This window comes from Mauremys mutica, chromosome 4 (assembly GCF_020497125.1).
Source record: "Mauremys mutica isolate MM-2020 ecotype Southern chromosome 4, ASM2049712v1, whole genome shotgun sequence".
NCBI lineage: Eukaryota > Metazoa > Chordata > Testudines > Geoemydidae > Mauremys > Mauremys mutica.
The window spans coordinates 97707195-98754705 of record NC_059075.1 but is presented as its reverse complement, the minus strand read 5'-3'; the positions used below and the strand labels follow the sequence as shown (position 1 = coordinate 98754705).

The window sequence follows — 1047511 nt, the reverse complement described above, 5'->3', positions numbered from 1 at the left end:
GGCAGACTGGCTCAGCAGGCACAGGATCAACAATTCCAAGCTGCCCGATTCAGAATGTTTTCAAGCTTATTGTAGATGTCTGGCCTCCCGTCAACTGACCTGTTCATGAATTATATGAATGAAGAGGCCCAAAAAATTCACAAAGAAAGCAGACACCAGATCCATAGGAACTGATGCTTAATAGCACAGTTAGCCACAGAGCCTACTTTATGCATTTCCACTCTTTCTGCTACTGGGGAAAGTAGTTCAGAAAAGAAAACAAGAAAAGGCGATGATAATGCTGATAAATCCTCCTTGGCTGGGGCTCAGACGGGATAGAGCTGACAGTAGATCCCCCACTCCAGCATCTGAGGAGACCAGATAGCCTCTTGCCAAGGCCCTTTTCTTCATCCACACAAAAATGGATTCAACTAATACCCTGGCTATTGAGGGGGAATGGACTCCGTCTGTCCTCCATAATCATTAAGACATTGCTTTCATCTAAGAGAGTATTGACACTAAAAGCATACTCTATCTGGTCCAGAGTCAGCAACTGGTGCCAAGACCGCAGTGCAAATCCCAGAAATCCAAGAATTCCACCCATTCTGGACTTTCTCCAAGAAGGTATGGATAGAGGTCTTCAGCCCAGTAGCACTGTGTGTCAGGTGTCTGCTTTTAATGGCATGCTATTCACAGGATCCTTGGGGTCCTTGGTAGACAATCCACAGGTAGCCAGATTCCTACAAGCAGTCTGATCAGCCAAAATGGGATCTTCCATTACCTTCTGAGCACCCTGATGAGCCATCCCTTCAAGTTTCTGTTTTAAGAGTCAGCCTTTTATTTATCCATTAAGACTTGTTTTAGTAGCCCTCATGCGTGCCAGGCTGGTAGCCTTATCTATGCAGAAGCCTTAATGTGCGTTCAGGACACCAGAATCTTTTATTCTAAAGGTAAATTCCTCTTTCCACATTTCCAAAGAGGTTGTGCTTCCTTCATTCTGTCCAAAACCATAATATCCAATTGAAAAGATGGGGCACACTTTAGATGTCAGAAGAGCATTGAAAATGTATCTCAGGTATACAGAATCTACACCTACTTGTATCCTACCTAAAATGCCAGAGACTTAGAGCTTTCAAGTTCTTCATTGCTAGCTAGATTTTAGACTATGCAGTGTGGAAGCCTACACATTGTCAGAGGCTCCTGCCCCAAAAGGGATCAAGGCACACTCTGCAAGATCCTTAGCAACCTCATGGATAGAATAAGTGTGTCCACTTAAGAAATTTGCAAAGCCACCACTTGGTCTATCTCTGATATCTTCATTAAGCACTATAAGATGGATCTTTTGTCTTCTGCAGAGATATCCTTTGGCAAGAAGATGCTGCAGGCAGTAGCCCAGAAATAATAGACTTCTGAGTGAGCTCACAAAAAGGGGGTTACACTTCTTTCCCACTGAATGCTTGTTTCATAATGTCTACGTCGTGAGTATGTGTTTCTCCGACGAGAAAAGTCCTGCCTTGGTCTAGGTGGGAAGGCGTGCTGCTGGGTGGTCTGGGGTTTAAATGGCTTCCGTTGGTTAGCCGGGGTATGAATACCTAAGGATTTGTTAGTGTTTCTCGTGTCCTTTAAGGTATGCAAGCGAGAATCGGTTTGCTCCGCAAACAGGCCCTGACAATCAAAGGGGAGATCTTGGATGGTGCTTTGGACCTCAGGCGGGAGACCCGAGGATTGTAGCCAGGCATTCCGCCGCATGGCAATGCCAGAAGCCAGAGTGCGCACAGCCGCGTCCGCAGCATTGAGGGAACCCTGGAGGGAGGTCCGGGCCATCAATTTACTTTCCTCAGCAATGGCCCCGAGTTCCGTACGAGCCTCCGCTGGGAGAAGAGCTTGGAATTTAAGGAATTTAACCAAGAGTTAAAGTTATATCTACTGAGGATTGCCAACTGGTTAGTGATTCTAAGTGAGAGACCCCGAGTAGAAAAAACCTTTCCAGGTCCAGCCGTTTAGCGTCCTTTGATCTGGGCGCAGGCCCTTGCTGCCTCTCTCTCTCTCTGGCATTTACCGCATTCACCACAAGCGAGCATGGGGCAGGGTGAGTGAAAAGATACTCATAGCCCCTGGTGGAAACAAAGTATTTTCTTTCTACCCTCCTGGCTGTGGGAGGGATAGAGGCCGGGGTTTGCCAGAGAGACTTGGCATTACTTTGCATAGTCTTATTCATGGGGAGGGCCACCATGGAAGGTCCTTCAGGGCCTAAAATGTCCACCATAGGGTCCTCAACTTGGAGGTTCACATTAAGTGCCATACGCTGAAGCAGTTCTTGGAGGGACCCTAAAGTCCATTGGTGGTGGACAGACATGGATGTGCCAGCCACGGCCTCATTAGGGGAGGACAAAGACGACTCCACCGGGAGAGCCGGGGCGGTGATAGCCTCTTGGTCAGCCGCAGGTATCTCCTCTTGGGCCCCTGGGATAGTCCCTACCACAGGCGCTGACTCTGCGGGTTGGTCCTGGTCTGGAGGAGGGCGGCCGAGGGTCACCTCGGGAGGACGGGTGTCTGAGCGCGACAACGGCCGGGCCCCCGGGGGGGGGGCGCCTTGGGCCTGATGATATGCCCAGGGGGTCCAGAATTGCCACTGAGGCTATCAATTGGGCACTGGAGGGTCTTGTTTGAGGATTCCCGGGCCTGACCGGGGAATGTCCGAAGCCCCTGAAGCTCTCCTCGACCTGCCAGAGGGGGATTGGGACCGCGATGGCCAAGGAGGGGCGGTGCGTGAGTGGAGTAAAGGGGGCACCGAGCCCCTTGGTAGCCGAGGGTCATGTGGTGATCAGCGCCATGAGGCTGATCGCAATCGAGAGCAGTGCAGCGATGAAGAGCGGTGCTGAGTTGTATAGTGGTGCCGTGTTGGGGAATGGTGCTACTCGGTTGACCGGTGCCACAATGGGGAGTGGTAGTGGGCTGTGGACCGGTGCCATGACGACAGTCGACTCTGGGATCGGTGTTCCGTGCGGCGGCGGTCCGAATGATGCTGCGAGGTCGCTGAGCGAGACCCGGACCTCGAGCGGGACCATGTTCCAGCAGTCGACCGCAATCTCAAGCAGGAACAGCTCCGAGGGTCAGGGCTGCAAGACCAGCGCCGCAAGTCTAACTGGTGCTGTGAGTCAGACCGGTACCTGGGGCGGTGCCGGGACTCGGAACAATGCTGGCACTACAAGCGGCATGGAGATGCTGGTCTAGGGGCTGACAGTCCGAACATCGCCGGCTTGCCCTTGGATGGTACCAGAACTCAGGCGGGTGGCCAGTCTGGGGCCGGGGGTACCAGGGCTGTTATTTCAATAAGACCTCTAGCGGCCTTGAAGGTATCCAGAGCGGAAGGCAATGTAATCTCCTCCACTTGAACGGTACCCTGTGCTGGGCTGGCGTGTTGCTCGGTCGGGGCCAGAACAACTGCTTCAACCAGGGAATGGGAACAGCTGCTTCTTTCCAGCAACCAGGGAATGGGAACAGTGCCAAGCATTTTGGGGGCCCAGGAGATCATTGGTGCTGGCGTGGGTGCAGGATCTTCTGTAGTGCCGGAATCGGCACCACTGGGGGAGCACTGCACACCGAGGGCCGCAATGCAGACTCCATGAGGAGTTGCTTGAGTCGAATTTCCCTCTCTTTCCTTGTCCTTGGCTTGAAAGCCTTACAGATTTTACACTTGTCAGCCTGATGGCCCTCCCCAAGACACCTAAGGCAGGAGTCGTGGGGATCGCCCGTAGGCATGGGTTTCTTGCAAGGCTTGAAGCCCCAGGGCCCCGCAGGGCAGTTGATGAGTGCTAAACTGCCCTCAACTACTAAACTACGCTTAACACTACAGAGAAAAACACTTAACACTAACTATTAACTAACAACGATTAAGATAAGCTAGGGATTAGTGGAGCACTTGAGAAACCAAGAGACCACTGTTCCAACAACCGTCACGGGCGGTAAGAAGGAACTGAAGCGGGGTCGGGCCAGCAGTGTCTTATATAGATTGCCATATCTGCACCACTCCAGGGGGCTCCCGAGCCGACCCAACAAGTAGCTGCTAGGGAAAAGTTTCCAACTTCCGTGCACTGGCTAGTTACGCTATAAGGCCTTGTCTACACTACAAGACTATTTCGAATCAACTTAGTTCGAATTTATGGATTCGACCTTATGAAGTCGAATTTGTGTATCCATACTAAATACACTAATTCGAATTTCTGAGTCCACATTCACGGGGCCAGCGTCGACTTTGGAAGCGGTGCACTGTGGGAAGCTATCCCGCAGTCCCCGCTGCCCATTGGAATGCTGGGTAGAGCCCCCAATGCCTGCTGGGGGGAGAAATGTGTCGAGGGTGGTTTTGGGTAAGTGTCATCATTGAACCGTCAATCACAACCTCCCTCCCTCCCTCCTTGAAAGCGCCTGCGGGCAATCTGTTCGTGCACTTTTCTGGTCAGTGACAGCGCGGACGCCACAGCACTGCAAGCATGGAGCCCGCTGCGATCATCGCCGTTTTCTCCTCGCACTTTATCGTCCACCTCTTCCACAGTCAGCTGATGAGAAATTGGGCTACTTTTCAATGGTGCTGCAAGCACTGGGGGACCATAGGGGACGTTTTGCAAACATCAACGTCGGGTGGCCGGGCAAGGTTCATGATGCGTGTGTTTTCAGGAACTGTGGGCTGCTCAGACGCCTGCAGGAAGGTAGTTTCTTCCCGGACCACGAAATAACTGTTGTGGATGTGCAGATGCCTATAGTCATCCTCGGGGACCCAGCCTGCCCGCTAATGCACTTGCTCATGAAGCCCTATACAGGCGCCTGGGACAGCGACAAGGAACTCTTCAAATACCAGCGAGCAGCGTGACCTGTGACTGTTCAGTTTCTTTACAGAGAAGCTGAACCTGCCCCTGTTTCTTTACCCAGTTACTGTTGACTCTCCTCTTCGGTTACATACCCCGTTCACCCCGTTTCCCCCACTTCCAACACACGTGTAAAAATAAAATACATGTCCCATTGTTACTTAAGAAAGGTTTCTTTATTCATGACTTTGCGTTAAAGGGTTGAAACTGGGAGGCAGACTGTGCTGGGTAGGGTGTGCGGTGATGTAAAGACCGCCTCTAAACTCAAGGAATGACAGGCTCCTGCTCCTAGAGCGGTCCGCAGTGTCGGAATGCTTCTTTCAACGGAGCCTGCCATCCCTCTTTATGGAATTCTGTGTGCGGGCGGATATGTGACCTTGTGGTGGAGGAGGACGGATACAGATTCCTCAGCTGCGTGACTCAGCGGTCCAGGACAAGGACCGCTGTATAAGATCTGTAACCGCCCTCCCCCGCTGCAAAGTCACATCTCCCCCGCCCACACAGATCCTGGAAACCACCTCCCATACCGACCAGGGTGCCTACTGACTGCACCGTGTGTGTGACCCGCTGCTGATCCTGCCCCCGTGTCTGTACCCTGGGAAAGGTGACTGTCCTATGCAATTAACCACCCCCTTCCCCACGCCCCCCATTCAAACAGTCTTCTTTGAAAAAACATAACGGAAACAGTAATTAACAGCAAAGCATTTTTATTAATTAAGTAGACAGTTAGGGGATGGGACTGGGATTGGGACTACTGTGAGTCTGAAAGTGAAGGACTTCGGCAAATGTAGGGTATGAGAGCTTTTGGGTACTTGAGCACTGTGCTGTGGTGCAGTGACAGTATTCACGTCCCCGGCCGCCCCTCCTCCTGATTATTTTCGGTGAGGGGGGTATGGGACTTTGTGGCAGGGGAGTGCGGTTGCAGATACACTGCAGGGTGTCTCTGTCCTCCTGCGGTCCTGCAGAACATCCACAAGGCGCCTGAGCGTGTCCGTTTGCTCCCTCACTAGTCCAAGCATTGTTTCAGTCGCCTGCTTGTGTTCCTCACGCCACCTCTCCTCCCGTTCGCTGTGTGAGCGCTGGCACAGAGAGACGGTCTCCCTTCACTGGCTCTGCTGGTCCGCCTCTGCTAGGTAGCAGCCCATACGTTCCTCGAACATCTTGTCCCTTGTCTTTTTCTTTCACCGCCTAATCTTTGCAAGCCTCTGCGAGGGGGATGCTGTGTCAGGTCTGCAGACAGTGGAAGCTGTGAGATGGGAAACAGGGAGTGAATTCCTTGCAAATATTCTTTTTTGCGAACAATTAACTGAGTCTAGGCTGTCTGTGTGAATTCTGGGTTGAGACCCCTGTGCCTGCTAGGGTACAAATCATTTTCGCGGTGGATTCTGGGTAAATGTCGCCAGTCATTCCTTCCTCCGGGAAAGCAACGGCAGACAATCATTTTGAGCACGTTTTCCATGAATTGCCCTGGCATACGCCATAGCGTGGCAACCATGGAGCCTGTTTTGGATTTTGTGTATGTCACCGTATGTGTACTAGATGCCGCTGACAGAGGCGGGCCAGCAGCGCTGCACAGCAGCATGCTTTTGCTTTTGCATGACAGCAGCGATGGTTACCAGGCATACTGCACCATCTACCATACCATGAATTGGTAAGAAGACGGTAATAAGATGGTCATGGTTACCTGTCCTTTTGCACTGCACCATTTGGTGCTGTCATAAGTGCCCCTGGCCGATCAGCCAGGGGCGCAAAAGCCAAAATTGGGAATGACTTCCTGAGTCAATCCCTCCTTTTTGGTATCTAAAAATAGAATCAGTCCTGCCTAGAATATGGGCAAGTGTACTAGAGAACCACTGTATCATAGAACCAGAGAGCACAGCTGCTCTGTGTCCGATCCTGCATAAATTATGAGCTGTATGCTATTCACAGGGGGTGCTCCTGCAACAACACCACCTGTTCATTCCGTTCTTACCCCAGCCTTCCTGGGCTACCATACCATTGTCCCCCCACTTGTGTGATGAAGTAATAAAGAATGCAGGAATAAGACACAGTGACTTGTTTGTGAGAAATGAGTGGAAGGAAGCCTCCAGCTGCAATGATAGTCCAGGCAGGACATTAAGGAGTGTGGATGAAGGAGCCCATCATCCTTCTGCTAGTCCAGGGGCAATTGAATCTTTTATTTACAATGAAGGGTGGGGGCTGATGGAGCTCAGCCCCCTGTTGCAATGATGAGGACGGTTACCAGCCATATTGCACCATCTGCCATTAAAAATTAGGGACAGGCGCCCTTGATTGACCTTACTGATGCTAGTCGGCATGGTTACCAGCCCTTTTGCACTGCCCCATGTGCCAATAGGCTGACGATGACGACGGGTATCAATCGTATTGTACCGTCAGCCACCCATGGTGGGGGGGGAGCAAGGATATTGGTGTTGAGTGCTGCAGCATCGCATCTATCTGCAGCATTCAGTAAAGATACGGTGACATGTAAACGAGTCAACAGAGGATTGATTTCCCTTTAACTTCTCGGGTTCGGGGGGGCGGGTGCGTAAATTGCAGAGCTGTGCCCTGAACCAACGCGGACACGGTGTTTTACCATAGAAGCATTTGGAGCTCATCCAAGAATGCAAATGATTTTCGGAGACAGCAGGAACTGTGGGATACCTTGCGTCCTCATTCCCCCCTCCCTCCATGAGTGTCCATTTGATTCTTTGGCTTTCCGTTACGCTCGTCACGCAGCTGCGTGCTGAGTCTGTGCTATGCCGTCTGTCCGTGGATTTATTAAAAATACTTTGGACCAGGCGCACCATAACAGTAATTCCACTACTTAGATGCATGAGTCTACTAGCGAGATCACTGTGAGGACGGGCACTGAAGGAGATAGATTTCACGCAGCATGCGCTCTCTATCACGAACCACGGACCTATGCAGCCGTGCTCGGGGAGGCAATGCTCCCTGAATACCGCATGAAAGCCTCGCGCGGAAAAGGGTGCTATCACGGAGCACCCAATAAGGCAGCTCTCCCCAGGAACCTCCTGCTGATGCTTATCGATTAACGGAAGGAGAGCTTCATGGAGATCTCCCAGGAGGATTTCTGTTCTATCACCATATATAGAGAGACCTCCTTCTCACACACTTCAGATTCCTGTTATATTAAGAATAAAAGTTAACATGGTTAAAGCACTTACCGACTGCTCCTTCCCCTGATTCAGGATCCGGGTTCATGGCCGGGGAGGGTTGGTAGGGGATCTCCGTGACGGTGATGAATAGATCCTGGCTGTCGGGGAAACCAGCGTTGTAAGCGCTCTCGCCTGCCTCGTCCTCCACAAACACTTCCTCATCTTCCCCGTCCGTGAACATCGTCGAGGAACTGTCCGTCGACACTGTCCCATCATCAGAGTCCATGGTCACTGGTGGGGCAGTGGTGGCAGGCTCCGTAGCGTCCGTTTGCCGCTTTGATTTTTTGGTAGCCTTGTCTGGGGTCCTTGGTTTTCACGCGGCGATGCGTTGCATGACGGCTGTATCCTCTGTCTGGATCATGGCTTTGGAGACCTTCTCGTAGGTCTTTGCATTCCGTTTGTTGGAGCGCAGCTCCGAAAGCACAGACTCCTCGCCCCACACACCGATCAGATCCACGAGTTCCCGGTCAGTCTGTGCCGGGTCCCTCTTTCTATTCAGAGATTACATGAACTCCTCTGCTGGAGAGCTCTGCATTGCTGCCGGTGCTGCTGAGCTCGCCCCGATTTCCAACCACGAAATGAGATTCTAACTGTCCAGAAAGGAAAAGGAATTCAAATTTTCCCAGGTCGTTTCCTGTGTGGCTGCTCAGAGCATCGAAGCTCGGACTGCTGTCCAGAGCGTCAACAGAGTGGTGCACTGTGGGATAGCTCCCAGAGCTACTAAGTTCGATTTGCATCCACACCTAGTCTAATTCAAGCTAGCCATGTCGAATTTAGCATTACTCCACCTGTCGGGGTGGAGTACCAAATTCGAACTAAAGAGCCCTCTAGTTCGAATTAAATGGCTTCCTGGTGTGGACGGTTGAGCGGTTAGTTCGAATTAACGCTGCTAAATTCGATTTAAAGTCCTAGTGTAGACCAGGCCTAAGACAACAGCCAGTCATTCATTATAACAGATTGTCTTTGTCTTAACTATGTAGATAATACTATTAGTTTTCTGCAGTATCTCACATCTTTGATCTTAAGGTTAACTGGACACTGTCATATATAATGTAAAGCAATTAAGACATGAAAGGGAATTAACATCTACAAGCTAATTTGGTTACATTGTTAAACTTCTAACAGGATATAGGTAAACAGACAAAACCATTTAGCATCTGCCCTTGATTCGTATTACTACACATGAATTAGTTGTTAATTAAGCTAGCAAACCCCATTTCTTTGATTCATAAATAAGTGAATTGTCTTGATTACAATTGTAATGCCTCTTGTCAAGTTCTTATGGGTCATACACAGGTTGGCTGGTCTGCCAGCGTAACAGCAAGTTTTACAAAACTTGGGGGGAAATGTGCCTGGTAGCCAGCAGAAACAGAAGTGATACGGCCAAACCATGCGGCTCCAAAATACTGAGAAGAGCAGCCCAGTTGTCCTGAATAATGGGAAACACTATCAGAAAGGAAATTAGCAGTAACAAATTTTCTGATCATCACTAGTCAAGGCCTTTTCAGGGGCTAACGCAGTGGTTCTCAGACTTTTGTACTGGTGACCCCTTTCAGACAGCAAGCCTCTGAGTGCAACCCGCCCTTATACATAAAAAGGTGTTTTTAATATATTTAACACCATTATAAATGCTGGAGGTGAAGTGGGGTTTGGGGTGGAGGCTAACAGCTTGTGACCCCCTCATGTAATAACCTCAAGACCCCCTGAGGGTCCCGACCCCCAGTTTGAGAACCCCTGGGCTAAAGGCTAGATGCACAAAGTGACACAGGGGCAGGGCCGGCTTTATGAAAGGTAGGGCCCAATCTGAATACCCAGCAGCGATCCAGGGCTTAGGCGGCACTGCGGCGGCGGGGGGTCCGCTCTGAGTCTTCCACGTCACCAAATGACCCCCCCCCCACTGCAGAAATGCTGCCCAAGACCCCTGGAGTGGACCCCCCACCGCTGAAATGCCGCTGGACCCCCTGCTGCCGAAATACTGCCAAAGCCCTGGACCGCCGCTGGGTAAGTTTAAAAAAAAAAAAAAATGAAAAAGGCGCCTAAGGCTCGGGGCCCAATTCCGGGGAATTGGGAGAATTGGCCTAAAGCTGGCCCTGCATAGGGGCCTGTCACTCTAGATGCCAATATTTAGGTGCCACTTAAATCCTTGAAACCTCCAGTTAGCTGACACCTAACCTGTACATGCTGAAGTTTCTGCTAGTGGGCATACATAAAACCACTTGAATCCCAATGCTGATGAACTGCCTGGTGCCTTAGCTCACATCTAATCCCTGGCAGGAGTCTCATACTAGGTGCTCCCTGACCTGTCTTGCTTGTGGTGTCTCATCTGGTAGCTATGCTCAGGGTATACCTAACCTGCCCAAAACCTATCTGGGGGCAGCCAGATCAGGAATCTGGATGGATGGCTGTGTCCCAGAATACCCCGAAGCTTAGGCTACCCACCCTCTCCTTGGTATTTCCTACTGGCTAGTTTAAGTGGGTTTCCTCTCAGTTTGGTGGTTTCTGTGAATCTGATTCTTAGATGCCTACTCCCCCCTATGCATGTATAGCGGGACCTAGAATGCTGAGGATTTCGTTAGGCAGCAGGACTTCTAAAAGCTAAGTATTACAATGCTCAACATTGTCACCCTAAGTGCAAAACTCCCCAATACTCCTCTAAAGGGAAAACTGCAGCACCCCACATGCCAGATTCTTGGTTAGGTAAATGATGACAGGAAAATTTGCATCTTTTCTGATGCTTCTTCCCCATAAAATGCTTTGGACTCTCAATGTTCCCTTATACTTCTTCTCTAATTGTATGTTAGATGATAAAAGCTGGGGCTCAAGACCCCCCAAAGGGAACAACTGATAAGATCCAATTTCTAAATCAAGATAAGACAGTTGTAAATTGATTTGAGTACCACATGCAGGATTTACACCAACTAAAACCAATTTTAGACTGGTGCAACTATTGTGTGTAGTTGAAGCCTTCCTATCAAACGCCACCATGCATGTCTTCCATTACAAATTATATCTTGACATTCACAAATTATTCATGTTTTTATTTAATTTATCACCACACTGTCTTGATGGAATTACTTATGGACAGCTATTTAGGGAGGATGTGATCATTTTCTATTGCTTTATCAAAATGCAAATAACATGCTATTTGTGTGGTATTAAATTTCATACTCTTGTTCTTCCCATCTCATAGAATCTCAGATATGTAGGACAAAAAGGAACCTCAATAGCTTGTCTTGTCCAGTCCCCTGCATTCAAGCAGGACTAAGTTGCTGATAGGTGTGTCTAACCTGTTCTTAAAAATTTCCATGATAGAGATTCCACAACCTAGGTAATTTTGTTCTTCTTCGAGTGCTTGCTCATATCCATTCCAGTTAGGTGTGCACGCACCGCGTGCACGCTCGTCGGAAGATTTTTACCCTAGCAACACTCGGTGGGTCGGCTGGGCGCCCCCTGGAGTGGTGCCGCTATAGTGCCGGATATATACCCCTGCCGACCCATCTGCCCCTCAGTTCCTTCTTACCGCCCGTGTTCATCTCACTGCATGGCTCCTACGTGGTTGAACCAATCTGAGTTGTGCTGCTCTGCTTCGGTACAACAAGTCCTCTTGGGAAGTAGGAAGCCTTCCACTAGGACGACTTATCTCGCCAAGTAGAAGCGTTTCTCGCACTGGTGCGATCAGAGTAACTTAGTCTCTGGACAGGTATCTATCCCTACTGTCCTGGATTACCTCTGGTCCCTCAAAGAGCAGGGCTTGGTGGTCTCCTCTATAAAGGTTCATCTGGCAGCTATTTCCGCCTTCCACCCAGGCGAAAGTGGCCATTCAATTTTTTCTCACCTCATGGTTTCCAGGTTCCTTAAGGGACTGGAACGGTTGTATCCCCAAGTCCGTCGCCCAGCCCCCACCTGGGATCTAAACCTGGTGTTGACCAAGCTTATGGGGGCACCCTTCGAGCCTATGGCCACCTGTTCCCTGCTGTACCTTTCCTGGAAGACGGCCTTCCTCGTCGCTATCACCTCGGCAAGGCGAGTCTCGGAGCTTCGTGCCTTGGCAGCTAATCCCCCTTATATGGTCTTCCATAAGAACAAGGTACACCTGTGGCCACACCCCTCTTTCCTCCCAAAGGTGGTGTCTGCTTTTCACATAAATCAAGACATCTTCCTCACAGTTTTTTTCCCGAAGCTGCACTCATCGCGCCAGGAACAACTACTACATACTTTGGATGTCCGTAGGGCTCTCGCTTTTTATACAGAGAGAACAAAACCCTTCCAGAGTTCACCTCAGCTCTTTGTAGCGGTGGCAGACTACATGAAGGGCATGCCGGTCTCTTCCCAGCGGATCTCATCTTGGGTGACATCCTGCATCCGAACGTGCTACGAACTGGCTCACGTTCTCACTAGCCATCTCACTGCCCATTCTACGTGAGCGCAGGCCTCTTCTGCCGCCTTCCTGGCTCATGTCCCCATCCAGGAAATATGTAGGGCGGCTATCTGGTCATCAATTCACACCTTTGCCTCACACTACGCATTGGTCCAACAATCCAGAGACAATGCAGCCTTTGGCTCAGCAGTTTTGCATTCTGCGACGTCTCACTCCGACCCCACCGCCTAGGTAAGGCTTGGGAATCACCTAACTGGAATGGATATGAGCAAGCACTCAAAGAAGAAAAGACGGTTACTCACCGTTGTAACTGTTGTTCTTCGAGATGTGTTGCTCATATCCATTCCAAACCCGCCCTCCTTCCCCACTGTCGGAGTAGCCGGCAAGAAGGAACTGAGGGGCGGATGGGTCGGCAGGGGTATATATCCGGCGCTATAGCGGCGCCACTCCAGGGGGTGCCCAGCCGACCCACCGAGTGTTGCTAGGGTAAAAATCTTCCGACGAGCGTGCACACCTAACTGGAATGGATATGAACAACACATCTCGAAGAACAACAGTTACAACGGTGAGTAACCGTCTTTTCCAGTGTTTAACTACTCTTAGGGTACTATTCCCTAGCTATCCCATAGTTCCTGCAGCTTCCCCCGCCCCTTGCAATTTCCGGGTTGAGATCCCAGTGCCTGATGGGGCAAAAATCATTGTCGCGGGTGGTTCTGGGTAAATGTCGTCAGTCACTCCTTCCTCCGGGAAAGCAACGGCAGACAAGCATTTCGCGGCTTTTTTCCCTGGATTGCCCTGGCAGATGCCATAGCATGGCAATCATGGAGCCTGTTTTGCCTTTTGTGACTGTCATCGTATGTGTGCTAGATGCCACTGACAGAGGCGATTCAGCAGCGCTACACAGCAGCATGCTTTTGCTTTTGCATGACAGCAGAGATGGTTACCAACCATACTGTACCATCTACCAATCCATAAATTGGTAAAAAGATGATCATGGTTACCAGTCCTTTTGCACTGCGCCATCTGTTGCTGTCATAAGTGCCCCAGGCTGCTCTTAGCCAGGGGCGCAAAAGCCAAAATTGAGAATGACTCCCTGAGTCAATCCCTCCTTTATGGTATCAAAAAACAGAATCAGTCCTGCCTAGAATATGGGCAAGTGTACTAGAGAACCACTGTATCATAGAACCAGAGAGCACAGCTGCTCTGTGTCAGATCCTGCAGGAATGATGAGCTGTATGCTATTCACAGGGGGTGCTCCTGCAACAACCCCACCTGTTGATTCCGTTCTTCCCACAGCCTTCCTGGGCTACCATAGCAGTGTCTCCCCACTTGTGTGATGAAGTAATAAAGAATGCAGGAATAAGACACAGTGACTTGTTAGTGATAAATGAGTGGAAGGCAGCCTCCAGCTGCTATGATAGTCCAGACAGGACATTAAGGAGTGTGGAGGAGAGGAGCCCAGCATCCTGCTGCTAGTCCAGGGGCAATTGAATCTTTTCTTTACACATGAAGGGTGGGGGCTGATGAAGCTCAGCCCCCTGTTGCTATGATGAAGACGGTTATCAACCATACCGCACCATCTACCATGAAAAATTAGGTGCACATGACATTGGGGGACCTGACAGATGCTAGTCGGCATGGTTACCAGTCCTTTTGCACTGCACCACGTGCCAAAAAGCTCATGATGATGAGGACGGATACCAGTCATATTGCACCATCAGCCACCCATAGCGGGGGAGGTGGGAGCAAGGATGTTGGTGTTGACTGCTGCAGCATTGCGTCTATCTGCAGCATTCAGTAAAGATAGGGTGACATGTTAAATAGTCACGAGAGGATTTTTTCCCTTTTACTTCTGGGGTGGGTGGAGGGGTGTACATGGCCGAGCTATGCCCTGAACCACCATGGACACTGTTTGTTTGACCCTAGAGGCACTTGGAGCTCAGCCAAGAATGCAAATGCTTTTCGGAGACTGCAGGAACTGTGGGATAGCTTGAGTCCTCCAGTCCATGAGCGTCCATTTGATTCTTTGGCTTTCCGTTACGCTTGTCACGCTGCAGTGCGCTGAGTCCCTGCTATGGCATCTGTCTGGAGAATTTTTAAAAATGATTCTGAATTTCGTCTTCTATAACAGAGCGCTGATAGAACGGATTTGCCTGCCCTTACTGCGATCACATCCGCATGGTCCATGCTGGAGCTCTTTTTTTATTTTGATTTCGGACTGCATCGCCACCCGTGCTGATCGGAGCTCCACGCTGGGCAAACAGGAAATATTCAAAAGTTCGCGGGGCTTTTCCTGTCTACCTGACCACTGCATCCGAGTTCAGATTGCGGTCCAGAGCGGTCAGTGGTGCACTGTGGGATAGCTCCCGGAGGCCAATACCGTCGATTTGCGGCCACACTAACCCTAATCCGATATGGCAATTCCGATACTAGCGCTACTTCTCTCGTTAGGGAGGAGTACAGAAACCGGTTTAAAGAGCCCTTTATATCGATATAAAGGGCCTCTTGGTGTGGACGGGTGCAGCGTTAAATCGGTTTTATGCTCCTAAAACCGGTTTAAATGCGTAGTGTAGACCAGGCCTTAGAGTTAGGAAGGTTTTACTAATATATAACTGTCAAAGTTAGACTCAGGACTCTCAGTTTGTTAGACCACTCTGTTTTATTAGCACAGCGCTCTGCTAATAACACCCAGATAATGTGAGCACCATGCAAAACACAAACTATCTTATTTATACAGATAAAAGGGTGAGAACTTAACAAGATAACAAAGGAAGCAGAATCAGATATGTTTACCTGGGCTAGGCATGCATATCTTATTTCCTTACTAACTATTACCAATCTTCTGTTAATGTTTCGCCATTAGCACCATTGTTTATGCCTAATGTTTCTTTTCCTGGCACCTGTATTTCAACATTTATTTCTGCTTAAAGGTACATACAACATTTCTTTAATCCAGTCTTATTTTTACAATATAATTCATTCTACTTTCACATAACCTAAATCTCCCTTGCTGCAATTTAAGCCCATTAATATTATATGGAGATATACCTATTTTATAGAACTGGAAGGGACCCTGAAAGGTCATTGAGTCCAGCCCCCTGCCTTCACTAACAGGACCAAATACTGATTTGCCCCAGATCCCTAAGTAGCCCCCTTGAGGATTGAACTCTCAATCCTGGGTTTAGCAGGCCAATACTCAAACCACTGAGCTCTCCCTCCCCCCCTTTCTTGTCCTGTCCTGTCCTCAGTGGGTAAGAACAATTTATCACCCTCTTTGTAACAACTTTTTACATACCTGAAGACTGCTACCATGTCCTCTCATCCCTCTCTTCTCCATACTGAGGCCTTGGCTACACTTGCAAATTTGCAGCGCTGCAGTAGGGTGTGAAAACACACCCTCTCCAGCGCTGCAAATTGCGGCGCTGCAAAGCGCCAGTGTGGTCAAAGCCCCTCCCAGCGCTGTCCGTTATTCCCCACAGGGAGGTGGAGTACGGACAGCGCTGGGAGAGCTCTCTCCCAGCGCTGGCGCTTTGACTACACTTAGCGCTTCAAAGCGCTTCTGCGGCAGCGCTTTGAAGTGCAAGTGTAGCCAAAGCCTCAGTGAATCCAATTTATCAATCTTTCCTCATAGGTGATGTTGTCTAGACCTTTAATAATTTTTGTTGCTCTCCTCTGGACTTTCTGCAATTTGTCCACATCTTTCCCAAAGTGTGGTGCTCAGATCTGGACACAGTACCCCAGTTGAGGCCTTACCAGTGCTGAATCATAGAGAATTACTTCTTGTGTCTTGCTTAAAATGCTCCTGCTAATATGTCCCAGAATTATGTTAATTTTTTTTGCAACAGTATTACATGGTTGACTCATTTAGTCCCCAAGTTCTTTTCTGCAGTACTCCTTCCTATGCAATCATGTCCCATTTTGTATTTCTGCAACTGATCATTTTCCTTCCTAAGTGCAGTACTTTGTATTTGTCCTTAATGAATTTCATCCAATTTACTTCAGACCATTTCTCCAGTTTGTCAAGATAATTTTGAATTCTCATCCTGTCCTTCAAAGTGCTTGCAGTCTCTCAGAACTTGGTATCATCCACAAAGTTTATATGTGTATTCTCTATGCCTTTATCTAAATCATTTATTAAAATAGAGAAGAGGACCCAGGATAGATCTCTGCACGATCCCACTCAATATGCTCTTCCCACTTGACTGTGAACTACTGATAACTATTCTGTGAGTACAGCTTTCCAATCAGTTGTGCACTCACTTTATAGTAGATTTAATCTAGACTGTATTTCTCTAGTTTGCTTATGAGGGGGTCACAAAAGACAGTTTAAAAAACCATGTTACTAAAGTCAACATATATCACATCTACTACTTCTCCCTTTATCCACCAGGCATGTTACCCGGTCAAGGGTAGAAGGTTGGTTTGAAATTTGCTCTTAACAAATCTATGTTGACTATGTTATCACCTTATTATCTACTAGGTGCTTACAAATTGTTTATTTGCTCCATTATCTTTCCGGATACTAAAGGTAAGGTGACTTATCTACAATTCCCTGGGTTGTCTTTATTGGCCTTTTTATATATATAGGTCCTGTATTTGCCCTTTTCCAGTCCTCTGGGATCTCTCCTGTCTCTACGAGTTCTCAAAAATAATTGCTAATGGCTCAGAGGTCTCTTCAGCCAGTTCCTTAAGTATTCTAGGATGTATTTCATCAGGCCCTACTGACCAAAGACATCTAACTTGTCTAAGTAATTCTCAACTCAGTTAATTATGTATGTTTGACACAGTCTGGAAGTACTTTAAAAAAAGGATTTGATACTGCAACAACTTGGATAAAATTTGTTTTGGATGAGGTCTTAATCAGGGTCTGCCAGTTCTGGGTGGATGTTAAGGGTCCCAAAGTACAGAGATGAGGCTTTTGGTTGGTTGGCCTAAGGCAAAATTTCCCCCCTTCCTCCTGTTGTGATATGTGTCAGCTAGCATCTGTCAGGTCCCCCAATGTCATGTGAATTTTCACTCCAAAGTCTTCTCTATTTCTGTGCACATATATCAATTGTTGGTACTTTGGGATTTTTCAAGATGAATGCTTTATGTAACTTAACATTACATAAAAACATTAAACCAAACTATAAAAAGGGTGGTGTAGAATGGGAAAATTAAAAAAACAAAACACAACAACCCACCACCAAAAAACCTTGGTCTGGATTTTGACTAGCAGAGTGCAGCAACTAGCAGGTATATCTTATTTTAGGTTGAAAATGAAGGTGTGTTTTTGGTCTTTTTTTTTTTTTAACACAACTACATGTGATGGGGAAGGAGAAGAAAATTAATGTTTGCAGTGTTGTTTTACCTGTGTTGGTCCCAGGATCTGAGACCAAGTAGGTGAGGCAATATCAAGACCTGATGAAGAGCTGTGTACCCCAAAAGCTTATCTCTTTCACCAACAGAAGTTGGTCCCATAAAAGGCATTACCTCACCCACCTTGGCTCTAGAAAAATTTAATGAAAGAAGAGTGAGGAGAGACAAGAACAGCTATCCAGAACAAATACAAAGACGACCAGGCCATAGGATTTGATAGAGCTCTAGGTGAACAACCCCTATCTGAATTATTTTTTGGCCACATGAATTTGTGAGAGACACGAAGTTGCCCAGGAATAAGACTCTACATTTACTACTAATTAGATGTCTGTGTATAACAAAACATAAGTTTATTAATAAAGGTAATAAAAAAGGTAATAATTGGAGATATACCAATCTCCTAGAACTAGAAGGGACCTTGAAAGGCCATCGAGTCCAGCCCCCTGCCTTCATTAGCAGGACCAATTTTTGTCCCAGATCCCTAAGTGGCCCCCTCAAGGATTGAACTCACAACCCTGGGTTTAGCAGGCCAATGCTCAAACCAAAGTTTATTAATCTAGAAACAAGTGTTGTTTTTCCAATGAAGAAATGAAAAAGGACAAATCTCTTCCTAATGGAAGAGTAAACATGTAGATCCATTTATTCAATTGTCATATACACACTCAGGACTTTTCTGAGGGTGTAGTTATTCAGGAACAACTAAGTGTTATTCTGGCAATGTGTAGAAAACCCCTGAGGATTTTTAAAAAGCTTATTTTAGCTATAGCTTTTTGGCATGGTGTTATGGAAAGCAGTCCAAATGTTTAATATCCATGACATATTATAGATTTTATAATCTCTTTGAAAGCAAAGGTTTATTAGTAGGGGAAAATTTTCTATCTCCCAATCTTAGTGGTGTGTTAACATGGATATTTTCCCTAATCAAGTAACTTATTAAATGGCTTTGAAACTACAACTAGTTAAAAATTAGTTCCTTTTCTCATTTGTTTGAAGGATCCAAAAATGAGATTTTTCAATCTTTTAAAATTTGAATAGCTTGTTTAAAATAACTGTACATACATAACTGGAGACACCACAGTGTGTGCCTAAAAGAGTTGGTAAAAACCTAATAAACTAATAATTGCTAGCATATTTATTACCACCTCAATTTAAAGTTTGTAAGAGTTATATGTTGACAGTGAAAATGGGATCCTATTCTCTGAATTTCTAAAACCTGTGACAAGAAAAAAAATATAGGTAAAGAAAATAAACAGAGTAGGTGGGAAGGACCTTCCTTCTCTTCTTCCCCTTTCATTGTTAGTCAGTTTTCACCTGACAACCTGTTCTAGTCCAACACTACAAGTGCCAGCAGCCAGAATGGGGACAGAACAGACAAGGTCCCTTTGCAGGGCAGCTCTCCTATACAGCTCATCTCCCCTATCACTGTTGTTAATGTCAAGGAAAGATAAAGTCTGGGCCTGGCTCCTATCAGCGGGTACAGGAGGACCAGCCAAGCTGGAGTCCCTGAGCAGTTAGGGACTACATCCCGATAACGGGGGGGGTGGGGGGGGTCAGGACCCTCTACTGGGCTGGTACGAAAAGGCCGTGGCCCAAAGAATTGCAGCTGAGAGAAGTCAGGCTGGGGTTCCCCCCATGTGGAAGTGAGGGGGCTGAGCCCAGTGGGTGGGGACTCTCCCCCGTGGGTGTGAGGCTGCAGCGCCCATGCGTAGGAGGGGCTAAGCTAAGGTTCTCCAAAATCTCCAGGCTGCATGGGGGAGGGGAAGCCAAAGTGGGGCTCTCCCCGGAGGTGCGCGGCATGGGGGTCAGGGTGCTGAGCCTGTGAGTGGAGAGGTCTAGGCTGAGGCTGTTCCCTGCGTGTGTGTGTGTGCGCGCGCGCGGGGGGCGCCTAGAGCTCTCCCCGGTGTGGGTGGAGCAGCAGGCTGATGCTCCACAGTGCATACGGCAGGGATCGGCTCCTGGCCTGGGAGCAGCCCGGGACGCAGCAGCCTTGTGCCCCCCCTTGTAGCACCGGGTGACCCATGGGGCTGGCAGGAAAACGACTAGCCTCTCTGCAAGCGCGTCCGCCCCGGCTGGATGAATAAGAGAAGCCGCAGGCCTCCGCCCGCCATAGCGCCCCGGAGCGAGCCCAGCGCTGGGAGTCCCTGAAGCGGTGCTAACTACCGTCTTTCTCCCCGGACTGTGCGGGGAAATGGCGCCCAGCTCGCTCGCTCGCTCCCTCTCTGACGCACAGGCGCCCCGCCGGCCGTGATACAAAATGGCGTCGCTGGCGGCCCCGAACCCAGCATAGCTGAGAGTCCGTGGCGCGGGGACCAGGGCCCGCGGCGCGTAGCCAATCAGGGTTGGCGCTGGGCCTCCGGCGACCAATGGAGTGTGTGGGCGGTGGTTTGTGGTGCCGGCTATCCAATGGCGGCTTGGCGAATGCTGGTTGCGGGGCCCGCACGGCTCTGGGCGGCGCTGGAGCGGGCGGGCGCTGAGGCGGCCGTTTCCTGTCCTGGTGCATGGTGGTCGGACGGAGGAATTGTTGGAAAATTTCTCGGCGAGGTTAGTATATAAATGTGTTTTTACCCAGTGTGCCTTATTCTACCCACCGCCATCTCCGGCTGGGGCCGCCTCGCCGACCCGCCGGGCCCGGCCCCTCCGCGCCGCGCGCGGGGAAGCGGAGCGGGGCAGCCAGCGAGCGGCGGCAGCGGGGCAGCGCCGAGTGACATTAATAAAGCCGCGGTTCTGCCGCCCGCCCGCCTTGTACGTTTTCCTCCCCTCCCCCATCCTGCTTTCCACAGCCGCCGCCTCAGCTGCGCCGGCGTCCTCCCCGCTGGCGCCGCCGCCTCGGGGCGCCGCTACCGAGCTCCATGACAAACATGCGGCGGGGGCTCGGGGAGGTGGCTAGGCCGGAGCGGTTGCCCCCGGTCCGCCCGCGCTCCGCGGGACAGGGGCTGAGCGTCGCCGCTCCCCGGGGGGTTGCCCTGGCCCCCGCCTCGCAGGGAAGGCGCCTCTGGCGCGCTGCGTCCTTCAGGGAGCGGGGTCGCTCCCCTGTCCGGCGCTGGGCCCGGGCGGGTGTCGGCTCCCCCGCGCGCGCTGCAGCAGCTGCCTCCCCTTGCGCGCCCCTCTGCCTCGCGGGCAGGCGTCCCGCCAGCGCCGCCTCTAGCCGCAGATGTGGGGGCAGAGGAGGCGCCCATCGCACACGCCTCGGAGTTTGTTTGTATTGCGATGCAGGCCCGGTCGTGGTGTTCACGCAAAAGGGGCTTATTGCAAACACCTTGTTCGCTTGTTTCTGTTTTAGTGTTGCCGTGTCTAAGGGATGGAGTCTCCCTAGTCCCCTGGACTCTTAATTGCCTTTTCCAAAAGTTACCCCCAGTAAATAAAATTTTGCAGGTTTTGGGGCTGGGGGTGTGTTAATTGCTACCATAGGTAACGGAGATTTATCCAGCTTGCTTCAGTTGCCCTTTCTTAAAAATGACTTGCATCTGGAGCCGATTTGGAAGCTTTAAGTCACTTTTAGGAGGTTTGCTGCAGTGACAGTGAAGGAGAGAGTTATTAAATCTGTCAATAACACAAACACTACTCCATGCTTAAGAGGGAAAGATTTACAAAAGAGCATTAAACGGAATCTCCCCCGTGAAGGGGTCTCCCGCATTGAAGAGAGTTGGGAAGCAGCTCCTTGGTGGGGAAAATGCTTTTCTGGCAGTAGTATTTATAGTGTCATAAGCATACATTCTGCTTCACTAACACAAGATGAGGTCCCTGCATTGTGTCAGATAAACCAAAATAGACTTTCTCTGCTCATAAAAATAACATACAGCTATGTTTTTAAAATAGCATTACTTCTCTTTTCTTAGCACTTTCTTCTGTCTAGAATTTGTAGCATCATATACAGTTAGAAGATCTAACTATAGAAAAAACATTACTTATACAATATATTACAATATATTTTCACAATTAAGCTACTTTATGATTTTGTTAAAATGGGTCATCTTGTAAAAATTAAGGCTTTTTTAGAAAACCTAGCAGTTACCAGTGTTCTATATATTCAAAATCTATTGTGGCTTAAATTTTAAGATAATGCAAATTTTAAATCTTTAGTAACTTGTGAAGTGTGACATACTTCTCAAATGATTCTTTTTATAGGAATTTGGTTTCTTTTTAAATTGTAAATAAAATACTTTTTCTAGGATATTTCTCAAAATTTTGGTTCCAGTGTTATAAATCTCCCATTGAATTAGAGGAGTTTTTTCTGTACTAGAAATAACATGTCATGTTGTTTCAGGTATATAATAAAAAGTTAAATTTATTTATCTTAAATAGTTTGTCTTCCTGGAGTTCAGGAATATGCATTTGGTGTATCTGCATAAAATGAGCCTTTGGTTATCAAGATATATTTTTAGAATTTCTAAGGTACAATAAAACAAGCATGCTTTAAAGGCTTAGCTTTTTAGATTTCATTTTAATCATTTAATTCTGTGAGGGCTTAATCCTCCAAGACTCACATTTTCTAGAGCAATAAGAATGAGTATTATTTTCAAAGCAGAGTGTTTCAACTTAATCAGTAAAGAAAATAAAACTATTTACTTAAGATGATACAGTGAAATACTATAAATTCATGTTAATTAAAGGATACCATATAGATAATGTTAATGTTTTACTTAGTTTATTTTACTGATGAGCACTATCCCCAGAGTTTAGTGCAGTCCATATAAATTGCCTTTCTGATAGTTGTGGAATAACATTTTACTTTTAACAGACTAGCTAAAGAATTATTATTCTGGTTTAGTTTATAAACTAATACACATGCTTAAGTGTTCACTGAACTGAGGCTTTATCACATGAATAATCTTGTATGTTTCATTGGGTCTACTCACGTTTGATTTAGTGTGCATGTGTGTATCTGTAGAATCTGAATACTTCATAAACATTAATTTATTTTCATAATACCCTGGTGAGGTAAAGTGGTAATATATCTGTTTTATAGATGAACTGAGGCTCAAAGAGATTAAGGTCAAAAGCATTCACTAATTTTGGGTGTCCAAACTGAGATGTCTCGGACCTGATTTTTCAGAGTACTCAGCATTACATAGCTCTTTCTTTGGACAAAGTACAGCTCTCTGGGTAAGTGTACGCTCCAGCCCAAGTCCAAACATCTACATTGCACTTAAGCAGACCCTTAGTGTGGGCCCTGTAAGTCTGAGTCAGCTGGTATGCGCCAACCACACATGTTTAATTGCACTCTAGACATTCCCTTATTGACTTATAGTTGTGGGTGCTCATCACTTTTGCGTTTCAGACTGGACACCCAACCAAAGAGGAACACATAATTAGTGACCACTTGTGAAAAGTTTGGTTTTGGGTGGCTTGCCCAATGTTATCATTGGCTCCCAGTTTCTCTTGTCCAGCCAGTCCCAGCCTCTCTCTTCAGCTGCTCCTAGTCCCTTCCCCTCCCTGCTGGCACGTAGTCTCAGTCTACCCCTTGCTCCCAGTCTCTCCCCTTCCAGTCTAATCTCTCTGCCTAGCTACTTTCAGTCTTTTCTCCCTAGCTGCCAGTTCCAGTCTTTCTACCAAGCCAGTACCAGTCTTATTCAGTTTGTCTCATTTCCTCCTTCAGCTCAGCTTCTCCGTATTCAGGCCAGACCTAGGGAAAACAGTTTCATCCTGGCATGCTTCAGCATGAGCAGGTAGGGGCTGACAAAGAACCCTCAAATTCACAACTTTCATGCTCAGCAAATAATGCCATAGCCAATTACTACCGGAGCTGCAACCCGTTCACCCTTATTTTTGGTCTTCATAAAAGATTTACAACATCTTTTCTCCCAATATTTTCTCTACTGACTTATTGATTGAGGATGTTTAAAAAAAATTTGTGAATTTATTGGCAAGCTGACAGCTCCTGAAACAATCCTCTTCCCAGGACAGGTGCACCATGCCATGGCAGTGTAAGTTTCCCACCCCGTCCCACTAATCTCTCTCTGCTTTTTAACTCTAGAGGTGGTCTCTCTGAGTTAAGGAATGATTCACTGTGCTTGTTGGCCTTGTCTATGCTGGAGAAATTCGTCGTGCTATTCACCCCTAATATGCCTGTAACATATCTTGTATTTGCTCATGCATTCCCTGTAGTGCACAGATGCTTGCTCCACCTTTTGAATTAGACCAGCTTTGAGGTGGGCTGACCCAAGAAGTGGTTGTCTCTCATGCCAAATCCACCAGTGTAATGCAGTTTGTATAGGATCTCTGGCATAATTATCTTAACCGTGAAAATGATCTTCCTATTAATTATCCCACAGTCCACTACTTAAGTGCCTACTATACCTTCTTAACTCTACAGCACAGGGGTCAAGGATGCTTGAAGCCACACCCTCCAGGGACCTCAACATGTTTCCCCAGGAGTTCTTTGAAATCTGACTTTAGAAAGCCTTTCAAAATCTTCCAGAAGCCACTGCTTCAGGAAGCTATTTTGGGATCTGTGGAATAGTTATCCAGAAACAGTGCATCTGTAATGGTGGAGTACCAGCACAAATATGGTCGTTGTGCTAACTGACTAAACAGCACTGCTCTTGTGAACGTGCTGCATTTTTGGTTCTTCAGTGCTGTCCTACTCATTCAGTTACCAACAGTACAATTTTCTGCTAACAAGGTTGCCAGTTGAGATGGTTTTTTTCCGTGATGTACAGCGTATTCATTTTGAACTGTGTCAAGACCACCAAAATAATTTCACTTAGGTCTTTAACCATCCTTTGCTAAGTTAAGTGCACATATTCAGGAATAGTGCTGAGTAGGCCAACTTAACGTGGATCATCCTGAATCTTATGCACTTTCTCAGCATTATTTTCTAACCTTCCCACAGTCTATTTTAAATGTCACACACTCTAAAGGGCACTCTGGGCACCATCACAGTGCAAAATTTCACCAGAATGTATTATTATTTGTACTACTGTAGCACCCAGGAGCCCTAGTCATGGATCAGAACCACACAGTGCTAGATGTACAAACCCAGGACAGAAAGATGGTTCATGCTTATACAGTTTACAATCTATAACAATAATATCAGGGAAAATAAAACTTTTTAAAAATGTCAATTGTTGTGTAACCAAACTGGTTAATAAGATTCTTTTGTATAGCATGCAAGGATTGGCAGTGCTCATATGTTCATTATTAAAGATGATTTAAACATTAAACTGAACATTGTACAATGGCCATATTTTTCTCCACTTGTGTTTGGGAGAAAAAGTATGACTGCTAGCATGGTAAAAAAGCACAAAGGGTTATGAGTCATTATCACTGCTCTCATAAGCAGGTGTAACCAGTGATGAGCTGCTAAAATCTTAACAACCGGTTCTGATTTAAGGGATGTGCCACAGCATGTATTTTTTGTACCAATAGGTTTACCATATGTCCGTATTTTCCTGGGAGGTATTTTTAAGAACTGAAAAGCGATTTAAGAACTGAAAAGCCTGATATGTCCAGGAAAATACAGATGTATGTTAACCCTACCTAAAGTTCTTTTTTAAAAAGATGGGGCTGAACTAGAAATGAGCTCCTTTTCACATGTGTGGGTCCCCGCCACTCCTTTGGGGTGTGCTAGGGTGACCAGATGTCCCAATTTTATAGAGACAGTCTCAATTTTTGGGTCTTTTTCTTATATAGGCTCCTATTACCCCTCACCCCATCCCGATTTTTCACACTTGCTGTCTGGTCACCCTAGGGTGTGCATGTGTGGGTCCCAGCTGCTCCCTACCCCCCCTCATTGAAACAGGTGTGTAGGGTTACTGCCCTGAGAACTGCAAGGCACCAGTGGATGTGGGGCTGACTGCAGACAGGGGCGTGGGGCAGGGCTAGGTGGAGGCAGGGAGTGTGACATGGGCTGGCTGCAACAGGGGCTGGCTGTGGGCAGGTGATGCTGGCAGGGGCTGGCTGCGGGCAGGGGCTGGCTGCGGGCAGGGAAGGCGTGGGGGGGGGGCGGTACTCACACTGGGAGAGCGGCTGGGATCAGCCCAAGCAGCAGAACGCAGCCGGGGACTCACCAGGCAGCAGCAGGACCCCTATGGCCAGAGGTCCAAGGAGCAGCAGCAACAGGGCCAGGAGGCAGCCAACATGGTTCCCGCAGCACAGCGCAGCGCCCTCCTGGCGGGAGGAGGAATTACAGGCTTCCCGGCCAGAGCCCATCAAAGCTTCCCTTGCAGGGAAGCCAGTTAACAAGGGGTTCTAAAACCGCTTCTAAATTTAACAACCAGTTCATGCGAACCGGTGCGAACCGGCTCCAGCTCACCCCTGGGTGTAACTACACTGAAGTTAAAGGTGCAGCCGCCTATGGCAATGATAACCTTGGTCTTGTACTTGTATCTTATTTGCAAGGGAATCTCAAAACTAGCAGCATTGTATTACCCCAGAGAAGAACTAACAAGCCTCAGCTTCTTGTGCAAAAAAGCTGAAGTGCCATACAAAGGCCAAAATGTGATCTAGAATTTGGCCAGAGTCTCTGACATGGGAGAGCCAACTCTCATCCACTTAGCTACACTGACTTTCAGAATGAATGTACCATACCTATATGCATGGCAGTATTGTCTGAAACCATAGTGACCTCCAGAGCCAGAAATAGAAACCCATGATTCTTGATTCCCAACATTCCTTTGCTGTCTAGCAAATAGTTGTGTAAGATACTTTTAAAAATGCATGTCTCCCCTCCTTCTAACTGCTGGTCTACATAGAGGTTAACAGCCAAGTACTGCTACCAGTTTCTCCTTTAGCTCAACTGGTGGAGGTTTGTGCTGTTGATTTGAAAATTATGCATTACAATCCTATTAATGATCCATGCAAAGGATCAGTCTGATTCCATGTGATAACTTCTGTTTCTTCTCGGTTTGCTTTATAAAACCCTAGGAAATTACGTATACAAATTATGTTGAAAGAAAGTTAAGGTTGCAAAGTCAAGGACTCAGAAATGAGGAACTACCAGTATTAAGGATGTGTGCGCAAACTTATTTTATCTTCACTGTGCATATGCGCTATATAGTCTTTACATAATCATATTCTGTCTGTTTCACAGGACCCATGCCACATTTAGTGCACAGGTTAGACATCTAATGAGGCAAAGAGTTGCAAGAAGAGAAGGAATATTTTCTTGTGTTCAGAGCACTAGATTGGGATCTTTGAGAGCTGGATTCTGTTTCTTGTTCCGCCACAGACTTTCTATGCAGTGTTAGCCAAAGCTATCATAATATATACATAGACCAGGGAACTGAAATAAAATTGCACAGACAACCTTAATTCTAGCATTTCTTAATTTTTCAATGGCTAACTATAATACTGTTTTGACATATTATGTATAATTTATAACTTGTGTTCAGGCAGCCTCTATTCTAGACTCTTAGGTGTCATTGAGTTCTCCAAGCAATTGTCAGTCCTGACCTTCTGCATTAAGGTCTGGAGTTTTATGATCTGTATAGTACGATTTCAGGATTAACACTTTTGTGTGTCACTCTGAAGCCTATTTTATGTCTGTAGTGTCAGTGTGAAGCAATGGAAACTGCTACAAGCCTGTTTGAGGGCTCCTTTTATTCAGAATATCACCAAATTAAAACATAACTGGGTTTTGCTGTCTGTGACACATTACTAAGGGTACAATCTAGACTGTTGAACAGCTATATCTCCTCAATTCTCCAGCCTGGGGTGCCTTTTACATTGGTTCATTGTGAGAGCAACTGCTCCTGGTTTGCTCATGCACAGCTTCCACCATGTAAATTACTTCCAGTTATACTGTATGAGTGCTATGGCCAGCCACTCTTGAATTACACTGCAGAGCAACACCAGCAAATTCCCAGTCCCAAACTTTCCCCCAGAAATGTGAATCTTGTACTGCCTAACCCACTCCCGGATAACACAAGCTCATATAAAGTCTGTTATTTTATTAATAGAAAAAGTGTACAAATCCTGTTGTCTCAAATAGAGTTTTCCAAACACTTCAGTCCAATATCACTGTTTAGATAAAATGATAAAACAAGTTTATTAACTACAGAAAGATAGATTTTTAAGTGATTACAAATAATGAGGCCTAAAAGTCAGAATTTGGTTACAAAGAAATAAAAGGTAAAACACAACTAATACCCAATTTAACAAGCTTAAGTAAATTCAGAGCAAAAGGTCTCTCTCACTACATGCTTCAGCAGCTTCACTGGCTGAATTCCTTTCAGACAGGATCCCTCCCTCAGTCCAAAGCTGTTTCTTTGTTCCTCAGGTGTTGTGACTGCCATGGGTAGAGAGAAAGGGTGGAATAACTTGAGGTCTCGGTTCTCCATTCTTATACTTTCCTCCTCTTTGAGAATCATCTCCAGCTGGGGTTCAGGAGACAGAAAGTCTGGGGGGATGGGAACCTCCTGCTGTTTCTTTGCCAAGATGTAAATTTCTCATTCACCCCTTTCCCTGCCAAAGAATGGCCACCTAACAAGGTGATGGTTGGATTTTGTTGACACCTGGCTGAGGATTTTTTGTCTTTGAGGAACTAGTTTGTGGTTGCTTCCACAGATTTAAAATATGTCTTAGGGCACATCTTCACGAGCCCTGGTGGCAGCACTTTAACGTGGCTGTGAGGTAATGTCACTGAAAAAACCACCTGTGTGAGCGGAGTAGCTACCAGTGCTGGGAGTGTGGCTACCAGAGCTATAGTACTGCCTACACCGCTACGTACGGTGACTAGACAGCAAATGTGAAAAATTGGGACGGGGATGGGGGTAATAGGAGCCTATATAAGAAAAAGACCCCAGAATCAGGACTGTCCCTATAATATCGGGGCATCTGGTCACCCTACTGCCACGGTACAGCGCTGAAACTTGCAGCGCTCAGGTGGGTGTTTTTTCACATCCCTGAGTGAGAAAGTTACAGCACTGTAAAGTGCTAGTGTAGACAAACCCTTAGTAACATCATACAGTAGAATCTTTTAACTTTACATACTATGTTGCCACACATTTTACCAGGACAATAATGATTAGCAAATTCAGAGTTTGCAAGTGATACCTTGCAAGGCAGAGTTTGTACAAAATTTATCATAGTCTTGAAAAAGGGGTGAACATAGGGTTAAAGACTGACAGTCTGTCACCATCCAATTTTTAAATTCTTAGTCATTTTAATTTTACGTGTTACACCTGTGTGGTTTTCAGCTACCTATGTCATGCCAAGAGTTCTAGACCATTGTAATAGCAGAAGTAATTCAGCCAATCACTATCCTTACTCTGCAGCTAATTTGCATGCACCAGGTTGCATCAGGGAGACTGCGCCTGTGGTGGATTCCTTGGTCAAACTGCCACTCCACGTACTGCCAGCACAAACCTTAAAGCACAACACAAACAGCATACACAATAATCCCCAAAACACCCAGCCTCTCACTGCAGCACGTATCACTCATTCTCCACCCACACAAATCAACACAGAATCCCCCAGCACTACTACCCAGACACAAATCAGTGCAACCACCACACACAGCCCCTCGCTGCAGCATACACATATTACTTGCTACCTGCACAAATCAACAACATGCAAACTCGCCACCCTCGCTCATACTTATCATAAAACCATAAATGAGTGGCAAAAGGCCATCACTAATGCATGTTAATTGCCAATTAACTTGTAACCAACATGTTAATCATAGTAACTGTAAATGCTAATATAGACACTTCACAAAATGAGTTGTGCCCTGGAATAAACATTTGTTAAGTGTCTGCTTTAGTGTTTGCAATTGGGTGAGAAGCTGTACAGAAGTGTTACAACATGACTGAACATGCTAGTCTAGACAAAGCCTAAATATTTTTGACAGGGACAACTCCTCAAAAGTATTTAGGCAAGATAGGAAACTGAATACTTTAGAGGATCTGTGTCTCAGTGTTCTAAAATACATGCAGTGACCCCTTACAGTGATCTGCAATTTTGTCAATCATAGGCTCTCAGTTTCACAAGCCTCATCGATGAAAGCCGGTATCGTTTCTTTATTTCTGTTCTGTGTTATAGGGCTACGTGTCTTTTATCATTCTGGTTGTAGTTTTATAGTCCTGTTTTCATAAGATTTTTTAAAATATATTAAATTATTGTACGGCACCACAGGTGTTATAAATAAAATTAATATTTATTATTCCAGACCCTTCACAATACCATTTACAAGGACAGAGAATAACTAGCAGCTAACCTACCTTTCCAGGTTGATTTTCTCAGGCTTTTTACCCCCTCTACCCTCAGTTTTTCTTTGGTCTTTTAGTTTCCTCTTGCTCTCTCATCAGCTCACTTTTCCTTCCCCGACATTGCTGTTATTACAAATTTTACTTGTTAGCTTCTCCTCAGTGACTGCCTTGTTTCCCCTCTCTATGTGGGGATCCTGCTATTGTCATTACCCTTTTTTCAATTATCTTTGTCTAACCTCCCTATGGCAACAGTAGATGCCAAATTCCAGCTTCCCATTTCTCAACTGACCTTCCCATTCCCAACTGTCTCTTTGCCAGCTGTCATTCCCATTTGTCCAGTTCTCAACTGCCTACCTCCCTCCAGCCACATTCCTAGCTGCTGATTTCCTAGGTGCTCATAACCCAATTGCCACTCCCATTCCCTAATGTCCATTTTCTAACTAACACGGTTGCTCCCAACCAGTGGCGGCTCCAGGCACCAGCACTCCAAACGCGTGCCTGGGGCGGCAAGCCACGAGGGGCGCCCTGCCGGTCCCTGCGAGGGCGGCAGTCAGGCAGCCTTTGGTGGCTTGCCTGCAGGAGGTCTGCTGGTCCCGTGGATTTGGCGGCAATTTGGCGGTGGGTACGCCAAAGCCGTGGGACCAGCGGACCTCCCGCAGGCAAGCCGCCGAAGGCAGCCTGCCTGCCGTGTTGGGGCGGCAAAAAAGCTAGAGCTGCCCCTGCTCTCAACTGCCTAAATTCCAGCTGCTACTCTTGATCTCTGCTGCCCAGTGCTCAGCTGACACTCCTAATGCCAGCTGCTGCTTCCAGCTCCCATAGAACCATCTGATTTAAACATTTCATCCCTTCTCCAACTAAAGGAAAAGAACCCAAAATATTCTGCTGCTTGTTTGAGTACATAAGCATGTTACATAGGCATCTTATTTGACTGCTGCTGCACTCTCCATTATTCATGATAAATCCAATAATTCTTTCCTCCAACTTAATGCAAGTTCAAAGCTTCTTTTTTTTTAATAAAATGTTCATTGCTCTACATTTATGGAAGGTAAATTTTGTCTATCAGTTGCCAGTGTTTAAAGTCCATTTGGATTTTACATTTCTCTGTAGGTTTTCTACACTGAACCCCCCACAGTGCCAGCAGCAGACTTTACTCATTCATTGGCCAGGTCCGCCTCCAAATCATTATAGGCTAGTTTTACTGCCTCTTGTTAAGGTTTCCAGACACATTGTATTATAAGATCGTGTTTTCAGTTGCTTAGCCAAACTTTAACCAGCATTTTCCATGTAAGGTGTCTCAGGCTGAATTTTTTGGGAAAATTTCAGACAAAATGGGTCAACTGTTTCCAAGAATGAAAGAAGGGAAAAATACATTGTTTTGCCCCTATTAAAAATTTTGTGAGGACTTTTCTTTAAAATGATCAAGTAGCGTGCAGCATAACAGGGGCTTGAAATTTGGAAGGGGTTGCCTTTGTGTGAGGAACATGTCTTTTGCTGTAAAAATAAGCTCAAATTTGGCGAAGTTATAAGCCTTTGGAAAATTCAGCTCAAACACTCAGTAGAGACTCGCTAGAGTTTAACAACAAAAATCTCTGAAGATTTTGTTCTCATTGTGCATGTTCAAGCCTCTTAGCTTCTAGAACTGACCAGACTGCCTATGTGTCACCCTCACAGAGCATCTGAGCATGGTCCATTCCCTCACGGCTACGTGTGACTGGACTGCACATTCATAGCAATGACAGTGACTAAGTGTGCTTTAGCCCAAAGCTAAAGTCGGAGAAAGGCTTTCTCTGTAATGGCTTCTCTCACAGGCTCTGGGCTGGAGTTGAGCAGGGCACTGGATCAGGGAAGACTAGGACTGGGTGCCAGTGAGAGTAAATGGATGGGGGGAAATGGATATCTGATGGCATGATGGGGACAACACTGAGATTGGATGAGGCGCTGGGGTAAGGAGAGGAGACTGGGACTGGTTGGAGGAGGAACCAGTGAGGGGGAGCAGAGGTAGGGGGAGAAGAGAGACAGATCTGACAAGGACCTGGGGTGCGTGTGGTGGGGAGAACTGGCATTGGCCAGGCAAAGAAACTGATACAAGGAGGGGATGAGGTGAATGAGGTTGGATGAGGAACCGAGTGAAGGAGACTAGTTAGGAGCTATTGGGGTGGGGAAGAGACAGTTCAGGCAAAGAGCTGGTAGCTGGCGATTGGGACTGAGAGTTGTGAGGGAAGATGAGGACTCAGACAGAGAACCCAGAGGGGGAGACTAGGATGAGAAGCCTGAAGAGTGGGAGTGTCTAGACAGGGAGTCTGTGACCGTGACAGGGAGCCAAGAGAAAAAACAGGACTGGGATGGGCTGGAGGGGACTGGGCAGAAAGTCTGAAGATTGCGGGAAATGAGCCCGTGTCCACTAGAACACACTTTCCTCCAGAGTGTGGAATGGTACCTAAGATTCCTCAGTCTCCCCATTTCTCGACTGTCAGCAAATATCTGTGAAACCCACTGGGAAACTGTACATTTCATCTGTCTCTAGTGTTGGTCCACACAGAGAATGATAATCTACTACTGTTATCAGCTGGCTCGAGTAGCAGAGGTCTGTGTGGAGAATCTGAAGATTCCAGCCCTGCTCATGAATTGTGGGGGTCAGTATGATGCCACATGATGAAATTTCTGGGGTTTTTGGGTTTTTTTCTAACTTGCTTTTTAGAAACCTAGCAAATTACACACACAGAGCTATGTTAAAAGAACATTATTAAAGTTACGAAGTCCAGCAAACAAACTTTACAAAATGCCAGAATTAAGGTTGCCTTTGCTACCTTAATTTGGCCTACTTGTGCATATGCATTATGATAGTCTTTAATTACATGATCCCATACAGTAGAACACAAGAGTTTATGAACTGACTGGTCAACCACATGCCTCATTTGAACCAGAAGTATGCAATCAGACAGCAGCAGAGACAAAAAAAGGCTAATACAGTACTGTGTTAAACATAAACTAGTAAAAAAAAGATTTGACAAGGTAAGGAAACTTTCTGTGCTTGTTTCATTTAAATTAAGATGGTTAAAAGCCACATTTTTCTTCTGCATAGTAAAGTTTCAAAGCTGTTTAAGTCAATGTTCAGTTGTAAACAACCATAACGTTTTGTTCAGACTTACAGACATGTCAGGAATGGAGATTGTTCGTAAGTCTGAAGTGTTCATAACGCTGAGGTTCTAGTGTACTATTTTTTGACTCATTCAGTGCCGAGGACAGATCGTATTCTAGGGATGTCAGAGTTATACAGTGAAGAAGACTGTTGACTTTAGGCCTCCTGTCTTATTTGTTTCAGAAATTGGAAGGAATGTAATGAATGAGGCAGGGAGTTGCAGGAAGAGAAAAGATGGTCTCATGGTTAAGGCCCTGGCAAGTCAATGCTGCCCTGAATAATTGGATTTTATCCCTGCCTCTGCCTCAGAGTTCTTGGTGCAATGCTAGTCAGATGACTTAAACCAAACTTTTCAAACGTGGTCACTAATTGTGTCATCCTCATTTTCTGGGTTCCCAGCTTGAGACCTGGGGTCTAATTTGCAGAAATGCTGAGCACTCACAGCTGTAGTTGAAAGCACAGCTCCCACTGATTTGGCCAAATAAGGTACTATCTAATGCTAAGTACTCTGAAAAATCAGATGCTAGAAATCTGTTTGGATGCCCACAATTACTGGATGCTTTTGGCCTGAGACAGTTCCCCATCTGTAGTACACTCCTGATGGGGGTGTTATGAATACATCTACACAGCAAAATAAAAAAACCAAATAAATCCACAGTAGTGAGTCTCAGAGCCGGGTTCCACTGACTCACTTGGAGCTAAAAAAAGCAGTGTAGTTTTTTGGGCCAAGGCTGGAGACTGGGCTCTGAAACCCAGTGGGGAAGGAGCATCTTGGAGCTTAGACTCCAAATTGAGCCCAAATATCTATATTGCTATTTTTAGCCCCACCGCATGAGCCTAGGGAGCTTGAGTCAGCTGACCTGGGCTCTGAGACTCACTGCTGTCGCTGTGTTTTATTAAAACAACAAGGACTTAAAGACTAACAGATTTATTTGGGCATAAGCTTTCATGGGTAAAAAAACCTCACTTCTTCAGATGCATGGAATCAGGGTTTTATTGTTTTCTGTGTAGAGGTACCCTGTTACTAAGTGAAGAATGCCATAAAAAAGCCCATGAGGAAGTTAATTCTGTCTTCTGAGCGTAGTATGTAGTAAATAAGGCTTAAAGGCCACACATTAAAAAATGTGGATAAACCAAAATATTGAATAGCTACTCTTCAATTGAATACTGCCCATCCCGGGCAATGCATGAGGCAGGGGTCCTATGGAAACAATAATACATGATTATGTAATTAGAACATTATAATAATACATAGGCACAAGGAACCTGAATTAAGGATGCAGAGATGACCCTAACTCTGGCATTTTCTAACTTTTGAGTGCTTGACTTCGCAAGCCTAATAGCGTTCTTTTCACTTAGGGTTCTTGTGTCTAACTGAGTATATTAAACAGTGGTGGCTTCTGTAACAACCATTAGGTTACCCTTGCTGTCAACCTCAGTCTGCACTGAGTTGTCAGAAGTTCACTGACTCTTTGTTTTTAATTTTTTTTAATCCACTGTAGTTTTTCCCTTTGTCCTCTTGTGGAGAGACTTTATAAAATATTTTGAATATTTTGAAAATTCAAGTAAATAATTGTGACTAGATCACTGAAATTTATTTTTTTTCTGCAGATAAAAGCAGATGTTTTATCATACAACAGGCATGATGATTTGACCCTGTCAGGCTATACTTCTTATTTAAGTGTTCCATTCTGTAATCCTGCTGTATTCTCATGATCTCCCTTGCCTTTTTTTTAAAAAGACAAATACCATATTAGCAACTTTCCAGTTTTCAGCTACAGCAGGCCTTTTGAAGGATGTATTGTATGAATATAAGAGAGGCAACACAATCCAGTGAACTGAGCACTGGGCTGATGGCCAGGACCTCCTTCATTCTAATCCTTGCCAGATTCAGAATGTAGTCATGGGCAAGATAAGTAACTTCCTTGCTTCTGTCCTCCCATCTGTAGAATGGTGATAGTTACTTAGCAACCTATTTGAGAGAGGTGCCTTGAAAATTAATTAGTTACTCAGAGTGTTCTCCAGTCATTATGTAAAGCACTGTGCAAGTGCTAAGAATTTAGACCATCATCATTAATAATAATTAATTTAATTAACTTTTAGATGGCACTTTTCATCTTTAAATCTCAAAGCTCTTTACAAAGGAAGTCAGTATCACTATCTCTATTTTACAAATGGGGAAATTGAAGTGAGGGGGGGAAAGTGACTTGTCCATGGTCACTCAGCAGGCCAGTCGATTGTGTGTGTCCCTACTAAGCGCATTAAGTTGGCGGTGTGCGTCCACAGTACTGAGGCTAGCATCGACTTCCGAAGTGTTGCATGGTGGGTAGCTATCCCACAGTTCCCGCAGTCTCCGCTGCCCATTGGAATTCTGGGTTGAGCTCGCAATGCCTGATGGGGCAAAAACATTGTTGTGGTGGTTTTGGGTGCATGTCGTCAGCCGCTCCCCCCCCCCCCCCCCGCAATTAAAGCAATGGCAGACAATCATTTTGCACCTTTTTTCCGTGCGGGTGCCGTATTGCTTTCAGCTGATGGTGCAGTAGGACTGCTAACCATCGAACAACTGCTTCTGCTGCCACTCTGCTCTCCTGCTCTGGCTGCAGACAGTGCAATAGGTCAGAAAAACTGGCATTCCAGCTGCCGCTGCCACTCAGCTCTCCAGCTCTGGCTACAAATGGTGCAATAGGTCGGAAAAACTGGCATTCCAACCACCGCTGCCACTCTGCTGTCCTGCTCTGGCCGCAGACGGTGCAATAGGTCGAAAAAACTGGCATTCCAACCACTGCTTCCGCTGCTATTCTGCTCTCCTGTCTCGATCGATAGCGAATTTCTCCATGTTGGCTGTCATGGGCTCCCGCTTCCGCTGCAACTCTGCTCTCCTGCTCTCATGAATCCACCTCGCAGGTCCGCTCGTTGTTCTCTATAAATACCTATTCTTGTAGCATCTCTCTATAAATATCTATTCCGTCATCCACCGCTTCCGCTGCTACTCTGTTCTCCTGTCTCGATCGATAGCGAATTTCTCCATGTTGGCTGTCATAGACTCCTGTTTCCACTGCAACTGTGCTCTCATGAATCCACCTCGCAGGTCCTCTCGTGGTTCTTTATAAATATGTATTCTTGTGGCATCTCTCTATAAATATCTATTCCGTCATCCGCCGCTTCCGCTGGATCTCTGCTCTCCTCCATACCACCGCAAGCATGGAGCCCGCTCAGATCACCGCAGCAGTTATCACCGTTGTAAACATCTTGCACATTATCCTGCAGTATATGCAGAACCAGAACCTGCAAAAGCAGGTGAGGAGGTGACGGCAACGCAGTGATGAGAGTGATGAGGACATGGACACAGACTTCTCTCAAAGCACGGGCCCTGGCAATGTGGACATCATGGTGCTAATGGGGCAGATTCATGCCGTGGAACGCCAGTTCTGGGCCCAGGAAACAAGCACAGACTGGTGGGACCACACTCAGTGGCTGCAAAACTTTTGCATGCGTAAGGGCACTTTCATGGAACTTTGTGACTTGCTTTCCCCTGCCCTGAAGCGCAAGAATACCAAGATGAGAGCAGCCCTCACAGTTGAGAAGCGAGTGGCGATAGCCCTGTGGAAGCTTGCAACGCCAGACAGCTACCGGTCAGTCGGGAATCAATTTAGAGTGGGCAAATCTACTGTGGGGGCTGCTGTGATCCAAGTAGCCAACGCAATCACTGAGCTGCTGCTATCAAGGGTAGTGACTCTGGGAAATGTGCAGGTTATAGTGGATGGCTTTGCTGCAATGGGATTCCCTAACTGTGGAGGGGCGATAGACAGAACACATATCCCTATCTTGGGACCAGAGCACCAAGGCAGCCAGTACATAAACCGCAAGGGGTACTTTTCAATGGTGCTGCAAGCACTGGTGGATCACAAGGGACAACATCAATGTGGGATGGCCAAGAAAGGTACATGACGCTCACTTCTTCAGGAACTCTGGTCTGTCTGAATGGCTGCAGGAAGGGACTTACTTTCCAGACCAGAAAATAACCGTTGGGGATGTTGAAATGCTATAGTTATCCTTGGGGACCCAGCCTACTCCTTAATGCCATGGCTCATGAAGCCATACACAAGCACCCTCGACAGTAGTCAGGAGCTGTTCAACTATAGGCTGAGTAAGTGCAGAATGGTGGTAGAATGTGCAATTGGACATTTAAAAGTGCACTGGCGCAGTTTACTGACTCGGTTAGACCTCAGCGAAACCAATATTCCCATTGTTATTACTGCTTGCTGTGTGCTCCACAATTTCTGTGAGAGTAAGGGGGAGACGTTTATAGCGGGGTGGGAGGTTGAGGCAAATCGCCTGGCCGCTAATTACACGCAGCCAGACACCAGGGTGATTAGAAGAGCACAGCAGGGCGTGCTGCGCATCAGAGAAGCTTTGAAAACCAGTTTCATGACTGGCCAGGCTACGGTGTGACAGTTCTGTTTGTTTCTCCTTGATGAAAACCCACCCCCATGGTTCACTCTACTTCCCTGTAAAACAACCGCCCTCCCCTCCCCCCTTCGATCACTGCTTGCAGAGGCAATAAAGTCATTGTTGTTTCAAATTCATGCATTCTTTATTAATTAGATACACAAATAGGGAGATAACTCCCAAGGTAGCCCAGATGGGGTGGGGGAGGAGGGAAGGCCTCACTGCACTTCACAACTTATTGAATGCCAGCCTTCTGTTGCTTGGGCAATCTTCTGGGGTGGAGTGGTTGGGTGCCCGGAGCCCCTCTTCCCCGCATTCTTGGGCGTCTGGGTGAGGAGGCTATGGAACTTGGGGAGGAGGGTGGTCGGTTACACAGGGGCTGAAGCGGTGGTCTGTGCTCCTGCTGCCTTTCCTGCAGCTCAGCCATATGCCGGAATATATCAGTTTGATTCTCCAGTAGCCTCAGCATTGCCTCCTGCCTCCTCTCATCATGCTGCTGCCACCTTTCCTCTTGCTCCAGCCATCTGTCCTCTCGTGCGTCCCTCCTGTCCTCACATTCATTTTGTGCTTTCCTGGACTCTGACATTGTCTGCCTCCACACATTTTGCTGGGCTCTTTCAGTGCGGGAGGACTGCATGAGCTTGAGAACATTTCATCACGAGTGTGTTTTTTTTCACCACCTTATCTGTGTTAGCCTTTGGGACAGAGATGATAGGGGGAGTGTTGAAACATTTGCAGCTGTGGTAGGGGGAAATAAAAGGGAGAGTAGTATTTAAAAAGACACATTTTAGAGTACAAGGTCACATTTTGCCTCTTATATTGAGGGCCTGCCGGTTTGGTGTGTGAGATCACACACACAGGGCTGGGCAACAGAATTCGGCTTGCAGGCAGCCATCGTAAGCCACAGTCTTTTGGTTTCTTTAATTCTTCAGGGCAAATTTATTATTAAACACGCTTGCTTTTAAATCATGTATTATATTTACAAAGGTACACTCACAGAAGTCTCTTCTCCACATTCAAGGTCCAGGAGCCCGCCTTGGGAGGGTTGGGAGTATATTGGCTCCAGGGTGATAAACGGTTCCTGCTGTCAGGGAGAACGGTTTCTCCGCTTGCTTGCTGTGTGCTATCTTCAACCTTCTCCTCCTCATATCATCCTCGTCCCCAAAATCCTCATCCCAGAGACTCCCCCCTTGCAGGAGTCCAGGAACAGGGGTGGGGTAGTGGTGGGGGCACCCCCTAGAATTGCATGGAGGTCATCATAGAAGCGGCATGCTGGGGTTCTGACCCGGAGCAGCTGTTTGCCTCTTTAGTTTTTTGGTAGGCTTGCCTCAGCTCCTTAAGTTTCATGCGGCACTGCTGCAGGTCCCTGTTATAGCCTCTATCCTTCATGTCCTAGGAGATTTTTTCAAATATTTTGGCATGTTGTCTTTTGGAATGGAGTTCGGATAGCACAGATTCGTCTCCCCATACAGCGATCAGATCCAGTACCTCCCATTCGGTCCAGGCTGGAGCTCTTTCGCGATTCTGGGACTCCATGGTCACCTCTGCTGATGAGATCTGCATGGTCACCTGTGCTGATCAGTTTGCCACGCTGACCAAACAGGAAATGAAATTCAAAAGTTCCTGGGGCTTTTCCTGTGTACCTGGCCAGTGCATCTGAATTGAAAGTGGTGTCCAGAGCGGTCACAATGGAGCACTCTGGGATAGCTCCCGAAGGCCAATACCGTCAAATTGTGTCCACGCTATCCAAAATTTGACCCAGCAATGCCGATTTCAGCGCTAATTTCCTCGTCGGGGAGGAGTACAAAAATAGATTTTAAGCACCCTTTAAGTGGACAAAAATGGCTTCATCATGTGGACGGGTGCAGGGTTAAGGCTGCTAAATTCGACCTAAACTCGTAGTGTAGACCAGGGCTTAGTCTTACTGTTGAGCAGTTACTTGCAGTTACTTGCATGGGTAGTCCAATTGACTTTTTAATAGGACTCACAAGGGGTTCTCCATATGGCCATGTGTGATTTGTTAAAGTTGTTGTTTTTAAGTCTGAAAAGAAATTATAGTACAGTGTAAACTGGCCCAAATACTTTTTATAGCTTAGTAAGCCTTAATTTGTGATATAATTCCTAAAGTTTAATTGAAGTATAAATAGAGTCAGACCCACCTAAAATCTAGCAATTACTCTGTGATAAAGTTCATGAAAATAATAGTTGGCCATTTCATATAGCACTTTTTTCATCTTTTAAGCACTTTCCTGAAACTAATAAATATTTGTACCATCTCTGTGAGGTAGGTAAGACAAAATATCCGTACACACTAAGTAAAATTCTGGTTAAAGTAGGATTGTTTTTAACCTCTAGGATTTGTGCGTCATCCAGAAAATGGAATAAAATTTCACATAAAATTTCTTGATGTCACTCCTTATGGTTCTGAGTCTTTATGTTTTGTAAACTTGCTATTTGTTTCCAGATAAGCCATGTTATTAGCCCAGATAAATCGAGACTCTCAGGGAATGACTGAGTTTTCTGGAGGAGGGATGGAGGCTCAGCATGTAACTCTCTGTTTGACAGAAGCAGTAGCTGTGCAAGGTGAGCATTCAGGTTAAAGTATCTCCACATCATCATGCAGTTTTACATTCAGAAAAAGCAGATTATGTACCCTGTTGAACTTTTAAACTTTGGAGTGATGTTATGTATTGCAAATGGAGAAAATTTTAAAAAAAAAACCAAATTGGTTTTCGATAGTGTATTTGATTAATCTGAAATTTAATTTAATTCTGAAATGAAATTATTGCTTAATTAAAATAATAATTGCATTTGCGGTATAAAATTTGATTCCAATCAAATTAAAATATAGCATTACGATTTTAGATTATTTTGTACATCATTTACATATAATATGGAATTACCATTCTTTCTGTAAAACTGAGTCTGTGTGTTTTAAGATTGATATTAACATGTTGATGCTTTTTGGGCCATGCTTAATATTTATAAAAGTATAAAACTTTTTGCCTAATTACTATATTTTATTCAAAATGGTGCACAGAACAATGATTAACATTACGTACATGTAATACTGCCGTTTCTCATGATTTTACTGTGTCTTCGATGTTAGATGTTCTTCTTAAAGCCCGAGTTTTCAAGCCATTTTATTACATGAGAATTTCAGCTTTTATTTAAAATAAAACATTTTGGTTCTCATGCTTATGGATAAAAACTTAATGTGACCTCAGTGTATCCCAAAGGTTCAAAATCAAAAGGCTAATAAAAAGCTTTTAAGTCAATCTTATGATTTTTTGGGGCTTGGCTCACAATTTTAGAGCGTATGAAGTTGGCAATACTGTAAATAAACTTCTTTCCCCAATAGATGGTGACAATTTAGAAAACATGGAAGGTGTAAGTTTGCAGGCAGTTACGCTTGCTGATGGCTCCACTGCTTACATACAGCACAATTCTAAAGGTATGTGCCTGACTAAAAATCAATAATTCTTCACTGTACATAAGAACAGCCATACTGGGTCAGACCAAAGGTCCATCTAGCCCAGTATCCTGTCTTCCGACAGTGGCTAATGCCAGGTGCTTCAGAGTATTCATTAGCACCCAGTACGATGGGGATTTGATCCCAACTGGGGTCTTTGAGCCCTACTATAAATTAAATATTTACTACTTATACTAGTACCAGTACAAAAACCAATACTAACTACAGAACAGGGAAGTCAACTGAAAAAGAAATGGGCTTTCTTTAAAGTTTCATACTAAACAGTGACATCCTACATATTGAAAAGCCTGAAAAGTTTAGTTTTCTAAACTTGGTATGTTTGTAATAACAACACTTTGCCCTTTATTTAGTGTTTTTATCCCAGGATCTCAAAGCACTTTACATGTCCTAATACTGTGGTTAATACTTGTTAAACTGTATTTTTGTTCTATGAAATACTTTATTCCAGAGTGTTTCAGTGGTATGGTTTAAAATGTGACGTGTCATATAGGATACTTTACATAAATATAATGTGTTCCAGATGGTAAATTAATGGATGGCCAGGTGATTCAACTAGAAGATGGCTCTGCTGCCTATGTTCAACATGTATCCATGCCAAAAAGTAGTAAGTGTATTACATCCATGAATATGTTTTAAAATATTGACTGCACTGATATAACCTGGTATTGTTAGAATCAATAAAACATTGTTACAATAATTTCAGATGTCTAATATTTCTTTGAAGGTTAATATTTTTAGTGCATACTGTTACTAATCTGTTAAAACATTAAATCAAATACATTTATGATTGGTGATGCCTAAAGTTATGCTTCTCTTCCTTCTCCCTCCCCCCAACAGGGGACAGTCTGCGACTGGAAGATGGACAGGCAGTTCAGCTGGAAGATGGAACTACTGCATTTATTCATCACGCCTCAAAAGGTAAACTGCATTTTGAAGTGTGATTCATTATATTATGAAACATTTTAATTGTAATTTATCTTCTAGAGTATCACTTCTGACAATATGTTTAGATTATGACCATATTTACAAGTATTCTTATTGTAAATGACTTGGTGCATTTAAATAGGAACATCTAGATATAGCTGAGTTGAGAGTGGTTCGATTTCCCCATTCAGAATGTAGTAGTAAATGACTGGATCAGAAGATTGCTGGACATTTCTGTGTCCTATCCTGGAATCTTAACAAAGAAACAGGCATGCTACTTCTAGAGAATTTAAACCTTTGTATTAATTTCAGGAAAAACTGGATCTGGAAATGAAAAAAGGAAACCAGAAAAAAGCAGGCATCTCTTGAATTAAATTCTTGAGCTCTAGGGATATTTTAAATACCCTGTGATTGAGATTTGATACTTTTTGGAAGACCTATCAATGTAACACACAAAGAACTCCATAGTTGACAGTCAAGTATGCACATTTATTTTATTTTAAATTCAACTTTAGATTGGCCTTTGAAAGAAGGGAAAAATAATGTCGTACCAGTACTGGTGTACTTCACCAAAGGACTTGGACAATATAAAATTTTTCCTCTCCTTCATTATCACATTAGAAGTCGTTCCTTCCTGTATCAGAATACTTTCCAAATCTGACACAGGAGAGTTTCTATTTCTAGATTTTATGGTTGTGAAGAAAAAAATATGGACTGACTATAAACTGATGTTTTGCTGGCTTCTTGAGTGTGCACATAAAAAGATAGCTGTGCCTCTGCTATTGCTTATGGCTTTCCCAAGATACACCAGAGTGAAAATTTACCAGAGTCTTGCTAGTTTCACTTTGCTACTAAAAACCCTGAATCTGTGAAAGTTAGTTATCTGTGTGATTTACATATAATACATAGTATACCGTTCTTTTATACCTTTAAATTGCAGTGTGGGTGTGACATTTTACCCAGACCAATGAGAGGTTGTGACACAACCTGCCTTGCAACTCTGAGTGCTTTCAGTGCTATGCTCCTATGGCTCACAGCCCTGACACCAATAGCCAGCCTTACAAGCATCCAGGTCACCACCTAGTTATTTTTGCAGTGACCCAAACACCCTCCCAGTCCTAAATTTACCCAAAACCGTCTCCCTGTATGATAATCTGCTGAGGCTCCCAGACTTGTGAGTCACTGAGTTACCCTTCTAAGGGTATGGCTACACTGGCGATTTGCAGCGCTGGAAAGCCTCCACCAGCGCTGCAATTAGTAAGTGGCCACACCTGCAGGGCACTTCCAGCGCTGCAACTCCCTGGCTGCAGCGCTGGCCGTACACCTCACTCAGCATGGGGAATAAGAATTCCAGCGCTGGTGCTGCAGCGCTGGTCATCAAGTGTGGCCACACACCAGCGCTGTGATTGGCCTCCAGGGTATAAGGATATATCCCAGAATGCTTTTATAAATTACTCTCTTTGTTTTGTTATGAACAAGCTCCGCGGAGCTCCGTTGCCGTTGCTGCTTATCTAAAAAACAAACAGAGCTCCTGTTTGCTGTGATCATCTGTACCTGGCTGTAAACAATCAAATGAGAGGCAGGCAGGGAGCGAATGAAACAGCGGGGAGTCGTGTTGGCTGCAGGCTGTTTGCAATTAAGAGTTAAGACTAAGGGGTCGGAAAAATGTTCTGATTTTTCAAGGCAGGAAGCTAAACACACAGTGTTGGCTCCAAAAATCCACTCTCTCTCTCCCCCCGCTCCCTGTCACACTAGACCCCACTCCACCCCCCTCTTTTGAAAAGCACGTTGCGGCCACTTGAATGCTGGGATAGCTGCCCATAATGCATCACTCCCAACAGCGCTGCTAATGCTGCAAATGTGGCCACACACCAGCGCTGGTAGCTGTGAGTGTGGCCACACACCAGCGCTGCTCCTACACAGCTGGATGACCAGCGCTGCAAACCGTAAGTGTAGCCATACCCTCAGCCTCAGCAAGTGAGAGTTTTGCTACTGCTAAGCTGTGTGACAATTCCCCTGCCACACCAGCTTGTCTGCTTTGCCAGCAAACTCCTCAGGACTCTACCAGTCCAAACTTTGCCTTACAAGTAACAGTGAACCCCAACTCCTGAATTTCCCTGAGACATCTCCCTGCAGTGTCCAGCTCTCTTCTGGAACACTCACAGAAGTTAAGTTTGTTGCTGCTGCAAAGAGAGAATAAACAGCAGTTCATTAATTTCACTGCAGTTTAACAAACTCTCTTATTTCAGTCACAGCATAGAATGGATTTAAAGTAAAAGTCAAAGAAGCTTATTAAACAAAAAGTCATAGGTTTAAGTGATATCAAGTATAAGGAATAAAGACAGAAATGGTTACAAACAAACAAAAGTAAAAATACACGTCAGAGACCGGTACTTGCTAAAGTTAACTTTTAATCCTTGCCTAAGCAGGTTTGTCACCAATATTCAGTTCCCAGAGACTTCAGCCCTCTTGGTTGAAGGACTCAGGATTCTGTGATATCAAGAGCTCAGGCACCTTGAATCCGCTAAGTGATGGACCGCTATGGGGTTCTTTTCCCCCTTTCTTTTTATAGTCCAGTAAACCTTTGAAATGTATTCTTTGGAAAGTAAGTCCTGCTGGGATTTAGACACCATGCTATCTTCCCAAATTTCATTGGCCCTGCTTCACAAAGCAGGAAGGCTTTCCAGGGGTGCAGTCTCCCTCCCCGTGCTGATTTATATGGAAATTGGGCTTCCATTGTTTTTATTCCACACTGCTTAATTTACATTGGAGACAAATAGGTAGTTGCCTTCCCTCCTGGCTGGGAGAAAACCTCTTTCTCCCTGTGTGTGGTCACAGACTTTTAAAGCATAAGAACAGTGAGTATCTTGTGACAGATTGGGTCACAGAAACCCCCTTGGGACTGCCACCTGATGTACTGTGACTACCTCTGAGCCCGTTTTCCCTGGCAGCTTGGGACTTCAGTACCTTACCTTGTTTGAGACGGACATGTTTGCTTGCTGCAAACACAGATTCAGATTTGAACCATGTCCCCTACAAGCTGCAGGCTTAACTGAAAACAGCTTAAGAAGTGTTCCTGTCTCCAACACTCAAGTACCCAGCTCCCAATGGGGTCCAAACCCCAAATAAATCCCAGGATAAGCTCATAAATTGTTCGCCCTCTATAATACTGATAGAGAGAGATGCACAGCTGTTCTCCTCCTTCCCCGCCCCCCCCCCGTATTAATACTTACTCTGGGTTAATTAATAACTAAAAAGTGATTTTATTAAAAACAAAAAGTAGGATTTAAGTGGTTCTAAGTAATAACAGACAGAACAAAGTGAATTACCAAGCAAAATAAAATAAAACACACAAGTCTAAGCCTAATAGAGTAAAAAACTAAATGCAGGTAAATCTCACCCTCAGAGATGTTCCAATAAGCCTCTTTTACAGACTAGCCTCCTTCTAGTCTGGGTCCAGCAAACACTCACACCCCTGTAGTTACTGTCCTTCGTTCCAGTTTCTTTCAGGTATCCTTTGGGGTGGAGAGGCTATCTCTTGAGCCAGCTGAAGACAAAATGGAGGGGTTTTCAGGCGCTTAAATAGACTTTCTCTTGTGGGTGGAAACCCCTTCTCCTCTCCTCTGCAGAATCCAGCTGCAAGATGGAGTTTTGGAGTCACATGGACAAGTCACATGTCCGTGCATTACTCAGAATTTTACAGGCCAATGTCACATTCCCAGGAAAGCTCAGATGTGGATTGATGTCTCTCAAAGTTCATTGTTAGCTTAAGTGTTTCTTGATTGGGCACTTACTGAGAATAGTCTTTTCTCAAGAAGCTGACCAACTGCTTCACTGAGGCTACTTAAAATCAAACATGAATATTGGCTATGTATTTAACTTTGAATACAAAAATGATACATGCATGTAAATAGGATGAATATATCCAGTAGATCATAACCTTTGCAGAGACATGTTACATAGCCTATCTAGCATAAAACATATTCCAGTTATGTCATATTTACACTCATATGCATATTTCTATAAAGCATTATGGGGTGCAACGTCACATATCTATAATTCATTATATAGTGTTAATGCATACATTTTACATTGATATTAAACACCAGTTTGTCACAGGCTTTCATAAAACCTCTTACTCAATACATTTTTTAATACAGTAATATTGTAGACAATCAGCTGATTCAACTGCTTATATTTGAGGTTCAGACCCTGCTGTCTTTATAGTTTCTCCCACTCTCGTTAATTTAATGGCTTTTTTAAATCTTTTATATAAATGTGCCTTCATTGTCTCTGCCTGGTGACCAGGCTGGTCAGACAAGCAAATACACATTCCTTTGTCTAAGGTAGACAGTAGTTATTCATTGGTTGCCAAATGCCTTTTAAGAACATAATTCTAGCACATATTTATAACTCTTTACATCACACAAGAATATTAATAATCCAGTGAGTTTATTAGTTTTCCAATGATGTATTACATGATGATGTTTGGGTATATATCATCACAGCAATGTTAGGTGTAGTGAGTATGTCAGGCATAACAAGAGTTGCTGACTAAACAGTGTAGTGAATCCCCAATGGGACTGTGTGTTACAATGGCTTAGAGGGAAGTGACAGCACAGGTGTTTGCACCTGATTGGAAGACTTCTCCGGCTAGTAGATGTTGGGTAAATATTTGAAGCCCTACATCTTTATATGAGCTTAATATTGAAATTATTGTTGTGGTTGCTTATTAGTTTCCCACAGAGTACTCGTTTCTGTAAACAATGCCATATGCAAAGTGTTTAAACCTTTATGTAATTTTAAAGTAATGGCAAAACATTGCTTTAGCAGTTGAAAGGATGCTTGCGTTCTTAGTGTACAGGAAGCTGATAAACAAATCCTAAAACAGACAGTGTCAACAATTAATTGATCACTAGAGAGTAGAAATTTCAAAATATATGGTGTAATACTTTGTAAGTAAGAGCTAGGCTAATTGTAATGCTGTAATTTTTGTAATGCAGAAATAGAAGTGTTTTGGGGTAAGTAATCATTTACAACAAATTCAACCTGTGGTATTGATAGCAATTTTCTAAACTATTGTATTCATCAGTAGCATTTTAGTATGTATTGATAATTTCACATACGTGATGCCTTTATATTGGAGAAATGCAGACTCTGATATTTATTCCCTGTCTTAACAGTGTTTTTAATATTATTTCTTAGACAGTTATGACCAGAGTGCATTACAGGCAGTCCAGCTGGAAGATGGAACCACTGCTTACATTCACCATACTGTTCAAATGCCACAGTCAGATACCATCTTAGCTATTCAAGCTGATGGCACAGTAGCAGGCCTGCATACGGGAGATGCTACAATTGATCCAGATACCATCAGTGCTTTGGAGCAGTATGCAGCCAAGGTACATTATAGTACATTTTATCTGTACATAATTTCTTTAATACATAGCATCACAATACATTTTTACACAAGATCTTGTAAACTAAGATATATGATGAGAATTAATTAGAGAAATTATTCAGAAGCTTGGAAGATGAAAAAGGATGAATTCCTAATAGACAAGGCCTCACAAATAAAAGATGTAAATTCAAACTGTGTCGAGTTGCAGGTGTAGGGATCAGGAAGTTAAATACTGAAGGTGCAGAGTGAGATAGCAAATGTGTAAGTGGATAGAAAATCAGAGGGGTATAGTAGAAGCAAATATATGGAAAATCATAAGGGTGATTTTGAATAATTTAAAAGGTGGTTTGGAAACCAGTGAAGGTAATGGAGAGTAGGAACTCCCTGAAGTTTGCAAAGCATTGGATGTAGGAGGACTATAGAAAAACGAATTGCAGTGGTTGAGACGAGATAAAGTCATGAGCTTGCTGTTGGAAGGGTTAGGGTAAGGATGAAGTCTGCTAAAGTTCCAGAGATGATGTTGAGGCATCTTTACAGACAAGTGATTTATGGAATGGAAGAGACAGCATGAGATGAAGGACGATTCAGTTTTTCTGTCATTGAGGGTAAGTTAAGCAGAGTGATAACAGAGATATGGAAGAGAGCAAAGAAGTATATTTGGTACAAGAAATCAAGATGTAATCTGTATTGGTCAGAATCTAGGCAGGCGGTTTGATGGGAAATAGGACAATTGGAGAGTGAGCTGAAGGAGATGCAGAGCTGGCTGTTGTCATCATGAGAGTTTTGTCCAGAGTTGAAGGTTCCAGTGAAATGTCCCTGACTATGTCATTATATGGGGAAATGGACCATCAATTTAACTATCTGTTAAGGATGAGGGCAAGGCGAACAGCCTCCACCAGAAATGAAGGAAGAGTAGATAGAAAGTAGGATTCAAAGCAAAAAGGGGAGTATTGAGACACCACCTTTTTACTCAAAGCACTCAAGAAGGATAGAGTATTGATGGTATTAAAAATGGTACTGATCTCAAACAGGATAAGAAGAATGAGGGATCCATTGTCAGTATCAGAAGTAGACATTGACCCCTGAAGTAGGGCACATTGTAGAATGAACTGGTTGAAAGCCAGGCTGACTTGAGAGGTGATCGAAAAGGTAAGAGAAGATTACTCTCCCTTCCCCCGCACCCCCCCCTCAAAAAAAATTGACAGGACAATCATTTGAAAGTGGGGAGGAGTAAAATGACTCTCTTCAGAAAAAGTGATGATGAGGAAAAAGTAGTGTTGGTGATCCTTTTTTGAGGCAAAATGGAAAGATCCAGTGTATAGATTGATGATGGTGGCATGATATGAGGCACTAAAGAAAGAGAGGTAACTAGACAGCTACTGAGTTTGGCAGGAGGTCCTTTGAAGAGATGCTTTTTAATCAGAAAAATGAAAAGCTGACATTTATGCACAGATGCTGCAATGGAGCATAGCAGTTCAGAGATTCTGCTTAGATAAAACATCACATTATGCAGAAGACTAAAACATGAGGGACAAACTAATTGTAGGAGCAGCAGTTTTCTTATGTTTTCAGTCTTCCAGTGTCCCAGCTCCTGGATGATAACCATTGGTACTTGTACTGCACTGGCAAAGAGACAGTAGAGCAAGCAACCTTAATACTGGCATTTCCTAACTTTGAGTACAACCTTAATGTTCTTTTAACATATTTTTGTGTGTGGGTGTGTAATATTAAATTATACTGGTAGTTTAACTGTTCTTAAAGTTTCTTTCTTAGAATGAAATCTATCCCAGACTGAGTTGTGTTTAGCACAGCTAAGCAAGGGCAAAGATCTGCACTGGTCCCCAAAGGTTGTAGCATTCCGGTCATGTACTGGTATGGCTTTTGTGTCAGGAGCTTTGGGAATAGTGTAGAAATGGTTATGGTGGATTCTCCCACATTGGAGGAATCCTTTGCTGTCTGGTTTGTGCCGTTGGAAGAGATCAAAGGGGCCATTTAAGGGCATGATCTGGTCTGTAGTTTTAAATTTGCCATCATGTCCCCTTTACTAATAGTTTCAGGAACTCCATGCACATAACAATGATGGAAATTGTTTGCTTATAAGAAAGATTTAGAACCAAATTCATCCCTGATTTAACTTCATTGAAGTCATTGGTGACAGAACTAGCTCTTGAAGTCACTATAGTTAAATCAGGGACAAATTTGGTCCTTGCTCTCCCTCCTTATTTTAATACAACCTTAAGAAGTTCAGCACTTTGGTAGTTATACAAGGCTTTTGTTATAACATGGGTGACTTTAGTGGGATTTTACATTTTTTAAGAGCTAATATACCGTATGGTAGTCATGTTTCAAGATGCTGGAGTAACAGAGCTATGAATGAGTGTGCACCCTCAGAAGCTGAGTCCTTTCCGTTTTGCATTATTCACTGAAGAAAAGCAACAGGTAAATAATTTTAATTTTCTTCTTTCATATTATTTTCAGGTGTCTATTGATGGAAATGAAAGTGTTAGTAGCTCAGGAATGATAGGTGAAAATGAACAAGAGAAAAAAATGCAGGTATGTAACACTGTACAATATAATTGGATCTGCTGGATTTTTATTTTCTCTGTCTCTTCTATGCCCAACAGTCTTTACAGTGCAAGTGTTCACCTGCCCCATAACAGCTGGAAGCATGCCAAATCATAGGGGCTGGAACTAGGGGTGCAGGGGGTACTGCAGCATGCCCTGGCTTGAAGTGGTTTCCACTATATACAGGGTCTACAGTTTTGTTCAATGGCTCTCAGCACCTCCACTATACAAATTGTTTCAGCACTCATGCGCCAAATATTTAGCTCTGAGCCAGGTCCTTGGGCTGCCTATCAGGAGTTATCTGACGCCAAACCTGTGCAGATGGCAGGCTCCATTTCTCCTTTTATAGAAGAATAATTCACAGGATTTAAAAAATATTTACATTCAGTCACCATCACCAGCTGCCACTCCGCCAATGTATACAGTTTGGGGACACAATGCCCCCCCAACACTGCCCATGGCAGGCCATCTAGGACTGTGTCACAGCCCAGCTTTGGGCTGTGGCCCACAGTTTGGGAACTCCTGATCTATACCGAACTCCTGCCCATTGCAGGCCATAGAACCTCTCCCATCCACTCCTGTAACAGACCCATAACCTCTGGCTGAGTTACTGAAGTCCTCAAATCATGATTTAAAGACTTTGTTACAGAGAATTCACCATTTACACTAGTTTAAACCTGCAAGTGACCTGTGCCCCATGCTGTAGAGGAAGGCAGGCCCCCCCCAACCCCACCTGATCTCTCGCCTGGGGGAAAATTCCTTCCTGACCCCAAATATGATGATCAGTTAGACTCTGAGCATGTGGGCAAGACCCACCAGCCAGACACCTAGGAAAGAATTCTCTATAGCTGGAGATATTTGCTACTAGCAGTTGCAGATCAGCTACATGCTATTGTAGGCAGTCTCATCATACTATAACCTCCATACATTTATCAAGCTCAGTCTTGAAGCCAGTTAGGTTTTTTAACCCTTCTACTCACCTTGGAAGGCTTTCACTTCACTCCTCTGATTGTTAAAAACCTTCATCTAAATTCAAGCCTAAACTTACTGATGGCCAGTTTATAGCCCTGGTTTTTTGCGTCAGCATTGCCACTGAACTAAAATAACTCAGACTGAAGCAGAGGGATAAATATCGATCTACTCACCAGAAAAAATCAATATCCGTCCCAATTAACAGTTCCATCCAGGGTTCTAGCCTCTCTTGTCCGGTGGACAAAGCCGGAGGAAGTTCAAGTGGGGACTCCTTTCCTCACACCTACACCTGAGGTGAGTATCATTACAGATACTTGCCTCTTAAATGAGGGAGGTCATATGAACAATCATACTGCACAAGGCAACTGGACCCCTCGGGAGTCCAGGTTGCATATCAGTTTATTGGAATTAACAGTAGTCTGTTGGGTCTGCAACACTTTCCTCCCACTCATTCAGTCATGACATATCCAGATAATGTCAGACAGTATGTTAACTGTCTTCTACATAAACAAGCAGGGAGGAACAATATCCCTTCCTCTGTGTGTAGAGACAGTAAACCTCTGGAACCAATATATCAGACATCAAGTAACCTTTTCTGTGGCATAGTTACCAGTTGTGCAGAATTCCCTAGCACTGCGATCCTTGCTATTCTAGAATATCTACTTATCCTGTTAGCTCCTTATGGGGTCATTTAGCAGCAATCAGTGCTTTTCATTTTCCTGTCAGCGACTGTATCATCTTCACTCATCCCACGACAAATAGATTCCTTAAGGGACTTCTTAGATCCTTCCCATGATTGGTGAAGCCAAGACCTCAATGGGACCTCAACCTCATTCTTTCATCTCTCACCAAATCTCCTCCTGAACCTTTAGCCACATGGACCATGACCCATCTCTCAATAAAAGTTGCCTTTGTAGTCGCCATCACATCAGCCAGAAGAGCACTGAGCTGGAAGGACTCATGGCAGACCCACCATATACTATCTTTCATAAAGAAAAGGCCTTTTTTTTTTCCCCACCCCCACCTGAAATTCATCACTAAAGTAATTTCAGAATTTCACATGAGTCAAACCATCTCCTTACCAATTTTTTTTTTCTAAAACTGCATGTGTTTGATGAGGAGAGATGGCTTCATTCTCTAGCTGTCCAACGAGCACTGGCCTTTTATCTACAGAAGCACAGAAAGACACCTAGACTTTTTGTTACCATAGCAGAGAGGTCAAGATATACATTCTCAGAGTCTTTCTAAATGGATCTTTGGCTGCATTATTCTTTGCTACGAAACTAGCTCACATACCTCCCCCAGAGAGGGTGAGGGTCATTCCACCAGAGTGCAAGCAATCTCTTCTTTATCTGTAAGAGATGTACCTCTACTAGAGATATGTAGGGCAATTATCTGAAGCTCCTTCCACACCTTCACAAGACATTATGCTTTGGCGAGTCTTCAACTACAGATTTAGCTGTGAAGACTGCAATATTACACTCAGCCATCACTTCTGTGGCCTCGCACACACTTCCAGTTTGACTACTGCTTACTCATCTCTCATGTGGAATACATACAGGGACCATCACCCAAAGAAGAAAAGGAGGTTTCTTGAGGGTTTTTAAGATGTATAGTCCCTATTTGCATACCATTACCTGCCTTTCTTTCCCTCTGCTGCGGATATTCCTGGATTTGTAGTAGGAGAGGGAACTGGAGAGGTGCCAGCCTTATGCCCTCAGTTCAGAGCACAAAGAGAACAGCGCGTGTGGGGACCAATGGACACTGCTTACTAAAAATCTCCAGAGTCAGGAGCATGGTGCCCCACCTTCCAGGGCTAAAGCTGAAGCCTGAGGACTTCAGCCCTGGGCTGTGGGGCTCAGGTTACAAGCCCCCTGCCTGGGGCTGTAGCCCTTGGGCTTCAGCTTTGGTCCCCCCACCTGGGGTGGTGGGGCTTGGACTTTGTCCCCCCTACCTGAGGCAGGCTCAGGCTTCGGTCCCCACTCCTAAGGTTGTGTAATAAATTTTGTTGTCAGAAGGGGGTTGCGGTGCAATGAAGTTTGAGAACCTTTGGGTTAAGCAAATCTACATCTAGTTTTTCAGCTTCCAGTTATCTCATAAAAGGTGATGAAGTGTGGCTGTTCTTTTCCTTAGGGAGACATACTGGGTATATGCCTCCAGACACTCTCTTCCGTCTTCTTGGTAACATTTCATTCTTCTACCAAGTGCCCCCCACTTGTCTCACAGATTTGGGCAAGGGAGCAGCAAAGGAGGCCTTGATCCAAATCAACCCTGTAAGGAGCAACATAACATTTCTATTCCTTTTGAAAATAAGACTGTTTCATTGAGTTCTTAGTGCCACTTAAAGTTTAAAAATCTTTCCAAAAGGGAAGTCTTCCCTCAGAGGTTCTAAAGGTAGTGGGAAAACTTGGGTGCAATTTCTGAAGCTAGGCCCAATGAAAGATTCAGACTTCTGACCCCTTAAACATAAGTGGGGATGATGGTCTTTCTCTTCACAGGGTCTTTTTGTAAAGAAACAGAATAAGACAAGGAAAGAACAGAGTTGCTTCTTTACTTTAAAAGGTCACAAACAAAAAAAGTAATTAAAAAAAAACAATTAAGTATTTCCTCCTACATCAAAGAAGATCCCTGTAATTCCTGCTCACCTGTCTAATAAGGACATGATTTAGATGGGGTGGAGAATTTCCTAACAAAGTGAAATTTGTGACTCCACCCATGAAACACAGGAAAATTAATATTTGATGATGACCTCCAAATATTCTGGTTATAAACTCCTTTGAAAGCCAAGTCAGAGAAGATAAAGATTTAGAACTGGACGTTGTCTGCATACCAAAGGCACTGGAAGCTGACATCTCCTATGCCAAAGTGATGTTGGAGAACTGGAACCAAAACTTGAATAATTTTATCCCCAAGGTATGAAAATTCCTTCACAGAAAGAAATTTGATTCTGTAACTTAGTGGAGACAGCCTAGATTAAGTCATGTTATCCATCACTCTAAACTCTACTGTTCAGGACTTCATGGGTGCTGGTATGGGGCCTCTGTTTCAGCAATCAAGGACAAATTAGTATGCTACAGTTCTATTTGATCATTAGTAGCAGTGTACAGTCAGCTGAATGATAGTCTCCCATTTCATCACCAGAATTTCTTCAGAGAGGAGGCCATAGCAGTGTTTGCAGAGTAACCGGTTTCCAATAGCAAACTTGCTTGAGAGGCAAAATGCTGAAAACAATTTATTTTTCACTTTCTAAAGTCCCCTTATTAATTTTAGTTATACTTAGTAGTAGTAAACTTTTGTGAGTGCTAAGCCTGGTAGTTTCTTGGCACCAATATTTTCAGATAGTCTATGGGTATGGTGTCTAACCTGTGGCCCCCAATGGCAACTATGTTAAGAAGAAAATTGATTCTCTGCCCCAGCCTCAACACAGAGCAACTTGGGGTCTACTGTAACTTTGCACAGGTTGGCTTTGGTTCCCAAAGAAACATGTAGTAGCTGAAGAGAGCCAGAGCACAGCATACTCCAACCCAGAATGAGACCTGATTTTCAGAAAGTGCTGAGTACCCATTCTAAAAATCAGGCCTCTTTGAGGTGTCTCTAGTTAAGGCACCCAGAAAATTTCTAGTCACTTGACCGTGATTTCATCTAAATTCAGGTTGGTGTCTGCATGTTTATTAGAGAAATGATACATTGAAATCCTCAGCTAAACAATAAAAACATGACACATGAGAGAGAATCATGGGCATTAGTTGTCCAATGAGGCACCTTTTTGAGCCATTAGATTGGTTATCATATAGCTATTTTTCTGATGGTAGCAAGTTTAGTATGTAAAATTAGTGAGTTATTGGCTCAAAAGATTGGATTAATTTTGATGTCAGGTGTGTTCTGTTACTTATAACTGTGTTGCATATACAGAATCTTATTTCATGTGGGTGAAGATAAAATAGCTCATTATCAGCAGCATTTTAAAAACAGAAACTTAAACCCAGCTGTGTATTTCAGAGATACTTTTCCCAAGGACACACTGATTTTAGACTTTAAAGGGACACTGTCAGGATAAAAATAATATTTAACAAAAATATTCCCTCGCATTTGTTAATATTAATACCATACATGATTAAAATGAAATAATTTTAACAATATAATTTACTTTTTCCAATTAACCTGATTTGCTTACTTTTTGCATTTTCAGATTGGACAAGGAAAACAGATTAGTTAGTTTTGCTTTTGTTTATAATGGATTTCAAATCTATTTTATGTTCTAGTTCTTATTCACCAGTGCAGTGCGTTGTTCTTTTGGGTTGCAAATACTGCCGGGCAATATTTAGATCCAGTGTTTTCACTGAAATACTAATAATTTAAAATCTGAACCCTAGCAGTTAATATTTGGTCACATAAACCTTTTTTTTTTAAACTGATATTTTAATATATTATTTAAAAAATGTAAATTGGGAATTGCTTCTGTTACTGATTAATATTTAAAATAAAAGTTATGAGTGTCTGCAATTGCATATACATTGTATTGTAATTTAGAGATAGCAGGCACTTTCAAGTAGAAAGTACGAAGCACAGCATCTGAATGTGTTCAGAGAAGCACTTCCTTTAGCAGCCTTCCCATGAGTTTGGACAAGTGTTATAGCCTAACCCATTCACTTCCACTAGATTATTAACATGAAAAGCGAGTCCAGAAAGAATGTGAACTTTCTTTTCACTGTTTTTTTTTTTATTATTCACTTATGCCATTATCATTTATTAGTTGAAAAGAAATTAATTTCACAGGCTTCTGTGTTATGTTTCCTCCTTTCACCACAAAATTCTGTTGGCCAAAATTTTGCAGACTGAAGTGCAATGTTACTCTTAACTTTTGAATAATTGTTTATTTATTGAGCCCTGGTTGTATTCTCAGCCCATATAAACCTAGAAAAAGACAGTTCCTGCCCTTAGGAATTGATAATCTAACCAAAACATAGATTGCACAGTCCAAATATGCAGGTATAGAGGCTCAAGGTCTAAACTTCAAGCCAGAAATGTTTTTTAAAAAATTGTTTATTTTTAATTATTTGAGGGGTTATTATTTAAAAGCTTCACAGAAGAAGTGTGTTTTAAGGAATGATTTAAATAAAGAGAAATAAAGTTGCTTGGTAGACCAGGAAATTCCAATTTCAGGAGCTGCATTGAAGAAGGCATGAAGACAAGAATGGGAGAAGGAAATGAATCTTACGGGACATTAGGGAGAGTAGATTGGAAGGAAGGCAAGCTTCAGGAGAAGAATCACCAAACACAATAAATGGCAGGGTGGACTGTGTCAAAAGACATCAACTAGAATTAACTCTTGTTATTTCTTATTTTGAAAATCTGATTTTTGTCTAATTGGTTATAAACGTCTTAAATGACTTCCATGTTGTTGTCATATTTGTTTTATCCTAGATTGTCTTACAAGGACATGGAACAAGAGTGACAGCTAAATCTCAGCCAAGTGGAGAGAAGGCTTTTCGCTGTGAATATGATGGCTGTGGAAAATTGTACACAACAGCTCACCATCTTAAGGTAATTGCAGAATAAGAGTCAGTGGATTGCAGGCATTCTTTGGTTATACAATTACATGGACAAAAATAATGGAAACGTACAAGAAGTCAGAGACAAGAGCATTCTTTTATCCTACGTTGAGTATACTGAAATCTCCATCAGTAGGATGTTCTAGATGCCCCAGTTCCTCCAACTGTCATGCTTAGTGTTCTGAGATGAGACCCTTTTTAGAAAGTTGAACAGGTAATGGACTTCAGAGTGATAGCTGTGTTAGTCTGTATCAGAAAAACAATGAGGAGTCCTTGTGGCACCTTAGAGACTAACACATCTATTTGGGCATAAGCTTTTGTGGGCTAGAACCCACTTCATCAGATGCATAGAGTGGAAAATACAGGAACAGGTATAAATACATGAAAAGATGGGAGTTGCCTTACCAAGTGTGAGGTCAGTCTAATAAGACAATTCAATTAACAGTAGGATACCAAGTGCACGAAAGCTTATGCCCAAATAAATTTGTTAGTCTCTAAGGTGCCACAGGTAATGGACTGTTATCAGTGGGCCAGCAAAATACATCCCACACTTTGGGAAATGCTGCCAGAAAACATGAATTAAACAAATGCATCACAGCTGAGAACTGGGAAGACCAGCAGGAAAAAAGGTTGAATGTAAAGGTTGTCAATCTTCTGATTGTCAAAGCAGGATGAATGCAGATGTGTAAGGTTCCTATATTGCAAGTATCAAAAAGTATGTCACGTTTTTCATCAAGATAGCAACCATCAGCAGTAGCCTAGAGATGCTACAATTAGAATTTAATTTCCATGTTTATATATGATGGGAAGCTCTGCTCTATGACTTGAATTCCCATATTGCTGTATTGTGATGTTTAATTCTTTAGAGTGATCAAATATTCAAAGTTGAAAAGTTGGAACAGCTCTTGTTTCTCTACTCACTCCCTGGTTCCCTTTCTCAATCCCGTGCTTAGCTCTGGTACACGGAACATGTAGAGAAGTACAGATGACAGCTAGGTTAGTCACTTGCAGATGGGGGAGGGTGCAACCTTGCCAATGATAGTGCAGTCTAGAATCAGTCTCTCACTCCATGTGAATCTAATCCTGTGATGGTGTCCTGGCTAGATGTCTCGTGCAGCAAGGGGAGGATCACTGGGAGGCCTCATAGGAATTGAGGGAAGATTGGAGTGTAGGGTTGCCAACTTTCTAATCGCACAATACCAAACACCCTTACCCCACCCCCTGCTCTGAAGCTCTGCCCCTACCTCTTCGCCTAAGCCCTGCCCCCTGCTCACTTCATCCTCCCTTCCTCCGTCACTCGCTCTCCTGCATCCTCACTCACTTTCACTGGGCTGGGGCCTAAGACTGGGGTACGGGAGGGGGTGAGGGCTCCAGCTGGGGTGCGGGCTCTGGGGTGGGGCCAGATATGAGGGTTTCAGGGTGCAGGAGGGGGCTCAGGGCTGGGGTAGGGTATTGGGGTACAGGAGAGGGTGCGGACTCTGCCTGGGGCTGTGGGCTCTGGGGTGGGGCTGGGGATGAGGGGTTTGGGGTACAGGAGGGGGCTCAGGGCTGGGGTAGGGAGTTGTGGTGCAGGAGGGGGTGTGGGGTGGGGGCTCTGGCAGGGGAGGAGGTTCTGACCTGGGGCAGAGGGTTGGGGTGCAGGCAGTTGTGAGGCTCTAGCCAGGTGGCATGGCCAATGGGAGCTGCAGAGCTGGCATTCGGGGCAAGGGCAGCGCACAGAGCCCCTGTGGCTCACCCTGCGCCTAGGAGCCAGACATGCCAGCTGCTTTCAGGAGACACGCAGAGTCCAGGCATGCAGGGAGCCTGCCGTAGTCCCACTGTGCCGCTGAACGGACTTCTAATGGCCTGGTCAGCGGTGCTGACCGGAGCCACCAGGGTCCCTTTTCAACCAGGCATTCCAGTCGAAAAGCAGACGCCTAGCAACCCTATTGGGGTGGAGTGTAGCCCTTGAGACAGACGTGCACACAGCCAGACTATTGTCAATATTGCCAGTTCAGCTGTTCAGTGACCCTTTCAGTTGGCTATTCTGCACGTTTACAAAAATAAGACAAATCACCTGTTTCAGTAAAACTGATCAGGGCATCAAGTCAGATCATGAAAACAGAGACATTACTACTTTTCCAGAACACATCATTATCCTATTTTAAAAAAATCTTTATTATTGTTTAATAAAAGAACACTTATTAAGCAGTGACTCTAAGAAGAGAGACTAAACATGTAATTTTTGACAATGGAATAGTTTTTATATTCAAGAAAGCAAAATACTGTATTATATCAATGTGGTGGATGTCTTTTAACAGGTGCATGAAAGGTCACACACAGGAGATCGACCATATCAGTGTGAACATCCTGGTTGTGGCAAAGCATTTGCAACAGGTAATGTTTTGTGGGAGTGTTTTCCCCTGTTTTTTAGTGCCTGTCTGTCTCCTTATAAGACGTGTTTTTGTTAATGCAATTTTTAAACTGCTATGCGACAAGGCTAGATTTCAGTCCATTTATGAGAAGTGGGCATGTTTTCAGTTAACGTAGCTTAGTAAAATGGAATGAGGCTTATGGAAAAGAGTATTTTGAATGTTATTGAAGCAAAAATGTAATGAAACAAAGAGAAAAAAGAAAAAAATGTGTAATCTAGCATCCTATTATCAGTTTCTACACTATAGACAGAAAAATCTATTAATGTGGAATAAGTTTCATGAGTTAAATGAGATGAAAATAAAAAGGCTCAACTTGCTGGCTGCAGACAAGGATATCTGAACCTCTGATCCCCAGTTGAAAAGAATTTTGATAGGAGATACTCTGTTTCACGTGGTGTGATTGATCTGGTTCTTTTTCACAGTCATATCAAGCAGTGACATTTCTCATAAAATAAGTGAACTTTACAGCTCATACAGACTAGTCCATTTATGCATGACATTTCATTTAATCCTGTAAAATGAAGTGATAAGATGAGTAAGTAAAATATGGAGGATAGTAAAACAAGCAGTGGCTGTTTCAAAACAATCTTTTCTTGGTTCTTAAACATGATTGTAATACATAGAAACAAAGAGATGGGGTTAAAAAAAGCCTGAAACTTGAAAGATTAAGAAGATTGCACGAAGAACTCCTTCCATTGTAATATAGAAAGCCCGGTTTCTTTGTAGGCATACTAATATAAGCAATACTGGGCTGAAAGGCCAACACAGAAACAAGCGCACTTCAGTGACTTCACATAAATTTAGTTGCACCGTGTTTGTAAAACAATTTTAAGATTATAGTACAAGGGTGGCCAAATTTACTGACCCTCTGAGCCACAAATGACTGTCTTTAGAAGTTTGAGAGCTGGGGCGCACCTGCCAGAACTCGGGGCTTCAGCCCCGTGAGAAGCACCTGTTGGCTCAGGGCTTTAGCCTTGCGGGGAAGGGGGTTTCAGGCCTTCAGCTCCATGGGAGATACCTCCCATTGCTTGGGGCTGAAATCCTGCTCCTGCTGAAGCCCTGGCAGGTGTGCCCCGTGGGGCCGAAGCCCTGAAATCCCCCTCCCCGCTGGGCAGAAGCCAGAGGTGATGTGTGGGGAGGGCACATGGGGTCACGTTCCCTCCCCATTTCCCTGCCCAATTTTTGCTAGGGTTTTCTGACCTCACTCAGTCTCATAGTGTTGCCGGGCCTCCTCCCTGCATGGCAGCTGCTGGAGCTGGCAAAACTGGGAGCTGTGACCATGGGGAGAGGCAGCAGTAAACAGATAGGAACTGCAGAGAGTGCCACTGCTTTTGCTGCTGCCTGTCCCTGCAGCTCCCAGCTGTTTGCAGCTGCCTCTCCATGCGGAGCTAACACCTGGGAGCTGCAGGGAGGGGCCACTAGGGTAAGAGCGGGGGATGTACCTGGGGGTTGTGACTCAAACTGTTGGTGAGGCTGAACCTTTACATTTTGTCCCCCCACTTTCAGCAGCCACCTATCATCTGGCAGAAGCCCCTCACCCCACTGCAGGGCAGAAGCCCTGAACTCTCTCTGCCAGTCTGGTAGGTGGAGAATATGGGGGGCTCTGCGAGCCACACTTTAACTATGCAAGAGCCGCATGTGGCTTGCGAGCAGCAGTTTGGCCACCCCTGCTGTACACCATTGCAACAGACAGAAGGACAAATATATTACCTTTTTTTCTATTAATGTCTAAGCGTATTTTTTGTCAGTTATTGTAACAGTTGAGCCTGGCAAACCCTGCAGATGTTTAAATGCATCTTCATGGATTAAATGACCTTGATTAAATAGTAGTAGCTTTTCTGAGTTGGATTCTGAGGCTGTGTTTGTGTTGTAGAAGTAAGAAAGAACACAAGTTAGGGGACTGGCTAACTTGGTAGACTCACTTCATGTTTTCAAATAGTGTTTTTTAATAACTTCAATTGTTATGGAGATATAGCAGCAGCACACTGTAAAGTTAAATCAGGAAGCACATTCTGAGAATCCATGGCCTCTGCTTAGTAGAAATGTGTATATCACTATGGGGCCAGGGAAGATGCATGTTAGTCTGTCTTCAGCAACTCTTTCTGGGTTCTTTGGTTCCACATTTTTCTAGGGGACTAGAGAGAGGATGCTCTCAATGGAGTGTCCTCTGCTCAGAAACTAGCCCCTACCTTGTCACTTCACCAAACCCCCCATTTTGTTGTCCCTTCAAGGCACAGCGCAAGGCAGTCTATTTAGGGCCTAATCCAAAGCCCATTGAAGTGAATGGGAGTCTTCCCATTGAGTTCAGTGGTCTCTGGATCAGGCCCTTAAATTTCTCAGTATTATTATTTATCACAGGATTATTGCTCTTGATATTTGCCTTAGAAGGGGAGATTGTCTGTGGTTACTGCATAATGTGTTTCTAAAAATGAAATAGCACCCGGAGGCTTGACTGATGGGTGCAATTTTATAACTCAGAATAGTTGTTTGTAAAATAAGAAGCCAATAAATAAATGTGTGTGTCTGAATTCAGTGGGAGCAGTATTGGGCTCTGTCTGAAACTATTATGATGGGAGTAGCTGCTAAGAGAGAGAAAGCACAGATTGTTCTGGACTTTTTTTGTTTTTTTAAATAGGTTTGAGCAAAGGGTTGACCACTTCGGTATAATCACCAGAATTTGTCCCATTGTAAGGAAAAGGAGAAAATTTTGAAAAAAGTACACTTTTTTTTTTTTTTCTTAAATAAAGTGAAAGAGGATTTCTAAAATGCAAGCAGTGCTCTGTTGCTCTGGTTATGTGACCAATGTTTGGAGAGTGAGATGAATAGAAGAACTGATTTTTGTTATTGATTTATCAGAGGACTTCATAACTGGACTGGTTAGCACAGTTTTTGTGACCAGATGCATTCTGAGTATTAGATATATTTCTACTGCAGTATTGTAACATCTAAGATTTTGTTTGCCGCCCTCCCCCCTTTTCGACTTTTAAAATTGTCTTCAAGGTTATGGATTAAAAAGCCACGTCCGAACCCATACTGGAGAGAAGCCCTATCGGTGTACAGAGGAGAACTGCACCAAGTCATTCAAGACTTCTGGGGACCTGCAGAAACATATCAGAACCCACACAGGTACAAGGAGTCTTTACAATGGTCACGCGCTCTCTCTTGCGCTCTCTCTCTGCTTTCCTGGTTCTTTGTTTTAAATTAAAATCTATTTAGATAGGCCCACTATAGAAAGAATTTAACCCTTCGCTTATTGAGTGACGTGTACTTGTGAACTCAGAATAAGTATACTGTGCCTTAGCGCACAACTGCTCTCAAAAAGTCCCCTTTGAAACCTACTTGACAAAACAGTGTTTTAGCATTGCAAACACCGTTGCAAGTTTTTAGCACAATAATAATGCTCCTCATCTCAACATACAATTGTTTTTGGAACGGTGCTTAGGCCTTCGCACTGCTATTGCAGTTGCACTATCTTTGAACCAGGTGCATCACCATTGCATCTTACACTGACTGAGTCAGTCTGCACCTTTACAGTGCCACTGTGGATAAAAAGTACTAGAATTGCAGCTGCAGCAGAGCAATTACTCCTCCCAGTGCCAACTCTCAGTGCTGCTACTCATCCTCCAGCGACAGTTTTGTCATTTTGGAGCTAGCTGTCAAATATCTTGCCTACCAGCTGTGTGCAGGACCAAGAACTGTGGTACTCAGCTTGTCTTGGCTCTTCCTGTTTTTCCAACACCGTCAGAGCAGCAGGGAAGGACACAGAAAGATAATGCAAAAAAACAGCAAAAATATTTTTTATTAAAACTTTTCAGTTGTGTAAAAAATAAAATCTTTTGGTGTGTCCCATGCAGATGTGGATCACTTGAAAAATAAAAAGAACAAAAATCCCTTATTAGCAGCAGCTATATGCATGGAAGCACTATATGCACACAGCATCCACTTACTATAATAGTTGTTGTATTGATAGTTGTACATCTATGGAATGTCACCTTCACTCCTGAGATCTGAAAAAGGGACATAAATTTAAAAATACACAGCCAGGATTACAACCTAACCCCTACTCAATCTCTAATGCCACTAAATACCTCAGGATAGTGCTCCAGCACCTCCTTGTCCTTCCTCCCCCAACCAAATACCCTTGAAGAGAGATAGAAGAGTTAGCCCCCAGTTTATTAGATGGGGTGGAATAGTGGGGAGCTTGTTGGACCACATGGAGGACGTCCTTCCTCCAGACCCTGGCCTTGACCTCTCACATCTCTGGATTTTAGAGGTTAAAAAAAGGGAGCAGGAAGGAAACCCTTAGTTGTATTTCAGATCCAGAAAAGAGAATCAAAACCACAGGCAAACAACAATTATAAAAGCAACAAAGAATCCTGTGGCACCTTATAGACTAACAGACGTTTTGCAGCATGAGCTTTCGTGGGTGAATACCCACTTCTTCAGATGCAAGACTTGCATCTGAAGAAGTGGGTATTCACCCACGAAAGCTCATGCTGCAAAACGTCTGTTAGTCTATAAGGTGCCACAGGATTCTTTGTTGCTTTTACAGATCCAGACTAACACGGCTACCCCTCTGATACTTAACAATTATAAAAACTACTGAAAGAATAAAATCATTCCGTCTTCCTGGGCTGCCAGATCCAAAGTCAATCTGCCAGTGGGCCAAGGGACACTTGTGATTCTTCACAGTGGTATTTGTATGAGGGCATACCAATGTTCATCACCACCTCCTCCCAGCTCATATGCAGATCTTTGTTGAGAACTGAACCATATTAATGTAGTCATTACACAGTGCAGACAAATACACATTTAGATACCATAGGTTAGAGCTCTCTAAATTTTTAATAGGATGGACCCCATCTTAATAGAAAAATTGTCCGGTGGACTGCCCCCCTCTCATTTTTGCAATCACATATATTTGACAATTACAGCATTTGCATACATAGAAAAGTCATATTAGTAAAGAATGTTATGTATTTTAATGCAATTTAGCATCTGGAGTTGAGCCAGCCCCATGTAACCAGCCAGCTCTTCACAGACCACCAGCAAGTCTTTCACAGTCTATCGATGGTCCATGGACCATAGTTTGAGAACCTCTGCCACAGACATTGGATGCTGCGCCAGGAATTATGAATAGCTGCAACGGTCCACAGGCTCAGCAGTAGTTGCAGTGAGTTCTGTTTGTGGATAAACAGAGTGATGCACACAAAACAGAATGACTAATGTGGATGCACTGAACTAGTGCAAGTTGCACAGTGTAGTTCTCTTCTGTAGACAATGCCAGAGTCCCTCAACCCTGATTGGCATTGTGAACTAAAGCTGATATTGATCAGTGCAAGATCTGCTGCTAACAACAAAAAACACATGCCCTCATCAGTGATGAGGCACCTGACATAGTCTGCATGACCAAAACTGGGAAGGAAGACCCACAAGCCCTGGGTTGGTGCACTTTATTCCCCAGGTTTCTCCATGTATCTCAGACCTAGATAGCACAAGAAGGCAGGTAGTACTGCATTCATCTTTTCTGCAAACCTGAAATGCAAGAGATGTGCCTCAGGTAAGACCACTTCATTTGAAATCATTCATCTCACAGTAGAAACCAGAGCCAAAGCTAACATAGATTTTATGCTCACTTACAGACCATCGCAGACTAAAGGGTTCACAAGAGAGTTCACTGATACTTTGCCGGAGATGATAGAGAGATACTCCAGACTTGTCATCCTGGGAGATTTCAACAAGGCCACTGATAGAAAAGCCCAGAAACTCATCTCCTCACTTCCCTCCCGAAGATGTTCACAGGTCATTTCTGGTTCCATCGACAAATCCAGTCACATCCTGGACCTGACCTTCAGGCTCTGTCAGGTTAGAGAACATCACAACCTAGCCACTATTTTGGACTGATCGTTGTATCATTAGGGCAGTGGTCTCAGACTTTCCATTGCCCATCCAACAAGAAAGACTAGTGACCCTGATTCAACCATGAAGACTCATGGACTCCAACAAATTCCATAGCTTTCTAAAGGACAACAGTACCCCATCTGCAGAATGAGGAGTTGAGGACCTGGTGAGTCATTGCCATTCCACAGTGGTCTCAGCCACTGCTGTGCTGGCCCCCAGTTGATTCCCTTCTCCCCATCACCCATGCAGATCTTGGTTTTCTGACACTCTGTTCTGGATGAAGGGAGAAGGGGTGGAAACTTGAGTGCTGATAGTGGAAAACAAAGGCTGATTCAGATAGCATGAAAAAAAAATTCCTCAAAGCCTATGCTGTGGCTGTTACAGGCCAAGACCTCTGTTGAAGCTGCTAAATCTCACCCCAAAGAGCTATCCATTGTGGTAAACCTCTTCATCAGTCCTGAATGCCAACCTGCAACAGAGCCAAGCACCAAACACTGCAAAGATTGCCACTTTGCTGAAAAGATTATGGATGTTTTGAGAAGCCGTCTCAAACAGCATGGATCTGCTCCGCCTCCACTCACCAACAAACATCCCACCTGCATTTCCAGAGTTCAGTACATTCACTGAAGACGTTTTATATACCCTAAAGGAGACTCGTCGCAAGACTTGTGACTCTCACACATGCCCTTTTTGCTTGTGAAAGAGAGTTGTGAACAATGGGTGCCACTCCTGACTGAAATAGCCAATGCCTCATTTAGAGAAGGAATCTTGCTCCTTCAAACACCCAATAGTTTGACTAACACCTGAAGAAACCCACCCTGGATACTTAAGTCTTAGTCAGTTACCATCCTGCATCAAACCTCCCATTCTTAAGCAAGTTCAGAGAAGAGCTAGCAAAAGGCTGACCATGCTCATTTAACTGTCTCTAACATTCTGACCCAGCACAGTCTGTATTCAGGGCAGGACACAGAACCAAAACTGCTTTATTGGCACTGATGGATGATCTCCTCCTTTCAGTGGATGGGCATCCATTCTCATCCTGCTGGACCTCTCTGCAGTATTTGATGCTGTTGACCATGAGATTCTGCTGTCTCACCTGAGAGGGGTGACATGGGTCCAGGATAAGGCAATAAAATGGCTTGAGTCCTCCCTGGAAGGATGTTCCCAGTGAGAAGTGATGGGAAACTGCAGCTCTGTCACTAGACCCTCACTAGAGTTCCTTCCACAAGGATCAATTTACTCTCTGGTACTTTTCAACATCTACATGCAATTAGTAGGTGAACTGGTTAGATGACATAGATTCAAGTGCCAACAATATGCAGATAATACACATTTCTACCTATCCTTTACCACATACAATCACACTACTTCTACCAAGATGGCCCAGTGGTTGGATGAGATCAGTTCTTGGATGAAGAACAGTTGGCTGAAGCTGAACCTGTGAAGACAGAGGTGATGCCAGTGGGCAGAGGGGAGTATTTTGAAGAGAGAATAACCATGGTGTAGTCTCCATGGGTTGAAGATGCACATCCACAATTGGTCAGTTTAGTCTGTAGTGTAGGAGTACTCTTCGATCCCTCACTGATGCTGAATTCTGACATAGCAGCATCCAAGAGTAATGCTTTCTACCGTCTCTGTCTGACTAGGAAACTTCATCCCATTCTGGCCGACTAAGACCTAGCCTCAGTTGTTCATGCTCTCGTCTGGAGTACAGCAATGCAATATATCTAGGCAGGAACCCTTCAGCACTTAGAAAACTCCAGTTAGTACCGAATGCTATAGCGCATCTCCTCAAAATCACAGGCTACCTGGAACATCTCAGACCTGTCCTTGACTCTCTATATTGGCTTCACATAGAATCTTGAATCAAGTTCAAGGTCTTCAAAGCATTCCATGGCCTGGGTCCAGGTTACCCAAAAGATCTCCTAAAGCTCTGGGATGAAGACCATGAGGACAACTCTGCTCCTTTGTCCCAGTGGAACTCTCAACAGTAAGAGTAAAGCTCGTCTATGTGTGAGACAGAATTTTCTCGCGGGGTGATCCAAGACTGTGGAATGAACTCCCCCAGAAACTAAGGACGATCACAAATCTCACCAATCCACTCCAAGTCCAAGGCACATTTCTTTGACTTTTACTTCTCTAATATAAACACATAGCACCAGGTATATTTTTATTAAAAATAAATAAAGACACATTATCTAAACAGGACATTTCACTGCAGGTGCTTCTCCCTCTGGGGGGAGGAGGAGAGAACAAACAACATGAGACAGATTTGTAGCTATGTGGCTTAATGCACTACTGAAAGGTGTTCTGATACTACGGTGATGAGCGCTGTATAAAAACCTATATAGAAAGGAACCCTCCCTATAAATATTTAGCCTTTTCTTTTCCTTCTCCCTGATGAGACTCGTAGACTTTACTGTCAAGAGGGACCATTGTGATAATCTATTCTGACCTCTGCACATCACAGACCACAGAACCTTACCCACCAACTGCTGTAATATACCCATAATCTCTGTCTGAGTTACTGAAGTCTTACTGCAACTCACTCCCCAAACTACCTCAACCTGATTCTCCCTCTTCCTCATTGCCAGTTCTCCCCTAGGCCCACTGATTGCTGCCAGACTGGTTTCTCCACTTACACAGGGGTCTTCCCTGACCTCCCTGGTCTGGTTGAAAACTAGTAGTTGTGAGATGGTCAGCTGGAAGGGCATAAGAACATAAGAAAGGCCGTACCGGGTCAGACCAAAGGTCCATCTAGCCCAGTATCTGTCTACCGACAGTGGCCAATGCCAGGTGCCCCTGAGGGAGTGAACCTAACAGGCAATGATCAAGTGATCTCTCTCCTGCCATCCATCTCCATCCTCTGACGAACAGAGGCTAGGGACACCATTCTTACCCATCCTGGCTAATAGCCATATCTCCAGGAATTAATAATGGTTTCTGATAGTGGGGAGAAGAGCAGGTCTTGCTCTAGAAAACAGTTCTGACCTGCTTTCTGTTACTGTAGCCCTCTTTAAACTAGACTAACGTAGACTAGCTAACCCAGCAGACCCTGTGATCTGCCTTTGAAATAGCCATTTCCAGCCACCTGGAAACAGGTCTAACAGTTAAATTAGAAACACAAAGGGCTGGGTTCACAAACAGGTTGTCTGACATTCCTGTAGGCATTCTTTACACTTACACTGAAAAAACTGACTTTAAGAAAACACTGTTGCTGGGCTGGGCTGGCTCCAACTCCGCTCTTTTCTACCTGTAATTTGATGTGCAGTGTTCAAGGAAGAATTGTAGAAACCATAGCAACACTACATTGCGACATGCACATTTAAAACACACACATACATCCTTTTGGCAGGAAACTGACAAACTTTTCTAGAACTGCTGCTTTAAAGAATTACTTACAGTTTCCTCTGCCAAAAAGCTAACTGCTCTGAAGGTTCCTGGGAGTTAACATCTGTGTCAGGGCTCTTTTTTTATTTCTGTCTTACAATAATGATCCCTTCCCCTCCCTCCCCCATCCCACCCTTCCTCAGCATGTGGGGAGGCTACCAATATAAATAATTTATTACATGATTAAAAAAAAATCAATGTGGCCAATTCAATCAAGGTGGAAGTGGCCTATTCTGAACAGTTGACAAGAAGAAGTGAATTAGCACTGACCTCCCCACTTGGTAAGGCAACTCCCATCTTTTCATGTGCTGTAATATATATATACTGCCTACTGTATTTTTCACTCCATGCATCTGATGAAGTGGGTTTTAGCCCACGAAAGCTTATGCCCAAATATATTTGTTAGTCTCTAAGGTGCCACAAGGATGCCTCATTGTTTTTGCTGATACAGACTAACACGGCTACCCCTCTGAAACCTATTCTAAGGTGCCATGTTTAAAGTTCTATTACACAAAACAGATTTGTTTTAAAAAAAAATAAAGGCAGCCATGTCTGTAATTAATTTGCTTTGGTATTTTGAAGAAATAAACTAAAATGTCAGGGGTATTTATCTTTAGAAAGTTGTTTCTGCCCATGCAGAGTAATCATTTTTATTAAAGAGTTTTGACTATGAAAAGCTTTAAATTAAAAAAAAATCCAATTATATGCTAAATCACTAAAACATTTTTGACACTTTGTCAATTTCAGCTTATAAATGTACAAATTGTATAATATGCTTACATTTGATAATGTTTTTTTAAATAGTCTAAATGCATATTTACATATTAAAGAGCATTGAATGGGTAGGAGTCCTTAAAAGCTATTGAATAAATGATACACACTTGTAACACCTTATAAATATTTACACAGTTTGAGAATTTTGCTGAAAGGCTCTATGATTTCCCCAGTTTCAGCTAAGTATTTAGTAACAATGATTCAGCTAGTCTCAGCAGAAGATTTGTTGATTCAATATGTTCCTGATATTTGTGTTCAAGCCACAGAATGTATTTGCATAAAATACTTTTTCCCAATATGATCATGAGCTGTGGAAGACTTGTAAGGGCCAAAGATTCTAAATATTGTTGTATTCTAAATCTATCACTTTGATGCTGGTTGCAAAATGGAGAAGGATTATAGGCAGAGCAATTTTAAGAAAATACTAACAATTTTTTAAAAATACCAGTAAGCAGTTGGCAGTATGTGTCTAATAAAAATATATATATATTCCAAATGAAAGACTGAACCCCATTCTCTGTTGTGCAGGTACATGCTAGAGTAATTGAATTCTGCATATCTAAACTGCTCCTGTTGTTCAGTAGAATATTATTGACTTCCTGTTTTAAACTGATGTATAGTGGTGCTATGTGCTGTTATATAGCTACCATATTTACCCATAGAGGTGGCTACACATTAGTGATGAACTATCCATGCTTATAGTTTGTATACTTATTTTAAGGACCCAGGTCTGCAATCCTTATCCGAGAATTCCCTTTTTACACAAGTAATCCCAATGGTTGGCAGGATTTGGTGCTAAATTTATAAAGCATTTTTGGTTGTTTCAAGATGAAGATTTCCATAAAAATGTAGAATCATTTTCTTGGAACACCCACAATACTTAGATAGTAGGATCAAGCCCTAAAATGTTAAAACATTTTCTTAGGGATTTACGTGGTTCAATTGGGCACACTAGTTGAGCTCCATAATAACAAAAATAAATTAAAATAGTTAATTTCATGGTACCATATTGGTTAAAAAATAATATAAAGCAGTTCCAAATAAATCTTGTAAAATGGACACAAAACATATCAATATTTAACTATTGAGGGCATAGCTGCAGTTCTCTGCAAATCCTTCATACAGCAGGATATTGTGTTGTCCATATACTGCTTATCAAAAGAATGTTTTGAAATATGTGTACAACCAAACCCTAACCCCTTCGCATGATGTTTATTTATTAGCAAAGGCCCTAATCCTGCAATTTTCATCCACGTGGGTAAAATCCCTGGGCCCATGTGACTCCTAGTGGTCATTTGGATCCACCCAGGCAGATGTGATTACAAGATCAGGACCGAAGATGGTAAAAATCAAAATAAAACTCTGTTCAAACCTTCTCCCAGACATGGCTTCTTCTAGGGGTCAGCCCACATTCTAAATGCTCTCTTTTTTTTTTTTTAATATAGGTGAGGTTACAAATCACCTCCCTCAGTAATTCAGCAGAACCAGATTAACTATTTTCCCAGCAAGACCAACACCTGCTGACAGAGTGGAGTGTTTCAGGCAAAGACTGCCAGCCTCTTACATACTTCAGTATAAATTTATTTCTTTCCTTCCTGTAGTATTTAGGACACCAGTTCTGGTTCTTAAATAGCAAATCATTATAAAAAAGAACACCATTTTTAAATGCTTTAATTATGATTGACTAAGAGTGCTACAACTCTTCAAAATCAACTTATGCTGCATGTAAAAGTTCACATATTAGAAGTTTAAATTAATTTTGTGAAATAAAGTGAGCACTGTTGATTAATTTATTTCTATAAAATGCTGGTCTTCTCTGTGTCTTCCACAATATTTGCACGTCATTGTGTCGTCATGCATTTATACAGTCCTTAATAGTAGAAAAATTATATTCTTCAAGTATGTATCAGTGTGAATCCCACTGTATGTATTCATGCACCAGATGTGTGAGAAACCAGAATTTCTTTGAAAAATAGTGTCTTTCGGGGGCCACTCATGCCCTCTGTGCTTTCTCATGCCCCCATATGAGGGCATAAAGGGCAGTGTGGCTGCAATCGTCCCTCAGTTCCTTCTTACCACCCATAGCAAAAAGATGGAACCTGGCAGTGTCTGACCTGCTAATTTTAGCTTTGGCTAAACCTTCTGAAGATCCTCTAAATATAATATCTAATATTTTCAGAAGTCTTCTGATTACCTTGATTTTACCGGGGCCCACCAGCTAGTCTTTGAAACATGGGCTTTGAATTGTGAGGGAACTGATAGAGGCTGATGGCTCTCCTGCCCTTTATGCCCTTGTATGGGAACATGAGGTGGCTCAGGGTATATGCATTGTCCCAAGGACACTGTTGTTCAAAGAAATTCCAGCTCTGCATGCATAAGGCACATGTGAAACCAACAGTGGGATCCACACTGATTATAGTATCTTGAAAAACCACAGTTACTGGAGGGGAAGTAATCATTCTTTCCTTGCACCCTGTCTTGAAATGTTTTCTATGTGAGGTTTTCTTTCACAGTAAGACTGGGCTAAAATATGATCTATAAGAAATACATGAGAAATCATTAATCGGGCACTTTAGAATCCTAAATTTAATCTAAATCCAGTTACTTATTTTTGTAGTGGTTTATAACTTTACGTATATACATTTCTATATTTGTTCCAGGTGAAAGACCATTCAAATGTCCCTTTGAAGGCTGTGGAAGGTCATTCACAACATCCAATATTAGAAAAGTTCACATCAGGACACACACTGGTGAAAGACCCTATTACTGTACAGAACCAGGATGTGGGAGAGCATTTGCCAGTGCAACCAATTACAAGAACCATGTGAGAATACATACAGGTATGTGAGTGACATTTTGTTTGAAGAGCAATTTGCTTTTTAGCTGCTGTGATTTTCTTCTTGGTGGACCGATTATTGCTGCACATCAGAACTGGGATAGAAAGTTTCTTATCGTGATGTGTCATGGTTTTTGTTATTTTATTTAACCTTTTTCTCCCCTTTGACCAGCCACAAATGGTCACTGTAGGGTCTATCATGGAGCCATTATTCCATCAATGGGGGACCCCTGTGTTTGACTGGTTTGCCCCAGAAGACAACACCAAATGACCAAACTTCTGCTTAAGTGGAGGTGTGATTTTTCTCATCCTGCTCTTAACACAGTTGTACCTAGGGCCTAATCCAAAGCCATTTGAAGACAGTGGAAAGATTTCCATTGATTTCCATAGAATCCTAGAATATCAAGGTTGGAAGGGACCTCAGGAGGTCATCTAGTCCAACCCCCTGCTCAAAGCAGGACCAATCCCCAACTAAATCATCCCAGTCAGGGCTTCCAAAGGACTTTGGCTCAAACCCTTAGTCCCTTAGGTTTGCCTTTATTGTTAAGTAATGTAAAGCACAAACCTCAGCCTGTTGTTGGCTGTTCCTGGAGTTTTTCTCTCTTGGACCACTCTCTCCCTGCCCTTATTTCCCCCTCCCTTGTGGAAAGAATCAACATCTTCTGTTGCTCTTTGAGAGATGCCTCTGGGGGTGCTCCACTCCAGGTGTTGGTGCACCCCTGCGCCTTCTCTCGGAGGTTTTTACAGCAGTACTCGCACACGACGTGCTTGCCTCACGCACCAACTGTGCTTCAATAGCGTGCACGCGGCCTGGGCTCCTCAGTTCCTTCTCTACCATCCGCAGCCTGAGACGGAGCTCAGCAATCTCACTCAATTATTTTTCACTTAAGATAGTTAGTTGTTTATGCAGTTTACCTAGTTTTTTTAGTCAGACAAGTTTCATTTCTCCCTTCATCTCCAAAAAAAAATAATTCCTTCCCAGTTTTTGCTGTCAGGTAGTTAGATAGTTTATACCAGGGTGGGCAAACTATGGCCTGCGGGCTGGATCCGGCCCCTCAAGGCTTTGGATCCGACCCGCAGGATTCCCCCCTGTGGCGCCTTGGGCCCTGCACCGCTCTCAGAAGCAGCTGCCACCACTTCCCTGCAGCCCCCGGGTGGGGGGGCAAAGGGCTCCGTGTGTACCCCTTGCCTCCAGGGACCGCGGCCCTTCAAGCAGCTCCCATTGGCCGGGAATGGGGAACAGCGGCCAATGGGAGCTTTGGGGAAGGTTCCTGGAGGCGCGGCAAGGGCAGTGCACGCGGAGCCCTCTGTCCCCTCTCCCCCAGGGGCCGTGCGCTTCCTGGAGCAGCGCGGGGCTGGGGACGGCAGGCATGCAGGGAGCCTGCCCTGGCCCTGGTGCACGCCACTGCCACCCCGGCGCCGCTTTAGGTAGCAGCACCGGGCCTGAGCCAGAACCCTTCCTGAATCCTACCCCCAACTCCCTGCCCTAAGCCCCCTGCCTGCACCTCGCGCCCCTCCTGCACCCCAACCCCCTACCCTGGGCCCCCTCCTGCAGTCCGCACCCCTCCTGCACCCCTGCCCTGAGCCCCCTCCTGCACTCCGCACCCCTCCTGCACCCCAACCCCCTTCTCTGAGCCCCTTCATACACCCCATGCCCCTCCTCTGCCCCGAGCCCTTGCCCTGAGCCTCTTCCTGCACACCGCACTCCCTCCCACACCCCACGCTCTTCCCGCACCCCAACACCCTGTTCTGGCCCTGCATACAGTTTCCCTACCCAGATATGGCCTTCGGCCCAAAAAATTTGCCCACCCCTGGTTTGTACTATACCTGGCTCACCATATTTTAAGAGATGCACTATGTGCAGAGAGGCCATCCCTATCTCTGATGGCCATTCTCAGTGTGTTCTCTGTTTGGGGGAGACCCACATCCCCCACCAAATGTGCCCACTTAAGTAAACTGAAGACTAGGGCATGAAAGGATAGAGCCCCGAGGCTCAAGTTAATTCTAATGAAGTCCCTCAGACCTGCCTCTGACCCAGATCAGGAGTCCTACTCGAGATACAGCCCTCCTAAGTCCACTAAGGAGAAGAAAACAGCAAAAAACTGGCCAGCTTCATCACCTCACAGAGACCAGCGGGCATCCAAACAGTCTCTGACCAGGTCTGTCTCGTCAGCGCTGACTGCTCCACGGCTCAGCACATATGATGCTCTGGAGACCTCCAGCACCGTCCATACCCCAGCTGCTGCCGGTATGCACCACTCCGGTACTGAGACTATGGGCTTAAAGTTGCGTGCGTCTTCTAATATGGCACCACACAGCACCGCAGAGGACTCAGTGCCGACTCAGCCGAGCCTGCTCATGCTACACTTAAGTACGGTTGCTGTCCCAGCACCGACACTTCAACCACCTATTACTCCGCATACGGCGCAGCACCAATCAGCACTGGCCGACCCTGAGGCACAGCCAGAGCACCCAATGTAATATATTCCAGCTCCTTCTACCTCTGCACCACAATTTATTGATTCCAGCAATTTGCTAATTTCACCAACTCCAGATTCCCCACTACTTGGTACCGATCTCTCACTGGCACAGTCGGCACGGCACCGATAGCTGTCCCCTGTTCCCCCTCACTTTTCTAGTGATAAGGATGATGAAGTGGAGGGAGTTTTTTCACCACACCATTTCTCTCCCCTTCACACTCCTGCTAGCATGGGACTAAGGAGACCGAAGTCCTCATATTCCAAGGACTTACCACCATGGTATGGACACCTGTGGATGGGACCACCCATGCCCTTCCCCGGACAATGGCATTACTGGAACCCATGGGGGTCCTACAGCAGGCAGCACAGTAGCCAGCCCAGCTCACGCAAAGGCAACACTAGATCTCCTCCTGTACCTGTGCACACTTCTGTGACAGATGGATAGGAGCAACCGGCAATGGTGCACGCAGATGAGGCACCTGAATCCTCTCCAAATAATACTAATTCATCCACCTCACTGGACAAGGCTATTATGTCCGTCGTCCTCCCGCACCACCACCCCCACCTCCCCAACAACAGCAGATGATTTTACTCATTTTCAGAATCTCATCAAAAGAGTGGCTAATGAGCTCAAGATCATTCTAGAGGAGGTTTTGGAGACTCAGCATGAGCTGATCGACCTCCTCTAAGATCGCCCTACCCATTAATGGAGCCATTATGGACCCTGTCAAGAATATGTGGCAAACCCCAGCCACCATACCCCCTACCTCCAGGGACTCAGAATTCCTTTTCATGCACTCAGCACCAAATTCACTGGTAGTAGAAACAGCCAACCAATTGAACAAACAGCAGCATTTCCTGTCCACTCCCTCTGACAAGGTCAGCAAAAGAATGGACCTGCTCGGCCGCAAAGTTTATGCATCATACATGCTACAATTTAGAGTGGCAAACTATGCGGCCCTACTGGCCAAATATGATCACAGAAATTATGGGAAACGCATGGATTTTATTAATGACATCCCAGAGGACGAGAGACAACAATTCAAAGCAGTAGTCTCTGAAGGACAGATTATTTCCCATGCGGCATTGCAGGCTGCCCTCAATGCTGCAGACACAGCTGCCAGATCCACCGCAACAGCCATAGTGATGCATCGGGCTTCATGGTTTACCTCTTTTTCTTTCCCACGCAAGATACAAAACATCGTGGAGAATCTCCCCTTCGATGGCGAGAAGTTATTTGCAGCAAAAAACAACGAGGTACTGCACACCATGAAGGATTCCAGAGCGGTGCTCAGATCCTAGGCACCCATACACTGGCAACTAGAAGAAGATAATACAGGTATCAGCCTTACCCAACGCCCACAATACCTGGCCTGCACACAACAGCCGAGGCCATACGACCACCAGAAGGAACATTGCTAGAGACTCAGGCATCAACGATGACGCCTCATAACATTGGCACCGTCCCAACTCCCTCCTCTAATAAGCAGTTTTGAAGCCTTGGTCGAGGGTATAGAAGACCTCCCACCCACTCCAGCACTTATACTTCTCATCCAACCTTTTGGTCACCATTTGCTCCCATTCTACCACAACTGGCGAGCCATCACTACAGATAGATGGGCCCTAGAGGTCATCCAATTGGGCTATTCCATCCCCTTCGTGTCCATACCCCCCACCCACCGTCTACCCTGTCCCTCTTCAGGGACCCCTCTCACACGGTCCAAGATCATCTTCAAATGGAGCAGTGGAGACGGTGCCCAATTAGTACAGGGGAAAGGATTTTTATTCCCACTACTTTTTGACAGAAAAGAAAAGTGGGGGATGGCGACCCATTCTCAATCTCAGGCAACTCAACAAGTTTGTCAAAAAGAAAAAATTCAGAATGGTTACCCTCACAACCATAATTCCAGCGCTGGAGCAGGGAGATTGGTTTTCAGCCCTGGACCTGGAGGAGGCTTATTTTCATGTAACTATACACCCTGCCCACAGGCGTTTTCTCAGATTTGTCATGGGGTCAAATAACTATGTTCTGCCCTTTGGACTCTCAACAGCACCCCACGTCTTTTTTTTCCCCAAGATTCTCACGGTGGCAACAGCACACCTATGGAAAAAAGGAGTTCTAATTTTTTCTTACCTGAACGATTGCCTGCTCAAGGCGCCAACTCTTGGGGCAATCCAAGTCACGCAGATGCTTCCAGGGTCTTGGCCTACAAATAAACAAAAACAAATCCACATTAACTCCTACTCAATGACTAGAGTTCATAGGCACTTGCCTCGATTCCATAACCGGACTTGCATATCTCCCATCCGACAGATTCATAAAGAATCTTGTTGCCAAGTTGCAAAACAGTCCGCAGGTAATTGTTCAGGACTGTCAGCAACTTCTCGGCCATGTGGCCTGTTGCACTTTTGTGGTCAAGAATGCATCCCACTACATGCGATGCCTGCAGAATTAGATGACCACTGTCTACAGACCAAATGTGCATAGCCTAAACATACTTCTATCCATACCTACCAAAGTCAAGGACTCACTCACATGGTGGACTTGTCCACACAACCTCTGCTTCGGAGTCCCGTTCGTGCAGGAGTTCCCCTCCATTATAATTACCATAGATGCTTCCCTCACGGACTGGGGAGCACACATGGCACACCACACCACTCATGGACTCTGGTCCCTTACAGAAGCCTCACTACACATAAATCTTTTAGAGTTCCAAGTGGTCCACAACACCTGCCTCCATTTTCTCCCATACATCCAGAATCAACATATCAGACTCATGATCGACAACATCGCCTGCATGTTTTATATAAACAGACAAGGGGGAGCTCGATCCCACTCGGTCTGCATGGAGGCTATGAAACTTTGAAATTGGTGCCTCCGACACAGTATCCAAATTTCAGCCTACATACCTGGTTCACTAAATATGACTGCGGACGAGCTCAGCAGATCTTTTCCAGTAGATTATGAATGGGAGATAAATGATACAACATATTCAAAATATGGGGCTACCTGTGACTGGATCTTTTTGCAACCGTGACCAACAAGAAATGCCCGGATTTCTGTTCCAGAGCAGGCCTAGGAAAACACTCAGTGGGAGACGCATTCATCATCAAATGGAGCAACAGTTTCCTATACATGTTCCCCCTGCTACCAGTTCTTCACAGGGTATTGCAAAAAATGTGAGCGGAGAGGGCCAGGGTCATACTAATAGCCCCTACGTGGCTCAGACAGGCATGGTACCTATTTTTAATGAGGATGTCGGTTTGCCTGCTGATTCTACTTCCTCTCCTCCTTCCAAACTTATTATCACAATGCAGGGGTCAACTACACCACCCCAGTGTAACAGTGCTGTGCCTCAAAGCATAGCTCCTCAGTGGCTCTCTAATGAGGAACTAGACTGCTCTGAACAGGTACAAAGAGTACTATTACATAGGTGGTACATGTGGATTTTGTTCTGCTATCTACATAAATGGAATAGGTTCACACACTGGTGCTCCACCAAGCAAACCGCTCCTGCTTCCACCCCTCTTTCACTAATGCTAGACTATCTGAGCTCTCCTTTAGCTCCATAAAGGGGCATCTAGCGTCAATTATGGCAGTTCACAATAAGACCGGAGACACTACTCACTTTGCCCACCCCATCACAACGCAGTTCCTCAAGGGCCTCCAGACACTATACCTGGACATTAGACCACCCACTCAACCTTGGGACCTGCACTTGGTCCTCACATTATGTGATGCACCATGCATTTGAGCCACTTGCAACATGCTCCCTCCTACATCTATCCATGAAAACTGCATTTTTAGTTGCCATTACATCTGCCAGATGTATAGGAGAACTTCAAGCGCTTATGGCTGAACCACCGTACGCTATATTTTTTAAGGACAAAGTGACACTCTGAACGCATCCTAAATTTCTCCCCAAGGTGCATTCCTCCTTCTACCTCAAAGAATCTATCACTCTACCAACCTTCTTTCCTAAACCGCATGCGAACACTTGAATCAGCAGTGCATGCACTCGACATGCGCAGAGCATTGTCCTTTTATTTTGATAGGACTAAGCCCTTTAGGGCTTCCCCTAAACTTTTCATTTCAATCGCAGAACGATCTAGAGGCAAATCCATCTCTACCCAGAGAATATCCAATTAGATAGCAGACTGCATCCGCCTGTGCTACCAACTAAAGAAGATAATCCTCCATCTTCTGTTAGAGCACACTCCACCAGATCTGCGTCAATGTTTGTGGCATTCTTACGCAACAGCCCCTTCACAGATATTTGCAAAGCCGCCACCTGGGCTTCAGAGCATACCTTTGCTTAACATTATGTTCTTACTCAGGGTCCTCTGACGACATTCGAATAGGCCAAGCTGTGCTGTCTACAGCTTTCTTACCAGATCCGAAGTCCCTTCCTCCTTAAGAGATACTGCTTTTCAGTCACCTGGAGTGGAGCACCCACAGGGACATCTCTCGAAGAAGAGGAGGTTACTCACCTGTGCAGTAACTGATGTTGTTCAAGATGGGTGTCCCTGGGTGCTCCACTACCCACCCTCCTCCCCTCTACTTTGGAGTTTGGCGCGGTCTCCGTTGTAGAGAAGGAACTAAGGAGCCCAGGCCACACACGCTATTGAGAGACAGTCGGCGTATAAGGTAGGAACCGCACATGTGCGGCCCGTGCGAGTACTGCTGTAAAAATCTCTGGGCACAGGGGCGCACCAACACCTGGAGTGGAGCAGTCATCTTGAAGAACGTCAGTTACTGCACGGGTGAGTAACCTCCTCTTCTGGACCTAACAGGATCCACCTGGTCTAGCTGCTAGGATTAATCAGCAGAAGTAACACTGCATCCATGTGCAGGGTCCTACAGCTCTGTAGCCATGATTTTTTGTATCCTCCTGGTTTTCATTGTTAGTAGGGATGAATAAATCTCCTGGAGTTGAAGATTTTGTATACCTCTTGAACTGGTTTTGGGGTTTGAGTTTGTGTTATATTAATTTTAAGTGAAGAATGTCATTTCTATTTAGCCTTAATCATTTTTATATATATATATAAATCCCATAAAATTCCTGTAGAGCTAAAGAGACTGAGGTTTGGGACTCTAACTTACCCGACCAAATAACACATTTCATCTTTGAGGGAGGATAAGTGCAGAACTTCCTATGAAGTCAGAGGGGCAGCTAATGTAAAGAGTTAGGGCAGAATTGTGAGTACTGTGCCAAACTGAGGGCTATATTGGCATCTTGCCAGGAGCTTGGGGAGCCCACGTGTTATTTTCAGATAGCGGAGCAGATTGCAGCTACCCTCATCTTTAGTATGAATATCTGGCACATAAAAATTAGGAGATCCAGCATGCATGGTCCTTCTTGATTTGAGTGGCCTCCTCAGATAGCATGGTAGGGCCAGCCTGTTGTGGCAGCACATCGGTATTAAAGAGGACAGCCATGCATTGCATTGTGGCCATTGCTGCGTTAGGAAAGGAAGCTGGAGAACGCATGACTGACCTGGGTGGTAGTAAAACTGTGTCATTAAATGTCTGTGTAAGTGGCAGGATATTTATGGTCCGGGTTTTCCTGCATATACTGGTTATAATTTTCTTCATCCCTTTTGTCTTTCCCTGTAGGCGAGAAGCCCTATGTCTGCACAGTTCCTGGCTGTGACAAACGTTTCACAGAATATTCCAGTTTATACAAACACCATGTTGTACATACTCATTCCAAACCATACAACTGCAATCACTGTGGGAAAACATACAAGCAAATTTCCACACTTGCTATGCACAAGCGGACAGCGCACAACGACACAGAGCCAATTGAAGAAGAGCAGGAAGCTTTCTTTGAGCCGCCTCCAGGTTTGTGTTTGGTGTTCCCAGTCTCTGATCTTCCTCCCATAGTAGCAAAACAAGATTGCGTCCAGCACACGCCTATGACTATCAGTATTCCACAGAGCCAGGGAAATTAAAAGACAGGTGTGATATTTTCTTCAGTAATACTTTGCACTAACTAGCACCTTTTATCTGAGAGTACTAAAGTGCTTTACAAACACTAAGTAAACATCAAAATACCCGTGTGAGGCACAGTAGATAGATATTACTACATCCATCTTATAGATGAGCATTCAGGCGCTGAGAAAGTAATTGACTTGGTCATAAAACAAGTCAGTGGCACAGCTGTGAATAAAACAGAGAAACAGCCTTCCTGTGCTCTAACCACTAGATCACACCCGTCTATGAATATCATTTTGAAGCAGGCCCGAAAATGGATAAAATGTTTATATTACATCCTAAAGGATTATTCTAAGTATATAAAACACCATGTGTGAGAGTCTATGCTCTGATCTTAAAGATGCAACCCTGGAGAAGGGAGGGAAAAAAGTGGCTTCACACTATCTTTGCACCCTCCTGATTTTGAGCTACTCCTGAGACCAAAGTGGGCTGCCCTAAAGTTACAACAGCCTTTCTGTGCTGCCCTATGGGTAGTGGGGCTGTTGAGAACGCCCACAGTGCTATGCTCTATGGATCTGCCCCCAGCACAGCCCATACAAGATGTCCATTTACTGTTGTCAAGCAGTTTTTCTGTATGGAGGAGCACTACGTAGAAAACGGTCTTTACGGTACTTTAGAGACTAAATCCAGTCAGAGTAAAAAGTCAGACTGATTGGAGTATGAGAAAATGCATTTTCTTATTGCAAGAAAACAAACATAATTTTTTACATTCTTATTTTAGCTGGTGTTGGGGTTGGATATAGGGTAGATGTAAATAAGTGATCTATCCTGACTGGAAAAGCAGTTTTACTATTTGTATATGGGAGACTGCAGTGAAACCCTTCTTAAGTAAATTGCCGCATTCTGATTGCTACTTACAAAGGAAAGATTAGAATGGAAGATGTCTATTTGCCAAGGTTAAACATTTATTAAGATAATATACTGTTATATCAGTCCTCACACAATGATGCCACTCTACTCCTCTGCGGTTCAGTGTGTTCGTTAATGAATAATTCTTTTAATGAGCTGCCGATTGTGTGTACATCAAACCTTAGTATGTAAAGGTTAATGTTTAATTAAATGAATTGCAGTATTGTTTGCCACCCTTTTTAATATTATCTTTGCTTATAAACTAAGTAAATATGCCTTAAATACCAAAATGTCTATTTTCTTTTCAATGCACAGGATTTATATGCATTATTCTCCATTTAAAAAGTATGCCCCACACCTAGTAAAACAGTCACTTGGAGCATTTATATTTGATTTCAATAGCAGTTTCCATTTCCTTCTCTCTCTCTCGCTCTCTTCCCGTCCCCTCTTTACAACCCAGAATTTAAAAATTTTTATCCAGAAAGTTGCTTTTTTCTTTTTAGCTTTGCTCTTATTACTATTAGTATTTGCAGAATGTAACATATCCTCCTGCCTTCCTTTTATGAAATAGGTCAAGGTGAAGATGTTCTAAAAGGCTCCCAGATAACCTATGTGACAGGTGTAGATGGGGAGGATGTCGTTTCCGCACAAGTTGCTACAGTTACTCAGTCAGGGCTCAGTCAACAAGTTGCATTAATTTCCCAGGATGGGACCCAGCATGTAAGTATTCACCATGGTAAAGAATTTGCTAATAAGAGGATAGTAGGAATTAAAGCTGTTATTTATCTTCAGATATTCCATTATGCCTACTTACATTAGAGTTAAAATCCCTGAATAATGGATGTTTGTATGTATTAGGTTTCAGAGTAGCAGCCGTGTTAGTCTGTATCCGCAAAAAGAACAGGAGTACTTGTGGCACCTTAGAGACTAACAAATTTATTTCAGCATGAGCTTTCGTGAGCTACAGCTCACTTCTTCGGATGCATAGAATGGAACACACAGACAGGAGATATTTATACATACAGAGAACATGAAAAGGTTGAAGTACGCATACCAACAGGAAGAGTCTAATCAATTGAGATGAACTATCATCAGCAGGAGAAAAAAAACTTTTGAAGAGATAATTAAGATGGCCTATAGAAGGTGTGAGGAGAACTTAACATAGGGAAATAGATTCAGTTAGTGTAATGACCCAACCATTCCCAGTAACAGGGAGTTTCGCAAGGGAGTTCTCCAGGTGAAGGAGGAGCTAATACAGCATCTGTGGGGTAAGTGACTGTCTGTAGTGTGTGTTTGTTTGTGTTTGGGGGTTACTTGCTGTGTGCTGAGCTTGTGTTTGTCAGTCTGTTTGTTTGTTTGTTTGTTTGTTTGAGGGACCATGTGCTCTGGCTGGCAGTTGGAGGCAGGTTTGAAAGCTCGAAGCCTCTGGTAATTGGCTGAGCCTTAATCAATGGGCAGGGCATTCACTCAGGCCAGGGCTTTATAAAGCTGCGCACAAGCGACCAGGGGCTGCTAACAGGGAGTTTCGCAAGGGAGTTTAGAAGGGGAGTGGGAAGGGAGCGGGAGTCCCTCGCCAGCCCTAACCCCTTCCCTGTGGTCCCCCTAAAATCTATAAACCGAACCACATTTCAAAGCTCCCTTCTGTAAACCACCCTTCCATTAACTAGGAGACAATGCAGGCAGAAGCCCAGCAGCAGAGTGGGGGCTATCCAGTTTATTGCACTGAGTGTTGCATGTATGATTACCTGCCCTGTGGGCGGGTGGCGTATGTGTGCAGTCGGTGCAAGGAGCTCCTGGCCCTCAGAGACCATGTACGGGCTTTGGAGGCCAGGGTGGCGGAACTGGAGGAGCTAAGAGAGGCAGAGAGGTATGTTGATGAGGCTTTCCGGGACACTGTAGAATTGTCCCACCTCCGCTCAGACAGCTCCTGTGCTGTTGAGGAGTAAGAACAGCCCAGGGAAGTAGAGCAGTCAATGGGAGCAGAGGGAAACCTTTCCCGTAGTCAGGACCCTCCTTCCAGATGGTGCTGGGGTTGCCTCTCGCACTGAGGTTGCCTCTCCAGGGGAGGGAACTCCAGTTTCTAGGAAAAGGCAGGTGTTAGTAATGGGAGATTCGATCATTAGAAACATAGATAGCTGGGTTTGTGATGACCGGGAGAACCGTATGGTGACTTGCCTGCCTGGTGCGAAGGTTGCGGATCTCTCGAGGCATCTAGATAGACTTATGTGTAGTGCTGGGGAGGAGCCGGTGGTCATGGTACATGTAGGTACCAATGACATAGGGAAGGGTAGGAGAGATGTCCTGGAAGCCAAATTTAGGCTGCTAGGGAAGAGACTGAAATCCAGGACCTCTATGGTGGCATTCTCAGAAATGCTCCCAGTTCCACACGCAGGGCCGGGTAGGCAGGCAAAGCTTCAGAGTCTCAATGCGTGGATGAGACGATGGTGTAGAGAGGAGGGGTTCACGTTCATTAGGAACTGGGGAAACTTCTGGGATGGGAGGAGCCTATACAGGAGAGATGGGCTCCACCTAAACCAAAGTGGAACCAGACTGCTGGCACTAAACATTAAAAAGGTTGTAGAGCAGTTTTTAAACTAGGAGATGGGGGAAAGCCGACTGCTGCAGAGGAGCGTGTGGATCGGACACAGACTTTTCTTAGGGGAGAGTCTGATGATAGAGAATCTCCAGGTTATAGTCAGGAGCAGAGGACTGAAAAGTATAATGTAAGGGCCGGATCAGATGATAAACAGTCACATAAAAAAGAATCTGGCACATCAGAAAAAGGCAGGCTAATAAACAGGGACAAGTTTTTAAAGTGCTTGTACACAAATGCCAGAAGTCTAAATAATAAGATGGGTGAACTAGAGTGCCTTGTGATAAAGGAGGATATAGATATAATAGGCATCACAGAAACCTGGTGGACTGAGACCAATCAATGGGACACAATCATTCCGGGGTACAAAATATATTGGAAGGACAGAACAGGTCGTGCAGGGGGAGGAGTGGCACTATATGTGAAAGAAAGTGTAGATTCAAATGAAGTAAAAATCTTAAGCGAATCCACATGTTCCATAGAGTCTCTATGGATAGAAATTTCATGCTCTAGTAAAAATATAACTTAGGGATCTATTATCGACCACCTGACCAGGACAGTAATAGTGATGATGAAATGCTAAGGGAAATTAGAGAGGCTATCAAAATTAAGAACCCAATAATAGTGGGGGATTTCAATTATCCCCATATTGACTGGGAACATTTCACTTCAGGACGAAATGCAGAGATAAAATTTCTCGATACTTTAAATGACTGCTTCATGGAGCAGCTGTTACGGGAACCCACAAGGGGAGAGGCAACTCTAGATTTAATCCTGAGTGGAGCGCAGGAGCTGGTCCAAGAGGTAACTATAGCAGAACCGCTTGGAAATAGTGACCATAATACAATAGCATTCAACATCCCTGTGGTGGGAAGAACACCTCAACTGCCCAACACTGTGGCATTTAATTCCAAAAGGGGGAACTATACAAAAATGAGGGGGTTAGACAAAAGTTAAAAGGTACAGTGACTAAAGTGAAATCCCTGCAAGTTGCATGGGCCCTTTTTAAAGACACCATAATAGAGGCCCAACTTCAATGTATACCCCAAATTAAGAAAAACAGTAAAAGAACTAAAAAAGAGCCACCGTGGCTTAACAACCATGTAAAAGAAGCAGTGAGAGATAAAAAGACTTCCTTTAAAAAGTGGAAGTCAAATCCTAGTGAGGCAAATAGAAAGGAGCACAAACACAGCCAGCTTAAGTGCAAGAGTGTAATAAGAAAAGCCAAAGAGGAGTTTGAAGAACGGCTAGCCAAAAACTCCAAAGGTAATAACAAAATGTTTTTTAAGTACATCAGAAGCAGGAAGTCTGCTAAACAACCAGTGGGGCCCCTTGATGATCAAAATACAAAAGGAGCGCTTATAGACGATAAAGTCATTGCGGAGAAACTAAATGGATTCTTTGCTTCAGTCTTCACGGCTGAGGATGTTAGGGAGATTCCCAAACCTGAGCTGGCTTTTGTAGGTGACAAATCTGAGGAACTGTCACAGATTGAAGTGTCACTAGAGGAGGTTTTGGAATTAATTGATAAACTCAACATTAACAAGTCACCCGGACCAGATGGCATTCACCCAAGAGTTCTGAAAGAACTCAAATGTGAAGTTGCGGAACTATTAACTAAGGTTTGTAACCTGTCCTTTAAATCGGCTTTGGTACCCAATGACTGGAAGTTAGCTAATGTAACGCCAATATTTAAAAAGGGCTCTAGGGGTGATCCCGGCAATTACAGACCGGTAAGTCTAACGTCGGTACCAGGCAAATTAGTTGAAACAATAGTAAAGAATAAAATTGTCAGACACATAGAAAAACATAAACTCTTGAGCAATAGTCAACATGGTTTCTGTAAAGGGAAATCGTGTCTTACTAATCTATTAGAGTTCTTTGAAGGGGTCAACAAACATGTGGACAAGGGGGATCCAGTGGACATAGTGTACTTAGATTTCCAGAAAGCCTTTGACAAGGTCCCTCACCAAAGGCTCTTACGTAAACTAAGCTGTCATGGGATAAAAGGAAAGGTCCTTTCATGGATTGAGAACTGGTTAAAGGACAGGGAACAAAGGGTAGGAATTAATGGTAAATTCTCAGAATGGAGAGGGGTAACTAGTGGTGTTCCCCAAGGGTCAGTCCTCGGACCAATCCTATTCAATTTATTCATAAATGATCTGGAGAAAGGGGTAAACAGTGAGGTGGCTAAGTTTGCAGATGATACTAAACTACTCAAGATAGTTAAGATCAAAGCAGATTGTGAAGAACTTCAAAAAGATCTCACAAAACTAAGTGATTGGGCAACAAAATGGCAAATGAAACTTAATGTGGATAAATGTAAAGTAATGCACGTTGGAAAAAATAACCCCAACTATACATACAACATGATGAGGGCTAATTTAGCTACAACGAGTCAGGAAAAAGATCTTGGAGTCATCGTGGATAGTTCTCTGAAGATGTCCATGCAGTGTGCAGAGGCGGTCAAAAAAGCAAACAGGATGTTAGGAATCATTAAAAAGGGGATAGAAAATAAGACTGAGAAAATATTATTGCCCTTATATAAATCCATGGTACGCCCACATCTCGAATACTGTGTACAGATGTGGTCTCCTCACCTCAAAAAAGATATTCTAGCTCTAGAAAAGGTTCAGAAAAGGGCAACTAAAATGATTAGGGGTTTAGAGAGGGTCCCATACGAGGAAAGATTAAAGAGGCTAGGACTCTTCAGCTTGGAAAAGAGAAGACTAAGGGGGGATATGATAGAGGTATATAAAATCATGAGTGATGTTGAGAAAGTGGATAAGGAAAAGTTATTTACTTATTCCCATAATACAAGAACTAGGGGTCACCAAATGAAATTAATAGGCAGCAGGTTTAAAACAAATAAAAGGAAGTTCTTCTTCACGCAGCGCACAGTCAACTTGTGGAACTCCTTACCTGAGGAGGTTGTGAAGGCTAGGACTATAACAATGTTTAAAAGGGGACTGGATAAATTCATGGTGGCTAAGTCCATAAATGGCTATTAGCCAGGATGGGTAAGAATGGTGTCCCTAGCCTCTGTTCGTCAGAGGATGGAGATGGATGGCAGGAGAGAGATCACTTGATCGTTGCCTGTTAGGTTCACTCCCTCTGGGGCACCTGGCATTGGCCACTGTCGGTAGACAGATACTGGGCTAGATGGACCTTTGGTCTGACCCGGTACGGCCTTTCTTATGTTCTTATGTTCTCTGTTTAGGCCTCAGTTAAGTGTGTCTAATTTGCATATTAATTCAAGTTCAGCAGTCTCTCTTTGGAGTCTGTTTTGAAGTTTTTCTGTTGCAAAATTGCCACCTTCAAGTCTGTCACTGAGTGGTTAGAGAGGTTGAAGTGTTCTCCCACTGGTTTTTGAATGTTATGATTCCTGATGTCAGATTTGTGTCCATTTATTCTTTTGTGTAGAGACTGTCCGGTTTGGCCAATGTACATGGCAGAGGGGCATTGCTGGCACATGATGGCATATATCACGTTAGTAGATGTGCAGGTGAACGAGCCCCTGATGGCATGGCTGATGTGATTAGGTCCTATGATGGTGTCACTTGAATAGATATGTGGACAGAGCTGGCATCGGGCTTTGTTGCAAGGATAGGTTCCTGGGTTAGTGTTTATATTGTATGGTATGTGGTTGCTGGTGAGTATTTGCTTCAGGTTGGGAGGCTGTCTATAAGTGAGGACTGGCCTGTCTCCCAAGATCTGTGAGAGTGAGGGATCATCTTTAAGGATAGGTTGTAGATCTTTGATGATGCGCTGGAGAGGTTTTAGTTGGGGGCTGTAGGTGATGGCTAGTGAGGGATAGCTCAGTGGTTACAGGGGGGAGGGATAGCTCAGTGGTTTGAGCATTGGCCTGCTAAACCCAGGGTTGTGAGTTCAATCCTTGAGGGGGCCACTTAGGGATCTGGGGCAAAAATTGGTCCTGCTAATGAAGGCAGGGGGCTGGACTCGATGACCTTTCAAGGTCCCTTCCAGTTCTAGGAGATTGATATATCTCCAATTATTACCTTATTACCTAGTGGCGTTCTGTTATTTTCTTTGTTGGGCCTGTCCTGTAGTAGGTGGCTTCTGGGTACTCTTCTGGCTCTGTCAATCTGTTTTTTCACTTCAGCAGGTGGGTATTGTAGTATTAAGAATGTAAGAAAGTACTCCTGTTCTTTTTGTATGTATTAGGGCCAGGTTTCACAGCTGGGTCAGAATAAAAATAAGTTTAAGATTGGGCTTCCTCTGGAATACACAGTTTAAGCCTTGTTTGTTTGTTCTGAGCAGAATATGAATACAAAGCCTTTTTGGCCTTCACAACATCCCATAGCAACAAATTCCACAGGTTGAATGTGCATTGTGTGAAGAAGTGCTTCCTTACATCCGTTTTAAACCTGCTGTCTATTATTTGCACCAGGTGACCGCTAGTTTCTGTGTTATGTGAAGGGATAAAAAAATTATTTCCCTATTCACTTTCTCCATACCATCCAAGATTTTATAGACCTCTATCATATCCACTCTTAGTCATCTCTTTTCCTAAAATGAATAGTCCCAGTCTTTTTAATCTCTCCTCATATGGAAGCTGTTCCATACCCCAATCATTTTTGTTGTTCCTTTTCCAATTCTAATATATCCTTTTTGAGATGGGGTGACCAGAGCTGTACACAGTATTCAAGGTTTGGGTGTCTCATGGACTTATATAGTAGCCAGGGGTGAAAGTAAAATACAGCTCTTACTGGTACGGGACCCACTCTGGATTTAAGCCATGCAGCCAAATGCCTATTCTATTGTGCCCTGCCTTGGTCTCCTCTCCCCCCTTCCACCCCACAACAAATGTGAGTGAAATTAACAAGGATGCCAAAAATGGCCCATAATCCGTGGTCTGAACTGCGGAGTGAACAGCTAAATTTAAGCTGTTCTTATGCAGGCAGCAGGCGTCCTGGGCAGGCTTCTCCCTCAGCCAGTCCCCCTGCTCCCTGCTGCAAGCTAGAGGGGAGCTGCTGCAGCCCCTGCTGAGTGCGAGGGGTCGGGGGAACGCGTTGGCAGCCTGGCTGGAGGAGGAGGGAGGAGAAAAACCAGTGTGACAGTGAGTTTTCCCTTTCCAAGCTTTTATTAACTTTGTGTTTAAACTGTTTTTTATGCAGCCAGAAGAGGTGAAAGTAAGCCAGTACTGAATGCTCCACTTATTTGCCAGTACACTGCTGCACCTTTTTTTACCGGTACTCCGTATTGGCTTACTTTCACCTCTGATAGTAGCATTATGATATTTTCTCTCTTCTTATCTATCTCCTTCCTAATGGTTCCTAACACTCTGTTCGCTTTTTTGACTGCCACTGCATATTGAGCAGATGTCTTCGGAGAACTATCCACAGTGACCCCAAGATCTCTTTCTTGCGTGGTAACAGCTAATTTAGAACCCTCATTTTGTATGTATAGTTGGGATTACGTTTTCTAGTGTGCAGTACTTTGCATTTACCAACATTCTGTTTCATCTGCCATTTTGTTGCCCCGTCACCCTGTTTATTGAGATCCCTTTGCAATTCTTCTCAGTCAGCTTTGGACTTAACTACCTTAAGTAACTTTGTATCATCTGGAAATTTTGCCACCTCACTGTTCATCCCTTTTTCCAGATCATTTATGAAGCTGTTGAACAGCTCAGGTCCCAGTACAGATCTTTGGGGAATCCCACTATTTACCTCTTTCTCTCCCTTTGTTTCTTGTCTTTTAACCAGTTACTGGGGATCTTCCCTCTTATACCATGACTGCTTATTTTGTTTAAGAGCCTTTGGTGAGAGACCTTATCAAAGGCTTTCTGAAAGTCCAAGTATACTATATCGACTAGATCACTCTTATCCACATGCTTGTTGATTCCCTCAAACAATTCTAATAGATTTGTGAGGCACAGTTTCCCTTTACAAAAGCTGTATTGACTCTTCCACAACATGTTGTGTTTATCTGTATGTCTGATAATTCTGTTCTTTACTATAGTTTGAACCAATTTGCCTGGTACTGAAGTTAGGCTCACTGGCTTGTAATTGCCAGGACTGCCCCTGGAGCCTTTTTTAAAAATAAATGTTATGTTAGCTACTCTCCAGTCATCTGATACAGAGGCTGATTTAAGAGAGAGATTACATACCATGGTTAGCAGTTCTGCAATTTGATATTTGAGTTCTTTCTGAACTCTTGGGTTAATGCCATCTGGTCCTGGTGGCTTATTACTATTTGTTTGATCAGTTCCCTCTCTCAGGGTTGGAAGGCCTTAGAAGCTTTGCAGGCTTATTTTGCTCACACTCACTGCCACACCCCATAATAAGAACTTCTTTGCATAGGGCCTGGTTTCTGAGGCTTCTTGAAATTCCTTAATAAGCTGTTATGATCTCACAGGTCCAGACTTTACTCTTGTCCAGACTCCTGACCTTCTGAATGCAGGGGCTTTCCAGCTCTAGTGCTGCTGGACAGTTCCCATCACTACTAACTAGGGCAGGCTTCAGTCACTGCCAAGAGAGGAACAAAAAGAAGTGCACTGACACTGCCTCAGCACAAAGATCTCTACAGAAAGTTTGTTTTCATTTAAGTGGTAAATAAGGAACTTAGTTGAGATAGGACGTTGCCATAAGAGGTTCATCTGTTTTATTTCTTGTTTGGCTCCTGCAACACCAACAAGACGTATCTGGGAAAATTCTTGCTTTTTATATTTCAGCAGGGCAAGCAGTTGATATATGTATTTAGATCTGAAAAATACCTCCCAAATCTGAATCAAAGATGAAATATACAGTTCTGCCGTAACACTACAGTAACACTGTTGTAGTGTTTTAGACCATTACTGTAGTGAATTTTTTATGCCCAAAGGTGAAGGAGTGTGGCAGCCTTAACACAGAAATTCTTTGCACTTGTTCTTACACCTCAACTTGACTTTCATTTTTGGATTTCTTTTCTGTTTGGTAATGCATGTGAGACTGAAAACGTAAAATAAATACTTACGTCTTTGAATTCTTAAGAAAAATTACAATGATGTTTTACCAGCATCTCCTAAGCCAAATGAAAATACAGGTGTGTTTGACGCTTCTGTTAACAAATGTAAAATGGTATTATGTTGAGTTCACATCTCCAACACTTTTAGTGAAAATTTTAGTTTATACTGTTCCTTATGCAAGACACTTCCATGGACTGTCTATAATGTCTGAGGTTAATTTGGATGTGATCTAATTAAAACAGAACTACTAAGCAGTTCTCTGACTGAAAAAGGATACATGCTGCTGTTACCTATTGCAGTTTAGTTTTATTTCTGTAAACATGCATTATGAATTAGGAAACGTCTGAAAGATTGTGGGATAATAGATTCCAACTGGTAAAAGAGCTGGGATGGTGACACTTTTTGTCCAAGAAGGCTTGGGGAAGTAAAGTGGTTTGGAGGAAATGCAGGAACAAGCACAGCAGGAAGAGTGGTGATGGCTTTTAGAGTCTATAGCCAGTTTAGCTTAAATGTGATGGCTGGATAAAGTAAATTCTTCAATGCTACTGAGAACCGACTGCCTTCTCAAGGATAGTTCTGGCTTGTTGTTCATTAACAAAGAAATTGTGCTACCAAATGGCAGAAGCGTATTTTATAAACACTATTACATTTTAAGTTTGTGTTTTATTTAAACTCCTATTTGAAAATATTTACAAATCTTGGATTGTAGTCTGAAAACACATTGCCATATGACCCAAAGTTAAAACTCATTTAAGACTCAATCAGCAATTAAAATAAACTTGTTTTAATTCAAAAATTACATTGTGTTTCAGGTCAACATATCTCAGGCTGACATGCAGGCCATTGGAAATACTATCACTATGGTAACACAAGATGGTACCACCATCACAGTCCCTGCCCATGATGCAGTCATTTCTTCTGCAGGAACACATTCTGTTGCAATGGTAACTGCAGAGGGCACTGAAGGACAGCAGGTAAAATGTTTTTCTGTATACCTGTGTCTTTTTTTCTAAGATATTTTTAAATATATACATAAAGACACTTGAAGTATTATCTGCTTCACACAAACATATCTGATTAGAGCAAAGCTTTCCATATCATTCCTCTCATAATAACATGGTAATGCATTGTTCTTCTTCGAGTGATTGCTCCTATGCATTCCAGTCAGGTGTGTGCGCCGCGCGTGCACGGCTCTTCGGAACATTTTTACCCTAGCAACTCCGGCGGGCCGGCTGGCGCCCCCTGGAGTGGCGCCGCTATGGCGCCTGTTATATACCCCAGCCGGCCCGTCCGCTCCTCAGTTCCTTCTTACCGCCCGTGACGGCCAGTTGGAACTGTGGAGTGCTCTCTGTCCTCCACAACCCTAGCTCTCGCTACTTTTTCTGTACATAGTTGTTTCATTACTTAGTGTAGATAGTTCGTTCAGTTAGTTAGATAGTTTTAGGATAAGGATAAGGGGGGTCTTCCCCCCCTTTTCCTCTACCGGTGCGGGCTCATGCCCAAGGCACCGGGCTTTAAGCCCTGCGCATCTTGCCAGCGGCATATGCTGGTCGGGGATCCGCACGACTCCTGTCTCCGTTGCCTCGGGGAGAGTCACAGGACAGATAAGTGCCCTATCTGTTCGGCATTTAAGCCCCGGACGCGTAAGGAGCGGGACATTCGCCTGAAGCAGCTCCTGATGGAGGCGTCGCTCCAGCCCCCAGCACCGACCGCGCCGGCACTGAGGGCTTCATTGGCGCGTAGCGCACCGGCGGCCCCGAGCTGCTCCGGCACCGAAGCTCCTCGACCTCAGCCGGCGGCACTGGCGACCCGGCACCGCTCCCTCTCGCCATCCAGGAAGCGTAAGCCAGCGAAGGCAGCTGCAAAGACCCACGCTCAGGGTCAAGAAGCCCAGCCAATACCACCACCTACAGTACCGGCTGTGGCCGTGCACAGGACGTGCACCGTGCCGTTGCCTCCGGCGCCGCAAGGGCCGTCGAGTCCGGCACCGCCACGCTCCCCGGCGCTGACCGCGGTTGAGCTGCAGCTGCCATCCACGCCTGAGACTTTCTCAACGGCGCGGGAGCTCATAGAGCTCACAGAGGCACCGAGCCTCCGGCCCCCGGCACCGCCGGTGCGGGCTGTTGTATCGGTGGGAAAGCCGGCGATGATGATTCGGCCCCCTTCTGCGGATGGAACGGCACAGACGGCGCCCCCGGTCCCGTTCCCGGTCCCGACGAAGGTCACCGTCCCGCCGCTCAAGATCCCGGCACCGCTCACCATCGCGGTACCGGTCGCCGTCTCGACGCTGGTCGCAGTCCCGGTACCGTTCAACATCGTGGTACCGGTCGCACTCCCAGCGTCGCTCCAGGTCCCGATCGCCTTCGCATCGGCACCGACGGAGGTCCGCTTCCCGGTACCGTTCCCGGCACCGTGACTCTCGCAGCCGCTCCCGGCACCACCGGTCCAGATCCCGGTCGAGCTCCCGGCATCGGTCAAGCTCCCGGCACCACGGCGGACGTTGGTCTCGGTCACCATCCCGGTACCATGATGACCGGCGATCCTCGGCACCGTCCGGGGACAGGCTGCCACTTTCAACGGCGCAGTCCATCAGCGCCTCTGCACCTCCATGGCCATCTCGCCCCGCGTCGGTCGCTTCCGGGGCAGGCAGCAACAGGCACCTTCCGCCTGCTCCGCATGGTCAACCTCAGGGTGCACAGCAGTGGGGCTTCTGGGTCCCCTGGGCCCAATACGAGACTCAGGGGGTGCCTTTCCCTCCAAGGGCCCCTGCCTCCGGGAGCAGGGTACCAGAGACCACCGTAAGTAGACCGCCCCCTTCGCCACCAGGTTCGGTTTCGATACTGCCCTGACCCCCAGAGGCATCCTCAGCCCGAGCCAGCCGACCAACCGTTAGAAGATCCATCTACGGAGGCTGTAGTCCAGGGCTTATCCTCGTCGTCGTCACCAGACGAGGCGGTGGCCGGAGCATCTGCCACAGATCCTCCACCAATAGACTTGAGGGCCCACCAAGACCTGCTTCGCCGCGTGGCAAAGGCCATCGATCTCCCCGTGGTGGAGGTCCAGGAGGACGAGGACCCAGTGACGAACGTCATTGGAGCGGAGGCTCCAGTACAGGTGGCCTTACCGTTCATCCGTACGATCCAAAAGAACGCCATGACAATCTGGCAGTCACCGGCGTCCGTCCCTCCTACTGCCCGCGGGGTCGAGCGAAAGTACTCCGTCCCCCCCACGGGATATGAGTATTTGTATACTCACCTGGCCTCAGACTCGTTGGTCGTACAGTCGGTCAACGACAGGGAGAGGCATGGTCAGCCCGCCCCAGCGCCGAAGTCTAAGGAGGCGAGGCGGATGGATCTGTTGGGCCGCAAGGTCTACTCTGCTGGCGGTCTGCAACTTCGGATCGCCAATCAGATGGCTCTCCTCGCCAGGTACGCCTATGACATCATGGTGTCCCTGGCGAAGTTTACAGAACTGCTCCCAACAGCCTCCCGCCAGGAGTTCTCGGCGCTGTTGGAGAAAGGGAAAAAATCTTCCAGGTCCTCCATCCAGGCCGCTCTTGACTCCGCGGACTCGGGAGCAAGGACCCTGGCCTCAGGAGTGACTATGAGGCGCATCTCCTGGCTGCAGTCCTCCACCCTACCACCGGAGGTGCAGTACACACTGCAGGACCTGCCTTTTGATACTCAGGGTCTGTTCTCGGAAAAAACTGATTCCCGGATCCAGACCCTGAAGGACGGTCGCATAGCCATCCGCACTCTCGGGATGCATACACCGGCAACACAGCAGAGATCCTTCAGGCAGCAACCCTCCCGGCCTTTCACTCAGCCATGGTACCGTCCCTACAACAGCAAGCGGCCTGGCCTAAATCGCCGTCGACCATCCGGCAACAGACGCAACCAGGCCCAGGCCCCTTCCAAGGCCCCTCAAGGGTCCAAACAGGCCTTTTGATGGGACGCCCGAGGACGGCCCATCACTCTTCCTACCGGATCCTACCCTTTTGTTTTACAACCGCCTTTCCCATTTCTTTTCGGCGTGGTCCCAAATAACGGACAACTGGGTGCTTCAAACAGTCCAGTCGGGATACCGCCTTCAGTTTGTTTCGCCCCCCCCTTCCCGCCCACCCTCCCTGTCCCTCTTCAGGGACCCCTCTCACGAGCAACTCCTCTTACAAGAGGTCCAGACTCTGTTGAGCGTGGGTGCCATAGAGGCAGTGCCTCAAGAGAGGCGGGGCAGGGGATTCTATTCCCGCTATTTTCTCATCCCCAAAGCGAAAGGAGGGCTACGTCCTATCCTGGACCTTTGAGAGCTGAACAAGTATCTGCTCAAGCCCAAGTTTCGCATGGTCACCCTGGGGACCATCATTCCCTCTCTGGATCCGGGAGACTGGTTTGCCGCCCTCGACATGAAGGACGCGTACTTCCATGTCGCGATCTATCCTCCCCATCGACGCTACCTACGTTTCGTGGTCAACAACGCACACTACCAGTTTGCAGTGTTACCATTCGGCCTATCCACCGCACCGAGGGTGTTTACCAAGTGCATGGCAGTGGTTGCCGCAGCCCTCCGCCGTCGTCATATACACGTCTACCCGTATCTCGACGACTGGCTGGTTCGCGGAACGTCTCGGCGGCTGGTAATGGACCAGATGACAGAAATCCTGTCTCTATTTCAACGGCTCAGTCTTCTCATCAATGCCGAGAAGTCCTCCTTAATTCCGTCGCAGCGGGTGGAGTTCATTGGAGCGGTTCTTGACTCCAAGTTGGCCAGGGCCTGCCTACCGTGATCTCGGCACCAGACACTGGTCTCCGTCATTCGAGACCTCGTCACCTTTCCTACCACGACGGTGCGATCCTGCCTCCGCCTCCTGGGCCACATGGCATCCTGTACGTATGTCACCGCGTACGCGCGGCTCCACCTTCGCCCGTTCCAGTCCTGGCTAGCATCGGTGTACCGCCCGCATCGAGACCCTGTCGACATGGTGGTCACGGTCACCAAGCCAACCCTCGAGTCCCTCAGCTGGTGGCTAGACCCAGACGTCGTGTGTGCGGGAGTCCCGTTTCACCCTCCTCGCCCATCCGCCACTCTGACCACGGATGCATCAGCGCTCGGCTGGGGGGCTCACCTGGGCGACCTTCACACCCAAGGTCTTTGGTCAACATCCGCGAGCTGCGAGTGATCCGTTTGGCGTGTCACATCTTCCGCACCCGCCTGCAAGGCCGCTGCGTGACAGTGTTCACGGACAACACGACAGCGATGTTCTACGTGAACAAGCAGGGCGGAGCCCGCTCCTCCCTCCTCTGCAAGGAAGCGCTGCTCCTGTGGGACTTCTGCGTGACCCACTCGATTCGCCTGGAAGCGTCATTTCTTCCAGGAGTGCGGAACATGCTGGCTGACCATCTCAGCAGGTCGTTCCTCTCCCACGAGTGGTCCCTCCATCCAGATGTCGTGCACACAATCTTCCGGAGGTGGGGGTTTCCCCAAATAGACCTATTTGCCTCCAAGGAGAACAGGAAGTGCCACCTGTTTTGCTCGTTCCGGGGTCACTCGCCAGGCTCCCTGTCGGACGCCTTCCTTTACTCCTGGAAGGATCACCTCCTCTACGCCTTCCCTCCGTTCCCGCTCGTGCACCGAGTGCTACAGAAGCTTCGGAGGGACAGAGCCCACGTCATACTCGTAGCTCCGGCCTGGCCGAGGCAGCACTGGTACACCCTGCTGCTCGAGCTCTCCGTTCGGGATCCCATCCCCCTTCCGTTGTGGCCGGACCTCATCACGCAGGTCTTTGGCAGACTCCACCATCCGAACCTGCAGTCCCTCCATCTTACAGCTTGGTACCTGCATGGTTGACCCACGCGGAGAGGGACTGTTCGGCAGCGGTACAGCAAGTCCTGCTAGAGAGTAGAAAGCCTTCCACTCGCTCCACCTACCTTGCGAAATGGAAGCGATTCGCGCTCTGGTGTGACCAACGAGGCCTCAATCCCTTCGTAGTCCCTGTCCCTACCATCCTGGACTACCTCTGGTACCTTAAGGAGCAAGGTCTGGCGGTTGCCTCCTTGAAGGTACACCTGGCAGCAGTGTCCGCCTTTTGTCCATCTACGGGAGGTCGGTCCGTCTTCTCCAACCAGATGGTTTCCCGCTTCCTTAAAGGCCTGGACCACTTGTACCCGCCCGTGCGGCGTCCTGCCCCGACCTGGGATTTGAACCTCGTTCTGGCCAAGCTTATGGGACCGCCCTTCGAGCCTCTAGCCACATGCTCTCTGCTCTACCTCTCCTGGAAGACAGCCTTCCTCGTCGCAATTACATCAGCGAGACGAGTCTCTGAGCTCCGTGCTCTAACGGTTGGTCCACCATACACCGTCTTCCACGGAGACAAGGTGCAGCTTCGACCACACCCGGCCTTCCTCCCTAAGGTGGAGGAAGGTGTCGGCCTTCCACCTCAACCAGGAGATCTTCCTCCCGGTCTTCTTCCCGAAGCCGCATGCCTCACCTCGTGAGCAACAGCTTCACACCCTGGACGTCCGCAGGGCGCTTGCCTTTTACATCGAGCGGACGAAGCCCTTCCGACGTTCGACCCAGCTGTTTATAGCAGTCGCCGACCGCATGAAGGGCGAGCCAGTCTCCTTGCAGCGAATTTCCTCATGGGTTACGGCATGTATTCGGACGTGCTACGAGCTTGCTCGCGTGCCACCATGCCGCCTCACTGCTCACTCGACGAGAGCGCACGCCTCGTCGGCCGCCTTCCTGGCCCATGTCCCCATCCAGGACATCTGTAGAGCGGCTACCTGGTCTTCTGTCCACACCTTCGCCTCCCACTACGCGTTGGTGCAGCAATCAAGAGACGATGCAGCCTTCGGCTCCGCAGTATTACGCCACGTCTCACTCCGACCCCACCGCCTAGGTAAGGCTTGGGAATCACCTGACTGGAATGCATAGGAGGAATCACTCGAAGAAGAAGAGACGGTTACTCACCGTAGTAACTGTTGTTCTTCGAGATGTGTTGCTCCTATCCATTCCAGACCCGCCCTCCTTCCCCACTGCCAGAGTAGCCGGCAAGAAGGAACTGAGGAGCGGACGGGCCGGCTGGGGTATATAACAGGCGCCATAGCGGCGCCGCTCCAGGGGGCGCCAGCCGGCCCGCCGGAGTTGCTAGGGTAAAAATGTTCCGAAGAGCCGTGCACGCGCGGCGCACACACCTGACTGGAATGGATAAGAGCAACACATCTCAAAGAACAACAGTTACTACGGTGAGTAACCGTCTCTTCTGCACTGCCTTACATGGGAGGATCTCAGAGTTTTATATACATTAATTAGTTGAACCTCAAAACAACCTGTGAATAGTGATGAGAGAACCAATTTACAGATAGGTAAAATAAGGCACAGAAAGGTTGTGACATGCTCAAGTCATACTGCAAACCCGTGACAAAGCTGGGAATACAATCCAGAACTAGTCCTGGCTCTTAGTCTCCTGCAAATCCCATTAAGGGACAACATTTCCTTAAGCAGAGTAAAAATTACTTGTTTTTTGGCAAATTTTGCTGCACTTTTTTGCCTTTAATCTGCAAAACATTAGATTTTTTTTTCAAAAAGATGTATAGAAATTTAGTTATGAAATTCCCTAATCCCTGTTTTTCAGAATGTATTCAAATGTTGTAAAACAATCCCCTATTATATGTTTTTAAGGTGTGCTTGCAAAAGAGAATATTTATTAATTATTATAGAATTATGGATCTAATAATCACAAATTAAGCAAATATACTAAACCTATGTGCAAATAATGCAGTCTTCTCTATTTAAATTTTGAAAATATAAAAGCATTTGAGCTTTTCTGTGGTACCTTATTAGGCTGCCAAAGGAGAGATTTAAATTTAAATGTGAATTCAGTCTTCTATTTCTCAGGACTGAAAGAGGCAACATCTGATGACTAGCATAGCATCTCCCTTAATTCTGAGTTTTGCTCCTTGAGGATATTCATTTTTCAGAGATCACGACAGATAAGATTGAAGAAGAGCATGAACATGATGATGATGATGTTGGTTTATAAAAAAGGTTGATCATATTTGTCTGTCTCTTAGATTACTTTGTTGAATCAAGTCACAATAGTAAATTGTCCTAGGTAGGCCCTGAAGTTAACATTCAACTGAGATTATTGAAACAGATTTTAAATTTCAGCTAGTTTTGATGTTTTCTTTTGCCTTAAAGGTTGCTATAGTGGCTCAAGACTTAGCATTCCATAGTGCCTCATCAGAAATGGGACATCAGCAACATGGGCATCACTTAGTGACTACAGAAACCAGGCCTGTTACATTGTTGGCTACATCCAATGGAACGCAAATTGCAGTGCAGGTAAGATGCTCGTTTTTATTTAGTGTGTGCCCTGTGTCCAGTGGTCTCTGGGCACCTAATGAAATAACTAACAAACTTCTCTCCCCCTTCCCTCCCCCCCACCCCCAAATAAAGGGCAGTCTGGCCCAACACTTAAATAAATAAATAAAAAATACTAGCATGGATGCAGTAATAACAAACATCCTTATTTCCTTCTTTCAGACATAAAAGTAGCACCCATCAAATTGTAAAATTAATTAAAAATACTGAGGCATATTGAGCCATACCTGGAAAAGTGCCATATTTATACCTTTTCATGTATATTGATGGAAAGAATATTCCAGAGGCACAGGCCTTCAGTGAGAAGCCCTGCCATCCATCCTTCAAGATTATATTTTGGATGGTCAGAAATTCCAAACTCCTTAATTTACATTGCCAGGACTAGATAAAGGGATTGAAATGATTCCCCTGGCAGACTGATTCAATGTTGTTTATGGCTTGAAATACCAATAGTGACACCGCTAATTGAAATCGGTATCTAGATTTGTGCAGGATTGACATCCCCAGAAATCGCATCTTCTGTTTTATCCATGTAACAAGAAGTATAGTTTGGGTAGCAGCAGAGTCAGAAGGAAATAAGGATGTTTGTTATTTCAGCAATAGGTATCACAAATAGATGAGGTAAAAGGAAAAGAAAGTACCTGGAAATCTCTAGATTAAGATTAATATTGGTAAAAAATATTTTAGTAATTAGTAATGAATGGAAAGGAAATACTGAATAAGCCTGTCTTGATTGTTAAGTGGTCATCTTCCACCAGTTGCTTACCGGATGACTTCGTTTACCTTACATGTAAATGCCATTTTCATTGTCAGTTTCATGTTGATTGTGCAGAATATATTTTGTTATATTTACCTGAGTGTATCAGTGGGATGCTTTGGGGGATCACCCAGACCAGTAATGGGTTGTGTCACCACCTGCCTTTAACACTGGCTGCTTCTGTGCTGCTCAGCTTTGGCTCAGAGCCCTGACATCAGCAGCCTGCTCACAGCACAATGGCCTCACCCTGGCTTCCACCAGCCTGGTTACTCCAACAGCCTTTCCAGTCCCGAGTCTCTCCAAAACCATCCTCCTTGTAGTGTCCAGAGCTTCACTGGTCCCTCGCATAAGTTATTATGGTCATTGCCTCCAAAGAGACTGAACACACACACCAGTCTGGTAGTTTGGCTGAGGATTTTACCCTTCGTTTAATATACAGCACTGAGATGGTTTCATAATAAACAAGAACCAGTTTATTAACAAAAAACAGATATTTAAGTGATAGTAAGTAAGAATAGATGGCACAGAGATGGTTACAAGTAAAACAAAACAAAACACGCTTTGTAGAGACTAAAACTTTTTAATCTCTGTTTAAGCAAGTTCCTCATCTAGAGTCAGTTACCAGACACTTCATCCCCCTTGGTAGAAGGATTCAACTTTCTCAGATTACAAGAGCTCTGGCCCTTTGTCTCCGTCCTATGATGGATCACAAAATGGCTTTTTGCTTCTGCTTATATCTTCCCAAAGTTCATTGACCTTGTTTCAAGAGACAGGAAGGCATCCTGGTGGTGCAGCCCAATCCCCTGTCGTGATTAAGTGGTCATCTTCTGCCAGTTGCTCACCTGATTACTTTGTTTACCTTACACGTAAATGCCTTTTTCATTGTCTTTGATCTCACCTTGGTTAATTTACATTGGAGACATTGTCAAGCTGGGCGAAACAACGTTCCTTTGTCTAAGATGGTCTGGGCTCAGGCACTACCTACCAAACACATTTTAGAAACAAATTTCTAGCACACGTCTATAATTCTTTATACACTGCCAGTATGTACATCACACAGTAATATTGAGGACCAGCATGTGACCAGTTTGCATATGACATCATCTTACATGGTAACTTTTAGATACAGATTATGACAACAGTGAGTTGTGGGCAGTGAGTGTGTCAGGCCTGATAAGAGCTATGGTCTGGTGTGCCCTCTGCCAATTGGTATTTAAGAGGCTCCTTGGGTCACAATCGGTAACTCTTCAGAAGTGTTTTGACCATTCAAAACTATACATATTTGATAAAGCTAACAGAGAGATTAAAAGCTTCCAAACTCAGAAGGTGACACACCCATGAGAACTATATTCTGTGTTCTCAGATGCATATATCTTAGAGCTCTTATTACAGGTTATTTTCTTTTATTTCCGTTGGAGGTCTGAGTATGAGAGGATGTCATTGTCACTTTGGTTTATGAGGAAAGGAACACAGTTTGAATGGTAATGAATTACAGAGCCTTTCAGTTCTAAGACATGGGTTCTAATTTTGCCAAAATTGGGTTCTGTGTGAGGGCATTTCAGTGGTCTTTCTGAAATTAGTTATACAAATAACAAAAAGTAATAGTGTAATTAGCCCATCTTGGCACCCTCAGCAGAGCATCCAGTGATTGAATGGGCAAGGAAAACAAATGGCCCTTTCACTCACAGAAGTTATCACTCTGGGTCAGAATTGAAGTACACTGGCAAATCAGTCTAGGAAAGCCTGTTTGTTTAACACTAGACTGACATTTCCAGTAATACTAGTTAGACCGAACTAGTTTAAATTCAAGGTGTAACAACCCCCCAAAAAAGGAATATAAAATAGGACTTGCATGTTTAAATTCCCACATACTGGACTGAAAATGTATCCCCATAAAATATGTCTCATGCTGTAAATTAGTTTTGAAAAATTACTCTTAAATACTTAATGGAGAATAATAATACTATGATCTCCTAAATTTTGTTAATTTTCTTATTTCTAGAACTGGCAAAGCATATGGAAAGCAGGATTAACTGAACACTTTCATACTTGAAAACATATTACTTCTTTCTACATAGAAACTTGAAACAATGCCCAGGCTTACTGATTTCCTTAACTGTTTATCAAGAACATTAAAGTGCATAAGCAGCCTGCCAGTGTCTCTTAGCAACATAGTCTATCAGATATTCCAAACTGCCAGTATTTGGGATACAGTGAAAATCATTCTCAGTGCCATGTTTACTGGATGGAATAAATATTCTGAATCTGCAATATTCAAAAGTTAATTAGGATTCAGGAGTGTGTACATTTTTCAGCTCACACCAAGTAACAAACTGACCATGTGCTGACAGAGAAAAAGAAAATGTATCACATTGTGAGGCAAAAGTGTCAGGTTTGCAGGCTTCTAATAGTATTTATTTACTGGCCTTTTTATAGGCAAATCCATTTATTTCTTCTGTTGTATCATGTTATTTCTGAACGTCTTACTTTCACTAATTTCATAGCCTTTATCAGTACTACATAATTTCTGATAGTCTTTAGATGCGGAGGAAAATCTATATTAATAAAAGTTTCAAATATATATCAAAATACCAAAGATAGAAAATTCTATAGTTACCACTTAAGAACAATTCCTCCACCATCCCCCTATACTAATAAATGTGTTCCATTGATTTCTAAATATTAATGAGGCCAGTAGAATGATACATGTCCAGGGTGAAATCCTGGTCCTGTTGGAGTCAACGACAAAGCTCTCATTGATTGCAGTATAGCCAGAATTTCTCATCTGGTTATGATAAAAACCACATTTACTTGGACTAGGGACCTGTCCTCCGAGATCTAGTCATCTGTCATGTAGTCTGTTTTGTCTCTTCACTTTGTCTTCACCCTCTCTGCAACTTGGTAATGGCTAATGGGCAGGTTAGTACAAAATTACTTTTACTTTTTCAGCCCTGAGTTCACTGATATAGAATACTTTGAGAACCATTTCCAACAACAAAAAATCAGTTTGATGGAATAGCTTCTAACAGTGATACTGAAGGTCCTGTAGCTGCTGCCACAAGAGTCTTCTTTTTTAAACTGCTGCAGTGTTGAGCGCTGTCATCACTATTTTCCAACTTTTCGATTTCATCAACTTGAATTTTGCCACTTGTATAAAAAAAAAAGATGCCATTGTTCCCAAAGTCTTGTTTATATGCTGAAAACTTAAAGAAAACTAGTATTATGCATTTTGGGTTGTGAATATTAGTAGGTCATTATTTAGCACCTGCCTTGCTTGCTGAAAACCTTATCTTAGCAGTTTCTTTTAATATCTGCCAAGTTGAAAGATTATCTCTAAAGCATGTGGTGAAATTTGTTTGCAGTGCACCAAGACTCTGAAGGCCATTCGGCAAACTGAGCTTAATTCCTCGGGTGTATTTTCATTTTGATAACTGATTAGATAACTGCTAGTACATATTATTCAGAAAAATCTGACAATACTGGCTATCACAATTACTGCAGAAAGGAGGATTGACTGGTGTAGTTTTTGCTTTTCCCCCTTTCTCTCATAAGAAAACAGTGATCTATCTTATGCAACGATTTTGATCAATTTATGTTTTTCACATACCATTGTTTCAGCTTGGAGAGCAGCAGTCTTTGGAAGAAGCCATCAGAATAGCCTCCAGAATACAACAGGGTGAAACACCGGGGATTGATGATTAACTTCTAATACTGCTACAAGAACAATAGAGCAAATGATATTTTATTTTCAATCAACAAAGGTCCATGCCAGCTGCAATCCATAAAAACTTTGATGTTTTCCTGCTCATTCATACTCTGTACACATTTTATGCAAGAACGAAGAACATTTTAAAACGCGCATAACTTTTGTGTACATAACCCATGGAATAGACCAGCACAATCTTCTCAACCCATTATATATCAAGGAATATGAAATTAGGATTACATAGTAAATTTCCTCATTATCCTTTCGTCAGATTTCAACCAGTCTACAAAAAAGCAAAAGCTGATGTAGAAGTATTGGAATGAATTTTTAATATAATGTGCAGAATAATGAAGGCATTATTGAAGATTTCAAATGTTTAAAACATTATACCAAATCATTTCAGGAACACTTACAGGTAATAAAGAAAGTAAAGCATTTTTAATTGTCTCCCATAAATAGAAGAATCTTGGAGTTGAGCCTACTGTAAATCTTTGCATTTTGATTTGCATTTCATACAGATTTGAAGAGTCTTCTTATTTAGATTCCCTGCCCAGCTCATTCATTGTAAATACAGACTGTTAATGCTGGAAGTGCTAATTATATTATCTTAAAAATGGATTATGTACAAAAGAGAAACTTTGGTTGTTCAATATTAAAGGAAGTAAATCTAATTATTCTGTTTCTTTACATATTTTACTTAATCTTAATGTTATCTTCAATTATGATGCAATAAAGGATAACAAGTTTATAATATCTAGATAGTATGATACTGTGGTGTGAAGTATTGTCTTACTTTTTAATGAGACTGAAGTGCAAATTATTTATTTACTGCTTTGTATAAATTGTTCCAAAGTGAGTTTATCATGAATTTTATTCTGTGGTATACTAATTTTGACCAGCAGCTACCATAGTGTATTAAACATTTAGTATACATTTTTAATTTAAAAAAATTCTGAAACACTACAAGAGTGATTATGATGGCAGGTTAGCTAACACATTCTACCAAAAATGTAAACTCTGACCATAATAAAACATTTTTTTAATTTTAAAATGTTTGTTATAATATAGAGACAAGCATTTACAGTCTGATTGTTCAAAGGGGCTGAGCACCTGCAGCTCCTCATGATTTACATGGGATTTATGGATGCTCAGAACTTCAGAAAATCAGGCCAGAAGTCACTAGAAATAGGTTTAATTCCTGGTATTGTAAGTACACCGCTATTCATCATACATCATTCTATAAAGAGGATTCATTGTAGTTGCATATGGAAAGAGATAGTAAAAGGAACCTTTAAACTTTTTATATACCAAAAAGTGCCTTTAATTTAGTCTGGTTAGTAGACTTGCTAAAAAAGAACCTTTGTCTTAAAATAAGAATTTATGCTTGTTTTAGATTAATATTCTCTTCAAAGAGCTGGTCATATGAGGTTCTAAATGCCCTCAACTCTCATCTCATAGAAGGCAGTCAGCACTTGCAGGATAAAGCTGTAAAGGAATAGTCAGTCCCTAGTAAGTATTGTGACAAAAAATTTACATAAAAATCTTGTGCCTCATTATTCACTCTGGCATTTGACCTCAAAGAACCCAGGTGCAAATAGTCAAATCAGTGATTAATTAATGTTGTTCTGGGTTACTGATTCCAAACTGGTTGTATCTCCATTAATTAATTTTATTTATTTTTATTTTTTTCAGGTTGCTCATACATATGACCAAAACCACTTGTAATGAACAAATACTGTAATATGGAGTAGGTTTGGGAATACAAGAATATTCTCATTGATCTAGCATATCCTTGAGATTAGGGTGAAATTCTTGAAAGTGCCTATTGACTTTTAATGGGATTTAGGCACCTAAATCACTGAGCTTCTTTTGAAAACTTTATTCCCAGTCTTCCCTCTGTGTAGCTCCTATTATCACACAGAAGTAAATATTATCTGGTATGGAGGGATAAACTGCATGCCGGCTAGGCTAGTTTCTCACAAGCATTTAAAAATTGTCCCTTTATGCCAAATGCCATATCTTTAATTTTTGTATAAACTCCCAGAGTTGTTTTTTTTTTGTTTGTTTTTGTTTGTTTTGCAAAAAGAACAGTAGTACTTGTGGCACCATTTTTTTGAAGAAGTAAGAGGACTGGGACAGGAATAGCTTCATCTCTATTTTCTGTACATTACCTACAACCCAAATTTGATTACTATTTTCCTATTTGTACTATTCAGTCTGTTGCACAGCCTCTTGAACTATCACTATTCAGAAGACTGTTTAAAGTATTATCCTTTAAGAAATCCCTCTTATACGTCATAGGAAGTATCTTCATAGCTTTTATAAACCTTAAGTTCCTAGGTGTGCTTTAGTATTGTTTGTTACCAGTTATTAAAAAAAAAAATCTCAGTTCAGTGTACAGAATAAACTGGAGATGGAAAGAGGTAGGCTGCCTATACAAGTTAGAGAAGGAAGGAGAAATGGTGTTTACATACATTTTACATATGAGGCCTGCATGGGAATCAAGTCTGCATGTGTAATGGAATGATGATCAGTTCATAGTGAAGAGATTAATGTTCTTTTAATCTCTGCTTTTACTCTAAGGGTACGTCTACACTACCCACCGGGTAGCGATTGATCTATCGGGGATCGATTTATCACGTGTAGTGTAGACACGATAAATCGATCCCCGATCGCTCTCCTGTCAACTGCTGAACTCCAGCTCGGCAACAGGCAGAGGCAAAGTCGACGGGGGAGCCTCGGCCGTCGATCCCGCGCCGCGAGGACGCGAAGTAAGTAATTCTAAGTCGATCTAAGATGCATCGACTTCAGCTACACTATTCTCATAGCTGAAGTTGTGTATCTTAGATCGATTGCCCCCCTAGTGTAGACCAGGCCTAAGAGCCAGAAGAATGTTTTTGGTGAACTGTCTTTAATAGGAGAAGATATCAGATGTTGTTGGAATTGGAAGATTCTTTGGTATGAGACAGATCAGATATGGAATTGGGTTGCTGGAGGGAGGGATTGGCAAGAAGAAATTCAGTAAGAGTCTGAATTGCAGCTGGAGCAGTGAGAAGGAATGGGGAATGAGGGAATCAGATGGGAGGTAGGAGTGGCATTTTAAAATTGGGCAGTTAGGAGTAGGAATATCTTGCCTGTCCCTTATGTTTTATACCCTTCCCTTGGAGGTCCCTTCTTCCTCATAGTGAAGTGAACTCTTTAGTACAAGCCGAGGACAGGGAGACAGTTTATGAATGGCTCCCCCACAAACAAAATAACTTACTGTACAATTCACTCCCCAATAATCACCCCCATTATCTAAGTATTCCCTATACATTATTTCCTCTCACTTTCAGATTTGAATCCCCATCCCATACAATCAGTTCTGCCCCTACAAAACCAACTCCTGCCCTAAAATATATTACCTTCCCTGTTCTTCAAAATCAATCAATTTCCCCACCTCCCAATACACAATCACATTTTCTCCTCTGAGATCCCAAGATCCTTTTCATCACATGAGCTAAGCTTCCCTTCACAGCAGTCTAGCATCTCTCTCCCTTAAGAGCCCTGCTTCCTCAAGATGGGGAAGGTGGTTACTATTGGTCCTCCAGCCCTGCTGGCCCAATGGGGCTGGCACTGTACGCATAACAAAGAGTCCCCCTGCCTTGAAGAGGGAACTCAGAAGCATACATGCATAGGCTGGGGCTGGGCTACCTTCTCTTTGCTCTTAAGAGGCCAAGCTTCAGGCCTGGTTACACTCTTGTAAAAGGAGCAATAGTCCCTTCTTGCTGCATAGTTATTCTTGGCACCACTGATACTAGAGCTGTTCAGGCACAGTGTGAAGGAGAAGGGGCAGAGGCAAGGGGAAGAGCTGTTTGGGCATTTGGGAGCTGAGCAACCCTATGTGGCTCCTGTATCCTCTGAATCCCACTGGGGCCACAGTGGCTTCTGCAGCTGTCTGTTGCGTCTCTTGTAAGGGTGTGGGGAAAGAAAGGGCTGGGGATATAGTCTATATATTACAAAAGGTTAAAATGGAAATGGTTCACCCTGGAAAGTAGTTTTCCCCATGCCTCACTCCCCAACAGTATTGGAGGGAGCGTTTCTTTGGCTTAATGACCCTGTGTTCATTACTGGCTGACACTCTGATTTGGAGCCCTGTAAGGGATGTGAAACACCCTTTAAAGTTCTTTGGAGGCTGCTTGTCAGTCAACATGGAAGAATCCATATCTTCCCCTTTGAGTGCTTGTCCACAGGCACATTCCACTAATGGTGCCCATGTGCCAGAGACAGTGTGGAGTGAGTGTGGCCAGTGAGTGTGGAGGCACTGAGCATGCTCAGTGCTTCCCCAACCACATCCTCAAGGACACAGGTGGGTTGGATCACTATGTAGCCACTGGTAAGGAAAGGATGAGATTCTTTCCTTCGCATCTGGCAGCTTCAACAGCCATGGAGCTCACTCACGCTGGCCCTGGGATTTGGCCTGTGGGTTACATAGGCTATCATAGTTCAGCCACATAGTACTAGCTCTGATGCAAGAGAGTTCTCTGATAGAATTGTACTCCAGTTCTATTGTTAGACATTGCCCCAAATGAGTGACAGGACTGAAATATTTTATAAAACCCTACAGCTATTTAAAAAAACTGCAACTCTGAAATATTTCATTGGTAGTTGGGGGAGAGGAGACTTGTTATTTACCTGGTTAGGGGATGAGAATCGTTACCAGAGAGAAGGTGAGTGGTGGGTTGTACCTGACCAGTATGTCTGGTTCAGATACTACTTTTCAATTGTTAGCATTTAAAAAATGTACTCAGTTTGCCCCTTCACTGTCTTGGAAAAATGTATAAAATAATTGTATAAACAAAGTGCAGTTAGATAATTATTTGCATTGGGTCTGCAAATGCGTTAAACCTGAGGTCCAAGTTATCACAAACAATAATGAGGTATGGTAATTTTTTGTAACATGGTGATATAATCTCTAGAGGCAGATCCGCAGATGTAAATTGCATAGCTCCATTGACTTCAAAGGAGATATGACAGTTTACACCAGCTGAGGATCTGACTTTAGATTTTAAGGGGAAACTCCCAATAGTACATATGTTTGTTTAGCAGAAGCTGTTCCCAGGTGGATTTATATAGTCGTTTAAAATTTAAAATAGAGTTGTCCTCAGGTTTAAAATCTGGTTGCCAGAAAATGATTTACAAAATGTTGACAAATTTTACATTTCCTGCAGTTCCACATAATGTTTAAAGATGGTAGTAAATGTAACAGTAGTCAATGAGTAATAACCCCTGGTATGTGATAAGGATATAATCTTTTTGTAACTCTGGCCCATGGCATATATCAGTAGCCAGAAAATAAAGAGCAGTCTCTTACTAGAACTCTGATGTGTCACACCTTTATTACAGTAAATTATACTGTACTTAAGCAATACAAACAATCATTTCCTCTTGTCGTGTCTGGATTTAAGAATTTATCTTAGGTTTTGCCCCCAGTTGTGACATTGCTCCTTGTTCTTGATTTTGCCAGCAGAGTTCACTTTTTCAAGGGAAGGGAGCATCTGACATTAATGCAATTAGACCTTAAAAATGATAACTGCCTGACACTTAAACTTTCAGGAGTATGATATAAGACTTCTTCAACTGAAATGTATATTCAGATAATACTTTTATTAACCCAATAAGGGTACAAAGATATATCAGCAACATACATTTCCATAAGCATTTGGTCCTAAATTCTCTGTGCATGTTCCTCTCTAATTAAAATTTGACTCTCTTAAATCCCATTTCAGGTTCTGAAGTGAAAACAGTTTTGTGTATTGATTTGTTTCTGTTCTGTTGAGATTATTTAAGTATTTTGCTCAAAGGAATGATAAAATATTTACAACTCCACTGGCATAATTACCCTGAGCAAAGGAGTCTTTTTCATCTCTGTCAAAGCTATGAGGATTTCACTAATTCCTTTCTTTAAATTCCTCACTGACCTTCTGGCTGATAAGGAATGATTGAGATTTAAGAGTCCATCAAACTTCTCTTATTGGCTACCTAATCTTATTGGTCTGTCTAGGTAATTTTATGATCCTCACATCACCATAGTATTTCAGGCCTTGTCTACACTGGCAAGTTCCTGTGCAGTAAAGCAGCTTTCTGCTCTCTAACTCCCGAGGTGTACGCACTGCCAAGCCACTTAGCGTGCAGAAACTGTGCAGTTGCAGCGCTGTAAAAAAAACACCCCAAGAGGTATACAGCTTTCTGTACCAGGGGTACAGCGCCGCAGTGCCAGTGTAGACACCCTGGTCGATTACAGCACTGTGATTGGCCTCTGGGAGGTGTCCCACAATGCCTGTTCTCGACTCTCTGGTCATCAGTTTGAACTCTACTGCCCTGCCTTCAGGTGACCAACCATCATCCCCATCCTATAAATTCCTTTGGAATTTTGATTGTCCCCTTCCTGTTTGCTCGGTGATGCATGCTGTGGTCTCAGCGCCTCTTTCCATGTGACCATGCCTGCTCCACGCACCAGGCAGTCCCCCACTTGAAGCAATGCTGAGCTGCTGGACCTCATCAGTATTTGGGGAGAGGAGGCTGTCCAGTCCCAGCTGCGCTCCAGCCATAGGAATTATGATACCTGCAGACAGATTACACAATGCATGACAGAAAGGGGCCATGACCAGGACACACTGCAGTGCAGGGTCACAGTGAAGGAGCTGCGGAACACCTACCACAAGGCACGGGAGGCAAATTGCTACTCCAGTGCTGCGCCCACGAGCTGACGGCTCTACAAAGAGCTGGATGCAATACTTGGTGGCGACCCCATCGCCACTGTGAAGGCCACTGTGGATACTTTGGTGGCTCACATGCCAGTTGAGAGTGGACCGAGCCAAGAGGAGGAAATCTTGGACGAAGATGTGCTGGGGGAGGGGGGCCCAGAGGCAGAGGATGACTTGGATGTCAGAGATGCATGCAGCCAAGAGCTCTTCTCTACCCCGGAGGAGGCTAGCTAGTCACAGCTGTCAGAACTTGGTGAAGCGCAAAGAGGAGAGGAGGCCCCTGGTAAGTGGAATTGATTTTGGGAATCGCTGAAGCGAGTTGTTGGGGGCAGAAAGCAGGCTTGTGTCTGTATAATGTGCGTACCACCACATACCTAGTCTGAGCGGTGGAACAGGGTGTTGATTGTCTTCCTTACTTCACAGGAATCTGCCTCAGAGATCTCCAGAAACTCTCATGGAGATACTGGGCAATCCACTGCCGTAGGTTCTTTGGCAGAGCTGCTTTGTTTCTTGCCCCATTAAGGGTAACTTTCCCACACCACTCTGCCATCACTGGGGAGGTAGGGGGACCATTGCTGCATGCAGACGAACCTTCCTAGATTCCCTGCTCACCCTCAGCAGCGAGATATCTTCCATAATGAACACAACCTGTGGAAAATGTGGGGACAGGAATGATTATAATCCCCCTCCCCTACAGTGCTGGCTCTCCCCAAGAGCCACATGCACAGTGTACAGTATGGTCCTGGAACACTGATTTCCCCTACTTCTCTGGTTGCTCACCATTTTGGGGGTCTTGTGGCTCATGTGTGCTTGCCTGGGGTCAGCCTGTTAGTGACAAGTGTGTGAATAGTGGCTGTGTTTTAAATGAGTGGTTTGTGTATACTTAAATACTGCTTCTGTAAAATGTTGCATTTTGGCTTCACAGAGATGACCTTGGGATCCAAGCCTCCCTTTTTGTTATCACTGGCTGAACGGCTGCGCAGAATAAGAAAGCGGCCACGAAGAACTAAGGAGGACTTTCTGCGTGATGTCAAGATGCACTCCGTGTCCAAAAAACAAGAATTGAAGGAGTGACAGGACAGCGAGAAGAGGGACGGAAAGGAGAATGCAGCGCGCTGGAACAAAGCCATGGAGCGGCTCTTAAACATTATGGAGAGCCAAGCGGACACGCTCCAGGCGATACTAACACTGCAAACCAAGCAGCGCTGTGCCCGGCCGCCCTCCCATGCAGCCGCTGTTGCAAAACTCTTTCCCATGTTCCTCTCAGACACCGCCAACACAATCTTATCAATCTCCTGGCTCCAGTCTGTACCCGCTGCATTCCACTCCTGCCTCATCACAGTCCAGCCCTGTGGACTCCCACTACTCACTATACTCAACACCTGTCCGTCTGCAGTTTAGTGCTGCTGAAGTACAGTACCCGCTGCACTGTACTCCAGAGGAGAAGGTTGGACGTACACAAATCTTTAACCATCCCGGGACCCCACCTCCTTCTGGGACCCTCCCTTCCCCCATGTCCCTCACTGCTGTTGTGGTTTTTTTGTCTCTCTCTTTCTCTTCTCTGATTGATTGTTGTTTTTTAATAAAATAATTGTTTTGGTTTGAAAGCAATCTTTATTCCATTAATTGAAAGCAAACAGAGCCCTGCAAAGCAACAGGCGATTTTCTTACGCCTTCATAGTGCATCGTCTGCACCAATCACAATCACCTCCTAGCATTACAAGCACTGCACTCCCAAGCATAGCAACAAATGTTAGTGGCTTTCAGCCTCAAATTGCTGCCTCAAGGCATCCCTGATCCTTATGGCCCTGTACTGCACCCCTCTAATAGCTCTGTTTTCTGGCTGTTCAAATTCAGCCTCCAGGTGCTGAGCCTCAGCAGTCCAGTCCTGTGTGAAGCTTTCACCCTTCACTTCACAAATATTACGGAGCATACAGGACGCGGCTATAAGCGTAGGAATATTGTCATCGGCCAGGTCCAGCCTCCCATATAAGCAGCACCAGCAGGCCTTTAAATGCACACTCAACAGTCATTCTACACTTGCTCAGCCTGTTGTTGAACTGCTCCTTACTGCTGTGAAGATGCCCCAGGTATGGCTTCATAAGCCACTGCATTAAGGGGTAGGCGGGGTCTCCCAGGATCACAGTGGGCATTTTGACTTTCCCTACAGTGATCTTCTGGTCTGGGAAGAAAGTCCCTACTTGCAGCTTCCTGAACAGGCCAGTGTTCCCAAAAATGCGTGCATCATGCACCTTTCCAGACCAGCCTGTGTTAATGTCCGTGAAATGCCCACGGTGATCCACGAACGGCTGGAGAACCATTGAGAAATACCCCTTCTGATTAATGTACTCAGTGGCTAGTTGGTCTGGTGCCAGAATTGGAATATGCGTGCCATCTATCTCCCCTCCGCAATTAGGGGAGCCCATTTGTGCAAAGCCATCCACAATGTCACACACATTGCCCAGAGTCACAGTCTTTTGGAGCAGGATGCAATTAATAGTCCTGCAAACTTCCATCAACACCAGTCCAACAGTCAACTTTCCCACTCCGAACTGGTTAGTTGGGGGAGGAATAGCTCAGTGGTTTGAGCATTGGCCTGCTAAACCCAGGGTTGTGAGTTCAATTCTTGAGGGGGCCATTTAGGGAACTGGGGTAAAAATCTGTCTGGGGATTGGTCCTGCTTTAAGGAGGGGGGTGGACTAGATGATCTCCTAAGGTCCCTTCCAATCCTGATATTCTATGAATCAGTAGCAGTCTGGAGTAGCCAGCTTCCACAGTGCAATCGCCAACAACAGAGCAGCTGTCATTCTTGTGTCCTTGCGCCGCAGGGCTGGGGTGAGCTCATCATACAGTCCCAAGAATGTGGCTTTCCTCATCCAAAAGTTCTGCAGCCACTGCTCGTCATCCTAGAAGTACATGATGATCTGATCCCACCACTCAGTGTTTGTTTCCTGAGCCCAAAAGCGGCGTTCCTTTGTGGTCAGCACCTTTGTGAATGTCATAAGCAATCTCGTGTTGTAGCTACTATGTGTGGCGAGATCAATGTTGCATGCCTCTTGCCTTTGTAGTTTAAGGAATAACTCCACTGCCACTCGCGACGTGTTGGTGAGAGCAAGAAGCATATTGGTCAACAGTGTGGGATCCATTCCTGCAGCCTCAAGAGGCAGAGTATGCAGTACACAAACTGTTTAAAGATGGCACCAAATGCAGACGGAAGCACAGGGATTGCTGGAATGTGAAGCAATGCATGACGGGGCATTGGGACAGGACCCAGGATACCCTGCGACCCCCCTCCGCCTTCCCACAATTCTTAGCGGGAGAAGAGGAATAGATGTTCTGTAGGATAGCTGCCCAGAGTGCACCGTTGCAAGTGCTGCAAGTGTGAACACAACAGCGGTTTCCCTTCAGTGTTCTCTGAGCAGCACTGTAATTGCTGGCTCTGTAACTCTGCCAGTGTAGACATACCCTAAGTCCCAATGATCTGTGATACTTGGCTAAGTGGGCTCTCAATATATAGCTGAGTAATTCAAGGCAAGGTCATCTGTCCTAGCCCCTGATGACCAGAGGCCTATCTGTTCTCCTGTCATGGCAGAATGCTAATATTAAGCTGTTGGAAACTGCAACAGAAATAACGACGTTATAAAATTATTTCTGTTAGATTTTTCTCCCTTTGCTATAGAGGTAATTCAGACAGACAGTTAGCCCAGTGGTCAGTATCATATGATTTGAATATATGCCGTGATGTCTCTGAGAAATTGGCCAGTTAAATATGGATTGAGGGGCAGATGGGATTAACTGGCATTTACTTCATGTATAATTATTTTTAAAATGTCAAAATGTATATAAAATATATATATTTGATTGTATCCCTCTTCCACTCCATTCTTTGTATATTGCTTGCCTTCTTAGGCCCCAATCATGCAAACTCTTACACACTTGAGTAATATGCATCTTTATGCTTATGAATTGTCCCACTAAATTCATTGGGACTACTGACATGTGTAAAGGTACTCACGTGCATAAGTGTTTGCAGGATTAGAAGGGCTAGCTAAGGCCTAGTCTACACACAGTTTTTGTACTAGTATAACTGTTGGTTCAGTATGTATAAGTCCTTCTAAGGAGCATCCTCCTAAACAGAAATAAACTATGCCAGTATAAGCACTTTAATACTGGTGTAACTGCATCCACAACAGGGGAGTTGTACTGTGTTAACTATACTGGTATAGTTAAAGTAATACAACTTTTGTGTGTAGACACTAAACTTAAGATTTTGAGTTCTTTGGAGCAGGGACCATGATTCAGATTCTCAACTTGTATAAGTTGAAGTCAATGGAGCTATGGCAATTTATACCAGCTGAGGATCTGGGCCCCATGTTTTCCTATGTGTTTTTACTATGCCTAGTACAATGGAACCATGAGCTCTGTTGCAGCTTCTGGGTACTACTATGAGATAAATATAAAATATTCAATAATAAATTATATGATCTGACCTTCTGTTGTATGTATTTTGGATTTTATCCCACTACAATTTAGAATTTAAAAATATAATTTGTACTTTCTTTACTATACAGGACATTGATTTTTGTTCCTTGTTTTGAATACTAATGCCCAGAACAGCATGACCCAGAATTCAAGATCTAGAACAGATGGTAAACAGCGTGCTAACAAAATTCACAGATATTAAATGGAAAGAATTGCAAATGCCACTCAGGACGGGGACATAATACAAAGGTACTTATGTTAGAAGCATACCCAGAAAATAAAATGAGATTCAGATTAGTACATCTAAGGAAAAATAATCTGAAGCACAGATATTCAATGAGAAGGAGAAACTTGGAACAGTAATTTTAAAAAGAAAATCTAGAAGTGATGACTTGGAAATGGAATGAGTTTGCATATGATATGGCAGCCTAAAAGGCTAATGCAGTTCTGAGCTGCATATGCAGAAGTGTTCTGTCATGAAGGAGTGAGGAAATAGGCCCCTTTTTGGTGTGACTAGACCTGTCTGGACTATTGCATTCCTTTCTGGTCCCCTCCTTAACCAAAAGGTATTGACAAATGGGAGGGAGTTCGGAGAATTACAACAAAGTTACTGGGAAAGGGACTGGCTTGTGAGCAAAGATTAGACGATCTAAGGGCCAAATTTGTAAAGGTATTTAGGCATCTAAAGATGCAGATATGTGCTTGAGGGATTTTCAGCAGTACCTAGTTGTCTAACTCTTATTGATTTCAATGGGAGTTAGGTGCCTAGGCACTTTTGGAAATCCTACTAGACACCTATCTGTACCTATACCTTTAAAAATCTGGCCTTCAATCTGTATAGTATGTATAAGAGATGGCTAAAGGGACAATAATAATATTGAAAACCCCCAGAAGATAGAGGAATTATTTAGGGTTTTACATACACTAAGAAAAATTACTAACAGCTAGTGAAATAATTACTGTGATTGCTTAGATTTGTTTAGCTTGTGTTGGGAAATTGTTTAATAATTTTGAATTACTGATACAAAATGCTGATTTCCATTTTATGTTAAATCATTATAACCATAATCATTTAAAAAAGGAATAGAACATCTTAACTCTATATTATAGTCACAGTATCTGTTGATGTTAGAGCAATAATTCTTTTCAATTATTCTGACTCATTAACTTTTATATTGACTTCATCTTGACTCCTCATATGTGTAAGAGTTACAGGATCAGATCTTAAGATGCATAAAGGTAAAAAATAAAGGCTTTATAAAACTACTAGAAAATCTCAACCACTATATAATTATTTTGTACTACAGTGCTGAGTAATATTAAGGATTTCTGTGAAAGTTAGAAGCCTTCTCTATACTCAGCACATTCCAAATGGGTAGAATTCTGTCTGAAGCTGTTTTAAGTTTCAACACCAAGAACTTGTGAGTCAGAAGGCCAAATCCTCTGGTCCAAGTGAGCTGTGTTTGGTGCAAGACAGAGGGAGAGGTGAGGATTTCTTTAAGCTATCTTAATGGTTGTTTGATTGGGCTAGTACTTGGAATAAATTAGAGCAATCTATGATCAAGATCTGGAAAAATAAGAATTTTGCTGCCATTACAGAGTGTGTGCTTTTCTGCACAGCTTGTAGGGTTCAGATTTTATCTGAAACATCAATAATTCTAGCAGTAACAGTCTTAGTCAAGGCTGTGCGGTTATGACAGAATAGTCTATTGCTCAATGAAAACAGGGTAATTGCTTATAGCAATGTGTAAAATGTCAGGCAGCTGTTTAGATTATGCATCTTAACTTGCTTTTCAAGCATAACCACTATAAAGCATAGCATTGTGTTTTATTTTCTTTCATTACATTAGTCATCAGGGTTGAGAGTTGTCCTGCTTTACTCTACTTGCTTCTGATTCTCACTTGTGCAATTTGGCTCTCCAGCTGTTCTTTTTTGGAAGCTGTTTATTTTTCTCAACAGTTTAACCAGTTTTAAGTCCATGTTGGCTGCTGTGGACTGGACACCATCCAAACCTTGGTTGAGCTCCTCTAATTTAGCCATAAGTGGTTTTAGGGACAGTGGCTGATCTTGTAAGTACAGAAAACCTTGACAAGATGGCACCACATCCACTTCTGTGTCAGTTTCCCCTACAGCACAAACAATTTTTTCACCTATTTCCCGTCCCTTTTGGCATCATTAGGGTTCCTCTTTTACCCACAGAAGGAAGTAACAAAGTTTTCCCTTTGAGCTTCAAAACCCATAAATAAAAGCACGCATTTGTCAGCAAGTCTGTGGAGGCTCAGAGATGCATGTCTGGTTATTAAGGTTTCCATGCTCCATATTGTGTACATTTATGTTTTATTTTTTAAAATTGATTTAAACTTGTATGCAAAAACATAAGCCCTGATCCTGCAAATAGATGCATTGGTGCAAACTCTTAGACTACTGGAATCCTGTGAACTTCAGTGGGACACTGCATGAACATAACGGTCAACACTAGTAGTGTATCTGTTTGCAGGACGGGGGCCTGAGACTGCAAGATCCGCAAGGCCAAAGAGCTCAGTTTATCAGGGGATAATTTATTTAACTGGGTTCACTGAATTTGGGATCAGTTTGGTCCACAGAGCACAATACAGTGCAAGCTTCCCCAGCACTGCCTCTAGCTCACAATGACCTCTTCAGGCAATCTCTATGGTTTAGGCCAGTGGTTTTCAAACTGCGGGTTGTGACCCGGAATGTAAGGCGCTGGGTTGCAGCAGCTCTGGTCAGCACTGCCAACCGGACAATTAAAAGTCCTGTTGGCGGTGCTACCTGGCTAAGGCAGGCTAGTCCCTAACTGTTCTGACACCATGCTGAGCCCCAGAAGCGTCCACCCCGAGCACTGGCTCCGCTGGCCAATGGGAGCTGGGGTGGGGAGAGGGGAGGGCTGTGCCTGCAGGTGAGAGCCGCACGGAGCTGCTTGCGCACCTCCGCCTAGGAGCCAGATCTGCTGCTGGCCACTTCTGGGGCGCAGCACGGTCCGTGGTGCCAGGACAGGCAGGAAGCCTGCCTTAGCGCCCCCACTGCGCCACTGACCAGGAGTTGCCCGAGGTAAGCCCGTGCCCCAATCCCCTGACCTTCCCCCAACCAAAAGCCCCTTCTTGCACCCCAAACCCCTCATCCCCGGTACCACCCCAGAGCCTGCACCACCAGCCCAGAGCCCTGACCCCATCCTACACCCCAACCCTCTGCCCCAGACCTGAGCCCCTCCCGTACCACAAACCCCTCATCCCTAGCTCCATTGGGTCATGGACATCAACAATTTTCTTCAACTGGGTCGCCAGAAAAAAAGTTTGAAAACTGGTTTAGGCCATTCACTCAATGGTGCCTTTGCTGAGGCTGTCAACGGGTGCAAACTGTTGTAGTAGCTTTTTTGATATGGAATCTATCCACTAGGGCAAGAGTGTCAAAACATATTCTGTGGAGATGGCCAAATTCCATTTTTAATTATGATTAATGGAACAAGGTATATAAATTTAGGACTACATAGTCTCCTGAGTCTCACTGGTTAGTACATCATTGTCTCATTCAGCCTCACTCAGTGGAAAAATAAGCTTTCTTATAAGACCACTGCTATTTTCCCCCTTTATTTATCTTCCTTTCTCACATTCTTTCTTTTCCCTCTCACTCATCCATATCTTTTTGAGTCTCCCTTCTATTTTTCCTGCAGCAATTTCCAATTATTCACCACATTCCCTCTGCTATTCAGCAATTAAATAGTTAATGCTTACATTAAAGAAAAATACCTCAATGGGATTAATGGGGTATGAGACCATTTACACCTCTACAAGCTATTATTCCAGACTGCCTGCAGACTCAGGAAGGCAACACTGTATTGGTTACACTTGGGCCAAATTTGGAAGGGGAACTTTGGAACTGTGAGGGCTATAAACCTATTTCTTATTTTAATAAAAAACTTAAATTCTGCCAAATCTGAAAATGTCACGCAGGTAAGATCTGGCATATGAGCTAGGTGTTTGGCCTCTGCACGAAGATCTGCACTGAGCCTCCTATTTTTTATTTCTCCCTCAAAAAAGAGCCTACGTGACTTGCCCCTTCCTTTGGCCCTTGTGAGTCATGATGGTCAGACCTTTTCTGTAAAGTGAATTTGAATATTTTGTTCCAAGTTATTACAGTGTAATTTCAAACCATTTTAACACAATGCACTGGCTATTTGTGGCAAGAACAGTCTTTGTTGACTGAAGCGTGAATAAAGAATGGGAAAGAAAAATACAAGACTTTTAATTTAACAAAGGTATCATATGGAGAAACAATGCTCTTCTATTTAAGCATATTGTTGTTGTTTTTTTCACTCTGACATCCAAAAATCCAAAGAGCTTGTGTTTTACACCCATTTGACGAACTCTTCTTTGTTTGCAGTTACAGGTTTTTCTGCATTCTCTATGGGGGAAAATCTTAGAGCATAAAGTCATGCTTGTGGCCTGAACTGTTAAAGTGGATGAGCAAACTCATGATCTAGGAAGCATGCAGAGCAGAATTTACTAAGATGTTGTTGTTTTTATCAATCTTTGTTTTATCCAGTATTGTGATGATTTAAAAGCTGTTTAATCCAATACTGCTAATGGTTTCTTAGCAGTTAATATAGATTATCTTTTAAAACCTCCTTTTACTTTGAGAAGGTAATACTAACAGGATGAGAAACTGAAGCAAGGAGAAGTGTGTTGATTTTCAGTGTATTTTTTTAATTTGATCAAATGATTCTTAGTGAAACAGAACTTTGGAAAATGTTTACATTTCTCACAATTTACACACAAAAAAAACGTTGTCAGTGAAATGAGAAGATGAGATTCTTTGCTTGGCAAAGAAACGAATAAGTGATTGCTTTCTAAAGAAATTAATAAAAGCATTCACTGATCTACAGTCATAAGGGAATGTAAATATGTTGGGTTGGATCCTGGGATCTGGCTGAGGAACACGTGATACAAGTTAGGAGTTGGGGACAGTACACAGGTGGCTGTAAACCACCTTTGAACTCCCCCAATCTTGGGACCATTAGCATGCTCCAATTTGCACCAGTGCCAGTAGCCCCAAAAGGACACTCCAGCAGCCAGGGATCATCAGGTCCCTTATGCTGTCTACAGGAGGATGTGGCATAGGAGTTGTAGGCAGGAAGGTAGACTGTTTTAAACACAAATATGGGCACACAATACCCCTCACATATCAAGAACAGATTAAACTAATGGCCTAATGAATGGAGACAATGTTACTTCACTTCCTAGTACAAGATTTGCCCTTTTAATAGTACCTTAAATATATATATTTTATTTTGTTGTTGGGAATTTTTTTGTTGTTGTTGAAAGTTTACCTTCATATTAGCCCAAAGTTTCCATATTCTAAAGCTTGTCCTTTGGAGGTTCTCTGTGGTTTGACACCACTTGTACTTTGCCTTTTGGTAAATAAAAGGAGGACTTCAGCTCTAAGCACACTAAAGAACATGAGAAGTATGTAAAAGTTCTTCTTCGAGTGATTGCTCCAATGCATTCCAGTTAGGTGTGCGCGCCGTGCGTGCACGGCTTCTCCGGAACTTTTTTTACCCTAGCTACTCCGGCGGGCCGGCTGGCGCCCCCTGGAGTGGCGCCGCTATGGCGCCTGTTATATACCCCAGCCGGCCCGTCCGCTCCTCAGTTCCTTCTTCCCGCCCGTGACGGCAGTCGGAACTGTGAAGTGCTCAGTAGTCCTCCACATCCCTAGCTCTCGCTACTCATTGCTGTATATAGTTTCTTTAGTGTTAGTATAGTTAGTTTAGTAGTTAGTTAGTGTTTTAGATAAGGATAGGGGGGAGGGGGAGTTTTTCCTCCCTTCCCCTCCCCGGTGCGGGCTCATGCCCAAGGCACCGGGGCTTTAAGCCCTGTGCAGCGTGCCAGAGGCCTATTGCCAGTGGGTGACCCTCACGGCTCCTGCCTCCGTTTGCCTGGGCGAGGTGCACACCGCACCGACAAGTGTGCTATTTGTTCGGCTTTTAAGCCGCGGGAACCCGTAAGGACAGAGACAGTCGCCTCAAGCAGCTCCTTATGGAGGCGTCCCTCCAGCCCCTGGCACCGTCAGCGGCCGGCACCAAGGGCTTCTTCATACAGGTGCAGAGTGCACCCGCGGCACCGCGACCGGCTCCGGCACCGTGGCCACGGTACCTAAACCGCCGCCTAAGACGACCCGGCACCGCTCGCTCCCTCGCCTTCACGCAAGCAGAAACACTTGGCGAAGGGCTGTAGCGAAGGCACGCACAGAGTCCGCCACGAGAGTGCGGCAGTGCGTAAAGAGGGCCCTGAGCCCTCGACTCCGGCTCCGCAAGCCGCCGTCGAGTCTGGCACCGCCACGCTTCCCTGGCACCAACCGAGGTTGAGCCAAGGCTGCCTTCGACGCCGGAGACATTCTCCTCCGCGCGGGACCTGATCAGGCTTATAGAGGCTCCGAGCCTCCGGCACCGCCGGTGCGGGCTGTTGTCTCTCTGGGCAAGCCAGCCAGAATGACAAGACCGCCCTCTATCGACGAGCAGCATGGAAGACGGTCCCGGTCCCGGTCCCGGCGCAGGTCCCCGTCCCGGTCGATTCGGATCTTGTCGCCGCCGCTACCTCTTCACGGCACCGAGCGCCATCCCGACGCCGGTCTGAGTCCCGGTACCACTCTCGATCTAGGTACCTGGTCGCACTCCCGGCACCGATCTAGGTCACCGTACCGTCGGTTACCCCAAAGTCGCGGAGATCGTCTCGGCACCCCGCGACTCTCGGAGTCCCCACTCCCCGGGCACCGCGGATCCCGGTCCCGGTCCGAGCTCCCGGCGCCGGTCGAGCTCCCGGCACCGCCGCAGCCCGCGCTCAAGCGTTTCACCGTCCCGTCGGCGCTCTGCGTATCGACCCTTGGTGCCGTCGGATGCAGGGCCTCTCCCGCCTTCAGCGGTTCAGTCCTTCGGCACCACAGCACCGCCTTGGCCATCCCGCCCAGCGTCCGTGGCCGCATCCACGAGGTGCCGACGATACTGGGGAGCCCACCGATGGCCGACCCACTCAAGGACTCCCTCATGAGCAGTGGGGCTACTGGGTAGGTTCCCGTGGGGGCAGCATGAAACGCAGAGTATCCCATTTCCCAGGAGGGATGTTGACCACCAGCACCAGGGGCCCTGAAGCAACTGTTAGCCGGCCCGCCCCTCCCTCCTCTATCCGCACGAGCCCTCTGCTCATTCCGTTCCGCCAATCACCCACGCCTCACATTCGGAGGAGGCTCAAGGCCACCGACCGTAAGGAATGCCTGAGCCGGTTGTGCAGGGTGCATCTTCATCATCCTCGCCGGATGAGGCGTGGCAGGTGCTGCGGCCAGCGAACCCCCCGCCCATTGACCTCCGGGCCTTCCAGGGACCTGCTTCGCAGGGTGGCTGGCGTCCATGAATCTCCCCGTCGAGGAGGTCCATGAGGACGAGGATCCAATTACCAATGTGGTGGGTGCAGACGCTCCCGTCCGCGTGGCGTTATACCCTTTGGTCCGGACCATTCAAAAAAAAACAGCCACTACGCTCTGGCAGACCCACCGCTTCCATTCCACCCACAGCACGCGGGGTCGAGCGGAATGTACTCAGCCCCACCATCAGGCTATGAGTACCTTTTACTCCCACCCAACCCCAGACTCCCTCGTAGTCCAATCTGTTAACGACCGCGAGAGGCCTCGGCCAACCTGCCGCTGCGCCTAAGTCCAAGGACGCCAAGCGCATTGGACTTGCTCGGCCGTAAGATCTACTCCGCAGGGGGTTTGCAGCTGAGGATCGCAAACATCATGGTCCTCCTCGCCAGGTACTGTCTTTGACATTCTGACGTCCCTGGCGAAGTTCACGGAGCTCCTGCCTTCCACATCACGCCAGGAGTTCTCCGCCTTGCTGGACGAGGGGAGGAAGTTCCTCCCGGTCATCTATTACGGCTTGCCTCCTCGACGCCGCAGACTCCGGGGCTTGGACCTTGGCATCCGGCGTGACAATGAGGCGCATCTCCTTGCTGCAGTCCTCCACCCTGCCGCCGGAGGTGCAGTATACCCTTTCAGGACCTCCCCTTTCGACACCCGAGGTCTGTTTTCCGAAAAGACACAGATTCTCGGATCCAGACCCTGAAGGACGGGCGCATCGCCAATCCGCACGCTAGGCATGCATACGCCGGCGAACGCAGCGCAGGCCCTTCTCTGGCCGCAGCCCTCCTGCTACCAAACAGCGCTATCGCCCCTATGTCAGCCGCACGACCGACCCAAAATCGCCGTCGTCCGTCCGGCAAACCGCCGCAACCAGGGCCAGGCCGCTTCCAAGGCCCCCCTCAGGGGGCTAAGCAGGCCTTTTGATGGGGCGATCGAGGACGGCCCATCATCTCTCCCTACCGGATCCTTCCCCATTATTTCACAACCGCCTTTCCCATTACTTTTTCGGCGTGGTCCCGCTTAACATCAGACGAAATGGGTGCTTCAAAACAGTCCAGTCGGGATACCGCCTTCAATTTGTTTCGCCCCCACCTTCCCACCCACCCTCACCTGTCCCTCTTCAGGGACCCCTCTCACGAGCAAGTCCTCTTACAAGAGGTTCAGACTCTGTTGAGCGTGGGGGGGGGGTTTTGCCCTAGAGGCAGTACCCCCTCAAGACAAGCGGGGAAGGGGATTTTATTTCCCGTTATTTTCTCATCCCCAAGGCGATAAGGCGGGCTACGTCCTATCCTGGACCTTCGCTTGAGCTGAACAAATACCTGCTCAAGCCCAAGTTTCGTATGGTCACCCTGGGGACCATTATTCCCTCCCTGGATCCGGGAAGGACTGACGGTTTGCCGCCCTCGACATTGAAGGACGCCTACTTCCATGTCGCGATCTATCCTCCTCATCGGCGTTACCTTCACACCCCACCGACCCCCCCGTTTCTGTGGTCAACAACGCCCACTACCAGTTCGCCGTGTTGCCATTCGGACTCTCCACTGCACCGAGGGTATTTACAAAATGCATGGCAGTCGTAGCAGCAGCCCTCCGCCGACGTCAGATGCACGTCTACCCGTTATCTTCGACGGACTGGCTGGTCCGAGCTCAGTCCCGTCAAGCTCGTGATAGAACAGATGGCAGAAATTCTGTCTCTCTTTCAGCGGCTTGGGTCTTCTCATCAACACCGAGAAGTCCACTTTTGTTTCCCAACGCAAAGCGGCTGGAGTTCATTCGGAAGCGGTTCTCGACTCCACGGTTTGCCAGGGCCTCTCTTCCTCGCGCCCGGCACCAGGTCGATGGTCTCCCATCATCCGGGATCTCGTCGCCTTCGCCGACCACAACCAGTGCGCTCGACTGCCTACGCCTTCTGGGTCAACACAATGGCCCCTCCTGCACATATGTCACCGCATATCCTTGCGCGGCTCCATCTTCGCCCCTTCCAGTCCTGGCTCGCGACGGTGTATTCTGTACCGGCCTCATCGAGACCCCTCATCGACATGGTGGTCACGGTCAACAGGACGGCCCTCGACTCCTCCTCCGCTGGCTAGTAGCTCAACCCGGAGGTCGTGTGTGCGGGAGTATCCCGTTCCATCCTCCCTCGCCCTATCCGCCACGCTGACCACGGATGCCTCAGCACTCTCGGTTGGGGGGCCCACCTGGGCGACCTTCACCACCCAAGGCCTTTGGGTCGCCCCAGGAGCTCGCGCTACACATCAATGTCCGCGAGCTCCGTGCCATCCGCCTCGCCTGCCGAACCTTCTGCTCCCACCTGCAACGCCGTTGTGTAACAGTACTCACTGGACAACACCGCTGCGATGTACTATTTGAACAAGCAGGCGGAGCCCGCTCTTTCTCCCTCTGCGAGGAAGCGATCCTCCTGTGGGACTTCTGCGGACCCACTCCATTCACCCATAGAAGCGTCTTTTCTTCCGGGAGTACAGAATACGCTGGCCGACCATCTCAGCAGGTCATTTCTCTCCCACGAGTGGTCCCTTCGTCCCGACGTTGCACCATGACGATTTTCCAGAGGTGGGGGTTTCCCCGGGTTGACCTCTTCGCCTCCAAGGCGAACAGGAAAGTGTCTCCAGTTTTGCCTCGTTCCGGGGTCACTCGCCGGGGCTCTCATGTCGGACGCCTTCCTGTATCCCTGGCAGGACTCACCTCCTCTATGATGCCTTCCCTCCTTTCCCCGCTCGTGCACAGAGTGCTCCAGAAGCTGCGGAGGGATCGAGCCAACCGTCATTACTAGTGGCTCCGGCCTGGCCGAGACAGCATTGGTACACCCTGCTGCTCGAGCTCTCCGTTCGGGATCCCATCCCCCTCCCGTTATGGCCGGACCTCATCACGCAGGACTTCGGCAGACTCCACCATCTCGAAACCCATCCGAACCTGCAGTCCCTCCATCTTACAGCCTGCGGGTTCCTGCGTGGTTGACCCACGCAGAGAGGGACTGTTCGACGCGCCGTGCAGCAAGTCCTGCTTGAGAGCAGAAAGCCTTCCACTCGCGACCCTCCACCTACCTGGCGAAATGGAAAGAGGTTCGCGCTCTGGTGTGACCAACGAGGACTCAACCCTTTCGTCGTACCCGTCCCTACCATCCTGGACTACCTCTAGGTACCTTAAGGAGTAAGGTCTGGCGGTCTCCTCCTTGCGGGTACACCTGGCAGCGGTTCTTTTGTCCGCTTTTCGTCCTTCTCTGGAAGGTCGCTCCATCTTTTCCAATCCGATGGTCTCCCGCTTCCTGAAAGGCCTGGACCGATTGTACCCGCCGGTGCGGCGTTCCAGCCCCAACCTGGGATTTGAACCTTGTCCTGTCCAAAAAAATTTTTTTTTTTTCCCACTCATGGGTCCCGTCCGCCATTCGAAAAAAAAAAGAACCTATGGCCACGTGTTCTCTTCTTTACCTCTCCTGGAAGACGGCCCTTCCTCGTCGCCATAACATCGGCCAGACGAGCTCTCGGAGCTCCGGGCGCTGACGGTTAGGTCCGCCATAGACACCGTCTTCCACGCAGACAAGGTGCAGCTTCGTCCGCATCCGGCCTTCCTGCCAAAAGTGGTCTCGGCTTTCCACCTCAATCAGGACATCTTTCTCCCGGTCTTCTTCCCGAAGCCCCATGCCTCACCTCGGGAACAGCAGCTCCACACCCTCGACGTCCGTAGAAAGCGCTCGGCTTTTTTATCGATCGAGCGGCGACGAAGCCTTTTCGGCGTTCTACACAGCTCTTCATAGCAGTCACCGATCGCATGAAAGGCGAGCCGGTCTCTTCCCAGCGCATCTCCTGGGTAACTCAATGCATCAGAGCATGCTACGAGCTGGCTCGCGTGCCCCCGGGCCGCTTCACCGCTCATTCCACGAGGGCGCAAGCCTCGTCTGCCGCCTTCCTGAGCCATGTCCCCATCCAGGACATCTGTCGAGCGGCCACATGGTCTTCGATCCACACCTTCGCCTCCCACTACGCGTTGGTTGCAGCAGTTCTCGAGACGACGCAGCCTTCGGTGTCCTCAGCAGTTTTACTACTCTGCCACGTCTCACTATTCTATATCACTAACCGACCCCACCGCCTAGGTAAGGCTTGGGAATCACCTAACTGGAATGCATTGGAGCAATCACTCGAGAAGAAGAAAAGACGGTTACTCACCTGTAGTAACTGTTGTTCTTCGAGATGTGTTGCTCCAATCCATTCCAGACCCCGCCTCCTTCCTTCCCACTGTCGGGAGTAGCCGGCAAGAAGGAACTGAGGAGCGGACGGGCCGGCTGGGGTATATAACAGGCGCCATAGCGGCGCCACTCCAGGGGGCGCCAGCCGGCCCGCCGGAGTAGCTAGGGTAAAAAAAGTTCCGGAGAAGCCGTGCACGCGCGGCGCGCACACCTAACTGGAATGGATTGGAGCAACACATCTCGAAGAACAACAGTTACTACAGGTGAGTAACCGTCTTTTTGATATTTTATGGAAGTCTTCCTGTTTATGACTTACAAAAGGAATAATTACCCTCTCATATCCTAGTGGATTTATCTGCTCTGCTGGCAAAGGAGGCCTTGTCTACACACAATTTGTGCACCATTTAACTGAATCAGTTTCTAAAACTATTTAATTAAATTGAAGTGACTCCCTCCCTAATATGGACACACTTAAATTGGTTTAAATGTCTTAAATTGGTTTAGTTTATGTCAGTTACAAAATGGCATAAGATGAGCTGCTTTAAGATGCTCTAAAACTGATATAATGGTGCCCGGCACAAAGTTGCACCCATTTACCTAAACGGGTGGAAAAAAAATCACCTTTAGTTTGACATGTGCAGCTCTGCATGGGAAAGAAAGAGTCCCACTCCCTGAGATGGTTGATTGACAAACTGATGCTCCAATGGGAAGCCTCTGTTCTTGGAGTTGGCAGTTACTGGCAGTTGTTTTGGCCCAAAGGGGATAGAGGTTCAGAACATCTCTAGAGAGAAGAAACAGTAATTGAAGGAAAAGAAGAAACAGAAGAAAGGCATGAGCACTCCTAGAAAAGAGAAGGAAGAAAGAAGCCATGTACATTGACCAGCGCCGGTCCTAGGATACACTGGCCTCACCACCGACTTTTGTGGGATCTCAGGCCTCCAAAATCACAGGTGATACTGAATAGAAGAGGAATAGGGGCTCAGACCCTATGCTGATAGGCGCCCAATGAGAACCTGGATATGGATAGATACATAGCATAGAAGGATAGGTCCTGTTTAGAAAAAAAGAGTCCTTGAGCCTTTGAGATCTGCTGTTGTCCCATCATTTAAAGTCAGGGAACATACTATGTTCCTGGTTTTAAAAAGACACATTTTCTTTATGCTATATTTTGTCACATAGTAAAGGGAAACCTTGGGGATAGAACTGCAGGGTGCAGGCAAGAGGGAAATCTCAGGCTTTTAAATTTTTCACTGTGCATAGGTGCATCCTTGGGGCATTCAAAGGTTGTGCTTGTATATGGTGCCTCCCTACTGCTGAAGCGGCTTCCTGCAAAGCACCACTCCAGCCAGTAGTAGGTGCTATAGTAAATCTTCCCATCTCCCACTTGCTGGCTGCCTCTGCTGAGGGGGAAGCTGCGGGGAAGGCTGCAACACTTGCTGCACATAGTTTAGAGCTAATCCCCAAGCGTGGCTGCTTATCAAGCTCAGGTCAGGCCAAACCAGGAGGGGTTGCAGTGGGAGAGGGGCCTGAGACAGGAAATGGCAGGCAATGTGAGTATGTCAACCCAAAAGTGGGAAGCCAAGCAGGGCAGGGGCAGGAGTCTGATAGGGGGCCTACTGAGGTGAAACTGAAACAGGTGGGACTAGACTACATGAAAGAGAGAGTGCATGGGGAAGGAGGGAGGGAAGCTGGTAGGTCTGTGGTAGAGCTATCTTGCTGTCAGAGCAGTGCAGAAAGTAACTAAAGACGCTCATGTACAGTTGGAGGAACTCACACCCTAAGGGTATGTCTTCACTACCAACATTAAAGCGGTGCCGTGGCGGCGCTTTAATGTGGCTGTGTAGTTGTGGCACCAGTGCTGTAACCCACCTCCGCGAGGGGAGTAGCTCCCAGCACTGGTGCACTGACTACATGGCCACTTTACAGTGCTGAAACTTGCAATGCTCAGAGTGGGGAGGGGAGTTCAAACCCTGAAGCAAGAAAGTTGCAGCACTGTAAAGTGCCAGCGTAGACAAGGCCTAAGATCTTCCTCAAGCCACCTCACTCTATATCACCAGCTCCTAACCTAGTGAAAGGCAAAATGATTATAATTGGTAAAATAGAAAACTACTTACAAGTAATGTAGTTGAATTCCCCAATTGCTGAAAAGAGTGATGGTAAGAGATGTATTTAGGAGAATATTCCTGTGTGCGTGTGACGAGAGTGCCAACAGTGACAGTCCCAGGAGAGGTGACAGTGGCTGTCCCATTTTTTGTGAACGGACCCAGTAAAGATTATGGCAAGTGTTATCTGGCTTTCAAGAGCTTGTGAGGTAGTAGAGCCTGCAGACAATCCAGTTCTTGCAGTGGCCGTGGCTCTTGCCTAGGAGATTAAACAGGTGTTTACTTTCCTTTCACAGGGAAGCCAGGAGAAATGGTGGTGGCTTCCAGATGGGAAATTCAGGGCAAAGCCTTCCATTGCTCTCTCTGTTATGTCCCCACTTACATTGCAAAGCTAACAATGGCACCCCCAGTTGGTGTGGCAGAGTGAAGGGGAAACAGGATGAGGAGAGTTGTTATAGGAGCTGGCTCTAATGTACCATTGAAATGGCTCTTTGGGAGGAAGAAAGTAAGGACAGTATTCAGTTAGGCTTATAAAAAAGTGGTTTTAAGTTAAGGTTTCTGTTACTAGGATCCACCATTGCCTGGAATCAGATCAAACAGCAAACAACTGGAGCATCTGGATAAGTACACATTTTAATTTCCCTTTTCTCTGTAGGCTGGGTCTGGTGTATTTAATTCATTGTTTCCTAAACTTTTAGAAGCAACTCCTGCCCCTTTTTCTCTGGGTGCAGAGTTCCCTCATGCAGCAGAATAGGTTTGATTTTGCTCCTCCAGGGATAAAGAAAGCAAAATTTGGGGATGCCACTCAAGGCGTAAAAAAGCACAGACATTAGTTTTAATGGGGGCTGTCTACATGCTATCATGTGGAACTAAATAAGGGCCAGGAGATCTGCTGCTAGATAAATTCTGTATGCTTTTCACCTTACCAGAAGGATGCAGGGGCACTAGGACTGTGACAGCTACACTAGCCATTAGCATCAGCCACAGAATGACTCTTCAACCCAAAGGATGGGGGGAAGAGATGTGTATTGTCTTGAAAATAAGGAGAAGTTGATGATAGGTCATGGGACCTAGACGGAGCCAGCTCTGGATTATTCTAGCTTTCTCTGACTGGGAAAACAAAGTTGGTCAGTACAGCTTTGCTCAAAAGATTAGTTTTAGTTAATATAATTTGATTAAGTGATAAAGGACAGATACTTGATTGCATTATCAGTCCAGCAAGGGCTGATAGAGATGAAGTGGAGGGCCAAAGTCAAAGCGGTCATAGAGAGGTCAGTTTCTGTCAAATGAAATGCAGAGTATATAACACGTTCATTGTGAGGTGATTTTCTAGTTTGAGTAAGAAGTTCTTACTAAATGAGAGCTGCCAGTCAACCAATCAGAATATTGTGCTTGATGTTCTGAGAGGTTTGCAATATTTATAAATCAAAGTAATTGGCATTTCTTTAAATGGTTAAGCTTAAATACTTAAAAAAATTTGATTTTTTTTTTAAATTGGGCTAAGGGTCCATTATGCATCCTAAAAGAGCAAAACAGGGCACAGGCCTAGCACTTTCCCTCCCTGATAAGCATCCTTAATTCAAAGGTTTACTTATGCTACACGTGGAAATGGGTTGAGTGGCTCTTCTGTATTGCCAACCTCAAATGTTCAAAATTCATGAATCGGGTCTCAAATATCATGAGAATAGTTTACAAATCATTCATTTAAAAGGGTGCTTCTTTTTACTGCAAACTATTTTTTTTACATGAGATTGTTACATCTCACTTGCTCTCAGACCACACTCTAGTTTCACATCTTGTCTCATAGGACCATAAAAGTGTGAGTATTTGTTTAACAGATTATGTCTATTCCACTTGTACTTAAGCACTCTGTACCATTTTGCACAGCTGAACATCTAGCAATTATTTTTTTTAAATGTGGGGCATTTTGCTATAAAACAATAAACATACTTACTCTGTGCTGAAACTAAAAATAATAATAATTAAAAAATCAATCACTTTACTTCTGGACCTGAAAACTCCATCACAAAAGTTAGCAATGTATATATCAACCAAATATACATATCTTGGGCGTAGGGTGACCAAATGTCCTGATTTTATAGGGACAGTCCAGATTTTTAGGTCTTTTTCTTATATAGGCTCCTATTACACCCCACCCCCTCCTGATTTTTCAGATTTGCTGTCTGGTCACCCTACTTGGGCGGGGCACTAGTATAATGGATTTGTTGATTTCAAGTGTTAGTAGAAAAGATGATCTAGCGTCAATGTTGTTTCTTCTTCTGGTATTAACAGATTTCTCAAGCTAAGAGAAGCATTTTTTTAAAAAATCTGCTTAGATTTGAGTCTTCTCAACCCTGCCAGTCTTTACAAGCAGTCTTGTAGTGCTAGACTTTAAACAAAGAATTAAGGGGGCTCATACACTGCCTTTGTTCTTAAGGAGGCAGAGATGAAACTCCCCGCCGCTAACGGCTATCAGCAAAGTGGCATTTTACTTTGGTGTGGGTGTGGGGGGGGTGTCGTACTTCAACTTAGGATCGTGCAACGTGTGCACAGAGCTGAAAAGCTCACTTGGAGGCGATCTCTAGAAAAGGGGAGTGAACACTCGATTTTTTGTTTGCCCTCGTCTCGTGTGAGACATGCAGGTTTGGCTGGCTGGAGGCGACACCGCTAGGGTGTGCGCATCTCCCCTCCTCCTTGCAACTGCGACGGGCTTAACTCACTGCAGTGCAAACGGATTCCTTTAAGCAGGGCGCCCGGGAGGAGGGCATAGCACAGGCTCTGCTTACAGTGGCACCACCGCAATGAACTGTGTGTGCTGCGGGGTTAGTGGCGTGAAGGCGGCCGGCCCGGGCTGTGCCCCGCCTCCAGCGCGAGAGCAGAGCTGCTTTCCTCTCCCCGCGCGCTGCGTGTTGTTCAGTTAAAGGGACAGTTCCCGCTTGATGCGCGGGGTTGTGAGCTGGAGAACTAGCGCAGCACCCCAGCGGCGCTGGAGGAGCACGGCAGCCTGCGCGGCCACCCTGCGCTCCCGCCCCGGCAGCAAGCCCCTCTCCGCCTTTCCTACCGCCCGCCCCTCTCTCCTCCCGCAACGGCCGAGCGGGGAGGGTGACTCGGTCCCGGGTCAGACCGCTGTTCGCTCTACCCCACAGCCATCCCCGCCTCCAGCTCTGGCTACCGCCTGGAGCGCCTCCGTGCCCGCGCAGCCGCCCACCCCCCAACGGAAGGAGACTTCTCCAGCCCCGCCCTTTCCAGCTCCCCATTCGCGCCAAACGAACGTATGACGTATTTTCTGCGTGGCCCGGCCTCCGTCTTCCTTGTTTTCAAACTGAGTGGGCGTGTGTGATTGGCTGGCGTAGGGGCCACGAGACTAACGGTCGCGGGAAAGCCGCGGAGTCTGAACGGCAAGAGCTGGGCTACCCTGGGCAGCGCTAGCGAGCGGGTCCGCGCGGTGCCTGCGTTGGTGCGGGGCCAGGAGGAGCCTGGAGTGGCGCCTACTCAGTGCCGATAGTGGCAGCGCCGGGGAGCGGGCAGCGCGGGGCCTGCGGCGTGGGAGCGGCCGGCAGGGAGCCAGGGTGTCGGGTGGCGCGTCTCCCCGTGAGCGGGGCCCGTACGGAGCTGGGAGCGGCCCGGAGCCGCGGTCCCGCCATGAGCTCTGTGAACCGGCTGCAGGCCGCGCCGCGGCGCCTCTTGGTCCGGCCGGCGGACGCCCCGATCCGGCAGAAGCTGCTGTTCCCAGCCGGCAGCGACGAGGACGACGACGAGGAGGAAGGGGGTAGTAGCGGCAACAGCACCGGCGAGGACTCCGCCTTCCAGGAGGCGGACTCGCCGCTCTCGGCAGCCCGCACCCCGGCGCGGGGCGAGCCGCCGCCGCTGGAAGAGGAGGAGATGGAGCCGGCGGTGTCCGCGCTGCCCGGGGATGAGGAGGACTCCTGGGAGGAGGAGGGCTTCGGCTCGTCCCCGGTCAAGTCGCCCGGAGCCTACTTCATGGCCGGCTCGCCCTCGCCGCCCCTCAAGGGCCGCCGGTGTTGCGGGGAGTCGCCGACGCATTTCACTGTAGGCGGGTACCGGGTCCGCAGCGAGGAGCCCCGCTCCCCCCTGCCCGAGTGCCCCGGCACCCCGCCCCACAAGACCTTCCGCAAGCTGCGCCTCTTCGACACACCGCACACGCCCAAGGTGAGGAGCCGGGCTCGGGGTGGGGATGGTGCCCGGTGGAGGGGCTGGGGCTGCTCGTGGCACAGTTCCCCTTTGGTTCTTGGTCCCTTGAAGGGCGGCTGGTTGTAACTTGTAGCACGTGTGTGCCCCGTGCTCCAGCACAGGGCGTGGCGCGGCCTGTGCACAGGATTCCCGGAGGAGCTGCCTGTAGTGCTGGGTCTCTCCTGGTCCCCAATTGGTCAAAGCACTGTACATATAGGGTCCCCCATATCCTTTGTTGTTGGGAAGGTCTTCATTATCCACCCCCTTGGTTGTGGTGTCTGTACGATGTGGGGGAAGGGTAGTGAGGGGCCTGGCTTTGTGGCTCTTTATACAGCGGGGTAGTCAATAGGCCAAGGGTGGGCAAACTACGGCGTGGGGGCTGTATCTGGACCTTCAGACATTTTTAATCTGGCCCTTCAGGTCCTGCCGGGGAGTAGGGTTCAGGGCTTGCCCTGCTGCAGCCAGGGAGTGGGGTCAGGGGCTTGCCCCGCTCTGTGTGTGGGTCAGAGATACAGGCTCCAGGTGGCACTTACCTCAAGTAGCTCCCGGAAGCAACGGCATGTACCATCTCCATATCCTACGCAGAGGAACAGCCAGGGCCTCTGCATGCTGCCCCTGTCCCAAGTGCCACCCCTGCAGCTCCCATTGGCCTAGAACCATGGTGCGGGGCAAGCCTGGAACCATGGCCAATGGGAGCTGCAGGGGTGGTGCCTGCCGACCGGCCAGTGTGCAGAGCCACCTGGCTGCCCCTCTGCGTAGGATATGGAGGGAGGATATGCCGCTGCTTCTGGGAGCTGCTTGAGGTAAGCACCACCCGGAGCCTGACCCCCTCCCCTCCATAGCTGCCCTCTGAACCCCTCAGTCCCAGCCCAGAGCACTCTCCTGCACCCCAAACCGCTCATCCCCATGCCAGAGCCTGTACCCCCAGCGAGATCTCTTGCCCCCACCCATGCACCCCAATCCTCAGCCCGGAACCCCCTCCCACACCCTGAGCTGCTTGTTTTTGGCCCTACCCTGGAGCCCTCACTTTGCCCCCCCACACCGCAATCTCATGAGCATTTATGACCCACCATACAATTTCCATACCCAGATTTGGCCTTCGGGCCAGAAAGTTTGCCCACCCCTGCAGTAGGCAGACCGTGGACATGATTGCCAGATGCTTTGGATTGAATAGGTTCTGAAACCTCTTTATTCACTTATTATTTTAATTGTTGTTGTGGTGTGAAAAATGTTTCTCTAGAGTCTGGATCTTGACTATACCTTGACCAAGAAATTTGGGTCTTGTATTACAGTAAGGATTCCTGCCTAATGTGGGCTAGAACCAGCCCACCTGCGCAAGAGAAAATACTCTAGGGCAGTAGAACTTTATTTACTGGAAGAGCAATGTTATTGGCAGACACAAAATGTTGGATGTCAGGAGGGTGGTGGGTTAGAAGTATTAATAGATTTGTATTGCACTTCCACTTGTTTGGTAGATTTGCAATATGGACTAACAATACTCAGTACAGAGATAAGGTGGGCAAGGTAATACCCTTTATTGGACCAACTTCTGTTGGTGAGAGAGAAGCTTTCTAGCCACACAGAGCTCCTCTTCAGGTCTGGGAAAGGTACTCTGAGCTAAATGCAAAGTGGAAAGGATTGTTCTAAAGAACTATTCTACCTTGAATATGTGTTAACTACTTAAAGCTAAACAATCCTTTCCACCACCTTGCATTTAGCTGTGATGCTCAGAGTACCTTTCCCAGACCTGAAGAGGAGTTCTTTGTAGCTGGAAAGCTTGGTATCTCTCACCAATAAAAGTTAGTTCAATAAAAGACACCTCACCCACCTTTCTCTCTAATATCCTGGGATAGACCTGGCTACAACCACTCTGTATAATATAGTTTGTGTAAGGGAAATGATAGGTCTGTTTCCTTTTAAGTGTAAGGAGTGAACTGGAACAGAAAATGGTGCTTTACAAACTCTTCCAGCAGCATCTGGCTCCTTAAATATAGAATTGCACCAACAGAGGATAGCTGATGCAGGGAACCTAAACACAAACAAACAGAACATAATAGCCCATTTCATTCCTCTGTGCCTGGGATTAAAAACAAAGTTATCATCTGTGTTTCCAGCACCACTGCCCATTCTAGAGCAATCGTTACATAACATACTTGGTTAGCCTGTAACAAAAAAAAGTTGGCATCTTTTGCAGGTCCTGCCCACAAATTGTCCGTTAAGATTATGTAACAGATGAATCTGGTTTGTTTGGTACTTTTTTTAAATTCATATTTTGAAGTAGGTGATCAGCCTGTTGGTTTGCCACTATTTTATTAAACATCAGAAGAGTTTTCCAGTCTCACTTTTTGATCTTAAAATTGTAGCTCAGTAATTGAATTTTGTCAGCTTACTTTGATTACATTGTCATTGTAAATATGTATGAGCTGTTAAATGGACCCAGTTTAATCCAATGTGGAATTTTTAAAAAATTAGGTTTTGTAAAACAAGTTGTAGGAGTAATAGGCATATTTCCAGTACTTCTAAACGCTGCTGTTGACATGTATTTTGAAGACACACTCAACTTTTCAGTCATGGTTGTCTGAATTTTATCTGTTGATGTGTTTAAATGTTCTATCAGTTTGTCTGCATGTTTGTTTGACAGCATCATGTAGTTTATTTCCATTGTTTCTGTTTTGTGGGTATTTGACGCCTGAGCAAAACTTTGTTTGGGGGGTGAGGAGGGAAGACATAGAACTTACAAACTATAAATGGCTAGAGGGACTTGGGACTGCTGAAATATGACCAGTTTCAAAGGAATATGTAAGCTGTTTCATACTTAAAACAATTATTCCCATGCCAGACTGCCAAACAAGCTGTTGCTGCTTGAATACATGGAAATCGGAAAACTGTATTTATTTGGAAATGTACTATATAAGTATGGAATTGGCTAGTCTTTTAACTTTCTGTGCTGAAAACTAATGTATGTCAGTAATTAAAGGTAAATAGTCTTACTTGATTTATTAATTGTTGATAAAAGTACACTTGGAAAAATACTTTTACTCTGAAAATGGTAACAGGAGATCAATCGTAATTACTGTGATTACATAGCATGTAAGTGTGACTTAAATGTCAATGCTTGCTTGTATCAAATACAACAGGAAACTTGCTTTGTGGGTGGTATATGCCATTGAACTCTGATGCATTTGAAAACCCAGGGTATGGCTACACTTACAAATCTGCAGTGCTGGTCGTCCAGCTGTGCAGGGCCAGCGCTGGTGTGTGGCCACACTCACAGGTACCAGCGCTGGTGTGTGGCCACATTTGCAGCGCTGTTGGGAGTGATGCATTATGGGCAGCTATCCCAGCGTTCAAGTGGCAGCAACATGCTTTTCAAAAGAGGGGGGTGGGGTGGGGCGTAGTGTGACAGGGAGCGGGCGAGAGAGGGAGAGTGGATTTTTGGAGCCAACACTGTGTGTTACCTTCCTGCCTTGAAAAATCAGAACATGTTCCCGATCCCTTACCCTTAACTCTTAACTGCAAACAGCCTGCAGCCAACGGACTCCCTCTCTCCCCTCTGCCCTGTTTCTGTCAAGCAAACAGGAGCTGTGTTTGTAGATAAGCAGCTCTGGGATCAACAGATCTCCGAGTTCACAACAAAACAAAGAGAGGCTGCATAACAAAACAAAGAGAGTAATTTATAAAAGCATTCTGGGATATCTGCTAATACCCTGGAGGCCAATAACAGCGCTGGTGTGTAGCCACACTTGATGACCAACGCTGCAATCTTTATTCCCCATGCTGAGCCAGGTGTACGGCCAGCGCTGCAGCCAGGGAGTTGCAGCGCTGGATGTGCCCTGCAGGTGTGGACACTTACTAATTGCAGCGCTGGAAAGCCTCCACCAGCGCTGCAACTTGCAAGTGTAGCCATACCCTCAGAATGAGAGAGTGAGAAAGCATGTGCCTGCCCAGGTCAATACTAGGTATTGCAGGTCATGACAGGCACTGGATGAAGCCCTGGCAGCTTGGCTATAATCTATTGTCCAGTCTTTCATTTTCCCACTTCTCCCCTCCAAAGGAGGCTTGATGAACATATGTGATCGGGAGGTTGCCCTTGGCTTCCAGAAATAGTAGGTTTGGGGTTATGGAGAGAGTGGTTTTACTTCATTTTCAATAGGTGACCTTTCTTCACTGTAAAAACCTCTCTTGGATTGAAGTAAATTCTGTTACAGTATCTGTGTATAATATGAACTTTTCAATTCTGAATATTGAGAGGACACCCATATATTTTGTGCATTTCTAGTGCCCCATCAGTGTGGAACTGAGCACTAGTACCCCAATCTTCTATTTAAAGGGACTAACTTTTTTATAGAAGGTAGAAGAATGAGAATTTTATAGGCAAGTCATAACAAGGCTTTATTGTGCTGCTGTGTAGCTGAGTCAATAATGTGTGGTAATTTAGTGTTTAGTGGCTCAGAGTTCAGCGTGGTTATATATAGTCATGCTTCATGGTCTTTCTGTTGAAAGAGAATCGTGTTAATTGTTCCATCTTTATGTATGGTCTTTTCCTGACTAAAAAGTGACCACCTTTTCTTGCCAGACTTTTTAAAAAAAAATGATTAAAATGTTAGTGTTTATCTTTATTCTGGCAATTGCTATGTCATACTAAAGCATAAAAATTCATACCCAAGTGATTTACATTGGACAAATTCATTCCTATTAAGCAGATCTTATGCTAATTTTATGCTGATTAAACAGCAGTCATCATTAATAACAACTTTCTGGAAAACCTAGCCAAATGTGCCCAGTTATGAGTAGGGCCCTACCAAATTCACCGTCAATTTTGGTCAATTTCACAGTCATAGGATTTAAAATAAATAAATAAATCATCAGGGCTTCAGATACTTAAATCTGAAATTCCCCAGTGTTATAACTGGGGGAGCCACCCAAAAGTGGATCATGGGTGTGTGGGTGTGTGTGTGTGTCAGTTTTGCCACCCTTCTGTGCTTCTGGCGGCGGCACTGTGTTCAGAGCTGGGTGGCCAGTTAACAGTGGCTGCTGGCCAGGCACCCAGCTCTGAAGGCAGCACTACCACCAGCAGCAGCGCAGAAGAGAGTTGGCATGGTATGGGAGGGCCTTGGGGTGGAGGGAGGGCAAGGCCGGCTTTACGGGTGGGCAACCACCCAAGGTGCTGTGGTTATGGGGCAGGTCTCTGTGGTCACACACCCGTCTCCACACACAGCAGCCCAAGGCCCCTTTAACTCCTGAGCGCCAGAACAATGGGCACAGAGCCAGGGGATGGGCAGTGCTGGTGGTGCCCTGGCCGAGGGCTCCTACTGTATGCCAGGCTCCAGCTGCTGGTCCTGGCTGGGTTGGTGAGGGAATGGACTTCCTCTTCTCCTGCATGGGCTACTCCCGGGGCTGGGTCAGATCCATATCCAGGAACATCCCCTAGCTCCAGGAAGCTCTGTGGCTGCTGACTAGGACCCCAGCTCTGAAGGCAGTGCTGCCACCAGCAGTTCAGACATTATATGGTATTGGCACCTTTATTTCTGCACTGCTGCTGGCTGTGGTGATGCCTTCAGAGCTGGGTGGGAGGCCAGCATATGTCACTCTCCAGCTGCCCAGCTCTGAAGGCAGCGCAGAAGTAAAGGTGGCAATACTGTGACCCCTCTCCCCACAGCCTTGTGACCCCTAGTTTGAGAAATGCTAGTTTTCCCTGTGAAATCTGTATAGGATAAAAGACCAGATTTCACAGTCTGTGACATGTTTTTCATGGCTGTGAATTTGGTAGGGTCCTAGTTATGAGTGTCTGAGGGCTTGGCTACACTGGAGAGTTGCAGCGCTGGTAGTGGCTTTACAGCGCTGTAACTTACTCCCCGTCCACACTGGCAAGGCACATACAGCGCTGTATCTCCCTGGCTACAGCGCTGGCTGTACTCCACCTCAGCCTGGGGAATAACGACTGCAGCACCGTCGGAGCAGCTGCTTATCTGGTCTGAAGGCTATTTGCATTTAAGAGTGAATGAGGGGTGGGGGAAGTGGTTGGAATTTGCAAGGCAGGGAGCTGACACAGTGTCAGCTCCAAAAATCCCCTCTCTCTCTCTCTCTCTCTCTCGCTCTCTTCCCCCCCCCCCACGCTCCCTGTCACACTCCACCCCACCCCCCCTCTTTTAAAAAGCATATTGCAGCCACTTGAATGCTGGGATAGCTGCCCATAATGCACCACTCCCAACACCGCTGCAAATGTGGCCACACTGCAGCGCTGGTAGCTGTCACTGTGGCCACACTGCAGCGCTTTCCCTACACAGCTGTACGAAGACAGCTTTAACTCCCAGCGCTGTACAGCTGCAAGTGTACCCAAACCCTAAGGTACTGATGAGCCTTTTTGTTTTTTGTAGAGTTTGCTTTCCAAAGCTCAAGGAATGGGCTCCAGTTCAGTTAAACTCCGTGTAGGATCCCTCTTCATGAATGTTGGGAAGTCAGAAAAGCGGGATGCTGTTATGAGACGGACACCGCATGTGAACATTAATCCCTTTACTCCAGACTCGCTGTTCCTTCAGACTTCATCTGGACAGTGTCGTAGAAGAAAGAGAACGCATTGGAATGAGTAACTCATACTTCTTTATCAATCTTATTTTAACCATTTTTAGTTGTTTACAAAAATATTGTATTGCTAAATTTCCTCGGAAATCTCTAGTTAATTATTTCCCTAAAATCAACAGATCCAAAATGTACATTCTGGATTTAATAGCAATAGGTATCTTCAAAGTGAATGACAGCCAGAAATATATTTTCTGGGTTGCGCTAGGGTACAGTGTGATGTGCATGACCATAATCTGCAGTGGGATTTTTGTCAAATGGAAGGTAAAATCGGTTTAGTGAATCCTTGGATTAGGAGAAGAATTAACAGGTGAACCATATTGTCCAGACACGGATTTGAGTTGGGATGGGAAACTGGACAAAATCAAGTAGTAATGTTTGTCTTGATTCTGCTAGATAGAAACCAGAAAGGGGAGGCAATAGGGTGGACATTTAGCAGTGGGCATCAGCTGCAGCAGTTTTTAATCTCCTAGAAACAGGAAAATATATGCAAGAGAGCTAAATTTTGTAGGTGGGTATTACCTTGTGTGATTTCACATTCCAGACTTTTTGGTTTGGTTTCCATTAGCTTGGCCTTGGTAGAATGTAAGAATTGGAATTCTTATTGTCTGTCTTTAAGATCATCAAGACTTATTTATTCAATACATTAATATATTATGAATGTAACTTTCAGCTCTTGTGGGGAGGACATGGAAGCAAGTGACGGAGAGCTTGAAGATGAAACTATCAGACCTGCCAAGGTAACAAACTTACAGCTTTGTGTTTAATTAGTAGTGTGTATCTGCAGACCTAAGTCTTACTTTCCCCTTTTTAATCACTGCAGCGGATCACAATAACAGAAAGTAATATGAAGTCACGGTATGAAACAGAATTTCATGAATTGGAGAAGATTGGGTCTGGAGAATTTGGTTCCGTGTTTAAATGTGTAAAAAGGCTTGATGGCTGTATCTATGCTATAAAACGGTCCAAGAAGCCCTTAGCTGGCTCAGTTGATGAGTAAGTATGTGTTATTTTACTAAAAGCTAGATACTAAGTCTTGGTTGCCTTTTTACTTTTTTTTGCTTCTCCCATATGAAGTGTTCCGTTGTACGCCTTAAAATGAGACTTTCAAGATGAATCTAAGTTTCCAAGTGTTTATCTGCTTTACAGCTAATACCTTAAAATAGAAATCTAAAACTAACTTTTCATCAGCCTTTCTGAAGTTAAAGGGTAGTGTTGTGGTTTATGTGAAGTGGGAAGAGAGACTTGGGTTCTCTTCCCAGCTTTAGTCAAATCGCTCTAGTCATCTGTAAAGTAGGGATAATACTGCCTTCCATTAATGGTACATATGTTACACTGATGTCTGTAAAGCCCTTTGTGATCCCTGCTGGGAAGTCTTCACACAAATGCAAAATGTTAAGTATTGCTCCATGTCCAGTTTGAGTGAAGGATAAAGTCGTTAAGCAGGCCAATTTCTTTTTCTGGTTCTTTTGCACTTGCACAATGCTGTTTAGTTTACAACACTCCAAGGGAATGGTTAAATCCAAAATACTGAAGTCTTTGTGAACAAACACTAGCATAATTTATGTTTCAGTCTTAACTCTTTCATCTAATGCATAAATGTTTAGTTCCCTTTTAAACTTTTGACCAAAAGAAGGGTTCCACAATTGTATCATCAGGAGCCTTTTCTGAAACTGTTCAATGGCAGGCCTTTAGAAATGATGTCAATGGTGCTTTAAAAGCATAGTGAATTTGCAGCCCCTTCTCTAGCCTCTCCCGATGGTGAAGTCTCAGTTGTTCTTGAAGTGGAGCTATGCAACCTGATGTACAACAAAAGCTTGTATTTTATCAGTGGTTAATCTTTTTATAGTATAATATAAATTATTTAAAAACCTTAAATACTCGATCACTGACATCAATGCAAATATAACTTCAGATACTGCCCAATTAAATCTGTAAAAGACATCAGCCTTAAGTTTATAATAGCAAGGTGGATTGTTTCTTCTTTTCATTGGTGAATGCTGTTGGATAAGTTGCTTGATAACAAAGCAGTATTGACAGATGAATACCTGTTTTTCAGGCTCAGTGTTAACATGGCTACTGCCTTAAAGACATGTGACAACAGTATAAAGATTGCGTGTGTGTGTAGCAACTTCCAGCAGACCTAAATTTAGTCTAATAAACTTAGACTATCACTAAATATTTGTGTTTTTTTTTAATTTATAATAGGCAGAATGCTTTAAGAGAGGTCTATGCACATGCAGTTTTGGGGCAGCATTCTCATGTAGTCAGATACTACTCTGCCTGGGCAGAAGATGATCACATGCTTATACAGAATGAGTATTGTAATGGTAAGAAAAAACCTGTTATCAGTCACCTTGCTATGAACCATAGGTCTTCTAAAGTTGCCTGTAGGGTTTGAACTGGCAGGTCTCTCATGGCATTAGCCTGGGGTGGATGGCACTGGTTGGTTGTAAGAGATACTCTTTTCTAAATGTGAAAGAGATGGAGTTACATGTATGTGCAGTCCCTTTTGTAGGAGAGAGCATTTTATATATCTAAAAACCAAATCAATAAATTTGATCAAACAAAATACTCCAATAAAACAAAACTCTGTAAAAGAGGACACAGCAAAAGGTTCCTCCCCTGGCACATAACAATTGGTGAGCCATGGGGCTGTTTGACTACTCCCTGGTTGACAAAGTAAATATTGCAGTGCATAGAAACCATTTTTCTAAGCAAATTAATGCATTCCTTATGGGGGAAACTTTTTTTTAATATACTTTGGACATTATAGCAGTAGGCCCATACATGCTGAAGCACAATAAAACAATTATGTTGCTACTAAACTAAAAAGAAAATCCCTCTTCCCCTATCAGAATTCCTGTCACCCTTTATTTAAGGGGCAGGTGAGAAACAGGTGTTCTGTGGGCCACCCTCCCATTTTAATGGAATAGCTCAGCCTTCATCAGGATCAGCAGCTGGGTCTAAGTCACAAACTAGAAGTGACTTGGATTTTAAACTAACTTTCTATATTGCTTTTCATGTTAATATCAAAGTATGTTGACTCTGAAATATTGTGTATAAAGATTTGAGGAATATTCCTGTACAAAATTGTTTTGGGACCATGAGTAAATCACTTGATTTCTGTTTCCCATGTTATAGATGGAGGGGGGAGGGAGAGAGAGAGAAATACTCTTATCTGAGATAGTTCTTCGAAAAGTGCTGCTAGTGCAAAGTGTATTAATCTTCCACTTACAAACGCAGTAGGGATAGCTCTTTTTGGCTCAGTGCCATGAGCTGATGTAAATGTGAAAAAGCCAACTTAAAGAACTTTATCAGGAAAATTCTGTGGTGTCTTACCAAAGTCCCTTAGATGAGTTTAAAACAAAAAATTAGATTAAATGACTCCATGCAAAGAGAAAGTGGACTGCATCCAAGAAAGGTCATGCTTAAGGAGGGCATGCTCAGTTTTCCTTATTTGAATTTTATACTGTTCCTGTGTGGGTCGTCTCACCAGCATAGACTAAATCTACACCTTTGTGGTTTAGGGTTAGATATTCAGTGCCTTTTGGTTTTCCTCTTGCACAGAACTCTTGCCCTCTCTGTAGCCTACATTCTAGTCCCAAAACAGGAGGTTCCAAAAATTGAGGCTTTCACCACAATATTAACATGGCCATATCTTCCTAAGCTCTTATGCTGTAGAAAACATTCTAATACAGATTATATGGGTGACATGGCCCCCAATTCATGGATGTTTGGAACAGTTTCTTCACACTTGGGATCCCCTGGCAACTACAGCGATTGCTTACATTACTTTACATGTATTTCAATGTAGAAGCTGGGAATAAGGGGAAAGAGGTATACCACGTGACCATCCAGGTCTCTCTAGACCACCAGCAATGTTCAGTGCTCCATGAACCACGTTTTGGGAATCTCTGATATATGGGAAACCTCACTCATTTTACATAAAACACTTGTGGAGGAAGGTAGTTGACATATTTTGGCTTTCTTTTAGGTGGCAGTTTGGCTGATGCCATAAGTGAAAACTACAGAAATATGCGCTATTTTACTGAACCCGAGCTGAAAGATCTGTTACTACAAGTGGCTCGTGGCTTAAAGTATATTCATTCAATGTCACTGGTACACATGGATATAAAGCCTAGTAAGTATATAAACTACTGTACTATATTGAAGTTATATTTACAATTACTTTAGATGGTTTAGTCTGTTGCAGAAAAATAAGCAGTCAGCCATACCTCAATAACTGTAAATTCTTTGTGTTGCTACTCAGACCATCAGAGAGATCAATTTTAAAATTGGCTAGCATAATTAAAGTTCCTTTAAGTTTATTTTGCATCATTTTCTGTGGAACCAAGTTTGTTGACTTGCCAAAAAATTGGCTTCTGTCCCATGAGGTGGTTTCTGCTTTCTAGTTTCTTACTTTAGGGAATGGTGTATATAATGAAACCAGTTTCTTTATAAATGCAGTTGTCTGAGAAATCAAACGAGGTAAAACTTAGATCTGGAATTGTGTTCCTTACAGTTCTTCTTCTTTGCAGGTAATATCTTCATATCTAGGACATCAGTTCCAAGTATGATGTCAGAGGAAGGTGATGATGATGACTGGTCTTCTGACAAAGTTGTATTTAAAATAGGTAAGGAAAATACTGCACGCTTAACGATCAAATGATATAATTAATTTGGTTTCTGAAAAATAACTTTTTCCCCTTAACTATTCCCTGTAGGTGATCTTGGCCATGTAACTAGAGTATCTAGTCCACAAGTAGAGGAAGGAGATAGCCGTTTTCTTGCAAATGAAGTTTTACAAGAGGTAACAGCATTGTTTTGCTAATTGAAGCTAAAATAAGGTTTAAGTCTGCGTGATGTTTGCAGTTTTTTTTTATTTAACCACCCCCAAGTTGAAATAACTATTTCAAATTTGTAAAATATGAGTTGTTCTAAATGGCTCACCTTTTTGGAGTGCGAGAAGATAGATACTTCGGATGTCTCCATTTCCAAATCAGTCGTATGTCCGGTTTCTATTCTGGTGTGGGTATTCACAGAAAGTTTAATTTTTTTCTTTGCAGAACTATACTCACTTGCCAAAAGCTGATATTTTTGCTCTTGCTCTAACTGTTGTGTGTGCTGCTGGTGCTGAACCACTTCCAACTAATGGAGACCAATGGCATGAAATTCGACAAGGAAAACTGCCTAGAATACCACAAGTTCTTTCTCAAGAATTATTGGATTTATTAAAAGTAAGAATTGTTGTATGCAAATAGCTCCTTGCTTATTCTGATACTGTAAGTAGTTTAGTATTTTTAAACATGAATCTCTTTTCTTCGAGGTTATGATTAGTCCAGATCCAGAGAGAAGACCTACAGCAGTGGCTCTGGGCAAGCATTCAGTGCTGCTGTCTGCTGCCAAAAAGAGTGCAGAACAACTTCGTATAGAGCTGAATGCTGAGAAGTTCAAAAATTCACTGTTGCAAAAGTGAGTGCAAAGGTTCCTTGAATATCCAATATAAATATATTTCTAATTTGTGTTTTAGGGTGATGAAATGCATACTCTTATTTCAAATTTTAAGATTATTAAAGATAGGACGTAAGAGAACAGTAACTGTACTTGGACTAAACCTAAGTCTACTCTTAGAGCCTTTAAGGAAACTCTAAGGGGCCAAATATACCATAGAAACCTAAGAACAATAGCAATGTTTGCATAATATCTAAAAAAATGAATTGTTTTTTAAAGAAAAATTTCCTTTGCAATATTTTGATATCATCGTTGCAGTATTGAGAATCAACATAAGACACTTCATTTGTTTTGTTTTTTACTGATGTAAATGTAAATAGCATGAATAGTGACTAGCACATTAGGCAAGTTTTCAATTGTAATAATCAAAGGGTTTTAGTAAGATGTGTGTAAATGTGGCTTAGAAACTGAGATTCCCTTTAGGAAGAGTATTAACCTCCTTAATCCCTTTGAGCTGGCTGTTAGGTCATTCTCTAAATTATAGGCAGGAGATGGAAGAATTATGGTGACTGTCAGCATTTGAACCTCTTATTTCTTTAATTTTGTGTGTCTTTGTGCCTAATGGCTGGAAAGCTTAAGGTGTGGGGTATTGCTGTGTTTCTGTGCATCGTTTGTGATTAATATGCCCTTCGTCATTTTTTCCCATGCCTTCCATTTTTCATGCTTCCACCATTCCCTCTTGCATTTTTTCCTCTAGCCTTTGCCACAGTTGGTACAGCTAGAGGCAGACTTGCTCTTTTGGTTGGTTACACTCATACAGTCTCCTGATGAATGACTCTGACTGCAGAAAGGAGGAAGTAAATCTAGCAGTCTGCAGGCTTTGGTTGAAAGACAAATTCTAAGCACTGAGACTCCCCACTTGCCTGTATGCATGAAAGAGGAGGTGTTCTAAACTTCTCTAAGTATTATCAGTAATAAGAAATATTAGTAGTCTTTCACATCCTTCCCTCACCCCTCCTGGATGCAACTTTTCTTTTTCTCAGAAGTCCTATGGTGTCCTTGATATTCTTTAAAGGTTTCTCTCAATGTTAACATAGCCATGACAAAATAACTAATAGCTATTGCAAGTATTGACATGAAGTCTGTGTATGCTGTACATGGCTGCTCCCTCTGCTGCATGTAAGAACTCATCTATCTGCTAAATGCGATATTGTCCTTTAGGACGTCCTGGATCAAAGGTATATGTCTGAAACAGCAGTCAAAGGGATCTGGCTGCTGAATGTATTCAATGATCTGTTTACAATTCTTTGTGTCTTTAAGTGGATAAGAGTCAATTGACATAATTTACTTGGACTTTTTTGGGGGAAAAAAACCTTTCATGAGGTTATGTTTTTTTAAAAAATGTATTAATGGGGTCAGAGTTTAAAATACTGTTCTGGAGCAGAAACAAAACAAAGAGTAGGAGTAAATAGCTAACTTTTATCATAATGAAATGTGAAGAGTTGGGTACTCCAAAGGTCAATATTAGGACTCATGAGCAGCAACTAGTATATTAAATAGTTTGGAAAAGAGGGTAAGCACTGAGGTGTGAAAATTACATATTTAGGGTAGTTGATGAGAAGACACTGAGGAACTTAACAAAACGAAGTGGATGGATAACACAATGGCATTTGGAATGTAATTTTGACAAACAAGGTAATGTGTGTTGGGAGTCCTAGTCTGAACTATTTGTACACAATACCAGATTACATTAACTAGAACAATTGGGGGAGAAACAGTTCAGTCTTGATATACAATGTAATGAAAAAAGGAAACAATATCAAGATGTGTAAAGAATGGGTGTAGAATAATGGTGCAATTATGTCATTATATAATATCTGTGGTATGCCCTCTCCTGGAATGTGTTCAGTTATTTAGACTTCAAAGTCATAGAGGATCATTACAATCGTTCTTCGAGTGATTGTTCATATCCATTCCAAGCAGGGGTGTGCGTGCCGCGTGCATGCCATCCGAAATATTTTTTTCCCCTTAGCAGTGTCCGTAGATTTGGCCTTGGCGCTCTCTCCCCCCCCCCTCCCCCCCAGAGTGGCGCCTCCATGATGCCCTATATAGAGGCCCGCCGACCGTCCACCCCCTCAGTTCTTTCTTACCACCGGTGACGGCTAGCTGGAACCTTGCTCGCTCTTACGGCAAGATTAGCAGTGTCCCGTTGTCAGTGTATATAGTTTAGATTTAAATTAGAGTTAGTTGTACATAGTTGATAGTTGTTGGGGGGGCTTCCCCCCAAAGTATTCGTCGCCCCGCTGGGGCATGCCCTGGTCCTCAGGGTTTAAACTCTGCAGGGACTGCGGGAAGTTTATGCTGAAGAGTGACCCGGACTCTTCCTGCTTAAGGAGCCTCAGAGAGAGCCACCAAAGAGACCAGTGCGATATCTGCAGGGCCTTCCGTCCCAGGACTCTTAAGGACAGAGAGCAGAGACTCCAAAGTGCTCCTGATGGAGGCAGCCTTGCGGCCACCTTGCAACACTGAGCCGGCCAACCCGGCGCCCAGCACTTCCTCTTCGGTGCGCAGTGCCCCGGCACTGGTATCAAGACATGAGGCCCAGGCCAAAGCCTCCAAATCCCGGCACCGGAGGGAGTCGGGACACAGAAAATCGGCCTCAGTGAGGCACTGTTCATCTTCTCCGGGGCCCGCTAAAAAGAAGAGGCCGGTGAGGGAACGATCACCCCACCAGGACCTTAAAAGGCCGACACTGTCCACGAGTGCGAGTGGACAAGCAGGGCCACAGACTCATCCTCCTGTTGCTCCGTCGACTCCCGCACCAAAGAGGGGGCGGTCGAGTCTGGACCAGCCAAGATCCCCGGACCTCAGCGAGGATGTGCATCTCCCATCGACACCCGAGGCGTTCAAGGAGGCCTCTGACTTGTTGAGCCTCCCGGTGCCGGCCTCTCCACACAGGCGCAAGGAGCCGCTGGCCGTGGCCTGACCCCCGATGTCTCCTCGGTCCCTGCCCTGCACCACCCCGGCGGCACCAGTGCAGAGAGAGCGTTCTCTGGCACCGCTCCCCGGCGACAGTGGGTACTGCTCCCCCTAGGTCCTCCTATTCGGAGATCTCAGACTCGGAGGCAGAGTCCTACTGCTCCAGTAGATCGAGGAGCAGGAGGTCGGTTTAGCAGGCGAGCCATCAACCTTACCCGCCGCAGTGGCAGCAGCAGTGGCAACCTCCCTCCCAGTAGCCGTTCTGGACTCCCTGGGCCTACCATCAGTCCGTGAGACAGGCGTTCGGACCTCACTCCAGGTCCGCGTTGGTCTCCTTGATGTCGGTGGCTCTGGCGCAAATACTTCTACCACTGGCACCGCCATCCGGCAGGGGTGTGCCTCAACTAAGTCCAGCACCCCCTAATCATACACTGGCACCGATGGGGGCCATGGTTTCGACACGCCTCGTTGTTCGGTGTCGACCCCGGTACCGGCTGCAATGCCACATCTTGAATCCGCACTGGCCACGCAACTGCAGTACCGTGTGCCACAAGCCCCTGAAGAGATGGACGGTACAGAGGGAGGCCCGCTGCAGGTGATCGCGTCCTCTTCCTCTCCGCATGAGGCGGTCACGGGTACTGCAACGGCACCAGCCCTAGAGGACAACCGGGTGCTCCAGCAGCTACTTAAGCGGGCAGCTGATCCAAGCGGAGGAGATCGAGGTGGACGTGGACCTGGTAGTGGACATCCTAGTCCCCTCGGGCCCATCCAGGGTAGCCCTACCGTTGATCAAAACGATAGCTGACACGTCCTGCACTTTGTGGCAGACACTAGCTTCATTGGCCCCCACGGCCAAAAAGACAGAGAGGCGCTACTTCGTGCCCTCCAAGGGCCACGAGCACCTCTATACCCACCCTCCCCTGGACTCTCTCTAGTAGTGGATGCGGCCAACCAAAGGGAGCGTCGGGTTCCAAGGGTCTACACCTAAGAACAGAAGCCAAAAAGTTGGACCTGTTTGGCAGAAAGGTGTATTCAACAGGGGGGCTGCAATTACGTGTATCCAGCCAACAGGCTATAGTGAGCTGGTATGGACACAGTACATGCTTGGCATTGTCTAAGTTCGCTGAACTTCTTGCCCAGGAATCGCGAACAGAGTTTTCGGCCCTGGTTGAGGAGGGGAAGTTGATCTCCCGAGCATCCCTCCAGGCAGCCCTGGTCATGAGGTGGGGAGCCTGGCTTCAGGTCTCGGGCCTTCCTCATGAGGTTCAACAGACCATCCAGGACCTCCCCTTCGAGGGGCCCATGCTCTTCTCCGAAAAGACGGACAAGAGGTTACATAGCCTGAAGGGCTACCCTTCGCTCTCTGGGCTTGCACACCCCAGTAACCCAGCGCAGGCAGTTCAGACCGCAACTGGCCCCACGACCTTACCAGCCTCAGAACTGCATGGACTCCAGGCGTAGACAAGGCAGGAATGGCAGAAGGAGGCACCAACATCAAGCCCTCTGGCCAGTCATCCAGCCAGACAAGGCCATCATCAGGGCCTAGGCCCCCAATTTGATGGTACGGTTGGGGACGACCTACCGGTCAGGACTCTGAATCCTCCCAGCCTTACCTTTGGGTCACGTCTGTCCCCCTTCTGTCATGCCTGGTCCCGAATCACATCGGACAGTTGGGTGCTTCGCATGGTAGAGAGGGGATATTCTATCCAGTTCTCCTCCCTCCCGCCCCTCCAGCCCACCTTCCAGTCCCTCTTCAGGGACCCCTCTCACGAGCAACTTCTAACTCAGGAAGTGTAGTCCCTCCTCACAGCAGGGGCAGTGGAGGAAGTTCCTCAGGAACTCAGGGGCTTCTCCCGTTATTTCCTATTACCAAAGGCAAAAGGGGGCCTCAGACCTATTCTGGTCTTGCGGCCTCTAAACAAGTTTGTAAAGAAGCTCAAGTTCCGCATGATCTCCCTGTCCTCTATCATTCCCTCCATGGATCCAGGGGATTGGTATGTCGTCCTCAACTTGAAGGACGCGTATTTTCATATTGCCATAATCCCCCAACACAGGCGTTACTTCAGATTCGTCGTGGGCAACGCCCATCTTCAGTTCACAGTGCTGCCTTTCGGCCTGTCAGCAGCCCCGAGGGTTTTCACAAAGTGCATGGCAGTCATGGCAGCCTTCCTGGGCAAGCAAGTGATTCAGGTGTTCCCCTACCTGGACGATTGGCTCATCAAGGGCCATGCCAAGGCACCGGGGGAGGCTCAGGTGGTCTTCATCAGACGGACCTTCCTCGAGCTCGGCCTCCTGCTGAACGAGGCCAAGTCCACCCTGTCTCCTTCCCAGAGGATAGAATTTATAGGGGCAGTTCTGGACTCAACACACACCCGAGCGTACCTACCGGAGTCCAGGTTCCAGTCCATGTCCGAAATAATTCTTGGTCTCCAACACGTTCTGTCCACCACAGCAAGAAACTGCCTCAAGTTACTGAGTCACATGGTGGTGTGCACCTATGTGGTGAGCCACGCCAGGCTCAGGCTGTGCCCTCTCCAGTCCTGGTTGGTGACCGTGTACCGGTCAGCCAGGGACGCCTTAGACTCTGTGGTGACGCTCCCCGAACGGTGCTCGATTCCCTCCAGTGGTGGCTCGACCCGCAGGCGGTGTGCGTGGGGGTACCTTTCGCCAGCCCTCCTTATCCTTAGTAACAGATGCATCGGATCTGGGGTAGGGGGGCACATCTGGGGAATCTCAGGACCCAAGGCCTGTGGTCACCAGAGGACCTCTCCTTGCACATCAACGTCAGGGAGCTGCGAGCGGTGCCTCTAGCATGCCTAACCTTCAAATCTCACCTGGCAGGCAGGTGCATTTCAGTTCTCACGGACAATATATCAGCAATGTTTTATATCAACAAACGGGGGTGCACGCTCTTCTCCTCTGTGCCGGGAAGCCCATACGCAAAAGTCCCATAACGCGAGGAACGCAATTCACCTGACAGCATCCTACCTCCCGGGGGTGCAGAACGGGCTGGCAGACACCCTCAGCCGCTCATTCCATGGTCATGAGTGGTCCCTTCGCCGAGATGTAGTATGTTCAATTTTCCATTTCTGGGGCTATCACCAGATAGACCTGTTTGCCTCGAGAGAAAACGAGAAGTGTCAACATTTCTGCTCCCTCGTGGGCTGCAGTCCGGGGTCTCTGACGGATGCCTTCCTCCTCTCCTGGGAAGATGGTCTGCTTTACGCCTTTCCCATGGTTCACAGGGTACTCCTCAGGATCCGCAGGGATCGCACTTGTGTCATCCTGATAGTGCCAATACTGGTACACGTCGCTCCTGCATATGTCCACTCGGGCGCCCCTCACACTGCCCCTGCTCCCAGACTTGATCACACAGGATCGGGGCCACCTCTGCCACCTGAATCTGGAGTCGCTCCACCTCGCAGCCTGGATGCTACATGGCTAAACCCTGTGGAGATGCAATGCTCTCAACAGGTCAGGCAAGTTCATCTTGGTAGCAGAAAACCCTCTACCAGGGCCACTTACATGGCTAAGTGGAAACGCTTCTCCATCTGGGCCGAACAGCAGGGACAGGCTCCATTGCTCACCCCGATCCCTCTTATCCTGGGCTACTTGCTTCATCTGAAGACAGCTAGGACTTTCCCTCTCTTTCGTTTGGGTCCACTTGGCGGCCATCTTAGCTTTCCACCCAGGAGAGCACGGTGCTTCAGTTTTCGCGAACCCACTGGTTGGTCGCTTCCTCAAGGGCCTGGACAGACTGTTTCCACATATTTGACAACCAGCCCCGGCCTGGGACCTCAATCTGGTCCTTTTCCCCCCTCACAGGGCCCCTCTTCGAGCCTCTGGCTTCATGCTCTCTGCTATATCTCTCATATAAGGTCGTATTCTTTGTGGCTATCATCTCAGCCAGGAGGGACTCGGAACTCAGAGTGCTGACATCCGAGCCCCCATACATTGTCTTCCATAAAGACAAGGTCCAACTCGGGCCACATCCAGCATTCCTTCCAAAGGTAGTCTCCCAATTCCACATGGGTCAAGATATTTTGCTCCCTGTGTTTTATCCAAAGCCACACTTCTCCGGCACGGAGCATAGACTGCATTCCCTGGATGTCCGCAGGGCCCTAGCATTCTATATTGAAAGAACCAAACTGTTCAGGAAATCAACCCAGCTCTTTGTTGCCGTGGCCAACAGGATGAGGGGACTCCCAGTCTCGTCACAGCGGATCTCCTCATGGATCACGACCTGCATCTGAGAATGCTACCATCGGGCTTAGGTCCCTGCCCCACTGATCACGGCTCACTCCACAAGGACACAGGCCTCCTCTGCAGCGTTCCTGGCTCAGATCCCGACACAGGAAGTATGCAGAGCTGCCATGTGATCTTCAATCCACAAATTTACGTCGCACTATGCAATCACGCACCAGGCCAGAGACGATGCAGCCTTCGGCCCACACAGTGCTTCAATCTGCAGTGAACTCCGACCCCACTGCCTAGGTTCAGGCTTGTGAGTCACCTGCTTGGAACGGACATGAACAATCACTCGAAGAAAAAAGTTACCCACCTTTTCGTAACTGTTGTTCTTCAACATGTGGTGTTCATGTTCATTCCAATACACCCCCTCCTGCCCCTCTGTCGGAATGCTGGCAAGAAGGAACTGAGGTGGTGGAGGGTTGGCGGGTCCCTATATAGGGCGCCATGGAGGCGCCACTCCAGGGGGCGCCAAGGCTGACCCTACGGATGCTGCTAAGGGAAAAATCTTCCGGCTGGCGTGCACGCGGTGCAAACACACCTGCTTGGAATGGACATGAACAACATATCTCGAAGAACAACAGTTACAAAAAGGTGGGTAACCGTTTTTGTGTGTGTGGTCTCCTATGTAATTTGAGCAATAGAAATTGTGCATCAAGAATATATCTTGTTTGAGCTCCAGCAGTTCTCAAACTTCATTGTACCGCCACCCCCTTCTGACAACAAAAATTACTATATGTCCCCAGGAGGGGGTGACTGAAGCCTGAGCCTGCCCCAAGCCCTGCCACCCTTGGGGGGGCACAAAGTCTATGCCCCAGGGCTTCAGCCTGGGCAGGGAGCGTGTAAACTCAGCACTGCTGTCCAGGGCTGAAGCTGAAACCTGAGCCACACCACCCAGGGCTGAAGCCTTTGGGCTTTGGCCTGGGGCCACAGCAAAGCTAACACCTGCCCTGGCTACCCCATTAAAACAGGGTCGTGACTCACTTTGGAGTCCTGACCCACTGTTTGAGAATCGCTGAGCTAGAGCATTTGAGTTCTTTCCATCCTGTCTCAAAGAGGATATAGCAGAAATAGAGGAGAGTTGGCAGTGGTTGAAAGTAATGACTAGGGACATGAAAAATTTGTATGAAAGATAATGATTAAACAAAGGAAATAATAAAATATACAAAATAATAAATAGTATAGAAGAAGTAGATGGAGCACTGCTGCTATTTTTTTTTTCTTGCAATACAATAATATGGGGATATGCAGCAAAACTGATAAAAGTACTTTCACACAATGCACAGTTAGCCTGTGGAACTCATTTAGGCTGAGAACATAACAAGATTCAAAAGCGTTGGACATTTTATATGTATAGTGAAAAACACTCGTTACCTTTTTAGGAAGTTGGAAATCTTCATCCTTCATAGCATAGGCCTAACTAATGTAATATAGATTTTTTTTTTTTTCCCCCCTATGGTCAGGTTATTCTACAGCTACCTACTGTGGGGTGTATGTGTGTGTATTTTTTGTTTGTAACTTCTTCCAAAGCATTTGGTACTAGTCAGTGTCGGAGGTGAGATATGAGACAGACTACCAGTCCTATCCTGCATGGCAGTTTCTGTTCTCTCTTCAACTCAGTCTTGCAGCCAACTCAAGTTGGACATGTTAAGCAAATGAGAGATCCAGGATATAGTGCGTATATTGGCATATAGAAGGAAAAGAACTTTGGTAGCATTCTTGGGCTGTTAGTCACTGATACCTTTCTTCTTGGGGGCAGCCTATTGAAAAGAGAACACTTTGTGGTCTGAATTTTTCTGCAGAAGTTTCAAAGGTAGCTTTACAAGGGTAGCTAGTCTTGAGGATGAAGTCTCTACACTTAGCACTCTAAAAGTTGGCTAGTTGTGGACATTTTAAGGTCAGCTCATACTGGCAATTAACTGCTAGTCTGTATTATTTTAACTGGGGTATTAGATACATTCTTTATTCCACCAATCCAATTAACCATCAGTATTATGGGTTTCTTTTGGTTACGCTTTTCCATAGTAAAATGAAGTAATTTGTGCTTAGTTATCATTGGTGACAAACTAGCAGTTGAAATGACACACCTCATCAGGTTAATAAAAGGCCCTTATGTTAATTAACTCTATTATTTAGCTTTTGTGTATGTAGTGGCACTTTCTGTCATAGCTATATTTGGGAGTGTTGGCATTTATAAAAATGTGTTTTAAAGGTTTTAATAGCTACTGATTTACAGCTGCATATAAATTTAAAAAAATCTGTGGGTATTTTATTTGAGCATCAACAATATAGGTGGTTCTGGAGCTTCCTTCCTGTTTCTCTCTCCAAATAAGACAATTCAGATGTGATACGAAAACTGGATCCTGAACTTTCCCTGTTATCTCCTGAAATGAGTGGAGACATCAGCTAGGTGGTTCTGCAAATTGCTTTCATGCTGCCTATGCAAATCCAGATAGGCTGTGGCCTGAGACTGATTAAGAGTCTTATATTGGATGGACATTTCTTGATTCTTCTCTTTCAGAGAACTGAAGAAGGCACAAATGGCAAAAGCTGCAGCAGAAGAGAGGGCACTGTTCACTGATCGAATGGCAACTAGATCTACGACACAGAATAGAACATCTCGACTCATCGGAAAGAAAATGAACCGCTCAGTTAGTCTTACTATATACTGAAATATCCATTCCAAAAAAAACCTGAGGAGAGACTGAGATCTTCTTAGTGGATTGAATTTTTGAGGAGTTGAAGGAAGAATTCAATTTCTGGTTTCTTGCCCAGTCTTCAATCAGTGTCTCTAGTTTTACAGAAATAACTTCTAGGATTTTTAATTGCAATATACAGCAAATTAGCTGTATTAACAGTTGAGATATTGGACTCTAATATCTGGTCTATTGAAAATGTTGGATGTTAATCCATAAGCCTTTCAGTTACACTGTTAAATGTTACACCATCCCAGGGTTAACCACTATAGTGGTGTGCTGCTTATTAGTGTTACTAAATTGTAAACAAAAGATATTTCCCCATATAATCTTAAAAGGGCTTTATTGAAATTAGATTTCCCTTGGAACAGGGAAGGAATGCTGAGGAGACTGGTTTAAGGCCATTCAATATACCTGGTGTCAGGAAACTTTTTATTGTGAATTTTACTTGCCTGTTCAACTGGGAGCACTTTGTAGGCATTACTTAAACCATGGAAAAATAAGCCTGTGGAAGTATATGCCGTGTGAAACTGCTGCTATTTTAGTTTTTGTCCTTGCTGTAAACTGTAGCATTAAAACAATCATTGTGTTAATAGGCTTTCTGTTAAAACAATTATGTGAAAAATATCTAAGCTGCCTTTAGTGAAAGCAGCATTTTTCTTTAAAGCTAGTGCATTGTGAACTAAATGCACCAATTTTATATTTGAACTTTGTATTAGTGTAGTGCAATTGTTAAATGTCTCAGATATTAATGTTTTCGTAATTTTTTAATAAAGTTCTCTGAATGTTGGGGATTTTCCTCTTCCCTCCCTCCCTTCAGTTTCATGTTTGTATGGCTATTGCATATTTTTGTTGAGTACCTGTACATAATTGTGCAGTTTAGTGTAAGTATTTTGGCTGTTCAATGTTCATGTACATAACTGTTTGATCTTGTTCATAGTATACTATACTAAACTGTAGTCTGGGATGGCAGAAGACTGAATTGAATCTATTCCAGTATAAGTTCTGAACTGAATACAATTTGGCTGTCTAATCGCTTTTTCTGATACTAGTTAAAAGCTGACAGATATTGCTGAAAATGGAATTTGTTTATTACTGGCATGTCTCTACTCATTAACTTTGATTTAAACAATGTTCCCCATTTGTGTTTCACTTATTTGTATTAGTATTTAATTGGAATATTAAAAGTCAAAGGTTGAGCTTAATACAGTGTCTAATATCTGTTTGGCTTTAAAGTTGTGTAAATACAATATCTATACTGTAGTACGTCATGGCTAGTCCTGATGTGGCCTGCCTACTCCAATGGTTCTGCCTCACTTAAGGAGGGCGGGCCTATGGCTATGGATGCTTACCACAGGGAGGTGTAGAGCAATGCTGTCCACCTCTCTGCTACTCACTATAATTTGAGAAATAGCATCTGTAAGCTGTGCAGCCAGGATGGATGGAGAGCGGCTGAGTTGGCTTTTATAGCTGTGAAGCTGGTCCAAGCAACAAGTGTTGAGGTAATTACTTCAATTTTTAAAGAGCTGCTTCTTAGGTAGTAGATCTAGTGGGGTAAGGATGAGAATTGATGAATTAGGGGGGAAGAATGAATGTGAATCATTCAGGTTAATTGGGTGGGGAGGACAGGGGGAAGGGTAAGGGAATAGTTGAATGAAAGGTAGGATGGGATTCTTTGTGAGACAGGACTCTCAATCCCAAGGGGTGTGTGGCAAGGAGTGGGAGAGAAGAGGGTATTCTGTATGTGTATTCTTAAGGGTAAGGTAATAGGCTTACCGCCCCATGCTAAGTCTTTCTGGACAACTCTGAAACTGCCTTAATTTTAAGGAGTTATGGGCGACTATCTTTAACAATCTCGTCTATTAGGTGTTTCGGTTAAATAGGTTTTAACAAAGAAGAGTTCTTAAATCTGAGAGCTAATTAGCTTTATACAATCAGATTTCACAGTCCGAGCAGCAAATGCTTGTATTTATTTAATTGTCTGTACCTTTGTAGGAAAACCAGCATACAGAAATCTTGACTTTCTAATGCAAAGAACAATAAGATGACAAGCCTTTGACAACTTTTGTCTTTAAAAGGCACAAACATATATTCATTTTGTTTGAATTTAAGAGTAGGACCTGGAAAGTAGAAAAGTATCAGCATACATATCCTGGATTACATCATGTGTGTCTTTTTAACAAATGAAGCTGTCTTTATATAAAACTCAAATTTTATACAAACTTTGGTATTGGATTTTAAAACATATTTGGATTGGTACTGGATTTTAAAACACAATAGTTAGATTATACACCTTTGCTTTATGCACTTTATAACATTCTGATTATAAAAGTACTTGGAATGAAAATTTTTTAATTAGTGGCTTGCAGCAAGTGACTAACTTTAAAACAGAATTTTTACATTAGGACAAAAACGTGTAGTTATAAAAAACAGACATGCAGACACCAAGAAAACTGAGTGCTGGAGCCTGCAATATGTAATGTCTTGACATAATGTAATGTTTGTTTTGTTTGGAATATTTTGCTGGCAACAAACAGCGCCGCTCTTCAGAATGATTCATTCGGAGATATTTAAGGAAGGAACACAGGTCACTTTAATGTGCACAGTTGCCAAAGCACTGCACTACAACTAGCTACCAGCACTTGTCTAAATTATTAATATTAAATATTGTTTACATTTAGGTAGAAGTATCTAAATAATACAGCTATTGGAGGGGTGTGCCACTGGCTACTCTGTAAATCTTGCCTCAAACATCTTTTTGCTGGACAAAACTGTTTGGTGACTTCATGTCAAATATGTAAATAGTTTCAAGTTGATGGCACTGATTTCCCCCCCTCCCCCCCCTTATGCACTTGTCTGATATAGAAGTGTCCTCTGCTCCCGGATCTCCACTGCTTGGCACCGGCTGCTCACTGGTACTGACGGTACTGGACCAACTAGAATCTCCCACTGCTCCACCCTTTTTGGAGTGATGAGGATGACAAGAAGGCCATTTTCTCATCTGGACACTCCTCCCCAGCAGGTAAGGAATCTCATTATAGACCCAGGGAACAGAGCACCAGGCACAACCCCCCCATTGCTCACCTGCACATCCATGGGTTGGTGAGCACTCCCATGACATTTCATATTCCATGGCCACAATGGTACCCATGGGCAGCCTCTACAGGTCTCAATTCCACAAACCTACTACTTCTCACAGAAAACCTATATTCTTTGCAAGGACATCAGTACCCAAGCCTTCTGAAGTAATAGAGGAGGTGGAGGAAGACAGGGATGAGACCACAGAACACAAAACATTCCCTGTTGACACCACCTCTTCCCCCGACAAGGCAGTAATGCCCCCGTCTCCCACCACCACCGATTACTTCAAACACTTTGAGGAGTTATTCTGATGGCTGGCACAGAGCCAAAATATTCTTCTTGAGGTACCAGAGACACAACACCAACTCCTCACAAATCCTACACACTTTGTCCATGATAAAAATAGCTTTGCCCATAAATGACACTCTGGAACCTGCAGAAACTGTGTGGCAAACACCAACCAATAAATGTACAGACAGGAAATACCATGTGCCATATAAAGGCATGGACTTCTTTTTTTTCCCCCTCCCATAACCTAACTCCTTAGTGGTCAATGCAGTCAACTGACAGGGTAAACATTCTCAGTTCAAATCCACACCACAAGACCAGAATTGGAAGAGATTAGACGTCCTGAGGTGAAAAGTTTACTCTTCTGTGACCCTTCATTTCTGCACAGCCAATTACACAGCGTTACTCGCTAACTACAACCATGACAATTATGCAAAAATGAATGTTTTTTCCAGGAAATTCCAGAGGAAAAAAGGGACCAATCCCATGTCATCCTTAATGAGGGACAACTTATTGCTAGAACAGTGCTCCAGGCATCGCTCAGTGTGGCAGACAGCAAAATGCATGACAGCGACAGCCATCATCATGCATAGAGCATCCTGGTTACACTCATCTGGTATCCCAAGGGAACTCCTGACCAAAGTAGAGGACCTCCCCTTCGACAGGGACAAGGTCTTCTCCACTAAGATGTATGAATTCCTCCATTCCATGAAGAACTCTAGAGCCACACTGAGGACCCTAGGGATCTGTACATCGCCTAACAGGAGACGCAAATACCAACCCTCTAATAGTAACAGAGACAGCACCTCGCAACGCCAGCAGAGACCATACGACAATCAAAGACGAAGGCCCAGACCATAGAAACGTCGCCCTAACCAACCTCAGGTTGTGACGTCCCAAACACCACGAAGCAAATTGCAATTTTGAAACAGTGGTTGAGGTTCTGACTGACCTCCGCCAATCACCAGCGCCAGTGGAACGAACAATCCAAATATTTGGTCATCAGTTTCAACCATTTTACCATATATGGGCCTCTTATCACCACAGGCCACTGGGTTTTAGAGATCATTCGCATGGCTTATATCATCCCCTTTACCTCTATTCCTCCTACCCAGCCCTGTTCCCTGTCCCTCTTCAGTGACCTCCCTCTAATGAGCACCTATTGAGACAAGAAGTACATCACCTTCTACGGTTAGGGGTTGTGGAACAAGTTCCAACATAACACAGAGGGAAGGGATTTTATTCCTGTTATTTCCTGACTCAAAAGAAAAATGGAGGTTAGAGACCCATATTAGATCTCAGAAATCTCAACAAATTTGTCCATACCCACAGATTCAAAATGATCACACTGAACTCTTATCATCCCTGTGCTGGAAAAGGGGGACTGGTTCTCAGCACTCAACCTACTAAATGCGTATTTTCACATTACCATCTGTTCTGCTCACAGAGGATTCCTATGATTCACAGTGGAACAAGATCACTTCCAATATGGAGTACTGCCATTCGTGCTGTAGACGGCTCCACAAGTCTTTACTAAAACCCTAGCGATGGTAGCTACTCATTTGCGCAGACAGAGAATATTGATATTCCCATATTTAGATGATTGCCTGCTCAAAGGCCCTACCTTGCCAGAAACAGGACACATTACTCAATAAAGCACCTCTCTTTCACTCTCTAGGACTACAAATCACTGAAAAGAAATCTATCCTAACTCCAGTACAACAATTGGACTTCATAGGAGTGAACCTAGACTCAATGGAGGCCAAAGCATCACTGCCAATGCTCCGATTCACAGCAATGACCTCCCTCATATTGTTGGTCTCAGACAGCCCATTGGTGTCTGCAGCACCTGCCTACAACTCTTTTTGTTGTAAAACATGCCAGATTACACATGCGCTGCCTTCAAGGATGGCTAAGATCGGTATATATTCCACCAAAGAACAGCCTAAACAAAAGACTCGCACTGACCCCGGACATTCTACGTTCACTACGATGGTGGAGCAAACCCAATAAACATTTGCTCAAGCATCCCATTTCAACCGGATCCACCACCCATACAAATCACAACAAATGCCTCACTGATCGGATGGGGCACTCACCTAAACCAACATACAGTCCAAGGCAAGTGGATGCCCCTATGGAAACACATTTACACATCAACCTGCTCAAATTATGCATGTCTGCAACACTTTCCTCCCTATTATACAAGGCAAAACGATAAGGGTCCTGATAGACAACATTGCATGTATGTTCTATATAAACTGACAGGGAGGAACACGTTCCCTCTCCTTATTTATAGAGGCCTTAAATCTATGGAACTGGTGCATAAAACACTATCACCATTCCAGCAGCATAGCTGGTAGACTGAACATAATGGACACATTAAGCAGACAGTTTTCCCAAAATCATGAATGGGAAACGAACGACAAAATAATACAAACATTTCACATGTGGGGATCCCCTCACATAGACCGATTCGTGGCATTTAATAAATAAAAAATGTCAAGTTTTGCTCACGAGTGGGACTGAGAGCACAATCCCTAGGGAACGCTTTTCTCATCATCTTCCTCTTCTATATGCATTCCCACCGGTACCTCTAATCAGAGTAATGCACAAAATACGAACTGACAGAGCCAAAATGATATATAGTACTGACAGACTTGGTTCCCTTACTTGACAGGCATGGCAATCTGCACACCATTCACTCTCCCTCGCCTGCGTAATCTTCTCTTTTAGGATGACAGTCAAGTCCTCCATCTGGAGCTGGAGCGACTGCACCTGAAGGCGTGGCTCCTTCATGGCTCCACCATGACAAACTAACCTGCTCGGAACAAGTAAAAGAAGTCTTGTTAAACAGCAGGAAACAAAATACCCATACTATTTACCTCTAAAAATGGAAAAGATTATTTCTGCGGTGCCAGAACAAACAAATATCTGCAAGCCAGGCACTGTTTCCTATAATCCTAGAATATTTATGGAGAGCTCATCTCGCTGCCATCCTGGCCTTCCATCAACAGGTAGATAGGACCTCAATATTCGCTCACACGATTACTAAGTGATTTCTAACTGGCATACAGAATATGTACCTCAAGAACCCATACCAGCATGGGACTTAAATCTCATGCTCAAGAGTCTAACCAAAGCCCCATTTGAACCCTTAGCCACATGCACATCACTTATCTATGAAAGTGACATTTCTGGTTGCCATTACATCAGCACAAAGAGTCAGCAAGATAGGGGCTGTCATGGCTTCCCCCCCCCCCCATACACAATCTTCTTCAAAGATAAAGTGACGCTTAGAACACATCCTAAATTTACGCCCAAATTGTCTTCATTCCACCTCAACTAATCGATTCATTTACCTACATTTCATCCAAAACAACACACTAACACTCTAGAGGCAGTTCTACACACATTGGATGTGTACTGTGCCGTAGCATTTTATCTGGACAGAAGGAAGCCCTCCTGAAAATCACCTTAACTTTTTATATCAACAACAGAATGATTGATTTGAAGGGCTCTGCCACATCTACACAAAGATTATCTAAATGGACATCCAGCTGTATCCATATATGCTATTCACTACACAACACTGAAGCCCCTCTGGGCATCAGAACCCACTCAACAAGAGCTTTATCTACCTCCATAGCATTCCTACACAATATGCCCATCCTAGACATCTGCAGGGTGGTCACATGGGCCTCAACACACATTCACAAACCACTATGCTATTACTCTCAAATCAAGCTCAGGGCTTGACTACACTTGCAGATGTGCAGCGCTGGGAGTTACAGCTGTCTTCGTACAGCTGTGTAGGGAAAGCACTGGAGTGTGGCCACACTGACTGCTACCAGCGCTGCAGTGTGGCCACATTTGCAGCATTTGCAGCGCTGTTGGGAGTGGTGCATTATGGGCAGCTATCCCACAGAGTACCTTGTCCCATTTTGGCGTTGTGGGAAGGGGACAGAAGGGTGCGGGTCATTCCACTTCCTGTCCCAATGCCCCGTGATGCATCGCTTCACATCCCAGCAGTCACTGTTTTTCCGTCCACGTTTGGCGCCATTATGACTCTCCCAACGTTTTCTGTGCAGTGCGATTTCTATGGGAAATGGAGCCCGAGCAGCTGAGGAATATGCTGATGAGTCTCGCCAGCACATCACGTTTGGCAATTGAGCTATTCCTTCAGCTCCAAAGTGACAGTGAGGAGTCCGACGATGATATCAAGTTGCCTGACGCGTATGACACTAAATTGCTTGTGGCATTCACGGAAATGCTCAGCACCGTGGAAGGCCGCTTTTGGGCTCGGGAAACAAGCACTGAGTGGTGGGATCACACCGTCATGGAAGTCTGGGATGACGAGCAGTGGCTGCAGAACTTTCAGATGAGAAAAGCCACTTTCATGGGACTGTGTGCTGAGCTCGCCCCCACCCTGCCACGCAAGGACACGAGATTGAGAGCTGCCCTGCCACTGGAGAAGCAGGTGGCTATTGCAATCTGGAAGCTGGCAACTCCAGACAGCTACTGATTGGTCGGGAACCAGTTTGGAGTGGGAAAGTCGACCGTTGGAATCGTGTTGATGCAAGTTTGCAGGGCCATTAATCGCATCCTGCTAAGAAGAACCGTGACTCTGTGGATGGCTTTGCACAAATGGGTTTCCCTAACTGTGGAGGAGCGATAGATGGGACGCATATTCCTATTCTGGCACCACCCCACCTAGCATCCGAGTACATTAATCGGAAGGGGTATTTCTCTATGGTTCTCCAGGCGCTTGTGGATCACCATGGGCGTTTCATTGACATTAACACAGGCTGGCCTGGAAAGGTGCATGATGCACACATCTTTCGGAACAGTGGCCAGTTCAGGAAGATGCAGGCCGGGACTTTTTTCCCAGACCGGAAGATCACAGTAGGGGACGTTGAAATGCCCATTGTGATCCTTGGAGACCCCGCTTACCCGTTAATGCCTTGGCTCATGAAACCGTATACAGGGAAGTTTGACAGGAGCAAGGACCGGTTCAACTACAGGCTGAGCCGGTGTCGAATGACTGTGGAGTGTGCTTTTGGCCGTTTAAAAGGGCGCTGGTGATCTCTGTATGGGAAGCTAGACTTGGGGGAAAGCAGCGTCCCTGCGGTTATATCCGCGTGCTGTACCCTTCATAATATTTGTGAAGGGAAGGGTGAAACATTCAGTCAGGCATGGACCGCCGAGGTTCAACGCCTGGAGGCTGAATTTGCACAGTCAGAGAGCAGGGCTACTAGAGAGGCCCAGCACAGGGTTACAAGGATTAGGGATGCCTTGAGGGAGGAATTTGAGGCTGAAAGCCAACAGTAATGTTTGTTGCCTTGCACGGGAGTGAAGTGCAGTGGTTACAATGTTAGTAGGAATCTGTTTTTCCTAAAATGATTTGCAGTGCCTGTTTCTTTCCTGGGCTACAGTATCTTTCAATTTCTGCAATAATAAAGACTGTTTTCAAAGCCAAGAATTACTTTATTTTCAATAAATGAACTTTCTTGACAGACACACAACATTTTGGGAACCTAAAAGGGCGGTGGGGTGGGGTGGTGAACTGTACAGTCACAGGTTTGAATATGTCCTGTCTGGAGTGCAGTGCAATGAGTGCTGCACTTCAGGATGAAAATACTGCATGGTGATGGGGGTTGAGTGCAGAGGGTAAGGGTCGTAGTTCTCAGGGCTGGTTGGTGAACGTACAGGTGTTGGGTGCAGCTGGTGGTGGTAAGAACCTGGATGCTGGGGAAGGGGGTTTGGAGCTGACTTTGGGGCACAAGGGAAAGAGCTTTGGGAAGGGGGGGGCCGGCACGGTAGTGCTCTGCCTGCATGGCTACAAGTGACTGGATAGAGTCCGATTGGCGCGCCAGGATGCTTATCAGCTGCTTTGTGCTTTTCTTCTTAGCCTCTGCGTTTCTCTGGCGGATCCTGCTTTCCCTTTCCCTCCAGTCCTTCAGTTTTTTCCTCCAGTCCTGCAGTTTTTTATTCTCTCTGGCAGACTGATCCATAACTGCTTTCAGCATGTCGTCTTTGCTTTTTCGCGGCTTCTTCCTGGGGTTTTGTAGCCTCTGAGCAATCGATGATACGGTAGTCCAGTAGTCAAGGACACTTTTTGAAAGGCAAAAATGGCAACAGTTAACAGAGGCAGCATTGTTTATAATCTCATCCAGACAGTTATTCCCACACAGTGAAGGTGTTTACAGTCTTCACTTTAGCATACTTTTCCCATACCAAACAGAGCGCACATAACCCACAGGAGCCACGAAATGGTGAGTAAGGGGGATTGATTGCTTCAGGGCTGTGCAGCTGTTTCTGTGTGTTGGGGACAGCAAACAGCTACAGGGGGCATCTGCACTGAACACTCTCCCAACATTTTCCACAGGATTTAATCCTGGAAGATATCTCGCTGCTGTGGGTCACCTGGGAAGAGCGGGAGGGTCTTCTACAGCAATGTGGATTCCGCCCTGGCCCCTATGCAGCTTGCCTGTGTGCAGCAATGGTCCCCCCACCCCTCGCGGCACAGTGGCGCGGACGCGTTAGCCTGACTGGGACAAGGACCACAGTGGCTTTCCCTATAAACTTGCGCAAGCGCATTGCCCACGCTCTGGCTGAAACTTTTGAAGAGATTACCGAGGCCGATTACCGTGACGTGATAGACCACATCAATGGGCTATTCCACATCTAGGCATGCATGCATGCAGCCCTAATCCCCCCTCCTATCCCAAAACATTTCCATCCTGAAAATAAAAGCCGCTTACCGGTAACCGCTCCTCTGCTTCTCCTTCACCAAGTACCGGCTGCTGCGACTGGCTACCTTCCTCCTGGCTTGAGAAGAGCTCCTAGCTGCATGTCTCCTGGGACTCTGGGGTGTCTCCCCCCACCCCAGTACCCTCACTCTCAGTTTTCCCCCTTCTCCCCCCCGCTCTGAAGTGTCCATCGTGGTCGTCGGATTGGCAGTGGGGTCACCCCCAAGTATCGTGTCCAGCTCCTTGTAAAAACGGCAGGTCGTGGGGGCAGCGGCGGTTTCCCTCGCGGGCTTTGCAATAGGCATTCCGCAGCTCCTTCACTTTAACCCTGTACTGCACCGCGTCCCGGTCATGGCCCCTTTCCAGCATGGCCTTTGATACCTGGCCAAAGGTATCGTAATTCCTATGGCTGGAGCGCAGCTGGGACTGCACAGCTTCCTCCCCCCAAACACTGATGAGGTCCAGCAACTCGCCATTGCTCCATGCTGGGGCTCGTTTGGCGCGTGGAGGCATGGTCACCTGGAAAGATTCACTGATTGCATTCCACACCTGGCTGAGCAAACAGGAAGGGGATTTTTAAAATTCCTGAGGCATTTAAAGGGAGAGTCACCTGAGGCCAGGGCCGTAGAGTGCGAACTGATGAGCAGAGTGGCCGAACAGGCATTCTGGGATACCTCTAAATACCTCTGGAGGCCAATTACAGCGCTTTTGGTGGCCACACTGGCAGAGCAGCGCTGCATCACCAGCGCTGCAATAGTTATACCCGAGGCAGAGCAGGAGTACAGCCAGCGCTGCAGCCAGGGAGATGCAGCGCTGTATGTGCCTTGCAAGTGTGGACGGTGAGTAAGTTGCAGCGCTGTAAACCCACCACCAGCGCTGCAACTCTCCAGTGTAGCCAAGCCCTCAGACAATAGACTAGGCCTCACTGTACTAGACTCAGTAACAAACTCCACTCTGAAGTCCCTTCCATCTTTATGAAGGCACTGCTCTATATTCACCTGAAGTGGCGCAACCACAGGGACAGCTCTCGAAGAGAAGGTTACCTTGTGTAGTAACTGAGGTTCTTCAAGAGGTGTGTTCCTGTGGGTGCTCCACTACCCACTCTCCTCCTCTCTACTTGGGAGTACGAGCTGAACACTCCATGGTAGAGAAGGAACTGAAGGGGTCGGGGTTTACACGTGCTAGATGAGGCACCCCGAGCCTGCTATTGTGCACCCTGACCAGACACTGCTACAGAAAATATCTCAGCACCAGGACGCACTGACACATGAAGTGGAACACCCACAGGCACACACCTCTCAAAGAGCCTCAATTACTGCACAAGGTGAGTAACCTCTTTTGTAGTTAGGTGCTGAAGATTGTTTGTCGTTGTTGCATGCTGTCAAGGCTGCTAAGCTGTACAGCTGCTCAGTGCTTCAGTCCTTGGAGCTTCAGTGTTATCAGCACTAGCAGAGAGTACAATAGCACTCGGACAGGTGTATTGCCCTCAAGCCACAGTTCTAATGACTTGCACAAGTCCATTAACTCCACTGTCCCTTGGCAAGGAGCAGCTCAGTCAGCAGTGGGACTCTCTGCTGTTCCCTTGGTTGCACAAAGGATTAAGGTGAGGTACCCTGACATTTATAGGCTGAGATAAACAACTTATGTTCTGCCTTGTGTGTTTCATGACATCTATTTGTTACCTCCCCTTGTTCCTGATATCTCAGACAAAACATCCCTATTCACTGTTCTGTCATCGTCTTTTCTTGTATTAGATTGGGGAGTATCTGTACTAGCTTTCTGAAATGTATTTATGTAAATACATTTAGTGCCTAGAACTTCTTAGCAGCGTGTAGCAGCAACTTTGCCAAGTTTATGTTTCAGACTGTGAACTTGTAAGCATCTGCTTTAATACATGGCCTGACTTTGGTTCAGGCCTCAGGTCTTGCACCAGGTCCGGAGCTCCAGGCATGCATGCTCTCTCTCTCTCTCTCTCTCTCTCTCTCCCCCCCACATGTCTACACTGATTTCCAGAAATTCTCCTACTATTGGTCTAGCTCTAGAGCTGCACTAATGCTAGCGCAACAATGGAAAGATTACTGAAAATCCTTTGTATAGACAACAGTCACTATGCAGTTAGTTTAAGGCAGAAGAGGAAGTGTATAGTCTAGTCTGGCCTTTGTAACACCAATTTTGGAATGTCACTGATTCCTGTATCATGCCCATAATTTCTGGGTGAGCTAGAGGATTTTTTTAGAAATCTCTCAAATCTTAGACTGTAAGTGGCAGAGAATCCACCACATCCCTTGGTAAACTCTTCAAATTCTTAACTATCATCACTGTTAAAAATGTGTACAGTACCTCATTTCTAGTCTGAACTGGTCTAGCTTCAGTTTCCAGCCATTGCATCTTGTTTAGTCTAAGTTGACAGATCTCTGATCTAGCACGCAATTGGATATCTCCCCATATAGGTAACTTGTAGCCATTATTTAATCTTTTTCTTAGACAAACTAAATAGATTTTGTTTAGTCTTTCACTGTAAGGCAGGTTTTCTACACCTCAAATCTTTCTTGTTCTATTCCAGTTTATCTATTTCCTTTTTAAAACTCTGGACACCAGAGTTGGACACAATACACCTCTACCCCGATATAACGTGACCCGATATAACACGCATTCGGATATAACGTGGTAAAGCAGCGATCCTGCGGGGTGGGGCTGCGTACTCCAGCAGATCAAAGCAAGTTTGATATAATGCGGTTTCACCTATAACGCGGTAAGATTTTTTTGGCTCCCAAGAACAGCGTTATATCAGGGTAGAGGTGTATACAGTAATGGTTTCACTAGCCTTATTCATTGGTAATAAACCACCTCACTATTCAGTGTTTTCCTGCTTTTACATCCAAGGATAGTATTTGCTCTTTGCCTTCACTTTACACTAGCAGCTCATGTTCAGTTGGTTATCAACAATGATGCCTAAATCGTTGTAAGCATTACTGCTTCCAAAATAGAGTACCCCATCCTGTAAGTGTGACCTACATTTTTGGTTCCTAGATACATGACCCTGCATTTGACTATATTAAAATTCATGTTGTTCAAATGAGCCTAGCTTAACAAGTGATGCAGGTCACTCTATAGAAACTGTCCTTATCATTATTCACCCTTCTACAATTTTTTTGTCATCTGCAAACTTTACCAGCAATCATATCTATTTGCTTTTAGTTTGTTGATAAAGATATTTAATAGCCTTGAGCCAAGAACATATCCCTACAGGATGTCACTAGAAACACCCCATTTGGTGATTCCTCATTTACCAGTTAAGTTTTGAGATCTATCAGCAAATTTTTAAACCATTTAACATATGCTGCATTGATTTTTTGCATAGCATTAATTTTTAATATTGAGGTACTAAATTTAAATGTCTTACAGAAATCAAAGTCCCTTTATATTTAGTTACCTTTATCAGCCAAACATGTAATATCATTTTTAAAAATAGAAATTTGTTTGAGACCTATTTTCCATGACACTGTGCTCAATGGTATTAATTATTCTGCCATCCTCATTTTTCCAAGGATCAATATCGCTCTCTTCAGTCTTTAGTTATATGGGTCATCCCATTTACCTTTTAAAATATTGGTATATTTGTTTTTTTCGAGTCCTCTCGAAGTTCCCTGTTATCCTCTGATTTGTTAACTATTAACATCAGTGTTTCAGATTGTTCCTCAGCCAGTTTTTAAAAAAAAAACTTACGGTGACTATTCTGTTCCTGCATATTTTAAAATGTTTAAATGTAATAGTCACTGCTAAACATTGTGCCTACTTCCGGTTGGAATATAAAGCATTTCATTACCACTATAAAATGTGAATACATCATCCAGGTTCTTCCCAAATGCAGGATAGAAATATTTATTGAACACGTCCCCCTTTTCTGCATTATTACTGACAACTTTATCATCCCTATCTTTGAATGGATCTATGTCATTGTCTGGATTTATTTTGTTCCTGATATATTAAAAAAATTCCTTCTATATAATCCTTACTCTACTGACCATACGTTTTTTTGCTACCTTTAATTTCCCTTATGGATTCTCTGCAATTCAAAGTCATTGCTACCAACTTTCCCCTTTTTTTCTATTTGTTATGCATAAAAATAATTATTTCAGATTTCATATCCATTCTTAACCCACTTTCTTTTTTATACTGAAGAAACCTTCTTTTGTGATTGCAGAATTGCAGTTTTTGGGGGGACATCTAGTAAAGAGTTCTGGAACAATTCTCTATTACCATTCACACGGTCTTGTAAAACTGATTCTGAGAACATTCATTCTCAGAATATTTTCATTTTTGTGAAACTGGTCGCGTGTGTGTGTGTGTGTGTGTGTGTGTGTGTGTGTGTATATGTATGTATATGTGTGTATGTATATATATATCTGTATATATATCTGTATAGAAAGTTATACTTAGAAAATGAAAACCAGCAGGATCTTATTCAGGAGATAAGGCAATGCGCCGTGTTTATTGTAAACACAGAAAGAATTAATCAGTTATAGCTGTAACATTCTACACACACACACACACACACTCTAATATTAGAATTACCCTGAGTGAAGTGTAATACTTTTTGTGTTAGAAAATTATCTATTTTTTTTGGAAATTCACAGGATGTTTTATTAATTATAGTGTATAACTTCTAGAATATGTCCCCAAGATTGAAATCCCCCATGAGTTTACTGGTTATTTGTGTGGCTGTTTCACTAATTAGGGGTGTGTGTCTGTGTGTGTATAGGTCTCAACTCTATTTGCTGTCCATTTCCATGAGAGGATTAAGTGATACTATTGTCACCATAAAATCATACTTGTCTAACCTGTAGGGTTAGGATGGGATGATTCAGTCGTGTAAAAAAACCACTCCCCTCCCCCATACCCCCTGCCAAATCTGTTGTCAGTACTGGCACTCCCACTGCTACTAGATCAACGGTCTGGAATTTCTGAAAATTGTTACTGTGTCCAAGGCACAAATTGCTGTCAGATGCCCAAAGTAACAAACTGAAAACCTAACAGTCCAAATGGCAGGTATGTGTAGCAGCAGGTCCTGTGTAAGGGCACATACCCAATGCTATCTACCCATACAGACAGAAGCAGGGACCAATAAGCAGGAAGGCCACACACACACACATACATACCGGTATATATAATATTAGGTAGCCTGCAGCAACACCTGCTGGTCAAAGCAGTACATTTGGTTAACAAAAGACTGGAGAGGATTTGGGCTGAACTATACGTTTTTCTTTTTCTCTCTAAAGGAAACACTAAACAGAATTTATGGGCTTGAAACAGGAGACTTTCTATAGCATGTTGAAATGGTTTTGTCCTGTTTACAGTAGCAGTGAAACTTTTTTCAGAACTGGGTTTGGGGACTCAATGACAAGGGGGTCAATTTCTAAGGTGAATACGGGGTAATGGGTAATGTAAGATTACACCATTTATGTGGACTTGCATACAAACTAAATGTTTTATGGATTTTTTTTTCCACCCAGAAATATTCCTATAACTACCCTTGATCTTCAGCCACCGCTCAAAAGGAGAGTGAGGTCTGAGTGGCAGGACTAAATCGAAGTCAACTGGAAAGACTGGCATGAGAGAAGTCCAGGTTAGAATACAGAACCCTCATTCTTGGCTCCAGCTGCGGTCTGGGGAGAGGCAATCCTAAAATACCTTTCCACTTCCCTGATCTGGGGGCTAATTCAGTCTCAGGTGTAACTTAGGTCTGGTCTACACTTAAAATTTAGGTTGACATAGCTACGCATCCAGGGTTGTAAAAAATCCACCCCCTGAGTGACAGAACTATGACAATCTAACCCACTGTGTAGATGCCGCTAGGTCAACAGAAGAATGCTTTCATCAACCTAGCTACCATCACTCAAGGAGGTGGAGTTACTGCACCAATGGACAAACCCCTTTTGTTGCTGTAGTGTAGTCTGTCTTTCACCATAGAGGTTATGCTGGCACGCCATTATAGTCCCCATAGTGTCAACATAGGCTTAGAAACAGTCTAAGGGTCCAGAGGAGTGGTTTTCAATCTGTGGTCTGCTGACCCCTGGGGTTCTGCAGACTATGCCTAAGGGGTCTGTGAAAGGTTGTCATTACCATAGAACAGTGGTTCTTCTTCGAGTGCTTGTTCATGTCAATTCCAATCAGGTGTGCGCGCGCTGCGTGCATGACAGCGAGAAGATTTTTTCCCCTAGCAGTATCCGTAGGGTTGGTCTACGTGCCCCCTGGAGTTGTGCCTACATGGCGTCCAATATAGGGCCCAGCTGACCCAACCCTCCCTCAGTTCCTTCTTACTGCCAGTGATGGCTAGCTGGAACTTCCCTTGCTGTTGTTTCAGCAAGCTCCTTTAGCAGTGTCCCATCATGATTTGTATATAGTTAGTTAGTTTCTTAGTTAGTAGTAATGTTAGTAGTCCTTTCTAATAAGTTTCTGTGACGGGGGCACCCCCCCCTTTCTTCCTTGACATCAGGGCATGCCCCAGTCTCGGGTTCAAATTTTGTGAAGACTGCGGCAATCTTATGCCCAAGAGTGACCGACACACTTCTTGCTTGAAGTGCTGGCCAAAAAGACAAGTACCTCATTTGTAAAGGGTTTCGGCCGAGAACCCTTAGGGATCATGAGCAGAGACTCAGAATTATCCTCATGGAGGCAGCCCTCTGCCTGCATTCCAACTCCGGGCACCAAGAAAGGAGGCCAAGGGCTCCCAGCACTGACACATTGCCGAACATAAGACTTCTGGCAGGCACCCATCTTTATCCCTGGTACCACAGAAGGAAAAGAGGCAGGAGAGAGGGCACTCTTTCCCCCGCCTCCAAGCCTAAGGAGCCAGTGGCAGGGAGACCTCAGCCCACCCAACCTGCTTTGGGCCCAGCAGCTCCCAGGGGCTTGTCGACTCCTGCCCAGCAAGGGGTTCAATCGAGTCTGGCCCACTACCGTTCTCTGGACCATCATGGCTGGGACATTCAACTCCCCTCCACTCTGGAGACCTTTGAGGCGGCACAAGACCTTATTTGCCTGATGGCACCGCCTTCTCCAAGGAGGGACAAAGTACTGGTGATAACCCAACTACCTATGCTATTTGGGGCAAGTGCCAGCCGCCCACGAGGGGGAACCGCACCATTCCCCAGAGGCTTGGCACCGCTCATTGGCATCAAACAGTACTGCTCTTGTATGGTCATCTTTTTTGGAGTCGGAGATGGAGTCCAGCTGCATGATTTCTAGATCTAGGTGACACTGCCAGCCTCCTCTGGCGCCGTGGCCACCTCAATGGCAACCACCAGTTCAGTGGCCCTTTTGGACTCCCTGGCCTTACCATCAGGTCCAGGATCAGAGCCAGGCATGGAGATCCCAGTTTCGGCATCCTTCGCCCCTGCACAGCAGCTGGCTCCAGGACTATCTTCGGTGATGACACAGGGGCCTCCACCTACTGCTCTGATCTCGGCACTGGCGATCTTAGCAGTGGCTACCTTGGCACCATCGGCACGCCGGCCCCACAAACAACCTGACCCTCTCGGCACTGAGGGCAGTGACCAAGGCCATGTGCCAATGCTCTCATCCTTGTCCTTCCCAGATGAGGCCGTTGCGGGCACTTCAATGGCCCTGGCCTTGGAGGATAGCAGGGTCCTGCAACAGTTGTTGTGCAGGGTGGCCCAGAACCTAGGGATCCAGGCAGAGGAAATGGTAGAGGATGCTGATGCCATGGTGGACATCCTCGCCCCCTTTGGGCCCTCACATATTGCACTGCCACTCATTAAAACTATAAATGAGATGACCACAAACTTTGGCAGACTCCGGCCTCTTTGCCCCCTACAGTGAAGAGGTATAGGAGATGCTATTTCGTTCCCTCAGAGGGGTACGAGGATCTCTATAGTCATCCTCCACTTGATTCCTTGGTGATGGATGCAGCAAACCAAAGGGAGAGCCAGGGGCTTCAGGGACCCTCCCCTAAAAGCCAGGAGGCGAGAAAGGAAGACGTGTTCAGCCGAAAAGTTTACTCCACCAATGGTTTGCAGCTCTGCATTGCAAACCAACAGGCCATCACTCGTAGATACTCCTTTAACACCGGGGGAGAGATGGACAAGTTTGCCGAGCTGTGACTACCAGACTCCCGCACTGAATTTACTGCCTTGGTGGAGGCCCTAGCAAACTTGCAAGGGCCTCCTTGCAGGTGGCTCTTGATGGTGCAGCCGCCCAAATCATAGCTACAGGAGTGGCCATGAGAAGGAGCTCTTGGCTCCAGGACTCTCGACTGCCTCACGAAGTCCAACAGACCATTCAAGACCAACTCTTTGAAGATCTGGCCCTGTTCTATGAAAAGATGGACAGGAGACTGCACAGTTTAAAAGACTTGAGTCCCTCAAGTCCCTGGGCAAACACCCCCCCCCCCCAACACACAGCATAGGCATTTCAGGCTGCAACCTCCTCTGCAGTTTTACCAGCAAAACCGACAGGATGGTTCCCGGAGGAGGAATAGGAGTGGCAGGAAGAGGCCGCACCTGTCCTCAGGTCAGGGATCTGGTAAGAGCAAGCCTTCCTCAGGCCAGAAACAAGCCTTTTGAAGGTGCGCACGAGGATGGTTCACCAGCTCAGGAACTGGATCCACCCCGTCTTATCTTCTTGTCATGACTATCCCCTTTCTACCCCGCATTACTTCGAACTGTTGGGTGTATGCATGGTAGAAAGGGGATACTCCTTCCAATTCTCGGCCCTCCTGCCTTTTTACCTCCCTTTCCTGTCTCTCTTCAGGGACCCCTCTCCTGAGACACTCCTCATACAGGGAGGTGCACTTGCTCCTATTGCTGGGAGCAGGGGAAGAGGCTCCTCAGGCGCTGAAGGACAACGGCTTCTATTCCCGGTATTTTCTAATACCGAAAGCCAAAGGCAGGCTTAGGCCCATCCTAGACCTGAGAGAGCTCAACGAGTTAATGAACAAACTCAAGTTCTCCATGGTCTCTTTGGCCTCCATCATCCCTTCCTTGAATCCAGAGGACTGGTATGCTGCCCTCGATTTGAAGGATGCGTACTTTCATATAGCAATAACTCCATCCCACAGAAAACACCTCACTGCCCCCGGGTGGAAGGCTGAAATGGCAGCCAGGTGTATCTTGAGAGATGATATTGCCAACCCCTGCTGCTTGAGGTACAGTAGGTAGTCCAAAACAAGGAGAATTGACTCTTGCTGCGGAGGGCTGCCCATCTGCAGAGACCAGATGGAAAACCGCTTCCACTTTGCCTGGTACATGGCACGACTGGAGGGTTTCTTATTTCCCAGCAGAACTTCCCTAACTGAGTCCGAACACTGAAGCTCAAGCGGGTTCCACCATGGAGATTCCATGCCGTGAGATGGAGGGACTCCAGGTTAGGGTGTCGTAGATAGCTGTGGTCCTGTGTGATGAGGGTTGGGCACATGGGAAGGGCTACTGGTCTGTTCCCTGAGAGGTTCAACATCATGGTGAACCAGTGCTGGTGGGACCACACTGGCACTATGAGGATAAAGGAAGCCCTCTCCTGGTGAGCCTTGAGGAGGACTTTGTGTATGAGAGGGAAGGGCAGGAATGTGTATAGCAGGTGACTCATCCAGGAAAGGTGAAAAGCGTTCACAATGGAGCCTGGGCTGTGGCTCAGAAATGAGCAGAACCACTGGCACTTCCTGTTGCTCTGCGTCGTGAACAGGTCTATGTGGGGAAAGCTCCACCTCTGGAAAATCAAGAGTGCGATGTCCCCTGAGGGACCATTCGTTACCGTTCAACGAGCAGCTGAGGCGATTGGCTAGCTCATTTTGTGCTCCTGGAAGGTACGACGCCTCTAGATGTATTGAGTGGGCGATGCAAAAGTCCCACAGCCTGAGGGCTTCCTGGCACAGGGGAGAGGAATGAGCACCACCCTGTTTGTTTATATAGAACATTCCTGTGGTGTTGTCTGTCAGCACTGACACACATGCACCCTGAAGGCAGTCCTGGAACACTTGGCATGCCAGACGAATTTGGGCCCAGCCTGAGGAAGGTGGCCTGAGCCAGAGACACATGCTCTGCAGCCTGTGATTACAACTTAGCCTTGATGAGCCAGTCGTCCAGGTACAGGAAAACTTGCACCTGACGTTTGCTTGGGAGTCACCTATTGGAATGTACATGAGCAATCACTCGAAGAAGGAAAAAATGGTTACCTACCTCTCGTAACTGTTCTTCGAGATGTGTTGCCCATGTCCATTCCAAATCCCACTCGCCTCCCGTCTGTCAGAGTATTCTGGCAAGAAGGAACTGAGCAGGCAGCAGGTCGGCAGGGACCAATATACATTGCCATAAAGGCGCCACTCCAGAAGTCTCCACAGCCGACCCAATGGGTACTGCTAGGGAAAAACCTTCCAACGATTGTGCACGCAGCGCGTGTGCACACCTATTGGAATGGACATGATCAGCACATCTTGAAGAACAACAGTTACAAGAGGTAGGTAACCATTTTTTCTCTTGATTTTTTCCACCTATATTCTGTTTGCCTTTCAAAGTGAGATGAAAGATCAAAAGCAACATGTATATTTTTGATTATGATGATTGGAAGGGTTTTCTGGAATCTCAAATTAATAACAAACTATTGATGTAGTACCTTTGAAGATGGTTCGATATTGATCTACTGATTCTTTGAGATTTTGGAGGGAGCCAGCTATAACTTTGTCTGTTTAATGTCATTTTTTTTCCACCTAGAGTACAAGCCTGATCTTACAAGGATATACACACATGCTTAACTTTATACACTAGCAGCAAAGAGTCTTGTGACACCTTATAGACTAACAGACGTTTGGGAGCATGAGCTTTCGTGGGTGAATACTCACTTCGTTGGATGGATGTAGTGGAAATTTCCAGGGGCAGGTATATATAAGCAAGCTAGAAGCAGGCTAGAGATAACGAGGTTAATTCAATCAGGGAGGATGAGGCCCTCTTCTAGCAGCTGAGGTGTGAAAACCAAGAGAGAAGAAACTGGTTTTGTAGCTGGCAAGCCATTCACAGTCTTTGTTTAATCCTGAGCTGATGGTGTCAAATTTGCAGATGAACTGAAGCTCAGCAGTTTCTCTTTGAAGCCTGGTCCTGAAGTTTTTTTGCTGTAGGATGGCCACCTTAAGATCTGCTATTGTGTGGCCAGGGAGGTTGAAGTGTTCTCCTACAGGTTTTTGTATATTGCCGTTCCTAATATCTGATTTATGTCCATTTATCCTTTTCCGTAGAGACTGTCCAGTTTGGCTGATGTACATAGCAGAGGGGCATTGCTGGCATATGATGGCGTATATTACATTGGTGGACGTGCAGGTGAATGAGCCAGTGATGGTGTGGCTGATCTGGTTAGGTCCTGTGATGGTGTTGCTGATGTAGATATGTGGGCAGAGTTGGCATCGAGGTTTGTTGCATGGATTGGTTCCTGAGTTAGAGTTACTATGGTGCAGTGTGCAGTTACTGGTGAGAATATGCTTCAGGTTGGCAGGTTGTCTGTGGGCAAGGACTGGCCTGCCACCCAAGGCCTGTGAAAGTGTGGAATCATTGTCCAGGATGGGTTGTAGATCCCTGATGATGCGTTGGAGGGGTTTTAGCTGGGGACTGTATGTGATGGCCAGTGGAGTCCTGTTGGTTTCTTTCTTGGGTTTGTCTTGCAGTAGGAGGCTTCTGGGTACACGTCTGGCTCTGTTGATCTGTTTCCTTATTTCCTCGTGCGGGTATTGTAGTTTTGAGAATGCTTGATGGAGATTTTGTAAGTGTTGGTCTCTGTCTGAGGGGTTAGAGCAGATACGGTTGTACCTCAGTGCTTGGTTGTAGACAATGGATCGTGTGGTGTGCCCGGGATGGAAGCTGGAGGCATGAAGGTAGGCATGGCTTGCCAACTACAAAACCAGTTTCTCCTCTCTTGGTTTTCACACCTCAGCTGCTAGAAGAGGGCCTCATCCTCCCTGATTGAACTAACCTTGTTATCTCTAGCCTGCTTCTAGCTTGCTTATATATATCTGCCCCTAGAAATTTCCACGACATGCATCCGACAAAATGGGTATTCACCCACGAAAGCTCATGCTCCCAAACGTCTGTTAGTCTATAAGGTGCCACAAGACTCTTTGCTGCTTTTACAGATCCAGACTAACACGGCTACCCCTCTGATACTTTACACACTAGATTGACCTCATTGATGTCAGTGGGACTACTTGTCTATAGGGCCTAGGCTACACGCTGGTTTTGTACTGATTTGGCTTTTTTAGTTAAGGGACTAATTTTTTTACTGAAATAATTAAATCAGTACAGCGCCTCGTATGGATACAGTCATATCTGTATAAAGTAGGGCTGGCAAGTGATTGAAAAAATTAATTGCACTGTTAATAATATACTACTATTTATTTAAATATTTTTGGATGTTTTCTACATTTTCAAATATATTGATTTCAATTACAACATAGAACACAGTTTACAGTGCTCACTTTATATTTATTTTCGATTACAAATATTTGCACTGTAAAAACCAAAAGAAATAGTATTTTTCAGTTCACCTAATACAAGTACTGTAGTGTATGTATGTATGATGTAGTGCAATTTCTTTCTACGTTTGTAAGTTCAACTTTCATGATAATTATGTACAAAAAAAATTAACTGCATTCAAAAATAAAACAATGTAAAACTTTAGAGTTTACAAGTCCACTCAGTCCTACTTTAACCAGTCACTCAGACAAATAAGTTTTGTTACAATTTGCAGGAGATAATGCTGCCCGCTTCTTGTTTACAATGTCACCTGAAAGTGAGAACAGGTGTTTGCATGGCAGTGTTGTAGCCAGCATAGCAAGATATTTATGTGCAGGGCCGGCTCCAGACCGCAGCGCGCCAAGCGCGCGCTTGGGGTGGTGTCCCGCGGGAGGGCGGCAGGCAGCTCCGGTGGACCTCCCACAGGCGTGCCTGCGGAGGGTCCGCTGGTCCCATGGCTCTGGTGGAGCATCCGCAGGCATGCCTGCGGGAGGTCCACCGCAGCCGCAGGACTGGCGACAGCCAGAGCGCCCCCCGCGGCGTGCCGCTGTGCTTGGGGCAGCGGAAATCCTAGAGCCGCCCCTGTTTACGTGCCCGATGCGCTAAAGATTCATGTGTCTTTTCATGCTTCAACCACCATTCCAGAGGACATGCATCCATGCTGATAACAGGTTTTGCTCGATAACGATCCAAAACAGAGTGGACTGATGCATGTTCATTTTCATCATCTGAGTCAGATGCCACCAGCAGAAGGCTGATTTTCTTTTTTGGTGGTTTGGGTTCTGTAATTTCCGCCTCAGAGTGTTACTCTTTTTTAAGACTTCTGAAAGCATGCTACACACCTCATCCCTCTCAGATTTTGGACAGCACTTCAGATTCTTAAACTTTGTAGTACTGTAGCTATTTTTAGAAATCTCACATTGTTACAACCTTTGTGTTTTGTCAAATCTGCAATGAAAGTGTTCTTAAAACGAACATGTGCCGGGTCATCATCCGAGACTGCTATAACAGGAAATATATGGCAGAATGCGGGTAAAACAGAACAGGAGAGATACAATTCTCCCCCAAGGAGTTCAGGCACAAATTTAATTAACATATTATTTTTTTAACAAGCTTCATCTGCATGGAAGCGTCCTCTCTGGAATGGTGGCCGAAGCATGAAGGGGTATATGAATGTTTAGCATATTTGGCACCTTGCAATGCCTGCTACAAAAGTGCCATGCCAACGCCTGTTCCCATTTTCAGGTGACATTGTAAATAAGAAGGAGGGAGCATTCTCTCCCGTAAATGTAAACAAACTTGTTTGTGTTAGCGATTGGCTTAACAAGGAGGATTGAGTGGACTTGTGCTTTTACATTGTTTTGGTTTTAAGTGCAGTTATGTAACCAAACAAATCTGCATTTGTAAGTTACACTTTCATGATAGAGACTGCATGACAGTACTTGTATGAGGTGAATTGAAAAATACTCATAATTTTTACAGTGCAAATATTTGTAATAAAAAATAATATAAAGTGAGCACTGTACACTTTGTATTCTGTGTTGTAATAGAAATCAATATATTTGAAAATGTAGAAAAACATCCAAAAATACTTAATGAATTTCAATTGGTATTCTATTATTTAACAGTGCAATTAATCACAATTAATTTTTTTTAGTTAATCGTGTGAGTTAACTGTGATTAAATGACAGCCCTAGTATAAAGGTGTCTTGTATCCAGTGAAGCTTATTCCCCTAAATTTACTGGGGAAAATTTACCTCTTCTAATGAATGTAATGTCCTAATCCTCTGATACTGTACATATTAATTAAACACACAAATTGTTTCCTGATTCAAATGAAAGCTAGGACACCTAATCTTCAAGTCTTGTATGTTTCATTTTATTTCTGTTGTGGAGAGAGGAAGAAGCAGAGCTGAGGCAGTTAGGAGTTTGAGAAGGTTTCTAGCCATCTTAATTATCACTTCAAACAGTTTTTTTCCTCCTGCTGACGATAGCTCATCTCAATTGATTAGACTCTCCCTGTTGGTATGCATACTTCCACCATTTCATGTTCTCTGTATGTATAAATATCTCCTGTCTGTGTGTTCCATTCTATGCATCCGAAGAAGTGAGCTGTAGCTCACGAAAGCTCATGCTTCAATAAATTTGTTAGTCTTTAAGGTGCCACAAGTACTCCTGTTCTTTTTGAGAAGGTTGTGTATGGGTGATATCGGTCTGGGACTCTTGAGTTGTTGGAGTGTCTGAATTCTTTCCTTGATGGCAATCTAACCAGCCAGTGACAATCGTAAATGTATAGTGTGTCTTCCGGCTGGGAGCTGCCTCACAAATATTTATTATTTGGTTAAACAAAGAGTAATTAAGCTTCTAAAACAAAGTAATTGTGACCTCCTATGGCTGAGCTCAGCAGGGTCTAGTCAGAGCTTCCTCCTGAAAGTCTGAGTCACTGTAAGAGACAATGAGCCAGTTTTCCCTCCCTGTGCCCCTCTCCCCGTCCCATTGTTAACCACCACGAGCAATCTTGTGCAGAACAAACACAATTGTTTAAAAACTCCTCAGAATTCAGGAAAGTACCGTCTGTATAATGTTGCCACTGTCACAGAGCTTACTACATACATAACATTATAACAGCAGAGTCGTTTGTGGGCCAAAATTATTATTTTTAATTGTTTGCATGTGGCACTTTACAGACATTGTCAAATGGGCTTCAATCTTACCTCTAAAATTTTCACATCTAGATTTTTGGGTGCACCAACTCAGATTAGTGAGCTCAAATTGCATTTGCATGAGCCAAACCTAAGTAATCTATTTGCTCACAAATTGGGGTTTTAGTGTGATAAAGATTTAAATGCAAAAAGGGCCCTTGCAGTTTTAGAGGCCTCTTTTGAAAATGTCTAAATAAGACTTTCTCTACTACAAACTTACACTGTTTTAACTAAATTTATTTTATTAAACTAGTGCAAGTTTGGGTCAAGACATACTAATTTAATTTTAAGAGTGTCTTAGTTCAATCCTATAAAAAAGTGATCAAGTTAAATTGAAGCAAACCACTCAACCTGAAAGTAGTGCGTCCAGATGCAATCTTTTACCAGTTTTAATAAATAGATTTAAAAATACACCTTTAGTTAAACCAGGGGAAGTTTGAGCAGACAAAACCTTAAGTATGCTATGGCCCAATTCAGCAAAGCACTTAAACATGGGCTTAAATGTAATCATATGAGAAGTTCCATTCAATGGGGTTATTTATGTTCTCAATGCTAAAGATAATGCTCAAATACTTTGCTGGATCAGGGCCTCTTTAGGTTACAATTAAGGACAAAGAAGCCAATACAAAATTTTGGCACAGCCTGCAAAGATTTTCTCTAAACTGACTTTCTCTGGGGATTTTATTATTATTTCATTTTTTATTATATTGTTTGTTTTATATATACTATGCCAAAAATTACCTCACCTTTGTGCAAAACATGAAAAAGATAAAGTTCATGCCATGAGGAGATTCCAGTCTAATTTTAGACAAGGCAACCCACATTTCAAATGAAACATATAGCACAATACTATAAATTCAGATTAGATGAAGGGGAAAGTTGCAATGGGCATAAGATCCTGGTGAGGAAATTGGGAAACACAGGTGTGACAGTAATACTGAAGCAGAGTAATTCAGTAGATGTATTTGTTAGATTATTCATTGATCTGGCTTGGCTGCTCCTCATGGGTCATCTTTGACAAAACCTCACAAAACCCACACTGTGGGAGTCTAACCTATTTTACCTGATGGCACTGTAAACCTCATATTTACCTGTGTGCATTATCAGCAATCCAGTGAAGATTATTTCAGTAGACAATTTGCATATACAAAATTTGCAGCTTGATTCCTGTTTAAATAAGTAGAACAGCTATGCTGGAGAAATACATTAACTACAATCTAGTTACTAGAGGCTTCTGGTATCAGCAATTAACAGTGTTGGTATTTAAATTGTCATAATTAAATTAACCATTAGTGTTAACACCTATTGAGATTCATAAAGAAGTTCACACTAGTGATCCATGCATCCTGGGGGCAGAGCCTAATCACCAGAATTTGTGGATTCCAAGACCTTGGATAAAATAAGCAAAAAAAGGTATTGCAAACAAAAAATGTTTTGTATTGCTTTTTGAAGGTATTCTATGTTAACCCCTGGATCATTTACCATGTTACAAAGAGAGAGACCATTGCATCTCCTATTTAGTTTAAAAAAAAAACCAAAAAAACAAAAAAAACCCAGCAAAACATTAAACTGTACCTTGCTTTTAAACTGCAAAGCTAGTGAAGGACAAAATTCTCTTTTCAAATCCACATGGTGTATCTAGACCAGGGGAGGGCAAACTACGGCCCATGGGACGGATCCGGCCCGTCAGGGCTTTCAATCCGGCCCGCAGGATTGCCAGCCCCGTAGCTCAGCGGGGCTAAGGCAGGCTCCATGCCTGCCTTGGTCCTGTGCTGCTCCCGGAAGTGGCCAGGACCAAGTCCCTGCGGCCCCTGGGGGAGGGGAGCCAGAGGCCTCTGTGCACTGCCCTCACCTGCAGGCACCGCCCCCTGCAGCTCCCATGGGCCAGGAACGGTGAACCATGGCCAATGGGATTTTTGGGGATGGTACCTGCAAGCGAGGGCAGCTTGTGGCAGAGCCACCTGCCCCACCTCACCCTCAGGAGCCACTGCTGGACATTCTGGCCACTTCCAGGAGGGGCATGGGGCCAGGGCAGGCAGGGAGCCTGCTTTAGCTCTGCTGAGTGCTGCTGCCGCCCTGGAGCCGCTCGAGGTAAGTGGCGCTGGGCCAGACCCCGCACCCGAACCCCTCCTGCCCCCATACACTAATCCCCTGCCCTGAGACTCCTGCCCCCCCCACCTTTATCCCCCTGCCACACTCCCTCTTGCACCCCAACCCCCTGCCCTAAGCCCCCTCCTACACCACCTCCTATACCCTAACCCCTTCCCTGAGCCCCATCCTGCACACCGCACCCCCTCCCACACCCTGCACTCCCTCCTGCACCCCAACCCCCTGCCCCAGCCCTACATTCATGGCCCTGCATACAATTTGTCCACCCCTGATCTGGACTCTTGACAGTTTGCTCTCCATTGTGATTAGAGCTAGCACATGCAAGTCTTACCAAGCTGGGAATTACACCTCTCAGCTGCAGCATCACCTCCCATAAAAAATGTGCCACTGTTGAGAATATTCAAGGTTGTGCTTCCTTTAGTTTGAATGAGCATTTTTATGAGATCCTTCATCTGAAGACAAGTTCTGTATGGCTTAAAAGCTTGTCTCTCTCACCAACAGAAGTTGGTCCAATAAAATATATTCCCTCACCCACCTTGTCTCTCTAATCCTCAATTACTGGAATAGGTGCAGGAATTCAACACAATAGTGGTATGCGTACAAATAAACCAAGGTCACTTTTAAATTCAAGTGAGTATTTATGAGAATTTGTGCGCAATATTCATCCAGCTCTGATGTGACATTCCTCCTTTCATTTTGTTCCACTGTTGGTATCACGAGCCAACCAAAAATTATTTGTTGGCTTTGATAACAGACTAAACCGCACGGTAGGAAAATATACCCTACGGCTGATACTTCTTTTACCTTGCTGAATATAGCATTCATAGACTTTAAAGTCAGAAGGGACTTTATAACTCTTGCCTTCTAAAAAGTATACAGATTAATTATGCAGATCTTGGTATCATTAGTGACATTGCTTTCATCTGTACTAACGATGCACATAGCTTTTGTTCTTTCCCTGGAAAATTCTTTTTGCATAAACTGAATCTGGGAACATTACTTTGAGCTTTGTGAAATGATCAGTAAAACAAGTACGAATTTCATGTTTTGCCTAATGATGGCAACATAAAACCTCAGCGTCAGTACCTTTTTTATTTACATATTGTTTAATGCTTTTTTAAAATCAGTTTAGGAAAGAAAAAGCCTGCTCCTGCTCCATTAAAGTCAATGGGAGTTTTGCCATTAACTTCAATTACATTAGGATTGGTCCCTCAGATTACACTGGAAAAATAATGGTACTGCACATCGTGCAAGTTTTGTCATTTCCAATTGTTTTTTTATGTTGGTGATGACAGGATTATCGACATAAATATCTTCCTATCAGGTTGGACAGAAACCATGTTCTTCTACAGCTTTGTTCTTTTATTGCATGTACATTTCACAACAGTTCATCATACTTTTTGTCAAAAATCAAGTACATTTCCAATTTGATATAATACGTCTCATGTCTTTGGCACACTTGCACAGGAAGGGGTGGGCACACAGATGTCGTACATCTTTTCTATCTCCAACTTCTATATCTTCAAATTCAGTTATACTTTATTGGCATGAAAAAAGAGAGAGGCTTTCTCAAGTATCTGTCAGAAGTAAATTAGAACTGGTAGTGTTAGGGCTACTTGCTTGAGGTTTGATACCCTGTGTCAGTTTGTCAGCAGGGTCCATTCTGGATGTGTTGGCAGATTGCTACACACAGCAATGCCACCCCTGCCAGCACCCTGTGATCCACACACACCTTGTTTTATAAGACATGGAGTCAATTTCTTTGGCACAATGAGCTTTTTTTACAAGAACAAAACTGTCCCCATTGTAGATCTTTCCCCTGACTTTGTGGGAGAAGATTCAGTGTCTGTTTTGCCCCAGAAGTAGCTGCATTTTAGCTGTGGGAAAAGCAATAGCATGAGCCCTATTTACAGTTTGTATTTCAGTTTATTAGGTGGTTTTAGACCCTTTGGAGTGAAATACACTATATCTGTAAGTAATTTATTTATTTCTGTGAGAATGTTCTCGGCTGCGTACATTAATTTCCAGCAAAGAAAGTGGTTCATTGTGTAAATATTTGGCAGAGGCCAAGTGCCATTAGAGAGGATTCCTTAAATATACTCATGCATAGCCACAATGTACCAAATAGATAAACATAATAAATAAGTTCACAGAAATTATATAATACTTTCCCCTATCCCTTTGAAGAAAATAAATAGAACCTCTGCCTTCTTCTTTGACTCACACTTTCTCAGCTGTCTAGACCTTGGCATTATTCCAGACTCTCAGCATGCCTCATCCTTCTTTGTTTGCACTTCTGCCTATCATCCCCTCAAACAACACTGCATTATTGCCACAGAGCTTCATCTCCATCTATGCCTTCATTTCCTCTTGCCAGGATTATTGCAACCCCCTTCTCTTTAGCCTCTGCAAATCCAGTCTCTCCAGATGCCAGCAAGTGCAGAATGCTGCTACCTCTCCCTTCTCAGACATAAAAAAAATTGTAAACAACAAACAATGCTATTGGCTTCTTGTTCATTTCAGGATCCATGTAAAAAATGTCCTTATTTTAAAACCAACCAATGGATTTATTTCAGCCTACCTCACTGACTTTTCTTCCTACTGTTCCCTCCTTATACTCCATTTACCACTGGCTTCCTCAGACAATATCACTGTTGTCAGTCCAAAAGCTTGTTTTGCTAAAGCTCCCTGGAACTGCCACCATATTTCTCATTGATTTGCAATCTCATTTCAAATGCCTCTCAAGCCCATCTTCAAAGACCACTCATGAGACTAGCAAAAGTTGCATGCCCTATAGAGATAGTCCATATGTAAAGGTCAGACAAAGACGTGGAATCATCACGGCTGTTTTAAAATAGTAACTTAGGAGAGGGAGTTGCCTGTTGGAGATGCACTGAAATCTGTATAAGGCCAATTTGAGACAGAGCATTAGGTACTCATCAGTTTTGTTAGAGGGACCCTGGTACTAACATTACCATGATTTATTTTTAAATTCCACTGGAAACACTCATTTAAAAACACACAAAAATTCCTGGGAGTCAGGACCCAAAATTATTAGATTTCCCCTTATTAGCTTGAAGGCCTTACTCCTAAAAACACTTCCACATATGCTTAAATTTACTCTTTTAAAAAAATCCTACTCCCCTGCTACCAGTTACACATATTGGATCAGGTGCTTTGTTGGAGCAAGTGGACTAGGTGAGTAAGGGTAATGAGTCCCTTTACTCCCTTCTCTGGAGAAGGGACTCCTTACCTTAAGTGACCAAGTGAGGATGTCTGAGGCAACGGCCAGGGGCAGGGTTGCCTTGTACAATTTTAAATTCTTAACCTCAAAATGTGCTGTCTTCTGTAAGCTAGAAAGAACATTTTAAAATACCGCTCTATGCATGCACACAGTATCCGTGCTTGTGTGTGCTGCAGAGGGCATGAAGGGAGGACACTGGAACACCTACTACCAGTCCCAGGGCACAAGGCAGAGTAACTGCAATGCAGGTACTTGTGCCCTAGAGGGGGTCAGTGTTTGACCCTGTAAAGCATTTGGGGGCTACATGCTTCGTTTTAAAGACATTACAGAAAACAAGGCCCTAAGCCTGCAACCACTTCTGCCCCGGGACAGCGTCGCTCCCCGCACCGTGGCCCTGCGCTCAGCCCCGGCTGGGACCCTTGCCAGGACCGGGGCCTCACGTTTCACTGTGATAATTACCGTGGGGCTGAGCCTGCCGTGCGGCCCTGCGGGGAAGCTCGGGGTCGGCGGGATTTCGCCTTTCGGGGGCCGGTTGCAGCCCGCTGCCGGGGGAGGGGCGCTGGGAGCAGGGGCTGGCCCAACTCGGGGCTACTTTACGCGAGGGCTCAGTGGGGGGTGGAGCGGGGCGCGCAGGGGCCTCGGCCCGCGGCTGCCCAGGGCTCAGTCACTTCCTACTGCCCCGGAGGGCGCAGCCCTGCCCCGCGCCTGGTTGGCTGCCGGCGGCGGAGAGGGGTGGGGTGATGCGAGCTGCAGCCGGGGACCGGGCGGCTGGAGCGCAGCGGTGCTGGAGCTAGCGGAGCGTGCGGCGGGGGCAGGCTGGCCATGGTGGGGCTGAAAGAGGAGCTGCTCAAGACCATCTGGCACGCGTTCACCGCCCTGGACCTGGACCGGAGCGGCAAGGTCTCCAAGTCCCAGCTCAAGGCAAGTGCGGGAGGGAGCCTGGGGGCGTCAGCTGGGCTGGGGCCTGGGGGGCAAGTGTCCTCCGCCCCCCCCCCCGGGCGCAGGGCTGCTGCTGCTGGCGAGAGGCGCCGGGCCCGGGGCAGAAACGGGCTTTGCAGGCTCTTGCCCTGGGGCCTCCTGGCAGTGATCCCTTCCTTCTCTCCCCCCGCGCCGAGAGAGAGCAAGAGGAAGGAAGCACCTTGTGACCATCCCAGGGTTACTGCCGCTGGGGAAGCAAAATCAGCAGCCTCAGTCTTTTGTTCCTGCTCTTCACAGGGGTTGGGGTGGAGAGCAGGAGCCTGTGAGCCTCCCGCAAAGCCCTGGGACAGTTGTCTCTGGGAGGCTTGGTGCTTTGGCTCCATTGTGGCACGGCAGGACACTCCAGTTAGGACAGTGGACACTCTCTTGGGAGGGCCCCAAAATGGTGGGGCTGACTTTTGAACACAGGGAGGGTCTTGAAACCTTCTGTCGGGACACACACTTGGTCTGTCCTGGAGATAGTACTTTGGTATCCATCTTTGCCACCATATAACTCTGTAAAGTCACTGGGGACCCCTGGGAATAAAGCTATTGGTGCAGAATATTACCCCCCATGTCACCATCTTCTCTGTGAACCATCAGTTCCCATCATGTTCACTGGGCAAAACAAGGGTAGAGTAGAGCCCTTTCCAGATTGTTTGAAGTGCTGTGTAGTCCACAGTGCTGTTCCCTAGTCTGATGTGCAGTGCCCTGGGTCTTGAGCTGTTACATATATGTGCATGTGGGTCCTGAAGTTAAAGCAGTTCTCTTGTCATGGAGGAGGGTGCTGAAGCTTATTTGATTTCTGGCCTGTAGGTGCACTAACATAAACCCATCCCTCCAGTCATTTGCCTTGAGTACCCTTTTCTGCATGGCTCTCTTGTAGACTAGATGCAAGGTCCCAAACAAAGGAATTGACCCCATTCAAGTGGAATTTAGAATCTGCCAAAGGGAGAATGAGGTTTTACAGCACTCTCTTACTTGAGCGTAAACAGGAGAAATAGTCAAGAGGCTCCAACTGTGTGATTCCTTTCCAGCTTATGCGCTGAAGTGATGTGTGTTCTTAATAGAACTCACACAGCGTGTGGAATCTGATTCCATTCTGGCCATGTTTCATAGGACTATCTTGGGCTGGGAATAATGGGAAGAATCTGCCTAAATACACATTTCAAATAGGACTCTACACCTGTTGACATTTCAGACAGTAGATCATTGTATTGATCACCAGGTCAACTTTAACCTCTGTAGTCACTGGAGAAAACTTGAGGACTGTCTCTCTTCTGAAGGACAGACTGTCTGTCCTTAGTACAGTGGGAAACCCACAGTCAGCTTGAGTAGGTTGGGGATACAAACATTCTAATTTACCAAGGCTCTCATTTAAAAAAAAACAATCTTGTTTGTTTTCCTGCCACCCTACCACTCCCTGCTATGTTCTTTCTTGATTTGCAGGTCCTGTGCAGTCTCTGTTTCGTTAGGTTTTGCAGTAATCGTTCCCCATTACTGTAATTACCCTGCCTTGAGGGTATGAGGAAAGGTTGACGCTTGAGAGGTTTATGAAAGAAATGGTTGGTGGTCAGCTTTGACAGTTCCCCTTAGTGTCCGCGTGTTTGCTGTGGCTTAAGTTAACTTTAATTCTCTGCTGTGTTACCCCTCAACCACACAAAAGATTTTCCTAAACCTTTTTGGTATTTGTAATACTTCTGGAATAATTTTTTTTTAAATTATAATTTTAGTAGTTCTCTAGATCACTGTTTCCCAAACTTGGGACGCCGCTTGTGTAGGGAAAGCCCCTGGCGGGCCGGGCCGGTTTGTTTACCTGCCGCGTCCGCAGGTCTGGTCGATCGTGGCTCCCACTGGCTGCAGTTCGCTGTTCCAGGCCAATGGGAGCTGCTGGAAGCGGCACGGCCGAGGGACGTACTGGCCGCTGCTTCCAGCAGCTCCCATTGGCCTGGAGCAGCGAACCGCGGCCGGTGGGAGCTGCGGATCAGCCGGACCTGGGGATGGGGCAGGTAAACAAACCAGCCCGGCCCCCCAGGGGCTTTCCCAAGTTTGGGAAACAGTGATCTAGATGATAGGAGCATAGCACTGATCTGCTGTTTTGATTGCAAGTGGATTACAGCACCATTTCTGAAGAACTCAGGTTCTAATTTCTTTTCCCAGCTGGTCTGTTTGCTCCACAAAAGTGACATTTTATTATTTTTTTCAAGGCAGTACAAACATAAAAATAATCAAGCATAAGAATGAATGTGTTTTATGCAGCAGAGGCCCAATTCCGAAGGGATTTACTTTCTGCTCTGGTCTTAATTTAACGGAAATAGAAAGTGATAGAGACAGGTATGTTGGTCCTTTCTTTCCCCTGTGCATCATTTTGGAGAGGAGTCAAGCCTCTGGGAAAAACTGGGACCCATCAGGACAGAGACAGTTGTGTGAGATGTCCCTTATCCCTTTTCTCTTAATTACTTAATTCCTTTGTACGATATCTGTACAGCCAACAGGTAAGTGAGTGGGGATGATATGAGGAACAGCCACACTATATGGGTGCTACTGACTAATTTAAGCAAGATCAGCCCTCTTTTGTATTTTAAAGTATTGTGCATTGATTTATTTGACCAATATTTTCTAGTATTTCTGCAGTTATATCAATTATCTCATTCTTTTACACATCAGCAAAAATTGTAAACATTTATGATGCTTGTCTGTTCATAAATTAGGCGTTAAATATAAACATTGCTCTTGTTTTATTTATATATTGCAACACACCCTTTTAAATGCCACTATAGCAAAATTACAGTATAAGTTTTGTGGAAGCAATTACAGCTTTATTTTACTACTGTGGTTTTAGTAGGAGCTACGTGCAGGCATATGTTGCACTATTTTTAAATCTTCCTGTTGGTTTCACTTTTTTGTACTCTTCAGTTTCTAAATTTTTTTTTATTAAAATGATGTGTCTTGGTGGTATGAATAGTAAAGATACTTTCCAAAAGTTTAATGTAGCCTTTGGACAAATCTTGCAAATGCTTACTACTGGATTTTTAGAAGACTGCTTACAGCGGTAAGCATTACATGTGGTAGGATGTTTGAGAGATTGGAACCTTAGAGATTGTGCAAGCCAAACCCATTTTTACACAATATATGAAAACTTTTTTTGTATTTCTTCCTAATTTTCTCTGTTTAGTGGTAGACTTACTTAACTGTTGACTATTCACAGTTTTGCTGTTCTTTCTTGTTTGCTCCTTGTGTCCTACATTTTCAAAAGTGGTTTGAGCATCTCAATTCTTGGGTCCTCAACTTGACTCCTTAATAGGGCCTGATTTTCAGAAGGTGGGGTGACCGACACTCTTGGAAAAATCTTGCTTTTTTTCAGGTGTGTCAAAGTGTGTGACCAAAAAGTGAGGCCACCAAAGTCTCTAGTCACTTTTGAAAACTTTGGCCAGTGTGCTGATCTGCAGGGTGATACAGGGTTAGGATAACAGGGCAGAAATGAGAGAGGGAGATGTAAATTATAGAACTTTACTTTAATATCCAAGTGGAGAAGATAAATGTGGCTCATCTAGAAAAAGTGAGCAGTATGTAGTCGGTCATTATAATGAGAAATTGTTACTTTATTATATTAACTGGAATGAATTTATTTTGGTCTCACTTGAGGCTGGAAACATCACTGCAGCCATACCTCTACCAGTACAGAATACCCTTCTAAACTCAAGTCTCCCAACTGTCAGCATTATACTCTATATTGAAACACTTTTTTATAATATATTGTTTGCATTAACATAGTACCTAAGAGCCCTAAACCTGGACCAAGACACCATTGTGTGCGTTACAAAACCAGAACAAGGAAGATAGACCCTGCCTCAAAGAGTTTGTTAGATTGTAAGCTAAGAGACAACAGATGGAGACACAGACTGATGCCAAAATACAAGAAAACCATGAGACGCTTTTGGTCAGTATGATAGGCAGTGACCTTACTGTTGTCAGTTGTTTTGTACGCATCACAGCGTGCTTAGAAGGAAGATAATGAGTTAGTTTTGTCAATGTTTATGGAGTGCTCCTCCCAAGGATGAGATGCAGCCTGGGAGAAAGCACAAAAGTGCTTGAAAATGTAACAAGTGGGCAGTGGAGGCTGTCTCATCATGGCCGATTGAAGGTGAGAGTTGACATTTTGATAGTAAATGATAGATGATAGGTAAGGTGATCATAGGCTGTGAAAAGCTTTGAAAGTGAAGACAAATAGCTTATGTTTGATAGAGAAGGGGGAGCCAGCGTAGGGGTTAAGAGAGGGGGGAGTGGTCAAAGCAAGGGCAAAGAAAGTCATCGTTGCAGCAGCTTTCTGAATGGATATGAGCAGGGCAAGATTGCATTTGTCAAGGCCAAAGAAAAGTATGTTTCAGTAACTGAGACTTAAGATGAAGTCCAAACTCTCAACAGTTGTAGCTGTGTGGATAGGAAAGGCCGTATCTTAGAGATGTTATGCAGAAAGCATCTGAAGGGAGGACCTAGAGGGAGATCTGCATTGAAGATGATGCCCAGGTTATGGGCCTGAGTGATGTCCAGGATGCTGGTATTGTCAGTGATTAAGAAAGGAGACCGAGGGTGGGAGCATGTTGAGCTGGAGCTGATGGCAAGATGTCCATAGGAGATGTCAGAGAGGCAGTCCAAGAATATCTCGAAGTGACTCTGTACAAGGCTAGTAAATGGAATTGTACAGTTCTATAACTGTTTTAAACTCTTAAAGAAAAAACCCAATCCCACCCTCTCCTAAAAGATGAAACTAGTACTGAAGAAATTATCAATATCCTGTGCAGTGCAAGGTTGTTACTCTTAATGGTCCCATTACTATTTTGGCTGAAATACTCTTTTATACGGGGCAGTTAGTATCTGTTGAATAAGTTGTTGGAGTGTTCCTTCTCTTTCTGGGGGACCGATCACTCTTATGCTTGCAGTTCAGCACGTGTAAGGGTTTGTGGGATCAGGGGCTAAATAATTCTAGGAGTTGGAGCAGTAGCACAGACAGAGCTGTGTTAGAGACATAAATGCCAAGTAAAGCAACTTTAAAAATAAAAATATGATTCAGAAGCATCTAGCAAAGTCTCATGACGACCTTAGTGATCCAGCCTGTGGCTGGTGTCAGTTACTGCAGGAGTTTGCAACTTGCTCCACAGCATAGCAGAAAGATGAGTTTCTGGCATAGAGCAAGAGACTGGTTCTGGCATGCAGGTGGATTGTTAATTGTGGCAACAAGAGCATAATAAATGCTGAAAGAAAAAATTGCTTAGCAACCATATGGGCACTAGAAGAATGATCCTTACTGGTGGAAATTTTCTTCACGGTTTAACTGAGATTCTGCAGTACAAGGGGCTTTTTAGTACCTTAAGCTTGTGCTCAGCTATTTTTTTACTATTGAGCATCAAAGTGATGCTTTCGTGGATAGGCATTTTTTTTTTTAAAAGTGAGAACTCATTGCTGAGTTTTCCAAATTTACTCTAGATACCAAGAAAGGCAGTTGGCTCTCTGCCACTTCAAAGAATGGAAGACTTTGGAAGGCAGCAAGGAATTTCTTGAACTATGAAAAGAAGGAACTGAGCATAATAGAGTCTCAAATAAGACAGATTTTCAAAAATGATTGAAAGTAGAATTCTTTCCTGGTATCTGGTTCCAAGTTGTTGAAACCATCCAGGGTTTCCTTCAGCCTTTGGGCATCAGTAAGCCCTCAAGGAGGAGAGCAGGAGAGCTAGGCAGATGACAACAAAGTGCTGCTTTTATTGAATATTCTTTAGTTGTTCTTAATAGTAACCTTGTAAATGAGCAAATTTTTTTGGAATGTTCTGGTTAAGTGCCTTCTAGTTGAAAAATTCTGATCAATTTATTCCTTTCCCTTAACTGTCATAAATACATAGGTAACAGAAGGGAAGCCTTGATCAGGGGGATGAAGGAGCACTCCTCTCTTTCACTGCATTAGCGGATGGGGGCTTTAGGGTTTGGAATAATTTGTTTGGTAAAGGTAATTTTAAATTGGAGGAGAACAAGTGTGTCTCAGGTTTTGTTTTTGTTTTGTTTTTTACATCATCGTCCCAATTCATAGGGTGTGGTGAAAAGGGTAGAGTGAAGGGAAATGTTTTTGTTTTAAAACTTCTCATCACTGGAATGGGTGGGCATTTTAAGAAACTCCAGAGGGCCATAGCATCTTCCTCCAGCATACTGTACTTCAGTACAATATAGCCAGTCTGAGGCATTATGCTTAGAATAAAATTTTCAATAGGATCTCAACCTGGCATCTAAAACTATATCTCCAATATTTATTCATCTGAGTTCTTGTACATAGTCTGAGACCTGGCTTTGCATGTGTATTTGCAACTTTTGCATGAATAGCTGAAAAATGGTGCAAATCACAGTCTGAACACAAAACGTTGTATGTACAGTTTTATTATCTGCTTTGGAAAACTAGGCAGTTAATTAAAATGGCAGGCAATAGAGAGCAGTACTTATTTCTGTTCTCCTTAGATGTCTTTGTTACCTGACTAGGTCAGATTAAATTATTTTGTTTAATTTTAATGCACATGTGTGAATATTTTGTTTTCTTGGAAGAGTGTGTGTGTGTGCGCTTTTGTAAATTAAAAGGTGGTCTTGGTAGGATTTCATGATAATGCTGATACTTTGCTTTGTTTTTTATCATAAGAGCAATGGAGCGAATTTTAATGTCATCGGATAGGAAAGAAAACAGAATGACTGACTCTCCATTGAATCTGCAACTTAGATACAGTCTTCTCAGTTGACAACTCTGAAGATTTCAAACCTATTTCCACTTATTCTGGTTTTGCAGCTACTCCATTTTCAACTGCTGTGTGCTAACACAGATATATTTAGCTGTCTATAAATAGCTGTAAATAAATTTGCAGACTTTCTCCCTGTCTCGCTTTGTTCTGTTTTTTAGATGTTGTACTTGCCCAATGAACAAAGAGGACCATTATATACATACATACATCTCTCTCTCTCTCTCTCATATATATATATTGTGTGTGAGAGACACCAAATAATTTCAGTTGCTATCTTTTCTCACAACTGGATGGTTAGCTTTCTTTTATGTAGGCAGGATGCATTTTTTTTTAAAATGCAAGCTTTTTTTCCCCCCCTGTTTAATTCCTCTTCTTTCCTCTTGTCTTTATATTGTTTCTCCTACAGCACACTGGGAAAAGAAATTTACAGTTGCAATCCCTTCATAGATAAATAAGATTAAATGCTTAACCCAGTTTCTGTAGCTGTATGGGGTACATAATCCTTAAGGGCTTGACGCTGTACTATATAAATCAATGGGAGTTTTCCCCTTTCACTTTAATGGGTGCAGGATCAATCCCTAATAAGCCATGTTCAGGCATGTCTTCACTAGCAACTTTAAAGTGCTGACACGGCAGTGCTGACTTATCAGCACTTTAATATAGCCATGTAGTTGTGGCACCAGTGCTGGGAGAGAGCTCTCCCAGTGCTATTAAAAAACCCGCACCTCCATCAAGGGAATAGCTACCAGCGCTGGTGCACCGTCTACACTGGCACTTTACAGCGCTGAAACTTGCTGCACTCCGGGGGGTGGGGTTTTTTTTCAACACCCGCAAGCGAGAAAGTTGCAGTGCTGTAAAGTGCCAGTGTAGACAAGCCCTTAGATTGGCTGAGCAGCACGCTGTCTGGTCCTTGGGAAGGTATGTGAGAGAGAGGAGAAGGAAGAAACCACACTCTTTGTGGTTGGGAGATGCGTCACCTTTCACCAGGACTCTTAGGATATGTCTACAATATGAGCTAGAGATGTGATTTCCAGCTTGCCTACATACGCTAGTGCGAGTATAAATAGCATCATAGCTGTGGTAGCAGAGGCAGCGGTGGCTGAACTGTGCTGTGTACAACCCCCTGGACCCCCATATGTACTTGGCATGGCTAAGCCAATTGCCATTGCCCATGCTACCATGGCTACACTCATGCTAGCAGGTGTACACAAGCTGAGAATCACACCCCTAATTTGTAGTGTAGATGTAGCCTTAATGCTACTAGTTTCATGGCATACAAGTAAAAATGATCTAGGTTCTTTGCTCCATAGTTGGTAACCAGGCATCTGTTTTGCTTGTAAAATGCTGCATACAATGGAGAGTTTTAGATGTATTTATTGCCACTTGGTTTTCATGAACTCTGTACTTCCTTAAAACTAATGAAGCATGTAGCCTCTCACTGAAGGTCATTTCTCTAGATAGGTTATGCGGGGGCTGAAACCGATGAAGTAACACATGCAAATATGTTGTTTTAAAATAAAATAAAATAAAATGTTAAGAATTGCTTCTGAACTCTTCCCTTCCCTTCCCCCAGGGCCCTCCTGTAACATTACTTGCCTCTTACCAGTTGAAACCTATGGTAAATAAAGAAAAGTAACGGAAAAACAAGCAGATGGGAGAAATTAGAAATCCATACCTTTATTTGACAGTTAGCATTTCCTATAAACTCAAGATGTATATTGAAATACGTTTCATGAGTCATGTTAGTCACATTGTTGAATTTTTATAACAGGAGCTGGTTATTGCTTATCATTTCCTCCCATTAACTAATTTCCTTACAGAAACATGAGTTTCATGTTTCCACGGACCTTCCCTTACTTTCAAATACATGAGTTGAATTCTTTGTGTAGCTGTTTTTGTATTTGTTTGGTAACCACCACATTGTAACCATTTTGTCTCTGTAATAGTGTTACCATTTGAAGGGTTTGAATCCCTGTAACTCAACTACTAGAACTGTATTTTCCTCCAACAAAAATCCCCAGTTTACAACTCACCCTGACATGAATGTGTCACATTCTGTGCAGACTTGAGTGAATCACAGCGCTGTCACTAAGGAAACTGAACTCTGATCTCACTGATTTGTTTTCTGTTTTTAGGTCCTTTCTCACAATTTGTGTACAGTGCTAAATGTTCCACATGACCCAGTGGCCTTGGAAGAGCATTTTCGGGATGATGATGAAGGACCAGTTTCCAATCAGGGTTACATGCCTTATTTAAACAAATTCATCTTGGAAAAGGTAAGTTTTTAGTTCTTCTTGTGTTCTCCCTTCAAGTAAGCAGTTTTAGGATTAGGTAATAAACTTAAATGTTCTACTGCAATGATAAATTCCTACACTGAGGGAAAGGGGAGGAGGGAGAGAGAGAAAGGGACAGGGAGGAAGGGAAATGAAGAAATGCTGATCCTGATTCTGTACATTGGGACATAATAGAGAAATGCTCTGTGCAGAGTTGTATGCCTTAAAATTGCAAGATGCAGTATTATGTTTTGTTTGTTTTTTACCCCACTGCCTGGGCCACACTGGTGCAAAGATATGTTCATGTACATAGTGGATCGTGGTTAAAATTATTTTAAAACGTTTGGAACTGTATATTGACCTGTATTATACTATAGTATAATAGTGATATGTATACTCAGTTGCAGACAGGAAGGGTAGAAATCCCTTATATCGAAAGAGGGTATTTTAATTTGAAAATCCACAAAAATAGTATTATAGTGGGAGTCAGTAGGTGGTACTGTTAGTTTTAAAAGTTCTTTCTCTTAGTGCACAAGTATTGTGTAGTCTTTGAAGAAATGCATTGTTAGTTTTGGGATGTATTTTCTTTTTTTGAGGAACTGTGGCAAGCAGCAGGGTTTGCTCTCTACCTCAATCTACCTAACCAGTGGCAATTCTTGAGGCAGAGTTGCCTTCTGGGAACTGGGCATTAGTGTTTTGTCTGGAATTCGTAAAGAGGGAGTAGTCTGTGCCATTCGCGACCACCTCTGTTCAAGGCATAGTGTATGAAAGTGTAAAATAAACGGCAATAAGACTATTCCCAGTTTCCTCATCACTGATTTCTCCTCCAATGAGAAACTGACCTGCAAGGCCCCAAAATCTGCTGCTACTCTGCAGAGGGGTGACAATAGCTATGCAGATAGTGGCTCCTCTTTTATAGTATTAATGAGTTCCTTCTAATGGAGTCCTGTACCAAGGAATAGCTGAAAAGATTTGTGCAGCATCATGTGTCACACTTTGTGCAAATTATTTAATGAAACAATTTGTCTTTAATGATAAACTTAAAAATAGCATATGCATTTAGTACTGGTGAGTGTTACAGAGCTTTGAGGTGCATAACACCTGGCAGGTCTGGTTGAGGTATTATACCAGCAGTGAAGTTAAGCCTCATCAGGAATGCTGGAAGCTCCCTAGAAGTAGGGAGGCCACCGGTGCCCAAAGTGTGGCCCCGCCCTCTGTCCCTACCCAGGCCCTGTGCCCGCTCCACCTCTTTCCCCCCCCCCCCCCAGGCCACTCGCTCCTCGTTGCCTGCTCCCCCTTAAGGCAGGTAAAAAATGGGGAGGGCTCACTTTTAAAAGTGATGGGGCCATGGCCCTCTAGCCCCCTGTTCTGGCACCACTGAGCCTCATCCCTTCCTTTAGTTTTAACCAGCCAGCCCCCCTGGATCTCTCCGGACTTGGGTTCTCCCACAGATTTCACACTCTTCCCTCCTTTTGTGTGTGCGGGGGTGGGGGGGGTTTGGTGTGTTAGCCATTAAAGCACATCAGGGTACATCATGAGGCTGATGTACCCGTTACTCTCTTGGCCCTTCTGTGGTGAAGCATTCTGCTGTGTTAACTTGTAAATGTGAAAGCATTTTAGTTTAAATTAAAGAGACGGTTTATTCTGAAATACAAAAAATCCATCAATTTTTCCTACCAAATCTTCCAAAGAAAGAAAGGGCCTTGTTTCTCCCAAAATGAAGAGTTGTAGGCGGAGAGCCTGAACTGTAGTCCAAACTTTTAACAAATGCCTTTCAAAGGCAGTATGAAGTCATTAAGCCAGTTGTCATCTGCACAGAGAGAATAGAAAAAGGGAAATGGAAAGCCTCCTAAGTGCTTAAATGAAATATGCTTTCATTTTAAAAAGTGTGCATAAGAGGAGTGGGCAATTTTGGGGGGAGGAGGAGGAGGGAAGGAGTAGCTGCACTATTACCATTTAATAGCACTTTAATTTGCAAAACATTTTCATCTTAAAAGGAAAAAGTTGAGAAACCCGGGTTCAGTTGCCCAGAATCTCTTGCTTTGTAATGCTAATTAAATGTCAGATATTTGAAAATGCTTGTATCTTAGATACAAATTAAAAAGGGTTTTTTGTGCTGCTTGAGAAACTTCTTTTTAATCCTTTTTTAAGATCTAAATTGTGCATTGCTGCATATACAAAGCTGTCTTTGTGGATAGTAAAAATCTTCATTGTAGTCTGTTTTCTTTGGCAGTTTAAGAGGTATGAACAAGTGTCAGAAGAGAAGAGAGATGCACTGGGTGAAGGCACAGATGCACGCCATTTCTCCCTTGGAAAAATGAATTTTTGCTTTTCCCCATTTCAGTAATTTGTGCCTTAGTCTGGATGATTTTAGAACAAGTGAACAAATACCTCTCCAGGATTCCCCCCTCTCCCCCAATCTGTATTCTTAAACAAAAAGTCACATATTAAACACTGCATGATCAAGTCCTTAGCACTCTATTATTCCTTATGGTACTCCCACTTATTCCAAAGGACACTGTTGATTTCCAGACATGCAGTTTCCTATGAATTCTTCCGGTGCGGTGATGGTATAACTGTCCTCCTGTTGTCTTCAATGAGAGCAGAAGCAGCCTGTTTTGAGGGAGTTCTTAAACTCACAGGGTATTTTGCTTTTTGAAAATTACCCAAACTCTCTCCCTTTATTTAAAAAAATAAATCCTTGCATTTGGATTTTAATAAGATTCAACATTTCTTAGAAAGTAAACATTGGTGTTAGTATATGGCATAGACACTCTTTTATGTTTTAGATGGCCTTTAGACTAAAATTATCAGCTTATTTTTACTGGAAATTAGAAGCTTTTGCATTAGTTTTGTAGCGCAGTGTATTGTTTCTCAGTGTTCTCAAACGATCCAAATCATTTTATCATCCGCAAACATGCCAATCTGTATAGAGAAATCACTTTGAGGTGCCAAAGCAACAACTCATATTATCCTGCCTCACTTCTAAAGTAAATCTCATTGAGAAAACTGTTCAAGCTTTTAAAGTCTTTCTTCTTGTACTCCTGAATGTAAATGAATTATTCATCTAAAGTACTAGGGAATGAGTTGCCCTGCAACAAAGCCTCCATTGTTGAACCAGGGAAGCATGGAGAAATGCCCAAATTGGCAATTTGATGAAGGAAGCGAGTAGCAACAAACTTTCTTTATTGGTATATGGAATTAGTATTACTAATACCTCCGCTTATATTTTCATTATACTATCTTTATAGTTTCCTGGCAGCTGTCTTGATGCTTTTGCATTTCAGATGCCTTCAGTTCAACATTCTTCCTCTTTAATTACACTTATTTCTGTTGCCCGAAAAATAAATAGAGAAAAATGTGTATCTTGCCAGTCTGATTTTTTTTCATACTGTGTTTTTATCTGCTTTTTATGCAGTTATTATTGAGTTGTCAGTAATATCTCACATGGAAATCAGCCAAAATTATAATAGAAGAGTTACATAAAATTGTACCAAATCTCACTTCCTTTCACTTACGCTAGTGGTAGCATTTTACCCGCTTTTCGTATGTCTAAAGAACTATACAAGATGAAAACCAGTGAAGAATCAGTCCCATAAACTCCAAGTTCTTTCAGCTCCTTGGGGACTGTCTTTGTGTATTGTAAAGCTCCAGGCAGGCTGTTGAATTTCTGTACTTAGTTGCACGTAAGGCCGTTTTGTTTGGTTGAATGGTGCTAGTGGGATATTATAGTGGCAGTGTTTTTGTTTTGTATACCAAGAAAACAAACAAACAATCCTACTGGATTCAGAGACTTAAATCTTTTGTAGTTACAGTGTAAAATTTCTTTTGGAGGAGATGGAGGTGTTCTGTATTTTTTTTTAAATTATACTTCATTGTTTTAAGTAAGAGAGAGTGCTTTTTCAACTTCTCTTTTAGTTCATCTGATATCTTCCTTTGCACAAAAGCACAATTAATAATCTGATAGTTTCTTTATGGTTAATAGCATAGAATACTACAGAAGTTTCTAAGCAAAATGGTGACTTTGAAGTAGATTGCACACATTCCACAGAGAGTAGAGTAAAAAGCATATACTGGTGTATGGCATACATTTTGTTATTAAAACTAATGTTAATCTTTAAGTATCAGAGGGGTAGCTGTGTTAGTCTGGATCTGTAAAAGCAGCAAAGAGTCCTGTGGCACCTTATAGACTAACAGACGTATTGGAGCATGAGCTTTCGTGGGTGACATGCATCCGACGAAGTGGGTATTCACCCACGAAAGCTCATGCTCCAATACGTCTGTTAGTCTATAAGGTGCCACAGGACTCTTTGTTAATCTTTAAGAACATGTTTGTTAGGATTCTACATTATTCAGATAGGTCACAAGCTGGATGAGACTCCTATAAAATGTATGAATAAAATTCAAGATCAGACTGTCTGGGTTTAAAAATTCTTACAATATTTAGGAGTCCAATCTAGTCAGTTTCTCTATTAGTATTTTTAAAGCTAATTTTGCAACTTCTTTTAAATTAAAAATCCAAGATGGCCTCTGCTCCTATCTGATTTTATAAATGGTTATTTGTTTGTCACAACAAGAAGCTTGTGTGTGTGTTTATTACTGACTTTCTGTCCATTTGCCAGCAGTTATTCCTATCCAGAAAGGTAGTTTTTGAAAATTTTACAAATGCCTCTTAATCATTTTAAGCTCATCTTGTGTAAATATCTATAATTGTAACTTGAGATCCCATTCAACTGTCTTGAAATGTAAACATTATTCAGAGGGCTAAAATATGATAATGGTAATAGCTTGTTTATTACTTAACCACCTGGAGTGAAGCTTTAACTGTAAAAAGAACAGGAGTACTTGTGGCACCTTAGAGACTAACACATTTATTTCAGCATGAGCTTTTGTGAGCTACAGAAAGCTCATACTGAAATAAATTTGTTAGTCTCTAAGGTGCCACAAGTACTCCTGTTCTTTTTGCGGATACAGACTAACACGGCTGCTATTCTGAAATTTGTTAACTGTGCATCCCAAATTAAAGCAGCCAAGATTTCCATGGTGTGGATTTAGCTCTAGAAAAATTAGCTGATGATTGGGGACTTGGATTTTTTCCTTTGCAGTTTTATTTGAAGAATATACATATAAGAAAGGATTATGGCATCAGCTATACAAAACTTGCAAGAAGGCTATTGGGCATTTTACTTTTTGGTAAAAGTGAGCTATTTAGTTTCTCTTTCCCTTGGATTTCGACATCATTGTGTTTGGTGTAATATGTGGACATTACATACCCTCTTAAGCTCTTCATCCCTTTCTAACAATAGACGTAAGGGTTAAAAAAAATTCCTGAAGTAAATCAAGATGACTTGCCTTTGGAAAGGGTTTGGGGTGGGGGGAGGGGCTGTCCACTCACCTCAGAATTATATACTAGGAGCTACATAGTTAGCAAAAGAGGACCTATTTTAGGGCCAAGTCAGAGTCCTGCAATAAATTCTGCTGCATGGAGCTCATTACAGGATCAGGGCTTTAGTAACTATTTTTAATTGCAAATAAATAGAGCTTAGAATAATTAGCAATTTGATCAAACTGAGAAATTATTTTCTAAATTGTTTTGTACGTGGCAATTTCCCCAGTAAAAATGTTAAGTTTCCTACACGTATTTGATTTGGATTTTATAAAATAAAATAAACAAAACCCTGCTGTGTGAAAATAGGAAAAGGAAAATAACACCTGGATCTACAGCTGCTGTGAAAGTAAAGCTTTTTAAAAAGTGCAGTAGAATGTTGGTGAGCAAATGGGAAGTACTTTCCTGATCCAGCAACTTCAACATCCCAACTGTTTGAAGGATCTGGCTGAGAAAGGAAGCCTTGTCCAGGACAAAGTAATAGCAAACACCATCGAGCTATGCTAAATCAGCTGTTTGAGAATCATTAACTAGATACCTGTATTATAATGGCAGTGTTACCTGCACCCTATGGTGTCGCTTATACATTATATAGTTAAATAGTGTCCTAAAGGGTGCTTGGCACTTTACACAACAGATTTAGGCAAGTCCCTGCCACAAAGCGCTGTTTAGTCAAGGAAGACAAAAAACAGAGGAGGAATGGAGGACAGTAGCAAACGTACAAGCAAAGGGATTACAGTCATGTTTAGCATATGTCTTATTAGGGCCATGATTTGTGTAGACTTTGTTTTAGGTATTTATTTTCTAAATGTTCTTTAACCTGTCTTTCGACCCCCTCCACCCTCACATCTCCACTTGCACGATAGAGGTACTGTAACAGACTTGACAGGCTGTTTAATGATCCCCTCCTCCCCCAAACATTAGTCCAGTATTTACTTTTTAGTATGTAGTTGGGTTTTTTTGTTTTTGCTTAATCCCTGTGTGACCAGGGTCCTAGCGGGGAGCCAGTTGTGGTCACTCAAGTAGGGTGAACTGCAAAAAATGGGGCAGACAATCCCCAAAAAGCTCAGAAGTCCAAACAACACAGTTCCCTTAAAGTGATCCAGCCTCAGGCCTCTATCCAGGTACCCACATCAAATATGATGAAAATTTCTATAAAAGAAAAGGTTCTGCCAATCCTAAAGGATTGGACACATTACCTCCCAGGTTAAGGACTGTTTCCCAAATATACGCTACAGCCAATTCTTAACTAAACTTTATTAAAAAGCAAAAGACAAAGAGTATGGTTAAAAGATCAATATACATACAAACTTCCCCGATGAAGCCTAAGCAGATCTGAGATGACAGAATCAGGACCCAAGGATCTTTTATACAATTTCACGTCTTTTGAGAAGGTGGCATTCAAAAGGTAATTAGGATGACTTTGAAGGAGGTACTTAGCGATAAAAATTAACATAAGGCCATTTTCTTGTTCCTCCACCATTCACAGTACATTTCAAAGTGAGATGAATACTGAGATATCGCGTGTTTACAATTAATTTAAATGCGAGGATTTTCTTTTGACCTCTGAGTTATCAGAATACAGCATAGACAGGGACTGTTGATTACATTGTCAGACCCTACTCATGCATATGTAAATACACAGAAACACAAACATTATCTCCCCAGATGTCTTTTGAGGGTTATTTATTTTGCAGGATGTTTAACCCTTTCTAGCTATGTGTCACACCCTGATTCTCCAGCCTAGTCAACTCACTCACTTTCTTGTTTTAGCCCTTAGCTTGCCGCTGTTTATAGTCATTTACTCCTGAGGGAACTTTGTACAAAACAATAAATAAAAATTCTGTGCACAATATTTTAAAATTCTTCAAATTTTATTTGTCAATAAATGTGGAGGCTCCAGCATGGCAGTGGGGAGCACAGGCCACTGCCTGCCTGGAGGTGGGAGATCACCCTGCATTCCCCACCCCTCCCAGGACAGGGAGTGTGCAAAGGCCAAGCCTTCCCCAGAAACAGATTAGGGGGGGCGGGGTGAGAGGGTTCTGTGTGGGGTAATCTGGATGCGGGCAGCTCTGGAAATCTGGATGCACACAGGCTCTTTTGGGGAGTTCTGGGTGCAGGGTTAATGGGACTCTGCAGGCATATCCAGATGAAAGTGGTTGGGGCTCAGTGGGGTGTGTATGTCTGTATATGGGGGGGATGGGGCTTGATGAGGGGCTCCCCACATCCATGTTCTGTACATATTGCAAAAAAGCGAGTGAAATCCCATTACAGTGCAAAATGTGTCTTTAACTTCTGTGTAGGCAAAGAAACAGCATTACAAAGCTGTAGAGTTATGAGCGATGAAGTAGGTTTTAAATCTAACATGAGTGAGTGCATAAAATTATTATGGTATGGGAAGAATCTTTGACATCTGGAAATCATTCACAAATTATATACACAGATACTAAAGATGGTACAGGACGATGAAGGAAGAAACTGGAAATTTTCAAAGTTATTTCAAAATAAGGAAAATGTATGAGTTTAGGAGGAAATTACAGGGGTATGTGAGGGTTGTGTGTTCAAAAATAAGTGATTGCATGTAATTATGAATGATTGTGATTATGACTTTATTACAATAGCAGCACATGTAACATAAGAAAGTAGTAAAATATATTACAACAAACCTTTCACAGTTATCTTCTGTCTATCACTTTTAGGGTTTTCTTATATGATGATGTCTGGATTCACTCCATCTGAGTAACTCAGTGTAACATAAGGATAGTTGTCGTTAAGAAGGTGATAGTTATAGAAGTGTAGCAGTGTGTTTAAACTAGACCACTGGAATAAATGTGAAATATGGTGAATTCTCCTTCACTGAAGCTTTTAAATCAAGGTTTGGTGTCTTTCTAAAAAATATGCTTTAGTTCAATCAGAAACTGTGGGCTTGAAGCTGGTTTTACTGGATGAGATTCCATGACTAGTGTTATGCAGGAGATCAGACTAGATGATCATACTGGTTCCTTTGGGCCTTAAAGTTTCTGAATTTTATTAATTAGAATTTTCTTGGTGCTTTAGTGTCATTTGATCAATACATTCTCACTTATGGTTATCTATACAATAGCCTGTGCTGTTTCATGTAGATTAATTTTTTTCCATTTCTTTATTTTTAGGTTCAAGGGAACTTTGACAAAGTTGAGTTCAATAGGATGTGCTGGACTCTCTGCTTCAAAAAGAACCTCACTAAAAGTCCTTTGTTCATTAGCGATGAAGATGCCTTTAAAGTTTGGGTTATTTTCAATTTTTTATCTGAGGACAAATACCCATTGGTCATTGTACCTGAGGAGGTAAGAAACAGTGATTTTTAAAATGCTTAATAACACACATTCCTTCAGTGTCCAAATTGACTTCTGTTGCTGGTACAGTAGAACCTCAGAGATACAAACACCTCAGGAACGGAGGTTGTTCGTAACTCTGAATAAAACGTTTGGTTGTTCTTTCAACAGTTTACAACTGAACATTGACTTACTATAACTTTGAAACCTTATTATGCAGAAGAAAAATGCTGCTTTCCCATTATTATTATTTAAGTTTATGTTTAACACAGGACTGGACTGTATTTTTCTTTTTATTTATTTATTAATTTATTTTGGTCTTTGCTGCTGCCTGGTTGCATACTTCCAGTTCTAAATGAGGTGTGTGTGGTTGACTGGTCAGTTTTGTAACTCTGGTGTTCGTAACTCTGAGGTTCTGCTGTATTTGGTACTCTTTTGAAATGGTAAAAAGTCTCTAGGGCCTGTGGAAGAGAAAAATATCTTTTGATGTGAATACAGTTGTTTCCTTTTTTTAATGACTGAGGTTTTTTTCTGAAACAAACGGCAGAATCTGTCTTTAAAAGAGCATTTGTTGTGAGGAACTGTGGTGTGGCAGGAGTGCTGGCTGGTTCCTGGTAAACTGCTGAGGGACAGGCTATAAGAATGACTCCCTGACTCTAGACAGAGAGGAAAGGTTGCTTTTGGAAAGGGGGGCTCCACACCCAGGGCTCATGGTACTGGACTGAGCCCCTAGGTGTGAAGTTTATTTTTTCTGCTTCTGTTAACTTTTATTTTCTTCTTGCAAATACACACTCTAACCTTTAAAACATTTAAATCTTGAGGATCAGACCTTGTTTGTTTTGTGTGTGTGGTGTTTAACCACTGCACCTGTTCACATGTGGTTAAGTTGAATTCCTCAGAACCACCCACACAGTCTCACTCTAAAGAAACTTCTCCTCTTATTTCTATCCCAGTGTTGTAATGTTTTAGAAGATTCCAATCTTTTCTTTCCCACGCCAGAGAGCAGAAGTTTGAAGATTTTCACTAACCACCTTGTTTTAGTTTAAAAAAAAAAAAATCTGCTTGAAACAGTGGCTGGTCGCTGTAGAAGCGAAGAGTTGTGCTGTGAATGAAGCACCAGAGATGAACTGTCTGTAATTTAAGAACTTGACTAACTATAGGCAGGCGTCTCACTTAAACTAGAACAGAATTTTTAAAAGGTAAAAAGTAGGAGCTTATCCTATGGAGAAGAGGAAAGCCATAATGTGCAGCTCCTGTATGATACTATATAAAATCCAGTTGAATGGACTGCAGTTAGTATGGCTCTTCAGCACTTTTGGGGCTTTGCCAACAAATGTTTAGAGTCAAGGATCAAAACAGAGGGATTCAAATTCCACAATATCACGAATAAAAATGAATGTAAATTGTTTATTATGCTAAGTGGATTGCGTGTTTAAACAGTGCGATGAATGCTCCTTATTTACTGACACATTTACTTCACACATGTATCAATCAAAGACCATTTTATTCATAAAAATAATGGGCCTGATTGATTTTCCTCAGTTTTATCCTGAGCAGTGTGTTGGGTGTGTTGTTTTTTTTTTGTTTTTTGTTTTTTTTACACTGGTGCAAACTTCAGTGATTCCAGTGGGAGGGTATTCCTGATTCTCACTGGTGTGAGATTAGAAGCCCCCTTTTCTTTACACCACTCTGAATACAGCAATGTCACTTGGTGTAGTATGGGGGAGAGTCTTTGTGACTATTGTCCCTGGAGAAACATCTCCTCCATCAACATAAAATGAACCTCTGTGTTTTTCCAGGGCAGTTTATTTAGCCGTAGGGCACTTTCACCCTGAGACAATGTTTTAACAATGCTGGGACTTGGTGGTGTCCGGGCCAGAACTAACGGGGTTCTTTCTCCATTTTTTTCTCAACATTTGGAGTACCTGGCAGTGACTCTTCTGTAAGTCAAGAAGTGAGTCAGTGTTGGCTAGGGTCATTCAAGAGCAACGTATGATTCTCTCCCTCCCCAGAAGGTGCTCTGAGCCCCTAATGAACTGTAGAACTTGGGACAGAGATTCAGATCTCTTATCTAGTGCTTGATTGGGCTGGCTGCTAGACAGCCTGGCTGGCCTGAGAGTAAATATTTGGCATTTTGTTAGGTGTAGACTTTTTTCTCCTCTGAAATCTCATGCTGCTACAAACATCTATTGCTGGGTGCATAACCACAATATTCCTGAGACTGACAGACAGGCTGCATCATCAGCTCCAAAGCTAATGTGCACACTACATACTCCAGATTTTGGGTCTCTTTCATAGACAGTCTTTGTTCATTTCCTCTCCCCATTCATTCAGGAAAAAGTGTGGCATGTCGGTTAGTCTCTCTCATTTTCACTCTTGATTTGATTTATCATCCTTTAGAGCAGACACCATCTGCATCTTCTTTGTTATTGCAAAGTGTTTAAGTTTCATATGGTCTAAAGAGAGTCTGTAAAGTTATTTGTAATGTTGTTGTAGCTATATTGGTCCCAGGATATTAGAGACACAAGGTGGGTAAGATAAGCTTGAAAGTTTCTCCCTTTCACCAATAGAAGTTGGTCCAGTAAAATACATTACCTCACTCACCTTGTCTTTATTAAGTCATTTGGACTGCTCAGTTCTTATCATGCACAATGCATGTATTCTTTCTTTAACTCTTCACTTTGGGTCAATACAAGTCATGTAATTTACCACAACCAGAGCAATAGAAGATAGAAGTGATGTCTCCTATTTGACACTATTTTGTATTTGCTTTGGATCTATCAGTGTGGAGGTCTCTGTCTTCCTGAAAGACTTGTTTTAAAACCAAATGTATTCTGAACCAAGAAATAAAATTAAACAACTTTCAACTTATATTAGAGTTTTTGTTTTGTTTTAGCTTTATGGACTTTTGATATTTTTATCTTTTAATATACTTATTGTCTAACTTTTTAATATCACATCAAAAATCCTGATGAGTTCTCCTAAGCATTCTTTAATACAAACTTGTTGATATCTCTTTGGGAAGGGAGGCTTTTTTGGGGGGGCGGGGGAGTGAAAGGGGGGAGTTGGAAATCTGTAGCTGTTTTAAGTAGCTTCTTTTAGTTCCATAGTAATATTTAACATAACAGCTAATCAAGCTGTTTGTCTGTGTTTTGAAACCTATACCACCTCACTTTGCTTTATGTTCCATTTTATAATGGAGAAGAATGATTAATCCATCAAGTACGGTCTTTCCCCTATTTTTTGCTATTGAGTATAAGAGGAGGTTTGCTTATCAGGTGTAGTGTGATACATCATGTGCTTATTTGTAAGATACAGTGCAGTTTTGCAATCAAATGGATAGACTGTTGTGAACCTTCACAGCATTTCACTACAGCCTAGCAGTGATTTATTTGTAAGAAGGGTGATTTACCACTGTAATCATTCACTATAACTTCCCAGCCAGGGAATGTTGTTTTTCCCCACCTCTCTGTTTCTATGGCTTGCGTTATCATTTAAGTATAGTACAACACACTATCTACCACAGTCTCCAGCTCTGAGTCCTTTGTGTGACCTCCAGCTCTCTCTCCACACTCCAACTCCCACAGGAATTTCATAAATTGGTGGGGAAATTTAGCCCAGTGCCTATAGATAAGAATGCCCGTCACTTCAAAATTCCTGCTGTTCATCACACATTTTAGATCTTTCTATATTGTTGACGATCAGAAGATCCGACTGTTAGAAAGGAATGGAAAGGAGCTTCTTGGATCTCTAATGACTGCAGTGGACCAGTTTTTGTCCAAAACCTGGGTGAACATGTAGAAAATATTTGCAGAGTCCTAGGTTCCATGCGAGCTAGCTGAATTTTGATGTTCCCATTCTCTGGTGTGGATGGATGCCCTCTCATTTAATCTATTCTCTGCTGTTGCCCACTCTTCAGAAGTGGCACATTAGAGTAAAGAAGGACTGAAGTGATCCAGAAGTAGTCCAGGGGATGAGTGGCAGGTCTGTCTAATATGTTTCCCCTTCCTGGGTCAGGAGGAGGTATTGGTGGGATGGAGCTGTTCAGCGTGGCATACTCCCCTCCACAACCAGTAGATTTCTGTGTAGTAGTGCTGGAAAAAAAATCATTCTTAGGCTCTTCTGCAGCTTTTAAACCGCCTCAGAGAGAGTGGATGAGTTAGCATACATCCATAGGACAGCTAGAAAGCAGCAGCATGTCTGCTTGGAGGGGAGATGCATAAGGGGGTTGCTCTTGTGGATGGCCCAGAAATCACAGGGATGGAGCATATTTTGCCACTGAACTCTGAGCATAGTGCAGTTAAAGGGTTCTGCCCTCTGCCACCTCCACGCTTCCACAAACTCCTCCTCCTGGCGAGGAGAATGGGTTTGTGTTTTGTGCAGCTTGAAAGCCACTGGCACTCCAGGGTACATTTCCCCTCCTTTTTGTGATGGACTGTCCTAGGCCTAGGACTTGAGTTTGAAATTTTCTCACAAGGGTGATTGAGCCTGTTTATGCACTCAATAATTTTGCACCTATGTAATTCCATTGATTTAAATGGAGTTGCACCTTAGTTGCAACAATCTGAATGAAGAATCAGGACCACTAACTTCCTGGCTTGTTAATGTTTTGTACATTTGTACTTATGCTGCTGAGTTGATCTATGATAATGGAAAGCAAATATGGCTTTAATGGACTTCTACTGGAGGAAGGGAGAGGACATGGTCCCATGAAAGGATCTCTTACAAAGGGATTAGCAGAATAAATCTATTGAAGAACCACTTCCTTAATGTATTATCTTGGAGACTGGGGAGGTTGGAGGCAGATACTAATTCTGGGAAAATAGGCATTCTCTCACTTGACAGTAAGAATCTTTGTGGTACACAAAACAAAATGATCCTGTTACCGACATGCAAGCTTTTCCTGGAAGGGAAAGGATAAATCTGAGCAGAGTGGTTGTGCCAAACTTTGTCTTGCTGTTGTTGTCTCTGCCTGTTTTAAAGAGAGCTAGATTGGAAAGCGCAGCTCTCTGAATTAGTGAAATAATTAGTCAGAAATAGCCTTGTCTTCTCTTATGGCAGGAAAACTTTGACAAGTAGGTAGGTATTGCAGGGTGCTCTGAAAATGGTCTAGCTATGTTGTATGGCATATTATCTCCTCCACTACCTCATTCCTCTTAGGCACCCAACAGCATTCTCTCCAGCTGTCATCAGGGATGGTTCTGTTTTTTTGCCGCCCCAAGCACAGCAGTCAGACGGTCACGCAGATTCGGTGGCGTTTCTGCGGGTGATCTGCCAGTCCCGTGCCTTCTGTGTACCCGCTGCCGAAGCCGCGGGACTGGCAGACCTCCCACAGGCATGCCGCCCTCACGGCAACCAGCACGCCGCTCCCCACAGCAAGCCGCTCCAGGCACACTCTTGCTGCGCTGGTGCCTGGAGCTGCCACTGGCTCTCGCAGATGTCTTCCTCGCTTTTATTAGGTGCCTAGTCGGATGGGGGAGGGATAACTGAAATAGAAGGGTGGTGGAGAGAATTGTAATCATAAGCAAAACATTTCCAGCTGCATCTCCAATTTTTAATATTGCTTTCACTGTCCTTCTTATCTGTTAGACCTGGTGGTATGTCTCACCGTTCTTTAACTGAAACGTCTTATCTTTAAAAAAGATTTCCTAACGTTTCCCCCTTCCTCTGTTTCAGCACATGTGGCTGTTACCTTGGAAATGCTTTATCATCTAAATCTATGGTGTGTGGTTAGTAAACAACCATATTCTTGGGCTAGCCTTAATAATGAAATGTGCAGAGCTATGTAATGCGAATCACTATATAATGTATGGTGTTATGTTCAATAAACACTTGAAAATTTTAAAAATAAAGCAAATATACGTTGCCTTTTTATTTATTTAAATGTTCCCAGACCCTGTTTGAGGCCAAATTGTGTAAGTAATTACATTGTTTTAAGCTAATTTTTTTTTCTAAATATGCTTTGCTTCAGACCAAAAGTGTGGTGGTGATGCATGCAGTATGGCGAGTAGTACTATGAAGCACTATGCTCTGCTCTGTCTCATATCAATACAAGTTGCAATGAAAAAGTCTGTTCTATGGCAACCAGGGGCGGCTTTAGCTTTTTTGCTGCCCCAAGCACGGCAGTCAGTCAGCCTTCGGCGGCTTGCCTGCGGGAGGTCCCCGGTCTCGTGGATTCGGCGGCTTGCCTGCGGGAGATCCGCCGGTCCTGCGGCTTTGGGGTACCTGCCGCCGAATTGCCGCCAAATCCGCGGGACCGGTGGACCTCCCGCAGGCAAGCCACCGAAGGCTGCCTGACTGCCGCCCTCGCAGGGACTGGCAGGGTGTCCCCCCACAGCTTGCTGCCCCAGGCACGCGCTTGGAGTGCTGGTGCCTGGAGCTGTCGCTGACGGCAACTCTTCTTTGACAAGCTATTTCGGTAAACAGCAAAACAGAAATGGCTTCTTCTTTCTGTGCCCATGCCTCATTTTTCTTGTAAAAATGATATATTTTCATGACTGAACGAGGAGTGTGAATGGAGTTGCATGTTTGTGATTCTGAAAAATTGCTCGGAGAAAGCATTTTTGACTACCTGACTTACACTAGCTGTTAATGTAATGGCTGCTGTCTTGCCAGACATGCCAGGTGTTGAACCAGGGATCTCCAGAGCCAAAATCTTGAGATTTTACAGCTTGAGCTAGAGAGACAAGGCTCTTTAGTGGGGGCTGTAACAGACTCTCATGCCCTGTGTGTTGGGAACAGAGTGGATCTTGTATCACATGGTCACTAGTAGGTTACATTAATTCTTCCATTTAGAAACCACAGATTTCTTGCTCCTTGAAAAGAACAAGGATAAGGTTCAGAGTAGCAGATTTCTCATCTGGTTCTCCATATATGTATAGGTCCTAACTTGACGTGCATCTTCACAACTTATATCAAATTGTTAATTAATTTAGATTAATTTTAAAGAGAGTAGATAATGGTTTGCATTGTATGATAACCACAGTCTTTGTACTCTGTTTACCCAAATAGCTGTATGAGCTAAAGTAACATAAATTTTTGTGTGGGGATTATTTTGTGGGTAGGAAGGAAGAATATTTGACCATAAGGGGACTGGATTGCTTAGGAGATTTGTAGTGGAATATAGAGCTTTTCACCTGTCGGCTGACCGTTCAAACTCTGCCCAGGTATGTACCAGACGGCAGTTATAATTTCAGGGCTCTTTGGTGGCATTTGTGAAATGAGTCCAATGATCAGATTCCACAAAAACCACCACTACAAGTGAAACCCTTGTTATCCGTCTCAACAGAGATGCCAAGGGTCTAATGGAAATGAAGCGTGAGCTATCCACCTAAACCCTGGGGATCCCTCTGTGGCAGGGTTGAGTCACTTTGAGCACTGGGGAAATAATGAGGTGATAGCACCATTGTCATAGGTCATAGTTGCTCTTGGGTACCTTACCAGTTGGCCTAGACATCGCATCTACTTCATATAAAATGATGGCACTGCAAGTCCTCTACATATCTACTGGTGGCCCACTGGAACCACTGTTGTGATGGAGTGGACTTGGCAGAATAGCCTTGAATGTCTGAGATGTGAGAGGCGCCATCTGGTGGGCATTATGGCTACCTTAATGTTTTTGTTAATTTTTTTTTCATCCTTTACACACATGGGTTCATCCAGTTGTGATTGGCAAAAGGTCATGTAAAACTGATATCAGTACTTTCATATGGAATGTGATAATATCCAAAAGGTTGAAACCAATACAGGAAAAACTGCTGATGAAATAAAATAGCATCAGAAAGGGAATAGGGAACTATTCCACTGAAAGAAGATGCTAAAGGCACTTTGTGTCTAGTATTAAAACAAAAAACTCTCTAATACCCATAAGTTCTTAATAGTGACTCTTGGTGAAATCCTGGCCCCACTGAAGTCAATGGGAGTTATTCCACTGAGTTCAGTGGGTCACAATTTCACCTTCTTAGTAGAGCATTGATCATTGTTTAAAACAAGACAAACAATCCTTTAAAAGAAAATCTTACAACTTTATCACAGAGAATAATTGCACTCAAAGTAGAGCAAACATTGAGTCATACTTACTTCTTAACTCTTTCAACTTATTAACCACAGGTATAGACTATTTAAACCAGATTTAATTAGTCATTTATTTTGATGTGTTAACATGTGTGGAGGGCTGGGGGAGGGGGAGAGAAGGGAAGTACTCTGTTCTCAGAAGTATCAAAAGTTCCTCATTTGAGCATGCAAATGAATAGCATGTCTAGTGTTTACGTCCATATTTGACCAGATGGAACTAGTGCATTACATTGATCACTCATTGTTTTATGCTAATTTCCCCCATCTCCACAGCTGTAATGCAGCTATTGTAGAAAATATTTGTATATGCCTGCCAGAGTAAGAAGAGTAAAGCCTGTAAAATTCTAATGTTTAAAAGTTAAACTAATACATAAGCCACTTTTCTTTTGAAGAAAATATCTAAATATTGCTATTCATACACTTGAATGGGCTTTTAGAGAGTGATAAGTGTAACTCATGGAGATTAGTGTACTTGTGGGCTTGTCTCCTTGAGATTAAATATTCATATATTTTAATCACACACACAGAGTAATACTTGGTTTATATAGAACTAATGAAAGTAAATCCCCTCGTTTAGTGTCTCTTTTAGTAAAACATCATTAACAGTTTTGATGTATTCCCTTCTCAGCCCATTAGTTTGATTTAAATTCATGATTGCATGCTGTGGGCAACAGTTAAAATCTGTTCAAATACGATTTCTAGTCCCTCTCTGTGTGAGCCCAATCTTGTAAAATGATTAGCAAAAGGGATTTGAGGGTGCTTCACACCTTTCTTTAAATAAAGAAAAAGCCCAAAGTTAAATGCCAATAAGAATTCTTAATTCTTTTACTATCTTGTACTTTGGTAGGCTGAGATGGCACATGACAAACAAAATGAAATGGATTGTATGACTTACATTAAGTGCAGAATATTGCAAAAGGGTAGCATTCTGCCCTGGTTATTTTAACTTCCCATCTTGCTAAGGGAAATACAGTGAGCTCTGTTCAGAGGAATTGAATTGATGGGCATAGTGCATTTTAAACCTGAAATGAGAGACTTACTCTTATCTTTTATTAAAGAAAGGATAGCCTGTCTTTAAAAGCCAATGTTTATTTATTTCAGGTCATTAAGGTGAGGCCTTCTGGAAATTTGTTTCTAAATTGGGGTCTTCTAACACTGCAGTTCACGTACACTGAAGTAGCATTCTTTGTTGTTGGTGGTGAGACTTGCTTGCAAGTGGGAAGTAAGCTGCTTCCTGAATCTTACTGAATGCTGAGGATTTATGGTATCTGTTGTTGGAAAGCCCTGGCTGCACATGTTGTGTATAAGAGTTTCAAAAGTGGAAATGACAAACTTAGTTTTTGTGAATTATTTATATAAATTAAAATATTTTAATTATCTATTCAACATGAAATATAAGTGATTATAGCTTTAAGAAGTGCTAGGAGTTGACGCTTCTTACCATCAGATTGCTTTAACCTGAATGACCTTGAAGTGAGTAATTCAGAGCCATGCACTGAACTTCTAAAATGCAAAGTCTAGGGGTCCATTCCTGCAAAAGCCTACTATTGGCCATACTGCTTACTCCTGTGAGTAGTCCTATTGAAATCACTGCACTGAAATCAGCAGGGCTACTCACAGGAGTAAGCACTATGGCTGGTAGTAAATGCTGACAAAACTAGGCCTTCAACTTAGCATTCAGAAGTACAGTCATTGTACTGAGATCAGTAGGAGTACTCTCAGTAATAGTCATGATATCCAGTTTGAAACGGTATCTACTTAAACATTTTCTTCCCTAAAATTGGTTGGCTGTTAGTGCCATTTATGTATGAATACATTCCAACTAAATTCAGTGTCCAGTTACGTGTAGGGAAACAGAGGTAAAAAATACTTCACCTTTTTTTTTGCCCCCCTAAACCCATCTGCCCTGCAAGGCTAAATATATCTTTGCTTACAATAATCTTTAAGAGGACAATAAGTCCTTACAAAAAGCAAACATCACAGGAATGTAGAATTAGCTCAGAAGCATATGAATTGGGTACTTTTTCTTACGTGTGTTTTTCTTTTTGAGACGACAAAGGGATTATAGTTTACTTCCTCATTTTTCCTTTAGCATTAATTCCCATTTAGTATTACCGAAAAGGAGACTATTTAATAACTAATCTCAGTGTTCCAGAAATAGCAGTAAAAATCCCATTTCTCTAAGGTTCAGCAATTAACTGCTTTGTCAGACTTGTTATAGTCTGTCACAGATTTGCACGTATTTCGTATTTATTTGCCACAGTCTTGGATGCTTGCTCACATCAAGAAGAAGCCAGAGAAGCCATATTAGCCAGAGTATTAACATACATACTGTGGCTAATATCAGATACTTGAGGCCTGGTAGTCCTTGTAGGATGAATGTATGGAAGAACACTTCCTCATCCCCCTTCTCTCAAACCTCCCATGAGAGACGGGGATGGGCCACTCAAGAGCCTACCAATTCAGTCTCTTATATACACCAATCAAAAAGTGGCCCAGTACTCATGCTGAAAGGTTAGACTGGCCTGTGGTGAAGCCTCATTTGGCCCACACTGACTTTTCTGTAATCCATGGAAGAAATTACCTACTTCCTGGTTTCTCAGAAGCACTAGGGTAAGGGAGATTGCACAGCATCAGTGACATGGAGGGGGGAGATTTTCACAAGTGCTCAAATAAATGACTTTCATTTGAGGCACTGAGGACCCTGTCGCTTTTGAACATGAGATGTTCTAAGTCACTTAGGTGCTTTTTGAAAATTGTACCTACAATTGGTCTACTTTACACAATTGTTCCAACCCTCCATCAGGACTGTCTACCGGGGAGAGTAGGCCTAAAAAATAGCTAATCCTGCATGTACTGAAAGGGGGATCTGAAAGGTACCTTGTAAGACTCAGTCTGATGGTGTCCACCCCTAAGTCATTGTTGTAGCTTATGACCATCACGTGCCCTTTCAGCAACATCAGCTCTGCACACAAAGAAATTCAGTGATTAAGAGGAACTGCTTCTAAGAGCCCTTGGCTTGAGAGAGCTGATGCAACATCTGCCATAGGATGGAGGCCAGAGGCAGGATTCATATGCCTGCTTTTATAGTCACCAGAAAGATGGTGATTTTTATTGTATAGATGTGATTGTGGAAGTAGGAATTCACAAACTGGCATTGGTTAAAGATTTGTAGGGTTTTTTTTTTTTTAATTATTATTACTGGATGGATTCAGTTTGAAATAAATCTAGTATTAAATAAGTGCAATTAGTGGTGTAAGATAGATAGTCAAGACTTAAGTCTTGACTAACCTCAGTAGAAGCTATAGTTATAGTTGTCAGACACATGATCTGGAAAGTATTAGGAAAAGGAGAATTTGTTTTAGGAATGAATACGTTTTCATCTTCACTTTCATTTCTTTTATGCCCGTCCTGATATCATAATATCAAATTTGAGGGGGAGGTGTCAGGGCTCAGACATGTGACTAGCATGTGACTATTGCTAATGTCTTTCCTTATCAACGCTATTTCCTTTACTCTTTCTGCTATATTGTATTGCTTTACTTTTATAAAATTGTAATGCTTTTGAAGCTTTCCTCTTTCTCACATTTAATTCTGCATAATCTTGATGCTGTTAAAGAACAACTTCCATGTGTATTGTTCGTGGGCTGAGTGTCTGAAGTTAGAAATCTAAATCCATATTTAGGCTTCTAAATCTGAGTAGTCAGATTTTCTAGGGGTGATGAGCACACACAAACCTCGTTGTAGCAAATAAGAACAGTGAGAGCTTGGAATCTTTGAAAATGAAGCCATTTATCTTTAGGTGCCTAAATGTGAATTTAAGAGCCTAACTTTAGGCATGCAAATTTTGGCCTAGAGCTTTTAAGCATTTGAGTAAATTCTTTGTTAAAAATGATGTAATTTTTGCTTCTATTTCTGTACAGATTGAATACTTGCTTAAAAAACTCACTGAAGCAATGGGGGCAGGCTCGCATCAAGAACAGTTTGAACATAATAAGAACAGTCTCGGTGCCAATCAAGGTCTTTCTGCATGGGAATTGATTGAGCTTATTGGAAGTGGACAGTTTAGCAAAGGGATGGACCGACAGACTATATCAATGGCAGTTAATGAGGTCTTTAATGAGCTCATATTAGATGTACTGAAACAGGTAAGAATTGCATGAAATGAATGTTTGAAAATAGTAGGCTGTATGAGTTATTGGATAATGAGATCATTTGCCCTTGAATTCTGCTACCATGAATAACAGTTTCTTTAGCTGATGGCAGTGAACAAGCTCGAGGGGTCTCCTTAGCGCTCTGAGAGTTGGTTTCTGTTAAGAGTTTGTGAATGTGGTTTATTTTTAAAAGAATATATAGGGAAGCTGTGCTATGTAAAAAGATCTATTTAACCTTTCTAATACTGCAAAGGAGATACTTGTCCTTGGTGAGTTGTACTTAGGAACTGAAAAAAAAGTGGCCCTTGTGTTTCTGACTTAAAATAGGCCCTCTCTTTATACCAGTAATTCATTAGCTAATAGAATAGCTGCAAAATTTTATTTATTAATTCCTGAATTCGTGGTAAGTCGTTAATATATTAACATTTGCAGTTGGCTTACAGAAAAAAGCTCTGATAGGTATATATCAGTATAACTGTGCCCACACAAGGGCGATGCACCGATTTAACTGCATCTGTTTCTAAATTGATACAGTTAAAACAGCATAAAAATTGTGTAGAAAATGCTATTTAACTCTGCATAGCAGACTATGGAGCATTAGTGATTTACTAAAATGAAGTCAAAGCTAAAAAGTAATGGTTTTATCTTAAAATTCATAGAATATTTGTCAACCTTCTTCTCGTTTGGAGTTCCCGTAGAGGGAATGATTACCATTTGGTCAGGGGACTCCTCAGTTGTTCTAGATGTTTCAGAAAGTCCCAGCATGGCTTTAAAGGTCTGTATATTTTTAATAGGAAAAAATAAATCCTTAAAACCCCAGTGAAGTGTTTTTATTCAGGCAAACTGCACTTACCTAGGATTTTAATTCACACTCATATGTACTTTATGGGGAACTGTTAGTGGTCTTTAATTGTTTCTCCTTATGAAGAAAGCAAGCAAAGGCTTTTTTGGCTGCCCTTCCAAATCCATTCAGAAGTTATCAGAAAATCTTGGCACAGGAAGTTCTTTCAAAATAGCCAAAGAACAATGCAAAACATCTGTTTTTGTTAACTCCTTATTGCTCGTTGGCGGGATGAACAGTTGAGGACAAAATTTAAGCCATTCTGCTAATACCATTGAACATCATAATTGGTGTCAGCTCAGTCCATCCACTTGATGTTTGAAAGGAAATCTCTGATTTCTTTAGATGTTTCAAATGCTTTCTATCTGATGCTGTGTTGCCTCTCATAAAAGGATTGCTGCAGTGTCTTGACTGTCTCTTCTTTAGCGACTGTGACTTTGTTCGGGGATGTCTCCCTGCTTCTAAAAAGACGTTTTAAAAAGTTTTCAACCAGGCCTCCTCCCTCTTCTGGACAGTCACCAGTCTGTTGGAAAATGGAGTTTACACTTTAATTCAGATATAACTAGTATTGATGGAATTATTTATTTTTTTTGCAAATTTGACAATATTTATTTTTATTTTTAATTTTGTGTGTGCAAATAACTTTTTATTTTTACAGTTGTGGGAAAGTAAGGGTGGAGTAGGGCTGGGGTTAGGGTTGGGGCACCGAGGACAGCAGGACTGCAGGGTGCTCCAAGCAGCCCAAGAGACTTGGGTGGAAGGCGGTGATCCTGGCGCAGTAGAGCACAGACCCCCAGCCAGGGCTGCAAGGAGGAAGACAAATCCCCAACTGAGGGGAGGCCATCCTGCTGCTGAACAATTACTGCCCACACACTCCTGGCTGGTGAGTGCGTGAGAGCCCCCAGCCATGGAAGAAGCCACCCCACTGCTGAATGGCTCCTGCTTGGCAGGATGGCAACAGGACCAAAAAAAAACCCCCAAACCACCAAACAAACCCAAAGCACATAAGAGTTGGGGAAAATGAGATTACAGAAATTAGCAGGGGAAACAGTAACTTTTTAAACTAGATTTTGGGTTTTTTTTAAATTGACTAGCCAGTAAATTCAAATGTCTGATAGAATATTCAATCATTTCCATCTTTCAACATGCATCCTCTTTTCTGTGGAGCATCCTTTTGGATAAAACACAGTAGGTGGGTGCTTCTGTTAAAATTATTGTTTAATGCAGTAGTTAATATATCTAATTATGTTTTCATCATTAGATTTCAGTGTTAACAGCTAATTGAGATGAATGGGGGCACACGACTTTGCTTGGAGCCAAATTCTCCTCCCTTGTGCAGGAGTAAATAGGGTTTATATGGAGGACTAATAGAAAACAGAGGGATGGAATTCTCCCCATAACCTGGGAAGAATGCACCATGTAGCTGTGTAACTATCTCATGGCGGCTGCTGCTGCCTCATGTTTATGGTGTTCTTGGACAATAGGGAGCTTGAATTGGTCTTTCCCATTTGCTAACAGCAGTATTTATTAAAAATAATGTATTTGGTACCATAAGTGTACCTGGTGTGTTGTTTATGCATTATTGAAGTTTAGAGGAAGGCTACACTATGTTCTTCACTCACCCTACACTTGGGTACATTTGGAACTGATAAGAGAGGGACATGATGGCCCAGAATAAGGCTTGGGTAAAAGCCAACTATAGTTAGTCCTTTCTGTGTGGAGGTGAAATGTAGATGCTTAGGATCCTGGGGCCAGTCTACTGGACTCCACCACCAAAGATATGTAGCTAGAACAATTGTAGTTTTGCATCTTTGACATTTTAATATTTCCTCTGTGTGAAATATAAGTTCTGTTTTGGACTGGGTACTTGTAGACCTCCTTCCCCCACAGAAAAGAAAAGGGAAGTGATCCTGATCTCATTCGGCTTCAAAGCAAAGAGAAATGTGGTATTTCTTTTATTCTATCAATTTTATTTATTTTCCACATAAACTAAACACAGTTTAAGCAAAGAACTATCTCCACATCCGCTGGCGGCTCCTCCTCCTCACCAAGAAACAAAGGATAGAAATACATTTCCAAAGAAAGTTCACTAACTATCTAAAAGGGGAAAAATTTGTAAGAAATTCTGATTTATATCACAAATGAACTTCCTTACTGCTGGCTTACATAGTGTTAGGTCTGCAGTAAATATAAATGATTAGGTCTAAGATCCCACTAATAGTTCCACTTCCAGTTCAGCTGAGGACAAATTGATCAGACTAGTTATTCTTGTTCTGTGTGCGGATTGTAAAAAGCGTGGATTGGAAAAGGAAGGAGAAGGGAGTTTGAAATCTTTCTGATGATCATTAAGGTGGGGTATTAGGGCATGTCTGTATAGCTATTAGTGCACAGCAAACTGCTGTGCAAATCTAGCCTGCCCACTCATTGGCCATGCGGAACTGCTACCAGGAGCTAAAAGTGTCGTAATGGGCTTTGATCTATGTGGTGGCACACTACCGTAGATCAACCCACACTACAGCACTTTTTAGTGTGTGGTAGCAGCGTCCTTGCAGCGAGTTAGTGCCTGGCAGGCTAGAGCAGGATAGATTTACACCCAGCTTGCTGTGAGATAACTGTTTGTAGAAACAAGCCCTTGGAGACACAATGTTTTTCTTTTATTTAAAGCGGATTAAGTAAATGTAAGGAAAACTAAAATACTATGGGTGAAATCCTGGCCCCACTGAAATCAATGGAAAAACAGCTGTTGACTTCAGTGGGGTCAGGATTTTGCCCTAAGCTCCCCAAATAGAGTATACTAGCCAGAAGTATAGTTTTCATTCTCCCTTTCTCAGTTCCACTAACTGAAGTTTCTAGCACACTCTCATTGGGATCATTTCTTTAAAAAAGGCTTTGGACTTTTTTTGGGTGCAGCTAGAAGAGCAAGGCAGCAGAAGGTATTTTAGGAGACAGGAAGAACCACTTCCAAGAGGTGGAAGTTTTATCCCCAGGGTTACGTGTACAGTAGGGGATGGAATATCTAGCTAGAATATCTGTTTAGCTCCAGGCCCTGCATATACCACTGGGGTACTTTGTAGTATGAGGTATTTTGTTGCTGACATTTCACAATGTGATTAAATTAATAAAATCTCTGTCATTACACACCATGGATGACATGTCCAGCAGAGTAGAATGGTAGCACTAATAATTAATAATAAAAAAAGGAAGAGTGGTGGTAAAATATTGTCAAATAGGAACCAGAGAGATTGCAGTTTTATTTCTGTTATCATAAAGATGGTTTTATCATTTGCAAATCGGGAAAAAGGAATCACAAATTACTTTCATGAACTAAGCAACAGCTGATGGAATTGCAAGTTACGAGGAATGGAAATGTGTAAGAATCAGCATTTAGGGCCTGGTCTATTCATCGGTCTTGGATCATAACCTTAGGGTACACAAGTAAAAGGCAGAGCAGTACAATCGAGGGGACGCAATTCAATGGGTCATTCCTTTTTACAGGGTTACATGTTGAAAAAAGGTCACAGAAGGAAAAATTGGACAGAACGTTGGTTTGTGCTAAAACCAAATATTATTTCATATTACGCGAGTGAAGACTTAAAAGACAAAAAAGGAGACATCATCTTGGATGAAAACTGTTTTGTAGAGGTAAAAATAAATTCAACTCTCTAAATATAGAAATTTTAAAATCATCTTTTGCGGTGGACTCCCAGTGTCTAGTCAGTGATGGTGAGATATTTGTTCTATTTTTTTTTCCTTTTTGCATCAGTGGGTCACTCTGTTGGGCTGTGTCTCTAGGTTTTATTTTCACGAAGATCATTTAATGAAACTATTGGATTTTGTACAAATAAGTTCATGAGTGGAAAGCAGTAACAGTAAAAACTTAACTATTTTATAATGTTTCAATTTTCCGTTAACAGCAGTTTTGCACCTCTATGTAAAATGGCATTTATATCCCAAACTATAAAATATGCAAATGAAATATTATACGATTGTATGTCTTCATAGCCTGTACATGTGACTGATTAGTGCATAGGTGGGATGCGATATGATGTGCTATTCAGGTGTGGTATTTAGGTTCACTGGAAACTAATATTTTGTTTTCCATTCCAGTCCTTGCCTGACAAAGATGGAAAGAAATGCCTTTTTCTTATCAAATGCTTAGATAAAAGCTTTGAGATTAGTGCCTCTGATAAAAAGAAGAAGCAGGAGTGGATTCAAGGTAAGGTGTCTTAAATCTTAGTGATGATGTGCAAGTCAAGGCCCCGCTTTTGCAAAGCGCTTAAGCATGTGCTTAAGAACAAGATTTTCACAAGTGACTAGTGATTTTGGGGTGGTTCCCCTTCGAGTTCCAAAATTGAGACATCTCGAAAGGGCCTGATTTTCAGAAAGAGATAAGCACCAAAACGCTGAAAAATGGGCTTCTTAAAGGTGTCAAATTGAGGCACCCAAAATCACTAGTCACTTTTGAAAATCTGTGCTGATGAGCTTTCATAAATTTTATCCTGTAGGAAGAGCTCATATGGAACTCTGCCTACCAGCAGTTCACTTTCAGTAACTGATTTGCTGCATGTTGTGGGATGGTTAACACAAAATGAAAGATGATTTTTATTTTTTACTTTTTGTTATTTCTTTCTTTACAAACTTGATCTGTGATACAGCCACATTTTTTTAGGAAGAAAATAAATTGTTCAGTAGGTTTGATTTTTGTTTGTTTTTTTTGTTGGGGGTGGGGCGAACTTGTTCATCTTAACATCTTAAAACTGGTTTTTATTTTTGAGATAATATTGTCAAGTGGACACAGTATAGGGCTGGAGACCAGGACCTCTTGTTCTCTAAATCTGGCTCTTCCACTGCAATGCTGTGTAGTGCGGAAAAGCCAATTAACATCTGTACAGCGCTTTGAAAATGCAAAGTGCTAAGTATTGTTGTTCATACTTTCCTCCTAATTTACAGTATCTACTTAATTAGGCTGCACAAGGGGCATGTGGTTAGCAATTACACAATGCTAAAACTAGACATTTCACTCTTCTAAATAGTTTTTCCTCTTTTGATAATATTTCTAGCACTTCACTGCTTTCCTTTCTGAGTGCTTCAGTCACTCTAAATATAAACCAATTTCTTGCTGAAAGAATTTACCTTTCTTTTACTAGTAAGATGTGCAGCCCAGATAGAATGCTGGTCCTAGGAAATGAAATGTGAGGGTACTATTTTTGAAGTTCTATCCGTCAACATGTCCCTGAGAAACAGAGTGGATTAGAAACACAGAGAAAATTGTCTAGGGATGTGGAGAGAAATTTGCAATTGGTTGTCGTTTCCTTAGGCTTTATCTCTTTCAATAATTTATATTCACACCATCTTAATCTTGCCAATGCACCACTAGAAATTGACTCTGGGTATGGAATAATCGGTCAGGCTATTAGAAGTACCAGACATTCCTCTCTTTGGGATACAGATGGTATTGCAGTGTGTAGAAATCCAGCACACTTACTTTTTTCATCTTATTAGTTAACTTAATAAGAGAGAGTGGGGATGAAGAGAGACAGTTGTGTGCGATAACAGAATAGCTGTTTCTCACCCACCCAGGCTATCCAGAGAGTCTAGCATTTCTCCTAACTGAAGTTCTCTTTTATTGTTGCTTTTTCTTTCCATCACGTGGACTTCTTTACAGCCATTCAGACCACCGTAAGCCTGCTGAGGGTTGGCAGCCCTCCACCTCACAAAGAAGCGCGCCAGAAACGGAAAGAATTACGCCAGAAACTGCAAGCTGAGCAAGAGGAATTGGAGCGGCAGATGAAAGAACTCCAAATAGCCAATGAGAACAAGCAGGAGGAATTAGAGACAGTGAGAAAGGTGGGGGCAGGTTGTTAGTCTTCAAGCTTTTACATTGCACTGATCAGACCAGTATTTTGCCTAGAGAAGTTTCAGTTTGGTTGAGATTGAGTTTCTTGGTCCGTTTTACACGTGTGTGCTTTGTGTGCAGGGTCAGGACACACTGAGTCATGCTGAGCTACGCTTAGCGCAGGATCCTGGGTGAGCAGAAGGGATGGAAAAAGAGGCAGGCATGCAGCTGTTCCAACCAGGAGTTACTGGCAAATGAGCTAGCCCACAGTTAAGTTAGTGTTGTCTGCAGCAGCTCTCCAGAGGCCGTTCTGCTGGAGGAACAGAAAGTGCTCTGGATGTGCCCCCTATGCCAGAGGGAGAGAGAGGCATAGAGCAAGGGAAATCACCAGCTGTCCACATAGGGTAGCTTTACAGCACTTTATGCCATGGATGCATCTCAGAGGGACTGCACCATGGCCTGGGGATCTAGCCCCTTTAATTAATTAATTAATTAAAGGAGCAGGCTGATGTTTAACAGAGTTTCCATTAGGGTTTTCTTAGTTTTAATGGATTACTAAAGTTACATAGGTCACAGGGACTGAGAGAGAGGAAAAAATCCTGCCCTAGCACACTTCCAGCAATATGTGTAAAGTTCAGTTTCCAGAGACACATTGAAATATGCTGCAGAATCCTTGTGTGTGTTTGTAATCTGATGGGAGCAGTTTTGGGCAGATTCACAAAGGTATTGACCACATGTACTTTGCTCAAACACATTTTCTCATAAAATTTGCATCGACTTTGCAGAGCAACAGATTCAGACAGCTCGAGTGTGACTGTTGGGAGAAAGCTTTAGAAATCAATTTATCTCTAAAGCTCTAAAGGTGTTTAAAACTTGGATTAAGGAAGCTTGGCAGAAGGTTTTATGAACAGCACTGAGGAGCATTGTGTATTTGCTATTAACTTGCTGATCATTGCAGTGTTTAGAGTTGCCTACATCTGTGTGATTGCTCCCCTGTGAGGCTTGGTGAAAGTTAAAAGATCCATTCTACCTAATTTAAGATTTATGTATCAAAAGCTCTAGCTATTTTCATTGTAGAAAATGTATTGTAATTTAAATGTTCTTGGACAAAACTTACAAACCTAGTGAACTTTCCCTTAAATATCATGGGTTATTCTTGGATTTCAACCCCACCACTTGCCATACCATGTCTCAGCTGCTACCTAGAGTGCTTCCTGTCAGCAGCCGGCATCACTTCCTTACCTCCTGACCCCCATGCTGTAAAATGGAGACAACTGCCTTTTCCGTTTGAAAAAATAAAATAGGCCAGAGAAATATCTTCTTCATTTCCTCAGAAAAGAAGGAATTTCGTGTCCCAAAAATACATTGGCCATTTCAGGACTAGTGATTGATTCTCTCATGATCCATCAGTGCTGAAAGGGTCTTATGCCGATAGAAAGGGGAGCGTCCCATCTCCTTAATGGGACACCGTACTTTTCTGTAGTCCTGGTCAATTCAGAGACAACAGAAGACGTTAAATTCATGATGATACCATGTACGTAAACTTCACTTTAGGTCATTTTCAGAGGTTTCAAAAACATGTTAGCCATAACCTTCTCTCCCTCTGAGAGCTGGCTTTCACAGGCCAATATAAAAATAGTACCAATATAAAAAAATATGTCTAAAGTAGTTTTCTAGAAGATGTGTAGCACGTAGGGGAATGTGGGGTGTTGTATAATAGTTTTATTGGCACTCTTTTGGGAAGACCTGTATGTATCAAATGAACTCACTTGTGGATAGGCAACTCATGAGTAGTTAAGCCATTCAAAATTCATTTGGCTCTCCATCTTCTGTTCTGTCCTTTCCTCCCTCCCTCCCGCTACGTTGTTCCTCCGTTTTCCACTTCATGCTCCTATTAACTCCTCCCCTTTCCTTGCTCATACCATCTCCAACTATATATATTTATTTGTTAGTAATTTGTGTACTGTTAGTATGTTCCATGCCATACAACTTGTGGAAGGAGACTTGGTCCTTGCCCCACTGTGGTTGCAAGCTATTAAAATGACATTCTTTAGCCAAGTAACATGAAAAGCAGAACTGGTCTGCTTGTAACCTTGTCCTAAATTTCAGTTGGGTTTGTGTTTCCCGTTAGAGCACACTTGCCTCATTGCTCATGCACCTTCATAAATAGAAAATATCTGATTTGTTACCTATTAAGCTCTTAGAGCAAGATTAGATCCAATTATAAAGTAAACTAGAGTGACTAGACGTGGACTGCAGAGAGTCACCCAGACTTTGAATCTATTACATGTATGCAATCTGAGGCCCTGATCCTGCAAATACATAGTTAAGCATGTGAGTAGTCCCATTAAGTAATGTGTTTAAGTTAAGCTTGTCTGTGTTAGTAGAATATAATTGTCGTCAATGCTTGTGATTTTAAAAAACTCCAAATATGAGACTTATAATAAAGTCCCAGCTCCTGGAATCATGTGAATATTTTAGAATCGCAGCTTTCATTTAAAAAGTGAATTTGCATCTCTCATGGTTGTGGAGAGAAGCCTAAAAATGTGGTCTGAGTGCATGCTATAGGCATAGAGACTAGAAGGCAAATGTAAAGAACCCAAACGTATTACTTTTAAAATCTTGTAATTCTTGTGAGCCTGATTCTTGATTTTTTGAACACATCGGTTTGGTAATACTGGGATATGGGGTTTTAGTTTCCTTACCTTGCTCTGAATCTGATAATAGAACGTCTTGTTCTGATTTGATTCCTACCCCATAATTTTAAACATGGTAATGTGCCAAAACGCAATGCCTGCCTTAGCTCATATCTAGTACTACCTACTCATATCATTTGTGTAACTTACCAGGCAGCAAAAATCCTGGGCGTTGACTTCTGTTTGCTATAATTTGAGGAGCAGGTGTGCAAGAGGCAGAAACATGGGATTGTTCTCACAGAAGCTGTATGTTTACTGAATTGTAACAGATTTCTGTGACTCTTGTAGCAGAGATGGCAACTGGCAAGAGTGTTGAGGCAAGAAGCTCCTTTCAAGTAGGTCTGGATGATTCCTTAATCTTAGAGGGTGAAAAGAGAACAATTTAGGCTAAAACATGAACTCCTGCATTTCCACCACATGAAAGTGTTGTGTATTTGGGGTAGAAGAATTAGCAGCTTTTGATCAGTTAGGAAAATACGTTTAATGGAAAAAGCTACGTAAACATTCCAGGAAACTGAATTGTGCTGGAAAGCTTGGAGCTCAGTTTGCATCAGGCTGAGAGCCAGCGTGAGTTCAGGGAGAGCTCAAGTACACTCAGGGAATGGCCTGGGCGCCAGGAAATCTTTAGAAGTGTGGGTGAGTTGTTGACATTTGTCTAAAATAACATTTTCTTATGGAATGTTGAGATTCCCCTTAATCTAATTAAAGGATGAAATTTACCCCCATAGTGAAGCCAAGCACAAGGCCTAGAACCTGTTAAGTCTGTGTTTTGAGGTCATAAGTGGGACTTAAGTGATGCAGAAAGCCAGCATGTGGTCTGGGTCACATGGCATAAGTTTCACAGAGAGCACCCACCATACTTTGTTTGCCTCAGTAACTTTTCTGATATCTAACGCCCTTCTATAACTTCCCCAGACCTGGGTATTTATGCATATATTCTTGGACATGAGGGACAGAAAGCTGTAAAAGTATCTATCCTCAATCTATAGCAGCGGGAACAGGATCCAATAGTTCAAGTGACTCGGCGTGGGTGGATCTTGTCCATCCAGAGCCCCCAGATGTCTACAGCGATCCACATGGATGCAGGGCTTAGCTGATGTGGACACTTGAAAAATTATGACCTTAGATTCCAGTTTTTATCAATCTGATTTGTATTTGGCCCCTGCATTCATACTGGTGCTGCTTTATTTTCATTTAGCTTAAAAAATGGGGGGGAAGTGAACAGGTAAAGTGCCCTTAAATTAGCATATTGGATTTGGATGTTTTTAAGATGTTGCTCCCGTTCCCTCAGAACACTTTCCAAAGACACTGTTGTAAAACACCTACATTTGAGGACTAAACCTAACACCAGACTTCTCTCGTGCTATTTAATACTGAAGTTATTCTTTTTTCCCCCTTGTTGCTTCAGTGCTGGTCAGCCAGATCGTTTTTGTCAGTTACTTGTGTTTATTGCTGGCTTGTAAAGAAATGAAAGCGATTTAAAATGAGGAGGTGTTTAACAGAGCAGGTGTTCGGTTAGTGAAGCTGTGGGAGAGAGAGAGGAAATAGAGTAGCAGTTCAAATTTGGGATTTTCAAAAGGCAGTAGAAGAGGTAGGTGTCCCATCTCCCACTTAAAGGTGATGGGGGCCCTGTAACGGGGCGACGACTCACCACTGCGGCGCCTCCTGATGGTCGTTCAGGGAATTAGCTCTTTCCACTCAGGAGCACCCTCTGCAGGCCAGTGTCTCGCTTTGCCGCTGGCCCCAGTGTCCCTCCCAGACCCTGCTGCCCTTACCTCGGGGTTCCGCCCCTGCAGTACCCCGCAGTCTCGCTGGGTCTCCCTTCCCCAGGGAGCCCCCAACCCCCTATCCCCACCTCGCCTCAGTCTTTGGCTACTTCCAGTCACTGTCTAGCCCCCACTCACTGGGGTGGACTGCAGTATAATGGCCACTCATCATTGGCAAGGAGGGTTTGGACCTGCTGCCTCTGCCTACCCTTGGGCTGCCCCTCTGCAACCCCAGTACCTTCTTGGCTTTTAACAAGGCCTGCAGCCTGGAGGTTTTCCAGGCCGGAGCTCCCCAGCTCCTCTGGCCTTTCCCCAGCCCTGCTCCACTCTAGGTTCTCTGTTCATCTCCCCAGCAGCCAGACCCATCCCTCTCAACTCTCTAGCTTCTGGCCCACAGCCCTCTTATAAGGGCCAGTTGGGCCCTGATTAAGCCAGCCACACTTCCAGGGCCAGAGCGGGGTGATCACCCCACTACAGGCCCTAACTCCCTTCGGCACATTTGAATATCCCAGCCTAAAACGTCATTAAAATAGTCTTACTTTGACAAGATGCTAGTGTCTCAAGATACAGATGGGTTTCCAAACAGGGGTAACGTGTGAATTAGCTCATTTGAAGGAATTATTGTTGCTTTTAAAAGAAATGGTGCAAAATTCCTAACTCTTGCCTGTATAGCACTATCGGAGCATTTTACAAACACCAATGCACGCACAGACCTTGCGAAGCGACTATCCTCCACATTTGTGGAACAGAGGTGAAGAGACTTGCAAAGGCCATAGAGGGTGCTAGGGTCAGACTTGGCACTCGATTCTAATGTCTTTTGTCTCTCAGTCCTTTGCTCTGACCATGTCTCACTATTATCTTTTCCTTTATAATTTCAAGTGATGGTTATTGGCTCCATTCTTATAAACCCTGTATGATATAACCTGGTGGGCAATCATGTGGATGTTAATGGGACACAGTCAAATTGCATCAATCATTTTCATTTTTTTGCTGTTATACTCCATTATGTTTAATAATCTCGTAGAAAAAATCATTTCCTTCTTATCCTCTGAGACAACTTTGGCTTTGTCAGGTGCTGTGTGGAAATCCTCAGGCCCTTAGAGCTCCTCCCTCAAACCATCCACTGCTTCCTGCCCTGCACAAAGCCTGTGACCTCCTGTCCTCTTCCTCTATGCATTGGTATTAGCAGCAGCCAGGAGGAACTGTCCTCCCAGCCTCCTGACATCATCATTCACTCAACTCTGAAATCTAGATTTTGGATTTTTCCTTTTCATTTGCTCTGTTGTCACTGACTTTTGGTCCCTTTCATCCCTCCCACAGGTCAAACTGCAGGGCAAATTCATTTAGTTATATAGAATTTTAGATCAAGGTGGTATTTTGTGGAATGCATATGGGCCCAAAGATGAGACTCTGCTTCTCAGTCAGTTTTTAATTATTGGAAAACTGATTATAAAACAGACATCCCTGTTAATATCTGTAAAATCACAAGAATTGTGTTGTACTCCTGTTGTCCACTCACTCACTGCTAGCTGTTGTTCAGTCCCCACACATGCACTTGCTATTGCAGGAATCTGCATAGTTTTGCCCAGAGCTGGGGAGAAAATGGGTTTCCCACCCAGTGAGAATTTTCAAGAATTCATTTTAGGACAAAAAAAAATTATAAATTTTTGTGAATCAAAAATTGGCAACATTTTTTGATTGGGTTAATAGAAATAATTCATTTCAGTTTTTATCTCAATTTTTTTAAACTATAAATTAAATTTAAAAACAAAAAGCCATTTTGAAGTAAAAAACAACTTTTTTGTTTTGAAACAAGACATTTGGACAATTCTGAAAACTCACCTTTTCGTGCCAACAGTTTTGGTGCTGATGAATTGGCATTTTCAAAAATAATTAATTTGAAAATATTCCCGACCAACTGTAGTGCGACCCACACCTTTTTCAGTGAGATGTCCCATTTGTATGAATGGGAGCTGAGAACGTTGTTTCCATCTAGTACATGAGACTGGATGGGAGAAGGTTTCATGGATGGTAACAGGTACACAGACTGACTGAAGGTAGGGTGACCAGATGTCACAATTTTATAGGGACAATCCCGATATTTGGGGCTTTGTCTTATATAGGGACCTATTACCCCCCCACCCTCTGTCCCGATTTTTCACACTTGCTATCTGGTCACCCTAACTGAAGGTCATTAAACCACTTCTGGTCAGCCTTTGGTTAGCATGTAATCCATGCAGGTGTGAGATATATCGGGGTAGAGGTGTAATGCGACCCGATATAACACGAATTCGGATATAACGCGGTAAAGCAGCGCTCCGGGGGGGGCAGGGTTGCGCACTCCGGCAGATCAAAGCAAGTTCGATATTATGCGGTTTCACCTATAATTCGGTAAGATTTTTTGGCTCCTGAGGACAGCGTTATATCGGGGTAGAGGTGTAACTGTCTCTCACACTGTTTTACATGGTGTCTTTCTTTGCACAGCAACTGGAAGAAGCAGCTGCTCGAGCCGCAGTAGAAGAGAAGAAACGTCTTCAGACTCAAATGGAACTGCAAGACCGATTCAGTGTGGAGCTAGCGAGAGAGAAAATGGTGAGTGCTTGGATAGCCAAAAACATTTTGAATTTCCTCAGTGAGCTGTGTTTCCACCATGACAATCATAGGCTTTTGCTGAAAAGATTCCAAACAGGTTTTGAATGGTGGCATACCAGAGTAGATGTACTGTATCCTTATTTGTGGTGCATTCATTTTGAGTAATCATATACAGATTGATGTTTGTACAATTCTGCGACAACATGAATTGTAGTATTTGAGTACAAAATGTGTTTCTTTGTGCTTTAAATTGTCAATTCTATTCTTAATTCCTAATAATTTTATTAAAATTTGAATTTTAAGAGCTTTGTGTGTGCATAGATTATAAAGATAGTAGTGCTTACCACTTATGTTGTAGTTTTAGCTGTAGATCTCAAAATCTTAAAGATGAGGAACCCATGGCTGACCGAGGTTCCTTTGTAAAGATCACAAAAATGAGTCAGTGGCAAAGTTATTACAGAACCCTGCTTTCCTTAAAATACATCTGCTGTCCCTAAAGCCCTTATTATTATATAGCACATATCTACCTATTAAACTTTAGAAGCAACATGTCTTACATCGCAGCCTTGTAATGCTGACACGCAGTTTGTAAATCAGATCCCAGGATGAATTTTATCATAATTTTTCATCTGAGCTTTGTCTTGAATAAAATGGTATGTTACTAAAGTTATCTACTGAAAATAAAGGCCAAGTATTGATTGTCACTCAGATACTTCATTGCATAAAATCTTGGGACATAAAGTTACTCTGCTAATCCAGTTGGGATGGCTGTGCATGTGGGAGGGGGTGGGCTCCGTTTTGGAAAATGATCTTGTTTGCTGGAGCAACAGAGGCTTGAGATAGTTGTGGAAGCAGAATGCTTAATAGCTGCAGGAGAGGAAATGCCTGTATGGTACTCAAAAGCAAGCCCTCCTAGCTGGTTAAGGAATGATCATAATGAGCATTGAAGCATGTCCTACCTGGTCTTCAACAATGAGATTCAGGGTCATGACTTGGTGCCAAGAGTAAGACATAATAGCTTAGTTTCAAACAGTGACTGGAGGGAAACTTAGATGTTTGTCTCCTGCTTTACCTTCATTGCTCTCTTCCCTCAGCCTTTCACCTTGCCAAAGGTGTGAGACAGCCTTCTACAACTGGCACTTTCTTCTTCCCAGTCAGTCCAATGACCATTGCTTCCAGCTCTGCCTTGACACATGGTTAGAAAGGGGAGCCCAGCAGAGGAACAGCTGTACAGCAGTTCTGTCAATTCTGCTTGGTTCCCTGCTCTGGCCATGTGTTTAAAAGAGGGACTGAGAGATCTGAAGGAGAGGGGGTGTGGAGCATTCCCATTCATCTGGCAGGCTGGAGGAGTGGCAGGCAGTTGTCTTCTTTGTCTCTCTCCTTGATTTCCATAGTTCTTCTGCTTTCTTTGCTTTCTCTTTCCACAGCCAACACCCTTTGTTGTAGCTTTCTCTCTGCTCCTTTGATTTCTCTGCTTTTCCAGCCCCACATCTGCCCCCATATCCACAACTGCCACTCCACCACTATTTATTGCCTACCATACTGGACTTCACAGTGTGAAATTTACTAAGGGGTTGTCTATACACTGCTGTTGAACCAGTTTAAACTTGTATGTGGACTCTTTTGTCTGTATAATACTGGTTCCAGCCATTTAGCTTGTGCCTATAACTTGCCTGACCTGAGCCAGGTTTAAACCACTTTAAGAGCATCCCCACAAAGTTGTACCAATTTAATTAAGTCAATATAAAACCACACAGTTAGTTATAAAGCTACAATTCTGTGTGTAGACCAGGCCTAAGTTTAACTACGATGTCCTGCTGTGTGGACAGCACAGAGGGTGGAGAAGTTAAGCATCCTGGGAAGAGTACAAGCAGATGAGCAGGGGAAGTAAGCTGCATGTGAGAATCCTGCCTGAGGTGGGAAACTTCACAAGTATAGTGGAAAGGTTCTCTCTCTGAAAATTGGATATCCTTGAGGGCTCCATCCTAGGCTAAGAAAAGCCCACTACTGTCATGGGGATGCTGAGCTAAAGTGTGTCTTCACTTTATGTTGTCAGGTAAGACAGCAAATGGAAGAGCAGGTTGCTCAGAAATCGTCTGAACTTAAACAGTATTTGCAGAGAGTATGTGAACTCGAAGAAATGTATAAACAGCTACAGGAAGCCTTGGAGGATGAGAAACAGGCACGTCAAGATGAAGAGACCGTAAGGAAACTTCAAGCCAGGTGTGATTTTTAATCTTATGGTAGCAGTGGAAGTAAATTGATAAAACCATCCCTGACAGGCATGGTCTAGGTTTACTTTGTCCTGCCTCAGTGCAGGGGATTGGACTTGATGACCTCCTGAGGTCCCTTCCAGTCCTGCATTTCTCTGATTCTAGGATATTGGAGAGGAGATTTAGGGGTGAAGTGAGGGACTGAGGTCCTGCTATTCACTGGATTCTCTCAGATACTATAAGGTTGAGGAACTTATCACTACGATTATTAATCACTACTATGTATTTGTCTTTAATAAGCTATCAAAGCTGAATGTAGTAGACACATTGGGGGTTGAGAATAGATTTGGATGTTTGAGTATCTGACACTTGTCTCTAAGGCCTAAACATTCAAAAGTGACTAACTAATGCTTTTGGCTGTCTGTTTTTGGGTTCCCAGCATGACACCGTAAAGAGGCCTGATTTTCAGGTGTGGTGCTCTGCACTTTCAGAAAATCAGGCACCTTTTAGTGTGTGTCAAATTTGGCACCAACAATGTCAAGTCACTTCTGAAAATGGAGGCCTACATGTGTACTATTTTGCTATTACATGTTTTCACAAAGCAATAATTATTCATATCCGCTTGTATTTTATCCCAAATTAATTTCATACTGATAATGAGCTGCACTTTCATTTTCTACTATGGATTTCAATCCTCCCTGCTAGTGACAACTTTATGTGCCCATTTTTCATGTGGTTTCTCAGTGTTGGGCAGTTACACTACAGGCTGAAATAACTCCCTGACCTGCACTTTTTGTGATTGCGTTGTTTGTGCTCTTGAGTGACTGGTATGGGTTCCAGTGTTATTTAAAACTCCTCCCTTTCCCATACTTTCCAAGTTAATCATCAGAAAGTAATTTGCTTGATCTCCTTGCTTGTTAGCACATATGTGCTAGATAATGGATTAGACTTAGTTTTCAAATACAGCGCAGCAGTCATCACAATCTCCTCTCTAGGTTACTGGAGGAAGAGTCAGCAAAGAGAGCTGAACTGGAAAAATGGCACTTGCAGCAGCAGCAGACCATTCTGATGACAGAAGCAGAGAAGCAAGAGTTAGAGACCCAGAGGATCATAAAGGAACGTGCTCTTCAAGTTGCTATGGAACAGTTGGAACAGCTTGAACTAGAAAGGAAGCAGGCACTTGAACAGTATGAGGTAACTTACTTTATGCCAGCTATGTTCCTAATCTGCCTAATACCTATGCCAGGTGTTCAGTGAGAGCCAAATTAAAACAAATTTAGAGGTTGGTAATGAGGATATTGTGCCTTTTTAATTCATGTGTATGCATTTGAATCCAGCCCAAGACAAGAAGTTATCTCCAGCTTTTTCAGTGGCTTCTGTGGCACATGTTATGGCCCCTGTGACTTCACAACTTAGACTTCACAATCTTTGATGTATTTATCTTCTCAGCAGCCCTGTGAAGAAGGGAACTGCTTTTATTCCCATTGTATGGATGGGGAACGGAGGCCCAGTGTCATACAGAGCAAGGAACTGAACCCATGTCTTCTGAGTCCCAGGCTAACAAGGACCATCCTGCCTCTCATGTGAGAGCTTCAGTCCAGTTCCCCATGATAAGTGTCGATATCGCACAAACCACCAGCACAGCTAGCACTAATCGAAAGCCTGTCAGCAGTCCGAGGATGACAAGTAATGATTATGGGGACTGGATTGTCCTCTGACGCCTAGTACTGGCCTTTCTGTGCATAGTTGAGTGACACATAGTGGCTTGATTCTCAGGCCAACTTGCTTTCTTGATGGTGCTGCAGGGAACACATTAACATTGAATGTCCTGGCTTGCATGGTTTAAAGGCAAAGATGCAGTGGTTCTGATCCCCTTATTGTGATTGCACCTCAGTCATACCCTGTTGTGTCTGGGAATGTTACAGAACATCTAATTGTTCTGGGGGATTGCAGTTGAGTGAAACAATGGGTGCGCCCGCTCATGAGGGGAAAGTGAAATTAAGAAGTGCAATATCTTGAACAGATAATTCCCAAGGCTCTCTTAGACTTGTATAATTGGTGCTAAGTGTGGCATTGCATGGGAGTTGCTTGATTTTCTGATAACACTTGAGCCATCTTTGATTACACATGCACATGTATGTACATCCATAAACAAGACCACATTCCTACTCCAAATAGCAGCCTCCCCAAACCAGATTTAAATCTAACAAACAACTCTAAACTTTGATATACTTGTTATCCTTTTTAAAGTTAGTGCAAATATTTTAAATATTTAACAAGGTTTCTTTTAAATATTCAGATTTCTGATTATATAGTCTAACAAATGGGGCCTCTGGGAATTGTCTGGCATTGATTGAAAAGGCCAGCTGAGATTAGCGGAAGGAAGGTCTGGTTTTTAGGCTTCCATTTCACCCGTTCATTCTGGTGCTCTCAATTTGTTCATGTTCCCCTAATGCCCTGACAAATGGTCCAGGATGCTTGAGCTGCCTTGCATGTGCCCAAGACGAACACTCTCCTCACAGAGTGTTGCTTTATGAAGTTACTGATTAGTGCAGATGGACTCTCAGTGGCATGGCCATCCAGTAATGGTCTTAACCCACAAACAGAAACCTCTTGCTATGTGGAAATTGTTCACCCTGCAAGTGTCACTTCAGCCCTACCTTTCTAAACTCTGTTCCTGCAACTGACAGCATTATAGGCTAGACTAAAGCATTTTGTTATTATGTACTTCACTGTAATACCTATGAGCTTTAGTCATGGACCAGGACCTCACTGTGCTGTGCACACTGTACAAACAACAAAAAGATGGTCCATCCCCCTGAGAACCTTACCCTCTAAGGATAAGATGTAAGGATTACAAATGGAGACACAGACATATGGAGGAGTACATGGAAATAACGAGGTATACGGGGTCAGCATGCTAAGCAGTGGTCTTAGCACATTGTAAAGTTTCTTTGTAGGCATCATGCAAAGCTGGATAACAAGATGGCTTTGCAGGTGTTTATGTGGAGCTCCGCCCCCGCATGAGGAGTAGTGTGGGTGAAAGTACAAAGATGCTTGTTTGAAGATTCAGCATGTAGGCAGTGGAGGCTGGCTGGCATCATGGGCTGACCAGAGGCGGTGCTGACAGCTCAGTAGCTAATTGGGGATAGGGTGTGAAGGGCCTGGAAAGTGAACACAAGCAGCTTATGTTTGATGTGATGGATAACAGGGAGCCACTGGAGGCACACACAGGGAAGGGTGATGTGGGTAGGATAACAAGATAGGAAATTATCTTTGCTGCAACGTTCTGAATGGATATGAGTGGGGCAAGATTGCATTAGTCCAGGCTAGAAAGAAGGATGCTGTAGTAATCAGGACATGAGGTGATGGCTTGGATGGATAGGAAAGGACATAAGAGAGCAATATTAAGCAGAAAAAAAATCAGCAATATTTAGACATAGCCCAGATGTGAAGACCTAGACAGAGGTGTGAATTGAAGATAATGTGCAGGCTATTGGCATGCAGAGTGGTGCTGTTGTCTCCAAAGTGATAGAGAAAAGAGGTAGCAAGGAGCGCTTGGTTGGGGACAGGGAATATTAAGAGCTCTGATTTAACCATGTTCAGTCATCAGCTCAAGCTCGACATCCATGAAGAGATGTGGGGGAGAGAGGCTAAGACTTCAGTTTGGACAGAAGGAGATGGGTCTGGAGCAGAGAGGTAGATCTGTGAGTTGTCTGCAGGGAGATGGTAGTTGAATTTGTTTGCAGATGGATTACTCAGAGATAAGGTGTAAGGGGAGAAGAGAAGGAGACCAAGGACAGAGCCCTGTGGAGAGGATGAAGCAAAGGACAGATTGGAAGAGCAATTAGCGAGGTGGGAGGAGAAGCAAGACAGAGTCATGGAATCCAAAGAAGGACAAAAATTTCAAGATGAGCCTGGTTGACTGTGTCAAAGGCAGCTGGCAGGTCAAGGAGGATGAAGATGGAGTACTGTTTGAGCTTTAGCTAGGAAGAGAGACATCATTTGAGACCATGACTTGAGACTAATTGAGTTGATGATTGGTAAAGAATTGTTTTTAAAAAGTGAGTAGTCCTAGCTGAACTTACCACCAAGGATGCTTTAACTGGCTTTTGTAGGAGGTAATCAATCTTTGAAAGGTGATGTTAGAGAGAGTTTCATCTTCCTGTATATTTTGTGTGTTGTATCTGGAACAGGCCAGAGCCTTTTAATTTTTTTAAATGTGCTGCATCTTGTTTCAGGGGGTCAAAAAGAAGTTGGAACTGGCAGCTAACAAGACCAAGAGCTGGAAAGATAAAGTAGCTCATCATGAAGGATTAATTCGATTAATAGAACCAGGTGCGTAATCAGTACAGAAAATACAAATTAACAGAGCTGATTGTGCCTTTATGATGTGTCCAAGAAAGGACTTGGAGCTCCTGCCTGACTTATCCAGGGCAGCCTTTCCCTTTACCTCATCAGGAATCACTGCAAAAACCACATTTTAAAATAAGCAATTTTAGTAAAGAGTGACCCTGCAGAACCTAGGGGCTGTGTTTTTTCTAACTCAACGTATAGTGGATTGTGCAAAATCTTTAAATGATTTTGAGAACAAAGATTATATCACAGTTTCACGTTATCCTCCATTTCTTTGCTGCAGAGCCAAGTAAACAATGTCATTATAATGTACTATAGGGTACTGTCAGCATTGACAGCCTTAGAGCAATCGGCTCTCCCTGCCAGCTCCTTTCTTGTGAAACCAAAATTTGAGTTGATAAGCTTTGTGCTCTCTGAGGTCCTACCCCTTCTCTAGCAAAAGTATTATTTCTGTTACCCAACTGCCTAGGAGCCCTAGTCATGGTCCAGAAGTCATTGTACAGATACAGAACAGTAAGATTGTCCCTGCCCCCAAAAAGAGATTACACTAAGTGATTGGTCAGTTGTGCCGCAGGCATGGACAATTACAATGAGATGGCTGGTGTCCTAAAGGAAGGGAGAAAATCTTGGAAAAGCTGACAGAAATAAGTGCTTGTGGGTTTTGGACACGTATGCAGATACACTTCTTGTAGTAGTAGGCACGTAAATTGCCTTTAAGTTATGCCAGGTATTGTGAAAAAAGCAATTTGGTGAGTGGAATGGGATCATTTGTATTGTATCTCTACCTTCTTTATGCACTTCTTATAATCATGGATTTTGGATACCTTCCTCTAGCCAACATATGTTTGTTACCTCACTGCTAGTTGCACTGATTCTAGCTGTGCTCCATCTAGCCTGATGTAGCCAACAGTAATTTTACCTATGGAAAAATGTCTATTTTATGTCAAATATTCTAATGTCTTCCAGGGTCTAAGAATCCTCACTTAATTACTAACTGGGGACCCGCAGCCTTCACTGAAGCTGAACTTGAGCAAAGAGAAAAGAGCTGGAAGGGGAAAAAGGCCACTTCTGAGTAATGAAGGCAACTGAAATCTCACTCAACAGCAATAAAATGTTTGATCATGCCATCTTATAGTTCAAATATGGCTTACTGCTTGTAATGATTGAGTATGTTCAAAGCAACATATTCTGCAAATGCTGTCTACAAAAGGATCTTTTATCACAGCAGTATACAGGAGCTGTCATGTCTGCAATTTTCCCTCCAACGCTTAGCTTCCAGAAACTGCTTTATTTATATGGAAAACATTATCCAATCTTTCAGCTGCAGATTTTTATTTAAAGAATAACTTTGGTCATAGAATAACCTGTGAAAAAATTTGAAATAACCTATCAAATGCAGTCACATTGTTAAGTGCTGTTGTTTCATGTTTCTAAAGTGAGGGAACTGCTTGCCTATGTCTTTAGGTAGGCAGTGTCATTTAAAACAGGAGGTGGGACCCATATCAACCCTCACCTCTCCTCCCACTGCCAATCATAATCACCTTTGGCCCTTCATTTCATCTCCTCCACTGGACATGTCTACACTGCAGTAGGCTCAGACTCAAGCCTAACCCTCTACACACAAATCATGCTACCCCAGGGTCCCAACTTGAGTCAAGCTGGGACCTAGCCTTCAAACCCTATTGCTTTGCGGTGTAGATGCAGTCCCACTGGACTTGTGCTTGAGGAATCTGCCAAAAATATTCCTTGCGTCAGTCAGGTGTTCCTACACTGCACCATGAACAAAAGGCTAAAGCAACCACGTGTTAGGAAGTCTGGGGTATGGGTAGTTAGACTCTGGATTGGATCAGGAAGTATCCAGAATGGGACCCAGGCTTCAACAATTCCTATTATGCACTCAAGCCCTAGAGTAACAAACCCAAAGCTGAGGGACTAAATTTCTTCTAACCCTGAGCTTACATTGCAGTGGAGACACCCTTATTTTCTTCTTTGTGGCTCTGTGACTGTACAGTGGCCCATTTCCTTCTGCAGCACTGGCCCCTGCTGAAGGCTGGCTTCTCTTCGCACTGATGCCTCTGAGACAGCACTGTATTGACCTGACAGCTCTCTGTGCACCACCACTGTGTACTTCATAAATCACATTTTGAGAAGCACTGGTCTAACACAATGGGGAAAAGCAGCACTCCAGGATTATGGCTGTAGTGCAGTCTCTAGGTGGAAAAGCAGCTGCTGCCCCAGCTGTCCTAAAGCTTATGTCTTCAGTTCATGGATTATGGTTAAAGTCTTTAAATCGTAATTGGAGCTCTTTTAAAAAGCCATGCTATACTTCAAACAAACCATGGCCTTGATTCAGACATTACTGGATGAGGTTCTTTGGCCTGCATTATACTAGAAGTCATAGTAGTCCCTTTAAGCCTTAAAATCTGTATGGCATGTACAGGCCCCAGCTGAAGGAGACATACTCCCACCTGTGCACCTATTGGCACTGACATCCTGTGCTCAGGGCAGCTAGTCCCTCACACTGCTGCAGCCACATTCTGTTTTTAGTACACGAGGGAGTCTCGCTCTGAGCTGGGAACAACAGCCCCCACTTGAAGTGTAGCCATGTCCTATGAGAACTATTATGAAATAGGTGAGATGCTAAAAACTGTTTATGGACCAGGTTCCACCAATTAAGGAAGCAGAAAAACTTAATTTGATTTTTGTTCTTTTAATCCTATAATTGGGATGAAAACTTCATTAACCCAGCATTCAGATGCCACCCTCACCTAGTAGTATTCCCTTTAAATAACAACACAAACCTTTGTCACCGAACACTATGAATCCTTCCAATTATACTAAAAACATTCCAAAGAACTCTAGCACATGGTGGGTCTCGCAGCAAGGAAAGCCATTTGTTTCTAAAAGTAATATACTACATGGTTCTGCTTTGTAGACATTCTCCCACATAAGGGAAAGATGTCAGTCAATTCCTGAGAAATAGTTCCCCAAATGTGCACCATGCCCCATACTGAATAGCAGCTACTCATGCATAGGGCCTGCCGGTCAACTTTTGCCTTGCACTGCTATGAAATGTATAATTCTCAACTTCTAATATTTAGTGCAACTAAATGTTAAATTATTGCATAGTTAAATATGAAAGTGAATGTTTTATAACAAACCATATATTTGTGTACAGAACAGTATTACTAAGTGAGTCAGTAAAATAACAGAAGTAGAAACTGTACAATGCTGAACAAAAAATATCCTTCAGAACTGGAACGCCCCTGTTTTTATTTGCTGGAGAATCGAACACCAGGGGGACCTGAAATCAGACATTTTTATGGGTGGTTATATTTTTATACTAATTAATTGAACTCATAATGTTTCAATAAATGGAGATACACATTTGAGTGCTAGCAAATCCTAGACTTTCATATTTGTAATTACTGTACAATAAACTAATATTTCTTTTAGTTTACTACTAGGACTACAATTGTTTACATAAGAACCATGTGCTAATAGCAGAAATACTATCATTGCTACACATTGTTAAACTGGTAAAGGAAGAGCTGGAACAGTATAACTTACAACCATCTCTCCACTCCCACCCCCACTTTTTATTTTTTTTGGCATGAACAGTGGAAGGTGTATTGGGCCAACTAATTTTCTGCTGTCTTTTTTGTTTTTTAAACTTGTCCAAAATATTTTAAGGAAATACCAAATGATGCAGACTTTTTTTTACTGTTCTTTAGAACTGGCTTTTTAATAAAATGCAAAAAAGTTATTTACACTTCTAGAGGAACGTGTACACTTTTCTTTGGCTTCTTGGAATGGGAAGTGGGCTGTACCACAACAGCACATTTATTGTGCTGACCAAATGAAAAACCAATTTAGTCAGCATGCTGTTGACCACATTCAGAGGCAATCCACACTAAGAGATCAGGATACTTTGGGCTTTAGATCTTACTGTAAGCAATAAAACAATTTTAGGGACTTTGTATGAAATACATTTGTTGCAGCCCTTGTCTTTGCAGTGGTTTAACTTGTCAACACTACTCTGCACAAAGTGCTCTTTACAATAGTGGTTGTACCGCTGTATTCTCAGCTTCCAGGAACAACTCTCCCATTCTGCCTAGCAGTGTTGCTAGAAATAGGGCCTTTAGATTAGCTTCCAAACGCAAGGTGCAGCAATTTGGCAAGGAGTTCAGGCTAGGTGGATGACTGCAGCTATATTACTTGTAGCTTCCTGCCACCCTGAGGAAAAAATGCTGTCAAGTAGTTGAGCTCTGGTGGAGCTGAAGATTAGTGTTGCAAATATTCAGTGCAATCAGCACTTAAAGGATTTCTGCGAGGGCTGCAGGGGGCTGCAAGGTATTGTATAGGGACTGTAACCTCAAAGCAGTCTGCCCATCACTCCATTGCAATGCTTCTTTGTCTAAGCACAGGGAGGACCAACATACTCCCAAGGCCTTTTCTACATTACGATTGAAACTTGGTTAGTGAGAAAATGTTTTATAATAGGGTTGGTTCCCTGGCCGGGGCCTTTTTTCTTAAGAACTCCACTCCCCCTCTGGAGAGCATTTACTAGAGTTGAAAACAGTTTGGCTGCTAGTACAGCCCCATGGAGACTAATACCTGCTTCAGAAAATGGGGTGGTTGTTTTAAGTCATTTTCCTTGCAAGGAGTCTACTTCAGATGGATTTGGCACACTTTTTTTTTCTTTTTCTTTTTTTTTACTGTTGCTAACACCAGTACGGCACCACCATGGATAGCAGTAATGGGGGCTCTAGCATAGGTGAGGCTCCTCCTGCCACAAGCAATTTTTACCACCATGTTTTCTAAGCAGTTTTAAATGCCACCGACCACATACGCTGTTGGCAATAGGAGCTAAACCAGTGGTAGCAACAGTGGGAAATGTCCCTCCTCCTTTGGGGAGAAAAAACCCTAGTGTAGACATCTAGTAGGAAAGGCGTTACTGTACAGCACAGTTCTCAGCATCACGGTGGATGGTAGTTTTATTCAGAATGAGGAGTAGGTCTAAAAAAGAACTTGGGCCAGTTTCTTGGCTGCTGTAAATAAAACACAGCGCCAAGGGACTTCTGCTTTGCATTTAGGTCTCACACTTAATCTGTCTGGTGTGAATTTAGTAAGAAGAAAGTGGCCCTCTCCTCTTCTTTCTTCTCCTCCCATCTTTTATAGACTCCTCCCTTCCAAGTCAGCTTCCCCATCCTACAGATTGCATTGAATACACCATCTTTTTGTGCATCTCCCAGGAGCATCTCTAAACCCTTCCTGGGAGTTGGTTTGGCACAGCAGGAAGCCCTCAGAGTCCTTCAAAAGATGGGAAATTATGGCCGAATATCACACTGCAGTAATTTCATCTGTCCTGGAAGCTGTACCAAACATTTTCTGATTCTAGCAAATACCTGTATCAACCCTCTTCATGGGGTTTTAAAATAAAATTACAATGTAGCATCTTTCTAATAAAAAAAAAACACTCTCATCAAATCAGATTTCTGTTTTGCTGCCCCAGTTGATGAATAGTCACTACATTACTTCATTGGCTTTGTCTGCTTTCAAATGTTAAATCTCGTGAAAGATGCTGCATATTATAAGAAGATCCCCACTCTCCCATTTCAAACACATTGAATAGTTGCACTTTGAATCAAGTCCACTTAAGCTGCAACATAATAAATATACAGTCTCCACATTAAGGATATGTCTGAGTCAGTCAGTGTACTGGGTCATGAAACATTGCAGCCTGGAAAACCATACCAACCACCAACCCTGCTGTTTCCTGCAAGCCCCAGACTTACAGAAGATTATAAGAGAAAATGTTTATAAGGCAGTTCTTGGTGAAATGCTACATTGGGCAAGAGTCTGGTCTGGAGATCTCAGTTCAAACACTGCTAAGGAAACTACAGCCCTGCTCCCACTGAAGTCAATGGCAAAATGCCTGTGCCCTTCAGTAGAAGCTGGCCTGCTGCCCTTACATGCTGCACTCCAGAGCACCCTGAGGGCGAGCTGAATGGGTGCCTTTCGGAGTAGCAGTTAGATGCAGGAGTGAGCTTATTCACTAGTGTCTCCTTGATCCATCTAGGCCTTAACACAGCATTGCTCCTTTCCCCCCGACAGCACATGATTAGCCAGGAAGCTAAGCACATTAGAACCTCGCCCACCTCCTGCCAAGCTGTAATACACAAATGTCCGTATACAGCTTGTGGGTGTCTCCCACTAGTACCCTTCTCAGAGCTGGTTTGGCACTTAGTAAGCCCTCAAAAGATGGAGAGGCATGGAACAACACTCACACTGCAACAACTTTGTCTTCCTTGGTAGCAGTCCCAAGTCATTTGCCTATTACAGATTGGAAGACGTCAGCCCTAACTCTTATTTCTCTTCCTTAAGCCCATATCTACCTGCAGTAACACACACATACACACATTGTTTCTACCTGCCAATTGTGAATAGATTTTAACTTAGGATCCTTCCAATGTTACATACACAGGTGGGTCTCTGTTTTCCCAAGCAGACAGTTTCAGCCTTGAATCAAAAATCCACAGCAGCAAAACTAAATTTCTCCCGTCAGTTAGCTTTGTATCATGCAAAGTCTCCTTCCCCTAAGAGTTGTGGTGTGGCAGCAGGGTGAGAATGTTACAAACCGCAGCATTACAGACACCAGAGTTACAAATTGACCAGTCAACCAAACACTTCATTTGGAACTGTAAGTATACAATCAGGCAGCACTGACACAAAGCAAATACAGTACAATACTGGGTTAAACAAACTACTAAAAAAATAAAAGGAAAGCAGCATTTTTCTGATGCATAGCAAAGTTTCTAAGCTATATTAAGTCAATGTTCAGTTGTAAACTTTTGAAAGAACAGTAACAGTTTGTTCATCCTTATGAACAATCTCCTGTCCCCTCCCGAGGTGTTTGTGACTCTGAGGTTCTAGTGTAAATGTGGAGCGTGCATGCCATACTGTCATTGGTACAGAACACGTTTGATCTTACTGTGCCATCTAGTGGTGATTTAGAGTGGTGTCAGCAATGGGGAGAGCTTGCCACGGTTCAACCTCAGTTGTAGCCAATGCACCTCAGCGCAGGCTTTAAGCACAGTTTCCCAAAGGCACTCAGCCTGGTTTGTCTATGCTAGACAAATAAGGTACAAATCATGAACAGGTTTGAAGATAATAGCAATAAGCTATTGACTGCAGGTTAAGTAATTCTTGAAATTGTGCACAGCTAATTAAAATGGTCCATTTTAAGAAAGAGGGCCCAAAACTATGTGACCAAATCCAAACCTGCATCCAGAACCTCATTATAACAGTGACTCTTCTCTCCATAAACCACAGCCTCCAAACTGCTCTGGTTCCAACACTCAGCCCCTATTTACCACTGTTCCCTCTGTGTCAGGAAGGAAGAATTAGCCTTTTGGATTGGAGTAGTTTACAGCTGAGGCTTTTAGCTGCAGCTGGCTGCAAGCTTCAGCTATTTTGTGAGATGAGGCGAAGAAATTACTTGGATAACACAAGTGCTGCAGTTGTACGGACTATGTCCCTCCCCGCAGGGACTGTTGAGTAGTGTGAGGTAACAATTTTAAATTAGTCTGCTGTAAAATATTAGGGTGGGTGTTGCTACAAACATAGATGTAAGGTTGATGGAAGAAGGGGAAGGAAGATTGAGGTGGATCCCAGCAGATACTTCCCACCTCCAAAAGAAAATTAAACTTGGAGCACTATGGTCTGCTACAAAAATCAAAAGGCTGCTAACACCATTTTTCTAAAGACAGGAACGAGTGGGATTTAAAGGGATAACTCTTCACACCCATGTGCTTGTCCAGGAAGTCTCTTTAAACCAAGACACCCCTCACCCCTATTGTCTCTGAAAATGGATACAAGGACATGGCCTGATCCCCAGGGATAAGGAAAAAGGATTTATATTAATAGCAGCGGGTCAAAAGGAAGTCCCATGACAGCATGTTAATAAAAAGGCAGCAATGATTCTCACAAATACCAGCTACTTTAGGAAAAACATTAAATATAATCAAGATTTTTCACTGACACAACAGAGGCAAAACTACTCTCAGTTAAGCATGGGCAACAGTTTTTTTGACCAACACTTTTTTTCTGCTATAAAATGGAGACATAAAGATAAACTTTTTGTGAATTTGTGTCAATTTAATTGAATTCCAAAAACGCAAAACATTTTGTTTCAACATTTTTAAATGAACTATTTCAATTCAAAATGACTTTTTGTTTTGAGTTTTTTTGATTTGCTGAAAAAAGTTTCATTTTTTAGGTCAACCCACAATAGTACCCAGCACCCCACACATTGCCAACAAGCTGAACTATCACTTATACGCTCGACTCACTTACTCACCTTCTACTAGCCATTAAATCAAAGTTTTAGGTTGTGTGACAAAAATTGAGCCTGCTTCTTTGAATATGCCCACTATTTACTGAAAGTGCATATATTTTGCCTCTGCAAACCAGATAAGGCCGCCATCTTACAAAGACTTTCACAAGTACTTAACTTTATGCACTTTGTGTAGTTCTACTGATGTTAATGAGTCTACTCCCAAGTTAAGCACATGTGCTGATCTTTGCAGGATTGGGCTCTAACCAAGCGTGCAACTGCCAGTCTGCACATATAGTATTCACATTTGCCTCCCATGTGCATGCCAAGGAGATGTGCTCATAAAATAGATTCCATGAGGGTGGCTCTATACTTGACTATTTAGTAAATATTTGAACACACTACGATAAGATCTAATGTAGATAGGATACGTTTGTTGCTAGTTACGCTTAACCATGGCTTATATGACTAGCAACACCTGCTTCTGTAGACAGGACATTACACTTTATAAATCACGTTAGTGAATATATTACTTAGCATTGTTTAAACACTCAAAATTCAAGTGCAGAGAGCTACTTTTGCCCTAAGTGATATAACAGCCTAATCTCCTGTTTAAAAGTGGTTTAGGCACGAAGGGACAGATTTTAAAAGATATTCAGGCACCTAGATCTGCAGCTAGGCTCCTACTGGGATCTGCAAAAGCACCTACCCACCAGGAATTAGGAATTTAAGTACTTTTGAAAATCCCACTAGGGGGCCTAAATAGCTTTAAAAATCTGGCATTAGGGAGCCTAAATTGCATCGAAAGTAATTGGAATTTAGGCTCCTAAGGGTATGAATCTCTCCCCCCAAGAGCATAAGTCACGTTTGAAAATGGGATTTACTCTCATAAGTCTCTCTGGCATGGTTTGAAAATTCTAACCCTACCCTCAAAGGAGCCAAGTTGAAAATTCAGGTTAAGAAGTGTTTGGAGTAAAACCTGTCAAACTGAATCTTCCATTAATGAAATTGTCTGGCTAGTTTCAAGAATTTTTTTTTCCATATAGAAGTCAATGGAAGCAGGCACCTGAAATGGAGGACAGCCCATAACCCTTTTCTTGGGAGCATGTTACATGCTCAGGAATTTCCAGCCTTTGCCGTGCACATCCCCACTCCCAAGTGGAGTAGGCTAGGAAACGAGTTAGTGTGCCTGCGTATAGACTGATGATGAATGTGTTTCTTTTACCTTGAAATCTAAGCAGTCTCCCAAAGACATCTGCCGGGCAGTTGTGTTCTGTGTGGGTCTGGGCCTATAAAGCAAAGCTTGTTTGTTTCCCAGTGGGACTCCAACATAGACTAAAGGGAGGCACGCTTACCGAATCTGCCTTTATTGAAATGGGTCCGATGAGAGAGAGCCCGTAAATCTCCTTGACTGAGACAGAGCATCTCTCTGTTTGCTTTAAAAATGGCTCTAGCATGGCTGACTACTTTAGCTCTCTCTTTCACTTTATTGTTCATGCTTGGCTGTGTTTGCCTTTCTGTGATTCGTAGCTTCATGATGTAAAGAATGCCAATCTCCAGTCAAACACAAACAGCAGCAAAGTCTCCCAGATCAGTGATCCTCAGAGGCAGTTAATTATGGCGTACATTCAGGAGCTGGCAAGATTGACTCCCACTCTCTAGCTGCAGGGTGCAGAGCAGATCTGGGTAAAAGGGCAGCTGAGCTAAGACGTTTGGCATGTTCCTTAGGAGGAGTCTAATAACAAGATGTTTTCAAGTCATGTTCTTACTTCTCCCCCGAGCCATTAGGCTGACTCTGGTAGATACACTCACAGACTCACCAAAAAAGCAACCACAAAGCTTTCTCGGGTGCTTCTGTGAGCAGCCAAAAGAATAGTCAGGGGGACAACGTCATGTCTGAGCATGAAATACACACAGAATAAACACTGGACTCTGCCCAGGCCACTATCCTTTTACATTGCTTCTGAGGAGTACATAAGAACATAAGAAAGGCCGTACCGGGTCAGACCAAAGGTCCATCTAGCCCAGTATCTGTCTACCGACAGTGGCCAATGCCAGGTGCCCCTGAGGGAGTGAACCTAACAGGCAATGATCAAGTGATCTCTCTCCTGCCATCCATCTCCATCCTCTGACGAACAGAGGCTAGGGACACCATTCTTACCCATCCTGGCTAATAGCCATTTATGGACTTAGCCACCATGAATTTATCCAGTCCCCTTTTAAACATTGTTATAGTCCTAGCCTTCACAACCTCCTCAGGTAAGGAGTTCCATAAGTTGAACTTCCTTTTATTTGTTTTAAACCTGCTGCCTATTAATTTCATTTGGTGACCCCTAGTTCTTGTATTATGGGAATAAGTAAATAACTTTTCCTTATCCACTTTCTCAACATCACTCATGATTTTATATACCTCTATCATGTCCCCCCTTAGTCTTCTCTTTTCCAAACTGAAGAGTCCTAGCCTCTTTAATCTTTCCTCATATGGGACCCTCTCTAAACCCCTAATCATTTTAGTTGCTCTTTTCTGAACCTTTTCTAGTGCTAGAATATCTTTTTTGAGGTGAGGAGACCACATCTGTACACAGTATTCGAGATGTGGGCGTACCATGGATTTATATAAGGGCAATAATATATTCTCAGTCTTATTCTCTATCCCCTTTTTAATGATTCCTAACATCCTGTTTGCTTTTTTGACCGCCTCTGCACACTGCGTGGACATCTTCAGAGAACTATCCACGATAACTCCAAGATCTTTTTCCTGACTTGTTGTAGCTAAATTAGCCCCCATCATGTTGTATGTATAGTTGGGGTTATTTTTTCCAATGTGCATTACTTTACATTTATCCACATTAAATTTCATTTGCCATTTTGTTGCCCAATCACTTAGTTTTGTGAGATCTTTTTGAAGTTCTTCACAATCTGCTTTGGTCTTAACTATCTTGAGTAGTTTAGTATCATCTGCAAACTTTGCCACCTCACTGTTTACCCCTTTCTCCAGATCATTTATGAATAAATTGAATAGGATTGGTCCTAGGACTGACCCTTGGGGAACACCACTAGTTACCCCTCTCCATTCTGAGAATTTACCATTAATTCCTACCCTTTGTTCCCTGTCCTTTAACCAGTTCTCAATCCATGAAAGGACCTTTCCTTTTATCCCATGACAGCTTAATTTACGTAAGAGCCTTTGGTGAGGGACCTTGTCAAAGGCTTTCTGGAAATCTCAGTACACTATGTCCACCGGATCCCCCTTGTCCACATGTTTGTTGACCCCTTCAAAGAACTCTAATAGATTAGTAAGACACGATTTCCCTTTACAGAAACCATGTTGACTATTGCTCAAGAGTTTATGGGAAGAGTAAAAGGGAAGAAAGCGACCACTAGAGAGTTTGCCTAACTCAAGGATTCCCCTCCAGCACAGAGCCAAGAAAGTAGCTTTATGCAAAATTCCCTTTAGGCCTGGCATGGGATCATGTCAGGAGTGGGAGGGACCATCATCAGAGTACAGTGTGCGCCAGCTCTTCTACACCAGGGAGTCTCCCCAATGCAGCATAGAGCAGCCTGGGAGCAAGAGATTCTCCCTTGCCGTTCTGTGGAAGAACAGAAAATCTGGCACTTAAAGGCTGTCATACTGTCAAACAAGTCAGTAACACCACTTACCACATCTATAGCAACTTGGTGAGCTCAAAGCACTTTACAGATATGTTAATGAACTCAGCTTCTCAACATCCCTGAGAGGCAGATAAGTGGCGTAAGCCCCACTTTGCAGATGGGGAAACCGAAGGACACAAAGGATAAGTCACTTGCCCCTGGTCTCATGGCGAGTCCATGGCACAGCTAGGAATAAACCCTGCCTAGATCTTATATTGCCCCCATTACTGCAGAATCTCCTATCATTCCTGTACATTAGCCACAAACTCATCCTTCCACCCCTGTTTTACAGTCACCCACCCCTGGGCTCCTGCACTTCTGCCTTCATGTGTGATGGCACTATCCATCCAGGTGGCCACTGTGAGCATCAGAATGTCGGTCTGTGCGGCTCACAGTGGGAAATCTTCCTGTGTTGAGCAAAATGGAGCAAGTGTTCCCCAGAATAATATGTCAGCTGAAGGTGCTTCCAAGTGCAGGGCTCATGTCATGGGCATGGAACAAAGAGAGAAGCAGATATGCATACACCACCAATGAGGTGATTTGCCTGCCATGACTCCTCTTTAAAGAGTAATGGTGTGAAAGCAATCGAAAATGTAACCATGAATTAATCAAGCCATGTCTGTAACGAATACGAAGTTAAAAAACCCAGCCAGTGTATTTGGCACTGGTGTGCCCATTGCTGGAATACTGTGTCCTGTTCTGGCGCTCACAATTCAACGAAGATGTTGAGAAATTGAATAGGGTTCAGAAGAGAGCCATAAGAATGAGTAAAGCATGAGAATCATGCCGGCTCGTGTTAAACTAAACAGACTAAGCTCTGAGTCTAACAAAGAGAAGGTTAAGAGATGACTTGATTACAGTCTCTAAATACCTACACGGAGAACAAATATTTAAAAACGGGCTCCTCAGTCTAGTAGCGCACGATCTAACGGCTGGAAGTTGAAGTTAGACAAATTCAGACTGGAAATAAGGTGTACATTTTTAATGATGAGAGTAATTAACCGGTGGACAATTTACCAAAGGTCATGGTGGATTCTTCATCACTGGCAATTTTAAAAATTGCGATTGGATGTTTTTCTAAAAGATCTGCTCTAGTAATTATGTTGGGGAAGTTCTGTGGGCTGTATCATACAGGAGGTCAGACTAGAGGGTCACACTTGTCCCTTCTGGCCTTCAAATCTATAACGCTCACCTAGGAAGCTATTTTAATATTAGCTCTTGGGACAGCGGAATAGTTAAAAGTTGCCGCCCTTCGAATAAGAACTATTTGTGCTGTTCTATGCGTAGTGCTGTGACAGGGAATGTGATGATGTGCAGAGGCCAGTGTCTCATTTCTTGAGGACAGGCGGTTAGGAGATGTGCACCTGCCTCATGACGTGCCACGCTAGTAACTACGTGATACCCATTGACCTGACCCAGATGAGACTGGCACAAAAAAGTATTAAAAACACATCCAAATGGATGCTATGATGATTGAGACCATGTAAGTATTCAGAGAGACAGACAGAAATGATACTCTGCATGTGGGCAATGGTATGACGGTACCAACAAATCTGGCTTTAAAGCACTAACATCCCATTCATACAGACATCCTCTTCCAAGGGTATCATAAGGCACACACTCACCCCACCTAGAGGGGAGTACATACACTCTTTTTTGATGAGTCATGCCATTTAAGATGCTACATGACTACTACTCTCCTAGTTTTCTGCTTTCTTCCCGCCCATTATCTTCTCCCTCCCCATCAGTCCTGAACCCCTACCTGGTGCCAGAGAAGTGCCACAGTAAAACAGAGTGGTTTAAGTGAAACATTCCTTAGCAGGGATTTAAACAATGCTTTGTGATTAACATACACTAGATGGCAGACTCGCACCATGGGACAAGCCCCAGCCCAGAGGGTGTGCGGACTTCTCAGCAGAGCTGCAGTTCAGGAGAGCAATGAACACTTTGAAAAGGAGAGCAATGAACACTTTCCGTAATTTGTACTTTATTTTTTAAGGCTGCATTTGAGCAGCTTTTTGTTTGCGATATGTACAGCATGTTTTCACTTTACAAAAATCACTTATTAAGCAGCAAGGAAATACATTCTGTACTTTACATCAAGGTTTTCATTAGGGTACAGAATAAGTAATATAGCAAGGAACAGGTGAGAATGACCAATGTGTCAGGATATTAAGGCCATAGGTAAAATCCAAGGTCACACTGAAAATCTAGAGAAAATTCACTTTCCATTATGTTAAAGTTGGTACCTTAGTATGCCAGTAGCCTGGAGATCCCTCCCCAGCATCCCTTTGTTGGCACACCAAGATCCATGCTCATTTTAATCCAGCATCCAAAGAAATAGAGTTCTCAGACCTACAAAAATAAGTCAAAGCCACTATGATGTCTGCAGGGAATTTACTCCTCTGCAGAAATGTGAAGCTACTCATATAGTTTAAAAGAGACCCAACATCATGGGCTTTCACATTTGCCACTTTCTTCTCTTTCTTGTTTGGGTTTGATCTGCTGTCCATAGATCAGTGGGTTTGAACTGTTCCAGTCATGAAATCCTATCACCACTGAGCTACTTTTGATTTAGGAAACTGTCATCTATTTGTTGAACAGCTGTATAATTCCAGAGGGTTCTGGCCATATAGTAGCAGTACAGATACTGAATTGCAGGGCTGCCCGAGCGGAGGGGGGGGCAAGTGGGCCAATTTGCCTCAGGCCCTTGGCCCTGGAGGGGCCCCCACAAGAATATAGTATTCTATGGTATTGCAACTTTTTTTTAATGGAAGGGGCCCCCCAAAATTGCTTTGCCCCAGGCCCCCTGAATCCTCTGGGCAGCCCTGCTGAATTGTGCTGTCATCTTGGTAAGTCACTTAACTTCTCTATGTCTCGGTTTGTCCATCAGTGACAGGGGGATGATGAGTCTCACCAATCCCACAGGGGAATTGTGAGGCTTAGTTAGTTTTAAGTGTTTTGACAGCCGTGGAAGAAGAGTGCTGTAAGCAGCTACCATGGCCCGCTGGCATGCAGACCAGCCTGGTAATTGATGGAGCTGGCTGCTGGAAGGTTCTCCTACCACCATCGGGATTGCAGCCAGGGCTCTTTTACACCCAGCAGATCCCTGGCTGCCAGAAAGCCTCTGGGAGCTGCTTGGCAACCAGCTTAAATTACAGCAGTCTCCAGTTTGCTCTAATTAAACATGGTCTAATTAAACTAGGCCATCATGTAGCCAGTCCTAGGAGCAGGGGATTGCAAAAGGTAGCTTAACATCACCTATGCACACCTCGCCCTCTTAAGCTGGTGCTGAGCCTCCCTTGGCCATATCAGAGAATCAGGACCAGTAAGTGAGAGAGCACAGTGGGAGTGTGGAGAAAGTATTGCAGAATATAGAGCAGAGTTCTCTGGACTCAGTTTTCCAACTTGGCTGCTAAGTCAGGGCAACCAGTTCTGCAGCTGGGCATTCAAATCAGTAGTTAGATGCCCAAGATTTCATTTTAGGCATATCAGGGCAAATGTGAGCCTTCAGTTGTGCCCAGTTTTGAAAACTGGTTTAATGCCCTGCATTTGTTAGTTCTTTTGTTCCTTGCAGTGTTACTTTTCACTGCTCTTTCCTTTAGTAGCAAGGTCATTCAGGATTTACCAGCTGTTCAAACACTTTAGAAGCGCTAATATTTAAACGCTTCCTTGTGTTACAGAAGTTCCCCTAAATTGTCAAATATACTGTATTACAAAAGGGGAGAGTCATCCCTTCATAAGAAGTTTCTTGGTTTGCTGTGCTGGCAGAAAATGATCATTGGTAGCTTCAAATACATGGACAATACTTATTGACCAGATTCTGCAAACAGAGTCAAAGCTACTTTAGCAGCATGGTAAATAGGCCCCCTTATCTTAGCAATAGGCATTTACTGACAGCAATAGAGCTCACAGAACTGGAGCAATTTTATCTGTATATTAAATTCCAGCCCTCACTGTTAAGAAATTCCTTAAATTGATCTGATAAAGATGCTTGAATCACTCGGAACATGGAATTTTTCTGACCCCACCTTACTAACATGTTCTAACCCCGTAAATGATTGTTTCATAGAATCTCTCAAAAATACACTTCGTGGAATCTGTCTTGCTCCTAGTGACTCTGAGCTCTCCCTGGTGAGCTGCACTTTCCTGGCTGAAGGCTTCTTTTAAAACCCAGCTCAGATTTTTCCCTACATTGCACAGAAGAAGCCTATGAAAAGAACATTCTTCTGCCCAGAAAAGGGTTCATGCAATTTGAACAGGTCTATAGCTTGCAACATGAGATGTCTCTGTTGCTTTCAGAAATACATTGTGGCTAGGGACACAGAAAATGTATTTTGGTTTAATAATCTAATTTTTTTAAATCACATTTATAAATGTATTTTACCTTTTGGGGTAACATTTTTTTTAAATAAATAAGCTTATTTCATTATCAGGCAGTATTCACTGCTCTATTTTATCTAGTTTTCCAGATACCATAGGTATGCTTTCTTCTGCTATATAAGCACACAATGGTGGTGGGATGTGAATAGAACACCTTCCAATCAAGGTTCTCAAATGGTGAAAAGGTAAGTAAGTACCCCCACACCTCTGTCAGACAGCGAAAATTGTTGTTACACCCACCTTAAAGGTGCAGATTATTTCCTCATGGTCACACAGCAAGACAATGAGAGAGCTGTAATGAAACCCAGGTGTCCTGATTGCTGGTCCCTTATTTGGTCTACATTGACTTTCAGTGGCACTTGTGCTCATACATCACATTGGCATTACTGAAAATCCCACTGTTAATGAGAATTCCTTTAAAGCCAAATCCTGAAAAAACATGCTTAGCATTAACCATGTGGGTAATACCACAGTCTTTGTATGTTGGGGGGGGTCTCAATTGGTCTACATGTCACTAGTTGAGTTTCCATTCAAGGAAGTGAAGTATCAGGGAGGACAAGCTACTTGACCTATACTTGCTATTTTTATTTCCAGCATTTGTGGCTTTGCTGAGACCTGTTAAGAATTAGCTGTGATATTACACCCCAGACGAGTTGAAACAACAGATCTCAGTGCAGACTGTCTACATGTAGCGCGATGATTTAGTTACTGCTTTCCTCCACCCAACTTCTTTCTTATTCCCATTAGCGACACGCTGGCTGTAGAGAAAACTTATTCATGCTCTAGAAATGTAATATTTACTCAAAACAATTTTTATTTGGCTTGGCTTCTTTCCAGTGCCATAAAGCGATAGCCAACCCCAAGTGCTTACATAGACAACATGTGCATCTGAGTCATATTTATTATCCCAGTTATAAAAAAAGCACACAATTTTGTTGTGTGGTGCAATCGAATGGGACTCAAGGAAGCGGCACGTCTTGAGCATAGCTTTTCTCTGGAATCTGCAAAAATTTGCCATGCTCCAAATTTAGAACTTGTGGGTGGAAGCTAAGCAGGGAGCCAACTGTTTATACCATTACATCACAGGAATTGAAGGCTTTACTCTGAAGGATCCAAGAAAATTAATGAAGAGCAGAGGCTGTAAAATTCCCATCTGTTTAAATTTAAGTCATGGCAGAGAGGTAATTATTAATAAAAGTGGCTTTATTCGCAGCATGGTAATCTCATTGCTTAAATTAAACATATCCCTTTTTAGTGCATTTTACTAGTCTGTTGGAACTTCTAAGGGTAATGGTTAAGGATTAACATTTGTAAAGGACAGGCTGAGTGACATTCTGAGATCATTCTAGTTAAAATCACACTCCACTGAACAAGCTTTTAAAATATATATGTATATATATAAAAAAAGCCCAAGTAGCTCACTTATCAAAATGGCATCACTCTTCTCCTGGCTCAAGAGTGTGACTGGATGTGGCGCATACTTTTGCTGCAGAGAGACTAAGGATCTCAAATGGACACTGATCAACACTGCATGTAATTAATATGAAAAGTGTTTCAATTTGCTTGACCTTCCTGGTTTGGGGCAGCCAGTATAAACTTGAACGTCTGTATCAGTCTCTCCGGAGTAGACAGTGAAGCACTAGGGCAAGTTACCAACATGCAGGGGGTGTGCAGATTAAGTGTGCACAGATTGTCTGATTCCTTCCTCCTACTCACTGTGTATTCTCATAACTCCCACGGCAGACATGCTTTTACACATGCTACGGTCACAAGCTTCAAGAAAGATTGTAATTCAAACCAGTGCCTATGCTGGGGAGGGATTGGTAAAGAGACACTGAGCAATGCAGCCACTCCCAGTGGCATTGTGCCTGGAGCAGCCGTAATGCCTTCTGGGGCTTGGCGGTGGAGCATGGGTCTGGTGTCCTTGTCTCTCGATACTTCTCTCACAGAATACACTACACACTCCATCCTAGCTCCAACGGCAAATGGCAAGAGGGAGTCTGGGTTAAACTCACTTGAGAATGCAAAGACCGAGACTGTGGATGGAAAGGGAGACTTTGGGCCTAACCAATGCTGTTATGTATCCCAAGGATTAGGCACACTCATTTTGCCATAGGAAGTGCAGTTAGAAAGATATAGCAGTGTGCTTAAAACAAAAGAAAAAAAGATGGAAACTGCTCCCCATTCTTAAACTACATAACTGTTTGCATGCCTAAGGACATGGTCTTTAAAGCATTATACATTGCACCTTCCATCTGAGGGTCTCCAAGTACTTTACATACATTAATAATTTAGCTTCACAACCTCAAAGACAGTAGGTCTTATTATTATTCCTGTTTGACAGGAAAGGAAATAGAAGCTGAAAGACCATAAAGACCTGCAATTTTCAAATGTACCTGTGTAGTTCTGGTAGATCAAGTAACTTTACTTGATCACTTGCATGTTTGTCTGGCTATTTGCATGTACAATTACCCCATTTGCACATGCATTAACTACAACAGAACACACATTCAGGAAATCAAGTTTGTGTTCACAGGGTCAGAACTAGAATCTAGATCTGCCAACCTCCATTCCTCTGGGTAAGCACAAGCTCAACCTTCTTATCCTAGGGGCAGTTTCTTAATTTCCCTGGAGAGCAAATAGTGTTTTTCTGGAAATTGGGACCCTCTGATCACCTTCCCACTATGTGGAGCAGTTGTCACTGTTGTAAAAACTTGTGGGGTGGGCTAGAAACCAACTATCATCCTCCATCTTGGAAGGTGGGGTTCCCACCTGCAGGGACATCACAGCACTTCATACTGCTCTAGACACCAGGTTCTGGTTACTGTATTCTATCACCTTAAATAAAAATAATTGAATTGTTACATATAAGTTCCTTGTGCTTTACTGAGAAGAACACACCCACCAGAGAAGACTGGTGACCCTCTCAGTGTCCTTGGACAATAACTCAGACCTTCTACATTAGTACTAAGTTTTACCATACTTTGTCACTTATGTTTTTCATTGTGTTGCTTGTTCATTGCAATGTGCTTTGTCTTTGCACACTCCGCCTCTCCCCTCAGTGTAGGGTGACCAGATAGCACGTGTGAAAAATCGGGACGGGGATGGGGGGTAATAGGCACTTATATCAGAAAAAGCCCCGAATATCGGGACTGTCCCTATAAAATCAGGACATCTGGTCCCCCTACCTCAGTGAGTGGTTAACACACACAAAGCCTATCAGGCTTATTTAACTAACCATACTACCTATAAGCTGTATGCATGTTACTGGTCACCTCAGAAAAAGACAGTTTCTGGGGAGTTCCTATATATGGGTGATTGGAAACACAATACACTGAAAAGGACCATTGCACTATAGCATGACTGACAAAGGAGAACTAAAGCAGCACTGGGGAGCCCCAGGACCTTCTGGGATGAGAGAGACACACCTAGTTTTGATTCCTGGACCTGATTTGTTGCTCCTCAGACCAGCTAAGATTGAGAACATTGCAGAGGAATCACCTTATGTTTCTCTGCAGCTGAGCAAGTAATGGTACTCATTGGCTGCGGAGGGAGTCCAATCCCAGGGGTAGCAGGTTTGTATAATTTTTGGTGGTGCCCAGAATGGGTCCAAGTTGCGCCACCCCCCCCATTTCCCTAAGGGTCTGGGAGGAAGTTTGGGTGTAGGAGGGGGGGGAGGGTGTTTGGGTGTGGGCTCTAGGTTGGGGCAGGGGGTGGGCTCTGGGAAGCATTTGGGTGTGGAGGGTAGGCTCTGGGAGGGAGCTAGGGTGTGGGGTCTGGGCTGGGGCAGGCACTTGGGGTACAGGGGATGGGCTCTGGGTGGGAGCTGGGGTGTGGGGTCTGGGCTGGGGCAGGCACTTGGGGTACAGGGGATGGGCTCTGGGAGGGAGTTGGGCTGAGGGGTCTGGGCTGGGGCAGGGGTGCAGGAGGGGGCTCAAGGCTGAGGGTTGGTGTGCAGGGGGTGAGGGCTCTGGCTGGGGGCACAGGCTCTGGGGTGGGGCAGGGCTGGTGATGAGGAGCTTGGGGTGCAGACAGGCTGCTCCGGGCCTAGGGCCAGAGAGGCGGACTCCCCCCAACCCTCTCCACCACTGCTGTTGCCCCTCACCACAGCCTCATTGGGGGTGGGGGATGGGGCTGCCCCATGCTGAGTGTGGGGCAGAAGCAGTGACTGTGGGTGGCAGGGTGCAGGGTGTCACTACACTCACCCAAGCCCCAGCTGCTCAGGTCCAGGAAGCCTCCTCACCTCCCCGATGGGGGGTGGGTGCTGGAGGGAGCTGCCATCACACGTGGCTTCCTTCCCTGCTGCAGCCTGCTGCCCAGGGCCAGTGTAACCACTAGGTGAACTAGGCGGCCGCCTAAGGCGGCAAGATTTGGGGGCACCAAAAAGCGGTGTCCGGCGTCATGGGAGTCAGCTGAGCGGGGCAGGGCAGGGAGCGTAACAAACCCACCCCTGCAGTGAGGGGCGCCATGCAGGACGGTCAGTGGGAGCCTGTGGTGGAGCAAGGAGGAGATAGCCAGCCGGGCGCGGTGACCAGCATGGCCGAGGGACAGCGCCATTGGGGGAGGCAGGACGCAGTCCTGAGCTCAGGTGAGCTTCGTCCTCCAACGCGATGCGCCTGGGGGCCGGGTGCTGCCAACTCCTGGGGCGAGGGAAAGTGAAACTAAACCCTGCAGCGTGACGGAGGGGAAAGGGCTGGTGCAGGTGCAGCTTCCAAACACCGCTCCCCCCCCCGCAAACCCCCGGTGGCACCTGCTCCCTGGGAGAGCCTGGCTCTGTCCTCCTTGCCCTTGGGTCCCCCCTGGAGGGCGAAGTACTCAGACCCTGGGAACGTTTAGAGCCTGGGGGCATTCTCAGCCTCCTCCTTGCTCATAGGTTCCCCTGGGCCAGAAGGGACCATTGTGATCATCTCCTCTGACCCCCTTGTATTAATTCTAATGAACAATGCCACATTATGCAGTATTCATTTTTGAAAGTTTATAATAAGCGATGCTCTGGGGGGACGGAAGGGAAGGAAGGGCGCAAGGTGGAAGTTTTGCCTAGGGCGCAAAATATCCTTGCACCGGCCCTGCTGCTGCCCCATACCATAGCCTCATGGGGTGGGGAGGCAGAGGGGCTGCCCCTTGCTCCATGGCTGCGGGGGGTCAGACACTCAAGGAAACCCCAGCAGTTGCTCAGGTGAGTGAGGTCCAGAGGTCTCTTCCAGCGTCTCCTCCTGGTGGGTGCTGGGGGAGGAAAAGGCTGCCAATCATGTGTGCACCTCCTCCCCTCCTCCGGTGCAGCAGCAGCCAGCTGCCTCAGCCTGCTCTTGTGCTGTAGCCTAGCCTTAGGTGGCAGCACAGGCAAAGGAGAGCAGTGCGGAGCGGCAGGACAGCCACCCACTTTTAATCAGGCAGGGATGCTCCAGGGCCCAGGGGAGGCACGCGGTGGGGGGGGGGCGGCAGGTGGGGGCCAGGGGATGCTCCAGGCAGGGCCAAGGGAGAGATCTGGCTCCAAACATTGGTGGAGCTGGGCCCCCAGCTCTGAATATTGCTGGAGCCCGGGCACCATGGGCCCATGTTACCCAGCAACCCTGTCCAATCCAGACCTTCCTTGATTACTGCAGATCCCTAAAACACCGGGCTTAGCATGAGGAGGTTATTTAGTATATAGATACTTTTCAGAGTGACTGATTGCAACTGTTCAGAGCTGATATAGAGGAGTGCTTTGTATCCATGTAACTACCTCCAGATAGATGACACGTTGTCAATGGTGGAACTTGAAGTTACGGTGGCAGCAAAGTCATCCAACAGAAAACAGGTTTATTATTTTATTATTTAAAATTTGGTTTACTCTGAAAAGACAAGCAGACATCCCAGAAACTATCTTCCTACTGTCATCGCATTTGCATTCAATGTGCAAGCATCCACCCTCTGTACAGTCAGTGTGTGTATCTGTCAGAAGCATCAATGTGAGTCAAAAGGGGAAGAAGTTACAATAAAGTGATAGGCATGGAGTTATATAGTGACATTGGGGCCAACAAGCACAAAAACTCCTGCCTGTCAGACCCAAGACAATAAGCCTGAGGAGCTCCTGTGAACATCTGCAAAGCTACCTCATTAGCCTTCTTCCAAACCCTTCTTAAAACACCTTTCCCACTATGCATACAAAAAACATTGACAATGGTTATGCCACTGCGGTACTGAGACCACTACCTATCATGCTGACTCACTGCATGTCTGTACCTTCTGTTGTCTCTTTTCTTACACTTACATTGGAAACTCTTTGGAGCAGGGACCGTCTTTTTGTTCTGCGTTTGTACAGTGCCTAGCACAACGGGTTCTGGACCATGACTAGGGTTCCTAGGTGCTATAATAATACAAATATTGAAAGCTGCTACTCAGGCCATCACCTTCCAACAACAATGGGGGATTCCGTTTGTTTGCTTGGTTATTTGACCTACTATGGAATTCAGAACCATGAGCAGACTAGGTAAACTAAAAGGATCATTTTGAATTTAGAGAAAAAGGATCTGTTCTCCTTCTGACATCCTAGTCTTGTAAAACCAACTCAAACTAGTAGCACAGAGATTAACATTATTATATAAAATAACAGGAACAATTTAATGAGAAGATGGGACTTTTAACTTTAGCTCCTCCTTCACTCCCCTGCCCCTGACCTACTTAAACCCTGAAATTAAGGAATATTGATGACAACTTCCCCTGCAGTTTCTTTAAGGATGGAACATTTGACAAGCATGGAGAGCATTACAGTCATAGCTTGGAAGTGTATAATAGAAATTTGGAATAGATTTGAAAAGAATGGCATTCTGAAGGGACTGGTACTATTAAAAACAACATGCTCAAAAAGCACAAGTCTTAACAGCGGGCTTTGGAACTTTTTCTGTTAAAGGCGTTTACACAGCTAGATCCTAATGGGATCAGCAAACAAACACTTGTGTTTATTATAACAGAATGAACAGAATGTACTACACAGAATATGACTCACTTTTCCATAGGAGGCCTGTCTATTCTCTGGCTTTAAAATAATGAAATATTGTGTCTCTTCGCTGCAGTTTGTTGTACAAAGTTTTAATGAGTTCATCTCAAGGAGCTGCCTGCCACATAAAAGCTGATTCATTCGGTTGGTGAAAAATCTGCCTTTTGATAGGACACTTTGTACTAGGTCTCACTAAATAGGCTGGAGGGCGCTCGAGTTTTCACAGGTGTTTTTAGTCTTGAGTGCTTTCAGGAAGTGAAATTTTGCAGGCAGTTGCAGTGAAATGTAGGCTGCTTTTGCTGAGTGACATGCTACCTTACTGTCTCTGGAATATCCTCTTATCTTTATAGAGTTTAATCTTTAAAAGCTCTATTTTAAAGATTTTCTATCAGACGAGGCTTTATTTAAAAGCTGTTGGGGATATTTAACAAAATGTTTACAGTCATTTTTTAAGATATGCAAAAAATTCAGTCAGTGAGCTTAATGGGCTGGAAATTCTGATTAGGTTCTGGGAAGGGTGGATGTTCTTAGATGACCCTCAAAGTAGTTTCAAGTGAAAGAGGGATGGGGTTTGGAGAGGGAGGGTGAAGGTTTGAAGCAAAGAAGTAAAAAAAGAGCCAGGGAAATTATGAGCAAAGCAAGAATAGCCATAGAGGGTTAAAAGAGAAAATATTCCTGGGCTCCTGCTGGTATTTATAATAGTTGTGAATTTGCCAAAGCCTAGCATCTCAATGTGTTTGCAAACGCAAATTCTGCCTCCTTCCACACCATTTAAACAAAAGAGCTGCTCAGGTATATAACGGAGGGCAGAATCAGGTCTAATAATTAGTTAAGCCTCACATCATCTCTGTGAGATAGATGCATATTATTATATGCCAAAGGTAGTCTATTTCTTTGTCAAGATCCAGATTTCTTGATCAAGGTATAGTCAAGGTCCAGATTTCAGAGAAAATAATAAAAAACCCAACAATAACAATAATAAGTAAATAAAAAGATTTTGGGGTCTATTCAAAAACATCTGGCAGTCGGATTTGGCCTGCGATCTGCCTACTGCTGTTATATGCAGTGTTGTTGTAGCCTGAAGAAGAGCTCTGTATAAGCTCAAAAGCTTGTCTCTTGCACCAACAGAAGTTGGCCCAAGAAAAGATATTACCTCAGCCACCTTGTGTTTCACATATGATGTTCATTTTATAGAGAAGGAAACCGAAACAGAGGGAAGTAAAGTGACCTGCCCCAAAGTTACAGAGCTCAGGAATAAAAACTAAGAGTTCTGACTCAGTGCCTTTCAATCACTAGATGAGAGGGAGCTTGCAAGTAACAGGTTTGGGAGATGGAAATCCCCAAACCTGGATTAGTTGCCATTAACACCATGAAATGTACTATTAAAAGGATGTGGGGGTGGTGGAATCTTGTGGTTTTCTGTGCCCATTGCTGCTGAGTCATGGTATAATGTGCACATTTATATGGCTGTACAGTGCACTATATGTGCCGTCACCCTGACAGGGGCTTATTGTGCAAAGTTTCTCCAAATTATTGAACTCTGCTATTAACTCAGTGTGTAACAGCTCATCATACAGTGAGGAACTATAAAGTAATTTACTAACAAACATCTATTAGCACCAGATTATAAGCCCAAGGATTTCATATTTTAAATCACACACACATCTTTAAATACTCTTGCTGGAAATTATGACTTCATACGAATCTCAATATAGTCTTCACTCCAGGTTCTTAACTAGCTGTAGTCCACTCATCCTGAGGGAATAGTAGTGATTCTTAAAGGGACATTCCCTCCATTTCTTTAACCTTCTAATTCTTCACGTTCCTGTTTTTAAAAAATCATGCCTATGTCACAATGCCTTAACTGTATAAATTTTAACATTCCAATGTAAGCTAAGATTATCTTCCCTCTTGCCCATTGAGACCTGTGGGTTTGGCTTTATAAACTCCATAACCGGCCTGCTTGAACCTTGTCCAGTAAGTTTTCATCTAAATTGATTAGGATTTGGAACGTACATTCTTGGACAAATTGTATTCTAATGAACAGAACACTCCCTTCACAGCTGTCCTGCCAGAAAGCCAAGATTTTTCTGTCTAGAAATCATCCCAAAGTGACCCTTAGATAAAGTTCAGACTCCAGTTTCATTTTTTAATTAAGAAAAGGTTTATCTAATCTCATTCCGTGCGTTTCAGCACCAGGCAGTCGCAGCATGATTTACCCTAAACATTTTACATTGAAGGATTTGCTTGTGATGTTGAAGAGTTTCACACGCAATGTGTTTCTTTCTAAGTAATCTTTACCATAAGTGCAAGATACGAGGATGGCATTGAGGGGGGATGCCTCTCTCGCTCATTCAGATACCTGTAGATAGAAGGTACACAAGCCCCCAGCCTGACTCACTCCCATGCCAAAACAACTCCAAATATACCAAATGAAGACAGCCAGGTGAAGCAGACAACAATCCTACAGCCTGATCCAAAATCCACTGAAGTGAATGGAAATCTTGACTTGACTTCAAAGGGCTTTGGATCAAGCCCCTGTGAGCCCATGTCTCCTCCCTCCCTCCTAATAGCTCAAGAAACCAAGTTCCTAGTCCCTCCGTTCTATGAGTAAACTGCCTGAAAAATCATATTCGCTAATTAACGTTGACTGAATGTGGAAGGCATTTACTGCCAGTAAGAGCCTGTCTACTTCTTAGGATAAGAATTGTGCCAGCAGAATTGTGATGTGGCTTCCCAGCTTGGCTTGAGACGGATGTATTATCTTAATACTCTGCCAGAATTTTCTCCCTGATGCCTGAGCCCCACACATTGTGATTGTCCTCCTGACCTGTCTAGCAAGGATTTTAGGACTATGCCCAATCTAGTGCCACAGGAAGATGCTATCTGATGCAGTCTGAAATATGTAATTGATACCCAGCTTTATACCACAGAGGTGCAAATCCTCTTGCTTGTCTTAATCTTAAAAGAAGGTGACCTCTTAAGAATTGGGGATCCAATTAAAAAACATCATCCTGTTTGGCTCTGTCAATAAGGCTCTGCCCATAGTGTGCATGTGTTAGTAACATGCCTACAAGGATGGTGTGAATAGTAAACTCTCTTGAAACAGTGCAGCAGAAATGAATTATGGCATTAATTTAAAATGACGACAAACATCTTTGCTCTGCTATGGCACCTTTTCTTACGACATTTCCAAGTTCTTCATCCACCTTAGTTAATGAAGTCCCACAAGTTTCTTAGGAGGTAGGGAAGTATTATCATCACTGTTTAGCAGAGCAGGAGACTGAGGCAGAAACATTAAATGACTTGCCGAACACCACTCATTCAATGGTAGAGCAGGGAAGAACTTGATCCCCTCAATGACCAGACTCATGCTTTAGCCAGGAGAACAAGTTGTTTCTTTCTGATAATTACATGACTCCAAAACTACCGGTACTTCAATGAATACAATGGTAATGCTGGCACAAAACAGATTACAGGAAATAACGGGAGCTGAGCACCTAATTTCCTTGGGATCTTAGAGAATTTTCCCCAGGCAAAGAATTCAAACCACTGTCTTTGAGACGTCTTGACTCTAAAGATCATGGCATCTGGGGAAAGTCAGGGCAAGCTTCCCTGCTATTAATATACAATGTCCCCTGTACTCCATCCAAGTCAGATGACTGTCAGGCTTTTCTGAATGGTTAAAGGGACCTCACCTTGGAATACACACCTTTGTCAGACTGACACAGATGGAAGAGTATCACTTAAGAATAAAAAAGGTCTTTATGATGAGGGTGATGTGTTCACCCCTTTGTGAGGTACTGTGTTAATTGCTTTTCATGAGCTTCAGCTTCCAGAAAAAAAAAGACCCATTTATCACTTCAATGTAGTTAAATGGCTCATCTCAGCTCTTATGAAAAACAAAATCTAAATATTAAAAAAGACAGGAAACAGAAACAGACCATCCTCTCACATCTCTGTTGCACCGTGTTCCAAAATCATGCTATTGTCTGGAAAACATGGTTCTAATAAGAAGGCTGTAAGATACAAAAACACTCTCCAAGCAGGTTAAGAAAATGGATAGCATCATGCTTGGAATGATTATCTTTAAATCCATTTGTGGGTAGCATGGTTTTGAGCTCAGTGTAGAGAGAGGTAAATGGAATTATGGGCCCCAAGGCAAAACAATGATACACTGCCAGGAAATGTCCTCTATTTCTTGGTCTTTATTGTTGTTTTTTAAAGAGCTATCCCTAAAATACAATTAGTTGGTAATATCCAAATGAGAAAATGGAACATGTGATGACACGGATGAAATTTTAAACACAGAAGGATCCCTTTCATCTCCTCCATGGGATGCTTACATTGTAAAATAAAGAGGTAGACAGAGGAAAAAGTCATTTCAGGGTACATGTCTAGAATGAAAGAAGACTGTTGGAATTTTCTGGTAATCACTTATGAAAGCTCTTTATTTACACTGTGCATTTTACAGTACAGTCCATTTCTCTGTTTGAAGCTCTGTCAGTCAATGAGATAAATTGCATTCTGACCAAGCAGTGGTGTGATTTTAGAACGTGATGGCATTTTCAGTTAAATATCCTAAAGGTTCAACTCATGTGCTCACTAAAGACAATGACAACATTTTCACTGAGTTAAAGGATCACTCAGGTCCTAAGTCCTCGCAGGATTATTAGATGAAAGATGAAGGATAAGAGGGAAAAAAAAAAGACAGCAGCAAAAAGTCAGGCTGAATAAAACAACCTACATATTAGGTGGTCTCTGTATGTAATAGAGTTAATTCACAACCTTTCAGTATCCTGTGGTAATCAAACTTGTTATATTCAACCAGGTTCCTCTTTTTGTTTATCTGGTTTGTTATTGTGTGTATGTTCATTGTTATTGCAGAAAGTTACATCAAGCTTTTAACCAGGGAGCTAAAAGATGTTCAGTGAAAGAAAGGCAAAGCTGAGACTTGAGCCAAAGAGGAGATTTCAGGTCAGATCCCACATGACAGGCTAAGGCCCTCTCTGTGCAGTTCTAGCAGCAGAAAGGGGGCTTAACTAGAGCTGGGTGAGGTGTTCGCTGAAATCTGCAATTTTGGTCAACATGAACCTATATTTGAACCGAATACTTTTGGCTATTTTTTGTCCCTGAGACTTAGGCACCATGGAGATGGTGCTGCTCTCTGTCTTATAACATTTAGCCCAGTGGTTAAGGCACTCACATGGGAGGACAGGGTTCAATTCTTCCCCTGTGCCTGCCCTCATCACTGGGCTATTGGATATTAAGATGTCGGTCTCTCTCCATCTCTCCTGTGGCAGTGCTTCCACTTTGTATAAAATATATGAATAGTCATTTGGCCATAGAGAGAGAATGATTCTCTAGCCTGGTGATAGGGCTTTCTCTCCGGAGATGGGAGGCTCAAGTTCATGTTGCTGCTCTGAGTATTATTTATACACAGTGGAATCAATGCTTAATTTGTGCCATGGCTGAGCCCTGCCACCCCCGGGCGCGGCGGTTCAGAGCCCCGGCACCGCCGGGCGCGGCGGTTCAGAGCCCCGGTACCCACAGGCCTGGCGGTTCAGAGCCCCGGCACCCCTGGCTCGGCTGTTCAGAGCCCCGGCACTGCTGGGCTCGGCAGTTCAGAGCCCCAGCACTCCCGTGCTTGGCAGTTCAGAGCCCCGGCACCGCTGGGCTCGGCAGTTCAGAGCCCGGGCACTGCTGGGCTCGGCAGTTCAGAGCCCCAGCACTCCCGTGCTTGGCAGTTCAGAGCCCCGGCACCATTGGGCTTGGCAGTTCAGAGCCCCGGCACTCCCATGCACTTGCCATGCCAGTTATGAAAGAAAAAAAAATTGCTTGAGCTCCAGCACCTCTTTCATTACAAATTAATCACTGAGTGGAACAGTTTCAATGGAAGATATTGAGAAATAATCCCCTCTCCACGCCTACCCACAACAGCCCAGTAGTTAGAGCTCTCCCTGCTAAGTTCAAACTCCTTCTTTGCATCAAGCATCATTTGAACTACCACATACCAGGTGAGTGCCAGAACCACTAGACCAAAAGTTGGCACCACCATCGCCCCCATGTTTTTTGAATCTAGCCCTTCATTTCATTTATGTTCCACAGGCTTTTCGCAGACAAGACTCCCACTTGTAATTAATTGAAGTTTTGCCTGTAGGCTCAGTTAAGCAAAACATTAATCATCCTCAATGAGAGTGGAAGTCACTAAACGTCTTGCAAGATCCATCCTCGCGTGAGGGCTACAGGTTCATACCCTTAGTAGTTAAATCTAGGAGCAGAAGGGTTAGAGAAAGGAACGCCTGACCTCTGTAACCAGGCAGAGAGCTTTAGGAAAGGAGACAAAAGGTCAGTGCTCACAAGGAAGCATAACAGAAAACTGAAAAAACAAACAAACCAACCCAAGAGAGGAGAAAAATCCAGGATTACAGAGACAAAACTAATGAATGGCAGTACTGGGACTGGGAACAATCTGTGCCAGGGCATTATCTCCTATGGAGTACAAAGTCATAATTTTGGCTACTCTTGATACAAATCAACACAGGTTAGTAATCTTGTGCACACTGCTTTAATTCAGGCTCTGACAATTAACCTAATTTTTCTGGTATTTATTGTTTAGAAGATCAGCTATAAAAACGTGATCCATACTGAACACTAGCCTCCGGTACAAGGTCTCAGCCCTAGAAAGGTTGCCTTTTAGCATTACGAGGAATTAGGGAGTGCCCTACTTACAGCCTTGATATCTTTAGCTAGCTGCTAAGAAACTAATTTACAGCCTGATACTGCCTTCCTTCCCAATTCAATGCTCCCATTGAAGTTAGTGGGAACATTAGATGCCGAAGGAATGCAGGATTGGGCCATTAGGCAGCATTACACTGAAGAAATTCCTTCATAAAGAATTAGTGCCAAATTCTGACACCCTTACTCACATTGAAGCTGATTCTCTATTCCAGCAGAGCAGAGCTCAGTGCAGGAATGGAAGGGATGGGGAAGGGGACAAAAGTAGCTTTATGTCACTTTTGAACCTCCTGGATTCAGTGGCTGGTTAGGGACAGCCGTAGTCCCCAGTGTACATTAAAACGGCCTCAGTACTCCGCTACAGGCCCTTGCAGCAGTCCAGATTAACTGGAGAAGATGCTCTCACCACACTACTTTGCTTCCCTAACATACCCACCATTCCAGACAGTACCCCAGCACACCCAATGCTGCAGGATATTGCTCTGCAACATAGGCCAATTCCTCTAGCCCTACATCACCGGTGGGTGCCTTTTATGCTGGGGATATCCCTGGTGGTGCAGTCAAGAAGCTTTGCAGTTTCTGGATGCCAGCTATGCTATTTCAGTGGGCTGACTCCCAGAATAAGGTACTACTCACATTGAGTAAGGAGTTAAGTCTGACACCCTTAATGACTACAGTTAAATACCCAACTCTCCCAGAAAATTCTCTGTTCTGCTGTCATTATAGCTTCATTAGTAATCGGAAAAAAGAGATCATAGATTTAGAATGAAATTCATCTTGATTGAATTAGCCTTCAGGAATAGTAAGGGAATTGCCAGAAAGTAGAATAATTGTTCAAATATTGTCTTCAAGACAGGATACACAATCCAAATCCCCTCTCCACTGTCCTCCTCCCAGTAAAGATAATAGTCAAATTCATCCTGGATCAGTCAATCAAGAAAAAAAGAATTATCACAAGAGACACAAGGGGTGGGGTGAGATGATGTATCTTTCATTGCACCAAGTTCTGTTGACAAATGAGACAAGCTTTTGAACTTCACAGAGTTCTTCTTCGGGTCTAGGAAAGGTATTCCGAGTATTACAGCCAAGCTAATCATCAGAAGCAAGCTCCCCACACACAAGTGGAACCAGGCCCTGCCAGAACAACAGATGCAAAACCTGCAGCCATATCTCCACTGCTACGATGCTCAATAACCCCCACAACACGCCTTTCAAGATCTACATATGCCTTTCGCCACATGTGGTGTACTATCCAGGGCATCAAATGTCCCAACCTCTATGTGGGTGGATTTTAGACAATCACTGTACTCTCAAATGAACTCTCACAGAAAAATTATAAAAGACCTCAAAACATTCTCCCTTGGGGTGGAGTGGTAGGAGTAGTGCAGTGGCCCCGGATGCCATGTGGAATGTGCGTGTAGGGAGGTCCTGGAATGCAGTTCTTTTAGGGCTGCAAAGGGAGGTCTGTTGAACGTGAAGGTCAAGAAGAGTCTCCAGCATGTCTGTTCGCTGCTTGAGACGCACTAGCATCTCCTGCTGCACCTCTCTTTCCTTTTCCTGTGCTTTTCTCCTCTCCGCTCTACCCCTGTCCATTCTATCTGTGAGGGTGATCCTTCAAGCGCTGTGCTCAGTATCCAAAGCACCAGAGGCTTGCAAGACCTCATGGAACATATCACCCTGCATCCTCTTCCTTCTTCTCCTCATCGGGTTGAGTCGCTCCACTGGTGTGGATGGAGCAGGGCCGGCTCCAGACCCCAGCGCGCCAAGTGCGCGCTTGGGGCGGTGTCCCGCGGGAGGGCGGCAGGCGGCTCCGATGGACCTCCCACAGGCATGCCTGCGGAGGGTCCGCTGGTCCCGCGGCTCCGGTGGAGCATCCACAGGCATGCCTGCGGGAGGTCCACCGGAGCCGCGGGACCGGCGACCACCAGAGCGCCCCCCGCGGCGTGCCGCCCTGCTTGGGGCGGCGCAAATCCTAGAGCCGCCCCTGGGATGGAGAGATCCTCAAGATCACATTTCCAGCACCAAAAGATACAAGGCACAGAGATAGTATTGTGAGTATATTCACAAGACAAACGAAAACTTGGTATACTGAACTCACTCCCCTTGATCCACACAAGTTACAAGCACTACATTCTCACTGCTCCTTGGGATTCATAGAGCATAGCAGCAGTCCCAGCCATGGTGAATATGGTCAGGGGCCAGGAGAGAGCTCATGGGCATGAGTATATGTGGATAGGACAAACATGGCCCACACCACAGGTATGACCATGTCCAAATCTTTGTAGTAGGAAGAATATTTCCTAGGGTCTGAGGTCAAATACTAATATGTAATTCAGTCAATATGGGACAAATTCATCCATTGTGTTGCTACTCCATTGTGATCTTCTATATGTGAAACTTGAGCATGTGACAGTATTGACAGCATATCAATCCATAGTACTGGCCAAAGAAGCAGTAACTAACTTTAATTGTCAAAGTTTTGAGGAGTTTTGGCATAGAAAGAATATAGTATATTTGTGTGATTCTTCTAAATGTGTTTCATTTAACACTGTTTGTTTGAATTCAAGCCTTGGTACTCAGTGAAATGTTTGCCTGTTCTCTTTTTTATTCATAGAATGCAGGTATGGAAGAAATCGGATGGGACTTGTTCTGCACGCACAGTGGCTACTTTTAAACTTTAAAACCTGGGGTGTTAAAAAAACAACTTTGGAGCTGGCAAAGAGATTAGTCTCCTTTTGCTTCACAAACCTCTTGCAAAGTTGTGTGTTTAAAGAGTAATTTTCCTGCTGCTCTAAAACAGCCTAAAACTCCTCCTCAAACCCAAGAATTACATGGTCAAAACTGATATAAATCATATATGGTAAAAACAAATATCTTGCATTTAAATTTTAATGCCAAATTTCAGCCTTGACATAGATGTAAAACAGTCAAATCACTCCTCCAAAACTGGAAATGTTGACAGACCCTTAACTGTAGAAGTGCTAACAGTAAAATATAGACATGTGTGATTTGGCTTCATAAAATAGATGTAATGGGCTGCCACTATGGAATTATTTATGCTACACACAGCAAGCCTAATGGGAAGGTCATTAAAATCCCCTTAATGCTGTACACACCTGGCTGCTGTTATATACTGGAATGCAGAATTGGACTGGATGTCTCAGTAGTGACGCACTGTCCTGCCATGCAGAGGATCTCTCTTTGAACCTAATACCTAGTTCCCTGACCCCAGGAGCACTCTGGATGCTGTGCACACCATGCCTGACAGGAGGAAATGCTTCTCATTGCTCTTGAGCAACCACTTTTGAGCAGGTCAGGAGCAGAATCCAGATCAGCTTGGCTAGAAGGATGGGATGTTCCAACACGGGGCTTTTTAAAAGGGATGGGAAAAAGAAGAGAACTCAGAGGACTGTCCTGATTCCAAAGGAAACAATATGAAGCAATGGGATAAATTCCTTGTGGTAAGTAGGTTACCTGTTCTAACAAAGCAAGGCTCAGATGCCCCATGCCAGCATAGGTGCTGTTGGGCTCAGATCTTCCTCAGAGAGGCGCTGTCATCCCCGAGTACCTGGGTGACAGAACCTTGGCTCAGATACTCTCCGCCTGGGATCTGATGGGACTGGATCAGGGCCGGCTCTAGGTTTTTTGCCACCCCAAGCTCCGAGAGCGGAACTGCCCGGAATGCTGCCCCTGGCATTGTGCTGCCCGAAGCACATGCTTGCTTTGCTGGTGCCTAGAGCTGGTCCTGGATTGGATCATCCTGAACGAGGCTCATAGGTCATCGAATCGTAGAAGATAAGGGTTAGAAGAGACCTCAGGAGGTCATCTAGTCCAATCCCCTGCTCAAAGCAAGACCAACCTCAACTAAATCATCCCAGTCAGGGCTTTGTCAAGCTGGCCTTAAAAACCTCTAAGGGTGGAGATTCCACCACCTCCCTAGGTAACCCATTCCAGTGCTTCACCACCCTCCTAGTGAAATTGCATTTCCTAATATCCAACCTAGACCTCCCCCAGTGCAGCTTAAGACTATTGCTCCTTGTTCTGTCATGTGCCACCACTGAGAACAGCCGAGCTCCATCCTCTTTGGAATCCCCTTTCAGGTAGTTGAAGGCCACTATCAAATCCCCCCCTCACTCTTCTCTTCTGCAGACTAAATAACCCCGGTTCCCTCAGCCTCTGCTCGTAAGTCATGTGCCCCAGCCCCCTAATCATTTTCATTGCCCTCTGCTGGACTCTCTCCAATTTGTCCACATCCCTTCTGTAGTGGGGGGACCAAAACTGGACGCAATACTCCAGCTGTGGCCTCACCAGTGCCAAATAGAGGGGAATAATCACTTACCTCAATCTGCTGGCAGTGCTCCTACTAATATAGCTCAATATGCCGTTGGTCTTCTTCCTCCAATTTGTCTAGGTCACTCTGGACCCTATCCCCACTCTCCAGCATATCTATCTCTCCCCACAGCTTAATGTCCTCACTGCACTTTGCTGGTTTCAGTTCCTCCCCACTGCTGCTTGGATCCTCTGGGCTCAGCTTCACCTAGGCTTGGCTTAGATGCCTGTCTGGGCTCTGCTTGGTTTGATTCCTTCTCTGTAGATATCCCTGGGCTTCTCTTCATCCTTGCTGTGGTGCAGGTGTTCCCTGGGCTTTGGTGGGCTCACCAGGTTTGTTGGCTTCCCCGGTGCTAGGACAGTGGGTTGCATTGTGGCCTGTGCAGTTGCTCCCACTGGCTGCTGGGGAGGCAGTCACTACTCTGCCACCTCTCTCAGATGGGCAGTGGCAACACTGCACTCGCAGCTATCCAGCAGTATGGCTCTGAGGCAGCTAGTGGAACCCTACCTTCCTGCCCACTGAACTGGGGCTGCAGGCAGCTGCTGGGGAGGGGAAGACTCAGTGGTAACCAGGGGATTGGGGATACAGGGAGCAATGTAGGCAAGAGTCTGGAGCTGGAAGGGTTCTTGGTGGTGGCTGCTGTTTGTGGGAGGCAATGGGGGTAGCTGGGAGAAACAGCCAGTATCACTCTGGTCACCGCTGGGACCTTCAGGTAGGTGACAGCTGGGATAACCGTCAGGATTCTAAACACACTGACGTCACTTTGGTGATGCTGAACAGCCCTGAGTCCCTTTAAAAAGTTGTGAGCAAGTTTCCGTGGTTATTTCCACTCTCGCCCTCTTCCCCCTTGAATTGCAGTGTGCATGGAAAACCAACTGACTACACAAAGTGCTCTCAAATGCAGTCATTTAACATACTGAAACAATAGAGGAAAATTATCCCCCCATAGATGCCAACTGAGCACCCACCGGCAGCCCCTTATCAGCACCTCCCACTCCCTCCCAGCACCTCCGCCTTCTGGCAGCCCTACTGATCAGGCCTCCCTGTCAGCTGTTCCTCAGTGTGCAGGAAGTGCTAGGAGAGAGGGTGGAGTGTGTTTGGGGGAGGGGGCAGGAACAGGCAGGGGCAGGAAGAGGCCTTGGGCGGAGGCCCCCGCCAGCACATTAGAAAGTCAGCACCTATGGCCCTACCCGATTTCTTCCTGTTCTAATCATCTTATGTTTTGCTCTTTGACAGTAGAAGGTGCACAATCTACAGCTGCAGATTGATGTCTTCAGTTAGTGGCATCCCTTTAATTACATATTGTGCATAGAATATCTGAACGGTGTGTTGGGACGTGTAACAACGAGAGGCATGCCCTCTCCTATGCTGTGCATGTAAAATTGCCCTCATTGATAATTCCCCCTTCACCCTGAACACTTCTATCCACCCATTTCTCTTGCCACTCTCCTTCCTCTCACATCCCACCTGTACACAGATGGCATCACAGAGTGATTTACGAAAAGCATTTTCTCTTTTGCCTCTCTCATCCCCCCTTCATATTGTTTCTTACTTTTGCCCCATTCCCTCTCCCCCAAGTTTACTGCCATTGACAACAACTCCTTTGCCTCTGGTACTTTCCCAAACCATATAAGATATGCCACATTCTCACCTTCCTGGACAGTCTATATGATTTTTGCCCTAACTCAAACCTTCCCTTTCTCCAAAAGGATATGTGCATCTCTCCAAGCTACTCTCATATGCACTATTATCCTTCATCATAGGTGCTGACTCCGTGGGTGCTCTCGAGCTCAAGCACCCACCAAAAAAAAGGGGTGCTCAGAACCTACAGGGCCAGATTAATCTGTTGTGGGCCCCACGGCCCTGCCTGCTTTTTGCATGGGGGGGGAGAGTACAGAGAGGAGCACCCATCGGCAAAAACAAGTCAGTGCCTGTGTTCTTAATCATTTTCAGCCTTTATTTCATTCTGGCCAAAACATGGAAACTGTTCTCCTTCATGACCTCCTTTCTGCTAATGAAAGCTTCTTCTCCCTTTTTGTTCTACTAGACCTCTGGCCACCTTCAACTCTCTGGACTACTCAGTCCTCCTGAACCACTTTCATTGCTCGGCAGGTATTCCAAGTTCTGTCATGGTTCTACTTCTACCTATCATAGTGCTCTTCAGTTCCCAGATGATGGCTTCTTCTCATGGCATTTCAAGAGTTCCTGACCATTTAGCCTCTTCTCACTGTGTCACCACATCATTACTTTTAATATTCTTAGCTACGATAGGGATAAATATAGTGGGGATGGGATGGGGAGGCATTTCCGTCCCGACTTTCAGCCTGTGATAAAGGGGAAGCCAGCCTCAGAAATTCTTCTATGTGCAGCTTCAGCACTTCTCCTCCCTCCTCTGTGGAAGTGTAAGGGGGAGGTAAGAGCGCCACCAGCAAGGAAGACAGTGACTGAGGCAGCCAAAGGGACGAGTGCAGTTTCCTTTTTGCTAGTTGCACACACAGGAAGGGGAGAGAAGAGTCCCTTTCCCACCAGCTGGTGGCACACTAAAGGAGGCAGAAAGGACACCCACCAACTCCCTGTCCTGATGGGGCTAACATCAGCTAGGAACACGAGGCGACAGACACCACAGCTGGGGAGAGAAGACCCAAAGAAGAGAACAGAGCATTGGGTGTGGAAGCGTATAGTGCGGGGAGGGACGCAGGAAGAGAGCGCAATATACACCAGCACATACATGCATGCCACCTGTATGGCACAGATGTAGGACATGGTACTACTGGAGGCATTTTGAAGAAGGGGAATGGAGCTCACCTATGGAACCAGCTCATTGAACCCTTCCCCCCAACTTTTGATTCAAAACTATTCCCTTGTTAGCTACTTCTATGTGGCAGCAGAGGGAGCACAAACTCAAAGTTTTACCTTAAAAAAAAACCCCACAGAGTAGCCATCAGCTCCCATTGTTCTCACTGGGAATGAGGCCACAAGCTGCCCTCAGTTAAGATGATTGCCATTGAACTACAGCCTGTACAGATAGAAGTTTGGGCCATCCTTAGTAAAGGTGGCCACCACCTTGTATCGTTCCTAAGGGTAGTGAACCGAAGCTGCTCTCAGGGAAGATGGCAGATCTATGTGGCAGGCTGGGAAGGTCACTGTAGGGAGCAGGTGAATATGGGCAGACAGGAAGGGACACTGTGGCAAAGCAGGTTAATACAAGGAGCAAGGGAAAAACATAGTGAAGGCAGGAAATGTGGCAGGAGGGGAAGACAGGAACCTTGTGGCGGGCAGAAGTCTGCATAAATGGATACATACAAATATAGTGGGTTACAGGAGAGAGTCTGAGGGGATTAGTGGAAAAATGTGAGGGGTACAAGATTGGGAGGAAAAAATAGATTAAATATGGGGGAAGGTGGAAGACAGGAGACTGGGTAAATATGGAAGTAGTAGAGAAGATTGGGTAGGACATCCTGAACTGCCGTGCAACAATTTTTGTTCATTACTACACCTAATAAGTCATTTAATATTGAACTTATTTTAGTACTTCTGTCACCTAAGCATAAAGATGGCAAACAGTGCTGCTGCTCATGCTCCTCTCCGCCTGGTCACATTCCAGAGATCCAGATGCACCCACCCACCACTTGGGGTAAAATTTCATGCCCACCTCCTGGTTTCCCTTGCTCATCCCACCAGGATGGTATAGCTCCTGAAGCCCATGGTGGGCATAGCCTACTTTCAACTAGAATTGATTCCCACTTTTGACTAGACATTTCCATTGTTGTTCGCAATCCTGAAAAGTAAATTCCATGCACACAGGAAGGGGGTTCTCAGTAAGAGTTCATCCTATTTTCAAAGTCAGGTAAGTTCAGCTAAGCAGCAGTTGATAGTTTTGCTCTCTACTAGGGATGCGTGCACATGAGGTTAGAAACATTCTCCTATCTGGCAAAGAACAAATCTTTAATGGAGGAGTTGGTACTTGTCAGACTTCTGCAGAAAACTCCCCTCCCACCAACCCACACCTTTCTCATGGTTTATCTCCATCTTCCTACACGTGCCTGTGACTTGCATGCCCCCAGAATCAAAGAAATTTAGAAGGCAAAAGATTTCCTCCAGAGGTTGAACTTTGGGCTTTGTTTTGAAACCTTCCCCTTTCTCCTACCTAATGTGGATCATGCGGTACAGTAATACCTTTCCTCAGGCCAAAAGTATAGAAGATGCCTGTGATGTTCTGCCAAGACTTTAACACGGGCGTCCCGCTCCAGCACATCACTGGAAGATAACCCATACTAATGATCTTACTCTTACTTCTTGGAAGATGCTTGGAGAGCACACCAGTGCAAAGCTACAGAGTCTTGGAGGCAGAATGACAATATCCACGTAGCTTGAAAGCTTGCCTCTTTCACCAACAGAAATTGGTCCAGTATAAGATATTACCTCATCCACCTTGCCTCTCTAATATCCTGGGACCAACACGACAAACAATATCCATATAGCCCGCTAGCCTGAAAGAGAAATGGGCTTTTTACTTGGTTGTTCCCAAATCCTTAATGATCTGCAAACAAATATTTCTCTCTTCACATCAGTACTCCAAAGACTGTAAAGATGTTCATTTTAGCAAGAAAGAGGCTGGCCGTGTGTTGACATGAAATATTTTCATGCTCCATCTTGGTCTTCACAGATGAGAGCTGCCACTTGTTTAGTGCTATAAATAATCCAAGTAAAATTTCACTGATTTTTTCCAGATTTGTGGATATAGCACCTCATTTAAGAAGCACTTAAGCACATCCTTACATCGTAAGTGCATGCTGAAATGACCTTCTTGATTATGGATGATTTCCTGAATTAGGGCCATAGTGGAAGTTTACAACGAATACATCCAGCTCTGCAGACAATAGCTCAGTTGGCATTGTACAGCGGACACTCACCTGTTTCTTAGTGAACTAGTAGAACAGCTGTGAAAACCCATTTTACTTAGGACAGGCCAAAGACAGTGGACATGACTGGTTCACTGTTTCCATACTGTACGAAAGAGGCCACAATCTTTCAAAATCCTACTAAAATTCAAGCTGTGCTTTTTGTTGGCTTACTTAGATCTGGAACAATGTCAATTTTTTGGCTACAATTCTTGACTGGGCTCCAACAGACTGTATGTATTTTTCAGTTGTTTCCTAAAATTCAAATTGTAGCATTAATATTTCTCATATTCTTGCAAGCCTTGGGGAAAAGGGTTGCTGCTAGTACATTTTCTATCTTGTCTTTTTCTGAATTATTTCATAGGCCATTAAGAGAAAGTCTGGGCCAAATTTTACAGTGCTTCTCAGGCAATGCTCCTATTGACATCAATAAAGGTTTCGCTTGAGTAAGGACTTCTGGGTTTGGACTGGGGTTTGTAATGACTTGCACAGGAAGATCCACAATAGGCGATGGAGAGTGCAAGTATGAATTTAAGCCAACTTGAAACTAGTGTTATCTGTGGATGTTGCAACAAAATACTTTGTGCATGACACATTTGCAAACTGCTGAAATTAGAGGCCAGAACAAATGAAATAAAAAACCCCAGGCTGCGTCAAGCCACTTCTGCACCTTGGTAAGCCAAAAACAGGTGCGTGTTGTTACATGAGTGAAGTGCACTGCCAGGTCATTACCAAATCAGTTCTTTGTTAGGAAGGCATTGAAGAAATCCTCATGCAGAGAGAAGAACGCTGACATAGGAAGGTGAAGAAAATACAGTTAAGTCTAAGAGAAAGGGAACAGTAAGGACTCTGTTTAGCTCTGGAACTTAACGTTACAATAATTTATTGCCAACTGGAGACAGATCTGACATGACACAGCTTTTGTTCTTAGACTAGGTGTTACGTATTATGTGTGCAGACTGGAAAGATCTGGGATCCCCCCCAGCTGTTCCAATCAATCAGTCTCAGTCTGGTTAATCTCTGTCAGCACTGCACTTGCCAACCCTCCTTTTCTGTCCCCCTCTAACCACTGCAAGGACAAACATAAAGATCAGGATCTGAAAACAACAAACAAAACATTTCTTCCTTATGGTCAGAGAAGACAAGACTTCAGCATGTCTGACTATTCAGAGTGTGCATTCTCCAGTAAAAGGGCTGGATCATCAGTATCAGTTTGCATTTACATGGCAACTTTCAAAATGCTCAAAATGCTTTAGAAACAAGCCTCACATTAACCCTATGAGGCAGGGAAGCACCAGTATGGTCTCCGTTTTACAGAGTGGCAATCAGACACAGACATTGAGGGATTTGCCCAAGGTGTCATAGTCAGTAGTAGATCTAAGAGAAGAGAACTTCATGCTGCCTAGTAGATTGGATTTTCAGCTTAATACAAAGCTAGAACTCCAAGCTAACCTCAAGGTCTGTGTTGCCAGGAGAAGTAAACAAACCAGTATAATTTTACTAGCTCAGTACAAAAACTGCCTAGTCAAGGATGAGTATATTCCTAGTTCTGACACAGACAGTATGTGACCCTGGCAATTCACTTAGTGACTCTTTGCTCTATCACAGGGTCTTTCTGCCTGTTTAAAAAACCATGAGTGACCCGGGCAAGCCTTAAACATTTAAAAGAATTGCTTGGGTGCAGGAGAATTTGTACCCAGCAAATCCCAGCCCCGCCTTACTTATTTATACGGTAGGAGAGTGTCTCTGCCGTTGACTATTTGGGTGTCCTGAAACAGTAACAGTCTAGATCCAGGGGTAAAAGCAGAGGCAGGCACTGCTTATAGAGGGCTCATTATTAGCATATGGCTGTAGAATGAGAGACTTCCACCCCAAGCTCATACAAAGTTACTCAAAACCAAGTAGTTCTGGAATTACTGAGGTCAAGAACTGTTTGGAGTGAACAGCACATGAGAAGGGTGGAACATAAGTATTCCAACTTCTTGGTCTTATGATCCCACAGTCTCAAAGTCAGAGAAGTTCCTAAGGATTTGGCTGTCCAGCAACACAAATACCTATTTTGTGACAGAAGTCCCCTCTGCCTTGCACTGCTTTGAGAAGGTTGGGGACTATAATTAAATACAGAATGAGATCTTACGTCACCCCACAGCTTCTTTCCACAGTATCTCTCAGAGAAGCTATAGAAGGGAATAAACATGACCCTGAGTGCAGAAGCGAGAGCTGCTGCAGTTGATGCCAATGGTATTGGGAAATAAAAACAAAGCAATTAAATAAATATGGAACTAGAGACCTGGGCCTAACCTATCCACATGGGTATTAGAGGAAAGGGCAGGGCTGGTTTTGTTTTTATTTTCAGCAACAATAAGTGAGTGAAACATAGAAATAAGCTGTACCAAAGCTAACCACAAACTAAAATTAGCTCAAGTATGTATTTTGCCTAAGGCAAGAAATATCCTTTCAGACGATGCTATCTGAATCCTCCTTCCTGTTGTTAATTCCATCTATTGAATAAATAAGGTACGTCAGGAATATTACCACTATGGACACCTTCCATCGAAGCTGTGCTAACACTGGGGTGCCTCTTCGCTTCTTTACTTGCCCATTCTCCAGTAGTGGCAATACTCATGATAGCTGCTGACACAGAGGTGGAAAGAGACGTATGCAGGGCCTTGAGCTCGGTTATGAATGGCTTGGCATGCACATGCTGCAGTTGCACAGGAAGAAGAATGTGACACTCTGCTATCATTTTTGTGCTATTGATTCCACTTTTACCTTGAAAACATCTCATGTCACAGCAGGTATTAAAGCACTACAGATTACAGATACCTACGTATTCCTGACAGTTTGTTAAAATGACAAACGTTGTCCAGTTAGTTCAAGAGCCCAAATCAGAAAAAGTGTCATCACTTAATCATGGGGGTTTTGTTTGAATTTTTTTGTGGGTGTGGCATTTAATGTTTTGGGTTTTTTCCTCCCCAAAAAATGTGTTTACTGTATCAAAATGACTTCTATAATCATGGCACGACTGGCTTTTGTTTCCCTTACGTGAGTCGCCTCTCCTCAGCGACTGCTGCAGAGGTTTTGTTATTTGTATCTATAGCAGAGTAGATACAAACAACAACTAGAAATTGGTCTGGACTGCAAAATTCAGATTTAGACTGGAACTTTATCAAAGTCTGTGGGTGTTCAAATCTGTGGTTTTAAAATCATTCTGTTATAGAGATAAGGAGGACAGCTGCAAGGATAAAAATCAAATCAAATGTCTCAGTTTCAAGAAGATGATCTAGGGGGTTTAAAATGGATAGATCTAGATTTGGGTTTGGTCTCATTTCTACAAACAAATAGTTTATAAATAGATCTGGTAAAAAAACCACCCAGAATTTCTGTCCTGTGGGAAATTCCATTATTTTAAAGTTAGCTTTCATCCTAAATTGAGACAAAAGATTGAAATACTAATCTTTTTTTGCCAAGTGGAAAGTTTTAAATCAAAATAATTTGGAAATGTGTTGTTTCAACATTCTCAAACTGAGACATTGACAGAAAATTCTCAACCAGTTCTATTTATAAACATACGAAGAGAGACCATTCTTAAAAAGGCACGCTGGAAGCACAGTTAAGGGCTTTCAGCCTTACTTCTGTATCTCCTCACTGTTGTAAGCTTCTCAATTGTAATTGTACTTCAAGGGTATTTTTAAGCATGGAGCAGGCTTAATATTACTGAAACCCATGAAAGCCAAATTCATGACCCATAGCTACAGCTACAGAGTGAAATTCTCTCCATGGCATAGGCCTGCACAAGACCTTCACACCACTTACACTCCAGTTAAGGTCATAATATTGGCCTTAAATCATGGTTCTACTATGGAAAGATACTATTACAATCGCATTGTGTGGTTCCATGCTTATTCCATCTCAGCAATTTCCATTTCATTTTGTAAGTAGCATGTTTTTTTCCTTAAATGCCAGCTCTGCAAAATCAGCCTGAGATCTGAGAGTCAAGCTGGGTTCTTTCCTTTGGGGGCAGAAGGATAGCTCAGTGGTTTGAGTATTGGCCTGCTATACCCAAAGTTGAGAGTTCAATCTTTAAGGAGACCATTTAGGGAACTGGGGTAAAAATCTGTCTGAGGATTGGTCCTGCTTTGAGCAGGGGGGTTAGACTAGATGACCTCCTGAGGTCCCTTCCAACCCTGATAGTCTGTATAGGCAAAATTATGACCTCAGTGACATGTCTGTGCCTTCAAAAGGTTTGCACAGGCACCAGTGCCTGGAATTCAGTAATCAAGTCTGTTGATGATTCACAGGGAGGAGAAGAATGCAGCTTACTCTCAGCACTGCAGAGCTAACAGAAATAAAAAAGCAAACACTTACATTTGTCACTAAATACACACGTGGAACAGATCTACTTAGTTGGAAAGTCCCATTTTTACATAGTTCAGAGTAGAATTGCACCCATTTGGAATAATTAGATAAAGCTGCTCATGCGGAGAGCTTATCACATATGAATAGACTCACGCCTCTGTGTCTCTCCTAGTCTCATACTATTAGTGAAATTTAGCCCACACAGATGGCACCAAGTCCTCCCCCACCCATGGACAGAAAAGCAACACTGCCACCCTGTGGGATTTAGGGCAGGGCCTTTTGCATTCTTAACCCTCTTTTTGCAATCACCCTATGGAATAGATGGTGATTTTGGAGATCTCCTTTATATGAAAAATTGACATATCTATATTAAAGAAAACCAAATGAGCTAACAACAAACATTTTTACAGAGAGCCAACAGAGTGCCTAGCATTGGATATAAATTAGAGCTCTCACCAATTCCTGATGAATTTTAAAAACAATAGTTTCCTACTGATGCCCTAGTGGGTTTCTCCTTTCTACATTCTTTTGTATGTGGTCAACATGTATACAGGTTTCAGATAAAACTATCATACGATGTAGCAAACTCTGACCTTTGAGCTCAAAAGCTTCTCCCTCTCCACTCTGATGCAGAAAGTGTGAACATATGCAGGGACAAAAAACAGGTTTGGTTTTGCTTGTTGCAAAATATGTCAGAGAAGTTGGCCATTAACCCCCAAATGTATCAAAGGCAAAATTTGCCAACTTACATGTTTGTACAATTCTGTTTGCATACATGTTCTAAAACAGGTATTGAATAGTATGTGTATTGAGCAATAGAAGAAAAAATACCCCAATCAATTCCTTATGGCATTTTATTATTTTTAATACATTTTTAGAGTTTAAATATTTTTTTGTATAGCTGATTAAAATATAAAGTGTCTTGGTTTTTCCCAGCAGCATTTTAAATATACGCACAATGTACATATTTCTACCAGTTTTTAATTTCCATGCCAATTTTCAAGCAAAACTGCCCATGCTTGATTTGCCAAGTCTTACAGAATTTTGGTTTCTTTCAGTTGATGATTTTTATTTAATGGAGATCACATTTATTAACATTAGTGGAAAAAGTATTTTCTCAGATTGTCTTGCATTTCCAACAGAGGGAATATGATTAATTCATTTTGTAATTTATAATGTATCATTTGAAAACAGGTTTCAGTTCCTCATAGTTATTTGCAGGTTTGTTTCTCTCAGTATGATCATCCTTATGCTTATCATCAGACTGCCCACCCCACTAAAATATATCCGGGAATAACCCTATTGCTTAATACTCAGTCCTATTTACTTACCAGAATTAATTTAGTGCTGTTATTTCTTATAAAAGTGTTTCCCCACTTCCACATTTGATGTATCTCCCAATTTGGTTTAAAGTTTCAATTTGTATCAGTCAGCCCACCACAATTCAAATATTTGCATGACAGGAAATTCCAATAATGCAGTAGGGGTCAGTCAACTGTTAACAAAAATGCAGTTTGCAATGGTGCAGTTTATAAAAGCGCCTACTTAGTATGGCTCCAGTGACACAATTCACGTGACCATGGACTACATGTGTGAATTAGGGTTTACACTTTACAGGATCAAACCCTAAAGCTAAAGTTAGGTATATCTAGAACTCAGATGCGCAACAATTACTTATGACTAATCCTTGCTTACTTTGGGCCTGGATTCTGACCCACCTCCCCCCATACACATTGTGTAGTCTTTTACTATGTAAGTAGTCTCAGTGAAATCACCGTGAGGTAAGCCACAGTACTGCAAGCCCCACTTTAGAGCAGTGCAGCAAATCTACATTCAGCACAGCAAAACAGCATGGCCAAAGAAAAATGCCATTAGTGTCCTGGCCCTGAGAGGGGCCCTGTAAAAGGGGAAAGTTGGGTAACGTTCTCAAAAACACTGCAATTCACTTTATTAGAGTTTTGATCGTCTCTGATTATGAAATGCTTTGAAAGCTACAATGGACAGACACTATGTAAACAAAAACTTATTACAACAGCAGCAGAAAATATGCACCTTGGCATTCTGTGGCTAAACAACTTGAGACAAAAAACAATAACCATGCATCCATGATCAGTGTGATTTATAGCCTACAATAAACTCTTGGATGGATGAAGAGCACAAAAACTACAAAGAAAGAGAATGTTCCATACATGTCGCCAGTTTTGCAACCACTTTGAAGGAGGGAGGAGGAAAATTGGAGAGAGAAGGGAAAAGTCATGCTCGATTCCCCAAGGGTCTTGTCCAAAGCTCATTGAAGTTTATGGAAAGATGCCCCTTGTGGCTTCAATGGGCTTTCGATCAGGCCCCAAGAGATGATTACAAAGCTGCTGCACAAGGAAAACCAAAAATATTCAAGAAAAAAATGTGTTTATCTGGAAGGAAAATGTCCCCCACAGGGCCCAAGACAACATTAATAATTTGGTGCATGCAGCCACCAGCACTCCAGGGTGAATTAAAGGAACGCCATCTACTATATATAAATAAAAACATCACATTTCTATGAATGTTTTTCCACCTACTGTTACCTGTCACACCTCAGAGGACTAGAAAAGAGAATTATATATTTTTTTCTCAGGTTGTTTATTTTGCATGTTTGACAGCATGGTGTGTACAGTTAGTTCTACCATTTAGTCTGTTACCCCTATTTGGGTGGGTTTTTCACACAACAGCAGGAGAAAAAATATTTTAAAGAGAAATATGGAAAATGACAAAAGCTGGCACGGGGCCTCAGAAGCAGGTGTGATACCTGGAACCATTCTTATCTAGTCCATTACAGAAAATGAGTTTTCAAGTTGATGATGACCCTTTAAGCTTGAGTTTTGCTTGTAGGATTCTACACATATGAGCAAGTGTTTGCAGGACTGTACCCAGAACACAGCTCTGAATGACAGTTGGAAACATTAACCTTTTGTGTTACACAAACCATGAACAATTTTTTTCTTTGAAGGGCCAATCCAGTGAGGTATGCTGAACACCTTTAACTCGCATTGCAATCAAAATCTTGCACTTGGAAGTGTTGTTCTGTTTTCTAACGCAAGAAGTGGGGAAGAGTTTGACTGCTCCACCAAAATGAATTTATTGGGTCATTACTCATACACACTGTGAGGTTCTTCTACAAAGGCCCTTCTATATAACCCTTTTCATGAGAGCTCCTTATTGGTCTAGCTCTTTAATGCACTTCACTGCCCTTTTTTTAGAAAACAAAACAAAACAGAGTAAAAGCAAGCGGAGAAGAATAAGGGAGAGGACACCAAAAACTTGTCTCTTCCCTTTCCAGGGGCAGCAGGTTTATATAATTATTGGTGGTGCCCAGAACGGGTCCAAGTCCTGCCTCTCTACCTGCCTAAAGCTCTGAGAGGGAGTTTGGGTGTGGGAGGGGGTTTGGGGTGCAGGCTCTGGGAGGGAGTTTGGGTGTGGGAGGGGTGCAGGCTCTGGGAGTGAGTTTGAGTGCTGGGTGCGGGCTCTGTGCTGGGACAGAGGGTTGGGGTGCAGGAGGGGGCTTGGGGTGCTGGGTGTGAGAGGGGGTTTGGGTGCAGGCTCTGGGAGGGGGTTTAAGTGGTGGGTGTGGGCTCTCTGCTGGGACAGAAGGTTGGGGTGTGGGAGGGGGTTTGGGTGCTGGGTGCAGGCTCTGGGCTGGAACAGAGGGTTGGGGTGCAGGAGGGGATGCGGGGCTGGGTCTGGGATGAAGAGTTTGGAGTGCAGCAGTCAGGCTGCCCCAGGGTAGGGCAGGGGGCCAGAGAGGACCCCTCGCCAGCAGCAGCAGCAGCGAGCTCTGAGGGAGGGAGGAGCGGGGGGCCTCTCCGGTCTCCCCAGCATGACACTCACCCAAGCACCCCCAGGCTGCTGCTCAGGAGGTCCAGCCAGGATAAACCCCCTCCCCCCTGGAGTTGACTTGGAGTCACCTGCTGGGGGCGGGGAGGGGGCATGTGCGTCCCTCCCCTCTTCCCTCCACAGGTGCAGCAGCCACCTCAGCCGGCCCCTGGCGTTGCTCCCTTGTAGCCGACTGCAGCAATGACCATTGAGGGAGTGTAGCGTGGAGCTGCAGGGGGCAGCTCCCCACTGCCCAGGACAGACAGGGACGCTTCGGGGAGGCACACAGGGGTGGCAGGTGGGGCCGGGAGACATTCCAGGGGAGGCGTGCAGGGGTGGCAGGCAGGGCCAGGGGAGAGACCCAGCCCTGAACATTGGTGGAGCCAGGCCCTGATATCCTGAATTTGTTGGAACCCTGAGCACCACAGGCCCCTATAACTCACTGCCTTTGCCCCTTTCTTCATGGGATGTAACGTGATTAAACAAAGCAAATGGTATGCATAACGGGCGAGAGTCTCCCCTTTCTTACACAGTAAGTGTAAGTCCACCAACTTCAGTGGAGTTACTCCTGATTTACAATGGTGTTGGCAAGGGCTGAACCAGGTCCTTTGATCTCAATTACACTAATGGAAATCCAGAGTAATGTCACTGAGTTAAATGATGTTACTGCAGATTTACAAACATGAAACGGAGATCAGTACCTCTGCCATTAAGCTGCACACCCTCTGTCTATTCCATTTGCATCCTAGAGCTTCCTAAATCAAGCTTGATCTCATTGTTGTCTGAATTCCGAGTATACCTACAAATAAGCATACAACTTTTCCACTTCTGTTGCCCAAATGCTGAGCAATACAACATCCCCCCGAGAGCCAAACACAGCCAATGAATAGACTACAACATCCCCTGGGGAGCCAGACACAGTCAATTAAAATAACTTACATTTTTGTTTTGTTGCTTTGTTATTTTGAGGAAGAGAAACTTCTCCCAAATTGTTTTTATTCCTTTTGGGGCTGGGGCATCCTGTCCTTCCTCTGACCTCGCCCCCACCCCTTGTCCCGCTTTTCTTTCCCCCATATATAGGTGATTTATTCGGTCATTTTTGCAATATTTCTAGGACTGTTAAATTATCTTCTTCATCCTTTATGTTGTTATGAATGGCTTGAGTTGTAAAGGGCAGACCACACGTATACTCACAACCTGTTCTTAGAAACACTGACATTTATGGAGAGAAGGAACTGTCTGTTCATTTAGTCAATCCCCTGCCTCGCCGCTAGACAAATTATGCTTCAGCAAGGAAAACCAGAGACCTTATCACTAAATCTTTTATTCCCTTTTGAATCCTAAACCTAGTGCTAATGCCCACCGTTCAGGCTCATCCTCCCTGTTCCATTTGGCCCACCCCACAAAGAAACAGTTACTTACCTCACAGTAAGCATACCTCATGTGTTCGAGATTGGCCATCCGGGTCTGCTGGGACTGCACCTATGTCCATGCCCTAATGGGTCCAATACCCAATATCAAGGGCATAAACGGCAGAGCAGGCCAGCCTATCCTTCAGTTCCTTCACTAATGTAGGTTCCAGGTGTTATTAGAGTCCATAGTAGTGGGGAAGAAGGCGGATCATGGAATATACATTGACAATACATGTCACAGAACCACAGTTACTGTAAGGTAACCATGTTATAGCACATTCTTACCAGAGCACTCCCTTGTGGCATTGTGCAGTAGAAGAGCCACTCAGCCTCAGTTTCCCAGCTGGTCTTTCACTCCTCTGCCCAACCTCCAACACTTCCTAGATTGCACAGATGTAGCCCATTAAATTAGATAACTCTTAACAGAGTCCAATACAGCTAGATACCCATGTTGAACATCTCTGGGTTGAAATAGCTGGTCCTTTCAATCTGTCTGCATACACTATAAAGAGTCTCAGATGCTAAATGGTCTAGTTGTATGTAAATAGAATAATATTCCGAGGGCAACCAATATATGTAATTTAGCCTCTCCTCATTGGTATGTATGGGGTTTGGGAAAGACCGATACATTTCAAATGGAAATCAGTGACTATCTTCAGCAAAAGTTTGGGATGAGGCCTAAGAGTTACCTTAGTCTCATGGAAAAAATCATAGAGGGACTCAGACGAGAGCCTGTATTTACTCAGTTTTTCTGGTTGATATAATTGCTACTAAAATTCTGTTTCCTGTATAAATGTAGCAAAGAGCAAGTTGACATGCTCAAATGAGAATCTCTTTAAACCCACTAGGGCCACATTATGATCCTAGGGAGACAGCTCCCTACATGGGAAAGCCATATAAAAGACCATTTAGGAATCTAAGGGCTTGTCTATGTGAATTTGCACTCCATATGTTTTATGGAAATATGCTTATGAGTGTCAATATGATGTAACTGGAATATGCTTTATGCAAAAGGTCTCTCGTAAGGTATCAAAGATTATACCTACTGAATATATTCCTCCTATTTGTACGTATGTATCATTCTTGTATCTGAAGCTAAAAATATAAAGTATAACTCTGGGGTCCTATTGTAATTATGCAAAGTGTGGGCCATTGATGGTGGTTTAGAATCTTGATGGCTCCCATTGACTAGGACAATTGGTTGTAAATGGCTTTGTTTACTTGCAAACCTTCCTGTGTTCCTGTAAGCCATCCCAAGAAGAATGGAGGCTGGGGGGAGGGTCTCACAAGACATGTGACCATGTCACATGATGCTGAAATCCATCTTAAATCTGGTACTTTTCCATTTTGAAGGATAGGTGGGGACCCAGAGAGACAAAAGATTCCCACCTTGGGCCAAAGCTATAAAAGGGACTGGAACAGAACAAAGGTGGCTGCTAGTAATGAGAAATCCCTTAGCTACCACCTGAGCTGGAACTAACAAGGACTGTACCGGGGAAAGGATTGGGCCCAGAATAGTAAGAAGTTTAGTTTGTGAAAGAAGCTGATTGGAACATCTCTCAGGGTGAGATTTTACCTGTAAACAGTTTCTTAATGTATTAGGCTTACACTTACGTGTTTTTGCATTATTTTGCTTGGTGACCTACTTTGTTCTGTCATTACTTGAAACCACTTAAATCCTACTTTTTATTCTTAATAAAATCACTTTTATTTATTATTGAATCCAGAGTAAGTGATTAATACCTGGGGGAGCAAACAGCTGTGCTTATAGAGTGTTATAGAGGGCGGACAATTTATGAGTTTACCCTCTATAAGCTTTATACAAAGTAAAACGGATTTATTTGGAGTTTGGATCCCATTGGAAGCTGGGTGTCTGGGTGCTGAAGAAAGGTGATCTGCTGAACAGCTTTTGGTTAAAGTCTGCAGCTTTGGGGGCGTGGACCAGACCTGGGTCTGTGTTGCAGCAGACTAGCATGTCTGGCTCAACAAGGCAGGGTTCTGGAGTCCCAAGTTGGCAGGAAAGACGGGCTCAGAGGTAATTCCAGCACGTCAGGTGACAGTCCCAAGGTGGTCTCTGTGACTCAACCCGTCACAGTCTAAACTTCCACTTAAGTCGATGTAACTTATATTGCTCAGGGGTGTGAAAAAGCCACCACCCTGAGTGCACAAATTACATCGACTTAAAGCGGTAAGTGCTCTCCCACTGGCATAGCTGCCACCTCTTGGAGAGGAGGCATAATTATGCTGATGGGAAATCATGTTCCTGCCGGCATAGCGCAGTTTCACCAGATGTGCTACAGTGGCGCAGCTGCGCCAATGTAGCCTGTTAGTGTAGACTAGCCCTAATTAGTTGGGTGGGAGAAGATTGTGTATCCCTGGATTGGGGAAACAGTATGCCAATATAGTTGCTAAGCACACGTGAGCAGAACTAAGAGTTACTCCAGAATTCTTGAGTATTGGCAAGTAATCTCGGACAGCTGGGAATTTGGTAACCATAGGAGATAACTGACAATGCTTAGCCCATACTGAGAACCTCCTCCATTTGGCAGCAGAAGTTAGCCTAATGGAGTCTTTTCTACTTCGGATTCAAATGTTTTAAAATGTCCAGGAGTCAGTCATCCAGCCAACATTCAGACTGTGAGGCGTGGATGAAGGAAGTTGCCATCATTCTGGGAGATAAAGTCTGATGAAAGAGGTAAGCGTTCTGGAGGACAAGTGGACAATTTCGTGAGGTCTGTATACCAAAACTGACTTGGCCAAGCGCGTACTATATGGTGACTGTGGCAGAATCTTGTCTGACCTTCCTTAATGCTCTCAGGATTTGGGGGTGAGAGGGAAAGTGTAAGTCATCCCTAGAGACCATGGTATGAGGAGTGCCTCTCTTACGGATCCTGGGGATAGGCTTCACCTGGAGCAGAAGACGGGCCATTTCTTGTTCCTGTCTGTTGCAAAGAGGTCTGACTGTTGACCCCATTCTTGGAAGATGTCTCTTGTAATGAATTCCTTGGTAGTCAACTTGTGGACCATGGAGAAACATCTGCTTAGGCAGTCTGACAGGGCATTTTGAAGACCTGGGAGCTATACCGCTATAGCCAGACTCAAATGACAGATGCACCAGTTCCAGAACCAAACCGCCTCCTGAGACTGGGGTTGGAAGGGAACACCTCCTTATCTATTTACATAAAACAGTCATGTCTGTCATAAACAATTTGTGTTACCACTCCTTGGATCATTGGGAGGCAAGCAGCACAGGCTCGACTGATTGCTCTGAGCTCAGGCACATGAACGTGCATGGAAATGCAAGTCCATAGCCCCTGTACTGGATAATAGTCAAGATGGGCTCCTCACTCTAAGAGAGTTGCATGGGTCACCAGTATCTTATGGGGAGAATAGTACTCTCTTGCATACTTTATCTCCATCAACGTGCCTGACATTAGCCAAGAGTTAAGCGTGGCTACGGGTATCTGTTGATTCATCAAGCTGCCGTGCAATGTCTGCTGATGTTATCAGTGTGACTTATATTATCTGAAAGGGGAACTTTTGTGATTTCATTGACTGCATTTGCACCTAACATTACTCACACCATTTCTTTGCATGCTGATAAAATTAATATTTTTGCAACTGTATGCGTTTTTTTGGCCTTCGCTACAAGTTCAGCGGCGAAGTAGCTTACTTTCAATGGTTTATCAGAAACTGTTACATCATTTGCACTTGTTTTTCATTTTGATCCTTCAGATGCTCAAAAAAATATTTGCCCTTGTTGGCAAGGGATGGATGTTTGCTTGTAAGGTGTCATATTAACTTACTTGTCACCACTGCATGGTTTGAGAGATTCTCCCCACACAAAGACATTGTCGAAGAGAGCCAGATGATTCACCTGTAAACAAAAATCCAAATTGCAAATAACTCTCACAGTAGCATTAACTTACCAGTTCGACTTCATGGTCAGCTTCATCACTGAAAGTAGATATGGCGGTGCCAGAATCTCTTTTCTTAAAAAATGTGTCCATTTTTCGAGTCTTCAATTCAAAATTCACCACTGTAACTTAATGGATGATAAGAAAACACAGTTACCACGTGAACGGCAACATCATTGGAGTGTAGTTGTGTGACATCTGTCTTACACATGTACACCCGAAGAGCAACAGCACAAAAATGCAAATTAGTTAAGACACTAAAATAGAGAACAAACGGTTTTCTCATCAAAAGCAATTTTTCCCAAATTCCATAGCACACCTGTTCATGTCTGATGGCCTGTGCTCCGGCACACTGGTCTAAAGGATGCCTGTTTGGTAGGTATGGTGAGTAAGGTACAGGTTCAGCCAGCCCTGCGTGCATCAAAGGTGGTCTGGCATGCTGCATGATGAACATGCAGGAAACCATATGTCCTAAGAGACTCAGGCAAGTTCTCACCAAAATGTGTGGTTGATAAGGGTGGTTCAGGATTCTAACCTGCCCCGGGGCAGAAACTCTGGCTCTATTCTCTGTGTTGGAGTCAACAATTTTTCTTTGTTCATTTCTTAGGCCCAGTGCAAGAAAAAAGATGGAGAATTTGATTAATAGACTTCTTCATCTGCTGAGGTGACTTTCCACAGATCAGCCACTCGAGTACACTATTTCCTGTTTTTTAAGATAAGCTGCAACCACCACAAGTCATTTGATGAAAACTCTTGATGTTGTCAACAGTTTGAAAGACAGAACTCAGTATGTCCTCAGGTACTTCATGGGACAGAAACATAGACACAAGCATCTTGTAGATCAAGAGCTACAAACCAGTCCTGTAGATCTAATAATAGAAGTCTGGATACAAAAAAGGGTTTACCATTCTGAATTTGAAGCTGTGAATGAAAGCTATTAGTCTCCTCAAATCCAGGATGGAGCACAACCTTCGCCACCCATTTGGAATTAGGAAATGGTTTTTATTCCAACTATTTCCTCTGTATTGAAGCCAAACTTCCTCTATTACCCCTAGAGAGAAAAAGGTCTCCACTTCATAAAGCAACAGTGTCATGACAGAGATCCCCGAACGGGGAAGGTATGGAACTGAAAATAAGATTCCACACAGACTCTCTCTAGAAGCAAATGGTTTGATATTATGAGGTTTCATGCTTCCCAAAAGAAATAGAAGAGGTGCCCAAGCAGAGAGGAGAAGGGGTAAAGATCCTATAGACTCGAAATACTGTAACTTGACGGGTTGAGTGGCCAGGATAGAAGTTGAAAGTCTTCTTTTTCAAAATACGGTCTCTTCCATGAAGGCTTCATGGGCCTTTTGTAGTATAAGGCAGTGGGTGAGGTTCTTTGTATAGAATAGAATGTATTTTCCCTGTTTCTTTCTGGGAGTTGGGGTGGATAATCCTAGTGAACACAGAATAGCCCAGAAGTCCATCAACAAGAGATCCCACCGAGCCCACCTGTTCTGCCAGCATGGGCCCCATTTTACCTGTCTTGCTGAGCCAGGCTCTTAAGCCTCCTTTGGCACAAACACAGGCAGGGCCACACCCTGCTGCAGAAAGACACAGACACTGAGATCAGCTCTGGGAAGACTTAGCTTAAGGGACTTGCCCCAGTACTCAGGTGCCATCTCCCTTGGAGTGCAGACCCAAAGGTATACTGTCTTGTGCTGCACGGAAAAATCTGCACTGCGCAAGCTCATAAAAATTCACCCTCTTCCTCGATGTGAAGAGAGAGATGCACAGTTTCTTGCCCCTACCCAGATATAAATTGCACAAATTGGGTAATAATATAAACAAAACAAATTGATTAACTATAAAAGGCAGATCTTAAGTGATAAGAGATAGCAAACAGAACAAAGCAGATTACTACGCAAATAAAACAAAACACAAACTAAGTTTGATTCACTAAAGAAACAGGTTTCAAAATGTAATTTCTCACCCAAAATGTTGAATTAGGCAGGATGCAGATTTTCTGTAGCTCAGAATTCCAGTTATTTCTTCTTACAGACTGGACTCCTGTCTTAGTCTGGACTCATCCCTGCCTTTCCCTTCAGGTTAGTTTTTGTCCCTTCAGGTTCTTTCGGTAGTCCTTTTCTTGGGTAAGCAATGGAGGAGAGTCCCGTTTGCCTTCCTCCACACCCTTAAGTAAGATTTACATAAAGCAGGAATCCTTTGTTTCCCAAACTTGACCCCCGCTCTCTCCTTTTAGTGGAAAGTTACAAGAAGTCCAAGATAATGTTTAGTATCAGGTGACAAGACCACCTGACCTAGTAGTATCACAGTTACGTCCCAGGACGCCTCCCAGGAAGGAGAGAGATTAGTAGCTCCATAGTCTTCTTGTTTTTTCCTAATGGCCCATCAAATCTGATGGCCTGTCGTCTGGTGGGTGTCTGCCCAATACAGACCCAGTTGTAATTGTTACACAGTCCATAATCCTAACTTTAGATACAGAAATTATATATGCATACAAATTGGATAATCACATTCAGGAAATCATAACCTTTTCAATATCATCTTACATGACCCATTTACATAAAATATATCTTAGTTATGTCATATCCATATCATAAGCATATTTCCATAAAGAATATGGAGTGTAACATCACAGCAGCGGGGGGATCACTGGCTCATCAGGTGCTGATGGGGAGACAGCAGCTGGTATGGAGTGTTCCTCCCTGGGAGGATATTCTTCATCTGAAGATTAACCAGTCTGATGGGAAGTTGCTTGATCACCTGTCACTCCCCAAGAGGGAGGCAGGATGAATCCTGGACAGGGTGAAAAGCCTCTCTTGCATGATGAAATATCCCCACAGGTTCCAGTAGGGCCATGATAGCATATTGTATGCCTAGGGACCTGAAGGTCAACGTGGGGAAACACTACAAGGTGCAACTATCCCTAGAAATCTTACCATGAGGTCTATAGGAGGCTCTCGATTCTCATCTGATTCAAAGGGCTCATCAGCATGGGATCTGAAGTGATAGGCAGGGGATCCCTCCATGGCGTTAGAGTCACATGAAGAGAAAGAACACGTTATGGAGGTGCTGCCTTCACATCTGCCCCAGGATTCACTGTTGTATGAGCCTTTATTAGTGATGCAGATGATCTCAGTACTGATGAAGCTGAAGTTGGTGCCACTACTGAAGTTTTCAGCACCGTGGATAGTAACAGATTTTATTTCTGTTGTACTACAAAGGACTCCTGGTACCATGTATTACTGCAGCACCAAGAAATGCAATGTGGGGGTAGATTCTGCCAGAGTTGCCAGTGCCAAGTGAACTGTGCTGAGGAGCTTGGTTCCGGTACCATAGACTCAGTACTGGGGATTGTAGTACCACTGCCTGATACACCAGACTTTCAGCACTACCTTGTCCTGAGGGCTTCAGAAGTACTCAATTTAGGCTGTGGCTCTAAAGAGACTCAAGATTTATGAGGTGATTTTGGTCCTTTCTTGCACCATTCAGCAAAGGTTGATCTGTCCCTGTATTTCCCAGAATGCTGCTCTTTCTACCTCATTCCACTCAAACTTAGAGGAGTTTTACTCTGTCCTACAAGAATCAGACAGACGACCCTTAGCCATAGAGAGAGTTGGGAGATGGAGATGCTGCTGAGATGAAGCTCATGTCAGGGCACTTCTGGACTCAGAACCCCCAGACCAGCAAGGTCTTTCTTGCCTGAATCTGAGGCAGGCCACATAGCCGTATCCAAAAGAAACAACTTGAGGCAACCTTCTGTGGATTTGTCTTTTCTGAGAAGGACTTATGTAGGTTACATCTATTGGGGATGTGCCCCTCCCTTAGATAAAGGAATCTACTGTGTCCATTGCTGAACAGCATACCCATTTCATAGGGGGGGGGGCAGTTCTTGAACTCAGGAGACTTAGGTTTCATCATGATCTAGTTCCAGCACAAGGGGAAAATTTTTCACAAAAAAACCCAATAGTTTTATCCTGCCAATGGGCACAAAGAAAAACTAGTCTAACTATACTAAGCCTGTTGCTCTCCAAATGAATAAATAACTACAAAAATATTTGCTGTGTTGAAATGTAGACATTGCTGGTGTTCCATCTCATAGCCACAGGTGGTAAGGAGGAACTAAGGGTGGTTGGGACCACTCTGGCCGTGGTACAGACCACAAGGACACTTAGGGCACAAGCACGGCCCCAACAGAGATCTCTGGCCAAAAGATTCTGATCTTGAGCACACACATCCCAGGAGTGGAACACATATAGAAAATCACTTGATATAGTGGCCTTTCTTTCTAATTGCTGTCACAATGGATTAGATAACTTGCAGCCTTGGCTTGAAATCCCCTGTGCCTTATTTCTCACAGGGAGATTAATTATTTGAACATGCCCCATTTTTCTTCCCAAGGAAGTCTCACCCATCTACCTTAACCAAGAGAAATTTTGCTAGACAAGGCTAGACTGGATCTGGTGGCATTTTGAGGTGGTGTGCTGAGCACTTAAAGCTTACATTTCTTGGACCAAACCCTTTAAGCAACTCCAGGTCCCTGTTTTCACTGTTCAAGTGGGAGAAGGAATCCAGAGAGGTAATTTCCTGCTGGATTCATGCCTGCATACCACAATCCTACTCCCTCACAAACTTCCCCTCCAGAGAAACTCAGAGCTCTTTTTACCACTGAGAACAGTAACCATGTCCTGTGCAGAGCATAGAGAGGCATCTACGGATTAGCTCTGCTGGGCCAATGTCTGACCACAGCTTCTGGAGATGTTAACAACTGAATCTATTTATGTGGCCTTTGATGAGTTCTCAGAGGAGTTCTTACATGGCAGCCTCAAGGTTGCTGCCCTTAAGAGGAAGTCTACTCAACCCAATGGGCTCCAACGAATCTCCCCTCTTGCTCTCAGTCTGCTCACCCTCCCAAATCTGGTCACTTCACCTTATAGTCTCCCTAACTATTCTTTCCCACTATGGGTATAGTCCCTGTAATCACACCCATACAGCCACATCACAGAAAAACAAGACTTCTTGTACATTGTTAATTGTTTGTGATGCAACCCCACTAGTATGTGCAGGACACCCAGTAGAGGCACAGGGCTCAGGCAAAGGGACTAGACCAGGGGTCGGCAACCTTTCAGAAGTGGTCTGCTGAGTCTTCATTTGTTCACTCTAATTTAAGGTTTCGCGTGCCAGTAATACATTTTAACATTTTTAGAAGGTCTCTTTCTATAAGTCTATAATATATAACTAAACTATTGTTGTATGTAAAGTAAATAAGGTTTTTAAAATGTTTAAGAAACTTCATTTAAAATTAAATTAAAATGCAGAGCCCCCCGGACCGGTGGCCAGGACCCAGGCAGTGTGAGTGCCACTGAAAATCAGCTCGTGTGCCGCCTTTGGCACCCATGCCATAGGTTGCCTACCCCTGGACTAGACAGTCAGGGTAGCACTGACTAACAACAATTTTTTTTCCAGCTCTAGAAGTTCTGAGAGGGAGAAATCTGCCTGCACACAGAGGAACTGTGGAGGAACTGGGCCCAAAAGTCCTATCACTTCCCTGACTGAGGACTCACCCCAGTTTTCCACCAGTATGAACATCACTTCAATGCTTTTCCATGAAGTAAGTTATTATATCCACTCCCTTCCTCCTGCTTTTGGCTGTGAGCTGCTAATAATGGATGGACACCACCCCTCCAGGGGCTCTGGTAAGCCCATGTGTTGGGATTTTTGAAAAATGATTTAGGAACACAAGTCCCATTGAAAAGTCAGTGATAAATTTGTGAAAAGTCCCACCTGTAGACTATGATCCAGTCCTGTCCATGTTGTCTGAGGTGTTACTGGTTACTTGTTCTGCACCTGGTTCTCCATTCTTTGAAAGTTCTATACCTCAGGCAGTATTGATGTTGTTCAACACTAACGAATCCTACATTTTGTAAATTCACAAGGATGCTTGTCAGGTTCAGTGGAGAGATACTGTCCTATATTGCACTTACCAGTGTACTGATCTATGCAGAGGTTCTCAAACTATGGTGTATGGCAAAGCATCTATCATTCTTTAAAGTAGTGATGACAGTGTCTGCCACATGTCACCCAGTCCAGGCCACTTAGGAATTCCAGGGAGTTATTTTTTTTTTAAATAAACCAGTTAAACTAAACTGAAAAAACCCAACCCCAAACCAACCACATTCCTTTTGTGACTTGTGTGTCTGCTTCCTTGTCAGTTTTTTCTCTGCTGTAAACACAAGCATGTTAGCAGATGACACTAATACCAGAGAAGTAGCAAACATATGAAAGGACTGAACCAAATTGCAAAGTGACCTCTAGAGTTTAGCACAGTAGTTTAGGGCAGTAGGGAGTGCAGACAATGAATGGAAATTCCATACTACTAAAATGTGCAGTCCGGTGCAGAAAGGAAACAGATACAAAATGCACTAATGTAACCAAACAGCCTAACACACTGCATTAAAGCAAATTTATTTTCATCTACTTTCTTTAATAGTACCCTTACTTTTCCATGGGCACTTAGTGACTTCAAGGAAGGGAACCCTGAACCCTCAGAGTTGAGAGTAAAATGTCCGAGATGCTCTCTCTCAACAGGCATTCCACTATATGATGATGTTTGAAAGCCACTCAATTTACATCTTCCCAAGAGCACAGTTGACAGAGTGAGTGACAAAGGGTACTTTTGCCATAGATTGTGTGTTATGTATTAGTTGTGACATGCCCACCATTGCTGTTCCCTTACTAGGCTCCCACATGTAATAGCTGATCCATCTGATATTTTTGGATTTAGCCAGCATGCAATTTCCACCTCAGAAACATTATGCAGATGGAATCAGGCAACCAGTCTCCATGGCCTATTTGAACTTTTTGCTTGCCTAAATCCCACTCACTTGCTGATAGAATTGCAGGGATGTATGGAAGCTGTATTTTAAAATTGCCCTGGGAATAAATTTCAAGTCCTGCATGGAAGTGGTCAGTCCAGCCACCAAAATAATTTTTATCAGCCAGATCTGATGTGCATTTCCTGTTAAATACATCTTGCATAATTAAGATTTCAGGCTTTAGGAATCTCCAGATTTCCTTTTGGTGTCACATGTGGGTGCTTGAGGGACAAGCAAAATAAATGCTTAAAAGCAAATAACACACAGAGACACTGTGATTGTTCACTCACAAAACAGCATTTTTCACATGGTTAGAGTCCTAGGTCATAAGAAATGTCACTTGAGAAGAATGCAGAGAGGAAAGAATGTAAAATGCTAGCAGTATGTCTGATGGAACCTGGCTTTAGGAATGACTTCTCCGAAAGGAGAAAGGGCTTTAATAATAAGCAAGTGTATCAGATTTCTGAAAACACTGTCTTAAGGTCCATAGAGCAGCTGGCAGTGATATGAATTCTGTGACCTGCCTCTGAACCCTTCAAACTCATTTCCTGTCAAGCATCAGACCCAAGAGGACAAGCAAAAAGCTGTTAAATTATTTTCTAGAACAGTCTGAGATTAGAATTCCAGTAATGTCTTGAATTCCATTTCAGTTGTCCTAAACTGGCCACTTCCAGTTCCTAAGATTGTTGTGCGTATGGCAGTGCTCTCCTCCTTTGGGGGGAAGAAGCAGAGAGCGGGGGTGGAAGGAAGGAGGAAAATAGGTTGCAGCTTTTCAGAGAGTGAAGAGAAGAGTCAGATACAAGATTATTGAAATAAATTATACAGACTTTTAGTAGATTAAACTGTCAGTGAAAGATTCATTTTGTCCTTAAGAGTGGAGGTAAACTTGATTGTAGTTTATTGAGTGAATGCCTCTGATCTCTTCCTATGTCTGTGTGCTCCAAGATCAAGTGGAGGCTGGTGACATCTGAAAGTGGATAGGCAAAACCAACACACCAATAGAGTCATTTACGGCAACAGAGAAAGACCTTTTTCTGCCTCAAATCCGCCTAGGGTGGGCAAGTCTCCTCTCTCTACCCCCATGATCTGCCACTGCCAAGACCCTCATAAGAAGTGATGGAGAAAGTTCAGAAAAGTACTCAACATTTTACATGCTTATCCGAAGTTGATGTGAGTCATGTAAGAGTTAAATTGGGATGGAAATTCTGCAAGACCTGACTCTCATGAGATAGCAGGAAATTCCCCTTTAGGTTTTTCCAATTTCCAGCCAAAACTTGATCTGAGTAATTCAGAACCATCCCAAAAAGCTAATTTAAGTTTTATTATAGAAACTTGTTTTTCCTGCCCTGGTTCACCCACAGGGCCCAAGTTCACAAAAGTAGAGACAGAACCAAGCCTCTCATCTGAAACCCCTTTCCCTCTGAATGTTTGGACTTGGGGCCAGATTGTGCAGTGCTGGATCATCTTTACAGACAGGTGAACCACGAAGCCAGGAACTCCCTTTCTTCTCCAATTTAAGAAACCTTAAGGGAATCTTTCAAGGATTTCACTCTTTGCCTTTTTGTCAGCTCTCCTGTCAGCAACACAGACAGAGGGCTGCAAAATGGTTACTGTGAGGTCTAGCATAACAAAACGGGATGATGAAATGTGGTGTTGCTGCCTTTCAAAGCTAAAGAGCACTAGGGATACGAAGGCAAATTCAATAATGGTTAATGTATTTTTTCAGTAACTATCTTCTATTTCATCTATAATTGTTTCTAACTGGTTTTATTTTCATAAGCATATTACAACAGTTGAGCTAGATACATAGCAGATTGTTAATATTAAAACGTAAGTCTACTGATAAAGGAAAATGTTAAAGTAAACAAGAGGAGAAAACTTGCAGCAAATGAATCAAAACATTCTCTTTCAATGGGGATGAAAAGGTGCATAAATCATTACAGACACATGCTTGTGATTTTGCTTTTCTTTCTTTTTATTATTCTCTCTATTACCCAGCTGTTTAAATTAGCCTCAGTGACTGATTCAAATTCCAATAAAGCACTACTCCAGCAGGTGTATAAACTGAACAAATTCTATCATCAACAAAACCTTAAAGATGAAGATGCTGCCAAGCATGAAGTCTATTTCCTCTAATCACCTCATCTGACATTTCAGTTACACCCCCCACCCAACTTCTAGTCATTGGCTTGTGACCCAAAGTCACAGTCCACAATGGCCACCATCTGATCCTTTGTATCAGAAACTGACTGGAGAACGTTTCAGTGGGATTAGGCATATTTTCCAAGTCAAATTAATGGAAGTTCCTGGTAACACAAGAATGAATTAACAAACTAATGTTTTCTTGTGACTCTTTGAACTGGCCATTACAGCTGCTGGCTGAGCAGAGACTGACCCACAGCCAACCCAAAAATACCAGGCTAAACTACGAACAAATAGGAAAAATACCACCCCTTGAGTTTGACCTTTGGGCCCATCCAGACAAGCAATAACTTAATGAGAGAATCACCTTTCTAGTGAAAGAACAGAGCCAAACTGTACTTTGAAATCACTATGCCCTGGGGACTGTCACCCGGATCTTTTGTGGAAAGGCTGCTGGACCTGTTGGAGTAAAAAAGATGTTAAACAACATATATGAAACAGGAGTGGGGTTTCCAGTTTCCTTTTTTGAAAGTAAACAGAATGCCTTATTTAGGAGGAGAGATGTGACTTCTAATTGTACACACAACAAATAGAATAAAGAGAACAAGGTGAACACATTTGCTTTTCTTACATAGTCATTAATATTGAAGTCCAAACAGGAAACAATCCTGTATTCATGGTATTTATTATAGCTCCTATGAGATGGGCCTGACCTTTTCAAAAGTTTGGATCTGGATCCAAACTTTGCAGCTGCCTCCTTTTGACAATGGACCAAATTTGAAGCCCTACATCTGAATGCTCCTGAACTTTGAAATAATTTGGGTCTAAATCTGGATCCAAAGTTTGCAGCTTGGGTGTATTTTGAACATTCATTGTAAGTGGCTTAAAGAGAAAGCTACAAATGTGATTGCTATTCCTGCTGAAAAAGATCTTTATAAGCAGATGTCTCCCTTTACGATTTACTCCTCTCAGCATTATTGTAATTAATGCATACAGGATGGTTATAAATCCTTATCTCTCTGAGGTACTTTTAGCACACCAAGTATGTATTCTCTAGGTGCTAAACATAGCGAAGTAAGAGAGGCATACAATCTCTAACAAAAATGAGCTCTGCTTTCACTTATCTGAGGTTCAGCTGCTCATACTTGGGTTAGGGTGTCTAGGTGTCCAGTTTTTAACTGGAACGCCCGGTCGAAAATGGACCCTGGCAGCTCTGGTCAGCACCTCCGACCGGGCTGTTAAAAGTCCGGTCGGCAGTGCTGCAGGGCTAAGGCAAACTAGTCCCTACCTGTCCTGTCTCCATGCTGTGCCCTGGAAGTGGCCAGCAGACCTGCTCCTAGGCAGGGGGGCAAGGGGACTCAGCACCCTGCCCCCGCCCCGAGCACTGGCTCCGCACTCCTATTGGCTGCCTTAGCCCCGCTGTGCCGCTGACCAGGAGCTGCCTGAGGTAAGCCCATGCCCCTACCCTGAGCCCCCGAAACCCAGAGCCCCCTCCTGTACCCCAAGCCCCTCATTCCCAGCCCCAACCCAGAGCCTGCACCCCCAGCTGGGGCCCCCATCCCCCTGCCCTCCAACCCCCTACCCCAGCCCAGAGTCCCCCTCCCACACCCTGAACTCCTCATCCCCAGCCCCAACCCAGAGCCCGTGTTCCAACCCCCTGCCTCAACCCACAGCCCCCTCCCACACTCTGAATCCCTCAGCCCCATGTCCCAGCCTGGAGCCCCTCCTGCACCCCAAACCCCTCATCCCCAGCCCCACCCCAGAGCTCGCACCCCTAGCCGGAGCCTTCACCCATTCTCCCTGTCCCAGCCCGTAGACTCCTCCCCACACCCTGAACCCCTCATTTCTGGCCCCACCCCAGAGCCCACACCCACAATTAGAGCCCTCACCCCCTCCTGCACCCCACCCTCTGCCCCATCCCAGTGAAAGTGAGTGAGGGTGGGGGAGAGCAAGCCACTGAGGGAGGGGGAATGCAGTGAGCGGGGGAGGGAGGCTCGCGAATGGGTGGTGGGGGCTAGAACCACGGGGGGGGGGAACTGAGTCCTTCCCCCAGATACAACTTATTTTGAAATCAGAGTGTGTTAATATTGAATATTAACAGTTGCAGAAAGCCACTATCGTCTCCCTTTATTTTATTTAAAACAAAACCAAAAAGCAAAAAACACCCCCCCACAAAACTACACATTGATTGAAGTAGTCTTGAAACTATTGAAAATGGTTATTTGAGCTTTCCTTAGAATTATTATAGCAGTGGGAGACTGCACCCTTTAGCACTAACAATTTTTAGTGAAATACTTTGAAGAACTATTGTGCACACAGTAACTGGATTATCCTCACAACACACCCATGATGTAGGGTATGGTAAGTATCATTATTCCCACTTTGCAGATGCAGATTTTCAAATGATGGGCATCTCAAAGTTTTCGGATGTGCAGCTTGAGACTAAAGTTCTAATTTGCAGAGGGGCTGAGCATCTGCAGACACCAATGACTTCAAATTGAAGTTGTGGGGCTCCCCACCTCTAAAAAGTTAGGCCTTAGCTGTCTCCTGTTGGGTAACCTAATAGGGAGGGACCCAGATCTAGTGGGCACGCATTTTAAAATGTTGGCCTAAGTTATTTGTTCAAAGTCATACAGGGAGTGGTGGCAGTCAAGGATTAGAATTCAGGAGTTCCTGGCTCCCTGTTCTGTATGTACCATTGTACTCAGAGTGGGTGCACACAGGTTCTGATGCAAGAACCAAGCAGATTGGTTTGGGTGATTTGCCTTTAAACAAAAGATAAGGAAGAAATGGTTGCACCAAAGAGTTCCCTGAAAGTTGGAAGGGGCAATAAATTTGAGCAGTCAAGGAGATGACAAAGCTAATGAAGATGTAGTAGCAGCAACAGGGACCCCCAGAGAAGAGGAGCTTACTTAGAGCAGAGGTCCCAAAACTGTGGGGTGCACCCCCCAAGGGGTTGTGGAGGAACATTCAGTGGGGGCACAGCAGGGCCAGGGCCAGTCCTCATTGAGTGCTACCCATCCCTGCTCTGCTCCAGCCCCAGCCTCGGCCCCTGACAGCAGCTCTGCCAAGGCTTCCACCCCCAGCCTCGGCCCCATTCCTGGCACCAGCCCTGACATCCTCCTTATCCCATTCCCTCTCCCCACTCCGAGCCATGGCCCCACTCTGGCTCCTGGGGTGGGGCGTGACCATGAAAAATTTGGGGACCAGTGGCTTAGAGGGTTTTGCCTGTGCACCTTGGACGTCAGTACAGAGGCACTACGATGGGCCTTCTCAGGTTTGTGGCCCTTACATGTAGGAGCTGAGATGAGTCATGTAGCTGATGATATGTCTGTCTTTTGCCCAATGCCGAAGATGGCAACTTTGGCAGTCTGGGCTCATTGGAGCAGTGCTCTTTCTGCTCATCACACATTGATGCCAGTGTAGAGGCTGATGATTGGGGCCTCTTTGAGCTGCTGGGCCATATCCACTGAGTGGAATCATGGCTCACCAGGGCACTGACAGAGCAACTGCCAGTTGTCTGAGGCATTGGCATAGCTCCCTTCTCAGAGTCTGCCGAGGCTTGCATTGACTTCTCTAACAGAGAAAGCGTCAGCCTTGCCTTCCCCCTAACTCTCTGGGTACTCATTGGAGTAAGAATGACAGGATTGTCCTGGAGTCTCCAGGAATTAAAGATTAATCTTTAATTAAATATTATGTCATGATGATACCTCCAGGAATATGTCCAACCAAAATTGGCAACTGTAAACATCACTCAGATATGTCCTTCTCTCAGACAAAGCGGGCACCAGGACTAATTGTTGTCAATGGGCATCCAAGTGTCATATGTGGAACAGGTCTTAAACCAGGTCTTTGCCAATAGGTGTAAAAAAAAAAAAAAAAAACCAAAAAAACCCCCCAAGCAGCCCAAAAAGCCAAATACACTACACTATTATATACAAGTAAATGAGACAGCATGCAGAGCAAGCAGACATTGCAGGTGTTCTAGCTCACGACAAAGACTAAGAAGGAACTGAAGAATGGTTGGGTCTCACCTCACACTATATGCCCTCAGTGGAGGGGGGGAGGAGGGCATCCAGAGCCAAAACACAGCCCTAAACATTGCTAGCCAAACAAATCCAGTCTCTCACACGTGGCACGTGTGTGGCAAGAGTGCAATCTGTCTGGACAGTCATTCAAAGAAAAAGGAAACTCACCGATTGTAGCTCTCTAGAATGTTGACAAAGTTAACCGAACAAAGTGTACTGAAAGGAGGTGAAAAGGAAAAGCATGGGGTTAGAACCTTGTGAAAATGAGGAACTATCTTCACTCTTCAATGTGTGGAGAAATAATTCCAGTACAAATTGAAAACAAAAAATGGAATTACACACAGATTGTTTGCTCCCAAATAAACTATGTTGGGAAAACTTTCACAAGGCAGTTACATAAGAGAATATGGAGTTTGGACATTTATAGAACAGTCCATTGCATCTTTGGATGTTTTAATGAAATATGAAAAAAAACCCAAACCCAGAAATAAGGCCTTTTACATGTGTTTAAAGGGGGTTGGACCAGCATTACTTGGTCCAGATGAGAGCTAGATTAATTTTCCAAATCAGAAAAACAGGAATTGAGCCAAGTCAGCGACTCTATACATATAAGTAAGGCATTTGAAACAAATGAGATTTGTGTAGATTAGAGCATAAATCAAAGTTGAGAATAGAAACTAAAATGACACCAACATTTAGCCAGTGTTCTATTCATTGAAAAATCCAACATGAGAAGAAATAGTTATGATAAAAAAGAAAAGAAATTCTGGGAAATTCAGTTACTTAAATTGAGGAGGCCAAACAACATCTATTTCTCAAACATGGGTTTCTGGAAATTCTAAAGTGACAAATCTGGAAATCTTTCAGTACCTGTGTCCAATAAACAGTGTTCTGCATTTATTAATTTCACTCTCTAGTATAAGTAGTATTATTGTTGGATATGTTACAAAAAAAGTGCATAAATGACATGGTCAAATAGATTGTTCCCCAAATTTGACCTACTTTTAAATATTATAATGTTTGGCAAATATCTGCTAGTTTCCACAGTATTTAGAGAAACCCCAAATCCAACCACTCCTTAAAGTTAAAAACAAACACCCCCCCCCGAACATTTGAGAGACAATACCAACAAAGTTTGAGCAGCAGTAACAAGATTCTACAGAAGTCTAACAAAGTGAAAACATTTCACTTAAAAACACCCCAACACAATAGAAACAGTTTCTTTAAGATGATTAACAACCAAGCCAAACAAAGCAGAATTCTGAATTCATGAAAATTAGGAAGTGAAACCTGATCAAAGAGGCAAAGCTGGCCAGTCTATTTTCCCAAACAACCAAAACACCACTAGATTAAAAAAATCATTTCATTGTTAATTGCCTGAGCTTGGAGTTGTCAGTAACAAAGGCAAGGTAGCACATTAAAAAAAATAATCTAAGCTAAGTGTCTTCCTAAAGTTTAAGAAATTAACAGTTTAAAAAAATAAAATAATGGAAAAGTATTTGAGTGTACTAGATACTTTGGGATTATTTTGTTATTCTCCGTTTCAGTGGATACAATTACTACATGTTGACTCTCTTGTATTGAAAAATCTCAGCTGAAATAACCAGCTCCCACACAAACATGTTTTTAAATGGCCTATCTGGTATGTTTTCACATACACAAGGAGCTAAACATATTTTCAGCCTAGAAAAAAAAGTTCATATTAAGAAAAATACAAAGAAAGGACAAATATAAAGTCTTTTTGAGAGACAGAGCGAAGAGCAAGTCACTGTGTCTATGGCAGCTGCATTTTTAGCATTTAAAGTTGAAATATATAAGCAGGACACCATCTTCATTCAGATGCAGTTGTGCACAATGCTCTCTCATATTTTGGTTTTATTGTATGGGAGATTAGAAGGTCCACACCCAAGCCCTCCATGAAATATTTTGATGTAATGTCAAGTCTGAAAGTTATGGAATCAGCCATACATTGTGTGTATCAGAAAAATAAAAGGGCTACAGTATGTGTTTGCACATCAGTTAAATGGAGGACCTTACTGAGAAATGATGAGCAAATAGATTACGTGATTGTACCTCAAAATTGGAACACAAACACCGAAGGGACACACGAGCCCAAATAATGAGCTAGTGATGAAGGATTTTTCTCCCAGAGGGACCTTTCTACCTGCAAGAATTAGTCATGTCAATAGCACGGAGATCCACAGACACCTTCTTCCAATCAAGCCAGGGAACTGGCAGCTCCTGGGACAACAGGATTTCAGACTCCAAAGATCATCAGTCATAGAAACAGGGACCTTGCCCAAGCTGTGAGAACTATGCAATATAGTTTGTTATCTGAGGTCTCAGTTATCTTCATCTGTATTTAAGAAAAGGTATAGACATTGCATGTACATCTTAAGAAGGCATCTGTCATCATACAGGCATTCCTACTGAGAACTGTGTGTGACAATGGACAGCTACAGGCGCATATGTAAGGTGTGGCAAATCCTTCTTATTTACAAGCAAGTACTGTTGTGGTTTCAAATTCTTGGAATCTTAACTTGGGATACAGATGTTGTTGGTAACGGTAACTGTGTAAACATACTGAGAGAAAAATTGACATGATAAAAGGTGAAGGATATTTGACTATTTTGGATGCTCTGCTGTTTATGCCTCTTGATTTATAAGGTCTTTTCTTTAAATTGCATTATGGAGTATGCACTGTTTGCAAAACTCTAGTTAAGGGTGAGTCAGCAGTTCCAAATTTACTTCCTTTTCAGGGGTTAAATAAGCACATATTTTAAAATATTTTCCAAGCTGAATCTTGGCAGAGGCATCCTCAGGGTTAGAGCGAATTCTTTATAGAAGTCTGATGATGTGTTGTTTTCCTGTGTCCCTATAAGTCTGGGGGTTTTATGTTTCTGGTGTTTTTTTTTTAACTCTATAAAGTTGACTCATGGTGCTTTTGGGTTTAAGTCTTTGGAGTGAAGTGCAAAACAGCTGGTTTATTTCTTCTAGAAGATCTAATTATTATAATTGTGCACTGAATTTCCACCTCACCCCCCATCTTGTTTCCAGGACTCAGAAAAGTATATGGATTTATTCTCTCTTTGGGAAGCAGATGGAGCTCTCATAGATGCTAGATGAAAGGGACAAGAAACCCTGGCCTATGGGCAGATCTAGATAAGCTGTGAGTGATCATTGGTCTTTAGTGCATATCAATAGAATTTTTTTGTGAAAATCTGGAGGAAGCATTGTCTGCAGGCTCAAAGATTTAAAGGTTGCCAGAATACCAATTCACATGACAGACAATTTCCCATAGCCCTAGTTGTGCCACAGCTGCTTTGCACTGGCCCTCAAGCACAAAGCACCCTTTAAGACCAGTCTAACCAACCCCACAGGATCACTCATGCTACAGTAATACTTCAGTGGCATAGAAGTTTTATGCCATCCTCCCTCCCTGTTGCCAGCAGAAGAGGTATAGCCAGGATAATCGGTCATGTTTGAGACTCTCTACACTCTGCTGATCCTGACTATGTCAGGCTCCCCATCTGGGAATGCTGACAGCCTATATAACAGAAACATTTTAGGCAATCTAAAGGCTGCTGTATGTCTAAGAAGTTTGAAAGTTCTTCCAATGTTTATAAAACACGTGTTTCTTTTATGTAAGAGAATTTGTAATTTTATGCGAAAACGTGACTTCACATGCAAAAATCTTTCCGATGGGTAAAACCACAAATCCACTGGGGATGGTGTATGTCAACCTCAATAAAGCCTGGATTAAAAGCAGGAGGTGTAATCAGTCACTCAAGGAGGCGGTTTTATCATCTCCACTGAACAAACTATGGATGTTCAAAAGGAAAAACTGTAAGTTAAATACATACATCAGACACACAGAATACTGAAGCCAAGCACAGAGGAACATTTTTGCGTTGTCCTCATCACCACAACTTTATTTTGATGACACATTTATGAAGACAGACTAGATTTTAGTGGGACTGTAGGACTGACCAAAATAAATGCAAAACAGTTCCAGACCAGAGCTGGAAGCCAGACTACAAGAATCTCTCTGTCCTTTTGGGCTGAGTTTAAGTTAGATATTGGCAAATTTGACTTGGGAAGTGTTATTTGCTGTTTTATTCCCATACTAGACATGCCATTGGCAAACCACATTGTCAAAGTCTGAATCAGGACATATCATATTGTACAGACTATATCAAAACTTATGTAAGCACTAGCTAGCTTACTACAATATTTTGAATACTTATTTTCTGATGTAAAAGACGGTTACTCACCTTTGTAACTGTTGTTCTTCGAGATGTGTTGCTCATATCCATTCCAATTAGGTGTGCGCGCACCATGTGCACGTTCGTCGGAAGATTTTTACCCTAGCAACACTCGGTGGGTCGGCTGGGTCGCCCCTTGGAGTGGTGCCAGCTATATACCCCTGCCGACCCAACGGCCCCTCAGTTCCTTCTTGCCGGCTACTCCGACAGAGGGGAAGGAGGGCGGGTTTGGAATGGATATGAGCAACACATCTCGAAGAACAACAGTTACAAAGGTGAGTAACTGTCTTTTCTTCTTCAAGTGCTTGCTCATATCGATTCCAATTAGGTGACTCCCAAGCCTTACCTAGGCCGTGGGGTCGGAGTGAGATGTCGCAGAATGTAAAACTGCTGAGCCAAATGCTGCATCATCTCTGGACTGTTGTACCAATGTGTAATGTGACACAAAGGTGTGAATCGATGACCAAGCAGCTGCCCGACATATCTCCTGGATGGGAACATGGGCCAGGAAGGTGGCAGATGAAGCTTGAGCCCGAGTAGAATGGGCGGTGAGGTGGCTAGTCAGAGCGTGAGCCAAATCATAGCAGGCACGGATGCAAGACGTCACCCAAGATGAAATTCGCTGGGAGGAGACCGGCAGGCCCTTCATCCAGTCTGCCACCGCTACAAAGAGCTGAGGCGACTTTCGAAAGGGCTTTGTTCTTTCGATATAAAAGGCGAGAGCCCTGTGGACATCTAGGGAGTGCAGCTGTTGTTCCCGATGCGACGAGTGCGGCTTCGGGAAGAAGACCGGAAGGAAGATGTCTTGATTGACATGAAAGGCGGACACCACCTTAGGGAGGAAGGCGGGGTGTGGTCGCAGCTGTACCTTGTCGTTATGAAACACCGTATACGGGGGGTCCACTGTCAGGGCCCGAAGCTGGGACACTCGCCTTGCCGAAGTAATGGCGACGAGGAAGGCTGTCTTTCAGAAGAGGTACAGCAGCGAGCAGGTGGCTAGCGGTTCGAAAAGAGCACCCATAAGCTTGGCTAGAACCAGATTGAGGTCCCAGGTAGGGGTAGGGCGTCTAACCTGCGGGTACAAACGTTCCAAGCCCTTGAGGAACCTTGAAACCATGGGCTGAGAGAAGACTGATCGCCCGTTCTCCCCTGGGTGGAAGGTGGAGATGGCTGCCAGATGTACTTTTATGGAAGAGACTGCCAGGCCGTGTTCTTTCAGGGACCAGAGGTAGTCCAGGACAGTAGGAACTGGTACCTGCGTGGGGACAGCGTTACGTTGAGCACACCAGCAGGAGAAATGCTTCCACTTGGCCAGATGTGTCAACCTAGTGGAAGGCTTCCTACTGCCCAAGAGTACCTGTTGGACCAAGGCAGAGCAACGTAACTCGGACCGGCTTAACCACGCAGCAACCATGCTGTGAGGTGAAGAGACTGTAGGTCTGGATGGTGAAGTCTGCCGAAGTCCTGAGTTATGAGATCAGGCCAGAGTGGTAGGGGAATTAGGTCTGCCACTGAGAGGTCGAACAACATGGTGTACCAGTGCTGCCTCGGCCACGCTGGAGCGCTCATGATCAGGTGGGCCCTGTCCCTGCGGAGCTTGAGGAGGACCCTGTCGACCAGCGGGAACGGTGGAAAGGCGTACAGTAGACGGTTCCTCCACGATATCAGGAATGCGTCTGAGAGTGAGCCCAGGGAACGCCCCTGGAAGGAGCAGAACACTTGGCATTTTCTGTTATCGCGGGAGGCGAAGAGGTCTATGTGGGGAAAACCCCACTTCTGGAAAACAGAATGGATAACGTCCGGACGAAACGACCACTCGTGAGACAGGAAGGATCTGCTGAGGTGATCCACCAGAGTGTTCTGAACTCCTGGGAGAAAGCACGCTACCAGATTGATTGAGTGGGCTATGCAAAAGTCCCAGAGCTGGATGGATTCCTGACAAAGGAGGGAGGAGTGTGCTCCGCCCTGCTTGTTTATGTAAAACATGGCCGTTGTGTTGTCCGTGAACACTGAAACACAACGGCCTTGGATAAGCTCTCAAAACACCTGGCACGCTAGACGAATCGCCCTCAGCTCCCGCACATTGATGTGTAACGTTAGTTCTTGAGGTGACCAGAGGCTTTGAGTGCGGCGGCCCTCGAGGTGGGCACCCCGACCCAGAGATGACGCGTCCATGGTTAGGGCCATCGAAGGTTGCGGTGGGTGGAATGGCATCCCTGCACAGACTACAGTGGGGGTTAGCCACCAGGTTAGGGAGCCTAGAACATTCGAGGGAACAGTGAGTATCGAGTCCAGGCTCTCCCGGCCCGGCCGGTATACTGAGGCAAGCCAGGTTTGGAATGAACGGAGGCGTAGCCTGGCGTGTTTGGTCACGAAGGTGCAGGTGGCCATGTGACCTACTAGGCTGAGACAAGTGCGAGCCGACGTTGTCGGGAAGGTTTGGAGGCCTTGAATAATTGTAGCCATCACTTGAAAACGAGGCTGTGGCAGGCAGGCTCTGGCCAGATTGGAGTCCAGAATCGCCCCGATGAAGTCTATTCTCTGCGTGGGTATCAGAGTAGACTTCTCTATGTTGATCATCAGGCCCAGGCTCCTAAATAGGTCTTTGACGATGTACAGGTGATGTCTCACTTGTGACTCAGAGGTCCCTCGAATGAGCCAATCGTTGAGATATGGGTAGACGTGCACCCGATGACGCCTGAGGGAGGCGGCAACTACGGCCATGCATTTTGTGAATACTTGCGGAGCCGTAGAAAGGCCAAATGGAAGGACCGTGAACTGAAAATGTTGATGGTTGACCACAAAACGGAGGTACCGTCTGTGTGGTGGGTAAATTGCAATGTGGAAATACGCATCCTTCATATCAAGGGCGGCATTCTAGTCTCCGGGATCCAAAGACGGGATAATGGTCCCCAGGGATACCATGCGGAACTTCAACTTTATCATGAATTTGTTGAGTCCTTGCAGGTCTAGGATCGGTCATAGACATCCCTGTGCCTTGGGGATTAGGAAGTAGCGGGAATAAAACCCCTTGCCCATTAGGTCTTTTGGTACCTCCTCTATGGCTCCAATGGTTAGGAGCGACTGGACCTCTTGTAAGAGGAATTGCTCGTGAGAGGGGTCCCTGAAGAGGGACAAGAAGGGAGGGTGGGAAGGTGGGGTTGAAACAAACTGAAGGTGGTATCCCAACTCCACCGTGCGCAGGACCCAACGATCCGAAGTTAGCTGGGACCATGCAGGGAGGAAATGGGAGAGGCGGTTGTAAAAGGGAAGGGAAGGATCCGGGAAAACAACTGGTGGGCCGTCCTCGGGTGTCCCATCAAAAGTTCTGTTTGGGCCCCGCCGGTGGTTTAGGGGGGGCCTGATTTTGACCCCCCTGTAGGCCAGACTGCCTCCGTCGATTCCCTCAGCCACGCCTTCTGCTGAAGTCCTGTCGTGGCCTAGGCGGGGGGTAAGTACGGTGAGGCTGGGGTCAGAAGGTCCTGCATTGGGTCACTGGTGTGTGCATCCCCAGCGAGCTCATTATTACGCGATTGTCCTTCAGACTTTGTAATCTGGGATCAGTCTTGTCTGAGAAGAGCCCCTGGCCTTCAAAGGGCAAGTCCTGAATGGTTTGTTGTAATTCAGGAGGAAGGCCTGATACCTGAAACCAGGAGATACGCCTCATCGTCACTCCAGACGCCAGAGTCCTGGCAGCAGAGTCCGCTGTGTCCAGAGAGGCTTGGAGGGAGGTTCTCGCCACCTTCTTACCCTCCTCAAGCAGGGCCGCAAATTCTTGTAGGGACTTCTGGGGAAGAAGCTCCATAAACTTCCCCAAGGACGTCCACGTGTTATAGTTATACCTACTTAGGAGGGCTTTCTGGTTTGCCACCCTAAGTTGAAGGCCCCCAGCCGAATATATTTTGCGGCCTAAGAGGTCCATGCGCCTAGTCTCCTGTGGGATTGTTTTGCATGAGAGTGTGAGAAATTGACATGCAAGTTTTTAGGATGAGGCTAGTTCTTATCTGCTGGTAGGCAGTAAACAGGATAATAAATTAGAAGGTGGTACAGAATGGCAATTATCCAATGAAGTTACAGCTGTGCTTGTGTGTACCTTATTAACCAATTAGCAACTGCTTGATTGCTTGACCTTAATTGTATATAAGAGCATGCTGGAGAGAAATAAAAGACTTTGCTTCCAATCATATTGACTGCTGAGCTTTGTTCATGTACGCCTGCGATGCAACAGTCTCCTTCGACTTGGGAGCAGGAGCTTGCTGGCCATGACACTCCCTCTAGTTCACTGATTGAACTACTAGGGAGCAAGGAGGTGGGTGTATGTAGAGATACTCATACCCCTTGGAGGGAACCATGTATTTTCTCTCTATTCCCCTGGCTGTGGGGGGGATCGAGGCTGGGGATTGCCAAATAGTGTCCGCATTTGCCTGTATAGTGCGGATAAACGGCAGAGCCACTCTAGTAGGTGTGTCTGCAGATAGGATGTCCACTACTGGGTCCTCTATTTCAGGGACCTCCTCCACCTGCAGATTCATATTCTGCACCACTCGTCTCAAGAGGTCTTGATGGGCCCTTAGATCAATTGGGGGAGGGCCGGAGGAGGATGTTCCTGCCACAGCCTCGTCTGGTGAGGAGGAAGAGGAGAGGCCAGGGACAAGAGGGTCCTGTGGGGGCTCCTGTTCTTGAGGAGCGGCGTCAGACTCAGGTGGGACCTGGGTGTCTGCAGGTGGTACCGAAGCCTCATCCGTACCCATGGGGGGGGCGGCTTACAGTTGCCTCTGGTGCCCAGTGGGGCAGACCGTGGTGCAACTGAGGGAGCACCTTGGGCTTGGTGGTATGCCCACGGTGTCCAGAAAGACCACTGATGGGGTCCTTGCTCATGGCCCTGGCTCTCAGGGAATACATGGCTGGGGACATCGGAGTCACGATCCTGTGGATAGGAAACGCTACCAGCCTGTGATGACACCAAGGTGTGTCTTGATGGCCAAGGCGGTGCTGATAGACCCTGAAAGGGAGCCACGTCTCGGGTTGGTCTTTCCCAGGACGGCACCGGGGAGCGGTACCGGGAACTGTAACGGTACCGTGAGCGAGACCGGGACCTGCGACCGTAGCGGTGCCGGGAGGTCGACCGGGATCTCGAGTCCCTTTGCCTGAAGCGGCTGCTAGATGCGCGGTGCCGTGGACGGTGCCGGGAGTCGGATCGGTACCGGGAGTATCTGCCAGGCGAATGGGAGGCCGAGCAGTGCCGCGAGTGCAACCGGTACTGCGATGGAGAGCGGTGCCAGGACTGCGAGCGGCACCGGGAGCGGGATCGGTGTGATTGAGAGCGTCAGTGAGACCGAGATCTTGAACGACATCTCTCTGCGGGTCCGACGGAGGGCGGCCTCACCAAGGCAGGTTTCCCAATGGATTGGATGACCCGCACCGTTGGTGCCGGGGGTTGATGCCATGCAGTCTCCGTCATGGCTATCAGCTCTCTTGCTGTGGAGAAGGTCTCTGGTGTAGATGGGAGAGCAAGCTCAACCACAGCGTGAGCCGGGGAGCTTTCAGGCACTGGACTCAACGGCCCTTGCAGGACCGGAACCAACTGTGCCTCATTCTGCGGTGCCGCACTCGGCGGTGCCGCGGCAGATGATGGTGCCAGGCGATCCGTCTTCGACGGGCGCTCCTTTTGCGGTGCGGATGGTGCCGAAGCAGGGAGAGGTGCTGAGCAGACGTCGGTGCCGGTGAGGGCCGGTGCCGTGGCTCCTTCGCGGTACCGGAGCGGTCCGGAGCCGAAGGAGTGCGCCTCACCGATACAGGCTCTTGAGTGCTCGGTACCGACGTTGCAGGGCTAAGTGCCGCCTCCATGAGGAGCTGTTTCAGTCAAAAGTCCCGCTCCTTTTTTGTCCTCGGTTTAAATGACTTACAGATGCGGCACTTGTCAGGAAGGTGGGATTCCCCTAAGCACTTGAGGCAGGAGTCGTGGGGATCCCCTATTGGCATCGGCTTTTGGCACACCGAGCACAGTTTGAATCCCGGTGACCTGGGCATGAGCCCAGCACCGGGGTGGAGGAAAGGGGCTAATCCCTGATCCCCGCTCAACTATATACACTAACTATATATATACACAACAACTAACACTAACTATAACTGTAAAAACTCGAACTATAAACACAATTAACAGGAAAGAACGACGAGTAAGCTAGGGAAGTGGAGATCAGCAAAGCCGCGCTCCACAGTTCCAACGACCGTCACGGGCGGTAAGAAAGAACTGAGGGGCCATTGGTTCAGCAGGGGTATATATCCGGCGCCATAATGGCGCCACTCCAGGGGGTGACCCAGCCGACCCACCGAGTGTTGCCAGGGTAAAAATCTTCCGACGAACATGCACGCAGCGCGCGCACACCTAATTGGAATCGATATGAGCAAGCACTCGAAGAAGAAATTTGTGTTTTATGGCACAGAAGCTTTGACTAGAATTAGGATTGAACCAGAACCCCAGAGCTGAACTCCTCTGCATGGGATCCAAACTGCACAATTGGCCCTTATCTCTAGAACAGGTTGAACCAAAAGCACAGAGCTGAACCCTTTCCCCATACCAAACGTGAAGAATTCAGACCCGGACCCATATTCTGTGCCTTGGGCCAATCTCTTGTTTTAACTAGTACACAGATGTTCATCTTATTAGAAAACATACCACCGTTGTGATACCAATACTGGAATAGTGCACCCAGTTCTGGTATCCACACTTAAAAATGGTATTGAAAAATTGGCGAGGATGCAGAAGACAGCCACCAAATTGACATGAGGGCTGGAAAATTGCCTTTCAGTGAGAGAACTCAATCTGTTTAGCTTATAAAAAAAATTCAGAGGTGATTACAGTGTATAATTTATCTTAACTGGCAGAAAAATACCAGGTACCAAGGGACTCTAATCTAGTGGACAAAGGCATAACAAGAATTAATGGAAGGAAGCTGAAGCCAGTCAAATTCAAAATAGAAACAACACAGTTTTTTTTAAACTGAGAGAGATATTAACCATTGGAACAAACCACCAAGGTAAGTGATGGAGTTTCCATCTCTTGATTTTTTTCAAAGCAGGACTCCATGACTTTCTGAAAGACGTGCGTTAGTCAAACATACACTACCGGGCTTAATACAGAGCTAACTGGGTGACATTCTAAGGCCTGTAACATACAGAAGGTCAGACTATTCACCCACGAAAGCTTATGCTCCAATACGTCTGTTAGTCTATAAGGTGCCACAGGACTCTTTGCTGTAATGTCTCCCTTGCAATAAAACAGCCCTTAGCCTGACTGCCTGAGTCAGCTGGCACAGGCCAGCCATGGGTTTTTAATTGCAGTGTAGACATACCCTAGGAGTTTCTGAGTAAGGCTCAGTCCTGCAAAGCTTTACTCATGTGAATTATGTCTGCTTAATTGAGTAAAGGCTTCACAATGACATCTTTGATTTGTGAAGTTTCTAAAGAAAGTTCAGAATCCTTTTGGAGGCAAAGCATTATATGCATAACTATTATTACATTCAGAGGGGTAGCCGTGTTAGTCTGGATCTGTAAAAGCAGCAAAGAATCCTGTGGCACCTTATAGACTAACAGACGTTTTGCAGCATGAGCTTTTGCGGGTGAATACCCACTTCTTCGGATGCAAGACCCGCGAAAGCTCATGCTGCAAAACGTCTGTTAGTCTATAAGGTGCCACAGGATTCCTTGCTGCTATTATTACATTCGACTATCATAATATGTGGTAGGGGAGTACAACAGTTTTCTATTGTGTTGTGGCATTAGGAAAGCAAAATATTAAGTGGATAATCTTGCAAGTAATTCCTATATATTACATTCATAATTTGCTCATATTTGTATGAAGTCACAGTAAAAATTCATAGGGTATAACAGATGGGCAGCGGTAAGAAATTAATTTGGAGCTAGCTTTCCTCCTAGGTATCAGATTAATATCACTTGATTTCTAATTGATAGTTATGCATATGCAGGTAGCAAAAGCCTTAATGGGGGATGATTTCCAAAGGCACAAATGGGGATTAGGTGCCCAGATGCCTTTGAAAATCTAACTACCAATCACATTCCTGTAAAAGCTATGTATTCTGCTTATCACATACACTCACACAGTGGCGGCTCCAGGCACCAGCGCTCCAAGTGCATGCCTGGGGCGGCAAGCCACGGGGGGCGCACTGCCAGTCGCTGTGAGGGCGGCAGTCAGGCTGCCTTCAGCGGCTTGCCTGCGGGAGGTCCACCGGTCCCGCGGATTCAGCGACAATTCGGCGGCGGGTACGCCGAAGCTGCAGGACCGGTGGACCTCCCGCAGGCAAGCTGCCAAAGGCAGCCTGACTGCCGTGTTTGGGGCGGCAAAAAAGCTAGAGCCGCCCCTGCACCCACAGCAGAATATTTCTTATTGACCTACCAATCAAGTCCCTTTTCAGATGGCTTTCAGCTCAAACATGGATCATCAACAAGCAGAAAAAAAAAGTCAGCTAAAAACTATGTTCCCCTCTTCCTTCCCTCAAAAGACAGGGTAAGTTATAAGCTTCCAAAATTTTCTAGTTTTCTTTCTCTATGTTCCTCTTAAAACAGCTTATCTGTTGGGGCTGGTCTTCCAAAACTAAGTGTCCTACTGCCAAAGATAGTAAAACTAAAGAGGCTGGAGGAATAGTTCCAAGGTATATTGCTAAAAGGAACGCAACCACAATATGCCACTGGGCATTAGTTTTGAATGACCAGTTCTTATAACTAGACTTAACAAGTAATATTTCAGCAATCTTCAGAAAGAATTGGGGTGAAATCCCCACCCCACTAAAGTTTAGGGGAATTTTACCATGGACTTCAGCGATGTCAGGATTTTACCCAAGGTATGCAACAATTAAAGTTCATTAAGGAGAGTAATTAATAGAGGAAACCTTTGTTCCCGCGAGAATTACATATTTCCTTGTCCCATTGGTAATTTGGCAAGTTGTTACTCAGCTTCCTGCATCTCTTTCCTGGGTTTGCTACCAACAACAGAAAGCTTCAAGGAATGACATGCAAAAGAGGGCTGAGCAGCTCCTAACATTTTCAGCATCGACACCATCATGCGGAAATTAGTGATAAACCAACTCTAAAGCCTAATATATGAAGTATGTTGGTCATGTGCATGTAGTCACCAAGACACAGTCTAAATGGCTGCATAAGAGGGACCTATATTATTTGGGAGTTAAAGATCTGCTTCCTCACTTCATGGCAATACTTTTATATGCAGCTGTTATTTGGGGCTCAGCCACATTTGAAACTCTTTTGCTACATCTAATAAGATATATTTACAATAGTGCACACTCTCCCCCTCCACCCTGAGATTTCCACAGTGTTACATGCTCCTGCTGCATTAAGGAGTAGTGGACTGAGCTCTGTGTTCTACCTCTACGCAGGACACAGCCCCGTCTTCTTGTTCTGCTGCTGCCATATAAAGAAACAGCTACAAACTGTACTTGGGAGTTACAACACCAGAATTACGAACTGACCAGTCAACTGCACACCTCATTTGGAACCAGAAGTATGCAATCAGGCAGCAGTAGAGATAAAAAAGACAGTAAATACAGTACAGTTGTGATAAATGTAAACTACTAAAAAATAAAGGGAAAGCAGCATTTTTCTTCTGCATAGTTAAGTTTCAAAGCTGTATTAAGTCAATGTCCAGTTGTAAACTTTTGAAAGAGCCACCATAATGTTTTGTGCAGAGTTATGAACAGCCTCCATTCCTGAAGTGTTGTTAACTCTAAGGTTCTAGTGCAGCTAGCGAGCGAATGGTGGCATTGTGACTTGAGTGGCAAGTCAACCAGCCTTTCCAATTCAACTACATTAGAAATGAGTAAACCCCCAAAGTCTCCACATGTAAGTACTTTCCCCTGATGAATTCTGGGGAAGTTTGGATCTATAGCTCCACTTTGTGGTTGGACCCACCTCCTAATTTGCATACCACAGTCCTATTTAGTGACATGAAGTAGGACCTTTTTTCGAGGTCACAAAACACCAATTCACTTAATTATTAAAAAAACAAAAAACAAGACAGCAAGACCTTATTGTGCATCACCAGTTTTGCAATAAATCTCTGGCCATCAAAAGAAGTGCAGAACTGATAGTACCTTTCTTCTGCAACACATACAAGAGACAGACAGACTTTGGGAAATAATACAGATAAAAATGCACCAAATCATATTATGGTTTTATTGCATGAGTAATTTGAGTGGACAGTAAGGTACAAATATATAAATCCTTCAAATATGAAGACATCACCTTATGAATGTATTTAATATGTTACCCACTCTCAGATGATAGAAGTTAGAGATGAACAAAACCTACTAGAACATAGAGACCTTACCCTGTGTGAGAGCCATGGCCCTTTAATCACTCATGCAGACTGAGATTTTTCCAAGTAAACACTCTTAAATAAAAAATCTTTTCTGCAAAAAGACAAGAGGCAGTTGATTCTTTGGTTTACTAGCCATTTGAAAAGCTGAGTTCTTTTTTGGGGGGTTACTTATGAGGAAAGGCTGAGGGAACTGGGCTTATTTAGTCTGCAGAAGAGAAGAGTGAGGGGGGATTTGATAGCAGCCTTCAACTACCTGAAGGGAGGTACCAAAGAGGATGGAGCTAGGCTGTTCTCGATGGTGGCAGTGACAAAACAAGAAGCAATGGTCTCAAGTTGCAGCGGGGGAGGTCTAGGTTGGATATTAGAAAACACTATTTCACTAGGAGGGTGGTGAAGCACTGGAATGGGTTCCCAGGGAGATGGTGGAATCTCCATCCTTAGAGGTTTTTAAGCTCCAGCTTGACAAAGCCCTGACTGGGACGAATTAGTTGGGGTTGGTCCTGCTTTGAGTAGGGGTTGGATTAGATGACCTCCTGAGGTCTCTTCCAACCCTAATCTTCTATGATTCTACGATTTTAATGGAACAGAAAAGGAATGGGGGGGGCATAGAGAAAAAAATCTATAGTACCTGTGAGCAGCCCTTTCCCCTTAGTGTCTCACACAACAATTAGGATTCAGATGCTGGGACTTGGTCATCACTATGAAGATGAAATGCAAAAGAGCCCTTCACTTTTGTTTCAAAGCTGGATATTTAAGGGCCAGTTCCAGAGTACTCTCAACACCAACCTAACTCTCTAACAAACATTGTTTCCGTGTTACTTGAGATATGCAGCTGCACAGCTGATATCTGACCAGCCCCTTTAATAAGAAGCAGGGTCTACAGATATAGTCATGAGATCTTCCTGAAACAGTTGTTAGCTTGTCTATGGAAAAAAGGGAAACACAACATAGTATAGATAAAATGCTAGCTTAATTTCATGCATTCTTTACTGGACTGCATAAAGGAGACCAAAGACAACATAACTCCTGATCTCTCCAATTGCTTTCCCAAGAAGAGCCTGCTCCAAAACTTCTATTTTGAGTGAAGACTCTGACTTATTTTACACAATACATTGTCCATCTCTTTCCTTCACCTTGTTGAGCAGAATAAACAGCAAATTAAAAAGAGAAAGCCATCAAGTGAGCCCTTAGCTTCCAGCCAGTAGGGCTCAATCTTGCAAGCATTTTAGTGTCTCCTGATTGGTGCTCAGTACACTCAACTCCCATTGAACTCGATTGCTCATTTACCATAGTTACAGAAAAGAGAGGCAAGTTGAAAACAGACATAGCAAATCCTTCAGTGACTGTTTCCAAATACACAATCGGCTGGCAGAGCCAGAGTAGAAAGCAACTACACTTTACAAAAGAATGTTACAGCAATGCACCATTTTTTGTTCCACCGCTGTTGCAGGCTGTTAGTGTGTTGAACGATGGTCACAGAACGACATTTTCTAATAAGAGTCTCCAGGTGACTGTAATTCTGGGAATCGTGTCACAGCGTCAGACCTTCAAGTACTGCCCTCTGCTGGGGTTCCTTCCATATGATATTTGGTAATGGACATGCCCAAAAGTCAGTCAGAGAATGGACAAACATACACAAAAATTCACACACACGAAATGGCAGTCTCTACCCGCTTCTCAGGAAAGACACACCAACAAGTTCTCACATCACTAAAGTTTCATCACTTTTACAAAATGTATTTCATAGCACCAATGTAATCATAGACAATTCGTGTAGCAGCACCACTTACCCAGACTGCCTTCAGACCAGCTGCTGCCTCAGTTTCCCCTCACATTGGTTAGATATTCCAGCCTTCGTGCACAGTTTGGTTGCTGCAGGGACTTAGCCCTCTGGTTATCAGAAGAGAAAAGCCCACCTCTTCTAGGGTATCAAAGTTCAAATGGACTCCAAATCCACAAGAGTTTTCTGCCCCCACCTGAGAGGTGGAGCCCTTCCTTCCTGAGAGGCTGTCTTCTTTTTCAAAAGAGTCTTCCACCCCTCCCCTGGGCCGTGCTCAGTCTCTCCCACTCCTTTAGCGTGTGCTGACTCATAGGGTTGCTCTTTCTGGACTCAGTCTCCGTCCAGCTTCCCCCCCCCCCCTCCAAAGCTAACACAGGGAATGTCTGTCAGAGCCTTTCCATTTTCCCCTCCCTGGCCCTATTTGGAGTCAACATTCCATTTCACTGAGCTCTTGCTGGCCTTTATAACAGCCAGGGGCTCTTCATCCGGCCCTACCGCTCAAATGGAATGCTGCTAATCAGTCACAGGTGGGGCTAGGTGCTGTGACCCCATGTGCCAGGTCCCAATGCCACTCCCTGAAATGTGGCCTGGCTGCCCCTCTCTCATAACAGAGGGGTGGCTGGGCTAAATCTGAATGGTGCTGTGATCCCACGTGCCAGGTCGCAACACCTGGAGTGGGGAGTCTGGCCCAGTCTTGAACGACAGGAGCTGCAGTTTCCAGGGAAGTGCTGGGCAAACATGCCCTCCAGTCCCCCCATGTTCTCCTCTGCACCAGGCCGGGATTAGGGTTGTGGTGCCAGAATGGAGGGTGCTGCTGCAGGCGGTGAGCAGGGCAAGGAGATGGCAGTGTAATCTACAGCAGGGGTTCTCAACCTTTTTCTCTCTGAGGCCCCCACAATGTGCTATAAAAACTCCATGGCCCACTTGTGCCACAACTGATTTTCTGCATATAAAACTCAGGGCCAGCATTAGGGGATATCAAGCAGGGCAATTGCCCAGGGCCCCATACCACAGGGCCCTCAGTGAAGTTAAGTTGCTCAGGCTTCAGCCTCGAGTGGCAGGGCTCAGGGACCTGGGCTCCAGCCCCATGCGGTGGAGCTTCGACTTTCTGCCATGGGCCCCAGTGAGTAGGGTGACCAGACAGCAACTAGGACAGGGGGTGGGGAGTAATAGGTGCCTATATAAGAAAAAGTCCCCAAAACCAGGATTGTCCCTTTAAAAACAGGACATCTGGTTACCCTATCAGTGATTCTGATGCTGGCCCTGCTTGGCGGACCCCCGAAACCTGATAGCATCCCCCCAGGGGGCCCCAGATCCCTGGTTAGGAACCGCTACAGCACCTATTGACTAGGGAGGCACCACCAATGACTCATTGTTCCCCTGGTTGCAAAACCTTACTCCACCACTGGCTGGGCCTCATTTTAGCTTCTTCCTTCTAGATGCAGCAGTCCCTGCTTTGGTTGCTTCTGTTCATAGGGCTGGAGTCTCTAACAGGTTCCTCTGTGCAGTTTTCCTCCAAGGCCACAAGGTGAGGGGACAAAGGAAGGCAGCACCTGGGTCTTAGTGCCCCCAGAGTTTGTGGGTAAAGTCTCCCCTGTACAGCTCTGGATCCAGGAGGAGCTGGAGGGAGGGGTAGCCCCAGCTGAGCATTGTTATACACACACACACACCAGTCCCTGCTTTGGATGCATCTGTTTCTACTGGCTGGATTCCCTGGCTGACTCCTTTCTGCAATGCACAAATACTGTGCTTCATCAGATTCAGAACAAACACAGATAGGTTTGATGTACTAGGACCTTAGAAGGTAGGATCTTGGATTCTAAAATGGGAGTAGTGCTGTAAAGTAGATATGATTCATTAAATGACTGCAGTTCCCTCCCCCATAGTCTATGATTAACCTGTATATGTATAACAATATGCGAGCTAAATAACTGTAAATTGAAAGTAACATAATTAGTCCTTCAAAAAGAAAGATTACCCAGCAGTGTTTCATACTAAATTCTGACACTAGTTTATTTTCTAGAATTTATAACTTCAAACACCCAATACAGTGTCTCTGTCTGGCTGAATCATACTGCAAATGCTCATGTGGGAGTGCAACAAGTGCAAAATCCAAACAGAACTCATGTGGCTGCTGACTTTGTTTGAACAGAGAAGGGGAGAAAGAACAAATGGTTCAGCAAAGCTTGATATCTGTCAACGTCAAGCTAAACTCTGAATTTCCAAAAAGCCCTGTTATGTGAAACTCCGGAGCATTCCCGGCTCCGATCTAATTGCCACTGAAAGGTTCCCATTGACTACACAGAGCTGAGGGTGCTCATGGAAACTCTGAGAATCAGGTCAGAGGTATCTAAAAGTTGGGTCTCTCAAACCAGAGGCTAAATTCTATTCCTGACTCTGCTTCAAAAGTAAATCACCTGGGGGTAAAATCCTGACTCTACTGAAGTCAATAGGTGTTTTGCTATTGACTTCAGCAGAGGTAGGGTTTCATTCCTGATTCCTAAACCTGTGAGTTAGCCAAAAGATCATACTTCCTCTGACCCTTTAATTCAATACCTGTTGTCAAACTTCTTCACAGCTATGTTTTCCAACTATGAATTGCGTTTCTTTATTCCCTGAAGGCATATGTGAAGGATAATATAAGTACGCAAAACATAGGGCTTGATTCTCATTTCCACTCAAACCCCTTCACACTATTCTGGCTGTGTAAAGGGGAATTAAAGTGGGTGTAAATTACATTAACATCAGCAGTATAATGGCGACTTCATGTAAATGAGAATGTGGCCCATAGCTTTGCTAAATATCCCCATGATACATCAATGCACTATTGTTAAAAAAGCAAATAAAGATAAGAAAATGGGCCAAGTTTACCATTGGCATAAGCAGGCACAAGTTGGCTTCAACAGAATTACCCCCATTTATGCCAGTGGCTAAATATTTTTAAAGTAAAAGCAAAACAAATACACACCATAAATGCACCATAAAATTGGATAGCTGTTTTGAAATACAGTGTAGATACTTACTTAAACTTCCAGCATGGTCAGCAATATAACTCAAATAACTCAAATCCGAGCATTTAAAAAGAAAACCATATTAGTAGAGTAAAATATTAATATTCCTTCCCAGTATTATAAATCCAGCCAATTGAGCCCATAAGTGTTTTTGACCATGTTAATACTATCTGTAAAAATGCATAAAGTAGTTAATTTATGTATAGAACTCCTTCCAAGAGATAGAAAGGTGAAATCCTTGTGTAATATTACTCTCGTGGAGTGTTTTATTAAAGCAGAAGAGAGACAGAGAGATTTGGGCCCAATTGTTTTTTTTAAAGTTATGGGTGCTTCTCTTTTCATTTTTGTTGCTTCCCTGGGTGTGTACTAGAACAGATCTATTGGCTGCATGGTTCGTGGTTTGAAAAACATCCAAAATACACAATAGGAGGGGTTTGGTTCTAGGAAAACTTGAACGTGCATTTCAGACCCAACACTGGAATTTCCTTCGTAGCTACAGATAGGATTGGAAATAAATATTATGCACAAGACTGTAACATAGGCATTGCCATTCTAGATCAGATCAATGGCCTATTGTGACACAGAGGGCTCTTGGGCAAAGGGTCCCTTGTTCCGCACAAGCTCATTACTAATGTCTCAGACCTAACAAATTCACTACACCAAATAAGTCTTGCAGGGTATTTATCTATAGGAAGTAATATGTAAGGAATCCACAGAAAGCTCATAACTATCAAAACTCAATCACTAGGAGATGTACGTATGCGTAATATTTAAGGAAGAATATAACTATATTGAAAGTATATTTTTGATCTTGGAGTAAAAGTTAGTCACCGGGGGTTTTTGGGTATGTCTACACAGCAAAGAAAAAACCATGTCTGGGCCATGCCAGCTGACTCAGGTTCAGGCTGAGGGGCTATTTCTTGCTGTATAGACTTCTAGGCTCAGGCTGGAGCCTGAGCTCTGGGACTCTCCCATCCCGCATCGTCCTAGAGCAGCATTTCTCAAATGCTGCCACAAGGGTTTTTTCCTGCAGCTAGGACAGTCTCCTGGGCAGAGATGGAGGAGGGCCAAAGCAGAGGCCCCTCACTGAAGCGCCCAGAAACTCCAAGGGTGGGCTTCAGCCCCATCCTCACCTGTCTACAGCCACGGAGCTCCAGGGGTGGGCTTCAGACCTCCTCCCCTGGCTCAGCCAGAGGCTCTGGGGGTGGGTTTCAGCCCCCCACTTCAGCCTTGGGGCTCTGTAGGTTGGCTCCATGCTCCAGCCCTCCTCCCCTGGCTCCAGCTGTAGGTCTCTGGCTCTGGGCTTCATTAGAGCTGTCCTTACCGGGCGCCGTTGTCAAAAGGCAGGGAGTGGGGTGAGCCTGGGTGCGAGGCCGCAGAAGGGAGCTCAGGGCAATGGGGGGGGGGGGGGGAGAAGAGCAGTGGGGCCTAGGGGGCGGGGGAGGCAGCAGAGGCCGGGGCACCAAAATACAATCTTACACTATTTTTATTGAGTCTGCAAAAAACAAAACAAAAAAAAAAACCAAACAACCCCCCTCCCCAAAAGTACATACATAAATTACAATGATTTGGACATGGATTTGTGCATATTTATTTGTTTTTTCCTAAAGTTAATTAAGTATTTTAGGAAAATTTGTCAGAACAGCCACCAGCAAGAGTTAGTGGCTGCACTCTGAGACCATCAAACATTTTGTTGTGAGAACCCCTGTCCTAGAGCCTGGGCTTCAGCTCGAGCCTGGAAGTCTACACAGCAATGAAACAGCCCTGCAGCCCAAGCCCTGCAAGCCCAGTTCAGCTGTAGATGTCTAGTTGCTGTGTAGACATACCCAATATGTCTTGGCGATGGCCCATTCAAACAGAAAGGAGTCGTCACTCTCTTCCCTGGTTACCCAGTCATGTAATGCAAGGCTCAATTGTTCAGTGTTACTCCATCCTAAGACTATCAGTGGAAAACCAGAGGAGACAACTGCAAACAATCAAAGCCATTAGGAGGTTAAAAAAAACAAAAACAAAAAAACAAGGAACAAGGGATTGTCCTATTAATAGAAATAATAGACTGTTTCCATATAACACTGAGTGGGAAGAGGCATTCTGCATCTATTCACTGAGGAAACATCTTGTGGAGTGGAGGTGTTGTTCATGAAAGTTTGGATGCTGGTTCCTGTGAAGCCAGACAGCTCTGCAACAGACTGAACTTTGGGAAAAAAAACCTAATCTATTAGATAGGAAAGGTTTATTAATAAAATGCAGGCTCTAGTACACATTTTAGGATTTTGTTTTGTATTGTAACCATTTGTTCCCACCACTCTCTTTTTTCTTGTAGAATCTTTCTTAAATAAATCTTTTATTGTAAGTGCTCACAATTGCGGTGTGATTTTACAGGAGCAGAGATTTAAGGTAAAACTAGTAAACTGGTACACTGGTCCTTTGGGGGTAGGGGGCCTGAGATTTTTGTGAGCAGCCAGTATCAGGGGCTGGATATCACAAGGGAATGCTTTAAAGGGACTCAGGGGATGGGATAGGCCAGAGAAGAGTGTCTGAGTGGCTAACAGTCTGGCGGTGTTAGGGAGCTAACACTCAGTCACCATGAGCAAAGCTACTTCTTGCTAGAGAGGCAAGAGGTAATGAGGTGACTCGCAGTCCTAGGTACCGTGAGAATGGACACACCCATATAGCCCCGTATCCCTGTCCTTGACAGTGTCCCACACAAGCTAACATGGAAGAAATTGCAAGAAAGCCGATAGTGAAACTGCTATTGAGAAGGGCAATATTATTACTGTTAGACTTATTCTTAAGGCATCCACTATCCTGGAATATGGGTTCAATTACATATTACTAGCTGACCCACATTTTGAGAAAGTGGAAGGAAGATTCCTACAACAGACAAGCATGTAGCATCTTGGAAATAGCAGCTCCAAATTTGGAAATTAAAGAAGAAACTTGACACTGTACCCACCTCTGGAAGCTGAAAATAACTTGGCTGTGTCTGATAAAGGGAACTGTGATATTCAACTTGAAATACACTCAGAAATATTAGCAATTAAGTGGTCAGAGTTCAGCCTACCTTCTGTTGGTTTCATGTTAACCTCTTTCCTCTATACTGTTAATCTAGTTTCTAATAGAGATAATAATATGTCAAACCCTGAGAGTGTTTGAAATCCAGACTCAGATCCCAATTTTACAAAATAGCTCCTTATCCTTATAATAGACCAAACCAAAGCCCTTAATCCAAACATCCCTGATCTTTGTGTCACTTACGATTTGCAGCTTGAGCTGGCCACTCATTTCACAAAACTTTTTAAAAAAATTAATGACGACTATTACCTTTCAGCTTTTATTATGCCTGAACAGCTGGAAGTGTTTAGGCACCTTGCAGAAACAAGCCAAGGCAGTCCAAATAATTTAGAATCTAAATTCAGACATTACAAAACAAGGTCATAAAAAAAAAAGGTGCAGACAAGGAAAGGAAGGAAAAGGGTTACAGTAACAAGATAATAGGGTTACAGTAACAACATAATATAGTTACTCAGAGTGAAGCATGTACACATGAAATCATCATCACCTACAATCCGAATAGATTAAGGCTAAACAGGCCCTGGATTCCTCAAAACCTGGTTAGATTCTTCCTCCCAGTCCACTCCAAGATATGTGTCAGGGTGGATGGGAAAAAGCTATCTTTCTCTCTCTTCAGTCTTTGATCATCTTCACAAGAAATGAGCCAGCTCAAAATCACTGGTTTGCTGTTCTGACACCTGCTTCATGCCAGCACTGACTCATTGTTCTGTTTGGGTGCTGATTATCAGGATCGAGGCTTAATCTGTCAGTGACTACATGAATCTGTCTGCCTTTGATCTCCATTGTCCATTTTCACTCACCAGTATTGGTAAGAAGAAAAACAGATACAAAAAGTGAATTTAAACTCTGTTTCTAATATAGAATAACTGGGACCACCACATATGTGAGAACACAACAAATTAAAGCCTCCCCCCAAATCCCCCATGTTACTCTGACTGAAATTAGTAAAAATCAGGAGGGCTGTAGACATCTGATAAATAGAATGATCACTGTTTTCCCTGTAGCAAGTTTCAGAAGATGGAAGAGAAACTGTGTCTGAGACAGATTATATGTATTAAATATATATGTGTCACTATTTTTAAAAGTCATCAAGTGTTCCTGGCATTGTACAATCAGATAAGGAGACATTGTTCCTACCTCAAGGATCTTATAAGTCTAATTCAGACAGACAAAACAATTCAGGCATGCAGAACACTGGAAGACATTTCACCATGAAGTACACGTCCTGGGAAAGGGGGGGAGAGGGGGGAAAGTGCAACAGCTTAGCAGAAGAATTGTGTTTTCAGGAAGTGTTTGAACAGCACAGAGGGAGCATAGGATTGATGCCCTAGGACAGAGGAAGTGCACATTTTCGAACTAACTCTTTTGTTACAACAGTTAATAAAGTTTTGTTGTTTGTAGCCTATAGGCGAATTGCTAGGGTATAGTTTACCTTATTGACAGTGACAATGTTCATTATCTTTGGTAGCAAAAATGTAAGAATCCACGGACGTGACAAAAATCTGAGTACATGTATTCTGTGGATTAAAACACATTAAATATCATAGGAAATAGCTGAAGCTTTTTTTTTAAACTTACGCCAACAGAAATGTGTCTGATATACCAATATTTGATCAGCCATGTGGTAGCTAATAACAGTTGAAATAGCCATTGATGTTCTCTAATACCTTTTTAAAATTAATTTTTCCATGGCAATCACAGCCTGAGTACATAAACAAAAGTTTCAAATAAATATTTCCATCAGTAAGGGAGTGAGTGGAAGGAAAAGCTATTTCAGGGTTAAACCAAATGTTTGACTACTGTAGCAACTGCACGTTACATTTTGAGATTGTTACATGACCTTTAGGGCATGTTGACACTGTTAATGTACATTACACACACAGTGGTCAATGACATGACTTTTACATACCATAACTAACTCTTCAGTTTGTTCTTGGCGCTGGTGCATTATCGCTTGATGGGATATTTTCCAGGTTTTCAGGCATTGCTGCATACCCATACCACAAAAGGAGAGAGACTGGAGGCTTTAATTTGAGTCAGGAGTCTGAAGTGGTAGATTAAAGTCAAGTTAATTTTGACAAATTTTATCAAACATTTTAGATAAGGAAGGCTACTTTCGTGGTACTGAAACATGCCTCAACTTTCTCTCTCCCCCTTGCCCCTACTTGCTGGGAGACGATTAAAAAAAAATAATAATAAAAAAAAAAAAAGAAAAGCAACAAGCTACAACAAGCAAAAAACTACAAGCCAAAAACTAACCAACAAGCAACTCACAAGCCAATTAAGCCAAAAACAAGCCCAATTTCTGCATTTTTTCATGGATTTGGCATGTCTGGTGTGAATGTTTGCAGAATCAATGTGTATAAACTGCATATTCCTTATGGGTGTTGAAATCCAAAGCAGTTCAGCCTTCCTATAAAAGCGTGATGCTGCATCCAGGATCAACTCGGGGGAGGAGGGGGCGTTATTGTGGTGGAGAGGGGGTCTCTTAATACAGGTTCTGGAACAGTAAAAATGCTGGGGAATACTGTTGGAGTAGTCATTAAGGAAGGTAGTGGCTTAACAAAAGAGGGCTTTAAATAAAAGTTTTGCTGTGATAATATTGAGCTGAACACCAAGAAAGAGATCTGTTAAATAACAAAGCAGAATACAGTAGAACCTCAGAGTTATGACCTGATTGGTCAACTACACACTTAACTTGGAACTGGAAGTATGCAAGCAGGTAGCAACAGAGACTTCCCCCGCTCCCAAAGGCAAATACCGTACTGTGTTAAACGTAAACTACTAAAAAAATAAAGGAAAAAATTTAAAAAAGATTTGACAAGTTAGGAAAACTGTTTCTGTGCTTGTTTCATTTAAATGAGGATGGTTAAAAGCCGCATTTTTCTTCTGCATCATAAAGTTTCAAAGCTGTATTAAGTCAATATTCAGTTGTAAACTTTTGAAAGAACTATATACCATAAAATTTCATCTCTTGCCAAACTGATATACTGTAGCCTTTTGATCACCATCAGTTTTTATCATGTCACTTCTTATTAAACTGACAAAAGGAACTGAAATTGTCTCCTGGAGGACACACAAACAAGAAATATTGGCATCAAAGAGCAGGCACTGGAAAATAGCTGAAGGAACATATCACCTGTTCCCCTCAATGCAATAACATTTTCAATATGCTCCAGGTAAAAGAAGGCACTATAATAGAAGACTGGACAAAACATGACTTCAGATTAGAAACTGTCAGCAATTATTATTTTAGAACAAAGCTCAAGCTGCTGTGAGGGCACTGTTAAAACAAAAGAGCATGTGTGAGACTAATGCAGTGGCTAGAAATGTGGAATATTACTTCAGTTCTTAATAGTGTAAACATCAAGTTGGGGGGGGTCTGCTTGGAGATCTAACAGTAAATTAAATTACTTATTACATGGGTGAATTTGTATTTCAATCTCATCTTTAGTCCTTTGCTCCTATTCTATCAGGGTTTGGGAACTGTGTAGAGGCAACGTACTTAGACCATAGATGAGAGAGTCTCTCACTGCTTTGGAAAGACCCTTATGGGTTTCTCAGTAGTGGCAGTATTAGGGCTCAGCTGAGAGCCATGACCGTCAGCTGCAATGATAGTTTTCACATATTAATGGCTGCATATACATTGTGGTTGCCAGGTAAACCATAGATATGTGCAATCTAGGTCAGAACTTTGTTCCATTAGCTCCAAAGGGACAGGCCTTTAGCTTTCAGTAGTAAATAGGGCTTCTGTTTTTTGGCGGTCAGTCACTAAAGTGTAGTAGTACACATAGATACTAATCACACTATATTACAACCACATGATTCCTATGACAGAAAGGTTTTGGAGGTGGGGGAGTAAAAACAACAAAGGCTCTGGTGGCAGAAGCGGGAAAGTAAAATAGGGGGAAGGCAGAACCATGGTTTGCTGAAACACATGAACAAAATTAATGCTAAAGGGAAATGCTCCATTTTTAATTGCATTTTGTTCCTTTCACATTCATTTACTGGAAAACATTTCCATAACATCCTGTTCAATCTGCAAACATGGATGAAAGCACCAAATCCTTCTCTACTATGCACAGAGTAGCTTCCCCATAGCCCTTATGCCTTTCTTGGATCCCTGCAACCATCTTGCCAACATCTTCAGTGAATACGCCCAGGAAAAGTTATGGAGGAGCAGCTGCCATAGATCTGTCATCCCCCTCCTTTAAACCATGGAGCCAGAATCCAAAGCCCAGAGCAAGTCTGGATGTGCAGTGACACAGAGGTGGTGGCTTCTGCCAGAGAGCAACCTAAATAGAGTTGCTAACTGCCTATTGCTTCAGCGTGAGCGCTTTTTCTGTTGGGATGAGATCCCTTAGCCTTTCTTAAACCAAGAAGTATCCTCAAGGCAGTGGAGGATGCAGTTTAACATCATGCCCAGGACTATCATCCAAAGTAAAGGAGAAGGATTGGTTTGTGTACTGTTTGAAATCAAACATGAAGACATACTAATGTTTGAGCCACATGTATATCAATATTCTACCATCTTGGAAAGTCAAACAAAGAAAGGAATTAGAAAGAAGAAATTGTTACTTTGGAGTGTCTTCATTTGGCTGTTGAATTAAGGAAGAAATTCAGCACACAAACAAAACGATAATGTGCTGCATGAGAACATGGACACCAAGTTAGATACTGGCTCACACAGTGGCCAAATTCTGGAAATAACCAACACCACATCGGCAACAACCAGAAAGCAGGTGCAATAGTGATACTCAACATGAACTTTAGCATTAACTGGGGAACTGATGCATCCATGTGAGCAGTCTGATTCTTGAAAGCAACCTCAGGGTGATCATAAACAGCCAAATATTTGGATGACCATGGATGTGAAAAATGATAGATATGGCTCAGAGTCCTTACACAGAGTCCAGGGACATTGAGAGAGGAAAAGGCAAGACAACCATATTTGGACAGAATTACAAGATTTGTATGGTGTTGTTAAAATATCAGATACAAATAATTAGGAGTGCAGAATGTGATGCCAGATTTTGAACATCTGGCCCTGCATCTAATAGTTGTTTATATTTTTATTACATAAGTACTGACCCAGAAGTTTGGGATTCCAAATATTGATCATAATTCTGAAGTTCCATAACATGGGACTGCTTATTTTTATTATTAAGGGTTTCTATAACCCTATCCTCCAACCTCCATTGTGTTTGGATATGAAGGAGAGGTTAGTAATATGAGAGAGACAAGGTGTATGTAGTAATATCTTTTATTGAACCGCAATATGACATTCAAGTATCAATGTTCACATGTTCTAAACATCTTTTTTTCAAAAAGCAAGTCACCCTATCATTTGTTATGGGAGATGGTGTCAGTAGAGAAGAAGTGAGGGCAAGCTACCCCCTGCACTTTAAATATGACCCTTGATAATATGTCTCCCTTCTCCAACAGGCAGGGCTCTTATAGTTGGTAGCAGGGGAGAACTGACACTGCATGACAGAGGAGGTGGTCTTCCATAGGAAAGTGCTGTGAACTCTCCTCTTGCCGGGGTGGGTTTCTCTGTGCTGGAAATCCCCACAGAAGAGTCAGGGATTCTCTCAGCAAAGGGAAGTTCTGCCCACTGTGGGGAGAGACTTCTATAGCCTGTGTCACTGTGTCTCAACACTCCCTTTTGCCTACTCATCTCTGTTGCTAACCTCCACCAGCTCCATGGCTCCTAAATCTTATGCTACATCAACACCACCATAGCTATCCTGCCCCCACCCCCAGCTCCTCTCTTTCTTGACTCTTGCTGAGGCCAACAATCTCATGGCCTCTGTCCCATCAACCAACATCCGTTGACCCTGCCTCTTCTATACTCCCATGCCTACCACCCTTCATGCCCTCTCCTTTATCCACATCCAACATTAAACTTTGACATTTATACTTAAAACTTAGTGTGTTTTATTTAGAATTTTTTGATTTAAGTGCATTTTCCATCGATGCAGATGCTAAAAATGGAGATCAACACTTTAAGAAACCTTAATAGCCACACCAAACTCAATTTACAAACCTTACCACCCAAGCTTCACAATACCCAACTAGAGTCACTGACTGCTCACCTCTATAACACTCCTTTTCCATTCCAACTCCTGCACAAATACATATGCATACAGTAAATAAGGACCAAATTCAGATGCACATTTTCAACTCTGACCATTTAATTTCTTATAAACTAGTTAATTTAAATATAAAATTGTATAAATAAGTAAGATATATGGCTTTGACATATGGCAGAGTTGTGTTGAGAAACTGTGCAGTGAAGGTTCTGGTTTCTTTATACTTAATGCTAATATTTAATGACTAAGTGCAATAATTATGTATTTGGTCTCTGGGAAAGGAATGTAAATTGATACTGAATTATGGATGATACTGTTGCTTGAAATTCAAATTTCTTTGGTTTATAGCATTTTTGCTGATAGATGTTTAACTTTTAGCTAAGGTTTCTCAATGTGCATTTTTTGTATAGGAATATATACAAGTATACACAAATACCCACTCATTTTAATACCAGGTAATTTGAGATTTTGTGTTATGGTACAAGATATAATAAGATCTTTATTCTGTGAGTATTGCACTACACCGATATCATCTTTTCACAGTAAAGGAAGGATTTTTTTTTTAAAAAGTGTATTTATTACAAGATGGTTAGCATACATAAGTCATGTAACATACATAAAATAGTTAAAATAACCTAGTTACAAAATAAGATGTGTTGTGTACATTTTCAAATGACCTTAAAAACAGTGGGATCAGTATTTTACAAAGTACATATAAAAGTACTTCATATACACAGAAAAATACAAATGTGCAAACACCATTTTCACAGGTGGAGATTTATCAATTGAAAATGCTAAAAAAAAAAAGGTCCTTCATTCCTTTAAAAAAATTCCATATGTAATAAAACAGCTGCATTTCCTATTCTGTGTGCAGTGTGAAATTGAATATTATTTAGTCAAAAAAATGAAAAGTGGTTAAAAAAAGGGGACAAACTATTTAATAATTGAAATCCTATAAATGAAGTCAGTTAGGTTAGTCTGATATTAACAATTATAAGAAGAATGCCTGGAAAAAATCAGAAAATACCAAATCATATATACAAACTCTATGAAATATTAGTTGGATATTTAACATATTAACATTAAAAAAACCTCACAATGTTTTTTATCTAAAGACTCCACTCCATGTCATCACAAACTGTAGCAAATAAAACCTCTAGTAATTTTGGGCTATATATAAAAATAACTCAACAACATTCCTCAAAGATTTTAAGATGAACAAACACAATGTTACTAAATGTAAAAATCTAAAACAGTCTTCCAATTTATGTGCAAAAATGTTTTTAAAGTATCAAATCACATCAAACCAAATTATGTACATATTTAGTATCTGTAAAGGTTATCTAGCTAGCATTGTTCTGCTATAAATAACTTACCTCTGTCCCGCAAAATGTCTGCATTTCAACTATTTCAGTGCAAGTGTTTGCTTTATTGTTTAGTGCATTTATCATTGTGTTTGTTATTTTTAACTTTACAGTGAGCAGAACAGAACATAAATAAACATATACAACTTTTCATACTCAGAGATTTTTCTCCTATAGATGTCTTAATTTGGGACCAGTTTCTTCTTGTTATTATCAGCCAGTTTTCTTTCCATTATCCTATTATAATGGGCAAACAGAATACCCAAAAAGCATATTCTTTAGCTAAACAGTGGGAACTTGAAATGCCATACATTAACTGTAAAATTGCAGAAGCATGATTTAGAGCAAGAGGTTAGAGAGCAGCTAGTAGATTTGAGAAGAAACCTTTTTTTGAAAATTAAGGTTTTGTTTTTTGGTCTTTAAAAATATTAAGTGACATTTGCCAATCTGCTATGCATGTCACTGAATTCACAAACCTAAACTTTTCTTAGAAACTGTAGAAATGTTCTTCCACAACTAGCTTGAAAATTTGGACCACTTTGTTTAAATATTAAAACTCGATGAAAACAGAACACTATTTGAGGAAAAATGTCCACAATTCTAGCTAGACAGTTTTTCTGATGCAACTCTGATTAGAAAAACAGTATTAGAGGGTAGCATATTTCAGCGTGTACAGCAGGCTTATTTAGCTAGGAATCATATTGAAAAGAGTTATATTTCAGGCTAAACAGATTACTAATTTGAAAAGTTCTCCTATCAGGAGAAAAGGAGTAGTTATAGTGGTTATAATACTTCAACAGAGAAGATGCTTCAGCATATAATGAGTATTTATGACTGAAACGAAAGGAAGGTTGCTTGTTCTGTAATAGCATTTCAAAATGTATCTTCTTGCAACATGAACTGCTGAAAGCATTTCTTTTCTGCAGTTGGGAGTGGAATGGTAGTCTCTGTTATGCATCTGAAATACAGCTCTGGATCCTGTCCATCCATTGCTGTGCACTCTGTGCATCTTGGGCACAGAAATTATACACACGTTTACTTGTCTTCAGCTGCAAAATGAAAACAGAAGTGTATAAGATAGAAAACTAAATTTAGAAGATACAGCTCAGGAACTTTCAAACTTTCTTTTAAGTTTTGATATCTGAAGCGTTTCATTTTGCTTGAATATACTGATGTTCAGAATTTTCACTTTGGGTTGAGAATGTGGATCACTGGTTAGTTGTGCAACTGCCCTTGATAGTGAGTTAACTTGAAATCTCTCAAGTGACCATCCAGCAGGAATGGCTGTGATAGGAAGAACATAACAAAGGAAGAAAAATCTCTAATGAAGGCCAGCAAAGAATAAGTATACTTACATCAAAGAATGCTTTGTCACTAGCATGCTTTGGTGCGCCAATTGTTGGAGATGCAGGAGTCACTGTTTCGACTTCTGCAAGATCAATGTGTCCCTTGCAGCTTGTGTCCTCACCAGAATCATAATACCTCAGCTAGAACACAAAAGGGAAAACAAACCAACCAAATGCAATATATAAACCAATACACAGACAAATGCACTATTTGGGGCCAGATCCTTGTGCTCGTCCTTTCTGTACCTGGCATAGCTTCTGGGGTTTTGAGAGTGAACAAAAAGTTCTTTTAAGCCTCCTTGTGTGCCCTCATTGTGAGGCACTGGATGTTGGGCTGGTTTTGAGGAGCCACTTGCAAAAGCCTGAGATCTGCTATAAACTGAACAAACTGCTTACGACTACAAATGGACAGTGTAATAGCTGGCATCATCAGGCAGTAGGCATGTCCAAGCAACAGCTTGTATTGGGAATTGGCAGAGTGCCATCTTGTGATTGTCCAAACTGGGGGGAATCCTCATGTGGCCAGACTTGCTGCCTTTATGGCAGCTTTGCACTGTGGGACAAGTGTGAAACTGCCCCAGGGAACGACTCTGATGTGAGGATTCAGGCTATCCTGACATAACACTCCCCTGTGCATTGCTTGGAAACTAATGAACATGTTTTGCACCAAAGAGTTAACAAAAGTTTTTATTTCCTGTATTTTAAATTGAAAGCGATCAGCAAAAACTCAGGTATAATTTAGGTAATTACAGATTACATATAAAACTGACATTTTCCTATACTATACTTAGTGGTTTAATGCAGCTTTTCTACAAAGACACTGTGGTTTCAATAATAACCACTCCACTAAATTACTTTCAGTATTCAAACAATTCCACAGAAGAAAATCTGGTATTTACATATTAAAAACAACAACCCACCCTTTCACACTGGATGCAAGAAGTAAAGACAAACCCTTTCTTTAAGGAAAGTAAAAATGGAGTCCTTCCAAATCAGATTTACTTCCTTCTGTTGCCCGCCCCATATTGCTTATATGTCTACCTTTCATGAACAATGTTCCATAGGAGATTTGGCTATAGAAACAATTAAAATATTAAAGAGGAACACCTTGTACATACTGGGAGAAAGTGTGTCTTCTTCTGCATGGGGGGACACCAGTTTTAATCACAATTAGTTAACATTTTAAAAGATGATATCCTTGTCCACACTCAGGAGAAAATAATGTTTAACATTCTGTTAAGTAAAACCTGTTAACTAACATTTTCTATCACAATTTTCTTCTGTAGACAAGGCCCTACTGGCTATTTAAAAGCTAGTCCTTAGTTATGCACCCCTGAGGAAACTTATGTAAATAAAGTCTATTTGCACGAGTAAGGGCTTGTGTGATAATGACCAAAATTATTTAAAGTTCATTAGGCCATAAGTGCCATCACTGAATTGGGTGTGCATTGCAAGCAGGGTTCAATGTCTAAAGCAGTAAACAGATTTTCTGTGCTTACCTCCTGTGCACTAATTTGTTAGTATATACATGAATGGTCATGCAACTCAATGTACTGAAACCAGTAAAGACAGACTTCACTAAGACAGACCAAAGGTTTCCCATATACGTCTGTCTGAAATGGCTATTATATCAAGAAACTGGAATTTCAGGGGACTTTAGAAATAAACTTTGTGGGTGAAATCTTGGCTTCACTGAAATCAATGACAAAACTCCTATTAACTTCAGTGGGGCCAGGATTTCACTTTTGGGTCTCATGATCTGAAGATATTTAGGCAAAAAAATTCCAGTGAAGTTATATCATACATGGGTTGTTGCATTATAAACATTGATAACAGGTTAATGGACCTTTGTATTATGGCAATCCAGATTGATAAATCTACAATGTATGCTGGATTCCAATTTATCTGCATAGGATAGGCTTCATGAAAATAAATATGAAAAGGAAGTGCTCCAAGAACGAATGAAAAAATGCATGCTTGAAATGTATAACTACTACTACAGTTTGGACAGGGATGATTGAATTAACTCTATTCCCAACTAGGGTAACCAGGTGTCCAGTTTTTGACCGGAACACCCAGTCGAAAAGGGACCTTGCTGGCTCCGTTAAAAGTCCGATCGGCGGTGCTGTGGAGCTAAGGCAGGCTAGTCCCTACCTGTCCCAGGGCACCGCTGGTGCCCTGGAAGCTGCCAGCAGGCCTGGCTCCTAGGCCGGGACGTGGGCCATGGGGCTCCAAACTCAAACTGGCAGAGCTGAGGGGGCAGTGCCTGCGGGTGAGAGCAGCACGCGCTGCTGAGCCTCATGCTCTGCCCTGCCTAGGAGCCAGACTTGCTGACCGCTTCTGGGGCACAGCACGGAGCCAGGACAGGCAGGCAGCACTGCTGACTGGGAGCTGTCCAAGGTAAGCCCACACACCAACTCCGAGCCCCAGCTCCCTTCCCCAGCCCTGAGCCCTCCCAAACCTGGAGCCCCCTCCTGCACCCCAAACCCCTCATCCTCAGCCCCTCCCCAGAGCCAGCACCTCCAGCCCACAGTCCTCAGCTCTCCCACACCCCAAACCCCTGCCTCAACCCACAGCTCCCTCCCACATTCTGAATCCCTCAGCCACACCCCCCAGCCGGGAGCCCCCTCCTGCACCCCAAACCCCTCATCCACGGCCCCACCCCAGAGCCTGCACCCCGAGCTGGAGCCCTCACCCCCTCCTGCACCCCAACTCCCTGCCCCAGCCCAGAGCCCCCTCCCGTACCCTGAACCCCTCATTTCTGGCCCCACGCTGGAGCCCACACCCCAACCCCCGACCCAGCCTAGTGAAAGTGAGTGAGGGTGGGAGGGAGAGCGAGACACCGAGGGAGGGGGAATGTAGTGGGCGGTGCCTCAGGGAAGGGGTGGGGCAGGGGGTGGGGCTAGGGTGTTCGGTTTTGTGTGATTAGAAAGTTGGCAACCCTACTCCCAACTCCAAAATTATGCCTCAGATCTCTACTTGAATACTGGATAGTACCTTCTGGCTTTTTGGACTGTTCATATCAGAGATTGTTTGGTTTCTTAAACTGCTTTGACTGATGAAGAGTTCACATGGCTCACACAGAAAGACTAGGTTAATGCCCAACACTGACCAACAGGCTAATGCCCTTCTGAAGATAGCAAGTTTTAATAAAATTGCTTCTGGGTGGGCCAATATACTGCCATTTTCAACTGAAAATTCCTTGACGCAGGGACTGTCTTTCTCTATAAAGTATAAAGCAACAAACAGTGTTCGCACTCAAATACTAGATTACCACCAGTTCATGGAGTTTCTTTAAAATTATATATTAGATGATTATCTCTGTTTTAAAAAAACAAAATGATTACCTTCACATTGACTATAAGGTATACCAGCCACACAGATAAATATCTGTATTGAAATACTATGTACAGCTGCATTTGCAAATAATCATTACTAATCATTTCTAACTATAAGGTCAGTTAAGGACTGGAATTGGTTACCAAGAGAGGTTATGGAATCCTCGTCACTGAAGGGTTTTAAGAACAAGTTAGACAAATGCCTGCTGGGAGGGTCTAGGTATACTTGTCTTGCCTCAGAGTGGGGGGTTGGCCTTGATGACCTCTCAGGATCAAGACATTTCTATTATTTTATGATTTCTTGTACTATTTGTCAAACTATTTCTATATTCTTATTAAGTAAAACTCTAGTAAGTTATTCACATAAAAATCCAGTTTGCTAAAAATGTTTTACCTGGTGTTTTGTCACATCCAGTACAAACCAGCGAGGTTTCCAACCTTTTAACAAAGCTCCTCTTTTGTAAAGTGTACCTTCAAAAGACCTTGAACAGAAGGAGCATATGTATATCACCAAAAAGGTTTAGTACGTACATGTTGATTTAATAGCCTCAATACCATGGCACATAAGGCATAGACTGGTCTATAACTATTTAGGAACCGCTTTTACTACAAAATGAAAAATCAACTTTAAACACTTAGAAGATATATCACCTGGAGCTGTGGGACCATTGATCAGCACCATAATTTTCCACTGTGTCCAGGCACTGAAGCAGACTTAAAAATACTATGGCTGCCTCATTTCATATGCTTTTTGTTTTTATGTATTAACAGTAAGATTATTCTGACTGTGCACATTACAAGCTAAAGTTTCTTAATGGCCAAATGCTAAATAATTCAATAATTGTTTAGATAGTACAGTGGTCTAATGCACTACCATACCACCTCTGGAAAAAAGACGGTTACTCACCTGTAGTAACTGGTGTTCTTCGAGATGTGTTGCTCCTATCCATTCCATGTAGGTGTGCGCGCCGCGCGTGCACGGTTCTTCGGAACATTTTTAGCCTAGCAACTCCGGCGGGCCGGCTGGCGCCCCCTGGAGTGGCGCCGCCATGGCGGCGGATATATACCCCAGCCGGGCCGTCCGCTCCTCAGTTCCTTCTTGCCGGCTATTCCGACAGTGGGGAAGGAGGGCGGGATTGGAATGGATAGGAGCAACACATCTCGAAGAACACCAGTTACTACAGGTGAGTAACCGTCTTTTCTTCTTCGAGTGATTGCTCCTATCCATTCCATGTAGGTGATTCCCAAGCCTTACCTAGGCGGTGGGGTTGGAATGAGACGTGGCGGAGTGTAATACCGCAGAGCCGAAGGCTGCGTCGTCTCGAGACTGGTGCACCAACGCGTAGTGGGAAGCGAAGGTATGGACTGAAGACCAGGTGGCCGCTCGACAGATGTCCTGGATGGGGACATGGGCCAGGAAAGCGGCCGATGAGGCGTGTGCCCTCGTCGAGTGTGCGGTGAGTCGGCACGGGGGAACGCGAGCAAGCTGGTAACACGTTCTGATGCAGGACGTCACCCAGGAAGAAATCCGCTGCGAGGAAACTGGCTCGCCTTTCATGCGGTCAGCTATTGCCACAAACAGCTGGGACGAACGCCGAAAAGGCTTCGTGCGGTCGAGGTAGAACGCGAGTGCTCGGCGGACGTCGAGGGTATGCAGCTGCTGTTCCCGAGGCGAGGCATGCGGCTTCGGGAAGAAGACCGGGAGGAAGATCTCCTGGTTGAGATGGAAGGCCGACACCACCTTGGGGAGGAAGGCCGGGTGTGGTCGGAGCTGCACCTTGTCCCCGTGAAAGACGGTATATGGGGGACCCGCCGTCAGGGCGCGGAGCTCTGAGACCCGTCTGGCGGATGTGATCGCCACGAGGAAGGCCGTCTTACAGGTAAGATGGAGGAGAGAGCACGTAGCGAGGGGCTCGAAGGGTGGGCCCATGAGCTGGGCGAGGACCAGGTTAAGATCCCATGTTGGAGCAGGAGGACGCACCTGCGGGTAGAGACGGTCTAACCCTTTAAGGAATCGTGATACCATCGGGTTGGAGAAGATCGAGCGACCTCCTATAGCTGGTCGAAATGCTGACAGCGCTGCCAGGTGCACCCTGAGGGACGAGATTGCAAGACCTTGACCTTTGAGGTAGTCGAGGACAGTCTGGATGGGGGCCGAGAAAGGGTTGATACCTCTCTGGTCGCACCAGAGGGCAAAGCGCTTCCACTTGGCGAGGTAAGTAGTTCGCGTTGAAGGTTTCCTGCTTTCGAGCAGAACTTGCTGCACCGCTGCTGAGCAATCCCTCTCTGCGTCGGTTAACCACTCAGGAACCAAGCTGTAAGATGCAGCGATTGCAGGTTCGGGTGACGAAGCCTGCCGAGGTCCTGGGTTATGAGGTCCGGCCACAGCGGAAGGGGAATGGGTTCCCGAACCGACAGCTCGAGCAGCAGGGTATACCAGTGCTGCCTCGGCCAGGCCGGAGCGACGAGTATGATGCGGGCGCTGTCTCTCCGGATCTTGAGTAACACTCGGTGGACGAGCGGAAACGGAGGAAATGCGTAGAGAAGAGGCTCTGTCCATGACAGGAGAAACGCATCTGAGAGGGAGCCTGGAGCTTGACCTTGGAAGGAGCAGAACCTGTGGCATTTGCGGTTGGACCGGGAAGCAAAGAGGTCTATCTGGGGAAAGCCCCACCTCTGGAAGATGGAATAAGCCACATCTGGGCGAAGGGACCACTCGTGAGAGGCGAAGGACCTGCTGAGGCGGTCGGCCAACGTGTTCTGCGCTCCTGGCAGAAAAAACGCTTCGAGGCGAATCGAGTGGGTTACGCAGAAATCCCAGAGGAGCAATGCCTCGTTGCAAAGAGGGGAGGACCGCGCCCCGCCCTGCTTGTTGACATAAAACATGGCTGTGGTGTTGTCCGTGTAGACCGCTACACAGCGGTTCTGCAGGTGAGCCCGAAAGGCGAGACAAGCTAAGCGGATCGCTCTCAGCTCCCGGACGTTGATATGGAGGGAGAGCTCCTGGGGTGACCAGAGACCCTGGGTGCGTCGGTCTCCTACGTGAGCCCCCCAGCCCAGCACTGAGGTGTCCGTCGTCAAGGCGATTGACGGGCGAGGCGGGCGGAACGGAACTCCCTCGCAGACCGTTTCCGGGTCCAGCCACCAGGTGAGCGTCTGGAGAGCGGGCTTTGCCACCGTTACCACCATGTCTAGGGGATCGCGATGAGGGCGGTACACCGACGCCAGCCACATTTGGAATGGGCGAAGTTGCAGCCTGGCGTGTGCGGTCACAAATGTGGACGCTGCCATGTGACCCAGGAGGCGGAGGCAGGATCGCACCGTTGTCGTCGGAAAGGCCTGCAGCTCCCGAATGAGGGAGGCCAACGTCTCGTGCCGAGTGCGAGGGAGGCACGCTCTGGCCAGATTGGAGTCGAGGACCGCTCCTATGAACTCCACTCTTTGCGCTGGAACTAAGAGGGACTTCTCGGTGTTGACAAGCAGGCCGAGAGACCGGAACAGATGTAGAATCTCGGTCACCTGATTCGCCACCAGCTCTTGGGAGCGGCCCCGAATCAGCCAGTCGTCGAGATATGGGTAGACGTGGATGCGACGACGGCGGAGGGCTGCGGCGACGACCGCCATGCACTTGGTGAATACCCTCGGCACGGTGGAGAGGCCGAAGGGGAGCACTGCGAACTGGTAATGAGCTCCGTTGACCATGAAGCGCAGGAAGCGTCTGTGGGGGGGGGTAGATTGCCACATGAAAGTAGGCATCCCTCATGTCGAGGGCAGCAAACCAGTCTCCAGGATCCAAGGAAGGGATAATGGACCCCAAGGTTACCATTCGAAACTTGAGCTTGCACAGGTATCTGTTGAGCTCCCGGAGGTCTAAGATGGGACGAAGGCCTCCTTTCGCCTTGGGGATGAGGAAGTATCTGGAATAGAATCCCCTGCCTCGCCTGCTGGGAGGCACCTCCTCGATGGCACCCACGCTCAACAGAGATTGGACCTCCTGTAAGAGGACTTGCTCGTGAGAGGGGTCCCTGAAGAGGGACAGGGAGGGTGGGTGGGAGAGAGGGGGCGAAATGAACTGTAGGCGGTAGCCGTATTGGACAGTGCTGAGGACCCAGCTGTCTGATGTTATAGATGACCACGCCTGGAGGAAGCGGGAAAGGCGATCGGAAAACAGAAGGGGTGGATCCTGATTGGAGAGAGGTGAGCGGCCCTCGGGCGTCCCATCAAAAGGCCGTCTTTGGGTCTTGAGGGGCCTTGGACGATCCCTGGGCTTGATTATGCCGCCCGCCCGATGGTCTGCGGCGGAAGGGGGCTGAGCGCCTATTGTTAGGCGGCCGAGGTCAGTTGTGTTGAAAGGGGCGATAAGGTTGACGCCGGAAGGAACGCCTTTGGGTGGCCGGCGTGTGCATTCCTAATGTGCGGATCGCCACTCTGCCGTCCTTTAGGGTCTGAATGCGGGTATCAGTCTTTTCTGAGAATAGACCCTGCATCTCAAAAGGAAGGTCCTGGAGCGTGTATTGGACCTCCGGCGGCAGAGTAGAGGACTGAAGCCATGCAATGCGTCGCATGGTTACCCCTGACGCTATGGTCCTGGCCCCCGAGTCCGCTGCGTCTACCGCTGCCTTAATTAAGGTTCGGGAAGCCAGCTTTCCTTCCTCCAGCAGTGCCGAGAATTCCCGGCGGGAATCCTGCGGGGTGAGCTCTGCAAATTTCCCTAGGCAGCCCAAGATGTTGAATGTATATCTCGAGAGCAGGGCCATTTGGTTGGCGATGCGGAGTTGGAGGCCGCCCGCTGAGTAAATTTTTCGGCCTAACAAGTCCATGCGCTTGGACTCCTTCGCCTTTGGCGCAGCGGCGGGCTGTCCGTGTCGCTCCCGGTCATTGACAGATTGGACAACTAGAGAGTCCGGAGCCGGGTGAACGTAAAGGTATTCGTACCCCCTCGGAGGGACCGAGTACTTCCTCTCAACCCCGCGCGCTGTAGGCGGGACGGAAGAGGGCGACTGCCAGATAGCGGCATTGTTCTTTTGAATTGTCCGGATGAAGGGGAGCGCTACCCTCACGGGGGCCTCCGCCCCCACCACGTCCGTGATGGGGTCATCGACCTCCTGGACTTCTTCCACGGGTAGGTTGATGGCCTTAGCTACCCTTCTGAGAAGGTCCTGGTGAGCCTTGAGGTCGATCGGCGGAGGCTCCGACGGTGACGCCCCTGCCACCGCCTCATCGGGGGAGGAGGATGAGGAAGGACCCGGTAGCACTTCTTCCGGTGCCTGCTCCGTGTCTGCGGGAATAGGTGCCCGCGTTTCATGCTCTAAGTGCGTGCTGTGAGCGGCGGCCTGCGGAGTGGGGGACGGAGGTGGCCTGCTGACCGTGGCTACCGGTACCGAGCGCACCGAGCCTGGCTGTCGCGGCGGAAGGGGAGGCCCCTGTTCATGTTCGGCCCAAGGCACCCAAAATCCCCATTGTTGAGGTCCATGTTCTGGTGGGAGGGACCCCGCCCGGAAGTCAATTGCGCTGCCCCCAGGGGAAGCGACTGAGGGCTCCCGTGATGGCCAGGGGGGGGCCGAAGCGGTGGCCGGGCGGACGTCCGGTGCCGGAGTAAAGTGCCCCCGCGGTGCCGACGGACGGTGCCGGTCGTCACTTGGTCTAGCCGGCGAATGGGACCTGCGCGTGGCGCGGTGCTGGGAGCTCGACCGGCGGTGCCGGGAGCTCGACCTTCGGCCCCGGGAGCTCGACCGGCGGCCCCGGGAGCGCGACCTGCGGCGTCGGGAGCGCGACCTGCGGCGTCGGGATGCGGATCTGGACCGCGTGCGGCGGCGCCTGGAGCGACTGCGTGACTCTAGACGCCTCTCGCGGTGCCTGGAGCCGGACCTGGTGCGGTGCCGGCGACTCGGCGACCGGGACTTGGAACGTCGCCGGGAGTGCGACCGGTACCGCGACTGGGAGCGGTACCGGGACTGCGACCGGCGAGGAGACGGGGAGCGTCGTCTCGACGTGGATCGTCGTGCCCGGTGCGGTGGAGAGCGGTGCCGTGAGCGAGATCGGGACCGAGATCTGGCGGCGGTGCTGCGATCAGCTCGGAGGCCCGGGGACGGGGGGCGCATCATAAGTGGCTTCCCAATAGATTTGAGAGTCTGCACCGGTGGTACCGGCAGGTGGGCGCTTGCATCAGCGGTAAGGTCAATCAAATGTCTTGCCGTCGCGAATGCCTCGGGCGTGGACGGCAGCCTCAGCTCCTCCTCGGTAGGTACCGGGGAGCCGGGCGGTGCCGGACTCGACGGGCCTTGCGGCGCCGGAGTCGACAGCACGGTGCACGTTTTGTGCACAGCCTCAGCCTGCACCGTTACAGTCGGAGGCGGCTGGGCTAACGGTCTCTTGTGCTTGTCCGAGACCGTCTTCGGCACTTTACGCTTCTTTCCCGGGGAGATGGAGCGGTGCCGGGTCTTCGGTGCCGGGTGCCGAGATGCATCATCGGCACCGGGGCGGCTGGGTGCGGTCGGCGCGCTGCTAGCTGAGGCAGTCTTTGGCGCCGCCGGTGCCGGTGCCGGAGGTTGGAGGGCCGACTCCATGAGGAGTTGTTTCAGCCGTGAGTCCCGCTCCTTCCTCGTGCGAGGCCTGAAAGCGACGCAAATGGGGCACTTGTCCGACCGGTGCGACTCCCCAAGACAGCGGAGGCAGGAGTCGTGCGGGTCACTCACCGGCATAGACCGCTGGCAAGCCGCGCAGGGCTTGAAACCCGCCGGTCCGGGCATAAGCCCGCACCGGGGCGGAAGAAGAGGGCTAACCCCTCTAATTCCCTAATGACTATCGTAACACTAACTATAGAACTATTAACAAAACTTAACAACTATGATAACTATATACACTAACGATCGGAGAACGCTAAGGCTGTGGAGGAAAGCAGATCACTCCACTGTTCCTACTAGCCGTCATGGGCGGAAAGAAGGAACTGAGGAGCGGACGGGCCGGCTGGGGTATATATCCGCCGCCATGGCGGCGCCACTCCAGGGGGCGCCAGCCGGCCCGCCGGAGTTGCTAGGCTAAAAATGTTCCGAAGAACCGTGCACGCACGGCGCGCACACCTACATGGAATGGATAGGAGCAATCACTCGAAGAAGAACTGGTTTCAAATCTTGGATTAAGGCACAAATAAAAATGAATTTGATGATCTTATCCTAGCTCCCATTTACCCATGTGACTAAACTGTCACCCAATTTGATATGAGGAGAAATGTCTCCACTCAAGGAAGGCCCAGGTCAGGACTGAGATAGCAGATCTAACGAGGAAGTTTGTGTGATATCTTCTCCCTTCATCCCTGATTCTCAGAAGCGCTATTAACTCCTCACTTGTATGAACACCTAATTCACCCAAAATATTTTTTAAGATAGAAGAATGAAAAAAGCAACTAAGTAGAATTAAAAGCTTTGGAAGAAACAGTAAAAAGGCAGCAGAGCATTCCATGTCTAGGAAAATTCTACAGTACTTTTTACTTCTAAGGCAGATATATGCACCATTCTACTACATTCATCATTATTCTATCACCTGTTTGACTCCCTGGAGTATGACACACAACAGTGATGCACTCTTGTAAATTACTTCCCTCCTGAAAATGAGGTTTCAGTAATACCCAGCAATTAGTCAGTTTACCTATTCTCATCATTCTTTGACGTGAACTGATTGTATAGTGTGGTTGCTCGTCTGTTCACTCCATTAGAGGGAGAGATGCTGGCACTTTGCTCTTCACCCAGACCACTGTCAGGTAAGTGCAGGAAAGACCTCTTCTGATAGGAATGTGGATTAGGAGACATTATCCCTGATGAGCCAGAAGGATGTCTTCGTGGCTAAAAAGGAAGATAAATGACAAAGATTGAGTGAGAGGCTTAGCTAAGTTTAGTAATTTTCTAAAATGTGACTACCTGCTGAATTAAGTAGCAGAACTGCCAAAATTAAAACATTATAAATAGCATTACAGCAAAACAAACAAAAAGCCCCAACCACAAAACTTACAACTCCCTCCACAGAATCCATAATGTAAAGTTTTAATAGCAGAGAACTGTAGTTTATCTCATCAGAAAGACTTCTGCATTTGTACTAAATATAATAGAGAACATTTATTTATACATCCATATTGTGAAATATTAAAAAAAATAAACTATCTATAAAAAATAAATTAGCAAATTACATTTTGTAATGCCATCGCCTTTTAAAAAACTTGTGCTAATTAGGAAAAGTTGGTCATGAGCTTCCCAGTCATTAATCCAAATGAGTGAGAATCTATTGTTTATTCCTTCCATCATTCTCCACAGTGGTAACTTGAAAGTGGTCAGAACAGTTCAGAGGCTCATGTTTAAATTTTAATTGCATAGTATTAGTTAGACTGCAAGTTTTAACACAGTTAATTGTGTTGATTATTGCATCATTTTAGAAATATAACTTAGTTTTACATAAATCTACATTTAAAAGTCATTGTACCCTGATATAATAGATCCTTCAGTTTTATTTGGTGTGTTTTGACTAATTCTTAGATGGCAGCACTAGCAGCAGCTAGACAGCTGAGTACTTGAAAAATGAAGATTTGCTAAAACGTTTGTTTTTATTCCTGGGATTCCTGGTAAGGATAAAAATGACCACAAAAGGTATGGAGCTTTTTTGTTACTGAATTTTTTGACCTCATATAAACCACACATTAGAGATGACTCTGAATATAATTTAAAATAAAGAACTTGCTCTCAGAGATTTGGCTTTCTAAAAGAACTGTTTTTGCTGAATCTCCAAGTAAATATTTTAAGAGATAAGAAAATTACTTACACATAATTTTGCTTCTCTGATCTGACAGGATTCTCTTGTTTGTGTTTTAGCTTCTTTGTGCAAGACTGGCAGAATGCCAGAAACTCTTAAAGAACTGACTCCCCTGAGGGCAGTAATAGTAGCAGAGTAGAGCACTAGCTAGGCCCCCTACTGGATGTTTTGTTCTGTCCCCTGAAGGATATAAATATTCCAGTCTGGGTATCCTGTGTGATGTCAAATAGAGGGCCTGGCATGTGCTCTGTTCTGTTCCAGCTGCCCTCAGGAAAAAATACTTTGGGAGCAGTGGGAGAGCCACTAGTCTTGCACCACAGATCTAAGAATCAAAACTGAGAATCTGGTGGATGGTATATTTACAGAGAAAGATTTTATAGTGTTATGCTAACATGATGTGCTAAACATTATCTAAAGAAATAACCTGATTTTCAGATTTGGTTATGCTCCTGAACAGCAGATACGCAACATGAAATATAAGCAGTGATTGAAAGTAACAGTAGGTCTATAGTAAATGAAATTTTGTATGGTGGATAAAATGCTTCACTATCTACAATTTATATTTATAATCAATATTCCCACCCAAATATTCAACATTTCCACCTAAAATACATTTGCCACTGTTTGACCTGGCTTTTATTATTTGCTAAACCCTAAAAATATGTCCAAGAATGTATACACAGAGGATCAGTTCCTCATCTCATGTAAACAACCAGTTGTTGTAAAAGATTAGGCCTAGAGTACTGAAGGCCTGATTATAAAGTATGGATCCAAAATTGAATTTACACATCTGAATGATCCCATTGATGTCCAAGGAACTACTCCCATAAGCAAAGTTACTCACATGTGTAAATGTTTGCAGGATCAGGCCCCAAGAAGCTTTATAAATATCTAATTTTACACCATTATGTATTACTAAAATGCTTATCTTGCTCTATATTTATCAATCTACTTCAAGATACAAAAGAAGTAAATGTCATAGGATTACATATTTTTCCACATGCAGCAATGCAAAGCCAATAGCATGGGTTAGAAAAACTCATTCTGTTTTTTAGAAAGCAATACTTTATTCCAACAAATACAGTGATTTTGTCACTCTCCCAGATAGCCTATATAGCTGAGATTGAATTATTATTAGACTCCTAGACTTTAACAGACCATCATGCCAAAACAGACCATCATGAACATCTAGTCTGACTACACATTGCAGGCCACAGAACATTGCTCACCACTCCTGTAATAGATTAGACCCAGAACATCTTGTTGAGTTACTGAAGTCCTTAAATCATGATTAGGAGACTTCAAGTTACAGAGGATCCACCATTTACTCTAATTTAAACCTGCAAGTGACCCATGCCCCATTTTGCAGAGAAAGACGAAAAACCTCCAAGGTCTCTGCCAATCTGACCTGGGGGAAAATTCCTTCCCAATGTCAAATATGGTGGTCAATTGGATCCTGAGCATATCAGGTGGTCAATTGGACCCTTCCACAACTTACATTGTCTTGTCTTGTGTCATCTTTAAGATTCACAGTGACCCTTTCCCACAGGAGCTGCCACCTTTCTGGGCTCTGATTTAATTTATTCTCCAGTCTTTCGATTTCCTGAAATCAATAAAAAAGTGTTTTCCTGAGGATATACATTTCAGGCTGGTTGCATCTAAACACACAAATTCCATTTTCACTTGCCATAAAAGAAATACAATAATGATAAGGATTGGCTATATTTTATAAATCAATTTAAAAAGAGCAAATCCAGTGCTGTGACATTAGCATTAAACATTGTCAACATTTACATAACATGGTTTATAAGAAGTGATAAAAGGAGGAACTGAAACAAAGACTTATTTGATTTAGATTCCAAACTGTAATAACATGTTCTTGTTGTGAAATTTGGGAATATAACCTTTCTTGGTAGCTTCCAGTTAGGAGCCCCCTCCTGCACCCCGCACCCCTCATTCCTAGCCCCACCCCAGAGCTTGCACCCCTAGCCGAAGCCCTCACCCCCCTCCCACACCTCAACCTCCTGCTCCAGCCTGTTGAAAATGAGTGAGGGTGGGGGAGAGCGAGCGACAAAGGGAGGGGGGATGGAGCTATTGGGGGGCAGGGCCTTGGGACAGGGCAGAGGTGTTCGGTTTTGTGTGATTAGAAAGTTGGCAACGCTATTATTACTTCTGCTTGTTCTACCTTTTGTATTGTCTTCCTTATCAGTGCTGGGCTGGGGAAAGACAGAGAAGAGTTTGGGCCATTTGCACAAGGGGCTTGGCAATCTGTTGGTTATAATTTAAAACTTTTTGTTTAAAGTCCAATTCCGAGGGGTCTTCTATGTTGTTGGAGGCAACCTTCTGGGAGCCAAAAGGAAGGGATGAGGCCTACTACACAGAGTTACTAAACACTACTTTTTAGCTGCCTCCAGATTCTGTAAAGAGGAGACACACTCAGAAGCTGGGACTAATGGACATGATATGAGCTAGGCATAAAGATTTGGACACCTTATACTTCATTTGCTTTAAATGATATGGTGAACAGGGACAAGAACAGGGGGGTAAAGTACTGCTGCAATCCAGAAAGAATCCAGAGTTTGCCCCAAATGAGATAACATTCCTTGCAAAATATGAGGTTACAATTTTGAAAACTCTGGGAAAAGATAGTTAGAAAATCTATTATACAAGTTACTTTTTTATTTAAAAAGGAAAGTGAAAAAATGTATTAAGACCTTACTTTTAAGGAATAAAAAGTAAGATATACCTAAATTGCCTCACTATTGGCTGCAGTTCACAATGTAAAAAAGGTAAGTATTAAAACCTATTTACAGAATTGAATTAATCTAGAACAGCATAACCTTTTGTAAGATGTTTGACTGACTTTCTGACCCCATATCTCTTTGGAGATTAAACCAATTATTTTTACCTAATATTTACTTTTACAGCACATCTATAAGGCAATGACTTGAATGGCTATGAATTTGGTAAGTGTAATAAACTGTAGTGTTCTGTCTTTGTTAGCATCCATACTTACATTTAAGAGGCTCGTGATTGCATCAGGTTGCACTTTGCTAACATCATCATAGCATGGCCACACTATTTTCCTCTTACTCTGGGGAAATGAACCATCCATTTGGTCAACTTCCTCTGAAGTGTTGCATTTTGCAGTAACCATGGTCCAATCATAGGAAGGACCTGTGGCCAAGGTCTCTTCCATATAGTAATCCCACGTTTTCAGGCTGGACATATTTACACTTGGTTTTAATGCCTGTTTGAAACAAAGCTCAATAAACTAGTGTCACATGGAAATTTTCAGTTTCAGAGTTTTCCCCAACACAAATCCAATACTTTACATTTTACAGACTATCCTCCTTAATTTAATGTAGCACTGCAACTGGTGTGTGCTGATCTGGAATTACAATTTTCAGTACATGACTGTGGGATAAAATAAAAGATGTCAGATCAGGGGAAATAAATAGTTACTTACCTCACAGTAACTGTACTTCTTCAAAATATGCTGTGCATACGCCCCACACTCTTGAATTCTGATTCTTTTGGCCAGCAGTGTCCATTGTGGCCAGGCCTGCACTCCGAGTGTTTTAGTGCCTCCGATCTGAGGGATAAAGGGTGTGGCAACCCAAATGTCCCTCAGTTCCTTTGCCAAAACACAATTTAGATATTATAGGACAATGTAGTGGCAGAAAAGGAAGACTGGTTGTGGAGTATATGTGGACAACTCGTATCAAAGAAACACAGTTACTGTAAGATAAATAACCATTTCTTCTTCTTCAAGTGCTTGTCCACGTATATATTCTACTATTGGTGACAAGCAAGCAGTGACCTAGATCATAGGAGGTGGATGCTAGGAGTCTTACCTAAACAATGATTGTCAGACAACCCTACTGAAATGGACATCTAGAGTGTTGACAATCATTGTTTAGGTAGCTGAAATGGACATCAGATATTGATGCTTCTACTGTGGGTAATGCTGCACGACTTGAGCGCTGTCGTGGAAAAAGCCACCCTGGCAATAATTTGATCAGAGACTCAAGCCTGAGGCCCGTTTATTGTACACACACCAACACGTTGGGGGGTAGCAGGTTGGATACTGTGCCCCCGATATGAAGCATCACCCGAGTATATAAAGCTGAAAACCGCAAATACATCATACATTTAAGTAATAATCGCCCTTATTTGGAATTAACATCTGACAGGGATTAGGGTCTTTTTGGTATTTTCCAATGTGGTTGCTCGCATACCTTTTATGGAAGTAATGAGGGTTAGGGTCTTGGCTGGTACTTTCCAGTGTTTAGAAACCATTCCTTTTATGGGGTACCATTACACCAAGTAGGTCGCAGGGTACAGCAATATCACGGGGCAGTTACACAACAGGCATAAGGGAGGGCATGGGTTATCGTTATAAATGCTTCATACTTGTTACAATCTTATCTCACCCAAGCAGTTGTTATATTTCATAAGCATTAGGCACATATTACAAATAGTTCCTGATTCTGGGGCTCCTCATTCCCCCCCCTCCCCCCCCCCCGCAGCCAGGGGACACAGCTAGTTTGGTTCAGGCTTAGGGCCTGTTAGAAACAAGACAGGCTCATGTTAACAAATCAAGGCCTATGTAATTGGGGGGGGGGTGTCTTTCCTCCACAGTGCTAAGTTGGCTATTTCATAGCACAATATATTTAGAAATGTCTCTGCATTGAGACTGCCTGTCCTGTCATCATAAACTACAAATAATCTAGGGGATACCCTAAATGGCTTAGTCCTAGTCATGTAGAAGGACAATGCTCTGCATACATCTAGGGTGTGAAACTGAGCCTCCCCTTTCCATAAATGGGCAGATGTATTATTTGGTTGAAATAGAAATCAAAGACTACCCTCAGCAAGAATTTTGGTTTAGGTCTCAAAATGACTCCATTTTTATGAAAAACTGTATGAAGGTCTGGACATGCGAGCTGATAGCTCCCCTACTCTTCTAGCAAATATTATTGCAACTTACAAAGGGATATACCCGCATAAGGTCATTCAGGAATCTAGCTACTGTAGGGTGTGAAAATGTCAAATAATTCTATGTTGAAGGGTGGACTGCTGAGATGGCTGCTAAATGGATCCTCAGGGAGATCAGAGATAGTTCAGAGCTCTTTAAGGGCAGAAGGTAATCTAGTATGTCAGGTTTCTGGGTGTTCAGTGGAGACAACTGGTACTGTTGAGCCCAGACAGTGAATCTCTTTCCTTGACTGAGCAGGTAAGCCTCACAGAGTCCTTTCTACTGTGGATAAGATTGTTTTGTATCTCAGTTGAACAGGTTTTCTCTACTTATGTTAACCAGCCAGTATTCGTGCCAGGCGGTGCAAGAAAGAGGGATCTGGATGGAGAATCTGTCCTCAGCTTTGGCATATCACATCTGGGGGCAGAGGCAACTGACTTGGAAGTTGAATGAAGAGATTCATTAGGTCTGAGAACTGGGACTGCCTTTGCCATGCTCGTGTTATTATGATGATCATCCTGGCTAAGTCTTGCCTGAAGCTCCTGAGAACTCTTAGGATCAATGGAATTGGAGGATAAACATATATGAAGCCTGAGAACCAGTGGATCAGAAATAAGTTGGACAGATATCCCTGACTTTGCCCTCCTCTGGACAAGAGCTTTTTCTTTTTCTTTCATTGGTGGCAAACAGGCCTATGGTTGGATGACCCTACTTGATCGATATATCTTGGATAACAGTATCCTTTACTGACCACTCATGGTCACTGGCAACTGTCTGCTGAGGTGATCCATCAGCATATTTTGCAAGCCTGGTAGGTGTAAAGCTATTGGAGTAATCTTGTAATTCCATGGATTTGCTGTTTCTTGACATAGAGCAAGTCTACATTATCGCTTAAGTTGATCTAACTTACATTGCTCAGAGGTGTGAAAAAGATCCCCCTCCCCGCCCCCCGAAGTGATGCAAGTTTCGTGTAGTCCACGCCAGTGCTGTATCAGCAGGAGACTCTCCCACCAACATAACTTCCCCTTCTCGCTGAGGTGGAGTAATTATCTCGACAGAAGAGCTCTCTCCCGTCAGCATAGCGCATCATCACCAGACGCACTACAGCGGCGCAGCTGCATTGGTACAGCTGCACCAATGTAGCACTGTAGTATAGACTTGCCCATAGAGAGGTGGATCTTGTGCCCCTTGTTTGTTTATGTAATACACTGATATGGCTTCATCTGTCATGATCTGACTTGTTAGACACTTCAGAACAGAGAGGAAAACTGTGTGTGCTAAACAAATCTTAGTCCTCAAATGTTTATGTGAAGCTGGGTTTTTTGAGGAGTCGATAGGTTGAAAGTTGTCTAAATGGGCTTCCCTTCCCACCAGTGGAGGTATCTGCCATCAGAGTACTTGATGGCAATGATGGAGAGGGACCTAGTACAGGAGTCCTGGTGGGACCTGCATTCTCATATCCAAGTGATGTTTGTTGAGCTGATGTACCAACTTTACCCATCCTTGCCAGCAACATAGGTGTAGTCTGGCATGCTGAGTTACATATGTGCAGGAGGCCATGTGCCGTAGGAGTCAGACAAATTCTTACAGATATCTTGTGTTGAGCTAGCAGGTGGCTGCCCAGATCTCCTATGGCTTGGAATCCTTGGGGCAGATAGGTCATTGCTGTTGTGGAGTCCACAACTGCCCCTATTAATGCTATCATTTGAATAGGAACTAATATGGACATCTCTTTGCTTTCTTTTAGTCTTAAAGAGGCAGAAAGGTCCAGAGTTTGCTGTATGGAGTCAGTCATCTGTTCTTGAGACTTCCTGCAAATGAGCAAGTCCTCTAAGTATGGATGAACCCAGACTCTGTTTCCTGAGATAAGCTGTCACTACTACTAGGAATGTTGGCCCAGATTTCTAAAGGTATTTAGGCATTGCATATCTGTCTGACTTAGAAACCTAAGTTTCATTTTCAAAAAAAGTTTCACATAGGCATTAGGACCCTAAGTCTCATTGATGTTCAATGAAATTTAGGCTCCTAAGTCACTTCGGCATTGGAACACTGAGAGACCAATGCCTAAATACTTTTTAAAATCTGGGCTTTCGTGAATACTGCTTGCCACAGGTGCTGGCTTGTCCTTGCCCCGGGAGTGCTCAACCCCTGCTCCACTCCAGGTCCTGCCCCCACCTCGCCTCTTCCTGCCCAATTCCACCCCCTCCCCTGAGCACACCCTGTCCCCGCTCCTCCCCCCAAGCACCTTTTTCATGCTGTGGAACAGCTGAGCATGGTGGGTGGGAGGCGCTGGGAGGGAGGGGCAGGAGTTGATCGGTGGGGCTGCCAGCAGGTGGGAAGTGCTGAGGGGGAGGAGGTAGGAGCGGGCTACCGGTGGATGCAGGCCTGGAGCACCCACAGAATCAGCACCTATGCCGCTGCTGCTCTCCATAGAGTGAATGATAGGACCCTGTATTGGTAGTAGGAATTGCTTATCTGAAAACTTAGATATTTTCTGTAGGCAGGATGAATTAATATATGAAAATAAGCATCCTGGAAGTTGAGAGCTGAATACCAATCTGGTGGATCTAGGGTGGAAATTATCGAGGCCAGGGTTACCATCCTGAACTTGAGCTTGTGAATGAAGGTGTTCAATTGTCTCAAGTCCAGAATAAGTTGCCTTCCACTCTTCTTCTCAAGAATTAGAAAGTAACGGGAATAAACCCTGTTACCCTCTGTATTCTGGAAGTACTATTTCCACTGTTCTGAGATTTGGGGTGTGTTTACACTGGAGCTGAAGCCATAATGGCCAGTTAAGGAAGATATATCTATGGTAACTGTGCCAAGCTAGCACTCTAAAATAGCAACATAGCTGTGGCTGCATGAGCAGTGTGATGGGCTAGCTACCCCAAGTACAATTCTGTCTGAAACTCTAAGTAGGTACTTGGATCGGTTGGCTTGTCCTGCTGCCTGTGCATCCATGGCTACACTACTATTTTTAGAATGCTACCTTGATCAGAGCTAGCACAGGTATATATACCTGAGCTCGAATTATATCTCCAGCACCAGGGTTGACATATCCTCAGAAGTGACTGCACCTCCAGATGTAGCATGCTGTCATGAGATGGGTCCCTGAAAAGTGATGGGAAAAATTGGTGGGTGGGGAGTGTCTGGAATTGGATCGAGTAGTCCACCTCTATGATTTCCATGACCCAACAGTCTGTAATGATGTTCCAGACCTCACAAAAATAAAACAAATGGAGGGGAAATAAGTGGGAAATCCAAGAGAACTGTACATTGCCCTCGACCAAGGAGCCTGCTGCTTTGATGAATACCAGGGCTGGTGAGAAGATGTGGTAGTAGAGGCACATGATTTCCATTTCTTACATTTCCGTTACTTCCTGGGTGGTTCAGGCTGTCGATAATGAGTACAGTATTGGCTGCCTTTGATGTGGTTGAGACTTAAAGAACTTTCTTTTTGGTGCATGAGTATAGACTCTTAGGAACTGCAGCGTCACTTGAGAGTCCTTTCACAGAGCATACAAGCCTCATTAATTTTTATATTAAAAAGTTTGCATCCTTCAAATGGAAGATCCTCAATTGTAACTTGTACCTCTCATTTGTAGCCTTGATGATAAATAATATTTGCAGCCAAATAAACTGAATTTCTTGCATCTGTCTTGAGGTGTACATTTTTGCTGACTCTGTGTTTTTCATTAGCCATTGTGACAACCAGAGGTCCTGTTGTAGGACGTATGTAAAATTGCTCAAAGCCTTAGGAAGGCACTTGGTAGCAATGATCTACTGTTTTTGATGTTGGTGACAAAGAAGCAGGAATCTGTCAGAGTAACTGCCTGTTCTAAGAGCCTCTCATTCATGGGCGTTACAAGACATCCAGGCCACAGAGGTGTATGGGATGCCCTTGGAGTTTGTGTGATGTCTTCCGGACAACTACCACTGGAATCTCCAGTGTATCAGCCAGCCTACAGAGCAAGTCATGGAATGCTTTGAAGTTGTCTGGGAGTGAGGTAGATGTGGCTACCATAGTCTCATCCAGATACAACAATGAGATAGTCACTTGTATGGGGTGGGTCCTCTGCCAGCAAGTCCCCATCAGAGCTCTGACCAATCTGTCCAGTCAGCAGCACTGTAGTCATGGTTGGCTGTAGTGCCTCTTTGTGAGGTGGGGGAGAAGGTGATCTAGCCCTGGACTAGGTTGCATCCCTCTTAGAGTTCTATGTCTGGGACATTAATAATGAGTCCTAGACTCCCTCTCTGAAGTGTATGGATCTGAATAGCTAGATCCCAGGGACTGAACTGGTAATGCCCCCTGCTATTCTCAGAGCCTGGGAAAGAGAAGAAGTGCTTCTTTTGCAGGGTTGCAACAGTGCCAGATGGAATATTGGGAGCATCACCAGACTGCACTCTGATTCGTTCTGCTGATGTGCTCAGTACCAGAATGGGGGTGGCAGCTGGCTGTGGAGGAAGTACCTTCTGTACTGATAATAATGGTGAGTCCAGTAATGAGGAAACCATAAGGTCCCTTGGAACTGAGTATGCTGGAGCCATGGGTAAGTGTATGGACAGTGTTGGTACTGGGGCTATTGGCATTGGGGCCCTCAGGGACAAAGGGTTGGTAATGGGTAATTTTTGAAGTACTGAGGAACCTGGTCTTGACGCACAGTGATGGGTGCCAAGGAACCCTCTCTGGGCCTTGAGCTACCTTTTTCCAAGAAAATTTGAGGGGATTTCTGGTTTCTCACAGAAGGATCTGATAAAGGAGACCTGGATCATTTTCCTTTGTGGGCTTGGTGCTCTTATCCTCTTAGGTTTTACCAGCTAACAAATTGTGAAGTAGCTATCTGTTTACAATACAATGGGTAGATTGCACAGTGTGTGAGATGCTCCGATACTGCAAATTCCTACTTGTAGCCACAGGTGGTGAGAAGGAACAAGCACTCATAGAAGAAATGGTTACTTGCCTTACAATAACTATGGTTCTTTGAGATGTGTTGTCCATATGTATTCCATGATCTGCCCTTCTTACTACTGTGGAATCTTTTAACACCTGGATTTTTTACTGGTGAAGGATTTGAGGGACAGTTAGGGTCACCTTGCCCTTTATGTCCTCAGTGGGAGACACAAGGATACTCAGGGCTAAGGTGCAGCTCCAATGGATGCTGCTGGCCAAAAGAATCTGAAATTGCGTGCATGGGACACATGCACATCAACATTGGAATATACATGGAGAAGAATGAGCCATTCTTCTCTGTCCATCTTTTCAGTTAACAAGATAATAAAATGGAGGCACACTGTGTGTACGTACGTATGTACTTACATACATACAATTCCTTTATGTCTCAGTTGGAACCCTGATAACCTCTCCCATTTCCCCTATTTTAAAAGCAACCCACAGTCCAGGTTCTGCATCATGACTATGATTCATTTAGCTGAACAGGGGAAAATCTCCCTTTGTCAACACTAACTGATCAGAGGTGCTAATTTTATAATGATAGAACACATGTAGTGTCAATGAAACAGATATGGTTCCCCTAACTGAAATATTTATACATGTTTTGTTGATCAAAGATTAGACTAGTTTATAAATAGCATTAAATGTGGAAAGCAATGCATCAATATTATTAATCTGTGTGCTGCCATGCATACCTTTAATATTTTACTCAATGTTTTAAATTAAAATGGACAAGTATTATTCATGACACAGTACTTTATACTTAGAAAATAATCCTTACTAGAAGGGATATGGGTCATGGTACATGATAAATATTGACACTATAAAATTATTCAAGATACAGCTAAATGTGATCAATATATGATCCTTTCAGGAAATGATATGACATGTAATGCAATGTATCAGGATCTTATGAAACGTGTCTCACTACCAATGTAATTTATATTTACTTTTAACTTGCTTCCTCATAATTTTTATTTAGATTTACTTTTTATGGTAATGTGCAAATGTTAACACTGCTCCTGCAATCATTACTCACATAATTAATCTCATGTCATGCACCTAAGTAGTCTTCTTTATGTCAGTGGGACATACGTGGATGAGTAAATGTTCTAGGACTTGCCCCTTTACAATTAACCAATATGAGTCTTAAATAATTTGCATGACTAATGATATAAACTAGTGAGAAATTGCAATGATCTTTTAATATTTCTTAACATTTCTTCAGCAGGGTTACTTAGAATAATAAATGTCTGAAACTGGTCTAGACCAATTCAACAAGCAGCAAACTGCTTAGAGAATCATTCAGAATAACAAACAACATAAAAGTTTCTATATCATACCTCTGTTTCAACAGGTGCATATAGGTAATTGAAGAAAATGGGGCTCCTTTTGTGCATTTTTTCAATACATTCCCAAATACAGATTCCCTTTTTGGCATGTCTGTCTCCTTTATCTTCAAACAATGTCCCTATAGGAAAAAAAGGTAAAAGAAGGATTTATAGTGACATGTAACAAATGATAAAGCATAATCAGAATGATTTTGTTTTATGACATTTATCAAGGAATGAAAACATTGCAAAAATGACCAATACTTAAGAGGTCTGAATTGATGAAAATAACATTAAATAATTTTATGTGGTGCAGTGTAATTGCCATTCTTGCTGCCTGAACACCAACTTGATATGAAAACAAACATTCTATAATGCGACATTTGCATTCTTATTCTGAAGCCTACTGCAGTACTTGAGGTGTTGCTAATGAGGTTTGTTCTAAATTTACTTTTTGTTTTTGCACTTCAGCTGCCACTTAGTGTACTATATATACACATTAAAAATGTTGTAATTATTCAATAACTTGTGATACATTGTTGTGCTATTGTGCAATATTACCACCTGAAATGTGGACTGGGAAGTACAAGTCTGAGAGCAGAGACTTGGAGTGAAATCCAGGCTCCACTGAAGTCAACAGTAGTTTTGTCATTGATTTCACTGAAGCCACTATTTCCTTCTTGGTGTGGTGATATTTGAAAGCATCACCACCCTGTTGGGAGTCTCATAAGTCATAACTATGATAAAATGACAATAGCTTACAAAATATACAAATCAGTATTTTGTGCAGAAATAGAATGTTTGCTCAGTGCCTGGATTAGTTTCATGGTTGTTTGGGCTTTTACAGAACGCATTAAATTGACTGCTTGCCATGAAAAACCTGATTTCTCTGTGAAAATTGTTCATTTCAGAGTTTGCACTAGCGCTTTGCTTCTTGCATATGGTCAGAGACAAGCTTGAGAAAGGTGGATGTGACTGAGTGATCAGTCTGACTGAGGAAGGGCTGAGAATGCAGAAGGGAGGTGGGGCCTTAGATGAAGCAAGTTAGCCTGCAAGAGATAGAGGAAGAAAGTAAAAGAAAAACACAGGCATTCATGAGGAAGGGGAAAAAGGCTCTCTTTTATGGAAATGCCATACAATCTCATGAATCCCAGGACCTCTTTTCTGTAATTACAAAAAAAATATACAATAAAAAAGAAAAGTTCTTTAGAGAGCAGGCAGATGGAAGGGGAAATTATATTAAGTGAGTGGATTGGAAAGTGAAGCAAGGTTCTGGCAATTATAACTATTCTTTCCATTTCTCTTACCCTTTTATTCTTTCCCTTTTAGCATGGTTCAGGAACTATTCATTCACCAAATATAACTGCCAATGACTCTGTACGCAGAATTAATTCCAGTACACCCCAGGCACTTACATAGCACATGGTAAATTTTTCTATGTTTCTAGTTGGTTGCAATGTAATCATTAGCACCATCTCTCAATGGAAAGACTCCTGTGAACTAAATATTAATTAAAGGCAAAAGTGTAAAATAATAAAGAAATGAAAAAAAATGAAGGAGCATCAACCACATTCTTCTACACATACCATGTTCTAGTCTTTCATAGTCTGAATCCAGAAGAAATGTTTTAAATCTATTTGAAACGTAGTGGAAAGCTAAGAACTTCAGGAAATACTGATTGAATTCAAACTCTGTTGGATACTGGTTGTGAATCTACAAAATATATACAGAAGGGAAAAAAGACATTGACTACAGTAAAACAAAAATGTTTAAAGGACAGTAAGGTAAAATATAATGACAAAGTAATAACCCTGTGAATGCTGATAACAAATATGTACTTAAAGCCCATTGTCTTATCTACCCTCCTTATGGATCCATTTATGCAGGTTCTTTTCCTGGTATTTTTATTTAAGACATTTTGCAGCTGAGTTAAACCATAGAATGTCTGCTCCATCAAAATGCTAGAGTATAGATAGTGTGATCCTAATTTTCAGTTTAAAAGCACAGAAGTTTTTCTGCATAAACAGTATAGCTATTTTTGGCTGCTTTAACAGACATCATTTTCACAAAAGCTATTTAATATTAGGCTTAGTCTCCATTTTCCAAAGTATTTGCAAAGTTTGATATATTTCCCCCTAATATCAAATTTCGTTCATCTGGAATGAGCATCTAGTATCCCACATCCAGCTATACTCATGTTAGGCCAAAGTTAACTTGGATAAATGTGACATGGCTTTATATTGGAATGATAGCTAAGTAATGATAGTTCAGCAGACCTGAAGAAGAGCCTGTGTATCTTGAAAGCTTATCTCTTTCACCAACAGAAGTAAGTCCAATAGGAGATATTAACTTAAGAGACAAGTTGGATGAGGTAAATAAATAAGTCTTCAAAATATAGAAAGTCACAAGGACATTGTCACAGTATGTTTCATAATTTTGAAAATAATCCCCTTTTCATCCTATACTATTTATGATCACTGTGAATCTTGAGATGGAGATTTTCTTTAATTATATTTTCCTCTCTATCACATATGGTTTGTTATTTAGACTTGCCTATGAGTGCTAATATGCTAACAATTTATAAAGTATTACATGGGTTTTTCAAATAGACAAAATAGAAAAAAAATTGAAGCTCCAAATTTGGGGTCCATCAGTCTGGAAAAAGTCTTTAACTTGCATGTGCCAAAATCCTGAGTGTCTCCAGGTTTTCCTTTACTTTTATCTTCCCCATTTCCAAGCCAGTTATCCTTCTGGCTGATAACTGGATGATACTCCCTCTGAAATGTCACACTTTAAATAATCTAAAAGAGTCACTGTTCAGTGACATCAGATTCTCCCATTCAGAAGTTGAATGCATTTCCTGTAGAACCCTGATGCCCTGCAGATAGGAGTGAAAGATAGTATCAGGAATCAAAATCCAGCTTCTAGAATGATAGTGGAAAAGACTACCAGCTAGACTTGCTGCACCAGCGATATTTTCAAATGAAAAAAAAATCACATTTGACTCTTCATGTTTCCTTATAATTTGACAGTAAATAGCTCAAGCTACGCAATGGGAATTTCTGTGCTCAGCACCTCAAGTTCAGGCGCTCTTGTTGTTGGGGAACTACAGTCTAGAAAAGGAATTTTGACTATCAAAAGTTTCTACTAAAATATTAACTATTTTAAAACTTTGTATTCTGGAACCAGATCATTTCCTAATATTGTCCTGGAGACTTGGAGTTTAGAATGCATAACCATCTGAAAACAAGATTATTTATCTAGTACTAATCTACAGGGAATGTTCTGCTTTGTAGAGCCAACAGGACCCTCGAAAGTAGTGTAACTGGTTATAAATCTATTGGTAAACATATATATTAGGGCTGTCAATTAATTGCAGTTAACACGCGATTAACTCAAAAAAATTAATCGTGATTAATCGCAGTTTTAATCGCACTGTTAAACAATAGAATACCAATTGAAACGTATTATATATTTTTTGGATTTTTTCTACATTTTCAAACATATTGATTTCAATTACAACACAGAATACAAAGTGTACAGTGCTGACTTTATATTATTTTTATTACAAATATTTGCACTATAAAAATGATAAACAAAACAGTATTTTTCAGTTCAATTCATACAATACCGTTATGCAATCTCTTTATTGTGAAAGTGCAACCTACAAATGTAGATTTTTTTTGTTACATATCTGCATTTAAAAACAAAACAATGTAAAACTTTAGAACCTACAAATGTCCTAGTTCTTGTTCAGCCAATCACAAAGAGAAACAAGTTTGTTTACATTTACGGGAGATAATAATCCCGGCTTGTTATTTACAATGTTACCTGAAAGTGAGAACAGGCGTTTGCATGGCTCTTTTGTAGCTGGCATTGCAAGGTATTTTTGTGCCAGATATGCTAAACATTCATATGCCTCTTCATGCTTCAGCCACCATTCCAGAGGACATGCTTCCATGCTGATGATGCTCCTTAGAAAAATGTTGTGTTAATTAAATTTGTGACTGAACTCCTTGGGGGAGAATAGTATGTCTCCTGCTCTGTTTTACCTGATATCTGACATATATTTCATGTTATAGTAGTCTTGGATGATGACCTAGCACGTTGTTCATTTTAAGAACACCTTTCACTGCAGATTTGACAAAACACAAAGAAGGTACCAATGTGAGATTTCTAAAGATAGCTACAGCACTCGACCCAAGGTTTAAGAATCTGATGTGCCTTCCAAAATCTGAGAGGGATGAGGTACGGAGCAAGCTTTCAGAAGTGTTAAAAGAGCAACACTCTGATGTGGAAACTACAGAACCCGAACCACCAGAAAAGAAAATCAATCTTCTGCTGGTGGCATCTGACTCAGATGATGAAAGTGAACATGCGTCAGTCTGCACTGCTTTGGATTGTTATCGAGCACAATCCACCTGTTACACCTCAATATTCACCACTGTAATGTAATTAGGATATGTCTTATACAAAGTATGCCTTGTGAGGTGTCATACTAAAAGTCTTGATCTGCTAGACAGTAATATCTCGTGGGATTGTAGGTGCTATCGTCATATGTGAAGTTATGAAGTTTGGCTATATATGTGCTGCTGAAACATGTCGTGAGGCCAAACAATGTTAATGGCTTATTGAGGAAATGCACACAAGCACAAGGATTACTCCAGGAACTGTGTACAACAGGAACACCTCAGATATAGCACTACTGGAACTGTTTGATCCAGGTCACAGCAAAAGAGCTTTCCAGAAAGTAGGGAGAAGATATAAAAGGGGGGAAACGACATTATGAGGGGACCTAACTCTCCCTACAACAACACACCTGGAAATGCCTGAGGAGGAAACAAAGACTGAACTGTGGGAAGTGATGATCCCAGGCTAGAAGGATTTTTAGCCTGTGTAAGGGAAAGCCAAGGCAACTTGTGCCTTAAGAATTTGCCATCCTGTTTATCACTCAGGTTGAGAATTTGCTAATTTATATCTTACCTATCTAGTGTGTTAAGCTCAGTTTGCATTTTTTGTTTATTTATCGGCAATCTGCTTTGATCTGTTTGCTATCCCTTATAATCACTTAGAATTTACCTTTTGTAGTTAATAAACTTATTTCTTGTTTATAACATAACCCAACTTATGCAATTCATATCTGGCGGGGAGAGGAGGGGAGAAGCTATGCATCTCTCTCTCCACATTGAGGGAGAGGGAGAATTTTTACAAGTTTGCGCTGTGCAGATCTTTCTATACAGCACAAGACGGTATTATTTAGGGTTTATCCCCCAAAGGGGCTGTGCACGTGAGTCCTGGGTGAGTCCTCTCACCCAGACCTGACTTCAGTCTGTGTCTGCAGCTGGGTGTGGCTCTACCTGTGTGTGTGCGCTGCAAGAGGCCAGGGAGCCTAATTCAGCAAAACAGGGAGAGGGAATCCAGGCTGGTGGAGCAGCGGAGGGTCAGTGAAACCCCAGTACAACAGGTGGCATCCCAGACGGGGGAGGTCCAACCCATCACACAATCATCGGCATGGACACATGTCCTCTGGAATTATGGTTGAAGCATGAAGGGACATATGACTCTTTAGTGTATCTGGCACGTAAATATTTTGCAACACTGGCTACAACAGTGCCATGTGAACACCTGTTCTCATTTTCAGGTGATATTGTAAACAAGAAGTGGGCAGCATTATCTCCTGCAAATGTCAACAAACTTGTTTGTCTGAACGATTGACTGAACAAGAAGTAGGACTGAGAGGACTTGTTGGCTCTGAAGTTTTACAGTTTTATTTTTGAATGCAGTTTTTTGTACATAATTCTACATTTGTAAGTTCAACTTTCATGATAAAGAGATTGCACTACCATACTTGTATGAGGTGAATTGAAAACTACTATTTCTTTGTTTTTATAGCACAAATATTTGTAATAAAAAATAAATATAAAGTGAGCATTGTACACTTTGTGTTCTGTGTTGTAACTGAAATAAGTATATTTGAAGATGTAGAAAACATCCACAATATTTAAATAAATGGTATTCTATTATTGTTTAACATTGTGATTAATCACGCAATTAATCTTTTTAATCACAATTAATTTTTTTAATCGCTGACAGCCATAATATATATATATTTTATATTATATAAAAAAAATTGGACAAATCTGATTCATGATTATGCTGTTCTCTCTGGGCTAAACTCTCTCTATTAGTCATTTTTCACACTGGATGTGGGATATCTTTGTCACACACACTATCCGAGGATGCACCTTTTTTGGAAAGGAAGCATAAAAACAAAGTTTCTTTTCAAAGTTGGCTGCTTACTCAGACTCCACCAATTTTGAGTATTATCCTAGTAGAAATACACAGAGAGCGCAATGGCAGGTACTTTGCCGTAGGCCTTGTCTATACTACCATGGTAAGTCAACCTAAGTTATTCTACTTCAGTTACAAGAATAATGTAAGTACCAGAGTTGACAGGAGAGCGCTCTGCCATCGACTTAGCAGGTCTTCACCAGACCCGCTAAATTGACACCACTGCATCAATCACAGCAGTGCCAACCTACCGGTTTGTTTGTTTTTCTCACTTTGAGTCATCAATGTTACAATTACATTAAGAAAGAAACATGTTAGAAAGTTGTCTTGCCATGACATACATATAATTCTATATATTTACATGAATGAACATAATATAGACTCTCAATTAGGAACAGAAGATTTGCCATCATGGATCAGTCTAAAGGTCCATCTAGTTCAGTATCCTGTCTAACAGTGCCAGATGCTTAAGAGGAAAGTGCAAAAATTCCTCAGTAGACTGACGTGGGATAATCTGCCCCCGCCATAAAACGTTTCATTCTGATCATTAATATTTAGAGACTAACTTAAGCCCTTAAGCATGAGCTTTAATACCTCTTCCAAAATTTGTTAGCATTAATTATAACAACTCTGGATATACTTGTTATCCATTTCAATGTCTAACTCCTTTTAGCGCTTGCTAAGTTCTTGGCCTGAACAACGTCACGTGGCAATTTCCTTTTATCACCTTTTAATTTCATTTTCAAAATTAAGAAAACTGTATGTAAATCTTCAGATGAAATGAAGATAAATACACTATTTTAAGAACACAAGCAGAGCTACCAATTAAATGGATCACTTGAAATATAAATCTCATGGTGCTTTGTCTATCATAACACTAACACCTCTATACTCACTTATTCTTGCAATATTCCCAATATTCTTGCGTTTATTTCTCATTCCCTTCCTTTCTTTTTCATTTTACCTCTCAACTTTTCTTTCTGCTCTTTGTTCAGCTATCTCCCTTCTTTTACTCACCTCAGGGAAGAAACGTTTATCATTAATCACTACAGTTACAATATATCAAACTAACTGGAAACCCCTGAAGATCATGGGAGTATGCTCAATTGGCATTAAATACTCAAATCTGCTTTTATGTGGTTCAGGTTTAGATTTTCAGAAATGCTAAAAATCTTGAGTGACAAGGTGGATGAAACAGTATCATTTGCTGGACCAACTTCTGTGGGTGAAAGAGACATGCTATTGAGCTACAGAGAGCTCTTCTTCAGGTCTGGGAAAGGTATTGAGAATGTCACAGCTAAATACAAGGTGAAACAGATTGTTTAGCAAAAGTAATTAACATATGTTTTAAGGGACCATTCAAAGTGAAGTGGCCCGTTAACCCCTCTGCAGTCATTCATAGGTCAAAAAAAGGATGTTAGTGGGTTACAGATTGTTGCAATGTGCCATACATCCAGTGTCTTTATTAAGACCATTATTTTTAGTGTCTAGCAAAGTTATGAATTTAAGCTCCCAGGCTTGTCTTTTGAAGGTGTGCAGGTTTCATTTGAGGACAAGGACTGAGAGGTCAGATACACTGTTTGAAAAATGTTTGCCCACAAGTGACATGCTGTTTGTCTATGATTGTTTTTCTGCGAGAGTTGATTTGGGAGCATAGTATCAGATGTGTTAGTTTAACAAATTTCTGAATCTGAATCCATCAAAAAGAAATTAGGTACCAATGTATAGCAGTGATGGTTCGGAGTAATATAGGAAAAATCCCTATAGGAATAGATAGGCGCATATATAGTATTTCAGACAATGAATTCTCATTTGAATGTTAGCTACTGGGCAGATATCTAAAATATTAAGCCACCGTAGGAACTTCCAGCTCGGTGCATACTTGCTTATTCTGTCCCCTCTATTTCCATAATGCAGACTGCTAAACTCTCATAGCTTTTGTAATGATACAGATGTGTAAGACATAATTTTCAAAAATGTAATTTTCTCCATAATAAAATTGTGGAAAACCAAGTTTATGAAGGAAAAAGCTTTTCAGATTTCTTTATAAAAAGGAGAAGAAAAAGATTGACAGGATTATAGTGGGATTACAATGCTTTTACTGGAATGCACAGATTTATGTAGTTGCATACATTTCTTCCATGTTAAGAATTTTTAGTGAATTGTACAAAGGATGGATATTTTTATAGATCAACAGATTAGCTGTTCGTCATTAATTTTACAGCATCCTAATTTCTGCCTAAGTGCCAATAAGTAGTTTACCGAATTTAAAGGGTAATAAAAATAAACTGTTGTTCAAATCCTGGCTGGGATGTATGTGTAGAGAATGAAATAATTTCTCTTTTCTGAAACTTTTCTGAAACTTCTGGAGCTAAAGTAACTGTAGAAATTATTATAATGCAATTTACTTCTGCGGGAAAACAATTATTAATTTAAAATATTTGCAGTATGAGAGAACAAAGGTGAATGACATAGTTGCTATTATTTTGTGTTTTAACAGTTGATTTCTGCATACTTGGATATGGGACAGGTGCCAGAACTGGCTTAGGTGATCACTGCATTTATTTCTCCAACTACAGTACAATCTGCAAAGTTCAAATTAGTGGTGAGCTACTGGGGTCAAAAGTCCCTGATAAAATGTAGCTCAGATAATCAGAAATGAGAGAATTGTGTGCCCTGGAAATCTGCTGTAATAGAAGGTAATTGGGATTATTTAACTGATTACAAATAAACACAAAAAAGATGTCACTAGTCATTGCAGGTTACTTAACCCCATTAAAAGGTTAAGTATATTTAGTTATAATTTATCGGCTTTTGTCCCCCTTACAGTCAATGGATTTGAAAGGGATCAGACCGTAAACTTGTATAAAAGGCTGTAATATTGGTTAACGATGCAATTTTCACATAAGCAACCCAGAAATGTAAATCAGGGAGTGAGTGTTTAGCACCATTAGATTCCTTTGAAATTCCTATCCTAAATGATAATACATATGTAATGTATACCTAAATTGGCTAAGTAAACATACAGATGTTTCTGATACCGTAACTAAAATAAAGACTAGAATAAAGACTCCTGAACAGGGCCGGCTCCAGGCACCAGCATTCCAAGCAGGTGCTTGGGGCAGCAATCTGCAAAGGGTGGCAGGCCGTGTGTTTTTGCCCCCCAACCTGCGTGCTGAATTGCTGCTGAGGACAGTGGGGGCAGTTCGTGTGCTGTTAGGGCGGCACGCGTGTTTCTGGGGTGGCGGCAATTCGGCGGCAGCTTTTATGTTCAGCTGTCGGTGGCGGTGCAGCTTCTGTCTTCTGGCTGAAGACAGAAGCTGCCGCCGAATTGCCGCCACCGCGGAAATGCGCGTGCCGCCCTAATGGTGCACGGAGTGCCCCTGCCATCTGTGGCGGCAATTCGGCGCGCTGCTTAGGGCAGCGAAAACAGTAGAGCCGGCCCAGCTCCTGAAGTTCCAGAATTTACTCAGTTCTCTTCAGAATACTATTTGTAGATTTCCAGTTTTATAATATCTTTTAATTTTGTAATCCCAATGCAAATAAATATTAATTTGATTTAAATGAATAAAAAAAATCCTAAATATTCTATAGAGTAACTAGTAATTGCTAAGAAGCTGTTGTTGCAAATGCATGAACAGCTGAATAACTTCATGGGAGTAGTCATTCTGAGTTCATCGTAACTACTAATGTAAACAAAGTATTTCACATATGTAACTCTTTGCAGGATTGGACCCTAAACTTGATGGAGAATTTTATTTAAATTCTGGAGCATCATTTGTTCAGTATACAGCTGAGCTATATTTATCAAAATACCAAACAGATATAGCTGAAGTATAAAATAAGGGGAGCTTCCTGTAATGGCATCATTTTAACTCACTCTATCTTCTTAGAAGCAATGAGACTATCTGCCAGATGTTTCTATTGTGAAACATGATTTAGCATTAATAATTTAGCTGACACCTGGAGATACTGGCATAAACAATGACTTTTTAAAAGATGATGCAGTTCTAATTTAGGAATCACTGTTTCATATGTTTTCTTTGTAACTTTAGTTCAACGACTGACAAATTTATGCACATTGGCTCTAAAATTTTATTGCACTCAAGATGTTAAAACTGAAATGAATGGTTAAAAAAAGAGATTTGAAGAGAGACCAAATGTTTCTCAGTGTTTATTTATGGGATATTTGCATATCAGATTGTAATATATTAAATTTTAGGATCAAATTCCCATCTGATTATAATATATAATAATAATAGTATATCTAGCTGCACACAAACTAACATAGGGCACTACTCATAGAAACATCATAGTACAAATATTTAGGATCAGATTCTTCAAGACAAATTTCTATGTAAGCATATTAACTTGGATGACTTTCAAAAATCATACCCTTGAAATCTGTAGCAATATTGTTAGAATTTGTTAAGTCAACAACATATCATAATGGACTAAAAGACTATCTTCAGAAAGTTTTATGAACTACTTCTAGATAATTTATTCATAGTTATGATTCTATATCATATTCTTAGCCTACAACCATTGTGTAAAGTGTGTCTGTTCAAAATATTAATAATTTATATCACTTCCTAAACAAAAAATAGGTAAGAAAGAAATTCACAGTACCATATATGGGAAGCTGCTACTGTATTTTAAAAATACTCTCACATTAGTTATAAAGATAGTTTTTTCTAAATAAAAACAACGAGGAGTCCGGTGGCACCTAAAGACTATCTAAATGATACTCTTTAGCCAAAGCAAAAACAAATAGATAATTTACTCTTATTTTTTAAAGGACACTATACAAATATTAATTCTGGTAAATGAATGGCTTATCCTAGAAAAAAATAAATAGTTGATTTTACAGAGAGAAATGTAGTTTGGAGTGTAATAGAAACACTTAAATTGGCCAAAAAAGATGAGAGAAAAGGTGGGTGAGGTAATATCTTTTATTGGAACAACTTCTGTCGGTGAGAGAAATAAGCTTTAGAGATGAAGAGGAGCTCGGTGTAAGCTTGAAAGCTTGTCTCTCTCTCCAACAGAAGTTGAAGATATTACCTCACCCACCTTGTCTCTCTAATATTCTGGGTGAACACGGCTACATCAACATTGCATTAGAAAAAGATGGGCAGAATAGGAAACTTTATCAATGCTTACCTGAAAATCTCCTTTTTTTGAGTAATAAGGTCCACAGATGTGTTACAATGGGTATTTCATCCTGCTTGCAGCTTGGGGCAGAACCAGACCTCTCAGTCACTGGCAACAGGAGAACATGAAGTTCCCTCCTGTTGAGACAACTTCCCTGGCCAGGATGATTCAAATCTAATTTCTTAAATTACAGATGATGTTACATATACCTGGAGGAAAAACATCTATTTCTCCTACTTTAGAGCAGTCTATCTAATGATTACAAACTTAAATCCTTGGATATCAATTTCCATCTCTATTCTGGATGATCTGGTTTTCTGCAGGGTGAGACAGATCTGTGGACCTTATTACCAGAAGAAAGGAAATTTTCAGGTAAGCATGGATACATTTTCCTATTCTTTGTGCTACGGTTCACAGATACCTTACACTGGGATTTTCATAGCAGTCTCTCTCCAAGGTGGGAAACAGGACCATTAAATATGGAAATTCAAAACAAGGCACTTTATAATTACATAAATAAATATAAGAAGAACAGGAGTACTTGTGGCACCTTAGAGGCTCACAAATTTGTGGATACAGACTAACACGCCTGCTACTCTGAAATAAATAAATATACACACTCTCTTAATAATAGCCAGTGTTACTGGCCCTGCCTGTAATATACATCTTCCTCTGGGCATTAAGGTGTAGAGAATATATCTGCCAAAAGAAAGGAAATGGCATTGGCTTAGATTGGATGACCAATATGCAGAATTTGGTGAACAAATGACCACCTAGCAGATCTCAGTACTGGAGTCCTGACTGCTCTGACCTGAGATTATTAGTGCACCTAAATACTGCTTAACCAAAAGAGGAATATTTCTTAGATTTCCTTAGGGAATTAATGCTATCACAGTTGGGAGGAGTATGTGTCTGAATTAAAAGTACAACAACGGGTCATTTGAGAAGGCTCCCAACTTCAAATTTAAAAAGCTCATCTGATTGTAGATAGCAGCCACTGTGAATCAAGTGAGAAACCGAGCAGAGGGGAAGGAGGGTGGGTCATGCAATACCCACAGGGGCCACACACCTCAAGGAACTCCAGTTACTATAAGGTAAGTAACTTTCCTTCTTCAAGATCTGGTCCCTATAGGTATTCACTGTTGATGACTTCCCAGCAGTGCATGTTGAGGAGGAGGGGACTAGGAAGTGTTCTGCACACTGATTGTAGGATCACTGAACCAAAAGAAGCATCCTTGGCAGAAACTCGAAGCAGGGCATAATGCTTAGTAAAAGTGTGAATGGTGCCCTAGTTGCTGCTCTGCAGATCTCCAAGAGGAGAATAACTTGTAGGGATGCTACCGAGGCAGCTTGGGATCTAGTTGAATGAACCCTGACCCTCTGAGGAGGAGGCACCTCCATAAACACATAGCATAGGAGGATGTAGCTGGGAATCCATTTAGAGAATGTTTAAAAAGAGACTACTTACCCCTTTATCCTCTTGATTATGGAGATGAACAATCTTGGAGACTTCCGAAAGGGTTTTGTCCTGTGTAAGTAGAAGTCAAGAGCTCTTTGTATATCTAGGAAGTGGAACTTCCTGTCTTCCCTGTTATCATGAGACTTGGGATAGAAGACAGACAAATGAACAGTTCGGTTCAGGTGAAATTCAGAAGGTATCTTTGTGAGAAACTTGGGATGAAATCTCAGGATATTTTATCCTTGTGAAACACTGTGTAAGGAGGGTCTGCCATAAGGGCCCTGAGCTCTCCCCCTCTCCTCCAGCAAAGGTGATTGCCATTAGCAAGGCCCCTCTCATAGACTGGTGTAGGAAGGAGCAAGAGGTCAAGGGCTCAAATAGCAGGGTCACGAGTGCAGTTAGCACCAGGTTGGGGGTCACAAGATTGGACCTCTTGTGAGCAGGATCTCTCTAAATTCATTGTCCATCCAAAAATCAGGAGATGGAGGGATCTCCAGTTGGGATGGATGATCCTGCCACTATTCTGAGACAGTAGGTCCAGAAACATTTGTAGGTATTTGTATAGGCAAGAGCCATCCGTAGGTCAGTGGTGAACCACAACTGCCTTGGCCACCATGATACTATCATAATTACAGTTCCCTTGTCCTGCTTGATCTTCCTGAGGACACAAAGTAGTAGGGTGATGGGAGGTAAGGCATAAATCAATGGGTTCAACCACTGTACCAGGAAAACATCCCCTCTTGAATTGTGCCACTGGATAACTCAAGAGCAGTAGGCTGGGCACTTCTTGTTTTCTTAGGTTAAAAAGATATCCCAGGATGGGAATCCCCACTGTCGTAAAATATACTGCATCACCAAAGAGCGGAGCTCCCACTTGTGATCCTTGTGAAAATGCTTCCTGAGGCTGTCCACCAGGGAGCATATTACTTCTAAAAGGTGCACTGTTGAGAGGATAATTTGATACTGAATGCATCAGTTTGAGAATTTGATTGCTTCCCGCAGAACGGGCTGGACTTTGCTTCCCCTTATTTGTTTATGTAGATTCACAGTTCCAATGCCAAAAGGGAGATTGTGATAATCTAGTCCAGTAGGTCTCAACCCAGGATACATGTATTTCTGGGCGGAGGTACGCAGAGGTCTTCCAGGAGGTATAACAGCTCATCTAGATATTTGCCTAGTTTTGCAACAGGCTACATAAAAAGCATTAGTGAAGTCAGTACAAACTAAAATTTCATACAGACAATGACTTGTTTATACTGCTCTCTATACTATACACTGAAATGTAACTTCAATGTTTATATGACAATTAATTTTTATAATTATATGGGAAAAATCTGAAAGTAAGCAATTTTTCAGTAATAGTGTGTGGTGATGCTTTTTTTGGGTCATGTCTGATTTTGTAAGCAAGTGGTTTTTAAGCGAGGTGTAACTTGGGGGTATGCAAGACAAATCAGACTCCTGAAATGGGTACACTAGTCTGCAAAGGTTGAGAGCCACTGATCTAGTCTGACCTCCTGTATAACCCAGGCCTTAGAACTTCCCCAAAATAATTCCTAGATCAGATCTTTTAGAAAAACATCCAGTCTTGATTTAAAAATTGCCAGTGATGGAGAATCTACTTTGGTAAATTGTTCAAATGGTTAACTACCCTCACTGATAAAAATGTATGTATTATTTCCAGGCTGACTTGGCTAGCTTTAACTTGCAGCCATTGGATTGTTTCATACCTTTCTGTGCTAGACTGAAGATCCATTATCAAATATTTATTCTCCACATAGGTACTTGAAGACTGTAATCAAGTCATCCCTTAGCCTATTCTTTGTTAAGCTAAATAGATCGAGCTCCTTGAGTCTATCACTATAAGGCATGCTTTCTAATCCTTTAATCATTCTCATGGCTTTTCTCCGATTTATCAACAACCTTCTTCAATTGTGGACACCAGAACTGGACACAGTATTCCAGCAGCAGTGGCACCAGTGCCAAATATAAAGGTAAAATAACCTCTCTACTCCTACTCAAAATTCCCATTTATGCATCCAAGGATTGTACTAGCCCTTTTGGCTACAGCATTGCACTGGGAGCTCATATTCAGCTGATTATCTACAATAGAGTTGCCCATCCTATAAATATGGCCTAAATTCTTGTTCCTACATGTACACATTTACATATTAAAACATGTTGTTTGCTTGTGCCCAACTTACCAAGCAATCCAGACTGCTCTGTATCAGTGACCTATCCTCTTAATTTTTTTATCATTCCCCCAATTTTTGTGTCACGTGAATATTTTATCAGTGATTTTTCTGTTTTCTTACAGGTCATTGATAAAAATGTTACATAGCACAGGGACAAAACAACTGATCCCTACAGGCCCCCACTAGAAACACACCCAATTCAATGATCATTCCCCATTTACAAATACACTTCAAGATCTATCGGTTAGCCAATTTTTATTCCATTTAATGGGTGCCATGTTAATTTTATCTTTTTCTAGTTTTTTAATCAAAATGTCAAGCAGAACCAAGTCAAATGTCTTAATGAAGTCTAAGTACATTACATCAATACTATTTACCTTTATCAACCAACTTGTAATCTCATCAAAAGAGATGTGTCAGGATTCATTTTCTGATAAACCCATGTTGATTGGCATTAATTATATTACCCTTCTTTAATTCTTTATCAGTTGAATCCTCTATCAGTTGCTCCTGCTCCTGTTTGGGAGGTAATCTTTGTTGAAAGCAGTGCTGGGGTCCTCAGAGTCTGGGGCCCAAAAGTACAGATCACAGGAGTCCCAGTATGTCCAGTGGGCAGGATCATAACAATCAGGCAGCAAGGAGGGGGGTACCATTGGTCACTAGCCCAACAATGTGGGTCCTGAGAACTTGGAGGCATCTGGGAGGCCCTGGAAGTCCTCTCTGGGATCAAGTCCTGTTTCTGAACCACTGGAGTAGGGGTTGTTTGACTCTATTGGTGGAACTGATGGTACAATGTGTCTTAGGACCGTCTGGACAGAGGCAGGAATGGGCAAATAGGGTACCGACGGTGTTGGAGCACTTATAGCATGACTGGTGCTCAGGATTGGCAATTGATGTAGTGATGGTGCAAGGATAGAATTGGGTCAGAAAAACTGGTGATCAGGGATGTGTGTAAATTGCCAGATCCTTGAAAAGGGTATACTAATGAGAGGAGAGCTGGCAGGAGTCTTGGGTCTGGATGGATCCATCAGTGAGTGTTTGGATGCAGCAGTATTTGTACTGTGCAGTACTATCAGTGCAGACAGTGAAAGTTCCTTTGTGTGATGCAGGGGTCAGTCCTGCCCCTGTCAGAGATGGCTTCAGAATGGTGGTAGCTCCTAGTTTTGTTGATGCTGATCCATGCTGCCTGTTAGCTCTGGGTTGAACCCGCCTTGTGGCACAGAGTCTCACTTGGTGGTAAGAGAAGAGGAGAAGCAGGCTTTTTCTTAGAGGACACATGGAGTGGTTTGTCCCTCTTTTAATGAGGGTGTTTATCTTCACCCTCCTCATGCCTCCATTTAGTGGAGTCCTTGCGTCTGCTGGAGGATTCCTAGCTAGAGAGCGCTGGTGACGGCGGGCCACTACCAGGAGGCTCATGTCGGTAAGATGGGGATCAGGAGGGGGCAGGATCAGATTGGGGCTTCAAGGACATCTTCATTAAATATCTGCAGTCTTGAGACTGCTTAGTACAAGGGGAAATGAGCAACAGATATCACTTTTTGGAGCAATGTGCGATTCTCCAAGGCAAAACAGGCAGCTCTAGCAATGGTCAGTAGTCAGAAAGAACCAGGGACAGGACAGACAAGGCTTGAAGCTTGAAACCTTGGGCATACCAAAGAGTGGGAGAACAAAGGGAGGGAACCACCCAAATCCCAAACTATCTAACTAGACTTAACTAAGCTAACTATCTAAGAAAAACGATTTACAAAACTATTTTCAGAGCCAAAGTTTGAGCAGTAACATTGGAAAGGCTATGCACAGAGAAGGGTTCTGTCCCGGACTGGGACCGGTGGAAAAGAACTGGTAAAGCCATCGGTCCATGCCACCCCTTATGAGTCCCTCAAGGAAGAAACTGGCCTGGGGCCCAACTGTGGGCTCCCCAGAAATTCTACTCCAGCCTACTGCATGGGATTCACATGGGCCAGATAGTTCTGTTTCCCCACTGGATGTATTGGCTCGGTATATGAGTAGGCATCCTGAAAGGGAAGGTCTGTTACAGAGGGGCAGCACGACCAGAAGGCTGGGTCCAAAAGCCTCTTACAGAAGTAGTTCTCAACCAGGGGTCCGGGGACCCCTGGGGGCCACGAGCAGGTTTTAGGGGAAGTTCCAAGTGACTTTACAGAGTTATATGGTGGCAAAGATGGACACCAGGGTATTATGTCCAGGACAGACTAAGTGTGTGTCCGGACAGGTTTCAAGACCCTCCCTCTGTTCAAAGTCAGCCCCACCATTTTGGGGCCACCCCAAGAGAGTGTCAATGTGTCTGACGCTGTTCTGACTGGGGTATCCAGCAGTGCCACAATGGAGCCAAAGCACTAAGCCTCACAGAGACAACTGTCCCAAGGCTTTGCAGGAGGCTCACAGGCTCCAGCTCTCCACCCCAACCCCTGTGAAGAGCAGGAACAAAAGACTGAGGCTGCTGATTTTGCTTCCCCAGCAGCAGCAACCCTGGGGTAGTCACAAGGTGCTTCCTTCCTCTTGCTCTCTCTCGGTGTGGGGAGAGAGAAGGAAGGAATCACAGCCAGGAGGCCCCAGGGCAAGAGCCTGCAAAGCCCCTGCTATTGCCCCATGCCCGGGATCCCTTGTCAGCAGCAGCCCTGCCTGAAAAGAGGGGGGGAGCAGGTGGAGGATGCTTGCCTCCCAGCACAGCTGATGCCCTCAGGCTCCCTCTCGCACTTGCCTTGAGCTGAGATTTGGAGACCTTGCCGCTCCAGTCCAGGTCCAGGGTGGTGAAGGCGTGCCAGATGGTCTTGAGCAGCTCCTCTTTCAGCCCCCACAAGGGCAGTAGGAAGTGACTGAGCCCTGGGCAGCCACTGGCTGAGGATCGTGCGCGCCCTGTTCCACCTCCCACTGACCTCTCGCGTAAAGTAGCCCTGAGTTGGGCCAGCCCTGGCAGCAGGCTGGAACCAGCCCCTGAAAGGCAAAATCCTCCCTGGCCCTCCTCACCCTGCCCTCCGACCCCGAGCTTACCCGTGGGGCTGCACGGCAGGCTCAGGCCCCACACGTGGAGCCCAGGTGGGCAGCTTGGGCCCGTTAGTCATTATCACAGTGAAATGTTAGGCCCCGATCCTGGCAATGCTCCCAGCCAGGGCTGAGCGCAGGTGCACTGTGTGGGGAGTGACGCTGTCCCGAGGCAGAAGTGGTTGCAGGCTTAGGGCCTTGTTTTCTGTAATGTCTTTCAAATGAAACATGTAGCCCCAAAATGCTTTACAGCAGTGGTTCTCAACCAGGGGTCCGGGGCCCCTTTGGGGGCCATGAGCAGATTTTGGTGGTCCGTCAAGCAGAGCCAGCATCAGACTCACTGGGGCCCAGGGCAGAAAGCTGAAGCTCCACTGAATGGGGCTGAAGCCCAAGGCCCTGTGCCCCACAACCTGGGGCTGAAGCCGAAGCCTGAGCAGCTTAGCTTCCTGGGGCACCCTGTGGCAACTGCCCTGTTTGCTACCCCCTAATGCTGACCCTGGCTTTTATATCGAGAAAATCAGTTGTGGTGACACAGATGGGCCATGGAGGTTTTATAGCATGTTGCCGTCTCTCTTGCTTGGGGAAGAGGGCAGATGGGACTGAGAGAGAGAAAATGGATCCCGCCCAGAACTGGTTGTGCTCCCCTGTGAGACACTTGCTAAGGGGCAGCAGGAGACACAGACCCTTCCTTTTGTCTCTGGCTTTTCTCAGCCTAGCTTGCTCCCTGAAGCCTGTAGCAGCCCCAGCTGCTGCAAATGCCTCAGAATGGGAAGCAGAGCTAAGAAGACAATCTCCCTAAAATCACAAACAGCCCTGGGACACAGCTGGGAATGAGACAGGCACATTATTGAGCTGAAATTTAGACTAAAATTTTTAAATAAAAACTGGAATTTCCCTCAGAAAAGCTCTGCAGCAGGATGGGCTGGCAGAGCTGCTGGCCACCTGAGGCAGAAAAAAGGGAGGGAACTTTGGGTGCTGGGGCATTCCCCTGCTGTCAGTGACTGACAGGTCTGGTTCTGCCCCAAAGATGCAAGCTGGCCGAAGTACAATTGTAGCAGATCTGTGGACCTTAGCATGAAGCAGAAATGAAGCCACAGACTGAAGTTTTACTGAAGAGTTCTGAAACACCACCAACTCTCTAATTATTGTATAAGCTTCTTCTGCTTCCAAAAGCGATGGAGTGAAAAGTCTCCCCACAGTTACCTGCAAAGAGAAGAGCTGGCTGCCACATATAGGACAGCTGACATTCTCTTTGTAGAAAATGAATGTACTGTCTGCACCAGATCAGAAAAGCCTTCTTGTGATTTAAGCTCCTTTGTGTACTATGTGAAGCTTGCCTCTAACTCAGAGCTTCTATTTGAAATCCCTCTGTAAATCACCTTACACGATACACAATACCAGCTACTACTATTTAGCATGGACAGTGTATGTTCTACCAATAGCTTCACTATTTTCCTTCTTTTTCCTGCAAACAGGGAAATCTTATCTCATAAGAGTGAAAGGGAAGTCTCTATTTCTTTTTCAATGCATTATCTATTAATAGCTCTGCAATGATGGCCCTATGCATCCATTTTCCAAACACTGAATAGGCATAGATTTGTTATGCTTACCTGATGCACACAGTCCAGGAACTGTAAGAAAATGGGAGCAAATCCACTACCCTGACAATTGAGGGTCACATTACTACGCTGATTGAACTTATGACCAAAAGAGAGCCATTCTTTTTCCACTAACATTTGGAAGCCTTCAAGCGTCCTGTAGAATGGATCACTGAGTAATTGCACCAGAGACACCACCTAGATCACAAAACAGAGTGCGCTGGCATTAATATTAGATATATCATATTTAAATCTAGAGTTTTGTTCAACAAACTGAAATGTTCTAAACTTGTTTTTATGAAATACTGCAAGGCATCAAAAGCATTAAAATATATTAAGTTATTAATTGGAGAAGTTACTAGATAAGTGATTTACAATGGCAGAAATGATCCAAATTTGGATAAGAGCAAGTTTCATATAAAAGAGCTTCAACTAAAGTGAGGTTTTACTGAATTTGGGGGGAAACAAGCAAATTCGAGTGACTACAGAATTTGGAAGTCACTACAATATTTGCCAGATTTAAATTAAATTAAAATTAAAAACATTTTCTCAATAGACAAGAATGACAAACATTTAGAAAATGGGTGCTGGCCATCTCAGCTGGCAGAGGATTGCAGAAAAGGACCTGGAAGGTGGTGGACTATACCCTCTGGAGTGATGCCATGTTACCTGCAGTCCTTCCTTTATCAGCTAGCAGGTAGTGGCTAAAAGGCAATACTGGGTCTCTTCCTGCTCTGTCTATATCCCTCCACTCCTCCCTTATAATTTAAAAATGGAGGAGTGGACAGTGTTAAGTTTCATTTGTGCTTTTGTTTGTACAGAGCTATGAGTTGTGTGTCAGGTTCTTAAACAATCTGACAGAATTACTGATTTGCTGCATGTACCTTTTGGATTATGATGCATTTACACAGGCACAATCTACTCACTGAATGGCTCAGCTGTCGCTTTTCATTTAATGCATGATTTGTTTCACAAGATCTATACTTTGGTAATTTGTTCTGGCAGCAGATGCTACAGGGTCAGAACTGTGAGTGTGCATGGGAAAGAGTCTCTCGAACACATAATGGTAGAGATAAGGGTGTAATGCCCATCAACTCACCTTGTGTGCCAAAATGTGTTTCAGCCACAAAGTTAAGCAAGTTCTTGTGGGGAATTTTAGCCTTTCCTCATGCAGTAGTCTGCACAGGGCTGCAGACCTTGGTTAGGCCCTTGAATTGTGCAGGGCCATCAAGACCTTGGGTGAAAGCATACTGTTTTGACTGCTTGTTTGGGATTTGAAAATCAAAGTGGATGAAGAGTGGGGACAGATCCAGGTAGCCCTTGCCTTTTCCCTGCTGCCAGGACAGGTTGTGTTTAGGAATTTGTTGTTTAAAGTTGTGAGAAAATTACAGCTAAGTGGCCAAAATCTCATGCTTGGTGTTTACTAGCTCCCACCATTCACACATTTGTAATAGCAGCTTACCTGTGCAGTAATATCCCAACCATCTTCCAAACAAACCATAACTGAAGAACCATTCTCAAGGAGCTCTGATATCACCACACCCAATTGCATTATCCTGTGAAGCTACATAATATAAAAAAATAAGTAACATACTAAGAGTGCAGAATTAATCTGTTAATATTGCCGAATGCTTATAGATTCATATCATACCATTCATGATTTAAACTATAAATATTAAATATATTAAATACATTTTTATATCTATCTATCTATCTATCTAAATATTAAACCGTTTATTTTATTTAGGAAGTTTTAACAGGTTTACAAATCCTTGCCAGGTAAATATCAGAGACAAAGCAATAATCATTATATCAGTGAAACACAGTAAGATAATTACCGTATCATTCTGTTTAACAAGATGTTACCATATTATTAAGCATCTTTATACTATCCATATCATATTTCCAGTGATTTTATTAAATTGCGTGAAATCTCTGATCACACATATTTAACAAATCCGCTGTCTGTCAAATGTTAATATTAAAAGAAGTTAGACACGTGTGCTGTTTTCTCTGCAGGTGAGTGTACTTTGTGTATTGAATAAATGGTAACCAAATATTTAAGCATATATTTGTTGTCTGTCTATTTTACTGGGTACGTAACTGATGAGTTAATTTTTCTTTAACAAAATCTACAGAGAATGTCGATTGTTCAAACTCTTCAGAATTTTAAATTTATTCATTTAGAAAGCAAGTTTCTGTTTTATGGAAATAGATCAACTCTTTTTTCTCTTATATTTTGTTTTTGGCCAGGCTGGCTGGGATGTGGGCAAGTATATGCTCAAGTATTCATTATGGTACTAGTCCTACAAACACTTAAGCACAGTTGTAACTTTACCCTCATGAACAGTCCTATTGATTTCAGTGTGACTCCTTATGGGATTATATTTACATGTGTGCTGAAAAGTGTTTGTAGGATTGGAGTCTCTTTCTTGTTATCAAGCTCATATTTTGCGAACATTTTCCTGATTTATATAATGAATAACAATTTTATTCCTAAAAATGAGAAACTTTCTGTTTTTAGTTTCTACCATTTGTATGGTGTATGGTAATCCAAGATCAAATGTCACAGTAGAACACACTTGTGTAAGCAGCTTTAATGTAGGCCGAACATGGCTATTTCAGTTTTCAACAGTAGGAGGAAACCCATTGCGTGTTGTATTGGACACAATCCAAACAAGATTAAGATTAACAGTGAAAAGTCTCAAAGCTTGAAAGTGAGGAATGGAAAAGATGTTGACTATGTTACAGGAAAGAAAGCAATGTAGGTGCAAAGACACAATATAAGACAAATCTAGGTTCATGGATGTAAAAAAAAGAAAAAGAATCAGCTGCGAAAGGAGAGTACAAGAGAAAGGACTCAGGGAGAACAGAGGGAAGGTGGAGAAAGAAAGTGAAAGACAGAGTCTGCCTTAGAGACTCCCAAACAAGACATAACTTTAGAAAATTCATCTTTCATATTCTGAGCCTTTATTAAATAGCATTTATTCTGTTACCAAAAGATGTAAAAGGGAAAAATACTTATACTACAGAAGTATTTAAAATACTTATGATACATAAATACAAAACTGTTACTTAACTCCTTGTAATTGTTGTTTGAGATGCGTTGTATGTCTATTCCACTGTAAGTGTGTACGCATCTCATGCATGGGTGCTGGAGAGTTTTCCCTAGCAGTACCTGTAGGGGCAGCTACACACGCATCTTAGCTTCCCCCTGATCGGAGCCCAGGGATATAATGGGTGGAACAGCCCTACCCCTCCTTTCATTTTTTCATACCAGAATCTTAGAAGATAGAATCTGATGAGTTGGGGAAAAGGTTGGGTTGTGGAATGGACATATTCGAGAACAAGCTATGAGAAGATAAGTAACCATTTTTCTTCTTTGAGTGATTGTGTATTCCACTGCAGCTCCAAGCTGTTTCTCAATGGAGGTGGGCCTAGGAGTCTCTTCTGAAGAAGGGCTGTAGGACTGCTTTCCCCATATTCACATCATCTTGTGATGCTGCAGTAGTTGCATAATGGCTAGCAAAGGTATGTACAGAGGACCACATCACCACTCTACAAATGTTAACAATAGGAACATTTAAAGAAGGGGGGAAAGGAGGAGCCAAGGAACTATAGACCACCTGACTTTGCTCTAGTAGCTTCCCAGGTATCAATGTATAAAACATTCAAGTTATGAATACCTGAAGGATGAAGGGCTAATTACTAGCAGCCAGCATGGATTTACTAAGAACAATTCATGCCAAACCAACTTGATTTCCTTCTTTGACAGGGTAACTGGTTTGGTCAATAGGGAGAATATAGTAGACATACTAAACTCGGACTTCAGCAAGGCTTTTGACACAGTCCCGCATGACATGCTGATAAGTAAGCTGGAGAAATGCATGCAAGTCACGGGAGATGATAGAAACGCTTTACTGGGCAGGCCTCAGCTGGAATAGTATGTCCAATTTTGATCACCAATGTATATAAAGGATGTAGAGAATCTGGAAAGGATATAGAGGCAAGCAACAAAGATGATCAAAGGGATGGAATGCAAGCCATATGAGCAAATGCTGAAGGAACTGAGTAAGTTTTGTTTGGAAAAGAGGCGATTAAGAAGGGACATGATAGTGGTTCTCAAATACTTGAAAGGCTGCCATAAAAAAGATGGAGAAAAGTTGCTCTCTCTTGCCAGAGAAGGCAGGACAATAGGTTCAAATTACAGCATAGCAGATTTAGATTAAATCTCAGGAAAAACTTCCTACTGTTCTTACAATAGGACAATGGAACAGGCTGCCTAGGGAGGTTGTGGAAGCTCCTTCAATTGAGGTTTTCAAAAGGAGGCTGGAGAGCCATCTGTCTTGGATGGTTTAGACACAACAAATCCTGCATCTTGGCAGAGGGTTAGACTAGATGACCCTTACAGTCCCTCCTAACCCTATGATTCTCATGACAGCAGAAGCCAAATGTGCCCGAATTCAATGTGCTGACAATTTCACAGGGGGCATCAAACTTCAGCAGTATAGACCATAGCAATGCAATCCATTTAAAGAGTTGTTGTGCCAGTACAATAGGATCTCTCATTCTTTCCACATAGGAAACAAAGAGTTGGGAAGAAAGGGCTTAGTGCTATTTAGGTAAATTTGGCATACATCCAGAGTATAGAGCTTTTGTTCATCTTTATGAGCACGTGACTTACAGTAAAAAAAGACCAGTAAGTATATTGGCTGATTTAGGAGACAGTCAGATAGTACCTTGGATAGGAATTTAGGATGAGGCCTAAGCTGCACCCACTTCTTGTATCTTATTTATAACATTTCCTGTTTTGCTGAGCTGAAACCAGATCCACTGTAGGAATTCCCTGCACCCAAAGTACTGATCTTACTACTCTTGGGTTGAGACACCACTCGTGATCAAGGCTGAATGATCTGCTTAGCTGGTCTGCCAGGCAATTCTGAACTCCATGCAGGTGTGAGGCCTTGAGAGTTATAGAGTTCTATATACAAAAATTCCACAGCTTTACAGCCCCCTGACAAAAGTTGTGTGACCTGATAACCTCTTGCTTGTTTATGTAAAATATAGCTGTGGTGTTGTCAGTGAGCACCTGTGTAGTCTTGCCCTGACTGTATGGCAGGAACTGCTGATACTTTTGAAATATTGCATGCAATTCAAGAACATGTATGTGTAGTTTGACCTTATGAAGGGACCACATGCCCTGAGCTTGCAGATCCCACAAATGAGCTCTTCAGCCCAAAGTAGTAGTATCCATTACCAAAATCACAGATGAGATAGTTGGTAAGAATAGGACCTCCCCTTCACACATTGTTCTGGTCCATCCACCAATCCAGGGATGACGACATTCTGGCTGTGATGCATACCAATTTGTCCAGATGGTGTATGTGAGGGCAGTAGCCTGACTTTAGCCATGTCTGCATACCCCACAGATGGATCCCAGTATGTTGGGTCACATATGTACAGGAAGACATGCACCATACAAGCTTGAGGCAGCTCTGTATTGTGATTGTTCTTTGAATGCTGCACAGAGGTCCTGTGTAGCCAGAAACCTTGGTTGGGGAAGATAAGCCCAGACTGAAGTTGAGTCTAGGGCTGCAACAATAAACTCTTATTTGAAATGGAGATTAAACTGATTTTTCTGTTTATTATCAGGCCTAAGCAGCTGAACAAATGGAGGATTTGATATATGCTGCTTTCCCTCTGTTGACTGCAGCAGCCCTGTACCAACCAATTGTCCAAGTACGGATATACCTGGACAACTCAATGGCAGAGATAAACTGCTGCTCTCACCATGCACTTGGTAAAAACCGTCAGTGCTGACAATAGGCCAAAGGGAATTATGGTGAACTGGTTATCTCCTCCTCTTACCATGAACCTCAGAAACCTTCTGTGGCCAGGGTGGATTGCCAAACAGAAAAAGGCATCTGTAAGATGAGGGCAGCATACCAATCACCTGGATATAGAGAAGTATAATTGACACAATGGAAACCATGTGGAACTTCAACTTTCTGATGTATCTATTCAGGTTTTGAAGGTCTAGACTAGGCCCAAGAACCCTCTTGCTTTGGGTATTAGGGAAATACCGGGAATAAAACCCCATGCCTTGATGCAGACAAGGTACTCCCTCTGTAGCTCCAAAGGAATCATAGAATCATAGAATCATAGAATTCAAGATCAGAAGGGACCATTATGATCATCTAGTCTGACCTCCTGCAAGATGCAGGCCACATAAGCCGATCCACCCACTCCTTAAGCAAGCGACCCCTGCCCCATGCTTCGGAGGAAGGCAAAAAACTTCCAGGGCCACTGCCAATCTACCCTGGAGGAAAATTCCTTCCCGACCCCAAATATGGCGGTCAGCGGAACCCCGAGCATGCAGGCAAGACTCTCCAGCCATACCCTCTGGAAAAAGGCTAACAATATCCTATCATTGACCCATTGTACTAATTACCAGTGTGGCACTTAATTGACCTATTGACTAAGCCCGTTATCCTATCATACCATCTCCTCCATAAACTTATCTAGCTTAATCTTAAAGTCATGGAGGTCCTTCGCCCCCACTGTTTCCTTTGGTAGGCTGTTCCAGAATTGCACTCCTCTGATGGTTAGAAACCTTCATCTAATTTCAAGCCTAAATTTCCTGACTGACAATTTATATCCGTTTGTCCTCGTGTCCACATTAGCACTGAGCTGAAATAATTCCTCTCCTTCCCTGGTATTTATCCCTCTGATATATTTAAAGAGTGCAATCATATCTCCTCTTATCCTTCTTTTGGTTAAGGAAAACAAACCGAGCTCCTCAAGTCTCCTTTCATACGACAGGCTTTCCATTCCTCGGATCATTCTAGTGGCCCTTCTTTGTACCCGTTCCAGTTTGAATTCATCCTTCTTAAACATGGGAGACCAAAACTGCACACAATACTCCAAATGAGGTCTTACCAACGCCTTATATAACGGGACTAGCACCTCCTTATCCCTACTAGAAATACCTCGCCTAATGCATCCCAAGACCGCATTAGCTTTTTTAACGGCCACATCACATTGCCTACTTATAGTCATCCTACGATCAACCAGGACTCCTAGGTCCTTCTCCTCCTCCGTTACTTCCAACTGGTGCGTCCCCAGCTTATAACTAAAGTTCTTGTTAGTCATCCCTAAATGCATAACCTTACACTTCTCACTATTGAATTTCATCCTGTTACTAATACTCCAGTTTACAAGGTCATCCAAATCTCCCTGGAGGATAACCCGATCCTTTTCCGAATTTGCAATACCTCCCAACTTGGTGTCATCCGCAAACTTTATGAGCCCACTCCTACTCTTGGTTCCCAGGTCAGCGATAAATAGATTGAATAAAATTGGACCCAAAACCGAACCTTGAGGAACTCCACTGGTAACCCCCCTCCAACCCAACAGTTCCCCCTTCAATACGACCCTCTGCAGTCTCCCCTTTAACCAGCTCCTTATCCACCTCTGGATTTTCATTTCGATCCCCATCTTTTCCAATTTAACCAGTAATTCCTCATGCGGTATCGTATCAAACGCCTTACTGAAATCAAGATATATTAGATCCACTGCATTTCCCTTGTCTAAAAAATCTGTTACTTTCTCAAAGAAGGAGATCAGGTTGGTTTGGCACGATCTACCTTTCGTAAAACCATGCTGTAATTTGTCCCAGTTGCCATCGGCCTCAAGGTCCGTAACCACTCTCTCCTTTAAAAATTTTTCCATGACTTTGCATACTACAGATGTTAAACTAACAGGCCTGTAGTTACCCGGGTCACTTTTTTTCCCCTTCTTGAATATAGGAACTATATTAGCTAATCTCCAGTCAAACGGTACAACCCCCGAGTTTAGAGATTTATTAAAAATCATCGCTAACGGGCTTGCAATTTCACTCGCCAATTCCCTTAATATTCTAGGATGAAGATTATCCGGGCCCCCCGATTTACTTCCGTTTAGCTGTTCGAGTTTGGCTTCTACCTCAGATACCGTAATGTCTACCCCCATATCTTCATTCCCATCAGTCCCTCTATCACTATTCCTTAGCCCTTCATTAGCCTCATTAAAGACCGAGGCAAAATATTCGTTCAGATATTGTGCCATTCCAAGATAATCCCTAATCTCCACTCCATTTAAAGTTTTAAGCGGTCCCACTTCTTCCTTAAAAATGTAGAGTCTGAACTTGTTTTAGAACACACTTATGACATGGGTCCCTGAAAAGGGACAGATGGTGGGGGAAGAAATAGAAAGACACTGCAGGATATATATGCTGAGTCCATTGTGCTTAGTACCCAGTAGTCTGAAGTGATGGTTTGCTATGCCTATAGGGCATGGAATAACTTGCTCCCAAAGGAAGGGAAAGGAACAGGGAGATCCGAGATGGTAGATATGCTGTTCTTGACTGAGGACTAAAACATGTTGCTCCGAGGCCTGAGGTTGCCTAGAAAAAGCAACTGAGGAAGCAGAAGGCGGAGGGGCCTCCTCCTCTATGCTCTGTGGTTGCATCTAGACTGTAACCAGGATGAATGGTGCATAGTTACTGCCATCGTCATGACCCTCACACAGAGTCTGCTGTGTCCAAGGAAGCCTTCAGGGCCAATCGGGAGACCAGATGACCTTCCACTAAGATGGATTGGAATTCATCCCTAGAGTCTTCTGGTAACTTATTTATAAATTTAGACATTGCCTCCCAAGTCAACAAGGCATGGTGGCTGACAATTCTAAGTTGTAACCAGCAGCTGAATAAACCTTCCATCTAAAAAAGTTTAGCTTTTTTGCATCCTTTTCTTTTGGGGTAGCCTTAGCTTGACTTTGGTGATGCTTTTCATTTACTCCAGCTACCACTAGTGAACCTGGTACAGGATGCGACTAAAACTGTTCAAAACCTTGGGACGGAACCTGATATTTCACTGGGTATACTTAGCTACAGGGGACACAGAGAATGAAGTTTGCAGGAGTGACTTAATAAGCTGCATTATTGCCTAGTTTACAGAGAGAGCTCCCTTCCCTGCTTGTAGTTGGGTGTACAATATAAACAAGTTTGTCAAGATTTTCCTCCATCTGAATACCTAAAAGCAAGATCAGATTCTCAATGACACCCTGGACTCTTTACAGTGGGAAGTGTAAGAACCCACTTCTGATTCTGATTAGGAGTATGAGTACTCTGAAGGCCAGGGTGGAGCAACACTGGGAAGAGTCACTGGAGACTGGTACCAAGATCTGCACCAGGACAACAGAACTGGTGGCTGCATTGGTGTCTTCCTAGTTATTGGTACCAAATGTTGCTGAATACGTATTGGAGGCCTAGATACCATTGTTGACAATGCTGACAAGATGGTACCATCCCTGAAACTAAGGGTATTGAAGCAGACACTAATACCAGTGCCAAAGTCTGCCCAGTTTGCACTGATACTGATAGAGGACCTCCCCCCTAGAGTAAATGGGGAATCCAGTACTGAAAGACAGCTGCACAGCCTCTGGCATTGTTGATACTAAGGGCAGGTCTGCCCTAGAAGCACTACATCGATGCAACTGCACCACTGTAGTGTGTCTAGTATAGTTCTATGTTCTATGCCAATGGGAGAGCGCTCTCCTGTCAGCATAATTGCTCCACCTCCATGACAGATGGAAGTGCATCTTCCGCTGACATAGCACTGGTGTAGACAGCACTTACATGCTGTAACTTGCATCGCTCAGGGGGGTGGCTTTTTCACACCCATGAGAGACATAAGTTGCATCAACTCAAGCGGTGGCATAGACCTGCCCTAAGAGAGGAGGTTGTATGACACTCAGAAGAGATGTTGGATCCTTCACAGTCCCTGAAGACAGCAGCCTATCTCCATGGCCCCATAATAGGCACTGGAGCCAACAACTCCAGTCTATGACAGCCACTATGAGATGGTCCCAGGCTGAGGCTAGCCAGAGGGCACTTGTGCTTCCTTAGACACAGCTCTGGTGAAGATCTCTGTCAGATGGCAAGGCTGAGGGGAGCACTCATTGAAGGAGTGCTGGATGAGCTCCCCTGCAGAGACCAAATGGGATCTGATGCCAGGCAAGGAGTGGATTCCATGCAATAGTGTTGAAGGTGCACTTCTCTGCTTCTTCGTCCTTGATTTAAATCTGTGGCAGACTGGACACTGGTCCCTTATGTGGTCCTCATCCAAGCATCTCAAACAGTGAGAGGGAGGGTTATTAATGGGCGTCGCTTGCGACACCTGGACCAAGGTTTGATGCCATGAGATCTTGGCATAAGCTCTCCTACTACTGAGACAAAGTTTGTTTGGAAAACTAGTACAATTAGAATATTGAAACAAAATTAAATAAAATAAAGAAAAGTCCAAATGGATGAATGAGTACCACTAAACACTATGAACTATAACAAAGTATATGCAAGGCTTTTGTTTTCTTTAATGACAAAAGGGCGTACTAAATGCATAACAACAATGTCCAACCACCGACAGTAAGAAGGAACTGAGGGGGGTGGCTCCACCCTTTACACCTTGGCTCTGGGCACAAGGAAAGGCAGGATGCATGCATGACGGCCCCATAGGTACGCTAGGAAAAACTCTCCACACCAGTGCACATACCTACAGTGGAATATGTGTATGGAATCACTCGAAGAGGATTAAAAAGTATATTCATCCTCATTATAAATGCCCAACTTCTTTCAATGCTCACATAGTCATTAAGGATTTAGAAAATAATTGCAACTCAATTATAACTGTAATTGCAACTGAAATGTGTAATAGATACAATTGAACAGCCTATCAAACAATAAGCAGTAGGGTAGCTGTCTGGAAGCCTACGTTATCTTTCAAATAAAAGGAGCCACACGGAAAGCTGAATATATTTAAACGAAAGCACAACATTATTACTTTAAATTTCTTAATTTGAATCTAATGTGCATTATGCTAACTTAATAAAATACTGCAGAACACTTCATTTTTTCTTATTTATGTACTTCATTTTAAAGAATCATTCAGCCTTTTTAAACAGGATTAAAACACAAATTGTGTAATTTATTTCTCTCTTCTCCAGCCGAGGAAAATCCTGTATACTAAAAACAAATCTACAGGATGAAGATCTGCGTTTTCTCATAGGCATGGTCTAAAAAATGGCAAATTAAATATAAACTCACACTAGCTTTCCAGTTTGTATTTATAACCACACTGTGTATTATTTTAGTTTAGCACCAAGAAAATGTCTTAATACTGAATTAGGGCTAATGTGTGACATTATCATCTAGTCCAAAGCAAGAGAAGCACATCGTTGTTGTGCACCTGGAGCACTGCTGAAGGGACACTGTGACTCCCACAATCTCCCTATCTCCCTGCTTCTTCAAGGAGGGAACATGGTCTGACAAATCTATACCCAGTGCATATGCACCCCAACATGCTGGTGTAACTATGCTACTGAGCATGTTGGCAGGGTGGAGGAGTCAAGGATCCACCCCACTCCCACATTTTCACCCATTTGAGCAAGGGAGTGGACACAGCAGCTCTATGAAGCCAACTATCTCCCATACATTGGAAGTGCTGGCATAGTGCAAAAACACAAGGGAGTAAGGAGGTGTAAGGAATCCCCCCATGCTCTGCTACACAGGACAGGCAAAAATATGGGCCTTGGTGTTTAATTTCCAGAGCTACTGCATTATTCACTCTTTGTCTGTTTAGTGCAAGTGTTCTCCTTGAGAGGCTATCATAACAAAAAGGATCTATCCTGTTTTATTATATTTTTAAGAGCATTTGTTCAACAACAGCTTAACATAACATAACATCTAGTTGTCCAAAAATGTTCATACTTATTATGATTTACAAAGAGCTTAATTTACCACAACCCCACTCACTTGAATCCTGCAAAAGACATCCCTAATCATATTTTCATTTGGCTAATCTCTGTGTGAATGTGTGTGGGAAGAGGAAGGAAAGGGAGAGATTAGTAGACAATTTCTCAAAATATCAATTGCACTGAGGACTTTTATATGAGAGCTTCTCCATGTTTGACTATTAATAGCTCACAGATAGACTAGTTTATCTATTAAATGAAGGTATATACAGAAATGCAGAATGGGTGTATGAGTTAAAATAAAATAGCCAATTTATTATTCACCTTGCATATTTATTTTATTGTTCTACTTTTGTATTTTTATCTAACTTTAATGGGAAACAGAAGAATTAAAGTTTTATGCAATCAAGGCCATAAAAATTAATATAGACAGTAAAAAAGCTAATTTGTATTCTGGCATTTTTATAAGGGACAATGAATTACACTGTCTAGTTGTCAAATATATCTCACATCAGTAACTCTTAATGCAGTATTAAAATAATAGTTAATGTCTGTATAATGATATAACTGATTTAATGCAATGTAATTACAAGGAACAAAGAGAAAGGTTTGTTGGTAAGAACAACACATATTTCTCTGTCAGCAGAGATCAGAATTTATTCTGGGTAAACAGTACTACATATACATTTTAGAAGCATCTGCCATATGAATTACCTGTGGGAACCACTCTGATTCACCAAGTGCCTTAAGGAATGTTACTTCAGAATCTGTAGGAATAGTACTGGGAACACAAACCCTCATCATCTTTTTAAAACTAGTTTTCACCTGTCGGATGTCACTGAACTCAACAGCCACAAATTCACAATTCAAAGCAAAATCAAGTTTGAAGCCCTGTGGACGAATAAGACGACGACACATTATTCATCGGACAAGCATATTCTTCATGCAAAGTATCTATGTGAGAAAAGATGCTTTCAAAGATATTGCTTTAATGCTAAGAATTTCCAAACACAAATTACGTTTAATTTTTTCCATAAGAAATTGCCTAGTACAAAATGATTCTTACAACACCCTTGCAAAAGATACAAAATATACTCCCTCCATCCACCACCCACAATAAAAATGGATGTTAAATACTTCTATTCTATTCTATGTGAATAGTAAATAAAGTTGTCATTTAGTAGACCTTCCTAACTTTTGAAATGAGATTGGACTTCTGTGAACAGTTACAGTATCATTAAAAATTAAATTATTTGATAAATATGAACTCAAGAGCTTGATGCTTGATTACAGAGTAATTGTTTCAATCGGAATGGGCAATTAATATTTTTTATTTATTAAGTTCAATTGAAGGTTTTGACTTAAATCACTAAAGACAAGGGAATTTAATGGTAGATGATTGTCTGTTAGAATACCTAGCCATATCACTTCTAACTGATGGTATGCAAGATTATCTATTCTTTTTGGACTCTTCTGATAGAAAAGCCCAAGACCTGCAGTGTGCGGGTACAGAGCACATCTGCAATAATAGTAATTGGTATTTATAAAGCACTTTCTAGCTTCAAATTACTGATGGGGAATTTGAAGAAAAGACATTTTTTGTCAAAGGCTACAAAGAGACTAAGTATCCAAACCAGAATAAATATTCAGAAGTTCCTAGGTCCTAGTCCTGCCCTCACACCACAATTCTCTCTCAATATATAAACATTGAGTTTTCTGATCTGAAATGTGTGAGTAATAAAGCTTAGGATTCGGGAGTGGGACATATTGGTAAGAAGGCTGCCTCATTTTTTTAGCTCATCCCACACCAGTTCATTTGAAACCTTTTTTTTAAACAGACAAGAAAAGTTTCTGTCAAGCTAAAACTAACTTCCTGAATAAAGTAAGAAGGATTAGAGATGGATTCCTGTGGTTAAAAAAACAACAACAACAAAAGATACAGGGCAGCTGACTCACCTAAACAGTCATTGCAAGCTGAGGTATCTACATCTATACAAAGCTTAGCTCAACACATAGCAGAACTGAGAGAATATCTGAAACTCAGACTTGATACAATTTCGGAAGATATATGTGGCCTTTTTAGAGGGATGCCTAATGTTAAATTTCACATACCATACTTAGAAAATGAATTACCCAAAAGTGGTACTGAAACTAATGACTTTATGGGTGAAATTATCTCGCTGAAAAACAGATTGGAGAATTATGAAAAAAATCATGATGACCTGGAAAATACAACTAGAAGAAATAACTTTTACCAAATAGGCATTACTGAAGGCCTTGAAAAGAAAAGTCTGATTAATTTTCTTTAGAAGCTGCTCTGACATACCTAAAATAGGGCCTGGAACTCTCTACACTTGATAAATAGAGAGGTCTCACAGGGCGTCAGGCTGAAAAAGCTGGGAAAACGAGAAACCCAGACCCATTAGGCTAGCTTGTCAGATGGTGTAAATTGGTATAGCTCCACTGTAAAGTCAATGGAATTTGGCTAATTTACACCATCTGAGGGTCTGGCTTGTCTTTATGCTGCTAAAATGTAATGATAATATAATGATGCTGAGAGGAAAGCAGGGAAAATGAGATCTACTGGCCATTTTTTCTCATTTTTCTGCTAACCTAATCAAACTAATGCTGTATTTAATGGAATAAAGCAGATTCTCAGGGGAACTAATATTAGAAATGGCATCTAGTACTCAGTTAACTTTACTATGGCCCTGGCAGCTTCTACAATATTTTGCAAGTAACCAACAAAAGCTTGGCAAACACTTGAAAGCCTAAGGCTAAATGTCACCAGCAGTAAAAGTATGGTTTTTTTTTAATTTAAAAGCCAAAGTCAAACAGCTGTCTACTCACAGAGACAGATAAATGACAGTTGGCCCACCATAATCTATTAATCACTGTAGGACATTAAAACCAGGACAACTGTTTCTATGAGCTTCAATATCAAAAGAACATGTAGTGGATGTCCTAAAGATCCAAAATCTGAAGAAATATATGGCTCATGACATGTCTAAAAGATAATTCAACAAATAATCTTTTAAGTTAAGTGATTTTATATATCATGGGATGTACTTTAGTTCTCCTCAGATTTACTTTAATATCATGCTATATTGATTCTTATAATAATTATATCTGTTTATGTATCATGTGTCATGACTGCTTACTATGGTCAATGGCCAGTCTATAATTTTCATGATTTTGTCTTTTTAAAATGTACTTCTAAAAAAAAAACACATTTAAAATCTCAATATCAGAACAGCAAATTTTTTTTCCAAAGCTTAAAAAAAAGGCTTTTCTCACTGGCATTAATCTTTTAGCTTTATTATTGAATGCACTGGACTGCATGCTGGTACACAAGTTAGATGAATGGAAAGTAGGGACAGTGCTAAGGAAAGTGAATTGTCATCAAGGTGAAGGAGATGTAGAGTGGTATACCGGTATGTGTTTAAGTGAGGGAACCTGAGTTATATTCATGATGAAAAGTGTGGATGAAAAATATGCAGGTGGAGATTTGTAGCTACCAGAAAGGTGGCACTACCTAGATCTTCCAAACATTACTGTTTGCCTCAAATTTCTGGGGATAGTAGTGGAATTTTCTGCTTTTTCATGCAAAGCTTTCCATTCCTCCAACATTGTGCATACTCCCAAAGTAAGCTATTTTGAAATCTATCAGCTTTCCTCTATGTCAGCTTTACTTTGTATTTCAAAATCTCCCAATTTGTCTGAGTTTGAGTCTGACCCTTATGATTCTTAAATATAAATGAACACAAAGGGAAATGTGTTACTCTGTGATCCACTGAATCATTGACAATACACATTCGACTACCTTATCTTGTGCTGGGTTATATTGCATTAAATATTAATATATTCTACACAGCAACCTAGTGCATAACAAGACAATAAAAATGTGGATATGTGTCTGCATAGCCAATACTATTCAGAATCTCTATGAGAGTTTACACGTTAAGAAAAGTTAACCATCTGTTATATCTAGAACAGTGGTTCCCAAACTCGTTCCGCCGCTTGTGCAGAGAAAGCCCGTGGCGGGCCAGGCCGGTTTGTGTACCTGCCGCGTCTGCAGGTTCACCTGGTCGCGGCTCCCAGTGGCTGTGGTTCGCTGCTCAAGGCCAATGGGAGCTGCTGGAAGTGGCGAGGGCCGAGGGGCTTTCAGCAGCTCCCATTGGCCTGGAGCAGTGAACCGTGGCCACTAGGAGCTACGATCGGCCGAACCTGTAGACATGGCAGGTACACAAACCAGCCTGGCCCACCAGGGGCTTTCCCTGCACAAGCAGCGGAACAAATTTGGGAACCACTGATCTAAAACATTCTTTTGTTATTTATCTATAAAAAAAATTAAGCCCAACCAAACAAAAATTCTTTTAACGCATAAGGAAGATAGACATTACCCTTAACTGAGATTTTTCTCCGAATATGTAGAGGGCAGCTTGGCGTTTCAGAAGCTGGTTTTGCAAAAATGAACTGTTACTGTATGACGCTGGGTTATCTTTCCCTGCTAGTCTTGCACCGACATCAATGAATGGCGCCTGAGTGCTGATAAATCGATTGCTAGAACGAAGACTTGCCCATACACCTTCACAAAGATTAAAAATGTTACAAAACAATCTCTCTCTCATACAAATGAAGTTTTGTAGAATACACACACTGAAGCATGCATACATAAGTATACTTTTTAAAGTAAGGTGTTTGCAGATATCATTTGGATTATTTATAGAATGGAACAAATATCATGCATTGGAAAGAAATAATCCCAAATTGGAATAATTTCACATTTAAAATTCTCCAAATTAAACTACAGTACAGTAATACAATGTGAGATCCTGATCAAAACTAGTCAAACATTTAATACTCTACAGACTGATAAACATTGTATTGTATTAATAGTGTTTGCTATAAAATCTATACATGGTTCTGAAATAAATTATAATTTGCTAATAATTAATTTGCATTTAATGAAAGTGCTAAGTGATCTTTTCAGTACTATGGACAAATTTCTATAGCTTTCCTTGCTTCAGGCCTGTTATTTCGGGAGCTTATCTACTAGGAATATCCCGCTATCACATTAGGTTTTTCCTCAACAACTGAAAGTACCTCATATGAAATAACAGAGTGCCCCATTACTTCTTACTGTAATTAAAATTAATATCAACATAAGCAATCAACATATTAAACTTCATGATGTTATTCCATATTTGAGCTTGAATAATAGTAATTACAGTATTTAAAGCCACAATCATGGATTATTTTATGAAGTTTAGTATTTAAATATTCATGCCTACATTGATTTTAAGCATGTCCCTTGTTATGGGCATATGCCCCACAATTACATTTTGACAGATGTTTGAATGGTTTAGTGCAGAGGTTCTCAACATTTTTCTTCTGAGGCCCCCCCAACATGCTATAAAAACTCCCTGGCCCACCTGTGCCACAATAACTGTTTTTTTCTGAATCTAAAAGCCAAGGCTGGCGGTAGGGGTAGCAAGCAAGGCAATTGCCTGGGGCCCTGTGCCACAGGGGCCCCCATGAAGCTAAATTGTTCAGGCTTCAGCTTCAGCCCCAGGCAGGTGGGCTCAGGGATCCGGACTGCAGTCCCATGCGGTAGGGTTTTGGCTTTCTGCCCTAGGCCCCAGTGAGTCTAATGCTGGCCCTGCTTGGAGACTCCCCTGAAACCTGCTTGAGGCCCCCTAGGGGCCCCGAACCCCTGGTTGAGAACCACTGGTCTAGTGGTTAGGTGATGGTGGTGCCTAGAAGATCTTGGGATCATATTTCAATTCTCTCTCTAGTTCACTGTAGGGCCTTCAACGAGCCATATCACCTCCATATAAGAAAGCAGCAGTAAATATACAGTAGTGATCAACCTTGCATTGGCAGAGAGAGGGACTAGATAACCTAATAAATATTTTCTCTCACTAATTTATGTGATTCTGTGCCTCAATGAACCAAGCTAGAAATCTGGGACAAGATTTTTTAAAAATAACTAGTAATTCTGAATGCCTCAATTTTTGCATGCCCAACCTGAGGTAACTTAAAGGCATCTAATTTTCAGAAGATGGGTAACTCAGCACTTTCAAGTGTCTCAAGTTTGGTGTTCAAGTTACCAAGTGAATTCTATGGCCTATGCTATGCAGTTGGTCAGATTAGATGATCATAATGGTCCCTTCTTGCTTATAAATCTATGAAGCAGAACACCTAAAAGCTGAGGAACTGAAAATATCTAGTCATCTTTGAAAATCTCGACCCTGAGATACAAAGAATAAAAAAGAGGGAAAAAAGTCCTTCCTGTATAAATAAAATGTTAAAAACTGTATATAGTGGTGAGATCCCATGGAGATATCTGAAACAGGTCAGAGGTGTTTTTTTTTTTTTTTTAAATAGCACAGTATTTCTACTCAAACAATAATACTGTAGAGAAATCTCAGACAGGGACTTGCCTGTTTGTACAGCATAGCCTGTCTGCTTGTCTGGCTCACAGCTTTAGATGTGAACAAACAGGTAGGAACAAACGAGAAGGGTTTGTTAGGAACTTAAAGTTGATAACAGTCACCCTTTAAACAGCTCCTCCTTCATAAAAAGCTAGTTGTAAGAAGTATCTCACCTATACAAAGATTATCTTTAATGTTCGCTTTTGTTCCATATCTAATATATCACTGAAGAAATAATAATGAAGTTTTCATTACTCAAGAAAGAATCACAGCAGTCATTTATTAATAGAAATAAACTGTTGTTCATATTTTATGTAAAAGGTTGTAAATTCCCACAGAGAAGATGGACACAGAGACTATCTACTAGAAAAATCTCTTAGGATATCAGTCCTATTTTGCAAATGTCAAAGCAGGCCATGATTATAGCTTGTAGCACATCAAAAGCCACAGAGCCAATTACAAATACATGCAGACTAGTACATTTACCAGTGATGGGTAACAGTGATTAAAAGGATAAAGTTAATGACTTTCTGTTCTATTTGGTATCTAATTTTTGTACCTTATTATTTGTAGAAGATGTGTATCTTGGAAGATATGGCTTTCCTTATTTGGTATACATTATGTTTTTACGTATTTCTAATTCAGCTGAAGCCATTACCTCTCTGTTTACCAACATTATTGATGATGTTGGCAGGAAAGTTCACAGACTGGATAATAATATTTCTTAAGTTACCCTGCTACTGAGTAGTAAAAGTAGCAAATGCTATTTTGGGGAATGATTTTCTGTTATTTGATTTTTTGGCAAGGACTAATAGATTTTAAAAGAGATATTTAAAATCTGGAGGCCATTCTTACTAGACAGTAAAAATGTTAATGTAAAATTTGCTAAATTGTGTGGCTAACCACAATCACAAAACTTTGTTAACGTAGTTAAGGTTGACTAACACTGACACTTGAACATATATGAAAACATAGCACTAGCTATGGAGATGGTAGAATAGAATATACTGCCAGGATAGAGAATACAGTACCTTGATGGACTCTTCCCTTAGCTGCTGATTTGGAATTTGACTGAGTGAAACATTTATCTCTGTACCCAAGCACTGGTAGATAACAGTACAGACAGAAGGAGAAGGAATGGAATGCACATTGCAGCGAGACAGTCATAGCAAATTGAATAGGAGAGAAGAAAAAGGTTACTTGTCAGTTTCCACTGATGTAGGATTATATTCAAATAATTTTCAAAAGTACAAGATAACAGGTAATGCATTTCTTGCCATTACAAAACAGAAAACTAATACCAAATAGAAAAGCAGTACCTACTAATCAAAATAATAATTTTCAAGGCATTGCAATAATTCCAAACATGCAGCACAGCCAAGAAAATATGTCATTATATGATAATTATATCAAATGGAAATTGAGCCATTCAATCAGATTGCTGGATACCTTATTGAAGAACATTACTATTAACATTACCCTGTCAGAAGCAAGCTTCATCATAAAGCCACAGGATATTTGTGTAAAGCTGTGTATGTTCCTCTCTGACCGGCTTAAGCACATAATTATTCTGTTCTCCAGGTCTATCAGATGCAAGACGGCAGTCCTATCTACCTACCTATCTACACTTCCTAAAGCACAGTATAAGGTGTATGCCGTTTAGGAAAATTATCACTCTAAACCACCAACATTCACCATATCAAGCAAATTCTTCCTTCAAGTGCACACTCCTGACTTCCAGGGGGAGTCATACATATGCATCAAGGAGCAGGATTTGGCCCCAAGTGTTTTAATCTACACAAACCATTTGGTATAACAAAAATATTATAACAGAAATAATTACAGTAACAATGTCTCCTGCTTTTTCAATAAATGTCTTGGCTTTGACTCCACATTTATTTTCCATAAATACATCAGTATCTATCTAGTAGCAAGAGACCATTATCCTGTGACAACATTCTATTCCACTAACAATACCCCTTAGCTGTTTAAATGCTTGGGGATAAAAACAGATGACAAACACTGTTTCATATTACTAATTATGCACCACACCATATTTGAGCCAAAGTTGACAGTCTGAGACACAAAGGTCTGTACTTTGAGTAATAATATGTTTGTTCTGAAAGATATATAAAAAGCCAAGAAAGCCCTCGTACTGAAAAATTACAGCAAAATGTAACTGATTGGCCATCTACTTTACAACAGAACCACTCTGACTGGATTTTATGTAAACACTTTGTTCTGATATTTCTAGAGAACATGATATTGTACAGACAGTGGATGAGCACAGGTCTGACTTGCATACATTCGGGAGGGCCTAATATTCATATTCAGAACTGTTCTGATTTCAAAAAACGTGCAGAACATTATGCTAACCCAAGTATATTTATTCATTTTGATTTAAATAACAAAAAGATGCCTATACACGCTGACATGTAATTAATATTGTGTGCACATACACACAAAATACAGGAAATGTCATTTCCTGCTGGGTCACATCATAGTAAAACTCAGCTTTTGGGCCCCGTATGTATGATTCCAGGAAAAATAAGGAAATGGAAGAGAGGACCAAGCTCAGAAACTCAGCAATGCTGCTAATAACAGAAGTGTATTCATCTACAATTTGGACAGTGTACAGCATAATCCTATTATTAAATGGATGCTGCAGTGCTTGGGCTGTTGGCGGAGACAGACTGACTCATTGTTGACTAGTAGTATATGATATTTATTATTGGGTTACCCAGTGGAACATAAAAGAGAGGAAAAGAGACAGAAATATTTGCTAACATTTGCCCCAAAGACTCTGGAGAGTTGCGTGCATATTACAGTGAATCTTAGTTTTATGTATTTTTAATTAAATGTCTTAATTATTAGCATCTCAAAAATACCACCATTTTCTGGCTGCCTTCCTAAGGTAGCCTGCTCTTTTAGTCAGCCAGAAATCCATTGAATCTTACCAATCTCTGCCCCACACCCACATATTGCACTGGGACATTGCTTCACAATGGTGCAATCATAAGAAACCATGAAAGAGCATATAAAACTAGCAATAGCAAAATTACATATAAAATCACTAATGGGATAATTTGGATGTTTGTGTTATCTTGTGGGAGCACAGTAGCCTGCTATCTGGTATGACTGTTTTTTAGTTCCTTATTAGGAGATATTCCCTTTCTCACTCCAGAGCTTCCTGCCTTAACTGGGACAGCCATCATTTGACAAACTTGTCACACATTCCTGCATTTCAACTGGATTCCCATGTATCTTGCTGAGCTGTGAGCAGACTGCAGACACTGGCCTGCAGTTACACTTTCAGACCACAGGCAGCTGTTGTGCTTGTTGGGTAGTAGGGTGACCAGATGTCCCGATTTTATAGGGACAGTCCTGATTTTTGGGTCTTTTTCTTATAGAGGTTCCTATTACCCCCCATCCCCATCCCGATTTTAAACATTTGCTGTCTGGTCACCCTATTGGGTAGACAGTCAGATGGCCCCTCTGTCTCCTCTCTGGCTGTTCCCTCTGCTGGAACTCAGCAGAGGGAACAGCACAAGGTGTGTCCCAATACTGGCCCTACTGGCTCACATACCTTCTAGAGAGTAACCCCAGGCATACATCCCCACTTCCACATACATCAACCAGCAACCATCCTACCCTCCTGGTTATATCAGCAACTTTCTCACCTGTCCCCCTAACACTTTCCATGCATCCCAGTAACTGCAGACAACCAGCAAACTTCCCCTCAGCCATCCCAGACACCTCAGTTTCCACCCCTTAGGAGCCTCATGCAACCATCAAACAAGCACCCCCAGCTAACCCAGCATCCCACCCTCGAGAACCTTATCTACTTAGACACCCTAGTGCACACCCATTTACCCAGCATCCTCAAACAGAAACCATCCCACATCCATCCATTGCAGTACTTCTAGATACTCTCCTACCTACCCCAATCTCAGCTGCCAGGTTCTGTGCAGCTCCATGTCCTACCACTGCTTGGGGCAGGGTGTATTCACCAGAAGCAGAAGTTTATGGTTATATGAAAATCATTAGCAAATATGCAAATTAGCTTCATACATATTTTACTATAAATGATCATGTATGGAGCTGCACAAAATGTCCTCTCCCTAATTTTCGTCCCATTCCTGTGAGGTTTCTTTTTCTAGTCTCTCCCTCTGCTTTTCTTTGCTGTGTCCCTCACATCACTTCCTGGTATACAGCTCCATGTTTCTTTTCCCCATGTAGGTTTCCCTTTTCCATTTACCACAGCACTGAGAGTCTCCTTCTAATCTCTTCCTCTACCACTTTTGAGTATCTCTCTCTACTGAATTCTCTTTTCTTTCCCTACATAACGTCGTTATTTCCCTATCCTACACCTTTGAAGTTCTTTCCTCTACCACAATCTGGTGCTTCCTCTCTCCTCACTCCTGCAAGAATGAGTTGAAGGAACTACTGAGTGGCTGTTTCACAGGCGGGTGACTGGGTGGCTATGGAGACTGGTAGAAGACACAAGGAAGAATAATACAAGAAAAGCAGTCTCTGGTTGCCTAGCAGCAGTCTTTAGTGGCCACAGGTGGTAACTGAAACACAACATTTTCCCAATACCAGATACTTGGGATGGAATTGGGACCATTAGCAAATATCCTTGCATCCTTACCTCTATCCTAAAAACATAAAATGAATTTCAGTGCACTGATTTATGCAACGGCTGTTCAAAATAAAATCACAACAATTGGCCAAAGTAGAAAAGTCAAAAGGTCTGATTTCACTCCTGACAAATGAAAAAAGTCTGTCTCTGCCTCTTAGCGGCAGCCCAAGGCCAACTTCCAGATATGCAGACTCTGAAAGCACCAAATTAGTAAGGCTTTTTATTGTACTGTATTAGTATTTTATTTAAACAAAGCTCTCTGCATACATACATCTCTCTTTCATACACACATCCCACAAAGTAAAAATGGCAGCTGGAAGTAACTTCAGACTCAGTAAGCTCTCCTTCAACTCTAAGTGGCCCATTTGTACAACCCTATCCATTACTGGCTTTCCTGCTCTGTACTTAATTTCCCTGGAGCAGGGGCGGCTCCAGGCCCCAGCACGCCAAGCGCATGCTTGGGACGGCATGCCATGGCGGGGGGGAGGCGCTCTGCCGGTCGCCGGAAGGGCGGCAGGCGGCTCCGGTGAATCTCCCGCAGGTGTGCCTGCGGAGGGTCCGGTGGTCCCGCGGCTTCGGTGGAGCATCCGCAGGCACACCTGCGGGAGGTCCACCAGAGCTGCGGGACCAGCGGATCCTCCGCAGGCATGTCTGCGGGAGGTCCACCGGAGCCGCGGGACTGGCGACCGGCAGAGCGCCCCCCGCAGTGTGCCGCCGTGCTTGGGGTGGCGAAATGGCTAGAGCTGCCCCTGCCCTGGAGAAACATTCAGATGCATCTATTTGTATATTCATGAGGCATCAAATAATTTTCACCCAACTATTGTGTTGATCTGTAATGTTAGGATTCTAAAGAATTACTCATTCACGACTCTAATACAAGTCTGAACTTGCTTGGATGCTAACTATATTCTGTTAACAATTAATGACCATTTACTTAATTAAGCAATACAAGATACATGTTTTAACTCCATGTGTGGCTGATGACTTAAAGAATTCTAATATGTGTTTTATTATTTTATAATGCAATTAATTCATGTATGAACTAACTGTTTTTATTTCACTACTAACATTTTATTATACATTTTATTTCAGATTACATCAATGCTTAGTCTGTGAGCTAGTCTTACTAACCTCCTCGAGCAAAGCTATTGGATAGATTTACATCCAAATGTCCTGGCACTACCTGCTTAACCACAGTGGACATTCTTGAAGCCCTCCTTTCAGTGCCTAAAGGCAGTCAAAAAGAATAAAAGATTAAAAACTACAATGTCATTCAGACTAACATTACTCAAATGACAAAAATGTTCTTTTCATGCTGAATGTTTTTAATTGCTGCCAATTTTGTACTTTCAAAGTTCCTTAAACTTGTTTTTAGAGATAATCTGTACATTTGCAACGTTATGGAGGGTTAGGTATGGCTAATGCAAACAAAGTATTTAATGATAAATGAAGCAAAGCAGGCACAAATTTGGGATGGTGTTATTTTGCAAAAAAATAAAAATAAAAAAAAAATAAAAAAAAGACATTTGGATACACTAAGTCAGTTCCACCAATTGATTAAGCCAAGTAGACAAACTTTTCAAATTGCATGCTCCTGTTTCTAAGACATTATTTAAATTAACTTTACATGAAACCTATCAGGTTTTCTCACATGATAACTGAAATAGAATACTGACAAATTTCTTAGCGATTTTACTGAGATGTAGCTAAAGTAGAGTGTACTGCAAGAATTTTCAATTTCACTGAAATTATACCTGGAAAAGAAATGAAAATTCATTCTGACTGTGTAAAACATGGAAATAACCACTGCTTATGCACCTTCCACTACTTTTATAGATAAATACCGTATATGTTCATGTAACATCAACTTCCAACAATCTTTACAAATTTTCACATAATATAAAATAAAGCAGTGTTTCTCAACCTTTTCAGATTGGCAACCCCTTATTTGAAGCAAAAATATTTTGCAACTTCCTTACATTTAATATAAAAAGAGCAAAAAAATATATTAATGATAACTGATACGCCTGAATGATACAACTACTATTAATACATTGGACCTCACAAATTTTGAAGGTATTGGCTACCCTGAAATTAATTTGGAAAATTTATTTGCTTTGTTTTAGAACTGTAATAACATTTTGAATGCCTTGCAACTCTCTTGATTTCCTTCTGTGATCCCTCTGGTGCAACTTCTGGTTGAGAAACAGTGAAATAGTGTGTCAAAAAAAATTATGATGGTCCAAATTTAGCTACAAATTTGGCATGACTGAAATTGTTCTGGAGAATAATTTAGCTTTCAATATTCTTGACACTATGGAAAACTCATTTGCAAAAAATTGGAGTAAATTAGCTACCCAGAAGCTGTAATATTAAGAAGTCACACTGAAGGAGTAACAGAAATCAGACTGGGGAGTCTAAGACACAGACAATCACAGTGGTTTTACTTTTCATCTTAGTTACCGAAAAGAATAGTGCAGCGTATTTTTACCTGGAGACAAAGCAATTGTTGGTCTTACAGTAAGAGTATTACTGCCATTCATTTTACAGTGGATGGAAATTGCATTTAGTAAGGCTTGCAGATATTTCTCCTGTTCTATGCTGCTTGAAGATTCTAAATTAGGAGGAACTATATAAATACAGAAAAGTACAAAATAGATTAAATTATTGCTATATTTACATAGATGTGTAAAACCAAAACAACATAGATAACAATCAGACGTAAAAAAGGTGACAGAATGAGAGCAGAGAACACTTTGCATTCTGTCTTTAATGCATCAACTGATTTGCAACATTTCTTAGATTCATAGATCATCAAGCCAGAAGGGATCACTGTGATCAAGTCTAACCTCCTGTATAACACAGAACTTCCCTAAATTTATTCTTATTTACTAAGGCCTATCTTTTAGAAAAACACCCTATCTAGATTTAAAAACTGCCAGCGATAGAGAGTCCATCGCAACCCTTGGTAATTTGTTGCAATGGTTAATTACCCTAATTGTTAAATATTCATGCCTTAATTCCAGTCTGAATTTATTTAGCTTCAACTTCCAGACACTGGATCTTGTTATGCCTTTGTCTGCAAGACTGAAGAGTCCTCTATTATCAAATTTCTGTTCCCCAGCTAGGTACTTACAGACTGTGATCAAATCACCCGCTTCACCTTCTCTTTGTTAAACTGAACAGATTGAGATTCTTGAGGCTATCACTATAAGGCATGTTTTCCATTCCTTTACTCAATCTTGTGGCTTTTCTTTGAACCCTTTCCAATTTATCTACATCTTTCTTGAATTGTGGACATCAGAACTGGACACAGTATTCCACTAGTGGTGGCACAAGTGCCAAATACAGAGATAATATATTAATCATCCTACTACTCAAGATTCCTGTGTTTATACATTCAACGTTCGTATTAGCCCTTTGGGTCACAGCATTGCGCTGGGCGCTCATGTTCAGTTGATTTATCTTTTTTGGCATCACTGCTTCCTAGGACAGAGTTCCCGATCCTGTAAAAATGACCTATCTTCTTTGTTCCTAGATGTATAACAAACATTTGTTTGTATTAAAATGCATATTGTTTGCTTGTGCTCAGATTACCAAGCAATCCAGATAGTTCTGTATCAGTGATCTGCCCTCTTTATTATTTACCACTCTCCCAATCTTTGTGTCATCCGCAAATTTGATCACTAATGATTGTATATTTTCTTCAAAGTCACTGATAAAAATGTTATGTAGCACAGAACCAAGAACTGACCCCAAGGGGATCCTCTGGAAACACACCCGCTCAGTGCTGATTCCCCATTTACAATTACATTTTGAAACATGTCACTTAGCCAGTTTTTAAATCAATTTAATGCATGCCATGTTAATTTTGTATTGTCCCAGATTTTTTACACAAATTATTGTGCAGTACCGAGTCAAATACCTTACAGAAGTTTAGATGTGTTACATCAACACTATTACTTTTATCAAACAGTTAATCTCGTCAAAAGGATATCAAATTATTTTTACAAAGACCTATTTTCCATAAACCCATTTGATATGCCTGAATTGCACCGCAGAAAAAAAAATCAGTAGCTTAAAAAAGCAGCACAGTGTACATCAGTTATTATTTTAAAAATCCCCATCTGCCAGTGGTCCCCAGTGATAGCAGATTAACATCAGTTTTCCCCTACACTCAGAATGGGAAATAGCACAGTAACTTTGTAGAACCTGTTGGCAAATTTCAACTTTTTTTCTGATGACCTTTTTTAGTGACTGCTGAATGTACAGAATAATTTCTTTAACATATTCAATTTTTAAAAAATTCAAAAAGATTGATTACTTACTTTAAAGCAATTGGGGTTTTTTGAGATGTGTTATCCACACAGATTCCAATCTTGGTGCGAATGCACCCTATGCATGAGTTCTGACTGACCTCATGAGCTATACCCCTGCAGTGGCCTCAACCATCACTGAGGCCTAGTTTACACTAGGAAATTAGGTCTGTATAACTATGTCGTTCAGGAGTGCGAAAAATCCACACCCCAAGTGATGCAGTTAAACTGACCTAATCCCCAGTATAGACAATGCTAGGAGGATGGGAGAATTCTCTGTCGATCTAGCTACTGTGTCTCAGTGAGGTGAATTACCTATGCCAATGGGAAAACCCCTCCCACTGGCAAAGGTAGTGTGTTCACTGAAGTGCTACAGTGGTGCAGGCTGGACCACTCAGCGTTTTAAGTGTAGACAAACCCTTTCTGAAAGTCCAAGTACACTATATCAACTGGATCACCCGTGTTCACATGCTTGCTGACTCCCTCAAAGATTCTAATAGATTGGTGAGGCATGATTTCCCTTTACAAAAGACGTATTGACTCTTTCCCAATATGACATGTTCATCTACATGTCTAATAATTCTGTTCTTTACTATAGTTTCAACCAATTTAACTGAAATTAGGTTTACCCACCTGTAATTGCCAGGATTGCCTCTGGAGTCTTTTTAAAAAATCAGTATTACATTAGCTATCCTCCAATCATTTGGAACAGAGGCTGATTTAAGCAATAGGTTAAATGCAACACTTAGCAGTCCTACTGTTTCATAATTTAGTTTTTTCAGAACTCTTGGGTGAATACCATCTGGTGACTCATTACTGTTTAATTAATTTGTTTGTTCCAAAACCTCCTCTATTGACACCTCAATCTGGGATAGTTCCTCAGAACTCTCACCTAAAAAGAATGGCTCGGCTGTGGGAATCTCAACAACCTCGTTTTCTTTGAGTGCTCCTTTAGCACCTTTATTGTCCAGAGAGGCTTTCAGCGTGTCTTTATATCGCTTCTTTTGTCCCCCGTGCGATCGCTTTCCTTGAGACAGCTCACCATAAAAGAGCTGTTTGGGGATGCGGTGGTCTGGCATCCTTACAACATGGCCTGCCCAGCGTGTCTGGGCTTTCATAAGCAGAGTATAAATTGATGGCAGGCCTGCTCTGGAGAGGACTTCTGTATCTGGCACCTTATCCTGCCACCGGATCCTCAGAAGTCTGCGGAGGCAAGTCATGTGGAAGTGGTTCAGTTGCCTAGCGTGCCTCCTGTATACAGTCCAAGTCTCACTGGCATACATCAGGGTAGTTAGCACTACTGCTCGGTAGACTTTAAGCTTTGTAGCAAGGCTTATTCCACGGCGGTCCCACACGTTGGTCAACAGTCTGCCAAATGCAGAACTTGCCTTAGCGATTCTGCAGTTGACCTCGATGTCAATTGTCACTGTGCGAGAAAGGGTGCTGCCAAGGTATGTAAATTGGTCCACTGCTTGCAGCTTTTGTCCCTTCACTATGATGGTGGGCTCTTGGTGTTGGGCTTTCGGAGCTGGCTGGTGCATCACTTCGGTTTTCTTTATGTTGATGAGGAGGCCGAAGTTATCGCATGCTGCTGCGAATTTATCCATGCTAGCTTGCATTTCCTGCTCTGATCCAGCATTCAGGGCACAGTCGTCAACAAAAAGAAGATCTCTTAGCACAGTCTCCTTTACTTTGGTGACAGCCTGGAGTCTTCGCAGGTTGAACAGTTTCCCATCAGTCCTGTATCTCAGGCTGATTCCCAAGGAACTGTTCTGAAAGGTGTCTGACAGCATAGCTGAAAACATTATGCTGAACAGGGTCGGTGCCAACACACACCCTTGCTTGACGCCGCTTGTGACGGGAAAGGCCTCTGAAGCTTCTCCGTCGTCCAGAACACGAGCCGTCATGCCGTCGTGGAACTGACGTACCATCAGGATGAATCTGTCAGGGCACCCAAACTTCGACATGATGCGCCACAGACCTTCGCGACTGACAGTGTCAAAAGCCTTGGTAAGATCCACGAAGATGGTATACAGTTCACGATTCTGCTCTTGACACTTCTCTTGGAGCTGACGAACTGCGAAGATCATGTCCACAGTGCCACGCTCTTTGCGGAAGCCGCACTGTGTCTCGGGTAGTAAACCCTGTTCCAGGTGGTCAATCAGGCGATTCAGCAACACTCGTGCAAGGATCTTGCCTGCGCTAGAAAGCAGTGATATTCCTCTATGATTATCACAGACTCTCTTAAGTCCCTGGATATTGATATCACCTCCTGGGAAACTCTGGCACAAGACCGATCGACATGGCGTACGCTGATCCATCAAGGCTGCCAGACATCTGAAGCCAGAAGGATAACTATTGCTCAAGAGAAGCGAGCACTCCGTAAAGCCAGAGCTGTAAATGTAGTAACAGTGGTGCCCACACATGTCTGCCCGACATGTGGTAGAACATTTCGTGCCCGTATTGGCCTTATCAGCCACCTGCGGACGCACTGTGGACAGCTCACAACCTGCTAGATGTCAAGGTCTTCTTCGAAAACGATGGACGAACATCATTATTGTCCAGAAGCCCCACTGATTGTTTGGCAGGCTTTCTGCTTCTGGTGTACTTAAAAAAAATTGCTGTTAGTTTTTGTGTCTTTTGCTAGTTGTTCTTCACATTCTTTTTTGACCTTCCTAATTATATTTTACATTTGACTTGCTAGAGTTTATGCGCCTTTCTATTTTCCTCAGTAGGATCTGACTTCTAATTTTTAGGATGCTTTTTTTACTATAACCGCCTCTTTTGCTCTGCTGTTTAGCCATGATGGTATTTTTTCGTCCTCTTGCTATTTGTTTTTAGCTGGAGTATACATTTAGTTTGAGCCTCTGTTATGGTGTTTTAAACAGTCTCCATGCAGCTTATAGGCACTTCACTCTCGTGACTGGTTTCACTGGTAGCTGTGTTAGTCTGTATCAGCAAAAACAAAACGAGGAGTCCTTGTGACACCTTAGAGACTAACAAATTTATTTGGGCATAAGATTTCGTGGGCTAGAACCCACTTCATCAGATGTATGAAGTAAAAAATACAGGAGCAGGTATAAATAAATGAAAGGATGGGGGTTGCTTTACCAAGTGTTAGGTCAGTCTAACGAGATAAATCAATTAACAGCAGGATACCAAGAGAGGAAAAATAACTTTTGAAGGAGAGTGGCCCATTACAGACAGTTGACAAGAGGGTGTGAGTAACAGTAGGGAGAAAGTGGTATTGGGGAAATTAAGTTTAGGTTTTGTAATGACCCAACCACTCCCAGTCTTTATTCAGGCCTAGTCTGATGGTATCTAGTTTGCAAATTAATTCCAGTTCTGCGGCTTCACGTTGGAGTCTGTTTTTGAAGTTTTTCTGTTGAAGAATTGCCACTTTGAGGTCTGTTATTGAGTGACCAGAGAGACTGAAGTGTTCTCAGAACCGGCTCCAGGCACCAGCAAAGCAAGCAGGTGCTTGGGGCAGCACATTTTCAGGGGCGGCATTCCAGCCAGCCTTTTTTTTTTTTTGTGCTTGTGGCGGCAAAAGCCTAGAGCCGGCCTTGGCAGCAGCGTGTCCTGCAGGGGGGGCGCCCTGGGGCTGCTGCAGTTCATGTCGGGGAGCAGCGCCCGCACCTTATGGCTGGGCGGGCTCCGAGTGCGGGACACTCGGGGTGGGGGCCGCCCCGCGGGGCGCATGGAGACGCCTGCAGGTGCCACAGGGTAGTCGCCCCCCAGTGCCGCAGCTGGGGCTGGGCAAAGCGGCTGGAGGGATCCTGGGCTGAGGCGCGGCCCGGGAGCCCCGCTGCTTACCCTGACTCTGCCAGCGCTGTACCGGCTGGAGGTGAGGGGGGAAGCAGGCAGAGTCAGTACTGGTGGGGGGAGAATCTAGTGCTGGGGCAGCAGGGAGTGCAGGTGGGGTGGGGTGGGAGAGCCCAGAGTTTGGGTAGCAGGGAGTGTGGGTGGGGGGGAGAGCCCAGCGCTGGGGTGGGAGGGGGTGCAGGTGGGATGGGTGGGAGAGCCCAGGGTTGGGGCAGCAGGGGGTGGGGTGGGGGAGAGCCCAGAGCTGGGGTGGGGGGCAGCCAAAAATGTTTTTGCTTGAGGTGGCAAAAAACCTAGAGCCGGCCCTGGCTGTTCTCCTACTGGTTTTTGAATGTTATGATTCCTGATGTCAGATTTGTGTCCATTTATTCTTTTGCATAGAGACTGTCCGGTTTGGCCAATGTACATGGCAGAGGGGCATTGCTGGCACATGATGGCATATATCACATTGGTAGATGTGCAAGTGAATGAGTTGTGACTGTTCCTTTTAATTTCCATTTAACTAGTTTCCTCACTTTTGTGTCATTCCCCTCTTTGAAGTTAAATGCTACTGTGTTGGGTTTCTTTGGTATTCCCCCACACCCTCGGGATGTTTAATTACATCATGGTTGCTATTAACAAGCTGTAAAACTATCTTCACCTCTTCAAACAGATCCTGTGCTCCACTTAGGACTAAATCAAGAACTGCCTCTCCTGTTGTGGGTTCCAGGACAGCTGCTCCAAGAAGCAGTCATTTAATGTGCCCAGAAATTTTATCTCTGCATCCCTTCATGAGGTGACATGTACCCAGTTAATATGGGGATAGCTGAAATATCCCATTATTGTTGGGTTTTCTGATTTTGTAGCCTCTAATCTCCATGAGCATTTCACAATCACTGTCACCAGCCTGGTCAGGTGGTCGGTGGCAAATTCCTATGGTTATACTCCTATTATTCAAGCATGGACTTCATCCCTATGGGGTGTGAAAACGTGGTGTGGTCCTGCATAGGAGGTTGATTTCCAGAGATCATTGCCAGTTGCACTCTTACTGAGCTGAGAGAGAGTCCTGATTGCTTCAGAGAAAGTAAATAGTCCAATATTGCTGAAACTAGAACTGTCAACACTGAGAACTGACGCTGAACTGCTCAGATAGAAAGCTTCTTCCATCTGGCCTCGTATGATTGAAGGTTCAACCTGGTTGAAGGTTTTCTGCGTTGAAGAAAGATGTTTTGGGCTGCTGCAGAGCAGCATTATTCTGTAGATGTCATAAAGCCAGCATCCAGGCTGCAAGGTGTAATGGGATCATCGTTCTGAGAAACCAGGTTGGTTTCTGTATTGTTAGATTAATTAGATCTGAATACCTGCCTGGTTCCTTCTGGGACTATCATGATCATACAATCATCTTGCCTGAGCTTCCTCCAAACTTTGCATATCACAGGTGTTGGTTGAAAGGCACACATTAAATTTGGAGCCCACAGGGTGAGATAGGCATCCATGAGGATGCCTCTTTTGGAGCAGAACATATGGCACTTGCTACAAACAGTTCCAATTTTAGAAACCCCCATACGCAAAAAATGACATGAACGACTGAGCTCTTGAGGGATCACGTTTCTTTCAAATAAGTCTCTGCTGAATTGATCTGACAAAGTAGTCTGGAGGCCAGGTGTGGTATGATTACAGATACACCAATCCCAGAAATGCATGGCTTCCTGGCAGTGAAGAGGATCTGGCTCCTCCCTCCATTGCTTGTTGATCTGTTGTATTGCTGTGGTGTTGTCTATGAACATGTGGATAGTTAAGCCTTAAATAAGAGGTAGAAAAGCCAGTTGAATAGCCCTGACTTCTAGAATGTTTATATATAGGATCATCTCCTGAGGAGACTATCTCCCCATAATTTGTAATTGGTGGAGCTGAATGAATGTAGTGTAAGTGCATACTGCCATGTGCCCTGCGAGTTTGCGGTGGGTCCTCAGTGGTGTTTTTGGGTATTCCTGGAACTGTCTGATGAAGTCTGTCACTGTCTGAAATCTCTGAAGGAGGTATGCTCTTGCTGGCCTAGAATTTAACATGGCTCTGATAAATTCTGTGCTCTGATTTGGGATCTGTGTGGATTCTTTTTTTTGACTTGGAGTCCCAATGATGCAAAGAGATTTAGAATAATTTAAATGAGTTGGTCACTTGTTGTGGAGATTTCCCTTATCTAAATGGTTTTCTAGATAGCGTTATACCTGGAGTCCTTGTTTTCTCATATGGGCTTGGCATCATTGCCAGAACTTTGGTGAAAGGCCAAAGCACAGGACTCCATACTGATAGTATGATGTTCCTTCCTCCTGTGTGAGCTGGATGTATCAAAATGTGAAAATAGGCATCCTCAGTGATTTCCCTACACCCCCCCCAGGGGGGGGTGTACACCCCCCCTGAATTTTCCCAACACCCCCCCAAGTTTTGTGAGCTAGTTACATACCAATTTAGTATCTGTTTGGAAATCTGAATTTAAACTGAAACATTAATACACACTTTAAAAGCTTATACAGTGTATGATAAAATATGTCAAGTATCAGAGGGGTAGCCGTGTTAATCTGGATCTGTAAAAGCAGCAAAGAATCCTGTGGCACCTTATAGACTAACAGACGTTTTGCAGCATGAGCTTTCGTGGGTGAATACCCACTTCTTCAGATGAAAGTAGTGGAAATTTCCAGGGGCAGGTATATATATGCAAGCAAGAAGCAAGCTAGAGATAACGAGGTTAGTTCAATCAGGGAGGATGAGGCCCTGTTCTACCAGTAGAGGTGTGAAAACCAAGGGAGGAGAAACTGGTTCTGTAGTTGGCAAGCCATTCACAGCCTCATCCTCCCTGATTGAACTAACCTTGTTATCTCTAGCTTGCTTCTTGCTTGCATATATGTACCTGCCCCTGGAAATTTCCACTACTTGCATCCGAAGAAGTGGGTATTCACCCACGAAAACTCATGCTGCAAAACGTCTGTTAGTCTGTAAGGTGCCACAGGATTCTTTGCTGATAAAATATGTGTATCTGAAAAAGTATAATATATTTGAAAAGTATGAACATAGACTAGCTTCCTTGCTTCCTTATACAGCTGTTTTTTATGATGTCAGTGCATTCATTTAGTTGATGTTGGCCAACCTAATAATTTCAAATGATGATTTGTAAGCAAAGTCTAAATGAGTTCTCCCTGACAGCTAGTGATGAGCTGGGGGCTAAGGCTTCAGGGCCAGATTATATTTACATTCACACCTAATCTACCTAGGTATCCAGCAAACAGAGCTGTGTTGTCCAAGTGATAGATTTTGGCTGGGGTTGGGTTACAAACCACTTGAATGTCGGGGAAGGGGGGATGAAATGTTGTTCTTATTGTATGAGTAAAGGGCAGTAGAACTGTACTTAGCCTGTGATGATTTGAAGGCATCAAGAGAGAGGGTGGGGACCTGTCCCTCTCCACTGTTTAAAGACAGAGCTGATTAGGCTCTATAGATAGTCTTTTGTTCTGTTAAGTGACCACTGCAGCTGAAATCACTGACAATCTGCTTAGTCCTGTTGTGGGGACAGTGTTCCTGTGGGTACAGTGTTTTTGTGTAAGAGACAGCCCAGACTGCACTAGCAGCAAGGTTCCCGCACTGAGAGCTCAGCTGAAATCACTGAGGGTATGGCTACACTTACGGTTTGCAGCGCTGGTAGTTTGCAGCGCTGGTCATCCAGCTGTGCAGGGCCAGCGCTGGTGTGTGGCCACACTCACAGCTACCAGCGTTGGTGTGTGGCCACATTTGCAGTATTTGCAGCGCTGTTGGGAGTGATGCATTATGGGCAGCTATCCCAGCATTCAAGTGGCCGCAACGTGCTTTTCAAAAGAGGGGGGTGGAGTGGGGTCTAGTGTGACAGGGAGCGGGGGGAAAGAGAGAGGGGATTTTTGGAGCCAACACTGTGTGTTTAGCTTCCTGCATTGAAAAATCAGAACATGTTTCCAACCCCTTAGTCTTAACTCTTAATTGCAAACAGCCTGCAGCCAACACGACTCCCCGCTGTTTCACTCCCTCCCTGCCTCTCATTTGATTGTTTACAGCCAGGTACAGATGATCACAGCAAACAGGAGCTCTGTTTGTTTTTTAGATAAGCAACGGAGCTCCGATCGGAGCTCGTTCATAACAAAACAAAGAGAGGCTGCATAACAAAACAAAGAGAGTAATTTATAAAAGCATTCTGGGATACATCCTTATACACTGGAGGCCAATCACAGCGCTGGTGTGTGGCCACACTTGATGACCAGCACTGCAGCACCAGCGCTGGAATCCTTATTCCCCATGCCGAGAGGGGTGTACAGCCAGCGCTGCAGCCAGGGAGTTGCAGCGCTGGAAGTGCCCTGCAGGTGTGGCCACTTACTAATTGCAGCGCTGGTGGAGGCTTTCCAGCGCTGCAAATCGCCAGTGTAGCCATACCCTGAGAGCTGGTGGAACCTCAAGAGACCAACTCGCAGAGGTCACAGTGGTAGGTGACAGCAGAAGGTGACTGTGCAGGGCCATTGGCAACAGAGTGGTAAAGTGAACCATGGCACAACGAACCGGCCAGAGCAAACTGTGCCTTTTTGTCCCCCACCTGGAAGGTGTACTCACGTGAAAGCACCTCTGAACTCTGAGTCTCCACTGACCAAGGACAACACCGGTGAGTGGAGTGCGGTGGAGGGAAAAGTGAGGGGCACGTTAAATAAACATTTGTTTGTTGGACTATATTTTAGTCACTTTGCTCCAGAATGCTAGATTTGTGACTGGGAATGGAAACTTATATAAATATGTTTCCCAGTAGGCCAAGATTTTTAAAATGCAGTATTTGCCAAGGTTGTTATCTCACATTGTTGCTATCTTGAGAGGTCATTATGTTGGGGAGTTTCTGTACTAAACATTTTTATTATAATTAATTTTTACATAAGAATGGTCGTACTGGGTCAGACCCATGGTCCATATAGCCCAGTACCCTGTCTTACAACAGTGGTCAAGGCCAGGTGCTTCAGAGGGAATTAATAGAACAGGGAATCATCAAGTGATCCATCCCCTGTTGCCCATTCCCAGCTTCTGGAAAACAGGCTAGGGACACTCAGAGCATGGCGTTGCATCCCTCTCATCCTGGCTAATAGCCACAGATGGACCTGTTCTCCAGGAATTTATCTAGTTCTTTTTAAAATCCTGTTATAGTTTTGGTCTTCACAGCATCCCCTGGCAAAGAGTTCCCTGGGTTGACTTTATATTGTCTGAAGAAATACTTCCTTTTGTTTTTTTAAAATCTGCTGCCTATTAATTTCATTGGGTGACTGCTAGTTCTTGTGTAATGTGAAGGATTAAATAAAATTTCCTTATTCACTTTCTTCACACCAGTCAAGATTTTGTCGACCTCTATCATATCCCCATTAGTCATTTCTTTTCTAAGCTGAAAATTCCCAGTCACTTTAATCTCTCCTCCTGTTTCATACCCCTCATCATTTTAGTTGCCCATCTCTGTACCTTTTCCAATTCCAATATATATATTTTAGGATATGTGACCAGATCTACACACACTATTCAAGGTGTGCACGTACCATGGATTTATATAGAGGCAATATGATATTTTCTGTCTTATTATCTATCCCTTTCTTAATGATTCCCAACATTGTTTGCTTTTGTGACTGTTGCTGCACATGGAGTGGATGTTTTCAGAGATCTATCCACAATGACTCCAAGATCTCTTCCTTGAGAGTTAACAGCTAATTCAGATGCCATCATTTTGTATGTATAGTTGAGATTGCTTTCCAATGTGCATTACTTTGCATTTATCAGCATTGACTTTAATTTGCCATTTTGTTGCCCAGTCACCCAGTTTTGTGAGACCCCTTTGTAGATCTTCGCAGTCTGCCTGGGACTTAACTATCTTGAATAATTTTGTATCTGCAAATTTTGCCACCTCACTGTTTACCCATTTTTCCAGATGAATATGTTGAATAGGACTGGTCCCAGTACTGACCCCTCAAGGATACCACTATTTATCTCTCTCCATTCTGAAAACTGATAATTTATTCCTACCCTTTGTTTCCCATCTTTTAACCAGTTACTGATCCATGAGAGGATCTTCCCTCTTACCCCATGATGGCTTACTTTTCAAAAGTCAATTTAAATTAAATACATTTTTTTTTAAATTTTTTTTTTAGAAATCCAGATCTGTTATGTGTTTTGGTGTAACTTGCATTTTCCTTATGTTAAATTTGGATTATCCTAACAAAACATTTACTTTATTCACTTTCTTCACATCAGTCAAGATTTTATAGACCTTTAGCATATCCCCCCTTAGTTGTCTCTTTTCTAAGCTGAAAATTCCCAGTCATTTTAATTTCTTCTCCTGTTTCATACCCCTAATCATTTTAGTTGCCCATCTCTGTACTTTTTGCATTTCTAGTATGTCTTTTTTGGGATAGGGTAACCAGATCTGCACACAGTATTCAAGGTGTACATGTGCCATGGATTTATATAGAGGCAATATGATATTTTCTGTCTTATTATCTATCCCTTTCTTAAAAAAGCAAAGGTTTCAGAGGAGCAGCCGTGTTAGTCTGTATTGCAAAAAGAACATAAGCTTTTGTGGGCTACATCCGTTGAAGTGGACTGTAGCCCACGAAAGCTTATGCTTAAATAAATTTGTTAGTCTCTAAGGTGCCACAAGTGCTCCTGTTCTTTTTAAAGAAGCAAACAGAATGTTGGGAATCACTGACTGCTGCTGCACACTGAGTGGATGTTTTCAGAGAACTATCCACAATGACTGCAAGATCTTTCTTGAGTGTTAACAGCTAATTCAGACTCCTTCATTTTGTATGTATAGTTGAGATTGTTTTCCAATGTACATTACTTTGCATTTATCAACATTAAATTTCATCTGCCATTTTTGTTGCCCAGTCACTCAGTTTTATGAGATCCCTTTGTAATTCTTCGCAGTCTGCCTGGGACTTACCTATCTTGCATAGTTTTGTATCATCTGCAAATTTTGCCACCTCACTGTTTACCCATTTTTCCAGATCATTTATGAATATGTTGAACAGCACTGGTCCCAGTACCGACCCCTCAGGGATACCACTATTTATCTCTCTCCATTCTGAAAACTGATAATTTATTCCTACCCTTTGTTTCCCATCTTTTAACCAGTTACTGATCCATGAGAGGATCTTCCCTCTTACCCTATGATGGCTTACTTTTCAAAAGTCAATTTAAATTAAATACTTTTTTTTTAAATGTATATATTTTTTAGAAATCTAGACGTGTTATGTGTTTTGGTGTAACTTGCATTATTCTTATGTTAAATTTGCATAATCCTAACAAAACATTTACTTTATTCATATATCTTTTCATATCTCATTGGTCCTGACACCCCCCCTGTAAATTCGAACACCCCCCCTAATTTCAATTCCTGGGGAAACCACTGGGCATCCTGTAAATTGAGCGTTATGAACCAGCCCATAGGATCCAAATCGGGGATTATAGAAAGGTAACGATACAGAATTTGAAACAATGGATAAAGGCATTGAGATGTCAAAGATCAAGGATCGGTTTCCAGCTTCCTTCTTCTATAGTATTAAGCAGTAAAAGCCCTTGCCATTGAACTCTAGGGGCATTCCCTCCGCTGCTCCTGGTTGTAGGAGGGAATTTATCTCTTGCTTCAAAGTCTCTTGTGAGAAGGGTCCTCGAAGAGGGTCAAGAAGGGGGTTGGAACAGCTTGAAACCAGATGGGATACTTTTTGCTTATTATCTCAAGGACTGACTAATAAAAAAAATAAAAAAATATATGGAGATATACCTATCTCATAGAACTAGAAGGGACCTTGAAAGGTCATTGAGAGTCCAGACCCCTGCCTTCACTAGCAAGAACAAGTACTGTCCCTGACAGTTTTGTGTGTGTGCGCGCATGGCGTGCGCCCCAGTTCCCTAAATGGCTCCCTCAAGGATTGAGTTCACAACCCTGGGTTTAGCAGGCCAATGCTCAAACCATTGAGCTATCCCTACTATCTACTTTTAACACGATATGCCTAAGAGATGCACCAGTCCTGTTTTCTTCATACAGTCACAAGTATCCCCAGTACTTAGACTTTCCTTATTGGCTTGCATCTTTGAGGTATTAACTTTATTCAGTGTCATTATCTTATCCTCAGAACAAATCGTCATATACAACTCACTCAGGCCCTCTCAAAAACATAAAACCAAGACAGTAACTATGAGAAAGAATAAGAATTAAAGACACACCATGCAGCTCATGTGAGAGGTGAAAGTTGAGAGTAACGTGTCCTTCACAATTCATTTCCTTCTAAACATGCAATTCACTTTCCTCCAATATTCTCTTCAAAGATACGCCATTAGGACAGATCTTGCACTGTTCCAGTGGTGATCATGGGAAATCTCTGGAAATCTCTCAGGCCTTGGTTTTATAAAAAGCTCTCTCAAAGTAAAACTAAAATTATGCTCAAAGCCATCACAGAGTCAAATGGGTAGAATTTGCTCTAACTATTGCTATATCCCATAAATCGTGTGTGATGCAAGAAAATAAGATGCAACAACAAAACCAAATTAGAAGAATATTGTTTAAAGAAAGCAGGTGGGGTTGCTGTAAATTAAATAATTTATTCATGAGAACACCATATATCTCTAAAGGAAAAGAACCTCTTTCACTGAAACAACATATGCAGAAAGTCCAGCAACATGAGCTCACCTGCAGTATGTGTGTTTTGAGATTTGAAGAGGCCAACAACTCCCTTTCCATGGAAGCTCCCAGCTCTTAGCAGCAGAGTACTGATTTTTGAGTTTTTCCAGCAGACAACTGGCAGGCGATTGTGACGATAACAACGAGCTACCCTCTGCAAACTGCTGTCCTGCACAGACTGAGGTACTACCAAAAGTCCAGGATAGCTATATTAATCAATAGAGAGAAAATTAAAAAGATAATCAGAATTATTTTAAAAAAGATTCTTCCTTTTCCTTTTAAAAACAGGACATGTATATTTCTTAATCTGCAGTTTTCACTGATATATGCACTTTTATTTATTATAGAATCATAGAATATATGGGTTGGAAGAGACCTCAGGAGGTCATCTAGTCCAATCCCCTGCTCAAAGCAGGACCAACACCAAGTAAATCCCATCACCAAGCATCATCCCAGCCAGGGCTTTTAAAGAATAGCTAATTTTTGTAATACAGTATATTATTTTGATAGGATGAAGAGTATTAGAATTTTTTAAAAGCAAATTTCATTGGAGAAAATGTAAATGACTACTTCCTTTTTTTCTTTCATTTACAGTCTTATTTGTTGATAAATCTCCTCGCTCCCCATTTATTCCTAAAATTCTCTCCTCAATCTGTTATTTGAACAGAGTCAGGTTTATGAGAATGCCATAGAAAACAGATCACTGGGGCTCTTCAAAGGAAACAAACATTATTTTTATATTTGACACCAGTGATTGTGTACAGGCGCTGACATTTTAAAGGCAAGAATGTTTAGACGCTTTGAATTAAAACACAGTACTTTGGCATTGACCATAACTGGCTCATGTCAAAATGCATTTAAATATTTTAGTAAGAAACAGTTTTGGAACAGCAGATTACAAATTGCTGGTTATATAATGTTAAAAAAAACAAAACAAAGACAGTTTGGGAACTTCCATGATATAATAGTTTTGAAAATGGAAAATCAAGCAAGAGTGTTGTCTCTGGTTATGTAAGTGGAAGAAGGATTCAAGGCGTTTGAAAGATTTTTTGTACCTCCTACAAAGAGGATTCAATTAAAGTGTCAGTTTTATTTTGAGAGAAAACTAATTAAAGAGAGCACTCGAGAGATTTTACATTTTACTAAAGAACCCCTCTTCTTCTATAATGCACAGCATAGGATTGTTTGTGACACAATGTAAGTGAACTTATTTGACATTTACTGAACTTTATCTTTAGGGAATGAATGCCTAATCCATTTGATGGTCTATTTCCTAAAATACAGTACCTGAATCAAAATCACATGACATTAAATAACCACTCCTATCCCCAAATTTGTAAACCAATTGGATATTGACTACTTTTCTCAAAATAGTGACAAAAATTCAAACAGGTATTTTTTGGGTAAGGATAAGGTATGAAAATTATTTTTAAAATATAGTGATTACAAGCAATTTAAAAGCATAGTTAATATAATGCAGTGATTTCTTTGGTTCAATTTAACTAATATTGCCGAGTGATTGAATAAAAGTATTGCTGTCACATTGGTGCTTTGGATAAGAGACAAACAGCCTGGATTTAATATTCTTTTGTGCTCTTTCCATGAAAGTGATCGCAATTTCATTTTTCCATAACGAAAACAACTTTTAGCCTGCAGTGTCTTTGTAGGATGTGAGTGCTTCAGTGATGAAACTTCTGCAGATTTGCTGTTGTGTTAAACAGCATTTTTGTAGGCACTGATAAAAAATATCAGTGAACTTTCACAGTAGAAAGGGCTTAGGCATTAACTTCTGACTGACATCCAGGAGTTCACATATAGTATATGACAAACATTTTAAAGGAAGTGCTCCAACAACTGCTTCATGAGTTCTTATTTGCAGTTTCTGGTTTGAACTGTATTAATAAACATGCACCTCTGGGGCTTGTTTTCCTAGTCACAAACAGAAGTTTTAGGTGTGTAACATCCAGCAACTTTAAAATGAATTGATTGTATGTAGCTCCCATGCATTGACAGGAGAATAGACCTTTAGGAGCTTTCAAATTAGGATTTTATAATGTACAAAAAGGACATCATAGATCCAACTAAAATACAAGTCTTAGTAGCTGAATATATAGAGCTGCTAACAAATATGTTACAACAAAAAGAGAGAGAAAATCAGCACTGTTATGTTTGCTGTAAGTTCAGTGTTATTGGTTTTGGGTTTATGACAAGTACCATTTTCTCAGAATACTTTGCTCTCTAAATAGATGTGTTATATGTTGTGGATGATGTATAATATGGCAGATACACATTTCTAAACATAAGAGTGTACTGATTAACTCACCTTCTACAAAGTGAATACATCCTGTTCAATGCAGTTATTCGGAAGTATTCTGTTTTGGAGCGAGAAGAGCTACTACTGATGGTCCCCAGTCCCAAACGCTGATAGTCTCTAAAACAGGCTCTCTCTACTAACTGCTCCATTGTTGACTTTTCTGAGGCTTTCAAAGTACCACTTGTGTGCAATTCACTGTCATCTGAAACTGAAGTTAAAATACTTTTCTAGCTTAGTATTTAGAAATGCACTAGTTATATAAAGTAGACTGAGATGCTTCATTCTGAGCAAAACATTACATTTACCAAATCCAGCAATTGCTGATGGCAGGGACTAATGACAACTGATACCAATTTACACAAATTATAGCCAACAGGCTACACATTTTATTAAAGTAATTTCAGATAAAGGCTACAATATCCTGGAACTGATGGAAGGGAGCATATGTGAAGCAGAAACACCCTAAAGCTGTCACCAGCATCCCAGTGGCACGCAAATATTATCGATGACCTAAACAGTTCTATTTAAACCTAAGGCAAAGGTGAGCCCATATAATTCCAAAGCTAGTAGTTCAGCATAATCTACTCTGGCAAAGTTGATGTGGGATCTTCAGTTACTCCCATGGATCTAACCCACAGGGTCCAAAGAAGTTGGAATTATGAACATTCCAAATGCCACCCACCACAGAAACACAGATATTACCTCACTAGATCAGTATGTAGTTTAGTATCCTGTCTCCAAAAGCAGCCAGCACCAGATGCTGCAGAGGAAAGTACAAGAACCCCACAGTAGGGAGATACCGGATAATCTGCGCCCCACATTAAATAATTAACTGATCTCTAACAGTTAACATGAGACATGAAGTTTAATATCTCTTCCACAAAATTTATCATTAATTATGATCATTCTAGATATCTTGTTATCCATATAAATGTCCAATCCATTTTTGACTCTTTATACGTTCTTGGCCTCAACTTCCTTTGGCAGTAAGCTCCACAGTCCATCATGAGGTCAGGAGACCAACCCAACCCTTCTCTACCCACATCACCAAAACAATTTAAGCCTTGCCCAGAAGAATAATGTACCCTGTTGCACAGAACACAAATATTGCAATTGCATGAAATATATTGGAGACCACACTGTGTTAAGTCTATGCATGGTTTTATGTATCACTGTGGCCAGGGACTGTATGCAACTCCTAGGGGCAGGGCTACAACAGTTACTCCAGGAACCAAAAACAGTGGAGGGTGATTAAGGTGAATCACTCAGGCTGTGAACACCTCCAGAGAGGTACCACCTGTGGGGGAGGGGGGACTATGCATATACTGGTTCAAAATGGGTTTTCCGGAGACCAACAGACAACAAAAGAGATTTTGGTATAAAAAGTCTGGGTATAAACTTCTTTTGACTCAGCAAACGGACAGCATCTTCTGTCCAATGGGGGCCCCAACCCTTGAGGAAGAGTTGAAAGGACTTACTAGATCCCATTAGACTGATGGGTATCTCTAGTCCGCTATTAGCATGTGCATAGAAATTTTATTTTAAAAAAAATATATTTTCTCTGTAATGCTTTAACCCTAAGAATAAATGTATTTTGCTTTGTGCAGGCTGGGTGGTAACTGGTATACACTGGTATAGTCTCTGGAGAAAGGTTAACCTCCGATGCTGAACACGTCAGATCTGTTGGGGAAACCACGGTGAGGTGTAGAGGAACTGCAAGCCTAAACCCTCAATGTACAGGGAGAGAGAAATGGGTCAATGACCCAGAGGGATGATGTCTGAGAGCCTGAAATCTTACGAGGGTGCTCTCAAGGAAGATGGGGGGGTGGAAGAGAGGGCAAAGATGCAGTTAATTCTGATATTGTGACACACATTTCCAAAAGTTGCAATCTTGTGAAAGGACAAGAAACAAAAATTTAACCTGGATATAATCCTATTCTTGTTTTCATAGTTTGTGGCTCAAAAGTGAGCTGGAATGATTGGCATCCCTTTTTACTGGCTTTAAAGTTATCCCATATATTCAACTGAATTGATTGGTGGTAATCTTTTTTTACCAGCATATCTATTAGCGAAAAACTGTTATCATAGAATCATAGAATCTCAGGGTTGGAAGGGACCTCAGGAGGTCATCTAGTCCAACCCCCTGCTCAAAGCAGGACCAAACCCAACTAAATCATCCCAGCCAGGGCTTTGTCAAGCCTGACCTTAAAAACCTCTAAGGAAGAAGATTCCACTACCTCCCTAGGTAACCCATTCCAGTTCTTCACCACCCTACTAGTGAAAAAGTTTTTCCTAATATCCAACCTAAACCTCCCCCTCTGCAACTTGAGACCATTACTCCTTGTTCTGTCATCTTCTACCACTGAGAACAGTCTAGATCCATCCTCTTTGGAACCCCCTTTCAGGTAGTTGAAAGCAGCTATCAAATCCCCCCTCATTCTTCTCTTCTGCAGACTAAACAATCCCAGTTCCCTCAGCCTCTCCTCATAAGTCATGTGCTCCAGCCCCCTAATCATTTTTGTTGCCCTCCGCTGGACTCTCTCCAATTTATCCACATCCTTCTTGTAGTGTGGGGCCCAAAACTGGACACAGTACTCCAAATGAGGCCTCACCAGTGCTGAGTAGAGGGGGATGATCACATCCCTTGATCTGCTGGAAATGCCCCTACTTATACAACCCAAAATGCCATTAGCCTTCTTGGCAACAAGGGCACACTGTTGACTCATATTCAGCTTTTCGTCCACCGTAACCCCTAGGTCCTTTTCTGCAGAACTGCTACCCAGCCATTCGGTCCCTAGTCTGTAGCAGTGCATGGGATTCTTCCGTCCTAAGTGCAGGACTCTGCACTTGTCCTTGTTGAACCTCATCATATTTCTTTTGGCCCAATCCTCTAATTTGTCTAGGTCCCTCTGTATTCTATCCCTACCCTCCAGCGTATCAACCACTCCTCCCAGTTTAGTGTCATCTGCAAACTTGCTAAGGGTGCAGTCCACACCATCCTCCAGATCGTTAATGAAGATATTGAACAAAACCGGCCCCAGCACCGACCCTTGGGGCACTCCACTTGATACCGGCTGCCATCTAGACATGGAACCATTGATCACTACCCGTTGAGCCCGACCATCTAGCCAGTTTTCTATCCACCTTACCGTCCATTCATCCAGCCCAGACTTCTTTAACTTGCTGGCAAAAGCTTTGCTAAAATCCAGAAATAGTACATCCACTGCTTTCCCCTCATCCACAGAGCCGGTTATCTCGTCATAGAAGGCAATTAGGTTAGTCAGGCATGACTTGCCCTTGGTGAATCCATGCTGACTGTTCCTGATCACTTTCCCCTCCTTTAAGTGGTTCAGGATTGATTCCTTGAGGACCTGTTCCATGATTTTTCCAGGGACTGAGGTGAGACTGACTGGCCTGTAGTTCCCTGGATCTTCCTTCTTCCCTTTTTTAAAGATGGGCACTACATTAGCTTTTTTCCAGTCATCCGGGACCTCCCCCGATCGCCATGATTTTTCAAAGATAATGGCCAATGGCTCTGCAATCTCATCGGCCAACTCCTTTAGCACCCTCGGATTCAGCGCATCCGGCCCCATGGACTTGTGCTCGTCTAGCTTTCCTAAATAGCCCCGAACTACTTCTTTCTCCACAGAGAGCTGGTCACCTCCTCCCCATACCGTGCTGCAGAGTGCAGCTGTCTGGGAGCTGACCTTGTCTGTGAAGACAGAGGCAAAAAAAGCATTGAGTACACTAGCTTTCTCCACATCCTCTGTCACTAGGTTCCCTCCCTCATTCAGCAAGGGGCCCACACTTTCCTTGACTTTCTTCCTGTTGCTAACATACCTAAAGAAACCCTTCTTGTTACTCCTAACATCTCCGGCTAGCTGCAACTCCAAGTGTGATTTGGCCTTCCTGATTTCACTCCTGCATGCCTGAACAATACTTTTATACTCCTCCCTGGTTATTTGTCCAGTCTTCCACTTCTTGTAAGCTGTTTTTTTGTGTTTAAGATGAGCAAGGATTTCACTGTTAAGCCAAGCTGGTCGCCTGCCATATTTACTTCTCTTCCTACACATCGGGATGGTTTGTTCCTGTTATGTTTAGAACTACTGTACAAAAGGGGTACATAGTCTATTGATAATGGCAGATACATTTAAAAATTCCTCATATAGCCACAAGGAAATGGACCACATGCTCTGTAACTACCTTAATAGGCTTTGTTCATCTGTCTAAAATTTTAGTGCATAGAATTGTCTCATGTCACAGGTTAGCAACAGATAATGTTCTGAGTTTAATTTGTGCTTCAATATCAATATCAAACAGCCTTCTTCAGCAGAGTATTACGGTCAGTTGCACTTTCCCAAAGTAGAAAAATATTTCAGTCATGAGAGATAAAAACCATGTCTCAAGTTCAAGCTACAGTGAAATTAAAGTAAGGCATGGCCTTTGTACAAAACCACCCACCCACCTGCTATCACCACTTTACTTTAGTTCTTCCCAAATATTTCTGAAGGCAAATTTACTGTTCATGGTTTGTCAGTTCCCTGCTCCCCCATTATTTGGCCTTTAAAAAATGTGTGCATATGAAGAGAATGAAGTTATTTCTGCATGAATTTTTGGCTAAAGGCACTGGGACAAGGGCACATTTTGAAATTAAAAATCGTTTAGTACAGGTCAATTTTTTGTCTACCTTACAAAGCTTATACTCAATTTGACATCATTTCTCTCTTAATGTGTAATGCATTCCATCTGTAATACAATAACTTTTAATCAATTCAAAATTTCAGGACATGCTCAAGGTATCAATGCGCAGAACCCTATTAATGTTGAAGAAAACTGGAAAACTAAAAAGAGAAAAATTGGGGACATATGGAGCCTTTGCCATCTAATTTGCACAGCCACAGTTTCAAGCACCTCTGCAATTATCTACAGATCAAACAACTGGTTAATGGCACCCATTATGCTTTCCAGCATAACAATACTCTGTCTCCATAGGCGGCAGGTTATATACATTTGCGGTGCTCGGGCTCCAGGAATATTCAGGGCCGGGTGCCCTGCTCCAGCAATATTTGGAGCTGGTCGGCCCTGCCTGGATCGGGCCCCGGCTACCGCCCCCCGCCGCATCCCTGCCTGACAGAAAGCAGCACGGCACCTCTCCCCTGCCTGCTTCTGCTGCCGGAGTAGAACGGCTCCCGGCAGAACTGCTGTCTGCTGCCCCAGGGTCCTAGTGCCTGCCTCCCACTAATGGCAAGGCAGGCTGCCCTTACCCCGTCCTTCCACCCTAGCCCTGAGCCTCTCCAACACCCCAAATCCTCATCCCCAGCCAGAGCCCTCATCCCCCCGCACCCTAATCCTCAGCCCCAGCCAGAGCCCTCATCGCTCTGCACCCTAATCCTCTGCCACAGCTCTGAGCCCCCCCCGCAGCATGAACCCCTCATCCTCAGCCCCACAGCCCTCACCCCTGCACTCCCTCCTATTCTCAGTCTCCCTCCCAGAGCCTGCACCCCCTCTCAGAGCGTGCACCACCTCCCCTTTCCCACACACCCCTTCCCACCCCCAAACTCCCTCCCAGAGCCTGCACCCCTCACCCCTTCCTACACTCCCACCCCCAGCCCAGAGCCTGCACCCAAACTCTGTCCCAAAGCCTGCACCCCGCACCCCCTCCTGCACACCCACCCCCTGCTCCATCCCAAAGCCTGCACCCTGCACCCCTCCTGCACCTTAATCCCCAGCCCAGGACCTGCATCCCAGACCTCCCCCCCCAACCCCTCCCAGAGCCTTAGGCAGGTGGGGGCGGAGTTTGGGGGGGCAGGTTCTGGGCACCACCAAAATTTGTACAAACTTGCCACCCGTGTCTGTCTCATCTCTGCCCATCCTCCCCATGACACCCTGAATGTCTCACCCCCAGACAGAAAGATTGGGGGGGGGAGGATGGGGAAAGGGAGTAAGAGAGACATGCACATAGCCCCTGGCATAGGGGGAAGAGGATAAAGGGCACACAGAATGCCTGGCCGGGAGTGGGGGGGAGAGGGTAGAGACTGGGGACCCTGATCTGGGGGAGGAGGGAAGGAGCACACACAGCCTCTGGCTAGCGGGGGAGGAGGTGGGAATTGGGGGCAGACAGATCCCCTGGCATGAAGGTGCACAGTGGGGGACTCTGGTTTGGGGGTAGGATATATGGGGAGAAAACTTGAGAACCTGGAATGGGTGGAGGGTGGAATGGGGGCCATACACATTCCCTGAAGGGAGGGAGGCATAGTGAGAGAGTGGGGAATGGGATGCGCACAGAGTCCTTGCCACTGGGGGAATCGGGGTGCACACAGAGCCACTGACATGGAGGGGGGAATAGGGAACCCTGGTATGGGAAGAGGGGCAAATGAGGGGAGGGACACAGAGTCCCTGGAATGGTGGAGGGGATGGGGGAGCTACAGGAAGTCCCTGAAATAGAGAGGGGTGGGAGGATGGCACACAGGGAGCTTGTGGACTGGAATGGAGGAATGCAAGGAGCTCCTTGTCAGTGCAATATGCTCAATCTACACAAGCTATGAAGTATGCGACCCTCTTGTATGGAGAGAAGTAACTTATGGGACTAGACTCTAGATATCCTTTCCTTCAGGCACTTGTTCTAATATGGTTTGAAAAGGATTGTCTTATCAGGATCCCTACTGAACCTCAGACTAAAATAAATCAATGTTATTCTTGGACAAACTCTAGACAGGTTACATTATGAACCTCTCACTTCTCTTTGTATGTTTATATGCTTCTCAGAGTGAGACAACTGACAAAGCAGGCTATGAGAGTTTTTTCTAGGTGATAAGAAAGGTATATTAAAAGCTACAAGCTATATAGGCTTTAGAAATAATTTACACAATTTTTTGACTATATCAATTCTATATTTAACATTTCTGAATGGAAATAAATGGTTACTTACCTAAAGTAACTGAGGTTCTTCGAGATATATTGTACATATGTGTTCCACTTCAGGTGCACATGCACCTCATGTGTTCAAGTTTGGATACTTTTGGCCAGCAGTGTCCACCGCGGCCACGCCTGTGTCTGAAGTGTTCTAGTGCCTGCCTCCCAAGGGCGTAAAGGGTGAAGCAGGCCAAATTGTCCCTCACTTCCCTCATCAATATAGAATCTAGCTGTTATAGGACTCCACACTAGTGAGGAAGGATGTTGGACATGGAATACCTGTGGGCAACACATCCTGAAGTAACCATTTCTTCTTCTTCAAGTACTTGTTAGTATGTATTCCAATTTTGGTGACTCACAGGAGAGGTCTGCTCTCCTTTTCCTGCCAGTGGGGCCAATGCCACAGGAGCTGCATGCATACAGCTCAGCAAGGTAGCAGCAGCCAGCAGGGCATCCACCTGTGCTGATCCCGTGGGGCAAGAAGAGGTGAGCCAATCTGACCTGAGCAGGTTGGTTATTTTCACACCCAAACCAACTCGGACCCAACACTTGTAGTTGGGTCCCATCAGGTTTGGGTCAGATTGCAGAACACTAATTCACAGGCAGTAACCTGGCATATAAGAGAAGGGTGCTTGGAGTCTATTTGAATAATAACTTGAAGAAGTGCTCTGCTAAAGTGGCTTTCAGTTCTTGATACCTCTAACAAGGGAGTAATGTTGTGGAAATGTATGAACCCAATCCCACATAGCTGCCCTACAGATCTCAGAGATTGGTACACTTTTTAAAGAAGCCACAGAATCTGCCTGGGTCCTGGTGGAGTGGGCACTGATCTAAACTAGCTAGCTCAGTATACTCTGATGCAACTGGAAATCCATTTAGATATTAATCTATCCAGATATACCTATGAAAACTATGAATAATCTTGGGGAATTCCTGAAAGTGAATGATAGTGCCCTAAGCACATGCAGGGTATGCAGTATGGCTTCCCCATGGCTGGAGAGGGCCATAAGAAAACAGACAGTGCTATGCTGGTACTAGACAATCAGGTATTACTTAGTTAGACAGAAGTTTGAGACTACTTTCAGCAAGATTTTAGAGTGAGGCCTATAGGCCACCTTATCCTTATGTAATATATGTATATTGTGTAATATACTATATTGTTCATCAGTCACAGTAATAGTAATACGTGCCTATATTTCTCCTTCCCTTTGGGTAGATGTTACTGCCACAAGAAAGGCTATCTTCATGGATAAATGATAAAGTGAGCACATAGCTAGAGACTCAAAAGGGTGGGCAATCAATCCCACTAGGACTATCTTAGAGATCTCAAGCAGGGGAAGGCTCCTTAACTGGATGAAACAGGTGCATATATGGCCCTTAAGGAAACTGTCAGTTGGGAGAATGCTGTCAGTTGGGAGAATGCTGTGTGACCCAGAATAAGAGGGATGGTTGGCTACCCAGCGTACTCTTAAAGAGCTTATAAACAGTCATGCATTTTCCAGCAATAAAAGGTAATTCAAAATAGCAGGTATCTCAGTGTCTAAGGGAGCTAACTGATGTTGCTAGGTCCAAATAGCAAATCTTTTCCACTTTGCCAAATATGTAAGTGTAGTAGAGTCTTTTCTACTGTGGATTAACATACACTGGATCACTGCAGAGCAACTCCTCTCAATGATGATTTGCTAGTCTTCATCTAGGCTGTCAAGTGTAATGAATCAGGGTCTGGATGGAGGATCTACCCATTGTCCTTGGAGATTATGTCTGGAAGAGGGAAGGGTACTGGATAGATTAATCAGGTCTGAGAACCAGAACTGTCTTGGCCAAGCCAGTACCAGCATGATCGTAACAGCTGCAGGCTTCCTTGGGACCTGTGCTCAAGAGTCCAAAGGTCTAGGGCCTGGAGATAGTCCAGGTGAAGTTCCAACTCGAGTGTGGAATCATTTGTCATTAGTGTCTCAGATGGCAACAGTGGGGAAAAGGATAGTCCTTCTACCAGTTTAAATGACAATAGGACTTCTGGGGGACTTGCATCTTTATGACTATATCATCTTTTGGGAAGATACAAAGATTTCAACCATGTGACTTAGGTGAAGACTGGCATACTGTATTATGTAAGTGCAGGAGGCCATGTGATCTAGAAGTCTGAGGTATGCTTGTCCTGAAGTTTGAGGATGAGCCTGTAAATGGTTGTTGAGATCCATGATGGTGTTGAATCTGTCCTGAGGCAGATAAACCTTTGCTGCGGTAGACTATGAATTGCATCCTCTGGGTTGGTACTAATACTGACTTTTATATGTTGACTTTGAGACCTCAGGCAATGAAAAGCTGAAGTATTTGATAATTGGAGCTGGTCACATGCGGTGTGATTTCTCAGGAATAAACCAATCGTTGAGGTATGGTACACTTGGATCCCTTGCTTTCTCAGGTGAGCCACCACCAGTGCCAAGCATTTTATGAATGCTGTGTTGCTGCTGGTAGTCCGAATGGAAGAACTCTATATCGATAATAGGAATTTCCCACTTGGAATCTCAGGTAATTCTAATGAGCTTGATCGATTGTTATGTGAAAATAGTGAACTTGGAAGCTGAGAGCTGCAAACCACTCCTGGGGATCTAAGCAGGAGATTATAGAGGCTAGTGTTACCATCCTGAACTTGGGACGGCTAAATGCCTTGCTCCAAATCCAGAATTGGGCACCAGCCTCCCTTTTTCTTTGGAATTAGAAAATAATGGGAGTAAACCCCATTCCCTCTGCATTCTACAAGCACTTCTTCCTCTGCTTCAAGACTTAGAATTGATTCCATCTGTAGCTGTAACAGTCTCTCGTAGGAGGGAACCATGAAAAGAGATGAGATGGGGGGTAGGAAGGGTCTGAAATTGTATGGAATATGATGATCTCTAAGACCCAATGGTCTGTGGTGCTGAGAAAATAAAGTAAATGGTTTCTAAAAGGAGAAGAGGAGTGAAAAAAGATCCTAGGTGTTATAAATGGCTCCTGACCAAGGCATCAAATCAGCTGCCTTGAAGCTGTTGCAGTGAGTGGCTGACAAAGAAGAGACAAAGGGCATCTCTTTTTTGGCACCTCTGCTGAATATAGGAGCTCTGCTTGGAGTAGGTCTGGTGCAGATGTGATTACTTCGCAAAGATCTTAAAGGTACTTGTGAGTTGGCTGAAACTCAGAATTTCTGGTTCATGGGAAATTTTGACATTTGGTTTCAATCTGACTCTATGGTTGTTTGTACCTCTCTAGGTATGCCAGAAACATTAACCACGACGACTTCCTCACAGCAATAGATGTGGCCATGGACTTAACTGTTGTGTCTGAGATACAGCCTCAGCTCTCCAGTCTAGTACAGCATGGTGAGAAGGGTGTGCTGACTTCAGAGACTAATGACTTGCCTTAAACTGCAGCGAAGAGTGTAAGCCTTGCTGCCCTTTTGCTTTCTTGAACAACCTGAAAATCCCCATCATTAAGTGGCATCACTACATCACAAGAAGGCAGTTCTTAAAACCAGGAGACTCCAGTTCAGCCATAAGAGTTGGAACCCAGTACTGAGGAAGCCTCACAAACTAAGGAATATTTTTACAATTTTTTTTAAAGGGGTGGGTGGGGGGAAGACAACAATTAACCCATTAACACTAAACTTACTAACACTTCCTGCCTTTTATGCATTCCAGGCAGCAGGACATACAGGGTGAAAGCGCAACCCCAATGGACACTGCTAGCCAAAGAATCCAAGCTTGAGAGCAGGGAGTGGACACGGACCACAAATCTACATAGACAAGGACCGAAGAAGAATCTGGATTTTCACACAATAAGAGTTATTTCTGACTAATGTGAGGATATTTTTCCTCTGATTTCTTTCCCTTCTTCCTCAGATGAGGGACGAGCATTAGGTATTTTTAACCTTTTCCTCAAAGGCTTTGTTCATTCTTTTTGAGAGCACACAATGAGCCAAGCTTAAGAGTTCAATAGGAATGAGCTTTATATACATCCACGTATTTTGTCGCACTCACACTTACCAACCAGTCCAATAATTTTATTAATGAAAAAAAGTATTTAAAAAATAAAACAAAAGAAAGGGGGGAAAAATAGTCTCCTTTTCCTACTTGTAATCTTTCATATATATATCCAACACCAGTGCTGTGATAAATAGGAAACATTTGGCTTGTGTAATGTTTTGAAGAAATAATTAATTTTTGATACACTTCATTATCTGAAATAGTAAATAAAAAAAGTGAAGAATGGTGTGACAAAACAATACCTATTTAGGTATAGGAGAATCTGGTTCCCTCTAGTGGTATGTTTTATAGTAGCATTGATCCAGATTAGGAAAAAATGGATGTAGTGACAGCAGTTGTATGCAGTGTTGTTGTAGCCATGTTGGTCCCAGGATACTAGAAATATAAGGTGGGTCAGATAATATCTTTTATAGGACCAATTTCCATTGGTGAAAGAGACACGTTTTTGAACTTGTTTCTTTCACCAACAGAAGTTGGTCCAACAAAAGACATTACCTCACCCATCCTCTCTCTGTAATGAGAGCAGCACATTTTAGAAACTGAGGTATTTAGAAAAAAACAAAACAAAATGAACACTTTCTGCCTTCAGCACCAATACTTCCATTGATGTCTGGAAGTGTGATATTTTCACATGTAATACTTTTTGTTAATTGAAGAAATCCCTCATTTTATATGTTCACATCTGTTGATAGAACCTATGCTATTTGCTTCTTCTTTACACTTGCCTTTCTAGAATGAGACTCAACCATTCTAGATTAATGGCTCATGACAAACTGTTTAACATTACTGTACATGAATGCTGCTGAGTTTGCCTTAATGCTGTTAGCCAACGTTATTCTTGTCTACTCCAGAGTGCAATACAGGGTGGTAAGCAAAGTTCTACTGAGCACAATTTGGTGATTAAAAAAAGGATCTGAAATTTGAAAATTTCCTCTGCAAATAAACTAAGTTAAAAGTTTGTGCTCCCCCTTATTTCCTACAAACCTGGGAAAGTAATAGAAGGTCAAAGTCTTCCCCAAGTGATGACATTTGAAACCTTTCAGTCTAATGTCTGAAATAGACCCTTTCCCCAATTAACTACTGTTTGAGAATCTCTTGACAGGTCACTGTATTTGAATGGATGCATAAGATCATCTGATAATATGAATATATTTTACCAGAGATGTCATCATCTTCATTCCAGCCTGGACGATTCCCTCTTTCTTCCACTATTGTGCCTGTCTTCTTCTTTAATAAATATTGACGACCAATTGTCATCTTCCCTGCACGTTTGGCTCCTTTCACAATTGTTTTTGAGAAGGTGCTAGAATTCAGAAATAAATAACAATGCCTGATCTCAAAATGTAGGTAAAATACAACAGTTACCGTATATTTAACTCTCACTAATATTCAGTATCTGTGTCGGTATACCAAATACACTTTTAGGATGTATCTTCTCATTCACACAAAGCATGCTTAACAATTTTTCATTTAATTTCAAGAAAGAAAAGTGAGGTCAGGACCTCAGAAAATGGAGTCCTAAAATTTTAAATTCCTAGTCCTAGGATTTAGGAGAATGTGCTGGGGCTACACTATGCCAACTGTGTCCAATAGTAAAGAATAAACAACCATCTTCTGTTTGCAGGTTTTAATTTTGTTGGAAATATAACAAATAAATCTTCCTGGTTAACAGACAGAAGACATGAAAAAAGAAGCCCCCCCTAAAAATCTCTGTATTCCAGAATTATGTTGGGATTCTAGTCCATTGAGCCAACAAGACACTAATCAACAGAAGAACACATGAATTGCCACTCTGTAACAGACTAATAATCCACCTAGTCTAGTAAGGTGCCTAATAATGGAGTATAACATATTCATAGATTCCAAGTCCAGAAGGGACCATTGTGATAATCTAATCTGACCGCCTGTTTAACACAGGCCAGAGAATCTCCTCAAAATAATTCCTAAATCATATCTTTTAGAAAAAAAAAACAATCTAAATTAAAAATTGTCAGTGATGAAGAATCCACCAGGATCCTTAGTAAATTGTTCCAGTGATTAATTACCCACATTGTTAAAACCTTACACCTTATTTCCAGTCTGATTTGTTGAGCTTCAGCTTCCTGCCATTGGACCATATTTTATCTTTCTCTGCTATATTGAAGAGCCCATTACTGAATATCTGTTCCCCATGTAGCCACTTATAAACTCTGATCAAGTTAGCCTTTTATCTTCTCATTGTTAAGCTAAATAAATTCAGCTCCTTAAATCTATCACTATAAAGCATGTTTTCTAATTCTTTAATCATTCACGTGGCTTTTCTTTGAACCCTCTTCAATTTATCAACACCCTTCCTGAACTGTGGACACCAAAACCGGATGCAGTATTCCAGCAGTTCTGAATTTTTTTCCCCCCCAGAGTCATTGCTTCCCAGGATAGAGTCCACCATCCTGTAAATACGGCCTACATTCTTTGTTCTTACATGTGTATGTTATATATAGCTGTAGTAAATATATATTATTTGCTTGCACCCAGCTTGCCAAATGATCCAGATTGCTCTATTTTTGTGTTGCCTGTAATTTTCACCAGTGATAATTTTAGTTTTTTTCCACGTCATTGATTAAAAATTTCAATAGAGTAGGGCCAAAAACTGATCTATGTGGGATGCCACTTGAAACACATACTCAATCACAATTTCCCATTTGCAGTTATACTCTGAGACCTATCAGTTAGTCAGTTTTTAATCCATTTAGTGTGTGCCATGTCAATTTTATATCATTCTAATTTTTCAACCAAAATGTTGTGTGGTACCAAGTCAAATGCCTTACAGAAGTCTAAGTATTAACACTATTACCTTTATCGGCCAAACTTGTAATCTCAAATTAGTTTGACAAGATCTATTTTCCATAAAACCAAGGCATTAATTATATTACCCTTCTTCAATTCTTTATTAATTGAGCCCTGTATCAGCTGCTCCATTATCTTGCCTGGGCCTACAATTACCCAGGTCATCCTTTCTAACTTTTAAAAATATTGGAACAACATTAGCTTTCTTCCAGTCTTCTGGAAATACATCAGTATGCCAAGACTTACTGAAAATCAAAATTAATTATTCAGTTTGCTCCTCAGCCAGCTCTCTCAGAACTTTTGAATGCTTCGAATGGACCTGCTTCGAAGGAAGACTAAAAAACCCAAACTCTACATTACAGATCACTAGAACAACTGCACAATACCATCCCATGAGTGTAAATTTCTTTTTACCTATATTGGTAACCAATCCATACTCGGAAGTATGAGGAGCCTCTTTATATATTGCCATAGAATTAATATAACTGCAGATGTTATTCATATAAATGCCCGACTGTATGCTTTGAATCTTATTACAGTAATTACTTCCATAATTTCCTAAGGCAAGTATTTCAACAGGTTAATTATACACTTTTACTACCAAATTCATACATATTTTTACACTAGGTAGCTTTTGTTTGGCATACCTATGTAACATGCTTGACAGAAACTAGATAATTCAGCTTTATTGAGGACTACTTAAATGAACTTGCAATTTTGGAAAGCCATAAAAAATGACACAGAATTCAAGGCACTGGACTAACAGTAAACAAGAATATCAATAATAAATTCATATTAAAGAAAACAGATTATACCTTACCGAAAGGAAGTGTTCTTTTCTTTTTGCTTTGGCAAGATTATCTGCGGTGCAGTTTGCCCAGCTGCAAAAGCAAAGATGCTAAAGATGGACTGGGGATAACGGAACTTCATTAGCTGTTTCCTAAATATTTCTACCACTTCAGGACTCACTTCCTCATCAAATGCTACTTTAATTAACTGCAAATAAAAAGGCATAACACATTAGAGACTGGAAATAACTTAATACGGCAACTTTTGAGATCAAAGAAAATGAAAACGATCCCACAAAGAAAGTAAAATAATATATTAATAAATAAACAGAAATATGTATATGTTACTGATTAGGGCAATTCATTTTATCCATTTTTACTTTTTTTTTAAATTTTATATTCTAATGCCAAAATACTTCCACTCTGTGGTGTCTGGAATTCCCATAAAATTAAGACAAAACATCTGAGCAAATCTAAGTAGCAGCTTTTGCACTAACATTTCTACACTAGTTAAAACACTACCCATATTTTCTTGCTACATGGGATGGCAAGGGCTGGAAGAGCTCTGGTGGGCCAGGTCCTTGAGGCTAGACAGGATGACACTGGTAAAAGATTGATACTCTAATTTAAAGAGTCTTTCACTATACTATAAAATTCTAGCGTTCAAAAATTACCACAACTATCCTTCCATATTCCATTCATTTCAATTCATTCCTTACCTTGCAAAGCCTAGAAAACTGTGCTAGTAGCAAAGCATGATAACCAAATCTGACCCTTGGAAAAGGAAGTGCTTTGCACTATCCACACTGATCTCTCTTTCCAGTCAAAATACGGCTTTTATACAGTTTAAAGGGAGCCCTGTCCCACAATTCTTAGGCAGAGGGATGATGGGCAACTCTTATATCTTGAGGATGAGTAATAAAGGAGAGGGAAAATGAGGGTCTGTAAAAGGGACAAAAGGGACAAAAGGAACTTCAATTGTGGGGGTAAACAAAATAAACATTTCTGAGGTATTTGTTATTTTAAAAGTCACAAGATTAAGTTACTTTTTATATGTCTTTTGTTTGCCGTACACAAGGCATATTTGATCCATCGTTTTCATTTCACTTATTTAATATTTTCTCTCCAAATGGCTAATAATTCTGTTGTTCTAGGACCTCCTTGAAATGAGGTCTTGAATATTCAGAGGTCACCCTGATATGACATTTTAAATACATTAAAATAATATAGCTGTTGCCATTCTCCCTCGATAGTCATAATTAATACACAAAGCAGAGAGGGGGTCTATTTCATATCATATTGAACTCTGGCTGTTAGAAAAGGAACAGAAAGTAAACTGTTTGCTGGTTGGTTTTGTTTTTATAACCTAAAACGAAACTATATTAAACAAACACAGAGATTATATTTGACCAGAGTCCAGAACCAGAAACTTTGAGTTGTGTCTGCATTTAGCATACTATTGAAGGGTGTTAGAAATTTTATTGTTACTGTTAGTCTCCAAAAAGAGCTTTGGAAAACAAAAGGCCTCACAGTTACTGTTTTACTTGAAAGGCATATAAGAGTGACTCCTTAAATTGTTAATTAAATCCATTCATTTGTATAGGTTAATGTATATGAGAGGAATATTATGTTACACAGTGTCTGTTCAAAACACCAATAAGAAGAAATTGATGACATACTCCTAAATGAAAGACTCTCCATTTTATCAAATTGTGATTTTTTTTGTCCTGAACAAAGTAATGAACTTTTGTAGCAGTAAGCAGATCTAGCTAAACATTTCATGTTCTGAAGCCACACACTACATAATTTTAATTCTATCGATTACAATTCTTGAAGATTTCTACCTTGCATTCCTCTTCCCTTCATTTAGGGCCTCATCATAGGCTAGATTACCTCATAGACTAAATTCACTGTAGGGGGCTCCCGGCTCTGGGGAAAAAAATCTCCAGACGATTCCCATCCCTACAAACTGTCCTGTTCTACATGCCTCTGAAGAATAGCTTGTGAGGCCTGTCCCTAAAGTGGTAAATCCTCAGGAATCTGTACAGATCATGGGGCTCCACCAGAGGTCAGTGCCACCTATGGAGAGGTCCTGTGCTTCTGGATTAGCTCTTGACCCTGGTGATACCCCAGGCTCCATTTCAACTGTGCTACCATGGACTTCCTCCTGCCATGGAGCCACCCAGAAACACTGGGTGTTCTTATTTTCTCCAGATAAACTCCACCAGGATGGAGGAATTTTGATGTATATGCCTTTTGACCTCTCCAGACTCAATTTGCTCTTCAGCAGAGACTTTGGACCTAAAGACTCTCCTCCACAGGGGCCAATGGAAGGGTGAGAGGAGGAGTGAGACAAACAGGCAATGAAAACCATTTATGCTACAGTAGACATTGAGTGTATGTGTAGGAAACCACTTCCGGGTTCCTGTGAGATGCTGAGACCCTTCCAATACCACTGACTTCACCAAGAACTGAGGACACTCAGCTGCTTCCAGGGGCTAGGGTGTTAGCTGCGGCAGGATATTTTGATGAGATCATAATTTCAGGTGTTTTACAAAGCATAAAGAATAAAGCACTCCATCCTACCTGAAATGATGCTGAGGTGATCTGCAGTCCTTCCTGCATATTCTGTTGCAGCTGGTTCTGTATAGTAATCTTCTTCTCCTTCATAACAGATGCAATGGGAAAGCTCCGGATCACTGTCTGTTCTCCAGCTACGTACCATAGAATCATTTACAGACACGTTAGGTCATGGCATCATATCTGATTTAGTTATATTTTACTTTGAACAGCTGTTAATGAATGGGTGCAAATAAATGGAAAATAAGGCACATGATCTTGGCCAGAAGGCCATAACAATCCAGAATTCACTTTAGGCAAAAGGCTCTAAAGCAGGCGATAAATTCCCAAAATATGACATACAACCCAATATTCAGTTAACTAACATTCGTTTTTCCTATTTGACATTAATTAGGATGATTGGAAAAATATTTTTTCATTCTCTCTCTTTCTAAATGGTGGAAATGACAGAAAAAACTATTTGGTTGTAGTAGTAATCTGTCATATTACATTCTGAAGTTTATATATAATTGATATGCATTAGTTTCCTTATATAAAAACTATGAACTTTATGTATTTACATTTTTGCTTGATAAATGAATTTGTTTAATAAAGTAACTAAAACAGAGATTTAAAAACAAGAAAGTCTGATCTTTAGAACTACTATACTTCCCATGACATAATTAAACACAATATTTAATCCAGTAATGACTGTTGAGGGGGAAAAGGTAAACTCCATTACACAGGGTTTTCAATACGTCCAAGATAATTGCTTTTTCAATTTCTACCATTCAGAGTCACTCCTTAGTTTTTGATTACTGCACTTTTATTAGTCTGTGCTATTTTTAAAAAAGTTTGAACGTTTGCAGACCTTTGAGTTCAAGAATTTATCTCCCCTCCACTGTTAAAGTCCTCAACTACAAGCCCCTATCCTGACATGGCTCATCACTTGACATATGAATCCACTAAACGAGATTTTAATCTTTAGCCATTAATGATATTTTTGTACGTCTCTAGTACAGAGTGCACATCTGTAGGTTTCAGGCCTGGTCTACACTGGGGGGGGTGGTCGATCTAAGGTACGCAACTTCAGCTACGCGAATAGTGTAGCTGAAGTCGAAGTACCTTAGTTCGAATTACTTACCCGTCCTCATGGCGTGGGATCGATGTCCGCGGCTCCCCCGTCGACTCCACCACCGCCATTCACGGTGGTGGAGTTCCGGAGTCGACGGGAGCGCGTTCGGAGTTCGATATATCGCGTCTAGATGAGACGCGATATATCGAACTCCGAGAAATCGATTGCTACCCGCCAATATGGCATGTAGTGAAGACGTACCCTCACAAATCCTCCATAAAATAGCATTTTATAGATGAGGACAGTGAGGCACAGAGAAACTAAATGACTTGTCCAAATCAAACAGCAAGTCTGTGGGAGTGCCAGGAATATACCCAAGTGTCCTGACTGCCAATCTTCAGCTTTAACCACTATACAACATTCCCTCACTCTTGTGATAACACTACTGAACTGTTTCACCTTGTGCACGTGACACCGTAAATGACTGCTTCTGTCTGCTTCTTGGAGCAGCTAGTCATGGTACCCACAAGAGGAGAGGTAATTCTTGATTTAGTCCTAAGCGGAACACAGGATCAGGTCCAAGAGGTGAATATAGCTGGACCGCTTGGTAATAGTGATGTAACACTCCTGTGGTGGGGAAAACACCACAAAGGCCCAACATTGTAGCATTTAATTTCAGAAAGGGGAACTACACAAAAATGAGGTTAGTTAAACAGAAATTAAAAGGTACAGTACCAAAGGTAATATCCCTGCAAGTTGCATGGAAACTTTTTAAAGACACCATAATGGAGACAACTTAAATGTACACCCCAAATTAAAAAACACAGTAAGAGAACCAAAAAAGAGCCACCGTATCTAAAAAACAAAGTAAAAGAAGCAGTGAGAGGCAAAAAGGCATCCTTTAAAAAGTGGAAGTTAAATCCTAGTGAGCAAAATAGAAAGGAGCATAACTCTGGCAAATGAAGTGTAAAAATAAAATTTGGAAGGCCAAAAAAGAATTTGAAGTACAGCTAGCCAAAGACTCAAAAAGTAATAGCCATTTTTTTTTTAGCCTGCTAAACAACCAGTGGGGGGCCACTGGACGATTGAGATGCTAAAGGACAATAAGGCCATTGTGGAAAAACTAAATGAATTCTTTGCATCAGTCTTCATGACTGAGGATGTGAGGGGAAATTCCCAAACCTGAGTCATTCTTTTAAGGTGACAAATCTGAGGAACTGTCCCAGATTGAGGAGTCATTAGAGGAGATTTTAGAACAAACTGATAAACTAAACAGTAATAAGTACCAGGACCAGATGGTGTGAAATTGCAGGATTACTAACTGTAGTCTGTAACCTATCTTTTAAATCAGCTTCTGTACCAAATGACTGGAGCATAGCTAATGTGATGCTAATTTTTAAAAAGGGCTCCAAAGGTGACCATGGCAATTACAGGCTGGTAAGCCTGACTTCAGTACCAGGCAAACTGGTTGAAACTATAGAATCACAGATTATTAGGGTTGGAAGGGATCTCAGGAGATCATCTAGTCCAACGCCCTGCTCAAAGCAAGACCAATCCCCAAATTGCCCTCTCAAGGATTGAACTCACAACCCTGGGTTTAGCAGGCCAACGCTCAAACCACTGAGCAATCCCTCCTCCCTATAGTAAAGAACAAAATTGTCAGACACACAGATTAACATAATTTGTTGAGGAATAGTCAACATGCTTTTTGTAAAGGGAAATCATGCCTCACCAATCTACTACAATTCTTTGAGGGGGTCAACAAGCACGTGGACAAGGGGGATCCAGTGGATATAGTATATTTAGATTTTCAGAAAGCCTTTGACAAGGGCCCTCCCTAAAGGCTCTTAAGCAAAGTAAGCAGCCATGGGATAAGAGGGAAGGTTCTCTCATGGATTGATAACTGGTTAAAAGATAGGAAACAAAGGGTAGGAATAAATGGTCAGTGTTCAGAATGGAGAGGTGTGTCCCCCAGGGGTCTGAACTGGGCCCAGTAGTATTTAACAGATTCATAAATGATCTGGAAAAAGGAGTAAACAGTGAGGTGGCAAAATTTGCAGATGATACAAAACTACTCAAGATAGTTAAGTCCCAGGCAGAGTGCGTAGAGCTACAAAAGGAGCTCTCAAAACTGGGTGACTGGGCAACAAAATGGCAGATAAAATTCAATGTTGATAAATGCAAAGTAATGCACATTGGAAAACATAATCCCAACAATACATATAAAATGATGGGGTCTAAATGAGCTGTTACCACTCAAGAAAGAGATCTTGGAATCACTGTGGATAGTTCTGTGAAAACATCCACTCAATGTGCAGCGGCAGTCAAAAAAGTGAACAGAACGTTGGGCATCATAGGAAAGAGATAGATAATAAGACAGAAGATATCATATTGCCTCCATATAAATCCATGGTACGTCCATATCTTGAATACTGCGTGCAAATGTGGTCACCCCGTCTCAAAACAGATATATTGATATTGGAAGATTCAGAAAAGGGCAACAAAAATGATTAGGGGTATGGAATGGCTGCTGTATGAGGAAAGCTTAATAAGACTGGGACTTTTCAGCTTGGAAAAGAGATGACTAAGGGGGGATATGATAGAGGTCTATAAAATCATGACTGGTGTGGAGAAAGTAAATAAGGAAGTGTTATTTATTCCTTCTCATAACACAAGAACTAGGGGCCACCGTATGAAATTAATAGGCAGCAGATTTAAAACAACTAAAAGGAGGTATTTTTTCACACAGCGCACAGTCAACCTGTGGAACTCCGTACCAGAGGATGTTGTGAAGGCCAAGACTATAACAGGGTTCCAAAAAGAACTAGATAAATTCATGGAGGATACGTCCATCAATGGCTATTTGCCAGGATGGGCAGGGATAGTGTCCCTAGCCTCTGTTTGCCAGAAGCTGTGAATGTGCGACAGGGGATGGATCACTTGATGATTATCTGTTCTGTTCATTCCCTCTGAGGCATCTGGCAATGGCCACTATCGGAAGAAAGGATACTGGCTAGAGGGACCTTTGGTCTGACCCAGTATGGCTGTTCTTATGTTAAGTATGAACAGAAAGCTCAAAGTATATTTTTATTGTATTTTAAGTAAATAGGACCCCAAAGGCCTACTGTAACATGGGAACAATGCTAAATTCAATACCTAAAAAATCAGGTGGATATTTGAATTGCAGATAAATTAAAATGTAACATCAAAAATAAATATCATTATATTTAGTGATAAAGTCAAGAATCTAGGCACATGGTCTATTTCTGTACAGATGATCAACATGAATTAAATTAATACTTAATTGAATTCTTAGCAGTTTTTTGTTGGGTAGATCTGTTTTGATGGTCTTGCTTAAATAAACTGCAGGGCCAGTTCAAGGTCTCATACGCCTGCCAGACCATAAATTATTCTGATCTTAGTAAGAAAGACCGTACCTAATTGATCATGAGGAGTGCCTTTAAATATAATTCTGTATGTGGTAAGGAACAAGGCTCCTTCTGCTGGGAGAATGTGGGGACCTCCAAGCAATCCTCCTGTTGCTTCCTCTCTCCCGTCAGGATCCAGCAGCACACGGAGACCTTCACACACAAACTCTTCTCCTGGCAGCAAAGCTGGTCGCAGAATCTTAGGCTGAGGCCAAATATAAGAATTTTAAATGTAAGTGTAATGTACAGTATAACACTGGAATCTACCAAACTGGTATTTGACATGAAAAATTTAAATTCAAAACTGTTATGAGACTGACTCTGCGAGAGGCTGAGTTTGGACTCAACTCAGTGAAATGGGTCTTAATAAGTAGTTGGCATGCAAACACTTTATGTTCAGAGATTTGGCTCTGCTACTTTCACAAGTTCATATGTCATGAGACCAAAGCCAAACAATTTATTTAACATTGGTGGAAAATTTCTTGATTATACTGTTCAGTCTCTTCATAATATTAGAAAAAGGAAGGCTGAAGCCACGTCAAACACCTTTTATAATACTTACCTTCTGTATTGGTGGTAGTCTTCTACTCTCTCGATGGACGGCCTCCAGAGTCTCAATGTGCATTGCTACAATCCCTGGGAATCAGTGACACCATAAATTAAACCTCACACAATATAAGAAAGAGTAAAACAAACTAAATATAACTCCACTGTTTTGAAATCCTAGAGTTAAACTGTCAAGGAAAAACAGCGTAGATGTCATCAATGGCTATTTGGAATTCATCAATGATTACAGTCTAGGAAACAAACCCATAAATTATACTGAAAACAACAAACCAAAAATACACTTCTACTGGAAAATATCAGTTCCCAGAGAAAGAAGTGACAATTTTGCAAATTCACATTTTTTTTTAACCAGTTCTTACCTGGTATCATGCAATGAAGGCTCTTGATGTGATCCTGTGTAACTCCACTCTCTGTACATACTTTGTCTATAAACCTGGTGATGAAGCGCACAACTGCATTTGCAATATCATTGTTCTCAGAGTCTTCAAACCCACTTTCGGTGTCATAGCTCTCTGCAACACTGCCGGCAATACTACAGAAGAAAAGGAAAAAAACTGCTAGCGTAAAAAAATCCAGTTAGCTAACTATAATACACAGAGAATAGCTACCATATAATTTTTGTCTAATGAGCCTGCTGTATTCAGTGTAGCTAAATATATAGTCCACTTTGCCTCTACACTTCAATCACAGTTTCAGATACTAACAATATAAACATCAGTGTATGCTGGTGCCATGTCTACAATAGCACTCCCACTGCTGGAGCTGCGCTGGTGAATAAATAAGGCAGAAAACTTTCCTAACAAGTCTAGTACAGAAAGGAACAGTTCCTTAAAAAGGAAAATCCTTTAAGTCTGGTTCCATGTTTCCTCTTCATTATACTTAGCATCATTCACAGTCTATAATCCATGCTCAACAAAGAGAAAGATACTGACCCTGTGCAGTAACTGTGGTTCTTCAAGATGTGCATCTCCATGTGTGCTCCACCCTAGGTGTGCATGGGTCTCATGAGCCTCAGATTGGAGATTTTAGTTAGGAGTGCCTGTTCAGCCCACACATGCAGCCCATACAGTCCCATGCTATGCACCGTAGCCATACAGAGCTGTGCAGGTGAACTGCCCTCAGTTTCTTCTGTACTGCCAAATTCCATTACAAAGAACTCGGAAGCAGAGGAGATAAGGGCAAGTAGTGGAGCACCCTTAGGGGCAGTCTGCTTCTCGAGTGTTTCTTGCTCTTTCTTGGCTATGGTGAACAGGTCTTCTGTGTGATGCTCCAACATCAAAATATGCAGTGGATTGTAATGGGCTCTATCTCCCATTTGTGATCCTGTGAGGAGTGCCTACTGAGGGTATCTGCTGTGATGTTTTGCATGCCAGGAAAGTAAGCTGCTGAGATGCTTTAGATTTAGAATGCACCAATTCCAAAGCCTCACTGCTCCAGAGCAGAGAGAAGATGATCTCGCTCCCCCCTTGATGGTTGATATAAAACATGCACGACATGTTGTCTGTCATGATCTTCACGTATTTTCCCTGATCAGTGGAAGAAAATGGAGACAGGCATTTTCGACTGTTCGGAGTTCCAGTAAGTTGAAGTGTAGCATGGACTCAAGAGGTGACCACTTGCCTTGAGCAGTGACTGTTTAGATGGGCTTCCCATCCCAAAAGGGATGTGCCCATTGTTATTATTGACACTGGAGATGATTGAGAAAAGGGGACCCATGCAAAAAATTTTAAGGGTCCTTCCACCAGTTAAAGGATTTTTTTCTCGACTGAGGGCATTGGGAGTATTTTGTTCAAACTCCATTTGATTGGTGAATAAACAGTTCTGAACCACCCCTCAAGGCAGCACATATGCCTTATCACAAAGGTATCAGCTGCCACATGTGCCATGGAGACAATCTCTAGATCAGGGGTCCCCAACCCCCGGGCCGCGGACCGGTCCCGGTCCCTGGCCTGTTAGGAACCGGGCCGCGAACCGAGCGCACATGGAGCTCTTGCGGGCAGCCCAGAGCCCTTTGAATCCCGGCGGCGGCCAGGAAGCAAAGAGCTCTGGGCTGCCCACAGCCGCGGGGAGCCCTTTGAATCTCAGCCGCTGCCGGGAGTCAGAGGGCTCTGGGCTTCCGACAACGGCAGGGAGCCCAGAGCCCTTTAAATCCCAGCCACGGCCGGGATTCAATGGGCTCTGGGTTGCCTGCAGCGGCGGGGAGCCCAGAGCCCTTTAAATCCCAGCCGCGGCCGGGAATCAAATGGCTCTGGGCTGCCCGCAGCGGCGGGGAGCCCAGAGCCCTTTAAATCTCAGCTGCAGCCGGGAGTCAGAGGGCTCTGGGTCGCCCGCAGAGATTCCCAGCTGTGGCTGGGATTTAAAGGGCTCAGAACTCCCCACGGCTGCGGGTAGCCCAGAGCCGTTTGAATCCCGGCCCGCGGCCGCTGTTTGCCCCCTCCCCAGACCTCTGCCCCAACTGCCCCCCAGGACCCCCACCCCCTATCTAACACCGCTGGTCCTTGTCCCCTGATACCCCTCTCCTGGGAATCCTGCCCCTAACTGCCCCCCAGGATCCCACCCCCTATCTAAATGCCGCTGCTCCTTGTCCCCCAATTGCTCCATCCCAAGACCCCTGCTCCAACTGCCCCTTGGGACCCCAGCCCCTATCTAAGCCTCCCTTCTCCTTGTCCTCAACTGCCCCCTCCTGAGACCCCCCCAGCTTTCCCCCAGGACCCCACCCCCTACCTGTACCCTGATAAACATTTTCAACATCCTATCTTTGTGAAGCAGGGTTTTCTGCAGTGACAACAACCAAAACGAGATTACAGAGTAGACTAGATATAAGCAACACACTTCGGGTGTCACTGTCTCCCATCACCCCCAGATGGGACCGTCTAGTTGCAGGAAAACAAGCTCAGGGCTCCCACTAATTCTGCATTATGGTCAGTTGTATAATTATTTCATTATATATTACAATAATAATAGAAATAAAAGTACAAAAATAAATGTAATGCGCTTGAATCGTCCCAAAACCATCCCACAGGTCCGCGGAAATTTTTTTTTCTACGAAACCGGTCCCTGGTGCCAAAAAGGTTGGGGACCGCTGCTCTAGATCATGTCAGGGGGCTGATCTAGACTGTAGTGACCAAATTGGCTAGGGCTTTGAACCTGTGTGAAAGGAGGTATGCTTTGGCCACTACCACATTGAGGTAAGCGTCTATGAACTCCAAACTTTGTACTGGGGTTAAGGTGGACTTTTGGGTGTTTAATTGTAGTCCCAGTCTGAGAAATAGGTCTATGGCCCTCTGAGTGGCCAGTGAGACTTCATTGTAGGAGAGTCCCTCGAGCAGCCAATTCATCAAGGTATGGGAAAATCAGAATTCCTTGTCTGTGAACATGAGGAGCCATCACTGAGAGAAATTTTTAGAACACTTTGGGTGCAGAGGAGAGACCGAATGGGAAAGCCTTGTATTAAAAATACTCTTGACGGACAGCAAAGTGTAGGAAACTTCTGCGGAAGGGGTGAATCGCTGTATGAAAGTAAGTAGGTCAAGGGCCGAGAACCAATCCCCTTTGTCCAGTGATGGAATTATTGCTGCAAGAATTACCATCTTGAATTCTGAATCTTTGCAAATCCGTTGAGTAATCTTAGATCCACAAAGGGTTTCCAGCCACAATTCTTCTTTGGAACCAGGAAGTACCTGAAATAAAACCCCATCCCTCTGTGTTGCATAGGAACTGGTTCTATAGCACCCAAATTCAGGAGGAAGTCTATTTCCTGTCATCAGAGGTGCTTGTGAGAGGGGTCCCTGAAGAGGGATGGGGAAGCGGGGTGGGATGGCTGGAGGGAAGTAAAGTGAATGGAGTATTCTGTTGAAATGATCTCCAAAGCCCCCATGTCCATAGGATATGTTCCCAAGCTCAGTGGAAGTGAGAGAAATGGTCACCAAAGTGAGAGAGACATACAGATTGCTGAAGTAGGTATGAGTGGGGATAGTAACTGAACACCTTGTCCACCCTATCAAAATTGGTGTGTCAAAATTGTGGGCTGTCAGGTCAATGCCTGAGAAATAGGTGGTCTCTTCTTTTGGAACTCTTGTTTCTTATGCCGGCGTCTGTAAGGTACTTGGGAGGCAAGTAGGGTGACCAGATGTCCTGATTTTATAGGGACAGTCCTGATTTGTGGGTCTTTTTCTTATATAGGCTCCTATTACCCCCCCATCCCGTCTCTTCCTGTGGATCGGGCACCCTAGAGACAGGTTGGTCGGGATTATCTGCCCTTCTCCCAGCGAGAAACACTAGGGGCCCTGTAGAATTGTTGTAGTTAAGCTGCTCAAGGGTCCCAGTATAGCCAATGAGATGGTGCATATAGCATGGGTGGGAGGTGCCCAAAGGTGTCCATACCGGGATGGAGTATGAGATGTCTTTCAAGAAGCTGTTCTGATTCCCTGGAGGTCTCAGGAAAGAAAGTCCCCTTATAGTGGAAAGGAGAGCCAAGGACAGAAATCTGGGAGACTGATGAAAAGTCCTCGTCATCTTCCTCATTGTCACTTCGTTAGGGAGAGACACCCTTAGAGATAGGTGTAGACTCCATCGGTACCAGGCAAATGTCCAGAGAGCAAGAGGTCCTCAATGTCGAGAATGGGTGGGTGCCGAACAAAAGAGATTCAGATGTTTGTGTTACTGCCAGGTCCCCCAGGAATCAAAACTCTTGCAGTACTGAAACATTGGTTGGTGCCAAAAAGGCAGCCTAGGCAGAAGTAACTGTGGCAGAGGGAGATAATGGTACTGAAGGTCTTATGCAGTATGATGACTGACCAGTAGGTGTTGTCTGGTTTTCTGCAGTGCCAAAATGCTAGGTACTGAGGGCCTGGTAGACTCTGTCAGTACCAGAAGAGCTGATCATCTTCTCCCTGCTGCTCCAATCAACAGACAGTACTGATCTTCCGGAACTAGAATCCTTAGAGTCCTTGGCCATGCTGGTGCTCATGGTACCTGAAGAACCTGCAGCCACGTGGGTACCAAGCTGGAGACCGATAGGTGTTAAAATGGTTGTCTGAACCGGAGACAATCTCTTTGAGGTAGATCCTCTACCCAGAGGGCATGAAGACTGCTTCCTATAGTCCTTTTGAGAGGATTCCAGAGACAACTTATTCGATGCTCAAGAGAATGCACTGAGGAGGCTGAGGCAGCTGACTTGCTTGAAGTTCATTGTACAGGGTGGGGTCCCTTGGTTGGGGTCAGAAGCTGGCCAGAGAGCTCTCTCCATCATGAGGAAACATAACTGAGGTTCCTGTTCTTTCTTGCTCTTAATTATAATTGACTCCCCAAGGCAACGGACACGCTGGGAATGCCTATCACTCACCAGGATCACCTTCCAGCATGAAAGACAGCATTTCCAACCAGGAGAACTGGGCATGCCCTCCAGTATTTAAGTTCCCCTGAGAGGCAAAAAAAGCTAAAAGGACAACGATCTTTACACTTATAATTATAATTAACTCTCTCTCTCTCTCCCCCCCTCCACCACTCCCCTCTCTCTCTCTCTCTATAATATTTTTTAAAAAATTATATAATTACAACTAACTAATACAAAGATAACACTAAGGACTAATGTTAACTAACTAGTAGATAAGAGAAAGGTAAGCTCAACTTGGACACTGTTGAGGTGCCATCACAGGCCGAGGTGTCTGAGAAGGAACTGAAGGTGGTTCACTTGCACAGCTGCATATATACATGGTGCAGAGCATGCGGCTGCATGGGTGCATGCATGGGCTGAATGGCACTGCTACCTAAAATCTCCAATCTGAGGTGAATTACAATTCCAAAGGTACTTACTTTTACATTGTTACAGAGGTTGTTACCATAGGACGTGAACTTCCATTACTGTAAAGTACTCCTGTGTTTAATTTTTATAATACAGTATTTTTATTAAAAGGACCGAGTTACATTCCACAATTGCTTACTACCAAACCATGTCTTTTCATTTACGTACCTATTTGTGACAATGCTGTTGCTTCCACTCTCCCAGTCTCCTGTAGCTGATGTTCTCAATAGTTTGTTTTTACTTGTGTCCAGTGGCACTAGCAGGTAGACCATGAGGTTAGCAAAATGAATTGCCTGACTGAAAACTGTACTTTCCTCATTCTGTATCAGCTCCTGCTGAGTTTCTTTATTGAGTGTTGGCCATAAACGCAACTGCTCAGCAGCCAGGTCCATGGCTGTTTTTTCCTGGTCCAGACCTACAGAATTTTTCTCCTAGAATAAATATTACCACAAACAATAGATGATAGAGTTATATTACTAACATTAAGAAAAGAGATATTAACATTAATTCCAAAGTGTTGAACTCTTCATTTCATTATATAAAATGTAAAAAAAAAAAATTAAAAAAATCTAACACTTATATCTACTTGTAATAGGACTTAAGGATTGCATCCTTAAGTGAATTAAGGTATTGTACTGAAATAATGCAAATAGCATAGTATAGCCAAGTTCAATTTAATAGTTTAATTCAGTTCTAGTGTTTTCTAGCCCATACCATCTTTGTATATTCATTTTTTGCTGAGTTGGGTTTAACAGTCTATTATATAGATTTTCCTTTCAGCTTGCAGAGTCTTAACTCAGGCAGAGATCAAGCTTGAATTGGATGGAGAAATAAGATGCAACTAATTGCCTGACAGATGATTTTGAGATGCTAAAGGACAATAAGGCCATTGTGGAAAAACTAAATGAATTCTTTGCATCAGTCTTCATGACTGAGGATGTGAGGGGAAATTCCCAAACCTGAGTCATTCTTTTAAGGTGACAAATCTGAGGAACTGTCCCAGATTGAGGAGTCATTAGAGGAGATTTTAGAACAAACTGATAAACTAAACAGTAATAAGTACCAGGACCAGATGGTGTGAAATTGCAGGATTACTAACTGTAGTCTGTAACCTATCTTTTAAATCAGCTTCTGTACCAAATGACTGGAGCATAGCTAATGTGATGCTAATTTTTAAAAAGGGCTCCAAAGGTGACCATGGCAATTACAGGCTGGTAAGCCTGACTTCAGTACCAGGCAAACTGGTTGAAACTATAGAATCACAGATTATTAGGGTTGGAAGGGATCTCAGGAGATCATCTAGTCCAACGCCCTGCTCAAAGCAAGACCAATCCCCAAATTGCCCTCTCAAGGATTGAACTCACAACCCTGGGTTTAGCAGGCCAACGCTCAAACCACTGAGCAATCCCTCCTCCCTATAGTAAAGAACAAAATTGTCAGACACACAGATTAACATAATTTGTTGAGGAATAGTCAACATGCTTTTTGTAAAGGGAAATCATGCCTCACCACTCTACTACAATTCTTTGAGGGGGTCAACAAGCACGTGGACAAGGGGGATCCAGTGGATATAGTATATTTAGATTTTCAGAAAGCCTTTGACAAGGGCCCTCCCTAAAGGCTCTTAAGCAAAGTAAGCAGCCATGGGATAAGAGGGAAGGTTCTCTCATGGATTGATAACTGGTTAAAAGATAGGAAACAAAGGGTAGGAATAAATGGTCAGTGTTCAGAATGGAGAGGTGTGTCCCCCAGGGGTCTGAACTGGGCCCAGTAGTATTTAACAGATTCATAAATGATCTGGAAAAAGGAGTAAACAGTGAGGTGGCAAAATTTGCAGATGATACAAAACTACTCAAGATAGTTAAGTCCCAGGCAGAGTGCGTAGAGCTACAAAAGGAGCTCTCAAAACTGGGTGACTGGGCAACAAAATGGCAGATAAAATTCAATGTTGATAAATGCAAAGTAATGCACATTGGAAAACATAATCCCAACAATACATATAAAATGATGGGGTCTAAATGAGCTGTTACCACTCAAGAAAGAGATCTTGGAATCACTGTGGATAGTTCTGTGAAAACATCCACTCAATGTGCAGCGGCAGTCAAAAAAGTGAACAGAACGTTGGGCATCATAGGAAAGAGATAGATAATAAGACAGAAGATATCATATTGCCTCCATATAAATCCATGGTACGTCCATATCTTGAATACTGCGTGCAAATGTGGTCACCCCGTCTCAAAACAGATATATTGATATTGGAAGATTCAGAAAAGGGCAACAAAAATGATTAGGGGCTGTTTTTTCCTGGTCCAGACCTACAGAATTTTTCTCCTAGAATAAATATTACCACAAACAATAGATGATAGAGTTATATTACTAACATTAAGAAAAGAGATATTAACATTAATTCCAAAGTGTTGAACTCTTCATTTCATTATATAAAATGTAAAAAAAAAAAAATTAAAAAAATCTAACACTTATATCTACTTGTAATAGGACTTAAGGATTGCATCCTTAAGTGAATTAAGGTATTGTACTGAAATAATGCAAATAGCATAGTATAGCCAAGTTCAATTTAATAGTTTAATTCAATTCTAGTGTTTTCTAGCCCATACCATCTTTGTGTATTCATTTTTTGCTGAGTTGGGTTTAACAGTCTATTATATAGATTTTCCTTTCAGCTTGCAGAGTCTTAACTCAGGCAGAGATCAAGCTTGAATTGGATGGAGAAATAAGATGCAACTAATTGCCTGACAGATGATTTTGTCTAAAGTCCTATGGCGTTCAGGTGAGGCTTGTGTAAGATATAAATAAAAAATGGTTACTCACCTTCTTGTAACTGTTGTTCTTCGAGATGTGTTGTTCATGTCCATTCCAACCAGGTGACTCACAAGCCAAAGTTCAGGAGGTGGGGTTAGAATCATCCTCTGATTGGATCATGGCTCGTCCAAAGGCCGCATCGTCTCTGGCCTGCTGTGTGATAGCATAGTGCTTCATAAATGTGTATAGAGGACCACGTTGCCGCTCTGCAGATCTTCTGGGTGGGGACCTGTGCCAGGAATGCAGCTGAGGAGGCCTGAGCCCTGGTGGAGTGAGCAGTGATCGGCGGAGCTGGGACTTTCGCCAGGCCATAACACTCCCGAATGCAAAACGTGATGCACGACGAGATGCACTGGGATGAGACGGGGGGCCCTTCATCCTCTCCGCCACCACTATGAATAACCGGATGGACTTTTGGAACGGCTTAGTTCTCTCTATATAGAAGGCCAGCACTCTGTGGACATCCAATGAGTGAAGCCTTCACTCCCTGTCACAGGAATGTGGATTAGGATAAAACACTGGGAGGAAGATGTCCTGGTTAATGTGAAACTGGGAGACAACTTTAGGGAGAAAAGCCGGGTGTGGTCTGAGCTGAGCCTTGCCCTTATGAAATACTGTGTAAGGGGGCTCGGATGCAAGTGCCCTGTGCTCCAACACTCTCCTAGTTGAGAATATTGCCACCAGGAATGCCACCTTATAAGAGAGATAAAGCGAGGAGCATGTCACCACTGGCTCAAATTGGGGGCCCATAAGTCTGTCGAGGACCAGGTTAAGGCTGAGGCAGGCTGATGAGTTTGCGAGTAGACCTCGTCGAGGCCTGTGAGGAAATGGGTAACCATGCAGTTCATGAAGACCAAGAAGCCATCTGTACCCAGATGGAAGATGGAGATGGTGGCCAAGTGGACCCTTATTGACAACGAGGACAGAGCCTGTTGTTTAAGATGGAAGAGGTAGTCCAGTATGAAAGGGACTGGGGCGAGCGTTGGTGACTGATGCTGCTGCTGCTCCGACTAGAGAGAGAACCTCTTCCACTTGGCAAGATACGTTGCCTTTGTAGAGAGCTTCCTACTGCCAAGGAGAACTTGTCTGACTTGATCAGAACAGGACAGTTCCAGAGCATTTAGGCATGGAACATCCAAGCTGTGAGGTGGAGCGACTCTAGGTTTGGGTGCCGGAGGCAGCCGTGATCCTGCATGATCAGGTCCGGGACCAACGGCAAGGTGAGTGGGGTCACCACAGACATTTCTAGGAGTGATGTGAACCAGTGCTGGCATGGCCATGCCGGAGCTATCAATATGACCTGGTCCCAGTCCCTGTGGACCTTGAGGAGCACCTTGCAGACCAGCGGTATTGTTGGGAAAGCATAGAGCAGACGGTCCCCACACAGAAGGAGGAAAGAATCCACGATGGAACCTGGCCTGTGATTCATGAAGGAGAAAAATAGTTGACACTTCCTGTTGCTGCACGTGGCAAACAGGTCTATCTGGGGAAAGCCCCAGAGATGGAAAATTGAGCTCACTACGTCTGGCGAGAGGGACCACTTATGGCCGTGAAAAGTTCGGCTGAGGCTGTTCGCCAGCTCGTTCTGCACCCCGGGAAGGTATGAAGCCTGCAGGTGTATCGAGTGCTCTACACAAGTCCTACAGCATGAGGGCTTCCTGGCACAGGGGAGAGGTGCATGCACCCCCCTATTTGTTGATAAAAAACATCACTGTGGTGTTGTCCATGAGGACTGATATTCTGAAAACCTGGCATGCCAGACGCACCACTCTCAGCTCTCTGACGTTGATATACTGAGTGAGGTCTGCCTGAGACCAGAGGCCCTGAGTTCTGAGGTCTCCCAAATGTTCCCCCAGCCCAGACCCGAGGCATCTGTCACTAATGAAAGGGATGGCTGGGAGCTGGTGAAAGGTACTCCCACACAAACCACCTGTGGGTCGAGCCACCAAAGGAGGGAGTCCAGTACAGGATTGGGCAGGGTTACAATGCTGTCCATAGAGTCCCGGGCCGGTTGATAAATCGATGCTGGCCATGACTGAAGTGGGCGAAGTCTGAGTCTGGAATGCTGTATTACGTAGGTGCACACAGTCATGTGCCCCAACAGTTTCAGGCAGTTCCTTGCTGTAGTTGTAGGGAACTGTCTGAGGGCCCCATATGATGTCCCCTGGAGACTGAAACCTGGTTTCCGGGACCCTGGCTTGGGTCGAGTCCAGCACTGCACCTATAAACTCCTCTGCACCGGGGACAGAGTAGATTTGGCGTAGTTGAGAAGGAGACCTAGTTCGAGGAAGGTCCTTCTTATGAAGCTGACCTGGTCCTCCACTTGGGATTTGGAGTGGTCTTTGATCAGCCAGTTTATTCAGGAAAACCTGAATCCGGTGCTTGCGGAGGAACACTACAACAACTGCCATGCATTTGGTGAAAATGCGAGGTGCTGCTCACAAGCCAAGAGGGAGGATGGTAAACTGATAGTGGCTGTTGTTTACCACGAATCTGAGGTAACGTCTGTGAGGAAGAATTATTGCTATGTGGAAATAAGCGTCTTTAAGTCAAGGGTGCCGTATCAGTCTCCTGGATCCAATGAGGGGATAATGGAAGTCAGCGAGACCAGGAGGCACTTGAGTTTCTTTACGAACTTGTTGAGCTGCTGCAGGTCCAGGATGGGTCTGAGGCCACCCTTGGCTTTCAGTATTAGAAAATACTGGGAGTAGAAACCCTTGCCCCTGAGGAGTCCTTACCAAGAGGAGGGAGTTCACTTCCTGAATTAGAAGTTGCTTGTGAGAGGGGTCCCTGAAGAGGGATGGGGAAGAAGGGTAGAGGGGTGAGAGGGCACAGAATTGGATGGAGCACCCAACAGTCTGAGGTGATACGGGACCAAGCATGGTAGAAAGGGGATAGATGGGATGAAAAGGTAAGAGGGGATAGATCCAGATTCTGAACTGGTGAGCTGTCCTTGACCGCACCTTCAAAGGGAGGGCGGGTCTGGGGCTGGCCGAAGGCTTGGGCTGACCAGAGGCTCTGCCCCGAGGAGGAGTGCTGCCTCCTCCTACTGCTCCTATTCCTCTTACGAGGAGCGTCCTGGCAGTTCTGAATCTGATAGAACCTAGGGGTAGGCTGAGGTCTGAAATGCCTATGCTGAGTAGCTGGTGTGTGAAGCCCCAGAGATAATAGGCTGGCCTTCAAGTCCTTCAGACTATGAAGTCTCTTGTCCATTTTATCAGAAAACAGGGTTGAGCCCTCGAAGGGGAGGTCCTGGATCATTTGTTGGCCCTCATGTGGAAGTCCAGAGACCTGCAACCAGGAGACCCGCCTCATTACCACCCCCGTGGCCAGTGTGCATGAGGCTGCATCCGCCGCGTCCAAAAGCCGCCTGTAGGGAAGCCTGGAAGATCATCTTTCCTTCCTCCACTAGTGCGGAGAACTCCGCGCAAGAGTCTTGTGGTAGGAGCTCCACAAACTTGGCCATTGCAGTGCAGGTATTGTGCGCATATTGTGCTTATGATGGCCTGCTGGTTTGCGATGCGGAGCTGTAGGCCCCCCCGTTGAATAGACCTTCCTGCCAAACAGGTCGAGTTTCTTTGCCTCCCTATTTTTTGGGGTGGGACCTTGGAAGCCATGAAGTTCCCGCTGATTGGCTGCATCAACCACCACCGAGTCAGGGAGTGGGTGGGTATATAAGTGTTCATACCCCATAGATGGTACAAAATAGTGGCTTTTGTTTCTCTTGGCCGTAGGGGCCAGAGAAGCAGGGGTCTGTCACAGGGATTTAGTGGTATTGACTACTGTCTTTATCAGTGGCAGGGCTACCTGTGATGGATCCGAGGGTGCGAGGATATCCACGAGTGGGTTCGACTCCTCCATCACCACCTCCTCTGCCTGTATGCTCAGCTTTGGGCAGCCCAGCGCAGGAGCTGCTGGAGAACCCGATTATCCTCCAGAGCTGATGCCGCTGATGCCCCCACGACTGATTTATCTGGCAAGGATGATGAGGAGATAACTGGCAGCGTACCTTGCTCACTGCCTTTAGCACCCTTTGGGTCACTTGGCATGTGGTATTCGATGGGATGCAGTGCCGGGGCCACTGGAGGTGGGAGTCTCGGTGCCATGGTTGGTGCAGGAGCTGCTAAATCCGGTGGTGCTGACCTCGTCGACACTGGTGGAGTCAGAGCTGAAGCCATCGGAGCTGTTGTTTGTAACAGCGGGGCCGGCACTTCGGTCGGCAGTGCCACTGCAGGTGGTGCCGGCATTGCTTGAGGTGGAACAAAAGACACCGATGCCAACCGGGACCTTGGACCTGACCCTGGCTCTGGTGGTATGCCCAGGGTGTCCAAAAGGGCCATTGGGATGATGGCTGCCACTGCTGCAGCCACGGTGCCAGGTAGGGCTGGTGGCTCCGGCGGGATCTGGATCTCCTGCTCCTGGACCTGCTGGAGCCATAGGAATCCGCCTCCAACTCAAAGGTCTCTGAGTAGGAAGACCACAGAGGAGCTGTGCCCTGGGCTGCCAGCAAACAGTGCCGAGAGGCCAGGGATTGGTGTGGCTCCCCTACGTGTACGGGCCGTGCCAGGGAGAGGTGTGCCGGAGATGGAGATCGGTGCGGTATCAGCACTGGTTTGCCCCTAGATTGGAAGTAGGGCTGCACAGTCACCGGAGACTTGTCCCTCCTCTCTGGGCAGGTAGGCACTGAGAGGCGCATCAGGTCCATGGCCGCCTCAAACACCTCCAGTGTCGATAGGAGCTGGAGGTGGTCGCCTTGGCAATCTGGGGACTGTGAGGGGTTCGAACTCGACTGGACCCCAGCCTATTCTTCTTTAGCGGCACTGGGGATTGAGAGCGGTGCCGCACTGAGGATGGCTTCTTATGCCCCAAGCCGAGACAGTGCCAAGGGGGACTGGGGTCCTTAGGTGGCACCAGTTCACGCACCATCGGCACCGGAGTACTGCGTACCGACGAAGAGGTACTCAGCGCAGGTTTAGAGTATCCGGGGTCGGAGTGTGGTCGCAGCGCCGCCTCCATTAGCAGGATTTTAAGTTTCTGCTCCCGGTCTTTTAGGGTTCTGGGTTGGAAACTCTTACAGATCCTGGAGCAGTTTCTCTCTGGTGGCTCTCTCCAAGGCACCACAGACAGGAAGAGTGAGGGTCACTCTTGGGCATAAACTTGCCATTCCTCACAATGTTTAAACCCTGGAGGTTTGGGCATACCCCAGAGCTGAGAAAAACGTTGTCGGCAGGGAAGCCTCCCAAACAAAGCTAAACTATTAAAACTGTATCTAACTACTAACCAACTAAAGAACTATTTACACCATATGTACATGAAAACTACAGAAGACACTGCCAAAGCGCTTGCCACAAGAGCAAGCGATGTTCCAGCTAGCCATCAGTGGTGGTAAGAAGGAACTGAGTGGGTAGGTGTTGGCAGGGCGCTATATTGGGAATCATAAAGGCGTGACTCCAGGGGGTGCCCAGGCCAACCTTACGGATGCTGCTAAGGGAAAAATCTTCTGGCTGGCATGCACGCGGTGCACACACACCTGGTTGGAAAGGACGTGAACAAGCACTCGAAGAAGAATTTATAGCATAGCTTAAATGTTCATGTTTTCACACGCTGGATTCCAATTCAAGCATTTGCTCTCTGTAAACTCGGTAGATGGCACGTAGGCTAATTATATGATAGCCTGAGGAAATTCAAATAAAGACATCTGGTAGCTGATATCACGTATCCTCATTTAGCTGAGGATAAAGAATTAAAATAGCAGGGATGTATTCTATGTGGAAAAATTTTTCCAAGTAATTTTCAGTACAATTATGCATTATTTGAGAATGTGAATATGGGTGTCTGCATGTGCCTCCTCCCCTACAGTACCTTCCTTCCCACTGCAGCTTCCCACACACTGCAAGTGGACAAGGGACTTCCTCATTCAGCAACTTTTCCCACCCCCCTGACAAACCACATGACTGAGGGTGCCTTCTCTGCATCTCATTCTTCCCAAGCCCATATGGTAATGTGGAGCTACACGCTGCAGCTCTCTCTCTTCTCATCATATGTCCCTGGTAATACTTATCTCTCAAATCACATGATTAGGAAAGGTGGTTCTGGGAAGTTCACATAACAGAATAGGATAGGGATGGCCCAGTAGATCATACCTGGCATGCTGATACACAGCTTGGTGGAACATTCTTATTTTAGTATTTTCTGAATGAGCACATCATCCACCCATTCTTCCACCCACTTTCCCCCAGCTGGAACAATGAATTATGTTGTTTGGGAGATACAAATGATCTGAAGCTAAGGGAGCTCAGTGCTGATCAATTGACAAGGCTAAAACCTGTTTTCCTGCTTAGCAAAATGTCTCTGGAATGCAATATAAAGTTTGCATACTATAAATTCACTAAAAAGGACCTTTTTTTGCTTAGGAAATTAAAGAAAAATATATGTTAGTGGCATGTTAAAGTTGAAATTCAGAACTTTCCTTCATACCCAGGCATAACTCCCTGTGATGGAGACCTTTGGGTATCAGGGAGTAAAAAAAAATATTAAAGTTTGATTATTTGTTATTAATCTGCACATAAATCAAGGGCAATATACTGTAAAGTATGTCCACAAGTTATATTTCACCACTTTTTCCCCATAACTTAGATAAATTTCAGATGTAGATTATGGAACAAAGTTAATAACATATCTATTTAATGTGGCAATAGTAACAAGAAAACACTAGATTTGTAGAAGTGGTGAGAGCAATAAACTTACATTTTCATGACTTTTGTTGCATGTAAAATGTCAAGCACTATACTGCAGTAACATTGTTTTTTTGCACTTCATTTATTTTATATATTCTCTTACCTTTTGCTTCAAACGTATTGTATGATTGTCTTCCCTAGCTGTGAGATAGAGGGAACGAACTTGATTTTGCACATCACTATAAAATGTGGTTTCCCAAAACTGTTGGTTAGTCCATATAGAGTGGTCTTGTACACAGGTGTAAGCAAACTGACTAACTCCAGGTGCCAGTTTCTGAAAGCACAGAAACAAGAATATCAGCTAAAATAACCATCAATGTGTATACTGATATATTTTTACAACAGTGGAATATGCAGGTTCAGTATACTTTATCTATCAGAGTTTTGTTTACTTTAAAAGTTGTAGTCAGATAAGATCCATTGCAATGTATCCCTTCAGATCTATAGTAACACGGGAAAAAGAAAAATTATTTACATGTAATTGTGCTTCTTTGAAGATATCATCTCAAAGGATGATTCTCACTCTAGAGTCTCGATCTGCCAGTACAAGACAGGGCCTGCTTGGGTTGCACTGGAGGCAAGACTCATGAGTGAAAATCCTGTGATGATGGTAGCTTTAAAGAATATTTTTTTAATACAAAATATAGCTTAGTTGCCAAACAGTATGTAATCTTTCACTTTTTATTACTGATATTCTAAAGCCATACAGTATGAATAATGGATCATCAAAGAAGTGTTAGGATATTCCTTCATCCATGTAAAGTTTATTCTGTACTTTATGTATTTCAGAGTAAGAAATGCAATCATGTAATTTCAAATAACCAATATATTAGCAAAATATCAAATTTCCAAATAAAAATCATTGGTTTGACACTGAACCGTATTCTCCTGGAGTAATGTGATGGAGAGCATTTGGCCTTTAAGGCTCCATCCTGGGGGCCCTGTGGTACTACCTCACTGTGCCCCAAGAAGCAACGGGTTGAGAAGAAAAGAGCAACGAAGATGGGTCCTCCAGATTTGCTTAAAGAGGACTCTTCAGAGCAGCCATTTTGAAAACCACAAGAGACCTGGTCCTCAAAGGGCTAGAAAAGCTAGAAACACTTAATCAGGATCCTGCTGGACCATAAAAAAAAGGAGTTGCCTGGCCTTAGCAGTTCAGTTTCTGGCTGGGACCAGAGGAGTGAAGGAGGGTTCTCCTCTCAGGCCAAAGGAGCCAACTATTAGACAGATTTATAGCTGGCTGAACTTACATAGCTTGGATTGTAGAAAGAGAAGAACCAGAAGACACTGGCCCTGAGAGAGGGCTGGAGTTAAAAGGGCCCGGTATGAAGAAGCCCAAGGAAATATCAGCGAAGGATTCAAGTAAGCAGAACGTGGACTGCTATGTATAGGATCCCTGGCTTGGAACCCGAAGTAGTGGGTGAGCCTCGATTCTCCTATCAGCCATGGGTAAAGTGTCATAAACCCCAAGATGGGGAGAGGGCTTATATGGGAGCCTGAACAAAAGGCTGAATTTAAAAGGCCTAAAACTGGCCTTTAAGACCGTCGCAAGGCAAACAGACTAACACCCCAGAATGGGTTGGGACCAGGGTCAAGAAAAGGACTGTGATACAGCACCCAGCCACTCAAGAGGTGAGTGCCCATTTACAGCTAACTTGTCCGTTTGCCACGAGGGCCTGTTAGTTGGAAATTCTAAATTGGAGGCTGGTGGAAGTAAGTATCTTTCTCACCATAAGGTCTAAACTCTTGGCTTCCTTATCCGCAAAGGCAGCTCTTGCATATTGTTGTCTCGACTTTTCCGTGGCTGGTTGGATGACTAGGGAGTTTGGGACAGGATTGGAGAACAAGAACTCTGCTCCCTTAGCTGGGGCAAAATACCACTTTTCTGCCTTCTTAGGGGTAGAAGCAAAGGTTGCTGGTGTATTCCACACAGTTTTTGCAGGTTCCAGTATGGCCTCGTTGACTGGGAGTGCTGTTTGGCTAGATCCCGTAGGTGGTAGAATGTACACAAGCTTGTGTTGTGAGTCCTGGACCTCATCTAAAGGGATTTGGAGCTCTTCTGCTACTCTCTGAAGCAGCTCTTGAAATGGTCTATGGTCATCTGAAGGAGATGGCGAGGCAGGAACAAATGCCCCATTGGGGGAGAAAGGAGAAATATTTGCTGGTATTGGTGGGCTCAGGAGGTTCTGATTGGCCTCTTGGAGGGGAGGTGGAAAGACTTCCTATTGGATCGCATGGATTCTGAATGCCATTCATACAAGGTCCCATAGTCCCCAGTAAGGCCAATTTGAGGGCTCAAATGTAAGTTGTGATTCCCAAGACATCGTTTCTGAGGATGAGGTCGCCACTTGGATGGATGAGACTGGTAGTAGAAGATTTTCAAACCCCTTTCTGGGCTGAACTCCCTTGGTGGAGGGAAAGATAGTTCCATCAGTATGGACTCTCCCGATGATGAGAAGGTCAGATCTGGTTCCATCAGTGGTGCTGTCAGTACTGATGTCGGGAAGCTGCAGCTAATGGATGGATTGGGAAATGGGCTTTTCCCTGGTCTTAGAATCTCCCTGTTGAAAGTTGGTCCTAAAAACAGGGGAGATTGCGGCTCCAGGAGGAGCCCCTGGAGTGGTGTAGGATACTAGGGCTTTGGAAGGCTGCAGCTTGTTGCTTTGTGCCGCCAGAGTTGGTGCAAAGGGACTCTTAGTAATTGGTGGTTCCTTTTGGGGCTGTGAAGGTACTGCCTGCAATGGAGCCTCTGACTATGTGATCACGGTTGGTCCTTCAGCTCCTGGTGTTCAGTTTTAGTTGTTACCATATTCAGTGTCAATGGTGACGCACGGAACAGTACTGAAGGAACCTTGCTCCTATGCACCTTCTGATCACTGCCATGAAACTTAAGAGGACCTAAATCTGGGTCCTGTGTCCTGGGTGCAAGGCGTAGCCCAACCTGTATGGAGTGGGGAGCGATCCTCTTTCTTAGAAGATCTAGGAAGCGATCTATTTTTATGCTTATGAGAGTGCCCCTTATACTAGTGAGAATGCCCAGACAAAGGGTCCTACACTCTAGTCCTTCCCACTCCTGAGTCAGACACTGAGCTAGAAGGTGTACTCATTGATGTGTCAGTTGATAGGCAGTGGGCTCTCCTGGCTTGGATTTGATTGGGGCCTCATGGAGCATTCCATTTCTGAAGCTGGAATTCTCATGCCTGCCACATTTGGTTGGGAAAGGAGTACAGATACTGCACTTAGCAGAAATGTGAACTTCTCTGAGGCAGTAGAGGTAGCGCTGGCAGTTGTCCCTGATACATCAGGAGTGAGGGCACGAGATACAATTCTTAATGTCTGGAAGCCTGGGCATAATTAAGTCTTGCACTGGGGGAATCAGAGGATTATCTAAACTAATAAACTATTAACAATAGCAACTAACTTTATAAAACTCTGAAAAATAGTTATGGGAAAAAATGCTGAAGAGTATCAGTTCTAGACATTGGAGATTCCAACTCAGGCCACGAGAAAGAACTGGAGAGGTGTCAGTCTGCACCACCCCTTATAGCCTTGGCATGGCACACGAGGAGAGCAGGGGTATTGGCATGGACCAAAGCACAATACTTACTACAATTTTCCGGTGTCAGGTGCATGGAGTGCATGCATATCCACAGGGGAATATATATATAGGAACCAGCACTCAAAAAAGTTGTTATAGCTACAGCAGCAGTAAATCTGGATGATGAAGGATAAGATAATTTACATCTAGTTTAGTACCGTACCACACTAACCATTCTTAAACATCACCCAAAAGATAATCTGCACCTGAAAGATATATTTTACATAAAACTAATATATGTTGCAAACTACTTTCATTCATACTCAATTTGATATTTTTAACTATAAAACATGCAGAACAGCCAGTGTAGTGTTTCAATACCAGACAGAAAGGCCCTTCCATACCAAAGAGTAGCAAACTACTATTCAAATTTTTTAAAGACTAGTTTTGAAGTCCTCTGAACAATTCTGTTTCTACACTGTGTTTTCCTCCAAGAAAAAGTGATGATGAACTAAAACTTCTGATCATTTCCCATGTATTTATGCACAATCACAGAACAGATATTTTGAAATGGAACACTTCAGAAAATGACTTGTAATGTTTTGCCATAATTTACCTTATTGAAGTATATGCTCGTGATTAATTCAAATAAACATTAGATATGAAATTCTTATTCAGTTCTCAAGAATTTCACCAAAGCTTCTGAACTAATAAGTCTTTAATGTAAAGCTGTTTGTCTGATGTCTTTTGAGCAGTAGGAACACTCATAACATGAGCTAACTTCTCCTGCAAGGTATGCTGTGCTCTCTCAGCAGACTAATATTACTAAGAAGTCTATATGTTACATAAGAATCAATACAAAGGTAGATTTTGAAATCACTATGGACCTCTTACCTGTAAATTCATTCATTCTCATGTATATCCTTACATACCTAGAATTTACTTCTCACAGATCCTCTTACTCAAAATGAGTACAAGCAACTTTACATTTTAAAATAGTTGTTAAAAATACTGATATTACAGAAAAAAATGTATTCTCACTTTCCACATCCAATACTTTCCATGCGCGTGCGCACACACACACACACACACACACACACTCATTATATAACCCTGATTCTGCATTAAGAACTCTGTGTGGGCACAGTGCAGATCCATTAAGTTCAGTGGGACTACATACAGGCATAAAGGTCCTGTCATATAGATCAGATTGCAGGAGCCTTAGTGTATGGGTACACATGCATATTATATTGTGTGTGTATATATCTCAAACATATATATATTTACTTGTGTTTATAGGTATAGTCTTCAATCCTATGGTGGGCTCCATACAGGAAAACCCCTGTGCTCTTGTGGAAGCTTGTTGAAGTCAATGGAGGTCCTCCCATCTGGAGTTCACTGTAAGGTTGGGGCCATAGACATTTATACACACAAATGTACAGGGATATAGTGCACAAAAGAGAACTAGCTGTGTTGGCTCACTGCTGTTAGGAAAGCTATTTATTTTTGCATCTTGGACACAAAATAAAAAACATAATACGAAATAAATAAAATTAAAACACTCAAGATTGTTTAGATTCTTACTCCCTTTTAAATGTGAATGGTACACTGAGCCCTCGTGATGTTTGTCTACTGTTATTTCACCATGAAAGCCATAAAAGGTCATCAGATATTAGTCAGCATTACCAAATCACAACTGCGTACAGTGAACCAGTAGAGGGCAATAGAATTCTGCAGAAATGGTATGTAATCCTCCTAGGCAGAGATTTATTTATCATATACATTTTCTGGCAGAAGAAACTCAGCATCTAAGTATGTATTTTCTTTTGTCCCATATTCTTGAAAAAACTGTACACAGTATACTCTATTATACATTATTTTTGTATTGCAGTAATTCCCAGTAATACTCCCCCTCTCAGGATTGGGGGCTGTTCTACTTAGAGCTGTACAAGCACATAGGAAAACACACAGTCCCTGCCCTGAAGAACTTACCATAGGAGTGGCTGGCAGTGACTAAAGACCTTAATCACCAGATCCTAAAATTTCATTTTTGGTTTCCTATTTCCCCTTAAAACTTTGCTCTTTTCAGTAACAGCTGCAATCCATTAACATATTACAGCTGGCATGACAGGTAATCTTGATTTAGATTTAAACACTGTTCATCATTCCCTGCTGGGGGAGAGATTGATAAAGCCTAATAAAGAATGCTGCCTTCTCCTGGATACTGAAAGCATCACCTGCTGAAAGGAAGGCATTCCCAAAATGTGTTGCCAAATACAAGCCTGCACTGTGGCTCCACAAAATAGTATTTACGTCAGTCAGAAAACTGCTGATGCCAAATGTCATTTCCCTCCCTCCACCCCCGGAAAGAGAAATGAAATGATTACAATTCAGCTTTTACATATGTTGTCATATATTAACAACAATTACCTTCCTGCATGAAATCTGATAAGGCAAGCACAATGACTGAAAAATTATGGCCTATTTGGATAATAATATTAAAAATCACATGTAGCACCATAAATTTACAGAATACTTTAAAATCAGAGAGCAAGATACTACTTGAGCAGGGAGATTGTCTTAATATTTATTTTTTGAGGTATCGAGCAGTACAAAACTACACAACATATTAAACAATGCATAATAATGAACCATATGATCCATTCCTTCCACAAAGAGCCTAATCCTGCAATGTGCTGAACACCTGAAATGCACTGAAGTCAATGAGAGATGAGGGTGCTCAGTACCTGAAATGAGCTGATATGAAGTTAGACAAGACAAATACAAATCAAGTCACAGGACAAGAGTTCAAGCAAGGGAGAGAATAGAGATTACGGATGATGAATATAAGGTAAGAAGGATGGTTCGAAGAAGTGGGTAAGAAACATAGTGGTGCCTTTCCTTTACCTATAGTAAATTCATATGCTTGGTTACATTACAAAAGGTAAAGATGAAGCAAAATTTGAAAAAAATCTAAATCCATAGCACAGCTGTTCATGTGTCCAACTGAAAAGAAGATCGAAGTCCTCCAGTCAAACACATATTTCACTGACCTTAAGTTTTGGATCATTTGACCCCTCCTCTTGGTGAGTTCCTGAGATTTTGACACTGTTACTTTCAAAGAGGTTTTTTATCTTAGCCTTTTGGTATCAAATGTCAAGATTTACAAAGCCAACACTGATACCCACAGTATTTGGGTGACTGCATGCACTATTAGCTTTTGGAAAATCCCAACTGCTTGAAGACAGGGATTCAAAATACTTTCACTTTTCCTTAAGTAATGTGAATTCTGATCTTAATACTGATAATAGGGTGAAACCGCAAAATATTTTAGGATAATTATCTCTAAAATTCCCCCTATTTTTGAAAGTACATTGAAATAACGGAAATGAGGTGTTATACTGCAAATTTTAAACTATTTATGGTCTGAATATTAAACCTAGATTCTGAGTAGTGATTGTTTAATAGGCCCGCAATGAAATTCAGATCCAAATCTCCATTTAGAAACACGCAAACTCTGCAAGCTTCAGAGTGTTTTGTGTCCAGTTATTGGTTCAGGCTTGTCCCCAGTGCTGAGAAAAGAAATGTAAAGCCTGGTTAATATTGCATTTGGCATCTAAAGTGAGGAGTGCAAAAATTAGGTAATAATCCAGAAGAAAGTACGGAAATAAGTGAATGAAAATAAATATTAGATAATGTGACAGTAGGACTTTATACGAATAACTTGCTTTTTTTGTTCTCTTTTGCTAACATCCTCCATCTTTGGTGGTGGAGTTCTCTTTGTACTCAACTTGTCAGGAGAGACTACTGAAATGAAGAAAAACTGGTGGCTTCAAATAGGTAGTCTTCAAATAAAAGAAGAGCAGAATTGTAATGAGTTTATTTGCGTATTCCTTGGGATGGCCTCCTAAGAGAGGAGATAGCCCAGTAAGGGTGTTCTTTTGTATTAATTATTATTATTATTATTTCTGGTAGTTCCCAGGGAGCACTAAAAGCTTTCTGAACATGAGAAGGCATGGAGCCAGTCAGAGACTCTAGCCAGTAGAAGCAGAAGCAACCAAAGCAGGGACTGCTGCACTGAGGTGAGGGGGTAAAATTGGGCCCCAGCCAGGGCCAACCCTGCACCTTGCTGAACCCAGAATGTGGCCTTGGGGGGAGAGAGGAGTCAGTCATAGACACCAGCTGGTATGGGAAGAGGTAGCCATGGCAGGAACCTCTGGACATTCAGGGAACTTTCTAGTTTTGACTGGACTTTCTCTGCCCTGTGCTGATTGGCTGTTTGCTCCAACCCTCTCCCATCTGCTCCCTCACAGTCTCTTCACCTCTGCTTCACTACACACCTGTTCTCCCCTGCCCTGTTCCCCTCAACTCACAGAAATCCCAGATCCTCTGCCCTCAAAGGGGTGGTATGCCCCAGTCTATTAGTTTGACCTTAAATCACTGCTCCTGTAAGAATCACACAGCACTTGGGAGCATGTATAATAATTAATAAAACAATAGTAGGTTTACTTATGTAAAAAAATAGAGATTCTACTAGAAACAAAAAGAGTGATGGAAACAAATGGTTACAATACAAAACAAAACTGCAAAATGCAAACCTGGGTCTACACTTAACAGTTACCTTTCCTGAATAACAAAGTAGGTTCCCCCCGAGTTCAGTCTGTTGCAGAGCTGGCTGGCTTTCTGTAAACACCTTACATGTTACTCTTTATGAATAAATTTCCTGTAAGTCATGTGTTTGGTGTACAGGAGACCTTTTGCCTAGGAACCTCTGTGTCAGACTCTGCTTGTGCGTTATACCCTTTCCACCAGCCTCTGTCTATCTTGTTTATTTAGACTGTAAACTCTTCAGGGCATGGACCCTCTACTACTCTAGATGTTAGAACAGTGCCAAGCACAATGGGGATATACTGCTAGTTGGCCCTCAGGCACTACGGTAATAAACATGATTAAAAATAATAATGGTCCCTGTCTCAAAGAGATCATAATTTAAAAGTGCTAAATCATTATAATCTGTGCTATGTTACATCATGATAATCTGTGCCAACAGACTTTTTGAGGTCCACCATAGTGGTGCTCTCCTCTTGCAGTCTTTAGTGAGCCAAAAGGAGGGGTTCTAGAACAATTTTTATAGTGGGGGTGCTGAGAGCCATTGAACCAGACTGTAAAACTTGTATATAATGGAAACCACTTCAATCCAGGAGGTGCTGCAGCACCCCCTGCATCTCTAGTTCCAGCACTTACGATCCAGAGGAGAGGTGTGGAAATAGGAAGGAGTTATACCTAAGTCGAATAAGGAGGTAGTGTACAGTACAGTGTAGTGGAAGGGGAGAGGCTCTTATCCCCATTGAAACTTCAGGTGCTTAAAATTATATATCAAACTTTATACGTTTAAAGTTAAATAGGTATAAAAGACTCAGCCTTTCCTTAATATGCATCCATTATTCTCCTAATTGCTTCAGCCACCACTGAAATGCAGCTGTCTCTGGGGTTTTAACAGCATGCTACAACACTACATAACAGTTTAGATCAGGAAATGAAGAATACCATACCCAATTTACTGGACATAATAAAGTATGCCTTTAAAGTATGCATATACATGTTTGCAGAAAACTGCATGTTTGGAAAAAATTCTGGGGCAAAGGGAAGGAATATGCATGTAATTTAACAACCCTGCTTTGTCCTGGAATAAAAACAACGTAAAGAGACATTATTTTCCTGTAATCCAATGCCGTGGGAGTAAATGTGAGTCTATTTACCTAAACAAACAGTGTACTGCGTTCTTAATTACAGAACCAACCATTACTGAAAATCTTATCATTGCTTCCTATTCTATTATTTATTTTTCAGCCAAGCACCTCCTTCCACAAGCCTCAGAAGGCTGGAACTGAAAAATGCAGGCTTTTCTCAGTGTCTCTCATGACTCTATCATTCTGGGAAATTATGCTACTTCTGAGAAAAGTTATTACCATAATCCTTCTCCAAAGGTCCCTTTACGGGAAGAAGTTAATAAAATCCTCTCATTTGTCTCTCCTTCTGATGTGTGAAAATACATAGGTTACATCTTTACTAGGTCTTGACTCCTTTCACTTTATAACACATAACAATCAAAAATGCAAAACTGATGCTCTCTTGTAATGATGTTACCTGTGAATGACCAAACCCCTCTTTTAAACCCATGTTGTTACTGTGATCCAATATAATAACACTAATCACCCAAGAATTATTTTAAAAGCAGAAGTGAGCTGCACAGCACCTGCAAATTAAATGGAAACTAAATTGACATGTCCTGCATACTACATTCAAACATAAAATGCTGCTGGTAAATAATATTAAGGGACAGACTGTCATTTTGTTATGTTTTCCAGCACACTGGGGTCTGAGTGGGGCTTGCAGGTACTACCACAAAAAACCTGCTACTACTATTGAGCATCTGAGATTGGATTCCTAGTTTCATGCTCTAACCTTAGAACCACATCATCTTTCTGTACAAATAATTTGCAGGTTGAGTCCTTTTTCCAAGTCAATTTTTAAGGCCACGGTATAAGCCTTGAAATAAGGGGGGAAAAGTGGAAACACTGATAAAACTATCACATTTTATTTTCTCCCATGCTGCCCCTCACTCTTGGGAGAGTTCTCCGTGAACATCTTCAAAGCTACCTCACAGTATCTTCCTTCAAAACCCTCCTTAAAACTCTCTCTTTTTTTGTGATATCTAAAAAAAACTTGACAGCGGTAAGGCTTCAGCTGTGCTAAGACCACTACTTATGCTGACCAAGATTGTCTGATTGTTTCCTTGTACTATTGCATCTGTCTGTATTCATCTGTTGTCATTATTTTTTTCCATGATGCTTATAAAGAACTTGAAATTGGCTAGGTCCTAAGTGTGCTGAGACCACAACCCAGCATGCTAACCAATGCTGTCTCATTGTTGCCTTGTACTTTTCTGTCTGTACCCATCTGTTGTTTCTTTTCTGATACTTAGACAGTAATTTTGGAGGCGCACAGACAGTCTATTTGTTCTGTGTTTGTACAGTGCCTAGCACAGTGGGGTCTACTGCATGAGTAGGGCTCCTAAGCATTGTAGTAATACAAATAAACAATAATAATATGTATATTTAAGAATATAGGTAAATTACTTAATCATTTTTCCTGTGCCAATTTCAACATGTTTAAAATGGGTAAAATCTCTAAATGGAAAGTTACTACCTGAGACCCTACACACATACACAAAACATTTTTAATTAGGGCATTTAGAAAACGACTGTGATTTTCCAAAATATTGGGATTATGATGTGGATAAACATTTCTCATATTGTTGAGCTTGTGGTTACTCCTCTTAGGACTGACCTCAGTCTTAAGGATAAACAAATACCCAAGAGATTTTTTTTCCTGTAAAGACCGAATATCCTCTGAAAGGATAACAAATTAAGAGCAACATTCAGCAGATATATTTTGTCATCTTATCGCCTCTGCCCAAAACTACAAAAAATCTCTCTCCTTTCAAACCAGATTGATAGTCTATATTAAGATGCAGCTGAAACATAACAGTTTTTTCTAACATGAAGCAGCATCGGGTTTTGATAAACTAGACAGGGAGAGAACAGCAAAATCCAGTAATGGAAATGCTAGTAGAAACCTTCGTAGTATTTTGCTAACACAGTGCTTATTTAATGGAAACACTTAAGCCGTAAATAATATTACTGTATACAGTAACTCCTCACTTAACATTGTAGTTATGTTCCTGAAAAATGCGACTTTAAGCGAAACGATTTTAAGTGAAACCAATTTCCCCATAAGAATTAATGTAAATGTAATATATATACATATATATATATATATATATATATATATATATATATATATATATATATATATACATACATACATACACACACACACACATACAGAGAATAGGTTTTAAATAAACAATTTAATACTGGTACACAGTGATGATGATTGTGAAGTTTGGTTAAGTTGGAAGAGTCAGAGGGTGGGATATTTTCCAGGGAATGCCTTACTGCTAAATGATGAACTAGCAATTGGCTGAGCCCTCAAGGGTTAACTCTCACAGTCTACAAGGCAGCAGGAATGGAGGGAGGGGAGAGAGCATTGCAGACAGAGACAGAGACACATACTGTATGTGTGAGAGAGAGATGAGCATTTCCCCTTTAAATATACTGCTTTGTTAATTAGATCAGCTTGCTGAGACCGCAGCTGCTGCTGCCAGCAAGTTCCCTCTGCCCTGAGCCCTGTTGTATGTCCCCCCTGCTCTAAGGAAGATGGGGTAAACGGGGTGCAGGAGCAGGACGGAGGGGACACCCTGACATTAGAACCCCTCTTCCTTTCCTCCTCCCCCCCACAGCAAGCAGAAGTCTTGGAGAGCAGCTGCAAGGCAGAGGGCAGAAGCAGCACATGGTAGTGGGGGGAGGGACAGCTGCAATTGCTAGCCTGTTGGGCAACTTCTGCACAGGGAACTTAGCGGAGCGGGGAGCTGATGCGGGGGCTGCTTCCAAGCCCCCACCAGCTAGCTGCAACGGGCTGCTCTTCCTGCAAGCAGTGGACAAAGCCAGTGGCTGCCAAACGATGTTAGAAGGGAGCATTGCACAACTTTAAACGAGCATGTTCCCTAATTGATCAACAATGTAACAACATTAACCAGGATGACTTTAAGTGAGGAGTTACTGTATTTTAATAGATTATAAAACCAAGAATTTATATAACAAATAGGTAGCATTAAAAGTTTGTCAACTTTTTTCCTACATAAATTCTCTTATCTTCGGTTCAGATTTTTTATATCCCATCCATTATGTGATTTGAGCACCTCTTGTTACTGTTTTTCATTTTGTTGACATGAAGAGTGTCCACCGTTGCAGAAATTGAGAATGGGAAAACACTGGTACAAATGACATAAAATGCAATATTATAATACCATGTAATTCATAAAAATATCTCTGTGGAACAAGATGGGTTCAGAACTGGCAGGATGAAGTTATAAAATCTTGGAGTAAACAAAGATGCCGCAAAGATGACAAAACAATTTTTAATAGACATCTTTCATGATAGGGATGATGTGAACTTATGAAAGCGAGTAGGTGTGCCGCAGTACTCTGATTATAATAGAGTTTGGATGTAAGTGATTTTGGTGGTCACAGAAGAGGGAGTTGCAATAATCAAAGCCTACACTGGAAAATGCAAGAATAAATAAATTACCTAAGTGTCAAATCTGTGGCAAATGTGAACTATAATGGAGAGGAGATTGTAGGTGGACTTGCAGAGTACAGTATAATGAGGTATAAAACTCAACAGAAAATTGAAGATGTCTCCAAGCAATAGGATATTAGACGAGAAAGCGGATGATTAGATGGAGAGACACAATCACATATCAGATTGCTTACATAGAATAATGGACATCTTGGTTACATTCAAATAAAGAAAGACAAATATAGATGCTGATATGCTGATAGGGAGGGCTTAAAAGAGAGGCGGAACATTATAGAGTGAATGCTGAAATTAAATTGTGAAATAATATACTAATTTTGATTTCCAAACGTACTGTACTCATAATTAATTCTATATAACTTGCTGGGGTCATAAAAATTCTACAAATAAAGATGACTACAAACTATTCTGCATTTCATATTAATGGACAATGTGTTAGTTCCAAATCCTTCAGTCTTTTCTCAAGACTGATTCAGGCAAAACTCCCACTGACTCCAGCTGACGTTAACTGAAGTCACTTTGACTTTTGCCTGAATAAGTCTTGAGTAAGACTACAGGATGTCTCTAGTTTGTTCTCGGTTAACCCTTTACCCATCACCAGAGTATTCTAACATTCACATCCATTAGAAATTTAGCCTTTACTTTCCACAACAGGCCTTCATGCTTTTCAAATAGCAATTCATACAGATGAATAATTAATCTTTTATTTAATAGATTCTGTAAGAAAGAGATAACATACCAAATGGTTACATTCTGGTTCCTTGAGTGACTCGGAACTGGGTACCTCTTTGAGAAAGTGTCTAAGATGACAATATAGATATATGTTTAGAATGTGATATAGAGCCCTGGCTGTCCTGAATGTTATAATTTTTTATCTTCTTAGAGGTCCTATACTGTTATAACAAAAAGCTCCTCCCCCACAGCTACAAGGCTTCTGAATTGAACTGGTTATTTATTAAGGTCCATAAAGGAGATAAACTTTGTAAATTCTTTCAAGTTGTAAGGACTTCATGCCAAAGAAATGCTGTGTATAAGTCCTTACTGAAAGTCTTTAGTTAGGAAAAGTATATTCTTGTTCTCGTTTGGTCTAACAGATCCTATGCTATAAAGAATATGCTCTCTCCACTTTGAAAAACCAAAACCAAAACAGTATTACTAATCTGTTATGTAACTATTGTTCTGTGAGATGTGTTGAACATGTCCACTCCACTTCTGGTGTGGACATGCCCAGTGCACCAGAGTTGGAGATTTTTCTCTTAGCAGTACCCACTGGGGCAGCACATGTGCCCTTTGCTGGCTCATGCTGCTGCACTATGGTAAAAAAGGTGAAGCCTCCCCAGGCCCTCCTCAGTTACTTCTTACCAGACATACTCCAATATAAAGGGATAGGGGGGTGGTTTGTGGAATAAACATGTGCAACACATCTAGAACAATAAGAGTTACAGAACAGGTTAATAAATTTTTTTTCTTCGAGTGATTGCACAACGATTCCACTGCAGGTGACTCACAAGCAGTTCAATCCGGGCGTGGATTTTGGAGTCTACCTGAAAAATGAATGAAGTACTGCTCATCTGAACTTGCATTATCTTTGGAATGTTGAGCTATAGCATAGTGAGTTGTAAAGGTATGTACCAATGACCAAGTTGCAGCTCTACAAACGTCTATTATAGGTACGTGAATCATAAGAGCTGTGGAAGCTGATTGAGAACTTGTAGCATATGCTACCACACTGCTTGGAGCGGGGACACTGACAATGTCATAGCACAGACATATGCAGGATGAAATCCAGAACAAAGTTCTGTGCATCAAGACTGGAAAGCCTTCCATCCTGTCTGCATCTGACACAAACACTTGGTCTGGGTACTAGTGCCAGAGTTGATGATCCATTGTGTGATGAGATTGGTACTGAATACTCTACCTGGCCAGCAGACCCCCTTCTCTGATCTCCTCAGGGTATACAGGTGTATGGTACCAGGAACCTCAATCATCTAGTGGAGCTAAGTCTCAGCTCCTTGGACTATTCTAGTCTCTTGTGTTTCTTCCTTGGCCTCAGGGGACCAGTGCTGATGTTCCCAGGCAGTGACTGGAGGGGCACTTCTCAGTGATGCTGAAGTACTTGTGTGCTCCTTAAACAGGAAGGCTCAGAAGGCAGATGCATGGAAACCTCCATAAGGATGTAGCACGCTCTTCCCTCTCTTTCTTTGTTTGGGCTTAAAGTATTTATAATGTGACCCCCACTGAAGCAGCTTAGCCAGGTGGAAAGAGGTTGACTTACTGGCATCTCTTTTGCAGGTCTTTTGCAGCCATCACAAGGCTTAAGCCCTCAAGACCGAGGCATATCCAGGTTCTGAGTGTCAACACCCCACAACAAGAAGGAACCAATGCTCCAACAAAGTAACAAAGAACAATAACAAATAAAACATATAATAATCTAAACAGTTAACATCTAACAAGAACCAACTATTCACAGAACGATAGGATAAATTCCCGATAAGGGGAGAGAATTTTCAGAAGCACACTGACATGCTCCGACTACCAATCATGGGCAGTAAGAGGAAACTGCGGGGTGGGTGAGGTGGCTCTTCCCTTCATACCATCATGCAGCAGCACAAGGCCGCAGAGGGTACAAATACTGCCCCAATGGTACTGCTGAGGGAAAAATCTCTGACTCTCGTGTACCTGAAGTGGAATAGATAGGTACAATGACTTGAAGAACAACCATCATAATTATTTATCTGGTGTCTCAGTATGCGTACTGTTTGTCCCAGATTTAATAATTTATCACTACCCTTTTCTTCCTTCCATCTCTCGTTTTACTTCTCACATCATGACTGATTTTGATAGAGAGATGTTTCTTTAAAATGTTTTAATTGAACTTTAATAGACTATCCTTCTTGATCCAATAAGGAACCACCAGTAAATCCCTTCCTCAAATGCTCTGGAAAAAAGGGTCCATCTTCTATAAAAGGTACCCACATATGCCAACTGAATACTTTTTTTGTACATTTTAAAAAGATTGTATCAGTGAAACAGGAACTCTGTTTTATCCAATTCCATTACCAAAATGTTTTCTTTCAACTAAAGTAAGCAACATTATGACAAAATACCTTGCCTGGGGACTCAATATAAAAATAAGGGTGGGTGGATGTGAATGTGGATGTACAAACAATGGTTCCAACTAAGAATTAACCTGCTAATCCCAGTGTCCATTTTTGCAAAATATTTTTCCAATGTTTCACTATGAGATTTAGATTCAAAATTGTCATCAGTATCCAATTTAAATGTTATTGGTGACTAGATGGCTCAAAAGTGGGGAAAAAACCAACAAAACTTAAAATGATACATTTGGATGAATCTGTTTCAAGTAAACTTGTAGCTCTCTTGGCCAAGCGAACAATTGTTCAGAAGTGACACAAAATCTTGAACCACAAATGAGGTCAATTGCATAATTTAGTCATGTATTTCAATCTATGAAGTAATTAGTCACTGAAGTATCTAAATGTGTTACCTTAAATGGTATATGTTGATTTTTATGTAACATAGCCAAGACATGAGATAGCTTACTACATATCTTGTTTGCCAAAACAAGATAGTCACTGACAAGTGCTTTAAATCAAGCCATTAAAAACATTAACTGATTCAGAATTCTAGATGGTACACTTGGGACACTGAATAGCAAGATCATCCTAGTCATCAAAATTTACAAGAATACTCATTACAATGGAAAATTTAAAGTCCTAAATTTTCTATACAAAACAGATAAATTTGGTTTTCTAAAGGGGAATGTTTTTCATTATATGTTATTTTCTTTAATCATTTATGGGTGAATTAATATTCACTATTATGAATGCTGAATAATAAACTTCAAAATTAGGTCAATAATCTGTCATGTAATTTTCCATACACAGATGGAGCTATACAGGCTACTGCATATAATTCAAGATTAAATTATTTGAACTCAGAAGTCAAGCCTACGTGAAATTCAAGCTTCTATTAAAAAATTCAAGAAATCTATTTAGTGGAAACTAGAAAATTCTTACTGGATCTTCATTGTCAGAATGTAGCATCAAAATGCCCCCCAGCCCCATCTCAGAAGGGGTAAGGGGTTGAGGGAGTAGGAAGTTTGTTTGATCAGACTGCCAGGTGACAGACAAACCCTAAGGTGCTGAGAAAAATAGCCCAAAGACAACATAGTATTTGCCATGGAACTTCTTACAGTACTTATGTTCCTAACTCATAGGAAGAAAACCCCATAGAAAAAGGAAAAGTATAACAGAAATGAGTTAATTACATTATTAATCAATTGGGGCCTTATTCCTCTTGACTTCTATGGTTGCTTTGAGATCTTTTATGTTTGTAAGGAACTTTGAAGATATAAGGTACCACAAAATGTTAAGGATTATTATGAAAAAGGTAAAGGAAAATGTCCCATATACTGAAGCATTCTTCATGCAAGTCAGTTAAGAGAAATACTTCTTTGTCTATCAACAAACATCTACCAGGAGAACACTACACTTTTTTTTGTTTTATACAACTCTATATTAGAAAACAAATAAAGAACAAACAACAGAGGACATCTGCAAACCTTGGACAATATATTTTTATCTTCAGGCATAAATAAGTTTTATTTATTTATATTGTTTAAAATTTAAACAAAATTCCGTAAGTATTACTAATGGTAAGTGAAAACCTTTTCTGACCCAGAGGCAAAAGATTTGTTTGCTTACATGACATTACAGTACACAGTGAAGAGGACTGCTGTCACAGATAAGTCACATTCTGTTAATAACTTACGGTCTAGTATGTTAAATGCTTTTAAAAAAGCATTGTGATTTTTTGTAGAAAAACGTTAAAGCATTTTTCCAGCTCGCAAATATGTACTGACTTGTTGTCTATGAATTGAATACTATCATGTTTCACAATAGCTTAGTCTTTGGGCATTAACTAGTGAAATTTTGGAATTTTACTGGACATCCCAAAAGCCAAAGCCAAAGCCATAGCATGTTGCAAGTTGAAATTATCTGTCTTATTATTTTAATTAAATACATGTAGTAACCCCCTAGAGTAAACTTCTCTTAGTAAGAGACATTAGGAGATTGAAAAGACCTATTAGATCACCCTGCTCACTCAATGCCAGGGCAAATTTGTTCCCTACAATATATTTTTAATGCTTTTTTCAGTAGACTGTTAAATGTCTCAAAGGATGGAACTTTTACCACTTCATTGGAAAACCATCCTATAGTCTAACAAACCACACCATTAAGTAAGTTTTGCGTGTTGGTCAGCTTAATTTTTCCTCTTCTTGATTGCATTTATGATTCCAACACCTCTTTATGCCTATTTGAACTATCCTGAATAATGCTTCTTCTGCTGTAATATTTATATACGTTAAATACTTGTATTCATTCATACATATACAATAAAGATGCCTGGAAAGTAAACAGAACAGTTACGGAGGAGTTGTCATCACTTCTGCTTTATGAACTAAACAAAGAGATAGCAAAGTAAACTTCTGGCACACTTCCAACTAAATGCCTCTCCTGTAATAAGTTTAGCTCATCAGGTAATTCAAATGGATGCACATTATGAATCCTAATATTTCCTATGCACAGTACTTAAGATGTGGAATTGAGATGTTAGATTACTCCTTTTTACTATTTGATCTGAAGGAACAGGAAATGATGTTAATGATAAGATTATAATAGTTAAAGATGGAAAATTCCATTCCATTGCAATTTCAGGATATACTGGTAATATGGTCTCCAGATCCAGGGATAAATCAGATATTAAACTGGTACATTTGAGTTTTAGTTATAAGACAGAAGATATTTAGCAGTTTTGTAAATTTCATGTTTTTGAATTAAATTTTACAGCATCTCTAGATTTATTGTAGGGATTGGCTCACTGGTAATTCTTTTGGGATCCAGCCCCTTTGTGAACTAGTACAAATTGCACATGAGACACGAAAGGGTACCTCTGGAACATGGCATAAAGTACAACAGATACTAATAAATCTAAGATTCCTGTTTACTCCTGGCCTCAGATTCTTCAACTATCATTAAGATTGTGCTACTTGGATGGACAATTTCAAAGTGTATATAAAATACTTATAATATTTTATACTGAGGAGTGATAACAAAAAACATTAAAAGAAGCAAATAATTACAAGCACTACTATAACTTCGTTCATGGAAAATGTAAAAATAGTTATAGTTCTTAATGGTAAACAGTGAACATTCAGTTCAGCGTATGGATTTTCAGCAAAATGTGTGCAACAGAATTAGAATGCCAATGGCCTCTATACTGGTTTTTCCTGAAGAGAAATAAGATAATGAGAAAAAAATCTATCCTATAAGAATAGTTACTAACACTGATTAGCAATATAGCAAGAAAAGTCATGACATATATTTGGTTCTAATAACAAATCTAGTATGTGTGTGCCAGGATACATTTTAATAAAAAAAAAACGTAAACAATTTTCCCTAGCTTAGTTTGAATTTTGTATGTCCCTTTGGGCTGATCACAGATAGCAACATGTCTAGTGAGAATCTGGAAAGCTTTTATTCTTCTAGCTAGGGCCACTATAAAGGGAAGCCCAGATGAAGAGAGGAGAGAATTTTTCAGCCTACCATCCAGTAAACTATGAGGTCCTTGACAGGAAAACTCAGGTGAGGAAATAGGATGAGCAGCAGTATTTGTGAGCCAAACCTGCAGCCAAACCAGGGTTGCTTGCTCACCTGCCCCTCCAACAGAGTTGTGGGGAGTCACCACTCAAGCACGCAGCAATACCTCAGCTGCACTAATTTACTCTTCCTACAGAGCCTGTAATGACAGCCTTTAGGCATGCAGAAGCAGCCTATCCTGTAGTAAAGAGTGGGTCAGATGACCCCCACTCCTAGATATTTCCCAAACTCTATCAGAGTTCCCCCCACTCTGAACTCTGGGGTACAGATGTGCGGACCCGCATGAAAGACCCCCCTAAGTTTATATTCTACCAGTTTAGGTTAAAACCTGCCCAAGGAACAAATTCCTTTCCTTGTCCTTGGACTGGTATTGCTGCCACCACCAAATGATTTACACAAAATTTTCAGGGAAGGGTCACTTGGAATCCCTATCCCCTCCAAACTATCCCTCCAAGCCCCTTTGCTCCCTCTAATGGGGAGGCTTGAGAATAATATACTAACCAATTGCCATAGTAATCTGAGCACAGACCAGACCCTTTGTCTTCAGGACACATATCAATTAGGTTCTTAAAAAAAAACCACTTTATTTAAAAGAAAAAAAGTAAAAGAATCACACCTGCAAAATCAGGATGGAAGGTAACTTTACAGGGTAATAAAAGATTTAAAACACAGAGGATTCCCCTCTGGGCTCAGCTTTACAGTTACAAAAAATGGAATAAAACTACCTCTGTAGCATAGGAAAAATGTACACAAGCGAAAACATGCTTTCTTGCCCTAATTACAATTTTTGTGGTTTGAGATGGATTATTCCAGGTATATTTTTAGATGTTGTATCTGCTTGGCTTCTCCCTCCCTCCGTTGGGAGAGGGAACAACAAAAGAGAACAACAAACAAATCCTCCCCCACCCCAGATTTGAAAGTATCTTCTTTGGTCCTTCTGGTCAGGTGCCAACTAGGTTATTTGAACTGTTTAACCCCTTACAGGTAAGGCAATTCAGTACAGCTGCCAAGGAGGGATTTTATGCTATGCATACATAAAGGTTGCTACCCTTCCCTCTATATTTATGACACCACCAGAGCTGCAGATCAGTTTGTACAACAACACTATACCGCCAGGAACTCTCCTGCAGCCTCGCAGTGCATCAGATGCTTAGACTCCAAGACTGCTCTTGATCCTTTTCCTCTTTCTTCCCCAGCCTTGCCTGAGCTCATTCCAGTCTTGTCCTTGCCCTACTCTGACCTTGCTCCAGCCCTGTTACTGATCTGTTTACAGCCTTGCCTCTGCTTCCTGATCCTCCTTGGACGCTATCTGGCTTTGACCTTTGGCCTGTACATGGACCCCGGCTACAGTACTGACTTAGTTTGTCCCTGGATTCTGATCACCTAGCTTTGACCCCTGGCTTGCACCTGGTTTCCAGATACAATACTGATTCTGATCTCGGTTCTGACCCTGAACTGTCCCCAGATCTTGATTCCAGTGCCACCTTTGGCCCCATCCCAACCCTACATACAGCTTTGACCTCCACTCCAAACACTAGGAATTGCTAGGAAGAGAAGCAGTGCCTGACAGTATTTGATGGTGTCCTCTCCTCAAAGTCAGAAATGGAGGACCACCACCAGCTGCCAGTGCAGCTCTCCAGAAATAGTATCAAACAAATAATGGGGATGAGGAGGGTTTAAAAAATATATAGGTACCAATTTCCTAGAAAAAATGCCCATACACAGCCCATGAGAGGTTGAGACCTATTTGTTCCAGTCCAGCACAAATTTTGAAAGACTCTAAAGAAACTGAAATATGTTCTAAAAGTTCTATTAATCTTCCAACTCCAAATGGAATCCCTATACTTAGACCCTCCAAAAGTTCCCCTGCTGATCTGGCATACTAAACAACATTTTTAAAAAACAGATTAAATCTTAATTTTGTATAAAACATATAACCAAAATAAAAACTGCTTCTGCATTTTTGCCAAGGAATGTGGGTCTTACGAGGCATAAAACGGGGACAGTCACTTAACCTGAAGGTTAGATCTGGGAATAACAAAATTCTTTTTCTATTATGCAGCAACATCTGGTTTGTGCAAGTGACAGTCAGATTTCTTAGTTTTTCTGTTCAGGTCTGAAACATGGAAAATCATCATCCTTTCAACTTCCATACTCCGAAAACTGGATAACTGTAGACCTGGGCAATAAATATGACACTGACCAGAATAAAACTTTTTGTACAACCCAAAATAGATTTTTCCGATTTGCTGACAAATTCCACATAATTCTGGAAATGAATTGAATATTTTTTCTGATTTTTCAGTCTTCTGGCTGAACTGAAAAATCAATTTGTTCTGCTCTAGTCAGAACCCCCATTGCCAATCATCCCCCCTCATTCTGGGCCTGATGCACAGCCCACTGAAGTTCACTGAAAGACACTCATTGACTTCAATGGGCTTTGGCAGAAGGCTTCCTACCTTTTAGGTTTTCTCCTGTCATCACTTCCATCCTTTTAGTGATCTAAATCAGTGGTTCTCAAACTTCATTGCACCACAACACTCTTCTGACAACAAAAATTACGACATGACCCCAGGACAGGGGACCAAAGCCTGAGCCTGCCCAAGCCTCTCCTCTTGAGGCGGGGAGAAAGGCTTCAGCCCCAGGCTGAGCCCCGCCACTCAGTGCTGGAGCTGAAGCCTGAGCTTTGACGTCCAGAGCTGAAGTCCTCGGCTTGGGCCTTGGGCTCCAGTAAGTCTAACGCCAGCCCTAGCAATCCCATTAAAACAGGGTTCCAACTAGGGTGACCAGACAGCAAATGTGAAAAATTGGGACAGGGGCTGGGGGGTAATAGGAGCCTATATAAGAAAAAGACCCCAAAATTGGGACTGTCCCTATCAAATCGGGACATCTGGTCACCCTAGTCCCAACCCACTTTGGGGTCCTGACCCAGAACTGCTGATCTAAATAAATGAAAACATATATAAGAAAACAGTAATCAACTTAAATTAAAACCAGTAAAACTTACTCTGTAGAATGCAGTTGTCAGGGGCAGTAATGCTGCAGCAATGCTGTATTCTTCTGAAGTTGAACAATCCTTCAAGAAAAACATATACAGAAAATAAGTAAAGTCATGATGACTAGCTAACCGTGTGAACCGCATTTATACATAACAGGCAGATTGACCTTTTCCTTTTGGCTGGGGATGGGCGGATGCTCAGACTATTCTTTTCCAATTATATTAACTTTTGATCAATCTAGTGAGAGGTAAATAATTACTTTTACTTAATTTCGGCTTTTTTCTTATATATCCCTTTCTGCTCTTGTTGTTCCAACAGTGGTACCTTAACCGCCAGTCATAAGGGTAAGCCAATTCTACTCCATATATCAGCAAAAAGGATGTGCTCTTAGAGATGGATAGTCCACACATCCTTTTCTTAGGGGTTGGGTATCATTCTTGTTGCACACCCCTGAGTAATAACAAGGTCATTAACTGACCTGAAGCAAAGTTATTAGGTTGTTGCCAATGCTGAGTCTACAGCATAGTAGCATTAGGTTTCAACCACAACAAAGTCTGGTAATAATAACTGTAAACATACAGAAAAGCATTTCTATGAAGTTTTGGTTTCAACTTAATTTTATACAATCATTTTGAAAATTTACATTGTAGAAATACAGTAAATAGGTGCATGTAACATACTTTAATTCAAAACTTACACAAGGAAATAAACAAGTACATTGTTCATAATTACTTTTATGGAATGAAAGTATGAGTCATTTTAGAGGGGGTTATTACTAGTCCATTGTAATGTAAGTATTTTTCACATAGTTGATTAAATGTTATTTCAAGAAACCACTATATAAGCCAGCATTCATTTAACATGCTGGGACTGATTCTGATCTCACAACTATTTTATGCCAATATAATTCCACTAGCTTCGGTGGAGTTACACCTGATATACATCAGCATGAGAGATAAGAATAAGCCCTATCATATTTAAATCTATGACATTCAATTAACTATCACCATGGTGAGTCAAATGATAAATACTGAAGTACATTTACCAAAAACAAACTATACAAAAGAAAAATAGTAACTGTAATTCTTCAAGATGAGCGTCTGTATGTTCACATGTCCTGATGCCTTGATCTCATAAGTGTGATATACAGAGGCTATGTGAAGAATAGTTTAAATTCTGAATTATAAAGCTTCAAGGATGCTTTATTTGAAAGAAGCTTAAAACTACAGCAAAGATAGTTCACAGAATAAACAGAGTTAAGAACATAAGAATGGCCATACTGGGTCAGATCAAAGGTCCATCTAGCTCCGTAACCTGTCTTCCAACAGTGGCCAATGCCAGGTGCCTCAGAGGGAATGAACAGAACAGGTAATCATCACATGATTCATCCCGTTGTCCATTCCCAGCATCTGGCAAACAGAGACTAGGAACACCATCTCCAATAGCCATGATGGACCTATCCTCTATGAACTTATCTAGTTTTTTTTTTTAACCCTGTTATAATCTTGGCCTTCACAACATCCTCTGGCAAAGAGTTCCACAAGTTGACTGTGCATTGTGTGAAAAAATACTTCCTTTTTGTTTGTTGGAAACCTGTTGCCTAATAATTTGGTGATTCCTAGTTATTGTGTTATGAGGAGGAGTAAATAACACTTCCTTATTTACTTTCTTAACACCAGTCATGATTTTATAGACCTCTATCATATCCCCCCTTAGTCGTCTTTTTTCCAAGCTGAAAAGTCCCAGTCTTATTAATCGCTCCTCACATGGATGCCATTCCATATCCCTAATCATTTTTGTTGCCCTTTTCTGAACCTTTTCCAATTCCAACATATCTTTTCTGAGATGGAGTGAGCACATTTGCACACAGTATTCGAGATGTGGGCGTACCATGGATTTATATAGCGGTAATATGATATTTTCTGTCTTAGTTAATTGCATTTGGTGGAGAAGAAACTCAAAGATTTTTGTTTTGTAATGGAGTTTGGATTTGTTTCTTTCGTTACCACTAAGTTGTGGCAGAAGATGAAGACAATCCTTATGGATTGCATATTGTATTAATGAGGGAACATCATCTTTCACATGACAGGATCTTAGAAGATGAATGACACCACTGCAATGAATAGGGGCAAAGGTGGGAAGAAGGGTTTTTATAACTAAGTGTCAAATCTAACTCTCTTTACTTACACATGCAGTGCCAACAAAGTGAAAGAGACTCACTTTTGAGAGTAAGGTGAGCAGAATTTGTTTCAACCTTCAAAACCTCTTAACTTTCAGTAGAAATTTACTATGGAATAGCAGTATTGCCAACTTTCAGCTCAGTAGATTAGAAAAGGTAGGCAATTCTACTGCAGAGTTCTACATGTGTAATGGCCACAAAACACTTTTAATGAATAGAGTCTTCTGGTACAGAATGTGATGCAAAGTCTTAACTCCCTTCACTACGCTTCTGCCTGTGAATTGAAAAGGTCAGTAAACCTATTTTGTATAATACAATTAAATTAAATTGAAGCTCCTTATGTGAAACAATATAAGCAGACCTTATCCTGAACCCACTGAAGTGAATGGCTAAACTCATATTGACTTTAATGTGAGCAAGACTGGAACCAAGGAATTCTCTTTCATAAGCTGTATTTTTAAGATATGCAAAAATTGACTTTAACCTTTAAGAAATGATTACCTCCAGGATTTTTCCAAAAGCTTTGAAATGGCCTATTTTAAAAAAGGAAAAAACACTAACTGTATATAGTCTGAGAATGCTTAATTTAACAGTGAAATGTGTCACTCAGATCTTTCAAAATAAGGATAAAGCAAAAGATGTCATGCCAAAGTAAATCAATCAGTGAGTGGACTGAAGAAAATAATGATCTTGTAATGGAAATCAGCTTAAGGGAAACTAGAATTGATAGGTAGCTTAAGATTTAAAAAACAAACAACATGACTTTTTAAGACTTTTTTTTTAAATCATTAACAAATAACATTCAGTGAAAAAATAATGTGAAAGCAGTCCATGACACCCTCCCCAATGCAATCTATTTCTGAAAGGCCTCTCTCTCTCTCTTTTTTTAAATTTTAAATGGACTGGATATTTTTCATTGGTCCTTGTTGCCAAGGTTGGAGAAACATGATAATGCAACTATTTCTATAAGACAAATACACAGTTATATACTGGGTAATAAGTGGCATAAACATAACTTCCAGTAGCGCTATCTTACTCAACTCTTGTTTCATGCTGACCATTACTGTTGAGTACCTTCAATTCAATCCAAAGATCGGAGATCTGCTTATCTATTATTAATCTCTGATTAATTACCCAAATCCAAAATTATCTGAACTGTTCCTCTGCCAAGATTTTTATTTATACCTTCATTCTGACACATTTCCTACCGTACAATTTTCTCTCAAATCAAACTTTTTGCAATTTAATCTGTACTACTAAAGGTAGAATTTCAACTCTTCATCTATATCCACAACTAGGAAAGCATTCTCCTCATCCCAGTAATCCTATTAACTTCATTGTGACTGCTCATGGGAATTGTTATGCACTTAATCGTTATACCTGACACACACACATATCAACAGAGGACCACTGTACACAGTTAAAGGGCCTTATCTTGCAGTTCTTTCTCACATAAAATGTCATAATTTAGTCAATGGGCCTACCAGTGTTAAGAACTACAGGACTGGGTCCAAAATTGATAGACCAAAAAACTAATCTTTCAAGTAATTTTTTTCTAGTTGTTTGAAAAGTCCATGTGATTTTTAATACTTTTTTTCATAACAAATACTTCAGTGCTATGTTTTCAATTCAAGTAGCCCAGTCATCCTGAGTAACACATCAATGTACACGCAGTCAAGAAAAAAACAAAATTTGACAAAAGATTTAAGAGACAGATTTTAAAGGTGGTGTATAAATGAATGCACACTTGTAAGCCTACATTTATGCACACAGTTACCCCAGTTATACTTGTAAATAAACTTTTAGTTGTCTAGATCTGTGCCCCGTCTGAATGTGAACGTGGCAACTGTGCATGGAAATATAGGTGTGTAAATCTGTGCATTCTGCATATGCATCTCATATCAGTTGAGAAAGTGGTCTTTATAGACAAACAAAAATGATGCTGAAATGCATGATAGATACTCTGATGATGTCTTTCATTACTGTGATATGTGTCTGAGAACACTATGTAGTTTGTAAAATTATACACTAGTCCCACTCTTCCAGTGTCTAGACATAATGGAGTTCAGAAGGGAAAAGTCTGGTGTGCCTTTCATTCTCAAATTGTGAATTATTTGCTATTATGTTGTTGCACATACCTATTACCTTACTTTATCAGAATGTTTTGTGGTTTGACACACATATTTATGCATATGTGTATACAATACAGGTCACATTTTTACCATTTCCAATTTAAGTTAATAAGATGACTCTACATTTAAAGTGAGACTATACATTTAAAAATTCTCAATGCTTTACAAAGAAATACTTATTTTCCTTTTGTATATTTTATGGATGTGTGTCTAGATGCAAAATGATCTATGCTGATTGTTTCAAGTTGTCCATTTAATCTTTTGGCTCAAATTATTTTGTTGGAGTTTTGGCTTTTACCCAAAACATACACAAAAATATCTTTCTAAAACTAAGCAATCTTAGAATCCTCACCTAGAGAGCATTCAGTATTCCAAAAGCTAACATATGTCTAAAAGAGATATATCACCACAGCACAGACAACATATGGTGCTTTATTTTTGCATTTTTACTTACAAACATGCAATTCCCCACATTTGGTATGTCAGCAGTACCCTCTACACTTCTCATGTAGTGGTATAATCAATATATATTTCCTTGTCCAGAACGTGATGAAAACATTAGACAATACAAGTAAAATGATCCCATTCCAGGGCAAATTCCCCGCCCCCCAGATACCTTCCTAACACTGCTGCTCCAAGTACAGTAAAATCCATTAACTATTCACTTGCTTTGTCTGAGCACACTAAAATGCCACAATTAATGGAGATTATATTGGAAATCTTAGACACTCTTAATTATAAACATGCAGGTACTGTAAATGTCACCGAACTACTGGTACTGTATGAAATTAATTCAGATTTGTGAGGGCCAGACCATCAGCAAAAAATCTCCATGTGGTTTATCAATGACAAATTATATGAAATGTTACTGATCATAGAATATATCCCTTACCGTCACTATATAAGGGGCTGACAAAAATTCCTAACAAGATGTTGCAAAGCAATGAAATTTTCTTTCTTAATTTCCATAGAATGAGTGACATGGGGAATCAAGAATTATTCCTAGCACAAAAATAGCCTTCTTATAAATAATGACAATGGATAATGAGATATGAACTCTTGTAGAAAACTGGTTTGATTCCATGCCCTGTTTAATGAGGACCAAAAGTTCACTTTGTGGACCTGAAATTTCTGAAGCTGCATCTTGGCAGGAGGTTAGAGTAGATGACCCTTGTGGTCCCTTCTAACACTATGATTCTATGAAGCAAACTGGAAATTCAATTGCAGCTTCAAGTATATTAAAATGGAAGTCTTTATTGAATTAAATATGAAAATACTTAATAAAATCAGTACTGTATTCTTCCATTTACTTATTTTGACATTAAATTTAATGTATTTTATGGTACCCTCAGATTTTCAATGTGCAGTAAATTTTTTTAATGACACTATCTGTTTTGTAGAATTCACAGAGGGGAAGTTGGAGGTTTTGGCAACTTTCTGTAGGCAGCTGGAGCGTCTGAATCTGGAAGAAGGCAGGAGACAGTTTTGGCTTTTGGAACTTAGTGGCAATTTTAGGCTTTTGGCGCTGGGATGGGGAGGCATCTCTTTTTCCCTCACCCTTATAGTCAGGGTCAGAGTTGACCTGCATTTTTGGGAGGCTTCAACTGCTACTTCCTCACTTCATCAACCATTGACAACAACCTGCTAACCTCCTCCTATTCTCAATGGAGAGCAGTTAATGAACAACCACATGAAGGAAGGAGTTCCTGCTTGAGTTCAGGGGAAATACACACTCTGATTCAGCGAATCCTTTATGCCTGTGAATAATCCTACTGACTTAAACAGGATAACTCATATTCTTAAGTGTTTTCCAGAATTGGAGCCACAGTAAGCAACAGTAAACTCTTAGGGATGTCAGTTCCCTTTCAGTCACATGACCTATAAAACTTGGGAGGGATATCTTCCACTGATCAGCCTATTCCTGTCTTTTTAAAATTCACTAACTCTATGAAGTTCCTCATTATCCAGCCATCTTAAAAAGTGTGGTGTTTTTAATAAAATAGGAAAATCTACACCACATTGAGATTTTCTATAACGGAAGGCAATTTTTGTCTCGTGTAACTATAAACTGTATCTACTTTAGACTGTATGCTCTTTGAACAAGAATTGCTTTCTCTACATTCTGTACAGAGCTGAGCACAATTTTGCTCAAAGTTCTGAAACAGTTTAAATAAATGCAATTAGCCGCAGTCTATTGTACATTGTTATATAATAAACATAACATATACCATATAAAGTCACACACTAATGAGCTACATGCCAGTTGTTGATATATGGTAAAATGTGTGTGCATAATGGTACAGTGTGTACACCTATACAAAATACTTGTACAGATCCTGCCAGGTGCTGATCGCCTTCTGTGATGTACTGAGTGCCTTGAATATCTATTGATTTTAATGGATGCCAAGAGTGTTCAGCACCTTGCAGGATTAGGCCCTTAATGCATAAAGACAGAAAAATGCATGTAAGATTAAAGTGAGCTATGTTTATCAAAGGAGTGAGGAAAGAACTGATAACTCACCATGAGTAGTGAAACCACAAGCGACGAGGACATACATTTCTGCAACGTTGGCTATACATTAAGGCTGAAATCTTGGTCCTAATCAAGTAAATAAGCTCCCCCTAAGCTCCCCACAATGATGTCAATGAAGCCAGGATTTCACCCTATATTAGTCTGTACACTTTACATTGTTTAGCTTCTTATTGGTTTACAGCATTGATATTGTCAGTGCAGTTTACTTTATGGGATTACTTTATATTGTCCAACCCAAATTACTACAGTATTTTCTGTCCTGTCTTCATCTAAAGTAATGACAAAGCTCATCAGGGTGGATTAGAAAGACTGCTTTATTTTATGAACTGGTTCTATGTTATTAGAAAACAACGGGACTACAATTTTATTGATAAGTAATTTAGAAAGTATTTTTAGTAAAATATTTCAAAACAGATTAACCCATTTTAATATTCCAAATTTTAGAAATATATTTTCCACCTACTATTATGAGATTGGTTGAATATAGTTTCTATGTTCATTGGCACAGAAAGTGGTTTGTAAAAAAGAAGAAACATCTTTTATACAAGAAGCAAATAAGTGTAAGATGTAATTTAATTAAATCAAGCAATGAATATACATAAAACAGCCAACATTGTTACCTAAGAAAAATGTACTGCAGATTTACCCTTTTCTTAATTATATAGATTAGAAACTTTTCTAGTCACCCTACAAAAATATCTCTTATCCTCCTAAAATACAAAATATTATAAGATTTAATTATTTTAAATATAGACAGTAATGTTATCTATTTTACATGAAGCAATGCATCTAATGGATTGTATAATCTAAAACAGAAAGACTTGAATACACATTCAAGGCTATGATTCCTACGTTCCCCAGAGTTAAAAATATATTTCACATAAAATAACAATTTTATGAGATATTAACAGTCATTGAATATCTGTTATATGATCTATTCAGGTGCTGTCTCTAATGAAATGAAAAAGTATGTGTTCCTATATGGAATTTTATTATAAGAACCTTTAAAAACACTTAAATACAGGTTTTTAACCCTATAGATAACCTAATCTGCTATCCTACTAGAATGATTGTGAGGTATTAAACACTTGTAATTCCTAGAACCAAAACCATATAGTATACTTCAAAGTACAGCATAGAATCTAATTTTTCTTAAATTAGAGTGAAATCCTAAGCCCCATTGAAATCACCAGCAAAACTCCAACTGATTTCAATGAGGACATGGTTTTCAGCCATTAGGTCTTTTAGGGAAAGCTAACTTCATGGTTACTTAATTTATAACCATCAAATACAGATAGGTTTCACTTATGAGTCAGTACCAGACTCTGTGTTCCTCTCCTCCACAATGGGGTGAGGAAGAAGGAATTCTTCCTCTAGACTGTAATAGTGTTTACATCCATTCCACTGAGGCTTCCTGGACATATTACCTCTGTGAGGCATAGAGGAAGACAATGACTGAAGGATCCACACAGAGGACCTGTGCCCTTACATCTTCAACTACAGGGCTATCAAAGTCGTTGTGAAGCCTCCAAGGAGCTGTCTTTTCTCACTGTTGTGGGGAAAATTGCCCTGAGTTGTTCTTAAAACCTTTGAATGTGGACACGACAAACACCCTTTTAATTCAAGGTAGTTTTTCATATAACAAATATATAATTACTTTATAATATCTGTATGCAGCACTCTATGTGTGTACTGCAATATACCTGGGAAATAGAATGGTTTTGTTGTAGATGGGGCAGAATGCATCACACAAGTGGAAAAGGCAAAGATACACAAAATAAAGTTGCTTGATTTTGCACAACAAACATCACATGCCTGATCATGCAAAAATGCATCTCCCCATCTTTACTAATGTGCTTCAATATTTGCATATCAGGGCTTAAGTGAAATATGCATATTTGGCATTGTGTGCCATTTGTACTTCATGTATGACATTTCTGACACTACACCCCAAATTTTTGGTAATAGTGCAAGGCAGTTTTTCCCCACTATGGAAACTACTACTTCTGCCTGCAATCTCTCCCCAATTTATCTGGTATAACCATATGTGGCCCAAGCTCTATAGGTGCAAACTCCCCACCCCAAAATGTCATATTTTATGAAGAGAAATTTTACTGAGGGGAGGGCGCAATTCACCAAGTCATGTCCTCACAAGTCCCCTTAAGTCCCCTTGAACATTTGTAGTTACACCTACTCAGGTGATACATACCTCTAGCTAGTGTTCTGGGCAGGATGGAGCTCCAACAACCTTCAGTAACAACAAGTGAAGAGGTTACATTCTATTATCACCTCTTGCGAGGTTGACCACTGGCTGGAAAGATGCTATGGGCTTGAGCTGCAGCTGTGTGTGCTCAGTACAATGCAAGTCAAGGGACAAAGGCGGCTGCCTGTGTGACTCCATGATCTTATGGATGATTCAAGGCAAGATGCAAATTAGACCAACCTCACCTCTGCCCTGAGATACACTAGATGCAACACCCACAAGGGGACATTACACTATCCTTTGATCACTGGAACAAAAATATACTCCAGCCATGCTCCATAATAGGCATTTTTAGGGGGAAGACTCAGAGCTGTTTACCTCACCCCAGGGAAATCCCCATAGCTGGTTGGTGAAGATGACTTTCTGGCCCCTCAACACCACTAAAGTGGTGTAAAGGACCCACGGCTGGAACCAAGAACAGACCCTACAGATCATTTCACTAGCCAATGAGAGAGAGAGCTGGAAGCCTACAAAACAAGCAAAACAGATCTTTGGTTTGAAAGGCTGCAGAATGCCATCCCAGATTATAGGAAGTTCTGCCAAGATTGTTTTAACTTTATAAACTTTCTTATACTTGGCTGTACTAGGTTCTGGCCTCTCATACGTTTGTGTGGACTTGTTGAGGGAGAGTGCAGGGGAGAGAATGTCATGAATGCAATTTTGGATGGATGCATTCAAGCACCTAATTTTTATTAAATTTTAAAAAGTTTAACCCAGCTATACTCTGGATGCAGAACTTTTCCGTTTGTGGTCTCACAGCCCTTCTGGTCTAGCGGCAAACCAACACTAGCAACAGCACTTTAGTAGAAAGAGAGCTCTTGGGTGCCTATCTCACAATGCATGCATTTTTCACAATCTAAGGTTATGATTTGTTGTTCTACCCTTTTTTAATAACAAAAATATTTAGGGAACAAGGAAACAATTCCTACATGCAGAAGTAATAAATTCTTCAGTATTTTTACTGTACCCCATTATAGTTCTTTTGTAATGAGTGTAAAATTTGTTTTTAATTTTGCTGTTTAAGACAGATAAATACAAGAATGCCATCCCTTGTGTCTGAGCACATCTGAGTTTCTTTAACAAAAATGCCATGCATGTTTCTGAATACTGTCATGAGGCCCATGGCAATAAAGTTCAACATACTCAGGCTGTAATCTTCTCCCAAGGAAATGGTTGGGATGCCAAGATGCCTTTTGACTTTTATTTCACAGCAGGGCTTCATTCGCAGTGACTCTGTCCAAACCTTAAACTACACCAGCTGTGATATGAAGTCCCGCACAATCATTTCTAAAAGTATTTGACAAATATTTTTTTAATTAAACTATGGGATACATTACAATTCATGACAAAGTAGTGATCAATAGCCATTAAACATTCAGGGAAGAAGGGCTATTAATTTACAAGATGTTTATATACAGCAGAGCTTGTCTAAAATCTGTGGTGCAGTAAAACATTGGTGCAATGATTGCAAAACATAAATACAAAATACTTTGCAAACCACTTTACAGCCATTCTAGTTAATTGAGTTAAAAAACAATGGAAAAAAATCCCTAGAATAATGGAAGGGCTATTAAAATAGCTGCAACATTCCAGTCCCGTCCAGTTGTTATCTATTAGGGAATCAGTTCATAAATACACAACATGTATTCTAATATCCCGTTGCTGTGCAGCAGCATCTCAGTTCTCAACATCCCGAAGAATGTACTAACTTTCAAAAGCATAAAAAGTATAACACATTGAAATTCCTTGAATAATTTATATTTCATTTTCTCTCAGTGAAATGGACCTTAATTTCCTACCAATATTTCACACACTTCATTTTTCTGTATTTGTATAGCACATCATAGTTGTCACTAGAATTTCCTGTGTTTTTTGTTTTTAAGAAAACCTGTCTCAGGGTCTTACTTTACATTACATTTCAAATATAATTATCAGCTTCTATTTTGGTTAACTTCACGTTTTCAAAAGATTTTTTTAAAATGTAGGATGGAGCAATTTTATATTTAAATATCAGTATTTGGCATTTATATGAAATAAAACTCATCAAAAGATTCTGGGCCTGATCCTGCAATCCCTATTTAAGCCCTGACTTTTGAAAAGTGTCTGCTTTCCACAAAAAAGTCAACTTTTTGTTGAAAAACTGAATAGCTAAAAGAATCTTCCCCTCCCCCCCCCGTTTTTTGGCCAAAAAAATTAAAAATGTTGATTTGAAAATGCTGCCATTGTGCCTCATTCCCACTGGTGTTCCCACCCAGACTACATCTCCCATGATGAACCACAACCATCAACCACATCGGGGGAGGGATAGCTCAGTGGTTTGAGCACTGGCCTGCTAAACCCAGGGTTGTGAGTTCAATCCTTGAGGGGGCCACTTTGAGATCTGGGGCAAAAATCAGTACTTGGTCCTGCTAGTGAAGGCAGGGGGCTGGACTCAATGACCTTTCGAGGTCCCTTCCAGTTCTAGGAGATAGGCGTATCTCCAATTATTAAATTAAACCACTCAGCAAGAGCGGGAGACTGTGGTATATCACAAAAGATATAGTCAGACTACAGAGCTTGACCACAGAGGAGACTGGGGCATGGTGCAATTATCTACTAGGGTGGCCAGGTGTCTGGTTTTCAACCAGAAAGTCCAGTTGAAAAGGGGACCCAATAGTTTCCGGTCAGATCTACTGACCAGACACCCAATGTCTGGTTACTCTGGGGAAGGCAAGGAGGTGCCAGGTCATCATCTGTGCCAGCGGGGGCCACCTCCTACCTGTGTCAGGCATCTGCAGCTCTCAGCCCAGGTTCTGCAGACGAGTGGTGCCTCCTGACCCGGGTGGGAGGAGAAAAGCAGCAAGCGATGGGGGGAAGGTGGCAGAGGAGTGGATGGGGTGCGGGCCTTGGGGGAATTGGTGGGGCAGGGGTGGGGCCTCAGGGGGAAGAGGCAGTGCAGGGAAGGTTTCAGCACTCCTGCTGGAGAGCCCGGTTTTTAAATATTACCAAGTTGGCAACCCTACTATCTACAACCCCATGAGGCTTTGTGGGCAGCATTTCCAAATCAAAATATTTGGTTTTCAGTTGAATGTTTTTTATTTTTCACTGAAAACTCTAAATTTTCTATTAAAAATCACATTTTCTGACAGTTCTACATACATGATTAGGCACAATGTTTGAAGTTAATGTTTTAAAAGAGACTGAATGGCTTTTCACCACTGAAGCAGAGTAAGGATGGGAAAATCTGATAGTTCAATTTTTAAAATTATTTTGGATGCATTTTATCTCTCATTCTCAACACCTAAGTTCTCTCCCCTTTCCATATCTTCCATTCTCCCAAGGGCTGTATTGTAGCCCTTAATCCATTTTGTTAGATATACCTAGTGCAGAGGAACAATTTACACAGGGAAAAATGGAGCTTGGGAGAGGACTACTGGCTAAAATTCAATTCAAATAAAACAGAAAATGTTTCTAGAACAGAAGAGACAACCAACAGAAATGGTGGCGATAATGACCCATGTTCGCAGCTCTGCTATAACCACTTTTCTCTGATGTATAGCTGGCAGAGGCTATGTAGCTGGCTCCTGTGCCAGTAGTCCCTCCACCTCTAGTGCAGGCGCCATTAGGGATGCATACCGGAGACAGGCTGTGGAAAGAGAAACTCTGCTACCCCTACCCTCCATTGGTGCATGGTCCCTTAAGAATCTTGTGCTAATGGTGTAAGTTAGAGCAGCTGCTCTGATTACATATACAGTATTCTAAGGCCAAAAGGGACCACTGTGATCCATCTAGTCTGCCTTCCCGCATAACTCAGGCCAAAGAATTTCCCTGAAATAATTCCTGTTTCAACTAGAACATATATCTTTTAAAAAACATCCAGTTCTTGATTAGATTTATGCTGAGACTGGGCAGCACAGATCAGGGAGTCACAACTAATTTCCTGTTAGGTGCAGGGCTCACTTGCAGGTGAAAATCTACTCCTATATTTGCACTCCTGATAAATGGATTTGTATGATTTTTGTCTTTAAAGCTCACACCATGATGGTATCGTATTCCCAAGAGTTTCTGAATATGAGGATGCAGCAGTTGTCAAGATGCTTCTTATATGCACTTAGCAAGAAAGTTGCATCCACAGCAGCTAATGTCACGGCAAACCTGGTGGCAGAACTTTGAGACTTTGTCCTCACCCGTAACTATTTCATATTTGGGGACACATATACTTTCAAATCAGCGGCACTGCTATGGGTACCCGCATGGCCCCACAGTATGCCAACATTTTTATGGCTGACTTAGAACAACATTTCCTCAGCTCTCGTCCCCTAACGCCCCTGCTCTACTTGCACTACATTGATGACCCATGGGAAAGAGGCCCTTGAGGAATTCCACCATGATTTCAACAATTTCCACCCCACCATCAACCTCAGCCTTGACCAGTCCACACAAGAGATCCACTTCCTAGACACTACAGTGCTAATAAGTGATGGTCACATAAACACCACCCTATACCAGAAACCTACTGACCGCTATACTTACCTACATGCCTCCAGCTTCCATCCAGGACACACCACACGATCCATTGACTACAGCCAAGCTCTAAGATACAATTGCATTTGCTCCAACCCCTCAGACAGAGACAAACACCTACAAGATCTCTATCAAGCGTTCTTACAACTACAATACCCACCTGCTGAAGTGAAGAAACAGATTGACAGAGCCAGAAGAGTACCCAGAAGTCACCTATTACAAGACAGACCCAACAAAGAAAGTAACAGAACGCCACTATCCGTCACCTTCAGCCCCCAACAAAAACCTCTCCAGCGCATCATCAAGGATCTACAACCTATCCTGAAGGATGATCCATCACTCTCACAGATCTTGAGGGACAGGCCAGTCTTTGCTTACAGACAGCCCCCCAACCTGAAGCAAATACTCACCAGCAACCACAGACCACAGAACAAAAACACTAACCCAGGAAGCTATCCTTGCAACAAAGCCCGTTGCCAACTTTGTCCACATATCTATTCAGGGGACACCATCATAGGACCTAATCACATCAGCCACACTATCAGGGGCTCATTCACCTGCACATCTACCAATGTGATATATGCCATCATGTGTCAGCAATGTACCTCTGCCACGTACATTGGCCAAACCGGACAGTCTCTATGTAAAAGAATAAATGGACACAAATCAGACGTCAGGAATTATAACATTCAAAAACTAGTCAGAGAACACTTCAGCCTCCCTTGTCACTTGATTACAGACCTAAAAGTCACAATATTACAACAAAAAAACTTCAAAAAACAGACTCCAATGAGAGACTTCTGAATTGGAATTAATTTGCAAAATGGACACCATTAAATTAGGCTTGAATAAAAACTGGGAGTGGATGGGTCACTACACAAAGTAAAACTATTTCCCCATGTTTATTTCCCCCCCCCCGTACTATTCCTCACACCTTCTTGTCAACTGCTGCAAATGGACCATTTTGATTACCACTACAAAAAGTTTTTTCCCCTCTCCTGCTGGTATTAGCTCACCTAACTGATCACTCTCATTAGAGTGTGTATGGAAACACCCATTGTTTCATGTTCTCTGTGCGTGTGTGTGTGTGTGTGTGTGTGTGTATATATATATATTCCTACTGTATTTTCCACTGCATGCATCCGATGAAGTGGGCTGTAGCCCACGAAAGCTTACGCTCAAATAAATTTGTTAGTCTCTAAGGTGCCACAAGTACTCCTGTTCTTTTTGCGAATACAGACTAACACGGCTGCTACTCTGAAACCTGTATTTATTCCGTTGCTGCAAATATTTTCCACGTTGTGACCTGTTCACATTTTCTTTTTCCACTAATATAGTCAAGGGCATGTATTTTCAATCTTGAAATAGTGATCTTATTTTGAATATTCCTTTTCCTATCCCATCAGGCTGATAAAGGCCAAAGCTCTTATTGGGAGACCATATGCATTGAGAGATGGACTATATTACAGAAATTCATCTTTCCAATTATACATAGGTAGTTGCTAACTCAAAAATGTTTGCACGGAACTTGGCAAATTACTGTATATTACTTTAACATACAGGTCTTAACTTTTTTTTCCTAAAGTCATTGGCACTACTACACAATACATCACCCAGAAACAAATTTTCAAGAAGCATTCCTAAAAAGTCACTAATTGACTTTAAAAGAGACAATTAATGACAAGGTGAATCAGATCATATACATCTTTGCTAGGTGTCAGCCAAAACCTAGCATGGCTTTAACACCACACTGGATTTCTCTGACAAATCCCTAGAAACTGGCTTCTTTCTGAATGTAGTACATGCATCCTCAATGATCTTCAATGAGCTGAGCAGAAAGATAAACTATTTGTCTGTTTTTAGTTTTATTACTGTTGATAATGGTTTCGTTTTATTGGCTGCACTAATAGGATAGGGATTTGTTTACTTATACTACTACAACAGATAACTTCTATTTCTCTATTTTCTTCCTTAAGTGTACTAGTGTTATCGCATAACTAAACCACTATGTGCTCACTTCAACCAGGCACATTTGCAAATAGTGTAAAAGGAAACTAAGTTTGTTCGGTAAACCTAATGCTTGGCAACTTACTAGTATACCAAAGACCACTGAAGCAAGAGGAAAAGCAAACTGTACAACACCACACTGGATGACAATAGAAATGAGCTGTACTTTGCAATACCAAAATTCTCTTTGAATAGTATATAAAAATCCTGTAGCATTTGGAGAAACTCACTAAAGAGGTAAATGAAGAAATATTTATCCATAATTAAGCAAGCACTCTGTGTTCCAATTCTCAGTAATAGTAAGAAATTTCAGAAATGACAGTTTCTAGATATGACTTATACAACAAATGCTAATTTTCCTAACATGGACAGAGACTCAACTGAATTTTGCAATGATGCTCAGTTAAGCTGGTTGTCTGTCATGATAAAAGTATTTGAAAAATCACAACTTAGTCATGGCCCAGAAAAAAAAAAAAAAGAAGAAGAATTCCGGGAGAGGTATAGACAGTGTGGGTTCCCTGTTTCAGCCTCACCCTTAACGAAGAAGTTGGATATCTGGTGGTGCTGGGGGCCAGTCTGATCACCAGTTTGGAGCATATGCCCTCCCCAAACCCCTGTTTCCCTTCCCATACTCTAAGCAGGAGGAAGGAAGTGTGAAGAGAGAAGCAACAAGGGGGACAAAAGGGAAAAAATGGGAGAGGAGCACAGTTGTTCCCAGTTAAGATCTCAAACCCCACCTATGGCCCAGAAGATGTCTCTGCTGCTCCTGGCGCCATCAAAGCTACAACTTGGCCAGTAAGGTGAGGATTTCCATGTGTTACCACTAACACTAACAGCTTCTTTCTACACATCAGACAATCCAAGACTACTTTCTGTTAAAGTACTTAGCTTTTTATTACTTCAAAAAAGGTTGCATACTCATCTCAAATGTTCCAGTCATGTTTTCTGTAAGTTTCCCAAACCCTTGTCTTAAGCTTTGAAAATACACACAGAAGCTTTGAATTTAATTAAAATTGAAAATCAGTAACTGAACCTGAAAGTCTCCAATATGTCAAGGAAACTAAACAGACAAAACAGACAAAAACAGAGTTGATTTAACCTGAATTAAACAGAAAATAAGTCAACTATTATTGTCACATACTGAAACTGGCACTATTCATCGGTGTATCTGAAGATCATAATTAACATGATCCCATCAGATAGCACCAAATTTTCAGAGTGACTTGTGGGTTTTTGCATAATTGTGGTGGGTGTCAACAGCAGATTCAAACTCTGCCAGTTCACAGGAATGACCTTCTCTCAGGTGTCTTTGTGGAAAAGCATATCCGCTAAAAGTACAAATATCTCGCCAATGCTCTCCACCTTGTTGCATCACTTCCATGTGGCCTCATATTTGACAAAAGCCAGGTGAGTTGTTGGTAAGTCTGACTTTTGATACAAGTGATAATCAAAATATCTCATATGGTTTAGTATGGCTAATCCTCCCTCACATGCATGATCCAGTCACCATATTTGGAGTCAGGAAGGAATTCTTCATCTACAGGATGCTGAATAAGCTTCAATGGCGTTCTTTCACTCTGGATCATACTTCAAGAATCACCCAGTATGTTTGGCAGGGTTGATTTTAAGTGAGTCAGTTCTGATGGCATATTGATTTCATGTTTGCCCCAAACTGACTTTAATTTTAGATGTTTGACAAGACAGTAGATGGAATTCACATCTTGGTTACAGAGTGGTTAGTTATACAGTCCTTTTATTATTGAAATTTTCCTGGAGCAGTTCCTTGCAGTGAGAGCGGTTGTCTAAGCCCCTTTTCCCAAAAATGAGATTGCGGATCTTATAATTGGTCACAGACATAAGGCATACCCATTTGCGTACCTCATTTTCTTTACAGGATCACTGACTCCGAATGGCATTGAGGCTAAATGGATAAAAAGTGGGGATGCAGGGTCATCTGTCATGATTAGGCACAGAGTCAAAGTCTGCTACATTAAGAATGAAGAGCCTGGGTAACAATTTGTGTTTATGTTACTAAAGTTTCAGCCTGTTGCTTTTAAACTGAACCCCTGTGGTTAGAATTTCAGCTGCTTGTATTCTCAAATGGCAGTAACACTACACAATTATCCATTAATAACAATATCCTTCTTTATATGTATTTTATGGAAACAATTTACCTTTGAATAAATTATGTAAACACAATGGGCCTCATTTCAATGAAGTCAATAGAGCTACAATTTGGCTTGAATTTTGCCTGAGAACTGTAAATTGCCTGATTTTTGAGTTGTGGCCTCACAATTTTGACTTTAAGCCTGACATATATTTTCCTCCTTATAATTAAAAAGCAATTACCGGTAATTGTTCTGCCTAAGTTCTAACAGCTAAAAAATGTTTTTGATTAATTATCAAAATGGTCATTTACTATTAGCAGAACAGATTACTTGGCAGCCCACAATACATAAGACCAAAGCAGATTGTGAAGAACTTCAAAAAGATCTCACAAAACTAAGTGATTGGGCAACAAAATGGCAAATGAAATTTAATGTGGATAAATGTAAAGTAATGCACATTGGAAAAAATAACCCCAACTATACATACAACATGATGGGGGCTAATTTAGCTACAACGAGTCAGGAAAAAGATCTTGGAATCATAGTGGATAGTTCTCTGAAGATGTCCACGCAGTGTGCAGAGGCAGTCAAAAAAGCAAACAGGATGTTAGGAATCATTAAAAAGGGGATAGAAAATAAGACTGAGAATATATTATTGCACTTATATAAATCCATGGTATGCCCACATCTTGAATACTGTGTACAGATGTGGTCTCCTCACCTCAAAAAAGATATTCTAGCACTAGAAAAGGTTCAGAAAAGGGCAACTAAAATGATTAGGGGTTTGGAGAGGGTCCCATACGAGGAAAGATTAAAGAGGCTAGGACTCTTCAGCTTGGAAAAGAGAAGACTAAGGGGGGATATGATAGAGGTATATAAAATCATGAGTGATGTGGAGAAAGTGGATAAGGAAAAGTTATTTACTTATTCCCATAATACAAGAACTAGGGGTCACCAAATGAAATTAATAGGCAGCCGGTTTAAAACAAATAAAAGGAAGTTCTTCTTCACGGAGCGCACAGTCAACTTGTGGAACTCCTTACCTGAGGAGGTTGTGAAGGCTAGGACTATAACAATGTTTAAAAGGGGACTGGATAAATTCATGGTGGCTAAGTCCATAAATGGCTATTAGCCAGGATGGGTAAGAATGGTGTCCCTAGCCTCTGTTCGTCAGAGGATGGAGATGGATGGCAGGAGAGAGATTACTTGATCATTGCCTGTTATGTTCACTCCCTCTGGGGCACCTGGCATTGGCCACTGTCGGTAGACAGATACTGGGCTAGATACTGGCCACTGTCGGTAGACAGATACTGACCCGGTAAGGCCATTCTTATGTTCTTATGTTATGTTCATTTAAGTAAACTTGTACTTTTAAAAATATCTTAATTAAAATTTAAATTCACAAATTAAGTCATATCTACACGTCAGACAAACATAACAGGTTATAAATTAAACCACGGGTATGCTTCATAATTGGAATACAGTGACCGCAGCCTTTTCTGAGATCAAAAGGCTACACACTAGTGTCAATCTGGCAGGGTTTATAAATTAATTTAACTCATGTCTAGATAATCAACCAATATTTTAATCAAAGCTCCTGGGGAACTTTTACATTTTGTAAATTAATTTTTGCAAGCAAGTACCTAGAGTGACTTTTAATCTAATCTCTTCAGAGGGGAAAATTTGTTTATTCCAATACTTCATTAAGCATCTCCTCTGGGTCACTAAAAGAGAGACACTAACAATTTTCTCCTGATGACTGTTGTGGCTAGACTTGGACAGCTCACTGTGTGCAAACCTGAGGACTGTAAATGCTGGGATTTCCAGTGCTGTTTGTAAATAAACAGTAATCAGCAGTCAAAATGTATTTATCTGATTATATTCCCAAAGAACCAGAGTGCCCCTGACAGCTGGATTTCAAAGAAAAAAACACTGTTTCCCCCGAAGCCTGGTCATAGCACTCAACAGGGCTGAATTTAAGTGTAACTTTATCATAATACGGTACATGGGGATTTAATTTAGGCATCTCAGGTTAGGGTCTTAATTTAAGAGGACACACTTAAAAGAGCCACAGAGAAGGTAGATGGAGAAGGCTACAGGAAGTTGAGGTAATAGTCAGAAGGTAGTGGGGATTATGAAATGATTTCATAGTCTCTCTTTCTCTCCGTACTTTGTCTTGACAGCTGAAGTCAGGCTATTCAAGGTAACTGTCCTCAGAATTTGTAAGGGGGGGGGGGGAGAGGGCGGCACACACAGCATCTGCTGTGCCAGGCCATCATCTCTGGAACTGGATTCCTCAGTTGGACCAAAAGAAACAAAATTTACTGACCTACAGGGCATGCTGCATGACTTATTTATTTACACACATCTTTCTGGAGAAGGTAGGTTGAATAAGGAGGGTTTCTCTTCTTTTTCTTGAAGGATTTTGTATGGGGAAAAGTACTGTCATTGTTTTGCTGACATTTTTATATTTTTGTTGTCTTAATGAACCTAAACCATTGTGATAAGTATTACACACTGGAAAAAGTCAGGGAAAGATACTAACTATTCCCTCTCGACTTTTCATAACCTTTTTAATGGATGAATTTAGGATTTTCCTCTCCCCCATCCCCAGTGATAATGTTGCAGGCTCTGTTGGACAATGGTTGTGACATCATTAAAAAGGCCATCCAGCCATTAAGAAAACTGCTTACCTAGCCATTTTCTAATTAACTTTCTATAATACCAACTTCCCTTCATCCATACATCTGGATATTGTGACTGAAAGTTGGTTCTATGCAACTTATTTTGGTAGGCCAGAGTGGGCCCAGTTCACTGAGTGTCTCATCTACCACTGAAAACAATGGGTATGGAGGCTGCTCAGCACCTCAGAGGAATAAGCCCAATGGGGCAGGGGAGGTAGGGAGGAAGGGGGAGGCTACCATTAGCTCCTTCAGCATGCGTTGTTCCTTTTCTAAAGACTAAAGAAGCCAGAGAGGAAGCTATTTCAGTTTGCAGTCTTGTTAAACGTATAGTCAGAAACACCATTCTGTGCTAGAGTTACTGCACCTAAGACACTGGTGTTCAGATAAAAATCAATAACTAACTGTTGAGTACAGAAAAATCAGGAATTAGGTTCTTGAGCTATTGTGTGTTACAGGTACCAAGAAGGGATACAGAAGTAGTAAATCAAGTTTCGCTCTAATATTTTGTTGTATTAGCTACATTTAAGAACCTACCACTGTGATAAGGATTGCGGATAAGGCTGACAATACTACCAAATCAATCATCAATATGGTGTACAAAGTGTTTTCCCCATGCATCCTAGCAACCGATTCATAGAACTCTAAATCTGGGCTGTAATAACAAAAACTGATGCCAAGAGTTCTATGAAATTTTCACAACATACGCAGATTTTCAAGTAGGGGGCTGTTTACACCCTTATTTTCTACAATTTGTTATAAAAAGTCATACGCCTCTTGCACTGCATTCTTTCCTTGAAAGGGCTAAATATAAGTCTGCCATTCTAATCAAAGTTATTCTTGGCTCATCACCTTAAAAATTTGTCTACCTTTATGGCTTTGTACAGGTTCACACAAAAAGTTGACAAAACCCAGAACTTGGCTGAATTGTTTATAGTATTTATCTCAACATCACACTTTATTATCTTCAAAGACTATGTTGCCAAGATTTCAGTGGTTTGAACCAAAGGTTAACCAAATGTTATAGCAACCAAATGACTAAGCAACTGTTTCTGGGCTCTTTGTTGCCGTTTTAGAGATGACAGCATGTGAAAGATTAATAAAATACTTTATATTCTTGTGGCCATCCTACTACATCTTTCATGCAAACTCCCTGAATGAAATAAAACATTCAAAACACAGAGTCAACATTATAAATTTCCTATCCAAAAAAACAACAATCCATGCTGCTATAAGGCACGATTCTTTTGGCATACTGGCCAGTCAGTCAATTATCATAGGACCAACCCCTGCCTTTACCTTCATAGCAGAAAAGTATCCCCAAGCAGCTGACCTAGTGTGGTTGTGCTGCACAAGAGGGCAGGATTTGCAGGCAAATATGCAAAGAGTTCAGAGCGTGGGGCCTGAGGTGAAACAAAGGTAGGTGTTTCTTGTCTTCCCTTTCAGGATGTGTCTACATAAGAGATGGGAAGTTGCAAAGATCAAACTAATGCCCTAAAATTAGCAATCTAACCGTGGCTACATGGGCAGTGGCATTGGCTAGCCACCTGAGCACAATCTGCCTAAGCCCCTGGTTACATACTGGACAGCTAGTCCAAGCTGCTGCAGCAACACTGCTATCTTCAGGCACTAGGTTGAGCTGAGCTGCATGTGTATGGCTATCCAAGCTGGGAATTACACTTCCCAGCTGCTGGTACCCAGATCCTGAAAGGTGGGAATCTGGGGTAAAGGCTGCATAAGCAGTCACAATGGTTCATTCACTAGATACATTACAGTGTATCAATACTGCAGCATACTATAATATACAGTGAATTCAGTAGAATGACATACACAGTATTCAACTGGTTTGCCTTTTTTTTATATTCTATATATATGATGACAAGAGTTTTGTAAAAATAGACATTATTAGTTTCACATACCTTTGCACTATTCTTAAAATAGTTTTTTGGTCCCCATAGCCACAAAGATCTTATATTTTGCTTTTCCTTTTTATCAGCCATCTCAGTTCTTTAATGGATAAGATAGAGAGTAACTGCAGAGCAACATGACATGGTTTCTGAACCCAAGTTATTTTATTTACAGTCATGACTATTCTAATGCACGTCTGCTTTTCATCAAAATGGCCAAAAATCTATAGTACAGAGAGTTAAAAGGAATGTTTGGCTACCACCACAATGACACAATGAATGATAAAAACACTTACAGAGCAGTTACAGTCTACTCTGTCAATGATCCAAGAAGCCCTATACTTTCAATAAGAGATGTTTGTACGTATACACACAAAACACTATGCTAACAGCAATATTAAGGGGTGGACTGAGGCCAAAAAAAAGGAAGGAAATTCAAAGTTAAGACTGTTCTTGTGCACAGATGTTAAAGTTTTAGTGAGTCTAGTATGTTTGTGCTAATCACATTATTGCTACCAGGCAATTTAATATACCACATGAATTAGACATACTTTTTAGAAATAATTTTATTAGTTTGGTCCTATTAAGATACATACCAACCCAAAGTATGACCATCCATCACGTACAATTCCACATATTTGTATCCTGTAATGTATTTTCTTTTGAAAGTACTTGTATACTTTATTTGTGGATATATTCAGTCTAAGCTACTAATACAGCTCTAAGTACTACCACTGTGTGAAGACATTTTTGTTAAATTCTCCTATGCTTTCCCTCTTAGTTTCTGTTCATTTATGGCCAATTACTGAAATAATTCAGATTATTATATAAAGAATATAGGTGCCACAAACTATTGAAGATAAGCAATGTTCCACTGTGACCTCTGATTATTACAAATTGCCTCTTTTGGAGTTCCACAACTATTATCCCTATAGCTCACCCTGTTGTACTCTTTACATATATTCCATCCATCCCCCCCCACACCTTTTCACTATTTGCACCCTGTGAAAGAACATACCTGTGTCCACACCTTATACACTATTATAATAATATTTGTACAAAGTACACCTTTGTGAGATGTCATTTAAAAACTCAGTTTGGTGATCAATTATATCATGAAAAAATGCACATAGCAGCATTATATGTGAAATTATAAACATAAGCTGAGATCGTGTCTAAAAGTATGTTTTCCAGAGAAGTCTGGGGACTGGCCAAACTGGTTCCTCAGAGACAAAGAACAAACTGACGCTTCAGCCTGGTGTAAACAAGGCTGATGGACCATTACCTGCTAAGTGGCCATTTTTTGGCAGGAAAGGGAGCAGAGGCAAAAAATCTATAGCTTAGCAAAGAAACAGCATGGAGTTCCCTTCCACACAGACTGCTTGTCGCCTTGCTTCTAGCTGGAAATGTTTCTCGAAGGGGGGACAAGACTACCAAAAAAAAATGGGGGGGGGGAAGACACCCTAACGCACCCTCCTGTCTCTCTGCCCCATACATTCATCACACCAGAAGGGACAAAGGAAGCAGCCATTGAACTGGGGATCGGATCCTGACTTAAGAAGTTTGGTCAATGAGACTGCTGAAAGCATGCGGTGAGAAAACTTTGCTTTGAAATTAATGTAGTTTGTTAAGCTAGGCACCAGTTGCATTTTATCTTTATTTTTCTTGTAACCATTTCTGACTTTTATGCCTCATTATGTGTACTCACTTAAAATCTCTCTTCATAGTTAATAAACTTATTTTACTGTTTTATCTAATCCAGTGTGTTTGAACTGAAGTGCCTGGGAAATTCTATTTGGGGTGGCAAGTTAAGTGCATATTATGTCTATTAAAGTAACAACACACTTTATATAATTTGTATTGTCCAGGAAAGGGCTGGACAGTACAGGACATGCATTTCTGGGGGGAAATCTAGGACTGCGGTATGTGGGGGTCACCTTGCAATATAACTAAGGCTGGTAAGAGCCAAGGTGTGGCTGGCTGCAGCATACACACAGCCATAGCTGGGAGTGATTTGCATGCTTGAGGCTGTTTGTGAGCAGTCCAGACTGAAGGCTAGAGCAGTGAAGTATTGCAAAGGGTACCCCAGGTTAGCAGGCAAGGTGACACATCAACTCATTACCCTGGGTATGTCATGCATCTCATAGCAGATATCTCACCAGCCCTTTGCACATATTTATTATGAGCTCTTTTGATCTACGGTCCATTTTTGTACTCATACATCCTCAGTATCCTGTAATTTAACACTTATTTTTCACTTTTTGATACAAAGGAAACCGGGTGGCTTTTTTTGTTTTGTTTTTATTTTTCCCTGGCTGTGTGGACTCATGAGCAGCTGAAGATATGGATTCAACAGTATCTCTTTCAGCAGCAGAGATAGGAAAAGCAAAAAAGTAGCAACAGTAGTGCCTTTTAAGAGGGACTTTGCTAAGGTATTTTTCCCTGGAAGACATCAAGCAAGCAGAATTCAGGTTCAACATGAATTCAGAGAAAGAATATGTGGTCATTCAAATGTCTCAACTGTTTCTTGTACAATAGATACTATAGCTGGGTCAAGGAGAAAGCAATATACTTTAGCAGAAGATTCAGGCCTCAATCCTGCAATTACATTGATTTCAATGAGGCGTCATGATTTAACATGTTTATTCAATATACTATACATTAAACTCCTGGCTCAGAATCTTTGAAAATTTCAATCTGGAGTTTCAGACCTTGAAATTAGGGCTGTCAAGCAATTAAAAAAATTAACCGCAATTAAACGTGCTGTTAAACAATAACAGAATACCATTTATTTAAATATTTTTGGATGTTTTCTACATTTTTTAATATATTGATTTTAATTACAACACAATACAAAGTGTACAGTGCTCACTTTATATTTTTTATTACAAATATTTGCACTGTAAAAAACAAAACAAATCACCTAATTCAAGTACCATAGTGCAATCTCTTTATCATGAAAGTTGAACTTACAAATGTCGAATTATGTACAAAAAAACTGCATTAAAAAATAAAACATAAAGCTTTAGAGCCTACAAATCCACTCAGTCCTACTTCAGCTAATTGCTCAGACAAACAGGTTACAATTTGCAGGAGATGATGCTGCCTGCTTCTTGCTTACGATGTTACCTGAAAGTGAGAACAGGCGTTCGCATGGCACTATTGGAGCTGGTGTCGCAAGATATTTACATGCCAGATGTACTAAAGCAGGGGTTGGCAATCATTCAGAAGTGGTGTGCCTAGTCTTCATTTACTCACTCCAATTTAAGGTTTCACATGCAAGTAATACATTTTAATGTTTTTAGAAGGTCTCTTTCTATAGGTCTATAATATATAATGAAACTATTTTTGTATGTAAAGTAAATGAGGTTTTTAAAATTTTTAAGAAACTTCATTTAAAATTAAATTAAAATGCAGAGCCCCCGGACCGGTGGCCAGGACCTGGGCAGTGTGAGTGCCACTGAAAATCAGCTCACAGTAATGACAAATATATCTTTTTATTGCTTTTGGGGTAATATAAAGCTGCCCAAGTAGGGCAGCTGGAGTTTTCTTTAGTAAAGGAAAATCTTTGGGTGGGGTAAAGCTGGCACGACAAGCTCTGTGTCACTTGCTTCTGGCCCCCTTCAGGCAGGAGGTAGCAGAATGGTCCCTATGCTGGTGTCATTACAGCAGCTCTTTAGTCTGATTTTAGTTACATTGGGGCCAAAGCAGACCCCCGCTAGGCTTAGGATTGAGGAAGAGGAAAGGCAGTTTACACCCAGTTTTCACTCCATCAGGTCTTGCCCTGCGCTTAGCCTGACTGGACTCAAGGATCCATTTATCAACGGCCCTAGTTGTCTACACAGGCAAGTTTCTGCGCAGTAAAGCAGCTTTCTGTGCTGTAACTCCTGAGGTGTACACACTGCCAAGCCACTTAGTGCACAGAAACTGTGCAGTTGTAGCGCTTTAAAAAGGACCACCCTGACAAGAGATGTACAGCTTTCTGCACTGGGGCTACAGTGCTGCAGTGCCAGTGTATACACCGTGGTCGATTATAGCACTGCAACTGGCCTCCGGGAGGTGTCCGACAATGCCTGTTCTTGCCTCTCTGGTCATCGGTTTGAACTCTACTGCCCTGATGTCAGGTGATCAACGGTCATCCCTACCCCATACATTCTTTTGGAATTTTGAAAGTCCCCTTCCAGTTTGCTCGGTGATTCTTGCAGTGGTCTCAGCACATCTTTCCAGGTGCCCATGCCTGCTCCATGCACCAGGCGATCCCCCACTTGAAGCAATGCTGAGCTGCTGGACCTCATCAGCATTTGGGGAGAGGAGGCTGTCCAGTCCCAGCTGCGCTCCAGCCGTAAGAATTATGATATATATGGACAGATTTCACGATGCATGACAGAAAGGGGCCATGACCAGGACACATTGCAGTGCAGAGTCAAAGTGAAGGAGCTGCAGAACGCCTACCACAAGGTGCGGGAGGCAAACCGCCACTCTGGTGCTGTGCCCACAAGCTGGCGCTTCTACAAAGAGCTGGACATGATACTCGGCGGTGACCCCACCTCCACTGTGAAGACCACTGTGGATACTTTGGTGACTCATGTGCCAGTTGAGAGTGGACCGAACCAGGAGGAGGAAATCTTGGACGAGGATGTGGAGGAGGAGAGGGACCCAGGCAGAGGATGACTTGGAGGTCAGATATGCATGCAGCCAGGAGCTCTTTTCTACCATGGATGAGGATAGCCACTCACAGCTGTTGGATGTTGGCGAAACGCAAACAGGAGAGGAGGCCCCTGATAAGTGGATTTGATTTTGGGAATCGCTGAAGCGAGTTGTTGGGGGCAGGAGGATTGTAGAAAGCAGGCTTGTCTCCCACCACATGCCTAATCTGAGCGGCAGAACAGGCTGTTGATTGACTCCCTCACTTCAAGGGATCTCCAGAAAACTTTTGTGGAGATACTGGGCAATCCACTGCAGCAGGTTCTTTGGAAGAGCTGTTTTGCCCCATTAAGGAGGATTTTCTGCGTGGTGGTATGATGTACTCCACCACCAAGAAACAGGAATTGAAGGAGTGGTTGGATAGCGAGAAGAGGGACTGAAAGGAGAAAGTGGCAAGCCAGAATGAAGCCACAGAATGGCTCTTAAAGGTTATGGAGTGCCAAGCAGACACGCTCCAGGTGATACTAGCTCTTCAAACTGAGCAGCTCCACGCCTGCCCTCCCTTGCAGTCGCTGTCGCAAAACTCTTTCCCATGCTCCCCCCAGATACCGCCAACCCGTTCTTATCAACCTCCTGGCTCCAGGGTATACCTGCGGCATTCCACTCCTCCCCCCTTACAGTCCAGCACTGCGGACTCCCACTACCCTCAACACTCAGCCCTCTGCAGTTTGGCCCTGCTGAAGTACAGTACCAGCTGCATTGTACTCCAAAGGATATGAAGGTTGGATACAATCCCTGAACATACACAAGTCCTTGGCCGCCCCGGGACCCCTTCTCCTCCTGAGACCTTCCCTTCGCTCATCCCCCTCACTGCTGATGTTTTTTTTGTTTGACTCTCTCCTCCAGTTGTTTTTTAATAAAAGAATTGTGTTGGTTTGAAAGCAATCTTTATTCTATTAATTGAAAGCAAAAAGAGCCCTGCAAAGCAATATACAATTATGTTAAACCCACATATTGCATCGTCTACACCAATTACCTCCTAACATTACAAGCATTGCACTCCCGCGCATACCAACAAATATTAGTGGTTTTCAGCTTCAAAATGCTGTCTCAAGGCATCCCTGATCCTTATGGCAACACGTTGCACCCCTCAGCCCTGGTCCCTGGCTGGTCAAACTCAGCCTCCAGGCACTGAGCCTCTGTGGTCCAACTCTTTCACCCTTCCCTTCACAGATATTATGGAGCATACAGCACGCGGCTATAAGCATAGGAATATTGTCACCAGCCACGTCCTGCTTCCCACAGACTTTTAAATGGCCAGCGGGCTTTTAAATGGCCAAAAGCACACTCAACAGTCATTCTGCACTTGCTCAGCCTGTTGTTGAACCACTCCTTGCTGCTATCAAGTTGCCCCATATGTGTCTTCAGAAGCCATGGCATTAAGGGGTAGGCAGAGGTCTCCCAGGATCACAATGGGCATTTCAACTTCCCCTACAGTGATGATCTGATCTGGGAAGAAAGTCCCTACGTGCAGCTTTCTTAACAGGCCAGTGTTCCGAAAGATGCATGTGTCATGCACCTTTCCGGACCAGACTGCATTAATGTCTGTGAAACACCCATGGTGATCCACAAGCGCCTGGAGAACCATTGAGAAATACCCCTTAGTGTACTCGGTGGCTAGGTGGTCTAGTGCCAGAATTGGAATATGCATGCCATCTATTGCCCCTCCGCAGTTAGGAAAGCCCACTTATGCGAAGCCATTTACAATGTCACGCATGGTGCCCAGAGTCATGGTCTTTTGGAGAAGGATGAGATTAATGGCCCAGCACACTTCCATCAATACGAGTTCAACAGTAGACTTTCCCACTGCAAACTGGTTAGCGACCTATTGGTAGTAGTCTGGAGTAGCCAGCTTCCACAGTGCAATCGCCACACACTTCTCCAATGACAGGCCAGCTCTCATTTTTGCATCCTTGCACCGCAGGGCTGGGGTAAGCTCATCACACAGTCCTATGAATGTGGCTTTCCTCATCCGAAAGTTCTGCAGCCACTGCTCATCATCCAAGACCTGCATCACGATGTGATCCCACCACTCAGTGCTTGTTTCCCGAGCCCAAAAGTGGAATTCCACTGTGGTCAGCACCTCCATGAATGCCACAAGCAATATTGTGTCGTAGCTACTGTGTGTGGCGAGATCAATGTCACACTCCTCTTGCCTTTGTAGTTTAAGGAATAACTCCACTTCCACTTGTGACATATTGGTCAGAGCGAGCAGCATACTCGGGATCCATTCCTGCAGCCTGAAGAGGCAGGGCGTGCAGTACACAAACCATTGAAAGATGGTGTCAAATGCGGACGGAAGCACAGAGATTGCTAGGATGCGAAGCAATGCATTACAGGGCATTGGTACAGGACTCTGGAGGCCCTGTGACCCCCTCCGCCTTCCCACAACTCTTAGTGGCAGAAGAGAAAGAGGTGCTCTGTGGGATAGCTGCCCAGAGTGCACTGCTCTGAATACCGCTGCAAGTGTGAACACACTATTGTGAACACAGGAAGCTGACAGTGTGAACACACAACACTGTTTCCCTTCATCACTCTCTGAGCAGCGCTGTAACTCCTGGCGCAGTAACTCTGCCAGTGTAGACATGCCCTTAGTAACAATACTGTAAAGCAAACCCAACATACTACCAATATACTATCAGAACAGATGAACAGTTAATCAGAAATAGCTAAGCAAGAAATAAAAAGACATGGAATGAGGAGACCCACTTATGTTACAACATACACAGATGTGAACTTACCAGTCCAATTTGTAAAGAAAACAAATTGCAAAGAAATTATGAAAGAATTCAACAAAGTTTAATTGGCTAGAGAGTAAAATAAATAACAAAGAAAAATGCATAAACTAACCATAACTTTCAAAACCTAAAATTTAACAAACAGAAGATGTGAAGTGCCTTGCTCTGAAATAAACTCCATAAGACAGCCAAGAACTAGTAACGGGAATTAAATCGATTTGTGCTGTAAAATAGAAGAAAAGACCCACTCCTACCATCTTTTGAATGCAAAACTTCCACTGACTTCAGTGAAAATATGTGAAATCACTGCAAGTCTTTTACAACTTTACAGTGCTTCACAAACATTAACAAAGTAAACCTCACAACTCACCCAGTACTAGGTAAGTATAGTTTCCCCATATTACAGTTGGTGAAAACACTCAAAGGGATAAGTGACCATTCCTCAGGGATTCAGAGTGAGTAAACTGAAAAGCCAGGTTTAAAATTGAGACGTTCCTGCCTCTCAAACCTCTGCCTAGTCCATTAGACCATACCGCTTTGTTAAGAGTGCCTTATTCATTAAGTTCATTTTTTAAATATTTTTAGACAGTCTCTTATTGTAGGTATATATAGAGAGATTAAAAAAGCCATACTTCTGTGATTTGCCTGTCCAACATACTTATATCTCTCTTCTACCATAATATCTGAGCACCTCACAATTTTTAATGTATTTATCCTCACAATACCCTGATGTGGTAGGGAAATACTATTATCCCCATTTTACAGATGGGGAACTGAGGCACAAAGGACCAGAGTTATCAAGGTATGTAGGTGTTGTTCTGCTCAATATTACAGAGCCTAGATGATTTAGAAGTCTAAGGGTACCTCTACACAGCCCTGCAGTTTGGACTACGGGAGTGTGACTTGCAGCATGTACTAGAGAGCTGCACTGTAACTCCCATATGGATGTTGCGGGTGTGAACTAAAAGGTAAGTGGTTCACATTAACATACTGCTCTACACTAAGTTAATGTGAACCATGTACCTTTTTGTGCCTGCACCATCTGCATGGTGGAGTTACAGTGCACACGGCAATTTTCACCCCTGTAGTCTGAACTGTGCGGCCACGCGGACAAACCCTATGTCCCATTTTCAAAAGTGAAAAGTCAATGAGTCTTAAGCTCCAAAGTCAACTGGGCATTGCAATGGTGAGCAGAGCAACCCCTAAGTACCTTTAAAAATCTAGGCCAAAGAAACTGAATGACTTGACTAGAGTCTGTGGAAGAGCAGAAAATTAAACCTGGGTCTCCCACATCCCATGCTAATGTCCTAATCACTGGATCATCTGCCCTCTGACTCATATCACATCCTGATCATATCTAATAGCATAAGAAATGCTAGGAGAAATAGTTCAAGCTACTGAACACGACCACATTGCTCTGCTTGAGTGAGAGATTTTCATACTCTCTACAACAGTGGTTCTCAAACTTCTGTATTGGCAACCCCTTTCACATACCAAGCCTCAGAGGGCGACCCCCCTAATAAATTAAAAATATTTTTTTATATATTTAACACAATTATAAATGCTGGAGGCAAAGCAGGGCTTGGGGTGGAGGCTGACAGCTTGCGACCCCCCAGGTAATAACCTGGCGACCCCCCAAGGGGTCCTGACCCCCAGTTTAAGAACCCCTGCTCTACAATCAATTATTTTCCACAAAGAAAGTCCATGATACTGAAACTAATATTTTGCCTTTCCCCCCCGCCACTCATTTCTTCTTTCACTTATTTTCTCAAGCGGTAGTACTGGAATAGTTAGTGGGCCCAGTAAACTTCCACAATCTTTCTTCAATATCTCTTCTACCTCTTCAAAATATCTTTAAATACTTCCTAGAATTGCAGCTGTCCAGCAGTACTTCTAAGAGTCCCTGCTTACAGAACTGCTAATCAAGCTGAGCAACAGAGAGGTGAGCCAATGAAAAAGGTTGGAAGGACAAGCATTTCAAAGACATAACAACTTTCCAAAATAAAGACATCTGGCATACACTGCTTCCAACCTAAAATATGAAGAATGCAGTTTCACTTATGTTTACTGGGCCCAATATTCTGACTCATATGGGCATAGTAGTTTTCACTCTCTTGGAAATAATAAAATCTTTCTAGTTATTGGACAGTATTCCCTGGATGCTTAGATTGTAAGAGTTGTTTGACAATTTTTAAGCTTTATGGTTGCAGAAGACAAATTGATGGCACCAAAGAAAAATATTTGCACAAAGAAAATTGATTTAATTCTTATGTGCCTAATCTGGACAAAAATAAACGGTATTAATTATTATACAATCAACCCATTTCTACCTAACTCATTTGGTTGAATATTTAATAAAATGCCATTGCAAGGATGCTAAAATAATCTAACCCCTGACAAAAAGCATCCTAATACAGAACAATCTTTCCTTATATGTGTTTTCCACATATAATTTATATGTAACATATATAATTTATATAAATATATAATTTATATAAATATAAAGAGAGCTAGACATAGTGCCTATACTATATATCTGAAGCAGAAAAAAAAAGCATCTCCTGCAAAACAGGATAAAGCATCATTTTAGGACTGCGTATTTATTTTAAGTCAATATTTTATGCACTCAGGTTTGTTTGAAATATATTCCCCACAATCAAAACTGCTAATTATTCTAAGTTATGATTAATCAAGGTATTGTACAGGTATATAACTTGGAGTACACATGCTTTTCAGATCCAATTATCTTTACAACTACTGCCAATCTTTACTTTCAAGGCAGAGAAAAATATTTCTTATGGAAAACTAAAGGGCTAGTTAAAGAAAAAACAGAAGAGAAAATAAAGAATGCTACCTATGGAATTTTACTTAAGTTGAATGACTGTAAATGCTAGCCAAGCAACCATAGCAGCAGAAAATAAACATAATTGAAACAGTTTGTAGAAGACACTTGTACATGTTGTAGATTACAACAGTCCATATGGAGATATCATTTAAACTAATATACAAAATGTAATAAACACTGCAGAATACTATAAACAAAGTTATCTAATTAACATAAGTAAAAAGGAACTCAATACCTATGATAGCACAGCATCGAAGTATTAACCATTATCGTAATACTTTTGCTACTTATATACTTGGCACTACTTTAAAATCTCTTAGGAGAAACACCCTTACGCAGGGAATGGAAAGAATGTTTTTAAGGAGTGTGGAGGAAAAATATTCTTAAAGTCCATTCCCAAAAGACCACATGATGATGCTGGTAGATAGAGACAAGTATTTTGAGGATTTAGCTCTGATATGCCCCTCATTAAAAGATATCTGTCCTCCTGTCAATGCGTCCCACAACGTCCAGGCCCTTTTGGATTGCCCGCTATGAGTGGTGATTATATCTTTCATTTCTCTTTTAGCAGATTATGCCATTACTTCTCAGATGCAGATACAGACACAGTGGCACATACTTTTGGCACTTCAAGACTGACCTACTGCACATTGCTCTATCATGACTTGACCCTGAAGGTAACCTAAAAACTACAACTGGGTTCATCATGCAATTTCCTTCCTGTTAAGTAAGGCAGATAAGCATGACCAGTCCTCTATTCCATACATTGTCTGTCTATCCAATAAGGGGCCATTTCAAAATCCTTGACTCCTTTACTTCAAGTTCTAAATAGGCTAAGGCAAATCCTTCAGAGAGAGAGAGTTTTTTGCTTCACACTCTGCCATTGACAATGTTCTGATTGAGAGGCTGAGACAGATAGAGCCCAAAGATCCAGATAAACACAAGTCTTGCCACTTTGAGAGAATGTTGTAAGATTTCTCTTTTTATCAAAACTGAGTTGCAAAATGGCTTCAAGATAGATACTCTAGTAAACAAACCTCTAGCTTTGATTCTTTAAAAACATAACTGGCTTTAATCTATGGCAGGGGTTCTCAAACTTCATTGCACAGCGACCCCCTTCTGACAACAAAAATTACTACATCACCCAGGAGGGGGGACTGAAGCCTGAGCCCGTCTGATTCCTACCACCCCAGGTGGGGAGCCAAAGTCAAAGCCTGAGCCCCACTGCCCTGAACAGGGTAGGGGACCAAAGCCTAAGCCCAAGGGCTTCAGCCCCAGCCAGGGGACCTTTACCCTGAGCCCAATCCCTCAGGCTTTGGCTTCAGCCGCAAGCCCCAGTTTGAGAACTGCTGATCTGTGGAGAAGGGCATAGGGACTTTGATCCTTTTCCTTGAGGGAACTGATGTATTCTGCAAATATTATTGTGATGGACACTTTAAAAATATGCCAAGTAATACTGGTGATAAAACATATGGGATTATTAACAGGATATTATACATCTGTTAGCTACAGCAACTCTTTAATGACCTATATAGAAGTTTTGGGAGTGCAAGATATGCAGTATGTGACCTAAATTCTTATGCAGTTAGAAATAAAAGGGAAGGAGTTATTTAGTAAAAGTGTGTTTTTCTGATGCACTTAAATTATCTAGTGGGAAAGAATTTGGGAAGTGCTGGTGAGATCGAATATCACTTGTTGGAAACTAATGAAGAAGCCTTCTGATTTCATTATACGTGTGGCATTTTTCACAGTTGAGGATCTTCTCATTTAACCTCATTAATGGAATTTCTTATTCAAAAAAAGATCACTGGACACCTCTGTTAGAAACAAAATATAACCACTAAGAAGGAATTCTCAGGATCACTTCAATGATGCTGTGATGCACTGTACCTCAATGTAGCACCTTGTAATCCCCATATTCATCATTCATATGTGGTTGAGATATTTCAGACAAAGCATGCTTTGTAACATATCATATGAAAGGCCATGATCTGCTGAAACTCATTGTTCTGTTAAAATATGCATATCATTATTGAGTATGGAGTTATGAGATTTTGCTATATGGTTGTTATTGAAATGTTGAGAGCTTGGGAAACACTCACTGGTAGCTCTCCAGTGACAATAAAGGTGGTGTGGGTGTGTTAAGTGACCATGAGCCATTGACCGTCAGGGGAATTGTAAACAAGAGATTTAAAATTCTGTAAGAGACAGTTGAGCACCACACAATGGGGATTGCTCGATGCTGTGACTCAGCATGGCTCAGCAGCACATACCTGGGCCATTATCTTTCCTGGGCCATGAATTGAGAGTATAAAATAAGGAACAGTGGCATCATGAGTCCACCTCTCTCCTCCTTCACCTGTGCTGAAGGCAACAAGAATGCTGGAAAGACAGAGTTTGAACTGAGAAGACTGGTTCCAGGCTGAAAAGGAAATTCAGCCTGTGTATTAAGAACTGTAACCTGCCTGCAATATCCAGCGGTGTGAGAAAAGCTGTTTAATTCAAATCTTGCTTAGTCTGAACGTTTAGGATTTAAAATGCATGTTTACTTTTTATTTTCTTAGGTAACTATCTCTGATCTTTATGCCTACCACTAATAAACACTTAAAATCTATCTTTCTGTAGTTAATAAAATTGTTTTAATGTTTTATCCTTACCAGTGAGTTTGTCTAAATTGCTTGGGGAATCTACTCTGATTACAAAGGCTAGTAATCATGTCGACTATCCTTTGACGAAGTGACACCATTTGGAACTACCATATATACTCGTTCATAAGCTGTATATTTTTGGTAGAACAGTGATGCATCAAAGAGCGGGGGTCGGCTTATAAACGGGTCTACACCAAAATTTGATGATTTTAAACTCTATGGAATCATTGAATTGAATATCTAATACATTGTCGTTTTGTTTACCTGGAGTGTCTGCAGGCATGGAGCCCCTCAGCAACCTATGGCTGCGGTTCGCCATTTCGCCATTCCCAGCCAATGGGAGCTGCGGGAAGTGACGCGCCACTTCCCGCAACTCCCATTGGGTGGGAACGGTGAACTGCAGCCAGAGGGCGCTGAGGGGCTCCATGCCTGCAGATGCTCCAAGTAAACAAAACATCCCAACTCATCAGCGGCTTACCCTGACGGGTCGGGAGCCAAAGTTTTCCAACCCCTGAAATGAAAGGTCGGCTTGTGAAAGGGTCATACAGTTTTTGCTATTTTTACCTATCTATTTTGGGGGGTTGCTTATAAACGAATGAGCTAATGAACAAGTATATACAGTAATTAATGAGCTTGCATTGTTCAAGAGATGATTCTGAGTGCTGGTGTTTCCCTGTGTATGATTCATGAGCGGCTTAGAGAGCATTCATGTAACTGAATGATGTTGACTGAGTGACCACAGCACCTTGAGAGGTTTGCTTCTTGTCACTAGCAAAGCATCATGGAGGAGTGTTAAGGGGCACAGCGATCCCACAGTTCAATGTTGTACCACAGGAATCCCATCATAGATGCATCTATAAATGCTTTGGTGAGAAATCACTTTATACATCTTGATTTTATAGCTCCTTTGTATAAAGGAGTGTAACATGTCCTCTTAAAAAGTTATCATTTCCACCCATTAGTTGATAAAGGAAATCAGCTAAATGCCACTATATATATTAAGAAAAAAAATGTTCCAAAACCCAAGGTGGGTGGACAAAGAGGGACACACTTAAATTATGAATTACCATTATTTATTATTTGTGTTAGCATAGCACTTTCGAGTCCTAGTCATGGACCAGATGCCACTCTGCTAAGTGTTGTACAAACACAGAGCAAAAAGATTGTCTCTGCCCCAAGATGTCTTCAGCTTGAAAATATAATAGTGACTGTTTTCCACATGTGGAGCAACAAATGTTATCGATTACATCTCTAACTAACTGTATAAATGTCTGGGAAAGAATCAGAAAATCTTGCAAATTGGCCAAGCTTGCTACTAAGAAATGGATGGCTCCACTTTATGTTTTAAAAAAGTATGGAGATACTCAGAGACCTTCTTACTCAATATATCTGTTCCCTCTGCATATTCTAAGTTAGGTGTGCTCTACCTCTTGTTTTGAGAATTTGAGGAGAGGGCATTTACAACAACACTGTTCCTCTAGTCTCTTCTGATTATTAAGCCCTGCTCCAAGGACTCAAAAAGGTCATGCGTCTTAATCCTCCCCTTGCTGATAGAATATCATAGCTCCAAACTAAAATGGCCTGTAAATACTGTCAAACTTTTGTCACCATGTTATTCTTAGATAAGAAAAGTTCACGAAACCTTTACAGTATTTTAGCAATTAGTTCAGAAGATTTAAAAAAAAATTTACATTCAAAGGCTGCACCTGAATGCCTAGTATTTAACATCTACAGACTACCTAGGATGAACGCAAAAGTAACGATACTTAAAAAAAAATGGGTATTGGGTGACTCCAATCAGAAAAGGTTTAAGAATGCTATTAAAATGTGCAAGATAGCTTCAAATGCTATTGCTCAAGAAGGCCAGACAAATTAAAATAAGTCCTAGCAGAAAACAGTGTGTGCGTAAAATAATTTCACTATTTACATAGTATGCCTTTAAAAAAAAAAAAAGCTAATTTAGTCGGTGCCGCTTGGAGTACTAACAATTTGTTTTGGTCAGTTCTGGACAGTTTTACTAGTTTTGTTTTTATCTCTGTAACAGCCCATAAATAACTGGGCCAGGAATATTTCTGAAGGGCCAAACTCACGTCCCCAGCACAAAAGCTGGGTAAATGAATGTTACAAGGGGGATATACAGGGAAATGTGGGAAGAAAAGGAATCCTTCATAACCCAGAGATAGGGCATGAATCAGTTTTGTAGCCAGTTTGTGGCTGCTTCTGAAGCCTCTGAGTCACAGCACACTATGTTCCTCCTACAGAGACCACTGGCCCAGATCATTTGCATGGTTTGTCAGTGCACTGGCTACACCTTTTCCCTTTCCTCAGCCAGGAACTTGAGGTACGGATTCTCCTAGGCAATATTCTACATCCTGTCTCCCTCATGAAGCAGAACTGTGGTGGATTTGCTCCTGAGAACATATTTGCATGAGACTAAGACAGAGGTGGGCAAACTACAGCCCAAGGGCTGCATCCAGCCCTCCAGATTTTTTAAATGCGGCCCTTGAGCTCCTGCCAGGGAGTAATGGCATGTCGTCCGTCCGGTTACTATGGGTAGGAGCAGCCAGGGGGCTCTGCATGCTGCCCTTGCCCCAAGCACCACCCCCACACCTGCCACTGGCCTGGAAATGCGGCCAATAGGAGCTGCAGGGATGGCAACTGCAGACAGGGCAGCACACAGAGCTGCCTGGCCACGCCGCTGCGTAAAAGCCGGAGTGGGGACATGCCGCTGCTTCTGGGAGCTGCTTGAGGTAAGCGCCGCCTGCAGCCTGCACACTAGAACCCCTCCCACACCCCAACCCCCTGCCCCAGCCCTGATCCCCCTCCCGCCCTCCGAATCCCTCGGTCCCAGCCTAGGGCACCCACCTGCACCCCAAACCCCTCATCCCCAGCCCCACCCTAGAGCCCACATCCCCAGCTGGAGCCCTCACCTCCTCCCACACCCCAACCCCCTATTTCATGAGCATTCATGTCCCACCATACAATTTCCATACCCAGATGTGGCCCTTGGGCCAAAAAGTTTGCCCACCCCTGGGCTAGGATGTCTACCAATGTGATATATACCATCATGTGCCAGCAATGTCCCTCTGCCAAGTACATTGGCCAAACTGGACAGTCTCTACGTAAAAGAATAAATGGACACAAATCAGACGTCAAGAATTATAACATTAAAAAACAGTCAGAGAACACGTCAATCTCCCTGGCCACTCGATTACAGACGTAAAAGTCTCAAAAAAACTTCCAAAACAGATTCCAACGAGAGACTGCTGAATTGGAATTAATTTGCAAAATGGACACCATTAAATTAGGCTTAAATAAAGACTGGGAGTGGATGGGTCATTACACAAAGTAAAACTATTTCCCCATGTTTATTTCCCCCCCCCACACACACACACAGTTCCTCACAACTTCTTGTCAACTGCTGCAAATGGACCGTTTTGATTACCACTACAAAAAGTTTTTTCTCTCTCCTGCAGGTAATAGCTCACCTTAACTGATCACTCTAGTTAGAGTGTATATGGTAACACCCATTGTTTCATGTTCTCTGTGTATATATATATCTTCCTACTGTATTTTCCACTGCATGCATCCGATGAAGTGGGCTGTAGCCCATGAAAGCTTATGCTCAAATAAATTTGTTAGTCTCTAAGGTGCCACAAGTACTCCTGTTCTTTTTGCGGATACAGACTAACACGGCTGCTACGCTGACCCCTTATTTATATAAACAATGGGTGTTCTTACCGCTCTTGTGGTAGTTTTAATAAAGTCAGCATTACAGAAAAAGAATGCGACAAAGTAGTTATTTACACTAAATCTTATGTAAAACGTGAATAAGCACAGTCCTACACATATACCTGTCATTTGAACAATCACCTCATAACTGCTTAAACAACCTCAATCTCTTCAAACTTGGAAAAAGTAATATTTCTCAAACACAGCTATTTTCATGTAATTATTTCCATATTCCAAGCAAATGGAACTATTTAGACAGTTTTATGAGCTGATCTTGCTTTTGAGTGACAGACAAATGCACAGGAGGAGGGCTATGTGTTTTGCCAACCACTTTTCATTGCGTCGGCATAAAAACTGCTTGATAAAGGAAATAAGCAATCTCACTGTGGTAATTATACTCTATCTTATGCATACTGGAAAAAAACCTCGCCATCTTATGTATAGGAAACAGAACTTCTCAAGGTTAGGGGAAAGCAATAATAATTATTTAATTATTTATTGATAAAATCACTGTTATCTAGATTTGTTTCATTTTGACCAATACTGCTTTTCTAAAATAACATTACTGATATTTGGACACACGGCTATGGAACTTTCACTGCTTTAAAAATGTTCAGACTGTTAACTTAGACCCTCAAAAACACACAGGTCTAAGAAGAAATATAAATATTAATAAATCCCATGTTGACCACAAATAACAAATTCAAGGCTAGGCTTTCACCTTTGGGCCTATTTGTAACATTCAATATCAGCATGAGTCTAAGATGTGGTGAGTTTGTACTATGAAAGATACAGTGCATCATATAGCCATACACAGTTCATATTCAAATAATCATCAACGTAAACATCTATGGCTATTTAAATTTATTACAAATTGAAGGTAAAAGCCATACTATTTTTAGTGTAACAAATTATATACAACATTACAAAATGGTGTCAAATTATGGGGCTGTATTCTTCGTTTTCTAAACGATTATGGGCTGTATTCTAAATTATGAGGCTGTATTCTTCGTTTTCTTCTAATCTGCATGACAATACAGATGCTATAATGATCTTTCTGAATTTCTTCTCATTACACCATAATGTACACTATACACCACAAAAAGTTAATATTAAAACATGGAGAAACATCTTTAAAACAACTAGCCAGATGAATTAAAATGAGGAAATTTGCTTGACCCTTTGTTTTAAGAATGGAAACCCATAAAGAGCTGATATTCAAAGATCTTTCTTTTACATTTTGCAATGTAATTCTTAGAACTTTAATGATTTAAAGGAAAAAAGGTTAGAGATACAAATTACCCATAGCAAACATTATCACACTCTAAAAATGTAAAATATTTTAAACATATTCAGATGCTAGGCTGAAACCCTGCAGACTTTTAGATCAGACCTACAATTTCTGACAAGTACATGCCAGTACATAGTCAGACCAAATAGCTCAAATGAAGGCCAAAATGATCTACATGGTTTATTTTATTTTAGTTTGGCTGGAATAGGCTGCTCAGACTTTGGCTACAGAATACTTAAAAAAAATAATCATTAGGATCATCTCAAAAGCAAGCTATAAACAGCTGTAGGGAGTACCTCTGACACTAAAATCTCACCACTGACAAACATGAATACCAGTCCCCCAATCACTTTTACAGGTTAACTGAAACCAAATTAAAGCTGTCATCTTTACAAGGTAGTCAGAATTTTCTCTCTAGCCAATAAGTAATTTTTTGCTATGTAACATACAATATCATTAATCAGATAAAATAAACTATTACTGTTAAAATTGTCTTTGGCACGTGAGACAAGTAAATCCATTTCTGTATTGATGGTCTATAGTGAAAGGGGATTCTCTAACTGATATTGTACCAATCAATTGGCACCACTTACTGGATAATGGATGGTCTATGCTTTTGTCCATATTGGTGGCACTTTTCAGAACCATTGGATTTCACCGTGCAAAATGTCAGTAAAGAACTCTCAAGCTAAGGTTCTCAACAGAAATAGCATAAAGTAGACAGATCCTGAGCTTCAACTCAATTGAAACAATTTTAAAAGGCAATTTCTTTAAGGATGGCAATATGCTTAATGGAATAATTAATATTTTTCAAAAGAAAACAAAAAATTGAACATCATATTACAGTATGAATGGAAAGGAGATTTAACACTATGGTACTGAATAGATGTACTTGGTTGGCCAGAGCAACGTGGATCTTGGCTTGTTATCTTTTCAACTCTAAAGGTCTCAGAACTCTATGGACAGGTAACACTTGTTAAATCTACTACAGTGCATTGCCCCCGATCAAACTCTATTTTGTTTCCCCACCATCACCATCAATGCTGTTTTAAAATAACCAAGGAGGAATGGGAAAGGAGGCCAAAAGAAGCATAAAGTACCTGTAAAGTACAGTTCATCATCCGCACTATGTAATCAAACTGCTGGTGATCCAGTATTGCCCGATTTTGCTGAACATGCAGGCTTAGCTCCTGTGTGAGGCACTGTCGAGCTGCCTTTCCTTTTAGCGCCCTCAATGCAGCGGGCAGGGTCTGCAGAGAAGAAATCCTAACCTCATTAAAATGATCTGAAATGCCACTTTAATGTCTTTAATTCTTTGTCAAGACACTTCAAATAAGAACAGTAAATTAAAAGTCCAGAGCCAGAACATCAAATTCTCATAACTGATTTTTCACTAAACCAGGCATTGACTTTCAAGCTCTCATTGTTCTTTTTATATACATCATTAATAAACTGCAGAAATTTTCTGCTAAATCCCAAAGTGGGAAAAATGAATACAGATAAGTAACAAAACGAATATGAAATCAGTCAGAAGATTATTGTGCATGAGAGTGAGGGCTCTCTGTCACTCTGGTAGAGACAGAACATATGACAGGCTAGGTCCTGAGAATCTGTCCTGATATATAGTGAATTATAAAATTTTTCAGCATGAGATTGGGATGGACATATTATTCACAAGCAGTGGAGCCACTAGTATGTTATGCAGATCATCCCAAACAAGTGCCAATAAAATCTTTATACCCATGCCATGATGTATTCTAAATAAACTACATATTTTATGGAAAAACTATTTTAAAAATGCTTGGAAAAATTATTACTAATTTTAATGGGATTCTTTCATACCCCTCCACTACTAAAGCCAAGTGACTTAGTATATGAACTCATCTATACAGGTCTCCATGGAGAGCAAATTTATAGCTAAATTTTAGAAATCTCTACAAATTTCCTAAAATAACTTTTCCAGACATAATATCTAGAATTCACTTCTAATATATGTCATTTTACAGCCTTGATGAGTTCTGACATAATTAAACTACATTCCTATTTCAGGATCGAATACTGTCTGGCATGAACCACAGATCTGTGAAATTTGAAAGACAACTTCCTCCAAATCTAATGAGTGGGGGGCGAAATAACATTTCTGGATCAACTTTTTCCCCTCCCTTTAAATGCGGCCACTAGAAGTTGCTCAGAGGTTTGGAGTGTTGGAAATAGTCTCAAAAGAGGTGGATTTGTGGGCACAATGCAGGTGAGACAAAGACACTTAAGAATTCATTTTATCACATGGATTTCACCACTACATATGTGATATATGTACAAAACTGAAAAAATAGTAGAATTAAAGCTCTAATTTGTTTTCTGAATCAAGCTGACAATCCACTTGGTTTTCTGTCCTGAGCTTTTTGTTGTAAAAAGAATAAATAAATGATATGCTGTTGAATTAATAATTGTAAAATTCCATGGACGGAGTCCACAAAAGCTGGCCATATCTGAAAGGCAGAAATAATAAAACTATCAAGTATAACAATTGCGGCAAGTTACCAGTGGATTTTACTAAAAATGAGTCAGTCAAATAGTTAAGCACTGTCCTGTGTTCTATACATTGTACTAAATTCTGTTATCACTTTTAAAACAGACAAGAATTAACTCAATTGAAAAGTTCAGTAGAGCACCTGTTGGCAAACAATGAGATTAAGGGCTAGTCTACACTTACCTGCCGGGTCGACGCGGTGAGTTCGATTTCTCGGAGTTCGAACTATCGCGTCTAATCTAGACACGATAGTTCGAACTCCCCGCGCGCTCCGGTCGACTCCGGTAGTCCACCACTGCAAACGGCGGTGGCGGAGTTGACCTTGGAGCCGCGGACTTCGATCCCGCGGCGTCTGGACGGGTGAGTAGTTCGATCTAGGGTACTTCGAGTTCAGCTATGCTATTCACGTAGCTGAACTTGCGTACCCTAGTTCGACCCCCGCCCTTAGTGTAGACCTGCCCTAAATGACTATGCCTATTTTTTGTTTACATTCCTCACAACTGGAACAATTAGGCTGAAACTCTCAATGATCTTTTTTGTAAACTCATGTAGAAAATAATATGTGATGAATAATCTCTGGATGGTTAGCCAAAAATTGAACGATCAGACTGAACATTAAAAACAGGTCTTCAGAGGGAGCAATTGTGCATTACCATATGGTATGGTATTTAGACCATTTGGTGGTTATACTGCTTACCATTATCACTCATTTAAATGATTGAACAGATAATGAACATTAAAAAACACGACAAGAAATGTGACAGGGTTTGTGAGGAGGTCACTCAGTCACTTACCATGTGCTAGTGTAACTTGGAGGCAGTAAATGCTTATTTAGGAGAGTTAACTTTATCATTATTATTATTATTATTACCTTTTCAGTCTCCAAATTTTTATTTTCAAATATGAATGAGATGCAGTTTCTAACAACTTCCAGCCTCTGTGCACTGTTGAAAACTGTACTGGCCTTTTCCATTATGGAAACTAACAAAGAAAGAGAAGTACACACAGATGTGAAACAGTTTCTCTGTAAAAGCCACAAATAGTAATTAGACAGTACTTTTAGAAAAATTCTAACATGGCTTCAAGTCTGAATTTTATTTTGCTAAGTTGGTTGTCATTATTAGGCTTATACGAGAAGGAATTTACAAACTGTTAAGTAGCCTTTAAAAACAAGTTCTTGCTCAGTCTTGCTTTTCTTCAGTTACCCTTATGCAGAACAGCCTGCTGCTGGCTTGCTGGTGGCCGTGCTCTGAATTTTAAGTGGAGTCTTTATTTGCTTGTTTTGGTTGCCTCTTTCATATAGGCAACCAGACTCCAACCTGTAAAACTAAATTAACAGTATTAACATACTAATTGAGTCTGGATTTCAAGATCACTATCTTAACCAATATGGCATGAAAAAAGTGAATTCCATGACCCCCGTCATTTATTTTCATCTTACTGTACAGGAATAGAAATCACAGTTACATGAGCACAACAGTTTAATTACTTCAACTTGTACTTCTTTTTAAAAAAATTCTGCCCTTCCTGGCTCCTCGTCTTAATCTCTCTTCTTTGGTTTGTCCACATGCACAGATTCATGTTCGAGTTGCTACCAGGCCAGTTGATAATGAACTAGTGGAGAATCTTTCTTCGGCTCCATCTCACAATGCTAACCATACTTTTTTTTTTTACACTCACCAAACTCAGTATTACAGAAACACATCAAATTTCTGTTTGTAATTTCACTTTCCTAAAGTTATACTCGCTCTCTGACAACCTCTTTGTTATGCATGTTTTGCATCTTTGTTTTGCCTTGCTGCAAAAGCGTATAACCATATTGGTTATCTCTCCTAAGTTTTATATCCAACAAACTGCAGTGGCTAATTAAAATAGGTCTTATTTTTTAGCCGGCTGTAGGTTAAACAGCTGAATAGTTCCATATTTGCCTGGTTTTTAAAGAAACAAAACACAAAGCATTTATTAAATAAATTGATAGTTCACTATCCATTACTTCTGTTATCATGTACACTGAAACAAGTGTAATGCAGACACTCAAGTCTTGCATGCAACTTGATGTACCTCATTCTTCTACTAATACAAAGGGGGTAATTCATCATTTTCCATGAGGATTCTTACACTCAAAAATGTGCAAATCAATGAACCATGACAAATTTCAGGTAGCCAGATTTTTCTGTTGACAGTCCAATGAACATTGTGTATATTGTGCTAAGAATCATCCTTTTTGATAACCTGATTAAATAATACATGGTTCCTTAAAGTAGAGGAACCTAGAGCTGTTTCAAAGAATTTACAAAACTGGATCCTCTATAATAAAAGTCCTCAGAAGAATCAAGCATTTAAACTTCTGACTTGAAAAGCAAGTTTACAACTCAGTTCTCCTATCTAGAATTTGCTGAATTCTAGAGATTATTTGATAAAAGATTATTCTCTCCCCCTCTCCCCCCCATCAAAAATAGAGAGAATGCCACGGATGTGAGAGCAGAATATGCCTTTCCTCCCTACACACACATAAGAGCTCCTATGTGTACTGACATAGCCAACATGAGGAAGGGGAATTAATATTAAAAAGGTGTACACTGGAAAATCTACAGTTCAATCAGATAAAGGCAAGTTGCTCATTACTTTCGGAAACTTTCTACCTGCATTTGTTCTGAGAAAGTTTATAATACCTAGCTCTTATAAAAAAAGGTATTGAGATGGCACATTGATCTTACATTAATTCTGAAACCAACCCACTATATACGTGCTGAATTGGGAACAACAAATTTGATACATTAATGATATGTTCAATTCATTACGATAGGAATTCCCTTCTTGCTTTCCCTCATCTCTCAGTAAAACACCTCATTAAAACACATTTTAATTAAAGTAGATGTTTTCACTTATGCTAATGTGGATTCATAAATATACGGCAGATAACAATGCAACATACCAACAGGTGGACCAGCAGGAACCACACACTTTTTTTCTACCCGAGTAGCAGGTGGTGCACTTTGGTTCTTAGCCAGGCCTTCTTGAATTAGTTCCTGAACCCGGCTGTCATTAATTTTGGGGAAAGGAAGGATATGAACTCGTAAATGGGATCCCTCCGTGGGCCGTGGAACTTTCTGAAATGCCATGTGAGGATTTGGATTCTCCTGCAACCAAAAAACATAACATCTTACCCTAATATAGTTATTTTATATTAACACTTCATATAGAAGCAGCACAATATCTTGGAACACAGACAAATAAAGAGTAATCACTGAGTTGTCAATCAATAGGTGAAGTTGGCAGGTGCTCCCCGCTACTGAAAAAGGCCTTAGTCTTTGTAATAGCACCAGAACATTTTAGCATTACAATAATCTTTGCATAAACCCAAAAATTTCTTCTACATTTTGCAGGCATTGAATGTTTGGCTTGTTGAAAAAGCATAAAGCCCAATTTCATGGACAATTTGTGTGCCCCTCATGCTTAAAAAATAAAAACTCTGCATACTCAAAATTACACAGTAATGTTATGTTCCAAATTCTCATCAATCCAATCCCCTTAACTGTAACTTTCTCAACTTCACTTTTATGATTTTAAAGGATTTTATGAACTGTTTAATTCCTGGGTAAGCTCACATGATGTTGAAATGACAGAGAAATGTCACAGTATGCGCCTCAGCCACACAATTTATAAAATGAGTTTTGTTGGCATTCAAAGCAACTCAGACCTGACCGGTGGCCAGGACTGAGCAGAGTGAGTACCATTGAAAATCAGCTTGCGTGCCATAGGTTGCCTGCCCCTGGGTTACACCAAGGGAGGTTATGGAATCCCCATCGCTACCGGTTTTTAAGAACAGGTTGGACAAACAATTGTCAGGAATGGACTAGGTATACTTGGTCCTGCATAAGCATGTAGGGATGGACTAAATGACCTCTCAAGGTTGCTTCCAGCCCTACATTTCTAGGATTGTATATGCCTCATGCATTAGTGGTCACTAAGTCAAGGTCCTAGAAAAGACATCATGTGTCAACTCCTTTTAAAACAGAGAGGATAAAGAGCACCAAGACCAATGACAGCCCTTCAACCAATAGACTGTGATGAAATTAAAATTATTTTTAAAGTATAAGCTATAAAGTAATCAATTTAATTAGAAAAACATGCTTCAAAACATTAATTATTTCAGAATTGTATTAGAGCTTTTTATGGAACACTGCAACTTAAAAAAAAAATTCTACAGTTCTTAATTCTAAAAACCTTTTAAGTTTTCCCCACCCTTGATCTGAAATGCTTTGATCTAAGAATTATTTGTCAAGCAAAACTAGTTTACAGTATAACAAATTCATCCTCTTCATCTGAAGAAAACAGAAATTGGCCTAATCTTCCAAACATTAATTTGGATACTATGTAAGGTCCTTAAAGCAGCTCAGCTGAAGAATCACTGGGACTCAAGTGATTTTATTTTTATACAAAAGGTATCTAAATCGTCCCTCAGTTTGATAAGTGATACTTGCAGGGATGGTGATATGATATTAAGAAAAAATTGGTGAAACTGAGATTTGCAAACCTGGCTCAATGCAAATCTTAATATTTTTGTATTAATAGTTTTTGCCTGGGTAAAAAGCCTTGTGCTAATATAGATGCATTTAGACTGATCTGGAGCATTATGCATAGCTGCAAAGATTTCTGAATATACTCAATCCCTGAAAAGAATGTTAAATTATTCAGGAACACTGGACTCAGAAAAAGTAGTTAAAGACATGATAATTCACATCCATTCATATTTCATTCATCATTCTGTGTTCTTTATTACTTACTTTTTAATCCAAAAAACCCATTTGCCCCCCCACTGCAAATTGTAGGTAAGAGGTCCTTTCTAAGCAAAAAAAGAAAAAAATGTGCAACTTTAACTTCAGAGCAGGGCAGGACATTGATTTATTTGTTCCATTAGAATGATCTCTACATTAGCTGCTACGTAATCAGTATGAGGCTGGCCTCAGTCTCAACACTTATGTGCTGTGCTGCAACGGAATCACGTAATAGGCTTCTATAACTGCCGTGTCTACTCAGGATATCTGGTTGGTTTGCTGTGGCTCTGTAGGCTGTCTTGGGATCTCTCTGTACCACTATCAATGCAGTGCTTCTCTTACATGCAGACATGTCTTCTGCCTCTTAGTAAATGTAGCAGAAGCCTGCTTTTTTCAGGAAGACCTTTCCCATGGTTGGTATTAATAGCATTGCATCTCACTGCTACTGGGGGTGGTGTGAATGTCAATCAGATTGATAAGAGATTTACTCTTCAATCAGCTACTTTCTGGGATTCATTGTTAATCATGCCAGTAACATTCTTACATTATTTGTAGTGAGGTTCTGCCTAGGAGCCCAGTCACAGATCAGAGCTCCACTGTACCAGGTGCTGTGCAAACACAAAGAACTCAAAGTCTGCATATAAGAAAAGAGAGAACTGGTGGATACACCAAACAAACATGGGAGCACAAGGTAGTAACAAGACAATATTGCTGAGCAAGGGAAGAGCAGTCAAAACATACCAGTTGCCTAATTACTAACAAGTTCTTTGTAGGCATCACAGCAGAGGAGAATTTTAAGATGGGATATTAAGGAGGGCAACGAGGTGACTTTATGAGTGTTTAAGAGGGGCTCCTTCCATGCATGGGGGAGGAGAAGAGAGAGTAAAATGCTTGTTTTAAAATTTAAGAAATTGGCAATGAAGGCTGGCATCATTAGCAGAGCAGAGGTGGAGACTGATATCTCAATAGTGTATACAAAATAACTCGTGGTACGGGGAATAAGCCATGAAGGACTTAAAAATGAAAAAGACTACTTTGCGTTTCATGCGGTGGAGAAGGGTGAGCCACTGTAGGGTTGCAAGAGAGGTGTGGAATGGTTGAAGTGATGAACCACAAAAATGAAGTTTACAGCTGTTTTTAAATGGATACAAATGGTACTAAGTTGCATTTCTCATGGACAGAGATGACAATGTTGCAGTAGTCAAGATGAGAAATGAGAAGGGTCTGGAGAGAGATTCAGCTACGTGGACAGAAAGAAAAGGCCACTATTACAGCCCTGGCTGAGTCCCCCTCTCATTGCATGGTCACCAGTCAGCTTTACTGAGCCTAACCCTTGGATCGCCTGTGCTTTCAAGCCACTTGGGTCTGTGTAGACTCAGGGGATAAGAGGGAAGGTCCTCTCATGGATCATTAAAATATAGGACAAAAAGGTAAGAATAAAAGGTCAGTTTTCACAGTGGAGACAGGTTCCCCAAAGATCTATACTGGAACCAGTGCTGTTCAACAGATTCATAAATGATCTGGAAAATGGGGTAAACAGTGAGGTGGTAAAGTTTACAGATGATACTAAATTATTCAAGATAAGTCCAAAGCTGACTGCAAATAGTTACAAAGAGATCTCATAAAACTGGGTGACTGGTCAACAAAATGGTAGATCAAATTCAACATTGGTAAATACTAAATAATGCACATTGGAAAACCTAACCTCAACTATATTCCTTAAAGAGTCAGAGCCAAATTCTACCTTCATTTATATGATATACAATCTCATTGAGTCCAATGGTGTTGAATGGGGCATGAGGAAAGAATTTGACCCTTTGCAGGGAAAACAGTAAAATTCAGCCTTTAGCTTTATTGAGACAAATTCTCAATGAAATCAAACTAGGGAGTATTGGGCAAGCCTGAGATGTCTAGAAGGTAATAAGCAATAACATGGAGCATATATGTGGGGATATTCTAGCCAAATCCTAATCTCTCAGATACTTCCAAGGGAGGTTATTAATACTTACTATGTCAGCAGGAAAGTCAACAAATTATATCCCATATCATTTTTTCAGAAGATGCCAGTGTATTTCATATCATATTAAAACAACATGTGTGTCATGTTATAACTCTGGTAAAGAAATGTTAAGAGAACAACATCATGAGGTCAGCCTTTAAAAATTGTAAGTTTTCACATTTCCAGCCAAGTTTATCAAACTTGGCTGCATTGAGAGTATTGTTCCAGTGTAGTATCATTAGTCTTTCATTCCTATAGTCTTCTACAATTACCATGACAGAGGAGGTCCTGTTAAAAGCTGCAGCAAAAAAGTTTTAAAAAAACAAAGAAGCAGAACTGGATGGCTATGAATTTGGGAAGTGTGATATCCAGTTCAGTTTTTCACCTCTTAGTCACTAGTTTTAAATCCATCCCAGATAAGTAGTAACCAACTGTCAACACAAGCTGATGGCTGTTTATGTATTTAATTTTACGAAAGATAAAAGAAAGCTCTTCTGTTCTCTGGGTAGCAAAATTCTATCTGTAAAGTTTGTCAATCTAGCATCAGACTAAATGATTGAAGGTATTCTTAGCTAGCACTTTAATCCTTTATGAATGTAATGAAAAATTACATCTGAGAAGGCTTTTCAAGCCATAGGTTTTGCTATTATGCAATGTGGAAAATCAATGCCAGTGATTAATCACACTAATGCAGATTCTCTGCTTCTAAAAAATAAGTCCTGAATAGGACCTGCAAGCTGATAAATGTAGATGATGCGCAGCACTTATTCTGTAGAAAAATTTTCCCATCTTTCTATCTACTTAAAATCAAATAATCAAGATTCACATTATGACCCTCACTTAAATTATGGGGAAAATCAAGCCTTATACTACACAAATTCCTGAGAATAAGTGTCAGTATTATGCCATTCCAGGTGTGAAATCATCAGGAATGTAAGTCTAAACTGATCACGCTCACTACATAAAAATAGTAGGGAACAGTTGTCAAATTAACCCCTTCAATGCCTTGGGCGGTTAAGAATGATTACACCAGGAACCCTTTACATAACTTTTGGAATGTATGTTGTGCACCATGATGCTCTCTATTTAAATAGATTCAGATTTTAATATATGTGGCTGTATGCATGACAGTCTGAGGAATATCACTTAATTGTTAACTACAATTTGTCACTGGTGGTAACTTTGTTTTCAAGTAATTTTATAAGGTCAGTGATTTAAAATATTTATGCTCATAAATTAGATTTAAATGAATTAATATTGACTCTCCATTTTAAGAAACATTAAAAGTATCGTCTAAATAGTCACATGCGCTTAGCGTTTCCCACATGTGGCCACCATGGGTTTTTCTTGTGGCCACAGCCTCCTGGGTAGTGATTGGGAGGTGGGGGAGCAGCAAAGCATTCACCCTTCCCTGGGGCCACCAGTAGGGGTTGGGCCCTACCCCCCTCTGGAGCCACAAATGCCAGAGGAGCAGGCAGCCTGTGTGAGTTCCCCTCTTTCCCAGGGGCAGTGGGGCTTGGGCTTCGGCCATGGGGATTCTGCTTCCGGCTCCGGGTTTTGGGCTCCGGCCTCACCACCCTGCCCTCCATTGCCCATGGCCACCATCTTCCCCAGCCCTCCATTGACCTGGCCCCCTCTGCCTCCCTACCCACCTCTCCATTCAGAGCTTGATTTGTCCACCGACTTACCAGGGCTGAGTATGTCTGCTGTGAAAAGCGATATTAACAAACGTACAAATATCAGTTTTCAAAGGAGGAGACTAGCAAGTCTAAAAAACAAACAAACCAGCAACTAAAAACCACAAAAGTAACAACAAAAAAGAAAAGAACTCGCAAAGCACCTTATTTTGTTTCTGTTCTGTTTAGGTCCAGTAAAGAATAGTGACAACTGTACATTATTTTTATTATTGAGACTGAAAAAAAAACCCTACATAAATAAATTACAATGATTTGGACCAGGATATGAGCATCTTTATTTGTTTTTCCTAAAGTTAATTAAGTATTTTAGGAAAATTTAGGAAAGGGTTGGTGGCCGCCCTCTAAGGCCACCAAAAATTTTCTTGTGAGAACCCCGGGCTTTCGGCTTGTCTACACAGGGGTTTAATAAGAGGATCAAATGCAGTGAATGTAGTTTGAAAATGGTTTGCATACACACAACATAATCCATTACTGTGCACTCACTCCACATTTGCCATGAACTCTGGAGTCCTCTTGCCAAGTGGACTAGGTTTTGCTACAAATTGAATTAGTGTGGTCTAATGTTCATGTGGACAAAACTGCTGCATACCATTTTCCCCCCATGTTTCCAACAGTGCCTTGCAAGTCAACCATTACTGACCTGCCTGTCCACCAGTGTACCTTCCCCTGACTCTGATGTCAAGTTCCCAGGACATCTCCTCCTCCCCATAAAGGCTGGCACAGAACCAGAATTTACCTATTTGTTCCTGGATCTGAGTGTATCAGCATTCTTGTGATGCAACCACGATAGTGCTCCAGAAGTCCCACAATATACTTTGCCCAGCTGTTTAAAGCTGTGCTGGGACCTTGGATCTCATTGCTATCTGGGAAGAAATGTTGGTGCAGAAAGCTCTTGTGGTCAGTCACCTGAATAAAAACCTTTTTATGGACGTTGCCAAGCAGATGTCTGAGAGGGGCCATGACTGGGATGCCAACCAATGCCAGATAAAGATCAAGCAACTTGGGAGTAAGTACATTGAAAGGGGGGACAAAAGGATACAATTCCGCAAGGGGCATGTGACCTGTCCATTTTATGAGGAGCTTGCAGGATCCTACACAATTATAGCACAACCTGTCCAAGACACCACGTGGAGCCTGCTGGCCACACTTTCCTGCCCACTATGGACAACCAGCAAGGCCTGCTGGAGGATGAGTGGGAAAGGATGCCAGAGAGGAGCTGTGCCCGGATAGACAATGATCTTTTTGGGACCCAGGACCCTGACACTGGTCAACTGGAAATGCAGCTGCAATAATATCCTGCTGCAAAGTACCCCAATTCTTGCCTTGCATTGGCTGAGGTTAGGTCCCAACCAGAAACCCAGTGCAGAACTGAAGGGCCAGATTCTCTGGAGGGAACTTTGGAAGGGAAGTACCTATCCTTCCAATTTTTTTTATTATTATTGTGTTATATTGTTTTTCTACATTCTATTCCGGGGGCCCCATGGAGGTAGCCACTTTAGATGAACGTGAGCTAGGAGACCTTCCAAATATCCAGCCCTTGTGCCCTCCCTCCCTCCATCGGCCCAGTTTGGCACACCCCCACCAATGTTTCCAAAATGGTGGCTGTTCCACATGAGTGACTGGCCTCTGTCTCATGCTAAAGCCATGGCTATTGACAGTTTTCAAAACCATGGCATAGAAGGTGCTTGCTCATTTGCCTGTTTTCCTCTCTCATTCCCTTATCTGTCCTGCCCAGCAAATGCCCTTCCTGCCCTATTCGCCTCCCTGAAATGGCAGCAGACAGTAGGCACAGCTGCAGCCTCTGCCCCACCCTCTCTCTTGCAGCACATTCAAATAATGAAAAAATGATTTGTGCGAAGTGCAACAGTTTATTAAGACAATATTTAGAGGGAAAGACGTTTGATTGTGTTCATAGTTTACATGAACATCACACACCTGGTAAAGGTGCAAACAGAACTCTTCCCTGATGAGATTTAAATGTCCTGTAATGTACATTCTAGTTGGCAATCATTGCAGGATTCTATCTATTTTTCTTTGCACTTTATGTCTGCAACGGAGATAAAGCAGAACTTAAGACTGAGAAACCACTCAATTTTGGTTCACACATTATAGGGAATTGGCTGCATGCTCATTCCCCCAATATAATTCACAAGCCCCTTCCACTCTTGCAGCACTTCTGGGAGGATTATCCTGGTGAGCAACTTCAATGCATATCTTTCTGGTTTGCTCTTTGGCTTTTTGAATAAGACTACTCTCTGCTTTCTAGTCACCCACCTCTGTGTAATGTCATCAAGAGTCAGGGCAACCTAAAGCGGATGCAGATGGGATTACTATCTGGCTTGACACCCCGATGCCCTCCATAACCCCTCCAAACCCACAGATGCAACTCAAATGCACAAACAAAACCGCAAAACCAAAACTGGAGCATAATTCCACCCCCAATGCCACTAAGGCACGGTGGCAAATTGCATATGCAGCAGACAGTAAAGTCACATACACATACTCAAAAAAAAAATCCTATCATGGCCTGTCTGGAATATGAACAATAAGTGACTGTTTCCCCCACACACACACTACCACAGCACCTGCAATAGCCAGACCATCAAGGACAGGGCCTCTATCTACTGTTGAGAGGCTGGCCCACTTGAGGGGGCAAAAAAGAGACTCAGGAAGTGATGTTTGGTCAACTCATAGCAAAGTCCCGGAGAAAAACCGCATTGACTGTGAGGTGAAGGCAGTACATGATGACCCAGAAACAGAAAGAAATGTAGCTCTCCTAGGAGATTGTGGCAGTAGCCAAGGAAAACAATAGCCATGACCAAGGAGAGCATGGAAAAAGACCAGCAGATACAGAGGCAACTCATAGACATTATCCAGTAGCCAGTATTGTCCAGAGGCTGAAGGTCATGCTCCTGCTAGACCAGCAAGCCATGCAGTCCCATAAACTGGGACCCAACATGTCCTTCAGCCTCTGGACAATACTGACTACTGGGCCCAGCAGCAACCCCTCCCCATAAAACACACGTCCCAAATGCCATTCTCCTCTCAGGTCCATCATCTGCCCACCAAGAACACTGGCTCTTGGGAGCCAGCATTTTTGAGCCTGCAACATACATGAAAATTTTGAGCAATAGCACTCAACCACAGTGTCCCTGCACACAAGAAGAGGCAGAGGGAATATGAGCCTGCAATTTTAAACCCTTCTTCCAACCTTGTTATTTTTGCAGTTTGAATTGTTTGGTTTGCACTGGTGTTTTATATAAAGATTTTCTTTTTGACAGTTAGTCAGTTGACTGTTTTGGTAAATGTATTTTCAAATAAAAAGGTATTATTTATCCATCAGTTCAATTAAAACTTTATTTTTGGCTTTGTTACTGTTGTTTCTAATAAAAATTGCTAAAAATCCATTTTGGTCCACTATGACTCATCATGGCATGTAACACACAAAATCCTTTAAGTAAAGCTAAAATAATTCATTTGGTTTTACAAAAGTTTATAGGCAATATCCCCCTTCCATCTCTACTCACAGCTATCCCAACCTGACTCCATAGATTAGCAGCTGAATGTCCACAAGTGTTCAACCTTGCGATTCAAAACATGAACAAAGGGCATCCATGACAATATTCCACTGGGTGTTAGCATTCTCTATGGGATGTCTGGCTGCTTGCTTGAACCACCAAGTAAGTCTCTGCACCTCCGCCTACCACCCCATTGCTAAGGCTATCCTCCTTGGTCTCACAGATACTGTGCACAATACAACACGCAGCTATAATGATTGGGGCATTTTTCTCCCTAATACTTCCATATGATTCCATAAGCAGTGACATCTGCCTTTCAAACGACCAAATGCACACACAAGCACCATTCTGTACCTACTCAGGCAATAGTTAAATTGTTCATTCCTTCTTTCCAAATGGCCTGTGGATGGCTTCATTAACCAGGGAATCAGAAGAAAGGCGGGGTGTCCCCGAATAACTTGCCCAACCTCCATGCCATTAATGCAGAATGAATGTCTCCCACTATTCTACATAGGTTGGCAGGGCCCAGAAATGGCGCAGCTGACACTTGAACCGATCCTCTGGTTCCAACAGCTCAGCATCCTCATTTTGATGCAACAGTTTTGCAGTGTTGTCCTGTTGCTGAAGGAGCCAGTGATGCTGCCATTGAATATTCTCCTGGACCCACAGCATCTGCTCGGTGGTGTGGCAGGGAAAGTCCAGTGTTGAATGTGTCTGGGTTTGAATGCTGTAATACAGTCCAAGCAGCCTCTTCATATTCACACTTGCCAGGATAGTGGAGCTGTGCATTTCTGGGTCCATGCTAGTAGACAGCAATTTGAAAATTGTGCTAGCCCACCCAAGAAGGAAGCCTGGGGTGTAGGCAGCAGAAATATGGGCTTAAAAAATCTAATCTATCTAGCTCCTGCTTTGAATCCCATGATTTACAGCAAGAACAGTCCAATGATGCACGCTGCTCAACCATGAAATAAAGGATCAAAGGATATCCCCTGAGAACACTACTCCCTCAGCTCACAGTAAACCACTGCTCTATGTTCACACAATGTGAACTGAAAATGTAACAGGCAACCTGTGCGCATGCTATTGATGTGACTTGTGTGCTGCGAGTTACCAAACCAAAGCCTACCAAAGTTACAGATTACAGAGTTTTGGGATAACCTCTGGATGTTAATCTCACTTTAACTGGCAATTTCCTTGATACTTAGAGATTACAGGTTTAAAGGAAATTCACTTGAAAAAAAAGCCTTTAACTTTAAGGCCTGGTCTACACTACGATTTTAGGTCAAATTTAGCAGCGTTTCCTCGATTTAACCCTGCACCCGTCCACACGACGAAGCCCTTTTTTCCAACTTAAAGGGCTCTTAAAATCGATTTCTTAACTCCACCCCCAACGAGGGGATTAGCGCTGAAATCAGTCTTGCCGGGTCAAATTTGGGGTAGTGTGGACGCAATTCAATGGTATTGGCCTCCGGGAGCTATCCCAAAGTGCTCCATTGTGACTGTTCTGGACAGTGCTCTCAACTCAGATGCACTGGCCAGGCAGACAGGAAAAGTCCTGCAAACTTTTGAATTTCATTTCCTGTTTGGCCAGCGTGGTGAGCTGATCAGCAGAGGTGACCATGGAGTCCCAGAATCGCAAAAGAGCTCCAGCATGGACCAAATGGAAGGTATGGGATCTGATCGCTGTATGGGGAGATGAATCCATGCTAGCTGAACTCCGTTCCAGTAAATGAAATGCAATGAAATTCAAAAACATTTGAAAAAATCTCCACGGGCATGAAGGACAGAGGCTATAACAGGGACTTGCAGCAGTGCCGCATGAAAATTAAGGAGCTCAGGCAAGCCTACCAAAAAATCAGAGAGGCAAACGTTCGCTCCGGGTCACAGGCCCAAACACGCTGCTTCTATGATGAGCTGCATGCCATTCTAGGGGGTGCAGCCACCACTACTCCAACCCTGTGCTTTGACTCCGTCAATGGAGTAGAACGCAACACGGAAGCGGGTTTGGGGGATGAGGAAGATGATGAGGAGGAGGTTGAAGATAGCTCACAGCAAGGAAGCGGAGAAACCGGTTTCCCCAACAGCCAGGAACTGTTTCTCACTGTGGACCTGGAGCCAGTACTTCCTGAAGCCACCCAAGGCAGGCTCCTGGACCCTGAAGGTGCTGAAGGGACCTCTGGTGAGTGCACCTTTGTAAATATTATACATGGTTTAAAAGCAAGCGTGTTTAATGATTAATTTGCCCTGGCATTTGTGGCCAGTACAGCTACTGGAAAAGTCTGTTAACGTGTCTGGGGATGGAGCGGAAATCCTCCAGGGACATCTCCATAAAGCTCTCCTGGATGTACTCTGAAAGCCTTTGCAGAAGGTTTCTGGGGAGGGCAGCCTTATTCCGTCCTCCATGGTAGGACACTTTACCACGCCAGGCCAGTAGCATGTAGTCGGGAATCATTGCAGAACAAAGCATTGCAGCGTATGGTCCTGGTGTTTTCCTGGCATTCAAACGACATCCATTCTTTTCTGTATTATCCTCAGGAAAGTGATATAATTCACGGTTACCTGGTTGAAATAGGGTGATTTTATTAAGCAGACATTCAGCTGTGTCTGTTCCTGCTGGGCTGTTTGCCTGTAGCTGAACAGAAATGTTCCCCACTGTTAGCCACGCGGTGGGGAGAGGGGTGAAGCCATCATCCCAGAGAATTGGGTGTTTGGGGGAGGGTTAGTTGGGTTTGTGTTGCACGTTAACACGGAAACCGCAGCCCCTCCTTTTAAATTGCCAACCCATTTTAAATGGCCAACTCAATGGCTGCTTGGCATGGGAAATGAGGGCCTGCTGTTTGAAACCATTCCCACATGTTATGAAGGTTAAAGAAGCCAAAAGACTGCCTGCACGCCGAATTCTGTTGCCCGGCCCTGCGTGAGTGATCTCTCACACCAACTGGCATACCCTCAGTAAGAGGCAAAATGTGACCTTGTAAAGAAAGCACATGTGCTATGTAATGTTAACAGCAAGGTTTACCGTGAAAGAGTGTACTCATTGTTCTATAAAATGTGTCTTTTTAACTACCACTCTCCCTTATTTTTCCTCCACCAGCTGCATATATTTCTCCTTCGCAGAGGCTAGCGAAGATTAGAAGGCGAAAAAAACGCACTCGGGATTAAATGTTCTCTGAGCTCATGCTGTCCTCCCACACTGACAGAGCACAGCAGAATGCGTGGAAGCAGACAATCACAATATGAATGCGAGGAGAAGTGGTGGACTGAAGAGAGTAAGAAGCAGGCTGAAGATGATCGGTGGCGTCAGTTTGCTGACAGAAGGCAGGAGTCAATGCTCAGGCTGCTGGAGCATCAAACTCATATGCTCCAGCATATGGTTGAGCTGCAGGAAAGGCAGCAGGAGCACAGACCGCTGCTACAGCCCCTGTGTAACCAACCACCCTCCTCCCCAAGTTCCATAGCCTCCTTGCCCAGACGTCCAAGAACGCAGTGGCGGGGCCTCCGGCCACTCCACCCCAGAGGATTGCCCAAGCAACAGATGGCTGGCATTCAATAAGTTTTAAAGTTTTTAAATTTTAAAGTGCAGTGTGGCCTTGTCCTTCCCTCTTCCCCCACCCCACCCAGTGCTCCCCTCCTCCCTCACTCCTCCTGGGCTACCTTGGCAGTTATCCCCCTATTTGTGTGATGAATTAATAAAGAATGCATGAATGTGAAGGAACAATCACTTTATTGCCTCTGCAAGCGGTGATTGAAGGGGGAGGGGAGGGTGGTTAGCTTACAGGGAAGTAGAGTGAACCAAGGGGAAGGGGGTTCATCAAGGAGAAACAAACAGAACTGTCACATCGTAGCCTGGCCAGTCATGAAACTGGTTTTCAAAGCTTCTCTGATGCGCAGCACGCCCTGCTGTGCTCTTCTCACCGCCCTGGTGTCTGGCTGCGCGTAATCAGTGGCCAGGAGATTTGCCTCAACCTCCCACCCCACCATAAACGTCTCCCCCTTACTCTCACAGAGATTGTGGCATGCACAGCAAGCAGTAATAACAATGGGAATATTGGTTTCGCTGAGGTCTATCTGAGTCAGTAAACTGCGCCAGCGCGCTTTTAAATGTTCAAATGCACATTCTACCACCATTTTGCACTTGCTCAGTCTATAGTTGAACAGCTCCTGACTACTGTCCAGGCTGCCTGTGTATGGCTTCATGAGCCATGGCATTAAGGGACAGGCTGGGTCCCCAAGGATAACTATAGGCATTTCAACATCTGCAACGGTTATTTTCTGGTCTGGGAAGAAAGTCCCTTCCTGCAGCTTTTGAAACAGACCAGAGTTCCTGAAGCTGCAAGCATCATGTACCTTTCCGGGCCATCCCACGTTGATGTTGGTGAAACGTCCCTTGTGATCCACCAGTGCTTGCAGAACCATTGAAAAGTACCCCTTGCAGTTTATGTACTCGCTGGCTTGGTGCTCTGGTCCCAAGATAGGGATATGGGTTCCGTCTATCGCCCCACCACAGATAGGAAATCCCATTGCAGCAAAGCCATCCGCTATGGCCTGCACATTTCCCAGAGTCACTACCCTTGATTTCAGCAGCTCTTTGATTGCGTTGGCTACTTGGATCACAGCAGCTCCCACAGTAGATTTGCCCACTCCAAATTGATGCCCGACTGACCGGTAGCTGTCTGGTGTTGCAAGCTTCCACAGGGCTATCGCTACTCATGTCTCAACTGTGAGGGCTGCTCTCATCTTGGTATTCTGGTACTTCAAGGCAGGGGAAATCAAGTCAACCAGTTCCATGAAAGTGCCCTTACGCATGCGAAAGTTTCGCAGCCACTGGGAATCGTCCCAGACCTGCAAAACCCTGGGTTTAGCAGGCTGCTGATTTCATGGAGGGGGGAGCAAATGAATACAAAACAAATCTGCTCTATTTCTTGTTTTGATCCACTCCATCTATCTTACACATCTTAGGCTGGCAGCAGACGGTGCAGTACGATTGCTAGCTATCGTCATCTCCTGGGTGCTCACCAGAAGACGGTGAGTCTCCATGAGCCGAAACTTGAAAAGGGAATGAACTGGCTGAGTCACTCCCATGTCAGCCAAGGCGCCCCTGACCGACCTCACTGAGGTCAGCTAAAAGAGCACCCAGAAGTATGACAATGGCTACCAACTGTAATGCACCGTCTTCTGCCAAAAGGCAATGAGCTGCTGCTGTGTAGCACTGCAGTACCACGTCCACCAGCACCCAGGAGACATACGGTGATGGTGAGCTGAGCAGGCTCCATGCTTGCCATGGTATGGTGTCTGCACAGGTAACCCAGGAAAAAAGGCGTGAAACAATTGTCTGCCGTTGCTTTCATGGAGGGAAGGAGGGGGGGGTCGGGGCATGACGACCACTGTTTTGACCACCCGCGACACTGTTTTTGCCCCATCAGGCATTGGGATCTCAACCCAGAATTCCAATAGGTGGCAGAGACTGCAGGAACTGTGGGATAGCTACCCACGGTGCAACGCTCCGGAAGTCAATGCTAGCCTTGGTACTGTGGACGCAGTCTGCCGACTTAATGCACTTAGAGCATTTTATGTGGGGACACACACAATCGACTGTATGAAAACGATTTCTAAAAAACCGACTGCTATAAATTCGACCTAATTTCGTAGTGTTGACATACCCTAAGTTACTTTGTGTGAATTTCCATGTTTTAGAAAAAGTGTAAAAATGGAAAGTAATTCTGGGAAGGGGGATGTAAAGGAGATCATAGAATCATAGAATATCAGGGTTGGAAGGGACCTCAGGAGATCATCTAGTCCAACCCCCTGCTCAAAGCAGGACCGACTCAACTATATCATCCCAGCTAGGGCTTTGTCAAGCCTGACCTTAAAAACCTCTAAGGAAGGAGATTCCACCACCTCCCTAGGTAACCCATTCTAGTGCTTCACCACCCTCCTAGTGAAAAAGTTTTTCCTAATATCCAACCTAAACCTCCCGCACTGCAACTTGAGACCATTACTCCTTGTTCTGTCATCATGTACCACTGAGAACAGTCTAGATCCATCCTCTTTGGAACCCCCTTTCAGGTAGTTGAAAGCAGCTATCAAATCCCCCCTTCATTCTTCTCTTCTGTAGACTAAACAATCCCAGTTCATAGATTCATAGATTCTAGGACTGGAAGGGACCTCGAGAGGTCATCGAGTCCAGTCCCCTGCCCTCATGGCAGGACCAAATACTGTCTAGACCATCCCTGATAGACATTTATCTAACCTACTCTTAAATAGCTCCAGAGATGGAGATTCCACAACCTCCCTAGGCAATTTATTCCACTGTTTAACCACCTTGACAGTTATGAACTTTTTCCTAATGTCCAACCTAAACCTCCTTTGCTGCAGTTTAAGCCTATTGCTTCTTGTTCTATCCTTAGGCCTGGTCCACACTAGGACTTTAATTTGAATTTAGCAGCGTTAATTCGAATTAACCGTGCACCCGTCCACACCACGAAGCTATTTAATTCGACATAGAGGGCTCTTTAGTTCGACTTCTGTTCTCCTCCCCGATGAGGGGAGTAGCACTAAATTCGACATGGCCATGTCGAATTAGGCTAGGTGTGGATGGAAATCGACCTTAGTAGCTCCAGGAGCTATCCCACACTGCACCACTCTGTTGACGCTCTGGACAGCAGTCCGAGCTTGGATGTTCTGATCAGGCACACAGGAAAAGCCCCAGGAAAATTTGAATTCCTTTTCCTGTCTGGCCAGTTTGAATCTCATTTCCTGGTTGGACATCGGGGCGAGCTCAGCAGCACCGGCAACGATGCAGAGCTCTCCAGCAGAGGAGTCCATGCAATCTCAGAGTAGAAAGAGGGCCCCAACATGGACTGACCGGGAAGTCTTGGATCTGATCGGTGTGTGGGGCGAGGAGTCTGTGCTTTCGGAGCTGCGCTCCAAAAAACGGAATGCAAAGACCTACGAGAAGGTCTCCAAAGCCATGAGAGACAGAGGATACAGCCGGGATCCAACGCAGTGCCGCGTGAAAATCAAGGACCTGAGACAAGGCTACCAGAAGACCAAAGCGGCAAACGGACGCTCCGGAGCCTGCCACCACTGCCCCACCAGTGACCGTGGACTCTGACTATGGGATAGTGTCGACGGCCGGTTCCTTGGCGATGTTCGCGGGCGGGGAAGATGAAGGGTTTGTGGAGGACGAGGCAGGCGACAGCGATTATAACGCTGGTTTTCCCGACAGCCAGGATCTCTTCATCACCCTCAAGAAGATCCCCTACCAACCCTCCCCGGCCGTTAACCTGGACCTGAATCAGGGGAAGGATCAGTCGGTAAGTGCTTTAAACATGTAAACTTTTATTATTAATGGAACAGGAATCTGAAGTATGTGAAAAGGAGGTCTATATATATGGGGATAGAACAGAAATCCTCCTGGGAGATCTCCACGAAGCTCTCCTGGAGGTAATCGAAAAGCCTCCACAGGAGGTTCCTGGGGAGAGCTGCCTTATTGGGTGCTCCGTGGTAGCACACTTTTCCGCGCCAAGCTTTCAGGAGGTGTTCAGGGAGCATTGCCTCCCCGAGCATGGCTGCATAGGCCCCTGGTTTGTGCTGGCTTTCACGCAGCATGTGCTCTCTATCTCCTTCAGTGACCGTCCTCAGGGTGATCTCGCTCGGAGACTCCTGCATCTAATTAGGGGAATTACTGTAATGTTACGCCTGGTCCAAAGTATTTTAAAAAAATCTCCAGACAGACGGCGTAGCAGAGACTCAGCACGCTGTTGCATGACAAGCGTAACGGAAAGCCAAAGAATCAAATGGACGCTCATGGAGGGAGCGGGGACTGAGGACGCAAGCTATCCCACAGTTCCTGCCGTCTCCGAAAAGCATTTGCATTCTTGGCTGAGCTCCCAATACCTGTACGGTCAAACACATTGTCCGCGGCGGTTCAGGGCATAGCTCGTCAATGTACCCCCCTCCCCACCCCCAGAAGGAAAAGGAAAAAAAATCGTCTCTTGACTCTTTTAAATGTCACCCTATGTGTACTGAATGCTGCTGGTAGACGCGATGCTGCGGCACTGTACTGTAGCATCCTCCTCCCCGCCTCATGGGTGGCTGACGGTGCAATATGACTGATGTCCATCGTCATCATCATCAGCCTTGCGGTAGATGGTGTAGTGCAATATGACTGGTACCCGTCCTCGTCATCAGCCCATAAATAGACGGCCTGCTAACCGTCTTCATCATAGCAACAGGGGGCTGAGCTCCATCAGCCCCCGCCCTTCATGTGTAAAGAAAAGATTCTGTACTGCCTGGACTGTCATAGCAGCAGGATGCTGTTCTCCTCTCCCCCACACTGCTTAATGTCCTGTCTGGACAATCATAGCAGCTGGAGGCTGCCTTCCCCTCATTTCATTTCACTAACAAGTCACTGTTTCTTATTCCCGCATTCTTTATTACTTCAGCACACAAATCAGGGGACACTGCAACGGTAGCCCGGGAAGGCTGGGGGAGGAGGGAAGCAACAGGTGGGGTTGTTGCAGGAGCACCCCCTGTGAATGCCATGCAGCTCATCATTCCTGCATAATCTGACACGGAGCGGCTGTGGTCTCTGGTACTCTGATACAGTGGATCTCTACTACACTTGCCCCATATTCTATGCAGGAATTATTCTATTTTTAGATACCATAAAGGAGGGATTGACTCGGGGAGTCATTCCCAGTTTTGTCTTTTGCGCCCCCGGCTGATCTCGGCCAGGGGCACCTATGACAGCAGCAGAAGGTATAATGCAATACGACCGGTAACTATCATCACCTTGCCAATTTACAATGGCATGGTAGATGGTACAATATGGCTGATAACCATCTCTGCTGTCACGCAAAAGCAAATGAATGCTGCTGTGTAGCGCTGCTGAATCGCCTCTGTCAGCGGCATCTAGTACACATACGGTGACAGTGACAAAAGGCAAAACAGGCTCCATGGTTGCCACGCTATGGCGTCTGCCAGGGTAATCCAGGGAAAACGGGCTCGAAATGATTGTCTGCCGTTGCTTTCCCGGAGGAAGGAATGAGTGACTACATGTACCCAGAACCACCCGCGACAATGAAATTTGCCCCATCAGGCACTGGGATCTCAACCCGGAATTCCAAGGGTCGGGGGACACTGCAATGGGGTGGAACAGGGGCAGAGTTTATGCTTTCCGGATTGCCTGCAGCAGGAGTGCGCACGAGATAGGTGCTGTGCATGCTCTTGTTCACAGACACAGACTAGACTGTGTTCATTGTTCGCAAAAATGTATCTTTGCAAGGAATTCACTCCCTTTTTCCCATCACACAGCTTCGACTGTCTCCAGACCTGCCGCAGCATCCCCCTCACAGAGGCTGGCAAAGATTAGGCGGCGAAAGAAAAAGACACGGGACGAGATGTTCGCTGAACTTATGGGCTGCTCCCGAGCCGAGGCGGACCAGCAGAGCCAGTGGAGGGAGACCCTCTCTCTGTACCGGCGCTCACACAGCGAACGGGAGGAGAGGTGGCGTGAGGAAGACAAGCAGGCGACTCAAACGCTGCTTGGACTAATGAGGGAGCAAACGGACACGCTCCGGCGCCTTGTGCATATTCTGCAGGACCGCAGGCAGGAGGACAGAGCCCCCCTGCAGTGTATCTGCAACCGCCCTCCCCTGCCACAAAGTCCCATACCCCCCTCACCCAAAATAACCAGAAGGAGGGGCACCAGGGGGCATTAAAACTGTCACTGCACCCCAGCAGAGTGCTCAAGTACCCAAAAGCTCTCATACCCTAAATTTTGAGAAGTCCTTCCCTTCCAGACTCACCCAAGCCCCAATCCCAGTTTCATCCCCTAACTGTCTAGTTAATTATTAAAAATACTTTGCTGTTAATTACTGTTTCCGTCATGTTTTTTCACAGAAGACTGTGTTTGAAGGGGGGGAGGGAAGGGGGTTGGTAATTGCATAGGACGGTCACCTTTACCAGGGTACAGACACGGGGGCAGGATCAGCAGCAGGTCACACACACAGTGCAGTCAGTAGGCACCCTGGTCGGTATGGGAGGTGGTTTCCAGGTTCTGTGTGGGTGGGGGGGGGACGTGACTTTGTAGCAGGGGAGGGCGTTACAGATCTTATGCAGCGGTCCTTGTCCTGGACCGCACAGTCATGCAGCAGAGGAATCTGTATCCGTCCTCCTCCGCCACAAGGTCACATAGCCCCCGCACACAGAATCCCAAAAAGGAGGGATGGCAGGCTCCGTTGAAACAACCAGTCCGGCACTGCAGACCGCTCTAAGAGCAGGAGCCTGTCATTCCTCGAGTTTAGAGGCGGTCTTTACATCACCGCACACCCTACCCAGCACAGTCTGCGCCCCAGTTTCAACCCTTTAACGCAAAGTCATTAATAAAGAAACCTTTGTTAAGTAACAATGGAACATGTATTTTATTTTTACACGTGTGTTGGAAGTGGGGGAAACGGGGTGAACGGGGTATGTAACCGCAGAGGATAGTCAACAGTAACTGGGTAAAGAAACAGGGGCAGGTTCAGCTTCTCTGTAAAGAAACTGAACAGTCACAGGTCATGCTGCTCGCTGCTCGCAGGTACTTGAAGAGTTCCTTGTCGCTGTCCAAGGCGCCTGTATAGGGCTTCATGAGCCAGGGCATTAGCGGGTAGGCTGGGTCCCCGAGGATCACTATAGGCATCTGCACATCCCCAACAGTTATTTTGTGGTCCGGGAAGAAACTACCTTCCTGCAGGTGTCTAAACAGACCACAGTTCCTGAAAACACGCGCGTCATGAACCTTGCCTGGCCACCCGACGTTGATGTTGGTAAAACGTCCCCTATGCTCCACCAGTGCTTGCAGCACCATTGAAAAGTAGCCCGATTTCTCAGCAGCATACTGTGGAAGAGGTGGACGATAAGGTGCGAGGTGAAAACGGCCATAACTGCAACGGGCTCCATGATCGCAGTGCTGTGGCGTCCGCGCTGTCACTGACCAGAAAAGTGCACGAACAGATTGCCTGCAGGCGCTTTCGGGGAGGGAGGGAGGGCGTGATTGACGGTTCAATGATGACAGTTACCCCAAACCACCCTCGACACATTTTTTCCCCCAGCATGCATTGGGGGCTCTACCCAGCATTCCAATGGGCAGCGGGGACTGCGGGAACTGTGGGATAGCTTCCCACAGTGCACCGCTTCCAAAGTCGACGCTGGCCCCGTTAGTGTGGACTCACAAAGTCGAATTAGTGTCCTTAGTATGCATACACAAATTCGACTTCGTAAGGTCGATTCCACAAATTCGAATTAAATTGAATCGAACTACTCTTGTAGTGTAGACATACCCTTAGAGGCTAAGGTGAACAAGTTTTCTCCCTCCTCCTTATGACACCCTTTTAGATACCTGAAAACTGCTATCACGTCCCCTCTCAGTCTTCTCTTTTCCAAACTAAACAAACCCAATTCTTTCAACCTTCCTTCATAGCTCATGTCCTCAAGACCTTTAATCATTCTTGTTGCTCTTCTCTGGACTCTCTCCAATTTCTGCAATTCTTTCTTGAAATGCAGTGCCCAGAACTGGACACAATACTCCAGTTGAGGCCTAACCAGCGCAGAATAGAGCGGAAGAATGACTTTTCGTGTCTTGCTCACAACACACCTGTTAATGCATCCCAGAATCACGTTTGCTTTTTCTGGGCTGCATTAACAGCCTCTCCTCATAAGTCATGTGCTCCATCCCCCTAATCATTTTTGTTGCCCTCCGCTGGACTCTTTCCAATTTTTCCACATCCTTCTTATAGTGTGGGGCCCAAAACTGGACACAGTACTCCAGATGAGGTCTCACCAATATCGAATAGAGGGGAATGATCACGTCCCTCGATCTGCTGCCAATGCCCCTACTTACACAGCCCAAAATGCCGTTAGCCTTCTTGGCAACAAGGGCACACTGTTGACTCATATCCAGCTTCTCGTCCACTGTAACCCCTAGGTCCTTTTCTGCAGAACTGTTTCCTAGCCATTCGGTTCCTAGTCTGTAACAGTGAATGGGATTCTTCCGTCCTAAGTGCAGGACTCTGCACTTGTCCTTGTTGAACCTCATCAGGTTTCTTTTGGCCCAATCCTCCAATTTGTCTAGGTCCCTCTGTATCCTATCCCTACCCTCCAGCAAATCTACCACTCCTCCCAGTTTAGTGTCATCTGCAAACTTGCTGAGAGTGCAGTCCACGCCATCCTCCAGATCATTAATGAAGATATTGAACAAAGGCCCCAGGACCGACCCTTGGGGCACTCCGCTTGAAACCGGCTGCCAACTAGACCTGGAGCCTGTTGAGCCCGACGATCTAGCCAGATTTCTATCCACCTTATAGTCCACTCATCCAGCCCATACTTCTTTAACTTGCTGGCAAGAATACTGTGGGAGACGGTATCAAAAGCTTTGCTAAAGTCAAGGAATAACACATCCACTGCTTTCCCCTCATCCACAGACACAGTTATCTCCTCATAGAAGGCAATTAGGTTAGTTAGGAATGACTTGCCCTTGGTGAATCCTTGCTGACTGTTCCTGATCACTTGCCTCTCCTCTAAGTGCTTCAGAATTGATTCCTTGAGGACCTGCTCCATGATTTTTCCAGGGACTGAGGTGAGGCTGACTGGCCTGTAGTTCCCCGGATCCTCCTCCTTCCCTTTTTTAAAGATGGGCACTACATTAGCCTTTTTCCAGTCATCCGGGACCTCTCCCGATCGCCATGAGTTTTCAAAGATAATGGCCAATGGCTCTGCAATCACATCCGCCAACTCCTTTAGCACCCTCGGATGCAGCGCATCTGGCCCCATGGTCTTGTGCTCGTCCAGTTTTTCTAAACAGTCCTGAATCACTTCTTTCTCCACAGAGGGCTGGTCACATTCTCCCCATATTGTGCTGCCCAGCGCAGCAGTTTGGGAGCTGACCTTTGTTTGTGGTAAAAAAATCATTGAGTACATTAGCTTTTTCCATATCCTCTGTCACTAGGTTGTCTCCCTCATTCAGTAAGGGGCCCACACTTTCCTGGACTTTCTTCTTCTTGCTAACATACCTGAAGAAACCCTTCTTGTTACTCTTAACATGTCTTGCTAGCTGCAACTCCAAGTGTGATTTGGCCTTTCTGATTTCACTCCTGCATGTCTGAGCAATATTTTTATACTCCTCCCTGGTCATTTGTCCAATCTTCCACTTCTTGTAAGCTTCTTTTTTGCGTTTAAGATCAACAAGGATTTCACTGTTAAGTCAAGCTGGTCGCCTGCCATATTTACTATTCTTTCTACACATCGGGATGGTTTGTTCCTGCAACCTCAATAAAGAGTCTTTAAAATACAGCCAGCTCTCCTGGACTCCTTTCTACCTCATGCTATTCTCCCAGGGGATCCTGCACATCAGTTCCCTAAGGGAGTCAAAGCCTGCTTTTCTGAGGTCCAGGGTCCGTATTCTGCTGCTCTCCTTTCTTCCTTATGTCAGGATCCTGAACTTGACAATCTCATGGTCACTGCCTCCCAGGTTCCCATCCACTTTTGCTTCCCTTACTAATTCTTCCTGGTTTGTGAGCAGCAGGTCTAGAAGAGCTCTGCCCCTAGTTGGTTCCTCCAGCACTTGCATCAGGAAATTGTCCCCTATACTTTCAAAAAACTTCCTGGATTGTCTGTGCATTGCTGTATTGCTCTCCCAGCAGATATCAGGGTGATTAAAGTCTCCCATGAGAACCAGGGCCTGCAACCTAGTAACTTCTGCTAGTTGCTGGAAGAAAGCCTCATCCACCTCGTCCCCCTGGTCTGGTGGTCTATAGCAGACTCCCACCACGACATCACCCTTGTTGCTCACACTTCTAAATTTAATCCAGAGACTCTCAGGTTTTTCTGCAGTTTCATACCGGAGCTCTGAGCAGTCATACTGCTCTCTTACATACAATGCAACTCCTCCACCTTTTCTGCCCTGCCTGTCCTTCCTGAACAGTTTATATCTATTCATGCCAGTACTCCAGTCATGTGAGTTATCCCACCAAGTAGGGACAGTAGAGCTGGTGGTTGAAAAAAACATGCTGGAGGCAGGGAAGACTGCAAAGCTGTCCTGTGGTGGGTGGTTTGGAGGATCACAGGGTAAGCCAGAGACACTGGTGGCTAATGAAGAACAGGATATGGGTAGTCTTGGGTGGGAGGTCATCAGATATACCGGACCAGCCAAAAGCATGGGTTGTTAGGGCAGCAGCATGGAGGTGGAGTAAGGATTAATCAGTATAAGGGAGGCAGGAGGCAATGGAGGATGGTGTCCTGAAAAACATACAAAGTGCATGGGACAGCTTGGGGTGGGAGCGAGAAATAGACTAGACAAGACTTGGTAGATGGATGCAAATTGGGAAGCAAGGTTCCCCTGGGGAAGCATACACTGGGAAGATAGAGATTGTGCTGAATGGGGGGCACAGGGTTAGAGGAGCATAGAGTTGTTGGGAGGCAGTGAGTTGGTGGGAGATGTGGAGAGGCTATACTAGAGGTAACAAAGAAACCTTAAAAGCATTAAGTGATATACGTTAACTAAGAAGTGTGCTATAGTGCACTGGCTGAAGGGAAAGTTAACAATAATATTGAGCTACTTCAACATGTGTTGTAAATTGCTGGAGTATAATACAATTTAATGTTTCAAAGGCTTTAGCCAAAATACAAAGACGACCGCCACAAGGAGTCATTTGTTTCAGTTGTTCAGGCTATAAATCATGTTAGTTTAGTGAAGAATTATTGAAGCATTCTATAGTACAGTACATACATGGCTACAATAAACTTACATTTTTGAACAGCTGTTCTGCAAGCTCTCTGACGTGCTTCATCATTTTTGGTGGATTACCTTCCTCAGCTTTAATTCTTTCCACTTCAAAAGCTACCAACTTAAAAAAAAAGTATCGAAATGTTTAAAAATCAACTTAAAATAACTTTGCTAATATACAAAATACATAATATTAATCTTAAACTGAAAGATGCACAGAAAATTGGACACTGAAAAATCTCATATGCTTCTGGGAAGCAGTGTACCATTTCCTAGGTGAATTATCAGGAATATTCACTTTCCTCTGAAGCTTTAGGCATAGGGCAAATCACAGCTCCAGAGGCAAGATAGCAGACTTGATGGAGCTTAAGATCACTCTGGTGCAGTAAACTTGTGTTCCTGTAATATTCATTTAACATTTATAATGCAGCATGCTGTGTTTCTGAACCTTCCACATAAAAGTAATACAATACTGATATAGCTCTGTATAAAACATTCAAGTTTAAACAGCACAGCAAGTTTGGATGAAAAATTTACTGTGTCTGGTCTTTTTAGACAAGAATTTAAAAACTGCAGCTCTAGCAGTGACAACATTGACGATTCCATTATACTTTGTATAAGAGAAGATGTTTGCCTCAGTTTCCTTTGCCAAGTATGTATTTAATTTATTAACATTTGTCAAAAATTTTACTTCTGCAAGGTATTTCTAAAAATATAATTAAATTATTCAAAATAATTCTATACTAGCAGGTATTATCAGTATACAGAGTTCCAAATGAGATCATAAAACATTAGCCCACAATCTTACAATGACTTACATACATGACTAACTTTAAGTAGGTGATTGTCTCAATAACTTTGTGTGTGTAAAGTTACGAATGTGTAGCCTCATTAAAGCATCAGGGCTTAAAAGATCATATGTTGCTTGATAATTTAAAAATATGTTTGTAGTAATTATATTTATTTGAATATAGTAAGATTCAGAAGTTTATCAACTACCATTTTTCTACATACAGAAGCATCTTATCTATATTTTAACTGTCTTTTGAATATAACATATCTTACACAACAGAATTTTTACCTCATCAAAGAGATCACAGGATCTGTAGGGAGGACCTCTCTCAGATACAAAACCAGCAAATGCCATTCCATTGAGAATTTTGGTGAGAAAGTCATTCTCAATCAAGCCTCGCTGGCCCAAAAAGGCCGCCTGCAATGAATGTAAAGAGGGATTGGTCACTGTATAATTGAAAAGTTATGGAAACAAACAGAAAATTTAATCAACTCCAGGTATATTAATAGCTTAAACCTTCTTCTGCTTATAATAAGTGCAAAGTGTTTTAAGACACAATAGCTGTAAACGATCGTTGTTAAATACAATAAAAGGTATTGGAACATTCTTTCCCCTTCTCTCTCTCACACACTTTTAAAAATCATTCAAAAATCTGTTTTCTTTGAGCAATAAAACTTCTGGGAGGCAAAATACAAAATAATTCTAGTACTATTAAGTTGATTCTTTTAACTATAGGTAAACATTTCTTGAAATCCATTAATTACTTCCAAAATTGTATTTTTTTTAACTTTAAATATTAACATGCGGTCTTTGCTACAGATTTCATCTTAGACAAATCTGTTTGGAAATGCAACAGTAAATGGGCCTGTTAAACTGTACTGTTCAGTACCACCTCAGTAATATCAGAATGATATGATTTTACCATATCATATATAAACTTTTGTATATCAGACACAAAATTAAATTCCAAGATTGTATATTTGAAGCTTGTTCAGAAGCTATATGAGACTGATATGAATTCAAATCATATGTGAAATATTCATAGGGTGACCCGATTTTATAGGGACAGTCCTGATTTTGGGGTCTTTTTCTTATATAGGTTCCTATTACTTCCCACCTCTGTCCCAATTTTTCACATTTGCTCTCTGGTTATCCTAAATATTCACTAAATACAGACAACCTTTTTTCTCTTTTACCTTGTGAAAATGTATAACTGGTTCAGCATGAATTCTGATCAGCTGAAGGCATGACCTGTATCCTTGGAAAAGTTGTGCGAACAATCTCAGGAAAATTGCTCGTACTTCTTTATCCTGTAAATGATGATCAAATATGGTGTAAACAACTTTGCTTCTATAACTTCCTCCTCCCTCCATACCCCCTCACAAGTATAAAACTATGTCACAAACATTTGTAAAACAGAATAATCAATTTTCTCAGACAATATCCAAAACAGTACAGCAGTGTAGCAGCCCAATTGGAGAGAGAGAGAGAGAGAGAGAGAGAGAGAGAGCGCTAGCAATTTAGTTTGAGCATTATGCTCATCACTACCAATCCCTTTTGTCACTTCAGATTACTACATTTTACCTCAGCTAAGACCAGACTCTCAGTACAATCACTTTTCTTGCAGCCAACCTGCAGGCTGCTCTGGGACTTCAATTTTACAATAAGTCTCAAATGCACTTTCAAATATGACCTTTGATTTGCAAAATACAAGCATAAATGAATTCCAGGCCACAGTGAATCAAATTAAGCTATGACATCAAGATTTAATATTTCAATAGATTGTTTTGGAAGCAGACTTTTATGTTTCACTAAAGATTCTATAAAGAACAACTATTTTTTAGATGACAGCCCTGAATTTCATTAAGCATGTGCTCAGAGTTGTTCTCTCGTCTTACAAATTAATTTAGAATTCAATAAAAGCTACTCTTATTGGCAGATACACTGTTTATTTCAGGGACAGACTGCTCACCAAAGTTAGTACCAAATAGTTTATAGTCACTTGTACAAATTATAGAAATCATATACACAGATGTCCACCACAAAACATTTATCAGTCTTTTTCTCTTATGTTAGACAAAAATTATACAGGATTGAAAGCACCAACATTGTAATATGCACTACACCAATTTAAGACTATCCACAGAGGGTGAAATCCTGGCTTCAATGTTCAATGGAGCCAGGATTTCAACTCAACTTCAGGACTGAAAAATGAATCTTTTAAGGTGAAGCAAGAAATATAGAAAACCAGGAAAAATACTGCCGCATTTGAGTGAAGTTATGCTATTCTTATCTTTACTAAAGATTTCCATTTTATGTCTTAGATAGCATTACATACTTCTCCCCACAAGTTTATGTTCACCAGAGCCCAAGGGAACATTAAGACGCTAGAATTCTCTTTGTAGTGTATAAATATACCATGCGTATGCACAAACATAAAATATACTCCTAGTTTCCTTTTTTATTATAAAATTAATGAGTCCCATCTCCATTTCTCATACAGTCAGACCATTGCTGTAGCTGCTAGATAACCTACAGCATCATATTTTTTTTAGACACAGAATGGCTTTCTTACAGAGTTGAGCTGACAGTGTTTTCCAAACAGAATTCTCTTTCATTCACTGTTCTAATTGTGTTTTTGTCTGGCAGTAATGGCTTCCTGAGATGGTGGTATCAAATTTCATAAGTGAATACAAGTATGTTGATTTCCAGGTTTATTCCACCTTTTTCAGTCTGTCACTAGAAGCTTGCATTCTGGAGCACTCTCAATCTCTTACTTCTCTCTTCTCCTCCTCTATATTTAGTTCTCATTCACTTCCAACAGCACTGATTCTTCCTCTTCTTTCTTTTTTTTTTTTATTTGTGAACTACTGGTCTTAGGGAATCTTAGTGATGCACAGTAATTTCTGGCTTGGCTCTCTCTCACTGGTTTAACACAGTCTCCAGCTCAAGTTTCCAAACCTGTGATGAGTAGTTTATGGGTCTGTACAGTGCCCTCTCATGAACACCCTTCCCCCCACCACCTTATATTCTGTGGAACTTATGTTTTCATTAAAAAAAATTCTAGTCTACAAAGTATCAGAGGGGTAGCCGTGTTAGTCTGGTTCTGTGAATACCCACTTAAGTGGGTATTCACCCACGAAAGCTCATGCTGCAAAAACATCTGTTAGTCTATAAGGTGCCACAGGATTCTTTGCTGCTTCTAGTCTACAAAGTAATTCCATAACTGACAACTAGCCATTCTTTGCATGTTTAACAAATATCAAGTAGGGGGAAAAACACTCTTTACCTCCCAAGCCTACATTTAAAGAGACCTAGTCTAGTTCAATAATAGTAATAATAATACTTTTCACTTCTATAGTACCCTCTACCTGGGCAACACTGATTTAACGCAGTAGATCATTTCTCTTTTAACATACTGAAATAATGGAAAATAATAAATTTGTAGATTACTTTCTAACTTCTACTTCATATCATTTCTGTTTAAGAGAAAGAAGTGAATACTTATAGTATTTCTTTGCTAAAGAACTTGTTCCTCCTCATATGTACTGTAGAAGAATAGAGAAAAGTAACTACAGAAATCTAGTTTCTTAAAAGAAGCTTATTCTAAAAACTTAATATTTTTCTATTTATTACAAAGTCAGAAATAATGTGGCTTACCAGCATTTTGGAGTGTGATAAACCCGTTCGTAGTGGAGGGAATGCATAATCTGCCATTTCCAAATCAGGGTGTAAAACCTATAATATTTTTTAATTAATGAAAATAATTGTTAAAACTGAGTATAAATTAAATTGTTAACAAAAAATAAACAAGACCAGGAAAAAAGTTAATACTCGTACTGTAAACACTTTAAAAATGATGCACACACAATTAAACCCTAAATACTACACACAAATTAGGAATGTAGTAGGTGCAGAAAGCCAGGGTTGTCATCTTAAATGTCATAAGTAGCATTGTTAAAGTTTGTGCCATCACTATTATTTCTAACTGGTTTTGATTTGCAACTCCTGTATTGCAGAGGCTTGTAACTGCAAAACATAAATATCTCTGGGATGAAAATTTGAAAAAATTCTAAACCCAGAAAGGAATTTTTTGGAGTATAATGTAGCAAGGAAAATGTTTTAGTTTTTTTTGCTTATTTTGCCTTTCCTGATTTTTCTGTTCCTTTGTGCACAGCATTCTCTTTCATAGAATTCAACAGGAATTTTATATAAACACTTGCTGGTAGGGTCAGAACAGAACTGAAGGTACACTCATTTAAATTACTTTTGCACTTTTGTATCCAGAAAATGGATTACATTTTCAGTGAGATTTGTCAGGTCATTAGTCAATAAAGAAATTATTTTTATTAGTAACAAAAACAATTACTTGCACTCCTAGAACATCTTTTGTCCAAACATCTCAAGCATTTAGTAAACATTAAGCAAGATTCCAAAGTCCTTGTGACATTGGTACAAATTATTATCATGATTTTACATTTGTTTAGCTGATGCAGAGAAGGTTAAGATATTTGCCTAAGGTCACACAGGGAGTCAGTGGCAGTCAAGAAAATAACTCAGTTCTTCTGTAACTATATCTTATGGTATAAGCAATACATAAATTGACTCTACTGCAGAGTATAGTCTAGATTTTCAAATGTGACTAGTGATTTTGGGTGCTCAAACTGAGACCCACATTAAAGGGGCATGATTTTCATACAATGCTGAGCACCTGCTCTCTAAAGATCAGGCCCTTCCAAGGTTCTGAGTTAAGAGCCCATAACTAATGATATTGGGTGCTTTGGTTATTCAAAAATCTTGGCCTATTTGCTTACTCTGTTTAAAAGTACTGATAATGAGGCTGTTCCTGAGCCCTGGTAACTCCTCAGTTTAAATTCTGGTGCTAAGCCACTACATTAAAAAAAAAAATCTATTGTCACACACAATCTGTAACTCCTGTAAATTTTCTTTCATTTGTTTTCCTTTCTTCTTAGGGTTAAAACTTTTGCCTGAACCACAGAGCAAAGCATGCACATGAAATGACCATGGATGAGCTCCAGTGTGGTCAACCCTATAAAAGAGAAGAGAAAGGAAAGATGGACGGAATGAGGAAAGAAAAGTGAAATAACCCAACCATTATAAAAGCTGTGTCGGGAAATCAGTCACCATATGAGGTTGGCCCTATTGGTTAGACCAGAAATGTTTGAAACAGCATTTTTCAGTTTTTGATAATGCTGGATAAAGGCAGTTCCTCTGATGACAGGAAGCTTGTGGTGATTCCTCAATGTGGAATGATAATCAAGCATAAAAAAATATTTACTGCAAAACTGCAACTGGTCAACTCTTCTTTTACAATTCTTTTGCCAGGCATCACGGTAATTTAAAATTAAAATGGATTCTTGGAATTGTGCATTCAACTGAAAAGCCACCAAGGTAAATCATAATAAAGCAGATGAATTTACAGTAAAATTGTTAAAGCAAAATATTAAAACTGAGATGTATTTCCAAATGTACTATTAGGGAGAAAAAGGTCACTTTCCCCTTCTCAGATGTTAAGAAGTCACAACATGCCATAAATAAATGAAGTCGTAGGATATGTGATAAGTGGAATTAGTTACAAATCAAGACAGATAATAGTTCTTTTAAAAAGAGTTTTGATAACAGAGTACTGTGTGCAATTCTAGGCATAGAAAGATGAAAAGCATTTTTCTAAAAAGAGCAGAGAGAAGCAAAGAGTTCCTTATGAGGAAAGGCTTAATGAAGTGAACATGCTGGGTTCAACTTAACCCTGGCATAAGCTTCAATGGCTTCAAAAGTTGAGCCCAATTACACCAAGGTAGGTTTGTATGTAAATAAATTAGGGAAATGCAATCTAGATGGAGCTACTATAAGGTGGGATCATAACTGGTTGGAAAACCATTCCCAGAGAGTAGTTATCAGTGGTTCACAGTCATGCTGGAAGAGCATAACAAGTGGGGTCCCACAGGGATCTGTTCTGGGTCCAGTTCTGTTCAATATCTTCATCAATGATTTAGATAATGGCATAGAGCAGTGGTGGGCAACCCGTGGCTCGTCAGGGTAATCCGCTGGCAGGCCACTAGACAGTTTACCTTTGCACGGCCACCTGCAGCTCCCAGTGGCCGCGGTTCATCGTTCACGGCCAATGGGAGCTGCGGGAAGCAGCGCGGGATGCAGGGATGTGCCGGCAAGTAATTTGGAGGATAGGATTATAATTCTAAATGATCTCTATAAACTGGAGAAATGGTCTGAAGTAAACAGGATGAAATTCAATAAGGAGAAATGCAAAGTACTCCATTTAGGAGGGAACAATTAGTTGCACACATACAAAATGGGAAATGACTGCCTAGGAAGGAGTATTGCAGACAGGGATCAGGAGTCATAGTGGACCACAAACTAAATATGAGTCAACAGTGTAACACTGTTGCAAAAAAAAGTGAACATCATTCTGGGATGTATTAACAGGAGTGTTTTAAGCAAGACATGAGAATTAATTCTTCCACTCTACTCCGCACTGATTAGGCCTCAACTGTAGTATTGTGTCCAGTTCTGGGCGCCACATTTCAGGAAAGATGTGGACAACTTGAAGAAAGTCCAGAGAAGAGCAGCAAAAATTATTTAAAGGTCTAGAAAACATGACCTCTGAGGGAAGATTGAAAAAATTGGGTTTGTTTAGTCTGGAAAAGAGAAGACTGAGGGGGGACATGATAACAGTTTTCAAGTACATAAAAGGTGGTTACAAGGATGAGGGAGAAAAATTGTTTTCCTTAACTTCTCAGGATAGGACAAGAAGCAATGGGCTTAAATTGCAGCAAGGGAGGTTTAAATGGACATTAGGAAAAACTTCCTAATTGTCCGGGTGGTTAAGCACTGGAATAAATTGCCCAGGGATGTTGTGAAACCTCCATCATTGGAGATTTTTAGGAGCAGATTAGACAAACACCTGTCAGGGATGGTCTAGATAATAATTGTCCTGCCATGAGTGCAGGGGACTGGGCTAGATCACCTCTGAAGGCCCCTTCCAGTCCTATGATTCTAAATCTGAGATGATGTTTAAGAGAAAAATATATAAACCTCCAATATCATATCTGGGTATACCTGCATATAAAAAAATTGCTTGCCAAAGAGTAGACTGATGGGCCTTTAGGGCCCAGTATAATCTCCATCTTTTAAATTCTAAGTATTTATGGTATTCACATACAGTGCATTTAGGAGTTAATTCATCTTGCTTTTAAATCTTCATAAGTCATTTTCAAAATGTTTCATAATATTCAGTGATTTTATTTCTTCTTTTTACATTTTTAAAAAGATCTGGACAAGCTGATCAGGAAATGAGACGTACTAAAGAAAGAGCTGTTTGAGTTTGATGTAGCAGTGGCTCTGGGAGTTGAGATAGATGAATACATTCAGGAATTTTAATAGTGCCTCCATCCAGGTCTGCTATAATTACATCCAACTGAAAAAGAAAAACAAATATATTATATATAGTATATTTTGTGATGCACATAGTTAAAACACCAAACGGACATTTCAGATTTTACATATGATTTAACCCAGGGGTCAGCAACCTTTCAGAAGTGGTGTGCCAAGTCTTCATTTATTCACTCTAATTTAAGGTTTTGCGTGCCAGTAATACATTTTAACGTTTGTAGAAGGTCTCTTTCTATAAGTCTATAATATATAACAAAACTATTGTTGTATGCAAAGTAAATAAGGTTTTTAAAATGTTTAAGAAGCTTCATTTAAAATTAAATTAAAATGCAGAGGCCCCCGGACCAGTGGCCAGGACCCAGGCAGTGTGAATGCCACTGAAAATCAGCTCATGTGCCGCCTTTGGCACTCATGCCATAGGTCTCCTCCCCTGATTTAACCTAAAATGAGTGAAGATAATATTACTTCACAATTCTATAGTGCCATTAATGAAGGAACTTGGGCACAAATAATATTAATGAATGTAACTTCAAAACACCTATGTGAATCAGAGAGAAAGGGGCCAAACTTTCAAGAGTGGCCTCTAGTTCTGGGTGCCTCAGTTTTTGGGTCTCCAACTTGAGATAGCTTATGACTGATTTTCAGACTGAGCAACCACAACTCCAAAAATAGAGGACCCCCAAAATCAAAGGATACCTTCGCAAATGTTGGTCTAATTGAATTGCTCAAAGTCACAACAGAAGTCTGAAGCAGAGTTGGAAATATATCCCTGTCTTGACTTCACATCCAGCATCCTAATGCAAAATCATTCTTCTGAGTTTTTCCCTCCTTCACCCTATTTCCAGTGGTGAGCTGCAGCCGGTTCGCACCGGATCGCGCGAACCGGTTGTTAAATTTAGAAGCCCAGTTTAGAACCGGTTGTTCCTGGAGGAACAACTAGTTCCAAAAGGGCTTTTAAATTTAATAAACGCTCTAGCAGCTCCCTGCCCTTCCCCCAGCCCCAGCTCACCTCACTCCGCCTCATCTTCTAAATGCTCCTCCGGCTTCTCCTCCCCCTCCCGAGCTTCCCGCGAATCAGCTGTTCGCGCGGGAAGCCTGGGAGGGCTGAGAAGAAAGCAGAGGCTTCCACCAGGTGAGTTTGCGCTGGGGGCGGGGGCGCCAGCGGGTGGAGGGCTCCAGGCGCTGGGCTGCCGGGCGAGGTCGGGGCCGGACCTTGCTCCCTGGGGCCGGGCGGCGCGGTGCAGCTCCTGGCCCCCGGGGACCAGCTGCGACCTCGCCAGGCAGAGCAGCGCGGCGTGGCTCCTGTTCGGCCCCCGGGGTCCGGGCTGGGCGGCGCGGTTGCTGCCCCGGGGTCCGGCCCCCGGGCGGCGCGGTTGCTGCCCCGGGGTCCGGCCCCCGGGCGGCGCGGTTGCTGCCCCGGGGTCCGGTCCCCGGGGTCTGGGCCGGGCGGTTGCTGCCCCGGCGTCCGGTCCCCGGGGTCTGGGCCGGGCGGTTGCTGCCCCGGCGTCCGGTCCCCGGGGTCTGGGCCGGGCGGTTGCTGCCCCGGCGTCCGGTCCCCGGGGTCTGGGCCGGGCGGTTGCTGCCCCGGCGTCCGGTCCCCGGGGTCTGGGCCGGGCGGTTGCTGCCCCGGCGTCCGGTCCCCGGGGTCTGGGCCGGGCGGTTGCTGCCCCGGCGTCCGGTCCCCGGGGTCTGGGCCGGGCGGTTGCTGCCCCGGCGTCCGGTCCCCGGGGTCTGGGCCAGGCGATGCGGGTCCGGCCCGGCGACGTGGATCCTGTTCGGCCCCCGGGGTCCGGCCCGGCAGCGCGGCTCCTGTTTGCCCCGGGTCGGCCCGGGGGAGCGGTTCCTGGTCCGGCCCCGACGTGGGCTGGGTGCCTCCGATCCCAGCCCCAGCCCAGCTAGGCCCCCAGCTCCAGGTAGCAGGGTAAGGGAGCAGGGAGCCGGTGTGGGAAGAGGGCAGGGGAGTTGGGGGGATGATTAGTGTCAGAGGGCAGGGAACAGGGGGATTGAATGGGGGCAAGGGTCCCGGGGGGGGCAGTCAGGAAGGAGCAGGGGTTGGATGGGGCGGGGGGGGGCAGTTAGGGGTAGGGATTCCAGGGACAGTCAGGGGACAGAGAGAAGGGGTGGTTGGATGGGGTAGGGGTCCCCGGGTGCCATCAGGAATGAGAGAAGGGGTTGGATGGGGTGGCAGGGGGCAGACAGGGGACAGGGAAGGGGGGTGGATAGGGCATAGGTCGGGGGGGGCCTGTCAAGGAACATGGGGGGGTTGGATGGGACAGGAGTCCCCTGGGGTGGGGGCATGACCCCTCCTGGGGTGAGGAGGAGGAGGAGGGAACCGGTTGTTAGTATTTTGGCAGCTCATCACTGCCTATTTCCCTCTAACAGGTTATATTGGTATTTGTAGAAGAATTTACAACAGGTTCAATTAATTGGTGTGTGAGGGTTTTTTGTTTTTGCCCATTACTAATTGTCCTGCTTTATCTACTGGTACTTTTATTCCAGGGGGAATTCTGTGTCAGTGTGGGTGCGCAGAATCCATGGCTCCCGCAGATTTCGTTGCTTCCCCACAGAAAAATGACTTCTGATGGGGAAGCAAAGGGAAGCTGCAAAAGCGGTCATGCGCCCCTGTCTGCACTGTTTGGGCACCTGGTGCAGCCAACAGAGACATAAATCACCACTGGGACGGGAGGGCTGGGCAATCATGTGTTTGAGAGAGAGAGAGAGCGAGATACTCTGTCCCCTCTCAATTGGCATGCTCGGTGTGGATGGGCAGGGCTTTGGGGGTGTTTCTGGGGAGGTAGGAGTGTCTCCTCAGGCAGAGCAGAATACAGCAGCTTTCCTGCTTAATGAAATGTTCCCATTGTTCTTAGTGAATTCCCCCAGGAGTATAAAACAGGTCTAAAATTTTTAAGGCTCCTTGCATTGTCAAAATGGTGTAAAGGAGTCTGACTGTAAAGGACAGTGTGTCCTTATAAATGCTTATGGTGCTTTAGTGATTAGAATTGGTGTAAATTTTTGGACTGAAAAAATTTCCTATCAAAATGTGCTCCATGAATTGTTTGCTACTGACCTTTCTGGAGATGGTCAGTAGCCAATATAAATTGTGAGTTTGAGTCCCCAGCCCTCGCTTACTTTTCAGCTGTCTATGATGTAACACTGAGTATATGGCTGCATATATTTGTTGACTAATAACTAGCTGCAAACTAAAGGGTCAATACTAGTTACATTACTATTACAGAGGAGGCTTGGGGGATTTCCTCCAGTGCTCCCCAATCCCTTTCTTCATCCATTGTATTGTAGTTTAAATAAATTACCAAAATAATTTAAACCAGTGTGATTATATTTATTTTTTAACAAATAAATATGTAGAATTTTAAAATATTGTGTGCAACATTTATTTTTTTTGGCGCAGAATTCCCCCAGGAATATACTTTGTATGGCTATGAATAGCTTAAACTAATAATACTTGAAGTACAAAAAATTCTCTACACAAATAACATATTTGACACCATGACTGTACATATTCTTTTTAGGCATACTTACAAGCTCATGAATGTCAGCACAAAAGATGGAATGTACACCAATAATGAAAGGCGTTGGTGAACTGAGAACTTCTAGCAGCTGCGCAGGGAGAATTGGAATATAGGGATAACTGTGAAGAGAATTAATAAAAAGTTATGCTTTTTGTCTGCCCCATTACATGAAGTCTTTCTTCACCTTCTTGCTACCTATTATAACTACTTCATAATTTGTCAATTAAAATTCTGGGGCATTCAATACATCAATTATAAAGTACCATACTCAAAGTTATGAAGACATTCTGTCATGAAAATATAATGAAGTCCATTATCCTTTATAAAAATCTATCACAAATAGATAAACTGTTTTTGAATATGCACATAAACTAAGAAAAGACAAAAAAGGATATTGATAGTGTGGAGGAAAAAGGGTCTAAGGGTACGTCTACACTACGGGATTATTCCGATTTTACATAAACCAGTTTAGTAAAACAGATTGTATAAAATCGAGTGCACACGGCCACACTAAGCACATTAATTCGGTGGTGTGCGTCCACGGTCCGAGGCTAGCATCGATTTCTGGAGCGTTGCACTGTGGGTAGCTATTCCGTAGCTATCCCATAGTTCCCGCAGTCTCCCCCGCCATTTGGAATTCTGGGTTGAGATCCCAGTGCCTGATGGGGCAAAAATCATTGTCGCGGGTGGTTCTGGGTAAATGTTGTCAGTCATTCCTTCCTCCGGGAAAGCAACGGCAGACAATCATTTCACGCCCTTTTTCCCTGGATTGCCCTGGCAGACGCCATAACATGGCAACCATGGAGCCTGTTTTGCCTCTTGTCACTGTCACCGTATGTGTACTAGATGCCGCTGACAGAGGCGATTCAGCAGCGCTACACAGCAGCATTCATTTGCTTTTGCATGATAGCAGAGATGGTTATCAGCCGTTCTGTCCCATCTACCATGCCATTGTAAATTGGCGATGAGATGACGGTTACCAGTCCTTTTGTGCTGTACCATCAGCTGCTGTCATAGGTGCCCCTGGCTGAGATCAGCCGGGGGCGCAAAAGACAAAAATGGAAATGACTCCCTGAGTCAATCCCTCCTTTATGGTATCTAAAAATAGAATCAGTCCTGCCTAGAATATGGGGCAAGTGTACTAGAGAGCCAGTGTATCAGAGAGCACAGCCGCGCCGTGTCAACAACCCCACCTGTTGATTCCCTCCTCCCCCAGCCTTCCTGGGCTACCGTTGCAGTGCCCCCCCATTTGTGTGATGAAGTAATAAAGAATGCAGGAATAAGAAACAGTGACTTGTTAATGAGATAAAATGAGGGGAAGGCAGCCTCCAGCTGCTATGATAGTCCAGACAGGACATTAAGCAGTGTGGGGGAGAGGAGCCCAGCATCCCGCTGCTATGATAGTCCAGGCAGAACAGAATCTTTTCTTTATACATGAAGGATAGGGGCTGAGGGAGCTCAGCCCCCTGTTGCTATGATGAAGATGGTTACCAGCCGTTCTGTACCATCAACTGGGAATGATCAGGAGTTTTTTACCCAGGCGCCCCCAGCTGACCTCACCGGAGGCCAGCCAGGAGCACTCACGGGCTGATGATGAGGACGGATACCAGTCCTTTTGTACTGCACCATCTGCCACAAGGCTGATGATGACGATGGATATCAGCCATATTGTACCATCAGCCACCCATGAGGGGGGGCGAGGATGCTGCCGTTGACTGCTGCAGCATCGCGTCTATCAGCAGCATTCAGTAAACATAGAGTGACATTTAAAAGAGTCAAGAGAGGATTTTTTTCCCTTTTACTTCTGGAGGTGGGTGAGGGGGGTAAATTGACGAGCTATGCCCTGAACCACCGCGGACAATGTGTTTGACACTACAGGCATTGGGAGCTCAGCCAAGAATGCAAATGCTTTTCGGAGACGGCAGGAACTGTGGGATAGCTTGAGTCCTCAGTCCCCCCTCCCTCCCTCCATGAGCGTCCATTTGATTCTTTGGCTTTCCGTTACGCTTGTCACGCAGCAGCGTGCTGAGTCTCTGCTACGCCGTCTGTCTGGAGATTTTTTTAAAATACTTTGGACCAGGCGTAACATTACAGTAATTCCCCTAATTAGATGCAGGAGTCTCCGAGCGAGATCACCCTGAGGACGGTCACTGAAGGAGATAGAGAGCACATGCTGCGTGAAAGCCAGCACAAACCAGGGGCCTATGCAGCCATGCTCGGGGAGGCAATGCTCCCTGAACACCTCCTGAAAGCTTGGCGCGGAAAAGTGTGCTACCACGGAGCACCCAATAAGGCAGCTCTCCCAAGGAACCTCCTGCGGAGGCTTTTCGATTACCTCCAGGAGAGCTTCGTGGAGATCTCCCAGGAGGATTTCTGTTCTATCCCCATATATATAGACCTCCTTTTCATATAGTTCAGATTCCTGTTCCATTAATAATAAAAGTTTACATGTGGGATAGCTTGAGTCCTCAGTCCCCCCTCCCTCCCTCCATGAGCGTCCATTTGATTCTTTGGCTTTCCGTTACGTTTGTCATGCAGCAGCATGCTGAGTCCCTGCTGTGGCCTCTGTCTGGAGATTTTTTAAAAATGCTTTGGAATTTCGTCTTCTGTAACGGAGCTCTGATAGAACAGATTTGCCTGCCCATACAGCGATCACATCCGTACGGTCCATGCTGGAGCTCTTTTTGGATTTTGATTTCAGACTGCATCGCCACCCGTGCTGATTGGAGCTTCACGCTGGGCAAACAGGAAATTATATTCAAAAGTTCGCGGGGCTTTTCCTGTCTACCTGGCCACTGCATCCGAGTTCAGATTGCTGTCCAGAGCGGTCAGTGGTGCACTGTGGGATACCGCCTGGAGGCCAATACCGTCGACTTGCGGCCACACTAACCCTAATCCAATATGGTAATACCGATATTAGCGCTACTCCTCTCGTTAGGGAGGAGTACAGAAACCGGTTTAAAGAGCCCTTTATATCGATATAAAGGGCCTCTTAGTGTGGACGGGTGTGGTGTTAAATCGGTTTAACGCTCCTAAAACCGGTTTAAACGCGTAGTGTAGACCAGGCCTAAGGCCTAAAACTTTGGTCAAGTGAACTGTATGTAGGGTCAGGTGAACTGTATGTGTGACCTGGAGGGAAGGGGGAAGATAAAAGGAGAAAGGTAGACAGAAACTAAAGAAGCAGAAGTAACAGTTTGTAATTAATAGCTGTCCGGGGGCAGAGCAAGGGACCGCAAATGGCAAAACTATTGAAAAACAGGAAAAGCTTCCTTTGCTTTATCCCTTATATGGATGTAAAATGTTAAGGAAGTATATGTAATTTTGTGGTTTTATCCTATATAAGCTCTTGTATTAAATCTCAAGTAGGGGGGGTTCGGCTGCCTTGGATGACTCCCCCACGCATGCATGTTTGATTGATCAATAAAGGAGCTTCAAGTTGTCTGATCCAAAATCAACCACGAGGTCAATTTTCGACAACAATAGCAATCTATCTAGGTTCTTATATGGTGCCCATTAATGTGATAAATGGGTACAAAGAAATTATTATTATGCTAGAAACATTAGATCTGTTATGGAGTGCACACTACGTTTTAAAAACATAGTATGTTTGAAGCAAAGCATGCAGTACAATATATAATGCTAATTACTGCTTTTGTACAGTGTCACATAATAATGAAATTCCCAAATGTAGAGCTTAGTGATGCAGACAATGTTTACTTAGGACTAAACTGAGAACACTGTACTCATGTTACTTGTGATCCGAGTCATATTTAAACATGATCTGAAGTAAAAAAAATTGTAATATCACTGACACATGGCTCTCCGAGGTTGATTTTCACATGGGAAATTTCACAAATATTTTAACATTAAGGAACAATATTTCAAAATCCACTTTCAATCTCTTACAAAGTTTTTCTATTGTTGTATAAGATACAAACCTGTCCTTGAATGATTTTGAACAAATACAAGAACTCTGCATACTCAAAGTTAGAAGTATTTTTTGCAGACCCTTGCTTTAGAATTACACTTCTTTCATTTGTGCAACTAAGAATATATCTACACTGCAACTGGAGGTGGGTCTGCAGCTCAGGTAGGCATACTCGCACTACCTTTGATCTACCTAACCTACCTAAAAATAGCAGTGAAGACATGGTGGCACAGACCCCAGGATGGGCTAGCAATGCGAGTACATTATTGAGGGTTCCCAGTGAGCTTGTACAGCCTGCACTGCTGCATCTTCACTGCTACTTTTAGCCATGCTAGGTAGATTACAGCTAGCATGGATATGCCTACCCCAGCTGTGATGGCACCACTGACTGTTGCCCTCAGAGGCTGATACACTAGCTTTTGACCTAAAAAACTGGGTTCAAATGTGGCTTTTTGCACAAGGAATTAATTTGTTGATTGCAGTGTAGTCCATAGTGGACATTTGTACACCTTACAAAACTATTACACAAACTGGCACAAGTGTCAGCCTCTGCTCGTGGACCATGACTGCATTAGAAAAAGAGATTTATAATCAGGTAGTATTGCTGGCAAGGTGCCTACACCGTATTTTTGTTAAATTACATACAATTTACATTGAAACGGATTAAATAAGAGTCTGATTGATGAAGTACACAAACCGTAAGACCAAATGTTTGATCCTGAAAGCCTTTCCTCATGTGAGTAATCCTTATTCATGAAAACAGCTCATTAACTTCAATGGCACAAGTTGCATGAGTAAAGATAAATATATACAGATGTAAATATATAAATATGTAAAGATAAACCTGTATAAATACAGGTTTTCAACATCAAGTCCAAAGTGTCAAAGTTGTCTAACAAAACTCACCTATATTTGAGAGGAAACATTAAAGACTCCAGTGCTCTACAGGCATCACTGAGCCTCTGAAAACTTGCAGAGTGAAAGAGAACCTTATTTTCTGTAAGGACCGCACAGAACAAGCTCAGCACATTTTGGATTCCTTTAAACAAAAAAAAAAGTGTGCTTTACAAATGATAAACCCATAGCCAAAACAGAACAAAGAATGAAAATGAAAAATTATTAAGAATTCTTGGAGTCACTGGAGGAAAATTTGTAATAAGTATGCAAATACCTTATCCTGTGATTTTTCTGCCTTTTCTTTGACTGTCAAGTTTTGTTTTCTATTTTTCAAGTTGGTATAACACCCAGTGAATATTTTCCAGTAGTTCAAATATTTTCTATTACACCTCCTTTTCTATCCCATTTCCAAGGATTTTCTCTTCTGAAAACAATCCTAACAGTGCTTAACAATGACCTCAAATGGTAGTATGCAACGGTAAACATGATTCTAAGAGCCCGTTATTGGTGGTTGATCCAGGCTCTACTTCTGAACCTTTATGTAATATCTCTGTGAGTATTGCTGATCATGGACAAAGAGCTCATGAGGTTTGTCTAATAAACACATTCATACTTTTATCTGTAAAAGTGTTTTCTGTGAGTCATTAAGTTAAACAAAGGCCAGTAAGGCCTAGACACTACATTTGTGATTAGAAGGAGTTAAAGCAGAGCTGACTGTCTAAACAAGGCCTGCAAGATTGAGGACAAGACACATGAATCCGATTAAACTGGTTTTGGTAAGATGGTATAATGGATAACCTGTTGCATAGGTTACAAAGTAATGCATTCCTGGGGAAGACCAAAAAAATGCATTTCCTTTATAGCAAAAAGAGTCCCATCCTTTCAAATAAATGCATCTTTGAGATATGCTAGAAATAATGAAATTTCTTGAGAAATGCTGAAATTCATAAAATTTCCTGTTTCAGAGTAGCAGCCGTGTTAGTCTGTATCCGCAAAAAGAACAGGAGTACTTGTGGCACCTTAGAGACTTAAAAATTTATTTCAGCATAAGCTTTCGTGGGCTACAGCTCACTTCTTCAGATGCATAGAATGGAACACACAGACAGAAGATATTTATACATACAGAGAACATGAAAAGGTGGAAGTACCCATACCAACTAAGAGACCAATCAATTGAGATGAGCTATCAGCAGCAAGAGAAAAAAAACCTTTGAAGTGATAATCAAGATGACCCATAGAAGGTGTGAGGAGAACTTAACATGAGGAAATAGATTCAATTAGTGTAATGACCCAACCATTCCCAGTCTCTGTTTAAACCTAAGTTAATTGTATCTAATTTGCATATTAATTCAAGTTCAGCAGTCTCTCTTTGGAGTCTGTTTTTGATTTTTTTTTGTTGAAAAATTGCCACCTTCAAGTCTGAAGGTTGAAGTGTTCTCCCTCTGGTTTTTGAATGTTATGATTCCTGATGACATATGATTCCTGATGTCCATTTATTCTTTTGCATAGAGACTGTCCGGTTTGGCCAATGTACATGGCCAAAATTTCCTGAAGACATAGACTGTGTTGTCACTAAGAGGGCTTGTATCACATATGTAGGTTTCTCGTTAACTTCCTAATAAAGACGGGGGGGTTGTTTACAGGCAATTTTCTGTAGTGATCTTCTAAAACAACATAGTTTTGCCTAACTAAATTTTATTTAATGCTTCTTAAAATCAGTTTATATTTTCTGTATTGCCAGAAAAATTAGTTTCTCTTTAAACTAATTTGGAGACAGTTACACTGGGGTTAAGCACTGTTGCGGTGTTTTGGAGAAAAAGAACTTCATTCTGACTTCTGAGAAGGCTGAGTCAAGAGTAACATAATGGTTTGTGGTTACAAACTCCATCCATATAGTACCAAAAAGGGGCTGGCATAAGCCAGTGTAAACATGAAGAGATTCAAGCAACCTGAAGGATGGTAAGGATTGTTGCAAATATGAGTGCAGAACAGTTTACTTTAAAACATGGGTGATACCATCCAATTGTTTGTATCTAATGAGTGCACCAGCAATGTCACGATTATATTCTGAAGAGTTATATCTACTACTTTTCTTTCATCTACCTCTTGGAAGTTAATCTACCCTCTCACCCACTGAGAGATGGAAAAAAAGATTAGACAAATGACTGGGTTGGCTGGAAGTTCATATTGTCCTAGTTGAAGAAACAGTTAGTTATGAATCTATAAGTCTTATTTGTATGGTACTAATTCTCCAAACAGCTGTTTTATTCAGGTCTTCATAATATTTTATAGCACTGTAAAATAATAAGAACCCATTTATTAATTGTGAAGCACCTTTAACAGATCATGAAATCACTGGCTCAAAAAAGTTCTGAATAAGTTACTGAACCATGTCTCTTCTCAGGTGGTTCTACATCTGTAAATGAAAGTTCAGACAGCATTCCTTAGAGAGAGCAAGTACAGACCAATATTCACACACTTCTAAAACTGTTTATAGGCTCCAGACTCCAGCACAATCACTAGCAATATCTAGGCCACGGCTTTATGATACATTAAACATGAAAGGTTCTATAGAAAATCAATTTTTTTCATCTAGCTAAAGCAACTTCGAGCAAAAACAACTTTTTAGGAATAAACCCGAAGTGGATGATAACAGGCTGACCTGAAACTTCAAAATCCATCTTATTACAACAAAGGCTACAAATATATATTTTCAGATTGCTTCATCATATTCTTGTAAGAATCTGACATAGCAGCTGACTATAGGTATATCTGACTCACAAACCATCCTATAAGAGCTTGTATAGTTCTACTAACTATGTTATAATAAAAAAAAAGGCAACTCCTATAAAACCCAGAGGAAGGACAGGAACATCCATATTCACTTATTAGAAAGTTTTGATGTACCAAAATTTTCTCAATGCTTATCTGATCAACATCGGTAAAGAAAGATTCATTAAAAAGGTAATTTTTCCCCTCCCATCCCCATGTCACAATATTTGTCTTCTAACATGACAGATCACAATAGATCAAATATGTTCCTGATAATATTGACTACAGCTGTGTGTTATAAGTAGCGGGGCGGTGTTAAACAAAGTACTCTGGTGAAATCAAGCTGTATGAGACAAAAAGTCCTATTTTCTTCCAGCTGTGTGACACAAGGGGTTGCAGTGGATTATGATGAGTGTAAAACTTTAAAAAGTATCTTAATGCAAATACCTTGGATACTCAGTAAACTATTATCTGGGATCAATTTTCTTTTTTTTTTTTTTTGGAAATCATTCTAAGTACATGTTCACAATCACATATCAAAGTAATACAGAGTTCTAAAAAGTACCAGCATAATTAAGCTACTGTTGACAAAAACATTAATAAGGAACAAAATTTGCTGTTATAATAAATTACAGGTATGTTCAATTTAACTAATAAAGGACTGCCATGTCTCAATATAAATCGTATATGTCTTTCAATATTTATACAATGTATCCATGCAGCTTATTTTAAGATATAATAAAATTCTTACTAACAGGATTATTTTGGAAGATTTCCAGTCTGAGGCTAGTTCTACAGTCGCTTTAGGAAGCTGCTTGAGTGATTAAAAGAATCAATGTTCAGGCCATCTTCACAACCAGGTAAATATTTTAACGGATTACTTGTCTAGAACTAAACCTTAGGAAAGTTTATTTCCTCTGAAACATTTGTATTTGTCTGTCAAACTCTTTCTAACCCTGGCAGGTCATTCTTGTTACAAATTTGCTGCACCCTTTTCCTCTCCTACCTTGAATCCTGTTACAAACAACCAGTATATCACAACTCTATGAAAAAGATCAAGGTTGCAATTTAAAATGTATTCATTATATATATATGCACCCAGTGATACATATTTTTACACATATACCCACCTACTCCCCCACATATTTTGTATGTATACACAAACTGCATAAAAGTGGGTGTTTTAGCCCACTTGTGCCACATACACTATTTGTAGAAGTCTGAATACAAAAATAGGTGCACAAGTGAGCACTAAACTCCAGCTTTTTAAAGAACTGGTCCTACTTAATATTTTATGTCATTAGACTGCTGTATTCCAAACAAGCTGACAGATACAGTAGCAGCTTGAGCCTCTAGTTCTAGTAACTGGCTAGAAAGCAGTCAATATGCTAGAACTCAAGTGGGGGGGAGAAAACAACATAGCAGTGAGAACAAAGTAGTTGCACAATACAATATTACAGTGTGCCAGGGCAAACACCAAGAGTATATTATTTTACAGTTGAGAATCACCGCTTGCCAGCTCACTTCTGATAGTTTATGATACCAGACTAAAAATGCTTTTTTTTTTTTCCTTTTTAATATATTGGTCCGGGACTGACTACAGGAAGTTTTGGACTTTGGGTCAGTGTATTTTTCATTCCTTGATTGTTTTTCTGTTAGACACTCTCTTAAGAATATCATTTCACGTACAAGCATGTTGGAAGCTAGATGAACTAAAACCCTATGCTGAAGTTTAGATGAGTGAGCACTTTTCTACCTGTTAAAATTTGATCTTGGATGCAAGCAAAAATGTCCCATAAGTTTTTCATTTGCAAAAATACCCTCTGAAACAAATGACAGAGTAAGTGATTAGGCATTTAAATTCAACTACACTGAATCTGGAGTTCATCAGTTCTGTCTTCATCACTAGGTGTTATCATAGATAACAAAAATCACTTTTTAAAAGGCCAAATATAATAGGATAAGATGTAAAGAAAGTATGAACAACTTAAATTATTTATTTGCAATGTTTTAAATTAAAAGAATGGGCAAAATCCCTCAAGAGCATCAAGCCGTATTGGTTTTAAACACACCATGGAATCTGAATGTTGTGGTCAGTGTGTAAATATATACAATACATACAGAAAGCACATATTTATATATGTAGTACATATATATCTGTGATACGTGTGTTTGTGTCTGTAGGTGGGGGCGGGGGGAGGGGGGGCGGGATGAACATCAAACCATCACCACCATTTCTCTTTGGAAAAGAAAACCTGGCCACATTTTTTTTGATCAGACTACAGCAGTAACAGATGAATGCAGTTTGAAACTTGGCTTATAAACAGAGCTCAGTGAGGAGTCTTCTGTGCTTTATTAAAATTGGAAAAAAATGACTTTCAAAAAGGCCTTAAATTGTAAGATATGCACTCTATGCTATACTGGAAGAAGGACATGAGACACTGGATGTAGTTTAATGAGGCCACAATTTTATTATTAACTGCCTGAGGCTACCTAACAGACAAACGTGTACAGTGCAGGTAACTCCATGATCATTTCAATATTTACCGAGGGGGGCTTTTCCACCCCTTTTCTATCCTGGTTCCCAACCAACCCACTGCTAGGACCTTACAATCCCCCTCCACTCTCAAATGAGGGTTACGGTGGGTTATAAAGGAGAAGGAGGTTGGCTCTCTGCTGTGCCAGTCATAGGAGCCTCCGTTTTCTGCTCCTCCAGTTTCTCCTTCTTTAACAAACACCCCCTTAAAATCCTTTACCCAACCATTTATCTGATCACTGTATCACTTCCCTATAGAGTACCAATACTAAACATCTGCTCCACACTTACATAATGAGTTGTGACATCATATGCTCACCTCAACTAAGCCCCCATCCCTGAACCCTGTGGGGAAAGCAACCTGCCTCCCCAGTCTGCCTTGGCCAATCTGGCAGCAAGGGAAAAATTCCTTCCCAGCCCCCGCAGTAAAGGAGTGGCTAGCACAGTGCTCACAGCAGATCCTGACCAAACCTGGTATTTTGCCACTTTCAAGGGTCGGAGGATGGGTGCTGCTCCACTTGGTCCAGGAGAAAAAGGGCTTCTCCCGCCCAGCTGTGACCTCCTCTCTTTCCAGTCACATTGGGGGGATGAGTCAGCATCCCCATGCTGACCTCCTCTGCATCTGCAGCAACATCTGGGCCTTTCTGCCCTTAAAGTGGTATGCTCCTTCCCCTGGAAAGCCAGACAACAGTCCTCCGCCTCCTCCCCTCCCCTCCCCTCGCTTAAGATGCAGTGCGGACATAATCTGTGCATACCTTTCAAAAGCCAGTTTAAAGACACATTTCCTTAGCTCTTTGATTTGCACTCCAGAATGAGACATTTAGAGTTTGGGAAATATGAAATCTATGCCTAGGGACAGGTTCTTCAAACAGTATGCAAGATGGGGAGTTATACATCTCTTGGACCTTCAGTTTTTTGGTTAGTGATATGGTCCTGAAGCTATCTCATGTCCCAGTGAGAAGCTGGTCCCCAGTCTAAACCCAATTTCCTCAAAGGAGTGTGGTAGGTTTACTAAACCTACATCAGTAAACTTCTTGGACTAAACCTTGTCTCTTATATACAGACTGATTTTGAAACTTGTGTGGCTCTGCTGTGAAATCTTCATATTGCATTATTTTATTTATTTGTTAAACAACCTATATAACACACAAAGCAAGATTTTAAAATTGGCCGTTTCAAGTTAGATTCCTAAGTCCATGTACAGACACCCGAAGAAGAGATGAACAGCAGCTTAGTACAAAATTATGTGTTTATACATATATATTGCAGCATATTTTACAATATATTTTTTCAAAGATATCATAAGTTCAATATTATGTTTCTGAAATCAATCAATTTCTGATATCACAGCACTAACTCTAAAATTTGTTTACTTATTTTTCTTCCTTTCTTAAATCATTTGACTAATAAGACAAACAACCAAAATGTCATTTCAAGCCCCGAGAGATATTATTGCAAACAAACACTGCAGAATAACAACTTTTGAGGACTTTTCATGCTACAAAGCATAACCATACTTGTTTGCAACCTTGAACTGCTTACTGACTTCAGACTTCACCGTACATCTGATGTTAAACTGTCAGGACACAAACAGACAACATGAAAAACAACAAACAAGTTGATTTTTGCAGATTACTCATCTAACAATCCACAAGCAGACATACATCCTGTTGAACCTTACACATATACTGGAAAATTTTAAACAAGGCTTCCTGACCTTTGCTGTTTTCAAGGATTTAAAGGATTTGTAATATGTACTAAAATATCTGACATCCTACCCTAACAAATGTATTAATCTGTCTGCTTCCTGTTGTTCTATAATACCAATTTAAGCACTGCGTGTGTGCGCACACAGAGTTTGTCAAATTGTTAACTGTATTTCACAGTACAATCTTTCATGAGATTAAATTACTACTGCTAACTTTTTAAGAACTTTTTTATAGTTAAGGTTTTAAACATAGGATTTGGAAATTTACCTAGCACTACAGACTCAAACCAATATACTGCAACAGGTTTCTGGCTCTTAGAATAGTGGGCAATAAGGAAAAGCTTAACCGAAAAAATTACACAATTTGGCCTGACTAATCCAGGAAATGGGTCAGCAATGACCAAAAAGCTTCTCTAAAGAACACTGGAGGTTGACGCTGCCTGTTACAAAGGTTTTACGATTTGTACAGTGCAAAATCTCAAGATGATTAGGAAACAAAAACAGTTGAGAAAAAAACACAGAAAACCTTTCATTTTTATTTTTAGATGTTACAGACCGTAACTAGAGGCACTTTGCTGAAGTATTGCTAATGAGAAGATAGATATGCTTGACTAATAAATAAAAGGCAACAACTTTACTCAAACCAACTCTCAAACAAGTAACCCTTGCCAAATCTAATTTATTTCCCCAGCTATCATCATAAGATATGGCTATCATCAACCTCTAGGAACATTTATAATAAAACTAATAAAACTCTGTCACCCAATCCAATATCAGTTCACACATGCAAAATTACTCAGCCCCTTCAGACAGAAAATGGGTGAATTGAGCATCCCTAAAGGTCAATTTATTTGGGTTTTGCTAGACTAAAGAGTAAAGGAGCAAACTCTAAATTCCAGAGCCTTCAACAGATCATCCTGACCAGTCAAACATATCTCAGGAATCAAGTGTCCCTGATGATTTCAACTGCCGGGATAAAGCACAGTGATATTCAAGATACATAGAACCCAAACCAAAAGGGGATTTATAGATAAAATCAAAACTTTGAATTGGACCTAGAAACGAACATGAAGCCAGTTTAGTCTTTGGAGCATAGGTGTAATGTGTTTCCTACAAGGAGCACCATACAGTATATAAGACATTGCCTTTTGAACTAATTGAAGTTTCTGAGAGAGGCCTTCAAGTGACAGCTCAACTGCTGTGTACTACTAGGATTCCAATATAGAGGTGACAAAAAGCATACATCAGCAGTTGAGTGTCCAACAGGACATCAGGTTGTGAACCCGAGTCACCAACGGAGGCAAAACATCTTTATTTGAAGGGACAAATATCATCTCTATTTCCTACAGTTGTTTCTTCATAACCTATTAGCATTACCTACATATATTTTATCCAGGTTGAGCTTCAGGCAGGTAGTTCTCAGCCAACTTCACTGTTGTCTAGTCACTAGGAAACAGGATCAGACACAATGTATGGCACAATTACAGAGAAAGAAAGAGCTGACTGTAATCTTCATGCTGATGCCACTGCCACCCCAGTGATTCCATAAGCACATCAGAAATTGCCCAGCTATACTAAACTACTTGTAGTCTCCGACAGAGAAGACACTAAAGTGCACCTCTGCCAAAGTCCCCAGGGAACATCAACACAACACTATGTCCAGGCTACAGCAGATACAACTAAAAACAACCAATAATAAAATAATTAGATAAATCAGTCTTCATCCACTGCCAGATAGAGACCATTGATCAATAAGACCAGTACAATCTCCATGCCATATTCAAACTTAAAACCAGGGATGAAGGTATAAATCAGAGGGTGTGATGGAATACACCCCTCTGTTCACAGCCTACACACTATTGTAATAATTTTTGTACAAGTTTGCCTTGTGAGATATCATTTGAAAACTCATAACTTGCTGGTCAGTATTGTCATGGTGAAATTTATGTAGCAGCATTATGTGAAAAGTTATGAAATTCCCCTATATAATATCATAGCCCATGTTCAAAACCCCCATAGCCCTGCCCAGGCAGAAGTCGTCAAACAGATCTGTTTTGAATAAAGGAGTGTTTGCTTGTCTTAATTTGCATTTAAGCAGTAAACAAAGTCTTCAAACAGAAACAGGGAGGAAGGGAAAACAAAAGAAGCTCACGCAGATTAAAAAAACAAGCAGGGAACATCCTTCCACACAGACACTGTCTCCCGGTTCTCAGCTGGAAATGATTTTCAAATATTTTCATGATAATATGAAGTAACAGACAATGGGAGGCATTACAGAGAAATAATAGTCCAAGATACCTAAACTACACTGAGTATTCATGTGGAAAAAGTGTCAAACATACATTCCATAATATATCACCTTGAGGTATGTGTATTTAACTTACACTGGCAATTAAAGTCTTGTATGTAACAACTGTATGTTCTGTCCAAGATGATGTTTTAAGAGGTATAGTACCATTTTAGTCTCAATTATATAAATTGTAAAAATACATGTTTTATAGATACTGCTTAAAAAGAACAATTATTCATTACTCTTATTGTAGTAACATTTTCCAAGACTTTATTCTTTGTGTAGATTTTAGTTTTAATCTCAGGATTATAAACTCTCCTTTGTTTCCTTTGAAAAGATACATATCAAATTAAAAGAAATTAGACTACAGTAAAGAATAAATGCCAGAGGGATGTAAGGCAGTTAGGGCTGTATGTAAAAACTGAACCTCAAGATTGTGATTTTAGGAGGCAAAGACTTTTATTGTGACTACCTTTCTCCCAGCTGTAGAGCTCAACCAAAGTGTAAAATGGGAAGTAATAAGTATCTGTCAGTTTGTCCCTCTATCTGCATGGCTCAATGAACGTATAATTGCTATTTTCTTAAGATTTCAGTTCCAACATTTTGCTAGCCTTACGTTTTAAAAACCGTTTTTGAGTCAGGAGTTTTACAGGATGGTTGAGATAATGTCTATGGACCCATGATCTCTGGACCTGCTGACAGACTGGATATATTTTTGGATCCATGGACTTCCTGAGTCTTAAATAATTGGAATGGGGAGATTCTGTATTAGCATAAAAGTGACCTTACTGGGCCCCGCTGTGTGATGTCAGTGACCTCAGAAGGAGAGTGCTCTATTCTGATTTGCCAAGGGATTTCTGAGGAGGAGTTCTCCAAGGGGGAGGAACCAGCCAGGCCCTTTCATCTTCAAAAGGAAAGTTCAAAAAGTAAAGGAAAGGAAGATAACGTCAGTTGTTGGCACTCTGGCTTGTTGGTCTACATTGCCTGACGCTGCGGCCACTGGCTTCTGGCCACACAACACTACCATGCCTGACCAAGAAGTCTGTACTTCCTCACCCTCCCATTGGGCCAGTGAGGGATAAGAGTCCAGCAACATGCTAAATCTAAGATCTGACATCTACAAGTACATAACCTTTAGTCAGCCAACAATTTCATCAATGTTAAAACATCTGAACCAATAAGACCACCAGCTAATCTTTTCAACCCCATGCCAATTTCCTGAAGCTGAATAAAATCACAAGAGTCATGAGAACCAGGGGCGGCTCTAGACATTTCGCCGCCCCAAGCAGGGCGGCATGCTGCGGGGGCACTCTGCTGGTCGCCGGGAGGGCGGCAGGCGGCTCCGGTGGACCTCCCGCAGGCGTGCCTGCGGAGGATCTGCTGGTCCCACGGTCCGCGGGTCCCGCGGCTTTGGTGGACCTCCTGCAGGCGTGCCTGCGGGAGTTCCACCGGAGCCGCGGGACCAGCGGACCCTCCGCAGGCACGCCTGCGGGAGGTCCACCGGAGCCGCCTGCCGCCCTCCCGGCGACTGGCAGAGCGCCCCGTGCGGCATGCCGCCCCAAGCACGCGCTTGGCATGCTGGGGCTTGGAGCCACCCCTGACGAGAACCTTCCTGTATTGTGTCAGTAGTTTTGTTTTCTTTTCTAATTTTTATCAGTAGGACACACTTGTATTTAACATTCTTCAACTTTTTTTTTTAAAGTCTTGAAGATGGCTGGCAGAGTGTGTGTGTGTGTGTGTGCGCGCGCATGCATAGAACTCGTAGACTCCGAAAATGGTGCTTATGGAGTAGTTCCTAAAATACCTATAACAGCCCTAGGTTAAACAATCAGCTGTCTAAGAAATCACACATACATATATTTCTTAGGCTAGTAGTTATATCTTTAACCCTGAGTAATCATGCATTTTCACCTCAATTGTCATTTGAATATTAAATGTAACAAGGTGTGTCATCTTGAATTGTATTAGAATGTTTAAAGTAACCTTATATTGGGAGTAAGAGACTGGCAACTACTACCTAACTACTGATAATTTGCTGCCTTAATTAACATCAGAGCTGTAGTTTTAACATTAGTTTCAACCTGGAAGTGATTTGACCCTTCCTGTATCAGCTATTTAGCTAGAACATAAATATAACTATTGGCACTGTGTTTGGTAATAGCTATCAACTTCAGAAATAAGGTAACCAAATCATTACACAGAGCTTAAAAAGAATGGTTGGTCTTTTTGACATGGTTTAATCAGCTGGTAATTAGACTAATTTGAGGTTTGATATTAACCTACTATGTCAAGGGTTGGCAACCTTTCAGAAGTGGTGTGCCGAGTCTTCATTTATTCACTCTAATTTAAGGTTTCATGTGCCAGTAATACATTGTAATGTTTTTAGAAGGTCTCTTTCTGTAAGTTTATAATATATAAAATTAAACTATTGTTGTATGTAAAGCAAATTAGGTTTTTAAAATGTTTAAAAAGCTTCATTTAAAATTAAATTAAAATGCAGAGCCCCTCAGGCCAGGACCCGGGCAGTGTGAGTGCCACTGAAAATCAGCTTGCGTGCCGCCTTTGGCACATGTGCCATAGGTTGCCTACCCCTATACTATATTGTAATATGCTTTGTTTGTATTTATTTTATGATTTTGATTAGTTCACTGTAGTTTAGTTAAGCTAATAAAATATTGTGACCTCAGAACACCACAGTGCCGATGGCAAAGGGCTCCTTTGTATGTAACAATAAAACTCAGCTGGCCTGACCAGTTCAAAACACTCACACACTGTTGTCATGATATTGATTTAAAAGGTGTCATGTAATATACCATTTGAAAACAAGTAAAACATTTGTCATTAGTATCACTGTGAAACATTTGTAACAACACTGTACATGAAATTATGGATATTCTCTGATATTATGCTTTGGAGCCTGTAAACAGATAAAAGATGCAAAAGAGGTTTTTTCTAGATAACTGGGCAGGCAAACCGAGCCAGGTGTGACCAGAGATATGGACAATGGACTATTCATTTGCATCAGAGATTACAGGAAAATCATTTGCATTGTAACGTCACAGGAAGCAGAGCCATCCATCTTGAATCATCAAAGACATTTTGAACAATCCATACCCCTGAGTAACATAAGTAAGTTGGCATAACCCCTGGTGTAGACAGTGCTAGGTCGATGGAAGAATTCTTCCATTAACCTAGCTACCACCTCTCAGGGAGGTCGATTAACTACAGCGATGGCAGAACCCCTCCTCTTGCTGCAGTGCATGTTCGGGTCACCTTTCAAGGAGTAACAACGGCTGGTGGAAGCCACAGTGGGGTTATTGTGCTGTGAGGTGGTCCACAGAACTTCCCTAGGGTCCTCCCATGCCTGGTGCCTGAACAAGAACATTCAGTTTTTGAGCGATAGTTGCCTTTTGTGTTGATAATTTCTTTCAATGTAGGTTAACCAAAGACTGACCACTTCCCAGTAATATGTGGAGGGAGGAAGAAAGAGAGTCTTTATTAAAATATTTCTACATTTTTGGAAATACTGAAAGCTTTGAGTTTCCTCTGTCACAAAATGTCATTTTGAGCAGTGCAAAATTACAGGTTTTGGCAAACATTTTGTCCTACAGTGTCAAAACTTCTGAAAAAATGGGCAAATGCTACAAAAATGATTTATGACAAGTTTAACCGGCCAAAACATTTCTTTATTCATTCTCATAGCAAATCTAAAATATTAATTTGATGTGAAGGAGGAATCTTAAGTGACTGCTGACCTGTTCATGCAACTCAAAAACAGACGCTGTAGTGTGCCAGCACGTCAAAATACTTTCAAACTGTTTGGCATGTCTGAATCAGACAATAATGGATTTCTATTCACCAAACAACAACTGATGTTTATAACTTTAGAAGTGTCCTTTTAAGAACCTTACAACCACTCAATTTTTTTTTTTACAAAAATAATCATTACTATTTAATATAGCGCTCAGTGACTCGGGGATTGACAGGAGCACATGGAACATTAACCTGCCTAGGTCATAGACTCAAATCAAGACTGGGTCAGTAGTGATATGAAGTAACTGGTTTGCAACCTGCTGGAAATTCGTTTTGTGGACTCAAAAAATTCGTTTTGTGGACTTTGTGCTAGTAGGTGTGTGTTCACATCGCAAAAACCATTACCACAGCTAGCATTCATCAGCAACTGGGCAAAGAAACTGCATAATCTTTTCACACCTAGTGGTAGCTTCTTCCAGATCAGGACTGAGGCACGTTGACAGGACAGTGGGAGGAAGCTGGTACAGCATCTGCTTGTGTTGAACTTAATACATGCAGAAATAAAAACTACAAGTCTCAAGAGGCCAGATTTTTAAAGTTTTAGGTACCTAAAGATGTAGACTGGAGTTAGGTGCTTATAGCCAAACCAGACTGAATGCACCCAATCTCACCTGATATGTTGGAAGTTAGACAGCACTATGCCTGGGAAGCACTGATATTGAAAAAGACGTGTGCATCATGGTGGATAATCAACTCAACATGTGTTCTCAGTGAAACATGTCGTCCAAGAGAGCAAATACTATCCTTGGATGTATAAAGAGGGAATACTGAATAGGAATAGGGAGGTTATATTACCTTTGTACTTGGCACTGTTGCAGCCACTACTGGAATACTGTGTCCAGTTCTGGTGTCCACAATTTGAGAAGGATGTTGATAAATTACAGAGGTTTCAGAGGAAAGCCACAAGAATGGTTAAAGGATTTCAAAAAATGTCTAATAGAGAAAGGCTTAAGGAGCTCAATCTGTTTAATTTAACAAAGAGAAGGTTAAGGGATGACTTGATCCCAGTCTGTAAGTACCTACAGAGGAAACAGAAATTTTATAATTGAGGGCTCTTCAACTTAATAGACAAAGATATAATGAAGATTTAATGGCTGGAAGTTGATGCTATCAAAATTTACATTAGAAATAAGTAATTTTTTTTTTAGTAATTAAAAGTAATTAACCTTTTGAACAACTTACTAAGGGTTGTGTTGGATTTTGTATCACTGGCAATTTTTAAATCAAGACTGGATGTTTTTCTAAGAGATATGCTTTAGTTCAAACAAATTAATTCAAGGAAGTTGTATAGCCAGTGTTTATACAGCAGGTCAAACTAGATGATGACCATGATCTCTGCTGGCCTTATAATCTATGACTCTATTAAAACACCACTAGGTGGCTATTTGCATCTTTAGGTGCCCAAATACCTTTATAAGTCTGGCCCCAAGGTTATAAGGGTTTCAATAGCACAAAAGTCATAGAAAAAAATTAATTACTAATTACTTTGGTAATAGTTACTTTGGAAATAAATCAGCCCTCTGTAAATTGGCATAGCTACAAAGACTTCAACAGAACTATATCAGTTACTCCAGCTGAGGATATGGCTCAATATGTGTGTGGATCAAATGTTATGCGTGAGTACTTTTCTCATAGCTAAGAACTGGGGATCAAAGGATATTTGGCAAAAAGCTAAGTAAAATATCTCACAACTTGTAGGGTAATGCCAATATGAACACATAGTAGATCAATGCCTGAAAGAGATTCTTGCATATCTTGTATTGTACATATCCTCCCAGGAAAAGAATAATAGAGAACGTCAGAAATAATATGGTAATTTGATTGGGATACCCAAAGGCAAAAAAAAAAGCTTCAATGAGGTGACAAGACAACCTATGACTGGGATACAATTTATGTTCTCTCTCCCAAATAATAGAAACAGAAACAAATTCAATGAAGAGGAAATTGTTATTAAGATCATAAATTATTTCTACTACGTAAAATTTTTTAAAGAGGCACAAATATTTCACAATCACCAAGAGGTAGAAAAAGGCAAAACTAAGAAAATGAACAAGTGACAAGGAAGATGAAGTTGAAAATATATTCCTGGGGAAGAAAATTTCAGAATTAACAAAATTAAGAGAACTCAGAAGTAGAAAACTAACAACATAACCATGACTTTTATAAAGAAAATATCTAAGAATGAGAATAGCATTACTCTTCTATTGCATACAAGCAAGTATATCATTACAAAAGAAACTGCAAACTTGTCTGCTTCCTATCTACAGACTACAAAGTTTTCCCTAGGGTACTTAACTAATGACTGAGTGTAATAATGGAATCAAACAAAAGCAAAAAACACAAGAACAGAGACTTTTATCACCATGCTCCTGGATAGGCTATCTTCATACAGGCCCCAATTCAGCGAAGTACACAAACGTAATTAATCTTAAACACTGCCCAAGTATTTTGCTGAATAGGGATTGACATAAGCACGTGGTTAAAGTTAAACGCCATCTTAAGTTTGTTGAATCAGGACCATATAATGAAATTATCACTGAGCAGATGGACAAAATATAATCTGTTTTTAGTTGATGTTTGTCAACCATGAAAAAACAGTTGGTTCTGTTAAGAAAGAGGTAAAGGTAAACTGCTAAAATAAAAATGAAAACTGACTAAAAGCCTAGTTAAATGTGTTGTATATTTCCTCAAATAAGACTCCATGGGGTATTATGTTCAGAAATGCATTTTACCTCTCTCTTAAACTATTCTTTCCCCTCATTATGAAATCCTCTTGGTACTTTATGGCTCACTGATGATATCCCAAAATAAGAAATAAAATCTAAAGAAATCCAAATCCAACCTATATAATCTATAATATTTGTGACATCACAGAATGCTGTGTTTGGGGATATTTTAAGTGAACCATAAATTATGTAAGTAATTTTGAAATACTAATTTTAAAATATAATGTTTAAAAGGAATTTTTAAATGTTAGTGCTATCTGTGTTTATTTAAGCTACAGTGTGAAGTCTATCTTTGCCATCTAAAAGGCTAGGAACTTCATTAATTAAAATGGAAAATTAGAAAACTGGGCATACGGCAAAAGCCATATGAAGACGTCAATTCAGTGATTCTAATTTAATTTCTATTGGCCCAGTCAATGTCCCTGTTTAGTATGGTTATATAAAGAAAAAAATAAATTAAGAAAAAATACTATTAATTAATACTATTAATTTAATCATTATAAGATTATGTCATAAGCCCTGACCCTGCAAGGAGCTCTGCACAGGAGGATCACTGTGCCCAGGCAGAGCTGCTTGCAGGATCAGTGCCTTAAAAATTATGAACATATTTCACAGCTTCTACAAAACAACTATAATCTGGCTAGAAGGGCATACATCATGCAAACAGTTTAGTGTGACTCAGTACAGTGAAATGCCTATGAGTTAAAATATTTATAAATATTTATATTACTTTAACACCTACAGGCCTCACTCAAGGATTCCACTGTGCTAAGTGCTGTAAAGAGACAGTCCCTGACCTAAAAAGGTTACTAAGTTAATGATAAGACAAAAGAAGGGGTTGAAACAAAACAGACTGGGGTGGGAGGGGGGAGGGAAGAGGACTGCGGAACAATACCACCAAGTGAATTTTCATGTCACTGTAGCTTGACACTGCCTAGCCATTGTAAACCAGTATTGCTCTGCCGGAATTATGGCAGAAGTGAGGTTGGATTTGAAAGGGGATAAGATGCTGGCTTTTGAAAGATTTCCAGGCAGTTTGATACCATGTACAAGTGAAAGCATGGGAGAAAACACTGAGGTACTTGAGGGAAAAATTACCCAGTGAGTGGCAAAGGCTAGGAACGCCAGTAGAGCGAAGACAGTGGTTGACAATGCAAAGTAGTAATAAATCTGACAGGAAGGGCAGGGCTAAATCATGAACTGCTCTAGAGGTGATATCTTGGAGCTTACATTTGATGGGATAGTGAAGGGAGGAGGCAGTGGAGGGACTCAAAGAGGGGAGCTGACATAATTAAAAGGAAGATAATTATGAGAAAGGAAGATAATTTTAGCAGCAGCTTTTTGAATGAGCTTGAGGGGTACAAGATGACAACAGCCAATGCCAGAGAGGAGCTGATTACAGTAGTCAAAACATGAGTTGATAGAGACCTGGGTGAGAGTTTTGGCTATCTGGACAGAGAAAAAATGTTTGAGATGTTATGAAGGAAAAAGAGGTAAATATTACACAGCCTGAATGTATGGTTTCATGGAGAGGATAGAAACAAAAATGACTACTGATGATAGACCTGAGCAACTGGGAGGATGACAACGTTATCAATGGTTACAAAAATAGAAGCAGTGGAAAGGGCTTGAGAGGCAGACAAGAAGCTCAGTTATACCAATATTTATTTTAAACTACAGGCAGTATATCCACAGGTTGATGTCAGAAAGACAGTCTGAGATACAGGATTAGATGTAGGAAGATATTTCAGCAGTTGAGATATAGAGTAATCAGTGTAAACATGATATTCAAAGCTATGAAAGCAGATATAATCACCTAAAGATAGGGGAGGGAGAAGTGACCAATGAGTAAACCTTGTAGGACGGACAATGAAAGGAGAAGAGGTAAGGAGTTGGATCCACCAATCAAGACATTGACAAAATGATCAAAGAGGTACAAATAATGAGAGGACGGAGGTGTGAAAGTCAATGGATGATAGGATTTTACCAAGTATGGAGTGCTTGACATTGTTATAAACTGCTGAGAAGTCCAGGAAAACAAGGATGCAATAGAAGCTATTTGTTCTGTCTCTTGATAATGTTTGATCAACATTTTTATATCAATTTTTGTACTCTTTTTATGTAGAGCTTGCTTATTTTTTATTTTATTTTGTTTTGTTTTGTGAAGGGCCAAAATCCATTTGCTGTGGATGTAAGAGCTTAACTGCAGTTTCTGCTAAGAACTTTTCAGTGAGCGGAGTCAGGATAACTCCAAATGTAACTGGGCACCCTTATTGCGGGTTATAGACACATGAAGTGCTGAGAAAGGCCTCATGGTTACACCCTAATGCAGGGAGGAGATAGTGGTACAATACCCATCAGATCCCAGACAGAGTTCAGGGAGAGGTCTAATATAACTGACATGAGTTATGACACCCTCCCCTCACAGATGTATGCCAATCCTAGCCCACAGAAATGAAAGGGTAAATTTATAAACAATTGTTATTGTTAAGCACTAATTACTGTTTTTTTGCTTTAAATCTCCAGGAATGTACCTGTTGGTCGACTGGGAGAGCTGCTACCTCATTCCCCTTGACCCCAAAATTAGGATTCAACCCAAGCACTTTAATTAGACATAGTAATAGCCATGAGAAAGACCATCTTGACAGTAAAGTATATTGAACACTGACACTGGTTCAAAGGGAAGCTTCATATGCCTTAGAAGGATGATGTTGAGGTCCCACATAGGTGTTGAGTCACTGACTGGGGGTCAAATATCAAGGAGGTCCTTGAGGAAATCTGAAACCATAGGTTATGAAAAGAGAGTAAGATTATACCAGAGCATGACACACCAATATTGTGGCAAGGGAGTTTAATGCTGACACTGCACTTCAGGAGCAGCATATAATCCAGGGTCTTCTGTATCGGAGCCGTGACAAGGTCAATATTATGCTGAGTTGCCCAAATATAGAGAATAATTTCCATTTTGAGGAGTAAGTAAGTCTTCCTGTTCTAAATAAAAATCTATTGAACTTGAAGGGAGCAGTATCTGTCAGTAGTGCTCAGCCAGCCCACATCCAAGCTGTCAGGTGCCACAACTGTAGGTCTGGGTGAAGTATCTGACTTTGATTCTGAGATATTATATCTGGGCAAGCTGGGATGCTGTCTGGTTATCTGTAACAAGTACAACAGCCAAAAGTCTCTCAGTCAGTAAATGATTATCAAAGCCTTGTCTTGTCTGAGGGATATTATTCGGGGGATCAGAGGAATCAGCAAGAAAGCACATAGGAGTCCTTGACACCACTGAAGGTGGAAGGTGTGGTTAGACACTCTATATCTGCTTAGGAAGTCTGCTAGGTTATCGCAGACCCCTGGAAGGCATAGAGCCAGTGGAGTTTCCCCATGTTGTTGACACCATACCCAGAGCTTGATAACTTCCCAACTAAAAGGAGATAACCAAGCCCTCACACTGCACGTTTATGTAGTATACAGCAGATGTGTTAAGTATCAGAGGGGTAGCCATGTTAGTCTGGATCTGTAAAAGCAGCAAAGAGTCCTGTGGCACCTTATAGACTAACAGATGCATCCGACGAAGTGGGTATTCACCCACGAAAGCTCATGCTCCAATACATCTGTTAGTCTATAAGGTGCCACAGGACTCTTTCCTGATGGACAACACATCTGCTTTTGCAGCATGGGGTTCTGCAGAACAGGCAGGAATGCTATGCAGGCCAGTCTGATGGCATTCAGTGTCAGGATATTCATGGATAGCTTCAGTTCATTCCCAGACTGTCTGCTTTTACATCTACATGTGGCTCAGGTGGACACACCAGACCATTCCTGAAGCATCGTCAGGGAAGAGATTGAGAATGGCACCTCTTTTAATCACGTTGATTGTGTCTAGCCACCAAGTGAGCTCTCATAGGACTTGAGGCAGGACTGTGATCCTCCTGTTCGTGTGATGACCGTATGGGAAGTATATGGACCTCAGCCACAGTTGTAACAGCTACAGGTGAAGTCTGCAAATGCTGTCACATATGTGCATGACCCATGTGCTAAAAGTACCATGCATGTATACACTGTTGTCATTAGGTCTGACTGTAGGTCGTGTACCACCTACTGAAGAGATTGGAACCTGTTCTCTGGCAGATAGGCTCTTGCCAATCTGGAGTCAATTAAATCTCCCATGAAATCTATCATCTGTGGTGTGTGAGAGATGATTTCTCATAGTTCACAAGGAGTCCCCTGGGAAATGACATATTCCTCCCAAACAGGTCAAGTCATTTGGATTTCTTGTCCTTAGGTGTGCTTTTGCTCAACCTCAACTTCACTTGTAGAACCAGCATAACTAAGGATCCTGGGTTGAGGTGAGTGTAGAAGAACTCATACCTCCTGGGGGATATCTGGGTCCTCTTTTAGACTTGCTTTGCCTTGGTGGTACTGTGGCTGGTCTCTGCCACAGAACATAGGTTGGGTCAAGCAGTCCCTCATTAATGGGGAAAGTGATCCTGGCTGAATCAGAATCTGACAGAATCACAGAATATCAGGATTGGAAGGGACCTCAGGAGGTCATCTAGTCCAACCCCCTGCTCAAAGCAGGACCATTTCCCAACTAAATCATCCCAGCCAGGGCTTTGTCAAGCTTGACCTTAAAAACCTCTAAGGAAAGAGATTCCATCACCTCTCTAGGTAACCCATTCCAGTGCTTCACCACCCTCCTAATGAAAAAGTTTTTCCTAATATCCAACCTAAACCTCCCCCACTGCAACTTGAGACCATTACTCCTTGTTCTGTCATCAAATACCACTGAGAACAGTCTAGATCCATCCTCTTTGGAACCCCCTTTTAGGTAGTTGAAAGCAGCTATCAAATTCCCCCTGATTCTTCTCTTCTGCAGACTAAACAATCCCAGTTCTCTCAGCCTCTCCTCTTAAGTCATGTGCTCCAGCCCCCTAATCATTTTTGTTGCCCTCTGCTGGACTCTTTCCAATTTTTCCACATCCTTCTTATAGTGTGGGGCCCAAAACGGGACACAGTACTCCAGATGAGGCCTCACCAATGTCGAATAGAGGGGAATGATCACGTCCCGCGATCTGCTGCCAATGCCCCTACTTATACAGCCCAAAATGCCGTTAGCCTTCTTGGCAACAAGGGCACACTGTTGACTCATATCCAGCTTCTCGTCCACTGTAACCCCTAGGTCCTTTTCTGCAGAACTGCTTCCTAGCCATTCGGTCCCTAGTCTGTAACAATGAATGGGATTCTTCCGCCCTAAGTGCAGGACTCTGCACTTGTCCTTGTTGAACCTCATCAGGTTTCTTTTGGCCCAATCCTCCAATTTGTTCCTCTGTATCCTATCCCTACCCTCCAGCATATCTACCACTCCTCCCAGTTTAGTGTCATCTGCAAACTTGCTGAGAGTGCAGACCACGCCATCCTCCATTTCATTAATGAAGATACTGAACAAAACCGGCCCCAGGACCGACCCTTGGGGCACTCCACTTGAAACCAGCTGCCAACTAGACCTGGAGCCATTGATCACTACCCATTGAGCCTGGCTATCTAGCCAGCTTTCTATCCACCTTATAGTCCATTCATCCAGCCCATACTTCTTTAACTTGCTGGCAAGAATACTGTGGGATACCATATCAAAAGCTGTACTAAAGTCAAGGAAAAACACATCTACTCCTTTCCCCTCATCCACAGACCCAGTTATCTCCTCATAGAAGGCAATTAGGTTAGACACGCATGATTTGCCCTTGGTGAATCCATGCTGACTGTTCCTGATCACTTTCCTCTCCTCTAAGTGCTTCAGAATTGATTCCTTGAGGACCTGCTCCATGATTTTTCCAGGGACTGAGGTGAGGCTGACTGGCCTGTAGTTCCTCAGATCCTCCTCCTTCCCTTTTTTAAAGATGGTCACTACATTAGCCTTTTTCCAGTCATCCGGGACATCCCCCGATCACCATGAGTTTTCAAAGATAATGGCCAATGGCTCTGCATCACATCTGCCAAATCCTTTAGCACCCCCGGATGCAGTGCATATGGCCCCATGGATGTCAAACAGCTTGTGAGATTTCTCTGGAGATTGAGATGCTGGTCATATCAGAGTCCCGGCAATCCTGACAAGTTGTTCCCGGAATGCTTAAAGGGCATGTCCACACTTCCCTGCAGTTCAGACTAAAAGGATGTGAACAGTAGCTCACACCGAAGTGCTGTGCTGTAACTCCTCCATGTGATGCTGCGGGTGCAAACTTAAAGGTCTTGAGTTTGCATTAAACATTTAAATTTGTGCCTGCAGCATCCACATGGGGGAGTTACAGCGCAGCACTTCAGCGCACACTGATATTCACATGCCCTTACTCTGAACCATGGGGCAGTGAAACAAGCCCAAACTCATCCAGTGATGAAAAGGCAAGACCTGCTGGTGATGAGGCAGGATGCTGTTGTGGCTCAGCCCCTGGACCTAGCTCTTTCTGGTATTTTGGAGCTGGTGGCCTGGGGAAGAAGGGATGCCTCTGGGGAAAGAGATCTCTTCCTTTTCCTCAGTGGTGAAGACTGACTTCTCAATGACTGCCATGCTGGGGCCCAGTACAACCAACAGACTATGGTGACACTGGTAGACTCACTGGGTGTTGGCCAGTCCAGTACCTGTCTTAACAGGCCATTGAGTGGTGCTGAGACTTGTAGGAGAAGCCCATAGGTCTCTTAGTGGGGTCGATCACAGGGGAAAGGGTTCTTTATTCAATTATGGGAAGAATGTATGCCCTAGTAATAGTGAGGAGTAAGCCTTTTCTAGGGGTGGTCTTTATGTGTAAAGCACTCTCAATATCGGAGTCTGTACTGGCAAATGTCTTGTCATTAACAGTGGACCTGAATCTGTCCTATCAGGTCAGTATTGATGCCAAGGGGCATCATCAGAGCTGGGATCAGTGCCAGCCAAGTCTGCTACACTGAAGGCTGTTTCTTTCCGTATCCCTCAAAACCATGAGGGGTTTGGCGAACTTCTCTCTGGAGGTTTTACAGTGTCTGTCCTTATAAGAGGACACTGAGCTCCTTGAACTTCTGCCTCCATGTTTGGAACAGCCTCTCTCGGTGCCTGACCAACACCACAGGTGTTGGTGCTGGCTTAGAATACTAAGATTGAACCTAAATTCTAAAGATTTTATTTGTATGGGTATCCATTAAAAGACAGTTTTTTTCTAGTCTTTGGCACAGAAATTAACACTGAAGTTATGACTGCTAAAGATTTGCAAGGACATATACTAGTAACGTTAGCAGGGTATAATAGGGAGAAAACCTCCACAAACTCATTCCTAGATTCACCCCAATAAAAACACAAGGGAAGCCTATGTATTCAAATTAAATTGTATTTTTAGTCTGCTTTATCACCAAAGGCAAGACTACTTCATCTTTTCAAATGTTTTACAAGCTAATTTCTTGTTGTGGAACTTAAACTGTTACACAGCTGGAGAACTTCATTGTAATTCTGACATGTATATTACTATAGTTCATTTATAAAATGGAAAGCCTTAACATTCCAATTTGGAATTCACCTGAAACAGATGGCAAGCATTAGCTAAGAAAGTATGTACTAACTTCAGACTCCTCCAGTCGTTAATTAGCTTAGAAGAAATTATCTAAACTTTTCACGTAACAGTCAGGAAGTGAATCTCAGATTAGATGTTTATGCCTTTCCTATCATATTTGAAAGGTCACCTTCCTTTTAATAGAAAAATAACTTAGCTACAGGTATAGTACTTTATCACGTACGTAGCTTGCAGTTTATTTTCTTTAATGTCAGTATTTGTTTGTTCCGGATACCATTTCCTTGCATGCTTTGTATTTCACTTCCAGAATCATTGTGTCTGCTAGTCTACTAGAACAAACTCATCAGCTGGTAATGCAGGTTCACATTAGGTCATAGGTAAGTCAGCATCCTGTTAGACATGTTTCCTGACGCTGTCATAATATAAAGGGTGACAATACTGGAAATCTTGATCATAACATCCTGACACATTTGAGAATCTAACATGTTAGCAGATGACACGATACAACCGGTATTATATGTACTGAAATCAGATCTCTCAGTGTAGCCATACATGACAGAGAAGTGTGCGTCAGATAATAATTTTGCCAATGATCTTCTAAATCTAAACTGAACACAAGCAGCAACAACTGAGAGTCTGTCCACAAAGTGCTGTTATTTTGTAACAAAAGAACAGTATCAAAGAAGTCTCTTGCACTAAGACACTTGTTGCTGCAATACTCCTTTACTTTTTCCTTTACTTCAAAGGGCATCAAAAACCCTTTTTTGTTCTGCTGCTCCAGCAGCAAACTCCAGTTAGCAGTAAATGCCAAATCAAATCTCTGGGGAATCTGTAGTAGTTCTGTTTACAGTCTACACAAATCTACTTGGAAAGCTTAAATAGCAGATTCTATCTCTCTTTAGTCATTAAAGTTCATCACAGCACACTAGCCACTGACATTTAACCTAAAACTACAATATACATCTGCAGCTTTACTCATGCAACATGTAGCATCGGTTTCCATAACTGGAAAGGATATAGTTCAGCAGGATCTAAGGGCAGGTCCATACTCACCGCGTGGGTCGACGCGGTGAATTCGACTTCTCCGAGTTCGAACTATCGCGTCTAATCAAGACGCGATAGTTCGAACTCCCCGCGTGCTCCAGTCGACTCCGGAACTCCACCACCGCGAACGGCGGTGGAGGAGTCGACCTTGGAGCCGCGGAGTTCGACCCCGCCGCATCTGGACGGGTAAGTAAGTCAAACTAGGGTACTTCGAGTTCAGCTACGCTATTCGCGTAGCTGAACTTGCGTACCCTAGTTCGACCCCTGCCCTTAGTATAGACCAGGCCAAAGACTGATAAGGGTTGACTTGAGCTTGCATACTGATATTACTGTCACTCCTGATCTCACTTCACTGGGCATACTTTTAAACTTCAACAAATTTCAAGTACAAATTTTGCCCAAAGTACAATAGGTCTATTGAGGTGAGGGGAAAAGGAGTGGCTTGTGGTGAAAAGTTTTCAAACAATTTAACAAACAGTTGAAAATATCCTAGTAAACCGAATGGAAAGTGAAAATTGCCAAAGGGTTTGTATCACTGCAGCTTCATGACAAACTTGACGTTGAGCAATTCCAGATGAGACAAAGCCACGCACCAGGGGTGTATTTAATGCATCCTGCAACTATGCACGTTATTGCATTTAAAACAGTGTGCCTGGCCATTTCATATAACATGGTTTGCAGATTAAAATGCACAGTTTAATTTCCTATAAATTATTTCTAAACAAAACAGAGTATTAAGGACAAATAATTCTTCTGATCTGTGTTGAAGACATTAGAATATTTTAGTCAGCAAGCTGAAGCTAACTAACATACTGGCTGTGCAGTGAACCTTAAATAATGTTTCCCAGTAATACAAGTATGCATATATACATCAGGATTTTAATTGGATGTCTTTTCCCTTTAATACTGTAATTTAATATAGACTTTTGGGTGCATAGGATGTGTTATCTGGGAGTTTGAACATTATAATTTTCCCTTCCATAGCTGAATTAAAACAAAGAAAAAGAGAAATATTATATTATTAAAGATATTCCCCAAAATGTTAACAAACATACTCAAGAGCAAAAATTTATTTCTTTAAAAATATCCTTGCTAATTCAGTGGTAAGAGCCTGATTCTGCACCTAGAGCTCAATGAGTCTACTTAAAGAGTACTTACAAGCACACTCAGATGTTTTAGTTATGCAACTTATAACATACAACTTTTGGAGTAATTTATGTGAAACATATTTTCCTACATATTTAACTAGTTCAACAAAGCAGAAGGTTTCTTGGCAAGTACGTAGTGCTGTGCAAGAATATAAGCACTCCTGATCTCAAAGCTGGCACTAGTTCTTCAACTTTTGGGGATATATATACTTCCTCCAAATGCTCTTAAACAATTACTGGGGGGAAAAAAAGAGGCCCCTGAACTTCTATACAAACCAAAAATGCAAGAAAAGCTAAAGGGATTTTGAGGTTTAACAACGAACCTGTCACGATTCACTTTGCATAGGTTTCATGAAGTGAAACGGTCACGTTTGGCACAGCTCTAATGAGCATTTGTGTGTGCAAATTGAATAGCTGGTTGAGATACAGCTATTGGCTTGTGGTCTATCTCATAATACAATTTCTTTTTATTTATTTTGGTATAGGAAAATTATATATTGCATTTGTTTCCCCCCGAAATATAGATGTATAAATTCTAGTGCCTTTATTCACTTTCACGGACAAGTATTACCATGCAAAAAAGTAAGTAAATATTTTTGAAGAATAGAAAATATCCTCAGAACCCTGAAAAACAACACTGCACATGTTAAATATGTTTAACTCAGATGTGCTAGAACAAAGACCTAGACCCTTGGCTGGTCTAAATCAGCGTAGTTTCCTTGAGTTCTAATATTTTATACAGGTTTTATATTGTTTCCCATGCAGTTTTTATAATGTCCAATTTTTTTCACTTCTGTTTTAGATCCATGTTCCACTACAAAGACAGACCCACCATCAAACTGATCCATCCACAATTGCCCTTCCTCCCTTCAATAAACTTGAGAATACTCAAATTAGACGTCTTATAATGAGACGTCTTATAAAATCGGGACTGTCCTGATATTTAGGCGTTTGTCCCGCGTCCTGACCGATGTTAGGTCGGGACACAATTTGTCCCGATATTTCCCACTCCTTTTTTTTTTCTCCGCCGGCGGGACTCCCCCTTGCCTCCCCTACCCCGCCCCCCCATGTGTCCCAATATTTTCTTCATCCCGTCTGGTCACCCTAACTCAAATGCAGAGGCAACAGTAACAGGATCATAAAATACAGGCCCTAGGGAAGGAGCTTCTCCTGGTCAAAGATGTGCCTTTAGAAAGGTCTTTTATATAATCTGTATTTCACAGTTCTCAGATATTGATTCCCTAGGATTCTTCTGATGTTTTACAGGAAACAGTTGAAAACAGAGTGAATGGAAATGGAAATATAATATAGAGATGATTCTGTATGCAAAGAAAAATGTTTTCAAAGTTTGCCAGGTATCATATACTGAAGATTGCATGTGAACAATTGAGGAGTGCTAAGTTACTGCTCATTAGTTAAAGCAGTAACTCATGCAAAAAAATCAGATAAATCATCTTTGTTTCTTCTTTAGTAAGTTATCAAAAGTTCAAAATATGTTTACGGTACAAACAGAGTAGGGTAGAATAACCAGAAAAGTTTTAAAATACTCTAATAGCTTATCTACATACAAAAGTTGTAACTATACCAGTATCAAGTGGTACAACTGCCCTAGAGCGGATGCAGCTATAGCAGGATAAAGGTGCTATATACCAGTATGGCTATTCCCACATGGGAAGGAGAGTTAAATCATACCAACATAAGGCACTGTGATACAGCATGGCCAGAGGGCAGCAGGAGAGGGTTAGAAGGGAGCCTTATTCCCTGTAAGGGGAAGAAAGTTTGCTATAGATTAACTAGAGCACCTGAAGCCAATTAGAGCACCTGAAGCCAATTAGAGCACCTGCAGTCAGTCACATGATAAAACCCCCTGCTTCAATCAGACAGTGTGGGAGTTGGAGCAGAAAGGATTGGTGCTGGAGCAGAGAACAGTTTGAAGGAGTTGGAGCAGAGAGGAATTGGTGTTGGAGCAGAGAACAGTTTGAACGGAAGAAGAGTACAGTTTGGAGAAGTGCTGTGGTGAGCTAAGAAGTCCAAGACTCTAGGTAAAGGGGCACCTGGCTTGTACAGAGGGAGGGCAGGAAGCCCCCCAACAAGCTGAAGGGCAAGAGAGGGAAGTAGCCCAGGGGAAGGAACCATCAGTTCAAGTGGTTTACCACTATCCTCAGGGCCTCTGGGCTGGGAGCTGGAGTAGAGGGCGGGCCCAGATCCCTCCCTCTCCACTCCCCTCCTCTAGGACACTAGTGGGGCAGTTAACATTCCACTGCAGGGAAAAGAAATGGCGCCCTGAACTCCCCCCAAAGAAGAGAAAGCGCGAGACCCATCATAATAGTGCTGGCAATTTGCCACAGCACGTTTATATCAATGTAACTGCATCCTCACAAGGGACTGTAGTGGCAAAACTATTTTGGTCAAAAAATCTGGTAAAAAAAAACCCAAAACAGTTACACAAGTACAAAATCTGTGTGTAGACTAGGCGTAAGACTATTTATTGTAAATCAGTATTAAACTTGCAGTCTTCTGGAGACCTGTAGTCTCTATTCACATTAAGTATACATTATTAGGATAGCTCCAAGATGGGAATGGAAAAAGTAGTTAATTACAGTCATGTATCGTAACTGTAAATGAGACCTGAAAGATACAGGAGCCACAAACACCTTGAAAACCAAAATAAAGATGAAAATTAGATCTATCAAGATATTCCTAACTCTTGCATTTGTTTGCCACATTTTTATATCTATTTATATCTGGATATACTCAAAACTGCTGAAAGTGCAGAAACATTCACTTTCCAGGTATTAGCCTGCAAACCGAAATAAAAATCATCTTCTAAAAATTCCAGAACATGAGACATTTTGGCTACACAATGTTACATACTTCTTCCTCTGCAAAAAAGATCTGTTTGTCAATTTTATCCTAGGTGCCAACAAAGTTTCAACATGACCCTTTCATTCTTAGGGATTTCCTTTCAAATGTCAAGTTGCTAGATATAACTTGCCTGGATCTTGGTGAAGAACTGGTCCTTGGGATAACAAATCTGCTTTGGATTCAGGAAAAATGGTGACTCCACTGACATGTTCACAAGATTGGGAAAGCAAGGCCTTCTGGGTCAATAGGAGACTTCTAAGATCACTTTAACTTCCTCCTTTCTGATCTCCTGTATTACCCTAATGATCACGGTCACTGAAGGAAAGGTATCAAGTAATTCCTTTGGCCACTTGAGTGACAGGGCATCTATGCCTACTGCTTCTGGCTTGCTGCTCTTTGCAAAGTATTGGCAAGCATTATGCTTTGCCTTGGATGTAAAAACATCCAGAATCAGCTTTCCAAAAATTTTGATGATCAAAAGGATTCATTGTGAAGACTCCACTCTGCCTGATCAATTTTCCTTCTGCTCAACTAGTCAGCCTTCGTACTGCTGGTGCCTTAGATGTGGCTCTGCCTACTGCATCAGTGATGTTGCTTCCTTCTATATATCCTTTGAACTTGTACCTCCCTGATGATTTACATACACTATTGCCGACATATGGTCCATTGTTATAAGGATTTTACCATTCAGCAATGTGGGGGCCAGTTGTTGAAGACAATATTTAAATGCCCTCACTTCTAGAAAAAATTATGCTTTTCTTTCGCTCAGAGAAGGACCATACCCCTTGAGTCACTGACTTCTTAGAGAACACTCCCCATACTGCCAGACTTCCATATGTTGTTATGACATACCTCTGTGTTTCCCCCATCTCCATCCCTCCCTAGAAGCTCTCTGGACTTTTGTGAACACTTGAGGCGCAGATAGCCCCAAAAGCAGCGCTTTATATTGCAAATTATCAGTCCCATGAGTAAATTGCAGAAGTCGCCTGTTTTCCTGGTGAATTGGCAGATGAAAGTAGGCCTCCTTCAAGTCCAATGATGTAAAGTAATCCCCCTGGCAGATGGCCACTGCTGTGGAGTTCAAGGTCTCCATCTTGAACAAGATCTTCCATATGAACTTGTTCAAGTGTTTTACTTCCAACTCTGCTTTGTCCTCCTTGAATCTCCTGGGTACCAGAAACAAGGCTGAATAGTGACTGGAAAACATCTCCACCTCAAGAACTCTCTTGCCGATTCTCAAAAGATGATCTATGGCCTTCTGCAAATTTTGCATAGTTTGGGGATTTGAGAATAGTGGAGAAGGGAGAAAATGATGATTCAGAATCTTTGAAAATTCTATGAGGTAACCTTGTCAAACTGCATCCAGGACCTATCTATCCAATGTTGAAAGAGATCCTTGATCTTTGAAATTTAATAGCCTCCCCACAAGGTGTTGCAGTCAAGCGGAGTTTCTGGTGCTGGAATTTACATTGCAGGAAGACTGGCCTCTCCCCTTCTTGGGTTTAGATTTGTTCTATCTGCTTTTGCTGTAGTCTTGCATTCTACATTTAGAAAAGTAACCACAAAAAGGATACCTAGGTCTGTAATAAGGGTGGATATTCCTTTTCCCAGATTTGGAATCAGAAAGGCTTTGTAAGGACCTTTTTGATTTACCTGAGGATTCCACCACCACCTTGTCTAACAGCTCCCTGAACAAAGGACAGTTACCTGTTCCGTAACTGGTGTTCTTTGAGATGTGTTGCTCATGTCTATTCCACAGTAGGTGTGCATGCTCGCCAGGACCACTTTGCCAGGTAGGCTCAGCACGTGGATGGCCTCGTACTTTCGAGGAGGATATGCCTGACCCCCTCTGAACATGTTCTCTCCTCCGCATCTAGCCACTGATCAGCCACGCTGTCAGATGGAGGGTGGCCAGATTGGCGTGGAGGAGGCAGCCCTGCTCCTGGGAGAGTAGGTCCACGTGGAGCAGCAATGGCCGGGGAGGGGCCACGAGCAAGCCCAGGAGGGTTCCATACCAATGCTATCGGGACCATGCTGGGGCGATCCGAAGGACGTGTGCCTTGTCCGTTTTTACTTTCTCGAGGACCTTAGCAATGAGGGGAAATGGGGTAAAAGCATAAAGGAGTTGACCTCTTGTAGGCGGGCTCGTATCTCGACTGGGCGCAGGGACGGAGGCTTGCACCTTAGGCTTTTCCTTGGGCGGGACGTAGAGCCTGCGGGTTTGAAGGGTGGTACATGAGTCCTTCATGCCATGGAGCCTCACGTCTGTTTGTTCCGTGAACAGTCCTTGCCATCAAAGAGAAGATCCTGCATCGCAGACTGCACCTCCGTGGAGAGCCCGGATAGCAGTAGCCACAATGCCCTGTGCATGGACACCGCCAAGGATGTGGATCGAGCAGCCGTGTCAACCGCATCCGACGTCGCCTGCAAAGCAGCCTTTGCAGCAGCGGCGCCCTCCTCCACCAGCTACTTGAATTCCTTCCTTTCGCACTCCAGAAAGGAGGGCTCGAATTTTGGCAGTGACCCCCACAAGTTAAACTCATATCGACTGAGGAGGGCCCGGTGGTTGGCTATCCGGAGCTGGCAGACGAATAAAGCTTTCTGCCAAACGAGTCCAGTCTTTTGGAGTCTTTATTCTTGCGTGTGGGTCCTGGTTGGCCTTATCTTTCCCTGTGGTTCACAGATTCCACCACTAGGGAGTTGGGGGCCAGGTGAGTATAGAGGTATTTGTGCACCTTTGTGGGCACGACGTATTTGTGCGCCGCCTTTTTTGATATCAGGGCCAGGGAGGCCGGTGTTTGCCAGAGGGCATTGGAGATGTTGGCCACCCTTCATGGAGCAGGAGGACCACTCTGCCCGGTGCCGAGGATGAGAGCACGTTAAACAGCGAGTCTGAATCTCCTCAGCTTGGAGATTCATAGATTCTAGGACCGGAAGGGACCTCGAGAGGTCATCGAGTCAGTCCCCTGCCCTCATGGCAGGACCAAATACTGTCTAAACCGTCCCGGACAGACATTTATCTAACCTACTCTTAAATAGCTCCAGAGATGGAGATTCCACAACCTCCCTAGGCAATTTATTCCACTGTTTAACCACCCTGACAGTTAGGAACTTTTCCCCTAATGTCCAACCTAAACCTCCCTTGCTGCAGTTTAAGTCCATTACTTTTGTTCTATCCTTAGAGGCTAAGGTGAACAAGTTTTCTCCCTCCTCCTTATGACACCCTTTTAGATACCTGAAAACTGCTATCACGTCCCCTCTCAGTCTTCTCTTTTCCAAACTAAACAAACCAAATTCTTTCAGCCTTCCTTCATAGGTCATGTTCTCAAGACCTTTAATCATTCTTGTTGCTCTTCTCTGGACCCTCTGCAATTTCTCCACATCTTTCTTGAAATGCAGTGCCCAGAACTGGACACAATACTCCAGTTGAGGCCTAACCAGCACAGAGTAGAGCGGAAGAATGACTTCTCGTATCTTGCTCACAACACACCTGTTAATGCATCCCAGAATCATGTTTGCTTTTTTTGCAACAGCATCACACTGTTGACTCATATTTAGCTTGTGGTCCACTATATCCCCTACATCCCTTTCGGCCGTACTCCTTCCTAGACAGACACTTCCCATTCTGTATGTGTGAAACTGATTGTTCCTTTCTACGTGGAGCACTTTGCATTTGTCTTTGTTAAACTTCATCCTGTTTACCTCAGACCATTTCTCCAATTTGTCCAGATCATTTTGAATTATGACCCTATCCTCCAAAGCAGTTGCAATCCCTCCCAGTTTGGTATCATCTGCAAACTTAATAAGCGTACTTTCTATGCCAATATCTAAGTCGTTGATGAAGATATTGAACAGGGCTGGTCCCAAAACAGACCCCTGCGGAACCCCACTTATTATACCTTTCCAGCAGGATTGGGAACCATTAATAACTACTCTGAGTATGGTTATCCAGCCAGTTATGCACCCACCTTATAGTAGCCCCATCTAAGTTGTATTTGCCTAGTTTATTGATAAGAATATCATGCGAGACCGTATCAAATGCCTTACTAAAGTCTAGGTATACCACATCCACCACTTCTCCCTTATCCACAGGACTCATTATCCTAATCTTTAAACCATGATTTGAGGACTTCAATAACTCAGACATAGGCTGGGGGTTTGTTGCAGGGATGGGTGGGTGGGATTCTGTGGCCAGTGTTGTGCAGGAGGTCAGACTAGATGATCATAATGGTCCATTCTGGCCTTAACGTCTAAGTCTATGAGTTTATCAAAGAAAGCTATCAGATCTGTTTGACATGATTTGTTCATTACAAATCCATGCTGGCTATTCCCTCTCACCTTACCACCTTCCAAGTGTTTGCAGATGATTTCCTTAATTACCTGCTCCATTATCTTCCCTGGCACAGAAGTTAAACTAACTGGTCTGTAGTTTCCTGGGTTGTTTTTATTTCCCTTTTTATAGATGGGTACTATATTTGCCCTTTTCCAGTATTCTGGAATCTCTCCTGTCTCCCATGATTTTCCAAAGATAATCTCCTCTATTAGCTCCTTGAATATTCTAGATAGAGACTGGATGCTACTCGCTTTAGCAGCTCCTGATGGGCCCTGAAGTCCTCCTGCGGTACGGAGGGGGGTGGAGCTGCGATCTTATCATCCGGTGCGGGGGTGGGGGCCAGTACCGGGCTTTGCACGTCGGCCGGTGCCACAGGGTCCACCCCTTGATCGGACTCCTCATGCAGTGCCAAGGAACTGTGACCCGCCAATCTATCCCTTGGAGGTCTGGATAGCACAATTGACGGAGCCTCCGATGCTCCCGTTATCGACTGAGGGCCTTGCTGGGCGTGCACGGGGGCGCCAGGGAGTCCACTGGCACCACTGGCTCTGCCACGGGGGTCCTTGCCATTGGCTCTGGTGCGGCACCAACGGCATCAGCTGGTTGGGTTGGCCAGGCTGGAGCATAGGGTGCTGCGTGTGGTTTGAGGTCTGGGTTACCAACGACCTGTCGGTGCCGTGCGAGCAGTATGCGCGGTGGTACCGAGCATGGCGTCTGCCACAGGACCCGGACTCTGACATTGAGAAACAGTACTGCCTTGAGCTGCTACTCCTCGAGACGCCTTAACGCCTGGATCTGCGATGACGCGGAGCTGGTGATCCCCACTGGGAGTGGTGGACGCGGTGCCTCCACGCGCGAGAGCTGGAGCGTGACTGGCGCCGGCATCTGTGCCGGGAGCGGCTCCAGTAGCTGCGTCGAGAGCGGGAGCATCTATGGCGTCAGCGCTTGTCCCGCCGATATTCTGTACTCGGTGTGGAGTGGTGTCTAGAACTGCGCTCCGATGGCACCCTACCAGACAACCTGGAGGGCGATGAGAGTGGAGGCTGGGGGCTGAGTCCTGACAGGAAAGGGGGACGAGCGGTCCCAACTGCAGTCTCCTGACTGGGATCAGTTGGGTCGGCATCGGCTGACGAGACCCCAGCAGCGGCTTGCCTCTAAAGTGGGGTCTGGGTGCCGGCAGTGTCCCGGGCACCTGCAGGGCCATAATATCTTTGGCCGCCTGCAGGGCCTCCAGTGTCGAAGGCATGTGGACTTCAGCCAGAGAGGTCTGGATCAACGCAACCGGGCTGCTCCGCTCGACCTGAGTCGGAACTCTAGAGCCCGGGGATGGAACTGGGGCTGCCCGACGTGGGTCTAGCCTCCCCCCGTGCCTTCTCTCTACGCTTCTGAGACAATGGAGCCTTCCTCTGCTTTTTCAACGGAGAACGGTGCCAGCCACCGCAAGGTGCTGGGGGGATCGCCATGCACTGAAGACAAAGTACCTGGTGCCGATTCCACTCGGCACACCGAGGTAGGAGCCGGTGCCGACTCCATGAGAAGGGCCCGAAGTCTAACGTCTCTTTTTTCATCCTGGGTTTGAAGGACCTGCAGATTTTACAGAGGTCGCTGATGTGGGATTCATCCAGGCAGCAGAGACAGTCTGTGTGCGGGTCACTCGTGGGCATCGAAAGCCGGCAAGACTCCTGGGCATCGAAAGCCAGCAACCCTGGGGCCCGGAGCATGCCCCGGCCCAAAGAATAACTAACTAAACTAGAACTTTTACTAACTAACTGATACAGGTACTACTGAACAACCACTGAGATTTGAGATGAGCTGCAGCAAAGCTGGAGCAAGTAGTTCCAATGCACCGTCACTGGTGGCAAGAAGGAACTGAGCATGGGGGGAGCATGCAGCTCCCCTTATAGCACGCTATAGCGGCGCCACTCCAGGGGTCGCAGCAGCGCTCCCCCTATGGGTATTGCTAAGGGAAAAACTTCCGGCACCGGTGCACATGGCACGCACGCACACCTACTGTGGAATACACATGAGCAAGCACTCGAAGAACTGTCAGCCTGAATATTTTGAAGCTAACAACATCAGTTTGGCTTGTCAATGGATTACTTTTTGAGCCAAGTAGTGTTACGCATGGGCACAGCCCTTCATCCCTTTGAACTCCTTAGTAAGCCAGGCTGAGCTACAACAACCGCATGGCACAGTCTTTGTCTCACTTGATCCCTTAGTGAGTCAGTCAAGCTATATAATCGCTGCATGGCACAGCCCTTTTTCCTCAAGAGGCCCCTTTTTAGTGAGCCAGGCAATGCTATAGCAGAGCTGCATGGCACTGCCATGTCGTCTCATTGAATCCCAAAGTGGGCAAGGCAGGATTCCCTAAGGACAGACTCATACCTTGTTAAAGTGGGCAGAGTAAGTTAGTCAGAAATAAGTGGTGGGCCAAGAGAACCCTTTTTCCTGCCTGTTTCTCCATCTGGGCTGCTCTCTCTCACAGCCTTGCAGGGATGGCTGTTTGGCATATGGTTGACCCACAACATGTAGGGTCCCATTAGCCCAGCAGGTATGGTATGGCTAATGGGCAGCATGAGCAGGGTTCAGTTAGCCCAACAGTTGTGACATGGCCGACTGCACTATAAATGGTGTCTGGTTAGCAGAGGCATTTTGGCATGCTTTTCTGTCAACTCCTCTATTCCTCTGATCACCTATGAGGTGTTCCACTAGAGAGACCTGCCCAGACACGTCATGCTGGAAGCTGTTGCAGCCAGTGACTTCAGTATCAGAAGTTTACAGTGGTCCTGCTGCAGAGCCCCCCACAAGGCTAAGTAACAGCCCAGTCATTCTTACAATCCTTTTGGTTGTTTTGTATTCTTGTTGCTCTGAGCAGGAGGCCTGGTAACATCCTCCAGCAGTTGGGGATTGGGAGCCTCAGTCAGATGAGGAGTCCTGTGAACTCATCCGCTAACAGGCATCTTTCTTCCCTTGCCCTTGTGAGAGTGGATAGAATGCCTGTAGGTGGACACTGTAGCTACTGCAAGGGGTTCACAAGACGATAGCTTCTGAGGGGAAGGTGCTTTTTGCACCAAATTCAGGAGCTCCCTAGCCCAAGAGAGGATTTCTTCCTTAGGGGGGAGATTCCCTTCCTTTCACATCTGTGCACAATTCCTGACTTCCCCTGGGGCTAAGGGATCAAGACTCAACTGCCCAACAAGGAAAGGGAGGGGCAATGATGAGACCAGCAATGCGGAAGGGCTGTAGGTGTGCATGCTGAAACAGCCTTACCAGCTGCTCCTTGCTCCATCTGTAGTGGTTTTATCTGATCTTGCTTATAGTTTCCCTGCAACAAGTAACTCTCCTTTGATGAAACCTCCTCCAGAAGCCAAAACAGCTCTTTTCATTTTTCCTGCTGTCCTTCCAGGCACCAACAGCCTGGATGTCAAACTCCCTCGCTGGTGGGGAACTCTAGTGGAGCTGGCTCTTGGGTTGGGGAAGGGGGCCAAAGCAAATCCTTTCCAACCCAGTCAGATGAGGATACTGGAGTGCACAATGCACAAACCGCTTCCTCTGCACTCTGTGGCTGGGGGATACAGCAGCACACAAAAGACGGTTACTCACCTTTGTAACTGTTGTTCTTTGAGATGTGTTGCTCATATCCATTCCAGTTAGGTGTGCGCGCCGCGCGTGCACGTTCGTTGGAAGATTTTTACCCTAGCAACTCCCGGTGGGTCGGCTGGGTCGCCCCCTAGAGTGGTGCCACCATGGCGCCGGATATATACCCCTGCTGACCCAACTGCTCCTCAGTTCCTTCTTGCCGGATACTCCGACAGTGGGGAAGGAGGGCGGGTTTGGAATGGATATGAGCAACACATCTCGAAGAACAACAGTTACAAAGGTGAGTAACCGTCTTTTCTTCTTCGAGTGCTTGCTCATATCCATTCCAGTTAGGGGATTCCCAAGCCTTACCTAGGCGGTGGGGTCGGAGTGAGATGTCGCAGAGTGTAAAACTGCGGAGCCAAAGGCTGCGTCATCCCTGGACTGCTGGACCAGGGCATAGTGGGAGGTGAAGGTATGGACCGAGGACTAGGTAGCTGCGCGACAAATCTCGTGTATAGGCACGTGAGCCAAGAAAGCGGCAGATGAGGCCTGAGCCCTGGTAGAGTGCGCAGTGATGTGGCTCAGCGGAACATGAGCTAAAGCATAACATGTGCGGATGCAGGATGTCACCCAGGAGGAAATCCTCTGCGAGGAAACGGGTAAGCCCCTCATCCGCTCAGCCACAGCAACGAAGAGTTGTGGGGTTTTGCGGAAGGGTTTTGTGCGCTCGATGTAAAAAGCGAGTGCTCTACGGACATCGAGTGAGTGCAGCTGTTGCTCCCTGTGGGATGAATGCGGCTTCGGAAAGAAGACAGGAAGGAAGATTTCCTGGTTAACATGAAAGGTCGATACCACTTTGGGGAGAAAGGCCGGATGTGGTCGCAACTGCACCTTGTCCTTATAGAATACAGTATAGGGAGGGTCTACCGTAAGAGCTCGAAGCTCGGAAACTCGTCTCGCCGATGTAATGGCCATGAGAAAGGAGGTTTTCCATGAGAGGTAGAGGAGGGAGCAAGTTGCTAATGGCTCAAACGGGGGCGACATAAGTCTGGTGAGAACCAGGTTAAGGTCCCAGGTCGGGGCGGGGCGGCGGACCTGTGGGTATAGATGCTGCAGGCCCTTGAGGAATCGAGATACCATAGGATGGGGAAAAAACGAGCGGCCAGTGTCTCCTGGGTGGAAGGTAGAGATGGCCGCCAAGTGTTCTCTCAAAGATAACAGTGCTAGGCCCTGTTGTTGAAGAGACCAAAGGTAGTCCAAGATGGTGGGAATGGAAACCTCGGTTGGGAGAACGTGCCGTGCTTCGCACCAGCACGTGAAACGCTTCCACTTGGCCAAATATGTTGCTCTAGTGAAAGGCTTCCTGCTACCCAGGAGCACTTGTTGCACTGGGGCGGAGCAATGCAACTCGGACTGGGTCAACCACTCAGGAGCCATGCTGTGAGGTGGAGGGACAGTAAGTCCGGGTGATGTAGTTTGCCGTGGTCCTGAGTTATCAGGTCCAGGTGAAGCGGAAGGGGGATGGGGTCCGCTATGGACATGTCCAGCAACATGGTGTACCAGTGTTGCCGGGGCCACGCTGGAGCGATCATGATCAAGCGGGCTCTGTCCCTGCGTACTTTGAGCAGGACTCTGTGGATGAGTGGAAACGGTGGAAATGCGTATAGCAGGTGCGTCGTCCACGGTATAAGGAAGGCGTCCGCCATGGAACCTGGTGAGAGGCCTTGGAAGGAGCAGAACATCTGGCATTTCCTGTTCTCATGGGATGCGAATAGGTCTACCCGGGGAAATCCCCACTTGTGGAAGATCAAAAGAATAATGTCTGGGCGAAGCGACCACTCATGAGAGAGGAAAGATCTGCTGAGGCGGTCCGCCAGCGTGTTCCAAATCCCCGGGAGAAAGGACGCAACAGGGTCTATGGAGTGGACTATACAGAAGTCCCAGAGTCGCATGGCCTCCTGACAAAGGGGCGAGGACCTTGTCCCGCCCCGTTTGTTTATATAGTACATGGCCGTCGTGTTGTCGGTGAATATTGACACACAACGGACCTGCAAATGCTGTTCGAATGCCTGGCAAGCAAGGCGGACTGCTCTCAGCTCCCGGACATTGATGTGCAAGGCCAGTTCCTGGAGTGACCAAAGGCCTTGAGTGCGGAGATGACCGAGGTGAGCACCCCAACCGAGAGATGACGCGTCCATCGTCAGGGATGCCGAGGGCTGGAGTGGATGGAACGGCAGCCCTGTGCAGACGTGGGAGGGGGTCAGCCACCATTTGAGGGAGTCTAAGACGCTCGGGGGAATGGTGACTATCATGTCTATGGCGTCTCTGTGGGGCCGGTACACGGAGTTGAGCCACGATTGGAGGGGACGGAGGCGTAGCCTGGCGTATTTTGTCACAAACGTGCAGGCCGCCATGTGACCCAGGAGACCCAGGCAGGTGCGAACCGTAGTTAACGGAGCAGCTTGCAGACTCCGGATGATGGCCACCATTGCCTGAAACCGGGGCAGCGGTAAGCAGGCTCTGGCGAGGTTTGAGTCCAGGGTAGCGCCAATGAAGTCTATCCTCTGTGTGGGAACCGGAGTGGATTTTTCCACATTGATCAGTAGGCCTAGATGTAGGAATAGGTCCTTGACAATGCGGACGTGATGGGTCACCTGCGCCTCAGAGGTCCCCCGGATGAGCCGGTCGTCCAGATACAGAAACATGTGTATCCGCCAGCGGCGGAGGTGGGCGGCGACTACAGCCATGCACTTCGTGAATACCCTTGGAGCTGTACAGAGGCCGAAGGCAGGACCGCGAACTGAAAATGTTGTCGGTTGACTACGAACCGGAGGAACCTCCTGTGAGGTGGGTAGATGGCTATGTGGAAATAGGCATCTTGCATGTCGAGGGCGGCATACCAGTCTCCGGGATCCAGGGATGGGATAATGGTCCCTAAGGATACCATGCGGAACTTCAACTTTATCATGAATGTGTTGAGTTTCCGCAGGTCCAGGATGGGTCTGAGACCTCCCTTTGCCTTGGGGATTAGGAAGTAGCGGGGGTAAAACCCTTTGCCCCACTTGTGGTCTGGCACCTCCTCTATGGCTCCTTTGGCAAGGAGCGCCTGAACCTCCTGAAGGAGGAATTGCTCGTGAGAGGGGTCCCTGAAGAGGGACGAGGAGGGTGGGTGGGAGGGGGGGCGTGAAATAAATTGGAGGTGGTACCCAAATTCCAGCGTGCGTAAGACCCAGCGATCTGAAGTTAGCTGGGACCACGCAGGGAGGAAAAATGAGAGGCTGTTGGAGAAAGGCGGGAACGGATCCTTTAAAGAAACTGGTACAACGCCCTCGGGCGCACCTTCAAAAGGAAGGTTTCGGCCCTGTGGGAGGCTTAGAGGGACCTCGGTTTTGGCCCTCTTGGTTGCCCGACTGCCGTCGGCAACCAGTCCTGCCCCGCCCTCTGGCAAGGTCTTGTTTTTGCCTGGGCTGAGAGTACGGGCGGTGTGGTTGAGGGCGGAAGGGCCTGCACTGCATTACTGGCTTATGAATTCCCAACGAGCGCATAATGACCCTGTTGTCTTTAAGGTTTTGCAGCCAAGGGTCGGTTTTGTCCGAGAAGAGACCTTGGCCTTCAAAGGGAAGGTCCTGAATTGTATATTGGAGCTCCGGGGGGAAGGCTGAGACCTGCAACCACGAGAGACGTCGCATAGTGACCTCTGAAGCTAGCGTCCTGGCCGCTGAGTCCGCAGCGTCTAAGGAAGCCTGTAGGGAAGTTCTAGCCACCTTTTTCCCTTCATCTAGGAGAGCCGCAAACTCCTGACGGGAGTCCTGGGGGAGCAATTCCTTAAATTTGTCTGCCGCCGCCCAGGTATTATAGCTATAGCGGCTAAGGAGGACTTGTTGGTTCACCACGCGGAATTGGAGGGCCCCTGCGGAATAGACTTTGCGCCCCAGCAAGTCCATGCGCCTAGCGTCTTTAGATTTAGGGGCTGGAGCCTGCTGTCCATGGCGCTCCCTCTCGTTAACCGACTGGACAACGAGAGAGCAAGGTGGGGGGTGGACATACAAATAGTCATAGCCCTTGGAGGGCACCATATATTTACGTTCCACGCCACGTGCAGCAGGTGGGACGGAGGCCGGAGACTGCCAGATCGTGTTGGCATTGGCCTGGATTGTCCGAATGAAGGGAAGAGCCACTCTCGTGGGGGCATCAGATGACAAAATGTCCACCACTGCGTCCTCCACCTCCGGTACCTCCTCGACCTGCAAGTTCATATTTTGTGCAACTCGTCTGAGGTGGTCCTGGTGGGCACGCAGGTCGATTGGGGGAGGGCCGACAGATGAGGTTCCGGCTACAGCCTCATCCAGGGAGGAAGAGGAGGAGAGACCCGGGACAAGTGGGTCGGTCGAGGGCTCGTCATGATGGGAGGGTTGTGCCTCGCCAGGGAGTTGAGAGTCCTGAGGTTGGGCCGACACTTCCTCAACAGGAGAGGGAGGAGGACGGCTTATCGTTGCCTCCGGCACCCGATGTTCTGCAGTGGCAGAGCCCGACGGACCTGGGGGTGCACCTTGGGCCTGATGATATGCCCACGGTGTCCAGAAACCCCACTGCTGAGGTCCCTGATCCTGAGCCCGGGGCTCGTGGAACAATGCAGCAGGCACATCAGCGTCCTGGGCATATGCGCTATCCACCTGTGAAGACATGGACAGGTGTCTGACGGCCGGGGGGGGCCGAGTGATGGTATGAGGCCCTCTCCCGCCTTGGTGATGTCCTCGGTGCCGGGGATCGGTGCCTGGAGCCATACCGGTGCCGAGAGCGAGACCGGGACCTGCGACCGGCCCTGTGCCGGGAGGTCGACCTGGATCTCGATGGTCTCCGTCGGGAACGGCTGCGAGAGTCTCGGTGCCGGGATCGGTGCCGAGAGCTGGAACGGTACCGAGAGTATTCAGCAGCACAAGATACCGATCCATGCCATGAGTATGACCGGTGCCGATATGGCGATCGGTGCCGGGACTGCGAGTGGCGTCGGAACCGTGAGCGGCCCTGAGAAGGCGAACGGCGCCGGGACCCAGATCGAGATTGGTGCCGGCCTGCCGAGCCAACTGAGGTAGACGTCATCATCGCAGGTTTGCCTCTGGAATGTAGTATCCGCACCGGCGGTGCCTGGGGTTGAGGCAGGACAGACTCGGTCATAGCGATAAGGTCCCTTGCAGCCGAGAACGTCTCAGGCGTAGACGGGACCGTAAGCTCAACCACAGGTGGGGAGCTCTCCGGGACCGGACTCGATGGACCTCTCGGGACTGGAGTCAACGGTACCACAGCCGTCGGTGCCGCAGCAGGTGTAGGTGCCGGGCGGTCCGAACGGGATTGAGTCTGAGCCGTTGGAGGCATCGAAGAAGTAGAGGACTTCGACGTCTTCTGTCTTGGCGAGAGGGATCAGTGTCAAACAGGGCCCTGCGCCGGAGAAGGCCAGTGCTGCGGTGTCTTAGTGGTGCCGGCGCGTTCCGATGCCAGAGGAGCACTGCCGGCGGTGCGGTCGGCGCTCGGTGCCGAGGACAGAGGGTTCAAAGCTGCCTCCATGAGGAGAGTCTTTAAGTGAAAGTCCCTCTCCTTCTTTGTCCTCGGCTTAAATGCCTTGCAAATTCGACACTTATCTGATACGTGCGATTCCCCGAGGCACTTCAGGCATGAGTCGTGGGGATCGCTTGTGGGCATCGGCTTTTTACAGGCCGAGCATGGCTTGAACCCTGGTGAACCGGGCATGGGCCCCAGCACCTGGTGCGGGGAAGGGGCTAATGCCCAAACCCCGCTAACTATTTCTAAACTAACTGTCTAAGAACTATTTATACTAATTACACTATATATCTAAAACAACTATATACAGAAAGTTATCAATAACAAGGAGAAGCTAGGGAAGTGGAGGACAGCTAAGCCGCGCTCCACTGTTCCAACGACCGACACGGGCGGTAAGAAGGAACTGAAGAGCGGTCGGGTCGGCAGGGGTATATATCCGGTGCCATGGTGGCGCCACTCTAGGGGGCGACCCAGCCGACCCACCAAGAGTTGCTAGGGTAAAAATCTTCCGACGAACGTGCACGCACAGCGCGCACACCTAACTGGAATGGATATGAGCAAGCACTCGAAGAAGAACCTTGGTCTCCTCTTCTTTGGACCCTTCTCTGCCATCCTCCCAGTCTGTTACCTGAGTAGTGAGCGTGAGTGTGTGTGTGTTGGGGGGGATGGGACCTCCCATTGAGGTAACTCCAGGCAGGAGACAAACCAGCTCTTCAAAAGTTCTCTCTCATACTAGGTGCTGCATTTCATCACCCTGCCACTAGCTAAAGGAGGCAGAACAAAACTATGGGGGGCTTCTAAAGGTGGTAACTAGTCCTTCATCAGTCATCCACTAAACTTTAATTCTTACCCCTAGAGATACAGACAGGTGATGATCCACACTGAGAATCGGTGGACCTAGCCCCGAGAGGGACTATACAGTCTCATGAGGTACTTTGGGTTGCCAGTTCTGCCCTAGAGTATTTTAAAGTTTTTAAAAGGCAGACTAGTAGGAGCTAAGGAAAGGGACAGCTTCGTGTTGCTTCAAAGGGTATAAGATGGCCACCCTGACATCCCCTGGAACGGACTCTCCCTTGCAGGGTAGAAGGCAGCTGTCACCAGAAGAGGATGCGATCCAGATGGAAAGCAAGTAAGAAACTCTTTCCTGGAGGAGTGCAGAGCCACTTCTTATAGGGAAAAGCTTCCTGATTTTCCTGAAACTTTTAAAACATTATTGTTCAGTTTGAGGGACAGGCAAGGTTTGGCTTAACATATACACTCGTGGTATTGGTGATAATCTGTCAGTAATACAGACCAAACAATCAGTGCTCTGGTATGATGAGAGAGAATGGAGTCTTCTAAGGAAAAACTGAGTGTAATGTACTCATTTCTTCAAGATGATAACATGAATCTCTTTGGTAACAGTTATAGGATTTCATCCTCTCTAAAAATGCTTGTAAATAAGCTGTTGCAAAAGATTACACAAATAAACAGGATAGCAATTCACTGGAGACAGGATGTAAATAAGTAAAAGATGTAAATAAAAAATTAAAATACATACAATTTATTTGACAAAAGTCTGTAACAACGTGCTTTAGACTTGTTTAGATATAGAAAAGTACATCAGGAGCGGTCATTCTCAGTGCTTCCAAGACTGTGAAAGGTTCAATAACTAGAGCACCTACTTGTGTTTACTTGATGGTGAACACGGAAATATAAGAATCCATCAAAGTGCTCTGAAGTCAGTGAAATATATAAGTGACTATTTCAGGAACCAAACACAAGCAAACTTGCCTTTATTGATATTCTAATAAAGGAGGTGGAGAGTTTCACTCGAGAACCAGATCCTGGGGTTCATCTGAACTGCCTTTAGTGCAGACATAAAAAGTTTACCTTGGTACTCTCCCCAAAACAAGGGTTGCTGTGCATAGGGATGATTCTGCAGCATATGTTAGGCTGACTACTGATGACCGCTCTGACCTATGCCTTTGCTAAGGGACCAAAATCACAGTGTGGCTGTATAGGAGGCTCTGTGGATCTCTGCACTGCTGGAGGATCCCCCTGCAGCTCAGATATTCTGCTCTAGAACTTGAATCTGCTGGCAGCGAGATGAAAAGCTGTTGCATCTCCCCAGAGATTCTGGTTCAGTATGTCTGAAGATAACTTTGGGGCAATTTGTTAATGTCAGAAGCTGTCTAATAAAGGTTGGTTTAAAAAAGTAAAACTGACATACGACGCGACCAACAACTACATATAAAAGCCTTATGGTAATTTCTGTTGGGATTTCATTCTTCAATGCCTACAAGTCAACCTGCATTAATAATAATTCTTTCTTCAACCTTCTCATTTTATTAGAATTAATTTCTTTCTATGGACTGACAAATATTTCTTATAGATTTTAATAGAAGATGTAAATTTTGTCTATTTCACTTTACGAGTGAAAATTGCCCAAGTAAATAAGGGGTATAAATGAAACTCTGCAAACCACTTAAACTCAGGGCTTAATAGAGAGGGGGGCCTTATACAGAGCCCTCTAGACTACTAAATTGCTACACTGAGAGAGATTTCAAACGTCGTCATTAGTTTTGAATTTGTCGCAGGTCCACTGTGTATTAACAGCAAGACATTCTTTCGCTTAGACTAATATATTCTTGTGGTTCAGAAAGAATGGTCAACATACTCATACTGCCTCCTCTACATAAGTACTTATAAATTCAACAAACACTGGCATGTCATGATCTATTACATATACAAAGAAAAACAAAAGGCTTAAATACAGGCTATTTAGTCTGAAAATCCAAGACCAGTCATTCAAGAAAATAGTATGACAAACAAAAGGCTATCACCACCAACTACACCATTGACCATTTATGCCTTCTTTTTAAAAAAAAAAAAGGGTTGTTTTTTTTGGAGAAGGCATGTTTTCTGAAGTATTCTGGGTTTTTTTCTAGGCACTCTGGCTACTTTTTGTTTAATTCGGGGTAAGATTGTATGGCATCACAAATACTATATCAGAGAGCAGCACTTTATAAATTAACTATCACAAGTTACTTCTTTTGCATTATTTTTTAAAAAGCTTTTTCTTTGTTTTTCTTAGCCATAACTTCTAAATAGATTTTTTCTTTTAATCTTCTGTTTGCCCTCTCTTTATGGAAGACATATTTTAAAAAGAGATATGCTTAGAGAGAATAAGAAAATACAAATCACAGTCACTGCTGCCCAGGTTTCTTTACCATGGCCATCAGAAAATACTCATTCACTCAATAAAGAAGGAAGTGGGAAAAAAATGAAACATATGGTCCTCCAAAAGAAGTAACTCTTCCCCCACGCCAGCCCGGAGCCTGCACAAAGCACCCAAACTCCGTCCCAGAGCCTGCACCCCCCTTCCCACACATCCCTTCCTGCCCCCAAACTCCCTCCCAGACCCTGCACCCCCACTCCCAGCCCAGAGTCAGCATCCAAACTCTGTCCCAGAGCCTGCACCCCTCACCCACTCCTGCACACCCACTCCCTGCCCTAGCCTGGAGCCTGCACCCAGCATCCAAACTCCATCCCAGAGCCTGCACCCCAACCCTCTTCCCACACACCCTCTCCTGCCCCCAAACTCCCTCCCAGAGCCTGCACCCCAGCCCTCTACACTTCCTCCCAGAGCCTGCACCCCCACTCCCAGCCCAGAACCAGCACCCAAACTCTGTCCCAGAGCATGCACCCCCTCACCCGCTCCTGCACCTCCACCCCTTGCCCAAGCCCAGAGCCTACACCCAAACTCCAATCCCCAGCACAAGGCCTGCACCTCAGACCTCCTCCCCTGACCCAAACTCCCTTCCAGAGCCTTAGGCAGGTGGGGGGCATAGTTTTGGGGGAGAGACAGAGTTTGGAGGGGCGGGTTCTGGGCACCACCAAAATTTCTACAAACCTGCTACCCCTGGTTCTTTAGATGGAGCAGGTAGTTTAGGATACACTGTATGGATGAGCACGATGGAGAGATACCGTGCTCGGATGCCCAGTGGGAAAACCTCGTTCACTTGGCCAGGTAAGTTGCTCTAGTGGAAGGCTTCCTACTTCCCAGGAGGACCTGTTGGATCTCATCAGAGCAGGCCTGCTCCTCCTGGTTCAGCCACGCAGCATCTACACCAAGAGGTGGAGGGGGGGCGAGGTTGGGATGTAGGATATGTCCATGGTCCTGAGACAGCAGGTCCAGTTGGTTGGGCAGGGATCAGGGAGGGCCCATTGCCAGGTTCATCAACATGCCAAATCAGTGCTGGTGCGGCCACGCCGGAGCGATCATGATAACTTGTGCCTTGGCTCTCTTGATCTTTGCCAGGACCTTGCTGATGAGCAGAATCGGCAGGAACACGTACATTAGGCTCCCTGACAACGACAGGAGGAAGGCATCGGAGAGAGAGTCCTTGCCCAGACCCTGCCGAGAATAAAACCGATGACATTTTCTGTTTTGTCTGGTGGCGAACAGGTTCCCTTGGGGAACCCCCCCCCCTCCTCTGGAAGATCATGCAGGCTACCTCAGGTGGAGTAATCACTCATGGTGAGAGGAGAAGGACCTGCTGAGGTGATCTGCCAGCATGTTTCTGACGCTGGGGAGATGACAAACTTCCAAGTGCATCTTGTGACTGATGCAAAAATCCCACAGATAGAGTGCCTCTCAGCAGAGGCCGACGAGCGCGCTCTCCCTTGCCTGTTGATGTAGAACATAGAGGCTGTGTTGTCTGTCAACACTCATCACTTTGCCCGTCAGGTGCGGTAAGACGCCTCTGCATACCAAGCGGACCACTCTGAGCTCTCTGATGTTTATGTGCAATGTCATCTCCTCCAAGCACCACATGCCCTGGGTCTGAGACATCAGAAATCAGCTCAATCCAGTGACAAGGGCTGTCGTATGGAACTCCTGGGGTCAGTCCACCACTGCAGCGAGGTAATTATCATTGGTGGGATGGTAACGACCTTTCCAGGTGATCTCTGGACTGGGAATAGACCACTGCTGTAAGGGCTGCATCCGGAGCCTGGCATGGCGGACGACATACGTACATGCTGCCATGTGGCCCAGCAGGCACGGGCAAACCCTGGCCACGGTCAGGGAGAACGCAGAAACTCCCACAATGAGGTCCACCAATGCTATGTGGACATACGTGTCCTTCAAGTTGAGAGCAGCATACCAGTTTCCTGGATCCAGGGAGGGGATGATGGAGGCCAGGGAGACCATGCGGAACTTAAATTTTTTAGATATTTGTTGAGGTCTCGCAGGTCCAGGATGGGCCGTCCTTGGCCTTTAGGATTAAAAAGTACTGGGAACAGAACCCTTGTTCCTGTACTTGTGAGGAACTTCTTCCACCACACCCAACTGCAGCAACCCTTCTACCTCCTGCGTGAGGAGACTCTCATGAGAGGGGTCCCTGAAGGGGGACGGGGCAGGGGGGTTGGAAGAAGGGGTAGAAAGAAACTGGAGGGTATAACCCTGTGCCACAGTACTGAGGACCCAGTGGTCCCATGCCGGAAGGAAAAAAGAAAGGCAGTTGGAGAAAAGTGGGAAAGATGGATCGGGGTATAGTCTGGTAGGTCACCCACGGCGCATGCTCCGAACGCTCGCTTGCCACCCTGCTTATTGCGGATCGAGCCCAATTGGGCAGAAGGTGGAGGTGGGTGGCTTGGGCAATGCTTGTAGCCCCTACTCTTTTTGTGGGGCGGCTCCTTCCGGGGTTGGCTCCCTTGGCCCTGAGATTGCTGTGGTTTGAACCGCTTATGGGCTGGACTGTGGATGTACAGCCCTAGAGTTTTCAGGGTAGTGCGGGAGTCCTTAAGGCCATGCAGCGTACTGTCCATCTGCTCTGCAAACAGGGCCTGGCCATCAAAGGGGAGGTCTTGCACTGACTGCTGAGCTTAAGTCGACAGGCCAGAAAGCCCGCTGCATGGAAAAGCAGCAAAGAATCCTGTGGCACCTTATAGACTAACAGACATTTTGCAGCATGAGCTTTCGTGGGTGAATACCCACTTCGTCGGATGCAAGAGTGGAAATTTCCAGGGGCAGGTAAATATAAGCAAGCAAAAAGCAAGCTAGAGATAACAAGGTTAGATCAATCAGGGAGGATGAGGCCCTGTTCTAGCAGTTGAGGTGTGAAAACCAAGGGAGGAGAAACTGGTTCTGCAGTTGGCAAGCCATTCACAGTCTTTGTTTAATCCTAAACTGATGGTGTCAAATTTGCAAATGAACTGAAGCTCAGCAGTTTCTCTTAGAAGTCTGGTCCTAAAGTTTTTTTGCTGGAGGATGGCCACCTTAAGATCTGCTATTGTGTGGCCAGGGAGGTTGAAGTGTTCTCCTACAGGTTTTTGTATATTGCCATTCCTAATATCTGATTTGTGTCCATTTATCCTTTTTCTTAGAGACTGTCCAGTTTGGCCGATGTACATAGCAGAAGGGCATTGCTGGCATATGATGGCATATATTACATTGGTGGATGTGCAGGTGAATGAACCGGTGATGGTGTGGCTGATCTGGTTAGGTCCTGTGATGGTTTTGCTGGTGTAGATATGTGGGCAGAGTTGGCATCGAGGTTTGTTGCATGGATTGGTTCCTGAGCTAGAGTTACTATGGTGCGGTGTGCAGTTACTGGTGAGAATATGCTTCAGGTTGGCAGGTTGTCTGTGGGTGAGGACTGGCCTGCCACCCAAGGCCTGTGAAAGTGTGGGATCATTGTCCAGGATGGGTTGTAGATCCCTGATGATGCGTTGGAGGGGCTTTAGCTGGGGACTGCATGTGATGACCAGTGGAGTCCTGTTGGTTTCTTTCTTGGGGTTGTCTTGCAGTAGGAGGCTTCTGGGTACATGTCTGGCTCTGTTGATCTGTTTCCTTATTTCCTCATGCGGGTACTGTAGTTTTGAGAATGCTTGGTGGAGATTTTCTAGGTGTTGGTCTCTGTCTGAGGGGTTAGAGCAGATACGGTTGTACCTCAGTGCTTGGCTGTAGACAATGGATCTTGTGGTGTGTCCGGGATGGAAGCTGGAGGCATGAAGGTAGGCATAGCAGGTTTTTGGTATAGGGTGGTGTTAATGTGACCATCACTTATTAGCACCGTGGTGTCTAGGAAGTGGACCTCCCGGCCATCTCCAGCTGCATGGAGATGGCCGAGGCCATAGTGTGAACCACGGAGTGTGCTGCGTCTGAGGCTGCTTGAGGATCGCCCGGAATTCCTTCCTGGACCCTTCGGGAAGCGAAACCTCCAACTTGGCCACGGCCTGCCTCACATTATAATCATAGCAACCAAGGAGGGCTTGGTAATTGGCCACTCTCAGCTGAAGGCTGGAAAACCAAATACAATTTTTGCCCAAACAGATCCAGTCTCTTCGAGTCTTTGTTCTTGGCATAACCTTGGGCTGACCCTGACCCTGCCCCTCCCTCTGATTAGAAGCCTCAATTACAAGGTAGTTTGGGGCCGGGTGAGAGTACAGGTACTCGTGACCTTTAGCTGACACAAAGTATTTGCATTCAACCCTTTTTGAAATGGGGGGCAAGGAGGAGGGGGTTTGCCATAGGGTATTAGTAATTTTCGCTACCCCTTCATGTAGGGGCAAAGCCACCCTAGCAGGTGCCATGGAGCAAAGGACGTCAAACAGGGAGTCTGACCGCTCCTCTGGTTCCTCTGCGTGAAGCCCCAGGTTGGAGGCTATTCAATAGCTCCTGATGAGCCTTAGCATCATCTTGTGGAACAGGGTGAGGAGGATCCATAATAGCTTTGTTCGCTGACGACAAGGCAGAAGCCGGTCCCGTGGGATCTGCCACATCCCCTGCCAGGTTACCAGTGAGCTGCACCTCTCTACTTCCGAGGCATTACGGCTCTGTGAGGGCAAGCTCTGGAGAGATGTCTCCCATGATGGGGAGCGGTGCCATTGAGGCAAGCACACACGGGGAGGTCCCAAGACAGGTTTACCCTTGGACCGAGGTACCACTGGAGCTGGTGTTGGTGGCACCTGTAGTTGCAGGGCCTCGGGTGTCGACGGGACCTCTAGTTGACGGAGGCCCTCATCATCGTCTGGTGTGGCAGGCATGGTACGGGATGGGCTAGACCATTCGACTTGAGCTGAGGTGCAACTCCCCAACTGAGGTGCTGAGCCACCCAGCATGGGTCTTGGCTCTCCTCTGGCCCTCTCCTTTCCCTTATGGGAAGTGGGGGATCTTCCCCTTGTGGTGCTCTTCGGCTTCTTGGCTGGATCTGGGTGGGGTGCTCCGCACTGATGCTGCAGTGCTCGGGGCCGAGTCAGATTTTTGCTCCGGTGCCAGAGTTAGTGGCAACTCCATCAGGAGTGCCCTGAGATGGATGTCTCTCCTTTTTTGTCTGGGGTTTAAAAGATTTAACAGATGTGACACTTGTCGCTTATATGTCCTTCACCCAGACACGTTAAACAACTACTGTGCAGGTCGCTGATGGGCTGCTTTCATTGATCACAGGGCTTAAAGCCTGGGGACTGGGGCATGCCATGTCCCTAGGCTGAGTCCCGTCTGGGACCAACTAAATTAGAACTAACACTATGGGAACTATTAGCTATGTACAACTATTTTCAGGAAAACGTTCGTAAGAAACACTGAATGAAGCGCAATGCTAGCCAAAGCAGCAGACGTTCCAGCACCGTCACTGGCGGCAAGAAGGAACAGAGGGTGGAAGTAGGCGGCGGCGTCCCTTATACCATGGCATGTGCGTGCTACTCCAGAGGGCACCAGAGCTGGTCCCCTGTGGATACTAGGGAGGGAAAAACTTCAGGCACCGGTGCATGCGGCGAGTGCACACCTAATATGGAATGGACATGAGCAAGCACTCGAAGAAGAATGACAACATTCTATACAGGAGTAGAGCTTGAGCTAAAAGAGAGTTAGCATTTAAAATCCTACTATAAATTACAGCTGAAAATGCTGTCCAAAATCATCACTGGAGCACTTTCATTAACAACAATGGAATTGCACCAGAGATGAATCTGACCTGTTATGTTTTAGAAATCCATCTTATTAAAAACAAAATTTAGATTAAACTGAAGAAAAATAAGGATTACTTTCTATTTCCACCAGACAAAGTTTGTGTTCTTCTGTAAGGTACATTTTCAAAAACAAGTCACCACCTATACTTGTAGCAAAATATTCAAGAGTTCAATTGCTCTCTCTTTCACTGGAACATCATTAGACCATAAATCATCACCTTCCTACAATTCTTGTACAATCAATGGATTGTTTCGACTGAGTCTTCTAATCCTTGCATATTTTAAAAGGCTCAAGAGAACCGGCATTAACACAGCTTGTTAGAACAAATACCACTGTTGCCGGGCCCCTCATTGCCCCACCCACAACCTGTCTCAGCAGGGAAGAATTAGGCTGGACTGGCAGATGAGGAATCCTGTGTCCATTTGAGAGCCTTTCTCCACCCTGCACCTTCTTCCTCATGCCTAACAGGACACATGTGCAATGTGCCTGAGGAGAGAGGGCAAGCTTCTCTGCATCCTTCTGCCTCCCTTTGTTCAGCTGGGGAAGTAGGCAGTTTAGGGAGTCAGTTGGTTCTCATGGGCTCCCTTCTCTGTATTTAAAGCCCTCCTGGGAATTCAGCAGACATTTTGCTGCCCTGCCATCCCTTTATATAGCTATGGCTTTACCAACTGTATTTCCAGAATGCTACGGATCTGACCAAACTGCCTGTTTAAGGATCAGGAAAGATTATTTTCCTATGGGTCCAGGGGCGGCTCTACCTTTTTGGCCGCCCCAAGCAGTCATGCGCGGGAGGCGCCCCGGAGCCGCGGGAGCAGCGGACCTCCCGCGGGCATGACTGCGGAGGGTCCGCTGGTCGTGCGGCTGGACCTCCCGCAGCTGCGGACGGTTCGCAGGTCCAGCGGCTCTGCTGGAGCTGCCGCAGGCATGCCTGCGGGAGGTCCACTGGAGCCGCGGGAGGAGCGCCCCCTCCGCAGTCATGCCTGCGGCAGGTCCGGTCGTCCCGGGGCTCCGGTGGACCTCCCGCAGGCATGACTGCGGCAGGTCCGCCGGCCCAGCCTGCCGCCCCCCCGGGAAAGGGCCGCCCCACGCGCGTGCTTGCCGCGCTGGGGTCTGGAGCCGGCCCTGTATGGGTCAAACCGGCAGCTGTTTGTGAGGATGTGCGTTTGTCTTCCTTGCAGGATCCTGGAGGCCCATTTTTTAGGATAAAAGAAATAAGAACAGAACTTTAATATTAGGAAGTAATATGAAAATATCCAGTTGGTCACCAGTTTTGGCCAGTGTCAAGTGCAGATAAAAGACTGAAAGGACCAACTTCCAGAAGAAATATGAATAAGAGACCAAGGATATGGCTGATTAACTTAGTAGCCTGTATTGAGAAGAGGAGACCTTATGTCTTCATAGGACTGAGGTATCCCATGGAAGTTCCCTTATTTCCTCTTCCAGTGGGAGGGGTGAGAGAATTCAGAGATGGACTGAATCCTAGTAGTTAGGAAATCCCAGATCTGAATGGACTGGAACAGTTCACTTCTATCTGGTGCAGCGGTTGGAAGGAACTGAGGTGGTAGAAGGCACAGTGCCCTGTTATGTACCCTTGCCCTCAGAACATTCAAGGACGATGAGTGGAGGTGCAGGAGTGGGGTGCATGTGCATTTAATGGACACTGCTTGGAGAAGGCTCTACTTTTAGGCACCATCTGGTGGCACATTACCCATAAGTGGGAATATACAGAGCCACTCCAAGAACCTCCACTATTAGTGAGGCACTTCTCTGCTCATCACCTCTTCCTCTGTCATAAATGGCTGCAGGCAATTTAGGCAACAGGGCAGATATGAGAAATATTTAGCACTTCAATAAATCTGTCATTTTGGACAACTGAAATTATTTGGGCTCAAATAATACAGTAGTCTTTAAAATTATGATTTTAACCAATTGTTTTAAAGTTCCTTGCCTCCACCTTTGGGATCTTCACAGTTTCTAGAGTCAAACAGCTTCAAGACATGGGGGCAGGTCCCGGGATTAGAAAGGAGTGAAGAAGATTTTTTTTTTTTTAATAAATTATGTCATAGATTGGAAAAATGAAACACAGGCCAGCTTACCCTCCTGCCTTCAGTGAGCATTGCCCCACATTAGGTATCGTTCTCCGACAACCCTACCAATTCCTGCTCCCTATTTAATTCTCTACTTTCCCAGCTGTGGTTGTCAGGTTCAGCAGTGTCTTTTGTTCTGTGTCTGGACCCAAAGGATTCAAAGTGAACTGTACTGGTATGTTTCATTTTGCTTTGTACCAAGCTCCTTTCCCAGGTGTGTAGCAAAGCAATACTGAAAGTCATTTTTAAGTCTGTTGAATGCACTCACAAAACAAAGGGTTCTGGTGAAGCAGCACTGAAAGGAGCAATACAGGCAAGAGAGGGATAGCTCAGTGATTTGAGCATTGGCCTACTAAACCTAGGGTTGTGAGTTCAATCCTTGAGGAGGCCATTTAGTGAACTGGGGTAAAAATCTGTCTAGGGATTGGTCCTGCTTTGAGCAGGGGGTTGAACTAGATGACCTCCTGAGGTCCCTTCCAACCCTGATATTATATGATTCTAATTGGAGAAGGGGCAAGTGGAATGAGAATGCAGAAATGTGACAATCCAAGAGGGACCAGGAAGGGGAAATTCCATGGCATTTTTTTTTAATATTGGGGAAATACTGATTTTTCAGAAAAACTGAAGATATCAGAGCACTGCTGTCCAGTACCTCCCCCAACTCTGCCAGCCATGTGAATGCTGCATGCCATCAGTCTGCTTCTCCCCCTTAGTAACTTTTGTCACCAGCTCTGCCTGAAACATGCTCAAAGTGCAGAGAAAAAGCACTGATCAGAGAAGAAGTGCCTTGTTCTGCTTCACAAATACTAGCTTTCCTCTGATGATGCTCAGATCCCTACTCTAATCCTGTCTTCCAGTGTGGGGAAAGCTGATGATCAGAGAGAATGAAAGAGACAAATGTGTCAATGCTGCGCAGCCACACTGCCAGCAGAAGAGGGGAAGGCAGGCAGGATTGGAGGATGGGGGAATGAAAGAGAGAGAAGACAAAACTAAGTGAGAAGCAAAGCAGGAATTCACTGTTTCCAGTGGTTGTTTAGGTAACAGAGGAAAAGGAAGAGACCTAATCAAAATCTCCCTTAAGCCTCTGGATGGAATTTAGCAGCTCTGGAAAGGTTTCGCCTAAGTTTTAATACTTCACTATCTGCCTTGGATGTCTATCAGCTGAACAAAGGACTAAGAGAAGCAGGAACAGCTCTTGGATACAAGAGAGTGTCAGAAATCCTCATGTTGGCTGAGTTCAACTTAAGAAATACATTATTTGGCTGCTACTGCTCCAGCCCAAACCTTACTGCTGCCATAACCTTTTTTTTTGGGGGGGGGGGGGGGGCGGGGGGGGTAAAGAAGGGGAGAGAACAGCTATAAATCTGCTTCTTGTCAATGTATCATCGGTTGATATATGAATATATCTTTAAAATAAAAAGAATTAGTCTATACTTTAAAAAGTTTCAATTTAATGTTTAATAGTTTATTATTAAACAAACAATTTTGGACTATTTTCCCCAATGTACCTTAATGCCCAATTTAAAAATGTTATTTCTATACTCAGGAACAATGTGCCCTATGGTGTAGGGAGAATCATCCTTTAACTTGGCCAAATTGCACAATGTTTCTCTAAACATGACATTTATTTTCATAACAATTAATATTGTATTTTTGGTACATATACTGTAATGATTTGCAAAGATGCACATATTTCCTAAATAAAGAGCTATTTTTAAGAGGTGATTTCTTCATCTACAAATATTTCTCTAATATTTTGTTTTTCTTTAGAAATTAATATGTGTATGCGCATGAAGATACTGCAGGATACTATGATGAAATAATGACTTGTGGAAGTGAAAAACCTAAAAATCCTGTTATTTGACAAGACCAGGCTAGTCAATATTTTTGTGTCTCATTTCTTATTTACTATACACTGATATTGGACGCAATCACAAATCATTAAAAAGGGAAATAACCAGGGCTGTCAATTAATCACAGTTAACTCACGTGATTAACTCAAAAAAATTAATCGCAGTTTTAATTGCACTGTTAAACAAAAGAATACCAATTGACATTTATTTAATATGTTGGATGTTTGTCTACATTTTCATATATATAGTGTGCTGTGTTGTAGTTGTAATTGAAATTGTAATTGGGAGGAAGGATAGCTCAGTGGTTTGAGTATTGGCCTGCTAAACCCAGCATTGTGAGTTCAATCCTTGAGAAGGCCACTTAGAGATCTGGGGCAAAATCAGCACTAGTAAAGGCAGTGGGCTGGACTCAATGATCTTCCACGGTCCCTTTCAGCTCTATGAGATAGGTAGATCTCAAATTATTATTATTTTTAAATCAAAGTGTATATTATTTTTCATTACAAATATTTGCACTGTAAAAAACAAACAAACAAAACAATTCACCTCATGCAAGTACTATAGTGCACTCTCTGTCGTAAAAGTGCAACTTACAAATGTAGATTTTTTGTTACATATCTGACTCAAAAAGAAAACAATGTCCACTCAGTCCTGCTTCTTGTTCAGCCAATTGCTAAGACAAACATGTTTATTTACATTTACAGGAGATAATGCTGCCCTCTTATTAACAGTCTCACCAGAAAGTGAGAACAGGCATTTGCAAGGGACTTTTGTAGCTGGCACTGCAATGTATTTACATGCCAGATATGGTAAACATTCATACGTCTATTCACACTTCAGCCACCATTGCAGAGGACATGCTTCCATGCTGATGATGTTTGTTAAAAAAATAATACATTAATTAAATTTGTGACTGAACTCCCTGGGGGAGAATTGTATGTCTCCTGCTCTGTTTTACCCACATTCTGCCATATATTTCATGTTATAACAGTCTTGGATGATGACCCAGCACATGTTGCTCATTTTAAGAGTATTTTCACTGCAGATTTGACAAAACACAAAGAAGGTACCAATGTAAGATTTCTAAAGATAGCTACGGCACTTGACCCAAGGTTTAAGAATCTGATGTGCCTTCCAAAATCTGAGAGGGACGGGGTGTGGAGCATGCTTTCAGAAGTCTTAAAAGAGCAACACTCTGATGCAGAAACTACAGAACCCAAACCACCAAAAAAAGAAAATCAACCTTCTGCTGGTGGCATCTGACTCAGAGGATGAAAATGAACATGTGTTGGTCTGCACTGCTTTGGATTGTTATCGAGCAGAACCTGTCACCAGCATGGACACATGTCCCCTGGAACGGTGATTGAAACATGAAGGAACATGTGCATCTGGCACATAAATATTTTGCAATGCCAGCTACAACAGTGCCACGAGAATACCCGTTCTCACTTTCAGGTGACAGTGTAAACAAGAAGTGGGCAGCATTATCTCCAGTACTTGTATTAGATGAATTAAAAATACTATTTCTTTTGGTTTTTTACAGTGCAAATACTTGTAATCAAAAATAAATATAAAGTGAGCACAGTACACTTTTTATTCTGTTTTGTAACTGAAATCAATATATTTGACAATGTAGAAAACATCCAAAAATATTTTAATACATGGTACTCTCTTATTAACAGCACGATTAATTGCGATTTTTTAATCGCACGATTAATTGTGATTCATTTTTTTAATCACTTGACAGCCCTAGAAATAACTAAACACCACACTGGAGACTGGACTACTTGAACAATATTACTTGTCCCCAGGGTGGGAGAGGAAGAGATACTGTATATGCCTCTGCATAGGGGCATAGGACTAGAACAGGCCATTCTATGAGCACTGTTAACAGCTGCACAAAAGTCTTCAGCTAAGCTCATCTATGTACTCAAGGAGAGGATTAGATTTCAACTTAGAAAAATAGTGGCACTCTTCATCAGACTGCATAAGAAGGGAGCATGAAGGAGAGAATTTATGGAAATGTTTAATTTTTTCCAGTAATCTTTTATCATTCACATTCATTGTGAATACACAGACATAGCTATCGTATTAACATCTGGGTTTTATTAAAAATAATCAAGAACTGAAAGTTAATGTTAGTATAAACAGATTATTACTGTAAAAATGGCATCAGAAATATGGATCTTTCCCTTGGCCATAAAAAGAAGATAACAGTTCTTACGATGAGAGACACAACCCACATTTGAATGGACAAGTTTACCTCATTTTAGAAAAAGTTACATGCCACATGATCTCAGAAATATAGAAAAAATGTGCATCTTCACATGAGGTAAAGCATAACCATCTCCCACCACAACCCTTCTGATGCTTAGAGACCAGCAAATTGGGAGAGGCCTCAGCTGAGAGCCAGAGTAATACACAGAGACAGGTATCGGGGGGTAGCCGTGTTAGTCTGTATCCACAAAAACAACAAGGAGTCCAGTGGCACCTTAAAGACTAACAGATTTATTTGGGCGTAAGCTTTCATGGGTGACGTTTTTTACCCACAAAAGCTTATGCCCAAATAAATCCGTTAGTCTTTAAGGTGCCACCAGACTCCTTGTTTGTTATACAGAGACAGGATATCATTGTGCTTTGGGAAAAGGGTGTTGGGCTGAGACAGGAGGGGAGGAAAAAGTGAACTTTTCTTCCACAGAGCTGCAGCCACTGCTAGGGAATCTACCTGCAGCTTCTTCAACCTTCTGCCTCATTGTCTACTTCCCCTCTCACCCTAAAGTAGGTAACAGTAGGAGCAGCTCTCTTAAAAAGACAGCACTCTGTCCTCAGTAACACCTAAGGGCTTGTCTACATTACCCACTGGATCGATCGATCCAGCAGGGGTTGATTTATCATGTCTAGTCTAGATGCGATAAATTGACCGCCAAGCGCTTTCCCATGGACTCCAGTACTCCACTAGGGTGAGAAGTGCAGGCAGAGTCGAGGGGAAAGCATCAGCCATCAACTTATCGCAGTGAAGACACTGCAGTAAATAGATCTAAGTACGTCAACTTTAGCTACGCTATTCACGTAGCTGAAGTTGCGTAACTTAGAACGAGCCCCCTCTCCAGTGTAGACCAGGCCTAAGAATGGAAAGGAATAGCAAGAGATGGAAACTACGTATTGAATGGAACTTTTAAAATTAGACTTGACAAAGTATTAGAAATTCTGTAGGAAATAATCTTGCAGGTTTTTTCCATCATTAATATCTCTGAATACATTATTTATTGTGGCTTATATAATATCAATTTCTCACGTACAAGTAAACAGCCTTGCTATACTATGCTTTATACTGGACAGTACACTATGCTTTATAAGTGGACAGTAAATGTTACAACAGTTACCATAGATCAATTATCATGGAAAATGGTAGTAATCACAGATGCCATTGTGTGGTAACTTGTTGGAAAATGATGAATTTTAAATTTGGACCATTTGGACTACAAGCACATTACTTTATACTCTACAAATAACTTGAGATTTTAAACTAGAGATAAAATAAGAACCTACCCCCAAACCTTTGCCAAAATAAACCATATCAGAAATGAGGGGGTTTTAATATTTAAAAAAAGAGATTTTTCTTTTTAGTACTATTTGTTATTGTTTCACACTTCCAAACCTTCTGGCTCCATGTGATAGTATTTCAGTATAAAAAAAGATGTCTCTAGCTGTGACAAAAGTTTCAACTCGTTCTTCCAAGAAGAACTGAAATATTGTAACTTCTGACAAGTTATAAGAAATTCTCTTTTTTACTTTTCCTGTTGGCAAAAGGCCAAACTTTTCTTTATAGGGGCTCTTCTTGTGCAAGGGACTCCAAGTTCTTCAGCTTGTATTTCCAGCTGATTGCTATCTAATGGGTAAGGTTCTCCACGTGGAACTGGCAAACTAGAGAAATGTTGGGAAGCTGCTGGTGGCATTCTGCGTCCCATCATGCTCTCTGCACCCTCTATGGCAACAGGGTGCCCCTGTGGCAATAGGGTCCCCTGGCAGGAGTGCCACACATCTGCAGTGTCTCTGCCCTCACACCTGGGGATCACTCAACAGTAACTTGAGTAACAGTAATTTAAACTGAGATTCTCTATGGATCTGAAGAAAGGAATAGGCTGAGGGTTAGTAGGGGACTATAATTCAGAGAGCGGACATACTCTTCAGGCTCATCCCTGCACCGTGTACTGTGCCTAGGGGTTTTCATAGGAGTGTGCCCATATCCACAACATTTTGCTCCCACTTATTGACACAAACAGAGTAAGAATTTGGCCTGAAGTTCTTGATGACCTTGCTATAGTCAAATTCATCAGCTATGCAATTTTCAATGGAGATTAAAGCAAATCCAGTCAGTTTTTCAACAGTCTCAGTCAATGTCAGGGGAATCATCCTGAGACATTACAGGTCCAAGATCTCTGCATTTCTGTAACAAGTCTTCCTTTCCACCACTTCTAAGTCCACAGATATTACAGTGAAACTTCAAATGGCCCATCTGATCAATGCATACTACCCTGCGTTTGTTCAGAACTGAGTCACTGTAACATTCTATACAATACCTTGTCTTTGGATACTGAGGTGATAAACTGTCATGCTTATATGTGAATGCTGTTGTTTCTTTACATATACCAAACCTTGTTATACCCCTTATTGGAAACTTAAGAGTGGCATATAGCAGTTCATTATTTTGCTGTAGTACATTTGAACCATTGCCTGAACACTGCCCACAGTCATCTTAAAGGGATTCAAAGCTGACAGAACTACCCAATCACAACAGTAATGAGTGATGTCCGTGATATACAGGTCATCCAGAATATGGTTTGGAATTTAGACCAGCACTCCAGTGTCAACAAATTGTAGTTAACAATTACTCCTTCTGCAGGAAAGGGATAAAATTTAATATTATTCAACAGCAGGTAGAAATATATGTATCAGTGCCAATATTTTGTATTTGACTTTCTGTGACATAAGTGCTATAAAACATTCAGAAGGAATGTACCCAGCATAATTGTCTGAAATCTCATAATAACTAGTGTATTTCCTGTGCTCTTAAATTGCAAGGTCATGTGTGAAGTTCGATGAACTAGGTGAAGAAAGTTGCCAAGCTTGTTTTGCTGCAATAATTTATCCAGAGAAGCATTATAAGAGAGGTTTCATTCGGCAAAACTGAACCATTGCAAAGAGTCTTGCCAAACACTTTAGAATATGGCTTCATACAACAGTCATTTTTGGTTCTCTTTGACAATGCTGTGATCTGAGCATAGCCAGTTTTCCAACTCCAACCACTTACATGCATTTTCTGTGGCTTGGGAAGCATTCATGCTGGCTGAGAACATGTGTCATATTATTCCAGTCTTTCATTCCTGAATAAGTAAGGTTTATTTTAACATTTGAAAACAATCTGTAACAGAAGCAGAATGGCGAATCGGCTATGACAGAGTAAATTCAATATTTTCTGTAAATTTGGTTCCCATTACAAAGGATCTGCTTACAATTCTTTAGTGTACACTAATTTGTCTATTATCACTATCCTTAGAATATCAAGGGCTATTATTCTTACCAGCCCTACCCCAACCAAAGCATACTGAACTTTATCATCAAATATCTCAGGACAATTAATGGGAATGGAAAGCATTTTTTTCACATATTGATTTATAAGGTGAGAACAATCTCGAGTTGAAAGTTCAGCAACAAAATCTCATGCATAATTCTGCAGTTGTCCCAATTCTTAATCTGCACCTACATATGAGGCAGAATGCTAATCAGACTCTGAAATTGAACATTATTCATTCACAAATAATAGAATAGAACAGAACCCAGTGTCTTCAATTTGTTAGTATTAATCAACACATTTTAATGGAGTTGAGTACTAGATAGATACAGAATCCTGTAGTGTATTTTTTTTTCAGGGTTAGTAGTTAACGCTTTTCGTACAGGTGGATTTCCCTTAACGCTCTCGCTTTGATTATCCCTACACATATTTTTTCTTTTTTCAGTGGTATATCCTAAAGGGGGCAAGTGTCTCAGGCTGATTTGCCCAAGTTCACAGGCTTTTCTTCCTCCTCCTCAGTAAAAATCTTTCTATTTTCATTCTACGTTTATGTTGTTGCCTCACTCCCCACATGTATCCCTAGGCCCTTTTATTGTTGAATACTTGCCCAGAGGCTCAGAAACGTAGAGAGCAGATTTACTGATTCCTTCCAGCTCCCAAACCCACACCAAATTTAGGTAGGAGTTTTGCAGTTCATATTTCAGTAACGAAGGCAGGGGAAGCAAAATGGTCAGTCGGAAGTGGTCTACTGGGTGAAGTGGAATTATAGTTAAAGATGCAGTGGTCTTCGTCATTCAATTTGGAACCAAAATAAAAAGAATGGGCCAGCGGTTCTTTTCAATTACTATTGTAATAAGTTAGAGAGATATTAGCAGCAAGTACTATGGAGTCCACTAAACTTTTTGATGGGAGTATGATGTGTGATTTTAAGTTATACTAGTTTCAAAATTATCCTCCTTGGATATGTAGAGGGCTGCTATGGTGGCCAGGGAGGAAATTCTTTATATGATGCAGGTGTAATGAAACACAGCCAGGTTTAACTCCATCTACAACAGGCTTGCAAGTATTGCATAATGCCAGAGAAAAATTCCAAGAATGGGATGTGGAGAAAGGAAGTTTATATGGTCAGATTAAGGTGACCAGATGTCTCGATTTTTAGGGACAGTCCTGATATTTGGGGCTTTGTCTTATATAGGCGCCTATTGACACTGATTTTTCACACTTACCATCTGGTCACCCTAAGTCAGATATAAACGTAACAAAAGCATTATAGCTATCTCATTCAAAACAAATAATCACTATGATAGCATTAATGCAGGCTTTTTTGATCACTGACCTAACACGACTAAATTAAATGAGAATACCTCATTCTATAACATTTTGTAAAACACCATAAGAAACTAAGAACAGACTTACCCAATTGCTGAAAAAGAAGAGCCACACTGGTACTGGTAACAGGAAGGCTTTCATGTAAAGGGGTTTGTATCAGTTGTCTGTCTCCTGCTCCCAATGAAAACAATTTCTGTAGATAGAGATATTTCAATACATACTTTAATCTCGTTTGTACATAGTTTTACATATTTGCTATATATATTTAATCTCTTATTCAGACCAAGCACACAGTATAAAATGTTATATTGTTATTTACCTATTTCAATCTCAAAGACATTATTATTTCTATTACATACTGAAGTTTAAATCTATGTTGGAAATCAATGTCCTCTGCACAGGTTAGCAGTGACTTTAATGGGACAGCAGTTACGACCGAAGCATCTCCAGAAGAAGTACCACTCAACAATACTAGCATCTGACCAGCATTAATCTCTTCATTCAAGGATGATGATGATTATTAATAATTATAACTAATGGTATCCCCTGGATGTAATTCTTTCAGCATTATTTAAACTAAAAGAAATCCTTACATTTTTCATGTTAATACACTTTTCATTTTATTAAAAAATAGTTTTGGTACATCATTTAACAAAAAGATGTCTGGAAAAGATGGAGAAGTAAAATAAGGGCAATGGAATGACAGTTTGAATGTGACAACTTCCTCCCTTAAGAAACATCTGAATTGAATTGTTCAAACAGTTATCAATTGGTTTCCATGAAGATATGCAACACCATGAAAAACATTAAAGAACTGCAAAGAACAGAGTAAAAATGGTTAAAAAAAAAGCACTGACAACAGAATAAGATGTTGGGTTAATAACAAAGAAATGAAATAACTTTGAGACTGGGATTACCAGGTCATGAAGTTTGTGGGAATTATAAAATAAGGAAGGTTATAATAGCAGACTACTTTATCATCATCTGTTACAGAAATGGTTTAAGGTCTGCTACCAAATATTTTATTTACGAGTGTGTTTTAAAACTGTGATTAATTTTCTTCAGTAGTTTAAATAAGAAAAAAAATAGAAAAAGATGACCTCGCTAATCTTAATGACTCTACTAATCACAGTGAGTAATAATTCTTCTTTCAGATCATTCATATCATTTATCTTCTCTGCAATTTTGATGTGCATAACCACTGTGCAACAAAAATTGGTGCCACAATAAGGCTCAGCTTATGCCCAACATCCTTTCTACAGAAAAAAATCACAGTCATGAGTGTCATTCAAAGTTCAAGTGATACAGCAATGCTTACACCTGAACTTCTGAAATGTTAGCTTTAGTCAGAAGTCATAATAATAGACCTTACAATATCAAGCTGTTTATATCAGACCCCAGATAAAATACATCTGAAATACATTATCTGCTGTTCTGTTAATATTTTGTAACAATTATTCTGTTGGTATGCAAAGTAATTTATTGCTGGAATTCTACCTATTTTCCTGTCTACAATATTTAAAGCCTATAAAAATAAATATGGCAAAGTGGAGTAAAGACATAATTCTGTCCTCGAAAGCTTAGCACAGCTTTCACTTACTGGTAGCTTTCATTTTCCTAACTAAAGAAAGACTGCATTCATAACATACCATTTCAAAGATTCATATCACCAGCTCTGATACAAAATTCATATTATGTTAACCTAGTTGGCTTTTTAATTTACATCTGAGGTGCAATGATACTTTGTTAAATCTAATAATACAAGAGTTAAAATCTGTTGTACAGCTAAGTCCACTTTCCTAGAGACTTCAATAGCCCTACAATAAAGTTTAGTGAGATTGTAGATAGTGGGAAAGAGATTTGATTTTCTTCAAAGCAAACTGGTGGAGAGTCAACCATACACACCTGAATTCTCCTTGTTTTGTACTTGTGTTTAAAAATATTAGAGAACTCTACAGTAAATCCAAAAGTCTGGTTGAACCATATTATTGTACATAAAATCAAGAGGAGAATTCCTGTGGTGGATAATTTCCTGAGAATTTACAGTGTGAACCTAATTATATTTCTGCTGCTTTCTAATTTGATATTTTTACTTCAAAGAGATTGTCATTTTACCTCTCTGAAGAAGAGAAAAAATGGTTACTTACCTATTCTGTAACTGTTCTTCTAAGTGTGGTTCACATGTGTATTCCACTCAGGTGTGCATGCACGCTCCTGTGACCTGGAGCCAGAGGGTTTCCATAGCAGTACCTGTCAGGGCGTCACATGCGCCGCACACTTCCTCGTAGCCCCTTAGAAGGCTATTTAAGGACTGCACCACCTCAGCCTTCCAGAGTTCTTTTGTACCAGAATATATGGCTCAAGACTCCAGTGCAAAGGGGACCGAAAGAGAGTCAAGGAATACATGTATAACCTACATCTTGAAGAACAACAGTTACAGAATAGGTAAGTAATAATTTTTTCTTCTTCACATCTGTATTCCACTCAGGTGACTCCCAAGCAGTTCAGGTAAGAGGTGAGGCATGAAGTCTATTTGAATAGCAAAAGCAAGATTGTTTTTCTAAAGTTTGCATCAGATCTGGAAGCAGTTGTGATAGCATGATGCTGAGTAAAGGCCCACGCAACAGCATTTATGTCCAGAATAGATATGTCTTGTAAGATGGCCACAGAGATAGCTTGTGCTCTTGCGGTATGAGCAAGGAGTCTTTCCAGTGTGGGAAAGGTTTGCTGCCCTGTAGGCTGTTGTAATGCATGCTGTAATTCATCTAGAGATAGTCTGCGCTGAAACTGCCTGACCTTTCATTCTATCATGATAAGAAACAAAAAGGCAAGGAGAGATACTTGAAATGGCTTCATTCTATCTAAACAGAATGCCAGTGCTCTTCGCACATCTAGTGTATGAAGACACTGTTCATCCTTTCTGGACTGCGGCTTCTGAAAAGATACAGATAAGTATATCATTTGTTCTAGATGAAAGTCATAATATAACTTTGGCCAAAAACTTTGGATGTGGTCTTAAGGTCACCTTATCTTTAAAGAACTCTGTAAATGGAGGGCCTGCCATCCAGTATTGAAATTCTCCCACTTTTCTGGCTCACATTGTTGCAATGAAAAAAGCTATTTTCTGAGGAAGTTGAGCTAGAGAGCAATTAGCTAGCAGCTCAAATGGGGAGCCCATAAGAGTTGCCAGCACTGTATTTAAGTCCCACATAGTAACTGCATTCTTTATAGGGGGATAGAGAGGAATAACACCTTTGATAAATTACTCGGTCACCGGGCTGAAACTGACGAACTTTGGCTTGACGATTGTAGTAGGTTTGCTGGGCCTCTTGGGCCTTCTCTAGGTACTCCCTCACTATGGGAGTGACCCAGGCTATCCAGTCCCTCATCTGTCGCACATGCTCTATTATATTCTTCCCCTCACTGGGTTCCTCCTCTCAAATTTCCTTGGCTATGTCTAGGATGCCTCGGGGGTTGCGCTCATATAACAGCTAAAAGGGGGAGAATCCAGTTGAGGCCTGAGGTACCTACTGGATAGCGAACATAAGGTAAGGTATGAGGGTGTCCCAGTCCTTCCCGTCCCGACTTAACACCTTCTTTATCATAGCCTTGAGGGTTCGGTTAATCCTTTCTACCAATTCATCAGTCTGTGGATGATAGACTGAAGTTCTTAGGGTATGTATATGGAGCAGCGTACAGAGGTCCTTCATTAGCTTCGACATAAATGGGGTTCCTTGGTCTGTTAATATCTCCTTCGGTAGCCCCACTCGGGCAAAGATCCCCACCAGCTCTTTGGCTATCGTTTTAGCGTCCGTGTTCTGCAGGGGGACAGCTTCTGGGTAGCGAGTAGCATAGTCCAAAACAAGAAGTATATATTGGTGGCCCAGAGCTGTCTTCTCTAGGGGTCCCACTAGGTTCATCGCTATTCTCTCGAAGGGGACCTCAAGTGGGGACGGGGACTGTGCAGCTGACACTCTGGGCAGGATGCACAGTACCTCCGCACTTCATGTACTCCGGGCCAGAAGAACCGTCGTAGGACCCATGCCAGAGTCTTCTCTACCCCCAAACGCCCCCGCAAAAATGACTATGGACAAGACTTAATACAGTGGTCTGGTGTTTTTGAGTTACTAGGATCTGCTGTACCTTCTGCCCCTGTACTGGTGCAACCAGATAAGAGATCCTTCTTCATTATGAAGTAGGGTCCTGGCCCCTGGGTTTTCCCTTCCACGGGGACCCCATCCATCTATTTCGGTCACCTCCTTCCTGATGTTGTCATACCTTGGGTCTTCTGCCTGGTCCCATCCAAAATTTCCTCTCCCGGGGCTAATCTGCCCGAGATCTAAGGGCCCCATCTCTGTTACCTCTACTGGTTCAGAGGCATTAGGGTGGGGGGTCAGACTCGGGTGCTTCTCCCTCCTGGGCGGCCTCCTTTTCAGCTGCTTGGGTCTGCCTACCTATGAGAGCGACCCTCTGACTTTGGGTCAGTTTTCGGGTTCCCAAGGCCTTAGCTGCCCTTCTTTCCCTTTTCGTCTTTCTACCCTGTCTGTGAGTGGAGAACAAATTTGGGGATATTTCAGAGAAGATTGCGAGTTGACAGTCTGCTGTGGATGTCTCACTAATTTCAGGGTTCCCATCTTTCTCAAATCCCCCTACTGGGAGTAAGTCTCCAAACCCTGGGAAGTCCCTCCCTATGAGCACTGGATATGGGAGTTTAGGGACTACACCTGCTGCTACCTCAGTAGTGTTCCCTTGGATCTCGATATTTTACTGGAATGGTGGGGTAGTAACTAACTGTCCCATGGACGCCTGTTATCCCTGTCCGTTTAGCCTGCAGCAGCTGACTACGCTTCACTAAGATAAGCGTGATAGCACTACCCAAATCAACCAGTGCCATGGTCTCTACCCCATTTAGTTTCACTGGTCTGGTGTACATATGTGGGGTTAGTGAGCATGGGTCTGCCCACTGCATAGGCTCTTCAGCACTGGGACACTGTGTAGCTGTGTGCCCCCACTCCCCGCAGGCATAACATCTGTATGGAGCCCTAGGCATTCCCAGGTCTCTTGGTTTGCACAGTCTAATGTCACAATTCTCTTCTCTCTCAGTGCTCTGACTCTTTGTGGTCTCTGGTGGGCCTTCAGCCCTTCTCTTTTTCCACCTGGGCCCTCCTGGTGGTCCAGTCACCCGATCTTTAGGGCTTAGTGCTGCTGGTTTAACCCGGGGTGCCTCTTCCTTAAGTGGTTGGGTCAGCTCCCTCACTGTCCTTCGCCTCTCTGCCAGGGCGACAACCTCGTCATAGGTGGAGGGTTCATTCTGGCTTATCCAGACGCAAAGGTCTGGCAGTAGTCCCCTCATGTACCGGTCGATGACCAGAACCTCTAGTATCTCTTCCGGACTCCAAGACTCCGTTCACAACCACTTTCGTGCGAGATAGATGAGGTCATACAATTGGGACCACGGGGTTTTGTCTTCCTGGTACCTCCACTCGTGATACCGCTGGGCCCGCACTGCGGTCGTTACCCCAGATCTGGCCAGGATCTCTGCTTTCATCTGGGGGTAGTCTGCTGCAGCCTCTTCAGGCAGATCATGGTGGGCCTTCTGGGCCTCCCCACACAGGAATGGGGCAAGGATGCCAGACCACTGATCTCGAGGCCAGGCCTACATAGGGCTGTCCTCTCAAAGGCCAGAAGGTATGCCTCTACATCATCCTCCCGCATCATTTTCTGCAGCCACGGTTCAGCTCTGTAAGAGTCTTTACCTGGTTTACCAGTTCCTGCAACATAGCTCAGTCTTTGCTGCAGCCACCCTGCTTCCTATTGGGCGGCTGCCTGGACACAGGTAGCCTCCTGCTGGGCCGCCATAACTTGTATCAATGTCTGTACTATGTCATCCATTGTGGTGGAAAAAAAAAAACCCTCTCCTTTTTTTTTTTTAAATATCCCTCCTTCTTCCACCGCACTGTGCACACCAAATCCCACTCCTGACACCAGTTGTGACAAAGTTCCTCCTCTACCTTGGTGGGTCCTCCGCTTATTGGTGGATTTGCTCGCCTCACAGATTCACCTTGTGGGCTGGGGAACAGCCCAGAGATCTTCCCCTCTGGTAGAAGCCACAGTCCAGGTCAATTCCTCCTGTGTTTGATCAGGAGTTGGGAGGTAAGGGGGGGAACCTGGGCCTGCCCTCTACTCTGGGTTCCAGCCCAGGGCCTGTGGACTGCAGCTGTCTAGAGTGCCTCCTGGAACAGCTGCGCAACAGCTACAACACCCTGGTCTACTTCCCCATGGCCTCCTCCCAACACCTTCTTTGTCCTCACCACCGGACCTTCCTCTTGATGTCTGATAACGCCTGTACTTCTCAGTCTTCCAGCAGTATGCCTACTCACTCTCAAGTTCTTGCACGCCTCTTTCTCCCAGTTCCTCGCATGCACTTTCTCTCCTCTGGCTCCCTTTGGCCTGACTGGAGTGAGCCCTTTTATAGCATCAGAGGGGTCTTAATTAGAGTCAGGTGCTTAACAGCCTCACCTGACTCTTAGCAGGTTAATTGGAGTCAGGTGTTCTCATTAGCCTGGAGCAGCCCCTGCTCTGGTCACTCAGGGAACAGAAAACTGCTTATCCAGTGGCCAGTATATCTCCCTTCCACTACTCTGCTGTTCCCAACTGGCCTGGATGTATCACAGTGGGAATAGAAACACTCACAGCTATGCATGGAAACATGGTAGTGTTTTTCTGTATGCCTAGCAGTGGGAGTTGTGGAAGTCAGCGTATTCCACAAGGTTTTAGTGGGTGCCAAAAGTGCTTTGTTCACTCTAAGAGCAACCCTCCCAGGGGCTGATGATTGCAAGATGTCCTGAAGGTTATGCGTGCTCTCTTTGACACATTCAGCCTGAATGCCAAATGCTGCTGCCATCTTCCTTAAAAGGTCCTGGTACAACTTAAAATCAACTGGTTTCAAAGAGTCAGACAAAGACGACGACAATGGTACAGGAGGAATGGGCTCTTTCTGCGACACAACTGAAACTGGGCCACAGGTTCAGGGTGATGTTGCGGTGGCTCAGTAGAAGGTGCCTATGAGTTCTGCTATGAAACCAGCAGTGCTTCAGAGTAGCTTAGTGGTTGGGACTTTCCTATGGAACAGGTCTACAATCAAGGAACTCCCCAGGAGTGCCCATAGGTTCACAGATACAGTGGGTATGGAATTGGAGGCCAGTATGAACTCAGCCAAAGCAGTCTGTTCCCAGTACCAAGGTGGTTCTGCTCTTAGTACTGATGCTCCCCTTCCACAAACGTGTCAGAGGCTCTTTTCACTTTTCACCTAAGAGGGGAAGGCGAAGAGGAGCATGATTCGGAGTCAGAATTGGAGGGAAAAAACGGAGGGTAGTGGAGAAGCCATGCCTGAAGTGGCTAGCAGGTATCCTATTGAGTCAACAGTCCAGAGGGAAGTCAGCAACATCAGTACCAAGGTTGGTACAGTGGTTGGAATCCTAGATGCACCCCCATATGTTAAAGGGCCCCTCTCAAATTTTGGTGCAAGGAAGGGGCCTTTCAGGTGGTGCCAGTGTCATAGCAGATGAATAATTTGGTGCCAAAACTTGAGGTGCATGATAAACTATTGACACAGATTTCAAACTCAAAGGTTATACCAATCTGGTAGAGAGCAAGACTGAAGTCGGTGTCAGGGGAGCATCTTTACTGCCTCTTCGAATCAAAACCAGAATATATTGTATTCCATTCCATCCCAGAATGGCTGAAGGTATATCTTCAATTAGAGTGTCTTATGCCATTGGGACAGAAATGCTAAGGAGGTCAGACACTGCTTTAAAAGCCTGCAGCATTCATAGAATATCAGGGTTGGAAGGGCCCTCACAAGGTCATCTAGTCCAACCCCCTGCTCAAAGCAGTACCAATCCCAAACTAAATCCCCAAACGGCCCCCTCAAGGATTGAACTCTCAACCCTGGGTTTAGCAGACCAATGCTCAAACCACTGAGCTATCCCTCCCCCAGCATTGATGGGTCCAAAAGGACCGGTGTATTGGCACTGAACTCAATGTACACCCTGCCGTGGTGCTGAAGGCAACAGCACAATAGCAATACAATCTCATCTTCGTACCAGGGAGAGATAGGATGAAGGCCCGACTCTAAACCGTGCTCCAGACAAGTCCCAGAGAAGTCTGGAGTCCTTTTTGGACTTGGAATGTCTCTTGTTTGTTTTATGGTTTCTTATTCATAGTGGCTCTCTAGAGGAGAATCAACCTCTTCTCATCTGTTGAGAAGAGTGAGTTCAGAAACCTGTCTGAGACTGTGGTTACCTCAGAGCCCAGCTCTGGGGCTGGAGGACTGGGCAAAACAGGCTACCTCATCTGTTCCATAAGGTGCTATTTGAGGCATAAATCTCTAGATATTTGTATTTTCTTTTTAAAAGAATGACAAATACCACACTTCTCTTTGATGTGCCCCTCACGGAGGCATAAGTAGCAGCATGTTTGGGGATAACTGGGAAATCTAACCCACACTAGGAACAATGTTTGAAGGCTGGTAGTGGCACACCTCCAGACTCTATCCTAATCTACTAAAACTATCTAAACTATTGCTAACTGTGAGCTACTACTGCTAAACTACAACTAACTTCAGAAAGCTAAAAACAAAAGCACATATGGGAAAAATTTCTAACTGCATAGTAACCATGAGATACACCACAAGGAGACCTCTGTCTCAGGCCCAGGTGGTGAGAATAAAGTGAGGAGAGTTGGGGCACTGCCACCCTTAAATAGACTCAGGAGGGGCCATAAGGAGGCATGCGGCATGTGCACTGCCTCACTGCATACTGCATGGAAAACTTTCCAGCTCTGCTTGTGCTGGACACACCTAAGTAGAATACAGGTGTGAACCAGTCGAAGAACACATTACATTAGTATATCTGAAAGGGAGGCACAAGAGTTTCTAGGCATGAGGAAAGAAAACTGTAAGCGAAATTAATCTGTATGGCAGTGCTGGTGGGGAAATCCTCACAGATATTGTTTGTACTTTTCTGTTTGAGCCAATGTTAAAAGGGCTGTGAACAGGTATGAGGAAAAGACACTAAGTTTATGTCCTTTCCCCTTTAAACTAAGAAAAGTATCTAACAGTCTCCCAAACCTTTTTCTCCCACTGCAATAATAAAAAAAACCCTCATGGGTTAGTTCCAGCAACCTAGGTAGTGGTAGTTGTCTGCACTGTCATGTTAGAACAGGGGTCAGCAACCTTTCAGAAGTGGTGTGCCGAATCTTCATTTATTCACTCTAATTTAAGGTTTCACGTGCCAATAATACATTTTAACATTTTTAGAAGGTCTCTTTCTATAAGTCTATAATATATAACTAAACTATTGTTGTATGTAAAGTAAATAAGGCTTTTAAAATGTTTAAGAAGCTTCATTTAAAATTAAAATAAAATGCAGAGCCCCCCCCCGGACTGGTGGCCAGGACCCGGGCAGCGTGAGTGCCACTGAAAATCAGCGCGCATGCCGCCTTCGGCACCCGTGCCATAGGTTGCATACCCGTGTTAGAACCTAGGCTCCATGAGAATTCCTTAGCGTAGTCACTTGTCCCTACTAAGAAAGGGGAGAATGCTGGGCAAGCACAGATCTCTACTGTTTTGAATTAAAGGAGAAGGGAGCATCTTACATCAACAGTGACCCTTTCATCTGATTAAGGAGTGGCGCTGGCAGACTGATGAAATTCCTATTTAATAGATGATGCCTACAAAGTGGAGCATGGAATCAAAACGGGAAAGAGCTGGGAGTCTCCAGGGTTGGGCTTCAAGGAAACTGAGGGCCCATAGGAGAGCAGAGAGGCAAACTGTACAGAACGTGCATTCTAAATTCAATTTATAAAACTCTAATATCAAATTGATAATCTAATTTTCAGGGATGTCTCACTATTTAAGCTATTGAACAAAGACCTGGTTTCTCACCCAAGGAAAACATATGTAGATTATAGCTTCTCCACTGTTCAAAAATGCCCCCCATTTCTGCATATTAGAGAAATGTAACATCAATATTTGAAGATTGTTTTTTTTTTAATTTCTAGATTTTATTTTGTGAGAGTGATTTTGGTGCTGATGAAGGTTAAGGACTAAAAGCACTAACTGAAACAGGAACAGTACAGCCAGGATCAACTGTAAGCTCTTCCACAATGATGCATATGAATTTTGACTTCCTACTTAAAGATGTGTTGCTAAAAAAAATAGATCAAAGAGAGTTACTTTATTTGAATCAGACCTTTCAGTGCTTGTTAGCTTTTTGTAATTTTGTCAATAGTTTCAGATACTATAGTCAATATAATAAATGTTACTGAATGAGGTTATGTTAGATCTATAGGAAATTAGTATAACATCAAGAGAATTTTAGGTCCTGAAGAAGCTCTAAAATAGTTAAAATAGTTAGACTGCAATTTTTCTTCATTTAGAAAAGTCCAAAAACCCTGAAAGAAATCTTCCCAATTATCCTTGATGAAACTAGAACTAGAAAAATGGACTATCCACTACTCTGTTTAGCTTATAGTGTACAGATCCCATTTCTATAAAAATGATTAGAGATTTTTCGGTTAGTAGATACTATAGATAACCAGGCCTGAGAATGTCAGTTATCAAGAATCTGTAATCTTCATGGCAACCTGACTTCCAGCTACAATACATTACTCACCAATTACATTAATCAGCATAGGAGTTACTTGTAGTTCAATTCACATGAAGATTTATTTATTCTTCCAGTTAACTTTGATAATTCTGTAGCGTTGTGCTTTCACAGAGAGAGATTGGTGGCACTCGTTATCTTGGCATAATATGCTATTCCTATTTTAACTGCATGTAAGAATGACTATCAAATAATTTATTTCTTCATTAAATAATTGTTATTTTATAATTTTGTCTTAGAGAATCACCACATATTACATTCCTGCAGTTTGGACAACATCTGTATTGAAAGTAACTTCTTCCTCTCTTTGTTAAGACTGCTGAGGTCAAGGTAGATATACTTATGGACACTCCTTTGTTTATTCTGTAATTTTTAGTTTCTGGAGTACTTTGGACACCTTCAGTTGCATTTTAGAAATCTGAATAAATATATTGTTACTTCATAATCATGTTTGTATGTCATAAAAATGAGAGTCAGAAACAATTAGCACTGAAGTAGCAATTGTATTAAAGGGGCAATGGAATCTCGAACTATACCATCACACATACACAAAGTGAATGAAAAAGGAAGGCACGTAACAGAGCCCACAAGAAAAAAATACATAAAACAGAATTATTTTTGAACACATAGTATTAAAAAAAAAGTTGAGCTCATAACAAACTGCTTGATTTGTTACTATGCCTTGTAAAAAGCAAATCCAGTAACAAAATTAACCCTTTGACCTTAACCTGGAATGGAATTTTTTCTGTCTTTAGAAGGCAGGCTACAGGGACAACACTCAGCTGAACTATGATCCTTTTTTTCAATGAAAATATTTAAAGAATTTATTTTTTGTTTTCTTCATAAATTAAATTAACTGGAAAAATACTTTTTTCCACTTACCTGAGAGCCTCCAGCCGCAGGGACAAGGCATGAACAGAGATTTGCAATGAGACTCTCCAAGGACACATTTAGGCTGTCCACATGCACAGTGTAGATCAAGCCAAGGCAAGCCTAAAAAGTTGAATAATAAATATATAAAATTGTTATGTGGTGAAGACAAACACTGATAATTGCTGACAAATATACAATAACTTTAAAATAAACATGTCATAGGACAATCTTAATATGGTGAAGGGCATTTCAAAAGGAGAAAAAGTAATTTTCTGCAAAAGAATTCACTCAGTTGAAGAAACGTCACATCAACCCCCCTGAATTCTTGCTGGACTTCAAAACTCTACAGAGTGTGTGTATCCATATTTTAAAAAGAAATATAATGCTTAATCTGAGTTCCCTTGCTCAAGCACTGAAATCTCCTTCCATAAATCTCCATGTTTATGTAAAGTACCACTGAATCACTGGGAATTCATGTCAGTGCAGGGATCCATGCTCATAGAATCTGATTTCGGACTTATGCCTACAATTTTACCACTATAATCCCAATATTGTTCTGAGCATCAGTGATCCACATTTGTATGTCTTCTCTATTTACAGTTTGTATTTTTGTTATTTCAGTAAAAAGACTATTTTAAAATAAACAGCATTGACATTTTAGCATTAGTATCTTTATTTTGCATCTCTTCAATTTTGATTAAGTGTTCTCATCGTAAGTTTGACAAATCTGATAAAACTATTTGTTTAGCAATAGATTATACGATATTGGTTCCCAATAAGTCTTAGAGAAGGAAGGGATAGAGTAAATTACACTGCTCAGTAATAGCACTTTGGCTGCCTTCTATTGTTAGCTGGCGAAAATATTGAAAATTCTGAAAAATGGATCAATTTGTTAGGAGTTAGCCAGTTACAAATAGTTTCAACACTATGGCAGCAACTTACTATTAAATGAATTATTCCTGCATTACTAGGCTGAACTATTTTTGCTTCAGTTAATATAATAATTTTTTTAAACACCTGAAAGTGCAAGAGGCTTGATAAAAATTTAAGTTTTCTGTTTACTTCAGGTCAGTCACAATACCAACTGAAAGAAATCTTAGATTCCTTAGAATCTTTATGTATGTTAAATTGATCTGGAAGAGTCACTAATTCACTCACTTTATAGGTAGGAAGATAATTCATATACTATAATCTTTGATACTTATTTAATATTCTTTTTTTGTATCAGTTGAGATTAATTTTACCTATTAGGATTGGTTTTGTCATGAAGATTTTTTTCATTAAGTTTTTATTTTGTGGTCTATGTAGATTTAAAACTAGGCCCTCTGTGAGTAAAAGGGCACTGCATTAACCCAGAGGGGCATTCAGTCTCCTAGACATTGATTTTTATTTAGTACAGTCTAATTCTACTTGTGCTGGTAAATTCCCAAACCAATGTGGAGATGTTTTAAATCAAAACTACTTGTCACTGCTGCTCATTAAAAACAGATTTGTACACTGACACATATTACAAATGGCAGCTGGGAGTTCTTTACCCTGAAAATTTCTGGATAATCTAGTCTGGACACCAACACCAGGCTTTTGGGAGCAAACACTTCAGCAGGCTGAATTAAACCAGACTCCTCTTCTTCACCTTCAGTCTCTTTTGTTCCCTTGAAAACAGATACACTTCAGTTAATTAATAGAAAGAAGCAACTCTTATAAATAAGGCTAGTATTCCTACAAAGAAATATTTTTAGAATGTTTAAGGACCAAGATCACTTAGAATTTTTTTTAATATATATTGCATGGAATCTTTGAAAGAATCAAACACACATTATTTTTAGCTACCTATACGAAAATCCCAACAGCTTTATAGAAGACACTATATGCACAGACACTCTGATGATGTAATTATTAAAAAGTACCAAAATACTGACTAAAACCCCTCACATTGCCATGAAGGAGAATAACTGTTTCCTCATTTTCATATAAAAAATGTAGTGCTGTCAAACTGTATGAAAAATAAATAACAACTGGTTTCTGTTTAAAAGAAAAAAGGACCTGAACCTAAAACTGTAAATGGGTACACCCCCTGAACACATACAGAGATCCTCTGAAGTCACCTGCAGGAGCAGGGCCGAAGTCTATTCAATATGGATAAATAGGATGCCAAACTATCCATTTATCCTCTGCTTTAGTCTTTCACAAAAATTATGCTACAGCACTTCAAAGAGACTGAAAACTGGTAAATACTTTATTACTGCACTATTATGCACATATTGTAGGTATGTTTGACTCCTTCTAGTATGTGAGAAGTCTGATGTCACAGATCACAAAGTTTTCTTGAACTAACTTTGGACCTGGCAGAAATGAATAGGATCACATGTGGTTCAATTAATACCTTTCAGTGAGATCTCAGTAATTGGTGATGGGTGACTGTATCTGCTCTGAGGGTCTCACATACATCTATCAGTGGCTAGACAGTAACTTTTTCATCCTTATTTAGCTCAACTATTCTCCTGAATGTGTATCTTGCTATTGTCACCCTTGGTTTTTTTATGTCTAGATGAGAGTCCTGTAATATACTCTACATGGCATTACACCTGATGACCATGTAGAAGCTACACCTGCTGCTGAGTATAGCAACTCATCCACTTAATGAGGCTAGCCAAAGGGATCACATTACACCAGACTGCACTGGCTCCCTACATGCCTCCAGGTGTAATTCAGTGTGCTGGTTTTTATTCTGAAAGTTTGGCAGCATACCATTTGGATCTTAGTTACCTGAGAGACCAGATCTTCCTCACTTTCCAACGTAACAGAGCCAGTTGTTGTTCAACAGACCTAGATTTAATTATCTGGAGACCCTGGAAGTCACATCCCCTGCATGACTAAAGTTTGTTGACCTTCAGAGCACAATGTAAAATCCCATCTGTTTTCTCAGACTTTTACCTGAATAGGTTAAAGCAGGAATTTAATTGGGATTACGTATACTCTAGATTTGAGGGATGAAATATAATGTTCGATTAACACCAGTTAAGTAATTTGGTGGCATTTTTAAACTGTACATGCACCCAGACACATGAGAAGTGGATACATTTTTGTAAACCAGAAAAATAAATAAAAGAAAACATTTTTTATTTTATATGGAATTCTATTTAAATAAGTTTCCACTGTTGTAGGTACATTTGACTGTGATATAAAGGTATGCAGTCCAAGCCATCACTTTGCCAAAGTATTTAAACAAATCATTAAAAATATGAACAACATTGGAATGTACCGTGCTTTAACAAATCATGCTGTCAGTCATACATTTTAATAAGACAGTATTTCATATTAATATTCCCTGTGTATATCTGTAAAGATAGTAAGACAGACTATATCAAATGGAGCTTTTACAATCTGATAAAATACTTCATTAGTTAAAATAGTTTGGGTTTTTTGCATGGATTTACGACTATACATCTTCTATATACAGCAATACTATTGTAACTATGGCAATTTTAGCAGTCTTTTTCATCCTCAAACAAAAATGACCATATAATCTCAGACAAAGTTTCAATCCATTTTGCAGTTGAAAACCACAGGGTTGTTCACCACTTTCCCTAGAGAATCCAGGAACTACAGGAATTTCTTCACAAGGAAACCAGCTGGGATTTGCAAAAAAAAGCCTTATTAACCTATGGAATGCTGAATTTCTGGAGACGAAATAGATCACTCAGATAAACCTTATAACCAATTACTCAGCACATTTCACAAGTAACCATACTAAAAAAAGACACTATACAGTAATAAAGAATAAGTACTGTTAATTCACAAAGATTAGTTTTGATCATGCCTGTTATTATTATAATAAAACACTAAGCAGTCTTTCATTGGTGCCATTCTTCACATTCTTTGACAAATTCATTATCTGACATACTATAAACTGTAGAAAATGTGCTGTCTTTCCAGTTTTTGAGTACCCCCCCAAACATGTCTAATTGCTTTCTTTGTGCCTCTGACCCAACATTCTTCTATGCAGATATCACAAGATCTCCTTAATTATGAACGTGGGGAGGCTACTTCCTTTAGCTCTAGCAGCATGAAACAGCAGTTTCTTACTGCCGGCATGTTCCTCAAAAATATAGACATAGGTAATATATTCAGTCATCACTGTCCTACAAGGAAGGAGTCTAGGCACAAATTCTCTTAGTTGGCAGGAATGCAGTCACTTCCATTTTGCTTCTTTAATTCAGAATGTATGGCTTCTCTAAACAAGCAGTAAATAACAATGCCACTAAACCTCAAGGGTTAATTTTATAAATGCATTAATTGGAAAACAATTGTTTTTTTTCTAATTCTAGGGAGAGTTTCACAACTGGTGGAATTTATTTTGATTCAATATATAAGGACTGAACTTAAGGCTGAAAATATTTACATAACTTATCACAGTAAAAACAGCTGGGAACATCTTTCAGAAATCCTACAGATCCTGTCAACCAAAGTTAAAAATAGTTTGGACTCTCATAGCAAACTACAGGGCCAGTTTCGCGCTCTTTAGGAATCTCTACCCAGCAAGGAGAACCACTCTTCTAGAGATATTTTAATTTTCAATATACCCTAAATATAAAACTTTGTTGCTATTTAGTCTCTGCATACTGGTACTGCTCCTTCTGAATACAAGAGATTATAGACTATACTGGAAGAAGGACAGGAGACACTGGATATGGCTTAATCAGGCTACAACTTTATTATTAGATGTCTGGGACTACCCAGCAGATAAAAGTGTACAGTGCAGGTAACTTCATGATCATTTCAATATCTACCTGAGGGTTTCCGCCAGCCCCCACTTTTTACATCCTGTTCCCCAGCCAACCCATTGCTGGGACCTTACCATTCCTCCCGCCCCCCAAGTGAGGGTTAAGGTGGGCTATAAAGGAAGAGGGGAGTTGGCTCCCTACCAGGCCAGTCATAGGCACCCCAAACCACCCTCCCACATTCTGCTTCTTTAACACACACCTCCTTTAAGTCCCGTACCTAACTATTTATCAGATCACTGAATCCTTCCCTACGCAGTACCTGTACTGGAGGTCCACCCCACACTTACCTAATGAGTTGTGACATCATAGCCTAACTCCCTTCCCTAGTCACTGTAACAAAGCCTCCCCCACAAACCTGCTGTGGTGGAGACTAAGAAAACTCCACTCCACCTTGGCCAATCTGGTGGCAAGGGAAAAATTCCTCCCCACAAGAAAGGAGTGGCTAGTACAACACCCACAGAGGGTCCTGACCAAAACTTGGTATTTTGCCATGGGTAGGAAGGTGGGTGCTGCTTCACTTGGTCCAGGGAAAAGGAGTTTCTCCCGCCAGGCTTGCCCTTTATCAACTTCCCAACCCTTCTGGTCCCTGGGGGATGAGTCAGTCTCACCACACTGACCCACTCTGCTTTTGAAGCAGCATCTGTGCCTCTTTCTCACTCCCACCCTTAAATAAATATTCTCCTTTCCCCAGCAAGCCAGACAATGCCCCCACCCTCCTTTAAGGTGTGGTGCAGTCATTTTGTGGAGCAGCCAAAAGATTTGGGGAGGAAGAGGAGAGTCTCATTGCACATCTCTAATTTCAGATCATTCATTTTATGAAGATTTATTTTGAGAATTGGTTATACTCTGAATAACCTTGCAGATTATTTAAAATATTTATTTTATCTCAGTGTTCCAAGATGGTTTGTCTGGTTAGTAATTGCCACCTTTGGACTTACAAAAAAGTCTTTCTACAAAATTGCTATCTGTCCCATTTTTAAACAAGACCATGATCATCTTTTGTTGTTTACCTTGCAGAAGTGTCTTATTCTTGATATGAAATGACAAGATGGAAAACTAGTGGTACAGGATTTTCATAAATGGAAAGCAGCAGCTGTTGAACATGTATTCAATAAAAACGGGAAATCTCTGTACTTCAGTGATCCTGCTACTACTGAAATCAATGGAATTTTTGCCACTGTCCTCATTGAAACAAGGAATAGGCACCAAGAATTAATGTGTAGCTAGAGAGATGTAAAATGAAGGCCATAGCAATTCTTTTTCAGAACTGAAGCTGAAAAAGCTGATCAATTCTGGGGTTTTCAACAGAAGAACAAGCAATTTCTATATCTCTCTCAAAGAAGATTCAAATACTAATTAATATTATGTTTTTTATATGCCAGGTAGGTTTGGCCCTGCAGCTCCTGGAAAATTGCCAACATGAACACTCGTGGTGGAAATGTTAGGAAACACCATTTGATATCTATCCAGAATTCAGTGTTAGTGTAAATCATATAATTTAAATTATTCAAAAATAAGCCCACAGATAAAAATTGAATAATATAAAAACCAATTGGTTTTGTGTCATTGTTATTGGATAGCTAACCTGATTTAATTTACTATAAAAGGGAATTATATTAAATATTTTAATACTACAGCACAAACACCTGCCACAGAGAAAAAACCTACTGCCATCTGCTGGACTGCTGCACATTGATTTTTGCTATAAGAACAAATATGTAGGCAGTGCATACATTTCTAGTTTATCAATCCATTTGTACGTCTTATACCAGGGTGAAAAAGGTAATGATCCACCATTTGACAAAAAGACACAATGTTATGATCTTCTCTTTCATTATCAGTCACATATAGCATAAAGGTAAATTTATTCTCACTTTTTGTAATTTTTACATCATCAGTGGGTGAGAAAATTCAAATGCTTGAGGACTTGTTTAAATATAGTTTGACAGTTAAGAATTAGTTTCTTTCAAACAAAAATTTATTCTATCAACTAATCTAACCAGCAATCACTAGTTTTAGGTTTAAGAGCACCAAATTCCAAATACCCGACAAGTTTTGTTCTGTCACACAATTAGAAAAAAGATCACTTAAAATGTATGTTTACAGTGCTCTTAAAGGCAAAAAGGACATGGAAGCTTCTATGGATTAACGTGGTTTCTAACAAAGAAAATGGAGGCCTTAATTTTTTTTTAAAATGGGCTATTTTAATTTATGTAATTGCATTAATTTTCTATATAAGCCTTCCATTGAAAAGAATTCACATCTACAGCTTATTTAAACTTTAAGAACCTGGCTAGCAACACAGCAATGAATATATTTGCAATACACGTAATCATTCACTTTGGAAGCATACTGTAATTTCAACTTAATAAAGTAATCATGGAAATTCTTAGAAGAAATAAAGCCAGTCATGATATGACTAAAGATTTTGACAAACACACAGGCAATATTCTTAAATTCAGGTTCCTAGTTTTCACACTGAATGTGCTCCATTGCAAAAAGATACATTGCACAGACTGCAATGTATTTGTGTTTGGGCCAACTAGAGGTGATACAATGGTGGTTTTGCTGCAGTTTATGCATTTTAAAAAGTCAAAATGATCACTGCATTTTTCCTGCTGCACAGGGGCTGTGAGGGTGTCTTGGGATACTTCTGAGCACTCTCCTCACTGTCTTTCCTGACCCTTTTCAGCTACATTATTGCCCTTCAGCTTCCCTTTATACCATACAAGAGAAGAAAGCAAATTGGCCTTAATTTCAGTTCAATATTGGGGAAAAAGCACAAAGATTCTTATGCCTAAATTTCCTCACATACAAACTTTGGTAACTGTAAAGATAGGAGAAAAAATGCCATTCCAAAGTAAATTAGAATTTCAGCTATTTAAAAAAGTGAAGTGTTCCTAAACTATTATTAGAACCTAAAAATAGATACCAGTTTGGGAAATTTGCAAGTTTTCAGAACCAGAAATACAAAGGGAAAGCACACACGTAGGTACTTGCTGCATAGAAATGCATTTCAGCACAAGCTTAAGTGTTTTGCTGAATCAGGGTTTAAGTTTTGGGCAAGTCTCAAATGTAATTCATGTGAGCATCTGTAGTTGAACATCTAAAACTTCCAGTTATACCACATGATAAAGTTTCCATTCCTTTCACCTATCAAGGTGAAATTTTGATAAAATATTTTTATTTCACCATATGAAAGCCCTATATAAACTAAGAAGTTCTTATTTTTGATGGAAACCTACCCCCTCCCTATTCTCTGTACTCACAGTCACTATGTGGCCAGTCTCCTTTGGTTTTCTTTCTAAACCTGGATCTTCTAGGACCCAGGAGCCCAGTCAGGACATAGAAACTCAATACCTAGCAGGGCAGCAAGGGATACTGTGCTTAATCTTGGATTTTTATGAAAGACGGAACATTTTCTCTGTATGTAAATACTTCCCTACCAGGCAAGAATCCTTCCTGACAAGGTAGTAAAAGTACTATCTACCAGGAACATTTTTTCTAGCACAAGGCCCTGTTCTCAGTTGGTTCATAAGTATTATGGTAATAAACATAATAGTTATACTCATCATTGACCCACTAGCCAATGTCCCTGCAGCTACGGAAAAAATCTCTCTGCAGGAACTTCCATAAACATGGCCTGCAACTCCTCCTCTTTTCTGCCCGTAGAACTGTGAGGGTTTCCTGACAACACTTCCAGCTTTAGCCATTTTGTCTCCATCGTCTTAACAGGTGATAAATGAGAATACTTTTGTTGTTGTTGTTCAAAATACCATCTCTAACTTTTGTTTTCGTATCTTCCCACTGTAAGTAATTAAGCAGTGGTGCTGGAAAATTGTTAGACTATTCCTCAGTCTGTTCAAGACCCTAAGCTCACTTCATTTCCTGGCATACAAGCTGTGACTTAAGTGCATCTCCATATATAAATATGATACCTGTAAGGGTGCATAGTGTGAGTGGTATTGCTGGTGTAAAACATATTAGGTGCAGTGCTAAGTCATCCATGGGTACGTGTGGCCTGATTTCTAAAATGTGTTCACAGCTAAGGAATGTCTAGTGATCATTCTTCCATGCATGCCTGAAATTGTTAAGAGCTATACAAGAACAAGTGTCACATTTTCACCCTAAAGAGGCATTTATAAAGCCAGAGAATATGACAGTGCTGCTGCTTGCCAGCTGTGAACAACTAGTTGAGTCCAGTGGTGTCATATGGTGGGATCACTAATAATTTTGCCTATCCATTTTCACATTAATGCCCCAGCCTCTCATTTTGCATCATGTCCCTGTAATGGCTGTTAAGAGACAAGTGCAATGCTGCTTGCTGCAAATCTTTATATCTGACCTGGTGCAGATACTATGCACCGCCTTGAAAGAAATGGAGAAAGTATGCTGTGGAAAAGAATATTTTAGACTATACACTTAAATTGCATGAGCACAACTGCCAAGACGTATCGATAAAGCTCTATTTGCCTTTGGCAGGAGTTATGGTCTTTTGCTTAAGAGTTAGGACATTACTACTTCTACTATTCTGCCTACGGGAAAGTCACCCACTAATAAAGGCTAGATAGAGGAGCAATTAGGGATAGCTTATATTTAAAAATCTATGGCATTAACAAGGCACATGCTAAATTTCACTCTCCCTTTACATGTATTTTAGATAGCAAGCTCTTTGCAGCAGAGAATTAATCTTTCTATATGTGTATACAATTAGCACATTTTGGGTGCTGATGCAACAAATTATTAATACTATAAATAATACTATAAACAAAAAGCCTTTTCTGGACTTGCACTTTTCCATTCCTTCACCCTAATCCTGACTAAGGTTATTAGACTTGGATTACAAACTAGTAATGGGTTCCACCAGCATGCACATTACATTTTCATCTCACTTACATGTCCCAGGTGACTACTTTGCCCTTGTCTAAATTGTTGCAGCGCTCTTTACACTATCATTTAATCAAGCCCCTTATGTCTGTCACTCAACATGTCTGCCTTAGCAAAGTAGTATTAACTTAGATCAGTTTCCAGGTACCAGCTGTAGTGCACACTGAGCAGAAAATTCAAAGTTAAGATTGAAGAACAGAAGAGTTGGACTTTCAATGTGTTTGAACACTACAGACAATGAAAAAACCCACAGTTCTAAAGCACTGTAATGCTGCAATGTCTAGACATCCAAAGGGCACAAACACACAAAAAAGAATTCAAATTGTGCTGGAAAATAAACTACATCAGACATTCATCGTTGAACAAAAACAACCACCTTCAGAATATATTTTATACTATGTATTCAAAGGGTGAGAAAAAAAAACCCCTCAGAAAATGGCAAAGTTCCTTTAGAGGGACTTTTGATGGAATTCACATCTTGTTCAGACTGTCTGCTGTAAGTTACCACCACAGCCTGCATAATTTCTTGCTCATTATCCACATATTATTATTATTTGTATCATTACAATGCCTAGTTCCCTTACTGGTTGTTCACAGCTATTGTGTCCTAAGTGGCTTTTTAATGTGGTTATAGTTTTCAACTGATTACTTTTGTTCTTGTATGAGAACAAGTAAATAGACACATCTTTCTCAATACTTTTAATTATTTGTTATACTTTTGTCATAACAAAAACCAGAATCCCTAAATATGTAGCACACATACAAAAGAAGTAACAAAGCTGCTAGTTTATTGTTGAGATTACAAATTTGGTTGATAAAGATAACTGTATTGACATAATATACTTAGACTTCTGTAAAGCATTTGACACATGATATCCTTATAAAAATGAACACTATACAAAAATCAATGTAGCCTATATAAAAATTTTTAAAACCTGGTTAATTGATAGATTGAAAAAAGTAATTGTAATGAGGAATCATCATCAAATAGGGAGTTTGATTCCAATGGGATTCTGCAGTGATCTGTCTCAGCCCAATACTGAGAAAATATAAAATTATCGCTGGTTATATTTGCAGATGACACAAAAACTAGTGGACTGGTGATGATAGAAATAGGTCAGTTATATAGACTGACCTGGCCCTCTTGGTAAGGTGGGATCACTTGAACAACATGCATTTGAATACATCCAAACGTAACATCAGACATTTAGAAACAAGAATGTAGGTCACATTTATAAGATGAGGGACTGCATCCTAGAAAGCAGCAACTCTGAAAAGGACTCGGGGTAATTGTAGATAATCAATTGAATATGAGCTCCTAGTGTGATGCTGTAGCTAACTAAAAACAGCGAATGCAATCCTTGGAGGTATGAGCACAGGAATACCTGGTAGGAGTAGAAGATGGTATTAATCCCGGTAAACAGCATTAGTGAGACCATAACTGGAAAACTGTGTCCAACTCTTGTGTCTGCACTTCAAAAAGGATGTTGAAAAATTTGAAAGGTTTTTAACATTGAGGATAATTAACCACTGAACCAAGAATTCTCTATAACTTGCAGCAGAAGTCAAAACTGGATATCTTTCTCTAAATATTATGTAGCTGTAACTAGAACAGAAGTTATGAGCTTGATGCAAAAACTGTTGGGTGAAGTTCTATAGAGCGTGTTCTGCATGAGTTCAGATTAGATGATCATAAGAGCCCCTTTTGGCCTTAAAATCTATAAATCCATGATGACATGCAAAGCCCGCTGTGCAAAGTTTACTGCACTTTATCAAGCAACAAATATTTTAATGAGATACTAGTACTGAATTTGGGGTTAGACTAAAGAGGATTTCAGAGGAGCAAACAATAAAAGAATTATTTTTAAAAGTAAGTATATCAAGGGTTAATCAAATAAGCACATGTTTATAGGTCAAGAGACCACAACTTTCTTGATACTGGCATTTACAGTATAATACATGTTTCATACATAACACATATGGCAATGATGTGCCTCCCTTGGAAAATTATGTAATTAGGCTAATTCAACAAATGGACAGAGAAGAATCATTCATACAGCACACAAGCTTTAGTGGTTGTGCCAAGTTATCTAAGGTGACATTAAAGGAATTGTTAGCAACCACTGGAAATCTATAAATACATTCAGTACATAGAGCCCCTGTTAGACAACTCGTGATGTGCAGCACTTCTAAACTATGTTGCAACCCTCTAATATTCCACTGTGTATTCAGCATACAACATAAGCCAAGGAATAACCTTCTGGTACAGACAGAAGGGTAAATACCAAATTATTCTGCAATGATCTTTTTCCTCTAATACAATTTATTTAGTTTAGAGCACACATCTTGATCCACAGTTGAAAATTAGTATCGGTTTCAAATGCCAATTTACAAGTGGCAAGAAAAGTACAAATTACTGTTAGTATCTCTAGTTTCCCAGAAGGGTTATTTTTGTTATTTTCTGTTTGCCAAAGTAATAGTAAATATCTGATCTCCACTGTACTCAGAGACCAAAATGGAGCCAAATAGCTGAGAGGTTCTAATGACCAGATAACTTTCTTACTGCTCAGCTTTCAACTACTGTTTATAAAAAATATCACTGCAGAACCCGATAATCTCAGACAGAAAAACAGAAAACTGAAATGAAGTTAGGCAGGTACTTTATATCCAATTACATTAATTTTATTAACAATTTTTTTTCCACTACACCTAGGGCACAAAAGAAAGATAATGGCAAATTGATTATGCTAACAAAAACATTTTATTGAACATAACTTACTAGTGAGATGGCTTCACTATATTTATAGATTGGGCAACAGTGTCACGCATTCCAAATTTTTCCCTATATCGCACCATATCCCACCATAATATCTTGGATTTGCTAACAGGTTAGATCTCAGTTTCATGATCAGATTAATTTTCTACTGTGCGCTTTGTCCATAAAATTTTAAATAGTAATAAAGGTGAGAATGAATGGAATAGTTTATTACATTCAAAAATACAAAGATTTTTAAGCAGATGATTAGTTACAGACACATTTTGTGAGTTTGTTGGTTTCTTGTTTTTATATCTGTTTGATACAGTTTTTGAATAAATTAAGGGCACCCAAGATTTAAGGGCACCTTTTTGTTATTTTTATAAATCTAAATAAATAAAATCAAACAACTTAATTTCATTTAAAGCTTGGGCTTTATTTATGATTGCCTCTCATAAAACTGTCTAAAATCTTCCACTGCCAAAACCAATCTTAATAGAAAGAATGATAGATTAGGTGCTCATCTGGTAAATTATAGTAACTGGTTGTAGACAACAGGTCAGACAGTGAAATGCGACAGTGAAACACACAACATTTAAACTCTTTCTCCTCATCATCCAACACAGATTCATTGTCCTGAGTTAGCCCTGGGATAGTAAGCTTTTTTCTTTAACTGGCACGTTCATTTGGAAGCATGCTACCATCAAACTATCTTTAGCAGTCAGACTTTCAGTTAAATATTCTTTCTGCCATTCATTTCAAAATGATATCAACATAGGCAAAATCTTCAACATTAGGAACTAAAATCAATGATCAGACAAAGTAATTTTTAAATACAATCTAATGTAAGTTAGTGATAGTCAAAGCAGGCAGAGTCAAGGCAATTAAACAGCCCCACATCACAGTAAGATATGGTGGAACACCTGTTCAGTCTGAACGCAGTTAGATTTCATGAGGCCATGATTTTTTGCTCATATTGAGAACTTGAAAAGTTTTATCTGACACCTAAGAATTCAAGAAGTCATTCTGATAAACTGGATTAAGTACACCTGCATTGCCACAGCCTTCCTGCAGTTTAAAGGAATAAAACCAGTCACTCACATTAAGATCATACCTACAGCTTATGGGCAAGGAAAAGAGTTAAAGCATTTAAAAAGCTCTGTATTAGAGGTTGAAAGAGGTTCTCTTGCTGAGGAAGTTGAGAGAGGACAAAGAGAGGAGTCAGAAAAGAAAGAGGGAAGAGGCAAAGGAGTTCATGCCTGCAGGAATTTAGAACAATATACCTCACTACTTTCTGGTCTAAATTTAAAAGTCACCTCTTCAGTCTTGCTTTCCCACTAAGAAGAGCAAGCAAGCCAGTAAGCAAGCATGCATGCACACATGTGCACCCACCCACCCAATGTTCTTTATACATATACATACACATACACACACACACGTACACGTTTAAAAAAGGAAAATACATACGCAACTAGTCTCTCTGGCAAGGAGGAAAGGAAGGGAAACTTCACATGACAGCACTAGTATCCCTATTTATTCTTCACCCTGGAAAGTGCTCAAATACCATGAAAATGGCCATGACATAAAAATCTTAGTAGAATCTACTAGAATGAGAAGAGGAAGAGAAAGAGCCCTGGGGAAGAGATAGAAAACCTGGAGCTCTTCACTGGTCCTGTCTCATTTAGTGTTTGAGCCCCAGATGGCCCAAGGCTCCCCTGCTGGTCTAGCTCTGGTTTTAAGCCCTGACCTACTTCACATTTTTGCATTCCAATGCTAGCTCTTTAGATTGTGACAGTCTGTACCCTTATATTCTTCCCATTTACAGGATTATGGTAAACCTTATACAAAGTATGCCTTGTGGGATGCCATTTGAAAACTTATGATTTGCTGATCATTATTGTCCTGGTAAAATATGTGTGGCAATATTGCATATAAAGTTATAAGATCCCACTGTCTGATATTACTGGGACATGTTCCAACATGTTGTGGAGGCAGCCACAAACCAGTATCCCAGAGACAAAAGGTTAGCCCATGCCTCAGCCAGGTGTCAACAAAATCTAATGGACCATCACTTAATCAAGTGGACATCTTTGGCAGAAGAGGGTGGGGGGCAAAAATCTACATCTTGACCAAAGAAACAGTTTGAGGTTTCCATTCACACAGACTTTCTGCCTCTCGAACATCAGCTGGAGATTATTCTTGTACAAGAGAAAGGGTTATAAGAGGAAAGAAAAACACCTCAAATTATCTCTCCCTTTCTCTCTATCAATGACACCAACAACACTTGAAGAAGAAAAGAAGCAGCTTTGAATTCCCTTCGTTTATTAAGTTAGGTATTAGTTGAGTTTTACTTTTCATTTCTTTGTAACCAATTTTAATTTTTGTACTTGTGAATACTTAAAACCTATCTTTCCGGAATTATTAAACTTGTTTTATTGTTTTATTTAAACCAGTATGTTTGGATTGTGCTTGTGAAACTCCATTTGGATAACAGGATTTGTACATATTTTCTGTTAATAAAATGACGGACTTTATATGAGCTTGTGTTGTCAGGGTGGGTGCTGGGCAGTACAAGATGCACATTTCTGGGGGAAATTTGGGACTGGTATTTGCTGGTGTTGCCCTGCAGTGTAATGTATGAGTGGCTGGCTATAGCACTCATACAGTACAACTGGGAGTGATTTAAATGCAGGAGGCTGTGCGTGAGCAGACCAGGAATGGTTGCTCACAGTGAAGCACCTCAGATTGGAGAACTGCACCCCAGATTGGAGAATTGAGGGGACACGGCTGTCTAGACCCAATTAAAGATTTCCTCTGTTATTGCCACTGCTTGCATTTGGGCATGAGGACAGCAAGGGTACACTTCAGCCTGATTCTCCTCTCATTACATCTTTTTACACTGATGTAATTCTACGAAAGTCAAAGTGGAGTTACTTCTGACTGACACCAATTTAAACCGAGTAAAAAAAAATCATTAAAAACAGTGAGATTTCATATGAATTGAATTGAAGATGGAACCAAACACACACACATTTGGAACAAGGTCCCGCAATGAATCACTGTAATGGGAAACTGAATGTGCATCAACGGAGTTCAAACATAGGTAGGAAGCAAAACTTTAATTGCATTGTTTACAATAAATGTTAATTGTCCAAGAAAAGAGAGAGAACATCTCTCATATACAAAATCTTTGAATTCCACTGAATACTATAAAAAAAAAAGGACAAGAACTCAGAGGGGTAGCCATGTTAGCCTGGATCTGTAAAAAGTGACAAAGAGTCCTGTAGCACCTTATAAATTAACAGACGAAAGCTTATGTTCCAATACGTCTGTTAGTCTGTAAGGTGCCACAGGACTCTTTGTCGCTTTGTACAAGAACTGTTTGACCGTATGTAAGATTTATCCTGAAACCTTTCCAAGGTTAGCAAGACCTTTGGTAATCTACTAATTGCCAGCAGAGGCAGATTTAGAACCCACACCTGACTTCTTATTTTAAAATAAATTATCTAAGTTTTGCCGCAGTTAACTCATTCAGGTCAACTCTTTCTTTCCATGCTAATCTCTACTGGAGCTGAATACAGCCCAGTTCACACTGAACTGGTTTACCAATCAAAAGCGAAGAAAACAGGCAGCAGTAATTCATTTTATTTGTGTTTCAGCATATAAAAATGAATGTAACCAATTCCAAATGCATGTAGTTTTTGTTTAACATGGTACTGTATTGTACTTTGTCTGCATACTTCCCATTCCGAATGAGGTGTGTGGTTGACCAGTCAGTTCGTAATTCTGGTGTTTGTAACTCTGGGTTCTACTGTGACAGATAGGTACCTAAGTTTAATTGATTTCAATGGGAGTTAGGCATCTATGTGTTTTTGAAAATCCCAGTAGGCACTTAGTTGCATTTTTAGGCACATAAATACCTTTAAAAATCTGGCCTCTAGGAACTTTTGAAAATTTTACCCTCATGATCACCTCTTTGCTCCCAATCCAGACATCTCACCCTAGGCCAATGGATATTTTGCTGGTGCCACTTTGCCTGTGTACATGTAGGGTGTTCTGCACAACTGACATGCAGAAACTTCCTGGGGTTGGAAGAATACTCAGAGCAGTTGGTATATACGGAGCTCTGGGGAGTTACAGGATTATCAGTGCAGAGGGATAGTTCAGAAATTTTAACAGCAAGCCTCTACCTAGAGCTGTACTAAGCATCTGCAAATGAGAGTTGTCAGAATTTTGCTTGCCAAATTCTCTTGCATTTTCAAGTAGGCAGGAAAAGGGATCTCCTTGGCCCAGGACTACTATCTTTTCAAGTTTCAACTCCTTGCTTCAAAGCACGGAGATGCTAGAGATCTTTAAAGAAATGGTTGGACCCAAAACAAGTTGCATGAACAGATGAACGTAAGAAGTAAAGATTTTATTTCACACACAAGTTGTTAGAAAAGAACAAAAATAGTATATACAGTACAGTAATGTATATGAATAAATATGTTTAGATAGTGTCTTTCAAACATTTTTTCATAACATAATCAGCTCTTTTAGAAAACAGGTATTAAATTCCTTTGAAATGTATGTTAGGAAACAACATTTTTAAAATGTTTGCAATAAAATGCAATATTGGAAACATTTATGGTTGGAAAGTCAGCTATGTGGGGTCTACTGCCAGGATTAAAGTGTCTTCTAAAATTTGTAATCTCTTACATCCTCCGAGCCAAGAAGGCTTGGGGACATTAGACTCACAGACTTTAAGGCCAGAAGGGAACATTATAATCATCTAGTCTGACCTCCTGCACACTGCAGGTCACAGAATCATACCCACCCACTCCTACAATAGACCCATAACCTTTGACAGAGGTACTGAAGTCCACAAATCATGATTTAAAGACTTCACATTGTGTAAGAAGCACACAATACTGGAGTGACAGGAAAAAAGGAAGCAGCACCTCCAATTAGAAAGTGGAATTGTTGGGACCTGAAGATAGTCCTGCCTAATCCTTTTAGCTAGAAGGATCTTGGCTTCAACCATGAGAGGCAAGGAAGGGGAGGGAAGCTAGGAAAAAATAGCTGCACGTTCAAAATTCCAAAAAAGATGCTGAATTCCCTCTGATTTCCTCAGAAGGGGGAACATTTTAAAGTATGTTCTTGTATGGACATTTCAAAATCACGTATTATCCAACCCAGTATGATCACAGTACTTCAATAAAGAATGCAAGTGAGAGGCTTTACCACTAAATAATTTCACTAATTCTCTCATTTTTAAAATTCTGTATCAGTTTAAAAAAAGTTTTCTATTTTTGTTCTCTAACTTGTTTGTCATCAAGTAGCATAAATTATGGGAAAAACACTACTGGAATACCACTATTAGGAAGACAGAAATTTGTAATCTGTCTAGTTATTCTAAACTTAATCTTTAACCTTTGGTCTATAACAGACCTTCAGATTTATAATAAAAAGAAATAACATTTTTTTTTCAATTTCAGGTGTTTAGAACATTAACTATAAAATCTTCCATTAATATAAGGAACTGAAAGGAACCAGGGCATTATTCAATCATTGTATGACATTAGGCTATCTATTTTTCAGAATATTTAGAATGTGATGATAGAACACAGTAAACATTATGAAAAAGAACATTCTTCCAAAAGAAACATTTTGGGACAGTACTTGTAAACCAACGAAGACACAAATGCATGTCACTTTCATGCCAAGTTTAACATTTGGGACATTCACAGCATATTTGAATGTCTTAAAAACAAAATACACATTAACATACTGCCCAAAAGATGTTCAGATGTCACGTTTCCAAAAAGGTATCACTTATTGCCCTCATTGTCTGCTAAAACAATACCACAGATACTCATTCATTTTTTTCATGATATACATTTTAGCTCAGTAAGATTATAAACATTATGATCCAACCAAAGAAGATCAATTTTCTGAAGCCCAATGAAGCTTAGTTGGTAGTATTACTTTGACTCAAGAAATATCAGTGAATGTTTTTCATTTGTAGTCATTTTGTTAAGTTTTTGCTTGTGATGGTTTTAGTCAGATGTATCTTCCAGAATTGGATCTTTAACATATTTACAAACATTGGGCTTCCAATATTTTAAAGTGTATTGTTCAGCGTAAGTGCCTGGGCCCACAAACATTTATGCATATGCACACCTTTATGTACAACCAAGTGCACACACATTTTTTTAAAATGGATGTTTCAGATGTCATTGAATAAAGTTAGTGAGACTGTACTTTACCTCATTAAGTAGAATTTGTGCAAAGAAAAAAATCAAAAATTGAACTCTGTTTTATTGCTTTGTTTTACTTGTCTCAAGGGTAGGGGTGGTTCTTCTTTTAAAGTATAAGAACATTGTAAAATGTTAACATTTATCTTTGACATTTGTCCCAACAAAAAGGAAGCCATCTCCGGGCCCTCTTCAGCAATTGTCAGTGAAAATTCTAACCGAATAGTTGGTATAGAGCACTGTTGAAGTCAGCTGAAGTTTTGCCTAAGTAAAGAGTGCTGATCAAATCTCCATGTATTCTTATTATTTGTATTATAGTGGCATCTAGAAGCCCCATTCAGGGATAAGGGTCTCATTGTGCTAGACACTGTATATACATATCACAAAAATGTGTTTTTATTAAACCACCCCTTGCTTGGCTATCATACTAAAGTTACACAAGACAACAAATGGAGTTTTGAGAGTGAATTTTGTAGAATTAAATGATGAAGAATACAAAGAAAATGAGGCAGGGGGGGATTGCTCAGTGGTTTGAGCATTAGCCTGCTAAACCCAGGGTTGTGAGTTCAATCCTTGAGGGGGGCCTCTCAGGGATCTGGGGCAAAATCAGTACTTGGTCCTGCTAGTGAAGGCAGGGGGCTGGACTCAATGACCTTTCAGGGTCCCTTCCAGTTCTATGAGATAGGTATATCTCCATATATTATTATATTATGATGAATGCATGGGAAGAAAATCTAAGGGGAAAAGAAGTTCAGGAGAGCTGGCAGTTCCTCAAGAAGACAATATTAAAGGCACAACAGCAAACTATTCTGATACAAAGGAAAGATCAGAAGAATAGTGAGAAGCCAATATGACTCCATCTGGAGCTCTTTAATGACATGAAAATCAAAAAAGAATTCTACAAAATGTGGAAATATGGTCTAATGGATGAGTACAAAAGAGTAGCACAAGTATGTAGGGACAAAATCAGAAAGGCTAAAGCATAAAATGTGTTACACCCGGCAAGGGATATAAAAGGCAGTAAGACGACATTATTTAAATACATTGGGAGCAATAGAAAGATGAAGGAAAGTGTCAATCCTCTACTTTGCGGGGAAGGAGGCCTAATAACTGATAAGTAAGTTGAGGTGCTTAATGCCTATTTTGCTTCAATCTTCACTAAAAAGGTTAATGATGACCAGATGCTCAACACAACTAATATTAACAAGCAGGGAAAGGAATGAAAACTAAAATAAGGAAAGAACAGGTTAAATAATATTTAGATAAGTTAGATGTATTCAAGTTAGCAGGGCCTGATGAAATTCATTCTAGGGTACTTAACGAACTAGCTGAAGCAACCTCAGAGCCATTAGCAATTATCTTGAAGACTTCCTGGAGGATAGGAGAGGTCCCAGACAACTGGAGAAGGGCAAACATATTATTTATCTTTAAAAAGGGAACAAGGAGGAATAATAGACCAGTCAGCCTAATGTCAATACCCAGAAACATACTTGAGCAAATTATTAAACAATCAATTTATAAGCACCTGGAAGATAATAGGGTTATAAGGAATAGTCAGCATGGATTTGTCAATAACGCATCATGCCAAACCAACTTATTTTCCTTCTTTGGTAAGATTACTGACCTAGTGGATGGGGAGCAGTAGATGTGATATACCTTGATTTCAGTAAGGTTTTTGAGACAGTTACACATGACACTCTCATAAGCAAACTAGGGAAATGTGGTCTAGATGAATTTACTATGAGGTGTGTGCACAACTGGTTGAAAGATGGTACTCAAAGAGTAGTTCTCTATGGTTTTCTGTCATACTGGGAGGGCGTATTAAGTGGGTCCCACAGAGGTCAGCCATGGGTCCAGTACTATTCAATATTTTCATTTATGACTTGCATAATGGAGAAAAGAGAATGCTTAAAAAATCTGTAGATGACACTAAGCTGGGAGGGGTTGCAAGCACTTTGCAGGACAGGTTTAAAATTCAAAATTACCTTGACAAACTGGAGAATTAGTCTGAATTCAACAAGATGAAATTCAATAAAGACAAGTGCAAAGTACTTCATTTAGGAAGAAAAAAACAAATGCACAACTACAAAATGAGGAATAAGTGTCTACGTGGTAGTACTACTGAAAAGGATTGGGAGCTATAATGGGTCATCAATGTGCTGCTGCTGCTAACACTAATATGATTCTGGGGTGTATTAACAAGAGTGTCACATGTAAGACACAGGAGGTAGTTGTTGGCACAGGTGAGCCCGAGCTGGAGTGCTGTCTCCAATTCTGGGCACCACAATTTAGGAAAGAAGAGGACAAATTGGAAAGAGTCCAGAGGAGAGCAACAACAACGATAAAAAGTTTAGAAAATCTGACCTATGAGGAAAGATTTAAAAAACTTGGCATATTTAGCCTTAAGAAAAGAAGACTGAAGGGGGTCCTGATACCAGTCTTCCAATATGTTAAGGGCTGTTAGAGGATGGTGATCAATTGTTCTCCATGTACACTGAAGGTAAGAGAAGTAGTAATGGGCTTAATCTACAGCAAAGGAGATTTAGGCTAGATATTAAAACTTTTTGTTGATAAGGGGAGGTAAGCTCTCAAATAGGCTTCCAAGTGAGGTTGTGGAGTCCCCGTCATTGGAAGCTTTTAAAAACAAGCTGAACAATACTTGTTAGGGATCGTCTAGGTTTACTTGGTCCTGCTATAGTGCAGGGGTCTGGACTTGATGACTTGTCAAAGTCCTTTACAGCCCTACATTTCTATGAATCTTCTGAATACTGCTCTCAGGGCTTATCAACATATTCCAGTGACAGTAGCAGGGGAAAGAATGAGTTGAGTATTTTTTTTCTCTCATAGACTTTAAGGTCAGAAGGGACCACCATGATCATCTAGTCTGACCCCCTGCACATTTCAGGCCACAGAAATTCATCCATTCCTGAAATAGACCCCTAACCTCTGGCTTAGTTACTGAACTCCTCAGATCATAGTTTAAAGACTTCAAGTTACATAGAATTCACCATTTACACTACTTTAAGCCTCCAAGTAACCTGTGCCCTGTGCTGCAGAGGAAGGCGAAAAACCCCCAGGGTCTCCACCAATCTGACACGGGGAAAATTCCTTCTCAACTCCCAATATGGCAATTAGTTAGACCCTGAGCATGTAGGCAAGACCCGCCAGGAAAATACCTGGGAAAGAATTCTCTGTAGTAACTCAGAGCCTTCCCCATCTATTGTCTTACCTCTGTTTGGCTGAATGTGGAACACTCAACAATAAAGGGGAAAATTGCCCTTGTGTGTTGTATGGTCATAGGGAAACAAGTTTCTTGCATGGCTGAGAAACTAATGGAATTCAGAAAGGGTTTTTAAGGAGTTGTGTTTGAGGGGGAATCTGGGGTGTTTTAATACTTTTTTTTTTTAATCTGGTGCTAAAATCGCTTTTGTAGATCGTTATGGAAACCCTTATTCCAGCACCCATTCCAGCAACAGTACACAAAGAGCTCTGACTTCTAGAAACTGAGGGAGGTAAAGGGTGGCTTCACCCTTTATACCTCCTGCTGGGTACAAGGATACATGCTCCATTCCTAAAGGTACAAGTAGAAAACTCTCCAGTTTGAATGCCCTGGGTGCTCAAACATCTAAGTGGAATAGACATGTGAAGTCATTTGAAGACTATATATATTCAACTAACTAAATAATCTGGTGGATATATGCTACCTATAAGTGGTCATATAATTTAAAATGTAATCTATATTTTATATGCTTTATACTGAATACATTTGGTCATACACAATGTTACCCTGGGAAACAAGGCTGAACGTGGACAATGGGAACTTACTTCACAAGGTTAAATTCAAGGTTCTCAGTTAATTTACCTTAGTATCTAGATGCAAGATTGTCTATTTTAGAGCCAATGAAAGGCTTACAAGTGAAATGTGAATTTATTTAATACTAGGTTTCTACTGTGTTACAGCTGCTAAGCTTTTAGGTATAGTGTTCTGTTTCCACTGTTGAGTTTCAAGGTATTTAGAAAAAATACTTGTTACTGGTCTCTATCTCACAGGGAAACAATGTACCATGAAACAATACAATACAATACAGATTGCTGCTTTTAGTGTTTAAATAATCTTTTTACTGAATCAACATTAGGTCCATGTAGACTTGAAAACATTATTTGCTTTTTCAAGTAACTATTTTAGAAACTCAACCCTTTTAAAGTCTTTTTGTGAGTTAGAATGGTAAAAACAAATCTGCATTGTTCTCAAGACTAAGACACAAAGATTCACAGACTCATTTGTTTAATGAGGCATAAAGCTGATGGTCAAACCTATATTACTTAGTTACATAGTTCAATGCATCAACAAGATTATCTTTCATTAGAGTTGTATGTGTGTTGAATTCTTGTCTAATGACCATGTAACACAGCACGTCCACTTATTATCTTTGGGCTTCATAAAGAAACAGGAAGTTTGGCTATAAACAATGCAGTCATGGAAAAAGGTTCACCAAAGCAAGTTCATCTGAAAAATATGCATCCTTCAGAAGATAGGCAGGAACAACATTCTATGGACCAAGAACCTGTTACTTTTTTGCATGTGTCTAATTATTAAGCAATATTAGAAATAAAGTTTTTAGTTAATATGGGACCAGTTGTTTAATAAGTATTTCTTGCAAGAAGTTAATTAAAAGCAGCTGTTGGAAACTGCAGCATCAATAATGACTTAGCCAGAATTAGCATAAAGATTATGAAATCCACAATGATGATCAAGAGTACATGTTTGCAAGCTTTAATCAGCCATGGAAGAATTGCTATGGAATATTTCCTTCCATAATTTAAAACAAACAAAGAGTTGACAGACATAAGGCCTTTTTTCTTAGTTTAATCTATGAAAATATCAGTACATCTTCAATGAACTGTACTGAAGTAAAGTCTATCCAGTTTTTTGGTTAAATTTCTACAATTCAACTCCATTAGTTTATTTGCCAGTAACTCATCTTAAAAAACTGTAGCGTTTAAGAAATGGAGCGTACCCTAGATTACTCCTGCTATTCTTAAAATTCCAATTGTGTCTAAAAGGTACAATATAAAATTGCAGCTATTCAGCAAACTTCCTTTTTTTTTAAATTATTCAGTAAGGTTTTCAATAGCAGTATACAGTAATATTTCAACTTCAGGAACACGGAAATCATACTAATAGAATATTAAAAAAAAAGTTAACTGAAATAATAGCAGTGTTTTTTCAATTAAATCTATCTGTTCTTAAGGAACAAAATTTTAGATCACATGTAGTAGATGAGTAACTTTAGAAACACATTAGTGACAAACAATACCAAGATTTATTTATTTGTGATTATTTACAGTGATATTATATGTTGGAAGGAAAGTTTTCAGACATAACTAAATTTTATAATTATGAATTGCATTAAGTTTGTCCTTGGGTTCTTCCTACTAAGGATACCAAATAATATGTCACAGTATAGACTATTTGAAGTAATTTAGGCCAAATGGGAAATAAAGTGCCTTTTTAATTGATTAAAATTGTCCAAAAATTAATAAGAATTTTAAAAAGGATCACTGCCAAATAGTTAATACCCAAAAACCTAAAAAAAAATTGCATAATTGGAGAACTATCCTTTCACTTCTAAAAATCTATTGTTTTATTAATCCATTAGTTTTGCTAATAAATGTAATTAAACAAATGAGAATAACCATAAAAAGATACATGCAGTATAGAGACACATAAAATTTAACATTTAAAACAACACAGATCTACAATATTTTGTTATTCTGAAAGAGACAGCCAGCAGAGGGAGCAAAAGTTAAACTCTATTCAAGGAGCAGAGATGACAATCACTATGCTAATACACAAACAAGTAAGTAAATTAAAAAAACACCACCATCTGGTTTGCCCTGCATAAAAAAATACACGCAAAAAATAGCTAGACAGAAAAAGGAAACAAAAAACATTATGGAGTAACACTTTTATTCTAATTCTTTTAAGTGATTTTTTCAAATAGTGGAGGGTAAAAACAAACAAAAGGATCCCAAACAAGTACTTTGAGGTATCCTTTCAATTAAACAAAACAAAACAAAAAACAAACCACCCAAACCAAATGCAGACTTAACATACAAAAATCCCCTCATCTGAATATCAAGAATATAGGAACATTTTCTGTTCTAAAATTATTTAGTAACACTTTATTATGTGTATTTATTGTTTTCCAAATGCCTCTTTCCTTGCTCTTTATTTTTGGTTCCAAGAGATTTACCTGTAGGTTGATCTCTGCTTCATAGAAAGTTAAGCATGAACAGTAGTGCCGTTCTGAGTCTATATCGGTCAAAACCACCACAAAGAATGTAGGCTGCTTTCTGTCTCTGGACAACTGCCATCCTCCAGGCTGACAAAACTAATTAAAGAAAACAAGAAAATGCAAAAATATAGTTAAACAGCAATAATACTATTATAGAAAAGCATCAAATAGTTTCTAACAATATAGCAGAAGTTTTCTTGAAACATGAAATGTAAAAAATAAATACAAGAAATAAAAGTATCTGTGCCCAACACTCTGTAGTGATACTCTGCCAAACAAGGACAGAGCGACATACCAGATCTTAGGGCCAATCATCAGCTGGTGTAGACTGCCATAGCGTCTTAGATTTCAATGGAGTTATGACAATTTACACCAGCTGAGAATCTGCTCCCCCTTTAATTCAGTATTCAGGACTTTCCAAGTGCATTGATCAAACACTGATAGCAACAGGACTTGTGCACATGTAGGGAGAGAAAAATATCTCAGTCCAAATTCTGATGTGGACCTTACAAGAGATTTTGCACCCTAAAATTATTTCTATATTCCCTTGCAACATCTCTTAACAAAATAAATTGAGACTACAATCATATGAAAGATGAAACACGTCTTGAAATTCTGGTAAAATACTTTTAACATTTTGCAGGTTGGTGCTTATTAATATAACTGGATAGGTGTCTCCAGCAGTTTCCCTTCCTGTTGCCTATTACGGAGCATGAAAGTACCTTGAAGTCTGAAGATTATTCATCAAAAGAAATCCAAGCAGACTAACCAAAAAATATGACACACTTGCATAACAAGGACTATTTTGGCTGCCCCCAACAGGTCCCAAGTTGGTACAGTGCATTTATAACATGTAAATTGCTAAAACAGGTATTCTAATTGCTACTTTGACCAGAATTTTTGTCTTTTAAAACAGCCACAGTTTATTTTCTATACAATTCCTTATCAGTCCTGTAATTAAATATGAATGAAGTAGTCACACAAGTTGATCTTCTGAACTACAATGTAACATTATAAATTGAGAAATCTGAATAAATTAATTCATTTCAACAGAACACAAATTTATTTATTTATTGCTACAAGTAATTCAAATTCAAGCTGAGCCTTACTTATGCAAAATTAATTGTTAAAACTCTAACATGCAACTCATTTTTAATTTAAAGACATACATTATCAATTGCAAAGTATTTTTGCACATTAGCTTTCTGCAACAGTGGAAAAAACCTTTCCAAGTGACACGGGCTGGAATGAATGGCATGGGGAAAGTGAAAATGGAAGTGTTATGTACTCCTTTATATAACACAAGAACCAGGGGTCACCCAATGAAATTAATAGGCAGCAGGTTTAAAGCAAAAGGAAGTACTTCACACACTGCACAGTCAACCTGAGGAACTTGTTGCCAGGGGATGTTGTGAAGGCCAAAAATGCAACATGATTTCAAAAAGAATTAGATAAGTTCACCGAGGATACGTCCACCAATTGCTATCAGTCAAAACAGTCAGGGCTGCAACCCCATGCTGTTAGTCTCCCTAGCCTCTGACTGCCAGAAGCTGGGAGCGGACAAGCACGTGCACATCCCAGAGTGGAATACACATGGGGACCATAACCAGTGTTCCCTCTAATTTTTCCCACCCATGTGCAGAATTAACTTTGTTACATGCACCACTATGGAGGTGATGTGTGACACATCACCTTCATATTGGCGCACATAATAAAATTCATGTGGTGGTGGGGGACCGAGAAGTTTGGAGTGTGGGAGGGGGCTCAGGGCTAGGGCAGAGGATTGGGGTGCAGGGAGTGAGGGCTCTGGGGTGGAGCTGGAGATGAGGGGTTTGGGTGCAAGAAGGTGCTCAGGGGCTATGGCGGGGAGCGAGGACTCCCACCAGCTCTTTCCTCATGTCACAGCAGCTCTGAGGTTGGGGGGAGGAAGGGGAGAGGCACCTCTCCCTGACGTGGCAGCTCTGAGGTTGGGGCTACAGGATCGATACCTCTCCCCCAGCCACGGCAGATCCCCGGGTAGGTTCCTTGAGTGCCTGCGCGACGCTAAACAGGCTGCTGCGCAGCCCTGCAGCTTACAGGGAATTTAGGCCATAACCCAAAGAAGAAATACCTATTCTGTGAGTAAGGTCCAGCCTGTGCACTGATGAGACTGGGATCCTGTGGAAAACATAGTATATGATCATATAATTAAAGCCTGTATCATAACACACAAGGGGGTTGAATTAAGTTTGCACTGGAAACCTTAATTCTGGCATTTCCCAACTTCTGAGTGCTTGAGTTTACAACCTTAATGTTCTTTTAACATAGTTTTTTGAATGTATATTAAAACAAAAGTTATTTACATGCTAACTGTATTAGTCTAACTTGAATAAACCATTACTAGAGGGGCTACTATAAATGACTGATTAATTACACCTAGATTATAATGTAAAGGGAAAAAGGGTACTGCACAGGCAAGTGCATAGGAAATACAGTCTGCTAGGTTCAGAATATAACCAAAGGTGTGCAGTGAACTGAGAGTAGTGAGCTATCAATGCTGATTTCATAGTCCTTATGTTTATTTAATTCCCACTGATGTCAATAGGAACTTTGCCCAGGTTAAGATTAGAAGATCAGGAATATAATTTATTCCTTCTAGATCTGCTTATTTCACTAGCAACAAAAATATGTCATTTAGTAAAGAAAATGTCATAACTCTGGCTAAAATGTCAGAGCCCTACTGGCTGACAGGGAAATTCAATGTTTTCAAATAAACTGGAAAGGAATTTAAAAAAAAATTGAGGAAAATGCATGCTTCAAAGGAATTAAAATAATGAATGACATACAGTTTCCATAAAAACACTAAGAGACTTTAGCGTAACATTTAGCAGTGAAAACAACACAGAAAGAAACTTTAAAAGTCAATACAAATATAACTTACAAGACAGTAATGAGAGGCTGATTAAGTCAGAACAGTAGAAATATGTTTTCTTACTAAAATTCCACACAGACAAAAATCACTATTAATAAGAATGTAATCGAAAGGTCATGTGGGTTCTTCTGTACAGTAAACAATGAGAAGCAGAAGTTTTAAAAATAAACATATTTTCATATTGTTTCATTTATTTGCAGAATTCTTGGAACTAGAACATAGTTTCTATCAAATACCAAGCCAGACAAGATGGTTGTGCATTTATAACATTCTGAGTCTAATGGTATGTGACTGCTTCATATACCCTACAATTTATGAAATAGAAAAGAACTTTATTCCTAACAATCCAACATGCATACTCCAGCAGTTGAGCTACAAGAACAGATAAATAAAGCTGCTCATATATTTCTAAAGCTATGGAATTACATTCCATAATTTAACCAAGGAAGCAAATAAGTTTCCATTAATTACTCAACTGCTTTCTTAGGCCAGGTCTAAACTAGAAAAATAGATAACTAAAAATATATTAGCTACTACATTGTCTAGTGTAGATGGGGTTTAATATCTTTAAAAATGTGTTACCTGTTCATGCTCAACCCTAGATGCCCCTTTAGGGTTGAGCATGACCAGCTAACATGTTTTTAAAGGTGTTAAGCCTCATCTAAACTAATGTTTATAAACTGCTAACTATAACTTGTTGCCTGACACGTTTTTAAAGACATAGCCATTTCCCCAACTCTGTCCCTGTATCTTTTTATGAAAGCATACCTACTTGCATAGTTCAGTATAACTCCAAATCTTGAAGGAACATTAAGCTTTGTCATATAATTTCTCTCCAGGAGTTACACCACTTGAGATAAAAATATTGTACTTAATACTTAAACCTTTTCCAATATCCCTTTCAAATTCACAATGCTGAAATAAATAGACTGCAAATATTGCAGGGGACATTTATATGTTTAACGTTGACTTGGAAAGACTACTTAAAAAACTGAGTTTGTACCTACTTTATTATTTATTTGTATTATCATGGCGCCTCGGAGCGCCAGTAATGGACCAGGACCCCCATGTGGTAGGTGCTGTACCAACACGGAACAAAAAGGCAGTCCCTGTTCCAAAGAGTTTACAATCTAAATATAAGACAAGAGAATCAATAGATGGATACAGACAGATGGGAGAGTAGAAGGAAACAGAAATATGGTCAGCACAGTAGGCTGTGCTCTTAGCACACCAGCAGCCTACCTGTTGTTTTTGTAGACTTCACAATGGCAAAGCAGAGTCTTAAAGAAGGTTTTGAAGGCCAAAAAGATTTTTCTCACCAACCACATAGTCCCATGGACTAATTTGGGTTTTATAGGAAAATATTAGGAAAGCTAAATCTGATCCTCTCTGGTTTTGCTAGGGAACGTCTTAGAGACCTCAGAGCATATGTACTGTTTGCAACTTCTCACATCTTAAATGGAAGTTGAAACTTTCACAAAGCCATCCTTTCTAGCAACACATTACGCATTGCTGTAAAGTAGGTATTACCAAACAAACACTAATTTTAAACAGGCTGCATAATATCCCTTCTCTCAATTGCCCTTTTTTCTATCTCTAAACTCATCAGGTCATCATTTTACTAGTTCTTCAGGTCAGACCACCTTTATTATTATTTGTACTACAGCAACACCTAGAAGCCCCAAACAAGATCAAGAGCATGTTGTCCTATTTAGGGACAATCCCTGCCACAAATTGCTCACAATCCAAATAGAAAAGACACAGGAAGGTAAAATGGGAAACAGAGGCACAGAGAGTTGAAGTGATTTTCACAAAGTCACAGAGCAGACCAGGAGTAGACCTGTGAACAGAATCCATGTCTCCCAAGTTCCAGTCCAGTGCTCTATTAATAGGACCTCAATGCCTCTACCTCCTCCTGTACCTCCAGTGCCCCATCAATAGCAGCAGACTGCCTCCTCCTTCCAGTCCACTAATAATGAGGAGGATGTTAAACAACATCTACTAAGGATAAAACTAGCTGGCCCAGATAACTTGCACTGAAGACTCCCAAAAAAGACTGAGGAGATCTTTGGCGCACCGATGTTAAGTTTTAATAAATCTTGGAATACCAGGGAAATTCCAGAAGATGAAAGGAGCGCTAATGTTGTGCCAAAACTCAAAAAGGGAAAGCAAGATAACCAAGTTAACTACAGTCTCGTGAGCCTGATAGCAATCCTGGGCAAAATAATGGAAAAGTTGATACATTGTTCAACTGAAAAAGAATTAAAGGATAGAAATACAATTAATGCCAAACATAACATGGTTTTATGGAAATTAGATCTAGTCAAACAAACCTTATTTCATTCTTTGGGATTACAAGTTTGGCTGATAAAGGTAACTGCAGGTACAATACAGAGACTTTTGTAAGGCATTTGACTAAGTACCACGTGACATTCTGGTAAAAAACAACACTAAATAATATCAATGAAGCAAAAATTAAATGGATTAAGAGCTGGCTAACTGACAGATCTCAAAAAATATTTGCTAATGGGAAATCATTATCAAGGAGGGTTCCACAGGAATCAGTACTAGGCTGGACACTATTCAGCATTTTTGTCAATGATATGTAGGTAAATATAAAATCACTGCTGATAAAATTTGTGGATGAAACAAAGATTGGTGGAGTGATAAATAATTATGTGGATAGGACGGTAGCACAGAGTGATCTAGTTCACTTGGTAAACTGAACACATCCAAACAAAATGTTTTAATACAGTCAAATGCAAAGTTATACATCTAGAAACATACCTACAAAACGAGGAACTGTATCCTAAGAAGCACAAATTGGGGTCAGCGCGGACAAGTAATTAAACAAGAGCTCCCAGTGCAATCCTTGGATGTATAAACATGAGTAGAAAACAAGAGTAGGGAGGTGATTTACCTCCATATACAGCATTGGCAAGAAACACTGGAATATCATGTCCTGTTCTGGTGTCTGCATTTTAAAAAGATTGTTCAAAAACTGGAGAGGGTGCAGAGAAAGCGACAACGATGATTCAAGGGATAGACAAAATGCCTTACAGTGAAAAAAATAAGACTACATATACACTTTTTTCTTACCAAGACAGACCAATTTCTACCAATGCTAAAGTCTGATAATTTTGTTCTTAAAAATTATAGTTTGAGATACCTGCCTAAATACATCCCAGTGCAGAAAAGCAAATTTCAACAGAATCTCTATGAGCTCAGGAAGTATCTGTCAGCTGGTGAGAGTGTTGTTCCAGCTATTTTTTGGAAGACAAATGCTGTGATGATGGCTCCAAATTTTCATACCAGGTTTAAATTTACAGAATCTTCAGTATATTCAATTCTGTATGAATGCTGTAACTACTTTTCTTAACATGACTGTAGTTCATACTCTCAAAACACTCACAATTGGTATAGATTAGTAAACAGTAGGAAGGCAGTGAGTACATGCGATTTCTGAACACTGTCAGCTGTATGTGTACATTTACCAGCAAAGTTAGGGAAAAATCATCTTCTGTAATCCTCAGTAGGAGATGCTGTGCTAAGGGAAGGAGAATGGGGCAGTAGAGATTTAGGGTGTATCTAGATGAAGAATTTTACTGGCATAATAATACTAATACAGTTAAACCAATACAGTAATGAAATGGCAAAAATTTTGTTAATGCAGAGTTAAGGTTGTCCAATGATAGCTCATGCCCTTCCAGGGCATCATAGAATATCAGGGTTGGAAGGGACCTCAGGAGATCATCTAGTCCAACCCCCTGCTCAAAGCAGGACCAATCCCCAAATCCCTAAATGGCCCCCTCAAGGATTGAACTCACAACCCTGGGTTTAGCAGGCCAATGTTCAAACCACTGAGATATCCCTACCCCCCATCAAGTTCAGCAAAACTCAAACTTCTGAAAACCCAGAAATACAAAGTTAAAGTATACACCCACACAACCTTAAATTCTGCCCTCCCTCCCCCAAAGGTGGCAAGAGCTACTGGGAATTATCTACATCAGTGGCTCTCAACCTTTCCAGACTACTGTACCCCTTTTCAGGAGTCTGATTTGCCTTGCATACCACCAATTTCACCTCACTTCAAAACTACTTGCTTACAAAATTAGACATAAAAATACAAAAGCATCACAGCACACTGTTACTGAAACATTGCTTACTTTCTTATTTTTACCCTGTAATTATAAAAAGTCAACTGGAATATAAATATTGTATTTACATTTCAGTGTATAGTATATAGAGCAGTATAAACAAGTCATTTGTCTGTATGAAATTTTAGTTTGTACTGACTTTGCTAGTGCTTTTTTGTAGCCTGTTGTAAATCTAGGTAAATATCTAGATGAGTTGATGTACCCCCGGAAGACTTCTACATACCCCCAGGAGTTCACGTACCCTTGGCTGAGAATCACTGATCTACATGCACTCCAGTTACTTTCAGTGTTAAGTGTAGCTGTACTGAATGGTGGAGACAGGTTGGTAAAGGTGTATTTGTGATATGAAGAATCCAGTGATGAGTTTGAGAAGTGTCACAGAGCTGTGACTTCAATATGAAGAGATCTGGGTCCACGTTCCCCCACATGTATGATCGTGTACCTGTACGTTCCAGTCTGCATGATTTCAATACAGAATTGTGTAGGTTGTGTCAGTAGCAGGGCACTGGGGTCTTCTTGCCACGGTCATTTTCAGAAGTGAGATGGGATACAAAGTAGTCTGTGGATTTAATGGTGGGTAGAGGAATGTATAGACTTAGGTAGTATTCTCTGTGTAAGTGTGAAAAGGTTGTAAAAGGTTATGAAATTAGTAAATTTTACAAGTGTGGTATCTTGTCAGGGAAGTATGCTCAGTGTTTGAGTGTAGAGCAGAGTGTAGAGTAATAATGCATGCAACCCTGTCGGGGAACAGAGGGAAATTCCATATGGCTCTGTCTGCAGTAGTGAACCTTGGGCAAAATTGAGTTCTGTGCTACATAAACATTTTTACTAAAGCAAATTCTTGGTTTAAACAAGTAATGTGTAAAACAACCAGTCTGATGAACACAGACCTGCACAAACGACATCTCATGTAAGATATGAGACTGAAGTATTATTAATTATTTGTATTGTGGTTGCACCTACAAGCCCCAGTCATGGACCAAGTCTCTCTTGTATTATTAGGCTGTACGCACACACCACAAACAGCCTCTGCTTACCCTTTGATGCTGCTTTCTTTTGTAGGCTATTCAAACTTTTCCTACAGAGGCTATACTGAACAGGAAACTAGAAATGAAATATTTGTGCTATATTATTATAGAACTGCAACAGTTTAAAACTATCTTCCTCCAAAAATGTAGACTCTCCTAAAGCCATCGAGTTTTTTTGTTAAATGCTATGATGATTTTACACTGCAATACTGTCTATATGCACATAAAGATAAGTATAAAATATATTTCAGAGGTCTTCATTAAAAGAACACTTCATTAAAAGACACAGAAATAATCTTTAAATTTAGAGCCTGCGAAAAAGGGAAAGCATCCATCTTCCTTGCAATTTTTATCACGAGACATGGTTTTCATCATATTCAAGACAGGTATGTTTTAAAATCCCAAGCAATAAAATATGCTAGCTAGGGATTACTTCTACTAAAGCCTTTTTCAAACCCTATAAAGTAGATATGAGCACAAACCACAACCCCAAACACTTCTCAACTTTTGAGTGTGATATGTACATGTCAGAATACAAATCTGGATCAAACATCAAACAAAAACCCCAACCTTTAGAGACCAATTTCTAATATAAATGAATAAAAATATAAAATTCCTATGTTCAAATGACAATATGAAATCTTGAAACAGACAAGGTGGATGAGGTAGTATCTTTTATTGGACCAACTTACGTTGGTGAAAGAGACAAACTTTGAGTTAATTTACAAGGCATATTTTGTACAAAGATTATTACAATATATGTAGTGTGAATACAGGGGTCTATTTTGTCAAAACTATATACTAAAAATTCATCTGGTGATGGATATTTTCATACAGGATTGGGGTGCAGGGAGTGAGGGCTCTGGGGTGGGGCGGAGAACCTCAAACAAACCAAAATAAAATTTAATTCTGAAAACTTGGCCTGATCATCAAATTAACTAAGTATTTTTCTGACATCTAAAGGCTGGAAATCCTTTTCTTCTGAAAAAAATAAATAAATAAAAAAGAATCAAACCAAAGCAGAATGTCACCCTTAAGAGAATTTTCTCTTTGATGTGGAGCTCTAACTAGTTCCTTTTTTCCTTACTGACAATATCTGCTACTCAGCAGTGCATCCAGCTGAACATAAGTCTACAAGCAATAGTTAGATACAGAACAACAAAAAATTGAAATTCATCCTTCAAACTGAGTTTGTATTATAGTTTTAATGCTAGATTCAGCTGTCAGAGTGTAAGGCAAGATTATTTTTTGGTTCTGCTGCTTGAAAACAATTTAAGATAGCCACATGAGTTCCCAAGGACTTTTGGTATTATTTTTAGTGTCCTGCACAGATACACAAATGTGTATTCACATGGGATCCGCAAAAGTTATCTACACTGGGGGCCAGGCTAAGGCTCCAAGGCAACCCCGCCCCGCCCGAGCCTGGTTGGAGAGAGCCTGCGCGGAGCGGGTGGGGACATAGCCTGGTGGGTGGGGACATGGTCTGGGGATGCTCTCAGCCTCCCACCCCACTCCGCAGGCAGGTGGAGGGTCCGCCGTGGCTCCCTACAGCTGCCTGCCCAGCTCTTGTCTGTGGCCGGGCTGGAGCCGCGTCTGGGAGAGCTGCGCTGGCAGCTGTGGGGAGCCTGGGTCTCTGCACCTGCCCTAGGAGGGGGGCCCAAGCAGCCCCCAGCCCATGTGTCTGCCCCGCAGTTGCCCCAGCTCCAGGCAGGTGGACAGACCCAGGATCCCCACAGCCACCAGCGCTGGGTGGGAGGGGTGGGGTGGAGAGAGCAGCTCGTGTCGGGCGGGAAGCTGTATGGAGCCCAAGCAGCCCTCACCCAGTGTCCCTGTCCCACAAGTCTCCCACCCAGGGCAGGTGGAGGATCTGTGCCATGGATCATCACAGCTGCTTGCTCGGCTCTTACCGTCAGATCCCTGCATGGATACAAAATTTGTATCCACACCCGCGCTGCTATCCTCAGAAATGGTCATGGATATTAAAGTGGATACCCGTGGATTTGCAGGGCTCTATTTTTTCATTATATCACTATTGGCTATTTCATGAACATGAAGTTATGTTGGGTTTGATCCTTGTAGAGTCAGACTATGGAATACAGAACCAGTTTATTATTGTATGGCAGGCTATGTCTACACCATGAGCTACAGGTGTGATTCCCCTGCTTGTGTACGCATACTTGCGCTACCTACAACAGCACGGGTAGTGGCAATGAACGCATGCCTGAGCGGCGCCAAGTACAAAGCTGCCTGAAACTTGTGGATATGTACTTGGCGCAGCTCAGGCATGCCTCTGCTGCTGCTAGCTGTGCTATCGTGGCTACCCTGCTATATGTGCTCGCACTAGCTTGATGAGAGCTAGCATAAGTATGTGTACATGTGCAGGTGAATCACACCCTTAGCTCACAGTGCAGACGTAGCCTTTGCTGCAAGCAAACACTGAGCTGTGCTGATCTTAGTTTATGTTACAAAGGGTCTGTGTATAGCAGCAGCAGCAGCCCTCCCAGGACAGGGAACCGCGCGAGCAGCCCATGGGTTTGTTCTCTGCCGCATTCTCTATTTAAAGTCAGTTCTTAAGGCAGAGCTGCTCTCTGGAAACCTGGGCACTGGTGTTGAACTGAGATCTCTTAGAAGATGGGCTGCTCACACGCTATTTGACCACCGCAGCGCCAGGACTGCTGTATGTTGTAAATAAAGCAAGTTACATTTAGAGTATATCCTGACTGTACATCACTGATTTCTCTTCCAATGGGAAAGCGAATTGCAAGGACCTGCACATCCATTAGCACACAGTGCAGTGGCACTACTGATGTAAGGGTGGGACACTTGTGTTGGAAGATGGGGCAATATTACTTTAAAAATTAAATATTTACTATAGCTAATTTAACAAATGAAAACGGGTACTGTAGTATTTAAATTATGCATTGTTAAGTTATTTTGGAAAGTGGAATTGATTGCATTCATTCAGGCCTGCCATATGTATGTATGTATGTATGTATATTATACAGAATTTTTAATGATAATTTATCATTAGTTAATTAGTGTCAGGGTGCTTTAAAAGTTAGGAGCAAAAAGGGTTTAAGTTTAATTGAAAATCAGCTTCTGGCAGTATCAGCTAAGATTAATTGCTGTGTTGCAACCATATTTTACTATATTGGTGATATATCTTTTTGGTAATGGCAGAGTTTAACTAAATCTGTGTTAGTACAATTCCACCTTGCACAGTATTGTTGGTTCTTTTTGTGAAGCACATTCAATAATATTTTATATTCATTTGAGGAAAATCTTCACTGCTGTCAAACAAGTCAAACATTGGACTCATTCTTAACACAACACCATTTTAAACCCCTAATTTGTGTTATTTTTTGGTAGATGCTCAATAATGTCAGTGAAAATGGAGAGTCATACTGTGGCCACCAAATGAGGAAATCAAGCTCCAGATGTGGACTCTTTTACCATTTCACTATTAATGGAAAATAGGAATTTTGACACAGCTTTTTTTTTTCTTTAATAGCAAACTTCAACTTTAAAAAAGTTACTCTAATGCCCACTAGTATAATAAAACTGGATGTTATGAAGCTGTAAATATGAGGAAATGGGTGAAGCTCCTGGGATACCTACACTGTACATAGAATTTTATAGCATTTTAAAGCCTTTCAGCTTGTAACTAGTAACTTACATATTTACCTTTCAGTGATAATAGTGCACAAAAAGATGTTCAAATTGTATGCGTGCGCACACACTTCCCTTGAACAAGTGAAAAGCTATTTTCAAAGTACTGTAGGATAGCTTTGTGGGAGGGCTATGCTGACTATTTGTGAAATTATCACTGGTCAGGAAAAAGTATTTGTAATCATAACAGGAATTAAAATGTCTTTTTCCTGTTCCAGAATGCAAGGAAATGAAGGTTATTTAGTTGTAACCAGAGTTCTTCATGATGAATAGTCACAATTGTAGGATCAAGATAACTGTGCCATGAGCTTAAGGGAATCTTATAGAAAACAGTGTGCATCTGAGCCACCCGCCTGTCGCTCCCCGTCAAATCCTGTATGGTTCCAAGGGCAGAAAAGTGGGAGTTGGCCCCAAATGCCTTTTAGTTTCTTCCATTAATCTGGGAATTTCTATAGCCTCTGAAGAAACAAGGAAGATGTACAGGAAGTGTGAATATGCAGACGCTCATCTCAATGAATTCCCAGTTACATGTAACTTAATCTGAATCCTCCCCATGCTGTCAGATGTTGCTTAGGCCTGGTCTACACTAGGAGTTTATGTCGAATTTAGCAGCGTTAATTCGATTTAACCGTGCAACCGTCCACACCAGGAAGCTAATTAGTTCGACCTAGAGGGCTCTTTAGTTCAAATTCGGTACTCCACCCCGACGAGGGGAGTAGCGCTAAATTCGACATGGCTATGTCGAGTTAGCCTATGTGTGGACGGAAATCGACCTTAGTAGCTCCGGGAGCTATCCCACAGTGCACCACAGTGTTGACGCTCTGGACAGCAGTCCGAGCTCAGATGTTCTGATCAGCTATACAGGAAAAGCCCCGGGAAAATTTGAATTCCTTTTCCTGGCTGGCCAGTTTGAATCTCAATTCCTGGTTGGACATCGGGGTGAGCTCAGCAGCACCGGCAACGATGCAGAGCTCTCCAGCAGAGGGGTCCATGCAATCTCAGAATAGAAAGAGGGCCCCAGCATGGACTGACCGGGAAGTCTTGGATCTGATCGCTGTGTGGGGCGATGAGTCTGTGCTTTCGGAGCTGCGCTCCAAAAAACGGAATGCAAAGACCTACGAGAAGGTCTCCAAAGCCATGGCACTCAGAGGATACAGCCGGGATGCAACGCAGTGCCGCGTGAAAATCAAGGACCTGAGACAAGGCTACCAAAAAATCAAAGCGGCAAACGGACGCTCCGGAGCCCAGCCCCAGACATGCCGCTTCTACGAGGCTCTGCATGCCATTCTCGGTGGGTCTGCCACCACTACCCCACCAGTGACCGTGGACTGTGAGGATGGGATAGTGTCGACGGGCAGTTTCTCGGCGATGTTCGCAGATGGGGAAGATGAGGGAAGGTTTGTGGAGGACGAGGCAGGCGACAGCGCTTACAATACTGCTTTCCCCGACAGCCAGGATCTCTTCATCAGCCTCACAGAGATCCCCTACCAACCCTCCCCGGCTGTTAACCCGGACTCTGAATCAGGGGAAGGATCAGTCGGTAAGTGCTATAAACATGTAAACATTTATTTTTTAAAAAACAGGAATAAAAACTATATGAAAAGAAGGTCAATGCATATGGGGATAGAACAGAAATCCTCTTGGGAGAGTTCCACGAAGCTCTCGTAGAGGTACTCGAAAAGCCTCCGCAGGAGGTTCCTGGGGAGAGATGCCTTATTGGGTGCTCCATGGAAGCACACTCTTCCGCGCCAGGCTATCCTCAGTTACAGTGGGAGCATTGCCTCGACGAGCATGGCAGCATAGGGCCCTGGTCTGTGCAGGGTTTCACGCAGCATGCGCTCTGTCTCTCTTAGTGACCCGCCTCAGGGTGATCTCGCTCGGCGACTGCTGCATTTAATTAGGGGAATTAGTGTAATGTTACTATTGGGAATGCTTGACTTTTCCTTTGCATAACAATGACCGTCGTTTAACAGCCACATGGTGGAGGCTGCAGAGGGAAAGCATACAGGGATCTTTCCCGGGGACAGCCGCGAGGGGGTGGAACAGGGTCAGACTTTATGCTTTCCAGATTGCCTGCAGCAGGAGGGCACTGCTATCCATTAACTGTTAAGCAGCCTAAAGTTTACGGCTTACCAGGCCTGGCTGCTACACGGATTCTGCTGTCCTGCCCCGCTTGTCTGATCTCCAGTGCAAGACCCCAGGCAATGAAAGCGAATGCCGAAAATTCGAACTTGTCCTGAGAGCGCATGAGATAGGTGCCGTGTATGGTCTTGTTCACAGAAACAGACTAGACTGTGTTCAGTGTTCGCAAACATGTATCTTTGCAAGGAAATCACTTCCTTTTTCCCATCACACAGCTGCGGCTGTTTCCCGACCTGCCCGGGCATCCCCCTCACAGAGGCTGGCGCAGATTAGGCGGCGAAAGAAAAAGACGCGGGACAAGATGTTCGCTGAACTGATGGCCTGCTCCAGTGACGAGGCGGCCCAGCAGAGCCAGTGGAGGGAGACCCTCTCTCAGCAGCAGCGCTCACACAGCGAACGGGAGGACAGGTGGCGGCAGGAAGACCAGCAGGCGACTCAAACGCTGCTTGGCCTAATGAGGGAGCAAACGGACACGCTCCGGCGCCTTGTGGATGTTCTGCAGGACCGCAGGCAGGAGGAGAGAGCCCCCCTGAACTGTATCTGCAACCGCCCTCCCCCGCCACAAAGTCCTGTCCCCCACTCACCCAAAATAACAAGAAGGAGGGGCGCTAGGGGCCGTGAAAACTGTCACTCCACCCCAGCAGAGTGCTCATGTAACAAACAGCTCTCATTCCCTAAAGTATGAGAATTGCTTCCCTTCCTGGCTCACCCAATCCAAAATACCAGTTTCATCCCCCAACTGTGTAGTTGAATATTAAAAATAGTTTGCTGTTCATTACTGTTTCCGTCATGTTTCTTTGCAGAAGACTTTGTGTGAAGGGGAGATAGGGGTTTGTTAATTGCATAGGACAGCCACCATTACCAGGGTACAGACATGGGGGCAGGATCAACAGCAGGTCACACACAGAGTGCAGTCACTAGGCACCCGGGTCACTCTGGGAGGTGTCTGCTGCCCCAGGTCAGTCTGGGAGGTGTATGCTGCCCCAGGGTCCGAGCGCCTGGCATCCACAAATGGCAAGGCAGGCTGCCCTTACCATGCCCTTCCACCCTAGCCATGAGCCTCTCCGATGCCCTGAGCCCCAGCCAGAGCCATCATCCCTACACCTACACCTACACCTACTCACCCTTCCCACACACCCCTCACCCCTTCCTGCAAACCCACCCCTTCCTGCACACCCTCCTGTAACCGTCCTCCCCCCAGAGACCGCTGTAAGAGCAGGAGCCTGTCATTCCTCGAGTGTAGAAGCGGTCTGTACATCACTGCACACCGTACCCACCACAGTCTGCGTCCCTGTTTGAACCCTTTAACGCGAATTCGTTAGTAAAGAAAACTTTGTTAATTAAAAATGTTCCAATAACTTTATTTTTAAACGTCTGTTGGAAGGGGGGAAACCTGGTGAACGGGGTATGTAACCGCTGAAAAAAGTCAATAGTAACTGAAACAGGGGCAGGTTCAGCTTCTCTGTAAAGAGACTGGACAGTCATAGGTTACCCTGCTCTCTGAGGAACCTAGCTTTCAAAGCCTCCCGGATGCACAGCGCTTCCCGCTGGGCTCTTCTAATCGCATGGGTGTCTGGCTGAGCGTAATCAGCAGCCAGGCGATTTGCCTCAACCTCCCATCCCGCCATAAAGGTCTCCCCCTTGCTCTCACAGAGATTGTGGAGCACACAGCAAGCTGCAATAACAATGGGGATATTGGTTTCGCTGAGATCTGAGCGACTCAGTAAACTCCTCCATCTCCCCTTGAGACGTCCGAAAGCACACTCCACCACCATTCTGCACTTGCTCAGCCGGTAGTTGAAGAGCTCTTTGTCACTGTCCACGGTGCCTGTATAGGGCTTCATGAGCCAGGGCATTAGCGGGTAGGCTGGGTCCCCGAGGATCACTGTAGGCATCTCGACATCCCCAACAGTTATTTTGTGGTCCGGGAAGAAACTACCTTCCTGCAGGCGTCTAAACAGACAAGAGTTCCTGAAAACACGCGCGTCATGAACCTTGCCCGGCCACCCGACGTAGATGTTGGTAAAACGTCCCCTATGGTCCACCAGTGCTTGCAGAACCATTGAAAAGTAGCCCTTTCGGCTAATATACTGGCTGGCCTGGTGGGCCGGTCCCAGGATAGGGATGTGAGTCCCATCTATAGCCCCACCGCAGTTTGGGAATCCCATCGCGCCGAAGCCATCTATGACGACCTGGACGTTTCCCAGGGTCACTACCTTTGAGAGCAGTAGGTCAACGATTGCGTGGGCTACTTGCATCACAGCAACCCCCACGGTAGATTTGCCCACGCCAAAGTGGTTCGCTACTGACCGGTAGCTGTCTGGCGTTGCAAGTTTCCAGAGGGCTATGGCCACTCGCTTCTGCACACTCAGGGCTGCTCGCATCCGGGTGTCCTGGCGCTTCAGGGCAGGGGACAGCAAGTCACACAGTTCAAGGAAAGTGCCCTTACGCATCCTGAAGTTTCGCAGCCACTGTGATTCATCCCAGACCTGCAGCACTATGCGGTCCCACCAGTCCGTGCTTGTTTCCCGGGCCCAGAATCGCCGTCCCATAGCATGAACGTGACCCATTGCCACCATGATCTCCGCGGCGCGGGGTCCCGTGCTTTGTGAGAGGTCTGTGCCACTCTGACACTTCATGTCCTCACCGCGCTGCCGGAGCCTCCTCGCCCGATTTCTCAGCAGCTGACTGTGGAAGAGGTGGAGGATAAGGTGCGAGGAGTTGACAACGGCCATAAGTGCAGCGATGATCGCAGCGGGCTCCATGCTCGCAGTGCTGTGGCGTCCGCGCTGTCACTGACCAGAAAAGTGCGCAAACAGATTTCCCGCCGGCGCTTTCAGGGAGGGAGGGCGGGAGTGATCGTTGAATGACGACAGTTACCCAAAACCACCCTCGACACATTTTTCCCCCAGCAGGCATTGGGGGCTCTACCCAGCATTCCAATGGGAAGCGGGGACTGCGGGAACTGTGGGATAGCTGCCCAGAATGCACCGCTTCCAATATCGACGCTTGCCCCGTTAGTGTGGACTCACAAAGTCGAATTAGTGTCCTTACACAAATTCGACTTCATAAGGTAGAATCCACAAATTCGACCTAAGTTAAATCGAACTACTCTTGTAGTGTAGACATACCCTTAGGGCAGGAACAACACTCCATTATCCCCGTCTATCCTGGCCTGCTCTTTTCATGTCTCTATGTTGCTATGTCCCATAAGTTGGTTCCTTTTGCAAGTTTCTCCTACTGTCCAATGGCATGCCTGCCATGGCAGATACTCTGTCTTCATCTCCAAATATTTTCATCTTCTTTTCTGGATAAATTAAAAGGTAAGGAGTCGAATTGTCTGTCAGATCTCGGCATTTATTATAAATTCATTCCATTTAATACCTATTATTTTTCTAAAGCATTGATTTTGAAGGCTTTTATATGTCTATCTGTACCTTTAAAGGTGATAAATGTAGCTGCTGCCTTGCCAATTGTAACATTATTTCCTACTGAACATCCATCTTGGCTGGCATGTCACTGCCATGGTATGTAAATTGAGTCTAAAGTAATGCTTGAGTTCAGAGTTACTGGGGTTTTCAGATTTTTTTTTTGTAACTGATTATTAGCCCCATCTTTTCTATGATGCTGGACAGTCTTTTTGGTCTTCACTTGAATGTTGGTTGAGCTATTGGTTATGTTTCCTGCAAAATCTACAATGCCAAACAGCAGAGGTGAAATAATGCATCCTTGTTTGACACCAGTGTCTATACTGAACCAGTCTCTCAAGCCTGCCTTTATTTTAACTGTGCATGTTTCATCTTGACATAAAGCCTTGATGATAATTATTTTTGTTGGTACACCATAACACTTCAAGATGATCCAATGAATCAAAATGGAGTGTTTCAAATGCTCTCTCAAATCTATAAAGTTTATGATGAGTGTTTTTTTCAATTCAATGCTCTCTTCAATTATTTATTATTAGGGTGAAAATCTGGTTGAAACATGATCTTCTAGGTCAAAATCCAACCTCTACTTTCCCCTTAGCTTTGCCTCAACCATTTCTATAATTCTGCCTGAGATAAAACTGCAGAAGACTTTTTCTGTCACTGAAAGGAATGTAACATCTTGCCAATTCTTGCACAGAATGTACACACTTGTTCAATTCTTAGATCACAGTATCATAAAAATGTAAGTCTCAAAGGGATCTTGAGAAGTCACCTAGGCCATCCACCCCTGCTGAGGCAGGATCAAGTATACCAAGCAGACCACCCTTGACAGATGTTTGTTTAACCTGTTCTTAAAATCCTTCAGTGATGGAGATTCCACAGCCTCTCTTGGTAACCTATTCCAGTATGTAACTATGCTTATGATTAGAAAGTTTTTCTTAAATATCTAACCTAAATTACCATTGCTGCAGATTAAGCCCATTACTTCTCGCCCTACCTTCAGTGCACATGGAGAATAAGTGATCACCAGCCTCTTTACAACATCTTTTTAACATATTTGAAGACTTGTGTGTCATTCTCCTCCCCACCCCCACCCCAGTCTTCTTTTCTCAAGATTAAACATGCCCTATTCTTTTAATCTTCCCTCATAGGTCAGGTTTTCTAAACCTTTTATCAGTTTTGCTGCTCTCCTCTGGACTCTGTCTAATTTGTCCAGATGTTCTGTAGTTGCCTGGCCAGATATCCAGGTATGCTGCGGGCCTAGCCAAGTCACCTTCTTAGGTTCAGAAAGGGATTTTTCAACTAGACAAGATGAGCAGATATCTAGTGGGGTTAATTTTCAATCTTCCCCACAGCAGCTTGGAGGCCTGACCAGTTAGTTAGCAGTAGATTAACAGGAAAATACTTTTAAAGACATTTTGTTACAACTTGCAGCGGGTGACCAGTGGAGACTAAATAGTAGTAAGTGCCCACTCCTGGAATAAATAGGACCAAAGAAGCTACAGGCACCAATTCAGATTGGTTTTAGTGTAGTGGATAGTCTTGAGGTCTCACACAGATTAAGCTACTCGTCTTCACTCTCATCCCCTGCACAAGGCGACAGTGCTAGGGATTCCATCTCCAGTGCTAAATCTGTTTGAGGACTATAAGGGGATTAGGCTGAGGGTCAACCTTCCTTTCACTCTTATTCAGTTAATTGATCTTCCCAAATAACTGCCTGGTAGTTCAAGGAAGTGGTATGGGGCCATTCTGTTTAACAAATTGTAGCCTGCTGCTCTGTATCCATTTGTTGTGTCTGTATAATTTCCTGTGTCCTGATCACAGTAGAAAGAGCAAAACAACTATCTGCAACTATATTAATGCTGCAGAACTTAACTACAATTCAGTACAGAAATACAGAGATACGGCAGATATTCCTTGCAAAGTTACTACCCCATCTGGTACATGTAGATCCAAAATTTTCCACTGATGCCCCAAAATCCACTACCAAGTTTCAAAAGGTATATTACATATTATGTATATATTAAAAAAAAATAAAGGGTCATAATCCTATATACAAGCATGTGAGAAGGAAAGGTGCTGCTACATATATAGGAGGGAAGGGAGGAGAGATGCCATGTACATATGCTGTATGTTGAGGATATTTTGGCAACATTTGAACCAACTATTCATGGCCTCCAGTATGACCTGTGTCTCATAACAGGTTAAGCCAAACAAGCTAGTTCCATCCCCACAGCAAGTCAGTTAATGTCAGCAAGATGTATTTCTGACCATATTCTCTTTGCCACTTACTCTTCATCAAGAGACAAAGAAAACTTCAAAACAGTAGCATGACTACTAAGGCAATAGCGTTTAATGGCAGTTGAATGGAGAACGTGGTTGTATACATGCATGAATAGCCTACATTTTCCATAGAGCAGCAAAACAACCCTGGAATCTCTGCTGTGAGTAGAACTCAGGAAGTATAGCTTTCTGTATCTCAACAAGCTGAAGATTTCCAGGGATAATTCTCAACTAGACAAAATTTACTTCCATCACATACACACACATGCCTGTTTAATCCGACTGTATGTTACTGAAATTCATTGTAATAAGAAATCATCAATCTGCAAAAATGAGGTTATAGAAAAGTGTGTGTGTGTGTGTGTGTGTGTGTAAGTAATATTCTTCTCACATCATTTCTTACAGACATTTGTTACCAAGTTTGAAGGCTAGAGTCACACATTCAAGTGTTATATGTTTCTGGACCTTTAAAAGTAGAGCAACAACTTTGCTGAATACTTCTGGAGACTAAGGCAAGAGTCATTTGCCTTTTTGAGGAAACCTTTAAGTAGCAATTCAGATGTAATTAAAATTTTATGCATCATAAAAACCTGTTTCTTTTTCGAATGTCAGTAACATTCCATCCTATGTACCTTCAAAACATTTAATATCCATGCCAGTAACTTAGCAGTTTAATTGAAAAAATATTAAAATGAAAGTAATCATTAAAGTTACAGTTAAGAGATTGTCAGCAGGCCTGACTGACAAACGTACATTTATATTTAGTTGTAGTGCAGTAACAGCACCATTCAGTAGGTGATCAATCCTAGCAGTCTAGAACAGGGGTTCTCAAACTGAGGGTCGGGGCCCCTCAGGGGGGTCACGAGGTTATTACATGGGGGGTCGCGAGCTGTCAGCCTTCACCCCAAACCCAGCTTTGCCTCCTGCATTTATAAGGTGTTAAATATATTAAAAAGTGGTTTTAATTTATAAGGGGGGGGGAGGGTGTCACACTCAGAGACTTGCTATGTGAAAGGGGTCACCAGTACAAAAGTTTGAGATCCATTGTTGTGCTTTAAAGACAATCACCAGATGTTGTATGGTTTAGAGACATTTTTGTTCTGCAGAAAGAGAAGGGTCAATTAAGACATTTAAATGGGAAAAAAAAGGAACTAGATATACTTGTGAGGGTAATGAGTTTTCTTCTCCACTTTGCCCTCTTCTTCTCATCTCTGCCCCCTTTACATATAAAAATACTCTTAAGGCAATGTTAAGAATCTGAGACCAGGAATCTTAAAAATAACTCTGTATAGCTTCAGGCAAAGGGACTGATACAACTATGGACAATAACATCAAGATAACAAATCAAATTCAAATATGTTAAATGAGATGTCTGTGGCATTATGAATAAGATTTTCAAGCAGGAGACATTTTCTTTAACATAGACAGTCAAAAAGATGTTTTAATACTTCTAAGACATCCAACTAAAAATCAAAACATAGCCTGCCTTCAAAATGTGTCTTACCAAGAGCTCTTTTCTGCTATTCACCAAAGCTTACAGATGAAGACTAATCTTAAACAGAAAAAAATGGGAAGTAATATATACTGTAGACTCAGCAAGTGCTAACAAAATGCAATTTGGAATATAACAACATGAATTTAAGTCAACTCCAACTCCTAGTAGATTGTACTTGATTTCGTTCAGTAATACATGCCTTTGCCAATTAATTGCACTAATTTGGTGGCAGAAAAATCTAAAGCATTTTCACATACTGCATTTCATTGTGTAGATCATTTCTCAAATGAGCTTTTTTGAGTAAAAATGAAAAGGAGTTCAGTGCTAAATATTGCAACCCTGCATTAACATTTGGTTGTTTTAATTTAATATTAAGTGTTACAAAACTTTCTAGAACTACATTTTTTTAAAGCAGCAATTGAATCTGAAAATCTCTTCACCAATTTCCTTTCCTTCTTTCTTATACACCATTCTACAAATGATCAAGAAATATAATAAAAACCCATCTCTATTAAATATAAAATATTTTTACTATAAATAAATTAAAACCAATAGGCAGGATCTCTTGATAGGAGATATTTTCAAGGCAGATAATGTATTCATTCATAGTTTTAGTTCCACATTACAGTAGTATTGGTAGTTATTAAATTAGAGAGACAACAGGAAAGCTAATTTTTAAATCCAGGTTTTTTAGCTGCTTGGACATCCATGTAAAAAAAAAACAACAACAACAAAAAAACCCACCCCAAAATCTATAACCTGAAATATAAATTCCAAATGAAACTTGGATATAAGCATGGCCAAGCAAAGAAACACCACCATCATCTCCTATGTTCAACTGACTTACAGTTGGAAAAAGAGGAGGATATATTGTCCAGAGCTTATCATGAACAAGTAACTAAACTGGCATGACATGGATGCATGCCCAATGTTCTGAAATTTTTAAATGTTATGTAAATTTAGTGTTCGTGAATTAGAGGTTCTTGAAGATGTGTAAGGGTTGGACAAACTTTCCTACGCAGCTTAAAAATACACCACTGTAATGAGAATCTGTGCCAGTACCAAGCATATCCTTGATAGAGGACTCTAAACTGTGCTTATTTGTGACACTATTTGTGTTTGGGACAAATATGTCTGGGGGGAAGAATGAATCTTGTAAATATTCATGTTATACAGGTATTGGTTAAATAATTTGCATTTGAACACTTATGTTTTGTGACATGAATGGAAGACATATGTGAGTTTTAGGGGTTTGGAACAGGTCCCATATGAGGAGAGATTAAAGAGACTAGGACTTTTCAGCTTGGAAAAGAGGAAACTAAGGGGGGATATGATAGAGGTCTATAAAATCATGAGTGATGGGAGAAAGTAGATAAGGAAAAGTTATTTACTTATTTCCATAATACAAGAACTAGGGGCCACCAAATGAAATTAATGGGCAGCAGGTTTAAAACAAATAAAAGGAAGTTCTTCCCACAGTGCACAATCAACTTGTGGAACTCCTTGCCTGAGGAAGTTGCAAAGGCTAGGACTATAACAGTGTTTAAAAAGAGAACTGGATAAATTCATGGAGGTTAAGTCCATTAATGGCTATTAGCCAGGATGGGTAAGGAACGGTGTCCCTAGCCTCTGTTTGTCAGAGGGTAGAGATGGATGGCAGGAGAGAAATCTCTTGATCATTACCTGTTTGGTTCACTCCCTCTGGAGCACCAGGCATTGGCCACTGTCAGTAGACAGGATATTGGACTAGATGGACCTTTGGTCTGACCCAGTATGGCCATTCTTATCTTCTTATGTGTGGATGCTTTGATGACCTACACAAGTTCCATTTTTCTTAACTCCCTTTATTTTCCATTTATTATCATCCTACTGAAGTTTAGTGGTGTTATTCAAAATGTCATGGCACATGGAACAGCTATGAATATAGACCATTTCTAAAGGACTAGAGAGAAGGTGATCCTGCCCATTTTTCCCCAGACATTTCCCCCCCCACCACTAACTTCCCCTTTTTTGATTCCTACAGTAGTTTGCCTGGATAGTTTCCTAAAATAAGAGCTGCCGTTCAATTTATAGTATAATCCTGGCAGACTATACAAAAGAAAAGACAGCATAATATTCAAGATTATGGGCATAAACATTCAGAGATTACGATTCTTGTAAATTTAAATTACGTTGGCCTCACAAGAATAGAGCAGGCAGGCATTCTCACTCTGTGCTACAGGTATATAATTGTGTTATTACCAATCAGGGCCGCCCAGAGGGGGGGGCAAGAGGGGCAATTTGCCCCAGGCCCCGAGCCCCACAGGGGCCCCCACCAGAGTTTTTCGGGGCCCCCGGAGCAGAGTCCTTCACTCCCTCCGGGGGGCCCGGAAAACTCTTGCGGAGCCGGGTGCAGGAGCTTCTCCGCTCCCGGTCTTCACCGGCGGGGGTCCTTCCGCTCCGGGGCGGAAGGACCCCCGCCGGCGAATTACCACCGAAGATGGAGCGGGACCCGCCGCCGAAGTTCAGCTCGGTCTTCGGCGGTAATTCGGCGGCGGGGGGCCCTTCCCTTCCGGGACCCGCCCCCGAAGTGCTCTGAAGACCCGCAGCAGGGACCCCCCTCCGTCGAATTACCGCCGAAGACCGGGCTGCACTTCGGCGGCGGGTCCGGCTTCAGCAGTAATTCGGCGGTGGGGGGGGGGTCCGCTGCGGGTCTTCGGGGCACTTCGGTGGCGGGTCCCGGAACGGAAGGGCCCCCCGCCGCCGAAGACCCCGGGCCCCCGGAATCCTCTGGGCGGCCCTGTTACCAATCAAAACACAATTAACATAAAAGAGCTCAAGTTCTTGGCAGTGACTGTCTCCCATCAGATGGCAGTAAATAGCATGTGTTAATTTTTTACCTTTCTTTCTTATATTCTGCATTATGTACATTACATCAATTACTGAATTGGCAAATAATGTGTGAATAAAAAAGAAAAGGAGAAGACATATACAACTACCTGTGAATAGCATTATGGTTTGTAATAGACTGGCAGACACACATCTAACTGTATGCTGAGATGCCTCTATTATCAATTTCCCCAAACTAGTCAAAAATGGTTTCTACAACACTGTAATGCCACTTCTTAAAACAGCTATAAATTTTAGCATTTAAATTATTATAGACAATCTCACCGTTTTTTGACTGTGGTCTGGGCAGTCTGATCTGAGTGAGCTAGTTATATTTTTGAAAAGTACATGGGAGCTGTATACAATTTCAAATTTTCAATCTGAGTAACAATCAGATTCAGCAGGGATATTGCACTGGTTCTCTTCCCCCCTCCACACCCCTCTTAAAAAAAAAACCTACACTAGCTTCACGTTATGAAAGCAGCCATAAATTTATTTAGCGTATTCAGTCTGATGTTTCCTTCCAATTTATTTTTCACAAAAGGCTATAAGTTATCTTTCAGAAACATCTATAGTGTGCACAAGTGTTTTTATCAAATTAGATAAATAAATGCAGAAATAAGTAAATACAGTAGGGATAATTTAACTAGATCACACAACTTTTACATTTAGCACACCGTAAACTTTATATTTAGCAGTAAATTTTGATTTGACATTTTAATGACTACAAATCCCTCCAGAGCAGCTGGTCAATCTCTTATAAAATACTATTGTAATTCATAAACTTTATTTATGGGATTTTTAAAACATATACCTCCACATCCAGACACTAAGCCACACTTTCAATATCCTGTCCGGGCAAGTTATGTTGGGTACATGTCTAGATATAAAATTAGTCAGTGAAGAGACAATAAAAAACCATATCCAACAGATTTGTAGTACAGCTGTATGTTCATAATCTTGAAATGATGCATCTCCTATAGGAGCTCAGTGACTCCCTACTATATATATAAACTTGTTAATAAATTGAATACTGAACAAAATGTGCATTTGAATCAACAGAAGCCCCAGAGATGTGACTGCTGAAGCACAGTAAACCTAGAGATATTAAAGAGATGCCAGATAAAATGCAGAACAGGAAGTCAAGAAATCTGCAAGTGCAGAAAATTCATAGAATTTGGCCCCAAAATGCAAGGAAATAGTGGAAATATACTATATAATTAAATTACAGCATATGTTGGTAGCAAAGTACAAAGTATAAACAGTTTAACTAAGAGTACATACTTCATATGCTCAGTCCACCAAAAGACAACATGGGTTTTGTGCTTTCACAGTCTAAGCTGAAAAAAAGGTTATCTTCCTTTTTGGTTCCAAAGCAGTTTACCTTGCATGACAGAGGTTTCTGGCATAGTGTCCTGTGCCAGAAACCTTACTCACTTAAAGGAATATTGTAACAAACACACTTCTGTCCAAACATTTTTACCTACGCTTAGTACCTGAAAGCCCGTGCTGTTGCACACGTGTCATCTGTGAAGTTACACATGTAAAAAAGCTGAAAATGGCAGGGAACTTAAAAACTGGGTGGTAACAGACCCTGAATCTCAGTGATGATAGAACCTGGTGATATTCTAAGCAAAAAGAGCTCTCACCCAGGCTTATAGCGGTTTACACTGCTTCACATTGGCACAACAGACATTCTAGCTTCAGGGATGTTTGGGGTTATTGTGTTTTTCTGGTTGTGTTGTTGGGTGGGTGGTTTTATTGATCTGTGACTAGGGAGAGTTGTGCTGAGACATTTGTGTGGGTAGCAAATGAGGGGTGTGTGCTGCTGTGAAGGCCCGTGTGTTTGGGGTTACTGTGTGTGCTGGTTGCTGTTGTGTGGGTGGTTTTGAAGAACTGTAACATTTGAGCCAAGAAATCCACCATATGGGTGGTGATTGGCTGAGTTACCTCTTATATCACAATGTTCTAAGACTCTTGGCAAGGCATATATACATTCCTTTCTGTCACATACATGTAATTTGTGAAGTCAAAATGGCTGAGAACTTGAAAGCTGGATGATCACTAGCAAATACCAGTAATGATTGAACCTGGTGATATTCTGAACAAAAGAGCTCTCGGCTGTTTTCATCTCTTCACTATGACTCAGCAGACATTCTAGTCTTCAGAGTGACACACAGGCAATGACAATTCTGGAGTCTTATTATATAGATTGTCACGAGTAACATATAGGATTGTTATAACTAAAAAAAAATATGGAAAAAGTCACATTTTTCTCTGTTCTTTTCATATGTTTGTTTGTTTTGTGCATCTGACAATACTTTGAGTACTTTTGGCGCAACTGTTTCCCATTTAGAATCAGTTTCCCTTTTTGTTTGCAAAGAAAAAGAGGAGAAAATATTTAAACATAGGAATTTTTTTTTAAAAACAAACAAACAAAAACCCTTGCAGCTGAAGTATGAGTGTGATAGAACCAGAATTTACTTTTAATTTTTTTTAAATTCATTAGATTGCAATTTAAGGGTATCCCTTTAAAACAACAGAATTTTCTACACACTGAATCCTACTGTTAATTTAGGAAAAAAACAAGTGCATTTCATTTCAACTCAAACACTAAGAATCAAGTAAATCACCAGTTAAGGCAGCCTTAACATCCACATCAACCTACATTTATATGTGTTGTCACCCAAATATTATAATATCAAATACACTCTCAGATTTCTCAGCACTGTAACAAAACTTTTTTTCAGTATAACATATATCCAACCACAGCCATCTAATTCTTCACAATCACAATCAAATGCGCAACCTCAGTTCTGAGCTCAGATAGATTAAGATATACTGCCTTCAGATATATGAAGTGGAATATGTAGAGATAAATGTATATGTTATGTGCACATGAACAAGTATCGGTAAAGAGTTCAGGTTTATGTTGTTGCATTGAAAGAACATAGCCAATTTCCTCATCAAAACTAAATCCTCTTGGTCGAACGTTCTTTACATTCCAAGATGAAAAAAAATACCTTGAAGTGGAGTTCAGGTTGAGAGTACATATCAGTAACTTAAAGGTAAAAAATATTATAGACATGTAATTATCCCAAAACCAAGAATTACAAACCAAGGACTATCAAAGTTAAGGTTATATTTGAAAGAAATCCAAACTTGTTTAGATATGGAAATGCACAGTTAAGGTATCCAAAGAACCTTAACTCTGCCCTCTACTGACACCATAAAGTGAAAAAACATTGTGGGGAGGGGGACCTTGAATGTGCCTTTAAAAATCATTTTAATCTAATCTGGGACCACAAAGATGAAAATGATATAATAATTGCAATGTTACTACAGAACAAATCAATAATCATACAATGGACCTCAACAGGTCATCTAGTCCAATCCCCTGCACTCATGGCAGGACTAAGTATTATCTAGACCGTCCCTGACAGGTGTTTGTCTAACCTGCTCTTAAAAATCTCCAATGACAGAGATTCCACAATCTCCTTAGCCAATTTATTCCAGTGCTTAACCACCCTGACAGCTGGGAGGTTTTTCCTAATGTCCAACCTAAACCACCCTTGCTGCAATTTAAGCCCATTGCTTCTCATCCTATCCTCAGAGGTTAAGGAGAATAACTGTTCTCCCCACTCCTTGTAACAACTTCTTATGTACTTGAAAACAGTTAATGTCCCCTCTCAGTCTTCTCTTCTCCAGACTAAACAAATCCAATTTTTTCAATCTTCCCTCAACAGGTCATGTTTTCTAGATCTTTAATCATTTTTGTTGCTCTTCTCTGGACTTTCTCCAATTTGTCCACATCTTTCCTGAAACATGGCACCCAGAACTGGACACAATACTCCAGCTGAGGCCTAATCATCGCAGAGTAGAGTATTAGAATTACTTCTCATGTCTTGCTTCAAACACTCCTGCTAACACATCCCAGAATAATATTTGCTTTTTTGGCAATGGTGTTACATTGACAACTCATATTTAGCTTGTGATCCACTATGACTCTCAGGTCCCTTTCTGCAGTACTCCTTGTAGGCAGTCCCATTTTGTATGTGTACAACTGATTGTTCCTTCCTAAATGGAGTACTTTGCATTTGTCCTTATTGAATTTCATCCTATTTACTTCAGACCATTTCTCCACTTTGTCCAGATCATTTTGAATTTTAATCTTATCCTCCAAAGGACTTGCAACCCCTCCCAGCTTGGTGTCATCCACAAACTCTGTAAGTGTACTCTCTATGCCATTACCTAAATCACTGATGAAGATATTGAACAGAACCAGACCCACAACTGATCCCTACGAGACCCCACTTGATATGCTCTTCCAGCTTGACTGTAAACCATGGATAACTACTCGCTGGAAATGGTTCTCCAACCAGTTATGCAACCACCTTATAGTAGCTCCATCTAGGTTGTATTTCGCTAGTTTGTTTATGAGAAAGTCATGTAAGACAGTATCAAAAGCCTTACTAAACTCAAGATGTAGTATATCTACCACTTCCCCCCTATTCACAAGCTGGTTTGACAATTGTTCTGGACAAATCCATGCTATTACTTAGCACCTTATTATCTTGTAGGTGTCTGCAAACTGACTGCTTAATTAATTGCTCCATTATCTTTCTTGGTACTTATTTTATGCTGACTGGTCTGTAATTCCCCTTTTTTTCTCTTTTTATAGATTTTATAGATTTGCCCTTTTCCAGTCCTCTGGAATCTCTCCCCTCTTCCATGACTTTTCAAAGATAACCGCTAACGGCTCAGATATCTTCTCAGATATAGAAGACAGACAGCTATAATACTATGTCAAGTATCAGAGGGGTAGCCGTGTTAGTCTGGTTCTGTAGAAGCAGCAAAGAATCCTGTGGCACCTTATAGACTAACAGACGTTTTGCAGCATGAGCTTTCGTGGGTGAATACCCACTTCTTCAGATGCATCTGAAGAAGTGGGTATTCACCCACGAAAGCTCATGCTGCAAAACGTCTGTTAGTCTATAAGGTGCCACAGGATTCTTTGCTGCTTCTATAATACTATGGCACCCAGTGGTTTGAAATAACAAGATACTGATTTCATGCATGCTATTTTTGACTAATATATGCTGCTAGCACATATTTATATTATGCCTATAATACTATCGGCAAAATATATATTCTAAGCATGTAAGTACACATATTATTAAATATGAATATAGCTGTTATATAGCCCAAACCTTTGTTATAATCCTGTTCACGTATGCTAAGTATCCCATAACACCTTGCATTAGCAGAGGTAAGCTTTGGCAGAAGTAGATAGAAAAACTGTCAGTATCAGGACATACAATTGTTTCCTCATAGCAACAGAAAGGGAGTTACCCTCGCAAACCTATTTATCCTGATACAGGTCTAAGAGGCGTCTTCACACCCTTAGTACCTGGAATGCATGTGCTCGGCACAAAAATAAGGGTGCATCATGACCTGGAATGCATGGGTTCCAGACAAAGATAAAGGAGTAACAATGGTACCAGAAACAAACAAAGTAAAACATTAATTAGATCCAGTTTCAGGTGATGTATATAGTACCTTTTACTGGTAACCAAGTAAGGTATAAAAAGATGGCTTTAGGAGTGTAACTTCAGAGAGCACACCTTCTGCATAAGGTGAATTCAACATTGCTGCTCTTTGGAGACTGGTCTCATATAGAACATTTTTCCCGTATCATATTAATAAACCTGAATGACATCAGTTATTTGGTCTCAAGTATATTTCATAATGAACCAAAGTGTGGTTAAGCAATAGTTTATCAACACTGTACAACTAATCTTAGTAAATCAACCCTGATTTTCATGCTGTCTAAGGGTACCCCCCAGATCTAGTATAGGCTTCATGATAACCCTCTCATACATTTTTTTTTGGAAAGGTGGCTCAGGGTGAGGGCATCAGACTGAAAATCAAGAAATGGTGGTTCAAACTTCAGTCCTGACAAAACTCTTGTGAACATGCACAAGTCATTTAGATCTAATTTTTTTTTAAATTACTAACAATTTTCAGAAGCAGCAAAGAATCCTGTGGCACCTTATAGACTAACAGACGTTTTGCAGCATGAGCTTTCGTGGGTGAATACCCACTTCTTCGGATGCAAGAAGAAGTGGGTATTCACCCACGAAAGCTCATGCTGCAAAACGTCTGTTAGTCTATAAGGTGCCATAGGATTCTTTGCTGCTTCTACAGAACCAGACTAACACGGCTACCCCTCTGATACTTAACAATTTTCAAAGTCTCAACTTCTGGATTCTCAACTTGAGACATTTTAAAGGGGCCCAATTTTCAGTGCTAAATATTTTGTGAAAATCAAGACTCTTTAAAGACATATCAAGTTGGGTACCTGAAAAACTAAGGCACCAAATTTAGTTCTTAATCTCTCTGTGCCTCAGCTCCCAATATGTACAATGAATACACTATCCAAACTCCCAGGGCTGTTGTGATACACTTGCTAGCATGGTGATGGTAGGACATGGTATATAAATAGATGGACAAATATTTGAAGGATTTGTGATTCACAGCAGAAGAAAAATTTCAGTATTTAAATGCTTTCGCTGCTCAAGTCTGGGCTTCTGTGTCACAAACTGCAAACTGTTTCCAGTTAAAATGGAAATATACCTTGGAGTCTGTGAGACTTCCTTTTGAAGAATAGTCCTTTCCAAGTACAGCAGTTTCCTACAGTACATATTTCATATTAGTGCCATCAGATGAATCAGGTTGGTTCAGCAGCATTGCCAGTAAGCATTAGTGGAATGCATAGTGCAATAAGGAAGTGGATAAATTTTAAAACTTTGTTCCTCATTTTGTCAAAAGGAGTCTAGATGAAACCCAAAGGAGAAATAAATGGTGCTGAACGATCTGTGCCAAAACTGATTCATCAGACCAGACTTTTGACCACACTGGACCTTGTCAAAAAGAAGCATTATCTCTGTTTGCTAAAGCCATCAACTATTGTTGACAGCTAGAAATCGCCTTCGTATTTTTTGTCAAGGGAAACACTGAATAATGCATAAAATTGTACTAAAACTTTGTCATTTAAAAATATTGATTTGGAAGCCTTGTAAAAGAGACAAAAAGAGTCTTGTGGCACCTTATAGACTAACAGACGTTTTGGAGCATGAGATTTCGTGGGTGAATACCCACTTCGTCGGATGCACGTATTCACCCACGAAAGCTCATGCTCCAAAACGTCTGTTAGTCTATAAGGTGCCACAAGACTCTTTGCTGCTTTTATAGATCCAGAGTAACACGGCTACCCCTCTGATACTTGTAAAAGAGAGTACATTACTTCACTTCTGAAAAGTCACCAAAACATTACAACTAACATGAACTACTCAAACATGATTACGGGCAATTATATTTTAGATTTCTTAGTTTTAGATTTCATATGCCTGATGAAAAAAATATTTGGTATGAAATGCTAGTGTTTTTTATAACACCTATCTAATCAAGATGAATAGATTACCATAATGTATGAAAATTAGTTTTAGCAAGATCTGGCCGATTCTACCATTTATTAATCAGAGTATTTACTATTTGTTTATTTAACATATCCTTCCTTGCAGTACAATCCTTGGCTACTAAATGTTATTGCAAAAAACTATTAACAAAGACTGCTGTTTGTTTAAGCCATTTATTGTATCATATTTTCTGGGAAAAAGTGACAAAGAAATGCAGAAAGAATAATAAGTTCCAATGAAGAGGAACACTTAAATATGTGGTATAGCAGCCTGTATGTTTCATGACAACAGCAATTACTGGCGGTTTATAAAGAAAGCAGCATTAAATACACCTGCTGGAATTCCCCGATTTTAACTAGAAATATTAGCCGGAGGATTATCCAGGAAATTATATTTTTAAAATATGTGTAAGTTATGTGTCAAAGGACAAACAACATATGTTGTAAAGACAGCTGAAAAGTACGGTGCTTTCCACCAAGCTCTACAGCTTCCAGTGCAAAAAAATTCAGGAAACAATGTACGGCACTCTTATTCTCTATTGTTGCAAAACTTCATGAGTTCTTTATCGCAAACTACGGTCAGTGTTTTTCTAACATAGCTATATTTATTGGGAGTGTGAAAAAAACACTCCACTAACTGATATAGCTATGCCAGCAAAAGCCACAATCCAGATACAGTTCTGTCAAAAAAGTCCTTTTGCTGGTAACTTACTTCATATGAGGAACTAGTATAATATGTACCAGGAAAAGAACTCTTTTGTTGGTATAAGCTGCATCTCCATTATGAGGCTTTTCAGATACTGTAGATAAGGCCTCTGAGTTTCTGATGCCTCCATCAAGATTAAGACTGCAGAGAGTTGACAATGAGAGAGTTTGAACCTTTCAGTTCCCATGCATCCTGGTGCACCAATCTTCTGTTGTGTGTGGGTGGTGGTGGGAAGGGGAAGGAGGCAGCTTGGAGTGCTTCTAAAAATGGACCTCTTCACAATCTCCAGGGAATTGCAACTTGTACAGTTTCCATTCTTCACTGTATTATGTGGAAATAGGCTAAAATAAAATATTTTTAAATTGCTAATTCATGGTCAACAAGCACCCTGTATGTGAGTAGCATCAAATTCTGCGGAATCATAGATTTCATTAAAAAATAAAGCCTTTATAGTTACTACTATGAAGAAAACCTAGTGATGTAAACAGAGGGCTTGTCTACATGGGAAAGTTAGGGCATAGCAAACTAGATTTGAGTTTTCAGCACACTAAATTCCCTATGCAAATGCTCTTACTGACCAATAAAAGTGCCCTCAGGTGGTTTAGTTTAGTACACTTTAAAGTGTACACTTTAAGTGCTCAGCAAGAGAGTGCATACAGGGAGTGAGTGCAGAGAAGCTAGAAAGTTGTAAATTCAGACCCTAGCTTTCTGCACACCAACTTCCCATGTAGACAAGTCCCAAGAGAAATTAATGAAATGCTGAAGCATAGTGAAAGCTAAATGAAGGCTAGTTGTTTTTCACTACTATTATTCAGAACCCTGAGGGCAGCCATGAACCTGACAGGAATTAGGTCAATTTAGTCTCTTACCACTATCTGGATAAGGCATAAGAAGCCACAGAGACAGGCATTGGAGCAGTTCGCTACAGGAGGGCAAGCCAAAAGCAGGGGATGGGGAACAGTATAAACAATGCCCATTGCAGCAGCCAAGAGGCTTACACTTAGGAGCATGGAAACAAATGAGAATGCTGCTCTCATCCAGAAACCAGAGTGAACTAGGTGTTGGCTTCAAATTTATGTGCCTCTGAGCATCCCCAAATAGGGTCCCCTGGATGGCACCAGGGTGCATTCTCCCCTTTCCAGCAGCAGAAATGCATTGGCTTAACTTCTGGGTAATAGCTCTGGAAGGGGTCACCCATGCTGTATATCAGTCTAACTGTTAAAGGTCTGGGGAAAGTTTCAAACCCTGTTGACAAGGTGATGTGGGTAAGTGGATGTAGGTGCTTGAATGAGAAAGGAGATGGGCAAAGATGAGACTAAACGAAATCATGAGAAAAAGACATTGTTGAGGAATGCTGAGATGTGAGAGAAGAGGGAGAGGCCAGAAAACATAGAGGAGCATGTATAGAACACAATCTAGGAAAGCCATAAAGAAGTAGAGAATGAGAATAAACAGAGTAAACATACATCAGGAAGAGAGCTTATGATCTGTGATAGGAAAGAAAAAAGAAAAAAAGTGGAATGAAGCCAGGAAGGCTTAACAAAAGCAAGACACTAATAGTAAGATTTTTTTTAAGTATATTAAAAGGATAGTTGAGTGACTGTGTTACTAATAGACACAGTATCACAAGTGTTTTAATGCTTCCTATTACAGAAGCATAGTTGCTGAAGGGGGACTAGGAGGAGGAGGCATGGCAGAACAAGTATTTTTTCACCTGGGTTATTAGGTGTCAGATACAGCATAGAATCACAGAATCATAGTGCCTAATATTTTAATAAAACACAAAATTGATAATACATAGAACTTAAAGTACTTTTCATCTTCAGGGTGCTTAACAAGCTTTAAATAATATATGCTATGTACATACACTGAAGGAGAAGAGCAGGGATGAAAATGCATACTTATATCTTTATGACTGAAACAATGTGAAAAGGTTCTCTCTTTTTCTTTTTGTTTTAATTAATGCAAAGAAAACCCCAGTATTTCTTTCTTTTCTCCTGGAAATAAATAACCAACATGGGAAACTACATTCAAGAAACAAGCAGTCCCTCGCAGAGAGGAGTTCTACTTCAAAGACTGGGCTTTCTGTTATTCCTTCACTGATATGTTAATTGTAATATATTTTCTGAATGAACTATCTCAGGCCGCTCTTATAATCTAATTCAAATACTGTAGATAACAGTACCGAATATTACAGATAGCATCTTATAGGATATGCAGTGTTGTAGCCATCTTGGTCCCAGGATATTAGAGAGACATGGTGGATGAGATAATATCTTTTATTGGACCAACTTCTATTGGTGAGACAGAGAAGCTTTTGAGCTTACACAGAGCTCTTCTTTTGGTCCGGGAAATGTACTCAGAGGCCACATCTACACATCTATCGGGGATCAATTTATCGTGTCTCGTCTAGGCACGATAAATCAATCCCTGAATTGATGCCCGTACTCCACCTCGGCAGGAGGAGTAAGCGGAGTCAACGGGGGAGCCACGGCAGTCGACTTGCCACTGTGAGGATGGCCAGGTATGTCCAACTATGATACTTAGATTCAGCTACGCAAATAGCGTAGTGTCACAGCTAAACACAAGGTCGAACAGATTGTTTAGCATAAGCAGTTGACACATTTCAAGGAACCATTCAAGGTGAAGTGAACAGTTAACACCTCTCCAGTCATAGAGGGGAAAGGATGGGGGGAGGAATGCTGGGGGGTGGAGGGGCTAATGGGTTATAGATTGTTGTAATAAGCCATAAAGCTACTGTCTCTATTCAGTCCATGATTTTTAGTGTCTAACAAAGTTAGGAATTTAAGCTCCCAGCCTCATCTTTTGAAGATGTTGTACAAGTTTCCTTTGAGGATGAGGACTGATAGATCAGATATAGAGGGATCGCTTTGTGAAAGAAGTCTTTACCTACAGGTGACATGGTGTTTTTCGTCTTATATTTCTGTGAGAGTTCATTTGAGAGTATAGTGATTGGGTCATTTAGTGCACTGGTTGTGATAGGCATGTGTGTCACAATCCTATGCTCAGTTATGGTTTCTGTATGGCCAATTGTCGGTCTACGGCCATCTTGTTCTGGTAAAACGACAAGGCAACCTCCATTTTGGGTCAGGTTCTTGTTCCTCAGAAAAGGCAGGAAAATGGAGAGAGCGGGAATCTGTCCTTGCCCAGCAACACCGTGGTGCCGTGTGCAACCCTAAGGTGCAGTGTGCAACATTATAATTTCGTGTGCCTTTTCCCACTCTTTTTGCCTAGTCACCTTGGGGTCAGGCTAGTGTCATGTGCATAACCCTAGTGTGCCGGGTGCAGCTCCTGTTTGCGTAGAGGGCAACAGCTCGGAGCCTGGAGAGCGTAGGAGCCAGGGACCAATCAGACACTGACACGAGTAAGGGCCTTCGAATAAAACTATGTCTCCCACCAAAATCTGCAGGAGTGTCCGCATGTTAGCTGAAAGGCCTGATCACCCTTTCAGCCAGAAGGGTCTCCTCCGGATTTAGCCGGCTCGCGTCGTGTCGTTTCTCGGATTACCCCACACACACACTAACTTGCCATGTACTCGGTGTCTGTACTGCTGGTCAGCTGCGCCTGGAGTGTGGTATAGGCATTGTAATTTCTGTAAATACTCTGTTTGCTTAGCCTCTTCCCTTTTTCCCTCCCTTACTTAGTGCAACGTTGCATGTGTACAGTATATAAGAGTATTAATTATTGTTCTGGTTAATTGTTGTATCTTGCAATATTTGGTTAATTTGTGTACAGTTTACTCAGTTTTGTGTATTTGTTCTGGATTTTAGTGAGCAGTTGATCACAGGTTGTTTAGTTTCTTGTTGTTAGATGTAAATAGACTGCTTCAAGTTGTATATATTGCTGTTCTGGTGATATTTTTGATTGGTGATTTGTTTTTCTCTTAATTAGAGTTGTGTAAATGTTCTTGTTCTAATAGAATTGTTAGTTGGTAAGAGTGCTCCTCCCCAGCCCAAGTTGCAACTTTTCCCCCTCAATAAACGGCCACGTGGTTTTCAATTTCAATCTGTCATGTTTTAATTTTCCTCTCTCACTCGAATAAACTCAATCGAACCTGTATTGGTCTCAGACAATGTGTAGGCTTCTTTATATGCCAACCTCTTCACGGGCTATCTGAAGGAAGAACTTCTGAACAAATTCACCATGAAACCAATGAAATACCTGGGATATATCTATGATATTTTCATCCTCAGGACGGATGACCTAAACTCCCTCACAGATTTCCACCACAACTACAACCACCACCCATCTGTTGAACTCTCTCTAGAACTCTCCTATATGAGGATCAATTTCCTGGATACCATGATCAACTTCAACAATGGAATCCTACAGACAAATGTATACAAGAAACCCATGGATCACTGCATCTACTTTCACAGATCCAGTAACAACCCCAAACACCAAGAAATTTGTTAGCTATAGCCAGATACTTAGTTACCACAGAGTATTTTCTGAGGAGAAAGTCTGGGATATACACCTTAACACTTAAAAATGTCTTCACCAAACAAGGACACTACCAGAGAAGTGGAAGAAGAGGTCCCCAAACTTTTTACCTCACGCCCCCCCCCACCTCTATCTGCGCCTCCTGCCCAGAGCCAGGGCTTGGAGAGGGGCTGTGGCTCCAGGAGGAGGAGATGCACACGAGGTAAGGGGGTCAAGGCTGGGGCCACAGCTAGGGATGGGGCCAAGAGCAGAGCTGAGACCAGGGGCTGGCGGCAGAGTCAGGGGTGTGGAGTGTCAGGAGCAGAGCTGGATGGCACTCCCTCCCCAACCCTCATGAGGGCTGGCCTGGGCCCCAGCCAGGTCCCCCGAACATTCCTAGGGGGTGTGCCCCACAGTTTGGGGACCTTTGCTGTAGACATACCTCCACTGCTACATTAATCAATATCCTCCACAACTCACCTTTCAAGATCCATGGGTCCTACACATGCCTGTCACAACATATGGTGTGCTTCATCCAGAGCACTAAATGTCCCAACAACTATGTGGGTGAAATCAAAATCACTACGCTCTCAAATGAACTCACAGAAAAATTTTATAAAACAAAAACACCATATCACCTGTTGGTGAACACTTTTCACAAAGCAATCACTCTGTAGCTGACCTCTCAGTCCTCAACCTCAAAGGAAACCATCACAACACCTCCAAAAGACGAGCCTGGAATTTCAAATTCCTAACTTTGCTAGACACTAATAATCACGGACTGAATACAGACACTGGATTTATGGCTTATTACCACAATCTATAATCCACTTAACCACCCCCAGCTTCCTCCCCCACCTTTCCTTTCTATGACTGGAGAGGTGAACTCAGCTACTTCACCTTGAATGGTCCCTTGAAATATGTCTTAACTACTTAAGCCAAACACCATGTGTTTAGCTGTGACACTAAGCAAATTTCTCAGACCTGAAGAAGTGCTCTGTGTAAGCTTGAAAACTTGTTTCTCTCACCAACAGAAGGTGGTCCAATAGAAAATATTATCTCACCCACCTTGTTTATTTTACGGGATAGATGGATTGTATACAGGAACTATATCAAATTCTATGTCTTATAAAGCACAATATATGTTGATGGTGATATAGAAATGATAAATAATAAGAATATTCCCAAACAAACTACTAATGAATGGAAGCAATTAATGATCAACTAATTCATGTAAATTTAAAATAATAATAACTCCACATTTTTTCTGGTTGAAAAAAGTCAAAAATAATTAAGATATGTCCTCTAAAAATGCCTCAGAAGTTAGTAAAGTGACTATTTGTAAAAAAAAAAAAGTAGCAACACTAGTCACCATGGGGGAGGGGGCTCTCTTCTTTTGTCCCCTAAGTTACAGAGGAAATAGAAATACTTCAGGACATTTGTAACATCTTACATACTTTGAATACGATAAAGCAGACACAGTACTAAGTTCTGAAAAATCTTCCAAATTATAACCGAGAGGAAGCCATCTGCAGGAAAAATGAGTAGTCAAGAAACAAGGAAACTTTTATATTGCATGTTATTTGTGCAATACAGCTTTCCAATGGGACAATATGTTCTTATTAAAGTAAATACTTTATACCTTTGACATGAAGCAACAGAAAATCACCTGGAAACCCTGTTTTTTAATAACAAAGTTTTAAAATGCTCATATCTAAAAAGTAACTAAAGCTGAATAGTTTACTTAACTAAACAAAGGGTATGTCTACACTACAAAATTAGGTCGATTTTATAGAAGTCGATTTTTAGAAATCAATTTTAGAAAGTTGATTGTGTATGTCCACACTAAGCGCATTAAGTCGGTGGAGTGCATCCTCACTACCATGCCTAGCATCAACTTACAGAGCAGTGCACTGTGGGTAGCTATCCCACAGTTCCTGCAGTCTCCGCCGCCCACTGGAATTCTGGGTTAAGCTCCCAATGCCTGATAGGACAAAAAACATTGTCGCAGGTAGTTTGGTGTACACTCTGTCAGTCGCCTCTCCCTCCGTGAAAGCAACGGCAGACAATCGTTTTGTGCCAGACACCAGGGCGATTAGAAGAGCACAGCAAGGCATGCTGTGCATCAGAGAGGCTTTGAAATCCAGTTTCATGATTGGCCAGGCTTCGCTGTGACAATTGTGTGTGTTTCTCCTTGATGCAAACCCGCTCCCTTTGTTGATTTTAATTCCCTGTAAGCCAACCACCCTCCCCCCTTCGAAATAAAGTAACTATTATTTTGAAACCATGCATTCTTTCTTTATTAATTAAAAAAATATGAGATAACGGACAAGGTAGCCCAGATGGGGTGGGGGAAGAGGGAAGGATAAGGCCACATTACTTATTGTAGCCACACTAAAAATCAAATTGCTTGAATGACAGCCTTCTGTTGCTTTGGCCATCCTTTGCAGCGGAGTGACTGGGTGCCCGGAGCCTCTCCCTCTTTCCCCCACTCTCCAAGTTCTTGGGCGTCTGGGTGAGGAGGCTATGGAATATGGAGATGAGGGTAGGCGGTTATATAGTGGATGCAGCGGGGGTCTGTGCTCTTGTTGGGTTTCCTGCAGCTCCAACAGACGCTTCATCATCATGTCCGTTTGCTCCCCCAACAGATGCTTCTTCATGTCCTTTCCTGGCCTCTGCCACTGAATGCCTCCAGGCATTAAGCTGTGCCCTATCAGTGTGGGAGGACTGCATGAACTCGGAAAACATGTCATCGCAAGTGCGTTTTTTTCACCTTCTAATCTGCGATAACCTCAGGGACAGAGATGATATGGGGAGCGTAGAAACATTCTATGCTCTACGATTCTGGGGGGACTGCATGGTCACCTGTGCTGCTGAGTTTGCCAAGCTGACCAAACAGGAAATGAAATTCAAAAGTTCCTGGAGCTTTTCCTGTGTACCTGGCTAGTGCATTGGAATTCAAAGGGCTGTCCAGAGAGGTCACAATGGAGCACTCTGGGATAGCTCCTGGAGGCCAATACTGTCGATTTGCGTCCTCACTACCCCAAATTCGACCCAGCAAAATTGATTTTAGCGCTACTCCCCTCGCCGGGGAGGAGTACAGAAGTCAATTTTAAGAGCCCTTTAGGTTGACGGAATGGGGTTGGTTGTGTGGACGCATTCATTTTTAAATTGACCTAGCACGGCTAAATTTGACCTAACCCCGTAGTGTAGACCAGGCCAAAGACATTACATAATTTTTACCGATACAATGTCATAAGCAATCTCTCGACAGTAAAAGCTTTGTCAGGTAATGTTTTCTCAGGCAGAAGACAACATACAGTCTACATATAAACTGGTTGTAAACCTGGGATCAACTTTGCTACAAGAGCTAACTTTAAAAGTACTGCCTGAATTCATCAAATGTGTGTACATAAAATATTAACTACATAATGCGCATAACTTGTCATGCATTACTTTGAAACTCAGACATAATAGTTTTGTCTGAGCAAATCAAGGTATCAAGCATTGCAAAGCTGCTTACAAAAATATTCCAGCACTTTGGTATTTCGTCTCAGGAGTAATGGTACAAGATGAATAGAAACACTCTCCTGCATATACCAATTTGTGATGCAACAATGTTTCCTAGATTTTCTTAAATATTTCAGAAGGTAACAGCCTAAATATCTCTTTTTAGGAATTAAATATAAAATACAAAACAGATCAAGTAGGACAAAAGTAAAATGAAAAATATCTTCTACAAACCCAAAACAAATTAAATGAAAATTTGAAAAGAATTATGTAACACTGGAAAAACATGAAACGAATAATAGAAGTGCTTCAACAAACCATGTGTGGGGGTTACATTTAAGAAACATTCAAGTCACATACCAGAAACATATGTTGACCCATGACATTTGAAAAACTAACAATACTGTTACAAACTCTATCCGCAACAGCACAAAGGAAGAGCAGGAGCTTTTTCAGAGCATTTGGAAAAAATAAACACATTAGTAAATATGCAGAAAATAAAACATTTCCACTGACAACATGCAATTTTATTATTACCTTCTTTTTCTGAAGTTTTGTGCTGTACAAAATGCCTAAAGTTCTTAGCATGCATGCAGGTTTTCCTATATAAGCTCCAAAAACATTGTAAAATTGTATACATTATATAGATTTTCCATTTACACAACATACAGTAATTGATTAAAGAAACTGTTAGAGTGACTCATATCAACACTCACACACTTACATGGTAATGGCTATTTCCCCCTACTCTTGACATCACAGTCAACTACCATATTGTACCAGACTATCCTCTCTCAGCTATTCAAGCTATCCATCCAATGTTTTCTCAACTCAGAAGTATTTAGATCTCCACTTTCTACTCCTCCTATACCTATTACAGGCTGTAATCTAGCCAGGAAAATCCTCTCTCAGCTACTCATTCCACTCTGATTTCTACAGCTACCTCAATCACTTCAGACAGCTCTCTCTGCTACTCCTTGCCACTTTTCTCCATTCTCTGAATTTCTGATCGTCCCTCTGGTCCATCAGTATTTCTGAAATATCTCTTCCCTTGCCAGATTGCGCTCTGTTTCCTCCTTCTATCCCCACATGTGCTTCAGGTTGTTTTTTCTTCCTTTTTGCTCTTCATGTTCTTTTTCCACTCTCTCTCACCAATCTCTTTGAGCTCTTTCAGATGTTCTCAGCTGCCTTCATGTCAGTCTCTGTTTTCCAACTTCCCAGCCCCTACTTGTATTTCTTAACTTCCTCTCTCCAAGTCACCTTTAATTGTTTCTGTTGTGTCTGTCCAATTTAGTTGGTCAACTCCTTCTCTATGTATTTTATAAAGTGAATTTATGGTACTATATAAATAAAAAAGAATAGCCCCAGTTCAGGAAAGCGCTTAAGCATGTTCTTAAATACTACTGATTTCAACAGGACTTTGGCATATACTGAGGGCTGTCTGAATAGAGATGCTTTCCTGAATCTGGGCCAATAATAGCAAGGCTCTCCCAAATAGCCAAGCCTCTCACCCTATCTCGGAGAGTAAGCCCAGCCACGCTGTGGAGAAACCTCATTTCTGCCCCTTTATATCCCAGTCTCGTCCTTTTGGTCATTATCCAAAATTCATGACCATAGGTGAGGCCCTTCACGGATCGGACCAGCATCTGCATCACTGCTGCTGCCGCACCAATCCGCCAGTCAATCTCACACTCCCGCTTAACATCACTCATGAACAAGACCCCTAGATACTTGGGCTTTTCCACTAAGGGCAGCTGCTCCCCCTTCACTTGGAGAGAATAGTCCACTTTCTTCCAGGAAATGACCATGACTAATCTTGACTAAGAATCTTATGATGTTGAAGATTAGTCAAAAAGATTAAAGTTGAAGATTAGAACAAAAAAACAGCATGTGCACTGATTCTACTCTCTACCCCACAAAGGCTGATATCCAAATTATTAGACCTCATCAAAAAGTTCAGGTGCTTGTCCAGATATAAGATTAACTGGAACAAGTCTGAGGCACTAGGATCAATTAAATATACATATTGGGCGTTGCTCACTTACTGGAATTTCCAGTGCCAATTAACACCAGTAGAATATCCAGAAATTCTAATCCCCAGAGATTTAAAGCAAATAGTTAAAATCAATTTAGACTCAATTATCACACAAGTCATTAATGATCTGGATATTAAATTATGCCCTTCAGCATCTGGGGAAAAATAAAGTCTGATAAAAATGAATGCACTACCCTGATTAATACATGCGCTCAGGGGACTCCTACTCCAAATACTCCAGTACTATTTTCAGAAAGTCAGTGATAACCTTAAAACATTTTTATGAAGAATGGAGATCCATCCGCGTATCTCTTTTAAGAGACTCCAGCCATGAGTTGAGCTACATGGGAGTTTAGATTCTCAAATCTAAGGCAATACCATAAGGTCTTTGTAATAGCATATGTCCATTGCATGTCTAGTTCAGGGGTGGGCAAACTTTTCAGCCTGAAGGCCGCATTGGGTTTCAGAAATTGTATGGAGGGCTGGTTAGGGGAGGTTGTGCCTCCCCAAAAAGGCAGGCACGGCACCCGCCCCCGCCCCCATTCGACCCCCTCCTGCTTCTCGCCCCGATGGGCCCCCAGGACTCCTGCCCCATCCAACCCCCCCTCCCCCCCGTTCCCTGACAGCCCCCCTGAACCCCTGTCCCATCCATCCCCCCTGCTCCCTGTCCCCTGACCGCCCCTGGACCCCCCTGCCACCCCATCCAACACCCCCTCTCCTTCCTGACTGCCCCCCCGGGGACCCCTGCCCCTGACTGCCCCCCCCCCATCCAATACCCTCTCTCCTTCCTGAGTGCCGCCCGGGACCCCTGCCCCATCCAACCATCTCTTCTCCCTGTCCCCTGACTACCCCCGGAAACCCCGTCCCTGACTGCCTCCCATCACCTCATCCAACCCCTCCTCTCCTTCCCGACTGCCCCCACCCCAGACCTCGGCCCCATCCAACCACCCCTTCTCCCTGACCACCCCCAGAACACCTGCTCCCATTCAACCCCCCTGTTCCCCGCCCTCTGACCGCCCTGACCTCTATCCACACCCCCGGCCCCTTACCACTCCCTGAACTCCCCTGCCCTCTATCCAACCCCCCTCCCCCACTCCCTGCCCCCTTACTGAGCTGCCTGGAGCACTGGTGGCACAGCTGCACCATGACAGGCAGCTGCGCCACCTAGCTAGAGCCAGCCACGCATCGCGCAGCACAGAGCACCAGGTCAGGCTGGTCCCTGCAGCTGCGCTGCCCCAGAAGCTTGCTGCCCCGCTGCTCAGAGCATTGCACTGGTGGTGCAGTGAGCTGAGGCTGCGGGGAGCGGGGGCTCAGCAGAGGAGGAGCCGGGGGCTAGCCTCCCAGGCCAGGAGCTCAGGGACCGGGGAGAATGGTCCCGCGGGCTGTATGTGGCCTGCAGGCCATAGTTTGCCCACCTCTGGTCTAGTTTATCAGTAATAAAACTCCTACATGGGTGAGTATCGAGACGGAGTTCCCCACAGCTACACTGGGTTCTGGATACCGAAAGTCTAATCCTTGTCTTCCATATGGCCCATCAGGTATGGGCCACTTTAGCAAGCCAGCACAAATTCCACCTTTGATCTCATTTCGAAGCCCCATTCTGGGAGAATCCCATGCTAAAAATTGGAGGTGGAAGATAATATAGAAATATTGGATGGAATGTGCCATACTATACATATACCAATTAACAACCGAGGATCAAATCACACCATTTACTTCAGTCCAACTACAATACCACCTACAAAGTACTGCAATATGGCAACACATTCAACTCTGTCATCTACTCATCTCGGAATTTGGTCCAGAAGCACTTTTACTGTTCAAAGCGCCAGAAATACTCAAATTTCATGGAGATTTATACTATTTCCCCAAACCAGTACCTAAGCCAGGGTCCCCAAAGTGGTGCCCGTGGATGCCATGGTGCCCACCAGGGTGTCTAAGTGGCCGGCGGACGAGCATCCACCGAAATGCCACCGACAAGCAGCAGCATCCAGAGGCATCGCCGCTGATTTTCGGCGGCATTTCGGAGGCAACACCTCTGGATGACACTGCTTGTCAGCGGTATTTCAGCGGTGACGCCTATTGACATTGCTGCTTGTCGGCGGCATTTTGGCAGATGCTCGTCCACTGCCATGGTCCTCTGTGGCTCATCGTCTGGCACCCGCCAGACGAAAAAGGTTGGGGACCACTGACCTAAGCTATATGTAATGATGCAAAAATGGAACAAAGAACTGGCAATAAATATTTCACCAGCAGTGAAACTGAATAATTTGCAAGGTTAAGCAAGTGACCTTTGGACCGCTGATCACAACTCATTCAACAAAAAAGTAATATTTAGGATACACTGGTCAAGCCAAAGACTATATATAATTAAAGCTGACCCCAGTGACCAATGCTGGAGATGTGGGGATAAAGAAGCCACACCTGAACATGTATTTTGGTTATGTCTTATTGTTTCAAGCTTTGGGATGGTACTAAGTATTAGCATAATCCCAAAGACTTAACATGACCTTTAAGCAAATATCTGCATACTGGATCATATACCCAGAAAATGGAGGCTATCCCCATACCAAAGGGGATGGCTACATACAGTTTTACTTGCTGCACAATGTTAAATTTTGCTACAGTGGATAATTAAATCCTCCCAAGACACAGATGCTGGTAGAATGGACTGGTGGACGTGGCTGCAAAAGAAATGATCACATACAATATACAGCAAACAATGGAAAAATTTGAGTCCATTTTCCTAGAACTGAACCATTGAAGCTCCTTGCAGAAGGCTTGGATGAAAGGCAGGAGATAAATCCACATGCTCCTGTTCCTTCTCCTATCTGTCTTCTCTCCCACTCCATTTTCCCTCTTAACTTTGTTTTCTTTAATTTTTTTTGTTTGTTTTGATGTGTCATAAAAATCCATATACTGGAAATATTGTTGTTAATATGGAGGACTTCAAGCATTATGTACATATCTTGATCTTTTCTTGTTTCTCATATACAGTATTTTTGTATATATTCTATATGGTACCACCTAGAAAGTATGTGTTTTGTTATAAGAAAAAAGACTGAAAAAGTCAAATAATGTGTGTGTGTACATACACACACACAAATATATATATATACTGGGCTGTCAAGCAATTAAAAAATCATGATTAATCGCATGATTAAAAAAATTAATCGCAATAAGTTGCACTTTTAATAATAGAATACCATTTATTTAAATATTTTTGGATGTTTTCTACATTTTCAAATATATTGATTTCAATTACAACACAGAATACAAAGTGTACAGTGCTCACTTTATATTTATTTTTATTACAAATATTTGCACTGTAAAAAACAAAAGAAATAGTATTTTAAATTCACCTAAATACTGCAATCTCTTTATCAGGAAAGTTGAACATACAGATGTCGAATTATGTACAAAAAAAAACTGCATTCAAAAAGAAAACAATGTAAAACTTTAGAGCCTACAAGTCCACTCAGTTCTACTTCTGCCAATCGCTCAGACAAAAAGTTTGGTTACATTTGCAGGAGAAAATGGTGCCCACTTCTTGTTTACACTGTCACCTGAAAGTCAAAACAGGCATTTGCATGGAACTGTTGTAGCCTGTGTTCCAAGATATTTACATGCCAGATGCACTAAAGATTCATATGTCTCTTGATGCTACAATCACCATTCTAGAGAACATGCATCCATGCTGATGATGGGTTCTGCTCAATAACGATCCAAAGCAGTGCAGACCGATCATGTTCATTTGCATCATCTGAGTCAGTTGCCACCAGAAGAAGGTTGATTTTCTTTTTTGTTTGTTTGAGTTCTGTAGTTTCCACATCTGACTGTTGCTCTTTTAAGATTTCTGAAAGCATGTTCCACATCTCTTCCTTCTCAGATTTTGGACGGCACTTTAGATTCTTAAACCTTGGTTGGAGTGCTGTAGCTATTTTTAGAAAACTCATATTGGTACCTTCTTTGCATTTTGTCAAATCTGCAGTGACAGTGTTTGTAAATCAAACAGTATGTGCTGGCTCATCATATAACTTGAAATATATGGCATAATACAGAGCAGAGGACATACAATTCTCCCCCCAAGGAGTTCAGTCACAAATTTAATTAACGCACTTTTTTTTAACGAAAATCATCAGCATGGACGCATGTCCTCCGGAAATGGTGGCTGAAACATGAAGGAACATACGAATGTTTAGCATATCTGGCACGTAAATATCTTGCAACGCCAGCTACAAAAGTGCCATGTGAACGCCTGTTCTCACTTTCAGATGACATTGTAAATAAGAAGCAGGCAGCATTATCTCCCGTAAATGTAAACAAACTTGTTTGTCTTAGCAATTGGCTGAACAAGAAGTAGGATTGAGTGGACTTGTAGGCTCTAAAGTTTTACATTGTTTTGTTTTTGAGTGCAATTATGTAACAAAAAAAATCTACATTCGTAAATTACACTTTCACGATAGGGACTGCACTACAATACTTGTATGAGGTGAATTGAAAAATACTCATCATTTTTACAGTGCAAATATTAGTAATAAAAAATAATAAAGTAAGCACTGTATACTTTGTATTCTGTGTTGTAACAGAAATCAATATATTTGAAAATGTAGAAAAGCATCCAAAATATTTAATAAATTTCAATTGGTATTCTATTGTTTAACAGTGCAATTAATCACAATGATTTTTTTTTAATTGCAGTTAATGTTTTTTAGTTATTCACGTGAGTTAACTGTGATTAATCAACAGCCCTAATACACACACACACACACACACCCCTAACATAATGTAAAATCCTGGTGAAGATAAGACAGCTTTATCGGATCCCCACTACTGTTTACTTTAACCTGTGTGATAGACCCAGGCCAGTTGGGAACAGCACAGTAGTAGAAGGGAGATATACTGGCCACTGGATAAGCAGTTTTCTGTTTCCTAAGTGACCAGAGCAGGGGCTGCTCCAGGCTAATGAGAACATCTGACTCCAATTAACCTGCTAAGAGTCAGGTGAGGCTGTTAAGCACCTGACTAATTAAGGCCTCTCTGATGCTATAAAAGGGCTTACTCCAGTCAGGGCAGAGGGAGACAGGGAGCCAGAGGAGAGGAAGTGCGTGCATGCGAGGAACTGGAAGCAAGAGGCGTGCAAGAAACAGAGTGAGTAGGCATACTGCTGGAGGACTGAGAAGTACAAGCGTTATCAGACATCAGGAGGAAGGTCCAGTGATGAGGACAAAGAAGGTGTTGCGAGGAGGAAATGGGGAAGTAGCCCAGGGAGTTGTAGCTGTTGCACAACTGTACCAAGAAGCACTCTAGACAGCCGCAGTCCACAGGGCCCTGGGCTGGAACCCGGAGTAGAGGGCAGGCCTGGGTTTCCCCCTAAGCTCCCAACTCCTGATCAAACACAGGAGGAACTGACCTGGACTGTGGCTTCTACCAGAGGGGAAGATCCCTGGGCTGTTTCCCAGCCCACAAGATGAATCTGTGAGGCAAGCAAATCCGCCAATAAGCGTAGGACCCACCAAGGTAGAGGAGAAACTTTGTCACACCTGTTAACATGTGAAAACTATAATCTGCATGTCCACACTAGGATTTTAATTTGTGTTAGTTACTATGTGGTAACCAACACATGGTACTCACTCACTCTCTCATACATACACACTTGCTTGGCAATTATAAGATTTAAAGGAAAGTTGCACAGGGGCAGAAGCAAACATATATCTTGTCACACAGAACAAAGAAAAGACCACAATGATTTTTTACAATTATTATTATTTGCTACTAAACTTAAAAAGCAGTAGTATATATTTAAACAAAATGTCCTGAAAAAAAATTACTGCTACAGAAAGAGAAGAACTCTTAAATTAAAGTTAACTTTATTATTGGTTGCCACTGGTCTCTCTCGACGTATTCAATCATTGTAAAGCAAATCTGGATTAACTTCACAGAATTTCCTCTGCCTGTAAACAGTTACACAAATTCTAAGACACATCAGGAGACCTCCAAGTTTTTAAGCGGGGGGGAAGGGGTTCCTACATTTGTTCACTGGAACAGGACGTTTTTCCAAGACACAGGCTGGACTATTTGTGAATTACAGATAAAATAAGGGATAATATGGTTCCAATATATTTTGAAATTAAGTGTCATTAACCAGACACCGTATCTTAACATTTATGTAATAAGCAAAGATTTTATGATAATATGGTGCTTTGCATATTAAGTGCTTTAGAAATGTAAAGCACTACATAAATGTTAAGTAGTGTATTATTATTAAAATTTTAACTTGACAACTAGTACTTTATTTCAGAAGTTTGTTTTGTTTTATTTTTCATCAGACCCTGCTCTGATGACATAGAGGGTGGAGCAGAGACGAGTTCAGAGAAAACAACAGACCCAGAACAGGCTATACTTAGACATAGTGGCCTCGTCTACATTAGGAAAAAAGGTCTGCTTTGACTACATATTGGCTAACACTTTGTAACTAACATAAGGTAAAATCCTAGTGAAGACAAGACAGCTTTATCAGCTCCCCACTACTGTTTACTTCAACCTGTTAACATGTGAAAACTATAAACCGCATGTCCACACTAGGATTTTAATTTGTGTTAGTTACTATGTGGTAACCAACACATAGTAAACACATCCATTTTTCTCAGTGAAACTACCCACTTTGTGGTAATACCATTCTCTCCTGTATGCCTTCCCTTTTAACAAGCCAGTGAGAAAGCAGAGGGACTGAAGCAGATCCTCAAAATAAACTCAGAAGGAGAATATGTTTTGATACCCAAGTCAAAATTATTTCCAGGAAACAGCAAGAATAGTTCTGATAGGATTTATACAGCAACATCTCATACCATACATTTTAAGTGCTCCTTGGCTAGAGTTCTTTATTTGTAAGCCACGGGGTAAAGAATATATCCGTGTCACAGCAACCACTCTCAAATGTTTTATTTTTGGGATACCAAAAGCCAAATGAACAATGAAAGTAATTCAACAGACACCACCACTGTTTCACACAGGTGATGTGCATGCCTGTCAGTAACAGAAAATGTGATGTCCCATTGTCACCAGTTCACCATATAAACCATGCATTTTTATGCTGCATGCATTAACTATACTTTTTGCCCCAACTTCAACTTAATTCAGTACATATGAGCTAAGCCAAAATATAGATATCTGAAGATATACCAGATGGTGATACATAAATATGTGTACAGTGACTTGCAGACCAGAAATGGAATCATTATTCACAAAGTCCATGTCTAAGATGCAGTTTATTATCTTTCCACCACAACCCAGGAGAGGATCCTTGCCTACCACAGCTGACTAGCATTTCTGTCACCCACGTTCACAGCCATCTCAGGAGGCTCTATAAATGGATAACAAAAACATGACTGCAGATGGAGACATTAGCTTAAACAGTAGCATACCTACATGAAGGGAACTTCCTCCCTTCTGTGGATCCAGCAGATACACATTTCCACATTCCCATACAACCATGCCACCACAGACTGCTAAGATTTGCACACAGCATGGTCCACTACCAGTAACAAATACTCCCACCAAGATGCTGATGGTAATAATAGCCAGACTCAGCTCTCAGGGAACTCACCTGCACCTCTTCCTAGATGACATTTTGATCAGAACTCCAACCCAAGCACTCTGAACCAGTGCCACAATCTGATGGTTGACATGGGCATACTTTGCGGGGCAGGAGGGTGTTGCCTCTCCAAACTGCAAGCCTTGGGGAGGTGTGGAACTTTCCCACCCCCATGTGGCCCCGTTGCTCTGACAGGAGCTCTCTTCCCCCCCTCCCCCCCCAAATATAGACGTCAAACTATCCTATGATGGTAGATCTGCTTAAAGCACACACAGATTCACAGATTTGTGATCAATCATCAAGAAAAGCTCTTTGACTCCCTCCTCAAAGACAGGAAGTGGAAATAGACACTTCTGTGGCAAAGATCTATCCATCACTGGACAGATTCCACAAGATCCAGAACCTGATATTCATGTTGGTAAAGTGTACAAGGCTGACCATAGTTCAGTGTCTATAGCTACTGGGGTCCCTGTGTTCATGTGTAGGAATCATCCAATGAAGAGGTCCCATATCGGGTACCTTCACTAGGCCTCTCTCTTGAAAGTATGGAACCATTGATCAGAATGCATGCCAGATCAGGGACTGGTTCTGTACTGACCTTTCTCAGACAGTGGACAATCTCACAGAATGCCTGCTAGGGACTTCACACATGCCTTACATACCCACAGGCACTTGCAACTGATACGAGCCTAATGGGATGGGGACTAGATCTGGGGCACAGGACAGTGCAATATTCCTGGAACCTCAGGGAAAGGGACAAGAGCAACAACCTACTGGAGCTCAGAGCAGACACGTTAACCCTATGAAGGTTCCAGAACTACCCGAAAGGCAAATATGTTCTTGTCCAGTAGGACAACACGACCACTATGGTGTATATCAACAACCAAGGAGGAACAAGAGTGTAACTGTACACTCAGAAGCAAGGAGATACTGGAATGGGAAAGAGGACTCTCCCATCCATAAGAGCAATACATACAAAAGGAGAGCTGGATCAAAAAGCTGACTAGCTCAGCAGGTGCACAGTCTACAACTCAACCTAAATCAGAGACTTCACTTTGATTTTGCAGAAGTTTGGCCTTCTGGCAGTCAACCAGATCACCAGTCACAAGAACAAGAATGGCTGAAGTATTTCATCAGAAAAATCAGACTCCAAATCCTGGGGGACAGATGTTCTTTTGCAAAGAGACCCACAAGGACTGCTATATGCATTCCCACCCTTTCCACTTCTAGGAAAGGTGATCCAGAAGACAGAGCAAGAAACAGCACAGGTGACACTGCTAGCTCTGCACTGGCTAAGGAGACCATGGTTCACTGATCTGATAGAACTGAAACTAGAATCACCAATACTGCTACCAGGGAGACCAGACATTCTTTATCAAGACCCACTTCTCCATAGAGACTCAGACCATCTACAGCTGACAGCTTGGCTATTGACAGAGTAGCATTAGCCACACTAGGACTAGCCTCCGAAGTGATTTGAACTGTAGTCTCGTTCAGCTGAGCTTCAAACACTAAAGGCCTACTCTTCCATCGGGACTAGGTTCAGCTCATGTTGTCTAGAACACAACAAATATCCCAAGGAACCTGGTATTCCAGTTATCCAGGACTTACTTCAGGAAGGCATAGATAAGAACTGTAGTACTATTCAGCAATTCCAGCACTGTAGTGCACCAGGTGTCAGCAAAAGTAGTGTCCTCTTTGCTAGATCCTCTAGTTTCTTGACAAAGAACCATCAGGTGTTATCCAGGGTTTTCTGAAGCCGAAACTATGATAACTAGTCTTGTTTTCAAGGCAGTTTCAGGACAAAATCAATGGGGACACAGCTCCTCAGTCTGATAAATGATTGGTACACATGAGAGCTTTCACACAAAACAAAAATCCTTTTCAGAGTCTAAAGCACATATCTAAAACAATAATAGTCTAGAGCACCCCAGATATAATTACCCAAAGTCTGACATGGTATTGAGTGATTAGCAGCAGGTTTCTGGTGGCTAGCCTGCCTCCTAGCCGCTGGAGAAGTGGATGTCAGTCTCCTAAAAATTGGACTCACATTAGCTATCCTCCAGTCATCTGTACCAAATCACTGGAGGATAGCTAATGTGATGCCAATTTTTAAAAAGGACTCCAAAGGTGACACCAGCAATTACAGGCTGGTAAGCCTGACTTCAGTACCGGACAAACTGGTTGAAACTATAGTGAAGAACAAAGTTGTCAAGACACAGATGAACATAATTTGTTGGGGAAAAGTCAACATGGTTTTTGTAAAGGGAAATCATGCCTCACCAATCTACTAAAATTCTTTGAGGGGGGTCTACAAGCATGTGGACAAGGGGGATCCAGTGGATATAGTGTACTTAGATTTTCTGAAAGTCTTTGACAAGGTCCCTCACCAAAAGCTCTTAAGCAAAGTAAGCGGTCATGAGCCAAGAAGGAAGGTTCTCTTATGGATTGGTAACTGGTTAAAAGATAGGAAACAAAGGGTAGGAATAAATGGTCAGTGTTCAGAATGGAGAGAAGTAAATAGTGGTGTCCCCCAGGGGTCTGTACTAGGCCCAGTCCTATTTAACATATTCATAAATGATCTGGAGAAAGGGGTACACAGTGAGTGGCAAAATTTGCAGATAACTAGCTTGAGTAGTTTTGTAAGTCCCAGGCAGACTGCGAAGAGCTACTAAAATATCTCTCAAAACTGGGTGACGGGGCAACAAAATGGCAGATGAAATTCAATGTTGATAAATGCAAAGTAATGCACATTGGAAAGCATAATCCCACCTATAAAACGATGGGATCTAAATTAGCTGTTATCACTCAAGAAAGAGATTTTGGAGTCATTGTGGATAGTTCTCTGAAAACATCCACACAATGTGCAGCAGCAGTCAAAAAAGCAAACAGAATGCTGGGAATAATTAAGAAAGGGATAGATAATAAGAAAGAAGAAAATATCACACTGCCTCTATATAAATCCATGATACGCCCACATCTTTAATACTGAATGGAGATGTGGTCGCTCCATCTCAAAAAAAGATATATTGGAATTGAAAAAGGTTCAGAAAAGGGCAACAAAAATGATTAGGAGTATGGAACAGCTGCCGTATGAGGAGAGATTAAAAAGACTGGGACTCTTCAGCTTGGAAAAGAGATGACTATGGGGGGATATGATTGAGGTCTATAAAATCATGACTGGTCTGGAGAAAGTAAATAGGGAAGTGGTATTTACTCCTTCTCATAACACAAGAACTAGGGGTCACCAAATTAAACTAATAGGCAGCAGATTTAAAACAAATAAAGTATTTTTTCACACAAAGCGGGATCAACCTGTGGAACTCCTTGCCAGAGGATGTTGTGAAGGCCAAGACAATAACAGGGTTCAAAAAAGAAAGTAGATAAGTTAATGGAGGATAGGTCCATCAATGGCTATTAGCCAGGATGGGCAGGGATAGTGTCCCTAGCTTCTGTTTGCCAGAAGCTGGAAACGGGCAACAGGGGATGGATCACTTGATTACCTGTTCTGTTCACTCCCTGTGGGGCACCAGGCATTGGCCACTGTCAGAAGACAGGATACTGAGCTAGATGGATCTTTGGTCTGACCCAGTATGGTCATTCTTATGTTGTTCCTAGCTCATCAAAATCCATTCCGAACTTCTCTAAATTACACACTCCAACTAATCTTTTTATAGGTTTCTCAAAACAAAGCACATAATTCATAATAACCCCAGTGGGCTAACAATTTCCCTAACATCTGCAAATGGTAACTCATAATTCTACTTATCAGCAAAGCAGCTCCCAACAAAAACAAAAAAAAACCTCATGGTCATAGACACCTAGATCCAAGATCAGCTCTTCACACTTCCTCCCATTCTCATGAATAGGTCATTTTATCTATCCTTATTAGCAACTCTGCAGCTGTGCAGCTGTTTGCTCTGCTTAAGCAATGGCCAAATTATTCCTCACTGCATGGTGTTCTTGCTTCCAGTTAATGGTGGCTAAGCACACAAAACAGCTGCTTATGTAAAGGCCAGTTCTTTCGTAACACAGTTATCTAGATTTCTCAGAGAAGTCAGATTGATTAAACCGGTGGTTAGACAATTCTTTCTTAAGTGGGACCAACCACTTCTGTAAAATCCTTAACCACACGCCTTTTTGAGCCATTGACATCAGTTTCTCCATTCTACTGATCCAATAAAATCTGTTTTCTGGTTGCTATCATGTCTGCTAGACAAGTTTCTAAGCTGACAGCTTTATTCATGCAGAAACCCCACTTTGTGTTCCTTGATGACAAGGTGGTGCTAAGAATTCTAGAAAAAAGAATGAGGAATACTTGTGGTACCTTAGAGACTCACACCTTCTTGTCAACTTTTGGAAATGGGCCATCCTGATTATCACTACAAAAGTTTTTTTTTCCTCCTGCTGATAATAGCTCACCTGATAGCTCACCTTAATTAATTACTCTCGTTACAGTTGGTATGGCAACACATTTTTTCATGTTCTCTGCGTATATAGATCTTCCTACTGTATTTTCCACTGATGAAGTGGGTTTTAGCCCACGAAAGCTTATGCTCAAATACATTTGTTAGTCTCTAAGGTGCCACAAGTACACCTGTTCTTTTTGCTGATACAGACTAACACAGCTACCACTCTGAAAGAATTCTAGAGTCATTCATCCTAGAGGTTAATTCATCTTTTCATGCCTCACAGAAGATTGTCCTCCCTTTAGCCTGTCCAAAGCCACTGAATCTGACAAAAGCTGTGGCACACACTAGATGTTCAAAGAGGACTAAAAATCTATATCAAGCACATTGAAACAACAAAAAGATTGGGCTCCTTATTTGTCTCCTTTCATCTGAAGTGCCAAGGGCTCACGTTATCCAAGCTATCACTAGATAGATAGAACAAGCTCTGCATCATAGAGGCATACAAGATGTCAGCTGCTCCTGGTCCAGATGTCATCAAGGCACATTCCACAAGATCTATGGTGATTCTGTAGGTGGAAAGAGCTTGTGCTTCCACTACAGAGATCTTCAGGGCAGCAATGTAGTCATCGGTTAACACCTTTATTAGATACTATAAAGTGGACATTCTGTCCTCAGCAGAGGCCTCCCTCTCACCCTGCACTCTATTGTAAAGGATATTTAACACTAAGGCCTCTAAAGGTAACAATCATAGTGAGACCGATTAATCCCTATTAGGCAGAAATTTCATCACCATCATTTTGTTAAACATTTATGTAATCTTCTTGATCAAATCAAGACACACCAACACAAGCAGTAGAAAAAGTAATATTTTTACTATTAACAGGTGGACAAGACACGAAAATGTTCTATCATTCTCTAAACAGCATTTTTCTTAGCCACAGAGAAGGGATGAGTATTTTATTTCTAGGCCAGCTTTTGGGTCTGGTATCAGCATTTCTGTCACAGCCATTACCACTACTAATCACAGTAACTTCAGCAGCATACTATTCAGAAAATTGTGCTCCAAGTTCCAAACATAAATGCTGAAAATATTAAAGAGCCGCTGGAATGTCAGGTTATTGTTTCGATCAATTTACACGGTGTTGTGCTCAGCTGCTTCACTGCTGACAACAGAAACAATATGACAAGAGTCAACTCTAGACATGCATTCATTGCTTCACCCATCATCTTAACTTGATCATATGCTTGGCATTTCCTTGACAGTTAATGGAAGGTATCAACTGTGTTAAGTATGATACACCAGGCTTGAATTCACATTAAGTGCAATACAGAATAAAAGCTCATGACACTCTTGTCCAAATCCAGCACAGTAAAGAATCTTCAAGTGCAAGCAGCTCATTGAGTACACACAAATTAGATGGCATTATTCCTAAAAAATGACTATGTGTATTTGTCAAAACTTTTTCTGGTAGACACCTATTATAATTGTCACCAAATAAATCAGTGCTGAAGAGCACCCATAACTTAGGTTCTCCCACTAGTAAAGAATAATATTCCTGTATTTTTTTAAATGTGTAGTGTTTTTCATCCAGAAAGTTTCAAAAGTCCGTTATTAACTAGGTCAAGGCACCTTATTTAAGCAAAGCTGTAGGGGGTTATGTAGGCAGAATGTAATTACTCAAAATTAGAATTTGCAAAAACACTGGCAGCTAACACTCCTACTCTTGTGCTGCAGTTGCTTTAATAATCACCGGTGGTCAGGACATGGTTTTATGTCTCATCGAAAGATACCTAAAACACAGTGCACCCCTAAAACCACACTGAGGCAATGGTTCACTTCTGACTCATTCATATATAAAGTCACCAACACTGCCCCTGTAACATCCTGAGTTTTTCCTGGATGTTTTCTTTCCGCATATTGATGAGGATCTAACCCTGCATAACTTGTGTGATATGACAAATTCCTAGGCTGAAGTTGTATTTGTTGGAAACTGGAAGCTGGTGGATTACAGAAAGCAACCCCAGGCTTTGTTTTACAATAAAATTCTCCATAACCTCTAGGCCAATGATGGAAACATGGTAGAGTTATGAAGAAAAAAAATGAACTGTATATTAGTGATATTTTATACTCTGCATGAATACATGCCTCTGGACAGTACAGACTCCAAAAATGAGTACAGTAAATTTTAAGCTGATTAAGTTGAATTACAGTATACTCCCAACTATATGAATAGCACGGAAGACATAGATTTTATTTGGATAATTGGGAGTTCGGACAATCAAGAGGATAGGAATCATTCAAAAGCTGGGTGGTCTCCCCCGCAGCCAGGGACTCATGCTCATCTTCCTCCTCCTCCTCACAGTCCTGGCCAGGAGTCTTTCCTATATTATCTGAATCTAAATCCCTTCCTTGTCCCTCAGCATGAGATGCATGTATCTCATGCTGGAGGACAAGGAGGGATTTGGGTAATGTGGATAAAAGGGGTTCAGATAAACAGGAGTTTACTGTATTACTTTCCATGAACAAACTTTCTCCCCTTCTGCACCTATATCTGCACAAAGCCAACATAGTAACATCCTACCTATCGGTATGTTGTTTGAAGCATTGACCAAATCCCATAAATAACCCATCAGACATTCTGAGAATGATTATAATAGACTGATTATAATTTCTGGGATCATTTGACTCAGCAATGTAAACAGGCAAGTGTTTACTACTATTCTTTCAACTATCACTATGGACATTTACATAGGGCTAGTCTACAGAACTGCACTACATTGGCGCAGCTGCACAAATGTAGCTGCACCACTATAGTGCTTCTGATGAAGACACACTATGCAGACAGGAGCGCACTCTCCTGTCGGCATAATTGCTCCACCTCAACAAGAGGCGGAAGCCACATAGCAGTGTGGACACCACTTTAAGTCCATGTAACTCGGGGCTGGCTGAATGAAGTAAGTTACATCGACTTAAGCGGTAGTGTAGACAAGCCCTTAGTAAGAAGTTACATTAGTTTAACAGCTTGCCATTTTAGTTTTTCAAGACAAGTATTTGGCCAATATTTGGGGCTAAGATAAATCAATATCTTGGTGGCTTATTCATTAGCATCTGTTCTGAAAGTCTTTTTCATACCGCAGGGGATGCAGTAAGCAACAAAAAAGCACACACCACCACCAACAAAAGGACTGATAACACAATGTGAAACACATACTTTTCTCTTATGTGAATTTATGGTTAGCAGTATGTCATCAGTGAATCAGACTTCCAAACATGGAGGAGGATTTATGTTCTCCTTTCCCATACATCAGGCTAATTTATTTCTCTGTATTACAATATACATTTCTCTGTATCAAGATATGAACACTGGTGCAGGGACTGAAGGGTTGGATTTTTTTATATATATCTCTATAGCTATCAATATCAATATCTATATCTCCATAGACATCTCTTAACATCTATAATCTTATCAGATTCCAAAACTTGAAGCTTTTCCATCACTAATTTCAAAACTGTTTTTCTCCCTCTTCAACCACTTCATTACAGTCACAGTCCATGCAACAAAATACAGCTTTGATTAAGCAGAGCTGGAAGTACAGTGAAAAGCAAGAAACAGGAATTAACCAGAGAACAAGTGTCTTCAGATAAGTGAAAAACAGCACATCACAGAAGTGACTCCTTTGATTTTCCAAGGATGGAAGTCGATGGTAACACAGCAGAATACAGCAACCCATATGTGGAATTATATCTGGGAACTTGAAAAGGTAGTTCAGTAAGGAAAAACGTCCTGTACTGGGAAAAAGGATAATTGTTTAGAAAAGTGAACACAATTTGATACTGAGAATTTGATATGCCCAGAATAATTAAGTGACCAACATTAATTTATAGTTTGCAACTCATGTTCCATTTTGTAATACATCTTGCTAGATGTAAAATAAAGTTCACAGACACAAATCCTGGATCGCATCCATATGATTCTATTAAGTGCATGACCTGTTAACATTTACAGACATCTATAATTACAGGGCCTGCTACATAGAGAACATTAATGAAATGCAGATCTAATAATGTACTGTCTGTGATTCAGTGCCAATGTTCTCAGTATAAAAAAAGCCTTCAAATGCAATTCTAGAATTGTTCTTTGCAGAGAATTCATAAACAAATTAGCCATTTATCCCTGAAAAATATCTAGTCATTGCAAAGGTAATGGCTACAATTTAAATAACGTGAAGATACTCCCAAACAGAGAGTTAAGTGTAGAAGGAAAAAAGTATGCCATAATATTTTCACCTTAATATAATTGTTTAACCAATCAACTTTGTATATAAAACATCATGGATCTATTATACTATTATATTAAAACAGAGGGTTTGGAGGGAGAACAGGGGTTGAAGTTGTTTTTAACTAGCATCCTGATTTTTTAAATTAGGGATTTCAAATCATTACAAAAATATTAAAATGTCGCTTACTGTCTCCAACATCTTTCTTTTTTAAACTGCAACACACCAAAATATGCTTTTATTACTATTGAGTTTTGCTAGCATTCAAAGTCTGCTTGGAGTGGACAAGATGAACCTTTGCAACCCCTCAAAAGATCCTCCAAAGAATTATCACAAAGCTAACCATATTTCCAAATTAATTTGGAAACAGATTCGAAAAAAGAAAACCCAGTTATAGACAGCAGTGTAAATTGGGACCACTTTCCATAACTCACAAGGGAAGCAGAGACTGAAGAGGGGGAACTGGGATCTCATTAAACTATTGATTTGACTACACTCCGCACAGGATTTTCCTACATAAACCACACGGGGCCCAGTGGAGGAGTGTTCAGCCAGGGCTGGCTCTACTGTTTTCGCCGCCCCAAGCAGCATGCCGAATTGCCACTGCGGACGGCGGGGGCAGTCCGTGTGCCATTAGGGCGGCACGCGCGTTTCCATGGTGGCAGCAATTCGGCGGCAGCTTCTGTCTTCAGCCGGAAGATAGAAGCTGCGCTGCCATGGACAGCTGAACATATAAGCTGCCGCCGAATTGCCGCCGCCGCGGAAACGCGCATGCCACCCTAGCGGCACACGAACTGCCCCCGCCGTCCGTGGCGGCAATTCAGCACGCTGCTTGGGGGCAAAAACACACGGACTGCCGCCGCTTGCAGATTGCCGCCCAAGCACCTGCTTGGAATGCTGGTGCCTGGAGCCAGCCCTGTGTTCAGCACAACTCAAGAAGGGGTGCAAAAATGGTTTTAAGCCACTTTTGAACTTCCTCAGTCACAGAGCTGCTGCATGCCAGCCCAGTCCTTTGGTACCAAATGAAGCTCTGCTAATTTGTACTATATCCCTATTAAACCAAGGAACTGTATGATAGCCAAGGATTTTTGAGCAGCAAGGACAAGCTAGTGAAATCCACAGATTTTGAGGTCAGAGGGGACCACTGAGATCCTTTAGTCCAGTGATTCTCGACCCACAGCTCGATCAGCACACAGCTGAGGCCCACGTGACATCCTACAGGGCATACAGGTAGTATATATATTTTGTGTGGATGCAGCCCACATAACAGAGAGAGCTGCATAGGCCCACAATGGTAAATAGTTTGAGAACCACTGACCTTTTGTGCAACACAGGTCATAGAAGCTGCACAATAGAATTTGAACTATAGCATATCTTTTAGAAAAACATCCAATCTTGATATAAAAATTGCCAGTGATGGACAATCCAGAGCAATCCTTGGTAAATTGTTAACTACTCTCACTGTAAAAAATATGAAGCAATATGAATTTGTCTTGCTTCAATTTACAATCACTGTATCTTGTTATATGTTCAAATCAGTGGCATAGAATCTACTATGGAAACTCTAGAATACCTAAATGTCTTCCTATGCTTGAGGGATCCTCCTGTGGCCAGTTGATATGACTTTTGGGCAGCTTTGCTCTGGTAGAACAGTGCAAAGCAGCACTATAGCCGACGGGAGGATCTGAGCAACATTAAGAATATAGATCCAAACTATGCAGCTAAGGTTATCGTGATAATGAACAGATTCATGGCTATATTATTATTTATTGAATACAAGTCTGTTTGGTAATGCAAAACACACGCACAAAAACCTCAACAACCCAAAGACACCCTGTAACAATCTCTGCTCTAAGGCATTTATGATCTAATTGTAAAACAGATGATAAACACACAACTTACATTTGGTGTTGTCATTTCTAGATTCTCTTCTACATTTCAGTCTTCATTAGATAAAAGCTTTGAAGAAAATTCATGATTTGAAAGAGGCAGGCTGTTTGGGCTAGTGGAAGAGGAAGATGATTCTAAGCAGAAGGGCAACTAAGGAACATGTTCACAGTTGCGACAATACCTTTTTCGCCAGAATCTCTGGGCCAGAATCTCAGATTATATGAACAGTAAAATCATCTCCTCAAAACAAATACAATTACATACAGTCAATGTTGAAAGAACATCAAAGTCAAGGTTTACTGCTCTGAATTCCAATCCCCAAACCTGGGATGGGCTGGAACAAATGGGAACTACAATTGCAGTGAAAGGCCTACTCATCCATAAACTAGAGCATACTCAGTGCAGACAGTATCTCTGGTGAATTAAGCTCCAAAGCTCTAGGAAGTCTCTACTGAACAAGTGCAAATTCTCAATTTTTAAAGACTTATAACTTGGCCAGATTTGAGCAAATTTTCATAGTGAAAGCACACAGCACATCCCTGACACAAAGGTTACACCCATGTCATATTTCAAGTTCCTTCTCCAAAATATGGGAGCATTAGAAAGTCAAAGGTCACCAGACATTTTTTAACACAGAGAAAATATGCATTTTTACCTTAGCGTCATCCTTGGAAATGGCTCCCCCATTTTGGCTGAAAGTTTACAAATAAATGTAGCCTGTGGCAAACACCCAACATGGGAAATCTCAGCCCTAACAGTTACAGTTCGGCAAAGCCATAAACAACTGAAAACAGAGTATTAAAATGGCAAGTGTTTGGCAACCTTAATTAATAGGAAATGCAATCAGCCCTGCCTATAACAAAGGTGAAGTGGAAGTAATAAAGGAAAAGCAGCAGCAGCTTTGCTCAATAGTCTACTGCTTTTAACTGTATCCTGTAGCCCTTAGCATCAACACTTGATCTCTAGCTCCTTTATTTATGCTCTAGCACAGTCAAAGGACAAAATTTATTTGTAATCAATAGAGAATCAGAATTTCACTGACACACCTTTTCAGAAAAACATCCTTAAGGCAGAATTATTATGGAGTGACAGCAATTATTTCCAGGACCAGACGAAGGCAGAGACATGTGCCTACGTCCCCAGCTGCTCCGGTAATGACAACAACAGATTACCTTTCATTGAAACTGTTTCTAACCCTCATGATTGTGAAGAAAACTGAAAATATGAGCCACGTGTAATCGATGCAGTGATGCCTGCCTGATTCTGCAGATAACCTGAAACAAGAGCTCTACGAGATATGAACCATCCCTTCATCTCAATTAATTATTAATTTTGAACCCAACTGTTCTGAGGGACCACACCTGTTCATATGATACTGGTACTGCTCCCCTCAGAGTCAGACAGTGAGTAGTGCCCTGGGGAGCATGGAGGTCCAGCAAGCCCAATGAGATGTGGTGGTGAGCTCCCTAGAAGATGAGAAGATGGCTCCAAAGCAGGACTGAGTCATTGGGGTCCCACATAGGTTGTGTTTAGTGCTCTGAATGACCTTATTCTGTTCCTGTTTGCTCTACAGTTGAGATCACAACTGATTTTCCATTATAAGACTAATTTTTTCCTCTCCTCTAAAATCCACACACAATCAAAAGGAGTAATTCATAGATTCCAAGGCCAGAAGGGACCCCTGTGCTCATTAGTCTGACCTCCTTTATATCAGAGGCCATAGAACTTTCCCAAAATAATTCCTAGAGCATATCTTTTTAAAAAATACATCCAATCTTGATTTTAAAATGGTCTATGATGAAGATTTACCATAAGCCTTGGTAAGTTCTTCCAATGGTTATCTTCACAGTTAAATATTTACACCTTATTTCCAGACTACATTTGTCAAGCTTCAACTTCCAGCTTTTGGATCATGTTATACCTCTTTCTGCTAGACTGAAGAGACCATTTTTAAATACACCTCTACCCAGATATAACGCGACCTGATATAAGGTGGGTTCGCATACAAGGCAGTAAAGCTCTGACATGCTGCGCTGAGCAGTGTGTTAAGGGAGCTGGGCCGGGCCGAGGGGTTCGATAAGGGGCAGGGGGTCTTGGGAGCGGTCAAGGGCTTCCCCCCCCAGGGTCTGGGGGGCAGGAGCTGTGGGAGGGCACTTTTGGGGGCCCCGCAGTCCCACAGTGGCCCGGGGATTAGCAGGGGGCCGAGAGCAGCCCGCTCTGCTTCCCTCACCCCAGCCCCAGCCGTGTCACTCGGGGGAGGGGGTGTGGGGGAAGGGATCCCCCGGCACTCACCAGCAGCAGTGGAAGTGGAGCAGCCCGGCCCCAGCCCGCTCCACTCCACCAGCTCCCAGCCGCAGCGCTCCGCTTCCCACCGCAGGAGAGTATGGGGAGGCTTCCTTTCCCCTACCTCTCTGCACTCACCTGCGGCAGGAAGTGGAGCGACGCAGCCCCAGCCCACCCCATTTTCCTTGCCCCATCCGCAGCCCCAGCCGTGTCGCTGGGGAAAGGTCCTGCACTCACCTGCCCGGCGGGAAGTGGAGCGCCATGGCTGGGAGCTGGCGGAGTGGAGCTGGCAGGGGCTGGCCTGCTCCGCTTCCCGCCACCGGTGAGCACTGGGAGGTTGGGGAAAGGATGCCCCCCCGTGCTCACCTGCAGCGGGAAGCGAAGCAACGTGGCTCCAGCCCGCTCCACTCTTCCACCTCCCAGCCATGGCGCTCCGCTTCCCGCCAGGCAGGTGAATGCAGGACCTTTCCTCGGCTGCTCCCCAGCAAAATGGCTGGGGCCGGGACAAGGAATGTGGAGCGGGCTGGGGCCGCGTCGCTCTGCTTCCCACCGCAGGTGAGTGCGGGGGGCATCCTTTCCCCAACCTCCCCGCACTAACCGGCAGCAGGAAGCGGAGCGAGCTGGGGCCGGGCTGCTCCGCTTCCCGCTGCTGCCGGTGAGTGCCAGTCAGGGGGTGAGGGGGGGTGTGGATAGGGGTCGGAGCAATCAGGGACAGGGGGGTTGGGTAGGGGGTGGGGTCCTGGGGGTGATTAGGGACGGGGGTCTCTGGAGGGGGCAGTTAGGGAACAAGGAACAGGGGGAGCCAAAGCAAGTTTGATATAATGCAGTCTCACCTATAACGCGGTGAGATTTTTTGTCTCCCAAGGACCGCGTTATATCGGGGTATTTGTTCTCCAAATAGGTTCTCATAGACTGTAATCAAGACAATGTTAAGGGGTTTATGCATATCCCTTTTGGCCACAGTGTCATACAGTGTCAACTGATTATCCACCATGACCCCCAAACTCTTTTCAGAGACGGTGCTTCTCTGGATAGTCTCCCATCCTGTAAATATGGCCTACATTATTTGTTCCTACATGTATACATTTACATGTTATTAAAATGCATATTTTGTGTATTTGAGCTCAGTTTACCAAATGTTCTAGATCTCTCTGTATCGGTTACCTGTCCTCTTCATTCCTTAGCAGTCCCCCAATTTGTGTGTCATTTACAAACTTTAGCAGTGATGATTTTATTTTATTTTATTTTTTCCAGGTCATTGATAAAAATGTTGAAAAGGTTAGGTCAAAAACTGATCTCTGCCAGATCCTATCAGAAACAAACCCACTCAATCATAATTCCCCATTTACAACTACATTTTGAGACCTATCACTAAACCCATTTTAATGCATTTAATGGGTGCTATATTACTTTTATAACATTCTAGTTTTTTTTAATCAAAAATGTTGTGCAGTACCAAGTCAAACACTTTACAGAAGTCTACGTATATTACATCGACACTATTACCTTTATCCACCAAACACGTAATGTCATAAAAAAATACCAAATTAGTTTGATGAGATCTATTTTTCATATACCCATGTTGATTAACATGAATTATACTATCTTTCTTTAATTCTTTATTAATCAAGTCCTGTATTAGCTTCTCCATTATTTTGCCTGGGATTGATGTCAGACTGACAGGCCTATAATTACTCAGGTCAGACTGTTTGGTCTTTTTAAATATTGGTGTAACATTAGCTGTTTTCCATTCTTCAGAAACTTCCCCAGTGTTCCAAGACTTAGTGAAAATCAACATTGAAGTTACAGCAAGATTCTATGCCAGCTCTTTTAAAACTCTTGGATGCAAGTTATCTGGACCTGCTAATTTTAAAAAATGTCTAATTTTAGTACCTGCTGTTTAACACCCTCATGAGATACTAGTGGAATGAGAAGAGTGTTATATTATATGACAACATCATCTTTTTCTCAAATACAAAACAAATATTTATTCAACGCTTCTGCTTTTTCTGCATTATTATTGATAATTCCTACCATTTTAATCCAGTAATGGACCAATATCATTGTTAGGATTATTTTTGCTCTTAGTATATTTTTAAAGCTCCTTCTTAATGTCCGTAACATTGCTGGTCATAGATTTTGCCTTGTATCCCTTGCTTCCGTTATCAATTTTCTATAATTCCTAGCTTCTGGTTTATATTCATTACCAGTTCTATCAGTCACAAAACTGGTGATGTGACCTGAACAATGAATTGCAGAAATATGAAACTCCAGAAATATAGCTGTTAAGCACAGTTACAAAAGTATATTAATTCTATTTTTGTTACTATGTAGCAAACTCCACACTCTCCCCCTCTTCTCACCCCCAAAAAGTGGCAATGAGATAAAAGAGGGGGGAGGGCTTATTTTACTGGATTTCTCTGTCTTAACTCTATCGCCAATACCAAAATTTGATCAATTAATAATATTATTTGCCATTTGAATTTTTGTTTAGTAATATTACTAGGGTATGTGGGCTCCTAGCATGCTCCAGGATATTAATGGCTGCTGGAGATTTAAGCTCTCATTTTTCAATTGGTTTAGTGGTTTTCCTTGCAGAGACAGACCTCGAATGATAACTCAAGCATAAAGAAGGGGTGTCAATGAAGAATTTTTTTCCATCAGAATGCTTCTGTGGTGGACCACCAAGTTGCTTAAGTCTCATGAGATTGTATGGGAGACCAAACAAGCCTCCTAAGCTTTGCTGAAAGTTCTTCCCCTCTTGCACAAGTGGGGCTTTTTTGTGTGACAAAACCAAACAACATTTGTGCAGTAGGAAAGGCAGGGAAGCTAGTGCTTCCCTCCCTCACAATTTTAGCTTCTGTTTCCCTTAGCTGCTCTTGAGTACCACCCTCCTTACTGGAACCTGTCTACTCCTGGCAGTCTCCTCATCACCTACAGCCACACGTCTACTCTTCCATTACTTTCATGCTTCTGCACCTCCTCTCCTTTTCTACCCACAATATCCCCTTTTCCACCTTTCCCTCCCAAGACCCATGATGTTCACTCAGGAGCAACTCAGGGGAGCAAATGGAGAAAGGGTGAAGCACTATCACTTCTCCCCTCAGCAAACCTACAGAGTAAACAAATAATTGAATCCAGAGTCATTAAACAGATTTGGCTATCCAGATTGAGACCTATCAAGTGCCCTGCCTAGTGACTGAGCATAACATGGAAGGAGTACTCAGGAGAATGGCCGTCAATTCTTTAACAACACTTGCACATAACAATTAAACCTCTTTAAATCTGATTTTTAAACACTTGGAACTGGTAGTAGAAGTTCCACTTGAACTTGGCATTTAAATTCCTGGCCAACAAATGGTTTACAACAAGCTGATGACAACTCAGTGAATTCCTGCTGCAACCAAAGATGCTGAGATCTGGAACAAATGCCAGTTACTATTTAAGAGAAACAAGGTGAGTGAGGTAATATCTTTTATTGGACCAATTCCTGTTGGTGAGAGAGACAAGTTTTCAAGTGTGCACAGAGGTCTTCTTCAGGTCTGGGTAACAGACTGTCACAGCTAAATACAAGGTGGAACAGATTGTTTAATATAAGTAGTTAAGACATATTTCAAGAGGCTATTCAAGGTAAAGTGGCCCATTAACACCCCCCTCCAGTCATTGGGTGGGGAGGAGACTATGGAGGGGGTTGGTTTGTGGGTTATAGATTGTTGCAATACGCCATAAATCCAGTGTCTATATTCAGTCCATGATTTGTAGTGTGTAACTAAGTTAGGAATGTAAGCTTCCAGGCTCATGTTTTGAAGGTGTTTTGCAGGTTTCCTTTGAGGATGAGGACTGAGAGGTCACATATAGAGTGACCACTTTGTGAAAAGTGTTTATCCACAGGTATTAGGTGAAACCAGACAATCACTATGCTCTCAAATGAACTTACACAGAAAAATGATAAAAAACAAAAACACCATATCACCTGCGGGAGAACACTTTTCACAAAGCAGTCACTTTATATTTGACGGTTCAGATCTCATCCTCAAAGGAAACCTGCACAAAACCTCCAAAACATGAGCCTGGCAGCGTTACCCTGGATTTGAGGGATGTGCCTACCCCAGGTTTTGATCAAACAACCACGTTATCTGCATTCAGACACTATAAATTAATAAAATAAAACACCACTTAGTTAAGGGTTAATTGGAATAAGCAGAGTTTCTGAAGGCAAGGACAAATACACTTGCAGGCTTACAGTCTCTGCTAAGCAGAATGAGAGGAGGAGGGAAAAGAATCAACTATTTGAGACTGAAAGAACATAAGTGTACAGAAACCTTGAGTTTTGGGTGCCTTTGATATAAAAGCTTATTATGACTAAGATTGTTAGGAATGTTTGTTGATAAGTAGCTTATTGAAGAGAGGAGAAAAATGATGACCAAGTAGGGGTCACTATGCTTTGTGTGTTTTGTAAAAGTTAGTTATAAAAAGGACTTGATAATAGAGTATTTGGGAGCAGTCCTCTGAAGCTATCCTGAGAGATGTTTTTCCTGACATCGCACTCCCCAGCAGGGAAGCAACTGACCATTGCTGAACTGTCAAAATCTATTCAATACCATCCCAGATTTTAGGTAAATATTTGGGGTGTTCTAACCCTATTGCTTGTGTCTATGCATGCTTAAATCTAATAAATTTAGTTTTAGATAAGAGCATGCTTACTTGTATTAATCTTTCATCAGCTGGAGTGGTGTATTCCCATTGATTTATTCCTGACACCGCCTGGAGTGAAACAGTTAAGTTACCAATGCTGTGGGTTCTGAAAACCCTGGGTAACAGAAGCTTAAATTCATAGCTTTGCTAGACACTAAAAATCATGGACTGAACACAGACACTGGATTTATGGCTTATTACAGCCATCTATAACCCATAATCCTCCACTATGACTGAAAAGATGTCAATGGGCCACTTCACTTGAATCATCCCTTGAAATATGTCTGAACTACTTCTACCTTGTATTTAGCTGTGACACTGAGTACATTTCCCAGACCTGAAGACAAGCTCTGCATAAACTTGAAAGCTTGTGTCTCTCACAAACAGAGGTATTACCTCACCCGCCTTGTTTCTCAAATATCCTGGGTCCAACATGGCTACAACTACACTGCATAGTTACTATTTAACTAGGATAATTCAGAAACACTAAGTTAAAACTATAGTTGGCCTTTACTTGATCCACAAATAAACAACATCCCTTTGAAATGACTGATTCATCTCTAGAATCTCACTCTACAGGCCCACATTACGGTATAACAAAACTGATGGCGAACTAAAGAATTAAGTATTTTTAATAGGATCATTATTCAATAGTTATCAGTTATTTCTTAACATATATAGTAAAACTGTGTGCCTTTTTATTTATACTGAAAGAAATCTTAACAGGAAGTCCTCCAAAGGAAGTCTGTGCTGTGATTATAAACCCATAAGGTTTAAATTATTGTAATCTAACTAAAAATAAATTCAGCCAAGATGTTTTTCTGTGTCAATCTGATTGTGATATCACTACATGATGGCCAAAACTTATAATAAATATTTGTGCCCATCACTGTAAAAGACTTAAATTATGAAGCAAGGACTGTCGCAAGATATTACCATTTAAGACAGACATATAAAACAAGAAGCAGTGGAAAAACCCAGCATAGGCATAGTTTGGATCAATTTAACAAGTGGGAAAAATATTTCATATTTAAAATTAAAGGGATGAAAATTAAGTTTGATGGGGTCTAGAGGTTTGAGGCTTCCTGAAAGAAGTAGGTATTTAAAACAGATTTGCATGAGGAGAGGGAGAGGAACAAAAGACTCTAAAAAATGAGCCAAGAATGTAATGCTAACCCTGTAGGGAATTAAATGTTCTGCAGTGTTGGATTTTCATAAACCCACATCAGTTTACATCAGCAAGCCATGTTTAAGTCATGTTATTTGCAGTTTGTAATTTAGCATTTAGTGTAAGTGCAAAACAAGGGATTCATAGAAGTTTGATAGACAAGCAATTTTGAGCCTACAAATGGCCTTTTACTGGGCATGCAATTTTTTTCTTTACCTTGCCCAAGAGACCTCTTTCAGATATAAATGCTTTTGTTAACCATTACTATAAAAGAAATAGTTTACCAGATATGTACAAACTTAAAACAAATCAATAGTTGATATGTATTAAGTACTGGAAATATACTTATCAAATTTTGAAATTCCATTCTTAATAAGTAACATTTTGACAGATGAGATGATCTCAACTAACTTGGCAACCTCTTTCAGATGAGAACCTTCTGTTATGAGGCACTCCAAAGGATGTTTTTGTGTACTTCCACTATTTAAGCAAGTGCATTTTGAAATCCCAAGGTACAAAGTGAAGTATAACACATATTTTAAAATTAGAATACAGACAAAAAAAATCCAAAATTAGGACATGAACAAATACTTTTGAGATAACTGATTTGTCCACCACTCCAAAACACAATACTTTGAATTCCAGTCAAAATCCTGAAAACCCATAATGCTTACACAAGTCTTGACATTGAATTTGGAGTTTCTCCATGAAGGAAATCTGCCAGCCAGATGTGATTCATTCTAGCAGATTTACTTTGTGTTTTAGGAAAAAATATAACTTTTTCACTTGTAAACACACTAAAACAGACTACAGAAATAAATCCTCTTCTTCATTCTGATCATCATTTTGCTTGCTTGTAATCATAAATATAGACAGATACAAATCAATACACTAACTATTCCTGAACCCATTGTACAATACACTCAAAAATTTGGAAGGAACTGTAAGAAAACTAAAAATAATCTATTTCTAATGCTAGATTACTAATTTTATATTGCTACATCACCCATGTAATTCTTCAAACTGATGACAACATCAAACACAAATAGCTCAGCTAAGTAAATCTATTAACTTGCACATTTAACCAGAAAACAGGAATAGAACATATTATGTAAGTTGTTATATGAAAATAAGTGGCCTGCACGTTGAAACCTGTGTTTCATTGCTTGGATCTAGGATTGGAATATCAAAGCCAGAGTTACAGAACTTGAGTTTCTGATTGAAGGTGTTCAACTGTCTCAAGTCCAAAATAGGGCTCCAGCCTCCCTTGAGTATAAGTAATGAAAATAAAACCGCTTTCCCTTGTATTCTTGAGGCACTTCTTCCACTGTTCTGAGATTTGAAAGTAACTGCACCTCCTGATATAGCATGATTTCATAGATCCAAGGCCAGAAAGGACCACTGTGATCATCTGACCTACTGCATAACACTGGCCACAGAACTTCCCAGAAATTATTCAGATTATCTTTTAGAAAAACACCCAGTCTTGATTTAAAAATTGCTACTGGTGAAGAATCCACTTGGTAAATTGCTCCACTGATTAGTTGCCTTTAGTGTTAAAAATTCATGCCTTGTTTCTGAATTTGTCTACCTTTAACTTTCAGCCATTGCATCGTTATATCTTTGTCTGCTAGACTGCAGCAGAGCCCTCTAATTATCACATTTCTAGTCCCCATGTAGCTATTTATAGACAGACTGATCAAATCACCTCTTAACCATTCCTTAATAGGCTAAACAGATGGAGCTCTTTGATGCTTTCACTAGAAGGCATGTTTTCTAATCCTTCAATCATTCCCATGGCTTTTCTCCTATCAACATTCTTCCTGGACTATGGACACCAGAACCCAATGTGGTATTCCAGCAGAAGTTGCATCAGTGCCAAATACAGAGGGTTATATTTCCTCTGTTGAGATTTCCCTTGTTTATGCATCCAAGCATCATATTAGCCCTCTTGGCTACAGTGGGAGCTCATGTTCAGCTGACTATCCATCATGACCTCCATGTTATTTTCAGAGTCACTGTTTCTCAGGATTGAGGCCCCCGTTTTGCAAGTATTGCCTACATTATTTTGTCCTAGATGTATACCATTACCTTTAGCCATATTAAAACACACATTGTTTGCTTTTACCCAGTTTATCAGGTGATCCAGATCATGCCATATTTGTAACCGGTCCTCTTCGTTATTTACCAATGCTCAATTTTTTGTGTCATCTGCAAACTTGATCAGTAATAATTTTATGTTTTCTTTCAAGTCATTGATAAGATGGTCTTGTAAGAGGGATCCCTGAAAAGGGACAGGGAAAGTGGATGAGGGTTGGGGAGGATCTGAAATTGGATGGAGTAACCCACCGTTACAATTTGAACAATCTGTAGTGATGGTTTTCTAGACCCCATGAGAATAAAATAAATTGTTCCCAAATAGAAGGGGATATCAAACAGATGTCCAGCAAGTTATACTCTGCTCCTGACCAAGGAGTCAAACCTGCTGCCTTGATGATGAGGAGGACTGGGGATAAGACATGGTAGTGCATGGCGGTTTTCTCCTCTGAAATCTCTGGGTCTTCCTGGGTGGGTCAAGCGGTCTATAATAGGTATAGTATGACTGCCTTTCATATGGCTGGAGCGTAAAGATTTCTCCCTGGTGCAGGAATAGAGACTCCTAGGATCCCCCGTGTCACTCAAGAGTCCTTTTAAGAGAGAGGATAGCCTCATTGGTGTTTACATTGAAGAGTTAGCATCCTTCAAATGGAAGATCCTTAACTGTAATTTGTACCTCCTTTGCGTTTCCTGAGGATTGGAACCAAGAGGATGTCCTTTTGGCATTAACGGGGAGGGTGATCCTGGCAGGCCCAGGAATTGACAATATGACAAACAGTTTGTGGGACTTTTTTCCAACTCTCGACCTCCAGAGTCTCAGCAATTGACACAAGAAGCTCCTGGGATGCCTTAAATTTGACTGGTGCTGGTACACTGCCAAGGATACTGCTTCATCCAGCAATAATGAGGAAAGATCCCAAGGAAAAGAGAAACAGGGCACTGATGTTGTTGTGGCCCTAGACCCTGCTCTTCTTCGTATACTACCATTTGTGGCCTAGCACACTAAGCTGCTGGAGAGGGAGACCTCTTCATCTTAATTGAGGGTGGAGAACAGCTTTTCATTCCTGTTAAAATAGGCCCAGTATCCCCAATGGGGCCATGTGGGCATCCCAAGTGCATATGGATGACTTGAGGCTGTTGAGTGGACCACTGCTAGTCTTGGAGAGTTTGTGATGGCTGGGGTTAATAGAACTCTGCAGGTCTCTCAGCAGCACCACTTGCAGACCTCAGAATTAAGAGTTCCCTGCCCCTGCTGGAAGATGGAGAAAAATTGACCCCTGGAGACGGTGAGGAAAAATAAATCTTCTCTAAGGGCCGTGCAGACAATTCAGGTGTTTTTGGTACTGGAGACAGCGCATAATGTTAGTTCTAGTAATCATAGAATCCTAGGACTGCAAAGGATCTCGAGAGGTCATAGTCCAGTCCCCAGCACTCATGGCAGGACTAAGTATTAGCTGGGCCATCCCTGACAAGTGTTTGTCTAACATGCTCTTAAAAATTTCCAGTGACAGAAATTCCACAACCTTCCTAAGCAATTTATTCCAGTGCTTAACTACCCTGACAGTTAGGAAGTTTTCCTAATGTCCAACCTATACCAACCTTGTTGCAATTTAAGCCCATTGCTTCTTGTCCTATCCTCAGAAGTTAAGGAAAACAATTTCTCTCCCTCCTCCATGTAACAACCTTTTATGTACTTGAAAACTTATGTCCCCCTCAGTCTTCTCTTTTCCAGACTAAACAAACCCAATTTTTTCCAATCTTCCCTCATAAGTCATGTTTTCTAGACTGTTAATCATTTTTGTTGATCTTCTCTGGACTTTCTCCAATTTGTCCACATCTTTCCTGAAATGTGGTTCCCAGAACTGGACACAGTACTCCAGCTGAGGCCATATCAGCATAGAGTAAAGCAGAAGAATTACTTCTTGTGTCTTGCTTACAACATCCCAGAATGATGTGTGCTCTCTTTGCAACAGTGTTACACTGTTGACTCATATTTAGCTTGTGATCCACTTTGACCTCCAGAAATCCCTTTCTACTGTAGTCTTTCCTAGACAGCCATTTCCCATTTTGTATGTGTGCAACTAATTATTCTTTCCTAATTGGAGTACTTTGCATTTGTCCTTTTTGAATTTCATCCTATTTACTTTAGACCATTTCTTCATTTTGTCCACGACATTTTAAATTTTAATCTTATCCTCCAAAGCACTTGCAACCCTTCCCAGCTTGGTATCATCTGCAAACTTTATAAGTGTATTTTCTATGCCACTATCTAAATCATTGATGAAAATACTGAACAGAACCAGACCCACAAGTGATCCCTGGGAGGACTCCACATGACTTCCAGCTTGACTGTAAACCACTGATAACTACTCTCTGGGAATGGTTTTCCAACCAGTTATGCACCCACCTTATAGTAGCTCCATCGAGGTTGTATTTCCCTAGTTTGTTTATGAGAAGCTCATGTGAGACAGTATCAAAAGATTTCCGACAGTTAAGATATACCACATCTACCACATTCCCCCATCCACAAGGTTTGTTACCCTGTCAAAGAAAGCTATTACGTTGGTTTGTCACAATTTGTTCTTGTCAAATCCATGTTGTTACTTATCACACTGTTACTCATCACTTTATTATCTTCTAAGTGTTTGCAAATTGATTGCTTAATTATTTGCTCCATTATCTTTCCAGGTACTGAAGTTAAGTTGACTGGTCTGTAATTCCCCAGGTTGTCCTTATTTCCCTTTTCATAGATGGGCACTATATTTGGCCTTTTCCAGTCCTCTGGAATCTCCCATCTTCCATGACTTTTTAAAGATAATCGCTTATGGCTCAGATATCTCTTCAGTCAGTTCCCTGAGTATTCTAGGATGTATTTCATCAGGCCCTGGTGACTTGAAGACATCTAACTTGAATGGACCAAGTTCAGCCTGAGTCTCCTCCTGAGGCTAGGACTGATGCTGACCAGTGCTGGTGAAGTCTGCTACATTGCTATCTGCTCCCACCATGCATGAAGTGTCCATGTGGACTCTGCTAATGCACACTAACTTTTCCCCACTGCCCTTTGATCTTCCTCACTTTGAAATGGGAGTAGATCAAAGTGCACTAAGAAACTATACTTAGCACAAGGTAGGGTAGTGCAGGCTAGATTCACACCCCAGCTTCCTGTGAACTAAACTTTCATGGAGACAATCCCAAGGAAGAGATGGGTTTCCCCTTCACACACTCTGCCACAGAGACAAAAAGTCTAGGTGGGGATCTAAAAGATTCTGTTCTCTGTAAATAAAATGCTAAAGAGTTTCAGACATCCAACACACGAAGCATAGCTTCTGCTTTAAAAACATGTGTCTTAGGGAAAAATATAAGCAGATAAATCTTCTAGTCTAAATGGAAGCCTGTGACAGCCTTTGGTAAAAACTTAGGATAAGATCTAAGAGACACCTTGCCCAGACAAAGCACAGAATAAGGTGAGTGTGTCCACCACCAAAGTTTGAATTTCTCCAATCCTTCTTGCCAATGTGATTGAGACTAAAATGGATGTTTTCATAGACAAGTTTATTAATGAACCCACTGAATTGAAGAGTGGGCTCATTACACCAGAATAAATACACTGAGATCCCTTGCAGAGATTGGTTCTTTCATTAATGGAAACACTTTGATGAGACCTTTCAAAAACTTTACCACAGTCAGGTGAGGAAAAAACTGTGTCCACCCACTGGAAGCTCATGTGTAGAAATAGCAGCAAGGTGAACCCTGACTGAGCTAACAGAGAAGTTCAGATGTTTCCAAACAAGTAAAGTTTGAAACAGAATAATGATTTTAAAAGTACCTTGTAGAGTTGAAGACTTCTGGAGACACCAAGAAGGAAAACTTGTCCATTTTGCTAGGTAAGTTTGTCTTGTAGAATCTTTTATACTGTTTAACAAGATATTTAGCACAGGAAAGAAGCATGACTTCTCTAAGTTCAACATCCACCCAACAGGCAGGGTATGAGATGAAGGGACTTCAGATCTGGATGAAGATCTGGGCATAGCATACTCTCATAAGGGGCAGTACTTAAACCCAAGGGAGTCCTCCCCCAGTACCAGGGAGAAAATACTGAATTTCCTGCTAAAAAATGAAATTTACCCTTAATTTTTTAAGTGCCATTAGGCAAACTATTTACGAATTTGAAAAGTGCAAGCAGTTCATTAAACAACATACAGCAAGCAGCTCTGTCTTGAAGCCAGGAGGCAATAAGACAAACTGAATGGCAGTTGGCCCAATCCACTCTTTTCTGTCCTCAGTACGGGGCACAAGGACACTCAGGGTGCACACGGAGACACAACAGACACTGCTGACCAAAAGACTCAGAACTCAGGCACATGGGGTTCATGAGGACCAAAATGGAATATGCATATGGTCAATCACTTGAAGGAGAACTTTTGATACTGCCAACAGAGGAGTGTACTAGAATCTCTAGCAAAACGTGCCCATCTCAACTTTCCATATAGGAATGCTGAATTACTTGTGCGCTTACCGCCTGACCCAAAGCCCTTGGAGTTTTTCCACTGGTAACCATGTATAAAATGGGTTCCTACTAGATTACTAGTCTATAATGACAGATGCCCCATAAAACTGTGTTCTCAATTGCCACAATGACAGTTTCCAGTATGCATAACAAAATATTTGCTCCTTGTGTCTCTTCAAGTTATAGCCCCTTACCTTAATTACCTTACATTAATGAAAAAAGTTTTTACTACCATTAGCACTAAAGAGTTGGTACAGCTCTGAAAGACTCAAATGGACTGGATTATAACTCATTCATCAATAAAACTATGCAAAGTTCTGGTTTCAGGATCATTAAAATTGATGACAACGTAAGAAGTAGAAAATACTTCTAAATTCCAGGAGTGTGCAGAATTGACAGTTAGAAAAATAAACTGCGTTATAACCCGAGCAACTATATATGCAAATAATTTAAAGAATCTGTAATATTCTGAATACTACAACAACACTACCTTTCCAGAGTCACTTTTCTGAGTACAGTCAAACTGAGGCAAATTGTAGCTTCAAAAATGATGGAATCTCTTGTTCTCTAAGAACAGTTTATTAGGTTGCTTCTAGTCAAAAGTTCTTTCTGGAATATGTTGTAAATGAAATGAATCTTGACAGTCAGCACTTCACTAGCAACGTGCAATTCTACATGTCACTGCTGCTTGCTTACTCACTGAAACAACGGATTTCATTACAAAACAACTAAAAGAAACAAATACAGCCGTCTGAAGTTCCTGCTTTGGTTCATTATTAGCATTCACCTTTCCTTTCCTCTATCCCCACCACTGACTGCCAAGAGCTTGTCTCATCACAAGACAGGAAAACAAGCGAAATAAAGAATTGCTAAACTGAATTCATTTATCCTTAGTCACTGAGTGATGACTCTATTCCTATTTGGGCATTTTTTTTAAATTAACATTTAAGCACTTCCCGGAAGGTCATACTGCATTCCACATTACAACTGGGACTGCAATATAACAAAGAGAAAAGTTTAAAAAGTCAAGCAGTCTGACAGGCCAAGAACTCCATGCATAACTATCTATAACGAAGCCCAGGTCACATTTGCCCTGCAATCCCCACACAAAACAAGGAAACCACAATCTGATAGATTTTCAATAATATTTTATATAGATTCCAAATTAACCTTATTATACCTTACTTTTGTCTACATCACATTTACAACTTTTAACCCTTCGCTTCTGAAATTATACCTGTTCTCCAAAACAATTCCTTTCAAATATCCACTTCAAAACAACTGTTTTCTTCAGTTATTCTCTTTTCCTTGTTTGAAAGCACAAAAGTCTATATTGACATACAGAATATGCCCTGAAGTGTCCAGATTTTGTTTATTGCTTCTTACTACAGATTATGTTTTGTATCTCTTTTCCAAATAGGGGAGAAATATCAAAATTACCCAAAATGTGAGAAGAAAAAATGCTGAAAAGCCACATCCTTAAGAAGCCTCTGAATTTGTTCTATCATCTTTATTTTTTTAATCTTCATTAAAATCTTCACATTAATCTTCTGTAACCAATTTGTAAACATACAAAAAAGACAAATATCAAATATCAAAGGCCAAGAGAAGAGAATAAAATGCACACAATTAAGTAGAAGTTGTACTCACAAAGTCCATTTTTCCCTAATGGGCTACGGGAGTGAAAATTCTGACACTTGAGTAATTAATGCACTTACTTAAGTCTTGAGTGTTCCTGTTTGGTTGTATGAAAATGAGTTCTGTCACTAAAACAAAATTTATCTGAGTGTTAGTGGACAACTGAAAATTGATATTACTAGATCTGGAAGATATTTGTTGTCAAAAGAAAAAAGTATATACCCCCACCAAGAATATATTTTTTAAAATGCTTAGGAATCATTTGTTTATTAAAAAGTCTTGCATATATTCCACTTCTTTTAAGAGCATCTTCCTTCAATTTTACCCTAACTACCTATACTAATTTCAAGTAGTTTTCTAGCGCCAACCTGGCATTTTACAACTAGATATGAGATCTTTTTTGAAGGGGAAAACAAAACTAGTGTTTTTTCCCCCTCGTTGTAATTTGTTTTTCTAAAATATTTAAATTAATTTATTCTTGACTGGCTTTTGATAATAGAAACATCCAGCTCTAAATTCAACCTGTGATTGAAAAACTAACTAGTCTAAAAGGTTAAAAGGAAAAAATGAGAACATTTTGTTGTGCTTACTAAACCTATTAGGAAACAATGTAAAACATATACAGAGCTATCTACAAGCCTGGATTATAGAACTGTTCAAATATTTGTGATTGGGGAGAGGAGTGTAGCTAATCAGTGGAATTCAGATGCCAATGGACACTGGCAGTGGAGTAGATTTCTAAACTGGTAGGGGTTGATTTCCTAAAATCTAGATGTTTTTCTGAGACACTGATGGCATCATGTAATATGATAGAGATGACTAGCTTATCTCATTTTTCTAGACTTCATACTGTTGAGTTCACTACATAACTATTGTTTAAATTCTAATTGTAGTAAATGTGACCAATAAGAGTGCAGATGATAGAACTTTCACAGGAGCTGGAGAAGACTATGACATTCACCCTCACAGGAGATTAAAATGCTGACAGAACAAATGTCTTTCAGAACAAAATTAATCTATTTAACTTTACTTTCACTCAGTTTCTTTACACAGACACACATTCATGCACTCGCACATACAAAGAAAACAAACATACTTATAACCTAAAGACTAATCAGACTATTTCTTCAACAATCACAGAAGGAAGAGAAGTATTGTTATTTTTTCTAATTTTAAACACTAAGGAAGTACTCAAACACTATGGTTTGAGGCAACACAGTCTTTCCACCTCCACATGTCTAATGTCAGGTTTCCTCCTCCGTTATGGTTTGTTTCCATGCCACCAACGATTTTCTCAATGGTTTTATTTTATGTCATCTGTTGTACTCCTCTTTTCCATTTTTACAAGGTGGTAACCAAATCAAGGGCTTGTCTGGAAATACAGTTTTTTCACACCCATACAATATGTCCAAACCATTTCAGTCTTCTCTCTTGAATCATTATTTCTACAGTCTGTTGGCCAGTCACTTGCAACACATCAGCATTGGTTACTTTTATTCCAACATGGACACCAAGTATTCTTCACAGCACCTCTGATGGAATGGATTACATTTCCTGTTGTGGGTTTCCAGCAGTTGCCAAGTTTCAGAAGCATATACCAAAGTGGGTGTCACAATGGCATTGTGTATCTTTGGCTTCCTACTTGCCTTCCCAGTTCTTGCTTCCACCCCTTTATGGAGATGGCCATCAGAATCAATTATGCTTCCAAGATATACAAACTCATTAACCATGCACTATGACATCACAGTCTGGGGGACAGACGTGCTTAAAATTAATATAAAATATAGCTGTTAATCAGTACTACAAGTGGGTGTTTTATGCCACTTGTCCCAATTTGAAAGTGGTAGGACTGAATGGAGTGGTGTAATGAAATCGGATAGTTCTTCTAAAATACAATGTAAAGACAATATTAAGAGTTATTAATAGAAGGATAGAAAGGACTTGTGCTTATTTTTTAAAAGTGCAGAATTACTTTTTCTTAATATAATTCAATATCAAAAAATTACAATAAATGAAATGTTGTACAGCGTGGAAGAGCAGAACACTGGTCAGTTTAATGATTCTGCAAGTGAGACATTTTCAGGAGCACCTTCCTCATTGAAATGTTGCTATGATGATAATTAAGGTCCTTGTTTCTAGTCTCCCAGCAGCTGTTCAATATCAGTTTCAGTGAGAAGCAGTCTGTCTTTAACAGACCAAAATGGCAAATATTAATCAATGATCATGGCATAGAAACTACTGAGAGGCAAAAACTTGAGCTTGATAAGCAAGTTGCATTCTTCTTTTATACTAACATTACCCAGAATGTAGTGAAAAAACAAAACAAAAAAACCTGAACAATTCAAAGAAATTATTGAAGCATTTCACACTGGACATATCTCAAGCAGATTTAAACTCAAATTCATTACCAGAGGTTGTAAATGAAGAACAAAGGAAAAATTAAAGGAATACCTAAAAGAATGACTGATGACATTAAAACAAGATAGTTAACCAAACAGGAGGAAAGACCTGAAAATGGTCGCAAACATGCATACTGGGGAAAATACGCTCCTACTTAGTGCTAATGATTTGATATCTGAAAAGAAAGCTACAGAATACCATGTCCAAATTGCTGAAGGTGATATCCTAGAGGAAAGTACGACAAAGAGGTTTTTCTATATGCACAATGAAAATAAAATAAAAAAAAAAATGAGAGATCAGCACTGGCTGAAGTCCCAGTACTGGGGCAGGAGTCTGGAAAGCAGTGGTGACTCCAGTACTGGAAGCACCAACAGGTAATCCGTAGCTGAGAAACAAACTGGAGCCAAAAGAGGTGTTTATGTAACCTGATGCACTGAGCTAGAGAGCACCACATCTAGTAGTACTAATGTGGTAGATTTCTGTGCCAAAGTATCAGTCCCATACCAGATGCTGTCCTTCGAGGAAGTCCTGGTCTGGTCCTTCCTGGTATTAGATGGTCCCACTTGGGAGCACAAAGCTCCCAATGACTTGAAATGGGATGTGGACTTCTGCCTCTTCTTAGAGGACTGAGGCAAGAAACCTCCCTTCTTCTCCTTCTCTGCTCTGGCTCTGCTTTCCTGAGTGTCTCAGAGCTGGAGGCGGGTCGTGGAACTACCTGGGACCAAAATAATTGCCACTTCTTCTTTCTTCAGGGTGACATACTGGGGATATTCCCAGTTAGAGGTTGTTCCAACCATCATCGTTTCCACCATGAGGAACTTTCAAAACTGAAACTTGCTGAATTGCTTAGCTCTGCTCAAAAAACATCTGCAGATACTGAACCTAGAAGGGATGTAGGTTTCCCCCAGGAACTATAAACAGTCATTGGGGAAGTCCATAACTGGGAAGTGTTTATAGCAACTAATGCAGTTTTTATCCCAGGGATCCTAGGCACACTCACCCGCAACCACTGGAAGGCCAATGCGTGTGTAGGGAAAAGGAAGGCATGTACAGGAACAGCCCCCTGCCCCAGAGGGGGTTCCAAAACTAAGAAACCAAACTCGTAGAGTTAACTCCTCCTAACTAACTATACTATAAAACTAGCAAATTATGAAAGCTTTTAAAAACTATTTTCAGAGAGAAGCTGAAGTAGTCAGCACAAACACAAAAGCTCCAGTCCTAGAACAATGAGCAGTAAGAACGAATTAAGATGGGAGTGATCCAGCAGCCCCCTTTATTCCCTCAATGCACAGCATGAGGCAAGTAAGGGCAATGAGCAAACCAGATAGACGTTGCTAGGAAAAAATCTCCAGTCCTAGTTGTATGCGCAATTTGAAATGCACTACACACAGAGACAATCACTCAAAGAAGAAATGAAAATTAGTGGGGCTTATTTTCAGAAGTACTGATCACCTAATAGCTCTATTTTTCCACCATTGAAGTTTTGGGTTCTCAGTACCTTTAAAAATTAAGCCCAACATCAGGAAAATAATGCAATAGAGAGGAGAAATCTGGAAAATAAAGGTTTTGAGAAAGATTAGTTATGTTTACAGGCAGCAAATTAAATAGGAGTTGCCATAAAAAGAACAATTTGTGGGTGCTGCATACTCAGAACTGTGAAGTGTTGTTATACCCTTGTCGGTCCCAGGATATTAGAGAGAGAAGGTGGGCGAGGTAACATCTATTATTCAACCAATTTTTGCTGGTGAGAGAACTAGAAAGCTTGTCTCTCTCACCAACAGAAATTGGTCCTACTCAGGAATACATCACAAAGTATCCAGATAATAATCTCTGTATATTTATATACAAACCTGGAATCCTTCACGTAATTCTGGATATCTCATTATCAAATAGGAACACATACTGGAGGGACTTCAGAGAAAAGTATAAAAAATTATCAGGGGGCTGGAAGAGGCAGACTTACAGAGAAAAGAATAAAAGGTAGCATGTCTTAGCACGATTATATGGTTTTTGAATGAATACAATGTAAAACCATCCAGACTGCTAAACTGTATAAAATCAAGGTTGATATTTTGGACTTCTAACCAAAATGCTTTAGGGAGCCAGCTGATCCAGTTCAAATGCTCTCTTATAGCTGCTTGTTGGCTCACTTATGAGTTACACATGTTAAATAGGACCCTTAACAGGAAAGCAATGTTCTCTCCAGAAATGATAATTTTTAGGAGATGGAAGGAAAGGGAAGTTTTAGAAAATTAAATGTGTTTAACTTTCCAAAAAGTACATTCTCGCAAACTAGTGATCTTATTCCAATCATAACAATATTGGCTATTCCCTGAAAACCCGGAACTCAAAGTATAACGTAGACCCTCATTCATTTCCAACTTTTAAATCTTTTCAAAATAATTGCCTGTTTGCATGGGACAATATATATAATATAAATTATACTAATATTAGAATCTCTTCTATATCAACAACACAACTAAAATGATCCCTGACGGTGCAATAAGCAGGTGGACACCTAAGCCCATACTGAATCCCTCCGACTTCCATGCTGGTAATGAAGTAAAAGTCCACCCACTAGGATCCCTTTGCAAGATTAGGACTTCAGCTACTTGCATACTGATGTACTCCTAGCATAAGTTACATATGCACTAAATATCTTCTCATGAAAGAGGTCTGCCTGTTAATTTTCTTTCTAGAATCCTCTATGTCAAAGAATGTCTAATAGTGGAGAAATTCCTTTCACCCCAGCAACTGAAGGTCGACCATCCAAGGAAGAACTGTGCAAAATGATAGTATCTTTAAGCTTCACAATCTAACTATATACATGTTAGTATTCTTTAATTCAAAAGATTTGCAACTGATACTTGACAAGAAATTCAAGGATTTCTCTGAAATAGGAATGTTGAGAACAAAATTAATCAAAAGCAGCAAAGAATCCTGTGGCACCTTATAGACTAACAGACGTTTTGCAGCATGAGCTTTCGTGGGTGAATACCCACTTCTTCGGATGCAAGTGGTGGAAATTTCCTGGGGCAGGTATATATAAGCAAGCAAGAAGCAAGCTAGAGATAACGAGGTTAGATCAATCAGGGATGATGAGGCCCTGTTCTAGCAGTTGAAGTGTGAAAACCAAGGGAGGAGAAACTGGTTCTGTAATTGGCAAGCCATTCACAGTCTTTGTTTAGTCCTGAGCTGATGGTGTCAAATTTGCAGATGAACTGGAGCTCAGCAGTTTCTCTTTGAAGTCTGGTCCAAAAGTTTTTTTGCTGTAGGATGGCCACCTTAAAATCTGCTATTGTGTGGCCAAGGAGGTTGAAGTGTTCTCCTACAGGTTTTTGCTCATCCTCCCTGATTGATCTAACCTCGTTATCTCTAGCTTGCTTCTTGCTGCTTTTACAGAACCAGACTAACACGGCTACCCCTCTGATACTTGAAAATTAATCAAGGAGCCAAAGCACATGAAGAGACAAAATTATTTAATTACCTATACATCAGTGCTAGGAATCTGGGTAATCAACAAGAGGAACTGGAATTGAACATTTATGAGCATAAATTTTGATCTAGATTACTGAAATCTGGTGCGATGATTTCCATGACTGGCATGTTAAAATCAATGGTTATAATTGCTTTAGGAAATATCAAGTGGGCAAAAGGGGAGCGGGAGTGGCACTCTATCTCACATATGGCATTACCTATTTCTGAGCCACTGATAACTCAGAAGAAAATTATCTTGAATATTTATGGAATAATGTCCAAAAAGAAAAAAAAAAAACACAAGATGAGGTATTATTCATTTGTGTCTGCTACACACCACTGAATCATACTAGGGAACGGGATGACCAGCTTCTTATGCACTTATCCATAATGTGCAGGAAATAAAAGCTGTGTGATCATGGGGGATTTCAATTTGAGTGACATATGCTTGAGGTCTCATGCTGCTAGTACTAAAACATTCTTAGAATTCCTAAACATTATAGATGACAACTTCCTAACTCAAAAAGTGTTGCATCCAACATGGGGGAATTCTATATTAGTCATCTTGACAGATAAAGAGGCAATCATCACAGAGGCACTAAAAACTAATGGTAACTTAGGTACAAGTAATCATGACTTTTTCACATTTACAATGTGCAAAAAGAATAAAAGCCAGACCAGTGATAAATATACTGGATGCTTTAAAAGGACTAATTTCACTAAGCTGAAAACAATTATGAGAAATCAGCTGGGAGGAAGAATTTAATCAGAAGATTCTGGTTAGTTCTCTGAAAACATCTGCTCAATATTCACAGCAGTCAAAAAAGCTAACTGAATGTTAGGAACCATTAAGAAAGGGATAGATAATAAGACAGGAAAATATCATAATGGCACTACATAAATCCATGGTGCACCCACACCTTGAATACTGTTTGTAGTTCTGGTTGCCCCACTCTAAAAAGATATATTAGAATTGGAAAAACATACAAAAACAAACAAATATTAGTAGGGGTTTGGAAAAGCTTTCATATGAGGAGGGATTAAAAAGACTGGGAATGTTCATCTTAGAAAGGAGATGACTAAGGGAGGATATGATAGCGGACTATAAAGTCATGAATGATGTGGAGAAAATGAAAGTGTTATTTACCCCTTCACATAGCACAAGAAATAGGGGTCACTGGATACTGGGCTAGATGGACCATTGGTCTAAGCCATTATGGCCATTCTTATGTCCTTGAGAATGATAATTGGCAATTGTTGAAGAATACTTTACTGGATACCTCAAAAACCACATTACCAACAGTTGAGGAAGAAGGGTGCACTGGCTACAAAACCGACCTGGTTCACAGGGGAAGTGAAGGCAGCTATAAAAAAATAAAACAATAATATGTAAAAAAATGGAAGAATGGAGAAGTTGACAGAAGTGAATATAAATCAGAGGCTAGATATTGTGGAAAATTGATAAGGGAAGCAAAGGGACACAAGGCGAAATGTATGGTCAGCAGAGGTAAGGACAATAAGGAGGGTTTTTTTTAAACTATATTAGAAACAAAAAGAATCTTAACAATAGTATTAGTCCATTACTAGATGGAAATGTTACAATTATTGAGAATAATGCAGAAAAGACAGTGGTAATTACCTGGGTAATTCTAGGCCTGTCTAACACTGATCATGAGCAACATAATAGATGACTGATACGGGACTTTATTAATAAAGAACTAAAGGAGGGTAATAAAATTAATGACAGTCAATATGAGTTTATGAAAAATAGATTCTATCAGACTAACTTCATTTTTTATGAGATTATAAATTTAGATGATAAAGATAATAGTGTTGATGTAATACACTTAAACTTCTGTAAGGTATTCAAATTGGTACAAGACAACCTTTTGATTAAAAAACTAGAAAGACTAAAATCAACATGGCACACGCTAAATGGATTAAAAACTAGGTAACTGATAGGTCTCAAAACATAATTGTAAATGGGGAATAATCATTTAGCAGGTGTGTTTCTAGTAGGGTCTGCAAGGATTGGTACTTTGCCTTATTCTATTTAACATTTTTATCAATGAGCTGGAACACAACACAACATTATCACTGATAAAGTTTGCAGATGACTAGGTTCCTACCTAATTCATGGCCATTTTGGTCAATTTCATGGTCCTAGGATTGTAAAAATCATAAATTTCATGATTTCACCTATTTAAATCTGAAATTCCACAGTGTTGTAATTGTAGGGGTCCTGACCCAAAAGGAATTGCGTTGGGGCAGAGGATCGCAAGGTTATTGAAGGGGAGGAGGTTGTGGTACTGCTACCCTTCTGTGCTGCTGCTGGCGGCAGCTCTGCCTTCAGAACTGGGCAGCTGGAGAGTTGTGGCTGCTAGCCAGAATCCCAGCTCTGAAGGCAGAGCCACCGCCAACAGCAGCATAGAAGTAAGGACGGCATGGTATGGTATTGCCACCTTTACTTTTACGTTGTTGCCTGCAAAACTGAGCCCTCAGTCAGCAGCTGCCACTCTCTGGCTGCCCAGCTCTAAAGGCAGCAGCGCAGAAGTAAGGGTGGCATGGTATGGTATTGTCACCCTTACTTCTGCACTGCTGCTGGCGGGGTGCTGCCTTCGGAGCTGGGTGCCTGGCCAACAGCCGCCACTCTCTGACCGCCCAGCTCTGAAGGCAGCGCAGATGTAAGGGTGGCAATACCGCGACACCCCCCCCCCCAAATATCCTTGCGACCCCCCTGCAACTCTCTTTAGGGTCAGGACCCCCAACTTGAGAAACACTGGTCTTCTCTGTGAAATCTGTATAGTATAAGATAAAAGCACACAAAAAAACAGATTTCACGGGGGGAGACCAGATTTCACGGTCCGTGATGCATTTTTCATGGCGGTGAATTTGGTATGGCCCTACAGATGACACAAAAAATGGGGGAGAAGGGATAAATAAGGAAGAGGACAGGTCACTGATACAGAATGATCTGGATCACTTTGTAAGCTGGGCCCAAGTAAACAATCTTCAAGATGTGTTGTCCATATATATTCCATTTCTGGTACCCTACACGCGCTAGACCAGAATCTTTTTGAGTAGCATCATCCATCGGGGCCATGCCCTGCATCCTACACACCCTCCAGCACCCTGTAGCCAAAGGCATAAAGGGCAGGCTGTCCACAATTACTCTCCAGTTTCTTCACTAATCCAGCCTAGGAGATTTACTGAATGGCTTTGTTCAGTTTAAATACTAAGGGAAGCACCTGGAAATGTCCAAGGTATGAAGTTTGGCTTCCCCCAGATAATACGAGGCGTGGGGAACAAGACAGGTAGTTGAATCATCTGATTAAGATGAAAATCAGAAACCCCTTTAAGGTAAGAAGTTCAGGTTAGGCCTCAGAGTCACTTTATCCTTATGGAATGCTGTGTAGGGAGGTCCTGCCATCACAGCTTGAATTTCCCTTATTGTTCTGGCCAAGGCAATGACAGCTAAAAAGGTGGTCACTATAGACAGGCGGTACAAAGAATAGGATAACAGTGTCTTGAAGGGCGTACCCATCAGACCTACTAAAACAACACTAAGTTCCCCAGGAAGTGGGGCCTGAGACTGATGGAACGGCATGAATAAATGCCTTGAGAAATCTAGTTATGGTGGGGTAGGAGAAGACTGTGTGATCTTCCCCTAGAGTGTGGTAGCAGAGATAGCCACAAAGCATACTCTATTGAAGCCAAGGGAAAGACCTGAATATTTGATGGTTAGTAAGTAATTGAAGAGATTGACAACCCTAAAGGACTATCCTGGAGTCTCCAGGAATTAAAGATTAACCTTTAATTAAGATGTCATGTGATGAAACCTCCAGGAATATGTCCAATCAAAAATGGCAATCCTACTGGAGATGGCAGCAAGTGGAGTGTCAAAGGGAATAACTGGCTCTCTACAACCTGTGGCAAATTGCCGGCACTATTATGATGGGTCTCAGGCTCTCTCTTCTTTGGGGGGGGGGGGGTTCAGGACGCCATTTCTTGCCTCTAAATTGGAATATTAATTGCCCCACTAGTGTCCTAGAGGAGGGGAGTGGAGAGGGAGGGACCTGGGCCCGCCCTCTACTCCAGGTCCCAGCCCAGGGGCCCTGAGGATAGTGGTGAACTACTTGAACTGACGGTTCCTTCCCCTGGGCTACTTCCCTCTCCTGCCCTTCAGCTTGTAGGGGGGCTTCCTGCCCTCCCTCCGCACAAGCCAGGTGCCCCTTGCCTAGGGTCTAGGACTTCTTAGCCCACTGCAGCACTTCTCCAAACTGTCCTCTGCTCCAACACCAATCCTTTCTGCTCCTACTCCCACACTGTCTGATTGAAGCAGGGTTTTTTATCATGTGACTGACTGCAGGTGCTCTAATTGGCATCAGGTGCTCTAGTTAATCTATAGCAAACTTTCTTCCCCTTTATAAGGCTCCCTTCTAACCCTCTCCTGCTGCCCTCTGGCCATGCTGTATCACAAGCCAAACAGAATCTCTTCCATTTAGTAGCATAGGTGAGTCTAGTGGAGTTCTTTCCTGCTTGAAACTAGAGTGTTTTGAACTACTAAGGAACAAGATTCATCAATAGTTGTTAGCAAGCCGACATCCATGCAGTGAGATGCAGAGCAGCAGGGTCCAGCTGCAGGACTTGTCCTTGTGATTGTGTGATCATGTCTGGGAAAGTCAGAAACATGACTGGAGGTCATATTGACAGGTTCATGAAGTCAGAACTGCCTGGGCTATGCTGGAGCTATCAATATTACCTCGGTACTAACACCGCCACACACAGTTAAGAAGAAACTGTAAAGTGGTTGCATTCATCATGCCCTTTATGCCCTCGGCAACAGAGCATCAGAGAGCATGCAGTGTGCAGGCATAGCCCCAATGTGCACTGCTATTCAAAATAATTCCGGTCTTACACGCATGAGGGACATATGCATCAGAAGTGGAATGCATGTGTACAATCACTCAAAGAAGAATTTATGGGTTACTGACACAAGATGTTCTATAAAACCAATGTAGCAATTGCTGAACTGCTGTGTCTGCTAAAGTGATCTTCCAGACCCCCGCCCCCCCAAAAAAATTTAAGATGGCATACTCAAGTTACAGAAACATTTTGGTTACCCAAATGACTAGTAGAAGGCCAGTGAAATTCATAATTAAAGCTAATTTAAAGAAACCCAGACACTGGAATGCAAATAAATTCATTGCTGAAGGAACCCAACCTACTTTTAATTCAATCTGGCTATGTAGACTCTCTCCTCAGGCCCTATGCTACCAACACTCCCAGCTATCTTCAAGACACCCCCGACTTCCTGAGGAAACTACAATCCATTGGTGACCTTCCAGAAAACACCACCCTAGCCGCTATGAATGTAGAAACCCTCTACACTAACATTCCACACAAAGATGGACTACAAGCCATCAGGAAAAGCATCCCCAATACGATCACAGCAAACCTGATGGCTGAACTTTGTGACTTTGTCCTCACCCACAACTATTTCAGATTTGAGGACAATTTAACCTTCAAGTCAGCGTGACTGCTACGTGTACCCGAATGGCCCTTCAGTATGACAACATTTTTATGGCTGACTTAGAACGACGCTTCCTCAGCTCTCATCCCCTTACGCCCCTACTCTACTTGCGTTACATTGATGACATCTTCATCATCTGGACCCACGAGAAGGAGGCCCTTGAGGAATTCCACCAAGATTCCAACTATTTCCACCCTACCATCAACCAGTCCACACAAGAGGTCCACTTCCTAGACACTACAGTGCTAATAAGCGATGGTCACCTAACCACCATCCTATACTGGAAACCTACTGACTTCTATACTTACCTACATGCCTCCAGCTTTCATCCAGACCACATCACACGATCCATTGTCTACAGCCAAGCTCTAAGATACAACCTCATTTGCTCCAATCCCTCAGACAGAAACAAATACCTACAGAATCTCTATCAAGCATTCTTAAAACTGCAATACCCACCTAGTTAAGTGAAGAAACAGACTGACAGAGCCAGAAGGGTACCAAGAAGTCACCTACTACAAGACAGGCCTAACAAAGAAAGTAACAGAACGCCACTTGCCGTCACCTACAGCCCCCAACTAAAACCTCTCCAGCGCATCATCAAGGATCTACAACCTATCCTGAAGGATGATCCCTCACTCTCACAGACTTTGGGAGACAGGCCAGTCCTCGCCTACAGACAGCCCCCCAAACTGAAACAAATACTCACCAGCAACTACACACCACAGAACAAAAACATCAACCCAGGAACCAAACCCTGCTACAAACCCCGGTGCCAACTCCACATATCTATTCAAGGGACACCATCATAGGACCTAACCACATCAGCCCACCATCCGGGGCTCGTTCACCTGCACATTTACCAATGTAATATATGCCATCATGTGCCAGCAATGCCCCTCTACTATGTACATTGGCCAAACCGGACAGTCAGTATGCAAAAGAATAAATGGACACAAATCTGACATCAGGAATCATAACATTCAAAAACCAGTAGGAAAACACTTCAATCTCTCTGGTCACTCAATAACTGACCTCAAAGTGGCAATTCTTCAACAAAAAAACTTCAAAAACAGACTAACGTGAAACTGCAGAACTGGAATTAATTTGCAAACTGGATACCATCAGATTAGGCCTGAATAAAGACTGGGAGTGGCTGGGTTGTTACAACATCTAAACTTAATTTCCCCATTACTAATTTCTCCCTACTGTTACTCACACCTTCTTGTCAACTGTCTGTAATGGGCCACTCTCTTACCACTTCAAAAGAGATTTTTCCTCCCTTGGTATCCTGCTGTAAATTGATTTATCTTGTTAGACTGACCTCACACTTAGTAAAGCAACCCCCTACCTGCTCTTGTATTTTTCACTTCATGCATCTGATGAAGTGGGCTTTAGCCCACAAAAGCTTATGCCCAAATAAATTTGTTAGTCTTTAAGGTGCCACAAGGACTCCTCATTGTTTTTTCAATCCCCACAGTAACTCTCCCATCTTCTCTATTTGCAGTACCTACTGCAAGATACCTTATATTCTGATCAAGCATTTTTTTTTTAGGCAGTAAGAAATCCAAAGCAAGATTACATTTTGTGAGATTGGCTAACATTCAGAAGGGGATGGCTGTGATTTTTTTTTCTATTTTCTGCAAGATCTTGAATTGATATATTTACATAATATATCTTGATGCGTGTGGCAGAGATTATCCCCCATTTTACAGACTAGTATCTGAGACACAGAAAACTTAAGTAACTTGCCTAAAAAAAAACCAACAAAAAAACAGCAATTTTGTCCTTAAAGCTAAACATAGAATGTAAATTACATAATAAATTTTCTGTCTGTTGAGCACTTTCCAATTCGATGCATCTGGTGAAAAAAAAACCTACATTATAACACATTGTAAAATTAACTTTAAATAGTTAGCATTTTCTGTAACCAAAATGTAATTCTTTGTATACTGGATTTTGGGGGGAGGAAGGGGTCCTTGGATTGACAATCTGGGTGACCAGAAGAGTTTTCATCAATAGAACATACAGGTACAAGCTATGCTCCTTAAGCTGCTGGAAGGAAATTACACTGAAGCAGGAGATTTCTAGTTCTGCAGTGGGATCCACACGGGCAGATGCTTGTGCCCATAAAGAGACCCAAATATATCAATGAATGAAATAAATTTTGCAATGAGTGAACTGTGGCTAAAGAAGATCCCAGACCAAATTTTAGGAAGGGTTCTAATTTCACAGGGTGCGGGGGGTGAGGGGGAAGAGAGAGAGAGACAGACACACACACACACACAGTGGAGGAGAGAGAGAAAAGGTATTTAGAAAGCTCATCTCAGAGAGAGATGGGAAACAGATGCTCTTTCATTGATAACAGACAGTAAACTGGGCACCAGGTGACATTACTGCACCACTCCAGAAGGAGGAGCTGAAAGTAAAACAAATATGAATATAGACAAGCTTCTATCTTTCCATTAATGTACCTTCACTTTGAATCTAACGGTGAGAGGATAGCTCATTTTGCATGTCTAGTCTACCCTTGGCTTCTCTGTGGAGGACAGCTGCATTTTCAGTTGTGCTTTATGTATATACTGCAGTTTGTTGAGCCCTTGAGATATTTAGAGGTGAAAAGCACTAAAAAGTAAGAATATTTAATAGTACATATATGCCTTCCTCACTTTCCAGTGGCTATCATTTGTAGCAATGGAGGTGATTTCCTCTCTCTTTTTTTTTTTTTGGTGTTGAGGTGAAGGTATGAGGAGGGCTAGCTGGTGAAGAAGATAGGACATGGGAGTATGCATTACAGCAGGCCAACTGTTCTCCTGAACAGATTTGCCTATTGCTTTGCTGGGATCAATGAACTTGCACAGGGGTGCTGGAACTAGGAGTGGGTATGCTGTCTTGAAGTAGTTTCCATCATATATAGTGTTTACAGTTTTGTTCAATGGCTTTCAGCACCCCCCCTCCATAAAAATCGTTCTAACACTACTGGGCTTGCATGGTTCAGAATCTGTGAAGGATTTTTAATTCATACAGCCCACAAATTTATTTCAGAAAAGAAAAGGAAAAAGAGAAAGAACTAGTCATTTTGAGTTTACTGATTTAAACTGATTACTCTGAAAATATGCTCTTCCAAAACAGCATGTATATTTTTTTTAAATTATTTCTTTTAAAATGATAGCACATTTAAATTATTCTACAAACATTAGATATTATTATTTAGTTGCCCAAAACATAATACTACATATAATTTGCTAAAAAATAATGCATCTGACACTCAGGCCTGGTCTACACTAGGACTTTAATTCGAATTTAGCAGCGTTAATTCGAATTAACCGTGCACCCGTCCACACCAGGAAGCCATCTAGTTCGACCTAGAGGGCTCTTTAGTTCGAATTCGGTACTCCACCCCGACGAGGGGAGTAGCGCTAAATTCGACATGGCTATGTCAAATTAGGCTAGGTGTGGATGCAAATCGAACTTACTAGCTCCGGGAGCTATCCCACAGTGCACCACTCTGTTGACACTCTGGACAGCAGTCCAAGCTTGGATTCTCTGACCAGCCACACAGGAAACGACCCGGGAAAATTTGAATTCCTTTTCCTGTCTGGGCACTTTGAATCTCATGTCCTGGTTGGACATCGGGGCGAGCTCAGCAGCACCTGCAACGATGCAGAGCTCTCCAGCAGAGGAGTCCATGCAATCCCAGAATAGAAAGAGGTCCCCAGCATGGACAGACCGTGAAGTCCTGGATCTGATCGCTGTGTGGGGCGATGAGTCTGTGCTTTCGGAGCTGCGCTCCAAAAAACGGAATGCAAAGACCTACGAGAAGGTCTCCAAAGCCATGAGAGACAGAGGATACAGCCGGGATACAACGCAGTGCCGCGTGAAAATCAAGGACCTGAGACAAGGCTACCAAAAAGTCAGAGCGGCAAACGGACGCTCCGGAGCACAGCCCCAGACCTGCCGCTTCTACGAGGCACTGCATGCCATTCTAGGTGGGTCTGCCACCACTGCCCCACCAGTGACCGTGGACTCTGAGTATGGGATAGTGTCGAGGGGCAGTTCCTCGGCGATGTTCGCCGATGGGGAAGATGAGGAAGGGTTTGTGGAGGACGACGCAGGCGACAGCGCTTACAATACCGCTTTCCCCGACAGCCAGGATCTCTTCATCACCCTCACAGAGATCCCCTACCAACCCTCCCTGGCCGTTAACCCGGACTCAGAATCAGGGGAAGGATCAGTCTGTAAGTGCTATAAACATGGAAACATTTATTTTTTTTAAAACAGGAATAAAAAAATATGTAAAAACTATATAAAACCTTTTGCTTAAAAAACTATATAAAGAGAAGGTCCACACAGATAGGGATGGAACAGAAATCCTCCTGGGACAGTTCCACGAAGCTCTCGGAGAGCAGCTCGAAAAGTCTCCGCAGGAGGTTCCTGGGGAGAGGTGCCTTATTTGGTGCTCCGTGGAAGCACACTCTTCCGCGCCAGTCCATCCTAATGTACAGCGGAATCATTGCCTCCACCAGCATTGCAGCATACAGTCCTGGTCTGTGCAGGGATTCGAGCAGCATCCTCTCTCTCTCTCTCTCTCCGAGTGACCCGCCTCAGGGTAATCTCGTTCGGCGACTGCTGCATCTAATTAGGGCAATTAGTGTACTGTTACTATTGTGAATGCTTGACTTTTACTTTGCATAGCAATGACCTTCGCTTAACAGCCACGTGTTGGAGGCCACAGAGGAAAAGCATACAGTGATCTTTCCCGTGCACAGCCGCGAGGGGCTGGAACAGGGTCAGACTTTATGCTTTACAGATTGCCTTCAGCGGGAGGGCACAGCTATCCATTAACTGTTAAGCAGCCTATAGTGTAGTGCTTACCAGGCCTGGCTGCTACACGGATTCAGCTGTACCGCCCCGCTTGTCCGATCTCCTGTGCAAGACCGCAGCCAATGAAAGCGTATTCCGAAATCTCGAACTTGTCCTGAGAGCTCGTGAGACTAGGTGCCCTGTATGGTCTTGTTCACAGAAACTAACTAGACTGTGTTCAGTGTTCGCAAACATGTATCTTTTCAAGGAAATCACTTCCTTTTTCCCATCACACAGCTGCGGCTCTTTCACGAACTGCCTCGGCATCCCCCTCACAGAGGCTGGCGCAGATTAGGCGGCGAAAGAAAAAGACTAGGGACGACATGTTCTCGGAACTGATGGCTTGCTCCAGAGCCGAGGCGGCCGAGCAGAGACAGTGGAGGGAGACCCTATGTCAGCACCAGCGCTCACACAGCAAACGGGAGGACAAGTGGCGGCAGGAAGACCTGCAGGCGACTCAAACGCTGCTTGGGCTAATGAGGGAGCAAACGGACACGCTCCGGCGCCTTGTAGATGTTCTGCAGGACCGCAGGCAGGAGCAGAGAGCCCCCCTGAACTGTATCTGCAACCGCCTTCCCCCGCCACAAAGTCCTGTCCCCCCCCTCACCAAAAATCACAAGAAGGAGGGGCGCTAGGGGCCGTGAAAACTGTCACTCCACCCCAGCAGAGCGCTCATGTACCAAACAGCTCTCATTCCCTAAAGTATGAGAAGTGCTTCCCTTCCTGGATCACCCAGTCCCAAATCCAAGTTTCATCCCCCCACTGTGTAGTTGAGTATTAAAAGTAGTTTGTTGTTATTCACTGTTTCCGTCACGTTTTCCTTGTCAGAAGACTTTGTGTGAAAGGGGGGAGGGGGTTTTTAATTGCATAGGACAGCCTCCATTACCAGGGTACAGAGTTGGGGGCAGGATCAACAGCAGGACACACACAGACTGCAGTCACTAGGCACTAGGGTCATTCTGGGAGGTGAATGCTGCCCCGGGTCAGTCTGTGAGGTGTATGCTGCCCCAGGGTCCTAGCGCCTGACATCCACAAATGGCAAGGCAGGCTGCCCTTACCATGCTCTTCCTCCCTAGCCACGAGCCTCTCCGATGCCCTGAGCCCCAGCAAGAGCCCTCATCCACGGACACATACTGACCCTTCCCACACACCCCTCACCCCTTCCTACGCCCCAACCCCCAGTCCAGAGCCTGCATCCAAACTCCGTCCCAAAGACGGCACCCCTCACCCCTTCCTGCAAACCCACCCCTTCCTGCACACCCACCTGCAACCGTCCTCCCCCCAGAGACCGCTGTAGGAGCAGGAGCCTGTCATTCCTCTAGTGTAGAAGCGGTCTGGACATCAGTGCACACCGTACCCACCACAGTCCGCGTCCATGTTTCAACCCTTGAACAGGAATTCATAATTAAAGAAAACTTTATTAATAATCAGTGTTCCATTAAAGTTATTTTAAAACGTGTGTTGGAAGGGGGGAAACCTGGAGAACGGGGTATGTAACCGCAGATCGAAGTCAACAGTCACTGAAACAGGCTCAGGTTCAGCTTCTCTGTAAATCAACTGGAGAGTCATAGGTTACCCTGCTCTCCGAGGAACCTATCTTTCAAAGCCTCCCGGATGCACAGCGCTTCCCGCTGGGATCTTCTATCGGCACGGCTGTCTGGCTGAGCGTAATCAGCAGCCAGGCGATTGGCCTCAACCTCCTATCCAGCCATAAAGGTCTCGCCCTTGCTCTCACAGAGATTGTGGAGCACACAGCAAGCAGCAATAACAACGGGGGTATTTTTTTCGCTGAGGTCCGAGCGAGTCAGTAAGCTCCGCCATCTCCCCTTGAGACGTCCGAAAGCACACTCCACCACCATTCTGCACTTGCTCAGCCGGTAGTTGAAGAGTTCCTTCTCACTGTCCAAGGCGCCTGTATAGGGCTTCATGAGCCAGGGCATTAGCGGGTAGGCTGGGTCCCCGAGGATCACTGTAGGCATCTCCACATCCCCAACCGTTATTTTGTGGTCCGGGAAGAAAGTACCTGCCTGGAGGCGTTTAAACAGACCAGAGTTCCTGAACACATGCGCGTCATGAACCTGGCCCAGCCACCCCACGTAGATGTTGGTAAAACGTCCCCTATGGTCCACCAGTGCTTGCAGCACCATAGAAAAGTAGCCCTTTCGGTTAATGTACTCGCTGGCCTGGTGGGCCGGTCCCAGGATAGGGATGTGAGTGCCATCTATAGCCCCACCGCAGTTTGGGAATCCCATCGCGCCGAAGCCATCTATGACGACCTGGACGTTTCCCAGGGTCACTACCTTTGAGAACAGTTGCTCAACGATTGCGTGGGCTACTTGAATCACAGCAAGCCCCACGGTAGATTTGCCCACGCCAAAGTGGTTCGCTACTGACCGGTAGCTGTCTGGCGTTGCAAGTTTCCAGAGGCCTATGGCCACTCGCTTCTGCACAGTCAGGGCTGCTTGCATCCGGGTGTCCTGGCGCTTAAGGGCAGGGGACAGCAAGTCACAGAGTTCAAGGAAAGTGCCCTTACGCACCCTGAAGTTCCGCAGCCACTGTGATTCATCCCAGACCTGCAGCACTATGCGGTCCCACCAGTCCGTGCTTGTTTCCCAGGCCCAGAATCGCCGTTCCACACCATGAACTTGACCCATTGCCACCATGATCTCCACGGCGCGGCGTACCCTGCTTTGTGAGAGGTCTGCGCCACTCTGTGACTTCCTGTCCTCACCGCGCTGCCGGAGCCTCCTCGCCCGATTTCTCAGCAGCTGACTGTGGAAGAGGTGGACGATAAGGTGCGAGGAGTTGACAACGGCCATAAGTGCAGCGATGATCGCAGCGGGCTCCATGCTCGCAGTGCTGTGGCGTCCGAGCTGTAACCGACCAGAGAAGGGCGCAAACAGATTTCCTGCAGGCGCTTTCAAGGAGAGAGGGCGGGAGTGACGGTTCAATGATGACAGTTACCCAAAACCACCCTCGACACATTTTTCCCCCCAGCATGCATTGGGGGGAAATCCCAGGATTCCAATGGGCAGCGGGGAGTGCGGGAACTGTGGGATAGCTTCCCACAGTGCACCGCTTCCAAAGTCGACATTGGCCCCGTTACTGTGGACTCACACAGTCGAACTAGTGTATTTAGTGTGGATACACAACTTCGACTTCATAAGGTCGATTCCACAAATTCGAATTAAGTTGATTCGAAATAGTCTTGTAGAGTAGACGTACCCTCAGAATGCTTCTGATTTCTCAGTACTTTTTTTTAAAGTTAGTTTTTCAAGGGTAATCCACCTGACAAAACAAACTATCTACAATGCCACCACTCTGATATTTTTGTGGTTCTGAAACAATGTTCTAGATCTGTATCTAATCAAACGTGCTTTTGCAATTTTGTCATAAATCCTGCCTTTTAAGTCACATAGACAGATGCTATGTTCTCTGTAAGACCCAGAGGGAATAGAACTCATTACAAACATCTTAACATTAACCATATCAGCAAAGTTCAGTTGTAAAAACAAACCTAAACCAGTTGTTTTTTTGTTTTTTTTAAATATGAAAAACTATGTCAGCTTATCTGATAAAAAACTTATAAATGGGTTGTCATCAAAATGTGCATAGAGGACAGTCATGTGAAATAGAGTGATTTTGTACACAGTCGTGAAATAGAATGATTCCATTATTTTTAGTGAGTTTTAAGCAGAATACACTGGACCTGCATGCAAGAATATTTGCAATCAGAACATGACTTTGAAACAAAGCACAGTTAATATGTGAGAATGAATAGATTTTCTTTCTATGGATGCTAGTAAGAAAATTTACCTACATACAATAGCACCTTAATTACCAATATAATTCAAAATCAAGTCTAAAAAAAGCCTAACTCCCCCACTGTTGAGCTGCAATTTTTGTAGGAATAACAATTTGTGGTCTGGGGGTTAAATTGTTTTCTAAAATAGGATTATTTTTGCAGGAATGTGCTCTCTTACACATAATAAAGATGGCTATGACAAAGTCACTATTACCATCCCACTTCAAAGCAATAGTATCTTCCCTGCATTTATAAACCATATATTTTTTTCTGTAGTTAAGTAGATGATTGTCCAAAGATTTGAAGTCTATGAAAAAAAGTTCACTTGCAAATCTTTACAGCATCAAACTCCTTATGCAATGTTCAGGCTTAGCCAGACAGACTTATACCTAAGAATATTGGAACGAAACAGAACACTTAACTTAAATGATGTTACAACAACATTAACTGGTTAGCTATCCAATAGTACAGAGATCTTTTCTGTCAATTCACTTCAAGGAATATTAGCACACAATGCAGCTCAGAAAGCAGGATTCTTTGAAAATGTCACTGTTCTGCTTGTGTACACAAAAAGAGCAGGCAAGTATAGCAGAGAAAAATGCCAATTCCTGAAAAAAGTATTATTATTAAATTTGTAAGCATCCAAAGCATAACAGGGTTATAAGGAATAACCAGCATGGATTTGTCAAGAACAAATTATGCCAAACCAACATAATTTCCTTCTTTGACAGGGTCACTGGCCTAATGGACAGGGAGAAAGCAGTAGATATCTTTATTTTAGTAAGATTTTTGACAGAATCCCACATGACATTCTCATAAGCAAAGTAGGGAAATGTGGTCAAGAGGAAATTTCTATAAGGTGAGTGCACAGCTGGTTAAAAGAACATGGTCCAAGAGCAATTATCATTGGTTTGTTTTCAAACTGGGAAGACATATCTAGTGGAGTCCTGTAGGGATCAATCCTGGATCTGGTAATATTCAATATTTTAATTAATGACTTGTATAATGAAGTACAGACTATGCTTGTGAAATTTGCAGATGACACCAAGCTAGGAGCAGTTGCAAGCACTTGGAAGACAGGATTCGATTTCAAAACAATCTTGACCAATTGGAGAACTGGTCTGAAATCAACAAGATGAAATTCAGTAAAGACAAGTGCAAAGTATTTCACGTAGGAAAAAAATCAAATGAACAGCAACAAAATGAGGAATAACTGGCTAGGTGGTGATACTGCTGAAAAAGACATGGGGGTTACAGTGAATCACAAAGTGAAGTAAATGGGATGAAATGCAATAAGGACAAATACAAAGGAAGGAACAAATCAGTTGCACACATACAAAATGGAAAATGACTGCCTAGGAAGGAGTACTTGGAAAGGGATCTGGGGTCATAGTGGATCACAAGCTAAATATGAGTCAACACTGTAACACTGTTGCAAAAAAAGCAAACATCATTCTGGGATGTATTAGCAGGAGTGTTATAAATAAGATACAAGAAGTAATTATCCCGCTCTACTCCGTGCTGATTAGGTCTCAACTGGAGTAAGGTGTCCAGTTCTGGAAGCCACATTTCAGGAAAGATTTGGACAAACTGGAGAAAGTCCAGAGAAGAGCAACAAATATGATTAACGGTCTAGAAAACATGACTTATGAGGGAAGATTGAAAAAATTGGGTTTGTTTAGTCTGAAGAAGAGAAGACTGAGGGGGACATAAAAGTTTTCAAGTACATAAAAAGGTTGTTAAAAAGAAGAGGGAGAAAAATTGTTCTCCTTAACTTCTGAGGATACGACAAGAAGCAATGGGCTTAAATTGCAACAAGGGTGATTTAGGTTGGACATTAGGAAAACTTCCTGCCAGGATAGTTAAGCACTGGAATAAATTGCCCACAGAGGTTGTGGTATCTCCATCATTGGATATTTTTAAGAGCATGTTAGACAAACTCCTGTCAGGGATGGTCTAGATCAGTAGTAGTCTATTTTTTGTCAAGATCCAAATTTCTATTTAGTCAAGGTCCTGACTTCAGAGAAAATAATAAACAAAAATAATAATAATGATAATAAATAAATAAAAAGATTTCACTGTCTGTTCAAAAGTGTCTGGCAATCCAGAATTGGCCTGTGGTCCGCCTATTGACTACCCCAGTCCAGATAATGCTTAGTCCTGCCTTGAGGGTTGTCAGGTGACCAGACAGCAAAAGTCCACTTACCATGGTACAGGGGGAGGCAACAGTCATCCCCTGCTCAGCTGGGAGCTGCCACCTACCTACTACAGGCAGGTTCCTTGTCAGGCTGCAGCAGCTCCCATCCCAGCCCTGAAACAGAGGGAGCCAGCTTGGGAGAGGGGGATAGATGCTGGAATTAGGGGTGCTGCCATACCCCCTTGGCTTGAAGTGATTTTCATCATATACAGGCTTTACAGTTTCGTTCAATTGCTCTCAGCAACCCCCACAATAAAAATTGTTCCAGCACCCCTAGGGCGAGGGAGGGAGGAAAAGAAGTGATGGGGATCCAGTGAGTGACAGGGGGAAGGGGAGAGGAGTGAGCTATGGGGGCGGGACCTTGGGGTGAAGAGGTGGGGCAGGGTCTCAGGAGTTCCATTACCAGCAATTAGAAAGGTAGCAACCCCAGCAGGGACTGGACTAGAAAACCTCTCAAAGTCCTTTCCAGTTAGAATCATAGAATATTAGGGTTGGAAGAGACCTCAGGAGGTCATCTAATCCAACCCCCTGCTCAAAATGGGACCAACACCAACTAAATCATCTCAACCAGGGCTTTGTCAAGCCGGCCTTAAAAACCTCTAAGAATGGAAATTCCACCACCTCCCTAGGGAACCCATTCCAGTGCTTCACCGCCCTCCTACTGAAATAATGTTTCCTGATATCCAACCTAGACCTCCCCCACTGCAACTTGAGACCATTGCTTCTTGTTCTGTCACATGCCGCCACTGAGAACTGCCTAGCTTCATCCTCTTTGGAACCTCCCCCACTCAGGTAGTTGAAGGCTACTATCCAATTCCCCCTCACTCTTCTCTTCTGCAGACTAAATAACCCCAGTTCCCTCAGCCTCTCCTCATAAGTCATGTGCCACAGCCCCCTAATAATTTTCGTTGCCCTTCGCTGGACTCTCTCCAATTTGTCCAGATCCCTTCTGTAGTGGGGGAATCAAAACTGGATGCAACATTCCAGGTGTGGCCTCACCAGTGCTGAATAGAGGGGAAAAATCATAGAATAGTTCTACGATTCTTTGAATAAGAGCCAACAATGTGATGCATTTGCAAAAAAGGCTAATACTCTGGGGTGTATTAACAGGATTATCGTATGTAATACACAAGAGTTAATTGTCCTGCTCTACTTGGAATCGGTGAGGGCACAGCCGGAGTACTGCATCCAATTCTGAGCATCACAATTTGAGAAAGATGTGGACAAATTGGAAAAAGTCCAGAGGAGAGCAACAGAAATGATAAAAGGTTTAGAAAACCTGACCTATGAGGAAAGGTAAAAAAATGGGCATGTTTTGTCTTCGGGTATGTTAAGGGCTGTTATAAAGAGGACTGTGATCAATTGTTCTCCAGGTCCACTGGAAGTAACATAAGAAGTAACGGGCTTAAGCTGCAGGAAGGGATATTTAGGTTACATAAGGGGAAACTTCCTAGCTATAAAGATAGTTAAGCTCTCAAATAGGCTTCCAAAGGAGGTTGTGAAATTCCCATCATAGGAGGTTTTGAAAAACAGGCTGGACAAACACCTGCCAGGGATGGTCTAGGTTTACTCGGTCGTTCCTTGGTCCTGGGGGCTGGACCTGATGTCTTATTGAGTCCCTTCCAGCCCTACATTACGTGCATATGCGCTTTCACTACATTCTGTACAAGAATTAAACTAAAAACCGTGACTGACTCTCACCTTGGCCTACCAGTCTCAAGAGTGTCCTGTTTAACATTTTGCTGAAATAATTTTGTATAGTACATTAAAATATTAAGTTATATGTTTATCAAGAGTGAGGGTTACTTTTTAAAAAAAGTTTCATAATTTCTACATGGTTCTCATGACTTATTTTGCATCATTTAACCTTAAAATAATCAATTCCAGAGACAAAATATTTTCACTATGAAAAAGGAAAAACTGACAAAATGACCTTGGAAATTAGCACTGGCAAAGTAAAAGCAAAAAATGAACAAGTGACTATAATCTCAAGTATTGAATGAAGTCTTATGAACAAAAATATGTTCTTAGTATTTGCAAAAACACCCATGAAGCTATGTAGAAAGCACTGCTGACAGTGTAATTTTCCCATAGGTTATCACTGATTCAGATAATATACAAACAAGAGAAACTTTTTCAAAACCAAAAATGAATAGAATCCTTGGGCGCCTTGGATGTTAGATTTTTTTTTAATTACAAGTTTCATTTTACTTTTATCTGTTGCCCCCAAACTAAATATCAAATAATGTATTGCTGCACATGATCATGCTGTGTATGTCTGCATATCACACTAATTGACAATATGTTCACAATAAACTACATAAACTTGTATGAAAAGTCAACTACACTGTTTTTCTTCAATGAAACTCATGATCCTTTGGCACAAGAAGTAGTCTCTAGAGACAGCAAGTATCTCACTGTGCATCTCTAACGTGCATTTACTATACAGTAGAATATCCAAGCACTAGTTTATATATGCTTTAAATGGTGATTAACGCTGATGAAGCAATTGGGCTGTCCAAAAATCAGTCACACACTTTCACTATCCAAAAGTTCCACAAGGTTCAGGGCAAGTCAAGGACCATATAATAGGTTTCAATTGAATACATATATGTTATCACTTAAATTTGACTCAGTAAATAAGGGCACATCATATTCCAACTGACTTTCAAAGGCCTCACTGGGACCAGATTCATGCCCTAAAGTATTTGTATTTTTTCCAGAACAGACTAAATATTAGTATTGCCTACTGAAACCAAAAACTTACCCTGTAAATTATAATATTGCACAGAATCTAGAGTGTCAGGGAGTGAAGTAAAATATGAGTGTGTACTTCCAAAAGGGAGTTAGTGCTTATTATGAACCAATATTTGATGCAATATTGTTACAGCTTATAATAATTTAGAATCTCATCATCTCTTACTATGTCAACTATAATAGGACTTACACAGTTTATTCAGCCACCTCTTTCAATGTTCAATCAACAACTTTTCACAAACTACTGTATTTTTTAAATAGTATAGTAGAAACACTGTTTCCCAGGCAACAAGCCAATACAGTACATAACAAGTGTCTACTGAGGCAGTTTCAATAAGGCACCCAGACACACTACACAACACATTGGAACACACACTGTTCTCTTTGATACATATGTATGCGGGAAATCAAATGTTAATCTGAGTCATACACATGCAAGTCAAAGGAATAATAGAACCCTCTACTGATTAGTTAAAGATGAGCCAAAAAGGTGATGCCTGATGCCATACAATGGCAAAGATATGATTAGAATTCAGGATATCATGAGTTCCAATCCTGTGTTCATTCATCCTGACTACACAACCTTAAAACACCTTTTCTGCGCAATGTTAAAAGCTGCAGTGGTGCAAAACACCTGTGCCCTGTTTACATTAGGGCTTCCACCTTTGTAGCACTGGTTCAAAGAAATGCTTACACATTTTCCCAGTAAAGGTGGATTCATGTATGACAGTCTGCAAAAAAGTGAACAAAAAAATCCTTTCCTATGAAATGACTCCCAATGCTGGCCACTAAATCAAGGCATTGGTGGCACAGAGAGAATGGGTAGCATCAGAAACCTAATCTCCTGCAAGCCTTTCTAAATCTTTTAGAATACATCTTCACTGTAGAGTTAGCCCTGGTCTACACTAGGGGGAGGGGTCGATGAGAGATACACAACTTCAGCTACGGCAATAGCGTAGCTGAAGTCAAAGTATCTTATTTCGACTTACCTCCCATCCTCATGGCGTGGGATTGACGTCCGTGGCTCCCCCTGTCGACTCCGCTACCGCCGCTCGCCCTGGTGGAGTTCCGGAGTCGACGGGCGCACGTTCGGGGATCGATATATGAGATAGATGAGACGCGATATATCGATCGCCGATAAACCGATCGCTACCCACCGATCCGGCGGGTAGTATAGACATACCCGTAGACCTGGCTAGCATAACACTGCTGAAGTATTCCCAATGCAAAGTGGGGCAAACTGACATTCCCTATGCCAGATACATTTAATTGTTTCCACAATGGTGCTGTACTAAGCCATGTGCTGGGACAGCCCATGATTTTTAGAAGTATATTAAACTGGGCTGCCACGTGAATTAATTAATATGGTGCTCTCTCTCACTTAGAATTGAGCTTCTATCTGTAGCAGTGACATGAGAACAATACATTATGTAAATAACTTCCAAGGGGAATTTATGTTATTAATGCAGATAGTTCTGACGGCGAAAGCATTTGGCAGCAAGAACTTTTAATGAGAATGTCATTAAGGAATTCAGTCTGAAAACCACAAAATGATTTGTAGCACACCTGACAACTTTTCTGCTTCACCACTGCTTTCCCATTCACTAAGATAAAAATGTCATTTTTGGGTACATTTCCTCAAATCATGGGTCTTAGTGTTATTACACCACCAGTTTATCAGAAGGCTGGTGTCAGCTCCTGACAAACTGGCAGCATGGGAGGAGAATTTCTTGGATGGCATCTCTGTTCAAATGCTGTGGAAACATAGCAGAAATGGAGCAGGCAAACATGGGGTTAAAATGCAGTGCAGAAAAAGGGACAAGAGTGGGACAAGAAAGAACAGCCCATATGGAATTATGGGATAGGACTGGAGGACTAACAGCCATGGAAGGCACACACTTCTTTTTTTAAAGCTAGAATTGGCATTTGTGAGCCACGTTTTGTTATATTCTCCAGGTACAATCAAGGAGCCTATCAGAATGTGTGCAATGTCCTCGAATCTTTCCGATTGCATGCAAAGATCATCTGGTTAAATGAATCTTCGCATTGGGGAATTCTGGTTGGCCATTTGTGCAAATATTAAACATCAAGGGTGACTGCACTGAACCTTGAGACAATTCATTTCGTTAAGTACTCCATCGACTTTTCGGACCAAGAAAGACACAAGTGTGTCCCATCCCCCTGAAAGACTGCGAGGCCAAGCACAAACTCCAGATATCAGGAAATGGTAAAATCCTTAACCACTATGAACATCCAGTGTACCCTGGGGTCACATAAAATCAAACATTGACAATCAAAGAGCACATCAAGAAGCTGGAAAAGAAAGTGAACACCAGGAATTGTGTGCTCAAGAAACTGGCCAACACAAAAAGAGGAGCTGATCCCAAAACACTCAGGAACCTGTCTCATCCTGTGTTACTCAGCTGCCCCAATATGGTCAAGCTCAAGCTGTGCACACAAAATCGATACTGAACTTAATCAGTCATGCAGGATCATCAGATGGATCTTGAAATCGATTCTCATGCTGTTGCTCTACTGCCTCACAGGGACTTCACCATCATCAGTGAGGAAGGATGCCTTCAGAAAAAAGGCGAGACAAAAACAGGTGCATGATCTAAGACATACAACGCATGGACACGTTCCACCACCCAAGAAATGGAAGTCCAGAAAGACCTTCGCCTCTGAAAATATCTATCCCCAAAATACCATTGGCAAAGGCTACAGAGTAACAAAACGGCAGGAAATACCAAAGATATTGGAGAACCTGATTCCTTCATAACAATGCTCTTCAGCATTGACTCTGAATGAAAACACCAGTGTACTCTAAATTGAGTATTTGGGCAGCAAAGGCTGGAGACAATATGATCAAGTGCAAGGGTTCTCAGACTTTTGTATTGGGGACCCTTTTCACATAGCAAGTTTCTGAGTGCGACCCTCCTTATATATTAAAAACACTTTTTAAATACATTTAACACCATTATAAATGCTGGAGGGAAAGCGGGGTTTGGAGTGGAGCCTGACAGCTCGCGACCCCCCACGTAATAACCTCACGACCCCCTGAGGGGTCCCGACCCCCAGTTTGAGAACCCCTGATCAAGTGGAAGCTGAGGAATAACCCAGATGTGAATGTGGGGAGCTTAAGCAAACACTTGAACACTGATGCAGTACCCTCAGGTCAATACTATATCCTATACTCCCAAGGAACTATTAGAGGCAAGTGATAAAACCAGATCTTGTCTACAGTTTTGGAGCAATAAGCCATAATGATGACAACACTCATACTCAATTAGCATACCTTCTCACTTCAAAGTAGGCTGCTTGCCAACCTGGACTGAAATGAAACCTGAGTTCAAGCCTATACCCTCAGGACTAGAGGTTTTTCTGTGTGCATAGAAGGGAGATTAGGACAACACTTGGGCTACAGGTTAGGACAACTACGGGCTAATTCGGCAGTGAAGACATACCCTTACAGACTCTAAATCTTTTAATAAAAAAAAGGCTACATTTCCTTCAAAGGACTCCAAGTTTCACTGAAACAATTTGCATCTACTGAGTCCACTTTGGGGACGGAATTCCAAAGTTTGTATTATTATTACAGGAACTTTTACAGATTAGACGTGCAGGCAGGCAAGATAAATTCATTATAGGATGTCTATCAGAAATTGCTGAGTTGGGAAGAGAGGAGAGGAGGAAAAGACAGTTACCTTTTCCATAACTGGTGTTCTTCGAGATGTGTTGCTCATGTCCATTCAATGTTAGGTGTGTACTCGCCACATGCACTGGTGCCGGAAGTTTTTCCCTCAGTGGTATCTGTAGAGGACCAGCTCTGGCACCCCGGGTGTGGCGCGCATATGCCGCTGTATAAGGGGCGTGGCTGGCTCACGCCCACCCTTTGGTTGTTCTTGCCCGGAACTTCGACAGTGGGGAAGGAGGAAGGGTCATGGAATGGACATAAGCAACATGTCTCGAAGAACAACAGTTATGGAAAAGGTAACGGTGTTTTCTTCTTCGAGTGCTTGCTCATGTCCATTCTGTTAGGTGATTTCTAAGCAGTACCAACAGAGGTGGGTAGGAGTTCATGGACATATAGCTTGTAACACAGCTCTGCCAAACCCAGCGTCGTCTCTGACCTGCTGGGTTATGGTGTAGTGTGCTGTGAACCAAAGACCACATTGTGGCTCTGCAAATGTCCTAGATGGGGACATGCAGCAGGAAGGCCTCCGAGGACACTTGCACTGTTGTTGAATGGTCCCTCACCAGAGGCGGCAGATGAACCTGCACCAGCTCGTAACAGATCCAGAGGCAAGAGGTAATCCAGTTGGAGATCTTTTGAGAGGACATCGGAACGCCCTTCATCCTGTCTGCTGTTGCGATGAAGAGCTGCATCAACCTGCGAAAGGGATTGGTACGCTCTAGGTAAAATGCCAAGGCACGGCAGACATCCAGTGCATCTTAGGACAGAACACTGGGAGAAAGACGTCCTGGTTGATATGGAAGGAAGACACCAGGAAGGCCGGATGGAGTCGCAACTGTACCTTGCCTTTGCAGACCTCATAAGATGGTTCCGAAGTCAGGGTTTTAATTTCTGACACTTGTCTAGCCAACATCACTGCCACAAGGAAGGCAACTTTCCAAGATTGGTGGGAAAGGGAACAAGAGCCCAAGGGTTCAAATGGCGGATCCATGAGTCTGGAGAGGACCAGATTGAGGTCCAGTTGTGGGACAAGATCCCTAACAGGAGAGAAGAGCCTTTCGAAGCCTTTCACGAACCTAATGCACATCTCGTGTGAGAATACTGATCTACCCTGGATCGGTGGATGAAAAGCCGAGATGACAGCTAGATGAACTTTGATAGAAGAGAGGGCTAGGCCCTGATTCTTCAGGAGGAGCAGGTTGTGACGGTGCACCCCATAAGGCTTATTGAAAATATGCTTATGAATGTATATATGACATAACTGGAATGTTTTATGCTACATATGCCATATAACATATCTCTGTAAAGGTTATGATCTACTGAATCTATTCATCCTATTTGCATGCATGTATCATTTTTGCATTCAAAGTTATGAATATTGGCTGTGTACTTGCTTGATTTTTAAGTAGCCTTAGTAAAGCATTTGGGCAGCTTCTTGAGAAAGGAAAGTGCAAATTAAGTGCCCAATCAAGAAACAATGAACAATGGATCTTGGAAGGCTCCAATCCACATAAGAAGTCTTCCTGGAGACATTCAAGATAGCAGGTGGGCAATCGCTGCTGCCTGTAAAAACTGAGTCATGCATGAACATGTGACTTGCCTGTGTGACTCCAAAACACCATCTTGGAGCTGGACTTTGCATAGGAGAGAGGAGGGGGTCTCCACCCACAAGAGAAAGTCTATTTAAGCCAGTGGGCGACTCCTTCATTTTATCTTCTGCTGGCTCAAGATATAGCCTCTCAACCCTCAAGGATACATGAAAGAAACCGGAACAAAGGATAGTAACTACAGTGGGTGTGAGTGATTGCTGGACCCAAGCTAGAAGGAGGCTAATTTATAAAAGGAAGCTTACTGGAACACCTCTGAGGGTGAGGTTTTATCTGTATTCAGTTTTCTCACTATATTAGGCATAGGCTTGCGTGTTTTATTGTATTTTGCTTGGTAATTCACTTTGTTCTGTCTGCTATTACTTGGAACCACTTAAATCCTACTTTCTGTATTTAATAAAACCACTTTTCACTTATTAATTAACCCAGCGTATGTATTAATACCAGGGAGGGGAGGAGCCAAACAGCTGTGCATCTCTCTCTATCAGTGTTATAGAGGGTGAACAATTTATGAGTTTACCCTGTATAAGCTTTATACAGGGTAAAACAGATTTATTTGAGGTTTGGACCCCATTGGGAGTTGGGCATCTGAGTGTTAAAAACAGGAACACTTCTTAAGCTGCTTTCAGTTAAGCTTCAGTTTGTGGGACGTGGTTCAGACCTGGGTCTGTGTTTGTGGCTGGCAAGAGTGTCTGGCACAGCTAGGCAGGGCTCCGGAGTCCCAAGCTGGAAGGGAAAGCAGGGGCAGAAGTAGTCTTAGCACATCAGCTGGCAGCCCCAAGGGGGTTTCTGTGATCCAACCCATCACAGTGGTGTAGTCGAGCAGGATCTGTGCACAGCTGATTGCTTTGAGATACTGGTAGTGATTTTAAGTGAGTTTTGGGTGTAGTGGCTGAAGAACAGACAAAGTGATTACTGGTTTGTTATCTTCTGTTTGCTTATTTCAGGGAAGGGAATAGAGGCATCTGGACCACTTCTGAGTGGAGTGACCACTCATGGTGAAAAAAGCAGGACCTGCTGAGATGATCTGTCAGAATGTTCCTAATGCCTGAAAGGTGATAGGCCTCCAGGTGGATTGCATGCAGGATGCAGAAATGCAATAGGTCGAGTGCCTCTTGACAGAGGGCCGATGAGCACACTTCCCCTGGCCTATTGATGTAAAACACTAAGGCCATGTTGTCCATCAGGACTCGAACCACTCAGCCAGATAACCGCCCTGAGTTTTTTGACATTTATATGCAACGTCATCTCCTCTGTGGACCACGTACCTTGTGTCTGCAACGCACTGAGGTGCACTCCCCAGGCAAGGTCTGAAGCATCCGATATCAGCGACACCGAAGGACGCGGGCTGTCGAATGGGACTTCATCGAGGACTGTTCTGGAGTCAGTCCACCACTGCAACGTGGTGAGTACCTCTGCTGGGATGGTGATGACCTTGTCCAGGTGATCCCTGGACGGGGCATAGACTGTAGCCAGCCACTGCTGGAGGGGTCACATCCGGAGCCTTGCATGGTGGACGATGTACATGCACGCTACCATGTGGCCCAGCAACCATAGGGAGATCCTGGCCATCATGAAAGGAAATGCAGAGACTCCAGTGATGAGATCCCTCATCATCTGGAACCTGTCATGCGGTAGAAATGCCTTTGACCTAGTGGAGTTGAGGACTGCCTCAATAAACTCTATTCTTTTTACAGGGACTAATGTTGATTTTTTTTTCTCGTTTATCAATAGGCCCAGTCTCCTGCACGTGGTGAGCAGCATCGTGACAGCATCCTAGACCTGGGTTGACCCTTGACCAGCCAGTCATCAAGGTACAGGTAGATCAGGATACTTCAACAACTGAGGTAAGCCACCACCACCGACATGCATTTTGTAAGCACCCTCGGTGCCATTGCCAGGCCGAAGGGGAGCACCATGAACTGGTAGTGCACGGATCCCACCGTGAAGTGAAGGAAGCGTCTGTCTCCTTGAATGATCACTACATGTAAGTACGCGTCCTTCAAGTCGAGGGCGGCACAATAGTCTCCCAGATAAAGAGAGATCGAAGATGGAGGCCAGGGAGATCATGCAGAACCTCAACTTCTTGAGATACTGGTTGAGGTCTTGAAGGTCCAGGATGGGCCTTAAGCCCCCTTTGGCCGTCGGGATCAGAAAGTAACAAGAGTAGAACCCCTTGCCCCTGATGCCTAGGATAACTTCTTCCACAGACCCCATCTGCACCAGGCTTTGCATCCCCTGATGCAGTAGACTCTCATGATAGGGATCCATGAAGGAGGACAGGGAGGGAGGATGGGATGGGGGGTAGAAACAAATTGGAGGGTATAGCCTTGCATCACAATATTGAGGACCCAACGGTTATAGACACCTAGGTCAGGAGAATAAAGAAAGGTGGTTGGAGAACGGGGGGTTGGGGGGGGCAGGATCCATTAACAAGTTTGGGGCAGGGTGGGTATTCATGCCCTCTTGTGGGCACATAGTACTTGCACTCCACATGCTTGGAAATTGGGGGTAACAATGAGGGGGTCTGCCAGAGGGCCTTGGTAATCTTTGCCACCCCTTCATACACTGGCAGCATGACTCTAGCTGGGGCTGCCAAGCTGAGGACATTGAAGAGGATGTCTGAGGGCTCCTCTACCTCCTCAGCTTCGAGGATACCATCCTCAAAAGCTCCTGATGAGCTTTGGCACCATCCCGGGGGACTATAAGTGGGGGTCCATGATAGCCTCATCAAGGGATGAGGAGGACACCTGCTGCACCTGCGTCGTCACTGCCTCTGTGACTCTGCTCGGCAGGGCCTTCTTCCCCCATCTCTTACATCTGGGGGGATTCCAGGCAAGGTGGCCTCCGTCTCAGGTGGGCAGGAGACTGTGACCAAAGGCTTGTCGGAGCTTCCCAACACCAATGTATGCCCTTGGGATGACTGTGGGAATCCCCAAGGTTTCCAAGGGTGCTACGGCACAGGTTACTGGCTTTGGGGCCACGATAATCCTGGCGGTGCCGCAGGCAGGACCGGTCCTGTCAACGGAGGACCTGATCCACCTGCAGGGGTTCTTGGTCTGACAATGAGCCCTTTGCTGGAGGGCCATGTTCCAGAGACCAAGATCGTACCAAGGCCGACCAGGTGATCTGGTCCCGGCTGTGTCCACCGCCATGCTCCAAAGGGGATCTGTAAATGGGTGATGATCCACCGCGTTGAGATCCCAGTGACTGGCATTTGGCGGATCCACAACAGTACCCCGGCGATATATGCTGAATGCTTCCTGACCAGTGCCAAATAGTAGAGCGGGAGCGAGAGCACAACAAACACTGGTGCGGCGACCTATGTCTGTAGGCCAGCGACCGGTACAGAAAGTCCCGGCAGAGGCTTTTGCAGGATCAGCGTCGTACTGAAGGGGAACGGCTATGATGCTTCTGATACTGGGGTCACGTGTGCCTCAGTAAGTCTATGTCATACTACCGATGCGTCTAGCCCACAGAGCGATGGCCGGAATCCGGAGACCAGTGCTGAGCGGCCTGACAATTAGGCAGCCCTACATTCAAGGTACGGTGGCTCTGAGCAGGCAAGCGCTGGTGGGACGTTCTCTGAGGTGGTGAGCGGAGTCGCACTGATGGGGACAGAGGGGGTGGTCCAAGGACAGGCTTACCTCTTGATTTGGGAGCTGCCATCGCTGGTGTGGGCAGCAGCAGCAGGAGGGACAAGATATCCTGCACCGCCTGCAGGGCCTTTGGGGGTGACGGTATCTCCAAGTGCCGAACTTCCGGGCCGCTGTCCAGGGTGGTAGGCACATCCCGGGATGAGCTAACCTGCTCAATCGAAACTGGGGCCCGACTCCCACTTGGAGGTGATGAGCCGCCCTTCATGGGTCTAGGCTCGCCTCCTGCCCTCTCCTTGCCCTTGGCGAGCAGGAGACCGACCTTTCCCTGTCTTCCTCTTCTCACTGGCTGGTGCCGGGGAGGTGGATTTTCACCTGTTCAATTATGGTACCGGCGGGGCGCTCTGCACTGAAGCCGCAGTGCTGTGCCCGGAGTCTGACCGTGGCTGCTCCGGTGCCGGTGTCAGCGCCGACTCCATAAGGAGTGCTTTAAGTTGGATGCCCCACTCTTTTTTAGTGCGAGGCTTGAAGCTCTTGCAGATGCGACACCTGTCACGAATATGCAACTCCCCTAAGCACCTTAAATAACTAGTGTAGGGCATCGGCTTTTTACACCGGTCACAGTTCTTAAACCTTGGGGAGTGGAGCATGTCCTATCCCGAGGCTAAGTCCCGTCTGGGACACTATAACTAATAACATACTAAGGGAACTAATACTAACTGATATAACTATTTACAACAGAAAGTTTGCAACAGTTCTGGAGAAGGAAGGTTTGCCGAAGCAAAGGAACATTCCAGCACCATCACTGGCGGTAAGAAGTAACTGGGGGTTGGGGGGGATCAACTGCAGCACTCATTATACCACAGCATATGTGTGCCACTCCACAGGACACCAGAGCCGGTCCCCTACTGAGAGAAAAACTTCCGTCACATGCACTGGTGCATGCGGCGAGCACACACCCCTAATATGGAACGGACATATGCAAGCACTCGAAGTACCACCTTGTCTGGCAGCGCTTTTCAACTATCAAGAGAAGCTCACCAATTTATTATTATAATATTATAAGAGCCAGGGAACTGGCCAGAATCTCTTTGTTTATGGGAACGTACACTAGATTATGGAAAGTATACTAGTATAAAATGCTAGGAAATATCAGAATCAGCAACCTCTTCTGCAGTAATAGCAATGTACCTCCCTTGGTGACTGAGTAAAGGGGTTGGGATGTCTTTTCCCCCCCTTAGTGGGCTATGACAGAGTACTGTGAGACCACTTCCAACATTCTGAGTGATCTACACATTTCAGCCACTCAAATTAAAAAATGTGGCCTTACGTGCTCTGTTACCTTAACTGTCAGAAGCAGAGTGGAAAACCCAATTTTCAAGAGAATGACTGGGCTATTGCTAATTATTCATGTTGCAGCCTGCCAATCAAGAATCAAATCTTCCACTCATCAGTACTGAATGTTGACGTGAGTAATGTCAAGTAATTTAATAATCTGAAACTGATGTATCATCTTAAATTTTTAAGTCCCATCCTTACTAGAAATGTTATGTCTTACTATTAATACTATTATGGGCAAAATTTTCCCTTAAACACAGTTACAAAACTCCCATTTATGTCATGGGAGTTTCACAAACATCTGAGGGCTGCATTTGTCTCTAAACAGAATACTACATCCAGGCTACCTGCATGTATTAAATATCTTATTGCATTTTTTGTAAGAGTATAAGAGGAAAGATGCCCTGCAGTTCAGGCACTGGAATGAGACTCAGGAAATTTGGGACATTGAAGCCTTGAACACCTCTCAGTTTCATCATGCCTTAGTTCCCTATATGTAAAATGTTGATAACACATCCTTATTTCACAAAGGTATAGTAAGGATAGATTCATTTATATTGTGAGGAATGCAGATGTGTGTTGAGGTGGGGACCACCAGAATTTAAAAAAATAATAATAATTAAAAAAAAATCTATAAATGAACCAAAAAAACCCTACAAGATGTGTGTTGATTTAAATATACTGGCCAACTTTCAATTCTACTAATGACACTTTGAACAATAAACACTTCAAAATATACTTTAAGCTTTACTGTGTCTCCATTTCAGTGCACATGATAATACTGCTAGGTGAGACATGCTTTGTGAAACCATACAGAATCAGGTATCTGGCAAGCTTTGGCCTGAATGACCAGTCCCCTGAAACTGCAATATTTTACATGCTTCCCATTGTCAACAACAATGTAAATATTTTAGCCACACATTCAAATTTTTCAGCTACATACAAGCTATTAGATTTTTACTTTGTAAAAAAGTTGCCTCTAGACTTGGAGCTCTGTCTCATTTGAGAAATCAGTGTCTATCTCAATATGTTACTTAATCTAGAATGTAATAGGAGGATAATACTCAGACCTAACTATCTCCCAGACATGTTATAAGGTTAACGGCTGTGCAGCACTTGGAAAATGTAAACTGCTAACTGCAATTCTAGTTTGCCAAAAAAAAAAAAAAATCCACTGTTTAAGAATTTCATTTCTGCTCTTCAAAACATGGAGATAAAATCTGATATATTTCTTCTTGCTTTTGAACCCACAATATTTTAATAGTGAAAAGGCTAACGCTTTAAATGTGTAGTCTTAATATAGTTTTCCTTTTTAAAAAACAATAAGAAAAATTAAATTTTATATCCTGACCTACAGAAAAAGTAGTGATACAATCTTATTTTATGTTTCCTCATTTTATGTTATTCTGGATGTTTACACAAAGGTGATATCTCAGAAACAATTTGTGCTCATTTTCAGAGTAAGATGCTGATAAACTTTAGCCTTTTCTTCTTACATAACAGCCCCATGCATAATATTCTTATGAACGTCAAGTTTGCATTGAATTTCTATCATATTCCCTTATATTTTTAAAGAAAAGACATAAGCAGAATTTACAGTTTGTGTTCAGTGCAATAGAAACTGTGACCTTCCCTGCAAATTTATGAAGTATTTGAAAGAGTAAAGTAAATAAGTTGAACCAACAGAAGGTTAAATATGATTTCAGATTAGAAAACAATTCTGGTTTGCACAAACAGTATACTAAGATTTTTTGCCCATTAAAAAGACTAATTTAAAACAATAAATCATTTTTTTTAGAACAGTGAAATGGACCTACTCTGCTCTCCATCTCACACAGAAGCCTAAAATGTCTAAAAAATATTTGGATCTACTTTCAAGTTGTATTTACACAGCCCTAAAGCCATAACGCCTGCATTTTGCTGAAATCTGAAATAAAATCAGAGGCTTAAGAATGGGAAGATATATTGTTTTAATACAAAATATTCTGTGTTCTAGTGGATTGAACACTGGCTGACTTCAAGGAAAACACTGGGTTTCATCATTCGCTTTCTCAAACTGGAGTAAATCAAGAATAATTCCCCTAAAGTCAATGGTGTTACCCTGGTTGCACAGGAGAACTGGTCCAAATGAAAGGGAAAAAAAAATCAGGCTCGTTATCTTTAAGAAATCAAAATATTGGATGATTACAACTCAATTCAGCACAGTTAATTCACACTCCTTTTGATGCATCACACTCCTTTTGATGCATCAAATCAACATTTTAGGTAACTAAATTTGAGAAGATGATGCTATTTGCTGCTGGAAAGACAGATTTTTTTTGTATATACATTTGAGTACCCACAACTGTACCTTGTCATCCCTAAAATCTAATTAAGGCTGCAACAGTATGTTGCTTTCCTAACAACCAGTCAAGGAAAATATTGTCCACAACAGGTAATACAAATCATAAATCATGCATACGCTATGACTGCTATGTTACCCAAGTCACTATCTAATCTTTCCTTTTAAAGCATTATTTTAAACAAAACACCGTATTTAAGCAATAAGGCACAATAAGGTGTGCATATGATATAATGACAACACACCTTGCTGATTAATAATCCACAGGCATGTCATTATTAGCCCACAATAAACACACTGGAGTTTCTTATCAAGATATACAATATTAATTAAAAAGGCAATATATATGAGAAAAATACTTCTAACACGTGTATATGTTCAAACAAAGATACACCTCAGCTATGACTAATCCACAAGGCATATTTTTATCAATCTGGAACACATACCTTAGAGCAAGGGTCCCCAATGCGGTGCCTGTGGGTGCCATAGCACCCGCCAGGGCATCTAGGTGCGCCCGCGTACTGGCCAGCGGACGAGCATCTGCCGAAATGCCGCCGACAAGCAGCGTCAACCAGAGGCGTCGCCACCGAAATGCCCATTTTATCACTTAACAGGACAACAAAAATGTGGATTTGTACAACCAACCATCCTCCACCACTGCATCTAACCTTTTAATCCATTTATCCAAGGACTCAAGAGTTAAGTGATTTTACTTAAACTCTTGGATAGGAGCACTACATTTCTCTCAGTCTACAGCCAAAATCAGTACCATATCTAAAGGGCTCTTGACAAAAACAAGACACACAATGTTATATTTGCTTTATTATGGTTCATCTTGGGAATAATTGAAACAATTGGAAAAGTACAGAGGATAATTTACTTCAGTGCTGAGAACTGGCATGCAAACCCATCATTTATCCTTCACCACATGGAACTAAAGTGGAAGTATTCTAGTAGTAGCCAAGATCAAAAAATTAAACACAAAAATACCTTCATTTTCTATATTCAAATCCAATACAATGTGCAGGCTTATAAAGCATAGAATTTGTGTGTTTTATTTTTGTGATCAAGAAACATTTATATTAGTCACTTTTGCCGGCATAAGGAAAACGACAGTATTTTACTGTTCCTCTACTCATGATTCAGATTGTAGTAGTCTGATTATCACAGACAACTAACATTGCTGCTCTCATGACAACCAGCTTGATCAGACTAGTTTTTGGCAAAACAATTGTCATCTTAGATTTTCTTCTGAATCCTTCCAGTGTTTCAAAGGTTATATGAACATTCCAGCCATTTAGATTGGGGAGAGGGGTGTTTAGTGGAGGTGGTTGTTATTTGAGCTGGAAGTGGTTTCCCAGTTCATGTTAGTTTTCACAATTCCATTGCCTAGGAAAATAGAAAATTCTAGATTTTATTAACTATTTTTATTACAATATGTTCCAGAAAAGTTTCCTGTTTATACTATACTGCAGCTGACCCCTTTTAGCTGCACCCCAAAGCAGATAACCATGAAATTATGAAAACCAGTCATTTTAAATTGTTCCACTGCTGAAAGTGAAATGCTTATAAGAAAAACAGAGTAAGATATCTTGATTTTCCAAGAATTATCTTCAGAAACACTAATGCTAATGGTTTAACTGCAGCCAAACTGATTTTCAAACAAACAGGTCTTGTTACTCACTACAAATGTGACAACATACTTGAGATATTAAACAGCTTCTTCTATAGAAATTGTTGCTGTTAGAACACTGTCCCCATAAGGAAGATGTCTAAATATGGAAAAAAAAATATGTACTACCCACTCCACCTACTGAGCTGTCTTGCCAATTCTACTATTATTTGGGATGAGGAGCTCAAGTTTAATACAAGGGTCATGAAACAGATATGAACAGGGCCCAACCACAGATCCTGGAAACATATAAATGCCAGCAAGTCCCTGCAAGTACATTATTACGGCCAGAATGAAGGAAAACCATTGTGAAATAAGCTTTTCTAGTATATAGCTATAGCAAACACTCATGAGGTAATGCTGAGAACTAGACAAATCTGGCATTTGAGGAATGTTAAAAACAAACAACAGAGGCCACAAACTGTTTGTAACTCTAGTACCCACTTCTTGACCCATTATTATGCTGGTGAGAATATGTTCTTTAATTCATTGCCCAATTCTAAGCTTCCATTCCATCATCTTAGTGAGTGCCTGTTTTCCTTTTCTATGTATTATGATGCAGGTATTAAAGAAGGCAACATTGTTAAAAAAAAATCAAAGGAAAGGAAAGGGTTGTTGATTTGGGTTTTTTGTTTTTTTGAAAGGTAGCCATCTTATATCTTTTGGAGTAGTCTACACAAATATATGTTCTGCCTCTTAGAAACACAAATTTCACTCTATACGCAGTTTTAACATGGATTTGTGGCAGCGCACCCTTCACATTAAGGTACATATTTCTGATCTATAAGCAAACTATGGACACATGAGCAAAAATGTATGGCTCTGGTACCCATTCTAATCCTAAAACACTTTCTCTCAGAATTGGCACATATGTTATACAACACACTTTTTTGATGCGAGGATAGGTCAGAAGTTTTCAACCCAAGGCCCAATCAGCACACAGCTGTGGCCCATGTGACACCCTCAGGGCCACAAACATAGTACATATATTGTGTGGATGTGGCCCACATAACACAGAGAACTGCATACAAGGCCCACAATGCTAAATAGGTTGAGAACCACTGGGGTAGGTGAATGAGAGTTCTCGCTTAAGATTTTTGTGTGGCTTGTTCTCTTTTTCACATTTTCTTTTGGCTGCTATGAATGAGAGATGGCTTTCTCTGAGAAGATTATGGGACAGGTGAACTGCATGTTAGAGTGAGTTGGGCAAAAGGGTTTCAAGACACCCATAAGAAGAATTCTGCAGGGGAAACTAGCTTCAGAGATGGCAGATGGCACATTTCTCTTAGGTTCATTTGGCAAATCCAAAAAGGTGAAATAAGTATCTCATATTCCTTCTGCTCAAGTTATTGGTTGGGTGACTCCAGATCTGTGGTAAATAAAGGTTACACTCTTCATGACTACTGCAGAAAATCATTTGATTTTGACATACATCACTGAGACTTCGCTGAATGACGATACAGGCCCTGTTTTAATATTAGTTTTTTCCGCAGTTTCTAGTGATAGCTTAACCTCATGCAAACGAAGTAGGGGAAGAACATTTTCATGCTGCTTGCAATATATGAACTGTGCAGAGAAATAAAATAAAATAAAAAGACAGTTACCTTTTCCTTCTTTACTCGAAGGAAAGACCGTTACCTTTTCCGTAACTGGTGTTCTTTGAGATGTGTTGTTCATGTCCATTCCATATTAGGTCCATTCAATATTAGGTGTGTGTGCTCGCTACATGCACCGGTGCCGGAAGTTTTTCCCTCAGCAAAATCTGTAGGGGACCGGCTCTGGTGCCCAATGGAGTGGCACCCATAAATTGCAGTATAAGGGGTGCCGACGGCTCCCCATACCCTCAGTTCCTTCTTGCCAGAAACTCTGGCAGTGAGGAAGGAGGGCAGGTCATGGAAGGACATGAGCAACACATCTCAAAGAGCACCAGTTACTGAAAAGGTAACGGTCTTTCCTTCGAGTGCTTGCTCAGACCCACTCCGTATTAGGTGACTCCCAAGCAGTACCATCAGCGGTGGGTAGGAGTTCATGGTTGTATAGCTTGTAACACAGCTCAGCGTCATCTCTGGCCTGCTGAGTGAAGGCATAATGCGCCATGAATGTGTGAACAGAGGATCACGTCACAGCTCTACAGATGTCCTAGATAGGGATGTGCACCAGGAAAGCCACCGAGGACGCCTGAGCTCTAGTTGAGCGGGCTCTGACAATCGGCGACACCAGGACCCCCACCAGGTCACAATAGGTCCTTATGCAAGAGGTGGTCCAATTGGAAATCCTCTGCAAGGACATCAGAAGGCCCTTCATCCTATCTGCTGTAGCAATGAAGAGCTGAGTCGATTTATAGAAAAGGCTTGGTACGTTCTAGGTAAAAAGCCAAAGCCCTTTGGACGTCCAGTGCATGAAGATGCCTCTCTTTGTTGGTCTTGCACAGTTTAGGGCAGAACACCGGAAGGAAAATGCCCTGGTTTATATGGAAGGTAGACACCACCTTCAGCAGGAAGGCTGGGTGCAGCCACAGCTGAACGTTGTCTTTTTTGAAGACCGTGTAAGGCAGTTCTGATGTCATGTCTTTAATTTCAGAGACTCATCTTGCTGATGTCACCGCCCCCAGGAAAGCAACGTTCCATGACAGGTGGGAAAGGGAGCAGGAGCCCAGCGGCTCAAAGAGCAGGCCCGTGAGCCTAGAGAGAACGAAGTTAAGATTCCACTGCGGGACAGGGATCCATATCTGCGGGAAGAGTCTCTCGAGACCTCTCAAGAATCCAACCGTCATGTCATGAGATGGCTGCGAGAAGCACTCTAATGGAAGAGTGTGAGGCCCTGGTTCCTCAAATGAAGCAGATAGTCTAAGACAGACTGTATGGAAGGCGAGGGAGAGATGCCACGCTCGGACACCCAGTGGGAAAACTTGGCCAGGCTGAGGGCTTCCTACTTCCTAGGAGGACCTGTTGGACCTCCTCCAAACAGGTCCGCTCCTCCAGGTTCAGCCACGCAGCATTCTCACCGAGAGGTGGAGGGACACGAGGTTGGGGTGTAAGAGCCGACCGTGGTCCTGTGACAGCAGGTCCAGTCAGTTGGGCAGGGGCCAGGGAGGGGCCACTGTCAGGTTCATGAGCATGCCAAATCAGTTCTGGCAAGGCCACGCCAGGGTGATCATGATAACCTGCTCCCTGTCTCTCTTGAACTTTGCCAAGACCTCGTTGATAAGTGGGATCAAAGGGAACGTGTACATCAGGCTCCCTGACCACAACAGGAGGAAGGCATCAGAGAGGGAGTCTTTGCCCAGACCTTGTTGAGAACAAAACCGATTACATTTTCTGTTTTGCCTAGTGGCAAACAGGTCCACTTGGGGAGTTCCCCATCTCTGGAAGATCATGCACACTACTTCCAGATGGAGCGACCACTCATGGTGAGAAGAGAAGGCCCTGCTGAGGTGATCTGCTAGCGTGTTCTTGATGCCAGGGAGGTGACAAGCCTCCAGGTGGACCTCATGGTCGATGCAGAAGTTCCAGAGATGGAGTGCCTCTTGGCCAATGAGCGCACTCCCACTTGCCTGTTGATGTAGACCATCAAGGCTGTGTTGTCCATCAGGAATCTCATGACCTTGCCCAACAGGTGAGGTAGGAAGACCCTGAATGCCAAGTGGACTGCTCTGAGTTCTTTGACGTCTGTGTGTAGTGTCATCTTCTCTGGGGACCACATCCCCTGGGTCTGAAGATCTTTGAGGTTCGCACCCCAGCCAAGGTCCGAGGTGTCCAAAACCAACTCGATGAAGTGACGGAGGGTGTCGAACAGAACTCCCTCTAGGATCTTCTCACGTTTGGTCCACCATCACAATGAGGTGAGCGTTGCCGGGGGAATGGTAACGATCTTTTCCAGGGGATCTTTGGACTGGGAATAGACCATTGTCAGCCATTGCTGCAGGGGCTGCATCCACAGCCTGGCATGGCGGACAATGTATGTGCAAGCTGCCATGTGGCCCAGCAGACGCAGGCAAACCCTAGCTGTAGTCAGGGGGAACGCGGACAGCTCCGCAATAAGGTCCATCAATGTCCAAAACCTTTCTAGCAGCAGGAATGCTCTTGCACAGGTGGAGTTGAGCACCGCTCCGATTAATTCTATTCTCTGCACTGGAACTAACGTGGACTTTTTGTCATTCACCAGTAAGCCCAGGAAGTGGCATGTGGCTTGCAGTACCATAACATCCTTTTGGACCTGAGACCTGGAGCAGCCTTTGACCAGCCAGTCGTCGAGGTACAGGTAGATCTGGATACCCTGGTGTGGGAGGTAAGCCGCCACCACCGACATGCACTTGGTAAACACCTTCAATGCTGTCACCAGGCCAAACAGGAGGACCGTAAATTGGTTCTACAAAGTTCGCAAGAACAGAGAACAAAACAATGCTAGCTGAAGCAGCAGACGTTCCAGCACCATCACCATCACTGGCAGAAAGAAGGAACTGAAGGTGGGGGGAGCCGGTTGCACTCCTTATAGCGCACCAGAAGATGGCAGAGCTGGTTCCCTATGGATACCACTGGGGAAAAAACATCAGTGCATGTGGCGAGTACACACACCTAATATGGAATGGACATGAACAAGCACTCAAAGAAGAACTGGAGGTTATTTTTGTGCTTGTGGAGCAAGTATCAAAATGATGATTCTGGTCTATAGATTACCAGATTATAAAGGGGATCTAACTTGTGAGTTCTGAGTTAATATCTGTGCTGCCATTGGAGTTTTTGCAGATTATTACCCTTAGGTATATATCTCTCTCCAACAAATGAGCAGACCAAATACTCAGATCACCCCAGTTTTGTTGAAATAAGTAATTATTTAGCATTTATACTGTGGTAGCACCTAGAGGCCTCATCCAGGTTGGACCCTATTGTGCAAGGTACTGTACAAACATACAGAAAGTGAAAGTCCCCGCCCCAAAGAGTTTACCATATAAAAGACAAGACATAACAGTGGATGAGACAAACAAGGGGTCACGTGGGTGAGAGACGTGGTAATAAAACTAAGTTTGAGGTTCAGGGAATTTTAATCTGCAAAGAGAAATGAAATGAATCTCAAGGTTCTATCTTATCAATATCCTTCTTGTTCAATTTACATCACATGAAAAAAGCTTGCCATATCCTGTTACAGGAAGTGTCTGAGAGCCTGGAGTTCCAGTAAAATAGTATTAAATGAGTCTTGGCTGTGGATCAACCTTCTTTTGATTTGTTTATTTAGTTTCTTCCCATAACTGGGATTCATTGCAATTCTGACAAAGGAAGAACTAAAGATCTACCATGGAACATCAATACAGAAATATTGAGACCATGAGGAGCTTAAAACTGAATTGTTTTTTATTACAAATCTGAAAAATGAAGAAAGCCAAGAAACAGACTCCCTCTAACTAGTTTAGGATACATGTCTACCCAGTGAGCTCATCCAAAGCTTTTTGATGTTTGTCAGGTAACTAGCATTATGTGAGTTCACATCAACAGCATGCACATGGAATATCTGCTGTTTTAAATTTGCATGATGTGAACACACAACAGTTTGCTGCAAACTGAGGGCATAGCATTCTCCAGGAGTATCCCCTGGTCCTTTTTATGGCTGAGCAATATGCATTACAGGATTGTTTTAGCTGTGAATTGTGGAAAGCTAAGTGGGTTCAATTTTTTTTTAAATCCCATGTTTCTGCTGACTCCATACCATACTTCCTCTTCACCTACCAGGGTGCAGAATTTATAATTAGAAAGGGGTATTTCTCCATGAAATGGTTGACCGAGTGGCAGGTTTACAGATATAATTTCAGGGTGGTCTAGAAAGGTCCATGATGCAAGGATCTTTCAGAATTCAGTTCTATTTAAATGAATGGAGAAAGGACTGTTTGTCCCCAGGACCACTGCAGACATTAACAGTGTGGAGGTGGTCCAGTTATTCTGAGAGACCCCATTTATCTTCTGATGCCCTCATTAATGAATACACAGGCCGCTTGGACAGAAGAAAGGAACATTTTAACTATCATCCGAGTAGCTGCAGAAAGGATGACGACAAGTGTGCATTTGGCCATTTGAGATTGTGCTGCTTATGGAATCGATTGGAAGCATCAGAAAAAAAACGTTTGGCCATCATAGCTGCATTTGGTGTTCTGCATATTATTTGTGAGAACCAGGAAGAAAATCTTAACAATGGGTGGGAAGCTGAGGTTCAGAGACTTGCTTGACAATTTGAGCAGCCAACAAGGCACCCACAGAAAATGCTAACACCTGCAGAAATATTGTCAAGATTGCCTATTGTTCATATTTTGAGTTTCATGCCTGAATATGTGCAGCTGTTAGCCCATGGAGGAGTCTGTTAGGATAGATACATTGCAAGTACTGAGGTACTGAGTGTAGTTGGTGGAAGTGGAGAGTTCCCTAAGTCCTTCTGTAAAACCATATAAATTATTACAGCTTTACTTAAAGGATTTTTTGAATTAACTGCAATAATGTTTCATGATTATAAACAGTTTTTATTATGAAAACAAAACAAAAAAACCAGAAAAAAGTTTTAATTGAACCAATGGAAAAATAATGTATTTTCAAACATAGAAACATTTAACTGAACAATTTACTACCTAATCAACTATAAACAAACTTTGAATTAAAGCAACAAAGGTGTAAACAAAAGGTGTAAACAGAACAAGATGGGGTATGTGAGGGTGGGTTTAAAGTCCCAGGCAACTATATACCTTCCCAATTATATACCTGTCTCTTTTAGTCTGAGTGGGCTCTGGAGTTAAGTCCTTCAGCTCAAAATTGCTGCAGGGCTCAAAAGTGCTGGGCTCTTGATGCCCAGAAGTTAGTTCTTAAAGGGAATAATCGCTTGTAGCACTGTCGGAGGAGTTCCTGCTGATCCCAGTAGCCAGTATTGTCCAAGGGCCAAAGGCCGTGGCTAGGTCACAAATTACAGGACTGCAGGGTCTGCTGGCCTAGCAGGAGTATGTTTTGGAGCAGAGCATTCTGGCTCAGGATAGCATCCATAAGTTGCCTCTGCATCTCCTTCTCTTTCTATGCTCTCCTTGGCAATGGTGATGCAGTCATTGGCCACTGCCACACTGTCCCTGGCTACTAGGACAGTGTGCTTGGCTACTGCCACAATCTCCTGTGAGAGCTGCATTTCTTACTCCCTCTGGGTCCTTATATACTCCCTCCACTTCCTAGCCAGTCTGATTTTTCTCTGAGACTCTGCCAAAAGTTCTGCAAACATCTCATCCGGGTCTTTCTTTTTCACCCCTTATGGCTGGCCTGCCTCTCAACAGTACACAGAGACCCCATCCTTGATGGTTTGACTGATGCAGATGCTGTGGCTGTGGGACTATGGGAAAAAGTGACTTATTGTTCATATTCCAAACAGACAAATAGATGCATATTTTAAAAATGATACGGTACTTTACCTCCTTGCGACTCTTCCCAGTCTTGGGGGGAACCTGAGAGCTGCTAAGTGGTCCGAGTGTGAGAACAGTGCTAAGTGCACTGGGATTTCTGTCTGCTGTACATGCTGTTCAGAAGGTTGCAAGGGTAGGGTGGAGTGGAATTATGTTTCCATTTTGGTTTTGCACTATTTTTTGTACCTTTACCATTTATATCCACATAACCAAACTTCTTTTCCTGTAACCATGTCTCAAACTGCTGAATTCCACACAAATAAATGCTATTGTTATAAAAATCTGCATCGGGAGAAGATGCAAGGTAGAGACTGCAACTGCACTATGCTGGAGGCTGCTATTTTGAGATGGCAAAAAGGGGGGAAAAGAGGGGTTTTCCTGGTCAGGATGATATGAGAAAGGGAAAGAAAAATAGGCAGATGGGCAAATGCCCTCCATGCTGCAGTTCTAAAAACTGTCAGTAGTCGTGGCTTTAGCATGCCACAGAGGCCAACTGCCCAGGAAGATCAGCTATCATTTGTGGGAAAAAAATAAAAGGGCCCAACAGATAGCATGGGCCAAGCGAGGAAAGAAGAGAGGTGAGCGCTGGATACTTGGAAGGGGTCCTTGCTCACATCCACCTACAACAGCTGTAGCCACAGGAAGCCAGAATGTCAGTATAGCATGATGTTAATTAATTGTAAAGATAGGTACATACATGCTTAAGTTCCCTCCAAGAGATCTGACTCTTCAGTCCTAGCATTGGGTTTCTGTTTCATCTGATGCCGTACAGGAATTGGGAGTCTGTTGCAGCAGGCAAGACTGGGGCTGGTTTTCCAGCTGTCTGGAGACAGAGTCCTGATTTCTCTTGGTTCCCAGGGGATTGCTCCTCTCCACCATTCTCCAATAGGTCTTGACAGTCATCTTCAGTGAGGTGGAGAGTGCGAGCAGCAGGCTCCAAATGGTATCTACGATGGGTTGTGTTATAATTGTGCCATATCCTATCAGTTCATTGTAAAATGGCCAGGTCACATATCCATTGCCAGATTGTCTCCTTTTCTCTCTTGTATCCATGTACTTTCTCCTGAACAGCTTGCTTTTTATCCGGTACTATTCGCCATCCCAGGTGTAATCCTTCATGGGCATCTGCTTTGCAATGTTCAAAAAAGATCTTTCTTCCAGTGGCTGGCCACAAGAGCTTCCTGAACTGACAATTCTCCCCAGATGGAAACAAAATGTATGCTCATCCCGAGCAGCTGCATGAGGTATGTTGTGGGGCTTCTGGAGTGTTATCACGACTGTTAAGAATTTTAATACAGTGGAATCCAGGAGCAAGTGGGAAAAAAATCTAGCTCTAGGCCAGCTTTTAAACGGAGGGAGGCATCATCCTGGAAACTTGATATCACAGCATGGGAGAGCACGCAAGTCAACAGACAGGTCAGTAATGGTCAAGATGCAAAGCACTGTAGAATAGCCATTTGGAGCATGTAAAAAGCAGTGCTCAGCAACTGCATCCTCATGAACAATATACCAAACTAATTAAATTCAAAGCAAACTTTGTCCACTTTGCAAGAAGACTCCAAACTTCATGATAAATGAGGAGATAGCACACACTGATGGACCGCATAATTTGTACACAAGCATTTTCAAACCAGATTACCTTGATTTGATCTAGTTAAAAAAAAAAAAAAAACCCACACGTGGACAAGTCTTCAGTGTCATCTACCATGGTGTCCTCAAACAAAAACCTGGCATGCATAACATATAAGACTATGTATACACCCTAGCTTACACTGGTATAAATTATGTCCCTCAGGGCTGTGAATAAGCCACTCCCCCGAGCGACGTAAGTTATACCGACCTAGGCACCGGTGTGGACAGTGCTATGTCAACGGGAGAGCTCCTGCTGACATAGCTATCGCCGCTCCCGGGTGTTGCAGTAATTAAGCCAACGGACAGCTCTCTCCCATCAGCTCAGAACATCTGCACTAGCAGCACGGCATCAATGCAGATGCACCACTGTAAACTCTAATGTAGCCATAGCCTTAGTCTCTCTTAAAAAGATCCTCTGAAAGCCTGACTACTTCCAAGGCAGTCAAGAAGTCTTCATCTAAAGCCCCTGAACTGATCCGGAAAAAATCCTTTATGACATTAAAGAATAAAGTTGTGTCACTTGAAGGACTCAACATGTGTACAGAATTCTGTGTTTTTCTTTGGCAATGTACTAACTAGCAGGTCATCAATATAAGCATAAATCCTGTTATCCCCACACCATTTGCCTTTAACATAGAAATGAATTTTTGAGTTAAAACAAATAGTGACACATGAAAGCAAGCTTCTCAGAGATATATCTTTCTGAAACTTTCCTTAATTCAGACTGCAGTGATTCTACACACATTTTGGGTAAAAGCAGCAAAGAGTCCTGTGGCACCTTATAGACTAACAGACGTATTGGAGCATGAGCTTTCATGGGTGAATACCCACTTCGTCAGATGCATGTAGTGGAAATTGTCAGGGGCAGGTATATATAAGCAAGCAAGAAGCAGGCTAGAGATAACGAGGTTAGTTCAATCAGGGAGGATGAGGCCCTCTTCTAGTAGCTGAGGTGTGAAAACCAAGGGAGGAGAAACTGCAGTGCCTGGTGCCGAAGGGGACAGCACATTGAACAGGGAGTCTGAGGGCTCTTCCATTTCCTCAGCCTGGAGATGGAGGCTCACTGCCACCCTTTTTAGTAAGTCTTGATGGGCCCGGTAGTCCTCCTGTGGGACGGAGAGGGGCGGGGCGGCAATCAGCTCCTCCAGATGGGGTGAGGAGGTCGGTGCGGTGCTTTGGGTGTCAGCCGGCACCGGAGGATCCACTACCGTGTCGGACTCCGGGCACAGCACCAAGGAAGTGGGGCCTGTCGACTCTTTTCTTGGAGGTCTAGGGATGGATGCTGATGGTGCTTCTGATGCCCCTGCCACCAAGCGAGCCCCCACCGGAGGCTGCACTGGAGGCCACAGTGCCCAGTGGTACCACTGGGCTGGCCACGATGTACGGTGCCATTGCACTTGCTGAGGCACAGGCGGGGCTGGCCAATCAGGCTGGCTAGCCTGGCATGTAGATGGGTGACTGTGAGCAGAGGTCAGGCTGGCATACGACACACTGCTACCTCCGGACCGGGAGTGGCGGTGGTGCCGGGATCTAAGTCGACCATGGGACTGTGTCCTCGAGGCGGGAGAACGGAACTGACAGTAGTAGTTGCTCCACAAGAAATCTTGACAGGCGGGCACATGACGGCGAGGAGCTGGCGATCGACGTCAGGAGCTACGGTGCCTTGGTGGAGACTTTGAGCAGGATTCCGAGCGGGGACAGTGTTGATCATCATGCCGCGACTGACTACGGTACTGCCTTCGAGACGAGGACCATTGCCAGCGTCTGCCATGGTCCCGTCTGAGCTCACTCCGTGAAGACGAGCAGTACCAGGAGTCCTGATCAGATGGCACCCATCCAGACAGTCTGGCCGGCGTTGAGGGTGATCCACATGGACTGAGCCCTGAACGGTCACTGGGCGGTGAGCAGTGTCGGGAATGTTCCCTGACCGAGACCAGTACTGAGTCAGTAGTGACTACGGCGATCCCAGCAGCGGATTGCCTCTTGAGCATGGGGCCAACATCGGCAGTGCTCCCGGCACTAGCACAGACATGACGTCCTTAGCTGCCTGGAGAGCTTCGGGCGGAGATGGCACCCGGACATCTGGAAAGGCCTGCTCCAAAGGTGCCAGGCTACTCCGCTCCACATAAGTCGGAGGCCTAGGGACCGATGGGGACTGAGGATTACCCAACATGGGTCTAGTCTTTGTCCCAGACTTCCCTCGGCGCCGTTGTGAAGAGGGAGTCTTTCCAGTCCTCTTGGCATGCCCCGTGGAAGGGGAGGGGTGCTGACTAGTCGAGGGTACCGAGGGTCTCTGCGCACCGACACCACGGTGCTGGGTACCGGATCGGAGTGGCATGATGGGGTCGGGGCCAGCACCGACTCCATCAGGATGGCCTGGAGTCTAATGTCCCTTTCTTTTTTAGTCTGGGGCTTGAACGACTTGCAGATCTTACACCTTTCGCTGATATGGGTTTCTCCCAAGCAGCACAGACAGTCTGTGTGTGAGTCACTCCTTGGCATAGAATGCCTACAGGAGCCACATGACTTAAATCCTGGGGCACAGGGCATGCCCCGGCCTGGGCTCACTAACTAACTAAACTTCACTGAAAACTAAACTGACTACAGGTACTACTGAACAAACAGTTCTGGGGACAAGCTGCAGCAAAGCTGGAGCTGAGCAGTTCTGATGCACCTTCACTGGCAGCAAGGAGGAACTGAAGGTGGGGGGAGCATGCAGCTCCCCTTATACTGCGCCAGGCAGGTGCCACTCCAGGGGTTGCGGGGGACGCTCTCCCCCTACGGGTACTGTTAGGGGAAAAACTTCCGGCACCGGTGCACGTAGCGAGCACGCACACCTACTTTGGAATACACATGAGCAGTCACTCGAAGAAGAATATATTATCAAGTGCATTCTTTTATCTGGAAGAAAATATGATTTAGCACCACAAATATGATTTAGCACCATATTTTTGTCAATCTACAATTTAATGTTTAATTGATATAAGCCATTTCAAGGTAAACTTGCAAATAAACCTGCATCAAGCCTGACAAAAAACACGTGAAAGTTCACACCAATTAAATTTAAAGTAGCAATATAGTTAATCCTAAAAGAAGACATTCAAGATTTATAATGAGAGTGCTGAAAAATCTATAAGAAAACACACACATACACAGACTGTTTATAACTTATAAAATTGTTCAGGTTTATAAAAGCATAATTTAGTTGCACTTAATTTGCTTTTCCCTGAATTATTAGAAAACATTTCAAACTAATTCATAATCATAGGAATTCACTTGCCATGTAAATCATTTCAGGATTCCCATACTGCATATATTACCCTGGTTCAATTTTCATAATCTTATGTTTAGGACAATAGACTACTAGATAACAAACAAGTTATTCATTTCTCATCCTCCTCCCATTTACACAGCCTTGAAGATTACAGCTTCTAATTTCTTTGACAACTGGATAAATAGCTATGGATTCAATAGACCAGAAGTCTCTCTCTCTCAACCCCCCCAACACCTACCCTTAACTATAACAGAAATAACCAAGAAACAACAAACCAGCTCCTGAAACATTTAAAAATTGCTTACATGCAGTGTATCACTAACAGCCTAGAACAGTTTAGTGTTTAATCCTTAGCTGAAAATGGATTGCCTACTCTCTGTATATATAAAATATAAAATCCCACATCAAAGTTTAAAGGAACACCATCAACTTGAAATCTAGTCCATTTAAAAAAAACGGAGAGAGTTAAAAAGTAATTTCAAGGTACTATATAGTATATATACACACTATATACCTCCCTAAGTCCACACCATTGTGCTTACAATTTTCCTATTTTGTTTCTTATCTCCCTCTCTGTGGCTTTGTGAGAGACTCACACAAACAACGAGGGGAAATTACTATATAGGCAAAACCATGTAACTGTTTTTGACAGCACTGTGTATCCTCCTATACCTCTATCTCTCTCTAGGTTCTCTGAGTTTGTCACGCCTCCTCCTGCCTTTGCTTATCCCAGGATGGAATTTTGCATTTCTCCCCCTGATGGACCAAGACCTGGGCTACACTGCCCTGAACATCAACTGTTCTTATCTTGCAGCTTCAACTGAGTTCAGACACCTGCTGTTCATACTTCAGGTGTTTGTGACCAGTATACAGAGACAAAACAGCCTTCTTTAAAACAAAAGTATTATTTAGGAGTAGGAATAAAGCTTGTAGAGAAAAATTACAATTTTAAAAACAACAATTTACCTACTAATTTAATGATATCATAGAGGCAGGCCTAACTTCTACCAACACTCCCAGAAGGAATCTGCATTTCACCCAGAGAACTACTGCCACTCTCTGGTAGGGTTGCCAACCCTCCAGGATTGTTCTGGAGTCTCCAATAATTAAAGATTTCTCTTTAAGTAGAGCTATCATATGATTAAACCTCCTGGAATTCATCCAACCAAAATTGGTAACCCCACTCTCTGGAGAGAGTGTACCTTTAAAACCTGCCAGAGAGCTTTTTTGTATGTTTCTTGTTTTCTTTTGTTCTTGGCGGGTTCTTCGTCATTATTCTTCAAACCAATCTTGTAGGCTCAGAGCGGGAGACTGACCCAGAATTCTAAGAGACAATGGTTCTGACACTGTCTCTTACAACTCTGAAGTGAGTCAGTTGATGGTTAGCTATCTGCAGCCATCTCCTCCTTCCTGCCTGCATTCCAGAGAAACCCCTATTGAGTTAAACCAATAGAGTCATACAAAAAACATCTCAATAACCAGTAGTAGCTCCAAATCCCTCAGAGTGTGTAGAATCAAAGGCAAATGAACTGTAAAACTAGAGAAGGGATAATCGCTCACTTGTAACACTGCTTCTCTGAAGATCCCATATCACCAGGATTCCTGCTCTTGGGTCTCAGCTCCCTAACACAAGACAGGATGCAGCTTCCCAAGCTCTTAAAGATCTCTAGCACTTGGAGACAGCCCCAATCTGAGACTCACTGTGGCTTCAGTGGCCTTTCCTAGAGCATCCCAGAGCTCCTCCCATTCTAAATGTAGCTCTCATTCTGAGCTAGGTCAAGATTAGCTGAAAAAAATTAACTACTGGCTTTAAAATTTATGAGTCTATGAAAGATAATAGAAGCAGAACTATAGGTAAATTATCCCTTTTCTCAAAGTATCATATTTACTGGACATTTACCCTGTGAAACTAAAAAGCACGAGGAGTCTCCACAAACCCACATATTTTCCAATCTTTTCCTAATAAAAACAAAAAACCAAACAAGCACACAGACTGCATAAGGCAATTTTATACAACAGGGAAGTGGCTACCCACAACAGGAAGATGTGAATTTGTGAGAAACACTGGAGCAACTGTCAAGAGCCAAAGGAAATGTGTCCAGAAGGAAAGAGGTATAAGATCATTCCTCCTGGGTATGCAGAAAGACATCAGTGGATGAGTGTCGATTGCTGATTCCAATCTGATTTCATGTACCAGCTCACTACTTAGCATACAAAGGATATATGCTATACTTTATTCAACTATTCCCTTCTGCTGCAGACAAAAACAGGGATGCAGTGAGTCACTGCAGTTGTTAGACACAAAACAGTTTAGAACAAGCAACGTGATATACCTAGAAAAATATATCTTTCAAAAAATGCAATTAAGACTTTAAAGTTCCTTCTTCAATGAGCAACAACGAATGTTTAAAGCCATTAAGATTTTAAAAGCAGAGACGCAAAGCTGAACTTTAGATACTGGATCAAGCATCTGCCTCAAGGCAACTCCTACCCAATATGTAGACCAAACTGAAAGGAGTCTCATCTGGAGGCTTCTGAAGTGGTATCTCCTGAAGTTGGTCCTAAGGGGGTTAGCCTGCCTGCACCTCAAATGGCCAAAAATCTTTGATAACTAGGGAAGTTCCAGACTGTTCTGTGCTGGGGAACAGTCTCAAGAGTAAGAATTCAGTCCAGATAGTAAATTCAGAGTTTAAAATCATTTTCTTTCAGTTCTTTTAATGCTAGGTGTTATCTGTAGCAACAGTTGTATTGCAATCCTTACTGCAATTTAAATTTCCATTCTCAAAGTCTGATATATAAACTGCCATAATGGTGCATAAGAACGTGATTAACCCTCTCTTCCAATCTGTAGTGAATATATAGCCTTTACAGTTCAACATGGTTTATAGGCTTGTTTATTTCATTGCCTGATTTGAAGCACAGGATCCCTGCCATTAAAGCAAAAGACTGAATATCAGCATTAGAAAACAACTGTAGAGCTATTGCATCAATCAGAATATCATGTTGGTTCCTTACAGTACTATAATCCTTTATATCATTTCTAAAACAAATATCCTGGCTGCTTTTGGAACCTTGTTTCTAGTGAACACATGCCATAAGTAGTAGGCAACCCATAAAGAAGTGAAGGGACTTTTTCTAGTTTGTACTGTCTATTCATATTTCAAAGCAAGACAAAAGGAAAAAGGAATGCTATAGGAAATAAGATATACCACAATTACACATTAAAATCTCATTAATCTGTACTTTGCTTAAGTGCACACTTTATAATCTGTACAAAAACATTGCTGCTTTTCCTCATCTCTCAGGAAAGATCTAAACCAGGGGTTCTCAATCTTTTTCTTACTGAGGCCCCCTCAACATGCTATAAAAATTCCACAGCCCACCTGTGCCACAACTGTTTTTCTGCATATCCAGTAGATTAAAAGCCAGGGTCAGCATTAGGGGGTAGCAAGCAGGACAACTGTCCAGAACCAGGGGCTGCTAACAGGGAGTTTCGCAAGGGAGTTCTCCAGGTGAAGGAGGAGCAAATACAGCATCTGTGGGATAAGTGACTGTCTGTAGTGTGTGTTTGTTTGTGTTTGGGGGTTACTTGCTGTGTGCTGAGCTTGTGTTTGTCAGTCTGGTTGGTTGGTTGTTTGAAGGACCGTGTGCTGTGGTTGGCAGTTGGAGGCTGTGAGCTTCAAAGGAAGGTTTGAAAGCTCGAAGCCTCTGGTAATTGGCTGAGCCTTAATCAGTGGGTGGGGCATTCACTCAGGCCAGGGCTTTATAAAGCCACGCACAAGCGACCAGGGAGCTTTGCGACCAGGGGCTGCTAACAGGGAGTTTGGGAAGGGAGCGGGGGTCCCTTGTCGGTCCTACCTGTTCCCCTGGAGTCCCCTTAAAACCTATAATCCAAACCACATTTCAAAACCTCTTTCTTTAAACCACCCTTCCACTAACTAAGAGACAATGCAGGCAGAAGCCTAGCAGCAGAGTGGGGGCTATCCAGTTTATTGCACTGAGTGTTGCATGTATGATTACCTGCCCTGTGGGCGGGTGGCGTATGTGTGCAGTCGGTGCAAGGAGCTCCTGGTCCTCAGAGATCATGTACAGACTTTGGAGGCCAGGGTGGCGGAACTGGAGGAGCTAAGAGAGGCAGAGAGGTATGTTGATGAGGCTTTCCGGGACACTGTAGAATTGTCCCACCTCCGCTCAGACAGCCCCTGCGCTGTGGAGGAGGAAGAAAGGCCCAGGGAAGCAGAGCAGTCAATGGGAGCAGAGGGAAACTTTCCCATAGTTGGGACCCTCCTTCCAGATGGTGCTGGGGTTGCCTCTCGCACTGAGGTTACCTCTCCGGGGGAAGGAACTCCAGTTTCTAGGAAAAGGCTGGTGTTAGTAATGGGAAATTCGATCATTAGAAATGTAGATAGCTGAGGTTGTGATGACCGGGAGAACCGTATGGTGACTTGTCTGCCTGGTGCAAAGGTTGTGGATCTCTCGAGGCATCTAGACAGACTTATGTGTAGTGCTGGGGAGGAGCCGGTGGTCGTGGTACATGTAGGTACCAATGACATAGGGAAGGGTAGGAGAGATGTCCTGGAAGCCAAATTTAGGCTGCTAGGGAAGAGACTGAAATTCAGGACCTCTATGGTGGCATTCTCAGAAATGCTCCCAGTTCCACGCGCAGGGCCAGGTAGGCAGGCAGAGCTTCAGAGTCTCAATGCGTGGATGAGACGATGGTGTAGAGAGGAGGGGTTTACGTTCATTAGGAACTGGGGAAACTTCTGGGATGGGAGGAGCCTATACTGGAGAGATAGGCTCCACCTAAACCAAAGTGGAACCAGACTGCTGGCACTAAACATTAAAAAGGTTGTAGAGCAGTTTTTAAACTAGGAGATGGGGGAAAGCCGACTGCTGCAGAGGAGCATGTGGATCGGACAGAGACTTCTCTTAGGGGAGAGTCTGATGATAGAGAATCTCCAGGTTATAGTCAGGAGCAGAGGACGGAAGAGGATAATGTAAGGGCCGGATCAGATGATAAACAGTCACATAAAAAAAGAATCTGGCACATCAGAAAAGGGAAGACAAATAAACAGGGACAAGTTTTTAAAAGTGCTTGTACACAAATGCAAGAAGTCTAAATAATAAGATGAACTAGAGGTAAACTAGAGTGCCTTGTGATAAAGGAGGATATTGATATAATAGGCATCACAGAAACCTGGTGGACTGAGAGCAATCAATGGGACACAATCATTCCAGGGTACAAAATATATCGGAAGGACAGAACAGGTCGTGCAGGGGGAGGAGTGGCACTATATGTGAAAGAAAATGTAGATTCAAATGAAGTAAAAATCTTAAGCAAATCCACATATTCCATAGAATCTCTATGGATAGAAATTTCATGCTCTAATAAAAATATAACATTAGGGATCTATTATCGACCACCTGACCAGGACAGTAATAGTGATGATGAAATGCTAAGGGAAATTAGAGAGGCTATCAAAATTAAGAACCCAATAATAGTGGGGGATTTCAATTATCCCCATATTGACTGGGAACATTTCACTTCAGGACGAAATGCAGAGATAAAATTTCTCGATACTTTAAATGACTGCTTCATGGAGCAGCTGGTACGGGAACCCACAAGGGGAGAGGCAACTCTAGATTTAATCCTGAGTGGAGCGCAGGAGCTGGTCCAAGAGGTAACTATAGCAGGACCGCTTGGAAATAGTGACCATAATACAATAGCATTCAACATCCCTGTGGTGGGAAGAACACCTCAACAGCCCAACACTGTGGCATTTAATTTCAAAAGGGGGAACTATACTAAAATGAGGTTAGTTAAACAAAAATTAAAAGGTATAGTGACTAAAGTGAAATCCCTGCAAGTTGCATGGGCCCTTTTTAAAGACACCATAATAGAGGCCCAACTTCAATGTATACCGCAAATTAAGAAACACAGTAAAAGAACTAAAAAAGAGCCACCGTGGCTTAACAACCATGTAAAAGAAGCAGTGAGAGATAAAAAGACTTCCTTTAAAAAGTGGAAGTCAAATCCTAGTGAGGCAAATAGAAAGGAGCACAAACACTGCCAACTTAAGTGCAAGAGCGTAATAAGAAAAGCCAAAGAAGTTTGAAGAACGGCTAGCCAAAAACTCCAAAGGTAATAACAAAATGTTTTTTTAAGTACATCAGAAGCAGGAAGCCTGCTAAACAACCAGTGGGGCCCCTTGACGATCGAAATACAAAAGGAGCGCTTAAAGATGATAAAGTCATTGCGGAGAAACTAAATGGATTCTTTGCTTCAGTCTTCACGGCTGAGGAAGTTAGGGAGATTCCCAAACCTGAGCTGGCTTTTGTAGGTGACAAATCTGAGGAACTGTCACAGATTGAAGTGTCACTAGAGGAGGTTTTGGAATTAATTGATAAACTCAACATTAACAAGTCACCGGGACCAGATGGCATTCACCCAAGAGTTCTGAAAGAACTCAAATGTGAAGTTGCGGAACTATTAACTAAGGTTTGTAACCTGTCCTTTAAATCGGCTTCGGTACCCAATGACTGGAAGTTAGCTAATGTAATGCCAATATTTTAAAAGGGCTCTAGAGGTGATCCCGGCAATTACAGACCGGAAAGTCTAACGTCGGTACCGGGCAAATTTGTCGAAACAATAGTTAAAAATAAAATTGTCAGACACCTAGAAAAATACAAACTGTTGAGCAATAGTCAACATGGTTTCTGTAAAGGGAAATCGTGTCTTACTAATCTATTAGAGTTCTTTGAAGGGGTCAACAAACATGTGGACAAGGGAAGGGGGATCCAGTGGACATAGTGTACTTAGACTTCCAGAAAGCCTTTGACAAGGTCCCTCACCAAAGGCTCCTACGTAAATTAAGCTGTCATGGGATAAAAGGGAAGATCCTTTCATGGATTGAGAACTGGTTAAAAGACAGGGAACAAAGAGTAGGAATAAATGGTAAATTCTCAGAATGGAGAGGGGTAACTAGTGGTATTCCCCAAGGGTCAGTCCTAGGACCAATCCTATTCAATTTATTCATAAATGATCTGGAGAAAGGGGTAAACAGTGAGGTGGCAAAGTTTGCAGATGATACTAAACTTCTCAAGATAGTTAAAACCAAAGCAGATTGTGAAGAACTTCAAAAAGATCTCACAAAACTAAGTGATTGGGCAACAAAAAGGCAAATGAAATTTAATGTGGATAAATGTAAGGCAATGCACATTGGAAAAAATAACCCCAACTATACATACAATATGATGGGGGCTAATTTAGCTACAACAAGTAAGGAAAAAGATCTTGGAGTCATCATGGATAGTTCTCTGAAGATGTCCATGCAGTGTGCAGAGGCGGTCAAAAAAGCAAACAGGATGTTAGGAACCATTAAAAAGGGGATAGAGGATAAGACAGAATATATTATTGCCCTTATATAAATCCATGGTACGCCCACATCTCGAATACTGTGTACAGATGTGGTCTCCTCAGCTCAAAAAAGATATTCTAGCACTAGAAAAGGTTCAGAAAAGGGCAACTAAAATGATTAGGGGTTTGGAAAGGGTCCCATATGAGGAAAGATTAAAGAGGCTAGGACTCTTCAGCTTGGAAAAGAGGAGACTAAGGGGGGGTATGATAGAGGTATATAAAATCATGAGTGATGTTGAGAAAGTGGATAAGGAAAAGTTATTTACTTATTCCCATAATACAAGAACTAGGGGTCACCAAATGAAATTAATAGGCAGCAGGTTTAAAACAAATAAAAGGAAGTTCTTCTTCACGCAGCGCACAGTCAACTTGTGGAACTCCTTACCTGAGGAGGTTGTGAAGGCTAGGACTATAACAATGTTTAAAAGGGAACTGGATAAATTCATGGTGGCTAAGTCCATAAATGGCTATTAGCCAAGATGGGTAAAGAATGGTGTCCCTAGCCTCTGTTCGGCAGAGGATGGAGATGGATGGCAGGAGAAAGATCACTTGATCATTGCCTGTTAGGTTCACTCCCTCTGGGGCACCTGGCATTGGCCACTGTCGGTAGACAGCTACTGGGCTAGATGGACCTTTGGTCTGACCCGGTACGGCCATTCTTATGTTCTAACCCCATGCCACAGAGGGCCCGCCAAGCTTAGTTGCTCATGCTTTGGCTTTCTGCCCTGCGCCCCAGAAAGTCTAACACTGGCCCCTCTCTGGCTTATTTTGGAAGACACCCTGAAACCTGCTCACGGTCCACCAGGGGACCCCAGATTTCTGGTTGAGAACCGCTCTTCTAAAAGATGTTTTCGTGGTCATAAATGCTTCAATATATTTACTTAATACACTACATTTAATAGTATATTATGAAGTATCCTAAATAATTTAAACCTGTGGTTCTCAAACTTCATTGCACCGTGACCCCCTTCTGACAACAAAAATTACTACATGACCCCATGTGTGGCGACCAAAGCCTGAGCTTACTGCCCGGGGTTGGGGGCCCAAAGCCCAAGCCCCACCACTCCAGGGGGAGGGATAGCTCAGTGGTTCAATCCTTGAGGGCGACACTTAGGGATCTGGGGCAAAAATCTGCCTGGGGATTGGTCCTGCTTTGGACTAGATGACCTCCTGAGGTCCCTTCCAACCCTGATATTCTGTGATTCTATGATATGTAACCTGAGCCCTTAAGCTCTTGGGCTTCAGCTTCATCCTCAGGCAGTGAGGCTCGGGCTTCAGCTTCAGCCCCAGGTGGCAGGCTCGGGCTTCAGTTTCAGCCCTGGGCCCCAGCAAGTCTAATGCCAGCCTTGGTGACCACATTAAAAGGGGGTCCCAACCCACAGTTTGAGAATCCCTGATTTAAACTAAACCACAATTGACACAATAAGAGAACAAAGTACATTTTGTGGAGCATTACTTCTTAACTTATGGTTTAAGTCACTTAATCAAGTCTTGAGAAGTGCTAAGCACATGCAGTTCCTATTGACATCAATGTAAATGAAAGGTGTTCAGTGCCTACGTACACACACACAAACATACAAGGATAAATGAACTGCAAACATAAAACAGGAACTGTCCTCATGAAAAGGTACCATTTTAAACTTTATTTTCTAAGGTTCTTTCAACACTTCAATTGAAACTATGTAGCAGCAAATGCCTTATAACATGTTTAAGATACAACAGAATCTGCTGTAACATGATTGTTTTCACATGGTTTCAACTTCAATGTAGAAAAAAAAACTTACATGTATGGGTGTTCCCCACAATGTATTTATTTAAAAACTCTTAACTATATTTATTTCCATTTTTTATAACTGGGTAAAATTTGGGAAGGGAGTTTCCTCAGAGACTGAACAAACTTGTCTGTAAAATAGCGATCTTTAAAAATTTGTTCATAAAGAAGGACTCGCTCAAATAAATCCAATTAGAAAGTTAACGGCTACTAAATCTTCTTTCTACAATATCACATCAGCATTCTTCCTAGTGTTGTAATATATTAATGCTTTACCTTTTAAGGCATTTATTAAACAATGATATCACCTAAATTATTGAACTTGTCTAGAAACACGTGCATTTTTGTACTTGCACACACTTGATCTAACTGCAAATTACAAGTCCGTGACTGTAGTATAGTTACACCCACTTATTTTTCCCTACAGTGCACATATATACCTGCACCTAGATTAAATTTAGCATAAGCTTCTATTTCAATGTGTGATTGACTCATTATGTGAATTCTCATTCATTTCTCAAATTAGTCATGCAGATGCCATGCAATTCAACTGAGTTAGCTCAAGGACAAAAATGAGTACCCAGTATAACATTAGGCATCAAAGCCTCCTTCTTTGATCCCTAACAAATGACACCGTCTGGGAGGGTAAGAAGCAGAGTTAAAATCTGCTTATAAATGATAAAAATATGCAGAGATGAACAAAGCTAACTCATCCTGTCTACATACTCTCCTTTTAAAAGTTCTTTCTACAAGCAAGAACAGTCAGCTGGTTGTCTTGCAACTTTCCTAATATTAAACTGCTTTATATTGCATCAGTGATCATTTATTTTATTTATTTATATAACAGATGCCAGTCCCACAGATTTAGAGGGTCAAATTTTAACACAAGTCACTCCTGTTGGAGTAACTCCACTGAAGCTAACAACATATTTACACAAGTGTAACAGCAGCATTTGATCAAAGGTACCCAATACAGATGTAAATAAGATTTTTATTTTTTACACTGCAAGATAACCATGTGGTCACATCATTTTTTTTAAGGAAATAAATTGAAAATAAATTACACAGACACACATGGACACACCTATCATCATCCAGAGCAGGGGTTGGCAACCGATGGCACGTGAGCCAATTTTTAATGGCACGCTGGAGCCTGCCGGGACTCCAGTGTGCCATTAAAAATCCTGCCGACGCGGCAAGCTGCAGGGTCCGCGCTCCCTGGCCGGAGCGCCAGCCGAACGCAGCAAGCCGCCGGCCCCTCCCCTGCCTTCCCCCCCTTCCCCTGGAGCGCTGCCACCGCGCGCAGCACACTGAGGGGCGGGGTGGGGCTGCGTGCGCACGCGGCGGCAAAACTCTGGAGGAGCGGGAAGCCTCATGGTAAGGGGTCTGGGTCTGGGGGTTTGAATAAGGGGTAGGGGCAGTCAGGGGACAGGGAGCAGGGTGGGTTGGATGAGGGTGGGATCCCGGGGGGGTGGTTCGGGGCAGGGGGTCTCTGGAGGGGGCAGTTAGGGAGCAGGGAGGGTGGATGGGGCATGGGAGTCCCGGGGTCTGTTAGGGGGTGAGGGGTGGATAGGGGTCAGGGGACAGGGAGCAAGGAGGGTCCTGAGGGGCAGTTAGGGTGGAGGAGGTCTCTGGAGGGGGTGGTCAGGGGACAAGGAGCTGTGGGGGAGTTAGATGAGTCGGGTGTTCTGGGGGGGGGCTGTCAGGAGGTAGGGGTGTGGAGAGGGGTTGGGGCAGGCAGGGAGCAGGGGGGGTTGTATGGGTCCAGAGTTCTGGGGGTCCTGTCAGGGGGCAGGGAGCAGTTAGATAGGCATGGGAGTCCAGGGGGTTCTGTCTGGGTGCCGGGGTGTGAGTAAGGATTGGAGCAGTCAGGAGACAGGTAGGGAGTAGGGTCTTAGGGGGACAGTCAGGGGACAAGGGGCAGGGAGGCTTAGATAGGGGGTGGGGTCCCAGGAAGGGGTAGTTGGGACAAGGAGCAGGGGGGGTTGCGAGTTCGGGGGGGGGCAGTCACCCAGCCCTTTGCCCTGAACCCTGACCCCTTCCCCCCACACACAGCCCTCTGCCCTGAGCCCTGCACCCCCCACACACACCCCAGGCCCCTGGCTTGAGCCCGGTACCACCCAGCCCTCTGACTCCTTCACCCTCTCCATGACCCCAGCCCTGACTCTGGCACCCCCACACATACCCAGCCCCCCTACCCTGACACCTGCACCCCCCTCACATGCCCCCAGCCCTCTGCCCTGACTCTTGCACCCCCCACATCCCCAGCCTCCCCACATCTCATGCACCCCGCACATCCCCACCCCCACCCTGAGCACCAAATGGGAGCTGACCAGGTAAGTGCCCCACACCCAAACCTCCTGCCCCAACCCTGAGCCCCCTCCCTCATTCTAGCTCCTGGCCAGACCCTTCACCTCCAGCCCTGTGCTCGGTCCACTCCCACCCTCAGCTCACTGCAGAGAGATGAAGAGAATGGGACAGAACCAGGGAGAAGGTAGGTACCCACTGTATGTGGGCAGGGCCGGGACCCCAGACCGGCAGCGGGCTGAGCGGATCCAGCAGCCGGGATGCCGGCTGGCAGGAGCCGGCGGATGGAATCCCTGAGCGGCAGTGGGCTGAGCCACTCAGCCCACTGTCGGTCTGGGGTCCCGGCTGCTGGCCCCGCACAGCCCGCTGCCGGTCTGGGGTTCTAGCTGCCAGACTCTTCCCAGCTGGGGTCCCGGCCGCAGGCCCCACTCAGCCCACTGCCGGCCTAGGTGAACAGAACCCCAGACCAGCAGCGGGCTCAGCGGGCCGGCGGCGTAAGATCAACATTTTAATTTAATTTTAAATGAAGCTTCTTAAATATTTTGAAAACCTTGTTTATTTTACAATACAACACTAGTTTAGTTATATAATATATAGACTTGTAGAGAGAGACCTTCTAAAAAACATTAAAATGTATTACCAGCAAGTGAAACCTTAAATTAGAGTGAATAAATGAAGACTTGGCACATCACTTCTGAAAGGTTGCCGACCCCTGATCCAGAGTTAAAAAAATAAAAAAAATAAAAAGCAGCAAAGACAGTTGAATGAGATTTTCTAATGTTATCTACTTAGATTATTCTTTTTCTGCCAACAACTGAAAACAACATGGCGAAGAGCTGTGGAAGCCGAGCTGAAAAACCTGGGGCACAGCTGGGGAACCATTGAAAGACTTGCCAGAAGCAGACAGGAGTGGAGGAGCTTCATCACTGCCCTAAACGCCAGATGATGATGATGATAGAAATATTAAAATGTAATTTCATTTTGAAGACATTTTAAAGTGTACAAAATGCAATATATTCCTTTGCAATGGCATGAAGCTCTCTTTGACTTTGGTTTATGTGGGTGCAGACTGCATCCTTCTTTTCAAAACTAGAGGCCCTGACTCAGCAAAGCACTTAAGTATGTGCTTAAATCCATCCCTTTTCAACAAAGCAGTTGCATGTCCATGAAGCTTAAGCACATGCTTCAGTGATCTGCTGAACTGAGTTCTTACTGGACCAATGTAAATTTCCTATTTTTAAGATTAGCACAGTCTCTCTGTATTATGTTTTATTTTGAAAGCTTTAAAGTTTCATAACACAGAAAAACAAAATATGCAGTTGTCATAGTCCGAGCCAAATGCAAAGCACTCTGGAATTTTGCAAGACACTGTGTTGATGATCTGCTGATGCTGAGGTGTTGAAATAAAAAGCATTTCCAACTTTACCTTATGAGTAATTCAAATGAGGGTCTGGAAAACCAGAAAAGAACACTGCAAAATTTTTACTGCTCTTTGAAATAATGAAAAAAAGTCAACTCAGATGTAGAATATTGGTGATTTTTATTCTATACCTTGTTTTCAGTTATGTCAAAACAAATAGCTTGCCAAATGGAGAAACCATCATGCTAGTAGTAGTGAGTAACGTTCTTAATAAGTACACAGAATACATTATTCAGGAAGGGAGGGAGGGAGGGAGGTTTTCAAGACTTTTCCCAATCATTTGCAGGGGGTTCACATTTTATAGTTTCTACATTCAACTACAAACAGCATGTGTGGTTAAATTCCATGCACCACTTAAGGTGGACAACTGGGGGAGTAAATAAGAAGGGGAAATCTCCCTATTTCCCTTATAAGTAACATGAGCGATTTCAGATGCATAATTAGGTTAGAATTTGGTGCAATATGTCTACTATATAAAATATCTACTTGATAGGACACTTTAGCAGAGGTATGTATCATTCATTCCTCAGAGATTTCATGGCCTTTTTCATGCATTCTTCAGGCCCAGAAAACATATAATTTATTGCACAGATAGAGAAATTCTGCTCTTAACTCAAACCCTTTTGACTTCAACCTGTTTTCACAGAGTGTAAGTCCTGGTTGAATTTGGTCCAATATATCTGCTATATAAATGTACTAAATGTACATTAAAAAAACAGAGTATACATAAAAGTAGAAACAATTTAAATAAACTTTCCAATCACATTTATATATAGCTCAACACCATGACGACACTGTATAATGTCCAAACTTTTTTCTAGCAGAGACTGGTAAAATCTTTTAAACAAGGAACATACTCAAGGTGGTGACAAAGCTTTAATATTGATGGACTAGGAGATGGATGATGAACTATTGCAAATTAAGATACAATGTTAAACAAATTTGTGTCAATTAGTAAAACTATGACGGCAACAATAGCTGAAAATGAAGGCTGAATTAGTGTCACCAACTTTCCTAAGTGAGTGGCTCTCCAAATCATCTTCGAATAGTTCCTTTTGCTCAGTAAAGTGTAAACTTATTACATAATTCTTTACATATTGGTTCATCATTTTAAAATAGACTGGGCAAGGCAAAGGGAAAAATATTATTGGTAACACACAAGATGACCTAACAGACATTTTCAAACTCAAGGTATTAGGACCCTCTTATGAAACAGGCATATGTCTTTCCCATCTTTAAATTTCTGTTAATGTGTTTCATAAAATACCAAAAAAAAGGAATGGAAAAGACCTGTTAGGTCAGCTAGTTCATCCCTTACACAAAGCACAATTATTCACTGCAGTATATATTTTCTGGCCAAGTCATTTAGACTGTCTATAAAACATTGAATTTCAAGCTTAACTCAGATCTTCACATTTCTTTTTGCATAGAAAGAATTAAAGCTAGTAAAGTTCTGCAGGTATTACTTTTGGGCTCAGTTTAATCAGTTTCAATTATCGGTATATGAAAGACAACATATATAACCAATTTGGGTAGGGTCCCTATTTACATTATCTATATGTACTAAAATGCTGTAATATAGCCAAGAAAGTTAATTTTAGGTTATGTACAAAATAAAGTACAAAGATAAGGAAAATATTATGGACGGGAGGGGAAGTGAGTATAATTCCTTTCCCTCAGACCAACAGTCTAATTCATACTATTTGCTAAAGATATAATAATATAAAATTAAGTTATATTAAGTATATACATAAAACTAGGTTATCATTCACCCCTTATGTCTCATCAGTTTTCCTGTCTATAGTCCTATGCTTTTTATCTTTTATCTCCTTCACACGTTGTGATATAATTTTCTGTTGTGTAGTTACTGACAGTTTCTTCCAAGATCAATGCTGCCCTCAAGATAGTTACCAGAACATGTTAAAACAGCGTAATCTTATCCTTTCCCTTCAAAGAACTGCCAGTGCTGCTTCTTCACTGCTGACATGTTACACTAGACCAAGAACTGCAAAAACAATATTGTTTCCAAACCTGAGTTTCCTGGATGATGTACCAAAGACGTCACCTTCATGATAGCTCTAACTCTTCAATCCTAATAAGTTTCACATTTTTAATTTACCAAGTTTGGATGGCAATCAGAATTCAGCTGATCTTTAAAGCTTTTTAAACTGTTGTCCTTAATTCAACCTCTGAATAGCTGGTTTTTATAGTTTATTTTGGAAGTTCAAACTTGAAATGGTTTAGCTTAATGGATCGTTTGGAAAAAAAGAACATTTTGTTCAAGCACTAAATAGGCTTTCCTCCAGAAAAATAACATTTGTAGCATGAATATGTGAAAAACACCTAAATTATTACTGTATATTTTAATTGAAATCTGTGTATTTAGTAGAGAATTCTAGTGTGCCTTTAAATCTGTTTGTTGACTGTAATGGCTTAACTAAAATTCCAAATATAATGAGAAATCAGATAGAGCCATTGTTTTGTCTGAAATATTTATTTACCTAAAAATAAGGAAACTTTTGGTGTGATAAATAGTACCCAAGTGTTACAATCTCCATTTCTTGAGACAAAATTAGATATAGTCCTACCATTTGGCTCAGTAACAGACAACCTTTCCAGTTCAAATTATTCTATTCCCTCGCTTTGTACTGAGGCAAGAGAGTGACTTAAGACAGGGTTTGTTTAGGAATAATTAAGGTATATCCTATGCAGAGGAAAGTATGACAAAGAAGTCCTTGCCATTTGTTCAGACAACAAAAACAGAATTAAAAAGATGAGACCTCCACCAGTGTAATCATTCAAAACTGATGCATGGATGTTCAGTGTACTAGTTAAACCTTGTTAAGGAAGAAGCAGCAATCACACACCTAAAGAGTAGGGTTGCCATCCCTCCGGGATTGGCCTGGAGTCTTCGGGAATTAACTATTAATCTTTATTTAAAGATTATGCCATGTGATGAAATCTCCAGAAATACTTCCAACTGAAATCGGCAACCCTACTAAAGAGCATTATAGAAATTCAAAATTCTTCCATAATCATCAACCTCAAAGACACTTGACTGAAGACTCAGGAAGGTTGTATCTCTACATTTTCAATCAACTACCATAATTATCCCAAATTTGTATGGAGCAGGAAGATGGCTTTGTGGTTCCCATTCTTTATTGGTAATTAAATGAAGTCAAATTTCTTCTGATGCTGCATCAGTAGAGTTATCAGCCTGTAATCTGGCAATTCCTTGAAAACTCCTCCTTCAATTGCTTTTGTGTATTTAGTGCCTCTGTAGAATCCCTTGTGCAAAACCTGTGGTGTGTTTTTTGATCAAAGCCATCATCCATCAATGTGTTCAGTATTTAAGATAAAAGGTCAGGAGAGACACTGATAAGCATATATACAAAGGCATATTTTTAAAAAGAAAATTAGCTGATTTAAGAAGAAAAGTTCAAGTACTTATCTTACAGATGGTCACTAGTGTCCAGGTAGAGATGACATTGTTTCTTTAGAAACAGTTCAAAAACAAAAACCCAAATCCTTTAGAATTTCCAAGCAAATAATGTTTTTGGAGGAAAAAATACTCTAGTACTACTCAACCTAATATTTACAGTATTTAAAACACTAATACAAGTATTCCCCATTTTCTTCAGTACCCTAATATAATATTACATTATGAGAAACACTTTTAACTCAAATGCCTATTTCAGTGGATCATACAATATGGATTAGGAAGCTGGACTGCATTTCAGTGATTTCGGATTATTAGAAGTTATTCAAAGCAACCACTTAAAGAATAGCCATGGGAGAAAGGCAAAAAAAAATAAAACCAATGTATTTTTCAAAACGATATGTCTCTACAAAACATACCTACATCACATCATTTCAAAAAAAATGTAAAGTTTTGGTTACTTCTCACAAACAAAATGTATTTTTTCCAAAAACAATATATTTTCTCTTTCAATGAGTAGGTGACAATGGGAAATATAGTATAAAATATAAATCAAAGCAATAGAGTAAACAAAAGCAAAAAGTTACACTATATTGCATTTATGCATCTCCAGGTTTATCATCATGTAACATTAAAGAAGGCCACAGAATGACTTTGCAATATTATTCTTGTACTTTGTGTGTCTGTCACTAAAATTAACTCTGATTAATTTGCGTGGCTGTCTGTGGGTATCTCATTGGCCTATTATGTTAAAAAAAACTGACAAAAATAACTATAATGAGTTCAAAGAAGAGTGATTGTGCCAAGCCTACTTTATTTTTCCATTTTATTTATTTCTAAATACTATCAACGAATTTTCTTTTGCTGAACAACAGTGATATTTAAAAACAAACATACCTTTTTTACTTGGGTAAAAAAAACAGGACCCAGTACTATGTTTCGTTATTCTTCATTAATTAAGCAGAAAATTACATAGAAATGCTTCATAGTAAATAAAAGTTCTTCCAGTAGAACTCTTTAAATATCAACTAACCTTTCAGCAAACAATTATCACCACTTAGTTTACCAAAACTGGTGTGTTAAAGTACAATACATATACTCCATTTTTACTTTATTATTAGGTATACATCAAAAGACTAGCCAGAATATAGTGTTTGTTGAGTTAAGGCCAAATCTTTGTTTCATGATCAAATTTAAAAAGAAAAGGCATTGCCTGTGGGGACAATTCAGAGGACTTCGAGGGGGGGAGGGAGGAACCTTCCCTTCCTTCAATACACAAATAGAAGCAGGAGCACCCATACAACTAGGTCATAGCCACTACAGATGCTCCCCGAGTTATGTAAACCCGACATATGCAAATCTGAGTTTACGGAAAGAGTTCTGTAAGCTAGAAATAGGAGGGCTTTGTTTTTTGTTTTGTTTTTTGGTGTAATGGTCGGAGATACGTTTCCGACTTACACAAAATCCAAGTTACAGAATGCTTGCATAAATCAGGGTGTGTCTGTATTAAAATATGAAGAGGTGCAACAAACTCGGCCTTCTCTCTCCCCTGTATGTAGGACTTTGGATATGTTCGTGTCTATGGCTGTGCATGTGTCTGTGTTTTAAAGCGTTTTAGTAATCCTTGTCTTTTTCTCCTGAAAGCCTGACAGAAGTCTCACTAATTTTCCTCAATAAAATATAAGTACCATTATACTTAATAATATATAAACTTTTTGGAGCGGACTATACTAGCACAGACCATAATCTATCCCAATCCTGACTGTGGCCTCTGAGTGCTACAGCAACATTAGATAGTAAAAAGCAGAAATATTTCCATCACTTAAATGCCAACTTAAAGATCAGAAGCCTTAAGATGGCTATAATAACCAAGATATGAGTTAACGTGCCTTTCTCTTTCAATGGACTCCCAAGTATAGTTGTGCAAAAGGTGTTCCACTAAAAAGCCAATCACTTCTCATTTATCTTAGCCTTCAGAAGAGGTAATCTTTTTCAAGCTTAGCTCTTCTTATATGTCATTGTCATATACACTTTTGTACTTATACAGCACTTTTCACACACAGATGTTTAAGTTGTTTACAAAACTGAGCAAGCAATTTTCTGTTTTCCGGATGGGAGAAACTTATGCACAAAAAAGTTAAGCATCTCACCAAAGATCACACAGCACATTAATGGGACAGTTAGGAAAATAACTCAGTTCCCCTGATTTGTAGCCTTTTTGCTCAAGCCTCTATACAAATGCTCGATGTTCTAGTCACTATTTCTTTCATTTAAATACTTCATTTAATAGGCTAGTGAAGAGGGGACTACATTATGTCACAATAAAAAAAATTGTATATCAGCTTTTCTTTTAGGTTTTTTCCAAAACATACAAAAAAATTAGTTCCACTCATAAACACTTCAAAAAGATTAGAGTTGTCATCCACCCTAATTACATCAACAAATCCTTAAAAAACTTTCAGAACCCACAGAGTCACATTGCAACATCACATTGTGAGACACAAGCTTTCCCTGTCAGACAAATTTATACAAGTGACAAACCCAAAAGAGACATTTTCAAGAGTTTTACTGCTACAAAAATCAGTCTACCTTGTAATTCCCAAATTACAAGATCAAGCTACTATGTCTAGTAGCTACAGGAAAAAGACTCTTCATTCTACCCTAAACACAATATTCCTAAACCCATTACTACTTACTTAATTCATCCAGACTATACTTTTTCCGTTACTGTCCAGAGCTAAATGCACCTCTGACCCCTTGCATAGTTTATGTTTAGAGGTCTCTGGCCTCAAGCCATCATCTCTCTGTGAGCAGGAATTTGCACTCCCCTTCTTCCAGACCAGGGATTTAGGCTTGTAGTCCCCCTGAAATTCACTGTGACTATCCCAACAGGTATGACCTCAATATCTAGAGCCTGCTATTCTGTTCTCTTCCAGGGGCTATGACAGTGGTTACCAGATTTCACAAAGCACAGTACATTTATTTAGTACAAAAGCATTACAAAGAAAACATATAAATAAAGCAATAAACATTCTACCTGGTTGCTAAGCTTACCAAGTGTCACCCATCTTCCACAGAGAGATACTGGCAGCTTCCAGGTGCTTCAAACCCTTCCAGCAGGATTTTTGGCCTCTTGGGTTACAATCTCATGTCAGTTTCTGGACCATGAGGGACTCTGAGTCAGTTTGTGATGACCCATTATATCAAACACCCCTTCTTTGTCTCTTAGCCTTTTGAACCCTGTCTGAACCTGTATATGCAATTCTCCTAGGGGGTGGTACTGGTTTTGAATTGTTTATCTGTCCAGGAATTTGCAGGGGTTCACCAATGATTTTAGCTGTTGGGGGAAACTCGGTAACCTTCCCCCTATGGAGCTAGAATACAATCCCTAGCTCACAAGGATACATATAACATTTAAAAGATACACATGCTTATGAATAATCCCTTTGACTATAGCATTTGCACCTCTCAATATAACAGACTTCTGAAGTTTCCACGCTTCTCTCATCTGCCACAGTTATGTCAGTAACAATTCCTGCAATAAATGCAAATCCATATTTGTTTGTCACTATTCCACAGTTGCTATCTAACCTCTTTTGGCCAAGACTTCCCTGAAATTATATTTTCAGTCCTAGCTGTTTCATTCTCAACAAGAATCTTGGATTGTCTAAGGATTTATTTAAAAAGAAAAAGATAAGAGGAAGAAAAAAGGTTGATCACTATGCAGAGTAAGTAGAAAGTCCATGGTTGAATGTATACTCCTCCCTGCCTCAGCCACTCTCCATACCCAGACATTAGTGGAGCAGCTAAGGCAGGGGAGGGAGAAGAGCAGAGTCAGCCAGAGTTAACATAGCCACATCACAGGCATCAACATTCTCTGAGCAGGGCAATGACAGAACAGCATCAAAACAGAAAAAACAGACAAATGGAAAGCAAAGATGAGACAGGGGAGAAATGGGAGAATTTCAGAAGGCAGAAAACAGTGGGAATGTCTACAGAGGGAAGAAAAAAGTAGGAAGAGGAGGAGAAAAGCCCTACATCATTCCCCTTTTCATTATGTCAGATGAGAGAGAACGAGCCCTTTACTCTTCAAAAGGGGAACCTCATGTTATCACCCTAACACACTAATGAAGTCCGCACCCCAAGAAGACAGCTACAGCTATAGAGAGAAAGTTCAAATAAAGCATTTTGTGAAGGATGGAAGGATGCTGAGCCTCATAAGGGGCTTCCAAAAATGTGGAGAAGTTTTCGGACTTCCGGACATTTATCTAAACTCCAAATATCTTTTGAGGTCCTGAATAAATAAGGTATCCATATTAAAATAACCCAAAATCACCAGCAGCACTCATGACCCTCCAGCAGCTGACTACCTATGTAAATAATGGCCAAGACAGACTGCAGAATTGTCCCTAGAAAATTTTCAAATATTGAGAACTATAAAAATCTGATTTAAACAAGAAGTCTTTTTCCCCCCCACATGTACTGTGTTTGCAGACTAGACTGTTTTTACTGTATTCTATTCTCATGAATTCAATACAATTTATGCTCAAGCCAAGTAATCATTAGACTAGATTCTTGGATCACATCTATGAAAATGTTTTTCTGACAGTGTGACTTTTACAAGACACAGAAAATATGTTGTCAGAGAATATCATCTACTACATTCAAAATAGTGAGTTATAGTTACACCATTGAAAGATACTTAAATTTGACACATTGCAGAAACAGACCATTGAGACTAAGTGCTCTTGACTATCACCAATGAACCAAGGAAAACATTTTCTTAGTTGTATTAACATGATCTCAAAAGCAGCATGTTACAATGGTGCCGGCTGTAGCTATATTGGTAAAATAATGAATACTCAATGGTGGTTCTTAGCCCTGGTCTACACTACAAGGTTAGGTCGAATTTAGCCGCATTAGGTCAATTTTATAATGAATGCGTCCACACAAGCAACCCTGTTCCATCGACCTAAAGGGCTCTTAAAATCAACTTCTGTACTCATCCGTGGTAAGGGGAGTAGCACTAAAATCAACCTTGCTGGGTCGAATTTGGGGTAGTGTGGATGCAAATCGATGTTATTGGCCTCCAGGAGCTATCCCAGAGTGCTCCAATGTGACCTCTCTGGACAGCACTTTCAACTCCAATGCACTAGCCAGGTACACAGGAAAAGCCCCGGGAACTTTTGAATTTCATTTCCTGTTTGGTCAGCGTGGCGAGCTCAGCAGCACAGGTGACCATGCAGTCCCCCAAGAATAGCAAACGAGCTCCAGCATGGAGCAAACGGAAGACACTGGATCTGATTGCTGTATGGGGAGAAGAATCTGTGCAGGCAGAACTCGGATCAAAAAGAAGAAATGCTAATATATATGCCAAAATCACACAGGGCATGATGGATAGAGGCTACAACAAGGACATTCAGCAGTGCCGCGTGACAGTCAAGGAGCTCAGGCAAGCCTACCAAAAGACAAAGGAGGCAAACGGTCGCCCTGGGTCATAGCACCACACATGCCACTTCTATGATCAGCTGCATGGCATTCTAGGAGGGGGACTCTACCACTACCCCACCACTGTCCATGGACACCTGCAAGGGGGGAGTCTCACGCAACACGGAGGAGGATTTTGTGGATGAGGAAGAGGAGGAGAATGCGCAGCGGGCAAGAAGTGAATCTGTTCTCCCTGGCAGCCAGGACCTTTTCATCACCTTGGAGCCAATACCCTCCCAAGGCAGGATCTCCGACCCTGAAGACAGAGAAGGCACCTCTGGTGAGTGCACATTCGTAACTACATTACAGAGTTTAAAAGCAACAGTGTTTAATGTCTGATTGGCCCTGAAGACTTGGAATGCATTCACAGCCAGTACAGCTACTGGAAAAGTCTGTTAACATGTCTGGGGATGGAGCGGGAATCCTCCAGGGACATCTCCATGAAGCTCTCCTGGAGGTACTCTGAAAGCCTTTGCAGAAGGTTTCTGGGGAGGGCTGCCTTATTTCGTCCTCCACGGTAGGCTACTTTACCACACCAAGCCAGCAGCAAGTAGTCTGGAATCATTGCAGCACAAAGATGTCAGCGAATGGTCCTGGGTTTGGTTGCATTCAAGCAACATTCGGTCTATATCTTTCTGTGTTAGCCTCAGGAGAGTGATATCATTCACGGTCACCTGGTTGAAATAGGGGAATTTTTGTAAGGGAACAGTAAAAGGACCCCATTCACGCTGGGCTGTTTGTGCTTGGCTAAAAGGGATCATTCCTGAGAACAGCCACATGGCAGGGGGGAAGGGTGAAGGGATCATCCCAAATAGCCACGCGGAGGGGTGGCGGGAGGTGTGTGCTGCACATCCACCCGAAAACTGCAACCCCTCCTTTTAAATGGCAAACCCAACCGGCATTGCTTGCTATGGGAAAGAAGGATGCTGCAGTTTGAAAACATTCCCACATGTTACGAAGGCATTAGAAGCCAAACCCGCATACCCTTTGGCTTACCATGGCTGCCTGGAAACTGAATTCTGTTGCCCAGCCGTGTGTGATGTGTCACCATACCAACAGGCACTCAATATAAAAGGCAACCTTGTACCTAAAGCACATGTGCTGTCTGCTGTGAATTGCTTGATTCACTTTGAAAGTCTCCCTTTTGTTCTCAGAAATATATCACCTTAAATTTTACTCTCCGTTTTTATCTCCCTGCAGGTACAAATGTTTCTATGCTCCCCCATCATCTCCATCCCTGAGGTTATCGCAGATTAGAAGGCAAAAAAACTGCACTCGCAATGACATGTTTTCTGAGCTCATGCAGTCCTCCCGCACTGATAGGGCACAGCTGAATGCATGGAGGCATTCAGTGGCAGAGTCCAGGAAAGCATTAAGTGACCATGATGAGAAGAGGCAGGATGTAATGCTGAGGCTAATGGGGGAGCAAACGGACATGCTCAGGCGTCTGGTGGAGCTGCAGGAAAGCCAACAAGAGCAGACACCGCAGCTGCCTCCATTGTACAACCGCCTGCCCTCCTCCCCAAGTTCCATATCCTCCTCATCCAGATGCCCAAGAACGCAGAGGGGCAGGCTCCAGGCACCCAGCCACTCCACTCCAGAGGATGGCCCAAGCAACAGAAGGTTGTCATTCAAACAGTTTTGATTTATAGTGTGGCTACAATAAGCAATGTGGCCTTGTCCTTCCCTCCTCTCCCCCCTCACCTGGGCTACCTTATCAGTTATCTCCCTTTTTTTTTTTTTTTTAATTAATAATGAAAAAATGCATGGTTTCAAAACAATAGTGACTTTTTTTCCTTTGCCAGCTGTGATCGAAGGGGGGAGTGTGGTTGGCTTACAGAGAATTAAAATCAACAAAGGGGGCAGGTTTGCATCAAAGAGAAAAACACAACTGTCACACCGTAGCGTGGCCAGTCATGAAACTGGTTTTCAAAGCCTCTCTGATGTGCAGCACACGTATCTGCGCTCTTCTAATCACCAGGCGATTTGCCTCAACCTCTGCGCCATAAAAATCTCCCCCTTACTCTCACAGATACTATGGAGCACACAGCAAGCAGTAATAACAATGGGAATATTGGTTGTGCTGAGGTCTAACCTAGTCAGCAAAAAGCATCAGCGAGCTTTTAAATGTCCAAAGGCACATTATACCACCATTCTGCACTTGCTCAGCCTATAGTTGAACTGCTCCTTACTACTGTCCAGGCTGCCTGTGTATGGCTTCATGAGTCATGGGAGCAAGGGGTAGGCTGGGTCTCCAAGAATAACTATTGGCATTTCAACATCCCCAACAGTAATGTTCTGGTCTGGGAAGTAAGTCCCTTCTTGCAGCTGCTCAAACAGCCCGGAGTTCCTGAAGATGCGAGCGTCATGCACCTTTCCCAGCCATCCCACGCTGATGTCAGTGAAACATCCCTTGTGATCCACCAGTGCTTGCAGCACTATTGAGAAGTACCCCATGCGGTTTATGTACTGGTTGGCAAGGTGGTCCAGTGCCACGATAGGGATATGCGTTCCATCTATCACCCCATCACAGTGAGGGAAACCCTTTCCAGCAAAGCTATCCACTATGACCTGCACATTTCCCAGTCACTATCCTTGATAGCAGAACGTCAGTGATTGCATTGGCTACTTGAATCACAGCAGTCCCCACAGTAGATTTGCCCACTCCAAATTGATTCCTGATTGACCGGTAGCAGTCAGGCATTGCAAGCTTCCACAAGACTATTGCCACTCGCTTCTCAACTGTCAGGGCAGCTCTCATCTTGGTATTCCAGGGCGGGGGAAAGCAACTCAGAGTTCCAGGAAAGTGACCTTACGCATGTGAAAGTTTCGCAGCCACTGGGAATCTTCCCATACCTGCAACACTATGCGGTCCCACCAGTCTGTGCTTGTTTGCCAGGCCCAGAATCGACGTTCCACTGTATCAACCAGCCCCGCTGTCGCCCTGATGTCCCAATTGCCACATCCCATGCTTTCAGGAATGTCTGCGTCCATGTCCTCCTCACAATCGTCCTCATGCTGTCGTCTCTTAGCCAGGTTCTGCACATACTGCAGGATAATGCGCAATGTGTTTATAATGCTCATAACAGCAGCAGTGAGCTGAGCAGGCTCCATGCTTGCCGTGCTATGGCATCTGCACAGGTAACCCAGGAAAAAAGGCTTTCACAGAGGGAGAGAGGGGAGACTGACAACATGTACCCAAAACCACCCGTGACAATGTCTTTGCCCCATCAGGCTTTGTGAGCTTAACCCAGAATTCCAATGGGCAGCGGAGACTGTGGGATAGCTTCCCACAATGCACCGCTCTGTGAGTCGATGCTAGCCATGGTAGTGTGGATGCACTCTGCTGTTTAGTGGGGACATACAGAAGCGACTGTATAAAACTGATTTTTTAAAATCAACTTCTATAAAATCAACCTAATTTCATAGTGTAGACATACCATTCAAAACTTGTGAATTGTCTTAGAAAATTAAATAAATATTTGCAAAATGGGGGGGGGGATAGCTCAGTGGTTTGAGCATTGGCCTGCTAAACCCAGGGTTGTGAGTTCAATCCTTGAGGGGGCCATTTAGGGATCAGAGGCAAAAAAAAAAAAAATACAAAAAAAACTGTCAGGGACAGTACTTGGTCCTGCTAGTAAAGGCAGGGGACTGGACTCAATGACCTTTCAAGGTCCCTTCCAGTTCTATGAGATAGGTATATTTCTGGAAATATTGAAGACATAGAGGTAACCCTCTCTTTTAATCATCTGATAATGGAGAATTATACTGATATGGAATTAACCCAGTAACAGAATACAGGGATATATTTGCTCAGCTCTCTTAGCTACACAATTCTCTGCACTGATTGACTATGAGTCTCTTACTTGCATAATGACTGAATTGTTATTTCTCAGTAACTGTACAGTGATTATGCAAATCTGAACCTTGACTGACTACAGTCCATCTGCTCTGCCACTTGTACTGCTAAATTTCAAGTTCTAGATCAGTAAATGCAATTCCCCTCCCTGTTCAGCTGAAGCAGGTAAACTCCTAAATGTATATGAGACAGAACAGGAAAGAGGGGGAGAAGGAGAAAGGCAAAAAGTTTCTCTCACATTGGAAAAGAGAAAGTGTAATGTAGAAAGATAAGAGGGAGGGAAATTTAAACTTATGTTTTTAATACAGCCAACTGCAAAATTACACAGCCGGTCATACTTACAGGATTGAGGACTGCATATTAAAAGCAGTGGCTCTGAAAAGGACCTGGTGAATAACCAGCTGAACATAGGTCCCAGTGCAATGCTACGGGTAACAGGGCGAACACAATCTTTGGATATATAATCAGGGAAACATCAAGTAGGAGTAGGGAGGTAGCAAAACATCCTTATGGAGTATTGGTGAGACCATTATTGGATTACTGAATACAATTCTGGCATCCACATTTCTGAAAGAATGTTGAAAAATTAGAAAGGATTCAAGAATGATTTCAGGTCTGGTAAATCTGCTTTATAAAGATAGATTTAAGAAGCTCAACCTATTTACCTTACCAAAAAGAAAGTATAGACTGTGATCAAGTGACCTCTTACAAGTGCCTGTATGGGAAGAAGATTGCTGATACTAGAGAGATTTTTAGTCAACAAACGCATAACAATATCCAAAGCTGGAAACTGAAGCTAGACAAATTCAGACTGGAAATAAGGCACAAATTTTTAACCATCAGGATAATTAGCTATTGAAACAACTTACCTTTGAATGTGGTGGATTCTTCATCATTTGGAGTCTTTAAATAAAGACTTGGTGTCTATCTAAAAGATATGTTCTACCTCAAGAAAAAGTTATAGATTTGATGTAGGAATTACTGGATGAAATTCTAGTATCTGTTCTGCAAGAGGGTCAGCCTAGGTGGTCATAATAATCCCCACTGGACTTAAAACCTAGTAGGGAGAAATCTATGATATGAAAAGGAAGGAGGAATATGAGTGGACGGAGGAAGAAAGTACAAAAGAATTTAACTTTCTTGTATAAAAAAATAATTTAATCTTTTGACAACTCATTTTGGTTTTTGTAGTTTCTTTTTTCATTTAAAATGTACATGTATAATTAACATTTTCATTATAATCATAACTGAGGATGGCTCCTGTTAACTTTCCTTGGCCTTCAGTCTCAGAGTTTATTCAGTTAGGATATAGTTATTACTTTATTTAGTAAACACATTCAAGTTTTAATTAAACAAACTGATGGGGGTGTGGGAGGAAATCTTAACATTTTTCAATATGTGAATGGCTAGAACAGAGTTAGTACAATGTTAATGAAGTTAGCACTTCAAATTATGAGCAGATATAAAATATCAATTAAATAGTAATACAACTAATGCTGAGTTGAAAGAAAAGAGAAGACAACTTTGCTGAAACTGCCTGCTATTGGTATTCCAGGAGATGTGCACAGAGACTAAGAGAAAGTGATTTGGGGGACATGTGATGCTAATAATAGAAAAGAGACTGTAGTCCAAGAATCAGAGAAGAGACGGAAATTATACCACTACTCTAACAACCAATTTACAGAATATCATTTGGATTGCTTTCCAAGGAAATTTTCAACACAGTGAAAACAGCGTAAAACCATTAATTTAAGACGTCTGAACACATGGAAAGATATTACAGCCTTGCTTCTCTATGACTGAGCATTTTCATATCTATTTCAGATTTAGTTAGAAAGCTCATATTTCAGCCTATGATATTCCAGAATATGTATTTCTTACTCTCCTAAAATTTCTCATGATATAATATAGACTTTCACCAGTCTTACATGTTATTGAATAAGATACCAATGTTCCATACCATCATGACCGCAAGAAATTCTCTTTTCTGTTCCACAACAAAATTCCATGGATAACTTGCTTTCAGCATATGCTCTAGCTCCAACAAAATCATTATACATTTATCAAATAATCTAACTCTCCATCTCTCCTTTCTTTCTGCCCCCAAAAAACCCACCCAAATACTTGTGTAATTGTCTACCTGTAGCTCTTAAAGCAATGCAGTATGTTTAAGTCTGGATTTCAACTGCATGTATGTACTGAATTTTAAATTAACAAATAACTTCTATCAGAAGTAGATATTAAAGTGTAAAAAAAGTTTGTACTGGTAAGCACTATCACAAGACAAGTCATGCAGTTAAGGCATGCAGTTATACTGGATAACTGCATGCCATGTTTGTTCAGCCACCATAGAAATGCAGTCATACAAATATCTTACTAATAAGTTTTTGTTGCGTTTTAGTAATAATTTGCTACTAAGATCTCCCTGCACAGTTACGTTGTACATCCTAAATTTAAATTTTTATTACTGAATGAACCTCTTTTAATAATTCTTTTTCATACATAAAAACAACAATGTTCTGCAATAGTTAAAGATGAAAATTAAATCTAAAATTATTCATATTTTCTTCTGCATATTAAATACACATTCATTTTACAAAAAAAAAACCCTGACATTTCTTATTAAATTTTCCAACTATTTTTTAAAATAAATTTGTTTTCAACTTTCAAGCAACCATATTTAGAAATCATTTTTCTACTTTTTACATTTCAGTTACATCTGCGAATGGAGAGGATATTTTTTCCTGTATCTTCTGCTAGCCAAAAACAAACCTCAAAGACATTATCTACAGCCCACTAACATGATCTTGTTCAATACCATGTCAGGCTAGATGAATGCACCCAAGGAACTACATTTTCAGGCTCCTTCTCTAAGAAGCTTATAAAATACAGGTTAATATAAACTTACCAACTCTATTCCCTGGGGAAAGGGAGTGTCATCCCAATCCTTCTGAGGAAACCTCTGAATTATTTTCCCCAAACCTTCTGCTGAGCCTGTAGAAAGATGAAAAAAAATCACAGCATGAAACTTTCTCCCATTCAACAAATTTACGAGTAAAAACACTGTAGCTTATACTGTGAAAAATATCACAGTGTAAACTATTACATTTACACATCAAGACAGACAAATCCTACAATGGTCTGAATGAAACTTGCGAGTGGATTTCTATTTTTATTAAAATACAATAGAGACCACCATATAATCAAGAGCCAATTTCAAAATTTGTCAATGACATTAAAATGTTATAGATTATAAAATTCTTTTTAAAAATTTTGTAGCTCAAAAGTTTACTGGATTTGAGTTAAAATAGCATTTTTGTTTTATCCAGGGCATAAATTACTAACGCAGTCTTCCTTGCCAGAATTCTTATTTCATTTCCTTGTATACCATAGTGAGACTCCTTAGGAAGCAGAATATGTATTTCATAGATGTAGGAATAATTAAAATGAAATAGGAGTAGTTTAATAATATAGCTATGTCCATGGCTTACTCTCAATCCTAAAAATTATTTTTGCCTGGTCATATTACTATACTCTACAAGCATCTTAACCACCAGAGAAATTCCATTCCCTAAGCATGAAAAACTGAAAAACGTCTCAATTGGAGAGTCCATTATTTTCTTTCTTCGCCAATGATCCATACATAAAAACTCTTCTGTTTAGGAGGCTTACTTGAGAACAGCTAGGACCATTCTGGAGTTAGCCACTACAGTGTTAAGAGCATAGTCAGTGTCTCCAGTTTACACCGTCTTCTGAGAAGACAGCAGTGCCATCATCTTGCAGTTGGAAAAAGGATCATCTGCAGTTTATGCACAGGACTCAGATGAAAAAGACTTTCCTGGATCTGCTACTGTCTTATTTGTTTGGACAAGTCAGTCAATTAGATTAAGGCAGCAATTTTGAAAGGGACCTAAAAGAAATAAAATTCAATTTCCATGGATATTGAGCACTGACCTCTTTTAGGTCACTTTGAAAATCCCAAACTTAACTCATCTTGCTTTCCCTAGTTGTAAAATGGGGATAATATTTTCCTATCTTGCAAGGGTATTCAGGGGCTTAATTTTTTAATTTCTATAAAGTGCATTTTATTTTCAGAAGCAAGATGCTGTAAGAGTGCAAAGTATTTCATATGCACAAAGACTTTTCCAATATTCTTAACATATTTGCTTTACAACAGGAGATGTATATCCCAGAACCATTTGAATCCTTTAACAGGGTCCAATACTGAAAAAATATTGATTAAAATTCAATAGTTAGTTGTGTTATACTTCCACACTATACTCTTGACACTTAACACCTACCTGCAATGTTAAAATCATGCTAGTGTGAAAAGATTAAAGTATATCCTTGTAGAGTTTTCAGAGAATACATATAAACATTAACAAATAAGAAGAAAGGTGTTAATATTGGAGAGAGTTAAGAGTGATGTTCTTTGTGTCTGATTCACTGCAAATACTCAAACAGCAACAGAGAAAAAATTATATTGTTTGTACTCCTACAAAAATAATATTTAATTTGATATAGCAGATGTCTAATAGCATAAGTCAATTCACAATAATATTGTTTCACCTTTTATTGTGCAATCTAAACAGATGTGCCCTTTACACCATTACTGACTAATTTTTGGTTTGAATTTGCTTTAGTCCTCTGAAATCCATAATAAAAGCAGCTGAAAGTTGTTTTGAGGCAATCAGTATGGCAATTTACTTTGCTCTATTTAGTCTATTTTAAAATATTTACTCACAAAACTAGTTCCACCACTGGCCTTCTGTAATTTGTAATATTTCTTGAAAATAGCATGGTATCAGAATATGTTATAATACAGCAGTGACTCTTCCCTATAGAGAACAGTTTCACTCCTACATAGGGCACATTGATTACTATTCCTAGCCTACAACTTTAATTAGTATTCATGTAAACAGGACAGCACATTGGAGAACTGCAATCAGATTAGGGCAGAACCAGGAAGGAGGAATGGGGGAAGAGATGTGGCAGCCATGATGGCAAGTCAGGGGCTGGAGGAAGCTATAAGTGCATCTGTAAATACACCAGCATGAAACTGGAAAAAAGCCTGTTGAGAGTCTTTGGGTTACGTTTAGAGACAAGAGCAACAAGGGTGATGTTGTGGTTGGCATCTGCTATAGACCACCAGACCAGGTAGATGAGGTAGACGAGGCTTTCTTCGGACAACTAAGAGAAGTTTCCAGATCACAGGTCCTGAGGGACTTCAATCACCCTGACATCTGCTGGGAGAGAAATACAGCAGTGCACAGACAATCCAGGAAGTTTTGGAGAGTGTTGGGGACAACTTCTTGGTGCAAGTGCTGGAGGAACCAACGAGGGGCCATGCTCCTATTGACCTGCTGCTCTCAAACAGGGAAGAATTGGTAGGAGAAGTAGAAGTGGGTGGCAACCTGGGCAACAGTGACCCTGAGCTAGTCAAGTTCAGGATCCTGACAAAAGGAAGAAGGGTAACAGCAGAATATGGACCCTGGACTTCAGAAAACCAGACTTTGGCTCCCCCAGGGAACCGATGGGCAGGATTCCCTGGGAAGTTAATATGAGGGGGAAAGGAGTCCAGGAGAGCTGGCTGTATCTTAAAGAAGCCTTACTGAGAGTGCAGGAACAAACCAGCCCAACGTGCAGAAAGAATAGCAAATATGGCAGGAGACCAGCTTGGCTTAACAGAGAAATCTTTGGTGATATTAAACACAAAAAGGAAGCTTACAAGTGAAAACTTGGACAGATGACTAGGAAGGAATATAAAAATATTGCTCGAGCATGCAGGGGTATAATCAGGAAGGCCAAAGCACAACTGGAGTTGCAGCTAGCAAGGGGTCTGAAGGGTAACAAGAAGGGTTCCTACAGGTATGTTAGCAACAAGAAGGTGGTCAGGGAAAGAGTGGGACCCTTACTAAATAGAGGAGGCAAACTAGTGACAGATCATGTGGAAAAAACTGAAGTACTCAATGCTTTTTTTTGCCTCAGTCTTCACAGACAAGGTCAGCTCCCAGACTGCTCCACTGGACAGCACAGTATGGGGAGGTAGTGAGCAGCCCTCAGTGATAAAAGAACAGGTTAAGGACTATTTAGAAAAGCTGGACACGCACAAGTCCATGGGGCCGGATCTAGTGCATCCGAGGGTGCAGAGGGAGTTGGCTGATGTGACTGCAGAGCCATTATCTTTGAAAACTCATGGTGATCAGGGGAGGTCCCTGATGATTGGAAAAAGGCAAAAAAAAAAGTGTCCATCTGTAGTGAGTCGGTGTGGCTCCCCTCCTGCCCGGCAGAGGGAGCTCCCTTGCCAACCCCCCAGTGGGCGGAGCTACCGCCACCAGTCCCCGCCCCCCGGAAGTCAAGGGGCGGGGCAGGAAGTAGAAAAGGAGCGCACCAGAGCTCAGTCAGAGGCCAGCCACCGCCGAGAGCAGACGTGCCGGCGGGAGCTCCCGGCTGGGAACCCTCCTCGGCCTGAGGCAGCTACCCGGCCTGGCCGGAGCTTCCCTGCGCTCACTACGACGAGGAGTCCCCGGAGCCTCCCCGGAGCCGGTACTGGGAGGAGCCCCCAGGATTGCCTAGCGCCCGCTATGACGAGGAGCCCCCAGGCTTGCCTAGCGCCCGCTACGACAAGGAGCCCCCCAGGCCCTGCTGTTACCCGGAGGAGCCGCCCGAGCAGGCCTGGCCCGACTTCCCGGAGGAGCTGCCGGACCTGCCGCCAAGCCCTGCTCCAGAGGAGCCGATGCAGACGGACTGGCCCAAACCCAGTGCGGCCGACGAGGTAGGCCCTGAGGGGGAAATGGAGTGTAGCCCGGGGGTAGCCGACCCCTGTCAGGCTGCAGGCACTGAAGTGCCGATGTCAGTGTGTTGCGTCCAGGATCCCCACTGACTGCAGCGGATCCACGCCGCTGCTAGGGCCCCGGGCTGGGACACAGTGGAGTGGGTGGGCCTGTGTCCCCCCTGCCACCCCTCTCACGGGTGGCAGTCTCCCCCTCACACCAGCACCCCGACCCAAAGGTCTGGACTTACCGGTTGGTTGCTCAGCTCCTGACTGAGGACCTGAGCCCCCGAACTTGAACTGCTGCTCAGCCCTGCCTGAGGATCTGAGCCCTGTGTTTGTTGCTGCCCCGCCCTGAGCTAGGGCCTGGGCTTATACACTGAGCCCGGTATCTTGCTGTTGCCCAGCCCCTGCTCCAGAGGGCCTGGGCCTATTTTGACTGCTGTTGCCCAGCCCCTGCTCCAGAGGGCCTGGGCCTATTTGAACTGCTGTTGCCCAGCCCCTGCCCCAGAGGGCCTGGGCCTATTTGAACTGCTGTTGCCCAGCCCCTGCCCCAGAGGGCCTGGGCCTATTTGTACTGCTGTTGCCCAGCCCCGGCTCCAGAGGGCCTGGGCCTATTTGTACCGCTGTTTGCTCAGCTCCTGCGTAAGGACCTGAGCCCTGAACTGCTGTTGCCCAGCCCCTGCTCCGGAGGGTCTGGGCCGCCTAACGTCGTTCCCTGTCACTCCTACAGACTAGCAGGAGATAAGAAGTGAGTCGGTGTGGCTCCCCTCCTGCCCGCTGGAGGGTCGAGCCCCGACCAACTGATTACACCATCTTAAAAAAAAAAAAAGTGAAGGAGAATCCAGGGAACTACAGACAGGTCAGCCTCACCTCAGTCCCTGGAAAAATCATGGAACAGGTCCTAATTAATGAAGATGTTGAACAAAACCGACCCAAGGACATTTTGAAGCTCTTGGAGGAGAGGAAAGTGATCAGGAACAGTCAACATGGATTCACCAAGGGCAAGTCATGCCTGACCAACCTGATTGCATTCTGTGATGAAATAACTGGCTCTGAGGCTATGGAGAAAGCAGTGGACATGATATACCTTGACTTTAGCAAAGCTTTTGATACGGTCTCCCACAGCATTCTCGCCAGCAAGTTAAAAAAGGATGGATTGGATGAATGGATTATAACGTGGATAGAAAACTGGCTAGATCGTCGGGCTCAACAGATAGTGACCAACGGCTCGATGTATAACTGGCAGATAGTATCAAGCGGAGAGGGGTCTGTCCTGGGGCCGGTTTTGTTCAACATCTTCATTAATGATCTAGATAATAGGATGGATTGCACCCTCAGCAAGTCCACGGATGACACTAAGCTGGAGGGGGAGAGGGAGATAAGCTGGAGGGCAGGGGTAGGGTCCAGAATGACAGACAAATTGGAGGATTGAGCTAAAAGAAATCTGATGAGGTTCAAGAAGGACAAGTGCAGAGTCCTGCACTTAGGACGGAAGAATCCCATGCATTGCTACAGGCTGGGGACCGACTGGCTAAGGGGCAGTTCTTCAGAAAAGGACCTAGGGTTTACAGTGGATGAGAAGCTGGATACAAGTCAACAGTGTGCCAAGAAGGCTAATGGCATATTGGGCTGCATTAGTAGGAGCATTGCCAGCAGATCAAGGGAAGTGATTATTCCCCTCTATTTGGTACTGGTGAGGCCACATCTGGAGTATTGCATCCACTTTTGGGCCCCCCACTACAGAGAGGATGTGGAGAAATTGGAGAGAGTCCAGCAAAGGGCAACGAAAATTATTGGGAGCTGGGGCACATAATTTACGAGCAGAGGCTGAGGGAACTGGGGTTATTTAGTCTGCAGAAGAGAAGAGTGAGGGGGGATTTGATAGCAGCCTTCAACTACCTGAAAGGGGGGGGGGGTTCCAAAGAGGATGGAGCTAGGCTGTTCTCAGTGGTGTCACATGACAGAAGAAGGAGCAATGGTCTCAAATTGCAGTGGGAGAGGTCTAGGTATATATATAACTGGTAAGAGGCTAAAGTTGTATACACCTTCTAACTCAATCTGTAATGTTCTCTAGAAAAGGTAGGTTATACTTTCACAACTTGGGAGAGGTCTAGGTTGGATATTAGGAAAAACTATTTCAGTAGGAGGGTGATGAAGCACTGGAATGGGTTACCAAAGAGGGGGTGGAATCTCCATCCTTAGAGGTTTTTAAGGCCCGGCTCGACAAAGCCCTGGCTGGGATGATTTAGTTGGTGTTGGCCCTGCTTGGAGCAGGGGGTTGGACTAGATGACCTCCTGAGGTCTCTTCCAACCCTAATCTTCTCCGATTCTGTCTGTATAGGAAAGGAACTATATACCAGCCTTTAGCAGGGTGGACCCCTGCTCCTGCCCTGAGGGGTTTAAAAAGTGGCCTGGCTGGGCTTGAGAGCGGTGGCTCTAAAAGCTGGGCTTATTGGGGAAGTGGCTGCAGCTGGGAAGCCAGAGGCAGTCAGTCTCTCTCTGCCTTCAGAGAGAGAAGGGCCTGGCTGCAGGGAGCTTGAGACTCGATACCTGAGTGAAGCAGGGCTGGGGAAAGGCTGAGGAGCTGGGGAGCTCCAGCCTGGAAAGTCCCAGGCTGCGGCCTAGCACTGGGCTAATAGGTACTGGGGTTGCAGAGGGCAGCCCAGGGGTAGGCCAAGGCAGCAGGCCCAAACCCAACCTTGCCAGTGATGAGTTGGCTGATACTGCAGTCTGCCCCAGGATGTGGGGCTAGACAATGACTGGCAGTAGCCATACACTGAGGTAAGGTAGGGATAGAGGGTGGGGATTCCCTTAGAGGGGAGACCCTGAGAGAAAGGGGTTACTGCCAGGGGACAGCACCCCCATGTAAAAGGGCACCGGGTCCAGGGAGGGACACGGGGGCCTGAGGACAGGTGGATCACCAGCCTGTAGAGGGTGCTCCAGTGCTGGAACAGAGCTAATTCCCGGAGTCACCAGCCGGAGACGCCGCAGGGGTGAGTCTGACCCGTCTACACAGCCACTGAGTGGTAAGTGGCAGAAACAGTAGCATAACTGTAACTGTGTAAAGAACAGAGCTCCAGATCCACTAATTAAAGTCAACCAGAGTTAAGAGGGGGTCCCCTTTATATTTTATTTAATTAACTTCCCTTTCTTAAGTCAAATGTTGCCTGAATCAGCTCTTATTAAGGCAGAAATTTCTGTCTGAGGTAATGTCTACACTCCAAATCAGGAGGTGCGATGGCAATACATGCAGATATACCCCAGGTTTGATCTAGCTAGATGAAAGCTAACTTGAGTTACAACAGTTCCAACTGCCTGGGACCCTGAGTATAAGGCAAGACTGTGCTACCACCTGCACTGATTCAGCTTCACTGCTGGTGTTATTTGAGTTCACTTGGACCTAGATACAACAAAGTTAGCTCAGGTATATCTACATGTGCTGCAAATCACACAATTACAGTGCAGCCTTATCCTGACTGACAAGAAGAATTCTATCTGTACCTCTTCTTTCTTCTCCTGTTGTCTCATCCTTCTTAGATGAGAGGGGGTAAGTACAATATTATCTGTTGAAAAATTACTGCTCCTTTTATATCCTCTTCCTGTGAAGACCTCGAGCCATAGTTAAAGAGCACTGACACAGTTTATTCATGAAACTCTTTAAGATACAGAATCATTAGGAATCCAAGCAAGAAGTCGCCTGGAAAAGACCTTTAGGTAACCCTTCGAATTTGTTGAGAAATTAATAGAGCATGATTATCTACAGATTCAATCTTATGTTCTGATCCAATACTAGGTTCAAAGACACTAATAAAGAAGCAGCTAATGAATGAATGAAAGAAAATCAGGAGATCTGATTTTACCCTGTGGAACTTTTTTATTTTAAATATTAGTATTTAGAAGAAAAAAAATGTCTTTTTTTTAAATCTGCACAACCACTACTTGCTTGGTAACTCAAATGAGGCAGACCAACTCAAAAGCTTCCCAGAGAACTAAATTTAATTTCCTATTGACAGATGAGTTTAGAATAGCTTACTCAAATAAAAGCTACTTTTTCATAACTAAGAAAGCTCGGATTGAAAAGGGGGAGTCCATCCCACAAGACAAAAATTAAGATCACCCGGATCTCAAAAAATTGGAAGAGGAATTAAATCCGGCAGACTGACTTGCTTCAGAGTTTCCAACATTTTTGTTGCAATAGCCATGCAGTGTTTCCAGAACATTTTTGAAGCCCCTGGCCGCAAAAGGAACAAAAGGGGAACCAGATAACATGCCTGGCTACTTATTCCTTGTTCACCACTGGGTCTTACAATTTAATACATTTTATAAACATTGCTTCTGATGCCCATTCCCACAGTAATGTCACAATATCTTTGCCAGACAAAAGGATTACATTAACAACAAATAATACTCCAGACTAAAATCTGAAATACTGTTTCTCCTCCTATTTAACAAACAGATATAACTGGTAAGAGACTAAAGTTGTATACACCTTCTAACTCAATCTGTAATGTTCTCTAGAAAAGGTAGGTTATACTTTCACAACTTGCTCCCAAAAGAAAACAGAATCACGTACAGGAAAAACTATCCAATTCACTAGAATAAAAAGATTTAGAAAACCTGGAAATCTATAACGAATTGCCACATAAATATTTTTCTCCATCCTAGTGAAAGACATGCCTAAGTGAATCTTAACAGGAAACACAGGGAGCAAAAGAACAAATACAAAAAGTTGGGAGAGTGGGAAATACAACAGCATTCTTCAATATTTTGAATTTGAAGACAAACATAAAAAGTTCAATTGTAATGTTTCAAGAAACTATGACCAAGGCCTGGTCTACACTACGAGTTTAGGTTGAATTTAGCAGCATTAAATTGAATTAACCCTGCACCCATCCACACAATGAAGCCATTTACTTTGACATAAAGGGCTCTTAAAATCGATTTCTGTACTCCTCCCCGATGAGTGGAGTAGCGCTGAAATAGACATTGCCGCTTCAAATTAGGGTTAGTGTGGATGCAATTCGACAGTATTGGCCTCCGGGAGCTATCCCACAGTGCACCATTTTGACCACTCTGGACAGCAATCTGAACTCGGATGCACTGGCCAGGTAGACAGGAAAAGCCCCGCGAACTTTTGAATTTCATTTCCTGTTTGCCCAGCGTGGAGAGCTGATCAGCAGAGGTGACCATGCAGAGCTCAGCAGCACAGGTAACCATGCAGTCCAAGAATCGAAAAACAGCTCCAGCATGGACCTTATGGGAGGTACTGGATCTCATCACTGTATGGGGAGATGATTCTGTGCTAGCAGAACTACGTTCCAAAAGATGAAATGCCAAAACATTTGAAAAAAAGTCTCCAAGGGCATGATGGAGAGAGGCCACAACAGGGATTCACTGTTGTGAAAGTTAAGAAGCTCAGACAAGCGTACCAGAAAACCAAAGCAGCAAATGGACGGTCCGGGGCAAGATGCAGACATGCTGCTTCTATGCTGAGCTGCATGCAATTCTAGGGGCGGCTGCCACCACTACCCCACCCTTCACCACGGTAGATGCCTGAGGATTTTGCGGACAGGGAAGATGAGGACGACGACAACAAGGAGCTTGCGGAGAGCACACAGCACACCATTCTCCCCAATAGCCAGGATCTTTTTATCACCCTGACTGAAATACCCTCCCAACCCTCCCAAGGCGGTATCCCGGACCATGAAGTTGGAGAAGGGACCTCTGGTGAGTGTACCTTTGTAAATATAAAACATGGCTTAAAAGCAAGCGTTTTTAATTATTAATTTTTCCTGAGGACTTGGGATGCATTCACAGTCATTACAGCTACTGCAAAAGTCTGTTAACGTGTCTGGGGATGGAGCGGAAATCCTCTAGGGACATCTCCATGAAGCTCTCCTGGAGGTACCACAAAAGCCTTTGCAGAAGGTTTCTAGGCAGTGCAGCCTTATTCCGTCCTCCATGGTAGGACACTTTACCACGCTATGCTAGTAGCAATTAATCTGGTATCATTGCATGACAAAGCATGGCAGCGTATTGTCCCGGTGTTTGCTGACATTCAAGCAACATCCATTCCTTATCTTGCTGTGTTATCCTCAGGAGAATGATATTGTTCATGGTAACCTGATTGAAATACGGGAATTTAATTAAGGGGACATTCAGAGGTGGCTGTTCCTACTGGGCTGTTTGCCTGTGGCTGAAAAGAAATCCTCCTCGCAGTTAGTCAAGTGGGGAGGGGGGGGAGGGTATTGGCACTGAGCTGTTCGCGTTTGGCTAGCAGGGATCTTCGCATTTGGCTAGCGCTTTGAGAGAATTGTGTCCATGTCCTCATCACTCTTGTCGCCATGCTGCTGTCACCTCCTCCTCGCCTGGTTTTCCAGATTCTGCTTCAGCATAAACTGCACGATAATGCGCGAGGTATTTACAATGTTCTTGACTGCTGTGTTGAGCTGAGCAGGCTCCATGCTTGCCATGGTATGGCATCTGCACTGAAAAAAGGCGCGAAACGATTGTCTGTCGTTGCTCTGATGGAGGGAGGGGTGACTGACGACATGGCTTACAGGGAATTAAAATCCACAAAGGCGGAGGCTTTGCATCAAGGAGAAACACAAACAACTGTCACACAGAATGGCCCCCTAAGGATTGAACTGAAAAGCCTGGGTTTAGCAGGCTGTTGATTTCATGGAGGGAGGGGGGAGCAAATGAATACAAAACAAATCTGGTCTATTTCTTGTTTTGATCCACTCCATCTATCTTTTACATCTTAGGCTGGCAGCAGACGGTGCAGTATGACTGCTAGCCATCATCATCTCCTGAGTGCTTAGCAGAAGATGCTGCATTATGACTGCTAGCCCTCTTCTCCTGAGTGCTCGGCAGAAAATGGAAAATGACGTGGCTGAGTCACTCCCATCTCTGTATGATGAGGATGGCTTTCAGTCCTAATGCACCATCTGCTGCCAAAAGGCAATGAGCTGCTGCTGTGTAGCAATGCAGTCCCACATCTGCCAGCACCCAGGAGACTTACGGTGACGGTCAGCTGTGCGGGCTCCATGCTTGCCGTGGTATGGCATCTGCACAAGTAACCCAGGAAAAAAGGCGTGAAACGGTTGTCTGCCGTTGCTTTCACGGATGGAGGGAGAGGGGGGCCCTGATGACATGTACCCAGAACCACCCACGACAATGTTTTTTGCCGCATCAGGCATTGGGATCTCGCTAGCCTCGACGCTAGCCTCGGTACTATGGACGCACACCACCGAATTAATGTGCTTAGTGTGGCTGCATGCACTCTACTTTATACAATCTGTTGCCAAAAAATCTAATTCTGTAAAATCGGAGTAATCCCATAGTGTAGACATACCCCAAGACTTAATTATGAACACACATAAGGTGACTGTACAATACTTAAAATCCCACCACTGTAGTGATTTTCAAGAACAGACACTTAGGAAAGCCTGAAGCCAGAGACTGATAAATTGATTTATCAATTCATCAGTGGCAGATAAGAAACTTTCCCATGTGAATGGGGGCTTAGACATTAGTTTCCAAGGAAAAGAATCATTACTTACCATACAGTAAATGTTATTCTTCAAGATGTTGTAGTCTGTGTAGGTTCCACTGTAGGTGTGTATGTGCCTCGCGTGTGCAATATCAGAATCTTCTGAATAACTATACCCATCAGCACCACACATGCGCCTGCGCCTCCTCACACGCTATACAAGAGCATAAAGGGCAGAGCCACCATGACCCTCCCTCAGTTCTCTTGCAATTCAAACCCTGTGTTACCTAAAGACTTTGAAAGACGTGAGGGAGCATGGGCTGTGGAATCCACACTGACTACAATATCTTGAAGAACCACAGTTACTACAGGGTAATTGTTCTTACTTAGCGAATGTGTCAGTGTGGATCCCACTGAAGGTGACTGGCAAGCAGCATGCTCTTCAGGATGGTGGGAATAAGGAGTATTAGCTGCATCACTCAAACAGAAACTGGAATATTGCTCTCTCAGATCTGGCATCTGATCTAGCAGCTAAGTCACATGCATAATGCTTTAGAAACATTAGCAGATTGCTCCACATAACAGCTTTGCAGATTTTGGATATCGGCATGTTTCAGTAACAAGCCAAGGATGCTGCTTGGGCTCTGGTGGAGTGAGCCTCACAAGCTGGTGGGAGAGGTACATCAGCCAGCTGGTAGCATAGTGAGATGCAATGTATTACCAAGTTTGATAGTATTTGCAATTAAATAAGCCTGGCCTTTGGAACAGTCGGCTACAGCCACAAATAGATGTGGGAGCCATCTGAAAGATTTGGTCCTGTTTAGATATAAGAGCTCTAGATATGTCCAGAATATGCAGCAGCTTCTTCCCTTGTGTGGAATATAATTTTGGGAAAACTCACTAATTGGTTTAGGTGGAACTCAGAAACCGCCTTGGGGATTAATTTTGCTTGAGGTCTTTGTTCCATAAGGATAAAAGTATATTGGGATTCTGGCTATTAGTGCCTGAATCTTGCTCACTCTTCCAGCCAAGGTGATGGCAACCAGAAAGACCATTCTTAAAATAAGAGAGTGGATGGAGCACTCACAGAGGGCCTCAAAGTGGGAACTTCATAAGCTTCAGAAGGACAATGTTGAGGTCCCATGCTGGAGTAGGCTCTCGAAAGAGCAGGTAAGCATGAATCAGGCCCTTAAGAAATTTGGCTATCATTGTATGAGAGAAGACCAAAGAGAGACTACCTCAGTGGATATTGCTACCAGGTGAACATTTATTGAGCTCAATCAGAGTCCAGAATGCTTTAGCTGCAACAACTATTCCAAAATCTTTATTATGAGTGCTTGGACTGGGTCTAGGCCATGCCGGTCTGACCATAATCAAGAATATTTCCATTTGGAGGGGTATGTCTTTCTTGAGGATAGCTCCCTGCTTTGTGCCAGGACGGGACTCCTAAACTTGTGAGGAGCAGTCCCTTTCCATAGTGCTCAGCCAACAAGCAACTGGGCTATTGGTTGCAGCAACTTCGGATCTGGATGGAATACCTGTCCTTGTTCTTGCAACAACAGGTCTGGATGGTCTAGGAGCCTATTTGGGAGTTGTGTGGATACTTGGAGCAGATCAGCAAGCCAAAACTGCCTTCGCCAGTAGGGAGTTAGGAGGATGAGCTTAGCCTAATTGCCTCAGACCTTGGCAAACACCCTGGGGATCAGTGAGATCAGAGGAGAGGCATAAAGGATGTCCTGATTTCATTGCAGAAGAACACATCTGGCAAGGATCCTGAGTTCATGCCTCCTCCAGAAGTTTGGGCACTTGGCATGGTTCCCTACTCCCAGATTCCTCTGTTGATGGAATATTGATTCAGTGATGGATTTCAGCAGTGACACTTGTGGTTGCTGACAGACTGCTTAGAAATCCATCAAGTTGTTGCTAGCTCCTGGAGGTGTCGGGTTATCAGAGTTATGCGATGCACATGGCACCAGTTCCATAGTTTGACTGCCTCCCTGCAGAACTGAGGGGAAAAGCAAGCATCCCTTTGCTTGTTTCCATAGTACGCCACTGTCATCCTGTCTGTCTGTCAATATCTAGACTACAGAGTGTTATAGGATCAGGAGGAATGCCATGCACGCCAATCTGATGGCTTTGAGCTCCAAGATGTTCATGTCACTTGTACCTACAGGCGGTCCAGCTGGGCTCCCAGGCTGTCTCCGATGCATCTGGAACTAATACCCTAGATGGAGACAGTATAGGATCCCTTTTTAAGACTGCCAGGATGCAGCTAAAAGGTCAGCACTGCAAGAACATGAGATGGAATTAAATCTGTTTTGTTCATCTGATGCTCTGCAGGGAGTAGCCTGATCTGAGGCAGTTGTAGGAGCCTCCCGTGAAGTCTGGCAAGTACACATACCTGCACACAGACATGATGCGTAATGATGTGAGCAAAGTCCATACTGTCAGAGCTGGGTGTGACAGCACCATATTCAGTTACAACTGAGGGGAGAGGAATCTGTCCTATGGTAAGTATGAACTCACTGTCTTGAAGAATCTATCCTGGCCCTTATGAACCCCATCATATATGATGGGATGAGTGACAATTTTTCACAGGCTCATCAGGAGCCCGGCCAGGAGAATAGACGGTGGGCACAGTTGAGACTTTTTAGTGTTTCTAAAGATGATCTGCCACTAATCAGCCAGTTGTCTAGATATGGGTATAAATGGATGCCCTTTTCCTTGGGTATGTTGCTATCATGACAAGGCATTTCACAAAGATACTCAGTGCTCTGGAGAACCTGAAGGGAAATACCATATGTTGGTAATGGTTTGGCCCCACCATAAGTTTCAGGTGCTTCCTGTTGGCCGGGTGGAGGGCAATGTAAGTACCCTGCAAGTCAAGAGTCACAAGCCAGCCTAGAATCTGAAGTGATGGAATAATGGATGCAAGGATTAGCATCCTAAATATATATTTATCCAGTCTCTTCAGATCTATGATAGGACCAAACTCTCCCTCCCCCACATACGCACACTTTTCTTCAAATGAGGAAGAAGCTTCCTCCCCTGTCCTCCTGCAGAACCTTTTCTATGGCTCCTAGCTAGACAAAGCAACAAGACTATTTCTTAAGCTCTTGTGAGAAGGATCCCTGAAGGTGGTCAGGGAAGGGAATTGGATGAGGTAGTTATGGGTGACAATGACCAGCACCCATTTGTTGGCTGTAAGATTTCATCACCCCAATAGAAGGGGAGAGGCAGTTTCCAAAGGTTGTCTGTAGGATAGTTTTGGCATAGCTCTCGACTATCTTATCAACCCTGATACCTCTGGGAGAGAGCAGCTGCGTGATGGAGGAGGAGGAGGATGACAGGGTTGCAGGGTTGCTTTCTGGGCACATATTCCAACTGGTGAATGGGGGAAGAAGATGATGCTCTGTTTTTGACTGGGCTAGTCCTAAAAGCAATTATGGTACAGCATTGGAGCATAAATACCCAAGGACTTCAGCATCTCCTTGGAATCCTTCAGATATAAAAGTCATGAACATAAGGCCCACAATGACTGACACTCACGTTTTTTAATATTAATCTTTCTTTACATTAAGATCAGAGGCAATACCTCACAGCAGTGTGACTTTCTTGCAGAAACATACTGTTAAATTATAATGAAAGAAGAGAAAATAGACCCATAGGACATCTGCAAGAGGCAAGCATAAGAAAATATTTTCCCACCAGATGAAGATGCAACATAAACTGGTTAATTCTTCCACAGAAAATTGTAATGAAAAAGTTTTACAAGCCTATTTAAACTATACAAAACGTACGTATCTATTCACAGAACGTAGACTAGAGCTGGTCAGGAAACAGTTTTCCCATCCCAAGAGAATTTGAGATTTTAAACATTTTTCCCCATCCCAAATCAGGATGAAAAGTCAAAATCTCAAAATTTTTCATGAAAAAAAATTAATTCAGATTGGGTCAAACAAATTGTTTTATTTCAATAATTTTGAAATATTTCAACCTTTTTTTTAACTTGAACTTAGAAATTAAATTTAAATTTCTAAACAGAAAGTTGTTGTTTTAACCAGAAAAACAGAGTAAAAAATGTCAAAATGAAACATATTGACAATTTCAAAAAAATAATTCAAATTTTTTTGGAATGGGAAATTAATCAAAATTGAACTTTACCCCCAAATCATTTCATGTTTGATGAAATGCCATTAAAAAATGCTTTTTAAAAAAATTCCCAACAAGCTCTAGTGTAGAGCTTGTACAAGGAGTCAAAAACATTATCTTAGGTCATTTTATGTCAGCATAACTGAATTGCCTAATTCATGTAAAATACTATGCAAAATTATCACAATGCTGTGTGCAAAGCAAAATAAAATGAGAAATTAACAGTTTAAAAATGTAATAATATTTGGAGTTGCATCAAGGGGAATTTTATACTTTAAAATGAAAAGCAATAAGAATTTCTACATCACAAAATTACCACCATGAACATTCTAAGTGGATACGTTTTTAATTCGAAATTTCACTTTTTAAAATGTGTTTTGAACTAAATATTTTTTAAAAGTATCCAGTCTGAGTGTCAATTTTCTCTAATTTCCAGTTTCACAGTTTATGTATACGTTATCAGAGCAGGCCAACAAAACCCAAGACATTTCTTTTAAGAACAGGGACAATTTTTGGTGCAAATTTTCACAAAAAGTTCATCCCATTTTTTGACCACTTCACAAGTGAGAAATCTGGCAAAAAACTGTCAGACCACAGGAATGCTATAGTACTAGACAGCAAGGAAACATTCACTGTCATACTAATTTACAAACATGCACCTATTGTGGCTTGGACCCCAAGCACAAGCTGCTCTATAGGAAACTATGCCCACAAACAATTTTTTAAAAAGTATCCTGCTAGCTACAGAGTGGCAGGCACCTAGACTTTTATAAATGAAATCACAGTCTTCTAACAGAAAGAAAGCAATTATTTTTAACCTCCAAACACAAATTAACGGACCTGATTCATTTACATGGGTGTAAATACAGAATAACTCCAACTCCATGCAGCAAGACAGGAGTAATACCCGGTTAAGAGAGAGGAGACTCAGATCCAATATCTGTGTTTCCATCAAAAAACAGAAACACATTAAATGAAAAACTTGAATGCAGTGTGCTTGCCAAATTCTTCTAATTCTTTGGTATAATTTCTGATGACCCTTGATTACTCTAATTTTTCAGATTCATCTGGCCCATTAAAACTGTAATAAAGTCCCCTAGTTCTCATAGTTTATTGGGTCATTGACTCTAACTAGCTTCAACTGACTTTCATGGAGTCCTTCAATTGTCAGTAGATCTCTTGTATTTAGAAATATCAGATTACTCATCTTTACGATGTGGTAGAAATTTTGTAAACACCTATGTAATTTCACATTCCTAAACTCGGCAGCCCTAAAGATGTTAGCAGAAAACTTTTATTAAAAGCATATGAAATTTTTTTGAAGATAAGCAAAACTGGTTACAATAGATGCTGATGGCAACTCATGACAACATTCCTAAACTATCAAAAGGCCACATTCCAAACAGTAATTCATTGTTGAATCAGTTTGCACTGACAGAATTATTTGTCCCTAGATTAAATGGTATATTTTAATGTGGTTTTAAAAACTTGGGCTTTTTTAGTTATAAAACATTTTATTAACGAAACAAGTTTATCAAAATCAATTTAAGATTCTAACATTTAGTTATAAAAATCTGTTCAAAATCAGTCTTTTGTGACAAAAAAAGAGAATAAAAAAAGAACCCTGAAAATTTTGGCTTTACCATAAATTAAAAATAAAATATTTCTTATAAAGTTTCTATCCTCTCTCCTAAAATGAGGAAGCTGAATAGCAATGTTTCTGTAAAGACTAAATATGTTAAAAAGAATATGAACACCAAACAACAAAATTTTATTTTAAAATAAAATTTTAAACTTTAACTACCACAAAGTTTAGAAAGTATAACTTTAAACGCTTGCAAAATAAATTTGCTACTTTGTCTTGTCTTGAATAGAACATTTTTGTACTATATTCTAATTTTATATTGGACTACAATGTATTAAAATTGTAAAATATATGCTAAAATGTTATAAAACCTACTACTTGCATAAAAACAGGCTTACATAATATATAAAAATCTAGATAATTCAAAGTTTCCTGGAGACCTCAGTAGCCCTATATATTTTGCCCTTCATTTAAAAACTTTCATCCTCGTTCAAACAATCAATGTAAATTGTTTACTTTAGTAAGAATTCACTTAAAAAGCAGAGACTTAAAGAAGTCAACTGGACTAAAGAGTTCAAGGACTTAATACGGAGGAGGCTTGGAATTTCTATAAATCAAGTATACAAAAACTATCTGCACTTTGCATCCCAAGCAAGGGGAAAAGACTTGTAGCAATAGGTTCCAGACCCAGCTGGATGAATAACAACATCACAAAAGGTTATTAGGAGTAAGCACAGAGCCTATAGGGAATGGAAAAGGGGACTGATAAACAAAGAAAGCTACATCTTGGAGGTTAGAACATGTAAAAATAAAGTGAGAACTCCTAAAAGTCAAGCTGAATTAGCTCTTGCCAAGGAAATTTAAAATAAATAAGAGGTTTTTATAGTTATATAAACAAAACCAAAATAAGGAAGGATGAGGTTGGTCTGATATATGGTCTGTGTTGATGGGGAGGAAATTAAAGTTAATCTAGGTAGGCCCAAAAACTACGTAAATCCTTTGCCTTTGTTTTCAACAATGAGGAGAATACAGAACATGGGCATGAAGACAGGATGGCTGTTGGAAATAAGCATATAGAGATGGAAACTACCACCTCTGAGGAGAAAAAAAAAACAGATCTTAATGCACTCAAATCAGGGGGACCAGATAATTTCCATATAACTGGAGAATAGCTAATATTATACTTTATATAAGAAATGGGGGGAAAGTGATCCAGGCAATTACAGACTTATTAGTCTAACCTCACTAGAATGCAAGGTTTTGGAACAAAGAGCGAAGGAAAGAATAATTATATTCATGGAAGTAAAGAGAAAAGGGGATGTAATGCAACATGGATTTATCCAAGTTATATTGTGCCTGACTAACCTCATTTCCTTCCTTGAGAACAGAACTGATTTTGTAGAAAGGGAAAATTAAGTAGATCTAATATACTTGGGTTTCAGTAAAGTGTTTGACAGGGTACCATATGGGAAATTTATTAATGAAAATGGGGATTAGTACAAGAATTGTAATGTAGATAAGGAACTGGCTAAAGGGGAGAAGGCAATAGGTTGTGCTGAAAGGTGAACTATAGGACTGGAGAGACATTACTAGGGAAGTTCCTCAAGAATCAGGCTTGGGAATAATCCTATTCAATATTTTTATTAATGACCATGGCACAAAAAGGAGGAGTGTGCTAATGAAATTTGCTGATGCTACTAAGTTGAGAGGCATTGTCAATACAAAGGAGGACTGGAATGTTATACAGGAAGAGATAGATGACCTTCAAGGCTGGAGTAACAAAAATGCGATGGAACTCAATAGTTCACATACACTTAGGGTCTAACAATAAGAATTTCTGCTTCAATCTGGAGGGTCAGCAGTTGGAAGTCACAGAGGAGGTGAGAGACCAGGGTGTGTTGGTTAATCACAAAATGACAATGATGTGATATGACTGTGAAAAAGGCAAATGCAATCCTAGATGTATCAGGCAAGGAATTTCCAGTCATAGAATCATAGAATATCAGGGTTGGAAGGGACCTCAGGAGGTCATCTAGTCCAACCCCATGCTCAAAGCAGGACCAATTCCCAACTAAATCATCCCAGCTAGGGCTTTGTCAAGCCTGACCAGTCAAGATAGAGAAGTATTAATGTCATTGTGCAAGGCACTGGTAAGACCTCATCTACAAAACTGTGTACAGCTCTGTTCAACCATGTTCAAGAAATACTGGATTCAACTGGAACAAGGGCAGAAAAGAGCTATTAGGATGATCTGGGGAATGGAGGACCTTTTTTATGAGGAGACTGAACAAGCTTGGCTTGTTTTGCCTAGCAAAAAGAAGGCTGAGAGGGCATGATTACTGTATATATTGTGGGTATAAAGACTAGGGAGGGCGAAGAACTATTTTAAGCTTACAGATCATACTGGTACAAGAACAAATGGGTATAAACTGGGCATGAACAAATTCAGATGAAGACTAGAAAAAGGTTTCTAATCATTAGAGGAGTGAAGTTCTAGAGCAGCCTCCCAATACAAGTTGTGGGGGGAAACAGCTTGATTAGTTTTGAGAGAGAACTGGGCAAATTTATGAGTCAAACTGTATGATGAGATTGCTTGTAATGGTGGGGAACCCTAGATGTGGAGCAGAAATATACATAAAATATTTGAGCACCAATTACAAGAGTCATCTGAAGAGCTTTCCCTACCCATCAACTCAAAAATGGGATTGGAATTGCAGTTAGAGCAGATTATGCATTTGTCCACTCACCCCATTTCCAAAGGACATGCACTACAATCAGGAGTTGCAGGGTTGGGTCCTTAGTACCCCAAAACTCTCTTCTCTTATGAAGCTGAAGTTTCTGAAATTACTTAAGGCACTGAATCTTGCAGTCCCTGGATTTAATTGTGAGAGGGATGGAAGCAGTGCACTTCCAGTGTAATTTGCTTCCTCAGGCCTGGTCTACACTAGGACTAATTCGAATTTAGCAGCGTTAATTCGAAATAACCGTGCACCCGTCCACACCAGGAAGCCATTTAGTTCGACCTAGAGGGCTCTTTAGTTCGAATTCGGTACTCCACCCCGACGAGGGGAGTAGCACTAAATTCGACATGGCTATGTCGAATTAGGTTAGGTGTGGATGCAAATCGAACTTACTAGCTCCAGGAGCTATCCCACACTGCACCACTCTGTTGACGCTCTGGACAGCAGTCCGAGCTCGGATGCTCTGACCAGCCACACAGGAAAAGTCCCGGGAAAATTTGAATTCCTTTTCCTGTCTGGACAGTTAGAATCTCATTTCGTGGTTGGACATCGGGGCGAGCTCAGCAGCACCGGCAGCGATGCAGAGCTCTCCAGCAGAGGAGTTCATGTAATCTCTGAATAGAAAGAGGGACCCAGCATAGACTGACCGGGAACTCTTGGATCTGATCGGAGTGAGGGGCGAGGAGTCTCTGCTTTCGGAGTTGCACTCCAAATAACGGAATGCAAAGACCTACGAGAAGGTCTCCAAAGCCATGAGAGACAGAAGATACAGCCGGGATGCAATGCAGCGCCGCGTGAAAATCAAGGACCCCAGACAAGGCTACCAAAAAAACAAAGCGGCAAACGGACGCTACGGAGCCTGCCACCAGTGCCCCACCAGTGACCATGGACTCTGACGATGGGACAGTGTCGACGGACAGTTCCTCGGCGATGTTCGCGGACGGGGAAGATGAAGAAGAGTTTCTGGAGGACGAGGCAGGCGACAGCGCTTACAACGCTGGTTTCCCCGACAGCCAGGATCTCTTCATTACCGTCACGGAGATCCCCTACCAGCCCTCCCCGGCCATTAACCCGGATCCTGAATCAGGGGAAGGAGCAGTCGGTAAGTGCTTTAACCATGTAAACTTTTATTCTTAATATAACAGGAATCTGAAGTATGTGAAAAGGAGGTCTCTCTATATATGGGGATAGAACAGAAATGCTCCTGGGAGATCTCCACGAACCTCTCCTGGAGATAATCGAAAAGCCTCCGCAGGAGGTTCCTGGGGAGAGCTGCCTTATTGGGTGCTCCGTGGTAGCACACTTTTCCGCGCCAGGCTTTCATGAGGTACTCAGGGAGCATTGCCTCCCCGAGCACGGCTGCGTAGGGCCCTGGTTTGTGCTGGCTTTCACGCAGCATGCGCTCTCTATCGCCTTCAGTGACCGTCCTCAGGGTGATCTCGCTCGGAGAATCCTGCATGTAATTAGGGGAATTACTGTAATGTTACGCCTGGTCCAAAGTATTTTAAAAAAATCTCCGGACAGACGGCATAGCAGAGACTCAGCACGCTGCTGCGTGACGAGCGTAACGGAAAGCCAAAGAATCAAATGGACGCTCATGGAGGGAGGGGGGACTGAGGACGCAAGGTATCCCACAGTTCCTGCTGGCTCTGAAAAGGATTTGCATTCTTGGCTGAGCTCCAAATGCTTCTAGGGTCAAAAACAGTGTCCGCGGTGGGTCAGGGCATAGCTCGGCAATTTACGCAGCCCCCCAACCACCCCCAGAAGTAAAAGGGAAAACAATCCTCTCTTGACTCTTTTACATGTCACCCTATCTTTACTGAATGCTGCAGATAGATGCGATGGTGCAGCACTCAACACCAACATCCTTGCTCCCCGCACGCTATGGATGGCTGATGGTACAATACGACTGGTATCCGTCGTCATCATCATCAGCCTATTGGCACATGGGGCAGTGCAAAAGGACTGGTAACCATGCAGACTACCATCCGTTAGGTCGATCAAGGGCGCCTGGCCCTAATTTTTCCTGGTAGATGGTACAATATGGCTGATAACCATCGTCATCATCGCCACAGGGGGCTGAGCTTCATCAGCCCCCAACCCTTCATGTGTAAAGAAAAGATTCAATTGCCCCTGGACTAGCACCAGGATGCTGGGCTCCTCTCCTCCACACTCCTTAATGTCCTATCTGGACTATCATAGCAGCTGGAGGCTGCCTTCCACTCATTTCTCACTAACAAGTCACTGTGTCTTATTCCTGCATTCTTTATTACTTCATCACACAAGTGGGGGGACAATGCTATGGTAGCCCAGGAAGGCTGGGGAAGAATGGAATGAACAGGTGGGGTTGTTGCAGGAGCACCCCCTGTGAATAGCATACAGCTCATAATCTATGCAGGATCTGACACAGAGCAGCTGTGCTCTCTGGTTCTCTAGTACAGTGGTTCTCTAGTACACTTGCCCATATTCTAGGCAGGACTGATTCTATTTTTAGATACCAAAAAGGAGGGATTGACTCAGGGAGTCATTCCCAATTTTGGCTTTTGCGCCCCTGGCTAAGAGCAGCCAGGGGCACTTATGACAGCAGCAAATGGTGCAGTGCAAAAGGACTGGTAACCATGCCCATCTTATTAGCAATTTATGGTATGGTAGATGGTACAGTATGGCTGGTAACCAGTTCTGCTGTCATGCAAAAGCAAAAGCATGCTGCTGTGTAGCGCTGCTGAACCGCCTCTGTCAGCGGCATCTAGTACACATACGGTGACAGGCACAAAAGGCAAAACAGGCTCCATGGTTTCCACGCTGTGGCGTCTGCCAGGGCAATCCAGGGAAAACGGGCTTGAAATGATTGTCTGCTGTAGCTTTCCCGGAGGAAGGGATGACTGACGACATTTACCCAGAACCACCCGCGAAAATGGTTTTTGCCCCATCAGGCACTGGGATCTCAACCCAGAATTCACAGAGACAGATTAGACTGTGTTCATTCTTCGCAAAAATTTATCTTGGCAAGGAATTCACTCCCTTTTTCCCATCACACAGCTTGGACTGTCTCCAGACCCGCCACAGCATCCCCCTCACAGAGGCTGGCAAAGATTAGGCGGCGAAATAAAAAGACACGGGACGAGATGTTCGCTGAACTTATGGGGTGCTCCCGAGACGACGCGGACCAGCAGATCCAGTGGAGGGAGACCCTCTCTCTGTACCAGCGCTCACTCAGCGAACGGGAGGAGAGGTGGCGTGAGGAAGACAAGCAGGCGACTCAAACGCTGCTTGGACTAATGAGAGAGCAAACGGACATGCTCCTGCGCCTTGTGCATGTTCTGCAGGACCTCCGGCAGGAGGACAGAGCCCCCCTGCAGTGTATCTGCAACCGCCCTCCCCCGCCACAAAGTCCCATACCCCCCTCACCCAAAATAACCAGAAGGAGGGGCACCAAAGGCCATGTAAACTGTCACTGCACCCCAGCAGAGTGCTCAAGTACCCAAAAGCTCTCATACTCTACATTTTGAAAAGTCCTTTCCTTCCCGCCTCACCCAAGCCCCCATCCCAGTTTCATCCCCTAACTGTCTAGTTGATGATAAAAAATACTTTTCTGTTAATTACTGTTTCCGTCATGTTCTTTTAGAGGAGACTGTGTTTGAAGGAGGGGAAGGAGGTTGGTAATTTGACAGGACAATCACCTTTACCAGGGTACAGACATGGGGGCAGGATCAGCAGCAGGTCACACACACACTGCAGTCAGTACGCACCCTGGTCGGTATGGGAGGTGGTTTGCAGGTTCTGTGTGGGTGGGGGGGTACGTGACTTTGTAGCGGGGGAGGGGGGTTACAGATCTCATGCAACGGTCCCTGTCCTGGACCACAGAGCCACGCAGCAGAGGAATCTGTATCCGTCCTCCCCCGCCAAAAGGCCACATAGCCCCCGCACACAGAGTCCCAAAAAGGAGGGATGGCAGGCTCCGTTGAAACATCCAGTCCGGCACTGCAGACCGCTCTGGGAGCAGGAGCCTGTCATTCCTCGAGTTTACAGGCGGTCTTTACATCACTGCACACCCTACCCAGCACAGTCCGTCCCAGTTTCAACCCTGTAACGCAAAGTCATCAATAAAGAAACCTTTGTAAAGTTACAGTGGAACATGTATTTTATTTTTAAACGTGTGTTGGAAGTTGGGGAAGCGGGGTGGGCGGGGTATGTAACTGCACATGCTAGTCAACAGTCACTTGGTAAAGAAACAGGGGCAGCTTCAGCTTCTCTGTAAAGAAACTGAACAGTCACAGGTCACGCTGCTCACTGCTCGCTGGTACTTGAAGAGTTCCTTGTCGCTGTGCAAGGCGCCTGCACAGAGCTTCACGAGCCAGGGCATTGGCGGGTAGGCTGGGTCCCCGACGATCACTATAGGCATCTGCACATCCCCAAGACTTATTTTGTGGTCCGGGAAGAAACTACCTTCCTGCAGGTGTCTATACAGACCAGAGTTCCTGAAAACAAGCACGTCATGAACTTTGCCTGGCCACCCGACGTTGATGTTGGTAAAACGTCCCCCATGGTCCACCAGTGCTCGCAGCACCATTGAAAAGTAGCCCTATTTCTCAGCAGCTGACTGTGGAAGAGGTGGACGATAAGGTGCGAGGAGTTGACAACGGCCATAACTGCAGCGGGATCTGTGCTCAAAGTGCTGTGGCGCCCGCGCTGTCACTGAGCAGAAAAGTGCACGAACAGATTGCCCGCAGGCGCTTTCAGGGAGGGAGGGAGGGCGGGCGTGATTGACGGTTCAATGATGACAGTTACCCAAAACCACCCTCGACACATTTTTTCCCCCAGCAGGCATTGGGGGCTCTACCCAGCATTCCAATGGGCAGCGGGGAGTGCGGGAACTGTGGGATAGCTTCCCACAGTGCACCGCTTCCAAAGTCGACGCTGGCCTCGTTACTGTGGACTCAGACAGTCGAATTAGTGTATTTAGTGTGGATACACAAATTCGACTTCATAAGGTCGATTCCACAAATTCGAATTAAGTAGATTCGAAATAGTCTTGTAGTGTAGACGTACCCTCAGTTGGTTCACCGATGCAATTTATTAACCCTTCAGTCATACTGCAAGGCCTGCTTTCCCTGGCTTCTTCCTAAGAAATAGGGTGACATACAGGAGGAAGGATAGGTGGCAGAATATTTTTAGCTTTGGATGCACAGTTTTAATTTTTAGATACTGTTTCTGTTACATACATATAATTTTTTTTAAAAAGACTACTCACATCAAGAACATTGTGGATAGGCATATTTTCAGTAAATCTAAATAAATAAAATTAACATGAGCGGGAGAGCAATAATCTGACACAAAAACAGACATCCATCTCATACACACATGCTTTCTATACAGAAAATCTTGCAAATACTAATCTGTATGGCTCCATCATTGTAGACCATTGAACAAATAAATCAAATTGATCTATTGCAACTTATACAGATATCTAAGCAACCATCACTGTAATATCATAGAGCAGAAGTGGACAAACTACAGCCCGCGGGCCACATCTGGCCTGCGGGACCATCCTGCCTGGCCTGTGAGCTCCCAGCTGGGGAGGCTAGCCCTCATCCCCTCCCCCACTATCCTCTCTCCCCTGCAGTCACGCCACCGCGCCGGCAGCACTCTAGGCAGCAGGGTTGCGCACTCCTGCCGAGCAGCATGGCAGCATGTCTGGGTCCGTCTGGGCAGCGCGGCTGCAACACATGCTGCTCTGAGTGGCATGGTAAGGGGGCCAGGGCCAGGGGGTTGGATAAGGGGCAGGAGGTCCTGGGGGGCAGTTGGATGGGGTGGAGGTTCTGGGGGGCGGTCACAGGACAGGGGTGTGGACAGGAGTCAGGGGACGGGGAACAGGGGGATTGGATAGGTGTGGGGTCCTGGGGAGCCTGTCAAGGGGTGGGGGTGTGAATAGGGGTCAGAGCAGTCAGGAGACTGGGAGCAGGGTGGTTGGGTGGGGGTGGGGTCTGGGGGCAGTTGGGGCGGGGGGTCCCAGGAGGGGGCGGTTAGGGGACAAGGAGAAGGGGGCATTGGATGGGTTGGAGGTTCCAAGGGGGACAGTCAGGGGGCGACAAGTGGGAGAGGTTGGATGGGGCGGGGGCCAGGCTGTTTGGGGAGGCACAGCCTTCTCTACCTGGCCCTCCATACAGTTTTGCAACTCCAATGTGGCCCTCGGGCCAAAAAGTTTGCCCACCCCTGTCTTAGGATGATCTGTACAGAGATCAAAAGTTCTGTGGGTATGAAAGATTCTACCAAATCCTTATAATTAAAATGGAGAATTCCTTTAGAACCAATAGAAGCTTTCAAACTGATAGACCTCATAAATAGTTACACTGTATATAGCACTCTTTCTACAACTTTTTTTTTTAAATAAAATGGGGAATCTGTAAATTATTAAGTGGTAAGAATGTGTTCTTCTTAAAACCACCGTTAGATTTATTATTCCTAACATAGCCACCAACATGCTGGGACAAAGTGGGAATTGAAATGACCAATTACTGTCAAAACTAATTGTCTCTAGTATTAACACTTGCGTATTTGTTTCTCTGTCTAGAAAGTTAGATTGATTATCCACCAATGCAAGATTGTTCCTATACTATGTGTTTAAAGTCTAAAAAGTCTTTCCCTACTCTTATAGTTCTGAAAATACCTACACTGATTAATGTAACAGTTTTACTATTATAATAAAACTATATTCTTACCCTGCTTATAAAAATCCTATAGTCATTCAGAAAACAATCACTTCACATCTACATCAGTGAATTACTATTTGATTCAGTTAAGACAAGAGGTTCTAAAATACTGAAATAGTATATTTGCCTTCTGGATCACTTTCTACTCAAGTCTTCAAAATGCAGATAAGGTATAATGCATATATAAAGATAGATTGTTCCTCCATAATTATTGTTGATTTTGTAGAGAAATGCCAGTGGACTTTTGTACCTCTACAATATCATATGCATATTTGTGCTGCTTCAGTTAATAATGATAGTATATTAGAAGAATTTTGGAATCAACAATTTACATTTTAAGCAATTTAAAATGAAGAATTCACCCCACCCCCCTAAACAATCCCACAAGCCCTTCTTTTTCTTCTGACAATAAGAACACACACTACATTAAAAAACTGGCAGAATTTGCTAGTATCTGAACCCTAGTCCCCTCAACTCCCTTCTTGTATAAATCTTTCCCCATTAAAGGTCACATGCCATCTCTTGTTTGCCCTTTAAATTCCAGAAGCGAGCTGTTAATACAACTTACATTCCAAATTAATGAGAAATGTGATAAACTCTTGTCTTTTACTTGAAAACTACTAACAACAATAAGCACATTTTAAATGCATTGTTAACTATGTGTTGGGTACAAGTTGCTTGGCTATTTTTAAAGCAATGCAATAAAAGAAAGATTGCGTAAATGGTGTGCATTTAAAGAATTCACAGTGCAAATCACTGAATAGCAAGGAACTGCTGTAGCAATGTCACACAAATTCCAGTTAAAGCTGCTTCAACAGAGAATCTCTTTTTGGCTTAAGACATTTCAATAGTTTTAGAAAAATAGAATTGGTGTTACAGAAGAGGAACTTTGATCTTGTGAGGGGAAAAAAAACAACGAAGAACCTCAAGCTTTACCATCTTTGGGCATATCTATATACGTATTTGAATAAAAAATAAAATGATACCAAGTACTTAATATTATGAACTGAAGGACTGATTCAAACTTTTTAATACATGCCCCTTTTTAAAACAAAAACAAAAAAAAGCCACTTATCCATATAAACCATTTCCAAACACGTTTGTAGTTGAGTGCCTACTGGAACTCAAGTTTTCAAAACACATGCATGCATTAGTGTTGAGTTGCAGCCTGTAGGATTAGAAGAATTTATATCAATATAACTACTAAATTAGGTAACACTATTATAATGTTACAACTAGTCAAAGCACAGGCTCAATTAAAATCACGCTTCATTTCATGTCTATTGATTTAAAAGGTTCTTTTGCCAAAGCCTTAACATCTCTCTCTCTCTCTCTCTATGTTCCCTCTAAATCAGTGGTTCTCAACCAGGGGTCTGGGGCCTCCTGGGGGGCCGCCAGCAGGTTTCTGGGGGGTCCTCCAAGCAGGGCCAGTGTTAGACTTGCTGGGACCAGGGCAGAAAGCCGAAGCCCCACCGCATGGGGCTGAAGCCTGGGGCCCTGAGCCCACCTGCCTGGGGCTGAAGCCAAAGCCTGAGCAACTTAGCTTTGCGGGGAGCCCTGTGGCATGGAGCCCCAGGCAATTGCTATGCCCTAATACTGGCCCTTTTGAATGCAGAAAACCAGTTGTTGTGGCACAGGTGGGCCATGGAATTTTTATAGCACATGTGGGGGCCTGAGAAAGAAAAAGGTTGAGAACCACTTCTCTAAATAACCTGTTCTCTTAATGGCCCCAACCTTACAAATCTCTCCTCATATAGAAGTCTCTGAGTGCTTCTAATTTGACACAACAAAGAGTAACAAGTGAGATGTCCTAGGTTCTATCTTTAGACATATTAATGATCTGGAAAACCAAGTGGCAGTTAGATGTCAGAATCTATAGATTATACAGGCTAATTAAGACTGAAGAGGTCTATGAGAAACTTCAGAGGGACATAAGTTACTTGAATGGGCAGCACAATTGCAGATGAGTCCATATGCAAATACAAAGTAGGGCACATTGGAAGGAATAATTTTGAACTATCCATGCACATTGCTAGGTTCTAATTTAAAATATAATCACTGAAGAAAAAGACAATGAAACTTAATGGAAACTTCTGTTCAACATGCAGCAACAATCAGAAAAGCCAACACAGCGTTACGGTATATAAAGAAAATGTTGGAAATACAATAATGCCATTATATACAGACTCTCTCCAGATTATGTAAACCCGACTTACGCAAACCTGCACTTACGGAAAAAGTTCCGTAAGTTCCATAAGCTTTTTTTGCTTGCGTAATTGTCGGGTATAAATCCCCGATTTACGCAAAATTTGACTTACGCAAGGCGTTCCAGAACGGAATGCTTGCATAAGTTGGGGAGCGTATGTATAGCAATGGTCCACCCTCATGTAATACTGTGTTAAGTTATGGTCACTTTGCCTTGTAAAAGTTATAGCAAAAATAGAGAGATTCTGAGACAGTGAGTAAATGTAATTAACCAGTCTTACTCTTTGGTCAGTACTATACTAAGAAAGTGTTTCTAGTATCGGTGCAGTTTATACTAGCAAAATTGTGCTTTTGCCAGCATAGTTTATACCATCCTTCCTCCCCGCAAGCAAAATAAACTATAAAAGCAAAGTGAAGTTTTACCAGTATAACTGCATCTACACTAGGGGCTTTTACTCAGACATGTATATTGGTCAGAGATCACACTTTTTCACATCCCAGGCTAACCTAGTTATGCCAGCAAAAGTTTGTAGTGTAGACATAGCAACTGGCAAAAAGAAAATAAAGGTCATCTCTAAGTCCTGGTCTACACAGAGATTTTTACTAGTATAACTACTTTGGTGAAAAATCATCCCCTTAACTGAAATATACCAGTACAACCCCTAGTATGGATGCACTTATATCAGTATATTTAAAGGTGGTTAAACTTGTGTGTGTAGACAAGGCTTAACCATGACAGTACTTTGCCTCTTTCAAAAATACTTAGACCTGATCCACACTTAAAAATTTTACCAGCATAACTAAGTTGGTTACAAATGTGATTATTAAATTATTATTACCACCACCACCACCGACGAACATGTCTATAATACAAACTTTGGTTGATGCAAGTTATGGTGGCATACAGACACCGAAGACTGTATATCATTTAGATATGTGCATATTTGGCTGCTTGCATCTATGCTGCATGTTCTCACCAGGAGAGTTTATGTCAATGCAAAGTGCAGTGCACCACAGGTGGATATACTAGTGTGCCAAGCACCACTATCTGTCGCAATGCCTTTTGGAAATTTTTCCTAATGTGTTCTGGGAGAGAAATTACTCGTCCAGGACCTCTAGGAGATAGTGTCAAGCTTCCTGCATGCAACTTTCTCCATCCCATATCATCATCATCATCCATATCTCCATTATTGCGCTTTTTTAAAAAAAAATCCCACAAACCCACACAGCACTTTTCGCTGTCTGCCATCTCTGACAAAAGCATGGAGTTAGCAGAGCTCTGCACTATCTTCATGACCATCCACCAATGGGGGACATGACTATTTCTTCTAGGACAGTTTGCTGAGGAACATCACAAAACACAATTCAAGGGTGTTGGCAGCAATCACCGAGCAGCAACAGATAGTGGAGAGCTGCTTCTGGGCCCAAGAAACAAGCACTGAAAGGTGGATTGCATGTTTGGGACAATGAGTTATGACTGCAGAACTTTCAGACATGAAAGGCCACATTCCTGCATTTGTGTAATGAGCTCACCCAAGCCTTCCACCACACAGACACAAGAATGAGAGTTGTACTGACAGTATAGAAGCAAGTTGCAATTGCACTCTGGAAGCTTACAATGTTGGATTGCTACCAGTGAGTTAGAAATCACTTCGGAGATGGAAAATACACAATGTAGGGCAGTTCATCGTATCTTCCTATCCAGGACTGTGATTCTCAGCAATGTGCTGGACATAGTGGATGGATCTGTAGCAATGGAAATCCTGCACTGCAACTGGGCGACAGACAACATGTATATCCCTATTTTAACAACAGCCCACCTTGCCCCAGAGTAAATCAACAGGAAGGGCTACTTTTCTATGGTTATGCAAGTATTGGTGGGTCAATCGGGACACTTCACCAATATAAGGGTACATCTACACTACTCGCCGGATCGGCAGGTAGCAATCGATCTATCAGGGATCGATTTATCACATGTAGTGTAAACATGATAAATCGATCCCTGATCACTCTCCCATCGATTGCTGAACTCCAGCTCGGCGAGAGGCGGAAGCAAAATCGACGGGGGAGCCACAGGGCACCGCGAGGACGCGAAGCAAGTAATTTTAATTTGATCTAAGATACGTCGACTTCAGCTATGCTATTCTCGTGACTGAAGTTGCGTATCTTAGATCGATCCCCCCCCAGTGTAGACCAGGTCTAACTGTTGTCTGCTCAGGGAAGGTGCATGATGCTTACATCTTTAAGAACAAAGGACTGTTCAGAAAGCTGCAAGCAGGGACATTCTATCCCAACCAGCAGATTACAACTGGCAATATAGAAGTACCAATAGTGATTCTGGGGGACCCAGCCTATGCCTTACTCCCCTGGCTCATGAAGCCATACCCTGGCCACCTGAACTGCACTAAAGAAAGATTCAACTGCCGGCTCAGCAGGTGCAGACTGACTGCTGGATGAGTGCTTGGTAGATTGATGGGATGCTGGCAATGTTTGCTCACTAAACTGGAATATCCCAGTTTATAGCTACCTGTTGTGTCCTGCATACTATCTGTGAGGCAAAGTGGGGAAAAAACTGTAGCCAGAGTGGAGGGCAGAGGTGAAGTGGCTGTCTGCTGACTTGGAACACAAGAGCCATTGCAAACCCCCACGATGAGATCTTGTGGTTGAGGGAGCTTCGAAAGAGCACTTTAAGAGTCCACTACAAAAGTGTTCTGTGCTAGACTGTTCTCTGGACCTGGAACATCGCTTGCTGCTAGGAACTTGCTGGGCATTTATAAATATGACTGGGTGTTTTTCCTGAATCTATTAGTTTTGTGGTGCTGACAAATTCACAAGTATCACATGCCTTGACTAACACTGTGCGTTCTTGCAATGTGCGCTGTGAACTAATAAAGAAAATGTTATTCTCCAGAGTAGAAATTTACTGAGTGGCAAAATCAGTGCAGAAAAATGATGTCCAAAAAACAAAAAGCAAAGCAATGCAATACAAACTTTGAACATAAATTAACAGAATGGAACTTCTAAACTGGAACAGCAAACATTTCTGTCCATTTCAATAAACAAATATAATCTCCTGTGGCTACACATACCCATGAGAACCAAAGTTGGTGTATGCAATGTAGTTTTCTTTGCTTTTCTCCGTCATGGAGTGGTAAAAGTAAGGATGTGGCCTGTTATACTATGTGCTATATTGGAAGGCATAGAGAAAGCTGTTACCATGGAGTTTTTCAAGGACTGCAAAGGGTGAGGAGTCCAGGATATTTTGCTACTGGCATCCCAAAGCCATCCAAATCCATATGCCACTAGCCTGCTTACTGCAATGGTCCCAGCCAAACTCACTGCAGAGTGGTACAGGAAAATGTCCTACAGAGGAGCAAAAAATAAGGCAGCAATCCTAAGAACCTTCGGGAGAAGATTGCACAATATATCCATGAGTTTCGTGAAGATCTTTAAAAAGGATAAAAGGGACGTCCTTACTTACATTAACAAAGTGCTTCACATGCTCCTTGGCCCCATCCCCCACCGCCTAACCCAACAGGTGAATGAAAAGCATACGCCAACTCTACCTTTTTTGTTGTACCTCTTCTCATACGAGTAAAACAATGAAGAGGAAAGACAATGCCTTGTTAACTTGAGATGGGCCAGTCACCATCTCTAAATTTAAACACTTAAAGGAAAAATGTGTGCACATGCTTACCCAACCAAGTTCCCTTCCCCTTCATCGGACTCATCTGTGCTTGGCTGGCGGAACTGCCTAGACTGTCATCGAGTTTCAAATAGGTCTTAGCTTGTGGCTTGGCTATAGTCCTCCACTGCAACTCCCCCCATTCTCATCTTCCTAGCACTTCATGATAGAGGTCCGTCTCAGGCTCCTCGAAGGTCTCCGTGGTAGTTTGCATGGTGGTGGTGGGATTTCCACTACATATGCCATGCAGCTCATTGTAAAAGTGGCAGGTCTGCAGCTCAGACCAGATCAACTGTTCGCCATAGCCCCTCGGCCGTCTCGTATGCCTGGTGAAGTTCCTTTGCTTTCACACAACACTGCTGCTCATCCCTGCCATACCCCTTTACCTGCACTCCCTTGCAAACTTTCCATACATGTTCACATTTTTATGACTGGTTGGTAACTGTGCTCCCCACAGGCCAAGGAGATCCAAATATCTCCTGTCTACTCCAGACAGGAGCATTCCTAGTGCATGGAACTAGCATGGTCATTGGGCAGTTGCACACAACAAGGGAGAGCTTCTAGGTGTGTTCGCCAAGATGAGCAAACAGGAAAAGGCGTTTAAAAAATAGGACAGGAGGTTGGAGAAGCAACAGAGTTTATAATTGTGAGCAAAGCAGTCACTGTCAGAGGGAAGAATGTATTGTGGGACAGCTGCTGGAAGACTATTCGGGTCGACTCAGGTCATGCAGTGTCTATACTCACACTGTATCAACCTCAGTAGGTCAACCATGGCTCCACGCCATTCAGGCAGGTGGTTTTACTGCACTGACATAATGGGACACTTATGTCAGCTGAAGACAAATTTGAGTCTAAATATGCACATAAATAGGCCAATGCAAGGTAACTTATGGTGCCCTAACTTTGTAGCATGGATCAAGCCATAGGTTTTGTTTATGAGAAGGTTCATGTGAGACAGTATCAAAAGCTTTACTAAAGTCAAGCTGTCTCCATCCCCCAAAAGAAAGACAATTTTAAAGTACTGCTGTTTGACTTTCAAAATCTTAAATTTTTTGTTTTAAAACTGCAGACTTTGTGTTCAAACTGCAAAAAGGTGATTTGAATTTTCAGATCCAGAAACAAAATATCATAGCTCCAAAATGCACACTTGCATAAGAAGGATTATTATGGAAACAGGGAGTTTTCCTCAAATATAATACTCCTACAAAAACTTTCAGACAAAACCTTTCTTTAAATGTATGAAAGTCTTTTGTAAAATTGTTTCCTACACTACTTTTTAGAGTATGAATAGCCTTTCTTCTGGCTCTGCAAACTTAGACTATATAATTACAACTGCTAACAGCACTGGACTCCAAGTAGCTGAATACTGATTGTAACCCCATAAAACATGTTGATTTTATAAAAACAAAGCATAAACAAGGAGTTACAAACATATTTATGGAACAGTTTATTTATTGTGGTGTTTGTAGTGTACATTTTATCCTTGTGAATGCTGAAGTGGTTTTTCATGCTGATGGAGTTCAAATAGATTGTTTTAGTATAAAAATAATATATTAATATAAACTTATAATTTCTTATTATCTTATGTCAAAGAGAATTTGTAAACAGTTCTAAATTGTAATTATTGGATTAGGGCATTTAGAATTGGAGTAGCTTTTTTAGTTCTGGCTTTTCTCCTGGTCAGGAAAAAAAAAAATCACTCCTCAAAAAACCTGAAGGCTAGGGTGAGTTAAGGGCAAAACTTGGTTCTAAACCAAAAGTCCATACAGTACATGTGGGAGGGATTCTCTCAGAGTAGCTGAGCTGGCTGATTCTTAGGCCAAGAAATCTGAGGCAGCACAAACCACTTAAGTTTTTAGAGGACAGTTCTAATATCTTGATTAGATTTGTTTCCTTTGCAAGAATAAAAAGAGCCACAAAACAGTCGGAGAAGCACTGTTCAGTATAAAAAGATGTCAATTTTAATGATCCCCCCACTGCTGGTTGGCAAGAGGTGGGTAGCATCTGATCTATTATTCCCTCTTAAGACCTCTGCCAACCAACTTACGGTCCACCCAGAAAAAATGGAAAAAGATATTTTTGGGGGGGGGGGGAGGAGGGAGTACTCCCTCTATTTGGAGGGAGTAAGGCTTTACTGGTCCAACCTTATATCTTAACTACATTCACCACACTAGTTGTTGACCAAGATACAACCGTCTAGAATTTGGAATTTTGGCTATTGAAAGGTGAAGGATGAAATTGAAGGGTTCCTTCCCAGCAATGGTTGACGCTACCCTAGCCTCAAGGAAAGAATTCATTCAAAGAACATTCAGGAATATGGAACAATTTCTGATACTTGCTCTTGACCATTGTCTCAAAATGCAAGAACAAGGGGCCATTAATGAAATTAAGGTGGCAAATTCAAAACCAATAAAAGGAAATCCTTTTTCATACAGCATTTAATTAAAATGTGGAACTGATTACCACAGGGTGTCACTGACGCCAAAAGCTTAGCAAGATAAAAAAATGGGTTAGACATTTCTCCTGTTAGTGACTATCCTGTTATATTTATTACTGACTGTAACGGGGTGGAACTCACCACCGAGGTGCCTCCTGCTGGTCGTTCTGGGAATTAGCTCAGACTTTTCACAGCCACCGCCACTCCTGCTCCGGACCTGTGTCACCTCAAGGATCATGGTATCCTCTTCTGGACACAGCCCTCTGGCCGTGCCCCATTCTGTCCCCCGCCCCCCCCCCGTTTTCGGGGGACAGCAGTCCTCTGTCCAGCAACTCACCTCCATGGCCAACTGCAGCCCAAGATTCTAGCCACTTGCCTCAGTGGCAAACTCCAGCCCTTCTCTGGCCACTCCCCTCAGTAGCAAGTGGGGGGAGGGAAGGAGACCCAGGCCCACCCACTACTCCGGGTCCCAACCCAGGGACCCTGTAGGCGGCAGCCATGTGCTTGGTCTCCTTCAACCCCCACTGTCCATTTCCCTGGGCCACTTCCCCGTAGCCTTAGCAGCTTCGCTTCCCCTGTATCAGGGCCAGTAGCATAGCTGGGGGGGGGGGGAGTGCGGCAGCAGCCACTCTCCCACTGAGCACAAGTGGCGCCTTTTCAATTTCTTGGTGCCTTTTTAATTTTTACTCACCCAGAGGCACTTTTGCTGATGGGGCGGCATTCCGGGTCTTCGGCGGCACTTCGGTGGCGGGTCCTTCACTCACTCCAGGTGTGTTCGGTGGCACTGAAGGATCCACCGCTGAAATGCTGCCGAAGACCCGCGGAGCGAGTGAAAGACCTGCCACCAAAGACCCAGAGTGCCGCCCCGTCAGTAAAAGTGCTGCCGGGTGAGTAAAAGCGCCGCAGCAGGTGGCACCTTTTTTTGTGATCGCTCTCCCTGTTCATTCCACCTGGCTACGCCACTGATCAGGGCTCAGTCGTTCAGCCAGTCAGGCAGAAGCTCCCTCTTGCTCCCCTGACCCAGCCCAGCACTGCTCTGTCCAGGGTGCTGGCAGTTCCCTCAGCCCTTCAGAGACCCAGTCCTTTCTTCCTGGGCTCCCAAGAGGGAACTCCTCCCTCTGCCCTGCAGCTCTCTTTATATATGGGCCTGCTCTGCCCTGATTGGCTGATCATTGCAGTCCCTCTCTGACAGTCTGCTGCGCAGCCTCCCCAGGGCTGCTTTTAACCTTTTCTCCATCAGTGTGGGGCAGCCGGGGGAGGAGTGCTGGGGCGCTAGGGCTCTGGACTTTAACCTTGTGGGGGGCACCAGGGCTCAAAGCTCCAGGCTTTGGCCTCACGTACCCCCTGAAACTGCCCATGGACCCCCAGTTGAGAAACACTGCTCTAGAGGGTGCTGGTATGGGTGTGGATGTGGATACATATAAAAGGTGGAGTGCGGATCACACGTCAGATACAAGTTAATTATCTTGGATGCGGATCCAAATTTTTGTATCCACACAGGCTCTAAAGGTTACCCTCTGATACTATTCTTTAAAAGGTGCTAAGGATGATCATGAACATTACAGAGCAGTGTTCCTTTCTTCATTACCAGGAAAACTATATGAAAAGTAATTAAAAGTAGAAGAATAAAAGCCCATAGATTAATGTGATATGAAAGGGAATGCAACCTCTGTAAAGGAAAATTCTCCCTTAGAATAGAAATCTTTGAGTGCATAAACAAAATAGGGAAATGCAATCTCGATGGAGCTACTATAAGGTGGGTGCATAACTGGTTGGAAAACTGTTCCCAATGAGTAGTTATCAGTGGTTCACAGTCATGCTGGAAGGGCATATCGAGTGGGGTCCTGCAAGGATCAGTTCTGGCTCCAGTTCTGTTCAATATCTTCATCAATAATTTAGATAACGGCATAGAGAGTACACTTATAAAGTTTGTGGATGATATCAAGATGGGAAGGGTTGCAAGTACTTTGGAGGATAAGATTAAAATTCAAAATGATCTGGACAAAGTGGAGAAATGGTCTAAAGTAAATAGGATGAAATTCAATAAGGACAAATGCAAAGTACTCCATTTAGGAAGGAACAATCAGTTTCACACATACAAAACGGGAACTAACTGCTAGGAAGGAGTACTGCAGAAAGGGAACTGGGAGTCATAGTGAACCATAAGCTAAATATGAGTCAACAGTGTAACACTTGCAAAAAAGCAAACATCATTCTGGGATGTATTAGCAGGACTGTTGTAAGCAAGACATGAGAAGTAATTCTTCCACTCTACTCTGCGCTGATTAGGCCTCAACTGGAGTACCGTGGACATTTCAGGAAAGATGTGGACAAATTGGAGAAAGTCCAGAGAAGAGCAACAACAACGACAGTCTAGAAAACATGATGTATGAGGGAGGATTGAAAAAAATTGGGTTTGTTTAGTCTGGAACAGAGAAGACAGAGGGGACATGGTAACAGTTTTCAAATACATAAAAGGTTGTTACAAGGAGGAGGGAGAAAAATTGTTCTTCTTAACCTCTGAAGATCGGACTAGAAGCAATGGGCTTAAATTGCAGCAAGGGAGATTTAGGTTGGACATTAGGAAAAACTTCCTAACTGTCAGGGTAGTTAAGCACTGGAATAAATTGCCTAGGAGGTTGTGGAATCTCCATCATTGGAGATTTTTAAGAGCAGGTTAGACAACACCTGTCAGGAATGGTCTAGATAATACTCAGTCCTGCCATGAGTGCAGGGGACTGGACTAGATGACCTCTTGAGGTCCCTTCCAGTCCTATAATTCTATGGAAGGAGCAGTTAGATAGGAAAAAGTACTCCTAAATTTATTTATTAAAACACTACTGTGCATATGCCTTAATTCTCACTTGCAAACACCTTTTTAAAAACGTTTTTTTTAAAGTACCTATTCACACTTGGTCCAAGACTGATCAACGCAAAGAAAAAAGTTTACTACCATGCAGATGGTAACCCTGAACAAAATTCAGGCCTGGAAAAAAATGGGTACAAATACCACTGAAATTAACGAACTTGAGTTTAGTTGCACCATAGTTGAATATGATCTAGTGTGCGTAAACACAGAAAACAAAAACTTTTAACCCAAACATTGAACAAAACAATATTTAGTATGCACATATGTTAAATTTCACATATATAGTTTAATTTTATATTTAGCCTCAATTCTATTCAAGCTTGTGAACTTTTAAAGTCAAAGTTAGGAAAGCATGAAAAGGAAATATTCCATCCTTTCCAGTGAGAAATGTATTCCTTTGGTCAGAGACCATATCCTGATATTTTTCAGAAAGACAAAATAAATATGCATCTCTACCCCATTATAACACGGTTGGGGGGAGCCAAAAATCCCTACCACGTTATAGCTGAAACCCCATTATATCGGGGTAGGGCCAGCAGGGCTCCAGTGGAGATTTAAAGAGATCCGGGCTCCAGCCGCTGAGGGGAGCCCCAGGCCCTTTAAATCGCCAGTGGAGCCCCGCTGCTGGTGGTGTTCAAGTGATCGTGGACAAGGAGGCCTCGAAAGAGAGGTAGAATAGCCTTTCATGTTAATCACTCTGAGCTCCAGTATGTGCAAAAGGGCCTTCCACAGTGACCTTGAATCCAAAAGTTGTCAAAATGAGCTTCCTATCCTAGAGCAATGCCATCCCTTACCAGAATCTTAACGGGAAGAGATACAGAGAATGGGACTCTGCTGAACACTTGGAGCAGATCGGTGCACTGGCTTAAAGAGGACAGGACTTTCACAGGAACAGCCTCCACCAGGCCATGTTGTGTCTGTTGGGTGGATACACTGATTTCAACCAACCTTGTAATAGCTGGAGTTGAAGTCTGTCACGCTGTGACACACATATGCATGCTACCATGTACCCCATGAGTTTGAGACACACCTTCACTGGTGTTCTGAAGCACTTGCAGAGCTGACTGATGGAGGTCTACCATAGTCTGAAAGCTCTGAGACAGGTACACGCTTACTGATTTGGAGTCTAATAGGGATACAATAAACACTATGGGCTGAGTTGGGATCAGAGTAGACTTGTCCATATTGATCTTGAGGCCCAAGAAAATGGAGACAAAGGTCAGTAACTTGCTGTGGGGATCACCACTGAACCTGCCAACTGTGCGGGTGGGGGTGGAGGAGTGGAGTGTACATTTGTATTCCCGTTCCATGCATGTGGACAGCTACTAGGACATTGGTGACTAACCAGGGGGCAGTGAGAGATCAAAAAGGTAGGAAGTAACCGTACCAGTAGAGAGCAGTCCCTACCAGATAGCTGGGATATTTTCAGTGAGTCATGTGAATGGAGATAAAAAGAATACACATTTTGAAGGACGAGAGCCTGGAACTTGTCCACAAGATCCAGGAAGGGCATTATGGAGGCTGGAATGACCATACCAAATATTAAACCTCAGAAGAAAATGCTGAGACTCCTCTCTTCTTTGGAATCAGGAAGTAGTGGGACTAGAAGCCTCTTCCTCTGAATACTGAGGGTACTTCTTCTGCACTCCAAACTACTTCCTGCTCTAAGAGACTCTCACAAGAGTGGTTCTTGAAAAGAGACAAGGAAGGTGGAAGGGGGGCACCAACTGAAATTGAATTGGATAGCCCTTGCTTGCTACCTTGAGAACTCACCAGTATGAGGTTATCCTTATCCAATTTGCCACAAAGAAAGGAAGGCTGTTTGCAGAAGGGTAGACAAGCATTGTCATAGGAAGTATTGCGGCTAAGATCTGCACTTCTAGTAGGGCTGCTACTTCCTCTGCAATGTGGTGACTATAGACGAAAAGATTGAAAAGTTGGCTTAGCATTCTTGAGACTGTAGAGAGGGTCTCAAACACATAGTACTGAATATGTAAGTCCCCTCAAGCAAGAGACCCTCTATGGTAGTCTATACCTCACACAGGATCTCACATGCCTGGAGCCAGGAAGCATATCTCATGGTAACAGCGGATTCCATGGTCCTTACCGCTGTGTCAAAAACATCAGTGGTGGATAGCAAAGGAGAGCCTAGAAGTCAGCTGATCCTCTGCCTTCAGGATCTTCAGCTCCTAATACGTCAATTTGTCCATAACGTTGGAGCTTCCCAAAGCCTCACCCAAAGCACTTTGAAAACAAAGCTTGATAATTTGCCACTTTAATTTGAAAACTAGCAGAGGAACAGACCTTACAGCCAAACAGATCCATTATTTTCAGATCATTTTCACCAGTGGTGCTTCTAGGGGCTCCCTGCTGTTTGTTTTTTTCCTTAGACACTTGGACCGCTAGAAAGATGGGGCTAGGTGCTAGAAAAAATACTCTAATCCCTTTGCAAGAAACTGCAGTAGCCCCACCCTTTATGTCCTTGGCCACAGTGGCTGGAGGCGTGAGGGGCATACATGCAGCCACAAAAGGATGAAGCTATCCAAAAAGAATCCGATCTCGCGCACATGTGATGCATCTGCACCTAGAGTGGAATCAGTGTAGATGGTCCTTAATAAACATAACTTTTGTATTAAATATTGTGATGGTCCTTAATAAACATATTGTGATGGTCCTTAATAAACATAACTTTTGTATTAAAATCTTATAAATATGACAAAAATACAAATTAAAACGTGTTCTCTCATTTACTACACAATCTTTTTGCTAATGAAAGTACAAAGCTCTATATAATATGGTTTAAGACCAACTGTAAGATGATGGGTACAATCAATAAACATGCAGGGAGTGTATGGGGATTCTGGGCACCTTATTCTATCCCCATGTAAGGCAAGTCACACTGACAAACCTAGTTATCACCTGAGAATTCTACTGATGGTGAAAACTGAGTTTGTAAAATCTGTGTAAAACCAAATGTGTTTTTTCAGGCTGTGGGGGGTTTCCAAAGGCACCAGTGAGTCGGATGTATCCAATTAGCAGGGAATGCAATATTGCACAAGAGTAAGCAAAAAATCTTCCCAGAGCTCGTTGATAAGTTCAACACAGGACTCATCAACAACATTTAACAGATGCATGAAAAATGAGCAAAAGTACATATTTTATACTAGATATAGCATGAATCTTAGAGGATTCTGCACAAGTTTGTCATGCCATAAGGAGAAAAAAATACATTGGTGGAACAGGACTCATCTATACCAAACTTAAGACTACTCAGCTGAAGTGCATGGTTTGGAGTCTATTTTTAGTAAGATTTATCTTCTCTAGCACTCTGACATTATGTTTTCAATCTCTTCCATGCAAAAATTTTGCACATCACCTTTTTGGAAAATTCTGACATGCATAAAAAACATGGCTGTGACAAGACAGAGTGACAAAAAATTATAATTATTAATGTTATAGCGTCTCTGACCCAAACAAAAAACAATTCATGCAGAAATAAACTGTGTACTATAATAAACTGTTCTTCTGAATACTTAAGAGTGTCAACATTTTTACAGCTATGTGCATTAAACCAAGACCTTTGTCTTATATAGATCTCTCTATTTTAATGTATGCTAACTGAGCACTATGCAGTATACAGGTATTCCAGGTAAATAAGGAACAAAAGTGCCCTTCATTTCCTCCACTTCCTAAATGGAGCTAAGAAATTACTTGAAGATAAGCCTTATCTGCAAATCATCCTGCTGATAAAACTGACCTTGACAAGCTGAAGTTTCTAATATCTCTGTTTGCATGAGGTTAATCTGATACAGTGGAGCAAGTCAAGTGGGGTTACTGAAGTAGAAGTAACCTGAAGTAACTTGACCAAATTCCTTTGTATCCCTGTCATATACCAGAGGATACTCCCATATGACATCCTTCAACTATCATCCTTGCGCCAACTGTCGCAGTTATTCTCTCTTGGGATATGGAAGACTGGACAAAATTCCACTCCGAGTCCATCAACACCATTCAGTTTCTGCCAAGGAGTCATAGTTGAAAGACAAATTACACTCCCACTCCTGCCCACAAAGGGGACAGAAATCATGATGCCTGTGCAGCACTCCAAATCTTGAAGGACAGAGAGCAGCAAAGAGTCTTATTTTAAAGTTGTCAGGGAACAGAAAGAGTAATAAGTAAAAATAAAAGGTATGCAGTGTTATAGCTCAGACTGTATGTTTCCAGACCTGAAGATGAGCTCTGTATAAGCTCAAAACCTTGTCTCTCTCACCAACAGAAGTTGGTCCAGTGAAAGATATTACCTCACCCACTTTGTCTCTCTAAAAATAAAAAGGATAGACATAGTATAAAATACATCCTAAGACATTCTCAAATAAAGGAGGAATTATAATTAAAGCTCCAAGTTCCTCCATCCTCCTGGCTGATGCAGGTACCATAAAAGAGGCAGTTTTCCCAAACTACCTGAGCTCATAGAACTTAATAGGCAGTCAAAGTCAAGCGCACATGCATCAAAAGAAAAGGCCCATACATGCCCTTATTTATTCTCCCATAAGCTAACAACTGTGCACGGTTACAATATAAAGGAAGAATGTCTATCTAGATACGCCTATGGATTCCGTCACCATGGTAACTGTGCAAACATTAATCAATGTGACTTGAAGATAGGCCTGTAGGGATTAAGATTTTGGCTGAGTCATTTTGCTGTTACGGTAGAAAGTAAGCATTCGGGGCCATAACATTAACAGAGGGTTGATTTGTTTGTTTTTAGCTTTCAAAGGTTCGTATCAAAGACCGAAGCCCACTTGTTCTGTACAAAAACAGAATAGTTAGACTACAAAGGCTATTTTATGACACCTGTCATAATAAAAATAAGCACTTAAGATGCGTTTCATCACAAGACCTTAAAACCTTCTACAATGGGGGAATATGATGCTCAGATACCATGATGATGGATGACCTTATTAAAAAGATAGATAATCTCCATTTTAGAGATGGGGAAACTGAACTCTGGAGATTAAATAACTTGCTCAAATCCACAGCAAGTCAGCAACAAAGCCAGAAATAAAACCCAATATTCTGGACATCCAGTGCACCATCCATTGCACCACACTGCTCCTAGTCTATATTAAGGGAGTACGTTGACTTGTGAATTTGACATTTTTACTACAATTGCTTGAATAACTGTTAAATTTCAGTCATCTCTGAATATCAAAACAAAATGTGGATTCCACCACTCAGTTGGTAAGTAATAAATAAGGCTTCAGATTTCTCAGAAGCAGCAAAGGTACTGCTAGATATTTCAAATCCCAGAACAACTCTTAAGCAGCTTCAGTTGTAGTTACTTATTATAGTTAAAGGGGTCAATTATTGACAAGCATTTTTGCTCTTTGGTTACACAGGTTCATTCCAGAAGATATGATTGCATGAGGACAATTCACTGTTTTCTTCTACCTTCAAGGACTTCTGAAGTTATTTCATTGTGCAGCTCAGGTTCATGGTGGTTCTAAGTTTGCTGAAAATTCAAATTAACTAAAGGTGTGAAGTTACAGCGTATTAATTCCCTGTGTGAACATTCTCATTCAGAAATATTTTACTTTAGCTTAAATAAGATCATCCACAAACGGTTTTAATGCACTTAATGTCACACCGTTAGTTAACGGTCTTAACCTTCCTGAGTGCCTTCATGTAGAAAACCCTTTATACAGACAATTGTAGTTTTATTAAACACTGCTGTCCCATTAAAAAAAAACAGTTCTTAGCATATATTATGCTACCAGGCCACTGTGGAGAAGAGACATCCTTGTGCTCATCTTCACTAATTGTTTCCTTTTCTTCTGCATACTCTTACCTAATTCACATGTTGAAGAGTTTCTTTCACAATTACCAGTGGAAGAGTGGATCAACAGTTTAATGAAAGACACAAAAAATGATTCTCCAAGGGTGATTTGGGGCTGTACAATAGCTTTGGTACAATTAATGTTTTCTCCAAAGAGCCAAAGACACACATTCTTTGTTCTTATCAAGACCATCAGGAGCTTAGCTGGGTGAACTAACATGTTCTAATTCACAAAAAGCCCTGCAATTCAATAACTTGAGAGCAAGAAGAGGGGCTAATCTCTGTGACATGCAGTATAGCTATTATACAGATATTCCACCTACAATAATAAAAGGAAAACAACTACAGGATTTTATTAAAATGGAACATAATCAACTCCAGGAATTTTGCAGTATCTTAACCAAAAGTGGCACAGAAACATACTGAGAGCATTAAATATCTGTTATAATAAAACAATAAGTGATCCTCTACTCACTGGAATGTATCAGAGGGGATCAGGCAGAATTTCTCCTGACCATGGACACATGGCAGTGTACCATTTCCCGTAGTACTGATTCTTTCTTGCTAGTGATCCCAGAAGGATTCTCACACCTATGGTTGTGCTTGCCTGCCTTTGGCTCCAACGAGCACTTTTTTGTACTGTGCTGGAGTCCTCCTTTACCTGCCTGATCATGTTCTTATTCTGGATGCCTCCAAGAATCTTAATAATGGACTAGAATCAGATGGTATCAGACTAAGTGAAGGCAATACCTGCTCATATATTAAGTGTTATTTATCTCTTTTCTGCTTCTGAAAGACACATTCTGGCAAAATCTGCTATGTACAACTAAATGCAGAGACCAAAGCATTTTAGTCAAGAGAGTTGCCCATCTGCCAGTGACATGCTGTAATCATGAAACAGACAGAACAGTTAACAGTTTTTAAATAAACAGTCTAAGAAAGAAACCCAGCCAACTCTCCACTCTGATGTTCCCAAAAGACAAGGAATCAGAATTTACAGACTTTAATACAAGGTCAAAAGGAAATCAGCCATTAAAGACTTGCACGTTGAAATACCTCAGGGAATGAATACCACCTGTTTGTTTGGGCTAGCATCTTTTTATTTTTTAAATCAAATTCTATGGCCTTATCTTAAGCACATATAAGATGTCTAGATAAAGTTACAGAATTTATATACAATGCTTAATGACTACAAAAACTGAGAATTTGCTAAGCTTTTGTGTACAAGTTATCAGTATGCATATTTCAAAAGAGTTACACAAGATGCCTGAAGAAAGATACCAAATATCAAGCCTGCTGTCAATTTTTTTTTGTTAAACCCATGCTCTCTACAACAGCAAAAAAGCACTACATAACTTTCATACCTATGAATTTTCTTGTCCTAAAAAGGTCATTAATATAACACTATTCCAGTTTCAAGTACTACACTAGAACTGATTTCCTGGATTGTTTTTCAACAGTAAAATTATTAAGCCTCAAAAGTATCCACATTTTAGTTGCCTTTAATCAAACTGCTTACACATTTTTTAGAATAATCAGCGTTTTACATCTCACTTATGATAAATTAAAGCTTTAGGCCTAGATTTTCAAGAATAGTTGTCTCAAATTAAGCACCTAAATAAGTAGCTTGATTGTCAAGGGAGCTGAGAACCCAGCACCTCCCACTGACTTCTGTAGAAGCTACTTGCTCTTTTGGAAAATCAAGTTACTTATTTGGGTGGCTACTTTGACCTGGAACCCTAACTTTAACCTTAATTGCTGATGCAATTTGTAGTCCTAAATTGTTTAGGTGCCTTAACACCTAAAATCCCATCCAACATCATCTCAAACACACGTAATCAAACAAAGCATCAGTTGTTGCTATTGCTACTAATATTGGGAACTCATCTCAAGAGACATCAATTCTTAGTCTTTTATCAAAGATACTTTAAATGTCACTGTTTGGTTACTACTGGAGAAAGGAGCATGATGTTAGGGAAGAACTACTTACAGAAAGCTCGTTACCCGTGTGGAGTCTCTGAACCAGAAGAGCTGCATTAGTGCCTCTTTCTAAAGCCTTGTATGTGCTTCTATCAGCTAATTACTATATTAACCTTCAAGAACTATAGTGCCAAAACATTGTTTTAAGTAAGCTAATCTTACAGAATTTAATTCAAGCATTGAAAATACGACAAAACATACCAAGAGGGCTCTCTGCTCAAACATGTAAAAAAATAATACATCTTAAAAAATTAGGCAAGCTATTAGTAAAACAAACTTACCCACCACTCCCCTGGGAAAAGTTTTAAATAGTAGCAATTAAAACTTTGCTCTAGTAGTTTGGTGGACAGATCTAAAATAAAACAAACACTAGACAATACAATTCAGTTGACCAAAACCGCATCGTAAGTCCTGAAAGAGTTTTGCACTATTGGTTTCCTAGCTGTGCACTTCTTTTTGGCAATAGAGGTTTACCATGTAACATCCAAACCTCACTGGACTGTCACATATACACAACACTCCCAACTCTTGGTGGTTCAGAGACCTCTTATCTCTGTAAGACCATACAAGGTTACAGAATCGACTGTGCAAACGTGACTTGCCTATGAAAATACAGACGTGGTCCTACATAAAGCTGTCAAACCAAGGTTCCTTTTCCAAACTAAGCATCCACTGCATACAATACACTATACTACACTCTGATGGGATTTTACACAGTGGAACCATACAGTGAGGCACTAAAAAAGGTTTAATATGTCAGACAAAATAGAAGGGTTTCTCTGTTGATGCTTCTAAATACTAGTACCAAGTTAAATTCCAGGGTTTTTATTACTGTGTTTATACATGTTTTAGACATTTTTGTTGTACACAAGTGATGTACTGAAGTGAGAACTGACATTTTTTTCCACACATTTGCTCAGTACAGGTAATGTTTCCGTTGTACTTAAGTCAAACAGATACAGTATTTAAAGTGAAAACTGGGCTGGAAGATGTTTCCGAAAAAGAAACTAAGCAAAAACAATCTAAGCCTGGGGATGCTGGTTTCCCTGCCCTTGTTCAAAAACAAATGAAGGGAACTCAGGAATATCTACTCTGAAACATACAGGACCCTATCCTATTATACTAGTGGTAAGCAGAAGGACTTATCAAGCTTCTGTAATATAACCATTAGAGAGTGTGCTAGTCAAATATTTGACCAAATCTGATGCTATTTAACAGCAAAGAGAGCAGCATACACTATACTCATCAATATATTAATCCCTGCCAACTGTGGCCTAGGTTTAGCAAGCTGGTCAACTGACCTTCTATTATTAGACCACAGTTAAATATTGTCAAATATTCCAGCAAGAATGTTCTGATGTAGGCATCAGCCTACCATGGTGCCATCTGTTAGCAAGCCTACTAATGTGTCTTGGTCACTCACTTTACTACATGCTAATGCCATCTGTTAGGGAAAAGATGAACTAATCAAAAGTTGCAGAGTCCTGTAGCACCTTATAGACTAACAGACGTATTGGAGCATGAGCTTTCATGGGTGACATGCATGACATGCATCTGACGAAGTGGATATTCACCCATGAAAGCTCATGCTCCAATACGTCTGTTAGTCTACAAGGTGCCACCGGACTCTTTGCTGCTTTTACAGATCCAGACCAACACGGCTACCCTCTGATACTAATCAAAAGTTGAGCATCTTGACTGGCTGGAATATTCTGTATATCAGACCATCAATGTACATGGCAAGTTACAAAGCACATTAAACAAGTTAAAAGACATGATCCCTGCCCCGAAGAGCTTACAATCTAAACTGAACTGGACAAAGCAGACAGAAGTCAGTGGGAGAGGCAGAATAGAGTTCACAGTCCTTAATCTCCTCTCAGAAAATAAAAGGAGAAAGATGTACAGCCCATACATTCCATTTAAATGAATGGAATGCCTAATATTGCAAAGAAAGATAATACTAATCATTTTTTCCCTTAGGTCTTCATTTCATTGTGTTTTGCATTTTTCTGAGATAAAAAAAGCTTAGTTAAGTAACCTGTTTTTTGGAATTAGGCATAACTATCTAAGACTAAGCCTACTGGAAACCACAAAGTCTTTTTTTTGGGGGGGGGTACTGTTCTAATAACTTTGTGCTTTAAAATATTTGACAACTGTTAACATTTGAGCAATATTTGACTGGTCAACTTCCCCCAATTTTATATTACTGATAGACTAGCTCTAAAAATAGTTTATTCTTACCTTGTCTAGAGACTTTGCTAATGTGCTGACACACAATCCCATTTTTTAAATGCATCACTTTGTCTTAATATAGAATCACTAAAAGTTACAAAAGCTTTCACCTTTGTACAAAAGCCTTCAGAGATATCTTTTTCTACATACTACATTTGATTTTTAAACCATGTTCCCTGACTCTTGTATAATCAAAACAGCAGCAGTATGTTGGTCAGCTGATCACAAGGGATTATTGTCCTGAATACCAATGAGGCCAGTCTTAGTATTTAGTGCCAAAACTGAATGCCTAATGAAGACTTGCTCATAGAAGAAATCTACTAAACAGTTTAATCTTATTACAACCTAACATTGCACAAACAGCTAATTTGTCCCAACAGCTAACACATAATGACACACGGGAATGACAATGATTTTTAACTTGTAAACACTATCTCAGCCTTTCTGAAGTAAGATGTACTGATTACAAAATTATGTGGTAACTGCGTCCTGTAGACAATAACTATTACCAGCAGCATATATGAAGTTGAATAAAAAGCTAATTGTATATTCTATTACATTCTTAAGGAATATTGTATCTTCCAGATTTACAGAAACTTCAGTTTTTTGTAAAAGTATATAGTTCTGTGCATATTGAAAATGAAAAGCTATAAAATACAATGAATAATAGGCCTTGGCTACACTGGTGCTTTACAGCGCTGCAAGTTTCTCGCTCAGGGGTGTGAAAAAAACACCCCTGAGTGCTGCAACATACAGCGCTGTAAAGCGCCAGTGTAAACAGTGCTGCAGCGCTGGGAGCGCGGCTCCCAGCACTGCAAGCTAATCCCCACGGGGAGGTGGAGTACGTGCAGCGCTGGGAGAGCTCTCTCCCAGCACTGGCGCTGCAGCCACACTCACACATCAAAGAGCTGCCGCGGCAGCGCTTTGAAGTTTCGAGTGTAGCCAAGCCCATAAGAACCCCAGCCAAATGCGAATGCATAACTTTACTGACAATATCGGAGAAAGTAGGAAAAATACCTCCTTACAAAGTATTTTTACATTTTCAGTTTTGTTATAACTTAGTAGCCATGTATTTTCTAAGCAAATGAGTTAAGTATTATGGGCTTCTGTGGAATAAGGAGCTAAGGAGCTAACACATAGGAAATAATTTAATAGGGCTGGCTACATGTGTTGAATAGATAAAATACATTTTGCAGTAGATAGTACCTTTACTGACTAAAAAATAAACCTTTAACATCTCAGATTAATTACACACTCACATTTAATATATTATAATAAAAAGTTTTTTTGTGCAGAGATTTTCACAACAGAACTGCAGGCCAGCAATGCTTTTTTGAGGGGGGGTAGGCGGGGGGGGTGTCAAACTGATTAATTAGATTTTCTGGAGATGATTAAATATCATTTTTCCCAATGAGGTCTGTGCTTTAAGTACTCCATGTTCCGTACAACGTAATCTAAGTCCTAGTTGTTCCCTATCACATATTTGTACTAGTTTGGAAATGCATTTCACTCAGACATTTGTTCTAAATTGTTTTTTCTATTTGTTCTCCAAAACAGGAGCTGTGGATGATAGTGATATACCATTTAAAAGATGCAATCATGGTTTTTGTGTATTTCCACGGTATTCATGTCTAATCTCTTCCTATGTATATTTTATCAACTACTTTCATAGTCATTAATCTCTTAATTCTTCCTTACAAGTTCAATTACAAAAAAAAGAATCTTAATATAGTTTTTGATGTAGGATTTTTACACAGAATTTTTCCTACTTTGATTATATATCACAGCCACCTGTGGAGTTTAGGATAACTCTAGATATTGTCCAAACACTTCCAAAAAGTTACGAACCAAAATCTAGCTTGCACTTGTTTTTGTTTAATATCTTTTTTAAACAATGCCTGTATTCTACACTTTTCCAAGTTACACACCAAGTATTACGTTCCATGTATCAGCATCTACTATTGTTGTAGCCAGAATAAGCAGCAGGAAAATTTTACTTCTGCTGAATGTGATCCACTAATATGAATCGGGGCTCTAGAACTTCTTGAAGATGCAAGATAAATCTTCAGCTTGATTAAATCTAGATGACTCTATAAGATAATCACTTTATGATGCTATCACACTTAAAATGAGAAAACCCACATCCTCTTTAATTATCTGAGTAGTATTTTTCTTGGGTTTTTTTCTATGCATAACATCAGATATGCTCATCTGTATTAAAGAATAGCTAGAATCACCTCATTTGTTAGAGAACGGAGTGCAATGGTGCAGAAAACACCAAGCTTGGTTTTGGTTTGTTTTTTTGTGGTTGTTTGTTTGTTTGTTTAAGGCTCTAAGGATCGGTCACTCTCTACTAGGCAAAGAGTTCTAGCCCTATGCTGGGAGTTGCTTACTTTTCCATTAATAGAAGTAAGGGCAAGCAGCAGGAGAGGGCAGCAGAGGCTGCCTAAAGACATGGCATGCAGTAGCAACAGTAACCCCATGGACATCGGTTCTTAAGATTTCTAAATCTCAGTACCTAGATTCTATCTAACCTGCTTGAAAAAAAAAATCAAGAGACCTTTATCACTATACATATTTAGCACTCTGTTTTCTTTCACAACACGTCAGATACAAAATCCACTTACTAAACTGCTTAAAAAGAAATGTCCATAATAAAGTGAATACAGGTTGCTATGACATAGCATTAGGACAGATGCAAGTGTGAACAGAACAGACACCTCCCGCTCCCGATCATAGACAAACAGAGACAGATAGACACTGGAAAAAAAATTCTGCTCTGCTCTCAATTCTGACTATGAATTTGAAATGTATTAATTCTCTTCATATTATATTGTACAAATTTGATGGATAAGAGCAAGACTTACTAGAAATTTTCTACTATTCTTATTAACACAGCATTTCAAAACTCTTCTTGTTCATTCATCAAAAGTATATTTTTCTGACAGGTGAGTAGGAGATGATGAGGATGATGGGTTTGGACTTTTTTATTTCATCATCAGAGCAAGGTGTATAAATATATGATGCGCCAGAATAATAAATTTTCATGACAAAATTTGCAATTGTGTTTAAATGTACATTAAACTGAATGGATATCTCCAGACATACGGCAAACATTTTTGCTTCTTTATCCACTAAAGGATATTCCACAAGACCAAAGGTTTCTCTTATTTAACTTGCCTATGTTTTTTCTCTTCTGAAATAAAAACTGACGCACACACAAGGTAATACTAATAAGCTACTTAACATTTTGCAGTTCTCAGAAGATCTAAAGTGCTATGGCACTAAGTGCCCAGTATTATTTAAAGAATGTACTCTAGTCAATTAGCTGGAAAATCACCAGCCTCACAAAACTGGAGTAGGACAACTGCAGTCTAAACTCACTGAACTTGTTCTGTTATAAATAGAAGATTTTATTGAGTTTTTGCTGCCAAGAATCAGATTAAACCAGAAATGGTCAGAGATGTTAAGTAGTTAGAAATGTTCTTAATTGGGACTGTATTTTTAAAAGATATACCTGAATACTTAAAATTTCTGATAAGTTATCTACATTTTGTTGGAAGCATCAAATAAACAGATCATAGAGTAAATGATGTTGACAATTTCACCATTACTGTTACCATCATGAAGAAAACATACTACACACAACCAAAGAGACTGAATCAGCAAGAGCAGAAAAATACTATGAATATCTCAGCACATATCAGATGTGCTTTGTGTTTAATATTAACACCTGGTACATATGTGAACGGATCAGATTGTATAAAGAAATGTGAACTGAGAAGCTACCTGTGAAACTCAAAACAAAATTAAATGTCAGTTTCACTCCAATACTGTACATCATTTCCAGACACTGAACAATATACTTTTGTTTTAAAGGAATCTGTAAGCAAATGTGTGCAATTTCAGTTAAGTTTACAATACAATACCCCATGTGAAAATCTTGTTTTGGATGGAGACCTGAAAGCCTAAACAGATTATCTTAATGTCATTAAAATATTTTAACATCCAATCTTATTTGTACCAAATAACATCCAGGATTTTTTTTTTTATTTTTTTTTTAGGCTAGTCAACAGTGCACTTTGCTACTATATTAGGTTCTCAACCACAAAAATAAGGTTTGGAAGTAGTAGCATTTAAGAAAAAGAAATACAACATACACCTAGGCACTAATTATCACCAGAAGTTGTCCTTTTGGGTAGACAAAAAAGGGATGCCACATGAGAGAGATGTCTGAGAATGTATACTACCACTGCTAAGCAAATTAGATGCAATTAAATATACCTCAATGTGCCTCTTCCAAAATCAGCAACTACTGTATATATTCGTTCATTAGACCATTCGTTTATAAGCCGACACCCCAAAATGGATAGGTAAAAATAGCAAAAACTGTATGACTCTTTCATAAGCCGACCCTATATTTCAGGGGTTGGAAACCTTTGGCTCCCGGCCCGTCAGGGTAAGCCACTGGCGGGTCGGGACGTTTTGTTTACTTGGAGCGTCTGCAGGCATGGATACCCTCAGCTCCCTGTGGCCACGGTTTGCCATTCCCAGCCAATGGGAGCTGAGAGAAGTGCCAAAATGACAATGTATTAGATATTCAATTCAATGATTCTACAAGTTTAAATTATCAAATTTTGGTGTAGACCTGTTTATAAGCCGACCCCCGCTCTTTGATGCGTCACTTTTTTTACCAAAAATATTCGGCTTATGAACAAGTATATACGGTAGTTCCAAATGGCGTGATTAAATAGATGAATCATGTGACTCCAACACTAGAGCAGACGATTCCACATACTTGTAAATCTGTTAATTAACAACCTAGAGGAATGCTGCCACAGGGTAAGCAGTAAAACTTATTTTTAAAAAGGTCTTCATGTCCGACAAAAAAAAAAGAAAAGAAAAAAAAGAGTCAGGTCATTTTTTTTTTCTGCTTTGGTTAAATGATCTGAAAAAAGTCTCATAATGGTCACTAACACTGTAACACAGTTGGTAATTTTTGTATTAAATAAACCCATCTTAAAATTAAGATTTTCAAATATCCTCTTACACCCTTAGAGTGCATTTCAGAAGTGCCAATAATGCAACCTAATTACCATAAATGTAATGTGTTAAGTTGCTTAACTAAATAATACCAACATAACTTTCTTTTTTCTAAAAGGTCTCTTTATAAGAAGATATTTTTAACATGGGTGCATGACTGCTTTTCATTTGACTTTGAGCACTACTGTTAAGGGGAAGGGAAAACACTAGTCTCTTGACTGCCTACAAGATTTTGTTGAAAAAGGAAGATGGAGGGGAAATGGTCAGTTACAGAGCTTAACTGGACATAGAAACCCAGAGAACGTGTGCACACATACACGAAATATATTTTAAGCATATGTGGATACAGAGTTTTTTACAACAAAAAACCCTTCCATGAACCAGTACATCAGAGGTAAAGGAAAATGGATCTGTTTTGACTGTAAATAAAGTTTGAGAGGAGTTTACTAGCTCATATTCTCCAGATTTTCTTGTTTCCCATGACCCTGCTCCTGCCTCAGGGTTTTTTCCTGAGTCTTTTCCACCTGGATCAAACTTAGGCGTTGCTCCAGGTCAGCCTTTTAAACCTCCAGTATATCTCCACAGAATGCACAGGCAGTCATGACGCCTGGTCAGAGCACAGATCTGGAAGATAGGAACTCCTGAGATCCAGGCAAACGAGCTTTGACACTAACTGACTGGGGAGAGTCACCTAACCTCTGCATATGTCTGATCCTGCCCCTTGACTATAAAATAATAAAATTTACTTATTTTTCAGAGGATTAATATATATTAGTAAGTAATACTTTGTACTTCTACAAAACCCACCATCAGAGGATACCCAAGTGTTGAACAAACAACCTTGTTGCGGAATTATATCCATTTTGCAGAAGAAAAAACAATATTTAAAGTGCAAAAAAAAAAACATTTTTGTTTGTGCACAGAAAGTTAAATGACTTGACCAAGGTCACATGGGAAGCTGGTGGCAAAGCCAGGAATAGAACTCTGTTTCCTTGACTCCCATTCCCGTGCTTTATCAACAAGACCATTCTTTCTCTTTCATACAGTGCTTAGATAAATTATTCCTGGGGGAACTCTACACTACTGCACACATGCAGAATTCATGTGCCCTGCAGATTTTTTTTCCTCCACAGAATATAGATTCTGCTGAAGAGGAATGCAATTACACCTTTCACCAACCAGGAGCTGCTGTGGTGCCAGAAGAGAGGGCAGCCAGCCAGCGGAGAGGGAGGAAGAAGAGATTACGTTCCTCACAGCAGGGCCATGAGTAGGCAAGGGACGGACAGAACGGCGCACATGGAGCTGCTGGGGAGTCACAGACTGGGGCTCAGAAGGACTTGTGGAGGGGACAGACTAAGGTACGGGCTCAGGAACTAGTGCGGTGACAGCACTGAGCCGGGGCCAAATGGGAAGGGAGCTGCAGGGCTACACGGAGACAGAGGCAAGGCGGGGGGGGGGGCAGATACACACAGGGATGGGGGCAAATATGCCTGACTGAATGGGAAAGGCTAGGAGTCAACTGGGGTCTGCACTGGGGAGGCTCCCCAACTTCCTAACAATCCCTTCCCAAAAAAAACCTGTTCCATACTTCTCCCACCCACACCCAGCAATTCTGTGTGCAGAATTTTTAGGTTTTTTGGCACAGAATTGCCCCAGGAGTAGATAATGTAAACCTCTACAGAAGTGCAAAATCTCCTATTACTACTGCAACAATGCTTCTCTGCATTTCTGAAGAGCCATCCATCCTAGTTACACATGACAGCCAAACCCCCCCCCCACACCCCTTTATAAACATCTCCACACATAAACGACTAGTTAAGCATGTAAATATGTGAGAATGAGTACCTACATACTACAGAACTTTGTATATGGTACAAATCACATTCCTCTAAGTCTCACAACAATAATAAAAAAATGTACAGGTTTTCCTAAAATTTCTAATGAGCAGCTGTACTCACCTGCTTGAATGAGTACATCAGCCCTAGGCCCTCCCTTAGGGAACAAGTTCCCCATGCTTCAAGATTCAAACTAGTAAGCTGGTGACAAACACTAACTTTAAGGGTCATCAGTGGGGCTTCTCTCCTCCGAGCACCTTAAACATGGGAGAGAATGGGGGAGAACATGCTGGAAGAACTTCCCAATCCAGCATGGCAAATTTTCACACTCCTTGAATAACTCTGGGGACATACACAACTGAAAGTTTAAAAAAATACAAAATAACTTATTTTCTCAGACCATCTGACTAGATTCTTTCATTTTTGAATATTTTCCCCCACAACTCCGAACTACAGAGAGGAAGAGAAACACAGACATTTATACCTTGACAAAGCTCCCTTATCCTAAGCCAAACTTATATTACAAGTATGACCTGCTCAAAGTTGTTCTTGAAGAGTATCCCTCAAATGACATGCAGAGTCCGCTTCCACCTCCAAAATGACATATTAAGACATCAGCACCCTCAGGATATTGTGGTACAATTTCTAAGAAAAAGGTTCGATCCCCGTACTATTTTAGGCAACAAGAGGATTGAAAGTGAAAAAGTTTCAGCAACCTGTGCATTACAAACATGAAGGTAACACTATAAAAACAATTAAAACAGAAGAGGGAAAACAGTTAAATACCTGAAAATAGTTACTAAGTGGATGTGTTATGATCTGCCACACAAAACATTTTGCAAGTAAAAGCATAAAAGAGAAGAAAAGAAAGTTATGAAGACAGATGTGCTCAATCTGACAAAGAATCTTAGAAATTAAATAACATCTTATGTAAATGAACTGAGTGTTTAGGCCCCAAATCAACAATAAACACAGAAAATAATACTTGGGGAAGTTGTTATGGTCCCAGAAAAGGGAAGGAGTGAAGAGAGATTTGCTACAAACCAGATGCTACAAACCAAAAGAGCTGAAATAAAGGCAGACCAACTCACAAGATCATAACTGATAAGTAGGGCTGTCAATTAATCGCAGTTAACTCACGCAATTAACTCTTTGATTGAGGGCAAGGCAGATCTTGCCATGTACTCAGATGTTTAGTTTATGGATTATGCTAATGCCATTCCCACAGGATGTGAACTTGTTGGTTCTCAAAGCCGCCACTTGACAAGTAACAATCAGCACCACATAGTTAAAAAGAAGCTTCAAAATGGTACAAAAGCCAATTATCCTGCATACCATGAAAGCTAGTTAGCAGGTCTATGAGAGGTCATTTCTAAGGACAAAAATAGCTCTTCTCTGATCTATTTTTTGAGGTGACAAGGACAGAATGATGGTTTGGGGAGGGAGGAAGAAATATTCTTCTTGAAGCAGCTTTTGCACATTCCCATCTTTGAAGATAAGCATATACAATCTGTGTCCTCTCCCTGCTCACAGAGATCAAGAATTTAAATGGGAGAGTACCCAGGTAACTGATGGACAGCAAGCTTGGAGCACGCTGTTATCTTGATTTTTCCCTTTGTTTTTACCTTTTTTCCTGCCATTTGTGGGCTAGTTTTGTTTATACAGTCAGCTAGCCTTTTCTTTAAGCAAAAAGAAAGAAGAAAGAGGTATTGTACACTATATAAATTGTCTAGACCCGTAAAAGGCAGTTCGCTTAGAAGCTACATCCAGAAGAATGACGCAAGTCAGGTCCTTTCATCCAAGGCTGGTACCACATGTTCTGCATCAACTTTGGAACTCCATCCACCCAGGTGACTCTACACCCACCTTAACAACGTTCAGGTCCCCTATTTGACTGATCATTTGAGGATCTGCCACCACCAACTAGAAGCAAAGAACTGTTTGCTGAAATGCCTTTGTACCGGACATAAGCATCACGGATATCAATGACTAGTACAGGTCAACTGAGTGCGTGGTTGAGGAATCGGTTCAATCATCTGCAAATAAGTGCTTACAAACACGGTTCTATGACTGGCATAAGAGCCACTGAGGATCTTGGACTCAATTCTGCCAAGTCTGGGATCAAACATCCAGCACTACTGTGAAAAGTTACTCAGTTTGACTATGCCAAGCATACATGGCATTTAGGTCTCTGGCTTCATCTGGGTGGCCAAGTTCAGTGCCAAGGGCTTGGCAACATCAGTGCAAAAATATTGCTCAATAAGGTAGTTCTGCACCTGGGTCTCCACCCTCTTCCTGGTTGGTGGATTCTGAAGGTTATGAGGCACCACATCAAAGTGTTCATGCTAGGCGCTATTCATCTCCTCTTCAAGAATTTCTCCCATGCCTGCCCGAATTATGACAGACATCACTACAGTGATGTAGGGCAACTGACATTGATGTATTTGATCTCACCTGCTGTGTCAAGAAGTGATCTTGTTCCGCAAGTGCTGTACCCACCATCAGATCACTCCAACAACTTCATCTGCCCAAGAATGTGTGTCAGAATTCTTTATTTATTGAGCTTTTTACCTTTGTTTGCCCTCTGGAAGATTCCACCTCCCAAGCAAGCCAAAACAAATCTAAAACATGTAGATCTCAAAACAATTCTACATAGTAAGATTTAGTACTATTTTCAGTGGAAAAGAGGCTTTAAATGTAAACTGGCTTGAAGAGAAGAACCGACACACAATGCATAGTAGCTTGCTGAATGCCTTTATACATGCTACTTGTCCTATGATAAAGGCTTCATTTTAGTCTTTTGTACTAACCTGTACAATATAGAGAGAATCTTTTAGGAAGAAAAGAAGAATTGACATTTTAAAAAGTCTGTTTGGCTAGATCTATATTAGTGATTTATTTTATGGATGAAAAGGTAAAGTACACACTCTTACTCTGAAGTAATAACTTATGCATATTTCATTATATTCTGGAGAAGAGCTGGTGCTATTGCCCAACACACTAAAGGCAGCATGCTCTTTAAAAACACAGTTTGAGTCCAAATGATACACACTGATACTCAAAGTAAGATTACAAAAATGCAATGGTGTCGCTGATGTAACAGACTTCTGTAAAGCATTTGACTCAGTACCACATGACATTTTGATTAAAAAACTAGAAAGATACAAAATTAACAGGTACACTTTCACTCATTAACAGAGATCTCAAAATGTAATTGCAAATGTGGAATCACCTTCAAGCAGGTGTGTTTCAAGTCGGGGTACTGCAGGTATTGGTTCTTGGCACTCCACTATTTAACATTTTTATCAATGACCTGGAAGAAAAAAAAATCACTAGGAAAATTTTTGAAGATAAAACACAAAAATTGTGGTAAATAATGAAGAGAACAAGTCACTGATAAAGAATGACCTGGATTGTTTGGTAAGATAGGCACAAGGAAACAATATGCATTTTAATACAACTAAATTTAAGGTTATACACCTAAGAATAAAAAATGCGCACCATACTTACAGGATAGGGGACTCTATCCTGAGAAGCAGTGATTGAAAGAGACTTGGGGCATCGGGGTGGAGCTGAATGTGAGCTCCCAATACAACACCGTGGCCAAAAAGAGCCAATGTGATTCTCAAAACGCAGTTCTAGCAGCTAAGGATCAGCAAGGTATGGTAATACCCTGGCCACTCCACCATGACAGCTATAAAGCATGCAAAGACTCCCCTTACAAAGGGGACAGCTACAGAGGGCAGGGATCCACCAGCTTTATGACTGCATTGTACCACCAGAGCAGCACAAAACTACTGGAGCAAGGGCCATGATCTAGCCCTACGTGTATTACACACTGCCAAACTAAAATAAGTACACCTCTACCCCGATATATTGCAGTCCTCGGGAGACAAAAAAAATCTCACCACGTTATAGGTGAGACCGTTATATCAAACTTGCTTTGCGACGCCCCTCCCCCCTGTTCCTTGTTCCTTGACTGCCCCCTCCAGAAACCCCTGTCCCTCCGCTTCCTGCCGCAGGTGAGTGTGGAGGGCGTCCTTTCCCCAACCTCCCCGCACTCACCGGCGGCGGGAAGCGGAGCAGCCCAGCCACAGCCAGCTCCACTCCACCAGCTCCCAGCTGTGGCACTCCACTTCCCGCCGCGCTGGTGAGTGCAGGACCTTTCCCCAGCGACACGGCTGGGGCCGGGGCAAGGAAAGCAGAGCGAGCTGGGGCTGCGTTGCTCCGCTTCCTGCTGCAGGTGAGTGCGGGGACGTTGGGAAAAGGACGCCCCCAACCTCTGCGGCGGGAAGCGGAGCACTGTGGCTGGGAGCTGGCAGAGTGGAGCAGGCTAGGGCCGGGCTGCTCCACTTCCGCCATTGCTGGTGAGTGCGGGGGGGATCACTTCCCCCACGCCCCCTCTCCCAAGCAACACAGCTGGGGCCAGGGCGAGGGAAGCAGAACAGGCTGCTCCCGGCCCCCCGCTAATCCCTCAGGCCACTCTGGGACTGCGGGGCCCCCAAAAGTGCCCTCCCACAGCTCCTGCCCCCCAGACCCTGGGGGGGGAAGCCCCTAATCACTCCCTGACCCTCTGCCCCTTATCGAACCCCTTGGCCCCAACACCCTTAACAAGCTGCTCAGAGCAGCGTGTCAGAGCTTTACCGCCTTGTGTGCGAACCCGCCTTATATCGGGTCAGGTTATATCAGGATAGAGATGTATTATATCCCATTACAGTACTAACATGCACCAAAGAATTACAACTTGTATTATTGTTAACAAACTTTCCTTTTAAAGTTATTGAGATTTCTTTGGGGGTGGTGAGAAAGTTGCACTCCTCCATTAAAAAAGTAACAGAAGTTATTGAAAATGATGTTTTCTATGCCATGTTTTAGTCTGATGTAAAATAAAAAGAGTCAAACTCCTCCTCCCCACACTACCCTGTTTCACGTGCACGCGGGCGTGCACACACACACACACACTCCCCTCTCTCTCTCTCACATACACACACACAAACCTCAAAAACACTGACACTTAACTCCAATAGCCCTGTGAGATACCATTATAAATCTAGTTTTCTCATTAAGAAAGGAACTAATTTTTCAAGCTAAACAATGAGGAAAACCTGTCTCAGATTTCTGCTGATACTGTTTAGATGCTAAACACACCATAACTGGCTTCCAAATATAAGTGGACCATAGGTTGGGCGAGGGGGGGGAAAATCACCCTCCATAATACAGATGAGTTATAGGCAGTATGTGTCTTCCTTTGGAGCATCTGGCAAGGGCAACCATCAGAAACAAGGTACCAGACTATGAACTACTGGTGTGCTCCAGTACAGCAAAATTCACTGTATGTTTTTTAAGGGTTTTTTCCCCCGCTAGGGGAAAACCATCTTAACTGGAAACATGTATGTAAAATTTCCTTAAATTCTTTTTAAAAAATCCCACAGATCCTTCTATAAAAGGACAAATATTTTTCTACTTTCAACATTTAGATCACAGTATCCTAGGATAAATCAGCAAAGAATCCTGTGGCACCTTATAGACTAACAGACGTTTTGCAGCATGAGCTTTCATGGGTGAATACCCACTTCTTCTTTTGCATCCGAAGAAGTGGGTATTCACCCACGAAAGCTCATGCTGCAAAACGTCTGTTAGTCTATAAGGTGCCACAGGATTCTTTGCTGCTTCTACAGAACCAGACTAACACGGCTACCCCTCTGATACTAGGATAAATCACTAAACTAAACTTTAGCTTTTCTTTAAATTGAAAATCTTTATACAGTACTTGGCTGAACAAACTATGCAGCAAAGAAACAAAGATTTTACTTTACCAGCATTTTACTACTCGAACAAGTGCAATGATTTTGTAAACTACTTAACTGATGTGCTTCTGTTAAAGAGCCATAAAATAGAAATAACTTCTGCACTATATAGAAGTGCTGCTTTCTAAAGGAATGAGCAGTGGCACTGATTGTAAGTTACAAAACCTGTGACACTGAAAGAAGAGTAAGGCAGGAAATTAATGTCCATGAGCCAAATGGCCTTCTCTTGTTTCTAATATTTCTTTGCTTACATACAGCATCACAATCTAACCATCACACACTCAGCAAGTACTCAAGACTAGTTTAGAAAACTGAACACAATATTATATATATATACACACCTAACAATGAAAAATTTCTGTGGAGATACAACATGAATCTAGATCTTTCCTCTGGCATGGAAAAAGAAGAAAAAAGCCTGACAATTGACAAAGGGAAAGTTTTTGTTTTTTTTATATACCGCATAGGTAAATCAGAATTTTCCTACAAATCATGGAAGCGTCCCAAGGTACAAATATACAGTAGAATTCAGGCAACAGATCCTACTGATCTCCCAGTTGGATCTATTCTACTTCACCCTCCTCCTAACACTTAAAAACTGAGGTTGAACAAGTGATTTGATGTAGAAGCCCTAATTTCCTCTTTCCAGTGTCCACTAAACAGGATCCAAATGTATTATTTCACTGCAACCGACAAATACAAAACAGAACTTCAGTTCTATTTTTTCAGTTCCATTTCTTTTCGCCTCATGAGTGTACCACTGAAAGACAAGTGTAACATTAAATTGGTTGGAATGAATTGTTTCTAAATCCACCTGTACACCTATTAATTATTCAAAAAGTAAAATACATTGAGACAAAGATAGAAGGAAAGAAAACAGAGGGAAAGACCCGTTAGTGACTTATTATGCAAGCTTGTTTTTAAACTAGGAAAACATAACTAATAGTCTGACTTAATCTGCTCTCTACAGAACGAATAGATCATACTATAAAACAGTTAGTGTGACACACAAGAATCTAATATTGTATTTTAAGAGACTGGCCATCTGCCTTCAAACTGAACTAGCTGTCTACATATTATAATTGATTTAATATTGTGTTTGGTAAGAATAGCAACATAATCATCATATATTTTATCTTAAATGAATAGAGACAGGATAATCAAGCTAAGAAAGGTAGAATCAGTATAAAACAAAACAGAAACACACCTCGACATTTAAAACCATCCCAAGAGGCACAATCAGGACAAGGTCTCCTACTGAATAATTTTGTTTCCATGCCTAGAAATGCTTTAAATTCTTGAACTTTAATTCTCTATCTGCCTTGTTCAGTTCTGCATAATTTGAAATTTTATTATTATGCAGTGGTAAAGCATTTCCATTATAAGCTAGATGTGGATCCATACTAACTTTCTCAAAAAGAATAAAGACAATAATTTTGGCTTGACACTTCTGTGATTAATCTGGAAGAAAATTATTCTAGGAAAGTTTGATGTAAATATGATGGGCTGTTTCTGAGTTATTGAATTTATGATAGTGGCTCAATATATCGGTCTATAAATTATTTATTTTATAAAGCAAAAATTAGTCAGAGCTGAGTGAGAAGTTGTACAATCACTTTTATGAATGACAGTAACAATTTTTGAAATTATTGAAAACTAAACTGAAGTACCATGAGGTTCCCATACATAAGCCATGAAGCAACTTGTGAACTTTCTAGTGCCCAGATTCTGAACCCCTTTCTAACATGTCTGAAGAACTGCTCACCAAAAAGTGGTCCTAAGTGAGGTTCACAACCTGGCCCTAAACATAACAGGCATCTGACAGCCCTGGCATCATCAGATACACCTCTACCCCGTTATAACGTGGTTGTGGGGAGCCAAAAATCCCTACCGTTTTACAGCTGAAACCCCATTATATCAGGGTAGAGGCAGCAGGGCTCCGGCGGTGATTTAAAGAGCTCTGGGCTCCGGCCGCTGCGGGGGAGCCTGGGCCCTTTAAATCACCAGCAAGCCCCGCTGCCAAAGCCCCAGGGTAGCGGCAGCAGGGCTCCAGCGGGATTTAAAGGGCCAGGGGCTCCCTGCAGCAGCTGGAGCCCCGGACCCTTTAAAGCGCCGCCAGAGCCCCGCTGCTACCACACCATACACAAACCCGTGTTATATCAGGTCACGTTATAGCGGGGTAGAGGTGTATAATAATTGGCAAATGTTACATTGGACTAGTCACAGTTATTTTACTCAATTCATGAGCGCCATAATACCCCGAGTGAGTATAAGATTAAGGCTGGAATTTTCAAAAGAGCAGAAGTGTGTTAGGGTACTCAGACCCAATTTAAATTCAATCGGAGCTAGGTACCTAGCTCTATCAGAACCCTTTCAAAGTCCCTTTCTATATAACTAATACAGCATGTACAAACACTCTTAATTCCTTTGCAATTCCTTTTGAAAACCAAGTGTCACTAGCCAAGTAACTGGGTTAAGTGAAAACAAGTTTATTTATCTGTACTGAGGCTATTCGGGGAATATGTATCAAGTCCTTCCAGGCAGCAAATTAAAGGGCAGTCAGAAGAGAATTAGGAGAGGCAAAGCTGGACAGGCAGGCTTATCTATAAGTGGAGGCGAGGGGGGACGTAGCTTTACCACCTGAGTAATTCAACATTTCCTTAATCTTGATGCCAACCAATATGGCTTCCCATGCCTCACCTCTTACAGTTGTAAGGAAAAGGTAAGAAACCATCACACCTTTTTATGAATACCACCACCAAACAGTTAACGTAGAGAAAAAGTTAAGGCCTCGCCCAAGCACCTTTGGCTATTAAAAACCAAATGAATGGATTAGCAACATTCTAATGGCCATCTCATAAGTATGTAGTGTTCTAGAACAAATCCTTCAACTGGCTAACCTTAAAGGAGTGAGATTCTACCACCCACATACCAAATATACATCTTAAGGTGTTGGCAGGTGTTGTCTGTGCTCCTCAAGCATCCAAACTTGGGGTTTTGCTTAGACTCTCCCAACGAGACAGCCTTTAAAAAATAAATACAGTTCTACTGTTCTGTACCAAAGTCAGACAACAGCAACAAAGAGTACACAAGAGTAAGCTACCAAAGTGGAGCGACATCAGGAATATAGCATGTGAGAGTAGTCTTTCAGTCAAAGAGTTAAGAGACGGAACTGGGTTACTGCGTTCTAATGGATGTTGGTTCCAAAGCTCTTCCTCAGAATGGTAGTGTGAGCGGTTCAAACACCAAGAACACAACAGTGTCTGGTGCAAGCATTTTCTTGACCAATCTGACATGTGAATTGTCCACATATGGAAGAAGTAGTAAGATGCAATTACACTTATGATATCAATCTACCATTCACTTCTGGTCCTATTCTTGTGTGCCTCTAACAAGTGTCTATCAAACCAAATGATTGAACAATTTTGAGTTCGCCTGGTACAGTCCAAATAAACCAGTAGTTCGTCTTACTGCTGACAGTATTCAGGGAAGTTCTTTACACTGATCATGCAAGCTGGCTTATTGTATGAAGCAGGCTACGCTACATTATCTATCTAGCAGAAGCCTTCTAAGGGCAAGTCTACACTACAAAATTAAGTCAACCTAAGTTACATCTACCTACAGCCACTGCAGTGATTAAATGTTTTTTTCATGTTCACACTACGCTCCTTGTGCTGGCAGTGCACATCCTCACCAAGAGCGCTTGCACCAATTTAACTGTCAATATAGGACATTGTGGAATGGCTTCTGAAAGGCAGCAACAGTCGATGTAAGCAACGCAGTGTCTACACTGACACTGCATTGACCTAACTACAACAACCTAAGTGCTACGCCTCTCACGGAGGTGGAGTTATTAACTCAGTGTAGTGAGCAAGGTGGGAGCTACATTTAAGTGCAGCTGCTTATAGAGAATTAGGTCAACGTAAACTGTCTTACGGTGACCTAATACGGTCGTGTAGGCCAGGCCTTAGCTGTGATTTCAGGTGTCTTAACTACTGCAAATCTTTATCAAGAAAAGAAATATCATGAAAAGGAAGCTCAGCAACAGAATTAAATTCATTAAATGATGCGTAACAATGACTAAACAGAAAGGTCTTCCAATGATTACTGTAGAGACAAATCTTTTTTATGAAGAAGCACTTGTTAGAGGATTCATCAGTGCAGATGGAAATTAGAGAAGGGAAGAAGCTGCTTGAGCTCAGGGTTAGTCTCCTTGAGGCTAGATAAGGTTTGGTAAGCTTCTACCACTATCTGACTAGAGCTCTCAAAAGTACTGAGTACTATGGTATGTTCTAAGCTGTAATCATATTTTCCTGCTGCACAGCTCAGGCCATGCTCCGCAGGAGCAGGGGGAACAGACATAGCAAGCATACGTGTGTATGCACCTTACTCCAGGAAAAGGAGCACTGAGGTTGGGAGCCAAGAGGCCATGAGTTCAAGTCACATCTCTTCCACTGACTAGTGTTAGCCATTCTCTACACTACAAAACTATTATGCAGCAAGACCTCAACCCCAATCTAGAAGGCAGGCAACTGAGGAAAGCATAAAACTTCTTATTTTACATATGATTTAATGTATAGGTTGCACAAGCTTGCTTCTAATAAAGCTAGGAATTTCTGCCAAGTCTCTGATATGGCAGAAATAAGTTTTATCCGTTCCAGCATAGTGCCTTTCATAATGAATCCGCATTTCATTGAATATCCACTTTATCTCCACTGCTCACATCAATAAACAATACTCCCTCTCCAGCCTATAAACAGAATATGGGAATCATGATTTCCCAACTGTCTACTACTGTCCAGCAATAGTTGTGTAACCCACTGACAAAGTGTGTTCCACATATAGAACAGACTATTACTTCTATCAATTACTCTAATCATCCATATGGCATAAGTCTGTGGTACGGATGTGAAAGTTCTGTGTTCAACAATTTTTTAACAAACTATGTGGGATCGGCTCCTTATGGTTACACATAGAGGAATTTCTGTTTTTCCCAGTCTGTTTTTAAAAAAGAAAAAAAAAACAGGAAATAACATAAAAATACACTGATTGTGGCAGCTGGGACAGGGTGTTCTGAAAGTGACCTGATACTTTCCAAGAAAAATAGAAGCCTAACAATTAAATGGGGGCAGCTTAAGAGACGGAGGAGGGGGATACAGATTTCCTACTGCCTAATGTTTGCAACTTCATGGTGTGCCCTTATCTTAACAAACCGGCTAAGAAACAATAACAGAGACCTTGACCCAGTGACCATTCCAAGCCTTTGGGCAAAGGTTACTTTCAAAAAGTAACTACTGGAAGACTCAAAGGACTCAGGGATTAATCTCAATAGAGTTGTATCTTGCCACAGTGGAAGCAGAATAACCATTTCCAGGAATTTACAGGACACTATGGAATTAACTACAATTTTCAAATACTACCTGTTTCTCCTCATTTGCCATTTGGTTTTTCTGGCTCTTCTGATTTCTTAACACTAAATTATCTCCTTTCGTGCATGTGAGGTGTTCCCAAATTTATGGGTACCATTTTGTTAGCTAGTTAACATCACATTATCCTTGTCACAGTTCAGGGCAACTGCACTTGTATATCCCTCAGTGGTCCAGCACAGGCACCCTTTCTCAGGTTTCCAGTTCACCAGCCACTGCCCTTCTGGGTGGAGACCCAGGTCTCTCTCCCTTATAACCAGGTTATTTCCACATTGTCCAATTTCCAGTCTTCACTGTATTATTCCCAGCACAGACAGATTGCCTAATGACACCTGTTTGATTTCTCTTCAGAGACAGTTAATAGGTGTCAGTGCTACAGTTATAAGGACCACAAAGCACTTCCTAGGCAAGTCTACTTTATTCTTAAGGCAAAATGCACTACAAAGAAGACACATTAAAAAAAATTTAAAAAACCTGAACACCTGGTAATAAGCTTAATAGACATCATCCCAACATAAATTTTGGCAGAAGCAGTCCTCCAGCACCCCACCCAAGGGGATTTCTTGTGGTTGCAAGATCACCATAGCTTCAGCTCAGAAGTAGAACACAGTTTTGTGAGACCTCAGTAGACCCAGTCCTTAGAAATTGAAGTGAAGCGGCTAATAGGCTAGCTACAAACTCAATATAATAGATTTCTGAGGTCCACAGCTACCTTAATTTGAAGGGAAGGGATGGGAAAGGAAAGATACCATGTTTTAGGAGCTAGAAATGCAGATGTTGAACACCTATAAAGTCCAGAGGTCACTTTAAGAATGGAATTTATAGAACAAACATAGCTGGGAAAGTAGCTGTCCAGGTGTCTAGAGAAAAGCTTTTGCTGGCTTCATCATGCATTCCAATTTTTGTAGTAACTTTACTGGTGCACAACCATAGCAAGAGTTATACCAAATATGCAAAAGATTAAAAGATCCCGTTAACATCAAACAAAATGTCAGAGCTTGTATCCCAACATCATCATAATGAGACTAAGTGTCGGAATCCTAATTTTTTTTTGCGAGCTCCCAGCCCCAAACAAAAATTCCACCCCATATATATCCATTTCTCTGCATATCTATAAAGAACAATCTGCTTCTCCACATTAACCCTACTAACTCCCATCACTGTATTTCAAAGTAAATTATAGGAAACTCCTGCACATGTCTGGCCCCATTAACCCACATATAACAACTACAGGTATGGCCTCCACACCTCAAAAATCACACCTTCCCCTTCTAGGAGCAGAGCATCAGTTCAGTTCTATGAGACTTAGTAATACAACTCTTCAGAGAGAAAGGAGGAGTACTAGTCTGTGTCCAAATAGTAATACATTTTCTGACAGCATAAAACCCAAAAGGTATTAATCTGTGAACTGTTCCACCAACTGTGAACCCAGTTAGAACTCCTCTCTTTGCATTGTAAATACAATAGCACAGATCCAGCAACACATCTACCATGGAGATCTGGGGTAATAGATCATCAACTAGCTATTTTATATGGAGCCTCTTGTACAACAGTTGACTCAAAGATTATATGTTCATTCTACACCCCATTCATAGTCAGGTGGTTTATCTCACTTCTTCCTCCCATTCCCCTCCCCTCCTCCCCCCCAAACTCTTCTAGGCTTTCCTGGCTCCCCCCCCCACAAGGAGTTACAAGAGGACTTTTTAATTCTTAATATAAATTGTATCACTAATTGAGCAAGGCATGTCTAAGATTATTTCCAGAGAAGTAATCTTGTGAGTTCAATCCTTGAGGGGGCCATTTAGGGAACTGGGGTAAAAATCTATCTGGAGACTGGTCCTGCTTTGAGCAGGGGGCTGGACTAGATGACCTCCTGAGATCCCTTCCAACCCTGATATTCTATGAATTCCCTTTTAGTTTCACAAATTTGTGAATAAAATACCAAAGCCATATATATGCAAAAATATTACAATGGTGGTGATTAAAAGCAAGCTGAAGGACTGAATTAATTCAGACCTTTCACACCAAAAAGAAAAGCAACGTATTTAATCCCTGCATAACATCATAGTTTACAGACAGGGCTGGCCAGACCCTAGGGAATTTGTTCATTCTAATACACATGAATAAGCCATATTTGGAGCCCTGGAAACTAATTTCATATCCCCCTGCATGACAGGGAATCCCAGGACAAGAGCAGATCTATCTATACCACACTTGCATCCCATAGCAGGTGGGTCATAGCCAGAGCATCTCTGCACACCAACTGTTCCTAGCTGCCAAAAAGGCCTGTTAGAGCTATGACAGCTGAGCGTAGATTAGAACACCCCCTAGCCTTCTGTATCTGATGCTAAGGGCCAAAGTAGGGCCCAGCTGGCCCAAAAATTGAGGCGATATAAGGGTGGCATGAAGCCAACTTTGCTTCCCACCCTGTTCCCTAGGTCCTGTGCTGACAACAGTGCCACTGGATCACAAAATCTGGCATTTTTTAAAAAATGTGCCTAAAAGTAAAGTGTGAGCCAGCTCTTGTACTGCAGTAATACTATACCCAGTGTGTAATAACAGGACATTATATTTTTTTAAATGCTAACAGTTGAATTCTTCTTACATGGAACTTAATTTTTTTTATTATGGACAAGAAGGTTAAGAGAAAGAAACTCTCTCACAAGAAGAGAAACAATATCTGCACATATACTGTTTAAGAATATCTTGTCTAGCCTATTGCAAAGTCCCAGAAAAACTTTTTTTTTACAAGTCAGTCTCAATATAACTGTCAACTAACTCCCTTCAAAATTTAAAATTTATGATCGTTTTTACAAGATTAAATAATTCAACTTGTTAAAGTACTTCACTGTGCCATTAAACTACCGTGGGAGAAGAAGAGCTTTATAAAGGGCTGTACCAATGAAACTGGAAACCAGTAAAACAGAAATAAATTCATAAAACTGGAATGACAAGAATGGAATTTGCAAGAGGACACATTCCCATCTATTTCGGTGAAAATGCACAGTCATCCAATGATTTTGAGCAGATATATATACCGAGGGTGGCCAAACTTACTGACTCTCGGAGCCACATACAATAATCTTCAGAAGTTCGAGAGTCGGGCATGCCTGCCAGGGCTCAGGGCTTCTACCCTGCAGTGGTGTGGTGGAACTAGGGTCTTCTGCCCTGCAGGGATGGGGTATCGAGGCTTCAGCCCCTCGAGAGGCACCTGCCAGGGTTGGAGGCTTCAACCCCACTCCTGCTGAACTCCCCAGGATCAGCAGGTGTGACCTGCTGGGCTGAAGCCGCAACAGGTGTTTCCCATGGGGCTGAAGCCTCTAGTCCCACCACCCCGCTGCTGGGCAGAAGCCCCGAGTTCTTCCCACCCCTACCCCCAGTCTGATAAGCAGAGAATGGGGGGAGGGGAGGATGAGGGGCTCCACAGCCGCACTTTAACTATAAAGAGCCACGTGCAGTTCTTGAGCCGTGGTTTAGCCCCCTGGTATATACAGTCAAAATAAAAAGACTGAAGAGCAGAAATTGGTAATGGACTTACTGGTGCTCCAACTGGAAACAAGGATAAATGAATTCATGAATAAAATAGTAATACCAACTTGACAGCTGTCTTTTATAAGTTTATATAACATCTTAGTTTACAAAAAGAATTCTTATGTTTGAGTTATGTAAGATATTGCTTGCTGGTTTTGTAATCTAATCCTTAAAAATCTGCTTATGGCATTACAAATTCTTAAAATATGGGCTCTCCCAGTATCCAACAACCTAATTTTTTGTAACCTAAAAGGAAACTAGAATTGTGCTATTAGAGTAGTATGACAGAGGAAAAATTTAATTTTAGGATGATCAATATACCACAGAACACACAAGTCAAGAAATAAGATAGCAAGAACTATAGTATTTGTTTCCTAACTGTGAAATGAATTTCCCTACCTCACCAGGGTGATACGAGGATAAAACCCATTAGTGATTGTGAGATGCTCACATACTGTGTTGATGAGGGTAACATAAGTTAGATTGAACAGAACATAGAATGTAAAGGATTCAAGATCCATCTGACTTAGCTTATAAGAATGCTCAACCAACTGACTATTCTTCAGTGGCCACCTCAGAATGCAATGTGACAAAAGTCAACTAGTTCATTTAACATTTTTATATTACAGAACCACCTCAGAGTTATGAACCAACCAGTCAACCACACACCTCATTTGAACTGGAAGTACGCTATCACACAGCAGCAGAGACACACACAAAAAGCAAGTACTGTGTTAAACTACAATAAAAAGGGAAAGTTTAAAAAAAAGATTTGACAAGGTAAGGAAACTCTGTGCTTGTTTCATTTAAATCAAGGTGGTTAAAAGCAGCATAATACTTTGTTCAGAGTTACAAACAACTTCCATTCCCACAGTGTTCGTAACTCTGAAGTTCTACTTTAAAAGAGGCACTGTGGCTTGAGTAAGCACTCTAGAATCAGGGCTCCTGGATTTTATTACGAGCTCTACAACTGATTGCCTGTGACCTACAACATAAATAAAATGTTGAATTTCATTCATTACTATGTTATTACCACAACATCAAACACTGTTATATAGACTAGTTGTTTCTGCCATCCATGAGTCCTAAACAGAAAAAAAGGTGAGAAACTTTAAGACAAAATCATTGACTGAAAAAAAAAAAAATCTTGTTCAAGAGCATTTCCCCCTTTTCTAATTCTGTGATAAGGAGGAACGGATCAATACAAAGTTTCATCAGGTGGAAGTCAGAATTAGAAAGTGAGTCAATGTGGCAGATATCACAATATGGATGCCACTGTAGCATATATGTTGACTCAATTACCAGGATCAAGTCAGAAGGTAAGATGGTACGTAACTCATTTCAGAAAACAATCTTCAAGGATTCTTTGTCCTGCAGAGGGAAAACAGGTTGTAGAACTTCTGGATTTATTAAATAATTGGATTCTTGAAATTTCCAGGAGAAACCAGCATAATTTAGTATTCAACATATCATAAAAGAATAAAACAATAAAAAGCTTAAATAACTGCAATGAATGCTTTAAGGAGTAAATAAGATTCCAACGTATCATATTTTAAAAAGATAGTGTCTTGAAATTAGGAACTTTTTTTATTTTTGTAAAATATACAGGAGGAATTCTTGTTCTTGCTACAGCCTTTTCACACTAACACACTAGTGTAAAGGGGCAAAAAAGCCCTGAATCAGAAACTGAGAAAATCCGCCTTTGCAAGCCTTATCACAGGGGTGATGGTCATACTGGACTCTGCTACAATGATTCTGGGCAGCACTGCCACCCACAGGCTGACCAAAACAAGGTTGCCTACATCACAGTGGAGGCCTTTTAGCCCCGACCGCAGCCCAGAACTGGAAGAATGCCAACGTGCTTAAAGCCATCTTAGCCCTCCATTCCTCCAGACTTCAAGTTTTGTGCTGAGCTTCCAAAAAGTGCAATACAAAAATCTCACTTTAAATTAATCATATGCATTTGTCTAAAAAACAAATCTTTGCCTTTCCCACCTGAATTACTCCATATGTATGTAATCAGGCACTCCAACTCATCAAGCACAAATTACATGTTAAAAACATTTTTATACCTCTTACTATGTGATAAGAGGATTTCTCTTTTCAAAGCCATAAAAAGTTATGTTTCCTATATGTAATGTTTATTTCCAAAACTGGAAGCATCCACTGATCTCTGATGGGTTAGATATGCTTCTCTTGCTATGAAATGAGCATTTTACCTGTGGGGGGGAGGGCAGGGGGGGAGGGGTGGGGAGAGAATCACAGAACCCCTAGCTTCCATTAAGGTTAGGCTGAATTGGGACAGAGTCCTCCTATACTTGTAGAGACTGCAACAATTCTGAGGAAAGTAGCTACTTGTTGCCTTGTTGAGGATATAGACTGTGTCACCAGGATATGCACCAGAGTAAGTGCAACCAACGGCTACTAATCAGGGTGTCCACTGTGTGACCTTGTGGGTCTGCTTATGTGCAGAAGGGACTCCAGGCCTGAGAAGCTTGCTTATGGTTGTGATTCACATGAAAGGTACCTATTTACCCAACAACAGTTCTCGATCGGTTAATCAATTAGCCTAACAGCTCAGGCTATGTGTTGATTGGTTACTTTGTTTACATAATGATAGTTGGCCTGGCTCTCTACTGATTGATTACTTTGTTAATAAATATACAAACACGCTATGTTACAACCAGTTCTTTGGAGCCATCTGCTAGTCAGTTTACCCCACCATAACTTTGCCTGAAGCAGAGCTCCCGGGGTCTGTAGCCTCACATCTTTAATGAAGAATTTGTTAAATACCCGCCTGAGTTCCAAGTCAGTACTCAGACAACCAAGATGGTAGCAGGCAGAACGCAGGAGGATAACTACCACCCAGCATGGACTAAGTCTCTTTGTCCCCGTTTTTAAAAAAATAAATTCACTGGCTTGAATAATGGAAGAGAAGATTGAGATCTCTTTCATAAATCCCATCTGTCTGAAAAGGAACCAGTACAAAACAGAAGTGAAATGTTTATTTTTTCCCTTAATTAAGAGTGTGTGAGCCACCATATTTACATTACCTATTTTTACATTGAGTTGTTGAAGGAGGATCTGTGATTTATGGTCTGAGAAGTTGAAAACTTCCTCCCACCTCCACATAAAGTAGATGGTCATAAGGAATGCCTGCTAGATATGGCACAACAAGTTCTGAATGTCTGTAGTTCCTGTAGAAAAGTCTTTTGTTCCCCACTAAAGAGTTGGACTGAGGAAGGGCGTTAAATTTATCTAAGAGATTCTCCAAATCATTTAATCCTATGGAAAAGGGTTCAAATGCAGGATCTGTCAAGCTAATTATACTTAGCTCATCATAGTATCTGGACATAGTACCTCAAACCAGGACTTGTACCTTTTTCTCATTCTCTTCACACCTTTCTCCTTCTAAAATAGGTAGATGATTTGGACTGTGACAAAGGCAGCTTTGGGTGAATTTATTCAGGACACTAATACAATGTCTAACCTCTATTATGAGAGACACGAGAAGCTTGAGAGAAATTCCTAGTTGTCCTGACATGAAAGGGCAAGAAGTTAGTCTATCTGGTACCGAGTGTGACATTACACCCTGTCATAAAAACATACAACTAAGAGTAGCATAAAATCCCTCTTAACCCTGTAAAGGTTTAATTCCTCTTTTACCTGTAAAGAGTTAAGAAGCTTAGGTAACATAACTGACACCTGACCAAAAGGACCAATAAGGGGACAAGATGCTTTCAAATCTGGGGAGGGAAGGCTTTTGTCTGTCTGTTCCGTGCGGCTTTGGCCGCAGCAAGATCAAAAAAGTAAACAATCCAACTCCTATAGAGTTAGTAAGTATTTAGCAAGGAAATGCATTAGATTTACTTTTATTTTGGATTGTGAATTTTCTCTGTGAGAGACGGAGGGTATTCCTGTTTTTCTTTTTGTAACTTTAAAGTTTTGCTCAGAGGGAAACCCTCTGTGTTTTGAATCTGATGCCTGTGAGATTATCTTTCTATTCTAATCTTACAAGAGTACTCCTTTCACTCTTTTTTCTTTAATTAAAATTCTTCTTTTAAGAACCTGATTGATTTTTCATTGTTTTAAGATCCAAGGGTTTGGGTCTGTGTTCACCCATACCAATTGGTGAGGATATATTCTCAAGCCTCCCCAGGAAAGGGGGTGTAGGGGCTTGGGGGATTATTCTCAAACCTGCCCAGGAAAGGGGGTGTAGGAGCTTAGGGGGATATTTGGGGAAAGTAGAGCTCCAAGTGGCCCTCCCTAAATGTTTGTTTAAATCACTTGGTGGTGGCACCATTACCTAATCCAAGGTAAAAGGAAGGATTTGTGCCTTGGGGAGTTTTTAACCTAAGCTGGTAGAAATAAGCTTAGGGGGTCATTCATGTGGGTCCCGTCTGTACCCTAGAGTTCAGAGTGGAGTGGGAATATGGCATAACTAAGATATGTTTTATGCAAAATGCGTCATGTAAGGCATCATTGGAAAGGTTATGATTTGCTGAATGTGATTATCCAATTTGTATACATGTATCCTTTCTGTATCTGAAGTTAGGAATATTGACTATGTAACAATTACAACTGTGTGTACACTTGGGGGAACGCCCACCAGACAGTAGGCAATCAGCCTGAATGAGCCATTTAAGGAGGACAGTAGAAGTTTGAAGATACTAATCTCCCACCCTTCTGAGGAGCAACCTGGGATGTTGCTTTGACACTGCAGGGTCATCTGATGATGTCACCTGGTGAGGAGTACCACCTTGGACACTGCTGGTATTTTTCCACTGGAAACAAAGGGTTCCTGCCTTATGTAAATTCTATTTAAGGCTGGGGAGTAAGGCAATTAGGACTCTTCTCCATTGCCTCCCCATCCAAGAAGGAAGATTGCTAAAAACAATGAAGGAAAAGGCAGGGGCTCAGTCCAGGCTGAGACAGGGGTCCAGTCTGTAAAGAGAAATAACTGGAACTGTAAACTACAGAAATCTGTAATCTGCCTAAGACAACATTTAAGGTGAGAAATTACATTTTGTAACCTGTTTCTTGAGTGTATTAAGCTTAGTTTACGTGTTTTGTTTTATTTGCTCAGTAATCTGCTTTGTTCTGTTTGCTATCCCTTTAATCACTTAAAATTTACCTTTTGTAATTAAAAATCTTATTTTTTCGGTTTATTACAAATCCTAGTTTGTACAATTCATATCTTGGGGGGAGGGGGCAAAAAGCTGTGCATCTCTGTCTCCACATTGAGGGAGGGGTCCGTTTTTATGAGTTTGCGCTGTATAGCTCTATACAGCGCAAGACATTATTATTTTGGGTTTACATGCCAAAGGAGGTGTACACACGAGTGCTGAGTAAACCCCCAAGCTGAATCTTCCCACACAGAGTTGATTTCAGTCTGTGTCTGCAGCTCAGTGTGGTCTTACCTGTGCTAGAGAAGGCTTGAGGGCCTGGCACAGTTAGGACAGGGTGAGGAAACCCAGGCTGAGGAAATGGAAGGAACCAGTGGGACCACAGCACATCAACTGGCACCCGAAATGGGGGATCCAACCTGTCATACCAAGGTACTACCACTTCAGGTCTCAGAAAGCTAGAGTGTTTTGAACTTATTTGCCTCTATAACTGTTGACTAATGACCTAGTCAATGACCATCTTCAAGAAACAGGGAGGGGTGTTCTTTGCTAAAGCAGAGATTAAAATTGTGGGAGACTACGAGACATGGGTAGGAGTACTGGTGTTTGGGAACCTTCTCATACTTTAAAATTCACTGGGCACAGACAGGCCCTTCTGAAGTAGCTTTAGAACGACAACACTATTTTTAGCACTTTTCTTCCTTAGTGCTTACTTTTCACTGAAGATTACAACAATTTGGGTGGTCCACTGATACTGGCAGGCTAGTGTTATGATCAGGGATCCTAGAAATCCCTTTGCCACGGAAAAAAAACAGAATCTGCATTTTTACAGAGAATTTTTAGTTTTTACATTTTGTGAAAAAAATAAAAACAATTAAATTTTACTGAAAGTAACAGTATCACTCATACAATGCGAGCAACCTCCCCATCTCATGGTTCATTTTTTAATGCACTTTCAATTTACATATAGTAGAACCCTGTTAGTTTGAGCCTCCGTTACCCAGCTCTCTGTGTTAACTGAACCACCAACCACACAGGGCTTACAGCACCAGGGCTCGGGTGGTCAGTCCCGGACGGCTGGTGGTTTGGTTAAAATGGAGAGCCAGATAACGGAGGCTCGGATAAATGGGGTTCCACTGTATCTCAATAAAAACACTGTGCTTAACTGATACCTATATAGAGGCTAAGGAAACTAAAGTTCAGTGTTTCATTTTAATTGCAGAAAAATGAAGATTTTTATGGGTTTTTTTAATCTGAGAATTTTGGTTTTATCATCATGGTAAACTAGGACCCCTGATTATGACCTGCTAGAACACACTGTTACATTGCTGCATAAAGCAGGGGTTTTCAACCTTTTTCTTTCTGAACCCCCTCCAAAATGCTATAAGAACTCCACTGACCACCTGTGCCACAACAACTGGTTTTCTGCATATAAAAGTCAGGACCGGCATTAGGGGATAGCAAGCAGGGCAATTGCCTGGGGCCCCATGCTACAGGGGCCCCCGTGAATCTAAGCTGTTCAGGCTTTGGCTTCAGCCCTAAGTGGTGGGGCTCAGGTCAGTAGCGTAGCTAGTGGGGTGCAGGGGAACCAGCTGCTTCCCCTTAGCACATTTTCAAAAAAGCTGCGCCTTAGGCAGGGTTACCATGGTGCCAGGGGCGGGGCCCACGCTCCGCTCTGAAGCTTGGCCTGCCCGGCTTCCCCCAGCGGGCTGCATACCCCGCCCCTGCCGATCAGCTGCCTCCCCCACAGGGCCGCCCAGAGGGGGGGGGCAAGTGGGGCAATTTACCCCAGGCCCCGGGCCCAGCAGGGGCCCCCACGAGAGTTTTTTCGGGGCCCCTGGAGCAGGGTCCTTCACTCGCTCCGGGGGCCCCGGAAAACTCTCGCGGGGCCCGGGCCCCCGGAGCTGCTTCGCTCCCAGTCTTCGCTGGCGGGGGGTCCTTCCTCTCGGGGATAGAAGGACCCCCCCCCCGCATTACAGCCGAAGCGGGACCCGCAGCCGGAGTGCAGCCAGGTCTTCAGCGGTAATTCGGCGGCGGGGGGGTCCTTCTGTTCCAGGACCCGCCGCCGAAGTGCCCCAAAGACCCGCGGTGGGGGCTGCACTTCAGCGGTGGGTCCCACTTCGGCGGTAATTCGGCAGAGGGGGGTCCCTGCCGTGGGTCTTTGGGGCACATTGGTGGCAGGTCCCGGAACGGAAGGACCCCCCGCCGCCAACTTACCGCCGAAGTGGGGCCCCCCGCCGCAGAAGACCCCGGGCCCCCGGAATCCTCTGGGTGGCCCTGGTCTCCCAGCAGGAAAGAGAGAGCTGATTGTGTGGCAGGGAGGGGAGGGGAAGAACTGAGCTCCAGCAAGCTGGGCTCCTGCAGGCAGGCTTTGCTGGCTTCCCCTAGTGTGCTGCATAAACCCTGCCCCCTCCCTGCTTCGCTGATTAGCTGTCTGTCTCCCTCCTGCTGGGAGACAGCTAATCAGCAAGGGGAGGGGGAAAGAACTGAACTCCAGCAAGCTGGGCTCCTGGGGAGGAGGAGAAGCTGGGGCCTTGGGGAAAAAGGGGGGGGGTCGGTTGGGGCATGCCCCTATAGGGGGCAGGGGCACCCACCCACCAACCAGTCAACTGTTTATGGGGCCCGTGGGGGCCCACGAGCCATCAGCTGTTCGGCCAGGGTGGGGGCAGTAGGGTAACTAGCTAGGGGAGTGCAAGTGCTCGCTGTTTAGCTGGTTTTTGGCTACTAGCCAATCAACAAGGCGAACTGCTCCTGGAACAAGGGGCTGAGCAACTGAGAGACCCTACCTCCTTCTCCTACCTGCTTCTTGTGGCAATGTGGCAGGTGTGCTTTCTCTGGCTCTGCAGCAGCGGCTCCTAACCTCTCACCCAGCTAAAGGCAGCCAGTAGCAGCAGCTGGTAAGTGTATTTCAAAGGGGGTCTTTCTTGTGATGAGGGTGGCTTGGGGGCGGGGGGGGGACTGGAAACCCCCCAGCTGGCTGTGAGAGCCAGCACCTGGCTGCTGGTAGGATAGCCGTCTGCATGGTGGGGGTCAAGGGGCTCAGCCAGAGACATCTCCAAAAACATCCCCTGCACCTGGGCAGCTGGACAGGACAGGCATTGGGGAGGGGGTGCATCTCCTGGTCTCCTGTGGGGTTTGGTGTCCCTGCTTGCCCTCACTGCCCAGGCAGAGATGCCTGCCTCTCAGAGACAGTGGCCATGTAGTGTGCTTGGTTCCCCCTCCCTGGCATCTGGGTGACTGCCTCTTAGGAGGTGAGGGGTGGAAGAGAAGAGGCAGTGGGGAAGGGATAGGGGTGGGGGGGTAGGAAAGGAAAACTGAGACTATCAGGGGAAATCTTCATAGCAGTACAATCTCTGCCTTGGGGGTGTGGATGGAATTGTCTCCCAAGGGAAGGCTGGAATGAACTATCTGCTGTTGTAGTATGTGTTTGGTCCATGTGCTCTGGCAAACACAAGTCCAGGCACCATGTTGGGGGGCAGGGAGAGGTAGCCTGATTTTCAGATAATAATAATAATAATAATTGGAGATATACCTGTCTCCTAGAACTGGAAAGGACCTTGAAAGGTCATCGAGTCCAGCCCCCCGCCTTCACTAGCAGGACCAAGTACTGATTTTTGCCCCAGATCCCTAAGTGGCCCCCTCAAGGATTGAGCTCACAACCCTGGGTTTAGCAGGCCAATGCTCAAAAGACTGAGCTATCCCTCCCTCTCCTATCAGGGAAAACCTGAATTGTCTCCTAAGGGAAGGGCTTGTGATCATGTTAGGAGGAGGGGAAGGCATTGCTGAGTCCCAAGGTTGAGTAATTCTCTAGTGATGGCGGTCATTCACTTACTGCACACAATGGCTGGTGATGGTTGTTTAACATCTACCCAGCCAGTTGGTCAATGCCTTGTTTCTTGGGAGTTGCCTTCTGTAACTTCTCTAATTTCATTCCACTCTCCTGTGAGTACAAATTCTGGTTCTAAGGACCTGGTGCCTGGATCCCATATTGCCTTGCACTGGGCTTGGGAATTAGTGCCCTCACATGCAACTCCTCCTATTGTGCCAGTGTAGATCCTGCTGTTAGAACAGCTATTTGCAGGTGCCCTTGTGTTTAGCTGAAACTTTGGACTTAGTTTAGTGGGGACGGACTCAGAGACTGAGAGTTAAACTGACATTACTATCGTGCTGTGTGGATCCCAGTGCACTTGTACTGGGAATTTTTGGCATGCACATGTGGCTATATTTATCTCATTGTGCTGATAGTGCTACTTCCTTGGGGTGATGATGACGACATTATGCTAAGATGAATCGTGAAAATAGTGTCCTGGTGTGATGATGGTCACTCTGCTGTTCATGTGAATCTTGCATTTTTGTATGCTGTGTTGGCGTAGCCCTGTTGTTCCCAGGAAATTAGAGCCACAAGGTGGGTGAGGTAATATCTTTTATTGGAGCAACTTTTGTTGGTGAAAGAGAGACACACAAGCTTTGGAGCTTTCATGGAGTTCTTTCTTCTTCCTGAAGAAGAGTTCTGTGAAAGCTCAAAAGCTTGTCTCTCTCACCAACAGAAGCTGGTCCAATAAAAAATATTTTACCTCACCCACCTTGATGTATATTACTCCCCCCACACACACACACACATTTACCTCACTCAGCTTTCCAGGAGTGAGTTTTCATGATGACATGGGAAGTGCTCCGACTGGTCCTGACTTCTCTGTATCAGCCCCTCTAGCTTGCACTGCAGCCCAGTACCTGGGGGCTGGGTGTCTGCAGTGCTGAGACTCTGTGAGATCAAGGACTCACAGACCCAGCTGGGAGGAGAAGGGCACCTCCTCCTCGGCCTCTCTTTCTTGCTGCCTCCTTTTCCCGAGTAGCCTCATGATGCACAGAGCCAGCGTGGCTAGGTGCTGCATTGGAGAGTCTCCCATGCGAACCCCCAACAGACCCTGCCCACCTCTGTCAGATTGTCTGTCTCATGCAGGGGGCTGTGCCCACCCCTTGCTCCTGCGTGCAGCCTGCTTCCGGGGCCACACAAGAATGATATTGTTTTATAAGTACGTGTGTTATTTTGCATTTAAAATATAAAAAAGTTTACAGTATGAAATATAAAATAAGTAAACATGTTTTTATTATGTTTTGATTTTATAATACTGTAAATTTTTTATATTTTAAATGCAAAATAACACACATACTTAAAATAAAAATGCAAGAATGATATTGTTTTATAAGTACAAAATAAATATGTATAACATTTAAAAGTATGTAACTAGTAATTTGATATGGCGGCGGGTGGCACCTTTTTTTGTGTGTTCGCTTCCCCTGATGTTAGAACCTGGCTACGCCACTGGCTCAGGTCCCAGGCTACAGCCCTATGGGGTGAGGCTTTGGCATTCTGCCCTGAGCCCCAGCAAGTCTAATGCTGGCCCGGCTTAACAGCCCCCCTGAAATCTGCTCACGGCCCCCTCAGCGGGCCCCAGATCTCTGGTTGAGAACCACTGGCATAAAGAACAGTTTGCAAACCCTAAAATGGAGGCCAGCCTAGCCCACTCTACTGCGTACTTGGAAAGAAAAGAGAGCATAGGGTTTTCAGTGGGTTTTTTTTTTTCCTTTTATAATTCCAGCTATCTGGATGATCTGCTGACACTACAGTTTGAGGAAGACATTTCTGTTGCAGTACTAAATGAAACTAGTGATAAGTATGGCAAAATGGCAGGCTAAGCTCTTACATGTGCATACTTGGAAGTGAATTGGAAGAAACGCTGATTCAGCCCTCAGGATCCCAGGTTGCCCTAGAAGTCAATACATTCCAAGACTAAAAATCCCATTTATCCGGAGTTCTCTTTTCAAACTGCTGGCACAGTCTCACATTTGCAAGCTCTCTGTTGTAGAGAGCAGTGAGTCTGAAGATGCTCTTTCAGACAGAGTCAGAGTCAACAGACTGGTGTCAGACCACAGTGCTGCAGCAATTCTGCAAGGGAGCTCTGAACAACAAGACAACTCAGGCCTTGTCTACACCATCAGGGTAAGTTGACCTAAGTTATGCTACTCCAGCTACATGAATAATGTAACTGGAGTCAACGTAGTTTAGGTCGACTTACCAGTCTCTTCACTGCACTGATGGGAGACACTCTGACTTACTTTACTCTTCTCAGGGAGCTGGAGTACCAGAGTCAACCAGAGAGCGCTCTGCTGTCAATTTAGCGGGTCTTCACTAGACCCGCTAAATCGACACCCACTGCACTGACTGCAGCAGTGTCAATCTCCCTGGTAGTGAATAAAAGCCCTCAGTGTAAGCTCTCTCACATGCTGTGAAATCAGACCGTCTAACCCAGCAGGCACGTCCACAACAACGGTTGTCTATATACTCACCAGGAGATCACTGGCTCGCAGTTTGGAAACTGAAAGTGAATTGAACAAATTCACTGAAATGGACTCAAGTGTGGCTCTTATGAATATTCACTGAGATTTAATTACCACATTAATATCTGTTCACAACAGCATAGCTGGTTAGCCACAGGAAGTGGGTTTTGTTTCACTAACATTTCCTCTGGTTTGTTTAGTCTTTACTTGTTCTCATATACACCACTTTATGATTACATATGGAGACTCATGCTTCTTAAACAACTACAGGTCTGTCGCATCTTAGGCGCATTTAACGTGCAATTTCAGCTTTACGCGGTCGGCAAAAACAACAAAAAAGAAAAATAATAATTTAAATTTAATTTAAATGTTTCTGTAGTTCGGGCAATTCCACCCGCCATTACACTCAATGTAATTTTGAATATATGTGATTTTCGCTTTACGCGCTGACTGTGGAACGTAACCCCAGCATAAGATGAGACAGACCTGTACTGCATATTTGGCACTTACATATTGACTCAAAACACCTCAAAGATCTTTATGCAAGTAGGTAAATATCCCCGTAGGGAATAGCTAGCAATCAAACCCCAAGACCTGGTCATGCCTTTAGACCATGCAGATTGTGTGTATGTTCATAAAAAAATTAGTCTTAATTATGTGCTGAGTTCTATCAGCTCATCTCAAGAGGATTTCTGTATCTGGCAACAAAATCATTCCAATGAGAAAAGCTGGTAGATCTGCCCTGCCCAGTGAAAGATGAGTATCCTAATTATCTCACCAGCACTGCTCTCCTTCCTGGGTCCCATGTAGGGTAACTGAGATTTGTGCAAGGAGGCAGAACTGGGACGGAATGGGGCAGAAGTGGGCTACCATTATCTCCTCTGCAAGGATTACCAAGTAAAGGTAGTATGACTGTAAACTTAGACACTTCACCCAAATTCAAGTCTTTGACCTTGATTTCCCCCACAGAAACATATGGTGTACACTGTACTTGAATGGTATAGGTCACGTTTCTAACTTTGGTGTTGACGCTTATTTCAAAGTCATGAGCACACTATAAGGACCTAAATATAACAGAATGTAGAACTAATGAAACTGGATAATTCTTGACAAGATTCTGTTTCCCTGCGTCTGACCTGGCTATGAGCCAAATCAAGCAGTGAAAGATTTCTTTTTAAAATAAGAAGGAAAAAAAAAATCACACCACAACAAAAACAGGTTTGGTTAACTGGTAATAGTGTAGTATGACTACTCTGTGGCTGCAACATCTGGGTAATATAGATTGTAGTCAGATATATCTAACAGAGGAAGTATAGCTATTTCTAAAAGGAATACTCCAGCCAACACGGTTGTCCACAGAACATTAAAGGAATTATTACACATCCAAAATTTAACAGATACCATTGCCATAAGATTTTTTGGAAAATGTATTAAGGTGGAGAAAATGATAGTCTATATGGATTGTTCTCTCTTCTGGGAATACTCGGGTTTTTGCATCACCACTACCACCACCACCACCCCCGCCCCGAGATTCTCCCCACATGATGACTTTCTCAAGTTGTTTCCCTCTAAAACATCCTGTGGAAGAAGCAGGGTTTGCCTGAGCTGCAATTACATCAATTCTGCAGATCACCGTGGATCTGAATGAGACAAAGGCCATCTTTGCTCCCTGCCTGATCCCTTGGGCTGGGAGAAAAGATGGCCCAGAGGTTAAATTCCTTCTCTGCCACAGATTTCCTGGGTGGCCTTGGACAAGTCACTTAGCCTCTCTGTGCTTTAGTTCCCTATCTGTAAAATGTGGGTCCTGGAGGAGAACAGACAGATGTCACCAGAATAAAACCCACCCATTAAAATGACATGACACCCTTATGATTAAGTGAGTCTCAGGATACACACAGACGTGCAGGAGGTCAGATTAAGGCCAGAGGGTCATCTAAAATCTATGAGGCTATTGAAGTCATTGCACCAGGGCTGCCTCTGGCTGCATCTGCATCCAGGATCCCACCCTTTTTAATGTGGGCTACCATATAATGGAGATGGAAAAGATAATTCTTAGTTTCTGCAGGGAATAAACTCCATAGTCTTGAGCTATCTGCTGAGGAACTCCTGCCTCCTTCACATACAAGCTCCACCCTTGAGACAGACAGGCTTATCACTCCTGAGGAGCAAAGTTGTCAAAGGCAGCTGAAGTAAAGATCTTTAAACCTTTGACATGGATGTCAAACTTGATTCATTAAAGAATCACGTTTATGAAAAAATAAGCTGGCTTTAGAACCTTCCCCTCAACTCTGATGCTTCCTACTTCAGTAACCTGCAAATTGCCAGGATCTGAAAAGGAGAAATGAACATACAAAATGGCTAAAAAATAGGCAATTATTTCTAAATCAGAGCATTTGAATTGTGACAATTCTCTGTTATAAATGAAGACCCTATTTGATATCCTGAATTATGCATACACTCAGTCACCCTACCATGATTATGCACTTCATCTTCATAGCCTTCTGATGTTATTATAACTGCTACATATGTTCTGAAGACATTAAAGAATGATAGCCTATGAAATTGTATTTAATCTACTTCATAAGTGATTTAGATTGCTAACTATATATTTAAAGCAGTTGGAACAATCCATTGAGCGTATTAGGGAAACCAATATCAAGCATCACTTAATTTTTGTTTAGGAAAAAAAAAATAAAAAACTTAAGCTCTCTCAATCACTAAACGTGATTATCAGCTTACTGTTTCCTCACTTTTCCCACACAATAATATGATGCTTAATAACTGATTCACAGACCTCTTAATTCCTGTCTGATACCTTGACTAAAGAATAATTATATATAACAGCACCTTGCTAATATATAAAATTATGCTACAACGGTTGTCTCTATTTGGCAGTACCACACAGACTGATCCACACTAATCTTTCTGCTTTACTTATATCACAAAATGTAACTTGAATGCTTCTGCAAAAGGTAGTTACTTGGGCCTCAATCTTGCAACTAGTCCTACACAGGCAGACCTCTGAAACTACGCAGAGCCCAGTGACTTCCACTGGGCTTCATGCAGGTGCATGTATATATTGCAAGACTGGGGACCTATTCACCAAGCCCCTTTACAATACAGCAAGACTGAAATTTTCTGCTTCAGTTTCAATTACTGGCTAAAAGGCCAGAGTTTCTGGCCTACCTTGCCAAAAGCTTCCCCTTTTTTCTAATAAAAGTAATAGAACAAAAGAATAGAATAGTCTTGAGATACTCTGGAACATCTCTTGGTGCTTCTTCAGTAGTTCCTGATGATTTCGTGGTACATTTACACTTTGCAGTATCAGCTCAGAAACAGTCAGCATCTAGTGATGTACAGTGTGGCGCCTGGCCAACATTTTGTCAGTTATTAAAAGTTTTGCTTCTTCTCTCACACAGTGCAAACTGGACACCGTCAAATTAGGCCTGAATAAAAACTGGGAGTGGATGGGTCATTACAAAAAACTCATTTCCCCATACTCATTTCCCCCTACTGTCACTCAGACCTTCTTGTCAACTGTTTGAAATGGGCCACCCTCATTACCACTACAAAAGTGATTTTTTTCCCCCCTTGGTATTCTACTGTTAATTGAGTTGTCTCGTTAGCACTGACCCCCAGTCCTTGGAAAAGATGGGAGTTGCCTTACATGTACTGTATATATATACCTGCTACTGTGCCTTCCACTCCATGCATCTGATGAAGTGGGTTCTAGCCCACGAAAGCTTATGCCCAAATAAATTTGTTAGTCTCTAAGGTGCCAAAAGGACTCCTCGTTGTTAGTGCTAACACTGCACAGAGTCCATGTTCCAGAAATTATCTTGGATGGATTAGCTAAATATGCAGAAGGATCCTTCTCAGACCCAAAGTCTGATTTGGACCTCATTCTCAGTTGCTTCATCATACCAGTTAACAGCACCTTAGACTAGTTTAAAGGACAAATACCTAATGTTTTGATACCAGTGAAAGTACTTTGTAGCATATGTTAACTGGGTTGTTTCTATACTTTTTATAATCAAGCAAAATATATATCATACCTACCTGACTATTGTAAGATTTAAAAACATATCCTGTTTAGGTGATAGACTGAGACAATGACAAAGACAGGTACCAAAATTTACATACATTCTTTTGTAAAAAAATTATTTTGCAGTATTATTTCTTGAAGTCAAATAAAGTGCATACTAAAATCAAAATTTACTTGAGAGCTCCAATTTTCCAGTTCAGCTAAGCATCAACATAACTTAATGTTACTTTATACTGGCCCCATTAACTTTTAACACAGTTGGCAGACATAGTTCAGAAATAACTATGATTCTTGGGAGGTTACTGAGTTAATGTTTCTATAGGACATAAAAGCAATTTGCAATACAAAAATCAGACCAATTAAAACTAGAAATAGTCAATCATCATCTGGCTCCATTCATTACTTCCTTTAATTCCACATCACCAGAACAATCATCTTCCCACTTGAAAATAGGAATCTCCTCTCTCAATTGCAATCTTTACAGAACCAGGTCGGTAAAACATGAAGTCATCCCCATCTACAGAGCCCTCTTTTGGTACCCTACATTACTCCAGTCTGATAATCTGCATGAAATCTTTGCAGCACAACCTGTTTCTCCCACTACTTCTACCTTTGCTCTGCTAAATCACTTATTTATTCATCCATGTCAATTACCATCATACATTCTGAAAAATCTTAGTGCCACCACATCTTCTTTCATATCCTCTGCAAAACCCTTTCTCCATCTTCCAGCCCTCTGTGGCAGCACCCCCATCCATGAAGGATTTCATCTCTCTACACTTTAATTTTCTTCCTAGGTATTGCCTATGTTCTCTGAGTCCCCCAGTCCCCACCGCCCCCCTCCATCTCCACCTCCGAGAAGGAGCATCCTTTCTTGTTGCAGCATCAGCTAACTACTCTCTGCCTACTCTTCCTCTTGCTCCCTCCCCATCCATTTTAAAATGCCAGCTCTATGATGTATTAAGGACTGTAAACATTTCTTGAATCAGAATGTCTAGTGACAGGAATTGAAATATGGCCTTGTTCAAGCTCATGGTGAGATACACACAGTCACACAAACATAAAAGCTATATCATCTCACTGTGGAAACATGCTATCAAGCTTCTTGATGAAATATTCAAGTTAAATACTTGCAATCTTAATCCTTTTAGATATTTACCATGCAGGAATGCTAAGCAGTCACTACACTCTTCATAAAGTAGGTTAGCATGAGGTCATCAATTTCCCTCTCTCCTTAGTAGCAGCTGCTTCATTCACTCATTGGATGGTGCACATTTGGTGCCAGCCCCCCTACCCTTCAGTAAAAAACCCATACCTTTAAATCCAAGACTGAGACCTAGTAAGTACTGTCCAGTGCTTGACTCACTTAATCTTTAATCTCACTTTACAAGTATTATGACTGGGTCAGCTTTTTCCTGTCTGATGACAGATGCTGATATAATGAAGGATAACACTAAATATTTTTTCTTTACAATTCCAGAATCAACAGAGTGTGCACAATGAAAGAACAAAATTTTCCTCTGTTTTCCCAGAACTAAACAGCTGGATAGAATGGTTATAAACATGCCATTGGTAGCCCATGTCTAATGAAGAGCTGAGGGCCACCTGGGAATTTCCCACCCTGCATACTTCCTGTAGTACCACTAAGATAAAACATTTCAATAATATTTTGATCTTACAGAAATCTGATTTTTACAGAACAGCTGTAAAAACGTACATTAACAGTAAACCTATGTTGGGTACTCATCATTTCTTATACACACAAAATATTTTCAGGATATAGAGAGATAAATACATTTTACAAAGAATGATTCACATGTCTTGCTAGGACAAATATTTTGTCTGGACTGACTACACAGATTCAAAGAACAGCAAAACAACACATAATAGTATAACTAAGAATTTTCCACTAAGTCTGAATATTTCTTACGGCCCATATGTATTCAATAAAAACTGTTTACTCTTTTGCTGAACAAGTCATATTAATACATAAAAATCTAGCTGGTCACTTCTATTACAGAGTAGGATGACACACTTCAAAGACTAATACACATCTGCAGAAATATACATTACTGAGTACCTCTATATGATATATATATGCATATATATACATACACACCTGATATGCACAGGTAGCTTTGAAGTATCATCCCATAAGCATATATGCATCATGTACTGTAGCTAGAAGATGTGCTCCTTACTGTAACTTTAATAAATTAAGCACATCCTTTTCAATCACTTTGCAACAACTCTCTCTCTCTCTCTGGTGGTTCTTAATTTGGGCTGAAATCCATTCTTTTGGGAGTTTCACAAAATTTAACTCTCTGCACTCTGCTCTTCAGTGGGTTTCAATAAAGTTACTCTCCTGTAAAAAACAGGAGTAACATGATAATGAATCCATATTTTCATCTCTTTCCAAATCTCATTTTAAAAAAACAAAAACAAAAAAAACAACATTTTCTCCCTTGCCTTATATTTTAATTTCTTGCTCCTTCTCTTGTTAGACTCACTGTGAAACTGACCCTCAGTTGCTTTAAAGTTACCACAGCTTCATTTAAATTAATGGAACTACAAAGATTGCTGCAGTGCCAGCCGGTGCCAATTTAACTCTAGATCAATTTGAGAAACAATTTGAATGGAAAATGCTATATGAAACTTGGTATAGTATATTCAAAGGAAATAAAGCCAACACTGCTTTCAGGAGGTCCAACAGAAAGTGGGACAATTTTATGCACAAGTTGTTACCCTCACTAATTTTTCCACTGAAGATGACTTTTTAATCAAAGAAAATGTTAAAGCTTTTCATAGTGATTTTTTTTTTGCATTTATGTTTTGTCCAGCAGTCAACTCCTTGTACCAAATGTTTCTAGGCTTTTCTTATTTTGAGTGGTATTAAGGGGGACAAACCAAAGGCAAACTGATCTGGCACTAAAAGAAAGGTATTTAGTGTAAATAAATTTGTTCCACCTCAACAATCTTACCACAAAAATTCAGTTGCATTTCCCTTAACCAAAGAATTGAGTGAAATAATATAAATAATTTCTCAACTTTTTTTAAGCTCTTCAGTCCCACAAGTCACATTTGTGAACAGTTTTGAATATGGTAACAAAGAATTTAGGGGTGAATAGTTGTGTTAATTGCCTCTTTCAAACTTTGTTATCGTAGTATTAATTTAACAAAGAAAAATATTTTGCACTCATGTCTTAGAAAACGGTTAATGAGGCATAGATGCAGACTGAGAGAAATAAAATTTATCTCTAGGTGGGGGTCACTAACCACATATCCCAAATGCAAGTTTCTGAATTATTTATAAAATTCCCTCCTCAGATCCCATCAAGAACAAGGTCTATAGATTAAAAAGTAAGGCTTCAAAAGACATGGTGAAAGGTGCAAAAATGTATTGGGTTTATGCCCTTCATATCTCTTTTATGATATAAGAAGGCAGCCTTCAAATATTTTCCCCCACTTAAAAAAGAAAGAAAAAAACATTAGGAATATCAGGAATGAAATTCATCATTTGCATTGGATGGTCCAAGATTTGGGATGAGGTAGTAACACCACAATATGCTGACACTTGAGCTGTAACTTTTCTAGCCCTCAAGAGAGGACGGTGGATATTGAGTCTGAAGGCCCATTTCTGCAGGCTTACACTAATACTTAACTCTGCACCTGTGATTGGTCCCTTTGATTTCAACATAGCTGCATGTGTGTAAATCTTTGCAGGATGAGGGTCTAAGATTATAAGCCGTCAAGGTCACCACAATCCAACAAGGGTATATTTTTGTAAATATTAGTGCAAGTCCAAAATAATTGGGGAAGTTATAAAATCTTATTTCCAGTAATGTCAAAATAAAAATTATAGGATTTTTGCATATCTCTTTTGCAAATTTTAGGGAGCAAAGTTAATTTTGAGCAGGTAGTGCGTATTGCATATGATGACAATAAGTAATTAGGGATTATGCGGGAATAGAAATATGCTGTGCCCCTTAACTATTCATTGCTAGACTTAACATTTGGAGATTTTTGAAGTTAAACAAAAAATAAATTTTAAAAGGTATACTTTGAGGGAGGAGGGTGACAATGACACACACTTTCAACCTTAGCTCTTTCCAATTAAGTGTGTTTATGTGGTTGGTTGGTTTTGGAGGCCGGGAGTGGGGGGGGCGGCGGCTTAAAAAGAAATCTAAGAATGGTGTGTATGTAGTTTCATAGGAAAAGTATATAATGGTGCTGATAGATGGTAAAACTTACATATAGAAGTAAGTATGAGGATTTTTCTCTGAAGATCCTTAAATGTGTCCGGTGGCAAAGATTAACAGATTTATTTGGGCATAAGCTTTTGTGGATAAAAAAACCTCACTTCTTCAGATGCATGAAGTGAAAATTACAGATGCAGGCATTATATGATGACACATGAAGAGAAGGGAGTTTACCTCACAAGTGGAGAACCAGTGTTGACAGGACCAATTCGATCAGTGTGGATGTAGTCCACTCCCAATAATAGATGAGGTGGTGTCAATTCCAGGAGAGGAAAAGCTGCTTTTGTAATGAGCTAGCCATTCTCAGTCCCTATTCAAGCCCACCTGGGGAAGTGAGGAAACAGACTGACAGAGCGAGATGGGTACCCAGAAATCACCTACTAAAGGACAGGCCCAACAAGGAAAAACAGAATACCACTGGCCATCACGTAAAGCCCCCAACTAAAACCTCTCCAGCACATCATCAACGATCTACAACCTATCCTGGAAAACGATCCCTCACTTTCACAGACCTTGGGAGGCAGGCCAGTCCTCACTTACAGACAGCCCCCGAACCTGAAGCAAATACACACCACATCACAGAAACACTAACCCAGGAACCAATCCCTGAATCAAATCTCGTTGCCTAATCTGTCCCCATATTTACTCTAGCGACACTATCAGAGGACCCAACCACATCAGCCACACCAACAAGGGCTCATTCACCTGCACGTCTACTAATGTTATATATGCCATCATGTGCCAGCAATGCCCCTCTGCCATGTACATTGGCTAAACTGGACAGTCCCTATGTAAAAGAATAAATGGGCACAAATCAGACATCAGTAACATACAAAAGCCACTAGGAGAACACTTTAATCTCCCTGGACAGTCTATAAAAGATTTAAAAGTAGCTATACAGTAACTCTTCACTTTCAATTATAGTCCTGAAAAATGCGACTTTAAGCAAAACGATGTTAAGCGAATCCAATTTCCCCATAAGAATTAATGTAAACGAGGGGGTTAGGTTCCAGGGAATTTTTTTCACCAGACTATATATATATATATATATATATATATATATCTCTATATCACACAAACTATACGTTTTAAAAAAACAATTTAATACTGGTACACAGTGATGATGATTGTGAAGCTTGGTTGAAGTGGCGGAGTCAGAGGGTGGGATATTTCCCAGGGAATACCTTACTGCTAAATGATGAACTAGCAATTGGCTGATCCCTCAAGGGTTAACTCTCACACTCTACAAGGCAGCAGGAATGGAGGGAGGAGAGACAGCATCGCAGACAGGGACAGAGAGACACATCATGTGTGTGAGAGAAAGAAATGCACATTTCCCCTTTAAGTATACTGCCTTGTTAATTAGATCAGCTTGCTGAGACTGCAGCTGCTGCTGCCAGAAAGCTCCCTCCATCCTGAGCCCTGTTGTGTGTTCCCCCTGCTCTGTGGAAGATGGGGTGAGCAGGGGGGAGGGAGACACCCTGACAGCCCCCTTCTTTCTCCCCTCCCCCCGCATAGCAAGCAGGAGTCTCGGGGAGCAGCTCCAAGGCAGAGGGCAGGAGCAGCACATGGCAGTGGGGGAGGGATAGCTGCAATTGCTAGCCTGCTGGACAGCTGCTGCCGGGAACTTAGGAGACCAGGGAGCTGATAGGGGGAACTAATGGGGGGGCTGCTGGTCCACCCTGGTTCCAAGCCCCCACCAGCTATCTGCAACAGGCTGCTCTTCCTGCAAGCAGTGGACAAAGCAGGCGGCTGCCGAACGACATTAGAAGGGAGCATTGCACAACTTTAAATGAGCACATTCCCTAATTGATCAACAACGTAACAACAAAACGATGTTAACCGGGATGACTAAGTGAGGAGTTACTGTACTTGAACAAAAAAAAAAGTCAGAAAGAGCAACAGCAGAACTAAAATTCATTTGCAAATTTAACACCATTAGTTTGGGCTTGAATAGGGACTGGGTCTGGCTGGCTCATTACAAAAGCAGCTTTGCCTCTCCTGGAATTGACACCTCCTCATCTATCATTGGGAGTGGACCACATCCACCCTGATCAAATTGGCCCTGTCAACACTGGTTCTCCACTTGTGAGGTAACTCCCTTCTCTTCATGTGTCATTATATAATGCCTGTATCTGTAATTTTCACTCCATGCGTCTGAAGAAGTGAGGTTTTTTTACCCACGAAAGCTTACACCCAAATAAATCTGTTAGTCTTTAAAGTGCCACCGGACTCCTTGTTGTTTTTGTGGATACAGACTAACACAGCTACCCCCGATCATTAATCTGTGTGTGTCTGACCAATTTTTTTCCCCAAACACCACAGAAACATTTACCTTTGCCTTCAGAACAAATCTGACAATATTCAGACCAAGCCATTTTTCCAACCCAAAGATACTGGGTGGTTAAAATATGTTAAAATAGAAGTTGGTTGCAACTTTAGAATAATACTTTGCTATTTGAGGCAGTCTTCCATCCAAGGATGCCAAAAATCTTTGTTAACATTAAGGAATTATGTCTCACAACCACCCTTCAGCAGGGATACACTGCCATCCTGATCTTATATATGAAGAAGCATATATGAAGAAGCTAAGTCACAGCAATATTAGATGACTTAATCAAAGGAACACAAAATCTGCAGCAGAGATGGAACTAGAATACAGCTGTCCTGGTTTCCATCCCTCTCCTTTAGCCACAAGACATTATAAGTTCTTGGGGTAGAGAGTGTCTAATTACATATTTGTACCGGGCCTAGCAAAATCGCCTCTCCCCCACCCCCAAGTCCAATCTTCACTAGGGCCTTTAGGCATTACTGTGATACAAATCAATAATCATTCCTCTCCATTTTTGTAACTAACAATCATAAATAAGCAGAGATGTCAATATTAAAGAGAGGATAACAGATGCTGAAGAGAAACAACAAGGAATATAGTTTTAAAATCCTAACAGACCAAAAAAAGACATGGCAGTAAATTACATTTAAAAATCCTGTTTTGTTTTGGGGTTTGTTTGTTTTTGTTTTTGCTTCCACTAAACATGAATGTAAATGGAAATTTAGTTTATAAAAGTCTTCTCCAAGCCCTGCTTTCTGTCGGTCATAATTCTATTTCTTATTCAACTATTGTTCATTTCTGGACTCCTGGTCAGTAAAGGATTTTACTCCTCTACTGTTAGAAAAATACTGCTCCTGTAGCAATTAGCAAGTTTTTGATTTGGCCACATCATTATCTCAAAAAAACCATTAAAATTTGAAAAGGTGTAATTCTGTTCCTTGGTGAAAAATACATATTCATACACAATACTACTAATTTAATGAAAACTCTGCAATGATCATATTGCCTATCATAAATAGCTACTATGGGGTACAAGCTCCAAAAACAAAAGAGAAGATGAATATATATTAAAAATTACCTATAGAAAAATTAATGTTGTATAATGAATCTGTTCTAGTCTCACAAAAAACAGTGTATTTATCAACATGGCAACAAAATATCAGGTTTTTTAGAGTATCATAACTTGAATCAACATTGTTTACTCAGCAACAGTATCATTATTTACCTAGATTACAGTCAAACAGGAAACACCATTTTGTAAAGAGTGCAGAATTCAGAATAGCTAATACATGGTTCCACATGATTTTGTTTTCTTTTTCAATTCTACAGTATTGGAAAACATGTGACTCTTCTTTTGGCTGACACTCTGAACTGTAATGAAACACGTTATAGCTACATAACACTGAAGCTTACCTCTGCAATAACAGTGTCTACAATAAAAACATATCAGTATAGTTCTACTATACCTAATGACTGAAAAATAATTGTTCTGTAGGGCTTCTGTCGTGTTTTAGAACCAATGGGAAGTTTTGAACATATTGGAACTACAAACTCTGTTGCCCTACTACCTCGAAAGGCATAGTTTTTGCTCTCTCTACACACACACAAATATTTTATTTCAATCTATAAATGCATTAAAATGCATCCATTCCAGGCTCTGGGACCCCTACTATCACTGATCTTATGAGAGAGACACACAACCTAATCAGTTTCCCCCTTTACAAAAACTAGTCTGTCCCTTCTGGCCTTAAACTCTATGAGGTACATCTACATTTGATCTGAGAGGTGTGATTCCTGGTTTTGTAGATGTATCTGCACTCTCTCTGCTCGAGCTAGCATTTAAAAATAGCAGCGCATCTGTAGCAACATGGATAGCAACTTGGGCTGGCTGCCTGATTACAGATCCAGGGGTCAGGTGGGTTGTACTCGTGTCAGCTAATCCAACTGACCACACTGCCGCAAACACACTGCTATTTTTAGGCAGCTAATGCGGGTACATCTACACAAGCCAGGAATCACACCTTCCAGATCAAAAGGTAGGTGTACCTTATAGAGTTTAAGGCAAGGAAGGACCATTAGATCATCTAGTCTGACCTCCTGTATACCACAGGCCATCAACACCACCCAGAACCCACACACTAAACCCAACAACTGAAATGAGACCAAAGTAAATGAGACACACAAAAGACTAGATTATGTGCCACAAACAGAATAAGAGGGATGGAGGTGCACCTTAAAAAGACAAAATACTCCCATTCTGTCTGAAACCTAATGTTCCCCAAAAGTCTTGCAGAATACCCTAAAGATCAGCAAGTTCAGGCTATTCTAGACCCAGGGGGAGTGAATCCCACATTCAAAGGACCTTCACAGAGAATGCTCTGCCAGCAGCTTCTCTCTTCTACTGAGGAAACTCCAGCTCAAGTGGAGAAGCCCACCAGAAACCATGCATATTATAGACGATAAGAGTCTCACACAACCTCTCCACTCCCACCCACTCCCCAAAAATCTCATTACCCACCGAGTACCCGTCTTCTGCACCACACAAAACCATTTTCGGGGTCGGTGAGCAATTTCCCCAATAGGATGTTTGGGGTCCCTACTGACTACTTTTGAAATGCTCTATTCTTTCCTAGTACCATCCACTCCAGGCAGATTCAACAACAACATCTTGTGATCGACTGTATCAGAAGTTGCTAACAGCTAATACTAGCATGAATATCAGCTCACTGTCTACTCCTGGAGGAGATCAATGCATCAAGTGTAGTTTCTGTGCCAAAGAGATCTATCTGAAGGACAAGAGGTTGTGAGAGTTGCTATGCAACAACCTTTTCAATCAACTTTCAAAAAAGGAAGACTGAAGAGAGGCTGGTAACTAGCCAGATTGTCAGTGCCTATAAGAAGGGTAGGATGTTGGGTTGTCAATCTCCACAGATGTTGGACCCAGGGGCCCTCCCAACTTGCTTTCACTAGTTAGGCAGGCCATGAGTTTGAAATTCTTCCACTACCTCTAGTAAAATTCAGTAATTCATTGTGTTAAACTAACTGTTTAAACTAATTGTTGGCTGTTAGTAGTCTAGTAATGTAGAGTCTCTGTCTTTATACTGAAGCTCACATGTGCACTTGTGCTGGGACAGTCGCATGATGTGATTATGAACTAGGAACTGCTCTGCAGGGTAGTAACATGAGAATTTCTTAAGAAGGTTTATTTGCATTTTTGAAGTGTGGGGGTAAGTCAAGTAGGATGCTGCTGTCTTTGAAGGATTTTATTATTTTGTCTATGCTGTTTTCTCAAGAAACCCTAGCACACAGGGACTGATTTTTAAATTTAAAAGAAAAAACCACGGTAGAGCTAGCGCATGCAATAGTGTCACAGAATTACACAATAAGTAGGAATTCAGATTAAATGGTTTAAGTTTTAATAAATGGTGGCATTTACAAATGTGTGCTTTTCAACAGAGATCACTGACAGCCTTGTTTTGTGTCCTGTCAGTTAATAGTTAGATAGTTAATACTTTATAGTTGAGAGAATTATGCCTGTTTACATTAGCTGAGAATCTGGCCCCGAGAGCACTCAAACTCTTTCAAAAAGCTGCCAAGAACTAAATCTTACTCCCCACTATTTTTTCCTCTAATAAAAACTGGTAATCTAGAAGAATTAAGTATTTAAATTTCCTTGTACTGTACAAAACTGAACACCATAAACCAAAGATAACTGTATAGGTCAATTTCATCACAACATTAAAAAGTGCAAAGATAGACTATATTACCTATTAGTTGAACTTAGACTTTAGCTAAACAAAGATCATAGTATAAGAAAGAAAGAAAGAACACCAATCAATGCTTTTTTTGAACATTGCCTCTTATAAAGACTGTTTTCGGTTGCTTATAAATTTTCCAAACTTTAACCATTTTGACTGAAGTTTTCTATGCTGTGACCTGCCTGTGGCTTTTTTTTTTTTTTTTTTTTTTTAATTTCAGCCACAATGGGTCAGCCATTTCTGAGAATGAGGCCAGGGAAAAAGACATGGTCTTCTTCATATTAAAAAAATTCTAGTGACCTTTTGTTTGAAATGCTCTATCATCCCCATAGTTTGGGGAAGAGACTGAAATGTGGACGGGGCACAGGAGGAGGCAACCTTTTTGCCAGTGATGTACCTTTTGCCATCCCCATGAAAATCCACCCAAATTTGGCCAAGTTATAAGCCTTTGGAGGAAAAAGTTGCAGTTCACATATACTCAATAGAGACTTCTTCAATTTTAATAGCTAAAATCTCCAAAGATTCCATCCTCACCGACCACACTGGGGTCTCAAACCACCTAATCCCTACACATACTATCCCCACAGAACATGCTCCATCCCCTCACAGCTCTTATGTGAGGGGACTGTGCATGCTCTATCCTCACTGAGCAAATGAACAAGACCTCAGAAGATTTTCCCCGTAACTGCTGCCCTGGACTGAGATGGGACCAGGCACTGGAACTGACAGCCTGTCTCAAGGACACACTCATACCCCGCTGGCACCCAGATGGCTTGGAGGAGGATGTGCTCTGATCTGAAAGCAAAGGGGACAAAAGCCAGGCTAGGGGTGAGGGAAAGTAGTAGACTGGAGACTTGGACAGATGGAGAGACTGGGACTTGGGTAAGAAGCCTGAGAAGTGGAGATTAGGACTGAGTAGACAAAGAGAATGGGACTAGGACAAGGAGCCAGGAGCAGAGAAAAGAAAGGATAGGTTGGAGAGGATGGAACAGAAGACATCAGGCTTAAGAGACATGTGAAGAGGATCCTGCCCACTAAAGAATACGCTCCTCCAGATGCTGCAATGAAGCCCAAGAGTCCTGAGTCTCACCATTCCTCTGCAGTCAGCAAATATCTGTGAATCCCACTGGCAAAATGCATGTCTCATCCCTCTCTGCTGACCCCCATAGAAGATGACAAGCTACAATTGCCATCAGTTACTCCATTAGCTCAAGTGGCGAGGTCTGAAGAGTGGATCTAAAGGTTCCAACCCTGCTGATGACCTATGTGGATGTCAATATGATCCCACATGATAGAATTTATTTCAGATTTGCTTTTTTTTTTTTAAGGTAGGAAATAATTAAGATTATTAAGATTGCAAAATCAAGCACTGAAGTTAGGAAATCCCAGAACTAAGATTGTCAGTGGAACTGTAATTTTGCCTCTTTGGGTATATGCATTATGATATAATGTTTAATTATGATTATTCACTATATTTTCCACAGGGTCCTTGCTTCGTTCAGTGCACAGAATGGATCTGCTCTGGGATTTATCATGGTGAAGGAGGTAGGGGGCCTACAGGAAGATAAAGGATAGTCTCATGGTTAAAGCAGTTGAATGCTGCCCTGGAGGACATGGATTCTATTCCTCCTCTCCCTCAGAATTCCTATGTGATGCTAATGAAGACAATGAAACCAAAATTTTCACAAGTGGTCACTAACTTCGTGTTTCTTGTTTTCTGGGGCCCATCTTGAGACCCTGATGAATGATCTGCAGAAGTGCCAAGAACTCTCAACTGCAACTGAAGTCAATGGGAGATGTGTCTGAATCTACAGAGTTCTATATATTGCTAAGTGCTCTCAAAAAATAAAATCAGGTCCCACCCATCTCAAATTGGGCACACCAAAATTAGTGGATACTTTTGATCTTGATCTCTCTGTGCCTCCGCTCCCCATCTGTAAAATGGGGATTATAATATCCCTCTTCCTCACAGGGGTCTTGGGGGGGAAAAATTACTAATGTTTACAAAGCACTCAGATACTATAGTGATGAATGCCATAGAAAACCCAACAAGGAAATTAATAATTCCATTTTCAGAGCAAGGTAAGAACAGTGTGCAGAAAGTAAGCATGGGGCCACACATTGCGAATAAAACAAAATATTGTTAGTGGCTCATTAATTAAGCATTGTCCACTGGGAGTACTGAATGAGACAGGAGTCCTGTATAACAAAAAATAGTACATAGTCATTAATTACATGACTATCTTAACGCATTTGCACAGGGGCCTCATTAAGGTTGCACAGGCAACTTTAATTCTAGCATTTCCTAATGTGAGTGCTTCACTTTGCAACCTTAATAATATTCTTTTAATGTAATTATGTGTATAATTATTCATAAAGGTTATCAAGTGTCCCAAATAGTTTTGTAGAATCTTCTTAATACCTGTGATTATGATGATCTTCAGAATTTGTACATGTTAGCATTTCCATCAACACCCAAACATGCAAAAAGGGCACTCAAGGTTCACTGATCCTGGCCAACTCTTGGTTTTGTCTACAGCATTAAGCATTTGGTACCTTTGTATATTTTAACAGAGATTTTGTATTTTCCATGCTTTATTATATTTGCTGTGTTCCCAAGAAAATTGTGTTCTAAACAATATTACAGATTATTGTATGAGTTGGTTCCATTGTTTGACCATACTGAAATTGCAGGAACAAGATTTGGAAAATTAATTTAGAAGCAATTTAAAAAGCCAAATAAAATCACCGTATCCCCAAGTCACTGACTAATAAATAAATAAGTCATATTCTCTGCCCAGTATGCAGGGATTTAGCAGTTAAATAACAACTAACACGAAAGAGATTGTTCGTGACTTCAGAATAGGACGTTAACACTATAGGTGCAATTTATTCTTTAAAAAAAGGCAAGTAGTACACAAATTGACATAAATTATCCTAAAACAACAGAAATCAAACACCTTCAATACAATCACATTAATCTAGTCATCCATCACAGTGGTCATTGTTAGATTAGCACTAACAACTTGCAAACCTTGCATTACTCTGCAAAGTTGGAGTAGAAGGAGATCATCAGCAAGTTTTCCCCCACAATTTATCAGTTTATATGGTATAGATTTTAGCAATATTTTTCAAAGCTGAACACTGCAACTACTGTTTCCTGTTCGAAAATTATGCCACAATTTCAGTTCCCCACTTTATGAGCTGCAGCTATTGGGAGTGAGTTGCTATCATACTGATATTTTAAATTCATGTCAATGAAGCACCAGAGCAGTATAATTATCTTCCCTAGTGTTATATGATAAGGCTACTATGTTTGTTATATTGCAAGAGTTAAAAATGCAAGTCACCATTGTTTCCTACTGCACAATATGTTTGTAGTTATAGAATCCCAGGGTTTTAGCAGTGTTCAAACTTGCACAATGTAATATGCTGGCCAAGAAGACAAGAATACACCGTGTCAAGCAGAAACATCCTTTAGTTAGATATAAAACTGCAGTATGTTAATTCAAGACTGCCACAGAATAAAAGAGAGCAATTATTTCTCTGTTGCAATTTAGTCTTACAATATCCCTGAAGACATAAAATGTTCATTATCTTTCCTTACTAAACAATGCCAGGACAAGTTAAACTAGTTTCTGGACATGCGTGCACAGTAAGCATGTGTGCCTTCTGGACATTAAATTTTAAACTGAAATAGCTGTATGAAATGTTTCTCTATTAAATGAATACTCTTTTCTTGCTATTATCACTGTGAAAGGGAGATCCAGCGGACAAGGTTCAAAATCCAAGTTTTGAAGAAAGTGTCAGAACAAGAAGGTATAACTTCACTTTCAGAGTTGCAGTATTTTCTTAAATTACGAATTAGTGATTCAGAGTAACCAATTTCAATTACAATGAACAGCTTAAATAAATAAATATGCTTATATTGGTAGCAAATCTTTGAATCTTAGTTTTCACAGATCAGAGAATGTCAATGGAAAAGAACATAAGAAACATATTTCTGCTTTGCCTTAATGCCTACGTAACAGTGGATTATATTTTAACGAAGATTACACTACTCATGTGTCAAGTATCAGAGGGGTAGCCGTGTTAGTCTGGTTCTGTAAAAGCAGCAAAGAATCCTGTGGCACCTTATAGACTAACAGACGTTTTGCAGCATGACATGAGCTTTCGTGGGTGAATACCCACTTCTTCGGATGCAAGTGGTGGAAATTTCTACTCATGTGACAACCTTCTGTTACAACTTCATTTTTCCCTATACACCAAGTGACTGATATTGATCATGTGTGATTACTAATGTCTTATCCAATGCACAATATTGAGTAGCTGCATTCTGATTTAGCTCAGAGCAGATTTTGTGCTTTGATGAAGCACTAATGCTCCTTTGCCACAAAAAGGATAGGGCTTTTTTGTTTGTTTTGTTGGTTTCTTTGTTTTAGATATATTGTACTTTTAGGACTAGACTGCAACTAGCCCTCATGTAGTTGTGGCACAAATAGGGGAGTCAAGTAACAACCTGATTTCCTACACTCCTCCTACTTCAGTATCTCTTTTTGTGGGGGGAAGGGGTTTATTTAAGAGAGGAAGAAAGTGACTTTCCTTGATTTATGGAGCAGCCAAATGCCTGTCCTGGATACTATATGTGATATTACTTTAAATATGAAAAGACTACTTAGCACTTATTATGAAGTTACACACCAGTTACATCATCTCCAAAAAGACTTATCATAAAAAAAAAATCATTCTAATTCTAGCTGGAGTTTGTTTTGTTTTAACTGAAATGGGCACAATATCATTCTTCTGTTTATAAGCAAACTGATCACAGAAAAGTTAACTGAATCAAAACAAAAATACCACATCTTAGGAATTTCTTCTGCCCACTTCACTTCATGCTCTCTTATCTAGCTTCACAATCTAACAAGATGTGAAGCTAGGTAAGAGAAAGTGATTTCTTTAAATTAAACAAGATTACATGATTTTGAAAGTGAAGGTACAGGCAGTTATAGTATGATCATTTGTCACATTAGAATTTATTAATCATTGTAATAGTCAATAAAAATTAAGTACTCAAGCCTTATTCCGTTTTTTATACATAGAACCACTGAATACCAGGAGCAAGAGTAATGCAGACTAATTGTTGTTTAGTTTTAGAAAAAATATTTACAAAAAATAACAGATTCTCTCTGTTTTGGCAATTTTTAGAGTTTACTTTATTATATACTGTATTGCATCTCAATTACATGCAAGTTCTTTTTCCAATGTTTTAATTAAAGAAAAGCCATGGTGCGTGTATGGGCAAATTAAACATGCCCAATATTTAGTTTCTTTCTTTGCCACTACCATTTTGTTTATGTTTTGGGAAAGCAATACAATCTTGTCTCTCTCGCATACCTTTTTGAATAAGGCCATATGTAAATTCAAGCGATGAATTCGTGATTAGGGTTTATACCAGCAAAAAACAAAAACACAAAAAACAAGAAGCAGCATGTTTTCTCATGCCCTTGTGTGATCCTTGCAAACATCTGTGCACTTCCCTAAATCCCATCAACATTCCATTATGCAAAACACATTATATGGGAATTCTTGTTGTAAAGCACATCAAACACACTTCAAAACCCATGGAAAAAAAAAAGTCATAGAATGCACATGAAGTGGTGTTTTTTGATTCATGGGGCCTACATTTTCCAACTGCTACATTCTTTGCAAAGAAATCTCAGTATGTGCCCTTTGGACTATTTCTGCAGCAACTCTCCATTATACTAACGGGCTGTATAACAAAAATTTTCTCCATCCCAGTAAGAGCTCACATACGTAGATGAAGTCCTAGTTACAATGGACCTGAGCTTGCATTCCTTGTGCACCTAAAACTTCTTTTGAAGTCACTGATAATTCTGGGTGTGTAAGGGATACAGCAGTAGAAACTGAAGTCAGCAAGCATTTAATGTGACAAAAGTGAAGGAGTCAGATTTAACATGTGTAGCTCTATAATTGTTAGTTCAGAATAAAAGTCAGAGCAGTAACTAACAATTATAGAGCTACATGTATTAAATCTGACTCCTTCACTTTTGTCACATTAAATGCTTGCTTATTTCACTTCCCACAAGGGCTGCTGCATCCCTTCACACCCAAAATGATCAGTGACTTCAAAAGAAGTGTTGAGAGCACAAGGAATGCAAGCTCAATTTAACTGCAACTAAGACTCCAATCTGCATACGTGGGCTCTGACATCCACACAGAGTACATCCAAGATAAGCAGGGCTTGATCATGGTACAAGGGTCTATATGTGTGAATACAATTGCAGAACTGAGATTCAACTGTGCATGCATCACTCACATGTATGTATACTGACGGTTATAAGCATCATGGGGCAAGTCAACAAGAATAATTTTCCTTCTTGAAACTTTCAACTGTTAGTAAATGGGTGCACAAAAAAAGTCACATACTTATTATCAGAAAAGTTGCATGGAATTGTATACAATGCCTACAAAAAATAATTTTGTTAGTTTTTAAGGTTGCTAGATTTTATAGCTCAATATCACAAACCATAAATAGCAGGGTAATAAGCAGTTGTACAGACACCCTCTCCCAATAAAAGCTACCACTCCAATTCCATATGATCATGCACAGGTACACTGTCCCATTGACTTCAGCAGAAGTCCGTGTAAGAGTGCACCTACAGACAGTCAAATGCAGGATCAGGACCCAAATACTTCTATACTTGCAATGTATTTTTAAAACTGATTCAGGATTAGATACAACATGCTACCTGACAATTGGTGTCAGTGAATGTCTGCCATACTTCCAACTAACAAAGACTGAAAAATCTAATCAAAGGAGTTAGATTAATCCACCAATTGTGTGTGACTGACACACTGATGGTAGCTCCAAGTCAAAGCTGATCACACTAACAGGGTGGCATAGGGAAGCTTATAATGCCACAGCTGTACATCTATTTCATGAATAAACATAGGATTAAATCAACAGGATGGTGAAAAGGTGCTGTATTGACAATCATAAAAATCATTTCATAATAAGTTAAAATATTTTTTAAAGGTGAAGAAAACATTATAGAGGCTTCACTAATTTTAAACTCTACATTCCTTATTTGGGGATTACCATGAAACTAAACTCAATTAGGAAGTACGAACCAATGCACCAGTAAATTGCTAAATGTTATAATTTTGAAACATCCAAGTATAAATAATCAACTAAGTGGGAAAATTGTCAGCACATGTTTGCTATGGATCAAGTGCCAGGTGAAATAGATTTGCTTTTGTAATAAGAAGGATGGTCTTGTCATTAGGACACCGCACTGTGACTGAGGAAATTTGGGTTGAATTCTCAACTGTGGGTAAATCCATTCATCTCTCCTTGCCTGAGTTCTTCATCTGTAGAGTAGGGATAATCCTTCCCCACCTCATGGGAGTGCTGTGAGGATAAATTTGTTAGTGTTTGTGAGGCACTCGGACACTAAATTGATGAGGGCCATGTAAAAAATAAGACTATAATAAACAGTATCTTTCTCCCTTTTTCAGGTTTCAGAGTAGCAGCCGTGTTAGTCTGTATCCGCAAAAAAAACAGGAGTACTTGTGGCACCTTAAAGACTAACAAACCGCCTATTGGATCAGGAGTTGTAACACTGATGTGGAGAGTATTTTCTGCCAATAAGAACTCTAGAAATAGTTTCTTAAACTACATGAAATATATTTCAAGATTTTAAAAATTTATTCTGAGTCTATTTGAAAGTATTTAGAGAAGTTGGTGTAACAGGTTTTTTGCATTTTCATTAAAGACAAACATTTTTCACTTCCGTTAAAAGTTAAAACAATCTAATATATCAAAACAAGTGCCTTTTAAAAAGAGAAAGTGAAGAGAAAATGTCTATACACAATGACTTATTTAAAACCATCAAGAATAATTATATGTTTATCTTAGGGAAATATTTTGAGCCCATTTATTTCATATAGAAGGAAATGGAATAAATACAACAAAAAGAACTTTGGAATTTCACAAAAGAAAAAAAAGTTAGTACTCTGCGTATTATGGAATTGCACGTGGGGGTGAAGGAATCTGGAATACAGTGCATGCCTAGTCTTCTGGAGAATGTTGTTTTCTCTCATAGATTTTGAACAGTAGGTGTTAAAACAGCAGCAAACCCATTCAATAATAACTTCTGATTTCTCTGTTAGGTCTAAACTAACTATTTCAGGACACGGACTCTTTAAATTAAGGTCCCCATCCTGGAAGCTTTTATGCATGTGTATAACTTTACACAAGGGAGTAATCCAGAAGTCAATGAGATGTGCATGAAGTTATGCATGTGCTAAAGTGCTTGCAGGATCAGGGTCTTACAAATACAGACATTTGTCCAATTCTGATCTGTCAATTTACTTCATATAGTGAAGATGTCAAAGCTGACTGCACACCCTTAAAAAAAGCAATCTACATATTTGTCTCTTCCCCTTAATGGCCCTTGGCTTCTTGCACCCTACTTCCACTTCACAGTGCTTCATAAGTCCTATAATTTCACCATTGGAATTAGAAAAGACAATACATATTGCAATGCACAGACAAAATGATGTGTGAATTCTAGAAGGAACACCAAAACTTTTATGGACAGATTTTTATCCAAGCCATACAAACCTTCTAAATACAATATATAGATTTAATAGATTTTATTTTTCTGTTAAAGAAAAAGAAAGATGCCAAACTAACCCTTTATTATGTATATTTTGAAAATACATAAAGGAAGCTATGGAGTAACTATTACCTTCAGAGAGTCCACGAATACAGATTCAAGTACAAGATTTAAATATGGTTTGTTACATGTAGCCTTGGGCATTTATAAAAAGCATTTAATTATTTAAAATCCTGGTTAATGACAATAGCTGATTAAACGCTCACCCTAAAATATTCACTGAAAAGCAAGTCTGTGTGTATTTGTGTACCAGTCAACAACTCAACTGAAAATTAAAATACATCAGTATGAGGGTTGAAAGTTTCTTCAGCAATATCCATAAACAAGTGATGTCATGTCATCATTAACAAATATAGTCAGAGAATAAAAGAAATATTTCAACTTTTCTTTGCCTCTAAGGTTGCATACCGGACATAAATAATGTTTCCCCCTCTCATCTGACCAGAGGAGCAGAAACATTTTTGCTGTGTCAATTCCATAACAGGCAACCTTACAGAGCCTACAAAATGCCATTACTACCTATACTAAATCATCAATGGCACCTCAGTGAGGCGGTGATTAACAATTGTTTGTCCCCAAACAAAAGGACAATAACCCCAATTGGTTTCCAGGAAGATCCTACTTAATCTTTCTTTTAGCATTAAATTTACTATTCTGCTAAACAAAATATTTTGAAAAACTACATACACAAAGAGGTAGGAGAAAGGAATAACAAAAATATTATTCCTTACAGAGAAAACACCTCATAAAATAACAAACATGAATCCCCACCTGGGGATTCTTGTTAAGCTAACATTTAAAGGCTCTTCTAATGAATAATTTTTATGATGTAAATTATGAGGCATTTAAAATCTCTCGTTCTTTTTTCACAATTGCCCTCCTTCAAATGATCAAAATGGCTCCTGGAAAGCACAACAGCCTACATCCAAGTGAAATTACCAATAAGTGACAGGATCAGAATGTCACCTCTTCTGCTGAAAATGAGCATCCCAACCCCCAACCCCCACCCCCTGCATCGGTCATAACTCGCTCAGGATGTGACAGGAGCTTTAGTGCTGGGAGGGACAAGGAGGGGGATTTACTAGTGTGTTTCTATTTTCATTGGCAGATTTTGAAAGCCACTCCACACATGCCCGTGCTCTGGGAAGGTCCTGGAGCAAACCTGCCCGCCTTCATCGCAGGAAGAGAATCCCCTTCTTCCCCCTCCAACCTATCCACCGTCCTGGGGAGGAAATTAACCCCCTGCCAAACTAGTCCCCTTCGTGAAAGCAACCCCCTGAGCCCCCACCAACCTGGGGAGAGGCAGTTACCCCATCCCCCCTGCCAACCTCTCCAGTCCCGAGGAGAAGTGCTCCCCTCTCCCCGCAGCAGCCTCTGGCACACAATGTCCACACAGCCTCCACCTCCTCCTCCTCCTGGGGGCCTGCGTGACACCACGGGGCGGGGGGAGGGCGGCCAGACACCACACACCAGCATTACACACACAGCCACACCTACCTGTCTTCTCATGGTCATAGCCCACCACAATGAAATAGTCAGCCAGCCTAGCCATGGCTGAGAAGCGCCTGCCTCAGCCCCCACCGCCCCTGCCAGGACTGAGGCTGCTGCTGCTGCTGGGGAACTCAGCATCCTGCCCCCTGCTCCAGCAGGAGAAGCAGCACCTCAGCCATGTTGGACACCCAGCCGCGCTCTGCGCCTGCGCGCCCCCTCGGCCGCTGGGCTGTGACCCCGCCGCGGCTGGGCGTGGGCTGCGGGGTTTACAAATAGCACGCGGAGCGGCGGCGCGAGGGGATGCTGTTGGGGCTATTGTTCGCCTTGCCCAGCACGCGATTGAATTCGGGACGGGCTCCCTTTTAGGTGTAGAGGCAGCGGCGGGGTGCAGCGTCCTCCCGCTTTATTTGCATTTCGCGATTGCACACCGCACGGGAAAACAAATAAATATGCAAAGATCTCTCCCAAAATAAACGTGCCTGTTCGCATTCTGCGCTTGAATTTGAGCCCTCCCTATTACAAAGGTTGCAGCAAGGTAGTTTACCCATGCATATTAGTGCATGCAAAAAAAAATCTCTCTCTCAAAGATACCCACCCAAAGATCATTTTCTCCTGTAAAGGTTGCAGCAAGATGTATGTTGTTCCTTCCTTGTATTTATAGTTTATTAACGCACTTTGAGTTTAACGCATGAAAACTACAAAAAACAAACAAACACCCGGATGAAAACTAAGTTCTTTCTAAAATATCTTCCCTGACTTCATTAAGCGCCTACACATGGGACTTTTTCTGTTGCAAAATTTGCAGTAAAGCACATCATCCTCTTGTTTTGTATAATATTTTGCTGATGCATTTATAGTTCAGTGCACGCAAAATAAATGCCTTAATATGAACTATCAGGGTATCTAAAATAACCTCCCTCCGTTGGTTCTGAAGAATGGAATTTCAGTGGCCAAGAATTTCCAGGAAGTTTCCTGTTTACTTTTTCTTTTGGATGTTAGGAACATGCTACGGTGCAGAGGGAAGCAGGCTTTCCTAAACAGAGTGCGGTTATCATGGCACAGCATTCACCAAGTCCCTTAATTATTTGTAGTAATTCTGTGACTCTTACAATGCTTGCACTGAGTTGTCTCTGGCAATAAAGTCAGCAGGAAAATCTGGGGCAGAAGGTGTGTGTGTAAGAGAGAGAGAGAGAGAGGCAGGCTGCCTCTGGCCCAAATTTCTATTAAAATACTGTGATGAGATACGGTAACCATATTAGTTGAAATCTGGATGTGCCCGGAAGTCATTTTCCATGCATATGTATTAACAGGTTTTCCAACTTTGCTTCCCACATTTAGGTTCCATGTGGAGTACAGCTTTGGCACTAGCACCCAAGGAGGGGAAAAATCACAGGCTGGTGTCACTTTAAAATCCTCATCGGGAAGATGGTTGTTGTGACTCAAGTGCAGACTTCCAGTATCTCTTTTATTTAATATTGTTGGTCTTCTACTTACCCATTTGTGTGATATCCTAGCAAAATGCTATTCTTCAAGAGCCTGCAGAGCTCATTTACAGTTAAGTGGAAGATTTCAGGTTGCTATTTATAGTGTGTAAATAGGACTGACGCCTTTTGCTCTTATGCCAAAGTCTAATTGGCCTACTAGCGGCTGCAAAGATTATGCTGATCAGTGATGTGTACAGTGTCTGACAAGACATTGCTCGATTAACTGGTTGAGTGTATGCCAAAAATAGTATAATAAGATAAAAAACACTGTTTATATCCCAGACATGTTTTACAGCACAATAGTAAGAACTGCAGCAGTACGTGTTATGCATCAGTGTTTAGTTCTAATGTTAGGTTACAGCTGGATTTATTTCTTATCACTCCACCATAAGTTAGGATATGGAATACAGTAATAAACATGTTTTGTATAGGAATATTATTGTCCATATCTCAGATACTGAATAACTACACTCTAAATTCAGAAGAGGTGTAATTAGAAACAACACTTTCCTGGTATAGATGGGGTGGACCATTATATGGATCATTAAAATCCTTTTGCTTGTTACTTTCCAGTAGCGGCAGCAGCTCCCCCAAATCCCTTAACGTAATCAATGTTCCTATAAAGTATTATCAGGTAGCAAGATTTAGGCTTAATAAAATGCAGTGTAAGCTTCAGTAGAAAAGACAAGAGCATAAGATTAATCTAAAATACTGCATATTAGATTAAAGAAAAAGAAGAACTGTAGGGGTTCTGATTAGATTAGTTTGGTTCCCCCTGAGTAATAGAGTAGCTAGAATAAGTTGAAGGGATACATTTTTAAAGCTGGGTGCAGGTTTTTGGCAGCATGGTTCTCAGATTTTTATGACTGAAACCTAAAGAGCTGCTTTGAAAATTTAGCGATAAAAAGTCTTTAAAATAGTATCATTTTACTACTTTGAGATCTTTGGATGAAAAGCAATGCTGAAATAGCAAAAAGGTATGCATTTGTTAATTAAGCCACACAGCACCTCTGTGAGGTGGGATCAATAGAGTTTGAAACACAGCAACTGTTTGACCGTGCCCAGCAAGAGTACAGAGCAGTTTAGAACAGGGACTGAATAATATTCTGTACAATTGAAACTGCAGGAGGAGTTCATATAGGCAGAATGTAATTACCTAATTTGGAATTTGACCAGGAGTTTAGGATTAACATCTCTACTTTTACAAAAAGTACCATTGAATTATTTTATCAAAACAAATCTCAGATCCTCTTCTTTTGTACTTCATTTGAGAGAGCACCTCTAGCAGAACAATGTTACATAGGACTTTGCTGGGTTATTTATTCAGTATGCACTTAGGAGAAAAAAATATACCTAGTGTCTCACCAGCACTGCTACCAACAGTACTTCACCATTCCTGCCTCTTCCATCCAAACAGACATAGCTAAATCTTGATTAGATTGTAAAATCTAGCGGGATCACAGCATAGGGTGGCATGCCTTAAAAACAGTCAAGCAAAAGAAAAAGCACTTCTTAACTTGAATTCACTTCTTAACTAAACTACCTATTTGGGTACCATATGGTCACCATCATCTTAGTATCTGAGCATGTCCTAAATATTTATGGAGTTATCCTCTGTACAACCCTGTATCCCCATCTTACAAATGAGGACATGGGGGGGGGGGGGAGGGAGAGAGAGAGAGAGACAGAGAGAGAGAGAGAGACTCTTGCTTTAGGTCACAGAGGAAGTCTATGTTAGAGTGGAGAATTGAAACTAAATCCCTGTCCAATGCCTCAACAATGAGATCATATTTCCTCCCAGAGAGGGAGAGGAACTCGTCCTGTTCTGCCTGGAAATTAAAAAAACCTCTCAGAACATTGAGTGAACTTATCTTGTAGGTGGAACATTCAAAATGTTGAGGACTATGGACAAGTCCCAGAGCCTAGATTTTCAAAAGTGTCCAGGGATTCTTGGGTGCTTCAATTTTTGGATTCTCACCACTTTCTGAAAATCAGATGCCATTAAGGCATCTCTTGTTGGGCACCCAAAAATCAAGGCACCTAATATTACTAGTCATTTTAGAATATGTTGGCCCAGATTAACTGAAAAGCAATAAAACTAAAAGCAAGAATTCGGCAGATTGACTTTGGCTGAGATTTTACACACTACATATTGTAGAATACTTACATTCATATATTTAGTCCAACTTCAGATTCATTATAATATGTAGTATGACAAAGTAAATTGCATATAAATATCATTAAATTAATATCAGTCCATACTTAAGGGCCAAATTCCATACTCCTTGCACAAGAAAATCTCTCTCTGACTTTAAGGAAAGATTTTCTTGCGTAAGTCATATGGAATTTGGCTAAAAATCTATTTTCCCATTGATGCACAGAGATTTTAGAGAAACTCTCATGGCAGCAATAATACTTAGCACTTTGCCTATTCAAAGTGCTGTACAAACACTAACTAATCCTCACTATCTCCCTGCAAAGAAGGTACATACTGTTAATCCAATTTTACATATGGGAAAACTGAGATACAGAGAGGTTGAAGTGACTTGCCCAAGGTCAACAGCAAGTCAACTTGTAACAGATTAAAAATGCATACTTCATAACATCTAGCTTAGCACTCCGTCCTCCAGACCAGTGAATTTCCCAATTAATGGGAGTCAGTAGCTATGGGAGAATGGACATCTCATAGGAGAAATATTTTCCATTGTATTTAATTATCTTGCCTCAAAAATATATGATGAATAATACAAGGAACATCCCGTGTCTCTTTTTTGAAGTGTAAAAACTTGACTGTTTGAGAAATCATTTTCAAAATAAAAGAGGCAATATTACCCCATGTACAAACTCAGTGTTTATAGCTCATTTTTAAACTCTCTGTGTGTTTATGCTTAGGAAGGATAACAAGCATCTGAATTAAAAAAGCAATGTTTTCATGTTAGACCTAAAATCAGCTTTACCTTTTCAGAAACTACACCAGCAGGTTGATAAATTGAGTGCCAAGTTTCAATCTCATGTTAGGTTAAAATGATTTATATATCACTGAAATGGTGTTTGTCATGAACAGACTTTTAAGCATGTCACTGTTAAGTGACACAGAGCCATGAGTGGTTTATGACAAATCTTAAATCCCTGTAGGACTCTTCCTGTATTATATTTTCTAAAAGTATAAAGAATGGAATTTCTCTTTTGGCCAATAATTTTAATTAGCTATTTTAATTCAAAATTTTCCACATTTGAGGAAATTTATAACTGCAGAGGATTATAATAATATGAAACCAAAGCAATGCCCATTACATTAAATCCTGCCTTCTCAGAAAAAGTAGGGTCAGCTTCATCATGTATTTTTGCTGATTAAGGAAGGTTTTAAAGAGATGGTTAGTAGTCACTTGAGCTTTAGTTGCATAAATGACCATCTGAGTGTATGTTACTTTGTCAACTGTTTACTCTAGGTTTTGTCTATAAATAAACCCCGTGAAAGATTATTTTTTTTAAATTCTATATTAGTGATATGTTCATTTAATTCCTTTTTCTCCCTCAGCTACTTCTTAATTGTTCCCTCCCTCTGCCGATCCTTTAACTGTCACTACTGCATTATTTAACTCTGTTTTGGGACACAGTATGTATGAAAGGAAATGGAACTACCCAGTAAAGCTACCCAGATTCCTAAGTGTTTGCAGGATTAAGCCCTGAAGTTGTATTAAAATCGCAACGTGGAAACGTCCCACTTTTTCTGGAGAAAGACAACGTGTGTTTGGCAGTGACCGCCCTGTCTGCCTCCACGGTAGTTGCCGCAATTTCAGGGAGAATAGTTAACCCGGAGAATGCATCTCTGTAATTCACCTGCAACGCCTCGCCACACCCCAACCACCTACCTTATTGCCACCAGCCTAGCAATCTATCCCAAACTAGGTGTATACACTGGGGTTGCTGTGAGACGTGAATGCTTCTGGACGCTGCTGGCAAGGGAGGGATCACCTTAGACTGAGTCAACTGTGCAGTCAGAGGAAAGTCTCTGTCATCTTCATACACATACCTTTCCACGGGTGATACACACGCCAAAATTACCTAAAGAGACAGCATCACACACGTATACACACCTGATTTCCTAAATAATGTTTCTCTTCGCAGGATTGTGAATTAAATGTCTCGGGAGTCTGAATCCAGTTTTTAATCCTTCAATATTTCTCAACGGTAAAGGCAGCAAGAAACACCAGGGGATCGTCTGGAAAAATGTCAATGCGAGGCTAAAGAATCTGCATTTCAACAGCGGATAAGTCTGGTTCATTCTGGTACAGAATAAAAATGTTCTCTAGTAAAAAGAATCCGAGGGGAAGAGAAAGAAAAGAAACCCAAACGTCTGAAATGTTCATAGTAGAGATGTCACACTATTGTAGAACAAAGCTATATTTTATTGGCTATGGTGAATACTGACAAAGGCCCCGATCCGGCAAACACGCACGTGCTTAACTTTACTATCCTGACTAAAGTTAAGCATATGTTTAAGTGTTTGCAGGATCAGGGCTAAAACGGCCCATGACTTTTCCCCTTACATTTAAAAAAAAAGTCTATAGATTTTAGTATTTTAGATGACCGTGTCTCTAGTTCCATAGCAATACAATTTCCTTTGTTTGAATCTTTAAATGTTTGTTCTAAACTTAATATTTTAACAATATCTAAATGTCAGCATACATTAAAACGATCAACAACAGACAGAAATGCTCTAGGGTGTATAATAAATACCAACGCTGGATGATGTATTCATCTCCTGACTTACGTAACAGAGCCTGTTCTTCATTAAAATTATCCATTGCACTTCACATTTTCCAAACATAAACTTTAAAAAAGTTTTGACTTGCTGCACTTGCATGATCAGGTCTAGCTACAATACATCTATAAATGTCTATCGATAGTGTTTACATTCTATGAGGGATCTATATATTATATACTGTATCTATACTCCATAGACCAACAGGTATTGAGTGTTCCGAGTATAAAACAGACTCATCAATACAGCAGATATTGTAAGTTGTAATGAACGTTGCAGCATGCAATGACTAAGAACCAACACCTAAAAATTCCTTTGATAAATAGTACAACGCCAACAAGCTTGTACGGGATATTTTTTGCTAATTTCTTACTTTTTGCCCTAGTATTGGTTGCCCCCAATCCACGCTTATCGCAGCAGTATGATTAATACTAGACGTGCCTGGGGCAGGCGGGGGGTCGGGGGCAGAAAGTGTCAGACCAGTCATAGGAAGCTCCTCCCCCTCCCCAGCGGCGCTGCTCTATAAAAGTGTGAAGTGGAGCGCAAGATAGCCAGTGGTTACCTCAGTGACAGGGAGAAGGGTTTCTCGTGGCACAGCGACTCCGAGGGAAACTGCTACTTGGGATCGGTAATATACAAAGATTTTTCTCAGTGGATTATCATCATTATCAGGTACGGATCTTTTTAAAAGAGGAATTAGGCGGGGGTGGGGGCGAATAGTTACCAATCTGGTTTGTGTTTTTAAATGCATGAAGTTATGCTGCTGGGTTTGCACTGGCTCTTGGTATCAGTTGCAGCTTGCAATGTAAACCATAGTTTTCCATGCGAGTTAAGAAAGCTGAGCTGTCAAGGGTTAAAACCAAATGCAGTTACATATAGGCTGGTAAGGGAATTCGTTGCATGCTTTTAAAAACTGAGTAGCAAGCTTTTTCTAATCGCGTGAGTGAATGAAATCCTAATTTCACCCATTGCCACTGGGGTATTTTTGACAACAATTTTAGTCTTCAGCCATGTAAGCAAGTAAAATGTTTGACAAAAGCAAACTTTGGAGGGACTCTTATTTACTCTGCGATAATTTGCTAAGCCAATATTAGCGCTCAGTTTAGCACACACACCAAGTCCCCAGTGGCTGGGGACCATCCCGAGGCGTAGAGTTCACTGTAACCGAATACAACATCTATGTTAAATATACCCCGATGACATTTCTTCTCGTCTTCCTCCACCAGGATTTCAGCCAGAATGAAACTGGTTCACATAGCCCTCCTCTATCTCGGGTCCGTGACCTTCCTTGGGGTGCATGCTGCACGGCTAGACGTCGCTTCAGACTTCAAAAGAAAGTAAGTATCCAAATGTGCTTCACTGCCCAGGCTGAGGAATGGCTCTGAGACATGGCTAATAGTCCGAGCCGTCCGGGCGCGCTCCGTCCTAGGTCGGAAGGTGTAGGTGCTATTCCCAGAGGAGTTTACAACACCCCTTTAGGAAACCTGCGCTGGCAGAACCTCAACCTTTAGCCCCTTGCCTGTGCTTGGTCTGGCTCCTGCACTGTGGGCTCGCGCTAACAGCCCGTCCCCCCTTTGCTGCTCCTTTCAGATGGACCAAATGGGCACTGAACCGGGCCAAGCGCGACGCGATACCTCCCGGCACGTTCAGCGGGCAAGTGGCAGCTGCGGACGTGCAGCCTCTCATACGGTCACAGGACGTGAAGGAGGATCCCCGAGTCTCGCATCCCAGGTAACTTCGCGGTCACACACGTATTGCAGGCGGGCCCTTGCGCAAGCCGGTGGAAAGTTTTCAGTCTCCCTTGTTCGGGCTGGTTGAATCCTAGATGTCCCCAGCCGCGGGGAGGTCCCCTAGGGACCGTAAAACCTCTTGGGATCTGGCTCCGGCATCCCCCATTGTAGCTGGCGGGAGACTAGCACGTTTGCTGTGGAAAGCCAAATATAAATGGGAACCTGAGTCCCGGATACACAGAAATAGTATCAGCCACCAGACTGCGAGGTCACCTTCTCCTACAGCCAGCAAGCGTTGGGCTATGGCCTTTCCTCTGTACCCAGTGCAAACACTGCCCAGCCTCCCCTTTCCCTATACGCACTGCTAACCCCAGGCTTCCCCCAGCCCTGGAGCCCTCTTCCTCCTCCAGGAGGGTCCCCTTGCTCCGCAGCCCCACTGCTCCTCTCTCACGTCCTCTTCCTCTCCCCTGTGTCTTGCAGCAGCCCGGAGGATGCCCGCATCCGCGTGAAGCGCTACCGCCAGAACATGAACGGCTTCCCCCACTTCCAGGCCATGCGGCTGGGCTGCAGGTTCGGGACCTGCACGATCCAGCAGCTGGCCCACCAGATCTACCAGCTGACGGACAAGGACAAGGACGGCGCCGCCCCCGTGAACAAGATCAGCCCCCTGGGATACGGCCGCAGGCGGCGCTCGGTGTCAGCCCCTAGCCGGACGCAGTCTCCGTGGCTCGCCCTGCTCTCCAGCCGCCGGGACGGCACGAGCGCCGCAGCCCCAGGCCGGCTGCAGGCGCAGCCCCGCGCCCCCTCTCTCAGGACTTAAGAGCTGCAGCCAAGCACCGAGCTGGCGCCACCTCGGATGGTGGCTTTCCCCGGCGCTTCAGCATCAGGGAGCCCGTGGGGCAAGGCAGCCTCGGAGACAGAGCAGGGCGCGCACCCGCCCGACCTGGGACTGAACACACAGACTTGGGGCTACAGCAGCTGCCGGGTCCCGGAGGCGCTCAGCACCAGCCGGGCCGGGCCCGCCAGCGGCGCAGCGCCCCTAGGAAGGGTCTGGAGCGCGCAGGGGAGAGCTCACAGCTGGCTCTCTTCTCTCTGGTGCCACATCACACGGGGCTGCAAAGCGAAGTCGTGTGAACCCTGGATCTCGGACATACGGGGACTTATTCTCCCTGCCTGGCCACTGGGCTGAGGGAAGCACCCTCTGCATTGTCTGCACCCGGCAGGGAATCGGACACTCACTAGTCCCTGCGGGGACTGCCTTATACTTGAATGTAATAGAGAGAGGAAAAGTGCAATTGTACGTGGTTTAATTAAAAGTGCTGTGTGTGTGTATAATAAGATAAATATCAATATTTAAGATGTTACTGTTTCCCGTCCTTTTTGCATCTGAAAAGAGTTATTTTTATACGTTATCTATTTTTGCATAAGGGCATTTTAAAAAGCATTGTAGTCCCTCTATTTTTCATAGCGTGAACGTAAAATCTTGGTGTTTAACTTTCTTTGAGTCTTTTATCTTGCATTCTGGACTGGTGACAGATGTAGAGAATGTATCCGCTATTCTCCATGGGTAACGTGTGAAATAAAATAAACACTATTACATAAAACAGTGCTGTTATGGTGTCTCTGGAGAGGGTAGACAAGATCAAAATTAGTCATTTCTGACCCTGTTCTCTCCGATAGTAACTAATACTTAACACGGCACTACGCCAGTGCAATAACAGGGCTATCAAGCCATTAATCACAGGCAATTTGTTAGCAGCCAAAGCAGCGACGAAAAGCCTCTAGCAAGTAAACACAATAAAAGCATAACCTGCACTTTAAAATCTGGAGCAGGGCTATTCAGAAAGCTCCAAGGCCTTTCCTAAGCACATGATTCAACCCGGGGTGAAATGTCTCACAGGCGGGATTGATCGTGCAAATTTATTTTTTGCCATAATTAATCATAGAAACAACCGCAAAGTCCCAACATTGCACAACAAAGTAATAGATTTATTGAGGGAGCCTGTTCCAAAAAATGGTCATGGCAGTTTACAAGGTTACTTATGGTGAAGGATTTCCTGGGCCACAGTTCAGGTTAAAGTTAGACGCCGACCGGATCAATGTGGGCAGGACATCTTAGCGTTACTTAAAAATTCCCCAAACCACGGACCAGAAAACAAATTCGAGATCCTATGGAGTTTGTTAATGGAGCTACAGCACCATCTCATGGTGCCTATTACCAATGCTCTGAAGTTCAACTCCTGCATAGATTCAATGCATTCATCAACCCAAGAAGGTAGAACCCCACCCGCTTGAAGCATACCCTTGCTTTTATAGACTTTACAGGGGGTATAATTTTTAGGGTGGTGGTGGGGGGGGAACAATTAGTGTCTCCTTTATCAGAGCTACCTCTACAAGGAATCTGCAAAAGGTGGAGATGCCCCCAGCTGTTTCAACAAAACTTGCAGTTGTGTGCATCAGCTTCTTGTGTTGATTTGTGTGCCCACATGTTTTTATAGGCACATTTTAGAGAGGCCTTTAGTGTTAACCACTTCCCTAAAAAATTCTCAATTAAGACTCCTATAGTCTAGAGCTGTGGGGATTTATACAGCTAGTTTTTTGGTTTAGGTTTTGATTTTTACAAACTGGCACTTACATATATGTACCAAACAGGTGACAAGTAAAATTTACAAGAGAGTTTTCCCATTCCTGCTGCTGGCCTTTCTAATCCAAATTTTGTGGAAAGCAGAGAGAGGATGGGTGAAAATAACGTTTTTCAAGCACATACCTAAAACATTATCCCTTATATGCTGATCTGGCTTCCATTTCCCACAGAAATGAGTTGTCTAACGTGCAAATTTCTTCCAGTAGCTGCCAACTACAAAGCCAGCAAGTAGCTACAATTACCTATATCAAGATCTTGAAATAAGGCTGGCTTCTGTAGTCAAAAAAACAAACAAAAAAGTAGGGTGTTATAAAGAAAGAAAATACAAAGAATGAAATCCTGATGCCACTGAAGTCAACTGTACAACTCAGACTGACTTCAGAAGGGCTAGGATATTGTCCATATTCTCCTGCTGTGGGGAGCAATGATTTATGGAAGGCACTGTCTACAGTTACATAACTGTGCATCCTGCGTGACCTCACAGTGGTAATGTGAGGCTATAACAGGTGACAGGTTCTGTGTTTGCTTTAGTAGATAATAATCTACAGTATGCACATTCCAGCTACCTGTTTTATTGTAGTTTTTTTCCATATCTATTGCCAAAAACCAAGTCCCTTGTTTAAAAGGGGATACTTTCTATATTTTTCTGCAGGGAAATACCAAAGCTGAGACTTGCAAGATCCATGGCCTACTTGGGCATGACTGAAGCCAGCAAAGTGGTTCTAGGTGGCATGGCACTGTTTTGATCTCCTGGGAGTTTAATAAATAGGCTTAAACTTAAAAGGATCAAGAGTGCCATCTGCTGCACCTGGAGGGAGCAGCAAAGCCCTATAAACGTAACAGGATGGTACCACGGTAAGGATTAAACATTTAAAGAAAAGTAAAAAATCTGTTTTTCTTCTCTATTACTTTTTGAAAAGAAGGGGGTCTATTATGTGTAAAGAGAAATATTGCTGAACCCTACATGCCAGAAGATGTTGGAATGCCCTTTGCAAGAGAGCAGGTGTTGTTCTTTGGGTGTAAGGGAAAAGGGATATACCCCCAGTAAACTCTTTGGGGCAAAGACATTTACTATACGACTTTGTTCAGTGCCTAGCATCAGGTCCATGAACTGACTGAGGCATGTAGGCACTACTGTCATATAAATATTAAGCTTGGCGCTCCACTTCCAGCCAGGATAGTTTGGACTTCTGAAGCAAATAGAGCTCTTCTGTAAAGCTCCTTGGGGCCATGGAACTAATTTTAGGCAGCAGAGGGAAGGAAACCAGTCACGTTAAGGGTAGCTGATGCCTGCCATATATAATAATAATGGATTGAAATATTTCATTTTATGAGCGAGAATGGAGGGGCCTGACATCCATAACAATCACTGTTTGGAGTTCCCAATTGATTATCCTCTCAGGTGGGAAGGATGAGGGGTGCATGTGCGGAAGGGGACGGGTGCAGCTTCCTAACTCCTCTGATTTTAGAGATTTGCAAGGAAGGGGAGCTGCCTTCCTAATTAGATCCTCAACATACCATAACCCCTTCTGTGAGGGTGTGGGGAAGTGGTGAGACAAGGTTGCATGGAAAGAACTCAAAATGATGGTGCTGCTGTCTGCTGCCTCTGTGGGATAAGGGTAGATGAAAAAGCCAAGGGCACTAGCAACTTCTTCCCCTTCTGCCCCAGGGTCCATCTCTCAAAATATCACAGAATTAGATACCCATAGCACACCGAGTGGTTTTGCAGGGGGTAAAGCTGTGAAGGTAGCACTCTGTCCTCCTATACTTTTTTGCATCCCTCCCTTGGCAAGATCAAGTCAGCTAGGGTCCTCTTTTCCTGTTGACATAGAGGGCATGACTGGGTGTTTAAGGCTCTTCCCCACCATGGACATTCTAGGTACAAATACAGGCCATACATTAAAATATCAGGTACAAATAACAGTAAGACCAAGCAGATACCAACTTACACCCATCCAAAGGCTAGGCCAAAAGCTCAGAGCAATACAAAGGCTTTAAAGCTCTGTCTAGGAGATCAATTCTGTGATCCTCCTAAAGATCAGTAATGAGAGTATTATCTAAACCCTTAGGCCGCAGATGCAAACACACAAGCCAGATCTTCCTGTACAAGTCACAGGCTCTGACCTGCTCCCAAACCATCTGCCCCAAGAAGGTGAGATGGTACATAAAGTGCCAGAAATTCAATAAGAGTTGTGTGCAAAGATCAAGGGCAGCATATGGTCCAGTGTGATTGGTGACAAGTGAAAGATGCCATCACATGTCTCCAAAATCAGCAACATCTGTTTACATGGAGCCTCAAGTATCAATTTCAGGGGACAGTGTGGAGCCTGGTAGGCCAGCACTGCAAAGGCAGCTTAAAAAACTGTTACAAGTTCCATATAGACAAGGGCCTAAGTTAAAAATTATTTTTGTGATTGGAACTATGTACTGGAATATGAGGTCATCCTTGCCCACCAGCCATTCCAAGAATGTATGCCAAAAAAGTGATCCCCTTTCTGAACAGAATCTGAGTGGTGACGTGTCAGGAAATTGCTGCTTTCATTCACGGGATCTCCTTTCAGAGCTGTTACATTCATTATGCTATCTGGCTACTCCAGAGAGGGTAATATGGCAAAGACAAAGAACACCAAATTGTTCTAGCTTGTTTTTATTACCTAACTATATTTATTTAAAAAATGAAAATTTTTGAGGTTGCATTATTACTGCTTTAGGGGCCTGCAAAATGGTGATATCCCAGTGCCATACCCATAAAAACTCAGAGCATCACTTCTACGCTGGGAGAGAGGCTTGCAGTTGTATTTGTCTTTCCAGCAAGGTAGCATGTAAACATAGTTCTAGCAGCTATGTCACTTGGAGGGCTAAAAGGTATTCATAATTCACATATAATAGAAGGAGATCAAAGAGTGTTTTTACTTTTACCAGATGATTATTAAAGCACCTGTACATATAAGTTATAGCCAGACGTGTATTCTAAAAACTGATGATCACAAAAATCTGTGAAGCATCTAAGTCTCCATTAATAAGAACTGCAACATGATGCCAGAAATAACTTTTTCTTCAAGAACAATGACAGAGAAGGGAATACTAATGAATATTTTGGCACATACGTAGAATTTTCTGGCTCATTCAGTACCCAAAAGACAGAAGATCATAATTAAAGCCAATAATGGCAACTCCAGACAACTGTCCAAATATTTCTCTTCTGTGGTCAATACAGCATTTTATATTATCTAACATCATAATTAAGTAGTGCAGAGCACACATGCATCAAGAGAAAAATAAATTCCATGAGGAATTAATGCAGCTAATAACAAAAAACAATTAAGTCTAATGGACTTTGTTTATTATGTTCAAATTGTTTACACGTTGCTTTCATTATCAAAATATTTTTAAAGAACTATTTATTTCACCAAATAATTTGTCTTAGCTTTGAAGTTTTGAACTTTTAAACACATAGCTCCTTGGAACAGAGTCATATATCCTGCGGTGAGGAAAAAGAACATTGTTTGTTCATGAGGTGAAGACCTTTGTTACGTAAAGGACCTTTTAATACACTCTACATCATTTGGTAACACTATGAGTGTCAAGTGTTTGAACACTTTATAAAGATATACTAGTGTAAAAAAGATTATCCTTATGATTAGATACTGACAAAATTGCCTCCCCCCCCACAAATTTCACACTAAAACTTCAGAAATGTCACCAAATATGTTTGAAATGTGAATACTCCCCCCCATTTTCACTGCAGTTAGCAAATTCAGTATTGCTTCCCAAAGCTGCCAGTTTGCAAAATGCATATAACTTTTTCAGCAATCGTATATAAAAAGCGAGTTTTTTTTCTCAATTTTTTCCTAAGATGGTAAAAAAAAATGTGGCTGGGTCTTACTCTCTGATGACCGGTAGTATAACAGGGAAAAAGAGAAAAAATGAGAGGGATTTTATCTGTTAGTCTATGCTCTGGTTAGGTTAATAAAACAATTATTATTATCTTTTTAATAATAGGTTTACTGTAACTGAACTTATCATGGTGCCTAGAAAATTTAAAACTAACTTGGGACCAGTTTGGAACTGGCCCTAACACAACTGTGCAGGTGGACAGGGGTTGTCAGAGCTCTCCCCATCCTCTTAAATAGCCTCGTTGTGTTGCTTCTTTGTACTGGGGGAAAACAGACAGTAGGCTCTCAGGGGCCACTATCCCTCTCTCTCTCCCCACTGCACATGTGATTGCAGAGGGCCAGGGATTGGGTGGAGCAGAGGTGAACAGCATGCTGGAGGAGGAAGACATTTGCACCCTGTAAAGCCAATAATTCTCCCAGAAGCCAGTGGCTTTCTGAGTCATCATTCCTTGTCCTGGGCTTCTCCTGGGGCAGTGCAACTATGCACTGCTCCTTATATAGGATGAGATGTACATTCATAGTCTGTCCCTTTGATAATAGATAAAATAAAACACATGTAACAGAATATGATCATTGTGTCCCCCTCATTAACTATGTATGGGCAGCAGAATTTACAGGAGATAGGGATGGTAATATGATGAACTGAAGATGAATCTCCCTATCAAATCTGGGGTCTGAGCCTGTCCCTAAACTTCCATTGACTTCAATGGAGAAAATATGGGGTCCCTGGACTCTTGAAGATTATTTATAAGGCTATGTTTACAGTGGAAGAGTACATAATCAGTTTTACTCTCTATCACAATCTTCCCCAGCAGCGTAAGTCCTGCTGCTTCATGTGTTTTCCACGTAAAGCCTTGTTTCTGAAAACTAAAGGAGTTGCTAATAACTGGAAATGATGGACAATTACTCTCTCAAAAGGAAGTGACTTTGATCCAAAGCCTGGGATTGAATCCATGATGGGGTCTTTAATGTATGATCACTGCTGCTCCTGCACTATAATTATAGAGGGTTAAATGGAGGCACGACTGCTGGCAACCTTAGGCCTGTAAGAAACACCCATATGTGAAGTGAAATGTTAAAAGAGTTCAGTGGCTTTTGAATAGAAGGCACCAATTCTCTGCAGCTTCCAGTGGTGCTGTCCAGAACCAGCCCATCACTACATATTTCATGAAGTGAGCTTTTGACTTCTTTTTCTATGGCATTTGTTTTAGGCATACTGCTCCTTCTCTTTTTTTAATCTAAGCACCCACTTTGAGGCCCTAGACCCAAGGTTGTATCCAGGCAAACAACTCAAATAAGGAGGAAAGAGGCTTTTCTAGTGGTTAAAGCAGGACCTGGGAGTCAGAACTCTTGGGATCGATCTGAGCGCGTGCACAACCCGATGCTAGTATTCAAGGTAATATTTTTATAAAGATAATGATCTGATTAATAGTAAAAAAGCAGGTGTTTATCAAAGTGCCTAAAATATATTTACACAATAGACTGAATCCTACAGAAACAATGGTATTTGGGAGTGACAAGGCATATCATCTTGCCCCAGTCTGATTGCACTATCTCCTAGCAACGCAGGAAATAACTTATATTACAAGTACACAAGGGCAATGAAGAATGATTTATTATGTTCACCATACTGCAAGACTGTTAGAAACAAATTATACAGTTTTTCCAAGGAATGGTGTTAGAACTCACAGATTAAAGGATTTTTCTTCTTTTAACAATGTGGTGCATCTTTAAAACCTTGCTGCCACCTGCTGGCTCCTGAAGAAAAAACTAACTCCCAATTTAAATTTATTCCTGGATATGGCACAGTGCTGCTACTGCCCCCAGGGACACCTGAATTTAGAAGAGAATTCTGAATCTGGACTAGACTGGTTATTCAAGGCTGTTTAAGGCAGGGGATCCAATTCTCCATTCCTTTTGAACTCCACTCAGTGTAAGAGCAGAAGGGGCTTTACAACATCTTTCCATATTCTGGGGCTGGGTGGGGTGAGATGGGGGAGAACTACTCTGCCCCTAGTGAAGATTAGAGCAACCTCACAGCTTACACTTGGCTGCAACAGTCCCCAAAGGCTCTCTGGTCATACTCACCTCATTCTTCTGGCCCACATCCTATACATGGGGCTACAAGAAAGGCAACATGGAACTCTGAGACACCCAGGGTGCCTCTTCATCCCAGGGGTATTCCCAAGCCTCAGTTTCACTAGCTATATGTCCAACGTTGGCATGAAGAATCTGTCTCTTCTGCATGTTCTGAGAGTGATATATTTGGTTTATGAGGGAAGGGGCTAGAGTATTGATGGCCATGACTGCAAGTCCATGTATTTCCTTATCTTGCATCTATGAATGGAATAACATTAATGGCAGCCACAAGGAGAGTTTGCATGCCTTTTCACATGGATGACAAGTTACACAAAAGCAGGAATCAGAACAATATAATGGGGTAGAATTATCTATCTAAGGCATTACCAATGCAGTAGTATGTAGGTGCTATCTCAGTAGTATATAGGTGCCTGTTAGTAGCCTCTGTAATATCAGGTATCAGAGGGGTAGCTGTGTTAGTCTGGATCTGTAAAAGCAGCAAAGAGTCTTGTGGCACCTTATAGACTAACAGACGTTTTGGAGCATGAGCTTTCGTGGGTGAATACCCACTTCGTCGGATGCAACACTTGCATCCGACCAAGTGGGTATTCACCCACGAAAGCTCATGCTCCAAAACGTCTGTTAGTCTATAAGGTGCCACAAGACTCTTTGCTGCTTGTAATATCAGGGTGATGTTTTCCACTATCTGGAAAGGGTGAAGGGAGTATGTTCTATAATTAATTTTTTCATTGAGTTGAAATGGTCATTAAAGGTTATTCTTTTTAACATAATTATTCAAATTTATTTTAACTCTTATACACAACCAAACTATAACTAAATGCAATAGAATCATAGATATATAGGGCTGGAAGGGATCTTGAAAGCGTATTCCAGTCTCCTGCACTGAGGCAGGACCAAGTGAATCTAGACTATTCCTGACAGGTGTTTGTCTAACCTGTTCTTAAAAATCTCCAATGCTGGGGATTCAACAACCTCCATTTGAAGCCTATTTCAATGCTTAACTATTCTTATAGTTAGAAAGTTTTTCCTAATATGTAACCTAAATCTCCCTTGCTGCAAAAAATAAGCTGATTACTTCTTGTCTACCTTTAATGGACATGGAGAACAACTGATCACCCTATCCTCTTTATAGCAGCCCTTAACATATTTGAAAACTGTTTTCAGGTCACCCCTCAGTCTTCTTTTTTCAAGACTAAACAGGCCTATTTTTTAAACTTTCCTCATAGGTCAGGTTTTCTAAACCCTTTATAATTTTTATTGTTTTCCTCTGGATTCTCTACAGTTTGTCCACATCTTTCTTAAAATATAGAGCCCAGAACTAGACACAGCACTAGAGCTGAGGCCTTACCTATTCCAAGTAGAGTGGAACTATTACCTCTCATGTCTTACATATGACAAGCCTCTTGCTACACCCCAGAATGATATTAGCCTTTTTCACAACTGCACCTTAATGGTGACACGTATTCGTGATCCACTATAAAACCCAGATCATTTTCAGCAATACTATTGCCTTGCCAGTTATTCTTCATTTTGTAGTCTTCCATTTGATTTTTCCTTCCTAAGTGTAGTACTTTGCACTTATCTTTACAGAATTTTATCTTGCTGAATTCAGACCAATTCTTTACTTTGTCAAGATAATTTTGAATTCTAATCCAGTCCATTAAATTGCTTGCAACTCCTTCCATCTTGGTGTTAACTGCACATTTTATAAGCATACTCTCCACTCCATTATCCATGTCATTAATGAAAATATTGGCTAGTACTGGACCTAGGAGAGATGCTCTCCGAGTCTGAAGGTTAACCACTGATAACTCAGTTTGAGTACAGGCTTGCAACCAGTTTTGCATCCAACCCAATTTAAAGTACTTTAATCTAGACTACATTTCCCTAGTTTACTCATGAGAATGCCATGTGGGACTGTGTCAAAAGCCTCACTAAAATCAAGATATATCACATCTACTGCTTCCCTCCTATTCATTAGGTCAGTAACCCTGTCAAAGAAGGAAATTAGGTAGGTTTGGCATGATTTGTTCTTGACAAATCCATGCTGGCTATTCCTTATAACCATACTATCCTCTAGGTGCTTACAAATTGATTTTTAAATAATTTGTTCCATTATCTTTCCAGGCATCAAAGTTAGGCTGACTGGTCTATAATTCCCTGAGTTCTCTTGTTTCCCTTTTAAAGATAGATACTATGATTGCCTGTCTCCAATCCTCTGGAAACTCACCTGTCCTCAATGAGTTCTTCAAGATACTGTAATCACTAACGGTTCTGAGATTATTTCAGCTAGTTCTTTAAGTATCCTAGAGCGAATTTCATCAGGCCCTGCCTACCTGTATACATCTAATTTAGCTAAATATTCTTTTATCTGGTTTTCCCCTATTTTGGTTTGGGTTCCTTCCCCCTTACTGTTAGTAGTAATTGTGTTAAAATCTGGTCACATTTAACCTTTTAGCAAAATAGGCATTATCCACCTCAGCCTTCTTGATGTTGTCTGTTACTAGCTTGCCTTCCCCGCCAAGTAGAGGACCTTCATTTTCCTTCATCTTTCTCTTGATCCTAGTGTATTTATACTGTCTTCTTATTTCCTTTTCTATCCCTTGCTAGTTGTAACTAATTTTGTGCCTTATCCTTTCTGATTTTATCCCTGCAGCTTGTGCTGTTCTTTTGTACTCACCCATAGTAATGTATCCATGTTTCCACTTTTTGTATGATTCCTTTTTTCATTTTTAGGTACTATATCTCTATACCACAGACATCTCTGGTATATCTTATACCTGCTTTCCCAGGTACTTGTAATTACCGTTCTAATTCTTTATACATTTCCAATGTGTCTGTAGGCAGAGTCAGGATGAGCTCTACCCTGACATCTGATAGTAAATTGTGGGGAGTGTGGAAAGAATTTCAGTTATTCGCATTGGCACTCCCACCCCACTTAGCATAGAACACAACAGCCTGGGATGGTTATTTTCACAGCTGTGGGATCCCCAATTTCTTTGTTATTGGGGCAGGAGAAATAAAATGTTGTCACCCTGATTAAGTAAATGAGGAACTACAAAACTGTCTTATGATAAAAGGTTTCATTATCAACTAAATAGCACTTGCTAGACAAGGGACATGGGTTCCAAAACCCAGTGAATTGAGAGAGGCTGGGGACAGGTATCTGTACTTGGTGGTGCAGGCTCCTTGTGTGAGCCAGAAGCACCAGTTCCACCTATGCCTTTCTCCACTGTGGAATGTCAGAGTTAATTTTTGATTCCCTTAAGAATCTAGATACAGGTTACTGAGCTGAACTCACTTTGGACTAGTGGGGCACTGGCAAAACATGCATTGATGTAAGTGGAACTTCTTGGTTCACGATGAATGCTGGATAGGACTCTGTAATAGGATGGTCTGGCCCTTTAGGGTAGAGGCACTTGGGGCCAGCCAACCCTGTTCAAACATATTTAAAAATCCTGTAAGAACAGGTTGTTCTGGGGAAGGATACCAGGCTATGTTGGGAATGGAGGCCAGGTGTTTAAATCAGGTGACTACTTGCTGAGGCTCATAAAGGAGAGCACTTAGCTCAGTCAGATAGGATCAGTGTAAGTTAATCTATAAAGTGGTATGTTGCTGCTGGCAACACTGCCTAGACTTAAGCACAGCCATAAGGAAGGCTGAGGAGACCCTGTCCCAAGGGAAGAAGGAATTTGAATCTAGGAACCAGGGCAAGGAAAAGACTTGTGGGGAATATATGTGGATATCTCTTGAGTGGCCTAGGATGCAGAGTGGAACTGGTAGAGCTCCCTTGCTCAGAGGAAAGAAGAGTTCGAGGCTAGGAGTAACAAAGGAAGTGTTTATTTTCTGAATAGACTGGAGAACCAAGAGTGAGGAGCTGAGGCAGTGTGATTGCAATGCCGTACCATCAGGTAGTGTGATCAGGGCCTACACCCTTTAACAGACCCTTGATATTTAAAGGGTGTCTGTGCATATGTAGGACGAGATGCAATACTTACTGTAGGTCAAGCAATAATGTAATTAAACATTCCTAAAAGCATAGTTCTGAGGCTCTATTTTTGTACTAGTGTAGATGATTGCTCTTTATAAAAAATATAGTGAAATCCTTGTGTTGCAAATCAACACAGCTTCAGTGACACCAGTTTTCCATCAGCTAAACCCACGAACTCCAATTTTTCAGTTTCTTTGACCAGCAAGTTCTAAACAGAGTCTCAGTAGAGTATAAAATAGGACAATTGACAAAGATGATTGAGGCTCAGGAACCTACTTTTCCTTTTTAGAAACTACTTAAATACATTAATAGAATATCCTCTCTTTACTCTTGAGTAATCTCTCCTTTTGTTCAGATAGCCTGAGCATATTCCACATTAAATATTATTAAAGTAATGTTTAACTTATTCAGCCTTTCTGTATGGCAGGCTGTTTGCAGATGCTGGTCTTAGAGGCACACGCATAGGATTTAGGGCCAAAGCATTTGCCAGCCAACTATCTCTCTAAAGTTCTATCAAGGCAGTCCTTTTTGGGGGGCAGGGGGCTGAGTGGGAGGGAATGGACAGTAAAGGATCTTAGGTTGGCTTTGATTCTTAGTTTACAACTTTACTACAGAGAGCTACATTATCTTTATTCATAATATCTAACAAGTGTGTCTATTGCTGTTGTACTTGTACATGGACTCTCAACCTTATTTATCATCAAATAAAGGCTTTTAGTTATTGCAGCGCAGATTTGAGGTCCTTGATCTCTGATCCTAGAGTTCTACTTTGCAAAATGGAACCAGATGTACCAGTAAGAGAGGAGAAGCTGTTTTAGCTTAATCTATTTGGAAAAGGGAGTACTTCAATAATATAAAACATGACTCACCTCAAGTCAGGAGGTGTAAAGAGTGCTGGAAAACTATGGTAGTTTAGTTTTTGGCAATTAGTTCTATTTTTCCTAACTTATGAACACCTCAAAAATGTTTCCTTCTTTCTCCAAAATATTACATAGTTCCCAGGTGCCTACATACACTATTCAGTCCTGCATTTGTGAAATGTTTGAAGTCCAGTAACTTGCAAACCATCAAGCCTAAAAATACTTGCTATATTCCACTGGAGAGTAGCTTAATTTTACCTCTGGCAGCTCACAAGATATTATAATCTAGTATGATTGGGAAAACAGAAGTCTCAGAGCTGGGATGGAGAAAAAACAAGAAGGGCTTTGTGATTTAAGAGAAGGGGTGCTTTAGGGTTCATGAGACATGCTGAGCAGGAGACCTTTAAGTTCATGAATGGGGCCTCTGGGTTGAGAGGGGAGGGAAGAAGATACAATATACTCTCAACCTGCTAATGCCCAAATGCAGGAGACAGTGAAAGACAGACTCAAATGAGGAACCAAAAATTATAGTGCAAGAAATGTAAATGTCATAAGATTAACTATGTTAGCATAAATAACATTGTCTGTGTAGAATTCAAAATATAAAAAATGAGATGCCATAAGATCAGTGTGAGACAGGAAGGCTTTCTATCAAATAGAAAGCCATCCCTCCAAATGAAAAGCAATTGAGAAGTATGGTTGGGTAGCCTTGTGAGTGAGAGGAAGACACCAGGGAGTGCTAGGTGTCTTGAGGAGGCAGAGAAGGAGAAGAGAGCTGAGGAGAATGGGCCTAGCAAGGATGGGAGGGAGTGCTTGGGGCTGAGGCCAAAGTTGCTGAGGAAAGGGGCTGAGAAGACAAGGGAGGGTAAGAAGGAAGAGGAAGGTGGTTCAGGACTGTGGAGGAAAAGGGGGTCAGAACAGGAGGAAGAGTCTCTTGGAGGGGGTATGTGAGATCAGCCTGGAGATAATGTCTTTGAGAGGGGCCCAAAATTTTGGTGGGCCAAAGCCGCAGTTTGCTTTAATTTGTCCCTGGATATGACATTGTTTTCTTTCTTTTGCTGATCTTCATTGCAAGGGAGAAACATTGATGAGAAGCTCGTGCTTTATTTTATATAGTTACAGGATTCTTATGGATTTAAGGATTTTTATAGCGGTTTTAATGACTTGCCTTCTTTCTCCTCAATTTCCCAGAAGATGAAGGAAGAAAAGGAAAATTGGTGGACTTTTACTATATGGTTCAGTTAATAAATGCAGTATCTATGCTCAGTTTGGATAAAACATAATCCGATGGATGCCGTATCCCAGATATTATGTTTGATAACTAAAAAGCTTCACAATGTAGCATTGCTGAATACAATGGTATTAAAGCCAATTTTCAAAAGCAGTATAAAATTAGAGACTTTCATTCTTATAATATTTTTCTTCTGGAACAAATATGCTTTTGTCTTGTAAAGCAGAGTTTAAAGAGGCTGTACAATGGGTCAGCTAAGTAACTTCTCAATCCTAATTTTATCTGTGCCAGACTCAAATATTTGATCAAGCTGCTCACCTGTGGCTGATAATAGCCAAGCGGTCTGTCCAGCTACCGAGCTCTGTTGCTTTTGTACATCCTAACACACTTCTGGTAGGTTTCAGAAAATCCAGGCGAAAGGTAATATCTGATGACTTTCCACATGTGAAGCCATTTAAGATAGAAATTGCTTTAGTTATTTGAGATGGTTCCAGTTGAGCTTATTGTTTGGATGCCGAAGAGTGAGAACAATTACGTAAAAGCTAAAATGGTACTGTAGGCAACAGTGCCATGCAGCATAAAAGAAAGCAGAAATACACTGACCCTGGCAAAGTGCTAGAACTTCACACACTGACTTAATGAGCATATTCTCTATTTGCACTACTTTATTGCAGCACACTGACCAAAAAAAATCCTTAAATCCATGCTGATGGATTAGGGTAGAAATGTAAGCCATTAACCAAGACATCTTGTAGTTATTTAAAACCCATGATTTTATGGTTCTCACTTACATCAGAGTCGACAACTGCCATATTTGCCAGAAAAAGGAAAAATACTACCATTAAAACTAGATGGTAGAGATGTTAAAGGTAGCACATTCCTATAATGCTGCTAAATAATACACCTCAGCCAATTGATCTATAATTATTTTCTTCTATAGGAACTTGATATGTGTTCAAAATTAGTGTGTCTCTTTCTCAGAAGGATGTGGTGTGGTATATAGAAATCTTATTTTATCAGACTTAGTTAATTGTATTAATTTAAGTGTTATAACTTGACATAATTGAAACCTCAAGAAGCCACAAATATAACAACATTATTCTTCTATCTTTCTCACCCTCCTTATTGTAAAAGTATTTACATCAAAATGTGAGAGAAGCACAGCACGACAGAGTCCTGGAATATTCCTTGGCATCAGTTTAATGAGATTTTGAAGTTTTCCCTCTTAGTTTTGCTGGCAAAAACTTATGTCTACAAATTCAGTTTTATGTAAGTGAAACCAGAATGTCTTACAACTGCAAGATGTCTTCTTAAAAAGCTATTTTGTTATAGTTTACTTCAAGGTAATAAAATCTTTATGAACATTTTCATTGTGCTGACAAACATAGATTAGAATACAAGGGTGTGACATTGTTTTGGAACCCATAATTATATAACCCAAAGCTATTGCCTTGTCAAATGTCAGAAGGTAATCAGAGAGAGAAAGTAGGTGAGATAATATCTTTTATGGGACCAACTTCTGTTAGTGGAAGAGACAGAGACAAGCGTTCAAGCCACACATAGATCTTCAGGTCTAGGAAAGCTAATCAGAGCGAGAAGGGGTTGGGTACAGTCAAACAAGTGTTGTATGAAGTGGTGCTAATGCTTCAATAGTTGGTACAGTTACCTCACATTCCATACAAACCAATATGGTGGTGGTGGCAAGGTGCTATTGGAGGTTCTTTCCCACTTGTCATTAATAAGGCTGTAAGACAACTGTGGACCAAAATTTTGTTGCAGAAACTGCAACTTTTAATACCCACCACAACTTTCAAATACACACTCTAACGTTTTTGCAATGTTATTCACTCAAATTTGGTGCAGCCACCCTGTAGCAAGGTGAGACTCACTGGGGCAGTGCCCCCTGCTGGTCGTCCTGGGAATTAGCTCTTCACCAACTTTGGAGCACCCCTACTGGCCAGTGTCTCGCCTGCCGCTGGCCCCATGTCCCTCCCGGACCCTGGTATCCTTTACCTCAGGGTGCTGCTCTGTGCAGTACCCCTGCAGTCTGGGTCTTTCCTCCCAGGTGGGAACCCCCAACCCTTTATCCCCACCTTGCCTCAGTGGCCACTGCCAGTCATCCTCTAGCCCCCCGCTCACTGGGGCAGACTGCAGTCTATAAACTACTCATTCCTGGCAAGAGGTTTTTGGACCAGCTGCCTCTGCCTAACCCCAGTACCTTTCTTTAGGCCTTGCATAAGACCTGCAGCCTGGGGGTTTGCCAGGCTGGAGCTACCCTGCTCCCTTGTCCTATTCCCCAGCACTGTTCCAGTTCAGGTATCTTTTGTCCCAGGCAGCCAGGTCCTTCTTTCTCTACAGCTAGAGAGAACCTGACCCAGCAACTGGCTCACAGCCCTTTTATAGGGCCCAGGGCCGGTGCAAGGATGTTTCACGCCCTAGGCGAAACTTCCACCTTGCACCCTCCCCCACCCCGCGCCCCCGCCCTGAGGCACCCCCCCCGTGGCAGCTCCCCCCCTCTGCCCTGAGGCGCCCCCTCCCCCCATGGCAGCTCTCCACTTCCGCCCTGAGGTGCCCCCCTTGCGGCAGCTCCCCACCCACCACCTTGAGGCACCCCCCTGCCCCAGCTCACCCCTGCTCCACGCACAAGCACGAGCATCCCGAGCACACCGTCGCTGCTTCACTTCTCCCACCTCCCAGGCTTGCGGCGCCAATCAGCTTAGGGGAGGAGGCGGGGCAGGGGTGAGCTGGGGCAGGGAGATCCCCTGCGTGCCGCCCCCACCTTACTTGCTGCAGGCAGCCCTCCCTGTGCTCCCCTGCCCCAGCTCCCTCCGCCTAAATGCCGGTGGCGACCGGGGCGGCCGAAGATCCAGCTGCTGCGGTCACTGCTGAATAAAATGGTGCCCCCCAAATCCTAGTGCCCTAGGCAACCGCCTAGGTCACCTAAATGGTTGCACTGGCCCTGATAGGTCCAGCTGTGACCTGATTGAGGCGTGGCCCCACTGTGGCTGCCTTCCCAATCAGACTTTTCTTCTTGGCTTTCAGCCCCAGTCCTCTCTCTAAGGGCTGGCTTTTAACCCTTTCACAGGAGCGGGGTTACTGCCCCGCTACACACCCCCAATCATGACAGACGGGTGGCCGAGCCAAGTTTGAGTGAGTGGTGTTGCGATCTGGCACACATGGTGGAGGTGGTGATAGAGGCAGATGAGTAGGATAACCTCAAGGACTTCACCTTCCGTGGCTGCCGGGTTGTGCCAAGGGATGGGCTCAGGAAGGCCCCAGTGTGTGGAGCTGCCCAGGGGCTGGGGCATGTGCCTCCTGCAGGGTGCAGGGTTGGGACAGGGGAGCCCTGGTGGTGCAAGCAGCCTCCAAGGGTCTCTGAGCTGGGGCTGGCTCTAGGGTGCAGGGGTTCACCCCTTGTTCAGCCCTGGGGACTGGAGAATGGAGGGGTGGGATGGGGGAGGGGAAAAACTGAGTTGTTCACAGAAAAGCAGATCTTTTCCCATGACAGAAGCAAGCAGGGAGCAGGCAACAGAACACTGCATGGCACCCCACAAATTATTTTGTATCTCTTTAATTGCAGTGGCTGAAAGTTAGCTACTGAATTCAGCAAATATTGACTTGTACCAGATGACAGCTGAATGTGTCTAAAGATCTAACTGTGAATTAAACCCTATGTGACAGGTCTCTCCTGGGGACTGGAGGAATTTTGAGTGCTTAGTAATCCAGAACTTGTTGGAAGGTAAAGAACACTGCTGCCAACTATGTCCTGAAGTCCCCCTTACTCTGCAACCCCACCACACCTCTGCTTTGAGGGCACCTCTGTGCACACCCTGCACCTGCCCATCATGACAGAAGGGAGACCGAGCCAAATTTGAGCGGTGCTGCAACCTTGTGCGACCGATCACAATGTCACTCACTCAAATTTGGCTGGAGCTTATGTGTAGGTGTGCACACAAGGCTGGTGCTCCTTGTGGCAGTATGCAGAGGGGGTCTTTATTCCTCTTGGATTTTTTTATGGTATCTGAACTGACCGCAACTTAAACAAACTGTGCCTGCAACTTTCCGCTACTTTAACAAGCTATGGACGCAACTTTTAGACCCAAACCCCCACAACTTTCTTACAACCTTAGTCATGAAAGAGTCCATAGAACTTTTTGCACAAGAACTGTCCCTGTCAACTCCAACTTGGATAACGACAGGTTTCAGAGTAGCAGCCATGTTAGTCTGTATCTGCAAAAAGAACAGGAGTACTTGTGGCACCTTAGAGACTAACAAATTTATTTGAGCATAAGCTTTCGTGGGCTACAGCCCACTTCATCGGATGCATAGAATGGAATATATACTAAGGAGATATATATACACATACAGAGAACATGAAAAGGTGGGAGTTGTCCTACCAACTCTAAAAGGCTAATTAATTAAGATAAAAAACTTTTCATGTTCTCTGTATGTGTATATATATCTCCTTACTATATGTTCCATTCTATGCATCCGATGAAGTGGGCTGTAGCTCACAAAAGCTTATGCTCAAATAAATTTGTTAGTCTCTAACTTGGATAACGGCATTCTACCTACCTTAATTCCTACTATTATTTCAGTTGCATGGCATTCCTCACTTCCTCTCTCTCTCACTTCCCTTGGTGTTGCTGGTGCAGTAGCTGCTGCATTTTAGTGGTGGAGGAAGTGATCTCTGTATATACAGATGGTAAATGGCTTTGGGTGCTAATGCTGTTGGTTGTGATGTATATTCTGTTATCTAGTAAATGAGAGTCTCCTCCCTCAGTAGGTGGGTTGCTGGTGTGTGTTTGACAGGATGAGGAGATGGAAAGTGTTTTGGGAACTGAAGCCCTCTATTTTTGGTTCTGAGGGATGCAGACATTGGTATATGAAGTCTCTGACTCCATTCAAATTTTTTATTGATTTTTGACAATGATCTTGCCTCATTTGCACCAGAAACTTTTCTCACCAATGTACTGTGAGAAAGTCATTTCTAATTAATGTTACTTTAAAGTTATCAAAAACAAATATCAATTAATATCAGCATGGTAGTTACAGCAGCCCCAAATGTATTTTGCAACAGACAAGAATTTGTTTTGTTACATGTTATAAATTGATGATAGAGGAAAGTGAACATCACGCTTCAGATCATATAGTAGATGGCAGCAGGAGTTGGGAAAGAATTCGTTGTCTTCATCATGAATAAATACAGACAACTGGCCAACATTTTTCTCTCTCTCTCAAACCTCAGGTACTAAGACAGTACCAGAGATAGAACATTGGGCTGGGTAGTTCATTAATTGTTCCAGTACACCACATCCTGTGTTCCCATAAACTAGAGATGGAACCAAATCAAAACCTTAGAGCTAAACAAACCAAAACTTTGGAAAGCTTTGATCTGAATCTGAAGTCTGTATACTATAAATCTTGCTTTCATGGACTGCATAAGTAATCTTTTGTTTTCTTTTTGTATGGAACCTACATAGCATACCAGATTTCAACCAACAGCAATTTTAAAGATGTTTTATAGGCAATGGTCCACTCTGACTAAAGTTGTCATAGCCTTAAAAGACTCAGCCCAGTTTTAAGGTCATAGCCTCAATATCTCCTTTTCCAATTTATCTGATACAGCCAGCTGATACCTGTTGACAGCAGTACCCATCACGGACTGGGTTTTCCCATTTCTTATACGATATTGTATCTTTATATCCCAGACTTCCCACCAAGTTCAAAAGTCTATGAACTAATACTCTGAGTGAGTACAACCTGAGAGTGTTATTCTGAGGTAGATGCAGTTAAGTCTTCAGTCCTATACTATCAGGATCCTTCAACCTGTGCAGTGCTCATTCTCTCAGGCCTGGTCTACACTAGGCTTTTAAACCGATTTTAGCAGCGTTAAACCGATTTAACGCCGCACCCGTCCACACCACGAGGCCCTTTATATCGATATAAAGGGCTCTTTAAACCGGTTTCTGTACTCCTCCCCGACAAGAGGAGTAGCGCTAATATCGGTATTACCATATCGGATTAGGGTTAGTGTGGCCGCAAATCGACGGTATTGGCCTCTGGGTGGTATCCCACAGTGCACCACTGTGACCGCTCTGGACAACATTCTGACCTTGGATGCACTGGGCAGGTACACAGGAAAAGCCCCGCAAACTTTTGAAATTAATTTCCTGCTTGCCCAGCGTGGAGAGCTCATCAGCACAGGTGACCACGCACAGCTCATCTGCACAGGTAACAATGCAGTCTCCTGAGAATCGAAAAAGAGCTCCAGCGTGGACTACACGGGAGGTACTGGATCTGATCGCTATATGGGGAGAGGATTCAGTGCTAACAGAACTGCGTTTGAAAAGACAAAATGAAAAAGTATTTGAAAGAATTTCCAAGGCTATGATGGAAAAAGGCCACAGCAGGGACTCAGTGCAGTGCAGAGTGAAAGTTAAGGAGCTCAGACAAGCCTACCAGAAAACAAAAGAAGCAAACGGAAGGTCCGGTGCAGGGCCAAAAACATGCCGCTTCTACGCTGAGCTGCATGCAATTTTAGGGGGCTGCGCCACAACTATCCCACCCCTGTTCGTGGATTCCGAGGTGGGGGTTGTAATCTCAGCCATAGTTCAGGATTATGCGGATGGGGAAGATTACGATGAGGAAGGTGACGAGGACGACCTTGCAGAGAGCACACAGCACTCCGTTAGCCCCAACAGCCAGGAGCTTTTTTCTGACCCAGACGGAATTACCCTCCCAGCCCTCCCAAGCAACTATCCCAGATAATGAAGCCATGGAAGGGACCTCTGGTGAGTGTACCTTTGTAAATATCAAACATTGTTTTTTAAGCAAGCGTTTTTTAATGATTGATTTGCCCTGAGGACTTGGGATGCATTCGCAGCCAGTAAAGTTACTTAGAAAAGTTTGTTAACATGTCTGGGGATTGAGCAGAAATCCTCCAGGGACATCTCCATGAAGCGCTCCTGGAGGTACTCCAAAAGCCTTTGCAGAAGGTTTCTGGGCAAGGCAGCCTTGTTCCGTCCACCATGGTAGGACATTTTACCACGCCATGCATGTAGCAAGTAATCGGGTATCATTGCATGGCAAAGCATAGCTGCGTATGGTCCCGGTGATTGCCGGCATTCAAGAAACATCCGTTCTTTATCTCGCTATGTTATCCTCAGCAGAGTGATATCGTTCAGGGGAACCTGGTTGAAAATCAGGAATTTAATTAAGGGGACAGAGATGGCCATTTTCCTACTGGGTTCATGGAATGCCGCTTAACAAAAATTCCTTTCCTGCACCTAGCCAAGCGGGGGGAGGGGAGGAGTGAAATACCGATGAGCTTTTTCGTGTTTGGTTAGCGCGCTGGGAGGGGCAAGGGGGTTGATTAGCAGTGAGCTTTCATGGTACCAGCCATGCGGTGGGGGGAGGGGTAAAGCACTGCTGAAGCCGAAAGACAGTGGCTTACCATGGCCGCATGCAAGCTGAATTCTGATGCCCGGACCTGTGTCTGTGAGATCTGTAACACCAGAGCCGCAGGCACTCAGTATTAAGATGAAAAATGCGACCTTGTAGTGAAATCACATGTGCTATGTACGGTGAATAGTGCTGTTCACTATGAAAGAGTATAACCATTGTTCTGTAAAATGTATCTTTTTAAATACTTCTCTCCCTTTTTTCCCTCCCTTATGCAGCTGCAAATTTTTCAAGCCTCCCTACTCCATCCCAAAGGCTAGCTCAGATAAGGCGGAGGAAAAAGAAGACGCGAGATGAGATGTTCTCGGATATAATGGAAGTAACCCGCAAGGAAAGAGCTCATCTGAATGAGTGGAAGGAGGTGGTATCAAATTACAGGAAAGATGCCAGTGAACGTGAGGACAGGAGGGACACCCGAGATGAGAGGTGGCGGCAGGAAGATCGGCAGGAAGATCAGAGGTGGTAGCAGGAAGATCAGCGGTGGCGGGATGCAACTATGGGGCTGCTGCGTGATCAAACTGACATGCTCCGGCGTCTGGTGGAGCTTCAGGAACGGCAGCAGGATCACATAGTGCCGCTGCAGCCCCTGTATAACCACCCTCACCCCTCACCATGTTCCACATCCTCCTCACCCAGACGTGTAAGAACGCGTGGGGGGAGGCTCCGTGCACCCGCCCACTCCACCCCCGTGGACAGCCCAACCAGAAGGCTGTCATTACTGTGAAATTTTTTTAGTGGGCTTTTCCATCCCTCCTATCCTCCTCCCAAACCACAACCGGGCTACCTTCTCAGTTCTCTCCCTCTTTTTATAATGAATTAATAAAGAATACATGATTTTTAAACTATAGTGACTTTATTTCCATAAGCAAGCTGTAATCGAAGGGGGAGGGTGGGTTGCTTACAGGGAATGAGTCAATCAAGGGGGGTGGGTGTTCATCAACAAACACAGCAGTCACACCCTACCCTGGCCAGTGATGAAGCTCGTTTTCAAAGCTTCTCTGATGCGCACCGCTTCCTGGCGTGCTCTTCTAATCTCCCTGGTGTCTGGCTGCGCGTAATCAGCGGCCAGGTGATTTGCCTCAGCCTCCCACCCCGCCATAAAGGTCTCCCCCTTACTCTCACAGAGATTGTGGAGAACACAGCAAGCAGCAATAACAATGGGGACATTGGTTTGGCTGAGGTCTGAGCGAGTCAGTAATGTGCGCCAGCGCGCCTTTAAACGGCCAAATGCACATTCCACCACCATTCTGCACTTGCTCAGCCTGTAATTGAACAGCTCCTGACCACTGTCCAGGCTGCCTGTGTATGGCTTCATGAGCCATGGCATCAAGGGGTAGGCTGGGTCCCCCAGGATAACTACAGGCATTTCAACATCCCCAACTGTTATTTTCTGGTCTGGGAAGTAATTCCCTTACTGCAGCCGTTTAAACAGAGTAGTGCTTCTGAAGACGCGAGCGTCATGAACCCTCCCTGGCCATCCCGTTGGTGAAACGTCCCTTGTGATCCACCAGTGCTTGCAGCACCATGGAAAAGTACCCCTTGTGGTTTACGTACTGGGTGCCCTGGTGCTCCGGTGCCAAGATAGGGATATGGGTTCCATCTATCGCCCCCCCCACAGTTAGGGAATCCCATTGCAGCAAAGCCATCCACTATGGCCTGCACGTTTCCCAGAGTCACAACCTTTCGTAGCAGCAGCTTAATGATTGCTTTGGCTACTTGCATCACAGCAGCCCCCACAGTAGATTTTCCAACTCCAAATTGATTCCCAACTGACCGGTAGCTGTCTGGTGTTGCAAGCTTCCAGAGGGTTATTGCCACTCACTTCTCCACTGTGAGGGCTGCTCTCATCTTGGTATTATGGCATTTCAGGGCAGGGGAAAGCAAGTCACAAAGTTCCATGAAAGTGCCCTTACGCATGCGAAAGTTTTGCAGCCACTGCGAATCGTCCCACACCTGCAACACAATGCGGTCCCACCAGTCTGTGCTTGTTTCCTGCGTCCAAAATCGGCGTTCAATGGCTAGAACCTGCCCCATTACCATCAGGATCTCCAAAGCGCAGGGGCCCGCAGTTTGAGAGAATTCTGTGTCCATGTCCTCATCACTCTCATCGCCGCGCTGCCGTAGCCGCCTCCTCCTCGCCTGGCTTTGCAGGTCCTGGTTCACCATAGACTGCACGAGAATGCGCGAGGTGTTTAAAACGTCCACGATTGCGGTATTGAGCTGAGCAGGGTCCATGCTTGCTGTGCTATGGCATCTGCACAGTTCACCCAGGAAAAAAGGCGCAAAACGGTTGTCTGCTGCTTTCACGGAGGGAGGGGTGAGGCTGTACCCAGAACCACCCACGACAATGATTTTTGCCCCATCAGGCACTGGGATCTCAACCCAGAATTCCAAGGGGCGGGGGAGACTGCAGGAACTATGGGATAGCTACGGGATAGCTACCCACAGTGCAACGCTCCGGAAATCGACGCTAGCCTCGGACCATGGACGCACACCGCCGAATTACTGTGCGTTGTGTGTCCGCGTGCGATCGACTTTATACAATCTGTTTTACAAAACCGGTTTATGTAAATTCGGAATAATCCCGTAGTGTAGACATACCCTCAGCGGGTCTGCCCTTGCAGCACTGGCTCTACTGTTATTACAGCAATCAGTAGGAGAACATTAGCACTTCTGCTGTGCAAACTTTGGGTGTTCATTAGCCTGGGTCTTCCTTCATTAGCATGCTCATTTTACAATCAATTCCTTGTCCTGAAGATTTGGCCACTATGGGGAACTGCCTTCCTAAATCAGATGCATTGACAAGGTATCTGCTTTTCCAAGCTGTGTCCAGGTTGGTGTGAACTTCTAATCGCTTCCCTGTAATTTCTGCAACTACCTGGCCAACCGTCCTCTGTGATTAGTGAATTAAAAAGGCCACTGTAAAGATTATGGTCTGTCCTATACACAATTTTTCTCCAATTCCAATAATGGTTAAAATGGTCAACAGATTTAGTTTTAACTTTTCCTGCCTAGGAATGCAGTAATTTCTTTCTACAGAATTTATACTTCTGCCACAATATGCTGCCACCCATTCCTGGCCTAAAAGCTCTTCCAAGCCCTAATTATTTTCATCTGAGTCTAACATGAAAGGATTTTGAAACATTAGTAAGATAAAAACGAAGCAGTCAGAAGTGCCCATATTAACTCTGCAAATGCCAAACCACACCGATGACCACTAAAGGGATCTTTCTTTCTTACCCAACCTACAACATCATCCGACTACACTGGTAAACCTGGAAACAAATGATCTCTAATAGGAACAGAGCCCCACGTTACTCTGTATATCTGTCTGTGATTGACTGTAGACTGGACAACTGTAACCTGCCACAGTTTCCTTGAGTCTGTGGAAATTCCTTCCTCCCCTGACTGACTGACGTGGGTTGGTTGTTTTACAAACAGTTTGCTTTGCTTTGGGTTCAATTGCAAGTTGACATTCTTACAGTGTTGTCTATTCCTGACCCTTGCCATGTAAAGAAAAGGCTTGGGGCCAGTAATTGCCCAATATGGACATATTTTAAAAACCACAAAATGATGGCAGATCAGTCTCTTCAACAGGAATAAGCACCTGCTCCTTGCTTTGTCTTACACATCACTGAAAGAGCAGGGAGCCCTCTCACAAAACTGGGCCAAAGAAGTTTCCTAGGAAGGTTTTCCTTCTAAATGCGCCAGGGCAGGGACTCTGTTTACTATGTTAATACCATGACTAGCAGCATGAGATCCTAATCTCAATGGTTATTTAAATTCTGGCAGTACCCAAAGGCCCCATCTGGGATTAGGCCCCCATGCTGTTGTGAATTACTTTAATTTAGTATCTGAACAAATTAAATATAAACCAATTTAAGTGTGACCATGCAGGTTTTGCACCAGTTTAAATAAACAAAACAAAAACATAAAAACAATTCTAGTTAAGCCAGTGCAACTTTTGTGATAGACAAGGTCTAAATGTCAATTATCAGAGGGGTAGCCGTGTTAGTCTGGATCTGTAAAAGCAGCAAAGAGTCCTGTGGCACCTTATAGACTAACAGACATATTGGAGCATGAGCTTTCGTGGGTGAATACCCACTTCGTCGAATGCACATGGGTATTCACCCACGAAAGCTCAAGGTCTAAATGGATATTACAGACAGTGACTGCAAGGTGCTGATATAGTGCTAGATCACCGCTCTGATCTACTCTGAACAAGGGACAATATATAGTTATTTCTTGGTCTCCCCCACTCAGGGAGGAAGCAAACTGTACCAGTCCAATATTTGATTCAATTAAATCACCTGGTGCGTCAGCACAGTTCTGCAGGTTGACACATTGTGGGGGGCGGAGCCAAGACCTCATCCTGGTCACCTGTCTGAGGGAGGGGGAAGTAGTTGCTCTGCAGAGCCCACTTCCCCTCTCATGCAGCACACTGTGGTAGGGGTAATCTGCTCAAGGAAGCAGGGGGCACCTTATGCTCCCTTACTGCTATGGCTATGTAGGACTTGTGATGGTCTAGTCCTTAAAGCACGGCCACATCATCATTGAGACATTGAGTCCTAAGGTGACTTTACGAAGGTCACACAGGAAGTCTGTTGCAGAGCTTGGAACAGCATGATCCAGGTCTCCCAATGCCCATTCCTGGAGCTTAAGCAGAAAATTAGCCTACCTATTCATCAGTTAGTTAAAATTTAAGGATCTGAGGCTTCATTGAATCAGAGTGGTAGAATCTCAGAGCTTTGCAAAGTCAATATAAGATGCCAGGCTGTAGAGAACTGGGACCTGACTGTTCACACAAATATTAAGAACTAGCAAATACAAAATTAAATAGTAAATAAAAATATGCAAAACTATAAAAATAAGTTAATAATTTCCTTCAGTTTTAATTCTAGTAAAGTCTGTATATTCATTTAGCATTCTGAAATAACAAAAAGAGCAAAACCCCATTTGTCATGCAAGAATAATTTTTTAGTCATTTCATGTAAGAAATAATATTTCATCAAAGAAACTGGGACAATTGTTAAGAACACAACCAACAATTTAAAACATATGATGGCTAGTCATATTATCTATGAATTAATTAAAATTGCCCCCATGACTCCTTGAGAGGGGGTACTCCTTAAATACCATACTGAGCCGCTAGGAGACTCACCCTGGACTACAGGAGCAATGGCTACAGAGGCTCCGGATTCCATTTCCCAGACTGTCTAGGGTCCAAGGCAGAAAGAGAACTAGCTAGCAACACTTCCAGAACCAATCATAAGCCAGAACTCAAAGACAAAGGGTTTGGTTTAACATTCAGTTTTGGCTGGGTTTGGAGTGGTGCAGAGAGAGAAGCATCACTGAGGCTCTTTCTACCCTCACATTCCTACCCAATGGGAGATTTTGAGCCCTTTTGGGGTTTCTGGGACACTGAACAGTGTAATCTCATCACAGACCACAAACCCAAGAGGTTAAGGAGAGAGTCATGGTCAAACTACCAAGATCCAGCTTAACTGCACATTTGGATGCAGACCAAACAGCCATCGGATGATCTCACCATCCTGGGTATGAATACTTTTTAAGAATACTCCTGTTTATTAATTTTGATAGTGTTTTTTAAGCCAGTCACTGATTTCAGTTCTGTACCACCCATTAAAGACTGAGCCTAGACTCACTATTTGTCTAGGCAGATGCTGGGATGGAGCACAGGGTGGTATGTATTTGCTGTGAATGTCAGGAGGGGTAGAATTTATGTATTGTTGTTTTGTCTTTTATTATCCTGTTCCATTTTTCCATTGCCCCTTTTCCTGAGTTCCCCATACCCAATAAAGCCCCAGCTACTGTTTTATTACTCTGGGAAGTGCAATAGCTATTTTATTTCTGTATGCTCTGACATTACTCTGTATGAGATATTGAATTTGGGTGTTGAATGTTTTCCCAAAGGACAGGCCCTCTGTGTAGTCTGCACTGGGAGGGCTTTCCTTGGGTGGAGGCACCAGGCACCCTTATAGGTGAACCCAGGACCCTGAAGAGAAAAGAGAGAAGGCTGCAGCTTTGCCTCAGGGTGGGGCTAACATCCCATTTTCCTTAACTGATTATTAACGACTGATTAGAAACTTACAGAATTAGTGTCCCTGTGGTCAACTGTAGCTTAACTGTCTCAGTGTTCTTTAAGGTTCCCACTGTGCAGAGACCTATGCATATGCTTAAAATTAAGCATATGAGTAGTCCTACTGATCTAGCCCATGTGAATACAGGCTAGGTCCACAAGGTACTTAGGGGGACTCACTGCCTCTTTATAGGTTCCCAAGTCCAACATTTAGGTGCCAATGACATCCCCAAAACCATCGCTCAGCTACAGCCTAACCCTATTGATGTGGAACAGCAGGAGAAATTGAGAGCCTCATGCCAGAATACCCAAAAGCCTGGTGGTTAAGATAGTCTCCTAGGAGGTAGAAGATCTGGTTTCAAGTCCCTGCTCCAAATCAGGCAGAGGAGGGATTTGAATATGGGTCTTCTGTATTGCAGGTGAGAGCCTTAACCGCTGGGCTATAATGGGGTTCTCTTGCTCTTTGTGAGAAAAGGATGAACTAGCTTAGGTGCTTAACTTCAGGGGAGGGTTTATGGCTGAGAATCCAGAGCAGAAGGAGGTGCCTCCCTCCATCCTGTCGGTCAGATGCCTCAGGCCCAGATCAGTGGGAGGTGGTGCCTACATACCATTATGAATCTAGGCTCTAACCCCAATCTCTTTCCTGTGCATTTGGCCATTGGTAACTCGCTGCTTAGCTTGTTGGCTTCTGAGTATCCCATTCTTAGTGTTTAACTCTCCCTTGTATTATATGAGGAGCCTGGGTTCCTAAATCAGGGCTGAGGATTCCTCTAGGCTGCAGGGTGCCTAGGAGTTAGGCACTGCACTCCTAAACCCCTCTGTGGCTCTACACCTAAGGCTTTTCAGAATCAGGGTATAAAGCTCCAGAATATAATGCAGCTCCAGTGTTCTCTCATGGTATCTGATATGTCTTTATGGAAATGCAGGAGTGAAATGGCTTAGCTGATTCCATTTTAGTTCACCAGCCTTTTTACAATCTAATGTTTTACATTTTTGAAGTGCAAAATACGAGATTGGAGTTATTTTCTTCTGCAATAAGAGGTACAAATTCTGTTAGCCTTCCTTCCTCTTGGTTTCACTGGGACTAGTTGTGTAAGTAAAACATGTTTGATTTAGCCAAAAAGGTCCGTCCTGTGTTTGAATCTCTATGATCATTTAAAAAAATTGTGAACCTTATAAATTATAAAGGTATGTCAGAGGTGTAAAGAGCAATGCAATGAAATTATAGAGGGGAAATTTTAGACTGCATGTCAGGAAAAACTTCCTACTGTGTAATTGGTTAAGCTGTGGAATCATTTCCCAGGGGAATGGGTGGAAGCTCCATTGCTGCAGACACTTAAAAGTAGACTGGACAGAGCACTTGAAAACTTAGTGTAGGGAGCAGCCCTGATCATCAGGGACCAAAGGGTTCCCAACCCATGGTGCCACGAATATTTGCTGATGGCCAGTCACATGCTGTTGGCATTCCTCCTTTGGTTCTAATTTCATTTAAAAAATGCTTAATTTTGTTAACACAGGTTTAACTAATTTACTGTTGAATGAAAGTAATTGTTGTAGTTGCTGCATTATATGATGACAAATCAGAGGAGACGTAGACTGCACGATGATGAATAGGAGGAGAAGCAGTTTCTGAGTCACTCCATTAAGATATGGTTCACATTATAAAAAAGCTTGGGTTATGTGACCAAAAAGGCCTATTCTATTTTTAATTTCTATAATTCAGTTATTGTAGCTACATCTTCCCCCACAAATAGCTATTGCACTAGACTTGAACTCATATTTAACATCAGTAGGCATAATTTTCTTCTCTTTTACACTGGCATAAATCAGGAGAGCTGTTCCATATCAATCAGTGGGATAAGACGGGTGTAAAACCAGTTTTAGGGAGAGGAGAATCAGGCCACATGACTTTAGGCTGGGATTTTTGAAGGAGCCTAAGAGAGTAGGATGCCCAAATCCTGTTGAAATTCAGCAGGAGTTAGGTCCCAGCCTTTAACCCTCCCATTCTATCTTCTGCTATTTCACAGAACTGCTTTGCCTTTGCTCTGATGTAGTTGGATTGCTTCCTCCTTGACAACCCTATGCAACTGTCTCTCAGATTTGTTAAATCTAATTTTAATCCTTTGTGGTTTTACAATGATTTTTTAACAATTTTCCATGTGTTTTACATTTGTTTTAATTGCTGTAATGCACCTTCTCTCTAGTAGTGCTGATTGTGATTTATACATGTCATTGGACTTCCTATTTTTATTATAAAACATTTTGATATAATACTTCTGGAAGGTACACTATAAATCAGTGAATCAATATCAGTTTCTGCACTGAGACCTAGATCATCCCTTCCTCCAAAGATACTCATCTGGGAGTGTAAAAGCAGCAAAGAATCCTGTGGCACCTTATAGACTAACAGACGTTTTGCAGCATGAGCTTTCGTGGGTGAATACCCACTTCTTCGGATGCAAGACTTTGCTGCTTTTACAGAACCAGACTAACACGGCTACCCCTCTGATACTTGACATCTGGGAGTGGAAAATCATGCAATATCCTCTGATACAAGTTCCCCCCACTAATTAATTGGAGGGCAGTAAAGGCAGCAATTCCGCCCTCCTCACTTGCAGATACCCAGGGAACCGTGAGGAACTTGGGGGATACAGAGATCTGTGTCCTCTGCATGTGAGGCCTGTGCCTCTGCCCTGGATCTGGACTCTGTGTGCTATGTTGCCAGGGATGCCTGCACCTGTTGCTTTAACAGGGATTTCCCCAGCACAGAGGAGGCTGCAGGAAGATCCCCAAATGCACTAAATCTGTGCTAGCTTTGCTGCAGGAATTGGAGAGCCTGCACATCTCCAACGGAGCCCCATCCCTGGCCCTCCCTCATTGTCCAGCTCACTAGCCCCAAGAGAGAGGGATCCAGAGAGTCCAAGCTGAGAGTGGTGCCACAGAACTGGCTGACTCCCCTCCTGAGGAAAGGGAACATCCAAGTGGAGGGGATCCTCTACCCACTTCTATTGGTCTGAAGAATTGAGCCCACATGACAAACTCTGTTTTTCTATCTTCTCTGGGAGGATTTCCCTCTTATCATTCGTTCCAAATAATTATTTTCCCTGTCAAGGACTAAATCATTGCACTCTGCCTATGTCCTTGTCCAAATTTCAGTTAGAAAAATGCCTTTGCTTAAGAAAATAACATCATGGAACAGGCCATGGTAACACAAACACTTATTTTGCCAGAACACATTTACAGTGGGTGGGTGGATAGTTCAGATGGCCATGAACACTTAATAACGTTAATTTTTCTAGGAATTCCCAATGGCACATTCTTCCTCTTTACTAGTAAAGAGAGACTTTCATGCTAAGGGAAGCTTCCAGATTTAAACCAAATGTATTTTTTTCATAATTTTTCACCCCATTAATGATCTATGGAAGGTATTTGTGTTTAAACAAGCATTTACTCATTTCCAGCCCTTCAATCATCATTTTTTAGACTTTATTTTTATATCCAAAACTCTAATAGCAATCTGTAATATATTTACATTCTAGCATTCTTGTCCCTGTTTTGTTGGGTACACAATATTCCTTCCTCGTTTTTGGAAACATAGTTGTCCTACTTTTTTCCCCCTCCCACATTTTGACAAACAGAAATGTTTTCAGACTGTAGTTAATGCTTTAAAAGAAATTCTTCCCTCTGAGCATGCAATTAAAAACAGAAGAAAAAACAAATGCAGAAATAAAAAGAAGTTTGGAATCTAGGTTGAGAATTTCAAAGCAGCCTAATAGAATTCTTAGAATTTAAGACAAAAGGGACCATTAGATCATCCTATCATAGGCCATTACATTTCACCCAGTTTCCACTACATTCAGCCCAACTTGTGTTTGACTAAAGCATATCTTCCAAAAAGGCATCTAGTCCTGCTATAAAGGCATCAAGAGATGGAGAATCCACCATTTCCCCTGGGAATTTGTGCCAGTGGTTATTCACTCTCTCTGTTAAAAATGTGTGCTTTATTTTTAATTTGTCTAGCTTCAGCTTCTAGTCATTGCTTCTTGTTATGCCCTTCACTGCTGGACTGAAGAACCCTTTAATACCCAGCATTTTTTGCCCTGGTAGGTAATCAAGTCATGTCTCAGTCTTTTGTTGGTGATAAACTAAACAGATCAAGAGACTTAAAGAGCTCAGTTACAGCAGTGAAATCCCTATCCTTGCAGATCCCCGTAGGAACACCCCTATTCACAGAAGTCATGTACTATGAAGTCTCACTTGTCTGAGATAAGTTACCTTTATCAACCAAACAGTCTCGAAGATTGAAATCAGGTCTGTTTGGCAATACCTAATTTCCATAAAACCATGTTGTATTTGGTATTAGTTATGTGCCTATCCTTTCTTTATAAACTGAACCCCATATCAACTTTTCCATTATTTTACACCTCTACCTCGATATAACGCTGTCCTCGGGAGCCAAAAAATCTTACTGCGTTATAGGTGAAACTGCGTTATATTGAACTTGCTTTGATCCATGGGAGTGCGCAGCCACCCTCCCCCCCGCACCCCTCGGAGCACTCCTTTACCGCGTTATATCCGAATTCGTGTTATATCGGGTTGTGTTATATCGAGGTAGAGGTGTACTTAGGACTGTTGTCAGACTACCCAGCCTATAGTTACCCAGATATTTAAAAAAAAAAGTATATTAGCATAATATTAGCACTCTTCCAGTCTTCTGGAAGTTCCCTGGTATTCCAAGATTTATTGAATATTAAGAACATAAGAAGAACATAAAAACAGGCATACTAGGTCAGACCAAAGGTCCATCAAGCCCAGTATCCTGTCCTCTGACAGTGGCCAATGGCAGGTGACCCGAAGGGAATGAAAAGACAGGTTATCATCAAGTGATCCATGCCCTGTCACCCAATCCCAGCTTCTGGCAAACAGAGGCTAGGGACACCATTCCTGCCCATCCTGGCTAATAGCCATTGATGTACCTATCCTCCATGAATCTATGTTAAATTCAATGAATTAACATCAGTGGGCAGGAGAGCTCCTCAGCCCACTTTTGGATACAAGTTATCTGGGCCTGCTGATTTAAAAATATTTATCTCTAGTAGATGTTAAACATCCTCCGCATTACTAAGGGACTGGAAAGTACTTCATCATCTTCATGTGCTACGAGTACATCATCCTAATTCTTTCCAAATACAGAACAGAAATATATATTAACAGTGCTTTTCCATCATTATTAGCAATTTTACCATCTACATCAAGTAAAGAGCCTTTAGCATTGCTAGATTTTCTTTTGTTCCTAATAGAACGAAACTCCTTCTTGTCCATAGCCTTGTCAGCCATGGATTTTCCCCTGATGTCTTTAGCTTCTCTTATACATTTTCTGCATTTCATAACTAAGTTATATCAATTGCTATTAGGGCTGTCGATTAATCACAGTTAATTCATGTGATTAACTCAAAAAATTAATCATAATTAATTGCAGTTTTAATAGCATTGTTAAACAGTAGAATACCAATTGAAATATATTAAATATTTTTGGATGTTTTTCTGCATTTTCAAATATATTGATTTAAATTACAACACAGAATACAAAGTGTATGGTGCTCACTTTATATTATTTTTATTAGAAACATTTGCATTGTAAAAATGATAAATAAAAGAGACAGTATTTTTCAATTCACCTCATACACCACCTCCTGTAGTGCCATCTCTTTGTCTTGAAAGTGCAACTTACAAAGGTAGATTTTTTTTGTTACATAAGTGCACAACTTCAGAGTCTACAAGTCCACTCAGTCCTATTTCTCATTCAGCCAATCGCTAAGACAAACAAGTTTGTTTATATTTACATGAGATAATGCTGCCCACTTCTTGTTCACAATGTCACCTGAAAGTGAGAACAGGCATTTGCATGGGACTTTTGTAGCTGGCATTGCAAGGTATTTACATGCCAGATATGCTAAACATTCATATGTCCCTTCATGCTACAGCCACCATTCCAGAGGACATGCTTCCATGATGATGATGTTAAAAAAATAACATGTTACTTAAATTTGTGACTGAACTCCTTGGGAGAGAATTTGTCTCCAGCTCTATTTTATCAGCATTCTGCCATATATTTCATGTTATAGCAGTCTCGAACGATGTCTCAGCACACGTTCATTTTAAGAACACTTTCACTGCAGATTTGACAAAATACAAAGGTACCAATGTGAGATTTCTAAAGATAGCTACACCACTCGACCCAAGGTTTAAGAATCTGAAGCACCTTCCAAAATCTAAGCAGGATGAAGTGTGGAGCAAGCTTTCAGAAGTCTTAAAAGAGCAACACTCTGATGCGGAAACTGCAGAATCTGAACCACCAAAAAAGAGAATCAACCTTCTGCTGGTGGCATCTGACTCAGATGATGAAAATTAACATGTGTCAGTCCGCGCTGCTTTGGATTGTTATTGAGCAGAACCTAACATCAGCATGGATGCATGTCCTCTGGAATGGTGGTTGAAGCATGAGGGACATATGAATCTTTAGCGCATCTGGCATGTAAATATCTTGCGACTCTGGCTAAAACAGTGCCATGCAAATGCCTGTTCTTACTTTCAGGTGACAGTGTGAACAAGAAGTGGGCAGCATTATCTCCTGCAAATGTAAACAAACTTGTTTGTCTTAGCGATTGGCTGAACAAGAAATAGGACTGAGTGGACTTATAGACTAAAGTTTTGCATTGTTTTGTTTTTGAATGCAATTATTTTTTGTACATAATTCTACGTTTGTAAGTTCAATGTTCATAATAAAGAGATTGCTCAGTCTACAGTACTTGTATTAGGTGAATTGAAAAATATAATTTCTTTTATTTTTTACAGTGCAAATATTTATAATCAAAAGTAAATATAAAGTGAGCACTGTACACTTTGTATTCTGTTATAACTGAAATCAATATATTTGAAAATGTAGAAAACATCCAAAAATATTTAAATAAATGGTATTCTATTATTGTTTGACAGTGCAATTAATTGCACGATTAATCACGATTAATCTTTTTAATCGTGCAATTAATCCTGATTAATTTTTTTAATTGCTTGATAGCCCTAATTGCTATTTATTTTCCTTTTTTCCATTTATTATATATTGGTTTTTTATTTTATTTATTTCTAATTGCTGCCTTAACTTTGCCACTGAACCAGCATGTGCTTCCCCACCAAGTTGTCCTCTTTCATGATTGTGGAATTTTTGCTTTTTGGCCATTTAATAAACTCTTCTTACAGAAATCCCAATTTTCATTCACATTTTTCTGTTTAAATTTTTCCTCCCATTCAATTTTGCTCATAATTTTTCACAGTTTTAGAAAATTATCCCTTTTGAAGCACCAACTATATATCTATATCTATATCTATCTATATAGATATATATTTTACTAGTTGGGACTATCTTTTGTTTGCCCATATTGAATGTAATCAGATCATAATTACTGGTCCCTAGGCAACTACCAATTTCTAAAGTAGCAATTAATTCATCTTTATCCATCATAATGAGGGCCAAAATAGTTACCTCATGCTGGGTGAACACCTTTTGTGTTAGAAAATCATCTATAATTTTTAGAAACTCTTGTGATGGTTTTACTACTGCATAAGGTCTCCAGCATATGTTCCCCAAATGGAAATCCCCCATTACAGTTTTTCTTTCCACATATTACATACAAGTGTTTAAGAAGCAACTTATATTGTCTTCTGGTTTGATTTGGTGGTCTATAACAAACCTCTACCAGTATCCAACTCCTTGGTGGTGCTAGCGCACATGGATACCTGTGAATTCAAGATCCTGCAGTTCTGAGTTATTATTAACTCAGAAACAGGAAATGGCATCTTTACTATAGAGTCCCGCCCCTGTCCTTCATACCCACTCTATCCTTCCTGAAGAGATTATAACTAGTGATTTTAACATTTCAGTAATGCAAATAGTTCCACCAAGTTTCATTAATGCCAGTTATATCAAATTTCTTCTCATCAATGAGAATTTCCAATTCTTGCTTGTTACCGAGGCTCCTAGACTTGGAATATAAGCAACTGAAAAATGTTTTCTCTTCACATTCTTTAATCACATCGGTTCAATTTTTTCATGACATGCTGGGTTTGAATTTGCCATCCTATCACCCTCCTCTACCTCTTGAATTACTAATTTAATTCCCTTCCAGACTGCTCCAGCTAGTCTCCAGTCAAGAAGATTAGCCATTAACTGAGACACTTACCTGCCATTAAAATGAAAGGAATATGTGTGATAAAATCCTATCCCCTAGACCAGTGGTCTCCAAACTTTTTTGATTGCACATCCCTATCAGTAAAACAATTTTGAGCACGCACCCCCTGCCACAGGGCCGGCTCTGTCATTTTTGCCACCCCAAGCAAAACTGCTGAAGCAAAAAAAAAAAAAGGAGCCGCCCGAACTGATGAAGCAGCGCTGCTCGGCAGCGCTCCTCCTGCCACGCACCCCAAAGGATCCTCTTGCGCACCGCACTTTGGAGACCACTGCCGTAGGCTGCTTTGAAAATCAATTCTAATGTCTTTCCATCTTCTACAGGGGCAGTCGGGACATGTTCATTTACTAGTATGTGGAGTACTAGAGCAAACAAATGATGATTTATGATGATTTGCCTTAGAGAGGAAAGATGGGCATGTGGTAAGGGACTGGATGAAGAGAACTGTGTTCAGTTCCTGGCTGTGTCAAATTGGGACTGTCTGCGTGACCATAAAGAAGTCACTTAATCTCTTTGTACCTCAGATCCCCACCTTTTCCCCTACCTTTTGTCTGTCTTCTCTATTTAAACTTTAAACTCTCCAAGGTCAGGACACTTTGTTACCATGTTTATGAACAGTACCTAGCATGTTGGGGCCCCTAGGCACTACTGTAATATAATGGTGATGAAACTATCAGGATTAACTACCCTAAATTATCACATATGCTTAAAATCTACTCATGAGCCACCTCAAAACAGATTAAAAATTGAATCACCAACTTATCATTCAGCGGAATGCATTGGTATAAAGCCTGGATAGTAGCAGAAATGGACTAATCTGCTTCAGAGAATTATTTCCTGGAGTCTTTGTCTATTCCACTTGTACATTCACCTTCTAAACAGCTTTCAGTAGTTTTATCACAAAGGCCACAATTTAGAACAAAAGAGTTTTTCCTGGAGCTTTGCCAGGAAGATCAATGGTCAGACACCTTAATCAATGAAGCCTTTATAAACTGAGCTGCTGCTTTTCTCAACAAACAAATGTTTAACAAATCTCTTATGAACTATGCTTCCTTCCACTCCATGAGCTTTTTCTTTGTTACTCAGAGCATTCTGAGCAGCAGCCTGTCTCCAACCCAATGAATTCACACAGAGAGCCAGCCCCCACTTTCCTGATCATGCAAGCATGTGCAACCACCACCCATGACTTCAGAAGAGTTTGGTATGGGTACAGATTACAGGATTGGAGTCAGAGCATCCCAGACACCATTTTGGGTTAGGGACAGGTACACTGTAGGCTCTGCTCCGATCTTTTGTGCTTATTGGCTAGTTTTAGTTGATATTTGTGCTCATTCATTTAATCTTCTTTACACCATGCAATGTATGCAAAGGTGGAAACAAAATACTTTTTCTTCAGTCTATCGTTGCCAGTAGTACATAATCCTGAGGGACATTAAAAATGTATTGTTATCTGCCATTTGTGACTGAAACAAGCAGTACCTGGCCTCATGCCTCAGTCAAAGCAGAAACAGCCCTTTCAAAAGCCGCTCAGACTGAAGCGTCCTAGTATTTGACTTCCACCTACTTTGAATAACTAAAACAGTGAGTTACAATTTTGACTGATCAAACATTTTTATGTACTGGGGAGAATACTGTCCTGGCACAGATATGGCCCATATGACTCTCTAGAGATGTGCAAAGTCACTCTGCAGAGACAGCCAAATTCCATTTTTAATAACTGTCCATCTAAATTTAGGACTATATAGTTCCCTTAATCTAGTTGGACGATTATAAACAGTAACATATTGAGCCTTGGGAGGTGTTGCTGCAAGGATTGGTACCAAGTACTATCTTAAGGCTCTGATTCTGCAAACATTTGCACACATGCTTGGCTTTAAGCACACAAATAGCCCCCCTGACTTCAATGGAAATACTCCTGTTAAAAGTCAAGTGTGTTGTTTTTTCCCTCAAGGCTTTATTTAACTTCTTTGTTAGTGAACTGTAAGAGGGAGTAGTAAACAATGTTAATGACATTTGCAGAGGATGCTAAATGCAGAGTTAAGTGAGATAGAGAAATAATCTTCATCTTTTGCACCTCTCTAGTGCCTTCCATCAGAAGATTTCCATGCGCTTTGTAAACATTAGTTTAGCTTCACAACATTCCTATAGAGTAGATAAATACCATCAATTCAATTTTACTGAGAAGAAAACTGACAGAGAAGTTAAGTGACTCCTATGTGATCTTAGGCCAAAGAGCTATGGCAGAGATAGGAGTAGAGCACAAACAACTTGGCTACTTAACCTGTGCTTTAACTACAAGATCATCTTTTCTTCCTTTCGGAGGCTATCAGTATGGGAAGAAAATATTTAGCTTGGAAAAAAATTCTACAAAAACAATCCTAAGCAGATACTCAAAAGCAGTAATGCTGAAAGAGACCACTGGTGACAGGAGCCAAGAAATTATTTTGCAATGTGACAGGGGTTAAAAAAAAAAGCCCCTTATAATTTTGGGCTGCACATGTGCAGGCACCATATCTCAGAGCAGGGAGATAATAGCTATTGAAGTGGTAGAGAAATGTTGAGTTTTGAAGTTTCTGAAGTTTGAATATTCTGACCAAGTACACTAGTCATTCTTTCCACGGCTCTGGTGTGACCAGATCTAGAATACTGCATACAGTTTTGTGTACCGGACTGCCAGAAAGATAGTGACAAACTGGAGGAGGTTCACTGAATAGCTGCAAAAATTGTTTGTGGGTTGCTGGAACTTACTTTTGAGGGAAGAACTAAATATGTATAGCTTGGTTAAACATCGAATAAGGAAGGAAACTGAGGCTATTTCTACATTACCGCAGTAAGTCGACCTATGCTACGCAACTCCAGCTATGTGAATAACGTAGCTGGAGTCGATGTACCTTAGGTCGAGTTACTGCGGGGGGGTGGAGGAGGGGGTTGTCAGGGGTAGAACATGGGGACCGACTGGAGAGCGATCTGCTGTTGATTTGGTGGGTCTTCACTAGACCCACTAAATCGACCACCAGTGGATCGATCTCAGAGCATGCATCCCGGCTGTAGTGTAGACATAGCCTAACACTATTCAGCTATCTGAAGGGTTTAAATACAAAGCATGGAGAGGAGAGGATAATTTGGTTTGAACAGAGGGTATAACTAATTGTAATATGATGCAATAAAAAAGATTAATATCGGAGAAAACTTCTTGACAGGTTCTGGAACACTGTCTCGAGAAATGGTGGAAGCCCCATCAGATGAAACATTTAAAATTGAAATTAAATTGAAACATTTAATTTAAAAAATCACTTATAAATGCACAATCTGGAGCTATCTTGTGTTGCCAGGGATTTGCATCAGAGGACTGAATAAATCTTTTTCTTCTCCAACTTGCATGATTCCATCATGAACTTGTCCATGCATTTTTAAAAATAATATAGTGCACTTAATGAAGTTGGACATTTTTAATTTAAACAGTAGGTGGCTCCACAGGATTTCTTATCACATGGGTAATTCTCCCAGGGCTAGCTAAACTGGCTTTAGGATAGCTTTGTGCTGGCTGATGGGTGCAACACAGCCCTAAGGCAGGAGAGAATCTGACCCATGTTGTCTAGCAGCAAAATTAACTACCTATAACTGTCTAGGATAATAGTTTAGATTTTTTCTGATGTCATCAGGCATGTAGGATCCTCTCTCCCCTGACCCTTTATCTACTTCTCCCATAATAACCCTAGAAGATTTAATATTGCAGCAACCCTCCACATGGTGGAAGACAATTGAATGTAGCTCTGTCCACAGCCATGCACTGGCACTGTGGGCTGACATATTAGATCTTTAAACCTTTCTATATAACAGGCTTTTGTGGGACGCATTCTTAGCTAGAGAAAGCATCACTTCAATATTCCTTGCAGATTATTGTTCCAGTAGCTGTTGCATTTTGTATGAGCATTTTCAGTAACCTATAAATTATTAAAGCATATCTGGATGTGGCAAAGAGATGGAACATTTGCTAGATTTTACTGTTGCTTTGATAAAAAGATATGCCCAAAGGTGAACTTACAGTTCAGGACTGGTAAATGAGTGTTTGCACACATGCAAATACTCTTTCCCTATTTTTTTTGATAGGATACTATATAACCATTTAACATTTCAAAATGAAGATTCATTAATGTGCAACAAAATATTGGTTCTGGAGGGAGACAAAATTGATATGAAATGTTAATGCTAAAGAAATATCATCTATACAAGGGGTCTCATACTCAGTTTACCTTAGGGCCAGTATCAGAGGGGTAGCCGTGTTAGTCTGGTTCTGTAGAAGCAGCAAAGAATCCTGTGGCACCTTATAGACTAACAGACAGGTTAGTCTATAAGTCTATAGTCTGTTAGTCTATAAGGTGCCACAGGATTCTTTGCTGCTTCTTAGGGCCAGTGCCAGTCTTCAGATCCTTCCAGCGGGCCAATAATGTCACTGAAGATGGTGTTCAGAAAAGAAAATGATTTTTATTGTATTTTTTATTTCGAATTTCTTAGAAATAATAAAACTGTCATACAACTTTATACAATTCCTTGCCTGCCAGAGAGTTTTAGTGTTTGCCAAACACCTGGCAACGCTTCAGTTCTGTCAGTTTGTTGATGTTTGGCCTCAGTGACTGAGCAGTTGAAACCTTCAGGATTGCAGCAAGGTGTGCATCAGATAGTGGTGTTCAGTATTTTGACTTGTTTATTTTCATTGTGGAAAAAAGTGACGCTGCCTTGATGGCTGACTCTGCCTGGCAACTAGTGATGGTATCTCTGTCCCTCTCCCCCAGCCAATGGGAGTTGCGGGGAGTGGTGCCTGCTGCAGACATTGCCGGCGTGGCTGCATGCGTCTCTCCTCCGTGGGCCGCAGTCAGTGGTGAGGTTCTCGGGCTGCAGATGGCCCATGGGCCGTGATTTTGAGACCCTGATCTATATAGTAACCTCCTCGTAATTTATTTGCCACTGACACCTCCATAAATTAAAAATTCCTCAGTCTGATTTGCAAACAAAATGTTCATAAGAACAAATTATTAGAATAGCTAGAATTATAAGACATTGCCTAAAATAGTCCCAGTGGTGACATGAAGACAGCCCAGAAAAAGGACCACCACCACAGATTAAAAATACGATAGTTACATCTCCAGATAGTTCATCTGTTATATTATAGACCTCCAGTCCTCGGGACGAGTTACAAATCCACAGAATGATGCCCTAGGATTTAATTCTCTTTGGATCTGTGATTTACATGGCATAGTGGGGGAAATAAGAGGTATCATATGTACGTGGATAGCTCCTGAGTACCAAAGCATTATTTCAATGTCATCCCCTCCTAGAACAATAGCGGGTCTTAGCTCAGGGGTGGGCAAGCTTTTTGTGGGCCATGAATGCTCACAAAATTAGGGTTGGGGTGCAAGAGGGGGTGCGAGATCCAGGGTGGGGCTGGGGATGAGGAGTTTGGGGTGTAGGACGGTGCTCTGGACTGTGACTGAGGGGTTTGGAGGGCGGGAGGGGGATCAGGGCTGGGGCAGGGGGTTGGGGTTTGGAGTGCCAGAGCAAGGCCAAGCTGTGTGATGTGGCTCACGGGCTGTAGTTTGCCCACCCTTTTCTTAGCTTATTGGCAGTGGCGGCTCTAGGCACCAGCACTCCAAGCGCGTGCCTGGGGCGGCAAGCTGCGGGGGGTGCCCTGCCGGTCCCTGCGAGGGCGGCAGACAGGCAGCCTTCGGTGGCGCACCTGTGGGAGGTCCGCCGGTCCCGCGGATTCAGCGGTAATTCGGTGGCAGGTACGTCTAAGCTGCGGGATCGACGGACCTCCTGCAGGCAAGCTATCGAAGGCTACTTGACTGCCGTGCTTGGGGCGGCAAAAAAGCTAGAGCTGCCCCTGCTTATTGGTCTTCTGAATGTACAGTGCTAACACTTAGTGGCGAGAGGAATAAATGAACACAGCCCCTCTGAGCTCTATGACATCGATATATGTTCTAAGAGTCTCAAGGACCAACCGCTTGTCAGAAGAAACTAATGCTTTAGTAGGGTAAAGGATAGTTTCAATTAAAAGAATGGATAAGAGTAGGAACCAGGGATAAGAGAAAAAGTCAGGAGAATTACAGGTAAAAATTGATGAATGACTAATCAATCCTACAATAATAATTAAACATTCTACCCCTGAAAATGACTAAATACTGTACAGCCAGCCTCACACCACCTGAATATAAAAGCAAGTGGCTTCATCTCCAGAGCATACCCACAGGTCCTAATTGGTAAGTACATACCCATTATACCTTGCACTGCAGATTTTAGAAAGTTTAGTTTGTTTTAATGTTAAAGTCCTGTATCAGGCCTGGCCATTACTTGTGTGTGGTGTGGTGCTGACAGACCCTTACAACCCCATGAAAGCATACCCAGACTTTACTCTAAGAGCCCGTTCCTAGCTACCTAAGTGTAGGATCCACTCACTGTTAAGGTATCCTAAAGCCAGGTAACAGAGATCACTCTCTAGGCTGCTCAAGCCCTGGCCTTCCCTTGACTTCTGGTGCAAGGGAGGCCTAACAGGTGGGGAGGGTGGCCAGTGGCAATTGATGGCTCCTTCTCTTCTCCCCACTTTGTCCAGGCCAGGCTGCCTGTCCTCTTCTGCTGCTGGTTCTGGGTAGATGACGCTGATTGTTTGGGTGAAGGGGCTGACTACTCCACCTGCCCAATGCCGTTAACAGGCAAGGTGTTTTAGGGACAGTTAGCAGAGGGGGAACCCCCAGTGAAGCTGAGAGCTTCTGGGGGCCTGGACTCCTTTGGCCAAGAAACAAAATGGAGCTCTTTCCTGTCCTGCAGAGAGCAACTCCTTCTGCTAGAAGAGGTCTCCCTCACACAAGTTTGAGCAGGACGCATGTTTGGGTGGTGCCAGCCATGGGCAGGTTATTCTGCTTATGCAGCCAGATCAGTGAGACTTCTGTCCCAGTAACTCCTCTGCCTCACTCTCCCCTGGCTGTCTAGGTCTCAAACATATACATTAGGAAGGCCATTTCAGTTTTCTCTTCCCAGGCACTGCCTTTATGCTTCTGGCTGTCTGTGGAAACTGCTCCTTTCAAGCCGCCCCCCCACCCCCTCCAACAGTAAGGGAACTACATTATTTACAAAATTCTTCTTCCCCTCCTCCCACAGTCCTCCATTTATGTTTCCCTAGAGGTACAATAAATCTTAATGTGATATCCCACCTTCTTTTGGATCTGTCAGTCACACATTGCTCATACCCCAGTCTTGTATCAGTTAATTAGCCACACCCTCCAGCCCTACATCAATTAACCTCCCCAGCTCCCATCTCTGCCCCAGACCCACATCAAGTCTGCCCATATCAGCCCCTTGCCTCCCAGCACACCTCTGCTGCTGTCAGGAGGTGTGTGTGTGTGTGGAATAATAAAAAAAAAAGGCATGAACAACAAGAGGGAACATAAATAACAATCTCTTCTTCTAGATATGTGCAATCATTACAGATAACATCAATGGTTGTTATGAAAAACATGGGGTTGGGAAAGAGAACAAGCATGGGCACGTTTGAAATAAGATCTTTGCATTATAACTGTCAAACAATAGATAGATGTCGTCAGAATTGTTCCCTGTGAAGCCTACATATTCACACTCAAATGTACATAAGATTTATATATATACTTGAATTCTAATTTTCATGAAAGATGTTGGGTTTTAATCAGGCCTTCTCTTTGCCTACAGAATGACTATAGCACAAGGAACAGCTTCCCCAACAGAGTGCCTCAACCTTGATTTGGAAAGACTACTTCTGTGGCTCAGAGAATAAGTCATTCTCTATCTCCATCCAACATTGGCCTGTCTTCTGAGATCAGTAAAAAGGCTGTCAGTGAGAATGGACACTTGTCCACTAGGTACAGGACCGAGGCCATGAATTCATTTCACATAGGAGCCCCAACAACAAACAGAAACTTTTGATGCCTTATCTGACCTGTGATGGATTTGAGCTGGCAAGCAAGAGGTAAAAGGCTGACAGGTTTCAAAGTGGTAGCTGTGTTAGTCTGTATCAGCAAAAACAACAAGGAGTCCTTGTTAGTCTCTATGGTAAAAGGCTGTGTCCTAGGCTATTATCAATCCTCTGAGCCAGTCAGTCCCTCTTGAGATACAAGGTATTTAAACATCAAGGTCCCTGTTCTCCTCCACAGGAGTTCCATTGACTTCAACAGAATTTGCTTTATTGGATTAAATTCATCCCCATGCAGAAAGCCAGTACAATTTTATTTGCCAGTTAATTCTCACTTACTCCTTCAAAAGAGAGTTAAGGGATGTGTAGGCATTATGCTGGCCCTCTGCACTGGAATGAACTTCATCCATCCTGTGGGGGAGGATAGGGCTACATGACATTTCAGAAGTAAAATAAAACTGTGATGGCAAAAAGCTCTGACAGGCGGTCTTGAAGCTGGGATACATACCTCTAATAAAGTGAAGAGTGCTTCCCCCTCCCCTTTACTTCATGTGGAGTATTGGTAGGAATATAGAAAGCTCCAATAGCAGTAAACTGTGTTATGTAATCTAAAATCTGTGAGACACTGAGCAGCTTTCATTCCTTGCATAACTGCTGTTTACATAATACCAACAAGGTCGCAACAGACAAGGAGATACTAAAACAAATATGTGCAGTAGGGACAGTAAGTGGTGCAACAGAACTTTCAGTCATGACATAAGGAGCCTGTTGACAAAATAAATGAACATCTGGCAAAACGGAAGCAGTCCCTGTCTTGTAGGTGGGTGGCACATGCATATTTTATAATATTGGACTCAGTTTTCCCTCCTGGCAAAGAGTGTTCACAGTGTATAAAACAGCTTTTCCTTTGTTTCCATTATTTACATAATGGGAAATAATATGGAGAGAATTGACAGGATACAGATCCCATTCCAAATATTTTAGGGAAGCTTTGAGGAAGTAAGACAGAACCTTGCGTCCTTATTCTGCATACAAGTATAGGCATAGCATTTTTCCTCCTAATCAGGCTAGAGACAAAATAATATAAAATAAAAATAAATTTTCAGGTGAGAACTCAGACCCATTAATTTAAAACAAACACATTTGGGTGGATTCTCTGATCTGTTGTGGCTGCTTAGCATTGCTTGGGGGCATGCTAAGTGGCCATATTCTGTCTGTAGGTGGCCAGTAGAGAATTCCCCTTGTGCAGTGGAACCCTCTGCACCTGCCACTCCCCACACCCGAGGCATTCTGGGGACAAGGAAGAATAGAGCTCTGCTATGCAGAATCTTCAAATTGCCATAAGTTATTGAGAGACCTTATGCCAATGTCAAGTTATAGCTGCTTCTTAATTTTGTATTTCCAGTTTATTCTGGGGCTGGGTGGTGAAGGACCAGTGAGCCATGAGTAGTTGTGTGATGGTACCCATCCTCTCTGGGCCAGAGCTTTGCTCAGGTGCAATTGAGAATCTGTCCCTTTGAGTTTAGTTGATGCAGGGGTGGGTGGGGAAGGGACAGATTTGGGGATTTTCTTGGCTTTAAATATTCTTGGAATGAGTAGATGTACATCAGCTGCATCTTCACAGTTGTTCATATTGTTTTTTTCCCAGGGGTCCAGATGTAATGCAGAAGGAAGAAGGAGCAGCATGTCCAGAAAGTTAGTAGCCACTGCTGGCTGGTAAAAGACTGCAGTGAATATCTAGATCCTCTAACTACCTACCTACTTTAAAACATGAAATTGTCCAATCCGTACTCAAGGTGCCACTGACCCTGCAAACTACTTGCCAGTGTTCAGCCTTCCTTTCCTGAAGAAGGTAATTAAGAAGATGACTATAAGCTGTTTCCAACATCACCTGAAGTCTTCCAATATCCTAGATTCTTCTCAATCAGGCTTTAAATATGGGAACTCCACTGGTTGCATTGCTGGATGATCTCCTCTTTGTGGATCACAACGTGGTGTTTGACACTGTTGATCAAGATGCTGCTGGTTCTCCCAGGAGAACTAGTAGTGGCAGCACTAGATGGTTCTGCTCTTTCTGCACAAACTATGGATAGAAGGTCATGTTGGGCAACTTCACCTCTGCAACCAGAGCTCTGACCCTTGAATGAGAAACAGATGGTTGACGCTAAACCCAGGAAAGCTGAAGTGATGCCCATGGGAGGAGACACACACTTTAGGCAGCTAGCTAATACCATCCCATCACATTCAATTGAGGGCATTTGCCATTTCATCAAGAAACACTATATGGCTTCCTTCATGATACTAGACACCCACACAGGAACATACCTTACCAGCTGAAAGTGCAAAAAGGAGTGTAAGTACAACACATCACATCAGACACATCCTTGCCTCCAATCCAGACTTCCTTGAGCCCTTTCTGGCCCCATCAGGGAATCAGGGCCGATATCTATAATAAATAGATAGGCCAAATGCCTCTATAGCTGAACTCAAACCAACTTTACTGTCTCAGTTCTGGTTGGTGTGACAGAGATCACTCATTGCAGGTGCTGCCTTGTGGGCAGGCCTGGGCACAGCAGGCTCTCTTCTGTCTTGGCCCCGTTGACAGCCACTCCTGCCTTGTGACAGTTTGTCCCTCTCGTGGCTCAGTGCTCTGGCCAGCTCATGCATCTAATGGCAGTAAGACCTTTTCGGGTATATAAAGACTCCAGCCCTATTGGTTAAGCAAGGGCTTCTGATCTGTCCTGGGACAAGATCTCAGGGTCTCAAGACTTTTGGCTTCAGGGCCTTCTCTCCCCCAGATTCCCCTTATCAGGAGTAGGCTTTCTGCATTCTGCACTGCCAAAAGGCTAGCAGAGGAGCCAAGGCCCACCGATTCCACTGGCTTCTGGTCCAGGGCCATGTGGTAAACATTAAGTCCTGCACCCAAACATGCCATAATGCTGCCTCTATGGATCACTTCCTACCAGTCCCTTCTTTTCCAGCAGATAAAATAAAAATATTAGATAACTGAAATCAAAGGTAAAGCCTTAGAGCTTCTCAGTGTCACAAGTCTCTTCTCTGCAGGTTTTGGCAAAAGCCACTACAGCCAGAGTCTTGAGAAGGACGACTTCCTGCAATGCGTCTTTCCTGGAGTGCAGGTCAGTTTGCTTCCACTGTCTGCCCTTCTGCTGAGCTTGGCTGTTCTCCTTTTTGAGTGCCTCCTCCAAGCCAAGAGTGGTTTGCAGCTGTGGTGAGGTGGGGATGGCTGGGCCCAGAGCGGCTGCCTAACCCTCTCCTTACTGATGTGGGTTTTGTATAACTCCACCACAGCTGTACCCAGTGATGAGCTGCCAAAATTTTAACAACCGGTTCCCTATAAAAAGTTCTGATTTAAGGGGGGGGAGCGGAGGAGGGGCTGGGGCAGGCGGAGACATACTTGTGGGGCCGGAGGCCCCTGCAGGGCCTGGGGCAAATTGCCCCCCCCAGCAGCCCTAGAGCTTGCAGCCCCCTCTCCCCCCTTACCTTGCTGGCAGCTCAAAGCAACTCCAGAGCTCAGCTGAGCTGCCCACGCTGCAGCTGGGGGGAAGCGGGGGAAGGGCCGGGGGAGCCTCAGTCTCCCCAGCTGGGAATCCTGGGAGCAACAGGATGGTCCGGCCCACGGACCGGAGTTCTTTGCCCACCCCCTGGCCCTTTAACAACCGGTTCTCCAAAGAGGTCTAATTTTAGCAACCGGTTCTTGGGAACCTGTGGGAACCTGCTCCAGCTCACCACTGGCTGTACCCAATGCCAGATTTATTTTGTGGTTCTCATTTAGATACAGCCAAAATATCTTGAGAACAACTTTCTGTGAAAATCTCATGAGGATATCTGATCTCAAAAGATATCTGCCATTTTGGAGCAAATCTCACAAGAGCAGTTTGTGAGACTTCAAAGAACCATGAAATCCAAATCCAAGCTGTAGATCTGGTTCATCACTAAATCTGAACCCTAGTTTAAATATAACACAAATCCAGAACTGCACATCACCTGCTGAGACTATCTGTAGTAGACAAACACGTCTGCAAGATTTATATTAAGTCTCCGATCCTGTTTATGCAGCGATAAAAAAATCTCAGTATTCTCCATTTTTAGAGCTATCATACTAAATAAACTATTAGCTTCTCAGTATGGGTTTGGCATATGACTACACTGTTACATTATTTAGCATGCACTGGCAGTGTATACCTTATCAGATAGTTGCTAGACAAATATTTTCCTTTGTGTGTATACTGGGTGAATAGAATATCTGATAAAATGAGGCTATGACTGGGTGGCAGTACATCGAAATTTGGCAGGAAATTTGGATTAAAAAGATTATAAGTGGATTTGAGATTTTACGACAACAGATGTGAAACTTAACATTCTGGAAATCCTGCTTTGTTTGATCAGATTAAAAGATGATTCAAGCTCTAAACATTAGTGATCCACTGGTTTGTACAATAATGTGGCCAAATCTTTCCTGCTTAGGAAAGATTCAGAATTTCAGATATATAATTTATAACTTCAAAGAGAAACTTCCATTAAGAGTAAATGCTTGCAAAGCCCAAACTGAACAGATTTAAAATCAACTAATTTTGAAATGATATTTCACAAGAGCTGCTGTAACAAATGCAATTTCACTAACAAGGCCTACAGGTAGATTCCATCTTACTGATAGCTTTCAAGACTAAAAGCTCCAAATCCTTTCATTTAGTTTTAAAAGTTTCCTGGTGCACTAAAGTGTTACAGTTTTTTCCATTTATAAACTGAAGGTAAACTATTGCTATGGTATTTGAGATTGAGATTATTATGAATACATTCTTGTTTAGTTTTATTTTTTGAGTAGTGACTCAACATCAGACCCTTGGTGTGGTTTCTATGGTTCTCACTTCCATTTTAATTTTCCACATACGATACCTTTCAGATTTTGATTTATACAGTGTACTTATTTTAGTTTGTAGTAACATACTGCAGCAAAAATATCCTGAGACTCTTCTGGAAAGGCTAGACCTGAAGGATCAATATAAATAAGAATCCAGTTCTAAAGTTAATGCAAGGAACACTCTGACCCACGGATTGTGTGTCAAATTCTCATGTCAGTTTTGTGGGTGACAGTCTCAGCAAAGGCACTAAGATGAAAAAGAGTATGAATTCAAATATTAGGTCTGAATCACACATAAGTGTTCCCAACATATGACTATGGGCTAAATTTCATTTTCACTTGAATCTGTGCTACTGTCAATGAAGTCACTGAGAATTACATAGGATATCAAAGGTCTGGTCTACACTTGGGGGTGGGGGTGGGGAATCGGTCTAAGTTACGCAACTTCAGCTACTTGAATAACATAGCTGAAGTCAACATACTTAGATCTACTCACCGCGGTGTCTTCACTGCAGTGAGTCGACTGCTGATGCTCTCCCGTCGACTCCACCTGTACCTCTTGCTCCGGCGGAGTACCGGAGTCCATGGGAGAGCGCTTGGTGGTTGATTTATCGCATCTAGACTAGATGTGATAAATCAACCCCTGCTGGATCGATCACTGCCTGTCGATCCAGCAGGTAATATAGACAAGCCCTGAGAGCTGAAATGGGATCTATAGGTATAACATTTACTTTAGTCTGAGATCCAATTACCAAGAACACATGTTTTCCTAAGCTATATTCCAACTATTTCATGGGGAAAAGATCCATCTAGGATCTAAGGATATTCCAATAACAATTTTGACTGATGCTGAGAGCAAAAATATAATAAATGGTTTTATTTCCTTACCCAACTGTATTTCTCATTCCCAAACCTCATTAACACACACTCTTTCTCCCTAACTCCAGGAGAAGGTTAATGGCTGTAAATCCTCAGTGGAGATAGGTGCTTCCCCCAACCCAGTGTTATGTGACTAAGTCCCTTTGAGGGGCAGGGCGTCATCCCCAAACAGCCATTTACACCCACCCACCCATCTCCTTGGCATTTCCTACTGGCTAGCTTAGGCAGCTCCTTGCTCAGTGTGCTGGCTTCTGTGAATTTGTTTCTTAGGCACCTAACTCTCCCAATGCATAATATAGAATAATCATCATGGGAATTGTTTGTCTAGTGGCATATAAATATGGGGAAAACAAGACCTAGCCCAATAACATGAAAAAAAAATTGGCAACAGTTGTGGAAGTAGGGTAACATATCTATCCTATTCCATATTAGTCATAGAATCATAGAAATGAAGGGCTGGAAGGGTCCTCAAGGCCAGCCCCCTGCACTGAGGAAGAACCAAGTAAACCTCGACCATCCTTAACAGTTGTTTGTCCAACATGTTCTTAAAAACCTCCAGTTGATGGGATTTCACAACCACCCTTGGAAGCCTATTTCAGAACTTAACTACAGTTATAGTTAGACATTTTTTCTTCATATCTAACCTAAGTCTACCTTGCAGCACATTAAACCTATTACTTCTTATCCTACCTTCAGTGGACATGGAGAACAATTTATCACCATCCTCTTTATAACAACAGCCCTTAACATATTTGAAGACTTATCAGGTCCCCTCCATTCAGTCTTCTTTTCTCAAGATTAAACATGTCCAGTTTTTTTTCAACCTTTCCTCATAGGTCAGGTTTTCTAAACCCTTTATCACTGTTGCTCTCCTCTGGATTCTTTCCAATTTTTCCACATCTTTCCTAAAACATGGAGCCCCAAATGGGACACATTACTAAAGCTGAGGCCTCCCCAATACTGAGTAGAATGGAACAATTACCTCCCATATCTTACATATGACCTTCCTGTTACACTCCAGAGTGATATTAGTCTTTTAACCAACTGCATCACATTGTTGGCTCCTACTCAATTTGAGATCCACTATAACCTGACAGATGCTTTTGAGCAGTACAACTACCTAGCCAGTTATTCCACATTTTGTAGTTGTGCCTTTGATTTTTCCTTTCTAGAGTGTAATCCTTTTCTCTTGTCTTTATTGAATTTCATCTTGTTGATTTCAGATGAAGTCTTCAATTTGCCAAGGTCATTTTGAATTCTAATGCTGTCCTCCACAATGCTTGCAACCATGGGCGGTGGGCATAATAGGCCAGGGGAGGCTAAGCCTCCCCTAAGGAAAGCCTTGGCCCCGCCCATGCTCCACCCTCTCCCCCAAGCCAGCAGGAGCTCATTTTTAGCTGGAAGTCAGCAGCCTGGAATTGGGGCTGATGCGGGGGCTGGCAGGTGACCTGGTTCTGGGGATGGCCGGTGCTGGGGGTGGCAGCTGACCTGGCACTGGGACCGGCTGGCAGCCTGGGGCTGGTGGCCTGCGGCTGGTGGTGAGGTCAGGCAGTGGCCTGGGATAGTTCCCGGGGTGCCTCTGGCCTCGGGTGGAAGGGGCAGGGCTGCATGGCTAGCCTCCCCGAAGAGGAAGCTCACACCCTGCCCATGCTTGCAACCCCTGCTCAGCTGAGCAGGAATAGGTGGGACCTATAAAGCCCAGGAGCTGACAACAGACAGGGCTGTTGGGGAAAGAGCAGTCATGCACTGGGAGGAGGGAGTTGGTTTGGAGTTGGTACTCCCAGGGATGGGGGGAGGGGGAGAGACCAGGAAGATTAGGAAGCAGTCTGGGCTGAGAGAGTAGAGCCCAGAACTGCTGAGCTGAGAGACCCTGGACTGGAACCCAGAGAAGAGGGTGGGCCCGGGTTCCCCTACTAGTCACTGGGGAAGTGGCACCATCATGGCAGTACAGGAGAAGATTGTCTGGGACTGTTTGCATAGAAAGACTTTGGGTAACCCCATAAGGGCGAAAGATGGATGGTGACTCGGTTGGAGGGCCAAGTCATGAAGAGGGTCTGCAGGGTGAGAGGATGATAGGTGAGGCACCGCCTGAAGAGGGCACAGCAATTGACAGAGCTAATCCCCAGGACAGCCAGCAGGATGTGCCACTGTCGTGAGTGGGCCCCATGACAGTATCTCATACAAAGTAGAGCAGCTTCAACAGGAGAGACTGAGAGAGACCCATCTCAGAATACCTTATAGCCCACTATTTAGAGTACTCAGAGGGGAGATCTGGTTTCAACTCTCTGCTCTAAATCAGGGAGGGGGTGATTTGAACCTGGGCCTCTTACATCCTAGGTGAGTACTCTAACCCTTCCACAACCTTCCTCCCAAACAAAACAAAACCAGTCAGGGCAGGAGCAGCTAAAATCCCAGCTTCCTAGCTAGTTTACTTACTTACATGCATGTCAATCAGTTACTCTGTCTTTTGGCTCCATTCTTGAAAGAGACAAAACATAAGCCTCCCCTTTTAATGCATGTACATACTGCACCTGCAGAGAAAACCAAGACCAGATTTCACTCTTGTGTTTTACATCATCGCAAACCCTCCATGGAATAATTTCCTTTCTTTGTAATTCACTACAACTCTCATCTATATTAATATGTCCTAAAAAAATAAAAAAATCTGCTGAATTTCATCTCTCTTCTAGTAGAGAGAATATAATGAATAATTTAACATTTATAAATATAATTCAATAACATTTTACATTTAGTACCAATCTCCCCTCCCAGCTTTTCAAAAACTATTCTTATCTATCACTTCTATTTCTAATAGAGTCATAGAGTATGACTAACTTCAACAGTTAAATATAAAGATTACAACACTGATTAAAGACAAAGGTAAAAAAAGTATATAACATCATGCCTTTGGATACCATGAATGGGTCCATTACAAATATGGAGACATTTTGTTATCTGATCCATTAGTTTGTTTTGCCCTACAGTAAAGTACAAATCAATAGTATGAATGTACTTTAAAAATATAAACCCATTAACTTCAAGGCACTTTAGGAGCTAAAGCAATATGTTCATAATTGAAAAAATCTCCAGTAAAAATGAGAAACTATTTCCTGATTTTGGTTAATGTGTGTTCCAGCTTAATCATCTCCTAGGTGAAAGCTATTGTCTCAAAGGATTGGTATTAACACAAAATTCAGTGTGAGGAGATTGTGTATGTAATTTGCATTCTTCAGTGGATGCGAACAAACATGTTGGCATGCAAACAAAACTACACAACTTACTAAATTTCTGTTTGTCACATATTAAAATGCTGAGCTGACGGAGTTCATATATCATGGAACTTCTGTGCCGGATTGTAGCTATACTAGTCATGTTTACTGTCACCAAGAGGTTAAATTCCAAATTAAGGGCTTGATCCTGCAAGTTATTATTCACACAAATATTCCTACTTCAGTCACGATAGATATATACAAAGTTATGGATGATATGAAGAGGTAATTTGGGTGCTGTTGTATAGTATGTGAACAAGAGGATAGTCAATTAAATTGAAAAATCAACAGAAATGCATTTTTACACAATGCAAAGTTAATTTGTGGGAGTAGTTACCAAAAGATATCATTAAGGCCAGGAACTTAGTAGGTTTAAAAAAGGATTAAAACATTTATATTTATTTAATAATGAGAATACCTACAGTTACATTAGATAGATTAAAACTTTTTTAAAAGAAAGGATAAACTCTCATGTGTTAGGGCATAAACCAACCACTAACTGACAGAATTGGCAAAAAACTTCCCCTATGGGCAGTGTAATAAATGTGTAACACACAGGTGTGCTGCTAAAAGGCTGAACTTTATGGCCTGATATCAGTCATCTAACTAGGGTCTGCATACAAAGTTTGATACCCCTGACACTTTGCAGGCTCTGGAGTGGGGCTGGGGATGAGGAATTTGGGGTGCAGGAGGGGGATCTGGGTTTGGGGGGCTCAGGGTTGGGGCAGGGGGTTGGGGTGTGGGGGGGATCAGGGCTCTGGGCTGGGTGTGCAGGCTCTGGGGTGCAGGAGGGGGCTTTGGGTTGGTGGGTTTAGGGACTCAGGACTGGGGTAGGGGATTGGGATTCGGGCTACCTGCGGCAGCTCCTGGTCAGTGGCACAGTGGGAGTGCAAAGGCAGTATGCCTGCCTGTCCTGGCACCGCAGACCGTGCTGTGCCCCAGAAGCGGCCAGCAACAGGTCTGGCTCCTAGACGGAGGTGTGCAGATGGCTCCTCGTGGTTCTCACCCGCAGGCACCGCCCCCCAGCTCCCATTGAGCGTGGAGCTGGTGCTTGGGGTGGGGGCAGCCCTATGGCCCCCCCGCCTAGGAGCCGGACCTGCTGCTGGCTGCTTCCGGGGTGCAGCGTGGTGTCAGAACAGGTAGGGACAAGCCAGCACCGCTGACGGGACTTTTAACAGCCCGGTCAGTCTGACCAAAGCCACCGTGAGCCAGTGCTTGACATGCCGTGACCTGCAGTTTGAAAAGTCTAGAGACTTTAGGGCTGATCCAGAGGCCACTGATGTCCAAGAGAATCTTTCCATTGACCTCGGAAGGCTTTGGATCAGGTCCTACATTTTCCTCTTCTTTAAAGTATCAGAGGGGTAGCCGTGTTAGTCAGGATCTGTAAAAACAGCAAAGAGTCCTATGGCACCTTATAGACTAACAGACGTATTGGAGCATGAGCTTTCGTGGGTGAATACCCACTTCGTCGGATGCATGGCACCCACGAAAGCTCATGCTCCAATACGTCTGTTAGTCTATAAGGTGCCACAGGACTCTCTGCTGCTCTTCTTTAAAGTGCTCTTGAAATGTGTTTGACACAGGTGATTTGAGATGGCAGCATTTCCTGGTGGATTGGGCTGGGAACATCCCCTTGGGAGCTCCTCCACCCCCGCCGGCAGCCAGAAGGCTCAGGGCTGAAGCACCAGGACCAGGAGATGGCAAACTCCCCCGCGAGCTTGGGAGGTGGAATTTGACAAGAAGAGACCCTTGTCCTGAAGCCTCGGTAGGGAACCAGCGCGCACTGACTGCCCTGAACGGGTCCATTCAAGCCCTGGCTCCCCCGCCACAGCCGCTGCCACTGCCTGTGGGCGACTCCCCCAGCGCTCCGCGGCACTGCGGTGTGTTTCCACCAGGGGCACTTGAGGAGGAAACCGCCTCCCCGAGCCTTCGCCTTGTAAGAAGTTCCCTGCAGTGCACAGTCACTCCGGCTGCCCCGCCTGCAGCTGCTGCGCCTACAGGACAAGCCTAGCGCCGGGAGGAGAGACCGGCTCCCCCAGCCGCCTCAGGTAGGGAGCGGGGCAGCTGGGGACTCCACCCGCGGCCGGTCCCTACACGCGGGCCGCTGGTGGCTCGGGGAGAGGCGGGAACCCCGCGCACCCCGCCTCGGCCTTTGCAGCCGGGCTCCCCGGCCGGGCGCTGCTTCCGCTCTGCGGCGCGGGGACAAGGTCGGGGCCGGGCCCCGGCACAGCGGCTCCCGCAGCCGGCCGGCGTCACGCGCGGAGCCCAGCTGACCCGCTGCAAGAAGCCGGTGGCGGCGGCGGCGGCGGGGCTGGCGGGCTGCCCGCGGGGCGGGGCGGGACATGCCGGGGCCGCCTGGCTGCTGAATAGAACACCCCGCCCCTCGGCGGGATACTGCTGCGGCCGGCGCCCCTGGGAGAGTCCCCGGCCGGCCAAGGGGCTGAGCGAGCCCCAGTGCTGCCCGCTCCTCGGCGCTGCCGGCTTCTTCCCAAGCCAGCGCCGCCTGCGTCCTGGCGCTGCCTCCAGCATGGCTTCCCCTGGGGCACTAGGTGAGTCCTCCTTCCCCAGGGGCTGGCACCGGGATCCGCTCACCTTGGGGCCGCTGCGCTGCAGCGGGCAGAGCAAATTGCAACACTCTAGCCTGAGCCTCCCCCGCCCGCTCGCTCGCTGGCTCCTGGCTGTCGTCGTCCGGCAGAAAGCGGCGGCATGGTCCTGGTTCAAGTCTCCTCCCTCAGAGCTGGCCAGGGCCAGATTTCCCACTCGCAGCCCCTCAGCCCTATGCTCCTGGCGGTCCCTGCGTGGAGGAGCAGAACAGGATGCCTCATGGGGGCTGGTGCAGCTCTGAGTTTATAGTAGGTTTATAGAATATTGACGCCCTCTGAGTCAATGGCCTCGCAGCTTTCCAGACCACTGTACCCCTTTCAGGAGTCTGATTTGCCTTCCCTACCCCCAAGTTTCACCTCACTTAACTACTAGCTTACAAAAATCAGATATAAAAATAAGTCAACACCATAGTTGTGAAAAATTGCTTCCTTTCTCGTTTTTACCAGGTAACTAAAATAAATCAATTAGATTATAAATATTGTACATACATTTCAGTGTATAGTAAATAGAGCAATGTAAACAAGTCATGTGTATGAACTTTGCTTTGTACTGACTATGCTAGTACTTTTTATGTAGCCTGTTGTAAAACTAGGCAAATATTTAGATAAGTTGATGTAGCTCCTGGTTGAGAACCACTGCTTTAAACTTCCTGATCAATCATTGTCTTTTAAGTAATCATCCTGTCAGGTGGTGTCCAGCACAGTCCTCTCTTACTTTACAAGTTTAAGAGAAATAACACTCCCACACAAGTTAAATAAGACAACTACAGTAACTGTGGGATAGCAGGGTGGGGGGGAAAGGGTCAGGAAAGGACAGAGGGTTTTCTGAATACTGCATACTATTCAGCCTCTCCTCCCAGAGTGGATAAATGTTTCATCATTCCCTCTTCCCCAAATCACAATAGGAGTGAGTCATTTTCATTTGGGGAAATTGAATCCCCCACCTAGCAAATTTTATTTTAAAGGAATACAGTAAATATTGAAATGCATCAATTTACCAACTCAGCCCAAGGAGATTAGAAATCGCATAGTGAGTGAAGAGTCATTTTGCTATTTTTATGTTTACTAAGTTTTCTTCAGTGATGTGAACTGACATTAATGTAAACAAAACACAGCCTATGTGGAAGACAAGAGATTCCTGCACCTCTCATTTGCCTGAAAAGGGAGTGCAGGAACAAGTGCTGTCCTAAGAAAAATAGTTGGGTGTCAGTGGAGAATAGGGGTTTATATATACATAGATAAAATGAAGTGAAAAGTTGACATTTGGTGTAATGACTTAAAATTCACTTTGTTAATCAGAATGGGCTAAGTACTGAAGTCTATCATGCAAGAGGTTTCCTACTGTACTTCAGTTTAACAGTTATGTAAATAAGGCCATTTTTACACTAGGAAAGCGATCAGTCACTGACAATGATTGTTCAGTAGTGGATCCTTCTCTAGGCCTACTCAGCCAATGATGAAAACAGTTTAACTGCTGCTATAGATGGGACAAAACCATTTTTCAGCTCCATGTTCCACTAGGACTAGCAGAGGCAGTTTTAGAGCAAAACAGGGTGCCCCAGGGCCAGGCAGCTGTGGGGGCAGAAGCTTGGTCCTGCCAGCTTCCTGGGGCTCCTGCTGTGGTCTCCACACCCACTGGCAGCCAAGCTCCCCCTCCCTCACCTCCTCCCCCAAGTGTGCCATGTTCTCACCCCTACCCCTCCGTCCCAGTGCTTCCCCTGCCGCCAAACAGCTGTTTGCCAACACTCAGGTCACTCCGGGAGGAAGGGGGAGGAGCGGGGGCTGCAGCTCTGAGCCCCCTGCCCCAGCTCTGAGCCCCCTCCCACACACTAAGTCCTGGCCAGACCCTGCACCCCAATTTTTTTTTAAATAAAGCCTCTTATCCAAAGCACTTTACAATAGTTAGCCAATGGTACAAACAATATCTGGAAAGATCATTAAGTGGTCCACCGAGCCCCTCAGCAATTTTTCAAGTGGTCTGTGGAAAAATAAGTTACCTCACTTTTTCATTTTATTTCCTATTAATTACAAGACGACGAAGGAAAAAAAAAGAATGACAAACAGTGGTGAGGGGAGATAAGAGAGAATGATCTTTTTCTTGGCTAGGTCCCAAGGAGGGGCCCCCAAAATGAAGCTGAGCACAGGGCCTCACTAACTCTAAATCTGCCACTGAGGACTAGTCATACTATCTTTAATGGAGCTGATTTGGTCCTACGTTCACTAGCTGTGAACTGTTTCCATCACCACCTGAGGCAGCCTAGGAAGTCCTTGTTACTGACAGCTATTGTCAGCAGCTATATCTGGGTCTAACTATTATTAGAGACACAAGGGGTGAGATAATATCTTTTATTGGACCAACTTCTGAAGTTTGTCTCACAAACAGAAGTTGGTCCAATAAAAGATATTACCTCACCTGCCTTGTCTTTCTACTATCCTGGGATTGTCACAGCTGCAACAATACTGCATGCTACTGTTGCTGACAACAATGGCTACAGGAGGTCAATAGAAAGATTCCTATGACTTTAATTAGACTTGAGAGTGAGAAACTGAAATTAGAAGCTCAGTTTGGGTACATACTGCATTGTCACTGCATTACTAGGCCAACCATGTGTATAGAAGTTGTTCTATGATTATACTTGATTTTGTGAAAGTTTAATATTTGGTGTTACCATATTGCTGCTAAACAGAAAAGCTTAAGGGTAGATCTGAAGTCAATGGGAGTCTTTCCATTGACTTCACTGGACTTTGGATCAGATGCAAGATAAGAATAAAAATATCCAGTAAATCACCATTACTAACTGCTTTTTGGAACAGCTAGTCCTGGAACCCGCAAGGAGAGGGGCAATTCTTGATTTAGTACTAAATGGTGCACAAGATCTGGTCCAAGAGGTGAATATAGCTGAAACTCTCCGTAATAATGACCATAATGTATTTAAATTTAACATCCTTGTAGGGGGGGGAAATACCAAAGAAATCCACCACAGTAGCATTTAACTTCAAAAAGGGGAACTACACAAAAGTGAGGAGGCTAGTTAAACTGAAATTGATATACCTGTGTGATAAATTAAGGTGGGGAGTAGCTTCTTTTGATGGACACCCAGCCAGCCAGTTAGCTGTAAAATCCCTCTTGGTAGCTGTTCTTTACTTGCTTTACCTGTAAAGGGTTAAAAAGTCCCCCAGGTAAAGAAAAAAAAGTGGGCACCTGACCAAAAGAGCCAATGGGAAGGTAGAACTTTTTAAAATTGTGAAAGAAACTTTCCCTTTGTCTGTTGTTCTTTGGGCGGGAGGAACAGAGCAGCCAAGCCAAGTGTGATTATAAGTCATCAGATCATGTCTAGAACTACTTATCTGAACTCCAAATGTATAAGATGATCAGAATGTTTAGCTAGACATGATTAGGGTTATTTCTGATTGGCTTGTGGGGAGGGATAGCTCAGTGGTTTGAGCATTGGCCTGCTAACCCCAAGGTTGTGAGCTCAGTCCTTGAGGGGGCCAATTACGGATCTGGGACAAAAATCTGCCTGGGAATTGGTCCTGCTTTGAGCAGAGGGTTGGACTAGAAGACCTCCTGAGGTCCCTTCCAACCCTGATATTCTATGATTCCACTCCTCTGTGCTAACCCCAGATGCTTTTGTTTGCTTGTAACCTTTAAGCTGAAACCCCAAGAAAGCTATTTTGGGTGCTTGAGTTTTGGAATTGCTCTTTTAAAATCTAGCAAAAGCTCAAGTTCCAGATGCATTTTCTTTCTCTGGGTTTTTAATAAAATTTACCTTTTTTAAGAACAGGATCGGATTTTTGGTGTCCTAAGAGGTTTGTGCATGTTGTTTGATTGGCTGGTAGCCACAGCTAATCTCCTTTGTTTCCTTTCCCTGCTCTTTCCTGCAGGGAGGGTGAAAGGGGCTTGAGGGCACCCCACAAGGAGGCATTCCCAAGTGCTCCTTCCTGGATGCAAAGAGGGTTTTGTTGCATTTGGATGGTGGCAGAGTTTACCAAGCCAAGATCAGAGAAAAGCTGTAACCTTGAGAGTTTAATACAAGCCTGGAGTGGCAAACATTAATTTAAAAAATCCTTGAGGGCTCCACTTCTGCACTTGGAGTGACAGAGTTGAGATTCAGCCTTGACAACCTTTTATAATGGTATTTTTTAAGAGGCGTAAACTACATGTATACCCCAAATGCCCCTCTCCCCCAGAGAAAAAAAAAATCAATCGGACCACCAAAAAAATGCCACCATGGTTACCCAGAGTAAAAGAGGCAGTTAGAGACAAAAAGTCAGCCTTTAGAAACTGGAAGTCAAATCCAGCTGAGGAAAATCAAAAGGAGCACAAACTCTGTCAAGTCAAATGTAAAAGTTTCAGAAGGCAGGCCAAGACAAAAACTAACAGCAATATTTTTTTAAAGTACATCAGAAGAAGGAAGCCTGCCAAACAGTCAATGGAGCCACTGAACAATCCATGTGCTAAAAGAGCACTCAAGGAAGAGAAGGGCATTGTGGAGAAATTAAATGAATTCTTTGCATTAGGCTACACTTTAGAGGATGTGAGAGAGATTCCCAAACCTGAGCCATTCTTTTTAGGTGACAGATCTGAGGAACTGTCCCAGAGTGAGGTGTCGGTAGAGGAGGTTCTGGAACAAACTGATCAATTAAAACACTAGTCACCAGAACCAGATTGTATTCACCCAAGAGTTCTGAAGGAACTTAAATATGAAATCGCGTAACTACAAATGTGGTAGGTGATCTGTCACTTAAATCAGCCTCTGTACCAGATGACTGGAGGATAGCTAAAGTAATGACGATTTTTTAAAAAAGGCTCCAGGGGCAGTCCTGGCAATTACAGGCCAGTAAGCCTAACTTCAGTACCAGGCAAATTGACTGAAATAGAATTATTGGATACATAGATGAATACAACATGTTGGGGAATAGTCAACACGAGTTTTATAAGGGAAATCATGCCTCACCAACCTGTTAGAATTCTCTGAGGGTGTCAGCAAGCATGTGGACAAGGGTGATCCTGTTGCTATAGTGTACAGTACTTAGATTTTCAGAAAGCCTTTGACAAGGTCCCTCTCCAAAGGCTCTTTAGCAAACAAAGCAGTCCTGAGATAAGAGGGAAGGTCCTCTCATGGATCAGTAACTACACCTCTACCTCGATATAACGCTGTCCTCAGGAGCCAAAAAATCTTACCGCATTATAGGTGAAACTGCGTTATATCGAACTTGCTTTGATCCACCGGAGTGCGCAGCCCCACCCACCTGGAGCACTGCTTTACCGCATTATATCCGAATTCGTGTTATATCAGGTCACGTTATATCGGGGTAGAGGTGTAGTTAAAAGATAGGAGACAAAAAGGTAGGAATAAATGGTCATTTCTCAAAGTGGAGAGAAGTAAATTGCAGGATCCCCAAGGATCTATACTGTGACCAGTGCTGTTCACTATATTCATGATCTGGGGAAAAGGGGAAACAGTGAGATGGCAAAGTTTGTAGACAATACAAAATTACTCAAGAGTTAAGTCCAAAGCCAACTGCAATAAGAGTTACAAGGGGATCTAACTAAACTGGAAAGAATCCTGTGGCACCTTATAGACTAACAGACGTTTTGCAGCATGAGCTTTCGTGGGTGAATACCCACTTCTTCGGATGCAAGATACTTAACTAAACTGGGTGACTGAACAATAAAATAGATGAAATTCAAAGTAATACACTCTGGAAAACATAATCCCAACTATATATACAGTATGATGAGGTCAAAATTATCTGTTATCACTCAAGAAAGATCTTGAGGTCATCATGAATAGTTCTCTGAAAGCATCTGCTCAATGTGCAGTGGCAGTCAAAAAAAGCTAATAGAATGTTAGGCACTATTAGGAAAGGACAGATAATGTCATAATGCCACTATATAAATCCATCTTGAATATTGTGTGCAATTCTGGTCATCACATCTCTAAAAAGATATATTAGAATTGGAAAAAGTTCAGAGAAAGGCAACAAAAACTATTGGGGTATGGAACAGCTTCCATATGAAGAGAGATTAAAAAGACTGGGATTGGTCAGCTTTTCTGAGCCACGCCATGTGCATGCCCAGCTTGGCAGGTGAAGCCCTCCCTGTGTCAAGGGGCACCAAGGCTAGGAAGAGGGCATGGCATCAGGGGAGAAGCTGAGTGAGCATAGCCTGTCATTGCTCATCCACCCAAAAGTCGGAGCCCACACAAATTTTCACTCTTAGCTATGCCACTGCTGCACAATCAGCCTGTGGAACTTGTTGCCAGCAGTAGCGTAGCTGTGGGGGAGTGGGGCAGTGGCTGCTCCCCCACTGAGCACAAGTGTCACCGTGTCAATTTCTTGGCGCCTTTTTAATTTTTTACTCACCTGGAGGGAACAGGGGGAGTGATTAAAAAAAAAAAGGCACCACCCGCTGTAGTGCTTTTACTCACCCGGTGGCACTCTGGGTCTTCGGCGGCATTTCAGTGGTGGGCCCTTCACTGCCGCCAAAGGCACCCGGAGCGAGTGACGGGCCCGCCGCTGAAGACCCGGAGCGCCGCTGGGTGAGTAAAAGCACTGCAGCAGGTGGCGCCTTTTTTTTTTTTTTGATCGCTCCCCGTTCCCTCCACCTGGCTACGCTACTGGTTGCCGGGGATGTTCTGAAGGCCAAAAGTGTAACTTGATTCCAAAAAGATTAGATACATTCATGGAGGATAGGTCCATCAGTGGCTAATAGCCAAGATAGGGACACAACCCCATGCTCTGGGTATCCCTAAACCTCTGACTGCTAGAAGCTGGGACTGGACGATAGGAAATGGATCACTAGATAAATTGCCCTGTTCTTTTCGTTTCCCCTGAAGCATCTGGCATCGACCACTGTTGGAAGACAGGATACTGGGCTAGATGGACCATTGGCAGGGCCGGCTCCAGACCCCAGCGTGCCAAGCGTGCGCTTGGGGCGGCGTCCCGCGGGAGGGCGGCAGGCGGCTCCGGTGGACCTCCCGCAGGCATGCCTGCGGACGGTCCGCTGGTCCCGCGGCTCCAGTGGACCTCCCGCAGACGTGCCTGCGGAGGGTCTGCTGGTCCCGTGGCTCCGGTGGAGCATCCACAGGCATGCCTGCGGGAGGTCCACCGCAGCCACGGGACCGGTGACCGCCAGAGTGCCCCCCGCGGCGTGGCGCCGTGCTTGGGGCAGCGGAAATCCTAGAGCTGCCTCTGACCACTGGTCTGACCCAGTATGGCCATTCTTATGTTCTTATTTATAAATTCACTATTTTCTCAACCTACATCAGCTTTTTAGACTAAAAGCAAAAGCAAATCTCAAAACAACGGTAGAAACAGGTGGCTGTTAATTAGAAGAATCTTTTAGATTGAGAAAAGAAGCTAACATATCAAAAGGATCACATATCAACATTTGAAGCCTAAAGCGTGCTTGCAGAAATATTGTAATCTGGGCATTGACAAATCATGCCAAGTTGTCATGACCCAGACTGGTTTTTAGCATAAGACAAACTTTTAAAATAAACACCATAGTAACTGAATATGTATTTTTAAAAAAAAATACAAAGAGGGGCCTGAAATGCAAAGGTCAGATCCAGACTTTCCAAAGGTTTGGTGGTATTTGGATCCAGTTTTTTGTTTCATGTTCACATCTATTTTTAAACCCAAATAAATAGAATGGAATCTGGCTTGAAATAGCACCTATCATACCCAAAAGTATTTAAAAATGCTTTACAGACTAATACTGCTGGGCAATAATTTGAATTGCTACCATATGTATCAAGTTCCAGGCTGGGGATAGTGTGTGTGGAGTCCAACTAACAAAACTGTAGAGTTGCAGAAGAAACTCTAAAAGATCATCATCTATAGTGGTGCAGCTATAATAAAACGGAAGTCTTTTTATGATGGAAAGATATTAAAATAAAAACATTAAATATAAAAACAGCTTTAAAAAAAGATTAAAAACCCAATAGAAACTACAGTCCATACCCTGCCTCCCTCTCACATGCAGAACAAAGGCAAGTTATGAGCTGTTAGAAAACTAATTAAAAACCTTTGCCAAGATAAACATAGCATTTCAACTTCCGCCACATAGCCACCTCCACTTCACAAGAGCTCCGTGACAAACAAAAGATAAAGAGATGCAAATATGACTGAATGTAAAACCAGTTTTCAACTTGCCTATGGTTATGGAATTGATTTAAAGATAATGGAGTAGAATGGGAGGCAGGAAGCAGGAAAGAACTCTGCTAGTATGGCTTCCCACTTTATTAATGTTCTATTCAGAATGAATACTTGTAACTTTCTTCATTGACTATATATTACACTACAAAAACTCACAGCTTGTGGAAATGCAGGGCATTTGTATAATTTCTAGCACCAAGTCTCAACAGGTTCACATGTACATGTGTCTTGGGAATGCCCAATAATATGAGAATTTTGGAAACATTGTGACAGACTGACACTCTAATATACTGAACAAACTTTATGGAATTCAGAAACTTAAAATCGGTAAGGTTAAACTTTACTGAATTAGGGTTAACACTTTTGGAGTACATTGTATAAAAAATTGCCATTGCATGTGTGTTATCGTGGCATTGTATATACCTTCTCTAGCAGGGTAGGGGACGCTAATGTACTACTTCTGTTATCGAGGTTCTGAAGCCACTCTCCTGGGTATTTTGGATAAATAGCCTGGGCTTTAAACAGACTCAGTATCTTTTTCCTGACCAAAAACCAGACAGGACCCTTGGTGCATGTGTAACACCAGCAGACCCCGGTTGTCAACGGGTGGGATTGAACCAGGGACCTCTGGAGCTTAGTGCATGAGACTCCACCGCATGAGCTAAAAGCCACATGGCTGTTAGCAAAGGCTGTAGAGCAGACTCATTTTATCTCGCTACGTGGTCTCGGTGCTACAAGATGGGACAGAGCACCACACCCTGGAGGTGTAAGACTTACACATGGAGGGCCCTAATTCTTAAGGGGGAAGGATTGGGCCTACTGAGGCCCCATAAAGCTGTTCTTGTTCTGAACTGAAGCTGTGATGAATTTGTAGTGACAAGAAAACCCATAGGGTGAGGTAGGACTGCTCCTGACAGAGCCCATATCGGAATTGGGTTGATGTCTGGGACGCTTATTAGCATGCATGTAGGTTATTTTACTGTTTAATAAGTTTTCTTTGTAGTGTTTTTACCTTAAAAATAAAATAGCTTTGCATAAAAAGAATGGTGTGGTCACTTATACCTGTTGACAATCTTTCTGCTATCAGTCTCTGAAATGAAAGCAAGCAGGTGTGCTTGGCAGCCTGTCTCAGTAGAGTCAGGGAACTGTGCAGCCTGGAAATACCCTGGTCAGAAGGGAGTGAGACACAGGTATCAGCCCAAGAAAAGCAATGGCTAGAGGTCTGGAAGCTTGAGAGTGGGTGCCCTTGTTGAACCACTGTGGGGAAATACAGATGCAGTTCCGCTGAACCGTGACACAAGGTTGTGAGTCACATTAAAAGATTAGTGCAAGTGAACATCCTTAATAATAATAATATTTGCCATCTCTATATCTTCACATAGAAGATGATAAATACAAGAGTATCCTTCAGCCCAAGCAGCATTACTCAGCAATGCAAATCTCATCTTACCCTGTACCATATGATCATCTGGCACAGAGAATGGGCTTTCATTCAGTCTCCTTCTCTTCAACCAGCCTTAAGGCAGTGGTGTTTTTGTGCCTAAATCAATTTGTACCTTAGAAGTATTACTTTCTGATGGAAGAAACAAAATTTATCCTTTGAGTTTAAAAAAAAAGTCAATTCACAAATTAAACTGAGCTCCAAAACAAATGTACTCAAAGGTTTCCCTTGATTCTTATGACAGATTGGTTGTTACCTTATATACTATAGACTACTGTTAAGCTAGTGTCCTGTAGTGTGCTTCATAGCTAGTGTGCAGTAAATTGTATGCATGCACACTTTCTCTCATTCTAAAAACTATTTTAGTTTCAGTAGAAATGCCATGAAAATAATTTTTATTCAAGTTTTAGTTACAATTCTGTGAACTGGCTTGTTTTTTTCTTATTAGCAGAAATGCCTAGGCAATTTCCAAAGCTGAACATTTCTGAGGTTGATGAGCAGGTACGGATTCTAGCAGAGAAGGTATTTGCTAAAGTTCTCCGAGAAGAAGACAGCAAAGATGCCTTGTCACTATTCACTGTGCCTGAAGACTGTCCTATTGGGCAGAAAGAGGCTAAAGAGAGGGAACTGGAGAAGGAGTTGGCAGAACAGCATTCTGTGGAGACAGCTAAGAGGTTTGTTCAGTAGTCATTGTTTTCCTGGAAAAATGTTTAAAGTGGGTTTTAGAATTACATACAGGAATACATCACAAATGGCATGATACTTGAACACAGAAGCTGTATGATTTAGAATGTGCTGCTTTATTGCACGTGTTCCTGGAAGTTGTAATACTGAATGCTTTGATATATACAAAGGGTCAAACTCTGGCAGCTGCTTTGCAACAAACACAGTGTCTTGAAAAGGCAAACATATGTTGCAAAGTTTTAGAATTTGCTTACATTCGGAATGTGATGAACACAATGCACATCACCACCTCACAGACATATTGCTATTGGACCAGATCCTGAGAGGTGCTCTTCACCTGCAGTACTTTTTAAAATAAATTAGTGGGAAATTACAGGTTCTTAGGACCTGCTTGTTCTGATGCATTAAGGATGGGAATAATCTGCCCCAGGATTGTTCAGAGAGACCATTTCAAGGTCAGGGAACATACACACATGAACAGGTGGCTTTCACACCCTTTGTAAAGCCCCTTTGTGGCTCCTGTTGCAGATGACCTGGGGAGTGTCCTCTAACAGAGTTATAGAAGGATCCTGAGTTGGTGAGGTCATTTCCTGACATGTACTCTCAGTAATACCATAGGAATACACAAGTTCAACAAAACATAGCTGGTGAGAGGCAAATACAAACAGATTCTTTCAGTGTAAATAAAATCAGCAACACATTAAGGAAGCTGTGTTTGTTTTTTGAACACATGATTTTCTGTCTCAGTGAGTTTTAACACATCTAAACATTTACAGAAGTCAGCATTCAATGTTTTTGTTTTAGCTCTCCATAAAAATAGATGACAGCAAATGCTTGATTTTTATCACTGAAGGAGAAACTGAGAAGCGTCATGGACTCAAATGGGTTATTATTAGGGTCTCCTTAACTCAGAGATAAAGGTCATATGAGATCTAATAATAGATTGCCATCTACTAAACAAATGAAGTTCTAAAAATACACATTCATTCTATTTTCCTTTGAGCAAAAGATTACATCAATTACCGTACTTAAATATGGACTTTTTTTTTATTATAATATAACAGGGAAGCAAGGTAGAAAAGTGATTTAATTCTGCTATCAACATGATATTTGCTGAGATATTTTGGAGGTGAATCATGAAAGTTCAATTAGTGGGTTTCAGCAGTTGACATGGTCATAAAAATAAAATAATCTCTACCTTGTCTTTCCGTGCATTCAAACAACCATTTGATACTTTTTTTCTCGTGGAAAAAATTCTAACAGGATATTTAAACAAAACATATTTAATGTGGGAAAATGCCTTATAAAAATAGCTTCAATCAAGCTGTGTTTGGGTCTAAGTAGTAGTACAGGCCTTATCCTGGTAAGTGGGATACTATATTTATGCTATTCACTTGTGGGGATGGAACTAGTAATCACCCTTGCCCTCAGTGATTGAAGAACACTTATGGCCCAGTTCTGCCTTCAGTTATACGAGTATAACTCCCACTGACTTCAGTTTGTATTGAGTGAAATTTTAAGAGGAGCTTCAGTATTGACTTCGGGGCGTGGGGGTTACACTTATGTAAGTGAAGGTAGAATTTGGCTCGTGTATTATTTATACCACAAGTTTGAGGGAGTAAATAAAGTGTCACAGAATCAATACAAATCTCCAGACTTCAGTGTTCCTTCTGTTTAAGGGCTCTTACATCCACTGGATTGGAGAAGGAATCTTTAGAGGTTCTTGAAGTAGGTGTCAAGTTTTACCATTGGTCACTGTTACTAGGCAATGGTGGCTCTGTATTTGCATTACTATTCAAGTTTTCCTGTAAGGTCATTTTAAAGTTTTGGCACTTTTTCTGTAAAATTATGAAGTGGGAGAAGTTTACAGCATGCAAGTCACAGATAATTCATTATTTCAAGTATATTTTAAATGTTTAGAAAAATTAATTGCAAATAAGCTTTATAAGGGAGTTTTAATTTAGTGGTATACAAATATATCTTTTACAAGACTGATTGCTAATCAGGACATTATGCATAGCCATCAGTCAGTTAAACTTGTCTTAAGCAAGGGATTAACAAACAGTTTGCCTGATGAGTTGGGCTTTACCTTTGTATGGGAAACCTCATGTGATATTCTAAAGTGGCAATTTAAAACAGGGATTTTATTTTGTTATACAAGTCCATTCCTGCTCTCAGTGAAGCAAAAGGCCAAATTCCCATTGAATACTAAAGCATGATCCTGTTGAAGTCAAACAACTGAAGCGATTTTCCTCATATGGACAGAACATGCCTTTGCTACTTACAATACACCAGAAACACACCTGTATTTTTAAATGAAACCATACCTGTCAACTTGATATGTTTCTAAAATCTGCAGCTGTCACCAAGAATCAGAAGCCGATGTAATAGCTTTTGATGGTATATAACCACTTACCTTACCCAGTACACACCCACTCACATTCCTAGCTGCCATTTTATTAAGTTCTGGTGCAATAATGTTTTAAGAGTCAGAAATTTCTCAACTCCTGTTATATTAAGCACAGGTGTAGTAAACATATTTTCTGCCCATTACAGTGACATCAATCTCTCACTTGTAAGTGATGCTGCTACAACACCACAAAAAATAAAATCTGCACACCAACTTTCAGTTATCTATTTTCTAAATAATCAGGGCTTATTGTGTGTGTGTGGGGTACATAAATTGCATGTAGCATGCTACCAAGTGTCAGAAATATCACTGGACTAAACATTTCAAAACTCATTTTTATAAACCCAAATTTTTGAATAATTTGAAATCTATCATACTACAGAAAGCCTTCTAGAATGAAATACTTCTTTGCTACATAGACAGGTTTCTGATATATAACTTTTGATACCATGAATTCCTAGGAAGAAAAGTTTCAAGATGATTCGGTCCCAGTCCTTGTCATTACAAATGCCAACCCAAGAGTGGAAGGCACCATCAGTCAGTTCGCTTCCCTCTCCTGCAACTCCAGTTCTTCCAGGTGTTGGTCAGCCACTCCAAGTGCCATTTACAGTTCCAGAGTTTCAGAGAGTTACAATTGGTGGGGATTACTGTGCTGGGGTAAGAAATCTGTCAATTTTTTCTTTTAGTATTCTGGGTGGGAAAGGGGGAGAGAAGAAAGAGAGAGGACTTCTGCAGTGTGGAATGATTGCCTATTATGACCCTCCTGTTATACTTTGACATATCACACTGAAGTCACTGGGGTTGTATAGGTGTGAGGAGGCAGAATTTGCCCCAGGTTATTTATGACTGTGTATATTAATTGGTAAGAAAAAAAAGATGTAAAATACAACAAGGCATTAAATATGTGCTTTAGCATACAGAGATGGGAGGAAGAATGCTCTTGTAGTTAAGGCCTCAACTAGATTTGGACTCAACTCTTGGTTTTAACTTCTGGCTCTTTCACCAACTTCTTCTGTGACCTTGGGCAAGGCACTTAAGTACCTTTGGGTCTTAAGTTTCAGATATAGGTGCCTAAGTCCCAGTTTTAGGGTCCCTTGGTAAATGGTGCATAAATACTTAGTGTCATTGGGCAAGAGAGAAAATGACTAGTTCAGTGGTTAAGGCATCCACTGCAGAGGTGGGAGACCCAGGGTCCAGTCCCACTGCTCCACTCACTCCTTATTTATACACAGTGGAAGAGTTTTAGGAGGAGAGATTTAGGAAGCGCCATATCAGAATATCCCATAGGCCAGTGATTAGAGCACTCTCCTGAGAGGTGAGACACCACTTTCAAATCCTCTCTATTTCTGCCAGAGAAGGGGGAATTGAACCTGGGTCTCCCATATCCTACATGAGTGCTCTAACCACTAGACTAAAAATTAGTAGGTTGGCAGTAGCACAACCTCCTCCCCCCATTTTGTGTAGAGTGAGGGCAGGTGCTTAACTCGTTGCCACAGGAAATGACTTAGCCACCTGATTCCAGGTGGTAGGTTCCCATTCATGGATTGCTAGCAGAGCTAGGTGCCTATCTCCGTCAGAGTGGCAGGGTTTAAGACACGCTTCTGTCATAGGCATCTCCCATTGGCTAGCTTAGAAGTTTCCCACATGATGTGCTGTCTTTTGTGAATCACATTCTGAGGCTCCTATCTCTCCCCATTCATTGAGGTTTTTAAGGTCAGGCTTGACAAAGTCCTGGCTGGGATGATTTAGTTGGGGATTGGTCCTGCTTTGAGCAGGGAGTTGGACTAGATGACCTCCTGAGGTCCCTTCCAACCCTGATATTCTATGATTCTATGATTGTATGAGGAGCATAGGCACCTAGCTTGGCTTTATGTATTGCAGTGTTGTTCCTGTGATTTTCTAGACACCTAGAAGTAGGCACCATACTGCTGAGCATTGCAATGTCTAAGTCAATTTGTGGATCCAGGCCTTAGACCAAATCCTATTAAGGCTTCCACTTCTGGAAATAAAAATCTTGTTATTGCCCAAGTGGGTTCAAATGAATGACAAACTGACTTTTAATAGATGCTCCTGTTTCTCTTCCCTCAGTATTTATACAGCTTCTCTTTTCAGGTTACAGTTGATGATTACGAACAGGCTGCGAAGGGCCTGGTGAAAGCTCTGCTAATTCGAGAGAAGTATTGTCGCCTTGCTTACCATCGCTTTCCAAGAACAACAGCACAGTATTTATGCAGTATGCAAGATGAAAAATGGAAGATGGAAGATGAAGTATGTCCAGGTACAATAGGTTTCCCTTTAAAAAAAAAAGACTATCATACTGTAGAAATCATCATTTGGTTTCTGTGATTATTTCTATTTAGAATAAAAAGGCTACATTCTGAAATCTATTTTCCAGTCTGAATAAGCAAACACTAGATAGGGACTCAAGCTTCAAAGTTCATTCTGAATTTAAATTTTCCTGAAGTTCAGGGAGATTTGAATGTGGGATTTTGGTCTGGAATAAACTGTAGTTTAAAAACCAACTGACCAAACCAACCAACCCCTGCATGCCCCTAAAGACACACTGGAATTCTGACATTAATATTTGCAGCAAACAAGAAACAAAGTAATGTAAATAACATTTTAACCACAATAATGAGGGAGAAAGGTGTAGGTTGTGAAGAAGGCCAGTCCTTTGGACCTGATTGTAGGGACCACATTTATTTTACATCCCTGGAAATATGAGAGTATATTGTTAAATAGCCATAAACGTGTGAGAGGCTTAGTCTTTGTCGGACCTAGACATATCCTCAGCCATGAACTCGGCTGGAAAGAGATATTATGGTTGTCGTCTCCTATAGTGGCAGGGAGGAGGAAGTTTATATGTCCTCAAGTAGAAGATTTTATATTAAAAGGAAACTTTTCTGGTGAGAGTAGAAATATACTGAATATTCAAGAGAAGATAGATGACATTTGTGAGAATTTCTAGACTAGTTGGTGAGACGACATGGCTGTCTAGATGCAAGAGAGAAATCTTATTTGAAAACAAGTTTCACATTGTTATTTCTAAGGTATTAGTAATTAAGTAAAAATATGATTTTAAGGTTGTGATTTAGTTGTAAATGCCTCTTTAAAGTATTTTAGTAAGTTGTATCCAGGTGGTTGTGAATTTGAATACCTATTTACTGTTGAGACACTTCTGGTATCAATTCACAGCACATATCTTCAGGTGCTGTAATTTCAAAAAGGAATGGCAAGGATGTGGTAACTTCCCTTTCTTACCTAGTCTGTTAAGCCAAGACTGAATGCATGATCTTGTTATCATTCAGACTACTTAGTATTAAGTCCAGGCATGGTTTAATTGGTTTAGGTCAGCTATAGCTGAGGTTGCAATACACTGTATGCTAGCTACACACTAAGAGAGGGTATGATCTAATCACTAATTAGTGATGGGTAAGGCTAAGATTTTATCATGGATATTTTTAGTAATAAAGTCATGAACAGGGCAAAACAGAAAAATTCACAGAAGCCCTGACTTGTCCCTAACTTTTACTAAAAATATCCCTGATAGAGTGGGGATCTGCAGATCCCCACACTACTTCAAGTGGGGCAGCTACAGGGACTAGGAGCTGCCTGTAGCAGCTGGGGGCTGCAGGATACCCCTGCCACCTGCAGCTCTTGGTGTTCCCCGCTGCCAGCTCAGGGTTCCCCACCATACCCCACAGCCACAGCAGCTGGGAGCTCAGGGGTTCCTGCCACACCCACCCACCCCAGGGCCCAGAGCTGCCAGGCGGTTCCCACGCCGGCGTCCGGGCGCTGCTGGGGTGCCAGAGGCTGCACGGGTACCCCACAGCTTCCTGCCCCAGTGGGCGGCAGGGGACCCTGCAGCTCCTGACCAATGCAGGTTGAAGTCAGAGGCCACTGGAAGTCATGGATTCCGTGACTTCTGTGACCTCCATGACTAAATCCCAGCCTTAGTGATGGGCAAAGGCTTTGGAGGTTCAATTTAGATAAGCACCCAAAAGTTTGCATAGCTGACTTGTATCCAAATTATTCAAACCTTGCGGAATTGTAAAATGAGACTAAAAATCTCATTAAAACAGGTCCTCTCTCTACATTTCTGGTAATTCCTGATTCTAGTTATACTGGAATAACTACAGGGAAAACTGTTGTCACTTTGACTTCTGCATTTCCTGGTTCTGGTCAAAAGCAGAGAAGCATGAAAATAAGGAGTGTTTTATAAAAATAAAAGCTGTTTTATTTGAATATGCAGAAGAGGTTTGGTCTATCCTGTAAAGTTTAAGAAACATAAAATCATAGACTTTGGGTCTTGGTTATTGCCTACCTTTGCCAAGTATGGAGCATTTTCATCACAGGGTGAAAGTTTACTGCACCTACTCACTTATCTCACTGCATGACATGATAAGGGAGGAGAGTGTATCCTATTCCTTTCTGACTGATGTATTAGTATTGGAACTGCTGATTCACTTGTGGTGAAACATGTCCAAAACGACTGTAACAAAAAGGTGAAAGGGGACTAGTAGTCATGGAGAGGTAGTCAGTACTCACAGATCAACTGTACTTTCATCCCCAATCTTTTTTTTTTGTTTGTTAAAGTTTCTGAAATTATATTGAGACATATGTATACCTCGAATTATAATATGGTGGTGGTGATGCATACATATGAAGTCCATCTCTATATGGCATCAGAGTACTTAAAATAGTGTACTGGAATTATTAACTTTAGTAGCTTATAGATAGGGTCCTACCAAATTCACAGCCATGAAAAACAAAATGTGAAATCTGGTCTCCTCTATGAAATCTGGCTATTGTAAGGGGTTCACGTAGTGCCACCCGTACTTCTGCACTGCCTTCATAGGCACCCAGCTGTGAAGGCATTGCCATTGCCAGCAGCAGGATAGAAGTGAAGGTGGCATGGTATGGGGGGCTTTCACTTTTGGAGGGTATGGCTGGCCTTATGCATGGGTGACTGGCTGCCCAGGGTGTCGTGATTGGGTGGGGAGGGGAGAATGCCGTGGTAGGGTCAGACAGCCAACCCAAGGCCTCTTTAACCTTGAGCGCTGGGCCCAGAGCTGGGGAGGGCCTGGGCTGGGGGCACCCCAGCCAGGGGCTCATACCATGTGCCAGGCTACAGCTGCTAGTCCTGGCTGTGCAGGGGAGGGATGTGACTTCCTCTTCCCCAGCACAAGCTGCTCCAGGTGCTGGGTCAGACCCACCTCCAGCAACCTCTCCTGGCTGCAGGAAGCCCTGCAGCTGCTGACTGGGAGCCCAGCTGTGAAGGCAGCACTGCCTCCAGCAACAGCACAGAAGTCAAAGTGGCATGGTATGGTATTGACTTCTGTGCCACTTCTGTGCCTGACTTCTGTGCCACTGCTGGCAGTGGTGCTGCCCTCAGAGCAGCCCGGCCAACAGCTGCCACTCTGTGGCTGCCCAGCTCTGAAGGCAGCACCAGTGCCAGCAGTGGCACAGAAGTCAGGGTGGCAATACCATGCCACCAGCAGTGCAGAAGTAATGGAGGCAATACCCCACTCCACAATAGTCTTGTGGACCCCCCACCCCTAAACCTAACCCCATGAAATTTCAGATTTAAGTATCTGAAACTGTGAAATTTCAAATTTAAAAAATCCTAAGACTGAAATTTACCAAAATGGACCATGAATTTAGTAAGGCCCTACTTATTAAAAAAAATAAAATCAGAACTGCATTTAATTTTAATGAAGCTGGTCAGAATAAAGCCAGCTGTGCTATGACTATAGGTCCTTTAAAGTACCTACCAACATGCTTTTAATAGATGAAAGATGGATTTGATATCAATCTCTCTTTTTAGAGCAGAAACTAACTATTAATTTCTTTCTGTAACTATTTTGCCTTTCAAAGTGGGTTATTTCTGACATAATTCTGACATCAAGCTTGTTTCACAGATTTCCTTCCACCCCCGGGAAAACTAGAGAATCCTTACAACCTTGACGATGCTCCAGGAAATTTGGATTATGTTGTCAAAATGCAAGGTGGCATTCTCTTTGTCTATGACAACAAAGAAATGATGAAACTCAATGAGCCCCGGAGTCTGCCATATCCTGATCTGGAGACCTACACAATTGACCTTAGCCATGTTCTTGCTATGATTGCAGATGGTCCAACGTATGTATGTTTATTACCATGCTTTTCCAAAGAGCTGGTAGTACAGATCAGTAGCAATTTCTTGTGAGACTGCTCATGTTCAAAGCATTTGCTTTACATCTGTTGAGTGTCTTACCATCCATGGGTGGGAAATACAGTGAAAAATGCCTTACAATGAACAGAAAAACTTAAGTGAAAGCGTATACCTCTAAAGGTGTCTTTAGCCTCTAGATCAGGGGTCAGCAACCTTTCAGAAGTGGTGTGCTGAGTCTTCATTTATTCATTCTAATTTAAGGTTTCGCGTGCTGGTAATACATTTTAACGTTTTTAGAAGGTCTCCCGCTATAAGTCTGTAAACTATTGTTTAGTGCAGTGGTTCTTAACCTGGGGTGCACACCGCCCCTGGGGCAGGGCCCGTGCAAGGATATTTTGTGCCCTAGGTGAAACTTCCACCTTGCACCCCTCTCCCCCACACATCAGTTCATTGAGGGGCAAATCCCAACAAGCCTTTATAGATCCCAGGAGCCAGTCTTTCTAGGGGCTGCTCCCCAGACCAGGTTCCCCCCTCCCCCTACTCCCCGAGGGTGCACAGCCCCCCCTCGCCCCGCAAGCCCGCCCCACCCCACCGGCCCCCACCCCGAGTCCACTCACTGGCTTTGCCGGGCTTGGGCCGCAGCAGCAGCTCGGCAGGGAGGAGCTGCCTTCAGGAGGCACCGGAGAGCCAGACCGTCCCGCTTGGGGCAGCATCGACTCCCAGCCATGGAGGAGCCGGCACAGTGCAAGGGGGAGCAAAGGCCCTGCAAAGGTGGCGGCACCGCTAGCAGGGAGCAGCTGTGCGCCCGCCCCCCCGCTCAGGCTGCAGCCCGGCGCCCCCCCAGGGGCTTCTATAGCCTGCAGTGGATGTATGTGGGCGCCAGCCCCTGTGCGCCCCCCCAGCTCTTCCCTCGCCTGGGGTTACCATATTTCAACCATCAAAAAAAGGGGAGAGCCGTGCCCTAGCCATGCCCCCATCCACTCCCTCCCACTTCCCACCCTGACTTTCCTGGTCAGAACCCCCAACCCTCCCCTGCTCCTTGTCCCGTGACTGCCCCCTCCTGAGACCCTCCCACCCTAGCTGTCCCCCTAGGACCCTACCCCCTACCTGTCCCCTGACTGCCCCAACCAGTCTCCACACCCCTGCCCCCAGACAGACCCCCGGGGACTTCCATGCCCCATCCAACCACTCCCCGCCCCCTGACAGGACCCCCAGAACTCCCGACCCATCCAACCCTCCCTCTGCTCCCTGACTGCCCCCCGGGACTCCCCTTACCAGGCCCATGCTGGTCAGACGCTGGCTCCACGTGGAGTCACAGCCCCTCCCCTGCAGAGTGCTGAGGCAGCAGGAGTGGGGAGCTGCGGGAGGGGCAGCGGCGACAGTGGCTCTCACTTCTGGGAGCCACAGAACCCAAGCACAGTGAGGGGGAAGCCGGGGGGGCGTGCCGGGCCAGGCTGTGGCCTGGTGCCCCCCCCCCCGGGGGGGCTCCTGCAGCGGATGGGAGCGGTGGTCCCCGTGTGCCCCCCGGCTCCCCCCTCGCCGCACTTGGGCTCTGCGGCTCCCAGGAGCGTGAGCTGCCGCCTCCCCTCCTGCAGCAGGCTCAGGGCCCCGCACCCCGGCGGCTCACACTCCCGGGAGCTGCAGAACCCGAGCGCGGTGAAGGGAGAGCCGGGAGGCACGCCTGCCATTGGTCTGGGGTCCTGGCCGCTGGCCCTGCTCAGCCTCCTGCCGGCCTGGGGTTCCGTTCACTCAGCTGAGCAGGGCTGGCGGCCGGGACTCTGGCTGGCAGCCGAGTACCATGCAAAATCAGCTCGCGTGACAAAGGTGGCACGTGTGCTGTAGGTTGCCGACCCCTGCTCTAGATGCTAGGCATAGTGAGGGGTGAACGAGTTTACATAAAACAGTTTCAGGCCAAATCTGACCTGAACCTTTAGAAATGTGGGAACCAGAACTCTGCATATCACCACTACTGTATAATTGGAATATCAGCTTTCTTGCTGAATAATGAAGATTTGTGCATTTGATGTTAAAAAAATATTAAATGCAGTACTTAAGTCTTCAGTCAGGAGGCAGGATAACAGCACTTGAGCTCACATTAGCCTCACAGTGCCCCAATATCAGGAAAAGAGGGGCAGTACAGTGAATACTGCTCCCCGGAGTCTCAGATGTGGACCCTGAAACAGAACAGTAGTCTGGGTTTCCACCAAGCCATTTGCCTGCCTCACAACCACCACGTGCCCTAGATCCTCTCCCTTTAAGGGAGGCCAAATCCTTCACTAGTGACAAGCTAGCCTAGCTTCTCAGAGAGAGAGATTTTCATGGAGTAGTAAAAAATTAAAATAAGAGCAGTTCTGAACCCTTTGTTCTGGCAGGGTACATGTCACATTAAGCAAGCCAAAAACAAAAACAGTCCAAACCCTTTCTTCAGGCTAAATTTTAGAGTATGTTGAAACCCCCCATTTACCAGACTGAAAACAGGAACAAGCTCCCCAGAGCCTTTTCACTTCTTCAGACTAGGCTTTTCCACACTGGCTCCCACCCCAACCTGAACACAACCCAACCACAAGAAAGTCTTCACAGTAATCAGCATAAACTTTCCCTTAGCCTAAACACACCAAACTATCTCTGCATTGTAGGCACCTGCCTTGCTGGCACTTCCCTCCATTCCAGGTTGGGCTGCTGGCAGGATGACAAGCTCCAGTTGGCTGAGCGCCGGCCTTTAACCCTTGCCACCTTAAATCTCCTCACCTACATTCCCGACTATCCCAGGCCCCTGACAGTGGGCAAACTTGTTCTGCTTAATGGCAAATTCACTCAGACATTATGGATTCACTGACTACAACACTATTCGATTTGTGTTCCGTTGAGGAAAGACTGAGAAGACTAGCAAAAGAGAAGGTGTCATGGAGCAGAGAGGGGCCCCCCTGACAGTGAGGGGGTTAAGGAGGCTGACAGGCTCCTCCCTGGTAGCAGGGCTGGCTCCAGGGTTTTTGCCACCCTAAGCAGCACCAAAAAAAAAAAAGGCAGCCGCAGTCACGATCTGCGAGACCTCTACCGCTGCCGCCTCAGTCTTCGGCGGCCAGTCCTTCCCTCCGAGAGGGACCAAGGGACCAGCCGCTGAATTGCCGCTGAAGAGCCGGACGAGCCACCCCTTCCCCATGGCTGCCCCAAGCACCTGCTTGCTGGGCTGGTGCCTGGAGCCGGCCCTGCCTGATAGGAAGGGTTTAGGAAAAGCTTGTGGACCCAGTTGACCCTGCTCCACTACACTTGCAGCAACGTGAGCTGTGGAGAGGGCAGATAAGAGGAGAGGACCTAGCTCACTTCAACCCTGCCAAGGGAGAAGACCAGAGCTCTAGTTCTTTTGGTGGGAGAGAAGCCTGGGTGGTCCTGAGATGGTATTTGCTTGCCTGCTGGATCAGCTCTCCAGGAAGGGAATCTGTGGAAGCTCAGACTGGAAGCAGGGTCCCACTGAAAGGGATAGGAGTAAAGTGCTCTTTCGCTGCGAGGTCAAAGCCCCAGTACCCTGACCTCAGAGACAGATAAAAAATCGGGGTAAACATAGAACAGAAAAAAAGTGGAGTAGAGAGGGTGAAAGTGAAGCAATTTGAGAGAGTGAAAAACAGAAGAATAAGACTCAAAAAGAAGCAAAAGACAGTGATAAAATACTGGTAAATACATACACCACCTATAAAGGCACCCAAAACTTAAATCACATTCACAGTAGATCATATCCTGAGGTATAACTGTTCTGGCTGAAAATAACCTATGTTTCCATGTTGTAATAGTTTTGTTTACAGGTTGCTTCCATTGTGTAAGGAGGTGGTTTGTTTGTGTGATGGTGATCTTTAGCATCTGAGTGGTAACATTTGTTAGTTAATACATTTTACTTTTTTGTATCTCCCCTCCCTCAATCATGTACCAGACTGAAAGAACTAGAAATTCCACAGAGGTACAGTGATGAGATAAAATATTACAAGTTAAAAATAGCATGCAAAAAGGGGGTAAATCATGGCCAGATACATTCCTTCAGTGTCCTTGTAGTTCTATGCTATTAAAAAAAAAAAACTTCCCAGCACATTCTGTTAGTATTTTATTAACTGGCTTCATATTTGGTATCAAATCAAATTGGTATCAAATTTAGGGCCTAATTGGTAACCACAAAAATCAAGCTTCAGAGTGGTAGCCGTGTTAATCTATATCAGCAAAAAGAACGAGTACTTGTGGCACTGATATAATGATATCTAGCCATTTTCATCCATAGATCTGATAAATCACATGTCTGGGACTTATTAAAATATGGGATAAATCTAATGGCTGTTTCACTCAAAGTAATTTACACTCTTAAAACTTAAAGTCTGAGTAGACTGATCATAATTAAAACGTCGTCTCTCTTTTGCAGAAAAACATATTGCCACAGACGGCTTAACTTTTTAGAATCTAAATTCAGTTTACATGAGATGCTAAATGAAATGTCTGAATTTAAAGAACTGAAGAGTAATCCCCATCGAGACTTTTATAACGTGAGAAAGGTTAGTGTGAAAGGGTTTATTAGCATGCTACAGTCTTTGTGATGGAATTTTCAGTTGTCTCCCTTTAGTCTATATCATTCACTAAAACCTCTGTGTGAAATACAGATGGAATGAACAGGATGCTGTATAAATACCACACACTAAACAGCTAGATTGCAGGCTAATATTCCAATATAGTTTTTTTTTTTTAAAAGCTGAACACATCGTTTATAAATTTAACCCTTCATTGCAGGCCCATTGCAGCCTCAGCTCAGAAACCTTGCCTTAGGGAAGTGACACACTCAAAACTCTGAAGGACAAACTGTGGGCTCAATCCTCAACTTCACTGAGATTCCACTTGGTGCAGTGAGTTCTATGCCACCTTTCCACTGTCCTGATCCTGAGCTAACCAGGAGCTGAAACAGCTCTTGGTGCAACTTAGAGCAGCTAATAATCTGATGGAGTCATGTGCACTTTGCCCCAGTCCCACCTTCTCATGGCACATTTTCTCTGCCCCTAACATAGCCCTGTGTGGATAGGATGGGCTGGGGCATTGAACCAACTATGCTGCCTTTGCCCTCCAGAGAATTCCCTTGTGTCAGAGGGAATCCTTGTCTGCTCCTTTACAAGCAGCTGGGAAGCTGTCCTCACAGCCTCAGCAGTGCAAAGCAGACAGAACTGGGGCCAAGGATTGTGCCCTGTGTCCTCAGATGTGCATATTGATCTTATGGATTTTAATGAGAGTCTTGTCATAATATGATATGGAGGGTTTTATCTAATGAATTAAACAGAAGCTATATGGGCACATCCATGTATAGGATTTGGCCATAAAAATACTGCAAGAGGTTACTTCAGTGTAGCCATTGAATATACACTTAAACTGAAAGGTAGTAAAAACAGGTTTCATTGTCATACTAGCTAACAATACTTACCTTCTTGTTGTGATTTTCTAAATGCTGTGACATCTGTCCTCTGGTCTAACTCCATGTTAGGTCACTAGGTTCATAAGAGTTTAGTTTTGCATTTTCCCCTAGGTCCTACTTTGGTTCTGCCATAAGACATGGATGGATTTATTATAGATAGTCAAAAAAATTCTAATAGTTTAGGAACAAATTTAAGGCTTGGAATAAACTGAGTTTATTATCTGGTTGGAACAGACCATTTCACCAATCCCTCCCTTTGCAAGTCCAGACCTAGTTCTTATCTTCTCCACTGACAGATTGTGCACACACCCCGTAGGACTGTTAACAGCAAAAGAAAATGAGCCAGCCTGAAAAAAACTGATACCAGTAACATTGCTCAGTTTCATAATATGTTTATTTCATACTGTGCTACTGATGTCCAAATGTGGCTAGCGTAGTCGAGGCGTATGAGGAAGGAAAGCATATTGAAATGCAGAGTTGTGGTTTGGGACTTACAGTTGAATTCTCTTAAATGAACCATTGAGGAACTGTGCCTATAGCAAAGCTTATCTTCCACTTTGTGTAATCGGGTGCATCAAAGATAAATGTGCTGTTCACAAGTATGTTTGAACAAGGGATCAGCAGTAAACAGAAATGGGGATGATCTCTGCCAGAAGCAAGGAAATCCCCTCCTTTAAACTCAAAAAGATTGCCAGTTGTATTTTTAGACAGCCTGGATGTATTTACGGAATGGCCTGTTTACTGCTGAGCAGTAAGAAAGTGTTACGGATCTGTGCTAAGCAATAGAGTATCATTTTTCAAGTTCAGTACATATGCTCAGTAGTCATCCTCATATTTTATAAGTGGACTCTCCACTGCATTAGCCAAGTCATCAGTGAAAATATTGATGAGTACCAGATACAGGACATATCTCTGCAAGATCCCACCAGATACATCCTTCCAGTTTGACAGCGAACCATTGATAACTACTCTTTTAATATGGTCTTTCAACCAATTATGCACCCCTCCTCATAGAAGTTTAATCTACACCACATTTCCCTAATTTGCCTACAAGAATGTCATGTGGGATTATGTTAAAAGCCTTACTAAAAATCAAGATATCACATCTACAGCTTCCTCCCTATCCACTAGACTAGTAATAATAAGTCTCATGTTTACCCTTAATTCCACCTACTGAGTTTTGCTGCTTTGGTTGGGATTTATTTACTCATGTGAACAAATCCCAACTAAAGCAACAAAACTCAGTAGGTAGAATTAAGGGTAAACAACATTGTAACAGCTGGCTTTTCCCCTTCTCAGTAACAGAGGGAGCAGTTCATCCCTCTTAAGTCTTCCGGTCCTGGGGTTAAATAATGTAAACAAGTCCAACCAAGTTGTTAATCATGAACAATATTGCTAATTACCAATCATAAAGAACATCTTTTTCATTCTAAAGTTTGCATATCAACTTGATTCTCCTGGAGGGAGACACTAATACTAGTGGCTAGGGAAGAAAGTATAGTTTTTAAAATGTTATACAAATCCTATTATGTGCTTTGCTAATGCACCTCAGACCTTACGTCCCAGAAACCTAATATTCTAGTGCTGGCCTTATTTAAGATGAGATTTTTCCATTATGTGGATGATATGAAAACACCATTTGAATTCAAGACTCTAGAGGTAATTCTGCAACCTGCTGCAGCCCTTGGAAGGAAGGCTTAGGAATGTAGGGAAGACAAAGCGAATGGTTATGGGAACTAGTAAAGGGACATGGAGACATTCATATCTAGATTGCTAGTTTGATTGTGTCAAAGGTTAGCAGCGACCAGAAGTTGGTGGGGTTTTTGTAACTCCCAGCTTATCAGTGTACACCTCACTAAAGCTAAGACAGCCAACACCAGTACTATGTATTGCTCATCTGTGATTCCTCTTTTGGCTATCTCAGCAGTAAATCCAAGGACAGAGTTGACACAGAAGCTGAAGCAGCCCATAGAAGAAGTCTTTCTAAATTAGGGTTGGTGCAAAGCAGTGGGGTTGGGGAGAGAGGGAGCTTGTACTGCTGCTTCTGCTTGAGTCCTTAAGTCTTCATAGCTGCCAGTTTCTTATTTAGTAGTTATAAGGCTGTAGCCTTAATGGATGAAGCCATATAAACCAGGTTTTATTTAATTCTATAGCCCCCTGCGGATTGCAATTCCCATATACTCCATACACTATGTTTTTTGAGCCTACACTACACATTTCCCGTTGAGAGACAGTTGGTGAATAAGGACCCAATCCTAGAAAGTGCTGACCATCCTCATCTCTCATTGGTCTCAATGGAAGTTGCAGATGCTACCACCTTGTGGGATCCTATCCTAAGGTCTGCTTAGGTGAAGTTAATGTTAGATGTCCCATTGGCTTCACAGGAAGTAGTATGAAGCTCTTACTAAGAAGGGTAGTAGTGTTTACAAGAGAAAGTGTATGTACCTAGAAAGCCAAGTAGTTTACAGCTGAGGGTTTCACTGGCTTAGGTATTGGAAAGACATATCACCATCAATAGGCTGCTCAAGACACCTGTGACTGTATTTATCATTAACTGTTCTAAATGTACAGCATCAACTTAACTCGGTGACAATGTTGTTTTATATGATAGTCTTATGTGCATATATCTGTATAAACTTTATCATGGGGTGCAGGCCTCCAGCATAGCCCTGTAGTATCATTGCACACCTGGCCCCCTCATGTTCTTTCACTCAGTTACCCAGACTAAATTGGTTTAAGACATGTACCCCCCCTGTGTGGGGGTCTAGGATTTTTTTCTTTAAAGTCTTTTTACTTTAAAGTAAAGACTTTACTTTACTAAAGTCTTTAACTCACTGTGTTAGTTGCCCCACTCTGGGTCCATGTAAGAGTTGCCGTCAGCTCTCTCTCCTTCAAAACAGGAATTCCCAGCTCTCTTCCTGGAACAGGGTATACTTCAGTTAAACAGTCACTGTCTCTCCTTAAGGCAGCAACCCCAGCCCTCCTCAGAGAGCTGGGTAATTCAGGCAGTCATTAACTCTCTCCTTAACCCAGAAGTCCCCAGCTCTCCTTCTTGGAGCAGGATTTAGTAATTTAGTCACCAGTAGGGCCTTAGCCAGCTTATTGTTAGGTGACTCTTCCCTTCTGTTAGTCCTCAGGTTCAGAAGGTTTGTTTGACTGACTGACTCAGACCTCTCCTACTTGTGTCTATCTGCTATGAGAGAGGAGGCAACATTTGAGCTGGATGAAGGGGACCAGCATATTCCCAGTTGGTTTAGTGAGAGGGGAGTCTGCCTCCCCCTCTCAGCAAGGCTCCTGGCCCTGGGCCCTTAAAGGCACAGTGATGGGATTTCCACCCAAGCACTGCTTATTCCCAGAGTTGCTTCCTCTCTGTCTTTATCCCCTACATCCTTGTATGTGCATATATCATACCTTTCAAAATCTGAAAGAGCAATGTTAAATCATAGCATGAGCTGACCACTAGGCCCTACTACCTTTAAGGGGGCAGACTGCCCCATCCCACACACTGCTTTTATTAGTGACTTAGAAGGTGTTGAGACAGATTCAAGCCACACAGCGTAGGAAAAAGCTTATTATGAAGAGAAACAGTTAATCCCTTCATTTGTAACTTTTTGAAAATTCAGGAGTGGGGACAGTAGGATGGAAATCAGTGGAAGATGGCCGGCTAGTGAGGGGGACTGGGTGCATAGTGTGTCAGCTGAGGAACATGCTTTGCTGAGGCAGGAGTAAAGGTGGGAGGGAAGAGAAGCAACGGGAGGTGGAATGAGGGAAGTGGACAGAGGAGGTTAGGTGTGAGGGGAACAGGAGGATGTGGTAAGCATGGGGACCCAGGCAGGATGAAGACGATATACAAGTGCAGCTGTCTTATCTGGTCGGTGGGAGGAACTACTATTTCGTTCTCCCTGCTCGGATGGCAGAGGGTGGTCAAAAGGGTTCAAAGGCAGTCCTGTGACAAGAGGAGGAGAGGTGGCCTGTGGGGAAAACCTTCAGTGCAAATTCAGTAGAGTTGGCTCTCTGACAGGAAGGGCTGCTGGGCAAATGGGAGTGCTGCAGTTCTTTGATTGGTGACACACTGGAATGAAAGGTTAAAGGAAACATTTGGGGTACTGTGGGTTTTGTTGGGTGAGACATTTAGTTCACATGAGGTGTAGTCCATATTCAAACAGATGCTTCCATATGTCATTAGGATTATTGGTTTATTTGAATAAAGTAGTGAGATTAAGAAGACCATGGGCTACATGCTCCTTCTTGTGGAACAAAACCAGGAAACCCTACAATGAGTTTTCTGACTCTCTTCACCAAAAGGAAAAGGTTTAGGAGATATCAAATGAGACATGAGACAATATCTGAAGACAGAGCAAATGACAAGAAACAGATCCAAAAAGGGTCAAATGGAAAAGGCTGGAAAACATATAGGAAGAAAAAGCCTCAGTCTTATATTGAATCCCTCCCTCTCTCTATTGTCTGTATGTGATGTAATTAAGGTAGAATGTATAAGGTCTTTGGGACAGGGACTTGTTAGATCTGTCTATAGAACCCTTAGCACACTCTGGGCACCATATCAAGAACTCCTCAAAAAGGAGCCTAGTTTTGCAATTTTTGTATACACACAGAGACCACAAATGAGCTTCTGTTTTAGAGCAAAGATGCCTTTCATAATGGAAAAAGTAATGTACACAGTTACATTTTCATATGCTTATGGTAAAAATAGCCATTGTGATGAAATTTCAAATAAAGCCAAATTTGTGGAGGGGGAGGATGGGTTGATCATACAGCACTACAAAACAATTTATGCTGCATTCAAAGTCAAACTCTTGCACAACTCCAGTCAAAATCATATATGATGACATATTTACTCAGGTTTCTGTTTTTAGCTGGTTTATGCAAGTTGATTTTCATCTTCAGACTTTGAATTGTCAGTGTGCATAAATGTGTGCTAATAAATTATGCAGTATAGTATATGGATCACTTTTCCAAGTACATTTCAGAAACTCAAGATTGCATTATACTCAAATAAATGTTGTGTCAGTTTGCCACACTCACGGAGGTCAACATTTATTGGGTATATTTCAGGGAGGTAGCCAGAGAATCTGGAGTAGTCTGGTGGAAATAGTGACAGAGGTGCCAGGAAAGTGATCACACTACTGGGTAATGAATAGATTTAGAAAATGAATGGAGTCATGTTTCCCTGGGAATAAGCTTCCTGATCTTAGCTCAGATATGGTGGCATCCGTGGCAGAGTAGTGAGAACACCTTAGAGGCGTTACATGATCCTCTTGAATCACCCATGTATTGTTGAGAGAAAAAAATTGTTTCTGAGTAGAGTGACTTTAAAGAAGCTGCAATTGCTGATCGGTCTTCATCTTTGACAGCAAGTAAATAAGCTTCCAATCTTTTCCTTCAACAAAGGTGTGTTCATTTTTGGGTTGAAAAGGAGGGCATGGTTGTCTACAAGGTTTATGAATTACAAGAGGTTGAGTCCCCTGTAGTTCTACAGCATCTGGGAGTTGCATTCTACACTCTACTCAGGTTTGCTAAAGGTTGGATTTTATGTTTACTAACTGTTTTCCCTGGAAGTTAGGTCACATCTATTAACTGTACCTGAGATGCTCAGTGAATCAGCCAAACCAACTAGTTTCTAGTATTTCATTGGTCAAGAGAATATTGACAGTGAACATGGTGCCTATGTCCAGAATCAAAATCTTTCAACACCCTGAGCATCTCTAAGGGCTGGTCTACACTATGAACTTATGTCCCTAAGAGAAATAGCTATGCTGAGCTGACCCTTGATGTAGACAGTGCTTCCCACAGAAAGAGCAGCAAAAGTTGAGACTGTGTAGACCTTGCCTGCTGATTGTAAGGTCCCTGGGCTAGAACCTGGAGTAGCAGATGAAAGTGGCATAGGATTGTTAGAGATATGAGGTAGATAGCCGGTCCAGAGAGACTGTGTTACCCCAGAAGCAGGGTGGAGGGGGCAACTATATAGTGGCCTAGCCAGAGGGCTGAATCATAGAGAGTATCCTGAGCCCTGGAGAGCAACAGAAGGGGGCGCTATACAGCATGAGAGCTGATCCCCAGACCTAGCCCCAAGGGGGTGCCCTAGGTGAGCAAACCCCAACAGGGCTCTGATTACAATACATCTCTTCTGCAATCCTTCCAGCATGAGCCATGGTGTACACACACACCCCAGTCTGGCCTGCCTACAGACAGTCTGCCAATACAGAGGTTGTATTTGCATAAACACACACTCAGCTTGTGCATGAAGATGTGGGGGGTTTTCATAGGCAAGTGGATGTGCCAGGAAATAGGGCAACTAAAGAAGCTGGATAGCAATTGGCCCTAGATGTGCAATGTACTAATCAATATTGAACTAGGTGTTACTTTATGTGGGTAATTGAGGTGATGCAGCATACAGGAGAAAGTTAGTCCTAGTCAGAGAGGTCTAGGATACACAATAGACACCCCTGTATTTAAAGCAGTAAGAAATAGCTTTGTTGCTTACATCATTATACTTGTCAGAGTATAAACATAGCTACTCAACAGCTCTACACCTAGGGTATGTCTACACTTAAAATGCTGTAGTGGCACTGCTCCAGTGCAGACATTACCTATGCTGACAGAAGAGGTGATAGCTAGGTATGTTTACCTTCCATGGGCTTTCATTCCCACAACATCTCTGGGTAAACCTCTTCTGCCATAGACAGGATCCTATGGCTTTTGCTCCCTCGTGGGTGGGTAGATTCCTTCCCACCTCCCTGTGCCCAGAGAACAACTAGATCCTCTCTTTGCAACTGCCTTCTGCAGTCAATCTCATGGCTTTATAGAAGCCCAGCTTGCTTCTCACCAGCTGGGCTTCATCTTCAATTAGTGCTTATCAGCCAAGCCTGACTCCCCCGCAGCTGCAGCCTGTAGGGTTAATTGACCCCTTCTACACCACCTTCACCCCCAGCTGGGCTGGTGTGAGATTAACACCTCCTCACAAGCCCCCGGGGAAATTTGGATTGAATCAACCGGAATTTCTCATGCAGTATCACACCAAGTGCAACTCTGGAACAGCAACTCTGCCACTTCATTAATAAGGTGCAGCTCTGCTGGTGGGTTCAATAGAGCTCTGATCCCACTACTGCTCCACCCCTTTCAAGTACTTATTAGCAGCACTAGCAGCACTTCTCTTTCAAAGGAGACTGTGGCCAATTCCTGCCCAGGGAAACAAGGGGAGGGGGCAATTTGGGGAACACTCCCAATTCCCTTCCCTCTTCTGTGCTTCCCTCATACAGTTATGCACAAGTGAGCCCTAAGTGCAAGAGGAGTGGGTCATTGTGTGTACAAGTTGGATATACCCCCACGTATTGCACATGCAGTTGAAGGAGACAGCTGAAAAATAAAGTCTCCCATTGTTACTTTGAATATGTTATGTTCCATGTTGCAAAGTAGTCTTCATAGAAGGCACAGTAGCAGTATGGTCTCCTGGACAGAAGAATGTAAGCTCCCTATGATTCCTGCGGTGCTGCAGGATAGAAGTGTCAGAAAGCTCAGGAAATCAAAATGCTTTTGGATGCCAGTATGCTTCACCTCCTACTCAATAATTTGGATTGTGTGAAAGGTATAAATGGCAGTGACATTAACTGTGAGTCTGTTACAGGAATTGCTACTACTAGTTGCATACTCATTTGCACAGTTTTTGAATGGACTGTCATTTTGCCTAATATTCATGATGAAGAGTAAAATAGATGGCCTTCCTGCAAGTTTACTTCTGAGCTAATTTTATTGCCGGTTTATTTTCCTTCTGAACAGAAAAACCCCAAATGGATTGTTTTATGTCTATCAGTAAAGCTCTTGGGTCTGATTGTCAGAAATGCTGAGCACCCGATGCTTCAATGGGAGTGAAGGGGAGATGTGGCTGCTTAGCATCTCTGGAAAGCAAACCCTTTGAGTGTATTTGTTTTTGTAACCAAAACAAAGACATTCTGAAACTTCTAGGCAGAATTAGGGTCTCAAAATGGAGGGGGCATTCCCTGAAGCTCTGTGGCCCTCTGTATTTTCTCTCATTGCAAGAGGAGGTTAAAGAAGCTCTAAACTCTAGCCCTGCAGTTAGGCCAGCATCACTGCATTATAGTGAAACTTGGAAGACTACTGAGTACTTCTGAATAAAGTGCTTGGCTTGTGTGTTTTCTCTCAAATGGCTTCAGCTATTTGTGTGTTGAAGAGGCATATCAGAGCTACTGTTTGTTTGCCACATAATAGCAAACAGCTAAGGACCTTAGTCTCTTCAAGTCAGAAAAAATCCACAACCACCCTAGTAATCTGCTCAAAGACATCAGTGATTCATAAATGGATCCAATAATATGGTGGTATATACAAAATGGGTCCTCAAAAGGTGAAGCCATTTTCTTAATATCAGTTACGGGTCAAATCCCATCTCATACCAAGCTCTGCTGTGACTGTGAAGATCCCTGACAACAGTAAAAGTGTTGTTCCACTGCATGGAGGGAAGGGATCACACAAGTGAAACACACAACAGAGTCTGGGATGGTGCGGGAGAGGAACAGATGAGGAAGGAGGACACGTGCAACTACACAAATCCAGCAGCTATTCTACAACACAGGGAAGGATTACAGCACTGTACTGGCAGCAGTATGGCTGAGACGGCGCAGAATGCCTGTGGAGCAGCAGTGCTCCCACTTTGCAGCATGAGGGGAAGGATTCTATTTAGCCCTGGAAAGAGATCATGCATGTACAACCCTGTTACTCAACTTCTTTTCCACTGGGGATGAGGGGCAGGATGTTGTCCTAAGAATTCCAGGTTTTTTATCATCTCTCTTTAGTTTAATCTATCAGTGGTTCTAGTTTAAAACTGGAAAAATAGAATACCCTTTAAAAAATATTCACTGAGCACTATGTTAATTTAATGTAACCCTTCCCCCTCTTCCGCACCCCTTGGGACCCAGGAGCTGAAACATTTTGAGGGATGTAATATCCCTTGCCATCTGATTCCTAAAGAGAAATATTGTGTGACATTTTTATAATTCTGTATGACACAGAGGTACTTGGCTAGATAAGGGCATGTACTATCTGCTAAACCAGAGTAATCTGTTTTTTATTTCAGGTTGATACTCATATCCACGCTGCTGCCTGTATGAATCAGAAACATTTGCTGAAGTTTATTAAGCGCACTTACAAAACAGAGTCAAATCGGATTGTGGCAGAGAAAGAAGGCAAGAAGATGACTTTAAAGCAAGTGTTTGAGAGCCTTCACATGGATCCTTATGACCTCACTGTAGACTCTTTAGATGTCCATGCTGTAAGTCTATTCCCTCAACAAATAAAATAGAGAAAAATCAGCTCTCTATTAGTGCAAACTGCTTGGGGAGAAGGGAAGGGCAAGAGTTTTTTGCTGCATCCGTTGAATGATATTTAAAAAAAAAAATACACCCCAAAAACCCAGTGCTTAAATTATTTGTCACTATGTTGTAAACAAGGATTTACTTAGGCTGTTTCTTTCCTAACAGTTTTGTGGCTAGAAAACAATCTTAGTAGAAAACAAATATATGAATTTGATTTATAACATGGTTAGGTATTTCCTAACCACTAGCATTTGGATACCTATACTGAGATTTTTTTTCCTCCAGGGTCGCCAAACATTTCATCGGTTTGATAAATTTAACTCCAAGTACAATCCAGTTGGAGCCAGTGAGCTAAGGGACTTGTACCTGAAAACTGAGAACTACCTTGGTGGTGAATACTTTGCTCGTATGGTCAAGGTAAATAAGATTTGTACCAGGGATATCATTTCAGAAAAATTCTGGAGGGGAGAGAGGAAATTGTGTAAGCATATAGAAACATAAAAGGTGATTACATATCCTGCAAAGTCTGTGTGTGTGTGTGAGAGGGAGAAAGACATAATAGAGCATATATACCTATGAAAAGTTGGGAGGGATGGGGATCGCCTACCTTGCTCCATAAGTCATGCCCTTTATTTGTATCTCTCCAGCTGTACTGGCACAGTATTTTGTAGAAGTAATTTACAGTATGTACAATGGTTCAGAGATTCCCAAAGGCTTCAGGCTGCTGTACCAAGTTACCAGACTGAGACCTCTGCCGAGCCAATCACTGCCTGCATAATTGCACATCCTGTAAAATTGTACATGCTCTGACTTGCAGGGGAGCTTGGGCTTTTCCAAGCCTCCTCAATCTTGTGCAGTTACAAATTAATGGGAAACAGCCAGTGATAGAACATTGTGGTTCAGGACACGATAGGGAGCCTCAGCACTAGAAATTAAAGACTGAGGAGCTAGGAATGGTATACATACACAATTGCTGCAAAAGTCCTCTTGCAACAAAATAGTGTGGAGGAGAGGCCTCCTGCATATGCATTACTCAGTTTCTTTCCACACCTACACGGGTGTTTGACTAAAACTAATAGCATAACTTTTTCAGGAGGCAATTGACATACATATTCTGGGCCTGATTCTCCATTGTCCTGCATACTGTGTAATCATTTACAACAGTGTAAAGGGGGTGCAAAATGCTATCATTGTGATTACATGTAGGATATTGTGGTGTAAGTGACTCCACAAGGCAGAGGGAAGGCTCTCTGAAGCCAAAGGTAGCATTTAAATCCACACTGTTTTAAAGATTTTGAAGTTAGCCACTAAATGACATTCCTTCCTGCATGCTAAATGGGATAGTTTAGCAGGAATGACAAGAGATTCTTTTTATGTTTAACAGTTGCCAGACTCAGATCGGCTGCATTCCATTGTAGAGCAGGTCTGAGAAAAAAAGTGTGGTAGACAAAAACAACACTAACTGTGCATGGTACGTTGTGTCCTTACATAAGCAAACATTAATGAGTTGTTCTCCAATAGGAAGTAGCTCGTGAGCTAGAAGAAAATAAATACCAGTATATGGAACCTCGGTTATCCATTTATGGGCGGTCTCCAGATGAATGGAAGAATTTGGCAATATGGTTCATTGAACACAAGGTTTATTCACCCAACATACGCTGGATAATTCAGGTTCCCAGAATTTAGTAAGTAAGCAGGAGCTATTGGTAATGAGAACAGATTAAAATCTTGCAAAAGGACACATTTTCTCTTCTACTATCCCCTTAGCTGCTTTACCAGCTGTTGTCAGATGCTCCCGGTGTGGTGCTCTGCTCTGTTCAATGTTGATATCAATCTGCTGCATGCGTGTGTTCGCTCTGTGTGCTGTCCCAGCTCTGCGCAGATAGCTGACACAGCAGACCCCGAGAGAACCCCGAATGACCACAGACTCTAGTAACGTACGAAGGCACTTTGGCCAGGTTTATTGTCAAACGAAGCACGATAGTTCCCTCTAGACTTTACAGGACATACTACGAATATGTGCCCCCTGGCAATGGACTCAGCTCAGTCAGTGGTGGCACTTTCCACTACCCCTTAGGCTGGACAATGACATCCACTCGGATGCATTCTTATACAGAGGTACAAACAAGTTACACATCACTCCTGATGTATTGAGGTGCAACCCCTCTATGTAGCAAGGTACAACCCCTCTATGTAGTAAGGTGCCGCCTCTCACCTTGTACATGTTGGTTCGAATAAAACAACTCTATCCATCATATTACCCTTTTGGCCCTGTCATTGGGATGGGTGAGCCTGTTCCTTGTTATCCGTGTGGAGTGTACAAGTATGCAAATGTTCTGATATCTAGTGTCCAGTACCTTTTAGGTATGTCTCTTTTTGCAGTATCAGCCCTTTCCTTGCCAGCATCTGTGAGCAGGGCCTGCCTCTGGCTCACAGCTTAACTTTGCTTTATGTTAGCAAAGTCTTGACCTTTAGTTCAGGCCTCAGGCTTCATACTGGGCCTTTGATAAGGGTTTATGTTTCAGGGCCTCATCTTACTACACCAACTGTCCTGTACTTCTTTCTTTCTTTCTTTCAAATAAAAATGTCAGGGAATTTTCCTTGTGGCTAATTGCATGGCTGCTTCAATGCTGCAGGCTTTCTTTGTGGGACTAAAGTTTATTCTTCTTCAAGCTTTTCAAAACTAGTGACTTCCTCCAAAAATATTTACAAGCATCTAACTCAAATGACTTTTTTTTTAATGTTGAAAACATTTTTTATCAAAAGCAGGTCAAAATATCACTTACAGTTTTGATTACTGAAACAGTGAGAATCTGATTCCAGAAATGCTGCATAAGGAGGGGGAAATGCTTTCCAAACTTTGTGTCAGAGGGTTTTCTGCAAGATCATGACTAATTGATTCAATTAACATGGTACTTCAGCCAAAACAAATTATAAATTACAAAATTAAATCAATATCAGTTTTCACCCAATCTTTTAGCATCCGTAGGGACTACTATACTAAGCAATGTATGCTGTAACTAATGAATTTTGCCATAGATATTTGTCATAGTAGATGGTGGCTGAATTGCATGTTTTGAATTTAGGCATCTGGAAAATTAGTATGAGTTGTCAGCATAGCACAGCTACCCCTGGGCATATTGCTTCTTCTCTTTTAACTTTCCCGGACAACATTATAAATCAGGGGATAACCATTGCAATAGTCATGCAAACTGGGACTATCAAAAGAGAAACTTCAGTATTACAAAGTGACAGAACATTTTACTTTCCTTTACAATAGCTTCATTTGGAAAACCGAATCACACAATTACCTCTCCTTTCCACTTTCAGTGCCTGGATTCCTTTAAGGAAATGGGTTACTTATTCTCACGATTGATACATTTCTCAGGATGGATACATGGCGCTAACATTTATTATTATTAAAACAATGAGTCTGGTGGCACCTTACAGATTTATTTGGGCATAAGATTTCGTAGGTAAAAAACCCACTTCCTCAGATGCATGGGGTGAAAATTACAGATGCAGGCACAAATATACTGTATATTTATGCCTGCATCTGTAATTTTCACGCCATACATCTGAAGAAGTGGGTTTTTTACCCATGAAAGCTTATGTCCAAATAAATCTGTTAGTCTCTAAGGTGCCACCAGACTCCTCGTTGTTTTTGTGGATACAGATGAGCACGGCTACCCCTCTGATATTTATTATTATTATTACTGACACTTGTATTTATTATTTCTATTGCAGTAGCATCTAGGACCCCATTGTGTTAGGTGCTGTACAGACACAGAACAAAGAAAGAAAAAAAAGGACAGCCTTGGTCCCAAAATATACATTTGTGTAGCACCAACCGTGTGATAAATGCTTTGGATTTCTGAATCCAGACAGAATATGACCCTAAAATGTTTTCTGAGGATGTCAGGGAGGAAAAAGGTTGGCTGACTAATTAAAAGTAGTTACAGTTGTATATCTGCTTCTTTCAGTGACATATTTAGGTCAAAAAATCTTCTGGCTAATTTTGGGAAAATGTTAGAGAACATCTTCTTACCTCTGTTTGAGGCAACCATCAATCCCACAGATCACAGGGAGCTGCACCTCTTCCTCAAATATGTAAGTATGTATGGCTCTCCTGTGCCTTACTCCAAATGGATCCTCTCTTCACAATTAGATTTTTAGTTTCTGTATCGGGGAGATGGTGAAAGCCCCTGACATTATTAATAAAAACCCTCCTGTGAAGATAGCTGTTAATATTTTTCAAACACTCATATGCCTCAGTAAAAATATGGGTAAGAATGTGTTGACAAGCAACCACCATTTATTTAATCTGGAAGCAGCACAGGGCTCCTTCCAGTAGTCCTGTCTGTAGAGAGAGTAGTGAATCTACATTCATGCTAGTGCAGAGAGCAAGAACAAGCTCTGGTAAGCACCACAAAAGCCCCTTTTGCTGGCTCCCTGCAGAATAAAAAGTTATTTGAAAAAACTCAGTTCCTTAAACAATAAAGACTTCCATAGCGGTCTTTCAACAATCAAAGAAAAATACTAATTGTGCTTCTTAATATATGTCCGTATCACTTCATGCTCTTAATTTGTCCTGCCAGTTGCCTTCATGTTGAGAAAGGACTACTAAATCGATGATTGAGCTTTAATAAAGTATGCACAAAATGTTAATACCAATTTGGATTATGTAAAGCTACATAGTTACATTAGTTTAATTTTGAAAGCTGATCAGTTCCAAAATTTCCAGCAAATGTTCTAGCCATGGAGTAGAACTGCTGCTTCAGTTCTTATGACGCACATCATAGAAGAACTGCCTTCTGCATCCCGTGCATCTTGGAACGATGCTCTAGAATAGCAGAGTGGCAGGATTGCTGACTGAAGGAGGGCAAGTACTTATAGGTGGAGGTGGATATTTTAATATTCTAATAAAACTAGAATTGATAGTTCTTAAACTTGCTTATTAAAAAAAAAGGTTTCTATCAATCCCTTTTCATAGGTGACTGGCTTTGACAGTGTTGATGATGAGTCCAAACATACCGACCACATGTTCTCTAACAGAAGTCCTAACCCTGAGATCTGGACCAGTGAAAAGAATCCTCCATATAGTTACTATTTGTATTACATGTATGCCAACATCATGGTGCTCAACAACCTTAGAAAGTAAGTAGTAATTTTCCTCCATACCATTCTGTGTTGATCTTTGGTGGAAAAATGGGGTAGAGAGGGTTAAAATAATCATCTTGGACCCAGTCTAAATTTATGCCCAGTTTTGATTTTGTTATTTTAAAACTCAGAACATTTTTAGGTCCAGTTTTGGAGTCAAATATAATATTTGGGATTGTGTCTGGGATTGTTAGGTGACAGATAAATACTATAACTTAAATTATGGCACTCACACTTACCTCCACCAACAAAAAATGTAAGTATTTGTTTCAACTGAAAATGTGTCTTTAAAACACAGTTGGCTCTCTGTGGCTTACCTTGCCTTTATTCAGGGTGTATTTCTGAGTTTAGGGTGCTCCAGATAGCTCCTCTGTGGAGCAGTACCACAAGTTTGTCAGTACTTTCTTGTTCTGTAGTATGGGTCTCTACATATTTTCCACTCTACCCGTATTGTAAATTTTTACCACCAAATATTTCAGAGATACTATATTGTATTAAAATAAAAACATTGAAATCTTGACTCAACAACAGCCCTTTATCAAAGATACAGGAAATCCTAATTGTTGATTAATATGTAGCCAATTGATTAAATATTCTTAATGAACCACAAGCGTAGTAATAGGTCAACCACTTCTTATCCTATTAACCCTGGAATAAGGGAGAATCCTTTCTACATAGCTGGTCCAGATGTTGATCACACTGAGGATTCTGCAGCTTCTTTGCGAGTTCAGTCAATTTTTGGTCTTGTGACCCTGAATGAGGAGGAGAGAGGAGTTCAGTGAGATCTGCTTAGCACTCTACTGGATAAACTCTGGGGTCCCATACAGTTACCTCAGTTTTGTATACCCTGATTTCAGGGCTCTTCGGAAAGGGCCACCCTCTGATTTCTGTTATTCAGTTGCCCACTGGATCTCAGCTGTCTCTGTTTCTCTGATGCTTCCATTGATATGCAGTAGATGGCATCAGTGTATAACAAATTTCTTTAATGCTTCCTTCAGTCAGATGGTTTAATTCATTTAATAGATTGTATTTCATTATTTGTCCTGACTATTCATTGGGATCCCCCTCTTTAAGCAATTTCTCTTAATATTCTAAAATTATATCCTTGCTGGATATCTTTCAACATTCCTTTTTCCTTCTAGTGCCATACAATTCTTACAACTTCTAGGGTGCAACCACCATTTTCAAAGAAATGAAACAAAATCCCTTACAATCTTTAAATCTATAGAACATCAGCCATACATTCTTTGATTATATCTAGGGCTGTCAAATGATAAAAATACCATCAATTAATAGCAAGATTAAAAAATGGTTGCGATTAATCGACGTTTTAATCGCACAGTTAAACAATAATAGAATACACATTTAAATTTTATAAATATTTTAGGATTTTTTTCTACATTTTCAAATATATTTATTTCAATTGCAACACAGAATACAAAGTTTACAGTACTTACTTTATATTTATTTTGTATTACAAATATTTGCATTGTAAGCCCCCCCCAAAAGAAATAGTATTTTTCAATTCACCTTATACAAGCACTGAAGTGCAGTCTCTTTATCATGAAAGTGCAGCTTACAAATGTAGAATTTTTTTTTACATAAGTGCACTCAAAAAGTAAAACTTTGGAGCCTACAAGTCCTATTTTTTGTTCAGCCAATTGCTAAGACAAACACTTTTGTTTACATTTGCAGGAGATAATGCTGCCGCTTCGTATTTGCAATGTCACCTGAAAGTGGTGTTCACATGGCACTGTTGTAATACAAAGTGAGCCCTGTACACTTATTGTGTTGTAATTGAAATCAGTATATTTGAAAATGTAGAAAAACATCCAAAATATTTATAATAAATTTAAATTGATATTCTATTATTATTTAATAGTATGATTAAAACTACAATTAATCACAACTATTTTTTAGATCTAGTTAATTTGTTTTGTGTTAATTGCTTGCATTAATTGCAATTAAGTGACAGACCTAATTATATCTAATACTCTTCACTTAACATCTTTCCAGGCTTATTACAGGATTTGAGACATTAGAGAAATCAGACAGATTATTCGGAGAGGTGTGTTTCTGATTGATCAGGCAAACACTATCAACAGTTTTTAAATTGGGGTGGAATATATAACCTTTGGACCTTTGACCTCTGGAACTTTCAGGGTTTTGGGTCACCAGCCAAGCTGTTCCTAACTGGTTTAAATCTACATTTTGTTTTTACACTTCTTTTGGTTCACGTGACACTGTCTGGAGTAGCTTACGACTGTCAGTGCCAACCTCAGGACAGACTGTCAAAAAGCAGAATAGAAACTCCAAGCTGGCGGTATGTTCTATAATTCGATTTTACCAGCCCAGTAACAACTGTGAACTCCTAAAGCACTGTAACAATTTTATCATGGAGTCACAGACAGTCCCCTTGGGCATGCCAGTTTATCTTGCCACCCAGGCAAGCTGGACTATGTGATAGATGGTTACTTTACATCAAAAATCTCAACAATATTCAGGTTATTCCCAGTCCCAAAGGACCAAGCACTTACCCCAGGTCGAGCACTTACACAACACCTGTAGCTACTCCTGTAACAAACAAACTAATGATTTATTAACTAAGAAAAGAAATGAGAGTTATTTACAAGGTTAAAACAGGAAACACACAGACATGAAAAGAACAGGAGTACTTGTGGCACCTTAGAGACTAACAAATTTATTTCAGCATAAGCTTTCGTGGGCTACAGCTCGCATCTGAAGAGGTGAGCTGTAGCCCACAAAAGCTTATGCTGAAATAAATTTGTTAGTCTCTAAGGTGCCACAAGTACTCCTGTTCTTTTTGCGGATACAGACTAACACGGCTGCTACTCTGACACAGACATGAGTTAGTCTTTGATTTAAAAAGGTAATATAAGCTTCTATATTAAGCAGCTCTGTATGTCCTTTAGGGCTGACCCATGCCAAGCAGCATGGGGATCTCTTGTTTATGTTTAGGAATCTTTGCCCCTCAAAGTCCAGACAGCATAAAGAGACTTAGTTTCTCCCTGTCAAGGATTTTTATCCTCTTCTCCCCAGAGTCCAAACTGATGGAACAACTGTGGGTGTCTGATAAAAGTGAGGAGGGCCCTCTTGTCTGCAGGGCCAGCACTTTACACCAAATTAATGTGTCTTTTCTTGTTTAGTGAGTTACATAATTACAGAGGTTTACAATGCAAACTCAATATAACTTTACACCATGGGATACAGATATTATAAGTAGGATTATTATGTGCAGCATCCTACAAGTATTCCGTAAAGTCTAAACATTAAACAGATTCTTACAACTCTAATATCTGTTTTAACTATACTGACCCACAGGTAAGCCAGCTATGCATTTGTCGGTGTTCAGAGAGGCCCTGGGCCTTTGCTTGAGCTGGCACCTGGCAAACCAGCATCACAGTTCCTATTTAGCATATGGGACAATTAGGTACTCTGCACAGAAAGGGTGTAGTTACACTTGTCTGTTGCTTGGCCGTGGTTCTCCTTAGCTAGACCAAGAGAGATGGAAGTCTCATCCATAGGTAAAATTATGGGAGTCTTTGGTTTGCGAAATTAACAGTAGTTGGAAAAATCTTTATCAAGCATAAGAGCTTTCCTTTCCTGGGAACTGTGTATTTTAGCTTTAACTTAATTAATGCTCTCCAGGCAAGATGTCTCATCTGTTGGGATAGGCCAATTGACTATCATTGTCCTTAGCGCTGAGAAGAGGCTAAAGTTTGGAATGCGCAAAAAGGTGATTTCCAGAAGATAATTAAAAGGGAAGAGAGAGAAATTGTCAACACCATATTTTGATGTATATGGACCTTAAAGAAGTCACTTAACCTCTCTGTACCTGTTTATCTACTGCACTGATGTAATAATATTTCCATAACTAACAGAAGTGTTGTGAGATTTGTTTCACTATCATTTGTAAAGTGTTTTGGGATCCTCCCATGGCAGATGCTATAGACTAACAAGGCATTAGCATCATTTTAATTTATCTTCTTTGAGCATTTCCTGAGTAACATTCAAAACAGTATTCCCCCTTCCCAACTGCAAACATTTCTTACTTTCACTACACCATATAATCAACAAAAACAACAACAATAAAAACTTTTTAAAATCTCCTTGAACTTATATCAAACATCTGGCAGCCTACTTGTTGACTGTCTGTCTGCTACACACAGTCTTTCCTTCCACTATGAATTTAGAAATGCTTCACCTATTTCTCCCACATTCACTATCTTGTTTCTTGTCAGGACTGTTTCTCTTCAGAAATTACAAATAGCTCTCTCTCTCTCTCTGTGTACAGCCCCCCCTCAATCTTTGGGGTTTATTATGGTTTGGAAGATTGTGACTAGGTATATTTCCCAACCTACTCTGAAACAAAATTCATATATGATGTAGATTCCAAAATAACCCTCTGACTGGGATTTCCTTTTATTACCACAGTAATTAACAAAAATACAATAAAGTTCAACTCAAGCTTGCCTGTAACTGAATGTTTCTACCTCAAGACTGCTCAGTTGCCATCCTACAGCCTGTCCCTCTAGAGAGCCACGCTAAACTTTCTGCTATCTTGGCTGGGGTACTGACCCACCTGCTTCAATGAGTCAGCAGCACTCTGTTAATCCAGTCTCAGCAGGCTCAATGCTTTTGAAGCAAACATTGGTACCCCATTGCAAAACCATTTCATATTTTTTAGTAACCTGATAGCATATGCAAAGTCAACAAAAATGAAATACACCCTCAACTGATTCTATGAGTATGACTTGTAATTAAGATTACATCCCAAAACCTCTTTATACTCCGCCAATCCAAAAATGTATGTTTTTAATCCTTTCTGTGTTTTGAGCATCTACAAAGATTAGCAGGTAATTTCAGTTTGTGCAGGGTTTGTTATGGTTTGTGGAAGAAATGGTACCAGGTTAAGACACAAAATATTTAAGCACATCTGAGTCTAGTGAAGTAAATAATTACTCTTAGATCTGTTTTCCCATTGATGTGTATAGTTATTTTTATGGATATTTTTCAATTGATATTAATGGGATTTACATTAAAAATGGGTGAAAATACACCAGTTATTCTTGGGGTAGGACTTATTTTTAATTTCTGCAGGGAAAGAGGCATGAGTACCTTCCTATTTCGCCCTCATTGTGGAGAAGCTGGGTCCATCACTCATCTGGTGTCAGCCTTTCTGACATCTGACAACATTTCTCATGGATTACTCCTGAAGAAGGTATTGCTCTTGTTGTTCATTTATCATAGTCTTAGTTTATTGAAAAAACTCAAACACATCAGACTTATCAATTAATAAAAACACCTCTACACAACCCCTCACCCTCTTGAAGAATCTAGGCAAATATAGAAGATGAAATTCTGGCCACAGGGAAGTAAATGGCAAAATTCCCACTGATGTCAGTGGGGGCCAGGCTTTCATCCATTAAGAAAATCTTTGTGAAAATAATTGGCCACCGGGTGGTAGATTTGTATCAAGTCAGTAGTCATTCTGGTAAAAATACATGCTCCTTTATAAATGGTGATTTACTTAGGAAGACTGAAATAAGAATCCCTCCATAGTTCGTGTGTAAATTCTTTGAATTAAAAATTAATCTCTTATGACTATTCTAAGATTAGGAAGAATTGCTTTCATCTCCCCACAAAATGGTTCCCTAAGACTGGTTGAAAATTTTTGATTGAAATGGATTTTTGATGGAAAATTGGGTTTTTGACAAAACACATTTTTTTATGCAAAGCATAAGCTTTCCATGGATATTTCAATTTTTTGTTGAAAAAAAACCAAGTTGATTTCAACTTGGAAACACCACTGTAATGCTTCATGGAAGTTGTGGTTTGGGTGCCTCAGACCCTACAGTCTCTTTTGAGATAAGTTCCCAAGCCCAGCCACATCTCCCAGGATGGCAGCCGGAGATTTTGGTGATGCCCTGCAATGGTTCAGCAAGATGGGAGCCATGGTGCATCCTGGGAGATATAGTCTAGCCAGGGAACCTGGCCTATCTTGAAGAATGAAGGAATGAGGCACCGTGGTGCAATATTTGAATCAAAATTTTTGGTTTTGGCCAAAAAGTTTCAGTTCTAGAATTTTTGCTGAAATATTTACATTTTGGCATTGTGCCCCCCCCCCCCCCAGTCTAGTCCTCCTGTAATTTGGCATCTGAAACAAGTTATTTAAAAAATTCAGAACACAATTGAAGTCAGTGGGAACTGCTAGTACTTAGGTCCTGTGAAAATCAACTCACTAACTTAGATGCCTAAATATGGGTATAGATTTGGGTGTCTAATGTTAGGTACCCAAAACTGAAAATGTTGACCTGAAGTCATATCACTATTAAGTCTCTATTAAGACTGATAGTCCTAAAATTAGACCCAGGCAGTGTGCTATAGTTTGTACATACTCACTACATTATGCTGTTCTTCTCTTTAGCCTGTCAGCTCTATTCTTGTACGACCAAGAATGGAATAAACCTGGCAGAGCTGAAAAGTGTGGTGCAGGCTCGTGTCATGTACACTAGTTAGATTACAAGCCAAAAATAGTCATGAATACAGATGAGAATGAATCCCCTAGAGTCTGAATACATTACATGTGCACCCATATTTATACCCTCAGATAAATGAAAGCTCCTTCCTTCGGTTCTTTAACACACACCCCCAGTACCACCACCAAACTGATCTATTCTGTGGAGTGTTTTGGATATAACTAGTGTTCTCTAGTTTAATATACCAGTAGTGCATCTGTATTTAAGTTCTTTTTGGTAGGGACTCTGTTAGTATGGAACAGAGCTCTCCAACAGAATCATGTACAATCACTAGGCTCTGTAAATACTTAATAATTATGTTTTAATGAGAATACTGTCTCAGTGCATCCAACATGTAGAATATTTGTTGCTTTAAAAAAAAAGGAAATAATGGCATTTAAAGTTGCATTTAGAAAATATTGAAAAAAATCTGCAAAAAGTCAGTTCAGTGCAGACTTCAATTTTTCTGGTCATAATCCTTCCACAATCATATTCAATGAGGCTGTTTCCATTTCCTCTGATTGAAAACCTCCTTTCCTGTTATCTCACAGGGCCATTAAATAATGAATATCTGTATTGTTTTTGTACAGAGTCCAGTTCTTCAATATCTTTATTATCTTGCACAAATTCCCATTGCCATGTCTCCACTTAGCAACAATAGCCTATTCCTTGAGTATTCAAAAAATCCACTGCGGGAATTTCTACATAAGGGACTTCACATTTCTCTCTCTACAGATGATCCTATGCAATTCCATTATACAAAGGTAAGCACAACTGAAAACTTTTGTCTTTAAGGTGAATTTGTTAACAGTGCCAAAGTGGCCTGAAACACTTTATTTCTCATGGCTAGTATGTGACACCTCATGTCCTTACACACCTCTTAGTCAATGTCTCCCCTCATTCCCACTCCTCTGAAAACTGTTAGATTTCATGGGGAAATGACTAAGTGCCAAATTACATTTTGTTTGTAATCCTGCCTTTTCCAGCCACTGGGTCCTCAAGTACAGAGGAAGCTCAAGAGGATGGAGAGCTCCCATGTTAGTGTCTTGATAAGCAATGATTTAGAGGTCGGGTGGCAGGGAAGATCTGTTTCCTTTCTAATGAATGTGGTTGAAGCTTACTGAAAAAAATGTCATTTGAGGTCTCTGAAGATAAACTACAAACTGTTCATTCAATGTACTGGGCTTGATGCTCTCCTGCTCCAATTTCCACTCTGTGCAGGAGAGGAGAGAGTGCCTGGAAACTGGTTACAGCTCCCTGATTCTGTGGGCAGTGTGAATTGGAGCAGCCTATGGGCAGCTCTAGCTTTTGCCATTTGAGGATCAGCAGTGATCTAGTCTGCTTCACTCTGCCCTGCCCCTCCCCATCTGCAACGTGCCTACAATAGGGAGCAGTTTGCGCAGGAGCTTGCTGCACAAACTTTGCACCAGTTGAGAGCTACCCACTGTTGGAGGAATTCTCAGGTGGCCAGTATCTGCCTCCTTGTTGCGTTCAAAAGTGTCAGATCAGAAGAGAGAAACTTTCTGGGTGTATTCATTAAGCATTTAGACTGAATTCGCAAAGCAACCTAAGGGAGTTGGATGCCAATTCCTATGAATTTGAATTAGTCAATCTTCCTCAGGCATCTTGAAATAAACAAAACATTCAGTCTCCAGTAATTGAGTTTAAAGCCTAAAAACTTGAAAATTGTATCCATCTAACAAAATTGTTTAATAATTGAAAATGATTACATATCAAACACAATTACTAAATAGGGTATAGCCTAACAAATCATATTTTGATGGTACAGGAAGCACTTATGGAGGAATATGCCATAGCAGCTCAAGTGTGGAAACTGAGCACATGTGACTCGTGTGAACTAGCAAGAAACAGCGTACTACAAAGTGGATTATCACATAAGGTAAATTTGGTTTGTTGCAAGACACATGTTGTCATTGCTTGGACTTTTTGTGAATATACAGGTATGCAAGGATTAAATGAATTTTTTTTGGACTATGAAATGACTGGTGTGTGTGAAATACCTCTGTCTTCAAAGAGTATCAAGAAAGTGAGATGCTGCATCTCCTGGAGCTACTTTGCTGAGCATATAGTATGTATGTTTGTAAATAACTTTGCTTCCCAGATTAACCTCAAGAGATAGGACATCTAATTTTCATATCATCTCCTGGGAGCAGGCACTTACATTTAACATATATACATTCTTGGATTTCTCAGGGGATTGATGCTGGAATACAAAGACTTTAATAGATTGTCACTGATTTGACTTTTGGTTCCTACTGATCTGTGCTCAGTTCATTACAGTCTGAGTTGTCTAGTAGTATATGTGAAATACATTTATGGTCTCAATCCAGTTCTTCATAAGACAGGTGAACATCACACTGCAGAAATCACTGCAAAAATTTGCAACCTTGTCGGTAATTTGGTCACTATATGGGAACTGAGCTCTTCCGTAAACCTGGCCCCAGTTATGTGTGCTGGGTTTTTGAAAATCTGGCACTTAGTCTAAAACAGTCCTACACAGTTCCTGTTTAGTTCTTTAACAAAAATTACCAGGGATATAAAACATCTTATAAAAAGTCAGTATGCTGTCTATATTTAAATAGCGTAAACAGTGGCAGGTGGACCATGGACTTAACTCTGTGGACATGACAAATTCTTCAGTTTTTTCTTGAAATAGACTGTATGTAGCAAAAAGATACCAAGGTTTTATCATGATTCCAGTGTAAAGTGTTTGGAAGAGACAAACCCAGCCATTTCAAACATGAATACCCATCACCATAGGTAACCAGATATATGATGACCATGGAGCAATCTTATTAGACTGGACGTTGAGCTTGGTGGAATGTTGAGCCTAATAACTATTTTCTGTTCCATTGACAAAAGCAATAAATAGCAAGTCACTTGCAGAACTGGTGATTAATTCTCTCCAGCCAGATGCAGACAATAGCTGTTCGTATTATCTGAAGGGCAAAGGACGTAGCTTTAATTCTCCCCACCTCCAGGCATGGGTTCAGATACTATTTACTTGCTCTTTGCTATGCAGTCATTACCCCACAAAAGTATTAAACTGTCATCTTTTGCGTACCAGCTTTGTTTTGAGATTCTCAAAACACAAAGACACTGTGTCCATACATATATTCAGTCATTCACTTTTCTTCCTTGAACCTTTCTTTTTACTGTTGCCTATCCTAATATGAACGAAGTAGTTGATTCAGGTGGGGATTGTCTCTGTAAATCAAGACTGGATTCCTCTCTGGAAGACTTACTTTAATCAACAAAATTTATTGGGGTCAATTGCAGGGGTAAGTGGGTGAAATTCTATGTCCTTTGTTTTATATAGGAAGTCAGACTAGATGATCTAATGGTCCCTTCAAGCCTTAAAATCTATGAATTTCTCTCCATAAAAGCTATTTTAGAGAAGCCACTTCATCTTTTCTAAGTAGGTATCTCTATTTCTTTGGACCATCCCTTTGAGAAGCTGCCACAGGAATGGCTCTGTGGTGCATATTCCACTGCCATTCTGGCTTGCATCCTCTGGTGGTCTGATGGGACCACTGTCATCCATTTCCCCCCCAAGAAATAAAGAAATGGCAACTTGCCAAGGGTATCTAAATCTCTCTCCCTAAACTCAAACTCCTGAGGTGGTAAGTTCCTGATGCAAAGCCCAACGAAACCAATGAGTCTTCCCATTAACTTCAGTGGGTTTTGGGTCAGGCTGTAACAGAGCAGCTTTACTATCACAACTAATAGAAGAAACAAATACATATAATGAGCATAGAAAGCTATTGTGAAAACCAGCTCATAAGACTGAAGAACTCTGCTAAGCTAATAGCATTAACTTTTTAAAGGATTCTAACGTTAAGTAAAAGGTAATTCAGGAGAAATGGAAAAAACAGATATGCTTTTTTCCTATCTTGGTTGAACCAACCAGCATTGAACTGCATTGGCAAAGCAACATAATACAAGCAAGCTACCTACATAAAAAGAAGGTGAATGGCTAAACATCATAAATTACATGTACAGCTCATTGTGGTTTCTTTTCACTTATCCTCAATGCCATTCGCTTAAAAAGATGCTTTTACTTGCAGTAAAATAAATCAAAGTAATTTAAGACTGACTTTTCCATAATGCTTTAAACTTTATTTTGTTCACAGGAAAAACAAAAATTCTTAGGGGTAAATTATTATAAAGAAGGGCCTGAAGGAAATGATATTCGAAAGACAAATGTGGCACAGATCCGAATGGCTTTCAGGTATGAGACACTATGTAATGAGCTCAGCTTCCTGTCTGACGCAATGAAATCAGAAGAGATTACAGCTCTATCTAAAGAGTCACAGCACCAAGAAACAAGCCAATCTTCCACCTGACCACATCCATTTACCATCTGCTTTTTAATAATTAATCTTCTGTGACTGACAGCTGCCTAGATACAACTGTTTGAACAATACGGAGAAAAGTATCTATGGGAGATAGAGTTAAACTGTGTGCAAAATTATTTTCTGTTGCATTACACTCTTTAATGTAATAGTTTGTACATACATTAGGCTATATAAGACTGCAGTAAACACACGTAGCTCAGAACTGCATCATTTATGCTGCATACTGGATTTTAACTGTGCTTTGCATTGTAGTTTTAAAACCAATCACAATATTAATCATGCTTGCATCTGTGATCTATAGTATTCTCCTGCAAACACAAGATGCATGACGACAGCAGATGCTGGTAGTACACATGCACCTGTTTTTTGTCACGACAGTTGTTAGTGGCAGTCATACTAAACAGCGTTTTTAAATTTAGCCTTTGGTTAATTAGCAGATTGTATGATGCACAATTTAGTAGAGCTCACTTTCATTATGGAAAATATTTGGACACACTTTCCAACCTGTACATAAAGTATTCAGCAATGATCTTAGAAACCAGATAATTATTGCATATTTTTTTCATCATTATGAATTGGTTAAAACAGTTCCATCAGGTCATTCTTATCACCCAGTATTTGGGGGTGAGTGTGAAAAATAGAAGCTAACATCTTTTTGCTAATGAAAACAGAAAATTGTGTGAAAATGATTACTGTACATGTTAAACATACAATAAAATGACTTTTCAAAAGTTTTAGCTTCAATATGAAAGACAGCCTCGAAAATGGAGAACGGATTTTGATTACATTGTAACCAGAGAGAGGTGGACATGTTCACATGAATTTCCAAATAAGTTAGTCTGAGCAACTCTGGTCAAGTGTAAAGCACAAACAATTGACCTGAACAAAGAAAATGTGCCTGTCCATTATTGATAAAAGTTCAAGTCTCATCTCTGACCACCTTACACATTTTTGTTAATATTATTTTAGTCGGTTATAGTGGGCAGTAATAATGCCATCTGTGTACATTTATATAGAAATTATCCCACTTTGAGATATGCAATTTTTTATTATATGCTAACAACTTTATTTATGAAAGAGGTGGATTAGAAAAACGTAGTTACTGTAATATTTGTGATTCCTCCTCTTTTTGCTTGGTCTTCTTTATGGCATAGCACTGATAGTCAAACTGAGATGATTAAACATACCAGTAGCACCTCATCCACTGTGAAAATTGTATGTGGTTTCATACAAAAAAAAATATTTTTTTAATTGAAAATTTGCAGTTCCCCATCTAGAGCGAGATCTTGCACATCTGAAATTCCCATTGAAGGCAATATTATTAAGATAATGTATAGATCTGATACTATGTTTGAATGTATGTTAAGAAAATTGCACAAAGGCTGTGCTCCAACATTCCCAGCACCCTCATTCACTTTGTTAGGAGTTTGGAGCATCCAAGCTTTTGGGTTCAATGTTTTTAGTCTGAACAAAGGATTAGAACTGTATATTTTTGCACTATCAGCGGCACAATTTTACATCATTTTAACTGCTTCTCGCTCTTAAAGGTTGCTCTTATCGCTGTCTTCTGTCTAAGTCATTTGAATAACACTTAACCTTTTATAATTAGTCAAAGCTGTTAGTGGCCAATACCTTGTCAGCTCCTCTGATGTTCAAACTCTCAGTGAGATTCCAATCTATAGCACCAAGATGGGACTCTTAATAAGAATGGATTTCAGTGGGTCATTTGGCTTGCCTCTTATTATTGGACAGTAATAACACATTGACTAGCTGCTATTGCAAGGGACAACCAATTTTCCTTCCAGTGCCTGCATAGGTTCTACTGTAAATTACTGACAAATTGAGTTAATACAAAGTGTTATGTCACAAATCACACCCACATCCTTTCAAGCTTCCACTAATGTTCTTTGCCTCTCTCTTATTTAAGTGGCAGGAGGCCATTCATTCTCTGGTTCTGTTCTGAAACGGTGCTTTTTCTGCAGGGACTGACTTGTATTTGATCATAAATGAAACTTTAGTTCCTCACAAGAACCTCCTTCCCATTTTAGAACTGTAGGGGTGGAAGGGACCTCACAAGGTAATCAAATCCATGCCCCCCAACCCAAGACAGGACTAAACATACCTTGCCCATCCCTGAAAGATGTTTGTCTAACCTGTTCTTAATAAGATCAGATGATGAGGATTCCACAATCACCTTAGGTAGCCTGTTCCAGTGCTTACCTTGTAGGTAGAAAGTTCTTCCTAATACCTAACCTGAATCTCCCTTGCTTCAAAGGACCCTTTTAGTATATACCTGGTATGAGACAGCAGAAGTTGATACAAGCCACGCATCTGCATTACTGTCATTTATCTTTCCTTTCCATTGCACTCATATGTTAGTGGGGCAGTTCTTGCCTGGTTGCATCATCTCCAGTATAACAGTATAACAATGGGCTCTTTAGACTAGCAGAGAAAGTTGAAGCTAGACAAATTCAAATGGGAAATAAGGCATACTTTTTTAAACAGTGAGAGTAAGTAACCATTGGAACAATTTCCCAAGATGCAGGGAGAGGGCGTAAAATATCAATGCAGAACACTTTTCTGGGTATCCCTTGATTGTTTTCAAGAATACTTTTGTTCCATTATTTTTATTGGTGCTACGAATAAACCATATTTATTATTTTCATCTGAAATTCCCTTGTCAATGCACCAAATCCTTTTATCATCTTACAAATGCTATTTATAATAAAATCATTAAATGAAGTAATTTTTTTTTACCAACTGGCTGATAAATCTCAAAAAAGGTCATAGAATTGTAGCCATGTAGGGCTGGAAGGGACATCAAGAGGCCATAAAGGCCAGCCCCCTACACTGAGAAAGAACCAAATGAACCTAGACAATCCCCTGACAGGTATTTGTCCTGCCTATTCTGAAAAATCTCTAGTGATAGGGATTTCATAACCTACTTTGTAGGCTTATTCTAGTACTTAACTACCCTTCTAATTAGAAAGGTTTTCCTAATATCGAACCGAAAGCTCCCTTGCTGCAGATTAAGCCCATTACTTGTTGTCCTATCTTCAATGGACACGGAGAACAATGGATCACCCTATCCTCTTTGTAACAGCCCTCAGCATATTTAAAGACTGTTATCAGGTCCCCTCTCAGTCTTATCTCAGGATTAAACAGGCCCAATTTTTTAACCTTCTCTAATAACTAGGGTTACTAAATGTTTTATGACTTTTGTTGCTCTCTTCTGGACCCTCTTCTCAATTTGTCCACTTCTTTCCTAAAGAGCATCACCCAGAATTGGACACACTACTTCTTTTGAGACCTCACCAGAGCCACACAGTGTGGGACAATTACCTCCCCTTCTTACATATGACACTTCTATTAATACATCCTAGAATTATGTTAGCTTTTTTTGCAGCTGATTGCATTGTTGACTCATATTCAATTTGTGACTGACTGTAACCCCCAGATCCTTTTCAGTGGTACTGCCACCTTACCAGTTATTCCTATTTTGTAGTTGGGCATTTGATTTTGTTCCCTTCCCTGTACTTGTCTTTATTCAATATCATATTGATTTCAGACCAATTCTCCAACTTGTCAAGGTTGTTTTGAATCCTGTCCTCCCAAATACTTGCAACCTCACCAATGTTGGTGTCATCTGCCAATTTTATAAGCACACCTTCCACACCGTTGTCCAAGCCATTAATGAAAATATTGAACAGCACTGGATCCAGGACTGACGCTGCAGGACCTCCCCCTAGATCAGGGGCAGGCAAACTTTTTTGCCCAAGGGCCACATCGGGTTTCAGAAATTGTACATTGGTCCAGTTAGGGGAGGCTGTGCCTTCCCAAACAGCCAGGCGTGGCCTGGCCCCCGCTTCTTGCCCCCTGACACCTCCCCAGGACTCCTGACCTATCCAACCCCCCCCTGTTCCCTGATAGCCCCCAGGGACCCATGCCCCAACCACCCCTTCTCCCTGTCCCATGACTGCCCCCAGAACCACTGCCCCTGACTGCTCCCTGCTGCCCCATCAAACCCCCTCTCCCTGACTGCCCCTCCTGGACCCCTGCCCCCATTCAACACCCCCCCCATCCCCACCCTCTGACCACCCCCTCCGAACTCTGCTGCCCTCTAGCCAACCCCCCCGCTCCCCGTCCCCTTATCATGCTGCCTGGAGCACCACTGGCTGGCAGCACTACAGCTGCGCTGCCCGGCTGGAGTCAGCCACGCCACTGTGCAGCACAGAGCACCGGGTCAGGCCAGGCTCAGCAGCTGCGCTGCCCCAGCAGCTTGCAGCCCCATCGCCCAGAGCATTGCGCCAGCGGCAGTGTGAGCTGAGGCTGTGGGGGAGGGGGAACAGCAAGGGAGGGGCCGGGGGTGAGTTTCCCAGGCCAGGAGCTCAGTGGCTGGGCAGGAGGGTCCCGCAGGCTGTAGTTGGCTCACCTCTGCCATAGATACATCCTCCCCATTTAACAGCAAATCCTTGCTAACTACTCTTTGATTATGATTCATAGATTCTAGGACTGGAAGGGACCTCGAGAGGTCATCGAGTCCAGTCCCCTGCCCTCTTGGCAGGCCCAAATACTGTCTAGACCATCCCTGATAGACATTTATCTAACCTACCCTTAAATATCTCCAGAGATGGAGATTCCAAAACCTCCCTAGGCAATTTATTCCAGTGCTTAACCACCCTAACAGTTAGGAACTTTTCCCTAATGTTCAACCTAAACCTCTCTTGCTGCAGTTTAAACCTATTGCTTCTTGTTCTATCCTTAGAGGCCCAGGTGAACAAGTTTTCTCCCTCTTCCTGATGACACCCTTTTAGATACCTGAAAACTGCTATCATGTCCCCTCTCAGTCTTCTCTTTTCCAAACTAAACAAACCCAATTCTTTCAGCCTTCCTCCATAAGTCATGTTCTCTAGACCTTTAATCATTCTTGTTGCTCTTCTCTGGACCCTCTCCACTTTCTCCACATCTTTCTTGAAATGCAGTGCCCAGAACTGGACACAATACTCCAGCTGAGGCCTAACCAACGCAGAGCAGTGCGGAAGAATGACTTCTTGTGTCTTGCTCACAACACACCTGTTAATGCATCCCAGAATCACACTTGCTTTTTTTGCAACAGCATCACACTGTTGACTCATATTTAGCTTGTGATCCACTATAACCCCTAGATCCCTTTCTGCCGTACTCCTTCCTAGAGAGTCTCTTCCCATTCTGTATGTGTGAAACTGATTGTTCCTTCCTAAGTGGAGCACTTTGCATTTGTCTTTGTTAAACTTCATCCTGTTTACCTCAGACCATTTCTCCAATTTGAATTATGACCCTGTTCTCCAAAGCAGTTGCAATCCCTCCCAGTTTGGTATCATCTGCAAACTTAATAAGCGTTCTTTCTATGACAATATCTAAGTTGTTGATGAAGATATTGAGCAGAGCCGGTCCCTAAACAGACCCCTGCGGAACCCCACTTGTTATATCTTTCCAGCAGGATTGGGAACCATTAATAACTACTCTCTGAGTACGGTTATCCAGCCAGTTATGCACCCACCTTATAGTAGCCCCATCTAAATTGTATTTGCCTAGTTTATCGATGAGAATATCATGCGAGACCATATCAAATGCCTTACTAAAGTCTAGGTATACCACATCCACCACTTCTCCCTTATCCACAAGACTCGTTATCCTATCAAAGAAAGCTATCAGATTGGTTTGACATGATTTGTTCTTTACAAATCCATGCTGGCTATTCCCTATCACCTTACCACCTTTCAAGTGTTTGCAGATGATTTCCTTAATTACTTGCTCCATTATCTTCCCTGGCACAGAAGTTCAACTAACTGGTCTGTAGTTTCCTGGGTTGTTTTTATTTCCCTTTTTATAGATGGACACTATATTTGCCCTTTTCCAGTCTTCTGGAATCTCTCCTGTCTCCCATGTTTTTCCAAAGATAATAGCTAGAGGTTCAGATACCTCCTCTATTAGATTAGCTCCTTGAGTATTCTAGGATGCATTTCTTCAGGCCCTGGTGACTTGCAGGCATCTAACATTTCTAAGTGATTTTTAACTTGTTCTTTTTTTATTTCATCTTCTAAACCTATCCCCTTCCCATTAGCATTCACTATATTAGGCATTCCTTCAGACTTCTTGTTGAAGACCGAAACAAAGAAGTCATTAAGCATCTCTGCCATTTCCAGGTTTCCTGTTCCTGTTTCTCCCTCCTCACTGAGCAGTGGGCCTACCCTGTCCTTGGTCTTCCTCTTGCTTCTAGTGTATTGATAAAAAGTCTTCTTGTTTCCCTTTATTCCCGTAGCTAGTTTGAGCTCATTTTGTGCCTTTGCTTTCTAATCTTGCCCCTGCATTCCTGTGTTGTTTGCCTATATTCATCCTTTGTAATCTGTCCTAGCTTCCATTTTTTATATGACTCCTTTTTATTTTTTAGATCATGCAAGATCTCGTGGTTAAGCCAAGGTGGTCTTTTGCCACATTTTCTATCTTTCCTACCCAGTGGAATAGCTTGCTTTTGGGCCCTTAATAGTGTCCCTTTGAAAAACTGCCAACTCTCCTCAGTTGTTTTTCCCCTCAGTCTTGATTCCCATGGGACCTTACCTATCAGCTCTCTGAGCTTACCAAAATCCGCCTTCCTGAAATCCATTGTCTCTATTTTGCTGTACTCCCTTCTATCCTTCCTTAGAATTGCAAACTCTATGATTTCATGATCACTTTCACCCAAGCTGCCTTCTACTTTCAAATTCTCAATGAGTTCCTCCCTATTTGTTAAAATCAAGTCTAGAACAGCTTCCCCCCCGGTAGCTTTTTCAACCTTCTGAAATAAAAAGTTGTCTGCAATGCAGTCCAAGAACTTGGATAGTCTGTGCCCCGCTGTGTTATTTTCCCAACATATATCTGGATAGTTGAAGTCCTCCATCACCACCAAATCTTGGGCTTTGGATGATTTTGTTGGTTGTTTAAAAAAAGCCTCATCTGCCTCTTCCACCTGGTTAGGTGGCCTGTAGTAGACTCCTAGAATGACATCACCCTTGTTTTTTTTACCCCTTTTAGCCTAACCCAGAGACTCTCAACACTTTCGTCTCCTATGTCCATCTCCACCTCAGTCCAAGTGTGTACATTTTTAATATATAAGGCAACACCTCCTTCCTTTTTCCCCCGTCTGTCCTTCCTAAGCAAGCTGTACCCAGCCACACCAACATTCCAATTATGTGTATTATCCCACCAAGTTTCAGTGATGCCAACAATGTCATAGTTGTATTTATTTATTAGCACTTCCAGGTCTTCCTGCTTATTACCCATACTTCTCGCATTTGTATATAGGCATCTAAGATACTGGTTTGATCTTGCCTCCCAGTTTTGCCCTGACCCTCCTTTCTCTCTGCCATTATAGCCCATGCTCCCTCTTGTTTCCAACCCATCTCCCAGCTCTCCACGTTCCCCACTTACCTGTGGGCTTTGCTTACCTGTCCCTGTCAAACCTAGTTTAAAGCCCTTCTCACTAGGTTAACCAGTCTGTGTCCAAATATGGTCTTTCCCCTCCTCGAAAGGTGAACGCCATCTCTGCCTAGCAGTCCTTCCTCGAATAGCATCCGTGGTCAAGGAAGCCAAAGCCCTCCTGGCGACACCATCTTCACAGCCAGGCATTCACCTCCATGATGCATCTGTCTTTGCCCGGGCCCCTACCTTTGACAGGAAGAATTGAAGAGAATACCACCTGAGCTCCAAACTTCTTCACCCGTACTCCCAGAGCCCTGTAGTCACTCTTGATCTGCTCAGTGTCACACCTTGCAGTATCATTTGTGCCCACATGGATGAGTAGCATGAGGTAGTAGTCAGAGGGCTGGATAATCCTCAACAATGCCTCTGTAATGTTTGGGAGGCAGGCAGCATACCTCCCAAGATGAAATGTCAGGGTGACAGATGGGCGCCTCCGTCCCCCTCAGCAGAGAGTCTCCGACCACCACTACCCTACATTTCCTATTTGCAGTGGTGGCAGCAAACCTCCCAGCCTTAGGGGTACAAGGCTTCTCCTCTTTTACTGTAGGGGGTGATTCCTTCTCTCTTGTATCAAGAAGAGCATAAAGGTTACCTATTACCACGGCAGGAGGATTCGGAACAGGGGTGGAGCACTGCCTGCTGCCAGAAGTAACCAGCTGCCAGTGTCCACCCTGAGCCATCGCCTCCTCCACCAGTGGTGTGTCAGCAGTCCTGTGTACTGGGACAGCTACCTCAGCTGTCTCCACAT

General features: G+C 42.7%; 6 protein-coding genes and 3 long non-coding RNA genes across 21 annotated transcripts; 5 read left to right on the top strand and 4 right to left on the bottom strand.

Moving 5' to 3' along the window:
• Positions 1 to 20165: 20165 nt before the first annotated feature.
• Positions 20166 to 104432, top strand: ZNF143 (zinc finger protein 143). Of its 2 annotated transcripts, none has more exons than XM_045016401.1 (16): positions 20166 to 20297; positions 39958 to 40076; positions 40855 to 40947; positions 41507 to 41590; positions 41824 to 41904; positions 47116 to 47312; positions 49790 to 49864; positions 56273 to 56392; positions 58701 to 58776; positions 61815 to 61940; positions 71540 to 71719; positions 79813 to 80040; positions 81614 to 81762; positions 91415 to 91576; positions 98799 to 98942; positions 103357 to 104432. In XM_045016401.1, exons 2-16 carry the CDS (start codon positions 39965 to 39967, stop codon positions 103438 to 103440), a joined length of 1911 nt encoding a protein of 636 aa, XP_044872336.1. In that variant the 5' UTR covers positions 20166 to 20297; positions 39958 to 39964; the 3' UTR covers positions 103441 to 104432. The 2 variants fall into 2 exon arrangements, with proteins under 2 accessions (XP_044872336.1, XP_044872337.1); XM_045016402.1 differs by lacking the exon at positions 20166 to 20297 and adding an exon at positions 22535 to 22859.
• On the bottom strand, positions 75278 to 99922 carry LOC123370143. The gene is made up of 4 exons (XR_006579290.1): positions 99835 to 99922; positions 90611 to 90694; positions 76330 to 76402; positions 75278 to 75515 (listed from the first exon to the last, which is right to left on the bottom strand). It is a non-coding gene; the product is annotated as an uncharacterized LOC123370143 (long non-coding RNA).
• A 22627-nt stretch (positions 104433 to 127059) lies between the features above and the next one.
• On the top strand, positions 127060 to 155753 carry WEE1 (WEE1 G2 checkpoint kinase). Of its 3 annotated transcripts, XM_045017013.1 has the most exons (12): positions 127060 to 127249; positions 128970 to 129025; positions 138970 to 139178; positions 139845 to 139911; positions 139995 to 140167; positions 141380 to 141501; positions 143169 to 143315; positions 143713 to 143808; positions 143899 to 143984; positions 144241 to 144411; positions 144501 to 144646; positions 154374 to 155753. In XM_045017013.1, exons 3-12 carry the CDS (start codon positions 138994 to 138996, stop codon positions 154522 to 154524), a joined length of 1344 nt encoding a protein of 447 aa, XP_044872948.1. In that variant the 5' UTR covers positions 127060 to 127249; positions 128970 to 129025; positions 138970 to 138993; the 3' UTR covers positions 154525 to 155753. The 3 variants fall into 3 exon arrangements, with proteins under 3 accessions (XP_044872948.1, XP_044872946.1, XP_044872945.1); XM_045017011.1 differs by lacking the exon at positions 128970 to 129025; XM_045017010.1 differs by lacking the exons at positions 127060 to 127249; positions 128970 to 129025 and adding an exon at positions 131722 to 132571.
• Positions 155754 to 185904: 30151 nt separating this feature from the next.
• On the top strand, positions 185905 to 240238 carry SWAP70 (switching B cell complex subunit SWAP70). The gene is made up of 12 exons (XM_045014195.1): positions 185905 to 186154; positions 195096 to 195236; positions 203772 to 203945; positions 215930 to 216154; positions 220497 to 220643; positions 221109 to 221217; positions 222667 to 222848; positions 229784 to 229891; positions 231948 to 232114; positions 233100 to 233298; positions 236346 to 236442; positions 237427 to 240238. Exons 1-12 carry the CDS (start codon positions 186056 to 186058, stop codon positions 237534 to 237536), a joined length of 1758 nt encoding a protein of 585 aa, XP_044870130.1. The 5' UTR covers positions 185905 to 186055; the 3' UTR covers positions 237537 to 240238.
• On the bottom strand, positions 216724 to 318883 carry LOC123368938. The gene is made up of 6 exons (XR_006578936.1): positions 318772 to 318883; positions 289327 to 289442; positions 285683 to 285777; positions 225684 to 225891; positions 224080 to 224322; positions 216724 to 217524 (listed from the first exon to the last, which is right to left on the bottom strand). It is a non-coding gene; the product is annotated as an uncharacterized LOC123368938 (long non-coding RNA).
• Positions 318884 to 330214: 11331 nt separating this feature from the next.
• Positions 330215 to 925806, bottom strand: SBF2 (SET binding factor 2). 3 transcript variants are annotated; one of them, XM_045015032.1, is made up of 42 exons: positions 925491 to 925806; positions 819997 to 820082; positions 663030 to 663167; positions 639646 to 639762; positions 638120 to 638230; positions 626658 to 626763; positions 564881 to 565013; positions 560057 to 560165; positions 556428 to 556541; positions 552749 to 552826; positions 550285 to 550398; positions 549377 to 549505; positions 548318 to 548416; positions 524472 to 524676; positions 522408 to 522517; positions 520107 to 520256; positions 478744 to 478812; positions 456397 to 456567; positions 446905 to 447167; positions 441293 to 441465; positions 440929 to 441002; positions 440376 to 440571; positions 435891 to 436018; positions 433337 to 433512; positions 430848 to 430993; positions 418766 to 418964; positions 416452 to 416648; positions 402095 to 402232; positions 400735 to 400830; positions 395993 to 396064; positions 392928 to 393112; positions 389239 to 389415; positions 378200 to 378301; positions 376750 to 376935; positions 358633 to 358759; positions 357059 to 357186; positions 348800 to 349033; positions 347282 to 347386; positions 344632 to 344825; positions 337382 to 337469; positions 333659 to 333790; positions 330215 to 333352 (listed from the first exon to the last, which is right to left on the bottom strand). In XM_045015032.1, exons 1-42 carry the CDS (start codon positions 925543 to 925545, stop codon positions 333254 to 333256), a joined length of 5709 nt encoding a protein of 1902 aa, XP_044870967.1. In that variant the 5' UTR covers positions 925546 to 925806; the 3' UTR covers positions 330215 to 333253. The 3 variants fall into 3 exon arrangements, with proteins under 3 accessions (XP_044870967.1, XP_044870968.1, XP_044870969.1); XM_045015033.1 differs by having other exon boundaries at positions 524472 to 524673; XM_045015034.1 differs by lacking the exon at positions 395993 to 396064.
• Positions 925807 to 932273: 6467 nt separating this feature from the next.
• On the top strand, positions 932274 to 935071 carry ADM (adrenomedullin). The gene is made up of 4 exons (XM_045012337.1): positions 932274 to 932405; positions 932960 to 933070; positions 933324 to 933464; positions 933944 to 935071. The coding sequence occupies exons 2-4, from the start codon at positions 932973 to 932975 to the stop codon at positions 934281 to 934283; spliced, it is 579 nt and encodes a 192-aa protein (XP_044868272.1). The 5' UTR covers positions 932274 to 932405; positions 932960 to 932972; the 3' UTR covers positions 934284 to 935071.
• A 51053-nt stretch (positions 935072 to 986124) lies between these two features.
• On the bottom strand, positions 986125 to 1020621 carry LOC123369509. Of its 3 annotated transcripts, XR_006579065.1 has the most exons (4): positions 1020491 to 1020621; positions 1016680 to 1016762; positions 989548 to 989749; positions 986125 to 986217 (listed from the first exon to the last, which is right to left on the bottom strand). It is a non-coding gene; the product is annotated as an uncharacterized LOC123369509 (long non-coding RNA). The 3 variants fall into 3 exon arrangements; XR_006579066.1 differs by lacking the exon at positions 989548 to 989749 and having other exon boundaries at positions 986158 to 986217; XR_006579067.1 differs by lacking the exons at positions 986125 to 986217; positions 989548 to 989749 and adding an exon at positions 999618 to 999863.
• AMPD3 (adenosine monophosphate deaminase 3) lies at positions 988866 to 1039997 on the top strand. Of its 6 annotated transcripts, none has more exons than XM_045015169.1 (15): positions 988866 to 989003; positions 999617 to 999839; positions 1002721 to 1002916; positions 1004372 to 1004537; positions 1008181 to 1008400; positions 1012813 to 1012942; positions 1022951 to 1023145; positions 1023474 to 1023605; positions 1024710 to 1024873; positions 1027172 to 1027298; positions 1028182 to 1028345; positions 1033470 to 1033590; positions 1035478 to 1035651; positions 1036677 to 1036787; positions 1039042 to 1039997. In XM_045015169.1, exons 2-15 carry the CDS (start codon positions 999619 to 999621, stop codon positions 1039252 to 1039254), a joined length of 2334 nt encoding a protein of 777 aa, XP_044871104.1. In that variant the 5' UTR covers positions 988866 to 989003; positions 999617 to 999618; the 3' UTR covers positions 1039255 to 1039997. The 6 variants fall into 6 exon arrangements, with proteins under 6 accessions (XP_044871104.1, XP_044871103.1, XP_044871100.1 ...); XM_045015168.1 differs by having other exon boundaries at positions 988927 to 989003; positions 999614 to 999839; XM_045015165.1 differs by lacking the exon at positions 988866 to 989003 and adding an exon at positions 989372 to 989504.
• The last annotated feature ends 7514 nt before the right edge of the window (positions 1039998 to 1047511 follow it).

Coding starts and splice junctions, on each gene's coding strand:
- SBF2 (XM_045015032.1), bottom strand. CDS start 925,545: ATGGCTAGGCTGGCTGACTATTTCATTGTGGTGGGCTATGACCATGAG. Junction 337,470..344,631: donor TCAAAGAATGATGAGAATAG/GTAAACTGACTA, acceptor CTTCTGTTCAAG/GTCTTTTGAAGGTACACTTT. Junction 333,353..333,658: donor GTGACAAAGCATTCTTTGAT/GTAAGTATACTT, acceptor TTCATTTTGCAG/CTGAAGACAAGTAAACGTGT.
- SWAP70 (XM_045014195.1), top strand. CDS start 186,056: ATGGTGGGGCTGAAAGAGGAGCTGCTCAAGACCATCTGGCACGCGTTC. Junction 186,155..195,095: donor TCTCCAAGTCCCAGCTCAAG/GCAAGTGCGGGA, acceptor TTCTGTTTTTAG/GTCCTTTCTCACAATTTGTG. Junction 232,115..233,099: donor GTAAGGAAACTTCAAGCCAG/GTGTGATTTTTA, acceptor TCTCCTCTCTAG/GTTACTGGAGGAAGAGTCAG.
- AMPD3 (XM_045015164.1), top strand. CDS start 989,483: ATGGCTTCCCCTGGGGCACTAG. Junction 1,004,538..1,008,180: donor GGAAGATGAAGTATGTCCAG/GTACAATAGGTT, acceptor CTTGTTTCACAG/ATTTCCTTCCACCCCCGGGA. Junction 1,035,652..1,036,676: donor TGCAATTCCATTATACAAAG/GTAAGCACAACT, acceptor TTGATGGTACAG/GAAGCACTTATGGAGGAATA.
- WEE1 (XM_045017010.1), top strand. CDS start 132,044: ATGAGCTCTGTGAACCGGCTGCAGGCCGCGCCGCGGCGCCTCTTGGTC. Junction 139,179..139,844: donor AAGAGAACGCATTGGAATGA/GTAACTCATACT, acceptor TGTAACTTTCAG/CTCTTGTGGGGAGGACATGG. Junction 139,912..139,994: donor AAACTATCAGACCTGCCAAG/GTAACAAACTTA, acceptor TAATCACTGCAG/CGGATCACAATAACAGAAAG.
- ADM (XM_045012337.1), top strand. CDS start 932,973: ATGAAACTGGTTCACATAGCCCTCCTCTATCTCGGGTCCGTGACCTTC. Junction 933,071..933,323: donor GCTTCAGACTTCAAAAGAAA/GTAAGTATCCAA, acceptor TGCTCCTTTCAG/ATGGACCAAATGGGCACTGA. Junction 933,465..933,943: donor CCCCGAGTCTCGCATCCCAG/GTAACTTCGCGG, acceptor TGTGTCTTGCAG/CAGCCCGGAGGATGCCCGCA.
- ZNF143 (XM_045016401.1), top strand. CDS start 39,965: ATGTTATTAGCCCAGATAAATCGAGACTCTCAGGGAATGACTGAGTTT. Junction 58,777..61,814: donor TGGCAAAGCATTTGCAACAG/GTAATGTTTTGT, acceptor ATTGTCTTCAAG/GTTATGGATTAAAAAGCCAC. Junction 80,041..81,613: donor TTTCTTTGAGCCGCCTCCAG/GTTTGTGTTTGG, acceptor TTTATGAAATAG/GTCAAGGTGAAGATGTTCTA.